This window comes from Mauremys reevesii, linkage group 10, assembly GCF_016161935.1.
Source record: "Mauremys reevesii isolate NIE-2019 linkage group 10, ASM1616193v1, whole genome shotgun sequence".
Lineage (NCBI taxonomy): Eukaryota > Metazoa > Chordata > Testudines > Geoemydidae > Mauremys > Mauremys reevesii.
In genome coordinates, this window is record NC_052632.1 from 12,131,293 (window position 1) to 13,155,088 (window position 1,023,796).

The 1,023,796-nt window shown below is 45.0% G+C and overlaps 4 protein-coding genes and 3 long non-coding RNA genes across 35 annotated transcripts; 2 read left to right on the forward strand and 5 right to left on the reverse strand.

Moving 5' to 3' along the window:
• Nucleotides 1-3,609: 3,609 nt before the first annotated feature.
• On the reverse strand, nucleotides 3,610-222,322 carry SLCO3A1 (solute carrier organic anion transporter family member 3A1). 2 transcript variants are annotated; one of them, XM_039491807.1, is made up of 10 exons: nucleotides 212,526-212,857; nucleotides 184,384-184,849; nucleotides 60,534-60,632; nucleotides 51,438-51,701; nucleotides 33,626-33,790; nucleotides 29,079-29,277; nucleotides 27,021-27,159; nucleotides 20,275-20,450; nucleotides 16,513-16,577; nucleotides 3,610-11,358 (listed from the first exon to the last, which is right to left on the reverse strand). In XM_039491807.1, exons 1-10 carry the CDS (start codon nucleotides 212,694-212,696, stop codon nucleotides 10,979-10,981), a joined length of 2,124 nt encoding a protein of 707 aa, XP_039347741.1. In that variant the 5' UTR covers nucleotides 212,697-212,857; the 3' UTR covers nucleotides 3,610-10,978. The 2 variants fall into 2 exon arrangements, with proteins under 2 accessions (XP_039347741.1, XP_039347742.1); XM_039491808.1 differs by lacking the exon at nucleotides 212,526-212,857 and adding an exon at nucleotides 222,199-222,322 and having other exon boundaries at nucleotides 10,273-11,358.
• A 118,170-nt stretch (nucleotides 222,323-340,492) lies between these two features.
• Nucleotides 340,493-341,887, reverse strand: LOC120373867. The gene is made up of 2 exons (XR_005585768.1): nucleotides 341,340-341,887; nucleotides 340,493-340,635 (listed from the first exon to the last, which is right to left on the reverse strand). It is a non-coding gene; the product is annotated as an uncharacterized LOC120373867 (long non-coding RNA).
• Nucleotides 341,888-406,397: 64,510 nt separating this feature from the next.
• SV2B (synaptic vesicle glycoprotein 2B) lies at nucleotides 406,398-522,571 on the reverse strand. Of its 8 annotated transcripts, XM_039493171.1 has the most exons (14): nucleotides 505,948-506,081; nucleotides 505,223-505,323; nucleotides 448,663-449,553; nucleotides 431,750-431,930; nucleotides 429,421-429,572; nucleotides 426,676-426,809; nucleotides 425,624-425,713; nucleotides 423,315-423,425; nucleotides 422,356-422,444; nucleotides 420,750-420,914; nucleotides 413,600-413,733; nucleotides 411,422-411,622; nucleotides 409,775-409,934; nucleotides 406,398-407,928 (listed from the first exon to the last, which is right to left on the reverse strand). In XM_039493171.1, exons 3-14 carry the CDS (start codon nucleotides 449,183-449,185, stop codon nucleotides 407,745-407,747), a joined length of 2,124 nt encoding a protein of 707 aa, XP_039349105.1. In that variant the 5' UTR covers nucleotides 449,186-449,553; nucleotides 505,223-505,323; nucleotides 505,948-506,081; the 3' UTR covers nucleotides 406,398-407,744. The 8 variants fall into 8 exon arrangements, with proteins under 8 accessions (XP_039349105.1, XP_039349107.1, XP_039349104.1 ...); XM_039493173.1 differs by lacking the exons at nucleotides 505,223-505,323; nucleotides 505,948-506,081 and adding an exon at nucleotides 522,301-522,571; XM_039493170.1 differs by lacking the exon at nucleotides 505,223-505,323.
• On the forward strand, nucleotides 424,279-426,099 carry LOC120374008. The gene is made up of 3 exons (XR_005585851.1): nucleotides 424,279-424,323; nucleotides 424,685-424,764; nucleotides 425,347-426,099. It is a non-coding gene; the product is annotated as an uncharacterized LOC120374008 (long non-coding RNA).
• A 15,324-nt stretch (nucleotides 522,572-537,895) lies between the features above and the next one.
• Nucleotides 537,896-540,815, reverse strand: LOC120372999. Its single transcript, XR_005585315.1, has 3 exons — nucleotides 540,787-540,815; nucleotides 538,081-538,178; nucleotides 537,896-537,972 (listed from the first exon to the last, which is right to left on the reverse strand). It is a non-coding gene; the product is annotated as an uncharacterized LOC120372999 (long non-coding RNA).
• Nucleotides 540,816-545,482: 4,667 nt separating this feature from the next.
• AKAP13 (A-kinase anchoring protein 13) lies at nucleotides 545,483-883,244 on the forward strand. Of its 14 annotated transcripts, XM_039490381.1 has the most exons (43): nucleotides 545,483-545,670; nucleotides 569,586-569,643; nucleotides 609,078-609,184; nucleotides 609,420-609,504; nucleotides 638,797-638,839; nucleotides 667,714-667,861; nucleotides 689,953-690,249; nucleotides 703,681-703,864; nucleotides 722,210-722,399; nucleotides 723,306-723,332; nucleotides 729,952-732,934; nucleotides 738,356-738,432; nucleotides 780,171-780,252; nucleotides 790,338-790,474; nucleotides 798,810-799,171; nucleotides 802,313-802,366; nucleotides 807,719-807,781; nucleotides 810,600-810,792; nucleotides 813,689-813,794; nucleotides 818,884-819,009; nucleotides 823,874-823,916; nucleotides 826,031-826,163; nucleotides 835,861-836,032; nucleotides 845,027-845,094; nucleotides 847,626-847,692; nucleotides 849,144-849,279; nucleotides 850,220-850,332; nucleotides 851,513-851,659; nucleotides 852,906-853,156; nucleotides 854,351-854,476; nucleotides 854,595-854,712; nucleotides 856,449-856,697; nucleotides 862,567-862,643; nucleotides 864,117-864,298; nucleotides 864,382-864,464; nucleotides 866,928-867,107; nucleotides 868,037-868,201; nucleotides 870,333-870,403; nucleotides 870,940-870,981; nucleotides 873,110-873,160; nucleotides 873,365-873,814; nucleotides 876,053-876,356; nucleotides 877,425-883,244. In XM_039490381.1, exons 4-43 carry the CDS (start codon nucleotides 609,494-609,496, stop codon nucleotides 877,472-877,474), a joined length of 8,361 nt encoding a protein of 2,786 aa, XP_039346315.1. In that variant the 5' UTR covers nucleotides 545,483-545,670; nucleotides 569,586-569,643; nucleotides 609,078-609,184; nucleotides 609,420-609,493; the 3' UTR covers nucleotides 877,475-883,244. The 14 variants fall into 14 exon arrangements, with proteins under 14 accessions (XP_039346315.1, XP_039346313.1, XP_039346316.1 ...); XM_039490379.1 differs by lacking the exon at nucleotides 609,078-609,184; XM_039490382.1 differs by lacking the exon at nucleotides 609,078-609,184 and having other exon boundaries at nucleotides 851,519-851,659.
• Nucleotides 883,245-894,791: 11,547 nt separating this feature from the next.
• Nucleotides 894,792-925,719, reverse strand: KLHL25 (kelch like family member 25). 8 transcript variants are annotated; one of them, XM_039490176.1, is made up of 3 exons: nucleotides 925,702-925,719; nucleotides 905,045-906,874; nucleotides 894,792-897,177 (listed from the first exon to the last, which is right to left on the reverse strand). In XM_039490176.1, the coding sequence occupies exon 2, from the start codon at nucleotides 906,852-906,854 to the stop codon at nucleotides 905,085-905,087; it is 1,770 nt and encodes a 589-aa protein (XP_039346110.1). In that variant the 5' UTR covers nucleotides 906,855-906,874; nucleotides 925,702-925,719; the 3' UTR covers nucleotides 894,792-897,177; nucleotides 905,045-905,084. The 8 variants fall into 8 exon arrangements, with proteins under 8 accessions (XP_039346110.1, XP_039346106.1, XP_039346104.1 ...); XM_039490172.1 differs by lacking the exon at nucleotides 925,702-925,719 and adding an exon at nucleotides 921,764-921,812; XM_039490170.1 differs by lacking the exon at nucleotides 925,702-925,719 and adding an exon at nucleotides 921,674-921,790.
• Between the last annotated feature and the right edge of the window lie 98,077 nt (nucleotides 925,720-1,023,796).

A 1,023,796-nucleotide genomic window follows, 5' to 3' on the forward strand; every position in this document is an offset into this window, starting at 1 on the left:
TTCAGCTGCAGAGACAGCACCATGCTGGATCTAGAATGCCCAAAACAGGGGCTTAAAAAGCTAAAGGAACAGCTGCAGCATGCTTAGTACTGAAGCAGTGCTCCAGCACAGTAATGGAGAGACACTGTAGTGCGGGACATGCTGCTTTTGGGGTAGCATGTACCACTCAGGGCCGGACCACCTATGGGCAACGAAAAGTGGGTAGCATCTTACACGAGATCTCAGATGCTAGCCCTGGTGTCCAGATCAGATTGCAGTATGGGTGGTTACTAGATCTGGTTTAAAAAAAGAAAGGTAATGCTTTCCAAGAAATGTTTTTGAACAAAAGAAAATTTAATTTCGTTTAACATTCCTCCCCTCAACCCCCTGCATTTTCAGGGTTTTTTTTTGGGGGGGAGGGAATCAATTCCAATAAAAATGTTTTGATTCAAACTGAATGGAAGAGAAACTGAAATATTCTGGCTTTCAGTCTTTGTTGATTTGTTCTTTTTTTAAACCTTTTTCCTCACCAGAAAAGGGCAGAAGGGAGAGAAAACAGAAGAGAAACAAAACAAAACCACTTAAAAACAGTAATTCCATTGCAGTTGAACTAAAATGAACATTTCTTATTTGCATCATTTTGTCAAAAACTGGAAAATTTAGATTTTTTTCCCCACAAACAGTGTAATATAGTTTAAACAAGCATTTTTCATTGGCTAAGAATTGATGCCAAATGTTTGCCCATCCCTAGCTGTTACCATTCACTCTTTGTCGCTAACAGGATATAAACATCTCACACCAAACCCTGTCCTAGTCTGTGTAGCATTGCTTGGCTCCATGACACAGCTCCCACAGTGTCTAATAACAAGGCAGGAATTGCCTAGTTCACTAGACAACAGTAAATGGTACAAGTGTGGAGTCACCCTCCTGGCTCCCCAGCCCCATTGACTTGAGCCCTCAGGGGCAATTGGACCAAACTTACCTTCCTTCCCCTCTCTCGGGAAAGACCCCTTGCTGGAGATGAAAAGAGATGCACTGCGCAGAAGTTAGAGGAAGAATATCTGAGGGATCCAGTGTGACTCTCCCATGATGCTTTGCAGGGCTCAGCCCATGTCGTCACTTCGATTTGTTTTTAGCATGAGGAAAGACTTTGCTTCTCATTAGCTGAACTGACATGAATGAAAAGCTGAATAATTGAGATAGTTTAATTAGCTGAGTCAGCAATCTTGCCCCTCTCACCCAGACTCCTTAAATGCCCATCTCCCATCACCTGTGAACCTCCTCACTCTCCATCACATTCCAATAAGCTCTAGTTCACTCTTCCTGCAAACCTCCAGTAGGCCCCAGTTCCTTCCCTCCTTCCATAAAACCTTCCACTAGAACCCAACTGCCTCTTCCTCCTTTCAATAGTCCCCTGCTACAATCTTCCTTGTGTCCCTCCAATACGCCTCTGCCCAATCCTTCCTCAGGACTTTCCAGACCCCTCCTCTTTCCCCATGATCTTTCAAATGGACTTGGACTCACACCCACTTGTACCTTAAAAGCCCCATTGCTGGGGCTGGGAGCTCTCTGGCAGAGGTACCCTGACAGCCCAGCCAGCCAAGAACCAAATAAGAGGAATGCCAAGGAGATCACCCAGTGAGGCAGAAGAAGAATGAAAATAGTGCTTTTAATATAATTTACAGCAAACTTACAGTATGTATTTCACATCACACATTTCTAAACTGCTCATCTCAAAAATATAAGCTGCAAAAATACAGAATGCAGTACTCAAAATATACCGAGCATGTAGTTTCTTTTTGTTTCTTCTCTCTCTCCCTCCCCCCGCACCCCCCAAATCAATCGTACAGTGAAATATTTCCTTTTCCAAACCAGGTTGGGATTTATTTAGAAAGTGCTGCTAAAAAGCCCTCAAAATCAGAAGCAGTCCAGACAGCACATTTCAAAGAATTTTTAAAAGAATCCCTCCCCACTGGCACAATAGCAATGGATTAACATACAGCCCAAGGTGGGGGCAAATCAGCTCATCAAGGTTCCAGGGCAGGAAGCTGCAGGTCACTTGTGATACGACCTCTTGGAAACGGATGTGGCATCAGCCTATGCAGAGATGTTCTTGCACAAAAAGGCAGGGTGGCATATACAGGGGGTTCTAAGCGGACAGAGAGAAGTATGTGGAAGGCTTGCATGTTCGTAAGCACAGTAACTTCCATTCAGCCATCTTGCATGTGCAGCAGGGAGACCTCTGTGGAAGAGTTTCATAGGCACAGGCAAAGCAACCTAGGTCTTGCATGTTCAACCTACACATGGAAGTGCCTCATGGGCATGGCTAGCGCTTGTCTGACAGAATCATAGAAATGTCGGGCAGGAAGGAACCTCGAGAGGTCAACAAGTCCAGCTTCCTGTGCTGAGGCAGGACCAAGTAAACCTAGACCATCCCTGATAGGGGTTTGTCCAACTTTTTCTTAAAAGTCTCCAGTGATGGGAATTCCACAACCTCCCTTAGCAGCCTATTCCAGAGCTTAACAACCCTGATAGTTAGAAAGCTTTTCCTAATATCTAACCTAAATCTTCCTTGGTGCAGATTAAGCCCTACATCCAGTGAACACGGAGAACAATTGATCACCATCCTCTTAGTAACAGCCCTTAACATATTTTAAAACTTATCAAATCACCCCTCAGTCTTCTTTTCTCAAGACCAAACATGCCCAGTTTTTTTTAACCTTTCCTCAGAGGCCAGGTTTTCTAAACCTTTTATCATTTGTGTTGTTCTTCTCTGGACTCTCTCCAATTTGTCAACATCTTTCCTAAAGTGTGGCACCAAGAACCGGACACAGTATTCCAGCTGAGGCCTCACCAGTGTCAAGTAGAGCAGGACAATTAGCTCCCTGCCTTACATATGACACTCCTGATAACACACCCCAGAATGATTTTAGCCATTTTTAGCTAATAGAAGATCTCATGCACTTGGGGATGTCACCCAAGGAAGGTCTCATACCCAAGAGCAGTGGCATCAAAGTTTTGCCAGCGAAGACGTGAACTTTCTAAGAATGGGAAAAAAATTAAAACAAGATTCCGTCAGGATTTGGAAGTCCTCTAGAAGGGCAAACGTTGCTGACTGGGGCGGGTGGCAGGTCTTCTGCATCTTAACACACTGGCACTTTGTGCCCTCTAGTTTCATGGAGCAAAAGATAAGGAGGCGAGAATGGAGGCAGGGAATAGAAGTCTCTAAAGTTCCCATTTGCTTAAAAGCCTGCAATGTTTGCTACAGCCCCGGAGGGACTAGCTGCCTGAGTCGGATCAGGGAAGCTGGTTTCTCAACCCGCTCTGAGCTTAACGCTGCCACTCTATTCAGCTGGAACTACAACTGAAAGATCTCAGGGGATCTGGAGAGTAATGAGGTCACACTGGCCCGGCAAACTTTCCCTACCATTAACCCCCTGCATAAAGAAAACAATGAAAGAGAAATCAGATCTCCAATAACATTGCTTTTCCCACCATCATGAATGAGACTGACCCGTTCAGGCTGGGAAATAGTGATTGTTCTACTCACTGCTCACTTTAACTGAAGATTTTCTTGTATAAATCACCTGCCTGGTTGAGGTTCAGATGGTGCTCATGTATCGTTCATACGGCAAAGCAACGCCATATATATATATATGCAGTGTTTTCCCATTGAATGCCTTTGACGCATTTCTAGCTTTCACAGCCACAAACATTCCCAGGTCTGGAATAGTTTTTAAACCCATATAGCAGAGGAAGAAATATTGTTGTTGTGGGTTGCCTCAAAAAAATCTAATGAACACCAAATTTCTGATACTTTATTTACATGGTAATCACGTATAATACAATGCAAAACAACACAGCGTTCCATTTCAATGGTAGGCACTATGGGTTTAAAAAGGTCACAGTTCTTCTCCCCCAGCCAGTTGGGCATTGCACCAAAGAGAAACAAGAGATAGCATTTGCAAGCAAAAGTGACCTTGTCCCAGGGCCACTGGACTTCCCTGTTGAGCTCTGATCTAGGACAGATGCGTTCCAGGTGTGGATGATGAGAACTGCTTCCATGCACTAAGGAATAAGACGCAATGGCTAGAACTCTTCAGCAAGTGGAAATGTCAGGGAGCCACCAGAGCGTTCAAGTCTGGCAGAAAGCGTCACAGACTAGGGTAAAAGGGTTTGTGTTAGTAAGAGTCACAAGGACCCCAAAAGACACCACTGAGATATGGGTTGACAACGGTAAATGCATCAAGGTTTGTGAGAGACGACTCTGTAGGAAGGATAAGCATTTTGAAGGGTAAAAAAGTTTGGGGAAAGAGGAAAGATACCTCTTTGTTGTCCTGATGATTGACAACCTGGTTAGGTAGCTGGCCTATGACATGTTAGGCCTTTCACAACGCTGACTTCTACGAGTCTATTGTGCCTGATATTATAGCTGTACAAACAATGCAAACAAATTTCCACAAATACTTAACTTTTGGTACCAGTTTGCTTTGCCAGTGTTCATGACCCTATTGTGGTTGCTCTCTGTGATTATTCTAATGAAGGGACTAACTGGCAGAAATGTTCTCAGAACCAGAGACATTTAAGCAGCTATTCATGTACCTGAACAGTGAATTTTTAGAGTCAGATCCTCAGCTGGTATCAATTGGCCTAATTTCAATAGAGCTATGCTCATTTATACCAGCGAAGGATCTGACCCTGGACTCCTAATCATGAATAGATGCACCAAAACCCCAATTCTAAAATTACATTCATCTGGTTTGGAAACAGAAACATCCTGCCTGACTTACATGTCCAATCAAAATTAACCAACCCAGGCCAAGTATCAAATATTCTTAATAAGTGGTTCACAATCAATCTACAGGCGAAGGATTATATGCAGAAATTTTTGGCATATAAATTAGAGAAGTTTTAAAGCTATTCACTGACAATTCACAAAGGGGGCGGGGTGGAAATGGAAATTCAGCTAATAAATTATTTTTCCAGCTTTTCCTGGCGTGTTTCTCATTGCTTATTGCCAGCGGTGGCATCCACTTCATAGAGAATCCCTCTAAAAAATGTTGCACTTGAAATTGTTGGACTATAACTGGTATTTTCCTTTTTTATGGGGACTCCTCACATCAGACTGTGACTGTCTGCTCCAGCCCACTTGACAATTGGCAGCTTTTGTTCATAATTTTCTCTCTTTTCTTTAATCACAAGGATAATGCATATTTTTTACTCATTCCAAGGAAAAGAACATGACTATTTTGCTCATAATTACACAGAGCCTGCCCCTGCCCCATTGAATTCGGGGAACAAGATCAGAGCCAAAGATTTTACTAGGCAACACAAATTAAAGGAAAAATACCCAATATCTAAAAATTATCTAGAGAGTATGTTCGAGTGAAGCAATTGAGTTAAGACTTGCATTTGCTGGAAAAGTCAGTGGAATAATGGAAAAATGTCATTTACAGCTTATAAGAAATGACAGATTTAATGTGTAAAAGCAAGAAAAAATGGGTCATGTGTTTAGTGTAGCTGATGGGCCGAAACCAAATGAGATGTTCTGGTCTCTCAAGCCAATGTAAATGACAGTGTTAATGTCTCTGAACAGAGATTATTGGCTTGATAGGACTGCATTTCATTATTTGCATTTGACATCATTAAGAGTGTGGAGAGGGAAAGGCACCACCTAGGCAAAGGAACTTTAACAGTCCTTTGCAAAATTACTGGTGTGAAATTCAGGCTGGTGAAAGAGCCCAGTAGACAGCCTGGAAGAGATGCCTAAAGGCTGAGGCTTTGAAATGGGGCTAAGACAGTTAGATGCCCAAATCCCATTGAAGGCCAGCTGAAGTTGGGTGCCTAATTCTCGTAGGGACCTTTAAAAACCCAGCCACAATGCCCTCTCATTGTTATGTCTTCCCTTCTAGAGTCGGTCTGATCCATCATAAGGTCACTCCAAGCTGGGCTTATACCAAGTAACAATCAGTGGCTCTCTTCCCTTCAGTCTGCATGCTCATTTACAGGAAGTGTATTTTGGCTATCTCTAAGCAAGGACATACTGCAGGGGACTGAAACCGCCAAGTCACAGAAAACTGAGAGTGCCACAACCGTCCAGGATTGAAACCCCGCTCAGCGGAATGGTGAGTCATGACCAGAGTAGGTAACATGGGAGCAAGTGAACTTTGTTTTAGACAAGGAGAAGAGCGCAGGGGCCTTTGCCAGTTCTCTCTTGCTCTCTGAAAGGTCAAAGCAGCTCAGAATCATGACCTTTATTGCTTATACTTAGGAGGTGCTTTTCCAGAGCCCCAGGCACAAAGAAATAGTGTGAACTTTGCACACATTAATCACATCTAGAGAGCGAGAATGTGTGCGTGTGATTTGGAAGCCTCATATCTCTAAAGACGGCTCATGTGACATTAGGGAGGGATATATGTGGATAGCTGGCTTTAAAGGCAGAGTGGGAATTTGTTTGGAAACCTCTCTGAACAAAGAACAAAAAAAAAAGCGATTCAGTCCTATGAGGTATTTGCCTAAGGGCTTTTAACAGCAATTTTCCCCACTCCCTCTGATAAAAACAAAACAAATAACGCATCTAGATCATCTGAATCACAGGGAAGTGCTGAGCCCAACATGTCCAGCTGTGAGAAATAGTCTTGAACAGCAGCAGCAACAGACTCTGTCTCCTGGTAAAGTTTCACAACTCACAGTGTTGGTAGCCTTGAGGTTGCCCCTGGGTCTGTTGTGGAATGAGACTGCTGATTGCTAAATTGAGTCTGCTTTCCCTCCCAAGACACTGTGCACCCTGGGAGAAAGCACAGTTGCCTGATGCAGAAAGGTGTGGGTAAGATGCACAGCCCTTAGCATCCCTTTAGTTAATGAAAAATAATTGGGGATGACACTGCATTTTGAAGGGAGAATATAAAGATTGTCTAAAGATTTTCTTAAAAGATTTTTTTTACATGCCCTAGCTATTTGGATATTCTTAAATCCCTCTTCAAACGTCTGCTCACCCCACCATTTCATTTTTAAGCATTGATAGTTCAACTCCCTGGGAGTGAATTCCTTCTCTCGCCCATGAGGCTCATATCCTGCTCAGACAGGATAACGGTAGCGTGAGAGCTGAGATTTGATGCCTCGAATGCATGGGCTCTCCAGATAGTATTGAACAGGGGGAAGTGGGTAGGTTTGGCTTGGTAATTCAAGTGATCTTAAAATCCCCATCATGTCATCGTGCAACCAAAACCCTGGGGAAGGTAGGCCGGGAATTTGAATGGAAAGATGTCTCCTCCTCCCGAGAATGCTCTTTGCTCTGGTGAAACGCACAAATAGGTGGGGCAGGGACTTTGAAAGATGATTTCCACAAGTGTAAAGGGATGGTCTCAAAATGCACCACGTCGTTTAAAGAGCCCAATGTGCAAAGTATTAATGGCCTGATTCTGCTCTCACTTGTACCACTTTCACACTGGGCACCCCCTACACCGATTTCATTGGAGCCACTCCTAGTTTACATCTGTGAGAGTGAGAAGAGAATTGAGCTCCAGATGGTATGTTCCATTTCCCAAAGTATCTCCCGAGAAGGCTGTCACTAGGCAGCAAAGCACAGGGTTTGGGGGCACTGCTGAATCTGAGATAGACCTCAACAAAAATCCTGAATCCAAAAGGCCCTGAACCTGGGGGGAATGTAGGATCTGAGCTTCAGAACTTGGGGTTTGCCTCTGCTTTCTCCTCTCAGGAAGAGAATCTTTCCAATTCCATCTCCTGCATGGTTAAGTTATTATTGAAAAAGGAAGTGAAGTACCCCCTTAAAGCTATGTGGAACTCATTTCTGGGGTGAGGGAGGCTGAGTTGAGATTATTCACCCCTGATTGTACAATTAAAAGTAGGGAACATGCAAAACTGGCTTGGGACTTTGAAATCAGCAAAGCAAAGCAAAAGCTGGGGCACTCTGAGTATTTGGTTTCATGTTTTGTTTTACATGCATGGATACACCTCTTTCCCCTGTGACAGCACCAAAACTCTATGAATAAAGCCCTTGATGATACTGAGAGCTTTTCAAAAGCAATGTTATCAAAAGAAAAACAGAAAATTACGATTGCACAAGATACAAAATAATTAGGTACAAAAGTAATAAAACAACCCAGCTCAGGCTGAGCTTTCCATACACAACCAAGAAATCAGATTAAGATAAACAAAAAAAAGTAAAAATAAAAAAAATCCCCCAAACAAACAAGTGAAGCGACAGTTCATGCTTTGCAATCTTGTTTTCCATAACACTGGTCAGATGGGCTTTTGATTGTACATTCAATTACTGACAAACCACAGCTCTAGGACGCCTTTCAGTTTGTTTTGCATCATGCCCGCATGTTATTCTCATTCACCCTGGATTTTTAGAGAAAAAAAAAATCCAAACTGCAAACGGGCTTATAGATTTTCAGGAAATCAGGCATTGCGACAGGTTGTTTGTGATGCGTGCGTAGTATAAAACTCTGAGCTAGCATCTGAAAAAGGCGGCATTCTATAAGCAATAAAATTTCAAAATAAGGAAAACTGTACAGAAAGATTTCAAAGGCTTATACTTGACAACTATACATATTTTATGAGACAGTTATGCAACCTGTCCCTTCGTTTAATTCATTGGCTTATGGATGCAGTATCTCTATTTTTTGCAGACAGGATATAATAAACGGATCTAAATATTGTGGTTTAAAAGCATCATTTACCACCCAATAGATACAAATGGCACTGCATAATGTTCCTTTCCCCCCCTTCCCTCTCCTCTCTTTATCAAATGATTCTGTACAAGGCTCCAAGCCAAGAATAAAAACATATATAGTTACAATATTGGTTGAGTATTTGGCACAGTGCAGTTTATTTGATATACTGGGTTCTTTGCCCTTACTGTTGCTGAACATTTAATGCAGTGCATAAATTACAAAACACACCAGTAAAGTAAGTCAGCTGGAAGCGGTCTTAGGCTGCCAGCTTTTAACTGTCTCGATTAGCGCAACGTCTGCTAAATGGTACTGAACACGAGTGGCAAGTTAACCTCACTGCTCCATTATGAGGATTCTGGTGTGTCCATTGCCAGCAATGAACGTGCCTCTGGGAAGCTCACCCACTCCTGGGATCCATGGGAGCTACATCCTGTGACAGGTTATGCTTCTAAATGTTTGCAGGTTCGCAACAGCTTTGAAAGACAAGCCAAAACCCCCAAGATTTTGAATTAACAATGCTAACCCTTAAAATGCTACTGACATTTACTCCATTGGAAACATGGCTGGTTTCAGTTACGGTTGGAGAAAATTCATTAAACAGCCACTTTTTATTGCTTAACAGTAGGAATGCCCTGGAAAAAGATTATATAGGAAAAGTCCAATCCAGTGTCCACTGAAGTCTATAGAAAGACCCCCCCCTTGATTTCAAAGGGCATTGGACAAGACTCTAATTCAAAAGATAATGCTAGTTCTTCCCCAGGATCCATGGGGGCAGCTCCTATACAATTTGGGTGTGATTTTCAAAAGTGCTCAGTGTTGCCCTAACTCTGGTCCAAGTGTAATGGGTTAATATGAGCAATGGGTTAATGAGCAATATTGGGTGCTTTTGAAAATTCTGCCCCTTTATGGGAGCCCTGAATGCAACTCTAGGGGCAACATCTGGTCCATAATATGTCACATCCTGCACCGTTTCCCCATGAGTGGTCTCCTTGAAATTAATGGGACTACTCGTGAATAGAAATTGTCTGAGTAAGGGTTGCAGGACTGGGCTCAGTATTTTCTCTCTCTCTCTCTCTCTCTCTCTCTCACACACACACACACACACACACACACTTTAAGGAATTCTCCCACCCGACCGCAAATAATATATATTTAAAAACCGGAGAGTACATAAACAAACGGTCTCTCCATCTATGTAGTCACCGAGTCATATGTCATATGAAAAAATAATCTGTAAATTATTATATCATACTAGAATTCTCCAACTTTTAGTTATTTTCATAGAGACACAGAGCATTCACTCTCTCTTTTAATCTCTTTTTAATAATGCACGTCCTCATTGGTTTGACAGTGCATCAGAACGAAGGCATACAGACTAAAAAAAAAATGCACTGGATTAGCTGAATCCCTCGCATGATGTTGTGGCATATTGAAAAGAAACTGAAAAAAAATGCAATTGGTAGAATAAATTCCCCTTATAGAACTCTGTTGGTGATTTAAGGGTTAATATAGATTTGAAAGTAGTTTAAAAAAATCTTAAAAGGATTATATAGGCAAATGTTTGAGTTTAAAAAAAAATGACAGAACATTTGGCAAGTGTAAGCAAATGACTTGAACTTTACTGGGTTTTAAAGATCTGAGCACAGCCATTCACAGAGAACCGAAATCTGAGATCTGCTGGAAGGACAGTGGAGCCTTTGACCATTCATGTGTGCTGGCTAGAGGGTATACAGCATCATTCAAAGTATCTAACATGGAATCGTGGCTGGTGACAGAGTGTAAGTAGTTTAATAACTCCAGCACTGTTCCCTCTTTGACATCATTGAGAGAGTGCATTGGACTTGAACAGCACCCAGACTGGCTAACCCTTTAGCCCATATTGCAGAGGTGACAGGGCTGCACAGATCCCTAATGGCATGCAGTGTCTCGAACGCTTATTCTGGAATTGCTGTTATTTGCTTGTTTCTTCTCACCAGGTGCCCAAGAATGTCCATCTGACGAGTTCTCCCACAAAAACCTGGGTTTGCAGCTCCCAATGCCCTGGCAGGTGATTCTATCCTGGAAGATTGTACCATCATCACAGGGGCTGGTACCCAACTGGAGTGGTTTGGGGTTCTCTCCAGCACTCCGACAGGATTTCAAAAATGATCCCCTTTAAAGATTTTGTTATTCTGAATCCTTGGCTCTGGTTTTTGAGACAAAGACAAAAGTTTCCTGTTTTTTAAATTTTATTCTCTCTCTCTCTTTTAATTAAAAAGGACCCATATATTATTAATATAGAGTTCATCCATCCTTAGTCACTATAAAACAGACTCCATGTTTTCACACCATTCGTGATCTTCAAGGTTATAGATAAATTTTGTCCTCTGTGACTGGTTTTGGGGCACAGAGTCCCGCCCCAGATTGTCTAGGGTGAGAGTAGAGGCAAAGAATTCACTAGTGCTGAGCCCACCTTCGTGGTTCTTGATGTATCTTTTATAGTTTTTCCTCAAGCACTGCCAGGTGGTTGTGTATAAGATGAATGCGAAAGATTTCAGGGCTATAGCAATGCTAACATACAGGTATCTATAGACGACATTGTCATACAATACGCAGGCTCCTTGCTCGCCACAAAACGTGCTCCAGAACAGACATGTTGAGTCAATTCCAGCCCCAAAGATCAAGGGTGGCGGGATAAAACCTGTCAAAATAAAAGAGACATATTGCACTGTAGTGACCCTTGGGGTAAAGGGACAGGACTCAGCCATAGTGAGTGGAAAGGGGATTTTTTATGAAGGCTGATGGACACCAACAAATCTTGTGGTTCTCTCTGGATCTCTCATTCCTAGGCAAACTAAACACGTCTGGTGGGGACTGTCACCCCACATGATCCCCTGAAGAACTGGCCTGGGTTCAAAGGTTATGGAGGTGATCGCTCACTATCCCATAAACACCGCAGCTCAGTTTTAAGTAGTTTGTCCTTACACTTCTGATTTGTTGTTTGAACATAGCCTATTAAGGCTGGTCACAGAGTTTCACAAAGGAGCAGAGAGGGGCCTAAGCTACAAAACGTGGCTCTGGATCCAGATCAAAATGTTCATGGTGTTCGCATCCAGGGTTTTGCTGAAGTCCATTACAAAGCCTGAAATTAGCCATGGAGTTCAGATCCAGACCTGAACTTTCCCCAAGTTCTGGGGGCATCCAGATCCAGGATCTAAGGAAGAGGGAGAATGATCTCTAATAAGTGCAGGGGAATGGACCTGAAAGAAAGTGATTCTGTCATTATCCCACAAAGTGAAATACCACAGCAGAACTCTCTCCTTGAATCACTGCAGTTAAGGGCAAATCAGCATTTCTCAGCTGGACTCTGCTGCGAGTGGTTTATAACAGGGCCACGACCTTAAAGCAACGCCCGAAGTCTCATTAAACCCACACAGCAATGCAATCTTTGAGTTCCCCTTTCTGCTTGGATAACGCAGGGGTCTCCAGTCTTATATCATCAAATACATAAATAGCTTTCATTCTGACAAGATCCACAAGTGCTTTACAAACAATGGGCACCAAAAGAGGAGATCTAAATCCCACCTTTGAGCACATAAATTGGCATTTGCGCGCAACTAAATACCGAGCCCTTAACAATCAAAAGAAAGTTCTGGATGCTTTATGTAGTAGGAATCATTTCACTCATCTCTAAGATATTTTTGGGGGGTGGAAAACAACATTTATTTAAAACTGGTTAATAACATCACTGCTAGGCTTTAGGACAGGAAGTGAAGAAGAATATCATCTCCAATAAAACCACAGAGCCAATTTTAGGTTGGCAGAACATAATTTCTCCTATTGGAATTTGGCCAATAACACCCCATTTCCAGATACTGAGGTGACTAGAGCTCTAGAAATATGTATCTAGACAGAGACACATATGGGTTGCACTATCTGGAAGAGAGATGGTGAATTAAAGATCATGTTTCATCATTAACCTTGGATTTCTTAGCTTAAATGAGACACTGCTCCTTAGCTTGACATGAATGCCATTTCTTTGCTGTATGACAATATATGGCAGGAATACAAATACATTGGTTGCCTTCTCCTTTGCCTCTGGGATGTGAAACCTCTTTACTTCACTCTGTTAATGGCTAGAACTCTGCAGATTTTTGTTTGATCTTTCACATCGGCTAATAAATGCAGAAGTTATTAGGCTATGTCAGCTTTCAGTACTTCCTTCAACCAGTTATTAACACCAGGGATATAAAACAGTAAATAAAAATAGATAACCGGCTAACAAAAAGATATTCCCTTCAAATGTAAAGTGTGGGAATGCCCTGAGAAATGACACTGCACAGCTTGCTATTTGTTTTCTCAATGCTTTCCAGATCAAGCTGGGTCGGTTTGCAAGTTAAAAGGTGATTTTCTTTTTAAATAAGCGCGGGCAACCACAAACTCAACCTGAGATCTGAAAATTTGGCTGGGGTGTCTCTAGAACCAAGCTAACAGATGGTGTTGGTGATATGCAAGGCAGAATGGAATCCAATTTACACTCCCAGTGCTGAACTGGCTCTAGAGTGCCATAATAAGAGTAAAAACTAGATGTTGGCTGATCTGAACACCCTTAAGCTCTTGGGATCTGTTTCATTGGTCCCAAGAGCCAAACCTGAGGTACATGGAAGCTATGAATAAACTGAGGCCTTTAGGAAAAACAGCTGTGAAAGACTTTCAACCCTAGCAACCAGTTTGTGTTGTTGACCTTTTCAGGGCTATCTCCACAAGGACAAGGGCTAGAGACGTCCAACAAGTGAGACTAGACTTGACATTTAGAGTGCTTTGGAATTAAGGGAGGTCTCTGACTGCAGGCTTTGTGGCCTCCAAAGCCCAGATCAATGGGCATGTCTTGCACCTTCAGTGTGTCACACTGAGTGATGCGAGGAGGCTGGATTTAAAACAAAAATATCAGAAACTCCATTGGTAGCCAGATATTGCACTTGAGCTGCATGTTTTGGGGACAAACTGCAAACACCATCCGGGAAGGGAAATGTCCAGGATCTTATTGTCATGCATAAATCTATTTGCCATTTCAGCCGTGCATAGTTAATGCTGACAGTTGCCAGTGCAATCAGGATGGAATTACCAGACACGTTTGACTTATGTCATTTGCAAATGTTTTTTCACCTTTAGAGAAGCCTGAGATGCAAAGTTCCAATCCGGATCTGAACTTCCCCAGCTACTAGGGGTATTTAGATATGCACTTTCGATTCAGGTCCTTTCAATGACAGCATATATGAAGAAGTGAGATGGTATTTGGAAAAGAATCTCCATATCAGAGCCTCTTATACAGTAGCTGCAGCTTTCAATACCATTGGGGCTCCACTGGAACTGTTTTAGTTTCTTTTCTAAGAAATCACGGTAACACTTTTATACCAAGACATTAATATGCTGCTCTATCATACCAGAATTCCTATGGAATAAGATAATACATCCAGCAGGATATCAGGAGAATTCAGTCATGTTTCATGTTATTACAGTGAATATTAAAGAGATTCAATCATGCTTTACTTCTTATTACAAAGTGTTGCACAAATTGCTGCTATATATATTTTAGTTCAGAAACTGCAGAGCTGTTTAAAGAAGCATTCTCTGTCTTACTAAAATGTATTAACTCAGATTGCACCTCCGGGTCTCGTACCTCAGATATTTAATACTCTCCTTTGGTTCAAGAAGAAGCTATTATTGGTCGCTTTTTAAGTCTAAGCTTAAAGGTGAACTGAAAAAAGCTTTTAAAATCAATCTAGCCTCAAACCTCAAATTATTAATGGTGAGTTTTGGATATCTCCACTCACATTGAGTAGTACCTTATCCTTTATGTAGTCCCATAGCTGACTTCCTCCTGGATGTATTATTGTATTCCACAGGGATTCTGCTGTGACAGGGCAGCATGTGTTTTGCTACAAAAAAGAGTCACTGCAGTGTCAAGGGGACTAATGGAAGAGTAAGATGCAGCTAATGTAAGAGTAAGGGAGGCAGGGATAGCTCAGTGGTTTGAGCATTGGCCTGATAAACGCAGGGTGGGGAGTTCAATCCCTGAGGGGGACATGTAGGGATCCAGGGCAAAAATCTGTCTGGGGATTGGTCCTGCTTTGAGCAGGGGGTTGGATTAGACAACCTCCTGAAGTCTCTTCCAACCCTGATATTCTATGATTCTATCTTATCCCAAGTATGGGTAGCAGAACCTAGGCCTCACAGAATTATACATGCAGACTTCTCAAACAATAATAATAAGCTACAATACAACTACAAAATTAGTAACTACCATCCCCAATACATTTACATTTAGAATGCAAAATCAAAAAGCAGCTTCCCTCCCTTGCTTAACTGCCAGGTCCTGCATTTGGGATTCTGCATTCAACCTGCAAGAGCTGAGAACAGGACAAGAACCTAGAGCAGTATGGACAGCAAAAGGAAACACTGTGTGTTAGGGCCTGATTCAAAGTCCAAGCAAGTCAACCAGAAGACTCCCAGTGATTTCCGTGGGCTTTGGATCAGCCACCAAAGGCTTGTGGTGTTTTCTTCCTTTCTGAGCACTGAGCAAAGCATTAAGCTTTTGATGAGGGAGTGCATTTCAGGCCTTTGACCAGTGCTGAAAGATTCCCATTGACGTCAGTGGAAGCTAGATTGGGCCTTTATGCTCATGCAATTCACTGGCTCCTGGAGAAAAACTTGGCACCAGAATTCTGATGCAAAATAAGGACCTTGCACTCAGAGACCATTCAGTAGGATACATGGGACTGTGGGGTTTTCAACCCCTCTCTGTGAAAGAAAACAGGCTGCCCTGGTGAAGGCCAATGAACTGCACAAGTAAATAATCACCTAGTAGAGAAGAAACGAATAGCCAAATCCTGAAGGGCTTCATTGGAGTAATGGCACTTGCGTCTATACCACACTGTCATGGTATGGGGTAAATCCTTCTCCTACAACCATACAGTGGATGGATCTATGCTGCAGAAAACTTACGCTGAACCAGATTCTAACTCTCATTGATCTGTACCTTGCTCAGTGAAATCACTGGGAGCACTCATGGAATAAGGGACTATTCAGCTTCTACTGGGCGAGAGTGAAATCTGTCCCACTGGACCAGCAGAAACCCATGAGTAGAATACCAACAGAACACATCCAGAGCAATGGAGAGGACAGAATTTGGTCCAAAGTTCTGAGAAACAGGGGCTGTGCCTTTAAGCCGGCTCTCCTACAGTCAGCCCGTTACAAAGGATGAAACAATTACAGGTAACGTTTTCACTTTCATTCAGGCATGAAGAGACATACATTGATCCAACGGTCTGACCAAATGTATTTTAATGGGAGATTAAGCCAGGTGACAGCATTAAGGTTCAGCTTGGTTTTTTTCCCCCTTTTGTTTTCCTCCCCCCAGAGACGAGGAGGACTCAGCTGCCACCCCATGGAGTAACAAAGCTCCTATCCTCAAAGTGTTGTGAAATTGTTTATCCCTGAAGTCAGCAGCACAATAAAGAAGTAATTTCACAAGCTGCTGACATGTTAATAATGACTGTGGAAAATTAACTAGTTGGGAGGGAGGGTTTCACACTCAACACCATGATTTCCAACGTGAGCGTGACTGAAATGGCAGGAGAGGCCTGAGCCATGACCCTTGGAGGCCTTTCCAGCCGCACTGCAGAGAAAGGGCCTGGAACTTGTGGGTTTAGACCCACTGATAAATGACAGCACTGGACAGGCGTTCAACATCCAAAGGGGGGGAATCAATGGACACTCACAGCTTAACGCACATATAAACACTGAGTTCGTTTTTAGGGTGTGGGGGAAGAAAGAAAAAAATCACTGCACGTACCTAGCAAACGGAGCAGCAGGAAAAGCACCCCCAACGCATAAGACTTAAGTTCAGGGCTCACTGTTCTGTACAGAGGAGAAAGGGAGAGAGGGAACTTGATTGTTATCATACTGCTTTAATTAACAAACCCGTTGCTGTGCTTTGCTGTCAATCAGGATGCCACTGTCACCTCTTCAGAAAATCATTAACAGGCTTCTTTTCTTTTCTTCCCCCTTGGTCCAACTGCCTGAAGCCTGAAAAATAATTGCAACTGCAGCCGCATGATGGGTTCTGGAATTTAGTTGCGTTGTTAATAATGGGAACTAATCTTGTCATTGGAAGGAAAAAAAATGCAAATCCCATCCCAGTAAATTATCATTTATAGAATCCCTGTATTTCCTTTCAGGCCTCGGATGCTCTGAATCCGCAGGATATAAACCAACAAAATCCTTTTTCTTATAACTTAATTGTGTGTGAGATGGGGGGAGGAGGGAAATGTGGGTGAAATAGCAGAGAGGACAAATGACCAACTTGTCATTCCCAGGTCCAGCTATTAAAATCAGCCAGATCAGCAAAGGTTGATACGCTGACCTGCCCATACAGGGTGATGTTTTTGAAAGTGAGATTTGTTTCTGATTAGTTTTAAATTGGGAAGATAATAGGCCAGGCTAATCATGGCCCTTCACTTTGAATGTAACCCACTCTATCTGGCTGGCATTAATCTCTGAAGACACCTTAAGAACAAGAATTAACTTCCCATTCACATAATTCATATGATGCTATAGGCTAAAGTCATGCCACTGGTATAAACCCACTGAAGTCACTGGAATTTTACCAGGGATTAATTTGATCATGAACATGCATTCTCTTATTCAGCACTTTACGTTCCACAGTGCATAACGGTTCAGGGAAGCAGGGCAATGAACCCCTGATGAAAGGGGTCTGTGTTGAGAGGAAACTTAAAAGTGTCAGGTCCCTGCTTCTATTAATCCCCTGTTAGGTGTTCTTAGTGACACCTGTGCTTGAAACGGGTACCGCTGTACATGTGCAATGGAGGGGAATAGCCTTTTGGAAGACATCCAGTCTTGATTTAAAAAGACTTCAAGTGATGAAAAATCTGCCTCAATACTTTCAAAGGCATTCCAGTGGCTAATAGCCTGGCTCAAGGGAGGTCCTGTGAAAGGGAGGGAAAAAGTGAAGAACAGAGGGTTACCAAACGTAACCTCAGTCAGTTTTCTTACATAGGTGGTTGTGTTTTGGTTTTTTGGGGTTGTTTTAGAAGTGGCTAAAGTTTTTCAGTTGAAACTTTTAAAATAAAATATGGCTTTTAAATTTTTTGTTTGAAATGTTTTCAGTTAAAAAAATGAAAAATTGTCAGTTTTCCATTTTTAATTGAAAAATGTGAAGAGGGAATTTTTTTCTGATTTTTGTGTGTGTGTGAAACATACTTATCAACCAGCATTAATGTTCCTCCTTTTCTTCCACCTGTTCTTGTATATTTAGGATCTTATCTAACTCCCACTGAAGTTAGTGTGATTTTTTCCATTGAATCTAATAGGTACTGGATTGAACTCTAGGGGTGTAAACTCTTCAGGGTTTTGACCTGTCTTAATTTATGTCTGTGTAGCACCTACCACACCTTTGGGTGATGGATAAATAATAACAATAATAATACCAGAGAGTCCCCAAAACGTCCTTTCTATCTCTGATCACAGCACTGTTAGGACTTCCCGGAATGACATGAAGTTATCTCCCATAGTCTCCTTAGTTATCTAGTTCCAGGCTGTGTTGAAAACTTCAGTGCCTGAAATTACAGTGTGGACATTTAAACTAGACTCTGGGGTGTGCAAAGAGCCAGATGTCCTGGTGAATCCTCTGAATATGCCCCTGCTGGCTGGGCCAGGAGAAGACACTTCCCTGCTCAGCTGCATTCAGCACAATTGCAACCAGGTCAGCCAGGGATGGGCTTCATTTTGCCTGATTTGGGAGAGCTGAGAGTCGCAATTCAAACTCATCACCAGTAACATCTGGGCCCCTCATACCAAATGAGAGTGGTTTGTGGAATCAGTTGATTCAAACCCGTGGAGTGTCCAGAACACCAGGTGATGCTTGGCCTTTCACTGCCTCTTCTGTGCATTTATGATAGTTATTGGTGGTTCTGGTGGGAATATAGTTAAGATATGACTTTCAGTGCTGTGAATTGTCAGTTTCAAAGGGTTGTGAACTGAAGTTTTCTAACATTTCCTCTTTTCTCTTGTTTTCTCTTTCCTACCTGGCCATTGGCTTGTCTCATTTGAAAATGCACATTAAGAAGAGTCTATTCAGGATCCTATAAGTGCTGATAATTTCTCTCAACAAAGAACCCTTCAAGCCTCAAATTACCTTTGCCACAATATTGATCGCTGAAAATTTGATTTCCGTTTAGCTACTGTAGATGCCAGGAGAGAAATGAACTAGTAGGTGGAATATCTCATTCTATACTCTGCAGGGAGACATGACCTCGCATCAGAGATCAGCCTGAGATCCACTCAAAAGTGTTTCTAACACAGACCCTATTGATTGAACTTTATTGGAATTTTCCAGGATGCAGAATGGATCTGCTTATTGCACGTCTGATTAGAATAGGCTGTAAGCAAGGGCCTGGATGAATGCAGTGATTCTGAATAAAGGCAAAGTTAGGTACGCACGTGCATCTCAGGGGGCAGATATATGTGTGTGTTTGTAGCTGCCTGGAAGGTCTGTGTGTGGAAATAGCACACAGTAATTCAGTTGGAGATGATGCTTTTGTCTTTTTATGCATGTTTGGCCAAATCCAGAGATACTGAGCATCTCTAATTCCCACTGATGTCAGCATTTGGGCCAGCATGGGAGTTTTCGCTTCTGGTGATGCGTGCGTATAGTCCTACACCAGCCATAAATCCATCCGTAGGCCATTTTGGGGTTGTTTTTGCAGCCTCCTAGGATCTCTAGGCTATCTCTAAAAAAGCCTCATGAAACCACTGCCTGCTGGTGTCACGCAGTTGCAATCCTAACACCTGACTGATTTTAGCCTTAACAGAAGCGAAACTTTCCTGATTTCCTTTCCACTTCACGGTTTCTAGACGGATGGGGAGAACAAGGCCTGACCTTTTCTTTTGCAGCATACCTGCATGGACCCCTCCATACCAGATTCACAGCCCTCCTTGCCACTTGAGCGGCACAGAATCAATTCCCTTATTCTTTCCTCAGGTCAGTATTAGACACTGAATTAAGTGGAGCTACCCCAGCAATGAATGTGGTCGTGCTGAACTTAACAGAGACCTGCAGAGACAAAGAGACTGATGCATGCACAGCATCCAGAAGCTACCACTGCGCTTGGGATGCTGAGTTCTGAAACTCTGGCTGCTTCTTTCAGGGGCTTAAATGGGAGAGGAGGACATAATAAGGGACCTGGTTTTCAGAGGGCCTGAGCCCCCATTGAAGCCAAAGGGAACTCTCAGGCTGAATTCAGTGCAGCTGAAAGTATAAGGGTGGGTCATTTTGTAGTGCCCCCCCCCCCAAGCAGGTCAACTCCTGAGATTTGCTGAGCGTCTGTAGCTCCTGTCAACTCCAATGCTAGTCAGAAGCACTCAGCGCCGAGAGTCCATCCTCCCTACACACCCATGGCCCGTGGGCAACAACGGTCCCCCTCGATCTAGAGCCAGGGAGGAGCCCTTCAGTTTTCAATTAATCTGCGGCAGCCTGATGAAAGAAGCGATGGATCGAGAGCCAAGCAACTCATCAGATCCTCAGCCCGGCTCTTACCTGATGAGTATGATAACTGACGGCGTCTGCGCCATGGCTCCAATCATGCTGCAAACACACATCACGCAGAGGAATGTCAAGAAGGCCTCTTGGCAACCAGGACTGGGGCATTTTCCGTGCATGACTGTAGCGTTCTCGGCTGGGACCAAACTGAGGCATGAGCAGCCAGTGAGATTCTGGAAGGCAGCACAGGGCATGAGGGTTAAAGGAGAACAAAGCCCATTTTCCAAAACAACAGGCACTTTACAAGGAGGGGTTTGCCAACTGGCAAGTGCGCACCCTCCAGCGATCAATTAATTAGTCACTAATAAGTCATTTGCTGAGCTGGTTTGGAAAGGCTTTTCCAGCATTCTACCGGCAGCGAAGCTTCCCCTCCTCCTTGTTCTTTGCTTCCTGTCCTTTCACATCTCAAACAAATGTGTCTGTAAGAAAATTACCACCAAGTTGGACCCTCATGAAAAGAAGAAAGGACGGCTCTGTGTACCCGCATCGTGATAAAATATTGCCATATTAAAGTTACAACTACGTCCCAATATACCCCTGGCTGTTATAATTACCTCAGAGTGCATTACACGGAGGCATATTTCCCTGCTGCGGGTTCAACTGCCTCATTCTGGTGCCTTGAATGACGGCAGGGAGCGTACCAGGATGCGTGCCTACTCTCATTGCGAGGTAGGTATCAAAGGGAAGGTGGCAGAGACACTGGTGATTACGGAACCAAGCTCAAGGGTATTACAGGGCTAACAGATGCCATCTAGTTTAGAAGGATTTGCACAGAACTGAAAGCTGAAGTCAGACAAGATAAAGTTTATCAATATGCGATCAGGAGGAGGAAAAAGCGACTGCATTCCCCTTGATCTTTCCTGCAAGCACAGGACGTCAAAAGCGGCTTTGTTTTCCAGTCACAGATGTTTTTTTGCGCTCACCCCTCCCAGACTTTCTGATGGCAGGGATGTCAGCACAATTAAGGCACAGAATAATAGCAAGGAATCCCTTCATGACTACAGAGCAAAACCGATCATAAATGATTCATTTCTTGTCTGTCTTTGCAAAGCTGCTAGGCTTGCAGGTCACATGCGTATAAGAAAAAGGAGCACAAAAATAAAATACAATACAATAAAATAAAACCTCCAAGGTTCAAATAGAAATTCCTCCGCTTTTATGCTGGGGTTTCTTTAGGGCTCCACACTAGCACATGTTCTAGTTCAGTGCCTCCACAGCCACAAAGATCCGTGGGGACCCCAGTCTATTCTTTCTGACATTGATCTCTTTCTCTGCATGGGAGTCGGAAGCATTGCCTTCTAAAATAACTGCCTGGAGTGCGGCAGACACAAAACCCTCAGAGCTCGGTGAACCTAGTAACGTTAACGATATGACTGCAGGTGACTATACGGCTGGCAGGCAATAATGAATGTAAAGAGGCCCTCTCCCATCACTGACATGGCCACCTGAAGGCTCGTCTAGACAAGGGCAAATAACACCAGTGTAACGATATCGGTGTAGTTACACCAGTGCAAAGTCCTAATGCAGATGAGCTGCACTAGTGTGACACATCCTGGTAAATTAACAGGGTAAACCTCAGCCATGCGAGCCCTGCACAATGCATCTCCACGGGGGGTTGCACCAACGTGCTCAGATTGCAATAACTATCCTAGTGCAAAAATCCCAGCATAGACAGGGCCTACATTAACTTTGCTAGCCCATCTATGGGGATCGTACCAGGGTGGTTACCTGCTCCTGCCTTGAGGGGTTTAAAACAGCCGGGGAGGAGGGCTGTGGAAGGGCAAGACGCCTGGGCTGATTGGGAGGAAGCAGGCTCAGATGAGGCCATGCCCCAATCAGGGCCAGCTGGCCCTATAAAGGCTTCAGCCAGGAGCTCAAGCAGATAGTCTCTCTCTGTGTTCAGAGAGAGAAGGGCCTGGCTGCAGGGAGCTTAACCAGGTATCTGGAGTGGAGCAGGGCTCGGGAAAGGTCAAGGGAGCTGGGGAGCTCCAGCCTAGGAAAGCCCCAGGCTGCAGGCCTGGTAAGGCCTATTAGGTACTGGGTTGTAGGGGCAGCCCCCGGGTAGCCAGAGGCAGCAGGTCCAAACCCCTTTGTCTGTGATGAGTGGCTTACACTGCAGTCTGCCCCAGGGAGTGGGGGCTAGGTGATGACTGGCAGTAGCTCAGACTGAGGCAAGGTGGGAATAGTGGATGGGGGTTCCCCGAGAAGGGGACACCCTGAGACTGAGGGGTGTACGGCCAGGGGGTTGCACCCCATATAACGGGGCACCGGGTCTGGGAGGGACACGGGGGCCAAGCAGCAGCAGGACACCGGCCTACAGAGGGCGCTCCGGAGGCTGGATGAGCTAATTCCCCGAGACAACCAGCAGGAGGCGCCGCAGGGGTGAGTCCCGCATCGTTTACAGGGATGGCTGACTGTTCGGGAAGCCAAGTGGGTCACATCCCTATGCACTGAACTGGCTGATAATTCCATGTGACTTATATACAGTTGGAAGGAGAGACTCATCTCTTCTGTGCAGTTGGCCCAATTCTGCTCTTACTTACGTGAATCCAAATCTGATGTAACTCTACTGAAGACAACGTAATTAAACTAGAACAAAGCTGGCATGAGGTCAGAATCCAGTCTCCATACATTTATGGTAAGTAAAGGGCTAGAATGTGCTTTAGTTACTTGAGAGAGAATGAAAAGGGACTGCATAGTAACTGGAATCTGATTTGGCCAGGAATCCTCCTGGATGCTGGCAATTCAGATCAACAAGCAGTTACACCATTGATAGGGAGCTCATGGCATATCCCCTAGTCCCTGTGCATCTAGCTTCGTTGCCTGATCTTTCTCCCCTCTTTACCGTGCACCCGAGGTGTTATCCTAAAGTACTGCAACGTAAATAGAACTGAATGCAACAATTTTTTTGCTGCTCTTCTGAGTTCTTACCCAGTAGACCTTTGATCCTTTGTTACTGACACCATAACATGTGCTATAGTAACACACTGACTTCGAACACTGACTTTCACCCTCTTCTATGAAGAGGCAATATTTTGCTACATGTGCTAAATTGCTATTGATTTTCCTGGACTACTCTGCAAGCCCATCACCATTCTGTGGTAAATTCATCTTTGTCTTTCTGCAGCTCAACAGCTCATGCACTGGGAACGGGATTTTTGAAAGCGCACATGTACAAAATTTGCACACCCAGGGGGCTCAATTTCCAGTGGAAGTTATGTGTGCAAATAACCCATGTTTTGTGGTTTTAAAAACCTGGTTCTAATTGGTTAGGAACAGGCTGGCATTTTGATGTGAATCCCTAAGACTTCAGCGCTACAACATTAGATTTGGAATTCTTATGCCCCCAGCCAAAGGGGAAATAGAAAAACAACACCATGAAACAAAAAGGATATATGGACAATGGCTTAACTCGCAAGGGTCAATGAGAGCAGAGGACTGGCTAGAAAAAGAATTTGCTGAAATGAAAGTCCCACCCTGCGCCCCTTTAGCAATTATAAACCCGAAGCCTCTCTGCAGACCAACTTCATCACTAAGAACAATGGCATTCATATGAGAAAGGCAAACTGGAGAAGGAAAGCAGAGATACATGACTGGACACATACAGTACAGTGCAGTAAAGTTAAATAAAACATTCGGAGAATTGCATGCCCCAGTAAAAAGCAACTCTTGGCTCATCACATGTATATAATAGCCACAAAATCGTCTAGACAGGCCATTATCTGGATTATGGGCTTAAAGCCTGGTCTGACAATTTGGTGTTGCTTCAGGGCCATTACATGGCCAAACTGGTCCATAATTCTTGATAATGCCCTTTCCAGAGGATGCTATTGCTTCATTAATTCATGTCCAAAACCACTACTTCGAAAAAGCCAAGATGATGGTGCCAAAGAAGAGGTTAAACAGGAGAGAAAAGTGGAAGGGGAGGAAGAGAGAGGGAGACTTTTGCTGGATGGGTTTATGCTTATAGCAGGTTAGCTCTGATAGTTACATAGCAGAGAGACCTGAAACAATTCCTGGAGAGAGCGTCTGAATTTTCTTTACCATGCTCATTTCTAAGGAGGAACAGGTTTGCTTTGAGCAATGCAGTGTAAATGCCACTTTCACATCCTGCCACTAGCTAGCATTATTTTTCTCCTTGCCAATGAATAATTTGGCACATCAGAAGGACGCTTCTTTCCTACTGACACTTTGCTCCGTCCCAAAAATTTTGCTGTCAAAACAATCACATTGGAGTGAAGTGCTGGCTGTAAGGCAAATGCCAGAGGAAATGCACGAGATTAACATGTACAGCTTCTGCAGTTTTGCCTGCAATGATCCAGGATAAAATTATTTTCTTAGCTATAACATGAAGATCCAGGAGTTGGCATCATGCTTTCTCCTTTGCTGGTAAGCACTTTGGTAGCTCAGAAGCCATTTCATTCATCTCAGTAGAATGCAAACAACTCAGGTGCTGGAGGGGGAAGCCGGAAGTCGGGGTAGTAAAAATTGCCCATGTAGCACCTGCCTACTGACACTCTCTGACTCTGTAAAGATGGCTGTGAAGTCAAAGTGCCATTGCCGCCGCTCTACGGAGCAAGGGAGCTAATGGAGACAAGACTTCTGTTCAGCGGCTGCAGTGATTCTTCACTTGTTAGTCGGGAGCTTTTGTCTCAGCTTCCTGGCACCTCCAGGTCCATTAAGCCCTTCAGGGAAGGAACCAAGGCTCTGCTACGCACCTCACCATTTGGGTTTGACAGCTCCTCTCTCTTTTCCTAAGGCACCGGCCTGCCCCTCCCGCACACCCGACAGCAGCACCGCGAGTACGTCTCTGGACTCTCCATCTGTGCGTATGGCACAATGGAGAAGTGGGGATTTACACTTCCTGCCAGAGTGTTTTCAGACTAATCCGAACTGTCCACACATGACAGAATGGAAAGGAGAGGCCGAGCTTTGAGAATATCAGTGGGGGCGGGGGCGGGAAGCCAGGGGAACGGGAATGCAGTACAGTCTCGCAAATAAAGAAGGGCAAAGCAGATCAGGGATAATTGGATACAATGAGCGTTGCTGTTTCAGCAGCCATGAACAGCCACTCTCATTTAATAAGGCCCCATGTGCACAGAAAAGTGAGGTACTCGGAGTTCCTCAAATGGATTTTTGGCCAAGGCTCTTTGTGATCTAGGCTGTAGCTCTCTATGGATGCGACTAGCCATGGATTCCCTTTCATTCCTGCACTGACTCTTTTGCAGCATCACTCTTAACACACTAAAACTTTAAGAAATAAAAAAAAATAATAATGAAAGATCGGCTCAAGATATCGTAAGAGATTCCTTATCTTAACAGGTATCGTAGGAGATTCTGAGACCCCAAATAGCAGGTCTCCTTCACATAGAGAGGGTTTGCATTTTTTAAATGAAATAAACCAAGTCTGGGGATACAGAATATCCATGGCTATTAATTTCAGGGGGTTGCTGGAGGCCACGCTCTTCATTTGGCCCCCTGCTGTTGGTGTTGAATCAGAGAGAAGAGGACAGGAAGTGGGTGAAAGAGGAGAGGAAATAGAAGAAATGGAGGGAAGGAGAGAGAGGAGGAAATGGGGAAGGCAGCGCAAGGGGGACAGCAGGGAGGGGAAGAACAAGGGCGGGAGAAATGGAAGTGAGCAGAAAGAAGAAACAAGATGTCTATATAACCTGCCCGTAACAGAACCCACTAGTCCCCATGATGGGACTAGACTCTGCCTCTACCTGGTTGGTCGGCCTTCGAGTTGTGCTCTCTCTGTTTCGGTCTCTGACTGATTTGCATTTGCAGTAAGAAGAGGTGGGACAGCTGATTTTCATCACATCTGAGAGGCTAGAAGCCAGATGGCAAAGGTGGCAAGTGCAGACTGTCCCTTAAGAGCTTCAGCTCTGCCTATGGTCTCCCTTTGAGTGATTCTGTCCATGATGTGGCTTCCCACAGAGCCTCAGCTATGGCTGGGCTAAGAGGAGACAAGCTTCACATGTGCACCCAAGAGCACAGCATCCAATGGATGGTGTAGCGGGAAGAAGGGAGCTCCCTCCTCACTCAGAGCCGATCCCATCGGGCCATGGCCAGAGCTAAAATGGCATAATAAAATGAGGTCCTCAGTTTCTCTCTTCCTTAGGTGTGAAGACACAGAGGCCCTTCACAGTCAACCCTCACCCTACCTATCATGTCTCATTCACAACTGAGCTGTCACTGCTCACCTCGGATTGGCCCGATACCAGCCTCCATCGCACACTTGTTACATTTTAAAACAAGCACTTTTGCGCTTTCTCCCATGCTGCCCCCTACGCTTGGGAGGTGCAAAAACTAACTCATAATCCTCCTTCAGAGCCCTCCTCTGCTCTCCTGGGATGCGACACCTACAAAAACACTTGACAAGGGTCAGGCTATTGGTATGCATAGACCACTGCCAATCATTGACCGATATTTCCTTGTGCTTCCCCGTCTGTCTGTATCCATCTGTTGTCTCTTGTCTTACACTTAGATTGCAAGCTCCTTGGGGGCAGGGAGTGTCTTTTTGTTCTGTGTTTGTACAGCACCTTGCACAATGGGTGCCTTATCCATTGCTGGGACTCCAAGGTACTATGGTAATCCACATAATAATAATAATAATTAATAAGTCGTCAATCTCTGGGGCCTTCAGCCATCCTCAACTGTAAATGAATGACTCTTACTATGTATACAAACTAACCTCTCAACCACACACGGATAGGAGATGTTGAGTAAATCACGACAATTACCGTGCTTCTGCAGCCCGCGAAGCAGGCGGACAAGTAGGTGATCCCATCTGCCCCACAAACTGGAGTGAAGGAATCGGTTTGGCATTCACAGTTGTTATTGCAGGGGGAATATGGGTCCAAGGGCAAGGTCAGAGCTGAGCTGCAAAAGAAGCAGAATCAGAAATGGATGCACAATGCAATAATGCCAGCTGGCTTTTCTGAGAAGCCTCACACGAAGGGGGCTTAGCCAATCACTGCAAACCAAGGGAGAGAAGGGTGGTTGGGATGTTTGGGTGCCGGCAGAAGGAACCCAAGGCCACACATTCCTTCTGTGACAGAAACACATTGAGGTTTATTATTTCCGGCTCCCACCATCTCCCCAGGGTGGCTCAGGACGGTGCTGGAAAAATCTAATGTGAAGTTCTGTGGGCGTTGTCTCAGCCCTGAGATCAGACCTCCAGGACAGGAGAGGCTGTATTTATCTAGCACAATGACAGCGAGCTGAAGACGTGCTGACGTTTTCATCCTCAAAGAGCCACTGTCCCATGTTGAGAAACTTCAGAAGAATGCAGAATCATTCTATCTGTGGTAGGTCCTAGCTCTGCGGGGCTTCCTGAGTCATAACACCCTGCCTCAAAATGGGGCTCATCTGCAGCCAAGCAGCAAGTGGGAAAGCGCCTTTTGCTCATCATACAGGCCCCAAATTTCCAAAACTGGGTGCCTCGAGTTTGACTCCTAAATCCCCATTTAGGCCACCTCAGTAAAAGCACCCAGAGTTTCCCTAGATTTCAGTGGGATAAGCGGGTGCTTAGCACTTGCAAGATCAGGCCGGAGCAGCTCCACTTATCTCAGTGGATTCACTCTGCGTTTACACCAGCCTACATGAGATCAGAATCTGGCCTCGTGTTTCTAGCCACTTGGGTCAGTTTCAGTTAAGCTCTCAAACTTGTTATTGTTCTGATTCCCCTCTAGGCACGTCTATAGAATGGGCCCAATCCAGCCATAGTGGAAGCAGGTGCCTCTCCACTGACTTCAGTGGAGTCCTCCCCACTTGCATCAGGAATGCATTTACTGTAACACTATTACATACTCCTGGAGAGACAAGGTGGGGGAGGTAATATCAATAAACAGAAGTTGGTCCAGTAAAAGATATTACCTCACCCCATAGGCGCCAACTCTGTGGGTGCACCGGTGGCCCCACTGATCAGCTCCTCCCCCTTTCATCTCCACCCCTGCCAGGGCAGGCTCCAGGCACCAGCATTCCAAGCTGGTGCTTGGCGCGGCAATCTGCAAGGGGCGGCAGTCCCTGTTGTTTTGCCCCCAAGCAGTGCGCCGAATTGCCGCCGGTGACAGCGGGGGCAGTCCCTGTGCCCTTAGGGCGGCAGGCGCGTTTCCACAGTGGCAGCTTCTATGTTTAGCTGAAGCTGCCGCCGAATTGCCGCCGCTGCGGAAACGCGCCTGCCGCCCTAAGGGCACATGGACTATCCCCGCCGCCCGCGGCGGCAATTTGGCGCGCTGCTTGGGGCAGCAAAAACTGTAGAGCCGGCCCGGACCCCCGCACCTCCTGCCTGCCGGCTGGCCCCACCAATCAGTTCCTTCCCCTTCCTCCCAGAGCCTCCTGCCCGCTGCGATCAGCTGTTTAGTGGTGGGCAGGAGGCACTGGGGGGTTGGGGAGGTGCGAGGGTGGGGCGCACTCGGGGAGGGAACAGAGGGATGGGAAGAGGTGGGGCAGAGCGGGGGGGGTGGGAAGAGACGGGGTGGAACTTTGGGGGAAGAGCTGGAGTGGGGGCGGGGCCTGGGGTGGAGCACCCTCAGGGAAATGAGACATTCGGTGCCTGTGCCTCACCCACTCTGTCTCTCTGACATCCTGGGACCAACAGAGCTACATCAACACTTCATACAACTTAACCCTAGAGGCACTCAAATACCAGTTATGGATGTGGTATAAAAACCTAGAAAAATAGAGAAACAGCACTGATCAGAGCAGGTTACTTTAGCTAACACTGCTGTGCTATACCTTCTGGGCAGTATCATAGGGCTGGAGGTGGGAGATGCAGTTGAAATCCTCTCTGTACTCACTTGTTTCCATAGGGAACAGTAACCCCAGCTACAGGCCCCGTATCGCAGCCCAGGAATAGGAAAGAGACATAGCAAGCTGTGGACACCAGGTTAACGAGCATGGCCATCCTGATGGCTCCTAGAGCAGACAGGCTGAGCTTCTTCACCAGGAGACCGCCCAGGAATATGCCCAGACATGCACATGGGATCGCTGTCATCCCTGCAAGAAGGAAAAAGAGTCAGGAAGATGCACAAGGAGAAAGTGGGAGCTAAAAAAACACACTGCATGTTGAAGCATTTTATTAGATCAATGACTAGATCAGTGCGCTAGTGACGGAGGAAGTGCTAAAGGCTCAGAGTACCCACTAGATGTTTATCCATTCATGTGGGTTCTCCTTAGGAGTGACCATGTGAGACTTCAGGTCCCAGAAGCTGTTAGCACTCACCTGTAGCAGAGTTGCTTCCTCCCTGGGATGATGGAAAGGCTCTAGGTCACCGCTCCCTGCCTCCCTGCTGCCACAGCCAGCAAAGAACTGGTCCTCTGCAGTGCTTTGTCCAGGCAGTGGCGTCTCCACTGATTTTCCCAAGGGAGACAAATCCGCAGTCTAATAGAGCTCGTGCAAGATTTCCAAAAGTGACCAGTGATTGTGGATGCCCAACATGAGACGCTTTCAAGGGGCTTGATCTTCAGAGGAGAGGTGTTCAGTACTGTCTGAGAATCAGGCCTCTTTATGAAGTCTCAAGTTTGGTACTCAAAATCACTAGTTGCTTCTAAAATCTCAGACCCTCACTTCAGAAACAGTCTCACAATATTCAGCCTCTTTTTGCTCACTTTCACCTCATCACTGCTGGTCAGACCCAAGACCATTCTGCAACAAGGTCTCTGGATTCTGCGGCAGGTGGGAAATTCTGCAGCAATTTCATTTAATTTTTTTTAAAATGGAGGTTTTCAATTAGTTCTGCAGAAAAATGCATAACAATCAGGACAGCAGCCTGCGTGCGATTCCTGTTGATATTCAACCAGACTCATTGTAAGCTGTCAGTGTTTGACAGGTCCATGCCAGGGGCCCATTTGGATGATGGTGATTGCAGGTTATTCAGAATCAACACCTAGATGCCTTAACAGGGTGGCTGGGGAAAGGACGACTGTCACAAAGAGAGCACTGGGACTTTGTGGGGAAGAAGTGTCAGGAGCAAATGAATACAGAGCCTGTGTTTGTATCAATGTCCTTCCATGTACAGGAGGGAAGAGGAGAAGCGCAGAGAGTGCAGGGGCAGCAGCAGGATGGCTCCAAAAGAAAATGTTGTTGGAAAGGTGACCAGGATTCAACAGCTGGGCTGCAGAACAACTGCTTGCGGCTCTTTTGTTGCCTGTGTTTCCAATTTGATGCAGGCCAAATTGCAGGGGAGATGGGAGCTCAGCTGGGGAACTGGGCTCTCGATCTTAACCTGAGAACAGAGGGCAACTCTCGACTGCGTGAATCATCAGGCAGGCAGTTACAGGGGCAGCACTCGCTCAGACAAGGAGCTCTTCTCCCGTGTTCCCAGGTTTCCTGCATAGCATTGTGGGCAGCAGGCTGGTGTCTCTGCTTTAGGTGAGGAGCTTTAAAGACTATTTATGCCCTTGCTGCAAGAATGAAGAATATCATTTCTCACAGAAAGAACTGATTCTAGATAAAACAACTTCTGTGAGCCCTGGGGTAGGGAACATGAGTTAGAGTAGTGGATCTCAAAGCTGGTCCGTGGCTTGTTCAGGGAAAGCCGCTGGTGGGCTGGGCCGGTTTGTTTACCTGCCACGTCCGCAGGTTTGGCCGATCGTGGCTCCCAGTGGCCGCAGTTCACCGCTCCAGGCCAATGGGAGCTGCTGGAAGTGGTGGCCAATACGTCTCTCAGGCCTGGTCTACACTAAGGGGGGGGGTCGAACTAGGGTACGCAAGTTCAGCTACGCGAATAGCATAGCTGAACTCGAAGTACCCTAGTTCGACTTATTTACCCGTCCAGACGCGGCGGGGTCGAACTCCGCGGCTCCAAGGTCGATTCCGCCACCGCCGTTCATGGTGGTGGAGTTCCGGAGTCGACCAGAGCGCGCGGGGAGTTAAGACGCGATAGTTCGAACTCGGAGAAGTCGAACTCACCGCGTCGACCCGCGCGGTGAGTATGGACCTGCCCTCAGTCCGTGCTGCTTCCTGCAGACCCCATTGGCCTGGAGCAGCGAACTGCGGCCAGTGGGAGCCACGATCGGCCGGACCTGCGGGCGCAGCAGGTAAACAAACCGGGCCGGCCCGCCAGGGGCTTTCCCTGAACAAGCGGAGGCCCAAGTTTGAGAACCACTGGTTTAGCCCTTCCCTAAAATCATTGATACCTTTTCACATCACCACCCCTTAAAATATGTATGAAAATAAGAAAAAATATGAGGAGGACATTATTTCACTTAGGCCAAAATAGCCTCCCTTTCACATATTTTTCTTATTTTTATGGCTGAACAGGCATCTAGGACAACAGCCTGTATAACTGACACATTTTCACTACGTAGCCAGTATCCTAATTTCCGAGCGGGTGTGGCAGAAGGCCTCTGAGCCAGGAATGGAGATAGCCATTTAGTTCTTGGGTGGCAGTACAGATCAGAAGACATATAAATAGCATGGTCAGTCTTCAATCTGGCCAGACCAGCATGGACAAAGATGATTATGTCTTTCAGGACATAACTGCATAGTTTGGACATGGAGACCTGTACAAGCCCTTCCGGGGTTGGCACTGACATGTTGCACGACGGACACTTGACAAAATTACCGTACTTAGTGACAGACATTGGTGGGCGAGGGATGTTATGTCATTCAGTCATACAATTTTTCAATTGTTCAGACTTCTTATTCAGCATTTTTTTTATATTCGCTTCTAAGGATAACAAATTTCTTACTAGAATCTGGGGAACCATTATTTCTAGCAGCCCCTGCCATGATCTGAAGCTGTTTCTTCTGGCTGGAGCAATCTGAATCATACCAGATGCTTTTACCTTTTAAAGGTAAACATGACCCTTGTTGGTGGTTAGGTCATCCTGTAATTTTTCAACAATCTTAATAAATGTTACATGGACTTGTGCTGAATCGCTAAAGTGCAAAAGCTTGTTCTTTAAAACTAACAAATCACCGGATGAGAGTTTCTTTCTGATTTAATTAATGGATTCAACTTAATTTGCCTTGAGTTTACAGCTTCAAAATTAGGAGTAATGCACAATCTGCCAGAATTCATCTGGGAAAAAGTGGCTGGAGGGCAGAAATTCACTTGCAGGGGTTGGTGACAGCTGTCCAGTTTAAAAACCACTAAAAAGTTAGAGAAACAAGACCAGCGTAAAATCAGAACTGTGATATAATCAGTCGCATGACTCCCTCTAGAAGAGGTGACTGTAAAATGACCCTGCAGATGATCACCACCTCTACCATTTCAAATCTAAAATGACAGAAGGTTTATGGCCCAAAGAATTTCTTACTGGGAGAGATTGAGGCAATACTCCTTTACTGAGTTAGAGGAAACCTTTACAATTTCCTTATCCTCCGCACCGAATTAGGTGTTTAAAGCTCCCAAAAGTACAAAATTTGCTATTGGAACCTTTTCCATAAACTGGTCAATGCCCATCAAACTCTGTCCATAAAGATTCATTATACAAAGGAGAGCCCAAAGGAGGCAAATGAACATTCAGAGCTAACAAAATAGATTTAGCTGAGAAACTACTACTATAGTCCTGGAAATAAGGGTTATTGAAGGCACTGACATGCTAGTTATGACTCTTAATTTGGTAGAAATGAAAAGGGCCATGCCAGTCTAACCATGCTTATCATCCCTTCTTAGAAGGATTCAAAGCCCAATAAACAAAAGGACTCCTCCTTCGTGAACCAAGTTTTCTGGAGGAAAACTAAATTAAATGGAGACAAATAATTCCTAAAATCCAATTCCTGGGATTTACTTTTCAGGCCTGTAATAGTCCATGAGGAAATTTTGCTAGAAATGTTACAAGAATCCTGATCAGGCCCACTTTGTCAATCCACCTCCCTTTTTAAGTCTTCAACTGAGAAACTGTCATGACAATGGCACCACTGTAGCTAGGCCTAATTCTCCCAGAATTATCATCTTCAGCCCTCTGAATGTGATTTTGGTCAATTCACAGAGGGCCACATTTTCTAATTTGGGGCAAATCATTTTTGGTGTGCCAGAGTTTAGACAGCTCGGGCTTGATTTTCAGAAGTGCTGAGCATCCCCGCATAATCAGTGAGTTCAGCTGCAGTTGTGAGAGCTCAGAACATCTGAAAATAGGCCCTTGGTGTCTAAATTTGGGTTCCTAAAAGCCAAGGCATCCAAAATGAGAGGATTAAATAGATATAAACACATACACAGCCTCTCCAGGACCTGTTTTCAACTCTGTAAAATGGGGATTCTAACACTCTCTCTCTCTTTCTGTATACCCACTCATTTCACAGAGAGCTCTGAGATCCTCAGGTGAAAGATCTTCACGTGGAAGGCCAACGTATTAGAGACAGCAGAGAGACTGGTGGCCGGTTAATGTAGTTACTTACCCAAGAGCTGATTGGCTGATGAGGTGGTGAGGTTGAACTGCTGTTCCAGGTACTTCCCCAGGAAGGCTGCAAAGCCAGCGACCACAGCAATCTCCATGCAGGCAGCAAGTATGATGCAAGTGAAGACAGGATTGGCCAGCAAGTGCTTTGTTACTTTAGGTATCACTGCAACAGAGGAGAAAAGACGTGGTTTCATGAAGGTTCTTCCCATATGCTTCCCCAGAGGCATGAGATGCTTCTCTTTTCTTATGTGGAACAAACCCATGAGTCAAGGGCAAATTCTACATCCTATGTAGAAAAGGGGTCAGGCCCATTGTGACTTACTGGAATTTAGCAACATCAGAGCAGAAAAGTTAGCCCACATTGAACACTGATGCCATGAAAATCCTGACCAAGCACCAACTGTCACTCCAAAACAAGAACTATCACAAAGGGAGCTGGTTCCCAAAGCCACATGAGACCCCTTACAAGAAGCCAGCATCTCAAGAGATTTCCAGAGTCTATTGCTGAGCCACAGTCCTGCTTGTGAAGTCCAGGAGGAAGAATTTTCAGCCCAGACCTGGGATACTTTTAACTAAACACACTGAAAAGCCTCCAGTGACGAGCTGTTTAACGGCTTCATCCTTTGTAAATCAACTTTTCTGCAGGACAAATGACCGACTGCCCCCCCCAAAGTGGGACATCAATATGTAAAATCACTGTGCTGTGAAGTCACCTCACAGGACAGGGCATAGTGACATCATCACTTTATCTGCTAGCAGAATCCCATGTGAGAGAGAGAGAGAGAAAGAAAGAAGTGAATGTAATTTTGTGAGCAGTGCTGGTATGACGGCCCTGGAGACTGAGGTCAGTAGCTGGGCAAGCTTCCTCCTCACACCATCATCCTCTCTATGCCTTCCCGGTACGTCTACACTGAAATTGGGAGGTGCAATTGCAGCACGTCGGCATACACAAGGTAGCTTTGATCAAGGCAGCTCACTATAAAAAATGGTGTAGACTCAGCAGCCAGGATGGCAGCATGGGCTAGTTGTCTGAGTAAAATCCCATCACGGAACTTGGGTGCCTACTGAAGAGGTTAGCCTGTGCCGCTGCAGCTACTCAGCAATTTTTAGCGAGCTAGCTCAATCAATGCTAGCTCGGGCACACACCTACCTGTGCTGTGATGATTACAGTGCAGATATAACCATCCTGACCTGGAGGAATCTTCCTCAGCACTGATTAGGCCTCAACTGGAATGTTGTGTCCAATTCTGGGCACCACACTTGGCAAAAGAAGTGGACAAACTGAAGAAAATCCAGAAGAGAGCAACAAAAATGATTAAAGATCTAGAAAACACGACCTACCAGGAAAGATTGAAAAAAATGGGTTTGTTTAGTCTGGAGAAGAAAAGACTGAGACTGGACATGGTAACAGTGTTGAAGTACGTAAAAGTTGTTACAAAGAGGAGGGTGATAAATTGTTTTCCTTAACCACTGAGGACAGGACAAGAAGCAATGGGCTTAAATTGCAGTAAGGGAGATTGAGGTTAGACATTAGGAAAAACTTCCTAACTGTCAGGGTGGTTAAGCACTGGAACAAATTACCTAGGGAGGTCGTGGAATCTCCGTCATTGCTGGTTTTTAAGAATAGGGTAGACAAACACCTGTCAGGGATGATCTAGATAATACTTAGTCCTGCCTCACTGCAGGGGAGTGGACTAGATGACCTAAAAAAGTCCATTCCAGTCCTACATTTCTATGATTCTTTCATTTCTTCTGTGGGGAAAAAATATTAAGAGTGCCCTCTGATTCCCCGCTTCCTTCTCTATACCTCCATCTGCCGTCTTCCTTGTCCATCATTATTCCATCCAGTTCCTGCATTAGCTGGTGTGTGTCACAGGTACTTGGGTCAAAATACACCTTGAACTTCTTTTCTTCCTTTTTTATTTATTTTGCAAACTTCAGTCATAGGCAGAGGTAGATTTTAGCTGCTTTCACTTTTTTTCTGTAGTATGAAGAATCTCTCTCTCTCTCACACACACAGAAACTCACAGCAGAGACTTGACAGCTGTGACGAACTGGGCTCCACCCTCCTGGACACACCGCACCAAATTCACTGACTGGGAACCTTGTACTAAACTGCAATGCACACACTGAGTGGTTAAATATGCTCACTCCATCCCCATGACCCTCTGGTCCCTCTTTATCCATGAAGGCCTGAGATCCCCGTGGCCCTGTTTCTCTATTTCCAATAAGCCAAACACGAGCTGGGGAGCAATTACCGTACAAAGGGAAATCTGGCTAATGAATCAGATAGCACATTTTCTACTTCAGCGAGCAGTCTAATTATTCCAGAGATAAGACAGCTTGAACAGGATGGAATCCTAATACAGGCAAGAGCCTTGCTTTATCTTAATACCTGGTGACTAATTTCTCCCTGAATTAAATGTGAAAATCATTTAGTTTAAAAATTCTCTCTCTGAAGCGCTGGTGAAGCCTCCATGGGCCTTGTTTGCATTTTAAAATATTTCCCCCCTCATTCTGCTCTGCGTATTAGGCTCTGGCAGCCAACTGATTTCTCCAGTGCACACCTCTGTTTTCTCGCAGGTTTTTCCTTCTGTTTGCAAAGTTTAATAGCACTGGGCAAATGCAGGGTCTTTGTTAACACTCTGCTTGGGCTCCATTGGTGAGACTATAATTAGCTCAATCTGGCCCTTTGCAAAGGGCTATTTCAGTTTCATCACAATGGTTTTCCATGCTGAACAAAATCCTTGCTTCCTGAGGATTTACTGGACATAATGAATGTTCAGTGGAGACAGCATTTTTCAGATAAACAGAAAAAAAATGTCAGTCTCACATCAGTTCCCAATGGCCACCCTGCCATCTCATTCAGCCCTTTGGTGGCCATCTACTGAATTTGTCCTCTTAGCGCAACTTGGAGGAAGAAAACAAAGCTGAGCTCAGAGAGTCATATTTAATATGTTACCACCTATTGTGCCTCTGGAGTCCAATTAGTAAAATACCAACGATTCCTTAAAATGCTGGTTTGCTCCAGCTCAAAGGCAAAGACACAAAAAAATCTGATAGTTTTTTACAACAGCAGGATACCTTTTAAAGTGATGGAAAAATATATCTCAGAGTCATTTAGACATCTACATGGCCAGTGCCAAAGATACGTTGAAGGACCAAGGGTGAAGGCTTTATCCTGCACTGTACTGGCTTAGAGAGAGCCAAGATTATCTTGCAGTATCAATTATCTTGTACATCAGAGGCAGTCTGATCACTAGATATGAGACTGGATGGAGAGGCAGGAGACCTGGGTTTATTCCCAGCACCACCACTGACTCATTGTGTGATGTTCGGCAAATCACGCCACTTCTCTGTGCCTGTTGCCCATCCCACCCTTTGTCTAGTGAGGCCATGAGCATTTTGTGGTAGGTAGTGTATTATTGTTGGTATATACCGTGCCTAATACAATAGGGATCAATATCAGTAGGAGCTACTGTAACATAAAATAGAAATAGTTCAAAAGGGAAGAGGACAGATATCGTGCAGCCTATGCCTTCTCATCAGTAAGGTCCACATCATTTCCTTTAATTTTGCACAGGAAAGAAAAATAAATTGGAAGCTTTCCATAGAAATATATCTCCTTTCATCACAGCTCTGCCATTTGCTCAGTTTGCCATCTGCTGCTGGCTAAGGTGCATCACTGCCTGGGGTGAAATACTTTTGGGAATGAAAGTAATAGTTGGCATGGAGTTTTAGATCCCCTACCGGGAGGGAGGAACAAATGTTGTGCTTGTGGCTGTCTAGAGTAGGGTGCGGGAGTGAGCAGTTTGATGGAGAAAGGCTAATCCATGTGTAAAGCTGGCTAAGTGTGCCCATGTACTCTGTAGCTGATCCACAGTGGAAGCCACCAGCTACTGCTCCCAGCTAAGGCCTTGATTCAGAAAAGCAAGTAGGTGCTTAACTTTAACATGTGGTCAAGACTGGTCAACTTTACTGGGACTTAAACACATGCTTAAGGGCTTTGCTGAATGAGCACTGAGTTGTTTAGCTCACATAGTGGACAGTTGTACTTTGGGCTTAGTTTCAACTCCTACGGATAGCCAGAACGGAGGGGTTTGTTGCATGCAAAATAGACCGGGAGTCTCAGAAGAGAATCTATCAGCCAGAGCAGATGCTGTGAAGGAAGAATCACACTGGGACACTCGAAGGGAGTAACTCATCAGTTCATGTCCGTACCGCTATCACCACATACCGATACTGTGGAAATAGATGTCACAAGAGAGATTTTTGCCGTCATTGCAATATCTGTGTCTTTGATCTCCAGCACAGTCATAAATGCCTGAGTTTCTCCTCACTATGAAACATTTAATTCAAACTCTTAACAGAACAGAGCTTTCCACTTTCAGCCACTCGCTTCCCTCAGACCCCTCCCCTTCCTTTTCTTAACATCTCCACCCCCTTGACTTCACTTCTATAATATTCCATACTCCTTCCAGAATCAACCACAAGGGGGCTGATTCTCAGAGGTGCTAAGCAGCCCTGGCTCTAGTTGTGGTGGCATTATGGGTGCCTGACCCTCAAAGTCATTGGCAAGGACTTTATTTCCAGTGAGTAGCTTTGATTTGCATCTAACCAGTGGAAAATACAGGGGAATAACCTCCTTATACCAGGTTTAGCTATTCTCCAGAAACAACAATAATTGCATCAGTGTTTGAAATTAATTGTTTGGGAAACTATTATCGTTGGGGGCCATTTTTCCAGTGGGCGCATCTTATGGAGACATGTTTTCAATTTACAGTAAAGACAGGAACATAGAAAGCATTGGGGGAGAGGGGTTTAATAGACCAGTCTTCCAACAACAGTGCAATGAGAAGGTAAAATTAGATGTGAGCCTAAGACCCAGTCCCAAGCAGTACACATCTTGTATCTGAATAGGAGAGACAGGCAAAATATCAACCTGGCTGCAGGGTAAGGGAAGAAAAGGAGGCAAAGAAGATGAAGAAAACATCTCATGGAAAGAGACAGCTCATAAAAAAGAGAAGATGGAAGAAGCAGAAAGACATCAAAGATAATGAAATTTACCTTAATATACCAAGCTGTACAAGGCCTTGAGTAAAATTAATATCACAAAGGGCATGAAGAAATCAGATGACACCACGTCAAATGGGTTTCTTGTAAGAGACATGGGCTCGAAGCAGCTACAAATATTCTTACATTGCCATGTACTATGAAAAAGAGCGCTGGTCCTTCTGGCAGTGGCCTTTATTTGACTCTTCAGAGGAAGATGCAAACCTCCCTCACCCCTATAAACATACCTAGGCAGTCAGCTGTGCAATACCACCTCATGGAGACAGATTCTCTTCCTAACCCCAGCTGCTGATCAGTTTATTATGCCCTGAAGCATGAGGTCTGTGAGCCCTTGTGAATTAATCATAGCGAGTGACATGCAGATGCTGTACTTGAGAATGGTGAGGAAAGAATGTGCAGATAAAGGTGACGCTCAGACAAAAGCTCCAGTCACCAGGAACTCTGCTACGTGGCTGAGAAGCATCAACGCCTTCTTTGACATGCCCCTACCTAGTTCAAGGAGCTACAGCCAGCAACTAGGAATGTGACTTGGGGCCATGCTGCATCACTTGCATTTTTGTGCTGAGGAACTATGTCTAGTTAACAGGTCTGGAGACTGTTCCCACTGCTCCTTTTCCCACTTCAGAGTCCCTCTGTCCTCTTCGCCCATCCCCAGCTCCATCCATGCTGCTTTCTTATGCCTAGAATGCCCCCCTGGCCTGGTGCCACAAGCTCTAACCCTCTCCTCTTAATCCACAGACCCCATCAGGGTTGCCTCCCCACCCTACTGAACAGTTGAAATATTAGAATTTCTCAACATTCCTTCTAACAGGCTGCTGAGACATTAAGTATCTCTACTATGTGATGGCCTGGCACCAGATCCTGCAAGGTGCTGAGCTCTTCCTGGGTGATGCTAAATCAATGGGAGTTTCAGGGTGCTCAGCCCCTCTTAGGATCAGACCTCTGGTACATTAGGAGCTTTAACTGTGTTTGACGTTGTCTTCTTAGAATCATAGACTATCAGGGTTGGAAGCGACCTCAGAAGGTCATCTAGTCCATGCTTTGAGCAGGACCAATTCCCAGACAGATTTTTGCCCAGATCCCTAAATGGTCCCCCCACTCAAGGGTTGAACTCACAACCCTGGGTTTAGTAGACCAATGCTCAAACCACTGAGCTATCCCTCCCCCCTGACTGTAAGCTTCTTGGGGCAGGAGCATCAAACACTGGGGATGCACAAGAAATAAACTGATGAATAATAGTCATCAGGTGCTCATTAGAAGAGTTTTAGGCCATAACCCCCCGTTCACCTTTACAGAGTGACTTTCGTGTTGGGGCATACTAAGGGGGATCATTCTAAACCATGAATCCATTTGTCACCCAGAATCTTCCTTGCTACTTTAACAAAGATATTTGGCGGGGGGTTTCGAAGGCATCTAGGAATGAAAGGGAATTGTGCTATTTAGCTTAACAAAGAGAAGGTTCAGGGATGACTTGGTCACAGTCTGTAAGTACCTACAGGGAGAACAAGTATTTAATAATAGGCTCTTCAACCTAGCCTAGAAAGATACAACACAAGTTGTCTAGTTGAAGGTAGACAAATTCAGACTAGATATAAGGCACAAATTTTTGACAGTGAGGGTAATTAGCTCAGGAACAATTTACCGAAGGTCAGGGTTCTCCATCACTGACCATTCTTAAATTGACATAGGATGTTTTCCTAAAAGCTCTGCTCCTGGAATTATTTTGGGGAAGTTCTGTGGCCTGTGTTATACAGGATAGCAGACTAGATGATCACAGTGGTTCCTTCTGGCTTTGGAATCTATGAACCCACATCCTCTGGACAGCTTTTATGTGCAAGCAGGAGGGTTTCATTCGTAATTGAGCTTTGTAATGTTACAGTGTTTTCCACACAAGGATCTCAAAACACTTTACAACCAACCAAATAATCCAGGCCTAGAAGGCAGGTCTTTTTTTTTTTTTAAATAGATGGGGACCACCCAGTGAAGTAACTTGTCCAGGGCCACACAGAGAGGCAGTGTCGGAGCTGGAGCTGAGAGCCCTCACTCCCAGTCCTGTGCTTTAACCATGGTTCGCATTTATCAAATATCAGAATAGCACCAAGCGTTAAGTCTTGAATGATCCTATAGTGTCAGTATAAGGGCAGTATAACTGTAATACCTCAGTATTGGGGCATCCTGGGCTAACCAGGGCAGGAAGCAGAAATACCAGGGCACAAGAAAAGTTCATCTCATGGCATCTTTGACCCAGCCAAAACCGGGCAGTTCTGGGACTCTTGCAAGAGAGCTTGATCGTGGTGTGATTGCCAGACCAAATTGGTTCTCATAAGCACCCAAACCTTTGGAGGCTTTTCCATGTATAGACAGAATGATTAAATCTGTGGCACCATTTCCATGGTACCAGAATGCAAAGTGGTAAACCAAGGATTATAACTTGGCTGCAGGATTAAGGCTCTGATTCTAACACATACACTGCGACTCCCCTAGCTCCCATTCCACTGATGGGATGCAGAAAATGACAAGGAGGTTAAAAGGACAAATCTAATCCCATTAAAGTCAATAGCAAAACTCCCACTGAGTTCAGTGGGACCAGGCTTTGGCCCTTTGTGCCTGATTCATTGCCAGTGCAATTAATTGGAAAAATTCCCATTGACTTTTAAATGGATTTTAGGGAGTACATATTATTTATATTACAGCCAAGCCCAATTGAGATCAGAGCCCCATTGTGCTAGGTGCTGTACAAACATATAGGAAGAGACATTCTTTGCCCCCCAAAGCTTCCACTCTCAATACCTACAACAGCTTTTAACTCTCTTCCCGTATCACACCCCTCTTTAAACAGACAAACAGCCTGTGGAAGTTGTAGGCGTTCCTCACCCCACAGGATCAGACCCAACCTGATTCATCTCCGATGCTGCTGCTCCGAAACAAGCCTTAAGGGCAGAATAGTTCAAGCAGAGAAGCTGGAGAGTGGGATGGAATGTAAATGTTATCCAACAGATTATGCTCAGCAGAAGCAAGACATGCAGACTCCGAGTGCTAAACTCTGTTCTAATTTACTCCAAGGTGAATCCCAGAGCAACTTCATGGACACAACTGTTTTACATCAGTGTAAGTGAGAACAGCGTATGGCCCAGAACGTGATCGGTTATGCCCAAGAATACCTGTGATTTGGGGCATCCTTCCCTTTGCATTACCATCGAGCCCAGACAGTCAAATGCAAGAGGAAACGTGCTAGGTGAGAGTACATCTAGGAAGACAAATTGCAGAATGAAAACCAATCTCCCATTTAGCCTGCAGAACAAGGTCTCTCCAATCACCAGCTTCTCACAACAACATTAGGGCTGAGAGGCACAGCTCCTAATTAAGAAAAATGTAGCAGAACGCTAGCGCTAGCTGGGGAAGGATGGAAAGGGCATTGACAGGAGACAAGGACGGAGCGAATCACACCAGCCATGGGCTAAGAAGTGATCGCCAGGGGCAAAGTGCAAGGAACGGCCCCAGAGAGAGCACACCCCCACCACTGCTGCAGATGGGATACACAGGCTGCTAGTTGACTGCAGGCACACTCACCCAGCCCCCGCTCACCAAGGCATCTGAAAGTTTTCACTAATGATCAGTTAGTGCTTTGAAGCTGAAAACCACTGTGCACGCTAACTGTTAATTACCATTATTACTATTATGTCCCACTGTGGCGTACAGCCCTTTAATTGCCTGGAACCCACCTGCGGGATCTGGGAGCCTCTTGCCAGCCAGCAGCTTTCTGTTCCCAAGGCAGAGTTTCCTGGGAGGCGGAACATGGGAATTTGGCAGCTGTCCCACTCAGGTATCCAGAAGCACAGCAAGGAAAGCTGTGAGGATGGCACTGGGCAAGGAAACAGGGCAGCCGCTCTGTGCAGACAAAAGCTCATATATTGCCTCGGAGACGAGTAGGGGACTGTGAGTTATTTGCAGAAGGCGCTGCCAGTTGTCATTCACTTGCAATGGTAGAGCTAGGTGGCAATCCCAGGCCTAGATCAGCTGGGGTACAGGTGAGGAGTGAGGTGCAGTGGCAGAGTTGTAAGCTGTCCCAGAGTTGGAATAGCAGGGTTAGAGGGGCAGGTCAGGACTGAAGATATACCTATCTCATACAGCTGGAAGGGACTCTGAAAGGTCATCGAGTCCAGCCCCCTCTGCCTTTGCTAGCAGGACCAAGTACTGATTTTGCCCCAGATCCCTAAGTGGCCCCCTCAAGGATTGAACTCAAAACCCTGGGTTTGGGTTTAGCAGGCCAATGCTCAAACCACTGAGCTATCCCTCCCCCAAGGTGCATCAGCAAAGCCGATCTGAGTGCCAAGCACTAGGATAGCAAGGGATGCTGCAGGTCAGCAGGGAGGTGCATTCATGGAGCTGTATATACGGGGAGCCGAGGATTGGAATAGCGGGGGGCACTCCAGATCAGGAATAACGTGCATTGGCAGAGTTGCCGGGGAAAGCCTGGGCAGCATCTGCCTAGCCTTTCTCTGCTGTAAACCTGTGCTGTTAACTCTTCCCTTTCCCGCACTCTAAAACACATCCACGTTTCATGAGACACAACAGAAGACAGGGAGTGTAGTATCCCATTCTCAGGTGCAACAGTGTTAAGCCACCACCTGGATTGATCTAGAATACTCCAAACTAGGGGAAAGAAGGATGGGCCAGTGATTAGGTGCTCGTTAACCGGTGTTCAGTTCCCTGTTCCACCCCAGACTTCCTGACTGACCTTGGACAAGTCACTTAAATCTCTCAGTTTCCTACCAACAAAATGGGCAGAACACCATTGCCCTACTTCAGAGCAGGGCTGTAAGGATAGAGACGACGAGATGTCCAGACACTGCAGTAAGGAGGGGCCATAGAAGAACCATAGATAGATAGAAACCCATGTAGGAATCCACTCTGTGGCGCGCCCAGGATGTAAATTCTTTCCCGCTAGAACCAGAACCCCAGGGTAATCTCTAATAGCCCATTACATAGAGTTTCATCCTTCCCACCTTGTGAGTGGGAGCAGAGTTCCTGGGTCACTCCCCTAGGCTGGCCAGGGCACAGCTCCGTTCAAGAAACGGGATTTGATGATGAAGCGTAATTTTGAGTTTTTTACTTCTGGAACCATGGATCAAATATACAAGTTAAGGCATCAAATGACATGACCCGAGTACCCCAGCCACTGCTAGGTTCTTCAGGGAACAGGTACAACCCACACAAGTAATGACCAATTGCGTCCGCTCAGAAGCCGTGGGACAATTAACCTCGTTAGCTCTGGAACCAGATGAGCCTCCAGCAGTTCCTGGTCATCCTCTTATCACCTGCCCAGAAACGCTTGTTAAACCAGATGGCACAGCTCCCATTGAAGTTGGAGGCGGGGAGGGGCCATCACGGTTTCCTTCCTCGAGGCCTGCTCAGACGTGATGCTGTTCCACCATCAGAGACCGGAGAAAGCTGTGCTAGGAGCGGCTGTGCAGGCAGCGTGATGGCGAGGAAACTCTGCTGCCTCTGATTGCCACTTCTCCTTCTGATGTGCAAAGGCACAGCTTTCTTTCAGGTTTTAAACTCCTCTGAAGGGCGCATCTCATCCCAGCATGAAAATACCCCTGGGGCGAGATGCCGCGGCCTCAGACAGGTCGGTCCCTCCCTCCCGTTTAGACCTTGGCGGAGATGTGAAAGGCATTTCCAAGGCTTTGAGCTGCTTGCTTTTATATGAGAGTCACAGCCCTTCTGTGCACTAAGATTTGCAGAGAACCAGAAGTTTCAGCCAACTCCTACATCTTACAGTCTCCCAACAAAGCTTGCTAGGCCTCAGAACTTCCTTCCACACTCCTGACTAAAGCATGCTGGTGTCTGACGTGAAGCACACCGCTGGAAACATCTATCTCAAAGTAACATGGATCCTCAGTGTCCACTCACTTCTGAAGGGTGCAAGATATGGAATGGACTGGAGAAAAACATCCAAAAGAAGCTTCCATTGAGCCCTGAAATTCATCCTTTGTATACAACATACACACACAACTCCCCCAGACAGACAACATTTGTCCACACCACAAACACACAAGCCCCTCGGGAGAGAGACAACACATACAAAACCCCATCATAGAATCATAGAATCTCAGGGTTGGAAGGGACCTCAGGAGGTCATCTAGTCCAACCCCCTGCTCAAAGCAGGACCAAACCCAACTAAATCATCCCAGCCAGGGCTTTGTCAAGCCTGACCTTAAAAACCTCTAAGGAAGGAGATTCCACCACCTCCCTAGGTAACCCATTCCAGTTCTTCACCACCCTACTCGTGAAAAAGTTTTTCCTAATATCCAACCTAAACTTCCCCCACTGCAACTTGAGACCATTACTCCTTGTTCTGTCATCTTCTACCACTGAGAACAGTCTAGATTCATCCTCTTTGGAACCCCCTTTCAGGTAGTTGAAAGCAGCTATCAAATCCCTCCTCATTCTTCTCTTCTGCAGACTAAACAATCCCAGTTCCCTCAGCCTCTCCTCATAAGTCATGTGCTCCAGCCCCCTAATCATTTTTGTTGCCCTCCGCTGGACTCTCCAATTTATCCACATCCTTCTTGTAGTGTGGGGCCCAAAACTGGACACAGCACTCCAAATGAGGCCTCACTAGTGCTGAGTAGAGGGGAATGATCACATCCCTCGATCTGCTGGAAATGCCCCTACTTATACAACCCAAAATGCCATTAGCCTTCTTGGCAACAAGGGCACACTGTTGACTCATATTCAGCTTTTCGTCCACCGTAACCCCTAGGTCCTTTTCTGCAGAACTGCTGCCCAGCCATTCGGTCCCAAGTCTGTAGCAGTGCATGGGATTCTTCCGTCCTAAGTGCAGGACTCTGCACTTGTCCTTGTTTAACTTCATCAGATTTCTTTTGGCCCAATCCTCTAATTTGTCTAGGTCCCTCTGTATCCTATCCCTACCCTCCAGCATATCAACCACTCCTCCCAGTTTAGTGTCATCTGCAAACTTGCTAAGGGTGCAGTCCACACCATCCTCCAGATCGTTAATGAAGATATTGAATAAAACCGGCCCCAGCACCGACCCTTGGGGCACTCCACTTGATACCGGCTGCCAACTAGACATGGAACCATTGATCACTACCCATTGAGCCCGACCATCTAGCCAGTTTTCTATCCACCTTACCATCCATTCATCCAGCCCATACTTATTTAACTTGCTGGCAAGAATACTGTGGGAGACTGTATCAAAAGCTTTGCTAAAGTCCAGAAATAGCACATCCACTGCTTTCCCCTCATGCACAGAACCGGTTATCTCATCATAGAAGGCAATTAGATTAGTCAGGCATGACTTGCCCTTGGTGAATCCATGCTGACTGTTCCTGATCACTTTCCCCTCCTTTAAGTGGTTCAGAACTGATTCCTTGAGGACCTGTTCCATGATTTTTCCAGGGACTGAGGTGAGACTGACTGGCCTGTAGTTCCCTGGATCTTCCTTCTTCCCTTTTTTAAAGTTGGGCACTACATTAGCCTTTTTCCAGTCATCCGGGACCTCCCCCGATCGCCATGATTTTTCAAAGATAATGGCCAATGGCTCTGCAATCTCATCGGCCAACTCCTTTAGCACCCTTGGATGCAGTGCATCTGGCCCCATGGACTTGTGCTCGTCCAGCTTTTCTAAATAGTCCCGAACTACTTCTTTCCCCACAGAGAGCTGGTCACCTCCTCCCCATACCGTGCTGCAGAGTGCAGCTGTCTGGGAGCTGACCTTGTCTGTGAAGACAGAGGCAAAAAAAGCATTGAGTACACTAGCTTTTTCCACATTCTCTGTCACTAGGTTCCCTCCCTCATTCAGCAAGGGGCCCACACTTTCCTTGACTTTCTTCTTGTTGCTAACATACCTGAAGAAACCCTTCTTGTTACTCCTAACATCTCCGGCTAGCTGCAACTCCAAGTGTGATTTGGCCTTCCTAATTTCACTCCTGCATGCCTGAGCAATACTTTTATACTCCTCCCTGGTTATTTGTCCAATCTTCCACTTCTTGTAAGCTGTTTTTTTGTGTTTAAGACGAGCAAGGATTTCACTGTTGAACCAAGCTGGTCGCCTGCCATATTTACTTTTCTTCCTACACATTGGGATGGTTTGTTCCTGCAACCTCAATAAGGTTTCTTTAAAATACAGCCAGCTTTCCTCGACTCCTTTCCCCGTCATGTTATTCTCCCAGGGGACCTTGCCCATCAGTTCCCTGAGGGAGTCAAAGTCTGCTTTTCTGAAGTCCAGGGTCTCTGTTCTACTGCTCTCCTTTCTTCCTTGTGTCAGGATCCTGAACTCGACCATCTCATGGTCACTGCCTCCCAGGTTCCCATCCATCCATCGACAGAAATGCACATGCACAAACACACACACACAACCTCCCTACAGAAATATGCACACAGAACCCCATGCAGCCGGACACATAAATACACCTGCATATTCACAAACAACCCCCACACCAAGACATATTACATAAATACACACACATGCGCAACCTCCCTGAACACAGAGATACACATCCACACAAATCCACACATGCTACCCCATGCAACCAGACACACACGGACATACACACCCATCCTCCCCGACTCAGCTGCACAAATACATAAATACCACAACCCCATGCACCCAAAGACACAAACGCACACACACACTAGCCCATATATATCAATGGCCCCTACTTAGAAGGGATGGCACTTATTTTTTAACAAAATAAATGCCAACTACTTAACACTCCCAAAAGTAATTCTAGTCCAATGGATTTCATAGAATCATAGAAATACAGGGCTGGAAGGGACTTCAAGAGGTCATCTAATCCAGCCCCCTGCACTGAGACAGGACCAGGTATTCCCTAGACCACCCGTGACAGGAGTTTGCCCAACCTGTTCTTAAAAATTTTCAATGATGGGAAATCCACAGCCACCCTTGGAGTCTATTCCAGTGCTTATAGTTAGAAAGTTTTTCTTAATATCTAAACCTAAATCTCCCTTGCTACAGAATAAGCTGATTGCTTCTAGTCCTACTTTTAGTGGACATGAGAACAATTGATCACCATTCTCTTTATACCAGCCCTTAACATATTTGAAGACTGTTATCAGGTCCCTCCTCAGTCTTTATTTCTCAAGACTGAACTTGTCCAGGTTTTTTTTTCCAAACATTTCCTGAGATCGGGTTTTCTAAACCTTTTAGTTTTTTCTTGCTTTCTGCTGTTCTCTCTCCAGTTTGTCTATATCTCTCTTAAAATGTGGCACCCAGAATTGGACACAGGCCTCATCTACAAGTAGAGCAGGATAATTACTTCCCATATGACACTCTTCCTAATATACCTTAGAATGACATTAGCCTTTGTATTAACTGCATCACATTGTTGACTCATATTCAAGTTTTGATCCACGATCCCCCACATTCTTTTCAGCAGTACCACCATCTAGACAGTGGTTCCCCGTTTTGTAGTTGTACATTTGATTTTTCCTTCCTAAGTGAATACTTTGCACCTGTCCTTCTTGAATTTCATTTTATGATTTCAGATCCATTCTCCAATTTGTCCAGGTAATTTGCAATTCTAATTCTGTGCTTGCGACCCTCCTAGCTTGGTGTCATCAGCAAATTTTATCAGCAGACTTGCCACTCCATTATCCAAGTCTTTAATGAAAATATTGACTAGATCCAAGAGAGTCACCCTGGGGAACCCACTAGATTCATCCTCCCAGTGTGACAGCAAAGTCCTCTTTGAACATGTTTTTTCAACAGTTTTGCACTCACCTTACAGTAATTTCATTTCCCTAGTTTCCTTATGAGAATGTCATGTGGGACTGTGTCAAAAGCCTACTATAATCATGATACAGTTCATCTATATTTCCTCCCCCGCCCCATCCACTAGGCCAATAACCATGTCAAAGGAGGAAATTAGGTTGGTTTGGCATGATTTGTTCATGACCAATCCATGCTGGCTAGTCTTTATAACCCTATTGTCCTCGAGGTGCTTACAAACTGATTGCTTAATCATTTGTTCCAGTATCTTTCCAGATATCGAAGTTAGGCTGATTGGTCTATAATTCCCTGGGTCCTCTTTTTTCCCCATTTTAAATATATGTGCTACCTTTGCCCTTCTCCAGTCATCTGGGTCCTCACCTGCCTTCCCTGAGTTCTCAAAGATAATCACTAATAGCTAGTTTCAGCTAGTTCCTCAAGTACCCTAGAGTGAATTTCATCAGTCCCTGGCAACTCAAATACATCTCACTTATTTAAATATCCTTTAAGCTGTTCTTTCCCCATTTTGGCTTGTGTTCCTTCCCATTTCTTGTTCATATTAATTGTGTTAGGTATCTGATCATAATTGCAAAATAATGCAAAATAGGCATTAAACACCTTTGCCTTCTTGATGTCATCCGTAACTAGCTCTCCTCCTTTGCTAAGTAGGGAACTTTCCTTTGTATTTCTCTTGGTGCCTTTTATGCCCCTTGCTCTGTATAACTCATTTTTTCACTTGGTCTTTTTGATTTTGTCTCTACAGGCCTGCACTCTTCTTTGGTACTCATCCGTAGCAATTTGTCCATCTTTGCACTTTTTGTAGGATTCTTTTTTGATTTTCAGGTAATTAAAGAGCTGCTCATGGAGCCATATTGGCCTCTTACTATTCTTCCGAGCTTTCCTTTGCATCAGGACAGTTTGCTGTTGTGCCGCTAATATTGTCTCTGAGAAACTGCCAGCTCTCTTGAACTCGTTTTTCCCTCACATTTTTTTCCCATGGGACCTTACCTACCAGTTCTCTGAGATTGTTAACATCTGTTTTTTTGAAGTCTGTTATCTTTATTCTGCTGCTCTCCCTTCCCCTTTCTTAGAATCTTGACACCTATCATTTCATGATCTCTGTCAGTTAAGTTGCCCTCAATCTTCAGATTCGCAACCAATTCCTCCCTGTTAGTCAGAATCAAGTCTAAAATGGCCGTCCCGCGGTTTACTTCCTCCACCGTCTGAAACAAAGAGTTTCAATGGCGTTTGAAGGTATGTAGTATTCCCTGCCAAACACCCCTAATTATACTTTGCTGTTGTTTGCAAGAAGTGTCTCCTCTCAAACATACACACAGCCAGATTTATTCCTGGTCTGAGCCTATCAACTTCAGTGGAATGGTTTGTCCCTGTCTGCTTTCTATTGTAGTACTAACCAATCAGAACATAATAACCCTCTTCTGTAGTGCATTTCTAGGGATACAAACACTATCTGGTGTAACTGGGTGATGCATAAGCCCCTAGAGCATACACAGTACCTATGCTGCAAGGCAGTCACTCAACAAATAACTCAATAACGCAGTCTGCTCCACACCATGCTTGAGCAGAATTCCTTCCACTTGGTGCAGCAGGTAAATTGTGTTACATGTTGCAATACACCAATGTCTGAAATTGAGCAATGACCCAATTGGTCTGAACCTCTGCTGTCCGTCACATAAATACAATGCTTAGATCCAAATACGGACATTCAAATGCTATAGTGCTGACAGCCATGGAATTATCTGGATGGATGGAACAAATGTGTCCACTGGCAGAAGGGACTGGCTGGTTGAACAGCCAATCTCCACCCATGGAACATTCCATTTCCAAATCCTTGCAGCTTGAAGGACTGGATGACAGCAAATTTTTGAATTTTTTCCCCCTTTTTTGCTCAAATTTTTGAAATTTTCTGATCACAACTGACCTTCTCCTAAGGAGCAACAACATCCATTAATCAAAGCGTTCTCTATTCAAAATACGGCCAAGTTTCCTTACTCCCCTCCCCTCATTTGCACCATGCACGCCCCAATGAAGTCAGTAAGGGTTGCACAGGATTACGTGGTTTGGCCCTTGTTTATCAGGAAACTTTAAGGGATAAGGAAACCAACTCTCTGCTGTGATGACAGCGAGTGGGAGGTGACCAGATGCCTTAGCAGAGCTGCCCTCTCACCTAAAGAATTCTGTAATACTACACATGTCCATAGTGTACACACACACACACACACACACACACACACCTCAGCTGGTGTCACTTGACCTCCTTGGAGCTATTCTGATTTCCACCAGCTGAGGAGCTGGCCCAGGTTATTCTATTCTGACATGTGTTGGCTATTTTATGCCCTAGCAAGGGTTCTGTTGATACTCTAGACTGTTCTCTGGCCTTGCCCTCTCTAAAGGCTCCCTCCTAAACCTATTCTGCATTCTTGTATTTTGCTCTGTCGGTGCCCAGCGTTTGCTGTTTTACACTCAGAAGCATGGGATTCCGTTGGCCCTGCCATGGCGCCATCAAAAGGCAGCTCCAAACCTCTTTGAATCAGCCATACTTGCTTTCTGCCCATCCCCACTGTGCGAGCCGCAGGCAGAGCCAAGCTACGAGACGGTGACGTTCCTGAGATTAGAAACTCAACTGTCTTGGAGAACTTCTGTCATCCGCTGCTTTATTCCCTCCATTCTCCCCCCTCCCTTCCTTAGCCCCATTTTTGATGAATCCCAGTGGCTTACTCTGGATTGCCCCATCCTGTAGCTTAAACCAAAGCCTTTCAAGTGGAACAATGCCTCCCATTCAAATGAGTGCACTATCACGGATAAGTAAAAGTGAGGGAGAGAAATTCTAGCAGGGTTTTTGGGGTGGGGTGGGGGAGGGAGGCAAGTGGGGTAGCCAAAATCAGAGCCAAATTGTGAATCTAACCAACGATGAACCTGCTGTAGAACCGCAATGAGTTACAGGGGAGTTTGTCACCTCTCAGCTGCTGGAGGCAGGAGGCACTGTCCTCCCCTTCGAGCGAGTTCCGCAGGACCCCATTGCTTGGCTTGGGCCGCTCGTAGTCTCGTTCGGGGAGCATGGCTTGCTCGCTCTCCACCGCGTGCTCCACCCTGGGGGACAGGGACTGCGGGAATCCAAACATCAAGAGGGACGAGAAGAAAAGTAAGGCACCACACAGCAAGAAGCCTGCCCACCACGCGCCGATCCACCGAGGGTCATCGGGGGTGATATCTAGTTTACCTGCAACGGCAAAGCCACACATCAGTGATTCCAATGGAGGGAGAGAGACACAAAGGGTTAAAGACCCAGAGGGCTAAAGTCAACCCCAGGGTATTCCCACTGAGTAGCAAGCTAGGTATAAAACAGACACAGAGAGAAACTGCTTGGGGCAAGGAACCTGGCACCTTGGATTGTACAATACCTAGCAGAATAGGATCTTGACCCTGATTGGGACCTGTAGGTCATAGAACTGTGAGTTAATATTATTACTGATGAAGAGGGATGGAAGGATCTGGATCACACGTTTTAGGGCTGAATGCTTCTGAAACTCAGAAAGGCCCCTTGGCTTTTCTGCGTGACACAAGCTTGCAGACTGGAAACAGCAAGCTGAAATGACCGTTATCTGTCAGTAGCAACAGGATCCGAACAGCGATCTGCTCCATGACACTGCCCCAAGATCACTCCTTCCTCCCCAGTTACACACCCCTGCTCACGCTACTGTTATTTGTAGGTGCTGCACAAACACACAGGAAACAAGCTCCCCGCTCAGCAGTTTTCTCATTGCAGGTTCATGATCACTTTCAGATTTCACGTGTGTCCGGTACAAAGTGATGGATGCCAAGTCTCGGAGGCACACAAGGGGGACCTCACTCCCCCACAGGACCGAAAAGAAAGGAAACACCAAGAAAGGCAACTGGGAAGGAACCTCCCCTGCTCTTTTGCATTCCCAAAAGTTACCCCATCGCTCCTCGAGTGAAGAGACCTGTTGCTGGTGGCGGTGGCTCACTGTGAATGGGGGAGCAGAGCGATAGGAGGGGGAGTCTCGGCTGTGGGGGGAAAGGAGGGGAGGAGAGGGGCTGGGAAGACAGTTCCTATTGCCATTCCTATGGCAGTTCCTCTGCAGATGGTGCCCAGCACTCTGTGCTTCCCCTCTGGCACCCTGGGTGCCAATCCCCCCCTGGCCAGGTGCTGGTCCCCTGTCCCCCACCCCTCCCCAGCAGCTGGCCCCCATGCTCCCATCCCTCCCTCAGGCCAGGTGTCTCCACAGGAATTCTGGTGGCTGCAGGGCAAGGAGAGGAGCACTGACCCTACCTACTCCCCAGCAGCCAGCCTGGTCTTGTGTGCCGAGATGGTTGCTCTAGGCCCTCCTCCTGGTCCCACCCCCACAACGCATGTATGCAGAGGTAGAAACATAGCCGGGTCCCCCTCTCACGTCAGTGAGATATTGTGGGGGTGAAAAACGTTGGGGACGGTTCATACGTCAGTCCTCCAACATTTCCATTGTGAGGGTTCTATCCCTCTCTGCCCCCCAATTCCGCTGCTCCCGCCTGTCATTGTGACCAGGCTGTGAACCCCACTCCACTGCAGGCACTGTCATCCACACCACATTTGTTTGGTCCCCACCTCTCAGCAAAAGACTTCCCGAGCAGTTGGTTCAATCAGTTCTTGTATTCAAGCAGAGAAAGGTCTAACATGATCCAGTGGCTGCAAGTTGAAGCTAGACAAATTCAGACTGGAAATAAGGCGTACATTTTTAATGGTGAGAGTAATTAATCATTGGGACAATTTACCAAGGGGCATGGTGGATTCTCCATCACTGACCATTTTTAAATCAAGATTGGATGTTTTTCTAAAAGATCTGCTCTGGGAATTATTTTGGGGGAAGTTCTCTGGCCTGTATTGATGATGATCACAATGGTCCCTTCTGGCCTTAAAAAAATCTGTAAATCTAGGTACCATCATGAGCAATGAAAATTGAAGGTCAATTGGTAAAAGATGAGAGGCCTATGGATAGAGCTCTGGGCTGAGAGTCAGGAGATCTCTGTCGCTGACCTACTGAGGGATCTTGGCCAAATCACTTCATCTCCTCGTGGCTCTGTTTCCCCTCCCATCTACTGTCTGTTTGTCTATTTAGAGTATAAGCTCTTCATGGCAGGGAATGGCTCTCACTCTGTTTGTACAGCCCAGCGCAATAGGGCTGATCTCAGGTGGGGCCCCTAGGTGCTCTCGTAACAAATCATAATTAAATGGGTGAACAAAGCACATTTAGTGATGCGTCGGCCTTGCTCCCCTTTGGCATTCGCTCACTCATTCGCTGCCCAAATTCAGTGCCTGGCACCTGGTCTCCCAGGTGCCTGTGTGCATTAGTGAGGCTGGGCTGGACATCACCGAGTAACTTCTGAGCCCCTGGAATGCGTTACTCTGAGCAGGTCCCTCAGCCACCCACATCCGTAGGTGCCTCGGTGGGACAGTCTCCCGGGAGAGCTTCTTGCTCTGGTGAGCGTATGAGACCACCCCATGCCTGACTCTCACTCTGAATGTGATTAGCGTGGCCGTCCAGCGGAGTGCAGGGGAACGATGGGCATGCTCTACTGAGCACGTATGGGAGCCTTTTTGCCTCACTCCAGTTTCCCCTGTTATTCCAAGCCAGTAATAGGTCCAGCTTCACTGAAGGCCATGGCTGCAACCCGTTTCCTGGATGAGATTACTAGACCAGGACGGGATGTCTTGGCTCCCAGTCTGTAACCCCCGCCACCCCCAGCAATCAATCAGCACACACAAAAAAGCCCATCTGTAAATCTTAAGAGTCATTTGGGGAGGGAGGGGGATAAAATCTGTGGTAGATGAGTAATTGTCTTTCAGACGGAAACCATAACATTGCATCTTCTGACTGAGGAGATCCCCTGGGAAAGCAAGGCCAATGTGTGTCTCAGCTCCTGGGAGCTCATTCTTGGTGGGGGTTTGCGCGCGTGTGCTGCTCGAATAACAATCTCCTCTGTGTGTCTTGTGTTATAGTCAATCTGAAAAGCTGTGTCTGAAGTGAAGTAATCAAGTTGTCTCTCAAGCAGAGAGGGAAGGAGACTCTTCAGTCTCAGGGGAAAATACCATATAGCTCGAAAATATTTTCATTTTTGAGGGATTGAATTCGTGTCCCATTATTTCCCCCTGCCGAGATGCATTTCTTCAGCTCCTGGGAATGGTGTCAGATTGACAGCCAGGCCTTCTGTATATTCCCCAGACAGGTACAGTATGGGCAGTGGAGCCACAATCTCTCCCCCTCACTGCTCTGTCACCGTGCCTGAGCCCTGGCCTCAGGATACGAGCGCAGTTCAGTCTCCTGGAACATTCATTTCCTGGCCACTGGGATGCGGACACCCTCATCCATCTGAAAATAGACTCAGGCCTCCAGTTTGGTTTCCATACAGCAGACCTCCGAACAACCCTCAGCTGACAACAACAGGCCGTCACCAACCACCCAGACCAGATCTAGAGAGCTCTCTATGCCCCTAATAATCAACTGAACCATCCCATCCCTCCGGGTTTCCCAAAGTTCATGGTCCAGTGCCCTCGTCAGCAGTGCCATAGTGGTACTAGGAACAGGCCATATTTGATTTTATTGTTCAGCAGTAAATGTGATCATCAGTATGGCTTAGTGGGCAGAGCACTGAATTGGGACTCAGGTAACCTAGGTTATAATTCCTGATTCTTCCACTGGCCTGCTGGGTGACCCTGGACAAGCCACTTCCCCCTCTCCATGCCTCAGTTTCCCCATCTGTAAAATGGGGGTGATGCTACTGACCTCCTTTGCAAAGTGCTTTGAGATCTACTGATGAAAGCGCTATGTAAGAGCTAGGTATTATTATTATAGGGCCAAATTCATCATTGGTTTAACTCCACTGAAATCAATGGATTAAATGGGCCCACTCTATGTCTGAACAAGGAGCCCCCTGGCAGGGAGGCTGGGCAGCCAGAGGCGCTGCCCAGTAAGTTATATTTACAGGTGGGCAAGCAGCACAAAGGAAGCCAGTGAGTATTTGGTTTTCAGATGAATTTGTACATGCCCCTTGTGCATGAGCAAGACACAGTGGCCATCTTTGAGCCAATTTTCATAGGTCTGTTCCGAGCCCTGCAGGCAGCCTCACGGGATGTACAAAATTCCATATTTATGGTGCTGTGATGTGTTGCGATGTCACAGAAGCACAGCACGTTCCCAAAGGGGACAACATCCCTGAAGCAAGATGAGAGATGCTGATACAGCCTGTTGGGATGTGGTGGAGTGGAGACATAGGCAAAGGCCTCTGAACAAGACAGAGAAAAGTTCTACAAAAGGGGAGAAGCCTCAGGTTTGTTATCTAGCCAAGCAGTTAGGAAAACAGAGGAGAGGATTGGTTGGTTTGTAGCACCCTCTGGTGGCAAACAAATGACATTGGCAATGAACAAAGGGTTCTGCTTTTTCACAGAATCATAGAATATCAGGACCTCAGGAGGTCATCTAGTTTAACCCCCTGCTCAAAGCAGGACCAACACCAACTAAATCATCCCAGCCAGGGCTTTGTCAAGCCTGACCTTAAAAATCTCTAAGGAAGGAGATTCCACCACCTCCCTAGGTAACTCGTTCCAGTGCTTCTCCGCCCTTCTAGTGAAAAAGTTTTCCCTAATATCCTACCTAAACCTCCCCCACTGCAACTTGAGACCATCACTCCTTGTTCTGTCATCAGGTACCACTGAGAACAGTCTAGATCCATCCTCTTTGGAACCCCCTTTCAGGTAGTTGAAAGCAGCTATCAAATCCCCCCTCATTCTTCTCTTCTGCAGACTAAATAATCCCAGTTCCCTCAGCCTCTCCTCATAGGTCATGTGCTCCAGCCCCTTAATCATTTTTGTTGCCCTCTGCTGGACTCTTTCCAATTTTTCCATATCCTTCTTGTAGTGTGGGGCCCAAAACTGGACGCAGTACTCCAGATGAGGCCTCACCAATGTCAAATAGAGGGGAATGATCACGTCCCTCGATCTGCTGGTAATGCTCCTACTTATACAGCCCAAAATGCTGTTAGCCTTCTAGGCAACAAGGGCACACTGTTGACTCATATCCAGATTCTCGTCTACTGTAAGCCCTAGGTTTTTAAATAATAATGTATCCATCCACCTACAAAAATTTAAGCAGGACATAGAAGTTACTTGCAAACGTTTTGACACTTGGACATAAGAGTGGCCACGTGGATCAGACTAGTGATCCAGCTAGGATCCAGCCTCTGTCAGGGACCAGCACCCGACTTTCCTAATAGTCTGAGTTTGTGGAATGGCGAAAGATATTGCAAAGGCAAAATGTATTTTCCTCACCCCTTTTAATGTATTTTCTCTTTTTTCCTCTTTTCCCCATGCAGAGGCAGTATGAGCTAGTGAAAGTGGGGAATCAGGACTCCTTGGTTTCCTCCCCAGTTCTGTCTTACTGGGAAACCCAGGGCAAATGACCCATCGCATTGCATCCTTTTCCCCACTGGTCACATGGGGATAACAACTTGGAGTCCCTGACCTACGTCCCCTGAAGTTTCATCTTTGGCTAATGGAATAAAGTGAGAGTGTTATTACTGGTACGCTCTGTCACAAAAATGGGAATTCTTTTCCAATAAAAAAGTTTCAAATAAAATGAAACATTTTCATTTCATTCTAAACCTCGGTGCAATTTTTTGATGAAATGATTCAAAATGAAAGCGATCATTTCCAGTGAACTTGGAAATGTCCATTTGGTATTTTTCAGGCTTTTCCTCCCCTGTTCATAAACCCCATCCCGTTTTCCAATGGCAAGAAAGAACAAACCAAACAGAAAAATTTTCATCTTGAATCATTTCATCAAGAATTTGGAAATTTTCAAACCCACAAACATTTGTCATGAAAAAGTCCCCTAATTCAAAAATATTTTTAACCAGCTCTAATTAAGACATTTTTCTGTTGCTAAGTTTTATCAGCATCCCGGCAGGAATTATTATTTGCTTTAGTGAGGGCTTTACCCCCCTAATTAATACCAAGGTTCTATCAAATCTTATCTATGAGCTTGCTTTCCACTCACAAGTAGGCCCACTGACTGAAGTTATTGCATTGGCTTCAACTGAATTACTCCCAGGCATAAAATTAAGTGTGTGCTAAGTCCAGGTGCGGCTCTAGGAATCCCGCCACCCCAAGCAGGGCGGCGCGCCGCGGGGCGCGCTCTGGCGGTCGCCGGTCCCGCGGCTCCGGGGGACCTCTTGCAGACATGCCTGCGGAGGTTCCGCTGGTCTCGCGGCTCCGGTGGAGCATCCGCTGGCATGACTGCGGAAGGTCCGCCGGAGCCGCCTGCTGCCCTGCCGGCAAAATGCCGCCCCAAGCGCGCGCTTGGTGCGCTGGGGTCTGGAGCCGGCCCTGGCTAAGTCTTTACTGGATCAGGGTCTAAATAATAAATGATTTGAATTCCCTGTCTTGGACCATGAACATTTTTATTACCTATCACCCTATAGTTTCTTTCCTCTTCCCCTTTCAGAGGCATGCTGGGCTAATGGACAGTGTAACTCAGGGGTGGGCAAACTACGGCCCGCGGACTGGATCCGGCCTGTCAGGGCTTTGAATCCGGCCCATGGGATTGCCACCCCTGTGGCACCGTGGGCCTTGCACCGCTCCCGGATATCCAGCACCACGTCCCTGTGGCCCTTGGGTGGGGGGGCAGAGGGCTCCGCACGCTGCCCTTGCCTGCAGGCACTGCCCCCTGCAGCTCTCATTGGCCAGGAACGGGGAACCACGGCCAATAGGAGCTTCGGGGGAGGTACCCACAGGTGAGGGAAGAGCGCGGCGCCCTCTATTCACCCCCCTCCCCAGGGGCCGCAGGGACGTGGTGCCAACCGCTTCCGTGAGTGGCGTGGGACCAGGGCAGGCAGGGAGCCTGTCTTGGCCCCGGTGCGTGCTGCTGCCACCAAGGAGCCGCTCCAGGTAAGTGGTGCTGGGCCGGAGCCTGCACCCTGAACCCCTCCTGCACCCCAACACCCTGCCCTGAGCCCCCTGTCGCACCCCACACCCCTACTGCACCCCAACTCCCTGCCCTGAGCCATCTGTCGCACCCCACACCCCTACTGCACCCCAACCCCCTGCCCTGAGCCCCATCGCACCCCACACCCCTACTGCACCCCAACTCCCTGCCCTGAGCCCCATCGCACTCCACACCCCTACTGCACCCCAACCCCCTGCCCTGAGCCTCCTGCCACACCCCACCACTCCTGCACCCCCAACCCCAGCCCAGAGCCCCTGTCGCACCCAACCCCCCTACTGCACCCCAACCACCTGCCCTGAGCCCCGTCGCACCCCTCACCCCTACTGCACCCCAACCCCCTGCCCTGAGCCCCATTGCACACCACACCACTACTGCACCCCAACCCCCTGCCCTGAGCCTCCTGCCACACCCGGCACCTCTCCTGCACCCCAACCCCCTGCCCTGAGCCCCCTGTCGCACCCCACACCCCTACTGCACCCCAACCCCCTGCCCTGAGCCCCATCGCACCCCACACCCCTATTGCATCCCAACCTCCTGCCCTGAGCCTCCTGCCACACCCTGCACCTCTCTGCACCCCAACCCCTGCCCTGAGCCCCCTGTCGCACCCGGCACCCCTACTGCACCCCAACTCCCTGCCCTGAGCCTCCTGCCACACCCTGCACCTCCTGCACCCCAACCCCTGCCCTGAGCCCCTGTCGCACTCCACACCCCTACTGCACCCCAACCCCTGCCCTGAGCCTCCTGCCACACCCTGCACCCCTACTGCACCCCAACCCCTGCCTTGAGCCCCTGTCGCACCCCACACCCCTACTGCACCCCAACCCCTGCCCTGAGCCCCATCGCACCCCACACCCCTACTGCACCCCAACTCCCTGCCCTGAGCCCCTGTCGCACCCCACACCCCTATTGCATCCCAACCTCCTGCCCTGAGCCTCCTGCCACACCCTGCACCTCTCCTGCACCCCAACCCCCTGCCCTGAGCCGCCTGTCGCACCCTGCACCCCTCCTGCAGCCCTGAGTCCCTTGCCGCACCCTGCACCACTCCTGCACTCCAACTCCCTGCCCTGAGCCCCTTCCTACACACCCTACACACTGCACCGCCTCTCACACCCCGCACTCCCTCCCACACCCCAACCCCCCTGAGCCCCCTCCCACACTCTGGACCCCTTCTGCACCCCAACCCCCTGCCCCAGCCCTACATTCATGGCCCTGCATGCAATTTCCCCACCCAGATGTGGCCCTTGGGCCAAAAAGTTTGCCCACCCCCGGTGTAACTGGACTCTACTGACAAAAGGAATAATATACCTAAAAATAGAAGAGGAGACAGAAAGACAGATCGAGAGAGAGAGAGAGAGACATTCAGAATATCAGTAACTGTGAAAAAATAAATAGCAGGGCTCAGGGAGGAGAGTCACATAGCAACTATCACCAAGAGAGGTAGTGCACAGACAGCACCAGAAGCTTCCTTATTGATATGCCTCTACCCTAGGGTGACCAGACAGCAAATGTGAAAAATCGGGACAGGAGGTGGGAGGTAATAGGAGCCTATATAAGAAAAAGACCCAAAAATCAGGACTGCCCCTATAAAATTGAGACATCTGGTCACTCTACTCTACCCTAGGTTGCAAAGACTTCCTGTAGTGGCAAAACGGGGGGTTTGTTCTCCATGGCCTATACTGTCCTCAGTCCCTTGGTGGAGGCTGCATGCATGGGAGCTAGCTAGCACTAGCTGTGATGGTGGCATCTCGATGCGGACGTCTGTCTACTAAGAAATGGGCTATGATCCCCTCAGACTCATTTAACATAAGATTCCAAACCACCCCAGATGGTAACAATTTCCAGCCACTTCCAACTTCTTCTCCACTGGAATCGAGGTGAAAGGCTTTGAATCCCACCCAGCAGCTGAGTCTCACTCAAAAGGATCTCCTTGTGCCTTGTTATGCTCATGAGCCTAAGAGACTCAGTGAGAGGGGGCTTTATGGGTGAATCTCAACATCTTAGTCCTGCAGTACATCGTTAATGCTCTTTAACAGCAACTCAGAAACAATTCGCCTTACTTGTGTCAATGAAGACAGCGTCCACATAGATTTTGGTACAGAAGGAGCCCAAGATAAATCCACAGGCTGGTCCAAATACCAGCATTGTAAACAGGATCCCTGCAAAGAAGCAGAAAACAACACAGGGAAATTAAACACCAGGCACAAATTGTTCATCACACATTAGGCCAAATCCAGGCCGTACTGACATCGAGTCAAGATTTGCTTCCAAAGAATATCGTAGAGTGGGGTTCTCAAACATTTTTTTGCTGGGCCGCCCTTTGAAAATATTTCAGGCTGTGACACCGCTCCCCTTACAAGTGATAGCAAATTACGGTATATAATCATAGGTGCACACTCATGGTATTGCCACCCTTACGTCTGCAGCGCTGCTGGTGGTGGTGCTGCCTTCAGAGCAGGGTGGCCAGAGAGCAGCAGCTGCTGTATCCCCCACAACTCCTCTTTGCCCCCAATGACATTGTTGTGATCTCGTGATCCCCCTTCAATAGCCTTGTGACCCCCTTCTGGGTCGGGACCTCCAGTTTGAGAAACACGGTTGTAGAGCATGGAGATGTCATGCGGTTGGACACATGCTTTGAACACAAGGGCTCCCCCCTAATGCTCTCTGCTCTGTCCCGGCTCCTCAGAGGAGAGGGATGGGTGGGGTTGAATGCCAGGAAGGATTCTATACACCTGAAGGGATGGTTTGTAAGTGAGACATTTTGGGGACCACCCAGACCAGGAAGAGGTTCTGTCACCTCCTGCCCTGTAAATCTTGGTGCCTTTATGCTGGGCCTCTTTGGTTCAGAGACCTGACACCAGTAGCCCCTCCACACGCACAAAGTCTTATCCTGGCCCCCTCAGCCTAGTTATGCTTTGCTGGTGACCCCAAGCCCTTCCAGTCCCGAGTCTCCCCAAACCTGTCCATGCTGAGTTCTTAACTAACAGATACTCGGACTTTTCTCTTCTGGTTTGTCAGCCCCCCCAAGGTGTGAAACCAGCCCCCAGCCTGCTCGGACATGTACACTCCATACAGTTTGCATACCAGAGACCCGCTTGGGGTAAAAATGAACAAAAAGCTTATTAAGCAGAACCCCCCCCCCCCAGAGCCAAAGATGAAATCGTGAGGGGAAGCAAATACATGCAAGTTACACAGAAAATAAACATCAAAATGGAACCTCAGGCTTTACTCTTTTAAATTAGATGAAACCCCTGTTTTAATACAAGGTACCTATTGCCTTTGAACAGTGTCCCAGTGTAATGCCGACAGACCCTGGTCGTCAGCGGACAGGATCGAACCGGGGATCTCTGGAGCTTAGTGCATGAGCCTCTACAGCGTGAGCTAAAAGCCAAGTGGCTGTTAGCTAAGGCTGTAGAGCAGACTCATTTTATCTCTCTCTCTCTAAGTGGGCTTAGTGCCACTAGATAGGACAGAACACCACACCCAGGAGGTGTGTGGGTTACATCAGCATACCTCCTAACTGCAAGGGCGATCAGTGTTTCCCAGACAGCTTCCCGCCTAGATGCTGTCCCTCAGTTTCTGGCTAGATTTCACTTCCAAACCCTTCCCTTTTAAAAGGGTTTGCAGTTCTCTCTCTCTCTCTTGCATGGTCACTGAGAGCAGGAGAAGTTCCCTCTTAACTTGATAGCCAGGGTGTCTCAATGTCTTCCCATTAAGTGTAAAGGCCCACCATTTGTCTTCTCCTAGGTGCTTGGAGCTAGTCTCATCTGGTTGGGGAGGCAGCCCCTCCCTGGCTGACTGCCCACCGCCGCGTCAGGAGGTGGAGCTGAATGTTGTAGCACAAATTAGGAGTACAGTTTTATATATACAGACAAATACATGAACTCATGACCACAGTTTGTAAACATATCTCATAATGACCATCAAGTTCAGAACATTACAAGCTTTCATAGGAGACCTTACGCGATATATTTTTATGCAGAACAACATTGTATACGAGCAGTTAATTCAATTGCTTATTCTTTGGGGTTCAGACCCCCTGTTCTTCTGTTGGGGTGTCTGGACCCTGATTTTCATGGTAAGTGCAACAAATAGCTTAGTAGCCAGATGTCCCCAGGTCTCAACTGGTAGGGTCACTTCCCAGGACGCCTTGCTACGAGCACAAGCTACAGCAGACACAACTTTTCTCCCAGGGCAGATTCCATCAGAGAAATCCTCATCTGTGTCCAGCCAGGTTTAATACTGGCCATTTACCAGACAGGCCTGGATGCTTTCAGTGCCTGGGGCCAGCCTATCCCTGATATATCGAGCTGGTATAGTAGATGGTGTAAATGTGCCCTTTCAGCTGTTGAAATGCTCCCTGAAAGCTGCAGCTCCCACCCTGCCACTCCACTGATGTGCCCCAGCATAACACTGTTCATGGGGGCAGGTGAAGGGACATCAAAGGAGCTGGATGGGGCTCATCCCCCCCTGGGGCCTGCAAGGAGCTATCTGAGTCCCAGCGCAGCTGGGCCATTTCTCTCCCCACCACCCTGCCTCTGCCTGCGCTCTGTATATTGAACTCACACTTCAGTTTGGCAGTGAGATGCATCCCTTGTCCCCTCTGCGAAGCCAGCCAGAGAAGCTGTCTGCCGCTGCCCTGACACCTTGACGGATCGATAATGCACTGGTTAACTGCAGCCTCCCAGCCCTTTAACCCGAAACATTATTTCATCCTGAAGCATTTTCTCATAGCGCAGTTCTCAGCAATCAGAGAAATGATCTGCACAGCTGGGGGCAGAGAGGAGCTGGAGAAAAGCAGTGGCCTGTTAATAGCCACGAAGGAACACCAAGGCCACTGAAAAAAAAACACATGTGCCCTGACGAAAGCCTGGCTGGGCAGAATGCAAGAGTTTGCCTGGCCAGAAATAACTTTGCCTTAGTTCTGAGCATATTAGTTCCTTTAAAAGTGCGGCTTGGCTTTAATAACTGACGCAGTGGAGCAACCATTATCTCCTCCAGCGTCTTGAATGCAAACAGAGCTCACCGATACTGGTACCGAAATCAAGACCAATAAGGGGAGAGAGAAAGGGAGAGGCTGGGAAAAAGAGAGGGCCTCTGAGGAGATTTTTGTAAATGATGTAAGGGAGAGATGGTGGCCTTGTGGTTAAATCACCAGGCTGGGAGATCAGGATTCGATCTCCCTCTTCAGTGCAAACTATGGGTGTGACCTTGGGTAAGTCACTTATGGTAGGAAATTCAAAAGCCCAGTGTGTGCCTAAATCCTATGGGAGGTCAACAGGACTTGTGCTCCCAAATCACTTGGGCTCCTTTGACACTCCAAGCCTTAATCTCCTTGCGCCCCTCTTCCCCCTCTGTAAAATGAGGATACTCCTTCACTTCACATTGGTGAGGAAAGGGTATGTTTACTAATGTCTGTGAGGTGTTGTGAGCCTCTTCACAGCTCAAACACTAGAGGGATGGGATCTCTCTCAGGGGAATGGGGTCCAAGAAAGACTGTTGCAGGGGGTGGGAGCTGCAGAGGAGAAGGATTTCTTGCCATCAGTGTAAAAATGCATGAAGGAAGCTGGCGCGGGAGGGGGCGGCTGGATGAAGACTGCAGAGGTTTCTAAAAATAAGCAGATCAACTTTCTGCTGGCCCCTGGAGTACTGTGGGGCTAGTGGATTTGTTTATGGATGGCAGTGACATGGATGGATGGGGGTGGGGGCAGAGGGGAAGGGAGCATCTCTAGATACAGCGAGAAGGGATGGAGGCAGTGCTAGGGCTGGATTTGTCCAAAGCACCATGCTAGCCTGGTGCTGTTACCGAGATGGATGGTTTTTAAAGGGAAAACACTTCTTGAGGTTACTAGTTATCTAAGAGGATTCACTTGTAATATTGTCTTGACGCACTTTGAGAGGCAAAGGTAACATTGCAACAGACCTACTGAGAAAGAATAAGTCGCAGCCTACAGAGCATGGCTGAACTCGGCATAATGGGAAATGCTGATCTTGAGCTAAGATAAATCCCATTCAGTCCCCACTTCAGACTGTGTGCTGGAGATTGCTAGATACGAGCCCACGCTGCCATCTGCCACATTTCAGACTCAGGCATATGGCACAGCGAATGTGCAGGAGAAACTTACTAACCTGAAACTCTACACTAACGCTGGCAGGATCTCCCCCATCTAGCTGCACTCCAGCAAAGCCACAAGTGACGGAGACAATGGTACTTTTATTAAATACCCCACAGTACACTTACTCAAACTCTCCGCAGCATCAGCATTCAAACCAAACTGCAGCTGACGAAAGGAAAGGAAAGGAAAGCAGCACACTTTTTGCAATGCAGCATTCAGGTGTTATCAGCGTGTTTGAACACTTTTTCGCTAGTTGACAAGGTTCACTGATTCACAGGTGCTTTGCCAGTCCGCATGGGCATGAGCAAGGATCTGCTGGGTGTGTGTGGGTACGCACAGAGTTATGCACTAATCATTTGTTTATATGCCAATATGGAATATTAATAATCAGAATAGTGCTAGACAGTAATAATAATTGTGTGCGCATGCAAAGTCCGAGTTTTGTTGACTGAGGGATCCATTGCGAATTAGCCCCGTATGTGTTATTTCTAAGGCTGCGTGTCTGCCACGGAGGTCACAGATCCCGTGACTTTTGCAGTGGCCAGTGCGGCTGGCTCAGGGGCTGCCCGACTGTTCGGGCAGCCCCTGGGCCAGCAGCAGTTTGGGTGTGGGAGGGGCCTCAGGGCTAGGGCAGGGGGTTGGGGTGTGGGGCGGTGCTTACCTGGGGAAGGCTTCCCCGGAAGTGGCTGGCATGTCCCTGCAGCTCCTAGGCGGAGGGGCCAGGGGGCTCTGTGCATCGCCCCCGCAGCTCCCATTGGCTGCGGTTCCCGGCCTAAGGGAGCTGCAGAGCTGACGCTTGTCGTGGGAGCAGTGTGCAGAGCCCCCCGGCCTTCCTTCCCCCTAGGAGCTGCAGGGACATGCCAGTCAGAGCCAGGTAGCGAGCCTGCCAGCCCTGCAACTCCCCACTCCTGCAGCGCCAGCTGGGGTCCTGGGCTTCCCCCCCCCCCCCCGCCCCCAGTGCCTGCAGAGGTCCTGGGCCATGTGCAGCCACCCACCCATCCCCCCCAGCACCAGTGTGAGTCCTGGGCCACCCTCCTAGCACCTGCATCACCCCCAGACCTCCCTCCCCAGAGCACCCATAGCCCCCCGGCCCAAGTTTTAGTCAGGGGGATATAGTACAAGTCATGGAAGGTCATGGGCCGTGAATTTTTGTTTATTGCCCATGACCTGTCCATGACTTTTACTAAAAATACCCGTGACTACAACGTAGCCTTAGTTCTTGCTAGATACCTGTAGGCACACGATAAGGCCTGGATCCTGCAAGTCATTGCACAGCACACCATGTGCAAGCCTGTTGCACTCTAGGGTACGTATGAGCAGAGGCTACATAGGGGGCACGTATGGTTAAGCACTAGGCCTAGCCCTCTGCAATGAGCAGCAGTCTCAAAATCCCTGTCTCCCTGCTCTCATGTGCACAGGGCTGCAGGGGCGGGGAAAGAACAGGCATGTCTGACCAAACACAGGGGCAGAATTTCACCTGCTGACAATTGGCATAGCACCACTGAAGCCAATGGAGATGGCTCTTGTAAATCAGAGTGAGAATCAGCCCATAGGCTTAACGTGATCCCCAGCATATGAACGAGACCTTATCTAACAGGCACTCTTTGGGCCCTTGCCCGGGGAGTGCACACGGATGATTTGCTACTGGGAGGTACAATGCTCTCCGGCAAACACGTCCCCATATTACCGTTACAACAGTTACAGAGATTGCTCTCTTCCTGAGATAAGGTCACACAGGGCAATAGAAGGGCTTAGAGCGGAGACAGACTCCCACAGACATCAGTGTCCTAATAGCCACACCAAAGCCAAGACTCAATTCCCATTACTCCCAATGGGCACTGTGTATGTGGATCGAGGGTAGTTTCGGGTCAGCAGACAGGCTTTTCCAGGGCCATCACAAGGGCAGGCGATATGTAGCTTTCTGCAGCTTAGACTGAAATACACATGGTGTTGGGCTGGCGCCCAGAAGGCAGGCTAAATCAGCTGTGATTTGGGTCTGACCTGTTCTCCAGAGCCAGCGGGCGTCAGTCCTTTCTTTGTGACCGGGAATTGCAGCTGCTGATTTTCACAAAGTGTTTTGCGCTCTCTGGAGAGCTGTGAACTTTCAAAGGCTGCTGTCTGCGGCTGACGCAGGGTCACTGGGGTAAGTCACACGTGGCATGTCACAAGAGGCCAAACCCTGAAATCCTTAATCCTCCGCCAGTGGGGTCATTGAAGTCAGTAGGACTGGACAGTTTTGTCTCATGGTGTTTTCCCGTATAGCCACAAGTCCCAGCTTCAGTTGTGTCAGACTCCAGGAGTATGTAAGCAGGCCCACTTGAATCAGAGCTTGGTTTGGGACTGCAATGACCGAGGGAGGGACAGAGACAGAGATCTGAGGGAGCAAGACATCGGCATGTGACAAAGGGGACCCATTTTCTAAAGCAGGGAGCGAACAAGAAGGTGTTAGGTGAGCTGATAAAGCATTAGAGACTGGTAAAACTGAACACTGGAAAACGGTTCACTCTGAAAGTTCACCACTAGAGGGCACTGTGGGATTAAATGTGTCTGCTAAAAGTAGACTTTTAAAGTGCTAAGACATTAAATTATCTTTCACCTCCAGGTTAATTGCAATTACGTCCCGTCCCCCCACCCTCCAAAGTTAACTCTGGTTTTGATTTCTCTTAAAGTTTACACTAAAATCAAGTCTACAGGAAGCTGTTCCTATGCTCCTCTTCAGAGGATCCCATCTTAACGCTCTCCATGTAACAACAATATATTACAGGCAGTCCTCGACTTTATGGCGTTCGAGTTACAACCAACAGCATTTACGACGTTTCCAAACTGACATCCTATTTCGACTTTCTGATGTTGCTTTCGACTTTACGACGCTCAAGTCGACATTGTTCCTGTGAGAAAATCAAGTTATGTTTAGACTTAAGATGTGATGTTCAGGAACCACTTGTGGCGTGAGTCCGAGGACTGCCTGTACAGTATTACCGTTTAAAATAAAATGCAACTCATCTGAAGGTTCCCAAAGAACAGCCCATATGTACAGCTATTCTGCACCTGGCATAGAGGTGAAGCGGAAAGACAGTCCACTGGGTAAGGTGATTGCCTCAAATTTGTGAGACAAATGTTCAGTTTCATGTGTGACCTTGGGTGGGCCACTTAGTCTCTCTGTGCCTCAGTTTCCCATGGTTACAATAGGGATAACCGTTCTGCCATACTTCACAGGGGTGCTGTGAGGACAAACACATTACAGATACCTGTTGTGATGGGGGCCATATAAGTACCTAAGATAGGTGGACCATGACAGAGGTTCAACAGAGCGAGCCATGATGCACTACAGTTTGGGACAGGAACTGAAGAATACTGTAGCCAGATTTAGGGAAGAGGAATAAGTCATGTTAAAGTTTGCCAGTCACCTCCTTCCTCTGTGATCTTTAATGACCCCACTCATTAAGAATGCTTCCATCTCACCCACCAGCAACAAAGAGCCCCTAACGCCATCAAGGAGCAGGCGCTACTTATTAGTAGAGATAGGCCTGAACCAGCACCCTGTCCCAAACTTGGGGGGCAGGGGGTACAGTATGGAAAGGAGGGTGTTTTAAAATCCTGAATCCTGAGGCTTGGCCTATCTGTTCCCATTAGTTAGGCCATTTCCAGTGTTTGTCTCTTGTTTTGAAATCAGTCTCATAAATATGCCCAATGGCTTGTGATGGGATATTAGATGGGGTGGGATCTGAGTTACTACAGAGAATTCTTTCCTGGGTGTCTGGCTGGTGAGTCTTGCCCACATGCTCAGGGTTTAGCTGATCACCATATTTGGGGTTGGGAAGGCCCTGGGGGTTTTTCACCTTCCTCTGCAGCGTGGGGCACGGGTCACTTGCTGGAAGATTCTCTGCACCTTGAAGTCTTTAAACCATAATTTGAGGACTTCAATAGCTCAGTCACAGGTTTGATACAGGAGTGGGTGGGTGAGATTCTGTGGCCTGCGTTGTGCAGGAGGTCAGACTAGATGATCATAATGGTCCCTTCTGACCTTAAAATCTTTGAGTCTATGATTTGGCTGTGGAGGGCATGGGGGACCCTTAGGCCATGCTAACCTGCTAATGGAAAACTACTCTTCCAAGTAAAAGCAACAAAGAATCCTGTGGCACCTTATAGACTAACAGACGTTTTGCAGCATGAGCTTTCGTGGGTGAATACCCACTTCTGTTTTCAGCAGCAGCGAGATTGTGGGTCAAATCTTGGCCCCACTGTAATCTGTGGCAAAACTCCCACTGACTGCAACAGGCCCCAGGACTAGCATCAGCCTCCTTCCTTTGGTTGTCTCTGTGTTGGCTCCTCTCTCCCACCTTGGGCACACCTGAGGAGTGTCATCACCTCCCTGCCTCAATAACAGGCGTGAGCAGTGGTGGACACAATGCTGCCTTGCAAACGCAGCTCTCTTGGTCTTTGGGCCAGCTGCACTCACTCCAGGCAGTGTTCTGTTTTCCCAGGTGATATTCACCTGTTGTGCCCCATGTTTAACCGACTGGGGGAGCGACATTCTCGTTTTCAGCATTTGACTCCTATTAAGGGTCAGTAACAGAGCTGGGCAGGAACTAGTTTTCCCATTCCAGGGAAACTTTTGAGATTTCCTCTCCCAAATCAGGATGAAAAGTCATAATCTAGAAAATTGTCACTAACTGATAATCCAATCGAGAGAGAGAGAGTGAGAGAGAGATTTAGTTCATATGTTTTGATTTCAAGGTCTTAATTAACCCCCCCCCCCCCCGTTAAATGTCAAACCAAAAGTTATTTCAAACAGAAATAAACGGGGTTGTTGTTTTTTTGCTTAGAAAATGTCAACATGAGACCTCTTTGAAACATTTTTCCAAATGTTTTTCAAAATGAAAAATGTATAACAAAAAAATCCCCCCCTAAAAATCAGTCCTTTTCCACAAGTTTTGGTTTCAACAAATTGGCATTTCCCAACCAAAAAAGTTAATCCAAAAATTCCTGACCAGCTCTAGTCAATTATAATAAAACCTAGCACTTCAGTCATGCTTTTCATTAAAACTCTCCAAGCACTGTACAGAGGGGAAGGGAGGAGTGATAGGAAGTATGATTATCCCCATTGCACATAAGGAGAAACCGAGGCACAGGGAAGGTGAAGTGATCTGCCCAAAGTCACACAGCAGGTCAGTGACAGAGCTGGGAAATGTTCCACTGAATGAATGGATGGGTTTCAACATTGCAACGAAGCAGAGCAATCCTTAGGCAAACCCTGCTACACACTGCTGGCTAAGAGATATTGAAGAAAACTCAAGCCTCCCGTGTTTGCAATGAGAAGTGGGAAAAGCATCTGTCCTGAATCCCCATTGTGAGTTAACAGGGAACAGTAACTCACAGCAGAAATGCCCCCTGGCTGGAAACAAGACACCAACGTGAAAAATACATGGACGAACATGCTTGTTCTTTAGGGAGCCCATTTCATGTTCATTTCAGGAAGAGATCACTAGTGAAGAAGAGCAGCTCCAGTGCACAGTGGTGGGCTGGATAAAGGCAACAGGTCATGGAACAAGAACCTTTACTTCAAAACCCTTTAGTGCTAAGCACTAAATGCCAGTCCCAGTGCAGGTGCTTCAGCAAAAGGAGCAGCGTGCACTTGGCAGAGACGAACATGAAGTGAAGCAGGTCAGAGCAACGCCAGAAAGCTTTGCTGTGATCTCTACTGGAAAGCCTTGCAGAGCGATCCATCTGCCATGTCACTACTCTGGCAGCTGCCTCTGACGGGGGATTGCAGCGGAGGGAAGCCAGGTTGTGCCCAAAGCAGAAGATCAAGAGATGGCTATATTTCACAGCATTCCTGACAAGTGCGTAGAGCAGGCGAGAAATGCCAAGAGGGTGACAATATTCTCTTATCCACAGGGCATTCATGCAAAGGTGCACGTGATCATCGGCTATTCAGAACCCAAAACTCTAATTAAGGTCACATAACAGTTTCCATTCCTAACCTCCCGTTTTCACTCACTCAGAAATTTCCCAGGCTTGGTCTCTGCCCAAAGATGAATTTATTTTAGTGAATGACTGAGACAGAATGGTTGAGCTGTTTTTGAAGAGAGTAACGTATAATATTTATACTCACATGCACCCCCACTCCCCGGAGGATATATATTTATGCATTGCTCCCTGCAAGATTTAGAGTTACTGGTTTAGGACCTGATGAAGAAGGGCACTTACGTACGTGCTTAACTTTAACCATTGACTTCAACGGAACTTTCCATGTGCTTAAAGAGGAGCTTTGCTGTATATTGGGGCCTTATGCAGGTGACGAGCCCCGAGCCAGAGACAATGACAGGGGAAAGGTTAACAAGGGGGGTGAGAGGTGAAGTGATGCAGCAGGTGTGTTGAGGCATCATAGGAGAAATATAAATACATAAGCAGATGTCTTTATTTAGCAAGTCTCCCTGAGATGTCAGCATCCTTTTAACACGCTCATCAGAAGCCAATGTAGAAAAGGGCAGCCGTATAAAAAGGTGCGAGGGTGATATCCTTGTGGCTAAGATCAAGCAGAGTAACAGTTTATTTTAGGTCCTCTCAGTAACTCATTTCTTATTTGTGAGCAAGGGAGAGAGTGCTCTCACTGTGTCCCATTAAGTGTGGCCATTTATTCAGTAATCCTTTCCCCACGACAGACGATTTTGCTGTCTTGACTTCATTATTTTCAACAAATTAAATGTTTGGAATCAAGTCTTGCTGCAACTTTTTTTTTTTGGGGGGTGTTTAAAAAATTGATTGTAGAGTTCACAGATTCACTTAGATCATACTAAGAGAAAACAAAATAAATGCTAGTGCAAGAATCCAGAGGGAATCCCAAACAGAATTTGAATATGCGGCTCTCTGTGCTAAACTCTCATCTACCGGTAAAATTAATGCACATTACACTGCATATAGTAAAGTTAACTCAGTTTTTTTTAAAAACAGCTAAGAATTTTCAGGTGTCACATTAGCCACCAGAAGGCGCACCTTCAATCCCAAGAACTAGCAGAGAGACACAGAAACTGACAAAATCACATTAATGATTTTACATATGAACTACATAGTTCTAGCAAAATGCATCTCCTAGTTCCTGCCAACCTCTGCAATCAGACCAAGTTATTGGAAGAACTAGGAATTAAGTCCTGAGTTCTCAAACTGGCCCTGCCACTGGCATACACTGTAGTCTTGCCAAGTCCCTTTGCTCCCCCATGCCTCAGTCTCCCCACTGTAAAACTGGCCTAATACTACTAGTGTTGCCAACTCTCACAATATTGGATGTTGTACTTAAAGCCCCAGTTCCCAGGGGTAGCAATCAGGTGAGAATCTCTGTTTTCATTGTTTTTCAGTCCTGGTGGCTGCAGGGAAGAGCCTGGAATCACAGTCTGACCCAAGGGCACCTAAAGGCTCAGGAGGCAAAGAACAGCCCATGTTTGTTCGATTAAAAAAAAATCACCACAATTTTTAGGGACCTGACTCATGATTTTTGAACCCTTAGAGTTGGCGATACCCTAGTACTGACCCATCCTTCGGGGCAGCGTGAGGATTCATTCATGGATGTCTGTGTAGCGCTCCATGTGGAAAATGTTATGTATTATTAGGGTTTCCAAAACTAATCATTGGGTTGGGACAGGCCTTTAAAGTGAGACCACGTAGTCTTGGCAGCCAAGTTCAAACATAGAAGTTCTTACAGTCACTGGCCTGCTGGGTGTCCTTGGGCTAGATACTGCCCCTCTCTGTGCCTCGGTTTCCCTATCCTGCCCTCCTTTGTAAAGCACTGTGAGATCTACTAATGGAAAGGGACTTAAGTGCAAGGTATTATCTCTAGCATATGAGAGACTCTGCCACTGAGTCCCTGAGTGGCCTTGGCCAAATTACCTTATTCATCTCCTTGCCCCATGTAGAGTTGTTAACTGGTCCCTGCTTCATGGGGCACTTACGCTGCTGAGTTAGTGTCTGTCCTGAGTGCTAATCTTGATGGTTATTTCTAGCTCCCTATCACAGGCATTATTATTGTTTATGCAGGCTATTACCACAGCACTAATTTAACTGTAAATTCCTTTATTAAATCCAATCTGGATGCTATTTATACAACTGCTCTAACCATGCCTAAATAATAAGCCAATTGACTACATCAAAACAGTAACAAACCATTTATAAGCATTTGATCAAGATATTTACAAACAGCCTAAACCCTGGGGTGCTCAGACTCATATTGGTCGGCTCCTGCTGGGTCTGGCAGGGATTAGCAATGAATCCTTTAAGAATCCTTTTTCGATCCTTGAACAAACAAGCAATGTCACTGCCAGTTATTGGGCCTTAGCTAAGACCAGCTGAAGCAGTTTCTTATATTGCTAGTTATTTACTGCACCTGGTACCCAATTAACTGCGTTTTATTTCTGTTACTTCAGCCTGACCTTAAATAAGAGAACGCTAATATTTCGAATGGTCACTACAAGTTTAACACAACAACTCTTCTTTCTCATGATTTCATTCTTTCTGGTCACATACTCTGGGGCTATTGCTCATGGTATATCCGAACTCAATTTAAAATCATCGTTCACCCAGATCTAATGTGGACCTATTTTCCCACACAGAGGCCTCTCTCGTCACCTGTAATAGCTGCTGGGCAGCTGTTCAAGATAAGGTTGCCAATCCTCCAGCATTGTCCTGGAGTCTCCAGGATTTAAAAATTAATCTTTAATTAAAGGTCCTGTCGTGTGATGAAACCTCCAGGAATAAGTCCATCCAAAACTGGCAGCCCTAGTTTGAGGGAGGGGCCCGCATGGGGAAGGGGTGATGCGAGCAGACAGATATAGCATCTCTCAAGGCTGCGTTTGAGGCGTGTTTAATAAGCAAGAGAGTTGCAATTCATAGAGGAGGAGAGAAAAAATCAGTTCTCAGGGTAGGGATCTCCTGAGCACCGAGACGCAGGGAACCTAGATTTAGAATAGCTCTCGTCACGCAGCTTCCAGGCAAGGCACAAAAGCAACTCGCTGGCCCATAAAGATTCCGAGTATCGTTTTCAAAAGCACCTTTGTGATTTAGGAACCTAACCCCCATTTTCAACAGTGACTCAGACGCCTAAGTCACACTGCCTCTGAGAAGGTTACCCGCTCTCTGCGCTGAAAACCCTACACACCCACTCCTACCCACCCCAGCAAAATCATCTTCCCTTCGGCAGAAGCCTTAGTCCTGCCTTGACGCCTAGCACCGGCAGAGCAGTACAATTCCAGAGCCCAGAAACCTCTGCCTAAGAGCAACCTGCCCCAGATATACACATCTAGGGCTACCAGGAAAAAGCATCGGAGCTGGGTTCAAGTGCAGCAGCAGCAGCAGGTCAGGGATAGAAAGGGGGGGGTGTGGATAAGAATTGCACTGGGTTCCCTCCCCAAATCCCTTCCCAAAGACAGACAAGTCCCTGGCATCAATACTGAGGCTCCAGTGTTGGTTTGTGAAGGAGTGGTGGTTGATCTGGCCTGCGATGGGTTGAGATCCAGAGCCGGGCTGCCGCTGTTCCAGGAAATCAGGGTGTAGAAACCTGCGCCCGACTCGGTATGAAGCACGTGGGCAGAGCGCTGACAGGAGGGATCCCTGCGCTGTGCTCTCCCGGACACCAGCTGTGCTGTCTAGTACTGAGAGCTAAGGGCAGAAAGTGACTGGCTCTCCCTGGGCCTCTTTGGGTTGCCAACTTTCTGACTGCAGAAAACCGAACAATCCCAGGAGCAGAGGAGTGAATGGGTGGCGTAGAAGCACCTTTCCCCACAGCTCCTAGCCCCAGGTTCTGTCGAGTTTAGCTCAGTTGGGCCCAAGGGCCCGGCCCAATGTATTACACCTCTACCTCGATAGAACGCTGTCCTCGGGAGCCAAAAAATCTTACCGTGTGATAGGTGAAACCATGTTATATCGAACTTGAATCGATCCGCTGGAGCGCGCAGCCCCGCCCCCCCCGGAGCGCTGCTTTACCGCGTTATATCCAAATTCTTGTTATATCGGGTGGCAGAGGTGTATTTATCAGCTTGGATGCGGTGCTGTCTGGTGGGTAAAGACAGGAAGTGAGGCACTGAGTGTATTAGATCCTGGCCCGATCACTGGGTCATAACAGATTTGTTTTTCAGTTCTTTGGTTTGAAGAGAAGAGAAAAACCAAACAAACTCCTAAACATCCAGATTTGGAAATGTTTAAATTCTTAGTTGCTGAGAATGATGGTGAAGAGATCATTCAAGGGCAGCAAATGGCTGTGTGCACGTGTATGGTGTGGGGAGGGGCTGCATGAGTGTGTATGGTGGGGAGAGGCTGCATGCATGTGTACGGTGGGGGAGAGGCTGCACGTGTGTGTATGGTGGGGGAGGGGCTGCATGCGTGTGTGTATGTATGGCAGAGGATGGGGTGCACATGTGTATGGTGTGGGAGGGCAGGGCCGACTCCAGGCACCAGCCCAGCAAGCAGCTGCTTGGGGCGGCCAACGGCGAGGGGCGGCATGTCCGGGTCTTTGGCAGCAATTCGGCGGTGGGTCCCTGGGTTCCTCTTGGAGCGAAGGACCAGCCACTGAATTGCCGCCGTAGACTGAAGCGGCAGCAGTAGAGCTGCAGATCGCGATTTTTGCCACCTCAAACAGCAAAATAAAATTTAAAAAAAAGCCGCGATCGCAATCTGCAGCTCATTTCTGATGCAAAGCACAAGGGAAGCAGATCATTAAGAACTTTACTATTGTTAACCTTACATCGTTCATTTTAACTACCATTTAATAATTAAATCTCCTGGCGCCTCTGGAGGTAGGGAGGTGTCATCACCCCCATTTTACAGATGGGGAGCATGAGATGCAGACCAGAGAATGCCTAAGGTTGCATAATTACCAGAACAGAACCAGGCATTCCCACTTCCAGACTCCGTGCTTGTCCCCTAGACGTCATTTCCTCCCACATCCATCCTGCTGCTTGTGTCTGCTGCAGAGGATACTTCTTTGTGCTGAGAGCACCATGGGAACACAACAGAGCACTTGTAACCTGACAGAGATCTTACCCATTGCCCCATCCAGCAACGCCCAATGGCTATGAATACAAATCGCATTCAGGTTTAGGTGGGGTAATGAGCGAAGCCGCATTGCGCTTTGGAGAACTCTTCCAGAGTGCACTGGTGAAAGGTTATGGAGGCCACAAGCACAGAGCCCCCTTCCTTTATGCTCACATACTTCCCCGTTATGACAACTGTGTGAAAGCCAAATAACCAGAGCTGGAAAGACTCACTACAGCATCTCTTCTTGCAGACTGATCCCACTCTATCAACGCAAGTGGCAAGATGCCCGTTGAGGAGGCCTTGAAACTAGGAGCTCCCTTATCATCCATAACTGAATTGCTTAACAAGTACTCACTCAGTCCTTGAGACCCAGACAAGCTACTCACCAGCACTTGGAGAGGTCTCTCGTTGCTCCCACAGGAGAGCAGTGCGTTGATTGACTCGTATTATAATGTGTTCTGTTCATGATCATTCAGCGACAAATGATTTACTGCCTCAGGCAGTAGGTTTACTGAGGGAGGAAACTTTTCTGCTGGGAAGGAACTTCGTAAAGCTTCCCCAATAAAGGCCAGGCAAACTGGCTGGGTGACTGGAGGAGAGTGGGGGCTGGAATCCAGTGCATACTACTAGGAATGCACTTTGCAGGGACGCTGCAGGAACCTTAGTTTGTTCTCTGCCTCTTGGCAGGGGCATGAGCTTTTTAGCCTGGCTTCAGCATGATACATGTTCTTTTGCCAGTCGGGGCTAGCACTCAAGTCAAGTCATTTTGAAGGGTTCCCTACCTCAGCCACAATGGCCTTACTACCTTACCGTCCCTCTTCCTCCTGCTCTCTCTCTCACTTCCCTGACCTCCCCATTGATCTCCCTCCTTCCCCCCGCTTCAGGTGGGTTAATTATCCTGAGACTGTCTGGAAGATCAGCTCCTGGGCCCAGATCCTCAACTGGTGTACATCAGTAAATGCCTTTGACTTCAGCAGAGCTACTCTGATATGCACTAGCTGACAATCTAGTCCTTGAGGCATGCGGGGATCAGGATGCCAGGAGGAGAAAGCTGGTTTGATAACTTCTTGTGGTCAAATCCTCTCTAGTCATAATGCACCCTACCTCTCTCGAAATACAGCATGCCAGACACCTCTCTGTTCAGCATGTGCATCCAGCTGCCCCGTCCCCATTCCTGCCTACAAAGCCTATCAAGAACCTTCTACCAGGATGCATCTCCTGACATTTCCCCAACCCCATTGGGGCATTTTTCATCTCTTTACTCCATGGTTACCCAAGAAGAGACATCATTTTCCCTGACGTTTATTAACTCACATGGCATGAAGCCTGCGTCTGTGGCACCATTACTAACACCTAGCTTTATATTTGTTGTTTAACGCAGAAACCAAGATCAGGCATCACCAAAAAAATGGCTCATTTTGATTTGTTCTGCTTCCTCGGTGCAGCCAGTGAAGCAAAGGGAATGTCAAAGCAATCCTGACAGATGTTTCAAAGTGCCTGCAGCTGCTAATTAACGAGGAGCAGTGTTGAGATGGTTCACTTCAATGTTTAGCCTCTATTCTGATGGGGATCAAAGCAGTTCCAACTATACACTTGCATCAAACGAATGGGAGGAGGGGGGAAGGATTGAGTGTTTTCTTATTAATTAACATTTTTAATATTGATGGTATTGCACAAACGAATCACTGATTATGATTGCACCTGGCTAGCTATATCTGATGCCAAGTGCAGCTGGGTTTCACCGACAGCCAAAGGGGATTCAGGGACAGTGCACAGATTCTAAGAGCTGAAATTTCAAGTGCTCAGCGCCCACAATTGGGGCCAAATTTTCAGGAGAGCTCAGCACAAATGGGTCCCACATGTCACAGTGGAAACTCCTAGGGGGGAGGATGGATGTCTGGTTTGTGCTGCAAAATGAACTGCGGGTACCAATCCAAGCCCTTGTGCCTCTAAGGCAGTGTTTCCCAAATGTGGGACGCCGCTTGTGTAGGGAAAGCCCCAAGTGGCGCGGGCCGAGGGATGTACTGGCCCCTGCTTCCAGCAGCTCCCATTGGCCTGGAGCAGCAAACCGCGGCCAGTGGGAGCCGCAATCGGCCAGACCTACAGACGGGGCAGGTAAACAAACCGGCCCGGCCCACCAGGGGTTTTCCCTACACAAGTTGCGTCCCAGGTTTGGGAAACACTGCTCTAAGGGTATGTCTACATGGCAACCAGACACCCAGGGCTGCCCCATGTCAGCTACAGGACCCTGTGAGGTGGGAGGGTCCCAGAGCTCGGGCCCCAGCCTGAGCCCAGAAGTCTACACTGCAGTGAAACAACACCGCAGCCAGAGCCCTGCGAGCCCAAGCTGGCTGGCACAGGCCAGCCGCGGGTTTTTCTTTGCTGTGTAGCCATATACCTGTTGGATCTATGACTGTAATTGGATACTTAGACCATTCCTACAGAGGATGTTTTACCATCATCATCAATCATGTGTTTGGCAGTAGCACCTCGAGGTGCCAGTCAGGATCCCTTTTTGCGAGGTGCTGCACAAATGTGTAGTAAAGAGACCGTCCCTCCCCCAAAGAGCCTACAGCCTTGTAATCGCAAAGAGTCAACCCAAGTGAATGAAACAAACAAACGAGTGACGGGGTGAGGCAGCGAGGACAAGGGAACGCTAATACCAGCATGATTTCCCAGGGACCAACTGGGTGCAGATTCTTTTCCCAAGTTCAGCCTTTGGCATTCATTAGCCAGTGTTTACTAACCAACAAGACTATCACCATGCTGCAGAACAGAAGCCTTATACTGAACTGTATTTCTCCAACCACCCCCAAAATAATGCCTCTCCTCTCACTCTCATGGTATATACTTCTCTCCAAAGCCCCTTGAAATGCATGCCCCATCGCCCCGATTCTGATTGTGAACTGTGATCATGGCTTTGACGCTTCCAGTGGAATCTGCATCGGAGCTAAACTATGAATTTTATGCTGCTCAGAATGCCTGTCTTAGGATAGCTTCCCTCAACCCCCTTCTCTACACACCCTTAGAACAGTGGTTCTCAAAGCCGGTCCGTCGCCTGTTCAGGGAAAGCCCCTGGTGGGCTGAGCCAGTTTGTTTACCTGCCAGGTCCACAGGCTCGGCCGATCGTGGCTCCCAGTGGCTGCGGTTCGCTGCTCCAGGCCAATGGGGGCTGTGGGAAGCGGCGGCCAGTACATCCCTCCGCCCGCGCTGCTTCCCACAACCCCCATTGGTCAAGGGATGTGCTGGCCGCCCTTCTCGCAGCCCCCATTGGCCTGGAGCAGCGAACTGTGGCCAGTGGGAGCTGCGATCAGCTGAATCTGCGGACGTGGCAGGTAAACAAACCAGCCCAGCCCACCAGGGGCTTTCCCTACACAAGCAGCAGACCAGCTTTGAGAACCACTGCCTTAGAAAACTATTCTTCTCTGCAGCTAGACAGGGATTTACTAAGTCACTTGCTGGTGAGGAAGTTAACCCGGAAAACATCCATCAGCGACTACTTCACAATGTTTCTTTTAAGATGTTCTACTCTCCACGGTTGGTAGCTTATACTCCGGTGCTGAGATACGACTTTACTCCTCCTATTTAACAAACCATTATGTTCATATTTATTTCACAGTGGGAGGCTGGTGCAGCATTTGCTTTCTCAGCAGGTGGCAGCACTGTGCTAGGGATAGAGATTTCTGGTAACATGACCCCGCAGAGCAGTAGAGGGAGCTCACACAGTATGCTTTCAGCGTCCACACCAAAAAGAAGGCTACTTATTTCAAGGTCTTTGTAACACAGTAACAATCTCTTTGTTGTGAAAGATATTTAGAGTCAATCCACAAAGAGATTGCTAGAATTTTAAGGTATATAAATTTTAGGCATTTACCCAAGTTGGCAGTGTCCTTTTAAACACCGATTTCTATCAGAGTTTAGAAGGATATCTCCAAGGAGATCTCTGTTGACAGAGAGATGAAATGTGATTCCTGTATGCAGTTATTTTGCCTAGTGAACCATCTTGCACCTTCAATTATTACCGAGCCTTAATGTTTGTTTTTTCAGCAAATCCTCATTCCCAGGGCAACATATGCCATTAACTTGCTGTCTCAGGAGATCCAGATGAGCACGCAGTATTGTTTGTGCAGGAGCTAACAAAAGGATTGGACCCCTAAATTGGGAGCTGGGCTGACCAGCCAGCCCAGAATTTCCTGTGACTATAATTCCACTTCACCAAGTTCAGAGACACGGAAGGTCATTAGATCCCTGATATGATCTGAAGTAACAAAGACACAAACAAAAGGCAGGCTGTGGCTCGTATTGCCTGTTGGGTCATTGCCTTGGCCAGTAGCTGAAGCAGGGTGGGAATTAAAAACAAAAAACAAACCACCGCCCCAACCTGAAGAAGATTGCAAAAGTAAATCCCCTGGAGGTCTGTGTTAAAAATATTTGAATTAAGCTGACACACTGCAGCTGGCATTGAGAGTTTGTTATTCCCTTTGTCCGAAATATTCTTCCTGATTAGAATTCAAGCAAGGGAGACGCTGCTCCTTTTCTATCATCAGTTGTGATAAATCTTAGGGCCAAGTTGTTTATGTTAAACAGTCCACTGTGTGACTGGTACTAGATGCTAATCCTGTAGCAATCTCCATCAGTCTCTGCATATTTAACCAAGGCAGTGAACACTCGAGTAGGATTAAGAATGAGCCTGCATTGTAGTAGTATTTTCCTATTTAAATCACAGCAATTCTTTCCCGGTCTCCTAATATTTACATACGCTGTGTGTGTAAGCAACCTACAAGAGTCTCAAGAGACCACAGAATTGCCTTTCACCAGGCTGGCAATCCATGTGTGCATTCTCTGCAAATCTATATAGTCTGACTGCCGTTTTAATGGGCATCTACTTGCACTGTACAACACCATGTCTCCATTACATTGACCTGCGTTGGTTTTTATTCATTGTTATTTATAGAGCATTATCTTGGAAGGTGCACACATTCCTCAGCAGCCCTAAAAGACCCCATCTCTTCCCCAAAGAATTTAGACAGACACGCAGCAAGAGGTAAGAAACTAGCAACAAGAATTGGATCAAACGCTATTGGAAAGGAGGCTAATGTTGATTTAGTCTAGTGTCCCATCACCCACCGTAACAGAAATGAACCCGTGTCCATCCCATCTGGTGTCCTGCTTCCGGGAACACTAACAGAACAGCGGTTTGGTATTCTGGCCCCTGCCGTACCTGAAAAACAATGGTCCAGCTAGTCCCCTATCTTGTCTTATTTTGTGCTTGAAGACACCATTGACTTGCTTCATTCATATACACCTGTACCCCAATATAATTCTGTCCTTGGGAGCCAAAAAATCTTACTGTGTTATAGGTGAAACCACGTTATACTGAACTTGCTTTGATCTGCTGGAGCGCGCAGACCCCCCTCCCGAGCACTGCTTTACCGCGTTATATCCAAATCCATGTTATATCAGGTCACTTTATATCAGGGTAGAGGTGTACTTTTGCACTGGAACTTGTCCATTGCCAGATCTTCAACAGAAGACAATTCAACAGGCTCAAGAGGAAGATCCTGGCCTCAGGATGCATCTAGCTGTAGTTCACTATTCCATGCTAGATTTATTATACTCAGAAGTCTGACCCAGCCAGGATTTGAATTCCCTGCCTTTGACATACAATGCAAACATGTTACTAATAGCCTTGGACCTGAATGGGAGATTTCCACATTGCAAACAAACATCTCTTCACTAATTACGGTGGGAAGCAGCTGCCATTTACTCCATGAAAGATAAGTGCACTTAGAAGACAAGTACACTTACAGGGTTTGAATAACATGTTTTTGTACCGTATTCATTCCAGTGTCATCCCATCCATTTAAAACAATACCTATCTTTAATACCAAATATGCAGTGCTGCTTCATGCCAATTCAGAAACACAGCAGGCCTGATTAAATGGCATTATCTCATCCATTCCAGTGGGATTGCTCAGGATAGCAGATTAAGGCAGAACTATACTATTTGGTCAATTTTGGTAGAGTATTATACCGTAGCTTGCCCAGTGGCTAGAGCGGGGGACAGGGAGCCAGGATTGCTGGGTTCCCTTCCAGTTTGTGGGTTGTCATTGTTCTACTGAGGTCTTCCTCCTGCTAGCGTCTACAGGAGCGCAAAGAAGATGAAACCCTGAAGAGAAATTGGGCACTAATAGTATAGTAGCCTAAGAGTGACTATTGACCACGGCTACATTGCTATTTCCAGTACTCTAGTTCAATCACAGCTAGCACGGGTATGTCTCCTCAAGCGGGGAATTAGGCCTTCCGGTTCCAATGTAGCCATATGTTTCTGAGGGCAAGTGCAGAACACAGGCACAGCTTTACAGCTGGACTGTTCCACCTGGCAAAGCTTTCGGCCATGCCTACGTTATGGTGCTATTTCCTACACAGTCAGTACTGGGCAGGTCTCTCAGTATCGCTTTTGTGGGAAAACTCCCCCCACACCCTCCAAAGATGCATAGAGACCCCCAAAGATTTTCCTTCCCTCCAGCGTACGCGGCACCTGCCGTCATCAGCGTGGGGATTTTGCCCATAATTAAGCAGCTATAGCCAAAGCTCCAAGGTGAAAAGAAAGCCCCTTTGTCTTCTGTCCAAGGCAGGGACAAGATGGCCGTGCTGGATGACGTGAACACAATCAGCAGCCCACCCACCAAAGCTTCACTATCGTCTGGCGCTTTCTCAGCGTGAGAAGCGAATTAAACAAATCCAGATTCTCCACTTCAAGCTGGTTCCTTGGGGTCAGCTCTGGGTCTGAGGAAAGCAACAACGGCCTGAGATAATGGGCCAGCCACACAAATCCTAACACGAACATCGGGGTGGGGGGTGCAGTGACCTGCTATATTAGCCTCTTGCCTCCCAAGACAGGAGGTCCAAATCAGCCCTTTGCTTATCACTCAGAAGTTGCTCAGCAGCCCTTCTTAGTGGGGTAGTGTGGCTCAGTGGATGCCCTAAGGCCTGCATTAAAATGCCAGCACCATCTCGCTTGCAATCTCAACAGAGGCTAAGGGCCGAATGGGGCATCAAGTCAGGGCAGCTCTTTCGGGCAGCTCTGCAGTGTGACACATGTCAACAGTAGGGAGAGGGGTTGCTTAGCATGAGATGACTGCCTGGCAACTTCCCGTGCTGGGGCTAACTGGAAGCCTCCCATTTCTGGTGCTATCAACCATCACTAAATTCATTTATGAATTTAAAACAAAAACAAAAACCCTAATGCTCTCAGCATGAATGAGGCCCAGCCAGAACACTTATTCTTAAAACAGGAGACCATTATTCTGTCATGATGTTCTATTTATTTCGTATTAAACACGTACAACAAATTCCTGTAATGGAAACCTGTGAGCAATCTGAACCGGCGGGACCAGCGGACCCTCCTGCCGCCGAAGGCAGCCTGCCTGCCGTGCTTAGGGCGGCAAAATGTCTAGAGCTGCCCCTGGCTGTCTGTGGTACAAAGCATTGCAATGGCTGTTCACTGCATCATGGCTGATGAACTGGTAAGTGGACATGGATTGTGCTCCGACCAAGACATGACGTAGGCTGGAACTCAGGGGGATCACAGATGCAGACAAAAAGATTATTTTAAAATGAGAAGAGGTGTGTTGGTGTCAAAGGGTGATGTAGACAAGTCAGAAGAAGCATTTTCTGATTGGTAAACAAACAGAATCAGTCATCTCCACCCTTGGGTATCTTCCTTCAGCTAGGGCTGCCAATTTTGGTGGGACGTATTCCTGAAGGTTTCATCACATGACGATTAATCTTTAATTCCTGGAGACTTCAGGACAATTCTGGAGGGTTGGCAACTGTACATTCAGCCTCCCTTGCTATTTGCATAGGTGGACACTCATGCCAGCGACACAAAGACATTGGGAAAGGGATTCATGGGCATTTCAAACAGGAAGTAGATCTCATGGGACGTAGTTTGTGTCGTGATTTTTGAGCTCGTGGGTTTTTGCAGTCCTGCTATTTACCATTTGAGGGGCACCACATCAAACTCTTCTGTGTTCTGTTCTCTGTCCCACTTCTCCACTAGCTTCCCAGCACCTGGCACAGTCACTCAATACTCCACCAATGGCACATTCAAACCCTATTACCCCTGTCTGCTCCAGCTCCCCCACCCTTCTCAAAGAAAACAGGTTTTCTGGTTTTGTAAGTCACTAAATGCAACAAAAATAAAATAAGAAGGGGGCAGAGGCCTGGAAATGCCACAGTAGAGGTTGGTCAAAACACCATAACTCTGCCCTCATGCCTTCTTACCTCTTTACATACAAGATCTCAAATAATGCAATATCGTTCATACAGTTTCGACCATAGTTGGTACAGATAACAGGGATCTTGAATTACTGTGCACCCTTCTGTACATCACACAAAGAGTAGGTGATCACTGATCAGAAGTGTAGCAATATCAAATTTCATCGATCCAATGTACTTGAGCAACATAGGAATGGAGCAGTATAATAAATGGTGGTTAGGAGCATTATGTGTGGGCTTACACAATATGAGAAGAAACAAATGGATAGCGTCAAAACTCCGTCAGTTATTACAGTACATCACTCTCTGTTTTGCTTCACTAGACCATCGTATTGGAGCAAATTCTGTAGCACTTTTCCAGGCTCAACTCCAAATAATTTCAATATGATCAGGGAGTGACAGCTTCAGTTTGTCTTTGAGGCCATTTATAGGCTTGGCTTCAGCTAATCAGAACCTAGCCTCTTCTATTTTTCCCCCCTAATCTTCTCGTTATGACAAGAAACTGGGTTGTGCTTGGTTGAAGTTGCCAGAAACCATCCCCTGCAGTATGCCAGTTGCCTGACAAGTAGCTACTGCCACATGTTTCATCTGGTATCGTTTTGGAAGATGATCTACTTCTATTATTTTTGGCAGAGTTTGTTGTATTCTTTAGAACAGTAATTACATTTTCCAGGACAGGCTGTCTGCCAGAGCTCAATCTGGTGACCAACAGGCCCACTTTAATCACCTGTTAGGAATCCAGCCTCGAGTAGTTATTAAAACCCTGTTGGAACCATTGCGAGAAGCATTCAATTCCAGCTATGATAGCCGTCATGTCAATCTTTCTGCTAAAGTGTGATGTATGCTTGTAAGGTCTTTAGGAATAGGGGGGGAAGATCAGCAGCAGCCCCCATGGCACAGGCTTGTAGGGCATAAGCCAGCACAGATTTTGGAGAGTGGCAATGCACTGGTGTAAATACCGGCAGAAACTGGTTCGTCTTTTGGCCTCATTTCAAATAGGGATGGTCGGCTACAATCAGAACCGACCCTCATCTCCACCCAGAACTTGAACCAAACTTATTGCAAACCTGGAACTTTATGTCTGAACAAGTTCCAGTTCGCTTTTCCCATTTATTTTTGTTTTTTTTAGGTTGTTTTTGTGAAAAGCATCAAGGGCTCTTGGTAAGGGTGAAGAACTCAATTTTATCTCTCATCTACCCCGCAGCACAGTGCACCAACCCTAGGCTGGGGCATTAGCTCGGTTGACTCGGTGAATGACAGCCTCTTCTGAATCACCAGAACTAGCCCCTGCAGCAGAGTCTAGAACACGGTGATCAGTACTGGCGCACAAGGACAAACACGCCCTCGTCAATCATCAGCATTGTGTCCTACAACATCTTGGGTTTTCCTTGCATGTTTCCCATTCAAATTCCTACCCAAGCCCAGCCCTGCTTTGCTTGCGAGAGCAGATGAAATCCCTACCTAAGGCGGTATGATCACTATGTGCTAAAAACAGAAAATCGTGTTTGCAACATTGGCATGGCCATGAAACCTCATAATGGCAAAGAGTCATTGCTTACATCATTCCCTAATTTCAGCAAACATGCCAGGTAACACCTGGATTCTGGTATGAATAATTTGTCTTATTTTGAAGCCCAGCGCTGATGTAACACCCTCCTTCCAATGATACAACCAACACAGGCTGATACATCTCCCACCTCCTCCAAGTTGACACAGCTGTCCCTTTTTACTTGGTCCACAGATGCTGACATTCGCCTGAGAATTCCACTTTGGTTCCAAGTGTCGGCTGTGTGAAGTCAGAATTGCTCAGATTGCTCGCTAGCTCATTAGCACATATTCCTTCTCTGCCAGAGCAGGGGGAGGTCACAACAGGAACTTCTGCGGTGGCTGCAAATAAAAAGTCCCCTGCTGCGACTGAAATGACATCATTCTGACCTTTCTACCATTCTCAGCCCCAGGAGAACTCCAGGGCCAAAGGCCGTGAAGTAGCAAACTGACCATAAATGTGTCCCCTTGTAATTTATAGAAATTACATTTATTTACTGCAGATATTTGAAATGAAAAAGACCAAAGGATGTGACTTTGCAGTTCATCTGCAGCAGGTAAGAGGTAATAATTCTGCCCTGACAGGAGGAGAGGTCTTCTTCTTCAACTTCTACCATGTTACAAGTTTCTCCTTGGAAGAAATGGTGATTGCTGACAGATACAATTCATGATGGAGAGACAGCCTGGTAAAATCTGAGTGAATGGCGTTGTGACTTGGTGCAGGGGGTCACAACACCACTCTAACTTGTGGTAGAAAATTTCAATGTGTGTTAAAAGCTGTGGTTTATACAACAAAATCACAGCCCATGATTTTATTACCGTCTTATGTATTATTTTTCGATTATGCTACTTTATCTTCCCCAATAGGTTTTATTCTGGGACAGTTGCACTGGCTAACTTTAAAAGTACCCATTGCAGATCTACGAAGCAATTGCTTTGCCCTGGCCCCTGGATAGTTTAATCTCTGCAAAGTATGTCTGTAGAGGCAACAAAGCCCAGAGCCATAGATGCAACTTCTGAGAGGTGAGGAGGCCACGTTTCTTTTTTACTAACCTATTGGTGTCCCCCCTTCTCTGTGTAACTGCAGCTCTAAAGCATGCTCAGACCTAGTTCACGTCCCACCATTTTTTTCCTGATGTGTTGGCTTATACTCACCCATATTCTAGTCATTTTTAAATGGGGATAATGCTCTGTAATCACTTACATGTACAGGCACAACTGGGCTCATCAGCACATTGCATACAATGCAGCTCAGGGACCAGAACTCATAACTGGCAGTTTCAAAGACAGGTCTCTATGGTAGGCTAGAAAAGCAGGCCAAGCAGAGCTGGTCAAAAATGGACTTTCCATCCTATGGGAAATTCCAAGATTTTGAAGTTTCGTGTACTCCTAAATCAGGACTAAAAGACAAAATCTGGGATATTTTTTGCAAAATAAAATATTCTAAAATATTTCATTTCACTTTTATTTAAATGTTTCATCTCAATAAAGTAGAAATGTTTCATTTAGATTTTACTGTTTCAATAAATATTATTATATTCACGTTTTACCTTATCAAACCAAAACATCTCAACAATTTCCTTTTAAAAATTTCAACAAGTTCCTGTGAAACATTAAAGATTTTGCCAAATTAGTATTGTCTGGCAGAAAAGTGAGCCATCAAAACATGTTCAATCAGTGCCTGCTACCAGCTAAGCCATAGAGCAGTGGCTCTCAAACTTTTTTATTGGTGACCCCTTTCACACAGCAAGCCTCTGAGTGCGACCACCCCCCTTATAAATTTAAAACATTTTAAAATATATTTAACACCATTATAAATGCTGGAGGCAAAGCGTGGTTTGGGGCGGAGGTTGATAGCTCGCAACCCCCATGCAATAACCTCGCAACCCCCTGAAGGGTCCCGACCCCCAGCTTGAGAACCCCTGCAATAGAGGGAAACATGGGAGGAGGGATAGCTTGGTGCTTTGAGCATTGGCCTGCTAAACCCAGGGTTGTGTGTTCAATCCTTGAGGGGGCCACTTAGGGATCTAGGGCAAAAATCTGTCTGGGGATTGGTCTTGCTTTGAGCAGGGGGTTGGACTAGATGACCTCCTGAGGTCCCTTCCAACCCTGATATTCTATGCTGCTGCTGAGAGAGTCTGGCATTTTCCATCCAGTAGAGGGACACACTGATGCAATGACAAGTCAGAGCTTCTTGAACTTAATGCAAATGTTATGAACATTCTCTGAGAAACGGATAGTGCATCAGAGAATTTGAACAAGGCAACATGCACTTTTGTGACATCTTAAATGAGATTGTAATTGGAAATACGCTACTCAAGGATATTGTCTGGGTATTGGATGATTTATTTTATCATCTGCTGTGAAGAAATTGAAGACCTCAGGAAAGTTATTACATGTTACCATTTAGGAAAAAGAAAAGCAGGTTTCTTTCTCTGTGACTGACCATTACACAGACTTGTAAAGTAGGTTAGTAACAATTCTGTATGTTAATGGAGATATGTACACTTACACAGTAGATTCAGTTTGCAGTATCAGATCAGACCATCTAATCTGGTACCTGATTTCATTAGCAAAGTTTATAGTTAAATCATTGTATTATTTACCTAGGGACATACAAAATGCACATGGAAAATACTTATTAATTAGACCATTACTTGAAGCTCCACGGACGATGCAGGATTGCTTCTTCAGAATACTGTACTTTCCAGTCTTTGCGTAAGGGATTGATTTTCAGACATGTACATAATTGTGTAAAACTGAGGAACTAGAAACTATATGCACAGATGTCTAACTTATTAAATTGTAAGCATATGGAAGGCAGGGAGTACAGGAGAAGATCTGGTCCATTATATGTAGAAAAAAACATTATTGCTCTTAAAGAGACAAGGTAGGTGAGGTAATATCTTTTATCTGACCAATTTCTCTTGGTGAAAGAGAGAAGCTTTGGAACTTACTCTTAATTGAAGATTTAATGGCTCAGATAGTTTTGCGCTGATTGGGACATTTGCAAAATAAAACCCGTCTGGGTATATGTAGATCAACGATCCCATTTGTAAGGGACCCTTCATTTATTCCAAAATGACAGCTCAGTGGGGCATAGCCACCAAAGGGGCATTTAATCCAGCCTTTGAACTGCTCACATGCACTGAACCTGTTTGTGAAGAAGTGCATACTGTGACTGCCACATTTCACTAAAGGAGACCGTGAACAGAAACAGAAGCCTGCAGCTTGAATGATCACCGTGACTCATTTCTCCTCCACTATACTCTGAGTCGGGAAAGTAAAATGCCCACGGGCCTTGCGGCAACAGTTGGAATAAGGAGGTAGGAAAGCAGGTCTCCTTTCGGTACACAGACAATTACACAGAGCAAAACCAAAAGGCTCCCACAGCAAGAGGGGTTTACTGGAAGAGGGGGATAAAAAAAAAAAAGAGGAAGTGCTGTTTGAATGTCTCTTTATTCTAGAGCAGTGGTTCTCAAACTAGGGCCGCTGCTTGTTCAGGAAAAGCCCCTGGTGGGCCGGGCCGGTTTGTTTACCTGCCGCGTCTGCAGGTCTGTCCAATTGCAGCTCCCAGTGGCCGCGGTTCGCTGCTCCAGGCCAATGGGAGCAGCAGAAAGTGGCGGCCACTTCATTCCTCGGCCTGCGCCGCTTCCAGCAGCTCCCGTTGGCCTGGAGCAGCAAACCGCGGCCAGTGAGAGCCGTGATCGGCTCAACCTGCGGACGCAGCAGGTAAACAAACCAGCCCGGCCGGCCAGGGGCTTTCCCTGAACAAGCAGCATCCCAAGTTTGGGAAACACTGAGGTAGAGAGTGACAGCATTCATGGGTGGTAGAGAAGAAAATGTAGTGGAGTGGCCACCAGGAAAACTCTTGAAGCGTCCTACAGGGCCTGTTCTGACCAAGGAGTACAGGTCAAGAATGAGTTTCCTCTATCTGCCTATCTTGGGGTATTTATAGAAGGCCAATTGCTGTAATCCATGAGTATTACTTACATTATAACAACCAATAATGTGCTCTGCTTTGCCATCTTAGTAACTAGGCATTAAACATAGAAGTTTTCTGTCTGTCTCCTTATCTTCTTCCCAACCTTTGTCTTTCAGCTGGCATTACTGTGAGTAGGATTCTGCAAAGAAGTGTGGTTTGCCCCGAGCACATTCTGACCTCATCTAAAAACTGATCAGGTAGGCAGTGAAAACAGAGGAGGTTAGAGAAAGGGGGAAACGTAGTATGAAGCTGTGGGATAACGTCTGAAACTCTTCCTAGCCCGGATCATCATTACATACTCCCAGCTCCTGACATTCAGAATAGAGACTTCAGAGCTCCGTTTCTGTGCAAGAGAATGCCTTTCATCTGGAAATACTGAATGTCTACTTCAGGTCAGCACCGTTCGGTGGCCCAGGGACTGGACTTCCACAAAACCATTACAACTCTTTCATTAATACTGGCACTTTGAGCAACTCTAGGGCTCTGCAGAAATTTCAAAGACAGACCAAAAGTTCAATGTATTTGCTAAGAACAAGGCCCGTGCTTAAGACACCAAATGTAGCATTGCTGGAGTATCTGTGGCTCTGATCACCTGCCATTTAAGAGGCCAGTGAATTGCTGACAGCACACTCATCAAAAATGGGAGGTTGATGGATTTGATAGTTTTCTCCTGATGTTAGTCAGAGGTGATGCTGAGAAGTGAAAGACCCTTCAGACTGAATAACTCTGGACTCTTGCTCTGCTGGAGAATTTTTTTAAGGCATCTATAATGTGCATTTTGCTACAGTTCCGGTATTCTGACACATATGTTGTGAGCCCCCCTGAAGTAAGCAGCAAAAGTCACAGGCTTAGGTGGCAGAGGGACCTGCGAGAAAACCACATTTCCAAGCATACATGCCCCTGCCATCTCTGGGATCTGTTGGCTATGCTGAGGGATAAGTGCCTACAACCTCTCAATGCTACCTTCTGTACCCGGGGCCAGGCAAGGGGGAAAATGGAACTTATACTTGTCTCTTCCCCCTCCCCCCCCAAAAGAAATACAAGAGCATCTTAAGATGAGAGAGAGAAGATGGAGGTTAGAAATGGGCTTGAACCAACCCTCCAGAGCCAAGCACCCTGGGGTAAATTCTCCATCAGATTCCAAATTTCGCAACTGACCTTATTTCTCTAATGGACCAAGGCAAAACTGCACGGCCGAATACCCTCCCTCCCCCAAAGTGTGATCTGGATCTGAATGTTGTAGCTCAGGGAAGATGTGATTTGCCTGAGGAAAACTATTCATATGCAGCAGAGTCACAAATCACATTTGCTTTATATTAAAACTGTCGCTCTTGCTAACAGTGAACTGAAAGAGGTTCTCAAATGCATCAGCATAAGAAGATTGAGGAAGCTTAGCCCTATGGTGGATGTGTCACCCCAGCCCCAAATCACTGTCCCTGTGACGTCACAACCAGCTCCAGCTCAACTCCGAGACTTGCCTTTTTTTGCACCAAAACATCAGTTAAGCCTGAATACGAAGAGCTAAATTGTTCATAATAACGCAGTTACATCGTCATGCACTTGATCCTTACGATTTGCTATTGGTATTTAGGCAGCACGTTGCCTGGTTGGTGAATAATCCACAGGGAGAAGGCGAAGGCAGATAGTATATCTGAATGAAATGCTGCAGCTTAGGAAGAGTCGCAGTGCACAGACTCTGCCCTGCACAATGGCCCTGTTTAATCTTTGCTGGCAGAAGGAATGCAAATTCCTTTCCTGTCTCCCTTTAGCCCTACTAGTAAAGGAACAGCAGGGTGTTATGTTGTCATGAATTAAACAACAACACAGAACAGCAGACGCTACCTGGCTGAATGTTCTGCTTTGTACCCTCCTAGGCTGGAGTTCAGCCTGTAAGAGTCACATGCTCTGGACTTCCATAGTTATTAAGGAAGGGCTGTGCAATGGTTAGAACAGGGGACTGGGAACCAGGTCTCCGGGGTTCCATATTCAGCTCTGTTAATGACTCAGTGATCTTGGACAATTCACTGAACCTTTCTGTACCTCCATTTCCTCCTCTAGATAATAGTGATATTTAGAGGAGGTGCTGTAAGATGTAGCTTTTATATAGCACATTTCATCCACCGATCTCAAAGAAGGATCACTATCATTATCCCCATTTTTAAAAATAAGGGAAACTTAGCCACAAAATGTCCTTGTCCGTGTTCATGCAGTAGGTCAGCAGCACAGGAGGCAATAGAAGCCAGGTCTTCTGACTCCCAGCTCTGCACTCTATCCACTGAACTACATTACATTCCTTCTGTCTCAAAAGCAATTTTGCATCCTCCAACAAGGTGCCAGGGAAGTAGAGATGGGGCCAAAACATGCAGCATCTGGAAACTTTCCTCAAAGGGTCTAAAGAAGTTAGACTGTGGGTATCTGTTCTTTCTGCCTCATAACACAAGAGGCAAAGGGACATTCAGTGAAATTAAAAGGTGGGAAAATCAGAACTGATAGAAGGAAATGCTTTTTCACAAAAGTTGTGATTGGACTGTGGAACTCATTGCCACCGGAAGTTGTTGGAACCCAAGAACTTAACAGGATTTAAAAAGGGATTGGACACGTATATGGAAAGCAAGAATATCCAGAGTTATCACTATTAATGATACCAAAAATTCTGGAAGAAACATTAAACCTCATGTTTCGAGACTGAAGGCAATCTCTAGCTATTGGAGACCAGGATGAGACCAAGCATAGGGGGCAGATTACCCCACATCTGCTCACTACTGCATTATTGCACCTTCTGAAGAATCTGGGGCTGGCCATTCTCAGAGACAGGACACTGGACTGGATGGACCTGCCAATTCCTACGTTTGGGGTCTTTATAGGATTTTGATTCAGGCGCATCTCTTTATATAAGTGCGAAGTGTAATGATTACAAACCTCCCTGGGTACGTTTACACAGCCCACAGGCGCGAGCCTCCCAGCCCGGGTTGACAGACTTGGGCACATGCTACCACACTAAATATATTTGTGTAACGTTGTGGCTAGGGAAGGGGAGTGGGCTTCAGAGCCCAAGCTGCAGCCTGAGCTGTAACTTCAAAGCGCTGTCCACACAGCTACTTCCAGTGTCATAGCCTGAGCCCCTGAAGCCTGAGTCCGTCGACCTGGCCTAGGGGGCTTGCTGCTGAAGACTGTGTAGACATACCCGCTGTGTCCTCACTCCGGGACTAAGAGGTCACCGTCGGCCTAATTTTCAATGGCAGGCCGACACAGCGTATTGCACAAAACCAAAATGTGCAATCACCTGCCTAATGTGCACGTACAATGACTGTAATATTACACCCACCGGCCGTTTGCATGCCCGGCTGCAGTAAAGGTGCATGCCTGATTTGGAAAAGTGGACCTGTAATGGCACAAAACAACCTCATTCACTTTTAATACTTAAGCTGAATGCTGCAGGCTCACTCAGGCCATTTGCTTCTGCGTTAAAATGCATCACTTCCCTGTCTGCTTTACAGGCTCAGTAATCTCTGGGCAATTGGTCACTGCAGCAGTTAATGTCCCGTTCGTCAGAGCATTAACTGCCCTTGGCTTTGTCATGGGCCATTAGCTGACTAACTCTTCATTAATTTGCTGGTAATAATTTCTAGAGGGCTGAATTTTTGCTCTCCTAAAGATCAGCTCTTGCATGGTGCTGAGCCATTTCAACTTCCACAGACTTCACTTGGAGCTGAGATCGCTAGCTCAGGAGATGTTCAGCACCTCACAGGATCAGGCCCATTAACTGCTAATACAGGGATGGGGAGTTTCAGTTATGGGGCTGAACAGATCATTTTCAGGGATCTGAACCTGTACAGGCATATTCCGCTGCATTCCGTTCAATGTAATCTGATTGTGGACCGTGCTGCAGGATGATGCTCTGGAGTTTCACATCTGCAACTGTGTCACCAAGAGACAGGCACCGCGGCCATATTACCGCTCTCATGGCAGCTCTGTTCCTGCTCGACCGTCTCTGCAGATATTTTTATTCATACATGAACGAGGAAGGAGATGCTGAGCTGAGACGCTGGCTCCCCCCTCATGGAGAATTCCTCCCCCTCCTTTCCTTCTCCTCTCTCTCTCTCCTTCGGATGAAAGCTCCCCTTTCATCCCGCTGTCATGACCGAGGCGTCTCACTTTCACTCGTCTCACTAAAGCCCTTCAAGAGCGGAGGCTGCTGCATTCTGATAATACCAACGAGCACCAGGATTTCAAGCAAAGGCTTACAGGCTGCTGCCAGGCTGCGGAGCACTTGTGGAGAGAGTGAGGCATCCAAAGATGCTCTGAGCGAGGGGGGTCTAAACAAAACTGAATTGTGCTCTCTAGCCAGTAAAGCCTTCAAAAGCATCCCTGGCCCCTCTCCTTACTTGGGGAATGGATTTCCCTCTGAAACTTCAGTATGAAGAGTCACATTGCACCAGCTAATTTCCCAGGGCCAATGGGTCTCTGGTAAACCCACATAAACATGTATTAGTAGTAGAGCTTATACAGGCGCCGTAAGCTCCAGCCACCAGAGGGCAAAGTAGTCACACTCAGTTTAGAGATGTCAGTACCGCAGGTCCCTAACAGGAGGAACGTGGCTAATGAGACACACTGGAGCAAGGCTGACAGGAGGACTGGTGGACACAGAAACAGCCAGTGTTCTATCTAGCTGCACCTTTTCCATGCTTCACTAGAGGAAAGCAACCACAATAACCATAAAAGATTGCTTACCACCTCCACCGGACTGGAGAATGCTGAGGCTGAGATGGGCACCGGGAAGACACCTGATGCTGGTGTTTTTTTAAGAGGTGCCAGTAATATTTGCATAATTGCCAGCTTTTCGAAGTGTCCAGCCAGGCTTCTCTTGGTCTCGGGTGTTGTCACCACACGCTCGTGATTAAAGGGATAGCGTGGCAGCGTTGCCCTAACAAGTCACTTGTGATGAAGTCATTCTCACAATAGCATCGTTAGCCTAGCTTTGAATCAGGAGGAACCACTTGGGGACCATCCAGACTAGATGGGGGCTGGGAGCTCCACAAGGAAAAATTGGAGGTCATTGGTCCAAACTTGAAGGGATGGCAAGTAGCTATTTAATTGGGACACAGTGATTTTGGCCATCAGACCTGAGTGGATTGTTTTTCCCTCATTTTGGAGAATCCCACTGCCAAGAAAGATAAAGCCAACTTGTTCATAGATACACAAAAGCATGAGTTATTTAGGATGCATATCCAGGGTCATCAAGGACCGTTCTGCATTATGCTTGCTGCCCAGAGTATTTCCAAGGAACAAGGCTCATCCTTCACTTGTAACTTTTCCTAGTTTTTCTGATGGAGCGATACCACTTTTGTAGCTACCTGATTATTATGTTTCCTACAACCCTCCCTAGATACAATTTAATCAGGTCTCAAGCTAAGCAGTGTTAGGCCCAGTCTGTACTCAGACGAGAGACCCCAATTTGGTTGTGGGATAGCCTTTCTATAAGATTCCATAGCTCAGGAACAGCAGAGAATGCCACACCACTCTAACCTGTACAAGTGATGGTACAGCACATCCAAGCGATGGCATCGAAACGTAGAAGTGCCAGACTGTTAGATCCCATCCTCCAGGAACCCACTGCTTTCTGTTCAGTGGACAAATATAGACTGAGAGGTGTAGTCACAGAATTAAGCATCTACCCCCTTCCTATCTAACTACATCTCTACCTCTATCTATAAAAAGGGGAATAAAGACAACTCATGGAATTGCACACCAGTTGGCTTCACTTCCATGCCCGGAAAGATAACGGCACAAACAATCAATCAGTTTGTAAACACCTACAAGAAATAACGTGATAAGTAACAGTCGACATGGATTTGTCAAGAACACATCATGTCAAACCAACCTAATATCCTTCTTTGACAGGGTAACAAGCCTTATGGATAGGGATCAAGCAGTAATATCTCAACTTTAATTAGGCTTTTGTCACTGTCTCACTTAACCTTCTCATAATCAAACCAGGGGAATATAGCTTAGAGAAACCTATGATAAGGTGGGTGCACAACCGGCTGGAAAAGCATACTCAGACATAGTTGTTAATGGTTCACAATCGAGCTGGAAGGGCATATCGAGTGAGGTACTGCAGGGATAGGTCCTGGGTCTGGTTCTGTTCCATATCTTCATAAATTATTTGGAGTGCACGCTTATAAAGTTTGCAGACAATATCAAGCTGGGAGGACAGGATTAGAATTCAAAATGATCCAGACAAACCGGAGAAATGGTCTGAAATAAATAGGATGAAATGCAAAGTACTCCACTTAGGAAGGAACAATCAATTGCACAAATACAAAATGGGAAATGATAGCTTAGGAAGGAGTACTGGAGAAAGGGATCTGGGGGCTATAGTGGATCACAAACTATGAGTCAGCAATGTAACACCGTTACAAAAAAGCAAACATCATTCTGGGCTATATTAGCAGAAGCGTTGTAAGCAAGATGCAAGAAGTAATTATTCCACTCTATTCAGCACTAATAGGGCCTCAGCTGGAGTACTGTGTCCAGTTCTGTGTGCCACACTTCAGGAAAGATGTGGACAAACTGGAGAAAGTCCAGAGGAAAGCAACAAAAACACGGCCTATGAGAAAAGATTGAAAAAAATAGGTTTGTTTAGTCTGAAGAAGAGAAGATTGAAGGGGGACATGATAATAGTCATCAAGTATGTAAAAGATTGTTATAGGGTGATAAATTGTTCTCCTCATCCACTGAGGACAGAATAAGGAGTAATGGGCTTAAATTGCAGCAATGGGAATTTCGTTTAGACATTAAGAAAAACTTCCTAACTGTCAGGGTAGTTTTCAGAGTAGCAGCCGTGTTAGTCTGTATCTGCAAAAAGAACAGGAGTACTTGTGGCACCTTAAAGACTAACAAACTCGAACAAACTACCTAAGGAGATTGTGGAATTGTCATTGGAGATTTTTAAGAACAGGTTAGAGAAACACCTGTCAGGGATGGCCTAGATAATACGCAGTTCAAGGGGCTGACTAGATTACCAATCAAAGTCCCTCCCAGCCCTACCTTTCTATGATTTTATGGTTAAAAGATCAGCAGAAAGCCTCGTTGCTTGCTTTTGGCTCCCTTACGCTTTCCCTGTACTGCCAAGAGCTCAGGTCATTGGGAACAGAGAACAGTGGTCACCATTAACAACTTTAATACTGCCATTTGCAAGTCATTCATGAATGTTATAGCTAGTTCTGTTAATCAGCCTAAAGGGAAATTGTGTAGATGTAATGGTGCCTGGGGCAAAACATTGTAAAGGGTTATGAATATGGCTGCAATCTTCTTCCAAAAGTTCCCTTTCTTAGTCAATTTATAAAACAAACAACAAAAAAACCCAACCCACTACAGCCTGACCTGAATGAAATGGGCGCTAGTGGGTTTTTAAAGAGATTGCATTTTGGTAAATTTCAAATAAATGCCATGCAATTTACTTTCCAGGGCTTTAGCCAGGAGTAGTATGATCCTGCTGTGTTGTCTTCATCTGTCTTCTAATAAACTGATTAGAGACTAACCCATTAAAGCCCCGTGCACTATTATCTATTATTCAGGGCCCTAAAAGATGTTAATTAACCCACATGTCCTGAGACGCTCTATTGTAAGTTATACAATAGGTGGCCACATGGCACAGTCAAGGCACGTGTTGCTTATTCGTTTTGACTTAATTACATGGGCAACGAGCCAAGGCGGTTTGGAGGAAAAAAACATTATTGCTCAGACGCTATCCAGATAACACACATGCTGGTTTGTGGCTCATTATTTCACCAGAAAATGGAAAACACAGACTCTGGCCACTTTTACACTACCAAAAAAAATGTGCACAGGCCAGATCCTCAGCTGGTGTGAACTGGCACTGCTCAACTGTGTCTTGTGGTGCTGATTTACACCAGCTGACAATCTTGTCCAAACTGCTTCTGTGCCTCAGGGCAGTTGCCCCAAAGTTATCAACAGTGTGAGCTGCTCTGCACTAGGGCTTTCACCCATATTAGCACCGGGGAAGAAAAACACTTAGATTTTTCCCCCCTAGTGTAACGCACACTCTGTATGGCGTGTCAGGGAGTGCAGATTTCAGAAATCAGAGCACGGATTTCCCTTTCTAAACCCCCTTTGTCCAGCTTGGCCGTCAGAGCTTCTCACTTGAGTCTGCACAAGGGTGAAAGTTCGGGTTTGTGTTGAGATTCAGGGGTACCATCTCTCCAAGAGCCACTCATGAGATTTAGGCTTACAACAGTGGCAATCTCATGAGAGCAGCTGATCTCGCAAGATTTTGATCATCTTGGCGTGTGTGAGGCAGATCCAGAAAACAGGCCCCTTCTGGGTTTGGATGTAATCTACACCCAAAATTGTTGTGGCGGGTCTCAATCTGAGGGTTCAAATCTGGCCCCTCGTTGCTTGGTTTTTAGACCCTACACTCTACCAGTTTGCCTCTGGTCCCCTGGAAATTCAGGAAGTTCTAGTTTGGCTCCATCTCCACCATCTCCTCACTTCCCTACTCCCACTGTCCATTCCGTTTTGTGGACGATGTAATACAGGGGCTGTGGTTGGACCCTTTCCCTTGCCACCTGTTCCCAATGCGTGTATCTCTTCCATTATGCACTCGGGGTGAGTGTGGTCCCACTGAAGTAGGTGACAAAACTCCCATTAACTTCAGTAGGGCCAGATTTCACCCTCAGTGCCCACTGGCTTGGGGAAAAAGATAGACTCTTGGCCACCCTGGTGGGAAAAATAGTAATTAAAGTCTCATCATGCATATGCACACAGGGCCTCAATGTTGCAAGGGCAGACAACAGGCACGGGAAATTTCAGCCAAAATGGTTAAAGTCTGGCAAAGTTATAAGCAACTGAAAACAGCGTCTTATAATGAGAAGTGTCAGGCAACCTTAGCACTAGGCATTGCTATCTGCTCTGCTTATAATGAGGGACCCAAAGCTGAACAGGGTTCACACTGCGCCATGCTAGCCAGCCAAGCTGGGTTTAAAGTGTGTTGGCTGAAGCAATTTAACACTGTGTTTTAAACCCAGTTAGCAAATCCACATTTAGCTCCAGTGTGAACAGGGAGGGAGAGAGGTTGTCAGCACCTGAGCGCTTGCTACGCAGGGAGGTGTTGCTGGCTGACAGGGTCCTCAGGCCCTATTTGTTTTAAAGTATTGCTCTGAATTGTCTTGTGTATTTGTGTATTATTGCCCTCTGCTGGATGGAATAGGTAATCCAGCTAGAATTTTGCTCCGAGCTGTGGAATGGGTGACCTGCTCTTTCCACTCGACCCCATAGAGTGGAGTGATTTATTACTAGCAGGTAGAAGTCATGATGAGTGCCATGTGCTGCAGACATGAAGTCAGCTGGTGCCTGTTTTGTTTCTGTAGGTGCACATCCATGGGTTGTAACGTGGTAACCCACAGGAGCACGTCACGCCCCATTTGTATGTTACGGGTGCCCTTTTCCTGTTGTGACAGTCAAATCTTATCTTTATGCTTAGTCACAAGATACTGACTGCTGCTCAGATAACAGGCTGTCACTGTCTTAGCTTACAAGGGGGTTCTCACAGCTCGCATCAGATGAAGTGCCACTGTATACTGCAAAGGGCAGAGAAACAACATAACTAAGCCGTTAGCCGTTTAGGAGTTTAAGCGTTTTAAAAAGCTTAAATAAAAATAGGAGGCACTTAATATAGGCATTAGGGGCTTTTTACCTTTTTAATTTTTCTTCTTTATAAACCTTGTCGAAATCTCTAACGCTGAGTATAGTGGAGCTATGTTATAGATTATGTCGGATTAGGGGGTTAGTTGGGATAGGATTGGTGGCTGGCTGGCGTCCCGCCCAGTCCACCAGACCGCCAGTCTGCGCTTGGCTGAAGACGCATGCAGAAGGAAAAGGGAAACAGAAAAACCCCTTTTGCCTTTTGAATATTTCCGCAGCGCGGCTGCAGCGGTCCGTGTGGACATGAAAAAGAAAAAAAAGCAAAAAAAAAAAAAATGCCCGGATGCACAAATCATGCGATGCAGGAAGCAAGGGCTCCGTTACATCAAATAAATCTCAGAATCCTTTTGAAAAATAATTCCAAACAGAAAAGCGAGCAGAATTTCAAAATCTCCAGACAGAGACAGCCAGCGCAAAGCCAGCTGCAGCAAAGAATCAAATGGATGGAATGGACTGGGGAATCTGGAGCTATCTGGGCAGCTCCTCCTGCAGCTAAATTATTTGGCTTCAGCCTGGCTGCTTTGCTCCATTAGGGTCAAACAGTGTGGTCAGTGGGGGGCAACTGGGCATGGCACACCCCCCCCCCACCCCCCCCCCCCCCCCCCCCCCACCTAACCGATCCCCTGACAATTCTGATGTCTGTCTTTTCTACTCACAGACCTCTGCAGATATCTGCTGCAGCCGATAGATAACACCTCAACACCAGCTCCCCACCCAACCATGGTGCTAGTGATGGTGATGAAATCCCATCCATATCATCATCCATCATCCATCATCATCAAAAAAAATCATCAAATCATCATCATCCATCATAAGCATATTTTTTGGTTTCTTGTTGATGGATGATGGCTGATGGCCATCCTCATCCCATCCCAATAGGGCTGGGCCCCATCAGCCCACCCCCCATCTGTAAAGAAAAGCCCCACCCCCCCAGTGACTAGCAGTGCCTGGACTAGCAGCACTCTGCACACACTCTGTCTGTCCTGTCTCCACTCTGCTGTCTGTGGCTGGCTTCCTCATTTCTCATTTCTCACTCCTCAGTCTCTCTTATCTTAATATTTGTGTCTTATTAATTCATTCAGTGGGGGACAATCACACACAAGGGGGGGGCCAAGAAAGGAGGGGAAGATCGGAAGGGGGGGGAGTTACAGTTGCCCTGTGACTGTTGATAGCATACAGATCATAATTTCTGCAGGCTCATACACTCAGCAGGCTCTGACTCTCAGTGATTCGGGTTCTCTCTTAGTACACTTGCCTATAGGCAGCATTATATCTATTTTTTTATACCAAAAGGAGGAGGACCAAGGAGGAGATTTCATTTCATTTTGCTTTTTCTTTTTTGCTGCTGGCTGGCTGGGCAGCAGGCAATGCACAACAACAGCTAATGGTACAAAGCGATGAAGGGTGCATGGCTAACCACCAATCTTCTTGGCTTTGTGCCCTGCAGGCTAGTACTACAAAAAACTGGTACAAACTGGTAGCATCCATCATCCTCTCCAGTTCATGTTATGTGGTGGGGATGATATGGCAATATGGCTAGTAATCTCTGCTCTGCTGTCATGCAGCAAAAAAAAAGCTGTGCTGTGCTGCGCTGAATCGCTGCGCTGTGTACACACACAGTGAGACACACAAACGAACACAAAAACAAGGCACATGCCATCCATGAGCATGCATGCATGCTATGGCCAGAAAAAAGGCCAAAAAAAAAATCTGCGTTGTCTGCTTTTGCAGACAGAGCGAGAAGGAAGACATTTACCCAGAGAACCACCACCACAACAATGATTTTGCCCCCATTCAGGCACTGGATCCGGAAAGGGAGGGAGGGGAGGGGGGGGGGGAACGGGGGGATAATAGAAGAATAATACCCCCCGTGCAACGCTCCAGAAATCGACGCACACGGACCATGCGCACACCACACACCATTTAATGCTTATAGTTGGCGCGCTCACCCGATTTTTTAAATTCTGTTTTTTAAAAAAGGTTATTGCAAAAAAAAAAAAATCCGAGTGTGTAGACGTACCTAAGAGAGAGGAGCAAATTATGAGCAGGGGAAGCCTGTTACTGCAGGGTGCGCAGTGGAACAAAATAGCATTTCATTGGCCAAGGAGGCTTTAGAGACTTTAAAATCCAGCCTTTGGTTTAAAGACCAATGATAACTTAACAGAAGGAGGATAGTGAATGCACGTATCACCCCAGTGACTTTAAATGGGTGTTGGGATTAAACCCCCTGCACACACACAAAGGACACTTGGCTTGGTTAGAAAACAAACACTAGAAGAAGAGTTTAGGGCTCAGATATAATGTCTCTGTGGACATTCGAATCCATCACCAGTGAGTGGACCGAGGCGTAATAATCTCACTATGATCCAGGCCACTGAATTCCTGACTGATTCACCCCCTGCACATGAAACCAAATCAGAGAGTCCTTAATCAGGCAGAATTTCCACTGATACCAGTGGGAATTTTGTCTGAGTGAGGCTTCCAGGATCTGATCTGTGGTTTCTTCTGCCATGCACCATGACTTCCTTTCCCGTAGACACTGGTTGATCATACTGGTTCAGTTCATAAGTACCATGTGCTTTCCTGGATCACAATGGTGTGAATCCAGAGAAACTCTACTGATTTTCACTAGTGTCACCAACAGCAGACTTTGATTCCTGTTGCTTTGTTTTCAGACCCTGTATTCGATCAGAAAGAGATGGCAGGCTGCACTCTGTGGTACTGCAATGCCACCAGATGGCTCTAGGTATTTGGGCCATATCAAGGAAGGGATTGTATAGAGATGCTGGGGCCAGTGTAAATCTGTGAAGATCCAGTAACTCAGAGCAACAGCACTAGAAACCAGGCTGAGGATGGCTCAAAGATGTTCAGAGCCATTCAGCACCAAGTTAACAACAACAGCTTGATATCACAGCCAGCGTTCTAATGGCGATTCTTTAAGAGGTAGCACAGTGCCCATTGATTAGATAATGCCAGTAGTGTCAAACACAGAGATCAGCCACTCTTTAAACCTAACATACTAAAGAATGACTAATGTGGTCCCATTCCATGCACTGCCCCTTCTGGGCTGTAATACCAGCAGACAAAAACTTTTCTTGCCAGGCTGAAACTGCTGTTTCTCATGGGGGCGATTAAAAAACCACAAACAACCAAGCTGGTGGGGAAGAAATTATATTAAAAATACCTTTCTAATACCTCCACAAAATTTGGGATCAGGTCACCATCAAGGGCATAGGTACCAGAGTGGCATGACTTGCTAGGAATAAGTGTGACAAATGTATTTAGAGGTGTGCTCCTTTATTATGGATTCATCAAAAAGGTCTTTTATTGACCACTGACATTAATTGGTACAAAGATGTATTCATGTGAGAGCTTCATTCATCCAGCAGCTCTGATAATAATCATATTTCACCGTTTGATGCACAGGAATTTAATCCTCGAGCAAGTGTATCCACTTATGTATCTAGGAGTTTAACACATATATAAGGGGATCTTTACCCAAAGATTCACACACACTACAGAAACTGCTCAGCCATCTTTTTATTTTCCTTCTCCACATTTCCATCGGTTTCTCCTGTCTTCAATTAGCCTACTTATCTAGGTGGCCATGGAAAAATAGGCTGCCCACGAATAAGCATTCCTGAGAATAAGTCCCTCTCCAACTGGTATATTTCAACTCACATCACTCAAATTCATTGCATGAAACTAGATTTGTGGGAAATTCAGAATTTCCATCCCATGGAAGATTCTGACACTTCAATATATGTTTCTGTCCCAAATGGGGATGAAAAGTTGAAATTTTGACATTTTTCATGGAAGTGGAATTCTGAAAAGTGTCAGTTTGGAAATGTCAGGGCAAAGTGTTTCAACGTTTTTGATCAAAACGAAACATTTTGACATTTCCCAAATCAAAACATTTAACGTTTGACTTGTTGAAATGACCCAAATTACTTCATTTCAAGACATTTAAACATTCAACTGCATTTTCCCATTGTGGCGCATTGCTTTATGGAAGTTGTAGCTTGAGAGCCTGATGCCCCAGTCTCCTCTATGAGCAAGGCTCCTTGGCTGGACTACGTCTCCCATGATGCACCACATAGACCATGGTCAGAAGGAAATCTACATTGAATTATGGGAGATGCAGGGAGCTCAGCCCATAGGAGAGAATGGGTGCCTGAAATACAATTCCAATACAGCAATGAACTGACAGGAACATGCAATTTAATATTTTATTGAACTGTCCTGAAAAAATGTTTCAGATCAGTTCAACAAAACAAGTCATTCTAATTTAGGTCGAATTGACCCAAACCAAAATATTTCCTCAAAGAAAAATCTTTCCTTCTCTTTTTTCTTCTTCCAAAGAACCCAGCTCCAGCAGATTCCACCTCCTCACCCCCACCCGACACTTTGATTTTGTGCAAACTACAAATTCCTGACCAGCTTTATGTGAAATGTTCAGACTCCCACATGAAGTGCATCAGAAGCATCTTTAAAGCACAGAAAATCCCACAGCTCTCGGCCTGGCTCACGTTCTTCTATTAACTCTTAGTGCAGTAGCAAGGGTACCATCTGGTCCACCTCCACTACATATGGTGGAACCAGATCAGACACATCTAAGAGTGGCTCTTCTTGAAATTGTCTTACAAATGCTGTCTCTGCTGAGCACAAATTTCAGCTAACGTACCAGCCACTTCTGGGAGACCGGGGACTCCACAACATACAAGGCCTTTATGAGGTCATTCTGGAGGTCTCAGATTTCAAGATTTCTTGTGCAAATCCATAGGGAGGATTACAGATAGTCAAAATAGATGAGAACAGTAATCCCAAGACAAGACATAATGTTTGCTCCGTTTCTCAAAACTCTCTAACAGTGAGCACTAAACAACTTTTTTGGAAGGGGTATTAAACCTCATGTTTCAGGACTTAAGCCAACTACTAGGAGGAAATCTAATATGGGGGTGGGGAGGCAGACCTGTCTATTGTGGATTTCTTACACCTTCATTGAACCATCTGGTGCTAGACAATGTCAGAGACAGGACACTGGACTAGATGGGCCATGAGTCTGATGCAGTCTGGCAATTCCTATGTGCATACACTTTCTTTTGAAAGTAAAAGGAAACCTGTAGTTCCTGAAAATCTGCTCACTAAGCTACAATGTGCGTACTCTGGGTCTTGTTCTGTTCTTGGTAACGCCACTGTAAATCCACTCTGGGTCCCCTGATGTCAGTGGAACTACACCAGATTTGCACCATGCCACTGAGCTCTTTGCATCTAAGCTGCCTCTTCTGCAAGTCTACAGAATAGTTTTCAAGGTTGAAAACAGCATTTTTGTGCTACCAACCAATATTGATGTAGTGTCATTAATACAGCTGTATTATTTCAACGTTAAGTAAGAGCACTCTATTTCTTGAATCGTTCACCATTAGCTTAATCAAACATTAACACCGTTGAAAGTTATATAGGGAGCATTTTACCCTGTGCCATAAACTGCCTCTAGAAAAAGCACAGACAAAACAAATCAGAGGAGGATTAGAGGGTTTTCAAATCTCCTAGAAAGGGGAGAAGCTGCTGAGTGCCTTTATTTTATCAGCTTTGTTTCAAGTCTTTATCACGTGTGATACTATAGAAGTAACTGCCCCATTTTTGGTTCCTGTAGCATAAAATGTAATCAAATAGGGTTGTGACACAATTATACCAGAATCCTCCAGCCAAACTCGGCGGTTCCATGGCAGACTGTGCAAAATATGAATAATCTGCTCCGAGTGCTGCTGCCGCAGTGAATAAATCCTGTATTTCATAGCACCCTGGCACGTCTCTTATCCCTAGTGTTTTCATAAAGCAGAACTTGTCATTTGTGAAACGGTAAGGTTTGCAAGCCAGAAATCCAAACGTACCCAGTATAGAGTCACAATGCTTTTAGAGATTACCTAATTCAGTAAACACCCCCCACACCCAAGTCTGAAGCTGTGTCCCCAAAGTTCATAGATGTTCAGTTCCTTCTCATCTGTTTAGCTGAGTCAGACTGTAAAAAATGCACAGAAGCAAGAGAAGATAAAAATCCCTAACTTTGGCTGCAATCTCAGCTTTGACGGGAAACGTATTGTAATAGAAAAGCTAATTCCAGCCATTATGCTTAATTACAAAGAAGAGTAAATCACTAAAAATAATGGTTTAAGTGTCTGAAATATAATGAAGAATAATAATTAACAAATCAAACAAGGAGCTGCCATCTTGAGAGCCGAGTAAGTCTGGGCCTCCTGCTGGGACGCGCAGGGCCGTATCAATAAAATGGCAGCCTCCACCGCCAGAGACGCCAGGCCCATTTCCCACCTGAAAATACCAGCAGAACAAAAGGGATCACTGACTATTCCTCTCAAAATTCAGCTTCAATATAATATAGCTGGACAATGGGCCCTGCACCCAATGGCAATACTGACCGGGGGGTGGGTTGGGCCCATAGTGTTATTTAGGCAATATCTATTTGAGTCTCCAAGAGAGATTGTGATTTTACCGGGAATAAGGGGCAGATGCCCTTAGAATACCAGGGACTGTGTTATGACTCAGAGACTTACTGCGTGGACAGTAGTCCCTTCCCTTGCTCCATAGGGGATATAATCTGCACCAGCCTTTTAGCTGGCAGAGATTATTCCCCTCTGTGCCAGTTTAGCTGTGCTGGCTAGCACATTTGGATGCGGGTCCTGCCCACTCTAATTTCTGCTCACCCGCCCCACAACTGCCTTTGCAAGATGGGGAGTAACTGCTCCCACAATATCACCTGGATAGGAGATTCAGGAGGTGCCATGTGCCTCCTTACTCCCCTTTGCTGGTACATAACACAGGCCACTGTTGTGCCCTAAGATAGTATAATCAGTGACAGTTCTAGGGACAGTCGTGCAAGGTGGTCACCCTGAGTGCCAATTCCAGGGGGCGCAGTACTGCTGGGCCGCTCATCCGCCCATGGGGCAGAGGGAGGCGCAAAAATGTTTTCTGCCACGGCCAGCAAAACAGCTAGGGACGCTCCTGATCACTGATCAATGTTCATTTTCACGGCACTTCTTCTGTGCCTAGATCCGGAGTTACACCCTCATCTCCCTCAGTAAGTGTAGCCAGGACATTGGGACTGTCCCAACAAACGAGAAAATCTCAGTAAACCAGGATAGCCCTTCACCCTAACCCTAGCAATGGGAAACAAAAGCAGGGGGTGTAAAAACTACTTGAGTGAAACATATTAATTCATCTGCAAAACCAGTTCCTTCCAGCCAGGAGTAAAATGCCTTTGGAACAGACTGGGAAAGCAGGTGCAGGATTATATAGCCAGTGATGGGAAACCTCAGAGCTTGTCTGGTTCCCATAACCACCCCAAAATTCACACATATCTCGGAACCTCTTGGCTCTGCAAAGCGGAGAGGAAATCTGACAAGAATAATCCATCTCCCGAGATGCCATGTACCTCCTGTTCCCACTGTGATGGAGATACCACGAGAACAGCCTCTCTCACAAAGGCAGGATTATCCAGTCGTTAGGGCACTAGCCACAGATCTGGAGGTCAACTCCCTGCTCTGCCACAGACTTCCTGAGTCACCTTGGACAAGTCACTTAGCTTCTCTGTGCCTCAGTCCCCCATCTGTATTATGGGGATAATAGCAAGGCCCTTCCTCACAGGGGTGTTGTGAGGACACATTAAACACTGTGAAGCACTTAGATACGATGGTGATAGGGGCCATATACATATGACAGACAGACAGACACCACAGTGCGGTAACATGCCCACTTCCAGTCCTGATCCATAGGTAAGCAGACAGGATGATAACACCTCTGGGAAGTGTCATGGACCTCAGAAAGGGGTTCCAGTTACGTTTGTGTGATAGAATATTAAGCAACCCAGGCCTTTGTCCAGCTGAATGGATTCTCCCATCCCTCATTCGAGCATAACAGCATCAACCTTTTTCCCTCAGATAATTTCATAGCCAGGACTGGGGAGTTAATCTGCCTTTGGAGCTGAGGTCTTGTCCCTCCTCCTACTTTCCACATTCTCTTGATGGATCTAATTTATACATGCAAAATGAACAGAGATCTGCAAGAGAAGAAGCGATCACAAGGAAATCAACGTAGCAGATCAGATCAGGAGAGAACCAGGACCACCTAGCAATCCAGGGGCAGTACATGGGAGTTCAGGCACCGAGGTGGGAGTTCTCGTCTGTGAGACTCCTTGCCGAAGCTCGACTGTGCGCAGACTAAAATGCAAGGCTCACTTTTTTTTTTTACACTAATGTCTTTCCCCAGTTATGATTTTTTTACCTATTAAAAAAGAGTGGTGTTATGGGAAGGCAGAGAAAAGAGAGTACCCATTGGGAATTCATCGATTTTAAGGCTAGAAGGGACCATTGCAATCATCTAGTCTGAGCTGCAAAAGATACCCAGTCTTTATTTAAAGACTTTAAGAAAAGGATAATCTATCATATCCCTTGGGCAAGTTAATTAATTACCCTTACTATTAATATGCACCTTTTTTCTACTCTGTATTTGTCCAGCTTCAGCATCCAACCATTGGATCTTGTAATGTCTTTTTCTGCTAGAGCTACCTACTATTAGATATTTTGGTCGATTTAAATAACTATGTCTGGTGCAGAGATACCAACGTAATAGACGCCTTAAAAATATGAGATTATAAAGTTAGATCAGACAGACACATACATACCTCCAGACAGACGGCATTCATCAGCCCTACAAGAACCACATCTCCCGCATAAACATGCTGGCTAAGCACAGAAGTGCCGAAGGAAGTATGCCAGCAACCAACTTCAATATAAACAAAGGCCTCACTCAATACAAATTCCTTTATGGGGCTTAATAGCACTTCATAAAATCTGTTAAGTAACTTTAGAAACATTTGTGCTGCTGCTTTAGAGCTCTTTTTCCAGTGGGAACTCCCAGGCAGTATTGGCTCTTCGAGCGATGTGGTGCAGGCTCTCTGAAGCATGGCTAAGCAGCAGCCAATCACACATACACACAGGACTGAAAGAAACATCTGTATTCAACGGGAAAAAAATCACTCAGCAAGGAAGCATGAGGCACTTGGATTAAACAGTGCTGCCTAGTAAACAGAGCCACTCAGGGCCCTGGGTTCTGTTCCCAGCTCTGGCATTGGCTTGCTGGGTGTCCTTGGGCAAGTCACTTCCCCTCTGCGCATCTCAGTTTCTCCATCTGTAAAATGGGGATAATGATACTGACACCTTCTTTGTAAAGCGAATGGCGATCTGCTTATGAAAAGTGCTAGGTATTATTTATTGTTGATACTATTAAACTGAGAAAGGGCCAATTTGCTTACACCTGAACATTCACTACTTTAAAATTATGAAAGCCAACTAAGGAAGAATTTCTGAGTCTTTAATCTCTCTAAGTTTCACCACACCACTCTTGAAAAATGAACACAGCTTGGTCCATATGCTTCATAGCCCATGTCAACATCTATTAATTGGTTAGGGCTGGGATTCTACCCTAGGTTAAAGAATGACTGGATGAACCACTAGAGAATGTGCAATAGGGAGCAATCCTGCATTGGATCCTTGGGAAGGGGGATGAACTAGATGGGGACTAAGCCACCTTCTCCAGCTCTGAGCACCTGCCCCAGGGCCTCAGATTCCAGCTCTGCCACAGGAAGGGCCTGTGTTTCCAAATGGGGACTCCCAGAAATGCTGGCAATCGCCAAAGCAAGTTTAGCTTTGACTGCTGCTGCGATGCCTGGTTATGGGTTCTCATTGGGGAGCTCGGGCGCAGGGTCTCTGATCTGCATTAAAGCCTTGGCAATTCCCTTTTGTTTTAGTTTTCTCCTACAGGGCAAAGCAGTGGGGCAAGCAGAATTCCCAGTCGAACGCGGCTTCCGAGACGCATGAGCAGTGCTGTCCTGTACCGTCTCTATCAAGTCAGACTCTGGGAGGGCTTCTCCCGCCTGCTACATCCCTCTGCCCGTGCAGACTGCAGAATAGCTGGGGGTGAAAGTAGAGAGGGGTGAGAACTACAGCAGCCCAGGGGCCCTGTGCTGAAGCAGCACAGAAACGGGAGGGTGTTCCAGCCGGTAGAAGCAGCTGCAGAAGCAATCAAAGCAGGGTCTGTTGCACTGGGCTGGAGAAGGTAAAATGGGGTCCAGCCAGGGCCACTCCTCCCCCCAGCTCCCCCAGAACCGTGCAGGGAAGACCCACCATTTTGGGGGCACTAGGGGCCCCACCCTCATCACATAGCTTTGAGGAAAAATGGCAGGGCAGATCCAGCCAGAGACTCAGAACAGAAGCAGCCATGTGTTTGGACGTTCAGAAAACTCCCTACAGTTCTGACTGGACTTTCTCTGCCCGGGGAAGATTGGCTGCTCCAGCCCTCCCACTCCTCACCCCTCACAATCCCTTCACCTCAGCTCCACTCCACACCTGCCCCTCTTACCCTCTTCTCCCCTGCCCTGTCCCCCTCCCCCTTTCCCTTCAATGTCCCCCTTTTACTATCCATTGAGTGGATCCCCTCCTAACTAAACTCACCCCCTAAAAAATAAAACATACCGGGGAATGAACACAACATTTGCTACCATTGCATTGTGCACTCTGCTTGTCTCTCCTACCCCTTCCCCCACTCTCTGTCGGTCTTGTCTAGTTAGATTGTAAGTTCTTCAGAGCGGGGACTGTCTTGTGTTCGTACAGCACCTAGCGCAATAGGATCCTGGCCCATGACTAGGCCTCCTAGTTGCTACTACAATACAAATCATAAATAACAATACGCTGTGTCTGTATAGTGCCTAACAAATTCGGGCCCCAGTCTTGGTTGCTCTTTATGCCCTACTATTGGGAAGGGACTATTTCTTGGACTAGCAGACCCCTGAGGTGAACTGCTCGGTTTCTGGGCCCAGGTCATTGCTGCTCCATACTGGTGGTGGTTCCTCCACACTTAGTGGAGCACCATGATTCCTCTTGCTGGCACACGATGTTGCCTTAACGCAATCAACCGAGGCTGGTCAATGTCAGGACCAGGTGATCCAGCGTGAGAGGGGACTGGAATGAGAGAGTGGATAGAAACATAAGAACTCAGACTGTAGAAGGATCTAGGCCCATATCCTTGGAGCTGGGATACCTCTCACACAAAACTGAGGCTGGAGCCTGGTGGGAACCAACAACCAAGTCTCACAGAGATCTCAGTTGGTGACACTACTTGTCTCCATCCTCCTGAGGAGCAGGTGCTCATTCATTTTTCTCTTGGTACTGGCTGTCTCCCCTTAGCCTTTGCTCTCTACGCTGACTACTGCAAAGCTCACCCTTAACCTGAGAGGGCGGAACTGCCATCTCACATCTTCAAGGGAACGGGGCTGCAACTTAACTATGGGGAGGCTACTGCCTCTACAGCTGATCAAAGCAAGATAGTTGGATTAACAGTCCCGTTAGCCCTGTCTCCCTTTCCCTAGCCCTCAGGAGGCAGCAAGCACCCTCACCCCAGGGCACCCTCACCCTTCCCTGATCTTGAGGAGCAGAAGTGCCAAGCTTACTCTTGTAGCTGAGGCCTCCAATGGGGGCTACACAATACTCTGTTAACTTTCCCATTCGGCCCCTCTGATTCAACTTGCTTAATGCCTCTATTATACTGTAAATGTTGTGACGGCTCAACCAACATGTGCAGTTTGCTCAGTCATTGCTAACCTGAATTTACTTTTACTGAGCCATTGCTGGGAACAAGATTAGCTAAGCCCCCGCTGCGGGGGTGGTGGCTAGGAATAATGGCAGAGAGAGAAAAACAACATACAAGTCATACAACTCAAAGGTAACCACTTTGCCACTGAGAAACCCAATGCAATTAGCATGAGTCTATTGCTCTGTAATGCCCAACATGCTTTCAACCTAACAATAATACGGGAATGGTGTAAATCCCATCGAGGAGCCATGCTAGGCAGCATTCCTGTTTAAAAATAGCACAGCACATGGAAGAGGCAGGATTTGCAACCTCCAAAAATAGCCTGCCTCAAAAAGATGCCCTTTACCCTGTTCAGATGGCATGTGTGCACCAGGCCTGTTAAGCTGCTGCCAGCAGCCATATCAGGAATTCTCTCAGCCCCATCTCCATACTGACGAAACATTCAGCTCTAACCTAAGATTTAAAACAGTGAGCACTCACGGTAATGAATAATCCCAGCAACTGCATCCGCAAGTGCTGTCTCTCTCAACTTGGCCGCGGACAGGTATGTGAGAAAAAAAACCCAAAATGCAAGGCAGATTCCGAACAACATGGGCTCGATTTCCTCAGCATGACACACATCTTTTGTGAGCCTCTGTTTTGTGTTTCAGAGGGCAGTCATTTCCAGTAACAGAAGCGAGACTAGAGAGCAGCTTTGCGTGGAACCAGAGATACACGGGGGTTGGAAAATTAAAGTTCAGATGAAATGGAGAAGAGCAATGTTGTCACAGCATAATGGTCTCCAGCTGTTACGCTACAATACATGGCTACATTTACAGCACATGTATATACAGTTTAAAAGCATGTACAAATCTGGCTGGCCTGATGGCAGAGCTACAGGACAGAAACGTTAAGACACGGGCGTCATTTCAGAAAGTTTCTGGGATGGGGGAGGGGAGTTGTGTCAGCATATAGAACATTACATGTGATTAGATTATATCCTGCAAAGTCTGCAGGGGGCAAAAAATGGAACACGTAGACCTATGAAAAGTTTTGGAGGGACAAGGCCAGATTGAAGGGAGGGGACAACTGCCCCTTTTGTCCCAGAGCAAATGATGCCCCTGGTTCAGGCAGGGCCAAAGTATTTATAGGATGTGGAGAGTGTGATTCCTTGATGACACACTCTTAAAATGACTTTATTTTGGGAATTCTAAAGGCTTAATTACTGTATATGATGGATGCAGTGATTCTGCCATTCCCAGCCTTTTCAGAGTCCAGACTAGAATCTCCGCAGTACCCGCTGCCTTCTATTCAGCTGCGTGCAGTCTAAACCATTCCAGCACTTGAGCGTCTCTCATCTGTGAGAGCAGCCACGTAGCAGGGTATCTCACTTACAGAGAGATGGGCAGGTACCACAGCAGGAGAGCAGGGAATTTAAATCCCCCCGACCCCTTCCCACCCCCATTTTTACCAGTGGATAATGGTCAACAATCCAGTAAGCTGGGAGGTCACCACAGATTCTTGCTGATGTCACAAGAGAGATTCCCACCAGGACTGCTGGGAGACGTGACTGGAACGGGTGAAAATTAGAGAGGTCTGGTTTCCCCTTGATCCAGTCAGACTGAAGGGAGAACATTGTATATCTCTAGGTATTTGGTATTTTTAAGCCAAATGGAATAAGCTGCCCCCTCTAACTATAGCACTGGCCATTACCAGTTTTCAAAAGTGACGAGAAGCCTCAATTCTTGGGAGCCCAGCCATGAAGATATCTTAGAGGCCTGGTTTTCTATGGGCTTTCTAAGGGTTATGCAGCGCTTTCAGACAATCACATGCCTTTCGGATATCTCAAGTTGGGGGACCCAAAAACCAAGGCACCCAGAATCACTGGTCACTTTTGGAAACCTTGGCCTCAATTCCTTACTAGGCCCACCATGGTTACTTTTACTCGTCCTTTTAAAAAAAAGGAGAGCAAGAACTACAAAAGTAACATTTAAAGAAACTGCAGCACAAGAAGGCCTGCACTGAAATTGGAGGAGAGCCTGTGTGTGGGTGGTGGGGGTGGTGCACCCGTGCACAGGCATGTATGATTTTTGGAGATGTCATTAACAAACCAGTCTCTGATTCTCCTGTAACTTGATCCGGCTTCGCTAGCTTAGCACAGGAGCTGTATAAGGCCGACTTACCCATCCACTCTTTCTTCCACATGGTGGGCTGGCTGCATTTATAATGATGTGCTGGTTGCTGACAGGTCGGTTCAAATGTCACAGAACAATTGTAACAGAATGCTTGAAAAAGTCTGAAATTTCTCAGGGGACTCTGGCTATGATGCACTATGGTATGATAAGGTTACCGCAGCAACTGTAACATGCAGCGACTGTGCTTCAGGTGCATTCAAGCCGTTTGTCTGTTAAACCTTCCTCATGGCCTCCAGGAGAGGCTTGAGACATGCTCACTTTCCATGACCTGCCTCATGGCTTTTCTTTCAGGTTTACTTACAAAAGACAGAGCAGCCTATCAAAAAGTCATGGTGTACCTCACACCTGTCTGTGCAGCCCAGGTGTCTACTGGCAACAGGCTAGGAGAAAGACAACTCTCCTGATGCCACAGTGTTGGCCTTGCATCGCTTCACAGAGTTTAAGGCCAGAAGGGACCACTAGAAGATCATCTAGTCCATGGGTCAGCAACCTATGGCAGGTGTGCCAAAGGCGGCATGCGAGCTGATTTACTGTGGCACACTGCTGCCGGCCTGGGGTCCTGGCCACCGGCCCCGCTCAGCATGCTGCCGGCCTGGATGGACAGAACCCTGGCCCAGCAGCGGGTTGAGCGGGACCAGCGGCCGGGACCCCAGCTGGCAGAGGCTTGCGGACGGAACCCCAGATCGGCAGTGGGCTGAGCCCACTGACGGCCTGGGGTCCCAGCCACCGGTCTGCTCAGCCCACTGCCAGTCTGGGGTTCCACCCGCCGGCCCCTGTAAATAAAAATGTATTACTGACATGTGAAACCTTAAATTACAGCGAATAAATGAAGACTTGGCACACCACTTCTGAAAGATGCCGACCCCGATCTAGTCTGACCTCCTCCACAGCATGGGCCAGAGAATTTCCCCCAGTCACTACTATGTTGAGTCCCAGAACTCAAGATTAGCTAAGTGGATAATAAGGGTTATGCAGCTAATCTGCAGCTGGGCTTAGCTCCAGGCACCAGCTTAGCAAGCAGGTGCTTGGGGTGGCCACTCCGGGGCGGGGCGGCATGTTCAGGTATTCGGCGGCAATTCGGCGGAGGGTCCCTCACTCCCGCTCGGAGCGAAGGACCTCCCGTTGAATTGCCGCAGATCGCGATTGCGGCTTTGGTTTTTTTATTTTGGCTGCTTGGGGCAGCAAAACCCCTGGAGCCGGCCCTGCCCAGAACTTATGCTCATCTAAAGCTTATCTTTCAGAGAGGCTTCTGGTCTTGATTTGAAGACATCAAAGTCTACTAGATTCTACCACTGCTCTTGGTAGTTTGTCGCTATGGGATACATTCTCTCTCTCTCTCTCTCTCACACACACACACACACCATTTTATATCTATATTGTATACCTTGGCATGGTGGAGCAGTGGCAGAGGTAACACATTATGCATGAGAAAGCCAATCTCTGCTCCCAGGCCTTTTGGTTTCCAGACCCATGGTCTGGTTGAAGGGCTTGTCAGGCACTTAGTCATCGTTGTGGTACAGCATCCGACTATCTTAGGATTTGCAGGGTCCTGTGCAAAGTCTGATGGGTAGAGGCCTGAGGCAGACCCTGCAGCTTGCCCTATGAAGCATAATAAGCTTCCAGTCATTGGGAAGGGGGCCAAGGAACTTGTCGTCACTGTGGTGGGAAGATTTTGGCACCTGGGAGTGGAATAAGGGCCAAAAAGTAGCTGCTAGGGAGGATTGCTTGTTGCTGGGACTTGGGTAGGGTTGAGTCTCCAAGTTTGTCTTTCAAGGGGGAAAGCCATGGCAGGCCAGGAAGGTTGTAGATAAATGCAAGGGAAAGGGATGCTGATGAGAGGGAACCCGAAAGCACACATCAGGCAATAGGGCTGGCCCTACCCAGCTTGGAGAAGCCTGTTCCTTTATCAGGTCTTATCAGGGAATATGCATGCTCTCTCCTTTATTATTATTAAGCGACTGGTCTCCCATAGAATCATAGGAGTTAGAGATGGAATTGAGCCATGAAACACTGGAGTCCATCCCCTACACATGCAGGACACAGCCAGCGTGAGAAGACGACATAGTACTTAATGGCTTAGCTGGAAAAGTCAGCAGCAATGAGTTTACAGTAATTGTTTTCTTCTACCAACAGACGACTCACTGGGAGAGTGACACTCCCATCATGTAACTATACGGTCTAACTGCATTTGCTAAAATAACCGAGTGCCGAAATAATCCACTCTTGAGGATGAATCAAAGGCACGTCAGTGCATAAACCGCTACAGAGCCTTCCCCATGAAGCAACTGAGTAACAGATACACTAAGGGACAGCTCATTTGAGCTTGTTTTCTTCTATTTCTATAATTTGTATCCTGTTTTCTTGCTTCTCTTCTGAACCTTGTGCTTCGAAGCCAGTTTTCTCTGCTAGCCCCAACATGTAGCATGTTCAAAAGTCATAGAAGGTCACGACTAATTGACTCCTCTGTCCAGTGTGGGATGATTCCCTGCAGAATATTTTCTATTGCTTTATCTAGTCTACTTTTGTAAGTGTGACCCACGAGCCAAATGCAAGCTGGGAAATTCCACACGATATTCTGCAGCAGCTCTGGAAACTACACGTCCCAGCATGCAATGTTCCATTTTGAGCCAAGCAGCCTAATCATTTGGGAGGAGGAGCATAATTTGCTCCGCCCACAATCTCCATGGAACACACCTCCATACAGAAGTATAATCATGATGCAGTTAAAGGGAGCTTTGCCAGGACTTAGCCCAGTGATAATGTTTTGCACTTGTCTGACACCTTTCATTGGATGATCTCAGAGCACTTTGCAAATCTGAAGGAATAAAGAGCACCCCCAGGAAGCAGGTCAGAATCAATATCCCCATTTACAAATGGAGAAACTGAGGCATGGAGCAATTTGTTCAAGGTCACACAGTGAATTAGTGGCAGAGGCGGGAACAGAACCCACGAGTTCTGGCTCCTTATCCCCGGCTTTAGCCACCATTCCTAAAACGTGATGGTGAGACCCACTCCACCCCTCTATCCTTCGCTGCATGGGTGTCAGTCTTGCAGTGTTTTTGCCAGGGAGCCTGGGCAAAGCTTGATTTGTGCCACGACTGCATCTCTAGGCTTGGCAGTTCTAGCTCCAGCACCTCTGGGCTTACCACATCACTTATGAAAGTAGAAAAATTGCTTGAGCTCCAGCACCTAACTGTTTGAGCCTTGGCACCTCTTTCATTACAAATTAAGCACTGGGCAAGCAGGTGTTCCAGTACCAAGGCATCTCATGCTGCCAAATCTCCTTTTTGTCACTGCAGGTGAATATGTGATCAGCAGTTCTCCAGGATGCGCTCTATTTTATACCACTCTACAGATGGGTAGGCATCAAGCCTTAACCTTTGCACTGCTGCAGCGCTCTCTGCACACCTTGAATGGATGCTCTTTTCAAAACTGATGCCAAACAGCTGCAACACCAGAACATCTGGTACCTCCACGTGCACTCATATCATGGATCTGCAGCGTCAGCTATGTCTTCTGGGGGTTATATTACTTCAACGCTCTGCCCTTTGCATGGCTGTCTTTTAAAGCAGCACACTTAAGTTGGACTGAACTTTTATAACACCCCAAAACTCAGCTGAATGCACCCAGAGGTTAACAAATACCAGACAGCTCAGCAGTTATGGGAGCTAACACAACCGCTTCCTCTCCCAGCCCAGTTCTATTAAGTTCTTTGGCTGACTAGCAACTGGGTAGGTTGGTGGCCAGAGGCTTACACATCTACACTTCTTAGAGGCAGAGAGGAGATGGGATGATCCCAAGGGCAAAAACTTTTTATTTATTATTCTCTTGAATAATGCAATAGCAGCCATACAGAATCCTGCCTTGTGCCCCAGTCATGACTTCCCAGTCATCAGGATTCCAGTTGACGGGTCTCTAATGCTTTCTGCTTTTTCAAGATAGGTGCTTGACAGCTCACTAAACTAAACTGAAGTGAAGGCTCAAAAGAGCACAAAATTTGAGGCTAGTTGCAGCCCTTGATCCAGACTGTTATGATATTGTGGGTCAGTGAGTAGGAAAACAAGTTGGGACAGAGAAATGTCAAAGTGTAACAATGTCAGAAAAAAAATGTCAAAAACAATATACTTGAATTCCTCTCTGCTGATGACTCAATCTATGATGATACAAAATCATTTTACACATCAGAGATCTATAAAATCTCAGATAGAGTGGCTGCAGCAGAGAACTTGCTCTGGACCGCAGCTGTGAGCTTCGTCACTCTTGATTTCATGTTTCAAGAGATGATTTTGACCATGACATTCTACCAGTAGCACATAGGATTTTAGATATACATAGGCTGATGCATGGCACCTCTTAAAAGAAAAGAATGTGTGCTCTGTTCTATCTTCTCAAAAATAAACCTAGGAAATTAATTGCAAAAAAACTCTGCACATGTAACTTTAAAGTTAAAAAGGGATTTTTTTTTAACTGTCAGGAAATATAAAACAAAAAGTTTTGGCACCAATTGTTACACTTGGCACCAAAAAGTGTTACAGATACATTTATAATGTTGTCTTGTTTTGTAAACTGACTTTTCAATATAAGATGTGTAATACGTCATTGGAGAGATCATTTATGGAACACTGTAAAGACATTTAAGAGATCCACATTAGCCAGTTTTGCAAATAAATATTTTTGTTAAAGACAGTGACAACAAAGGGATTAAATTAATTCATGATGCAAGTTCATTGCTTCAGTGGAGTTACACTATTGGCCCATAGATCAGTAACTAGTATAAAGGACTGGTGCCCAGTTACTCAAAGGTATTTAGATGTCTAACTCCCATGGATTTCAGGCCCAACATCTGGCCTGACAGCTAGGATCATGAGTTCTATTCCCATTTCTGCCACTCAACCACTGTATGACTCATTCAAGCTCAAGAAGAGTTTTGAGATTCTCAGAAGAGGTTTCATGCTGTAAGTGGAAATATTGCTACTACTACTAATGAAAGGCCAGATTCTTCTGCCCTTACTCCCTGAGTAGTACCTTTCTCTATGACTAGTCCCACTGAAATTGATGGGACCTTACTCCTGGAGAATGGCACTGTTCATCATGTGTAAGGGTGGCAGGATCTGGCCCCAAAGAAAAGTACCTGAGTGCTTTTCGGTTTGAAATATTAAGCATACAAAAGCAACAAGAAAACATTTTTTTTCTCCAGAAGCAACCAAGTGAGACTGACAACTACCAGCTTAATACATGTAGAAATACTGACTGGCATGAAAGTGGCCAGCATGTCCCAGGCAAAGATTTTTTCCTTAAAAATGAAGCTGTAATTGATCATTGTAAGACGCTTGGAAAACAGGGCATCTCATAGGTGAACATTTTGAAGATGTGCCCTTAAAATAGAAGGTGGGAGAAGCAACTAATTACAACTGGAGCTAGACTGTGTCCCTGAAAGGACTCATTTTTGTGAGGAGGAGGTTGAAGGATCTAGATGGCTCACAGGATTATGAAATAGAGAGGTTTACAGGTGCTAATCAGGAATCAGGTCATTAGAACTCAAAAGTCACTATCACCTGACAGCTGTTAAGTGACCTATGTAAAATGAGTTGGCAGACCTTGTCCTGTCTCTGGTGATTGGCTATCTACATGACAAATGGTTCCCATCCCCAAATCAGTACCAACTGGCCTCATTTGATGGATATCTCAGCAGCAAAGCCAAGAATCTGAATGGACATGAAGAGTGAGTTCACCCCTAGAGGTGATCACTCCCAGTCTGGAATGAAGCAGATTGGCAGGTGGTGGGCACTGTGTGGGGTGAACACTTACTGTTGTTCCTGTTCTGGGGACAGAAAAATTGCTCTCCAGGGCTGTCAATCTGGCAGACCTCAGGAGCACTAAAATCACTTTCAATATTTTTTAAAATAATGGTTTTAAATTAACATCCTTTGGATCTAAACCGTCAAATTGAGTAATCCTCTTGTTCTCTCCTGGGGCATGCTAACCATAGGACCCTTTTGTCAATCATAATCTATTAGACTGTAGAACAGATTCCCATGGGGCATCCCATCAGATGGGTCGTTTGAAACTTGACTGGACAGAGCACTAGGAAGTATACTATAGGGAATACTCTTGCGTTCAGCACTGGGAGGACAGACATGATAACGTTATATATGTTCCCTAGTTCTAATTTCTCTGATTCTATGGTGTAAAGACGATGAAGCTAAGAGAAAAAGCCAGAAGTAAAACACCCACTTGCAGTACATGTTGTGCTCGGTCTAGCTGGGTCAAGGTCTTCAGCTTTAAATCCAATACAGGAGAAGGCTGTGAAATAGGCAGGCTTAATTGTTTTCAAGTGGGTCTGTTTCTACAGGAGAGCTTCCTTTAAAACAGATGTGGTTCTCTCTGAAATAGGCAGTGCCCACAGCAGAAAATCTGTGGCAGAGCCAGGAACTGACCCAGGTCTGCCAAAGCCCAGTCCAGACCAGACATGATCATTGAGGTGCTTCAGCTTGAAACCTTCCAGCCGATACAAACTACAGGTGCTGTGCATAAAGTGACTGCTGCCTTCATGGTTCCTCATCATTTTCCTCTTGTCACAAGTGCTTTTATTTTGTGAAGACTGACCATGTTTCTAGCTCTTATTTGCTGGCTCACAACAGCTACAAAGTAGTCAGCTCCCAGATTTCTCTGTCAGGTTAATAATGCTGCTAGCCAAATAACATATGCAAAGATTCAGTGTTTTAATTGAACCTTTAAAAAGCCCTTAGACTTTCAAATACATCATCCCCCTTGCAGTTATATGATTGTTTTTGCCTGTGTGATGCTGGCAGGCCAAATGCCAGCTCCTGCCAAGATTGCAGGCATTAGCTAAAAACTAACAAACTCATAGTTGGAGACCTGACCAGTTCACCTGTATGTTAGTTTTGCTCAAAATAGGTATTAGCTTTATAGAAATGTATCTAGTGTTTAGACTCTATGAAACACGTGCAAGTTGCTGCATGCATTAATCTCACCTGTAATGTCTGTATTCCATGTGGTAAGAAAATAAGTTTTGCTTTATAACTTTGAAATTATTTGCGCTGTACTTGTGAACCCATAAGAACGGCCATACTGGGTCAGACCCAAGATCCATCAAGCCCAGTATCCTGTCCTCTGACAGTGGCCAATGGCAGGTGCCCCAAAGGGAACGAACAGAACAGGTTATCATCAAGTGATCCATCCCCTGTCACCCAATCTCAGCTTCTGGCAAACAGAGGCTAGTGACACCATTCCTGCCCATCCTGGCTAATAACCATTGATGGACCTATCTTCCATGAATCTATCTAGCTCCCTTTTGAAACCCATTATAATATTGGCCTTCACAACACCCTCTGGCAAGGAGTTCCAAAGGTTGACAGTGTGTTGCGTGAAAAAATATTTTCTTGTGTTTGTTTTAAACCTGCTCCCTATTAATTTCATTTGGTGGCCCCTTGTTCTTGTATTATGAGAAGGAGTAAATAACACTTTCTTATTTACTTTCTCTATGCCATTCATGATTTTATAGACCTCTATCATATCCCCCATATCATATCATATCCTCCCCCCGGCCCATCCAAAAGAACTGTCAAAATCAGATGGACCATCAAGGAACATTGCAATATAAAGGTCTGGTTAATGGCCCTATCACATCCATGGAGGAGAACATGCAGAAGTATATCCCGTCGTTTTGAATGCTGGGACAGGGAAATAAAAATAGTTGATGTGTCTTTGCCCTGAAGGACACTTTGAATGGACAGAGCGCTATAACTATGTCACTCTTAGGATTTAGATTGCAATTCATTGGTGCATATGTTTGCTTGCTTTAACCTGTTAATAACTTCTATTTCTCTGTCCTAGTTAATAAACCTTTAGATAGTTTATTACAGGATTGGCTACAGGGATTGTCTTTGGTGTAAGTTCTAGGCTACCAGTTGATCTGGGGTAAGTGAGTGATCTTTTGGGACTGGAAGCAACATGAATATTGTGCAATTTTTTTGTGTAGGTGACCATTTATCACTAAGTCCAATTCGTCTGGATGGCAAGATAGGCCTGCCACCAGCTTTGGCTGTCTGCCCTGTTTTTGGCAGTTTTGTTGTCAGCCACTCCAGACAGCGTGACAGCATGTACCTGGGCAAGGCAAACTCAGGGCTCTATTATTTGGCAGAAATAGAGTTCCTGCAGCTGACATCTATGAAAGTCTTTTATTCCTTAGAGGTAGACATGGGCTCATCCCTCCAAGGCTACAGATTCAACCAGTACATCTGCCCCCCTCCCTTGGATTCCGTGCCTATGACTGCACGTGGAAGATGTCCATCAGTGGGTAACACTACTCATATCCCAGCCTTCTCTTTCCAGGAGATTGGAAAGTTTCCCAAAGAGAAGTGGATCCAACAATCTGTCCTCAGCAGCCTACAGAGCAAAATCCTTTCCTGAGCTCCCACCATGGCGGTGCAGCTTCCCAAACATGGGCTGTGTATGAACAACACATCCTGGCCCTAAAAACTTGAGTAGGAACAGCATGAGCTTTCCTCAGTTTAAGGAAGACCAGAGCTGGTTGAAATTTCCTCATCCAACCTTTTTCAAATGAACCTGGAAGCAACGTACTGCACCCAATTAGTGTGATGGATTTTTTTCCTCCAGGAGGCCAAATTAATGTAAAGTATTAGAGTAATCTAGCATACATCAGCATCTTCAATTCCTTGGGCAAGAGACATCAACCTGGCCACATTTTGGAGATGATAAAAAAAAATCATCCTCTAATATTGGCGTGTTGGCAAACAGAAGATCAGGATTTGAGGGAACCTCAGATGACGGCAATGAGACCTCAGCTGAGGTGGGGAGCTCCAAAAAGCCACTAATGTCTTTGCAGCCTTGGTTTGTATTCATTAAAATAGCTCCAGCTTTGCCCAGGATTTTCAGTAAGCTTCTCTTCACCCAGCAGATCCCCTGCCTTACGTCTCCCCTGAACACCAAGCCAAAAGGATTCCCCATCCTTCTCAGCGCTGCACCAAGCGGATACCCTTTGGCATAAGAGCTGGGCGAATGCTGAATGCTGACTCCAGATAGCGCTTTGCAATCCGCTCTGCAGAGACAAAGCGAATGGACACCTACAGGGCACTGGTTTTCAAACTGTGGGGCTCACCTCTCTGAGGGTAGGTGCAATGAGGTAACGGGGGTGGAGGGCGCGAGATGGGACACGGGACTGCAGCTGGCCAGGTGTCTGGGCCAGGGCACAGCAACAGAAGGGAGAGTGCACAGGAGGTCCGTAGTGGTCAGGGGAGCAGGGGGCGGGGGAGAGACAGAGCAGCCCCACCCTGCCTGGCAGCAGATCTGCTGCACCCTCCTGCCCACCCCCCTCTCTTCCCTGGCTGCTCTGTTCACTGCTGCCCTGGCCTGGACACCCGGCCAGTCACAGCCCACATATTTTAAACTCTCTGGAGCCTGAGTGAGAGGCTCTGGGCAGGGGGGAGGGAGGGCAAGGAGCCCTGGTTCCAGCTGCACTGCCATGGGCTCCTCTAGGGATGGAGCCAGCCAGGTCCTGCCACCAACCCAAGTGTGAGCTGCCACCTGCTCCCCGCAGTGAGTCACTTTCTGCCCCTGATGGGCAGGAATTTCTGGAGGAAGAAGGGGAGGGCGGTGCAGCAAAAATAAGTTTGGGAACCTCTGCTATCCAGGAAATCGGCATAGAGTTGAAGCCACTAGCGGGTCAAAGACGGATGCTGCAGTTACCGGCTGTTAGCATGAAGCAAAATTCCATCCATATATGAATCCAGCAGAGCTTTCCTTTTCTAAAACGAACAGTAGAGACAACACCACAAGGCTGAGTCAGGAGCTAATGTTTTGTGAAGCGCAGAAGGGTCAGAACACCAAAGCCTCCAGACACTTGGATCCTGCTACATTCCAGGCAACCTGAACTGCTTAGGCCTGCAGAACCAGACCAGAAATCTCATGGAAAGAGGACGTTGTGCCTTGCTTCTGCTGGGGCTGGAGATATCGAACAGAAAGGAGGGAGGGTCTTGTGATTAAGGCCCTGGATTGGAACTCAGGCGCTCTGGGTTCCATTTTCAGCTCAGACAGACTCCTTGTGTGACATCTCTCTGGGTCTTGATTTCCCATCAATGAAATGGTGATAGTAATACCTCCTTTCTCCCCCTCCTTGGGCTTGTTTCTTGCTATGCGTATGTACAGCGCCTAGCACAACGGGGCCCTGATCGCACTGCGAATGCGTGGGCGTTACTGTAATGTAAATAATAGTCACAGTGATCTCTCATGGTACTTGGGCTGTTCCAGGCCCAGCTGGAGTCCTGGTGTGCAGAGGCAGCCACAAAAGAGGAAAAATAATAAGGGAGTCGGAGAGAGGGGCCCAAAAAAGGATTTTTTAAAACAAACCTCAAAAAAAGTTTGGTCTGAGTTTGGGGTAAATTCTTATCTTAACTAGTTCAGCTGTATCTACCAATAAACCCAGCATGGGATCTTGACAGACAGCTGGGCTCAGAGCAATCATGGGTATTCTAACTGCAGCATAAGTATAAATATTAAGCCAAGCTTGTGCTAAAAAAATGGTGCCGAGTGTATCTACAAACAAACACGGGGGAATCTCCCTAGAATAACATCAATGAATGATGCACACAACACAGTCCATCTGTCTGGCTTGACGTGTGCAGTTCCCTAAGGACAACTGTATGACAGGCCTTTGGTTCCTTTGCAATGCATGATGCCCTGGGTGCAAATTCTGTAGGCAGATTTCAGATGTTGCTTGCTTCTATGGGTTCAGCATTACTCATGGTAGTTTATATGCCGTGACTTTGCCAAGAAAATTTGACTACCTGAACACCAGAATAAGCAGAAAGTTCTGAAAACTGCCCGATCTTCTTACATAGGACAAGATCTTGCCACGCTTATTTACGAGGAGCAGTGCCTTATCCTGAGAACTGTTCCCAATTAAAAATCAGACCGTTCCCAACTAAAAATCAATCAGACTGTAACAAAACCTGGCCCTTAGGAACTTCAGTGTGCCCAGCAGTTGCACTTCAGCACAAGGTCAGCTATGCAGCAATAATTCCCCAGTACAGACTAATGGTTTTTATTAAATCCACTGAATTATTTGGGAGTTTGTCTGTGAAATCAGAAAACAAGTAACAATAGTTCCCGAGCTCCACAGCAACATAGAAAAACAGAGATTTACCCTTGATGAAGGCCCCGAAAGGGTTGTTTTCTCCTGTGTAAGGCATATTGCAAGTGCATCCAAGAACCTTACCCTGTGTGGCTGTGCAGTTATGAGAACACTTGTTCTTTTTCCCTTTTCTTAAAGCTCCTTTTGACAGGTTTACCCAAGAGCACAACTAAGCGGAACCTATATTCTGCTTCAGCTCTAGTTCCCCTTTTTAAGTCTGCCAAGAGAGATCTACTGGGTCTGCCTGCAGATGGGATGACTCAGCCTGCAGGTATTACCCTGATCGCATCTCTTTAAAGATTAAAAAACAAAACCCCAAATCCACACACATCCACAGCTGCTGTGCAGCCTTCAGTCACAATCCCATGCTACAAGTAAACACCTGGACTCCTCTGGTCTGCCAGAACTCCAGTCATTGAGAAACAGAAACTCATCCACCCATGCTCACAAGAAAAGAGGAATCTGTCTCTTGGAAATAATGCAAATGGTGTACTTCCGCAATAGAAAGGTCAGAGGACATGATTAGTTGGGGTGTATTTAGGGTGACCAGATGTCCCAATTTTATGGGGACAGTCTTGATTTTTGGATCTTTTTCTCATATAGGCTCCTATTACCCCCCACCCCGTGTCCCGATTTTTCACACTTGCTGTCTGGTCACCCTAGGTGTATTTTACCAGTAAGTGAAGAAATTCAGTCTCCCCTGTGGGGGTCACGTGTTCAGAAACATCTCTTTCAAATGCTGACATCTCTCAGGTTAACACTATAATGTCACAGCTCCATTGTTTCTGCTAACAAGATGTCTGCACTTAGCAAAATTCATCGCTAAGAGAGGCAGCTCCCTTATTCATGCAAGACTAAGGGGCCCCATTATCGCTGTTTTGTGCAGATGTCACTGTCCATTAAAGGCGCGTGTGCCACTCTGTTTGTATCGTGTTGACTTGCACTCACAGGCTGAAAGACTGGGTTCAGAATGGGTTTTGCGGGCACTGGCTGAATTATTCTCCTAATCAGAGTGGTGCAGCATTACCACCATGTTTAGAGTGTTAATTGGCAGCCAGTTTCAGCATTGGAGACAGGAGGGGCAACTTTAAAGGTCAATTATGCAACGAAAGAAAGAAACAGCCAGATCTGCAGAAAGTAGTGGCATGGGAGGGACAACTGATGGAGTGGCAGATGGATAAGCAGCAATGTCCTGCCCTCCTTGGCAGCTAGCAGGGCTGCCCTTTGAAATGTTCCTGTGCCCCTGGCAGTTCCACTCTTGTTGATAGCCCGTGATGACTAAATGTTCGCTCTTTGGTCCTCCTGCATAAGCCAGATGTTCCAAAGCTTAGGGCCCAAACACTGCAGGAGGGTGTTGTTCCTTTAAAAATAAACATTTTCCATTGCAATTTAAAACAAACAAGATATTGGGAACATGTCCAATGATTTTAGGTTTCTGTTGAGTCATGCTAATTTACGAAAGCTAAATTGGAGACCCAAACTGACTTTACACTGTTTCTCTAACGCAGTGTTTCCCAAACTTGGGATGCTGCTTGTATAGGGAAAGCCCCTAGTGGGCCAGGCCAGTCTGGCTGATCGCGGCTCCCACTGCCCGCGATTCACCGCTCCAGGCCAATGGGAGCTACTGGAAGCAGTGGCCAGTATGTCCCTCAGCCCTCACCGCTTCCAGCAGCTCCCATTGGCCTGGAGCAGTGAACCGCAGCCAGTGGGAGCCGCGATTGGCCAGACCTGCGGACGCGGTAGGTAAACAAACTGGCCCGGCCCACCAGGGGCTTTCCCTGCATTAGGTCAGTGTTTTGGGAAACACTGACCTAATGCAATTACAGGCTCCAAAGTTTGTGATGTTCCAATGATGCCTTATGTGGTAGGCAAAATACTGCAGCATAAACAACCACCAGTGCTGGCCCACATATCTAGTCTCTACTGAAATGTCATTGCTGCAGTGGAGTTAAAAAGAGAGAGAGAGCAAGAGAGAGAGCGCACCAATGGCAAAGGATCCATTCAATATGAATGTTTAAAGCAGGACAGAGCCATCTACGTAGGGTTTGGAAATTATAGTCCTTATCCCTGGGAGAAGCACAGCCGTTGGAACTACTCACCGGAGTACAGCTGTACAATCAAACTAAGCGAGTAGTCGCCATCAGAAAGAGAACGTTGACCAGCAGTCACCACAGGACCGTATCTGAGATTCTACAGTTATTTCCTGTTGTAAGTTCAGGATAAGGGCAGTAGGATCTCAGGGGCAGGCCTTATCCTGCTTCCACTGAAATCAATAGATGTTTTGCCACTGACCTCAAAAGGATGAGGGTTGCACTCTCATCATGCTTGACGATGATCATTCTACTTATCCAATATGCCTAACAGTGTAATGCAGGTATCATTAAGGAATATGAACTCTCTAAAGACCAGTTAGCGTTAACCAGCCAAAGGGACCTGTGGAAAATCTGGGAGGAGTTCAGTACAATGGGTCTCCCTGCACAACATATCAAGACGGGGGCAGGTATGTGAGCAAACCCACCTCACAGTCCTAACGTGTTACCAATTCTAAAGCCTCATTCCCTTTCCCAGGAAAGAAGAGCAACAGTGGGTTCAAATGTGCCTGAATGCAGGAAAATCCCAGCGAGAAGTTCCACAGGGTCAGCACCTCTCGCAGATGCCACATGCTAATGAGTCTAAGGACGTTTGTTATATTGCTGCTATGGAATTATGATAATAATGATATAAATAGATGATGATGAGCTGTCAGGGGTCTGTTGTTCTTGGCCAGGTGCTGCATTAGCAGAGATGGCCCAGGACAGGAATTAAGCCCACAGCCAATGATAGCTATTCTACAGCCTCCTTGGACAGTTTTGTTACATTGCTGGTACCATTTCCACAGCTAAAGTTTGTTTCTTTCTAATAGCTAACCTGAATTTCGCTGCTCTCCCAACTCCATCATCTGTATCAACCAGGAGTCATTTCCATCACACACTAGGATACGCAAGGTATCACAGGGCCTCAGCAGTGCCAAAAAATTGTACAGAGTAATTACACCATTTCGGGCAGCCAGACACACTGAGATCTCACATACAGCCAGGTACTCTCTAAACTGCTTGGTCTCTCTGGTAGCAAATTTAGGACTCTAGTGCTGTGTAGTGACCTACATCATAAATAATATGACCACAAAGAGAAGCTATTTAGAGCTAAACGAATGGCCTAAAAACGGGAAGATTTGGGGGATTACCAGATATCTGAGGCTGGATTTAGGTCCTAATCCTAAATATTTGTCTGATTTTCTGCACTAAAATGAGATTTGTGCGTGCTAGAAGTTTGCACCCTCTGCACTCATACACAAAGGAATGTCCATAATCAAAGCCTTGAGGATAACCCCCTCTTTTACCCTCCGCTTTCCTGCCTACCCCACTCTCAAAGTCACAGTCACCCTTTCACCACCACCAGCACAATTAAAAGGGGCTGTTTCCAAAAGCTGGAGGCCCAATCACCCTTGTTCTGAGTACCACTTGCTCCTCCAATCAAATTACAGCGGAACTTCTAGTCTGGGCCCAATGCCAGGTAGTTAAGAGATGCAAATAACGAGGTTTGCGCTCACAATTTAGATGTGGATACAGACTATGTTGGCAAGAGGGAGACTCCCTTCCTTCTTAAAGACCTGGCCCTCAAAGATTTAATGGTTTCATTCAACTGAAGAAGCCTTTTGGAAGCGATACCCTTGTCTTATGACTGCAGAGGTGGTAACAGATCACTCTAGCTTGAATGGTTCCTTACAATATATGTGCTAACTACTTATGCTAAACAATCTTTTCCACCTTGCATTTTGCTGTGAGGCTGAGAGTTCCCTTCCCAGACCTGAAGAAGAGCCTGCCTGGCTCAAAAGCTTGTCTCTTTCACCAGCAGAAGTTGGTTCAATAAAAGTTATTGCCTCACCCACCTTGTGTCTCAAACATTTTTCCACCTCTATCTTCGACAGTACCGTGCTCAGCCACAGGATTTCATCTGTTATCCACATTCCCATCCTTAGTCCCATAAACATCACAGAACAGGAGAATAGAACTTATCAGACTAAAGAGGCAGCAGGAGGACAAGACTGATTAGAGGAGAGAGTCAGACAAAAAGGATACCCCTCTACATTCATATCCATGAGCTGCTCATCTGAGGATGAGAGCTTTAAAAGGTGTGTGAAAACATGACATTTAAACAGAAATTCATTACCTTTTCTCATTAAGCTTGAATGTTTATCTCCAAGCATTCAATTACTGACAGGATAGCATCAGAGTGGGGAGAGTACTTAGATTAGAAGGTCAAGGAGACCATTTTAAAAAATGTTGCACTGGCATGGTGAAGTATGCAAGTCTCTTTAGAGGATCCACAGGCTTTTGAGGAGAACGTGATCCAGTGTGCCGGCATTTTCTGGAGCAAGCAGTTCAAGACAAGGGCTTGTCTACACTAGAAAGTTTTGCTACTTTAACTATATAGGTGTAGTTAAAGAGGCAACCCCTTTCAGCCCCCCATAACGTGGATACCGTTATAGTGACATGAGTGTTTTTACTGGTATAGCTTATTCTGGATTGGAAAGCAAAATAAGCTGTACAAGTATAACTTCGTCCATGCTAGGGCTATTACAGCAATAGCTATTAGCAGCAGGGGAAAAAGTCACACCCCTTACTAACATCCTTATTCAGTACTGGTATTACTTTTCTAGTGTAGACCAGGACTCAGATACTGCAGTGAGAGGGCAACAGAAAAACCTGAACAGAATGAAGTCTCTGCAAATGTACATGGATTCACCAGTCTCTCTCATTGGTGGTACTTCACTGTGTGTTTTCCTCCAGGCAAGACCACATGGTTAGCAGTCTCATTCCACTTTCCCCAGCATCTCTGAGCTGTACCACCAGTGGTTTAGCTCAATATAGAAAACCTCTCTTCTTAAACAATATAAAACTTCTCCCGGTAGCAGAATGAATTTCCCCAGTGAACAGGGTCGTTACCATTTGAATGCCAAATCTTGCTCACTTTACCCAATGGCCCTTTACCCTTGAATGGGATGAGAGACAGGCACAGACCAATGACATGGTCCCCTTCCCCCACAAGAGAGCAGGATTTCCTATAATAATAAATGATGGTAAAGAATAACAATGCTTAGCACTTACATAGGACTTTTCAAAGCAAGGGAGCATTATTATTAGAGCGGGTTGGGATTTTCCAATTAATTTTTTGTTGTTGGAAAATGCCGATTCATCGAAACAAACCTTTTGTGAGAAAGGGTCACTTTCAACAGATATCTTGAATCAAAACATTTTAAAAAAAGTTTCAAAATTGTTATTTTTGTTTTGACTTTCTTAAAAACAAAAACCCATACAGTTTTCCTCATTTCAAATGATTTTGTGTTTCAAAATGTGAGCTAACTGGAGTAAAAAGAAATGTTAAATGGTCAAAATTAAAATGAAACTTTTTGAAAAATTTCAGATTTTCAGTTCACGAAAATGTTCAGGATTTTGACTTTTTATCCCAGTTTAGCATCGGAAAAATTATTGATGTCTTGAGAATTTTCATGGGACAGGAAAACCATTTCCCACCCGGTTCTAATTGTTACCCCTGTTAGGGAAACAGTCACACAGAGGTGAATGGGACACACAGGGAGTCAATTGCAAAGCCAGAAAACACCGAAAGTGGCCTGCCCATTGGGTTGTGTGATGCTTCCTTTGCATTAGAGCTTTGATCTATCTAGTTCAGTATCCCACTCTCCATGGGCGGTGCGTGAATTCACCCTTCGGGGAGGCTAGCCTCTGGCTCCTCCCCCTATGCCTGAGGCCCCGCCCCTTCTGCTCCTCCTTCCCCACCGGAGCCTGGAGCAAACTGCCCCCCATGGCCGCTGGCTCCCCATATGCCCTGAGCCCCAGTGCTGGGCAGGCAGCATGGCTGTAGTGCCCCCAGCCCCGGTGTGGTTGCAGCACTGGGAGGACGGGCGGTGCGGCATGGCATGGCCCCAGCCCAGGGTTCTTGTGTGCACCACAGCCCGCAGCCTGCCTGCCCCAGCCTCTCAGCCCCAGAAGGGAACAGCAGGCAGGAGGGAGTCTGGGGGTGGAGCCATGCCAGGCTGTTTGGGGAGGCACAGCCTCCCCCTGCCTACGATACCCACCACCCATGCCACCCACAGCAGAGGACAATACCCTCTTCCTCTTCCATACACAGACATTTGCATCCAGCCCCATTTTCCCTCCCTGTAATAATCTGTCATTCAGTGAGTCCCTGCCCTAGGAGCAGCTCCCCGTGCCCTGCTGCCGTTCCCCAGTGAGGCTGAGCGTTTGATGGCCGTACTGCGGGTCAGAAAGCTTAAAAGCCTTCAATTCCATAAATCCCCTTTCCAAACACACAGACAGTAGCTGCTGCCGTGGCAATGGCTAATCCACTCTTAATGCTGAAGAACCCTGTATTTTAGTAACCAACGTGGTTTCGGTGTGGGAGGTATTTAGCTTGTAATCCTTACAGTGCACCTTCTCCAGATGGATCCAGGAAGTTTCTTCGCCCAGCAAAACCTCAGACATTCATGCTTGGAAGCCGCAAGATTAAACGTTATATGCACTGGGTTCCTGCTTTTAGTCCCACATCCTGAAAGTCATGTGCAGCTAAAACAGAAGCAAAATATACCCACACTCCGTGCACACAAAGCTACCAGACAACATGTAAACAAACCCTACCGGAGCTTTAACCCCCTTTTATTTTCTTTTTGTTGTTTGAACGGCTCTGAAAATTATCTGTCTGGGATCCCAACTGCCCACTCCACTAAATAATGTAATTAAGCACTTGGATGTGGAGCACTGTCATTAGTCAGCAACCTAACAATGGAGGCCAGAGGATGTGCAACTCGTACATTTTACTACAGAGGGACTCAGTTCATGGCTTAGGCCGGGCCACACTGTGCCCAAGCAGCGCAGGAGAATGCTATATGCGTCTGGGGGAGCCAAGGAGCCTGTGAATACCCTCACATTTGTGCTCTTGCTGGGCATAATTGCCATCCCTGGCTCCTTCCCAGAGCTTTCCCCGGGGGAGTAAAGATTCTCACTCCCTCTAGCACGGGGACGTACCTGAACTTGCTCACCTGCACCTGTACATCTTCAGCTTGTGATACATTCAGAACACACAGGACCAGGTCTGACTATATTTGGACGCAGAGAGGCGGAAGTGTTCTCTCTCCTGTGGCCCAGTAAGACGAGAATGGGAAGGGTGCCACGGGGAGCCCCATCTTCAAAGAGATGTTCACAATGTTCTCTCTGCAGAAGGCCCAAGTAGCACTGTCAGCCCACGTGGGAGCTGCGTACTGGGGCAGTGGCTTCCTTAGGCGACCCAGTGTGGGCACAGAGAAGGGCAAGGACTCTCTCTTTTGTTCTAATGTTTAAACAATGCCTAGCGCAACAGGGTCCTGGTCTATGGCCGAGGCTCCCAGGCTCAACTACAACGCAAGTAAATAGTAACAATCGGAGACTAAATTTGACAAATGCGTCATTCACCATTAATGGCTTGCTCGGCTCTGCACTTGGTCTTTCATAAGCGCCTCTTTGTCTGAATACACATTTTTATATGTGGCTTTATTAGGTTTGCGGAGTTCGCTCGAGAGTCCTCCACAAACCCATCACAGTGATACATGCACAAAGGGGACTCATGAATAATGGATGCTTTCTAAAAAATTCATTGTTAGTCTCCCTGTTACATTGCTGTTTCGGCAAATAGGTTTTCATTAGTTGGTAAATGCAGTGATAGTACAATTATTCTATGAGAAATCAGATTGCAGAACAAATTAATGTGGCCACAATGCCATCCACAGTCCCTTTCATTCCAAGGGGACTATTCTTTCCCCCACTGATCAATGCACAGGGAAAGGAGATACTCATTATTCCTAATAATACTTTCCCTTTCATCCAACAATCTGAAAGCACTCTACATGATTACTGTTTGTTACAGTAGTCCCAACCGAGATCAGGTTCCCATTATGTTAGGCCCTGCACAGACACCTAGCACTGGACAGCCCCTTCCATGAAGAGCTCACCATCTAAATAGACAGGACAGACACAGGGTGGTAGAGGAAACAGAAATGAAATGACTTCTGCAAGGTCACACAGCAGGTCAGTGGTAGAACTGGGAGTAGACCGCAGCTCAACAGAGTCCCAGTGCAGTGCCCTGCCCATTGGATCACGCTACAAACAATACATGGAGGCTCATGCCACCAGATAAGTACTAGCCCCATTTTATAGATAGGAAAATAGAGATGAAGACAGGTTAAATGATTTGCACAAGATCACACAGTAAGTCGGAAGGGCAACAGAACACAGACATGCTACTGCAGGGATCAGCAACCTTTGGCATGCGGCCTGTCAGGGAAATCCATTGGCAGCCCAGGATAGTTTGTTTACCTGCAGTGTCCACAGGTTCGGCCGATCACAGCTCCCACTGGCTGCGATTCTCTGTCCCAGGCCAATGGGGGCTGCGGGAAGTGGCGCGGGCCAAGGGATGTGCTGGTTGCCGCTTCCAGCAGCCCCCATTGGCCTAGAACAGCAAACTGCAGCCAGTGGGAGCCGCGATCGGCCGAACCTGCAAATGCTGCAGGTAAACAAACCATCCCGGCCCGCCAGCTGATTTCCCTGATGGGCTGTGAGCCAAAGGTTGCCGACCCCTGTGCTAAAGCCTAGTCCTCTGCTCTAACCACTAAACCATGCTCTCTTCTTTGTTCAGATATTCCCGTGAGACCCAAAGAGATGTGAGTTCCCCACAAACACCAGGAAGAATCTATCTATATCTGTATCCTCTTTGCCTTTAGAAAACTCATCTTGTTTCCCACCCGTGCTGCTGGCTGATTATTACGAAGCTGGCCTGGCAATGCTAGCGAGCTATTTATTTATTTGCTCTTTCAAACTCTATTGCTATCTGCCCCAGTGATATCGAGATGGCAGCTGAGGCCTCTTTGCCAGCCGTCCTGAAGAATTCATACGTGAGGAGATAATAACAAATCTTATTAACTGCTTGGAGATGGGAGCCAACAAAAAATAAACTTGAATGGAGAGTTGGATAGGCATCTAAACCAAGATTGATCCAGAGCAAAACACACGTGAATAGCATTTTCAAATGCAGTCCATAGGGAGAGACCTTTAATATGATTTTAAATATCTATAATGTTTCACATCTAATTAGAAAACCATTTTCTCAGACTTTGAGTAGCCCTATCTGTGCTAGGACACTCATTCCATGCTGAAGACAATAATCTCCCCTACCTTTTCAAGGCCAGACAGACCATGAATTTCCCTTCTCTCCCTTGCCCAAGAAATTTAAAGGACCAGCACACCTCTTATTTAATGAGATCTAGATGTTTTTAGGCGTCTATTAAACACTGTGCAAAAGATGCCATTTCTCCCCAAACCTTTACACAGGGTTGTTCAATTAGCTGATTTAAATACGTAACAAGGTGCTTTTTAAAGACTTAATCCTGAGAAGTAATAGGATTACTTTTCAAATCAGAAAGTAATAAGAGTTACTTTTCCTGGTGGTTAGAGTTGGTCAAAAAGTGAGAACATGCTTCATCAATTGTTGTGAATGTCCCCCACCCCCACCCCGAAATAATCTGGTTGGTTTTTTTGTTTTTTTTTTTAATCAGAAACGTCAACGAAAAATAATAAAATTTTCAAAATTCGGACCAGCTCAACTTCTGATTCTCTCTCAAGTGTGAGCTGTGACAGCTCTGAGCATTATCACATATGCTGTGTGACCCGCAGTTGCAGTCAGAGTTGGGACATTGCTAGCTATTCCAGAAGTGACTCCAGTACCTCGGCAGACCAAAGGAAAACCGACCCCCTGCCTCCACGCTAGCATTTGAAGACCAACACCATGCACAATACACAAGTACTTCAGTCTAGTATTTCCACGAGAAAGTCTAGTGATTTCCAGAGAGGCATGGACTCGTGGTCTGGGCACAAGAGTGGACTTTAGAATCTTCTGCTTATTAACACTGACATCAACAATTTCTCCCTCTGTGGCCATATGTAAGTCACTGATCTCTTTGCCTCTGTTTCACTCCCTGTCAAATGGAGTTAGTACGCAGTTACCTACCGCACAGAAGAGGTGAGAGTTACTGTATTATTTGTTAAGCCTGATGGACAGCGTGTTTGGCCCAAGATGGAGACATTGCTCCTGAAGGCACAAGGAGCAGATATTGCAGTGGATTTGACAGTCAGAATCATTAGAGCAACGCCGGAGGTGGGTGATGCTCTGAGGAGAATGTTTGCACTAATCTAAAACCGTGTCATTCGCCACAGAAGCATCAGAGAGAGAGAGAGGCCAACTATTGATGCCAAACTATGGGATAAACCCAGCAGTCAGGAAGGAAATTTTCCCCAGGGCACATTGGCAATGACTTCAGGGGCGGGAGGGAGGTTCACTCTTCTCTGCAGGATGCAGGTGAATGTCAGTTGCCAGCATTCTCTGGGTGTAACTTACTTAATTATTCCCCTGCAATTATGGGTCCTCAGGCACCGGTGCGGCTCAGCCCCTCCTATTCTCAGCCCCAGTCCTGATCCCTCTCCTGGCCTCTGAACCCCTTGATCCCAGCCCGGGGATCACACCCTCCTGCACCCCAAACCCCTCATCCCCAGCCTCACCCCAGAGCCTGCACCCTCAGGCGGAGCCCTCGCCCCCTCCCACACCCAGCCAGCCCAGTGAAAATGAGCGAGTGAGTGAGGATGGGGAGAGTGAGTGACAGAGGGAGGGGGGATGGAGTGAGCAGCGGGTGGGGCCTCAGAGGAGGGGCGAGGCAGGGGTGTTCGGTTTTGTGCAAGTAGAAAATTGGCAACCCTAATCCTGCCTATCCCTCCTGGTGCCTACTTGGTACTCTCTAGGGGTAAAGAAGAAACAGAACCTATGTTCTCCAGCATGCAGGGGCTGCACTTCTGGCTGGCCCCAGTGCAGGCTGCAAAAGGGGAGTGGGAATTTCTCCCTAGGCCCTTGGCTTCACACACCGAAGGGGATCGATCTGCCCCTTGGTTTTCACGCAGGCAAACTCATTTCCACTGTCCTTTCTCCCGGCAGTTCTGTGTCTGCACATTTATACTGCAAAACACCCCACACCACATTGAGTCTCAGCACTGGGTCTACAGTTTCCGGCTTTTGTTACAGTGCCTAAAATAGCCCTGTAAACGGTCCTGCTCAGGCTCTGAGACCCATTACCCTGTGTGGAGTAAGGTGCTACTCAAGGTAAGATTGGCAGACAGCCTCTCAGGAAGGGTTTCCTCTCATTATTTCTGTCTGCTGCTTCTCCCAGAGACGTCCATTTGAACAGCAGCAATGGAAAGAATGAAATAGGCCAGTTCGCTCAGCCTCTGTCTGGCACAGCTGGGGTGTTTGCTCTTTTCTGGACTCACATCAGGAATTTTGTTTGGAAAGAGTCTTTGCCAGATCCAACTGCAGGAGCAGTTCTTTAAACCCAGCAGCAGTGAGGGTGCTCATGCAACCGCAGAGATTCTATCTCTCCTGGTGACTCCGCTCCCTTTATTAACAAACTTTATATAAACTGATTCAGCTGGAAAATAGACTATGGCCTCTGGATCCAGATTATGGCTGTTTTATGGACTAGAAATGTAACACTATTTGAGCACATTTTAGATATATTTATATAATCAGAGTTATATATAGGTGCTCAGAAGTTATGACCTCTCGCCTCTTGGATGAAGTTTCCATTGCTTTTGACAGCAAGTATTATGGCAGAATTTCCCACGGGGGGATCACTTCCTTCAAAACTCAAACCCATGTATTTTTAGTGCATCTAAACTGCAATGGGAATTTGTTTTTTTAAGTTGGGCCAACTAGTTTAATCAGTTTCTGACCATAGTGGCCTAAAAATCTTCATAAAAAAGATTGTTGGAATCAGGCCTATAAAGAAAAAGAACACAACAAAGCTTGGTGTGATTGCAACAGAGCATTGTTTTCATTCACTCGGCAGCACTCTTACCTCTGGGGCTGCAGGTTGTGGGGTCTAAAGCCCCTCACCACCAGATCTTGGGTTCATATTGTGTCGGATATGGCAGGAAATTAATTGCTGACACTATAATGCAGAACAAGGGAAGGATGGGGGTTTGGTGGACTGTGTCATTCTGTGGATGTGGTGTTACTGTGACATCCCTACTGACTATGGGCCAGATCCTTGATTAGTGTAAAGCAGGCAGGGAACTGGCCCTGTGTCTGATGAGAGTTAAATACCTTCATGGCACTTCTTGGAAGGAATAGGTGTCTAACCCTGGTACAAAGAAAAGGTTAAGTGGCACAGCCAACAAGCACTGGCCTGAGGGCATGGACGGCTTCTTTATTGCCATAGCTGATGGTGGATTCTGCAGGTGTACAACTGCACATGACTGCACGTCATTATAGGAGAGAATTGCTGTCTTCCTTTTCAAAACTGCGCTTTAAAGCCAAGGAGAATTTTCCCTGCCTCTCAGTCCCGCAATTGTGCACTTCCACTGCTGACTGTCAGGAAAGCAGCTCATTTGGCCTCCAAGATCTCCCACATCTGGCCATCCCTTCCCTTCTCAGTCTGGTGCTATATCAGTGGTTTTCAACCTGTGGTCCATAGACCACTGGGAGTCCGCAGACTAGGTCTATGATTTCCAGAGGGGTCCACATCTCCATTCAAAATGTTTAGGGGTCCGTAAATGAAAAAAAAAAAAGGTTCAAAACCACTTTGCTATATGCTTATTAAGTGCAGGCGTTTCAAAACCATAAACCAGTGTTTCCCAAGCTTGGGACGCCGCTTGTGTAGGGAAAGCCCCTGGCAGGCCGGGCTGGTTTGTTTACCTGCAGGCTGCCGTGTCCACAGGTTTGGCCAATCGCGACTCCCACTGGCCGTGGTTCTCTGCTCCAGGCCAATGGGAGCTGCTGGAAGTGGTGGCCAGTACATCCCTTGGCCTGCACCACCTCCAGCAGCTCCCATTGGCCTGGAGCATCGAACCGCGGCCAGTGGGAGCCGCGATCGGCCAGACCTGCGGACGCGGCAGGTAAACAAACCAGCCCGGCCGCCAGGGGCTTTCCCTACACAAGAAATGGAACAAGTTTGGGAAACACTGCCATAAACCATCAGCTATTAAAGTAGTGGTGGATGCCTACATAAGAACATAAAAACGCCCATACTGGGTCAGACTAAAGGTCCACCTAGCTCATGCCTCCTGTTTTCACACCTCCACCTAAAGATCGCGCCTTGCCAGCCCTCATTAGGCACTTATAAAGAAATACATCCCTGTTTCAGGGTAGATGGAGTTCCAGAGTTTTGTGGCAATTCTCCTGCAAGCATATGTTTCCTGTGACCAGATGTTTTTGCATTTTATTTCACAGTTACTGCATGGGCTCATACGTTTGTACACTCTTTTTATGGGGATGTCTAAAGTATATGTACCGTGGCTTTCAAAGGATTTCACACACACAAAGAAATGTGTATGTTAGATAGGTTTAGATCCTGATTCAGCAAAGCACTGGAAGCATGTGCATAACTCCATCACTAAGGTAGCCGTAATCGTGTTACCTTTTAGCACTGACTCCAATAGGATTTAAGCTTATGCTTAAGTGCTTCCCTAAATTGGGGCCTTAATTGATCAAATCTCACCTAAATATTAATTCCAATAAACAGCTTATTGCCTGTACTCAATTGTCTGTGTCATAGTGTATGCAGGGAAATAAAACATATTCCATAAAATAGAGATGATTACGGTCAACATCACCAGGTCTAACCGCTCTATCAATTACTGAATGACTAGGTCACTGGGGCTCAGAGAAATAAGGAAATATAATTGATGCTGCCTGGATTGCCATAGTAACGAGTTACTAATAATGACACAAAACAAAGAGTGAGTGAGCAACCGTGCACTTAGCTTTCATATAGCACTTTTCATCCAAAGATCTCACTCCAAGCACTTCACCTGGAGGGTAAAGTACAAATACTCCCATTGTACAGATGGGAAAGGCCAGGCACCGAGAGAAGTGACTTGCCTGAAAGCACGCAGCATGTCAGCGTGTCAGCTGGAAATAGACCGGCCGAGCTGTACATACAAAGAGCAACTGATCTATTGCCAGCTGACGTGGGGCTGGAGGGGAGTAACTGAGGCGCTCGGTGATTTCAGCTACTCAGCCAAGAATGTGGTTTGCAGCCTTCAGCGTTTACTGCTTCCCACCTGGGCATTGAAGGGAGAACATTGAGGGCAGGAGCAGGAATGGAACGTTGACCTCCATCATACTGAGCCCTGGCTATTTGCATGGCTGAGACGTCGCTTCTTAGATGTGTGCAGACACTGCACACTCCCTATTTATAGCTTCTACAAACCCGCCTGTGACAAGAAGCGAACAGCTGCACTACACTGTATTCTTTATGGGACCTGCATTTCCAGGGAGGGTCATGATGGTTGTGTGCGTGAGATTTTGATTCCCATGCACTGCAAGGACAAGTATAGAAAACTCTCCTGCTTTTTCGTCAAATTTATCACCCCAATTCTGGGAAAAGTAAGCTTGCTTCTTTTGTTCAAGGCTTGTTAAAACAGGAAATGAGACATCCCTGGGATTGTGTTTGTGTAAGTATTGCCATGGCACCAAGTAAAACCCATGCCAAAGTTAAGTCTGTGATCCCTCTATAACTCAACTGGGAGGGCTTCCGTTACAAGCTTAGCAAGGAGTGCTTGTGCTTTCTCTCCAACAGCTGGAGAATGGGAGAGGAGAAGCTGCATCCGTCCCGTCAGACCTTTTAATCTGTCCCTCAAGCTCCCGTGGGGAGTGGGGTCAGGGGCTTGCCCTGCTCCGCACGTGCCATAGTTCCCAGAAGCAGTGGCATGTCCCCAATCCAGTAGGGGCAGCAGTAGGGGCAGCCAGGGGGCTCTGCATGCTGTTCCCGCCCCAAGTACCAGCTCTGCAGCTCCCATTGGCCGCACCTCCACATAGAAGCCAGAGGGGAGACATGCCACTGCTTTCAGAAGCTGCTTGAGATAAGTGCACCCACGTATCAAATGGCTCAAAATGAAATGACTTGATTGTTGCCCTTGTTGCTCCATGTATGGAGTCAGAGATGGGCTGGGCATGCACAAATGTCAAGACCGTAGGCCAGATCCCAGCAGGTGTAAACTGGAGCGGCTACATTGACTTTACTAGTGGTTTGCCAGTTTAAGCTAGCTGAGGATCTGACTTTAGGTCTGAAAATTCAGGCTTTATCGTTTTGCAATAACTGCTGTGGCTTGATTCTCCCACCTTTACACACAGTGAGCAGTGCTTTAGTCTGCCAGTAGGCCGTTCACACAGACTGCACCTTCTGGGCTGCTACATCCTCCAGGCATCTCCACAAAGGAGGAGACGTTATGTGCTGCCAAACTTCTCCAATGTTCTTTGTGGCAGGGACTGTCTTCATTGCCTATCTGATACCATTCCACGCATAAGGGGCTTCCCCTCCCCTATTAGCTGGGTTGCAGGTGGGCATGGTTTGTTGAAGGAGAGGCTGGGGGAACAGAAACAAAGTGTTCTTCTGGGTGTGGCCACTCACCAGGTCTAGCGGCGGGCGCTGCCGTGTGACGGCACTGCCTGCCTTAAAGCGTACTGGGTGGTTTAAACAATGTGGTCTCACCACAACGTGGTCTCACCGCATGCCTTTGGTTACCCCGGATGCTACAATGCTGGAGGCAGCAAACACTGTAATAAAGTAATAATAGTGACTATTAAAACGCACGACGATAGAATCATTCAAAACCTGCTGGCATGAGGAGGGCAGCATGGTTTGGCGGTTACCTCCATTGACGGGGCAATGCTCTGAACTCCTCTCCTACTGGCTACCTTGGGCACAGCACTCTAATGCTACCCACAGCTGTGGAATTCAAGCAGGATTGATGGCCAGCAGCAGTAGCCTATCAAAGAGTGCCACCGACTTGTTGAGCTAAGCTGGTAGAGACTGGAGGAGGGTGAGTGGGCAGGGTGTTTTATTTATAAAAACGTCACCTTTGGGGAGAACGGAGCAGCTTGAAACCACAGTGGCAGGTGTCTAATTGAGACGCCGTCAAGGAGAGAGGCATAGTTTCTGCTCAGAGATTTCTCTCCACTCTGGTGGCACAAACCCAGAATTAGAATTGGAATTAAATATGAATGATGTTCGTGACGTTAGGCAGGCTGCCGCATTCAAGTGAGCTTCACACAGTGAGCAGTGCAAGCCCTTTATCGCTACAGAAATCCCCCGCCTGCATGGCATCAGGAAATCGGAGCTCTGGGCAGACAACCATAAAGTGAAAAGGCAGATGCCCGTCCCTTTCCCTTTCAGCCCTTTAGGAATCCTTTGTATTTGCTGCAGTATTTTGATTCTGAAAATAAAGCGGTGGGAATAAAATAAATAAATACATGCGGGGAGAGGAGGTGGTAACTGCTGTCAGATATCAGTCTTTGAATCTCAGCTTCGTCCGCCAGTGACTTACTATTACTCAGAGTGTACGCTCTTTGGAGGAAGAACCATCTTTTCGCGCGGTCTTTATACAGCACCTAGCACACAAGGGAATCCTGGCCCATGACTGGGAATCCTAAGTACTACTGCAGTACAAATAATAAATAACTTAATATGTATAGAACAGTAGTGTTTTGAAGCCCCAGCTGAGATCAGAGCACCACCGTGGAACGTACTGTACACACAGTAACAGACAATCCCTTCCCTGGCTTCAATGACACCTAAGCACATACTTACCGGTTAGCATTTGCCTTCACACTTTCCCGAATTGGGACCGTGAAGTCTATTGATCCTCACCCCCCACTCATTCAGACATTCATATTAGTGGAGGATCACTGGCTCCTGGTTTTAGCTCGTGCCAGGTGTAACATCTGCAGCATTTTGCTCTTTTTGCCTCTAACCCTAGCAAAAATCCAGGGATAATGATAACATGGGCACTTACCACCAACACTGGCCTCACTGAAATATCAGGCTTCCCCACAAGTGATGGAACTTCCCCAGCATAGGAAACACCACAGTGAAAACACAAGATGTGGTAACTGGAATTCACGACCAAGGAGAAGTAAAACTCTGTGGCATGACAAAGGTTGATACTCTAGTGGCAACCACTGCAAATAGCACTTTATGGATACCAATCTGTAATAGCCCAAACACCATTGGAGGCGGGTTACAAATGGGGAAACCAAAGCACAGAGAGAGGGGAAATCATTTTTACCTAGTTCTCAGAGGGAGCTGGCGTCAGTGTGGGATTATAATCCAGGCCATCCCAGGGCCACCGGGGGGCGGGGGGGGGCAAGTGGGGCAATTTGCTCCAGGCCCCAGGCCCTGCAGGGGGCCCCACGAGAATATAGTATTCTATAGTATTGCAACTTTTTTTTATGGAAGGGGCCCCCAAAATTGCTTTGCCCCAGGCCCCCTGAATCCTCTGGGCGGCCCTGAGCCATCCTCTCTTCCACTCCTATACTCAGAACACTAGATCACACTCATCTCTCTACAGAAGAGCTGAGGACTGAGAAACGGCTAATTTTCACACCGCAAAGATCCACTTTAGCCAGGCTTCCTTGGAGGTCAGTATTCCCACTCAGTCAACTAAATATCGCAGTTACAGGAACACAAAGGAAACATCTGACAATGAAAAATTAAACAGATTCCATCAACCATCTCAGCTCTGTACAAAGAGCAGATGTTAAAACCTTAAACTGGCATCAAATTCTCTCTCTCTCGGAGGTGGCAGGCTTTGAATGGCTTGGTAATTAAAAACTCTGAAGATTGTTGGCATTGACTCAGCACACTTTATGTCCATAGAAAAGGCTCATTTCTTTGCTCTGCAGTGACAGATATAAAGGCATAGCAGCAATATTTAAAAAGCCACTCAGCAGCCAAATTCTGAGAGTGGAAAAGCTAAAGCCAGCCGTGCGCAATCTCTGTAACACCTGCAGGAACTCCTGACATATCATTAATCTGCCTGGACAATAAAGTGAAGGGAATAAAAACAAACGCACGCGCAACCAACGTTGGTACTTTGCAGGTGAGGAGCATGGATTACGTGTTTGCTTTCTGCAAACATTCTGTCCTCTCAATACAGAATCTGCTTACTGGCTTCCACAAGTATCTCCCAAAGACCTTTTTGAGAGCGCGCCTCAGCAGGGCAGGCAGTGTGTGTGTTCTTTATCAGGTAAATCTAATGAAAAAACCTGAAACTAGCTCATCCACACACTTGGAAAAAGAAACATGATTTCCCTGGCCCCTCTTGCCACCTCACTGGTGCTGCTGACCCTCCTTTATTGAATCATTCTGCTAAAAAATAATTATTCACATTACAGCTAGGCCAACTCACTTCATCCTGAGGTATCCCATCTCTAGCAAGGACACCCTCAAACATGTTGTCTGGGACACTGATTTGTATCATCTCTATTGCATGTTCTCCCCAGAGAGTGGGTGCTCAGGATACTTATGTAGGGAACTGTGCACTGTGTGCTTATCCTAGACTAACATAATTCAATTGCACGGTGAGGCATAGACTGATTGTGGAAAGGCAATTAGTTAGTTCGGATTTTCCATTTCTCCTTAGCTGTATGGAAAACAGCTTCCCCATAGCGAGGGGAGAGGTAGAAAAGGGAAGACTCTCCAGGCACATAAAGACTAAGCAAAAGTACAACAATCATGGTTTTTTCCTAGCACCAGGGACATGAAGGGTGACCTCAGAACCCTTTTCTGGCAGCTGGAGAATCAGGTGCCCCACCAAGAGGTGAAACTTGGTCTCCAGGGGAAGAAGAAATGAAGATCAGAGTGGGTATTACTAGGAAATGAAAATAATCAAAAGAGGATATTAGGAGCAGATATCCTCGAGCTCTCTCTGTCTCTCTCCCTCTCACACCTACACCACACCTACACCACACACACACGGAATGGGTGGGATTTGCAAAAACCATTCACTGTTGGCTTAACTTTCCTCCTGGGAGGAGAGTGAGGCCTAAGCCAAGTGCTTTTGAAAATCTCATCCAGTACGTACACAGCATACCTATACACTCAAATATCCCACAGATATCCTACGCACATGTTTAATATCCTGGAGAAAACAAATTCTTCCCTTTCACTGAAATTATTTTTCCATACCCAGAACTTCACAGGATGTCCTCTGTGTTTATGAGATTGATTTTTCCACTGAGAGAGTTTAAAAATGAGAAATGACAATTTCTGAAAGTGGCTCATGCCGAAGTTTACATCACCCACCCTCCCATTGACTTTAATGAGTACCTCATAGCTGCAACTGTGCGCGGAGCTTTCTAGAATGTGGTGGGCTGTAGTAATTTTTACTTTAATGGGCTTAGAGTGGTGCGGAGGACAGAAATCCTGGAAAAACCCCCACAACCCTAGTGTGTGAGAATATGGCTGTGTGGGAGAGACTGTATGTTCTCCTGAATGATTTCAGGGATTAGAAATATCCATTACAGTTAGCTAGTTTATGTAGATGCCACAAAAGTTCTAACAACTGACTAGCAGGGATCATTTGTTTATAAGATGAGGGAACTGCTCCTTTATACACAGGGAGGGGATTGTGTACTGGGAGGGAAGGACACCTGGAGACTTGGATGGAAGCTGAGAACTGGGGATGGAGGAAATTGAATTGTGGAATGATGTCAGGGGAAGAGGGAAATTTCAGGCTGTATCATTGCGAGAGCTGGCTGGGAACCAGAGTTCATGTTCCACAGGAAACTCTAAAATTTCAAATCCATTTTCATTCTGAAATGGAACGCAATATCAACATTTTTGGAATTTCTCACAGAATTAAAATTCATAAATTACATTTGGGGAAAAAAACAGGGCAAAGTGACATTTTGTTTCCACCTTTTCAAAATGTTGCCAGCACTCCACAAGCTGCCTGGAGCTCTGGTAACCTGGCAGGTAGAGAGCAGGACAGCTCAGGGAGGCTGAGAGTTGGGAGGCCTGGAAGGCTGTTCCAGAGCCGTGGAGGCGAAGCTTCCTGCAGTGCTGAGGAGTGCAGGAGTCAGGAATCTGGGAATCATTTTCCCAAAGAAAAAAAAATATCAAAATTTCCCAGTAAAATTTAAATTTTCCCATGAAAAATGTCAATTCTACAGAAAGTCAGTTTTCCATCTGAGAATCATCCTGAGGAAAAGTTCCCAGCCATACTCAGTGCTGGGCATACTGGGAGATGGAGCCTCCATTCCACAAAATCCACCCCTCCCTCTTGCCTATCTTCATGGGTATGTGGGAGGCAGCAGCTTTGTAGAGCACACTTATTCTCCCATGCTACAACCTGTGATGCCAGCACAAGGGAATATGTGGGAAAAGTATTCCATGATTTTGCCCTTTAGTTTAAAAAACTAAATTGTGGGCTCATACACCATGTGACTATTACTACCATGACTCCATCTCTGGGGATGCCATATCCCTTCTCCCCACCTTTCTCCCGCCCTTGTCTTTCTAGATTACACAGCCTTCAGAGCAGGACCGCCTTCTGTGTTTTCAGCACGCTTGGTTAGCACACTCTGTGTGCTGTAGCAATCTCAGTAAATAACAATAGTCTCGCATATCGTATCACTATAAGCTGTCTCTCTCCTGTAATTACTCCATTCAATAAAGCTCTCTCTGCTCATTTAATTATTATTTTTTCAAACACTTATAAGTCACCAGATGAGGCTTCAAGCTGCAAAGCCTGAAACATGATGCAGGGAATTTGCTTCATTCACATCTCTTGGAAATTTTCAACTGAAACTCCAGTTTTGCTTCCATCTCTTCTATTCCTCTGCTCTTCCTTCTTATCATTATTCTAGACAATTTGCATGACAACACTGAATCGTTGTTTTATTTTCAAAACAATTCTCCTGGCTGCTCCCAACATCACATTAATAGTGTTTATATAATGTTTCAAAGCCCTGTGCAAACATTAATTAAGCCTGTCAACGTACCTGTGAGATGGATAAGCAAATATCATCATCCCAATTTTATGGATGATAAAAATAAAACAAAGGTTAAGATGCTGAGGGTCTATTTTCAAGCGTGCACATGAAAACATGAACATGCACTTCTGCTTGAACAGAAAAGCAAGTGGGTGATGCACCCGCTGTGCATACATAAACCCAAACTAGGTTCTGTGCTCCATTGGGTCTCAAGGACACACAGCAAATGAGTGTCAAAGCCAGAAAGAGAATCTTTATTCATGGTTCCTGTCCAACGTTCAAGCCCTCTAGACCACACAGTGACACTACGGTCCAGGGTGAAGACATTGTTTGTTGCTTATGGAGAAGATACTGATTACACAAAAGAGACAACTGGGAAGGAAGTCGGAAATAAAGAGCAGAAGCAGAGCTGTTAAAAAACCCCAACTGGGTACGTAGGTTTTCTCTCTGTCAACACGTAACTTCTATGCTCTGTGGTTCTCCAGGTGAAATGCACTATAAAGTCCTAAAAGTCCTATCTGCTTACTGAGAGATGCCCCCTCTCTCCCTGGACAGTCACAACTAATCAGCTGAGGTGCTCGAACAGGAGCTCCTTCAATATAAAGAAGAAAAGAGCATGGACAGGGCATCCTCCATGAGAGGCCCTCAGCTTTGAAACGTGCTCCCTCATTGGTTAGAAAACAGCCAATCAACGCCTTAGTCCAAAGCTCTTAGTGCAGAGGCTCTTGGAGATTGTTGAGGGATGCACGGTTTATGAGAGTAGCTTATTCTTCCTGAGTTCCCCTTTTGCTGCAAAGCTTACTCAGTTTTTACTGTATGGGGTGAAGGATGTTGTTGGAGTTGCTTACATGCCTGATGTGTGTTTTAATACAAATGTCAAGGGCACCTAGAGCTTGGGCTAGGTGCATGTTTTTGTCTTGCTCTTAAATGCACCAGTGAATGGATTAATTAATTGCTCAAATGCGAGAAAATGAAAGGAACTTAAAAAAAATTAAAAGGCTTCAAAAGGGGCATGTCCAAAGCCCATTAAAACCAGGAGGATAAAGAAAAGTGCATTGGAATCTGTGCAGTCTAATTCACATGACCCAAAAATCTTCTGTGCAGTGTACATCGAACTGTGAAACAACTTTGATCTTGGGCCAAGTGATGTTTCCTAGCCTGATGCATCATTATCCAGCATGACATTGCATTATGACACAAGGACACTGATGTAATCCGCAGGAAGGAGATGCAGCGCAACGGCAGGTGAAGAGGAGTCAAAACCTGAACATTTTCATTACAAACAGGACTTAATAAAATACTAAATATGAATGAGCTCAGGCCAGATCCTCGGTGGTGAAAATCCGCATTGCGCCACGGAAGTTCAGGGAGCTATTCTGATTTACCCCAGCTGAGGAGCTGTATAAACTGTGTAGGTAGGATATGTTCAATCATGGACACTGTCACTGATCTTCAGAGCCAGCGTGACCTAGTGATCAGAGTAAGGACACCAGGGTCCTCCTCACAACTTTGTCATGGATTTGCTGTCTGTGTCACTTAAGGCCTAGATGCTCAGATGCCATTCACACAACTACATTTAGGCACCCAATATGCTGAGCTCTTTCTAGATTGCCCAATACCTAATCAGTCAACCAACGGCCAAGGTCTGCTCTTGGTTACCCCAATAAAGTGACTCCCGATTTACACCAGCGTACCTGGAAAGCTGAATCTGGACATAGGATTTTATTCCGTCTCCCAGCCGGATGCCAAAGCTCCCTGTTCTGGCCAAGCTGGATATTGGAATTTGAAATCCAGAAGCAAAGCAGAGATGGCTGTTGACACCCAGAATCCGTAGCCTGCTCCCAGCTATTTCAAAGTGAGGCTGCAAGCTTCTGAGCTCTCCCAGGAACCAGCTGCATGGCTTGGGGAGTGCTTGCAAAGACACCCAGAGCTTGAATTTTTAAATGTATTATTTATTTACTTACAGTGCGCTTTTAAAATTCACTAAATGTTCTTTGCAGTAATTGCCTCCTCATCCCCCTCCCCCCGCTTTATCCTCATTGCAGCCCATAAAGGAACAAATAACTCCCATTCCCCAACTGTCTGTTCTTATTCACTTGACTCCATTATTTCAGCTCTTTCTGGCAGGCTGCGTGGGAACAAGTGCCTAGCAGCTGAGTGTAAAATATGTCATCAGATTTATATTTGATTTTTGTGGTGTGCATGTGGTTTGACTTTCTCGCTGAGCGAGTCGGATAGAATCTGAGCTGCCTGGGATGTGGCCCAGCTCACAAGGTTCCATTCCCAGTCTGTTCTGTCCTCATATTCGATGGCAGTGTAATTTCATATTTAGGTATTAATACAAAAAAGATGTATTTTGCTAACCCAGTTTCAGCCAGAAACTCTCTAGATGGATATAAATATTCTGTTTCCACGTGCATCCCAGAACAACAAGTCAAAACAAATAGAACCTGCCTTGGTTTGTTGTTTGATTGCGGGGGGATGCAATGTTTATCGGAGATTTTAGGCCTTTCAGTTCCATTAAACATCATGCTCTTCTGCAGACACTGGTAAATACAGCAATACTGAGGCAACAGGGCTTACACTACTTGTGGTTCATGGGCCTCACTCTTCTGCCTCACTCGATAATGACCTGTTCTGTTCATTCCCGCTGAAGCACCTGGCACTGGCCACTGTCAGAAGAAGGGATACTGGGCTAGATGGATCTTTAGTCTGACCCAGTGTGGCCGTTCTTCTGTTCTTATGCCTTTGGACAGATGACTACTAAAACAAGACAACTTATGGGCATCAAAAAAAAAATTGCAAGAGGATTAATTCCATCTGAGAGGCAAGTTCTCAAAGATGGGCTCTTGATTGTTTACTAAGGCCTGGTCTAAACTCTGTTTTTGTAGTTATATCATCAGGGGTATAACTTTTTTCCAATATAACTATACAAGTGTGGATGTTGTAGTGCACTGGTTCCCAAACTTGTTCTGCCGCTTGTGCAGGGAAAGCCCCTGGTGGGCTGGGCTGGTTTGTTTACCTGCCGCGTCCGCAGGTTCAGCCGATCACAGCTCCCACTGGCTGCGGTTCGCTGTTCCAGGCCAATGGGAGCTGCTGGAAGTGGCGCAGGCCAAGGGATGGACAAATTTGGGAACCACTGTTGTAGTGGAATAAAGATGCCGTACACCACTTATTCCCCTTCCTGCACACACATTTATACTGGTAAAAGGGCATCCACACAAGGGGTGTACTGCTTTGCCTATACTACTGTAGTTAAAGTGGTACAACCTGTGTGTGTAGATAAGGCCTAAGATACCAGGCACCTTAGAAATATTTAAGACAAAGGCCTTGCACTATTTATTTGCTTTCAATGTCATTATCTCAGGAGAGGAGATACACTGAACACAAATAGTGCAAAGAAGCATGGCATGGATAAATGCACATATATTTAAGGGAGTATGTGTTACCAGGTGGTTAATACAGAGGTTGTGACTCAGGAGACCCGAGATCTGTCCCCAAATCTGCACCTGACTTGAATGCTGGGTGGTTTGGATGCTTATCAAACCCCTTATGCCTGCAAAACCAGGAAATGAGCTTTCATGCAGGATCTCCCACTTCTTGTCCTCTCCAGAGACATCGGGGAGGAGGGTATTTTGGGGCTCTGGCATAAAAATAGAAGGGGATATTTGTGTGCGTGGAACCAGGCAGGAGGGTTTGATTTTGATGGGAGTTAGGCACCTAAACACTTTTGGATCTGGCCTCAGTTCCTTGTGCTATCCTTGGGGGTGGGGGGGCATTATCTCTGAAATTAATTGGTCTCGTGTCCATTTTTATCTCTCTACAAAACCTCTGACATTTCCAGCTCTTGTAAAACCAAGTCCCATACTAGTGATTCTAAAGCCAGCTGAAGCCTTTTCCAGCAGGGAACAAAGACTGGAGTGTTCCACGCTCGTTCACCCAACTCTCCACCTCCCACTTTCCCAAGCACCGGGGCCGTCTCTTTGCGATGAAGAGTCACGATCTGCAATGCAGGCAATTATTTAGAAAACAAAACTGCCTCCCAAACATTCTACAGAGCTCAGTACTACAGTGCGGGGCCTAGTCTTCCAAAGCGACAGCCTATGGAGTGCTCCCCCACTGTGCCCAAGTGCCCATTTCTGAGCACACATGTGGGGCTTGTGGGTACAGTATAGGGGAGGGATAGCTCAGTGGTTTGAGCATTGGCCTGCTAAACCCAGGGTTGTGAGTTCAATCCTTGAGGAGGCCACTTAGGGATCTGGAGCAAAAATTGGTCCTGCTAGTGAAGGCAGGGGGCTGGACTCAATGAACTTTCAAGGTCCCTTCCAGTTCTAGGAGATTGGTATATCTCCAACTATTACCTTAAGTGACCATGTTTGAAAATGAGTGCTAAATAATAAGCAGAGGAAAACCAAAGCGGCCCTGGCATGAAGGTCTCCAGCTGAGATCTGAAAAGCAGTGAATATTAAGAGTAAATGCCAGCAGTACAATGGGCTCGGCCACAGCCACTTGCAAGTGTGTGGGTTAGCTGGGAGGCAGATGCACTTATGTATTGAGACAGAAGTGTGCAAATGTGCGGTTCTGCAGCCAAAATCTAGATTGATTTTGCTTTGACAGGTCACTGCTGCAGCCTTTTGTTAAATGGAGAGTTGGTGACACAGAGAGAGACAGCAGGAGGCTACAAAGGAGAAGGTTCTCATGACTGGGCTGGAGTTACATGGCCTTTTAATCAGGATGAGAACAAAACGTGGCAACTCCCTCCCTCAGTGACAGTGCATGATTGAACCTAATACAGCACCCAGACAGCTGACCCTGCAGAGGTAAATGGCAGAAAGGAGGGAGGCGTTAGCTGAAATTAAACAGACAGTGGATTAGTAAAGGATTTTCATCCTTGACCTGGCTTTCTCCATTGCAGGCAGCTTACACCCAAATATACTGGTAAACAGAAACCAGCAGAGCAATGATGCAGCTTTGATTTGGTGCAGCCTGAGGGGAGGGAGGGCGGAATTAGGATCTATTTGTGTTTTACTGTAAAAAGGGTAAAATTTGTTTTCTTCAGAAGTGGGAAGTTCTTCTCTGGGAACGACATGCAATGCAAACCATAGTTACAATGCTGAACTCTTTACGAGGTTACCGCCACTCCTCCAAATGGAATAAACAATAGTAATAAAAAAATAAACCAACTTCTTATTTTATATGTGATGAGGGAACAGGGCATCAAAATAAAGTCTTACACTTGAAAACAAAAGCAGCAAAGAGTCCTGTGGCACCTTATAGACTAACAGACGTATTGGAGCATGAGCTTTCGTGGGTGAATACCCGCTTCGTCGGATGCATCCACGAAAGCTCATGCTCCAATACGTCTGTTAGTCTATAAGGTGCCACAGGACTCTTTGCTGCTTTTACAGATCCAGACTAACACGGCGACCCCTCTGATACTTGAAAACAAAAGTAATCATTAACGAGCAGTGAACATGGCTACGAACGATGACGCAAAGCGGGTCCTCTCCTCTTTCGGTGGCATTTGGAAATGCTTGGCTGAATCACAAGAGCTGCCTAGAAAACTTGCTCTGACCCATTTATTCAACTCCTTCCCCATCTTTAAGAAGTCAACTGCCTTCCACAAATAAGTCATGTCAACTGCTGCATGCCAGGGCCTGATGTAAGAGAGGTTCTAGGCCAAAGTCCGATTCAGTTACACCAGTTAAAAACCAGAGTAAATCAGCAGAGCCACCAGATTTACACTGGTGTGAGGAGACAAGGTCAGGCTTGACAAAGCCCTGGCTGGGATGATTTAGTTGGGAATTGGTCCTGCTTTGAGCAGGGGGTTGGACTAGATACCTCCTGAGGTCCCTTCCCACCCTGATATTCTATGAATCTAGCCCTATATTGGTAAGTCATTGCCACTAAGCAACTATTATGGGGTTTGTGTAACCGCCAAGGTGTGGGCAGCCAGGCCTAGTGGGTGAAGCCAGAGTCAGAAGCCAGGGAGCAGGGCTGGAGTGGACAAGGCCAGGAAAGGAACATGGAAGGAGCAGAATGGGAGCAGGACAGGAGCAAGGCCTATTGTGGAAGCCAACTGGGGAGCCACTGAGTTGCACAGACACCTTCCTGGTGTTCCCTCCAGGCTTGGGCCAATCAGGGACCTCAGGAGCACTGCGAGTCTGGTCCTCCATGGATGGCACATCTTGTAGTGCTCAGGCCACAAGGCTCACAGCCTGCCAGTCACTGCTCTGCCAAAGCTGTCAGGTGGCGGCATGGATGCAGCAGTGGCTCAGGCAGCACTGGGTTCAGCTGAGCAGGGGAGGGAGGGAGCAAAGAAGCCCTTTGCATCTCCCTGATCCTGAAGTCTGCTCTGCACTTAACTGATCCCCAAAGCAGATCAGAGCAACCTCTGAGCTGTCCTAAGCTATGCCCACTCCCAACAGCCTCAAGGTTCATGTAGCCACAGACACACCCCTGCAGCTGAAAGTAGCAGTGGCATAGCTGCTGCCAAGGTGGCTTTGTACATCCAAAGGATTCTCCTCCTTGGTCCAAAGCTTTAGAGCAGTTTTTGCCTCAGAGCTACGGATACAGAAGGGGATCGCACAGGCTGCATCTGTACGGAGGTACGATATGGGTGTCGGGAAGGCCAGTGAGGAGGAGTTTGCTGCATCCCCTAGGACTAGAGCTGCACCGATGCTTCCAGGGGCAGCACCGGGATCCCATCAGTTCTATGTCAGTGCATTTATTGCTGAAACAGCGCCCTGTTCAGTGGCTTCCAGAAAAGCCCTGGCTGTAATGATCTTGGAATGCTCAAAGGTGCCAGAATCATGAAGCACTCAAGCCATCCAGAAAATAAAAATGCCTCTGCAGAGTAATGAAACAGCAGCTTTGCAGGAGAGGCTACAGCAGCAGGCATCTTAAAGGGGATTGGGCACCATTCACAAGGGTAGGGAAGCTGAAGGCCAAGCATCTCTTGTTCAGCAGGCAAAGCATGTGGGATTTGATCTGCTACAAATGAACAGCGCTCACAGCATGAGCCTTCTTGCTCCTGGACCAGAGTGCGGTGGGTTTAAGTCCCTGCTAGGATCTGGGTTTTAGGCTGACACCTGCGCTGACACTCCCAGCGTCCTGAAGGGAGAGGAACAGTCTCCAGAGTAGCTTTAAGCCAAAACTGCGTCCTCATGCAATGTGAAGGTCCCATGACTCTGGGTGATGAGGTCCAAGACTTTCCTTTCCAGAATATTTATAAAATAAGGTGATTTCCTAATCACTTTCAAATCCCTTATGCTGGTCTTTATTTTACTGCACTTAAAAATAAGTTAGCATAACAATACAGCTGGAGAAAAATGCCATCTTAAAGATCCATTGTGCTCTAAAGACAATATACATGTATCACTTTGCCCGCCTCTGAATTGCAACCACCTCTGGGGTAGAACGTGGAAGCTGATTACACAATATTTTTCAGGAGAGCAATTGATGCTGTTATTTTAAGCTAGAAAGACAGGCCTGAGCCAGAACCTCAAATCCAGCTTCACTCTAACGTCCAGATCTGAACCCACCACAATAATTTTGGATAAGAGTTGGTTCTCACAATAGAAAAGGCCTTTGCCTCCCTGAACTGGATTGAATGAAGCACAAGAGGGCAGAGATCTTTAGAAATCAGACAATTTCATGAGTGTTCCAAATTTTACAAGGAGAACTTGTCAAAACCCTACCCTGTCTGAAGCCTCATATGGACCCATTTCTACTAATGCGTTTCAGAACCTTCTCTAATTTTAATTGCAGTGAGCATGAGCCAACAATATAGCTGGCTGGAAGTTTTCCATCAAAATGTTTTTTTGACAGAAAATGCAGTTTCGGCAAAATCTAAGTTTTCCACAGAAAACTTTCAGTTTTGCCAGGGTTCCCCCTCCCCAAATCAGGAAAATTGAAATAAAAAGTTTAATGTTGAACAGGACTGAAATATTTTGGTTTGTTGAACAGAACTGAAATATTTAGTTTTGAGTTCAACAAAAAAATCTGCGTCTGTGTGAACTGACGTGGTGCCTCATGAGAGCTGTGGTTCAACACCCCATTTTCATCTGTGGGTGAGGCTGCCCCACCAGACTACACCTCCCTGGATACTCTATAGTCATGGGATTCCCATGATTCAGCAAGACAGGAGGCGATAGCGCACCAAGGGGCATGCAGTCCAGTTAGGCAGCCTTTCCCATGGAGCAGAAACTATAACTGCCATGAGCTACTGCAGCACCTCAAACTCATGCAGTTCAAGGTTGATCTGAGCCAAAATGGAGCACTTCAACATTTCCAAATGTAATTTTTTTCTGAACTTTCCATCTGCAAAAGACTGTAAATTTTAACTTTGTCCTTATTGAGGATGAAAACAAAATGTTGACATACCTAGATTTCCCATGGAATGGAGATTCTACTTTCCAAATCAGCTGGTTAAGTACTCTCAGGTGGAATGCCTGCACAACACTTTACAGATATTGATTCACATGCATACACAGTCCTTCCTCACTTGTGTAACGCTGGCCCTGAGGAATGTGAATCAGGTATTTGGAAAGCAGGAAGGTTTGGCGAAGCAGAAGGAAATCAATATGTGACAACTATAATTCTTTGCTCAATAATTACACAGGATTTACACTGCTGAGTAGGCTCCTGTATTGATTTTTTACACAAATATTTACTGCACGAGCAACACAGGTGTAAGGCTAAATCTGTGGCTCTGTCTTTTCTCTATACTGATTTAAAAAAAACCATCACTATTGTATATAAAGCTGTAACTCCTTCGCCCATATGACTACACACACACACATTCCTTTCCCATATCTGCTTTGCAATTCTTTATCTGACAACTACTCCCTACCCCAGTACAAATTTTACTCAAAAATGTTACTGTCTTGATTCGAGTTTAACAAATTTGTTGCAGTTCACCAAATATTAAGCTAGGTGATGGAATCAGAAGGAGTTATTAGCTAGAGGTGCTTGGAATAGCTAAGTATGTTTAATGAAAAATTTAAAGATTTTTTTTAATTTCATGGGAATTTTATTTTGTTTGTTTTGTTTTAATGGGCTAAGTCCTACTCTTTTTTAAAAAATGTCTCCTCCTCCTTTTTCCACTGGGAAAGAAATGAAGGTATAAAAAATGAACGCATGGGGAGGGGAAATTGAGGTAAACACATATTTTTAAGTTTCTGAAAAGGTTTAAGTAGTGAGAGAAAGTGGGATTTCCCCATAATTTCAGAACATTTTGAAAAATTTCAAATTTGTCATTTAAAGAAGTTGATTGAAAAAGGATTTTCATTTTGGCAAAATTAATTTTTTTCTGAAATATATTTCGCTGGTCATTAAAACCTCATTTTGTTAAAGGATTTTTTTAGGGGGGAGGAGGAGGTCAACTGAATGAAAGGAGTGGTTACATATAAAATACCACAGGAAGCAGAGACGCAGAGGAGTTATATACTTGCTAAATGATTGGAATGTGCTTGGTTCTTTGCGGTTCTCAAAAAGACCAAGGGTCTAGAACCAGCTGGGTGAGGTCTTTTCCATTTTTTGGCAAACATGGTCGAGTGCCTAATTTCTACTAGAAACAGGGCCCATCTGAGAATTTTGACTCAGTTTTGCTTTATATTTTTGGGTGTTCCAAAACCTGAACTAAATGCTAAAAGATGAATTGTGGAAGGAATATAAAACCTCATGCTTCAGAGCTGAGAACCATCTTTTACTCATCCTAGACTTCCATGGTGGTCTACTGTGGGCAAGATATGTTCCGCCACATTTTCAAAGGCATTTATGCACCTAAAGATACAAATAGATGCTTTTGACAATCCCAGTAGGAGCCTAAACAGGTTAGGTGCCTAACTCCCATCGATCTCAATGAGAGCCAGGTGCCCAATGTACTTAGGTGCATTTGTAAATCCCACTGGATGCCCACTGGCAACTTTGGGTGTCTAAATACCTTTGAAAATCTGTCCTACAGCGTCTTGCACCCTCCTCTGAAGCATCTGGTGGTGAGCTCTGGTGGAGGTGGGGTAGAACAGTGCTTCTCAAAGCCGGTTCACCACTTGTTCAGGGAAAGCCCCTGGTGGGCCGGGCCGGTTTGTTTACCTGCTGCGTCAGCAGGTTCGGCCGATCGCGGCTCCCACTGGCCACGGTTTGCTGCTCCAGGCCAATGGGAGCTGCTGGAAGCGGCGCGGGCCGAGGGACGTACTGGCCACTGCTTCCAGCAGCTCCCATTGGCCTGGCGCAGTGAACCGTGGGCAGTGGGAGCCACGATCGGCCGAACCTGCAGACAGGGCAGGTAAACAAACCGGCCCACACTGCCAGGGGCTTTCCCTGAACAAGCGGTGAACCAGCTTTGAGAAGCACGGGGACAGAAGACTAGATGGACCGTGAATCTGAGCTAGTCTGGCAATTCCTGTGTTTCTGTGCAGTAAAACAGACACAAAGAAGGAGAGGGGGAAAAGTCCTCATGAACTCCTGGCAACTGAAACTGACACTAGCTCTTAAAAAAGCATGCCCTGTCTGAGAGCAGTGGTCCATGTTTACATTAACAATGCACACAGAATGATTGCTAACAGGTGTACAGCAACACTGTTATTTTCTGCGGTGTCTAAATAACCTGGAGCCTTTACATTTCAGAGTCTGATTTCCTGCCTGACGTGAAGAACCCGAGTTTCCAAGTGCACAGAAAACAGAGACAAGCAAAAAGCCGATTTTACAAGAGAGCCTTTTCTCCACAATCCTGTGCAAGAACATTTACACTATTAATGTGGCCCCAGTGCCAGACCGGTGACTCATGTTTTCTGTAATGACTTCATTGTTTTTTATCGATGAAGTTCTCTCTAAGACAAGGATTTTTGAAAGAACAATACTCTTCTGAGCTTGGCCCCAATGCTGCTGCACATAGAGCATACTGTACAATATTTACACTTTATCAATCTTTCTGGGGCACATTGTGCAGCAGTGTGGCGATACCAGGCAGATTAGATCTTGACATGCTGCAGGAGACAGTTTCTTGCTGTTGTCTGTTGTCATTACAAGCAAAGCGGAAAGGAGGTGGCAGGGCTTCCAGGAGAGGAGTCTGAAAGGTCGACTGACTAGGGAGTCTTTAGGGCGTGGTAGATGCCCTGTAGATATACTGCCATTCCTTTGTTTAACCCGCTTCTGTGCTGATCCCGTACCCACAACCGGGGCTACAGCGTTTCCCTTCATGTGGCAAACTTCAATAGCAAGAATATTTGCAAATATTAGGGAATTAAATCTCACTCCACCACTATGCGGAGGGTTAAATATTTATTATCCTCAGTTTGCAGCTGGGGAAAGCTAAGGCAGAAAGGTTATGGGTATATCTACACTGCAATTAGACACCTGTGTCTGGCCCGTGCCAGCTGACTTGGGCTCAGGCTAAGTGTAGATGTTCGGGTTCTTGATGGAGCTGAGGCTCTAGGACCCAGCGAGGTGGAGGGTCACAGAACTCTGGCTGCACCCTGAGCCCAAACATCTACACCTCCATTAAATAGCCCCTTAGCCCAAGCCCAAGCCGCTGGCATGGGCTAGCCGTGGGTTTTTAATTGCGGTGTAAACATACCTTAAGTGACTTGCATAAAGCCACCCAGCAGGTCAAATTCTCTGCCCGTGTTAATGGGTGAAATCAATGGAGCTGCATCTATTTGCACTGGCACAGAATATGGCCCAGCAAGTCCATAGCAGAGTTGGGAACAGAACTCCCTTCCCCGGATGCCTCGTACCTGGCTTTCAGCACAAGGCTCTCATTCCCTTGTGTGGAGAGGCTCTCTGTCTCACTGCAGGTGAACCTGGTTTCTCAAGACCTTGGTAGCTGTGCATGATAACACAGCATTGCATATGTCCAGAGTGACAGAGGGGTAATACCCTGAGACCACAAAATGGAGAATACTTTATCATCAAGTGTTGCAAACAAGTATTTGCTGTTTTTGAACAACCCCACGATTAGCAACAAGCGAAGTTTCTAGATCTCCTGCTCTCTGAGACCCAAACCTCATTTTTCTGTCCTCCTCCCTTCCAATGATGCCCTATTTTTTGTAACTTTGCACAGCAGCCCTTGTCAGTGAAGCAAAGGTTCCCCTGAACCCCTTAACCAACTGCACACCAATAGGACTTTGTCCCCTTTTCACAGTGACAGAAACACACATGTAACACAAAAAGCTGTGCTAAATCAGCACAACAGATTTTATTCTAGACCAGTGGTTCCCAAACTTGTTCCACCGCTTGTGCAGGGAAAGCCCCTGGCAGGCCGGGCCGGTTTGTTTACCTGCCGTGTCCGCAGGTCCGGCCGATCACGGCTCCCAGTGGCCGCGGTTCGCTGCTCCAGGCCAATGAGAGCTGCTGGAAGCGGCAACCAGTACGTCCCTCAGCCCACGCCACTTCCAGCAGCTCCCATTGGCCTGGAGCAGCAAACCGCGGCCACTGGGAGCTGCGATCAGTCAAACCTGCGGATGCAGCAGGTAAACAAACCAGCCCGGCCCGCCAGGGGCTTTCCCTACACAAGCGGTGGAACAAGTTTGGGAACTACTGTTCTAGACTAAAGGCTGATCTTATCAGCATCAAAGTGCAGCTATCAAGAGTCGACTAGGGCAGTTCACATAGCAGCATATAGGAGATGGCATCAGGAATGATGAAAATGATACTGATGCCAGTAAATTGTGACTTATAGCAAGGAACCACAAATTAAAATTCAGTGATAGTCAGAAAACTGACATTGTGCACCTTCTAATCCTTTCTCTTTCAGCGGCTTCCAGATCATATTTGTTCTGTTTACTAGTCAAATAAAGCCAAAATTTTTCCAATAGCAAATTTCCCCTGGGAGCTGAAAACCTGATCTTCCTGTCCCTACATCACCACCAGTCACTGAAACACTGCAAGTGGAACTTGCTGGATGTTTGGCTGAGGATGAATAAGCAGAAGAGATTCCAGCTAGCACTCCCAGAGCTGTACTGGCTCCACAAAAAGATATTAGTCAATAAGGTAACAAGATCTGAGTAAGAAACAGAGGAAACAACCCTTTGAGTAAGAAGGGGCTATTCTCAGAGAGTCACTTTGCAGATCCTAACCACACCATAAACTTTTAGCATTGACAATGGGGTGGGAATGTGGAGTTCCCCCAGGGTTCAACAGTAGGTAACAGTAGGGCTGCAATACCAATTCCTAGAATCAAAGCATTAAAGGAAGGGGGCGGGGAGCCTATAAACTGTTCAAGACACATTTCTTTCCACAAATGAACAGCTGAAACGCCTCACACACTGCCAGAGGCCTCCGAAGAAGCATGTAATGTGAATTAGCTCAAGAGGAGATGGAGGGTAAATTGGGCTGGGGAGCAGAGGAGGCAGCTACAAATTGGATTCCTGGACTAAAGATAAAAGGAGAAAGACTGAATGGAGGGGTTGTGCGAGAGGGAGGTTTTGGGGAAGTATTTCCAGGCGTATCCACCACAGCAGGTGAGGCAGGCATGACTTCATGCTCCAACTGCTGGCCTTTCGAGCGGCCTCACCAACCAGAAGTAAGAAGCTGCTATTCCGTTTCCACGTGAATTCTGCCCACCATTTCCAGGCTTGGGTTTGTTTTCCCTCCACCTCTGAAACATCTACACTGGATTTAAACGCCACTTTCTTTTACAGAAACACTACGGTTCTCTATTATTCAGCACTTATTCCACATGAATGAACTCTGTTGTCCTCCTCAAAGAGCCTTCCTGCTGCGGGTCACATTTTAATAGCTGTTCTGAGCTGAAATTAAAATTTATTTTCCAAGTTCTTACTGTTGACACTGAAAGAGTGTCCTTCAAAGTGCAGGAGAGGAGAGACAGGAGCTTTGCTTGCCCTTGTTCTCCTAGGGCAAATTCTGCCTTGAGCACTCTAGGCAGAAACATACTGACTTCATCCCCTCCTGTCCTTTTGCTGGCAACACTAGAGAGCTTGAGTGAGCCAGTCCATACCAGTTAGCCCTGAATGTCATACCTTCAGACTGCTGCTCCAGGACATGATGCATAAGCTTTATCAATCTTAAATCAGTGGCTCGGCAGTGGAGTGAGATCCACCACACCTCGGGGGGTAAAACAGTGGATTTTAATACAGCTTCTGCTGCTCAAGGAGTCTTCCACCTGGGAAAACAAGGGATGTGTTACCAGGGCCGGCTCCAGGGTTTTTGCCACCCCAAGCAGCAAAAAACAACAACAACAACAACAGCAGCCGCGATCACGATCCGCTCTACTGTCGCCGCTTCAGTCTTCGGCGACAATAGCCGGACGTGCCACCTCTCTCCGTTGGCCGCTCCAAGCACTTGCTTGCTAGGCTGGTGCCTGGAGCCAGCCTTGTGTGTTACACAGAGGTAGCTTATGGCTGTCTTCAAGGCAGCTGTGAACTAGACTGTTGGAGCCATAACATTATAAAGTGAGTGAGTTTTCAAGAAAAAAAAATAGTTCTCTAGTCATCAGAAAGGATACGAGGGCCCAGACCCACTTCTGCTGAAGTTTGGGGAGAAAAGGCGGAGTGGGAGCTGAATCAGGCCCTAAATAAGGTGCACAGAATGAATGGTTAAGAAAAAGTAATAATAAAAATGACATGGCATTAATTCCTTCCTCTCACATGCTCTGTCAAAAAAGTTAAGGCTCCCCACTTTTTCAGCTCCAGTACTCACTGGAAACTCTTGCTGCATCTGCAACAAAGCACTGAACTACGACCTAATCAAACAAAGGAGGAGCTGGCCCCAAATCTCTGCCTCAGACAACCCTCCATTAGGGAAGGCTCAGATAAGGACATAGAAATTGCCAGACTGGCTCAGACCTGCAGTCCATCTATGACCCTGCTTGTGCCAGGGGCCAGTCCCAGATGTTTCAGAAGATGGTCCAAGAGCCTTCCAGAAGGCAGATGTGTGATAATCTCCCAGACAGGTCTCAGCCAATCTAAACAATGGGCTTAACTCCTGAAGAGCGATGTTTAATGTTCCTTGCAAATTTTTTTACTATTATTAATTCTGATAGATCCAAATTTCACATGTGGCCCTGACACAAATTCTATAAGGAGCCAGACCAAAGCCTCAGATCCAGCCACCAGTTTCGGTGAAAGTTGGTATCTAAAACATTGCACCTCGGGCCCATGTCGACATCAGACTAGAGCTCAGAGGGTTCAATTAATTATAGGACGGCCCCGTTAAACATCAGTTTGTCAGAATTCAAATTTATTAACCAGAGGTGTTCACTGGGGACAAAAGAGATCCTGTTTCTGGGTGGAGAAGGACTCTGAATGAATGAGAGAGAAAATGAATGAGTAAGGCAGAGAGATGGGCTGATGTCCTATGCTGAAAGGCACTTTAGAGGACCCTCAGATAAAGAGAATCACTGAAATAGGAAGAGAAAAATAAAAGCCTAGAAGGGCTCAGAGGCAGTCAGTAGAATCTACCCTAGAGGAGAAGGAGAAGACACCATAAGGACAAAGGAGAGAATAAAAACAAGGTAAAATGTTGCACAGGAGGGATTTACTCAAGAAAGTAACTGCAGAAGTAAGAACACAATAAGAAAAAATAAAGGTATGGGGATTAAAGAGAGAGAGAAAGCAGCAAAGAGGATGCAGAGGAGCCAGTAGCATTCTCTCTCACCCTATCCTTTGCTTTAACATGTCCTAATTTTTATGAGGGAGGAAGTGACAAGGAAGGAGATGGCAGCACCACCCAATTGCTGGCCAGACCCAACCCTACTTAGCATGCAATAGCTGATAAGATTACAGCCCAGGAGATACGACCACCACTGAAAATCATAGGCCAATTAGAAAAATCAGTAATTGAACCAGCAGCTACAATTCAGGAGCACACGAAAGGAGAGAGGAGAGGGGAACATTAAAAAAGCCAGTGAGTGAAAAGCTCGGATCTCTCCAACTGCTGCGACAGCGGCTTGCATTTGGCAGCACTGTGAAGCTCAGATACTAAGCTTAAACTGCGATATTAAGGCTAAGAAGATATCGGCATTCAGGCAGACGTCAGCAATTTTTTCAAGTGAGTTACAGATACAAGGGTTGGGGAGGCAGCAGGGTTTGTGCTGTGTAAAAACGTGACCTACCGGGACCCTTATTTTGTTGCAAACAGTGATCCTCATGCTCTGAGCTAAATGCTGGGCTTTTCAACCAAAAGAGAAACATTCCTCCACTCAGTGCATCTGTCCCAACTGTACCTGGGCCCCATGGCCACCCTTTCCATATGTTCACAGGACCTGGGCAGACCTCAAGCCTGCTTGGCTCATGTGTGAGGGGAAATGGTGGGGAAATGCCATTGCTTGAGACATTGAAATGTTTATGTCCGCAGATCAGGTAGCGAGACTCCTGTGGACACAAAATCAGAGGCTGCTTCTGAAAGTCAAGTCTATATTGTCCGTTATATAATCGGCCTATAGTCTCATACTGTTTCTGTAGCCTGACCCTTTAGAAAGGCCTTTTTTGCTTTCCTGGACTGCGTGTGAACAAAGCTGGATGGAAAATCAGTCTGCTGGAGAACTTGTGTGTGGGAGCTCTGTCAATTCCCACGGCCAGACAGACCAAAAAATCACTGGCTTCCATGACTTTGCTTTAAGGATCTGTGTGAGTCTCTTTCTGAGTGGAGCCCTGGAGGCTAGAGTCGCTCCCTCAGTGGTTGATCCTGACCCCTCAGACAGAACGCAGGCTTCTTGGCTGTGGGACAAACGTAAATGGCACTTTCAGCTTAATTTTCAAGGGCAGGCTCAGTTACCTGGAGAACGTGCCAAGGACACATCTTCACCAGGAATCAAGCCACTCATGAACTGTCAACACCCCCACCCCACCAAAACAAAACTAAAAACTTGCTGAAAATAATTTTTGTAGGAAAAAAAAATCATATTTGAGTTTTTGGCTGAAAACTGATTTTTTTTTCCAATACAAACATTTGATATTCAGTCATTTTTTAAAAACCAAAACCAGTGGGTTTTTAAAGACAACATTTTTATGGGGTTTTTTTTTCATATAAAAAAGCCACAGGAAATTTTTGAAGAAAATGCTTTAAAAAAGAATTCCCAATAAACAATAATTGACATTTTCCGCCCAGCTCTTCAATTCACCCTCTTCCTTATCTACAGCAGCTGGAACGCCATGTAGGGAGTGGAAAGGGGAGGCACCCTATGTCTCACACTTAGGACCAGATCATACTCAGTTGCTCTGAAGATGCAGGCAGAGGGGAGAGAAAGGGTCGTTCGGCCCACTGTCCTATGCTCCTGCACAGCAGCCAAGCACAACGGCAGGCCCTGTGGTGCTCAGAGCTCTCTCCTAATGCCTCCTGGAAATCAAGATGCCACAAAAGGAGATCAAGTCATGACACACCTCCCACCATGTGCTCCTGCGAGCAGAGCTGGCTGGCGGTGCAGGAGACAGCACGTGGCATCCCTGAGCCGTGGCAGGCATGCTCCTTTCTGCACATTGGGGAGCTCCCTAGGGTGGGGAGACTCTGCAGTGCCCCTTAAGTAGACCGGAGCCTCTAAGGCACAATCAAACCCATAACTATTAGTAGCTTTAATTTTGCGTCATAAATAGACCCCCCCATTGCATTTAAAGCATGTCAATTCACTTCTCCTTGTGATGCACTTTATCACTCTGACCTGACCTCAGGCCTTTTTGGCTGTTCGTAATAATCTAAAAATCCCCCATGAAGAGAACTTGCCTCTAAATGGACATTGACTTGGACTCCCGTGGTATTGAGGGACATCAGTGGGGTTACATCATGGTCATCAGTTTTATAGCCCCATGTCTGCCCATGCAGCACTGTACAAATGGAGAGCAGTACCACACACAGAACAGGTCCTCAGTCCAAAAGGGGTTTACGTTAATTGCATTAATCCAGTATAGACAGAGCAGCGTGATCAAGCAATCTGAACTGCCTGGGAGTGGGCTATTATCCTGCAGTAATCCAGGACAGCATTGTATTGTTTGGTGCCGAATGGAAGAACCATGGGGCAGGGACCACACCTGCCTCTAGATGTTATAGCACATTAAACACAATGACAGCACTCAGCGAACAGTAAATAAATGGCACGTGGCTGTTCTCTAAGTGCACCAGCAGGTACAGGACAAAACAAACAGCTCAATACAACACAGAAACAGAGTGACTGATGCTCAGCTATATTGATTCTCACTCAAAAGCACAGGGATAGATTTGCGATTTCCCTGTGGGGATGTTAGCAGGAACTTTTGTCCACCTTCCTCTGGAACACTGGGCAGCGATTGCCCTTGAAGATCAGGTAAACATATCAATTTACTAGGATTGAAGGGGGAGACCATTGGTGTCTTTCAGCCATTCTTCTTCTTCAGCTATGTTTCTATGTGATAGTCGTGCACGCACCAAACTGGACAAGAATACGGTACGCAGGGTGGAAGCATGGTCTAGCGTAGTTACGGACTTGACTAGGGGCCAGAAACTGGGGGCTCTGGTTCTTGTCTCTGACACAGACTTGCTGTGAGCCTCTTGGCAAATCTCTTGAGGCCAGGTTCTACCACATGGCAAGGGCCTCCTGGAAAGCCAACTCCTGCTGAAGCCAGTGAGAATTAGGGACTTGACTCTCCAGTCCACTGTCACTTTGTGCCATGTGAGCAAGGCAAAGTGGCTTTAACCAGCTGGAGAACTCCACTGCCCTGGTATAAGGGAATTCTCTACCACTGGAAAGCTGGGGCTGCCTCCTGCACTTGGCACTACAGGGGTAAGAGGAAGGAAGGGGCCTGCGGGGTGGAACAGGGAGAGGAGGGAGTGTAGTAGAGCAGAGCTGTCCTTCTGCAGTGCTAGCCCGTACTGGGGAAAAGCAGCCCTGAATCAGGGAGCCTCAATGGGCTTCAGACAGGCCCCCTCTCCTGCTCATATGCTCCATTTGGGCTGAGCTCAGATACAGTGAAGAATCAAGTACTAAGAGCAGATGATGCTTACAGCTTGCAGGATTGGACCTTCAACGGTGCTGTGTTTTAGTCTGCCCACCTGTAAGTTAACAGCATCCATTTCCCCACCTCACCTCAGTGCACTCGTGTTCATAAAACGCATTCTGACCCTATGGAGGTGCACAGCGTCACTCTTACGGGAAGCGATATAATGGGAGCTGTGCTTTCCCTCTGCTCAGCTCTTGCATTCTCAGCCTGGCAAACGGTTCTCTCAGCTCCTGACCTAACCAGCAGTGAGCTCCGCACCTGTGCTCTGATGTCTCTGCCTACCTGCAAGACACCTGGTGTCACAGGAACTCTGGCTCATTTGTTTTTTTACTCTCTGGCATGCTGCCTCCCATCTTCAAAAGGAGCCTCGTGGGAAAGGGGAGGGATCAAGCAGAGCCCGCCAGGGTGACCAGATGTCCCAATTTTATAGGGATAGTCTGGATATTCAGGGCTTTGTCTTATAGAGGCCCTATAACCCGCCCTCATCCCCCGTCCCAATTTTTCACACTTGCTATCTGGTCACCCTCCCACTGTTGGAGATCGAGAACTCACACAACCTGCTGTGCAACTTTTACAGCCTTCCGTTTGGTCATAAATATAACAGCCACCTGCTTTCCATGGACTTTGTGCCACACACCACAGCTCAAAAGAGAAGCTGGCAGGAGAAGCGACGAGTCAGCTGCTGAACTCCTAAGAAGTGATGCCGCTGGGCTGACCTCCATCCTGCAGCTGCTGGGTCCTCCGCTAAACCAAGCGATGAACAAGGTCAGCCCCAAGCCTATTGGAAGTCAGGGACACTAGGGCCTAACAACTAGGGCCCATTTCTGAGAGCCTGGAAATACTCGCATCCTACAGGCATCTCTGTTATTTACCCTGCCCCCTCTTTTGATTGCTTCATGCGTACCCCATATACTAGCGCTCCTGTACGGCTGTACCACTCTGTTAGCTTTGCATTATTCCATAGTTGTACCGAGTGAAGGGGCACCAGCACAAGACTGACACCCGAACGTCACAGGGTCAGCATCCCAAAGGATGGAGCAACAACGGGTTCCACTGCATATAGAGCCCAGCAGAAGGAAGAGCAAAAGGGTTAGAAAGCTTTGGAAGTAGATCAGTTTCCTTGACTGCCCTGTAGCTCTTCAGGGTCGTACCACTAGGTAAGTGGTTCACTCCCTATCCCCTTGTGACGTTGCTGCTGTTACTGTACAGAGACAGAGGGACTTGGGGCCAGGAGATGAACCTCTGAATGCTTCACTCTTGTGACCACTTCCTCATCCTCCAGAAACCATTAGTCCCACTGGTGCAGGGTACCTAGAGAATCTACATAGACTCTACTACATACGCTGTGGAGAAGGACCTGGAATGGGGCAGCTGGGATAAAGAGGGCACACATTGAAGAGGAGCCTAATGGGTAAAACTAGGACTAAATCTGAAGTTCCTTAGAGGTCTAAGGTGTCTAGATTCTGTGTTTTGACCTCAATTCACTACAGAGATAAAAACAAGAAAGCTTACGCCCAAATAAATCTGTTAGTCTTTAAGGTGCCACCGGACTCCTTGTTGTTTTTGTGGATACAGACTAACATGGCTACCCCCTGATACTTGACACCATATAGAGATAAAGTAACCCAAATCTGCCAGACTCAGCAGTAGGTGGAACTAGGCCCAGTCTTTTGGTTTAGACCCAAACTGACAACTTAAACTTCCCTAGAAGTGGTGGATCAGTAGATGTAAAAATGGCTTTTTATAGGTTCCATATATAACACCTCCAATGACCAAGCTCAGGTGATAATACACTAGTTATATCTATATACTTATAGATCAGTCAGTCTTCCTTTATACAGAAGACAGTGTGGCAGAGTGAACCGATCATGTGACTCGGAGCTTCTCCTGAGTTTTCATTCCGGCTCTGTCACTGACATGTTGCGTGGTTTGGAGGAAATCACAATTCTCTGTCTCAGCTTTCCAATCTGTAATGCCAGTGAGTAAAGGAATAAATGAGCTGGAGTTTATGTTCCCTATCCAGGGATGTTGTGAGGATTAACTCATTAATATCTGGATAGTGCCCAGCGGATACTGTTAAGTGCAGGTGCTGTTGCCTTCTTCCATGTGAATATCATTTGCAATACTTTATTTATTTATTTGCATACTGCAGTAGAAATCTACACTAGAGTAACCTCCAAGTTTTGGAGAGCTTTAAAGCTCAGACTCATCTCTAGTGCCACCAAAAATCGTATTAGCCTAACTTGGCCTGTTAAAAAAATCCACTGTATTTCTGCTGGTTGTGTCATCCTCAGAACCTCTGCTCAGACGAAACGCATTTTGACAAGTTTCTGACAGGATTTTTATTCAAATGCTCACATTCCACTCAAAAAATGGTCATTCTCAGAATAAATGAAACAACATTTTCATTGGGTTAGCAGAATACGGCAAATGTCACTTTTCCTCCCTGATCCATGGCATCCCCAGGAGGCAGGTTCACACAAAGAGTAACTATTGTTGGTTGCACAGTTAGGAATGAGTTTTGCCTTGTAGCTGCATAACAGCATCCAGTTACACAGCTGAAGGCTCCCCAGTTAATGAAATGGCCACCTGGGTCTTTTTTTTTTTTTTAAACCATTTCCTTCCTCCTCCACCTTCATTCCAAAGAAAAATTGCCTCTCCAAAAGTGGCAGCCAAGAAATAAGCTCTGGAGGTCAATAGCAGGCAGCCTCACAGTGACTGGGATCTTTTTACTTATTAGCTGCTACTCTTTTTTAGCACAGTTGTCAGCATCTTTGTGCAGTGTGTCTGCGTACCGCTGTCGGAAGACAAATAACAATGGGCTTGAGGCGATAATCAGGATCTTTAGAAAACACAGAGATCTTATGGGGAACAAGGAGGCTAGACATTTCCCCCAACACTCAAATTTACTGTATATTCATGAAACAGGCTCCCCTTTCAATAAAAATAAGATTGCTTGCATGGAGCTGTGCCTTTGGGAGGTACTCAGTCATTTCTAGCAGATTTTTAATAATCCAGAATCTCCTTAGATGTTCAGCGTATTTAAATCAGGATGCATCTGAGTTCTTACGACCCATATCGTGGACTCTGCATTTCTCAGACTGTAACTTTGGTGTGTAAGGCCAGAAATTCCTGACCGTGAGCTCTCTTTTGGCTCTCGCATTCCACAAGTCTGTAAATATGCTGATCCCCACCTTTATGCCAATATTAGAATCCTCTCTTATCTTATATTCTTGGCTTAATCACATCCAGTCTCCACTCATGGATTTCCTGAATCTTTACCCTTTAGGGAACCACCCCATCCTTAGTCACCTTCATGAGCTTCCCGGTGCTCTGTAGATTTAATGCAAAATTGGCCTCCTGAATTTCGGTGTGCTTTGTCGACGTGCTTTACCGTATCCTATCTGATGTTATACCTTCTTACCTCTCCTCCTCTCCCTCCTGCTGGAATTCACCACCCTTATAGGGCTGACAAAGCCCAGCCTTGCTGACCACAGAGCATGGTGTCAGTCTCATCTGTTTACTCAGGCTTTGGAATCCAGTGAAACTGGGATTCAAGCCAGTATTGATCAATATGCCGTTAGGTTTTTGGTAGGTGTTGAATATTGGGGATGCTCTTCGAGACCTAGTGATGGGAAATTTTTATAAAACTAAACAAACTACCATTGTGGCTTCCCTGTGTCCCCTCTCCACAGCTCTCTAAAGTTAAGGGTAACTTTCACTTCTACTGCCCTATTATGTGGAATTCTCTCCTTCCCTTTGAGGCACTGAATACTTTTGGTTTCAACTTCACTTTACAACCTTCATGTCCCACTTTTAGCCTATCACTGATGCTCACTCCCATTCCCCCTCCCTGACCACACCCACATTTTTGCCCCTCTCCCTTTTCCTGTGCCTGGGGCTAGCTTGCAGGAACACTTTCTTCCATCTTTCAAGTTTAATTTCTCTTAGCCTGCGTGTGTGCACTCTCTCTCTCTCTCTCTCTCATTTTCCCTCTTCCTGCCTCAATGAATCACCATACCCTGCTGAATAAAGCATTCTCTATTGTACATGTCTGAAAAGTGATTTTGATACATTTTATGAAGGGTTACATATGAAAACACTCACTGTATTTGTTTTTAATGGGACAGTTGCATGAGTTACAACACGTTGGTGCATAAAAGGAAGGAATGGGTTAACATCTTCAGTGCAATATACCTTTGATTATGAGGTTTATGCATACCTCAACCAGCCGAGACCCTCCCACAACATCTGTTAATCAGTCGCCATTATATTAAGGGTTATGAATGTCTCTTCTTTCACTAATGGCAGTGGCTTGAGTTCTTGAATGCTGGAATGACACCTGGCTGTTCCAAAGCCCATACAGAGATGCTAACGTTTACCTAGTTGTGCGTCTCTCTGTTGTGGCAGCCATCTTAGATTGGTACACAAATGATCACTGAAGGGTTATATAGTGACCTTGACCCACTTTGCCACTCTAGCTGCTGTCAATGGAACTGCTGTCAGAAAGAGGGTCATATACAGCATTCAGAGATGTTATGATCAATATACAATTTGTCGGCAGTTACTCAAATAACAAAGTTCACTGTCTAAGCTATAATACTGTGTACCAGGAGAATCTACTGATAACACAGGTCCCATGGAGTGCTGCAAATTGGATTCATCCACTTATTTGGCAGAAGTAAAATGCTGTGGGCCCAACCTCACAGTCCTTACTCGGGCAAAGCTCATTTACCATCCTTACTAACAAAATGTACCTCAGTGGGAGTTTTGCCAGAGTAAGGACTGCAGGCTCAGGAACAAAGGAAAATAGCTTTCATTTTTAAAAAACATCAGCTCAAACCGTATTTGTTCAGTTATATATGTAGATGTTTTACAGATAGGTCAAGTGAGACAAAGAAAGGTTTACAGAATTCATAGATTCATAGACTCTAGGACTGGAAGGGACCTCAAGAGGTCATCAAGTCCAGTCCCCTGCCCTCATGGCAGGACCAAATACTGTCTAGAGCACCCCTGATAGACATTTATCTAACCTACTTTTAAATATCTCCAGAGATGGAGATTCCACAACCTCCCTAGGCAGTTTATTCCAATGTTTAACCACCCTAACAGTTAGGAACTTTTTTCTAATGTCCAACCTAAACCTCCCTTGCTGCAGTTTAAGACCATTGCTTCTTGTTCTATCCTTAGAGGCTAAGATGAACAAATTTTCTCCCACCTCCTTAAACACCTTTTAGATACCTGAAAACTGCTATCATGTCCCCTCTCAGTCTTCTCTTTTCCAAACTAAACAAACCCAATTCTTTCAGCCTTCCTTCATAGGTCATGTTCTCTAGACCTTTACTCATTCTTGTTGCTCTTCTCTGGACCCTCCAATTTATCCACATCTTTCTTGAAATGCAGTGCCCAGAACTGGACACAATACTCCAGCTGAGGCTTGACCAGCGCAGAGTAGAGCGAAAGAATGACTTCTCGTGTCTTGCTCACAACACACCTGTTAATGCATCCCAGAATCACGTTTGCTTTTTTTTGCAACAGCATCACACTGTTGACTCATATTTAGCTTGTGGTTCACTATAACCCCTAGATCCCTTTCTGCCATACTTGGAATTGTCCAAGATTATAAAGCAAGTCAATGGGATTGTCAAAATAGAACCCAGGAATCCAGTCACAAGACCCTGCCCTCATTGACAAGCATCAAAAGTTATGCATGTGTATGGAGAAGATCTCTCTTACAACCAGATACAGAATCTTGTACCTCTACCCAATTTAAGAGAAGCAACTGTGACTGTAGCCTCCTCTGCCAAGGCTAAGTAGAACTCCTGCAAATTAAGCTAGTTCAGTTACCCTCAGTTGTGCCTCTCTAAATACCTCCATGCTCACAGGCAACTGCTCTGGAGAGCTGCCTGCTAGCCTGCCACCAGAAATACTGGCACATGCTGCTTTTTACATGGACATCAATCAAGACCATCTATTCCCATAAAGCACTAAGCTGTAAAACATCCTTACATTTATGGGGGGGGAGGAGGGAATTTGTTTGTCAAAAAGGTGCATGAAGGAAAGAAAAAGCAATCACACTACATTTTAATATTGCAAAAGATGCTACATTGCTATGATACAACATAAATTATCACAGCCCAGGCCCAAAGGAGTGATTCAAAAACAACAAAACCTTTGGCCTTGGTCACTGAAGAGTTGATTAGCACTCCATATTCTTCCTAGTTTCCTCCTGATGGGAGGTAATTTACTTCCCTCAGGCCCCATCCCACCTCTATCGCCACAGTGCATCAGTCTCTCATGATAGATCCAAAGACTGAAAGCTCTCAAAGTTTCTCCAGCTAGTAGATTATTCTTTGGATGATCAGTCTGATTGAATTGAGAGATCCATATGTCATTAGCTGATTGTTAATAAGATGCAGGTGGTCTTTGATTGGGGGGGGTAATTGGGATGTGCAGCAATTACAAACAACATTCGCCACTGCAAAGCCGTCAATTTTTTATTTTATTTCCTTTAATTTCTAATAAGAGCCATCCCTTCCCTGCGCACAAACAAAGTCAGAAACGTAAAAACGAACTAGGATGACTAAATTAAGCAAGTGGAAAAGAAAGCCACCCCCCCCATTGCTTTCCTATCTAGAAAACATTCTTGTTGAATTTCCCCTGCTGCTTTGATCAGAATGCCTTAGGGTCAGAGCCTGCCCTTCCCAGGGTAGGATTCAACCTGGAGTAGGCTTTAATTAACATGAAATACTCAGAGTCAAATTTTATAACAAGTGAGAAATCTGACCCTGCTGCAAACCGCCCACGGAGGCTATTTAAATCCTCAAATCTTGGACGCCAAATCTTGATGTCTTCACTCAGACAAAACCTGCACTCTAGTCAATGGAGGGTTTGGTCTGAGGAAAAAGATCCAAACTTGGCCTAAGGGAAACTGAAGTAAGTAATTGGCATTGCAGTTAGAGGATCTGTGGTATCTTGGCAATAAGAAATTGGCAACTGATGTAAAGCACTGCAGTGCCATTAACATAGCAAGCGAAGAGCTAGAACATCAGTGGCCAGTTCCTGAGGGGGGAAAGCCATTCAGAAAGCCAGTAGCAAAGCTGTCAGAGACCCCAAGTCCCAGCCTAGCATGTAGGCCACAAGCCCAACATCTCTGTCCCAATGAACAGTCTCCTTTTTGTATTGTCAGGGGATCTCTCTTTCACTCACACACACTTTCCTGTTTTGGGAGAATCACTTTCAGTTGAATCTGCCTTTCTGTCCACACAGATGGGTAATTGAAGTGGTGCGCATAGGTGCTGGAACTAGGGGTGCTGCTGCACCCCTTGGCTTGAAGTGGTTCCCATTAGATACAGGGTTTACAGTCTGGTTCAATGGCTCTCAGCACCCCCACTATACAAATTGTTCCAGCACCCCTGGTGATGCACCAGTAACATAAAAGGCATCTCATCAATTTTCACTTCTGTTGTAGAGTTGCCATTTTGATTAATTCCCCCCCAACCACCACCTCATGCTTCCTAATATCTGTAAAAACACCAAAGGACAGAAAATCTGAGTCTGACTACAGGAAGTCTAGGCTGAATGATAGAATTATAAAATTTAAAAAAGGGGTGTGGATTTTGTATCTGTCCGGCACTGTTTTTCAGCCAGAGCCAGCAAACACTTCCCTAGATTTGTCATATGTGATAAACTGACTATTTTATTTATTTATTTTTTAAAAAGAAACATGCAGCACATTTCTTGTGTGACAAGCATTCTTATTTGGTAGATTAGGCAGCTCTGAAAGATACTAAATCACTCGTCAGTTAGCACTAACACACCTTGGGGGCGACATAGAGCAGGGTCTCTCGCTAACATCATGAGCCAGATTCACAGGAGTCTACGCAGGCTTTTGATGGTATAAACCCGAGCGCTGGGACCCCAGTACTGGAAAGTCTGTCAGAGTGGGAAGCTGGAGAGTTCTTTAGAAAGCAGCCACACCCTCTCCCAATCAGGAGCCCACATACTGCACCCATTAACCAGTCTCTGTTGGTTAATAACATAAGTAAGGGGTACTTCCTAGAAACTGATTGGTCTTATCCATCTACGATGCACACATGACTGTCCCATCTAGTGGTCAATTGCAGCTGTCTGTGCCCCCTAATAATAAAACCTCACTGGGCTAGTTATCTTGTCCTAGTCCCACCTGGAATGACCATACATTTGCTGTTAATGGCATCATGCTGATGTTTCAACAGCCATGTAATTGCTCGGTCCCTTGGCCTCATGAAAGGAATACCAGATGTTGTGATGGGCCCTTTAACACCTTTGCCTCACGTCATGTCCATTCCCCTGGCACTCACCGGGTATCGAACCCACCGCATTGATTAGCCAGCCCCTTGGATGTCTGATACCACTTATGCTTGCAGAGTTGAAGGCCATGGGGAAATCTCCTCTATCGTTTGATCTGTCATCAATCCTTAATTCCCCCTCTAAGGTTTGTGTGAAAAGCTCACTCTCTCCCCCCGCTGCCCCCCCACCATGCATACGATTCCTAATAGCTCTGCTGCAAGCCAGCTGCTAGATCAGTGAGTGACCGACACTGAAAAGCCAATGTACAGGAAGGCCATCAGATAAAAATTTAGCTTAATGGTAACCTTGCAAGGGCTTCCTACCCTCATATGTCAAGGGAACACGCCCTGACATTTATGTTTATCCTACTGTATTATTCAGGGCTTTCCAAAAAACAACTTGGAGAAGGTTAGGCATATTTCACACGTCTGGCATCTGAAGAATGTGTGAGCACATTGGGCCAAAGATCAGGAATTGTAGGGAGCCCCCCGAGCAAGTGATGAAAATTGGGTTAACGTGCCACCCAGCTACAAGAGCAAGTGGACTTCATTTTCATAAGGACATCACAGGATCCTGAAACTAAGCCCAGAGGGCTTAAAAGTCTCTCAGACCTCAGTATGTGACCCTGGCCTTTGTGTGTGACAATAAATCATAACGAAGTGCCAATACATGTGTGGGTGTGTTACATACATAAATGTGCACTGCACAGCAGGAAGCATAAAATAAACCAAGGTTCTTGCACTGAGTGAGTTTCAGGTTTGCTTAGTTCAAACACCTTGCCCTACAGAAATCAACAGGGAGCCAGAAGCAAAGATGTTTGGGATGATGCAACCCACATTGTTGTGCACATGAATGTGGTCACTCACAACGAGGTACAGTCAAGAGACATGACAGGGCAGGTACGAAGGGACGCACACATTCTGTGCATCAGTACACATTCAGTTAAGCTCTGGTAGCAGTAAGATACCAGCCCTGGTTGTGCATGAGTGTGTCAGGATATATAATAAGAGTGGTAACTATTTCGCAATTGTTAAGGCAGTGATTATCTTTTAACACTACTGCCCCTGACACTTTGTTCACTGCTCATCACTCATTGCAAGGTTACAAGGACAGAGGAGACATTTCCGAAAACCCTCTTTTGCTCATTTGGCTGAGGACAAGTGGGATAATCTTTTCTGACAAGTATTAAGATATCTTCCACACCAAATTCTATATTTGCTGCTATTGCTTGGAGGACTCACATCAGAGGCTTCATGCCAGGCTAGGGAGGCTCTCCCCTCTGGATCATCAGTTCAAGTCGAGGACCCTACTCAGTGTGGACTGAGGAACAACACAGCAGGTGAAGCCCAGAGGGCAAAATATGGCCTTAAGCTTCCTTTATATTTGCCCAGATCCTGGGCCAGATAGGGACCAATGTATCCTCAGCATAAGTTACTGCCCCTAACGCATGCCTGACAAGCCCCCTCTCACTCTGGCCTACTCCCTTCATCAGGGGCTTTGTACTCTTTCACTGGAGGAGATCTCCTCCAGCGAGTTCCGGTGCCTTTATGGCTACAGTACACCACTCTGGTAGCATTGCAGAGGCAGAATTGGCCCCTGGAAGTTTATCACCTGAAATGTGTTTTTTGTTAAATAAGTTCAGGGGTCTCAGTCCAATTGCCATGACAAAGGAAAAGGGTTGAATTATAGAACACAGCAAATTGACATCTAGATCAGCCCTCCAGGGTACCATTATGGGAGAAGTCCCACTGCGATTGCCCATGTGGTATCTGCTTGATGAATAACAGTATGTTGTATAGACTCAGACTTTAAGGTCAGAAGGGATCAGCATGATGATCTAGTCCAGGGGTTCTCAAACTGGGGGTCACGAGGTTATTACATGGGGGGTTGTGAGCTGTCAGCCTCCACCCCAAACCCGGCTTTGCCTCCAGTATTTATAATGGTGTTAAATATATAAAAAAGTGTTTTTAGTTGATAAGGGGGTGGTCGCACTCAGCGGCTTGCTATGTGAAAGGGGTCACCAGTACAAAAGTTTGAGAACCACTGATCTAGTCTGACCTCCTGCACACTGCAGGCCACAGAACCGTACCCACTCACTCCTGTAATAGACCCCCTAACCTCTGGCTGAGTTAGTGAAGTCCTCGAATCATGATTTAAAGACTTCGAGTTACAGAGAATCCACCATTTACTCTAGTTTAAACCTGCAAGTGACCCGTGCCTCATACTGCAGAGGAAGACAAAAAACCTAACTGTAGCTGGGTCAGTCCCAGGATATTACAGAGAAAAGGTGGGTGAGGTAATCTCTTTTATTGGGCCAACTTCTGTTGGTGAGAGACGCAAGCTTTCGAGCCACACAGAGCTCTGCTTTAGCCCTGGGAAAGGAACTCCGAGTGTCACCAAAAAATGCAAGGTAGAAGAGATAGTTTAGCATAAGTATTTAGTACATGGTCCCTTACAATATGTGCCAACTACTCGTGCTAAACAATCTGTTCCACCTGGCGTTATTGCTGTGACACTCAGAGTCCCTGTCCCAGACCTGAAGCAGAGCTCTGTGTGGCTCGAAAGCTTGTGTCTCTCACCAACAGAAGCTGGTCCAACAAAAGATATTAGCTCACCCACCTTGTCTCTCTGATGACTAATAGAGCATTCAGAACCAACTTAACTTCAAAGAAGAGCCCCTCTGTTTAATTGTATCTAGGAACCTTACCACTGAGAGTTCTGGGCAGTGTGTATTTTCCTTAGCGTGCCTGCCAATTAAGCACGGAGCAGCTCTCTCCAGGGGGCCGGTACATCTCATGAGACTCTCCCCACTGACAACCAATTTAAATACAGCATAAAAATCAACACACATACACTCAAAGTGAGACTGTACTACAGCCCAGCACAAAATCAAAAGCAACTGCAGAATGCTTAAGAACTCCAAAGTAACATGCAAACAACCCCCAGCATCACCTACCCACCAAACACAAAATGAATTGTGGCTGTCTGGATGCACACTTTGTTTATTCAGTTCGTGACACAGAAAGCTATTAGCAGGGGGCTAAGGGAACTCAAGCAATTGATGCAAAATAATGGAGCTCACAGCCGTTATGACTGTATATTTTTTTAATTGAATAAGTACATCCATTTAACAGCCTCCATTCTCAATTCTCCCGCCTGCAGTGTGTCAGGTTATTTCCATTAATTGGCTATTGTTGGCTCTCTAAAGCAGGCTACACGCTTGTTTATGTTTCCATTTAATTTTAACTACCTGCACCATGCTGTAAAACGGGGGCACGTGTAACCAACCCAGCCCCACTCAAATACAGCAAATGAGATCAACATGGATTCCTCCAAAGTGCAATAATTTATTTTAAAGGTTATCAATGGATCAGTGGCCTATGACAGTGCAGGGATATCCCTATGGAGCGATGCAATTTAGTCTTATCAGAATCTGTATGGGGGTGGGGGAAGAGAAATGAATCTGATGTGAGGACACCTTTTAATGATGAAAAGATGTCATGGCATTCAAGTGGGGGATGGCTCTCCTTTTGGTTTGGCATTAATACATTGTCCCTTCTCAATATATGTCCTGTGGGGAGTATGTAGCAGAAAGAAAAGGTTTCCTCTAATCACCAGCCAGGAAAGGAGTTTACTGCCGTGCTAGCAAATATGATTACAGAATACTGTGAAATCCTTAAGGCTAAAAACATTACATACCTTTAAAACTGTACATACTCGTAGGGAATTCAATGCCTGTGCCCAGAGTGTGTGTGAATGTGAGTGACAGAGCTGGAACAAGCAAACCTATTATATGTTTATGGCTCACAATATATAGAATGCTTTCCAGCTGTTCAAAAAGGATGGTCCCTACAATAGTGTAGTCAACTCAGTTGGAGAATCTGGAGTTTACACACTTCTCATTTAAGGGATAAAGCATTTATTCGTTCCCATGCTCCTGTGACAAGTAAATCCTGGCTGTATGAACATCACAACTGCCATGCACATTATCTACTAGTTAGTTATGCTCACCCAAAAGTGCATTTTAATGGCACTTTCGGGCCCTAATGTCATCCTACTCTAAACCCAATTCAAAATAAGGGCATCCTCAGTGTCTACCAGGCCACTGCCCTGGAACACCAGAAAGGGGAATTTACCCGCTTCATTTTTTACCGATACATCACTGGTTCCCTACCCTGAGGAGCTCGTACTGGCTGAGAGACAATCAGATAGAGATTAAGGGGAGGGAACAGGGTGCATGTAGACAAGCCAACTAGAGTCACTGTAGATGGCATGACGGAAGTGGACTTTTAGAGGGTCTTAAATATGGACAAGGCAGAGGCCTTGTGGATGAGCTCAGGGAAGTGAGACCAAGCATAAAAGGGCCACAGGAGAGAAGGTACTGATGTGATTGTGTGGGATTGACACGTGTATGGGTCAGGGGTGGGAAGAACATTGGAAGGATGGAGAGGCCTAGGAGCAATTGGAAGATTCAGCAAGGGAGGGGCAGAGTTTTCATGGTGGCAAGGAGCTTAAATTCAATGCAGAGGTATCCCAGCCCACCCAAATCGCACCCCCACCTCGTTCTCCAGCAGGAGCACTGGGCAGGTGGGCGGAACGGGGAAAGCCCCCACGCCTGGACCCTGCTCCCCAGCAGGAGCGCCGGGTGAGGGGACAGGGCAAGCCCCCCATGTCCTGAGCCCATTTCCCCGGCAGAAGCGCGGGTTTCGGAGGGGCGGGGGGACTGCAGGGGGAAGGAGTGGGGAGGGACCCCACTTGTCCTGGCCCAGGGCCCCACAAAACCATACTTCCCGTCTGTGGGGGGAGGCGGCCCCTCTGTCATTGCCCACCTACCCGACAGCCAGGGCCCACCCAGTTTTTCTATCCTAGCTATACCACTCATTCAATGTGACAGCAATGGGTGCCAGCAGAGGGATTCAAAAGAGAAAAGTGATATGGTCAAACGTCATTCTAAAGGCAAATATTTTTTGTTTTACAGTGTAGGTCCTAAACATCCATTTCAGGAAATTGAAGGGAAATTCAGAAAGACGGACAAGACTGGTTGAGATATTACGTTTTCTTTCAAACTTAGCAGCAGCACCAACAAACTACTTGGGTTCTCATGGAAATCTGAGTAAATTTGCTTGCAGAGGGGGAAAAAAAAAGTCATATGCACATACTGCAGAAAGTAAGAAAAACAGCATTTGGCAGCATTTCTTGCATGTGTTCAGGGGCCCCACCCGTCTACAGTTTTAACAAGATACTATACTTTGGTTAATGTGTTACACAAGGAAACATAGGAACCAATTTCCAATGGAGCTTCTGGGAAGATTTTCAAGTGTTCAGCTCCTATTTACCTAAATAAAGGCCAGACTTTTCAGAAGTACTCTGTCTATCCAGTAGCAAATACTGCAAAATGTATGGCCGGATTTTCAAGGACCTCAACTGATGTGATGAGCTCATTTGACAGATCTGGCCCTTATTCGAGTGCTCAGTTTCACAAAAATATATTTAATTTAAAATCTGATTTTCCATCAAAAAAGGGACAGATGTTTTGACCAGCCCCAAAATAATGAACATATAAAATATATGGTCTTGAGGTTCACGTAATTGGTTAGTTTGCTAAAGTGACCTCTAAAATAAAAACGTGTCAACGTTTTGTGTTGTAATACAAAGCAGTGGTAGCCAGAACACAAAATCTGATGCCCTTGTATATATGTTTCGAACTGGCTATTAACCCATTGCCACAGTTACTGATGTTCAGGTTTAATACCTGTCAATGAAGAAAATACTTCTGCTTCTCCCTAAGCACAATGGTTGCTGTCTTTTTGACTGACACTAACTAATTTGAGTGGGTTTTAAATTGGCATTTATCACTGAAGACTTCAGGATTCAAGCTACTGTATTGCAGTTCAGCAGACTTGAGCTGGTGCTTAAATTAAACAAGAGCTCATGAGAGGTGAGTATCAGCACTTCTTGGGATTTAAAAAAAAAAGTTTCACACATTCACATGGAAAAGAAAACAAAAAGATGCTCTAACTCCTGGAATGAATGTGAATACTGAAAATAAAGGGCCCAATTCCCTCCTGCCTCATCAAGTCCTGTGCAAAGTGAATGGAGATAATACTGAAATCAATTCTCCACTCCCACACCAGTGATGGCATTTCACCTTGCCTAGATGTCAGTGACTACATATGGTGCAAGGACATGGAGTTTGGAAGATGCAACTAGGAGAGCCTAACTGGACCTGTCCTTCAGAGGTTTGAGCAGTAGCCTGCTAAACCCAGGGTTGTGAGCTCAATCCATGAGGGGGCCATTTAGGGAACTGGGGTAAAAATCTGTCTGGGGATTGGTCCTGCTTTGAGCAGGGGGTTGGACTAGATGACCTTCAGAGGTCCCTTCGAAGCCTAATCTTCTATGATTCTATTTTCTCCCTCCTCTCATTCTCTACTTTCCCTGCAGCATTACACGAGTGTGCCTGCTTCCAGTGCTACTCGTCCTGGCTCAGAGCTGCTTTGCAGCATTCTGGAAGTTCCTTCATGCAATTCCTCCATCTTCCAGATGGGATCCATTCTTGCGATCCCGTGGGAGATTTAAAGTGATGGGAATCCTGAATTCAGAGGATGTGTCAATAAAGAAACCAATCTTGGGGAAGGACAAATTTTGGGGCCCTCTCTCATTTAATAGAAATGTAAAGCCAGCGCAATCTGATGTATTCTTTTTTAATTTTCTATATCAACAGAATAATTTAGATAGTAATAATCTCCTGAATGCATGTAGCCTCTTTCATCGCTAATTATGCCAAGTCAGACACTGACTATACAAAGGTCATTCACTCAGCTCCAAAAGGCAACAATTACTGGGTTGAAATGGGGCAGCCCTTAGTGGCGACTTTATGCAACAGTTAAGGGTAGGAAGTGAAGGAAAATGCCTTAATCCACTGACATGTAGAAGGAATTTAGGGAGATGGCTTCTTTTACTTTAAGATGGCATTTTGCCAGGCTATACAAATTAATGTCTAAACTGCTGGATGTTTTACGACCACAGAAACACTCCTCCAGAAGGCAGCAAGTTTAAAATGGTAAACAGGGACTTACATAAATATATTTTCCCCAACTGCACTATACGTCCCCTATGGCATCCAATCCTTCTAGTAACAAAATCCCCATTGGCTTCAGTAGTGAAGATCAGACCCACGGGCAGCTGAACAGTATAAACACAGAATTCGTCATAATAAAGGTTGTTAGCAGGGGTAATGGGAGACAATGTCATTATTTAGAAGGTAGCATTTATTTTATAGAAATAATTTACTGTTTAGAAAATATGGATATCATGAGGGAAGCTTCACTGTCAGTGAAGGCAGAGGAACAACGAGCTGCGCAGATTCCCCTGGGGGAATTCCCCATCCAAAATTGTTTCTTTTACGATGACTACGGAGAAACATATGTGGTAAGCTGCTTTGGAACTGCTCCCCGGCTTGGGATCTTTTGAGATGAAATCAGATTTGTTTTAAAGAGATGAAACAGTAGGATGTTGGATAAGAAAAAAAAAAGTAAATAAACAAGCACTGAATCAAATGCCTTTCACAACTTCAATGATCTAACACAGGGGTTCCCAAACTTGTTCCGCTGCTTGTGCAGGGAAAGCCCCTGGCGGGCCGAGGGACGTATTGGCCGTTGCTTCCAGCAGCTCCCATTGGCCTGGAGCAGCGAACCGCGGCCACTGGGAGCTGCAATCGGCCGGATCTGCGGACGCGGCAGGTAAACAAACCGGCCCGGCCCGCCAGGGGCTTTCCCTGCACAAGCGGCAGAACAAGTTTGGGAACCACTGATCTAATGGGTTTTGGGTTTTTTTTAAATCTCTTTGGCTCCTTTTGCTATTGTCATGACCTTTGAGCTACATGAACTCTTGGTTGATGAAATGAAAAAAAATTTGTATCCTGTCATTAGTAGGAACAGATATCAAAAGACAACAGAACCTTGTCTATGTTAAGGCAAAACTGTCTTTTCTTTTAAGAACCCTTGTATAGAGTGGGGCTCGCTGATTTGATATTCCTTCAGTTACCACAAAGTTCCTCCTCCTTATTTTCCTAGGGCTGGTTACTACAGCAACAGTCTGTTTGCGATTGGAAGCAACATATTGCATGCATCATAAACCCAAAGCACTGCTACTGTCTCTAGAAATTTGAAACACAACATAGCAGGAGCGATGAGATATCCTTTCGTTAGCATATCGCTCTTTGCAAGGATGAAATCCAAAGAAGCCTCACCTCTGATTGAGCAAGGTACATGTGCCCGGCTTTAACCACCCAAGTAGTCCTGTATTTCAATGGGAACACACACATGCTTAAAGTTAGGCACATGTTTATGTACCTTGCCAAGTCAGAGCCTTGGGCACTCTCCCCAACGCCATGTGTCAGATTTTCCAAAAGTGGAGTGGGGGAAATTGTGCATGCATGAATTTGCACTCAAACCTGTAACGGGACCCTCGTGGAATCCCACTGAAGTCCATGATGATGAGCACAGGCACAAGGATCTGCCTGCATGGATCCAACTGCTGGATCAGAGCCCTAACTAGCACACACACTTTTCACAATTGTACATGCAGCTGTGGTACGGGTAGCTAATTAAACATTACATGCACATATGCCATATGAAGTTATGACATATCTAAATTTTGTGGGACTATAATACACTAAGTTTGCAAAGTGTTTGCATTTTAGATCCAGTGGGATTATTCACAGAGTGCACCGTTAAGCATATGCATAAGTCATCGCAGGTTTTGGGCCTAGATAGAATTGTCGAACTTCATCCTTTTCTCCATCACCTTCAGTGGAGTTACACCAGGAATGGATGGCCCATCAACTGCAATATCTGTATTATGTAGTAACAAATTTCCAGCCCTGAGGCCCACACAGTTGCAGTCCTAATTTTTTTTAATCCTTCCCTTAATTCTATCCGGTTTCACAATACTTTTCAAATCCATGCTCCACTCTCCCCCTCCCTCCACGCCCCATATTATGGTGGAGTTTCCCCACCACAAGCGTTTCCCAAATGTCAGTTTCTCACTTGATAGGTGGCATTACATACCTTCTACAGTTACTTTCCAGAAAGTCTCACTCTTGTGCAATGCGAATAAAAAGAAATGGACACAGTACACTAGGACAGTTCCATCCAGGTATGAGCACGCTTGAAGGAATTCTTATCCTTTCTGGTCAAGTTGGGGTGAGCAGATATTAACTAATACCTAGGAGTCAAATAAATGCCTTGCCTTGCTCAATCAGAGACCAGACACAATATGCACATTACTGAAGTGAGCCATATGGCAAAAGTTACATAGTTTGGCCAAGAAATGATCATTTCTTTGCAGCTGTCTAATGTGACAAGATGACTGTCTGGACTATCATTATTAATTAGTTTCTCTCCTAAGGCAGTAATCTGTGCTCACTTTACTCTTGATTTAAAATGATAGAACTCATCCCAGAAACCTGTTATCCTGGATGCATATAGCACAGCCCCTGCGGAGTGAACACTTCATCATAGGAGAAGGTGGTTGGTATAAAATACTGCATGGTGACAATACACAGGGAATAACTGAGGGCGTATAACATAGTGGAGAATGAACCAGTCATGACACTGAACTAGCTTTGCTGAGAGCTGATATGCTTCTTTTTGCCAAGGTCACTGAAAATTCTATCATCCGACATCACTGAAAAAGTCAACTAAATTCAAAGCTGAGCAAATAATTCACAATCAGTATTTTATCTGAAGAATTTAACCTTCATTCATGCTCGTGACAAATACGATCCAGATTTCTTCTTGTTTATTTCGTATTCATATTTATTCAAAGAATGACTTTCACTCTTTTACTCTATGAATTGATCACAGTCTGAAGAAAGCATTCGATAAACAATATTTTACAAATCAAATAGTGAGGCAGGGGTGGGATGGGTCAGAAATTACTCATGGATACTGCTGGTCCCCGATTGGATGAGTACACACACACTTCTAGCACAAATAGCCACATTTTGAACTGCTAGGAATGAGTTTTCATGGACATTCATGCCATTAACAAAAAAACACTGTTTGCAAAAAAGTGAAAACCAAAACAGTTGGGAAGCAAGTTTATGAGGAAATTCAAATGATTGTTGAGTGGATTTTGTTTTGGCAGTATTTTCCCAGCATCAGTTAAACCATCAACTCTTTAAAGGTAATGTTAATGCAGCAAGTTTAATGCCTCAAACAAAATTCCTGATGGCCCCTCTTCCTTACCACCCTGCGCACATACCCCCACCCCCAGTCCTGATCTGAGAGCTGTCATATCTATCTTGCCATGGTATTTACTCCACTGACTTACGCAAATTGCAAATTTTTCAAGATATTTCTTTATGATCAATAACTCTGAAATCATTATAAGACTTAATTTAAACTCATGGTTTGTGGCATTGACAGAGTTGCTCCAGTGAATTTGGGTTTGTGTTTACCTTGAGGCCATTTGTTATCCTGTATTTTCCACACAAAGTGATATATTTCCAGTCCTCCTCTTACAGTGGAATCCTCAAACAAAATTCATGTAAAATGATCAGAGCACAAAATTCCAGTGTGCAGAGCTAAATGCTGAGATAATGATTTTATGACCACTTAAGGAATGAATGGGCTGTGCCATGCACATGCTAGAACCTTCTTAAGTAGATGCAAGAGGCGTTAATCTAGGAGAGGACTACGACAGCTCTTTAGACAATCTATCCAATAGGTATCCCCACTGTTTCACTAAGTTTGATATCATGGGACATATTCAGAAAGGCAACAGAAGCTGAGCAGGGTTACACGAGTGGCCATTCCAGCCAGGTGTATTTTGGTAACTCAACCAGAGAGGTCATAGCAAGGTGGTTTGTTGATGGGATTGCCTTTTGGCTTCCAGTCAAAGTAGGTTGGGATTGAAGTTTCTGTTAAATACCCTGCTGAGGGACACAAGAGAAACACAGGCAGGCAAATTAGATAAGCACATGCCTCAGTGCTTTGCTGAACTGGAGCCAGCAGAATTGGTGGCTAGCTACTACTGAGTCCTATGGAAATGGAGCAGATATTGTATAGACAACAGATGGACACAGAGTCTAGAGGCTTTCAGAGGACAACTTCTCTCACAAAGTTTTCTGAAGCATGGTCAGTGTGGAGTTCCTCACAGAAACCCATGAGCTCTTTACCCTAAGGCTAGAATATTTCAATTGATAACCAAAACCTAGCGTTACCCCTTAACCCCATCATGTAACATCATGCAACTAACCCCAAGCTGCCTGAGATGGACTGAGTAATTTTGCAGCATGATCACCACCATTGGGATTTAGATGCCTAACTCCCCATATATCACAATAGCCTTACCAGCTTTGCCATCCTGCTCCCCTATAAGTAACATTTTCTGGGGGTCTTTCCACAAGATGCTGAGTAGGAGCACCTGCTCTACAAAGAGAACTTTCTTTTTGTGTGTGTGCTCAGAATAGCTTTTCTAAGGAATTATTAGAAAACTTGCAAGGAGAAATGCCCCTCAGATCCAGTGCCTTCATACAGTAATCATTAGACATGTCAACTAACACACTATGGAGGCAGCTAGAGTACACTGGATAAGTGGTTAATTATTGTTTTATAAGCTATTTTGATGTTCTGCAGCTAAAGCTCAACCACAAGTGACCAATATCATTAGAGTTTAAGGAACATGGGAAATTGCTGTGAAAAGAGAACATCTTTCCTAATCATCCACTGCCTCATTATGGCTGCCAGCCCAAAGGATGACAACATATCACCAGCTTTCTCTACTAAGAGCGAAGACTCCTGCATTTCTCTGCCATGGTATTTTAAGTGGAAGAGGGGCAGGGAGGGCACAATGGTGATCAGTGGCAGAGAGATGTTTCTTGTAGTAGTTAGTTCTTGGTAGATCAAAGCCAAGGTACCTTCACAGACATAGAAGCACAGAGAAGAACCCCAAATTCATCCTTTCTATTGATGCCGGATAAACCAGACAACAGAATGAGCTGCAATAGCAGGAACTCCTCAACTGCATTCAACAAACTTCAAAGTCTTACCTATATACAGGGAGGAATCTTTCCGTCTCACGTGGTCATCGATGTAGGAAACTCCTAGTGGCTGTACAGGGGTAGCACCAATGCCTAGGAGCACTTGCGCTCCAATGAGAAGCAAGTACATCATGTTGGTGGTAGTCCTATTCCTGCAGATAAGATCCGGGTCTGGTCCCTCGTTGCTGGTGGACCCGTTGGCAGCACATACATCCCTCCCTTCAGCCCCCCAGCGTATTTCCCCAGATTCATATTCGTACTGATGGGTCAGAAATTCAGGCAATGCCGAAAGGAGGGCGCCCAGAGCCATGACTATTCCTCCACATCCTATCAAACGCGGCCTATGCCCCCGGGCTCCAAAGTAGCTCACAAAGAGAATGAGGGCCAGGTTCCCAATCTCAAAGCTGCTGGCTATCACCCCCACATCAGCGCTCTGCAGGTTGAATCGCCGCTCCAAGGTAGTTAAAACACTCACCTACAAAAAGAGAGAAATCCAGAGACAATTACTTAAAGAGCACATAACTTACATAACATAAGAACGGCCATACTGGGTCAAACCAAAGGTCCATCTAGCCCAGTATCCTGTCTTCTGACAGTGGCCAATGCCAGGTGCCCCAGAGGGAATGAACAGAACAGGTGATCCATTCCCTGTCCACCCTTCCCAGCTTCTGGCAAACAGAGGCTAGGGACACCGTCCCTGCCCACCTTAGCCAATAGCCTGTATTCTGTTTACTCCATTTGCCGATCTTACAACGATGACTCCCAGCTGTTAGTATGTTTGGGCCTGATCCAGAGCCCTGGGAAGTCAATAGGAGTCTTTCCACTGATTTCAATAGACTTTGGATCAGACCATTACACCGCAAGTAGTCCCTTGGAACGACGGTCTGCTTGTGAAGCAAGGGGCTATGGGACATGATAAAGGGTGCTAGTATCAGATGCTGTATTAGCAGCACTAGGCAAGGCAACCGTAAAGCCTTCTAGACCTTGGTGTAAGACCACAGGCAACATTTTCAGAAATGCTTGCATGACTTAGGCACCTAAGTCACATTCACAAAGAGGCTTGGAGTCCTAAAAGCCAAAGGCTCCTAACTGCCATAGGCACTTTATAAACGTTGACCCCAAAGCTTGAATCTGATTGGCTGCATGGGTATCATTCCAGCACATCCTTAGCACTGAGCAGCACAAGTGGTGAACCCCTCAAACTCACCCATGTTCCTCAGTACTAGTTCGAGTTCCCATCAGAAGTAGATATGTTTTGGAAGAGCTGGTGTGTGCGGAGAGCTCCTTGCTACTGTGCACGCTGCAAAACTAAACTGCCTGTTGTCATTGGCCTAACTTTTCACCCCTTCCCTTTTGAGACTGTGGTTTTAACACTGAAACCCAACTCTCCCATGGAGCAGTTGAAGAACGCACACCAAAGCACACATCAGACAAGTTAGGCACCTGATCCCTTTCTGTCTGAACTCATGGCCTTGCTGACACACTGACACTTGGCTCACACGTCGGCAGCGTGTCACATAACTGACTCAAGAAGCAGGCACAAAGGTAAGGAGTTGAGCCCCGACAGAAAGTTTCTTTGCAAAATAAAAATTAAGTCGAACAAACGTTTTAAAAGAATCTTTTACAGATTAATTAATGGCTGGGAGCTTCGCTTACTGACAAGACAAGACAATTTCAAAAGAGATAGGCTAATTAAGATTTACATAATGCAAAGAAATACGCTTGTGGGTTTTATGCAACATCAGTTGAGAGCCAAGAAGATGCAGCACTGGGTACCACAGCTGCTCTCTGCCACGCTCATGGAAGAAATCCAACATACTTATTTTCATGGCCATGTCTCCTTAAAAAAAGGCAACCCAATTCCGTCTTGGAAACAGGTCTGTTTTTTTCCAGAGATGGAGATTATATTTTTAAGGTCATCCTAAGACATGCAGTTAGGATTCAAATAAAAAAAAGTGATAGCGATCTCATAATATAAGACAGCCCCTGGACAGTATAAAAATAGTCTCCCACTGGAGGCGATCAGAATCTTTGCTGATATACCTCAAAAAGCAGGAAATGTTCTGTCCAGCTTTAAAGTATTCTGACAGCAGCTCTCCTCCCAGGGCAGCAAGACCCTATTAGGATACACCAGGATGCTGTTATGCCAAAGAAATGCCTCTTGGCAATAAAATGGACGAACAGAATAGCCTACTTCTGTTCCTTTACTTGTGTGAAAGAGAAGGACCTCGGTTTCCTGAGCATCCAAAGACTCCAACATGAAAAACGATGTTCATCATTTTTGCAGATGCAACTGTCCTCCCCCGAATCCAAACCACTATTTTTTTGGTGCTTGTGACTTGGCATCCCCTTTCTAATGTACCAAGAGCTGCATTTAGACAACAGTATAATAGGCAGCCCCTCTAGTGCACCGCAGTTAGGAGACACCACCATAGTCACTCATCTGCAGGAGGTCAGCAAAATGCACCTGGCATGGGGAGAGACCAATCTCAGCTATGTGGGGGCACCAATCTCAGCTATGTGGGGGCCTCTAAGAACAGCCATTATCGAGATCATCACTGCAGTCAGAACAAATGATTCTGGAAATGCTTGGGAGTGACAGTGGTGGTTGCCAGAACCAGGCACTCCAAATCTAGGGTGCAGCCTAGGGCCAAAATTCTAATGATTACATACCTAAAGGATCAAACACATGACCACGGGCCAACTCCCATGAGATGCTGACTATAAGCAGTAGGCTGGCTCTCCATAGACATTCTGCAGCAGGAAGAGCTCAGGTCAGATACTGGCTGGGGCTGAATTTGAAGGGGTCCACTAGTAATATTTGCATATGGAATACAAGACAACATGGGGGAAAAAGTCCTATGCTTCAAGACAAAGCACCCCATTTTGTCTTGAATGGGGGGGCCCAACCCATCACACCCATTTTAAAGGGGAGGAGGGGCAGCTTCCTTTAAGATCTATAAACAATTCTCAGCAAGAGGCATCATGTCCATTATCCCATTTCCTTTCCATCTACAGCTCAGGAAATTTGAACAATTATAACTCTTTCACATTATACTTTGTATCTGAGGAGTGCAAAACAGTTTGCCACAGTAACATCTGCCCATTTGGCCCTAGGCTGCATCTCCATCTTAGAGGTAGGGAAACCGAGGCACACAGCAGTGATGATTATTACACTTTATATGTTTCTTGCTCTTAAAAGACACTCTCTAGAGCAGTGTTTCTCAAACTTGGGATGCCACTTTTGTAGGGAAAGCCCCTGTCGGACCGGGCCGGTTTGTTTACCTGCTGCGTCCGCAGGTCCAGCCAATCGCGGCTCCCCTGGCCGCAGTTCACCACTCCAGGCCAATGGGAGCTGCTGGAAGCAGCGGCCAGTACGTCCCCCGTGCTGCTTCCAGCAGCTCCCATTGGCCTGGAGCAGTGAACCGCGGCCAGTGGGAGCTGCGATCGGCCGGACCTGCGGACGCGGCAGGTAAACAAACTGGCCTGGCCTGCCAGGGGCTTTCCCTACACAAGCGGCGTCCCAAGTTTGGGAAACACTGGGATAGAGATTTTATCCTTCCTCTGGGATCAGCAATTTCATCTGTCCAGAGATGTTCTTTGCAGTAACACAGGAAACGCTTCCCTAGAGCTTCTCTTCTGGGGATCCCCACTTCCCCTATGGGGCAGATCAGAACAGGAGTGACAAGTCTTAATGTGTGTAAACTGAGTCACAGGGAGCCAAATTAATCAACGAGGCAAGTATGAGGATGAAGTTACTTGAGTTGCAAGGTTAAAGTCAAAGGGAGAGTTTGCAAAGGTCAAAAGGCAGCTAGGGTCCCCAACTATCCCTTGTGCCTTTGGCAGTCTCTCCCAACAGGATCCAACCTGGCTGTCTAAATTTAGCCCCTTATCACCCACGCATATTTAAGCACTTTAAAAAGTGGCCTGATTTTCAAAGATGCAGAGAGTCACGTCCTCCTGAAGTCAAGATGCCCAGCAGGGAGCTCAGCACTGCACAAAGTCTGGCCTGATTTTTAACAGTTTGATGTGAAAATTCCAGCTGAGGTAACTTGCAGAGCAGGCCAATGGCAGCCCCAGAAATAGAACCCAGGAGTAGGGTGACCAGACCTCCCAATATTATTGAGACCATCCTGATATTAGGGGCTTTGTCTAATATATGCAACTATATGCTCCCACTCCTGAAAAAGAGTGTCCCAGTTTTAAACATTGCTATCTGGTCACCCTACCCAGGAATCCTGATTCTTATTCTGCTTCTTCAGCCACTAAATGTGGGGGGTGGCTTGGTTTTACCTTTTCCTTTCCTGAAAGCTAACATCCCATGTGGATGTGGCCCGAGTCTCAACAATTCTCACGTTCCACCTAATAATCATGTCCCTTCAAACACACATCTGGATCCTCCCCGCCCCCATCACAAGCCCAAGTTACATGTGAACAAGGACAGCGGGCTCTTACTTTGCGACACAAGGATGTGGAACATGGGAGACTGGATGGGTGTAGTCAAGGGTTATATCCAAGGGGAATGTCTGCAGGGAAAGTGCTATTCCCTCTCCTCTGCGAGAAGCAGATGGGAGTTCCCTCTTCCCTTGCTTGGCTCAGCCACATTTCCCATGCAGCCCCCCCTTCTCCATGGCTGGGGCACGAGCCCCTCCCTGTCCCATACTGGGTGCGGTGGTACTGCCCAGGTGGCTACTAACGCTCTCACAGTTGAGATAAACGCTGCCCTTAGCTAACTGGCCTTGGAAGCAAAGGGACAGGGACATTGGCTGCACTTCTCTGGTAAGGGCCAACCCCATCATACCAGCTGCAAGCATCCAGGGGAAACTGGCATCTGCAAGCAAAGTAGCTGACATCAGTGCCAGCAAAGTGGCCTCCGCCATTTCCAAAGAGTCATGGAAGAGCAGTAGTGAAAGAAAGAAAGAAAGAAAGAAAGAAAGAGAGGGGGGGCTGGGAGAGGGGACTGTCGACATGCTGATTTTTAACTGGATGATACAGAAACATGACTAGGTGATATCCAGGATGGCAGCTGCAGCCCAAATTCTTGCTTTGACATTGGCTATGACCTATAAACATTCAGGCCCCCTGAAATATTGCTGTGAGCATAGCGGTGACAGTATCTGAGATTACAAGATCAGAGTCTGTTCAGGACAGCCTCTTGCACACTGGAAACATTTTTCCATCTCTGTCCATCCCATTTCTTTTTATACAGCTTCCTAAGTAGAACAATCTCAAAATGCATTAGGTTTCCTTTGTGACTCAAATAAACAGCTTGGGTTGTGTCTGAGACCACGTCATTGCCAGATATAACAAGAGAACTGTTTGTTACTGTTCATATTACCTATGGATGAGCCTACCACCCAGTGTATTAGGAATCAACTACTCACCATCCTTATTGGCTTAGTGTTACAGAAATGTCTGTCTCAATCTCTAGGCATGTTAAGAGCAACACTAAACATACAATCATATCGGTTACTAAACACACAGTCTAATCCTTACTAGCGCTGGCTGGAAAATAAATTTCAAAACCTCAACTTTTCATGAAATAGAATTCCTATTATCATTCAAAAAATTTTATGAAAACACATGAGAAAAAGAGAAAGACCTGAGTCCGAGAAGGGACTCAAGCCTAGTCTCTCAATAACTACCAGACAGATGGCTATTTGGGGGGTGGGTAGGTGGGTGCATCCACCTACCCGTGAAACTTTTCTGTAACAAGTTGCAATGAATTTTTGGTTTTTCCATCCAAAAAAAGTTGGGAAAAAAAAGTTTCAGCTAGCTCTAATCTCTATGCATCATGCACACCACATATATGTATGCACATGGATGTGGGTGATACAAGCATTCTTCAAAAGTCTGGATAGCTCCACCCCTGCCTACATCTCTGCTTCTGCTACCTCATGTCCTACACACTTCCTAATCTTTAATTAGAAAAGGTTCAGAGAAGGGCAACTAAAATGATTAGGGGGTTGGAGCGGGTCTCATACGAGGAGAGATTAAAGAGGCTAGGACTTTTCAGCTTGGAAAAGAGGAGACTAAGGGGGGGAATATGATAGAGCAGTGTTTCCCAAACTTGGGACGCCACTTGTGTAGGGAAAGCCCCTGGCAGGCCGGGCCGGTTTGTTTACCGTCCGCAGGTCCAGCCGATCGCAGCACTACAATGCACTGAAAATGAGTACAGGCGAGTCTCACCTTACGCTCAGGTTACGTTCCGCTGTCAGCGCATAAAGGGAAAAATCACGTATCGTCAAAATTACATTGAGTGTAATGGTGGGCAGAATCGCCCGCACTACAAGTACAGTATTTAAATTGTTATTTTTCTCTTTTTTTTGTTTTGTTTTTGCCCACCGCGCAAAGCTGAATTTGCGCATGTTAAATGAGCGTAAGATGAGACTCGCCTGTATCATATCACTCATATCTCTAGTGATCAAGTCATATTCCCTCCCCCATCCCCACAAGTCTGAAGAGAAGTTCATTGTATTAGTAACAGAGGGTTATATATAGAAAACACATCGGCTTTATGCCTGGAGGGCATTTCTTTAAAGGCTTCTTTTTTTAATGTAAAATACATTTTCTCAGCTACGTGGTAAGGGACTGGACTTGAAGAGACATGTCTGCAGTGCTACAGGGTGTGAAATAATTGCCTGGTAACTATGTCCCCAAAGGAGAAACAAAAGAGAACAGGTTCCCAGAGCCTCCATTACAGATCCATAGAGCTTCAGATTTCTTGAAGAGCCAATAAAACCATACCAGGGTGCACAGCTACCATCTTATACTCCTCAGACTACTTCTTTGGAACACATATTGTCCTTTCCTCCAGCAAAGCCCACAGAACGGGAATTGAGCCCAGGAGAATCCCTAGGTTAGATAGTCTCCCTTACATGTATTTGGGAGTGGGAGGGGGCGGGGAAATGAACTCCTTTCCTCAGGAGTACTGGCCTCCCTGTTCCCCTCCAAGTAATAGAGCTGGATTATTTTAAGGCCAGATGGGGCCATTATGATAATCTAGTCCAGGGGTTGGCAACCTTTGGCACGCGGCTTGCCAGAGTAAGCACCCTGGCGGGCCGGGCCGGTTTGTTTACCTGCTGCGTCCGCAAGTTCGGCCAATCGCAGCTCCCACTGGCCACAGTTCGCCGTCCCAGACCAATGGGGGCGGCAGGAAGCGGTGGCCAGCACATCCCTCGTGCCCATGCTGCTTCCCGCAGCCCCCAGTGGCCTGGAGCAGCGAACTACGGCCATTGGGAGTCACGATTGGCCAAACCTGCGGACGCAACAGGTAAACAAACCAACCCGGCCCGCCAATGTGCTTTATAGGTGAAACCGCGTTATATTGAACTTGCTTTGATCCACCGGAGTGTGCAGCCCCACCCCCCCCGGAGTGCTGCTTTACTGCGTTATATCCAAATTTGTGTTATATCACGTGGTGTTATATCAAGGTAGCGGTGTACTTAAGGGAGTTAAATTCTTTTCTCCTCTACTTACCTGCCAAGATTCGAATTCAAGGCTCTTGTGTTTCTGCTGCAACCACTGATGACATCTCAGTGGCAGGTATTTTGCTCCCCCACAGTGCTCGGAAATCAAGTCTTGGCAGGTGAAGAAGGGGGGAAAAAAAGAGCTTTCTATGCACAGTTAAATAAAACACCAAATCTGATCAGAGACTGACTCAGTACCCAGCTGGCTACTGCTCCAATGCAAGCCCGAGCTTTGCTCTTTTCTCCTTGTACTGCCGTCAGACCACTCAGTTTCTCCTGCTCCTCATATTGGGGATAGATAACCCAGGCCACACAGTATCTGAGGGCAATAGCTGCAGCACATGCAGCTGGAGTACTCAGGCTGTATAACAGGAGCCAGCCATCCCCAAGGTTATGTTCTACAGGGCTGCACAAATTCCAGTGCGAGATATTCTCTGAGCAAGGGAATGTGAAGGGGCACGGCTGCATGACGTGCATTAAGCTGGGCAAAGCAGAGCCACCAATATCTCAGTAAAGAGGAGCATGCATACCCTGAGCCTGGAAGCGGAGAGTGATGTTAGGTGGATGGTAATCAAGCGATTCACAGACTAGAGCAGGGGGAGGCAACCTATGGCACGTGTGCCAAAGGCGGCACACAAGCTGATTTTCAGTGGCACTCACACTGCCTGGGTCCTGGCCACTGTTTGGGGGGCTCCGCATTTTCATTTAATTTTAAATGATGCTTCTTAAACATTTTAAAAACCTTATTTACTTTACATACAATGATAGTTTAGTTATATATTATAGACTTATCGAAAGAGTCTTCTAAAAACGTTAAAATGTGACTGGCACATGGAACCTTAAATTAGAGTGAATAAATGAAGACTTGGCACAGCACTTCTGAAAGGTTGCCAACCCCTGGACTAGAGGGATCACACTGGGTGTTGTTGGGGAGTTGATGTGACAACAGAATGAATGACTCATCCCCCGAGAAAGCAGGAAGAGGGGCATCTGCTGGATGTCAGTCTCTCCCGCAGAGCAGGGAAAACCAAATAGGCCTGATACATGATAGGAGAATCTTTGCTCCGTTCTCTTGCCCGTCCCCCTTGACTTCCCTTGTCTTCTCCATGTCCCTCTTGCCCTCTCAGCTCCACTCTCCCTACTAGCTCTTGTCACTCCTTCAGTTCCTTTCTTTTTATCTGCATCCTCAGTTCTTCACTCTTCCTTTTAAACAAAGGACCCCGTGGAGCTAGTTCTCCTTCCTAGAACACAATGGGCACTTCCATAGGTTCCCTGATATAATTTAATGGCCACCATCCTTATGTTTAGGCCTTAAAGCTGCTAGAATCCGATAAGTCAGGTTCTCTTGAGTTTAAGTAGGGTTACATTTTTCAAAAGCACTTCGGTGGCTTAGGCTCCAAAGTCCCATTTTCGAAAGTGACTTAAGCACTTAGAATGAAGTCACTGTTGAAAATAGGACTTAGGTGCTTTTGAAAACCTAACCCTAGATCTCTTTGTAAAAGCTACCACTCTGCTGCTGAACGAGTAAGGCAGCCCCCAGTGATCACAGCTTACGAAAGATTTGAAAAGCAAAGAGCTAGATCCTCAGGCCCACCTGATTTCTGCACAGTGCACCTGGGGTGAAAGTCACATGGGTAGTTTTCCTCCCCCAATCATGGGAACAGCTGAACACTAGCTGAAACAGCAACCACAACCTCCCACATCCCTGGCATGACGCCCCCTCCCCACCTCTCCTCCCCACAGTGTCTCCACACTGGGCTGTGTGACAGGAGCAGGCACCAGAGGGCTGGCTACACCAATTCTACAGCCCCCGGAGATTCCTTTCTTCAAGGTTAGGGAAGCTCCCCATCCCTCCCCCACGCCTCCCAGGGGACAGCCCAGAGAGTCTAAAAGTTTTAACTGACATTAGTTTTCTATCCTAGAGCTGTGCTGAGGATTTCCACTGGTGTCCAGACAATGGCGCTAACTAAGGCATGGTAGTTAGCACCCCTCTCTATCTATGCCTGTGGTCATGATCGACATCCCATCAACTCCTCCAGCCACAGACTACAGTTCAAACCAATATATAATCGTGGCTTTACACTGCATTTATAGGTATCACTAAACAGTGGGTCTGATCCTTCCTTTGGATGGGGCCCTGTGCCTACACTCATAGCACCTCTGTTCCATCGCAACTAATATGCTTTTTTTTCCCCCTTTTGGAAGTAGAGAGTGACAAATCACGACACTGACCATGTTACAGAAATGCAAACAACCCGACTAAGTGCCATGAGACACAGTTTGTAATTGTGTGGAGCACATGCCAGGGTTTGGGCCACATAAAATAGTGCGATCATCCCAAACCTGCGCCAGTGAAGACTTAACAGCGTCAGATAATAGTTGGTGGTTGTGAGAACCTCACACACTAATGTATTTATCTTCTCAACACTCATGCTATTATCCTTGTTTACATATGGGGAACCGAGGCAATGAGAGATTAAGTGACTCACTCAAGGTCACACAGGAAGCTTGAAACAGAGCCAGAAATTGAACTCAGATCTCAAATCCTAGGCCAGTACCTTAACCACTAGACCAGGCACCCATTCTTTGTTCCTTAACCACTGGTACCATGAGATATACAAGGGTGCCTGCTCCCATGACTGCCAGGTGTCGCATCTGCTCAAATGCCAATGAAAGCTGATTTCTCTGGGCATGGAAATTAAAGGCTTGATTCATGAAGGGAGACAGTTTGGATGTGACAGCTCCAGAGAGCACGATGCAGAGCGAGACTCCGGTTTTAAAACTACCAAGTGCGGCAGGAATGTTGAGCAGTCACTGCCAAAACGTCACTATCAACATTTTCTGCATAGTGAGTCCCGGCTTAAAGCAAACAAGTTACTGTTTCCCCATGATTTAATCTCTCTCAGTTGTGTGGGGGGGGTGGGGGGTAGGGATCAGGGGGAAGGCTAGGGAAACACGTGATGACACTGTGTCCTGGATATATTCCATGAATGTAATTTTTTGTGATGTCTTTTGGATACAAAGGGTTCCAAGTGTAACCAGGATGCTGCGAACCAAATCGAAAACATGTCTGAATCTATACAGTACAAGCCACTGAAAAAAGGAGAAAGCAGAGGTCATTTAGTTATCAACTTACATTTCCAGTACCTTGGAGTTTTGTTTAGATTTATTCAGAAGCACACTTTGCAACATCACAATGACGACACGCCGTGAAAAACTGGATAGCATCCTTGGCCAAATTCTCCCCTGGTGTAAAGAAGCAAAATTCCATCCGTGACAGTGAAGCGGTACCCATTTACAACAGGAGAGAATTTGGTCCTCTGTTCAGAGCCCCTTTTCTTCAGCTAATAGAAATCCTTTGCCCATCTCGATCGCCACCTGTTCAAGGATCCCAAAGTGCTTGCAAACGTTAATTCAGCCTCCCAGCTCAACGCTCCCAGGAAACAGTCATTTTTACAGATGGGGGAACCGAGGCACAGAGTGGGAAATGCACAGGAAACCTATGGCAGAGCTGGGAATGCAACCCCCAACTCCCATCCCTGTGCCAAACTCACAAGCTCCACCTCCAATGTGTGCTATTTTCTATATTTTTATATTATATAATTTCCAGTGTTTTTGGTAAGTAAGAATAAATGCATGAAGACCAGCATTTCCCATTGGCTCCAGGTGCTCATACACCTGGATCCGTCATGATGGTGATGCTTTGATGATGTAACTGGGGGACAGACAGCAGGAGCAGATGAGTCCTGCCATGAGTGCACAGGACTGGACTCGATGACCTCTAGAGGTGCCTTCCAGTCCTATGATTCTATGAAAACATGAGGTGAGCGCAATGCCTCCACTTGCCAATGCAAAGTGCTCAAAAGTCGTAAGACTGGCTTTACAACCAGGCAGTTTTAAAAATATTTTTAAAAATTGGGGATTTTTATTTGCTTTCTGGTGTCTGAGTCTTTAGGGGCCTCTCAATTCTTATTTTCAAGCTTTTCTCCACCACCACGAGGGAGAGAAATTTACTTTAAAACAAGCTGAGATTCTCATGTAGTCACAGGAGTCCAGGAGCTGGGGCTTAAACACCAAAATGTTATGAGATTCACAATGAGTCATAAGATAGGCCAACACTGCCTCCTACCGGAGAGAGAGTAAACTTCCAGGAGACTCCCCTCCAGTAGTTTCCTGAAATCCTTCCATCAGGAGTAAGGTTTGCCTCCTGCCTGCTGAAATCCCCAAAGATCTGTGATTAAATACACAGGACTAACCACAAAGAAGCCAGACATCCCCAGACTCACTGTGGCTTCCTCTAGGTTCCTGGAAATGCAATTTCAATGGAGCCACATTACCAGGATTTCCGTGGTTGCCGCCCCCCAAATGTTAGGGCCTTAGGCGATCCCCTAGGTCGCCTAATGGGTTGCGCCGTCCCTGCTCCTGCCTCCCTTTCAACCTCTCCCCATGCACAAATCCCCAGATCTAAAGAGAGCACATATGGTCCAAAGTCTGAAGACTGGGGGTGGGGAATGGGGAAGCCCAGATGCAGCTGAACCACAGACCCCTCAACTCCATCCCAACCAACAGAGTGAACACTACACACACACACACACCCCTCTACCCCTACCCAACGGACATTATCTTGCCCCGGATTCTGTTTTGGAGATAAATTCCTACTGAAGGACACAGACAAACATGCCACACATTTACACTGTGGTAACCCCAGGCATGGATCCAGGCTCGATTGTGCTAGGTGCTGTACAAACGAACACAGAGATGGGCCACACCCCCAAAGAGCTTACAATATGAGTTTTAAAAACACGACGTAAGCATAAGTCTTCCCAGGAGCTATCAGGTACCATTACTGTAAGAGACTAGAGATCTATTTAAATGATAGATGGCAACATAAAAATACCGGCAGAAGCTTAGCCAGGTTAGAACCAAGTTGATTGCTCCAAAAAAAATTAAAATAAAAATCAATCAATACTGCCTCAGCTCTCAGAGCCAAAACCATAAAATTAAAGACAAAGACTAGCAATTTGAAATGCTCTCCTCCCTAGCAGTGATATAGCCCTGGCTCCCACCAACACGACGCTCCTAGGTGTATAGAATGACATCTGCAGCAGTCCCTCGGCAACAGAGTCACTCATGGAAGAAAACATACCAGAGTTCTGCGGTAGGGCTCCAGAACACTAGAGATTTTATCCCAACAAGCCAGCTCAAGTTTCCAATTGCAATCCAATAGCCAAGGCCACACACTTAGCAAAAGAGCAGGCAAGCGCCCCAGAGGCTGAAAGCAGCCAGCAGTAACTCCCACCAAACAGGTTTATGGAAACTGATCTGTTGAACATCCACCAGGCAAATAAGCCATTTGCTGTGGATGAGTTTGCCTGGCTGTACAGGTGAGGTTACAGCCCATTTCATTGGCTCAGCTCTTGCTTTCAAGCACATTGTAGTGGTGGACTTCACTCCCAATCCCTTATAGGAAAGGATTGGGGTAACCGTGGCTGGTTCCCCACTCTAGGGAGGTCTCTAAATCTAGTCTCCCAGCAAAGGACTTCAAACAGAAAAGAGAAAAACTAAGCTAGCACCTGGATTCCAATGCTCAAACTCACAATAGGGAATTCGATACAACAACACTTTGAGGACAGAGGTGGAGCGTAGGATGGGATCATTGCCCTCCAACCCCAGAGCTGGAGGAACCAAAACCACCAGCAGATTCCCTGCAGACGCATTGTTGAAGAGGGTGCTCCACGCTTGTTAGGATTAAGCCAGTGCCCAGGATCCATTTTGTGAACTACAATATCTTCTGAACTGGCTGATCTCACTACAGCTAATGCTCCTGCCCTTCGGGAACAGTGACCAAAGATACGTTTGACTCCCCCTTTAAGACAAGGCTTCCCTTCTACTAAAGCTACCAGCGCTCAGCGGCACTAACTTCAGACATAAGGCCTTGCATTATAACCAGCAATATGCTGCAGGAAACACAGTGCACGTCTCCCATGAAGAGGCTGAAAGGCCTCATTGTAATTAAGTTACCCTTAGTACTGTCTGTCCAACAAGGCACGAAACCAAAAAACACAGGCTTCTCTCTGCTGGTCCTAGAAGCCCAGATAAATGTTGTCCTTCTAAATGCCAATCTATACTGCTGAAGACTTTATAAGAGCATGTATTCCTTCTGTGCACTCTGTGTATATAATCTCTTTCATTCATATAGGGCGGCTCACGCCAATGAATCTCTAGTTTTATATCAGGGATCGGCAACCTTTGGCATGCAGCCCACCAGGGAAAGCCGCTTGCGGGCCAGGATGGTTTGTTTACCTGCAGCGTCTGCAGTTTCAGCCGATTGCAGCTCCCACTGGGCACAGTTCGCCGTCCCAGGCCAATGGGGGCTGCGGAAAGGGTCGGCCAGCACATCCCTTGGCCCGCGCCGCTTCCTGCAGCCTCCACTGGCCTGGCACAGCGAACCACGGCCAGTGGGACATGCGATCAGCCAAACCTGCAGACGATGCTAGTAAACAAACTGTCCTGGCCCACCAGCGGCTTTCCCTGGCAGACCAAAGGTTGCCGATCCCTGTTTTATATGCACACAAAATGATTCGAGATCACTTTACATTTAAGCTACATCCACATGAATGGTTTCGCCCACCACTGAAATGCACCCCTCACTTGGGTGGAACCTGGAAGCATCAAACAGCAATACTACACAACAGTTTTGGTCAGGATACAGAGACCACTGTGTACAGTTGAAACAGCAGGAGGAATTCAGGGATGGAGAATAGACTCATAGACTTTAAGGTCAGAAGGGGACCATTATGATCACCTAGTCTGACCTCCTGCACAATGCAGGCCACAGAATCTCACCCATCCACTCCTGTAACAAACCCCTAACCTATGTCTGAGTTATTGAAGTCCTCAAATTGTGGTTTGAAGACCTCAAGCTGCAGAGAATCCTCCAGCAAGTGACCCGTGCCCCATGCTGCAGAGGAAGGCGAAAAACATCCAGGGAGAATATTGTTTCCCAAATGGAAATTTGGCCAGGACACTGGAGTTAATACCCAATACTTGTGCAAAAAGATCTTTAGTGACTGCAAATGACTAAGCCTTTAGTTTCAGGTCAAAAAGATGGCACCTTTCTCAGAAGAGCATACCCCATACTGGACTGGGGGAAATTTATGCAATATTGTTTCAGTAGGATCAGGATTACTATCAATTCACTCACACCACTTCCGGTCTTATCCTTGGAGGTCTCCAATCTAAACACTGGCCAGGTTAGCCTTATGATGGGTGCACACTTTGCCGAGAGGATGGATACAGATTGGAAAATGTAAAGCTTTGAGAGAGTGACTGAGATAGACTTTGCTAAGCGAGCTGTCACAATCAATTCTACCAGCAGCGGAGTCAGAAGTTGAGAACCAGGCAATAGGACTGAAAACTTAAATCCCAGCTCACATCTTTAGAGACCAAGAATCTTCCATCTGTTATACATTGTATTTGTCCCCCTTACATTATCTGTTGATCTTTTTTTAATCTGGTATCTTACAATAAAATGATGCAGGATACAAATGTCAAAGTGAAAAGTAAATATATCTTCACACTAAAAGAAAACCATGAATATGGCACAAAAGTGACTGGAAAAATTCAATGAATATTAAAAGTACATCAAGGTGTTTTTCATAATTTTCCAAATTGTTTTCTTTTACTCACCTTTTATAACTCCTCTTGGAACCTTGAAACTGATGTTGGTGTTGGTCCTGCTTTGAGCAGGAGGTTGGACTAGATGACCTCCTGAGGTCTCTTCCAACCCTGATATTCTATGAATCTTTGCATTCGGAATACTCCCCATTACATATGTGAATGCACACACAAATGGGTTTGTTATTGTAATGTTGCTGATAAGGGCTAGACCACACACACACACACACACACACACACACATTTCTTATTGTAGCATTGCTTGTGGATGCAAGGCTGAACAGTTTGCAGGGATTTCTGTTTATTTTTTTTTAATATAGGGTCTCATGATAGTTTGGCTGCATACAGGTTTGTTATTGTAGAGTTGCTCATGAATGCTGGGCTGAACAATTTGGTTTGTTATTATAGGGTCTCAATCACTGGGCTGCACGGACACATTTGTTACTGTAGAAATGCTCCGGAATAGTGCTAGGCAAATATTTTTTGGGGGAAAAAAACTTTTCACTGAAAAAAAAAATGCAGATTCAGGTTGACTGACGCATTTTGAAAGCTCTTGTCAGGTTTGCCGAATTGCTTTGATCAAAGCAAATAAACGAGATCTGAATAAAATCCTTTCTAATTTTGGATTCCAAACAATTTTTGTTTCAAATTATATTTCAATTTTATTTTTTAAAAGGTAAAGGCCACTTAAAAAAATATCAGTTATTCGCACAAGTTTCCTTGTGAAAGCTGGTCTGTTACTGTAGGGATTCCATGAGCTTTGGGAAGAGCGCACTCTGACGCTGTAGCATCACGCACAACGGCTGGCCTTATAAGAAAAAGGAGCAGATGAAAAAACCCTCAAAATAAGATGACAATATTTGCAAACAGATACAAGAAATAAAAAGTAAGCTGACATTATTGCCTGCTAATCGCATAGTATCTCTTTAAAAGAAAGGAAAAATGCAAAGCGTGACATTCCTTTCGCATTTTGCCCTGTTCGCTCAAATATGTCATACTCTGAACTTAGGCAGCAGTGAGGATTCTTCCTGGTGCTGCACTCAGGCCAAAGCTCCCAGGATTTCTGGCTGAGTCAAGACTGCACAATTTGGCCCTAACTCCTCTGTAATAATGACACTCAGCAATATACTAGTCCTCTGTTAATGCCATGCCAATTTATATTCCCTGGGTGAGAGGCCAGAAGTGGGTAGAAGTAGCAGCTAATTCACATCCTCCCTTTCAAAAAGGCATTTGCAGCACTTTTCCTGTTGGAGCGCAATGAAAAACACATTCATTGTTTAACACGATGGGTTGTAAACCTGGGTAGCACAGTATTTTCTCATTCCATTGTTCCCTCACAGAATGGAAGTAATAAAGCAAATCTGCAGCTACATGAAATTTAGGGCCCTGTCCTGATCTTTAACACAGAAATGTGTATCCATCAGCTTGTCACAATGAATCTAGGCATCCTATGAAGCATTTTTTGCCCACCCAGCATTTAGGTGCTCATAGGCATCTGAGAATGTGAGAGTCTCACCAGATTTAATGTAGACTCCAAATGCATTCAAGGGGGGGAAATATTTACATTTCTGCTTATGTGAATTCACATACAAATTCGTCTGTTTCAGGGCACACGACACCTGGCCACAGTTGAACCTAGGTGCCAAGTGATGGTGCCACATGGTTTCAGAGACAGTGAAGAAACTGAATGACCCCATGTGAAGTGAGTCACCCTGCTTTAGATGCCAGTGAGGGGATGGGAGACGGGAGAATAGATTCAGGTTTCCAAGCAGAGATGGATTAGTATGTGAAATAAATAGGATTGCCAACTTTCTAATCACAGAAAACCGAACACCCTTGCCCCACCTCTTCCCTGAGCACCGACCCCCTACTCCCTCCGCCACTCTCTCTCCCTCACCCTCCCTCATTTTCACCGGGCTGGGGCAGGGGCTTGGGGTGCGGGAGAGGAGAGGAGGAGGGTTCCAGCTGGGGGGGCTCTGGGATGGGGCCAGAAATGAGGGGTTCAGGGGTGAGAGCTCTGGCTGGGGATGCAGGTTCTGGGATGGGACTGAAAACTGGACACCTGGCAACCCTAGAAACATAGAAAAAGAGAACTGTGAAAGTTAAAAGCCAAACACCCATCTTTTGATCAAATATTGTAATACAGTGCTGGGCAATCTGCAGCCCGTGGGCCGCACGCGGCCCCTCAGGGTAATCAGCTGGAGGGCCACGAGACAGTTTGTTTACATTGACCATCTGCAGGTACGGCCACCCACAGCTCCCAGTGGCCGCAGTTCGTTGGTCCTGGCCAACGGGAGCTGCGGGAAGCGGCGTGGGCCACCGAGACGTGCTGGCCACCACTTCCCGCAGCTCCCATTGGTCAGGAGCAGCGAACTGCAGGCACTGGGAACTGTAGGCAGCTGTTCCAATGTAAACAAACTGTTTCACAGGCCGCAGGGTGCCCACCACTACTGTAGTACAACATTTGTTATTTTAAGTATTCATTCACAGAGAATTAACATAGAACAAATCACCACTCGTGCTTGTATCTAGGCCTGGCACTTTTTTTTTTTTAATTTCAACTGATATTGATATTTATATAATTTTTCCACATTTGTGGGAAATTATAGGCGGGGGTCAGACATTCGGGGAATCAGACAATTTAATGACAGAAGTTGTGATTCAAAAAGTTAAAGCTTTATAATCATTCAAACACAAAACTGTCAACATCGCAAGCCAAAATATACACAGGAAATATCCTGAGAAAGGCTGAAATCAAACGAAGAAGTTCTCAAACAGCATTGTTTTGCCTATCTGAAATGTCGATTATCGATGTTTATCAGTTTGTGTGGGTACGGTGAAATCAATGTTTACTGACATTTACTGATAAAAATCTAATCCTCCCAAGCCTAATGATATGTGACCATTATATGCCAAACCTAGAATTAAAAGGGAAAACACATAGAGTACTTTAGGCACAAAATTCAGCCTATTGGACATTACTTTAAAATGTATTTTTGTTCTGTATTTGTACTGTGCTTAGTACAATAGGATCCTGATCCAAAACTGGAGCTGCCAGGCACTACAAATAACTATATATAATCTGCAAAGCAACATGCTCCAGATATAAAAGGTGGGTGTCAATTTTATTTTGGCCCAGAGTTTATTTTAAATGCCAACTAAAGTATTTCTACAATTTCCCCCCAAAATTTTGACAAAGACAGCTTGGTCTGTTTGTTTTTACAAAACCCCTCCCATTCCCTATGGCAGTGTTTCCCAAACTTGGGATGCCGCTTGGGTAGGGAAAGCCCCTGGCGAGCCGGGCTGGTTTGTTTACCTGCTGCGACCGCAGGTCCGGCCAATCGCAGCTCCCACTGGCCGCAGTTCGCCACTCCAGGCCAATGGGAGCTGCGGGAAGCGGCAGCCACTACGTCCCTCAGCCCGCGCTGCTTCCCGCAGCTCCCATTGGCCTGGAGCCAGGGCTGGCTCTAGCATTTTTGCGGCCCCAAGCAGAAAAAAAATAAAAAATAATAAATAAATAAATAAAGCCGCGTTCGCGGTCGACGGCACCTCTACCACCACTTCTTCTATGGCGGCAATTTGGCGGCAGGTCCTTCGCGCCGAGAGGGAATGACGGCCCCGCCGCCCAATTTCCGCCAAAGGGCCGCACGTGCCACCTCTCTCTTCACTGGCCGCCCCAGGCACCTGCTTGCTACACTGGTGCCTGGAGCCGGCCCTGCCTGGAGCAGCGAACCGCAGCCAGTGGGAGTCACGATCGGCTGGACCTGCGGACGCAGCAGGAAACAAACCGGCCTGGCCCATCAGGGGCTTTCCCTACACAAGCGGCCTCCCAATTTTGGGAAACACTGCCATATAGTATCAAAAACAAACATTGACACACCAAGCACCTGAAAGTGAAACTGACTTAATTACTTCATACACTACAGTGATTGGTGTAGTATAAGGACCTCGAAAGAAGAAGAGTTATTCAAGCACATTCATAAGGTGACTGAACTTTTTAATAAACACCATAGAGTGACAGTAAACTGGCTGTTTTAAATTTTTCCACTTCCAGTAAGCTCAGGTGCTATTAGTAAAATAAGTGAAGAATTTAGATTGTTTTTATGATGTAAGGGCTTTCCAATGACATTTAAATCTTTCTTTTTTAAAAAAATCTCCAAAATTCTATTGCGCAGGGGAGGATTGTGGAGACAGTAACTCATTATGTAGGACCTAAACAAATACAAAGTTCTGTGCTCTCATAGCTGTTAGCTAAGGCCTGGTCTACACTTAAAACTTAGGTTAAGTATTATGCTGAGTAAAAAAAAAAAAATCATGCCCTCAAGTGCCATCGCTGTGCCAACCCAGCCCTCTGTGTAGACCCAGCTAGGTCGACAGAAAAATGCTTCCATCAACCTAGTTGCTGCTGCTCACAGAGGTGGTGTTCCTACAGCGACAGAAAAAATGCTAGTCTGCATCTGCACTGTGGGCATGGAGGCATAGCTATTCTATAATAGTGTCCATAATGTAGATATGACAGAAAAAAAGCCAACCAACCAAATAAAAATACCATGCTGTTCCTACAGTGGTGCTGACATCCAGGAGGTTGATGCAGAAAACAAAAAATAAAGATGTGTTAATTTCAAGGTCAATTAGAAATGCAGGGAAATCAGATCCGTGATTGCCAAATGGGAAGGGACATCATCAGGGAAAACACATTTTGCTTTTCTGCTTCCTAGGCAGCAAGGAAGAAAAACAATACACACACACAAACAACTCTTGTCTCTTTAGTTACTGAGTTTCCCCTTTAATGCTGTAAGCAGTCATTTCGAATCCTTGATTATTTGAAGTGAGAGAGCCTAGGAGCCCCATTGTGCCAGATGCTCCACAAACCAAGCTAAAAGATAGTCGCTACCCCCAAACAGTTTAGTTATTATATGTATAGCCCCACTAACATGCTAGGGTTTCAAGTAGGACTTGGAAACAAAACAAAAACAAAATTTGGCTACTGGACTTGGGAAATCTGAATTCAGTTCCCATGTCTGCTACACACTTACTGTGTGACCCTGGGAAAGTCATGTTCCTCATCCCTAAAACAGGAAGTATTATTGCACTCTTCTCCTCTCCTCGGTCCCTCTTGTCTATTTAGATTGTAAGGTCTTTGGGACAGGTATTTTCTCTTCCTATGGGATTTTAGTTGGGACTTCCAGGCACTTGTACTGGTGAGGAGAAGTGCCAGAGACTCCATGAATTCCACTAGGCACTTTTCTGTTGCTATTGATTTTACATAGAAGGCACTCAGATATCAGTATAAAACCCAAGAGAGATCAATACTGTAATACAAATAATCAGTATGAAGAAGAAGAATGGCTGGTGCTTATAGTAGTGTGATGTCGAACCAGGGCTCCTGGGTTCTATTTCTCAGTCTGCCACTGAGTTGTTATGAAACCTTGTAAGTCTAAAACATCTCAGTTCTTCATAATTTTGTTGGTCCACCTAGACAACAGAAATAGTAGTTCTTACCTTCTTCAATCAAAGGTGTGTTTGGTGGAGAGGTAGAGTGCAAAGTACTGTCACGTAGTATGTATCAATTTCATACCATCGTATAGATATCCATTGAAGTACCTGGCCAGATCCTCATCTAGTGTTAACTTGAATTTGTTTGAAGTCAATGGAGCTACACCAGTTCACATTTGATAAGAATCTGCCCTATTTAAATTGTGTGTGGAATTCGCTTATGTTTGCTTGTATGGAAAGATGGTTTGGAAGCAGGGTAAATACATAAATGAGAACAATCCTTCGTTCATACTGTACATAGAGAACAAATCCACCAAAGCAATGGAGTTCCTCTGGATTTACACTGGAATAAGAGCAAAATCTAGCTCTTGAACCTTTGAAAGGTTGAGAGAAGAGAAACCCCCCCCAAAAAGGACATTTGTCACCAAGTGACCAATTTGCATGGAAGGGGAGGATCACTCCTCTTTTTCCTAACAGAGCAGAGGGACACTGCAGCCCAGGTGGCCCACCGTTCAGTGGGGCTAGAACTAGGGGTGCTACCGCCCCCCCCCCGGCTTGAAGTAGTAATAACCACCACCAAATACATAGTTTCCATCAGCAGCGCCCCCAGTATAAAAACGGTTCCAGCACCACTGCCATTAACGCAGAAAGGGCTAACAAGGCTAAACGCTGTTTACAGACTTAACACAAGAGACTCCTGCAATGCAACTCTTCTCACTTAAATTGCATTCAACTGCACACGCAAGGTCAGAACAAGACTCTTGGATGCAATTCATAGCCCCTTCAACCACTAATTATGTTTATAATACTTCAGGCCATTAAAATACACACGGATACAGGGCCGCCCAGAGGATTCAGGGGGCCTGGGGCAAAGCAATTTTAGGGGCCTCTTCCATTAAAAAAAGTTGCAATACTATAGAATATTATATTCTCATGGGGGGCCCTGCGGGGCCCGGGGCAAATTGCTCCACTTGCCCTCCCCTCCCCCGGGCGGCCCTGCACAGATATGATTGGCCATTGCCATGCATATGTGAGGCAAAGATATTTTGGAAGCTCAGGCTGGCCAAAGACAAGGAAAGCAGTAGAGGACTTTGGTCTTGTGATGGATCTTAGTACTTTTAAGCAGCTGATCATTCTTCCAGAGATCAAAAGTACTTCTTGTGCCCCTAAGGAAAACAGCAGCAGAAGCTACTGTTAAGCATTTCTCTACTTAAAAAAATTAATTCATGAAACTAATCAGCCCAAATGCCTGCTATAGGATCAGACATTTAATCCTTTACACATTTAATCAAAAGCCATAATCAAAACATGCATTCTGCAAAAGACAAAGAACAGACACGTACTGTAGCATTCTTCATCTTTATAATGCTACTCATATAAATACCTCTCTATTAGCAGCAAGTAAAAGAAGGTCCCTAACCAAAATCCCAAATACGATCTCCCCCAAACTTCAGGGGTGCTCAAAATCCAAACCCAGATCTGGATCAGATCTGATTTGCAGTGGTTTGCTGTGCAAAAGCTTTACAATGGGTCAAACCCAAACTCCTGATCTAAACATCCCCAAGAATCTGAAAACGTTCAGCATCTTGATCTGGATGGGGTTGATTCCCATTTTGCAGTCACAGACCTTCTCTGGCCCCAAAATAGGAAACATCAGAAGGATCCTCGCACAGTAAGTAGAAATGTTATCAAACCAGCAAGTTTTGTTCAGTGCCAAAATGACTTTCAGCTGCAAAACGGACAATATTCTCTAATGGGAAAGGAGCATCAGTGACAGCTTTCCAGAAATAACACAGCCAGCAAAGATGTATTACAGAAAAATGAACTGTAAACGACAACCAGACAATTCCTGGCAAGTTCCATCCCAACCAAAACATTTCTTTTCTCTCTACATTATTTCAAAAATACCCAAGTGGCGAACACATTAATTTCACAGCTAGTTCCTCAGCACTGCTAAAGAAAGAGGTTTTAATGCAAATTCTCACTATGGAAAATAATTACTTGAATCAAAAGTATGTGATAAACTAGGAGGAGAAAGCTTGCGGTTAAGCCATGAACTGGAGCTCTGGGTCCAGTTGCTTGCGTTGTCACAGTCTGACCTTAGATTAATCAGTTGGGCCCTGGTCCTGCAGTATTTAACTCAATGGAAGCTTTGCCACTGATTTCAATGAGTGTAGGATCAAGCTTCTGTGCCTCAGTTTCTCATCTGAAAAATTGGGATAACAGTTCCCTCCTCCCATCCTTTTTAGTTGTCTTGTCTAGTTACATTGCAAACCCTTTGGGGGCAGGGAATGCCTCTTACTAGCTGTCTGTATTGCACCAAGCACCATGGGGCCTCAGCTGGGGCTTCAAGGTGCTACTGAAATACTGCTAGTATACTCAAAACATTTCTAAGAAATGTCTAACGAAAGCCTGGATTCAGATCCTCCTCCCATGAGAGTTTTACCTTTGGGTTCCATTGGAGCATGACTGCAGCACTGGAACATCTTTTTCATTTGTTATTGACATACAGTAAAATAACTGCATAATTAGCATCATGTTTGCTACTCTTTGGTGTCTCAGTGGTTTGGGTTTTTTTAAAACTGAAGCAAGCAAAAGATGTCAGAGCCAGCTCAGTTATGCTGGTCACTAAGAACTATACTCATGTGTCTAAGAGCAGAGTCTGGTTGAGGGGCTTTTTGATTGCGTTTACTGCCGCTGGAATCATTTTGAGGATTATTTCTTCTTGAATTCGGCATTTAAAAAGCTTTGTAACATAATTCTGGATAAAAAAAATAGAACAGGCTGAGTATTGCCTCAGATACCAAATGCAAGCACATTCCAAACTCATACAAACCTAAAGCACTCGCAGTTTTGTACATATATTAAGGGGGCCTGTTGCCAGCTCCAGCTAATATTTATTGCATGATAAAGCTCTGCAGAGGGAGTTGAGTACAGTCCTCTAAAGTTTTCTTTCAGGAAACTAAAAAAAACACCACCACAGTTTTACATTCATTTCCATGTGAGCTCCTCCAACATACTAAGAGGTTCCAACAGTCATTTTTCCTTTGCATCCTTTACCCTAACCAATCCTCCTCCATCACTTGACAAAACACACAAATAGCTGCATTCAAAGCTGTTTATAGCAAACAGACATCTCAGTAGATTCTTGTAAAAACAGGTGCACGAAAGCATAGTATTTGTCAAACGTATTTCCCATATGCATGCCCTTTATCTAAACGGCCCTTGACTTCAGCAGATGTTATGTCCTCGCAACTAGGTCAGTTTGCACTGGAGCTATCTGAGGCTAAAGGCGGAGGAGAGAAAATTAAATTGTGCTCCTGCTCCACAGACTGTGGCTGTCAAACAGATCTCTTCTCTTACGCTAAAGCAATGAATTCACCACCAGTTAAGCAGAGATTTGAGTGGCAGGGCGATAAAACAGCTTGGTGATCAACGGTCAGGTGCACTTGCTGCATTATCTCCACTTAAACTATTCCAAAATATAATGAAAGTAAGAGTTCAGGGAAATAACTGTTGCCAAGGTATCTGGATCAGACTCATCTAAATCACTGTCACTAGGCACGGCCAGCATGACTGATCATACTGCTGCATTCGTTTGAAAGATCTTGGCTCCGGCCTTTCATTGCTTGTGCTATTGGCACTTTATTCATCATACACACAAGTAAAGATAGTAAATCTCGGTTTTCACCTGTGGGCCTATGCTGCAGAAGAAGGGGAAAAAAAAAAAGCTTTTCAAGTTGCTGCTTAAAATCTTGAGTAACTTGTTGGCAACCTTCTGCAGCAGGAAAGCCTGCAGTTGATGAGCTGTGCTTTCACCACTGTCACTACAATTACTGATAAATTCTATTTTCAAAAAGGACACGGGACGACTCAACTAAGCCAAACACATTTTTCAGCGAACATGCAAACAGGGAGAATGCACCAGCCTCAGAAATTAAGCACGCAGGGTAGGTTATCATTTGCATACGCGAGGCAAAATAGGCTCATAATAAAGATAGGTTATTTCACACAGTCATTTCACATATGTAAATTACAGCAGACAAGTGCAGTGTAACTGACAAATGCTCTGGAAGGTAATGATCATCAAACTTTCCATAAGATTTCACATATAATCTCAAAGAGACAGGCTGATTAAACATATACATCTACTATTGGAGCCCTGGAGTATTTTGCCACTGACCTGAGCAGGAGGATTGAGCTATATAGATTATTAATATAGTATCATAGCCATTCATGGTGCTTTACAGACACAAAAGCAAGAGAGCCCTGACCCAAGAACACAGCAGCTACAGGATGTATAGAGAGAGCATGTACACACACACAGCACATGCTTGCATGGGTATATAAATAAGATTAGATAATACACATGCAGAATCTGCACATATGTACGAAGTTTTTTATTTTCCTATGAAGCCAGTGACCACTAGCAAATTCCATAGTGTTAAAGCAAAGCACACTTGCTTGCTTGTTAGGCCTGACTGAATAACTCACTCCTGGCTGTGCTTCGCTTTGACACTATGGAATTTGCTAGTGGTCCCTGGTTTCATAAGGAAATAAAAAACTTCTTACATACGTGCAGATTCTGAAGTTAAGTTTTCCAATCATCCTCACTGTGTGCATGGCACAGCAGAAATGAATTCTGAGCAAGCCAGTCTGTCACTCCCCCATAAAAAGGTAAGTTCCCCCTCCTCACACACACACCCCTCTTCAGGAGTTACAAATAACTGAGGAAAGTTATCTTGTCAAGCAAAATGGAACCATTAATTCACTAGTTGGTTATTTCTAACAAGGCAAAATAAGGATTTTATTCAACTTGCCAGCAGTATTACATATTGTAATTATACCACATAGCATTTCTCTATTTGCTTTTCCTTCTCTGTTCTCACTGGCTTCCTTCTCAGACAGAGTTGTCACTCGGGGCTCAGTCTTGCAATCCATGCATGCTCATGCAAATAGTCCTTACTCGTATGAGTAGTTCCAATGGGTTAAGTTCTGCTCCCCGTCACCTCCGTGCAATTCTGTAGTACTTCCACTGATTTCAATGTAGTCACTCCTGATTTTCACCACTGTTACTGAGAATAGGATTTGGGACACCTTGGCTGAATAAGGACCTTGACATCAGTATTTTATAAAACATTTCCCACCTCTGCTCAGGGACAAGTTCAGCTCCACAGGTGCTAACGCAGGTGGGGAAATGCTAGTGCAGACGCAGCCATTTATATATTGCTCTTCGAATGAAATTCCACATTTGCATCTGTTAGTTGTACTAAAGACTGTCTGGCGTTTGTTGAAGCTGAATAATGAGTGATACAGGAAAGCAGCTCTAACCACTGGCCTGGGTTCACGCTGTGGTATTTTTCATTGGCTAGTTGTCTAGTGCTGTTTATAGATCTGGCTAGGTGTTAATGCAGGATATCCTGCTGAACAAGATAAAGTCTGACTATATCATGCTGTTACAAGAGATGGAGGAGGGTAAAGTTTAGCAAGGCCTATGTAGAATTTATACCCCCAAAAGGCATAGGTGCCGGTCTCTCCCTGAATTCCATCTGGAGCTTCACTGTTGCTACTGATTTTACATGGCCAGGGTTCAGATACTACGGTGATGGATGTGCATAAACCCCTAAGATAGTAAAAATTCATATAAATTACCTCTACTGCTGCCACTGAAAGCAAATGGCACTAGGGTGCCACTGAAAGCGAGACCATCTAAGTGGTATTTTATTCCTTGGTTTATTAATTTAGCATCAAGTTGTGCCTCACTCATTCACACTGACAGGTAGCTCCCACTGAAATTGGGGTACCTACCCATGGAGTAAGATATTACTCAATGTGAGTAAAGCATGGCACAATCTGTCACTTAACAAAATTAAATATCCATAGAAGCTCATATAATATGATTTCATTGCTGAATTTAAAATGTGGTGCATTTTATTATACATATATAAAGCTACGTGTATCACTATATGGAAACAACAATGTTTATTTAATATGGTAGGGTATATTAATGGTGCTTATGATAGTTACATTTCACTTTAAGTTAAATACTGTCTACCATACTATGTGGGATGAGAGAGATTTTCAAGAACCTATTTAGAAACGCAAGAGCCATGGGCTTTCAATGCTCCTAAATCACATAGGCTGTTGAAAAAATCCCACTCATATTTACACACACTGAAAGATGACTCCTTTTCCTCTCCGGAGGCTGTCCCAACACATATACAAGGGCGTGCATGTTTATACAGAGGTGGATCCCTAAGTTGTTCACCCAGAAAGCAAACTCAGTTTGATGGACATCGTTTTCTCGCTCTTTTACTATTACCTCTGCTTTTGATACCAGACACAATGAGTTTTGCACCTTCCCATTATAACAGACCTCATTATGTAGCTTCTGTGATAGACAAGCTACAGCACTCTTACCTAACAGTGAAGATTTGTGGGGGTGTTGTACTCACCAGTGTATCACTTGACTAGCACAAGGAATACTAGTAACAGGGGGGAGATGGAATAAATGCCCTATTCTATCTACTTCGTATCTATTCAACAGAACTCGGGCACTGTGACATTTGATCTCAGTTACCGGCCAGCTGGAAACCCAGCAACCCTACCAGTCTATTCTGTACGCCCATTAAATGCGCTCGGGTTTGGAAACCAGCCCCCTGGTCTCCCTGGAGTTGGACACGCACGCGAACAAGAGACACAGAAGAAGGGTAACCCCCTCAGCAGTGCTGAGTCATTTACAACAGTCAAGCGTTTCACAGCTTAAGCACGATTGCTCCCACTGGGGTTGGCAAGCCACGTTGCTGTGGGTTAACGGAAACCCCCTTCCACTTCCCCTTGTCTTTCTCTGCAATCACCAGACCCATTCCCAGCAGCAGGGGCCGAGAGGAAATTCACCTTTTTAAGCATTAGCAGGAGAAAGTACAACTTGCAGCTGTTCATCAGGTATTGTAACTTTAGCCACCACAGCGGTGGAAGATGGCTCTCGAGGAGAGCCGACGAGGAAAAAAACAAAAAATCCGCTACCCATACAGCCTGGGGCACAGATCTGGGCCACACACTTTACTGCATCGAGCTTGGCTGTTGCATCAAACAATTGCGGATTGTCAAGTAGGACGTACAGAAAATGTTCTATCAATTACGCGCGTGTGTCTGTCTGTCTTCCATTTACTGACCCAAAGACACGAAGTGAAGCGAGGAGCACACACCTCTGGCACCTCTACATCCACAGCAGGAAGCGGAGGCAGTAGATTGAGCGGAGATGGGTCACCCCGGCCAGGCTCGGCGATACCCAGCCAGGCTACCTGAGGATCGAAAGCCGGCCCCAGGGGAGCTCCCGGCCCTTTCCCTCTGCAATCTGGGGCGCTAATACCTCCCGGCCCCCTCCCCTTTGGCGGGGACTCTCCATCCCCTCTGCAGCACTTGCTGAGAGCCGCTTGCCTGGGGGCAGGGGGAGCGGATCCTGCCGTCCCTAGCCATGCCCCGGGGCCGGAGCCGGGGCGCACTCACCAGGTAGGCGCCCACGGTGCCCTGGGCCAGCATCAGGGCGCACTCGGACACCAGGAAGATCTTGATGTTGGAGAAGCAGGAAACCTTCTTTTTCCGCTTCTTATTCCGCTGCGCCTCGTCCCCCTGCAGCTCGCCGCCGCCCGCGGAGCCCCCAGGCTTCTTCCCCGGCATCCTTCCCGGCGCCGCGGAGCCCAGCAGCTCGCCGCTCCCGCTGCTGCCGGGGGGATGGAGGGGCGCAGCGGGGCTCCTGCGTCCCCGGCTGCTCGCCGCCTCCTATGCCGGAGCGGGCTGTGCCAATCACAGCGGCAGCTGCCCGGCCCCTGCCTCTCCTCTGGCTGCCAGGGCCAGCTCCAGCTCCCCCCCGCCGCCGCCTCCTCCTCCTCCGCTCGCCCGGCCTCCCTCCCTCTCCTCCTCCGCTCGCCCTGCTGCGCACGGGCTGGCAGCGCCGCTGCCTCTCGCCAGCCCGGCTCCCGCCGAGCGCGCTCCCCCGCCTCCTGCGGCTGCAGCCGGGGAGTGGCTGCTTGTGGGCAAAGGAGGGGGGTTGAGCCCGGGCTGGGGGGGCTGCTCTGTCCCGGGACAGGCGGGGCAGGGAGCGAGGCAGCCCCTCCCGGAGTCCCAGCGGCAGCTCTCAGCAAGGGGCAGTGCCCACCGCAGCCCATTGCCCCGGGGTGGCAAGAAGGATCCAGCTGCTGAACGGATCCGGCCAGCTCAGCTGCCCACCCGCTCCCTGGCACCCACCAGCCTACAGCTCCTGGGCACTGCCTGGCGGCCCCCGGCTCCCCTGCCCATGCCGACCCCAGGCAGACCCACAGCGCCCTGGCACTGACCAACCGACTCCAGGCAACAAATAGACAATTCTCGGGCACCAGCCAAGGAGTCAGGCAAACCCACTGCTCCCCGGCACACCGGTGGAGTCTCCTTTCGCACCTGCACTCCCCAGCTCTACATACTGACTGCTGGGGGCCTGGCATTAGCTTGTAAGAGCCCCCATCAATATCAGGCTATTGGAGGGAGATTTTTTTTTCTCCCCTTCCCAACTGCTTCGTTCAACTTGGTGCTGCTGCTCCATATGGCACTTCGGGAGGAAAGTGGGGGAAATGTATCCCAGGCTACAAACATTACAATTCGCTCTAGTTTTTGGACCCTTGTGACTTTTTCCTAGTGCAACCTGCTTTACTGCCTCTAGGAGCAAGACCAGAAATGCCAGATGTTCCAATCTGGACAATGGGGAGGGGGGAAATTCTGATACCATGGTGAGGGGCCCAGTACAAAGTCTAGGTAGAGAGAAAGCAACATGCAGAAGTTTGTTTGAACACAAACCTCAGCAAAAAAAGGGAACTGTGGACAATAGAGCCAGACCCTAAGCTAATGTGAATGGACATAACTCTACTGACTGCAGCAGCAGAGGTGCAATGAGTTGCAGCAGCTGAGGATCCAGCCCCATCTAGTTTCTTGTCATGCCCTGATAAAAGCACTTACTTTTGTGTGTCTGAAAACACACGGACTTTCGGCCACTAAGAACCCTACCAAAAGCAAGTTATGCTGCTTGCAAACAATTAATGAGAATGGAAATTCGCTCCCAGTACCGCTTTCTATGCCCCTGACAAGCTCTTATTCTAAGGTACATGCATCATATGCGTGACCCCTTCTAATCGTCACTTGCTTTAGATTATCGCCAGCTCCAGAGTTCTAATGTCAAGAGATCTCCTTTTAAAGACCACTGTATAGCGCTTCTACCATTACAGATCACATTCCTTCTCCGTCCAGCATCAAAACCTGAGCTCCTGCTTTGCTCGAAGGGCAACCTTTCAAGTTTGAGTGTGCATTCTCATATTCTGTCATGATTTCTTACCTATTAATTCCCCAACCACTGGTATGTGGACCAGGCGTTACTGGAAATTCTGGTCTGAGGATAGTACTTGCATTTGGAAATTCTGCTTGTTGGGCTTTTTGTATGGATAGCTGGGTAGTGGCCTGTGACATAAAAGTTAGCATGGATGATTTGGTAAACCCTTCTAGCCTTCAGTTCTATGGGGATAGAGGATAAATGCCGTAAAAAGTGCTTAAATGACTCAGGAACACAAGTCCCATTTTCAAAAGTGATATAGGCACTGATTGAAAGAGTCACTTTTGAAAATGGGTCTTGGTGCTATTGAAAATGTTCCTCATCATCAATCAGGGCATACGATAACCACTCACTGACTTAAAGTAATGGGGGAGTCTTCATTTTTCATTTGAAAAATTGCCTTTTTGAAAAACTGGGAGGGTTGCAAAAGTCAATGAGCAATTAATAACTAGTCAAACTATTGCAACCATATTTAAAATAATTAATTTTATTTCTCTTTATATTGAAAAAAGGTCTATTTCAAACACTTACAAAAAATGCTTACGTTGTTTTCATTTCAAACTAGTTTTTCCATTCCTTGACCAGCCCTCCATTCAGGTTAGTCCATATAGTTGCCTAGTACAGGGTTCAATGATTAAACAAAGAACAATCACCTTCCTCTGAAGTATGCAACAAGCCGCTGTTGGGGCAGGATATCAGAGAAGATGGACCATGGGTCTAACAATTGTGTTCATCCTCCTTAATAAGAGAGGGTGAGAAGCTTCAATGCCTGGAATCAGGGAAGGGAGAGTCTTAGGTATGCTTGGAGTGTCACAAAAGATTTCTATGTTAACATTTCAGGTTGAGGAGGCAGATGCACTGACACATCTATGACAAGGAGAACAGCTTCCTAAGGAATCCAAGTTTCATACCGATTGCCTGAGACTTTTGGCTGGATTGCAGGGCATTTTTATTCCAGCAAATGGCAGACATCAAGTACTCTGTCCTCCAGAGACAGTGCACCTGATTCTCTTCTCATTTATAGTTGTTTTCAAGCATTATATAACTCCATTCACTTACTGTGGAATTGCTCTGGTGTTAAGCAAAATAATTAAATTCATTATATTTTCAGTCAGATACATCAATAGCCCTGGAATTCCCTTTTCCAGGTTCCCATAAATCTGTTGCATTGAAATATTTTAGCAGAGAATACATTGCAATTCATCTGTCTTGCTGAAATGTGTTCTGCTTATACTGATATTTTAGTAAGATATGTCATGTTCCCAGACTTCCAGGCCAGAAGAAACCATTCTGATCTAATCTGACTTCCTGCATAATACAAGCCAATAATTTCTACATCAGCCCAATAACTCCTATTTGAGCTTTAGCATCTCTTTCGAAAGATATCCAATCTTGATTTAAAGATTTCAAGTGATGAAGATCCACCACAACCCAACCCTAGGTAAATTGTTCACCACAATCCAACCCTAAGTAAGTTGTTCAGTTCTAATGGTTAATCACCCTCACTTAAAAATTTGCACTTTATTTCTGTCTAATTTGTTTAGCTTCAGCTTCCAAACAGATCTCATTATTCCTTGTCTGCTAGAACAGTGTTTCCCAAACTTGGGATGCCACTTATTTAGGGAAAGCCCCTGGTGGGCCGGGCCAGTTTGTTTACCTGCCGCATCTGCAGGTCCAGCCGATCGCAGCTCCCACTGGCCATGCTTCACTGCTCCAGGCCAATGGGAGCTGCCTGGAGCAGCGAACCGCGGCCAGTGAGAACTGCGATCAGCCGGATCTGCGGATGCGGCAGGTAAACAAACCGGCCCGGCCCGCCAGGGGCTTTCCCTAAACAAGAGGCGTCCCAAGTTTGGGAAACACTGTGCTAGAGGAAAGAACAGTCTATCATCGGTAGTTTCCTCTCCATACAGGTACTTGTAAAACTGTGATCACGTCACCTCTTAACCTTCTCTTGAATAAATCAAATAGATTTAAGTTTCCGTTGTCTCTCACTATAAGGTGTGTTTTCCAGACATTGATTCATACTTGTAGCTCTTTTCAGCCATTTATCAGTAGTCTGATTGAAGAATTACACCTTTGTTGTAGGCTATTTTAGGCTCTAAACTTTTCTTTTCCCATTCCTAAAATCAGCAGCTATTGTTCACATCATCAAGCAAACATTTTCCTCATTTCTAGCCACATCTTTACCAGTTGATAAAGATTTTATAAGATAGACTGTTAGTCCTATCTCAGGAATGTATATAGTCCCCCCTTTACCATAACATCTGAACACTTCACAGAGGGGTTGTGAGGGTAAATACATTAAAAGTCATGAGGCACTGTTACCCCCATTTTATAGATGGGGAATGGAGGTGCAGAGAGACTTAAGTGACTTGTCCAAGGTTACACACACAGCTTCTGGGAAAACAGAAACTGAATCTGAGTCTCAGTGTAGACAAGAGTGTAGACAGAGTCATATTGTAGACAAGCCCTGAGTCTAACCACTGGAAGAACCTTCCTCTCTGGCTAAACACCTTTCTTTGAGTTTCATTCACAAGTAGCAACCATAAGTTTTTGCAATAAACTAGAGAGTCCAAAATATTCATAGCAAAGTAGCCAAGGGCCAGATATTTAAGTCATATCAAATATTTTCAGGAATCTGCTTCCACCAAAGTTTTATTATAGATTATAAATTACTTTAATATAAGCCTCCAAAAAGCAATAAAATTGTGATTTCCTCCTCACTGAATGACAAATTTAAAATTTTATTGATGGCAAGGAAAGAAAATATTGCATGCCTCCATAATATGTTCTCCTTTTTATAAAAAAGGGAAAATGATTTGTTAAGTAAGAATCTCCTGATATGGTGTGTGATTGGGACATAGGGTGACCAGACGTCCTGATAAATTAGGTGTTTGTCCCCAAAGATAGGTCAGGACGCAATTTGTCCCAATATTTTGCTCTGCCAGCGGTGCTCAGCGTTTTTTTTTCCTCCACTGGCAGAAACCCCTCCCCCCCCCCCATGTGTCCCGATATTTTCTCCCTCTCATCTGGTCACCCTACATTGGGACAGCATTTCCTGTCCAGCTCCTGATAGTGTGTGCAGATCTACACCATTGACATCCATAGAAAGCTACTGGTTAAGAGTTTCAAGAAACGTTTTGATTTCTCTTTGGTGTTAAGCTGGAAGCCAGCTCTATAATAAATCTTGACTTCCCCATCATGCTCTGCTTCAGGAAAATACAAAGTAACCACTGATGCCTATGTTGTTCATTAATACGTTTATAAGCTTGGTGAAAAACATACATATAGAACACAGAACTAATAAAGAAAGCTAATTCTGTCTTTTAATGATCCCCATCTCCCCATCACGAGAATTCTTTTCTGTGCATATAATCCCAATAAAGCCAACGGAGCAAGGATATGGGGGAGACTAAGCTTTGGACATTTTGCCCATTTGTTTCTTGAGGAAAACAAGTTTCTTTCTTTAAAGGTGAAGTGAGATTATCATCATCTGCTGAGGCCCAAATGGGTTGTAAGGAAGGAGGAAGAAGAATGGGAAGGTGGCTCAAAGGGTTTGAACAGGCACCCAAGCTTTCCAGGATTTCTGCAATATGCCACACCCTGAAAGCGTCACCATCAGAACCTGCCAAAGCACAGAGCAGATGAAATACTTCCCATTTCTCCTTTACCTTCCATCCAGAGGCAGTAATTCACAAAGACTCTGCTCCCCGAGGTCATTAGTGGGGACATTGAGGCACAGATTAAGTGACTTGCCCAGTGTCACACCCCGAGATAGTGGCAATACTAGGAATAGAACTCAGAAGATCCAGTTCCCAGCTCAATTTTTTTCTATATACACCTCCATTGAGCTAACAGTAGTAGTACTAGGGTTGTAATTAAGCCTGAGTAGGTCACCTTTAACCTCAGCTCGATCATTTCTTTAAAATGGGGGCCCTCACAAACAGGCCTCTGTGTAAATTAAATCTGTAAATTCCAAGCCAGACATGGCCTGGGTGAAAGTGGGATTTTGTGCTGTCTCCTGTCATTTGCTCACTCCCACTCTCCACAGCTCTACCCTGTGTTATTTGCTCCTCCTAAAGGGCGTCCTGTAGGCTCAGTCTCTGCCATGCCCTACAATTCTTTGCTTCATGCTGCTTCTAAAGCAAGTATTGCCATGGGTGTTGCAAAGGATTCTGGGGCACCTATAACCCAGAGGTGGACACTGCAGAGGATTGAGCAGAAGTGGTTGCAGGCCCCAAAAAGCTGTTCAGAACTGTCCAGTTAGCAGCTGATTGCAGTGACAACCCACCAATGCCGCCTTGAAGTGTGGGGCCATAGGTAGCCTTCTGCTTAGCTTGTGCCTCAGGTCAACCCTGGTTCATTACAAACCATGCCAAGATCTCTCTTCCCTACCAGGGCATCAAGTTGTAGAGTGATGGTCCCCAAACTCTTGACCTCACACCCCTCCACCCTATCAATGCCCTGACCGCCCCCCCCCCCACCACGGTTGGGAGCTGGAGGCCAAGGCTGGGGCCAGACTCACGTCCGAGCCAGGGTCCAAGGCTGGGGCTGTGACTGGGAGCAGAGCCTCAGGTGGGCTGTGACTGGGGCCGTGGCCTGGAGCCAGGGGCTGAGGCCAGAGCTGCAGTTGTGAGCAGGGCCGGGAGTGGAGCCACAGCCAGGAGCCAGGGCAGAGCGACACTCCCTCCTCGCCCCTAATGGGGATTGTCCCAGGCTCCTCCGCATGTCCCTTCATGCTCCCATAGAGAAGTATGCCCCCCCGTTGGGGGACCACGGTTGTAGAGGCTAAAAACTCTGCCCCTCTCCCGCAAGTTCATACATCAACAGTAGCTGTCACCATTAATACAGACTTCAGAACTCACACCTAGCAGGCAATTGTATTAATAGCAGGAGGTGGAATGCAGAACAGCTTGCGAGTCCCCTGCAGAGGGGAAGGGAGTGAGCACCTCCTTTAGCTGCAGGGTGACCAGATAGCTCTGAAGTTACACAGGAAGCTGGTCTGTACCATCAAGTGCCCTCCTGACAGTCCCATTCAGAGTCATATTTACAGACCTCAGACTGACATTTTAAGCTTCAGCACCTCAATGGGATAAGATACGCCGCACACTACACTAGAGAAGGGATAGGGCGGAAGGGCTCTTGGTGTCCTAGGTGCCGCCTCAGGAGGCAGCCCAGGGGAGCAAAGAGAGGAGTTCAGTTTGACTGCTGCAGTGCTAGGACTCTCAAAGGGGACAAGTCTATGCATGGGGGGGAAGTTTGCTAGAAATTCCAACTAGGCAGAGTACACTGCTGCGAGCACAGGCTACCTCTTTTCCAAGGCTCTGGCAGTATTGTATAGGCAGAATGGTACTGATGAGCCTTATGCTGCTCTTATTTCAACTGGTATAAACCAGCAACGGCTCCATCAACGTCAGTGGAGATTCCCCAGTGCGCTGAGAGCCAGGCCCAATGGCACTACTCAGATGGTGCATTTCTTTTCCTGTGCAACTTGTTACGTAGAGGCTGAGTTTAGCTCAGTATGAGCCATTTGGATGGAGAGAAAAGCCTCACATGGTGTGAGGTTTGCTCTGTCAAAATGCATTTACAGGTACCATAAATCACATCTGCTTAATATCTCCCCACCCTGCAAAGTCCCAGTTGGTATATTTGTATGGAAGAACAATGTCATGTTAAGTAAATAAGGGATAATTTCAGAAATGGTTCCAAGCTTGAAACTAAACTCCCCTTCCTACACAAAACAAGCCCCTCAACCCCCCCTGCAATGCTAGATGAAAGCCCCCATGACTTGGACAGAAGTTGCATCAGAGAATTGCAGAACGTAAAACCCTGTGGAGGAGTCTGCCCCCGTGAGGTGGTGACAGAAAATGATTTTAATTACTTGCCAGTGCAGAATGCATGTGTGATTAAGGCATACATCTTGTTAAAGAGTTGCAAGGAAGTCCAGTGAATTGACTACAAGAGAGATGGTGATGGGGAGTCAGCTTTACGTTGCAGTGACTTGTGGATCAGCAACAATAATTACAGGGCACCAACGACATGCTAACTTTCTTAATACAATTGCTTTTTATACAGATGTCAGACTTGATCACATTACTATTTTGAGTTCTGCCAGAGACTTGGGCTCATTAAAAAGGCATTTCCTACAGACTGATTAGGTGCCCAGTTCCTTTCCCCTAGATGAAGAAAGGCTGGAGAGCATCTCACTAAAACTAAAAAGTGGAAAATTAAGAAAGACCTCCGTTTAACAAGAGGTACAAGTTCACCTTGAAGTCTCCCACTTAGCAAGTGGTCATAAAATAGGAGAGAATCACAAATGAAAGAACTGGATGACAGTCTACATTTACACACTATAAACCTAGCTCCGAACCCATAATTATGTTTTTCCAACTAATCAGGGCCCAAACCTGTGAGGTGCTGAGTATCCTCAGCTTTCATTGACTCCAGTGGGAGAGGAGGGCACATTGCATTTTGCAGGAGGCCCTCAGCACCTCACAAGATCAGGCCCCAAATGGAAGCCAGAGTAACTTTTGGATTAAATCAATGTGACCTAACAAATACAGTATAATTGCAGCATACCTGCAAATATTGACATTGGCCTTACATTGTATTTAATGGGAGAGGTCATTTGCAGATTCAGAAATTGCAGAGCAAGGTACATAACTAGACAGTAGACTACAGCTTTCCATCCTGTTAATCAACATTTCATAAAGGAAATTATAATCCAAACTATAAATCAATATTCAATAAAAACAGTTGCTTAATTGCTTTCTTGTAAAGGAAGAGAGCTGGAAGCTCTAATGCTAGAAAATGATTCTATCGTTGTCTGTCATTATTAGACCCATTTATAGAAGGGGAGCCAGAAGCATGTATTGGACATAGAGCAAAGATAAATAACTAGCAGTACTGCAGTATACATGTTGGAAAATAAAATGGGATTAAATGCTAGTTTAGTTCAAAGGGGTTTTATGAGGATACATTTCTTTGTGTTTTGAAGCACTTTAGAGATAGAGCTTAAAGCCTTCCCAGTGACACGAGCTCAGTGCAGTTGTGGTGCTCAGATTCATGTGCACTTACAAAGCCAGGACAATACTGGTGATAGATATAGGTTTCTACATAGCTAGTCTTCTACTTACTGCTGTAATAACACTTTGGCTGTGTTCTCATCCAATCTTATTAGCAAAGCTGCACCAGGCCTAGTCAGCACCTGAATGGGGGCGGGGGGATGTTTCCCTCAAAGTCAGTCCCAAACTAGTTTTCCAGATAGTTGGGAGTGCAAGGGTAGTGGTGGTGTGACCTTGCTGATGAGAATTCAAACCAAGGTCTTTCACTTAATGATACCATGACACTTTGTGTCCCATACAAATACTAGCCCTAGCATGTTAGGAGCTCTTTGTGCATTCATAGAATATCAGGGTTGGAAGGGACATCAGCAGATCATCTACTTCAACCCTCTGCTCAAACCAGGACCAATCCCCAATTTTTGCTCCAGATCTCTAAATGGCCCCCTCAAGAATTGAGCTCACAACCTTGGATTGAGCAGGCCCATGCTCAAACTACTGAGCTGCATTGTAGCTCCCTACTTTGTTTCTTTGCTTTCAACTGGATACAGAACAGTTAAAGTCATGTAAAGACACCTAAGTGTTGTCAGACAACTGCTACTTCCCCCATATAGGTTAATACATTTCAGCATTAAGGGAAGTAAACTCCTCTATAAGTAAGTTGAAAGTACTTTGGGATAATCAGGGATGGAAGGCAATTGAAAGCAGGTGGAATTCCCACTCTGTTATGAATAGGATATACACACTCTAAAAAAGCCAAGCTTACCCTTTCTTGAGGGTTGTTTGTGTTAGTAAGAAACAACAGCAGCTCATCATAAACCTACACCTTCTCCCAACACTTAGCAGCTGCTACTACCAGCACTTTCTCTGCAGTACTTCTCTGGTCTTACTGTCCACCCTCAAACTGGCTTCAAACCTCTTATAATCTGGTTTGAGCTAATTGAATGCACATGCTAACATGACTCAGCAATCATTACTGAGCCCACATGTTCAAGCACCTGATAACAGGATGACTTCAGAGAGGAATCCAGTGCCGGGTCCTAGAGTCTGCTAACATCTTACAGAGTTACATAATTGCAAAATACATTACTGCACTATGGTCATCATTTGGTTAAATCCGCAAATTGCATGCAGGACTGGACTGTTAAAACAACGTGAAGACTTGTACTGCATAAATAAACAGCAGGAAAATATGTCTTTTTTATTTTTGGTTCACAACAAAAAAGCAGTCTGAGCCTTAGGTCTAATGGTTTTGGTCATGACATAATTTGCCTATTAGGCAAACATAGGGAATAGTTTTGTTTTTTTAAAGACTTCTTTGCAATTGTAGCAACTCCCTACAGGGCTAGAACTCAAGACCTATGTTACTATAGTGCAGAAAGCTAACATATGAGCTAAAGGAGCAACTCCATGAATAGATCACTATTAGGCTATCATCTTATGTGGACCAGCCACTAGACCAGGCTACACATAAAACACATTAAACCAGTAGGTTACATACAGATGAACTCAGATAACACAAAGACAACCATGGTTGGCTGCTCTTAGTAGGAGAGTGAGTGACCAATATAATTGAAACCCTATTAGACCAAATTTATCCCTGCTGTAACTCACATGAGGGCAGAGCAACAGGATGAATTTGGCCCCATTATGTCTATCAGTTAGTAGCCAGACAACCTGCTGGTGGGGTTCCCCATTTGTTGGTAGGATTTGCTGTCTACATATTACTGCTACAGAGATATGAGTTAGATTCCCTGGGATGCAAAACCAGTAGTTCTACCAAGTAATCACTCTGGCTCAACCAGTAGGAGATTGGTCAACTTTTTTTCTGCTTTTTAACAACATTGCTTACATGCATATGACTAAGTCCCAAAATCCATGGAATTTTGCCTGAGCAATGACTAAGGGAAAACAGAGCCAGGCTTTAGATTTGGGCCTATATTGAGTTCGGGTGTCCCAGTTTTGCCTAGGACTGAAAGATGTAATTATTTTTATATACTTATAGCTACTACTAAACAACCAGCCAAATCATGTTCTAATGTGTATCAGCCTCTTTAGTCATAGTACATTAAGTACTAGGCACAAAGATCTGCCACTTTCCATTTTGGAAGATGCTAATTCTGTCAAGTAAGGTCAGTGATACTCATGAAGCAGTATCAGATTAACCTCTGCATGGACAGCAGTAGATACAATGAGTAATCAACCAATAATAAAAGACCCAAGACCGTTATGAAACACCTAATAGAAATAGCTTGATTTTGAAATAAGGAGAGAGAGAGAAACTGTAGAGGTTCCATCCTTTGTTATGATGGCTTCTTAAAAAGTGAAATAACTGCCCTAAGCCAAGTAATATATTGCAGTTCTCATTAGCCAGAGTTGGAATTCTCACCAGCTGTTGACTAGTGGACTCTAGGAATTGAGTAGAGGGATTGATGGCTCCCTTCTAGGACCACTTAATATGATTGTTGGGTGTTAACCTGCATCTGTTGAAGTGTTATGGAGAGTTCCAGTTGTGCAAACTGGATCAAGCTAACCATTTAAAAAAGCACCTTTTTAATCATCTAGGCACACCCTCTGTGTATTCATTTCATATAACTGGTCACAGAAGTCACATAGTGATGTGTCCTGAATTGGATGGCAATCTATTGGAGAAATAATCACCAAAAATAGCTTTTACAAAATGGCAGTGACAGCATTTCTGGAATGAACACTCAAGTGAATATTTATTTGTGCCAAATTTCATGATGCTTCTACTCTGTCTTAAATTCAACTATAAACTCATTGGGTGCAGGGTCTCTCTCTTACTAAGAAAACTCGGCATAATAAACTGAACATTCTTGTAGATCACAGTTGCTCTCCAGACTATTTGCAAATAAGCAAACGGATGGTGTTAGGAATACCAGCAAAGCAATCAGAGAGATTGATTAATTTTATTCCAGAGAGTATTAGTTAATATTCTTTCTCCTGAATCCATTCAGCTTTCTTCCTCAGGCAGGAACCTTGCCTTCCTCTGGGTTTGTAAAGCACTTGAGATGACTGTGGCTCTGTATACTGAAATATCTATAGCACTAGCTATTGTAATAAATAATATTTAATTGTGATATTCAAATCAAGATCCTCAGCTGGTATAAATCAGCACCGTCCCATTAAATTCAAATCTGAATAGAAAGACGATTTGGGGGTTAAGGCATTGGATTAGGGCTGGCTTCATACCCCTCTCTACACCAAACTTCCTGAGGGACTCTGAGCAACTCTCTTCTCTGTATCTCAGTTCTGCATCTGTAAAATGAGGATAATCAACCTTCTTTTGTCTGTCTTGTCTCTCTAGACTTCAAACTCTTCAGGGCAGGGACTTTCTTATTGTGTGTGTGCACATGGCACTTAGCACAATGGAGCCTCAGTTTCACTTAGCCGCTGCTGCAGTACAAATAATAATGCAGAACCTGAGGAATACAGACAGGGGCGGCTCTAGGCTTTTTGCCGCCCCAAGCACGGCAGGCAGGCTGCCTCTGGCGGTTTCCCTGCAGAGGGTCCGGTGGTCCCGTGGGACCAGCGGACCCTCCTCAGGCAAGCCACCAAAGGCGCTCTGCCTGCCGCCCTCGCGGCGCCAGCAGAGCGCCCCCCGCGGCTTGCCGCCCCAAGCACGCGCTTGGTGTGCTGGGACCTAGAGCCGCCCCTGAATACAGAGGAGGGAGATGTTGTTCACCGTGCTGGAACTTTGATTAGCCAGTGGAAGATAAAGAAGATTCACTTGCTCTTGAACTTACTCACAAACATATACAAAGGGAAGGGCAAACAAAGGGTCAATCAAAGGATAAGAACAGGTTGTTTAACAGAATCTTAATTCCTCACCAAGCCAGCAAATGGTTTTCTCAGTGACCCCAAAACAAGCTGTGCCTTTGGGGAAACAAATGCAACAATTCATTACTTTCTTATTATCTTCCAAGCCACAGAGCTAATAAAGCCAGTATCTTCAGCTACGATAACTGCAAAACCTTCATGTGAAAACCACAGCAGAAAATGACAGGCCTTAAAGGCAAGGCCTGGGAGGGTAGGGAGTTATTAAGGGAGATTTGCGAGCTTGTTATCTGGGTCCTGGAGCTTCCCAAATGTAACCTCATCTGGCTCCAACTCTAGAACTCACAATGAATGTAAAGAAAATGGAGCAAAATGAATAGAAGGGGCAAGGAGAGGAAAAACTGGCAGGTACATACTAAAATTACATTCCTGCTCCAGTTTTCATGGCTGTTTTAAAAAAAAGAAAAAAGTGGGTTCATTAAAATGTCCTAGAGTCTGTGCCATGGATGTTGGAAGTTACAGTTAATTTCATCTATGGGCAAGCCCTTGGAATTTCATAGGTTGAATTTGCTCCTCAACAACAGTTCCAGATGGGTGTGGGGGATTTCAACCCTGTGATTCAGTGGGAAATTCAATTCTATGGCTACCTTCTTCCCCCTTGAGGATATAGATGTGAAGGCTTTGGATTATGATTATCTATCAGATCACTGAGTGTTCATGATGTGTAAATATACAAAGAGAGAATAGTTGTCAGCTGATTTCCCATGACACATTCAAATACCCCTGTCCTCCTTGTGATTTTATTAATGATTTATTTGTATTATGGTAGTACCAAGAGGCCCCAATTGAAATCAGGTTCACTGTGATAGACAGTATATATAGACTTAGGAAGAGACAGTCCAGGCCAAATGAGTTTGCAGTCTAAACAGACAAATAGCAGAAGCATCATCTCCATTTTACATATGGGGAATTGAGGCACAGAGAGATTAGCCCAAGATTACACAAGAAGCCTGTGACAGAGCCAGGAACTAAACCCAGATCTCCTGTATTGTAGCCCACAATGCCATTCTGTCTCCCTTTAGTGTAGAGTAGCCTCGTTCTCATTAAAACTAATTAACCACAGTGAAACTTTAGTCACACCCAACATCCTTACTTGTGCAAATCATCTCACTGGTAGCATGAGGTCCCAAGCTATTTTCATCAGAGAAACTTCCCTGGGCTCAGCAATGTGGCTCAGTGTCCATGCAGCCATGGTGACTGGTACCTTCTCCTTAAGAATGGCAACTGAAGAACAGTAGTAAATCTACAGCATGGCTAGCAGAAATAAAGACTTCACACACGCTGGGGGCCTGATTCTCCACTATCTTGCACAGAGTATCCATTTAAACTCATGCAAAGTGGCTGTAATATGGAGTGCTTCTCCAGTCAGTCCCATTATCCCACCACCATGTGTCCTCTTGATTTAGGGGAACAATCTCTCTTCATTCATTTAATGTCAAGGCTTGTCAGCAAAAGAGCTAAGTAGCAAAGCGGGTCAAAATATTTCGACAAACTGTTTTTGTCAAAAATTGGCCTTTTTAAAAATGAAACTTTTTGTGAAAAATTGTTGAGATTACTGAGAGGGAGTCTTCCCCATTTTTGCTTGTGAAATTTGCCACAATATTTTTATCACTAATTGGATCTAAATCGGTTTTGAAATCACTATTGAAATGATTCATTTCCTTGGTTATCAGTAAGAAGATGCAGCTTTCAGTAAACAAAAAAACCAAACTGTTGACAACGACGCTGTTGAAAATCAAGTTGATAAAAATTATGATAAAAATGTTGATTAAAAACTATCATGGGAGATTCCATGAAAAATGGAAAAGGAGTCAATTTCTAACCTTGCGAAAGGGAAACACCTTCAAAATTTGAAACATTTCCATGAAATTGTGTTCCCCTTCCCCCGCCCACCTAATTAGCCAGTTGTATGTTGTACCCCCTTGGCTATTAGGAACGGGAGTAATAGCACTACTGAGCTTACATAGGTCTCTCAGTAGCCATCAGATGATAATGACTTTCACTGCCAACTTGGTTTTGAATGACTTCCCTTCCTCCTGCCCTCCCCCAAACATACAGTCTCTAGTGGGATACACTGACAGGCTTCCCCTGATTTATGAGTACTTTTTATTTGCAGAGAGATTAGGTTGTGGTGAGTCGGATCCGTTTAGATTTCCTTGATGGTTCATGGTTAGTTTTAATGTAGCGTCACAGTAAATCAGGTGACTGTGCTTATCTACGGCAAAGGGAAACTGATTCATTAGCTAGCAGAAGAGACTTTCCTAGAACAAGAAGTCATTAAGCTTGAAAGCTTATTTACAATAGGCTCCAGTGGAAGGTGGCATTTATAGCATGCAGTCATCCCCTAAGGAACCCGCAGGACTTTGCTGCTTCCTAGGAGAGGCATTCCGATGGGGACATTGGTTTGCTTATCTAGTAATTTATTTCCCCAGTTCTGATGAAAGATGTAGCTTTCATTGAGCTCCTGTGTTTTAATCAGTTTTCCAGCTGGCTATACCTGGAGGCACAAGAGCGTCAGGTGACTTTGCCCAAGGTCACGGACTGAGTCAGTGTATTTGGAACCCTAGAATCCTTAGGCCTCTCATCCCTTTGCTTTAATGGCTGCACCACAGAGCTTCAGAACGAATGTTCTTGTCTCTTTTAAGTGCTAGGGTACATGCAGTAGAGGGGACTTGAGCTTTCTCGGTCCCAGAGATGCATGCCACATAAATTCATTTGTGAGCGACATTATAGTACAAAAAATTCGTATTGAGCTTAGACCTGGCTGCCCTGGAGTCCCCACTCCACATGGCAGCATATGAGAAAGACAGTCCTGTCCCTGGGCCCAGGTTGGTTAGGGAGTGGGCACATAAAAGGAACTGGCCTCTGTGCCCCGCAGAATCACAGATGGCTAGGAAAATGGCATGGCAGGGCACTCCCGCCCTAACTTCCTGCTACCAGCCCTTCTCTCGTTTGGAAATCAGGGATGCCACTCTACTGTGCAGTGTGGGCTGCAGGCAGGGGTGCATGCAACTGTTGCTGGGACACAGCAGGCCCTGAGTCAGAGATAGACCCAGGAAAAAAATTGGGTGAATGGCCACTACAAGTTTGCACTGTGTGCAAGAATTGGACAGAGCCAAAAGGGAAGGAAGTGCTCTAATCTTCAACAAAGGAGCAGTGTGGTCTGTCTGTTTGACGGAGTTAGAATCCATTTTGTTAAGCATTTTGGATTTATAGCATGCAGCTCTCATTAATTGTTCATTTCAATGATGCTTTGCATCTGTCAGTACTGATCAAGGTGTTGAAATAGATCTGTACACTGGAGTGATGCCTGGCTGGGTTCCTGCCGCCAAAAAAGTTGTAGGAGCCTTCTCCTTCCCGAGGCAAGAGGGTGGGAATTTGACACAGCCTAGCACACTAAGGAGCCCCCACCACAGTTATTTCAAAATGTCTCGACCTGTCTGAGGTGTTTCCTCCAGAATGAGAAAGTGGATTTTGGAACTACCCCAGCATTAATGAGATTAGTAAGGAAAGAGAAGCTTTCCTGGGCATCATTTTTATCGCCTCTCATCCCTCTCGGTACTTTCTTCCACACTGCCTCTTATGCTTGAAATGTCCTTCCAAAAATCCTTTCATTCAGGCCCTATCATTGCCTCATTCCTAAAAACTCACATGTACTGTTACCTACAAAAAAATGAGTGTATTTTCAAACTGGTCAGGAACTTTCCAGCTAAATGTTTTTCCTCAGAGAATGACAAGTCATTGAAATGAAACTAGTCCTGGGAAAGGGTTAATTTCTACAAATCTCCACATTTGAAAATCTTTTGAAAAAAAAAAAGTTTCAAAATTCCTGAAATTTCTCATTTTGACATTTTTAAAATCAGAAGTTTTTGGTTCAAAATGACTTTTCATTTAGAAATTTCAGTTAATTTATGCTAAAAAAAATTAAAAACTAAAAATAGGTCAAAATTGAAACAAAACATTTTGAAATTATCAAAACAAAACATTGCAAGTGATCCAGTCAGGATTTATTGGTAGGGGGCATTGTTGGTGTGTGAACATTTTTGAGATTTCAACTTTTCTTCTTGATTGAGGATGGGGAAAAAATTCAAAACGTCAAAAACTCACATTTCCTGCCCAGCTCTATTGGATTTACATTCAAACAACAAATAAAATGCACCATTGGGCTGCGTAAACTGAGTAACCTTACAATCCTACAAATGTAACCTTGTCCTTTCCCTTCCTGATGTATGTTGCATGTTCGCTTGCCTGTCATGTCCATCATTTAGATGTTAAGTTCTTTGAGGCAAGGATCCGTGTTTATGTGTTTTCTGTTAAGTGCCTAGCACACCTGGGAGATAAGGGAGGGCTATTAAATAATAATGATAATAATAGACCCTTGTATAGCTGAAGTCCCTTTTAGCATTAAATAGAAGGATGAAAGCCTCCCAGTGTCTCTTTCATCTCAAGCTTCTATGATTATAACAGATGCATCTGGTCTAAATGAATGCCATGCATGACAAATAATACTGAACATGAGTACACGTGCTTAGGAATTCTGTGAATAATTGGCACATTTTGATTAACCCCATGTGCTGACACTCCCATGTAACCCATGAAATGCCCAGATGTGGGCCAGATTCTTACCTGAGGTAAAACAGCAGAGCTCTATTAAATATGGCTGCCAGTGCTCTGGTTCCTCATCAGCACTGCCTTAGGCTGTTGACTGGGTTGTATCTCATTCCAGGTCAGGTCTCTCGGGTACAGTCAGAAGGGGACAGAGTCTTTGCCCTCCAGCCGAGTCCCTCTGGATACCTACCGCTTATGGTGTCACAGGGGAACAAACACGCAACCGAGGAGCCAGAAAATAAACAAAGAACATATACAGAGACAAGGTGGGTGAGGGAACATCTTTTAGTGGGCCAACTTCTAGTGGGGAAAGAGACAAGCTTTTGTGCTTACACAGAGCTCTTCTGCAGTCAATCTCAGCCAGGCAGCTGGCCTAGCTTCTTTCAAAGGAGCCTTTGACAGGCTGCCTTCTGGCTCAAAGTCTGCTGATTCACCGGCAGAGGTGCATAGTACAGCCCCCTCCACCTCAGGGGCATTGGACCTTCTTTTAGGCAAGGGAGTAGGTTCTGCTGTCTACCACGCCTCTAGCTGGGTAGTGCAGCTCTCTGCTCTCTTTCCACACCTGCCCATGACTGAGCTGAGCGTCTTCCCTTCAAACTCCTCCTCCATTCTTGACATGATGTGCAGTTGCACTGGGTCAGGGTTACTCCAGCCCAGAGCAGCTCCTTAATACCTGACTGCCTGGTGCAGGGTTTAGACACCCCATCACAATGGCACATGGCCTTCCCTCTTCCTTGGTTCCAGAACTTTCATTACTGGAAGACGACCCAATGCACATCTCTGCAGCTGAAGTAGTTCAGTCTTTGTAACATTACCTAGGACATACAACAGCTCCATAGAAACACACTGCCTCCCATGCCTCATTGCTGAAATGTTCTACTTAAGATTGTGAGCTCTTTGGGGGCAAAGGCTGTCTTTTTGTTCTGTGTTTGTACAATACCTAGCACAATGGGTCTTGGTCCTTGACTGAGGCTCCTAGGTGCTGTGATAATAAAATAATAATTATTATTATACAGATGGTTCAGTGAATGTCTTGTTCCCATTCATGGGCATTTTGGTTGCAATGAATTTTACCTAATACTCTACAGAGGGGAGAATTGTACAGCTATTAGGGTCCAAAGCTATGGGGTGTTGCGTGCTCTTCACAGGAGAGGACCCTTTGTGTCTCTGTGTTATACCTCTTTCCCCAACCCTCTAGCTGTCTTGTCTATTTAGATGGTAAACTCTCAGGGGTAGGGACTGTCTACTTTGTGTCTGTATGGTGCCTGGAACAATGGGACCCTATTCTTAATTAATTCCTAGGCAATATCATAATAAACATTATTATTAATAATAATAGTCATCATCATCATCATCATCAGGTTAATGAACAGAATATGAAGAGCCTTCTGTGGGCCATAAAGTTCTATGATATAACGCAGCATATTTGTTCAAAAGAAAAGGAATTAAGGAAGTGCTTTTTAACAAAATAAACCCATAAAATAATGACAACAGCAGTGAGCAAATGCTCTTTTATGGTTGCAAGCGCATCCACAAACTATAAACCCAGAGTTCTTAAAAACAAAATGAGAGGACTGGAAAGAACGTTGTGTTTTAGATGAGAACAACTGATCTCTCTGAATAAAGATGGAATGGGATTGGCAATACACTGAAGGAGAATGTTAAATGGACACAAGCTATTTATTTTCACTGAGGGTGAAATTCAACCCCATGCAAAGGACCAACACAAGATATTAAGTGGTGTATGAGCCTATGCTGACCCCTTGCACTAGGGTGAATTTCACCAGGAATACACAAGTTCTTATTGAAGTAGCAGAAATATTTTAATTTCATCTTTAGTGGGCAAAAGTCTTATTGGCATCAATGGGAGATTTGCCTGCTACAGGACTGAGTAAAATCTCAGTCAAGATTTTGCCCCTCTTTTTATAATTAAAATATTGACTTATGGGAGAAAAATCAATCTATTCAATTTCACAAACAGCTACTGTTCCTAAGCTCTAGGCCTGTCTCACACTGTTTGAAGGACAGCCTTTAAAAAAGAAACAGGCAGCACACCTTCACCAATTGGGACTGTTTGGAATCTTGCCATGTCACTGCACCAACATGCAGCGAGCTTTTAATTTCAAAGGGTGGGGAGGACTCTGGGAAGTGGAGAACGTAATGCTGGAGAAGGTTTTGAACAGATGCTGTGAAACTGGAGATGAGGTACAATTGGGAAGATGGAGCGAGGCCAGAAAGGGGTAGGAAATTGAGGGCAAGCAATTGACAAAAGTAAAAAGAACAGACGCCAAATATTTTGTTTGTTTGTCTGCTATTGATAGGTGGATTTGTCTATTGATCCCAATCTTGAAAACATTTACATACATGAAGAATGTGATTTTCCTTAATGGTTAAGGGGTCCTCATGGACTACTTCATAAGAACAGAAGAACGTCCATACTGAGTCAGATCAATGGTCCATCTAGCCCAATATCCTGTCTTCCAACTGTGGCCAGTGCCAGATACTTCAAAGGGACTGAACAGGACAGGGCAATTTCAAGTGATCCATCCTGTTGTCCAGTTCCATCATCTGGCAGTTAAAGGTTTAGGCACACCTGGATCATGGGGTTGTGTTCCTGACCATCTGGGCTAATAGCCTTTGACAGACCTATCCTCCATGAACATATCTAATTTTTTTTTAACTCAGTTATACTTTTGGTCTTCACAACATCCCATGGCAATGAGTTCCACAGGTTGACTGTCCATTGTGTGAAGAGGTGCTTCCTTTTGTTTGATTTAAGCCCGCTGCTTATTAGTTTCATCATGTGAGCCCTAGTTCTTGTGTTATGTGAAGGGGTAAATAACATTTCTCAATTTACTTTCTCCGCACCAGTCACGATTTTCATATACCCCCTTAGTCACCTCTTTTGTAAGCTGAACAGCCCCAGTCTCTTTAATCTCTCCTCACATGGAAGCTGTTCCATCCCCATCAGGGGGCGGCGCACAAGCTGCCCCAAGCCCGCCGCCGGCAGGCGGCTCGCGCCGCCAGTCTCCTCCGTCCGGCGGGTCCTCTTCCGCCTCTCCTTGTTGGCTCCTGCGCGGCGCCTGGCCGCCGGGCCCCGGCGCCGGCGCGCGCGACCTGTCGCCCGCGCCTGCCGGCGGCTCAGCGCCGGGGGGGGGACCCGCCGCCCGCCGCGCATGCCCTGCGGCGGGCGTCCCGTCCTCCCTCCGGGACCCCGCGCAGTCATGCCTGTGGGAGCTCAAGAGCCCAAAGCCCGCCCCCCCGAGGCCGCCCCAAGCGCCTGCTTGGAGCGCTGGGGTCTAGAGCCGCCCCTGATCCCCATAATGATTCTTGTTGCCCCCTCTGTCCCTTTTCCAGTTCTAATATATCATTTTTGAGATGGGGCGACCAGAACTGCATGCAGTATTCAAGGTGTGGGCGTACCATGCATTTATATGGTGGCATTATAATCTTTTCTGTTTTATTATCTATTCCTTTCCTAATGGTTCCTAACATTGTTAGCTTTTTTGGCTGTTACTGCATATTGAGCAGATACTTTCAGAGAACTATCCACAACGACTGCAAGATCTTTTTCTTGAGTGGTAACAGGTAATTTAAACCCCATCATTTTGTATGTATAGCTGGGGTTATTTTTTCCAATGTACATTACTTTGCACTTATCCACATTGAATTTCATCTGCCATTTTGTTGCCCTGTCACCCAGTTTAGTGAGATCCCTTTGCAACTTTTAGCAGTCAGCTTTAGATTTGCACATTTTGAGTAATTTTTGTATAGTCTGCAAATTTTGCCACCTCACTGTGCATTCCTTTCTCCAGATCATTTATGAATATGTTGAACAGCACAGGTCCCAGTACAGATCTTGGGGGACCCCACAATATGCTTTCAAGGGCATAATTATTTGTAGGTTCGGCACCTTAGATGGCAAGTTTTTCAAGGACTGGGGTCTCTTTCCCCTTTATATTTGGAAACTACCTGTCACATAGCACACTGTTGATCTATCTGAGGGTGTTTTACTGCACTCACCCTTGTAGCGTTTGAATGCCTTCCACATTAGCTTGGCAATTGTGAAGTCTCTAGTGGATTTCAAGGTGTCTCTGGCTCTTCTCCCATTTTGAGTTATCCAAAACTCTGCTTTGGGAAATTTCTTGTAGTGGGGGGAACTGGGAAAGGCAGCATGGACAGCTGATGTTGTGAATGCCATTCTGGTTGTTATGGAAAGGTGGTCAGGCTGGATACAGCTAGTGGGAAATCCAACCCAACTGAAGTAAATGGCAAAATTCCCTTTGGCTACAGTGGGGGCAGGATTTCCCCCCTAATCTTTTTTGGAAGTTTGTTCCATAGCTGGATCCCTTTGACTCAGAATGCTTTATTTGGGGGCAGGTCTACACTACAGGGCTAAGTCAACCTAAGTTACGCAACCCCAGCTACTTGAATAATGTAGCTGGAGTCATCGTACCTTAAGTTGACTTACTGTGGTGTTTACACCAGGTTGGGTCAATGGAAGAAACTCTTCCGTTGATTTATCTTACACTTCTCATTCTGGTGGAGTACCAGAGTTGACAGGAGAGCAATCGGCGGTTGATTTAGCGGGTCTTCACTAGACCCGCTAAACCAACCCACGGTGGACTGATTGCTGCGCGTCGATCCCCCGGTAAGTGGAGACAAGCCCTAAGTGTCTCCATGGTTCATTCTGGGCCTTGTGATCTATAATGTCACTGGGTGGTTACTACCAGAAATAATTAGCATAATGATAACTATAAAGAAAAGCATCCAAGAAATGCTACAATTTATCCATCTTATTCCCTTGAAATATTGTCCCCTTTTATAAAATAAAATAACGATACCCAAGCTCGAAAGGTGGAAAAATACGCCCTTATGGATGAAACCTTGAGATCCAAGGGTTACCAGGTTCAGACACACAGGCTGATCATCGGAGTCCTGGGTGCATGGGACCCCAGTAACGAGCGAGTGTTGAGAGAATGCGGAATCGGTCAGCGCTACGCTTGGCTGATGCAGCAACTCATGGTGTCGGATGCCATCAGGTGGTCAAGGGACCTCTATATAGAACACATCACTGGACATCGGCAATACCAGGAGGAATGAGCTGGAGTGCAGATGAGAAGTGCAGTCGGGAAAGTAACTGAAATACATCCTTGATACATTGTATTTTCTAAATGGACAACCTACCCTATATGCTCAATTACTGAGGGACAATCTACACTCATTCCTATATTTGCTTTCTAAAACCAACTCTCTGTATAACTTTTCATGAGTGATGTACCTGAGTATTCAGATTCTAATATCTAAACTATTGTTAAATTTATTCACCTTAATTTGGGTTATTGCTGATTATGCACTATATGTATCTTATTACTTTAAAAACAAAGTTTGTATTGTGGATAATCGAAGACAGGGGTTCTCAAACTGGGGGTCGGGACCCCTCGGGGGGTCATGAGGTTATTACATGGGGGGTCACAAGCTGTCAGCCTCCATCCCAAACCCCACTTTGCATCCAGCATTTATAATGGTGTTAAATATACAAAAAAGTGTTTTTAATTTATAAGGGGGGGTCACACTCAGAGGCGTGCTATGTGAAAGAGGTCACAAGTAGAAAAGTTTGAGAATCACTGATCTAAGCACTATACCCAGATGTACAGACACGCTTTTCTTAACCCATGTATTATATAATTTTTTAACAGTAGCTCATAGACTCTGATCAAGTCATCACTTAATCTTCTCATTGTTAAGCTAAACAGGTTGAGCTCCTTCAGTCTTTCACTATAAGGCCTGGTTTCCAATCCTTTAATCACTCTCATGGCTCTCTTCTGCTCTTTCCAGCTAAGAAGGCTTGGATTGGTCACACCGCTTGGTTGGAAGACGTCCAAAGAAAACCCAGGAACTGAGGTGCGTGAGCCAGTAGGTGGTGTTCTTCCCTTAAAACTCCTGGATCCTGCAACTCCCTCCTCAGATGAGTAATCCATACCTATGCAACTACAGTAGTCTCATTGAGCTCAACAGGACTACTTGTGTTAGTAAAGATTTGGGTCATTTTTGATTGTAAAGGAACCTTTAGATTTTTCCAAAAGCATTGTATTTCCACTCCCCACAAGAGAAGTATGTCTGGACATAGCTGAATATATTTTGAATTTACATTAATTTACATGGTGTGGTACAAAAGTATTTTTCCCCCTTTTATTTCCAGCCTGCTGAATTATAAACCTGCCAGAAGCGAAGGTTTACTAGAAATATGTTGTTGACACAACCTTAACAATAGCCATGCTTCAAGATGAAGCTGTAATAGCTCTTTCCTTTATATGTGCATAGTAATGAAATATGTGACAAATGTATTACTGCGGACTTAACAATCCTTGCTAATGAGACCATGTCATAGCTCTTTGAATCTGATTTAAACATTGACATTTATAGGGGTAAGTTTGACATCTGACTCTGTATGTGTTTTTCAGCTGCATTTTTTTCTATCTACCCTGAGAATGCAGTTGGGTTTTTAAATTCTGATGTGTCCTAAACAGAACAAACAAGTTGTGCCTCATAGTGATTTTATTATCTGCACTTACAACACGTTGATCCTGAGTTCAGAAATGTCCCCATTTCCAAAGTTTTAGTCATGAATTTTTAAGCACATTTTATTTATGGCTTTGGAAGTGAAGTGAAATATTGAAGCATTTAGCAAATGCTAACCTTGTGTAGACATTTTCCCATTTATTTTTAAAGAAAAGGAGCATGCTTCCTCTTTGCAATGAATATTCCAGCTCTGAAGCTCCCGGGCAGTTATACTTTTAAAATGGGCCCTGCCTAGGAAATGATTAATAATGCTAACTAGAGTCATAGGTGTACAACCTCTTTATAGATGAATCGCTCAGACTCCGGTGAAAAGAGGAACACCCTGAAGAAATGGTGGTTCTAATTCACATAGGGAGACAGTGCCCTGAAGGAGCAATTGTTTATGTCTAGAATTGCTTTAAAAATAAGAATCTGAAAAACTCACCTATAAAATAAATTGTAGTCAATGGCACTATTCCCACTGGCTTCTCTTTGCCAACAACAATTGGTGTATCCACAAGCGTACAGCTACCCCTTTTATTCCAAAATTGTTTCCACCTGGATTAGGTTCTAAGGAGATGGTTTGCTGAAAGGGAAGAGAGGCAGGGAAACAACTGCCAGAATCCACGTGTCTTATTACTGGCTTTTGTAATGAAAATACATTCATCACAAACACCTTAAAAAGGGCATAAGAGAAAATTAAATCTGGATATTCTTCATGTCTCCCAGCAATTTTTCTAGCTAGGTTACAAGATTCAATTCTTTTCAGTTGTTTAATTTAAAAAAAAAAGGCAGAGAGAGGGTAATTGTTAGAGTGAGCAGTGGGAAATGCAACAGCTTGACAAGAAATTACATGTCTTATTTATCTCGGCGTAAGCTGCTCCTTCAGGAGATGTGTGGAAAGTAGAATGCATTGTGCTTCAGAGCAAAGGCTTCTGTTATTTCTCAGAAATGCTGCCCCTCGGTTCTGTATTGGTGTCCTCTCCATTGCAAATCCCAGAGATGCAAATGCAAGCCCAAGCCTGACTGTGAACTGAGAAGTGTTGGAGTAACCCTGCTTGGTTCTCAGTGCAGGACTGGGGCTAAGGGATCCAGGCGGAGCTGGCTTAGCTGGTGTCGAATCTTCTGGGCATGCTTTCCATTTGCATAGCATTAAAAAGCCCACTTATTTCATGGTTCCGTTATCAATTAACATGGGGCATGCTGGAGGCCAGTTTGCTACCGCTCTACTCAATTTTCCTCCCCTCCTTGATATTTACACCTTTCAGACATATGCACATGGTTCTAATATTTCCCTGTCATTCTCTTGTAGCCGGCTAGACATGGTTAGTCATTTACTCTTGCCTCATTTTCTGCATGTTTGTGGCTTGCCTCAGATTGGTTTCCAGTTCTCTGGCATCTCGTGATGTTGGGGTGCCCAAAACAGGACTTAGACACACTGTTACCAGAGCCATAGAATGAGGGGCCATCCCCCAACCATCCATTATGTGAGACACTTGTGTATACAACTCTAAGTATTATTGACTTCATTTGCTGCCTTATTGCCCTGAAGGCTCACAACCCTTCAGATTTACTTCATGATACTGGTAATTCCTTCTTCCATGTCATTAAATGTATTGGGCAAATTGATGTAGCTCCAGGGATTTCAGACGAGCTGTACCCATTTACATCAGCTGAAGGTCTGTCCCATTAAAGTGGATCCTGTCACACCCCAAAGGACACTTCCTTTCAGCTTCATATATTGCCAGACCTGATCTTTTGTTTACAGGCCTTGACAAAGATTTCAACCCTGGTGTGCCAATGCTCCCATCTAAGGTGGTTTAGCTCAGTGGTTCTCCACCAAGGGTTCACAAACCCCTGAGGGTACTCAGAGGTCTTCCAGGGGTACATCAACTCATCTAGATATTTGCCTAGTTTTACAACAGGCAAATATAAAAAGCGCACACTAAAATTTCACACCGTCAATGTTCATACCGCTCTATAGACTATACGCTGAAATGTAAGTACAATATTTATATTCCTGTTGATTCATTTTATAATTGTATGGTAAAAAAATGAGAAAGTCAGCAATTTTTCAGTAATAGTGTGGCTGTGACACTTTTGTGTTTTTATGTCTGATTTTGTAAGCAAGTAGTTTTTAAGGTGAAACTTGGGGGTACGCAAGACAAATCAGACTCCTGAACAGTCTACAGTCATCGGGAAAGGTTGAGAACCCCTGGGTTAGCTTACAGGCATGCAACAGAATGCCAGGTATTAGCAGTTATAAAACTAAGACTATTCCTACCCTGATTGTATGTATAACCAAAAGTATCAACAGATTATTTGTTGGTGCTTTTGTTTTACAGAAAATGTCAGAGGGGCTGATGTCCCACAATTCCAGCTGAAGTCAATGGGAGGATTAAGTGCTTAGTGTCTCCGGGGAAATAAAATCGGACCCTAAGGGGATATTTAACACCACAGAGGAGAAGGAAGTCAGGTCTAGTCCTTCCAGAATCTTCCTCTGAAGCTGATTGAAAAATTGACTGTGTGCATGGGTATAGCATGCAATCATTCTTGGAGAAAGATCTGACTGGAAGCAAGAATGCCCTGGGTCTTTTTGCTCACACAGGAACTATAGGGAGACTCAGAAATAGCAGCAAACTTCAGGTGAGAGGTGGTGCGATGGATGAAGGATTTAGTTATTCAGGGCTCTGAGACACAAGATGCAGTGAGTGGGGAAAGGAGGATGGGTGGGAAGTGTCATATCAGAGGCAACCAACAGAGTTTTTCAAAAGTTTAACCTTATAGGGGCTGGAAAATGTTGAAATGTCTTGTGAAAGGGGCTTTTATCCATGTATTTCCAATTCATTCAGAATCAGGCTGCCTGAACATTTCAGGAAACTGCCTGATCTTGTAAGACGTCCATCCAGCTCCTTCAGCTTGTAAGACGTCCATTTATCTCCTATCAAAGAGATGGGCAAACTATGGCCCGTGGGCCATATCCAGCCTGCAGGACTGTCCTGCCTGGCCCTTGAGCTCCCGGCTGGGGAGGCTATCCCCTGGACCTTCCCCTGTTGTTGCCCCTACCCTGAGAAGCCTCAGCTTGCTATGCCACCAGCAATCTGGGTGGTGGGGCTGCGAGCTCCTGCCGGGCAGCGTTGTGGTGTAGCTGGCTCTGGCCAGGTGGTGCGGCCGCCAGTCCTGGTGCTCTGAGCAGCATGGTAAGGGGGTGGGGAGTGAGGAGGTTGGATAACGGGGAGGGGTCCCAGGTGGCAGTCAGGGGACAGGGAGCAGGGGGTGGCTACGGGGCGGGGGCCATGCTTCTTTGGGGAGGCACAGCCTTCCCTACCTGGCCCTCCATACAGTTTTGGAACACCAATGTGGCCCTCAGGCCAAAAAGTTTGCCCACCCCTGTCCTGTGGGAATCTCTGAATCTCTTTGAGATTAACTCATCTCCATTTGAACACTGCTGCTGTCCTCCTCACTGCCACTTCCATTTGTGCCATAACACACACACACACACACACACACACACACACACACACACACACACACACACACACACACACACACACACACACAAACTTGAATGCAAACATGATATACTACACACCAAAGACCAAATTCTGCCCTTGGAGGCCTACATGCTGCCATCCTTGGAATCAAAGGGAGCTCTGCACAGCACGCTGAGGTGAGAAGAATGAATTCCTGTATTTAAAAGATAAAAAGAATGGAGGCAGAAGGACATTAAACATCCCCAGTACATCTGATGTGTTGAAGTCCTAGGAACACAGAAGGATGGATATGATACAACCCCTGGTACTCCAGCACTATCCTGGGATATTGTAAAAGGGCCTCAGGGGAATCCAGACAAAGGGAGGAAGGATTTTTTTTTGTTCCACTGACCCCAGTAAATGTACTTGCTAAGTGAAGAAGAAAAGGGATATACAGACCTCACTACCTGAGGTTCGAGGAAAGCCTCTTTGTGCTTCAAACTTTGGAGAAATTGTTCAAAAACAGTTCATTTCCACACAGAGCTTACCCCTGCAGTACTACCAAAGTGAGGGAGACCTTGGGGCTATTTGCTTTACAAGTGCCAGTAGCATCACACTTAACCTGTTGGGAGCCATTTGAACAGGATTTTAATTTTTCTCAGGCTTCGAGTTATTGCATTTGTGAAGTGAGGAAGAAAGGAAAATCTTGTGGGAAAGAAAGTGAATGCTTTTTTCTTGGCTCTGCCAAGGCCTTTCTGGGTGAGGTCAAGTACAGTGCCCAGTGTCTCTTGTTCTCTGTCTAGTGGTGGTAATACTTTCCTCCAGAGCTGATTAAAACTGGAATTTCCATCATGTGGAAAATTTAAACCTTTCAACTTTTTCATCCTGAAGCCGAAATATCCAAAAATGTTCACAGCATGAAAAGTTGTGGACATTTTTGATTCAGAAATGTCATAGAATATCAGGGTTAGAAGGGACCTCAGGAGGTCATCTAGTCCAACCCCCTGCTCAAAGCAGGATCAATCCCCAGATTTTTTACCCCAGTTCCCCAAATGGCCCCCTCAAGGATTGAACTCACAACCCTGGGTTTAGCAGGCCAATACTCAAACCACTGAGCTATCCCTCCCCCTGGTTTATTTTAAACATTTTCTATCAAAACATAAAGTTTTAACATTCCCAAATCAAAATGCTTCGTTCTGGGTCTGTTCAGCATTGAACTGCCACAGCCTCTCATAGGGGAAGGGGTGTAGTTCAGATGCCCTATGTTCCCATTCTCCCCAATACACTGGGCTCTCTAGCTGTACTACATCTCCCCTGATGTGCTGTGGTGGTGGGGAGAGACCAGAGTACCTCATGGGAGATGTAGTCCAGCTTGGAGCCTGGTCCACTGAGGAAAATGGGAGCATGAGGCACCTGAAATACAACTCCCACGAGGCATTACGGTATCTCAGGTGGACACAGATTAAAGTTGACCTGACCCAATATGTAAAGTTTTGATTTGGGTTGACAAACCAAAAATATTTCAGTTTAGGATGACCTGACCAGAAGCAAAATATTTTGTTTAGATTTTCCTGATGGGAAATGAAAAAAAAAATGACAAAAATCAACATTTTCCCATTGGAAATGTCAGTTTTGCAAAACACCACATTTTCTGTAGAAAAACATTTTGATGAAAATTTCCCAACCAATGCTACTTACTTCCTTTGTAAGGGTTGCAAAGTATGTTGAAACTTTGAGAGAAAAGGTGCTGGAAAAATGTACACTACCATAGGTGCTGACTCTGTGGGTGTTCTGGGGCTGGAGCTCCCCACCCTCAACTCACCTCTGCCTCCACCTCCACTCTGCTCCGCCTCCTCCCCTGAGCGCACTGCCGGGTCCTGCTTCTCCCCTCCTTCCTCTCAGCACTTGTTTTGTGCAGCAAGCCTGGGAGGGAGTGGGGAGGCAAGGGAATGTGGCATGCTTGGGGGAGGAGGCGGGGCTGGGGCAGGGATTTGGGGAGGGGTCCAATGGGGCAGGGAGGGGTGGAGTTGGATCAGGGATTTTGGGGCAGGGATGGAGTCGGGGCGGGGGCGGGGGCAGAGCAGGGGGCTTGCGAGCATCCACCGGCTCCGAAAAAAGTTGGCACCAGTGTACACTGCTATCATTATTAGAGTATCTTTTTCCAATATTTTGAGTCAACAGAACCCAGGCAGTGACTGTAAAAGAGAAAAACAATTATATTTCTTCTGCCAGTAGCTTCTCCTGGTGCAGAAGGACAGTATTATCTTAATAAATTGAGTTCCCTTTGACAACAGAGCCGAGTTTTGGTATCTGAAGAACAGTTTTCCTACTACCTGTTCCTACAGGAAATTGACTACAGAGAACACATTAAAGAGTGTGTGCAGAAGACAGCAGCTGCATAGCGGAGGATATAAGCAGGGACTGGCTACTGCATGGTAAAATCAGGCCTTATGGTACTAAATTTCACTGCAGATGGCTGGGTTTTTTCTCCCATTTTCATTGCAAGGAAAGCCTTAGTGGATTAATTTGCATGTTAGGGAAACATGGATAGACTGTGCAAGTGAATGGTGAGTGGGTCTTGGAGAGTTCCCCTACTAATCTGGAGATAGCTAACCAATCTGTTATTCCCCCTGTGACAGAGTGTTTAGAGATGGCGCTTGAACCAGCACTCTGATCACTATTAGCACCAATTAGGTGCCCCTCTCCTCCCGAAGGCCTGATTGATCAGGGGTGTGTTTGATAACTAGGCCAGACGGGGGTTAAGCAGTTACTGGGTTAGTTAGCCCATTAGCAGGCAAGGGGTTTAAAAAGAGCACAGAAAGGAAGAGGTCGAGTCGAGGAGGAAGGTGGCGGAAGAGAGACAGAGACAGATGGGGAATTCTCTGAGTAGAACCACCTCCACTCCCTTCCCTGGAGACAGGGGCGGCTCCAGGCCCCAGCACGCCAAGCGTGTGCTTGGGGCGGCAAGCCGCAGGGGGCGCTCTGCCGGCGCTATGAGGGTGGCAGGCAGGCTGCCTCCGGCGGTTTGCCTGCGGAGGGTCCGCTGGTCCGCGGCTTCAGTGGCCCTCCCGCAGGCGTGCCTGTGGAGGTCCCGCGGCTTCGGAGCTGCGGGACCAGCAGACCATCCGCAGGCAAACCGCCGGAGGCAGCCTGCCTGCCGTGCTTGGGGCGGCAAAATCCCTAGAGCCGCCCCTGCCTGGAGAAGGGGTCAGAAAGCTGGAAAACACTGCAAAGGTGTGCACGCACTTCTATGGATTGGTGGAAAAACTGAAACACTTTAAATAAAGTACACACTGGTGTTTACAAGCAAGAAGGTCTCAGAAAAAGGAGTAGGTATGATAGCCGTGTTCCATCACACCCACTGAGACAGATTCTGCCCTTAGTTATACCATTGTAAAGAAAGAATAAGTCTATTGGCTTCACTTGAGTTACACCCATGCAAATATGAAATCAGCCCCACTAGGTGCCTTCTTCTTCTCACCAATTAATAGGCTCTGCCTCTGGAAATGAACAACATGAATTTCTCTAGTCTGGCGATTGAACTGCCAATACTAGTCTGTATCTATTACAAACTTTAGCTAACCTTAGACACCACACGGCTGCCTCTCTGCCGATTTCACAGTTCCAGATATCCAAAAGACAGAAGGCTTTCCCAGGAGGACAATTACGTTTCAAATTGCCTCAAATCGATCTTTTTCTACTTCTTCAAATGAAAGAAACCAACTGTGAATTCCTTTCATATTATGATAGTTTCTAAAGACCTTTAACATCTTTTGAACAGCAGTTGCTAAAGCTGACAGGTCCCATAGATCCAAAACTTTAAGGCAACTTTGCTAGCCTCAAAGCCACACAAAAAATTTGCCAGAAGTCCAAAGGCCACATTTAAGACCTGATTTTCAGAAGAACTAAATGCTCACACATCCCACTGAACTCAAGGGGAGCTACAGTGGCGCCGCACCTTTGAAAATGAGCCCACTAGCTTGCATGGCATAGAGCAGATTGTTACTACCATCACCTTGAATACTGGTGAGCTTTGACTACACTGAACCTTGACCAGAGTGGCCTCAATCTGACCACCTTTAGTTCATGGAAATGGACACCGTTTTTCATCCCATCAGGGATTCAGGGACCCAGGTCCCTTAGCTTTCCAAGATGAAGCGGATTGTATGTAGTCTCTGGCCACTGAGGGGAAAAAAAATAAAGTTAATCAGTCAGAATATTCAGTCAGCTTTTAACTTTTCCAGACCCCTTTGAGTTCCCCCTGCTCTCCACAAAAGTTAATTAGATATCAGGGGAAGAAAATATCATGAGCTGGGGTTGGGCATTTTTCATGAAAACACCTGTATAAAATCAAAGCTGGATTCTCTGCCTTGAAATTCTTCTCTGCGACATTGTTTTAACAGTGTGCTAGGGCAGTGTTTCCCAAATTTGGGATGCCGCTTATGCCGGAAAAGCCCCTGGCGGGCCGGGCCGGTTTGTTTACCTGCCGCGTCCGCAGGCCCGGCTGATCGCGGCTCCCACTGGCTGCAGTTCGCTGCTCCAGGCCAATGGGAGCTGCAGGAAGCGGCAGCCAGTACATCCCTCAGCCCGCGCTGCTTCCAGCAGCTCCCTTTGGCCTGGAGCAGTGAACCACGGCCAGTGGGAGCCGCAATCAGCCGGACCTGCAGACACGGCAGGTAAACAAACTGGCCTGGCCCGCCAGGGGCTTTTCCTACGCAAGCGGCGTCCCAAGTTTGGGAAACACTGTGCTAGGGCATCAGCATCACTTTTTGCTCAGGTGAGTTTAGGGCTTATTTTGTATGCTATGGCCCCAGTCCTGGATACTGTATAAAGCATGAATATGTAGCCGCAGGATCAGGGATGTCAGCCATCTTCTGAGGTCGATACTTTCAGCATGTGAGGCACCCAGAAATGATGGTGAAGGCTGCAATGTAAAAACCTGATTTATTGTTGTTTGCAGATTTGATGAAAACTGGAGAAAGAGAGCAAATAATGAGAAATAGGACAATTAGACTCTGAAGAGTTTGGATCATTTAGGGCAATTGGGCCAACAGATGGCAAATGCGTTTCAATGTAGAAAAATGTAAAATAATTAGTCTGGGCACAAGAAACTGAAATGAGGTGTGTGGGTCACGTTGAATGTGGATCAGGAAAAACATTTAACGTTATTATGGAAAATCACTGGCGCCTGGTGCACAGAGGCTGCAAAGGCGGGCTGTATCAGGAAAGAGAGAGAAACAAAGCAGAAGAGGCGAGACTGACCGTGTATAAGAAATGTTTTGGCTCCCTGTGAGCAGTACTGGCATCCAGGCAGGAGATTGTTACCATGGGGAGGTAACAATTCTCGAGCAGGAAAAGCTTGGAATTGGGCTGATTCTCACTGGAAAACAAAGAGGCATGTGGCGATTGTAGAGAAATGTTCACAGTTACGGAACACCCCATCAAGAGATTAGATTTCTTACCCTGGCACATGTCTAAAACAAGGGGACAAGACTGAAATGTCAGTGGGACTTGGTGAGAAACTTCGGCTAAATGGCTTCATCTGAAGGGTCATAAAAATACAGAATAAGTTTAATGAGAAATTAACAGATGTTAAGTTGAACTAGGTTATCTTCTGGAGGAGGTGGTGGCTGGAATACAGGATTAAATAAAAATAAAATAAAAAGAGCATATCAAGCATGGACGGTCTTTGCTTGTTCATGAAGTTTATGATGTTTGATGTTATTTTGCTGTCTTCAGTGGTGATGTGGATTCATTAGGATCTCAGGGCTTAAAGCCCAGATTCAAGGGGATGATTCACCTTTCCACTGCTCTAGTTTTAAGCCAGTGTAACTCTATTGCCTACATGGATTTACACCAGCATAAAACTGGAGTAACATAGAGGTGAATCAGACCCATTGGATGCAAACACTATAAAGACAAAATGAAAGGGGTGCGGGGGAGATCAGGCATATAGCACCAGAGCTTGAGCATATTTGGTAGGAAAACACTGATTTTCATTATGTTCAATATAACAACCAAACCTGACAGGCCCTGATCAAATATCAAGAGTCCTACTGAACCATGGAGTCCTGCTGTTATTTCTAACTCATCAAATGCAAGCAACACAATATCCGAATGTCTCCTAGATCCCAGAAGAAATATGGTCTAGTTAGAGAAGGGAGCTAGGATGTGTCAAGAAACCTGGGCAGTAATTCTGGCTCTGCCATTAATGACCCACGTGACCTTGGGAAAGTCATTTGATCACTTTGTAAATCAGTTTACCCCTTTGTATTAAGATAAGGATAATATTAACCTACTTCGTAGTGCTATTGTGAGGCTCAGTTCATTCACTTTTGTAAAACACTTGGCAGAAAAGTGGAAGGCATAACAATATCAACAGATTTTAAGCACCAAAAAGGGACGCCTCAACTTGTCGCATGCCTAACTGATGCCTCTTGTGTAATAAAATGCACATAAACACAGTGTGTCACACCCAGACAACCTGGAGTTCTGGGACTGTTCTTCATTCTCCCTTCCTGTTGTACAAGTCAGTATTCTAATTACTTTGTTCCTTTGATCTTAACTTTGATTCTTGAAACCTTTACCTCTGCTTTCTTTTGTATATATGATCCCAGCAACACTCCCCCCTTCCCCACCAGCATAGCTATACAAATATTACACACCTGTACTGATAATCATTAATCATATCACTTAGCATTTATAAAGTGTTTCACATCTTCACAGTGTTTTACAAATATTAACCAATGGGAGCTATCCTATAAGTCAATCCTGTTTGACAGAAAAGTATTTCCTTTGGTTTTAGTGCAAAAGCTTGAAAGGAAAGGATGTTGGCACAACCCTTAACCAGCAGGAAGCGAAGTCAAAGTATGGAAGAGCCAAGCTGGTTATAATTAGAAATATATATCATCCTCTTTTTCTTTCTGTAAGAAAAGTGATCAGTATTTAAAGAGACAGTTCACACTTCCAAACAATGTTGTTTATTCTTAGCTACAGATAATACCTTGTCAATTGCTGTCCATTTAAAAAAGATGTAATTAAAGTATCTTTCCCCTGGTTATCAGTAATGCATTGTAATCTGAGTTTAAATTAATGTTATACTGTCTGAGCTGCTATTTTTGCCAGCATCAGACTGTTCAGTACCAAGGGTAAAATGTATTTGTTGATGTACAGCAACACTCAACACAATAAGCTGCAAATACGCACACACCATGAACATAGAGGTAATATACAACTGGTACCTATATTAGCTTGGCTAATCATTTTGGATGAAGTTGTCTGCAGCAAACAGGAGAAGGCCTCAAGGAGGTTTTCCTATGAGTTAACAGAAGCATGCACAGCTTCTTCCATACTATGAGCAGAGGGCTGAAACTGAGCGTTAATTGATTTGTATTTACCAGGGTTTGTTTGAAAGTTTTCTCCAGAATTGCTGCAAGACATTTCATAGTGGTGGGCCAGATGAACTGGTATGTTCTGGCCGCTATGCACCATTCTGATTATGTAAAGTAACTGTCAACCCAGCTTCTCTGGCTGGTTCAGGCGAATAACTGTTCATATTTTGTAAAAAAAAACAAAAAAAAACCCATGCAAATAAGATTACAGCAAACATTTGCCAAATGCTACATTCAGTGAAATCAGAGCAAACACTTCTTATGGAAGTTTTTTTAGGGTAAAATTCTTGAAATATGAGCAAAAAATCAATGCTTTTGCTTTAAAATTTCCCCAAAACAAAATCCAGCCTTTCTTGTTTCTCAGACACAGCCCTCAGTGAACTCTCTTTCCCAGACGCTGAATTTTGTCCTGCACCATGTATGCAGTTGCCTCCACCCTAGCAGTCACAGAGGATTTTTTGGCATTGCCACGTCTGCTCATGTTGCAGGAGGAAGGATCATTGTCCAGCTTGTGCCTATGATGAACACCACTGAATCAATAAAAGCTGTGTCAAATTCAAACGTCTTTCCAATACTCTGTGTTCTATATTGCTGGAGAAACATGAACTATTTATTTGGTGATAAATATTGATGCACTATCTATATCACACCGATGCATGAACTGTATACTGGGTGTTAGATTTATCTACACCCATGTCTGAAATAGATGCAACAGATACTTCTACTTGTTGACAGGTATATTATGTACCAGTAAAACTCTTAGAATGAAGTAGCTTTCACACAGGTTGAAAAATTATCCCCAAAAGTATTTTGGAATATTGTTATTAGATACATAAAATGCCAACTAGAAAGCATGAGTATTTTGCTATTTAGATTAAAGAGGGCAAATTGGATATAGTTTTCCCATTATTGCTTTGTCTAAACACACACATATACTATCAGTATCCTGGCAAATAGTCTGACTGGCAATTCTGCCTTTGGTTTGATCACTGTGGGGATAACTGAGCATATGTTCCCTAATTTGAGGAAAATATTGTATTTCCTCCCCTGAACAGCTTGCAGTCTAGAAGGTTTCTCTCTCAGTAGAAAGGTTATAAAGTAGATTACCTATTTCACATTGTATTCTGTAATCCAAGCTCTCCCACTGTCCTCTTGACAGTATTTTTAAACAGGGTTGGTGCAGCCTGGGTCTATAAATACTCATCTCTTCTAGACCAATATTTGAGATGCCAGCTGATCAAATAAATCCTTTTATATCCGCCCTTTGTGTACCATGCATTAAAGCAGCTCAGTACTCTGCTCTCATGCTCACTCCTCTCCCGCATTGCCAGGTTACCGTTCCCATGTAACACCCATGAGGCTGCTTCAAAGAAGAAATGTGTATATTTCCCAGGCTAGGAGCCCATAAATCAGAGCCCCGTCTTACTAGGATGGGAGATAACTCACAGAGCAGGACATGTCAGTCACCAGCACAGTCCAGAAATAGCACATGTAAGGCCAAGCTTGAAGGGCTAGAATGTTGCACTCAGAGCAGATGTTTATAAACCAGTGAGCGGGCAACCAGTTTGTTAGCCAGGCTCGATCTGATGTAAAAGGCCTTTTGGCAGGCATTAAAACCGTTGGATCAGGCGGTCTCATCTCCACTGAAGGCGCTAGAGAGCCGCCATGATTTCATGCTTAATAATCAGAAGAGTTAATGGGTCTAATCCTGAAGGACTAACTCAGACCCTAATCCTGCCCAGACAGGGTCTCATTCCTTCCTCAGGCAAAACCCTCATTGACTTCAATGGGAGTCTGGCCCGAGGAAAAACCGAGTAAGGACTTTTATGGCTCAAGAAAATTTTGCCCAAGGAAGGATGGAGTAATAACAGTTCCTTTAGGATCAGGGCTAATTCTTTATTCATGAAGGACCCTTAGGGGTCAGGCTCCAAAAATGGAATATGGACATTAAAACCCAGCCTATTTTAAAATAAAATATCTGAGGGAGGAAGGTCCCAGCTGAGATGGTCTGAGTGCGAATGAAGGCTCTGTTTATCCTCTTCTGCATCCTCAGCATCAGCCTAATTCCACAGCCAATGACATCATGGGGAGCAGATTTGGGCCAGTGCTGAGCTCTTCTGAAAATCTCAGCCTCCATATCAATAGGCTTCTTAGTCCTGATCTTGCTGGGTGTCATGCCCATATTATGAGGTGCCAGGACCCTCAACTGCCATTGACCACAACGAGAGAGGAGGACACATGGTACATTGCCTGCGACACCCATTTTTCAGGATGGGCCTTTCCCATGGAGAACAAACTCCGCTATAGACAATGAGGTATGAGCCCGAGCTCTGAGAACATGACCAGCAATAAACTAAATATCGTCCCCCACCCTCCATTTTCATTTTATATTTTGCTCCCCACATTTCAGATTGGGAAGCAGTAGTTGTGTTCTCTGCTCCCACAAGGTAGGCGCTGGGAGCATGACCACAGCAGGAGTTTCATAAGGTGTGAGCATGGGCACAATGTTAATCAATTCACCGTTGAAGCAGAAAAGCATCAGTGCTTGGGGGAAGAGGGGGCTCCCCATAAGCAGCTGCCAAGCTACCTCATTGCCACCCTTAAAATTCTCCTCTGCCTTCAAAATGTTTGCAATGATTAAGGCACTAGTGCACTGAGACTACTGCCCACCCGGCTGGCCAGTAGTGTCTTACCGTCTCCTTGTGTTCCCCCATCTGTCTGTCTGTCTCCACCTGTTGTCTCTGGTCTTATACTTAGATTGTCAGCTCCTTGGGACAGATGGTTCTGTGCTTGTACAGTACTGTAACCTAGCACAATGAGGCCCTGGTACATGACTGGGGCTCCTACGTCCTACTCCAACAGAGAGAAATAATAAGTCATCAGAATGATAAAATGCCTCTCTACAACCCACCTTCTTGTCCCCACTGGGTACCGAGAAAGCAGTTGGAAATGGCTTTAGACGATGAGGTAAATGTGACACCATCATTTTAAATGGTTTTTATTGCACAAGGACAAGACTGTGACCTTTTGCCTTTTCTAACTCTGTTCAACCTTTGCTTTTATTTCCACAGGTAGAAGGTGCCCTTTCCCACAATTCACCGTGAGAAACCACCAGCCCTAACAACACTGCTCAGCCCTTATAGCATGGTGTGGAAACATTCGCTAACATATTAAGTTAGAAGCCAGGGGTCAACTTCCACCCTCAGATGTGTCTGTACGAGTCCCATTTGCCCATTCATGTAGAGGTTGGCAGGGAATCCTCTCCCAATGGCTAGCGGAAGGATCACTGCCGTATGCTCTGAGTGCCGAGTTTTGCAGTGTAGAAGGGCTGGGCTAGTTAGAAAAAATTAATTAATCTCCTCGCCCTTCTTCCCACATCTACCAATAGCAACACATTATAAGGGTGAGTTGGGTCCTGAGTCGGGAAGAAAGGATTCGTAAGAAGAGGGTTGGATCTGAAAGGAGAAATGAGGTGGTGTGCTTGGCAGAAACAATGGGAAGATAGCAGTAATTTTCCTCTGATTCTTGGCTGAAGGGAGACATGTGTTAGCCATTTGCTATGACCATGGCTGAAGCCAGCTATGTACCATATGTTTATTTTGGACACTGGCTGAGGAAAGCCCTGTTGTGGTTGCATTTGGTCCTTTAAGGGCTAAGGTTTCCTTTTTAATAAAACCAACCACAAAATTCTTTCCTGCTCCAACCAGCCTGTCACAGAGCTATCTGAGAGCTCATCTAGGTGCAGAAAGTAGCTTCTAAAGGGGAAGCCAGTGTGAAAAGTGTATTATCTGGGAGGCTGGGTGGTGGTAGTGGGGATTTGTTCATAGAGCAGTAAAATAACTGAAAAAAAAATCATTGGACCAGCTGATAAGATCAAGTTAAACTTCCTAACAAAAGTCCATTGAGGAATTCATTGGTATCCCTCCAGAAAACTAGGAAATTAAATTCAGCTAAGAAAATTGTTTATATTTTTTCTTACAGAAACCTGTGTAAAATGATGAATTTTGCTACAACAATGCATAGATCTACCCTCAATGCATTGACTGTGATTCATTCATACAGAAGTGGGACTGTGAGTAACATGGAGCCTGATCCAAGGCCTGTAGAAGTCAATGGAAAGGTGTTTCAATCTGCATTCATCCTCTCTGGGTTCTACTAACTGGAGAAAATCAGGTGGTAGGGGTTTCCTAGAAAGTCAGCATGCTGAGTGGGTGGGCTGGGAAAACTGTCTCATGGGGACATAGATTTAACAGCGTTCCACTCCCTCTATTCAGCTCCGCACTAGGTTACATTAGCTCTTGATTCAGTACATTACAAACTTATATAGTTCCCTAGCCCAGTCTGTCCTGTTTTCCTCCAGATAGGGCAAGGCCCTCTGCTCCTGAACAGGGATCTCTGTACTGTAACTGGAGGAGGCTTCACACTCTCCCAGGTCAGAAGCTATGCTCTCAGGATTCTCTTTGACAATTCCTAGGCAGCATGTTCCATGGATGAAGAGATAATCCTCTGTTTATGCCATCACTCATAGCAATGCGAGATCACAAGCAGAGTTTGGAAGAAGGCATCGTAACTAATGTACATTGCATGCATTGCCATTTTATTGAGCGGAAACTTGTGCACCATTTGTTGCACAGGTGTTAACGTGACAGGCCATTTTTGTCACCTGTATCATGCATAGATCACTGTTAAATGCACCATACTTGTTGGCTCCTTAAATGGTGCCAGAGGAAGTCCTGGAAGCTGTTGTTTGACCCATTTAAAACTGGAAAAAGCACTACAAGTGTACTAAAGAAACCAGTCTCATATTTGCTGGGTGGGGAGGAGATTGGGATGGACCCTATGATATGGTAGGTCCTTTCCATCTTAACTTTATATAGTTCTATGAGAGGGTATTGTTCTGTCCTGTCTGTCACGGGTAAAGGCTAGCTGCATCTCTGGCCTCTCTCTTCGTGCTCCTCCACTGGAGTTGGGCCTCGTGCCTTTACCTTTCCTGGGGTGGAACCCCACAACTCCCCCACTCTCAGACCGGGCCCTGGGCTTCAGTAGACTGTGTATTGTCTGTGCTTATCCAGTAGGTCTGACCGGGTTCAGCACCCACAGTTCTTCCCATCAGGAATCTGTGGCCTGTGGTGTGTACAGTGGCCAGACAGCCTTGTCAAACAAAAGTATTGTTTGATCTTACCAGTAGGAACCAAGCTAACAGAAGAGAAGATGATTTTTAAAACAATCAAAGTTCTGCACACATGTCAGTCTTACCTAAGCCATTCTGCTCTGTGAAGGGAACCTAGGAAGGCCTCGCTTCTTTAGATACCTTAGCGGGTGTTTGTGTTCATTGTGTGCCGCCACAAACAGCTCACTGGCACAACCTGACTTTTGGCCCCAGAGAGTCTGCTTAACCTGCCATTGCCTTTCAGTATCCCAGGTTTGGCCTCTGCTGACAAAACCAGTTTGGTGATTTCCATGGGAAGTCGAGCTAATCTCTTCTGAGCCAACTGCCATTCCACTGCAACAGCTCCCCAAGTGTTTGTTGAGGGATGTCTTATCTCCAGTCATTGTTTGCCTTCCTGCTGGTTTTTCCAACAGCCTGCTATTAAATCAAACCAATATATTCATACAGTAAACGTCCCTTGCAACAATCAGACAAGCACATAGCATTCCAGAATTATTTACAGAGTAGCCCCACGTCCTTCACACTGTCACTGATCTCCATGTCGTGTAGCAGAGCAATTCCCTCCAGCCAATCTCATCACAGGTAGGTGATCTGCAGCATTGGACATGGAGCCAGGAGTTAAAAATCATGACTTCAGACCCCCTTCTTTACACACAACATTACAGATGACCTGCTTGTAATTGAACTCCCTGGGATGAAATGTCATATTATAAAATGAGATTAAATAGATCAAGATGTCACAACAACCAGCCATCTGAGGCCAAAGGTCCTAACCCATGTCACAGATTCTCTCCCCATTATTTCAATCCATTTATCAGAAATGTTTTTGTCTTATCAAGAATATAAAGAAAGCTACTGCAAATTTAAATGCAACTGTAGTACATGCTTTATAAGGAGCTGTCTCTCGCTACCTTGGAAACCTTGAGAAAAGCTTCGAATTCTAGTTTATTGCTCACACTCTCAAGTTATATAAGTCTTACTCATTTAGATTTGGATTCTGTTTGGTTTTTTTCCTATTTCCTGTCACATTGTGAATCTGCTTCAATATCAAAATGAGCTGGCGTGAGAGCAACAGTATTATGAACTCATTGAGGACCCAGGATGTTTTCCCTGTATTAGGACTGCTGTAAATTTGATGCAGTAGAAGGCACCCTGTGTATTCATTGGGGTGCCACTGTTAAAGTGCCAGCAGCCACACAATCCTGTCAGTCATCTATCTCATCAATGGGATAGCTAACATACCTAGTTTGATTTAATTGTCTATAAGAGATTCCGCTTAATGGGGGCCCTTGATAAACAGCATGCCTGCCTAATTGGTACAACAGCCATAGAAGAGACAGACCAATGCATTGCAATCATTTGTTGAAACTCCAGATCAGCTGCATATCTAGCTATTTGCAAACTGCTCACAGGAGTAACAGTGGAGGGCCCTCAGCTCCCAATTGCCTTCCCTTGCTGGTCTGCCAGAATTTGAGTCCTTCAACCTTGAGGGCGCAATGCAGAGATTCTCCCTTAATCCTGACCCTTTGCTTCAGGAGGGACATTAGTGAGCGTTGAGTTCTGCAGCAGTGAAGTGGTCATCACGGGGTTCACTGGGATGCTCAGAGTACTATGGGTTGGATCTGCACTCTACCCCACCCTTACTTGCTGTTCAGCCAGCAGTGTTTTCCTCCACTCTCTTGCTATGCAGTTGAATAAAGCAGCATGGTCCCAGCCTGCGGTACTGTAAGTAGGATGTGTTTCTTGTGCACCGAGCAGCCCCTTTACAAAATGTATGGCTGGTGGACTGAAGAGTGTGACGCATTAGGGAGCGGGGTGGATTGACCTGAGAATGTCGTTTAATTTTACTGGGACTGTCTGCATGGGGGATGGGAGAGCAGGGGATGACTTTAGGTGAGGGACGGTACCTGAGCCTGTAACCTGAGCCAGGAAGGGGCGAGTGGACACCTTTGCCCAGGAAACTGGACAAAGGGAGAGGGAAAAGGAGGGGGAGATCCTGCTGGAGGGGTTTTTGGTTTCAGTTTTGGGCTGGCTGGGAAGAGGCAGGGAACCCCAAGTCTGGAGTCCAAGATCCTTGCCCCCCAGAGGGACCTGGCTGAGGGATCCTGGTTGTACCTACAAGCCCTGCTTGAGACTGCGTTCCTGTCGTTTAATAAACCTTCTGTTTTACTGGCTGCTGAGAGTCACGGTGACCTTAGAAAATCTCATTAGGTCCCTATCTGTCTCTGGAATACTATCATCTCTAAACTTTGAGGCCATCTAGATGCATCTAAAGAAGTGGTTTTTTACCCAGGAAAGCTTATGCCCACAGGGCCACCCAGAGGATTCAGGGGGCCTGGGGCAAAGTGGGGGAGCTGTGGTGCTTGTACTCACCCGGCGGCAGTCCGTGTTTGCGGTGGCATTTTGGTGGCGGGGGGCCCTTCAGTTGCTCCGCGTCTTCGGCAGCACTGAAGGGCCCCCCGCCACAAAAATGCCACTGAAGACCCGGACCGCCGCCGGGCCAGGGCTCACATGGGCGGCCCCGTATGCCCAAATAAATCTGTTAGTCTTTAAGGTGCCACCAGACTCCTTGTTATTTTTGTGGATACAGACTAACACGGCTACCCCCTGATGCTCGAGCTAATCTAGGTCACATTGTTCCAGCAATGAGAACAAAGGGGTATCAATCACTGCTTTGCCTATTAACAGGGTGATACAGCCACACAGGTCCTTCAAATCCCCTCCACTTGTATTCACAACAGGCACCCATGCTTCGTCTTCTTCTAAATTGATGCCTGGGAACAGCATTAAGTGTGAATGTGTAATGGTGTTTTCCTTACAATGACCTTGCCTGGCACTTGGGCCACAGACTGTGAGAGACCCACGATGGCGGCATCCTTGTAAAAATGTATCTAATAAATATGTAAATCAGTCTATCTTTATTCATAACCTGGCAGGATTCAGAGACTCAGATACCAGCCAAAACCACTATTTTAGCTCTCATTTCAAGTGGCTTAACACTTCAGAATCTCAAACACCGGGAGAAGATGATGTACAAAACAGGGCGTTTTTCAGTGAAAAACAATTAATTTGTTTTGTCAGTTCCTTCTGCGCTCCAGCTCAAAACCCAGAATGATCTTTTCTTTTCTTTTTTCTTTTCTTTTCTTGCATGGCTGAGAGGCATTGAATGACACACCTTCAGTGACATAGACAGAGTTTATGTCATTAGAGGAGAGTACCTCACAACACCTCCAATTCCCCTTTTCAGTAATTACCGTCACTGGCAGGTACTTTATTCAGAAAGCTGGTACCTAACATCGCACCCAGATAATAGACAATTTAGATGCCCAGGCCATAAAGACCCCTTGTGCTTTCATTTGTGACTTTGTGTATAAGGTCCCAGGATCACAGGAGCGTGCTGAGATTTGAAATCAATTTAGTTTAAAAAAAAAAGAAAATGGAAGCCGGTGGAAGCAAAATAAATAAAGTTTGCTAGTTATAGTAATGTTGTTTACAGCTTATTCTGGGGAGAGATGTGTCCTTCATTCACAGTCAATCTCATTAAGGACATTTTCTCTGTTAGATACTAGCAGCACTAACTGCTAAACCAACAGACTCTAGATAGATGATAGATAGAGAGATAGAGGGGTGTGTGGGGATTGATAGACATACAGACAGACAGATAGAGGGTATGTGTGGGGATAGATAGCTCACATCGCCACTGCATCTATTGTCATGGGTCTGTCTATGGAGGAAACAAGAGAAAAAGAAACTCACTGGAAAAATCTGAATTCCAAACCCTCTCCCAGTAGGAAGAGGGCACTATGTGCATTAGAAATTCAGATTCATACCAACCGGTAAGCAGTGTGGTACACATTTCTGCCCCACTGGGCTGAGATGTAATTCCCAAGAGATACAGCATACGGTCTCTGTTAGGATCCTCTTAATTATTTCCACAGTGCTGCATGTACACCTGGCCATTTAAAAGACAAAGAATTGGACATGGTCCCTGTCCTGAAGGGTTTACCTCATTCACAAACACAGGTACCTGGGGCAATAGGTTAAGGCAGGGGAAGGTATGGAGGCATCCCTGTGGGAGACTCCAGTGTAGAAAGTATTCATGAAGGAAACAAGTGTTAAGGAGAGGTAAGGAACGGGAGATAGAAAGTCCACTGGAAGCTCTTCTGGCTGGAGGATGCGGCACAAAGGAAAGTGTGAAGGTACAGGTTCATGTTCAGCAAAGAACTGTTGCCCCTTCGACCCAAGCTGTTAGCCAAATTTCAGGGGCTTGCAGAATTGTTTCCATTAGAAGGAGAAATTGGTGATCCAAGTCAGGGGTAATTTGTGCTGTAATCTTGTTAATTTACAAAAACGTACACAAAGTCCTGTTTCTTTGATCACAGCAGAACCAAACAGCAGCAGGCAGTTTCCTTGTTTAGAAATCCCTAAGTCCGCCACTCCGCCAAGCTCTGTGCCCAAGAAGCTCTGTCCCCGTCTTTCTGCTTCCTCTCAGGGTCACACTCATAACTTTTTATCCTGATTTTCTCTGCCTCCAACACTCATAGGCTGATATCCTAGCATCTGCATTTGCAGCCCTTAGTCCTGACAGCTTACTTTTGACCTACAAGGCCTATTGCTTGGAGGATCCCACCATTATCTACAAGTGATTTTACTACATGAAGGGGCTTGATTCATCCTTCTTTTCAGCCTGAAAGGGAGTGCTTGGCATAGTGATTGGTCTGTGATTGTTTTGGGTCTGAGAGTCAACTGTTAGCAACCTTTAGCACCTGTCAGCTTAACAGTATTTCAGCATGTGTTTAAATCAGGGCCTCTATTTACACATCAGTATTTCCCTGTATGTGTTATTTCCAAGCATGGCATTAAAAGCAATAATAATGAACATATAATACACAGATGCATTCTGATAATATAGTCTACTTACAGGCCTGATTTTCAGAGGCACTGTACACCTACTTGTAATCAATGGGAGCTTGGGTGTTGTTCCTTTTCAACGTTTACTAATCACTAATTAAATACAAGAAAAACATCCTGCCATGGGTACTCTCTGGGCATTGTAGACGTGTCCAGATTAGTATTCATATTTAATACTTATGTTAAGGTCGCACCTAGAGGCCTTCATAAGGATCAGGCTCTGCTGGTTCTTAAAAGAAGAATTTTAATGAAAGAAAAGGTAAAAGAATCACCTCTGTAAAATCGGGATGGTAAGTACTTTACAGAATAACAAAAGACTCAAGAACACAGAAGATCTCCCCTCTAGGCAAAACCTTAAAGTTACAAAACCAGGTATAAATCTCCCTCTTAGTCAAAGGAAATCACAAGCCAAACAAAAGTAAGCTAATGCATTCCTTCGCTAGTACTTACTAATACTAACGGAGTTGGATTGCTTGCTTTCTTGATCTGTCTCCGGCAAGCACACAGAACAGACAGACAAAGAACAGACAAAACAAAGCTATTTCCCCCATCTTCAGATTTGAAAGTATCCTGTCCCCTTATTGGTCCTTCTGGTCAGGTGCCAGCTAGGTTACCTGAGCTTTTTAATCCTTTAGAGGTAAAATGATTTTGTGCCTCTGGCCAGGAGGGATTTCATAGTACTGTATACAGAAAGGTGGTTACCCTTCCCTTTATATTTATGACAGCCACTCACTCAAATTTGGCCCAGCAGCTCTCTGTTATGACAGATGGGTGGCCAGGCCAAACCTGAGTGGCGCAATGACTCCCTGCACCAGGTTGCAATGCCCTCAGTGAGGAGACAGGCCCACTCCCACAGATCAGGAGCTGCCACTGCTGGGTGAGTGCAGGGTGGGCTCGCTCTCCAACCCACCACCAATGGCCCATTGCCACCCCTCCCCACCCCCTCCAGGTTGCAGAACCTGGCTCTGCCACTAGTTGATGTTAAAATGAAATAAACTACTTTTCAGTTTAAATAAAAGTGCCCACAAGAGGTTTTTCCTCTGTGTAACTAAATTGGTTTAATTAAACCAGTGCAAGATTATGTATAGAAAAGGCCTAAGGAGTTCTGAAGCCACTTCCTACTACACTCCATGCATCAGCTCTGTAGATAAAATTTCTACCATGTTAATTTACCACCAAACATGCTCCTGTGTTCATGTTCTGAATGTTTTTATGAGGCATGAATGAAGCTTTTTTTTACTCCTACGTGACCTGTGGGATTGTGGTTGATTATATTTTATTTTATTTATTAATTTTTCAAGGATCAATACAATTCCTAGAAAGATACAATATTTGAAACAAAGCAGGCAAAACATTCCAGTAACGCAACACAGGACTACAGTTTACGTGGAAGATTAATAGGACTGTACCAAAAGTAGCCCCATAATGTGAACCAACTCAGAATCAACTGAAGTTGTTTTTCCTCATGCAGGAAATTGAAAGAAAAAAAAATCAATAAGTTATACAAATAATGGAGCTGTAATAGCAGTTCTGGGAGCTAGGGGGTCTGGGTCTTCGGTAGCAGTTTGGCAGCGGGTCCTTCACTCGCTCTGTGACCCACCGCCGAAGTGCCCCGAAGACCTGCATCAGAAGGACCCCTGCCACCGAAGACCCCAGACCCCCTGAATCCTCTGGGCAGCCCTGTAGAGGTAGGACTGTACTCGGACTGCGGCTGCTTGTTATAGGGTCCCTGGACTGCAGTGCTTCTATATCCTGGGAAATTTCCCCAAACCTGGGAATTCGTGAGTAAAATGTTTTGAATGAGTGTGAGTAAGGGTGGCAGAATCAATCCCATGGGACCACTTTACTCCACCCCTCCCCAAAATGCAGTCATCTCTGAGGTGGAGCTTAGCAGCTTTTACAGGTGTCAACAACAACGCAAAAAATATTAGGGAGAGACTGTGAAGGGCTGATGGGCTTTCTGCTTTGTCCCCCATACTCCCTACACCCAGTCCTGCCAGCGTTAGCAATCTGTTTGTCTTCTTCTCCCAGAACCTTCTTGTGCCTCCCTTTAATAATGAAACACCAGGCCTGGACTAATCCTCGAGGCCACTATCGTTTCCTCCTTCCAATCCCTCCACTAGGCCCATCTCTACCATGCTACCTACACAAAATTAGCCACCTAATAGTGGTAAGATAGACAATTGGGCGTAGTTGATGAAGATTCCCACCCTTTTCTCCTGCTTTTCTCTTAGATGTTAAGCTCCTTAGGGTGAGTGTTGTGTCTCCTTGTAGCTATAGACAGCACCTTGCAAGTGGTAGGCACCACTGTAATATGAATGACAGTAATTGCCCATTCCCAAGCCTTTGACACATACCATCCAGACCATAATACCAGCTGATAGGGTCAGCCCAGACTGCGAGTATGCCAGGTACACTGCCTTTCAATGATATTCAATCAGTGATAAAGAGGGAAGGTTCCTGTCTTATCACCTGGATGCTTTAACACTGCATGAAACCAGTTACTTTCCATTCTGATCAATATCCCTAAGGACTGCGTTAGGATTCCTTACACTGGAAGTGTGTTAGTTTCCTGCCCATATCACAAGTACAACGCACTTGGACAGATCAAATAGAAGCATGAGAATAACCATTTCTAAAGCAAAGCAAGGCTTTCTTGAAAGCAAATGAAACTCTAGCACCAGGTTATTTTCCTCCAGGTGGATTATTATCATCACTCCAGTTCAAGAATTCTCTGTATATATTCTCTGTAAGCGTATGGGAAAGATTTGCTAGCCCAGCCATAGCTACAGACTTGGCTTAATAACCCTTTTGGCAGCAGCATCTTTAGAGTGGGAGTATATAAATTTCACTGCAGAGCAAAAGAATAGATTAATTTATGACATGATTACTGTGCGTTAAACCTGGATTGTTTACAGTCCTTAAAGCCAGGATGATAAACTATTTAAACTGTCAGCTCTCTGGGGCAAGGACAGTCTTTTTGTTCTGTTTGTACAGCACCTGGCACAATGGGGTTGTGGGTCGTAACTAGGGCTGCTTGGGCACTACAGATAATATATAATAACAGGTTTATATTAGGATGACAGCTATAGAAAATAGTGCTAGTGTTCTTCTCTTTGAGCCAGTCTTCCAGCATAGGAAGGTCTGTGCTGCTAACAGGTTTGCAATTGGCAAGGTCCTGACCGTTTGTGGTAATTGAAGAACCACACATATATTGAAGTAGTATCCCTATCAAACTCCAGCTGGGTAATTACATTCTGGCTCCCTACAGCTCTCACCCCAATTTCATATGGTAAATATGTTTCTCAAGTCCTACCCATGTGTAGTGTTGCTCTGAGCCACTAAATAACTGCAGCATTGCACCCCAGAGGTGGCTGCATTTCTGCATTGTATGAGGTGATCCCTGTATGTATAGTTAGTAAATTAGTTTATAATTTTTTCCCAAAGTCACTGTGAGGTCATTGAATAAAAGACACTTTTGACAGGATTTATTCTTATTATAATAGTTGATAAATGCTGACAATATGCTCACATCTGTACCATACACAAGGTGGGAGAAGAGAAGAGCTTTGCAAGCTGAAAGACAGAAACACACTCTAGGGACCACGCTTGGACATGCAGAAGGGTGGATGACTTATGTCCTGCTCCTGCCACCTGTGTGTTGCAGACTGTTACAGCCCCTGTCCCCTGATGTAAGTTAAAGCACCTCCACGGACTTCTTTAATTTTGCAGCCTTACCTGAATTGCTTATTTGCCACTCTGCAGCCTAGAAACCCCATAGCATTCAACACTATAGGCACCTCCTCTCACACCCCCAATCTGTCCCATTCCACTTCCATCCCTGTCCCTGGCATCCCCCCTATACCAGGAGCTGTGAGGGTGCAATGGAAGTCACCCCCTAGGCCAATGGTCTATGCATTACATCCCCCAGTAATAGTACTCCACAAGCAGAGGTCTCCTCCAGCAGTCTTGCAGCCCACTCCTACGTGGCATATAGGGCTGTTGCAATAGCCGGAACTGGCCCCTGCTTGTTGCATGTGAAAGTCAGATGGAGATAGGGAAGTGGCCAGACTGCTCCTGTAGCTGCAAAAGCTTAAGCGGAGAGTCGACAATGTCTGCCTGACATTTCTGAAAAGCCCACTGTATTTTCTCCATGAAGTGTGCACTCAGTTATGAACAGGAGCACTGGGATCATTAGGAACATAAGAACGGCCATACTGGGTCAGACCAAAGGTCCATGTAGCCCTGTATCCTGTCTTCCCACAGCAGCCAGTGCCAGGTGCCCCAGAGGGAATGAACAGAACAGATAATCACCAAGTGATCCATTCCTTGTCACCCACTCCCAGCTTCTGGCAAATCATTCTTCCTGTCCGCTTCAGAGGTGGGCGTTTGGGAGAGATGCAATTCATCTCTGGTGACCAGTTTTTTCCCCAGCTGTTAATTGCAAGGTAATTAGGTTTGGGGGAGGGACTGTAGGGTGGCAGTGGGTAGGTGGGGGGGAAAGGGGGAGGTCAGTTTAAAACCAGATGACTGGAAATGTTACCAGGGCCGGCTCCAGGGGTTTTGCCGCCCCAAGCAGCCAAAAAAAAAAAGCTGCGATCGTGATCTGTGGCAATTCAGCGGGAGGTCCTTCGCTACGACCGGGAGTGAGGGACCCTCCGCCGAATTGCCGCCGAATACCTGATAGTGCCGCCCCGCTCCAGAGTTGCCGCCCCAAGCACCTGCTTGATAAGCTGGTGCCTGGAGCTGGCCCTGAATGTTACACTGTTGCTTCGGAACCTGTGAGTTTCTGTTACCAGAACACTTTATTTTGACACACAGTAATTATGCTTCCACCTCCATTTTTGTCACTTCCATTTGTTGTCTCCATTGATTTACAGGCATTTTGTGTCATGCTAGGGAAAGGCCTGAGAAATCCATTAAAAGGTTCCACACAGAGAGCAATTTTTCAGGCAAATGTACAAAGCAGCAACCGGTTCCCTGTAATGATTTATACTGGTAACTGTTCATCAAGTCAGGTGCCAGGCTTTAGGGTAGGATGGGAGCATTAAGAACAGTGATTAAGTCTTCTAGACCTAATCCTAGAAACTAAGTACATCAGCAAAAGAACAGAGAGCAGAAATTTTAACATTAGTTTTAGTCACTGGACTATTAAAATGTGTATATTTACTAACAGATGCAATCCCCAAACCCTCATAAACCTTTCTACAGAGGTGGTATAAATTACACAGTCATCACTGGCTTATCTATGCCTCTTGGATTTTTATATTCTCGCTCTCACCCACACATACACACCCTGAAGCGCTTACTTGGGCAGATTTTCCCATTAATTTCAATGGAAATTCTGACTGACTACAGAACTGAGCCACATATGTAGGTAGGCAGTGATTATTGTGATCTATAAACTATGGAATGGTAGTGGAGGTGTAACCCATTAGTTAGTGTGTATTATAGCCTCCTCATCTCTGGAGTGATACCAGTCAGCTCTGTGTTTTTGGGGAACCAAGGCACAGTGTCTGCCCCCCCCCCCCCCACTGGTCTCTGCTTGAACCAAGACCGATCAGAGAAAAGGCTTGCAGAGAGCAGTGAAGGGCATTGGGAGACACGCCTAGACCCCTCCTGACAAGGGTACCAAAATTAAGACATCTCCATTTGCATACAGAATGGAGAGCAAAGACAACTCCCCTAGCCTCATCTGCATGAAAGATGGGACAGGGATTAGCATACAGAATGAAGAACAGAGAACTACACTGAACTCTGGGACCAGAAAAAGCAGGGAAGCACTGCATCATGGGAATCTCTGCTCCAGATGTTAATGAACGTACACCTGCCCACACCCAGCTCAGCAGTTATCAGACCACTTCTAGTAATGAATCCATGATTGATATCCAAAATACTGGAACAGTCTAGTTGCATTGTGAGCTCCCTGGCCAAGAGTGATCAGCTCCTATTGTCTAGCCCAGTGTTTCCCAAACTTGGGACGCCGCTTGTGTAGGGAAAGCCCCTGGTGGACTGGGCCAGTTTGTTTACCTGCCGCGTCCACAGGTCCAGCCAATTGTGGCTCCCACTGGCTGCGGTTCGCTGCTCCAGGCCAATGGGAGCTGCTGGAAGTGGTGCGGGATGAAGGATGTACTGGCTGCCGCTTCCAGCCAGTGGGAGCAGCAATCGGCCAGACCTGCGGACGTGGCAGGTAAACAAACCAGCTCGTCTCGCCAGGGGCTTTCCCTACACAAGCGGCATCCCAAGTTTGGAAAACACTGCTCTACAGCAACTCTTCTTTTACCTAAGCTAAAGATCCCTGCAGCACCCAAAATACTCTTGGGTTTGCTCATCAAGTAGGTTACTATCAGTACAATTGTGATGTGAGAGTGGGGATAGGGACATGCTGAATCTGGGACATATAAGGGTGGCAGCTTGAAAGTCCATTGAGTCCAGGGACATTCAAGGGGGTCAGCTTGAAAGTGCTGATTGACCCAGTCCACTCAGACTTGGTGTGTGAGTGGATGTGGGTACAGGAGGTCGCTGGTTCAATCCTTGATGCCCCAGCCAAGCTATGATACTCCCTAATTAATGTTGAAGCAAGATTTCCATTATGAGACTGATTTTCCAGCCACCTTCCTCAAAAAGACATCAATCCCCCTTTGAAATTTCACATGCCACATCTCGTCTCTGCTTACCCAATCTTAATTTTCCACCTTTGTTTCATTCAGTAATGGAAACATGCGGTTGATGTTGCACATTATTTATTAAAGGTGTAATACAGATTTTAAAAGCAGCATGGCCCAGAGCACTTTGGTAGATCAGAGCTCTGCATGTTTTCTTCTAGGATGATGTGTTTGTGGAGCAGAAGAATATTTTTTAGGAATAAAACTGGGGTGATTGATGTGTTTGCCATAATGAAATGCATTGACTATATAGTGCTGCGGGTATACACAACTCCTGCACAGAAGGGAAAACAAGGGGGCAAAAACCACACTACTACGTCGCATGACTTTAAAGCAACTGCACAGGTTTGCAGAGCTTTTTCCAGCTCTAGTCCAGTGTAGACAGTCAGGGGCAAATTTTCTTCTCAGTTACATTAATGCCACTCCTCTGAAATCAACGGGCTTTCTCCAGTGTAATGGAGAAGATCATTTGAACAAGTACCGCTTACATATACAGCGCTTGCTCTAGATTTAACCATCATATCCATTTTCTCCTTTCCCACTTGCAGACCCCTTTCCAGCATTCATCTTCTGCTGTGCTCCACTGTGGCTGTAAGGTTAGGGTGAAATCTTCCATTGGAAATCTCAGTGGACTGAATAGGAAAGGAGAGTGAACTTTCTCTAGACACCTTCACATCCAAAAAAGGACAGAGGCCCAATAGCGAGTATGAGAAAGTTGCTTTGTCGCTGCTCGTTTTTATTTATTTCTTCAACTTTCTATAATACAGCTGTGCAGAACATGAGGGATTTCTGTTCTATTTTTATGAAACGCAGATATGACTCATTGTCCCCAATCTCTTTTGTATTGTTTCCACTGGGTGTGAAGGTTTTAATTTCTTTCCTGGAACAGAGGATAAATTCTGCAAGGACTGGGTGTGGGTCATGTAAACACGCAGGCCTTGGGAGGAGTAGGCTATCACAAACCATTCACATGCTGATTGAATTTCCTTGGAGAGACAAGGGATGTCCAAGGACAGGACCATTAGCCAATGGGGCAGAACATGTGCAAAGAGTGTGACTGGAACTTGAAACAAAGAACTGAAGTGTTAACAGGCGGGAACAGGAATGGTTCTGGCCAGTGCATGTGTGTTTTGGTTGGGGGAAAAGGGAGGGTGCGTTTGTTGAACTCTGGATTTTGGGCAAGATTAAGTAGATCTCTTTTCCCTGGGTAAGGTAACAGGGGCAGTTCCAGAACAAGCAGGAACTTGCTGGAACCAACTAAGGCAGGCAGGCTAATTAGGACACCTGGAGCCAATTAAGAAGAAACTGCTAGAATCAATTAGGACAGGCTGGCTAATCAGGGCACCTGATTAAAAAGCACCTCACTTCAGTTTGTAGTGTGCATGTGAGGAGGTAGGAGCAAGAGGCACTAGGAGCTGAGAGTGAGAAGACATATTGCTGGAAGACTGAGTAGTACAAGCATTATCAGACACCAGGAGAAAGGTCCTGTGGTGAGGATAAGGAAGGTGTTTGGAGGAGGCCATGGGGAAGTAGCCCAGGGAGTTGTAGCTGTTGTACAACTGTACCAGGAGGCACTCTAGACAGCTGCAGTCCACAGGGCCCTGGACTGGAACCTGGAGTAGAGGGTGGGCCCGGGTTCCCCCCGACAAACCTCTCAACTCCTGATCGAACACAGGAGGAATTGACCTGGACTGTGGCTTCTACCAGAAGGGAAGGTCTCTGGGCTGTTTCCTGACCCACATGGTGAATCTCTGAGGCGAGCAAATCCGCCAATAAGCGCAGGACCCATCAAGGTAGAGGAGGAAATTTGTTACAATACCATATTCCAGTTGACTAATAATTTCTGTGAAAAGCCTGTCCAGTGTCTCTGCAAACATCTGCTGCTTACATAGCTCCCAAGAGGGAAATATTCTATAGGGGTCCAAGCTCATGTGGGCCTGCTGAAGGATCCATGGTGAGAAACAGAGCTGAAGCCAGGGACCCCATCTTGGAGAAGTGGAGCTGCAGAGCTCTCCCCACAAAGTGGAGGCCCAGGGCTTACTGTGAAGAAAGGGTACACTCCCAGGGGGACAGGGTAAAACTCAGAGGAAAGCACACCCTGAGGATCTATTACAACAGCTAAGGGCACCCTTCCAGTGCTCAGAGTGCCAATGCCACAAATTAAACATCCAAGGAGAACCCAAAAATATACCCACTTCAACACATTCTCTCCTCACGAGCCTTGGAAAACAGAAAAATGATGGGCTTTGCCACACACCTGAAAGGTTAACAAATGGGGCTCTGAGAGACCAAGGGGAGGGAGGGCGTTCTAAAACCGAAGACCCCTCAGTGAGAATACCCTCTGAGCAGCTCCCTCTCATTTATATTCAGAGAACTACAGCCCTCAGCAGATCTCAAAAGTGAGACTATCTCACAGAGACAGACACTCTCAGGTAACCGGATCCCAAACTATTCATGACTTTAATCTCTCTGTGCCTTGGTTGGTTCCCATTTGGAAAGTGGCATTACTACCCCCTACCTCAGTGTTTCCCAAACTTGGGACGCCGCTTGTGTAGGGAAAGCCGTTGGTGGGCCGGGCTGGTTTGTTTACCTGCCGTGTCCACAGGTCTGGCCGACTGCGGCTCCCACTGGCTGCAGTTCACTGCTCTAGGCCAATGGGAGCTGCTGGAAGCAGCGCCAGTATGTCCCTCGGCCCGCGCCGCTCCAGCAGCTCCCATTGGCTTGGAGCACCGAACCGTGGCCAGTGGGAGCCACGATCGTCCAGACCTGCAGACGTGGCAGGTAAACAAACCAGCCCAGCCCGCCAGGGGCTTTCCCTACACAAGCGGCGTCCCAAGTTTGGGAAACACTGCTCCACAGATTTAATATGCAGCAGGTTATAAAATGCCCAAACCCTTACTCCCTGGCTTGAGGACACACTTCAGGGAGTAGGAGGGTCCCCAAAACAATTTCCCTGACTGACTAACTAAAAGATGGTGCACTCAGAAACTCCATGAATGATCCTCAGGTTCAGAGCTGACTCTGGACTCCTCAGTCACTGCAGAGGGGCTGATCTCTGCTGGCAGGGATCCTCTTCAAGCAGGAATCAGGCTGCTTCGGTCCCAGGATTTCCCCTCACCACAAAGGGGTGCAGGGCTCTAGGTGCAGGTTACACAATTGTACTAAAATCCAAACTGTCGTCTCCTAGCCCAGCATCCAGACACACTCACAGCAGGCAGCAGCCCTGGACTAGCAGCCAGAGCAGAGCTGACCATGTGGTGACTGGTCTCCCCTAGGGAGCTGGAGGGCGAACTCAGCCTGGCTGGGGAAATTTCCCAGCAAACCTCTAAAACCTGGGAATCATCAGTGGAGAAGGAAAAGCCCAGCTGAGAGATCTTGCTTTCAGGTCCCTAGAGGCCAGTTTTCAGGGGGAACCCTGCACGCAGGCCTGGGACTCACCAGCTCCCCACACAGCCAGTCCTGCCCTTGCCCTGACTGGCTCCAGACTGACTCAAAAATGGCTTCTCCCCTTTCCTGAACATCCTGGGAAGGTCATCTCACTCCCTATTGGTTGCCAGGCAGACTGAGTTTGCCTTGACTCCCCCTGCCTACCAGGGACAGTGCCTCTCCCTGAGCTTTCAGCAGACAGAGCCCCAGGAATCTAGGTAATCTCCTTGGGGGTTACACACAAATAAAGGTATGTCTACATTATAGCTGCTACCGCGGCACAGCTATGCCACTGTAACACCATAGTGCAGATGCCTCCTACATCAACAGAAGGAATTTTTCTGTCAAAGTAACTAATCCACCTCTCCAAGAGGTGGTGGTTAGCTCAGCAGAAGAAATCTGTCAACTAAGTCAACCTAACTAAGGCGCACAGGGCACAAAAATTCACAGCCCTGAGTGATGTAGCTAGGTTCTAACTTTTAGTGTAGACCAGGCCTAAGCGACTGGTCCAATGTCACACAGAAAGAATGGCAGAGTAGGGAATTGAAGCTAGATCTGCCAAGTTAGTACCCTAACCACTGGCTCATCCTTCCTCTTAGACAAGCCTTTCTCTCAACTTATGAAGAGTAAGTTGAAACCAATGCAATGAATTCCACTCAGAAGCTTATTGGAAGCTAGCGGGCATCTTTTTTTTTTCAGCAGTGAGCTCACCTGCTCCCAGCATTGTATCTGTTCCAAGGGTAAACAGAGGATTTCAGTCAGCCTAGTTTGTTGATCCAGAACCTTTCATCAGCATTAAAATTCACTTTCACAAAGGGAGGGGGGAAGGAAAAAAAAGTGAAGTAACTTATGAAATACAGCAGCAAGGTAAGGGAGGCTGCATGGCCATTACAATTCCAGTCTGTAACCCATATTCATTAGATGATTTCTTTATTAATTTTATTTGGGAGTTTTACAGTCCTCTTAGTGCACAATATTGAACATGAAATGGACCATTTCATTTAGAGTAACGTCTATAATTCATGACTATGTAACCAAGCCTCAGAACAACAATCCTGGAGCAAAGTCAGTCTTGCCCTGTTTGGTGTGTCTATTAGAGCTATGAACCACACTTTAAGCATCTACTTTCTTGATTATTATCCATGATAGGGAAAGGAGTGACTTCTGAATAAAGAGTATCTATGAACCAAGGGAACCCAAATTCCCCCAGCTTCTTTCCTTAAAATTGCATATCAATGTGAAATTGACGGGTCCCTTTTTCCCCCTCAAAATAAGCAGTATCCAAAATGCAAGATTTTGAAATAATAATAATAATAATAATCATAATAATAAATAAATAAATATAAATAATGAGGCTATGGGTACTAGTGCATCATGTCTGGTAGGCCAAGTGAGATATACATAGGCTTGGCAAAATTTCATTTTTATATATAATTTCAATGGATATCAATGTTTGATTTTTAAGCTTTTTTTTTTAGATTTTCCTCTATTTAAATTTTCATAGTTGTGTGAAATTATGGGAGGAGGGGGAATGACAGACAATTATTTAATGACAGTAGATATTGAGATCCAAAAAGTTAAAGCTTTCTAACCATTAAAACACCAATTGTCATCACATGTCAAAATATACAAAATAAAAATCCTTAAATCAAACTAATAAATCCTCAAACAGCATTTTTCTTATTTTGCCTACCTGTAAATTTTGATGATTAATAATGGAAATATTTTTCCTTCATTTGTGTGTGAAGGGTGAAATCGATGTTTACCGACATTTACTGACAAAAATCTAATCCTCCCAAGCCTAAATATATACCAGAAAATGGATTGGTTTTTTTAAAAATAAAAATGCAATGTTCTCTTTAGCCAGATTTAAAAGCAGTGGAACACAGCTGGCAGCTGTATATCTTAGGCTCTGAGCTTGTCAGAGCTCACAAACTAAACAGGTTTGGAACTGGTCAGTAGGAGGTTCTATATTGCTCTCCTTTGTGAACTCGGGCAAGTCACTTCTCTGTGCTTCTGTTTCTCCATCTCTAAAACGGTATCCACAAAACTTGCATTAAAAGAATGTTAAGGTTGCAGAGTCAAGAATTCAAAAAATAGAATATGCCAGAATTCAGATAGAATTAAGGTTGCACAGGCACTCTCCTTGGCCATACACCTTATAATACAGACTTTAGACACCTGATCACATCCTATTTTTTCCACAGGACCCCTGCCAGGGTCAGTGTCTTATAATGGAAAGTGTTAGGCAAACTTTACTATAAGCATCACTATCAGCTCCACCTATAATGAGGACAATAATCCTTACCTCCCACATAAAGTATTGAGATCTACAGAGGAAAAGTGCTACATAAAAAGGTATTATTATTAATGTGTATATACACAAGATAATATTACTAGCCCCGTAACTGAATCCTCATTCCATCACCTAAAGCCCTCTGTCCAATATTTTATTTGATCTCCAAGGAAGCCTGCACCCCTTTGAAATTGAAAGAGAGGCTACACGCCAACAGAGCATATCTAATTGTGCGATGACAGATGTTTGCTGTTGGAACTCTGAAGATTTTTTTTGATCCTAGATCCCAGTTGTCTTCTGGGGTCACCAATTTACTTCAGTTCACACACACAATTAAATGCACGAATCAAATTACTCTTGTCTTCACCCAGCCTTTTATCCTTGCCTCATGTGATTTGTAGGTCTCTGAACTCCTCGTGGGCCATGTTGCTTAGTCATTATGTATTGTTTTCCTCTATGTAGAGTGAATGTTAGTGCCGGTGAACGCTGACAGCTGGTTTGATCCCTGTAGAGATGGCAGGAGCCCACAAAGGGGCACCATCCAAAGGAAGCATAAATAGCCACCCCTTAACAACAACAGCAAGATCAACTAAATACAGGGGACAAAGAATGTAAACTGAGGAGTAGAGGTACAGATCATAGGATCAAACAAAGTAACCAGAAGAAAACACCAAGCAGAGAACAGCAGACAATGCCTACTGCTCTGAGAATCAAGAGGGTCAGTGGATATCTCCTGAAGGAACATTGCCTGAATACATTAATGTAATAATACAAAGGGAAAAGGACCCACATTCCCAGAGAGCCCCCTTCCCCACACACATGCAGATAGCCTCAACTCCTTGTTTGATGAATGGCTATGTAGCAGGGCGACGACTCACTGGTGCAATACCTCCTGCTGGTTGTCCAGGGAATTAGCATTTCCAGCCTCCAGAGCACCCTCTGCAGGCCGATGTCCTGGTTGCCATTGGGCCCAAGTCCCTCCTGGAACCCGGTTCCCCTTTCAGGCTGGGGTGATGCCCCCTGGCAGTACCCCCACAAATCTGGGTCTCCCCTCCCCAGGGAACCCCCACCCTCTATCCCCACCTCGCCTCAGACTGGCTACTGCCAGTCTCGATCTAGCCCCCATTCACTGGGGCAGACTGCAATGTAAATGCCACTCATCACTGGCAAGGGGGGTTTGGACCTGCTGCCCCTCTGCAATCCCAGTACCCTTTCTAGCCTTTAACAAGGCCTGCAGCCTGGGGGGGTTTCCAGGCCAGAGCTCCCCAGCTCCTCTGCCCTTTCCCCAGCCCTGCTCCACTTTAGGTACCCCGCTCAGCTCCCAGCAGCCAGGCCCATCCCTCTCAACATCTAGAGAGGGACTCTCTGCTCCTGACCCACTAACCTCTTATAAGAGCCAGCTGAGGCTGCTTCCCCAATCAGCCTTGGAGCTGCTTGCCCCAGCCACAGCCCTCTCCCAGGCTGTTTTTAACCCCTCCAGGCAGTAGCGGGGTAACCACCCCGCTACAGGCTATCATGGCCCATGCCAGGAGGAGGTTGATGAGGAGGTCTCTGGACTTTGAGGGGTCATGGATCAGATGTGAATAAATAAAGAGGTGCAGGGGAAAGTGTAGCCAGAACTTCAATGAGTTGTTGTGAATGTTGACAGAATGACCACCCTTGAGAATGAAGTCCTCTAGTTATCTTCCTAGCCAGAACAGGTACAATAGGGTAGTTCAATCTCCATGTCCATTCAGTGCTGGGCCTCTCTTCTGAGACCATCAATAAACATATCAAAATGTGAAGCTGTTTGTGTGTGTGTGTTGGTGGGTACAAATCGGCTGCACACTGGTCCAAGATCAGAAAGTCATTCCCTATAGGACAATGCTGCAGTGACTTTTGCCCATTGTCAACCTGCACTAGATTCAGAAGATCCAGGTTGTCAGTCTCCTGTGGCAACCAGCAGAAGCTTGTTCAGTTTAAAGCATTCACTCTTCCAACTTGCTCATTTTCCAGCAACAAGAGAAACTCGATGAGAGCAGCATCTAGGCCCTTCAAATGCAACCTTCTTGCACTCCTTGTGTAAGTCATTGAATAGTTCTAATGTTCAGAGGCTTGATCAGGTGACCTTCACTGTGATGCTACATCCCTTTTAACAGAGAAAGAAGCTTAATGCATAAATCTTCTACAGCAGCATTTTGAGAATCTTCCAATCTCTTCCCAAACATATGAAAATTAAAAGAAGGAACTTTCCAAATAGGATATGTGGGTGTTATCAGCTGTCAGTGCTGTGGTACTAAAGCAATCAGTCATACCTGGAAGCTAAACTGTCATGTAAAGCGATTGTATCTTCATGACGGTAATGCTTTGTGTCATGGCAGTATGTCTTAAAGGTACCTTTAGCCCAAGCAAAGCTAGCTTAATTTAATCTCTTCTGATTGCAAATGGGAATTTTAGCGGTGGTCAAACAGGCTTGACAGCATTGCTTTCATCTTTGTACCATGCATGCTAAGGATATAAGCAGAAAAATATCAAGAACATTATATCAACTGGACTGTATTGTCACAAGGGATTCAGCAAAGACCCTACAACTTTCTGATTACACCATCATTAAATCCAACTACCCTGAAGCGCTGTGACTGCAAACAGAGATAAGAGGACTTGAGAATAACAAAGTCAGCGGCAATATCTACTCCTAGAGTAATTCAGAGTCATCACTGATTATCTGGTGCATGATCAAGGAAGGAAGCAAGTGGAGCCAAGTTGATTTATGTTGCAAAAGCAACATGCTAGGCCAGATTCATCCTGGTGCATCTTCATTGCCCTTGACATTGACTTAAGTGAACTTACACCAGGGATGAAGTTAGAGTAGAATGTGTTGAAAAATCACTGCTTGCCAAATGGGAATGAAATATGGGGAATGAAATATTAGGTATTGTTATGTTGGTATCTGACTCGATTCGTGATGTGACATTTACTGTACTGTTTGATACTTCGATGTTTGATGTGATTTGCACCTGTGCTGCATATATGGGGATAAAAAACTATCATCACAACCTCTTTAATGTCATACAATAAAACCCATTCATAAAGCCAAATCATAGAATCATAGAATCTCAGGGTTGGAAGGGACCTCAGGAGGTCATCTAGTCCAACCCCCTGCTCAATCATGATTGATTCTATTCTACTCCCACGTGGGACAAGAATTTGGCCCATAGTGCACTGAACTGACTGAAGAGTTCGCAGTGCACAATCTGCTGTTTTTATGTAACCTCTTTCTCTAGTCATAAGCACTCCTTAAATGGCTGATCACAAAGTAATTCACTAAATAATTCTGATGAGGAATTCTTGATCTGGAGATAATTTGTGAGAATACACATATCTACAAATATCTGGAAACTGAGCCAGGGGAGTTAAGTGACTGGATCACATGGTCCTGTGTCCGTCCCCTGGTTGGTTGAGTGGAACCCTAGATTCAAGTTCTTAGGGCAGATGCATTTGTATGTTCAAAACTGGCTTTCTGTAAAGATGTGTGTCTGCAGGATTGGGCCCCAAATTCTCCAGTGGGAGAGGTGACCTGCCCACGTGCACTTTACGTCATTCTACCCTCAGCAAGTCAAGTACCAAACCACCTTCTCCGAGTCTGCCAGCAGGGTCACCTCTGGAGCTTAGCACCCTCTGATGTTCCATTTAATTGCCAGAGACGTCTTTGGGGTTCAGTAACAGCACTTGGCATTCCTAAGCTTTCGCCGGGGATGGCTGAGTGATTGCTGCCGCGATAAATGGCCTTCAATTTCCTACGGAATTTCTTTTTTCCAGTTTACTGGACTTAATGCTCTAGCACAGAAAGACCAAGCACTGGAAAATAGGCTCTGGCATCCAGTGATAATGCTGAATGCATTTGATTAAGTTTCTATTTAAGGAGGGATGCTCTCTGGGAAATCAAGTCTCACTCCTCGTTAGTGACTGTGATATTAGTGCATCACCTGGAGTAAAAGCTGGGGGGTTAGATAACACTCCCAAGTAAACAGCCATTAGCAGCTCACTGACCCCTGATTTTGAAGGATTTATTGCAACATCCAATTTAGGCTTCAGTCCAGGGAAAGCCAAATTTACAGGGCAGCTCCAAGGAAATCTCACTTTTTTAAACTAGGAAACCGCAAAGGAGAAAGATACACTGTCCTGCAGCCATTAATAAGATCTCACACCTGAATCTGAGAGGGGCTTTCTAATTTAATGGAAAGTTGTTCTAATCTAATGGAAAGTTTCCTTTCTTGTGGATTTTAATGGTCAGGAACCAAAGAAGGCAAGTAGGTGTTACCTCCATGTGTCTAGCTTACTGTGGTCTGATTCTAACCCCACCCACTTGCCATTCAGTGTGAAAACAGTTCAATGAAAATGAAACTCAAACCTGGAGAAGTCTCTGTAACTTGCCTGTACCTCTTTGATTAGCAGCTTTCCCCAGATCAGACTATACCCCTTCCATCGGGGAATAGGGAAAATAGAGGTAAACTGAGGGACAATGGAATCAGAACCCAGGAGACCGGAGTTCAGTTCCCTGTCCTAACCATTAGACAAGACTCCCTAGTTTTGTATCTAACTTTCCCAAGGTTTGAAAACTATCCAAAGCTTCCTGTGGTTTGACTGGGGGAGAGAGGAGGGGGCTTTGTTTCTTTGGCAAGCTGATGTTTTAATATCTCAGAGCTGACCTTTATGTGGGTGCATGGTGTGTGTGTGTGTGGGGAGAGGTGCGAGAGGAAAGGCCTGATCTCTAAGGAGCCTTTCCATTCACGTTACGGTGACCAGAGAAGGACCAGGTAGAATGGTCATGTCTGTGAGCGCAAGAGTTCCAGGGTTGCTTCCTACCTATTCACCCAGGGGCACATCACCCTCCAAATGGAAAGAGGAAGGGCCATAGCTGTGCTTCCCCTTACACTCTGGCCGTCTCCACCAGGAAGCAAGCTGCACCTTGCAAAGGGGTGTAGTAAAGCATGTGCAATCTCTGTGTACCAGTGAGCTGCCAGTGCCCCTCCCAGATACTCCGCTGCAGCCCCTTAGCATGGGCTGTCCCTAGAAAGAACCATCCTCAATTCCTCAGTGAAAAATATACCGGTAACATGAAAATAATCATATCAGAGAGTTTACTGAAGGCAGATAATCCTCTTGGTCATTCCTGTGCATCCCAGCTGTAGGGGCAGGTTCACTGGGGCAGGGGTGCAGAACTGTGGAGAATGCAACATTTTCCATCGCCTCGATTTGCTCACAGGTGCTTGTGTCACTTGGTTTCCTGAGGCTCTGCTCTCCTCACTTTGGTGGTAGGGGAAGGTGCTACATAAACGGCTTTGTAACCTCAAAAATCATGGAATTCCCACATGTTTTTGACACAAGGCATCTTTGCTAGGAAACGGGGAGAGGGGAAATGGCTTTAAACTCACAAAATTGTTGTGCCTCGTGTTAATGACACCATGTTCCAATTTATAACAGAGAATGAGGGGGAGAGGAGGGAGATCTCCGTCTGTGAGCAGTCTTGCCTGTCCTTCCAAGAGTTTTACATACAGCCAGGACCTGATCCAGATTTTGGCCCATTGAATCAATGTAAATCTGGATCAGGTCCTGGCTGTATGTAAAACTCTTGGAAGGACAGGCAAGACTGCTCACAGACAGAGATCTCCCTCCTCTCCCACCCCTGGATAAGGCCCATAGGCAGGGGCCAGGCTTTGGATAAGGCCCATGGGCAGGGGCCCTTCTGTGACTGCACAGGGTTCTGGGGAGCATCCCCGGTTGGTAATAAATAAGAAGTGGAATTTGCATGAGTGGGGCACCAGGTTTTGTTGGGGGAGAACACATGTCAGACCTAAGTCAGACTGTCCTCTTCAGACCTGGAAACAGGGTCTCCAGATACAACTCCCTATATCTGTTCCAGCTAATACAGCATCAGGCAGATACCAATACCTGAATATCGCTGCACCTTGGCAGTAGCTTCTTTCACTCCAAGCTTTGCCTGCCTAGCAAATCTTCAGCATTTAACTCCTTAACTGCTGGCATTGCCTGCCTGGAATATCGTGGGGGACTAATCCTCTGTGCTGCAGTGGAATGTGGCTTTGTGCCTCTGAGTACTGACCTTTTATTGGAAAGCTGCAACTCCACCAGTTAAGGCTCACCCAGATATAGGGGCAGCAGGAGAGGTGTCCCATGGAGCAGGGATATTAGGCCTCAGATAAGGGAAGTGGTTAGACGGGGACATTTTCAAAGCAGTGCAAGGGATGTAGTGGTGGGACTTGAGTTGACATTATATTTCCCAGGCATTGCTTTGACAAAATTACAACCTCAGTGCTACCTTCAATCTACAATGCGCTAATGCTATTAAACAGACACAGACATTAAAGCACTGACTTAAATCTTGGAGTGCCATAATGCTATTAAACAGGACAATCGCAAATCTAACATTTGGTCTTGATTGATGATGTGCTAGGGATATGCTGGCTGCCCAGCACTGTCATAGGCAAAACTGCTTATTTAAAAGGTCATGCTTTTCTTACTGCAACTGAAATGCTCTGTCAGCTCCACTTGTGTAGAGCAGGAGGACACCAGCTAGGTTAACTGCAGGAGGGTATTCCCCTAGGATATCCTGCAGATGGGGTTCTATTCCTGGCTCCAATTGGGAAGTAGTGGTGACCCTCGGCACATCCTCAGCATACCCTGGGGTGTTACAGAACATAGGGCTATTTCTCACCCACAAGAAACGCTCTTTTCTTATTTTGCATTTTTTAGAAGGTCAGATGCAGTGCCCTGAGTTCTGCAGGGAGTACGATGGGAGTGGGATGCTTTGCTGAGAAGCCTCCTACCAGATATTGTTGCATTGCAGTGGCCCTCTAGTGGCAATTTCTGCTGTTCTAAGGAGGCTATGTAAAAATCTCCATTCACTACTGCCGGAGTAGAGATTGGGCTCTGGAAACAGAGGAGCAAGAATCCAAAACTGGGAGGAGGAGGAGAAGGAGGAGGAGGCTGAGAAAGAGAGAGAGAAGGACCCCTTTTGATTTCCAAACCTTTTGTTTAAACAGAATCTATTGGTGATTCTGCCCCTGGCTTAGGGCCATATGTTATTTTCTGCTCACACAAATTGATGGGAATCAGTGGACCTAGGGTTAGTGGGTAGGCAAGTGGCTAATGCAAATACTTCCCCTTCTCTCTGACCATGTGGAAGATCTTCCGTGGGGCCGAGTTGGGGTCAGATTTTGCCTGGCAGGTAGGGGGCAGGGGGGAGCAAAGGCACTCTCTGCAACACTGGTTCCTTCTAAGGGGGGAAAATAGCAGTTGAAAAAACAGAGATAAAGGAAGGATATAGGTTAGGGGTTTGTTATAGAAGTGGGTGGGTGAGATTCTGTGGCCTGCATTGTGCAGGAGGTCAGACTAGATGATCATAATGGTCCCTTCTGACCTTAAAGTCTATGAGTCTATGTCAGTTCCTCCTGTGTCTGGAGGATGCTTGTGGGGCAGCCTGATCCAAATCATAGTGGACACAGTGGAGAAACTCCCACTAATTTCAACAGGCTATTGATCAAGCCCCAGCAGCCCCATAGACACAGGCACAGCTACTGGACTACAAGGCTTCACTTTGGATGTTCCTGGCTTCTACAGCTCTATGTAGACTTCAGGGATCTGTGGATTTCTGGAAGCCAACCCCCCTGCCCATCCCGGGGTAATATGAAGGAGGAAGTTCTTTCTTTCTTTCACAGCCAAGTTCCCCTTTAAAAGACTTTTTCCAGCAGGGAGGATGCAAATATTTTCTTAGATGTTGTTTTGATAAAATCTGAGCCGAACAGCTAACATATTTCAATCATTTGGAAAACCTTTCCCCCTGTGCTCTCCCCCGCCCCCAAGAAATGGAACATACTGTTAACTCCTTTTTTTTTTTTAAGCTACTGAGAAGCTTAATGAGCCCTGGGCATGCATGTAGCTTTTTCACATTTGCAAACTTTTGTTGCTAATTAAATTCATTAATATTAGTTAGAGGCAGATTGGCCAATATTTACCAAGAGCAGGCATGCAGTAAACAAAATGTCAATGAACTCTGTAGCTCAACTGATAGATTCCCTACAGAAAACCCTACCAGGCTGAAGCTGTCTTAGCTGCATTGCCTCTGTGTTGCAAAAGGGATAAAAACTCAATGATTTTATTATTAGTTAAGGGCCCACAGTGTGCTCAGCCTTGTATGATACAGGCAGAAAGACCTTCCCTCCGTGCTTAATTTGTAATGAAAGAGGTGCTGGGGCTCAAGCAATGTTTTTAGGTTCATCCCTGATGTGGCAAGCATGGAGGTGCTGTGGCTATGAACTGCCAAGCATAATGGTGGCGGCTCAGCCCTGGGAAGCCCTGGCACAAATTAAGCACTGCCTTCCCTACCCTAGGAAGGTTACCATTGACAGCTACAGTCCTGCAAAGAGCTCCCTGTGGGCTGACCCTATTTCCATACAAAACTCATTGCTGGATCAGGGCTTAACCTTGGGAATGATTGGAAGGGAACTCCTCCAATGTAGGTAGACATTTCACTGCTCCTTGTGTAACCCACACACCTCCTGGTGTGGTGTTCTGTCCCACGTAGTGGCACTGTGACCACTTAGAGAGATTAATGAGTCTGTTCTAAAGCCTTAGCTAATGCTCATACAGCTTTTAGCTCATGCAGTAGAGACTCATACATTTAGTTTCAGAGATCCCAGGTTCGATCCTGCCCACCACCGACCAGGGTCTGTTGGTGTTACAAATGGGAGCTCAGCCAGGATTTCAACTGGGAAGTCTCTGAAGCTTGGGACACGCTTCTTCAACTAGGGGAAGTATGTAACCCACACACCTCCTGGGTGTGGTGTTCTGTCCCATGTAGTGGCACCAAGACCACTTAGAAAGAGATTAATGAGCTAAGGCTGTAGAGCAGACTAACGCCCATATGGCTTTTAGCTCATGCACTAAACTTCAGAGGTCCCAGGTTCGATCCCGCCCGACGACGACCAGGGTCTGTTGGTGCTCTAGGAGACAATTTCCGCAGAAGCGTCAGTGAGTGAATGAACATGTGGACCAACCTGCACTTTCACCCCAGGTGGTGGAGCTTCTCGGTGAGGTTGAGACATGTTGCTAGGGAGGCTACCTGTCCATTGCCATTATTTTACTAGTTCTGGCTGTCTGTGGAGGGTTTTGGCCTGAAGCCCTGGCAATGTACTTGCCAGCACAAAACCCAGTGTAGATACTGAGTCAGAGAGCTCAGGCTCTCTCTCTGCAGTGGGCTGGTGGGGTTTAATCAGATCCTGCTAAAAAGGCGGCACTCCTTGATCGGCTGAAAATGGGACTGCACCAGACTCATCTCCTGTGGAACAGTCACTTCCCAGCAATGCTCTTTGAACAAGAGGAGTGGTGGTTCCTGGGCACAACCATCCAGAATGTGGCATGGCAGGTAATCAGACAGCTATGTGGAAACTCATAGATCCTCCTGTAAAACTCTCAAACATCACTGCAGGCATCTGTTTCTCCCCTGCATTTTCACTGAACTCTCTCATCTCCTTCCTCTTCAGAGTGCACCTTAAAGGGCCACTGTCAAACCATAAGTTACACCAGGGATCAGCAACCTTTGGCACGTGCAAGGCCGACGAGGGGCGGGGGAGAGCCGGTACAAATTACCAGGGCCTGGCGGTCTGGAAGGGGGCCCGGGTCCCAGATTCCCCGGCTTCGTCAACCCTGTTTAGCCGGTCCACCCTTGCTGGGGGGCCCAAATAAAAATTTTCACCGGGGCCCAAACCCCCTCTTGGCAGCCCTGGGCACGTGGCCCGTCAGGGAAATCTGCTGGTGGATTGGGCCGGTTTGTTTACCTGCAGTGTCCGCAGGTTCGGCCGATCGCAGCTCCTACTGGCCACGGTTCACCACTCCAGACCAATGGGGGCGGCGGAAGCAGCGTGGGCCGAGGGACGTACTGGCCGCCTCTTCCTGCAGCCCCCATTGACCTGGAGCAGCGAACCGCGGCCAGCGGGAGCTGCGATCGGCCAGACCTGCGGACACTGCAGGTAAACAAACTGGCCCGACCCACCAGCAGATTTCCCTGACAGGCCAAAGGTTGCCAATCCCTGAGTTATACATGAAAAATAATGATTTGCCTCCGTTACTAAAAGGGACAGTCTCAAGCTGCAGCATTTGGGTTTGGAGATCTGGATTTCAAACCTTGGATCTGGAACTCATTTCTAACTAACAGGTCAGATAATTCAAAAAGAAGGTGCAAGAAACATCTATTTCACTTTTCACCCTCTATGCTGTTCATTTACTGGTGCTTCTGCACTCAGGTTGGACAATGAAACTAGACTAGTCACTTTCACATCTGGTCGGTTACTTTTGGATTCGCATGACCTACCAGCGGACTCATATTCAGTGAACACATGTTTAAACAGCACTTTAAAAAAATGTCATGAGAACATTTCTCTTCCTTTTAAGGTTTTCCAATAACCCTCTTTGATTTCGGATTTAAACCCAGTTAACAGCGTCCCATTGCGTTCTGGAAGCAAATGGAGAAAAATGTCTCTAGGCCCCTGGAGAGGGACCAGAATACTTTTTCCAGGATACCAGAATCTCCGTTTCACTGGAGTTCTCCTTTGTTTCCTCTAGTAATCAGAATTCATGTTGTAGGATCAAAGAGGAGACTGCTGCTAGAAATTAGAGCAGGCGTGGGGTGGGGAATAAGCAGGAAGAGCAGATGGAGTATAAGAAATATAGGTTCTGTTTCCATGCAAGTGCCCTCAGAGCCAGGTTCTGCTAACTCTTGAACAGGTGTGCAAGTGGGGAGGGCACAAGGAACTCTGCTCTTTTTGCCATGTGCAGGGCTGGTTAGAATCCTTTTGGGGATCCTGGTCTGTGATCCCTTAGTGCCTCTGAAGGTGCTATGGAGTGGGAAGTGGGAGAGATGGGGCCAGGTCATGGCTCCTCCCCCCCGCTTTCCTTCTCCACCGGCCTGCAGAACTGGCCAGGTATGGAGAGTTCCACACCTTCTCCAAGGTTGATATAGAATGTGCCCCAGTGTGGACCGACTGAGAGCCCAGAGAAGAATTTTGGCTTAGTCCTTCCTCCCAGTGACAACATGCCCTTCCACACCCCCCGTTGCTGTGCCCGCCAGTGCCCAAGGCACAGTCTAGGCCTGGAATAGTGCCAGCATGTGGACACTGCAGCTCTCTAACTGGAAACAGGTGAGAGAGAGACATGGAGACAAACAGATTTTAGGGGGTTCTCTGAGGCAGGTGCTGAATCTGGTTCCTTCTATTACATTGTTGATGCAATTGTTAAATCAAAGCATTTCACCGACTGCTGAGTCTGCCTCCTTCCTCAGGAATACTACAGTAGTTAAGAAAGGGGACTGAGAAAGACCAATAGGGTTAAATTCCAGGTTTGCATTGGTATAAACAAGAGCAGAATCTGGCCGATAATACCAAAGAAGGGTTTTTCCTAAATGCACTGCTCTGCCCAGTAAGGTAGCCACAGCCCTTTACGTTTTTCTGCTTTATGCAGGTTCATTATTCCTCCTGAAATTTAGCGTGTTATTTTAAGCAGCATCTTATAGACTAATGTCCAGTATTTAATTAACCACATAAAATACACACATCAATATACACTCCAGCCAACAAGGAGAGAAACAATAGTACACCTGCTCTTAAATGACAGAGATGTGTCTGAATGAAGATGTGGAAGGAAGCAGGGAACCTACAAAGTGGTAATTACTTCAGAGATAAAAAATTAATAGAGACTTATGAGGAGAAAGCCTAAAGCAGTGAATGATTGAACTGCGAACTAAGGGCCTGATTCCCCTCCCATCAAAGTCAATGGCAAAACTTCCAGGATCTGATTCTGCAAATACTACATGCAGAGCAACTCAACTTCCTTTGAAATCTATGGTTTCCTAGCCCTATGGTAAGCCCCTGGGGAAGGGGCAGCCTTTTTGTTTTGGGTTTGTGGCTTCAGAGCACTTAGCACAAAGCGGTCCTGGGCCATGACTGGGGCTGCTACATGCTACCGTAGTACAAATAATGAATAAATTAATCAGCTCTTGACATCAGTGGGAGCAGGACTGGGCCCTTGGTGTCAGAGTGAAATGCAATAGGGTGTGCTACTGCCATAAGTGGTATTGTAAGAGGTACTAAGGGCAAACAACTGCAAGGAGGTCCTGCTCCTAGGGAGTTTTCATTGGTTTCAGAGGGTGTAGGATAGATCAAACCCTGAGAGGTTTAAACAAGTCCAAGGCTTTAGAATGGTTTAAGCAGCTCTGAAAGGTTATTAGGAGTAGGGAGGGAGCCTATAGGGAATGGGGAAAAGGGGTGATCAGCAAAAAAAAGCTACATCCTGGAGATTAGAAAATATAGGAATAAAGTGAGAATCGTTAGAAGTCGAGCTGAATGAGCTCTTTCCAAGAAAATGAAAATAAGAGACTTTTAGTCATATAAATAAAAAGAGAAAAAGGATGGAGGAGGTCGAGTCACTATGCAGTATGGATGGGAAGGAAATTAAAGGTAATCTAGGTATGGCCCATGAGATAAATGAATACTTTGCCTGGTTTTTCAGTAAGGATGATAATATGGAGCATGTGCATGAAGGCAGAATGGCTGAAGGAAATGAGTGTCTAGAAATGGAAATTACCACATCTGAGATGGAAGTAAAAAACTTAAAGAGGTTGATGGGCTCAAATCAGGGACCAGATAATTTTCATCGCAGAATACTGGCACATGAGATTGCTAGTCCGGTAGTAAGGATTTTTAATAAATCCATCTATATGGAAATAGTACCATCTGATTGGAAAATAGCTAATGGCATACCTATATTAAGAGACAGGAAAAAAGTGATCCAGGCAATTATAGATCCATTAGTCTGACCTTAGTATTATACAAGGTTTTAGAAGAAATTGTGAAGGAAAGAATAATTAAATTCATGGAAGTAAAAGGTAAATGGGGTATAATGCAATGTGAGTTCACCAAAGGAAGATGATGTCAGACTAACCTGATTTCTTTCACTGAGAAAATAATTGATTTTTTAGATAAGGGAAATACAGTAGATTTATCATACTTGGATTTCAGTAGAGCATTTGACATGGTACCACATGGGAAATTATTAGTTATATTAGAGAAAATGGGGAATCAGCTCAAGAACACTAAGGTGGATAAGGAACTGGCTAAACGAGAGAAGGCAATGGGTTGTGCCGAAAGGTGAATTATCAGGGGAGGCATTATCAATACAGAGGAGGATCGGACTATTTACAGGAAGATCTGGATGACCTTAAAAACTGGAGAGACAGAAATGGGATGAAAATCAGTAGTGCAAAGTGCAAAGTCATCCATATAGGATCTAATAATAAGAACTTTTGCTACAATCTGAGGACTCATCGGTTGGAAGCAACAGAGGAGGAGAGAGACCCAGGTATGTCCGTTGATCACAAGATGACTATAAGCCAACAATGCAATAGCAAATATAATCCTTGGATGTATCAGGTGAGGCATTTCCAGTAGCGATACAGAAGTATTAATGCCATTGTAGAAGACACTAGTAAGACCTCATTTGAAATACTGTGTCCAATTCTGGTCACCCATGTTCAAGAAAGATGAATTCAAACTGGTCCAGGTGCAGAGAAGTGCTACAAGGATGGTCAGGAAAATGGAGGGCCTGTCTTATGAGAGGAGACTGGAAGAGTTTGGCTGGTTTAGTCTAAAGAGAAGGCTGGTGGGGCGGTGGGAATGTGATTGTGCTCTACAAATACATCTGGTGGCAGGGATAAATACTAGGGAGGGTGAGGAGGTATTGAAGCTAAAGGACAATGCTGGCACACGAACAAATGGATATAAGCTGGCCATGAACAAATTCAGGCCAAAAAATAGAAGATTTCTAACTATCAGAGGGGGGAGTTTTGGAACAGCCTCCCTCCCAATCGGAGTTATGAGGGCAAACAACTGAATTAGTTTTAAGAGGGAGCTGGACAAATTTATGAGTGCAATTGTATGACAGGATTGCCTGTGATGGTAGGGGGCGGGGCTCAACAGCCCTGAGGCTCACTTCTGGTTTATGGCGAATGTTCCTAAAGGCTTGTGCTTCAGGGTTTCAGCCGGCTGCCTGCAGGAAAGTGTTTTCCCCTCCTGCTCTAATGGATTCTGAAGTGGGTTTTTTTGTTTGTTTGTTGCTTTATTTATTTTTAAAATCTCCTTCCTCTGAAGTATCAGGGGTGGCCCTGGCTGGAGATGGGACATTGGGTGGGGTGGGCCAGAGCTCTGAGATCGTACCACACATTCCCTCTCATTGGTGCTTGGGCTGGCTGGCTCTTGCTCACATGCGCAGGGTCTAAGTAATCACCATGGGTGAGGTTGGGAAAGAATTTTCTCCCGGTTCAGGTTGGCAATGACGCTGGAGTCTTTTTTTTCATCCTCCTCTGAGTGTGGAACACAGGTTACTTGCCAGGATCACCTGGGTATATCTCAATCAATTCTCTGCCACTACAGGAGCCTCGGTCAGTGGAGCACCTTGGTCCCATCTGTTCTATGCCTGTGACACACAATACCTTAGTCTCCTGCGGGTTAATACTTTGGTCAGTGGGTTTAGTGTATGGGTGCTGGGTAATGGCCTATGTTACACAGGAGAGCAGACTAGATCTGATCCTTAACTCTATGAATCTATGGCCCTAAATGTTCATAACTTCATTATTTTAAAGCAGTTTTTTACAAATGTACTGCAACATTGGCTGGGTATATGTTGTGTCTCCCTCTGGTGTCTGGCCCCACAAGATGATGACAACTTACCACTGTTACAAGATAATAGAACTATTCCTTTAGCTCAAACTGTAGAGAGCTGTGCTGAAGGTCTGAGTGCTAATAGAAGTCACTGTATTTGCAACACACCTAGTAGCCACTGGGAACCACTTGAATGTCAAAGATTCAAAGTGTTTTTTGAACTCTTTGGGGGAAAAAGAAGCAGATCAGAAAACAGAATAGATAGAAGCAATTTGCAAAATCTTTCCATGACAAATACACTTGAACCTTTGATTGAATATAGGACCTTCCAGCTGCAAATATGACTTTTTTACACAGTTCAGAGTGTGTGCAAACAGGGTTAAAATGAGGGCATCAGAGAAGCTAAGGCCTGAAAATGGAAAGAAACTGCAGGTACTTTCATGTCAGGATAACACTTTGCTGGGGGAGGGAAGCTTGCACTGCTGTTACCCATGCTGTACCCATTCTGTGGTTTATTTAGATATGCACATGCTTTGGTCTGCAGGGACCTGCCAATTTGTTGCCTTTCACTAGTACCAAATTATTTTAAAAGAGAAAAAATGGGAGACTTTTAAACTAATTCCCGGGGGGGGGGGGACAGGAGCTGACTCCCCACCCCATACTCTACCCACAGCCCACATTCCTGCAGGGATCAAGGGGATATGCCCACAAGGCTTCTTTCATTTGATGGGCTAGGAAGAACAGAGTTCTCATTTTGTCCTAGCCCAATGGGCTCTTGGTCCATGACAAGGGCTCCTAGGCACCATGGTAAGGCAATAAATAAAAATCCCCTGGTTCAATGGGACCCCTGATATTTGATCAGGAGCAATCAGGCTTGGTCATGAATATTTATCAGACTGAAAAATCAATACTTCTGAACTAAAGATGACTTGATGCCTAGTGTGCATTCAGAGCACCGAACGTCCAGTGGGTTGGTTGAAGACAAGAAGTACCTGTCAGTCTTTGGGCAGCAGCACCGCAGCGGGTCAGTGCTAACATGCTTTTCACCTTTTGGGTGAACGATTCACCTCCCTCTCTTTGGGACCAGGATTTTAAGGGGAACAGATGGTTCTTTTTAGTCCTACTGAAATACAAAGAGACACACTGATATGAAGCCATAAACCTTCCTGAAAGCCACAGATAAACATTTATATTGACATTCTGAGAAGGTGAAGATCAGGAATTTATTCTTTCCTCCAGAGCTCTGGGAAGAAAAGTGTCTGGCTCCTTCCCATATGAGCGAATGCAGATATCAATCTGCAGCCCTGTGGGTGCCACCCTTTTACACGCACTAGTAGGTCATGGTGTTTAAGCTGGTATGCTGTGAACAGATAAGCCTCTTTAAAGGAAAAGGATGGGAGCAAAGCCAGAGAAAAACTCCATGGCTTCACCATCCTTTTACTTGCACAGGAGCGCCTGTCTTGTGCTTGTCTTTTCATCTGTTTTTGCACATCTGCAAATCAAGGCAATTATGCTATCGGCTGGACGATGGGATATTTTAGGGAGCTATTAAGTCTTGCTGACATCACAGCTGTCTTAGTAAAATGGCAGAGAGTGAGATGCTGTCTGCGGGCTTAATAGGATGCTTTAACGAAACCATCTATCTAGACTCTAGAGTCCTTTTGCTTTGGGGAGCTCGATGTGACTGTGATCACAGGAAAGACTTTGATGGTGCTCCTCACCCCTGGTGGTGAAATCTGGGTGTGCATCTGCATATAGTATTGCCCACTATTGGATGGAATCATATGTTAGCCGCATGAGGTTTCTCAGCTGATAATTGTGGTTTTGTCCTATCTAGGGCGTGCTAATTACCATCCAGGTATGTAAGCACCAGTCCTACAGGCCATCCCTCTTCCTCTTCCTATCCCAAGCTCCTTTCCTCTACCAGCTTCCCAGTTACCCCTTCCTTTCCCTCAGATTCTCCCTCAAATCTTATGGTTCCTGCTGCTGCCTCCTCTTCCTCCTCCTTTCCCTTTCCCTCCTGCACATCCCATGCTGGGTTTGCCTCTCTTTCCTTTGCTCTCTGCAGCCAACTGACTTCAGCCCAGATCCTCAACAGGAGCCTTTGCCCAAAACACAGGCAACATGCAATGCCAGTCAGGAATTTGAGCTCTGTGGGCAGAGAGATTTTGCTGAGGCCTGAATCAGTGCTTAATTTGTGCCAGGGCCCCTATGGTTGGCAGTTCATAGCCCCAGCACCTCTGGGCTTGCTGCATCCGAAATGAAAGTAAAAAAAATTGCTTGAGACCCAGCACCTAATTGCTTGAGCCATCCACCTTTTTCATTACAAATTAAGCACTTGGCTGAATGCAAATGCAGAGGAGCTGGGGTTTATTGTTTTTGTGGAGCTGAATGTGTGTGTGTGAAGAGAAACATAGAAACACCAGAGAAGCTCCAGAAAGCCAAGGAGACAGACAGAGTAAATTCTGGTAACAAGATCTTGTGAAAAATCCTAGAGAGAAAGTGAGCTTTTCAGGCTGAGTGCTGGTTGAAAGAGGGTTGGAGCTGTGAGCAAGGAAACTCTCTTCCGCTGTTTGATTCCTATGGTGTTCAGGGAAACAGGGCATTGTGCAGTATTTGTAATTCTGTTTGTTTACATCAAAGAAATTCCTGACTCCATCAACAATTTCTCCTCCTAATGGAAACAACCCACAAGACCCCAAATATGGGCTAACTGCTTGAGTCCAAAGGGGTAACAATATTACCTCAGATCCCCAGATTTTGAGCTTCCAGAACTCTGAGTTCACTGGGGCCCTTTTTTTCTGGGTGATAACTCACAAAGAACCACTTTCCTACTGCATGCTTGCTTAATCTTTTCAAAGACACTGGCAGCAATTTTTGTTATTTAAACAAGAAAGAAAGCCTCCATATTTCCATAGATTTATATGGGCCAAGATTAAGCATCCTCTGTGGACCCATCTGCCTAAAGGCCTACATCTTATCTGATCATTTCCATGGCAACAGCTGTGGGATTAGAAAGGGATGAAGGTTTAGGAAGAGTTGCTGGAATTCCATGGAAGATGATGAATTGAGGATTAGTTTGTTACCTGCCAGTGTTACCATGGCAATGTAAATTTACAAATTACATGATTTAAACTCCATCTTTATTAATATCTAAGGCAGCTTTCCCCACAGATCCCATGAAGATGAGGCACTCCTCAAAGCTAGTGCTGAGACACCACAGCAAGTGAATGCATGATTGATAATTATAGCAGTATTAGCTATGGCTAGGGTTGTGTTAGCAAGACAGATAATATCTATTCTTAGGCCTTATTCTCATTTACACCACGGCTCCTTAACACAGATCGGGCAATGTAAAGGGCCTTGACATCACTTTAAGGTCCCTTTACGTTGTCGCAATGAGGTAAAGGGTCTTTTGTGTGAATGGGAATCAGGTCCTATAATAGCAGTTTGGTTCACTCAAGCAATTCCTTTATAAACTATCCACCAAATATTCCAGAGAAAGGTAACATTCTTGATGACTATTTATGGATGGTTTTGACCTAGTTAAAAATGCACCCTAACAATCAAAATGGGTGGGGATCTCAGGCTCAGGGGATGGGCTGCAAAGCTATTCACATTGGTATCAGCAGAGGGCTTAAGACCAAGCCAATGATGCTGTGGCCTCTTTGAAATGAATTGCTGTCTTGGTCCAGTTTCTCCCATGATGTCAGAAAACCCACCATCGTGACTTTCGCTAATTGGGCCCCACAGGGGAAAGCCAAAGAAGCCCCGAGGACCTCTCTCTCTCTCACCACTAGAGAAAGTCCTTCTGGGTCAGCACTGAGGCACTCTGGGTAGCATTCACATAAGGTGGTAAAATGCCAATTGACTTCCAGGGGGTGAATTTGTCCAACAGTAAGGTGCGGTACAGGGGATTTGACACTGCACCTGTGCCCCTATCCTATATTTGGTCTGGGGAGAGAGAGTTTTGGTTCCAGTGTTGTCAGTGCAGCATCTTTGCTGAGCACTAAACACACCAGTATCTGGTGATCAGACCCCTCATTTGGGGCGTTTGTCACACTTTTGGGCCACGGCAGGATGACAGCTGTGAGCCTAGAGTGCACTAATAGCAGGTTCGTTGAACAGTGAAGAAACCAGCTGGTGCCGTGTGGGTGGGAAATCAGCTTGGAAAAGTCACACTCTGTTATGTTACCCGCTCTGTCAACAGCAGAGCTGATTTTCTAGACTCAAAAACCCTGAAGAAAAAAGCCCTGCAAAATCCACTGGGGGGAGGAAACTAAAGTGAAAGTCAGGATTTTGTGCTGACCATGGAATCATTCACTCAGGGTGACTAGTCACCCATATATATGTATTTCTGAGTCACCCATCAGGGTGCCTTCTAGCACCATGTGCCAGTAAAGATGTACACTGAGCATGCTCACAAAGGCCCTGATTCTTCAAGGAGCCATGTTCAGGAGACCCTTGCACCCACCCAGAGCCCAGTTGATTACAATGGCGCTCCACACGGGGGCAAAGGTCTGCTTGAACTGGGTTTATTGCAAGATCAGGGCCAATGGCTACAATCCCATCCTCTCCTCCCCTTTCCCAGAGGATAGGTTTTTAATTAATTGATTGATTAATTAACCCGATTGCATTACACTCAATGACACGCCTTTCAATTGTATAGTTCATTTCCTCCTCTTCCTGCTGATCTTCTCATGCTTTCCTAAGCCCCCTCCATTGGCCTGTTACCTTACCCTTTTTATAGGAGGGAAGATAGCTACGGGGCTGAATCTAGGGTGACCAGATGTCCCGATTTTATAGGGAGAGTCCCAATTTTTGGGTCTTTTTCTTGTATAGGCTCCTATTACCCCCCACTCCTGTCCCGATTTTTCACACTTGCTATCTGGTCACCCTAGCTTAATCTGGGTGGGAGAAACTGGAGGCAAAGTAGCATCATGCATATAAACACAACTCCGCGCTCTCGCTGCTCTGCTGCCCTCAGAAGCTCTCACAGCCAATTAAGAAATGCCTGAGTGTTTATGTAAATATCAAGAGCTGCTTTTCATGGCTGCAGTTGAGAAGTGGAATTTTACCAAAGGCAATAATATCAGAGGTGAATCAACTGTTTGGAAAATCTCCTCCCTTCCTGTGCAAGAAATGCTACAGTTGAACACACAAAGGCAGCAAGTTATTCTCGTGGCAAACTGTGAGATGATGAAAGAAAATAGCATGGAAAGGGTGGGGTCTCCTGTGCGCCTGCCAGTGACCTTGGGGGCTAGATTTTCCAAAGGAAGCATGCCTGTGAATTGCTTAAATTCCACTTGTGTCTGCTAGGTGGAAGAACATAAGCCACAGGGACTAAGTGAATATGCCTTCCCTTGAGCATAGAGTGGGCTCTCTGGCTGGCCTCAAAGTAGGTAAGCATCCAAGTACTACATTCAGTGCAGTGCAACTGCACACAGTTGCTCCAGTGCGGGTAAGTTTTGCATGCATCCGGAGAGCACTTAGCTGTCCTGTAGGATTTCCAAGAGCTGGGTGGGGAGTGAGGTCCCCACAGTGCATGCAAAAGACTAACATTGTCTTTTTTTCAGTTGCATTTTGCACATGCAAATTGGGTCACAGGTTGTCCTGTTGTCCAGTCTGCCCACACAACACAGGAACTCACCCTCGATTGCAAGTGGAGCTGGCTGCATATTTAGAAATGGAGGCCAGCATTCAGTGTTTGAATCCTTGGAATGATAACTTATGCGCACAGCTCTGAGAGCTGTTACTGCTATATTGTCCTGCTGCAAGTAACTTGGGATTGTTTAGAGACCAAACAACAAGATTCTGATGGTTTTATTAGCAGTGTTTATTATGGTTTATGTTCAGTGCAGGGCCAGCTCCAGGCACCAACTAAAGAAGCAGGTGCTTGGGGCGTCCAATACCAAGGGGCGGCCCTCCAGCCGCTATAGGGGCGGAACGTCTGGCCCTTTGGCAATTCGGTGGCGGGTCCCTCAGTTCCTCTCGGAGCGAAGGACGCGCCACTGAATTGCCGCAAAAGAGTGGAGCGGCACGATTGCGCTGCCACGGCTTTTTTATTTTTTTGCCACTGGGGGCAGCAGAAAACCTGGAGCCGGCCCTGGTTCAGTGCATTAAGATGCTTAAAAGCTGAAGTTTAAATAGTGCTGGACAATAGAAAAGCAACTTCAGGGATTCTTACCCTACTGGGCAGGGCCGCCCAGAGGATTCAGGGGGCCTGGGGCAAAGCAATTTCAGGGGCCCCTTCCATAAAAAAAATGGCAATACTATACAATACTATATTCTCGTGGGGGATCCTGTGGGGCCCGGCGCAAATTGCTCCACTTTCTCCTCCCCCCCCCCCCCCCACAGGCAGCCCTGGGAAAAATAAACCTTCTGCATCTTGGCACAAACCCACTTTTGAGCAAACTTCTTTACAAGGTATCACTGGTTCTCAGCATCAGCTAGTGCTAAAAGGCACTAAAGCTCATTAAAAGGGTTGGACAAATATTTTCCGTCAAAACTTATTCTGGATCAAAAACTAGAGGTTTTTAAAAAGCAGAAAAAAATCACGGACAATGTCTGCTTTCCTTCAAAATTTGTTGTGTTTTTTTTAATTGAAAAGCTGAAATTCGTCTGCCAAAACCTGAATATGGTTTGGAGTTTCAGAAATGTGTGGATAAATATTTGCTGCTTGCTGTGTTTGATTGTTTAAAGAAACAATAAAAAAAATCTGCTTAAAAAAAATCCAAAACTTTTGAACCACCTCAGCTTGTGACCAAATGCCTGAGCCCATCCAGTCAGAGATTTTTCCAGGTTTCTGATGCTCTGCTGGCTTCCTTGACTCATATCTGTCTCCATAACTTTGGGTTCATTTAGCTTAGAACATAAGAACAGCCATACTGGGTCAAACCAAAGGTCCATCTAGCCCAGTATCCTGTCTACCGACAATGGCCAATGCCAAGTGCCCCAGAGGGAGTAAACCTAACGGGTAATGATCAAGTGATCTCTCTCCTGCCATCCATCTCCACCCTCTGACAAACAGAGGCTAGGGACACCATTCCTTACCCATCCTGGCTAATAGCCATTAATGGACTTAACCTCCATGCATTTATCTGTTTCCTAGAGACTGGCTCCATGGGGTCCCTCACAAACTGGAGACGGTTACTGTGGGTTTGTCTTTAGTATAGACTATGTACAAACTCCACAAACTGAGCATTTGAGCTTGTTCCAGAATCTGAGATGAGCCTATGTTGTGAAAACTGAAATGCTCAAAATAGCACATGCATGTGAATGGACACAGGGTGCTAAAATTAAATTAACCCAGGGGTTCTCAAACTGGGGGTTGGCACCCCTCAGGGGGTCACAAGGTTATTACTGGGGGTCATGAGCTGTCAGCCTCCACCTCAAACCTCGCTTTGCCTCCAGCATTTATAATAGTGTTAAATATATAAAAAAATGTTTTTAATTTATAAGGGGGGGGGAGTGTCACACTCAGAGGTTTGCTATGTGAAAGGGGTCACCAGTATGAAAGTTTCAGAACCATTGAATTAACCCCTCTGAAGCCTCACGTAATGCAGGGCGGGGGGGGGGGGGGTCTCCATTGGTAGGGTTGGGAAGGATATTGCTCTTCTCATGTGATCCCTCCCCCAGTGGCTAATGAAGCTACCCTCCCCTGACATGAATCTCCCTATGGCACTGAAATTAAATATAGACCATAATTTGGAATTTGAGAAGTGAAAGGGATGGGTGCCCTAATGGAAAAGCTAACAGCTCGGCTCTTCTGCAAGCCTCAAACTGCTGAATGAGCTTTAGGGTAGGGAAGGCTGTGCCTCCCAAACAGCCTGGCCCTGCCCCCTATCTGACCCCCACCCACTTCCTGCCCCCCGACTGCCCCCCCTCAGAATCCCCGACTCATCCTGCTCCTTGTCCCCTCACCGTCCCCCAGAGACCCCACCATCCACCAGCACCACCCCAGCTCCCTGTCCCCTGACTGCTTCAACCCCTATCACCCCCCGGCTGAGTCCTGACAGACCCCCGGAACGCCCACAATCCATCCCCCCTGTTCCCTGCCCCTGACCGCCCCCAACCTCTGCCCCTCCCTGTGCCCTGGGACTCCCTGCCCCTTAGCCAACCCCCCCCAACCCCTTACCCCTGGCTCCCACCTCACCCGGAGCCTCAGCGCATCCAGGAGCTTCGCTCGACAGAGGCAGCGTGGCTGCGGCAGGGCCTGAGCTCCGCCCCGCTCAGGGCCACGTGACAAGGGGGCGGGGCTGCGAGCTCCGCCCCGCCCAGGGCCACGTGACAAGGGGGCAGGGCTGCGAGCCCAGGCTGAGCAGAGGGAGCTCAGGCCCCGCTGGAGTTCGCAGCCCCACCCCCTTACACACGGCTCGGAGCTCAGGGGCCACGCCGGAGCCCCGCTGTCCAGGGACGCTGCTGGATGCGCTGAGGCTCCGGGAGGGGGGCAGAGATGGGGTCGGGCTGGGGCCGGAGAGGGAGCCTCAGCCATGCTCGTGGGGGCCCCTGCGGAGCCCGGGGCCTGGGGCAAATTGCCCCACTTGGCCCCCCCCTCTGGGCGGCCCTGCTACCGGGGCACGTCCTGGGACGCTTCCTCATCTGATTTGAAAAGCTAAGGGGCAGCTGACTCATTGTAAAGCCCCATGGTCTAATCCTGCCAAGGTGTAAGCAAATGTAGCTTTATACCCACGAGGCATCTCATCGATTTCGGTTAGTGAACACCTGAGAAAATTTTGGCTTTGAAATCAATGGAAACAAAATCATACAAGACCAGCCTTTGAGAGGAAAGATGATCTTGTCGATTAGGACTTGGGCAACCTAAATTGAGTTCCCAGCTCTGCCACAAACTCTCTCACCTGGGCTTCACTTCCTCACCTGTAAAAAGAGGATAATTACTATCTTCCTCCCACCTTGTGCCTGTCTTGTCTATTTAGGTGGTAAATTCTTTATAAGATTGTCTCTTACTATGTGCTTATTACAAATGGAGCTGATCTCATAGGCATATAAGTCAAGAAATACTCAGTAACCTGTTATTAACATGCTTGAAAATGAGAGAGCTGTAAAAAACCTCATTTAAAATTCCCCCTTTGCAGGATTCAGCCTATCAAATCCATCCCCCGAGATGTTCATTTTGGGGGATGGGAAAAAATCCATATTTGTTGTCACCCTTCCTAAATTATGATCAGAGCAATTATATGGGATTTAGTAGTTTCCTTTGTTGCAACACAATTTTCAGTAGCCTCTGACATGACACATTGTATTGAAAAGTTGGCCTCTGTACACTGCATGGAACAAGTGGAGAAATATTACAGCCAAAAAAAGCATCGGATAATTCACTGGTCTGATTTGGTTCTTGCAGTTTTCTCTACCTGGCCTTAACAGTCAGCAAAATGCTGGTGTGGACACCAGTCACCCAGCATTGATTAAACAAGGAAAACTGGATCCTCTGCACTTAAATTGATTGGAATTGCAGCTTTGCTTGAGGGCAGCTGCAGTGATATCTGCCTTCTTGCATTTATGGACAGTTTTGGAAACAGTAAAAACTCCCTGCTGGGCATTTCTGATTAGCTGACAAGTTCTGGAAGATTTATGCTAATCAGACTAGGTGACTCGGAAATCTGCTCTCATTTCTGGAACTGACACATCAGCCGGCTCTTTGGAGTTTGGGCGAAACTCTTCTTGCACAGAGGGCTGTGGTTTATTGTGTTTACAGAGAAGGTGGTCATGTGTCCCTGGAAACCAGGAATTCCCTTGATTTCAAGGCTTTTCCCAATCTCCCCATTGTTTCCTCCTGGTTTTTGCACAGCTCTGCGCACTGGCCACCAGAAGGAGCTGAGCCAGTGAATCTGAGGCCAGGCTTCCTCAGCACTTGTATGTTTCAAATGCCCCTCCCCAGCAGGCCAGTCATACAGTCTTCTCCATAGACCTTGCAGTTAGACTCCTCACGTCCTCCACTCACCTCCTTGAAGCATCCCCTCTATTAGTTCAAATCCACAGGGTGCTAGGGCAGGAGAAAGAGGAATTATTTGGCTGAGGAACCCTCCCGTGCCCACTTCCAGGATGGTCACTGAAACTGTTGCCTGTGCACTCAGCACTGCCAACCCCACATGTTAAAAACATAATCAGCTACCCAACATCATGAGTTTTGAAAAAAAAATGGTGTTCCTTTCCTTGGGCCTTTATGGTTTGTGCCTCTTTAGGTCTCACTATGGTTACATATTCAAGTTTTCACTGCAACTATGAGGGCTAGATAATTAATTTTTTACATGAAAGCTGTGATTCTCAACTAATCCCATGAATCCAGGAACTGGGGCATTAAGAAAAACACCCCCAACTATCACAAGAGTTGTGATAAAATGGTGAGAACGGGCAACACTGGCACCCTCATTGTCCAGTCCCATGACATGTGTCCTGGTTATTGACTGCAGAAATCTGGTCATGTAGAACACATCTATTTTGGCAGGGGGGAAAAGTGGGGAGGGAGGATGGAGGTAGTAAGAAAAGACAGAGGCCTTGAGGTTTGCTGACAACAGTGCACCATGCTTTATTTTCCAAACAGCATTTGCTGTACCAGTCACTACCATAAGTACTTAAAGTTACCACTACAGAGTACTCACAACACCACGGGACCTGGTTTTCCAGTGGTTCGTACCTTGTCATCATTGACACCTGTGCAAAGAGTCATTAACTCTTGTGCAAAACAGTGACAGGCTACCCTCCTTTTGCACAGAGCACAAGCTTCTGGACAACAATCAGGGCCTATGCGCATACTACAATGCACACATACTTAATGCAAGGACTGCAAAGGCAGCAATGGAAGCTGTAAATGCAAACGTGTTTAAAAAGAAAATAGACAGGAACTTAGAGCCTTATAAAAATATACTACAGTATGCTATAGTAATGGTACAAAACACTGAAATGATGCAATGTTCTGGGATAGCAGTAGCACTGAAATCGGGACTGCCAATGAAACGAATGGCAAAGCTCCCATTGAAGTCCATGAAGTGGGAAGGAGATACAAAAGGCTGGGGTTTGGGGTATTTCCAACATAGCCATAGGGAATAGAGAAAACCTTGCTCAGAAAGATTTTTCCTCAGGACATAACCAGCCTGGTTCCCTGCCTTGACTGGTTTGGTGACATGCATCTATTTGAGCCTGGGGCTTCCTGGACATTTGCCCAATGATAATACAGACCACGAATACATATGTGACCCAAACTAAATGGGATACATGGCTTCCTTCCAATCTGAAATGCTAGCATGTTCCTGAAGCACATTCAGCCCTCAACTGATGGCTGAAACTTTGCTAGGCACAGAGACAGAGAGAGTGAGAGACTATAAATGGGAATGCACTTGAGTATATCTCTATTTGCATCTTTCAGCTGAACAATGACAGCTGCTGCCAGGAAGTTGGCACCACAATTTATCTTCCCCACGCCACAATAATTCCCTCTCCTCTCCCCAGATGATTTTGGCACTCACTGTCTGGAAGAATATTGCCGGAATCGCGCTGTGTCCCAATTAATTGGGGGGGGAGAAGACTAATAATTATCCTGCAAGCTAGAACATCCATGCTGCATCCCAGAGAAGTCGTGTGAGCGCTGGGGAGGATTTATAGAGACCTCCTGGACGTCTCAAGCACTGGAGCAGGATGGTTTAATTAAAGCATGCCATACAAGGAGGTGTTTGGATAGTCCGGCCCTTCCCTTATGCTGTACTGAATGCTGCTGTCATGCTGGGGGATAGAAACACGATTTGGGGGTCTGAGCTTCAGAATGAAATACAAGAGGGTGATTTTCATGCTTATTCTGGCAGCTTGAGTTGGAGGCCTTCGGTGTGGTTTAATCTGCCATTAGCAAATAGAACAGGTGGGCAAAAATCAGGAACAGGATCATCTCTCATTCAGTATCAAGAGGCAAGGGCGGCTCTAGGAATTGCGCCACCCCAAGCAGGGTGGCACGCCGTGGGGGGCGCTCTGGCAGTCGCCGGTCCCGCGGCTCCGGTGGACCTCCCGCAGGCGTGCCTGCAGATGCTCCACCAGAGCCACGGGACCAGCGGACCCTCCGCAGGCATGCCTGCGGGAGGTCCACCGGAGCCGCCTGCCGCCCTCCCGCAGCACGCCGCCCCAAGCACGCGCTTGGCGCGCTGGGGTCTGGAGCCGGTCCTGTCAAGAGGCCAACTCCTGCCTCCAGATGGCCCATGTGACCAGCCCCCTTCACCCACTTGTGAAATTTTCAAACAAGCACTGTTGTGCTTTCTCCCTTGCTGCCCCATATGCTTGGGAGAAGCTCCCTCTCAGCACCCACATAGTTACCTCATTATCTTCCTCCAAATCCCACCTTAAAGCTCTCCTTTGTCATGATGCCTACAAAACACTCGACAGTGTTTGGGCCACTGGTGTACTGAGTCCATAGGCGCCGACTCCATGGGTGCTCCAGCCCTGGAGCACCCACGGAAAAAAATTAGCAGGTGCTTAGCTCCCGCTGGCAGCCAGCTTCCCCCTCCCCACCAGCACCTCCCGCCCGCCTGTGGTCCCATGGATCAGCACCTTCCCCTCTGTCCCAGTGCCTACTGCCTGCCGCGATCAGCTGTTTTGTGGTGTGCAGGAGGCAGTCAGAGGAAGGGGGGGAATGTGGACAGGGAAAATTCAGGGGACGGGGCAGAAATGGGCAGGAAGAGGCGAGGGGGTCTGTGGGGAAGGGGTTGTGTGGGGACAGGGCTGGACAGAGTGGGGGGTTAAGCAGCCCCCGGGGCCCGGAGGAAGCCAGCCCCTATGACTGAGTCTGCTGTCTATCATGCTGACCAATACCATATTCTCTCTGTTTCCTTGTGCTTCCCCATTGGTCTGTATTAATCTGTTGTCTCTTGTCTTATACTTAGATTTTAAGCTCTTTAGGGCAGCGACTGTCATTTTGTTCTGTGTTTGTACACTGCCGAGCCTGACTGGGCTCCTAGGTGCTAAATTAATACAAATAAATAAAATAATAAAAACAAAGCAAAAAGACACTGAAATGTCAAAGCTGAAATGTCATTTTCCCGGGGTTTGTTGTTGTTGTTTGGATTTTATTTATTTATTTATTGGGTGAAAATCTTCTCAACATTTTTATCAAGATCATTGTTTAAATTGTTGATTTTTTTTTCAATTTCTGAAAATGGTGTTTTCTTACCGGCAAGCCAGTTTTCGATGAGTGAAACACTTTCACAGTGATTTTGGAAATGATTTAGAACCAAGTCTTGATAAAATTTGAATAAAGATGTTGATAAAGAAGTCACTGAAAACTTCAAAAATGTCAACAATTGTCGCAGAAATCTATTTTTTTTTAAAAAGGGCCAATTTTTGATAAAAAGGGGTTCTTGCAAAATATTTGACCCAGATCCATCAATTAGTTTAGGCCCAATAGCAGTACATTCTTCAACAATGGTTAGAGAGGAAGGACGGGTCCAGTGGTTAGCACACTAGCATAGGACTTAACAGAAGTGGGTTTAAGTCTCTGCTCCACAAGAAACTCTGTGTGTGATCTGGGCAAATCAATTACAGCCAGATATTTAATGTTTTTCGGCAGAGAGGTGCCTCGTTGGATTTTCAAAAGCATCTAGGCACCTAACTCGTTGATTTCAATTGAGTTGAACATATGGGCATGGATGTGTGTGTGAGAGAAAGATTTTATTTTCAGATGTTGAGACTTTGTTTTTTCATCCCAGTTTGGGATGGGAAATTTTTTTTTATATGTTGAAATTTTTCACAGGACGGGAAAACAATTTTTTTCTCAGCTCTAATAATGACCTACTTGGAGCTCAGTGTTGAGAATCTCCAGGCCTTACATGCTTTGATCTACCTTACCTTACCTGCCTGAATATTAAATTTTTTGACTGAGATAAATTATTAGAAACATTGGATGGGGGGGTGGGGTGGGGAGATGCTATTTAAAGGGCTGTAACCTGCCTGGTTGAGGAATATTAAGATTTTATGGCTAAATGTGTTGTTTTTGTACTGCAGGGTAATTTTCCCCCTTTTCTGGTTTATTTCAGATCCTCCTGGAGGACCCCTGCTCTCCCTCAGAGGAGCGGGATGTGTTCCATAAATAAGTGACACTTTCCAATTCATGTGTCCTATGGATTGAATTTATCCTTGTAAAATAATCAAATAGAAGAAATCTACCCAAAATGGTTTGCTCTGGTTTGGCTGTACAGTCTATATGATCTATATGGAGATCATTCATATCTCATGTTGCCAAACCACAGGTCATTTCCTAGACCTCTATTCCACACTCACCCCCACCTGAAGCCTCCAGTGTTGGTTTATGTTGGGGTGGGGTGTGGAGGTTGTGATGAGGCGGTCAGCAAAACACCGCTGTACTCCAGCACTCCCCCACTGCTAGAAAAGCCTCTTGAGGGTCATGACCACCAGCCAGGGCAAAGTTTTCCTCAGGGAAAAAAGCTCAGTGTGCTTTCCTCACAAAGCACGCCCAAAAGGCATAGGCACAAAGTTTGCCCACAGTGTGAGGCCTGAGTGGGGGGAATCCTGCGGGGTCTTTCCCAAAGCTTGGAAGTCACTCTCCATGTGTAACTGGTGTCTTTGCCATATGCAGTGTAGACAGAAGAACCCCATCATCCCTTGACATTCCAGGCCTTAGTCTGGTAACATTTGTGTCTTGTGATTGATAGGGTTGTCCATCGGCCCTGACAGTGCTAAGTTATTTTGGATTGTTAATGCATGTCTAATTGCAGCAATTTGTCAGCTGATGAGGTGGAGAAACACAGGTAATTTCAAGACTGTGGCGTGTCACAGAGTTCTGGTGATCACACCTCTCAGAGGTAATATTTGTCCAGCAGGAGCTGGATGCTGAGTAGATGTCAGCCAAATCAATGATCAACCCAGTGGATCATCTCTGCAATCAGATTCTCCCACTGGCATTAAGATGTGGGTGCCTGATGGACATGCACTGGTATTGGTATTGCCCTGTATTCCATGGGACACTGAAGTTCCTAGAGGTATATACACCCAGGACAGTTTCTGAGATTAATTGGAATGGATGCTATGCAACTCCCAATTCCCCGAGACTCCATGATACCACTCTCACCCTCCTGTGAAATAACTTCCTATTCTCTCTTCTTGTACCCCTGTTGCTGAAGTGTTGGAGATAATGAGAGCTGGCTTTAACACTACTATTAAACCCCTTCCTTACTGCTCAGACCACTTACCTATGGTGACTTCCCTTCATATATCACCTTATCTCCTTCCCAGCATATCCCCATCACTCACACTATCTAATCCAATCCAGTCTACCTGCCTGAGGTCTAGGTGCCAAATACAAGAATGTAAGCTTCATCATGGTCCTAGAGTAGCTCAGCAATGTTCTCTGCTCCATCTTTGGTATGCTGCTTGTTGTCTTTTCCTGCAGGTGAGGGATATGACAGAGGTCTATAAAATCATGACGGGTGTGGAGACAATAAATAAGGAAGTGTTATTTACTCCTTCTCATAACACAAGAATTAGGGGTCACCAAATGAAATTAATAGGCAGCAGGTTTAAATCAACAAAAGGAAGTATTTCTTTACGTAACGCTCAGTCCACCTGTGGAACTCTTTGCCAGAGGATGTTGTGAAGGCCGAGGCTATAAGACGGTTCAGAAAGGAACTAGAAAAGTTCATGGAGGACAGGTCCATCAACAGCTATTGGCCAGGATGGGCAGGGATGGTGTCCCTAGCCTCTGTTTGCCAAAAGCTGGGAATGGGCAACATGGGATGGATCACTCGATGATTACCTGTTCTGTTCATTCCCTCTGAAGCACCTGGCATTGGCTGCTGTCAGAAGACAGAATACTGGGCTAGATGGACCTTTGGTCTGACCCACTAGGGCAGGGATCGGCAACCTTTGGCACGCGGCCCGTCAGGGTAAGCCCCTGGCAGGCTGGGACGGTTTGTTTACTTGCAGCGAAGAGGTGACCTGGCCCACACTGCTTCCCGCAGCCCCCATTGGCCTGGAATGGTGAACCACAGCCAGCGGGAGCCGCGATCAGCCAAACCTGCGGACGCTGCAGATAAACAAATCGTCCCAGCCCGCCAGGGGCTTACCCCAACAGGCCACGTGCCAAAGGTCGCCAATCCCTGCACTAGGGCCATTCTTATGCTCTTATGAGGTGGTGCTTACAGAATAGGACTAAGGGCTGCAGTTCATTCCCAAATCTGCTTGTGATTTCAAGTATGTATTTTACAGTGAAATCTGTGAACCCACAGGGGACTCATAAGGCACAGAAGGGTTAAGAAGATCTGGAGTTTTTGTGGACTGAGGCTGGAAAGGTTCATACAATGGTGATTAATTTTTCTTAAAGAAACATACCATAAATGAGATTAGCAAATGATCTATTCTCTCTCAGTTGCAGCTGTGGCCCTTAACCCTATTAATTAGAACTGATTTGGATTTTTACAGATCTGATGTGCTTACATATGCAATGTTAGGGAAATAAGTATTTGAAAAGAAATATTTGTTTCTAGTTTTCCAATTCATGTTGGCTGTTTGTAGCCACAGGTAGCACTTGTGCACTTTATGAAATTGCTGCTGCAACAAAACAGACTTACTGAAAACTGAGAGTTGTAGGAGAAAAAGGTATTTAATCTTTTGATTATATAGACAGCTTTAATGCTGCTTAGCATATATTCTATTTTGGGACACACTTTTAAAGATGCAGATAGTCACTTAGTGGGGAAAAATGCCTAGCCCCCTAACTCCCAACTCCCATTGAAATCAATGGGAGTTTGGTATCAGAGTGCTTTTGAAAACCCCAGGAGGCACCTATCTGCATCTTTAGGCACCAAAATACTTTTGAAAATCTGGCCCTTTATGCTTGCACAACTTTTCACAAATACTAGACAATTTATCCTAAACAGCCATGTATTATTCCCATTGTAGAGATGGGGAAACTGAGACACAAAGCCTAAGATTTCAAATATTGGTGCCGATTGTTAGGTTCCTAAATCCTTACGTAGGTTCCAGTTCAGCGAAGCTTTTAAGCACATGCTGAAGTCCATCCCTATTCAGCCAAGCACTAAAGCATGTGCTTTTAAGAACATGCCTAAGTGCTTTGCAGAATAAGGTTGGACTGCAAACTCAAGGCCTAAGGCAGCTAAATAAGATTCTGATTTTCAAAAGTGCTGAATTATCAGTAGCCCCAAATGAAGCCACATTTGACTCAGAAGGGCAGAATCCAATTTCATCCTGGGTTTCCATGTTAATCAATGGGAAAAAGCATTGCATGTCCAGTTATATTTCTTCTGTGTATTCTAAAAGTTCAGAAAAAAAATCTTGGAAAGAAACTTAAGTTGAGGTCTAGAAATCAAGCGAAGTCTCCTCCTCTTCGCATTTGGGGCAAATGACCATCACAAGGTGGCCTTAGCTCCCCTAAAAGCTCTCCCTGTCCTGCAGCAAGTCACTCAGCTCCAGTGAAGAGTTCCTGTGAAAGCCAAAAGTACTGTTCCATGTTCATTTATGCTGCTACTGTGAGAATCGCAGGGTTTCTTTCACAAGTGACCTGGTGCCAGCAGATAAGCAGAATAGAATAGCAGCGAGACAGACGTTCCTTTTACCCTCAGTTAGAACTGGTGGCACTATGGAAAGCTCACATAACCAGCTGAGAGGGGCGAGGCTATCTACTTAAGAGTGGGCAATAGTGAGACGTTGCCTCTTTCACTAAATTACAATCTCGATTTCCCTTAACGACCCTGCAGGGTGATGACACTTCATGGCACATTAATATTTCCCCCAAGATAACATTGCTTTTACTAAGTAGTTTAAATTTTCTCTGTGAAATAACAAGCGGGTAAAAATGTCATCTGAGTTATATCTGTCACGCTGAGTATTCACCCACACAGGGATGAAATGGGAGCCCATTAACTTTTCAGAGGCTTGAAGGGAAATGTATGTTCTATGACAATCTGATTGTTTTATCTTCATGAGTTTTGTTTTCTCTACATGAGAACTGCGCAAGTACCAATTTAGAGGACCAGGAGGATCCCTGGGAAACTCATGTTAAGGATTTGTAATGCTTTCATTAGCCTGTAAACTGGGCCCTGCAGAGAACCTAGCACAGCTACTGTGTATGCTTCAAGGCCATACAGCATCATCCATCTTTGTAGCTATTGCATATGCAAGAGCATTGCAGCATTTCTCAACAGTGCAGCTAGTGCATTAACATACATTGTTGAGTAATGGGAACTGCTTTGATTTTTATACAGGGGAATGTATAGCAATGCACACAGCAGTGACTAAACATTATTCACAAAAAAAAAAAACAGATCACAACTGCAGTGTATTTACCTTAAATAGCACCTGAGAATAGTACTGAGTACAGTGCCATCAGCAATGAAGATAGAACAGTTTTTGCTCAATGGGTTCATAAGAGCTCATACAGAAAAGCTGCACATTTTCCATGTTGATAAAGCATAAGAAACAGACATGAAAAATACCTGCGAGCTTTTGGAAGTTGATCCAAAACTTGTGAGATTTCCCCGTCGCTGCTCTGAACATACTCTGAGCCATCCTCAGTGCACTTTGAAGTATGCCTGGATGGAACATGGTCTCTCAAAGAGACTGCAGTGCTGCTAATCGGTGCTGACTCAACAACCCTGGGGACTAACGTCCTCAGGTTACCCACAGAACAGGTAGGGCTCAGGACTCATACTGCCCCCAAACACCACCACTGTCATCACTTTTGACCTGTGAAAGGACTCCCCCTGGGGCAGAGTGTGGGGTGGAGGGTTCAGTCCATGTGCCCGTTCACTCTGCTTTTATCTCACTGAGAGGATAAAAGGAAAAACACAGCTAAAGGGCAGCAGGTGTCTGAAGGGAAAAAGCAACAGAATCTGATTATTTCTGCAGCAAGACTAACCGGCTTGACGAATGATACATAATGGAAAGCGCAGAGTAGGCTCCACTCTCCATCCACTCTCTGCTTGGCCATTTCATTTGCCCTGCTTCCCCTCAACAAAATATAATGGAATGCATATTTTACTGTAAGCTTCTTTACAGTGAAGGCTCTAAGAGGCAGGTAATTTTCCCTGGAGGGAATGAGCCAACTAACTCCTGCTTAGTTCCTTAATTCCAAATGGCAGCGAACTTCATTTTCAATTTGCTTTCTCTTATCCAAGTTTCCTTCCATCTGCTCAAGCCGCTCTTCCCCTTCTGGTATTAAGCAATAAGTTTGGCTGAACGTCTTGTGAGGGGTCAGATGGACAACACGTGCACAGTAAGAGAGTAACATATCAAGGGAGAGGCTGCTGTCAGCCTCTATGCAGGTTAGGAAAAGGGACATCAGAGACTGGAGGAACCTGTGCTGGATGGTCTGACTGGGTGGGTTTCAGGTGTTACCCCATGGAGCAGGACCCCTTGCCACCAGAAGTAACTAAAAACTGTTGATCAAAGACAGCCAGGCCCTCCAAGAAGTGGGATGTGCAACCACCAAAGACAGCTTTCATTATAAGCAAAACAGATCTGGCGATAAAATTGTATTTTAGAGCCCAGTCCAACACACCTTTCTCACATGAATCAATGGCACTACTTGCATGGCTAAGGGCTACTTGTTGTCAGTAAAGGTTGCAGGATCAGGTTGTTAACTCCAAAAGTGTCAGGGGACTGTTGTCTTCATTTCTGAGTCTTCCACCCTCCTAACTCCCAAAAATTCATTTGAGTTCTGGGTTTGAGCAAATTCAGTCTCAGACTGAAACACAGCTGCTTGGGGCGGCCAACAGTGAGGGGCGGCATGTCCAGGTCTTCGGCGGCAATTCGGTGGCGGGTCCCTCACTGCCTCTCGGAGCGAAGGACCAGCCGCCGAATTGCTGCCGAAGACTGAAGTGGCAGCAGTAGAGCTGCAGATCATGATCACGGCTTTTTTTTTCTTTTCTTTTCTTTTTTTCCTTTTTGCTGCTTGGGGAGACAAAATACCTGGAGCTGGCCCTGCTGGCCAGGAGGTCCTAAGACAGGCCCCCGTTAGCCCAGCTCCAATTAAGAAGTATTAATTGGGGCTAGCTGAGTATGCCATGCCTAATTGCTAGAAGAGAAGCACCTGCAGGCCTCATTAGCCAGGGGGCTATATAAGGCTGGCAGGCAGGCAGGCAGGCAGGAAGGAAGGAAGTGAGGAGCCAACGGCTGTGCATCCCTGCTGGCTGGAGAAGCTAGCTGTCCCCCAGCTGGCTGTTTTGGCCACACCGTAAATAGAAGGTGGTGGGAGTTGACACTGAAAATAAAAAGGCACTGGTGATTCCACTCAGAAGAGGTCTCTGGCTGATTTGTTGCAAGCGCAAGCGAAGGCCTTGTTACAGGCTCCCCTGCTTCATAGGAACACAGTAACTTCCACAGAGGCTTGGACCACCTGGTCTATCTAGCCCAGTATCCTCTCTCCAACATTAGCCAGGAGTAGTTACCTCAGAGGAAGATACAGGAAACTCCATAATGAACAATTATGGAATAGCTGCTGGTCCACAGAGGAAGTTTCTTCCTGACCTTGGTCAGTTTAATGGCTGATGATACCATGAAGCATGAGGGTTCATGTCTCTCAAAAAATCAAATCAAAACAAAAACCTTGGTTTAATACTATCCAATGTAACTGTGTCTGTTCTCATTATCCATACTAGACAGAAGGGACCATTATGATAATCTTGTATGACCTCCTGCCTAAAACAGGCTCAGAATTTCACCTAGTAATTCCTACATCAAGCCCATAACTTCTGGTTGAACTAGAGCATATGTCTTAGGAAGATGAATGTGACATTTTAAAATACACAACATCCTCCAGTCCCTAGCACTGCAGAATGGCAATACTTTGCCTTATCATTGTTAACTATCATTTAACCCCATCTTGTTTACAGAAACCTTCATCTAAATACTAGACAACCAGAGGACCTGTCTATCTTATTCCAGTAAGAGAAGAATTTACAAGGGTATTTGCCAGTTTCAAATGGGGAACTTCCACAAGAGGATTTGAGGTTTCAAGATTTGAGGTGTGTATCAGAAACGCTCATTCAGAGGGCATTTGTCTGAACTGGAAGAAATGCAGCCAATGAATGTGAACATTAGGGATGAAAGAATTGGTTTGATGAAATGATAATCAATCCAACCTTCCTCCAGGACACTAACCAAACTGAAACTGAACCATTTCAGTTCAGAAAAGGTTGGCTACCTTTCTTCTCACCCACCCTCTAACCACCTTTTTCCACTTCATTTTCCTCGGGATTAAAGAGGCAGAACCATGAGGAAGATGGAAAGCTGTTCTTCTAGCACTTCCACTGCAAATGGAGATGGCAAGGACTGGAAATCTTGCAGGAGAGTTTGTTCTTCTGGGAATTCCAGCTAAAACTCTGTGAATGGCATAGAGGAGGTGAATTGGCTGCTCCTATTTACCTCTACTCAAGACACAAAGGCAAGAAAATGTTCGATGAAACTGAAAGGCGCAACTTTAAAACAGAGACAAGAACATGGTTTTTGTGCCTGGTGCATAATTGGCCATGGAATTCATTCCCACTAGGTGTCATTGAGCCCAAGACCTGGAGAGGATGCAATAAAGATTAGGCATTTCTATGGACAATGGGAACTATAACAAGCTTGGAGTTCATTAAATATCAAACCAATGAATGAGAAAGGAATAAAACTTTAATAAAACAAACTGGAGAGCTTCTGGAGTGAGCCACTGCACATAGCCATGGGGCGGTTCCCATTCCCCGCCATCAGGGCACATCTCCAAATTCCTATGTTCATAATACTGGCCCTTATGAGGTAGCGTCTCTAAGTTATAATGTTCTACAAACATATCTCTAAAGAAAAACAAATTAACTGATCTATATCAACAGCTAATAACGATCTAATAACACATGCATTAAATTCTCAGCCCACGTAGTACATTTCCATAAATGCAATGTGTCAGCTACCTAGAGAGGAGAGGTTACCAGCACATCACTCTTGAGTGAGTCTTTACCACTCACTTTTCTCAAATACTCCTTCTCCATGCAGGCTAACAAGTCAGAGTATTTCAGGTTGTTTAATCTCCTGCTCTGATCTTCTCAGTATCAGCCTTTCATTAGAGTTTGAGTTGTTCCCTTGTTCCTTGACAGTTTTTCCTTTGCGCGTTGATGATAAAGGATCAGTCAGACGGGAAATGCCAGCGTCTACATCTACTGTCAATGTGTTGGAACTTTCTGGGATACTCACAAATCCCCTCGATTACATCTAAATGTATCTCCCTGGTCTGTCTGGACTACATAAAACCTTGCATGCACCTGTTCTTTAATGGTACCCCTCTGGTACCGGAGTATTAGAGGTGATATTCCTCAAGCACACTCTATCGCCTGGGTTAAGAGATGGGAGATAGTAATAGTAATAAAGTAATAATTGGAGATATACCAATCTCCTAGAACTGGAAGGGACCTCAAAAGGTCATTGAGTCCGGCCCCCTGCCTTCACTAGCAGGACCAATTTTTGCCCCAGATCCCTAAGTGGTCTCCTTAAGGATTGACCTCACAACCCTAGGTTTAGCAGGCCAATGCTCAAACCACTGAGCTATCCCTCCCCCCATGGGCCCTTATGTCAAAATAATATTTCTGCTTCCACTTCTGATTTTCTTTCCTCATGTAACGATCTTGGGGTTCATTAAATAACAAACCAGTGAATAAGAAAGGAATAAAACAAACTGAAGAACTTCTGTAGTGAGTTGCTGCACATAGCCATATTGTGTTCCCAACCCCCACCTTCAGGGCACATCTCCAAATTCCTATGTTCATAATACTGGCCTTTATCATGGAGCATCTCTAAATTATAATCTTCTGCAAACATATCTCTACAGCAGCGTTTCCCAAATTTGGGACGCCACTTGTGTAGGAAAAGCCCCTGGTGGGCTGGGCCAGGCTGGTTTGTTTACCTGCCAAGTCTGCAGATCTGGCCGATTGCGGCTCCCACTGGCCGCAGTTCATTGCTCCAGGCCAATGGGAGCTGCTGGAAGTGGCGCAGGCCAAGGGACGTACTGGACGCAACTTCCAGCAGCTCCCATTGGCCTGGGACAGCGAACCACGGCCAGTGGGATCCACAATCAGCCAGACCTGCAGACGCGGCAAGTAAACAAACCAGCCTGGTCCGCCAGGGGCTTTCCCTATACAAGCGGCGTCCCAAGTTTGGGAAACACAGGAACATACACTATTACATGAGACAGGATACATATTTTTTAGAAGCCAACCAATAAATGCCAAGGGCTAGTTAGAAATGTCCCTAGGCAAGTTTTTCTGCAACAGTCTATTCTTGCACCTTTCTCCGAAGCATCTGGTACTCACCATTGTTGGAGACAGAATACTGAATTGGATGGACCAGATGGTCTAATTTTGCATGGCAATTATTGTGCTTTATATAAAAATTTCATTGCATAATAGGAGTAGGTCATTCTTAGCTCTGCATTTCAGGGTGATTATTGCATTTTTCACTTTGTTAAAGTCAGCCAGAGTTCAACCTCATGCACTATTTCTACCACCTCCAAGGGAGAAATAATGTCTCAGAAAGAAATTGTTTATCCCCTCGTCTTGCTAAATTAAATTCCAAAAATGTATATTGCATGGGCGATGTGTAAATATATATATATGCTAAGGGAATTTATAATCACATTACATTTTCCATGAACACAAGATACATTATACCTATTAATTTACATTTAAACAATAATTAAATTTGTAAGGCGCTAATGTGCATAATATATTGGAAGCATCTGCCACCCAAAACTTACACCACTCTTTTCATTCATCTTCATTCAGGCAAATTTAGATTTTCCTTCCATACACGATTGTTCTTATTAATTACTTTATTTTCACTTTGAACATACTCTTGTTCGTCATGAATTTGACCGTGTGAAGTAATTTATTGATGAGAAGTAGGAACCTTGGTTTAGGGTTTGTATTTTCACTCATTTTTAGGGTTTATTTTTGGTTGCTCCAGTGTCTTGTAGCTTCCTGAGAAAATATTTATTGGTTCATTTGAACAGTGACTCAGTAAAAAGAAAGAGAGATCAATTGTTTCATTAGGGACCTGAATTACACCATGGAAGCTTTACCACTGATTTTCATGGGTGCAGGGATCAGGTTCCAGAACAGCAAATTGAACTAATACATTTAGTCAGAAATTTAGACCCATTTTAGGGTAACACATCATTTGTGAACAGATCCTGATTTTCTTGGAAGGTGCTTTGCTTTTTGTAAACATTTGGAGATCAGATTAATTACTTTCAGGATACAGGTAGCACATGGTTTGTTTTGATTCGTTGCTCTTCATTATTCATATGCAGTTAGTTATTCATGTCACATAGAAGTGTTTCTGCTTCCTGACTGGATGACTGACACAAGTAACAAACAAAAAGTAATGCACTTTTCAGTAGGAACCTTTGGATGAATGACCACTGGAGCTAAAACTAATGACATTTTTGAGAGTTGTGAACATTTTCGTGAATACTTGCCTGTTGCCCAAATACTCACACCTAATCAATAATACAACCCCACAGATTTAAAGTCTGTGCTTTGCTTGCACCAATATCTGTGTAGATTGGATTGTGTCCCATCAGCCAGCTCTATGTTGTTACCCATGAGAAAAACACTAACTTTTTAAAAGACTCATAAAAGCTTTTATAAACAGTTTCATTTATTATTTACCCCTTCCATTGGTGCTCTTTGGATATGGTGTGTTGGTGTCAATGAAGATTTTAGGGTTTTAAGATGTGGTTCCTTGACTTGAAGTGGTTTAAAAAAAATCACATTCAAATTTTTGACCAAAAAACAAGCAAGCAAACAAACAAATATCCAAAGAAAGAGAAAATTTTTCACAAAAATATTTAGGAAAATTTGGACCTTTTTTTCCAATCTCCTCTACCTGTGACTTCAGTCCAGCTCCCAGCAGCCTGCCATAGAGATGTTGATTGCACTGACTAGAACAGGGGTTGGCAACCTTTGGTATGCAACCCGTCAAGGAAATCTGCTGGCGGGCCAGGCCAGTTTGTTTACCTGCAGCATCCGCAGGTTCAGCCTATTGCGGCTCCACTGGCTGCGGTTCGCTATTCCAGGCCAATGGGGTCTGCCGGAAGCAGTGCGGGCCGAGGGATGTGCTGGCCGCCGCTTCCCGCAGCCTCCATTGGCCTGGGATGGTGAACTGCGGCTAGTGGGAGCTGCGATCGGCCGAACATGCGGATGCTGAAGGTAAACAAACTGGCCCGACCCACCAGGGGCTTACCCTGATGGGCCGCGTGCCAAAGATTGCCGATCCCTGGATTAGAAGATACAGGACATGATCAACCAAATGTATGGGAATGGGTCCTGCTTCACAGTTGTTCTTCCTGCAACTCATGGCCCTGTGGTAATGTAACGCCGACAGACCCTGATTGTTGGTGGGTGGGATAGAACCTAGGGCCTCTGGAGCCTAGTGCATGAGCCCCTACTGCATAAACTAAAAGCCACATGGCCTTTAGCTAAGGCTGTTGTAGAATCATTAATCTCGAAGCAATCTCGGTGCCACTAGAGGGGGCAGAACACCACTCCCAGGAGGTATGTAGATTATAGTAATATTTGCAAAGAACATCTTGCTGAAACAAGCTCAGTATGAACCCAACTGGCTCAGCCAGTGAGAGTTCCCATCTAGTGCCTTACAAAGATCCCAGTTAGAGTCATGACTTTGCAAATAAACGGATGCTGCAAGTAAAGCTGTCATCTGTCCAAACTCTGCTAACTGGCTTTTCACCTCTAATATCTGGCCACTATTTAACAAGTATCATACCTGGGAGTTGGGGCAGGCAGAGAGGGAAACAGAATATATTAGGTCAAATTCTGCTCTCAGTTTTACCAGAATAAATCATTACACAAATGCAAATTAGAAATGATTCAAACTCATCTCAGTGGAGCTATTATTCCAGATTTATATCTGTGTAAAAAAAAGCAGAAACTGGCCCTTCTCGTGCCATCGTTCGGCGATGGAGGGTAAGATAGTCACCATCTTAGTCACTTTCAAATCGCGGGTGTTTACAGCTGCTTGAAACCTTTGCCACAATGTACATTTTCTTCTTCATCAATGAATTTTAAACATCACTGAACAAACAGCTTCAAAAGCCTGTATATATGGCACTAGCAAATCCAGCATATGAATGGCACTTTGCCATGCTGTGGCTGTAACTTGGCTGACTGCATATCAAAGAGTTGCTAGGTTTTATTTATTTGGTTGATCCCTCTCAAGAGTCCTTTCATTGCACAGCTGAGAACAAAGATCTTTGTTACTCTCCTCAAGCTCTACTGAAAGGAATTCTCCCCTTCCCTGCCGCCTTTTGATTTATGTTTGCCGACAGTGTTGCGCTGTATCTGATATGCTTCAGCTAATACCTCCAAGGAGATAGTGCAAGTCCAAGGGCTTTATTCTTTAAACAGAGACGGCTGGAATAGCCTAGAGAACATGGCATAGGGGCATGACAGGTTGGAAATGGTATCTTCATTCCTTCACTAACATGCCACTGAAATCATTATGAACCTGCTGCATCACTAGGGTACTTTTAACATTATTCCTTACTGAGAAATATATCAGTAGAACTTGGGGTTGGTTTGTTTTCTTAATTCTCAGCTAGAATAACTCTTCCTGTTTATCGTAATAAGACTGCATTTTGATGACACTTTCCTTTGCGGGATCTCAAAACACTTTGCAAACATTAACGAATTAAGTCTCCCAATACCTTCCCACCTTCCCCCTGCCTATTAAGGTAGGGAACTATTATCCCCATTTTATAGAAGGGGAAACTGAGGCACAGAAAGGTTAAATGATCTGCTGAGTCACTTTAAAGTTCTGTTGCCGCAGCAACCAAAGGCCTATAGAGTCGCCTAGGACCCTGTGCTCCTAGAGATGCCACACCACTCACATCATCTATCACCATACCCAACTCCCTCTCCAGGGACTTGTTTGACTTTGGCACCAGAAGCCATGGTGGAGACTGAATTCTCCAACTTCTCTCAGCTGCTCCTCACCTGGCTTCACCTCCTGGCCTCCTGAACCACATACTAGGATGGAAAAAGAACAGGAGTACTTATGGCACCTTAGAGACTAACCAATTTATTTGAGCTTAAGCTTTCGTGGGCTAAAACCCACTTCATCAGATGCATTCAGTGGATACTAAGAGAGTTGCTAAGGTAACGAATGTCAGCCATCTTGCCACTGTATATTCTCCCCTTCATTAGGGCCAATCAGTCATTTCTAGGATAATGGAATGTGCTGCTTTCAAAGATAAAAGTATAGCTTTTAACAGTGATAGAACATTTTAATAAATGTATTATTAACCCATTGGCCTCTTAAGATCACACAGTGACCCTCTCCCTATAATTATTATCCTCAAGAAATGAGAAGTAGAAGGATTTATCACTGACAATTTGCACCCCTGGGACACACAAAATGATGTATTCACTTAGGTGTTCATAGATTTGAAATTTTGGGTCTAGTCAACTCCAGGAGCTGTTATGGGTTAGAGTCTTTTATCTCTATGACATCGGTCCAAATCCAGCTCACATCAGTGGTCAGTGGCCACAAAGTCTCGATCTGCCTGCAATTTGGATCCAGGATTTATTGGACCATTTTTTCTGTTCCATAGTAGAGAAGCAGGCTCTGCAAAGTTTGAACACAGATCCGAAGTTTGGGGGTTTTCAGGTGGAGGGTTTGATTCAGACCTGTTTGTAATAGTGACCGAGAGTTATTGTGAGGCAAACCTACAACTGGACCAGGGTTGCTCTCTCAGCTACAACGAATCACCCCAGGGTTCTCTGCTCGGTATTTCCCTCTGGATCCCTGATTTTGACCCTGTGACCTTCACTCCCATCCCTGTTTTTCATTAGTTGTCCCCCAAATTCATTAGTGCTCTAGATCCAGTAGCAGTGATTCATCTCTCAAGAGTGCAGGGCCCAGGTCAGATGACCCCGAGGAACAGGCATTTCACTCTCACCACCACAGCTGCCAGTTAGTCTGCACTAGGCACCCTCCTGCTGCCTCACAGTGTTACAGACTCCCTAGCTTCCAGCCTGCCCTCGGTCCTTTCCCTGTTCCTGCCCAAGTCTTGCCCGAGCCTTGTCACGGCCCACTTCAGCCTTGTCTGTGCTCTATTCTGACTCTGGTCCAGCCATGTTCCTGACCCGCTCAAGCCCTGCACCCACCTTCTGGCCCCCAGACCCTTGTCCTGAACCCATCTTCAATCTTCGGCCTGCTTCTGGACTCTAACTAGGATCCTTATTGGGCTTGCCTGTGAACTCTGACCCCGCTTCTGACTCATGGCCTGTCTCCGGACTCCAGTTTCAGCGCTGCCCTTGGCCTGGTCCCAACTCTATGTCTGGCTTTGACTCTTGGTCCCTGTTCTCGACCACTGTCCCAACCACCAGGCCTGACCACTTCAAGCCCAGATCCAGACAGTTATTATCGTACAACAGCTGTTTGGAGGGCTATGTGAAATGCGGTGGTGGTCTCACCTCAGTCCCTAATGTCCAGGATGGGCTCTCTCCCCCTGGGGAATCAAGAGAGACTAGATATTCTTAATGTTAGAGATCTGAACATATCGGACAGTATTTCAGCTGAGACACACATCACCTACCTCAGACTTGATTAAGATAGATCCCGCTGCCTTTGCTGAACCACTGGGCGGTCAGTATCCCATTCACCAGCATTACAAAAGCACACAACATTTCATTTCCATTTGTAGTTCTTTGTGGTCCAAATTTTATTTTCATGGAAATGTTCCAACCAGTTTTAAAAGCACTCTCACAATTGTTACTAACTGACACCTTGGCTAGTCTGGAATACCTGTTTGGAAAATGAATGGCTGTGAAATGGCAGCTGTGGTGCAGAAACCCTTCACTGCCTCCTTAAATATCAGGACTGTTCCTGTGAGTGTATCAATAAGGGGATCAAACTCAAACCTGGTGCAGCTCAATGCACTTTGGTGCAGATACCACCCACTTATTCTGGGTCTGAATTGGGCTCCCTAAAACATAAGTAAGGCATCAATATACGTATCCATTGCAAGAAAAGAAGAGCAATGATCCGTGCCACCCAGACAAAGAAGGGAATGAGCAAGGTGCTCATTTCAGGAACTTTTAGAACCTAAATATTATCTATGTTTGTTAGTTTGTCATGAAACTGTCATTTTCCCCACTTCGGTGGTACCTGATGAAACAGGAATCTATTGAGAGATCTTACTGGGATCTTCTGAAGCACCCTACCATTCTTCTGGAGAACAGCAAACACCCACTATAGCACTGATTAGTTTGTTCAGAGGCGGGAAGACAGTGCAGACAAGCTGAGCTCCGCCTGCTCTGTTATCTGCTGGGAAAGAGTGAGGCTGGAAATGGCAGATGGCTAGCCAGCAGTCAGGTAAAGGTGAATTAATTAATTAGCCAAGGACCCTACACCTGACAGTACATGGCAACTTCTCCCCTAGTGAGCAGATTCAATACTTGTATCAGTCGTTCCCAGGCCTCGCCAGAGCAAAGGTCTTTTCAGCACTGTTCCTGCCTGTTGGAACTACAGGGCTTGACTGGAATCTTGCTATGGTGTCTGGGGTGCTAATTCCGACCCCAGGCTTGAAGGCGATATCCCAGAGCAGGGGTGGGCAAACTACAGCCTGCAGACCCCGTCTGACCTGTCAGAGCTTTTAATCTGGCCTCGAACTCCATTGCCTCGCTCCGGACGGGGAGCAGAGTCAGGGGCTTGCAAGCCCCCGCACCCAGATCCTGCTCCCCAGCAGGAGTGCCGGGCAGGTGGGAGGAGCAGGACAAGCTCCTGACCCCACTCCCCAGCTGGAGCGCCCGGTGGCGGAGTGAGGCAAGTGATGGGGTGGGCCTGGATGATAAGTGGGTGGGCCACGACCCACCCAGGCCAACCCGTGGCTATGCCCCAGGTGCAGCATGTCTTTGCTGATTTAAAGAAACACGTTGCCGTCATGGCTCTGTGTGAAGTGTGTGCAATCTTGTAAAACAGCAGTTTGAAATAAGGGCAGAAGTTAGGATTTTCTTTTCCTTTTGTATATATTATATTGCCAAATGGAGAAACACCAATGAGTCAACAGAGCTAATTACAGATCATAAAGAAGTCAGCAATAAACATGAAAACTACCAAACTTTTACGTAGTGCCGTACACTGAAAAGTTTTAGCTAACGTACAATTTGTGTTCAGACAGGAGCAAAATTGTGTGGTAAAATCAACAAACAGCTCAGGAATGTAATTTTCTAACAGCGCATTGTTCAACAGAATTACTTTAACGGTGTTGATTTTGAAACAAACTTGTGTTGTCCCTGTTTGAACATGAATTGTTAATTTCGTGAGCATTCGTGGCCCGCCATAAAATTTCTATACCCAGATGTGGCCCTCAGGCCAAAAACTTTGCCCATCCCTGTCCTAGAGGGAAGTTAGGAAGCTGTTCCTCTTCTGTTCTCACCTCCCATTTTAATTTGGCCCCAAAGAACTGACCCATCTCCCCTTGTTCCTCAATTCCCCTGAGCCTGCCAATGGTGGGAAGGTATTGCATATCTGCAAAGAGTCGATCTGCTCCTCATTGTCAGTCAGTGCAAACATCACTGCTCTCAGCTCTGCCTGACACTTCTAGCCAGAGTGGGAGCAGGGCCGCCGAGAGCAGGTTCGGGTCCCGGTGAAAACAATTTTTCAGGCCCCCCAGCAAGGGCAGACTGGCTAAACCAGGCCGATGAAGCCAGGGAAGCCGGGTCCTGGGCCCCCTTCCGGACTGCCGGGCCCCAGTAATTTGTACCAGCTTCCCCCACTCCTCGTCGGCCCTGAGTGGGAGCTAGGATTTGATCCTTTAAATAGAGCCAGAAAGATTCTCTGATTGGCACTCATCTCCTTTGTGCTTCAGAGGCAGGGAGAGGAACAGAGGGATGGTGAACTGACCTCGTCAAGTTACAGGGAGAAGCCAGCAGGAGACTGGACAAGTTGACAGGGAAACAGGAGAAAAGTCCCAAAAGCAGGAAACTTCCTCTTCGGCTCTGCTTGGCCCGAGTGGATGGACAATGGTATGACACGTTTTGCCGTGCTGTCCAGACACCAAGGCAGGCTCAGCCTGTTTTGGACAGCCAGAGATTCTCTCTTGGACTTGCTGACAGATTCGAAGCTGCCTCCGTGGGTAGCTTATGGAAAGGTAAAGTGAAGCTGTGAAAGGAGATGGAGCGGTCTCTCTCTCTCTTCTACCCAGAGGAGAAGGCCATCAGCACAGAATGCTGGAGGCACCTTCCTCAGCATCATTATCAGCACTAATGAGAATATTTTGCATTCAAAGCTCAGCTCGTGCTATAGCTGAATGAACGTATAGCATATCTAAAATAAGAGAGGCACAACATGCCTCAGGAAAGATGCTCAGAGCCTGGGCTCTGGGGCAATGCTGCTCCATTAGTAATCCTCATTAAGCATTGAAGGAGGAAATTATAAACAAGATGTACTCTGCTTTATCTTTCATCCTATGGTGTAATGGCAATATGGATTGTCTTCCCCTCACTTTCATCAGTGCTTCATTGATCCCCAGACCAGGATGCCACCCTACAGAATAAAGAGCGAGGGAGGCAGAGAGAGATCCTGATCCTGATCAGGGGGTAGCTGTTCGCAGAGGCAAAGAAGCCATGCCAGGGAGGGAGCTTGGTCACTGAAGCTGAACCCTGGATCCTGGCTAGCCCAGCGGTGGGTGCTGATCTCTCATATCAAAACTGCCTTTTATTTAAAGGAATAAAGAAAACCCCTGCAGAATATTCAAATGTTCCTGAGTGCAAACTGCCTTGGCTATTTGGAGAAATATGGACAGGAATGGATTATAGAGAGGCATGGGGTTGACCGACAGGGGCAATATGGAAGATCCGGCTTTTATTCCTTATTGCCTGGACAGCAGATGAGAGTCTGGGGAGGCAGCTCCCACTCCACCTTTTTCATCTCAACCTACACTCCCACTCACTCTCCTCCTGCAGTTTTGGGGCCTTGATTCTTGGGTGCCCTCTGGCTGTTGGATCTCTCCTCAGGCAGCAAAAAGAAGCTGTGAAGATACTTCAAGGCCTCCTGGGGAATGTCTTCAGTGAGGGGCCTTAATAGGCCTAGGATGGGGATAGCCGGTTCTGTCTCCCTCGCACAAGAGGCACGGTGGGAAAGAGGAGGCATGGCCACAGTGTTCCAGCACTTCAGCAATTCCCAGCTCTGCAATGGCCGCCACAGCCCTCACTGGTATCCTGTCAGGCTGTGGAGATCTGTGCTGGGGGGCATCTTGCCCTCTCCTCTGTTCCACAGGGTCGAGTGCAGCAGGGATGAATTCTGCTCCAGGTGCTCTCTCAGCTCCCTTCTGCCTCCTCAGCTCCACCACACCTCCCCTCCCCTTGTCTGCCACTGAGGCACCCTGCATAACTGGACTTCCCTCTGCACCTTCCTTTTTTTCTTTAATTGATGGTCACTTCTCTCCAGGAAGCATTTTCTTGTACCAATTACAGATGGGTCTGAGCCAGGAAGTGTGGATCCAGATCCAACCACCCTCACCCCACAGCTAAGGGGTGTTCAGAGCCAAACAGCCATATTCTGACATTAGTCCCTTTGCCCCTTCCCCTTTAGAGGTAACAAACAGAGATTTTCAGATATCTATCCTACAGTACACTCCATCTCCATTCCATGGCTATTACCAAATGCCACACACGTTGATGCAGGACTGATTTCTGACAGGCTGCAGGGCTGGAAACCTCATCTTCCTACTACAATTATTTAGTTTATTTGAAAAAAGATCCACAGTGTAAAAATTCAGTAAAGGTACCGATTAGATGTAAAACGCGACCTCCCCCTGCCCACCCTCGACCAACCCTCACCTGCTCAGTAACAAAAAATACTGAGACAAGAGTATGTTTCTTGCAGTTTGATGTGGAAATAATATATAATCATTTGATTGGACTGATATCAATGATCTTTAAAAGAACGCCTAGCAGAGGACTCTAACTGTTGATGCAAAAAAAAAAAAAAAAAAAGAAGAGAGGAATCCATAATTGCAGCTATTTCATGTGCCGTGTACATCAAAAGCATGAAAATCCTCTTCTTGGGGCTTTGCAACTTCCAGGTGAGCCTATTGGATAGGGCCTGACAGCTGAAAGAACAGAGCTAATAGCTGAATAAAGGCAAGAGAAGAAAACAGCGTGTTTCCTCCCCACCTCGTCCTCCTTCAATGGAATGAATCTATTATGCTTCTATGTTCATTTTAGTTTCCAGCTTTCAAAGGAAAGCTGCATGCCCCTTTGCGCAGCTCTTCAGATCAGGAATGGGAGTTGTGAGGCACGGATGCTCAGCTGGAGATTATGAGCAATTCACTGACTGGAATTTTGAGCATCCTCCCCGCTTACTGGAGTTTAGCAGCCTGCAGATAAGCACCCAGGAAGTTTGGAGGCTTATGCAAACCTTGTCCAAATACACTATCCAAAGCCCTTTGATCTGCAAATCAGAGCAGGAAAATGCAGCTAGATCAGCCTCTCTCATATTATTTCAGCGCTTGTGCTTCTGCTGCTGACTAGAATTAGGCAGTGCAGATCTGAACAAATAAACAAAAATGTTAAACACTCATTTCCCGTCTGAAAATGAAAGGCTTAGTTCAGGTTCAACTTGATTTGTTCAGGGGGGTGTGGGACAGGAGGGGTGTCTTACTTTATCCAACCAGGTGCACCCACCACTAACTGTAACATCCTTAATTCTTCTCTTATTAACCATATTTGGTTTTATTGAGGGTAGGGGGGGTTCCATCCAGATGTTGCTGTCATGCATGATGTTACATTACAACACCATGTATAGCTGCATCAGTGCCATGGAAATATTGGAGAAAACAATAACAGAGGAACTAAAAAAGGACTTTTGTGTTGAATTTTTAGGCTGGGCAAGGTGAGTGGGATGGAAGTGTGCAAATAGCTTTCCTAGGGCCTGATCTAACTCCCATTTTCCTGATATTCCCATTGACGTTTTCCTATTAACACCCAGGGGAGTTGGATTGAGCCTTAGTTCCCCTTCCAGCTATGATCACCCGTGATTGTCACTGGCTTTTTCAATGCACCCTCCAGCCTAAAGTACTTTGCAAAATACTGGAGAGGATGGGGGAGATTTTTGTGCTGTCCAGACCTTCCAAAAGTGCTGCCAATGCTCCTCAGTGCTGAGTCCAGTGTTCCCCTCACAGTTCTGCCACTGTCCATCAGTCCTGCAACGTCCTAACTACTGCAGTCTTAAACTCACACTGCTGTACCAACGCACCTTTCTCCTGACCTGAAGCACCTGTAGTTATGTTAGACTGAAATTTAAGATATATTTTCTTTCTTTCTTTCTTTCTTTCTAAACCAGTTTATTGTTTTTTGCAGCACAAGAAAAATCCCCTCCTCGGGTTATTTACATATTTACATACTAAAGAAAGGGAACAGACAAAGCAGCGAATAGTAACAACCTAGGCCTTTCACTACTTGTGTCTCCAAGCCTAATCCTCCTTTTGTATCATTCAGATTTATCCAGAGCAAAGGCTGATTTTCTTTGTATGCCATGAGTATTTGATATATATACACAGGGGAAAAAAACCACAGTACAACCCCACAACATGATCACACACAGCCTGGCTTCTCTGTTCCCCACCAGAGTGCTTTTGTTTGATCTCTTGGTGTGTGTTTTGAGTTAGCCACCGGAATCAGATTAGGGGCTAAATCCTTGTCCAGACTAAGTCATCTAAAGCTGAGGAGCTCCTGGCGTACAGGAATCCCTCACTGCATAAAGCTAGTGCAGCCAGCTCCACACCATCCAGTTCCCACCACCACGTAGGCCGACTCTGGAGGGAATAGGCTGAGTTCTGGAAGGTGGGTCCAGAGTGCCCTGAGATCTAGTGGTCCCCGGCAGCTGAATGGACCCTAGGGGACCTTTCCAGGCGGGTAAGTTAGACCCCTACTGTGGCTGCTCTAACCCGTACCAGGGACCAGCTCACTGCCAGGCCAACATCAGGATCAGAAAGCTAATTCAGAGCCACCGTGGCACCTACCACCACAGCAATGTCAAGCAGGAGTTCAGCACAAATGAAGCTCAAGGCTTGGTACCCAAATATGGATTGAATGCCTGACCTTGGGGCTGAAAATGTTGGCCTAGGTCCCCAGACTTTGTTATGTTAAGAGCAGCATATGGGACAGTAGGTCATACCATTGCTCCATGCAGACTGGTAGCCTCTGGTAGTGGCCTATTCCTGATGCTTTGGAGGAAGACTTTTCAGAAGCCCACTGCCGGCTGCAGCCTGCTAGTTTTGCAGTAATGTGCCAAGGGAACATGTTCTCCCCTAATGCCTTGAGGTAAGCGTCTTATTTTCAGAAAGCAGCATCTTTGGAGGCCCTTCAGTTGTTGGGTTTGGTTGCATCATTCCAAGTGTGTTTAAAACAACCCCATTTTATAATGCGCACACCACTATTCCAGTTCCCCTTTATCGCCTCACACTGGACAGCTGAACATCCGTGCCTGACAGATAACAAGTCGACATTCTCCAAAGGGATCAGCATGCTAAAAGCATACCACATTGCCATAAGCTGGGTTATCCTATGAAAATGTTGTTCCCCACCACCCCACCCTATAGTTCCAGCTGAGGAGCCTTTGTCAGGACTGAAGACACAAGGCAGAATTAAATGAACCAAGGCAACTGTCTCTGAGCATCTTTTTATATGTTTGTGTGCTTGTGCTATATTTTGAATGTTCCCAGGCAACATGCTGGGTCATCCTGCCCTGCTGCACCTGTGAGAGATGTCAGGGTTAGAGGGAGGAGCTTAAAAGATGGAAACCCGGCTCCGTTGGTGGAAGACCAGTGAGGAGAGCAGGTCTCTAGTTCTCAGCTCTTGGACCAAGGGCTGGTTAGAGGCAAGTACTCCTCAGGGGATTGCTGCTCAGCAACTCCTCCCTGAAGGGAGGTCCTCTTGCAGACCTACCTGTGATGGGATTGCCCCCTTTACACTAGCCAGTGGTTGGGCCCACAGGCTTACAGAAGCCCTCTGAGGAAAGAGAGCTTTACCACATCTCTGGGACAGTGTGTTTGTATTTACTGATGAACCGCAGAAGGGGTAGACTATCGGGGGTTCGGTTGGTGAGCTGAGCCTCTTAAGACTGGACTGGCATGCGAAAACACCCAGACACTGCAGAGCAAAGGCCCAAGTGAGTGGTGAGGCCTGGTCCAGGGCGTAAGGGGGGCCCTGGCAGGGGAACCATGGTGACAAATAGATAGATCAGTTAGCACAAAGCACAGATGCTCAGAGAAATTGTCAATACTCCTAAGTGGACAGATCCATCTTCTACACATGGAAAAATTCCTTCTTGCTGTGCTGTCTTTTCCCTTCCCATCATCCCAGGCAGGGCTGTTCCTGAGAATCAGAATAATAATCATGCCTTCCATTTATAAAGCACCTCCCAGCTAAAAATATTGGAAAAAATAAAGGCCAAATACTGATGCCTTTACTCTTGTTCTAGGCCTGTCCTATAGCACTCACCACGGGAGTATCTGTGCACCTCACCAACATAACTAAACTTATCTTCACTTCCTCCCTGCGAGGTAGACATGACATTATTTTCATTTTGCAGACAAGGGACTGAAGCATAGAGAGATTCACCTGCCTTGACTGAGGACACAGTGTACGGCAGCAGCAGTGCCAGAGATAGTGTCAGTACAATGCCTTAACTACTCGATCTTCCCTTCTCTTTACACCTACAGCTAGGGTGACCAGATGTCCCGATTTTATAGGGACAGTCCCGATTTTGGGGTCTTTTTCTTATATAGGCGCCTATTACCCCCCACCCCCGTCCTGATTTTTCACACTTGCTGTCTGGTCACCCTACCTACAGCCCATTTTCCCTTTTGCAGCCAAAACCTATTCATGGCATGTCTTAACTTATGCAGTTCCCTAGGAATTTTTCTGTTGCAGAGGCATGGCTTCCTCAGAGCCTGTTGAAGAAGCACCACAGATCTCCCAATCAATATGGATCCTGGGGACCCATTTTGCCTGAGTAAGTGGTAAATCAGGGCTAAATATCCGGTAAATCTTTATTTATCTCTATAAACCACTCTGGTGTTTCTATGCCTTCAATAACTAGATCCAGCTCTTAAGACCTATTCTACCTCCTGGGAGAGAAGGGCAGAGGGCTGTAGTTTTTCTTTTGTTTTAAATGGAAAATTTGAACTTTGCTAGTTCTACCATGTGATAATGTCTGGAGAGCGTATACAATATGTCAATCAGCAACTGCCAGAGAGTTAATGGCAGTGTATCACAAAACGTGTTACAGACCAAATACAGCAATATTGGTAGACACCTTCCAAATGTATCCCACTGGCTAAGTGAAACCTGCCTTCCTCCACTGGCTTGTCCATATAGCAGATAAGAGCCTACTGCTGCTACCTGCTCATAAAGTTACTCCTACAGGAATTAAGGATCATCACAAACTTCATTGCCTCTGCTCCAAGTGCCAGTCAATTTCCCTCAACCTGCCTTCTCTAACCTAAACACGGAGCAATGTGTACATTTAAAACAATAGATTATTTTTTTTAAAATAACAACCCTACCAAAATAAAAGATTACACTACACACACACTTCTCCCCTCGGGGAGAGGATGAGAGACCGAACTAACCACCTGCTACTAGTCACATTGTTTAATATGCTACTTGGAAGATGCTCAAATACTAGTGATGAGGGTGGTAAAAGAACCTGTATAGATAGAATAGAACAGAAGGACTCCCTCAAGTGGTAGTGACCCAGGGTCAGCAGCTACCCCAGTTTACACCAGCTGAGGGTCTGGCTCCCATTCTTTGGAGCTGAAGATCAAAGTTCTATCCCTGCAGCCAGTGAGTGGTGGGGAGTGGAACCGTCACACGAAGCGCTAACGTTAGACGTGGCAGCGCTGAACACAGTTAACGCATTTACTAGAAGAGTCCACTATTTCGTTGGAAGTGGTTTACTGAGCATAGCTGTGCAGATTATAACGAAATGTGCAGCCCACAGACTCAAGTGAGGGCATTGAGAATGGCTGCTGATGTGGAGGGAGCATGCGAGCAGGGTGGGTAATGGGATATCACAGCCTTCTACGGCTAGGTCATCAGTTGGAAAGGAGCCAAGGGTGATAGTCATTGAAAGTTGCTTCCATCTGAAGCTGTCCAGTGGGCAGGTGTCCGCATCATAAAGTATAAGGTCTGAATGTGTCCTGGAGATAGAATTGTCCTCTCCGCCCTAAAGATCATCCTTCCATTTCAGTGTCGTCTCATTGGCAGGGTGGTGCTGAAGGAAGCTGCTCTGGGCTTTATTTTCCAGGGTGATCAGCCTGGCCTCTTTCCTAGACCTTAGCACAGCCAATTAATTTTGCAAGTGAATTACACACTACTGGGTGCTATCTATAACTGCGAAGGGGTCCTGAAACTCGAGAACTAATCTGTAATTGCTAAGCACAGTGAAGTTCCTAAATCCATATCTTGGAGAGTCGACAAATCCTAGGGTAAGGTGCTGTGCTGTACAAAGGCTGGTGAAGTCCCGGAGTTGATGTAAGACAGGGATTTTTTATTTCCTTTCATTACAAGGAAACCTCATTAATACTGGGGAAGCAGACAGCCCGGCACATTATTTACCAAAGAGCACTGTTAAGATTTTCCATTTTTGTCCTTATCCTCAGGAAATTGTGACCTCTTAAAAGGAAATAAATATTTATGTTAAAGGGCTACCACATACATGGTGCATCATTGGCAAAGTGGTTGTTTTTTTTAATTAGGGCTTTTCCATTACACTGCTTTATTCCTTCCGCTGGGACATATATTATCATTTTTCTTAATTATTCCTGACAGATTAGACAAGCCGTGAGCCTCTCAGAAGCCAAAAGAAAAGAGCCCACTGCCTCTTCAAAAACTAGCGTCTGCAGGATTGAAAGTGCTGCTGCTAATGCTAGCAAGGCAAGACCTCTGAATGATGCAAAGAAAAATTGCATTTCCAAAGCACCTCGCAGCCCAAAACACATTCCAGGCCCTGACCCCAATTCTCTGGAACACTGTGACTTAGGCTACGTCTACACTACCCGCCGTATCGGCGGGTAGCGATCGATTTTTCAGGGATCGATATATCGCGTCTCATCTAGACGCGATATATCGATCCCCGAACACGCTTCTATCGATTCCGGAACTCCACCGCCGCAAACGGCGGTGGCGGCGTCGACATGGAGAGCCCCGGACATCGATCCCGCGCCGTGAGGACGGGTAAGTTATCGATATAAGATACTTCGACTTCAGCTACGTTATTCACGTAGCTGAAGTTGCGTATCTTATATCGATTTTTCCCCTTAGTGTAGACCAGCCCTACCAAGCGCTGCTCAGGCAGCGCAAAGCAGCCCTACAGCTGGCAGGTCTGGTCACTTGACGATTTCCCCTGCCTAGGCTGATCTTTGAGTGGTGTAGAGCCGCTGGTGTCGGAGACGGGGCTGTGGAAAACGGAGAGTGGCCAGGGCACCCCTGCTTCCTGCTCATCCCTACCTGTTGGAATGGCTGGCAGCTAGTGAAAGATAGAATAGCCTGCAGGGAACAAGCCAATGCCTGATGGCCCTAAGATCAGGGGAATGCAAAACCATATTTGCCCCCTCCCACAAGCCAAGCACTCCTCGGCCAGTCCAGAAAATTCTGCCTTCTATATACGTGTGTGTCTGTTTAGCCCATGCTTCAAACATCACACGTGGATTTTGATCCAAAGCGGAATTCCCCCGAAGTTCAGAGGTGTGTTAATCAGTGTTCTGGCTTGGCTTCTGAATGGAGATATAGATCCAAACTTCCTCAAAGTTTGTGCGAGATGTTCAAATGTAGTGCTGTGGTTCAGACTCCCCTTTGATATAGGCATCTGCCATAGAAATGCTGCCACCTCAAGTGTGGAACACAGCAGCTGTTTAACAATACACCACAGGAAGGTCCTGATTCTGGTCATAAGTCAGGAAAGCACTTAAAGATGCGCCTAAGTTCTGTGGAAGTCAATGCTTAATGTCAAGCATGTGCTTACATGCTTTCCTGAATCAGGACCTCTGAGCATGCACAACGCCCCCTGAAGTGAATAGGAGGTGAAGGCACTTGACACTTTGCACAAGGTACTCTGTACTTTGCAGGAGTAGGGCCTAATAACAGCTCATTGAAAAACCAGTACCACTGGCCTCTCCACATGGTTAATAAAGAGCTATTTCCTACCACCGTGCCTCTTTGCTGCATGACCTGTTGCTAATGAAATAGTCAGGATCTCGGGCTTAGATCTCATTTGAATGGTGGTGTCTTCAGTGTCATACTGCCCCATAACTCCGTACTGGGACATTGATTCATTACAGATTCAGTGGGATGCATCTGGGTTTTCCTTGAAGGTCTCCCTGACCAGGCCTGCTGCTAATTAGCTTGTGAGATTTAATAAGACCACAGCCCGATGTCATAAAGAGGGCAAAACATACACACCACCGTAGAAGAATGAGAACATCAGCTGATTTTGCTCTTGAAGATGGCCACTGTTTAACAGCGATATAACAGAATTTACAGCACCTTCTGTTTAACGGCAGTGTTCTTGTTTTGAACAGCATCTCACTATTTACTTCATTGATATGACTTTTATGGTTTATTACAAGCAACAGCAAAAGGGGGGAGGATGACATGTCATTTGCCCTCACTGTGACCAATTGATTATGATAACAGGGCTATCCAGAGTAAACAATTAGACCACACACTAGACATCAGTCTCATCCCCATGTTTTCTCAACGTAAATGTCAGAATATTGCAAATCCTGGATTTAAGAACTAAAATGTCATCAGAATTGCAGCTGCAGCTACAGCTACCAAACCAGCTTCATCCGCTTCCATTCCTACTCAAGTGTTCAAGGTCTGAACAGTTAAATGCCTCAGTGAATATCACATGAAGAATCCTTTTACCAATAAGAAACACAACCTCCTGTGATTCAGTGGGATAATTCCCCTTTGCCCTCTAGTTCTGCTCTCTGTTTGAGCTAGCCCAGTAAACTACCCTATTTATTTTAAAATCACACTGCAGTAACATCCCCTAAAACACCACAGCTTGCTATAGCTTCATGCAGTATTTGGGGCTAGTACCCTAGAATGTTAGTTACTACCATAACTTTCCTGGCATATTTTGTGTTCTAAAGGGAGTATTTGTGTTAGAACAGAAGAGCTGCCGTACTGGGTCAGACCAGGGCCCATCTGACTATGGCCTATACTAGAGCTTTAGAGGGAGTGTACAGATCCATCCCTGTCTTTCACTCCCAGCTTTTGGTAGTCAGAGATTTAGCTTTGCCCCAAGCCCAGGATTGCATCCCTGACCATCTTGGCTAATAGCCATTGAGGGACCTATCCTCCATGTATGTATCCAGTTCTTTTTTTAACCTAATTATACTTTTGGCCATCACACCATCCTGCAGCCATGAGTTCCACAGATTAGCTGCATGTTGTGTGAAAAAAAGTTTTTCCTTTTATTTGTTTAAACCTGATATTTATTAATTTAATCAAGTGACCTCTGGATTTTGTATTATGTGAAAGGATAAATAACGTTTCTCTATTCAATTTCTCCACATCATTAATGATTGTCTAGATCTCTATCATATCCTCTCAGAGTCCTCTCTTTTCTAAACTGATCAGCTCTAATCTTTTTAGTCTCTCCTTCTATGGAAACTGCTAGAACCATGTTTGTTCATTCCCTTATTATCTGCAGAAAAGTGTGTCACAGCAGAGTGTCTGAGAGCAAGATGTACAGAAATGTAATGCTTTTAACATTGGATTGATTCTGACAACAGTTACACCATTGTGATCCATTTTCAAGATCGCCAGAAGAAAGGACAAATGTAACAAATAAGAAATGTAATGTTAAACTGAAAGAGAGCTCTTGGCCCATCTATTGGTTTTAATGAGGTCTGTGATAACTTTGTATCTGAGACCCAGCTGATAGTAGCTGTTAGCACCTTTCAGGTTAACAATACCATACATGCAGACACCATGGTCATTGATGCAGATTAAACATAGCTCCTTTAGCACCAAAAGCAGAAACCTTACTGCTTGAGCTAAAGAAGAAACATCTATTAAGCCACTGTATTGTAAAAGTTATCTGAGAATCAATAGGAGAAACTCATCTGGGGGTGAAACACACCCTTTCTCTTGGTTTCTGTCTCAAGGCAGTTATGCCTCCTTGAAAACTAGGTCAGGATTTTTAAAGACCACAGGTAGTTGCCCAGGAAATTAGCACTTACTTACAGAGAGCTGGCAGAATTCTTATTGAATCCTGATTCTGAAATGGATCTTAGCTGGATCTTGTGAGTCCCTCAAAGCACACCCCTGAAGAGTGTAATGTGGAGACAGCTTTTCTCCTTTTCCAGCTGTTGGAGATCAGGGAAAGCACCTAAACACAGTAAGTGACTCATCTAATCAGCACAGATGATCTCATTAATTTTAAATAGGCCAATCAGGCTACTGCATATTTTATAAAGTATCAGGCACCTCAGCAGAGGAGCTGCTCTAGGGTGGAAATAGAGAGGAAAGGGGGTGGTTGTGGTCTAGGGCTACCAAACTGACTCACAAAAGAATTAGGTAGTATGGTAGCTTAGTCCTTTAAGAATTGAGTTAGAAATACTTGGTTCTGAGAAACTGAAATAATAGCTGGGGTGATGGAAGAGAGCTGGGATCTGGGCTTGTGGTTTGGTTGATAAAGATATTGTTAACAGTATCCATAAGGGAAAATTCACTTTGCCTTGTGCTATGTAGTAATATGAGAAAGGGGGTCTTCATTTTTGTAAATCTTATTCTTTCCTGAGTGTGTTTTTCCCATCTTTTAATCCCTATGGACAACTCCTTTTGCACCCTAAATAATTTATCATCCCACTTGAAAAGTGGAAAATAGTTTGTTGTCCCAAGAGCTTGACTGACTCCCAAACCCTTTTTGTATATTTTACTCAGTGGCTGTGTGTAAGGGGTAAGGCAACAACACAACCTAGCTGCCTTCATCCAAAATGAAACAGGCCCTGAAACTTTTTTGAACTTTAAAAAACAGTTCAGTCAACTTCTTGTGGTGGCTGGTTTTCATCTGCTTTTGCACTTAAACTGACAGCTTCCCTTTAACTTATAATTAAAGCCTTTACATGTGTTGCAAACACCTGAGTTGGATTGAACATTTTATTTAGTTTCCAATTCTTTATGTGAGTTGAAGTGATAAAAATGTGAAACACAAAAATAGCAGGAGAACAAACTTCTCCTGATGTAGGTCTTGAGTGCAGTGGGACTGCTCACATGTGTGAAGTCATGGATCCTGTCCAGAGAGCCATGTCCATTACAAGCAATACAGTGTTAGTGAAATGTATCTATCATAGTAAATAAGTCACAAGAGCTTGTGACAGCAGCTCACCTGGCCTGCTGTGAGTCCAATGCTCCCTCCATGCAGTTATCAAATAAAACAATTAGTGATCAAATAATTCAGTAAAAAGGGGCTAAGACAGTATGGTTTGGTTTTGTAGTGAAAGCTCGGTTCTGGGGCTCAGAAGAACTGGATTCTTTTTCACACTTTTTGTCCTGGATTTCCTATGTGATCTTGGGCTAATCACTTTGTACCTCAGTCCCCCATCTATAAAATAGGGTTACCAATACTACCTTTCTGCCATGCTTTACCTGTCCTGTCTGTTTAGACTGCAAGCTTTTTAGTGCAGTGACTCTCTATCGTGCTATGTATGTACCACATTGAGGACAAGGAGGCCCTGATCTTGGAAGGAACTATGTGTACTACCATAATGCCACTCACAGAATCCAACAAAGCATTCGGCAATGATGATACTAATATAAGCCCTTTGGGGCAGGGACAGTCTTTGTGTTCTGTGTTTTTTACAGTACTGAGCACGGTGGGTCCTGGCCCACAATTAGGGCTCCCAGGAGCTACGATAGTACAAGTCTAAATAATAACATCCAGCATCAGCTATAGTACAAGCTTTGAGCCATGACCTGCAATCAACTTCACGTGAGCACAGGGATTGGCTTGCACACACCAAAGTTGCAAGACTGGGGCCTATATTTTTAATGAAAATGGTGATCAAAGGGTTCAACCATCCCGCCAAAGATTTGTGATACTGTTGCTGCAAATCAGTATAATCTAGTGCTCAGATGAAAAAGCAAATGTTCTGATATTCCCCATAACAGGTGGGAAGCATTTGCATAGAATTCAGAAGAGCTAGTAGTAGTAATAATGAATGAATTATAGTTTAAACCTCCAATGGAGTCTTTCATGTAAAGAATTCAATGCTGCACAAAACTACATGCTAAACTAGTCAGAGAATATCTGTTGAATAATGTATGTTGTGCATTTTATAATATTTGAAAAAAAAATTACTTGCCTAGATCTTTATACAACACCACTGAAATGCAACCACCTCTGGGGTGGAAGGTGGCAGGCAGTACACTACACAACAGTGTTTGGACGGGAAGGAAAATTGTGGTCAAAGACAATAGAGTAAGCCCTTAACCTTGGGAAAAGAGACAGGGGTTTTATACTGTGTACATCAGTGGCTCTCAAACTTTTGTACTGGTGACCCCTTCCACATAGCAAGCCTCTGAGTACAAACCCCCCCCCCTTATAAAAAAAAGTCTTTAATTTATCTATTTATAAATGCTGGAGGAAAAGCAGGGTTTGGGGTGGAGGTTGACAGCTCGCGACTCCCCATGTAATAACCTCGTGACCCTCAGAGGGGTCCCAACCCCCAGTTTGAGAACCCCTGGTGTACACAGAGCAGACATGTCAGTATTTAAGGTCTCTTGACTGAATTGTTAAAGAACATTTCAAGCCCTGCACTATCTGTGCAAAGAGACTGAGGATCTGTCTAGGGGGATGTAATATAAGGGTTAATAAAAAGCCAAAGTGTAAAAGCAATTTTGGTTCTTTGCTAATCCTGTACACTGTACTGTCCTGTAAATCCATTTGCAAGCTCTCTCAGCATGGTACATTGCTCTGTGTACCTTTACACTATAGAAGAGTATTTTATCTTTTGACTAACTTTATAAGAATTTTGAAAGCAGCCAAGTTCCAAGCTGCTGTCTCTAGATAAAGTCCTGGGGGCTGCACTTCTTGGAAGTGTGGGATTTGTGCCTTTAGCAAGGGGATGTTTTTCTATTGACACATAACATGCCTGGAATACTGCACACCATGGGAGGAGGAGATCAAATGAAGAGTTTTCAGAGCAGGATGCCCTAGATTTTCTTGTCACAGATGATCCTTCTAGTGACCTTTCTGCTGCTGGCAGGCTTGTGCTCTTTTTTAATTCTCTGCTCTTCAATGTTTAGAGACAGATGCTCCACCCCTGGACTTCCTACCCACTTTATCTGGGACCTATTTCTTCCTTTGATATTGCACCCCCACCACCTTTTCACTAACATCTGTGCTGCTGCTGCTACAGTTAATGGATGCATGGTTCCAGGCAGCTGCTAAGAGATTACAGATCAGAGGAAACTCATTGGACCTAGTTCATCCCTGTAATGGAGCTGACTTGGATGTCTCCTATGCTGGGGTTGCCAGAAGCTGGTTTGGCACTTGGTGCAAGCTGCACCGCCCTATCAGCTGTTCTAACTTGTGCCTCCATAAGCCCAGGAAATAGCCAGGGGAAAGTAAAACCCCTGCCATGTCCCTGGCATATCTTCTGTGGCTGGAGCTCCTGCGTGGGAGGGAACCAGCTCTGCACCTGCTAGAGTGGCTCATGAAGCCGCAGGCACTCCTCAAAGGGGTCGTATAGCTGCTTTGTGGCCATGTTGCACCAGTGTAGCCAGCAGAAAGAAGAAACAGGACAGCACTGAGTCAGGCCCATTGAACAGGATGATTCTGAGGGGGTCAGGACTAAGTGGTGGCTGGACAAGTTCTGATAAATGAAGAATAGGACTGTCTGGCCCTGCTGTAGCTCGTGACTGCCTCTGCTTCCTGAGACCCCTGTAATGACTCCCTTGTGGAATCACATCTTTCTCTCGTGGTAGCTGGCCCTCCAAAGTACTTATTCTCCCCTTGCATGTTGTCTAAATGCTAGACTGTGAGCTCCCTGGGGAAGGCATTGTCTTTGTGTTATTTGTACAGTAACCAGTGCCATGGGGCGCTGATATTTTTTCATGGCCCCTAGCCACTACCGCAACAGAAATAATAATTAACAATGACCAAAGATTTAACTAAAACTTCATAACCAAATCAAATTGAAACTTTTCAGGAGTTGGGTTAATTGCGCTGGTTCCATATTTCTGTGCAATTCTAGGGTAAAGCCAGGACTGGACATTTTTAGGAAAAAGGAAGGCAACAATGGACTGTCTCATGAGCAAGCTTGCTCTTCTGCGATTTCATCTACCTTGCAGATCCCAGAGAGCTGAATAATTAGGAAGGGAACCAATTCAGATGGTCCTTTAATTTCCACGTGCCTTTGCATTTCCTAGATTTATCCTGGGTGAGAAGCGGGAATGCTGACAACCCAGGGCACACGTTTTTCTCCCTGAATCTCCCACCTGTTCAAACCAGGCTTGGACAGTGGTTTTAGTTGCTTATCTGAACTGAACTGGAACGCAAGCACTTTGATGATTCACCCATGAATATTCTCGAGGGATGCTGTTTTGGTGCGTTACCCAGAACTGAAAAATAAGAGACTCTCACGCTATTTTAATAAATTAATTATTGCTTACAAAACTCTTTGGAGATATAAATTATTACCTTTCTATTTCAGGGAGTTGATTTTCATTCACTATCACTGGGATTCGCGTGTAATAGGGATGCACTCTGCCATAGAGCATCTGTGATTAGTCCTCCCCATTCTAAATGAACTGCCATTTACTACGGATTCATTATATGAAGATGCAGCTGTCCTTTAAAAAAATATAAGGCAAGGTTCCTGCCCACAACAGCGATAGACATACATGCGTTTATGAAATATTGTGCCAGCCTGAGATTCTACAGCCTCCAAATAACCTTTTTTCAAGCCCCGTCGTTTCCACACTAAAGTCACTGCTTGCTAAGGCCTGGTGTTGGGAAGTTGGACAAAAAATGAGCAGAGCTGCTCATTGCAATTGACCTTGCATCTTGTCCTTTATCCTCTGGCATGCTTGGTGTTAGGATCTTCTCTACCCAGAACAAGGGCCGATTCATTCTGAACAAGAGAAAGTTGTCAGGCCGTAGAGTAATTACTGGGGACATGGGAACTTAATTAGCAAAAGCCCATTGAAGTCAGCATGAATTTTGCCACTTGTTTCAATGAGGCCAGGATTTAGCCATAAGAAATGAGCTGAAAGTTTTTTGAGGTTTCATTCCATTTGGATAAATACCAACAGTTTGTTTACTTATCCGGGAGCCTTTTATCAGCAGTAAATACCACAAGAAAAGCCTTTTGTGTGGCATGGGATGAACAGACTGATCCCGCACGGAATAAGTTGTTACAATTTCTCTTCTTTGGAGCACAAACACCCATTTTGCATTTATTTACACTAGACTGGGCCACCAACAAAAGAGTAAGAAGAAAGGAACTCTTTAATTGAGAATTTCATGATGAAGGAATTAATATGCATCTTATGGCTTATCCCAGACGAACAACTGATAAATGGATGAAGGTCCTCCATTACCATTTAGTCCTTCTGAAGCACCTGGCACTGGCCACTGTCGGAAGACAGGATACTGCGCTAGATGGACATTTGGTCTGACCCAGTATGTCCGTTCTTCTGTTACGTTCTTAGGAGTGTTAGCATCAGTGTGGCTGACCCTTTGCAGAGCTTACAGAGGGTAATGCCGGAAGCATGCCTACAATAACTGATACAGTTAAGATCTATCCTTCCTCAGTCAAGAATCTGAATCTGATTTGCTAAGAATCTGATTCTGAGGGGGCATGAGGGATCCATGCATGAAGAGGAAATGCTACTCTGCAGGTTGACTTAGGCCTGGTCTACCCTAGGAAATGAGGTTGGTATAACTACATCACTCAGGGGTGTGAAAAATCCACATTGCTGAGTAATGCAGTTGAACCAACCTAAACCCCACTGCAGACAGTGCTAAGATGATGGGAGAATTCTCCTGTTGGCCTAGCTACTGCCTCGCAGGGAGGTGGAGTACCTACACCGACAAGAGCTGCTGTAATGTTTTAAGTACACACAAGGCTTTACTAAACCTATCCCCCAAAAACCTCTTGGGTCCCAATAAAATGGAAACCTGTGCTATGCAAACAATAAATATTTTTGTTTTAAAATAATTATTCCCCTGCTTCTAGGCCCAGAATGGGAACAATTATTAGAAATAACATTTCTAACCTAAACCCCAGTGCAGACATAACTAAATGAGACATCAACCTCAAAGTTGTTGAGTCGTTTCTGGAATCCAAAACCCATCATGTTCCCATGGGTTCTAAATTTGGCAAACCTACTTTTCCCAGCCCTTCTCACCATTTTCAGAGGCAGAGCTGATCCAAAGGGCATAGCATGTGAAAGCATGATCCTCCCTTTAAAAGCCACCCACAAGAATTATATTGCAAGCTGGCTGCCTTCCACAAGGCTCCGTAATGTCTGCAAAAAAGGGAAACCCCCAGCTCAGAGATTGGAAGAAGCATAAAATTAAAACACAGACACCAACAAATAATTTCAGAGGGGTAGCCGTTAGTCTGGATTTGTAAAAGCAGCAAAGAATCCTGTGGCACCTTATAGACTAACAGACGTTTTGCAGTATGAGCTTTCGTGGGTGAATACCCACTTCGTCGGATGCAAGTAGTGGAAATTTCCAGGGGCAGGTATATATATGCAAGCAAGAGGCAAGCTAGAGATAACGAGGTTAGTTCAATCTCTAGCTTGCTTCTTGCTTGCATATATATACCTGCCCCTGGAAATTTCCACTACTTGCATCCGACGAAGTGGGTATTCACCCACGAAAACTCATGCTGCAAAACGTCTGTTAGTCTATAAGGTGCCACAGGATTCTTTGCTGCTTTTAATAAATAATTTGTCATTACAACAACGTTAAGCAGTTTATTTATCACTGGACTAGAGTCTTCATATAGGGCAAATGGATCCCTGCAGAGCAGAATGTGCACAAACTCTGGGATTGGAAATGGTGTTGAGAAACTACTAATTATCCTAAAACAGAATTCTTGGCCGTTACAAAACCAGAGAGGGGCCCAAGTGACAAAATCAGTGGTTCTCAAACTGGGGCCACCCCTTGTGTAGGGAAAGCCCCTGGCGGGCCGGGCCGGTTTGTTTACCTGCCCCGTCTGCAGATTCAGCTGATCGTGGCTCCCACTGGCCAGGGTTTGCTGCTCCAGACCAATGGGGGCTGCAGGAAGCAGCGCAGCACAAGGGATTTGTTGGCTGTCGCTTCCAGCAGCCCCCATTGGCCTGGAGTGATGAACCGCAGCCAGTGGGAGCCGGGATAGGCCAAACCTGCAGACAGGGCAGGTAAACAAACTGGCCTGGCCCGCCAGGGGCTTTCCCTACACAAGTGGCGACCTCGGTTTGAGAACCACTGGACAAAATAGTTCTATCTAATCCCTGTAAAGTGGCAGGTATTTTGTATCCAGGGTTTTGGTTCAGGCCCATCTCTATAGAGAACATTTCTGGATTTTAATTTTTGTTTTTTCAGGACAGCTCTGTTGTCCAAAAAACAGCCTTGGAGTCTTGTCTGGCACCAACTATCGATAAGAAAAGAAGATATTGCTGTACACTGGAAGCTCAGTGCAATGTGACTCTTGGACACTCATCTCAGTAAAACTATTTGAAATATGGGTGTTGAAGTAAAATGTGGGTGGAAAATATCTGGGTATATGCAGGTAATGAGTGAGAAAGGAAAAAGCGAGAACCCAAAGCTTTGGGTGAATGTGAGTGTGGTGACAGTGTGGCACCAGTGAGGTGAGGATATCACTAGCGATAAGAGTGACACTATTGATGTGAAGGTCGCTAGATGCTGTAGCACATGTGAACACTGAATGGAAAATAGATTTCTTTCAACCACAGCCCACATGCAATTAATCAGCTGCAACTGGCGTTCTCCCAGACAAATATTTCTGATATTGGCTAAGCATGATGGTAGATTATTAAACTGGATCTTTTCCTTTTATGTCAGGGCAGTTCTAGCACTCACAGGGATGTCCATCAGATTGAAGGGAAGCAGACACTAGTACATCATGTCAGCATGTATGTCTCCAACAAACATGTCAGGGATCAAAATGCACACAGCTTTGTCTTTACCTGATGGGATGGAACTGATTAGCAGACATTCCCTGTCCTGGTGGAATAGTAAATCCCATTTCAGACACCATGTGTGACCAGAGAAAGTTTTGCTTTTGGCATAGGAGACATCTGTATCACGGTTCTGTTGCCAGTGCTTGAATGCAACATCAGAGCTCTGAGAGGCTGAGCCAGTCGTCCCTGAAATTACTCTGGACACCAACCACCCATGAGCAGCAAAGATTTATTTTCAGGTCAGTCATCTTATTTTTAAAAAGAATTATGAGGGTTTCTTTTCAGGAGTGGATATTTGTGTTCATGAAAGTGTAAGGGCTTGTCTACAGAGGAGATTTTTTCAGTTATAAGGGTATAATTACACTAGTATAGTTTAAACTTCTAAACTGCTTCCAAGTGATATAATATAAGCTACATCAGAGAAAGGTGCTCATATCGGTAAAAGTGTTCAGACAGGGAGTTATACACTGGTATAGCTACAGCAGTTTAAATTCACACACTACCTTACACCAATATAACTTCCACATGTTGACAAACTCTTCGATATACACACTTCTGGCAACCAAAGTCTTGCCTTGTTTAACCTGTTAGCTAGTTACTGAAGGGCAACTGTTGTGTGGACTCAGCCCTGGACATCATCTGAGCAGAAATTACCAAATAGGTCATCATAATGGTGGCTATAAATATCTGTCCCCTGAGAACTGAGTGAGGAGGGGATTCATCCCCCGTAAATCCCATTTCACCAAACACGACTTGAACTCTATTCCTCCAGGGTGGAAAGCGCAGACTCTGTCCATTAATTCATGACAACCATCCAAACTGTCTTCTCTTGGGATGAAGGGCTTTGAACATATTGTACAACTGCAGATTGTATTTTTGAAGTTGTGATGCAAGACAAAATAATGTAGAGCAAGCAGTAAACCAAATTCATTTTTAAGTCTCACTCACACTAATCACTGTTTGCTTATTCCATCTATAAATCTCCTTCTGATCCACAGACTTGTTTAAAACAAGCTGACAGCTCTCAGCTTGTTTCTCTCTCTCTGTCTCCTTCATATTCTCCTAGGTAATTGCCACACAAACTGTACAAGACAGCTTGAAAAATCCATTTGTATTAAATAATATGATTAGAAGGCAGAGACAATTGGCTGAAGGTCTTTAATCTTTCATACGACAGGTGCCCACTTTAGCCTCCCAAACACTTACTAGTGTAATCACTGGCTTTGACATTCAAGGGCCTCTATTAAAAACAAAAGGAGAGAAGAAGGCAGTGAGGGGAATTTTGTGCGCATGAAGTGGGTGGGTGAAGAATCAGCAGCTGTTCTTTCATTAGTTTTCCATTAACTATCCGGAGTGTGTGGTGCATTTGTGTGGCAGTGTAGCTGTCAAAGTTATTATCCAGTCCGATGGCATTGGGCAATGTGGAAGGCAATATCAGAAGGACAGTGAACATTAGGCAGCTAAGAAGACCATGGGCTAGCTAGTGTCTCGGGGGTGTAATTTATATGTCAAGAAATGGATCTCAGTGAGTGCAAGACAGACTAAAGCCCCAACCCGGCAAAGCAAATAAGTGTGTGCTTAACTTTAAGCTAGGGAAAAGTCTCACTGATTCAGCCCTGGATCGGGGCCTGTGTTAATGAAACGTAATGAATTATGCCGGGGTGGCCAACCTGTGGCTCCGGAGCCACATGCAACTTTTCAGAAGTTAATATGCGGCTCCTAGTATAGGCCCCGACTCCAGGGCTGGAGCTACAGGTGCCAACTTTCCAATGTGCCGGGAGGTGCTCATTGCTCAACCCCTGGCTCTGCCACAGATCCTGCCCCCACTCCACCTCTTCCCACCCCCTCCTCTGAGCCTGCCGTGCCCTCGCTCCTCCCCATCCTCCCCAGAGCCTCCTGCACACCACAAAACAGCTGATTGGGAGGGAAGGGGACGGACTGATCTTGCAGGGCTGCCAGTGGATGGGAGGCGCTGGGGATGGGGGAGCTGCTGATGTATTACTGTGGCTCTTTGGCAATGTACATTGGTAAATTCTGACTCCTTCTCAGGCTCACCCCTGAATTATGCTTTTACTTCACCAGTCGTAATTAAGAAAAATAGCTTATTGCTGAAGGGCCAGAAGAAAGTGTGAATTACGTCAATGTTGACTCTCGTAGGTGGTCCACCCCTGAACGTGGCCTCTGAATATATCTCTGCTAGCAGCTCTGAGAGCTAGCTGGGAAGAATATTTGGTAACCCATAAATGTCATGACGACATGAATGAATTCTGAATGAGTGCAAAGTGTTTAGGGGAGCTAACACATATTATAAGAGACAATTGAAAGTGAAGTGACCTGTTAGCACCTCTGCAGTCAAAGGACAAAAAAGAAAGGAGAGGGGATAGTGAGTTAGGGCTTATCTACACTGGCACTTTACAGCACTGCAACTTTCTCACTCAGGGATGTGAAAAAACATCCCCCTGAGCATTGCAAGTTTCAGCGCTGTAAAGCAGCCATGTAGACAGTGCACTAGCACTTGAAGCTGCGCCCCTCATGGAGGTGGCGGTTTTTTTAGAGCACTGGGAGAGCTTTCTCCCAGCACTGCGCCGCGACCACACAAGATACCTTAAACCACTGCCACGGCAGCACTTTAACATTGCCAGTGTAGACTAGCCCTTACAGATGGTTGTAAAAAGCCATAAATCCAGTATCTTTATTAAGACCATGATTTTTAGAGTCTAGCAAAGTTCTGAAACGCTGCACACAACATGTTGAGTAAGTCACCTAACAAGAACTATTTGAAAGAGGCGACAGTTTTAATTCACATGTTGTGGCAGTTTTTTTATCAAGATTTCCATGGGAAAAAAATATTAAAATTGCAAATGTCAAATATTTTTGACAAGTTCTACAGTCAACTTTTCTGTATCTAATTCTTCAAAATGGGTCTGACAATCAGGGGCGGCTCTAGCGTTTTTGCCGCCCCAAGCATGGCAGTCAGGCAGCCTTCAGCGACTTGCCTGCGGGAGGTCCCCAGTCCTGCGGATTCGGCGGCGCACCTGTGGGAGGTCTGCCGGTCCCGCAGCTTCGGTGTACCCGCCGCCGAATTGCTGCCGAATCTGCGGGACCGGCAGACCTCCCGCAGGCTTGCCGCCGAAGGCTGCCTGACTGCCACCCTCGCAGGGACCGGCAGGGCACCTCCCACAGCTTGCCACCCCAGGCACGCGTTTGGAGCGCTGGTGCCTGGAGCCGCCGCTGCTGACAATAGCAACAGGAGTGCTGTGAGGCTTAAGGAAATGTTTGCAAGGTACTTCTTGATGCTCAGATGAAATGTTATGGAAATTAAAACTCTGTGTGTGCGTGCATGTTTGAATGTCCATTTGGGACTCTTGAATGCCAGAGCAGTCAGGGCACTACATCAAGGGCATTGGGGAGTGCAGGTGTGTGTCCACTCAATCTTTTTAGGCATGTAACATTGCCATTAAATAAAGATGCCTTGTTGAGATTGTTATTAAAAGACTATAATGCTAATTTGATGAGGGAAGAAAAATTCCCATAGAAATAAATCACATTTTTTTTTCTTTTCAATCGTTATTGCAGATCATGAAAAACTGTGTTCACTATGCGCTTTCGGTGCTGAGAACATTTCATGAGTCACAGTCATGATCTGCCTGTCACTCTCATTTGAATACTGGAAAATAAGCTATTACTAGATACCGTCCATCAGCTACAATTTCAAACTGCTACGTGATGGGGGACGGGGTAGCACAGAAGGTTGGTAATGGGATGCAAAAGCATATCTTGGGTCAGTGGTTTTCAAACTGTGGGTGGTGTCCCAGGACTGGGTTGCGGAATGGAAGGCACTGGGTCGCGGCAGGCCATTAAGTGTCCCGTTGGCAGTGCTGCCTGGCTAAGGCAGGCTAGTCCCTACCTGTTCTGACACCGCGCTGCGTCCCGGAAGCAGCCAGCAGCAAGTCCAGCTCCTAGGTGCGGGGCCAGCAGGGCTCCGCTTGCTGCCCCCACCCCGAGCACTCCCTTAGCTGGGAACCGGCCAATGGGAGCGGGGGGGGAGCAGTACTTGCGGGCAAGAGCTGCACACGCGCCTCCGCCTAGGATCCGGACCTGCTACTGGCCACTTCCGGGGCGCAATGCAGTCCACAGTGCCAGGACAGGCAGGAAGGCTGCTTTAGCACCCTCGCTGTGCCAGTGACCAGGAGCCTCCTGAGGTAACCCCATGCACCAATCCCCTGCCCCAGCCCTGAGCTCCTCCTCAAACCCAGAGCCCCAGCCCCCCACCCAAAACCCTCATCCCCAGCCCCACTCCAGAGCCTGCACCCCCAGCTCAGAGCCCTGACCCCCTCCTGCACCCCAATCCCCTGCCCCAGCCCTGAGCCCCCCCCACAAACCCGGAGCCCCATCCCCCACCCGAAACCCTCATCCCCAACCCCACTCCAGAGCCTGCACCCCCAGCTCAGAGCCCTGACCCTCTCCAGCACCCCAATCCCCTGCCTCAGTCCTGAGCCCCCCCACAAACCCAGAGCCTCTTCCTGCTCCCCAAACCCTCATCCCCAGCCCAGGGCCCTGACCCCATCCCACACCCCAATCCTCTGCCCTAGCCCTGAGCCTCCCCCCAAACCCAGAACCTCTTCCTGCTCCCCAAACCCCTCACCCCACAGCCCTCACCCCTGCACACCAACCCTCTGCCCCAGCCCTGAACCTCTCCCACACCCCAAACCCCTCATCCCCAGCTCTGCTGGTTCACAGGCATCAACAATTTTCTTCAACTGGGTGGCCAGAAAAAAAAAGTTTGAAAACCACTGCCTCACGTTGCCAGCTCTGAAACAACCTAGACTTGTAGTGACACAAAGCCATTACTGTTTGGCAGCCTGTGTGAAATGAATGGGTGGTCTCTCAGCACTTCCTACTGGACAGGTGTCCAATATCACAAAAAACACTCTTTAAAATTATGTACACTGCTTCCAAAACTCCCATTAGTAAGAGCAAGTGTGCATCTCCCACTTAAAACCAACTCCATTCGAAATAGCAGTAGTGCATCTCCCACTGAAAACCAAGCACTTTCTTCCCCTTCGGAACACAAAGTCGGAGGAAATTGAATCTGAATGATCAGTCTGCAAAAAAACAAATACCCCAAAAATATAATATGACTCTACTGCCTGGTGGATTGGTTCACTGATGTAGAACTGAGAGCTGTACCGGCAAGCTGACCTAACCACAGCTGTTGGTAGAATTAAGTTCCTGCAGCCATTTCTTCTCCTGCAGAAGATCAGATCAGCCTAGGAGAGTGGAATGCTCTTAATCCTGACCTGGCATTGCTTGAGGCATTTGAGGTATTCACTGCACAGCTGCTGTATCACAACAAGCCCCGCCCCCAACTTTTGTCTCCACCTGACAAGCACCAAGCTAGCAGCAGCGGGTGTGTGTGTGTGTGTGTGTGTGTGTGTGTGTGTGTGTGTGAGAGAGAGAGAGAGAGAGAGAGCTCTTTTCCAAGACAGCTGTGCTGGCACTGGCTATTAATGTTTCAGGATAACTAACCGCCTTCTCATCCGAGCTGCCTCTGTACCTTTTAGCCTGTTCATGTGGAAATGGGTTATTGCAGGCCTCATATTGTGCTTTGACACAGACTAATTTTGCCTTTTGATTTGTTCACATACAGTATGTGTCTATGTGAAAGCAAAGGGCATGCCCTGGGTAATGGAGCAGACGGACATAGTCACCCTTCTTTTAGGATTCCAAAAAAAATGACTTGCATGACATGCGGCTACTGTTGAAATGTTTCTCACTTGATTTTATTTCTTAGAACAGAGTGGAATCTTGCAGACGGTCAGGGCTCTATCCACACCTTCTGTTCCTTCAGCTTTCCTTCACCTGAACTTTGATGTTAAAGAGCCTCAAAGATTAGAGTCTATAAAACATTTAGCACGAGAAATGTGACAGAATAGATTGAAACTGACTGCTGTCCCTTACAGTAGAAAAATGTCTTGTTCAAGATTTCTCAGCTAACAGATCACTCCCAGAAATGTGTTTGGAATTCCTGGCTGCCTCGTTTATTGTTGATTTCAGCAGGAAATGCAACAGACAGCTGAAGAAATGAGGCCATTGTGGAATGAGGAACTTCCTCTGACCTAGTGAACAAAAACACTTTGCCACCACCCAGGAGGGAGGTGACCTGAAACTTGGGCATAAGGAAGGAAAATTTTGCATCCGCGTAAAAATTCTATTGGGGAAAAAGTGAAGCCAGACAGCCCCCAAAATCTTCCTTACTCAATATCAAGGAAGCTGAAATGCCTTCCACTAAATAAACACACACATTGAATTAAATACAAAACACTATTTAAGACAAAGAACCCAAATGTAGACTTAAAATTACAAAATATGTTGCCCATTGGGATCTAGCCTTGGCAATCAGGACAAATCTGCCAAAAAATAAAAAAGAGCACCTTGAGTGTAAACTCTACAAAATTGGGCTCACCACTTTGCTGTTTTCTCCTGCAGGATACGGAAATTATGCCAGGAAGTGGAGCTGTGGCTTCATGAAGGAAAAAAAAAAAAGGGGGGAAGGACTCTCCCCCTCCCTCACCCCCTTGCAGGAAGCAATACAAAACCTACCAAAAAGTCGGGACTGTCCCAAGGAATTTCAGATGGATCACTACCTTTCATGAACCGTTAGACACATCTGGAAGCTAGCTGTTGAAAATTAGAATTCAGGGAATAGATAGACCACAGGAAAACATCATTATCCACAACATATTGGCTCTCCTGTCTTAGTGGGGAAAGCAACATTACAGTTTGGGTAGGTGAATGGGGATTCTGATTGGAATACTGTTTCTGTCTAATAGCTTGTTGATTGAACAAGATGGAATTCATTGCAGTGCCTTGTATTACTGGATTAGGCATTGACGCCTGGAGGAAAGTTTCTTCCTAAACAAGCGACAGGAAATATTTTGTAGCTTACACCAAGAGGTAAGCACCAAATTGGCAACATAGACATGATTCATTTGTGTCTGCCTGCTCCCCTATTCAGGAGGGGAGGAGGAGACCGTGACACATTCTTCAGTGGAAGAAACTTGTTTTTGGAAGACAAAATGCAGTCAAAACTGCTCTGAATTCTTCCTGGGCCTTTTGTGTAACAAACTGCAGCACAAACAAGTACAGCATGAATATCTCTCACAGTAAAGCACAATCATATTATTATTTCTAGTAATGATGCTTCATGTTCACACTGCTTTGTCCTCGATCACCACTTTCCACCCCTTATGTGCTCCTTATTTATGTACACCTGCCTCTCCATTACCAAATCATCACATTACATTAGAGAGGAAGGATGGACACATGGTGAAGGCTCTGGGCTCAGGAGATCTGGCTCCAATTCCTGGTTCTACCACAGACTTCTTAAGTGACTCTCAGCAAGTCATTTAATCTCCATGCCTCTGTGCCCCACTTGTAAAATGACAATCCTTCCTTTCTTCCTCCCCTTTGTCTGACTTATCTATTTAGATTGTAAGCTCATTGGAGCTGGGAATGTCTCTTGCTACGGGGGGAGGAAGCGTGACACCCTCATTCAAAGAAGATGAATTAGGGTTAGTAGCTGAGTAATAAGTAAAGGAGACTCAGTCTAGCTCAGGTAATTTTTCGTGGCATGAACCTGCTGTGTGGCCTTTCCTGAAGTCTGTATGTGCCTCGTTATCTTACCTCCTGTCTTCTCATTTAATTCCCCGGTTCGGTAAGGCAGAAGCCCAGATGGAGGACTCAGAATCACTGGAGCCTATCTTTCCACGTTATATTTTTTCTCTCAACTCAAACTGAGATTCAGCGTCAGTTAACCTCTCCAGTACCTGGGGGGGAGGGGTACTAAACATCAACAAACTTTTGACAAAATAATAATCCCCAGGGCCTGTGGGGTTAACGGTCTCTGGCATGAGGCAATTTGGAGGCCCAGAGTGGAATCGACAATTCATGCTGGAGCCAGATTACCTTTGGTTAAATCTATTTCTCATTGACTTGCAAGAATGAATGTGTTAGGGGCACATAATAGATTATTTGGTGGTAATAAAGCTTCCACGCAGTTCATTTGGTACGGTGAGTGATACTGAGCCTTCTTTGCAGAGTATAGCCATTTGCAAAAGAGGGGATTGAAATCCACCTCCACAGGTCCAGACTCTCTTCAGACAGTCGTTCCTTTCACTCCTCATAGTCCCTCTCATCTTCTCTCCAGGGTTCTCTTCCCTCCATTCTCTTTCCTGTGACATAATCTTTATGTTCCAAGCACCCGCTGTTTTCTCCCAGTGACAACAATCATCCTGATGTGCTCACCAGTCTTGGGTTCTCATGAGCCTCCACTTACTCGCTATGCTCACCTCTTTGCCTGAAAAATCTTCTGCCACTTGATTCTGAAATGCAAAGAGGTTCCTTTCTGATCATTTTTCAAGTAAAAAATTACATCTGTATACCCCTTAAATAGAGAACACTGTTGACCCCTCAGCACAAGTCAGTGCAAAGCAGATTGAAATGTCTGGGGTGTGCCATTCTTCATGGTGGCTGTCCAGCTGGGTCACAATACCGATGACTGAAAATGGAGCAGACCTTCACCAGTTATGCTTTCCTGATATCCTGCCCTGCAACAGCCTGAGACATCATCTTTGAGCGAAGGGGTGTGGAAGCAACAGACCTCAGAGCCTTCACTGGTGGGCAACAGCACTCTGCCGCCTAATCCGTGGGACAATGCATCTTGTTGTCTAAAAGCTGAACAGAGAATGGATACAGATATCACCTCCCTGCCCTGACGTAGGAAAATGGGATTTGTTCAGTCTGTCTGCTCCTCTGGGTTGCATTTGAAGTGATGCTGACATTTTATTAATGCTGCGTTAACCCCGTTTACTACTTTTGCCTCACCCTTCCTCGCCCCCACTCTGGATGGGCCTACCCATGCTTCTCACAGCCATGACCGTTCCCTTTCCGTTTCCCTGGTACGTTATACCCTATAATAGACTGGGTGGAACTCACGTCAGTCAGAACCCATCACCATTTCTTCCAACTCAGGGGATCTCAACCTTTCTCTTCCTGAGGGCCCCCCAAAATGCTGCAAAAATTCCATGGCCCACCTGTGTCACAACTGTTTTTCTCCATATCCAGTAGATTAAAAGCCAGGGCTGGAGTTAGGAGGAGGCATTAGGAGGTAGCAAGCAGGGTAATTACCCAGGGCCCCACCCCACGGAGGACCCCAGGAAGCTAAATTGCTCAGGCTTCGGCTTTCAGCCCCAGGTAGTGCGGCTCGGGCTTCGGCTTTCTGCCCTGGACCTCAGTGACTCTAACACCAGCCCTGCTCTCTAGTTTATTTTGGCAGCCCCCCTGAATCCTGCTCATGGGCCCCTGGTTGAGGACCTCTGTTCTAACTCACACAGAAGGATTGACCTCTTCCTTCCTCTATGAGCCTCTACAAGGGATAAAGGGCTTTAGGCCATGCTGTCCCAAAGAACAAAAGTCTGTTCCTTGGAAATCAGTCCTGGGTCTTGCACATAGCAACAAAGAGCACTATTCACTGGATCTCATGGCCTTCCTTGAGCCTTTCTTTTTCTGTTACTTTTTTATTATTATTTGTATTGTAGTAGTTTCCAGAGGTCCACATTAGAATCAAGCCCCTCTTATAGTGATCTTCCTTATTTCTAAGATCTTCCTCCAAGCGCTAGGGAAATGGGGACTGCATTTCAAAGAGCTGGGTAGCTCCTCCTGGAGTATCTCATGCCATTCAGCATTAAGAACTCCCTCAGCCTCATCCTTGATCCACCTGTAGAACATGGCATTGGGCTGGGAGAAGGAAATGCTCAAAGTACTGCATGGCACATTATCCTCCATGTGCTTCTCTTAATGTTGTTCAATCTTGGTCTGATCCGTTAACTCTTTAATAACCGAAAGTGTTAGTCCCACCCCGTAGCAGATAATTCATGGCATGTCTCTTAGCTCTTTTTATTTAAAAAAAAAAAAAAAAAAGGAAAAGCAAGCTGCACTGATCACTTTTAAAAATCTCTTTCCATAAAGGTGGTTTTACTTGTCTCAGGAGTTCCTCTTGAATTCTGCTTTTAAAAGGAGATGTAAATGAATCTGCATGCACCACACTCAGGGCATGACTTGTTAATAAAAAAGAAGAAGAGCGAGCGCTTTCTTAGCATATCAAAGGGAAACAGATTAGCATGCCGGGGAATCAAAAACCACTCTGAAAATCCAGGGCTGCAAACCAGGAGGCAGTGGCCACATCTAGTTTTCTGCCCCCCCTAGGCTAAATAAACTCTTTGTTTTTAGAAGTCCTGCAATGCCTACAACTCTTCAGTCAATAATTGGATATATGTGTGGTGGGGGGGTCTTTTGTTAACAGAGCAGTCATTTTTTGGCTTGAATTTAAAGGAGAAGCTCCAATCACTTATGAGCTATGGAAGAATGCACCATGCTGCCCAACTGCAGCATGACTGCAAACATTCAGCCAAAAACATAATTAAATCATCAGTAATAATAATACTATCTTACATTTCCCTGGCTGCTTTCATCCCAAAGGAGAACATGCTTCAGAAATTGCAGACCGCATCCTGCATCTCTTACTCTCACAACCTCATTGACTTTGATGGGACTTCTGTATATACATAGAGAGCACTCCCCACCCCCACTGAAATGCATCCACCTCTTGTAAGGAACAGAACGGCCATTTAACGGTACACAACATTGCACAATCGTGCTAGGGCAGGACCTGACATACACTTTATCCCACTGAAACTACAGAGGGAATGTCCGTCATTGCTAACCTCTACTTCTTGTATGTGGTGACTTGGACCCAGCAGCAGGGACAAGCCATGAGAAAAAAATGCGCAAACATGGATCAGTTTTACTTCTGTTCTTCTTCCATTTCAAGGCTCCTCCCCTTTTCCTCCGGATTCAAATGAGACAGGGAGGAACTGGAGAAAGCTCTGTTGGCCCCTCCGTAACAAAACTGGACAAATCAGACTTGAAAATGGAAGCCACAAAGGATTCAGCACGAGAAACATCCATGGATTTGCACTTACATTAGAAGCCAGCCTACATGCAGGTGGCATCCATTCATCTCCTCACTTGAGCTTGTTTTCAATGCAGTCTCTGTGAGAACTATGATTTTTGTCAGACGGATTATGAAACTCAATATAAAATATATGCCCTTTATTTTATTGATTGATTGATTTATGGATGGGGAGGAAGGAAAAAAGTCTCTTGCTCATTCACTTCTTTTGAGAGATTTAACAGTTGCCTTAATCAGCTTTCCTTCCAACCCCAGTTTAAAAAAAAAATCTCTCCTCCTTCGGTTTGCTGGCTTATGAAATGAGAGGTCTCATCTCGCAGCAGAGAGCAAATGTCATATTATTTATTCACTTACTTGGAGGGCATTTTGGGAAGTTTGATTTCTTAGCCACGTCCCTTCCATGTAAAGCAAGGCTGGGGATTGCATCTGGAGAAGGTTGGCTAGTCCTTTCCTCTTTGGGATATATGAATATAAATGTAACAATAAGGTTTATTTAAGACCAAATAGATTTTTCAGAAACCCTTCTCCCCTTCACCTCCTCTGCTTCAGGCTACTTGACAGTATATTCATTATGTATAAAGTAAGGGAGTGTTATCTAGTGGTGAGAGCAAGGGGCTGGCCATCAAGAGTCCTAGGTTCTATTCTTGACTCTGCTACTAATTTACTGTATGGTTTTAGTCCAATTATTTTACTTCTGTGCGCCTCACTTTACTCCGCCAACTTAACCATATGTATAAGCTTTGCTTTGCTTTTCCATTGTAATCTAATGACCCTAAAACACAGTATTCCAAATGACTAAAAAATGCTCTCTTTCTTTGAAAAGTATGTTTTGTGTCACTGCAAACGTTTGCTGATTGCATAGCTCCCAAATGGGATAAGTCTCTGACAGGGATCTAAACTCATTCGGACCCACTTTGTAAGCCAGGGTGAAAAATGGGTGCTGAGTCCAGGGTACCCAGGCTTGGAGTAGCGGAGCTCTGGGGCTCTGCCTTGCAAAAAAAAAAAAAGGGGGGGGGGGGCGGGGGACAGGTATGTTCTCAGAGAAATTATATAGCGGTCAGAGAGAAGCTCACCGTTTAGATCCATGGCCGTTGGCCTTTAAGTGCTGCCATAATAAAAATTAATAACTAATCATACCATTAAATGTTTGCAAGGTGCTTTGAGATCCGTGGCCGACAGGTGCTATGGGAAGTATGAGTGTTTCTTATTGCAAAATGTGTTTTGAACTTAATTTGAATGTATGAAACCTCGTAAAATGAGTGGAAGTCAACACAACTGAATCCAACTAAGAGAACAGAAATAGACATCAACTGATGTGTTAAACACAGATGTCACTGAAATTTTTTTTTAATAAATCTGATGCAAACATTTTTATTCTTACTAGGATTTCTTTGTAAATCCCTTTTTACACAATATCTAAATGTTGGGGCTAAAAATAGCTGACAACTGTGGCTTTTTAAACTATTTGTTTTTCTGACATTTTCTCCTCCTGCATAATTCTGCTGCGCTCCCTGGAAACATGACAGCCAGAACTCTTAGGGTCTAGTTCTGCTCTCACACCAGTTTTACACTGGTGAAGCTGAACTGAACTGTATGAATTACTCCTGAATGGCACTGGTGCAAATGAAATCTGAATCAGTCCTTTGCTTTATGCTGAAGTTCAGTGAGCAAGAAAACAAAATCCCATCAACACATGGGCATTAATAATCCACTGTGACGTGTATTTATGTGCCACTGTGTTGTGTGTTTACTCACCACTGCCCTCTACTGGAATATCTAATTTACTCCATCAATGGAATTTCATCACAGTGGAACCTGGGAGTTATACGCAAAATAAAGGGTAAAATATGTCCCAAAGGTGGATATAGCACTTTTCTTCATTTTAAGCCATCTTCTTAAGTGGTATTCAGTTTAGCGGTTGCTTCACATGAGTAGTTTTCTTGGGCCACCAGTATATCCAGTTTACGGCAGAAGTCCAGGTCAGCTTTAGAAATGCATGTGTCTACTAGACAGGCCTGTCTTATGCCAACAGGACTTACTACTTTATTCAGCAGGGAAGCCTGTGGCATTTAAATCTGAATGTTTGAACTCCATTTGAATTCCATTGCTGCTGCTTGATGTTTTATGTATATAGGCTTCGAGGGTTAAGTGGGCTTTTGATGGGGTTTCAGTAATCACCAAAAGAGCATGAATTTATCCCAGTTCAACAGACTAGGTAAGTTGTAGATGGGAGAGATCAGTTATGTATTTTTAAACTTCAGCAACAACATCCAATTATTCAAGGGAGTCTAGCCAGCTGCTCTCCTGTCTAAAACTGGGTATGGAAAGCGGGAAGTCTTTGTTTAGCTGGCTATGGTGGTGTGCAGAAGCCTTCCATATAAATGTACACATTTATCAAGCCTTTGTGGGATAATAAGCTACGATCGAGCCAGCCTGGGGCAGCCTAGTGTAATTGTTATGATTTGTTTTGCAGATACAGTACAAATTCCATGGTAATCTTTCCTGAATTTTAATAAGGGGGAAAGGAAGACTTAATTAAAGAGTTCTTTGTGCAGTTTTATAGCAACTGCCATCTGCAAGTGCTTCAACTCTGCTTCTTATCTCTATCATGCAGCCCACAGCTTTGCCTTTGTAGACCATGGTTAGGACGGAGGCTCGGGGGAGAGAGAAATAACAGAACAATCTATTTTTAAGAAAGCATGCGCTACCCACTCATGTTCAGTGGCCTGGGCAAAGTCCTTTGATAAACGGGGTGACATTTACAGGCTATTTGCTTGCATTATTCCACAGTAAATTAATGTTTACACATTGTACAGTGGCTTGCACCTATTTTTGTTCTTTTAGGGTGGATGTAGAACTATATGATTTCTGCCTAGTGGGGACTTTTCCAAATGGAACTAGAAGGGGCTTTATTTTTACCCGAAGAAGTAGAGAAATATATCAGCCAATTTTTTCGGAGGAGCTGCTTGGGGCACAGCTGGTGAAAAAGAGATGACCTTCTCGGCAATAACAAATTCATTTGTATGAAGATGATGAATATAGTTTGTTTGGAAAGTGGTCAGGTCGATATTGCCATCTGTTAAGGTTTTCTGTAATAGTTGTTATAGAGGCTTATAATTAAGGCTGAGTACCCTAGGTCAGAAGGGATCTGAAGACCCAAGTAAGGTGATGGATTTGTTCACAAACATGACCTGAAATTTGGCCTGCATTTCAGAACAGGTCCTGTCTGACAATTGTTTATAACTCTTGAGATTAACTCTCCTTGGCTTGATACACTGAGAACAAACTCGATTCGTTGTATTACAGTAGCTCCTTTTTGTGCCAATTTCCCCCCGTTTTCAGTAAAATTATGCTGTGTTAGGTTTTTTGGAGATCAATGAGCATCGATATGCAAGTGTCTCACTTTTGCCTAGGCAAGTAGCAGACTGCTCGATCCAAGAGCGAGTATATTTCAACATGCAGTCTGAAAGATGCTTAGATCAAGCCAAGGCACAAATGCAAAGAACGCAATACTAACAATAGCCTTTACAGTTAACACAAAACACCCTGACCAAATATAGAGACCTGGGCTGGGGCGTTCAGATATAGACTGGGCTCTCTGCAGTGAGCACGGTGTGGGCAGAGCCCCGTTGACTTCAGGGGCCTGCCTACAAGAAATTCATTGCAATATCAGGATTTAACGCTGATCATGAACTTTCTCAAAGTTTAATGCCCATCTTCTTCGGTTTCTGGTTTAATCCCATTAAAGTGTTCTGCCCCAGGTGTAAAGTTTGGAGAAGTTCAGATCTGGCAATTCACCATATCAACTATGTTTTGTTGACAATATATCACCTTGTAGTGGTGAAACTTTAGTGTTAATGTCTGAATTTATGGTAAGCATATTTGAGAGTTTCAGTACATTCAAATCAGTCTTTGGAGTACATATTAAAGGCCTGGTCTACACTAAGGGGGGGGGGGGGAGGTCGAACTAAGGTACGCAAGTTCAGCTACGCGAATAGCGTAGCTGAACTCGAACTACCTTAGTTCGAAGTACTCACCCGTCCAGACGCCGTGAGATCGAAGTCTGCGGCTCCCCCATCGACTGCACCACCGCCGTTCGCGGTGGTGGAGTTCCGGAGTCGACGGGAGTGCGTTCGGAGTTCGCTATATCGCATCTAGATTAGACGCGATATAGCGAACTCCGAGAAGTCGAATGCTAGCCGCCGACCCGGACAGTAAGTATAGACGTACCCAAAGAGAGCCCATTGATCAAAATAACTGTGAGGTGGGTTGCAAATATGTGTTCATATTTTTTAATGGGGTGCAGGACAGAATTTGGTGCAGGAACTTTCAGGCTTGTCCTGAAAGTCAAGAGATTCTGGCTCTTTTGGGACCAAACAGGAATTGTTTTGGGACAGTTCTCTGGCCTGTGTTATACAGGAGGTCAGACTAGATGATGACGACGGTCCCTTCTGGCCTTGGAATCTATGAGCATGTTCCACAGAACTGCCAGCAGCTCCCTCTCTTTTATACTGATAAACAGGGCCACCCAGAGGATTCAGGAGGCCTGGGGCAGGACCGGGTCTTTGGCGGCAATTCAGTGGCGGGTCCCTCTCGGAAGAAAGGACCCGCCGCTGAATTGCCACCAAAGAATGAAGCAGCAGCGGTAGAGCAGCCTAAGTGCCGCCAATCGCGGCTTTTTTTTTTCCCCACCGCTTGCAGCTCTTGTACCCACAAGGCGGCGCTCCGAGGCTTCGGCGGCACTTCAGCAGTGGGTCTTTCACTTGCTCCAAGTCTTCCGCTGCACTGAAGGACCCGCCGCCAAAGACCCAGAGAGAGTGAAGAGCCTGCCGCCGAAGTGCCGCTGAAAACCCGGAGCGGCTCGTGGGGGCCTGGGGCCTGGAGTAAATTGCCCCACTTCCCCCCCTCCCCCCGCTCCCCCGGGCGGCCCTGCTGATAAAACTCCAGGACCGCAGCCATTTAGGACTTAAGTCAAAATTAGCCCCTTAAACTCCATCCATGGCCTGGCAGGAGTTTTGTGAAACAGTTTGAACTTATCTGCAAAATCTGAGTTACTTCACCAAACACAACAGATTTTTTCCTTAAAAAAGAGAAGGTTTATTCAGAGAATATAAAATCAAAAAATAGATTGATTGATGTCTTGTCCCCCGAGCTAAAGAAAATGAAACCTAAAAGAAATCTTCAATCTATACCTCCCACTTGGAGATGTTCATTCCCAGGTTTGAATCATTTTCCTCGCTGATCCATTTGCCCCATATTGATCAGTCTTTATTTCCCTTTCCTTACACTTTGTCTCTCTCTCTCACTCTGTGTGCGTGTGTGTGTGTGTGTGTATTGCCCAAGGCCACCCGCTCCTTTTACCCATCTGCATGAGGAGCTGCCTATTCTACTGAGTGCTGCTCTAAAACGCTGTAATCAAGTGATCATAGCTGGAAGCACCCTCAAGGAGGATTACACGTGAGCTCTGACTGCTTTTCCCCTATGGTGTTTCCTCTGAGTAGTAGCCATGCTACTAACTAGTTAGCAGGTGATGTGATGAAAAGAGAGGCCAGAGGGGGAACATAGATAGATAGATATAGATGAGATGTGAACGAAAATCTTTGGAGAATATCCTGCCCCTTTTGGGTGTCTGCCAGTTAAAATCCACGTGTGGAAACACCGCTGGGTATACCACCTTCTATTGCAGCTTAGATAAAGTCACACAACACACACAGGAAGAAAATGTTATGGTTACTAAAACTGAGTGGTCCTTCTGCTCTGTGTCTCTCCACAGCTGTGTCTCTCTCAGCTGTGAACTGTGTTGAAGGTTGTTGTCCAAGTGTTCCCCTGAGGATCTACTTGGTACAGGATAATGCTAAACTAGGTTCCTGATAGCTGCTTGCACAGCAGAGTTCAGAGGTGAGCTTTGAGTTTCTCACATCTCAGACACTCAAAAGAAGCAGCTGCACAAAAAGCAGGATGGAATAGGCACTGGTTCACAGGGGCAAAATCTCTCATCTCAGACCCCAGCTCTGAGCATTATACTCTGCTCTCGCCAAAAGAACGAGAAATGCTAAATCTGGCCTTGGAAGTTCTTGCAAGGTACTGAAATCTAAGCTCATATGCATTTCAGAAAATATATAACCATTTCTCATTAACTAAGTCTGCTAGAAGAACAACTTGCACTCATTATTTTTAAACTAGTGTAGAACACAGATTTTCCAGTTCTCTCATTTGAAATGGAAGAGGAAGAAATGAATGGAGGAAATGACAGCAGGTGTCTCATTTCCATATGCTACCTTTGGATAACATTTTCTTTCCGTGCAGACTTTACATGTGTGGGTGTGTCTTGCTAGATGGCCAATGTGTCTGCTTCTCTAGCTCACTGGATAGAAGCCAGATGGGTGAACCAATTCAGGAGAAATAAGAATTTCTTTAATTTCCTATCCCAAGAAAACTTGCCACATTTCTGAAAAATGTTCAGTTAGCTTCTATTTTATCCTGCACTGTTGTGAATCCCTTGATCTTTCAGGTTCTAGATGGAAATGCCAAAATACTACAAAGAAATCCTTTTCTTGTGAGGTTTCCAGCCGCACTTTGCAGAGCCAAAAAGAAGTATGGATAAGCTTCAGAGAAGCAGCCAAACTTAAAATTTTTGAAGCTTACCAATCATTCATTTTCAAGCCAAAGGTTGTACATTCTGTTCTCAGTGCAGCATCTACCAAATCATCAGAAAACTTGGTGGAATCTGAATATATATTAGATCAGTAAAAATGACAGCCCTGATTCTCCTCTCACTCCAGTTTAAATAAAGAGTAACTCCATGGAAGTCAATGGAGTTAGAGACCAGACATGTTTAGTAGGAACTCGCTGTAAATCAATCCTGGAACTAAAATCTTTCTCCAAAGATGAAGGAACACCACATTTTCCCTTAAATGATGATGTCTTCCCAGAGAAATGGGAGAGGGATGAAGAACAATTGACTAATTCTGTTACCATTGTGTTACTCAGGTGGGGAGGGGTTTAATCTTTTGTTCTGGTTGGGCTACATTGAACGGAAGTGATGGCTATCCTTCTTTATTAGTAAGGCTGTGATTTAGTCACAGAGGTCACAGAAGTTATGGATTCTGTGACTTACAAAGACTTCCATGACTTCTGCCAGCCCCAACTGGGAGCTGCAGAGTCCCCTGCTGCCAATGGCGGCAGGCGGACCTTCCCCAACTCCTGGCCACCGCAGGGGGCGGTGGGGTGATCTCCACAGCTCCCACCTCCATGGGCAGCAGAGGGGACCCCCAATGCTCCCCGCCACTGCAGGCGTCAGGGGGGACCCTTACAGCTCTCTGCCTCAATGTGCATCAAGAGGAACCCCTGGAGCTCCCAGCCTCCATGGCAGCAGAGAACACCCCTGGGGTTTGAGCAGGAGCACCGCCAGCTTTTTTGCCGCCCTAGGCGGCGGAAGGTCCTGCCCCCGAAATGCCGCCCCCAACAGAGGCAGCGGAAGGTCCAGCTGCCACAGTCACCACCCCCCAAATGTTAGCACCCTAGGCGACCGTCTAGGTTGCCTAATGGATTGCGCCGGCCCTGGGTTTGAGGACCCGAGAGGCAGGGGACCCTGGAACTCCCAGACCACCCACAGTTGCCCAGGCTCCTCATTTTATCATGGATATTTTTAGTAAAAGTCAGGGACAAGTCACTGCTTTCCCCCAACCCCCTAAACACACAGAGAAATTAAATAAGTAACAAGGGGTTTGTTGAATTGGTTTTGGAGGGAGGATGTATAACCCAGCACTTAGGGCAGCAATGAGAGGGAGGTTTAAATTATTCTGAAAGAATGAAGCTCATACATTATAATGAATGGAATGAAATGCAAATGGCCTGGAAGGAATCAATAGTCATGAATGAAATTGGTCCTCAAATCCTAATTGAAATGAAAATGAGATGCATGTTCAATATATGCATAATATACAATACATAACACAAGAGTCCTGGGCTAACGAAAAAGACTCCTCCATCATACAGATATATGTATACAGAAATGCAACTGGGGAAGAAAGATAATCCCATTATGAAAAGGTCCTAGAAAGGGGAAGTGGAATGAATATGCGGGGAAGGAAAAGAGGCATTGCCTTTGGAAACAGTGAAGTTTCACCCTGCTCCAGATCAAACCTGAACATTTTGTGACAATAACTGCTGAAACCTATGAATATCTGTGAAGCTGAGAGAGGTGTTTTGCGCACAGCTCTCAATATTAATTGAAAGCTCTTGTTTGTTTCGGAACTGGCATGCGCTGTGGATTTGTTCTACTCTATATTTTAACCCATGTGGCTTTAATTGATTGGGTGCTCGCTTGCTACTTGGTTTAGCTGGTGATTTAGTAGACATTTATTGGACTTCCCTGATGTGATCGGGAGCTACCACCCTTTGATTCCAGCTACGCAGAACCAAACTGTTCCCTTGGATACAAGCAGGCTTGGAAGGATTCAATTTTTATTTGTAAAAGTCAATAAACATTGATTTCACTGTACACATACAAACCAATGAAAAAATATTTCCATTGATGATCAACGGCTATTAGCCAAGAAGGGCAGGGATGGTGTCCCCAGGCTCTATTTGCCAGAGGCTGGGAATGGGCAACAGGGGATGGATTGCTTGATGATTACCTTGTTCATTCCCTCTCGGGCACCTGGCATTGGCCACTGTCGGAAGACAGTGATTTAGTTGGGGATTGGTCCTGCTTTGAGCAGGGGGTTGGAATAGACGACTTCCTCAGGTCCCTTCCAACCCTGATATTCTATGATTCTATGAAGACAGGACTGAGCTAGATGGACCTTTGGTCTGACCCAGTATGGCTGTTCTTATGTTCTCTGTTCTTAATCGAAATGCACAGACTGGCAAAGTACGAAAAATGCTACTTGAGAATTTATGGGAGTTTGATTTAAGGCTGTTTACTTTGGATATTTTGACATGACATTGACAATTTGTGTTTTAACGGTTTATGAAGCTTTAACTTTTTGAATCTCAAAGTCTACTGCCATTAAATAATTACTGTCTCCCCACCCTTTGTCTGAACCCCTCCCCATAACCTCCCACAACTGTGAAAATTTAAATAGATAAAAGTTGAACAAAAATGTTTAAAACCCATAATTTTTGTGCAAACTGTGAAGACTAAAATGGTTATAAAGAGGAAAGAAAGGTTAGAAAAAATCAATATTATCCATCACAATTATTTAAAAAAAATCTAATTGTGCCAAGCCTAGATGCAAACATTGGTTGGGGGATATCTTATTAACTCAGTGGGAGCCAGCTGTGCCCAGAATGGGTAGGATTTTCCCCAAAGTGTTGAACAGTCCAGCTTTTTCTTGAAACAATAAAAGCACTTCCTTGTTAAATGGATTACCGGAGCTTTGAATCCCATCATCATTATGAAGAGTAACAGGATAGACTGCAACATAAATGCTAATTATAAGGGACTCCCTTCATTTTGTGCCATGCACAGCACAGCATTAAACACATCCTTGCCTTGGGGCCTGCAAGATAATGAATTATGTCCTACACTGGACTTAAACTCATAGCTTACACTGACCCTGCAGTGCAGTTCTGAAGATGGTGGTGGGTGTGGTGGTGTTATGGGTAGGGGGACCAGATAGCAAGTGTGAAAAGTCAGGACACTTTGTTTTGGAGGTGGGGGTGGGTAGTTGCGTATATAAGACAAAGCCCCTAATATCGGGAAGTCTGGTCACCCTAGTTATAGGTGCATAACCATGAGTTAGATGAGAGATTAAGATGAGGTCCCTTCTGCCTTGTTGTAGGGAATACACAAGTGAAAGTTAATGATCCCATTGTACTTTTCAAAATGAGTGATTAACTTTTGCCATCCTGGGCAACATCCCCCCTCTCCATAGTGTTCATCCATCAAAACAGGTATTAAGAGGCAGAATGATCTAGTGGACTGCAAGCCGGATAGGTTTCCTGAGTACTAATCTCAACTCTACTGTTGACTTTCCTCTGGTGGCTTTGAGCAAGTCACTTAGTCTCTCTTCCTCCATTTCCTCAATTCCTCCCACACAGGACTGTTGTTAGGATTAATTAGTTAACATTTGTTCAGTGCCTTGAAAATGTTTGGTGCAAAGTATTATCCTAAACCATCTGAGAGTTAAATAGACTGAGCCTGGATTATTGTTTTTTCTAAGCAAATATCAACAGTATTTAATTTCTCCTTCCACATGCTAACAAATTATTACTCTGTGTGAAGTCAGGGATATTTTTCTATGGATATAGAAATTAAAAGGCTACCATTGGCTGCAAATTCTCTTTCTTGCAATACCAGGCAACAGGAAGTCTACGACTAATGCATTGACAAGATTGAGCAGGGCATCTAACCCGAGATATAGCAGTTGAGGTCTTTATCTTGGGCACATCACTGAAAGTAGACAGGGTATTCGGTACATGTGTCTGCCTTAGAGTTGGTTTGATCTGCACATTCAAAGAAAAGCGGGGGGAAAGGTTAAATGGTTTCTCAAGTTACCCGAAGGATATTTACAATGCAAGGAAAGAGCCAAAGTAAAAACACTGTTGTATTTCAACTGTCTTTCCCCTGCTTGTTCCTATAAACACAGGGGACGACAATAGATGCCTCACTGGTGGTTTGGTTCTTTCATCTCCAGGCTGGTTTTCCCTTTCCTTCTGGGAATGATCTCTTCCATGCTATTTAGGTATTGATGGAAATGAGTTTGGTCTCCACCTTGTCTCTAGTGGGCTTTTGTCCCACTGTACAGTCATGAGGATCCCAGAGCTGGAACGCCAGGGAAGACTGCAGATAAGAAATGGAAGTGCCCTGGAAAAGCTCGGTAGGGCCGAGAACTGGCCCAGCAGATGGTGCTGCAACTCAGGACTGATGTACTTTGGGAAGAGCTGTTTCGGGACTGAGGATGAGAGTGGCTGAATCTGTGCAAGTAGTGTACATTTTAAGAAGAGGATAGTGATTTTGGGTGCCTACATTTTTGACTTGTCCAAACGGAGACACCTGTGGCCTAATTTTCACAATGTGTTGAGTACCCACCAGCTGAAAACTGAGGCACCCATAATCAGAAGCTGGGGCCATTTCTCTCTGTCTGAAAATACATGATGGTGGGGTGAAAGAGTTCGCTGGCATGAGGTTAAGATACTCATGGATAATGAAGCCATGAGAGAGTTGTGCAGTTTATTGCACACAGGGGCCAAAAAACACCTGCAGACCACATCACGCTATCATGCATTCGCTCTGTGCGCATACTCTGCAGAAGAACTCTTTTAAAGGATTTCCAAACTTTTTATCCGGACTATTTTTCAGATCCTCTACTACAGTGTGTCCCAAACTTGGGACGCCGCTTGTGTAGGGAAAGTCCCTGGCAGGCCGGGTCTGTTTGTTTACCTGCCCCATCTGCAGGTCCAGCTGATCATGGCTCCTACTGGCCGCAGTTCGCTGCTCCAGGCCAATGGGAGCTGCTGGAAGTGGCACAGGCTGTGGGACGTACTGGCCGCCGCTTCCAGCCACTCCCATTGGCCTGGAGCAGCGAACCATGGCCAGTGGGAGCCACAGTTGTCCAGACCTGCAAACGCGGCAGGTTAACAAACCGGCTGGGCCCGCCAGGGGCTTTCCCTACACAAGCGGCGTCCCAAGTATGGGAAACACTGCTCTACCAGTAAAGCCAGGTACCATCATTACTGAGGCTCAGATTTAGAAAAGGAAGCATGCGATTTTGTGTGGAAAATGTCTGCTGTGTACCTGCAAGTCAGATTCGAACACATGCACACTTTTCACTTTGGTCTCGTGAGTCCAAAATGCAAAGACCTCTGAAGGAGAGAAAAATAGAATTGATACATTTTACAAACCTCTACCAATTACATGCTCATCTCCAGGAGAGTAGGAAGGAGCCTGGATTCAGAACAGCTGCTGCCAATGAACATTAGTCATATAAAAGTTAAACCAAAACTCCAACCCTATCTGATAAAAGCTGAGGAGGAGTCAGAGGAGGTGCTAGCAAAGGGCATCATGTACTCAGAACCAACGACAAAAAGTTCATAGCAGCTGCATTGTATGTAGCCTGGAAGGGAGTGAGGCATGTGAGAGGGAGGCCAGAGAAGAAGTGGTCTCAGCAATAATGATATGGGATGACATGGGTCTGGGTGGGAGTTGTAGCTGTAGGGACAGAGAAAATGTTGGATCATGGAAGGTCTTGAAGGAGGAAGTGGCAGGATTTGAACACAGCTTGGGTTAGCAGAGCAAGAGAGAGGGAGGAGTCAAAGGTGAACTCTATGTCATGGGCCTGAGTGATGGGGAAGATAGCAATGCTCTCAACAGAGAATGGGGGATGAATGCGAGGACAGAAATCTCCAGAAGTTGTAGCCACTCTCTGTTGGCTGTTGAGCGACCAATGTGAAATGATTTAGTGACTCTTAGGCCATTTGTCAGTGAACTGTCTGAACTACAGAAACCACTACAGCACCCACTAGTGAGTGCACTTCAGTAAGTCTCAGCAGATATACCAGAGACTGAAGGGACACGGAAACTGAACAACCCTTCACTGTACCTGGGAGCACCACGTCAGGACCCAAGCATAGGAAGTTCTGGGGAGTGGTCTGCTGTTGTTCACTAGGGGAATAATCAGAGAACTTTGTTCTCCGTGGCTGTCAAGCCATCTCCTTCCATAAGCACTAAATAATATCTTCACTGGTAAAATACATCTTTGACTGGATCTATGAATAAATCTATGACTGGGTTTGGACAGTACTTGCTTTTTAGGCAAAACAATGATGCAATCTGAAGCTGGTATTGCGTCATACATGATATGAATTGCATCATGTTATTCCTAGAAGTCATGCAATCATAACGAAGCTTACATCACTCTGCTGAACAAATTGCCCTATATCAGCTCTAGAAATCATACAGTGTCGTGCTCTCTTATTTGTCAGTGTTTGATTTTGCAAAGGGACACATTTCTGTTTAGCCAAAGTGAGCAGAGATGCCTCGTACTTGTGTGAACAGTGCAGATAACTTCTGCTACATTTGTGGTGAAGTGACTTTTGCATCACAAAAGCGCAGTATAACCACTATGGTTAAGAAAGCCTATCACCTTTATTTTGGCTGCAAAGACAAGAGGACAAGAGGTGGGCCCCACACATATGCTGCAACACTTGTGCAACAAATCTTTGCCAGTGGTTGAACAGGAAAAGGAAATCTATGCCTTTTGCAGTGCCAATGATTTGGAGAGAGCCAACAGATCATACCAGCAATTGTTACTTCTGCATGGTGCCTCCAGTTGGGAAAGGTGTGTCAAAGAAGAAAAAGTGGACTGTGCATTATCCAAACATTCCATCAGCTATACGCCCAGTACCCCCACGGAGAAGGACTGCCGGTTCCTGATGCACCAGAATCATTCTCACTTGAGTTGGACGAGGAAGAGGATGAAACTTCTGGTCCTGAACCATCAATGTCACAGGACCCACATTTTCTCCCATCCTCCTCCTCTGAACCACACCTCATAACACAAGGTGAACTGAATGACCTTGTCAGGGATTTGGAACTACCCAAGAGTAAGGCAGAGCTGTTGGGCTCCAGACTACAGCAGTGGAATCTCCTGGCAGGTGATGTTAGGGTTTCCATGTTCAGTGACCGTCAAAAGGATCTTGTCCCATTCTTCTTCATGGAAGGTGACCTTGTAGCCTGAAACAACATCGATGGTGTGATGGCAGCCCTCAACATCGTTCACGATCCAGATGAGTGGAGACTGTTCATTGATTCATCGAAGATGAGTCTTAAAGCTGTTTTACTGCATAATGGCAATGTTTTGCCATCAATTCCAGTTGGTCATACAGTCCATATGAAGGAAATCTATGACAACATGAAACAACTTTTGAGGTGCATAAACTATGACCAACATCAGTGGCAGCTTTGTGGCGATTTGAAGGTTGTTGCTCTCTTGCCTGGTCTGCAGACTGGATACACAAAGTACTGCTGTTTTCTCTGTGAATGGGATAGTCGTGCAAGAGATTCCCACTACATCAAGAAAGATTGGCCACTCCGACAGTCATTGAAGCCTGGGAGGAAATGTGTTCAGCATCCACCACTTGTTGAATCAAGGAAGATTTTGTTACCACCCTTACACATCAAGCTGGGTCTGATGAAGAACTTTGTCAAGGCCATTGACAAAACACAAGCAGCTTTCAAGTACCTCCGTGGAAAATTTCCAAGGTTAAGTGAAGCTAAGATAAAGGAAGGTGTCTTTGTTGGTCCTCAGATTCGTGAACTTCTTCGAGATGATGCATTTGACCATGCACTGCGTGGCAAGGAAAAGACGGCATGGAAAGCCTTCCAGTTAGTGGCAATAAATTTTCTCGGAAACAACAAGGCAGACAACTATAGGTTGTTGGTGGAAAACCTCCTCAAGGCATACAAAAGCCTTGGTTGCAACATGTCACTAAAGATACATTTTTTGCACTCTCATCTAGATTTTTTTCCACCGAACTGCGGAGCAGTGAGCGACGAGCACAGCGAGCAATTTCACCAGGACATTGCAACAATGGAGAAATGCTATCCAGGCAAATGGAGCCCATCAATGCTTGCAGACTATTGCTGGACAGTGACAAGAGATGCTCCATTTAATGAATACAAGAGACAAGCCAAGAAGCGCTGAGTAGACACTGAATAGGACTAAACTATGTACATAATAGTTTTTTGCCTTTTGTTTCATAATAAATTTTATTTATATAACCCTTTTGCTGATTTTTAAAGTGTTACATAAACAGGACAGGTGAAATATTATCATGTAAAGCAACCATAAACACATGAAAAGACCTAGGTTTACAATTTATGATTAAAACTCTACTATCTACACAATATACATAGACATAAAATGTAAAAACTTAAATATCTTAGAAACAGTAGCCAATCAGTTGTTTTAATTGTCATATTTGAATTCAGCACATCAAAATACATAATAAATAGCACATTTTATCTCTGAAGCAGATGACTTCTCAAAAATTGTAGACCAGTGTAATTTGTCTTAAAGTAATTACAATTTTAGGACCCAAAGCTCTCAAATTCCCTTTAACCACCATTGACTTATTAGATACGAAATGGCACAGCTTTAGCAACTAGGCTGTAAAATAAATATCAATCCTGTTGCTGTTAAACTTCAGACGATGGTAATCAATCGTTATTTATGTAAGATGCAATTATCACTCAAGTAAATCTAAAGTAACTGCATCAGTAACTGGATGTGCTTAAGATGCTTCATCTTCCTCCTTGCACTCCTGCTCTATCATTCCCTGCTGCGCAAAGAGCTTAAAGCAGGAGCAGCCAAACTGTTTTGCTCTGTGAACCATGCCGTGATAATAGAATGAGTCTCAGGCCGTGGTTGTCTCTGGGCTCTGACTCTTACAATATCATGTTGCCTTGCATTCTGACTCTTATCCCTGGGCTGTCCCATAGTTAAAGTGCTCAGATGAAAGGTAGCAAAGAATCCTGTGGCACCTTATAGACTGACAGATGTTTTGTAGCATGAGCTTTCGTGGGTGAACACCCACTTCTTCGGATGCAAGCAGTGGAAATTTCCACTGCTTGCATCCGAAGAAGTGGGTGTTCACCCACGAAAGCTCATGCTACAAAACATCTGTTAGTCTATAAGGTGCCACAGGATTCTTTGCTGCTTCTACAGAACCAGACTAACACGGCTACCCCTCTGATACTTGACAGATGAAAGGTATGATCCCAAACTTTGGCACGCTTCAGATCTGACCTGGCCTTCGACCAAAAAAAGATCGCTCATAAAAATACATAAGTAGAGAGAGCCAGAGTTATTTGAACCTGAAAACGAGTTGGTTTGAGTTTTGGGCTACTGGGCCCATTTTGCAAAGCAGCTTTAAACACAGCTGATGTGGCTACTAAAAACTCCCCTCTGGGTAGGCCCCTTCAGTGGCAGAGTGTCCCATACCACTACTTCACCTGGCCACCCACAAGAACCCATCTTGTGGGATGTGGCCAGGAAAAAGCAAGCACAGCTGAGGCATCCCTGTATCCAGCTTCTAGTGGTCACTGGCATTCCGCGTAAATTAGGTCAGTTTTCTGTTTTAAAACCACATGCTCCTGCCCTTCCAGATTTATACCAAGTGCTCCTCGGATGGAGCAGGAAACTAGAGCTCTGGTTTCTCAATTAATCTGGTTTCTTTTGCACATCCTGAGTGCTCTGTATAGATGTTTGTGCTGCCTCCTCCTGCTACCGCTGCATTTGGCTACTCGTGGTTTGAGATTACATGATAAAGGAGAGAGTATGAGCCCAAACTTGCATGATGTGAGGCATGCTGATCCCATTGAAGTCAATGGGGCTTAGCATCTCACAGGCCCCAAATCCATGTTCTTTTTCATTGCCTTGAGTTGCTTCTCTTGCCAGATTTCTTCCTCCACTCCCAACTTACCTTCCCTGAATCCCGGTCCCCTTCCCAGATTGTGTGTGTGTGTGTGCATGTGAGTGTGCACGTGCATGCGTACACTTGAGGTCCAGCCTATCTTCCCTTTCCTTCATCAATAAATTGTCAGGGTACACAGAAACCTCCGTCAATCTTTTCTAGAGTTATGGCTTCACAGCATTCTTAGCAGCATAACACGTTTCTAGCTGCTATCTCTCCGTAGCAGCAGGGAGTATTCCTTTTCCTCAGGAGACCAGATGCTCACACAGTCAGATCAGGTTTGCTTTGCAGTAATTTAACAGTTTATTTTTAAGAGCCACATTTAAAACCTCCACATTTCTGCAGGGCAGAAGAAAAAAATCCCTCAGGTGAGTACCTATCCTGTGGTTCAGTAAAGATTCAATCCAGCCCCTATCCCAGATACTGATTTATCCTCCTCCCATGAATCCGAATCAGGCTAAAGAGTAGTAACAGGTAGAGCTGGGTAAATAACCAATTTTTCAATTGGGCGGCAATTCCAAATTTAAAGAAAAATTGATTCGGGTTGAATCGAATTTGAATTTCTTTTAATTTTCAGTGAATCGGAAAAGGCCATTGGAGTCTATTTCAGAGCAGGGATTCAAACCTGCTTCTCCACATCCCAGGTGAGTGCCCTAACCACTGGGCTAAAGGTTCTGAGCGGGGTGTCAGCAGCAGCACCTCCACTTGCTCCTTCTCGTCCGGCTGTTTGGTGAATGGCCAGAACGATTTGTGTCAGATTCGTGAATAGTTTCAAGTTGACTGAAAGTGCATGTTTTCCCTTCAAATAAACGAGGAGTGTGAAAAATTTCACCCAACTCTATAACAAGTCACTTCCTTCCTCCAAACCTTTTCACCCTCCCTCCTAGATGAAGTCTCATCGCTTGGCTCCTTATGGTCAGAATCTCCCACCAACCTTGAATAGACTCTCCTAGTACTACCCACCTCATCAGAGGGCTTCCTTACAACATGGCGGCTCACCTGACAGCCTGTCCCAGTCCAGCCGGTCTCCATCCCTCTGCAGTCTTCTACGTACTGTGCTGCTGAATGCTGCTCTGGTTTGAGTCATTGCTGTACTTAAGCCTCACTGTACAGCCCCATTCCCAAATATCCAGCCTTACTCCGATCCATGCAAGGAGGGGATCAGTGCAGCGACTGGGCAGGGTTGTGTTATGTTAGGGGAGTGAGATGGCATCAGATTGAAGATGAGGAAGGAGGCGCACCTCATGGGCCAGTATTAAAAAGCCAGAATCAGGGATATCTGGGGAGAAAAACAAGGGTGGGACTTTTAGCTGTGTGGAAGCATGACCATTTTTTTCACTTGGTCCCTGCAAATGGCTGTGTGTGTCACATACATGGACACACACGCACATAGTGCAACTAGACCCCCTAAATAAAGGGGATTGGCACGTAGGAAAAATGTTCATCTCTTAATCAGTGGCAGCCTTTGGCTTTTGCGGCTAGGGCCAGCAATGCAAATGCCCAAGCCGCCAACCCCAGACCCACTAATATCCCTGTCACTAGACTGCAGCGGAGGGTAGGGCTCTGTAATGGATGTGGGAGGAATTGGAAGAGGGACCCCTGTATCTTACTGTGCAGAGGGCCCTCCAAAGGTATTTCTGCCTTTGGAACCATTGAGGGGCTTACGAAAATATTAATGATTCCCTTCCTCATCTGTAATGGTCCAGTACGGTACCTGCCTGATAGCACTTGATCTCTGAACAGTCAGATGGCTCAGGCTGTCCATCAGCCCCCTGCTCCTTCTAGCCCTGCGCAATAATACGCATTCTGCAATTTCCAGCCAGATCAAATGAGCCAGGAGGAGGCTTCCTTTAAGCCCCAATAGCAAAGTGACTCCCTACAGACTGCAAAAGAACAGGTCTGAGTCACAGGCCTGGGCAGGTGCTGTGCACAGGATGGGCCCAATCCAGCCTGCATGTGTGGGCTTTCAAACAAACAATGGCCTCACCTTCACTGCCTGTGAAAATACTGCCACTCCGTGCCTCCGATTGTTCACTAACCTAATGTTCATTGACAGCAGCTGTTCTGAATCCAGGCTCCTTTGTACTCTCCTGGAGGTGAGCATGCAGGCAGCAAGATGTTCCAAAGCAGGCGGCATCACCTGTTCTGCATTAACCCAAGGCTGGGGTTTCTGGTGAGCCTTTAATTCAGTTATTCAATTAGTAATCAAGAACGATGGCAATCTTCTTCCGACCAGACAAAAGAAGGGATGGCCCCTTGCATTGCAATTCTCATTATAGGCTTCCCTGTTTCTTGTCAGCTCCTTTTACACTGTTAAAGGAAGGGGATCATCAAAAATTCAGATGCAGGGGCAAGGGGGACACTACTTCCTTTAAAACTTTAGGTAAAGGGGCCCTATTCTCCTTTCACACCGGTGTAATTCCATTGATTTAAATGGCATTACTCCTGATTTACACCAGTGCAAGATCGGAGATCCCAAAGAGAGCAGTGTAACATTCAGTGCAGGGTGAGGGAACGAGCATCCCTAGCCACTGGTGAAAGGAGTGTTAACCAGTGATCAGAGGAGGGAATATCCCATTAGGATCCAGTGTCATCTCCCCTTCTTCCATCTTCCTGATGAGGACTTTGGAAAAACCAAGGCAGAGTCTAGCCCCCAGATAATCTATCCCAAGTTTTACACGAAGCCCAGTGCATGCTGGGACTGGACTTTGGGAATTCAGCCACCGCTGCCTGGATACTCGTGCTGGACTGATGAGAATGCTCAGAGCTAGCAGAATTGATTGGCAACATTTGGTGAAAACTTTTTTTTTTTGTGGACAGAAAATGGCTTTTTGACACAATAGACATTTTCATGGAATAAAAATGTTCAGGTTTTGATTGGAAAAATGGGGGAGGGGAGGTCTGGTTTTAAGCTGGGGAAGAACAATTTTAATGGCAACAGAAATACATGGCATTCGTCAATTTTTTTAGGGGTTTGTTACAGGAGCGGGTGGGTGAGATTCTGTGGCCTGCATTGTGCAGGAGGTCAGACTAGATGATCATAATGGTCCCTTCTGGCCTTAAAGTCTATGAGTCTAAATAGGGGGCGCTACCCAGCAGGAGCAAGCTGCATTAGTAGAGCTGTGTGACAGATGCTTTCCTAGCGTCTGCTCACACAGTAATGCCAACGCCGGCTTGTATTATTGTCCCTTCCGTAAGCCCTAAAAGGCAATAAACAAACTCAGACTCTAACAGCATTTAGTAGAGTTTAGGGCTTCTTTCTGTGCCAGATAAAATCACTCAAGCATTTACTACATATTGGTTTATAGCATCTTACATCAGGGCTTTGTGTGAAATAATTCCCCCGCGTATTCCCCTCGCTGTTGAACCAATCGTTGGAATTTTGGTCACCGAACTCCCTAGGGCTGCTTTGAAAATACCAGCTCCTATTTTTAATAGTCCCTATGAAGCCTATTGAAAAGCCTTTAAAACAAGTAAAAACGGACTTGCCATGCCCTGGACTCTCTTTAATGCACAGGATGTGCAGCGCAGAGAAGAACCCCTTGTTGAAAGCGCTTGTGAATTAATTTGGGAGCTAAACTACACTGCGGTTAATGGCCATGTTTCTTTACTACCCTCCCTTGAAAAGGTTTGTCGGGAATTATTCACTTTCCCCTGAGCTGGCAAGGAAATGACAGACAAATTATGACACTGTATGTGTATGTGCTTGGTCTACCCCATCACATTAATTTGATAGCCACACAGCTCTTGAGGAATTCTTTCCTATCTGCTTTTCTGTCTCCAACTGCATATGATGAGAGAGTGTTGATTTCTTTACAGGGTAGAAGGTTAGAAAAATTAAATAGAAAATGTTAACTTTCCTATAGAGTGTTTTTTAACCATCCAATAGAATATAGCAGAAAGATAATTTTTTATTAAATCAAAAAAATTAATCCAGAAGTAATTAGGCCAAACTATGGGCAAATCTGTTGAAAAGAGGAAATAAGACATTTCTGTAAAAATTTCAAGCTGCTTATACAATGTTTCCAATTTTTTTTTAATGATTAGATTTATGAAATTTATAGCCTTGCTAGAGAGGGATTGGATTACTAAACCCTTCAAAATAGGCCATTGGTTCAAACTCAGCCTTATGCATTACCACTTAAGCTCCCAGAAGAAGAGGCTGTTTTTATGTTGGTATCATATACAGTGCTGAGCAAATGGTTAGCCTGTCTCAAATAATGGTCCAGCAAACAGGTTTGTACTGTGTGAAGAATGTTCAGTGGCCCATGTGAAGTGAATCTGTGGTTTTCAATCTAGTTCCTAATAGACAAGCACCCATGTAAAACACCACCACCAGAACAATCAGTACTACTAAGATAGGCACCATTAATCAAACTTCTTGAAATTTTATGAAAATATTCTGAGTTTTGGGTGAAGATTCAGCGTATGTATGAGGAGGGAGGAGACATTGTTGCTTCATCTGAACTAGTTCCTCTATCCCTAGGAAAATTCCCCTCTGTTCTGACTGTAAGTGTGTGTGTGGTTAGGAAAACAATGAGGGGTGTGTTGCCATCATAATCCCATTGATTATTTCCCGTATAACACAGTCTGACGCATGCAGCTATATTTGTACCTTGGCTATCCCTTGTGTGGCATTCACACCCTCTTTGTTGTTTACTAGGTCCTCTTATTTCACACATTCATTTCATCATCCCTAAATGTAATTTTTGAACTGACTGAGGTAGAGCAGCAGTTGGTGCTGGATTTATATTTCAGTTTAATAAAACGAGTGAGAATGAATTTGCTAAATCAATACAAAGAAATATAGGAGTGGAATTCCAAGAAGCTGTGGGTTCATGAGGCTGCTTATGTTGGGTAAGAATATTAACTTTGATTTGTTTTAATATGAAGAGTTTCTAGTGGTCTTTACACAGTGATCACTGGTGGCTTTTTACAATGTTTCCTCTTCATTACATAGAGCCAACCATTACCCTGTATAACTGGATATGCTATATCAGTAGCCCAGCATCATTCCATCACTGGCCATCTTGCATCACCTCTGAGCGTTCTCTTTGTCCAAGACATTTAACTTTCCCTTCGCCAATGGTGACCTGAGTTCTTCTATAACCTTTGGATTTATTGAAGAGGAGTTCTGTAGGCACTAATTTTAGTGCACAGCATGAAATAGCATCATTGATTTTAGAATTATTGGGTACAATCAGCAGATTCAAGATTGTTATGGCTAGAGAACAACTTGTTAGTCCATCCTCCAGCTCCTGGCTTTACTTTGCAAGATTTTAAGACCTTCAGCAGATGTTTATGGAGTGAGGACTGGCTGATAGAAGTGGTCCCAATCACTCATGTTGAAATGGATGATGTTTACTATCAGAAGTTAGGGGTCTACACTGGAAGCCTGGAGAACTGCATAACCCTGAATCTCAAGGTAGCCCAGATCCAGATTTCAATTTATCCACCTTGGCCTCTTTATAATAGGCTAAAATGGAACAGCAAAAGCAAGCTCCACCAAACTTTGGATTCAGATCTGAACTCCATGGCTTGGGACCAACTCTACTATTTATTTATCTTAATGTAATTAATTAATTGTTTAATTAGTTAATATCAATAAGACTGTGAGATAAACAGGTATTTACATTTACAGACCAGGCCTTACTCAAATAATTTTATTTAGGTTCTGTGTAGACATCAGTTTTTCTTTAGCTTAAGTATGGTTTATATTAATAGAGTCTGACTGTACTTTGCTAAGAGAGAACCTGACCAGGCTAAGCACAATTGTAGTTTTCCAATTCTTTACCACAAAAAAGCCCAGAATATTTTAAGAAATGCTGAGAGAGAATGATATGAATGAATGGAAGTATGAGTGATCTAAGAAATCACAATAGTTATTAGGTCATTGATCACCCTTAGAACGTGTGGGGAACATGACCATCCGTACCTCAAGTGCTGTATTTTAAAAATTCAATATAGTATAGAAGTCCAAGGTGATTAGTTAAAAACACCAAATGCAAGATCTTTAGAAGCAATGTCCTAAGTGACCTTCTATGTGCAGCAGAGTCCTGGAGAAATAATAAGTCACAGATGCAGCTTTCAATGTTTGTGTCTGCACTGAATATTCGAAGTATAATGGACGAGTAGAATAAGTAATGAAGTCCTAGAATGGGCACAACTATTTGCAGTACAAGTGGTACGTGAGAAGAGATGGATGTATTTGGGACATCTTTTAAGAATGCCTGATAATAGGCTACCTAACTAAGCATTTCTTTGGTGACCTCAGGGCAAGGGACAGAAATGCCAACCTAGAGGCACACTCTGTAGCACATTAACACCCGACATGGCATTAGTACATCTGAATATCAATGATCTGGAAAAATGAGCCCAGGATCAAGCCCGGATGAACCAATGTGCACTTGCACAACATCCCCATCTCATGGGGGGCCCCTCGACCACCAGGAAAAAGCAAAACCAAAACTGAGTGTTGCTGCAACCCCAAGTGCCCAGTCACAATGCCACTCACTCCAATTTATCCCAGCCACCCCTCCATCATGATGGATGGGCCTCAGGGCCAAATCTGAGCATTGCAGAGCCATGTGAATGCAGGACAGGCAACGGGAATGAGCGGGGCTAAGTGGCTGGATGGGTAGAAGTTATCCTAGCCTGGGGGCCCTGGGGAGTGGACAGAAAGGTCCCAGAGGTGGTGCACTGGGGGTGAGTTGTTGGTGGGCTATACTGTGAGGGGTTGGGGGTGAGTGAGAACGTTGGGAGGTGGCAGGGTGAGTTGTGGGGAAAATGGGAGAAGTCAGCAGGTGGTGGGGTTGGGGACCTGGATGTTGAAGCGATGGCACATGAGGCTGAGGTGGTGAAGGCTGCAGAGAGCGGGATGTGAGTCAGGGCTGCTGGGATGTGTGGGGAGGGGCTGTCAGGAGTAATTGTGGTGGAAGGTTGTTGGAGTATACGTGAGGTTAGAGGGGCATTCTGGGGTCTGTGTGTGGGGTGGGGAGAAAGGGGCATTCTAGTGTCTTCAGCATGAAAGACACGATATAAAGTAGTTTTATTGCCTACAGATACTAATACGAGCCTTGATCACTAAAGACAAAGCTCCATCTATAATTGAATCATTTTGCTATTTGCTTCCTTCTTGCTCACCTACAGGGACAAATTCTTCTTGGGTTTTCAGATGCACAGAGAAATGTTTTTCACAGCAAAAAAGTGTCACCGCCTTACAAGCCAGTTCCTGTCTTCTCCCAACGGTCTCTCATAATACCGGAGTCAGACACATGGCTGTTCTCATAGATTTGCTGTCCCAATGGCATGAGTCACAGCCTTTCTACATTGAGAATATATATATGTACACAGAGAGAGAGGCCCCTATCAGTTTGTAATGAGAACCAAGAGACACAGAGATTGTGCCTGCAGGTGTAACAAATCCTGTACATAGATCATTTCTTCTCTTTCCTTGTGTCCTGTGTTCTCTAAAAGTCCATGTTCTGTGTTCTCTAAAAGTCCACATCTCACTGTCAGTCCCTCAGTTCCATTATGAATTTTATTTATTGGTATTGAGAAAGAGAAGCTGCATAAACCCATCAATAGTGAACATGGAGAATGCTCATTGGTTGCTATGATATAAATTAGGGCCTTCCTGTCTCTTACATCAGACAAATTGTGGGTTCCCCAGCTCTGAAGTGCCAGGCAGATCTGTCCAGCTCCCCAGACACCTGGTGATAGGAAATATTAAAAACAAACCCTAGTTTGCATGGAGGGATTGACTGAGTTATGGAAATATAAATTAAGCCACACTGCAATTGATTTACAGCTACTGGGTCACATTAGACAGTGAACAGGGCTGTTCAGAGAACTTGTCTTGTTCCTTTTACATTTATGTAAACTTATTTCACTTTTTGAAAAAGAGAGCAAGAGGGAGAAAATCGATTGAAACAGAGATTTAATTTAGCTTGGAGAAAATCTGATCAAGGAAGGGAAATAATGGAGATAAAAGTAACCCCTGTCCCTGCGCAGCGTGAGAGAAGCTCTGGCTGTCTGATGTTCATTAGAATTAATTAACAATGTTCTGCCAGTTTGAGGCACTGGGAGCTGGGGAGGGAGGGATTTGCTGCTGTTTTAAGAATGAATTTTACACACACACACACACACAGCCAGTGATTCTTGTTTTTCTTCTTAACAGACCCAGTGGCTGAAAGAGCCTATGTTTGGACTGACAAAAGGAGATGGTTAGAGAAACACTTCGCACAGCAGCAGCAGTATGAATAGGATTGGAATGGGATGAGGGCAGACAGCTGTTAGGTTGTTGTTAAGAGAGCAAAGTGTGTGACTGACTGTATTGAAAAGAGCAAGGTCTTTAGTGAAGAGGCCTTTGCAGGCTTGGTGGCACCTGCAGACCGGCAGGGAGAGTGATCTAGTTTGTCTGGGCCAGCAAAACAGTTCTCATCTGCACCAGTAACCCCACTCTGCTACTGGGGTTACATATTCTGAATGTTGCATATGTGGAATAATCTCTTGTTTGACATGTCTTCCAAGGAAATAGGCCCAAATGGTACCCTGGATACCTGTTAGCACAGCTTCAGAGCTCCAGCTTTCTGTCTGTGATAGTATATCCATGATAAACCATCATTTGCTGCTGTGTATCTCTATTATGTTACTTAACCATGAGGTCAGTGTTACATTATAGCTAACATACACTGCTGATGTTTCATTACACTCAGTCAATTAATGAAGACATAAAGTCCAATCACATGCTCCTGCACCTGTACCTGATTTGAAAGGCAACACTCCCAAGTAATTAAGTCCTTCCCCTAATTTAATAATTATTATAATCTGGTGGGGCATATACGCCGGATTCTAAATACAATTTCTTCTTTTTAATTTTTTTTTCTTCATTCTGGTACCAAGAAATAGGGAGGTGAAGGGGAACTTATTCAGGTAACCGAGAGCAAATTAACTAACAACCCCTTTCCCCCAAAGCAGGGTAGCCAAGCGCTCATACAAGGAAGAAACTAAAAAAATGGAGAATAAAGGGAGCTGTGTTGTTTGTAGTGTCAATATTATTTTCAGGGGATGTAAAAATCAGCCTCTTCCAAATGTAGGGGGAAAGTTAATTTTCAATATTCAGAGAGGATAAGAGTTTTAAAAAAATCAGCCATTGAAATTAAACCATGCAAATGTACTTGACAGTTTCCCTGCTCAGGAAATAATGCCCAGTAACAAATAGTTCTTTGGCTGTGAAAATGTAACAACCTATTGACAGCTCACATCAATAAAAATAACCCCCGAAGAAAGGCCTTTGAGGTCATCTGTTTTGCCAGGCTGCTCCCATGTGGTGAGGTTGTATAAGGCTCCGTCTGCACGTGGAGCGAGGGCCGTGATTCCCAGCTCACCTCTCTCTCACTGAGCCGGCTGCAAGTGTGGTGTGGACTAGCTGCCCCAAGCACAAACCTGCCTGGTCCCCGTGGTAGGTACTCAGGGCGGCTGGCCCATGCCATCACTTGCTGCTGCCCATGCTACAGTAGCGACACTACTCTTTTTAACATGCCAGCTCAGTGAGAGCTAGCAGAGTATGTCTATGTGGACGGGAATCACAAGCCGAGTTTCAAGTGTAGACATAGCCTAGGTGGCCGTGGAATAGAGATGCTGAGTGACTGGTACAGGTCACATTTTCAAAGGAGGCTACACGAGCGTGACTGCAACTCTGATGCCCTGTACGGGATGGGGTCAGTCATTGAAAGTTGTTTCCAGCTGATGTCTGTTCAAAAGCCTATGTGAAATGAATGGGATGGGCCTCTGTCCAGTTTCCACTGGACTAGTGTCCATCACAGAAAAGCCACCAGCACCACTGGCAGTCTTACCATACAGGGCAAGAAATGAATGAGCCAGGCAGGGCTTCTCGAGCCAGCTTTCAACAAAGGTCAGAGGTGTCTGGATTGAGGGTCCATCGCTACACATCCCCGCCGACCTTTCTGAAACAGGAGCAATTTGCAGACTGTTTTTAGCAGCCTGTGAGGACACAGCATCCTCATTTGCAAAGAAATGTCTGTTTCTTAGCAGCTGATGTTTAATGGAGTCAAATGCAAAGGAAAATCCAAGCAAGAGTATGTATTGGGATCGGGAATGTGAGCAATCTGACAAATCGAAAATGTGCCAAGCGTTTCAGTAAGCTGCCTTGAAGCATGCCAGCGTGATGCAGAAGTGCATGCCTGGGTCTGAACCAGATGGCTCAATCTCTCTTCAGTGACTGTATCACACTAAATTCAATCTTTTTAGAACAGAAAGGTAGCACAGAGTTGAAAACTGACAATGAGAAATTTGAATCCCATGGAGGTAGGAAGGTAACCAGGCATGGAGGGAAAAAAAATCACTTCTTAAATAAGTTTTCCTTTGCATTATCTTAGGGTGATCAGATGTCCTGATTTTATAGGGACAGTCCTGATATTTGGGGCTTTGTCTTATATCCGTGCCTATTACCCACTACCCCATGTCCCAGTTTTTCACAGTTGCTGTCTGGTCACCCTACATTATCTATTTAAAATCAGTGTTTGCCAAGTGACAAGCCACATGTGGCTTTTCCTCCTGTGCCTAGGAAAGTAATACACTGGGTGGCAGATTTTAAACCCAGCCTCTCTTTTTGCACACACCCGCAGCTCGATTGTGAACCGCATTGGTGAGCAGTTACTTTCATGACCATCCCCATTACTTTCAACAGGACTATCCTTGTGTGTAACTGCTTAGCTGTGGGAGCGAGGAATTCACAATCTGGCCTACAATTTACTCACAAAAGTCAGTTTAGGTACAATTGTCCACCACAGTTATTTGAGACAGGATTCGCGTAATTGAAACGTCTACGTACCTGACTCTTGACTAGGTTAGATGTCCAAATGCCATCTGGTGTGACTGCAATCTGTGTTGAGGAGACCCCATTTAAAATGGTACCCTATTACATCAGGTCTTGCAGCATCACACCCTTCAGTTCCTTATTCCTCTCGGTTGCTCATTTTCTCATTCCAGTTGCCAAGGAACAGATTGCATGAAGAGAGCAGTGCACAAGGAGCCTTTCCCTTGGGTGTCTCATGCAAGGCACTATCATAACTGCTCTCAATGCTGAGAGAACTTCCCTGAGCAATAAGCAAGGTAGCTGTAGCTAGGACTCCAGTATGGGGGTGACAGCTGCAATGGCATCACTCCTTCCTGCCTCCTGCTGCTCTTCTCAAACTACTGCTCTGAGCTATGGCTGACTTCTTATTTTATATGCAATATAATTTCTCCATAAAGAAGGAACTGATTGTAAACCTAGATGGAAATGGAACCGTTTGCATGAAATTTGCTTTAATTAATTAGCTAAATGCTCACAAAGTGCTTTGAAGATGAAAAACTCTGTAGAAGTGCTTAGTAGTCATAATAATAATAAAAATACTAATAATTAATATCACCAGGAAGCATGTGTACAGCACATGTCCAGAGTATTCCCATCTGACAGCTTAAAAATTGCCCCTTTCCCTCAGACACTTTATCAAGGACTGTGAGTAGTGCAATAAAATAAAGGCATTAGGTTTTTTTTAGTCATGGAGACTTGAGTTTGAATCTAGTTTAAAATAAAAGTAATGGTCCCACTGCTCATTAGTCAGCATGACCGAGCAGAGGGACAATTTAGAGCAGTTAAGCAAGACATGAGGGACTGCTTTAAATGGGGTGGAGACTCATAGACTTTAAGGTCAGAAGGGACCATTATGATCATCTAGTCCGACCTCCTGCACAATGAAGGCCACAGAATCTTACCCATCCACTTCTGTAACAAACCCCTAACCTATGTCTGAGTTACTGAAGTCTTCAAATTGTGGTTTGAAGACCTCAGGCTGCAGAGAATCCTCCAGCAAGTGACCCATGCCCCATGCTGCAGAGGAAGGTGAAAAACCTCCAGGGCCTCTGCCAATCTGCCCCGGAGGAAAATTCCTTCCCGACCCCAAATCTGATAAGGAAGGCTGCATAACTCACTCCTTTTCTGTCTCCCTTTTCCCCCAAACCAGCTGCCCAGAAATGCGATGTGTTGTGATGATTTGGAGCTTATGTGCTACACTGGAGTTTAGCAATGGAACAAAAGTCACTTCTGAAATGCATGCTGAAAACACGGAGCTTGAACTTTTAATTTACAAAATGCTTCTGACTGCAGCATGGTGAATATTGCAGAAACATTTCTTTTCAGTGTTATCACCAACGAACCCTCTTGGCAGACAGCATCCTCACATCGAGGGATAGCAGAAGGGGGGAGGGATAGCTCAGTGGTTTGAGCACTGGCCTGCTAAACCCAGGGTTGTGAGTTCAATCCTTGAGGAGACCACTTAGGGATCTGGGGCAAAAATTGGTCCTGCTAATGAAGGCAGGGGGCTGGACTCAATGACCTTTCCAGTTCTAGGAGATTGGTACACCTCCAATTATAGTTTATAGTATAGTTTTTAGAAGAGAAGACATCTAATTATGCAGATTTCTGCTGAGGTGGACTTCAGAGCAAAATCAGATGGAAGAGGAGGAGAGTTTGGTGTTCTGTGGGTGGTTTAATTTTATTTGCCTTATAGAATCATAGAACTATAGAGCTGGAAGGGATCTTGAGAAGTCATCAAATCCAGCCCCCTTAGCTGAGGCAGCACCGAGTAAACTGTTGCCCTTTCAGACTTTGTATAATCCTATATAAATGAGTGGTGGCAGGAGCCTGTGCCTTGGTGCTGCGGGTCTGTAATTCAAACCCTGCCAATGACCCATGGTGAGGTCACTACACTTGGACAATTAGCCCTGCAGACACTAAAGCTAAGAAGATGATGAAGGGAGGGAAAGAATGATGAAAATGAAGAGAAAATAAACTTTTCCCCGGCAGTTCAATCATTCCCCTGCAGTTTTATTCAGTGGCAAGGAGGCACTTTCAGAGTAAAATCAAACTCATTAAGTGCTTTTGTTGGAGAAGGAAGGGAAAAGAAAGCACCATTTGGCAGCTTGGAGAGGCTTTGTACATTTAACAAGAATAGTCCATTGTGGTAAAGTGCCTGCAGAAAGCTTTTCCACTCCACTGGTGGAGCAGCCCTATTGTTTGAGGCTGGAAGCTGGGGTGCTGGCTCTCTCTTCTATGAGTAGTTCTATAAGTACCTATTTAAGAGCCTTTATCTGGGCATGTGTATATAGCAGGTTTAGCAGGAAACACATCTCCGAGTCTGGGTTCAGGAACTAACTTTTAACACAGCTTAGAATTGCAAATATGAGGAGGACGATGGGATGCCTGGACATGGAACAGGGCAGCATTCTATGGAAATGCTGTCTCTCCATAAGGCCACAATGAAATCTCCTGAGAACAGGTGGGTCCAGGGCCGCCCGGGGGGGGGCGGCAATTTGCCCCAGGCCCCGGGCCCCACAGGGGCCCCCACAAGAGTTTTTCTGGGCCCCTGGAGCGGGGTCCTTCACTCGCTCCAGGGGGGCCAGAGAACTCTTGCAGGGCCGGACCCAGGAGCTTCTTCCGCTCCCAGTCTTCACCGGCGGGGGGTCCTTCTACTCGGGGCGGAAGGACCCCCTGCCAGCGAATTACCGCCGAAGCGGGACCCGCCGCCGAAGTTCAGCTCGGTCTTCGGCGGTAATTCGGCGGCGGGAGGCCCTTCCATTCCGGGGACCCGCCGCCGAAGTGCCCCGAAGACCCGCGGTGGGGACCTCTCGCCGCCAAATTACCGCCGAAGACCGGGTTGCACTTCGGCGGCAGGTCCCGCTTCGGCAGCGGAGGGGCCCCGCCGCGGGTCTTCGGGGCACTTCGGCGGCGGGTCCCGGAACGGAAGGGCCCCCCGCTGCCGAAGAACCCAGGCCCCCAGAATCCTCTGGGCGGCCCTGGGTGGGTCTCCAAGAGAAAGTATGAGGGTGGTCAAAGGACCTGGCTCACGCAGCCACTAGGCAACAGGTGGGTACTGCAGGAAAGCTATCATTCATCATGATCTTCCTCAAGACCACCTCACTCATGTGCCTCAACTCTGACCTGTCGGCAAAGGAGCGGGACTCGCACACCATAGCTCATTCAGTCCCAGGCATCCCAGCTGAAACTGTGAATGCAGTAACTTTGCCACTCTGTAACTTTTGAAAAGTTCCCAGCGTGGCAGATTTCCAGCGTTTGGGTTTTCCTTTAGTTGCTCTGTAATTTTTCCGCAGTTGGAGAAGTTTTCAAAGCTTACAGCATGGGAGAAGGAAAAAGTGGAAAAAATGAGAGTGAGGGGCTAGCTGGACTAGACTAATGTACTGCTGGAGCAGAGAGGTCATCGAGACTCAAAAGGGCTTTCATGTCCAAGTGAGCAAGAAATACTCACAATAATGGTGACACCTTTCACATCCAGGCAGCTGGATTCAAAGCCCGGTGTTGCTTAAAAGAGAAAATACTATTTGGTGTTTGTGCAGTGCCTATAGCAAATGGGATCCTACTCTTGGTTAGTCCTCAGGCATAATAAACCTGATTATATATTAATTTAATCTGGTGTCCCATTAAGTCTCCATCTGGCCACATCACAAAGACACCAAAAAATGTATTGCATTTCGCAGTCTCTCTATAAGAGATACTCAGGCTGTGCTGCAAGCCAGAGCTCAAGGGTTTTGGCATATTTATACAGAGAGTTCAGAGCTAGAATAGCTGAGGATTTACAAGGCAGGATTGAGGTGCACTGGTACAGCTGTGTGAAAGAAACTTACACCACGTGTGACAAGATTTTTTTGCCCACCCTCCTATACTCCAAAGCACAACATTCAAACACACACATAAATAGAAGCCTAACATAAAAGGCCATTTTGTTTATTTTGTGATAACAGAAGAACGGCCATACTGGGTCAGACCAAAGGTCCATCTAGCCCAGTATCCTGTCTTCTGACAAGGCCAAGTGCCCCAGAGGGAATGAACAGAACAGGTAGTCATCAAGTGATCCATCCCCTGTCGCCCATTCTCAGCTTCTGGCAAACAGATAACTAAAGATCTATTTTGTTCCCAGGACTCTGGTATTTATTTTATAATCTCAAAGTGAGAGTCTGACTTCACTTTTCATTCAACATACCTGCCACACAGAAGGAATAAATTAGGAGAAATTTAACAAGAACAAATGATGGAATCCAGTGAAATGCTTGTAAGAGACTGGAACCAGAACAAATGAACTGAGAGATCTCTATAGAACGCTCACTAGTGGCTGGGGGGAGAGAGCCATTCTCCAGCAGAAAGAACAACAGGCAAACCATTTAAAAACATTTTTATATCATTTCAAAGGTCAACCACTGTCCCCAAGCAAAACTGTAGATTTCCTTCCAAATCTAAAGGGTCTGTGAAAACTAGTTACTGTAACATGCTTGCCCTGGATGCTGCAAATAAAAAGGAAAGAATGAAGAGCTAGGACATGTAAAAATAAAATAACCTTCCTCCAAGTTAAAATTCATCCTGCTTTTACAGAAGTGAGATGGGAAAACTGAATTTCCAAATGACCCAGATAGATCAGAGTGACTGAGAACTGAAAATGGGGTCAACCTACTTAGTTTGGCAATTGTATTTATTTACAAGTATCCCTAATAAGGACAGCAGGACATGGCGCTTGGAAAACAGATACTTATTTGCAGAGCTGCGCACTGATCTCTTCTATAAGCCAGTTTAGTTGAGAGCCATAAGATCAAAGTCCCATTGATGAATGTCTGATGTGAATGGAAAAGAAAAGGCTTTTGGCTTCTTCCTCTGGAGACTTCTGAACACTCATTTCCAGCTAATTAAGTAGGATATGTGGTGGAAAAAGTGACTCCTCTCCTCTTTGCAATCTCCTGCATATTCTCTACCTAAGTGCTTAGTCCTGTTCCGCTAAGGCTCTCTGCTAACAGGCACCAAATGTTTTGTCAGGTGCACATACCTCTTTAAGGGCCCAATCCTGCAAGATGCTGACTGCCCTGTACAAGTTCAGGCACAATAGATCAGCAGACAGATGTGCATAAGTACCTGGTGAACACAAGGCAGAGAAATATAGGGTCAAACTTATGGTTGACCTTTTAGATTTAACCCTGAATTTCCTGACGTTGAAAGGGTTTGATTGGTCAGCCATTGCCATAGGTGCTGGAACTAGGGGTGTGGGGGGTGCTGCCACACCCCCTAGCTTGAAGTGGATTCCATTATATACAGGGTTTACAGTTTGGTTCAATGGCACTCAGCACCCCCACTATACAAATTGTTCATGCACCCCTGGCCATAGCCTTGTATTAACACAGATTGTTTGCATCATGCAGGAACAAAGCCACTCACCTTGGGAAAGCACCAATTGGCACAGAATGCAGCAACCAGCTGGCAACACAGATCATTATGAACACATCATCCTGGTGCTCCTCTCTCTGCACTGACTCCCTGTGGAGTACAGACCACAGTTCAAAGTGGCTGTCCTGATATCATCAAAGTCTTCCATGAGATGGGCCCCAGCTGCCTCTCCCTCCATGATCATGACCTTCCAAGACTAGGGTTGCCAGGCATCTGCTTTTTGATCAGAACCCCCGGACGAAAATGGATCATGGTGGTGCTAACCGGGCTGCTAAAAGTCCAGGTGGTGGCACAACAGGGCTAAAGCAGGTTCCCTGCCTACTCTGGCTCCGTGTGGCTCCCAGAGGCAGCCACTATGTCCGGCTCCTAGGCACAGGGGCGGCCAAGGAGGCTCTGTGTGTGGTGCACTCTGAGCGCCGGATGCGCAGCTCCCACTGACTGGGAACCTCAGCCAATGGGAGCTGCAGGGGCGGCCCCTGTGGGCGCGGGCAGCATGCAGAGCCCCCTGGTGCATCCACCTAGGAGCCAGACATGCTGGTTGTTTCCGAGAGCCACCTGAGGTAAGCACCACCTGGCTGAAGCCCATACCCCAGTCCCCCTCCTGCATCCCAACCCCCTGCCCCAGGTCAGAACCCCCTCCCACACCCTAACTCCCTCCCAGAGCCTACACCGGAACTCCCTGCCCCATCCCTGAGCTGCACCCCACAACCCCTCTCACACCCCAACTCCCTGCCCCAGCCCAGTGAAAGTGAGTGATGGTGTGGGAGAGCGAGTGATGGAAGGATGGAGTGTGGAGGGGGGGTGTCAGAAGGGGCAGGGCAGGAGCGGGCCTCGGGGAAAGGTGGGGCAAGGGTGCTCAGTTTTGTGCAATAAAAAGTTGGAAACCCTACCCAAGACAGCTAGCACCATCTGAACAATGAAACTGGTAATAGGGGAAAGTTCAGATTGCAGGAGACACAACTTTCCAAGCAGCTGAACCTAAACTAGAGATAAGGACTAATAATAACTTCTCTGAGTGCAAAACTAAATGCAAAATTTATTTCTTTAACTTTGCTTTCAATAAGTTCTTCAGACACATGCATACACTAGCCCCAAACCAAAATATGTGATTTACACCTAGCTACGAGGAAAGAAAAGACAGCGAGACAGTATAACTTATTTTTGTTTTTAAATAGATGTGTTTGGGGAGTGGGGGGTTCTCAGATCTATGTTGATGGGGGCAGATAGATGCACATTTCATACAGACAGAGGGGGTAATGAACACAAAGGAAATTTGTCTGTGCCAAAGGAAATTTCCTATCGGAAAAATCTCTTCTCGTGAGTAAATCCTAACAGCAAACAAATGCAAAAAGAAAAAAAAATCAACCTTAAAATGCCCTTCATATGGGTCCCACTTGCAAAATAACCATCCATCCATCCATCCACCAACTTTTAAAGGGGCATAATGACAGGAAGAGAAGAGGAGGAAAGTTGATAACCATTTAGCAAAATCCATTTAGGATAATTAAGCATCTGGTCTGGCGCTCCACTTAATTGATGTTAAATAGCTACGGGAAAATTGTATATCGAAGAGACAACAGCCCATGCTTGATCCCAGTTAGCCATCTGAATGCAACTAACTGCATTAGGATTTTATCCACTGGGAAAATCTTATGACGATGATGACTCTCTGTTGAGGAAGGCAGTGCTTAGAGATGAACTAAGCACTTGGCTATATTTCACTATAATGAGTAATTATGAGGGTGGGTGTTTGTTATTGTCTGTTTGGGATGGAAACCATCTCTTTAAGGGTATCCTGTAACTATATTATTGCTCATACTGTGTATAAAGAACCAGATGGACAGCAATGGAAATATGTGTAATCCACAGCCCAGGTAGGTAGGTACAGGCCATATGTCCCTTCATCATATGTGCCTTCCACGTGTTCTGCAGGAATAATGTCTAAAGGTGGGAGTTGGGTTAATCTGGTCCCCATGCCCATAGAGTTCCTGGCCTGTCAACAAGGGTGTCAGCTGTGATTGTGACTTTTGAACTAGACTGAGACTCAGACGCTCTTCCCAAAGTGAACCAAACAGCCGCTAGATGCTACCAATCTGGTATCTCAACCACGGAACTGCTCTAAAATATAGATCTATCTAACACATATAGTATGACTGTTGGGCCAGATACTGATCCCACTTAAGTCAACTGGAACTTTGCCATTGCCTTTCATAATGGCAGAGTTATGGCCAAACGTTTGCTGAGAAGTGAGATCACCGCCAATTGTGCTGACCAAAATTGTCTCATTGTTTCCTTGTCACCCACCATCTATCTGTCTGAATCCATCTGTTGGCTTTCTGGGGCAGAGACCCACCTTTTGTGCAGCCCGTAGCGGCACAGTGAGGGTCCAGATCCTCAGCGAGGGTTCCTATGCCCCAGAGTAATACAAATAAATATTAACAACCTAATTCCAAATATTCTATAGGTGGTACTTGGTTTTGCTGTTGTGTGTCCATAACAATGTAACAGATGTAATTTGAACTAAACTGATTATATGACAGAGGCCTAAGGTGGACACTCTTAGAGCATGTTTCCACATACGATTCCAGTCTGCAGGACTTAACACAAAGAAACAAGCCTGCAAAAAATCAGTCAGTTTTTAGGTTATATCCTTTTCCCCTGACCCCTTGTTTTTCTTGTCTATGTAGATGATACATTCTCTGGAGAATGGACTGTCTTTACTCTGTGTTGGTATTGTGTCTCTCTAGCCAGGGCCGGCTCCAGGTTTTCTGCCGCCCCAAGCAGCAAAAAAAAAAAAAATAGGCGGCAGCGCGATCGCACCGCTCCACTCTTCGGCGGCAATTCAGTGGCGCGTCCTTCCCTCCAAGAGGGACTAAGGGACCCACCGCCGAATTGCCGCCAAAGACCCAGACGTGCCACCCCTATTGCGGCCGGACGTGCCGCTCCTTGGTATTGGCCGCCCCAAGCACCTGCTTCTTGAGCTGGTGCCTGGAGCTGGCCCTGTCTCTAGCACAACAAAGCCCCAAAATCAGTTGGTCTCCAGGCACTACTGTAATAGTAATGCTAATATTACAAATAATAATTAATAGTATCAGTTCAAACAGTCTCTTTCTCATGGTTGTCTGCTCGCAGAAGATCATAGTCATAAATTACAAGGCCAGAATGGACCACTGTGGTCATCTGGTCTGACATCCTGCATAACTCACAGGACTTCCCTGGTTTAATTTCTGTTTGAATTAGGGCATCTCTTTTTTTAAAAAAAATAAATCCAATTTTTACTGAAAATGGCCAGTGATGGAGAATCCACCCCAACATTTAGTAGGTTGCTCCAATGGATAATTGCCCTCGATGTTAAAAACTTGTACCTTATTCCCAGTCTGAATTTGCCTAACTACAACTGCCAGCCATTGGATCTTGTTAGACCTTTTGCTGCAGTTCATTTGTTTACTTGTGACATCAGATTTTAATGTGATTATATTTAGTTAGAGTACTTCAGTTTTGAACACAATCCTGTGCACAGACCTTCCCTGACAGGACTCATCTACTGTCTGCTAAGAACTGATTTGATTTTGCTACCTTCCAAACAAATTATACAAAAATAATCAGGAAAACGAAAAGGTCAGACCATTGCTCTAACTAATATTAACATTGGTATTAACTCTGGTCCCAGGCTCCAATTTTCTAAGTAGCAGTTGAACAGCCCATCTGCTCTGGCTGATACACACTGTCCATTTGAACTGATTTATATATAACCTGGGCCTTCAACCAGCAGAATGGAAGTGTCAGCATGAAAATGCACTGACTCTGGAGCTTTAGACCAAATAATGTTTTCCTGAATCTGAATCCCATTGCCAGTCTCAGTGGTAATAAATTAGTGTTTAAAACATAGCCTTTTCAGCATCCATTAAGATAAACATTCATTGCTCATTTATTTTCCTTTTGCTGGATCTTTGCCTTCACAAGCCTGACTCTTACTGATTTCCTTTAATTGGCTTTTGTATCATGTGAAGGCTAAAATATTCCTGCCAGAGCAAAGTGTGTGTGAGAGAGAGAGAGAGAGAGAGAGAGAAATATGTTCCTATCCAGGGAAAGGAGGAGAGATCAGGACAGTACTACAGAGAGGCCTTTAAACATCGAAAGACACTATTGCATTTGCTATTTAGTAAGCAGAATATGCGCAGATGTTTGTGTAAGCTTGGTCCATCCTCTGATTGTGTTTCTGATTGTGTCTGCACCAGGGGCGGCTCTAGCCATTTCGCTGCCCCAAGCAGCGGCTCCGGTGGACCTCCCGCAGACGTACCTGTGGAGGGTCCGCTGGTCCCGCGGCTCCAGTGGACCTCCCGCCGGCGTACCTGCAGATGCTTCACCGAAGCTGCGGGACCAGCGGACCCTCCGCAGGCACGCCTGCGGGAGGTCCACTGGAGCCGCCTGCCGCCCTCCCGGTGACCGGCAGAGCACCCCCCCGCGGCATGCCGCCCCAAGCACGCACTTGGCGTGCTGGGGCCTGGAGCCGCCCCTGGTCTGCACTGCAATCATGGGTGGGTTTGCCGCTCAGGTAGACATAGCTGAGCTAGTGCAAATTTAGATAGCCAATACAGCAGAAGTTTCAATGTGGACTACCCACCTACATACTTCTCTAGGGTTGCAGCAGGCTCATACAGCTGAAGGCCTGTGCTGCCATGGCTTCCCTGCTCCAGTATCCGAGCTAGCTAGAACAAAGGTGGCTCAGGTACATCTGCACAAGCTGCAGCCTCGCCCCAGGACTGCAGTGTCGACATCTTCTGTGGTGCATTCCTGTCACTTGGTGGTTTCCTTATGTGTGTTATTTGTTTGTGTTTTTCTGTGGCCAATGCCAGGGAATATTTTCATCTCCTCCTATTTTCTGTTCAGGAACTTAGCCATGCACCTCTACCTTCTTCTGTTGGAATCGTTGCTCAACCTCATAAGACAAAGCCCAAAGGACAGAGACCAGAGGCTTCACCGCACGCTTACTGCCTACAGTTTAAAAAATCCTGGCTCATTGAGGGGGAAGTTCAGGTCGATTTCAGGGGTCAAACGGAATCACCTTTTAGTTTCTACCGTATAATAATTCTGGCAGCCAGGAAAAGTAAGAACAGGCATTGAATCAACCAGACCTCTCTCACACTCCCCAGTACTTGTGCCCACTTAAAAATGGTTCCTTTTCCCACCAAATTTAGGATACACTTTCTATCTTCAACCAGGCCAAGGCTCAGCTTCCCTTTTTGTGGGTTCAGTTTGCACCCTCATTTTTACACCTCTAGTCAGAGGCACAAGCACTGAGATAAAATGCCAGGGGAAATGTTTCAGGAGAGGCTGACATGCACAAATGGGAGTCCGGCCTTCTGAACACTTCCTCTCTTATTCATTGGAAGGGTGTGATGGGGTCTACAGGCCCCACACTGAACCAGGGCTAGGAGTAGAGCAACACCAGGCTAGGGAGGCCTTGCCCCTCAGCAGGGCATGCTCCCAGTGGAGGAACAGTTAAAAAGGACATTGGTAGCCTAGGGGAAGTGGGGAAGAGTTATATGTTGTACCAGGAAGCAAGGTTGTTGCTGAGAATGGTGGCAGGAGAGGGCTACAGCTTCGTGAAGGCTGCTCTATCAGCAGGGATTTGGATTTCCTCCTTTTCTGGGAGCTGAAACTCCTAAAAGAGATCACTTGAATAGGACATTAAGAGACTGAGGAAGGTCTTCTAAGCCAGTTACCATGCCCCAAGCTGAAGAGCTCCAGATTGGTAGACAGTGACCCAGGGGAAATCCTAATTTGGGGCAATTTAGTAACTGAGTTGAATGCTTTGATGAACCCCTAGGGCCCTGGGTTGCAACCAGAGGAGTGGGTGGGCCTGGGTCCCCCTACTTTGCCTCTTCCCCCCTGCTTTTCAGTCGGGACAGAACCTCTCAGAGCACACACGAGTAATTGAGACCACAGGCAAGACCATCACCCCCTCCCACCATCCCTGGGAAAACTAGGCTAGCAGAAATTGTAGGATCATGGCTTGACCACTAGACCAGCTGTGGTTTGCATTTCTGGTTGGGGGGAAAGGGGGAAAGAAATAAATAGAAATACTTAAAGCAAAACAAAAAGTGAATCAGCAAGACAGCAAAACTCACCAACCTACCTTTGATCTTAGCACCGAAGGCAACAGAGCACTCATGAGTGTTAGTCTTCATGATCTTACTCTGCAAACCGTGTGGCACATTTGGGTGCTATATAAATGAAAGTGTCTAGTAACAATCCCATTTGTGTGATGACTCTGTTTGGATTTTTCAGCCGTGACACCACATCCTTTCTGGCAATTCCAATGCCTGGCATAAACCAATGTGAACCACAAAGGGTATGTGAAAAAGGAGACAATAGCAAGAGCCATTGTTAGGTGTAGACTATATGAATAGCAACTGCCATTTGAATCAAGAGTAGTAGAGCTCAGCCAGACAGAGCTTTCTGTTTGGCTCCCCTGTGTAAAGCTGCTGGGTAAGGGGACATGGGTTCCTATGTCCCTTAGGTGCTTTTGAAAATTTTACCTACTGCAAATAGCCCATTCCGAAGGGTCCTGGTCTGATTGTTAAAGGCTGTTAATCCAGTCACTGGCTTGGAGAATGATTGATTGGTTGACTCCACGTTAGTGTCCTAGCCAGTTGTTAGATCTATTTCCAGGTTTGTTCCATTATTTCAGGACAAGCTTGTTATTTCTCTGATCAAACCGATCCAAAGCCTCTTGCATTCCACATAGCGGTTAACACTTTCTTGTTTAACAAACAGTTAGAACCCCCAGCCCAACCACACAGAACCATACACGAGCCTTCCCTGTGCTCTCTTTAAAGCATTTTAGAACAGTGAGTAACATCACTATCCCCATTATACTGATAGAAAATTGACTTTCAGACAGAGGTTCAATGACTTGACAAAGATCCCGTAGCAAATCAGTTCCAGAGCCAGCCATAGAACCCAAGATTTCTGACTCCCAGAAATCTCCATACCCTAACCTCCAAACCATGCGGACTTCTAGACCTATAGGGAGTGAAAGAAAAAGACAAAGAAAGAAAGAGAGCACCCCACAATCTATAACAAAGCAGGTCCAAATCATAAGTCATTTTAATTGACACTGGCTGCAGATGCCTTAGCTTCACCTCTGAGATGAAAAGCAAATGGAAAACAAGGCAAGCTTATTATCTGTTCAATAAACTCCCATTGTTATGTCTGGAAATGACAGGTTTTGTCTGTGTCTATGCTCTCTTTCTCTCTGTCTTTCAAAACCAGCCCAGAAAATCCGTTATTATAGAAACTGACATAAATCAGAAGACCAGGAGCCTCTGCTCTCCTTGCTTATGGAGTATGAACGAAATGATGTTTATTCTGATGGGCTTTCTATTAAGCCATCATTCATAACCAAAGATAGAATGAAGCTCATGAAGGAAGAAAACATCCATATAGAACAGATGCCTCTCCATCAAAGCGAGCGAATGTGTCACTCTGCAAATGTCCACTACTCAATGAACAGCTATTTGTCTCCTTTCCTCCCCTTAATTTAATCCAATTTTTCCCTCTTCTAATTCCTCTCCTTCACCTGGTCACTGGATAGAAACCTCACTGATACGCAGGCAGCACTGCCAGCTGCTCTGTAACTCTCTATTTCTCTTAGATACATAGGCCCTGATTCAGCAGACCCCTTACACACATGCTTAACTTTTTAGCACATGCTTAAATCCATCCCTCTTCAGCAAAGCACTTAAGCATGCACTTAAGTCCCATTGACTTCAATTAGAATTAAGCTCGTTTAAAGAAAAGCACAGAAGCACATACTAGTAGTGCTTTTGGGACCTGGAGTAGCACCAGATCCCATAGTATGTAGACACAAATTTACATCAAATAAAATTGTTCATAACAGTCAGGGACGACCTAGTGTAAGTGACTCCAAGGTTTTGACACTCACAAACATTGCTACACTGAAGTACGGGGGGATTGATTTGCCTTCAAAATCAGAGGAACACTGTGGAATACATTTATGAAGACTTCAAACCAGTTTTAGAAGCATTAAAATAGCAGTTAGTTGTGGCTGTCTTAAAACCCATGACGCGTCTGTATATTTCAGTGGGGTGTCCTCTCCAGGGCTGGCCTTACCATAAGGTGAACTGAGTCGGCTGCCTCAGGTGCCAGACTGGGGGTGGGGGAGAGGCGTCACTAGGACCCAGAGTGTAGAAAATTGTGTCTGCTGCTGGTGCATATGTATTCTCTCTGCTCTAGATGCACAGAGATGGGGGAGTGCTGTGCTGGAGGAAGGAGGGCACAAGAGACATAACAGGCGGGCTGCGGGCAGGAGAAAAGGTGAGAGGGAATAACAGAAAGCAGCAGGAGCTGCAGGGAGAGAGAGGAGGGAGGAGCCTCTTATGTACCTCTCTAGCACCCCCAGGAGCCTGGAGTGATTAACACCAGGTTCTCAGGGAGCTTCCTGTTTCCTGCTGCTTCCCTGAACCCACTTGAGGAGAACAGGCAGTCAGCTGAAGTAGTAGGAGCCAGTTAGGCCCTTAAGACGCTGATATCTTCCTTCACTCAGGCCCTGCTACCAGCCTGCTTATTTGTCCCCTTCAACTGAGTGAGAGCCACTATAGCTGGCACAGAACAGCCGTTATGAGTGAAAGAAGAAGACACCTCTCTGGGGAAGCATTCAGAAAAAGAAAGAAAGCAAAGGAAGCTTTTCTATCTAAGCAGGAAGGAGCTCTCCTGAGATACATAGACACAAATGTTCACGATGAGCCTTCCGGTCCCAGTGAGGATGTGAGTGGTGAGGAGATGTCTGATCTTCTAGTTAGTCAGAATGCAGGTGACCTGGCAGCTACCGCAGCATCCATATCTCCATCTCAAATGGATGTAACCATGCACATTCCTGAAGAAAAGTGTAGATCAGAGAAGAGTGTGGTGAAGGTGCAAGAAACAGCTGCTGCTGAGTTTAGTTCCTTAAGTCTAGGTGATCCAGGACTGTGGACCCACTTGAGCAGTAGCCTGAGGGACTTCCTTGTACTGCATGGGCCACAGCAAGTGAAAAGCTTCATGTTCTCCAAAGACAATGACAATAGAAGTTTCCATCCAACACATTACTGGCGCGAAATCTCCAATGGTGACAAAGTGGAGAGGCCATGGTTTATGTACTCAAAAACCCAGAATGCCGCACATGTTTTTGTTGCAAACTCTTCCAGTCTAATGTTCCAGCCACATTGGGTTCTACAAGAACAAAGGACTGGAAAAATCTGACTAGAAATCTGGCATGCCATGAAAAGGCAGCAAAATCACCAGAGAGCATTCCATAGGTGGAAAGAGCTTGAGTTGAGATTAAGGTTAAAGGCCATCATAGATGATCAGCATCAAGAGATTGCATCAGAGTCTCTTTACTGGTAAAATGTTCTGAAAAGGCTTGTTGCCATTGTGAGAATGCTTGCTACCCAAAACCTAACACTGCGTGGCACTTCAGATCAGCTGTATGTGCCAAACAATGGAAACTTCCTTAAAATTGTGGAGCTGATGGTTGAGTTTGATACTGTACTCCAGGAGCATCTAAGAAGAGTCACCACCCAAGAAATGTACACACATCACTACCTTGGAAAAACAATTCAAAAAGAGTTCATACAGGTCCTGGCAACAAAAGTCAAACAGAAGATTGTGGCAGATCTGAAGTCAGCAAGATATTACTCTGGTATCAGAGGGGTAGCCGTGTTAGTCTGGATCTGTAAAAAGCAACAGAGAGTCCTGTGGCACCCTATAGACTAACAGACGTATTGGAGCATAAGTTTTCATGGGTGAATACCCACTTCGTCAGATGCATGTCAAACTGCTTCCTGTTGTGAAGAACCCACGTCAGACATTCCAGAGGAAAATCTGCACAATCTGAGGAAATCGGAGTGGAGAGAGTTGGAGCATGACCCCATAGAACAAGCAGAGGAACTGGAATAAAGTCAGTCCATGTCACAACCTGCGAAGTGTATTCATGCCACTCATAATTACTGAAAGGTCTAGGATGAAATTCTTCCCCATGAAGTGGGCCAGGACAAGGCACAGGGATCACTTAAATCTTGCAAATTCTCACCAACATTGTCAATTCCTTTCTTAGTGAGATCATTCTACAACCTGCACTGAAATGTTCAACAGTCCAGACCATGCTCAGAAACCATCATTTGACGTTAACAATCTCACCAAGGAAAGCCTAGTCTCCAAATGCTCCTTCGGGAATATTTGACCTTTTGTCAATATTTTAGACCTCTCTTTCAATCAGAGTTCATGCTCAGACACTGCATGGAGGTGGTGCTGTTTGCAGTGATGGACAAAGCTTCAGTGTTCATGCTAATACTGTTTGATGATTTGGGGGTGAGGGTTGCCTTTGATATAAAGACTAGGTAGCTCAGTGTTTCCCAAACTTGGGACACCGCTTGTGTAGGGAAAGCCCCTGGCGAGCCAGGCTGGTTTGTTTACCTGCTGCGTCCGCAGGTCCAGCCGATTGCAGCTCCCACTGGCCATGGTTCACTGCTCCAGGCCAATGGGAGCTGCTGGAAGTGGCGCAGGCCGAGGGACGTGTTGGCTGCCGCTTCCAGGGGCTTTCCCTACATAAGCGGCATCCCAAGTTTGGGAAACATTGATGTAGCTGAACCATCTATGAGACCTTGCAGATGTGGACAGAATTGTACTAACCTGACCTTACTCATTCTTCTCTGATAGTCCCAAGAAAGTCCTTGCCAGGTGCTGCTTCTCTTTCCCAAGGACTCTTGCATCTAGAGTCTTTCTTGGCTCAATCTATCCTTCTCTCTTATTCAACTTGTTTATGTAAAGCTGCAAGGTGGAACTGATGTGGTGCTATAGTCTAGAATGCCATCAATAAGCCAATGGCACCCAAATCAACAACCTTTTTGTATCTAGTACAGAAGGTCATAGTATCGAAGGAAATTGTAACCTGTGTGGTTCAAGTCAACCAGAGTATGATGGAGGTGATATTAGTAGAAGGAGAAAAGCATCTGAGGAACTGGTAGGAGTTATGACCTCATCCTCTACGATGAGGATATCTATGAAGGTTTTCATGGCATAATTCAGCCTCCAGGTCATGTTGGATGAGAAACCTACCCATGATGTTCCATGCTTTTGTCACCTCCTGACTAGACTAATGCACTGTGTTCTACCCAGGGTAGGCCATGAAGGCCATGCAACTGGTACATCATGAAGATACCTATCTCCTTCTAAGCATGACATGAAGAAAATACTACTTCACCATAGACCATCAGAGACTGCCTCTCCCTCTATGGAGTGAGGACAGAGCTGTCGTAGATAGTGGAGGTGAAGCATTCTCAGTGGAAGGCTCACATCTATGGAATTTCTTACCGCTGGAGGTCAGGATGAGCCTGATTCTTGTCACTTATAGTGCATGTTGGGGGATCTGTCTGCTTGCTCTGGACTTCCCCCCCATTATGGAAGGCTAGCAAGATTCTCCTGATAGACAACCCAACAGGCAACCCTTCCAGTCTTTTCGGAGAGTCCAAGTTTTACTTGGATAGAACTGAACTGAATCTTATTTCCATTCCCAGCATTTAAATAGAGAGCAGACAGATCAATGGCTAAACAAGTGGCTAGGTGGACGATAGATGGACAAAGGGATGTATGTCGGTGACATGAGCATCAGTGACTTCCCCTGAGGTAAGGATGGAATGAAAAATAGTGCCCAATATATTAGTTATTCTGTGGGACTCATCCTGTTCACTGCATTAATAATAACTCTACATTATCCTGTGGATACTTGTTTGTTTGCATTCTTACTAGAACAGTGTGTGCTCTGCAACTCTGCTCCAGCTGAGTAATTTTTTTGTTTATTTTGTTTTTTTTTGTTTTTGGCTGCCTCAGACTTTGAGCTCTGGAGAGGACCAGTTGAGGTTGTTTTTTTCTCCCCTTCTTCCTCTTAAGAAATTCATGCCATGCAGGTGTGAGATGTCAGGAATATGCAGATAAAGTGGCCGAAAAGCTGGTATGAAGGCAGCTCAGTGAGAAGTGCAATTTGCATTGTAAAGGAGCCTCATAAATATGCAGCCTATTAATAACTGCCTTCATTGTGACAAATGTCACCAGGCTGATTTGAGTCACTTTGGAGGTAGAACGGATAACAATTATGTGGCACCTGAGAGGAAGACTCTCTCAACAAATGGATTCTCATTTTTGTTTCTGTAGTGCAACTTAAATATCCAAGTCCTGGTTGTCAAGTCTTTAGAAATAAAATTATTTCTGTGGGACATTTGCATCTCACCAGCCAACCAGACCCATTACCATTCATGAAAGCAAAACTTGCAATGGAGAAGATTAAAGCCCTTGGCATTTCAGGCACCTCTGAAGCTAGGCTCTGAGCTATGGCTGAGGGGCAGTTTGCCTAGATTGTCTGCATGTGAATGAGTGGCACTCGAATGAAAGTTACTGCATGTTACTTGATGTTAGTTGTGGAAAAGGGGAATCAGTCTTATTGTCAATGACCACCTAATTCAGGAGATTTGCAAAGCCCTCCACTATGCTCAATCCTTGCATAGGCTCAGAAGGCACAGGTCAAGGACAAGCAATGATTACAGTCATCAGTGCTTCAACAAAGATCCTGGCAATTGTTCCACCCTGCAGACACTGTGTACTCTATACGGCTAGTTGGCTACAGAAGCGTTCCTTTGGAAACAGCAGAAAGAGAAGAGTGATCCAAGAGAACCAGACTCAGCTCCATAATTGTGGAGGGTGAAACTTTTACATACTTTGGGTGAAATCCTGACCTCACTGAAATCAAAAGTTCAGCTCCCAACTACAGCCTGTAGGTACAGGAACAATCACTCACTACAGGTGGGGGTTGGGTGTGAGTAGGTGGCACAGAGGTGAATTACTACACATCCCACTATGAGAGTATCAGGCCTTCACTGCCATCCAGTCCCTACAACCTCTTGAAAGGTTTAAGAGATGGCAACTGCAAAGTTATCAACACCTTCATATTTTTTTTGTTTTGGTACCACCGATGCAAATATCAATTACACAATCTGACAAGGAGAAAATGGAACTGAGGCGTGTTAGGCTGCAAGTATTTAGTTTAGTGATTGAGGCTGTCTTTTACTATAGTGTAATGATACCACCTGGCCAGATAGCAGCGAGCTACGCCATTATGGGCTTTTCTGCACTTTCAATTTAAATTACAGTTTGCTGTGATTTAAGATGCTATCTCCCTGAAAGGTCCATGCTTTCCTTGTAGGTAATAATTATTCTTGGCTAATAGCGTAAGTTGCGAGGCTGGTAATTAGTAGTTTTATGACACTGTAATTTTGCTTCATATTGTCTGAGACTTGGATATTTTGTTCACTGCTTAATAACCTTAATCAGGGATGAATCGTTGGTTTTAAAGGACAGCTAGTTTGTAAATCTCATCATCACTCCTCTCTCTGCTGTGTGCTTGAGCTTTCATTCAAAGAGCATGTTCTAGTCCAGGGATCGGCAACCTTTGGCCTGCGGCCCATCAGGGAAATCCGCTGGTGGGCCGGGATGGTTTGTTTACCTGTAGCGTCCACAGGTTCGGCTGATCACAACTCCCACTGGCCGCAGTTTGCCATTCCAGGCCAATGGGGGCTGCAGGAAGCGGTGCAGGCTGAGAGATGTGCAGGCCGCCGCTTCCCGCAGCCCCCATTGGCCTGGAACGGCGAATCGCAGCCAGTGGGAGCTGTGATCGGCCAAACCTGCGGACGCTGCAGGTAAACAAACCGTCCCAGCCCATCGGCGGATTTCCCTGATGGGCTGCATGCCAAAGGTTGCTGATTCCTGATCTACACCAAGCATTATGATTATGTTTATACTCTCTATTGGTTTCTGCAGAGCTGACTGTGATGTCAAAAATTCCACACAATGATTTTACTCTGGGATCAAAGTAGAAGGACAATGAGAAATAGTAGCTTCAAAAATGCTGATTTGAACACCAGATATCATGGATTTACTGCAGTGAAGATTTCAAAAAGTATTTATAGTCTGTACCCCTTTTGTCCTTGAATTCCTTCTCTGTGGAAACCCCAGCTACAAAGTTCATCCCAGGTAAATTTTCCCTCCACAGTAGAAAACCGAAGGTTGCAATGACCTTGGTAATGATTCAGAGGTAAACTCCACTTCAGCATGAACTCGTCTTGATCAATTTCTCTGCTGTGTTAGACACAAAGGGGCTTTGATTTGCCATCAGGCAGGAATCTATTTTCTCACTTCATTTCTGTTTATCTTGAACAAATGTTAAATTGACAGTAAAGGACCAAACCTGTATGAGCTAGTGGGCTAGACTAGAAGACCTAATTAGATCGTTTCTCTCTCTTTTTTCTATGATTTTTTAAACATTATTCTGCACAGGATAGTGGGCTTATGTCTGGGGGACTGAGTGGCTCAGAGAACTAGTAACAGAGTATAGAGACTTTCACTTAAGGTACGTCCATACTACCCGCCCGGGTCGGCGGGTAGCGATCGACTTCTTGGAGTTCGATATATCGCGTCTCATCTAGACGCGATATATCGAACTCCGAACGCGCTCCCTTTGACTCCGGAACTCCACCACCGTGAATGGCGGTGGCGGAGTTGACGGGGGAGCTTCGACGGGGGACTTCGATCCCGCGCCGTCAGGACGGGTAAGTAGTTCAAACTAAGGTAGTTCGAGTTCAGCTACGGTATTCGCATAGCTGAAGTTGCGTACCTTAGTTCGAAACCGCCCCCCCTTGGGTAGACCAGGCCTTAGTAATCTTTGGATTGAATGTAGCTGAGATCATTAGTGCTTGAAATCTGTTCCTATCTGAAGGCTGACTGGTGACTTCAGCATGGTTCCAAGAGGTCAGGTAGGCATTAAGTGCTCCAAGCTCAACTACTGGGCACAACAGGGTCCCAGCACAACAATGCCACTCACTGACCGTCTCAGTAGAGGTGGCGCTGAAGAACCATAGAGCACCAGATGGTTGTCTTGAGTGGAGGTGACTGACACACATTGGTAGGGCAGTGCGGGGGAAGCTTGTGCTGCTTCTGCCAGGGCTACCTTTTGCTTTTGGGATGCGTAGATGGTGTTACACGTCGATAGGTCAGAATGATGTTTCACATCAGAGACTTATCTCCTGGGAGTGTCTGGAGTTCTTGAACAACTGTGAATATTCAGGGATGGAACCTGGGGACCCTCCCCACGCCTGAATGGATCAAGATGGAGTATGTTGGATACCTGTAATGTCTGCAAGTCACATCACCATATTATTGAGCAGAGCGGGCGCTGAGACAGAGTGAGTAGGAGTAGTATGGGCTGATTAGAATGAGGCACTTAAGGGGAGCAGGCTTTTAAATTAATCATTGAGGATCCCAGGTAAAGAAAATCCAATAAATAAATAGCTGAAAAACTTTAAGCCAGCCCCTTGGCTATGGCTGAGGAGCAAGGAGACAGCTCAGGATGGCAGGGAGGTGTGCTGGGCTCATCTCTGCATCCCCAATCCTGGGTTGGCTGTATGCGAGGGATTACATTGATTAGGCACTAGGAAACCTTTTAGGGGAAGGGAAAAGCTGTCACCAAAGTGGAAGCAAACTGCTAGCACTGAGAATAGACAAGGTTTTGGTCAATTATTTACATGGTAGCCAGGAAGAAACCAACATGTGCCAACGACACCTGCTGGGGATTTCAGTTATACAGAGATGGCAAAAGATAGGACAGAAATTACAGCTGAACTGGAGGAAGGACAGGCTGAGATCAGAGGTAAATTCTAGAAAGGTAAGAGGGTCAGACTAAAAGGCCAAATATAAACATGTCAAAACTAAAAAAAAAACTATAAATGTCTGTCTGTCTATTGTCAGTGTTTGCAGAGTGCCCAATATTGTAGTATCTATGCACTTTTATTATTATTATTGATATTATTTATTTGTATTCTAGCAATATGTGGAGGTGCCAACTGAAATTGGGACCCCATTATGCTAAACACTACACATGCACACAGCAAGAGAAAATCCATGCCCTAAGAGACAAGACAGGCAAAAAAAACAGGAGTACTTGTGGCACCTTAAAGACTAACAAATTTATTTTAGCATGAGCTTTCGTGAGCTAAAGCTCACTTCTTACGAAAGCTCATGCTAAAATAAATTTGTTAGTCTTTAAGGTGCCACAAGTACTCCTGTTTTTTTTGCGGATACAGACTAACACGGCTATTACTCTAAGACAGGCAAAGAGAGCCTTATTATTTCCTTTCTATAGAAGGGAAACTGAGGCACGGATAAATTAAGTGACTTGTCCAAGGTTACACAAGGAGTCCGTGCCAGACAGGGAACTGCATTCAGATCTGTTTGTATATGGCCAAAATAAGATTGCCAAAAGTTTGCCCTGTTTCTTGGTGATATATCGATATTCGTATAGATATAACTGTGTCCTGTCAGTACATTGTTGGTTGTTGTGGAGCAGATTGTTGATAATGGGGTTGTGAGAGGGAAAGGTGCTGCTAGGAAGTTTTCAAAGGTTTTTTATTCCGCTTGTTGTGAACTTGGAATAAAAAGCATGAAAAGTGCTAAATTCAGCACTTGAAGATTTTGAAAGCCAAGTGCAAGATTCGCTTCTCAGCGTGAAGGAGAAGATTTCAAAGTTAAGAACGAGCTCCCTCTGGAGAAATATTATCAGCTCTTTCTGAATTCACACAGGCCCCTTTGAACCTGCTCCAGTAGTTGTCCTGCCTGAGGCGGTTTGTCATAGAGAACAGTTGACGCCTCATGAAAAATATTGGGCAATTTCATCCCTGGCATAACTCCCTTCACTTTACTGGGGTTACACTATGGAGGAATGTGGCCAATTCTCTTTCAAGTCAATTCTTTTTGAATACTGTATATTGACTGGATGTCTGCTTCACTCCTTTGTTGTGAAACAAAAATATTTCCAGGAAAACTCAGTCTTTTGAATCTCAAGAAGAGACAGTCAGTATAAAATTAATCTGTTGGCATCAGCACTTAAATACCCAGATGACAGGTACCTTATAGATAGACAGAGAGACAGAGTGGTTTAAAAATCTCCCTCCTTCTACTAGATTATTCAAACAAAGAATTTTTTAAACCAAATTTACTTTGCACCATGCGTGCTGGTTATTTCCTCTTTGCATTTAACAGGGCTTTGTCAGTCACATTAGACTGGTCGGTTTCCCTTTATAGTCATTGCAGGAAGTAGCCTAATACCTTTGTTTGCGGTTGCAACAGTAGGGCAGGAGCTGTGGAAGGTGGGCCTGATCCAGAGTCAATTAAAGCTCATAGAAATATATTTTTTTTATTTCAGTAGATGTAGGATTGGACCCCGTTTGAATAAAAATCCTGCTTACATTGAAATTTGTTTTAAAGATAACGTCAAAGATTTCCATGTCGGCTGCGTTTCATTTTTTTAAAAAGATCGTTTTTGTGACCAGATTTAAATATGGGGCCAAAAGTTAGTGAATGTTAAACCTGTAGCCATCACACTCATATCAGACAGGGGCTCTCAAACTTCATTGCGCCGCGACCCGCTTCGGACAACAAAAATTACTACATGACCCCAGGAGGAGGAACCAAAGTCTGAGCCCCGCCACCCTGGGCTGGGGCGGAGGCAAAGCCCAGGGCTTCAGGCCCAGGCCTGGGGCCTGTAACCTGAGCCCCACCACCCAGGTCTGATGCCCTCACTCTTCAGCTTTGGCCCCGGGCCCCAGCAAGTCTAACACCAGCCCTGGCAACCCCATTAAAACAGGGTCGTGACCCACTTTGGGGTCTGTAACAGTCCGGTGCTGGGGCTCGGCCCTCTCAGGTGCGGCCGGGAGCCAGGCCGCCTCACTACACGGCCTAAGTCAGTGATCAGTCTCCGAAGGTCCAGGGGTTCCGCCCCTCAGGCAGGGGCTGAACAAAAGGCAAGCAGTCAATAAAGCCCACGCCCCCAGTCAGGGCGGGGCCGCGAATAACAGTTCTAAGCTCAGACCCTCCATCCGGGCTGAGCGGCACAGAGTCAATGAGACAAACCCAGGCCCTCAGTCAGGGCGGGGCAGCAAACAATAGTTCAAGGGGCTCAGGTCCTTGCAGCAGGAGCTGAGCAATAACAAAGTCAGGAAGCCCAGGCCCTTAGTCAGGGCGGGGCAGCAAACAATAGTTCGAGGGGCTCAGGTCCTTGCAGTAGGAGCTGAGCAATAACAAAGTCAGGAAGCCCAGGCCCTCAGTCAGGGCGGGGCAGCAAACAATAGTTCAAGGGGCTCAGGTCCTTGTAGCAGGAGCTGAGCAATAACAAAGTCAGGAAGCCCAGGCCCTTAGTCAGGGCGGGGCAGCAACACAGCAGTTCTAGGCTCAGATCCTTATAGCAGGGGCTGAGCAGCAATAATAGTTCAGGGCTCAGGTCCTTGTATCAGGAGCTGAGCTACAGCAATAACAGTTCAGGGCTCAGGTCCTTGTATCAGGAGCTGAGCTACAGCAGGTAAGTGCAGGCTACGATGCCGGAGCGCTGGTTGGAGGGGGAGGCTGCCACCCGTGAGTGGGGTGGCAGGGGGGACACAGGCCCACCCACTCCACTGTGTCCCAGCCCGGGGCCCTAACAGCGGCATGGATCCGCTGCAGTCAGTGGGGATCCTGGCCGCAACACACTGACATGGGCACGTTGGTGCCCTTAGCCGGACAGGGGTCGGCTACCCCCGGGCTACACTCCATCTCCCCCTCCTCGGGTACCTGCTGATCGCTGGGCTCGGCAGCGGGCTCCCACACCATGGGCTCCTCGGCGTGCTGAGGGCTGTCTCGGTCGGGCTGCTCCTCCGGACTCGGGTCAGGGGGACGCTTGGGACGCTCCTCGGGGTACCGGACTCGGGGCAGGCTCGGCCAGTCCACCTCGGGGTACCTGGCTCGAGGGAGGCTTGGTCCGTCCACGTCAGGGTACCTGGCTCGGGGCAGGCTCGGTCCAGCAGGAGCCCGGTCAGGAGCGTCTGTCCTCTCCGGCCGCTGGGGTCCAACTGAGCGCTGGGGCCGGGGTTTTATACTTCCGGTCCCGCCCCTTGACTTCCGGGGGGCGGGAACAGGTGGCGGTGGCTCCGCCCACTGAGGTGGCTGTTCCGGTTCCTCTCTCTCAGGTGCGGCCGGGAGCCCGGCCGCCTCACTACAGGGTCCCGACCCACAGTTTGAGACCCGCTGCTCTAACACATTGGTAAGCGTGTTACAGCTCCTACTCTGGGCCCAGTCTGCAGGGTATATGCATCTGTTACAGCCTTTAGCTAGCAATCAGTGGCTCTTAGGCTCCAATTGTAGCAGCTTGTGCTTCTTGTTTGTGTTTTTAAAGCTCTGGAGGTCCCCACTTCAATCCCGGGTATGTTGGCCAAGATAGGGAAAGTCACAATAACAAGACTGTTGTCGCAGGCAGAAGATTAGGAGCAGCTCAGGTTACATGGGGTTGTGCAGTTGTGAAATAAAACTCCTGTTTTGTTGGTTGTTTATGTAACTCTCCTTTCTAATGGGAGAGGAGAAATGCAGGTGGTAGATGAAAGGGCCATAGAAAAGCACTGTGTTTAGAAACAGCTCTATCTCTTTCAACCTCAGTCATAGTCAAGAACAATGATTGCGTGGCAGCTTCCTACTCAGCATTGCTACTGACTCGACCCAAGGGAACTTAGAGCCGTACTTGCTGAGCTGACAGAGCTGTGAAAGCGCATTCAATTCTTTTGCCTTGTCTTGGCAAATGGAATTTGTTATTGTGTTTGGATTGTTGCTCAGAGCTGCAGATCAGCTTGTTGCATTTACAAGCACAACTTTGATAGGGATCTCCAGTGGTTACTGAACCAATGGAGACACCTTGGCTGAAGAGAGAGAATTATGTGGGCACTGAAAGAAAAATCACCCCTCAAAAGCCAAAAATTCCTTAGGCAGATCCTGTGCCTCCCACGGGAAAACCTAGGAGAAGGCAAGATGGTGAAAGCTCTGTGAGATTCCCCTCTGGACTTCCCAGCAAATTCTTCCATCAGGGTAGAGGTGGGGCCAGCAAGGAAGAAGCAGGATATTCACCTAATCAAATAGCACTGATCCCTTGACCTGTGGGTGGTTCTCAGGGCTTCTGACCTCGGTTATCTACTAGGAGTCCCTGAGCTTCTGAGCTGCTTCTGCCCAATGAGGTCTCTTCCCAGGTCCCAGTCACCATAGCTCTTGTGAGCTGGGGGCTACATGGCTTACCCAGTGGGTATTACCTCCTGGAGCTCTCCCTTAAGGGGACGTTAAGTGGACATTCGAAAGCATGGAGGAAATCTGCTCAGGAGTTAATACTGTCATTGGCAATTTCACCATGAGACCAAGGACATGACGGGGGTTCAGAGACAGGGCAAGCTGTATAGGGAGGATGAGATCCATAGGGCATGATCTGGCCTCCTGGGCTGAGTCCTTCTGCTTCTGTTATGCCACTTAGTATGGCTGCAAGTCCCATTATTTCCCTCCCACAACCCACTTCTCTGTGCGCATGCACCCCCACACACATCCTTTGTGGTGGGTGGGAGAAGGTCACTCCTCCTGCCAAGACGGGGGTTTGAGGAAAAGAGATGAATCAGTTAAAGAGAATAAGCATAGAGAAATGGACAGAACTCCTCTGCTAGTCCAGGAGGCAGCACAGGAACAGCAGCATTAATTCCACCAGTAGGTTACCCTTCTCAGCCTGTAGGGGAGGGACTATCCCCTGAGACTTTGGTTCCCTCCTAATTCCATTCTTCCACGTTAAATGATATTGGCATATTTCTGACTTTTTTTCTTCTGTTTGTACAGTGCCTAGTATAATGAGGTCCTGTCCCATGACTAGAGGTCCTGGGAGCTACCACAATGTACATAAGAAGACTTTTCTCTGATCTTTGTTGGTAGGCCAGCAGTCTATTGTGTGTGTATGTGCTGCCATCTAGTGGTACCAAAGAGAAGTTATTTCAGAGGCTAGATGGGGAAGAATTTGAGAGAAAATCAGCGGAGACAAAATGGAATTAAAGTCTGTTATAGTTTAGCTCGTGTATATGTGTGTACAAATATATATGGTCTTTATTTACTATAACAGGCCAAGCAGGTGCTACAGAATAAACTGTTCTCCAGTTGAATTATAACTTTTGAGATATAAGTAGTAGTTGGTTAATTTTTACACTGTGCTTTAAAAATGTAAACTGCTATATAAATATTAGTATTATAATGTGCTGTAAATCCAGTCTGTGCATTGAAGGTGGCAGGAAAAGTGCTTCTGTTGCAAATCACTTGATCAGTTCTTCTTTTGTGATAGACACCTGTTCACTAGGAACTGCACTGAGAAATACAAACTCATTTCCTATAGACCTCTGAACAGCCGTCACATGGCAAGGATTTTTTTTGCTACCAAATTGGGCTCAGTTTCAGCCAACAACTTCAAAATCAAGGACTCTGTCTCCTATTGCCAATTCTCTGAGCCAATCATTCCCCCTTTCCAGCTTTTTAAACAGAAAGAAACTCAAAATTGCAAAGTTTAGAAGCTGGTCTCAACTTTGAAAGTTCCATATTAGAGGGGTATTAAGATCTGAGGCCACTAATAAAAAAGGGACTGCTTCCCAATAATCTTGATCCAGATTTAGTTTCCAGTTTCAAACCACCTCACAGTTCAGGTATACAGTTTAGACCTACCCCTGATTTTCATAGTTGGTGAAAATGATTCAATTTCACTGCTATTTCTTTCTCCAAAGCTTCTGTAACAGTCACACTTTGGGTGAGGCACCACAGGGAAAACATCTGAGACATTTGTGTCATTTCTTGGTGATTACTGAGCATCTCAGCCTGTTTTAAAATAGTAGGCATTTTCTAGCCACTAAGTGAGAAGCCGGAGAAGGTCAGATGATGGTACCAATATGTACAGAACCTGTGTCCAATCTGTCTATAGATTCAAATATGGGATTTTCCTACTTACTGAGATTTTTTCCTTATGCAGAATGTCAAATAGCCCGCAGTAAGGACCACTTTAAAGCATCTCCAAGGCTTCCAGTGCAAATCTCTTTGGCCTTTATTTAAAGACATGCCTCTACTAAGCAAATGATTTTGATGGTGGCTGCTAATGCACAATCCCCTGTATAAACACAGAATACACAGAAGGGGCTTATAAAATGTTGGTTCTGTAACTCTGCACCCTTCCTGCAGGCACAGTTATTGTAAGATATACCGAGGGTGCCTCCCAGCGGAGACCAGCTTAGTTCAGTCCCTAACCGCTCACTTAGAAAAATGCTTGCTTTGGTTCACTTCATAGAACTGCAGTCCACCGGGAGGCTGAGGCGCCTGGGTAAATCTCAGATTAGGAAAGTTGTCTTACCAATGGAGCCGGAGCTACCTCTTTGGGTAGGTCTATACTTACCGCAGGTTGACATGGAGAGTTCGACTTCTCGGAGTTCGAACTATCGCGTCTAATCAAGACGCGATAGTTCGAACTCCCCACGCGCTTCGGTCGACTCCGGAACTCCACCACCGCGAACGGCGGTGGCGGAGTCGACCTTGGAGCCGCGGACTTCGATCCCGCGGCGTCTGGACGGGTGAGTAGCCCGAACTAAGGTACTTCGACTTCAGCTATGCTATTCGCGTAGCTGAAGTCGCGTACCTTAGTTCGACCCCCCCCCCCCTTAGTGTAGACCAGGCCTTTGTTTAATTTCTTCCAGTTGCAAGGTGCTATGTTTCTTTGTCCTTGAATGTTTCTCTGGTTCGCTTTAGATTGTTGCACCTTAGGGTGACCAGACGTTCCGGCAGCACTTTGCTTTTTTTTTTTTCCTCCACCGGCAGCCCTCCCCCCAATGTGTCCTGATATTTTCTTCATCTCGTCTGGTCACCCTATTGCATCTGTTCTGTAGCTGGAGAACTTAAGCACTCAGTGTAGCATCTTTCAGCAACACTAAATTAATTAGCACCACATCAGAGATGGTTCAAAGTCAAACCCTGGGTCCAAACCCCTCTGAACTTCACTGAAGTCTATGTCCAGAACTGAACTTTGTGCAGCAGGCCCGGCACCCCATCCTATATAGTAGATATAGCTCAAATCTTATTTTTCAGACTCCCTGCTCTGATCTCTATGTGGATGATATCTCCATGCTGCCTTGTGCATAATTGTCATCCCATGTAGCACATGTTCTTTTAATTCGATTGTAAGCTCCTTAGGGCAAGTACATACAGTTATGGAGCTCTGTGATGAATAATAAATGTACATGGCTTCAGAGTTTGTGTACACATATATACTATGTGTTAGTCTGTCTACAACTCTGTGTCCTCCTGTCTGTCAATCTGGCCTCCTTTTTTGCACAGAAAGCCATTGAGTCTGAAAGTGTCACTTAGATGTCTACATACCTGATTTGCAAGCACAGTTGAGTATTTAGATGTCTGCATGTCCTAAACCATGTCTACATATAATTGCAGGTGGAAATATGGATGACTCCATGGCAATATTGAGGTGTGTGTTAGCTTTGTTTTAGATTGGTGGTTGTGACGTTAGCTGATTAAAATATGACCATGTAGATCATTGTTGCTATCACTGTTATATAATTGCAACAAATCTTGTATAAAGTGGGTCAAGTAAGGTATCAATTGAAAAGTTATGATTTGCTGAATATGATTGTGCTATTTATATGCATGTATTATTTTTGTATTTGAAGTTATGAGTATTGGCTCTGTACCTGTTTTTCAAATATTTGCTCCTGAGTAGCACCCACAAGGTATTTAGCCTGCACATCTTGAAGGTACTATTCAAGTTAAATGGCTCATCAAGGAACACTTAACTCACAGTGGACCATGGGATATCGACACTTAATGAACTTTCCTGTGAACATTCCATCTGGAATATAGGTAATGTCTTCTGCTGTGACTGAGCAAAATCAGGCATGGACATGTGACTTGCCCATGTGACCCCAAACACCATCTTGCTACCTGTAATTTTCCACAGTGAGAACAATGGGTTTCCCTTCACCCGAGAGAAGCTATAAAAGGCCCTGAAAATATCTCCATTTTGCCTCTTTCCTGCTCAAACCTCTGGACTATGGACTTACACTAATGGGAGCATTCTAACCAAGGGACTGAGGACCTTCCAGTGATTTGGCAGCAACCAGAGACTTAGCAAGCCAGCAGTTTATTCCATCACTGCTACAAGCCTGATCCAAGAACTTTGCAACTGTGGTACATATCTGATTCCTTTAACCAATTTTAACACTCATCTTTCTTTCTTTCTTTCTTTCTTTCTTTCTTTCTTTCTTTCTATAAATAAACCTTTAGATTTTAGATACTAAAGGATTGGCAACAGCGTGATTATTGGGTAAGATCTGAGTTGTATATTGACCTGGGTATGTGGCTGGTCCTTTTGGATCAGAAGAACCCTTTTGTTTGATTAAATTGATTTTAAACAACCACTCATCTTTAAGTCTAGTGTTTGACTGTTGAATCCAGGACTGGAATGCCTAAGGACCTAATGCTTTTCTGACTTCTTGTTAGCCAGTGCAATGAGACAGAAGTTTACTTGTGTTGCTGGTTTGGTATATCTTATGGGAGAATAACCACCAGTTTTGGTGTGTATCCTGCCCTGTTTCTCAGAAGTTTGTCTTGAATTTGGTATTCTCCGTTGTGACCCACTGAGGCACGGTGACAGTGGTACTAGCTTATAAAGAGAAATGTTCATTTATGAGGTATTTTCTTACAAGAAGACACAACTTAGCTGTGTCTGGAGGTCATTGTTTTTGTTGGGTGCCCTCTCCATCGGTTGCTATCAAGACGAGAGGTTTCCTGTACAGTACATTAGAAAGTATGAGGCCTGACAAAACAGTGGTAGGAATGAGACTTAATCAAGTTGGAATTGGCAGGGAGGATACAGGTATCCTACATCAAATGAAGACCCTTATTTTTGAGGTGAAAAGTCAGCCGCTACAGCCCCAGTAGAAGAAGGCGAGCTATACATTGAAGCATGGACACAGCAAGAATTGTTTTATATCTTCCAGATTTTAATGTGACAGAACAAAAACAAAGTCCATTGCAATGACTCCATTTTCCAGTGACAGTCAGACACCGATCAAACCAAAAAAATTTAAAAAAGAAAGAAAAGAAACCAAGGAAATGGAATTGGCCATTTCACACATACAGAGTCAGCTGAGAGAACATCTACATGAAACATTCCATTAAATGTACCACACTGGATATTATTTACAGAGAAACATACAATACACACAAGTTTAGACAGCTCTAAATGGCTTTGGATGGCGAACTGTGGCCAGTGGGAGCTGCGATCGTCCGAACCTGTGGACGCTGCAGGTAAACAAACTGGCCAGGGGCTTTCCCTGATGGGCCATGTGCCAAAGGTTGCCGATCCCTACAGTAGGGTGAGGATAAAATCACTGGATGATTGGGTGCAGCTTTACAGGGAGCTAATTGGGCTGCAGGTGAACAAAAAACAGGATGTGCTGAGGGTGTATTTAGGGATTTGACAGATCTCTGTAATAAGAACAAGCTGGGCTTTATTCCCCCATGCTACAGTCTTTGTTATATCCCTAGCACTGTGTCATCCCTTCTCAGACAATTGTGATATTAGCTATCGGGTGCAGTGTGTGTGTCTAAGTTCTCATGTTAGAACTGGGCTGGTGAACTCCTCGTCCAAAGTTCACAGACAAGAACTGTACCAGCCATCAAGATGCATTCTCTGAGTGATTGATTCATAGACATTAGAGATGCAACAGGCATATTATATCATCTAGCTGATGCCCCTGGCTAATGTAAGCCTGATACCCACTGTCTACTGCTTAGTACTTTGTCCCCATAAACCTCTGGAATCCACCATGCAGACTCTGGGAAAGATTAATCCCCGGAAGAAGAAAGGCTTCTCAAGTTTCAGTGACCATCTCCTATTTCCAATAACTGAAGATCTCAGTTTCCACCTCTTGAGAAGCGAATTGATGGGTTTTTCAACATAAACACTGTGGCTACAGTCATTGTACAAAGTCAGTGCAGAACACAATCAGGTCAGGTTAGTACTTTGGAATGTCCCACCACTACACACTTATCTGACTAACAATGCTTAGTAAAATAACTGAAGATGACCTCTACATCACAGAGTGATGCAACACAATCGCCCAGAACATGAAACATTCTCCCCAAATACACTGGGACAAATGGAGTGAGTCACCCTGCTTGTGGTTTAATCACAAGGAAGTCTGTGATCTCTTCAGTGCTGAAATACATATTTAAGGTCAGGCTTGTCAAAGCCATGTCTGGGATGATTTAGTTGGGGTTGGTCCTGCTTTGAGCAGGGGGTTGGACTAGATGACCTCCTGAGGTCCCTTCCAACCCTGATATTCTATGATTCTATGATACCTCCAGTGGTGGGAAAGGATAGGATGTTTTTTAGGGAACACTGCTTTCTGGGACACAATCCTCACAAGCAGCAAAGTACTGCTGCCATATTTAAAAGGACATAGCAGCATTAGCTTCAGCCTTTCCGAGGGACCATGTGATGTGCATGAAGAAAGCTGGACCTAGCCCTTTTGAAGACTAGTAGAGAAGGGTTCAAACTCAGAGCTATCCATAAATTGAAGACATGAGGCATAAGAAGCCTAGAATTATTACAGCAGCTCATGATTTTGTCACTTTCATAAGATTCAACCGAAATCTGAAAAAACTATAGCCAGTTGTAACCTGGGAGCTTCACAATTACTTATTGCAATTTCCTTGCTTGAGACGACCACAGAACAGTGGAACCCAATGGAGATTCAGTGTCAGGGGCAAGAAGTCACAGAAACATTTGCTTCCCATGATTTACATATACTCTGCATACTTCTACTGTAGAAAATATACTCCTTACAGTGGTGCCATGAATGAATCCCGCAGCTATTAGAGAACAATATTAATGTGAGTTACTGCTTATATATAACTGCCTCTGTGCAGTGGAGGAGTTAGACTTTAAAGTCTTTAACCCCAGGTATAGGGGATTCAGAGTGGCCTCTTTCCTAGCCTTAAAGGCAGGGAACCCAGCAGGGGAGATCAGTATGGCTTTTGGAGGTCATGAAAGAGGAGAGGGAGGACGTGGACAGAGCAGTTCAACTCAGTGGGTGGATCAGAAAAAAAGGAGAAAGAAAGAGCAAGTGATCCACATAACTCCAGAATCCAATCAGCATGTGAGTTTCTAGTGATCTGCTGGCCAAATTAGTGATCATCCCTAGTAGTTTCTGTATAGTAAGATGCATTATTGCATTGTAACTGTGCCATTATAACTCATTTCACTGCTGCCGCGTTGTGCAAAGGGGAAATCCCTGTGGATTTTGTCAAATTTCAGCTTGGATTCAAACGTGAACCAGTGATTTTTAAAAGCGCAAATGGGAACCTTGGTTTTCCTTTGCACTGTACCACTTCTCCATCAAACCTGACAATAGCAATGGTACCAAACAGCTTTTTATGTCACCAACTGTCATAGTGACACAAATTTCCCATGACTCATCGGTTCCCATTAGATGTCAGCCAGCCTCTGCACCTGCTAATGGTCTGATTAGCATTATCTATATTGTCATGAGCAGTGGAAGATTGTTTATTTTTTTTGCCTTTCATTCTTGCTTCCAAAAATAGAAACAAAAATGCAACTGAACATGCATAGTAGAACCTCAGAGTTACGAACACCTCGGGAACGGACATTGTCCATAACTCTGAAATGTTCGTAACTCTGAATACAACATTATGTTGGCCTTTCCAACATTTACAACTTAATGTTGACTTAATACAGCTTTGAAACTTTACTATACAGAAGAAAAATGATGCTTTTAACCATCTTAATTTAAATGAAACATGCCCTTACCTTGTCAAATCTCTTTTTTAAACTTTCCCTTTTTTTAATAGTTTACGTTTAACAACAGTACTGTACTGTACAGTAGTTGCAATTTTTTTGTCTCTGCTGCCTGATTGTGTACTTCCGGTTCCAAATGAGGTATATGGTTGACCAGTCAGTTTGTAACTCTGGTGTTCAAAACTCTGAGATTCTACTGTATCTCTTTGTGTCTAGTTGTGTGGCAAAGCCAAAGTCATGTCATATGAGGAATATAGGAATTCCAAGAACGATCTTTACAGGATTTAAAACTTAATTATTCCACTTATCAGACAATTAAATTTACTGTACAATGAAAGTTTGCTAAGTGCATTCTCTAGACATCAGGTTACAAGGCTATAAATAATTGTGCTTACAGTGCTTTAATAAGACCCAAATCTATAGGAAACTCAAACATCATTTTCCTTAACTAATATGGCTAAAATGCTGGTAAATTCTAGTAGTTACCATACTCTAGACTTTAAACAAAAATTGTCCCCTATTTACACTGCATAATATATACACATTTGGTTTGCAGAATCCCCAACATCATGCCAATTTCTCTTAAACAGAACTAGGCAGAAAAAAAAATCCCTATTATAGAAATATCTAAAATCAACACCATTAAAGAACTGTTGACTGGACAAGAATGACATGTCTCTTCCTAGGGATTGCTCTGGATGTCTTGGATTAGAGGGACTGGCTTTTAGTTTTGTTTTAGATTCAGATTCTTCTTGATGAGAACAATATAGAGATTTAAAATTAGAAATTGAAATAGCATATATTTTTTATTTAAACAAAAATCCCAGATCAAGAACATGACTAGTGATTCTGGGTGCCCCAACTAGAGACAATATAAAGGGTCCGATTTTCAGAAAGCACTGAGCACTTATCCTCTAAAAATCAGGCCCCCGAAAGGTGTCTCAACTTGGGCCCCCCAAAATCAAGATATTCCATATCACTAGTCATGTTTGGAAATCTTGACCCCAAAGCTAGACCTAACCTCAGCAGAGTTGGTTTGTTAACTATCTTCCAGTTCTTTTGCAAGCCAGGACAGCTTATGCTAATTGCCTGAAACAGCTTGGAAATGCAGATGTTTTCTTGCAATTCATCCAGGGCATATAAGGGTTTGAATCTGTTCTCCCCTTTGATGCCTGCACACACAATGCTCCTGTTAATATTTTGTGTCAGTTATGCCCATGCCTACATGGGAAGGAGAGATCCTCAGTCTCTCCCTAGTGTGGTTTGGATCTAAAGCAAATGAGCAAAGTTCTGCAGTGTGTATGTACCCTGGTTGCAAAGAGCCAATCATGGATGGGAAGTGGTCTTAAATTAGGGGTTGTTCCCCCCCCCCCAATAGCTGAGGTATCACCGCAAAGGATAAATGGACATTTTGATTTTTCTAGACATGGCTCTTTTTTGTAGCTCTTCTTCATTTCCCTGCTGCCCAATTGCTCACATCAGGACCTGTTCTCGAGTCTCTGGTAGCCTCAGGGCTAGCAGGCCTCCTGCAACCAGCACAGAGGAGGCCAGAAGGATGGGAACCACTTTGGTTATCCCGACAAAGGAAGCAAAGATAGAGTTCCCCAGGATGGCACCAAACTTGCAGAGACCATTGAGGATGCCAAAGGCTGTTGATCTGCAGGAGAGGAAGAGCAAAAAGGGAGGATTAGGAGTCAGACAGGACTGCAGGTTATTTGGTTGGTTCCACCATCGCTAAAGGAGAGTTGGGTCATTGTATAACTCCTCTAATACTAGCAGCTCTTATTCTAATTATAGGCTGATGCAGCGGGTACTGCCGACATCCAGTGTGGTAATGGTTACGCTCTTAATGAAGCCTGATTTGAGCTATGGAAGTTGATGAAACCTCATGCATCAGAGCACATACTGTTCGCCTGCAATCGTAAACAAAGAATTTCCCCATCCCCACAAGCGCAGACTTGAACATTTGCTCAGGTGCATGTCGTGGAGTGTCTGATTTCCTTTGAAAAATCACATACTGACCACTGCTGGCATCAGGATGGCAGGCTGAGTAGACCAACAGTCTGATCTGATATGTGGAGTCTATGCTCCCAGCAAGTAACTGGAGCCAGACAGAATGAATGCCCCTGAGCTTTCTGGGAGGGCAAAGGCAGGGTGTATTTGGCAGGCCTTATTTATTTCCACACTACCATCTCTTGGGCTTCACAGAGTGTTTAATTTGTGCCCCAGCTGAGCCCCGGCACCTCTGGGCTCGGCACTTCAGAGCCCCGGCACCTCTGGGCTTGCTGCATCGCTTATGAAAGTAAAAAAGTTGCTTGAGTCCCGGCACCTAATTGCTTGAGCGCTGGCACCTCATTCATTACAAATAAAGCACTGAGTTCATGTCATGGGTAATGTTTTGTTGTGGACATAAAGCAATGAACATGGCTTACTCTAGAGCTTGTCAAAGCCACTCCAAGTGCTGGTTAGAGTGGGTGGCCACTGGAGAGTCACAGAGTGCTCCCACACACCCTGATTCACCCAGCAGCTGAGCCCATTGCTGTCACAGCGCAGTCCCAGTACCTCCCTCACAGCTGTCATCAATAGATTGAAAAGGGCAGAAGAGACTTCTCACTATCCTGATGTAGACAGGCTCTTCTCTCAAAAACTCACTCCTGAAAACCTGAATACGGTGCCTCGTTTCCCAAATCCACATCTTTACGGGTTGTCTGCTAGAACTGGAAGCTAAAATAATCAGGCATGGTACACTGTGACAAGAGACTGGAGGACACATTTTCAAAGGGGCTTCAACCTGTCCTCTAATCACAAGCATGCAATTGACAGAGACTTTATATACAAGTTCTGTCTGTGCATAATTTACGCTTGCCTGTGCAATATCATGTACACAAGTTATATTACATGTAGAATAGAGTTTGTGAATAGAGCTGGGCAAAGTTTTTCGGAAAACAGTTTATTGGATAGAAAATGCAGTTTGGGTCAACTGGAAAATATTTGTGAATTTGACACAGATTGTTTTGGCCATTCACAAAACAGCCAGAGGAAGAGGAGGTGGCGTTCCTCTCCCCCCTCCCTCCCCCCGATCTGCATCTCCACATCACCTTTAGCCCAGTGGATGGGGCACTTACTAGAGATGTAGGAGACCCACTTTCAAATCCTCCCTGCCTCCCCCAGAACAGACCCAAAATGGGCTTTTCTTTGATTCACTCAGTTCTGAAAACCTTTAGATTCATTTAGACCCAGACTGTTTGGGGGTTTTCTGATTCTTTTTTTTTTCCAGAACTGCCACCAAACCAAAAAATCAGTGGTTTGCCCACTTCTACCTCTGAATACTTGTGCAGATCAAAGGTAGCCACAGGAGTAGTAGGACCCCTGAGATTTATTTTTTTTAAAAAACCCTTCCATCACATATGTTTTAACTCAGTAATGGGCTCTTAAGATGAGAGTGGCTGTGCCTGAAGTCAGAGAATAAAAATCAAAGAGAAGAATATTCTGAGCATAGTTACCTTTTACTGGTGGGATAGAGCTCCACGGTGATCACGTCCAGGGCATTCCAGGCAGCAATGTTGGCCCCGCAGAACAGACACTGCAGGCCAATCATTGCAGATTCACTATTGCCGAAGAACAGAAAGAAGCAGCATACTGCAGAAATCAGCATTGAACCACCTGCCGGGGAAGTAAGGAGAAAAGTTTGGCATCATTCTCTTGGCATCTCTGGGCAGCCAAATCCACCATTAATAAGAAGAGTCTTCAGATGATGGATTTTCTCCCTAGAGATGAGTGATCTCCACAAAATCCAAACGATGCTCTTTGGGGCCAGGAAACAGGCTGGAAATCTCTTGGTACAAGGCTGATGTCACCAATAGTTTCACCCTGCAGATACCACACACACGGGCTCTCTCGTGTGGTATTGCAGAGTTCCAGCTGGACCCAGGATGAGCAGAGGCAATTAAACATGAACATCGATGAATGGGAAGAGTTGTCTGGAGGTTGCTGAAGCTGAAAAATGGTTTGAGTTTTGGGTGAGGCGTTAGGGCGGGTTATATTGCATTCAAATCACCTGGTTCATCCGTAGTCTCAGGATTAATTTGCAGTCTATAATTAAGGGATACCCCAAGTGCTTTATACAGTTAAGATGTTATTCGACTGCCTGACACATTTTATGCACAAGCCCAAGGGAGAAAGTGAGAACATTCATGGTTCATTAGCTTCAATTCAGGCTCACTGATATAGGGTCTACACTGTTAATATTTGCAAGAGCTAGCTGGGAATTTCCCCTTGGGAGGATTTTCCAATGTTTCTATTTCCTGTCGGGAAAACCAAAACCAAGTAACTGTGCCTAGAGGTCCCAGCTAAGACCAGAGCCCTATTATGCTAGGTACTGGACAAACCCAGGGCAAGAGACAACCCTTGCCATGAAGAGCTGACAGTCTAAATAAACAAAATACATAAAAGGTGGGAGTAGAGATGCACAAGTCACTCCCCCTCTCTGTGTAAGTCATTACAGAGGGTCAGTTGCAGAGTCATACGTTTCTATGGCCTGTGTAACACAGGAGGTCCGATTAGATCAGTGGTTCTCAAAGTGAGGCCGCCGCTTGTGTAGGAAAAGCCCCTGGCAGGCCGGGCCGGTTTGTTTACCTGCCGCAGGTCTGGCTGATCACGGGTCCCACTGGCCGCAGTTCTCTGCTCCAGGCCAATGGGGGCTGCTGGAAGCAGCGCAGGCCGAGGGACGTGCTTCCCACCACCCCCATTGGCCTGGAGCGGTGAACCACGGCCAGTGGGACCCGTGATCGGACGCGGCAGGTAAACAAACCGGCCCTGCCCACCAGGGGCTTTCCCTAAACAAGCAGCAGCCCCAGTTGAGAAACACTGGACTAGATGATCAGAATGGTTCCTTCTGGCCTTAGAATCTAGGAATCTATGAAATAGGACCCAGATGCCCCAAGTCCTCATCTAGTCTCCTACCCACTGAACCATCAACTCCTCTGCTTTATTTGGTATTGGAGTGACTCATCACATGCTTAGCTGGACCATTTTTCATTTGTGCACACAGAAACAGAGGGACCTTTGTATTCACAATATCCCTTTATTATGCCCAGGGTCATCCATGCACCCAGCGGTTGATGTGTCAGTTGACCATCATCTTCACTCACCAATCATCTTTATCCTTCCTATTTTGTCCATGAGTAGTGCTGAGATGATGTTGCCAGGCAACACGGACAAACTACCCAGGAAACTGACGAGATAAATTAGGAAGTCGTTTTCCTGCTCGAAGTCCAGGTGACATCCCTCCTTCTGGTGCAGGAAGGTGACATTTATAAACCTGCACTCGATGAATTTGTCTTCATAAAGATCTGAGAAGGCAAGAGGCAAAGATTGGACCCTCAGTGTAGCAGCAACAGCAGCTGGGAATAAGGGTACATTCTGAGCTCAGTTTAGATGGAGGCACACCGGCGTGGAAAGGTGTTCCCCGCCTGAGTGGAGGTAGCTGGAGACGACATGCCTGAGTAGCCAGAAGCAGGCATACTATGTGAAAGGCCACTGTAGGCAACACATATAGAACAAATATAAGCCTGTGCACCTTCTTGTATTCACTGATATGCAGGGAACAGGGTCATGCACATACACTCAAACGGCCTCATCTGGCTTCTTCAGCGTCTATCATCTCCCTACCCTCCAGTGCTTTGGGAGTGCTGGCTACAGCATTATGCCTGCCTTCTGCACTAAAGGGAAGAGGAGCACCATTTTAACGCACCCATGCTGGAGCAGCCATAATTTGGCCCTAATTGCTTGGCATTTCAACCAGTGATGAACAATAGCCCAGGAGCTGGTGCTACAGGCTGCAATTTTCATCATCCAGTGGTTTATTTTCAGTTAAAGGGTAAGTGAAAAGCTCTTTTAAAATTAATAAATGAATGAATTAAATTAGTTAAGCTGCTTGAGATCCCAAATCAGAAGCTGGCTATAGGCTGAAAAATGACTATTTTAAGCCAAACTTGTTTAATCAGTTCCTCTATTACTTTAACATGCCAAGGTATGAATTCATTTTTTCTGAGTTTCTGCTGCAGCAGTCAATGACACCATGAGCAGTGCAATTAAGGAAGGCTGGGAATATAACTGTCTGATCTGCCCTAAATCCCTCACCAAGAGCTACCTGAAATTAAAGACGAGACAGAAGCTGCAGATGGGAGCAGTCTTAATCTCTGGCAAAATCCTGATCTCAATGTAAATTTTGTGACTCAGACACATATGTGCATGGGCTGGTACTTAGGTCTTGAAAGATGGGAAAATTCTAGTTCACCGTACATTTTAAGGCAAGTGTAATATGTAGACCTGGTTCTACAGAAGTTCACCATAGTCATAGAGCTAACACCACAGTTGGTCTCTTGTTTGACTTCCTCCTTCTTATTCCCTGATCACTGTCACAGCACAACACACACACTTCTAAAGCCCCACTACAAACCGTTCACCACAACTCAGACATGCACATTGTTCCACACACTAGACCAGGGGCGGGCAAACTTTTTGGCCTGAGGGCCGCATCGGGTTTCAGAAATTGTATGGAGGGCTGGTTAGGGGAGGGGGTCGTGGCCCAGCTCCCACCCCCTATCTGGCCCCCTCAGGATTCCTGCCCCATCGAACCCCCCTGTTCACTGACAGCCCCCCCCCCGGGACCCCTGCCCCATCCAACCACCCCTTCTCCCTGTCCCATGACTGCCCCCATGACCCCTGCCCCTGATTGCCCCCTGCCAGCCCATCCAACCCCCCCCCCCAATCCTGATGGCCTCCCCGGAACCCCTGCCTGCCTCCAGAACCTCTGCCCATGACTGCCCCCCGCCGCCCTATCCAACCCCTCCGCTCATTCCTGACTGCTTCCCCGGAACCCCTGCCCCCCTTCAACACCCCGTTCCCCACCCTCTGACTGCCCCGACCCCTATCCACACCCCCGCTCCCCTGACCACCACCCCAAGTTCTCCTGCCCTCTATCCATCCCCTGCTCCCTGCCCCCTTACCGTGCTGCCTGGAGCACTGGTGGCTGGCAGCACTACAGCCGCACCGCCCAGCTGGAGGCAGGCACACCATCACCATCACACAGCACAGAGCACTGGGTCAGGCTGGATTCTGCAGCTTTGCTGCCCCAGGAGCTCGCAGCCCTGCCACCCAGAGCATTGCACCAGCGGTGGAGCGAGCTGAGGCTGTGGGAGAGGGGGAACAGCAGGGGAGGGGTTGGGGGCAGCCTTCCAGGCCAGGAGCTCAGGGGCCAGGCAGGAAGGTCCCACAGGCTGTAGTTTGCCCACCTTTGGGCTAGACCAAGCCAGGAATCCCCTTACCAGTGTTATAGAAGACAGTGGATAAAATGGTGCAGTTTTTGAAGACGGTATCGCTGGATGTCACATCTTCAAAATAGCATTCCTCAAACAGCATGTCCTCAAAAGTCACATATTTGAATTTCATCTTAGCAAACCTGCAGGGCAGGAAAAGAAGCCCCACCCAAGCAGCAGTGAGTAAGCACAAAGCGCTCAGTGACCATTCCAATAACTTCCTAACGTGTAAATAATGTGGTCACACAGAGTGACAATGGTGGTTTCTGGGGTTCCTGAGGAAAGGTGTTGTGTGAATGCAAGAAAGGGGTTGTTTTAGTAGACACAGGTCATCTAGGATTCCCTGCACCTGCTTCGTTCCTCAGAGTCCTCACATCAAACCAATCCACCCTTTCAGTGAAGGAGGACTGGCTACAGATCCTGTCAATACTGCTGCTGGATCAGCTGGAGAAGGTATCACTCAACAGTAATGCATAGCACTCTCTCTGTCCCTGAGCAGAGCCTCTTGTCCCCATTCTTCCTCCCGTCCCCTTGCCAAGGGTAAATAAAAAAAATCCTTTATTAGAGGCCATCGGATCTATTGGGCTAAGCATGAGGCCTCAGAGGCACAAACACCTAATTTCCAGTCCCATCTCTGCCACTGTTTCTCTCTGTGGCCTTGGACAACATCTCAGTGCCTTATTTTCACCATCTGTACAGTATGATGGAGGGAATCACCAGATGGCGCTGTTACACATTGTTTCCAGAGTTCCTTTCCTTAGCATGTGAGCACTGTACATTTCTGGAAGAAAAGCAGCATTGTTGTTAGTATTGTGATGTCATTTCTTTCTGTGGAGCTGTTGCAAACAGCAATCAAGTTTTCTCCATGCCTTGATTTCTCCAATTAAAGTCAATTATTCAAGCAGAATTGCTTCCTGGGAATGAGGCATTGGAGCTGGGCTTAGATTTTTGGAAGAAGAGATTCACCTGCATGTTGTTTGTGACTGCCTTTGTTCAAGGACTACTGTGTGTAGTGTAAATAAAACAATTTAAACTAGGAATATGCTCAGGCTCCACACTGCTGATTTCTCCTTGCATGGGAAGCCAACCTGCAAGGCCCTGACATCTGCTACCCACTTCTTAGATGGGTGACACTACTCTTACTTACCTACAGTATCTCACAGGGGCATTGTGAAAATTTATTCATTAATATGTAGGAAGAGCTTTGAAGTTGCAAAAGGGTGTGTGTATGTAAGTGGAAGTGTTATTGTCCAGGTTAATGAGACCAGGGCAGGCACTAGATAAAAGGCTTTGAACAAAAGATCCATCACCTTAATTTAATTGAGCTTTTGCAAGAGAGCCTAGTTTGATGTTTTTACTCCACTATATTAATGCAACATGCTTCTCAAAAGAGACCTCAGACAGACATTATTAATGCTCAAAAATTACATGAAGACTAATCAAGCCCTGTGTTCCATAAAGGTCTCGGAGGTTACAGCAAAACTGAGGCTGATTTGCATTTGCTCAGCATTAGCCTGTGAGGCATTTGTTCTCCAAGGCCTTTAAAGAGCCCTCTCCCTGCAGTTTGATTTCTGAACAGCAGTTGCATGGCATCGGGGGGGGGGGGAGGGCTAACTCACTGCCAAGGGCTGATGGGAAAATGGAGCCATAAGTCATACCACGATGCGATGCAGGCCGTGCTGAAACACAGTCTGAGCAGCTTCTGAGTGAGTTACTGCACTAGGAAAGAACCAAACGGGGACTGGACTAACGGTTAATAACATGGCTGATGGCTCCTTCCTCCCCACAGAGATGTATGTCTGGTCACATCCCCACCCAGAGCTCAATCCTGCAAGGTGCCAAGTGCCCCGGATGCCCGCTGAAGTCAAAAGGAGCTGAGGACATGCCGCACCTCAGCTGAATAATCAGCCCTTTGCACGATCAAGCTCCCAGTCCCTTCACCAAGACACTGTCCCAATCCTGCCATCCAGTGTCTGACTGCTCCCCAGTGGGGAGATAATAGTTCGGAAGCTATTCCCAAGTGCTACCCAGGAATACCTGACTATATTAACTGCGGCTGAAACATGCCAGGTTACAGCAGATGGGAAATGAAGCTTATTTCCTTTCACAAACGCTGAAGAGCATCGCCCTGTACAGATGCAAAGCAGGACCAGGAATGCAAGACAACATGCAGGGAGGGCTGAAAGGGAAGAACATTTAATACCTGTACACACATGCACGCGCACACACACACACACACATCCATCCTTGGGCCATATCCTATATTAGAATTTTGCATTATGAGAGTTCACATACAGCAACGGTGCCCACATAGTAGTTTATAAACAAAAAAGATTGTGGGATGGGGAGTATTTGGGGTGTAGTCTATTTACTTTCGTTGGCCAGAGCCAAAAGACGCTCTATTGTATTACAGTCTAAAGGAATTCTTTGTGCTACCGAACAGCCTTGGATCTGCCCGGGGTTTTGTCGTAAGTTCCCATGGACCAGACCGACAACCATTTTGATTCCTCCATCAGAGGAGTGAAGTTCTGGAACAGCCTTCCAAAAGGAGCAGTGGGGGCAAAAAACCCAACTGGCTTCAAGACTGAGCTTGATAAGTTTGTGGAGGGGCTGGTATGGTGGGACTGCCTACAATGGCATGTAGCCAATCTGCGACTGCTAGTGGCAAATCTCTCCAATGGCCGGTGATGGGACACTAGATGGGGAAGGCTCTGAGTTATTACAGATAATTCTTTCCCAAGTTTCTGGCTGTTGGGCCTTGCCCACCTGTTCAGGTCTAACTGGTTGTCATATTTGAGGTCAGGAAGGAATTTTCCCCCAGATCAGATTGGCAGAGATCCTGGAGGGGCTTCATCTTCTTCTGCACCATGGGGCACGGGTCACTTGCAGGTTTAAACTAGTGTAAATGGTGGATTCTCTGTAACTTGAAGTCTTTAAATCATTACTTTAGGACTTCAGTAACTCAGCCAGAGGTTATGGATCTTTTACCGGAGTGGGTGGGTGAGGTTCTGTGGCCTGCAACGTGCAAGAGGTCAGACTAGATCATAATGGTCCCTTCTGGCCTTAAAGTCTATGAATCTATCAACTGGTCCTTCTGTAGCATTTTTCATCCAAAACATATTACAGCCATCCATTAACAAAGCTTCACAACAGCATCACTGCAGTGTCAGTCAATATTATCTCCAATTTAAATAGAGGGAAGCTGGATGAGTTGGAAGGCAAAAGAGAAAGAAGTGATTTATCCAAGGTCATGTAGTTACTCAGTGGCAGAGACAGGAGTCCTAGCTGGATGCCCTGCACTTTAACCACTGAACACACTTCCTGTTAGGTTGGATTTTGGGGAGGGAAGAGGAGGGCTTGCATCCTATTGCAGTAGTGGTCTCACCCAGGATGATTGGGCATAAACAAAGAAGCAGCCATGAAAAGGCCACACTGATGTCAAGTTCCATTAGAAACACATGGACGTAACCCAAAACAATGTTTGACAAATGGAAACAGACAATAGCGATAGGGAATGCCATGTAGTTTTCAACTACTAGGAGTAAAATAAAATGTGACCTGTAGGATGGTGACTCTGGGTCCATAATGTATTCCTCCCAGGAGGCACATGTGCAGCTGAAATTTTAGAGAGTCTAAGTCTATTTGGACCTATGTGAGTAATTTATGTTGTAACACCTAGAAGGCGACGGGGTGAATTTCCATTTAGACAGGTGGACATGGTCCCTGTAACAGAGTGCTGAGGGCTAGCACTTGAGCCAGCACCCTGGTCACTGTTTGTACTAATTAGGTTCCCCTAGAAAAGGCCTAATTGGACAGAGGTGTACCTGATTATCAGGCCAGATTGGAGCTAGTGAGTCAATGAGCCAATTAGCCATTAACAGGGAAGCTGTACAAAAGGGCACAGGAAGGAGTGCTCGGGTGAGGAAGAGAAAATGGGAGAGAGAAACAAACCAACCAACCAGAAAGCTACAAGACCTCGACAAAGGGGGTCCTCGAAGTAGAGTCACCTTATCTCCCCAGCCTTTGGAGAAGGAGTTAGAAAGTTGAGATACAGCGTGTAAAGGCATAGAGACATTGTTATGTATGATGGAGGGATTAAAACATTGAAAATAATCTATACAGTGGCATTTCCAAGCAATAAGGTCTCAGAGCAGCCAGTGTTTGTGGAAAAGGCAGGGGTGTGGCACGCTACCCCGTCACAGACCCTCCATCATTTTCATTGTTTATATTGTGGTAGTGCTCAATACATTCTCCATGCTGTACAGATGCAGAAGACAACACAGTCCCAATCCCCAAAGAGCTTTCAAACCAGAAAGACCAAAAAGAAAAACTAGACCCAGGGTAGGGAAAAGAGATACCACATACAAACTAATCCCAGTGATGATGGATACATGTCTTACAATTACATAGGGAAAGATCTTCAGCGGGTGTAAATTGACTTCAAAGCATTAACTAAGGATCTGGCCAATATATTTTGTTTTGAGTTGGCAAGGGTGGGTGTGGAAGAAATTTGTGAGACAGATACAAAGTCAATGGCAAAACTCATACTAACTGTGATGGTGCAGAATGGTGGCTATGGTAAATAATAGCTTTAAGGGAGCACAGAAGTGTTTGCTTTCAGGAACCAAAAGTGGAAAGTATATTTAAAAAGGAAACAAATCTTTCTTGCCCAGGACCACTAGATGTCAGTGTGTCCTAAGGAAAGAGAAGAAAGCCACCTCTGGACCCAAAGAGAGCAATCCCACATGCTCTGACTCCACATGCACTGGTCCCAGATGAAGAAGGTCCCATCAGGAGGACATGTGAGCCTGGTAGGAGACGAATTCTGGGAAAGGAATTCCTCAAACACACTTCTTTAGGACTGTAGGTGTGGATAAATGGGGTGGGGTGTAGAGAGAGCAGAGTAGAAAGAGCACACAATCTGTAGAAAGCGGCCCTTGATACTCCATGGGTTTGCACGTGGTGTTTCCCACAAAATGAGAGTTATGCCTAGCTGGGTGAATAATGCAAAAAGATGGGTCCTACAAATATTCTTTCCACTCTTAATTTACATAATGTTGCATTGGCTGTGTGCATGGCTTTACTGGGGGCTTGGGGTTTATCTTTCTCAAATGACTAAGTTCAACTGGCAAAACATATATGCTGAAAACAGATGTCACAGTAACAGGCATGAGGATTCATTGAAAGTGAGTTTCAAATCCACACGTGTGTGTTTTCAGACCAGAAGTGCTTATGCACGCCCTTGTTGCTGCCAGCCTGATGGTAAAGAATTGAGATAGGATCATGGGCCCACCTTTTCCTCATCCCTGGCCATACCCTTTGTGGCACCGTGTCTCCCCAGGAGTGTATCCAAGAGATCAGACCACACGCACTGCTGGCACAAATACTATAAGCATGGCAATTACAGGTGGCATAAGTAGGACCTGACACAGTCTATCTGAGGTACTTCTATGGCCCTCAAGGGCTCCTCACAATCTTTCAATGGATTTATCTTCACATCATCCCAAGAGGTAAGGCAGTGCTATTGCTCCCATTGTACAGATAGGGAACTGAGACAAAGAGAGATTGAGTGACTCACCCCAGGTTATATGGGAAGTCTGTGGCAGATCAGGGACTTTCACTTGGGTCTCACGGGTCACAGGATAGAATGTTAACCACTAGACTGTCATTCCTCTCTGCCTGGCCCTAAATCTTCCTTTAAACTGGCCCCAGCCTCAAGAGCAATTAGATTTCCTAGGAAGTTGACAGCATGACATGAAAGGGAGCATAAGACACACCTGATGCTGAGGGCCCTATTTATACAGTACCACTAAATGCTAGACTGCCTTGCTACGGAATGGCAACTTAATGGCCAAGATTTCAAACAAGTTCGATATGTGTTTTGAGTAGAAATGCATGTCTAATTTCTGCAGGCTGTGGCAAATTGCCGGTACTGTTATGCTGGGTCTCGCACTTTCTCTTCTTTGGGGAAGGCTCAGGGCGCCATTGCTTGCCTCTGAACCGGTATTTTTAATTACCCCACTAGTGTCCTTGAGGAGTGGAGTGGAGAGGGAGGGACCTGGGCCCGCCCTCTTCTCCAGGTCCCAACCCAGGGGCCCTGAGGTTAGTGGTGAACCACTTGTACTGGTGGTTTCTTCCCCTGGGTTACTTCCCTCTCCTGCCCTTCAGCTTGTGGAGGGGCTTCTTGCCTTCCTTCTACACAAGCCAGGTGCCCCTTACCTAGGGGTTTTGGACTTCTCAGCCCACCGCAGCACTCTTCCAAACTTTCCTTTTGTCTCTCTTCAAAACTGTTCTCTGCTTCAACTCCTTCAAACCGCTCTCTGCTCCAACCAAACCTTCCTGCTCCAACAACCCACACTGTCTGACCTGAAGCAGGGGGTTTATATCATGTGACTCACTGCTGGTACTCTAATTGGCTTCAGGTGCTCTAGTTAATCTATAGCAAACCTTCCACCCCTTGCAGGGAATAAGGCTCCCTGCTAACACTCTCCTGCTGCCCTCTGGCCTTGCTGTATCACAATGCAGTTATTGTAACTGCATGCTTAAATCAGATAACTGTGTGTACAAACAGTAAACATGCTTAACCGGCAACTTGCCCAGGTAATTACCCAATTTGCACTGTCTGATTAGTTTGAAAAACTGGCTGTATTCTAAAACTTCAGAGAGTCATGAACTGGTGATCACCAACATTCCCAGACTGCTAATGATCTAGAACAGGGATCAGCAACCTCTGGCACGCAGGTTCGGCCGATCGCAGCTCCCACTGGCCGTGGTTCGCCGCTCCAGGCCAATGTGGGCTGCGGAAGGGCAGCCAGTACATCCCTTGGCCTGCACCGCTTCCCGCAGCCCCCATTGGCCGGGGACAGTGAACCGCGGCCAGTGGGAGCTGCAATCAGCCGAAACTGCAGACGCTGCAGGTAAACAAACCGGCCCAGCCCGCCAGGGGCTTTCCCTGGTGGGCTGCATGCCAAAGGTTGCCGATCCCTGATCTAGAATGTCCAATCCACTGCTACCCCTTACTAGTATGAGGTAAAGCCTGGGGAGCATTCAAATGCTTGAAAATTTCATCTCTTTCTCCTGAAATGATATGTGCCATGTTTTATTGAACCATATGCCCTCATCCCCCAGATATAAAGGAAATCAGGTTACATTCACTTACTTAATATTGAGAAATACCCCATTCCTATGGATCTGGTTTTCCAGTGTGAAGTTTATGGTGACGTGCGTTACATGTTCCTGATGGAAGATTTTGAGTCGGGATTCATACTCCTCATTCTGGAGATATCGGATCATGTCAGGGAACCAGACAGTAAGGCCATAGTAACTGCAGCAAGGAGAGGAAAGGGGTATGTTCAGGATAACGTTTACACATATTTTGGTGTTGGCCCTGCACAATATCTGACTTGTAAGCAGCTCTAATTTTTGGTTCTCTGACAGTGCTTTTAGGTAAATTTAGTGCTGGGGAAAAGTGTCAGATTGACAGACTGGAGAGCAAAGTCTTCCATTTATCCACAGCACAGGAATGTCATGGGCAATGGCAAAACCTGCCTTGGAGGGACCAACTGCCTTAAGTGACAAGCAGGTACACCTCTACCCCGATATAACGCGACCCGATAGAACACAAATTCAGATATAAAGTGGTAAAGCAGCGCTCCAGCGGGGCGGGGCTGCACGCTCCAGTGGATCAAAGCAAGTTCGATATAACATGGTTTCACCTATAACGCAGTATGATTTTTTGGCTCCCGAGGGCAGCGTTATATTGGGGTAGAGGTGTAGTTCAGTCTCTAGGGAATTCTCAGCCCTTGAATTATCAGTTGAGGTTGCCAATGAAGAAGGCACCATTGGTGCCAACAAGAGATGAGTAAATACAGTAAATATATTCTATATATATTGAATTCCAATTTTGTTAACAAATTCACTTTTTTGTGTCTGTGGTTCTTTTGCATTCACTTTCTGGAGCAAGTGCAATCAAGTTGCATTAGCATGGCTCCTTGTGGAAAGCAAAGGTTAACTACACATTCCCTAATTCTCTGCAAAAGAGAATTGTAAAATCACTTCCCACGAGCATTCACACCAGAAGCCCGACCATAAATTACATTCATCTGCACAAGGATCAGAAACTACACCATGTGCTGTATGTGACTAATCACAATTAAACAGCATAGTACATGCCACAGAGCTTAGGAAAATCATCTAACATTTTTTCTAATATTTTTGAATCATGGTTGTATTCAAGAAAGCCATGATCCATTCACAGATGTTCTATGAACAGAAAGGCATTTTTTATTATAAACTATTTGCTCATCTTTATCACCAGATCAGGGGGTGGTGTCCATAGTGTGAACACTAATTTGTTCTTAAGTGGACTTAGATCCACCCACTTAGTTGACACAGACCAATGAACAGCCAGCCAACTGGTAGCAATTACTTTTCGACACTACTAATATAGACAGGATTCAGACACGGGACCTAGAAGTAAAAGGCTACCAATTCTTCTTCCCCATGGCCTGGTTTGTTCAAGGTATATTAAACTCTCTGTTATGGGCAGTTATATCACTGAGTAAAATATAGATACTTAGCAGACCACGGCTCTGACTCTTTAAAATAGGATCAAGGGGGCAAAATTTGATTTTCGTAACAATTTATTTCTATGCAGTTAATCCCACAAAAGCTGAGAGCACATTTCATTGTAGATGGACCCTGACTGCAACAACTAAGCCCTCAGATGGCTACTGTTTCTTGAGAAAGTTACAGAAGTGACTTACCTAAAGGCCATTGAAAACCAAACCATAGCCAGAATCAGTGTATTCATCTTGTACTGGGCTGTCAAGCAATACAGCAGGTTGTCCCAGACCTACAAATCCATGGGAAGAGGTCAGTCACACAGAGAAATCCCAGCAGAGATCTTGAACGATTCATTTCTGACCAGGTCATGAATTTAATATTAACAATGAAGAGAGCTCATTTAAGGAAGATGGATGATCTGTTTAGATCCCAGTGTTTGTTCCAAACTATATTTCATGAGATACATATGAGGACCTGAGGGGACAATGTTCGTGAAGCTTTGCTCCAGTATCCTTCAGTATAAGCATATCTATAATGAGCTGGCTAGTGTGTACATGTGACACTGCCCTCCACTAAATGGATCTGGAGCTGCTTAATTGTGTCTCATAGAACCTAGACTGCTAACAACTAAGGGAGATTCTTCTTTACTTCAAGTGGCAGGAGCTTGTGCTTCTGGAGACTAAGAATCTAGGTTTAACCCCACAGCTGCTGTGAAGTTCTGGGCAGGTGTGGTGGGCAGTAGAATGGCAGGTGTGAAATCCATAGCTGGCCAAAATGTTTATATTATAATCCTGGAGACTCTGCCTTAGCAAACAGCACCATTAAACAGACAGAATTTTAATTCATTCACTGGGGATAGTATTCTCTGTTAGGTTTGACCAGCAGAGTGTTCATACAAGTGGAAGGGAAATCAGATACTTGTGTGCTGTGGTCTGACCTTGAGGTCTTCCTTTAGCCATATACAGTATATCAGTTAAGCTAATCAGTTCAGGAACTCGTTGGTGGCTTGGGTTAAGAAGAGATGGGGTGGAGGAGTATAGCAAATGCTACCAGAACCCAGGCCCATTTATCCTACATAGTAACCCGAGGGATGCTGTGAATGTGAATCAGAATCTCAACACATCAAAAGCTCTTGTGGGACAGTCCTCATGCTCCATACCTGTTTTAATGTGGTCATGATTCTGACCAACCAGCGCTGGTACCATGACCCTGTTGAGCTCTGGATTTCAATAAACTCATCTATTTGCTTTGGAGTTTTGATGTGGGCAACCTGAAAAACACAAACCAAAGTTTCAGCAATTGACCCTGGACACGTTAAGCTAACACACATACACTATGTGATCTTGATGCCTTTAAGAATCTGCCCGGTAATTAGAGCTGACAATTACTGCTAAAACTTTCAGTGAATAGTTAATACAGTTTTAAACAAACTTGCTTCAACTGCTTTCATGTTCTCTTTTCTCAAATGCAACTGGCAAAAGCATTCTCTAACACAGCAAATTTTAAGTGCCAATGGAAGAATATTTGTGGAAAGTCATTTCTGAGTGCATAAATGTGTATGTTTGCATCAGAAAACTCATCCAATCAGGGAACAGAAACATACCATATGACTAATTTGTCCAGTCAAAATAGCCTGAATTTTGAATATTGAATACCTTGTAAGTAAGTGCTCGTGAATGGGTTATAACCTAGGAATCAGTCACAGAAAGTATTTTGAGTAAAGAACATATTCAAGAAAATCACAATCTGTTCACATGCAGAAAAAGAGGTGAAATTCACTGAATAATTCATTCAGTATGAATGATTCACCCAACTCGATAAGATAGTGTCTATGTTCTCCTGACAGGAACTGTTTAAATGTCAGATCTGGGAATTGTCCCAGTAACAGCTGGTGCATGACTGACTGGCTCCTGCCGGCCAATTACCAAAATATAACTTCAAGTGGAAAGTACAGGGCAAGGAGAGCTCATTGCCTGTCTGTGCCAGGAGGTTTCAGTAAATCTTGATTCAACAGCCAAACTCCAGATCTGAAGTACAATATTTCAGACCATTATGACATATAGCAAATATGACATAATTAGCTGGAATAATAAGTGTTCATGAGTGCAGTATAGTTTGACAGACTGAGTCCAAACAGGAGCCTTTAGGATCATCAGATGCAGGAGCAGGTATACGTGGATTTGACACAGGAGTGATAGACAATACATGGTTTTAATCCAGGAGCAGCATTGGCTCAGAGGGGGACTCATGAGGATGGTCAGTCTCACATTACAATATGAATGTGCCCAGCTTATCCCAGTGCAAGTAGGAGAGAAGCTGGTGTGGATTGAGACTGCTGCTCTATATTAAAAGTGGGAGGTGGGGACAGTTCCTTAATAAGGGGCATGCAGCAGAGGGGAGAGCATCTGAAACATGCAGCGTCCTGTTTGCCACAGCTTATAGATCTGCAGCATGACTGACCACCCCAGTTTTAGAGGAGCAGACAACTTCCTTTCTTTCTTTCTTTCTTTCTTTCTTTTTATTTCACAGCAGTCGAATAGCTTGTGCTCTGGAAATAGCTCAGGCTCATTAAGCCATTTTCTGACTCTGGAGTCTTAGCACACTTGGAGGTACAGTAAATTAATCTCTTGTATTATTGATGGGCTCATTCATTATGGACAGTGTTCCTCCATAACTCCTCTTACCAGTTAATCGGGCTTTTTGCACCATAAAGCTGAATTCTGCAGCCAAATTTTTCTTCCCTCCCTCCTGTCTTTAAGGGTATGTACCTTCTCTGACATAACAACCTAATTCAAGGAGCATTCCCTAGCGGGTGCACTCACTGTTTACAACACACTCACTGCGATTTACAATTAACCCCACCACACGCCTTCTCTAAACTCACTGAATTAGTCTCTGCCCAGTTCAAATTTTTCACTCTGAGCATTGGCCCAGGGCGTAATAATCATTCACCTCACTTTCCTCCGGAGAGATTAAAGGCAGGCTACCAGGCAGATGGGATTTGGGAAGCTCATTAGGGAGTACATGGAGCTTAATCAGAGTTTGATTAGAAGCTGGAATGGAGAAAGGAGTCATCCGGATTTCCCACATGAGTAATGTCCCTCTCATTTACTTTGCTCCTAGAACAGAGCAATTAGATGTCTGAGTATAACTGGAAAGCTGCTGGGCTATCCACTGTGCTTTATCCCCAGGCATATACAACTCTCACCGACTTTCCTGGGATTGAGCACCGCAAAACAAGGCTGGTGTATGGCCTGAAGTGTGCAGTCCTTATCTTTTCCCATTCTCCTTTCTGGCTGTTGGAGGTCACATAGTGTGTGAGAAGCTGGAAACCACAGGGGGAGAATAAGGCAGCTCTGGTGCTTACTAAAGCAGATTCCAAACCAACACCTGGCATATGAAGGCTCCCATGAGCCAGTGACCTCTTTACCACAGTATTACTGCTTTCCAGAAGGAAACCACACTCACCGTAAACACCCTCTCTGGCTCCCCCTTGGCCCGCATGTTGGTATCATGAACTTGCTTGAGAATCATCCAGGCTTCATCATGTTTACCTATCTGGAAACACCAAAGGAAGAACATCTCAAGTCAGCCATTAAATACTATGGTCTCCAGTCATGTGGTTTTAAAAATGACACAGGGAACCAGCTGTGGAGGCCCAGGTGTAACGGAGCAGTGCCGTGCCGCATCGTGTGTTGAGGAGGGAGAAGCAGAGGGCAGAAGGCTGAACCATCAAGGTTTATATTTGCTGACTGTGCAGTAGTTTTGTGGTAGAAGAAGGAAACCACTCCATAATTATTATTTGGGAGGTGGGAGTTAGGCAAAGTGTTGTCTCCAGGCTAAGCAGAGGGTATGTCTGGAGACATGGTTCTCTTCCCAGCTCTGCTAATAACTTGCTGTGTAACCTTGGGCAATTTGATGTGCCTCAGTTGTTCCATCTATAAACTGGGAATAAATAATACTTACCTACATCACGGTGGGTCTGAGGTTTAATCCGTGTATGTCAGCTGCTTTGAGAGCCTCAGGTAAAAGGTGCTATGTACAATAAGTGCAAGGTGATAACAATAAATAATTATATTCTGTCCCTTCAGCTGTGTGAGTAGTGCACTTCCTCTGCTGGTCTGAGATCCAACCCCCCATGTATTTTATCCTGCGTCTATTTCTTGCCCTTCACTCCTCTTCCTGCCCAGCTCTACTATTTAAATTCCCAAAGGGTACATGCTTGTGTTTTAATCAGGTACACAAACCCTTTGATGGGTTTATAAATCCCAGGTGTCTGCATTTTGCTTGTTGTTCGATGCGGATGTCAACATTAAAAAGTGATACAATGAAAGTACTCTGTGATTAGCACCTTAATACAGAGAGTCTCTTAAGTTTTAAATGAAACTGGCAAGCCAACATGTGGGTATGTGGCCAGGGGGCTGGGGAGAGGGCAGTGAAGAGACAGCCAGAAACACGCGAGGACCAGGTCTCCTTTGTTAGTTGATATTGGAGTACAGTTTTCAGATGAGTCATCTTACCTCTAGCAAAAACCGTGGACTTTCCGGCATGAATTTAAGTGCCACCAGTGAAGAGATACAGGGCAGAACACAGACGATTACAAATACCCTCCAGCTGTGGAAGTGGTACTTGGTTCCCATGCTGAAACCCCAGCCTACGAACAACAAAAGCCAGAGTGAAAATTCTGTCCACCTAGTCAGATTTCTCTCTCAGATACCCATTGGACCGTATCGGTTCTGAGCAAGATGGTGATAGGCTGACAGAGTCCCATCTGATGAAAGATTTATTATGCCTGGTAACAAATTCCTTTGTGGACTCCATCAGACAGTCAGATGGGTAACAGCCTATGGGTTTGTGCTCAGCACAGACAATGGAATCGGTTATTAAGAAGTTCCTGCCTTTTAAAAATCTTCCTTTATCTTTAAGTTTAGAAATCATGCTGCAAGTGAGCTATGCAATGAAACTAAGGATAAGAGAGAACCTAGCAAGGGTCACATGGGATCCACTGGTATATTTTATTACACTTCTGTGGCCTCCTTACATAACATTACAGAGAATTTCTAATGTGTAGCCCTTTTCTGATTTCCAGAGCACTTACGAGACAGCCTGACAACATATCTGTAAGGGAAGTGTTAGTTCTCATTTTACAGAGGAGGAAGAGGGGCAGGCAAGCAAAATGATTTCCCCAGAACATACAAAATCAGCATCTGAGCTGGGGTTCAAACTCAGGAGATCCTTGCTTCTAGTGCTGCATTTAGGCTACACCTCACTCTGGGCTCTCTCTCATGCTCTGCCCAGGCCACAGAGTCACCAAACAAAGGGCACAAGGGAGGCTGAGAGCACCACAGACACTTTAAAACTCAAATGGCAGCTTGACCAAAGCAGGTTTTTGGGGGGTGCAATCAATCAAACTTTAATCAAAGACACACAAAAAAGATCATGAATCAAAATTCTTTCTTTCTCAGTTTGCCTTCCCACAGTCAGATCTCAGTGAAGATGTTTGTTTCAAATGTTTCTCTATAATATACTCTGGCTCATAATAGTGAAATAAATAAGTTACAGCTTTTGCAGAGATGAGAATTGTATGAACCACAATGCTACACACGTTCAATTGAGTTCCAAAACAATATGGAACAGAGGGATACTGGAAAGGAAAAAACGTACAGCACGGGACTCAGATGCTCGAACATGTGACATAGACAATGTTGACCATCTGCAAAATTTAAATATTACCCTTTAAAGGATTGGGTTTTAAAACCATGTTTGCAAATAATGTATGTCCTTTAGCCTGACACCATTTCACTCTAATTTACATGTCTGTTCCAACAGCCTGTTTCTGGCCAAAACTTGAAGGTTTCTAAATACAGAGGGTAGTTTTAGCTTGGATGGGTGGGTGGATGGATAGATATTATAGTCCCTCTTCGTGATCATTTTGGACTGTCCTACTTTTCTCAAACAGGATTTTGCAAACAGCTGGCAAGACTGGATACTAGGGGAATTAATCTATCTCAATAGATACTGACAGTCTGATGTTTTCCTAGGTGATGCAAATGAATGACCAGGAAAACCATGTGACATGCAGGTTTTTGTTCCTCATAGTAGTAATGTACATTTCAGAGTCCTTTCTCTCTACCATATTCAACACCGTGGGAAAATCAGTAGAAATCAGATGTGATCCCAGCAAATTTAGGTTTTAGGGAGACATATTCACAGCCAAAAATTACCCCAAATACACTGGTATCTGGCTAAGACATGGTGGGATGTGCTGACCTTAATAATGTGCTGCTTTGCCCTTGGCCCCGATGTTAGTGTTCAGCAGAGTTACAATTTATTGATAATTGCTTAGCTCAGCTCTGCAGTCAACATGGACACGAGCCATGAGGTTTCCTGAGTCAAACTATCCCCAAATTCAGGGATTTGTGGTTCTGGGTTTGATCATTCATAGAGAGAGGCCAGTATTTATAATCTGCAGTACCAAAGGTCTGCTGTATTAGAGACTTTTATCACAAAGGAGCCATCACCCTACCTAAGTATCAATCAATCAATTTCTCTCTCTATCACTGGTGGGCCAATCACAATAGCGTCTATAATGCTAGAGCCAGACAATCCTTCCTGTCCTGCTAGGGATGTCCTGACTTGCAGGATGAATTCCACTGATTATCTAAAAAGGCAGGTGAGATTTGAAAGTTCCAGGATGGCAGGGGTGAGTTTGCTTGCAGCTGGTACAAGCGTGTCTGACTCTGGTTTTACACACCACAGAAGCTGCAGGGCTAACTTGCAACAGATCATGTTAAGAATCGATAGCCCACCAGATGGGGGGGGAGGTGTTGTTAATGAGTGAGGGCAAGTCTATACTAACAGTTAGTGCACAGCAAGCTGGGGTGTAATTTGACAACGTACTAGCCTGCCAAGCACTAACTGGCCAAGTCTATACTAACAGTTAGTGCACAGCAAGCTGGGGTGTAATTTGACAACGTACTAGCCTGCCAAGCACTAACTGGCCATGCGGGCCCCACTACCAGGCATGAAGATTTCCATAGTGCACTTTAATCTACGCCAATTTGAAACGGGAGTGGGTTGAAGTGCACTATGGAATTTGTAGTGCACAGTGGCAAAGTCCACGCAGGCAGTTAGTTTGCAGCAGGCTAGTGCACTGTAGATGTACAGTCCAGCTTGCCATGCACTAACTGTAAGTCCTTATATCTGTGTGCACAGGGGTGGTGTGGATGTGACGTTATCTGTAACTGAAAGCACAAAGCAGTTACCATAGTGTGGAATGATGCTCCAAGCCATTGCAGAGGCATATATGCCACCGATCATCCAGAACATGCAAAGCCAACTCAGGTGTTCCCCCCTCTTCTCACGAGATAGGAATTCAGAGAAATAAGCAAAGACGATGGGGAGGGATCCCCCGATGCTGAGGAGAGAAAACACCACATGGGAAGAATAAAGGATTTTGCCAGACAGGTGTCACCAGCATATCTGGAGCCTCATAGGTTTGGATTCGTTTACAGTAAAGGTCTCTAGAGTTACAGCCCTGTAGTAGGAGGGTAACCTTTCTTTCTGGAACTCACGGGAATTCACAGACTCTCTACTTAGGGAGTCATGAAAGAAGAATATCAAGCTCCCCATCCCAGGTTGTTCTTAAACATGAAGGATGCACAGGAAGCTTGTCACGAGCAGGAAGTTGATTTTGCTTTCCCATTTTAACAAAGTGAATTAACCTGGCCTCGAGGGGACATGGATATGCTCGGCAGAGCATTTGTGATTTGGATGCTTGTGCCCTAGGAAACTGGAGGACTGCACAGGCAATAACAGCCTTTGGTTGCTAGTGACTCCAGCCACATTTGACCCAGTCCACCCAAGGGAGGACCCATTCTTCAATGCCCCTTCCCCATCCCCTGCACCATCTTATCAGAGTAGCTCAGCTGCCTCATGACTCAGAGATGGAAGGAGCCAAGGAGTGCTGGGATTGCATGAACTTTTGGAAATGTTTCTGAAGTTCTACAAAACATTTTGGAATTAACAATTTTAAAATGGGCCAATGTTTTCAAATGATTTGAGGTGCCTCCATTTGGGGGTGTCCAAACGGAGACACCATAAACGGTCTGAGTTGCACAAATTCAGTGTTCAGTCCTTGTGAAAATCAGTCCCTCTCAATGTGTCTCGAGCCAGGCATTGAAAATCACTGGGCACTTTTGAAAATCTTGGCCATGGGCCCAAATTCACTTATCACAGGCACAGTGTAACCTTACTGACGTCAGTGGAGTCATTCCTGGTTTAATTAGCATAAGGGGGGAATGAAATCTGCAGTCTCCTGTCAAAGGTTTAATACAAGTTCTCTCTCCTGAACAAAAGCTTCCCTTTTAAAAGGCAAAGTTCCAAATGACTATAAATGAGAGGGCATGGGCCCTCCCCTCTCTCCTTATTAATAACATGGAAAATTATAAAGAGTGAGCTCTGGAATTCTGCCTTTGCCCAAAGTGTCTTCCTGATGCTTTGTATAAGCCAAGCCATACCATTGTATCAGCAATTTGGGAGACTGTATGGCTTGGGAGAGCTACAGATCCTTTCACCTCTAAATCACCTATTCAAATTCAGAGCAGGTCAGTCGTGACTGAAAGTTACCAACTTACTGTTGTTCCAAGCCTATGAAATGGGTAGAGATCTCAGTACAGGTCCTAGTATAGACAAGAGACTACATTGCACCCGTGTTCACACTTTCAGCAGGGAGACTGAGATTTCAGTGACTGAGTTCTCTGAGGTCAACTTTGAGGTATCTTATCCTGAAGTGGTGAACGGATGCCGTTGCTTCCTTTTATGCACCTGTTTTCTGGCTAAGACCTCAGACTATCTGACAGTCAATTTTCCAAGCATTAAATTGTTTTGTATAAGGAAAAATACATTATATAATCCCCCTTGTCTAGTGCCTTCTCCCTGGCTGGCTCTAGGTCAGGGGTGGCCAACTTGTGGCTCCGGAGCCACATGCGGCTCTTCAGAAGTTAACATGCGGCTCCTTCTATGGGCACCGACTCTGGGGCTGCAGCTACAGGCACCAACTTTCCAATGCCCCAGGGGTGGGGGGGAGCTCACTGCTCAACCCCTGGCTCTGCCACAGGCCCTGCCTCCACTCCACCCCCTTCCTGCCCCCTCCCCTGAGCCTGCCATGCCCTCACTCTTCCTGCCTCCCCCCAGAGCCTCCTGCACACCACGAAACAGCTGATTGGGACGTGCTGGGAGGGAGGGGGAGGCGCTGATTGGTGGGGCTGCCGGTGGGTGGGAAGCACTGGGAGCCAGGGGTGGGGGGAGCTGATTGAGGGCTTGCTGATGTGTTACTGTGGCTTTTTGGCAATGTATATTGGTAAATTCTGGCTCCTTCTCAGGCTCAGGCTGGCCACCCGTGCTCTAGATCCTTCCAGGGTGATGTGAACATTTTATTTAGAACACAAACATGCTGTGTAGAACCTGTCCAGTCAATCCTTCCATTTTCTCAGCTGGCAATCCCAAATCATTGTGCAGTTTCATCTAGCACAAAGGGTTCTCCCATCTTAAACCTCAGCCTGGAGCTGAGGAACTAAAGAGAGTGTTACCCACCCGAGGCCGGAGATAAGGCGGCAGAAGAGGAAGAATCCATATCCTTGGACGAAGGAGGAGAGGAATGCAAAGGCAGCGTTGATTGCGAGTGATATGATGAGGCATTTCTTCCTTCCCAGTTTATCTGCCAGGCCACCCCAAATGACAGCTCCCACCATCATTCCCAGGTAGACTATCAGCCCTAGAGGAAAGAAAGACAGGGAGCTGAGTGACATCCTCTCACATGTGCAATACAGGGCAATTAGGTCGATAATGCACACATATCCAACGTTTGGAGCACTTCCTCACAAATCCCAAACTGCCACCAACCAAGGCCCTGTCAGCAAATATTGAAATACTTCACCAGCCTGAATTCCTGTCAGTGTCTGACACATTGACTTTCTACTTGAGCGAAACAGCACCCTTTGCCAGATTACCAGTCAGGCCAAAGTTGCTTCACCAAGTGCTAGTGATGGGCTCATACATCCTCATCTGAGAATCAAATTTCTAGGCACTGTAAAGTCAGTCATCAGCTGTCAGGAGGAGTACACCTGCTGGTGACATCCAAAATGGTACCTCAGGCTACTTCAGAGGGAGTCATCTAATGTCGCTTTTCCAACCCTTAGACTTTCAAAGCCCCATGAGTCTGAAGGAACGTGCAATCATATTTGCTTGGAAAGTTCCGGCACATAGCGGGTGCTCTCAGGATACAAAATGATCATTATGAATAATAATATTTTGCAAACAGGGTAGGCCCAGCTCTCAAACATAAACCCCTCAGGCAACTGGCTGTTTATTCTTTCCAGGAGCCGTTCTTTAGGGAGTCAGTGTGGCTGAGTGGTCTGAGCATGAGGCTAGAGGCCAGGAATGCCTGAATTCTACTGGTGCTTCTGCCACCAATTCATCCTGTGTCCTTGAGTTTCTCCCAACCTCAGTGTGTCCATCTGTACAACCATGATAATGATGCCTGCCTCCCAGGGCTGTTATTAGGACTGAGTGTTATTATTTTTCTCAGACTCTCCTCTGACTCAATTCCAGGTAACAACAAACACCCGATTTACTCAGCTTCAAGTGAGATCTCATTTCTCCCCCCCCCACCCCCCCAAAAAAAATCCTCAGGAGCTGTCTCATTTGGCCAAGCCCACAGCCATCTCTTCCCTAGCACATCCCAGGCACATCAGCCAGAGCCAGGCATAAGCAGCTTAGAATACACGTGTCCCTGCTGTATGCCACTAACTGCACAACAGGAGTCTGACATCTTACATCTACTAACCCCTCGCAGTGCAACTGGTGCTGAGCGAGCACAGGGAGGGGTGCTGTGTGGCAGTTGATGATAACTCAGGCAACCGGGAGAGGACAGAGGGAGAGCTAAAGGAATGGAAAATTTCTTTGCAAGTTACATATTTCATCCGAGTGCCCCTTTAAGTATATCATCTCCTTTCCTCTCTGTATTTCATAGAGACATAGACTTCTGAGACTAGAAGGGACCATTAGATCATTTAGTCTGACCTCCTGAATAACAGATCATAGAATTTCAGCTAGTTACTACTGTATTGATCCCAACAATGTGTTTGACTAAGGCATATCTGCCTTGATCTGAAGACTTAGAGAGATGGAGAATCCACCACTTCTCTTGGCAGCTTGCTCCAAGGGTTAATTATCCTGGCTGTTAAAAAAGTGTGTCTTATTTCTAACTTGAATTCGTCTGACTTCAGCTTTCAAACTCTGGTTCTTTGAAAAGAAAGTTTTAGTGCTGGCTGAAAGTGCTGGATTGAGAAGAAAGAATTGATTCACCCCTGAAACAGGTATTCTGTGCAGTAGCATCCTCACATCCTAGGCACCATGTGCCTCTTAACTCTCACCTGGAAAGAAGGGCAATTCAGACTCCAAGACCCATTCAGTCCTTGGCCACTCTGCTGATACTACCAACAACGGGACCAAATGAAGAGCTAAGATCAAGTCCCACCAACTCATCCATGTTCCAACCCCACCTCATTTTTTTAAGATCCACTGATTTCAGCGAGGAAATAGAATATTCAGATTAAGGGCCCCATCCCGAAGTCCTTTTGCTGGCAAAATGCCCACTCAGGCCAGCAGGCATTTTGCTCATGTAAGGACAGCAGGATCAGATGTTAAGCATTTAAATCTGATTACATACAGTGCGTATCAGTGCCTGAGGGGCTGGAAAAATTGATCAGGTAGAGTTAGATGATTTGTTTAGCTATAAGGAGAGAACATTTGGTGATGTCAGTCCAGCAGCAGGCAACCAATGGACAGAGTCTGTGAACGCAACAAGTCATGGCTTGGTCTGGTTTCCAGCTTTCAGATCTTTGATTTAACTTTCTCTATTAGCAAATTCCCTATATTAATTCTTAATCAATGGAAGATGCAATACGGGAGGTGATCAGCCAGGAACAGTTGCCCAAGTGTCTCTTTCAATAATCCCAGAGGTGGTGTGGACATGCCTTAGACACTTGGGTCAGGTAGTCATCTGCTATCAATCAGTGTTATTCCATTGAAATCAATGTCATTCCACTGACTTACACTCGCTGAGGATGTGGCCTTTCAAGTAGTTCATTTGCTGCTGTGTAACTGTGCTGCTGCAACTCCAACAGTCCCAGAGTGAAATGTCTGGTGACTAAGTAGATTTTCATCATATGTTCTGATGGACCTGTAAGCATGCTGAGTCTGTGGTGTCCAGGCAGCACCTCCATGAAGAACATTACAGCATCAGCAGCTATATGGCTAATAAATTGGGCGTGAGGCCCAAAGCTCCCCCCCAGTGGGTTGTCATCTTCAAGTTATTGAGTCACAGAATAGTTTAGGAGTATCAGGAATGGTATGTTTTACTGGCAATTTCATGTGAGAACCCAAGGACCCGGTGGGCCATGGGAGAAAATGGATTTGCAAAGTTACCAAACTGTTTATCTTCCTCTTTTTTAATTTTCTCCCAGGAGTGCGAGGCAGAACACCCAGGGCCAAGTGAAGGAAGGTGAACTGACCTTCATCCTACTGACAGATTAGTGATAGAAAACCCAACCAACCAACCAGGACTAAAAAATCAGCCCCAAAACGGAGGCTACTGATTGGACACTGTTAATAATTCAGCAAGCAATGAGCATCCTCAATTCCAGCAGACATTCTTTTTGGTTCCCAGAGCACTCTACCCACCTCTGGTGTGCTTTGATCAGCCACTGCAGTAACAGTCCCACCTGTAAATCTGGGAATGGCCCTGATTTTGCAGTTTGCCATCTCTCTATCTATAAAATTGTCCAGATTACATCGGCCAGTAACATTTTAAAACAGAAAAGGCAAACTAATTTCCCTTAATTGTGATGCAACATTGCTATCACTGAGCCACTGGTGAAACATCTAGAGGGAAACTCAGCCCAACCCGTCTTGCACCAAGAGTGATGTGCAAACAGATTGGCACTGAGATGCTCATAAGATAAACATGTGGATGGTATCCCAGATGAAGCTCCATGAGACAAGCCTCTTGATTCCCTGGGACCTCTGTGAGCTGGGACCCAAAGTCAGACACTCCACTGGGCAAGCACCCACAACTCCTGCTGGAGACAAAGAGATTAAGGTGCTCAGAATCCCCCCAACAACCAGCCCGTTCCCATTTAAGTGCCTATATATGGCTCAGAGGGCTGATACTGTGAGATTCTGTTATTCTGGGATGTGTTAGGAGTAGCATGTGTAAGACAGGAGGTAATTGTCCCATGCTACTTAGCACTGGTGAGGCATCAGCTGGAGTACTGTGTCTAGTTTTGAGCACCACACTTTAAGAAGGATGTCAACAAATTGGAGAGAGTCCAGAGGAGAGCAACAAAAAAATGAGAAGATGTTTGGGAAATGTGTACTATGTTAGTCTAGAGAAGAGAAGGCTGAGGGGGGACATAATAGTCTGCAAATGTCTAAAAGGTTCTCATAAAGAGGACAATGATTAATTATTCTCCATGTCCACCAAGGGTAGGATTAGAAGCAATCAGCTTTGTTTGCAGCAAGGGAGATTTAGGTTGGCTTTTAGGAAAAAGTTTGTAACTGGAAGAATAGCTAAGCACTTGAACAGGTTACCGAGGGAGGTTGTGGAATCTCCATCATTGGAGGTTTTTAAGAACAGGTTAAACAAACACCTGTCAGAGATGGTCTAGATCTACCTAATCCTGCCTCAGCGCAGGGGGCTGGACTGCATGACCTCTTGAGGTCCCTTCCAGCCCAACATTTCTATGATTTACAGCCCTGTTTCTAGACCAAAGAGGTTCTGGTAAAAGTGTCCTTTCATAGGCCAAGCTAAAGAAAAATTCTGACCCTTTAAAGGTTCAGCCCTCACCTTGAGTCAAAGCCTGTCTCCACTGAGAGTTACCGGTGCTTCTCAGGAACTGGTCCTATGATGTGTAAAACCTCCTGTCCAAAAAAACTTGTCAGTGGGAGACCAGGGAACAGTAATGAACATTCTTGCAATACATACATGACTTGACTTAAGCTGATGACTGCAGGCACCATTCAACCATTCGGCAGAGGATTGATGAAGGGCAGCATCTGGCACAGTCAACTCCAATATTCTTCTGGATTGTAAATAGCCTATTTTTGTGTGTGGCATATGTTAATCAGATCTTGGGAAAGTACATATGACTAAAAACACTGACATCCCCTAACTAGAGCTGCGGGATTAACTCACAGTAAATTATTTAGTTTTCTTTCTCTGTTCACAGAGTTTCCATGACCTAATCATAATTTCCTTTCGTGTATTCATCGTATGAATTTGTTCAAATTATTCTTTTTCATTCTGTGGCTTGATCACAAACAGTTTGCTGAGCATATTTGCTATTCAAAATTCCATTCATGTTGATTGGTTAGACAAGTAATAGCATAAGTAGTTAACACATATTCTAACAGGCCACTTCACTTTGACTGGTCCTTTAGAGCAGTGTTTCCCAAACTTGGGACTCCGCTTGTGTAGGGGAAGGTTCCCACAACTCCCATTGGCCTGGAGCAGAGAACCGCAGCCAGTGGGAGCCGCAATTGGCCAGATCTGCGGCCCGGCCCACCAGGGGCTTTCCCTACACAAGAGGCGTCCCAAGTTTGGGAAACACTGCCTTAGAGTATGTGCTAACTACTTATGCTAAACTATCTGTTGGACTTTGTATATAGCTGTGACACTCTTAGTACCTTTCCCAGACCCGAAGCAAAGCTCTGTGTAGCTAGAAAGCGTGTCTCTCTCATCGACAAATGTTGGTCCAATAAAATATATTGATATGACCTCATCCATCTTGGCTACAGACAGCATGGCAGCCAGAAAAAGTGCATGCACATGGCATGGGAACTCAGGGCCACTCTCTCCACAAACACAGGCCTCTGCCACGTTCACTAAAATTAGAGATTTGGAAGATGCCGCAGCAATATATACAATACCCAAAATCATAATGAAGGCGAATCTCCAGGGGCTGCCATGTGGGCTAGGACTTTTACACTAGCCACTGGGAGACACTCTAATCCAGGGGTTGGCAACCTTTGGCACGCGGCTCACCAGGGTAAGCACCCTGGTGGGCTGGGCCAGTTTGTTTACCTGCTGCGTCCATAGGTTCGGCCGATTGCAGCTCCCACTGGCCGTGGTTCACTGTCCCAGGCCAATGGGGGTGGCGGGAAGCGGCACGGGACAAGGGATGTGTTGGCCGCCGCTTCCTGCTTCCCCCATTGGTCTGGGACAGCGAACTGTGGCCAGTGGGAGCCGCAATCAGTCGAACCTGCGGACGCGGCAGGTAAACAAACCGGCCCGGCCCACCACGGTGCTTACCCTGGCGAGCTGCGTGCCAAAGGTTGCCAACCCCTGCGCTAACCCCACAAACTGCAGTTGCTCCGATTCCATCCAGGAGAGGGAAGTGGCTGCACGTCCTGGGTATGTTGGCAGTGTGTCACAGTCACCTATCCCGCTGATAAATCTGGCCAACAGAACAAGGGATGTTCCTGCAGCACCACTAAGCCCACGTTCCTGCATCCAGATTAAAAATGAATGATCAGGCAGGGTTAATTGTTTTCTGCCGGGAAAATCCAGGTTGGCAGCTGTTCATCCAAAGCTTCTTAAAAACAACAGCAACAAAAATGAATCTGCTCAGGAGGCGGTTGCTGCATTCTAACCTGCAAGACTCCTTTCTTGTAGCCAGGGATCTATTATTATTATAACTGAATATCCCGACTGAGGGCGTGGGAGCCAGGTGCCCAGCCCTGGGGGGTATTTGTTATTCAGCAGCCGCCCAGCTCAGAGTGAATGAGCAACTGCTCCAATACTCTGGATATTTTATGGAAGTCCCCCTTTGTGATAAACTGTCTGACTCAGCCATTTGGACTGAAGCAAATGCTGCTTCCTCTCTTTCTGCAAACAAGATACCCGGTGGACTTCAGAGCTTTGTTAGAGGAATGATAATATTGAGAGAGATCCACGGTTCTGCAAAAGCATCAGGACTCATTTCCTTATTTTATTAACAAAGGAGCTGATCCTGTATTATTAGCCTGTGTGATGCAGAAGCAGATATTGAGGTGCCTTGTGTACCACAGCTGGTGACCACAGACACACTGCAGGTGCAAACTGTCAGTCTGCAACAATCTCTACATCGTGTATGTGCTCTGTATTGGCATCCTTTGCTCCCCAAGGGTTGAACTGAGGCTCATCGCCCTAGTGCCTCAGGATGTCATCTAAGGGAATAGAGGAGACTTGTAGTCAGGCCTCCTTGTGCCAAATCCTGGTTTCCAAACTCCAGTGCACAGAGGTCAATTTCGGCAACAGCAGTTGCTCCGACCAAGTTGAAGGGACTTAGCTCCAGGAAGGAGAGAAGGGCAAACATCTGTTCACAGGTGTATCTTTGCTTGGTTTGGGGCCAGAGCAGGATTTGGCCGATAGTGTTATTTCTAATCAGTGATAGGATTTGAATTAATTGCATGGCTGGTGTCAGTGACTGGCAGCTTTATGTGGGGGAGGATTTAAAGGGGCAACAACTGCACATGAAGAAGCAGCCCAAGAAGGAGCCTGGAGCTGCTATTGTAGCTGAAGAACAGATCAGATTCTGAGCTCAGGAACCCAAGCTAAAGGTGGGCCCCAAGGTTATTGCTCTGTGATACAGCATTTGTTAAGATGAGTTCTATGTAAGGTGCATTAAAGCTATTGATTAGTGTTGCAAAACATAACTCAGTGGAAGTGGCTTCTTTTTAGTTTCAGACTTTTTTTGAGTCTTGTAAAGCAGTGGCAATGGGTAAGCCAGCCCCCAAAACCTTCAAACAATCAAGAACTGCAGCCATCACTTCAGTGGCTATCAGAGGCAAACCACTTCACTGGTTTCTAAGGAACTGGTGGTCAGTTACAGTACAACCCACTCCACAGCTGAAATGAAATCAAGGGAATTATTTATTATGATGGACAGTTGGGGGGAGTGTCCTTTTGTGAAGACTACATGCCCTAGCCAACATCATAAAACCTTCATTTAGGCACCTGCACTAAAATACTCCACCGGTAAGTGCCAGAACAAGTAAAGGAAAGAAAATGTACTAATAGCAATTTTCCTGGATGGACATCCTACAACGATGAATGATATTCATCATTTACTATTCTTTTCCAAAATGTGCCCCATGTTTTTCTTCTGGGGGAGTTGTGCAGGAGGCCAGTTACAGAAAGGCTACATGATCTGGATGAGGCTACGGAAAGAAGATCACCAGTTTTGTAAAAGATACAAAACAGAAGGAAAAGCAAGTAAGGATCAGAGCAGCCAAAATCCAAAGGAATCACAGCTACTTAGGTGACTGAGCAAATGATGATCAGCCTCAACAAAGGTACAGTCATTAATTAGTCTGTGCAGAAGAAACCAGCCTGCGGAATGACAGCCTAGTGGGACTGTCATCCAGAGTGCTGTGCACCAAAGGGATTTAGGGATTACTGATAATTGAAATCATGGACCCAGTCCATATACCACTGCAGCCGAAAAGGCAAATTAGATATTGATGCAGGGGATATGAAAGAGGTAATATTGTTACTTTCTAAAACCATTGTGTGTTAAATCCCTTCTGGAATATTGTGAGCATGGTCCCACAGCAACAATTCTATTACCTCCAAAAGGAAACAAGCGTGATATTAGGTCAGGGTTGGCAGCCTTTGGCACGCAGCTCGCCAGGGTAAGCACCCTGGCGGGCCAGGCCAGTTTGTTTACCTGCCGCGTCCACAGGTTCGCCGCTCCAGGCCAATGGGGGCCACGGGAAACAGCGCGGGCCGAGGGATGTGTTGGCCGCAGCTTCCCGTGGCTCCCATTGGCCTGGAGTGGCAAACTGCTTCCAGTGGGAGCCGCAATCGGCTGAACTTGCGGATGCGGCAGGTACACAAAATGGCCCAGCCCGCCAGGGCTCTTACCCTGGCAAGCTGTGTGCCAAAGGTTGCCAACCCCTGTATTAGGTATTGGAAATCTAAATAATAAGCAGAACTGGACAAAATAATTTGATCAGATTTTGAAACTAAATTCCTTCTGCTGTGTTCTTCCTGTTTTTTCCTTTCATAGAATATTCTACGGAACAAATTTACTGTCAGGAATGTCCAATGAAATAGCAAATGTTATGAAAATATAAAAGGCTATTCACTGGAAACCAATTTTTAATTTGGAAACTTGAAAGTTCACACCAGAAACCTAATTCCAAAAGTTATGGTCATCCAGCCAGAGACAGAAGTATGTTGTGTGACCTAAACCCAGGGTTGTGAGTTCAATCCTTGAGGATGCCATTTGAGGATTGGTCCTGCTTTGAGCAGGGGGTTGGACTAGATGACCTCCTGAGGTCCCTTCCAACCCTGATATTCTATGATTCTAAGCAAAACTAACTAAAGAAGCAGAGATGTTGGGTATTAAAAGTAACAGCTGTCAAGCAATTTGGAGAACAATCATTATTTGCAGCCATTATGCTGTGACTAATATAAAATAATGAATACATGTGAGAAGAATGCAATCTGCTCAGAAAATATTTGTCAAAAGAAAAAGGTGAAATTCAAAGAATAAACTCTTGGTTATGAATAATTCAACCAGCTGTAGCTATGCAGAAAATGTAAAGGCATTGGGTTTGTTCCCATTGAAAAAGAGGAAAACTTTGAGGTGCCATCATCAAAGTTTCCAAATTAAGAAATTCTTTTGGCTTCTGTAGAAAGTCCATCACCTGTGTTGTGCAAGATGATCACAATGGTCCCTTCTGGCCTTAAACTCTATGAATCTATGAATAAGAAAGGATGGATACAATACTATGCTATGCTAAGTGCTTATTAATTTATTATTACTATTATAATATTCCAGCAAAGTTGTTAGAGACAAACTGTCCTAGTTTCAGAAACCAAAAGATATAAGGTAAAATTTTCAAAATTACCAGAGTGACTTAGATTCCTATGGGGCAAAATCACTTTTGAAAATGGGACGTTGGAAGTCAATGAGATGCAGGCTCTTAAGTCAAGTAGGGGCTTTTGAAAATTTTACCTATGGTCCTAAGGACCTGGGAATAAATAGGGAACTCAGGCAGAATGATTTCACGCAAAGGAGTAACATTCCCTGGAGTAGATTTGCTCTTACAGAAGATTGGGGGCAGGGTACACTGAACAAATGGAAGATATGAATAAAATAGCCAAACAAAAGGTAGGTATGTTGGGTCAGATGGCCTTTTCGGTTCCTGATATTTCCTATGTGCTTTTGCTTGTAGGATAGTTGCTGCTTTATCTATAGATCTCATTGCCCTGGAAAATGGCAATCAAATGATACAGAAAGAAAATTCCCATTGGTTCATATAGCATTTACTTTGTTGAATAAACAGAAGTGGAGATCGCTCACCTACCATTTAAAATGACTTACCCTACCAGTTAAAAAATGAGTCACCACACTTAAAATAATAACAATGGGATTTTCCTATTCAAAGGGAGGGGGGAACACATATAAACTAGCCGTGAGTGATTTGTGGCTGCTGGGAATTCTGAGGGAATTCTGCAAAGTCAAAGCAAAGGTGGATTTAGAAACCCACAGAATCTTCCAACATGCCATTGAAAATGCGCGCTGAATATTTCACTGGGTGCCGCCAGCACAGAAAGTGGGTGGGTGTTTGCACTCAGTGTCATTCAAAATACCCCCACGGGTCTTGTCCATCAATTTAAAATTCATAACACCATCTGGTTCCCCCCCTTCTCCCTCACACCTAGTCCCTCTGCTAAACTGAAGTCTTCAATAGAAGAAGCCAAATTAATCCTTTGCCATTAAATGAAAAGCTGTTCATTTGGGCTCACGTCAGATAAAATTACTGCTGTGTTTACAAATGAGGAGACAATCATTACACTGCACCAAGCTCTACCTTTCCAGCTAGATAGAGCACCAGTGGTGCAAATACTCCAACAAAAATATTGGCCAACACTGACTGGTAGTGTTTGTGCCTCTTTCGTGCCTGCCAATTCTAATGAACTTGCAGGCAGAAATGTTGCAGAAAACCTCAAGAAATATATTACAGAATATTCATGAGCAGCAGATTTGGGTCAAAATCATGAACAGCGGCACCAAAACACTGATTCTAAGTGTCCAGCTACACAACAAGCTTAAACAGCAGTACAGAGTTTTCTGGCTTGGTTAAGAGCATCGTGCTCTAACATGGTTGTTTGCAGCGTTGTCAGGACAATACACTTATGGAGATATGTTCATAAATCATGTGATGGCCTAAGTCATAGGCTGCCATGGTTAGGCTTGTAGGCCCAAGGCACAGAAAAGGGCGGGCCATCGGTAGGGCCCTACCAAATTCACGACCATGAAAAACGTGTCATGGACCGTGAAATCTGGTCTTTTGTGTGCTTTTACCCTATACTATACAGCAGGGATTGGCAACCTTTGGCACGCGGCTCACCAGGGTAAGCACCTTGGCGGGCCAGGCCGGTTTGTTTACCTGCCATGTCTGCAGGTTCGGCCTATCGCGGCTCCCACAGGCCGCGGTTCGCTACTTCAGGCCAATGGGGGCAGCGGGAAGTGGCAGCCAGCACATCCCTCGGCCCACACCACTTCCCGGCCAGCAGCCTTGTACAAATCATTCAATTTCTCCTTGTCTCAGTTTCCTCTTCTGTAAAGTGATGACAATAAGCCTACTTCACTGGGGATTTGCAAAGATTAAACTATTTGAGCTCCTCATAGGAAAGGTGCTAACTATGTAAGTGAAAGATATTATTATGCATCTTTTATAGTATTTATACACTTACTGGCCTGTGTGAATAACTGATAATATTAACCCCCTAAGATGCTAGTAATAGCAATAATGAATGCACATAGTACCGCCAATCAATATGCATGCATGGAAGATATAATCTGATTGGTTGATATTCCTCCAGGTGCCAGTATTGCTCACTTCTCAAGTGACTAGAAACTTACTGACTCATCACAGAACTGTTTTCAGCCAGTCACAAGGCAGGAATTTTCTTGTCTGTTGCAGTAGATTTAATACATTTATTTATTATTATTATTATTATTTATTTTATTTATTATAGCATCAGACTCAGCTAAAGCAGAAATGTCTGAATAAGTGGAAATAACCCGGTGAGAAATTAACAAACTTCTCTGCCCACAAAATTTAAAAAATAAATGCCATCAATGTGCTAAAATATTCACTGCTGTGGGTGTGGGTTTTTAATTCCCCCAGCACTCGTCTTTGAGATAACATTTCACATCAAGGGAAAACCCAAATACTTGTTCTTTACCATTAGGAATAACTGGGGTTAAAACAGCTGCTAATTTGCATCTGAAGTAGAACTGTTTATTTTCAGCACAAAATTGAAATGTTTTATGAAATTTCAGAGGTGTCACATGGATTTCTCACATTTCAAGAAGATCTATGGGCATTTGTTTGGTTGCAGTTTTTACTGGAGCTGACTGTAATTTTGGTAATTTTCCCACTTTTTCTGAAGGGGGAAAAACATGCAAAACACCAGGGGTGCTGGAACAATTTGTATATTGGGGGTGCTGACAGCCATTGAACCAAATTGTAAACCCTGCATATAATGGAAACCACTTCAAGCCAGGGGGTGCAGCAGCATCCCTACACCCCCAGTTCCAGCACCTATGCAAAACACTGGGACTTAAAGGCAAAACATTCTTTCGGCAAAAGCCAAAGTTCACCAGTTTACTCAGCACCACTTTTAGCTCTTGCAATTTGTCTTTCTTCTTTTCTTAAATGGTTTGATTATTTCTCCTATTCATTTTCCATTTGCCCATTCCGCTACACCCATGACCAAGAGAACGAGAGTCACTTTCATAGGTGCAAACATTAGCAGCTGCCTGGAAGCAACCTTAGCTCTGTCTGGAATGACCTAATCATGTTTCCTTATCGAAAATACGACTAGATCAGTCACCAGAGAATAAATATGAACTCTTGTGCTGATTCTATTTGTATGTAGAAAAGGTAAGGGATAGTAACTCATGCGTATATAATGACCCAGGGGCCATGGTAATTTGAGTGAAAATCATGCCCGCTCTAATAAAACCTCCGCTCATTTCACATAGACACTCTCTTGCAGATTATCACTGCACATTAGGCACACATTGAGCCAAAAGAGCTCTTTGATTGCTACCATTATTCTGACAAGTCAGTCTATAAGTATAATTGAACCTTGAACATTAACAAGACTAATTTGCCAGAGTACAACCCCTAGAACATCAAAGAACTGGAATACCCAGAAGGTAATGAGCATGTGTCAGAAGCTCTGAGCTTCCTGAATAGGTCTGACTACTGTCTCCTTTTTTGAGTAGTTGGTGTGTGGCCAGGAAAGTTGAACGAGGAAAGGTTCTGAGGAAGCTAATTTTTTTGTATCCATCATTAGCACCTTTATAGTTCTCCCCTTCAGGTGCTAAGCTCAGTTGTGCCTACACTAACATGCCATGCCCTCCTGGGTGCTCAGAAGAGGAGAAATCCTATGCTAGGGGCACAGAACCCTCCTGAGCCCAAGGGTATTTGTGTCATTGAGTATTCATTATTCATACTCCCGCACATCTCTGCAGGCTAAGTGTTTGCTAAGCCATTCCTAAAACAATTTATTTTCACACCGATTTATCTCAGAGCCCTAGAATCCAAGCCGACTCCTCCTACATGCATTAAGCCTGCTGCAGGAGGGAAAACACCGACAGTTGAGACTATATTAGTGAAACCATTTTTTATTTTAAAAAAATGTACTGATTTGAGAACCTCTTTCTAGCCCACATCAACCAGTAGCAGTAGGGAAATACCCCATTGGTGTAGTCCACTTTCTGCACCTCCCCCATCTGGCTCTTCATTGAGCTGCACCAGCCTCAAGTTCTGAATACAAGCTCCAAAATCTGACTCCTAAAACAACTAGGAAAGAGATGTGGAAAACTGCAAATCCAAGTTCTAAAAAGTCCCCTTTTAACCTTAAGGAGAACTCCCACTGAGAAGGAACTAGGAGGAAAATGCCATCCCCCTTCATTAAAAATTGCAGACAGATGAACCTGACCTGGTCTACAAGCAGTAATTGGATAAACGTGCAAAAAGTTAGCTTGCTTATCCAAAGCTCACTCTGTGAACATTGAGTCAGGAAAGTATTGGGTTGGGAAAAACAGAAGAACAAGCTTCCTCATGAGACTTCTGGTACTCTCTAGCTCTGGATGGGCCAGTAATACTTCAAAGATATTTGGGGGGGGATGACATATCAGTGCTTCTGACTCTGGTGCATGTTAGACTGAGCTCCACCAAGATAGACATTTCTAGGGTCAGATTTTTAAAATAAATGGCCTGTTGTTCAAAGGTTCTCACCACCCAACATGCTGAAAATCTGTCCAGAAGCCTCCCAATGGGAGCTGCTGAAAATCTGACCCTGAACTCTTTTGATATTTTGGCCCTAGAAAATTGAAAAAGCTTTCGGAGGGTGGGTTGAGACTAATTAGCTAAATAAAGAAATAAATGCCCAGCCACCAAATCCAGCTGATGCACAATTAGTGCAGGACTTGGGGGTAGGATTGGAGAGAGAAAGGTGGCTCTGAGCTAAGTTACACCAGCCAGAGAGGTCCTTATCAGGGCAGCTGTCTGTTCCCTTTGTACTGCCAAAGTGGCACATGGGGGATGGATCTGACTCAAGCTTTGAAGTTAATTTCAGTTGAGGTAAACTGGCTGGGATCACGGGCCAGGATATAAACTACAAGCCTGGGAGATTTCTCCACCACCACTATGGATGCACACACTACCCAATCATCCCAATTCAGATACTCCAATGGTTGCTTCATTTGTCTTGTAAACCTCCTTTATTGTTGCCTGACTGGGTATCATTATCAGATAATTATCATTATCAGATAAGCCCGGACTCCTTAGGGCCTGGGAAAGTCTATACCTTATTTGGGTGAAAGTTTTCAGGAAAAAGTTATTTAATCCAAACTATTCCACTCAACTTCAACCTCAGTCAAAATAAATAAACCTTTGTTTAATGCCCAAGGGGACAGGACAGGAGTGAAACCAAGTGGGTGTTGTTACAGGTTGACTATTTAATCTCGTGTGGGACATTAAATTCATTCCCCAGATTTAGGAGGAATCCTCCATAGGCTACTTTTGACCCAGTACACATTAGCCAACAGCTTCAGCTGAGAATCCGGTGTCCAAAGGGAAATGACTGCACAGCTTCTCTGCTCATTAGGACTTTGGGCAAAGAGACATGGAGTCTGGACAAAGAGAAGAACATTGGTGAGAAGGGCAGCAACAGGGGAGACAATGTGGCAGCTTGCAAATTGCTGTGGAGGCCTAAGATCAGCAGCTGGGGAACACTGAGGCGTGGGGGGAAGGTACATGATAAGAAAAGAGACCTACACAGGCACCAAGAATAGAACTGAGCTGCAGCCACCTCTGCCTCTGGATGGAGAAAATGAAAAGCTAGTTGATGTGTAAAGTTTCCTGATTCTATGAGTGTTAAACCAGATAGAGCTATACCCTGTACTTCTTACACAGATGAAATTCCCATTGATTTTGGTGGGCATTTTACCTGAGTAAGGAGTGCAGAACTGAGCCCTTATAGATCAGCTTGTTGTTATTTCAGATAGGCCTTTCAGTCCACTTGCACCATACCAACCACAGAGGAAGCAAGAATCCTATCAGTCAAGGAGCTTTCAATTCAAAGAGACGCACAATACAATACAGGTTCATACTGAGCCGACTGGACAAAAGCTGGACTTCCCACCAAAGCATGCAGTTTGAGGGTTGATTAATATTGACTAGACTTCATGGGAAAATAAGGTTTTTAGGAGAGATTTAGAAGAGAAGAATGTGATAGGGATGGAGTTGCAGGCATAAGGGGCAGCACCGAGGAAGGGATACCTGTGAAAACCTGAAGCTGTATCACCAGATGGAAAGGAAATGCACCTGCTAGATGCTCCATTGTTCAGTAGCACCAAGGTGTGAGAGAGAGACAGCTCAAAACTGTTACAAATGCCTCCAATTTATACTAATGCTGATTCCAGACTCCAGCTGGTAACTATAAAGCTCACTGAGACTTTGCAGAATTTCTGCTATCATCACACTGGGAATGTATTCACAGTGGAGAGGAAAGAAAGATGCAAGGAATCAGAGACATTCAGTTGTGATTGGACTGTCCTTTAGGGTGTTTAAATGAAACTCTTTCCATTTCTCTATCCTAATCTAGCACTGGCCTCCTCATTACCCTTCGGAACGCTCTGCCACTGTCAGCGTGAGAGCCGTCTTCTCTGCAGATCCTACTATCTGAAGGAACCTTGCTGTGTCTCTCTGCACAGCTCCCTGATAGCCTAGCTGTAGCTTCCTTTCTGATGCACCCCTCAGTGTGGCCGAAAAGTCGAGCTGATCAGAAAATGGGGGAGAATTCTGCAGAAAAATCTGACTTCGTCAAAAAACCCAAACCTGGACAACTGAAAAAATTCAGACTCACAAATAATAATAATGATTATTAATAAAAAAAAACAGCTGAAAGCTGCCAAACATTTTTGGCCAAAACATTACTTTGGTTTTCGGTTTCCAGGTGCTCAAGGAAAGGAGACACTTCCACAAAAAATAACATATGGTCAAAAACAATTTTCCATCCACAAAATGTTGCAGCAAGCCATGCCCAAGAGTGCTCTTCTCTGCAGAGAAGCCCTGTGTCTCTTGTCTTCCTTCCTATGTCTCTCCTCATTCTCATCTATCCTTTCCTCTTCAAGCCTGATCAGAAAGTTTCTCTTTCCCCCTCATTTATACGCCACTCAGATACCACAGTGAAGGGCATGAGATTAGATTTGATTAGATAGGAGACTCTCATACATAAAAAAAAATATGTCTAAGGGAAGCTCACCCTCCTGTGGATAGAAATGAACTGGGATGGAGGCAAACACACAGAAATGATCCTCTGGGACATAGGTTCTGCTCATCCACTTAACCTAGTTTAATATATAGTTAAACTGACTCATCTACATTAGGCTCCATCAGACACTGCTTTGTGAGCTTAGCATTACAGTTGAGTTACTAAAAGGGTTGAAATCTAGTTCCCTGGGTGCTCGGATTGGGAATGTCTCCAGGCATGTTTGTCCTTTACATAAGCCTAATATTTTTGTATAAATAAACCTGCTCTCTTAGGCTGCCTGGCAGGGGACGTAATTCAAGTTCAGGTGCCAGGTGTGTCCTGGGCTGTGAGTACAGGAGTGGTAAATACATTCAGCGGCTGAGTATGGGCGTGCTTCTGTTATATTGCTCGTGAGAAGCCCCATTCTCATCAGCACATGGAAGGGCGTGGACAGGGTCTGGAATCAGCTCCATCTAGCCATCCTCAGCCCCACAAGAGGGAGTCAGGATGAGGGAAATGGGAAGGATCCTGAATGAACCCACCCTATGGAATAAGTTATGCTTGGATCCATCCCTGCTGCATAATGTCTGAAGGAAGGCTGTTCAGTGGCACTTACCTAGCATCCCTTTGTTTGAGCTGGACAAGCACATATCCTTCTCAGCACTGGGCAGAACAAAGCCAACCACAAACACCTCCACCCCATCCGCCATCAGTGCCAAGCCCAAAACAAAGAAGAGCATCCACTGGAAGCGCCCGTGGCCACACTCCTCGATGATGTTCTCATACTGGTGAGCAAGCTGCTCCTCATCCTCCATCCGCTCGGCTATGAGCTCAGCCTTGTCTCTAAACTCATCGGCCATGGCAGGGGCTTTCTTCTTCTGTTTGCCCTTAATGTCATCTGGGTGAGGGATGCCCTGGTACTCTCCTTCGTAGACCTCATCATCCTCATCATGGCCTTCCGTAGCATCGCTCTGGGCATCCTCTTCTTGGGTTGGCTCATTCCCATCATGGTAATAGCCATCTGAAGGTGCATAGTTGCCATCCTGATACCGGTAGTCATCTGACACCTGGTTCACCTCTCTAGCTATGTCCTTAGCCCCTTGATACAGATTTGCGTTGTTTCTATACCGATCAGCCATTTTGAGTTTATACTTCTGCACACAGTGTAGCGCGGTGTGTATAATCTTGAATGTAGACGTGTGTTTGTTTTATTTGTGAAATCTCTGCTACTAGCTACACAAACATAACTTCCCTCTGATCTGGAATCTGATGTGCAGTGCACTGAGCTGACTGTAAAATTTCAGGGGGAGTTTCTTACAGGGTTTTTGGTAACATTTCAGGTTTGAGCTAGACTTTGTTGACTTCCTTCTTTCAGTAGGAGGGAAGATGTAGTTGGGACTGTTGACTGGAGATATGTGAGGGATCAGGAACTTTATACAACCAGGAGCTAGGAAGACTTGGCAGGTTGCCCTTTTTCCTGATCCATTGTGCTGATGAAGGTCAAGCCCTGAGAAAGAGAGAGAAACAGCAATGAGACAATATTGAATTGACAGGAGAAAGGCAGTGAGTGAAATAGACAACATTCCAAACACACACTTTTCTATCTGAAGGATGCAAAAAGGAAATGGAACATTCAGAGATTGTTATTGCACCTTCTAAATGGGAGGCATGTAAAGGCTTTCATATGGGTTGGAGACCATGATTACCCTACTGATGTCCCAACTTGTGGCTGACACTGTCTTGAATCAGAGTATGTCATTCCTAGAAGGCCACAGCATTGGTTTCCATAGAGGACATCATGGTACTGAGTGGTGCTGATTGATCAATGCCTTTAAGTCACTAGAGGGATGTCTGTCTGCCAACTTGGAGCCCAGCCTTCACGATATTTAGGCACTCGGTGACATCTTAATAACAGAAAAATGGAGCTTTGCTTTCTCTTTTTAAGCCAGATCACAGATGTCATTTTATTATACAGATTTTTTTTAAATGTATCCCCATCTGGACAAAAAGACGTGACAGATGCAGTGCATGCAGAGAGAAATTCTTCTCCCACCCACCCATGCCCCATTTATTCCATTTCGAGCAGCCACTGGAGGAGAAGTTTTCTCAACAAATGAAGTTAATATGGAATCATGACCCTCTTCGGAAAAAATGGAACGAAGCCAAATCCTTTATAAACAACCTCAGATTTTTGACACCTGTAGTCAATTATTTTCCAAGTGGATTTCAGCCAGTTGGCTCTCTTGTGCCGTTTCCCATTATTATACAGAGCTGAAAACAAGGTTTTTGAAAAGGTGTCAATTAGTAAATAAATATACAGTACAATCATGCAATAAGAGCTGCTAGAGGTCATATGTGGTATAAGATTGTTTTTCATTTTAAGCTTTCAGGTAGTAACCTAAATATGTAAAATATACATGAGCCATTAACTGACGTATCTATATAATATGTAACCTGTGAGCACTATTATTTTGTGTGTGTATGTATATATACACTTATGCACACTTTGTGTGTGTGTGTGTGTGTGTACACACATGCACACACATACATTTGTATGGCATGCAAAGGTGAGATTCAACATCACAATGCAAACTCCGCACTTCAGAATATTACTCACATCATGTGGGCACTGAACAAATGCCATAAAGCCGAAATTATGTACACACAATTCTGATAGGAAATGCAGTAAAATCAACATTGTCAAATGGTCTGAAGGGAGCCACTTATGTCACACGCTAGAAAAAGGCATTACGGGCCAAGTAGCGTCAAAAATATTATTTGGATTAAAACAGAGTCTGCTTGTAGAGCAAGGTCTTACTACAGTATATTGAAAAGAGTTCCCTTGAGCACGAATGGGGATCCTCCAAGCAGTTCCATGTGTTTATGCAAAGCCCCGTGATTCCTGTTGTGTTATGTTTACAGCCGAATCAGGAGTTTCATGCAGAGTAAAACAGCTTTTGCTCTGGTGTCCTGTAACAGATCTGTTTTCTAGCTCATCTAGAGCGTCACTCTTCAAACCTGCTTATGGAACCTACTAACTGTGGGAGGCACCAGCTTGCTGGTCATGCACACATAATCGGAAAGAGGCAGGTCCCAATATACAGTACGACAGTTACAGTACTACTGTTTCCAACAGAATTGCCATATTTGTGGTATGCCAAGCAAGATCTCCATTCAAAGCTACATTCACTTTGATCCATGATTTCCCTATAAGTGGCAACACAAGCCTTCCTGGCAGCAGGTATAACCTCCTGGCACAGTAGGTGTGCCAATAAGGCCCCTGTAACTGAGTCTCCACCAGTGCACAGGTATGTTTATACCCACTGGTCCCTGCTGACACAAGAATGGTCTCACCTCAGCCAGTCACTGATGAACTAGTGCAGGGATAGGCAACCTATGGCACGCGTGCCGAAGGCGGCACGTGAGCTGATTTTCAGTGGCACTCACACTGCCCAGGTCCTGGCCACCGGTCCAGGGGACTCTGCATTTTAATTTAATTTTAAATGAAGCTTCTTAAACATTTTAAAAACCTTATTTACTTTACATACAACAATAGTTTAGTTATATATTATAGACTTATAGAAAGAGACCTTCTAAAAAGATTAAAATATATTACTGGCATGCGAAACCTTAACTTAGAGTGAATAAATGAAGATTCGGCATAACACTTCTGAAAGGTTGCCGACCCCTGAACTAGTGGTTTGACTCTTCTGTCTTGCAACAAACCAGCTGGTCTGTATTAAGTGCTGATAAAAGCTGGATTTGGTGCTGGAGAGTACACTGTGGTGGATCATCCAGCAGGGTTATACACTACCTGACCTAAAGTTTGCAAGCATCCTTCATTTCTAGGATTCAGTGCTGTTTAGGGGATTGCGCTAGCATGGGGGTAGAAGGGAAGTGGGGAGGGATGGGAGGCTGCCTACCCCATCCATCTCAAGGGGAGGCAGAGTGCACAGAATGCTCCCTGCTAGTGTACATTGCTCCAAAGGGAGGAGGGAAGGAGGTGTGAGAATGGCCTTGCACACCTTCTTCATCAGCCAAGCTGGGGATGAGCCGGCTTCACTATCCTCAGGTACAAAACTCCCTATGGCACAGTTCTTCTGGGAGCTGCCTTAGGTGCAACCAGCTCTGCACTACTCCCGGTCAGGCACAATCCAGCCATTTATAGAGGCCACTCACAGTGCAAGGAATAGAGAAAATAAGAATCTTTTGGCATGAAAGAGGCCAGGATGCTGAGCTCAGTCTTTCTGCTCCTTCTAACCAAGGTGTGCAGTCTGCACCGTGTGTTTCGTTGGATGTATGGCATACACATAGGCCGCTTTCTCATTATGGGTGGTGGGGTCAATCTCTCTCCGTGGGCACTGTCAGAGAATCTATCTTTGCTTTAGCTCCCATGACATTTGTCGCTGCAGTAAGCACATTCCCTTTCTTTTGCTGAGTCACCCCACATATTTTCCATTAGGTTAAAAAGGCAGCCGGGGCATTTTCCAGGACTGTGAAAAACCAATCAATTAAAAAAAAGAGAGACAAGCCAATCAAGTCAGAAAGATCAAGCAACTCTAGAGAACGCTGCAGTAAAGAGAAGCCTTTGCGTCCACTCTGGATGTGTTTATATGCAAAGAAGTTAATACACTGACAGCCAGCGGAGGCATTTCACAGGTTATACATCTTGCATTTCATTGCTAAAGGGCCTCCAGTGTGGGTTAAAAAAAATCCCCAGACTCCTTTGGAGTCTTAAAAAATCATCTCGCTTATGAAATAACCTTTTCCATTATACAAAGGTTCACTCCAAGGCTGGATATTATTCTCTTCGAGGCAGTGAGAATTTAGCTCCATTGAGAATATTTTCTTCCAAAAAGAAGGGGGAAGGGTTTTTTAACGGGAACACTCTGTTCTGGTACAAAGAATCAGGAAGAACATTAGACCCTGCTGTTGAATTGTTCAAGTGGCATTTGTTGGCAGGTTATGTTTCAAAGTGACCTCAAGCCTCAGCCTGTCAAATCAAAGAAAGTGACCTGGGCAGTGTTTCAGTTGCCACGTTCTTTTCTGGAAACAAGACGTTGCTTCCTGCTGATTATTGTAAAGGTGAACTGTAAAGCTTTCTTTGTAAATGAAATTAGAATAATTACCAAACTTTTCAAGAGTCCAGATCAGCAACAGACTTTAACATACCAAATCAGCAACAAGCCCAAGATGCCTGAATACCATTAAAAAGCTGGCCCTTTATACCAGCACCCATTGAACTCAGCGGTAAATTTTGCTACTGATTTAAATGGGAGTAGGATTGGGTCCTCAATGCACACTGGCAATTTGGGAGTAGATTAAATATACGATGCCCCAGTATCTTCTCTGTCCTGACATTCGTAGAAACCAATAAATGGTCATTTATAATTTGTTAAAATTACAAATATACACATTTGACAACAAAAAAGCTGGAAATCATTTCCTCCTTTCCTAAGATGCCACATGAGCTGAGGATTGTGTGTGTCACCCAGAATCACAGGAGACAGAGGAGCAACCAGGCCATCACCCTGCGAGGTCAGGATTGTTCCCTACCGTATGGCACTACTTACCTCAAGGGCATTGTAAGGAATGCAGGAAATTAATGCCGCTCTAGTGATATCATCAGCTGTTGAAGTGGAAACATGAACCATATAATTCAGGCCTTGGCAGGTAAAAAGCTTTTCAGTTCATATTCACTCTGCAGAATGCAAGGCTATCAGCTGCACAGAGTCCGATCTGGATGGTAATGACAGTGGCACCTGGGTCGTTATCTTACTCAACAGCTATACAACAGCCCCTGCCTTTGCTTTCACTTTGCAGCTGTTCCGCAGATTGCAGTCACACCCAGCAATTCCTGAGACAGACCCACTAACTCTAGCGGCACACACACGTCTCTCCTGGGGCATGGAGTAATGCAGCACACACTCTTCTGGACCAGGGAACTTCCGCTCTCTCCCTGCAGCTTGCACACCCTCCTGGGAGCTGGGAAAACTCTCTCTCCCTGCAGCCTGCAGGTTGTCCTCTCTCCCACACTCTTGCTGCCTCTCTCACACTGCAGCCTGCACAGGACTCTGCTAACAATTTTACTCTGCTCTAATGTGTAGTGAGCCAGCAGTTGGCTGTATTCTCCCTATGAATCCTCCTCTGTCACATGGTACTGACCAGGCACTTTCATGACCAGTTACTGGTTTCCACGAACGTCAGGAGAGAGGAGATACTGGTGCATCATATATTTAATCTACTCTCAAAGTGTCAGCGCACTGAGGACCCAATCCTACTCCCATTTACATCAGTAGCAAAAGTCACCGCTGGGTTCAATGGGTGCAGGCTCTAGCGCCTGGTATTCTAAGCAGCTGCCTGTCAGGAGTCCTGTCAGCAGCTTCTTGTTTCACTCTGCCCCGGAGGAGATGCTGAGCCGTGAGACTGTTCCATGGGGGAAGGAGTAGTTGTCATTTCAGTGGTTTATTGACTGCTCTCAGCTTAACCAGGGCAGCCCTTCAGTTATGCCACTGGGAGTCTTTCATGTCCAGCAGCAGACACATCGTCCAAGCAAAGTTACAGGTAATTCTATCTTTTCCGTGGGACATGGCTACCAGTAACTTACCCCGCAATTGCCCAGTACTTACATGATACTTACCCTGGAATTACCTTCTGCCTCTGTACACTCTGTATTCCTTACCTTTCAGTTACCCCCTTGCTACTAGCTAGCATATCTAGCCTTCTACCTTAGGCTTTTCTATAGTACTCATCACCCAAGTATCTAAGCACTACCACACGTTTAAATGCTACTTACGCTACAATTACCCCTCTTAGCTACCCCACTTACGCCCCTTCTCCCCCCGGTTACCGTCTTTAATGTCAATCTGCTCACAGGTTTTGATGGACAGGTCTGGGTTCTTCTGGCTCCCACCACCCACTCAGCAGGGTGTATCTTCTTTATTTTTTCCTATGAATTTCTTTGGAGGTGCCTCCACCCCCCTCGCTCCTTCCTGGCAAGGTCACCAGGGCAGCTTGGGAGGAAAACTCTAACCACAGGGTAATCCCCACTTACTTGCCAGATAGTTGGAGATTGCCAAGAAATAACACAGACACAGGCAATGCATAGAGCAGCTCCCGCGTGGGGAAGGGGTGTCTTTCCATAGGAGCCAGGAAGGGTTGTGAAAGGGGAAGGGGTGTCCTCTCCCCTCCCAGCTGGTGGGAGTTGAGAAAGCCGTAGGAGGCTGGGAGTTAGTACTAGTAGCTTGAGCTTATTTGCTCCTGTTTTGGAACCTGGTTTTTACAATAAATTGAGCCTTAGGGACCTTGTACCTGGGATGTTATTTTCCCTCTGGTGCTGGAGCTGGGGGTGATGTGACACCCCCTGGTTTGAAGTGGTTTGCATTATATGCAGGGTTTACAGTTTGGTTCAATGGCTCTCAGCACCCCCACTGTAAAAATTGCTCCAGCTCCCCTGCTGGCTGATGAATCTGCATTCCAGTGACCACCCCTCTGCTACACACTACTTACCCTCTAAACATACTGCACAATACCCCTCTCTGTATAGTCTATTTAGTGTTTACACTCCAGTTCCCTCCCCACCAAATACTGTGTGCCATCCAATTATACCGACGCTACACAAAACGTATCCTTCATTAAATCCTGCCTCTGCATGCTATAATTTACTCTGAAATTACCCTTCCTCTACATACTACTTACTCTGCACTACATTACTGCACATCCACTTCGTCTGGGACCAAATATTGCCTGTTTATCCTGTGAGCAAGGTACCTTCTAATCTGTACTCTGCAACTTAAAATGTTAGCACAAGTTCTTATATATGTCACATTGATATGAGTAAATGGTAGTAGGACCTTTTCTGGGGGCTGTCCTGTTTTCTCTAGTCTCTTATTCACCAAAGATCAGATGCTTCCCTCCCCACTTCATCATGTAGCCATAGGTCAGAGGAATAAGGTAGGTCTTGGGGTAATCCCTCTTGGCAGATTGCCAGGGAAGAAAGATTCAGGAGAGCATGGATGAGAATAGAATGGACAAGAAAAGACAAGAGATCTGTAATTTCTCTGTCCTGGGAGCAGAGGAGCTGAAAAGCGCGCGCGCATGTGTGTGTGTGTGTGTGTGTACACACACATGCACACTCTGGAGAGGGGGACAAGACCCGAGAGGAGACATTCAGATCATTTCCCTTCTTTTCCCAGATAGGACGCAGGGACGGTGATGCTAAGGGGCAAGGAGAGGGACTCAGAAATACTGTCATAGGATCTTTAGCAGGCACCAGCATAATCTCCAGAAACAGATGGTAGCTCAGTTTAGCATTCTGCCTGAAGGACAGCTCCTTCAGCAAAGCATCCACCCCTTCCCCGCCCCCAGAGCTGCTTTCTGCTGACAGCATTGGGAAGGAGCCCAAATCCTACAGCAGCCATAAGGACACTGCTTTTTCAGAACAGGTTGTAAAACAAGCCTGGGAGGAAATTCTTCTCCTTGACTAGAAGAAGGGGAGCTGTGCCGTTATGTTTTTCTGATGTTCCAACCTGAATGAGAATATTAATGTGGATGCAATTAATGAATCCCTTTATATTATCCCGGGACCAGATTCTGAGAGATGCTGAGCACCCACATCTCCCATTGGACAATATCCTGGACTTCAGGGAGCCTGGATTTAGAGAAGTATTATTGGGTGGTAGCAGGGGACCTAAGTGAGACTGAGTGCTGTAGGTCTACATACGTGTGACAGGAAGCATGGTCCAGAGCTTGGGTGCATTAGCTTGAGGGCTGGGCGGACCAGGTTCAATTCTCTGCTCCTGTGTGACTTGAGCAATTCACTTAGACCCAGCTCCTCGAAGGCTTTGAAATCAAGGGGTGTTAGGCTCCAAAATACCTTTGATCTGGGGCTTAGTGTCCCTGTGCCTCAGCTCCCCATTGGTAAAATGGAGATATTAGTACTTTGCTACCTCACAGCAGCATTGTGAGGAGAAATGCTTTATGCAGTTTATGAGCATAGACCATGAGTTATATGGGCCCATGGTGCCCGTGCTCCAACAATATTCAGGAACGTGGGCCTAGCTCCACCAATGTTTGGGGCTCTGCTGCTGGCCTGGCATCCGGGGTTCCTGCTGCCACCTGGAGCTCCACTGCCAGCCCCAGCCTCGGCCTCCTTACCGCCATCCAGGTCCCCCCTCCTGGAGACATGGCTCTGCTCCTATGTGTGGGGGGAGACTTGGACCTGTTCTGGGCACCACCAAAAATTATACCAACCTGGAGCCCATGCGTGTGAAGTGCTCAAATGCCATGGTAACGATGGGCAAGGGAACATAGACACTAAGTCCATAGATAGCGAGAGATAGTCCCTACCCAAAGGAGTTTACAGCCTAACCAGACAAGATAAACAACCAAGGGAAGAAAGGAAGCACTATTATCCCCATTTCACAGCAGGGGAACAGGTTCCCAGAGAGATTAAACAGTTTGCCCAGGGTCACACAGAAAGTCTGTGCCAGAGCTGCAAATTGAAGCCAGACCTCCCGAGTCTCAATCCAATGGCTTAACCACAAGAGCACCCTTCCTCTCTCTTTGGAGGGACACACTCAGTAGACCCACTAAAATGTCAGCTGTCTCTGAAGTCATTTTCTCTGTAATATGTGGCACACACAGCATGCATGACAGTGTGGTAAAAAGGTTTAATTGGAACAACTCGCAGAGCTGGTTTACTCCATCCCTTGGGAATAATGCAGCCAGCCCAAGCCCATGATGGTAAAGTCTTCACTCCACCATTCTCTCTTCCTCTCTCTTAAATTCACATACTTCTCACCTCTGTTTCAGGGGTTCTCTTCCATATGCTGTATAGGAAAGCTCCAGCCCACCCTGGAAGACCACAGCACCAGCTTGTGTATCTGAAGCACGCTTTCCTCTTCTCTATTTTCTCTCTACTGAATTTGATGACTTCATACGGATTTTTATTCACTCACATAAAAACGTTTCTGCCCAAACCTGATTAATGACCTGCACCATCTTAATTTCAGGAGGGGCCTTGGGAAATGGCAAGGCTGGGGAGGAAACACCTCTGCTGCATAATTCTCATGAACTCCTTTGCCTGGGGAACAGGAAAGCACAGTAGAATTAACATATATTAGTTAATATTCTGAGTGATTATTTTTTTTAATCCCACTTGAAACCCAGTAATCTTCAGTGAACTTCCTTAATGCTTCAGGCCATTTTTTTGATTTTGCTGGAAAAAAAAGAAACAGACTATTTACCCTCTTGTATGTACTGTGATATTTTCTTTTCTGCTCACTAAGGCCATTGTTTTGTAAGTAGCCATGACTCTGCCCTCAGCTCCACCCATGTAACCTCCATAACTGTGGGGTGCACAACTGCATTTAAGGGCAGAATATGGTCCTGTGTAAGGATTGAGTCTAAAAGGGGCTTTACTGAAGGAAGTAGGGTACAGAGGAGACTTTTTTTTTCTGGCCTTTAAGGATATATGTGTAGCCTTTCTACTTTTATGTTTGGGAAATCTGAGAGTGACTTTTGAACAGGCAGGTTTGCTTTAAAAGAAAGCCCTAGAATTTGTGCAAACACAGCACTTGTGAGGAAAAAAACTGGTGGTTTGTAGGAAAGGCTGGTTCTGCCTTTGGGAAGATAACCCCCACCACCATCAAAGCCCACAAACCAGATTGACTCGTTTTTCTGGCTAAAGATGGCCCATAACTGGAACCTAGACTCTCAACCCCTTCAAATGTGAGTGTGTTTGGTAAAAAAGAAGTTGGATTCAAATCCTATTTTGGAACAATTTCTTGAAAGCACAGCCTGGGAGGTATCAGCACCACCAAATCTGAAGCTGATCTGGCCTCAAAAACCATGAATCTTCACTGAATCCTAATCCATATCCAGCTCTGAGCACGGCTTCCTCATTCATTCTTTAGTACCAGCCATGGAAAGCTATGTGCATTTCCTCTACTACCCGCAGTGAATAAACTTCTATCCCTGTGTCAGCAAAGGGGAGGGCATTGCTTAAGAGAAATATGCATCACATCCTCCCTCCCAGGGACTGCCTCACCTCTGCAGTCCTCCTACTCCCTGCTACCTTGAGAGCAATGGGAGTTTGGGTGAGTCCAATAATAATTGCTATTCTGTGAACAGTAGTTATGCCTGCTGGCAATAGAAAAGTACTCTAGCAAAAGACAAAGGGAGTCCTACACTCTACTGATTTAGTTGTAAGTGAATGGCACTCCCTCCTGATGGGTAAATAAGACAATACCCTCTATGTAAATGAGGGTGAATGGCACTCCCTCCTGATGGGTAAATAAGACAATACCCTCTATGTAAAAGAGGCCATACCTTAGAATATCAGGGTTGGAACGGACCTCAGAAGGTCATCTAGTCCAACTCCCTACTCAGGGCAGGACTAATCCCCAGACAAATTTTTGGCCATCTTAAGGATTGAACTCACAACCTTAGGTTTAGCAGGCCAATGCTTAAACCACTGAGCTATCCCTCCTCCACACTCCCTTGACCACCTTTTGCAGACCCATGCACAAAACTCAACAGGTGCAAAATCTGCCAAAGAGCTGAGCACTATCCAGGAGGAAAATTGCTTATCTCATTTGGGTAAAAGGATCTTAGGAGGAGAAAACCAAGGTGACCACTGAAAATTCACAGATGTTTTATGGCAGGGTTTATCAAACAGGGGTCGCCGCTTGTGTAGGGAAAGCCCCTGGAGGGCCAGGCCTGTGTGTTTACCTGCCCCATCCGCAGGTCCAGCCAATCACAGCTCCCACTGGCCGCGGTTCGCTGCTCCGGGCCAATGGGTGCTGCTGGAAGCGGCAGCCAGTAAGTGCCTTGGTCCGGGCCACTTCCAGCAGGAGGTCAGACTACATGATCACAGTGGTCCCTTCTGGATTTACAACCTATGACTCTATGAAAACACTGAATTCTTCACAGCTGCATGAGCTATTGTTATCTGTGGTCCCCTATCATGGATCCAGATCTCAAGGTTAGCTTGGATTATCTCCCCCTATAGTGTTGCTACACAATTGTTTTCATTTAGTGCAAGTTGAATAATAATCATATCATACAAGCCAAGGTATTTTATGCATCAGTTTGCTGTGTTAGTCACCCATTGAATGTTCCACATATAAGGCTCCAGGTCTTGGAGTTTTATCCTTATCAAACTCAGGTGGGTTTATCACACATCAGTACTATGGTGGGAGGTGGGGAGGGAGTTGGTTGTTAATGAAACAACTTTTCTTCCTTGATTGGCTTCATGGAAGAAGTGTGATTCCTGGGGGGATACGAATGAAAAGACTGTTGGTGCAGCAGGAAAGGACGGGCTTCCAAGGCATATAGAGCAACGTGGGGAAAGGATACAAAGTGAGCAGGGTAGCAAGATATAAGGGCAGAGATATAAAGGGGGATACGTTTGTGTAGCGCCTGGAAGGTGAGAATAAGAGGAATGAATTTGATGCAGAAGGCAGGAGGAAACCAGTGAAGAGGCTTTGAAGATGGAAGTGACATGGTCCAGAGCAGCAGGCGAAGAAGAGGATTTTAACAGTGGTAGACTAGATAGATTGGAAGGGAATAGGTTAGGAAGGGGAGAGATTAGGCAGGGCATGGACAAGGATTTCAGCCATATGGGCTGATGGCAAGGATGGATTCCTGGCCAAAATACAGAGGGAAAAGTGGCAAGATCTGGAGACAGCCTGGATGTAATAACAGATGGGAAAGAGGAATTAGTAGCCTTCTGATGGGCTGAGAGTGGAGGGAAATTGAATTAGGAGACAGGGAAGGAGGATAGGGCTAAGGGTACATCTCAAATAGTTAGAGGGCAAGAATCAGAGACTGGAGTGAAGGAGGCCAGGATGTTTGGTGTACGGAGGGAAGTCACTGGACATGTGAGGAAATGTAAAGGGGAAAATGAAAGCTCTTGGGAAATTATTGATACATAAACAGTAGAAAGAGCAATCCCTGTCGCTTAGCAATAACATGAGCTCTAAACGTCACATCTGAGTATTATATTCCCCTCCCATCCTCATTAGAACTGAACCCTTAATCCTCACTACATCTTCAAAATCAAACTCCTGCTTGTCTTTTGTAATTGTATTTCACCTCCAGAACAAGCTGGAATAATACCCATACAAGGACACACAACATTTTACTAGTGCATATGTCAATGACATATGTTTATAGGGAGCTAGTGGAGGGGAAAGCAACCCATCTAAATTGCTTAAAACATGAGGGGATTATGCCTAGCTTTTTCTAAATAGATCCCATCTCTTTGTTGTGAGTTTGCAGCCATTCGTTCCATATTTCATCCACATCATCACAGGAACTGATCGCATGACACCAATGAAACAGCGGTCCTGGGATTTTCTGATACAGTGACATTGGGCCAGATCCTCAGCTGGTGTAAATCAACATAACTTCATTGAAGACAATGGAGTCATGCTGATTTTAATCAGCTAAGGATCTGTCCCATGGTTTGGAAGCACTGGTGCTCCCTGATGAGGTATCATGACAGAAGTTTATAGTTAGATAGAGACAGATATTGCATAGCATATCATTATTATGTTCTGCAGTTTCTTGCATTGGATCTAGCCAGAATCTAAGTCTAAATCATGACCTTCTAGAGATGGGCCCACATCAAAATGCCAGGTCTGAACTCCCCCAAACTTTGCATCCAGTTCAGAACTTCCCCAAATTTGACTTTAACCATGTTGTGATGGTCTGGCATTTATTTATCAGCTCATTCTCCCAATTCCACATGAAGCAATGAACAAACATATTTACTGTAATTGTAATCTAGTGGTTTGAAGCAACACATTATTCACCCACAAATCAGATACATACTTTTCTTGCAGTTGTCTCTAAGAGTGTTACAAGCTGGGACCTATATTAAGAGTTTGCTTTCAGTTTCATAGCATTATATTTAAATAGTGGAACTTATTAAGTAAGCTATCTGCAACACAGATTCTGTATTAGTAGCTGTGAGTCACAACTCATAAGAAAAGAAAGACATTTGAAGGTCATTAACTTCATATCCTCTAGCCAAGGAATAGTTTTCAGCACCATAGACAGCACCTAATGACTACTACCCTGTGATACAGATAGGCCAAGTTGTTTCTTATCGCTTCAGAATGGTGCTAGTTTAATCATTCCATCTATGTTACAGATTGGTGGGAGATTGTCAATGATGTATCCATGGCATATTGAGAAATGTAGGGGGAAAAAGAGCTCGGGTAATTTAGATTATTTAGAGAAAACATTTTAGTTCAAAATATATTGCTGCAGGGTTTATTGAGCTTGGACTGTCATGTTGTTGGATAATCTGTATTTATTATTTGGTACATTTTTATACTTTTTCTTGTATGTGCCCATCCTGTGTTTAATGAGGCAATCTTGGAATTAATTCATTACCGTAATCTAGTTTCTACAAGGATAAATCATGGGGCCAGCAGATAAGTAAGCTATCCTAAGAAAGGCCGGGTCTGATCTCCAGCTGCTATAAACAGGGGTAAGTCCATTGACTTCAATGAAACGATGCCAGTTTATACCCTCTGAGGTTCTGGCCCTACTATTTTGCTGGTCTATTTTGCTGCCCTTACTCATATTGCACAGTGGCAACATGTGGCAGAAGTGGTTCAATAAGGAGCAAATACAAAGCAATTTAATTTGATATGAATAAACAATATGTGGAAAAAAAACAGAAAAGAAACATCAAAGCTTCAAGTTGATCCAAGTTGCTTGATATTGTTTAGGAAACAATAGAAAGTCATCACTTTTTTTCTTAATGGGGTGTATCGTCATATGGGACAGCTCTGACTTTAATTTGAGCAAATGTAGTGGAACGCATGTTGAGTCTAAACATCGTTGTGATGGGGTGTATTAGGCCTTCTCTGCCCCCTGCTGGAGGCACCAGCACCCTGATAGTCCCAACCCAAGGAAAAGAGACTCAGACCAGATACCAAAAAGACAGTCCTCCAGAAGGGCCAGGAGGAAATACTGACCATCCAAGAGCCAGTTAAGAAGGCTTGCCTGCTTCTTCTCAGGGCAGGGTGAGACTGGGACAGAGAAGGAGCTCCTCAGGGATAGCTCAGAATCCCGGGGCCTAGTCGGGGATTGCAGATAGGCATTGGCCTCAGAGTTTTGTTTTGTTTGTGTATTTAAAGGAGCAGATTGCCAAAGTTTAACTATTGGTCTGGGTGTAGACTGACGCCAAGCTTACAGTCACCACCGGTGGATTGAGTTTGGGAACACCTGCTCTACCGTACCTGGCCCCACAGGGGGTGCTATGGAGTAGCCCCACCTGCCACAATCATAAAAGGTGAATTTTTCAAAAGCACCTAACTGACTTTGGGGTGAAAGTCCATTAGACTTTTAATGCTCCTAAGTTACTTAGGTGCTTTTGAAAAAATAACCAATATATTGCTGTAAAGCATTGCAATATATGGTCAATGAAAGGGACTTAGTGCTTCATGGTAGGATGTATGCTCAGAACAAATGCTTCTACAAACAGTTAAGGGTTTTGTAATATACCTCATAACTGGAATCCCTAATGATCATGTAAATCACCTTTAAGGGATTTATCTTTCAGTCTATATAGAACTTAATACTGGTGTTGTTGTTTTAATTCTTAGATTGTGCTGATGAGGCAGTCTGAAAACAAGAATGTGATTGCCTGGAGAGGGCGCTGTCTGTTTGTGGAGTCAGGATCTATTCCACAATTGTTTCACATATGTAACATGAAATGTTTTTAAAAAGCCATAACACTTCAAGAAGCATGCGAGTGCACATGGACAGACACACACACACATACTTCATTTATCTCCAATTCACCAGGGCCTTGAATGACTGATGGCATGTGAGCTTCAGTATCATGTCTCTCAGCATATCCTATGAGTATGAGCATCTGCTATGAAGCTAACACTTTGGGCTGGATTCTCAACCCTCCCCACGCCGAGCACAGGTGCAAGGAATGGGTGGTGAAGGCTTCACGGAGCCAGTTATGGTTCCAAGATCCACCACCACCCAGCCCTCATATACATTAGAGCAGCTGGGGTCCTGCTGTAAATTACACCCATGAAGAATTGAAGTGGAAGATCTCTGCTCCTCCATACCTGTGCTTCAACCCCTCATCCCCAACCTGACACCCCCTGCTAGCTCTACACCAGCTGAGAGTTTCTCCACTAGCCATTTCCACCCAGTATCACCCACATTGGACCACCTGAGTGGCACAAATAGAGTGGACAGAGTAGGCCCCGGAATCCAGCCCCTTGTGTACTACACACACTGTTGTCATCAAACTCTGCTTGATGCTTTGATGCATGGTCCCATTCAGAAGCAAAACCTAGCAACATGGCTCCTTTAGGAGGAAAGCATCCAAAAGACACAAAATGGACCAATACCGTTTCTCCTTGAAGCTTGATATACCCTGCTGTGTAAACTGCATTCAAAAGACAATTAAGAAATCAGGTATTTCATTTAATGTTACAGTTAATCTACTTGATGTCCTTCCATTCATACAAGTACAGTACATCAGGAACCCAATAGTCTGGTGTGTTTTCTTTGCCTCCTACACCCACAGAGCATTGGGTAAGTTTTCCATTAAAACATGTGCCAGATTGATGACTAAAACACCATCCGCATGTGACAGTGACTTTCCTGGTGAAGTAATTGCAGCCTGAGTTTAAGTTTTGCTTCTGCATGTTTGTTTGAAACAGGATGACAGAAAGTTTCACAGATTGCTAAGGAGATATTATATTTTTAATCTGATATTCTAAGAGTCTGGATACTTTTAAAAATCGAGTTAAAGACGGCATGTGCCTGTGATAAGCTGGTGCAGTGCTCGTCGAACAGATGAAACAAGTAACAAACATCAGTCTTCTCTGAAGACTAAACAGCTTTTCTGAATGTAAGGACATAGAATAAGAAGGGGCGTGGTTGTGAGATAGAGCTAGGACAATACTGAACAGTAGTAACGGTAAGACACAGGCTTAGAGTCGTGCAAAGCTATATAAGACTACACATTAGGATGCAGGAGAAAGGCCTTAAAAGGTCAAGTTGAGACGCTGAATATGTGTCGTGAATTGAAACAGATGGCATAAAAGCAGCTGATAAATCTGAGCAGAAGCACTTCAAGAACCAAAAAACCTCAGTGGAAAAGAAGGAGGTGAAAGGGAAAAGAACAGAATTAGGGAGGACAGAGAGATAATCACAGCATGAGTCCTGGTGAGGCCTTCCAGAGTTGTTTTGGGGGTAAGAGAAGAGTAATTTATGCAGGAGAAACTTAGAAATAACCAGAATGTAATTGTCTGAACTGGTATTTGTCCAGGCCACCGAGACTAACGCCCTTAATCCTGAGAAAAGTGCCATGGTGTCTTTAAATGTATCTTGACTACTTATCTGCCCTCCTACCCCTACCCCCTGCATCGTATCTGAGCACCTCACAATCTTCTAATGCCTTTATCCTCACAACACCCCCATGAGTTAGGGCACTGCTATTACTCCCATTGTACAGAGGGGCAACTGAGGCACACAGAAACTAAGTGACTTACCCAAGGTCACTCAGGAAGTCTGTAGCAGAGCAGGACTGTGAGCCCGTGTCTCCCAAGTCCTAGGCTAGCACCGTAACATCCTTCATCTCTTGAAGGGCAAGGAGTTAGGGCTGTTGCAGTTCTACAGCTCATAAAAAGACAGCACTTGTAGCAGAACAGTGCACCCAGCCAGTGTCACGCTGATGCACGGACTTAGCACGGATTCAGAATGAATCCTGCCACTTACTGGATCACCAGTCTCTCTTCTGGCCAGTCTCTGGGCATTCCTTGGAGGTTTCCTCTTGGGAATCTTAACCGAGCCCAACCCTCATTGGTTCATGAGCTCTGACCTGTTTACTGCCTAAGGCGATATGACCGTAAGATTGCAGCCTTTGAACCAACTGTCTGCAAATCAGCAAGTTCCGCCCGTGTCAAACATTCCTTCTTAACAATGAACGTCTTGCCTTATTGGCAGACTTATTTCACCACCCTTTCAATCTGGGTTATTAAAATAATGAGCCACTTAATTGACAAATCCATTCAGACATGACAATATTGAATAGATCCATTCCAATGACAGTCCACTATGGAGGTTCTTGCAACCCTGGGCAGGCTTCCAAATTACCCTCTATCAGCAGGGGGAGGGAGGGGGGCAGGAATTGCCCCCCCCCAGGCGCCCACGGGGGGCCGCGGGCCCCCCGGGGGGCCCCTGGCGCCCGGGCACCTGGGGCCGGGGGCCCCGCGCCCCCACCGCCGAAGCCCCACCGGAATCCTCTGGGCAGCCCTGTCTATCAGAAGGGACTTGCATTTGATGGGGTATCTTTATTAAATACCTAATTAAAATATTTCCATTTATGCTGTCTCCTGCTAGTCAGATATCAGTGTTAGCCTTTGCCTCTCTTTACAGTGCACTGTGTCTGCTCCCCCCATCCACTGCCTGCTCTCCTTCCATGCCACACTTCTGAACTCCTCGTTCCGTATCCTTCTCCCATCTTTCTGCCTCCTGCTAGGTCAACACTGATACCTGAAACTGCCTCCCTGTCCTTTTGTCCCTAGCAACCTCCATTACTTTATTCAAATCCCTCCCTCATACACACTTCTTCCCCCAGGCCTTTCGGCAGTAACCCACCATGAATGGGGTGGGGGGTGGTTGTGTACGGTGGGCAGCATTAAAGTCATCATTTGCCAAGAGTTACCATAGTGTGGTATCTGAGCTACTTCCTTATACTTAAAATTGGGGGCCTCAGCTACTATATAGGATTGTTGTCACCTTTCCCTTCCCCTCTTCACCCACCCACACATATGCACATGACTTCCGCTGATAGATCTTTGCCCTTCTGTAGTGTCTATGTGGTCATCCTGTGCCTCTTCAGAGGCCAGTGCAGGATTGTTCCCTCTCGCGCATTCTCTAGCAGGAATTGCTGTAAATGACTCCGTCACTGAGGGAGGTTTCTACAGGCTAAGAGATCTCACTGTTAGCAACTATTCCCTGCTATTGAGAACAAACATTTCATAACCAAAAATCATTTTTCAGGCACTGTCTCAGGAAAAGGCTGCCAATTTCAGTGACATGTACAGAGCCAGCCAGCTGCCCCAGAATTCAAATTCACTCCAAGAAGTGCCTGGGCCCATAATAATCATAACCAACCTTATGTTTCTATGATGCTATCTCACAGGATTCTTGTTTTAAGTTTCTCTTCAGTGCTGTTATACAATAAAATCTCAGGAAGCAAAGTTATTGCAATGCTAAGAATGAGATCAGATAAGAAGCTAGGTTCTAGACCTAAAATGTAATAGCTTTCTTTTTTTATGTAACCCCACCGCTATTGCAGCATTTCGACTGACTACAGCTGCCTTGTGCCCATGTTAGCAATCAAAGTCCATTATGCATTCTATCTATACAGGCGTATAAACCTATGAAGCAGCATATTTTAACAGGCATTCACTTGTAAGGCTCTCTCCAAGGTTACTTAGCAGGAAAAGTGCTGGACCGTGGCTTCCATTTCATCAGTATTCAGCCCGTGTTTTCTGTTAGGATGCTGTTGCGGGACAGTGTGCTGGTTGGTAGGACCTACACTCTGCAGCAGACATGGCCACTAAGCCGAGTCCATTATCTAGTTGTCAGACTCACCATGCGCATCAGACACATTACTGCAGCTGGGGTTCAAGTTCCAAAAGAAACAAACCTACATGGTGAGTTTCCTTCTAACGGAGCCTGCGGAAGCGGCTCTGGGAATTGCACCTTGCATGGCTCACATGCATAAGTCCCTAAAGGCCTGGCTGACACAACCTCTTTGTTGAAATTCACAAAGGTAGGATGTTTATTCGCATGACTGGATAGGCAAGTTAAAGGTACCTCAGGGTACTGAACAAGCTCCCGCATTGACTTGGCAGATACCCCAATGCCTCACACAAGGCAACATTACACGGCTATTATTTTCACAATGATGTATTCTTTATAGTCACATTTTACATTCAGAGTCATCTTTCAACTCAAAGGAGCCCACAGTGCTTAGCAAACTACACACACATACAGCACCATGGAAATGCAGCCACTTCTGGGGTAGCTGGCTGGGCAGGTGGCACCCGGCACACTGCACAGCGATAGCAGGAGGTGACAGGACATGCCTACAACATGCTTGACAAAAGCTCTTCAACAGCTTCATGCATTCCCTCCCTGCTCCCATAGTGGCTCTTAGGGCAGCTGGTTATAAAAGCAGCTCATTTGGCTGGCATAGGCAGCATCCTGCTAGCCCAAATTCCTTCTCTCTGGTCCTGTGGCTCTCACTCAACCATAAGCACAGACATCTTAACTCACCATCCATTCCACCCTACAGCCTCCCTCCAGAGCAGCATCTAGTCCGCTCTTGAATAGGCAACATGGGAAGAGGAAAGGATGGCAGAAAAAGGGGAAAAGAAAGAAGGGAGCCACCTAGGAAGAAGTTGTCACAAAGGAACAGGAACAAAGAACAAGACAAAGCACCCCAGGGTAGGAAAGGCCTAGGACCACAACAAGAAGGGTGAAGAAAAGAGGATACAGAGTGGACATTGAGGGTGGGGAGAGAAAGGCAGCAGTTAATGTGCAGGTGTAACATTGACAGACACTGGTTGGCGGTGGGTGAGATTGAACCTGGGACCTCAGGAGTTTAGTATATGAGCCTCTACCGCATGAGCTAAAAGCCAGCTGTCTTGTAGGTAAGGCTGTAGGAGAGGCTCATTTTATCTCTCTTTAAGTGGTCTCAGTGCCATGAGATGGGCCAGAACACCACACCCAGAAGGTGTGTGGGTTACACAAGGACATTGTCTGTGGGAGAGGAAGTAAGTAGTGGAAGGTAGGGTATGTCCAGCTGTCATCCATCCCAAGAGAATCTCTAAGAAGAAAGGTTTAGAATCACCAACCTGGTGGATATACTGATGGGGTTCATCTCCCTTTAGCTCAGCTCATCTGATGGGATCACAGCGTGAGGTGCTGTCTGCCATGCAATCCTCTCAGAAGTTTGAAAATAACATTGTCTTGAGCCATTAGAAGGGCACAATAAATACTTAATAGACATTTTAAATTTCCAGTGAGAAGGCTATGCATTTGCCTCCCATACAATCTAGTAAATTCCTGCCTAGCTTGGACATTAAGATAAATGATGAGAAAGCTTCAGCTCTGGAAATGAATAGCTGCAATATATTCAGCAGTCCATGCTACAGTGACTTGATGTGTATGCAAATAGAACATCCTCAGAATTCCCTACCAAGGCCCAGGCAGATTTATTGATACTTTGCATCTGACCTGAAGCCATTATTTATTGCCTACCAAAGTGCTTGTGGGGAGGGGCCTTGTGTGGATAACCTGACTGTAATTTAGCTATTTAGCTATTAGTGTATCGTGTACAGGGAGAGTTGCAGTCAGGTTATTTTTGCTTATACTTTACTTGTGAATCTTCTGTTCAGTATAAGAAGGCTAACAAGGTGAGCCGTGTTCTGCAGGACAAACTACTGCATGTGCATCAACTACTTAGGACAGAGAGGAAGGACAGATGTCAGGCTAGGACTACGGAGACATGGCTCCAGTTCCTTCTTATGCCACAGACTGCCTGTGGGACCTTAGGCAAGTCACTTAGTCTCTCTGTGCCTCAGTTTCCTATGTGTAAAATGGGGACAATAGCACTTCCTTACCTCCTAGGGGTGTTGTAATTAAACAGTATGAGGTGCTCAGATGGGGACCAGATAGATACTGTCAATAGTTGAAACATAAAAGCCTTAACAATCGATGGACAAGTTCAGAGATTCAGCTTTCAAGACTTTAGATGCTGCTCATCAGGACCACTGTGACCCTGAAATCACTCTCACAGGAGCAGAGTCTCTGCAAGCCACTCAGTAGCCCAGGGTGGCTGGCCCTTTAAAGGGAGAGAGGTATCAGCCTCACCTGTAGTACAGCCAACTCACTCCCCTGGTGGGGAAAACAAAGAATGTCATGTGACTCAATCAGGCTTTCAGGTTAGATAAGGGAGAGGCCTGGGTAGTGAGATAGAGGCCTTCAGAGAGCAGGAAGGCTCCTGTGGGAGACCTTGAGACACCAGGGGAGAAAAGACTCCCTCTAGACAGGGCTGGGAGTGGCTTGCCAAAGCAGGGAAAGGCTCTAGGCAGGAGGGGCTGGGAGAGGTTTGAAAGAGAATAGGTAGAAAGACTGAGGGGGCTTGATGAAAAGTGGGGATGGGAGAATGTATGAACTTTCATTTGGACTTTGAGGACTTTATTTGGAGCGATCTATGTTAATAAACCAGGGTATTATTGGCCCAGAGAAAAGCCTGGGTGGAATTTATCAAGGAGCCCTAAAGAAAAGGAAATTGAGGCAGGGATGCTGCAGGGACCATGAGTGGGCACTCTGGAGGCAGTGGCCCTGTTACTGTCCGAAATACCAAGACCGTTGGTCCTGGTATTCCATCATTTCCTCTTCTCAGCTCATCTGCACCCACCGGATGGACACCAGTGAAACCAAATACAAAAAGCAGCTAAATCCTGTCCAGCTCCCAGAAGGTTTTGGTCTGAGTTGAGGTTTAGATGAAGGTCTGCTCTCATCTTACTTGAACTGGCTCACGTCTCCCTCATCTGAACTTGGAGTGAACTTTGGAATTTTTGCTGCATGCTCACTGCTGCCTGGAGGGGCTCACTCTGAGCTCCTCACAGACCACAACACTGCTATCTCCCGTGCTGGTCCTATCAGCTCTCCCAAGATACACAAAGCCAAGTTATGTTAGTACCTGCATGGGTGACCTCCAAGGGAATAGCAGGAAGAGGGGTTGTGGAATCAAAAGGTGGAGCTCTTCCCAAAGAATCACTAGTGAGCCAACTTTCTGCACTGTGTTAGGAGGAGCTGTGCTGACTTTGCAATGAGAAGTAAAACAATGCCTTTAGTGGTTACAGAAGATCCAGTGAGACTTTTTCAGAGTAAGGGCATTAGCCCCAAACCTCTTCCCAAAATCTACTTTGGGTCTTTACATTCTGATCTTTAAATAGCCCCACCTGTTTCAATTGAATACAGCATTCTTCTTCACTTCCCGTCCTAAACTGCTGTGTAGTCTTGCTGTGTGCTGGTAGGCTATCACTGCTACTAAACTTCTGATCAAATGCTTTGTAAAATGCTGGGATAAAAGGTGTCCTATAAACGTAAGATGTAGTTAGTATAATATTAAAATCTGAGAGTAAAAAAAATGAAGATTTTAAAAATATTCAACAAAAATATATGGAAGGGTCCCTTTAAGAACTGTCCCATTACTTCATAATAATCTATCCTGGATAGAGGAGTATTTTCACAGATCTGCACCATCCTAAATGCTTTGCAGATACTGGTTGATAAATACTAAAATAAAGGCCAGACCCTGTCCCAATGGGAGTTTGATCATTGACTTTGATGGAATCAAGATTTGGCTCAAAATGTTGCCAATAAAATTCCAGTCCCTTATCACTCCACGCATCTGGGCAGAGTTTCCCTGGGTGGTGTCCATGGGCTCCTTGGACTCCTTTAAGAAGTGGGTGCTGTCTAGGGTTGAGGGGCAGGCCTGGGCCCACCTGAGCCATGCTCAGGTAAACCAAGGGGGTGAGGGAAACACCCCAAAAAAATCTCCACGGGCTGGGAGAATGGGCATGATGAACCTACAGGCCCAAGCGACTGACTTTCAAAAAGGAACTGAGTGAGAGTTAGTAGTAAACTAACCAGGTACAGTGTTCTGGGGCAGGAGAGAGCCAGTTTATGGTAGATCCATCCATCTTCTACCCATCCATCACTTTGGTTACATGATGTGATTCTCTTCAGTAGCCAGTTATAAGGCTATGGAGATGGTGAGTGGAGGGTGTTTCCTGTTTTGATGGTAATAAGGAGAGTGGTGAGTTTATTAGCATGGGATATGATTACTACTGAGTCAAAGGAAGTACCCTCAAGTCTTTATGATGACTCTTAGGATAAATTGTCTAATGATGAAATATACTGGGAGGGGACATGATGGGAGTGAAACTAATGTTTGCGTTTTGTAATGGGGAGTAAAGCAAAGCAGCTGAATCAGCCATGTCTGTGGCGGCCATAAAGAGATGGGAGAGGTCTGAAAAAGCCAGTCAGAGTGCAGGGAAGCTGTGGCAGAGCTGGGCACAGCCCCTGGATTAATTTCTGATTGCTCATTTCAGTACAAACACACTGAAATAAAGGATTTTCCCTCATCTGGGCTCAATCTCCTCCTGTCCTGCTCCGTCCTGCAGTGGAGTCATAAGACCAAAATTCCTTTACAGGATAATGGTCTTACTAGAGGTGGATGGAAGAGGGAAAAAGCCCTTACTGGGACCTAGAGAGCTGCAGACAGTTGTAATCAGAGGAGCTGATCCTGCAAGGGGCCAAGAACCCTCGTCTTCCACATTTCAAATGGGTTGAAAGAGGTGAAGTGGCACCTGCTTAGCTCAGCTGGGTTCTTGGCTCCCTCCCTGTGCCGCAGCTGCCACTGTCACTTCAGAGCTTGCTGGTGGATGACAAGCGGCAGAGCTCTTTAGGCCGAGGGCCCTTCATACCAGGCTGAAGGCTCGGTTTGCTCACACGCAGGCAGCTGGGCTCCGATCTTAATTAGCCTGATTGAGAGAACCGCTCAGTGAAAGTGACTGCTGGGGAGGTAACTGGCAGCTGGCAACTCCCTCTCCCTGCACACTTCTACAACTGAAGCAGGCGTCTCTCCTTCCTTTGCATTCTGGGCATCGTGGGCTGGCGTTGGTTATTTGCACTCAGCCCCATTCAGACAACTGGATCCTCCCCCTACCCCCTGTGAGTTAATATTCTGCTTGAAAACAAAATGATGAACAAAATGATCTGGACAAACTGGAGAAGTGGTCTGAAGTAAATAGGATGACATTCAATAAGGACAAATGCAAAGTACTCCACTTAGGAAGGAACAGTCAGTTGCACAGGTACAAAATGGGAAATGGCGACCTAGGAAGGAGCACTGCGGAAAGGGATCTGGGGGTCATAGTGGATCACAAGCTAAATATGAGTCAACAGTGTAATGCTGTTGCAAAAAAAGAAAACATCATTCTGGAATGTACTAGCAGGAGTGTTGTAAGCAAGACATGAGAAGTAATTCTTCTGCTCTACTCCGTGCTGATTAGGCCTCAACTGGAGTATTATGTCCAATTATGGGTGCCACATTTCAGGAAAGATATGGACAAGTTGGAGAAAGTCCAGAGAAGAGCAACAAAAATGATTAAAGGTCTAGAACAATCTTCTTCCATAGGTCATGTTTTCTAGACCAGTGTTTCCCAAACTTGGGACGTCACTTGTGTAGGGAAAACCCCTGGCGGGCCAGGCCGGTTTGTTTACCTGCCGCTTCCGCAGGTCCGGCTGATTGTGGCTCCCACTGGCCGCAGTTCACTGCTCCAGGCCAATGGGAGCTGCTGGAAGTGGCGCGGGCCGAGGGACTTACTGGCCGCCGCTTCCAGCAGCTCCCATTTGCGTAGAGCAGCGAACCGCGGCCAGCGAGAGCTGCGATCGGCCAGACCTGTGGACGCAGCAGGTAAACAAACTGGCCCGGCCCGCCAGGGGCTTTCCCTAAACAAGCAGCATCCCAAGTTTGGGAAACACTGGTCTAGAAAACATGACCTATGGAGGAGGATTGAAAAAAATGGGTTTGTTTAGTCTGGAGAAGAGAAGACTGAGAGGGGACATTGTAACACTTTTCAAGTACATAAAAGGTTGTTACAAGGAGGAGGGAGAAAAAATTTTCTTAACCTTTGAGGATAGGACAAGAAGCAATGGGCTTAAACTGCAGCAAGGGAGGTTTAGGTTGGACATTAGGAAAAACTTCCTAACTGTCAGGGTGGTTAAGCACTGGAATAAATTGCCTAGGGAAGTTGTGGAATCTCCATCATTGGGGATTTTTAAGAGCAGGTTGGACAAACACCTGCCAGGGATGGTCTAGATAATACTTAGTCCTGCCTTGAGTGCAGGGGACTGGACAAGATGACCTCTCGAGGTCCCTTCCACTTCTATGATTCTATACTCTCGAATCAAACCTCCCCTGGCTTCTCAAGGCCATTTTGGCTCTCTGTCGCTTTAGGGCTATGCTGGGCTGTAGGAGAGGTGCCAACGTGCCCATTCCCTGTGCACGACTGAGGCCGGCAGAACGGGGCCTGAAGCAGGATCAGTAAGTGCTCCTCCCTTTAGAAGGGTGCTTTGGGCAGCTAGCTGTTTAGGAAGGCACCGGGTATGTCTTCTCCCTCTTGGGGTGCTCGGCCTCCCAGGCGCCTACACCTTGCTTCTGGAGACCCCCACTACAGGTATGCAAAGGGAAGGAAGAGCACAGAGTTCCCAGTGTCTCCCACCTTCCTCAGTGTACCCACATAAGCACAGGCAGAATCTGGCACTTGAGGACTGATCGTGAAGAAGCGGGTGCCTGCTGGGACGTGCTGATTGCTCCCAACTCTCACTGCTGCCATTCAGCACCTTGGGAGCTTTGCGGGGGCCAGAGATCATGGGACCTTCCATTTTGTACAGCCCTGATCTTCATTTGTCACTCAGACCCCGAACTGATTCACAACCTTTCGGCAGGGAAAAAAAGTACATCCGCATCTTTGCACAATGCCCCAAAAGTACACGTCTGCAGATTGCACCAGAGGCCAGGCAGCTGTAATAGCAGAGCACCCAAGGACCCCATAACAGGTGGTAGTGGGAGACAAGTCAGAGCAACAAATGTATGTCAGTGAAATGTCAGCAGCATTCCCTTTGGCCCTGGCAGAATCTCTGTGTTCTTGCTGGCACTATGACAGGAAACTTAATGGTCACATCGAAAAAAATAGGAATGGGCTAGAGAAGAAAAATCAGGCACTCTTATTTACTGCCTCACAATACAAGGGGACAGTCAAGAACATTCAAAGGCAACAATTTCAAAACTGATACAAGGAGATACCTATTTACACAATATAACTAACCTGTGGAACTCCTTGCCACCCAATATCATGGAGGCAGAGAGGATTCAAAATAGGGATTGGACATTTATACGGCTAATGGGAACTTCCACATTTACATTGAATAGGGTAATTTATTTTTTTAGAAGGAAAATAAACCAATACATAAGCCAGCCACTAACCGACGGGGGTCAGGAAGAAACTTTCCTTTGGGGAAGGTTATTCCATAATTATCTGCGGTGGGGTTTCTTGCATCGGCCTCTTAAGCAGCTGGCACTGGCCACTGTTGGAGACAGGATCTGGACTACTCAATTCACTAGTCTGATTCTGTATGATAATCCCTGCGTGGCTCTGACAGGAAGGTTGGAGAGTAGCATCAGAATGGCTGTCATGGGGTTTTCTAGCATGCCCTGTAACTGAACTGAAGCTATTGAGGCAGAAGGGACACCACAAGACAGCGATATCAGAATAAGTGGCATTTACTTCTGCGAAGGAAGAGAAAAACATGACTTGTCACATTCCCAATAGCGCTGAGATAAAATAAATACAGGACAGTGCTGGCAGGAGGCATGCTGGGTGAGAAAGCAGCCAAGCAGCAGAGTATGTTAATAAGTGACACAGATGTGACAAGGCAGGGAGATTCACTGGAGAATTTCAGGGGGACAATGAATACTTCAAGCCAGACTATACACGTAACATTTGAGAAGGAAGGATGGCGTACTATCACAGAGAGCCAGCAGAGGAGCGATGATTTTCAGGAGTCATCAGTCAAGGTGTAATGTAAGGAACTGGAGAATGGCTCTCAGGCTTGATAACACATATAGCACCTTTAATCTAATCCGGATCAATAGCGAGCAAAAGCCATTACTCTGGGATGGCCGTTTGATGACCTATGTGAAATGAGCTGGAGAGTCTCACTCCAGTTTCTGGAAGAGAAGCAGCCAGAAGTACTAAACCCCCTTGCCACAATTGGCAGTAACAGGTCCCTTTCGGCTGTCTTAGCAACATCCCTGCCACAGGTCCTACCGGGCATGAGGGAGCATAGAGGAAGGCAGGATAGTCCAGGGGTTAAGGCTTGAGGGTAGGACTTTGGAGACTTAGGTTTAACTCCTTGCATTGCTACATTGGAGGGAGGGATAGCTCAGTGGTTTGAGCATTGGCCTGCTAAACCCAGGGTTGTGAGTTCAATCCCTGAGGGGGCCACTTAGGGATCTGGGGCAAAAATTGGTCCTGCTAGTGAAGGTAGGGGGCTGGACTCAATGACCTTTCAAGGTCCCTTCCAGTTCTAGGCGATTAGTATATCTCCAATTATTACAGACTTCCTGTGTGACATTGGGCATGTCACTTTGTCTCCCTGTGCCTTCTTTCCCCTCTCTACAATGGAGATAATGGTACTTCCCTACCTCTTAGAGGTGTTCCAAGGGTTAAATACATTAAAAGTTGTGAGGATCTCAGATGCTACAGAGGGCCAGATAAGCACCTGATATAGATAGGTAAGGGGTATTGGCAGAGCTGGCATGTGGGGGAAGCTGGCACCACCATTGCCCATGCTACACCATAGAAAACATCATACTCCATGGCTGTAAATCTGGTGCTTTGCACCAGCACTAAATTCACTCTTGGGCCTGGCATTAGGAGACATGGAGGTGGGGACCCTGGTAGTCACTATGTAGCTCAGTGTCTACCTTTCTTGTGCAGATGAGACCCACAGGTGGATTTGCATTATGCACAAATAGTTGTGTCCTAAAGGGATTTACATGGCAGTTGTGTTTTCTGCCCTTGCCAGCCCAGCACTGAAAGAGGTCTAAGTACAGCCTGAATCTATTCAGACACGAGTGGATCTGCTCCTGGAAATGGGAACAAGATGTATTTGGTGGGTGGTTGTTTGCTTTTAAATAGGTTCTTTAGAAGGACCTTTTATTTCCTAAGGGAAACAGTCAAGTTTTCCATTCCCTGCCTCCTCTGAAGAATTTAAGGGGCAGATGAACTCTGGAGCATGGAAGCTTCCCATGACTAAGAATGGTGTGTGCATGTTGCTTTATACCCCACAGTACTGAGATGTGGGGGTGGGGAGGTGGACAGCTTTCTGAAGATAACTGCAGCCCTTCATGCTTAATGGTCTGCTTCATCTTCCAGTATCTATCATTGTCTGTACACCCGCGTCTAACTCAGTTTGTGCTGGGACACCACTGCAGGATTTACTATACACACAGCAGTCTCACTAGCACCAGGCTTGACCTGTCCTGGAGGCTGCAACATACAATGTCAGTCTTGACCTGCTCCTGAAGCGTTAGGAATGAGACTTGAAATCCCACCAGCTAATTTTCTGTATTGGAACACGTGCTCTGACTGCTGCTTTGTGCATCATTTCCCCTTAGAGAGAGTCAAATCCTGGTGCTTTCCAAGCACCTCCTTGAGTGAGAGGAGCAGAAGCTACTGTCACCTTCCTTGTCAGTGCAGCAATCTGCATGTAACTTGGAGGGTGGAGCACAATTTGCAAGAGGGACAAGTTTGGCGGAGGCAAAAGGAATTCAGTCTGTGACCACATGGCTGGAATGCTGGCAGCTGTTGCAGCATTCAGAACTAAATATTTCTCTTAATAAAGGACCAATTTAGTTTTATTACCATGGAGTGGAGTCCTTTCAAGCTATCACCGAGTGCAGTACAACACAGTCTCTGTTATTACTAATGATGATATAATTTATGTTGTCTTGGCCTCTGATGTTACGTGCTTTACTGTAAACATGGGAGGCACTAAAGGGCAAACGAGACCATAGGAGTAGGACTGGATCTGAATCAGAGCCAGTCTGAAGGAGATGCATTTGAGCTTGCCAGAATTTGGCCCACTTGGGTTTGATAATTCTCTCACATGCACCACTTCTCACCTGGGCACCAGTTTTCCACTGATGACCCTCCCCTGACTTCAGCAGAGTTATTGCAGCCTGACATTATCTGCCCCTGGATTCTCAGCACATTACAGCGATTTACACTGACATTTCAGAGCAGAACTTGGACCCTCGGAGACAAATGCTTTCCTAGTCACAGCAAGTTCGGAGGTTAATTTCCAAAAGACTGGTGGTGGAAGTTATTTTCTAGTGACATGAAACACAGCTGTAGCACAGTAACATTTGATAGTGTCACTGCTTAATGACCCAAGAAATGCCTGCAGCCAAATCACCCTGTGCTCCGATCCTCTCAGATCTCACAGGCTTTTCAATCGTTCAGCAGACCCCACCCGGAGAGACATGAGTGAGTGATACATGGGTGGCCCCAGCTCAGTCAGGTAATTCCCAGGGCTCCGTCTCAGGGATCCAGGGAGTGGGACAGGTGGAAGGGACATTCATTTGTAAGTGCACGCTGGATGTGGTCTGGCCTGCTACCACTGAAGCAGCTGAATGTTCACGTGGGTGTATGAGAATAGACAGAACTGGAATCTGGAGTGTCGCTAATGTCCTACTGCAACTCACAAGGACACAAGGCCAATGGATGCTGTTCGGCCTCAGCAATAGAGGCTGTGAAGCAAATTCTAGCTTCACTGAAAGAGCCATCCTGCAGGGCTTTCTGAACAGGAATCGTGGAGAGGCAGGGATTGAATTTCATCATCCCCAGAAAAAGCCATTTTCTGTGAAAAAGAACAACTTTGATGAAAAATCCATCATCTGCTCTAGCAGAAGAAGCAGGTTCAGGAAGAGACAGGGAGCTTCTCTTTTAATGAGATATGATTGCTTGGCATTTTGGTGTGGAGGGAGGAGAGCTATTTAGATCATGTCTACAGTGATAGAAGGGGTTTGCTGTAAGAACTCCACCACCCCAGGCATCGGTAGCTAGGTCCGCAGAAGCATTCTTCCAGTGACCAAGCTGCATCTAAACTGGGGGCTAGTCATCAGAGCTACGACTCTCGGGGGTTGGTAGCTACATCAACCTACTTTGTAAGTGTAGACCAGGCCTTAGTGTGCTGTAGGGGTCAGATCCTGCACTGGTGGTGCAGCTCCATTGAAATCAGTGTACCTACATCCATTTATACTAGTCAGGGATCCACCAAAGATGTGGGTGGGGGCATCACAGGTAGGAATGAAGGCAAGAGATTCAAAGGCAGGCTATCAGCAAAAAACTCTTTAGAGTGAGCTCTACTGAGCTGAAGAACAGCATCCCATGGGAAATGACAGAAACCCCATCATTTGGGAGGTTTAAAATCAGACTGGACAAGATGCTATTCAATGTCCTTTTGGGATAATCCTCTCACTGGCTAGACAGCTGGGCTAGGTGAGCTAACAATAGGCCTGTTACATATTTAACCTCTAGATGAATAAAAGATGGGAAAGACATTGAATTGCTGGATTTTTTATTTGCTATTCGGTGCTGCAGAGCTGCTTGTTTTCTGACTCTTCCTAATGAGCCGGGGGTGGGCGAACCAGCCGGTCACCCAGGCATGTCTGAATACAGACAGATTTTAAGAGACCAGTCCAGAGCCAAACGACATCCAGCCCTGAGCACTGGGGGCAAAATCCAATGCAAGAAAGGGAGAGATCCCCACATATTTCACCTGTCCATGGGCTTTCCTACAGAAATCTTAAGCCACCATTCCTCTTCCAGTTCTGAAGCCATTCAAAGACGCTGCAGGCAGAGCACAGCTCGGCAAGCCTCAGGGAGCCCAGGGAGTCATGAAATATAGATAGGGAGCAAGGCAGGCGCCCTAGCACTGGATAAATACAAACACTGTAATTGGCTCCATCTGCACTTCAAACAAGAAATGTTATGCATAAGGAGGCAGGGCTGACTTGCCTGATTCAGTGACTGCTCATTCTGTTAGCAGCACAACCCTGACAAATTTGCTTATTTAGCAGAGACCCATCAGCACAGCATGGGCCAGCTAAAATACCTGTCCATGCAGTACCTGGGCACCATATAAATGTCTTCTTGAGAATAGTCATGTGTCTCCTGTACACTGGGCTAATAGTGTCATTCACAAGCAGTCCTGTTAAATTCCTGTCTGTGTTGCATTGTACCTGGGGTTAATAGTAATAATCATTAGTGATGTAGCTTTTCACTTGTATATCACTGTTCATCAAGGGATCTCAAAGCACTCTATAAAGGTGGTCACCTTTTATTAGCCCCATTTTATAGGGGGAAACCAAGGCAGGCAGAGATTAGTGCAGGGATTGGCAACCTTTGGCATGCGGCCCATCAGGGAAAGCCCCTGGCAAGCCGGGTTGGGTTGTTTACCTGCAGCATCCGCAAGTCTGGTCAATCACAGCTCCCACTGGTCGCGGTTCGCCGTCCCAGGCCAATGGGGGCTGCGGGAAGCAATGGCCAGCACATCCCTTGGCCCACGCCGCTACCTGCAGCCCCAGATGGCCTGTGACGCTGAACCACGGCCAGTGGGAGCTGCGATCGGCCAAACCTGCAGACGCAGCAGGTAAACAAACCGGCCCGGCCTGCCAGGGGGCTTACCCTGACGGGCCGCATGCCAAAGGTTGCTGATCTCTGGGTGGAATGTTTTGTTCAGGGTCACAGAATAAGTCAGCGGGACAGACAGGAAAAGAACATTCCCTGTAAACTGCGTGCTGGGGTAGCTGCCCAGGAGAGATTCAAATGCCGCCCAGCTGATTAGCAGAGCGCACACGGCCAGCAGCACGTGTTCAGGTGCCCCTCCCCGCATGTGGCTCCATCCCGGGACCCTCCTGCTGGGTGTGCAGAGTGTGGGGAGGGCAGGCGGGAGAGGAGGCTGCTGATGTCAGGGTGTCCCCTTCCCCCCGTCCCTGTACCCCATCTCCACAGAGCAGGGCAAAGGGGATACAGCCTGGCTCATGACTTCCACAGCTGCTGCGCTGGAGAGTGAGTGAGTGAGCACTGTATCAGAGGGGTAGCCGTGTTAGTCTGGTTCTGTAAAAGCAGCAAAGAATCCTGTGGCACCTTATAGACTAACAGATGTATTGCAGCATGAGCTTTCGTGGGTGAATACCCATTCGTCAGATGCAAGTAGTGGAAATTTCCAGGGGCAGGTGTATATATATGCAAGCAAGAAGCAAGCTAGAGATAACGAGGTTAGTTCAATCAGGGAGGATGAGGCCCTGTTCTAGCAGTTGAGTGAAAACCAAGGGAGGAGAAACTGGTTCTGTAATTGGCAAGCCATTCACAGTCTTTGTTTAATCCTGAGCTGATGGTGTCAAATTTGCAGATGAACTGAAGCTCAGCAGTTTCTCTTTGAAGTCTGGTCCTAAAGGTTTTTTGCTGCAGGATGGCCACCTTAAGATCTGCTATTGTGTGGCCAGGGAGGTTGAAGTGTTCTCCTACAGGTTTTTGTATATTGCCATTCCTAATATCTGATTTGTGTCCATTTATTCTTTTCCTTAGAGACTGTTCCAGTTTGGCCGATGTACATAGCAGAGGGGCATTGCTGGCATATGATGGCATATATTACATTGGTGGGTTGTGCAGGTGAATGAACCGGTGATGGTGTGGCTGATCTGGTTAGGTCCTGTGATGGTGTTGCTGGCGTAGATATGTGGGCAGAGTTGGCATCGAGGTTTGTTGCATGGATTGGTTCCTGAGCTGGAGTTACTATGGTGCAGTGTGCAGTTACTGGTGAGAATATGCTTCAGGTTGGCAGGTTGTCTGTGGGCGAGGACTGGCCTGCCACCCAAGGTCTGTGAAAGTGTGGGATCATTGTCCAGGATGGGTTGTAGATCCCTGATGATGTGTTGGAGGGGTTTGAGCTGGGGACTGTATGTGATGGCCAGTGGAGTCCTGTTGGTTTCTTTCTTGGGTTTGTCTTGCAGTAAGAGGCTTCTGGGTACACGTCTGACTCTGTTGATCTGTTTCCTTATTTCCTCATGCGGGCACTGTAGTCTTGAGAATGCTTGGTGGAGATTTTCTAGGTGTTGGTCTCTGTCTGCGGGGTTAGAGCAGATACGGTTGTACCTCAGTGCTTGGCTGTAGACAATGGATCTTGTGGTGTGTCCGGGATGGAAGCTGGAGGCATGAAGGTAGGCATAGCGGTCGGTAGGTTTTTGGTATAGGGTGGTGTTAATGTGACCATCACTTATTTGCACAGTGGTATCTAGGAAGTGGACCTCCCGTGTAGATTGGTCCAGGCTGAGGTTGATGGAGGGGTGGAAGCTGTTGAAATCGTGGTGGAATTTTTCCAGAGTCTCCTTCCCATGGGTCCAGATGATGAAGATGTCATCAATGTAGCATAGGTAGAGAAGGGGCGTGAGTGGACGGGAGCTGAGGAAGCATTGTTCCAGGTCGGCCATAAAAATATTGGCATATTGTGGGGCCATGCGGGTGCCCATAGCGGTGCCACTGATCTGGAGAGATATATTGTCATCAAATTTGAAATAGTTGTGTGTGAGGATAAAGGCACAGAGCTCAGCAACCAGTTGTGCTGTGGCATCATCAGAGATACTGTTCCTGACAGCTTGTATTCCATCAGTGTGTGGGATGTTTGTGTAGAGAGCCTCTACATCCATGGTGGCTAGGATGGTGTTTTCTGGAAGGTCACCAATGCATTGTAGTTTCCTCAGGAAATCTGTGGTGTCACAGAGATAGCTGGGAGTGCTGGTAGCATAGGGTCTGAGTAGAGAGTCTACATATCCAGACAGTCCTTCAGTGAGAGTGAGTGAACACCTTTCTTTAAGACAGTGTTTCCCAAACTTGGGACGCCGTTTGTGTAGGGAAAGCCCCTGGCGGGCTGGGCTGGTTTGTTTACCTGCCACGTCCACAGGTCTGGCCGATCGCGGCTTCCACTGGCCACGGTTCGCAGGTCCAGGCCAATGGGACCTGCTGGAAGCGGCAGCCAGTACATCCCTCGGCCTGCGCCACTTCCAGCAGCTCCCATTGGCCTGGAGCAGCGAACCGCAGCTAATGGGAGCCGCGATCGGCCGGACCTGCAGATGCGGCAGGTAAACAAACCGGCCCGGCCCGCCAGGGGCTTTCCCTACACAAGCGGCGTCCCAAGTTTGGGAAACACTGCCCTATGGTAATTTTTTTAAAATATATATTATGTCTAGGTTTTTTGTTTCTACTGGTGGCACACATCCCCACATACCTCACATAGGTGCACATAACAAAATTATTCCACACAGGGATGGAAAAAATTAGAGGAAACACATGACTCCCGTTACCTAATGGCAGCATACAGGTAAGGATAGACATTGTGAAATGTTAGTGGATCAGAAGTGAAATCACAGTCAATTATGATGTTAGCATCTTAGAAGCAGGATTGTTTGTCACAAGTCCCACATTTTGCAGGACTGTCTCAAGTTTCACAGGTCAGTCCTGCAAGGTGGGCTTGTGGGACAGAGAAACTCCACGGATTATCATGGCGACCTTGCATCATGATGTGACATCACAATATTAAGGTGCGGTGAGGCGGAAGAGTTTGTTCTGCAGGGCAAATCTAAGAGATGGCAATGCTCTCGGTGCTCCAGGAGCAGCCAGCCCTTGCCCTCCCATATACATTCTTGGGACAGGATCAGGGCCAGTCAGGTGCTTGCATACTTGTTGATTAGAATGAAACACAACACAACATATAGCACAAGTCCATAGGGCCCCACTGGGGTCGCTTTCTTCTCTGTATATTTCGTGCCCCTAAGGTGCAGAAAGGGTTAAATGTTGCCTCAACCCTAGCCCCCTTTTCACCCCACCTTCTTTCCTTTAAACACTGGAGGACAGGAGACCTACTGAAAGAGCAACTGTGCTTAAACTGAATGCCGCAGTGATGTTTAATGCAGCAGATCAGCTGTTTGATGTACACTCAAAAGCCCAAAGCCAAATCAGAGGGGAACAAATGCTGAGCAAGGATCTGAGCCCCCATAAGAATCACTGCTAGTACTCAGCCCCTCTTAGGAAGCTTCCTGCATGCAAAAGAAACTCAGTCACAGATGTTGCTAATTATTAGAGGTGTTGCTTATTAATTTATCATGTCATCACCAGGCTGATGCAATGACATAATGGGGATCTAATCCACTCCACCCTTGACAGTTGGGAATATTGCTTCAGAAGATACCTGTGTCTCTCCCAAGCATGAGTTCTTAAGAAGGATGCAGGCAGCTAGGTGTCCTCAAAAGGGATGCTTATTTTAGGCCCTGCCTCATGCTACGGGAAAAGCTTTTATTGCTCAGTTGCCCTGAACAAATCTCACTGCTCATGTGTGGAATTGGTTAATGCATGTGGCATCCCACCACAGATGGCATTTTAATTTGGTGACCTGGAGAGCTTCAGCCCTAGGCCCACCTGTAATTTTTCCAAATGTCAGTGACTCAGGAAGGGAACAGCTTCCTTCAGAAAGTTTCTAATCCTGCAGACCTTTGAACAGATTTTTTTTATTTTGGCTGGACAAGCCTCCACTTCAGACTGCAAAATCCCTGTTTTACACTTACTCATGCATTTTGAATGGGCGTGCAAACCTGGAGGATGAAGGGTTAAACTTTTTCACAGTGTGGCATAGCAATTGTTAGGGGCTGGACCCAGAGCCCATCGCAGTCTGTGGGAAACTTGCATTGACTTTAACAGACTGTGGAACAGGCCCTGGGAAAGCAAAGGTATTGGATTCAGGTGTCTTCTCTCTCCAGCAGGGCTGAGTGAAATTCAAATGAAATGCTCATCAGCTCCATGAGCAAGCAGCAGCATTTTGCGAAGGGCATTATAAAGAGCAGATTATTGCCATGCAATATGGAGCATTTTCCTCTAACCCTGTAGCAGGGAGGGAGCTGGGGAATGTACTAAGCAGAAGTTCTCCACTGAAGCGGAGAGAGAGTGTGGCATTATCCTTAGTGATAGTCTTTTCCTTATTCTAATCATGTTCTTTGACTAACCTCAAAAGAAAGCAACTCTTTCTGGGAGTCTCTGCCACTGTCACATGACCACAGGGGTACTTTTGGATTTTTGTAAAGTAGTTGATGAAGCGTCTCACCAAAACTTACTCTGCTTCAGTAGGAACACTATATTGTGACTGAAAACTTACTAAGAGGGTATAAACAAAGGGTAATGGAATAAAGCCGTGTCCTGAGTGGGGTGAGCTGCCAGCTGGGGTAACTCAGAGCCCACTGTTTGATCTCTTCTCCTTTAACACCTTTGTGAATTATCTGAAAGGAAGCACCCAGGACACTGATGAAATTCAGAGATGGTATTAAATGGGGAGGAGTTGCACATGCTAGTAAGGACAAAGAAATAACACAAAGGGACCTAGCGAGATAAGGAAGCTGGGCAAAAAACTGGTGCATTAGGTTCACTTTTTCCCTGATTTAATCTTTGCTTTCAGATTGACAATTGTAAATCTCTTGATGTTGAACCGCGTCGGCCCAGTCACAGAAGTTGCCTGCTGCCTTTGGAGTCTGGCTCATTTTGTTCCTTATTTACTTTTCTTCACTTTTCTATCTTCTGCAAAACGGGTGATCTTGCCGTCAGCACCTGGGTCCAAATCATTTGCACTTTCTATAAGCCCCACCCCCAAGGAAAACATCTGGCTACCTGGAACATTTAGAAAATGAACAGTGAAACATGTCTGAATCTCATTATCATGGAGACATAGCAGTGGCTTTACAAGTAAGGCTTGCTAGAAGCAGTCTTTTAGCTGAATAGAAAGTAATGTGAAAAAACAAACTCAGCACTCTCTTGTGCTTGGTCTTCTAGAGTTATAGGACATGGTGGACTCAGAATGACCAGAAGGACAGGTTCACAAGACAGCAAACCGTGCCAGCTGGACACAAAGCAAAGCTATGCAGGGAAACCCACTGTAGTGAAAGTCATGCAGACAAGTAGAGAAAACCTTCCCAGTATTTCCTATTCAAAGACCTCATGCTTGGACTGATCTATTAGCTGATTTTTGCTAATGAAATTCACCCACAACCTCTCTAGCTTTGGGCTGCATCTGTGGCCAAATTTGTAACACCTTTTTGCCAACATCCTAGATTCCACCACTAATTAACACAGCAACAACCACAGGAGTTAATTACGGAAACTGCTCCTTTATCCCCTATAGCCCTTCTGGATAGAAGAGAGAAATCCTCCAGCTGGCAGTTACAGGCTCTGCACTAGGCAGTGTGATGGCAGGAGTGGGAAAGTACTCATTCTGCTCCAGTTCAAAGGTATCAAATGCATTTATTACTCCAATCTGAAAAGTCACCCTGTTGCCAATAAATGGCAGACTGAACTGTCATTCTCCTTCCTGCTTAGCACAGAGTCCCAGTTCTACACACACACAGTTATGCTCTGACCTATTGCTTCAAAAGCTTCTCCTGCATTCACAGCACTTTAATTTTGTCAACCTGATAGCAATCCTCTGACAATGCATTCCCCCTTGCCCACCTACCTGCTTTGAAGCCAAGAACTAAATTAAACCACAGATGTTATATATATGGAGAGAGCAGGTCAGAACTAGGGCCACATGCAGAGCTAAGTGTGAATTCATATAAAAACAAGTGGCCACATATATTACAGACACTGTGGTACTTAACGTCGTAGAACTCAGGTCTCCACTATTTGCATTAAAGAACTCAGGGTCGCCCCGGGGTGGGGGGCAAGTGGGGCAATTTGTCCCAGGCCCCACAGGGGCCCCCACGAGAGTTTTTCGGGGTCCCTGGAGCGGGGTCCTTCACTCGCTCCGGGGGCCCCGGAAAACTCTCGCGGGGCCCAGGCCCCTGGAGCTTCTTCTGCTCCGGGTCTTCGGCAGCAGGGGGTCCTTCCGCTCCAGGGACCCCCACCACCGAAGACCCCAGGTCCCCTGTATCCTCTGAGCGGCCCTGAAAGAACTCATATAAGTGGGGTCATCTGTTGGAGGGAGACAGGATCAGATGCACTAAGCCACTGCATTACGCACTCCTGGCCTGACTTCCATATGAGTGGAGCATCCAGTAGAAGCAGCAAAGAATCCTGTGGCACCTTATAGACTAACAGACATTTTGCAGCATGAGCTTTCGTGGGTGAATACCCACTTCTTCGGATGCAAGTAGTGGAAATTTCCAGGGGCAGGTATATATAAGCAAGCAAGAAGCAAGCTAGAGATAACGAGGTTAGATCAATCAGGGAGGATGATGCCCTGTTCTAGCAGGTGAGGTGTGAAAACCAAGGGAGGAGAAACTGGTTCTGCATCCAGTAGTTCCCACCGATTTCACTATTTACTGCCTGGCGATCAGCACTTTGGAAAATCAGGCCATGTAGCTGTTAAGCTAGTCCCAAGTATGTGAGGTCCACAGGGGGTTTAGTCCCATGTTGTAACAAGCTATGGCTATTCACCGCGCTTCACAGCAGAGATGGAACCTGGGAACTTCAGCACATAAGACCTACTTGAGCTAAAAGAGGTTCCTTTTAGCTGTAAGCAGCAGGCTTTTATAGTCTCTGGGTCCAGACACTAGAAAGAGATGTGACTGCACATGCTGTGTTGGTGTGTTATGTGAGCATTTACAAAGACTGGCAAGCACCTCCGTTTATTGACTCTGTGACCAGCCCAACAGAGATCAGCCCCCTGACTCATCTGCCAAGGGCCATGCAACCAATGGCATCGTGGCCAGAATTTTCAGAAGGGCTCAGCAGCATCCATGAGCAGGGTCGGTGAGCATGCTGCATACATGACAGGGCTGACCTCTTTTGAGAATCTGGGCTCTGGGCACTCGGATTACTGGCTCTGAGCTCTTTTGAAAACCATAATCCACCCTGACACTGAGGGGATGGTGGGGCTTTGAATCCGATTGTGGGAGAGCCCTGGTGGAGTGAAGGTGAGGAGATAACACAAAGCCCAAATCCCTCACCCAGGCCTTCACTGACTGCTGCAGCACAATAAGCATTTGATCTGAACACCTCTCTTTGTTCAGGCAGCAGCTGTGGGTCTTTCATGATCTGTGTGGTCAAATTAGAAAGTCGATAAACTGTGTTTCTTGTCAGAGTCTGCTAATGTTCCTGGGCAGCCCTGCAAATAGAACTCATCCTGACCTCCATTAGCACTGAAATGACCTCTCAGGAGGCTTTCCTGTACCTCAGTTTCAGATATGGCTTAAAATTCTATTGCTGTTTTTATTGGAAAAAAAACCTTTCCTGTCCATTCTCACCAGGTAAGAGATTCTGCTACTGCAGTTCCTCTGGGGAAAGCACATAACTAGAATTGGTCAGGAAATGGGATTTTTCATCCCCCTTGTCATTTCAGAAGTAGTTTCCATTTTGAATCAGAATGGCAAAGTCAAACTACCAAAAAAATTCACACAATGAAAAATTCCAAAAAGTTTTGAATCCAAAATGTGGCCAGGGAAAAATGTCAATGTTTTCGATCAAAATGAAACCATCCAACATTTCCAAATGAGGGGTATTTTTGTTTCAAATCCACAGTCCAAATGAAAACATCATCTAATTTCAAAATGTCAACTCAAAATCAGTTTGTTTATTCTGTTCTCCTGACTGGAAAAGTCAGAAGTGGTGTCCCAGTCAACCTTGTTGCACAGAAAATGTTGATGTTGACAGAATCACATTTTCCAGCTGGAAAAAATTATTTGTGAAAAATTTCGACCCATTCTACAGATAACACACACATGCTGCGCAAACTGCACTGTAAAAATGAAGGTATCCATCTGAGAACACGTGACAAATACATATCACAGCTAGCTGTCCGTTTGGAGCTAAAAGAGGCATTGTGCTGAATCAATGGTTAGCACTCTTCATTGCCTTACAGCAGTGTTTCCCAAACTTGGGACGCCGCTTGTGTAGGGAAAGTCCCTGGTGGGCCGGGCTGGTTTGTTTACCTGACGTGTCCACAGGTCCGGCCGATCGTGGCTCCCACTGGCTGCGGTTTGCTGCTCCAGGCCTATGGGAGCTGCTGGAAGTGGCGGCCAGTAAGTCCCTCGGCCCGCGCCACTTCCAGCAGCTCCCATTGGCCTGAAGTAGCGAACCACAGCCAATGGGAGTCACAATCAGCCAAACCTGCAGACGCGGCAGATAAACAAACTGGCCTGGCCCACCAGGGGCTTTCCCTACACAAGCAGCGTCCCAAGTTTGGGAAACATTGCCTTACAGGGGACATGGATTCAAATCTCATTCCTAGGCTGTCTGGTAGCCTTGTGGGTATAAACAGTAATACCTAACCCGTATGTAGTGCTTTTCATCAAGAAGATTTCAAAGCACTTTACAAAGGAAATATAACTATCCCCACTGTGCAGCTGGGAAAACTGAGACCAAGAAAGCTCAAATGACTTATCCAACATCACCCAGCTGGCTAGTGACAGAGCTGGGACTAACACACAAGTTTCTTGAATAGAACGCTGGTGCTCCATCCACTAGGCTACACTGTCATGCAAGGAACATTAGTAGCTATCAGTGCTTTCAGCTGTGGAGAAAGCAAGGCGGAGTGTCTCATCTCTCTCAACTAATAATGAGCAGAAGTGTCCTAGGATAGAATAGGATCTATCATATCAGTCAAGTGATGGTGTTTCTGCTTTGTTCCCAAGTTCTCAGACATTGTAAAGTGGGTCCCCAAATTAGAGTACTTTTATAGCTATATAGGAGAAAATCGAATTAGTTCTTACATGATTACCCCCACAAAAATGGCAAAATCTGTCAAAGCATGTATTTCACACATAATATTCAACCAGCTCTAGTGCAGGGGGAGGTTTTGGGGTTGTCGGTTTTGTTTTGGGTTGTTTTTTAAAAAACAAAGGATTTAATAAAATATAATAGAAAAAGAAATCTGTTTCAATAGTTTGACTTTTAAATATGACAGGAAGTATTTCGTATTGGAAATCAACTTTCTGCTGCAGCACTGGAAAGCCAAAGACTTTTTGATAATTAGTGCAAGAGAACGGGAAATGGAAACTGACTAGAAACAGAAAGTGAAACTGGCCAGGTACACTAAAATGAGGAAAGTATAAAGCAGAAATGGTGAAAAGCGATTGATATTCTGAATGCTCTTCCGGTTTTAACAATAAAAGGGATAGCGTGGTATGGATTTGTAATTTAATTTTAAGTAGATCATGGGCCAGAACCTCAACTGGTATAAATTGGTTTGATTTAGACCAACTGAAAAGGTTTCATCATTTCTATCATGGCATTGTCCCTTTAATCATGGATAACTAGCAATTATCACTTTACAAATTCTTAGAGGCTGGTACAGTGTTAATTGATTAATATAATCTCTGAAATCAAGCCCAGAGTTCTTTCAGGGGGTTGTAATTGGTTCTCTAGAATAAAGAAAACATGTAGTGAGTAGCAAATTCCCCACAGGAGATGCCTTCTTTCATTCTAAACAAGCAAGATAAAAATGGTACCTTCTTCCACTGTATTGTAAACATCTAACATCAGAAAGGCTTCTAAGCACCATGCTGGGCATTGTGTGTTTTATGGTAAATACTGTCAAAGTACTGTACCTTAGAAATCTAGGCTGGCCCCCATCTAGATGACTTTTGCAGGTGTGTAAACATAACATAGCTCATTTATTTATTTTATTTATGTGTAGGCATTTCTATAGCACCCATCACCATCAGATTTTACCATCAACCTCAAGGGATAATTGCTTGGGTTTAACAGACTTGACTGAAATTACATAGGCAAATGATAAATTACTTTCAATGCCATTTATATTCTAAAACAATGCACATATGAAGCAGTCTGGGGAAATGATTGCTGCCCAAGCTAACTGTCCATTGTAAGAAATACATAAACTTCACTCCTTAAAAAATTTCTTCCTTCCAGAGGAACCAGTCTCCCAGCTCTATTCCTCTCCGTGATCTGGTGGCATCCACTCAGGTTTGGATACACTACATGAATTTTGGGTTATTTATCCTATCCCCAGACATTATTTTTGTTGTTTCCCATCTCTAGTGACCAGGCTACCTTTCCATTCACTGTTGTTTGTTTGGTAACATCCAGTTGTTACCAGATGTCTGGATGCCAATCTAGCCAGAGTAATTACAGAATACAGCAGCATTAAAATCAAGTATGTAACTACTCCCTGGATAAACATGCACCGCCCGTGCTACCAGATGCACACCCTCACACCATGCTCTTCCGGATGCCCAGGAAAAGGAACCTTCTACCTTGAGGGTGCACACGCACACAGACACACTCACACACTCTGTTTCTCAAATAGCAGCCTTTCCACAGTGCTGTCCCTGTGTTCCCTAGTGACCCTCTCCCCAAAATCCCAACAGGTGTGCCTCAGTCCTTTCTTCCTCCTCCTCACCTCCTCTAGCTCCACCCTATTCCTGACTCTCCTCCTCTCCCATTCGAACCCGCTAAACCCACAGCAAATCCTCTCTCTCTCTCTGTTTCTCTGCCTCTGTCTCCATTCCTCACCCTGTGCCTCTCTCTTGGAGGTGTGTACTGGAGCTGTGTGGGTCAGGAAGGTGAATACAGACACCAGATCAGCCTATGAGGGGCTGCTGCTTGAACCTGGGCCTTCTGGCTTAGCCTCAGTCATGACTAACCTCTGGGCAGCCTTTGAGTGCCACTGGGTCCCTCTGAAATACTGTTTGCCCCCTCAGTCCACCTGTCTGCCTCGCCACCCTACAACACTCATCATCCCCCTAGGCTGTCAGTCAGCTCAGGTGTGACCAAACAAAAATCTTCCGGGCTCCCAACTCCCATTTGAGCCTTCACATGAGCACCCAAATGGCTATTTGCACCTGCCCCAGTGGGAGCCATACTGTCATATCAATCCAGAGAGAGGAGAGGCCCCTTCTGCCAGGGCAGATTTGTCCTCAAACAGCCTCATTTTCATCTGGACTTGGGCTTCTGCACAAAAGCAACCAAAGCCTTTCAATATTTAATCAGCAGCACAGCCGTAAACAGAGTGCACCAGCTGCGCAGGTGGGGGAGGAGAGACAGAGAGCCGCCTTTTCCTTATACCTCCCTAATGAATCCTTCCCCTATACAACAAACACGCCTTTCATTTGCGCACTCACCATGGCGGAGAGCAGAACAGCAGCCTGTTTGATGCCTCAGCCAGGCAGGTTTCAACCAGCATCTCTTTGAAGCAACCTCATTTCTGATTCCCGGACGGTTCCAGCCGCACAGCCGCCCTCAGGTGTGACTCTAACTTTCTGCCCTTCAGACTGCGGGGAAATTGCTGTGCTCAGCGCGCTGTGCTGACAGATCACGCGGTACAAAGGCCCAGTGCTCGATCCCAAACCCTCCCTGAAACACAAGGGACCTCAGAGCTAAAAGCATGAGCTGCTACAGCCTGAACTGAAGAGGCAGGAACTGGGGTTATAACAGACCCCCATTCTCTGTGGAGCGTCGCAGAGGGGAACTCACCAGCGGGTTGTGCTCTCAGCCCTAGCCCTCCAAAGAAGGCTTGTTTTGCAATAAAATAATATATAAGATATCACTTAACACAGCTGCTTTAGCTAAAGTGCCCATAGGACCCTCTTTCAGTTGAGACGAAAAACCACAGTCCTAATGACTTCTGGTTAGTAATGTTCCCCTGGCCTTTTCTGCAAGAACCCGAGTATTCTGGCCAAATTCCAGCCTGGGTCATTATACCCTGCTTCCCTACATTCCCTCTGCAGTTTCAGCTGGCTGTGGGGGTCTCCTTCACTTCCTGCCTTAATCTCTTAGTGTGATTGTGGGCTGTTAAAACTGCTGCTGCCTTCCACCCCAGAGATGTCTGCAGTTATAGCTGCATCTATAATGGTTGGGATCCTTAGGGGTGAAAGCCTCCGGTTCCACGGCCTTATTAAATAACTAGTAATAATTGGCGCTAACTAAGAAACAGTCTTACATGTAATCACAGGGCACCCAGATGGCACAGTGGCCTCTGTGCACATACTGATAATTCATAATAAATAATAAATGCAAGATCTCATTACTCACATTAGAAACACTCCGCTCGAATTTGCCATTCTCACGCCTGGAGAAAGCAACAGGCAACAACCCATGCTCTGGAGTGAGATATGACTTTGAAGTACCCTCCTTAGCCTCTCCACTGTCATCACAAGAACCAATGAGCACCAAGGGGGGAGGGTTCGGCAGGTAGACACCTGCCCCATAGAAATAGACACCACACTTATTTTCACACAGTGCCTTCAGACAGCAATGCTGGGCTGCAGCCAGGTCAGTAACTCAGAGGCAAAGGGCCCTGCAACCCTCTTTGAGTCCCTGGAAACTTTGACTAATTGGCAGGGGCAGCTTTACATCAGGCAGAGAAGTCACTGGAATGCCTCAATCTCTGCCTGCGTATCAATAATTTAACATTCCATCTAAAAAGGATCTTAATTAAAAGACGTCAGATTCCTGAGATGAACCAGCCCAATTAAAAATACATGTAGAACTGTTGCCTTTGGGCTGTAAATGTACCTGGTTCTGGTACAGTTAGAGACAAATACTTCCTCCCCAGTGAGGCCTGATCTTCTCCGGTGTCCATCTAAGTTTCAGCAGGAGGCGGCACAGGGCTAGATTTCCAAGTGTGCAGCACCCACACATGATGTGCAGAGGTCTTTGGAAAATCTGTCCCCAGTTATGAAAAAAATCCGGACTCCCAAGTGCAAGGCACAAAGCCGACCTAAAGCCAACTCACCTGCAATGAGGGCAGAGAGACACCGCTACAATTAAAGGTGCGTCACCCAGAGGACAGCCTCTCTTTTCAGTTACATTGCTACATACTTCGCTGGCCAGACGCTGGTCTCAGCATCCTCATGTACATCCAGAGAAATTTTGCTTGCTTCACTGGATTTACGCTCACGTGACTGCGCTCAGAATCGATCTACCTGTCTGTCTACCTAGGCATTTCAATGGTGCTACTGGGCACATCACTCTAGTAACTCAGCAGCTAACAGACAATGGTGCCCTAGAAAAATAACCCCATTCCATTTTTAAAACCCATATTCCTTTGCAGGAATTCAGTCCGAGAGCTGTACAGTAAAGAACTCCGTAAAGATCCCAGGGCCACTGGCCTCCCTGTTCCATTCAGTGATTTTGTTACGGTGCTGCTGGGGTGGGCAAGTGGGTGAAGGGTACTCTGGGAAAGGTTACATGTGATTTCAGGAGGCCAGAGGCTTGTAAGTCTTAATCATTAAAGCAGTGAAAACTGGGCAATCTGCCGCAGTCTGACCACCTGTCAGAAAGGGCAGGAGAAATCCCCCTCATCTGAGGCATGCTGTCTCTGGTTATATGCATGACAGGGTGTCATAGTTAAGGTTGGTTAAGTGGTTACCTTAACAACCTGACCAAGAACACCACACCAGACCTGACCAGACAACCAATGAGACCAATGGACAGAGTTTTTTTTTTGTTTTTTTTTTTTTTTTTTTTTCTTATTTTTTTTTTTGAGTCTCTCTTGAAGGAAAGAGTTCAGACATCTTAATCAAGTCCTCTTCAGTTTCTGCAATAAATTTTCTTCTATTTAAGTAGGAGTATAGTATTATATTAGTATTCTTATACTTTTATTCTGTATTTTATTTTATGTGTTGAATTCTGAATTTTTAATTCTGTACTGTACTGTATTGCTTGAAAGGAAGGAGGAGAGGAGATTTCAGAGATTGATAAGTTTAGACCCTGTGTATGTTTCCATCTTGGGGACAGAGACAGTGCTTTTATTTTTTTTTAAATTTTTTTAAATTAATTAAGGACTTGGTCTTTCCTCTTGGTGGTTCTCAGGGAAAGAGGAGGAGGGGAGGATCCTCTGTAGTTAGATCTGTGGTGTCTCTCCTAGAAAGGGAGGGGGGGAGGAAGGGGGGGAATTTTTTTTTTCCTGTGTAAGAAGACTCCATGGATTTGGGGGGTTGGGGGGGAGGATTTTTGGGAAGGGGGGTGTGTGTCCCCACCCACTGATTGGGTGGGTGTGCAGCTTTACTAGATCTAAAACTAGGATTTTAGTTTTTAAAGAAACCCAGTGTCCCCATTTTAGAACCCAACAGCTCTAAGTGGGGGTGAGACCTATGACACAGGGTGTTTGCATGTGAGAGGGTAACAGAGAGCATGTGTGGCCATGGGGCTGGAGGACAGGAAGGGTGATCCATCAGCTCCCATTTGGCTGTAAAAGCCCAAACCTCCAAGCAGGAACTATGTTCAGTTGCTCACTGAGTCTGGCTGCAGCAGATGGGTTCAATTCCCACTGGCAGTAGGAATATCCTGCCAAACAAAAACTACATTCAGTCCACACAAAGAGTCAGAAAGAAAATCCATTGCCAAGGGGCTGGTTCCTGTGTCTCTTCCATACTCTCCGCATTCAACACCAGCTGAAAGGGTTTTGCTCAAACTCCCATATCTTGCAAAAAACCAAAGATCACCTTTAGGCAGAGCCCAGGGCTGGAAAATGGCATGTTGCCGTGGAAATTATTTGGTGTCCTTAGCTATGAAGGGTTCTGCTAGTTCCAACCACTCTAGCCACCTTTCCCCTAGCCCAGTGTTTCCCAAACTTGGGACGCCGCTTGTGTAGGGAAAACCCCTGGTGGGCCAGGCCGGTTTGTTTACCTGCCACGTCTACAAGTCCACCTGATCCCGGTTCCCACTGGCCACAGTTCACTGCTCCAGGCCAATGGGAGCTGCTGGAAGCGGTCCCTCGGCCTGTGCTGCTTCCTGCAGCTCCCATTGGCCTGGAGCGGCGAACCACAGCCAGTGGGAGCCACGATTGGCCGAACCTGCAGATGGGGCAGGTAAACAAACCGGCCCGTCCCGCCAGGAGCTTTCCCTACACAAGCGGCCCCCTCACAGGTGAGCCTTATGTTTCGTTGGCTTAGGGTGGGTGAGGCGATGAGCGGCACTGGCTGGGTCTGCAGCACAGCAGGAGCCAAAGTCTAAAATCTCCAGCACCCCCATTGTCTGCCTGTCCATATCCATCTGTTACTCACCTTATATTTAGATTATAAGGTCTTTGGGATAGGGACTGTCATTTTATTCTGTGCTTGTACAGTGCCTGGCACAATGGGATCCTGGTCCAGGACTGGGCTCCTTGGTGCTCCATAATACAAATAAATAATAATAACAGCAATAATGTCAATGAAAGTAGAATCAGGCCTATCCAGTACACAAAACAGCCTTGAGCCTGTGTTCCCTAGGGAGGCAAAACCCACATTGAATCAACTCTAATGACTGCAGGATCAGACCCAGTGGGGGATTTCTGGTACCTTGAGTTTAAAGCTGACTTTCATGCTAGGACAAGATTGACAAAAAGAAACATTTATACAACAAAAACCAACGAGGGATCTTTCTGTGGCCAGCACTTCCTGACTCGTCTGCTCTGGTATTTTTCTCTCCCCCTTTTCACTAGTGGCTCACCCCCTTTCCGCCCATCCCTCCCCATTTTATCCCATCCCCAAGTGAAGCTGCAGTCCCATCCCTGCAGCATTGCCCTCCACAGTCATTGAACATGATCATAGAATCGTGACTTTGCTGGAGGAACAAACAGGCTGAGCAGATGGGCTGTGAGGGAGGAAGCCCTAGTTTAAAACACAAATAGCTTGTGATAATTTAGCAGATGTGGTTAAAAAAAAGCGAGAGCGAGAGAAAGAGACGGGCATGAGGTGATTGGATTTATATTTATGTTGAATAAATGTGGAAGTTTTCCCCTCTATGAAAGTTTCTCTTTACAGTTTCTCAGTTACATCCTCTTGATGGGCTAAATATCCCATGGCATCAATGCACAGTACTGCAGACCTCCATTGGACCAGCCACTTACTCTACTGTGTTCTTTGTTCAGGATACCTTGATCTCATAGGGAAGGTTCAAGACTCTGCCATGGCAGTGGTCGTTTCTGAGTGCAATCGCTGATCATCATGGGTAGATATTTAAAAGGGGACAAATCCATCCATTTTATCCCACTTGGCTATACTAAAAGACCAACCTTCAAACAGGAGTCCTGATTGGACATTAAAGCATCTGGAAGACATCAGGTTCTGTTCCCATCTGTATACAGGAACACGTCCCCCAAACATAATGTCATTGCCATCAAGGAAATATCTTTGGGATGCTACAAATCACACACACACTCACACACACACATCCTACTGTAGCATTTATTTGACTGGCCCCCTGAAAAAGAGCAGACCTTGAAGAGTTAAAGACTCATTGTCAGGTCAAATTTGGCCCCAAAATTACACTTCTGAGCACGTATCAATCCTAACATGAAGAGGGATGTTTCCAGGATTTTTTTTTTTGCTTTGATTTTACAACTGCAAGGTGTTTTTTTTTTAAAATGCAGTTAACCTTCCTGTTCAGCACCTGGAATCCCAAAAAATTGCAACATTGGGGGATTGGAGAAACCTGTAGGTAAAATTTACTAGGGGACAAAAAACCATTGAAATTGACCATTCTCTTTTCAAAGTTCAAGTGGAGAGAAATTTCATAAGTAAACAAACCCCACACAATAGATAATTAAAAATGAATTGGACGTCTACATTCCTTCCATTTTTATAATCTAACTAGGCATGGGAATTAATTGATAGAAATTTCTATTTTTTAACTTGACAGTGTCTTTCCAAAAACACATAGCAAAGAAAGATTTATGCTCCTTCAGAAACCAAGCCTTGTGGTTTTATTAAAGGCAACAAAGGCTGTTCTCGCTGGGCCATACACAAAGCACTTAGAAACTTTGCTCTGCAGTCTCTCCGTTTGTTCAGTGGCATCACAGAGGCAATAGCCAAGGCCCACAAATACCCCAGTCTAGAGTTACTGTGCTATCCCCTCATTGTACAGTATCTGGATGGCAAGAGGCATGCAGACCCTTCCACTTTTAGTGCTTGTTCTTCAGCCGTTGTTCCAGTGCTATTTTTATTGGTGGCTTTGATACAAAGACTGTTACTTTGAAATACGTCTGAAGCAACCACCCCCGGGCTCAACAAAAGTCAGCTGCCTAGCAGAGCTGGGTCTTTAACTAAAAGTTTAATGTAACTATGCTGGAAACCATAGGGAGGCTCTAAAGTTAGCACTTAAAACAGGGGTCCTCCTTAGTGCAAGTTTCACAGTATGTAGAAACAATTAGAAGAATGTCTGTGATGGAGGGAGGTTATTGTGCACATGGTGGTTTAATTTTTGTGAGCAAACCAGTCTGGTTGTTTTCTCTAGGCAGATCTCTGTTAACCCTAATCTCAGAAACACAGAAGGAACCCATCCTGGAATCACCAAACCGAAAGCTTTTACTAGCCCCTCTCACAAAAGGGTCTTGGGAACTCCCAGACCGAGGCACCAGTTTTAGGAAGGGATCCAGAGATGCTAAGAGGGTCAGCGTTTCCCATCTATCAGCAGAATAATTGAAGCTGCATCATCACACTTTTCATTTCCCTCCTACCACTGGAGGTACATTATGGACAGACCTTTGCTGACCCAACACAGCCAGACTGCTGTTAAGGTTACTACTCACTGTTCCTCTTTAAGCAAATGAGGCCAAGTTCACCCATGGCATAATTGCGCTGGCTTCACTGTAATCTGGCCCAGGCTGTCTATCAGCTCAAGAACCTCATAAATTAAACCAGCTTAATGCCTTCAAATTCAACATAAGCAGATGTCTGGGACACAGAATATCTCACAGTTCGACTAGACTCTCATTTTTGTCTGCAACTACCTCACTGCTTCTCTCTCTATTTTAAACGCATGCAATACTGGGGAGGCCAGTGCCGGGGACTAATGCAGACTTCGCTGACCAGGAGAAAGTTTAGCACACAGGAAAGCTGAAGGGCTTTATTTCTCAGCTGAGAGACACCTATTCATGAATGACTTTCCAAAGCCAGTGCTATGAAAGGCATCGGATAGAAACAGAGCATTCCACAAGCTACACCCACAGAACTGCGTGACAGAGAGTGCCTTTTAGGTCCAGCTGTGGGATCTATCTAATAACCAGACCTAATTGGAAAAGGCGCATAGAAACATCCACAGAGGGAAAACATAACGTCGGCTACTGCCCTTGTACCTGGCTAGGTACTTCAACTGCCTTCATCACCATATGGCCTGGAGCCATGCACTAGTGATAAATAAATTGCTCTAATAAACATTTGTTCCTGGAAAGGCTTCCATCTAAATTATATTGACTCCGCTGTTTGTCTGTCTCTTTCATAACTTTCTCCCCTCTCCGCCGTTTATCTCTTTAAGCCTCATCGCTATCTCACTGTAACCAAATGGAAAAGCATCTCTTACCAGAACTAGATGTTTCATCCCAGAATCACCAGCCATTTGCCAATCATTTCCCCCACTGCTGTCACCCACAGCAGCCCCTGGAAGAGCTGCCTTTGCCACTACGCTGTCACAAGCTGGGGATTAGGAGTAAATGCTCTGCGAGCCAAGCCGATCATCCCACTGCAAACGGAACGGAGGCACCAGCAGTGGACGAGTCCATCAGCCACCACAAAAAAACACACCCACCCCAGCAACAAAGCAGGTGGAGGATAGGGAGGCTGCAGACAGAGTGGGAGAGCAGGTGGGGGAGGGAGGGTGCCAGGCAGCCGGAGATGCTGAAGTGACAGGTGTGTTGACTTTAATTTAAACAGGAAATTGATAATGCTCAACACAGAGAGAAAAAGACAATAGCTGATATTAAAAGCAGTGGCTGTTTGCGCTCGGTGGCCTTTTCTTCTCTCTGCTCCATCGGAGCTTTTTGGTTTAATTCTGGCTCTAGCATGAAAAAGCAATAACTGGCAGCACTGACTCTACCTGTCAATCAAAGCAAAGCAAGTACTGATGTTGCCAGCCGGGTCTCAGGCAAGAGTTAAACAGGTATTTCCCTTCCAACAGCTACTTACGAGGCCAGGCATGGATTCCTTGCTCTAATCAAACTCCCACCGAAGTTATTTATCTCACATCATCCAGATGACTTCAGTAAGAGTTGGACCAAAATACTGAGTGCCAAGATAGGGCACAAAATTTGCCTTAATTTGGGGAAGAGAAACTACAATAGGACCAAAAATGCCAGATTTAAGTTTCTGAGGACGTAAAACAAAGAGCTGAGAGTACCTTAAACACAATTTAAAGGCATGAACCATGGTGCCCCTTGACTGAATTAAAAAGCTCAGTGTCATTCCCCACAGTTTAATGCTGATGCAGCTGAAGCCCTCTCAGGCGCTGGATTTCTAAGGATGGGTTTGTGGGACAGCAGCTGCACCCAGAGCCTGTCACTCCAGGATCCGACAAGAGTTAGCTTTTGTTGTCATCAGAATTCACTCCTGGCTGAAACGACATCGTAGCAACGTCGGAGGCCAGTGGTGAACGTGCAGAGGGAAACTAGGGGAATAACAAACGTCTAGCCATTTCTGAGTGAAAGGAGAGGCAGAATAAATACATAAATAAAGGGCAGTGGGGGTATAAAGTGAACCCTAAGAACTGGGGAGCAGAGGCAGAGCCTCAGCTCAAATAAATCCCAGGGGAACTAACAATAGCCTCTGACTCTTCCAAAGAGTGGCCCTGTTGCTGCTTCAGAAATGGATCTCCAGTTTCAAGCGAATTTAGTGCTGGCAAAAGGAGCTGGCCTGATAGCCCCGGAGAACCGAGTCATGTATCCCTAGGGCACGTACAACACGTGCAATGGCAGTGCACCCACGCCTGTCACCCCACCAAAACTCTGACCCGGGGAGCCCACCCTTAGAGGGGAGGGGAGTTTATTCTCTATGGCACATTCAGTCTTTGTGGTGGGAAAGTCAACAAGGGACACTTTTTTGTTATGCTGACATTTGTTCACTAGGCACCAGACTGAGACCCACCAGCCCATTGCACAGGAAGCCATCATACAACTTGTGGTGAGAAGGATTTTCTTTCCCTAATGCCATCTGGTCCTCCTGACCCCACATCCCAGCCCTTCTGACCCCATCTTTTCCCTGGCTGTGTCGCCTTCCTGCCCCCATGCTGCCAGACCCATCATTCAATATTGATAGTGATTCATTACCACTCAAGACAGATGGGACAGACCTGCAGACCCAGGGCTTAGTTTCTATGGCCAGCCAAAGCAGGTCAGATGCTGGCAGAGCAAGGCAGGTCAGGAACAGCTTCCATATGGAGAGCAATGCACCTGATAAGCAACCCAGGGAGCTTCCCTTCCCCTCGCCATAAGAAATGGCATGTGACAGGGAAGCAGGAATACTGCTTTGTGCCTGTCATCCCTCCCTTTATCTGCTGCCGCACTCAGCTCCACAATCCTTTAGGAAGCTCCACGTTCTTTCTTAATGGTCACCCCTTGACATTCCGTGTAGCATTGCACGTCACTCCTGTGTCACTGCGCATCTGGGCCGGGAGCAAGCTCTTCGAGGGATGCACAAGCCTGCCAGCAGCAGCCTTCCCTCCGCCGTCCTCCTCCCATCTGTTGCCCCCTCTGTGTCCGTAAAGCCAGTCTATTCCATGGTGGCCTCCTGGAGCGGGGGAGGCCTGGTGAGGAGTTTAAAGCGGTCTAATCCCCAGGCTAGATAATTCACGGAAAGAGGATTACCCGCTCTGAACAGAGCCCTCGCCTAAATATAGACTGGCCCTTCCTTTTCATCTCCCCCACTCCACTCCCCCAGCTAGTCCCAGAGGGCTGATTCTGTTCTCACTGGCCCCAGAGTAAATCCAGAGAACCCCATTGTAGTCAGGCCAGTCACGCTGGAATAAAACCAGTGTCAGCGAGAGCAGAACCAGGCCCCTAGTCAGAATGTCAAAGGCAGCACGACGGATGCAGTGAAATCCCCAGATGTGCGCATTCCTACTGAGAAAGCAACTGACTAAGCCACATGTTGGTGGTTCGTTGGGGCCTCAGGGTGCGTATTTGGAGTCCGTAGTTATGGTCTACTCTAGAAGATGAAAGCTAGCTCCTGGGGCACGCTGGCAACGTGAAATTACAGCATAGCGGGCTGTGCACATTATGGAGAGGGGGGACCACACTTGCCCCCTTCGTTCCAGTGTGGCAGGACAAAGGAGCTAAGCCAACTCGACACCATCCCCCCCTCACATGCTCCATCATAATAAGGGTCTTGGGGATGTGGCCACGGAGGAGGGTATGCCAACGTGCTGCTGAGCTCCAGCAATCTCCCGCTGCCACAATGCCCCATTGGGGGCTGCTGGAGCCAATGTAGGCTAGAGCAGCCCTGAGGCTGTTCTAAATTGCATCAACAGACTAAGTAGACCCGCTTCTGACTCCAAGACCAGGAGAGCACAAAAATGATGTAAAGCCACCTTTGCCTTCCTGTTGTCCACTCAGCTCAGGGCCTGCACTGAGTAGACCTCGGGGTCAGGACCTGGGAGTGGAAGATCAGTTAAGGAGCTGCTTTTCCCTGCAGTCCCAGACCAAAAAGGAGACCAGGCACTGAGCTGTCTCTTGCTGCTGGCTGGAGTACACTCGTTTTGGAGGAGAAGAATCAATCTGTGGGTTGCCTTCCCCTTTGGTCCCCGCAGCAGAAAGGGGGATAAGATTAGGGGCTCTTCAGCTTAGTTTTCCACCAAGTTTCTTCTCCGTACAGTGAAGGACTTAAGTCAAGGCTGGCCCTGCAAACTGTGTGTTTCAGTGACTCAGTGCATGCTCCTCCATCCCCCTGCCCAGACACCCCAGGCTCCCTGTTCTCATAGTATCTTTAGTTCATTGCTAAGGCTCCTTTTTTCTTGCAGGACTTTAAGCTGCCGTAACATTAAACTGCTCATTAGCATGGGAGTAATTCCATAATCTTTTCAGTCGAGACCTTTTTCAAAGGCTCAGCTCCTGAGCTGGAAAATTAATTTGGGGAATTGACAATATGGGAAGGGGGATCCTCCAGGCGGAGTCTTGGGCTTCCCCTGTCAGGGCTGTTCCCAGTCCTGGGATTTTGTACCGCGGCCAGAAAACTATTCACTGCCAGCACTGAGCAGCGGAGGGAGAGTCTGTGTCTCTCAGACTTGGTATGGAGAATGAGGGTAGCTTAAATAGCGGCACTAGCTATTGTACAGCAAATAAGAGACAGCCCCTTCAGCCCGTGCGTTCTGCCTTTAAGTCCAGATACCCATTGCTCAGAGGTGCCATTTTACCCCATGATTTGCTATTTGGAGTCGGCAGGATTACCACAGTCACATGGGAGATGGGGGTTTAAAACTTCTTTACCTCTCCCTCCCTTCTGCCTGCCAACCTCCACCCTTCCTCCCAGCTCTGGCTCTCCGTTCCGTTCTTGTGTCAGAATGTACAGAGGTAAACACGTATCTCCATACCTGTGTACATCCCTTCTCCAGCTTCCTGCCTCTTCCTGGCAGTCCTCCACTCAAGTATGCAGACACGCTCACGACCCCGGGATAATAAAGGCCCTGACACAGATGCTCACTCCTACCATAGCGTATTGCACACTCACTTTTGTCCCAGTTGTTTATGGCACCCCAGGAAGTGTCTGCGCTCACATTTTATGCAAACTACCTGCCAGTTGCGCACACAAACTCTGTGTACATTTGCACACACGGGATGGGTGCATGGCTGCTTTTGGGGCCGCACCCTGCTGTGCTCTTACAAGTAGGGGGGCAAAATCAGAGCCTGCTGGAAGAACTAATGAACGCATGCCCCATTTCTCCAGATCACTTCCCTGAATAAAGATCTGTCTGATGTTGGCCTCTGCATTGCAGCACGTCACAGACCCCAGATGGGTGCAAATAACACGTCCTCTGCCAACTGAGGGAGCTGAATGGCAAACCAGATAAGCGCCTCACTGCCTGGTGGCTTTCTGTCTGTACAGCAGTGATGCGCCGGTAACATTCCCAGGGTGCCCACAATCAGTGTTTCAGCCCTTTCAGAAAAACAAGAGGCATCTTATATGGTCAGAGTTCTGGAGAAATGCAACCCAGTCTTCAGCATCTGCTCCCAGCCTGCTGGCTGAAAGACCCCCCCAAACTCTCTGTAGAAAAGAAGCATGACACAGATTCATCAGTGCTGGGTGGATAAATCCCAAACAAATGCAATCTTTCCTTTTGGCAATGGACCGCTCTCCAGCCAGCCTGGGGAAATGCAACTGGGGGCCAGATGCTTGGTACAAAACTTTGTGAGGTGCTGAGCAATTCCTGCAAGTTGCTGGACCCTCTGCACCCCTGTTAACTTCTGTGGGAGCTGAGGATGCTCAGCATAACACAGGATCCAGGCAGGAGATGCTGGCAAAGCTGATGCATAAACCCCCGCATCACAGGGCAACCTATATTTCCAAATACCCCTGCACAAGGAAGGCATTGTCCGCCCTCCCATGCAGGGAAGGCTGTAAGAAAATTTCATTCTTGTAGGTCCAGGTGACCCACGGAGTGGCACATCCCAATGGCCCTTTGCTCAGCAGAGCCCAAAGCCCATTGGTGTTCCCCACACCACCAGGAGCCTAGGAAATTTACAGCCTGGGGAGGGAGGTGATGTTTGGGTTACTTCATTGAACAGATGGGACTTAAAGAACCGAGCTGTCAAGAGCAAAAAAGGGTGAGAAGCCAGTAGAAGTATAGGGTCCTCCTGCAGATGGCCCAGGACAGTAGAGGATCCTCAGATCTGCAGGGTTTGGGGGCAAACACTTTCCTTTTTCCACTGAAGGGTGGAGGGCGACCCTGCTCCTCCCAATGGAAGACTCTGGAGGAAACGCTAGGCAGTCTCCTCTCCTCAAAGCCCCCACCCATGTATCCTGTGGGAGGAGGTGACCTGGCTGTGATTACAAGTGACCGACAGGATAAGTTGGCAGCCTGATGTGCAATTCTTGCAGACATGGTAGAGTTAATTACCAGCTGAGGAGCAGGCATGTGGCTGGGTCTTTTTACCAGGAGGTGAACAATGTAGCACTATTGTATATTTAAATGTGATCAGCCAAGCAATGGGATTAACTCTTTCTCTCTCTCCTCTTGCAGATGACAAGCAATAGGAGCCTGGGTAGTTATGGCTTGCAGCAATTTTAAAGTCCTGCCAGGAACATCACTCACTCCCTACCTGCCTTTCATTTCTGCCTAGGCTTTCCATGGGAAGAAAGCCCTCTGAGCCCACATATTCAGGTGTTGTGTGAAAAGCACCTGATCAAAACCCACCTGGAGTTCCCCTTTGCACACAGGAGAAAGCGCTACAGTCCGGGTCCCCTCCTCCCCGCTCTGCTACAATCAATCTGTTGGTTTGGTCAGAGCTACGGGCACACATGTCAAGGAGCCTTTCGATGGATCCAGTTCATGCCTGCGGTTTTTATGGGATCTCAGTATAATGGATTGTATTATTGCAGTCTCCATATGTAATGAAAATCTCTGCTGAACAGCACCTGTCTCCAGGCACACATGCATGCACACACAGACACACACAGACACACGTGTGCAAACACACACACAGAGGTTTATTTAACCAGATCAGGTGCGGCAGAGAAGCCAAGATATATTACAGCCACAGTTCAAACTGAAAATCCTTACCTTGCCCTCAGTGGCTGCCTTTATTCTCTGCTGACAGAAGTGACCAGCTGCTGATTTTAGTTTCAGCTACGTTTATGATACCCCGAGGTAGACAGAATTATCTAAAAAGGACAGTTAACATGCATGTTTGCTGTGTTGTGCCTGGGGCGGGGGAGGGTGGGGACCCTACACACCCACACACGACTCATCCAGATGCAAACAAACACATCTGTACACCCCCCCACCCAAGCATATGCATTTATACACACCTCACCCATGCACACCCCCACAGCCCACCGCTTTCCCCAGACACACACCATCGGCGTGTATTTTAAACCCTGTCTCACTTCAACCTGAGCACCTTCAACACAGCTAAAGCTACAAACTGCAGCTCATTCCCGCTCTCGGACAAGGATAAACAGAGCCAGGGAGGGAAACGGTGTTAGGCTGAATTGTTGTTTTGGTCTTGACTGCTCTGACACTGCTGATCTAGTTAAAATAACAAAGTACCCTATGATTCCTGTTACTTCATCCCAGCCAGGCTGCTGAGCCCCTGCCCTTGAGCCTCCTTATTTTCAGTGACATTTTTCTTTTATTTGGTTTCCCTGTTTCTTGACAGCACTCAGATGTTAGCTGGGCACTCCGCTAACTAATGCTGGGGATTGAGATCCCATCAGCCATTAGCTTTCCCTGTAAAATGTCTGTTGTCTGTTTCTACTACTGTAGGAGAAATGACTTGCTCTTACCTGTAATGTGAAGTTATTTGCTTCTGCTGCTGCTCTGTGCTCAGTTCGGCTCCGGAGTTCCAAGAAAGAGGGCTGCACTGCACTGGAATCTCCTGTAACAATGATGCAGTCCAGCCAGCCAGTGCATGTTAATGATGCACCAGAGGGGATCCCAGCGGAGGGAGAACAGGGCTGTGTCATACCTGCATCACTGCCCCCACAGCAAGAAAGAGAGAGGGAGGGAGGGAGTGTGCAAAGGCGAAGAGAGAGAGAGAGATTTCAAGGCAGGCAGAGAGAGAAAGGAAAAGCTTGTGTAATTTAATCAGGGTAATAAAGTAACCAGACCACTGCCTGAACATTAAAGATTTTCTAGGCGAGCTTCTTGGTTACACAGGGGAATATGTTTACTGCTATAATGCAGACACGTATTTTGGCTCTAGACTTAAATGGGATCCAGGATGTTTCCTTGCTGCTTTATTTGGGCGACCACATTATTATTACCTCCACCTCCACATAGAATCAGAGACTATTAGGGTTGGAAGAGACCTCAGGAGGTCTCACATCTGGTACTGCTGGCCACCACCACATCTGGAGCCATCTTTGCAGGGGTGGCTCTAAGCCCCAATCGGAGAGGCTGTTGTTTTTGTGTGCCATGTTGCTCCACTGCCAGAGTAAGCTGTCCAGCTGAAAGCCCCTTCTGCCTCCCACAAGCCAGGAGCCTGTCCCCGGAGCAAGGAGAATCTGGGTGGCTGGATGATGCTGTGCCATAGGAACCCAGGCCCACTGTCAGGGGTGCCAGGCAACCAGAAGACAAGTTCCTTCTCCTGGTGAAAGGGAAGACAAGAGAAATGGGGATGATGGGAGCGAGAAAGTGACAAGGAGACCGGGGAAGGGACAAACATGGGGCATCAACCGGCTCTATTGATTGGGAGACAGGGCACAGAACAGTCCTCACTGGGAGCAATTCTGCAAGTACCCTCCAAATGGCCTCCAACAGCACTGAAGAAGGGGCTGACCCTGTGGCACTGCCAGACCGGATGGCGCCTGGAAGGGCTGCGATCCATCATTGGGGGGGGAGGAATCTGCCTTCAACAGCTAGCTCTCCACACCCAAAAGATCCATGTAAGCTGAGGAGAAAGCCTCCACATTTTGGATGCTTGTCCACATTGAAACTCCAGAGCTTTTCCCCAGAGCTTAAAACTGCACAGGCCTCTATGCAGCACTTGAACTCATTACCAACGCTGGCCTCCCCTCGGAACCTCATCAGCAGAGGTATCGTTGGTCAGTCACCACCTGCCTCCTAGAATCCCACTATCATAAGAGATCAGGCATGTGCCATGGGGGTGCTAGTGTGTGGAACTCCCTCCCTCCCCACCCCCGTCTCTGTCCCAGACCATCCTCTTGTGGAAAGAGATCTGCAGCAGATCCAGTGTCAGGTAACAGAAGGAAAAGTTTTGACAGAGGAATAACACACCCCCAGACTCCCTGCTAGCTCCTGGCTGTGCAGAAGGAACTGCCTGTGCCCTCACAGAGCCAGAGGGAGGTCACGGGCTGCTCACAGAACACGAGCTTGGGAGGAGACAGACTTCTCAAGCAGTCCACACAGACTGGGTTTCACCACAAAGCCCTAGTTTTTAAAAAAAATGCCTTAAAGCCACCCCTCTCTATTGCATCAGGCAGCGTGGCCTAGTGGATAGAGCCCTGGGCTGGAACACAGGAGAGCTGGGTTGGCCCCTGGCCAGCCGCATAACCTTGAGCCAGTCACTTCACCACAGTTCCCCATCTGTAACATCGGGTTAATGATACTAGCCTCCTTTGTGAAGTGCTTTGAGATCTACTGCTGATAAAAGCAGGTATTATTAATTTGACCACTCCCAGCTCCTTACCTTCAAACCCTGTCCCTCCACTCCCTTTTATTGTTTTTCTCTCTCTTTTGTCCTTTATTTTGCAGCTGACTCATTCTATTTGTTTCATCTGATTTGAATCTCAGGCACCAATTTTTTTTTTAATGCCTCCAATAGTACAACTAGGCCTGCAAACTATATCCAGCTCCGGTCGTTTGCAGGTGCAGTTTCTGTGACTGGACACACCAGGTGTGTTGAGCCCCCAGGCACATCAGGGCCATACGGTTTTTTGCACCCACTCATTTAGAAACCGAGCATTACATTTGAATGTGAAGCTCCATTTTATTCTCCCGTGTGCACTGCATTAGCTTAATTGCATTTCTTACATTGTACAGTGCACTGATCGCTTTGGAGTGGGGGCGCTTTAGAAGTCAACTGATGATTATTACTATTATAAGTAAAAGGCTAGGTCGCGAGGCCTTTAGACTGGAGAGCAATGTTATGCAAGCCAATCTATCGCAGCCCCACTGAGGGCTATTTTGTTCACATGTCACTGTGCCTCCGACTTCCCCAACGCATTCATTCTTGGAAGCACATTAATTCTGTTTGTGTGTCAGCTCCACCACATCTTGCATGAGTCACACGCAGAAAGTGCAGCACCTTCTGTAATTGATATTTTCCCGAAGCCAGCTCTTGGGTAGTCCCAGCGATGCCCTCATAACTCCGTTTTAATGCCACTCGGAAGGAGGCTGCCTGGAAAATAAAAATCCAGGAGATATTCTCCTCCATTGCACTGTGAGCACCATTGTTTCCTGCTTACACATGCTCTCTCGGTGGGAATGTGAAGCTACTGCCTGTGTTAATGACTGCCAGCGGGATGCAGGTACCTCAAAGAGCAACGCACAGGGACAAGGACAAAGCCAGCCCCATTTTCTCTCACGCCATATGGTACTTGCAGGGAACCTGATTCCGCATTCCACATGGACTCTCTATGTTCAGTGACATCAAAGGGAATTTGAGGCCCACAAAGAGGGCAGGTTGGGGGGCCAAGGTCTTTCTATTTAGCAGTGTAAGCCAGAGAAACTATTATAAAGCCACTCAAAATCAGTTAGCCACACAACTGCTCTTGGCAGATGATCTGCCCATTTACTCCTGAACTGAGGGGAGACGAAGGTATCCTCAAAATATCACTGCCAGCAGCACCGCTAGGGACTCAGGAGCACAGCTGGTGGCACAGCTGGGGATACAGGGACATGGTTGGAGGTCTGGCTAAATCATCCAAACAAAGCACAGTGCCACAGCATGAGCATTAATGCCGCTCAGGCTCTTTTAGGTAAAAGTGGAGGAAATGTTAATGACAAAGGTCTGTGTCATTCCTCCCCACCCTAGCTAACCCCTCGTGCCTTTGAGACCCACGTTCCTACTCTGGCGATTTCTCTTGTGAGCACGCTCCTGGGAAATGTATTATTCCCATGTCTTTGCTGCACAACAAAGCAAGCTTGGTGCCTGCCCTCTACCATGTTAGCTCAAACTCTCTCTGAAAACATACTGGAGAAACAAAGGCAGCAAAAGAAGTTAAGTGGCAGCTGAGTGACCTCCTGCTCGTAGTATGTCAACCAGAAGAGAGATAATTAGAGCAAAAGTATGAAGCAGAAAACACAGAGGCAATGCGTATTTAATGAATCCACCGGAGCCATCACTTACACTCCGGCATCCTGCAATTAAACATTACATGGTGCTCATAAGCTGTAAGCTGGTAGGGGCAGGTGCACTTCGCCTGACTCTCCGAGGTGCTGAGCCCCCTAAGTCAGGGGCAGCTGCAGGGGCCGTCTATTGTGCCTTTAGCAAATCGTATCTATGTATAATCTTAAATCTTATGTCTGTAACTAAATATAAAAGTTGAGACAGAGGGATGCTAGTTTGCATTACAGACAGAGAAGGCCAGGAAATGGAAATCATGCAAAGCACTGAAATTCATCCAATTCCTATCTATTTCAGGGTTTACCACTTTTTCTTTTTGTAAGAAAAGGGCACTAACTTTCATTTTAAAAAAAGCAAGATTAGCCTGATTTATTATTACTAATTACAAAGTGGATGTAGTAGTAGTCCCAGGCACCATCAGGGCTCCCAGTACGCTATACGAGCTCAGAATAAAATACAGTCCCTGCTCCAAGAAGAGATCCTGATCCGGCCATCACTTATACAGCTGAATAATTTTACTTGTGTGTGTAAATGATAACAGGATCAGGACCCCATTTAAGACAAGACACAGCAAGTGGGCGTAGCCATCAGAAGCAATGGAGGAAGGAGAATAAGAGAAACAATATTAGTAGCAAGTAGCTCCGCAGGCCTCTCTGCCAATTTTATTAATTAATGTATTCATGATAAATCATAAGATGAAGAAGCTAAATCTCAGAAGTCTTTACTGGCCACCTACATAGCTACTCTGTTAACGTTTCCTGGAAGCATCTCCGGAGATGCTCTGAGAACGGATTTGAAGGAGGGTAGCGGCTTCACCAATGAGCTCAGAGAGGATGTTTCATGCACAAGGGGCAGCGTGGAAGAAAATGTGAGGATGCTTGTGGGAGAAAGGTCAAATAGGTGGCCAAAGCTGCCACTGTTGGTGGAGCAATGCGATAAGATACTGGGTGAGGGTTAAGTATGGGGAGCTAAGTTGTAAAGGGCTTTAAAGATAAGGACAAGATTCTTGTATTTGATGCACTGGATGGAGGAGCCAGTGGAAGACTGAAAGGGGGTGGAGGGTGACGTGGTCAGAACAGAAAGCTAGGAGGATGATTTTAGCAGCTGTAGTTTGAATGGAGCAGAAGGAAGGACAGGAAGACCAGAGAGGGGACGGTTGCCATAGACAAAGAGGGGAGAGATGATGAGGGCCTGGAAAACAGAATCAGTAGCTAGGGTGGAAAGTGGCAAGCAGCCAGGCATCAATTCAGCATCAAGAGGTTGGTAAGGCACACACATCCCCCAGCCCATATTATGAGTCAGTTCTGTTTGGACTGAACTCCTCACAGACCCTCCCCACAATCCCCAGGCCAACTCCAAGCCTAGCAAGGAGACACATAGGGGAAGCAAGACAAAAATTGCTTCACGAGCCACCCAAAGTTGATTCTGTTCCTCCCAACGCAGGCAGGTGCTAACTCAGGCAGTCACCAGGCTGGGTGCATATAACATTACCATAGCAGATGCTGCAAGAATTCCCTCCATGGAGTAGGTAAATTGAACATCCAGAGGGAGACGTGGTGGGGACAAGCTAGTCGCACACAACACCCCAGGGGCAGGTGTGGCACATGAGGTCCCACTAGCGCTCAAGGGTTGACCCAAATGGGAGGGGAAATTGCACCATTTTCAAGGTGTAGCAGTTGACACATCCAGGCATGGTCCCTCAGCACCCTGGAGCCGTTCCGCCTGCTGCTAGTCTCTGCTGGCAGAATTCTTACAGCCACTACCACTCAGACACTAACCCTCACAGTCCCTCCTCCCGACACCACCACTACTAGTGAAACTCTGCTTCAGAAAGCCAGACTCCAGCCTTTACTATAGGGCAGTGGTTCCCAAACTTGTTCTGCCGCTTGTGCAGGGAAAGCCCCTGGCGGGCCAGGCCGGTTTCTTTACCTGCCGCATCCGCAGGTTCAGCCAATCGCGGCTTCCACTGGCTGCAGTTCACCTCTCCAGGCCAATGGGAGCTGCAGGAAGTGGCGCAGGCTGAGGGATGTACTGGCCGCCACTTCCCACAGCCCCCATTGGCCTGGAGCAGCAAACTGCGGCCACTGGGAGCCATGATCGGCCAAACCTGCAGATGCGGCAGGTAAACAAACCAGCCCGGCCCGCCAGGGGCTTTTCCTGCACAAGCGGCGGACCAAGTTTGGGAACCGCTGCTATAGGGAATAGTACAGGGCAATGTTGGATTCACTGTTAGACTTGAGGAGTAGTAGCAGTAGTAGTAAAGATAATGATGAATACAATGTAAAATGCTAGGTAAGTATTACATCTAATGATGTTATTGCTGCCCGTTTGCAGTCAGATGCTGGTAAAATGCATGGGATATAAACTCTCAGCAACGTAACTGTTGTTCATGTGCATGGGAAGTCTTGCTACTGAGAGATCATCATTCCCCAGAGCAGCAACCAAATTACAAGAGAAAATCCAACGGCAATTAATTAAATGCAAGGGCGCTAAACAACCCAGTGTCCTGCGCAGCATCGCCATCCAGAGGGAAGAATATTGATGCACGAGGTTTTAGAGGAAAATTATCGGAGGCTCTTGGTTCAAATGCTTTACAAAATTACTTGAGAGTTTTGCGTGTGCTTCAGAACTGAAGAAATGAGCACCTGAAACCCAGCCCTGTGATGGCATTACTGCCATGCAATGTGCCCGAATGTCACTAGCATGTAATGAGAGCCTGTAGTAGAGTGAAAAGAAGGTATATTGGAACATGGGTTTTGTCAGCGTGAATCAGACCACTGCTCCATTAACTGCTCCACCCCCATCTCAATGGCCAATGCTTCAGACGAAAATAACTATAATGCATGTGGCCAGTTGCTCAGCGGTGAACATGGGGGAAAGGATTCCTTCCTGACCCCAGTGGGGCTCTCAGAGACAAAACTGTAAAACTTTAGAGCCTTCCACTCCTACTTCTTGTTCAGCCAATCGCTAAGACAAACAAGTTTGTTTACATTCACAGGAGATGCTGACGCTGGCTTCTTGTTTCCAATGTCACCTGAAAGTGAGAACAGGCATTCACATGGCACTTTTGTAGCCCGCGTTGCAAGGTATTTACGTGCCAGGCATGGGCAGCAGGTACCATAGGCGAGGGATGCTGTGCCTCCCCAAACAGCCAGACGTGGCTCCACCCCCAGACTCCCCCTGCTTCCAGCTGCTCTGCATGCACTGCTCCAGTCCCCCAGCCAGTGCTGGCATGGCTGGGGCTGCACCACGCACGGTCCAGGTGCTCCAGGGCTGGGGCCAGTGGCTGGGGGGATAGTGGGGAGAGAGAATAGAAGGGGTGGGGCCTTGGGTGCAAAGGGTGGGGCTAGGGACTAGCCTCCCCAACTGTCAGTTCACATGACATCCATGGTGCCAGATATGCTAAACATTCGTATACCCTTTCATGCTTTGGCCACCATTCCAGAGGACATGCTTCCATACTGACGATGCTCATTAAAAAAAAAAATGTGTTAATTGAATTTGTGACTGAACTCCTTGGGGAAGAATAATATGTCTCTTGTTCTGTTTTACCTGCATTCTGCCATATATTTAATGTTATAGCCACTTCGGATGATGACCCAGCACATGTTCATTTTAAGAACACTTTCACAGCAGATTTGACAAAATGCAAAGAAGGTACCAATGTGAGATTTTTAAAAATAGCTACAGCACTCGGCTCAAGGTTTAAGAATCTGAAGCGCTGTCCAAAATCTGAGAGGTATGAGGTGTGGAGCATGCTTTCAGAAGTCTTACAAGAGCAACACTCAGACGCGGAAACTGCAGAATCTGAACCACCAAAAACTCCGAACCACTTTCTGCTGGTGACATCTGACTCAGATGATGAAAATGAATGAGCATCAGTCCACTCTGCTTTGGATCATTATCGAGCAGAACCCATCATCAGCCTGGACGCATGTCCCCTGGAGTGGTGATTGAAGCATGAAGGGACATATGAATCTTTAGTGCATCTGGCACATAAATATCTTGTGACGCCGGCTACAACAGTGCCATGAGAACGCCTGTTCTCACTTTCAGGTGACATTGTAAACAAGACGCGGGCAGCATTATCTCCTGCAAATTGTAACCAAACTTGTTTGTCTGAGCAATTGGCTGAAGTAGGACTGAGTGGACTTGTAGGCTCTAAAATTTTACATTGTTTTATTTTTTAATGCAATTATTTTTTTGTACATCATTCTACATTTGTAAGTTCAACTTTCATGATAAAGAGATTGCACTACAGGACTCGTATGAGGTGAATTGAAAAATACTATTTCTTTTGTTTTTTACTGTACAAATATTTGTAATAAAAAACAAATATAAAGTGAGCACTGTACACTTTGTATTCTGTGTTGTAATTGAAATAAATATATTTGAAAATGTAGAAAACGTCCAAAATATTTAAATAAATGGTATTCTATTATTTTTAACAGTGCGATTAATCACACGCTTAATCACAATTAAGTATTTTTTAATCTCACGATTAATCTTGATTAATTTTTTTAATCGCTTGACAACTCTATCTGCATGTTGTCTGCCACACAACAGAAATCTCACCCATAGAACCCTTATGCATGCGAGTAGTCCTTATTCACAAGAGTCACCCTGTTGACTTCAAGGAGATGACTCATCTGAGTAAGGCTTGCAGGATCCAGCCCTCCTATGGGTGGGGTGAGGCGTGTGTGTCGAGCATGGAGCAACAGTAATTAAGGGTGAGATGTACAGCTAATTTGGCATAGCTCCATTATGCACTCTTTGGAGGATACACACACAAATAGCAACCGTTGCCCCCTCAAATCCTCTGCCCCCTCACTTTTTTTCTCTTGCTGATGGTTCTTTTAGTTCCAGTTTATAACCATGAAGCAAAGGGTAGCAAGAGGTTAGAGGATGATTTAGCTGTCTTTCCTCTCCCAACACTGGAACTCAGAGGGAACCATTATAAAAATAAATATGGTTTTGCAGTGCCCTAGTGCATTATTCAGTTTATTGATTTGAAAAGGATGACTGCTTCTCTAAATGTTAATAGCACAGATTGTGACAAAATCCCAAGCTACTACTTTTTGTTATGCTCATACCTAATTATTATTCTTTTAGGCCAAGCCAGGAGAACAGAGGCTGTTGGAAACTCAGTAAGCGTGTATTTGGGGGATTTCTCTGAAAGGAAAGTACAAAGCACAATTTTTTTTTTTTGGAATTTGTATATGGAAGGTGTATAATATTACCAGGGAATTATTGAACTAGCAGTTCTGCAATCATGAAGCTTTTTTTCACCAATTGTTTCCCGTACCATCAAGCCATTCGTACTCTGGTTTTGCGTGTGTGTGCTAACTACAACCTAAATAAATTAATAAATCTAACAGACTCACCCTTTAATACACACCCTGTAAATGATGCCCTGTAAATTATTATTTGGTTTTGCTGTAGGAGGCCCCAATCAAGGACTGTGCTAGGTACTGTACATGTACATAGTGAGAGACCGTTACTGCACCAAACAGCTTATACCCACACACATACATACACGCTCCATATGAAATTGTTCACTAAGGGAATGTTAAGGCTGCAACCTTAAATCTGCCCTTTCTGTGTATACATTATGATACAGCTTATAATTAAATAAACATCAATTTTGGCAGCCAACACAGAATAGAACCTTGCTTTGTGAGTAGCCCTGTAGATATCCGAATTAATGTTGTTATTTCATTCTCTCATATATGCTATCAGATTTTCACTGTTTCTCCATGTTGTTATGCGTTATCTATAACAAATGGTGTAGCTATATTGTATTTCATATAAATAACTTTCAAGGACCTGCCTATACCTGAGCTGCTAACGGTGCTGGAAAAAAGGCAAGTCTATTATATTATTTGAGGAATAATATGTGATCATATACTTAAAGATTGCTACAGAAGCTGCAAGGGACAGAGTTAAGGTTTTATTTCCTTCTTATTTGTACTGAAGTAGTGCCAATGGGACACAACTAAGATCAGGGCTAAATAAGTACAAATTGCACTGTACAAAACAGTCTCTGCCCCCAAAGATCTTACAATCGACAATCTAAATAGGCAAGACAGACAAAAGGTGGGAGCAGAAACAAAGGCACGGAGAGATTAAGTGATTTACCCGAGATCACAAAGCAGGTCAGTGGCACAACCAGGAATAGCAATAACATGCCCTGACTCCCAGGCCAATGCTGTGGATGCTAGACCATGCTGCGCTTCAGACATGGATGCTTATCTTTGGCATTTCTCAGTGTCTAAGCATGTCACCTTAACATCTTCTTAAAACCATTTTTGTATTTCTTAGGCCTTGTCTACACTACAAGACTATTTCGAATCTACTTAAGTCGAATTTGTGGATTCGACCTTATGAAGTCGAATTTGTGTATCCACACTAAATACACTAATTCGAACTTCTGAGTCCACATTAACGGGGCCGGCGTCGACTTTCGAAGCGGTGCACTGTGGGAAGCTATCCCACAGTTCCCGCAGTCCCCGCTGCCCATTGGAATGCTGGGTAGAGCTCGCAATGCCTGCTGGGGGAAAAAATGTGTCGAGGGCGGTTTTGGGATACTGTCGTCATTAAACCGTCAATCACGCCCTCCCTCCCTGAAAGCACCGGCGGGAAATCTGATCGCGCCCTTCTCTGGTCAGTTACAGCGCGGACGCCACAGCACTGCGAGCATGGAGCCCGCTGCGATCATCACTGCACTTATGGCCGTTGTCAACTCCTCGCACCTTATCGTCCACCTCTTCCACAGTCAGATGCTGAGAAATCGGGCGAGGAGGCTCCGGCAGCGCGGTGAGGAGAGTGGCGCAGGCCTCTCACAAAGCAGGGTATGCCGCGCCGTGGAGATCATGGTGGCAATGGGTCAAGTTCATGGTGTGGAACGGCGATTCTGGGCCCGGGAAACAAGCACGGACTGGTGGGACCGCATAGTGCTGCAGGTCTGGGATGAAACAGAGTGGCTGCGAAACTTCAGGATGTGTAAGGGCACTTTCCTTGAACTGTGTGACTTGCTGTCCCCTGCCCTGAAGCGCCAGGACACACGGATGCGAGCAGCCCTGAGTGTGCAGAAACGAGTGGCCATAGCCCTCTGGAAACTTGCCATGCCAGACAGCTACCGGTCAGTAGCGAACCACTTTGGCGTGGGCAAATCTACCGTGGGGGTTGCTGTGATTCAAGTAGCCCACGCAATCGTTGAGCAACTGCTCTCAAAGGTAGTGACTCTCGGAAACGTCCAGGTCGTCATAGATGGCTTCGCCGCGATGGGATTCCCAAACTGCGGTGGGGCTATAGATGGGACTCACATCCCTATCCTGGCACCAGCCCACCAGGCCAGCGAGTACATTAACCGAAAGGGCTACTTTTCAATGGTGCTGCAAGCACTGGTGGACCATAGGGGACGTTTTACCAACATCTTCGCCGGGTGGGCGGGCAAGGTTCATGACGCGGCGTGTGTTCAGGAACTCTGGTCTCTTCAAACGCCTCCAGGCAGGTACTTTCTTCCCGGACCACAAAATAACGGTTGGGGATGTGCAGATGCCTATAGTGATCCTCGGGGACCCAGCCTACCCGCTAATGCCCTGGCTCATGAAGCCCTATACAGGCGCCTTGGACAGTGAGAAGGAACTCTTCAACTACCGGCTGAGCAAGTGCAGAATGGTGGTGGAGTGTGCTTTCGGACGTTTCAAGGGGAGATGGCGGAGCTTACTGACTCGCTCGGACATCAGCGAAAAGAATATCCCCGTAGTTATTGCTGCTTGCTGTGTGCTCCACAATCTCTGTGAGAGAAAGGGCGACCTTTTGGCCGGATGGGAGGTTGAGGCAAATCGCCTGGCTGCTGTTTACGATCAGCCAGACACCCGTGCCGAGAGAATATCCCAGCGGGAAGCGCTGTGCATCCAGGAGGCTTTGAAAGCTAGTTTCCTCGCAGAGCAGGGTAACCTGTGACTGTCCACTTGATTTTAAGAGAGCCTGATCATGGGCCTGTGTCTGTATGTGTCGAGTTAGATCTGAGCTCACAAACCCGGTTCTCCAAGTTTCCCCCACTTCCAAAGCACGTTTTAAAACTAAAAAAATGTAACAGTAATTAATAATAAATCTTTCGTTGACTTTGCATTTCTGTTCCTGGGTTGAAACATGGAAGCATACTGTGCTGGGTTCGGTGTGCACTCCTGTACAGACCGCTTGTCCAATAGAGGACGGACAGCCTCCTGCTCCTACATAGGTCTGTTGGGTGGGGGACGGTTTACAGTGATTGTGCATGTAGGGGTGGGTTTGCAGGAATGGGTGGGTTTGCAGGAAGGGGCGAGGGGTGCCGTCTTTGGATAGGGGTTTGCATGATGGCTGTGGGCTGTGGGTTTGGGCGTTGGAAGGGGTGAGGGGTGTGGGGACGGGTGAGTATCTGTCCCTGGATGAGGGCTCTTTGGGGCTCAGGGCAGCGGAGAGGCTCGTGGCTACGGTCGAAGTGCATGGTAAGGGAAGCCTGCCTTTACATTCGGGATGGCAGGCGCCAGGACCCTGGACAAGCATACACATCAACGAATGACCTGGGCAGCATACACCACACAGACTGACCCTGGTGCCTAGTGACTGCAGTCTGTGTGTGCCCTGCAGTTGACCCTGCCCCAAGTCTGTACCCTGGTAATGTGGGCTATGCACTGCAATTAAAAATCCACCCTACACACAATGTCTTCTGACAGGAGAAACGTGACGGAAACAGAGAGTAACAGCAAACCGCTTTTAATAATGTTATACACAGTGGGGGTTGAAACTTGGATTTGGGACTGGGTGATCCTGTAAGGGAAGAACTTCTACAAATTTAGAGCGCGAGAGGTGTCTTGTACATTAGCGCCTGCTGCGGTGCAGTGACAGTTCTCACGGCCCCTACCGCCTCCTTCTTGTAACTTTGGGTGAGGGGGACAGGACTTCTGGCGTTGGAGGGCGGTTGCAGATGCAGTGCAGGGGGCTCTCTCCTCCTGCCTGCGGTCCTGCAGAACATCTACAAGGCGCCGGAGCGTGTCCGCTTGCTCCTCATTAGACCAAGCAGCGCTTGAGTCGCCTGCTGGTCTTCCTGCCGCCACCTATCCTCCCGCTCGATGTGTGCGATGCTGCTGACACAGGGTCTCCTCCACTGTCTCTGCTCTGCCGCCTCTGCTCTGGAGCAGGCCATCAGTTCCTGGAACATCTCATCCCTAGTCTTTTTCTTTCGCCGTCTAATCTGAGCCAGCCTCTGCGAGGGGGATGCCGGGGCAGTCCGGGAAAGAGCCGAAGCTGTATGATGGGAAAAAGTAAGTGATTTCCTTGAACAGATACATGTTTGCGAACAGTGAACACAGTCTAGTCAGTTTCTGTGAACAAGACCATACAGGGCACCTAGTCTCACGAGATCTCAGGACAAGTTCGAGATTTCGGAATACGCTTTCAGTGGTTGCGGTCTTGCACAGGAGAGACGCCAAGCGGGGAGGGACAGCTGAATCCGTCTAGCAGCCAGTCCTGGTAAGCCTTACAGTAGAGTCTGCTTAACAGTTAATGGATAGCTGTGCCCTCCCGCTAAAGGCAATCTGGAAAGCATAAAGTCTGAGCCTTTTCCAGCCCCTCCCGGCAGTGCACGGGAAAGATCAGTGTATGCTTTTCCTCTGTGGCCTCCAACACGTGGCTGTTAAGCGAGGGTCATTCTTATGCAAAGTAAAAGTCTACCATTCACAATAGTAACAGTACACTAATTCCCCTAATTAGATGCAGCACTTCCAGAACGACATTACCCTGAGGCGTGTCACTCGGAGTCAGAGAGAGCGGATGCTAAGAGAAGCCCTGCACAGACCAGGACCATATGCTGCCATGCTTGTGGAGGCGATGATTCCCCTTTACATTAGGATGGCCTGGCGCGGAAGAGTGTGCTTCCACGGAGCACCCAATAAGGCACCTCTCCCCAGGAACCTCCTGCGGAGGCTTTTCGAGCTGCTCTCTGAGAGCTTTTTTGAACTGTCCCAAGAGGATTATTGCTCTATTCCTATATGTGTGGACCTACTTTTTGTATAGTTTGAGATTTAAAATTTTTTATATAGTATTTCTATTTTTTATATACCTGTTTTTTAAAAAATAAATGTTTCCCTGTTTGTAGCACTTACCGCCTGATCCTTCCCCTGATTCTGAGTCCAGGTTAACGGCAGGGGAGGGTTGGTAGGGGATCTCTGTGAGGGTGATGAAGAGATCCTGGCTGTCAGGGAAAGCGGGAGTGGGTTCGCTGTCGCCTGCGCCGTCCTCCAAAGACCATTCCTCATCTTCCCCATCGGCGAACATCGAGGAGGAACTGTCCCGGTACACTATTCCGTCCTCGGAGTCCACCGTCACTGGTGGGGCACTTGTGGCAGACCCACCTAGAATGGCATGCAGTGCCTCGTAGAAGCGGCATGTCTGGGGCTTGGCTCCGGAGCGTCCGTTTGCCGCTCTGACTTTTTGATACCCTTGTCTTAGGTCCTTGACATTCACGCGGCACTGCATCACATCCCAGCTGTATCCTTTGTCTTTCATGGCTTTCGAGACCTTCTCGAAGGTCTTTGCGTTCCGCTTGCTGGAGCGCAGCTCCGAGAGCACAGACTCCTCGCCCCACACAGCGATCAGATCCATGACTTCCCGGTCAGTCCATGCTGGGGACCTCTTTCTATTCTGGGATTGCCCGGACTCCTCTGCTGGAGAGCTCTGCATCGTTGCAGGTGCTGCGGAGCTCGCCCCGATGTCCAGCCAGGACGTCAGATTCAAAGTGCCCAGACAGGAAAATGAATTCAAATTTTCCCGGGTCATTTCCTGTGTGGCTGGTCAGAGAATCCAAGCTCGGACTGCTGTCCAGAGCGTCAACAGAGTGGTGCACTGTGGGATAGCTCCCGGAGCTACTAAGTTCGATTTGCATCCACACCTAGCCTAATTCAAGCTAGCCATGTCGAATTTAGCGTTACTCCACCTGCCGGGGTGGAGTACCAAATTCGAACTAAAGAGCCCTCTAGTTCGAATTAAATGGCTTCCTGGTGTGGACGGTTGAGCGATTAGTTCGAATTAACGCTGCTAAATTCGAATTAAAGTCCTAGTGTAGACCAGGCCTTAGGCATTTCCCTCCACCTTCAATAAAAGCTGGGAAAAAAAAACAAAAAAAGCTTCAGTCTCCAGGACTTTGAAGCTCTGCTGGCTTCTCAAATATAGCAAACAGCACGTATAAATTCCATAGTCCAACTTGTAAACTCACTCCCTGTGCACCTGATAAGGTCCACAGGAGCACTGGCCTCATGGTCTGAGCACCTTGCAAATTCTTTTAAAGCTGTAATAGAATATATAGTATTTAATGTGGACTTGGCTTCCCCGTGGAACCCCCGTTGGCCCAAGGGGTTAGAATTCCATTTAATCCTAGTGTAGAAAAGATGGTGGTACATGATAGGGGCCTGAAGCAGGATAATGTGTGTGTTGGGGGGAGGACAAGGACCATTAATGTCTTGGGATATATTAAGGGATCCAGCAGCGGTGCATCAGGAAATTTGGCTGATGGAGGGATTTCAGATGATCTGAGAAATGGGTTTAGGTACCAGCAGATTTGTTTTTTACCACTCAGACACTCAGGTTCCATATTCAGGGATTAAATTATACAATTATCATGTTTGCACTTTTTTCTAGAAGAGAAAGAATCCAGTGATCACAAGTTAAAAAAAAAGGAGGGGGAGGGAAGGGAGAAATATCAACCTGAAAAAATAAATATCAGATCTAGGGTACCCAACGAAACCCAGCCTAGCTTTGGGAATATTCTCCTGTCCCTAAAGCAGAGCAAAGGCTGCCCCTTTAGCTGGAAAATGATGTTTGTTTATTTGAACCGACTCTACCTTAAAACAATATGGGCTTAAATGATGAGAGAAAAGGTTCCCACCCTTGGAGTCAAAAACAATCCTCTGAGAAATTCGCAACCCCCCCAAACTCTGCTAGTTCTGCTATTCCTGGCAGAAAGGTGAAAGAAAAGGAAAGAGACCACTGATTTGTAGGTCCGTTGAAATCATTGCAGGCTTTGGGCTGGACATGGAGTGCTATAGCAGAAAATGAACTGGGTTTGGAAGAGATACAGCTACTTTCTACTGCCAAATGCTCTGTCTTCCAGGGCCAAGGCTGTCGCTGCTTAATGTTAGACATGAAACAGGCCACAATAAATTCATCAAGTTCATCATATCTTCAATTCACTTCCAAAAAAGAAGTGGAGCCGTCTCAGCCAGTAATGCGTCCACTCCATAATAACCTACTAGGACACAATCCGATCAAGAGGTTAACAGCTACAGTAGTGTGAGAAGCACCATATTACCATGTCACCAGATAACACAAGAGGTTATTTTTGTACATTCCAGTTGTCTGGATGGGCCTGTCCTAATACACAGCTGTCATTGGTGCTCACTAGCCCTGTCTCTGAGGCTAGGTCCTTGCTCGTGTTGGCATCTAGCCAACATACAAGAAGATCACTGTGAAAATCAGAGATGGGCCTGAGCTGAGAAGTTCAGCTCCAGATTCACACTTATCAAAGGTTCAAGAGCAAGGTGTGGATGCAACGTTTCAATTTGGAGAAGCAGGATAGAGCTGAGGGGTTGGATTCAGGCCTGGATCGGAATCGGAATTTACTTGAAGATGAAAGGGGGTTGGATTTTCTTCCTTAGTTTGAGTCCATCTCCTGTAATTAATTTATAATAATACCGTATGTAAGCAACTTGGATCCTGAGTGGCTAATGCATTTTATTCTGCCTTCCAGCTCCCCACTCCCAGTTCATGGGCCCCCAACTTCCTCACTCACCGTTTGTGGTTCCAGGAATCTAGAAAAATCAGAGCTCCAGTTTCTTAGGCAGATCTGGGGCTCTACTACCTGTCCTGCTATAATGATTTCAACCTCCGAGACACGGTGTCCTCACCAGAACTTTTAGGCTGATATGAGGTAGGTTTGATGCTGCAAACTGCTCTCCTCCCACTGTAGTGTTCACAACTGCTCTCAACCTGCCCACAGCTGTGGGTGGGCCTAACTGTTGCTTTTCTCTGTCCACAGCTCTCCAGATAACTGGACTCTGATCCTCTTCTAATGAACTGATGTGGTGTTATATGGGCAGAGCTCAGCAGCAGTTCCAGTTATCTAGCCAGTGGCAAGCAGAGCTCAAAGACCCAAAGCACACATTACAGTCCATGCCCCTCCAGCAAGGTACCCTCAACAGCACACCAGGAACACAGACTGTTCCTCCCTTTAAACTTTGGATTTTCCTCTTACCCAACCTCAGCAAACATCAGTTTCATCAGGGTGATCCTGTTACCCATACTTCATCTAGATGTTGCCGAGATGGTTTCAAACAGACAGAGTAATCTCCAAAATATCAGCCCCAGTTACAAAACTTAGTCAATTAATACCCCAGTGTCCCCAAACTATTCACAATTAAGATGTAAATGAGGTACTGCCTCACTCAGTCAACTCCCCTGCTCTCCAGGAGATGATGGCAAAGACCACAGTGGAAATGTAAATGAGGTATGGCAGAGAACACAGATGATATTTAAATGAGGTACTGCCTCACTTCCCTTCTCTCCTAGACGTCAGGCCACAAGGCTTAGGGACTGAATCTTGTTGTCCAGACATTTGTAAAGCCCCCTTCCTTATAGTATCTAAGTGGTAAATCCAACAATTAAAGAAGAGTCTGCTGCTGCCCAGTAATGGACTATTTCTCGTTACATTTCAACCATTTTACTTAAACCCAAAGGGACAGAATCTCTGCTCCCATCTAGTCCCCTTATGCACCTCAAAGCAGTGCAGTAGCAATGAAAACCCCCTGCAAGTCCCCGGCTGGGTATACTCTCGTCATCCAGGGATTCCCCAGTAAGCCAGTAAATCCAGTTCTGGGGGGTGAGGGTGGGAGGTGGTAAGGAATTTGCCAAAGCATGTTGAATTCTAGTTATCCCCTGCTCATGTCCCTAAGAGACTATAGCCAGTTTGTGCAAGTTAGAGCAGCCACTAGGCTGCTGTAAGCTGTGCCTGGGCTGGGGGAGAGAATCAAGGAGCCATAACTGGTTCCCTCACAGCTCCTGCCCTCCCTCACCACTCTGCTGCTCCCAGAAAAAGCCCTGCAGTGTTAGTAGCCTGCAGATCCCAGAGCAAAGCTATCAGAAAACAGTCCTGCAATTCGCACTCCAGAAGATGGGTTTCTATGAGACAAAGCATGGGACACAAAACCAGCGAGAAACAATCTATATTCCCCCAAGTGCCCAAGCCCCGCTGAAAGGGCATTATCAAGGACTGTGGTGAGGTCCCCACGTCCCACCCTGCAAGACAAACTAGCTGGTAAATGTCTTGCCTGATTCAGGTCACTCCTAAGAACCTATTTTTGCAACACCACTACAAGAAATGAATGCGTTTACACCTACATGAAAAAGGCAATGTTTGAATCATCACGGTACATGTGCCTCACCTGAATAATAGCTCCAGTCTAGGTCCTCCGCTTTGTGGGCCATGTGATAGGCTCCCTTGTCTATCAAGTCCACCATTTGGATGGTAAGAGTTTCAGGACAGGGGCCTGTCTCCTACTGGGATACCATTAAAAGCAAGGTCCTAAAATTGAGACACCTTTCAAAAAGCCTTCACAGGAAAATTTCTAAGGAAGTTTTTTTTTTTTTTGCAATGATCCAGAAACAAAACTGGACTTTGAGGCTGTGACTATGGAAAACATGATGATTCTGTAATGTCAGCATTTCTTATCTTCTTTTAACATGGGCTTTTCATTCACACTTATACTTCTAATAGATGAAAGTGTAGCAGGGGATAATATACATATACTGACATACAATATTGAAATATAAAATGAAGGAATGTTCAATGGTAAGATTAACAGCTTCATTAGCTATATTTGAATGGTTTGTAATTATGGGTAGTGAATGAGTAGAGAGGAGGTAACACTTAGGTCAAGGCCTCACTGGCATGCATGTGTTTTTCTCCATTCTTCTTTGATACAAGTTACTGATTTGTTTAAAATGATATTATTGCTGGCAAGATAAGCAACATGTTGTGTTGGACGATGTACGTCAGAGATACACAAACATGTCATGATAAATAACAATACCCTTTTCTGGGAAGGCTCAGACATAGGGTCACCCAGGACAACTCAGTGCAGAAAACTGTAAACCCAGCAGGAAAAATGCAGAAGTTGGGCAACTGACGTTTGCGTGTGTGTAACCCACACACCTTCTGGATGTGGTGCTCTGTCCCATCTCTTGGCACCGAGACCACTTAGAGAGAGAGAGAAAATGAGTCTGCTCTACAGCCTTAGCTAACAGTTCGTCGGCTTTTGGCTCACGCGGTAGAGGTTCATGCACTAAACTCCAGAGGCCTTAGGTTCAGTCCCGCCCAGGGTCTGTCAACATTACATGTGCGTAATGTACAGGTTACCTGAAACCCAAACGGTTGCTGTGCTGAAAGCCGCTTGGATAAAGATTAAGCAATGTGTAATGCAGAAATGTATAAAAGCCTCAAGTGTGAACATGGGCTCAAAGTGGAGAAACACCAGCCCAGAAACTGAAAAACCTGATCAACAGATCAGAGAAGGCAGTGACTATGATAAAAGGTGGGAGGATCTCCCAGTGCCTCAGAATGTGCTTACCAATTCTGTCTTGTCTGTTATTATTTATCTGGCATAAATATAAGTCCAGATGCTATAAGTGACAATCATTTTGGATGGAACTGCATAAATAAAGGGAAAAATTGAGTAATTGTGGACTTGTGCCTCAGTTTCCCAACTTTTACACCCAACATTCCCATGTCTTTTACTGTGCAATGTGTAGCACCCCTGTGAGTTCTATGAACTCATGATGAGTAATAATAATGAATAAGAAGGACTGTGTGGTATCAGCCCAGTCTCTCTATTGAACATGTAAGATACAATAGCTTGGAGCTCTTAAGTTCTCCCAAGCAATCTTGGGGCTTTAGTCTTTCACTCCTGGCTCTTATCTGATCCTCCACTGCACCCATGTGGTGCCAACAGTCTACTGACAGTCCATTGGATTCAAGGATACTGTGCCTGCATCGCCCAGCAGCACAGCAAGCATGTTCTTCCTGGATGTGACACAGCGCGTGCACTGCGCACAGATGAAGCTAGAATATTCAATAACAAGGCAGGCTCATTTTGCCTGTCTGTGCTTGGATCAAGACTGTTTCCAGCTGTTCCCAGCACAACAGGTGTTCCAGTTCTCCCCGGAACATTTGGCAGTGCAGAGGTGTATTTTACCTGGATGTAACTGGATACCTAGCAGATAATAGGTGTATTTTATTTGAATGTCCTGGACTATTAGGCCACAGGCTGATAAAATAGGACTTCCCAATCCCTCCATGAGGATAAAATTCTCTAACCTCACATTAAATGTCATGAAGCTCCCTCATTTGGGAACATGAGTAACATCTACATTCAAATCAACATAGGTAGCACATGTGAGAGAGAGGGAGAGGGATGGACTCATGGTCATCAAATGACACAATCCAAGGAAGAAGGTCTTATTCCCCCTGGTATAGAGGGGAAGTGAAGATAAACATAAAAAATTATATATAACAAATGGAAGAAAAGGAAAGTTGATAGTAATAAATTTAAATAAGAAGTTAGGAATTGTAGAAAATTGATAAGGGAAGTCAAGGGACACAAGGAGAAATCTATGGCCAGTAGAGTTAAGTACAATAAGAAAGAGTTTAATATATTGGGAACAAAAATAATCCTGACAATCGTACTGGTCCATTACTAGACGGAAATGGTAGATTGATCAATAATAATGCAGAAAAGGTAGACATGTTCAATAAATATTTCTGTTCTGCATTTGGGGAAAAAACAGATGATATTATTGCATCATATGGTGATGATCACTCTCTTTCCATTCCACTCTTATCTCTGGAGGATATTAAACAGAAGCTACTAAAGTCAGACATTTTTAAATCAGCAGGTCCAGATAATGAGCATCCAAAAGTTTTAAAAGAGCGGGCTGAGTTGACTGCTGGACCGTGAATGCTGATTTTCAATAAATCTTGGAGCACCGAGGAAGGTCCAGAAGACTGGAAGAAAACTAACATGCCAGTTTTTAAAAAGGCTAAGCAGGATGATCCAGGGAATTATAGGCCTATAAATCTGACATAGATGCCAGCCAAGATAATGGAGCAGAAGATACATGACTTCATTAATAAAGAATTAAAGAAGTGTAATGTAATGTAATTAAGACCAGTCAACATGGGTTTATGGAAAATAGATGCTGTTAAATTAATTTTATATCTTTTTTGATGATATAACAAGTTTGGTTGATAAAGGTAATAGTGGATGTTTTTCTAAAAGATCTGCTGTAGGAATCATTTGGGGGACATTCTATGGCCTGTATTATGCAGGAGGTCAGATTAGATCAGAGGTGGGCAAACTATGGCCCACAGGACTGTCCTGCCTGGCTCTTGAGCTCCCAGCCAGGGAGGCTGGCCCCCGGCCCCTCCCCTGCTGTCCCCCCTGCCCCACAGCCTCAGCTAGCCATGCCATCAGCGCTCTGAGTGGTGGGACTGCGAGCTCCTGCTGGGCAGCACAGCTGCAAGAGCCGCCGGCCTGTCCTGGGCTCTAGACTGTGCCGTGGAGTGGCTGGCTCCAGCCGGGTGGCGTGGCTGCCAGTCCTGGTGCTCTGAGCTGCATGGTAAGGAGGTGGGGAGCGGGGAGGTTGGATAAGGGGCAGGGGGTTCCAGGGGGCAGACAGGGGACAGGGATCAGGGGGCAGTTGAATACACGTGGGAGTCCCAGGGGGCCTGTTAGGGGATGGGGGTGTGGATAGGGGTCGGGAGCAGGGGGGCTTGGATAGGGGGTGAGTCCCAGTGGGGCAGTTAGGGGCGGGGGGGTCCCCAGAGGGGGCGGTCAGGGGACAAGAAGCAGGGATCGTTGGATGGGTAAGGAGTTCTGAGGGGGGCAGTCAGGGGGTGGGAAGTGGGAGGGGGCGGATAGGGGGCGGGGGCCAGGCTGTTTGGGAAGGCACAGCCTTCCCTACCGGGCCCTCAATACAGTTTCAGAACCCCGATGTGACCTTCAGGCCAAAAAGTTTGCCCACCCCTGGACTAGATGATCACAATAACCCTGTTTCAGCCTAGGGATATATGATTGGCACCTGTACAAAAAAAACATTCAATTTCTGCACCTGTACTAAAAATACGTTGAATTTATGCACCTGCCTGGTCAGAACATTTCAGAAGCCAGCAACAGGCTCAGCCAGACTGCCCTGATCCTTCAAGTTTTTTTCATAAGGGAACTCACCTGAGAACCAGGCGAATGATTTGCAGTGCCATGAATTTGCTCCAACTGCCTGTGTGGGGGGGGGTTCTCCTTGCCTTGTTTCCAGCACATCTGTGTGTAGCCTCTTATTATTATTCCAGGGAAACTTTGCACAATTTATCCACCATTCTGGGAACCTAAGCACATACCACGGTCTCCCCATCTCCCTCTACCATGTGTGCATCTGCCCAGCTGTATACAGGCTGTGACAGATGCTCAGGCTTTCTCAGAACTGAAAACAATCAGCTTCTGTGCTTCTCTCTAGGCACTGAGCTTCGTTATGTACAGAGAGGGAGGGAGGGGCTCTGCTTACAGTGCTCAAAATCACTGACGTTTTGGTCTTGGCTGTCCTGACAGTACATTGCAGACCTAATGGAGAATGTCCTCTTGGATTCTTTTTAATCCCTGCATGTCCACTGTCTGCAGATGCTTAGAAATGGCTGGAGAAGTTTTCGCTGAGCAAATCTAGAACATGTTTTCATCCTGGTTTTCTGTCGTTTTTCTTTTTAGTGTACTGACCCCAAAAATGCTCTTGTGAAAACATCAGCTCGGCCTAGACAAACACAGCAGATCGTTACCAGTTCTCTGCCCCCTTTTATCATCCATCTCCCAGTTAATGAGGGAAAGCAAAGCACAAGAGGGCAGCCAGGTGGAATGGTAACCTGGCCAGAATTCCTCTGCTGACTCAGCCACTCACAGGCCATGTTTGCCTTCCCTACAGCCTCTGGTGCTGATTGACCCGTGAGAGCTGTATAGTGCATGAGTGGCCAGAAAGGTGTAACTTGCAGAGCACACCCAGGAAAACAGGGTACGTTATACGGGAAGAAAAGTAGGCTAATGCTGCCCCTTTGGGCATCGCCCAGAGGGCAGTGGTGTGCATAACACAGTCAAAGTTGGCAGGGAGGGAGTATGGCCACACTAAAACAAGGTGGCGCCAAGGAAAAGAGGCCTGCTCTTTGCTTCTCCATATGCATGTTTGCAATCCATGTACAGGGCTGTACATTCAAGCTGCCCTAGGTGCCTGTTTGGTAAAATTTAGGAATATTTGGATCCAGGGTGTTGCACTTCAGCCTTCCCAGCTCTCCCATTCACGCCTCAGGAGCCCCCAACATCAGTTCACTAGCTCTCATATGTGCGCTATATCACCGGCATTTGAGGAGGCATACGCTGGAGACCTATGTAGGAAAACACTCCTTCTGCTGCCTAGGTTTCTGCAGTGCTTCCCATGGGCAGCATCTCAGACAGCTCATGTTGGAGACTCGAAGAACAACCTCATCAACAGACCCAACCCAATGCAAGCCACTTTGTCTGTGTCTCTTGTAACTTCTTTGGGTCAGAGACTGTCTTTACTTTTCTCCCATGCAACACTGAGCACATTGTTGGTGCTAAGCAAGTAAACAACAAAAACTGCACAAATGCCCCCAAATGGGCACTTCCCCTGTGATAGCCAAGAGTTTTCATAATTTTAGGTCCAATTTGAAACTGAAAATCAGGATGGTCCCCGTGTCATGTCAACCTTTAAAATACAAAACAAATACTTGACAACAGGGGTCGGCAACCTTTGGCATGCAGCTCACCAGGGTAAGCACCCTGGCTGGCCAGGCCGGTTTGTTTATCTGCCGTGTTCACAGGTTCGGCCGATCATGGCTCCCACTGGCCACGGTTTGCCATTCCAGGCCAATGGGGGCAGCGGGAAGCCACAGCCAGCACTTCCCTCGGCCTGCACCGCTTCCTGCCTCCCCCATTGGCCTGGAATGGCAAACCACGGCCAATGGGAGCCACGATCAGCCAAACCTGCGGACGCGGCAGGTAAACAAACCGGCCCGGCCCGCCTGGGTGCTTACCCTGGCGAGCCGTGTGCCAAAGGTTGCCGTTCCCTGCTTTACAATGATGTGGCAATAAATTGTTCCCCTAAATGATGAGAAATGTTTAAGTCAGTGAAGCTTTGGTTAGATATTCATATGGAAAAAAAAATAGCCTGTTGCTCCTCATATTAGAGTCCTCTCACTGTGTTCAATTCCAGCTGGCTGCTGACATTCACTGTTTACTGAACAGCTTGACGAGCGTGTAAACTATTCACAACACTGTGCACAAACTTTAGATGTTCTGATCTTTGGGCTGTCCTTGTCACTTCCTCTGTGCCAGGACCAAATTAATGACTGTTGAGTATGGAGAGAGTCTAGCCACAACTGTCCCACAATCCTCTATCCACATTACCCATTCTCCTCTTGGGTTGCCTGAACGTACAAGGCGACTCTGCAGTGTTAACAGCTGTGAAGCAGATGCAGGCAGTCTCAGTCACGTGAGCTGATGCTTGCGTTTAGTACTGGCCTCTCTCAGGGTTTCTCAGCTGCTCTGGACAGTTGAGCATAAATAAAGGCAGCAGTAACAAGGGCAGAACTGTAAAGGAATATCTGCTGTTTCAAGAAGCAGTTTAAATTCTTAAAAAGCTAATAATAATAATTAATAACACATGGTATTAATGATGGAAGTATGTTCTTACGGTTACAACACGGGATTGTGAATCCAGCGATGCTGGCTCTAGTCCTAGTTCTGCCACTTATTTGCTGTCTGACCTTTGCCAAGTCATTCAGCGGTCTGCGCCTCTCATCTATAATGTTGGATGATGATACTTACCTATTTCATAGACATACTGTGATGCTCAGCTAGTTAAGGTTTGTAAAGTGCTTTGAGATCCTCAGGCATCAGGTTCTAGAGAACAATAATGACCACAACAATAATATAATTCCTTATAATTTTGGATCTTAAAAGTAGAAAATTGCACTTGAAAGCCGCTAGTTGTACACGAAGCTAGTTGATGTAAGCGGATGATCCTGTCACTCTTCCCTCGTAGGTCTTCCTCCTTCCCTCTATTTTCTGTTTGTTTTATATCTACCTTTCATCTTGCTTTTAACTATGCTGCCTTACACTATGCTAAGCCACCTTTAGCTAACACGTGCCTTGCCAGGCAAGCTGCGATTTCCTACAGGTTTAAAATGCCAGCTCTACCGGATCACTATGCTAGCTTCTTCCTTAAACCATCTCTTCCTTTTTAAAGAAGAAAAGCTGAACTGGAGCTGCCACATGTTAGGCATTGTTCTCCCTTCACTAGCTGATCTTAAAGGGTCATGTCTGTGTTGCACCAGTACTTTTTATCAGATGCTGTCTGTTCCAGGCAAATACATTTCTTTTTAATTTTCTACATAGCTCTGTGCCTCCAGCAGTGACAGGGTACACCTACCCAGTGCTATGGCTATGAATCATTTACAGCACACCCAGCTGCAATATAAATGCCAAGGGATTTGAACTTGGGGGCCTTACCTCCCCACTGTCTGGTCTCAGTGCAAGGGGTGCGTCTTTAACACTAACATATATAACGTGTGTGTGCGTGAGAGAGAGAGAGAGAGAACAAATACTACATGACAGAAGTGCAGTCACGTTGCTCTCCTAGGTGTTCAGATGCTATAGTGATTAGCATGGTATAAGAACCTTTATAGAATAGAATCTCTAATTTCTGTGATTATCGTAGAGTGGAAATATTGCCCAACTCAGACCCATAGATTCAGATCTGGGTATATATCCCAAACCACTTTTGAGAGCCCTGATACAGCAAAGCACTTATGTACATGCTCAAGTGCCGTCCTGAGTAGGGAGGATAAGGGGGGAAAGATACACAGTAGCAACCGTGAAGGTAAGTGTTCCATACAGGAGGTTTATCCTGCATGGACCTACTAGTATATCTATTATATATTTTAATGTGAATTTTGCAATAGTGTCCTGGACTGCAGTCCAACTGCGGTAGGTGCTGTATAGGCTAAGCCTCTACTGGAGCAGCAGTAAAGCTCAGTGGATGGGAGTTTGCACTGAAAGGCAAAATGCCCAAGGGTCAGTTCAGTTTGGCATCCAGGAGTTTGTCTCAAGTTTATCCAAACATCTCCTAACCCCATGTTCTGGGCATACAGAAATAATATTTGCCACTTTAGAGATCCCTCCCTGCTAGCCTCTCAGGTAGCTAGGTATCACTGCAAATGGGATACTGGGCACAGATGCTGAGCTTGTCTGAGGCTGCAGGAGAAGTTCTTAGAGCAGCGTTCAGGACTCAGGAATTACGGACTGCCAGTCCCATGCTCAGACCATTAGACCATGCCTCTCTCCCTACTATCACTTCATCGCGCTTTCTCGTGGGATTACCAGTGCTGCTGCATTCCCTACAAGTCACAAACAGTGGGTTCAGGAAGAAAGCTCATTTTGTAGCTAAATCATCAGACTAGGATTTGGAGACTTGGTTTCTATTCCCAGCTCTGTCACTGACTGGTCGTATGAAGTCAGGCAAGTCCCTTTAGCCCAAATGACCCAGCCTTTTATTTTTGAGAAAAGGCGGCTTTGGTTCTACCAGACCTTAGTGTTAGTGCAAGTGGTAGCGTGACCAGACATCCCGTTATTATTGGGACTGTCCCAATAGTAGGGGCTTTGTCTTATCCATGCAACTATACACACACCCACACCTGAAAAAAAAAAGTGTCCCAATTTTTCACACTTGGTATCTGGCCATCCTACCAAGTGGCACCAGATCAGGGAGTGAAACACAATTAACATAGAAAAAATATTCTAGCAAGATCCACTAGAGGCCACCATTGTACTCTTTAATGACTCCAGTGTCTCCATCACTGGTTTGGTTTGACTCCCAGGCACTGTCATCACTGTGGTTTGTGTTTGCTTTCTTTTTGGTGTTGTCATATCTTGGCATATGGACTATTACAAATGGAGGTGCGGCAATGCAGTGCTTGATGCACCTGGGGATGAGGGAGGGGGAAATAGGTGGCTTTATCTCACCTGTTCTCTCCTCTAATCCAAAGGCTGGACCATCTCTAACTTGCGCTGGTGTAGAATGGCTGCCAAGAGATCGCTGGAACACACTGTACTCCAGCCTTGCCCTATAAGGCAGCTGTAAGTCCCTGCTGAAGCAGTGCAAAGAGAACTAAAGGGACGGTCTAAGGATCTGGGCCTAGGTCCAGGGCTGTCACTCTCCTTCACTAGCACATCAAGCTAGTTCTCCTACCTTTTGACCCATTGCTCCCTAGGTCCTCCATAACTCGTACCTTGCATTCCATTTGGCTGTCAAACACACCATTATTTTTGGTTTGTGCTGGGCCCTATCGAGGCTGTGAGCTGTCTGGACATGTACCAAAAGGCTATGGAAAAAGGATGGAACACATTAGAGTCCATAAAAAAAATACTTTTTTGTGCTGCAATTTCAGAGCACAGGTCCTTTTGTCTATAGCTCACAACACAGTGATATGTGCAGTGCCTTTCGTGTTTTAAATGAGCTGGCTCTGTGAACATTAAGTGGTGCTTTTATTTATTTGAATGTAACGAAGGAAGAGTCACTAGGGGAATTAAAAATATTTCAGTTGCTACTTTTTCCCCTTTAAAATGATTAAATAAATGACGAACAACGGGGAAGGAAATGGGTGACACTATGTGACCTTTGAAATAAACCAGTGATGATTTTCTAAAAAACGTTTTTAACGTGTTGTAAAGACCAGATGCCTGTGATTTTTGTTGATGAAATGGTGATAGATAAAAATGTGGCTGCTTATTTTAAAAATAATTAAATCTGGCATTTTGGGAGCCTCTATCTTTTGGCTTTATGGTGATGAACTTGACTTTGCTATTCGGTAACCCTTAGCAATGGAAAAAGTGAAGGTCAGATTGCTCCGTCACTGAGCTTTGACTGAGGTGTTATGCTTCCGGCTGCCAGATTCGTAATGCAATGTGTGTGAGCATGCATGTTCATGTATGTGCAGCAATGCCCTCTGCTGGTTGGAAAATGTTACGTCTGATCATGGATCTATCCACTGTCTCTATTGGCCTAATGAGTATGGCACCCCCGTTAGCTCATTAGGTAGAAGATCCACAGTCAGGAAGAAACTTTATGAGACACATTAGTGTGTGTGAAAGAGAGAGAAATGGGGAGGCTGCTTAAATCTAAAACACCCAACACTGGCCATTGTGGGAGTCACGATACTGGACTAAATGGATCACTGTTCTATGCCTCTCTCTGCCTTGCATGATCATGTTCTATATCAGGGATCGGCAACCTTTGGCCCACGGCCCACCAGGGAAAGCCGCTGGCGGGCTGGGACGGTTTGTTTACCTGCAGCGTCTGCAGGTTCAGCCGACTGCAGCTCCCACTGGCCACGGTTCGCCGTCCCAGGCTAATGGGGGCTACAGGAAGGGCAGCCAGCACATCCCTTGGCCTGCGCCACTTTCCACAGCCCCCATTGGCCTGGGACAGTGAACCGTGGCCAGTGGGAGCTGCGATTGGCCGACTCTGCGCACACGGCAGGTAAACAAACCATCCTGGCCCGCCAGCGGCTTTCCCTGGCAGGCCGCGTGCCAAAAGTTGACGATCCCTGTTCTATATACAAAGATTGGCAGGTTTTTAAATGACTGTGCAACATGCTGGTAAGATAATGCCTAGCCGATTCTTTTCTGGCTCAATTACTGCTTCATCTGAGTCCCTAACTAAAGGGGCTATTTGTGCAGTAGAACCTCAACGTTACGGACACCAGAGTTATGAACTGACCAGTCAACCACACACCTCGTTTGAAACCAGAAGTACACAATCAGGCAGCAGCAGGGACCAAAAAAAAGCAAATACAGTATAGTACTGTGTTAAACCTAAACTAGAGGGTCCACCCAGTCCAATCCTGGTGGTCCCAGCCAGAACTAACCTCTGGCGCACCAAAGGGGGACTGCACCACCTGCACACTGAGATGGGGGGAGTGTAGCAGGGGCTCCACGAAGAGATCCTCCCCCTCGGCGGCTGCCACAGACCTGGTCGCCAAGGGTAAGTTCTGACAGCTGAGTGAGCAGCCCTGGTCTGGTTGTGAGTTTGCCTCACAATCTGGTACTGGCTTCTGTCAAAGACAGGATATTAGATTAGATTTAGTCTGATCCACGATAGCAATTCCTATGTTCCTGTGTTTGTACTATGTAGCGCTGGAGGATACTGGTAGTTCTGCCTTGGTACATTCAGCCACACTGTGTACCCATCTGTCAAAAGATGTGTTAGAAGAAGTCAGTTTGCCTGGGGATTAATAATCCTTCCTGCCTTGCAGCATTTTATTGATCATGCCTTTTTCAATCACTCAGTTAAGCAACTGATGCTGAGTTACAATGAAAACAGTTAGGGGAGGACATGTGGCTTGCACATGAATTCGCTGTGACCAGGCTTATGGGGTTTAGTGCCAAAAGAATTCATAACAAAGGATGCAGAGTAAATAAAATGCCTCTCTTTATCTACTAAGTGTTGATCACATGCAAATGACTATGCATGTTTCAAAGAAAAAGGAAAGGAAACTTAGATTGGATAGCAGGCAGCTGAAACTCAGAGCTCTATTAGACCACAAAATGATCTCCCAGAGAAAGTGATAGAAGTCACATTGATGAGTCCCTAAAAACTGAAAAATAAAGTACAGGGAATTACACTTGCAGAGGTGAGGCTGGGCAGGAAGGGAGATTACAGGTACATTAACTAATAAATCTTAACTAAATTCTATTCTATTATTTCTTTATTTGCAAAACCATGTGGTTTTTAGTTTGAACCAAGTGTTCATAAAACTCTCTGTAGCTCCAGTCTGCCTGCCTGAAAGATTGTCCAGCGTGACTGTTGAAACCATAGGCATTCCCAGGCTGTATCTGATTCTGAAAGTTAGACCATGCAGAACATCTCTTTGTTAGCCATAATGTCACCTTGCAAGACTCCTCCTGGCCTCACATTAAGCTTCTTATACAAATGTATTTTCACTGCCAATTACATCTATCTTCCTAGTAGTTTATTCTTTCAATATACACCTGTGTCTGCCATGGCACACCATATTGTATGTATGCAAACCATATATACAATAATAATTGTTGGAGTAATTGCTTGCTCTCCTGCTTAAAACAAGCAAACAAAGAAACACACACACACTTTTTGAAAACTAAAAAGAGCCACTAGGCAGCGCCATAACACTCATCCATCTGATAACGATCACCCAATGGCCCCGATGTTACATTTCTTTATAGTGGTCACCAATACAGTGAGACACAAACATTTAAGCAGTGCCCTTCTGAGCTTCTGTAGCTGTGTCTTAACCTCCTCTTGACACTCCCAGCAAACTATATCCCTCCAGAGACTTCAGAGAACATCATCAGATGACTCCTGCTAATTCTACAGCATTCTGGGAGTGTTGGCCTGGCTGGCAAGTTTCCCCCTCCCTGTGCTGTCAGGGACTAGCGCAATGGAAGCAACATGCTCAACTGCTAGGAGTAGGAAGCACCTCACCTCACTTTCCTTGTGGTTGTTGCTCAGAGCTCTGCCAATGGGCTCCCAGGGTATCATATCCAGCCTCCTTGGCTGGAAGCAGGGTCACTGTTACCCAGATCTGTTAAAAGGCTGTGACAAAACCCAAAGATTGCTCCCCTTCAGAGATTTTATTTACAAACCAAGGGCCAGATTTTTAGACTCAGTTGGGTATAACAATGCACTGGCATGATCTGCACAATCATGTGCCACATTGCACAAGCAACCCAATGAATCCTGTGTGGAAACAACCAGTTAAATGTCTGTCGTGCAGTTATCAGAATGTGAATGCTGTTGTGGTAAATTGCATGCAAATTCTGCAGGTGCATTTTTGGAAATAAATTTTATTTAAAAAAATTAAGTTCTTATTTAAAAAAAAACATGCACACAACCATCTGACTGGTCTTTCACATGTTCATGTCAACATGCACATTTGAAAACATCTGGTCCCAAATGTTATCCTGTTTCCAATTCTTCCAATGAAAACTGCAGGTAGCCTCACCCTGAAGTAGTCTGGCCCCAACCACAGTTGAAAGAATGTCTGGGAACTCACTTTCCTTGTGTTTAAAAGACATTTGTGTAAGAAGCTTAATGTGAGCCCAGGAGGAGTCTTGCAAGGTGACATTATATCTAACAAAGAGATGTTCTTTCTGCATGGACTAACTTTCAGAATTAGATACAGTGTGCCTGGGAATGCCTGTGGTTTCAACAGTCACGCAGGACAATCCTTCAGACACGCAGACTGGAGCTACAAAGAGTTTTATTGACACTTGGTCACGTGTTCAAACTACCCAACCCATGGAGGAAGAGATTTGTTCCTTCATCCTCGTAAAGGTCTTCAACTGCTCTCCATCAATCAATAGACTCATCAAAAGCATAGCAAGCCAAAATTCGTGTCTGGTGTAAATTCACTGGCTTCAGTAGGAGTTGGGGGCATTCAACACCATACCAAGTCACTCGGTGCTTGGCAGGATTTAGTCTTTTGTTGGCACTGTCAGCAGAGGCCAAGGTCTGAATGGACCATAAAGAGTGAACTTCCCTCTGTGCTCTAGGGGATCTCCCTTCATTTCAGGGCTGAGTTACATTGGCTGTGTGGGGACAGCAGGAAACTTGGTTTTGCTGTACTCGTCCTTTAGATAGGTAGAGCACTTCAATCACTCCTTGGCCAACAATCCTGTGCTTGCATTTTTTGCTTTCTGGGTGTTTATTTTTTCCAAGAGGGTGAAACTAAACGCAGGTATAGCGAGAATGCCTAACCATTGTTTTTGCATGTAGTGGGGCTGACCAGTATCTTCTGGGATAGGATCACATTCATGTGGACACAGATCACAAGCTAAAGGGCTGGAGACACAACGTTTGGATCCAAGTTTAAACCCTCAGTTCAAGCTTTTGCTTTGGCCTGTTATAGACCATAGGACCCAATTGTATAATTCTGACCCAGAATTGAGTTCAGGTTCCAAACTCCATCTTCCAATGTGGGAGGATTGGTGGGGGTGGATGTGAAGGGGAGGGTTCAGAGCCAGAGTTTGGGTTTGGACCCATCTCAACCACAAATATGTGAGAGCTATTTCCAAGAATGTGTTTAGCCCCAATCACCTCTAAACAATGTTAAGGAAAACTCAAACTTTTAACTTGCATCGACAGTACCAAGAAGACTCCCTGATGTTCATTGCTGAATTTCTGTCCAGAGAATCAGTACCGTAAGAAAGTGACTACTGGGGCCCTCGGGCTGCCTTTGTGTGATTGAAAAGTCGTATGTCCAGAGCAGAGACGTACCCATATGGAGGGTGCACTTCATATTCTCCAAATCATTGATCTGTCAGGATAGCAAAGCATAGCGGGATTAATTTAAGAACAGCACTGAACATACTGCATGGTGGAACTCCCATACCTTTGTCTACAATGAAACTGAGCCCACTTTTACCATGTAAGTTCTTTGGGGCGGGGACCATCTCTTGCTGGGTGTTTGTACAACATTTCACACAACAAGTCTCTGATCTCAGCCAGGGCTTCTAGGTGCCTCTGTAATACAAACAATGAATATTAATAAGTAATAACACACACTCTACTTATACAGAGCCCCAAGCATGTCTAGCCAGGGCTTAAGATGTCCTGTGTAGCCCCCAAAAGAACAGAGAAGTCAAATGCCTCATAAGTCATTGGATTGGGTGCAGCATCTGCAGTGAATTCCTAGCCAGCTAACAACAGGGAATCATTGAAACTAGAGATGGAAGACCCTTATTTGATCATCTAGCCTATTCCTTCCCAGTGCAGCTATTTTTCATTACTTTGTCCATTCTAGATTTAAATGGCCCACCCAATGCATCTTCCACTGCCTCTTTTGAGAAACTATTCCACAGTTTACCAGACTGGGGACCACACAAGACATTAAATAACCAAATGACCTTGAAGAAAGCTACCCTTGAATTGATTTACTGTGCATGGTCAAGAATATGTTATGGTGACAGATTTTGCTACTCTGATTACTGAGAAACAGATCGCTTGCACACAACAGCAGCTGCCATCCATGGATGCTGCAAAGCACAGCTTGCTCAGCATGGGATTCCAGTGATCAGAACTACAGAAAATCGACCTCAATTTACCTGTCAGGAATTTTCAGAGTTTGCAATATCATAGGAATTTGAACATGCCATATCCCTACCTCACTGCAGCCTGTGTAATGGCAAAAAAGAAGCTGCAACCCAGGCTGCCAAGAGATGACTAACAAAGGGTCTAGCACAGTATTTCTCATTGACCGTTCCGTGGACCGGCACCAGTCCCTGAACTCTCCCTGACACGGGTTAGGAAAGCAGCAGGCTGGTCCCTGGTATCAAAAAGGTTGAGAAACACTGGTATAGCAGAGACCCTGGAAAAGTATTACTGGACTGTAGATAAGCACTGACAGGAGACAAGGACACCAATCCTCTCTAACAGCAGTGGGCAGCCTGCGGCCCACAGGCCACACGTGGGACGTCAGGGTTATCCGCTGACGGGCCACAAGACTGTTTATATTGACAGTCCACAGGCATGGCCGCCTGCAGCTCCCAGTGGCTGCTTATTTTAAAGTGATAGGAATGGAATTGATCGAAGTAGCTGAAGGCACAGTATTAGCCCCATGGTGGAATCCCTCTAGCCCAGGGGTCGGCAACCTTTGGCACACGGCTCGCCAGGGTAAGCACTCTGGTGGGCCGGGCCAGTTTGTTTACCTGCCGCATCCTCAGGTTCAGCCGATCGGGGCTCCCACTGGCCGCGGGTCGCCACTCCAGGCCAATGGGGCCGTCGGGAAGCGGCGTGGGCAGAGGGATGTGCTGGCCGCCGCCCCCATTGGCCTGGAGCGGCGAACCGTGGCCAGTGGGAGCCACGATCAGCCGAACCTGTGGATGCGGCAGGTAAACACACTGGCCCGGCCCGCCCCGCCCGGGTGCTTACCTTGGTGAGCCACGTGCCAAAGCTGGCTGACCCCTGCTCTAGCCTATATCTCTGCCTGTCTTCACTCTGACTTTCACCCTGAAGCTTCTCTTATACAGTAGGTGCACAATGTTGCTGTCGCTCAAGATTATATTGCAAGTTTTGTGATATTTGTTTTTGTTTAAAGCCCCAGCTCATGGAATCAAAAAACTGCATGAGAATCTTAGCTTTTTCTTTTTTAAATGAAAGTTTTAGCCCTTGTGGATGCCAGGAAAAGCTTGAAAAGTGCACTCTAAAAGGCTCAGAAACCAGAGGGTCAATAAAAAGACCCCAAAGTGTATTATTGAAGTCCCACAGATTGTGCCATTTTCAGTGGTGTCCCCTATTTTCTAATGGGGAATTCTGCTAAAAAATACAGAATATCTCAAAATAGTATGCACTCTTAAGTAATGCACAAAAGGAAACTGACTAGGATTCATTCATTTCCTTTTATATTAATTTTCCCCCAGAGCTGACTGCAAAATCTGACTAGGATTGTTCTCTTTGTAGCTAGCTTCCTCCAGGGCTTGAGACAAAAGAAAACTGACAACTTCCCTCTGCAGCAAGCTCTTTACACAAGACTTAACCAGATTTCTAATCAATTTCATTTTGCGTTTCTGCTCTCTTTGGTATGGCAACCTAAGAGTCCTAAATCCAACCCCACCTGAGTTTGGGTCACAAGTGAAAACTAGATTGGTGATCTCATCTTATTCCTTACTGGACATCTGGCCACATTATAAACTCTTGGCTCAGTAGGAGCACAGGACTCAGATACCAAAGGGGCTTATAGGACAATACAGGGGTGTGTTGTTAGAGCTTCTGAGGGAGGTTACGATTAGAATAACAGCTGATCTGGCATTAGCACATCTCCTAGGGCAATAACTAGAGCTAGCACCAGTTCCTCACTTTCATAGGCACTAAACAGATACAATCAAAAAACTAAGATAATGTGCAGCCTGTATCATCTGTACCATTAATGTCCAGGGTCTTGTTTTCGTAGCTGCATAAGCTTAATGAACATTTGTTTCGAATCATGGCTGCTTCCTTTGATGGATTCTACTGTGTTGGCTGCTTTCAACCAATCAGTGCCAATGGAGTCATACTGCTAATTCCTGCTAATATAGCCAGTTATTCAGAATCTGTGCACAGGCCCAAATTCTACTGTCACACTGGTGCAACTCACACATAAATCCATGACATGGGCAATGAGTGAGCTCCTTGCAGCTGGATCCAGGACAAAAAAAGTCTGAAAAACAGAGATCAAATAAAGCATGATTCTCTATTGCCTGTTGTTCGCTCTAAAAAATTCAAACGTGGATCTGGATTGGCTTGGCTTATGGCAATTCATGAAACATGATGTAAACATTTGTGAAGATGAGTCAAAAAGAAAATGATGGGGGCACACACTCATACTCAGGAAAACTACTGTTAATTTGCTTCTATGCGTGGTCACTAAGCAGTGCATCTAATGCACCCAATGCAAGAATTATTTGGGGTGAGGAACTTGGATGCACAGGTTGCACTTTAAAAATAATTTTAAAAACCCATTTCAATGTACAAGTCTTTCATCCCAAGCACCCTGAAGATGGTTGCAGGTAAAAAGTATTATTTGGTAACTGGAGCAGAAGGCTGGGAGTCAAGAATTGCAGGGATAGGCACTGGTGCAGCAACAAATGGCAGGGAGTTTATATCTGATCCTTCCAGGGGCTGCAGGGGCCTTGTGACCTTCCAGTGCAGGTTATAGTAGCCCTAAAGTCTGCTCTGAACTGAGCCCTGAATTCAGCTTAGATTGCAAGCTCTCTGGGACAGAACCAGCACAAAGGGTCCTGCTCCATGCCTGAGGCTCCTATATGCCCCTGCAGTATTAGTAATAAAAGAGCCCGATGGGACTTCGCAGAGGGATGGAATTTCAAGGGTGCCCAGGCTGTGCTCTTTCACTTCACTCACCCCTCCCTCTCGTCCCCAGACCCGCCCACACCTCCTCGGTGTGATGCTTCTCCTGCCATCCCATCTGGACCTCTATTGCCCAGACCTAATGTGCAGGTGGTATAGAGCTGTTAGAGTTGACTCTTCCCCTAAAATCAAGATCCTCATGTGCCAGGGGTATTCCTGGTGGGCTGGGTTATGCCTACTCTATAGCCGCTTTGAGCTCGCCTGCCTGATGAAAAGGGCTGGAGTCCAACAATGAAGTGGGCCTTTCAGTTTGATTCCCCATTCTGTTGTGATCTTAGGCATCTCACTTAAGCTCTCGGTCCATCAGTAAAATGAGCAGAACACTTACTTACCTCACAGGTAGGAAATGAAGGTTAAGCTGTTTAGAAAGCACTCTGAGGTCCTCCGAGCCAATGTACTATAACCCGGTCCCTACTTCACCGACATCACAAAATCACTGCAGTTTTATCCAACTGGCAATATCTACTTGATAAAGAACAGCAGTGCTGAGGCTGTTGTGGATCAGACTGGAGGTGAAATGACACACCTTCTCCATTACAGGGGACTTCATTGTAGAGAATGTTGCAATTAGGGTACAATCTCTCAAGAGACTGCTTAGCTTTGCCTTCGCTCATTTAAAAAACTTCCTGAAAGCGTTTACAGCTGTTAAGTGTGTGTGTAAATGCAGTGGGTATGTGAGACAGAAAAAGAGAGAAAGACTTGTGATGTATGCGGTTGTCTGCTGTATACCTAGCTGCTAAAGCAGAAACATTCCCTTGATCAAAGTCTAAGTGGGGAAAAATATGTTTCCATATGCTATATGGAAAGATTTATTCAGCTGTTACCATGCCACCTTGTTATTGTGTTTGTCCTTGTGGGCTGGGCTGGGTCAGTGCTTTGACGGAACACTTCCATGGGACACAAAGGTGCTGCAGGAAGTGGGGTTTCACTAGGTGGCACTCTTTCCTATAAGTCAACAATGTGTTGCTGGACTTCCTGTCTGTTAGGTGGGAGATAAAAATGAGGGTCTGACTAGTCATAGCCATTAAAGAACCCATGGCCCCTTTTTACAAGGGAAGAGGTATTAACCTAGGTTTCATCAAATTAAAAGTTAGGGCCGTATAGTGTCCCTACCAATCCACCTTCCCCGGCCCCCATCCCTTGCAGCTTCAGTTGGGAAAGTTATTCTTCTCGTCTTGTTCTTCTAAATGGTCACGTAATCTTGCGTGGTAAAACAGCAGAAGTGTTCCAAACCGAGAAGTGACTGTGTTACTCCAGTGGTGAAATGTTTCTTGTGCACTATGTCAGGGCCTGATTAGTCTTCCACATCAGTTAAAATGACTCTTGCCGTTGACTTAAATGGGCACAGGACCAGCCCATATTTAGCACAGCGCTCTAGGTCCTTTACAACAAAGGCTGCTCTAGCGAGGTAATGATTTCTGGTGGTTAGTGGGACTAGACTACAGGAAATAGGTGCTGCTAGCCTTGGCTTTGCTGCTAACTTGTGGGTTTGACAAGTCACAAACTTTCTGAGCCACATTTTCCTTGCAGTGTAAGTCAGGGCTGCATTTGGCCCTCTTTGCCATAGGTTCCCAATGTGTATGACAGGGGATAATCATATGTACTCAACTCATAGAGTTGTTGGGAGGGTTACAGAGATATGAGAATCACTGCAGAAAAAATTATCTAATATGTGCCTCTAATCTGCGAACAGCTCAAACGCGACAAAATGAGTCCTTCCCTCTGCAGGGATCACTTATACGGAGCATGCAACAGAATGCTCTGACGGCGCGTACGTGTGCGCCCCATTTATTTGCACAGGATCACATTTCACTGCTAAAGAGCGTATGATGCCAGAAACACTAGAAGGAGAAACTTTACAATAGCCAGAGGAGGGAATGTTAGAAATGTAACACAGACTGAAACACACAACTAAAGCTAAAGTTTAGTGGGTGAAAGTTATTTTCTTCAAATAAAAATAAATCCAGGGCGTTACAAAGTTGACCACTTTCCTTTAACTTCAATAAAGCAGCACAGTATTATAATTACTTAGAATTCAGAGAGCAGCTGAATAAACTGGAAAAGGTCGCACATGAGGGAGAAACATCAAGGTGAAATGTAGGTGATAAAACTCACTAGAAATACCTTCCTGGAATCAAAACAAGGCTTCTCAGGCCTTGGGAAACCAGCAATCTCTCTTCCCAGTCTGGAAAAAGCTGTAATTTCTCCGCAAAAAAAAAAACAAATCACAATTTGTTATTCAATGCATAAATTGTACAGGAAAACAGGTGGAATCCTGGTCCCACTGCAGTCAATTTCAAGATTCTGACCAAGATTTCACCTCAGGCACTTTGATGATCTCCCATACTGTTTACTCCCACCCTGAAAGCCCATGTGGACCATAAATCCCTGCCTGAGAACCTCTAAATTAGAATGTCCAGTTTAGAGATAAAAATTTATTGGGATAAAATACTGAGATCTGTGCTCATTTCTCTCCCTCCCATCCCCCAGGTTTTTCCTGGGGCAAAAGTGCCATTGATTTCAATGAAGTGAAACTGAGCAAAAACTAAGTGAAAACTTCAGGATTTAGCGCATTGTAAGGGTAGAATGGTTTTCTGTGTGCAGCTAACCTGTGCTTTCCCCTGCTTTTGACCAGACATTATATACCTTTTGAGAATTTTTTTTGTGTGCCATATGAGTGTGTGAAACATCAGATATGTCATCTGCCCGATGTGCATGCCTTCTGTGTAGCTCCAGTGGTGCAAAGGGGCTTAAAGCTGCTGGGGAATTCCTGACCCAGGGAAAATCCCCAAGTGGTATAACACAAATATAGCCAGCTGTACATCATTCCCTGCCTGCCCAGCTAGTAGGAGACGTCCTGTGGGTCAGTCAGAATGCATTTTGCTCTTGTTGAGCTTGGACCCAGACGTACAAGCCTTTATGGGCTTGTTTCAGAAAGCATAACCAAAGTAGCCCTGCAGCTGCTCTAATCTGTGCTCCCCACAATTTAGACTGATGGAAAGGTCTGATGGTGTCACCCCCACTTCTCAGGTGTGCCAGCAAATTGTTTGCATATCCAAGGAGGACCTACATTTAGAAGAGAATTCTTAGATTTGGGTTCCACTGATTTACAGCAAACTGCTGCTGCATGTTTCTTTACAGAGAGCAGGCTTCCGTTTTGGTAGAAATACATTTGCTTTTAAAACTACACCAGCCCTTGAGAATTTCAAATTATTTGTTTAAGGGGGAGGAGAATGTTTTATGAAACTCACTGAAGTCTTGGGAAATCTACAACATAAAAGGTGGGAGTGCTTCTGAAATGTTTCAAAATCCCAAAGTCCGGAGAGGAGTTCCCCAACTCTAACGGATGGTAATTTAGTAATCGTCTACGTAGGTAAACAGTAACTTTAAAATCTGCAGACCACCTATTTTTTTACCCAGTCTCTCGAAGAAATACAAGATACATACTCTCTGAGATGAACTGTGCTGTCCTATGGGGAAGGATGACCTACCCGCTAAAGCTCCTCTCAGGACTGAGGGGCAGAAGATCTTGGGCAAACCACTTAAGTGATCCGTGCCCCAGTTTCCCCTTCTGTAAAGTGAGGAGGGTAACAGACATGCCACGTGGGGGGGGGGGGGGAGCATTGCGAGGATTAATCTATGCAAGCCGGTAAAGCGCTCTGGGATCCCCGGACAGCAGGCGCTGCCTTTTGATGAACTCCCTGCTCAGCTGCTGAATTCGCCACTTCTGCAAGAGGCACCAACTGGAGCCAGCTCCGCGCCCCGTCCAAGCTCCCGCCCCGCGTCCTCCACGCGTGAATTCCGGCCGCGCTCCCTCCTCCCCGCGCCCCCCATTGGGAGCCGCGAGCGCGCGGGCCCCCGGGCCGTGCAATCAGAGCAGCCTCCCGCTCCCCCCGCCCCGCGCCAGGAGGAGGAACCAGGGGGGGTGTGTGTCCTCCCCTCCCGCCTCGGTGGCGCATGCGTCCTGGCTCCAGGGCTGCTCGTCGGGCCAGCGGAGGGAGGGAGCCGCCGGGAGCGCTCGGGTGCCGCCGCCTGTTGCACCAGCGCCCCGCGCCGCCAGCCATTGTGCCCCGCTCCCCGCCGCTGCAGGAGGCCAAGCCGCCCCGCCCGCGGGGTGAGTGAGCGAGCGAGTTTGCGGGAGTTGGGGGAACTGCCCGGGGGGGGCCCGCCTGGGGCTGCGTCTGCGGGGGGCCGGGGAGGGGGCGTCTTTCCCCGGGAGATCTTTGCAGCGGGGGGGCCCCGGCAGAGAGTCTGGGGGGGAGCGCTCCCATCACTGCAGAGCTGGGGTGCCCCCCTGCTGCAGAGCGGGGGGAAGCCCCTCGCCCCTCTTGCTGCAAAAACCTGGGGGGCCGGTGCCCCCCGAGACCCCGCGGAGAAGGAGTAGCGGGAGGCTCTGCAGGGGCGAGCCCCCACCCCCGCCGGCCGGGGTACGGGGAGCGGCTCCCTGCGGTCGCGGCGCTGCGATTCTGCTGCTTCCCATCTCCCGGGTGGAGAGAGGCCCCTTCCTGCCCCCCTCTCCCCTCATTGTCCCGCTATCCTGCCCCCTCCCAGTCCCTGCCGCATCTGGGGAGGGGGCCGGAAGGGCTGTGTTGAAATGGGTAAGCGCCTGGGGGGGAAGCTTCCATGTGCAAGTCCTGAACCCCCCAGGGCGGTTCTCTTGGCAACTTTGTGTCTTCCACGAGCTGCCCCGGGCTGCGTCAGTGCGATTTGTGACGGGCTCAGAGCCAGGCTCGCTCTCTACAGGTCACTGCTGGATCGGGCAGCCCGGGTCTGGGCTGCTCGTTTTCCTCTCTCGCTTTTCTTTCCTTTGTTTCTGCTTTTGCTAATTGCAAACATACTTTATTGTGTCCAAGCCCGAAGCCACTTTTCCCTCCGCTCTTGTCTGTGCTACGGTAACTTCTGTACCAAGTTCTCTGGAGTAGTTTGAGCTATTGCCACCAACTGTTAAATCCCTCTTATCCCGAGGAACGATTAGGGGTGGGAGAGAGAAATGTGAGCCTCGAAAGCCATTTTATTGATAAATTAACAGACTGTGGCTTTCTAGACTTTTTCCCCAGGGATTTGTGTGTAGATGGGAGGAGTGTTTTTTAGAAAAATGTCAATATATCTTTGTAAAGTAAACTTCCTCTGTCTGTATCAAAATCATGGATGTTGTGATGTGAAATACTTAATTTCAATTTCAGTGGTTCAACCAAATCACACTTAATAGCTCCACTTTATTGCAAGGAAAGTAATCCAGGAGCTAAAACACCATCTGTTGTAATATTTGTGTTTATATGAACCTTTGAAGTTATTCTGAGCGGGGGGTGGGGGGGGGTCATCCTATAGACATGCTTCATGTTTTTATTCTGTGGTTTTTAGGAGGCACTGCACATATATTTTGCTTCTATAGTTAAATCAAACAGACTTTTATTTGAAAAAAGTCTGTGGAATTCGTGAACAAGGGTCACAGAAGTGCTGCTGTTTCTTAACCTTTTAACTGTCAGGGTTTATTAATCCACCTTCTGTGTCCATGTTATCCCTGCAGGTCATATGAAGGAGTTGGGATTAGCAGAGAGCAGTTTTACTGACCTCTCTAATTGCTTCTACTGCAGTGTCTTTTACGCTGCTTCATTGTGTATCTCTTCATTCTTGCATTCAGGCTGTTTTCATAGTGCTGTTTGTATGAACATACTGTACTAATTCCATCTGATATGACATTGTGTCACTTTAGAGATGCCCAGAGGTTGTCTCGATGAACACATTACAAATATGATAGTAAAACACTCAGTAGCATCTGTGGACTACCTAGTTCTTCAGTCGACCATGAAACTTAAAATAAGTAGGAGATATGTGATGCGGTAGAAGTATGTTAAGCACGTAGACTATAAAGCAAGTTTAGACAGTTGTCCTGAGTTGCATGAATGTCTTATGTGCTGAGAGTTTTGAGTAATGTAATTTAATCAGTTTTAAAGGGAGAAAAAATGGTGTGGTTTCTGTTTACAGTAACCCCGTGGAGCTAGAAATCATTCCTTCTCTGGATTTTTTCCCCTCTCTGTTTTGTACACACTGGCTATTTGTAGAGTTGCTAAGGTGAGTTAGGCTCCAGATATCCTTTTTGAGGTAAGATATTAATGAATCATTTAATGGAGGGATTGTTTTTGTATTTCTCCCATCACCATAATATCTGGGAGCCTCACAAACTTTACTGAAGTTGACTTTGCAATGTCTCTGAGGTTGGGGAAACTGTTGCTTCCCCAGGTATAAATCTGAGGTACTGACTCATAGGGATGTAAATAGTGTTTAAAAAAGTAACCGTTTAAACTATTAAAATTATATCCGTTAAACCTTTAATTGTTAATGAGTTCACAACATAGGGCACTAGGGGAGCGGGAGGACCTGGACAGGGGTATGGGGGCCGAGGCCGGCAGCCGGGACCCCAGACATGATGGCATTTAAACGTTAACTGAATACATTACCGGTAAGACTGATGCGTATCGGTTAACCGGTTAACATTTTACATCCCTACTGACTCATAGAGAATGAGTTGGTCACAGGAAGTCTGTGGTAGAGAGGAGAATTGAACCCAGTCCTCCAGTACATTGCTCCAACTCCAAGACTAGCATTCCCCCTCAGACTTTTTCTTTCTCCTTCTCCGTCATATATCCTGTTACCTGCTAGTTGGGCAGATTGTGGCCGGCCAATCAACCAGCCTTGCTGTGTTCCCTTAAAGAACCTTAACAAGAATATCTGTGTATCAAATATAGCTTTTAGGTAGCTTATCAGATTATACTTCAAGATGTGGTTATTTTGCATGTGCATACACAGCTTGCCAACACTAAAATATTCTGCATGTTTTTATGCAGATGGTATTGGACAATATTGTAAAATGAGGCTAGTGGTTTTGGGTTTCCATTTGGGATACCGTAGATAGCTAGAGGAAGGAGGATCCAGTGATTAAGATGCTAGCTTGGGACATGAGACCTCAATTCAATTCCTGTTCAACCACAGACTTCCTGTGTGACTTTGCGCAAGTCATCTAGACTCTCTGTGCTTCAGTTCTCCACCCATAAAGGGGGGATAATACCACTTCCCAACTTCACACCACATTGGGGTTGGGAGGGTAAACACAGATTGTGTGGTGTTCAGATAGACCTGAAAGGGGCCTGCTTTTTCAGAGGGTGGCTGCTCAGCACTTTCTAAGAGTTGGGCCTCTCTTAAGGGGACTTCAGTTGGACATCCCAAATCATTAGCAACTTCAAAAAATCTTGGTCACTTACTGCCTTGTCTAGCCTTCATGTTTATGATTGAGAACATGTTAGCATTTGATCCTGAGAGGTGTCAAGCACCCACAAACTCTGGAGTGATGGGTGCTAGCCACCTTAATTTGCATGTCCATTAAATTCTTGGCATCTCTGCTAAAGGTGATACTTGTGATATGGGCACCTGCTGGCTAGGAACTGGACTTAGACCACCAACTCTATCACCGCTATGCATGGTCAACTTGTAGATGTGACATGTAGAGGGAAGGCTCCATACACCATTTTTTGGTCCCCTGAGCTTTCTAGTCTCAGTCCACTTCTATGACACTGGCATTCCCCACCCTACAGAATGGGGAAAAGTAGTCTCCTTGTTACTCAGGTTTTACGATGTTTACTTCAGGTTAATGATGGTGGTTGGGGAGAACCCTATAAAAACAGCATTTCAGTAGATGATTGAGAAGTACAAACTACAGTAAAACTAGAACAACTTGTCCTTCCGAATGCCTGTTTGCAGGCAGGTGAAACAGAACCAAATGCGGAGCAAAGACAATTGATCTGTTTTCAGAACTCATCATTAAATTGGAAAAGGCCTTATGCCTCCTGCCTGTTATGTTCCATTAAGCGACCATCTATTAAGAACCCTTTATTCTGGAAAAGAAAAGATGCAACTGTCCAAAGAAAATGGAAACCTTCTTAATACTCATGTGTCTCACCAATAAATTCAGCAAAACTTGTGCTTCTGTACTATTCATTGACTTCTTCACCCCTTTCAAATTAAATGGGCTTTTGGAAAAAACACTAACTCTTCCTCCTTTTCTTCCCCCAGTGTATTTAATTTTCTTCTTCTTAGTGCAAATTGTACTACTGCCCAGAATGCAGCTCGCTAAGAGGTACATTGATCAAAAACATCTTGTTCTCTGTCTTTGGCTAGATCAGAATTTTTTTTAACTCCATGGAACGCTTCCACTTTTTAGTTAAAGTTTTGATTTGGAAAAGCTGTCATGGCGTCTCATGGGGAGTTGTAATCTGGGAGTCCCATGCTTCTAGTCTTCTCTATATGGGGGAAGGGATATGAATGTACTGGCTGGACTACATCTCCCAGGATGCACCATAGTCTCCATTCTTGGTAGGATGCTGTGATACCTCATGGGAGTCTCTGGCCATGGTTCATCATAGGACATATCTTGCAGCTGGGGAACCCAGCCTGTAGGATAATGTTAGTAGGAGGAACCTAAACCACAACTCCCAGGAGGCACCATGGCAGCCTTTTTGAATAAAAAATGTATGGTTACCATCTAGAAATATTTTGGACATTTGTCTTTTATGAAAAGTCGGTTTTCCACAGAGAGCTGACATTCTTCACAAAGAATCTTGTATAATCAAACTCCTAACTTTCTGTTGGAAAAATGGCCTGGACAGAAATATTCTAGCTATCCCTAGTACTCCCTGAATAGCCAACCACTTAATGTTTCTGATGTCATCATTCAGAACCAGACTTCTTGATCACTGCAGCTAATAGCAAAAACATGGAGACAGCTTATTGAGAGTCCTTTTCTTACCTGTCTTTCTCCCTCGGAATTGACCTTTATGTGGCGTTGGAAGGCTATAACCCTCACGTAAAGTGTGCCTTTGGCTAGTGATAAAGAGGTATGCTGACAGCATTCAAGAACAAACATTTACATAATGAACCGGTTGCTACATTCCGTTTATAGAACACATCTCCCCTGCCCCAGCATATCATATCCATTTGTTTCTTTTTAAGAGGGTAACTTCTCCTTTGACTACATGATAAAAATGCAACTAAATTTTCTAATTCATAGTGTTGCAACTATGAATCCAGTGAAATTAAACCCTCTTAGTGTTTCCATATAGTTGTTTGGAAGTGTATAATAAGTAAAGTGTTCTCAGCAAATAAATCTCAGACTCCAAGGTGTTGTTTTAACTGGAAAAAAGACATCTTTTACCATGTTAATATTTATACAAGGAAAATTGTAGCGTGGACAGGCAGTTGTTTTAATATATATTAATAGGTTGAACTTAACATTAGCTTGTTCCCTTGACCTACCGTCACATGTTAAAACTATAATTTTGTCCATATTAGTTTTAGCATTTGTTTAACACCCCTACCCCCCATAAATAAACCACACCTTTTTTTCCTAGAAAGGATACACCCAAAAAGCTTAGTCTAATAGCACAAGTTGATGATACAGGACACAGGGTAGAAAGTGCAGTAGCAGATATTCTATGCTAGTCAGCATATCCATCTCTCAAAAGGTCTGGCCTTTTTTCTAACTTCTCCAACAAAATAATTGTTGAAATCTATTGAAATGCTTAAAAGAATGTAACACTATCATGTGTCCCAAAGTAGTATTGCTGTGGTCTTCAAAGATCGATCTTCTTTTTATGTTTCTCTATAAAGAGACCTGATGCTGGAGAGTGTTGGGTAACTTCTATCAAAATATTGATAAGATTGAAGAGGGTAAAACTGGAGTACTGTAGATTTCTAATGGGCAGCTTTACAGCTCCAATTCTAAACTCCAGTGAAGCTGAGGGATAGCTCAGCGGTTTGAGCATTGGCCTGCTAAACCCAGGGTTGTGAGTTCAATCCTTGAGGGGGCTATTTAGGGATCTGGGGCAAAAATCTGTCTGGGGATTGGTCCTGCTTTGAGCAGGGGGTTGGACTAGATGACCTCCTGAGGTCCTGTCTAACCCTGATATTCTATTCTATGACCTGGGAGCAGCTCTGGAGGTCTTTGAGGTGGGGGCTCTGTGATCTTTGCATCTCCTTGATTCTGGAGGCAGCCAGAGTATTTGGAGTGGTACCCACCATAAACTAGAGTAGCCCCAGAGATGGCTCTAATTTACTGTGTGCTGCAACATCTCCCTGTCCAGTAGCACAGAATACCTGGAGCCACATCCTCTATGCCTAGGGCTATTAGAGATCTAGCTACTGTGGAATCTCTCTTGTGGTTGGAGAGGTCTGCCAGAACTATGGACCCTGTACAGCTTCACAGCTGGTATACAGATGCCTTGGCAAAGGTCTGAATCAGAACCTCTGTTGGTACTTTTTCCTGTATATATTTTAATTCATAGGATAATCCCCTCCCATAGAACTAGTGTATGTTAATCTTTCTCCTCTAAGACAATCTGAGATCCCTATTTCTGCATTTATATTTTCCTTGGCTTTCTGTCTTCTATAAACATCAGTAATTGCCTCTTCTCCACACCATCTCACATTTTCAACATTAGCCAGCTTACCCTTCATTCCAAAAATAACTTTTCTATGATGCTGTCGTTACCGCATTAGTAATAAATTATTTCCCAAATAAATGTTCCTGCCCTTCCAGTGTCAGAGAATAACTCTTGGCAATAGCAGACCTAGTGAGTTATCTTGCAACTCTTTCTCACCTGGTTAAGCCTTGCGTGACTTTTCCCATTGATTTGCATGGGACTTATTGAATGATGAGGGATTACTCACATAAGTAGGAATTTCAGGACTGAGCCAACCAGAGAGATCCAGTTCAGTTGTTCTTTGTGAGTCCATTAGGGTGACCAGACAGCAAGTTTAAAAAATCGGGACGGGGGTGGGGGATAATAGGGGTCTATATTAGAGAGAGCCTCCCAAATCGGGACTGCCCCTATTAAATCGGGACATCTGGTCACCATAGAGTCCATTTAATTTAAACAGATCTGCTTAGGAACACGTAGATGGCATCAATCTGCATTTTAATTTTCAAGCATTTGTGAATTCATTTCTACAACGTAAAAGTAATAATAGAATAAGAAAAAATCTTTGTTTGGTGCTTGCCAAAACATATGCGTGGAGCTACCGACTGCTTCTGATCTTCATTAGTCTGTCTCCTGGACCTTGATTTGGTGGCCAGTCAAGTTTGTGGAAGATGTTAAATTGCATCAGCCTTAAAGCAGTAATTTTTGGCTTGCAATTTTCCCAAATGTATGTTTGATTTCTAAACCCATCTTATAGAGAATATGTAAAGTTTGCAATGTGAGTACTTTACATAGAGAGTAGCTTGTTGCAAGGCCAAATTCCACTCAACCTTTCTCCAGCATTGGTGGGAATTAGAGTACTTTTTCTCTTAAAGTACTTAGTCATGTTGTTAGTTTGTCTCTGAGGAGGAGAGAACATAGACATTTAGATGTAGAGAAGGAGAGGAATTTTGATATGACCCATTCTTTATAGGGTTGATATGTTGTGGTCCTTTTAGTGTACAGCACGAGGGATTGTGATATTTAAAGTCTTATGCCAGGGAATTCTACCAGTGAGGTCTCAGTGTGCCCACATTGGAGTTTTGCATGTAGCTACATGCTTTTATCAGCCAGGCCTATTGCAGTTCAAAACACTAAGCATTTTTAAAAGCTATTGCACACTTCATAACCTCATCCAAAGCTTTTAGCAAAATTAGTCAGGAGGTAAATGTCTCTGCTCTCATTCAGTGTAGCACAGCGTCCAGTGGTGTAACTGCTGTATAAAACTCAGTGTTATCATTAGTAAATCTCTGACTAACAAGAAAGTATTGTGCTATACCAGAGCTCTTTTAAACTATCCCCTGTCTTCAAAATACAAAAAATGGATTAAACCTTTCCTCCTTTTAGGGCTACCATGCACCTGATGGTGACTGGCTTGATCTTATTCTTGCCATTCTTCTTGTGAATTTAGGGATGTCTAGTAGAATTGGGAGCATGGGGAGAGGTAAAATGTTGCTGTGATCCTTATGAGAAGGATCATTTTGTCTGGTAATGGTTTAACTCAGTGTTTCCCAAACCTGGGACGCCGCTTGTGTAGGGAAAGCCCCTGGCGGGCCGGGCCAGTGTGTTTACCTGCCGTGTCCGCAGGTCTGGCCGATCGCGGCTCCCACTGGCAGCGGTTCGCTGCTCCAGGCCAATGGGAGCTGCTGGAAGCGGCAGCCAGTACGTCCCTCGGCCCACACTGCTTCCAGCAGCAAACGGCGGCCAGTGGGAGCCGCGATCGGCTGGACCTGCGGACGTGGCAGGTAAACAAACTGGCCCGGCCCGCCAGGGGCTTTCCCTACAGAAGCGGCGTCCCAAGTTTGGGAAGCATTGGTTTAACTGATTGCACACTCATTTTAAACTGTGAATAAGGTAAAGGGACCATGTTTGGGATGCATCTTAGTACCTGAAGCACTAGTCTGAAAGTGAGTCTGGTGCTGTTGACGAAAGCATCACACGTACCATGGTATTCAGCTTCCTGCTGTACTTCCTGTCTGTCTTCTCAACATCAGGGTAAATTTTGGGGCTGTAGTTACTATTAAGGAAAACAGATTTGTGTGTGGGAATGTAGGCTTAATGAAGGGGAAGGACTACTCACTATGATCTTACTTTCCTTATGAATTGCCTCTGGGATGCTGAAACCTCAGGAAATACATACTTGTGGTTGGGATAACCAGTGTTTGGATGGTGATGAGCAAGGGGAGAAGTGCTTTTGTGGGAGAGCAGAGAATTAAAAGGGAATTCAGAGCTTTTGCAGGGGGCAGAGAATTATTCTTACCCTAAAACTGTTAATTGTTGATTCTGCTGTGATTCTGCACTGTGAAAGTCTTGTTTTATTGCCCGTCTGACCCATTGCCTGTAGCACTGGATAGTGTTTTTTACAACCTAAGTGGCTTTCAACGACGCCTCATTAGAGACATACCTGAGAGGTTCTAATGTTCAGTCAAAGGCTGAACCGAAGGACTTCTAGTACTTTGAACAAAAGGGATTAGAAATTACCATCAGCAGTCATTGTATAGACTTTTTAATTTGTACCAGGAAGTTCAAACATTCTGGGTTAGGAAAAAAATGTCTGAATGTCCAGAGCATTTCCCCCACCATAGAGCGGATATAAACAATGGAAAACCCATTGAAGTAGCCTAGACTTCCTCAAAGGGAGACTAGTTGTCAACCCAACCTCCCTCCTTTTTCTAAGTTTACAGACATGCTTACATGCAATCTGTGTGTATGGCTCTGCAGTATTGAGGGGATAGGAAAAAATCTTCTTTAGGTTCCTTTAGACACTGGGTGAATTTTCTATATTAGATAATGCAGGCCACATCAGCATAATTTTATGTAAAGGTTTCCTCTGTGTTGTCAAACTCTCGATGGGATTTGGGTCATCCGTAGGTGGGAACCAAAGGCAGCCCAGTTCCTGAAAGGTTTTTGGTGATAAGTTGGAGTGAATTAGGGTATAGATGTCCAACTATCTCTGGGAATTCTGCATGGGGCACTCTTGAATAAAGAAGGGGTAGATGTTAAAATAACAAATAAAGGATGACTTTTAATGGGACATGTTCACCATGACTCCTAACAGCCTTGGGGTAGCAATATTGAGGTGCAACCTGATGAGGACAAGTGAAATTTCCTGGGAAGGGAGATTCTGTTCCAGGGTGGATTAATTTGCACCAATATTAAAATAAGACACTCAGCCTCTGAATGGTAGCCTGACAAAGCAGGTGAAATGCATCTCTCAGAATATCTTGGTGGATAGCAAGGAAGGAGGTTTTAATACAGGGCTGGACAAATAGATTGTTACACAATCTGAGCCTGGCCACCACAGTACCAGAGAGAGAACATAATCAGTGAATGGGTTGCTAACCACTAGAAAGCATAGTCAGATTTTGGGGTTGTGTCCTTTCCAAAATGATTTGGAAATGAAATAGAGGATTTTCGATTGAATGAGTTAGCCTGGAGGGTAACAAGCAGATAGCTCATACACAGAGATAACATGGGACTCTTCATCTCAAAGGGGATCCCCAAGTGCTTTACAAACTATTTGTTTCTCTTGCTTGCAGGGCAGGAAGCAACCATTGTGCTGGTCCATGACTGGGGCTCCTAGTTGCTGTGGCAATACAAATAATATAAAATAATAACTAGCCCACTGCATGCTGCACAACAATGGGAACAGAAATCTTGGCCATATCCCCTGACAGAATCTCCTGTGCTTATGAAGAATACTTGTAGATCTTTAAAGTTCTTGGTTCTTTTGATGTCCCTGAAAAACACTCTCTCAGTGTGATGGACTTAAATTGTAGCAATGGTGGTTCAGGTTGGGCATTAGGACAAACTTCTTGTCAGGGTGGTTAAGCACTGGAATAAATTGCCTAGGGAAGTTGTGGAATCTCCATCACTGGAGATTTTTAAGAGCAGGTTAAACAAACACCTGTCAGGGATGATCTAGATCAGTGGTTCTCAAAGCCGGTCCGCCGCTTGTGTAGGGAAAGCCCCTGGCGGGTCGGGCCAGTTTGTTTACCTGCCGCGTCCGCAGGTTTGGCCGATCATGGCTCCCACTGGCCGTGGTTCGCTGCTCCAGGTCAATGGGAGCTGCGGGAAGCGGCGCGGGCCGAGGGTTGTACTGGCCACTGCTTCCCGCAGCCCCCATTGACCTGGAGCAGTGAACTGCGGCCAGTGGGAGCTGCGATCTGCCAAACCTGCGGATGCAGCAGGTAAACAAACCGACCCAGCCTGCCAGGGGCTTTCCCTGAACAAGCAGCAGACCAGCTTTGAGAACCTCTGGTCTAGATAATACTTAGTCCTGCCGTGAGTGCAGGAGACTGAACTAGATGTTCTCTTGAGGTCCTTTCCAGCCCTACAGTTCTATGATTTTATGATACTCCACTTATCTACCTTGAAAGGACTTGAGTCACCTGTTGCTGCTATGTGACAGCTTAGCATTTGCAACCACTCTATAGAGTGCTCCTAATCTGCAGACTGAATTGACTAATTGTAGGTACATTTCTTCAGCCAAAACAAACTTCACCAGGGGTGCAAGCTTTTCAGAATGTTCTCCTCTGCCTATTAGCATAACTTATGGCTTGCTCTAGTTCAGTTTAAACCAGCTGTTCTTCCTCCATGAGCTGATTTTTGTCCACCGGGTCATCTTGGTAGGCGTGGTATGGTCATATATGGTGAAGGATACAGCGAGCTGTGTGTCACTCTGCACTTGATTCAAGGCTCTAATTTTGTACTTCATGCGGGAAACGTACCCTCTGTTATCATGATGGGCGAGAGCCTGAATGCAGTTGTCTGACTCAATGGTTTGTGCCCATGCCTCCTGAGGAATGTGTGTAATATCGGAGCAGACCTTGCTGTTGAAGTGTTGGCTCTTTTTCACCTATGTGCATAAACTCTGCGATAGGACTGTGTGTAGGAAAATAAGTTGTTTTACCTCCCCCGCCCACATATAAAGTATTGTATCTAATGCTTCAAAAGCCAGGAAATCAATCAAAGTAAGGCTTGCTCTTGTGATTTTAACTTCTTGTGTTTCCTGTAAGGTTTCTGTTTGTGTTACAGCCCTAATGTTTAACTAGTTTTGTGTGTGCCTTTCTTTTTGGGGAGATTTCATTTTTTCATCCATCTGTTTAGAACAGTGTTTCCTAAACTTGGGATGCCACTTGTGTAGGGAAAGCCCCTGGTGGGCCAGGCCGGTTTGTTTACCTGCCGCGTCCGCAGGTCTGGCCGATCGCGGCTCCCACTGGCCGCGGTTCCGCTGCTCCAGGCCAATGGGAGCCGCTGGAAGCGGCGCAGGTTGAGGAACGTACTGGCCACTGCTTCCAGCAGCTCCCATTGGCCTGGAGCAGTGAACCGCAGCCAGTGGGAGCCACGATTGGCCGGGCCTGCGGACGCGGCAGGTAAACAAACCGGCCTGGCCCGCCAGGGGCTTTCCCTACACAAGCAGTGCCCGAAGTTTAGGAAACACTGGTTTAGAAGAACAGATTGTCCCCATTTTTGATAGCCATGAAATTATTTTCCCAAGGGAATAGGAGAGAAGGAAGATTATGGGAAACACCAAAGGGGGAAATCCTAAGAATCAACTTTGTTTTTGCTGATGATACGCTAAGGTTCATTATAAACCTATTACTACCCTTCCAAATGTCCTTGAGCTCTGTGAGAGCTTTGCAAAACTTCTTGTATTTCAAATTCACTTTGTCGGAGGTGCCTCCTCTGAGTAAAACATGCAGTTATAGAAAAGGGGTTGTGAGACAGCTGGCATTTAAATATGAAGATGCCTCTATTAAAAATACTTGGGAACACATACATCTCATGTTAGCTGGAGTACCTGTGGGAAGTACATTATACTCATCAGTCGCCTGAGTTAATTAGCAACATGAGTTAATGTGCTTTGTATCAAGTTTCTTTTAAAAACAATGGAGCTGGCAAATGCTGCCTAGAAACTGGAAACTAAAATCTTCTCTGAATCAGGTGAAGCGTAGAGAAGTGCAGTGCAAGGTTTCTCGCTCCTGACCTCTGGGGGTAAGGATTGGGGGAGAGGGAACACTTCTAAGGGGGCTCTCCATGCCCATCCACTGCTCGGTTTCTGTTGAATCTGCTAGTAACAGTAGCTGTGATTGGTTTCCTTGTGTATGAACACCTGTTTACTAGACTGAAATCACCAACCCATTTTACCTGTTTCTTTTGAACAGCTCTCAGGAGGTGGTGGTAATTTTCGGATACTACTAACCTGTGCTCGTTCTCTAACCGCACTTACTAATTTTTTTTAAAAGCCCTCCACTTTGGCAATAGATTGATATTTTTTTTCCCCACTGGCTACTCCTTTCAGGGCAGGTGGAACAATAACAAAAACTACTTGAATGTTGATGAATAATAGTTTGAAACTTCGCCTAGTTTCATAGCAGTATGTCCATAAATAGCATCACTGTCTAGCAAGTTTCCTTTTGCAAAGGAAGTGTGCCACTGTTACCAAATGAGCTAAGGAAGGACACCTGCAGTCATATACATTAAGGCCATAGCTTCTGTACGTGAAGCATAGGACTTTTAAGAATATGAGCATAATAGATAATGGACTGGATCCTTGACCCTGGTCCCCTTCCCTCCCCTCCCATTGGCAACTTTGTGCCACTTAAGCAGAATTGGAAGGAGGCATAACGCTAGTGTGGCAAGCCCTATATGACCCTCTTATTACTTTCTCCCCATCTGCTTGGCACAGCATATCCTGGCAGGCTGAGGATAGAATGGAGTATGGACCAAGTGCACGGTGCTCCCTGGTGGATGAAACTGTGCCCTGGGATACTGGTACAACTGCTGTAACTTAACCTAGTGGCCAACCCGGAGCCTGGCATGACCCAGGATTGGGGGAGTATATAGACAGCTCCCCTCTCCCGTCCCTTGGGGTCATGGGCCAAGCACACCACGGCCAGATCCAAGACTGTGGCGTGTTTGGGTCTTGGGTTTTTGACTCGCAGCAGAGTTGGTAAGGTGAACCATGATATCCTTTTATGTCAGGTAAGGAGTTTTGTGGTCTGTTTGACTGGGAGCAGGGACAGCTAAATTCTAACCTTGATTCTCTCATCAACTCAGTGTGTCCCTGGCTCCAGTCCAACAGACCAGAAAGAGGCAAAATTAAACAAATTCAAGATTAGGAGTCAGAACGAGGAAGGCTGTTTCCCCCTCCTTAACAGCAAAATACAACATATAAGTAGTCTTCTCTCTCTCTCCTTATTTTTCCTTTTTTAGACTGTGGCATGATTATTACTAGATGTCGAGAAATGTAAATAACACAAAAATAGTGAACTGTAGCATTCCAGAGTCCTTGGCAGTGTTCTTGAATTGAAACGTCTGTCTGTGATTCCTCTCCAGCGTCCTCCTCTCACACAGCTATTGGGTTTAAGTACCTACCGATCTACACAAACTGGGCTTCAGAAAGGATCTCCTTATATGCTGTAGCTCAGGGATAGGCAACCTATGGCACGTGTGCCACAGGCGGCACACGAGCTGATTTTCAGCGGCGCTCACACTGCCTGGGTCCTGGCCACCGGTCTGGGGGGCTCTGCATTTTAATTTAATTTTAAATGAAGCTTCTTAAACATTTTAAAAACCTTATTTACTTTACATACAACAATAGTTTAGTTATATATTATAGACTTATAGAAAGAGACCTCCTAAAAATGTTAAAATGTATTACTGGCACACAAAACTTTAAATCAGAGTGAATAAATGAAGATTCGGTACACCACTTCTGAAAGGTTGCTGACCCCTGCTGTAGCTGCTAGTGACCCATTCTTCTTTAAACTACTGTACATTTAAACAAACCAAATTGAGGAGTCTTAGGGCAGTATTAAAAAGAATGTGATTCTTGTTATGAGGAAAGTTCATCTAAGTTACTGAAGCACACCATGTTCTGGTACCATGCTCTGATAAGTCTAATATCTTTGCCTTTATGGGAATAAAGGGTGTAAAATGCAGTACCTGACTTAAAGAGCTAATAAATCAGAGTGTTAATCTATTGCTCTTGACACAATCTGGCTCTTCTCCCAGTCTGTCTCTCACTTTCACTGCATTCTCAGACCAGAATCCCCCAGTTGGCCTTGGTGTGACAAAGGTATAATTACAACTTGTCTCTCATATTTGTATTATGTAAATAGGCTTTGACAGGGTGAATTTAACAATTGCAGGGGGATCTACCCATTTAAAGGACTGTAGAGCAGTGGTAATAACTGAATTTCTATGGCATGAATTCACTTTTTGAATTGGGCAGGGGGTTTGAGATAAAAGTCTAGGAATTAGTGCAAAGAAAAGAAGGAAATAACCATGATTATTTTGCTTTCTGCTTTTTCTTTAGTGGGGGTGGGAGGGAGACATAGGTTAATAGCTTTTTTTAATGGCAACTTTAACCAAAATAAAAGTTAAAAGAAAACTATATGTACAGCATGGGAAGATAAGCTATTTTACAACTTAATGTACAGTGGTGATGGAGAGAGACCTGACCTTCAGAGGTTTTTAGCCATCACAATATCTAATACCGTTCACTCTGAAGTCAGTAGGCTGTTCGGAACAGCAGCAGCAGGATTGAATCTATGTTAGAGCTGGTTGAAATTTTGCAAATGGCATTTTATTTTAAATGGCTTTTATTTAAATTGGAAATTTCCGCAATTTGTCTTTTTCTGTTTTTCATGTTTTTGATGAAATGGGGACAATGATATGTTTAGTTTTTTCAATTTATCTTTTCTCCTTCTTTGTCCCTTTCTCTCCTTTTCCCCCCTCTGCCTTCCTTTTCAATGGCAAGTCTCAAGGGACCGGGAACAAGGAAAACTGGGGAAAAAAATGGAAACATTTCAAAAGCAAAAATTCTGATTACAACTCTTTTGTGAGGAAAAAATTGAAAAAAAAATGAAAAAAAAAATTTTTTTTTGAAACCCGGGAAACAAAAATTACTGCAGTTATTTGTGCATCCTTCCTCAATTTTCAACCAACTCTCTGGCAGGTTTCTGAGGGATCAAATAGAAGCTGTAAAGGTTTTCAAATAACAAGCTGGGGAGACTTCATACATTTTAATGACAGGTTTCAGAGTAGCAGCCGTGTTAGTCTGTATCCGCAATTTTATTTTTACATTTTACATTTTAATGTTTATTCTGAGTTAAAATGACTGCAGTGATTCAGCTGCATTTGTGAGATTGGGTATCTGTGGTTTTTTTTTTTCTGTTTTCAGTTTATTTCCTTCCTAATAATATGATTTTGTTTATTAGCAAGGAAGAAAATATTTAATGTTATAGCATCAGACAAAGAAACAAGCTTTAGAGAATTTAGTTTTTCCCCTTCTCTTGTGTCGTTCTGAAGGAAATACAAATGATTTTGCATAGCACGTAACGGTGCCCACTGTCGTTTGTTTTTCTAGCATTTGCTCTGAGCTTCTTAGCAGGTGAGTACTAGCTTGCTCAGGCAGAGATGTAATATTATTAAACTTTGGAGTGAACAGGATGTCTGCAAACAGCCACCATGTCCTGCCACGGGTGCGTGTATAGTAGGGCAGGTTTTCTAATGGCAGAACAGTCAGGAAAATAAGAGCAAAACTTATAGTAAATAAACTTGTCACAGAAAAGTAAATGGAGGAGGGGTTGAGTAAGGCGTGTGGAGGAAACCACAGCAGTAGGTTAAAAATGCAAAATAAAAACCTGGTTTCAGCAGCTGTGCTAGTGATGAAGCTACTCTCTGCAACCTTGACTTCCATAGCAGTGATGAACGATTTGAATTTTCTATCACTTTAATAGTTTGGAAATTGTTTTCCTTAGCTAGCTTTTTCTGCCAGCTATCTTGGTATTTGCTTTAAGGCCAAACCTTGCTATCTTTTCGTGAGTAAATCTTCCACTGTGGTAAGTAGGCTAGATTTTCAGTATTAGTAATGCCGTATTTGTGACTGCTTCCTCTTACTCCCCACCCCTCCAAAAACACATTGTAACTCTTGTGGTGCCAAAAATAATTCGTGCGGAGTATTGGCTGTGTACTGTTAAAGCAGCTGGTGTGTTCCTGCAATTCATATGCTGTGAGTGTTAATTCATTAATGTTTGTAAAGTGCTTTGAGCTCCTTGGATGAAATGAGCAAATGAAATACAAAGTATTGTTCAAGTTAAATGAACATTGCCAAAGCTGGCTACACTTGATCTACTGGGAAACTGACATCCCCTACCTTTTATTTATATAGCTCCACAAGTGTGGAACTGTATAGAGGGAAGTGCTGCCAAACAAATAAATAAGGCCTTGCCTCAGATGTCTAACAGCCTATGTCAGGGGACAAACTAGTACAGCGTGGACTGCACTAAACAGAAATGGAGGGGTGCAGGTAATCATTATAACTGGAAAGAATCCTGGAATGGCTGTGTTTTGAAAGTGGGGAGTTGCATATATTAACTGAAGATGTACCAGGCCTGAGAAGCAGAAAATAATGCAGCAGAAAGGAAGGAAGTGGTTAGGAGGGCAGCTGAGTGAGAGGCAGGAGATAGGCAGAGCAGCACTTTGATCACGATTCCATTTTAAAGCTTTTATCTTTAAGGAATCCTTCACCTCCCTCCCCCTTCAGAAGAAGTCATTCCTTAGTCTGAGTTTGGGAGATGTTGGTACGTACACGGGAACATGCATGCAGTTCTAGGAAAACCTTCAGAGGCTTGATGTAAGTTTGAGATGCACAGTATAAAAGTATCCAAAGTAAAGGGTGAAAATGCACTGGGAAATTGGCTTGCCACCCCCTGATGCATATAAGCATGTCTAGTGTGTTTTCTAATCTTGCTAACTTCTTCCCTTATGTATTTTTTTTTCTTTCAACCCTTGATGGGTTTTTTTTAAAGTCGTTCTTGTGTAAATATTGACTAAAAAAAGGACTTCTCAAATATTTTTTGAAAAATGTGATTCTCTCTGTGTAGCAACGATTGTAGGGAGGTGATATCCTGTCAACACTAGTGGTATCTTGGCAATCTAACATTTAGCTAGGGTGTGTGTGTGTGTGTATTTTATATATAACGCGCGCGCACACACACACACACACACACAATTTTAAGGGGTAATTATAAGTTACTTTGACACACAGTCATACATTTTTTGCAGCTAAAAACATATCTTCTCTGCTGCCATCCAAAGATGTTTTTAGAAGTATGCAGTAATATTAGAGCTGGATGAATAATGCAAACAATTTCTAGATAATATTTGTTTGAATTCTTAAATGAACTCTAGTAGCCTTTTTGGCTCCTTTTTTATTCACATCCCATGAACGCTAGAATAATTGAGTTTTACTAGCGCAACTGTTTATGGAAAGCAAATTTCAGAGTCTTCTGTATGATTTTATATGGAAAATACATTTAAAATTCACATATACTTGCTTATGCTAGAATGCTCATGTTCATTTAATTAGGGAAGAAGAAAAAATACGATATAGCTTTTATCTGAGCAACCCGCGCTAAGCAACACAGCTCACATTTCAAATTCATGATCATTATACATCAGGGTAGGCAAACTTTTTGGCCTGAGGGCCACATCTGGGTATGGAAATTGTATGGCGGGCCATGAACGCTCATGAAGTTGGGGTTCAGGAGGGGGTGAGGTCTCTGGTTGGGGTTGCAGGCTCTGGGGTGGGGCCAGAAAAGAGGAGTTCAGGGTGCGAGAGGGGGCTGGGGTGGGGGTTGAGGTGCCGGGGGGGGGAATGAGGGCTTCGGATGGGGGTGCGGGTACTGGGCTGGGGCTGGGGAAGGAGATGTTTATGGGTGGACCCCTACTCAGCTCGCTTTATTTCACTGGGACCCTACATGACCACAGCACAGAATTTAGCCTGCATGTACACCTCTACCTCAATATAATGCTGTCTTTGGGAGCCAAAATATCTTACCACGTTATAGGTGAAACCACGTTATATCGAACTTGCTTTGATCCACCACAGTGCGCAGCCTTGCCCCCCTGGAGCGCTGCTTTACCGCATTATATCCGAATTTGTGTTATATCGAGTCCCATTATATCGGAGTAGAGGTGTATCTCCTAGCAGAAGCAGAGCTGAAGGTCTAATCTATTGTTAGAGAAGGTTTGCTGATACAACTATACCTTCCTAGCATAGACGCAGCTTATGCTGGCAAAGTGGTGCTTTTGTTGGTATTGCTTAAACCAGCTACCCAAACAAAGTAAGTTTTATCAGCAAAAACAAGCTTTGGAAGTTGCTTTGCTAGTATAAAAATGTTTGTTCTTAAAAACAAACTAAAAGGGGAGGGGGAGGGAACCCTCCTACCCAACATTATTGTACAGCAAAAGTTTTAAATGCAGACATGGCCTTAGTTTGCAAGTTCTTTTGTAACCTTGAGGAAGATCATATCATTGTATAATTACATACTAACATGTATGAGTATTAGACAGGCTTCCAAACTCTCCAAAATTTGGATGGCTTTCATATCCAGTATAAAACTCCAACAAAACCCTGGTAGTATTGCTGATGTTGGCTATGAATTTGCCTTCAAAAGCTGAACAGTATGTAGTAACTGTAGGAGATCTGGGGATCTTTGCAATATTAATTTTTTTATATTGAATGTGGATTTATATAGGTAGCAGGAGATTGCATGAACACAGATAGTACTGAGAAAGTCGGGGATTGAAAGTGCATGACTCAGTAGCAGAAAATTATGCTGAAGTACTAGATAAGCAGTTTCAAGATAGAGTAGAGCTGAAAAGCATTGCATACGTTGAGCGGACATTATTACTCTGGGTCTTGCAGAGCTTTTCTCTCTTGTGCACACTGTTTCGGTTGCTCCTCACCTTATTTTGTGCTAGTAACCCTACCTTACATTCTTCCGGCATGGTATAAAATCCCTGTTTGGTATTGCTATGACTATTTCAGAGCACAGCGTGTTTAAATAATCACCTTTTAATATGAACTTTGTTTTCCATTTTTTTTTAAATTACTTCTCCCAGTGAGTCTAGGTTTGTGGGAAACTTTCTGCACAAATGGAACTTTGTTACCATTATATGCTGTAGGATGAATACATTATCATTGAGAAAGACACTCACATTAGTTAATAATGCACTGGTGGTCCTTGCAAAGCATGTAGAAAATTTGGTTGCATCTGTAAACACAAACCAGTGTGCTGCAGCAAATTCATTTAGTGACAAAGAAACTACTGTTGAAATATCTTCCACTTATTTCAGTACCAGTTATTCCAAATATTAGATTTTTAAGATTATGGAAGCTAAGAAAAGGATGTATGTAGGCGTTCTCAAACTTTCCACAATTCAGGCTTGTAAAACAAACCGAACAAGAACTAAGTGCTCTCCCAAAGCATCAACATTTCTAGTCTCAGAATAACAGCATCTCTGAAACAACTGAACCAGCAGAGCATGCTGGTAGTGATATGCAAAAGAGCACTTGACTCTCTTTCTGGTTGAGACTTCTTGTATCCATCACTGGGACAGAAGGTAGCTTTTGAAATGGAGCAGGATTTGTGCTATCCAGGTGCGGAACAATGGGCATAAATCTTGTTTTGTTAAAACTCAAACTCGTAGCTTTAAGGCCAGAAGAGACAGTTATGATAAATTGATAAACTTGTCTGACCCCCTGCATAACACAGGGCATAGAATTTTACTCTGCATCGAGCTTGAAGCTACTTGTTGAGCTAGAGAACTCATAAGGCAGTTCCTTTTAACGGGGTAAAATGCATGTCTCTGGTTGCACAGCTGTCACGGATAACCTTACGGTGTTGCTCTCTGAGCTCTGAGAACAAGCTGGAAGGTTTGGGTGTTCCTGCCTAATTGTTTTTAATTAAACATTGGTGCAACAAGGGTTGTACTTTGACAGGGCAGAACCAACTAGCTTACAAAATGTACAGAACAAACAAGCTCCATCGTGTCATCCCATTACAACATTTCTATTCTCGGAAACACCCGTTGACTTGTTTTGATACATTCAGCGCTAATAGTGCCAAGATGCAAATTAAGGAATATGCTTAATCCCTTCTGTATGTTGTATACATGTATAACAGTACTTTGGGCTTTTTATATGTGGGCTTGCAAAGACATCATGCAGCTAGGTAAGCATAATTATCCTCTCATAATAGGTGGGGCAACTCAGGCACAAAGAAATGAGTCACCATTTCCAAAGATGTCCACTAAAACCAGATGCCTGCAAACAGAGCACCTGCAACTCCTGCTAGAGTCAGTGGGTGCTGCAGTGTATGTGGTGAAAATCCGCCTAGGTGTCTCAAGCTGGGCAACCAAAGTTAGTGGAACCTGTTAAAATAAAATGGGCCTAGATGATTTGCCCAAGGACACATGCATTGGTAGCAGAGCTCCTGATTCCCATTTATAAATGCTTATATAATTACAGAAATTATATTAATGTGAACGTTGCTGTAGGTTTGCATTGCAGTTAATACAGAAATCCTAAAGTCTTTTGTTAGTAGCAACTTTACAGTGTGGGTGTATTTTATCTCCTTTTGGTATGAAAATTGACAGTTTGGTAGTTTTGTAGCTACATGCTTTAATAGGTGTCACCATTCTGAAATAGTTCATCACGACAGTCTGAAGGAGCAGATGTGTTAATGGCAAGCTCTGCTATTGCATTTGTGCTACTTCATTTGTTAATCTGTCACCTCCCTGCCACAGATCACATGGGAGGGAAGGATGCTGTTTATGCTGGAGACAGGCAGAGGGTCAGTATGAACTGATGGGGGCTGTCTACTCTGGGGCCTATTGATATCTTGGGGAAGAGGGGCCTCCCTTGGAGACCTCTACGAGTATATGTACACTACACACTAAGCCTGGGCTCTGACTCATGTTTGAGCCTAAGTCCCCTTTCTGTTCTCACTCAGTCTGATTCAGGTCAGTAAGTACTCTGGACCTGAATCCTAGGACCCTGCTAGGGGTGTGGGTAAGAGCCTGAGTCCTGCTGTGACTTGAGTTCAAGCAGAGTCATTTTGTCATGTGGACACAGGTCAAGCCTCAGACCTGAATCAGAAGGTCTGTCTAGTACAGTATGGACATGTTAGCACAGCTGTGAGGCTTGTGTCCAGCAATTGTAAATCCAGGGTTAAATACAGTGTGGCTGCTCAAGCATAGGCTTGGACATACTGAGTCCACAAGCTCGGGTCCCATAGACCTAGGTTGAGTGTGGACATACCCTACGACTCATTTTGAATTAAATAACTCTGTGTAATAAATTGGGCACATTCCGCAGGGTGAGTACAGCTGCCGTACCTAGGCAGTTCCATCCCCACCCCTGTAAACAGAGAGATACGCTCTCCCTCTCTGGCACTTATCCTCACCTTCCAGGTGAGGACCTGGGGCTCATCCCTATTAGGGCCTGTAGTAACCTGAGCATTGGTTTATCCCCTCCCACCATTGTCACAGATGGACATTGTTTGCCTGTCTTCTCTGACACTGTGGCAGCAAAGTTGTCTGAGGAATAACATCACCTTATGCTTTACAGGAAAAATGCTCCTGTCTGTGTAATCCAAAACATTAGGCTATGTCCCGCTGCCTTTGCTCACAGAGGTGGTTCCGTTCACTGTGGTTTGAGGGGAATACCTCAAACTGGATTTGCCAAGATGTTCTGAATGGATGGAGGAGTGATTGAGGGTGGCGGATCTGGTTTGAGTATGGTACCAGCGTGCCCGTTTATTTTATTTATTTATTAAGCCGACTTCTTGGGGGTGGACATTACCTTCATATCTTTTGTCATTAGTCTTAACTTTTGGTGAACAATGTACTTTTCCCCAAATCCCCATTTTGGAAGCCTGCAAAGTGCTTGCATTTGTATCTAGTTAATTTTTTAGCTATATTACGATGGCAAACCTCAGTGTTTGTTTGTTTGTTACTTTTTTTAAACAGCCTGTTTAAAAGCTGTTTGGCCAGGGGGTAGTTTTTCAGAGTCCTTATAGTATTTCCAGATGCTGTTAAGCTTTTCAGGGCCTTCTGAACAGTCAAGTACTATGCCAGGCTTGTGGTGGTGGTTTTTGAATAGAGAATAGTCATTTAATAATATATGGAAATCTGCAAAATAACTGCTTGGAATTGCTGATACCTGACACGGGTTAAGTAACACTGAGAGCAGCATCCTGCTCCCATTGAAGTCAAATGGCAAAAAGTCTCTGACCTTGAAAGTTATTCATGAACTGACTTCACCTGGAGAAGCTTTAGCAGAAAGGGGCTTCCTGTTTGGGTTGGTGAGTTGCCCCCCCCCCCCCCCAGCCCCCAATTTAATTTTTTTATTTGATTTTTTTGATAATGTTCCCAGCACACCTGGTCTCTGAGCATGTGTACATAAATTACCAGTCAAACACATTCAGTTGGCTAATGCAAACTAAATCTTAATCCCAGATGTAGATATCAACTGAAATAGAATATTTTTTTCCACTGCTGCTCTAGTTTTGATTGCAATATTGTTGGTTCTCTTATCTGCTAAGAAGAAAATAAATAGATTCTTATCTCTGAGTTTTGGTGCAGCTGTAACCAGCCAGTGTAACTTCCCTTTGCCCTCTCCTGAATAATTCTAAGTACTTTATCTGCTGTATCCTAAAGTCTTCCCCTGGTTTAACAACCTCTCTAAGAGCAGCTATAAAAGGGGCTTTCACTAACGAACAGGAAGCAGAATGAATAGCAGGAACTTCTGATAATGCACTGTCTGTCTGAGAGGAAGATCAGCCTAACTAAGCTGTACCAGAGTAGTGAATGATGGTCCTTCAGCTAAGGCCAGCCATGCAAATTTTAATACTGAGAACAAAGAATTAACTATTAAACACCCTTGTCAATTTAGTGGCCCAATACAGTCAATCTCATCTAGCTTATTTACTTTCTTTTTGCTGTTCATATTGAATCCTAACAAGCCTCAGACGTTTTTGATACCTATATCTACACACACACCATATCCATTTTGGAAGGACCAGTACAGCCACTAATGCTGCCTTCCTAATGCCAGCTACAGCTCCACCACATTTTTGGATGCTAAAAACTTACATGGTTACATGCATGTGATGTGTTCCACAGACTGTAAGGTTCCACATACTGAACAGAATGTTGGGCCTTCCTATGTTTCTGTTGGAATTTCAGTCTGGGAGTGTCCGGATACTTGTAATGACCAAGCGTTTCAATTCCCCCACCCACCCTCTTCCAGGCTGGGCGGCTGTCTGTTTACTCCTTTCTTCACTCTTGAGCACTGCTGGCTTGTAAAAGAAAGAAGCCAATGATTAAATAAAGTCTGAACATGGCAGTGACACAGTTTAGCTACATGCTTTGGGCCTGGTTCTCTACCGTGCCATGCTAGCTTTATGCCAGTGAAATTCCATTGACTTCTGTGGGCTTGCACTGGTATAAAACTTGTGTAACGCAATGGAGGATCAGATCCTTTATTTCTGACATGCAGGCTTTCTGAATAGCGTCCTTTCCACTACTTAGTCTGCTTGAAACGTATCATAATGGAGTGATTTGGTGTTTTTTAAGCTGTTGACCTTTTTGTTTTGTCACTTTTGAGTATGTGAAATTAAAATGGTTCATTCATTCGTGGCACTTTTTTGGTCTCTTTCAGGTCTCACTCAGATTTTAATATCAGAAAATTGTGTGTCTCTGATGAGAACTTTGCTTAGGTAAGTGAAGCAAAATTAATTTTTGTATTTACATGTTCAAGTTCCATGTTTTACTTTTATGGTATGTTTTATTGTAACTGTAATCTGCCAGCTGGCTGCCCATGTAAGCTGTGGCTAAATAAGTCTAGAGATGTGTATTAAACATAAGTAGGATAATGTCCTCTAGTATGATTTAGGGGAGTGATCTTTTAATTTCTCACTTTTCTGGAAAATGTTCCTTATATAATCAACTAAAAAGGATCCAGTTGCAGAACAGTGAGTTTTATATCTTTCAGCTAGCCACGATAGCTATTTACAAAGGGATCATTGATTGGAGATATGCCAGACTCTTGAGGTGGGAGGGGGTAATGGGATGGGATGGGGACCTGATTTTCATTGTGGAAATTTAGCCCTAATTTGCCAAGATATGCGTATTTGGGCCACTTTTTCAGGTGAACCACTTTTCTTCTCCAGGAAGGAATGTCTGGTGTTGAGGACAAATCATCTGAAACTTGACAAGTTTGAATTGTTTAGATCCAAAATTCAGCAAAGCTCAGCAATTTAGCATTGAATCTTTGGATTCATTCAAACAGAAAAAAATAAAATTCCAGTGTACCCTCTGACAATGCAAACTGCTCTATTTCACATCCTATCCCTGTTGAACAATGAAGACGCTGTCCCTGTTCTTGTTTTTATGGGTGCTCATGGTTGATTTCAATCAGAATTCAGGGCTACAGCTGTCTAGTTTTTTCTAATTTTTCTGGGCAAATTCTGTTTTCCTGCTATTAAGTGACAAAGGCTTATGCAAACATGGTCCACTACTGCAATGCCCTCTGTATAGGCAGAAGGGCTTCCAGTACACAGCTCTGCCAATGCACCTTAGGACTGACCTGCAACTCACTGTACTTTTCTGGTCTTTATGCTGAAGAGAGTGTCAGGCTGGCAAACATGCAGGGTGCCTTGTTGCCCAGGGGTACAGGTCTCACTTAGGATGCAAGAGGGGCTGGTTTTAAATCTTAGACAAGCGCTTGCAGAGATTGGAAAAAATTGCATAAGTTCTGCATATTCATGTCTTTAGGTGCTCAGATACTGCAGTGGTGAGTGCTACGTAAATACCTAGATAGACCCATGATTTTTCTTTTTTTCCTTTAAAGTGGCTGAGAGGTTTTTCTCTCGCCATCCTTGCTTCTGCAGCCACCGTCTTTGGGCCTCTCTAAGGACTTCTGTGTGTTCCCCATGGGTTTGCAGAGCCTATTATTCCTCCAAGGCCCCTCTGACTCTTGAGGCCATGGACTTGAGGAGAGTTAGGTGGATCCAAGTGTAGAACAAACCACGACTGTGCTCCAGTTTGCTGCCTCCCCAACTCCTATTTTCCTCTGCAGAGAATAATGCCTGGGGAGTGGGCCTAGTGACTCCTCACATGTGTGGTCTTAAAAATCAAACCAGACAAGGCTCTAGGGCAGGGGTGAAAGTAACTTAAAGGACTTACTGGTACGCCAGAGTCCTGAGCAGAGGGCGTGGCCTAAACCTGAAGAGGCGTGGCCTCAACTGGAAGAGGCGGGGCCTTTAAATCACCTCGGAGCTACCAGCTGCAGAGGTGGCTGGGAGCTCAGGGGCGAATTAAAGGGACGGGGGCTCTGGCTGCCATGGAGCTCTGGGCCCTTTAAATCACCGTGGGAGCCCTGCCGCTGCTACGCCGAGGCGGCAGGGCTTGGGCGGGGATTTAAAGGGCCCTGGTGCTCCTGCCGTTGCAGGGTAGTGGTGGCGGGGCTCCGGCAGTGACTTAAAGGACCTGGGACTCCCCGCAGGGGCCGGAGCTCCGAGCCCTTTAAATCCCTGCCCGAACCCAGCTGCCGGAGCTCTGGCGGTGCTTTAAAGGGCCTGGGGCTCCCCGCAGCGGCTGGAGCCCTGGGCCCTTTAAATCACCGACGGAGAAGACGGTCCAGTCCGGCATGGTGCACCAGCTCTTGCCAGTACGCTGTACCCGATCATACTGGCTTACTTTCACCTCTGCTCTAGGCAAAGTCATGGCTTTTCCTGACTTTCTGCAAAGAGGTCCCTCTTAGCTCATGCTCCCTGTCCACCTCTCTTTCCAAGGTGCTGACTCAAATTGTTTCATGCACAGTGTGGTTCTTATCTTACCCAGAAACCTGCATACAGGCTAGAAGACTGCCTCAAAGAGTTGTGGTTCTCTCATCCCAAAGTGAACTCAGTAGCAGCCTCCTTCTATACTCTGATTTCTCTCTAGAAGACCTGACAGACCACAGGGCAGAGGAGTTCTCTAAGAACCACCCTTAGGCTTGGTGGTGGTTGGATACATTAGCATACTCTGCATCTTACTCATCTAGAACAGCTGTCTTGACAGAGACCTGTATATGGCAGTTTCCAAAACTGGTCCACAGGAGTCTCTCCAGATATCTCCTGGCTATGAACAGCCTGAATGATAGGACACAGGACTCATTTAGGCTACGTGCTAGTATTCTGGATCCTTTGTTCTGGCTTGTTGAGCCCTCTGACTTCATTGTGGGCGTGGGAGGTGCCAGGTGCTGGGAATATCATTAAAACACTGACCCCTAGTACTTTAGAGCACCCAGGCAGCTTTGGAAATATCCTTAACTCTATTTTCCAGGAGATCTGGGAGAAAAGACATCCCTCCCCCTTCCAGAGGCTCGCTTGTGAAAAAGCCAGTCTGCTTCTTTGCTGTAATCTTCCTCCCCTAGGTGCAAGCCCAGCCTCTCCTCCCAGTCAAGTACAGCCCTAAATAGCAGGAATATAGAAGGAACCAAGTTCCAGCCTCAACTCTTATGGCTGACAAACTACAAGACAAAGCTTTACCCTTAGACAGAGTAAGAGAGGATGTAACCAGTTCTGACTATTTCCTTCCTAGGAAGGAAGATTCCTATTTCTTACAGTGTGTGCTAGTGCTGTTCTGTCACCCTGTGGTGGTTCCAAATTGGGATGTCAGACAACAAAATGCTAGTGTAGACACAGTTAGAGAGAAGAGTGACACCTAGGGAGCCATTGCAACACATCAGCAGTGTATTACTGGGTTTTCCTTTGTGCTCTCATCTAAGTTATTGACCTGTCCTGGCTCTGCTTAGTTCCTGAGCTCTGACTAAATCACAGCCCTCAGGCTGTATTGACGTTTTAGTGGGTCCAGAGGGAAAAAACACCACGCGAATTAATAAAGGAAGATTGCATAAAGTGCCCAGGCAGCCATTCTAAATGTAGTGGGGAAGCAGAGCCTTGTAGCTTCGTATATTAGACAGCAAGTCAAATCTATGAATATACGCAGGCCTGGTTAATAAATAACCCAGACACCGGTAGTTAAGAGGGAAAGACATAATTAAATCTGTCATCTGCTCTGCCTTTAAGTTGGATCCAGAGCGGTAATGCTTTACACTAGAAAGGTAAACACTGTCATTATTCAACAATGAAACACACACAAGGCTGACATTGTTTTTTCCTCCTTTGATTTAATAATTATTTGTAACAGGTTTAATGGGCTATTAGATGGTCTCTGTTTTGTACAGTGGAACCCTGATAAAGCCCTACCCTTTATGAAGGGCCATTACGCCTTTCTTTTAATTCACATTTGTCATGGTGCTTTGTTGAAGGTCCTTGTTTTAAGTTTGCTATGGTTGTTGTATGTTTAGCTCCTCTCCCAGGGTATGGTTTAGCCTAAGACTATTCAAGAATGTTTCTGCTCATCAGATTACCCATGTTAAACTCTCCTTTACTGAGTTCTCCCATGTCAAATAGACAAGCCTATAGAATTGAAGAGGATTTTCTCTCTGTGGACCTTCTATTCTCTTGTATGTTTAGCAGAGCCTAAACTAAAATTTTTGAGGCTGCTTAATACAGACGCCCTGGGCTAACTCCCAGCTTTAAGGTGCAGACTGAAGGATGAGGATGGACATTCTTGTCTTGTTGCATTGTACTTTGAGTTTGCAGCAGGTTTTTCATGGGTTTCTGGGTACCTCTAGGGCAGGCCTCCTCTCTCCCAAATCCACTCTGCTGGTTGCCCACATATTTTGAGCTTCCTTGGACTCTGGAGGTTGTTTTTCAGGTGTCTCAAGACTCCTATTTAGGGTTGTTTAGCTTGCAAGCTTCTCTGGAGAAGTAGACCGTTCTCTTTCATGCTATACTGTACCCTGTTAAATAAAATATGGAGTTCCTAGGGTAACACTCATTGGCCTTGTGTATGATGGCATAATAGGATCCATCCGTACAATCCGTGGTGCTGCAGCATTGTGACTGGTTGTGTATTAGGAGTCCTGTTTTTTTTGTGATAATAGTTGTAGCCTCAGGTTGGTGCCAGGATGGTCCTTAGTTGAGACTTCTCTGTTCCCTTTGGAGAGGCCTGAGTCTGGCGAGCTTAAATGCTCATTGTAAAATCTTTGGGTTATACACGTTTGCTGGGGTGATTTTTGGGTTATCACTTAATGTAATAAAACATCTAGAAATGGGAGTGATAACTCTTGTTAATGGGCCTCGCTGTCATGGCGATAGGCACTACATAAACTAATACATACATTGTAGAGTATATGTTAGGGGAACCTTGAGTGCTCCTTCCTGTTGAGTTCCCTTCTGACTCTTGCAGCTCTAGCTCTTCCACTGGGAGTTCTTGTAAAAAGCATTTAAGGGGCCACCAATGAAATGTCTGCTCTGGCTCAGCAGCTGCTTCCCAAAGGAGGAAGTGGAAGAATTCCTTCATTCCTCTTCATATGTATTTTCTTTGGAAGACCAATAGCTCTGTGCTTTGTCTTTAGCTGTCTGTGCACCTCCTCAGCTAAGTCCCAAGCAATTGAGTACTCTAATACTCTATCTACACTATTTTAAAGGCATTCACTTGAAATCTTCCTGGCCATGCATCTGTGGTGTGGACAGGAATAAATAATTTCTAGACCTCCTCCTTACTATCCTCTTCTCCTAATTGCAAAGATTTTAGAAAAGCTCTACTGGTTACTCAAAGAAAAACTAAAATTGAATGGAGTCTCTCCTTACCATGAATCCAACAGAGACTGGATGTGACTTGGAAAAGACATAGTAGAAAATGATATTTTTGCCCTTAATGCAGGGTAGGATGCATGTTGGCCAAAGATTCTATTGTTTTATGGTTAACATGTTGTTGTGTTATTGCAGCCGGTGATCTTTTTATTTTGCTGAGGCAGATGGAGAGTTTCCAAGTCTCATAAGCATAACCCTGGGAAAGTGTAGTTGGTTTTAGGTTTGACCACTTGGGCAAGTGAGGTTACCCTGTGACAGAGATGCATCCCTGGATATGGAGACAGTCTTGGCCCAAAGCATGGCAAGTGATGAGAAGCCTGAGAAAGGACAATTGTAAACTCCTGGGAGAAGTTCTATACGTGCATTCAGAGAAGGAGACTCTTGTGGCATGTGTGGACTGCTTGTGTTATTGTGGCTTGTTTTGTTGTTTTATGTGGTAGAGGAGACTTTGCTGTAAGTGTTCCAGCTATAGTTATAATGGATTAAAATATCTATATAAATGTAACATCGCTCATATGATGACTGTAAAGAGTCTTGCAAAAATTGCTTTATTTTAACATCGAACATGAATTTTATTAAATAAGAAATCAATATTATCCCTAAAGCTACCTGCTTTCTTGGCTTGACTGCAGCGCTTCTGGGTAGCACCTTCTCAGGTCCCCTTCCCTGTCTTCCTGCTACCGATTTAAAGAAACAACGCATACATAATCAGTGGAGGTTGGTGTTCTATTTTTTTTTTGCGATAATAGCAATCCCAAGTAGTTGCTGTGCAGTCTCCAAATACCTGCTCTAGATGCAAGCCTGTGTGTTCATGTCGCAGCCAGAGACGCCCCTTGCCCACTGGTGATGGGTCATCATAAGCTGAAATGGACAGAAATGTGTTTCTTTTTTGTTGCTCATGTAGTACTTTATTCTTTTCCCACTCTGCTTTGGCTTGGAAGAGTGCTGAGATGCTTCCTCTGTCTGACCCACTTGGCATCAGAGTGAAGAAGATCATCTTTCTTCAGTATCAAAGTTTATAGGTCTGCAGCTGATCACTCATAGAGCTGCTGTTTTCAATACCCCTTTTCTCTCCTTCTCAATAGCTGGTGCATTGTATTGCCCACAAAAACCCAAGGCAAGTACTGTTGTACTGCCTGTGTATTGGAAAGGCAGGCAGCAGCGCAAGTGTTGATAAGGGTACTAAAAATGGCAGGCCCATGATACTTCACTTAGTGTCCAAATTTTTAACACATTATGCTTACACAGTCTAGTGCAATTATTGTTACTATTATTTGTAGTGTGGCAGCTCCTGGGAGCTCCAGTCATGGATCAGGACCCCATTGTGCTAGGCTCTGTACAAACACAGAACAAAGACTGTCCTTGCCCCCCCAAGAAATGACAATCTAAGTATAAGACAAGAGACAACAGGTGGAAACAGATGATTACAGACACAGATGGAGGACCACAAGGAAAATTGCTTTGCAGTGTAACTTCCCTGTCTAGATTTCATATCCACATGTGTTCAGAAGAGAAAGAGGTGGGAGTATGTACAGCAGTGGGACTGAAACAAAATGTTACTCATTTCAAAGTATGATATTGACTTTATTTCCTCCTGGATCTCATGTCAATGACTGGTAATGTGAACAATGGTTCTGTTTTTTCTTTCATTTGGTTAAAACCACAACATTATTTTTTAAATAATTCAAACTTTGGTCAACTAGAGTGGTGGTTTTAAAACTGCGGGTTGCGACCCAGGACTGGGTCGCGGAATGGAAGGCACCTGGCTCGTGGCGGCTCTGGTCAGCACTGCCAACTGGGCCATTAAAAGTCCCATGGGCCATTAAAAGTCCCCTGGCTAAGTCAGGCTAGTTCCTACCTGTTGTGACACCGCACTGCGCCCCAGAAGCGTCAGCAGTTGGCCTGGCTCCTAAGCAGGGGGGCCATTGGGCTCCATGCGCTGCCCCCACCCCGAGAACCGGTTCCACACCTGGCCTATGGGAGCTGGGGCGGGGGAGTGGTGCCTGTGCATGAGAGAAGCGTGGAGCTGCTTGTGTGCCTCCACCTAGGAGCCGGACCTGCTGCTGGCTGCTTCTGGGGTGCAGAGTGGTCCGTGGTGCCAGGACAGGCAGGAAGCCTGCCTTAGCACCCCTGTTGCATCACTGACCAGGAGCCGCTGGAGGTAAGCCCGCGCCCCAACCCTGCACCCCAATCCCTGGCCTCATCCCAGAGCCTGCACCCACTGAGCTAGAGTGTGTTCATGTACTGTGATGGCAAATGGTTGGCTTGCACCTGTCTTTGGCGATGCCTTATTGCAAAAGGGAAATCGACTTTTTGACTCTTCAACAATGTTAATGTTTATGTGTGTATCGCACACTATAATAAAGCTTCACTGAGCAACTGCCTATAGTGGAATAGCTTCTGTTTATATAAATGCTTAATAAATACTGTATGTGGCCTTCTTAACTTTAGCTTCGTCTCAATCTCTAAAAACAAACAGAACCTGAGCTTTTTCTTCCCTTTGTCCTCCCTTGCAAATTCCACACAGTTTTGATTTCTGTCACACAGGTTTTTTTGTTTGTTTGTTTGTTTCAAAAGTTGTGCCTTTTGCAGGTGCTATTTGCCTGTTCAATGTCTGTGAGTATAAATGAGTTATAAGAGAACACAGAGCCCTAGGCACTGTAACTGAATGTTTGCTTTATTCAAATAGAACCCTGTTAATCAGGAAAGCCTTGACTAGTGGGATGACCTGCACAAATAACATGAGAGAGAGGATTCAGGCTCCAGCCTGTTTTCCCCTCCCCCAAACCCCTCTCTTTTATTTCGGCATCTCACACTGCACAATGTAATAACTGTTCAGTCATCTTAGGGCTTGTCTACATTACCCGCTGGATCGACGGGCAGCAATGGATCCAGCAGGGGCTGATTTATCGCATCTAGTCTAGACACGATAAATCGACTGCCAAGTGCTCTCCCGTTGACTCCGGTACTCCACCAGGGTGAGAGGCGCAGGGAGAGTCGACGGGAGAGTGTCAGCTGTCAACTTACCACAGTGAAGACACCGTGGTAAATAGATCTAAGTATGTCAACTTCAGCTATGTTGTTCACGTAGCTGAAGTTGCGTAACTTAGATTGATTCCCTCCCCATATATATTTATAAGCTGTGACTAGATTTCCCCTCTGCCTCTGCAATTCATTCTCACCGTTTGTCCTTAGCTGTTTCCCATTGCCAACATTTTGAGTGTGAGAGAATCTTGAATGCTGAGCCCAGTCCACACATGACTTATTCTGGGATTTCAAAGGTTCTGCATGCTAAGTTCTCTGTACTTCACCTGCCGGCCTGTGACCAGCCCCTCTGGCCCCCAAGAAACAAGGGGTAACATCTTATTGCAAAAAGAAGGCGTTATAGAATTCTGTGCATATTCCTATGTATACATGGAGTTCTAGGGATGTTCCATTAGCTGTATTAATGCTAAATTAAGCTAGTCAGGGAAGGTGTTATTTCAGCTGCCCCTGCAGCAGTCAGGTGCAACTGTTCCTTTTGACATAAATCCATGTCAAAGCCCTTGAAGCTAATTTTGCACTCATCCCCTTCTTAGGAAGCTCTAGAAATAAAATATAACTCTATAAATTACCCAATTTATCCAGCTGTGTGTGTATGTTTAATATGGATATAAAACAATGATAACATAAAATATGTCTTTCATAAAACAAGAGGGAGTTCCCTGTCTAGGGCCTGGTCTACACTGAGGGGGGGGGGTTGATCTAAGGTACGCAACTTCAGCTACGTGAATAGCGTAACTGAAGTCAAAGTACCTTAGCTCGAATTACTTACCCGTCCTCACGGCGCGGGATCGACGTGCGCGGCTCCCCTGTCGACTCCACTACCGCCACTCGCTCCGGTGGAGTTCCGGAGTCGACGGGAGCATGTTCGGGGTTTGATATATCGCGTCTAGATGATACACGATATATCGAACTCCGAGAAATCGTGAAGACGTACCCTAGGAGGCTAAGGTAGACCTGCTGTGCATGTGTTGCACTTCCGTTTCTTACAAAAGCTCTGAATTTGGTTGAGTGCCATCTCATTTTTGCCTTTCTCTGTGTCTTACTCATTTAGAGTTGTGTATGTGCCACAAGTCTGTGGTGTTGGTGAGCATGAGTCTGTATTAGGGTGGGCACAGGTTACAGTTAAAAATGATAGGGTCAGCAAATAGACTGAGAGCGGACCTTTAAATCAGTGCAAGTTGAGGATGCTCGGCACTTTACAGGTTCCATCCCTGAATCATTTTTGCTCTTGAAAGAAAGTGCTCCATGTTGAAAGCTTAAAACTAGATTGCATGAAGCCCTGGAAAACATACTGTAGGGAGCCCTTAATTGGCAAAGAGAGCTGGATTAGATTAATAAATAATAGGTCTCTTCTTTGGCTGACTGTAATACCCTCACATTATCAAGAAATCGCTCTGCCATGTAGGAAAAACAAGACGTTCTCTGGCATGTATATAATTTTCCTTCGGATTTGTGGGTTAGCCAGTATTGCCGCACTGGGTACCGTCTTAAAAAATAAACGGAGTGTTTGCATGCACATCAGCATGCTGTTTGCACATGGATTATCTTCATTACTTATCAATGTGAGATTGTTCAAGAGCAACTACTGAGAATGGGATGAGGAGTGTGCTGATGAAACTGTTAAAGTGGTAAGTGGAAGTGAAGGAGACAAAGCAGTATCTGTTTTAAATGAGCTCTCCTTGGGCAAATGACTTAACTGCTCTATGCCTCAGTTAACCAACTGACAAAAAGATATTTTTGTGTAGATTGTAGGGTGATGCAACCTTTAGTTAAAGTTGCACAAGGAATTTCATTCTGATTTGTTTTCAGTTGCTTGCAATTATGTCAAGGATGAATTTCAGCACTTACAACTTTGGGGCTGAATTTAGCATGTTTGTTCATAGCCTAGAGGTGACTGTTTTTGGAAAGTTTGAAGAAGTTGGGAAGTTTGAGAATGATGAGTAGTGGAAGAATAATTTTGCCATTTAAGAAAAAAAAAATGTTCTTGACTATCAGCAAGTGGTGATAGAAACTTGAAATGTAATAGGCGGTGTTTCCCAAACTTGGGACGTCTCTTGGCTTGCGCTGCTTCCAGCAGCTCCCATTGGCCAGGAGCAGCGAACTGTGGGACGCGGCAGGTAAACAAACTGACCCGGCCTGCCAGGGGTTTTCCCTAAACAAGCAGCACCCCAAGTTTGGGAAACACTATAATAGGGATAGAGTCCCCAGATGCTGATATGCACCTCATTGTTCGTTTGAAAATCTGTTTGATTTATAAGGATTTTAAAAAAGCACTCTTCATATACATGCTGTTTCTACATCATAGGATGAATTAATGATCTCTTGGTGTTCCATTGACACTGTACAGGCATGTTTAACATATGGGTAAGCTTGATAGATGTTTGCCTTATTTCATACAATATGTTAAGCGCGGGCGTGGGGACCATTCTGCTAGTGCCAAGCAGAGTTGTGCATGATACGGAATTTTTAATTTATTTTAAAAATACTAGGAAATTACTTTATAAAACCTACTTTAAAAGGATATTAAAGTTACGATGTGTAGCCTTCAAGTCTGGAACTGCCAGTAGTAAAGTCACTCATGCAAACTTATTGTTGAAACCCGTGTGTGTATAAAAAGTGACATTCTTTAATTACATAACTGTATACTACTTTTTATGTAGGATATCTGCCTACGTCAGCATACAGTTTGGAGGGTGAATAAGGCAGGACTCATGGAAACTGCTTCATTCATACTGAGGTTGGTTTGTGTGCTTTTTGTAAGACCTAGGACCACACATCAAACAATTAGTTTACAACTAAATATTGAACAACAATCTAATTCACTGAGTGTGATGCAGCCTGACTACTGGATGAGGCTGAAGCTTTTCTGGGATTAGGAAAGGGGAAATATGTGATCATGTAATCAGACTGGACCAAAAGATACACACCCTTAATTTATGTTTTTATTGAGCAACTTAAATGAAAAGTGACATAGAAGTGTAAAGTATGTGAATTGCACATACAAACTCTTACCATCTGAAATTCACTGTTCAACCTCTTGGCTCCATCATGCACATTCCACCTTATCCCAGTCCTCTTCCCACCTACTCAGTCACCACTCCATTTGTTCACCATTCTCCTTCTATAACAGTTGCCCTTTGTTTTTCTTTCTCATTCCAAGTTAATCAATCCTCTTTTCTCTTCCCTTGCAAATTCACTTGTTGTCTTTCCTGTCCTACCAATGCTTGTTCTCTTCGGCAGCAGCTCTTTAAGGCACGCAATGGCCTCCTCAATCCCTCTGACCCAGCTGGGCCTCCCCACAGAATCAATGACCACCTCAACCCTGCTCCCACTCATGGAGAATTGCAGGGGTCTCTATATCCCAGTCAGGCCTCCAGTCATCTCCTGGTGGCAGGCACCTCCCCTCTCCACTTGCAGGGTGGCCCTGCAGAAAGGCTGGGAGTTCAGCTTTACCTCTTTCCTCATTTAGAGATGCGGCTGCTGGAAATTTTGAGCCTTCCCTGGAACGGGACAGGCGCTGGGTTTGTTCTGTTCCACTCCCTAGCCCTGAGGAAGGGGGTTCACTGGAGCTGGATAGGAGGAGGCAGCAGCGTTTAGGGCTGGCTGTGGGAGGATGCTTCAAGGCACGAGTGTTCTGGGCCTAACCTTGTCTGGGGATAAGGTGAGAGTGTGTGTTTCACAGGTAAAGGGATACAGGGAGGGGAGGATTCAGCAGGAGCTGGTCTGTGACTTGAGGCCTAATGTGTGGTGCTCCCTCTTCAGGCCTAATAGTGTAACAATTGCTTTTCAGGACCTGGCTGGTTCAGCTTAGTCCACACGCAGTTTGTTATAAGGGTTCTCCCCTCCCCCAATCATCAGTGCTAGACAATTTAACTCAGACATCATTAATCTGCAGAAGTTGATCACAGTGGTTGCACTTACCTGCGAACATTTTCTAGTTGCCCTGGGCAAGCTGATGAGTAGGATTTTAAAAGGCTGTAGTCTGTTATTACCTGCACTTAAAAAATAACAGTGGGCATTCTCACGAGAGAGGTGGTATCATCAAATCTTTTACTCTGGTTAAAGCTGGCTAGCTCAAAACCCTCTGCTATAACCAAACTGAAACCTCCCGGTGCCGCTGTCTAGTGCCAGTGATACCGTCTCTGGTTTCGTCTAAATCATCCTTTGAAAAAGAAAAGGATCATATAACTTGGTCTCACTTTCCCCCGCTCGGCTGAGTCCTTCATTCTGGCCTGAGTAAAGTGAGGAATTTGATCGGCTCTGCTAGTGTCACACTCTTTGAACTAAATGAAATGGAATAGAGCCGGGTTACAGAGCACAGGGTTTTTCTTCTCAAGCTGCCAGAGATTGGTGTATCAATGAAAATATGCATGAATAGTCTCCAACAGGTTCCTGTATACTCCAGTTCAGCTTGCCTGTATCACAGAGTGACTAAAAGGAATCTAGCTACATAGTAATTCTTTCAGCCCAGCTAGCAGTCAGTGGGCGGTGGTGAGGTACTTGTGAGTTGTGATGTAGTGCCAGCTATTTATTCTAGTATGTCTCATTCCTGGATATTTATGCTGTAAAGTACATTCAGAGCTGCACTTTATCTTGGGCTAGATGCTTGTTCCATTCACTAAGAAAAAAATAGTGTTGATAATGCTGGAACACTTTCATGAATTTCAGGGTGTGAAAATAAAATAATGAGGAATGTTCAAGTATCAGTTGGGTTGGCTCTCTAACATGCGTTGGTGGTGGTTGGTTTTGTTCCCCTCACAAGGGGAAGAAGGGGCAGAGTTGGTAGCACAATTACTGTAGCACTAGTTCAGATATTGTTAAATGCCCTTCTACTGTGATTATCCAGTGGTTCATGTTAATTCCAGCTCAGTGTCCCCAAGATGTTTAGGGTCTACTCATAAAATGAAATTTTTTTTACAAGAGGGTCCGGGGTTGAGTTTTTGACCCTAATGAGAATTGTTGGAGAACTGATGGGTCAAATTCTGAGCTGAGTGTCCAGAAGGGATCCAGTGAGCTTATATCCTTCACAGTGTTCTTGAGGGGCAACAGGTTTCATGAACTCCTTCCTCAGCAGCTAGGATTCTGGTTTTAGATACTTTCTATGCTTTCTCCTGGCGCTCGCTTACAGGTATTGTCTTTTGCCAGTTTTCTTTACAGTGGAATGCCAGTTGTCTTTTCTTCAGTTTTTTTTTCCTTTGGTATGTGAAGAATATCACTCAACAAACTAAACTAAACAAAACATGGGTAGCCCATTAAATTCGGTGCTTTTCTGCTTTGAGACGGATCTTACAGACAGCTCTATCAGCTTCAGGAGGAGGTTACGTGATATCTCCCTGTGCTACCGCCACCTCCCGCCTTCCGTGATGTTGCCTGCTTCAGTTCACCGTCACTGGCTGTAGCTGAATCTTTGCCATTTATGCCTATTTAAGAAGTTAATTTTTCTAAAAGCCATTGAGCTCCTTGGCACAGTGTGGTAGCCTTGGCTACGGGTGTGCAAAACAGCATTCCAAAACCCAAATGTGGAGTGATAAAGAAAAATGTGTGCTGCTGTTTGTTTACTTGCTAGTTTGCAGGATCCTGGGATACATTTTGTGAATTGGTAACAATTTCTGTTTAATCACTAGCGCAGAGACCTACAGAAGAGCTCTGGGAAGCTCAAAAGCGCTTGTTCCTTCCCCCAACAGAAGTTGGTCCAGTAAAAGATATTACCTCACCTACCTTGTCTCTCTAGCTCTGTGATGACATTCAAGTATTTTTGTACTAAAACAAATTGCTTGAGTCATTTCAATGGGTGACTCAGTAAAATCACGGCCCTTCTTTACACACACACTGTCCTTGTCCTAATTAACAAACCAGTTAGTTAAAAGTCATGTTAAACAAAACACATAATGTTTAAAAGGAAGAAGAGAATTAGTGTAAGGTTAACTTTGCTAGTGCATACTTGAAAAGCATCTACAAATTGGATCCCTCTTCTTAGGTCTGTATCTTGGGCAGGTTGAAGCGGGTGCTAGGTATGATGACCTTATAATTAAGTGCACAAAGGTAAAGGGGACACATTGGCATATTGTAATTATAGGACCCACTCTGACATGATCTTTGGCATTGAATCCCTCTCTGTTATGTAAAGGCTTTAACTCTTTGGGCTTGGCTACACTTGAAAGTTGCAGCGCTGGGAGTTACAGCGCTGGTCGTGCAGCTGTGTAGGAACAGCGCTGGTGTGTGGCCACACTCACAGCTACCAGCGCTGGTGTGTGGCCACATTTGCAGCATTTGCAGCGCTGTTGGGAGTGATGCATTATGGGCAGCTATCCCAGCGTTCAAGTGGCAGCAACGTGCTTTTCAAAAGAGGGGGGTGGAGTGGGGTCTAGTGTGACAGGGAGCGGGGGGAGAGAGAGAGTGGATTTTTGGAGCCAACACTGTGTGTTTAGCTTCCTGCCTTGAAAAAATCAGAAAATGTTTCCAACCCCTTAGTCTTAACTCTTAATTGCAAACAGCCTGCAGCCAACGGACTCCCCGCTGTTTCACTCACTCCCTGCCTGCCTCTCATTTGATTGTTTACAGCCAGGTACAGATTGATCACAGCAAACAGGAGCTCTGTTTGTTTTTTAGATAAGCAGCACCGGCAACGGAGCTCCGCGCGGAGCTCATTCACAACAAAACAAAGAGAGGCTGCATAACAAAACAAAGAGAGTAATTTAGTTAAAAGCATTCTGGGATATCTCCTAATACCCTGGAGGCCAATTAAAGCGCTGGTGTGTGGCCACACTTGACGAGCAGCGCTGGATCACCAGCGCTGCAATGCTTATTTCCCCAAGCAGACCAGGTGTTCAGCCAGCGCTGCAGCCAGGGAGTTGCAGCGCTGGATGTGCCTTGCAGGTGTGGACAGTTACTAATTGCAGCACTGGAAAGACTCCACCAGCGCTGCAACTTGCAAGTGTAGCCAAACCCTTTGTGCACTTTTCCAGGGCTAATTTAACCTCTTGCGGCTGAGTTCATCCATGGTGTAATCCCATTGAAGTTACTTCAGGGATGAATTTGGCCCTTGATCCCCTTGCCATAGTAATAGTACTGAATTAAACCCTTTGCAGGCTGGCAGTTCCAGAGTTCCTCTACAGAAGTGCTGCTGTTTTCCATAAACAATCATTATTTCATCTCACTCATATTCCCCCCCCCCCAAAAAAAAACCCACCCTAAATGCCAGTGAAAGGGTTAATAGGAACAGCTGCATTCCTAAGATGGACCTTGTCTTGGGAGACTGCCAGTGTCTGCTCCTCTCCCATATGCAATACAATACTTGGACTACTTGAGGAATTTGGATATGTACAGCGTGACACCGTAGTTTTGCATCTGTGCCTTGCACTTTAAGCGGGGCTTGTTGCCAGGTGAAGAGTCCTCTTCTTTTCACACAAGCATGGAAATGAGTCCTGTCACTATCAGGGATTACTTGAGCATACAGACACAGATTCTTTAGCATTACCTGTGCTTCAGCAGGTTTGCAGTAACCGCTTCTAAGGATAGCAGTACAGAAATGAGTGTTCTTGCATGGAAGCCTTTAGCCTTTATGATTAATGTTTTGAGCTACCGTGGCAATTATGGCTTGCGGGAGCTATGGCCTATGAATAAAAACATACAGTGAAGGAACTTGCCCAGGCAAGAAGTTGGTCTTATTGCACAAGGCCCATCTGCCTATAGCCCAGGGCTTGGAAGAAATACATTCAGGCTAGAGTTGGTGCTAAGAAATGATAATGGAATCTGGGGTTTTTTTGTGCGTGTGTGCGCTAGAGTTAGGCCAATAAGAGTTTTCAGTGTGGGTGACGGTGTGATTTTAATAGCAAGGGGAATAGCTTTTGTATAGCTATAGAACAAGAGAGGCACCACAGGGTGCTACTGTAAAACAAATAGTAAATGGTAATGGTGAGGCGGTGGAATATACTTGTAATGCCTGCACTGGGACTATATGTGATGTGATTCATCTTGCCTTTCACCAAAAAATCCAAACCAACCAAACAAAAAACGGTCTCAGTTCACCAGCCCAGCGAGCTGCCATTTGTAAGATCTAACATCAGCCGTAACTCCACCTGTCTGAGTTGCAATTATGGATGGTGTGGGATGGGGAAAAGAGTTGAACCAAATGACGATCTAGGGTAAGTCTCACTGAAAGTCAGTGGGACGTAAGTTCCCAAGTCACCAAAGGTGCTTTTGAAAATGTTACTCCTAATTTGAAACTTGGCCTTTTGTTCATACTGAACCAAAGCTCAGTGTGCAGGACCAGATGAGTTGTTAATGCTCTTTCCTGCCACCCTTGTTAGCTGCCAGGGTCCCAGTTTGCTGCTGTGGCATATCCTTTCTTAGGCTTCCTGCTAGCATGCTCGAGGGCATCCCAGAATAGCTGGGCATTTCCTGGGATATGACTCAGTTTCTCTGATGCATTTATTTACTGTACAGATCTTTTGTGTGTTTTTTTCTCATACTTCAGTATGTAACGTTCTTGCTATTTTTATAAAATTGAACGATCCATCCAGTGAAATGTGGTATGCCGTACCACACATGTCCTTCAAGGCCCCTCCCAAAGCAAATGGTTCACATTTTCCATCCATTTCCCTCGAAATTATTCCTATATACTTGAGTATGGAAAGTGCTAGAGAATTCACATCAAAGTTTAGGAGGGAGTCTCTTCCCCCATCCCCCAACTGCCTTTTAGCTGTAAGACTTCTACCGGAACATGGTGTACCTGAGAACAAAGGCACAGGCTTGCTGCTGCAGTTAATAATCCCCATGGTGAAGTGGAACTATTTCTCTTCCCTTAGCCAACAAGGTGATCAAAGCATTATGCTAGTTTTATAGACAAGGGGATGGCTGAGAGAGTTACCTGTTGCTGGGACCTTTGAGAAACATTAAAACAAAGCAGTCAGTTTCTCAGCTCCCTTCCTTCAGGGGAAAGGGCATAAAGGGTCTTTCTCAAGGTGGGTTAGAAATTAACACAGCAGCTGGATTCAGTCCAGAGAGTGCTCTTTGCAGGTTCCCTAAGCATTAAGTTATTCTGGCTCTACAGACGTCTATTTTTTCTCACTCACGCTCCATGTACTCCCTTCAAAGGGTCTCCTGAGCCAGGAATTGTGGCTGCCTGCTGCCCACTGCTCTTGCTAGAAGGGTAATGCCTGCTGCCTCCATTACTTCTCTCTCAGCTTGCTTGGCACGGGCCTTTTTTCCTGCAGGCTGCCTTTGTAGGCCGACGACATGATGTAGTGTGGGAACAGCTTCTTATTGACAATATCCCCCAGCTTGTGATAAAGATGAGCCCTGAGACATTCTTATTTCGACCACAGTCCAAATCGCTCTCACGCTCCCTCCTATCTTATGTTTACCAGATTGGCTCTAAGCAGTGTAACAAGGCTTGTGTTTGGATTGGTTTAGTTTACAGGGAATGTAGAGGTCCTTTATCAGTCATAATGGGTTAAGACTGAGGAATATTTTCAGACTTTCTCTCCATAGCACAGGTTATGTTTTTGTCAGGATAATTTCCTTGGGACATGTGAGGCCATGGAATCATCTCAATGTAAACTGCATTTACACACAGACATACTCAAACATCCACTATATTCCCCACAAAACCACATCACTGGGAAAGCTCAGCCCCATGGACTTGGGATCCCTGGTCCTATACATAGTAGAGCTAGCACAGTTTGCATAGATCTCCCTTCTCCTTCTCTCCTCTCAACCCAGTTGAGGTTGTCCAGAGTGTACCCTGTAGAATTCTGCTGTGTGACAAATGGCCACCTCCACATCTTCCTAACAAGAGTGGCCTGCAGAATATATAGATCCCAGCATGCAACATTGCCTCTAGATCCGAGTGGAGATTAATTACGGGCCGCTGTGGTTTGCTCCATTATATGTGTGTTGGTGTAGCTCACATGCCCCCAACTTATGTGCTTCTTGGACGGACACAGTCTGAACACCGCTGTTAGCTGAACAAGTGTTTTTTTTTGTCTAACCGTTTCAGAAAGGCTCCTGTTTGGGTATGCGTCCTCCTTCCTCAGTCAGTAACTTTGTGTGGAGGCACATCCTGACTATGCAATAAAAACACACATGCTTATAATCAAAAGAAGAATGAATTTGCATTCTTCTCCAGTGCTTTTATGTGGGCCCATTGGCTCATGACTCTGAGGCTGCAACATAGGCACCCAAGCCAGAAATGTATCTGCATTTTTCCATGTCACATGCTGCCCTGCCAGGACTGTTAATAGCAACTGTTGGAAAAAGAGAGGAGAATAATACAACCTACCTTACCACCAGGGTGGATTTGATTTAAATCAAATTGATTTAAATGGTTAGTCAGGAAGACTCGATTTAATCATGGATTTCTACATAAGAGTGCATTCTTGTTGGTTGTTATAACCTTAATACATATTCCTCACAACTCAGAGAGAGATGTAGGTGTCATTTTTAGAAGGTACACACTATACATTTTTAAAGTGATTTATTTTGAAAACTTTTCAGATTAGTTTTACAGCTATATCAGAAACTGAATGATTGGTTATTTCATTTACCAAAGATAATTGAAGCAGATATTTATGAAGTCATTGGGAGGTGAACTATCTTCAATTCAACAGGTTAATCATTAATATTTGGAGGATTTTCTTGCCATGCTGTATTAGGAGGAGAACATCACCAGACAGGCATTTAAATGGTTTTATTTAACTAAAACAACAACCTTATGTATTCTGGATTTTTTTCTTCAACAGCAAACATAATTTTTTTAACAAAACAAGCATATGAATTTTTGAATTTCATTAAACATTCAAGTTTTTTAAAATCAGGTTTGTTTTTGTTAAAATTGTTTTTAACTAAAATAGTTAAATGAAATATTTAAAAAAAAACAAAAAACCAAAAATTCAATTGACTATGTCAGCCAGGTCAACATGAGACATTTAAAATATTGGCTTCTGCAGCTAACTCAGTGATCTTCACCTTCATTTTCCTGTTTGTTCATAATCTGGAAAAGAAAAACAAGCTTTCCTGCTTTTTCAGGTTCCAAACGATTTCTCAATTTGGAATGAATTAGTCCAAAGGAAGAAATATGCTTTCTACACCTGCAGAAGAAGAAGCTACTGCTGTGAAAAGTGAGATTATCACTTCAACAGTCTCTGAATCCAAGTGCTTAAGTGATTTCCAGAAGTTCACTGGTGTGACTTTCTTTACAACATCATCAGCAAACATATTTCTTGAATTGTTCACCCTTAGCTCTGAAGTTTATTATAGTTGGCATTATGGAGAGATGATTGCTGGATGTCCATGTCATAGCCAGCTCCTCTTCTTCAGCAGTTACGGTTTGACCCTGGTACCGAGTATTGAGAATATTTACAAGAAAATGAGCTGGAGATAGTGCTTGTCCCATTTGTTTTTTTAATGCTTGTAATTTAACTCTGTCATTGCATATTTCTCTTTTTTTCTCAGTTCCTTCCAAATTTCAACAGCGTCAGCAATAAAACAGCTATTTCCCTGCATTTTGTTCAAGGCTACAGAAAGAGGCTTCAGGGTATTCAGCATGTGTTTCAACATTTCTCTTAAGCCCAGTGTTGAGAACTTTGGCTGTGACAGTGCCATCTGTTTTTTTCATGATTTTGTTCACAAACTGTCATCAGATTAGGCCAGTTCTTGATATAGTGCTCAAAACAGTCCACTGCTGAGTTCCGTTGCATGTCTTGTGGGAGAGTTAGCTGGGTTCCTCCCACGTTTTTCAGAGCAGCTGCTGCAAAGTGGTTGTTACGGAAGTATTTTGCAATTTCAACAACATTAGTCTTTATTTCTGGAACACTGAAGTCTTTGGCTAGGTGGTGCATCAAATGAGCACTGCAACTGTATGTTGTTAGCGTGGGACTCTTCTAAATGATTTCTTCTCATCTTGGATATATTTGCAGCATTATCTGTGATCTACTAGACACAGATAATACGTACTAGACATTTGAATTTTTTTTCACAATTTGTTATAGCTTTTACTGCTACTTCTTGTAAGTAGTCTGCTGTGTGTGCATTTCCTGATGTATCAGTTTTTTCTGTAAGGAAGACATTCCTTTCTTCTCTTGTCACACAAGCACATACAGCAGGATCATTGTGGACATTTCTCCATGCATCAAGACTCAGGTTAACAATTTCACCCTATAGACCTTTTGGACACTGCTCAATTTCTCTATCATACGCTTTATCCAGCAATTTGCCTGCGACATCTGCTCTGTTGGGTGGACTGTGTCCTTGTCTTCATGACTGAACCATGTTAATGAAGTGTGGGTTCTCAATCATACAGAAAGGAGAGTGTGTTTCATAAACAAACCAGGCAATTTTTCCATCAATTATCTCTTTTTGTAATCTGCTGGTTCTTATCACAAACTTATCTGTGGTTGTTTCTGGATGGAGATTTTTTTTTCTCTTTTTGCTACAGGAGATATACTGTGGCTATGTGACATACAGGATGTGACTGAAACACTATCGTTGGCAGATAACTCTGAAACTATAGAAAATGATGGTGATCTTGAAGGTGGATAGTCTTCAGAATCCTGTATGTTTAAGATGGATTCTCCTAAACAAAATAAGTCAATGCAGTTATTTAATTATTACCATACTGCTCATTTAGTATTACTCATTGCATTCACTGACACTCAGTACTACTTTAAAGGTGAAATTGTAAAAGGAAAATCTGCCTATTTCATCTATTTATTTTTTATCACAACTGCATCTAAAATGATAGTACCATAGAGTAACAACTATATGTTTTGCTCAAACATGAGAGTTCAACAATAGTCCAGAAGGAAGACAGGCAGTCCTTAAGAAAGAAGTATGAAATAAAAGTTTAACAACCTGACGATCCTGCATGTTCAGACATGTTCCTTTCATCACCTTCAGCGCAGCTTCCTCCTGAGAAGGAACACTTCTCATGATGTTGTTTCATTGGGGCAACCAGGCCTTGCATTTCTTTATTGCACTGTTTGCATTTTGCACACATGCCTGTCTTACACACAGGTAGAGGAACTTCATTAAAATATTCCCAAACTAGGTCTCTTCTATGGCCTGCTGCCATTATAGGTTTTCCCTTCTAGTGAGAGAATGGTATGGTAGATCTCAAATCAGTGAAGGCTACACTCAGAAAGACCTCAAGACTTCTGGAATATGCTGCTCATCCAGTTTCACTTTTGTTTCTACTTCCTGTCCCTCCCTTCTCACATTTATCTCCAGACTTCTCCTTGTCCAGATCTATTCCATCCCCAACAATCTTCTATTCATTGAACTTTTTGAAACTTTGCACTTTTAGCGAGAGAGAAGGGATTGACTCTGCGTATACAAATTTGCAGAGGGACAATAGGGTTGATGTCTGTCTGTCTGTCTGTCTGTCTGTCTGTCTGTCTATCTATCTATCTATCTATCTATCTATCTATCTATCTATCTAAAAACAGTTTTGCTATTAACAGCATGTTATCTCTGGAGACACAAATCCATAGTTTAGAACTGCAAAACTAATATCTCTGATGGTATAGTCTAGACCAGTGTTTCCCAAACTTGGGACACTGCTTGTGTAGAGAGAGCCCCTGTCGGGCCAGGCTGGTTTGTTTACCTGCCGCGTCTGCAGGTCCGGCCGATCGTGGCTCCAGGCCAGTGTGGGTGGCAGGAAGCAGTGCGGGCCAAGGGACTTACTGGCCACTACTTCCAACAGCTCCCATTGGCCTGGAGCAGCAAATCGCAGCCAGTGGGAGCCACGATCGGCCGGACCTGCGGACGCGGCAGGTAAACAAACTGGCCTGGCCTGACAGGGGCTTTCCCTACACAAGCGGCGTCCCAAGTTTGAGAAACACTGGTCTAGACTGAGCACTGAGTCCCATTGGGTAGATAGAAAGATTAACCTAAATAATCCATACAGGAATCCCGTAAGATTGGGTCCCTAATCCATGAACTATTGGAACTCATTTACAAAACTTTTCTTAAACATTACATGAATATATTCTCATACTATAGAATTAGAATTTGTAATCCCTATTTCATGATGAGATATCTTTGAGCTATAATGTATCTTAATTAAAGTTATCTTTAGATGGATTTTTTTTGATAAAATACTTTTTGAGGAAAAAACCTAATTTAAATTAAAAAAGTAGATTTTTTTTCTTTTAAATCACTGATTTGTATTCGCTCTGCTTACCACATGCCTGTATGGAAAGCTGAAGATAACTTGCACAGCACGTTAAAACCTGACCATTCTCTCTCACCCCTCGACCCTCCTATCCATTACTCTCCTTCTGCACATACCCTACTATGAATAAAATGTCCATGCCTCAGCTCCTGGGTGACTAGTAGCAATACTAAAGGATGTCTCCAGCAGTTTGTGATGGAAAACTTGTTTCAAATAACTAAAGTGGGAGATGTGCCTAGGAAAACAAGATACAGTTACAAGAGGGAAGATTTCAAGTGCAACTTTAGAAGTATTTGGAAATAGGTAGTCCGAGAGGAGAGCAAGTATGTAGGGAAAAGAAACTCACACAAAAGGCCCCACCAAACTCTTTCAGAAGGAAGAGAATGCAACCCCTACACCCAAAGGTTTTACCAAGTAATAATTGACCAGTTTTTCTTCCTCATGCTTGAGACAAAAAATTGAAAAGGTGAAAGATGATCCTCTTACATTTTTCTACTTCCTTCATGTTCTCTTTTCTCAACCCCCCCATTTGTTATGATGATGCAAACACAAACCATTTAAAATACACTTTATAAGAAAAGATAAAATAATATTTTTGAACTGAACCTTTGGATCATTTGATGGCCTTTTCACTCCATCAGACCCTAAAACTTGGAGAAGTCCCTACATAGTAACTCACTTACACATAACCAGAATGAGAGTCCATTGATTTTAATTGATATTACATAATCAAACAAAGCAAGATCAAAACCTACTTCTAAAGTTTTATACCTAGTCCATATTTCTCTTTTCTTTTTGTTTGCAATGTACAGAACACGTCTGATGCACAATTTAAGCGTTTTTTTACAGCTAACCGTTGTACAGATATATGGAAAACTATATTCTATATTAGAGAACAATTTGGAATGTCAACCTTTGCACATTGCATTTAATACATGCAGTGTGAACAAAACAAAACAAAACACAACAACCACAACTCCAAAGCCAGAAGGCAGTGATTGTAGGATTTCTCTTGGTTTTTTTAATGCCACTTCTGTGCTTTTTCAATTTACATTCCAGCCCTTCTTGTCAGTGGAAGATAGATGTATACCATTTAGTATTTCTATTTGCTTAAGATGTTGGAATGTGAAGTTCATCTTTATTTCTATCCCTGCCTTCTTCTCTCCCTCTTGAAATGTTAAGTCAAAGAAAGTCGTTTTTAAGGTCAGGGCTCGGAATGGAGACATTTGAGCCACCAAACAAATAGCCTGGCTTGTTCTAATCAGTTGCTTGTACTGTTGCCATTGAAGCCTTGTTGGAAACAAGAAGGCAGTAGATGGGTTTTGTATTGAGATTTAAGTGACCAATAAAATAAAACAAAGCAACCCTCAAACCTTTTCTCTTATTGGCATTTTTGCTGCAGAGATTTCCACTTCCAGGAAAGCTCTTCTTGCTGCTTCAGTGTTGAGGATTGGAGGCATAGTGTTTTGAATTTGGAAGAGGGACAGTGACATTTGGACTTTGGAAGTTTATAAAGCCAATTCCCGTATATTAACTTTTCTTCTGTTAATTGCTAAGCCTGTGGTATTAATGCCCTGTGGTTTTTAATGTGAGCAGGTTAGTTCCTCTTACAATGTTTGATAGAGATGCATTGTTGTTCCATGAGAAGATTTCAGATGCGGGTGCTGTAAAATATGCAGCATCAAGACATTTTGCTGCATCGTATTCCTGATGTTCTTAAATGTAAATATTACTAAGGATTCCTATTTTTTTTTCATTTCAATTTACTGTGTAAGTTATTGTTCCATTAAAATAATAAATAAAGAAGAAACAAAAAATCTGCACCCCTGTGAAAGTTTTCCAGATCCTTGCTTCACTTTAAACTCTGAGCTTGCCTGGGTTGTTACAACTGTCATAGACCTCTGAATGACTTAGTCCTCAGCTTCTAGCAAACTGTGGCTGATTTCACATCAAAACTACATACAACTCAGTGCACTCAGTTAGAAAAGACTCAAAGGCACAGTCTGAGTCGGTGCAGTGAACCCTGTGCAGGACAAAACTGAAGATAAGTTTCCCATAAACTCCTCGAAACCAAAAGATGCTATAGAATGAACTGTGCGTCTACCAAGCATTTCCCACTTCCCTCTCCCTTTCGTTGAGGCTCAATCCTTCAAAGTGCTGAGCACCCTGGGCCCGATCCAGCAAAGCACTAGAGCATATACTTTAGGCATATGAGTCCTCCCCTTAACTCCAAGTGTGTGCTTAAATGCTTTGGCCCTAATTCAAGAAAGTGGTCAGCACTTCAAGTGCGGAGTTGCACTCAATACTGTGGACGCTGAGCATTTACTTTCATGGCCCTTTGTTAAGGGACCAATCCTGTTGCTTTCAGTGTGAGCAGGATTGGGCCTTAGGTGTGTTGCATTCCACTTAGGATCCGTAATTAGGGTAGTGGGGGAGAACAGGGTTAAGAGGAGCCCTATGCTGCTAGTGAAATCAAGTAGTATTACCACCAATTCGGGCAGCTAAGAAAATTGGCACTTCTGTCAGGGTTCTGTTGGGCTGGTGTTTTCCTCTCTGTCCTTGAGACGATGGAAACAACAGAATGGTTGACCAGTTGTATGAATAAAGCTACATTCTAGCATGAGCTATGAAATACACCTCTACCCTGATATAACACACCGCAATATAACATGAATTTGGATATAATGCGGTAAAGCAGCGCTCCGGAGGGCGGGGCTGCGCACTCCGGCAGATCAAAGCAAGTTCGATATAACGGGGTTTCACCTATAACACGGTAAGATTTATTTGCCTCCCAAGGACAGCGTTATATCGGGGGAGAAGTGTGGCTGCCAAGGGGGGGGGACAATGGATGCCCTTTACAATGTAAGTGAAATACTTCCTAAAATAACTGCAAATCTCACAAGAGGAGGAGGATGATCCAATATATTGGCTGCATTTGTGAAGCTCCAATCAGGAAAATATGCCTATATTAAAACACGCACTTTAATGAGTAAAAACAAGCATAATCCAGGTTAGACATTGCCATTCTCAGTGCTTTACCTTATTGCTCTTGTGTATGTGAGGCTGGAAGGGTCTTGGAGCAGAGCAGGAGCTAAATGCAGCAAGGTGAACCAAGGGCAGAGGAGAGGCTTAACTTGCAATTTCCTTGTTTTTGTTGGTTTAAGTCTGCCCCTTCGCATTGTGTTAATGTTTTGTAGTTCATTTCCTCAGTTGTTTAAGGAATGGCAGAGGTAGGAGCTGGGGACAGGGGTCAGAGGTGAGGCATGCAAAGCTTAAAGCAAATTTGCTCTTTGCTCCCCGTAGATATGCACATACTTTCTCAGTAGGTCAAGAGAGAGTTGAAGTGCTGGCGGTGGTCTGGCTGTGCTGCCTTAAACTTTTTTTTTAAGCTAGTTTCCTGTGCATCCCTGGAGTATGGACTCACGCACATTCACATGCAGTCTCTCTCTCTCGCAAGATGCATTGACCCCAACTGATCAGTGTAGCTCAAAAAGAATTGGACTCGGTGAGACAGAGTGTGCACTCGGGGGTGGCTCCAGGTCCCAGCATGCCAAGCGCGTGCTTGGGGTGGCAAGCTGCGGGGGGGTGCTCTGCCGGCGCCGCGAGGGCAGCAGGCAGGCTGCCTTCAGCGGCTTGCCTGCGGAGGGTCTGCTGGTCCCGCGGCTTCGGTGGATCTCCCGCAGGCGTGCCCGCGGGAGGTCCGCCAAAGCCGCGGGACCAGTGGACCCTCTGCAGGCAAACCACCGGAGGCAGCTTGCCTGTCGTGCTTGGGGTGGCAAAATCCCTAGAGCCACCGCTGAAAGTGCTGGCAACCAAATGGGAGTTGATCTTTCTTGGTCCCAAGCTATCTTTTTCCAGCCAGAGCACCTTCACTCTTTCCCTTTTGCTTGAGATGGAGATTGCAAAGGAAGAAATATGCACTTCTAGCTGTTGAAAAATTACTGAAGGCGATACACATCAGGGCTACTGGAGGCAAAGCTCAATCTTCCATTGCAGGTGTGAGCATTCATAGACAGACCTCAGCTGGTAGTTATCTGGAGTCTGGAATTGCGGGGTGGAATTATTATTAAATTCTCTGGCTTGTGCTGTACAGAGGTCAAACTAGGTGATCATAATTTAGATGATCATAATTGTCTCTTCTGCCCCAAAAGCTATTAATCAAAATCTCCTTTTTAGCCTCCTCCCCAATAAAACCCCCACAAACAAAACCAACATAAGGAGAGGTGAGCCCTTCCTAGGAACAGTTTGGAAAAACTTTCTGTGTAGAAACCATTTCTCAGGTTTATTTTTTAGTCTCTTCCTTCCTTTCCTCTCACTTTCTTTTAATCGCTTAGGACATTTACATGAAAATAGGATCCTTGTTGCTTAGGAGTTAATCTGCTTCTGTTGCTTATTCCCCACCTGAAATTCTCAAGGGATCCATTACTGGCAGCCTGCAGATGAAATGGCCTGTAGAAGGGGGGGAGTAGTTTCTTTTAAGTTACAGGTGAAGCAGTGTTGCTTCTCTTGCTCCCCTGCCTTTTTCTTTCTTTCTCTTCTCTCCCTGGCTGCCTGTTTCCAGAGGAAGAGGAGCACAGCTGGTCCCTTAACCTTCCCTACTATAAGTAGTTTAAATCTGAGAGTTTGGGCATTTTAGTGGTGACTCTGAAGGCCCTGGGATTTATTGTTCTCTTAAAGCAGACTATTAATTCTAAAAATAATCCTTGTAAGAATGTAGCTTTTAATAAAAATTACCCATAAACTTATATAATTAAGGAAGTGGATTTTCTATTCCTCTAAAACTTGCTCACCGGGCATATTTTGGATTATCTCTGCTCTTGCTAACTCCTGCTGTCTGCTTACTCCTTCTACCTGCGCCTGTTCAACATGTCTCTTGATAGCAGATACGCATGTTGCATACCCTAGGGAACAGGTGAGGTGAAACTGGAAAACGTTTTAGCTCTTCAGAAACACTCCTTTAACCCATTGTGCCTGTGTTCGCAGATCTGTGGGCAGGTGTTGACTTGTACCACCTTCTGTAAGCTTCAATTCCTAGAAATACCCTTTTGTGCCTCTAAAAGTGGTAATTCCTGGGGCATGAGGCACGTTGCTTCCTGGGACGCTGTGGCATCCCACATGTGAGTATCTGTGATGAACGGACCTCTCTGTGTCAGAGTTTTATTTCAGGGTGCAGGATTGTGCCCTAGGTGTATAATCCTGAATGTGCTACCATGCAGTTTCTAAAATGCTGTGGCAGCAGGACAAGCTGTCATGTTAGGGATGTTTGGGAGTGCTGGTTAGTAAACAAGAGAAATGCTACACAGCATAAGATGTCCGCTGCCCAGATGTCCCAGATTTAGAAGGGCTGCTAATGTCTAATGCCAAGGGCACTTGGAGAAGATGGGAGAAATGGGGACATTAGAAAAAATGTATCTTACCAGCCAGCACCTCCTATCAGACTCATTCTCTCCAGAAAAGACAACTCAAGCATCAGCAGGTGACGGGGGAATGAGGGGAATGGAATCATCTGATACACATGAGACCAATATAAGGCAAAACCCTCATTTAAAATCATATAGCCTGGCTTTCCGAAGGTCCTGAGCACCTGCAGCTCCTATTGACTTCAATGGCTATTCTGTACCTCAGAAAACCAGGACATTACCCCCAATTTTTGGTCCATGACAAGGCACTTACATCTGGATACGGTTCTGAAATGAAACCAGAGAGAACATCTGTCTCCCAGGGTAACACAAAAAGTCTGCAGGTGAGCTGCAGCAGTGTCGTGTTGTTGGTGGAGCTGCTCTTTTGGGTCTCTGATAAGTTCTGTGCTCTTGTGGGAGCCGGTCCTGAGTTTGAGTCCTGTTGCCTACTGATGTGTGAAGGGATGTGTGTGCGTGCACAGTAGGCTTAGAACATACTTGTTACTACTGTTGGTATAAAGTGATACATATAGGGCTGCAGATACCCAAGGGCCTTTACAAATATAGAGCAAACCCCATTCCCGGCCCTGGAGTGCATATTGTCGAAGGCCCTGATCCTGTAACAACTGTATGTGCTCAACTAACCATGTGAGTCCTCCCCTTGACTTCAGGGAGGCCATTGAAATACAAAGCCTACAGGATATTTGTATTTGAAAGAGCTGTTTTCTCCTTCCACCCCTCCGCTTTTGCCTTAGTGTTAGATTGTTTATGGTAATGCTGAGAGAGGTGGGGGATGGGGGTGGAAGATTATTGGCAGTTATAGGAACTGGTGGAGGGAAGATCCAAGAGATTTGAGGTCGCGTTTACAAACCCGGTTGCAACACATGACTGCCCGCGGGTATTAGTCTAGATGAGTAGTGGTGCCTTCACTTGCCCAATACGCACGTGGAAATGCAGTTCATGCAGTATTATTGCATTACAATAGTGCCTAGAGGCCCCACTGAGAGAGGGACATATTCTACAAAAATACAGTTGGCAGGTGCAAGGAGTGAAGGTGAATCTGTTGTTCCATGTTATAACATTTGAGCCCTACGTATCTTGGGTAGTTCACCAAATTACTTGAGCACCCGCTTGAATCTGTGGTCATCAGGGCCGTAGCAACAAAGAATGTGGCCCCCTCCGAACATATGTCCGGGGCCCCTTAAAATGCAGAAACATTTTTTTTGCCACTTTTAGGGGCCCCCTTCCTTGCGGAGCCCCCTCCGGTCGGAGGGCGCTTGCTACACCTCTGGTGGTCATCCTTTAGAAATAAGACTTTCACTTTGCTTTAGCCAAAGACTTCTGACTTCAAGGGATGGTTAGGAGGAGGGGCTACCGCAAGGCCACGAAGGGAAACACAAATGTATATGTTACTGTGTAGTATAGTTCAACAGTATTCTTGCTGTAGGCTTGATGGCCAGCAAAGTACTCAGATTGACTTACTTGCTTTTGGGATGATTTTCTTCCCGTTGCATCTTACAGTCCTGGTGAAGTCGTGTAGTTGGTTTTGTGTCACACAGTAAGTCTTGGCTTTGGTATAGTGGGGGACACACTTTTCAAAGTCCCGTTCATGTCACACCTTGTCTCCTTGTAAACTTTACAGGAGGAGCCTGCTGATGCCACTAGGATTTAATGACGCTGCCTGAATTGTTGTTACCCCAGAATGCAAAGCAATGGCAGGTTCTGATACCTAGTGTGATGCTGATGTCTGCCTCCAGGCACAAGTGAATTACGTCCATACACTGACTCTTAGGAATCATTTTAATTTCACCTGCAACCTGAGCCTGTTTTTCCTCCCCTTAGAGCCATTAAAGTACATGGCATTTGTGGCTCTGTGTTGTTCGGTGGACTCTGGCTCTCACTGTGACTTACTAATCCTATTTAACAAATCCTTTTAGTTGTTTACACGTGATACACTACATCAGTGGTTTTCAAGCTTTTTTCATTCGCAGACCCATAACAAATTTCAAATGGAGGTGTAGACCCCTTTGGAAATCTTAGACATAGTCTGTTGACCTCCCGGGGTCCATGAACCATAGGTTGAAAACCATTGCACTGCATCATTATCCGGCATCTCCTTAAAGATATTGTTGTTGCATCCTTCCTGTCTCCCTTTGGAGGAGCAGAAAAATAACTGGGTGAAAACAATGCTGCCCGCTGCATTGACCTAGTTCAAGGGTCGGCAGCCTTTCAGAAGTGGTGTGCCGAGTCTTCATTTATTCACTCTAATTTAAGGTTTTGCGTGCCAGTCATACATTTTAACATTTTAGAAGGTCTCTTTCTATAAGTCTATAATACATAACTAAACTATTGTTGTATGTAAAGTAAATAAGGTTTTTAAAATGTTTAAGAAGCTTCATTTAAAATTAAATTAAAATGCAGAGCCTCCCGGACCGGTGGCCAGGACCCGGGCAGTGTGAGTGCCGCTGAAAATCAGCTCATGTGCCCCCTTCAGCACACGTGCCATAGGTTGCCTCCCCTGACCTTGTTTCTCTCAAAAATATTAATCAGAAGCAAATCGAAGTAGCGAGCCTATCAAGAAGTACCAGTGTGGGGCTTCAGATCCTCAGGTAAAAGATGCTCCACAATTGCAGTGTGTTAATTCCCAGCCTTCTGCAACAGTATTGTAAATTATTTGACCTACTGCGGTTAAGCCCACACCGGATTTGTGACAACAATAGCCAGAGATAAGTTCTACTTCTACTACAGAAATGATTCTGTAGATAAATGAAGCAAAGTACAAATGAACTTTAGCTCGCCGGCTTTTGCTGCTGTGCACTCAGTGATATTTGCGCAGTGAACAACTCTGACTTTTATAATAAAAGTGCCTGCTTCTTGGGACAGAATGTTTTCCAAGGTCTTGGAAAGATAAGTATTGAGTGTTCCAACACGCATATTAAACTTGCATTGCATGTGTTAATGTAACCAGGAACAAACTGACTTTTCTGCTCAAAGCAGGGCTAGAGACTTTATTTAAAACAAGGAAACAAAACACAACCCAAACCCTTCTTTTACCTCCGAAAGCCAAATGGAATTTTTCTCCCCTCCTAGTTGTCTTGCTCTGCCCCATTTTTCAACATTAACCTTGTCATAGTATCAAGTTCTCTTGTGATTCGTGGAATGTGGAGGTCTTATTGAATGCTACCTTGGAAAAGTAATCACTGAATGAGTTCAGGGGAGGGAGGAGAGCAAGGGAATGCATAGTAGGATGCATTGCAGGAGTGAATGGTTCCCAGTTTGGAGTTTAGTATGAGAATTTTGAACAGTTTGTTTTCCAAGTGACTGAGCGATATTAATGTTGTTTCCATAATGGATGAACATTTTTATAGAGAAAAAAATAAAATGTATGGTATTGTTTTTCAAAATATGTTTCCAGATACTACAGAACATCAAATTGAAGCTTTTGCCATGCCCGTTAAACCAAACATATGAACAATCACTAGCAAGGATTAGTAAATAAACAATTTGCAAATGGATACTGTTCCCCCTCAGCTAATCGGCACTTGAGTTTTCTAATTGATTATGAACACCTTGATTTTCCATACCATTGTCTGGCCCCTTTTCTAAATCTAAATAATACTTCTTAGCTCTTACACCAGTGTAGCACCTTTCATCTGTAGATCTCTGAGCCCTTTACAAAAGTAAGGTAAAATAATATTGCTAATCTGATACTTTTAGTTATTGGCATATAAAATGTAACTAAAAATGCTGAACAACCATAAGAGGAATTTGGAATGAAATGCCTTTTCACTTTCAAAATAATGTCATTATAGTTTTAAAAAAGCATTACTGTTTGGCAATGTTTTAATGAAGGAAGTGGAACAACAAAATAAAGAACTCTTCTTGGAGAAGTCTTCTGGGCATGACCACCTCCCCTCCCTACAATCCCAACCTAGCTGCAAATATCCGACCAATGTCTAAAGAACCCCAGGCCTTGTGAATGTGGTTTATGGATGACTCCAGTATAAACTGACCCTGTGCTGACATTGCCTCTGGATCAGGGTCCAGCTGGGAGTTAAAACATACAGCACAGTACAACTGCGGTGATTTTTGTAAACTTAACCCCAGTGAAACCAATTCAATGATCTGTTGGGAATGAGGTCTTTTTCTGTGTACACGACTCCTCTTGCTGTTCGCTGAAAAGGGCAGTTCTCCACGCTTGGGAGGAGAGAGCGGTGCAGCTAGGACAGGCTTGCCGCATATATTATTGAATTTGGAGAAGATTTTGGCACAGATCAGCCTCACAGTGATGCTTTTTCTTTTTCATTTTGATGCTTTTTCTGTTTTAGGTGATACTGCTGATGGCAGCGCTGCTAAAACACTTGAATTCTATGATGTTTACCCCTTAGTTCCTGATGGAATGGAAGTGGGGTATATTTGGCTAGGATATAGCTTGTTTAACATCAGGCGGTTGTTGTGGGAAACTAGCAACATGTGGGGGGAAAATGATCTGTAGTATGTAAGATTTCTACTAGCTGCCTCAGTGTTTAGTTGTTTGAGCTGTTGTGCAACCCAGTATGTAATCTAAGATTCAGTTGGAGTTTTTTGTTGCATCATTAGACCTCCTCTTTCATTATTGGTTTAGGAACATCATATAGATCTCCTAATCAATGTAATTATGTTAAATACTACATTGCCTCAGTGACATGTTGTTTTGAGCAGTGAAACAATTTAATTCTAAGGTTGCCTACTTGGTGTTCAGTTTGGCAAATCTGGACAGAACAGCGCCAGATTAAAAGCAGATATTTGTGAGGCATTAGAACTCTAGAAAAAGGCAGTCGGCAGCCCACTTTTGGAGCCTCTCTGGCTGCCAACACATTTCTGTGTGCTAAGCAGCACGGTCTAGTGGGTAGGGCATTGAACTGGGGGTCAGGATCAGGGTTCTGTTCCCACTCCTCTGCCAGTGATCTGGTGTGAGACCTTAGGCAAGTCACTTCACCTTTCTGGGCCTCCATTTCCCTTCTTAAAGTTTGTCTGTTTAATCTGTAAACTCTGTGACATAGGGACTCTTACTATATATAAGGAAAGTGCCTAGCACAAAGCAGCCTCACTCTTGGTTGGAGCCTCTAGGCATAGAAATTATAATTTGATGGGGGGAATTTGCTCTTTGGGGTTAAGAATCTCATATCCATATAAAATATAAACACTATCACTGAGGCAGCTTTTATTTCCTTGTTTTATCCTGTACAATTGAATCCATTTTAATGAATAGCTGATCTGGCTAAACTTTTGTTCCATACTCATCGCTGTGATAGTTTTAATTTTAGATTTCTCTTCCTTCCCACATATTTTCTGTGTGTGTGTGTGTGTGTGTGTGTGTAAAACCGATTTGTTGTTTTTGTGGAAAAGTCAAGTTAAATAATTGAGTTCTAATTTAAGTACTTCTGTGACCCCAATTACTGCCATATTTGAGCACCTCACAATCTCTTTATTTTCACAACACCCCTGTGAGGTAGGGAAGTGCTACTATCCCCATTTCGCAAATGGGAACTATCCCCAATTCGCAAATGAGAGACAGAGAGACTCTGTCCCGGTCTACACTGAAAAGCTACATCAGCGTAGCTACATCTCTGAGGTGAGAAAAACTTGCACGCCTGAGAGATGTAGGTAAGCCGACCTAACCCTCGGCATAGACCGTGCTAGCCGGCTACCTAGCTACTGCCTCTTGGGGAGGTGGGTTATCTACAGCTATGGGAGAACCTCTCCAGCCGCTGTAGTGAGTGTCTACTGAAATGCTACAGTGGTGTAGCTGCTCTAGCCACTGGACCATCTTTTCTCTGAATTTTACATTTAGTTCTGAAGGAGGTGAGATTCTTGGGCATTTTGCCATTTCCAGGAGAGAGCTCTGCAGTCATAGGCCAGCTGCTGAGAAAGCGCAATTCCCTGTGCTTGCTACCCTCATCATTCTAGCTAGCTGTTCCACTGGAATATAGCCGCTGGAAGGGTCATGGTTAGATAGGTGGAGGTAGAGCCTTGCGTACCTAGGGCAACCCATGTAGAAATACTGAGGACAAAACCTTGGGATTGAAATGTTCCCCTTAGGAAGCTAACACAGAGAAAAGGGCATGAAGATGATGGGCTCTAAATGCCCTGGATTGCAGGGCGGGTGGACTGCTGTATTATGGTCCATTTTGGAGTTTTCTCTAGGATCAGCTGCTTCTTTCCTAGGAATAACGAGTTGCAATAGGTTTAGGTTCTGTTTACGTTTAATTCTCTGCTCTGAAAAATACCACATCCAGTAGCAATGGAATCCTCTTGCCCAAGGACAGCTGCTTATAGGAGTGAATCCATCCAAAGAATGCATGGCATTTGCTTTTTCCAAAGCGTTGTGCACTTGAAACTTTGCCTCTTGCAAGAGCACTTGTGAATACGTGCTCACAAGCTAGGGAGAGAAACCCATCCTTTTAGGATGGAGCACAGGGTTTACATGTGTAAAATAAACATTGAGATGCTCCATCAACAGCGCCTCAGCCTGTAGGTTAGCAATGACAGTGTTCCTGTCGTGGTCAGCTTGGTGTTCTTTGCATTTCCTGCACATTTCCTTGTCTGCGGATGAGGGTTTATTTTGGGCTCTGGCCCATGTTAACAGTGGGGATAACTTGTTTAGATTATAGTCTGAAAGTCATCATAGAAGAGACATCATCCTTTGTGTCTTGTATTAACAGACAGAGGCTGTGCCCCCTGGAAGGGAAACGCTAACACACAGGAGGAGGATCCATGGTGTCATTAGTATGCTTTCTTTTGAGGAGAGGGTTGTAGGCTCGAGTCATTATAGCCACTTGATGTTACTTGGAGCTATTTGCCTAAAAAAAATACAGTTCTTCAGCTGGAGTTGGAAACTGGATCTTAGTATGAAGCTTATAACATTAGTGCACATCATCAATCAGTATTATTAAAATCCATAAAAAGTTCATAGAATACTCTTACTGTCCTCCAAATACTAGAACATGGTGATGCAGACCCTGTGATGGTTCTCCAAGAGCTTACTTCTTTTAACAAACAAAAATATTAATAATACTCAGGTAGTATGAAGTCTGTGACACATTCCAGTAAAAGCAAGACTGAGTCTCTGGGCTCAATCCTGCTTTCATTAATATGTATTTCTGAATATTCTGATTGTGCACAGAAATTGGGCCACATTTCTAATTCTGTCTAAACAGTGGGACAAACTTCCAAAAGCCTTCCACAAGCTGCTTTTATCTTCTGAAGGACCAGTAAAATCTGAAGAGGATATTCTGTAACCAGAAGGGCTATGCATATATATTATGGCAATGTATAAATATGTGCATGCAAGTATAGCCATCAGAGAAGGAGGCAAAAAATCTGTTCAAAACCTTGTAGATGGGACAGCAGTTTGGGGATGTAGCGAGGGCAGGCAACATTTTCACTGGTTAAATTTGATACTAAATTGTAAAGCGGGATGTGTGTGTGTGGGGGGGGTGGGTTGTGGTTTTTGAAGGGAGTCATTGCTGTGGGATTGGCCTCATTTGGGTGTCTTGGTCATTATGAGGTCCCAGCTGCAACAAACAGTTCAAAATAATCAATTGTTTATCTTGTAGCTCATTGGTGCCCAGTTTTTGTACTCCATTTGGATTTGTTGAAAGCTTAATTATTACAATTACAAACAGATTCTGAGATACCTGTCAAAACCATTGAAGCTTGCAAAGTGGAAAATAAATAAGTTTTCAAAGGGAAAAAAATCCTTATTTTAAAAAAGGAAAGAACTTTAAAAATGTGGCTTCTGGGTTTTTTTTGTTTTGTTTTGTTTTAAGTGAAAAATAGGCAAGCCTATGGTTCAGCTTACATGACTCTTTAGGGGAAATCATCAGGACACCTGTAAATCTGAATAGGTGCTTTCTTGTCACTGGTTGGTTCTTTCTCTCTTTGCCCTGAAATTGTTTGTAAGCATCTTTTTTATTTATTTATTTTTTTAAATGGAATATGTCACTTTTCTTAAGACAGTACTAAACTACATTGTTGTTCATTTTGCATCTAGTGGTACAGAGGCTGGTCCTTTGAAAGTGTAGTCCAGGGGTCGGCAACCTTTCAGAAGTGATGTGCTGAGTCTTCATTTATTCACTTTAATTTAAGGTTTTGCGTGCCACTAATACATTTTAACGTTTTGAGAAGGTCTCTTTCTATAAGTCTATAATATATAACTAAACTATTGTTGTATGTAAAGTAAATAAGTTTTTAAAATGTTTAAGAAGCTTCTTTTAAAATTAAATTAAAATGCAGAGCCCCCTGGACTGGTGGCCAGGACAGAGGCAGCGTGAGTGCTACTGAAAATCAGCTCGTGTGCTGCCTTTGGCACATGTGCCGTAGGTTGCCTACCCCTGGTGTAGTCCTTCACTTTTAAAGGCAATGTATGATGTTGTCTCATTCTAAGAAGTCAGGCTTTGGGGGACACACTCCCACATTTCAGCACATGGTGGCAGTTACGTTTGTAATTCCCAACCCTGCCAAAGTGCAAACCTAATCTTGGCACTGGAATTGTATCTTTAAAATTGTGCAGACTCCCCTGACCACCCCTCAAACCTCAGTCTCTTCAGTAATTCACCAGTGAAATGTGCAGACTGTTCTCCAATCTTCTCAACGTGAAAGATTGCATTTAGACTTGACTGATACAATGAACTGGAATGGGTTACCTAGGGAGGTGGTGGAATCTCCTTCCTTAGAGGTTTTTAAGGTCAGGCTTGACAAAGCCCTGGCTGGGATGATTTAGTTTGGTTTGGTCCTGCTTTGAGCAGGGGGTTGGACTAGATGACCTCCTGAGGTCCCTTCCAACCCTGAGATTCTATGATTCTATGATCTGCCATCCAATGATCATATTTTGCCAGATGAGACAAAGATATTTCTCAGATCAGAAGTAGATTGTTTAGGTGATTAGCGGGTGGCAAACAGTGACTTCTGTTTATCTGTTTATTTCATTTTTACCAACACCACCATCACCTTGCTTGTCTGGTTGGTTCAGCTGGTGTGTTCTGTCTCTCACATAGATTGTAAGAGAGGGATTGGCAACCTTTGGCATGCGGCCCGTCAGGGAAAGCCCCTGATGGGCCGGGCCGGTTTGTTTACCTGCAGCGTCCGCAGGTTCAGCCGATCACAGCTCCCACTGGCTGCGGTTCGCCGCTCCAGGCCAATGGGGGCTGCGGGAAGTGGTGGCCAGCACGGCCCTTGGCCTGCACCGCTTCCCGCAGCCCCCATTGGCCTGGAGCGGCGAACTGCGGCCAGTGGGAGCTGCGATCGGCCGAATCTGTGGATGCTGCAGGTAGACAAACCGGCCTGGCCTGCCAGGGGCTTTCCCTGACGAGCTGCGTGCCAAAGGTTGCTGATCCCTGTTGCAAGCTCTCTGGTGCCATGACTGTCTTCTCTGACACTTATCCAGGGTCTAGCACAATAGGATCCTGATTGGGGTTCCTATGCAACCCTAATAATAATTCACAGAGGGCTGTATGAGCCACTCTTGGAGACATCTCTAAATAGTGTGCCAATCCAAAAGCTTAAGGATAAATCCTCTTTATGTTGGCTTAGGCTATTTGCCAAGACAGTAATCATAGTTAGTTTCATAGACGCTTTGACTATCTCAGACTTCCTCATTCTTCTGTGTTATACATCACTGTAGGTGCTGTAAAATACCATAGTTCTGAGATATCGAGGTGAACAGCCTCAAAGAAATACTTTAGATAGTAACCAGTGGTCAGTTAATACCTAATTGTGTTCACATGCATTAAACTGGTGATTCTGAAGGTGAATACGATTTATTCAGTTCAGCATTGCAACTGTCTTATTGCTACATAATTTATTCTTCTTTGCTTGGCTCCTATGTCTTTCACTGTGAAATCCTTCTGCGTATAATTCATGCTTTTTGAATGGGCACCTGTTGTGTCACTGAATTGACCTCATTTGGGCATTACGCAAGGAATGAACTTGACCCAATGGTTTTATATCTTAGCTTCTTGTTTTTTGTAGCTTCTGGATACCTGAGTTTGTCCTTTCTCTGACCACAAGTGAAAGTTAGTTTCAAATTCGTACCGCAGTGTGTTATAGATGTTCTTTCCACATCACACAACTGTTAAACAATTTAACATGATTGACAGTTTCTCTTCTTAAGAGAATCATAGGACTGGTATAGTAGAGGGTGTTGCAGGTCAAAATCAAGGGGCATTGTCAGAGCTATATGGGCGTTCCAGAGTTGCTTTATTATTTTTGGGCTTTGAGAAGATAACAGCTGAAAATCCACTGGATGGATTGAAGATTTTCCTTATTTTGACAAAGGGAACGGCTTTTTACATCCAGTGCTGTGGCATTACAATTTGAGTGAATTTTTAGCATTGTGTGAGAGAATTTCAGTGTGGCTAAACCCTCTGCATGTCATATTGGAAAACTTCACCCTGAGTGATAGGTTGTATCAGATCAAACAACAAAATCACTATCTTCCAGACACCATCCTTTTTGAACCAAATGAGTATTAAGGTGTGTGTTTCTTTATCTAGCAGGCTCTGCAAGTGAGCACCAGATAGAAATGCACAGTAGAGGATTAATTTCTACTTTAATGTCTATAGTATTGTCAACCAGGAGGGAAATTATTTCAAGGGTAGATTTCAGGTTTTTTTTAATCTCTCTTTGTGAACCATCTGGGTTTGCTAACAAAGAAACATGGAAAGAGGCATACGCTCTCTACAAGAGCTGGTTGAAAACTTTTGAATTTTGGAATTTCAATTACATTTTGGAAAAAAAGACACTTTTTAAAAACCAGCTCTATTATCTACCATTGTTCCCCGAGTATCAGTTATTTTCCATGGGTGGTAAAATGATACCATTTTCTATACAATAGCACCTTGCTAAACTGCACAAAAAGTCTCCTGACCTCTCAGCAAAGACTCAATAAGAGACTGCATTGCAGCTTTTGCTATTAATAGGTCTTCATTCATTTAATGAAATGTTCTACTGTGGAACGTTATAATTAAAGCCATACTATATTTGTGAGAATAGATGAACAAGGTATATTTTGTGATATGTGTCTTTGCTTTTTGCATTCTGTGTTCACTTGCTAATTCACACAGGGTAAAGAGTTTCCTAGTCACTAATTCTACCACTGTCATTTTACTGATCATAAATGCACTTTTAATCCTGAGCCCCCTAAAGAATATTGTTTCAGTGTGAGGGAGAGCAGCTACCTATCTCTGCTTACAAATGCCTTCCTGGCCAGGAGAGAACGAAGATAGATGCTCCCCTTCCTTGGATAGCAGGAGACGACCTGTTTAGCTTTCTAGTTTCAGCTGACTTGTGTGTACACAGGAACTTTTCCGGCTGTGGTGACCAAGTGATGGGTCTGAGGTGCTGACTTTGTTTTAACTAATTAAATCTCCCACAGAGCATTAATAAACTGAACCACTAACTATATTTTCTCTTCTCTCACCATTCTGAATTGTATGTTAAGAACCCAACTTCCTTATTTTGTTAAACTGTCTTCTTTCCATGCGCACTTAGTGGGACAGATTAATCCTTTTGGGTGCAGTATGGGAAGCAAGTTATACCCTGGAGCAGGGGATTTGCCTGTGGAAGGGTATGCAGGAGTATGCTTTACATTCTAGCTGGGGTTCCACAGAACCCTGATAGTGGAGGCTTCTCAGGGCTTCTTCTAGCTAGGCTGGCTCTTCTCTGTCCCTTCTGCGCTGGTCCTTCTTTACCAAGTTCCCTGGAGAGTGGATCTTGCCAGCAGCATGTGCTCGTGCTCCTGCTCCAGATGGATTTCCTCCTGAAATGAGTTTATTTAATCTTTGTAGGAGTTCCATTTAGAACAAGATGTATCTTTCACTTCAATATAATTGAACCATCTATGGAAAGGGGGGCTTTGCCGTCCTCATCTGCATGTGACTTGGAGGAGTAAAGGGTAAGAGAGCTGTTTGTTCACTCCCACCTTCAGAATGTTACTACATTTTGAAATGTGAAGCTCCACAAGTTAATGGAGACTTCCATCCTCTCTCCTGGACCAATCACTGGCTTGTATTCAAATTAACTGCTTGTCCCACTTCAACTGTTTTCTGTCTCTCACTTTTGTATGCGTAAATCTAAAGGTCCCTCTATTCCAGTGGTGCGTTAAATGATTCCAATTTTCTCTTTTCCAGGACCCGTATATCGCTTTCTGCTGCGATTCTCTGTGCTTGATTTGGAGGTCTTGAAAGAAGCTGCACGCTGCTGCATGCAGTTACAGTAAGGCTAAACACTTTTTATTGATCAGTGATGAATAGCAGTAGTTGAGATTACATGTTCTTGTGATGTTATTTCCCAGACTTTCCTGCTGATACCGTAGGAAGATGCTGATATCAAAGCACATTTCTTAAATTGGTTTAACAGATTATTTTGCTACAATTAATTTTTTACAATTGACTGGAAGTAGAAGTCAAACAACATAACGATCACATTGAAGAACAAAACAGGTACAGAGATTTCATAAAGCTATTGGAACAGAATGCAGTACCAGCATTATATGTGGAGTATGGTGTATTAATTATTTGTCTCACTGTTAAGCTCACTGAGTTCCCCATTTGACACAGTGTGAAATGCATTTCTCTCCCTGTCTGTCTCTCTTGGAGGTGGGGAATTTAGCTCTGTCCCTGTAGATTTGCCATTTCCCCAGCTATTTTATTTCCAAGACCCCACTTTACAGGTGTCGTTTGAGATAATCAGCTGGACGTGAGTTCCCCGTGTGACACTAAAAGCAGCAAAGAATCCTGTGGCACCTTATAGACTAACTTCGTCGTATTCACCCATGAAAGCTCATGCTGCAAAACGTCTGTTAGTCTATAAGGTGCCACAGGATTCTTTGCTGCTTTTATATATCCAGACTAACACGGCTACCCCTCTGATACGTGTGACACTGTGGCCAAAAGAACTAATGCAGTACTGGGATGCATAAATAGGGGAACTAGAAGTAGAAGAAGAGAGGTTATTTTACCTTGTATTTGGCATTGGTGCAACTGCTGCTGGAATCCCGTGTCCATTTATGCCCAAAGCTCAAGAAGAATGTTGGTCAATTGGAGAGGGTTCAGAGAAGAGGCACAAGAATAATTAAAGGACTAGAAAACATGCCTTATATTGGTAGACTTAAGGAGCTCAATCTGTTTCTTAACAAAGAGGAGGTCGGGGGGTGACTTTTTTACAGTCTCTACCTTGGAACAAATATTTAATGATGGGCTTTTCAGTCTAGCAGAGAAGGTATAAGACGATCCAATGGGTGGAAGTTTACGTTAGATAAATTCAGATTGGAAATAAGGTGTAAACTTTCAGCAATGAGAGTAAGGAACCATTGCAACAATTTACGTAGGGGCTTGGTGAATTTTCCATCACTAACAAATTTTAAATCAAGATTGGATGTTTTCCTAAAAGATCTGCTCTAGGAATTATTTTAGGAAAGTCCTATGGCCTGCGTTATACAGGAGGTCAGATTAGATTGTCACAGTGGTCCATTCTAGCCTAAGAATTTATGAAGCAAAGACTGGATGAGCCATATGATGGCTTTTCTATTAAAGAGAAGTCTTTACTGCACCTTTGATAGTAGGAGAGGAAGCCTAGCAGATTGTGAAATTCCCCTGTTGTGCTTGGTGGTTTCTCTGCAACAGCACAAACAGCCATGGTGTCAACTGGATCCATTTTATAAATTCCAGCAGACACCCCCGACTCCCACATAACATACCTCTCTCTTAAAGAGGTCACATTAAGAAGCTTTCAGTTTAATTCCATGTTTCTCTAACTGTTGCAGTACTCCCCTTACATTCTCCATGTGTTCTTCAAAGGTACTGCTGTAAGCATGTAATACATACCTCATCTCTAAGGTCCACAAGGCACTCTTCCATATGCTCTAGAAAGCAACAGGTGCATTTGTTAAACCGAAGGGGATTCTAACCTGTTCATATAGCCCCGTGGGGTAATGAAGGGCATGATATGACGGCTTTGTTCAGCCATGAACCTTTGATCCAAAATGAAGAACCGGATTTACCTCTTAAATCCATTCAGAACATCATGGATTTGAGGGATGAGTTCTGTCTGCTATGTTTTTTCCATTCAATTCCCAATAGTCAATGCCAAACCTTAGACTACCATCCCTTTTCCGGACACGTACCACTGATGATGACTTTGATTTTGTGACACAGCCCCTGTTTAGGAGCTCTTGCAGATATTCCTTTACCTCTTTATATAGTGGATGAGGCACTGAGATGTAAGTCTTCTGGTAATGTCAGTTGCTGGTAATGTCATCTGCGGACTAGAGATCTATTCCATGTCTCTGTCATCGTTGGAAAAAGCTTTGGGCTCCTCTTTCAATATCTGCTGGGGCATTTTCCTTCGTGTCTCTGACAAATGGCTTAGGTTCACTGTTGGTTCAAACAGATCTGTCATCTCTTCTGCTTAGAGGCTGTTCTCTTTCCTGATATGACCATCTCTTATTAAACACTGATTACCACCTGGAAAGGTTTTATCTGTTGAGTATACATCCACTTACATTTCAGATTTAATTTACAGTAAACTTCCCAGCATAGTTCATCCTTTCAGCGTTACGTCATGTTTTGAAGGGTTATTCACAGGGATATTTATCTGGCAAGGTGATCCTTTAGGTATTTTGGCTAGTGTGTCTCATGTTCAAATCCTCAGGCCATTGAGCAGCAGCATCTGACTCAAATATTGCTATTAAACTTTCAGTATCCAGGCCTGTAAGAAGCCAACATGCTGCATTAGTGGCTGTTCCTTTGGGCTGTCCCCTTCCCCCACCCCCACTTTAAGCATTCACAGTTTGTCAGAATTGTTTATTTCTGATGAAGTTCACAAGAGTTGCTACTTTGGCCATGCCCAAGTGAGGAAATAGCTTTATTAACAATATGAAACATCTAAGTGCTGGTGCCTCATCAGGTAAATTGCAGCAGTGGTGTTCGAGGAGATAGGCAATAACACTGTGGCCAGTGATTGAGTTCTCAAGCACAGGAACAGTTAAGATGTTGTCATCTTTGCTTAATTGGAACTGGACTTCAATCCATCCTTCATAAGGGATTTGAGTTCCATTGGCAGCTTTAAGATCAAGCCCATCTTCTATTTCCAGTAACTCTTCAAGCTTCCTATGGTGTGTCCTTGGGCGGTTATCTTCCACCCACTGGCTCAAGAAGACCATGCACACTTGTCTCAGTGTCTCATAGTTGTCTCTTTATTGAGGAAACACCACACCAAACATCTCTTTCCAATTGAGTTAGTCACTCTGGTTTGCTATTCGGGTATTAGATGGCAGACATGGGTCACTCCTAGTAAATCAGACACAGGGCTGTCAGCTTTGTCTCTGTTCTCTTGTGATTTTCCTGCCTGATGCCGAAGCTGACTTTGGGACCCTGAAGTTCCACCAAGCACTCCTGGTTTTGTAGGGGTGTCCCTCTGCCAGTCCCTCAAGAGATCCTCCCTGCACAGCATCCTGACTGGTGGTGTTCTCCGCTCTCACATTGCTTGTCTCCAGGTGTCCTCATCCAGTATCACTGCTTTTGTCTTGTGTCTAGACAGCTTGTCTTAATATGTTAATTTTGGCTTTCATTTATTTAATTTAATCAATACAGTCCTTTTGTTCCCTAGCTTCATCAGTGGGTTACCTTTAGAAAGCTCTTTTCCCATAGATGAAGGTGCTGCTTCACCCTCCAGCCCCTGTTGTGTAGGCAGTGATTTCACAGAAGTACATGTTACTGCCTTAGTATGAGCAGCAAAGAATCCTGTGGCACCTTATAGACTAACAGACATTTTGCAGCATGAGCTTTCGTGGGTGAATACCCACTTCTTCGGATGCCTTAGTATGGGTTCCTCAGTTTCTGTTTTCTTTTACCTCCTCTCTTTTAGCACTGTTGGTTTCTCTAATAAGGTCTCATCTGCATCCTGGTTATCTTTTAAAAATAGGGTGATATTGCTATTCACATGTTATTTTGAGATCCTGTCAGGACTAGTGGAGGAACATGCATGTGTGAGGAGAGGATCGTACCTTAGGTTAGAGTCAGCTTTAAGATTTCTGTCTAGGAAATGCTGCAGTCACTCTTTTAGCTCTTGTGCTGCTCTTGAGAGCTGTTCGTAAAGTTCAGTTGTATTTTTTCCCCTCATAATAGGACTTTAGAGTCTTTGTTTTGGCAAGTTCAGATCAGTTTTCCCCTCCTGGGGTTCAGTTCTGGGCATTCTGCTTTGATTAGAGCCTCCATGATCTATCTACTCTTCAGTGTACTGCTTCTGAATCCCACTTTCAGGCTTCCCGAATTGAATGCAGAATGCCAGAATACTAAAACTTAATCTATCCTTTTAGATGGGGGTTGCCAATCTGTTCTGCTATTTAAATTTTTTATTTTAAACTGGTTCTGTTTTCTGGAGTGGGGATGACCACATTTTTGCAAGGTTTGGATTTAATTTCCATCTTGCTTTCCCAGCATACTATTTCTGAATTGCCTCTAGTTTAGGAGCTTCAGATTGCGCTTTTTGCTGTAGCGATGAGTAGTAAAATCCTCTCTGAACCCCAGCAATGTAGACAATCCCTGCTCTCCCAACTCTTCACTATAAGTGGCTTGTTATAAGTTTGACTAAAGCCAAATGGCTTTTTGATGCAGTTTTACTGCTATCTTTCCCAGGAATATCCAGTCACAGTCTTCTCTTAAATGCTCATCTTTTAGCTGGTATAAGAGTCCTCCTACCTCTATAACAATGTTCTCTAACTCTCTCCTGATGGTAGTGCTTGCAAACAGTTTTCCCCTCTGCTTCCTGAGAAAACTTTGTGGACAGTCACTTTTCTGCTTCCATTATCTTCTGGCAGCTTTTCCTGGAACAGTCTGCAGCAGCTTCTAGGTAGATCCATCTCTCAGAGAGGTTAGATCACTGCAGTTCAGCCTCTCCTGCTTGTGCTTGCCAAATGTTGCACTCCCAGGCCAGAGATGGGTTTAAGACCGAGGTTTTATTAAACATAATATAAAAAACCAAGCAAAGACAGCCTGCATAAGCCTCACACCAGCTTAGTTTCACCAGAACATGACAACCATCTCCTTGCTTCCCCACTAAGTTTCCTTGTACCCCGTCGACAGTGCTTCAAACCCATAAAGGGACAGGGCAGAGGTAAGTTAACCCTGACATTCCCCTATGACTGCTGCACAGCCATAGCACCTTCCAATCAGGATGTCACACCTACCTGTCTTATATCTTGATGGAGGTAACCGGTCCTAGTTGCTGCTGTACATCAGCAGAATTGGCTCAGTAGCTTTATTCAGGCTAACCCTTGCTAACAGTTCTGGTCAACAAAGAGTCTTGCATCCATACGTCAGGGTCATATGTCCTGCCACCTGGTTATAGTACCCAAACTCGAGACAGTCATAAAAGCTGTAGTAATTGTTTTACCTAAAGAAAGACTAGAGAAATCATAAGATTTTGCAGTCCCGGGAAGCATGAGGAACCAATATCTTCCAGAATACTGTGCTTTCAGTTGCGCTGATTATTTTGGTCTGGACCTTTTCCCTCCTTTCTCCCTTAGGGGAGCCCTGTACAGTTGAGGGAGGTGACTGAGTTCCTTCAGCCAGCTGTTAACATCTTGTAACGCAGAGTGTTAGTGCACTACCTCCAATATTCTTCTGGGATTGCCAACAGATGGAATACACCCATTTTCTCAGACCGGGGTTGAATTTGCAAAACCTACTAGCCCTGTGCAGAGGCTGAGAGAGCCTTGCTTGGACAGGGGATCTCTCAAGCACTTCTTAAGCTCTGCCAGAAGAGAGAGAGCCCTCCCCCCTCAAACTTATCATTTTCTACTCCTACTCTGTCTAGCCTGTTTACTGTGTGCAGTGTCTCAGATTTTCCATGGGTCTACCCAAGAAAACTAGCGCTTTGGACACAGCATATGTAACAATTTTTTGGCCCAAATCATTTGGCACAACTGAATGTTAGCAGCAGCTGAATGGATTAATCATAAGCTGCTGTTAGTCTGCAAAGATGAGCATTTACTATTGTAATTATTTTGATTTAACTTTTCTTTTGCACAGTTGAGGAACTGGGGAACTATTCGTCTTTTAACCCTTGAGAGCATGTAGAGTAGGAAGTGAATCCTTATTTGGCTGTACTAAAAATGACACCCAATAGAACAGGAAAAAAAATGAAGATATGTATGGGTAAAAATCTTGCTTCATGGTTCATCCTGAACCCCAACCAACCTAACGTATCCTTGCACATATGAAGGAGAATGGCTATGTCTTTATCCCATAAATCAATCAGAGAAACAATATGGAAAGGATGAGACTAGATCACCTGTGAATACCCAGTAGTTTTGTATTCATGAGGAAGAAATATCGGATCTGTTTCAGATGCTAATATAGTGAACTCCTTGAGGTTCTTTAGAACAGTGGTCCCCAATCTTTGCTGGGTGGCGGGCGCCGGACAATGAGCCACCAAGGACCGTGGCTGGCTGAGAAGTAGCATCATCAAGAGGCATCGCTGCTGAAAATCAGCGGCATTTCGGCGGCGATACCTCTTGGTGATGCCACTTTTCGGTGGCATTTCGGCGGATGCTTGTCCGCCAGACAGTATGCGGGTGCACATATATGCCCTGGTGGGTGCCGTTGCACCCACGGGCACCGCGTTGGGGACCACTGCTTTAGAAGATTATTTTTTCTGGGGCATAACAAGCCTGGATTTTGTGCACTGTTCATTGTTCTGAAGCATTTGTGACTCTCTTCCCGAGAGAGTGACTCAGCAAGGGAATAATCTGGCTTCCTTATATGGGAAGATGGAAGCAGACTGATCACCAGAGAACCAGTGGGTAGGCAATGGAAAACTGCTCACCTAATAATTGCCTTTCTGGAAAACCTGACTTTTAGGTGTGTCTCTTATGCAGAATCTGTAGACAGCTAAACTTGTTACCCAGTAACCATATCTTTAGATCATGCCTCTTCCTTTTTGGCTCATGAACCAGGGCAAAACTGTACATACAATGAAAAGCTTTTTCAATAACTTCCTTGCAGGGTGGAGAAAGATTTAATTTAAAAAAACTCAAAAAAGATTTTTTTTTATTTAAATAGGCTTTTTAAATTAAAATTAGTTTTTTAAAAATAAACCTGTTTGAAATTGACAACCTATGTTAAGGTGCAAACTTAGAATCTATTAAAATAATTTAAATACAGAAATTAATATGAAACAGTACGTTTGCTGCCACATTTTACAGGTCAGAGCACCCAACTGGTGGAATTAACTGGTTCAGCTTCTGGAACCAGAGTTTGTTCTAGTGCTAAACTAGCTTCTGACTGCGATAACCTCTTCTGCAGGTGTAGAGGGAATGTTTTCTTCTTTTCAGTTGAATAAGCTGGTTCAGTTCCATTACTATTCATTCAAAATCAAAGCAATTGAAAAAGCAGGAAGGCTAGTTTTCCTCTTCCAATCTGTGAATAAAAATGAAGTTGGGAGAGGATGAGATCTACTAGTTCTAAAAACTTGAAGAACCTGGAGACCAGAAACAATCTAGTTCATTATCTACTAATATTTTGTTAAATAAATCAGTTAGTTTTCAATCCAAAACATTTTGATAAACTTTTTATGTATCCAATACATTTAAGATAGTTTTATATAATAAAAACAATTAAAATGCTGTTTGTGTATTTTAATTGATTTGAATTTCCATCCAAATAGCACTTGAAATAAATCACATTCATAGTCATTTAGTAAATAAGAAATGCATCATTCACCATTTTCTAACATAATAAAAATGTAAAAATTAAGAATCGGAATATATGTAAATTAAGGTATGTAATTGCTGAAATAAATATCTATTGATATGGCGTACCCTCCCCATTAGCAAAAAGAAGTACCAAATTTAGTGGGAAAGCTATATTTAGTTGCAAATTAACATATTTTAATGGTTATTAACCAATGAAAGTCATCCTGGTTTTGGGAAAATAACTAAAAAGTCAAAATGCAAAACAATTAAAGCTGATTGGTGATTTAAATCAATCCAAATTGCTTCATTCATAACTTGGTAATTTTGTTAAAGATGTTTACCTTTATGAACTTGCATGGAACATTGAAAATAACCGTATAACTGTAAGACTGACACCAACCCCGCTCCCCAGATTAATTTTACATTGTACTATAGGTGCACAAGTTCCCTGGGTTGCATGCTGCTACACGACAAGGGCTCCTCAACTTTTTACGCTTGTCTGTGGGGATCCCAGATTGCAAAGTGATTGGGGTGTGGAAGGAGGGGAACCTGTGGGTACCTTGCGGTATTTCATTCCTAAAGGATCAGTTTGTTGATAAGATCACTATTGAGGAGAATGATTCCAGGCTCTGAGAACAAATGTTTGCCAAGCTCACCTTGTCAGGGTGTAATTCTGATGCAGAATAGCATTGATCCCATAAATTGGAGGCAAAGCTAACTTCTCCAGGGTGAGGATGGGATAGGATCTAAGCTTTTTAGGATCTATGTGTTCTGATCCTTCTCCTGCCCTGCTTTGTGTCTGTTTCCACTCCCAGGAGGGATATTCTGTTTTGGGTTTCATATACTTCAGATTTGTGACATAACTGTTCTCTTGGAGCAGCATTAGCGCTTGAGCTGTTGCTCCCTGGACACCTGGAGAGATTTCAATATATTGTCCAGGAATGAGTATAGATGGGTGACATGCTTTTAAGAATATGCCACAATAGGGATGTCCCTGCAAAAAGTGTTTTCTGTGGCTGCTTGGTTAAATGAGATGTAGGCCCCATAGTCTCTTCAAAATGTGCTTTCCATTTTCCCTATCTGTGTGGTCTTTCAGTAAGAAATGTGTCACTTTATCAGGAAATTCCAGTTCTAATGTAACCAGTCTTCCCCCCGCCCCTCGAATCCCAAAGGGTCAGGACTATATCAGGTTTCCAGTTAGAAGGGAGGTAATTTACCTTCCCCATTTTCCCCTTTTTATTTAGCTGGATGTCCTACATTGTTCTCCTTCTGCCCATAGAATCAAGTAAATCAGAGAATAGTGGGGTAAATTCCTTCCTGGATATCCTGATCCTAATTTTTATGCTGTGATGTAGAGAGTGTTTCTATTTGTATGGATGATGAGTGGAATGTCTTGTACTTTTTCAGATTTCTTTGATTCTTTGTTTCTTGATCTTTTGGCGAGGAAGCACTGACTTTTCAACTTGCATTTGTGAGTGGAGCTCCTTATAGAGGAGTTAAGGTTGGTGCAAACTAGCTTTACTTCCTGTTCTGCCTCTGAAAAGAAGATGCCTTACAGATAACATGGAGGCATGTCTTTAAATCTACTCACTTGTTTGCACACAAATCCCAGAAGATGCCTGTTAGGGGCTGCAAGAAATTTGGCAGAACTTGCTTTAAGGGGAGTTGGTCTTAGAGATATGGAGGGTTTGACACTTACCCTGGGGAAAGATCACAATTGCTACATTCCTGGTCAAGTTCCAACCTTCTAGGTACCTGTAACAAAAGCTTTTTGCTGAAGAATCTCTACCACTTACCTGTGTGAGCCTGTTTCCTTGGCTTTCCAGGGGGCTGTGCACTGAGAACAATTTTGCAATAGAGGAGCATTACAGATGGAGCATTTCTCCCTTTTGAGGCAGGGGATGGTTTTGAGTTGTGAAGTAGTGTGGGAGTGGATGTAATAGGAGTATTCCAAAGAGGAAACCTTAGAAGGTTCCTGAGTAAGGTTTACTCCTGTGGCCTTACCTAAATGCTCACTCTGTTCACAAATACTGGAAAAAAACCCAAACATGAATTTAAATTTTGTAGAGTGGGAGGTTTTTCGGTTTCTGCAAGGAGAATGACTGACTGGGCATGGCCTTCTGGAAATGTTTTGGCTGCCTCCAGATTCTGCAGAGAGAAGGGAGATGCTCACAGAAGTTAGGGACTCAGAGCTAGTGGAGTTACCTGGAACTAGAAAAAAGTGGGGGATGGGGAGGCGGGAGGGAAGGGAAGGGAGAGGGAGGCTTCTCTGAGCTCCTAGAGGGAATCTGGAGTCAATACCAAATTTTAAGACACGTCTGCCTTAGCTGCAAATGCAAAGTTGGGGTATTGATTTGTCGGAATACGTATTTGCATGCATGTGTTGCTTAGCTAATTACCTGATTTGCACATGTGCGTACCAGTAAACACACACAAATGATTATCCTTGTCAAATTATGATGCTGTTTCTGAGGCATATGTGGTACTTCATGGGAGTCTGAGGTGCAAAGCAACCTTTTTGTGGTTCCACTCCAAATTTATTGTTCCTTCTCAGCTTGAAGTGAATGAGGGAGAGAGGAAGTAGGGACTGGGGCTTGGGTTGCCAACTTTCTAATTGCAGAAAAACAAACACCCTTGCCCTGCCCCTTCTCTGAGGCCCCACCCCTTCTCCAAGGCCCGGTTCACTCCATCCCCCTCCCTCCATTGCTCTCTCTCCCCCACCCTCGTTCACTTGCTCATTTTCACCAGGCTGGGGCAGAGGATTAGGGTGCAGGAGGGGGTGAGGGCTCTGATGGGGGTGGGGCTGAGGATGAGGGGTTTGGGGTGCAGGAGAGGGCTCTGGGCTGGAGCCAAGGGATTCAGAGTGCTGGAGGGTGATCTGGGCTGGAGCAGGGAGTTCGGGGTGAAGGCTCCATGTGGTGCTGACCTCAGGCAGCCCCAGCATTTCTCAGGGATGGAGGAAGTCCACACGGCTCCTGGGATGTGGCGGCATGTCCCTCCGTCTCCTAGGCGGAGGGGAAGCCAGGGGGCTTAGCGTGCTGCCTCTGCCCACAGGCGCCAACCCCGCAGCTCCCATTGGCAGTGGTTCCTGGACAATGGGATCTGGGGAGCCGGGACTCAGGGTGGCACCTGCGGGTGGGGGAGCCCCCGGCTACTTCTCTGCGTAGGTTGCTTCCTGGGAGCTGCGCTGAGCCGGGCCTGGAGTCTGCCTGCCCTGCTGCGGCCAACCAGACTTTTAGCAGCTGGAGCTGCCAGGGTTCCTTTTCGACTAGGCGTTTCAGTCGAAAACTGGATGCCTGGCAACCCTAAGTGGGACCTGTTGATTATTTTGGAGCTTTGTTTTTTTCATTCACTGTTGTAAGCCAGCAAATGTAACAGTGAAACCCAAATGCTACTACTGTTGAATGTACGTGCTTACAATACCACACAAGTCAGAGTCTGCACAGTAGCAAGACTGAGCTGGAGTCAGACTGAGCCACCTGGTGTGGCCTGGGATCATGGAATCCGTAGGTCAAGAAATCCCATTGCTTGCAAGATTTTGCATGCACTCCTCTGTTAATGACAGCTTTCCAGCTGAAAGTGTTCTTTGTCCCTCTTCTTTTATCTGCACAAAATGTCTGGGGATTGCATTTGGCAAAATACTCCACAAGGCCTTTTTTTCCGTCAAAAAAGAGCAGCAGATGATAGAGACTGCAAAATAAACCGAGGAGTCATCCAAACTTTCAAAAATGTCTAGTGATTATAGTTGCCTCAATTTTTTGGATACCACACTTGAGACACCTTGTAAGCAGCCTGATTATTCAGAAAGTTCTGTTACTTACCCCTTAGAAATTGGGGCCCTTTAAGAAATCTCAAGTTGGACACCCAAAGGAACTAGTCACTCTTGCAATTTTAGGACACCTATCCTTGCACAGTTTTCAGGAATTTGATGCCAAAAAGCAAATTTTGTTTAAAAAAAAATTAAAGTTTAATCTTTACCCAAACTCTTCAGCTGATTAGACTGGCTGCTGAAGCCTTCCAAAAATGGAATTTCAGCCTGTGGATAGCTGCCTTGCACATATGGGGAAGAAACAACAGCTGCCTCAGAACCTGTTGGAAGATTTAATTTGAACGCATGCACAAACATGCTTTCATAAGCACGTAGTCTCGTTTGCTGCACTTGCTGGGGGACCCTTCCATTCATTTAGCTAACCGCTAGATGTTAACTTCATAGTTGAATCCCTAACCTAAACCAAAAAACTCTGTCTGAAATTATTTCTATTTTGTCTTTAATGGCATCATAGCTCCTCAGTTGTTGGTTGGTGCATTCTGCAAATAGATGTTTCATAGCTTCTACCTAGGCCAACTCTTGGTGATTGACATTTGTGTTAGTATTCAATAAGATAATGTTAGTAAAAATATTTATTTTTTAAAAGCATTTACCATCAGTGATGGTGGATTTTTAGAAATAAAAATAGGCAGGTGAGGGGCTAGATAATAGCTTGATATAAGTGAGTCCATCCGTAGTAAATGGTGATGTAAAACATTAACTATGCTAATATTGAGCCAGTGATTATGCACACCCCTCCTCGTTACATACAGTGTACATTAAAAGAAGCTTGTCTTTGTGTTACACAAATAGATTCCGGACATGTGAAAGAGGCTTATGGCAAGAGGATGAGATCAGTTGGTATAATTAGAGCCAGCTGATAATCCTTTTACTCTCTCTCATTTCAACATTTACAGTACTTCTAGTTATTTGACATTGGGCATGTGGGCTGTAGAGTGGTGCATGTTTGGATTCTTTAATACTGTTTCTTTACAGGGAGTAGAGATGGATGGGTGGGAATGGCAGAGAAGAACCCAAACAACCATTTTAAAGAGGGAAGCTGCTGCTACTTTCCTTTCTCACCTGTGGGGAGTATTGTTGGCTTCATTAACCTTGGTCACTGTTTTATCTCACTCCAGCATTTTGATTGGGAAGTGAGTAATCAGTTGACAATCTTAACACTTTTGAACAGGAATGTTGCAGAAAGAAGAATTTAAAAATGGGGGCAGGGAAAGATACGTTTTAGGATGTTACTTGTGACAACCGCTGACAATGTTGGTTTAAACTTGGGTGAACTGAAACTGGTTGGTTCTGCACAGGTCTGCGCTTCAGTGGGGGCACTTATGAAAGATCCAGTGAAACTATACCAGATTTCAATCTAACAAAGCAATTTCAGTTCCCAGTTCCAGGGACGTGAAATAATTAATATGAAGCAAAGGAAGTTAATCTGTATCCAGAGCATTTTATTTAATCATCAGTCAATGAAATCAGTGACACTCGGTTGACTTTCATCACCCATTGTGTTTTTTTTTTCTTCTTGTTTGGTGTGGTGCAATGAACAGGATAACCTGGTCTTTTTAAGATTGTTGCTGTGGCAACCCCTTGGGTCCCACTGTGGGGAAGTTGTGCCTAACGGCCTAGGATCTGAGGAGTCTGAAAAAAATCAGGAAGCGGAGTTTTGTTTTTAAAGTCATTTTCACGTTAACTGTTTTGACATTTTCCCCCATAGAGTTGGGAAAAAAGGTAAAACTCCATCAGTTTTATCATCTCCATTCTTTTTATGCTTATAATTTTAAATTTGTCTGTTTTACATTCAAATGTGGCTCAGTATTGTCCTAATGTTCCTTTTGAAGTCAGTGGAAGTAGAAGTAGGCCTGGACTGAGTGCTTTTGAAAATCCCAACAAAATCTTCAAAATACGAATCTGCTCATTGCAGAAAGTGTCTCATGTCTGCTGCTGCTGAATTAATGTGCCAGTGTTTGCATTCTAGTGGCAGCATGTGGCTCTGGTATGCCTGAGACCGGATACAGCTGGGAAGCAAGCATCACCTGAGGAAATGCTGCACATGAAACTTTTTTTTAATGTGATAATTTTAGCAGGAAACCATAAACCACAGCAAGTTGTTTAAACATTGACGTTCACAAACACATCTTCTTAAAAAAAGGAAAAAAAAAAAAAAGGAAAAAAAGGTCTGTACTTTGCAACTCAGCCTTGTTATCTGCATGCTGTATTATCATAGCTTAAAGTTATTTTTAAAGTGCCAGTCTTGGTTCCCTCTCCCTCAGCTCTTTACCACTGTGGTCAATGACTCTTAATGGTGGTGACATGTCCTTTATGTGTTTGCAAAAATCTTCTCTGGTCATACTTTTTTTTTACCACAGCATCTGTCCTCCAACATCCTGTCCCCAACCTGGAAGGTTCAAACCAGGGGCAACTCCAGGCACCTGTGCAGCAAGCATGTGCCTGAGGCGGCAAGCCACGGCGGGTGGCCTGCCGGTCGCCGTGAGGGCGGCAGTCAGGCCGCTTTCGGTGGAGTTTCTGCGGGAGGTCCGCTGGTCCCGCGGCTTCAATACTGGCGGACCTCCCGCAGGTGCGCTGCCAAAAGCCGCCTGACTGCCGTGCTTGTGCCGGCAAAATACATAGAGCCACCCTTGGTTCAAACCCCCATAATGGACAATTATGTATTAACATGGCTGGAGGAGGCGGGTGGGGGCGAGTCTTTCTAACCTCTTGCAGTTTGTGGTTGGCTTCTGTCTCGAATCATGTGGATTGATCTTCTGGATAGATGTTTATCCTGAACTCGTATAAATGCAGCTCTCTTCTTATTCATAGAAACATCTAAGCCTTTTTAAGAATGCTACTAAACGTTTTGCCTTATAGTATATTTTGGCAGAGTGTCCTACAGGTTAACTGTGTCAAGCATTTCTATTATTTACTTTGTTCTCTTCTCATTTAATTAATTTTGTTCCCTTTATTACATGAGTCAATAAATAGTACCTGATTGAGTTTCTCCATGCACATATTGATCATTTCCATAGTTATGTCTCTTTTCTAAAGTAAATGGTACTGGTCTTTTAAATCTCCTCTCACATGGTAATCCAGTAGAGGGCGTTGAGGTACACCTAGTGCTGGTTCATTATATTATCATGTATTTGTGCTATTTATTGAATATGGGTGACATTCAAAGCACAGAGAGGTCAACCCAAAGCCTAAAGACCAGCTAAATCCCTCCTAAACCCAGTCCCATGCTGTGAAAATAAATTGACTTTCAGAATTAAGGCAGAGATGGACATTGCCTTTTGCGCTGTATCCTCTCTTCTTTGGGAACCTAGAGTTTCGATCTGCTGGAATCTCAAGCTAACTTCTATTTGATTAGTATTTTGCTTTTAAGTCTAGGGTTGCTACAAAGATTTTTTTTTTGTCTTTTCCATCACAGCATTAAGTGATAAGTTGAATTTTCTTACCTTAGTTTTTTTAACAGCATCATGCATAGCTCAAAAGGTAAGGAGACAAAGCTCCAACTTATTTCTCATGACACTGAGGTTTATTTAGAAGAACTACAATAAATAATCATGAAATGAATATCGATGGTACAATTTCCTGAAAAGGGACTTAAGCACCACATTTCCCATCTGTTGTCCTTCTCATGAACCCACACCCTCCCTGTCCTCCTCTCTTGTCCTATGTCTTGTCTTTGTTTATCTTGGGTAGTTTAGAGCATAAGTACTTTGGGGCAGGGAACCTGTCTTACCAATGTTTGTAATTATGTATAGGTTGACCGAATTTTATTATAATGTGTGAGTGTGGGAGTGCCCTCAGGGCCATCTTCTATATTTTGATGAATGAGGAGTTTGTGTATTTTGGGAGCTTGATTTCTTTCTTGTAATGCGAGTAATGCAAAAATCAAATCATGCCAACTAATCAGGGTAGGTAGATTTGCTCCCACCCAATACATTTTTTGGCTACATTTAAGAATGTAGAGAGGATCTAATCCAGTACTCATTCAAGTCAAAGGAAGGACTCCCATTGGCTTCAGTGAATATTTGTCAGATCCCAGGAGCTCCAGGTTTGTGTTCTGTTAATCTCTGAATTTATTTAAACTTTTCATAGGTTTATAGGCCATTTGCCTAAGGCTGACGATCAGAGAATTGCTATGGGCATTTTGCTGTGGAATACTTTACTTGGGCGTTTTAAGCGTGTTATCCAAAATCTCTTTCACAACATGAAGAAAGTCAGTCTGTGACTTCACATGTGTCAGGTAGTCTGCACAGGTAGAGCAATTCTAATTGAGAAGAAAGTATTTGTAGCTTGTACTATCCTTTGAAATGTTATTCCTATAATCTTGTGAAGTAACATTAAGGCTTAACCCCGGTAAGGCATGCCCGACAATTCCCATGGTCACCCATATCTGTCTCCCATTTTTCAGACCAGCTTTATGTAAATCACTCCACATTGCATCATACTCAAATAACCCTTCAATTCCTTCTTCCACTGCCAGCTTTGTGCCTTCGTGTGTTGCCCCTTACAGCTTGAACTCTTTCTCCTGTCCTCTCATATTCTAAAACTCCTTCCAGGAGGCCTACAAAACCTCCCTCTGGATTCCCTTGTGTGCCTGATCTTTGTCCCTTTAGACCGTGAGCTTCTTATGGCAACAACTGTCTTGTAGAGCACTGCGCACACTTTTTAGAGCTTAACAAATATTGAATATTGTTAACCAAAAAAAAGTAAATAGAAAATCTGTGCCGAACTTCCAAGTGTTTAGATCCAACTCCAGCTAAGTTTGAAGTTATGAACCAGCAAAGTTTGAAGCTGGATACACCTGAAGTATCCCCTCATGTAGCTTATAGTGTTCCCAAAGCCTTGGAGTGTGTGGGTCTGAGTATATGTTCAAATACCCGCATTCCTCCCAATTCATATAGATGTTATAAGCTGCTGGAGCCAAGCACTGTCATTTTCATGTTTCTAAAAATCCTGTAGCCATTGTTTTCACCTATGAAGCACCCTAAGAATTTTCTGTAAAGGGCTACTATACAGTACAGGTGTCTAAAAGAAGGATGGTTCTTCATTCTTACATGCTGCTTTATGTCTCCAGAGCTTCTCAGTTGTGCCTTCATGGCAACCAAGAAGGATCCAGATGATGCTACTGAGGCAGGCATTTAATTTACTTACTCTTTTGAAAGAGAAGGTTAGATATAGTCAGAATGGTACTTGCTATTGTGGATCCCAAAGAGCCATTTATCCAACTCAGCAGGCCCCATCTGGAACAGGATAGACAGTTGTTTGTCCACACTGCCCCTTACACATGAACTGATCCCTTATGTCATTAGCCTCTCCTTCGGATCTCTCCGTTGGGCCCACTTTTTCTGGAACATGTACAAGAATCCAGCCAACTGATATCATGTTAGATCGAGGGGTACGTGGACATAGATGATGATGTGTATTTGTTACGAAAACACAATGTTATAAATATACATGCACATGATGGTTGTATTCCTCTCCCTCACCCTTCCTGGTCTGTAACTTCTTCAGGATAGGGAACATATTTTCTTATGTGTTTGTGCAGTTCTGTACATTAGTGTACGCACAACCCGTAACTCCCCCTTGTGTCAGGGTACGATGCTGCAAGGGGACCTTGTCACCAGCACCTCTTACAGGCCATCTGCCTCTCCCTGGGTCTTCTCTGGCTCAGCCCTCAGGCCAAGTTACATAAAGCTCAATCCCCGTCCACAGTAACAGAAAGGTCCAACTGAAAGTTCACAAAACATCCCAATACAAAAGAACTCTCCCTCCCCCTGGGCGATTCCTCAGCCTGTCTTTTGGGGTCAGTCTTCAGCCCCAACCTGGGCTCAGTATTTCTTCTGTAGGGCTTGCATGCCTCCTTATCCAGGGCTGGTAGGGGAACTCAGGGCCCCCACCCTCTACTCTGGGCTCTCGCCCTGGGACCCTATATTAAGCAGATAGGTCTGCTTCTTCAAGCATGCTTGTTTCCCTGGGCCTCTTCCTACCTCTGAGCCCCCTTGTGCTGCTTTCCCAGAGCCTGTGTTTAATACACCTTCCCTTTGGTTCTCAGGCCGCTGGCTTCTCCGTGGACCTCCCAGCTCCTTGGTTCTCTACAGAACTAACCACTCTTGCACCTCTTGGGTTCCACTGAAGTCCTTTTAACTGGTCCTTTTAACAGCACCCTCCCCCACCAGGAGCCTACCTTGCTCCTTGGGAATCCTTCTGCCTGACATCTTGCTACCTCCACTGTGGGCTTCTCTCCCGAGGAGAATACTGTGTTCTCTGCAGTCTCCTCCCTAGTGAGTTCTCTGGTTCCTATAAAGGGCAGGTACCTAATGATCTTACTTTGCCTCCTCACCAGAGAGGGAAGAGCAGTCAGTCCACCAACTACAGGTGCACTAATTTGCTCTTAACCCCTTGCTTGACAGGTGATGGGAGTAAGCCCCATCATATGTGCTTAGCACAATGGAGCCCTAAGTCTCATTGGGACCTTCGAGTGCTACAGCGAGACAAAGAAGTCCCTTGCCCAGCCGACATTAACTATGCATTTAGTTGTCCTTCATTGCTTCCCCAGTGCATGTAAATGTAAAATAGCACATAATAGAATCCTGGACAGATTTCAATAACAGATGCACCATATTAATTCTGTTTTTAATGCTTAAGGGGGCAGAAGGATATTTTTTCTATTATGAGAAAATGGTGGTTTCAGATCTTGTTTTTTCTGACCCCTGCTGATCTTTTCATTGTTTGAAACCACTGTTGCTTTTTTAAGTGCTTCAACCTGGAATTGTTGTTTCATGCCCTATTTTCAAATTTGTGAAGGCAAGGAATTTTACTGTGTTATTTTAAGGGGAGAGACCAAATAGAACTCCAGAAAAATCACAAGCTGAGTGTTCTGAATTGCTACAAAACATGTGACAAACCAAACATGAATTTAAAAGACACGGTTTGAACATTTGAGTGCTGCGACTGTGTTCATGAATATTTGTTCAAATAAGAAAACCAACTGAATTTGCTTCAGCGGCATTCATGTCTTAGGTTCATTTTCCATGAATATTTTAGTGAATGAAGTTACAGGAAGGACTCTTGCTCCTTGTTTGCTGAGACGGGGGCACATAAAAGTGCCTAGACAGTGTTAGTGGAAATGGCATATTTTAATCTCAGTATTTGAGCATGTGCACAGAAAATGGGCCAAAGCTGTGATCCCACACAGCACATATCCTACTCCTCTCATGGATGTGCCCAGGACACAATGCCAGGAGACTTGTAAGGCTCAATATTCTGCACACATGAGAGTGGAGTGGAGCAGAGGGTGTAAGTGTGTCTGTGAACCAAACATCATCTACAGAGGTTTTAATTTTAAGACCACCCACTTCAAAATGGGTCCCCTTTTAATTAGTGTGTGATGTAGGCATCATCAGCTTTGTGGTGGGTCTGTTCAATTTAGTAATTTAAAATGTGATTAGAGGGGTAGGATAATGAGTGTGTTTGGGGGGTGGCAGGGTGCATATTCAACAGACAGTTCATTACCGAGTCCCCTCACACAACACAAACATTTAAAACACTATATTCCCTGTGCATACACCCCGAATCTCAAGAGAAGAGTAACTGGCAGACTTCTACCAACAGGCAGCAATTCTTCTAGTCTGTATAAAATCTTTTTCTCTAGTTTTACAATGCAGACAACAGATTTGCAAAGAGCAATCTGAGGAAATGTACAGAGACAGGTCTCGGATGACAAGTAACTACAAAGGTTAACCCACAGCACTTGTTATAAACAACATAATGAAAATGTTCATCTGCAAATGTTTGCCCTCCAGAATTCCTTCATCCGAAAAGGCTAAAATCCATTTTGCGTTTAAAAGGCAAATAGTGGAATTCAAATTCTGCTGTGATTTCCCCATATAAGCTTTTAATAACACATGCACAGTAGGTAACCTAGTAAGTGTCAAGTGCTGATGGAGTAATATACAGCCTGATGTTTTGGCTGCAGATATTTGAACTATACCCATTGTCAGAGGATTACGTAAGATGCAGTTATGTACTGTGTTACCGATCCTTGAACTATTTTGGGATCTCAACTTCTTTTTATTTAATCTGAGCATTTGGGTTATTCCTGTTGGCATAAATGACTTGGCCAAGTTTGTAGCAAAACTTTACAAACACACATTCATTCATATATTTCCTTTCTCTCTCTCGTGTGTGTGTATGTATGTGTGTGTGTGTATATATATATTCAGGAATAGTACGTCTCAGAGACCCACAGAAGACGTTCTGAGTTTGAGTGGTCATACTCTGAAAAGTGACCGCTTAAAAATGGCATTGTGAGATACCATTTTTATTCAAAGCACCCAAGTCATATTTGAAAATGAGTTTGGGCACTTTAAATATTTACCCTGTGTAGGGATTTAACCCAGGACCTTCCTTGTCAAGCCCAAAGCCCCACCTCTGCGCTAAAGGAGTGCATTTGTGAGGTGTCAGTAAGTCTCCTGCTCGGTGAGCTGGCCCTTAGTGAGGCGTAATCACATGTACTAGAACAGTCTGTTACACCTGCATTGTGATGAGGGCATTGAAGACAATTTTGATTCCATTGCATCATGGGTGGGGCGTCGGGTGCCATGTTCTCAGTGATGGCCGCGTGTGCTCACAATGCAACGGAGGGGAAGTGGCACTTGGCTCACAGTATGCTGGGCTGTGCCCACACTACCTTAGGGTAATGTGGGGGCAGAGCAAGGAAATACTCTCTGGTGCATATGATGTAGTCACATTGCTTCTGGGTGAGCATCAGGAGCGGTGCTTGCACTGAGTCTGGGGGAAGGAAGCTTGACTGTTTGTTGACACCGGTTCAGTTTCTGATACAATTACTCGCGCTGAAGTCAATGAAACTACTCGTGGAGCAAGGTGCTACTCATTGGGAGCAAGGGTATCAGAGTGTGGCCCGTTGGTGGAGATGGGATTCTCACAGCCTTGTTGTGACATGGGATGTGCTTGGATCACAGCTGGGTGATGGCACGGCCACCATTGTGATGTGCCTGAAGGCAAATGCCACACACTGGTTGCAACAGGCCTTGAGCTTTTCATTGTGGCCAGGACCAGAGTGAGGCAGGGCTCATGTTCCCATTGCAAAAGGTAGCATGGACTGGCTTGGCTCGGTCTATTTACAACCACAGCTGTGGAGACCTTTTAAAGAGACCATTGTGAATTCCAACTGTTTCCATTATTTATTCCCTTTTAGTCAACAAGCTGCCCTAGGGAAGAGAATCAGACACTTCCGAGCCTGTTGTAAGCTGTGGCTATTGCTAGAGCCTTATTTTTGGCTCTGTAAACATCCTTTTGAACTGAGTGCATGTAACAATTGTTCTTTGACTCGGTGTCGGTGTGGATCCTACTGGCAGAGCACATGTGCCGCATGAGCATGAGTGGATTTTTTTTAATAGCAGTGTCTGGGGCTGCACATGTGCACTGTGTCTTCTTGTGCAAAGGTGTGAAGGGCGGAGTGGCCATGACTCTCCCCCAGTTCCTTGTTCCCACCTGTGGCAGCAAAATGGTTCCCTGGTGAGTGACTGGCCTGCTCTTTTTCTCTGAGCGACTAGTTTTGTGAAGAAATCTAGCTTCACCTTCCTTAATTCTGTAATTCTAGCTAGAGTGACGGAAGCATTCTTCCATCGATCTAGCCGTGTCCACACTGGGTGGTAGGTCAGCATAGCTAAGGTGCTTAGGGGGGTGGATTTTTTTTAGGGGTAGACTAGGCCTGAGTGGTGCAGTCCTGTCTGTTTCTTTACCAGAGGTAGAGAGAGAGGATTCAGCTCCACCCTGTTACTTAGATCACCGAGCCCCAAACACACTCTGATTGGGTACCATTCTGGTGTAGCATTTGGCCTAGATCTTTGTCATCTGCAACACCGTTCTCTGTCTAATACCAGACAATACAGGAAATTTCTGTCTGCTCACGGTAGTCATGTCAAGAGGAAGGGTTGGTTTTTTTTATACATACCGGTACATATTCTGCTGCTTAAAATTAGTTTTCTGTAAATAACAATGCCTATTTTAATATCTTCCTTGAGAGAGAGTGTGTGTGTGTGTGTGTGTGTGAGAGAGAGAGAGAGAGAGAGAGAATGATCACTTGCATGTATTTGCTGAAAGTATAAAATAACTCTTTTATTAGTTTGCTTTGGGGTGGCAAAGCGGGCCTTAGGAAGAAGTTCAAAGCACAGTTTCTTATTTTCTTTTAAAAAGCACAGCTAGCACTAGTGAAAGATGTGGAATGCCAGCTCTTGACAGTTGCATCTTTCCTCTCGCTGAAACAGCTATAGCAGGGGCAGTGGCAAGCCTCTTTCCTCACACTCCCATGTAACGTGCTTCAAACTGGTTCTGCAGGGATTTTGTTCTTCTTTGCCCACCCGGTTTCTGCTGGGATTGCCACTGGGGGACCCAGATGGATCAGTGCTGTCCTTTTAGTTGTGGAGTTGCTTCTCCTCAAGGAACTAGATTGAGGCCGCAGACCAAATTGCAATATCGTCTACATCTGCATTGCAATTAGTTTATATAGCTATTCACAATAATCAGTTTCACAACCTCCTCTCCAGTAAAATGTCACTTATGATGAAGTGTCTACAACAGCTGTCTGCTTTGTCTCTATGACCTTGCCTCCACTAGCCTTTTTCCCTTCAAAATTTCCCAGTGTGGCTAGGTAGGAGCCCTGATCTGACAGTGTGCAGCACTGTCATCACAGTGATCTGCTCGGAACAGAGTTAGATAACACGGTGGTAAAAATAACAGTAGTTATGGGAGCCCAGCGTACACCAGAGTGTCCACCATTTCTATAAATGATGATAGCAGAAGTGGGATATTTTAGGGGAAAAGGCACAGTCTACTTAGTATCAGATCATGTCACTTTTGTTTAATCAAATGACGTGAGGTGCTGAGTGCAGGGCAAGTGCAATACCAAAAGACGTGCTGCCAAAGCAGACCCCCCCTCCATTGCTTATGCTGCAGAAACTGTATTGTATAGTACATGCAGAGCTATCTATTCAGCCCCCAATTTGCCTCCTCACTAGTTGCCTCCTCCCCTGCTGCTCTGCCTACATATACATTCTGGACTAAAGAATTCTCATGTGTATCAGAATCAGTGCTACATAGCTTCCGGTGTATGGTTGCCATTCCTTTTGCATTGTAATGTGGAAGTGCTCCATCCTGTTAAAAGTTCCCTGTGGTAACGGCTGGCAGCTTAACTGAATTTAAGCTAAGCTTTCAGGACAGACTCCTGGATAAACAGGACTAGTGGCAAAAAAATGCTAGCTTGGCAAGGCTGTCACTGATCCAACATGCCCATCCATGAGTATCACAAGACAATAATTTTAGTTTTGACGAGTAACCTATTTGTAACTGATCAGAGTTGGGCAGTCCACCCTGTGCTCACAGGGCTCTGTAAAGAATGCTTGTCTTCTAAAGTCATCTGCATTCCTTGTCCGGGTTGACTGAGCTGCTGCAAAATGCTTGCAGGCAGTGCAAAATCCCAGGAATTCAAGAAATGTGTTGCTTTTAGCTTTTATTGGCGACACACAATAATGATAAGGCAGCCTTCGGGTTATAAGGGACTGTAGCACAAACACTAAACATATGTAGACTATTTTGCGATAACCCGAGAGAGCAATATTTCATTGCTGGAGAGATCTTCACATTTCTGCTTCGCTCTTTGCGGGGGCTCCCCCACCCCAAGTTTTCCTTATATTGTAGCCAGGATCGTTCCTAGAAGCCAGTCAATGTCATTTAATTGTCTAGAGAGATTGTTTTTGAGTACTGTCTGGCACTCGTTGGCTTCGCCTCTTGCCTGCACAGGCTGAGTGAGCTCCCTCCTTAACACTCCAAGTCCCGCCTACCCATGTGAGGACCCAGGAATTGCTGTAGTGTATCACAAGGTGCTGCAGACCACAGGTCAGTGCTGGCTTAGCGAGAGGGATTCTGTGATTGAAGCATGGTTGCTTAGGGGCTGTGTGAAAAACACCATTGCTCCCATTTGAAAGAGCCTTCATCTAGAAATTCCTGTTTTTGGGGAGGGAAAGGCATCTATGAAACATGCATGAGCAGAGGGAGAGGTTTTTCCTCAGATACCTGGTACTCCTGTCAGTACCTCTCTAGCGCCCCCCACCTCCCAAGCACAAACACACACACCTGCTGCAAATCAACTAAAAAATCTGCTAGAGCCGTACCTGTGTTGCACTAGTGCCTAGAGGCCCAGGTAAAGATGGTGCCCCAGTGTGCTAGGTGATGTACTAGCATATAATAATAAAAAGAGTCCCTGCCCCAGAATGCTTACACTCTTAGAGCTGATTTAAAGCCCATTGCGGTCAGTGGAAGTGGTCATTGACTTCTGTAGGCTTTGGATCAGATTTTACCTGCCAAGAGATGACAAGTGGCTGCTCTGAGAGAGGAGACTCAAATGACCATGCGTAGTGTAATAAGGAACACAGATTCTCTGCAGGTTTGTGTGCACAAACAAGACAACTGGAACTCTGAAATCGAGGCATATCCTCATTCAGAGTAAAAACAACGAGGAGTCTGATGCCTACCCCTCTGATACTTGACCTCATTCAGCGTGTGCATGCTTATGTACCTTTTGGATTCTGAAAGCATGCAAATGTATCCACCTTCAAACCACAGAGGTCAAACAATGATATAAGGAGGGTGAGTGCAAATACCTCGGAGCCTGACGCACTTTACTGGGAGTTTCCAGAATGAAAGAGAAATCCTATTTTAAAATGGGAGGAGGAGTGGGAAAGCACTGATTAGGATTCCTTCCTTTCAGTAGAGTTCTTTCTGAGAAACTAAAAACTAAATAGCTCTTGAAAAATTAATAAAGAATAAATTAGATCTTCAGAAAAAGCCCTAAAAGAGTAAGAGTAAAGGTGTTAGTTGTGTTGTCTTGCTCAGATCCAATATCTGGTCACTTTTTAAATTCCTCATGTGATATCCGTTGAATTGAGTAACTTTGTACTTTCGTATGCAATAACCCTGTAATGTAATGTTGCTGGTGTAGAATGGCTGCTGTGTGGTGGAATTTCAGGGACAGGTGAAGTATTCTCTGCTAGTATATAAAACATGTTCAGCTTCCTTGATAAGATAGACACTATACAATGAGATGATTATACAGGTTTTATCTTTAATCTAGGAGTGTAAAATGTGGTTGTTTGTGAACTCAGCTGAGTAAATAGTATAAAAGTACAAATTAACCATTCTAGTTTACAATAAAGAAAATTGTTTTCCTGTATGGTGCAGAATATTTCCATGGCAATGAAGGAACTGAATATTGAAGAAGAATCTACTTGCAGACAAAGTTTTTGCTCCCTTTAAACACCCTGATTTGAGACAGGAGTGTGGTGGTTTGATGTCATAATGTTTGCATCATCATGTCATTATGCAAATGTCATTAAATTATCAAACCAGAGATAACAGGATTTAATTCCAGAACACGGGAGAAGCCCATCAGAAATGGGCCTCTCTTGTGAAAATCTGAATGATTAGTTGGTACTTCATGGGGAAGGTAGGTTGAAACAGTGGTCTATATCAAAATGAAAAACTGTTTGGTCTCAACCTAGTTTTCATGACACACAAGAAAAGGCGCTCAGTTGGACAACACTCTCGGTGCCTGTTCGAGAGGCCCAGCTCCAGAATATCTGAGGCTCTTGTAGCTCAGACAGAGGAGAATTGGCGGAGAGAGATGTGTGATTCGAGCGGGGAATAGGACTGGAAGAGCAGGGGCGATTGTAGATCAGGAGTGAGGTTCATTGACAGCTGCGTGCAGGAAGCTTGCTCTGCACCTTGCAAAAACGTGCCACGCTCAAGCCAATGTTATTGGTCCCTCATTTTCACAAGTAATACACTGTCTTACAAGCTGAAAGGCAGGAAAAAGGCAAAACAAGTCTTTTGAACGCAGCTATTTTGTAAAATGTTTATTGTGACTCATGGAAGAGAATGTTGTGATTGAAACTGGATGTGATGTTATGACTAGTTTTTGAAGCTGTTACAGAATGAGGGTGTATATAACAAGATGTCAGGTACTAGGACCCTGCACAGAAATACAAAGTGATTTTGCTGATTCCTCCTTGTCCAGGCAAGTCTAAATAATTAGTCTTACCAAGGTGTACAAAAAGGTTTGACTGTAAGGCAAAAGGAATTAGAGGATATCCTTCAGGGGAAGGAGCGCAGGAATTGCTAAGCTCAGGAGAAAGTTTAGGCTGAGGTTTATTTTGTTTGCTGTTTAACAATGAAGGCAAACCCCAAGGAGGGGGTAGGTTTGGACCAGATATTTGAAGTATGTGAGTTAGGTGCAGGTGGACATTTTCATCCTGTTTACCGGGGGCCTTAAGTACTTAGAGATTTGCTCCCATCACTACTGCAGGAAATGAGCACAATTGAAAAGTCCTATGATAAGACTAAAGCTTTGCTCTCCTCCATCTGTGGATCTCAAAGCACGTTGCGGTTATTAGTAAGTTAAATCCTGTCCCCACTGAAACTAATGTCAAAACTCCCACTGACTTCAGTAGGCCCAAAATTTAACCCAGAGATCTTTTCCCTAGGTCATATAGAATATCCACGGTGGAGGTGGGAACAGAAACCAGTTTTCCTGACTTCCGTTCCCAAAACTTGAGCTGCAATGTCATCCCTCCCTTCTAGGTTGGTCCTGGGAGATTAGATGTACTGACAGTCACAATAATACCTATGATCCCAGGATGATGAATAGGTGCAAAGGCTTCAGCTTCCTTGGAAAGATTTGATGATGCAACAAATCACAAAACCAAACTGCAAGGGATTTATGAACTCACCAGGAGGGTGAAGTCAAAAATCTATCCTTATCTCTAAGGCCACATTTGATTTCTGTTTCTATGTTGTATGGTGCTTTATTTAAAAAAAAAAAAAAGAGAGAGAGCAAAAACTGCTTTAAATATCCTGTACCTGAATTCAGGCTCTCCCAGATTGAGATGTACATTCTCACCAGGTGCAGTTAGGATTCTGGTGCCTGGCTCCTGGAAACCTTTGAATACAGGCGTACTAGAATCAGCTACTAGCTTCTCCTCATAGCTCTTTTCAAGCAAAGTGAACATCTGGGAAGTTGAAAGAAAAGCTTGCAGGCTTTTTGTCATTGGCTTTACATAGAAAAGCTCCCCCCCACCTATAGTACAGGGGTTCTCAAAGTGGGGGTTGGGAATCCTCGGGATCGTGAGGTTATTACATGGGGGGTGGGTCGTGAGCTGTCAACCTCCACCCCAACCCTGCTTTGCCTCCAGCATTTATAATGGTGTTAAATTTACAAACACATTTTTATATTTTTATTTTGGGAGTCGCACTCAGAGGCTTGTGATGTGAAAGGGGTCACCAGTACAAAAGTTTGAGAACCACTGCTATAGTACAATTCTCCTAACACTAGATTGTCTTCTGTAGAGGTGTTTTTTATTTTCACAACTCCAGAAGAAAAGGAAATGGAAGTTATGTTTAAAGAAATGCAGTTCTCTGTGGGGAAATCTGTGGGACACTACCACGATAGGAAGGGGCATATGGAAGGTGGAGGCGGTTGGGTACTGAAATGGACTATGGGTACTGTGGTCCATGTTAGTAGTAGTCATTACCATCTCTTGACTCTTCGTTGGCCTATGGGAAATGAGCTGGTGGGTCTCAGGACAAGTACTAGTGGATAGAACAGAGGTGGGCAAACTACAGCCCGCAGTCTGCATCCGGACCGCAGGACCCTCTTGCTCAGTCACTGAGCTCCCTGCTGGCCCCGGCCTCTCCCCCACAGCCTCAGCTTGCCGTGCCGGCAGTGTGGCGGCATGGCTGGCTCCAGCTGGGCTGTGCGGCTCAGGGGCAGATTTACAAGTGAACACAGGGCTCCCCGACACGGGACCGCCAACAACAGGGGGACCCAGGGCTGGGCACTTGGGCAGCTCAGCACCAGCGCACCCCATGCGGGGGCAGGGGAGCAGGCAGGGAGCGCAGGGAACGCGGGCGGAGGACTCAGGAGGAGCACTCAGGAGGAGCACCGGGTGGCTGTGCAGCCGGCTGGAGAGAAGCGGCGCTTTGAAGGGGAAACCGCCACTTCTCTCTGGCTGCACAGCTGCCCCTGCTCCTCCTGAGTCCTTCGCCCATGTTTGCAGGGCCACGCTCTGAAAGGGGCTGGGGTGGGGTGGGGATCCCAGGGGGACAATTAGGGTTGGGGGTCCCGAGAGCGGGTGGTCAGAGGACAAGGAGCGGGGGGAGGTTGGATGGGTCGGAGGTTCTGAGGGGGGCAATCAGAGGTGGGAAGTGGGAGGGGGTGGATAGGGGTGGGGGGCAGGCTGTTTGCGGGGGCACAGCCTTCCCTACCCGGCCCTCCATACTGTTTCGCAACCCCAGTGTGGCCCTCAGGCCAAAAAGTTTGCCCAACCTCTGGGATAGAAGCTAGAGCTATCAACACAGTTTTCACTAACTGATACTTTTGTTGGCAGTGTAAGCATAGAAGCCAAGGATTGTGTGGGTGTAGAGCTTGAATTTCCTTCTCGCCTCTCAAGTAATTGATCCTTCTAAGTCAAGTTTGAGGCATGTCTTCCGAGGAGCTATGAAAGGAGGGCTTGCATTGCCAATGCGCATGTTGCACCTGCCCTTTGGGTACACAAGAGACTCTAATCTCCTGGCAATATAAGGGCAATCCTTAACGTTAGTTTAAAGGCTCTAGAAAGCAGCGTGCATTGTCACAGCACAGAATTTAAATGGCACCTACCTCCAACAGCGGCTAAATGTTTCAAAAAACGTTTTCATCTATGCGTGGTTTACCCACTAAGGATTCCCAGACTGGAATAGGAAATGATTGGGACAAGGACTGATGTTTCCTGGCTAGGCTGTCACTGAAGAAATGCTTGGGCACTATATAGTGCTTTCGCTGAAGAACATTCCTGAATTTCATAAAGAATGATTTTTCAGTGTACTGCATTTTCTTGGAATGTTTCCTGAAAGACACCACTCCAGCAAGCACAGGGACCAGATTCCTTTGGAAGATACATTTGCCAGACTAATGGATTTCACCACTTCATTCTGGAACAAGCCATCAGTACTGTAATTGTGACTTGAGGGAGAACAGCTACAATAAATAAAACAGTTTTATGCTAAAAGGCGGGGGGGAATTATTGGCAAAGTATAATGGAATAATAATAATTATTAACATGCAACATGCAGAGACCTTCAGGGCATTCTGCACCATTGCAGAGAACTCAGCACATTTGTGGAGATTAAAAGACCGTCCTATAAAGGACCCAACAAAAAAAAAATAGAAGGGAGTAAATATCAGTGGGTTGTCAGATGTGTGGAAAGGTTACAACAGTCGTCGCACTAAAGAACACATTTGGAAACAGATGTTTTTTAAGATGTGTTTGGGGAATGAAGAGAGATGAACTGACATGAAGGTAAAGGGGAGTGAGTTCCATCTGCACTAACTATTATCAACACGGGAGATAGCTGCTGGCTCTTCTGTCCCTGCCTGGGAGGAGTCCTGGCACTGCCTTCCCTGCACTCTGGCCAAAGCAGCTGGTTGGGTGTAGAGGGAAGGAGTAAACTTCTTCTTGAAATGGGTGAAGGAACCTCCCCTTCCCTCAGAGCAAAATGGGACCACTGCTCTGCTTTTAGGTTTATGCAGTTACGTGCCATGTTTAGGACAGGTTGTAAGGTCTAGCCCGAAATGGGCAGTTCCATGTGTGACATAAAGGATATCAACTATCTTTTCCCTTTTGGGCCAGACTCTGCCACCCTTACTCAATGCTGCCCAGCAGGAGCAAGGATAGAGGAATTTTGGTTCTTGTATTATTTAGACACGTAAGGTAAAGTAGTGTGAAACTATAGTTAGAGAGAAATTTTTCTCAAGCTGTGGTCTTGTATGGATTTGTATATTCTTTATTTAGGATTCTGCAGTTTACCAAAAAAAGTGTTTATTTTAGGGAGGATAAATGAATGTTTTTAACACATCTTTTCTCTTCCATTCCAGTGTTCGGGTCATGAAACTTAATCCACAGCAAGCTCCGTTATATGTGAGTAGACCAACATTTAAACTACTTGTTTTATCTTTTTTTTTGTGTCACAAATTGTACCTATTTAATGGAGTTTTGCTCTGTGCCAGGGATCTTGGTTATCTTGTTTTATTCTTTGCTCCCCAAATAAATCAAATTAAAGGTCTAATACTGCAGTAAAAAGGAAGCTTTTTAGCTAATCCAGATAATACCTTTTAAGTAGAAAGTTTAAGGGTCTCACTTGTAATGTATAACACTGTTCTGCACCATGCATAAGCTTAAAAGCATGGAAGTACCCCCTTCCTTTTTGGAGAACATTTCTGGGTGAACATCAGTGCTGTTGGAAATCAGAGAGTATTGAGAGGTCTTGCAAGTCACAGTTTGTGTGCGAAACAAGAAACCTTAATGTTCACCCTCGGGTATCATATTTTGTCAGACCTTAGATAGGACAGAAATGGAGCTGGGTCATCATCAGGAAATGGCAGGAGAGCGCTCTAAGGTTTCTATAGTCTGGTATGTTTGATATCAGTCTCTCTAGAAGTTGGTGACATGGATGACCAAAATAATAAAGAACAGGATAGCCTTTTCTTCTCAGCAGAAGCCCTGTTGCAGCATGATAGGAACTGCCAAACAAGAGCTAGACACACATGTATATAAATTGTTCAAATATGTGCTGGAATCAGTGGCAGGCAGCTTAACCATTTTACTGTATATAGCACCACAGATGTGCATCATGTTAGCGGTTTGCCTGTGGAATCCTTGTATTTGTTCAAAATCTATTCCCTGTTTGGAATATGTAAATGTACTGTGCCAGTTTTAAAAATAAGTAACCAGTGTTCTACTCTAGGTAAGCTACTTCTCTTCTCTTCCTAGGGGCCTTTGCCATGTGCACTGAACAATTAGCAATGCATATTTTATAAGGCTCCTCTCACCAGCTTTTCCAATCTGGAAACCCCTTAAATAGACTTCAGCCTGTTTCAAAACAGAGATTCCTTAACTGTTAATTTGTAGATTGTCTGCTTTATTAATGACCTTATCCTTCTCTCCTGATAAAATAATGGTATGAGAAAGAGTCTTCTGATGACACGTCTGATCCTGTTCCTATTGAAGTCAATGGGACTTCAACCAGAGCAGAATTGCCTTCAAATATCTTATCCATGCTAGGCTGTTTTGGAAAATCTGTCACTTGCTACTTCTGGGTACAGCTCCACCGACACCTTCTATTGGTAGCAATGTTGAGCGTTCGAGTGTCGGCAAGCCACTGGCAGTCAGTAATGTTTTAGCCTCCATGTTGTCTATGCCTGCTCTGAGCAGAGTTAGCCAAGATGGTGGGTAAAATGCTAGTGGTCTGTCTACATTTATAGTCTCACCATTGCTACCATTGATAGAGCTCCACCTGTTCTAGTGGAAGAAAAGTGCTTGTGCAGACAGCCATAGCAAGTAGAAGTAAGAGCTAAGTGGGTAGGGGGTGGTGGGGAGTTTTTTGTGAAGCACTGGGTGTTTGACATAGTGGACTATACTGGCCTTTAATCTCTTGTCGTTTTTAATTCTGCACCTTTGTTCTGTCAATGGCTTAATTTTTTACTCCCAGACTGCCACCTTCTCTTTCACATAGCAGCACTAGACTGTGATTCTCCTCTGAAAAGTGACTGTAAAAATGGTTTATTGAAATCCACAGCTGCATTGTGTATAATCTTGTAACAATTTTTAACATAAAAGTTGGAAAATCACAGGCAGATTATAGCCACGTCAATTTAGAAGAAACTTTGTTTTACAGATAGGAACCACCAGAGAGCAATTACGAGAAATTGCAGATTATGTACATATATTTGATGTAAACACCAGACAGAATAAAATTTGAGTGTGTAACTTTATGAATTTCCTGTTCTTGAGTGCTTGATTTCTCAGTCCTAATGTTGCACTCAAGCTAAGTATATTTTCCCCCCTATCATTTTGATTGTTTTGCATTTTATAGATAATAAATTCATGTATTGGACATCTTTACAAGGTCTCTTTTTCCATGTGTGGGAGCAGGCAGGATTAAATGGAAGTTTAGTTTAGCACAGTGATGAACAAAATGATGATAATGCTGGCATACTGTATAGTTTTTCTTTGTGTATGTTGACATGACTGTTACTGCTCTGGTGATTTCCCCCCCGCCCCGCCTCAGTAGCTATAAAAGTTAATCTGCTTCTACTGGAATCAAGAGCCAGTTTCAGTAGATACAAACAATCCAGGAAAATAAATATGTTTGCTTTCAATTTATGGACTGCGTAGTTTTTTGGATCAGTTTCATGTTCCACCTACCATTAATTGACAACTGATATCTCTCTATCAGTTGAATGGATTGCTCCATGTGAGAGGAAGAGAAAAAAGATTAATACCAAGAACAGATTAATCACTTTTTTGTTCATAAGGGAGAGGCAGAATAATTTCCAGGAACAGTCAGCAGTGGGCATTACTATCAAACAGCACTAAAAGTTCTTGGAATTTGTGTTCTTTCTCAGAATGACATTTATTAGACATCCCATACATAGGCTTGGTTGGGGGCTGCATTTCTGAAAGCTAAGAATTGCGTTGAAAACAAGTCATTCATTTGTTAATAAGGAATTATGCCATCTACGAAGCAAATTATTGGAAACGAACGTAGTGATTATCTGGAGGGAGCCACATACACCAGTGATTTGCTTCCAGGAAAAGGTTTTGTTTGTTTTGTTTTGGTGTGATTTTTAGGAGGTCTTTGTAGTGTGGCCTTTATTTTCTTAGTCCAAAAAAAAAAAAAGTTTTAAATATGAGTAGCAGTTGCTATATCTCTAGCAACTTCTATCCTGAAAGCGGGGGAAGGTGTGTGTGTAAGTAAAAATACATGTAGGGATCCATTCTCCATACACCAAACTGCTTCTTTTTTTTTGACATCTACTCTGCACCAACAGCACTGTCCTGCCACTTTTAGAGGTAGAAAGTGAAAAATAACATCTTCAGTTGAACTTCAAGGTCTAGTTAGAGAGGCAGAATGCAATTTACCCTAGCTGGTACTTGACTGAGACAACTAGGTTAATGCTCTTATACTTGTGAAAAGTGTTGTGGGAACCTTAGAGGTTACGTGCGCTCAGGACTTAGATTTTGCATATAATAGAAAAAAGGGTATTTGCAATAAAACTATATCCTTTAGCTCCATACTGGGTAATTGATTCATTACACTGACTTGGAGGGAAAGAGAGCCATCTACTGAATCACCACTACTATTTCCGAAATCATCTGGATTTTCATTCTCCAGTTCCATAAGAGCTGACCCATCCTGTCTCTGCTTAGCTTGTGAGATCTGGTGAAGTCACAGCCTGACATGATGTGGCTACAGGCCTTTGAGAGAGCTTATTTGAAGACCAAAAGAGAGACACTCAAATCCATTTTTTAAATTAAATGCCAGCATTCCATTTCAGCATTCTCTCGTGAGTGAGAATTAAAGCCAAGAACTGTCAACTGCAGGTGTGATGCAACTGCTCTGGAAAAAAAAAAATCAGCAGGTAGCGATGAAGTCAGTCTATTCTTCCAGCATCTGTGTGAACGTGGGCTCGCACTTCGTGCTGAAAACAACTGGCCCTTGTTTTATTTGGCTCCCCTGTGACAATTGTATCTCTCCTTTTAATCTCTGAGTAAGTTCCCTACACTTTATAACAATACTTTTTAATGTGTTCTTTCTTAGCTCCTTGATTTGGCTCTGCTCCCAGTGTACACAGTGATTCAGTCACAAGGCCTTGCAACTTATGTCAGAAGAGGCAGGGCAGTCGAGTGTTCCTCAATATAACAGTGAAACATTAGCAGAGTGTGATATAATTAATGCCAGTATTTAATCAGGCTGCAGGTCAAGCAGCTATCAGCTCAGTGTAACTGTCAACGCTTAGTTATTTTATAAAAGGTGGTATTCTATTTTAAAGTCTAGTGTGTTGTTATAGTGTGAATTTAAGGCAAATAAGTTTAAACCCACTTTCCCCCTCCCTAACGTGGGAGGTTCTGTTATATCAGCTGGAGTCTTATTGATAACAAGTAACTCTGAGTTGGGAAGTCATTGACAAGGATTATCTATATCCCCATAACAGATGAATTGCCACTACTAACCTGGGGCTTTCAAAAACTTTTTATGCTATGGACCACGCTTTAACACAGAGATGATCTTGTGCACTATAATCAAGTTGTGGGGTGCAGCAGTGCCGGTCAGAGAATGCACTTTACATATTGGTCACAGTCCTGTGACATGGGTCAGGGTTACAAAAGGTTATGTCACATGACTGGGAACAGTATCCAGAGCCTCCTGTGTATACTGCTGTAATGGACCTCTTCCCCTCAAATTTGCAGTTGTAAGGACCATCTCTCATCTTGTTCACAATTCCATAATCTTTTGGGGACCTCTACAGGAATTACATGGAAAACGGCATTAGGAGAACATTCAGTGTGCCCTATTGGCCTTCTAGTGCATTTTAGAAGTAGGATATATGAAAGAGGAACTAAAGCCATGTGACTGGACAGTTCTCCATGGACCACCATAGTTATCCAGTTATCTATCTCACCTCATCATAGGGGACCTCCTATGTTAAAGCAAAGGCACAGAATTAAATCTAGAAATGGCCTTTAACTCCTCGCCATTATCATTTCATATTGCAACACCAGTCCATCATTTCAGGGATCTCCTATGCAGTGAAGTGGATTAAGAATGGAGTTTCAATCTTAGTTCTGATTCTGTGATGGATTTTGTATTTTCAAGCCAGACTTTAAAAGTTATTTTGTCCTTTCCGTTGGTGAGTGTAAAAGTGGGTGTGGAATTGGGAGGTGACAAACATTTTATTAATGAAGGGAGGGATATGATCAACATCAGACTTAGTTTTCTGAAGGTCTTACAGTGAAATCTCTCATCTTAACTATGTCATAGACATTTTTTTCACTCAGAAAGCTTGCAACTGGACCTAGAATATCAGGAGATGATTGCCAGTATTACATTTGGGGACTTTGAACCGGAATAGCCAGCTCTATTGCCGGTGAGGGTTGAGACGCATTGGTAGTGCAAGGTTAGTCTCTCAGGGCTGGTCTCCACTAGGGGGAGATCAAGGCTGCTGCAATCGATGAAGCAGGGATCGATTTAGCGGGTCTAGTGAAGACCCACTAAATCGATGGCAGAATGGTCTCCAGTTAACCTCAGTACTCCAGCTCTCTGAGAAGAGTAAGGGAAGTTGACCGGAGAGCATCTCCCATCGACACAGCACCATGAAGACACTGGAGTAAGTCAACCTAAGCTGTCGACTCCAGCTACATTATTCACATAGCTGAAGAAGCGTAACTTAAGTTGACTTGCCCCTGTAGTGAAGACAAGCCCTCAGTTTTTTTAGCACTTAGACTTTTTTAAGTGATCTTTGATTTCTGATTGAGTTAAAGAAGCACCTTTGTCTATAAGTGAAATTCAGTTTTAGTCAATTCTTTGGGCTGAATGGAATTGCTACCAATTTAAACAACTAGAAAGGAAATATGAACAAGCTTTGTATAGGCAGTATTTTGCTTTTTTATGGTTTGTACCAATATTGAGAGTTCTTTTGGATGCTTTACTGTAGACATAACTTGTGATCCTTGATCCTTTAGTTATGTTCTTATTACCAACATACCTTCAATAAATATAGTGTGTGTGTGTGTGTGGGGGGGGGGGTAAATGATCATATGTAACTAAAGACTTGATCTTGTTGTCCTAATAGTCTTGCTTCAGAAGTGAACTGGGTACTTCCCAATTTTAGCCTTAGTAATGCCTATCTATAGAGTTTTTATAACATTTATCTTATTGCTTGTCTCCGTGCACAGAAGCATAGTAAAATTGAGACATACTATAACACGGAATATTCGATAATCAGATTTTGGTGTTGGATCATGCTTGTTTATAGAAAGTTGGTGAAAGTCTGTAGTTGTATAATTGGTCATCTGTGTATTGCATGTGTGAAAAAGGAAAGTTTTCCAGTGAGTTCAGTGAGAGCTTGATTATGCCATTGTGGCTCAAAATTGATTTAATTTTGGGAGGCTGGGGCTATTTCATAGACTCATAAAAATGTAGGGCTGGAGGGGCCTTGAGAGGCCATAAAGTCCAGCTCCTTGTGGTGTGGCAGGACCAAGTAACCCTAGACCATCCCTGACAGGTGTTTGTCCAACCTGTTCTTAAATACATCCAGTGATGGGGATTCTACAGCCTTCCTTTGAAGTCCATTCCAGTGCTTAACTGCCTTATAGTTTGAAAGTTTATCCTAATATCTAACCTAAATCTCCCTGGCTGCAGTTTAAGCTCATTACTTCTTGTCCTACCTTCAGTGGATAGGGAGAATAATTGATCACCGTCCTCTTTTAAAAAAAAAAAAAAAAAAAAAAAGCCCTCAACGTATTTGAAGACAGTTATCAGGTCCTCCCTCAATCTTTTTTTCTCAAGGCTAAACAGGCCCAGCTTTTTTAACCTTTCCTTAGAAATCAGATTTTCTAAACCTTCTGTAATATTTGTTCCTCTCCTCAGGACTCTCTCCAGTTTGTCCACATCTTTACTAAAGAGTGGCACCCAGAACTGTACACAGTACTCCAGCTGAGGCCTCACCAGTGCTGACTAGAGCAGGATAATTACCTCTCAGGCCTTACATACAACACTCCTGTTAATACACTCCAGAATATTAGCCTTTTCTGCAACTGCTTCACATTGTTGATTCATATTCTATTTGTGATCCACTATAACCCCCAGATCCTTTTCTGCAGTACTAAAACTTAGCCAGGTATTCCCCATTTTCTAGTTGTGTATTTGATTTTTCCTTCCTAAGTAAAGTAGTTGTTTTTATTGAATTTAATCTTGATGAATTCAGACCAGTTATTCAATTTGTCCAGGTCATTTTGAATTCGAATCCTGTTCTCTAAAGTGCACGCAACCCTCCCCCCCTCCCCCTCCGCTTCATCTGCATATTTTATAAGCATACTCTCCACTCCATTATCCAAGTTACTAATGAAAAGATTGTATAGTACAGGACCCAGGACTTACTCCTGTGGGATCCCACTAGATATACTCTCTGTTTGACAGGTAACCGTTGATAACTACCGTACTCTTTGAGTATGGTCTTTCAAGCAGTTGTGCACCCACCTTGTTGTGTATAATTTCATCTATACCACATTGTCTTAGTTTGTTTAAGAGGATGTCATGTGGGACTGTGTCAAAGCCTTACTAAAACCAAGATACATTGCATCTATTTCTCCCCCCGCCCCCTCCCATTCCCAGGCTAGTAATGCTGTCAAAGAAGGAAATTAGGTTGGTTGGACATGATTTGTTTTTGACTAATCCACGATGGCTGTTCCTTGTAATCCTATTATCCTCTAGGTGCTTACAAACTGATAGTTTAATAATTTGTTCCAGTATCTTTCCAGGTATCAAATTTAAGCTGACTGGTCTGTAATTCCCAAGGACCTTGTACCCCTTTTTTAGGATAGATACTATATTTAGCTTTCTCCAGTCCTCTGGGACCTCACCTGTTCCCTGTGAGTGCTCAAAAATAATTGCTAATGATTCCGAGATTATTTCAGCTAGTTTTCTAAGAAACATAGGATGAATTTGATCAGGTTCTGCTGACGTGAAAACATCCAACTTATCTAAATATTCTTTAATGTCTTCTTTCCTTATTTTGGCTTGTGCTCCCATCCCCTTTGTTGTTAATATTAATTGTGTTGAGTATCGGGACACCACTGACCTTTTTAGTGAAGACTGAAGCAAAATAGGCATTAAACACCTCAGCCTTCTTGATGTTGTCAAGTACTAGCTATCCTTCCCTGCGAAGTAGAGGACCTACATTCTCCTTGCCCCTAATGTATTTAAAGAACCTCTTCTTGTCTTTTATGTCCCTTGCTAGGTGTAACTCATTTAGTGCCTTAGCCTTTCTGAATTTGTCTCTACATGCTTGTGGTATTCTTTTGCACTCTCCCTTAGCAATTTGGCCATGTTTCCATTTTTTGGTAGGATTTCTTTGATATTCATGTCATTAAAGAGCTCCTCATGGAACCATATTCCTGTCTTTCCTTCACATGTTGAGAGCAACATTCGCTTCCCTAGCAGCGAGCCCAAGCTTAATTCATGCTGCTTGACCCACGTTTATATGTTCTATCCCACAGGAAAGAGATCAACTTAGAACTTTTTCAATTGTTTATTCTGAGACTGTTGTTTAAGGCCCACAAACCCACTAGTGCCTTCACCACCACCACATTGCGTACAGAAGGGAGAGAGAGGCATTAATAAAACCAAGGAAACTCTTCTAGGTTCCTCAATATGTCCTGCCTTCTTCCTGTCTCCTGTTTAGATTGTATCTGCCCAGAGCAGCAACTGTCTTCATTTGTGTGTCTAGTACACTTCCAAGCACATTGTCCGCATTTAAACAATAGCAGTCGTTATGAGCGACGGCGAGGTACCAAAGTTGCCAGTGTGGATGGAGAAACTGAGCTTTTTAAAATTGGTTAGAAAGTAATTACTTCCTGCTGGGTAGGTGGACAATGGCTGATTAAAATCAAATTTAAATAAAGAGATTGTGGTGAACGAAAACACAAAGAGGAGTCAAAGCAGTCAGTGTTTGACAGCAGAATAATTACCATGTCTGAAACTGAGTCTCAAAGTGTGCAACTTGTGCAGCATTATGTACTATAATTAGTGATCTTTTAAAATATTTACCAGAGGGATGAAGCCCAAGTGAAATGCTTTTGCTGTGTGTGATGCTACCTGTCAATGAAGTTTGTCCCTGAAGCCATTGGATGGACAGATACATTTTAATCACTTACCTAAAGGCAATAAAACTGCTTGCTTGGAAAGAGCCAAGGTGATACAGGCCACTTGGGATTTGTGGGTATCTGATAATGACAGGCAGGAAGTAGAATGTATCTTGGTCTTCTTTTAACATGGGAGTAGTCCATGAACATTACTCTGAGCAACATAGTAGCCTTGTGTGACTTTCTCTTGGGATCCTCAGGCAAGAAGAAAAGATGCTTTGATCTTGAGTTTTGTAGTTATAAAGGCAGGAGACTCTGATAATCTCTCCTGTCATGTATTAGTTGGGCACTTGAATTTTCTCTTAATGACAAGGTGATTTTCTGTTCCTCCACCCCCAAAGCCTTTGACTTCCACAATATGAGAAGGCCTTTTAAATGAGGAACAAAGAACACATTAGTCAGACTTATTTAAAGCGGGATCTGACAATCTCAGGAGACTCTTTAGAAAGTCTTACAGAAAGCATCATGCTCGGGTAAGTTCTGACCTTTCAGAGTAACACATTATATTTGGCAGCTCTAAAGAACAATGTGCAGCTTTCCCTTGGTATCATTATTTTTTGCCTCCCAGATGGAAATGCAAGATATCCTTACATACACTTCTTTCCTGTAATGTTGTCCTTATTCAACTATGCACCAGATGATGATGTTTGATACCTGTCCTGGCCTTTGATCTGTGATCCTTCCATTCCCAACTCCCGAAATTCTTGTCCACGTCATGCAAGGATAGTTTGTCTCCTATTCTGGAGAACTGTAGAGCCCACCACTGCTGATGAAGCACAGTGCTGTGTTCCTGCAAACCAATATGCTGCTGCTTAGCTGTACAGCTGAATCCTGGACTTGCAATGTATTGTTGACTCTTAGGTCAGATCTCACAGGTCCCCACAATTTAAGAGCCACTTTGAATAACTCTCACACTAGGAGCTGCATTAACCCATGAGCCCCGCTGAATACCAATGTAAACACCTTCGCACATCAGTCATGTATTTAATATAATGTTCATTCACATATTTAAAGCAGTCTTATCTAAAGCAACCTCATGAAATGAAATGACCATCGATTGAGAGCTTTCCTGCTTAAAGACCATATTCCTTCCAGACTGGTCACGGGGTGAGTTGCAGTTGGTAAATCCCTTCTCAGCCTTCCTCCCCTATTTCTCACATGTTCTAAACACTGACACACAGTTTCCTTAATTTAGTTTGAAGCAGCCCCTCCTACTTCCCCCACACTGTATTCCATCTTTTCTGCTAGGCCCGTATAAATGGGGCTTGACTGTGTAGGTAAATCTTGCGGTGAAATAACATAAATGGACTGGCTTAAACAAACCCAAGGCATTTATTGTCGGAGATTCAGCCCTTAAGTCACCATTATCTTGAAGTATTATAGCCTATGTGATATTGAAATAATTTGTGCCTTCCCGGAGGCCCCTCTACCACCTGCTGAAGGCACCATATTGTTCTGAGCTGTAACATCTTGATTGTGAAGTGGGTTACTTTAAACCCTGAGTACTAAAAAGCTTCACAAACATCTTCATTGGAAAAGTAGCTACTATACAATGCACAGTAACTAATTTGTTAAGATAGCGTATAGCTGCCAGGCCCTGAGTTCAGGGTTCTCTATCTTCCACAGTGGCTGACGAGCTCGCCAGCAGCAGGAACAGTGGAAAGGGTTGCATCCTTTACCCCATATTGGGTGATAATGTCACCACCAGCTGTCAGAGGAAGAACACAGATCCCAGGACTTAACAGAGACTTCAGCTGTTCTTTTCGGTGAAGTATGTGGGGGAAGGACAGTCTGGTGGTTAGGGCACTAGCGTAGTGTTGAGTTCTCTGCTCCACTATAGACTTCTTGTGTGACCTTGGGCAAAGACGCGTAACCTTTCTGTATCTTAGTTCCCCATCTGTAAATGAGGATATCATCATGTCCCTAACTCTCAGAACTGTTGAGGATAAATGTATTAAAAAGATTGTGAAGTACTTTGGGGTGTACTGATGAAAAGCACCATATAAGAGTGAGCTATTACTATTTATGTAAAATTAAATCTATGTATTCTGCAGCTCATTTGGGTTCTTAAATAGCTTTTGAAAATATTTTTTTCAGTTCACCTTTAAAAATGACCTGATTAAGTCCCTTCTCAGCTCCTCCAGAACTCTTATCCCCTTTGGTTTCTGTAACAAAATGTCAACACTTGCTTTGCCTGGAGCTGATTTTTACAGCCGGATTAGAACCTCTGTGGACCTTGGCCAGAGCAGGCCTATGTTGAGGATACTGACAGGCCTGAAACTGTAAGAGAGAGAATGGTAGTGTATGTTTTCAAATCACTATAAGCTTTCATATCTCATCAGAAAAACATATCTGCTCTCCTTTGCTTGTCACATCTTTCTCTCCCCCTCATTCTGCTGTTATTTCTTACCTGGCTCTGTAAAGTGCTGGGAGACAGTTTGTAGGAAAGATGCTATGTGACATATAGCTGTCTAAATAAACCAATATTTTTATTTATAAATGGAAAATAAAATAGAGAAGCAATTATTAGTGAGTCTTTGTTGAGATCGGTGCTGTGTACTGCCATCCAGTGGCAGCTGCGTTACAGGACAAAGATTTTAATGCTGAGGTTCTGCTTTCAAGTCAGTGTTACTTGTTGCAAATGATTGTTTTTGTTAAAGGAGTAAAAGAACTAGTTGTCTAGGGCGAGAGGAAAAATACTCATCCTTAGTAAAATATAGATACAATGTATTATATTCCTAGTTGCAAAAATGTACAATGTTACTTTAAAAATTGGCTTGATTATTACTGTAGTTCTCAGTACTGTAGTTGTGAAATATTTGTAAGTGGGAGAGGCTGTTTTGCAGCTGGTAGGGAAATTGACACTGCAAGTCACACAGTGGTCTGAGCTGCATCTATTGGAGTGTGTTGCTGGTGAGAGGAGGAGAGTAGAGTGAGGAGAGCCCTTCTGCTGCCATGTGCCTTTAAATCGGGGAAAGGCTTAAAACCTATAACTTTAGATACAGCTGCTCTGCTTTAGAAATTATACCATTGATAGGAAACACTCTAATAAAAAGTATGGTAATATGTACTTAGCCTCCAGGTATTCTAAATCTCTCCTTTTAACTTCATGGTGCCAGGGCTGACTTTCCATTTCTCAGGCAGCAGAGGCATTAACACGGCCTGCTATTTTCCCATTCCCATGTTTAAATAAAAGGCCCATTTTGTTGCTTGTAATTGGTTGAAAGTGGTGTTGTTCACTCAGGCATCTACTAATAAAATTATATGGTTGAATACTTTATCAGTGTAGCCAAAAAGGCTCAGCTCTTGAAAGGTATTAGACTCTTCACTTCCATTGATTTCAGTGGAAGTTAGGAGCCCAAAATACCTGTGAGGATCTTGATCTAAGGCTTGGAGAGAGGGGCAGAGACAAGGAACCCCGAGCAAGTTAAAGTTGGCTTGCAAGATACTATAATTCCATCACAATAGCTTTCAGGATTCCTGTGGACCCCAGGGTGATATGTTTGGCGCTAATGCCATGAACTATTGCAGCAGTTCTCAAACTGTGGGTACTGACCCCATTTTAATGGGGTCGCCAGAGCTGTCTTAGACTTGCTGGGGCCTGGGGTTGAAACCCAAGCCCCATTGCCTGGGTGGAGGGGCTCAGGTTACAGGCCCCTGCATGGGGTTGAAGCCCTTAGGCTTCAACTCTTCCCCCCCCCCCCACCTGGAATGGTGGGGCTCGGGCTTCGGGCCCCACACGCGGGGCTCGTGCGGACTCAAGCTTCAGTCCCCGCTTCCGGAGTCATATAGCAATTGTTGTGGTCAGAAGGGGGTCATGGTGCAATGAAGTATGAGAACCCCATAACTATTGGATAGCGTAAGTGGAAAGGATAAAGGCTTTGGGGTCTTTCACGGACATTCTGGGGCCACATATAGATATTTGCCCCCCCCCACACGCACACCCCCCAACTAACAGCAGAACAGTTTTGGAGCTGCTCCCTGGTGCTGCTTTGCCCAATGTCTGAATGAAGTAGCTTACTTGGGGCCATGACATCGGGGCTTGCATACAGCCTGAGTAGTATGCAGAGACAATATGTTCTATTCATTAATATTAGATGATTAGACTGTTAGATAATCTATTCTAACCTAATATTAGATTAGACTATTAGATACACCTCTACCCTGATATAACGTGACCTGATATAACACAAATTTGGATATAACGCGGTAAAGCAGCGCTGGGGAGGGGGGCAGGGCTGCGCGCTCCGGCGGATCAAAGCAAGTTCAATATAACACGGTTTCACCTATAACACGGTAAGATTGTTTGGCTCCCAAGGGACAGTATTATATCAGGGTAGAGGTGTAATAATAACGCATACTATTAGAAAAAAAATTCTAATATTAAAAAAACCTAAAGTAATAGAACAACAACATTGATTTTTTCAAGCTGGAGCTGTGTTACTTTTGGAATAGGTTTCAGAGTGGTAGCCATGTTAGTCTGTATCAGCAAAAAGAATGAGGCGTCCTTGTGGCACTTTAGAGACTAACAAATGTATTTGAGCATAAGCTTTCATGGGCTAAAACCCACTTCATCAGATGCATGCAGTGGACGATACAGTAGGAAAATACATATGCACAGAGAATGTGAAAAAATGGGTGTTGCCATACCAGCTGTAACAAGGGTGATTAATTAAGGTGAGCTGTTTGAGCTATTATCAGCAGAAGAAAAAAAACTTTTTTATAGTGATAATCAGGATGGCCCTGTAGCAATGCAAGACTCACCCCTGCGGCACCTCCTGCTGGTTGTCTCTGGGAGTTAGCTCGTCTAGCCTCCGGAGCACCCTCTGCAGGCCAGTGTCCTGCTGCCACTTGGCCCCTCGTGTCCCTCCCGGACCTGGTGCCCCATTGTCTGGGGTGCTGCCCTGGCAGTAACCCCTTTCTCTCAGAGTCTCCCCTCCCTGGGGAGCCCCCACCCACTATACCCACCTCACCTCAGTATAAGGCTACTGCCAGTCATTGTCTAGCCCCCGCGTCCTGGGGCAGGCTGCAGTATCAGCCTACTCATCACTGGCAAGGAGGGTTTGGACCTGCTGCCTTGGCCTACCCCTGGGCTGCCCTCTGCAACCCCCAGTACCCGTTGGCCTTCTGCTAGGCCGCAGCCTGGGGCTTTCCAGACTGGAGCTCCCCAGCTCCTCAGCCTGTCCCTAGCCCTGCTCCACTCAGGTACTCTGCTCAGATCCCTGCAGCCAGGTCCATCTCCCTCCGCTAGAGAGAGACTGTGCCGGCTCCTGGATCACTGGCCTTTTATAGGGCAGCTGCGGCCTGATTGGGGCACGGCTGTAGCTGTGGCTGTTTCCCCAGGCAGCCAAGGTTTGCTGCTTTCCTAGTAGCAGCCCTCTCCCAGGGCTGATTTCAAGCCCTTCCAGGCAGGAGCGGGGTGACCACCCCACTACAGGCCCATTTCCAACAGTTGACGAGAAGGTGTGAGTAACTGTATGGGGAAAAAATTAGCATAGAAAAAGTTTTACTTTGTGCAGTGACCCATGGAATAGTTACCTTGATTGTGAAATAACGCCCAGGCAGTAAACTTCTAGTGCCAGCTGCTTTTCTGGTGATAATCCCAACAATTCTCTGTAGGTGGTGTTGTGTATAACATATATACATTTGAAGGTCTCTGCAATTTTTTTGTATTACTTAGGTTTAATTTTGCCATTTCAGTGTTAATTCTAACATGTCCTCTTAGGTATTGGGAATTAGTTGGAACACTTCTTGGCCATTTTCATATCAAGTCACAATATTTGTCTTCCTTTTATCACCACTGAGACATAGGTACTTCGCTGATTTCCCCTATGGGCATCTCCCTTTCAGATTGCCCATAGTAGCTTGTTGAAGTACACCTCATGCTATAGCTATTTTGGAGACAGACGTACACTTTCAAGTAGTGTAGGCTTCACTAGTCCTGCAAGATGCATATTATCTTACCATGTGTCTTCCTGAGTATATCCATTGGTGTGGGGGTTTCAGTATTGAACACACTAGTCTGAATATATTTAACCTCACTGTATTTACTATTGATCCCTTAAGTTTCTCACATGTCCCTATTATCATAGGACTCCTGACTCTGTGTCCCATGCTTTCAGCACACAACTATCCTTCCTTCCTCCCTCAAAATGGTCAGTTAACAACATATTTCTGGACCCAATACTTCCTCACAGACTTGGCAGTGGGAGTCATTTAGCACAGAGGTTCTCAACCTTTTTCTTTCTGAGCTGCTCCCCCCTCCCCCACATGCTATAAAACCTCCACGGCCCACCTGTGTCATAACTGATTTTCTGCATCTAAAAGTCGCCAGCGTTAGGGCGTAGAAAACAGGGCAATTGTTTGGGGCCCCATACCACAGGGAGCCCCATGAAGCTAAGCTGCTCAGGCTTTGGCTTCAGCCCCGGATGGTGGGGCTCAGGGCCTCAGGCTTCAGCCCCATGCAGTGGGGCTTCGGCTTTCTGCACTGTGCCCCAGTGAGTCTGATGCTGGCCCTGCTTGAAGGACCCCCTGAAACCTGCTTGTGGCCCCCCAGGGGGTCCCGGGCCCCTGGTTGAGAACCACTGACTTAGCATATGAATCTGTTTCAGTTTTGGCTTTGTGGTCCTCTTTTAACACTGAAATGGGCTGGTTGGCTCAGTGCACCGTTAATGAGATATAAGGGGTGTCCTCTCTAGGTGCCTGGTTCAGTCATTATTGTAGTGTGGATTAAAAAACATATAGCGTCTTTCAGCTATTTGATGGCCTGTTGTGAAATGAGTTGGGATCTCTGAATTCACTCTAGTGGATAGGAGTTCATGTTGCAAAATCAGGCTCTGTTAGGGTGACCAGATCACAAGAGTAAAATATCAGAACACATGGGGGGGGCAGCAACAGGCACACAGCCCTGACTGGAGCCATGGCGCGAGGGGTGCACAGCCCTAGAAAGCTGTGAGGGGAGCGTACGGCCCCTGCTGCAGCCCCTGCCACAAGGCACGGGCTGGGGCACAGGGCCCCGGCTCCAGCCCCCAGCAGAAGCCACGGGTCAGGGGCACAGGATCCTGGTTGCAGCCCCAGTTGCAGGGCAGAGGAACGAAGGGTCCCGGTTCTAGCCCTGGCTCCGGCTCCAGCTGCAGCCACGGAGGGAAGGCCCACTGTCCTGCCTTCAGCCCCAGCTTCAGCCGCTGACAGCTGAAGCAAACTAAATCAGGGAGGTCCAGAATCAGTGACTGCCGTGCCCTCCCTGACTAAATCGTAGACTTAGTTGTAATCCATATTTAAACATACAGATTTATTTGTATACTAAACAAACAGGGGTAAAGGGTGAGTTTTTTATTCAGTCAATAAATCAACTTCAAAATTTGCATACCTTTTAGATGTGCCAGAAGTTTGTACTACTTGGATGACTTTGCCATAATCATGACTTGCTTTTGGGCAATCACAAAGTTGTAGAAGTCCTTGCAACTGATCCAGAACGTCATTTTGAGAAGGGTTTCACACGGCACCAAGTCTCTGTCGCTTCGATTCCAAACATCAGTCCATGTACCTTTCATGATTGAAAATACACGCTCTGTGTGTGTGTTGCTTACTGGTATATTGAACATGTATGAAACGAGGTTTGTTACGTTCAGGAATTCAGTGCTACCGTCCTTGTTTCTCAGCACTTGAGACCAGGGTTCCCTAACTGAGTATTTGCCAGGTTCCAAATTGGAGTTGATGTCTTTGATTCAGTATTCATCATAGAGCTAATCAAGATCCACTGTTTTCTGTAGTTTTACAGCTGTCACAGCTGCAGACAGATCCCTGTATTCAAATTCCCTATTAACTTTGATGTTCAAGCACTGGATATTGAACAAGTAGCCAGTTGTTGAAAAATTAAACAATTTCTCCAGATATAGGACCGACACATCGTAAAATTTCATGGAGTCTTTCCGGAGACATTCAGCAGTGACAGGCAGCATCTCAGTTAATGCATTTTCAACTTTGGAGCTGAAGAATTTGTCATTCTTCCATTGGTGAAGTTTAATTCTCAGATTATTCATTATGGCATATACTTCACATGCCGTCACACTGTCATTTTCCAAACAAAGTACAGGGTCCTGAAAATCTTCAACAATATTCTGGAGGAAAACCAGATGAATCTCAACTTTGCTATTCACCTCACTTTGTTCACCATTTTCCGTGTCGGAGAACAGCATCCATAGAGATTTTGGGCGCTTGTCACTGCCCAGAGAAACAAAATAGCACTTAACAACCTGCCACGTATTTACAAGCTTGTTTACAGATGGGAAAAGACTCAACCAGCATGTCGGAACATGACACAGTAAAGTGGCATACTCCATATCCACAAAGTCAAACATATCCTTCAACGCTGCTACTCTTTTAGCAGAACTGCTGAAATGATTGAATGTCTTAATCACCAGAGTTTCAGTGTCAACTTGCAGGGTTTTGCTAGCATGTTTCACAGTGTTGTGCACAACATGGGCAGGGCAGTTTGCAGGCAAGATATTTTCGTCTTTTTTTTTTTTTAAGTTCTGGTACATTGTCACTTTCCATAATTCATGTTCACATTATCAGCACAGTAGGAAGACACTTTGTTTGGGTCTAGTTTGTGTATTGCAAGTTTTTCAAGTAATGTGTGGCTTATTGCCTCTGCAGTCTCTTTGCTTTGCTCATAGAAGTCGAACAGTTTATCTTGAACTCCATGTTTGGGGGTCCAGTATCTCAGGGATTAGGGGAAAGTTTTCACATTGCCCTTGTTAGATGCATGTGTGGCAACTGAGAAATAGGGACCGTCTGGATCTTTTGAAAATTTTGTCGAAAGCGGTGACAGCACGTTTTTGATCAATGCCTCTGTTTTAGTTCTGCCACAGCTGGCATGCTTCACAATTGTTGAATCTGGATACAAGGTGGGCGCCAGTTTAAGTTCACAGTCACACGAGCGATAGGAGTGTTGATGGACGACTGTGTGGTAAACTTGTTAGCTCAGCAGCGATAACCTTGTTATTGAAGGATTCATTTGACCTGCTGAAAAAATTTGAGACCAGGGTATTTGCTCTTGTGAGTCTCTGTGTTTTGTTCATGATTTTTTGGACTCACCGCCATGGCAGATGCTCAATTCCTTCCTGCATGCTTTACAAAAGGCTTTTGAATCACACTCGTAGGATTTCCAAATCCAGGTGTATCTGCTCTCTTTTTTGTTTTTTTTGGTAGTTGGCTCCTTACTTACTGTTGCCATTTCGGGCGGGGTTTTCGGCTGAAGACCATTAACTAGAGAGCTAGCAATTGAACAGGACCGTGCAGTCTCTGTGCTGCTTACGTGTTACTAAGTGCCCACTGTAGTTTGTGCTACGGTAGGCACGGTGGTTCAGAACTGTAAACTACATATCCCTACTGTAAATCGTGTTACACCTGAAAAACCAAAATCGCCAGCAGATAACACAGAGTGCAATCGAGTTTAACAAATACGACATCCCCAACTAATTTTCTATTTCACTACCAAGTTTTAAATTTTACCTGAATATCGGGACAAATGGCGTCCCAATCGTACATCAATTAGGTGCACCCCCCCAGGTGCAGCCCCTGCATGCCAGTGTAGGTAAGTGACCTGGGCAGCAGCTTAGCAGTGCTCAGCCCTGGGCGGAATCAGCATGTGCAGTGCTCCAGCAGCAGCCTCTGCAGCTCTGCCTCCAGCCTGGCTAGGTGCTTCCTTTCACTTGCTCTGCCATGAGCTAGGAGGGCTGATCTGCACACACTCTGCTGGGGGAAGGATGCAGCTATTACACCTGCCCCGGCCTCCCCCATCGAACACGGAGACGCGTCTCATTTCAGAGCTGGCAGTTCTAGCCCTTCCGCTGCATCCATGGAGCCGACTGTGGGGGACTCCCTGCCTGGCTCTGCGAGCTGCCCTGCCCAGCCCTTCTTAGGGGCACCCTGAGAGCAGAGGGGTCCTGCTCCAGAGCTGTCAGTCAGCCCTGGGTGCTGAGAGCCATTGGAACACTCCAGCCCTGGGGCTGGGCTGGGGGTCAGCAGCTGCCCGGGCTCAATTAGCTGGGGTGGGTTTTCCTCTCTGTTGTCGCTACCCCCCCCTTAAAATAAATGGGCGACTGCTGGTGCATGCACACTCCCAAGTGCTGGTGCGAGGCCCTTGGAGGCAGTGTGGGGTGCGTGCCAAGGAGGGGGCGGGGTTCAAATGCACACAGCAGGCAGGTTCGGCCGATCACGGCTCCCACTGGCCATGGTTCGCCGCTCCAGGCCAATGGGAGCTGCGGGAAGTGGCGCGGGCCAAGGGACGTACTGGCCTCCGCTTCCAGCAGCTCCCATTGGCCTGGAGCAGTGAACTGCGGGCAGTGGGAGCCGTGATCGGCTGGACCTGCGGATGTGGCATGTAAACAAACCGGTCCGGCCCACCAGGGTGCTTACCCTGGCGAGCCACGTGCCAGAGGTTGCCAACCCCTCGATTAGAGGGTGAGTCACTAATGAATGTCACGGTGATTTGAAATCTTGAATGGGATTGTGGGGGACTCACTTTCCCCTTGGTTTTGAGCTGCCTTTTATTCTCTCTACCACCCCTAATGATTATTTCCATTTTACAGATAGGGTTGCCAATCCTCCAGGATTGGCCTGGAGTCTCCCAGAATCGGCACCGATCTCCCGGTGCCTATTGAAAGCAACCCAGGAGATTTTAATAGGATATTTTAAGAAAATGTCATGGGAGGTGGGGAGAGGGGGAGGGGAAATCTCCCAGAATAGCTTCAGTTGGCAACCCTACTTACAGATGAGAAAACTCGAGGCACAAAGAAGTGAAATGATTTGCTGAGAACTGTTCTTGGGGCAGCCCCTCTCCAGGTCCCGGCTGTCTCCAAACTGGTCTCTCTGTATTCGTATTCATCTCAAATCAGCCCAGTCCCATCAACTTCATCTACAATGAGTCCATCAGCCCTTAAACGCCAGTATTTGCCCTCTTCCTTTGTCTCCCTGTCAGTTTGTTAGAGGCAGCGTGGCGTGGGACTGTTAGCCCTCTGCTCTCCTAGTCTTTCTGCCTCCTCATTGCTCTCTGGTCTCCTTTTTTTATAGCTTGGCTTGTTTTCCTTATTGGTCCCAGCTGTGGGTGCATTTCTCCATGACTGGCAGTTCTGGCGGCTTTGCTGGGGTGTGGTCAGCCTAGTTGCCAGTAAGCAGGGAAGACTCCTTTCCTGCCTGTGCTCATGTGGTGTTTATAATCCCATTGCTATTGCCCAAAGCCATACAGGATATGTCTACACTGCAGCTGCTGCACAGTGACTCACAGTGTAGACATACCCGCAGTGACTCTGGAGTGAAATCTGACTTCTCTTTGTGTGCCCATAGCAGTAGATAACGCTCCTGGCTTGGAGATTAGATGACAACATGCCTACTTCATTTAAAAAAAAAATGCAGGTGAGGCTGAATCAGTTCAAGGAGGAAAACAGTCAAAGGATTTCAGTTTTCTGTGCCCATAAAAGAAGATCCACATTGAAGCTGTGTGAACAGCTTTCCATTAATAAAGAAGTTAACAGTTTGAAAATATAAACCGCTATGACACCAAAAGGCATAATGTAAAAGGAAGTTGGCCCAAGAACAAGTCAGTTCTGTTATGAATGGAAACAGAATTAAACCTGTTAAGGGCACATTATTCTCACTTGTCTAATCTAACACTCCAAGCCAGACTTTTCAATAAAACAGCAGAACTCTTCTTGGCAAAGGTTGTTTGGAAAGAAAAGTGCTGAAAGGTGTCAGACCTATTTTTTGCATCCACATAGTAAATTTTTCCTAGTCATCTAATGTATGCTTTTGTGCCCAGCATCAGTGTACTGTAGTAGGTGCTACCATGATGAAAAATGTAACCAGAGATTGTGCTGATTAACATCAGCAATCTCATGCTTGCATGAGAAACAAATGCAGAATTACTAAGTGCTGATATATTCTGTCCATTTACCATTCTGCTTTTAAAAAAACTTCTAACACATCATGCTGGAGTTTACATTTATTTAAATAGGCCTAGGCTTTGTCTGGGTTAGGCGAAAAAAGATGAGTTTTTGATATGTTTGCTAACATACTTTAAAACACCACAATAGGATAAATGGTATAAGGATCAATGGTATTTTAAAATGTGCTAACTGCTTGAGGTGAATATGGTTCACATTAAAATACAACTTAAACTGTTTATAGTGGAATTTTAAAATACGTTAGCTAGCACATTTAGAAAAATACATCCTTTTCTGGCCCTAATCTGGACAAACACAAGCGTATAGGAAACCTATAAAACGATATAGTTTTGCTTTGGGGATGAATGGATTACTGTGGGTCTTGCTTCTGCCATTTCTCATTGAGTCCTCATGTGATCCCAAATGGTGCATGTTACAGGGGAATCCTTATGATTCAGTGTCATTTGCAGTATAGGGTCCGACAAGATTGATGGTTCCCCACCACTTACAGAAGCAGACAGACAAAGATGGTCAATAACTCAATTGGAAATTCGAGCTTTTGCTATATAATTAAACTGTGCAAACATTTAAGAGATTAAAGTAGCCTCTTTTTAGACTGCAGGTACATTTTAAATAAATAATATAAATTAGTAATATTTGGCTCTTGTATAGTGGCTCTTGTCTAATAACATCATAGAAATTTACAAACGCTGATGAAGTAAGCTCATATAAAAGCCCTACAAGGGCAGGTCATTCCCCTTTTACAGATGGAGAAAGCGAAACACAGAGAGGAAGTGGTTTAGCCATGATCACTCAGGGCTCATCTACACACAGTTTTTGTACTCCCATTATTGTAATGGTTTAGAAATTGATACAAAGTGGTACAGTGGTCTAGTGTTGACACAATTATATTGATGTAAGGGCGCTTATATCGATATAGCCACTATTATACTGGTGTAACGGTGTCAACGCTAGCCGTTGTACCACTTCAGTTAAACTTAGTTTCTAAATTGTTAAAATCGGTTTCTAAATTGATATGGTGGTACAAAAATTGTGTGTAGATCAGCCCTCAGTGAATCTGTGGCCAAGTCACTTATTTTCAGTCGTGAGCTGTGACCACTAAACAACATACCCTCCCCAGCTGGAGATACTGAATGTACTTTTCAATAATCGGCTTAATTCATACAGGTCACATTTCTGAAATGTTTATTTCATATATCTTGAATCGAAATTTGCGAGTTGAAAGAAATGGTGACCTTTTGTGTGAATGGACATAAAATGGAATGTTTTCATTTCCAATGGGCTTTAAGCTAAGTAAATATTAGTCAATCCAAACTAGGTTTGAAATTAAATTATTCTTATTTGTTGGCATGTGCCGGAGAATTGCTTTGATCTATCTGTACTTTCACCAAAGGGGTATTGGCAGCCTGGCTTTCCATTTGTAGCCATTCAGGATGAAAGGGGTTATAATAGCCACCTTGTGTGGCAGTGATATTGAACAGATGACATTATTTGGGTAATATTCAATGAATAAAGGTAAACATGCTTCAATTTAAAATGTTTTTGCAGGCAGAGTGCAATAGTGCTATTGGAAACTCTTCAGTGTGGGTTTAAGGAATTTGGCCACATTTGTAACTGGTTTGCTTTAACTCTGAAGTTGTTGGAAAGAGAGAACCTTGTACTGTAAACTGTTAATTCATATTTTCAAAAAGAGGTGGTATTTTTTTAAAGTAACTTTTGGATGTGGATTTTTTTATTATGAAGATGACAGAGTTTTGCTGTCTGTTACTGATTTTAATGAGAGATATTAAAGGCCACCCACTTTCTTAATCATGATAATTAGAACTTGTATATCTCCTTCATCCAGGGGTCTCAGAGTAGATTAAAAACAGTTAATTATGTCGTACACAACAGCAGATGGCAGTTCAGAAGGTGCACACAAAGGTGAACTGCAGTGCACGATAAATAAATGAATGAATGGCACCCTTTCCATCTTGCTAATGACCCACAAAGAGAATGTCAAAGTTTAAGTTTTAAAAAAAAATCTCTGCTTGTTTTTTATATTAAGAAATTGGGTATTGACTTCCCACTTTTTATTAAAGGACTTTGGCAGGAATTGGAGAGATCTGGATGGTGATGTCACATGTAACTGACACCTGAGCTGCAGCTCCCAGGTTGCTAACTGAGGTGGCAGGAGATGCTTATATTTAGGCTTTGTCTAGGTAAAAAGGTACCTTGTTTCAACAGAATTAGTTAACTTAATTTGATTGCGAACCCCGCTGAACACCAGTGTAGACACAGTTTACTAACCTTAGTTTGAAATAGAGCTCCAGGGTAGACCAATAAAGTGTGGTTTACAGTCAAGTTAAGCAAGCTTGATTGAGATAACTCGATTAAAAAAGCTCATCTTTTTTTCTAGTCTAGACAAGGCTTGTAGGCCCTGTCTATGTAGCAGAAAATGGAGCACTTTTCAATTGTGTTAGTTCAGTAAGTTAGCTTAGCATCACTGAAGCACCTGTGTAGACACAGTTTAAGGGCTCGTCTATACTGTGGCACAATGTGGACTGCAGGGGTGTGACCAAAATGTTATGCTCTAATTGCCCAATGTAGATGCTGTTGGTGCGAACTAAAAGGTACTTAGTTTGCATTAACGTAGTCCTCTTTCAAACAGGACTGTACTAACACAAACTAGGTAATGTTTAGTTTGTGTCCGCATCATCCACCGGGGAGTGCAACATTTTGGTGCGCTCTACAGTTCACAGCTCCCGTAGTCTACACTGCAGTCCAGTATAGACCTTTACAATCATGTTAGCTGATTTTGTCATAACCTAGGCTTCTCTCTAGGTCAGTGTTCCCCAAACTTGGGACACTGCTTGTGTAGGCAAAGCTCCTGGCGGGCAGGGCCGATTTGTTTACCTGCCATGTCTGCAGGTCCGGCCAATAGTGGCTCCCACTGGGTGCGGTTCACTGTTCCAGGCCAATGGGAAATGCTGGAAGCGGTGGCCAGTACGTTCCTCGGCCCGTGCCGCTTCCAGCAGTTCCCATTGGCCTGGAGCAGCGAATGCGGCCAGTGGGAGCCGCGATCCGCTGGACCTGCGGACATGGCAAGTAAACAAACCGGCCCGGCCCGCCAGGGGCTTTCCCTACATAAGCAGCGTCCCGAGTTTGAGAAACACTGTTCTAGATGTTAACTCAACCAGTTTAGCACATTCTGAAGTACAATTGCTTTGCCTTAACGAGTTGTAGAAGATGTAAAGTAGAGCTAGCAAACTTGATCTAACATCATGCCTTTAAATCCTAGTCTACACAAACCTATATAGAGGGCCTGAGGGGTTCTAGTATTTGTCTACATCTGCAACTTATTCTGTGTTAGCCCTTTATCCTGCTCATTTTAACAACAACTAGGTGCATGTATCTATAGTTTTTGCTCTAATATTTGTGAGTTAACCTGTATCTCTTCAGCTTGTTAAAATAAATTATTACCCTGATGGCCTTTGTTTAGTTCATGTATGTATAAACCCATAGAATATCAGGGTTGGAAGGGACCTCAGGAGGTCTAGTCTAGCCCCTTGCTCAAAGCAGGACCAATCCCCAGACAGATTTTTACCCCAGTTCCCTAAATGGCCCTCTCAAGGGATTGAACTCACAACCTTGGATTTAGTAGGCTAGTGCTCAAACCACTGAGCTATCTCCTCCACCACCCCATTTTCTTTTAGCCTACAATCTTAGATCACAGCTGTGGTTAGTAATAAACGATAACTTAATGCATCCCTATAAAAGAGCAGCGTTGCAGTGGGAACTGCTGAATAAATAGATTTTTGCATATAATATCAATACATGGTTCTTCTCATGTACTCTGTGCTGATTACTTTTGTTCCAAAGGAAAGTGATGAGCCTTATTTACAGGTTCTGGGATTAAAAATATTAGCCTTAGCTGATATTTGTTTAAACAATTAGCTCTGTTGATGGGGTTGTCTTAAACTTTAGCGGGACTTTAGGTCCATTTAAGTATTTGCATGTGGATGCCATGGGGGGAACAGTTTGAGCAAGGATGAAGAAACAAAAATCAAAGCAGAGGGAGAGATTTGTAGGTTAAAAAGTGTGGGGTTTGAATAGTTGCTTCAAAACCAGACATATTTGTTGGAATGGAATCTTTTAGTTCTACATGTGAATTAGTAATGTTTGAATTTCAAATCTGAGACTTTTTTCCATCTTTTTTTTGTATAATTGAAAACACACACGTTATATTTCTGCCTCTTCTGTGTATTATTCCTTTTGCATCCTCTAGAACAGGGATCGGCAACCTTTGGCACGCGGCCCACCAGGGTAAGCCTCCGGTTTGTTTACCTGCTGCCTCTGCATGTTTGGCCAATCGCAGCTCCCTCAGTCCGGGCCGCTTCCCACAACCCCCATTGGCCTGGAGCAGCAAACCGCAGCCAGTGGGAGCCGCGATCAGCCGAACCAGCGGAGGCGGCAGGTAAACAAACTGACCCAACCCGCCAGGGGGCTTACCCTGGCACGTCACGTGCCAAAGGTTGCTGATCCCTGCTCTAGAACTCTGCTCTGGTATTATCTCCTGATAGACTTCAGAAGCACTTCTTCTAGTGCCTTTCTGCCACTGGTTCAATAATCTTTGTCAAGATGAATTGCAACAATAACAAAAAGTGGGTAATATGCTAATTGTTTAATTGTAAGCATTACTTTTATGAGCAGTGATGATGGACTACTCTGTGAGCCATGATACGAGGACTAGTGATAGGTTTAACTCTCTGCATGATCGGTACACACAATTGCACTTGTTTAACTAATAGTGTAATTTTATACTGATTTATTTAAATTGATGCATCTTTGTGTGGGGGCACTCTTAAATGGATTTAAATCTGGTTGATATCTGGTTAGCTTGTTCCTGTAAAACAGGGGAAAGCTAAATTGATAAAAACCGGTTTTAAGATTATATCAGTGTGTTCCCTCAGGGTTTTCCACTAGTGTAATGACACTGGGGCAACTTTGTATGTTGACAAGCCCGCAGGAGCCTATCTGCTGAAGCCACATTACCACACATAGTTATGTCACCCTTGTGGTTTTATCATCCAAAACCTGCTTAGATTTACTACCATATGGTCCACATCTGGCATATGACTAGTTGGCAGTAGTGTCAACCCTCATGATACTTGATGTTTTTCTTAAAGCCCCAGCTCCTGGAGTCATGAAATTACATGACATTCTATTTTCTTTTTTCCTTTTTTCTCCCCCTTTTCATTTCTCTTTCCTTTTGTTTCGCTGGTTTCTCTTTTCTTTTGTTTCGCTTGTTTCTCTTTTGTTTCCCTCGTTCTTTTTCATTTTCTCTTAATTCTTTCTCTTTCGTTTTCTTTTTTCTTTCTCTTTTGTTTTCTCTCTTTCTGTGTTGTACCTTTACTATAGAGTCCCATGGGAAGTGAATGGGGTTAGACTGGAAGACTGGAGGGAGAGGTACTTGAGGCGGGTTCTGTTCAGTTAGTCTCCTCTAAGGCAGATTCTCTGTGGTTAGAGTCCTCTAGGGAGGCCACGGCTGGTCTGTAACCATAGAAACTCCACACACAGCATCACTCAACCAGCTGCAGACACAGAGATACAAGGCAAGAGTAACACTGGGTGGCGTGATGTAGGGTGTTGTGCTGTGTTGAAGGGTATGTTGGGGGACTACTTTCTTGGTGAGAGAAATGAGGCAAATCCAAAGAGGGACATGAGGAACCAGAGATGAGTTTGGGGGAGCCAGGCCAGGGTGATGGAGGGACAATTCAAGTGAGGGAGCCAGAATGCGAAGCAGAGTGTGGAGGAGCTGTGGGGATCCAGAGGTAGAAGTGGGGGTTGGGAGCCCAGGGTGGAAGGGTGAGTGAGCAGAAAAGAGGATGAAGAGCGGAAACTGAATGGGAAACTGGTGGATTTGTTTGGGAGAAAGTATTGATTTAAGAGGTAGGAGGAGGAGCAATGAATTGAAGGATTTTAGAGTCAAGGTTATATAATGAGACAGTGCTTGTTGTTTGAATATTCAAATTAGATTTTGCATAATCTGCATGGAGCCTTTTCCAAACTTGCAACATTAATGTATGCTAAGTGGAGTGGTGACACAGGGCTAGTTAATACAGCTTAAATTTTAAAACCTGAGGCATCAAACTGGTTTTGATCTTAGTAGATATGGGGCTAGAAAAGGACCAGACATTTTAGCGTACTGTTCCCAGTGATGTGTGTCTTAAGCAATTAATTGTAGGCAAATTATGAAGGATAGCAAAGTCATACAAAACACCCTTCACCCTTGTTATTTCTGTATGTACTTTCCTTCCCTTGCAATGAATGTATCTTCAAGACTGCAGGAGAGTGGATTTTTAATCTTTCATGGGTATTTATACACCTTGAAACCTGATTTTTAGAATTGTATGTACAAAAGAACGTGTATAATTTGCGCATACAATTACCTCAGTTACATGCAGAGTTACTTATGATAACTGCATATCATTTATGCAGAGATAAGGGCTTGAAAGCCTGTCTCACCAACAGAAGTTGGTCCAATAAAAGATTTTGTTACATCCCCCACATTGTCTCTCTAATATCTTGGGACCAACACAGCTACAATTATACTGCATGTCATATGCAGTATATATTTCTGTATACTTTTTTGCAAACAGTAGTTCTTAAAATCTAGGTTGTGCAGACTGGGCATAGGAGTGTGACCTGAGACAGCAAGAGATAGAGGAGAAAATCTGCCACTTATTCAGGGTGTATTCTGGTTTCATGGACGAGTGTATTTGATCTAAATAAGATTTTGCAGCATCTTCAAAGCATGATCTGCTAGAAAATGTGGCAAACGAGGAGGTAATGCATACCTTGCAACAAGGCAGTGGATATTTTCAAATTGTTATAGTTTGGTAAAAGTGTAATTGCACATGACCGTGAAGGCATGACAGTAAATCTTACTTCTAGGCAATATTGATATGTGCCAGTACATAGCTATTGGGTTGCAACAGGAGTCAGATTTGAGTCCTGAAAATATAAAGCCTATTCTCCTGTCTGGAGTTGCTCCAGGAAGGGTAGGTCTATTGAGTATAATTTAGCAATAACACTGTCCTTACTGGTTCCTTACGATCATGTTTCCGTCCCCCTCTCTTTGTAGCAAGAGAAAACCCTATTGAATTTGTTGCTTCCCTAGGTTTCTGTGTTTGTGTATTGAGGAGGAGAGGAGTGGTCAGTGCTTGAGTTAGTTACCTTGCAGGTATCCATAGGTAGGTACCTTGGCACAGAGAGGGATCAAAGAGAATTTAGGCTGGGATAGTTCAGATACTTGAGCAATTTTGGGTTGCCTGTCATACTTCCTTGTGTGTGTCAAACACCAATGAGATGCTACAATACCATCATGATATCACAGTGCTGATTTTGATCTTGTGCCGACGTTTCCAGATGTTGTCGCCTACCATGGCCATTTGAGCAGGGTTTGGGAATTTTTTTACATAAACAGTTTTTCGTCAGAAAATAACACATTGTCGAAACCGAAACTTTTTGTGAAACCATACCAGTTTTGGAAAAAACTTGAATCAGGCAGGATTCTCAGGTCCGGTATGGGATTTCTGGTGAGAGAAAGAGAGAGAGAGAGGAGCCAGTGGGTAGGGCATTCACCTGGGATGTGGGAGGTCTAGGTTCAAGAATCCGCTCTGCCTGACTGAGAGCAGAAACTTGAACCTGGTCCTCCTATGTTCCAGGTGAGTGCCCTACAGACCAGGCTGTGTTGGCTATTCTGGGGTTAGGGCGCTCTCTTTTTTGGAGGGGAGGGTGAGGGGCAAAATTATGGAAAAGTCTTGGTTTCATCCCAGTGCAATGTGGGAAATCTTTTTGAAATCTTGAAAATTTTCATGGGATGGGAAAACAGTTTCCTATCAGGATCTAATAGCCATGCCTCTGCCTATCTTTTTGAAGCTGACTGCTGTGCTTGATGATCTGGTCAAAATGCATGCTGAAATCTACCTGTATATCTGAGATGGGAGCAGGGCTCTTAGAGTGATGTGAAAAAAGACAGAGAAGAAAAAACCAGGAGCCTTTGAGGTCGAGAGGGTCTTTTATATAATAAAATTAGTGAGAATGTGAACTTGACCTCTGGCTTTTTTGCCCTTTTCTTAGGGTGACTGTGTTATTACAGTACGGCTGACTGAAGAAGCTGAACTTGAAGATGACGTAGTGTTTTACTTGGTGTTTACTGGCTCCGCTGTCCAACACTGCACAAGCACTAGAAAAATTAATCATGGGACATTGGAGACCATTGCTCCTGGTAAGTTTTTTCTTTGCAAAACACAGCCTAAAAAAATTTGTGAAAACGGATGCATCGAAGTTTATTTAAACCCTATGTAATGTTGAGAATATTATTTTCCCCTACTTGCACAAACTTTTAGAGTAAAAAAATATGTATCTGGAATGATCATTTTAAACCAGTCTTTGACTGGATGAGTTTTTAAAAAATGATCCAGAGGTAAACAGAGGTTTATAGTGGAATCGCATCAGTATGGTAGCATAGTTAGTTAATGCGTAACTGTTACGCTGTACAAAAGAGAAAACAAAGTTTTGCTTACACATGTTAAAAGACTTTGAGAAAAGGCCAGACAGAAGAGGACACAGTTGCCTTTACAAATTACAAATGTCTAGAAATGCCATTTGTTCAAGTGGATTTGCAGCACAGTAAAGAACTGGCTGCATTTAGGTTGCTAGGGTTGAGTTGAACAGAGGCTCATTAATGTAGCCACAGGTACAGACTTCCTCCTTTCCTGGGGGGTGTTCAACCCCTGCTCCACCTCAGGCCATGCTGCCACTCCACCCCTTCCCCCAAGGCCCTACCCTCACCCCGCCTCTTTCTGCCTCTGCCCCTGCCCCAAGTGTGCCCCCTGCACTCGTCCCCGCCCTTTCACCCCCAGCACCTCCTGCATGCCGCGGAACAGCTGATCGTGGCAGGCGGGAGCGACTGAGAGGGAGGGGGAGGAACTGATCAGCAGGGCTGCCAGTGGGTGGGAGGCACTGGGGGTGGGATGAGGAGGCACTGGCTGCCGGTGGATGCTATGCATCCACTATTTTTTTTCGTAGGTGCTCCAGCCCTGGAGCACCCATAGCATCGGCTCCTATGAATGGAGCCTTATTGAAACAAGCCCCTGCCTTAAACCTAAAACACCTTCATGCACTTAAACACAGTGACATAGTTTATGAAGTTGTTGCAAGGTGTGATCTCTCTCCAATAAATGTGCTTGGTCCTTGGTGACTTTCCCACTCCTGTGGTATATAGTGCTCAGGAAGAATCATTCTTGAAGTCTCTTTGATCCAGGCTTCATGCAATTAAAGAAAGGCAGCAATTTTTCTTCAATGGCTTCAACATCTTGGGAATGAAAATTTTCCAGATGGCATTCTTTACTATTAACCTTTTATCCTGACTGTTGCTATACAGCGCATTGATACGAGTGTGAGGAAAAAACAGTCTATTATTTTCAACTATATACAACAGTACAGCTTATGTAATTTAGTGTATTTCCTGCTGTTTATCTACGTGGCAGGTAATGTTATAGGAGAGATGCATGTTCAATGGAATTTGCCAATGACAGCGTGGTTCTGGATGTTGCTGTGGTCTCTTTGTTTCCTCCTGGTAAATGTGGTGATTGAAGCAAAGTTGGCCATATTATTCACTCTGTACAGTCTCTCTTTGCACTGCCAGGGTAATGAAAGTTACTTGGAATGAGCAATCTAGTACGATTACTGATTACTGGAACCCAGTGCAGTCAGTGAGATTATGATTCGCTTTCTCACAGAAGAGATACAGAACTGGTAACTCTTAGACTGGTTTTGTGTTGTGTGTACAAGGCATAAAGTAATTCTCTGACAGTATTGGGTGCCGGGACCTTATCTCTCTTGGGACCCAAATAGCAGAATTGCCCAGAAAGGAACTGAAACGATTGTGTTCTGTTTCAGCTTGAAAAGGATCCAGAATACTTCACAGGATTTCATTACAAAAGCAATCCATTTCTATTCTTGTTATTCTAACATCCCTGTATGCAACAAAGGACACCACTTGAGCTTCTGTTTGACTTTAATGATTGTATCTGCAGTGGTGCTGGATGGCAGTTACACATATTAAACCCAAGTAACTAGAGGTATTTCATGTTGACAGATATTGTCACAGAAGGGAGGACTTCAGTGTTGGACCAGTCTTTGGTGAGGGGTGGTGTTGGGGGAAGGTGGAGAGAGAGTCTTTTTTATCATACTTATATCCAGAAAGAAATCTATTTTACCCAGTATTGTTCCATGGGTCAGTCTCTCTTATTGAAGATGGGTTTCAGAGGGGTAGCCATGTTAGTCTGTATCAGCAAAAACAACGAGGAGTCCTTGTGGCACCTTAGAGATTAACAAATTTATTTGGGCATAAGCTTTTGTGGGTTATAACCCACTTCACGAAAGCTTTTATGCCCAAATAAATGTATTAGTCTGTAAGGTGCCACAAGGGCTCCTTGTTGTTTTTATTGAAGATGCTGATTCTAATAGGTGAATGATCTCTTTTAGCTCAGCTTCTCCTCCTGCTGGACTCTACAGTGAATCTGCAATCATGTGCTTACCGTTTGTATTGAGCCAGTTACCTTGGAAATGATTATGATGACTCATAGCCAAGTATTATTTGACCTCACTGGAGGATTAACTATGAGCAGGAGGCAGTGTGTGGGAGACCAGCCCTTGTTGATACATCGTAGCCGGGGTAATTAACAAGTCCTTCATGATTACACAAAGTGAATGACTTTTGGCCAATCACCACATGATAGAACTAGGAGTGCAGGTTCTCTGCCTAGCATACAAGGTAGGGTGACCAGACATTCAGATATTATTGGGACTGCCCTGATATTATATAACATAAGCCCAAGACTGAGAAGTTGTTGGCTTGTTTGGGTTTTTTTGTGTAGGGGTGGGGCAGGGAAGAAGGAGGTTTAAAGAGAAAAGTTTTTAAACTCCATCAAACTTAATATGCAAAAGAAACATTGCCATTTTGTTTCTGAACTTTTTCTGGCAGTTGTGGTTTCAAAACATACCAGCGCTCTGCTAGTGCATGCAAACCAGAAAGGGGAACTGACCAGGGGAGGTTCTGCTGTCTAACCTAAAGAAAATGTTTAAAACAAACTCCCATAAAGGGAGAGCATTTGATTAGACTGAGTAACATAAGGTAGCATTAGGCAAATAATTTTTTGAACACATGACTTTAACCCTTTCGATTCTTATTATACATAAAAATATTCCATAGTCTGAATGTCTTACTTGAAACAAAGTTGTTAAGGGCAGAGTCCAAGGCCTGCTACATTTCATTTTACTCTGAGTAATCTGCTCTTTTACTGTGTGTTTTCATTGTTGGTCATATGATAACTAATCTTTAAAATAAATCTTTTGACTATTCAAATACAAGCCTTTACTTCTGTACATGACAAAACTGAAGAAAGGATTTAAATTTATAACCAGAGGTTGACGACAGGGCAAGATTGTTATTTACAGAGGGATCATTTTTAATTGAAATATTAGATTCCGTATAGACCTTATTACTGGGCTGAATTGTACATCAAATGAGGTCACCAACTGTGATGTCTTGCAAATATTCAGGACTTGACAGTCCTACTCCCCTAATGACACAGTGGAAATAGCCAATAACCCAGTAAAATTATCATACAAATTTGTAAGCAGAAATGGATCAGGCTTCATTTTCCTGTGGGTCATTTCACACGTCATGGGTTCATAGAAGGAATAGCTTAGTGTTTGGACCGTGAAAACCCACAGTCTCCTTTAAACACATACTCATGTTCATATGTGTGGTACAGTTTGGGAATGTATTACAGTGAGACTTTTGAGGTGTGTTTTTTTCTTTTTCTTTTTTTTGGATTTGTTGGTGGGTTAGGTCTGAAAAGTTCCTACGAAGCGTTGGATACTGGAAGTGGCAGTTTGTTAAAAGCACCTGATTATAAAATTGTTCCATCTTGCATTCCCATTGCTAGTTAGTGTTGGGGCAGGCAAGGTGGGCCAGAACTGGAGTGGGTTTCGTTCTGAAGTAATGATCACCTCAGCCAAGAAGAGGAACAAAAGTGGGAAAATCACTGTCTAGATTTGTACCAGGAGTGTTGCATAATTAATAGAATGTCACTTGTCTCTCTGTTGGGTGGTGGTAATTAGGATTGTTTTTATACAAGCGCTGTTTCCTTTGCTTATTGCTGCGAAGGAGATTAGTAAGACTTGCACTTCTGCAAACTTTTTGATTTTGAGATGCTTAGGAGAGGTCACCTCATATTTTACCTTTTGATCTGTGTGCACATATATAAAATGTTTTTTACCCCATTGGATTACAAACCACATCCAATTGGCAGAGATGGGGTGTGCCTATGCCTAAAACACAAAAGCTATACCAAAGAGTAATGTAAGAGAAAGCACATTTTCAACACAAACACCTTTTATTTGCTAGAATAAATTTAACTGGGTCTGTCCTCTTCCTCCTCCCATTGCCAAAGCAGCATAGTTCCCATGCTCCAAGATTAAACTCTGTCTCAGAGTCAATAGCATACTTGTGCAGTTATAATTATCACTTAGTTTACAATCTGAAGGCCTTTAGGTTGGAAAAAGGGGTAAACAGTGAGGTGGCAAACTTTGCAGATAATACAAAAGTACTCAAGATAGTTAAGACCCAGGCAGACTGCGAAGAGCTACAAAAGGATCTTTCATAACTGGGTGACTGGGCAAAAAAATGGCAGATGAAATTCAGTGTTGATAATGCAAAGTAATGCACATTGGAAAACATAATCCCAACTCTACATATAAAATGATGGGGTCTAAATTAGCTGTTACCACTCAAGAAAGAGAGCTTGGAGTCAGTGTGTATAGTTCTCTGAAAATATCCATTCAATGTGTAGAGACAGTCAAAAAAACAAACAGAATGTTGGGAATCATTAAGAACGGGATAAATAGTAAGGCAGAAAATATCATATTGCCTCTATATAAATCCATGGTACGCCCACATCTTGAATACTGTATGCAGATGTGGTCACTCTATCTCAAAAAAGATATATTGGAATTGGAAAAGGTTCAGAAAAGGGCAACAAAAATGATTAGGGGTATGGAATGGCTTCTGTAGGAGGAGGGATTAAGAAGACTGGGACATCTCAGCTTGGAAAAGAGATGGCTAAGGGGGGATATGATTGAGGTCTATAAAATCATGACTGGTGCGGAGAAAGTAAATAAGGAAGTGTTATTTACTCCTCCTCATAACACAAGAACTAGGGGTCACCAAATGAAATTAATAGAGAGCAGGTTTCAAACAAATAAAAGGAAGTATTTCTTCACACAACGCACAGTCAATCTGTGGAACTCTTTGCTAGAGGATGTTGTGAAGGCCAAGACTATAACAAGGTTCAAAAAAGAACTAGATAAATTCATGGAGGATAGGCCCATCAATGGCTATTAGCCAGGCTGGGCGGGGATGGTGTCCCTAGCCTCTCTGTGCCAGAAGCTGGGAATGAGCGACAAGGAATAGATCACTTGATTATTACCTGTTCATTCCCTCTGGGGCACCTGACATTGGCCACCTTTGGAAGACAGGATACTGGGCTAGATGGACCTTTGGTCTGACACCAGGATGGCCATTCTTATGTTCTTACGGCTATGCTCTTGCTGGTCCTTGCTGCTTCCACAACATGTTTCCTCAAATGCGCAACTTGGAAGCCTCCCAGTTATTTATAACTGTTAAAATAATAATGACTAATAATGTGTACACCACTATGGAATTACCTGATATATATATATATATATATAGTGTGTGTGTGTGTGTGTTGCAGTCGGACCTTGTTTTGCCCTTTTGTTGACCATTTTCTATTTCACCTCTCCACTGACAGCCTTTTACTGACCTTCCTTTCTAAAGTAGATACTAGGTGCCCTGACCGTTCTACAATTATTTGCTATTCGGAAGCTACAGGAGTAAAAGGAAGCATTATGATAATCTAATAGCAGATGGGGATCCAATAGGTATCATAAAAGGGACTTGGCTTGTTATGTAGCCTGCATATAAGCAGGAACATCTACCAGGTCCCAGTAAAAGAGAGTTCAGAAGAGCATAATATAGATTAAGGGTATGTCTACACAGCTGACAGCGCTTTAACGTGGCTGTGTAGTCGCGGCTCCAGCGATGGGAGAGAGCTCTCCCAGCACTGTAATAAACCACCTCTGCGAGGGGAATAACTACCAGCTCTGGGAGCGCAGCTGCCAGCGCTGTAGCACTATCTACATTGCCACTTTACAGTGCTGAAACATGCATCGCTCATGTTTTTTTTTTTTTTTTCTCACACTCCTGAGCGAAGAACGTTTCAGCACTGTAAGTGGCAGTGTAGACTAGGCCTTATTCCCTTATTGGAAGATTAGATGATATTTGTTGAAGCTCCCCTATTAGTGGAGCAGAATTGTGGGTGGATCTAATGCTCCTATGAACTAAAGCAGAAGCTTCACTGGAGTTAAGAAGCTGAAGCTAATTTAGGATAAAGAATCATTTTAAAATTAAAGAATTAAATATATATTGCTGGATTTTTTTAATATACTGTTGGTTTTTGGGTTTGAAAAAAGTGAGATTGATTACTCTGTCCTACTATCTGTTATTTTAATCAACTTTCTGCTGCTAAAATCAAATCCCCAATCAAGCTGATGTATAGTAATACAATATCACATATGAACTAAAGCAGTGGTTCTCAAACTGAGGCCGCCGCTTGTGTAGGGAAAGCCCTTGGTGGGCCGGGCCTGTTTGTTTACCTGCTGGGTCCGCAGGTTCAGCCGATCACGGCTCCCACTGGCTGCGGTTCGCTGCTCCAGGCCAATGGGGGCTGTGGGAAGCGGCGGCCAGCAAATCCCTTGTCCCTCGCCACTTCCCGCAGCCCCCATTGGCCTGGAGCAGCGAACCGCGGCCAATGGGAGCCACGATTGGTCGAACCTGCGGATGCAGCAGGTAAACAAACCGGCCTGGCCCGGCCTGCCAGAGGCTTTCCCTACACAAGTGGCAGTCCTAGTTTGAGAACCACTGAAGTAAAGAGTCATGAAAACTGTTCAGTTCATGATGTCTTACATGCTTTCAGCAGCATTTTTACCAACCTGCGCATGCATTAAGTGGTATAATGCGGTTAAACCACTTTGTTAAACTGAACATTTATTTTGTGTTACTGCTTTCCTTTTGCTTTCTAAAATGAAGCATTTCACCAAACTGCTGGCTTTTTGTTTTCCTAGTTGAGCTCATATTTATAACCCATAATTTGAAATGTTTTCTTTTGTGCGAGAAGTAAATGCTGATGCTGCAGAGTAGTTGGAGCTTTATATCTTGTTTGGTACTTTGTGGTGATGTTTATTTATCTTAGGTTCTTATATAATTTTCATTTCCATAGTATCTGAGAGCCTCACAGGTTTCAGTGCATTTGTCCTCACGACACTCCTGTGAAATAGGAGAGTGCTAGTCTCCCTGTTTTACAGATGGCGAACTGCATCACAGAGAGGCTAAGTCAGTGATTTGCACAAAGTCACGCAGGAAGTTTGTGGTGGAACAGGAAATTGAACCTTAGTCTCCTAAGTCCCAGTTAGTGCTCATTGTGTAAGTTTGTGAGGTGAGGATTTACCCACTGGGCCTTGAACTGCTACATGCAAGCTCATTTTAAGTGGGTTACATGATTTAACATTCCTATTAATCCGTCTAAGGCTTCATTTCTCTCTCTTTCCTTTTAACTATAGTTTAGGAAGTTAGGACTTAAATGAGAGTAGGAACAAGCCCTTAATTGTTCTGTTGCAGTAACACTAGTTGGCTCCAGGCAAACAAAACTTCACTCGTAACATACTGGTAGGGTAAGAAATGTCATGTCCGTGAACCATGTCATTAAAACAAAGAAGGCGATTATATGCCATACCATTGACTCCATGTTCACTATATCAGTTATCATTTATCATTTTCAGAAGTTGTCCTGTGTGAAGTATCTAATTGATTAGGGTCTATGCCTGTAACGCTGAAGTCAATGGAAGTTTTGCACTGATTTCAGTGGGAGCAGAATTAGGTTCTTAAGCATCGTTTGTGTCTCTCTGTGGTGGTTGCCATTTCCCAACAGTTACCATGCATTTGGGGTACCCCAATTATTTCCTCTTATAATATTTCTACATATTTCCATTACTACTGCATGGTTCCATAACTTTCAGAAAATGTTGACTTTTTAATGTTGTTCACTATATTTGTCCTTAATTATGTTCATGTGGGGAGGTTCTGCCTACATTTTTTTGTAATTCCTTTAATTTTAGGATTTTTTTTTCTACTTGACAGCTGCTGTTTAAAGTGAAATAAATTGCTATTAAACGAATATCTTCATTTAAAATATAGACTTGAGTTTGCATTTTTTTAAATGTATGTTCATGCTTATTCTCCTCCAACACTGAATATGTTTCCCGCCTAGGAAACTACTGTTAATAGAAAATGCTGCCCTCTCGACTTTATTTAATAATTTTTGTTCTGGAAGACCAAAAGAGTAAACAAGTTATGTAACAAATGATCACTTGGCAATAATAGTCATGTGGACTTGTTTTAAAATATTCTTAACAATGAAACCTCTACAAAGCTAAAATAGAGACAGATGATATAACCAAAAACAGTTATATACTGCAGCCTTTCTGGTATGCTTTGGTACATTATGCAGACATATTAAAAGGAGATGAAGCCAGCTAAATGACATACGTCATAGGAAAAAACTGGTGAATACTGTATAGAGAGTATCTGTGACAGCGTGTTTGGAAGGTATTTAGTGCCATAGATTTTATGACAACCCTACATTAACAAGCCACTGAGTGTGTATGGAAGAGGTGGAAAGATTTTGGTTAGGAACTAGATTTCAGTGTTGAAGGTTTAAAACTTTGAATGTGGCCTCTCTCCATTGTTGTTGCAATATCTATTTATTTTAGCCTGTAGTAAATCCATGTGATGTAAACAGTAGGTATCTCATGAGCATACACTAAATCACACACAGGGTCCTTAAATTTCAAAAGCAGAGTGCTAAACTCCTTCAGCAGAAGAACTCCGTTATCTGTTAGCAGTACAGTAACTCCTCACTTAACGTTGTAGTTCTGTTCCTGAAAAATGGGACTTTAAGTGAAACAATGTTAAGCGAATCCAATTTCCCCATAAGAATGAATATAAATGAGGGGGTTAGATTCCAGGGAATTTTTTTGTTTGCCGTACAGTACAGTACTAGAGTTGGGAGGTGCCCCCTGCCTTACCCCACCCAGGCACAGCCCACTGGGACTGGAGACAAGGAGGCAGACAAGGAGGCTGAAGGTGCTGTAGGCTAGGAAAAGAACGTTGTGCAGCAGCAGCGGCAGCTTCCCCTACTCTGCATGCACCAGAGGCGGGGGGCTCAACCCTCGGCCCATCCACTCCACCCTTTCCCCCAAGCCCCCACCCTTAGCCCGCCTCTTCTTACCCCCACCTTCCCCTTTACTCTTCACACTGTGTCCTCTCTCCTCCCCCCTCCCTCCCCTGCCTCCTGCTGGGGGTGGCAATCAGCTGACTTGCAACGTTCAGGAGGGAGGGGGGAGGAGCGAGGACGCGGTGTGCAGAGTAAAGGGGAAGGTGGGGGAAGAAGAGGCGGGTTAAGGGTGGGGGCTTGGGGGAAGGAGTGGAGTGGATGGGCAGGCTCCCCCTCCCTCCCAAATGCCGCAAGCGAGCTGATTGCTGCGGGCAGGGGAGGGAGGGGGGAGCCTGCTTGCTGAGTCCTCGCTCCTCCCCCCTCCCTCCTGCCCGCAGCAATCAGCTGGCTTGCAGCGTTCAGGAAGGAGGGGGAAGTTGCTGATCCGCGGGGTATGCCGGTGGGTGGGAGGCGCTGTGGGGGTAGGGTGACCAGATGTCCTGATTTTATAGGGACAGTCCTGATTTTTGGGTCTTTTTCTTATATAGGCTCCTATTACCCGCCACCCCCGTCCCGATTTTTCACATTTGCTGTCTGGTCACCCTATCTGGGGGTCGGGGGTGTAGTGGAGCTGATAGGGAGGCTGCCAGCTGTGGACAAAGCAGGCAGCCAAATGACATTATAGCGAAGCATTGCACAACTTTAAATGGAGCATGTTCTGTAATTGAGCAGGGACGTAAGATCGAAGCAAAGTGAAGCGAGAGGACGTTAAGTGAGGAGTTACTGTATTTGGATCCCTTTATCTTTGTGTGTGCCAGCCACCCAGGGGCAATGTCACTGACGCGCAGCCAATACATTGCATACAAAATAAACAATTTTTATACTAAGTATCTTTTCCTGTTTAAATCCTTTTGTAGAAAAAGTTCAAGTCACCATGACAGGGTCATGACAGAGGATACAATTAGCACAGGACTCCTGAGTCACCTACTAAAGCAAACCTAGCATGCTCTTCCAATGTAACTTTAAATAGCTGCCGAGGCCAAGAACCTATTGTTTGGTGTATTAAATATGAATCCTCAAAATAGGAGGCTTGGACAGGATTTCCACTTTCAGCTGGGTAGGAAGTGAAGTCATGTTTTAAGGCATTCATTGGCTTTGTTTAGCTACAACAATGTTTTGTCTCCATGTATTCTTTGTTTGATGATAAGGAGCCTGCAGGAAATGATACCACCCTTTTAAACACACCCTCAGTTTTAGTCAAGCACATTTATGGAACTGGTATTAATTAGACCCAGCTTGGTTGTATATTGTAAGTTAATCATTAGCAGTTAACTCTTTGTAACGTCCAAATTTCCATATTTTTTCTGTGTATTATCTCACAGGATGTCTCCACTGAAAAAAATAAAAGGCAGTTTTGTCAGTTTTCTTCACTTCTGCGTGCATAAGTGCAGGTGGACGAGAAGCCTGTGTTAATTTGACTGAAGCAAATTCAGCTTCTAGCTAGGAGAGAGTAATGCAGCACTACAGCTAGTACAGAACAAGGAGTAATGGTCTCAAGATGCAGTGGGGGAGGTTTAGGTTGGATATTAGGAAAAACTTTTTCACTAGGAGGGCGGAGAAGCACTGGAACGAGTTACCTAGGGAGGTGGTGGAATCTCCATCCTTAGAGGTTTTTAAGGCCTGGCTTGACAAAGCCCTGGCTGGGATGATTTAGTTGGGGTTGGTCCTGCTTTGAGCAGGGGGTTGGACTAGATGACCTCCTGAGGTCTATTTCAACCCTGAACTTCTGTGATTCTATATAGATCAGACAGGTCTTTTTACAAGTGTGGGGGGATAAAGTTTTACCATTCTGACAATTTACCTGTATAAAGGAGTCGCAGTAAAGACTCCATAGTTTAAGCTGTAGGGCCGTTTCCATTGTAAGCTCACTTTTGGCTTCACTTCCAATTTCTGTTTTAAACAAAAAAACCTGCTTTCTGCATAAATTTTTTCATGTTGATTCCCTGCCCAGACAAGCTGGTTTTTTGGTTTTTTTTTAAAAGCTGGAGGTTAATCCGTGAAGCCAATTTAGTTATGAGACTTAAAAATGGATGGTATTTCACTTTCTAAAAATGTTTTTAACGTTTGCCTGCCCCTGGGCAAACACTGGTTTCTTATCAGTGCTGACCCTCTCTTAACACAGATTTTGTTATGGAAACTTGGGAAGAAGTGTACCAATCCACACTGAACTGAGGGTGGGCAGAGTTCAAGTTGTTAGGGTAGTTTGTGGATAGGTAAAGTTGATTAAAAGTTGTTTCTAGTTTCACTTTATATGCTCTTAATACTGTGGATTTTGTAATTTGCTTACAAAGAGAAGGCCATGTGTAGAAGTTTGACATAGCTCAAATTCAGTCATACCCCATGTGCACCGATAAATAAAACTGCTTTTCAACCTGTTTATGTATTTATAATGTGCCCAATGTTGTGCTTGGTACCTCTCCGAAGAGAAGGCAGACCTTCTTGCTGCCCTGAGGAGTGCACAGACTAAATCAATCCTAATTGAGACAGGAGAGAGAGAAATGTGAGGGGGACAATACGGTAACTCAGCAAGAGATATTGGATGGTCTGATGGAGCAATACTTAGTGTATATGAGTTTTCACAGGGTTAATGAGTGTGTTCATTGGCTAATGTCATGTGGCTATTGTGTCATAAATGTGTTTTGATGGCTCTAAGAGGGAAAGGCATTCCAAGCAGAGGAATAGCAGGGAGGAAAGCACAAAAATGTTTGCGAAAATAGTGGGCAAATGTGGTATGAAGGCTGGTGTCATTGGCAGAGCAGCTAAAATTCCTATTAGAATATTATTTAGTTTTATACAGTGGTCATGCTTAACGATTTATCGTTTGCCTTAGATCGTTGTTTCTCAACCTTTAGGTCATGACTCCCCAATGTGTCATGAAAGGCAATCAAGGGGTCACAAGACTTTGAACATTTTATTACAAATAAAGCCACTCTCTTCCACTCCCTGCCCACCCTTTCCCTTCAAGGACAAGTATTCTTGACCTCTTGAAAAACACTCAAATTATATAGGCGTATTGTTGTTGTTACTGATACTTTAATAAAGAAGTAAGAGTAAAAAGTGAATGGGAGTCATAAAGTTTTTTGATTTCCAATAAGGAGTTGCTGTAGCTGATATAGCAATTTCCTGGAGATCTTACAGTATTAAGTTTATGTATCGTTGGGGTCAGGAATTGTATGTAATTCCATGGCGAAGGGTGACCACAGGTCTTCCAGGAACTAAGATTAGGTTAATTGACTCAGGTTGTGATACCTCCAGAGAAGTGCTGCCACCTAGAGAGGCATATAGTAGTTCAAACTGGATTCTCCAGAGACCAACAGACAAAGAAAGGACTTCTGGATAAATAGTCTTAGTTTAAACTGTTGCAAGGCTATGTTTCATATCCAGCAAATGGTCAGAACCTTGTATCCAAGGGGGACCCCAATCCTTCCTGGGAAGGGTTGGAAGGACTTTGACCTCCTGTGGCCCTGTAAGACTGATGGATGACCTCTGGTAAGCTTCTAGAATGTATGTAGGAACTTTTATTGTTTTTATATGTTTTCTCTTTATTGCTTTCACCTTAAGAATAAATGTGCTTGCTTATAAGGATCTGTGCATTAATTTATAACTGTGTTCAATTATGCTGTTCTCATAACGCATCAGAGAGAACCAAAATGCAGATGCTAGCTTGTTTAGGAAGTTTCCTTTGCTGGGAATATCACAATGTAGTCTGAGAAAAACAGTCAGGAGGGGGAGAGTTGCAGGTTTCTGCCCAAGAAAGGTAATGGCTGGCCTAAAAGTAGGTGCCAGTAATGGGCCATGGAGGGGGAATACAGATATAGTTTTCCTGAACTGTGACAGTTGTCAACCTGAAAGGAGAGCCAGATCTCTGCAAAATTATGACATAATCTCACAGAAATCTGGCCTTTCTTCAATTGCTCATTATATTCATATTGCATGTTTTTTGGCCGTGTCACCAGGATGGATAAAAACACCCTGGCACACTGTGCTCTCAAACTCTCCATTGGTGAGCAAAGGGATACATGCCCTGACCCTACCTGGCATTGCTCACTGGGCTACCCCAGAGATTCTTGGATTTTCAGTATTGACTCAGATTTGGGAACTTCAGTATACAATGCCTGGTGTGATGCCATCAGCTGTGGTCATTCTGGCGTGCACAATGGTCCTCAGTAATCTATGCGTGCTGGATGCTGATGATGAACCTGAAAAGATTGAGAGAGACTGCTTTGAGATGGTGCCTCCAGGGCCGGCTCCAGCTTTTTTGCTGCCTCAAGCGGTGAAGCGGAGGGAGAGGGGGGAGAGAGAGAAAGCCGCGATCGGCGGTATTTCAGTGGCAGCTCTACTGCGCCACTTCATTCTTTGGCGGCAATTTGGTGGTGAGTCCTTCGCTCTGAGAGGGACTGAGGGACCCGCCTCTGAAGACCCAGACGTGCTGCCCCTTTCCATTGAGTGTCTCAAGCACCTGCTTCCTTTCTGGTGCCTGGAGCCAGCCCTGGGTGCCTCAGATAACAAAGTGACTGGCTGCAGTGTTGTAAGTATTCCCTGTAGTAAGCACAGGGGAACTGTTCCATACACCAAGCATGTTTGTGTTTTTCAGAGTAAAGGAAATCCCTGCAGCATAGACATTAGACCAGGGAACAGATGACCAAGAGTAATTGAGTATGCCATCAGTGTCACTGACTGTTTGATCTTGGGCAAATCACTTAACCTTGCTCTGCAACCTATAAAATGAGCATAATCACATTAACTATCACTTATTTCATAGAAATGTTGGGAAACTCAACTAACATTTCTAATGCTATTTGACATGCTCTGGAGAAGGAGGAGTTGTGGTCCAGATATTATTGGAAGGGGGTCTTTGAAGCTGAGAGAAATGTTATCCCACTGGAGACGATCTCTTCAAAAGGCTGTATGTGTGCATTCAAGTTTTGAAGCATACTCGCACGCACCATTCCTGAAGACGTTTCAAAGCAGGAGGCAGGGTCCTCTTGAGCAATCTTAGTATTTGTCATGCTTGTTGCTTAATTGCTCCTCTTTCTTTTGAACTGATTGCCAAAGTCAGCACCTGTCCCAGACACTCACCCCCTGAATTGGATGTTTTGTCAGATGGAGGGAAGGAGAACATCAGAGCATTTGAGGGGATAGAATGTGGTTACCCTTTAGGAGAACATGCCCCTTGGATTAGCAGAACACATGTTTGATCCCATTAGATATAAATGAATTGTCCCTTCCCTTGCTTCTCTGAAAGCTGTACTGGCTATTTTATGTGTGAGTTCTGAGAGACATTTACTGTCTGCAGATCAGTGCATAAAGTGTTTGCAGTACACTGCACTGAACACCCATCTGGTTTTGCTTTAAATTGGATGCAGAAACTCTGATGTTTGGGGTTTCTTTCTCTCTCTCTCTCTGTTCTGTTCATGGGAACTCTTTTCAGCATGGCTAATGGATGTCTGCTATGAGAACATGAGTGCAGTGCCAGTTTATCTGACAACGGGAGTCCAAATCACACCTGGGATTTCTCTTGCTACTCTCCTAACTGAAAAGCCTGTACTAGTGTCAGATAGGCAGAGGAACTGTAAGAAGTGAATGACCTGAACTATTTGTCCGTGCACTACCTCACTCCCTTAACTATTACTTGGCGTTGCTTGGGGAAGTTCAGTCTGAATTCTGAATGACAGCAGGCTGTTAGAGTAGGGGTTGTCACACTGTTTGGAGAGTCTCACAACTATGAGTGCCAGGCCACGGAGGCACAGGCTGGCACGCTCAGGCACTGCAACCAATTACAGCGCACAACCAGGCAGGCACAGGCAGGGCTGCTCCTGGCTGGCTGACAGCGGCTGCTGGGGCTGGCTGGAGGGGCTCAGGCGCTGAGCCCAGCGTCCAGCCTCCAGCGCTTTACACTCACTCCAGGACACCAGGTCCTCCCTGGAATCCCAGGTTATCACTCAGCTCATGTTCAGCCACTCTTTTGCTCATCTGCTCAGGCCTTTGCCCTCTTGCCTGCCCTGCCCTTTAAATTTTAAAAAAAATTGGAATTTTAAAAAAATCAGGTGTGTGTGCTGCAATGGAGTGTGTTTCAGTGCAATCAGTTAATCTTTCCACACCCCGCATGCCTCCATGGCGAGCGAATGCCCCAGCATAGCATCATTGAGGTGATGGGGCTCAAGCGTGACAGCAGGGGCAGCTGCCAGGTATCGTCAGCTGCATTCAAGCAGGTATCATTATCCAGGGCCATGAGTCCATGGTGGGGGGTGCCATGAAGGTGACTGCAATGCAGCGGACATGGACGGTGTACATTAGAAAGCCGGAAACGCCCCGAGCAAAGCCCGCGAGGCCGATGCGCAGTTACAGGGCCCAGGACGCGAGCCTGCCAGGTGTGACAGGAGATGGACGCGACAGGCACCCCAACAGGGGGACAGACTGAGGCTGGAGGAGGGGGAGGGCGGGGGCGGCGCGGGGGGGAGGGGGCGGAGGACGCGGGTGGGGCTCCTGGAAGACAGCTCAGGAGGAGGGGGCAGGCACAGGAGCCAGAGGCAGCCCAGGGAGCAGCAGCCAAGAGCGAGTTGCACAGCAGCAGCAAGCCAGCGTTGCAGTGCAAGCGAAGCTTTTTTTTTCTGTTTTATGATGGAAGGAGAGAGAGGGGGGTCTGTATGCATGCATGCATGGAGGGGACTAGTAGATGAATAGCTAGTGTGTGTGGTCCATCGTCAGCGGTAATCTGCTTCAGTTATCTCAGCAAAGTTTCATCCTCAGAGTTTAATATGATCCAGAGCGTGAGGTTTATGCCACTGCAGGTTGTGTGCGCCAGTCACTGTGCACTCGCGCCAGTGTCGCTGCAGTGTCCCAGGACCATTTCTGAACAAGGGGCAGCCACCAGGGCTCCCGGGCGACGGAATCAATGCTCAAAAAGCTCTCCCGCTGTTCCCGCATGTGACAGTGACTCCCTCCACATCTTCCAGGGAGAAAAATGGTGAAGATGGAGAGGAGAAAGAGAAGTGAGAGATAAGATAGGAGATAGTTTCCTCAGTCTAACCAGACCCCTCCTCACCCTCCAGATTACCTCCAGCTACCCTCTATCCTCCAAGCACCAAGCTCCCAAGCCTCCCCCCTCACCCACTCCACCCCTTCTTCTGTATAAGCACCCCTAGTAAAAGAATGCTAAATGCTAAAGTGAAAAAGTCTAAATTCATGTCTGTAGAGAGTAAATGTTCATGTCTACCTGAGTGGATACAATTGTTTCATCTTTGTTGTTTATGACCTCCTTTACTGTGTTGAGCCTTGAAAGTTCCAGAGCAAAAAGGCTTCAAAAAAGAAAAAAAAAAAAAAAGAGAAAAAGAAAAAGAGAAGAAAAATTCTCTCAGACTCAGTCTAGAGATGAGTAAGTGGGAGAGAGAGAGGAGAGAGAGGGCAGGATCAGAGAGAGAGAGTGGCCAAGAAAGAAGAACAAGAGGCTGTGGCACATCCTGTCACATCCTGCGTGCCAAGCGGTCACTCACCGCGTCTGCGTTGCCAGAGCACTGCACTGCCCTGCCCCCCCTCACCCCAGCCCAAACCTTTCCCCCCCCCCCCCAGCTCAAGCTCACTTTTCCCACCCTTCCCAGCACCACACCACCACCACCCCACACCCCACCACCCTACCACCACCCCAACCAGCCCTGATACCTACCACCACCCATACCCCCCACTCAACCCCCATCACCATGCAGTATATGCACCCACTGCACCCAGGATATATTAAACAGCACTCCAGACACACAACACACACTTGTGACTGTACAGTTCACACCCCCCCCCCCTTGTGTGTTGTAAATGTTGTGTGTCTGTGTGTCTGTGTGTTTTTTTTTTTTTTTTTTTAAAACAATTTTGGCTTTGAAACAGTATAGCTTTATAAATAGCAGATAGTGAAGATAGAGGCAGTGCAAAAGAGAAACAGTAAAAAAAAATTTTAATATAAAATAAACAAACAGTGTAAACAGTGCAATTCCTCCATGCAAGCAGCAAATTAGCACTGGCTTTCTTCCCTCAAATTCTTCCCCCTCCTTGAAGCATCCCCTTGGGCCCCCCTGTGCTGCCTGCTCTCTGGCTTAGCCTCTCTCTGCTGCTTCAGCCTCAGGACTTGAACCAGGACTTGAACCTCCTGATCCATGCCTGACACTTTCCCCCTTCCCTTCACAAAATGGACCACAGCTAGCGGATATAACTGCGGGGAGGATGCCTTTCCCCAAGGACCGCCACAAGGCCCAAAACGTGCCTTTAAACCCAAAAGCAGCTCCACAGTCAGCAGTCACCACGGCACGGCTACCTCCCCTCAGCCTCCAGTCTGTCAGCTCCTGTCCTGTATGGGAGTATCCCCCAAGGCAGTAGCGGTAAGGGAAGCAAGTGGCCAGGGTCTCAAGGATCACAATGGGCATTTCGCCGTCCCCTCTGATCTTCCCCCTCCCTGAATCTGCCCTCCTCTGATTCTCTGACTGTTTCCTGATTCTGCAAGATGCCCCAGGCCAGCCTGTGTAAATGTCCATGCATGCCATGGTGATCCGCCTGCACTGGAGATCCATAGAGAATCTGAGAAGAAATACATTAACACATGATGGATAGGGGGGGCTGATGTGGGGCCAGAAATAGAAATATCTCCTCCTCCACGCCCACAGTCTCCATTTGTGCCCATTCCCACAGTCCTGCACACGTCTGTCCAGTCTGTCAAGTCAGAGTCGGTCTGATTGCAAACTTGCTGCAATTGCCTTGCCAAAAGACACCAATCGGCAACTCCAACGACGACCAACCACTCCCCCCCGACGACCCCTGAGCTGGCTTGGCTGCCAGCTTCCACCAGCTTTTTCCCCCCACAACAGCTCCACCAATCTTGTGTCCTTGTGTCCTGCAGAGCAGAGTGGGAGCTCACAGTCCACATGAAGTGACTTTTCGGCTTTGAAGTTCTGCAGGCAGCCACTGCTCACTGCTCCCACCCGATCATGACCACACCTCAGTGCCCGTGCCACCAGCCACCACTCCCCCAAAAGCGCTGCCGGTGCGTTCAAATGCGTGAATGCCACAGTGTCACAGCACGCGTTAGTGGCGGGCAATGGTGATATCGATCATCCACAGTCTCTTCACTACACTTCACTTGGGAGCTGAAGGAATAGGAATGTGCTGAATGCTGTTCATGACACACTCTCGACACATCAGCAGCTCAGCCTCAGCTCCCATTGCCACAGAAATCGCGATTCACAGACAGAAACAGAAAGACAACACAACCAAGCGCCAGCGTTGCGGAAAAGAGGAATGAAGGATGATGCGGATGGCACACGGGCCAGCACACAGGAAGACACATGGACACATGCACTCCTTTCATCTTCAATATACCACAACAAAAAAGCGCCAAAATGGCTCTGTGGGGCTGCTGATAATGCACCACCTCTCAATACAGCAACGAAAAAGTGCTGCAAGTGCACACACACCAGGTAGCGCGCCTGTCAGTGTGCACACTCTCCAGCGCTGGCCCTACACAGCTGCATGACCAGCGCTGTAACTCCCAGCGCTGCAACTTGTAAGTGTAGCCAAGCCCCCAGTCTCAGATCAGACTGTCAGAAAATAGAGCAGACCCCCCAAACTGGTGGTATATTTTATAATTAGATTTCACCAAGCCACTAACAAATATGCACTCCCGGATTACTATACCAGTATTACATGGAGTCACAGACGGTCCCCTTAGACTCTCCAGCCTATCTTGCCACACACAGACAAACTGAACGTAGTGATAAAAGGTTATTAAAATAAAAAATCACACCACTTCAGGATACTCCCAATCCCAAAGGGTCGGTCGCTTACCCCACATCAGTGGATACTCTTGATTTCAAAAGCAAGCAGCTGATTTCTCTAGTAAATGAATTAAAGGTTTATTGGGTAAGAAAAATAAATGAGTTATTGAGAGGTTAAATCAGGTAAAATACATTAACAGGTGAGTCAAAATTTGTAAATCCAAAATGATACCAGAGATGTAGTAATCTGCTAGTTTCTCTTGGTTACACAAAGTAACTTGGGGGATCTGTCTTGCATCTGGAATGCTTACCTATGAGTGTCCAGAAAGTTCAGAGATGCAGGATCATTCCCTTAGCCAAGTATTTATAAATCCGGCTCTCAGAAGACAATCTGACCAGTGTCTTCACCCACCTGGGTTTTGATGAATAGCAATTGTAAAACTTAGTTTGTGAATTTCCATTCTTGAACACAACCGCCCTTGCTTTGAAGTTAACATTTTGCTTCTATTGTATTCACAAGTAATTTAGTTACAGTGATATACAAAGTTCAATTCTAATAGGGATAGATAAGTGAAAACAATAGAAGTAACATTTCATTAGTTTTCATGCAGTTTACACTCAAACATCTTCTCATCTTAGCACTCTCACACACTTTGGTCTAGGGTTATCCAGTTACAAGGTATACATAATGATGTAATGCGATAGTAATCAGCAAGTAATAGATAAGTGAAGGCAATATCATTCACATTTCCTTTGAACTAAATTAAAACGTGAGTGAATTAGTACATGTAACATTTCTTTGATATTCACACACAAGTGAATTGACCTATGGCTCTGACCTGAGCTGGCCTGTCAGCATCACAGGGGTATTATAGGCACATTTTGCAGATGAGACGCTTCTGAAAATAAAGAGAAAAGTAGAGTTTAAAAAATAGCAGCAGCAAAAGCCATACTTATCCTGTATGTCATGGAGAGTCTTTCATTATGAATTATTTTTAACCTGACAGCCTAGTAAACAGCCATTGCAAGTTGCTAACAATGTCTGTGTTGGTGAAAACAGAAAGCGTGCAGCACCTGAGCTGGTTTGCATGGGATGATGCCATGTCATTACTGTATTATGTACATTGTATCAATATTTTTGTGTAATAGGGATTGAAATGCTTACCAGACAAGTGCTGTCCAGAGGACTAATCCTGCAGCCTGAGGAATTAAATGAAAGGCAGGGTTGGAGACTTGTCTATATTAATAATGTATTTATTGTTAACAACAGGTGTCATCAACTGGTGGCAAGGATGGTTAAACCGCAAATCCAGAATTTGCACCATTTCAGAAACCATGTTCCAGACCTTGCTCTGAGCAGAGCTCAGCCACAGGTTTCAGAAATGGTGTTCAAATTGGTTTTGTCTTCTCTTGCAGTTAAGCAATTTTAGCACTGGTTCTGCCACACCCACTGCTTCATCTTTCACATCAGTAGGTGTTGGATAAATTTGAATCTCCACTCCATTCTAGCTGCTGGAAGGGAGAAGGAGTTTTGTGTCTCATCTCCTAATTCCAGAGCCTCCGGGTTGCAGGGAGAGGTCTCAGCTACTCTTCATCCCCTAGTTTCTGTTTTTGTGTGTCCTCCTCTCCTGTGGAAGCCTCTGTTGCCTGCCCCTGTTGCACATGTTTTTCTCCAGAAGCAGCATGACATAAACCTGATACTTGGCAATTTGCTGACTACAGAGTCCTGAATAGCAGCTATGAAACTGACCTTTTTTACTGAAACTGACCATTTGGCTGATGCTTGGTAAATCTAGGAGCAACAGCAGAGGCATTGGAGCAGTCTGTCTTCAGGCTGGGAAGACAAACCTGCATTTGGTTATGTCTGGAAGGTTTTCTTCCTGACCATAAGGGCTAGAAACTTCTTTTTCTTTATAAATAAAAGTGATTACTGAGACCCACTCCCAAACACAAGGGAAGGCTACCCACTCTTCATCCACGTGTGTGGGTAAATCAAATGTTCAAGCCCAATTGTGAAAAGTCCTTCATCTCTTGTATTTAATAAAAGAAATAAACAAACAGGGATTGGTCAACGTAGTAAGATGCTGAGGTCATGGGTAGAGAGAGCAGCTTTTCCAGTAATTAGCGAAGGGTCTGTGTTTGTTCTGGCAAAAACAGCAATGACGTCAGTCTACCATTGGAGCGAGAGACAGAGACTGCAGAGAACATTGAACTTGAAACATAAACCTTATTATTAAAGGGGCTTGTCAGACAATTTTAAGCGTCGGTCATGCTAAAAAGATGAGTTTTTTTTTTCCACCTTTTAAATTGCCGGGGAGTTTATCTTGCATTTTCTGGGTCTAGGGACCTGCTGCCCTGTTGCACTGGTCTTTCATTAAAATAAGTAAACGAAAAGTCAGCAGAGCTGTGAAAATAAGCTTCTCTCACTCTCTCTCTCTTTTTTTGGTAAATATGAAAAGCAGCAATTTCCCTGTTCTCTGGAATGCAGCAAGCTTAGTTCTGTCATGTGAAATCAAATCCAAATGGCAGGTGCAGCGTTGAACAAAAGAGGTGTAACCACACACATAGAACATGTCTGAAGCATGCTATGTTCCAGTATTAATTGTTGCTTTTTGGTTGCTTAAGTGCAATTAGTTGATTGTCTTCACTGGCAAGGTGCTCCGAATGCTGACACCTGTGCTTTATTTCTGATGGGCTGCCGTGGTCTCTCAGTATTCTTTAAAATATGGCTCTGTGAACTAAGGGGGAGATTTTCAAAGGCCAAATGGGAGTTAAGTGTCAAACTCCTCTTGACTTTCAATGGGAGTGGAGAGCCTTACTCCCCTCTGTGGCTCTGAAAACCTTCCCCTGAGTCTATTAGGAGTCCTGAATCTGTCTCTTGGTGGCTGAAGTTAGCCCACTAACAAGAAGGCTGTAATATGATCACTAGATAAGAGAGTGAGTGGGCTTTCATGCAGGAGGCATCACTAAGAACTTTTTGCCATACGGTGTTTTCCTTTATACGCAAAAAGTAATGTGTCAAGGGATGCCATGTGCGGGTGTGTATATACTAATGGGGTGATCAGTGTCCAGGCCCATGTTGCTTTAGCTTAGTCATTTCTCTTCTCCATTACAATTATGTTCATTTTCTTGGTTTTATTTTACAGGCCATGACTGCTGTGAGACAGTGAAGGTGGCACTTTGCGCTGCCAAGGAAGGGCTTCCTGTTCTGGTGGTGGCAGAGGAAAGTTTTCAGTTCATTCAGGATGAGGCCTATGATGCAGCTCAGTTCCTAGCAACCTGCGCTGGAAACCAGCAAGCACTGAACTTCACAAGATTCCTGGACCGGTCAAGGCCTCCCTCTGGGGATGTGGATTTTCTGGATGAGAGAGTGGTTTTGGCATTTCGGCATCTGAAACTCCCAGCAGAATGGAATGTGTTGGGAACAGACCAGACGCTTAATGGTGAGAACTAGTAGCAACTGAGTAATGTGTGTATGTATGAGAGAGAGAGAGAGGATCACTGCATGTGTTGCAATGTTTCTGTTGTGGAGAGTTCCTCTGATGTGTGAGGAGATTCTCCAGCAGATAGATCAAGGACCTGGGCTTTGAGCTTTAGCCATGCTGAAGATGCCTTGGTGCAACTTTCCCCAACACCTCATGCCGTATCCACAGAGTTTGGAGCAGGGCTGTGTCTTCTTTTCTTGGCACACAGTCTAGTGTTTTTCTCTACCTCCTTTGTAATAAAAGAGCACAAATTGGCTTCAGTGATCCAGTGTTTTAATATCATGCACAGTGTGTTCTTTTTTTATATGGGGAGCGTGTGTACCAGTATTACAGTGATGACTGGAAGGCTTATACATAAATATCAAGTCTGGTCCAAAGTCATGTTAAAACATACTCCTGGGAGTACTCAGTGTAACTGGTACCCTGGTATGATCCTCTGGCTAGCTAGCAGCATGCAGGGTGCAAGGCATATTCCATGCTGTGCTCAGCTGTTCAGAGCATGATAAGAAAGTGGAGCATGGTATGTGGAAAATGAAGGCTTAAATGCTGAGGCAGCTTCCAGTGCATAGAGGGCAAGTGTAAAAGGCCCAGAAGATAAGGGCATGGGCATGGGAAATTATGGCAATGACTGGTAAGGATTGGTAAGGCTTGAGCCCAGGTATTCGCACCTTTGCTACCTCTACACTGCAAAGCAGGCTTGTAGGTGGGCAGGTCATCGCTTAACCCCCACACCCATCCACACCTTAGGTCTACTAAGAGAAGGAATTTAACGCGAAATTCAGCAAAGCCAATAGCACGAAGCGAAGCTGAATGAACAGTACCCTAGTCAATCTAACCACAGAACGCGGGCCGCTCGACCCAACTCAAGCCAAGGTCTCTGCTGCTCCCAGCCAGCTGCCCGAGGTGGGAGTTCCGAGTTCGCGCAGCTCGATCAACTATCTCAGATCATCAGACGCGATAGACTCCGACTCGAAAGTCGACCGCACCGACGACCGCCCGGTAAGTGTAGACTAGCCCTTAGACAAGCTCACCAGCTCGGAATGTAGTTGCTTACTAGGTGTGGGTTTAATGGCTTTGAGTGTAGACGATGGAGGGTATAGGCACTTCTGCACACCTTCATCTGCAAAGAGCGTGCAGCATAGACAGAGCTATGGAGTCCTTGCCAAATATTGAAACAGAACTACGAAGACCTACATGTTTACGACAAGTACACCTGCTTGGAGCCCTGTGCTCTTTGGGTGTCACATACAGATTCATGATGCATTATATTTTTGTAGTGATTTATGGCATATGCCTGCACACAGAGAATGTGATTGTGAGATCTGTACTATATTACTACATGAATTCCCATCTCTTAAAAAAAAAGGGGGGGGTGTTGGAGGAGGCAATGAACCCTTTGCGTGTGGTGGAACATGAATTGTTCTGTGCAGACTAGCATGGCAACGTTGTTCTCGCACAGCATGGTTTTCTGTAGTGTTTTGCGGTTGCTGCTCTCGTGTCTTTCTGTGAATAGCTGACCACTATTTGGTTTTATTATAAACATGTATGCCTGGGCAGGCAATTGAACCAAGGTTAGTAAATGTTCAGTTTTTTGTCCACATTTGGTGGTTTCCGCATTAAAATTCAACCATTGAGTCATTCATTTACAGGTAGGTAAACAAGCAGTGCTGCCATTTCTTTCCTCTACTTGCATAGCTCCTACATTCTTACTGTGGTTTTGTGAGATTTTTTTTATCCCCCTCTCAGTTTAAAGATATTGCTAACACATGCATTTACATGCTGCTGTGTCAATAATGAAGTACATTTAACAGACTAACAGTGGTCTTAGCCAGACAGTCGAAAATCATGTTTGAATCATTGGTGACTTAGGGCCTAATTTTCAGACATACTGGCAACCAGTCTCTCTCTTTGACCTCACGTGCATTCGTGAGAATTCAGCACTTGTGAAAATCAGGCCCATAGCATTTAAATTGTTCTGCTTAAGAAAAATGATTGTGTCAGAAAGCCATGAACATTCAGGGCTGAATGGCACCTGTGGAGTGCCTGTTACAACCTCCAGTAAAAAGAGAGGAGTTCCTGGTGGCCAGCAGTGTAATGGGACCTTTCTGAGAGGTGTCCGCTGGGAAGTGGGTGGGAATGATCTTTGTTAACCTGTGATAATATAGATGAATAAATGAGTTTTATGTAATGGGATTAAATGTGTTTAGCAGCCACAAATAGATGGCTACACTTATATTGAGTCACACAAACATTCCCTTGTGATGAGTCTTCCCCACACTTAACTGTAAGGCAGTTTATTGCTTGCTTGCCTGTCTTTGATCGTTCCATAACTAGCCTTTTGTCTAAGAAGCTGTGCCTTTAACATAGATGCAGTACAAAAGAAAAAGGATTTTTTATGTGAATTTGGACTAGTGGTTGTTGGATGCTACCAGTGTTGTTGGTTTTTGTTTGTTCGTTTGCTTAAGCCCCTGAAAAGCAGGACTGATAAAAGCATCAACCAGCTCTTAACTGTAGCCATTTAAGAGGACATGTCTCTAATTCAGAGATGATTCTATAATCTGACCCTTCCTGATTGTGTCTAAAGATAGACAAGAGAATGAAATGACTCATACTTCCTACTAAAAGCAATTAAGGAAGTGATGCAGTAACTCAGCATTTCTGTAGAGGCAGACTTTGGATATTGGTCTCTCAATCCAGTAAAGTTCTTTGCTTGTTTTTAGTTGGTAGGGTTGTCTGTGGAGAATTCCCTGTTTCATCTCTTCTCTTCACTGTGCTCCTCCCTCTTTCATTGGCCTGCGGTTCAGCTGTCTTTGGAACTGAGGAGAGTGTCATGGAGCTCATCACCACCACTCCCAGAGGAGACAGAAAGGTCACTGAAGAGTGACACCCAGTTATAGCTGGTCAAAATTTTTCAGCTAATCTTTTGTATCAGTATATGTTAGTGCAGGGGTCGCAACCTTTCAGAAGTGATGTGCCGAGTCTTCATTTATTCACTCTAATTTATGGTTTCATGTGCCAGTCATAGATGTTAACGTTTTTAGAAGATCTCTTTCTACAAATCTATAATATACAACTACAACTAAACTATAGTTGAATGTAAAGTAAATAAGGTTTTTAAAATGTTTAAGAAGCTTCATTTAGAATTAAATTAAAATGCAGAGCCCCCCGGACAGTGGCCAGGACCCGGGCAGTGTGGGTGCCACTGAAAATCAGCTCACGTGCCATAAGTTGCCTACCCCTGCATTGGTGCTTAAACTTGGACCACCCTCCCCAGCAGTGGTGACACACCATAGCATTTACATTCTGTGTGATCTTAAAGAAGTATATGCACATTCAACAAACTGAGCAGTAATTATGTACACATTCTAAAGTGCTTCGTAATCTTACATTATTTTTCTTTCCTGTATTTTGTTAGTTTCTTTTCTTCCTTTTCTTTTCCCTAGTATGTCAGCATGTTTGACTACTTAAATATGAGAAAGAGAGACTTTTTAAGGATTAGTGTTAATGGTTTTCCCACTGGTCTTTCGTTTTTGCCAAGTTAGATTCTACATTCTCTGGGAGCTTCCCATTATTCAAGGCTAAAGGTGTGTTTTCCCATACAACCAGATCTTTAAAAAAATCTTTCTCAGTTGCAGGTAACAAACACCTCTAATAGGATTATTTAAAGTATGAATTTTGCGGTGGCAATAGGAGATTTGAATCTGTTCCAGTGGAAGATTGTTTTTTAAAGATGGAATATGTGCCCATTGTATCTCACTGGAGATAATTGCACTGGAGAAATTCACTTAGCCCAAAAAAGAAAGTAATTTTTAATTTATTTCAACCTGGCCTCTCTCCTCTCCTCTCTTTTATCCCTCACTCACCTTTTTTTGATCACTGTTTTTGTCTTTCTCCACCATAGCTTAACTTAAAAGTCTCATTAAAAAGATTACACATTAATTATGCATGTCATCTGAAAATATTGCAAATTAACCCATTCTTATTTAAAAAAAAGCTGTATTAGTTTTTTAAAATAATACAACCCCCCCAAAGTATATGATAAAATTAAAAAAAACCCTACAACCCCAAAACAAAATATATCGAGCAGCACAATTTAATTTAATACATCAATCAGTATTCCAGACATTAGGTTAAAGAAACACTTCAATAAAATGTTTTTTTAATTAATTGTGTTTTTAGTATGTTATGTATATCTAGCACAGAGATTGGCAACTTTTGGCACGTGGCCTGCCAGGGAAATTGCTGGTGGGCTGGGCCTGTTTGTTTACCTGCAGCGTCCGCAGGTTCGGCTGATCTAAGCTCGCACTGGCTGCGGTTCTCTGTTCCAGGCCAGTGGGGGCTGTGGAAAGCGGCAGTCAGCACATCCCTTGGCCTGTGCCGCTTCCCTCAGCCCCCATTGGCCTGGGACAGCAAACTGCGGCCAGTGGGAGCTGTGATCGGCTGAACCTGTGGATGCAGCAGGTAAATAAACTGTCCCAGCCTGCCAGGGGCTTTTCCTGATGGGCTGCATGCCAAAGGTTGCTGATCCCAGATCTAGCACATCACTAATCCCAAAAACCCAACCTGCAGTTACAGGCTCGCTTAGGCTCTGATCCACTGCCCATTGAAGTGAACGAAAAGACTGCCTTTGACTTCAGTAGGCTATGGATCAGCCCCTTAGCCCCTCATCCTGCACATGTTTAGCTTTATGCACCATGAGTAGCCTCATTGCTTTAGTGGGTCACTATTCACAGTACATAAAGCGCTGCAGGGTGAGGGGGAGTCAAGTCTTTGCGGGATTTAGGTCTTTGATTGTAAAACCTTTGTGGGGGGGAGAGGGATTATGTCTTCATATGTTTTGTTCAGCACCTCGCACAATGGACCATGGAACCTGATTGGGACCTGTAGATACTGCCGTATAACTAAGTATCGTTAATTATATCAATAGCAGTTGTAGGAGAAACAGGGGAACCCAGCTCTGAAGTCTTCCTTATTACAAAAGTTTTCAGTGCAACTCTAAATTGTTTATCAATGGCCTTATCTTGTAATATATTCCTAATGTCCACTCTTATTTAAGGCAGTGTTCCTGTCAAAATTTCTGATTTGTTCCTAATTTTCTCCTCTGATTTCTGATCCTGCTTAACCAGGACGAGATATTTAGCAATAATCCTTTCAGTAATTTTGAATGCTACGGTTTGATCACCTGCAAAGTGTTTTTCTCTCTAGCATTTATAAAAAAAATCAATCTCTTTAGCCTTTCCTCATGACAAATGCTCTTAAAAGGTGTAATCATGTTTCATGCTCTTCGAGTCAGTACTATATTCTTGAGAAAAGGTGGCACAATAATTTGCCGCTAAGCTATAGCCTGCAGGACCGATTAGAAAGCAGGAGAGGGACTGTTAATGTACAATCTGTGTAAGTTTTGAGCACGAGTTGGTCATGTTCTTGCAAAATGGTTTATTTTTACAATCACAATTCTACTTCTGCCCCCCACCAAATGGGCTTCCATCTCGGAATGCAAACTATTCTCCTGACGTCAGCCTTGCCAGCTGCGAATTGGTAAGAGTTGTGTAAGCACTAGACAGCCTGCTCTCTGGTAGTGAAGGAAGTGCAAAGAAACAGACTCACAACTCACAACCGTCTGACATTGAGTAGATCAGTAAATGAATTGATTCCCTCCGCTTCTCGCTGCACTCGGCTTGATTCAGGAAGTTTACAAGCAATTTAGGTGCAGCCTTGTATGTTTGATTCTTGTTTCTATCAAATACATTTCTTGTAAGCTATATGGGCAAAGATTTTTCACAATATTAAAGGTTTTCTTTCCATTCTGATGGGTAGTAAACTAACAACAAAGATCCAACCCTATAGTTAAAGTCTGAGAAATGAGGGATATTTTCATATTGACTTCTTTCAATATAGTACCTGCAGTAGTACCTTCAATAGATTCGTAATACTTCTGGGGATTCCTTGTGGTTACTGAACAGCACTGAGACAAGGTAACTCCTCTCTGAGAGGATAAGGGGAAACCATTCTGAGAGCCAGACAGTGTTCCTCTTTAAAAACTACAGAACACTGGACCCTGGTTGTGGACTGCTGACTCAAAGCCTGTACTTATTTGACAAAACACTTGAACATGTTTTAACTTTAGGCACGTGCTTAAGTCCCATTGACTTCAAGAATTTGTATCACTTTCCAGGAACTCTGCATGATAAGCATTCATTTGCAATATTTTCTTACGAAAAATGCACAGATTGATGCTGCGAGATAGCTAGGAAGGAGGGGAAAATCTAGAACAAGATACTTTAACTCTTACTCATTCTGTGCATCATCTGAAATTATCCAAATAATTTGTTTGACTAGAGTTGGATTAAGTTTTTGATAACCAAGCATACAAAATCACCAGTATATGGCTGTCCTAAATCACGTAAGCGCATAATGCAACATTAGTGTCAGAAGGGCAAGGAGATACCCCTTTAAAAGCTTTTGTTTTTAAATACTAGAGGGAAAGAAAAATCAGAAGAGACAAGCGTATGAAGATGATATGGGGAAAAGAGAGAGAGGAATGTTACAAGGCTAGAATAAGAATCATTTAGAAGCAACTGACCCTTGTCCAAATGCATAAAAGAGGTGTGGTTAATGTGACCAGCAAGATAAATTTTATAGGACTTGCTGAGTCAATCATCTGCGTGAATGTACTCAAAGTAAAGCTTTAATAAAAGGTTATCAGATTTAAATGTCCTTTGTTGGATTATGCAAAAGCAAATGGTTTGAATATAGCTATTTCCAGAATAGATTATACCTATTGCTGTATGAATGGCATTTTCCTGATAAGAATAAATTCAGCCATCAATAGAAATTAAAGGAGATAATATGCAAACACAGTGCAACTCTCTGTACTGTTACATTTGCATCAGCAAAGTATGTGCTGGTGGCATTGCCTGATTCGAAGCAAGAGGCAATCATGTGGATTAGGGGTAGAAATTGGTATGGGACTTGATGGGCTGAAAGCATCCTAACCTTATTCCCACAAAAAAGGAAGGGGTCTTACTGAGATGCTTGTCTTGATTATGCCTGTACAATCCTTTCTCAAGCTGAGATGAGAGAAGTCTCTCTGGTGATACCACTACACTGCAGAAGACAGAATATTGTGGCAGCAGTAAAACGGATGTGGGTAGTGGTTGAAAGGGACGGTGGGCTTTCTGGATCAGTGGTCGTTGTTCATATTGTAATTGGGTTCTTTCAGGTTCAGAGGCTTAAATCTATCCATCTTCCACACGTTTTGATAGTCTCCTTTCTCTGGAGTAGCTACCAGTAATGCTTGAGCTTTAACTACAGACTTTCATATTAATTTGCAGTCCACTCCCTCACATTCCCCTTTTGTTGTATGTTGCAGTAAAATAACTGCGTGGAATACGTCATCTTTCTTGTGTCAACAGCATAGCATTGTGCACGTGCTCTTATCATTTCAAACCAGTGAGAACCTGGACAATGAAGGAAAACCTTTTTCAGAACAAAATGCATGATATCTTCAGCAAGGGGAGGAGAAAGTGGGGGACTGGAAAGTCGCAAGCAAAATAAAATTATTTTTTGTACAAGTGGTCTCTGCCCCCAGTCCATCCATCCCAAACCTCTACTGCTCAATAAAAGGTTCTGTAGCTGAGATATCAAAGCCATTCCCAATTCCCTTTAAAATAAGTAGGAATTGAGGCATTTCAGTCCCGTACACTGCTTTGAAAATCACAGTTTATAAGATTAAAAAAAATTACCCACAAATCAATTATTTTCAGCTGAGTGGGTGTTTCATCTCTCAACACTTTAAGGCACAACGTCCCTCTGTCTTGACCCTCCTCTTCTAAAGTTGCCAGTTCAGGTGGTCATCTGGGATTTACTGATCTGTGATAACATGTTTCTATTTCCCTGTCCCACGGATGTGTGAGGTTTGAGCTGGGTGAGAGGGTAGTTTCCCACAGAGGGAGGGGTGCAGGGGTAGAAGCCAGATTTGATGGGGAGTTCCACAATCACTCACTCTGTACCTCTTAATGGGAAGTGTGGGGTTTTTTTCCCCCCCTCCTTTCAATCAAGTTCATTAAAAATGAAGCCCCTGGCTCAGGGAACACTGTGTATATTCTCAGATCTGTCATATTCAAGCGTTTTCTTCCTCAGTGGCTATTTGTTACTGGTGAAAAGCACCTTAAACCTTAATCCTGTCAGTTAACAAAGTGAGTTTGACAGTTTTCCGTGGAAAGTTGATCCTTAGTTACCCAGCTTAACTGCCTGCTTATTTATCTGCCACAACTGCCAAAAACAAAACAAAAAAAACCCCTTGCACTCTAAAATCTTACATTCCTTGCCAGCTGGATTAAAGTGTTCTTTCATTATGGAGCACTAATCATATGTTTTAAACCTTGCCTATTACTAGGAGACATAGAAGGAACAAAATAGCCTTGACCTCCCAGTATTGCATGTACTTTATTTCTGTAATTCTCTAATTGCAAAGGGCTTTGTGTTACCACTTTATGGGCTGCTTGGTGATTCTGCAGACCCCTGCTACATTTCTGCTTTCAGTCATTTATGATGGAAAACAGCTACAGCTAATCCATGCTAAAGGCTGCGTAACTCTTCCATGCTTGGGATGGTCATTCTGCACCATGCCAACCTGTTCAAACAAACCTCTGCCTGAATTTCTGAAGTCCAGTGCCCTAAGATTCCCCTGTTGGTAGGCAGAAGAAAAAAAAAAGGTAGAAATAGTTTCATTTTTGTCTTTTCCCTTTTTCCCCATTCTTCCCAAGCTCTGATGCAAACAGGCTATAAACTTGCTTTGAGCAGCCATCACAATGACAGATGCATTTTTATTTTGGAACGTTAATCCAGTTCACAGATGGCACATCCCTTTTAACACTAGCCATGTACGTTCTGTATCGTCTGTCGCTGAAAATGTGTTCAGCTCAGACTCCTGCCCTGAGCACTCACAGTTGTTGCGTGTACAGTACTTTGTCTCTTGGCTGCCATCATTCATACTTGTCTCTCTTAGGATGGCTTGATGCCAGTTCACATGGTAGTCAGATCCTCAGACTCTGAGGCTGGATGGTGAGGTTTTTTTTTTGTTTAATGTGCTCAACATGGCAAGTGCCATCTCTTCTGGTAAAAGACTGCACTCTCTCATGTTGGTACTCAGAGGCATTAGTGTAGCATATATGGATCCTTGCATGTAAGGGTAGTATCCAAACACAGGAAACACACAAATCCAAGATCTTCTATGTGACTTGCTGCTTGGAAGACGGTTTGTATTGTAATAAGTTGGGTACAATTTTAAAAAAAGACTTAAGCATGGATGAAGACTGTCATTTTTAAAAATGGGACTTGAGCTCCTAAATCACATAGGTGTTTTTGAAAACTTTACCCATTTAAAAAACAAAACAAAACTGATAAACTGTCTTCAGAGACATAGCATAGATCAGGGGTCCCCAACCCGCGGACCGGTACCGGTCCGTGGCCTGTTAGGAACCGGGCCGCGAACCGAGCCTTAGCACATCAAGCAGCGTGTTTCCGGCGGGGCCCCTGAGCCCCGCCCCCTCAGAGCCGTGTGGTGAGGGGGCGGGGCTGCGAGCTCCGGGCTGAGCTCAGCTGCCTCCGCTTGGCGGGGCGCCCCCCGCCCCCCCCCCGCACCACGCGGCTCTGAGCGGGACGGAGCTCAGGCCCCGCTGGAGACACGCTGCAGCTGTCGGGCGAGGCGCTGAGGCTCCGGGTGAGGAGGGAGCCGGGGGTAAGAGGCTGGGGCCAGGGGGGTTGGCTAAGGGGCAGGGAGTCCTGGGGACAGTCAGGGTACAGAGAGGGGGCGGAGGTTGGGGGGGCGGTCAGGGGGCAGGGAATGGGGGGTGTTGGATTGTGGGTGTTCCGGGGGGGGTCTGTCAGGACTCAGCGGGGGGGGGGATAGGGGTTGGGGCAGTCAGGGGACAGGGAGCAGGGATGGGGTCCCAGGGTGGTGGGGGTTTCTGAGGGATGGTGAGGGGACAAGGAGCAGGATGGGTCGGGGATTCTGAGGGGGGACGGGCAGTCGGGGGGGCAGGAAGTGGGTGGGGGTCAGATAGGGGGCAGAGCTCCCACTAATTCTGCATTATGGTCAGTTGTATAATTATTTCATTATATATTACAATAATAATAGAAATAAAAGTACAAAAATAAATGTAATGCGCTTGAATCGTCCCAAAACCATCCCACAGGTCCGCGGAAATTTTTTTTTTCTACGAAACCGGTCCCTGGTGCCAAAAAGGTTGGGGACCGCTGGCATAGATGCCCCAATTCGGTACAGGAATAAGCTATGCTTGTATGATTTTATACCACTATAACTGCATCCACAATAGGAGGGTTGTTTTGCTTTATTATACTAGTGCAGTTAAAGCGGTACAATATTTATGTGTAGACAAGCCATTAGGAAGATCATTTTTTAATCTACTGTTCTCTTCTCTGGAAAAATTCCTCCCACAGCAACTTTTCTACTGTCTCCTCAGGCCCCATTTCCCTTCCCGTACAGTCGGCCATCTTTTTTTCCTGACTTACTAAGATACCTTGTCTTCTCATTCATCTATAAAGTGCCATGCTGTAGCATGTTCTACTAATGTCCCTCTCTTTGCTCTTTAACCGGCTACAAATATTTTGTCTGCACAAGCTCGGTTATATCCTTCCTCTAATCAGCTGGAACCACCATTCACACATGCTCATATATTCGGCAGGGTGTGATTTTCCTTTACTCTAATCAGGAGGAGGCTGGGATTGGGGTGTAGTGGGGGGGGGGGGGGGAAGGGGAGGAGGGAGAAAGCAGGTTGGCAAAGCCCTCATTTGGAGTTGTATGGTAGACTGTGCCAGGAAGCTTTTAGTACTTGAATACAGATTAGGCTCTGCAGGAGCGGAGCCAGCCAAGAAACTCAGCAAAAGCTACATGGCAAAAAGCAGAGAAATTGCTGTTTTGTTTTGTTTTTTTGACTAAACGCCTTAATGATGTCCCTTAAAACCCAGCTGAACAAAGGAATTAGCAGTTTGTACTGTGGCATCCTTCAAAAATGTGCTTGAGAGAAATTACCTGATTAAATCTTAAAAGCATATGCACTCACGTTGTAACCTGATCTGTTGGTTTGGTGGTCGACCAAATTAATAAGCCTATACATTTTTACTACAATATTCAGGATGTTTCGCTGAATCTATTCACTCGTTTGGCTTAGTGCAGTGTAAAGGGTGCCTTTTAAAGCTACGCCAATCAATGCTGAAACCCTTTGTTAATTTTCAAGAACAAATCTTTAGGTTTTTTTTTCCCCCTCTTCTTGCAGATTTTAAAATCCAAATGTCCATGTTCTGGGTACAGATATCACAAATGCTTTGATCTCCAAATACTGTATTTCAGTGTTTCCCAAACTTGGGACGCCGCTTGTGCAGGGAAAGCCCCTGGCAAGCCAGGCCGGTTTGTTTATCTGCCGCATCCACAGGTTCGGCTGATCACGGCTCCCACTGGCTGCGGTTTGCTGCTCCAGGCCAATGGGAACTGCTGGAAGCAGCACCCAGTATGTCCCACGGCCTGCGCCACTTCCATCAGCTCCCATTGGCCTGAAGCAGCGAACCATGGCCAGTGGGAACCGCAATTGGCTGGACCTGCGGATGCGGCAGGTAAACAAACCGGCCCGGCCCGCCCGGGTCTTTGCCTACACAAGCAGCGTCCCAAATTTGGGAAACACTGCTGTATTTCACAGTGCATCTGGAGCTCACTTCTGGTTGTTGCTGTTCAGAGCAAGGTTCTAGGGCTTCAGTTCTTTGAATAAGGGTTTATTTCTCAGAGATGAAAGCTTAGACACAGTGTTATTTTAAATCAAATTATAAGACCATGATTGTTAAATGTAAAAGGCGGGGGGGAGGGAGGGGAAGAGTACACCCATCTTACAAATGCTGCTACTCAGAATTATACAGGTTCTGTGTAATGCTGTGTCTGCTGAGATGGGCACCGTAAAAGCTGGTCTAAGGCCTAATCAAATTAGAAACAGAAAGTCCTCACTTTTTACTTTCTTTGAGAAAGTGTAGACTGTCCTCTTTTTATAGCTGCTCCAGATTTATGTCTTCAGTTTAGCATTTTTGCTGTGCCCAGGGAGGAATCTGTGTTATTAAACACCAAATTTGGCAGTGCCAAAAAGTTAATTCAGTCTTTTGTGGGAGAAAAGTACCAGCACGTACAGACAAACACAGCCTACTTGAACTTACTGAGCTTGTATTTAGAGGTAGTTAAATAATCTACATATCAAGCCTATCTGGGAACTGCACCCTTTCTCACTGGCTTCTGCAGTAGGTCTGATCCTGAGAGGTCTTGAGCACTCACAACTTCCATTAAAATTACTGTGGCAGCGCCCTACCAAATTCATGGTCTGTTTTGGTCAGTTTCAGTCATCGGAATTTAAAAATTGTAAATTTCATGATTTCAGCTATTTAAATCTGAAATTTCACGGTGTTGTAATTGTAGGGGTCCTGACCTATAAAGGAGTTGTGAGAGAGTCGCAAAGTTATTGCAGCAGTACCGCAATCCCTCTACCCTTACTCTTGCGCTGCTGCTGGCGGCGGCGCTGCCTTCAGAGCGGGGCAGCTGGAGAGCGGCAGCTGCTGTCCAGGAACCCAGCTCTGAAGGCAGAGTCACTGCCAGCAGCAGTGCAGAAGTAAGGATGGCATGGTATGGTATTGCCAGCCTTGCTTCTGCGCTGCTACCTGCAGAGCTGGGCCCTTGGTCAGCAACCGCCACTCTCCAGCCACCCAGCTCTGAAGGCAGCAGTGCAGAAGTAAGGGAGACATGATATGGTATTGCCACCCTTACTTCTGCACTGCTGCTGGCGGGGCGCCGCCTTCAGAGCTGGGTGCCTGACCAACAGCTGCCCCTCTCCAGCTGCCCAGATCTGAAGGCAGCGCAGAAGTAAGGGTGGCAATACCATGACCTCCCCTAAAAGAACCTTGCAACACCCCTGCAATTCTCTTTTCGGTCAGGACCCCCAATTTGAGAAATGCTGGTCTCCCCCGTAAAAATCTGTACAGTATAGGGTAAAAGCACACAAAAGACCAGATTTCAGGGGGGGAGACCAGATTTCATGGTCCGTGACGCCTTTTTTATGGCCTGAATTTGGTAGGGCCCTACGCTGTGGTGATCCCCTTGCTCTGAAGTGCCAGCCTCTCCTGAATGTGAACAGCCAGCCTTTGCATATGTTTTTCCAGGTGCTTCAGTGTTTGGGTTGCCTGGCTTTTTGGCTCTGAGAGACTGCTAGTTTTGTGCCAACCATTGTACTGTATTTTGCGTCAGTGTGGCTCAACTCCAGTAGCTAGGATGTGGGGAAGTGACATTCATCTAATCCGTAATCTGTACGTTTCATTTTCTTTTTTCTTTCTTCCCAGAGAGTAGCCCCCGGGAGACATTGTTGCATTTTGCAGTGAGGCTGGGCCTTCTGAGGTTGACATGGTTTCTGCTACAGCAGCCAGGTGGAAGAGGAGCTCTTTGCATCCACAACAACGAAGGGGCTACACCTGTGAGCTTGGCCTTGGAGCGGGGCTATCAGAAGCTGCATCAGCTTTTGACAGAGTAAGAATAATTTTTCTGAGTTCCTGTGTTGGCTTTCCATCCCCTGCAGCATCCTTGCCTGTATTGTGCATAGTTATTTGAATAACATGAATCCAAGTCCTGTTCTTTGCAATTAGGTGCAGTTTTTATTGTTAACTCTTTATTTTTTGCCTTTGTTGCTGGAAAGGGTTGGGCAGGACCTCAAGGTTTATGGGAAATGCAATAGTCATGTTATATTCTCATTTCTGTTTTTGTTGCACAGTCTTCTGTTTACAGCTGTCACGCCATTTTTTTGTAACAGTGTTAGAGTTAAACCTTATGCAAACACAAGTGAAGAAGTTTTTCCTTGCACAAGTGCCAGATCCCCCAGCGGAAAGCTGATATTGGGAGTTTGGGTGAGGTTTTTTGTTTTTCCTTCTATTAAATAATATTCTCTACCAGTTTTTGCTTAAAACAAGCCATGCTGATTCTATAGAATAAAATATCATCATTTATGGAAAAGATATGTAACCGTGAAGGTCCGGGTTGAAATTAACTTGTGTGTTTAAAAACAAAATGAGAGGTTTGTGAAGACATACTGACTAGTCCCAAGTGACCAATCTTGTATGTGTTTTCACATTATTTTTTTTATTGAAGTGCTTTACAAGAATGTTTTGGAAGACTAGAAGTTATTTTTGATAACAGTATATTGAGAGCTCTAGTTTTGAAAGCCAAGGCTGATAACACTTATTTAATCTGTTTGCTTTGAGTGGAATGTTTGTTAAAGCAGGAGAAAAGGTTTTAACCAGTTGCACACTTAATCTATATTGTTATCCATTTTTCTTGTCATCTTAAGTTCTTCTGTCATTAACTTTCCTTTTCTGCTCTGAATTTTTAGACTCCTTTTTTAATCTGCATTCAGCTGCCCAATGCCATGTATTGTGTTAATGTTATTAAACACCAGTGCATGTTATTGGGCGTAATGTCTTTGTTCTCCATTATTATTACTGCTACTACTATTGTTGTTGTTGTTTTAGGAGATGGGGGAGAATAATTCTCAAAGCTGAAAGTCAGTCTTGTGATATATGTTGCTGAAGTCATTGAATTTAATCTTCCATCTCACAAGTTTCAAAATTTTCTATCAACACCATGTTAAAGTAGAGAGAGAGGAGGGGAAAAGAAGCTCTGCATTAAGCTTTCATTTAATACCCATCATCTGGGAATAATATGGGGTCATGGAGGTAGGCGTTACACCCGCATTCCCAAGTGATCTTTTGATACATGAATCATTCTGTGACAATGTTCAATCCCCCTAATTCTCTGATACCCACATACCTCCTGTCTGTATACTGTATTAAAGTTGGAATAAATGGATCAATCCTATAATGTGGTTGGTTAACCATGAAATAAGGTGAAACTCTCCTAAGTGTTTAGATGGTTAGAAACATAACAGGATAGTCAAGAAAGACAGGATGCAGTCAAGAAAATTACAATCAGTCAAAACTTGGTTGTATAGCTTGCAGCAAGTACTGTAAGTACTGCTGTTACTCAAATAGGAGTAAAGCTGGTAATTTAATAAAAATGGGGAAATAAATCTATTACAACAGCTGCGCAGTGTACTTGAGGAATATTTCACAGTTGGTTCAAGTATTGGAGTGTCAGATCTCTGTTGGAGTGAAAACTAAAAGTTCTGAGTCCTTGGATTTCTGGCAGTATCCCCCTAGTGTTACTGTTTTTCCCTGGAAAGTGATTCTGACCTAAGACAAGAGGCCTTGTGATGGCATTGTAGTTCACCTGTGAAAGTAAACGACCAAATTTCAGTTATGCTACCAATATGATTTGAATTCCTGTTATCCCTATTATTTCCTCAAAGCTTTACTTAGCTTCAGCAACAAGTTACTGAATCCCCCTCTTAGCCTGACTAGTGAGGACATAACATGTGTGGATATATTATTATTTGTACTACCGTAGTGCCTACGAACCTTAGTTGTGGACCAGGACCCCTTTGTGTTAAAACAAATAATACAAAAAAGACAGTCCCTGCCTCAAAGAGGCCTTGTGTACATGGCGGGGTTAATTTGCATTGAATTGACATTAGTTGGCATGCAATATGCAAGCCATGCTAATAACGTGCACACAGGTCAACAGACTTGGGCTCATCTTACTGTGATTAAAAATAGCTGTGTAGATGTTGCGACTTGGATGTTGAAGCCTAGAGAGGGGGATAGGCTTCAGAGTCCAAGTTCCAGCCCCGGCATCCGCACAGCTTTTTTAGTGAGGTAGCATGAGTCCCATCAGCCTGAGTCTGTTGACCTGGGCTTGGAGACTCACTGCTGCTTGCTGTGTAGACATATCCATTGGGTACATGGCGTGGGCCTGCCCTGTACTAAGTGTGTTGTGTTCTCTGATGTTATCCCATGGTCCTTTTTGCTTTGCTGAGCTATGTGTGTTCTCGGATTTTTCTGTGTGTGTTGTGGGATGCTTAGCGGAAGCCAGTGGAATTCTGGGAAGTGCTCAGATTTTAAAAAAATCCCATGATTCCTCTCTCTCCATCCCTTGGTTCCTCCCTGTTTATGAAAAAAACTTTTTTCCTTTTTTTTGAGCTGTTGCAGTTCTTCATGAAAACAGCCTTAACATTTTCTTTCTTATAACTCCTGGAGAGTTGTTGCTTTCTTATGTTAACTGGTCCCTGCATCATCTCTCTTGATATGAGACATGTGAGCACAGATTCTTCAAGAGTGAAAGACAGAACTGCATTAGAACAGACAGCACACTAAAATGAAGTGGGATCTTACTGGGAGTGTGAAGAATAAGTCGTAAATCACCTCTGTGCACCTTTGTTTTATCTATAAATAAGGTTTGCAAAATAAACCTTGCCTCTCTCCTAGTGAAAATGGAATAATCTGTTGCCTGAGGCAGTAATATTTTCCAAAACATCCCATCAGTATCCTCCATTACTGGAGCTCATCCACATTTGCTAAGTATCTGTCTATTTACTAGACATTTTAAATGCGTCTCTCTAATTTGCAGGGTACAAATCAGTGACCAAATAATGATCCATCCCCTTCTGAAAACAGCTAGGAAAATAGGCTGGTCTTGAAAGCCAGCTGTCTCTTAGAGTAGTGGTGGGAGCGAATTCCAGATTCGAGGTCCCTTCATTGAGAATGGTTTGCCAGTAGCCCTTTCATGTTTAATTCTGGCCACTGTTAGCTTGAGAGCCTCAGCTAACCTCAGTGGCCATGTTATCATGCAAAGGGAGAGATGGCCTCTAAAGGAATGTGCTTCCCAGCGTGGGTAAACAAACGTGAGCTTTGTACAGCCCAGTGTGCTAAAAATAGCAGTGTGGCTGGGGTGGCACAGGCAGCTCCTTGGGCTAGCTGCGGGAGTATGAATCTGCCCAGCCCCCTGAGTACGTAGGCGGGTGGCTAGCTCAAGCCGCTGTCCGTGCCACCTTGGCCATGCTGCTGTTTTTAGCAAGCTAGCTCGAGCACAGCTAGCGTGTGATTGTCTGCCCATGCTGGGAGGCATGCTCCCAGTCGCTGTGTAGATTATACACTCTGGAATGTAGGGGTCGCCTGCTTCCTGGCAGTAACCTGGCTGTGTAAGAGGACAGCTGCATTTTGCACTAGCTGATGTTTCCAAATAGAATGCAGTGTAGTAATCCAGGTCCATGTTCTTCATTGCTTTGTGAAGCAGGTATAGGAGGAGATTCCAAGGACTGTCTGATATTCAGTTTGCCAGTTGATTGAAAGCCCCTCCCCGCCTTTGGGAGTGGGGGAGGAATTGGGGAAGAAAAGATATAAACATGTTTAAAATTTAGCAGCTGAGATTGTGAATAGCAAAAACTAGAGCAAGGGGAAGATCACCGAGGCCACTTTGCAGGACTTCTCATTGTATCATCTCCACTTCTTATTATTCTCCTTGAATATGTTCGGTAATGCTGCACAATTGTTGCTGATTATTTTTTAAATCTGACATACTGTTGTGCGTATGTGTCTATAAACAACCTAACAATGCCACCTTCATAATCTGATTTGCTTCATAGTAGCCTAAATCTCTTAGTCTAATGACTAAAAAGTGCAAAAATCTTCAGTGAGCTACACATGTGGAATCTCTCAGCAGCCAATCATGAATGTGGCACCATAAAGAAAAGTAGATGAAAAGGATGAAAAGACCCAATAGGAATACACTTTTTTTTTTGTCTGGCTCTTATTTTTGGATGCTTAGGAGAGATTTAAAGCTTAAGCAGTCACTAATTTCTCCTAGAAAACTTTGCAGGATTTTCATTTGAGTCAGTTCTGCATCTGTGGCGTTATCACTGTCTGGTGGGTTTCTTCCCTTCTCTATTATTAATAAAGTCATCAGTGCAGCTAAGGGATCATAGGGAGAGTATTACCCTTCCTTAAAATGTTCTGATAATAGCCAGGTGGCTCAGCATGTGAAGTTGTAAATCAGTGCACAGAGAGGCAGGACAAAGTGTGGTTCTTGTCAGAAGATTGGTGTAATTTCCAAGTTCATACTGACCCAGACCCAACTAACAGAAAAAAAAAGATGTTTTGTGAGCATTTTGCAATCCTTGATCTAAAATACGTAAGTGGTGAGGTCTGTGCTGTTTCCCAGTGAGATGCTTTCAGTAGTGCCTCTGAGATGGGGACTCTTCTAGGTATCTGTACTTGAGTACACGCTTAATTTTAAATATGTGAGTAATCCCATTCCTATTTAGCAAAGGATTTAAGTGTGGGTTTAAAGGTAGGCATGTGTTTAAATACTTTGCTGAATAAGGGCTTTAACTGTGGTCAGGGTAGAAGCTGAAGACATTCTCTTCCCCTCTCTCATCTCCAAATATAACAACAACAATAACAAAAATGAGGATAAGTTACTTGACATTTTCATTTATTTTCATGGCTAGGTAGTTTTATTAAACTTAACCTATTTCTAGCAGGAAAGTTGCCTACTATGTAAATGCACTCCTAGAATCAGGGGCGGCTCTAGGCACCAGCGCGCCAAGCAGGCGCTTGGGGCGGCCGTTTCCCGGGGGGGCGGCATTTGGCTCCGGTGGAGCTCCCGCCAGCATGCCTGCGGCAGGTCCACCGGAGCCCGGGACGAGCGGACCTGCCGCAGGCATGACTGCGGCGGGTCCCGTCTTCCCGCGGCTCCGGTTGAGCTCCCGCAGGCATGACTGCGGCAGGTCCGCTCGTCCCGGGCTCCGGTGGACCTGCCGCAGTCATGCCTGCGGGAGCTCAACCGGAGCCGCGGGAAGAGGGGACCCGCCGCGGGACCGGGGAAGGGCGGCGCAGCGCTCCGCGCTGCTTGGGGCAGCCCGATTCCTAGAGCCGCCCCTGCCCAGAATCACCTCTTATATGCATGTACTGATGTAAGTACCTGGCTTCATATCAGCTCCAGGTTTGTGGCTGTTATATGTAAGTAGGTACTTCTTCTCTGACAGGCTGAAATATCTTTGCCTACGTGCTTGTCCTCAGCCGGATGTGAACTGATAACTTAGAGATGAAAGGTGCCATGTTCTCCTAAGCTTGCTTCTTATTGACCCTTCAACTAGGAGGAATGATGGTGGCAGAGTGAGATGTATAAATATTAAGCACGTGGACAGGAGTATGCAAAGCATCTCAATTACCAATGGCTAAGAGCGACCATAATTGGAAAAGAGTGTGGGTTGCTTTGAGACTCATGCCCTTCTTCAAAGCTCATGAAATGCTTCCTCCTTCTGATAAGAATATCAAATTTCTTTCCCTTCCAGCGTTGTCGTCTTTCACTAGACGACTACTGATTTTCTTTCCCTCTCCTAAAGTTTTCTCAGTAGATTTGATATTACAGGGACACGGTCCAGTTTAAAAAAAAACTAAAAAGTAATTGTCTCTTTGTATTAATATCACCTTATATTATTAAATGCAAAAGAATTTTTAAAATCTAATATGCTTTTAATGGTGGTGGAGTTATTCTGGATGAAACCATGCAGAGGCATTTGGTAGAGTTTACCATAATGTCAGACTGGCTGATGAGTTGAGTATTAAACTGAGCTGACATAAATGTCCATATATTAAGTGGATATGCACCACAGTTAGGAGAGGATCAAAAGGTAAAAGTGGAGTTTTTGGATCAGCTGTTGTGCCTTACTGGAAACATATCACCCAATGAGAAGATAATTATCAAGCAGATCTAAGTACACATGTTATAACTGCAAAGACTGGGTATGAAACAGGCCATGAAAGGCACGGCATTGGAACCAGAAATTCCAAGGGGGAAATGGCCCTACAGACTTGTCTGGTGATTGCTAACACACACTTTCAGAAGAGGGAAAGTAACATTATAAGATATGCTAGTGACAGACACAAGTCCCAAATTGATTTCTGGTTGACAAGAAGAAGCAATAGCTCATGAATAATCAATTGTAAGATAATACCTGGCAAGTGCATTGTGAACCAGCACAGACTTATTATGGACTTCAGAATGCAGAGACCTCAGAAACATCTGAACTGTTGGGCACTGGAAAGGCCAAAGTGGTGGAAACTTAAAGATGGGAATGAAAAAAATCTTTGAACAAGCAGTAATGTATAGGCTTCCAGACTACACACAGGGATGTGTGGAAGATAACTGGTACAAACTAAAGTTAATATTGCTGGACATGGCACAAGGAGTCCTAGGAGTGATGGAATCAGTGCTGAAAAGGATAAGAAGGAACACTTTTTGTGATGGAATCATCAAAATAAAGAATCCGTTGAAAAGAAAACGGTAACCTTTAAAAAAAAACAGCAGGCCAGTGGCTTGAACAGTGATAAGATGGTGTATATGAAGGCAAAAAAGGAAGTTAAAAGAAGTGTTACGACAGATAACATTTAGGCCTATAATATCTGACTAGGATACGAGGGAGAAAAGACAATCTGCAAACTCATTAAGGCAAGAGAGAAAATGATGAGGGATGTGAACCAGTTTGTGTATATTAGGAATGAACATGGTATATTGCAAACAAATGGTGAATCAATCAATAAAGTCTGGGGTGGTTATTTTGAAAGAGTGATGAAGGGAGGAACTAAGAACACATAAGCCAAACTTGGTCCTGAAAGATTACATGCAGGAGGAAGAGGCTTGGGAGGCACATAGGAGAATGAAAAAGGAGGAATCTGGGTCAGAAGTAGTACTGGTGGATGGGCTTGACGTCATTGGGAAGGGAAGGTGTCATGTATTTTACAAGTCTGTTGAATTATATTCATAAGAAAGAGGAAAATGTCTAATGAAAGGCGTAAAAGCTTCATGGTGCCCATTTTTAAAGACAAAGGAGCTATTACACTGTATGCTAATTATTACTCCAGCTGACATCACATGCTTTGAAAGTATAGGAGAAGATTATTGAAAATTATTTGCATGGAACAATTGAAATTTGAAAGGGTCAACATGGACTTAGGCCAGGAAGAAGTAAAACTGATGCCATATTTGCTCTACAAATCCTCATGAAGTTCAGCAAAAAGAGATGGCAACTGGGCATAGTCTTTGTGGACTTGGAGAAGGCGTATGATCATGTACCGAGTTTGTGATGGACAGGTGTGCCAGAAGGAGATATTCATTTTATCTGGGTTAGGTGTGATGGCATGACTACCATAGTCAAAACCAAATGGGGCTATGCAGAGAATTTTCAGTAAATGTTGTCCTGCACCAGGAGTCAGCGTTTTTTGTTTACAGTTGTCTTAGATGTGCTAAGTGAGAGTGTACAAAGGGAAACACCTTGGAAATCCTGTTTGTTGATGGCTTAGTGGCATGCACAAAACATTGTGAGACCCTGCAGACCAATTTTGAACATTGACAGCACAGTTTTGAGTAGGTAGCACTTAGAGTGAATGTTAATAAGATTGAGGCTATGCTGACTGCGGGAGGAGGACTCACCCCCAAAAGATATTACAGGCAGAGAGCTTAGAGAAGTGAAAAAATTTAAATACCTAGGATTAGTGGTTGTTGACAGTGGTGTCTTCCTGAGTGATGCTCGGCATTGTACCAAAGCTACGTGGTGCAAATTGTAGGAGCTGACCCCAGTTCTCCTTTATAAAAATATAGCAATAAAGTTAAAGGCTAGAGTGCATAAAACTGTAATTTGGCCCCTCCTAATGTATGGGACAGAGACTTGGCCAGCCACAGGAAAAGAAATCAGTATGCTCCCCACTATGGAGATGAAGATGTTGGGATGGTCAAATGGTTGAACAAAAAGAAATGAGATTGTGAGGAGCCTAATGCAGATTGCCCCAATTGAAGGCTACGTTGGTAAGGACATGTCTAGTGGAGACCTGGAAGTTATATTGGTAGGATGTCCGTTGCATTGATTGTGGATAGAAGACATTTGGGGGAAGACCAACGAGACTGTACGTGAGCTGGATATTACTGGACCTTAGAGAGACCAATTTGCATGACAGCCAGGTGAATTATGATGAGTTTTGGAAGAGGGCTATAAAAGACCCCAAACAGAGACGTGGCAAGAAAGAATAAGAATATACTTTTAACCCTTTTTGCTGTTTGTTTCCCATTTTGCACTTCACTTAGCTTGGGCAGACTGATCAGTCTAACTTTTAGTCATAGTTTTTCTTCCCAGCCAGTGAAACTTTCCTGGTCTTGTGCCCTAATACAATGCTGGAGTATTTGTGTTTGCAACAGTTCAGAGTATTTTGGGTTTTTTTTAAAGTTGCAATTTAAAAAAGTGGAGTCATGGAAACATTTATATATGATCAGAGGTTTAAAGAAACAAACCAAAAAATCATCATCATTATCGTAATTTGGGCTTGACTCTCCTCTATCTCATATCTTTTATCTGAAGCAGAGCTCTGTGTGACTCAAAAGCTTCTCTCTCACCAGCAGAAATTGGCCCAATAAAAGATATGACCTCACCCACCTTGTCTCTCTTGTATCTTTAGCTGTCATTTACACCTGTGAAAAGTGAGTGCAGAGTGGTGATATAACACTGCTAAATCAGGATAGTGGCATTTTGCACTCAGTTTGCTCAGGTGTATATGATGACATAAGGTGCAAAACAGTGGAGAATATGTTGAAAGACTTTTACAAACTGAATTTTCAGCTTAATTTGACTTGGAAATGCTCCTTTAATAGATTTGTGAGTGTTTAGGTGCTTATTTCTATAGTAGCAGTATTGATGGTGCCCTCAAAGCTCCGTAATTGTAGGTGATGGCTGGCTTTTTGCCATTGTGACACATAGAATGTAGAGGTTACACAGACAATGGTTAATTGGGGTATTAATTTCATTGTTATCTAGAAGAGAGAGAATGATTCATTAATTAGTCAGATAGCTTGAATCCACAGAATGTTCAGCATCAGAAAGTAACACTTTTAAATATTTTTAAAATATATTTTTATTAAATATACTGTTTGCAAGAGGCGCCAGGTTGACAAATCTGGCATATGACATCTCCTTTGTCACAGCCCTAACCTAGTGGGGGTGTGGTCTCTATGGCTCATTCATTCTTTAGTATTTCTGCTGCGCATGCTAACAAGAGGGCTAATTATAGGAAGTTATTTTTGTGAGGTGTGTAGCTGTCTGCTAGAAACTTGATGCAGAGTACTAGCTTATTCCACACGGGTCACTGAAGGTCTTTAATCTGGGAACATCTTTTTGTCCCTACTAGACTGGGCAGATTCAGAGTAACCATTTTAAAGCATTCACACTGAGGGAGGCATCAGGATTGTAAGAAAAATGGGAAGAGTGGGGGAAATGATGTCCTTTTCATGTTCCCCCCCTGTTTGCACTCAAACCTTCCCTCTCCCCAAACTTCCAGTCTACTTCTTCCCCTGAACCCCTATGTTAGCAACTAACATAGCACCTCAGCTTCTCAGCATTTCTTCCAGTTAATGGATAAACATTACGTCAAACCCAATTATGGCTCAGAAACTATCCTGTTAAAATGTAATACCCGACAGACGAAACCTGGTGCCCTGTCGAGTAGCTCACATTCCCTGATGTCCTATTGGATCGATATATCCCCTTGAATGCTCACTCTCACTCAGCTGTTTAATAGCTTTGATTGCCACCCTCTCTTTCGGTTTTTATATTGTACTAGAATTTATACAGGCTATGATAGTGCTTTCCATGTCGTTTGATTTATTGTGCAAAACTTCCTTATTTTAAGCTGGTAACACTGTTACCTATTTCCCTCTCAATATTTATCTGTTATAGAGTTAATAAGATTTTTTGAGGTTGTGTGTATGGAATAACTTAGCAATAGTCATTCCAGTGTACCATCAAAGTTTTTCTGCACAGGATTCCATTTAGTCCAGCAAAAGGCTACCTTATAGATGGAAAACAAGTTTGTTCTTAACCAATATACAAGAAGAACAGTTCTTTTTCGAGTGCTTGCTCAAGTCCATTGTGTATTAGGTGTATGAGCTTGCCCCATGCACCGGTGCTGGAAGTTTTTCCCTCAGCAGTATCCATAGGGGACCAGCTCCGGCGCCCCCTAGAGAGGTGCACATGTGCCACGGTATAAGGGGCGCCACCGGCTCCCCCCACCCTCAGTTCCTTCTTGCCACCAGTGACGGTGCTTGAACATCTGCTGCTTCGGCTAGCGTTGTCTCGTTCTCTGTTTGTAGAACTTGTAGTATAGTTGTAGATAGTTGTTGTTACAGTTAGTTACCCTTAGTAGTTCTTGAAGTTCTCATAGTCCCAAACAGGACTCAGCTGGGGGACGGGGCATGCCCCAGTCCCCAGACTTTAAGCTCTGCGATCGCTGCAAACGGCCTATGCCCATCAGCGATCCACATAACTGCTGCCTAAGGTGCTTAGGCGAGGGACACATAAGCGATAAGTGTTGTATCTGCAAGTCCTTCAAACCTAAGATGAAGAAGTAGCGTGATATCCCTTTAAAAGCACTCCTAATGGAGTTGATACTCACGCCAGCACCAGAACAGCGGTCGGACTCCGCACCGAGTACCGTGGCCTCCGTGCGCAGTGCTCCGCCAGGGCCATCCACAAGCCGGCACTGGTCTCCCTCCACAGCTCCAGTCAAGAAGCCAAAAAAGACTGTGAGAGGAAGATCTCCTATCTCCCGCAAGGGAAAGGAGAGGGCTGGGGGCGAGCAAGAGAATAAGATCCTTCTATATCCAATAGAAGGAGGGGAGGGATAGCTGAGTGGTTTGAGCATTGACCTGCTAAACCCAGGGTTGTGAGTTCAACCCTTGAGGGGACCACTTAGGAATCTGGGGCAAAATCAGTACTTGGTCCCGCTAGTGAAGGCAGGGGGCTGGACTCGACTCAATAACCTTTCAAGGTCCCTTCCAGTTCTAGGAGATAGGATATCTCCATTAATTTAAATTTTATTTAAGATATAGTTGAAGGGGTGGCTTATAGGCAAAATGTAGCCTTCCATAGAGTTCTAACATAGCCTGTAGTTATGCATGTTCATTATGTAGGTGTGTCCTGCAGAGACAACATGTCCCATTATGCAACGCTCATCTTGACCAGAGAAACCTTTGTTTGGATACAGGTAGAACATTGCATGCTCAGGCAGTTTCCATTGGCCACACCTGTGTATTAAAGATGAGGATGGGTTAATCTGCTCCATTTTATCCTAAATACTTGCAGCTCCCAGGCTTACCCTAAGTTTCCAATGAGACCATCAGCTATGCAAAATTCAGCCATCCCTTTTCGTCACTAATTACCTTTAATAGGCTATTTTGGTTCCTTTGGTAATGTTGAGTGCTACGGTATTGGATCTCTAGAGGTGAATGCCAAGAGGTACCAATCTTTTTGAATTCAAGATAGTTGGTGTGAATATAAAACAAAAGGAAGAATTAATTTAATAACAGGCAATTATGTCTGTATAGTATGTGAGCTAATTTGCCTGCAAGTACATATCATATCAGTGTTGCTGTTTTGGTTTCTTATTTTACAGCCTGCATAGAGGCCTGAAAAAATGCTTGGTTTAAGAGTGTAGTCCCTTTATGGGAAGAAGTATGAATTACACTGAAAATATTTTTTCATACTATCTGAGGATATAAAAATCTGTGAACATTTATTAAAGAAGGGATGCAAATTAAACCACCTTTCTGACAGGAATTTTATATTGTCTGGTATTTATCAGTGGTCTGAACATTTCCCAAATTACAGTGTAAGGCATTTTGAAATCATTTGTTGAACATTTCACCTTTTACTGGGGAGCGCTGGTTACACAATCCAGAATTATTAGTGTCCTAATCTTCTACCCTGCTTCTGTTCACTTCCATATGCAGTATGGTAAGGAATTAGTCACTATTACACAAGTAAAATTTTAACTCTTTGTTGCCACCTCAGAAAGCATTCAAATTAGCGAGTGGCCCATAATATATTTGTTTCTGCTTTCCTGCCTATTTCTGGAGGCACCTAAAATGTGAAAATCTCTCTCATACACAAACTCTCACATCCACACATCCACACAGTCAGGTGTGGTAGTTGGTGAAAAGTTAATCACCTGAGCGTGTTGCTGTAGATCCCTTAACCCAAACAATTTATTTGAAAATGTCACTGGTGAGTATTAAACTTCTGTTTTATTGTAGTTCTGAGAGGCTATATTTCCAGATTACTTTGCATTGCCTCTGCACAATGGTAGTGAATACTATTTCAGCTGGGAGGTCATTGTATCCTCTCAGCCATGATAGTATTTTCACGAATGGTTCTTACCATTAAAAGTTATTTACCCAGGACAACCACATAATAGAATTCCCTTCTAGGACTAGGGAAATACTCTGGGATCTGACATACCATTGTGGTAACTTTGGGGAAATGTTGACTTTTTAATGGTGACCCGGTCATCGGTGTCATTAAATTTCAATAGTGAAGGATCTAACTGTGAGAATTATTGAAGCTGTTTGCGCTGTTCTGTCACAGAGCACTCACTAAAATCTGAATAGATTGTCTAGTGCAGGAGTGGGCACATTTTTTGGCCTGAGGGCCACAATTGGGTTCCGAAACGGTATGGAGGGCCAGGTAGGGAAGGCTGTGCCTCCCCAAACAGCCTGGCCCCCGCCCCCTATCCACCCCTCCCACTTCCTGCCCCAATTGCCCCCCTCAGAACTCCCAACTCATCCACCCCTCCAGCTTCTTGTCCCCTGACCACCCCCTCCCAAGACGCCCCGCCCCTAACTGCCCCCCCCAGACCACACCTCCATCCAACCCTCCCTGCTCCCTGTCCCCTCACTGCCCCAACCCCTATCCACACACACCCACCCTGACAGGACTCCATATGATTTTCAAACCTTTGCAAATCAATATCTGAAACTTTGCACTTAGGACCACAGAGTCCAATTGCAAATGCATCTCTCTGGTTTTTGAAGCACATTTTGTTTTCCCCTTCTCATTCTTCTTCCCTCTTCTTAAAAATATCTCATCAGTAGTTGCAGGAAGTTCTAAGACTTGCTGTAGAGCTGCAGATTTCTATCTCTTTCCGTTTGCAAGATAGTGACGCAGAGCCATCGTATTTGCTCTGCTGCATTAAATCTGTTTTGTTTCTTAAGTGCCATTCACCAGAGAAGAGCAAATGATCTACTTGGACAGCCTTTGGACATGAAAATATATTGTGCTGTTTTACATTTCAAATGTACTAACTGCACTAGGGTGTGACCAGTCAAATTAGTTTCTTGGATTCAGTACGTCATGGTCATGGCCTGAATTACTTTGGTGGTAGCAATGATTTGGGTTAATTGCTTTGGCTGTCACTCCTTTTTGGGCTTGCATCCTAATCTGAGATGTTTCTGTAGCTGCAGGATGGCCTGGTAAATATTTTTCCTGCTTGGATGCAAACACTGTTCATCCCTAAAGAAACAAATTTCTTCCCTCCAGGAATATTTTTTTTTCTGATTAGGATTTTAGAACAACTAAAACAGGGACTGAGAGCAGAGAATTCATCCCAGTTTTTATCCTGGAACTTTATTCAGTGCTGTGTGGATACTCTCACAGCGTAGATCTGATCAACAGGGATCCTAGTTTTTCATGATAAAAACCCCCAAAATTTTCTGATTAAAAAACCATAAAAATGCGTGCTTTTCTGTGATTAAAATGAAACTCTGAGCTTTAGTTTCCGTAGCTACCATATTCAGTTGAACACATTCTTTTACTGATCTACTTACAATTTTTAAACAGGTTCAAAGCCTACCAGTGCCATCACTCATTATAATAAAATAAATTGCCATTTGTATCTACAGCCTTGCTCCTACAGTACTGAACAGCACATTACCATCAACATGAAATTTGTCCTTGCCAAACTCAGTGACAGTCTTTAGGAGTGATTTATAAGGTTTTTGGTATCTTTCCATAACTTTAATTACTCATATCTGGAGGCTGAAGTAAAATTTGAGATGCATTAAAACACTAACCCCTGTACACGGTTGAATAAATTTTATTTAAATTTATAAATTTAGGCAGTCTGACTTGCTGGGGAACTCAGAGTCTGGAAAAACCCCAGTCAGCAGAGAGTGAGATGCAGGTCTCTGCTCAAGAGAGGGACAGCTGGGGAGCTGGAAGAATGGGTGCCTTTGCTGGGCTACACAGGGGAAATACAAGTGCAGTTGCCCTGAGCTGTGGCAATACCTTCCTCTGGGAGGAGTCCCATTCGCTGAAGACTCATCACGGTCCTCAGTGGGACAACTCGTGGAGTAAGGGTGGTAGATGCAGGCCATCTGGTATATCTTTGTTTCATTTGGGCATGGTACAGATGACTGTTATTGCATACTGAGCTAATAGTCCCCTGCGACTGCCTGGATGTGAGATGTAATTTCCTACTTAACAAGGTTTACGCACCATTATGGAAATGTTCAGTTTAACCCTCAGCATGAAATTTGTATATGAAAGAGATTTTTTTCTTTGTGTGTGGAAGTAATTATTTGCATAAATCTGGCATACTTCTGTGAAGGTGGTGAATTTCATTAGAGGCAAACAGATAGGCGTAGTTACTCTGTAATTCATTTCTGAATTTTGATGTTTGTGAAGTCATTCATAATCCTGAATTCTGCAGATTGCTTTGTGGATGCCTGTTTGAAGATGCTCGCAAATATACTTGAAGCTGATGGGAAATTGACAAAGGCTGCTGTGCTTAGTTCTCTTTAATCTCGCTGATGTTGCTCTCATGAATTGGAGAATGGGCTTTTCACCATGACTGCTTCATTGTGTTCCGAAAGCTGCTCTAAGTACAGTGATTTCTCATATATGACAGCTGAAAAGAAAAGTAGCTCAGACAGAAATGTCTGTGTTTCCTTGATAAAGAAGGGCCATTTGTCCAGTTAACTGAGCTATTAAAAGCATAAAATAACTTGGATTGCAGGGGTTTGATGGTTGGTTTTACAGAAGTTGAAACAGCCATTTGTAATAGAAAACTGTACATTACCTTCTCTTTCTTTATTGAAATATTGATTCTGATTCTGAATAAATCAGGAGCAATTCCATTGAAGTCAATTGAGTTACACTGTGGAAAAAGAGAGGAAAATCAGGTCCATTTAGACTGGGCTTGATTTGGATGAATCATGGATTAATTTGAAGTGAGTCATAGAAATTAGAAAAAATCTGTTAGGGCGGCTAGTCCATCAGCCACTGTCAGTACAGGATTGTTCTTTGCAATATATATAGTGTATAAAACTGTCTCAGGGTAGCTCCACCCGACCGTGCCCACTATCTGCTGCTAGTGTTGATAGAGAAACCTTAAATCTGAGCGAATAAATGAAGACTCGCACACCACTTCTGAAAGGTTGCCGACCCCTGCTCTAAGTGATGTTTAGAGTCTCTTGTCATCATGCTACCTAGGTATTTGAAGTGCTCACCACACTCCAATTCAGATTTGGATAGAAATATCTCAGTTTTCCAGCAGATTTAGATGTTACCATTGTCTTTGTCTTTTCGTGTGATGTCTTTAGACCTAACATATCTATTTCCACCGCTATTCTTTCCAGCAATTTGTGCTCCTCTTCTTGCAACAGTCCTATCTGATTAACATCATTGGTGAAACGCAGATGACTAATTTTTGTCCACTGACAGGTATGCCCTCCTGTAGGCTTTCATTAGTGGATCTTTTAAAAATTTCCTCAATGTAACAGTTTAAGAGGGTTGGTGGTAGCATGCAGCCCTGTCTGACATCTATCCTCATGTCAAACCAGCTGCGTTACTCATGCACACTGAAGCCATCTTGTTTCCATAGAGATTTGTTATGAGCCTTATTACATTTTCCCCGGCTCCGACCAGCCACAGGATTGCCCAAAGAGGTTTGTGCCATATGCTATCAAATGCCTTAGCATAATCCACAAAGGCATGGGCCACTCTCCCATCATTCTCCAGCACTTTCTGACATAGCAAATGCAGATTGAATATTTGCTCCACTGATGTAAGAGCCCAAGGCTGTGTCTACGCCACACACCTTACAATGGCATGGCTGTGCCACTGCAGCCACGCCATTGTAAGATGCGCAATGTAGCCGCTCTCTGTTGCCGAGAGAGAGCTCTCCAAGCAACAAAATAAAACCACCTCCAGTGAGGGGCGGTAGCTTCATCACTAGGAGCGCATCTCCCACCAACAAAGCACTGTCCACACCGGTGCTTTTCGGCATCAAAACTTTTGTCATTCAGGGGTGTGGTTTTTTTCACACCCCTGAGTGACAAAAGTTATAACTGGGCCAGCAACCTTTCAGAAGTGGTGTGCCGAGTCTTCATTTATTCACTCTAATTTAAGGTGTTTTGCATGCCAGTAATACATTTTAACGTTTTCAGAAGGTCTCTTTCTGTAAGTGTATAATATATAACTAAACTATTGTTGTATGTAAAGTAAATAAGGTTTTTAAATGTTTAAGAAGCTTCATTTAAAATTAAATTAAAATGCAGAGCCCTCTGGACCAGTGGCCAGGGCCTGGGCAGTGTGAGTGCCACTGAAAATCAGCTTGTGTGCCGCCTTTGGCACACGTGCCATAGGTTGCCTACCCCGAGTTATAATGACAAAAGTGCAGTGTAGACGTAGCCCAAATCTCATTTTAAAAAAGAGATTTCAGCACCTTGGAACCAAAATCTCATTGACAGTTCATGGAATTTAGGCTCCTCAAATGACTTTTGAAAATTGGATTTAGGCTCCTAAATCTGTTAGACATTGGAATGCTGAGCACAGTAATGCCTAAATACCTTTTAAAAATCTGGGTTCTGATTCCTAACTGATCAGCTTCAGCTGGAAGGTTGCTGATCTAGCACACCTGTGCTGGGCCCAACTCCCCTTAAAGGGCCAATCACACTGTGATACAGCACAGCACATCGGTATGATTTATACTTTTAGATTCAAATTCAATCTTTATCACAGGCATCACTCTCAAATGCAAACTTCTGCTAGGCCTGAATTTGGCTTGTAACCTTAATGGAAATTCTATTTGACTGTCTTCTTTCAGTTCCGGTTCTTAAACTGTGCCATTTACTGTGGTATCTGAGTTCATGTTAACAGTTAGAATCATAACAATTTTCCTAACAATTAGGGACAGGAAAAGTTCCATATGGGTGTGCCTCTGTTCTTCTGTCAGTGTAGTCATACTCTGAAGTTTGTAGTGAAGGTGGCAGTATTTTGACTATTACTGTATTCATTTTATGTAAATCAGAATGTAATTTACTTATAGCTTTAAAGCTCTGTGCTAGTGGACACAGCGGCATGGTTTTCTTTTTCTTTTTCCCCACAGGACTGACCCTTTTTTAAAGATTTTGTTACTGTAAACTGACAAAATGGGAAGCTCTATAATGAAATCAATAATCCTATTGTAGAGGGACTTGATACCTCAGGATATTGGTGACCTAACTGTTATGTAAGAATGGTCATATAAGATCTTCCCCTTTAGGCCAGCCGTTCAAATCAAGTCCAGTTCAGTAATGATTGAAAATTGCTACCACATGATGGCTGCTTGCACTCTGTGAAGTGAGTTGATTGTCTCAGTCTGATCCCCAGAGGAATGTTTCTGTCATAAAAGTTGTTATGCTGTTTGCCTATTGCCCTACAGTCCTTATTCCACAGATTAGGAGACAGATCCCACTCTAGGGCTGTCAACCTAGCCACCGTAGTCTGCATTAAATTCACTTTAGAAAGCAATCACTTTGCCTGTCGTCACTACTTGCTATAACCTTCTGACAGCTTGGAAACTCCAGGTCGATAAGACTCGGCAGGACTTTTTGGGATGTAGCTTGTCATTGACTCTAACTCTCAACTCCAGTTCATTTCCCTTTGCCAAGATTGGGGAGCGTATGTGTTTCTTGGCCTGACCACCTCGCCTGCAGAGTAAACCACCTTGTAGTCTCTTTTGCTTGGGCCATTGACTAGATGAGTATCCAACCAAGGCATGTGTGTCACTGCATCACAGCATTTCAGTCTCGTTTATGTGTTAACCTGGGTTTGTTTTATTTCAGAGAGGAAGCTGGTGAACCAGACTCTTGGAGCACTTTGTCTCATATAGTGCACTCGGGGGACTACTGTGTGAAATATCACTGTGGGCTGAATGTTTATACGCTAACGGCTGAAGCCAAGGAAGGAGCAAAGGCCAGCATGGAGCATGACATAGAGCAACTCCAGAAATTCATAGCAAGCCACCAGCACACGGTGAGAAAGGGACAGGGCAATACACTGAGTGTAAATGTACCTCGGCTGCCTGCTGCTGTTATCTTGAGCTTCCAGGTATCTTGTAAGAAACTGTGCACCTAGGCAGTGCTCACATAGGGATTTACAAATGACACTAGACCATCACATCTCGAAGAACCACAGTTACAGTAAGAAACTGTTTCTTAACTTAGATATGCCATATATACTCTTTCATTAGCCCGTTCGTTTATAAGCCAGCCCCCCAAGATGGTTAGGTAAAAATAGCAAAAAGTATATGACCCTTTCATAAGCCAACTCTATATTTCAGGGATTGGCAAACTTTGGCTCCTGGCCCGTTAGGGTAAGCCGCTAGCGGGCCTGGACGTTTTGTTTACCTGGTGCGTCTGCAGGCATGGAGACCCTCAGCTTCGAGTCTCCGCGGTTTGCCGTTCCCAGCCAATGGGAGCTGCGGGACGTGGTGCGCCACTTCCCGCAGCACCCATTGGCTGGGAATGGCAAACCGTGGATACTGGGAGCTGCGGGGCTCCGTGCCTGCAGACGCTTCAGGTAAACAAAATGATAATGTATTAGATATTTAATTCAATGATTCCATAAAGTTTAAAATCATCAAATGTTGGTGTAGGCTCATTTATAAGCTGACCCCCGCTCTTTGATGCATCACTTTTTACCAAAAATATTCAGCTGATGAACGAGTATATATGGTAATTAACTAATGCCCAGGGGTATCTTACCTGGGAACTGTCTGCTTTCCTCTGATTTGGGAGTGGGGCTCTACTAAAGGCATTGTTAGGATGAAGGGAAGTTTTCTGCCATCTGGGAGGTGGAGCTCGGTCAGGACTCTCTAGTGAGAAGCAAATCCTGCCCTGCACCTCCTTCCTCATGTACTCTGCCTTTCTCTGCTTCCAGATCCTGACTCGTCCCTGCATGGAGAAGGCGAGTTGCAGCCTGAGGGCAAAAGAAAATTGTTTGGAGCACAGGGTAGTTCCCTGCAGGGTGGTTGGGTCAGTGGGCGGGGAGTGTGAGGTGGGTTCTGGTACTGGCTGGGGTTAATAGAGGGCTAGGGAGATGGGAATGTTTTTGTCTGGGAGAAGACAATAATAGATCTCCCAGGAAGCAGCACTCTGGTTGAGGGGAAAGGCCAGAGGAGAGGTAGTGGGAGCATTGTACACTCTTCTTTAGTACCTCCGTGCAGGATTCTGAGGGTGAGTCCACTCCTGTTAAATGCTGTAGGAGTTCATGGTGGGGTTTTCAGAAGCACTTGGCATTGGCCCGATACTGCGCCCATTGAAGTCACTGGGAGCTTGATCATAGGATCTGCAATTAGGTCAAGGCTGAGGTCTTTGCAAAATTCCACTCTCAGAGGTGCCAGGGAGACCCTCTTCAGACGGTGAAATGCAAAATGGTGGTCAGGATTTTACAGCTGCTGCAGAACTGTACAGTTTTCCTTGTGTGTCCAACCATTCCTTTCAGATGTCTGTATGTTTTTGTTTAATTCTACCATCCTAGGACTGTCCTACACTAGGAATTTACTTTGGGATAGCTACGTCTCACAGGGATATGAAATATCAAACTCCTGAAAGAGGTACTGTAGCTATACCACCCTAACCCCTGGTGTAGACCAGCAATAGGTTGATGGAAGAATTCTTCTGTTGACCTCTCTACCACCTCTCAGGGCAGTGGATTACCTATGCCAATGAGCGAAGCCCTGCTGTTGGCATAGGTAGTGTCTACATGAAGAGTTACAGCCCGCAGAGTTGTTGTATTTAAATATTACTACTCCTTTTTCATTAAGAGATAAAAAGGAGGAGGTCGGAGGAGTATTTTTCATTTTTACTAGTTGAAGTTTTAGCACACTGATCATTCTGAACAGCAGTCCTCACTGTCGTCTGAATACAGAATGGTAGCAACTCTGGGTTTCAGCTGGTGGTATTGGTGATACTGGTACTGGTGATGCAAGTGGCAAACCAAAGCAAGTGTTGGAATCACCTCACTTTGCCTCCCCTTACCACCAGATGACAGTAAAATATGTCTAACGTACCAAGCATGTTTCTTTTTGATGGTGCAGATGCCTGACGGGTTCATTTTGTCTGACAATGAAATCAGAAAAGCTATGTTTAGATTTTTTTTCCAGACCTGTTTCACTTCAAATCTAATCTGATTTGAATTTGGAAAGCAGCCCTGCAATTACTTCATTTAGGCTCAGCTGAAAGCCAGTTGGCTTTCTCTGGAGAAGGCTCTATTTTTCAGTCTATCAGCAGTCTGACTTCACTGCGAGGATGTGAAGGCTCCCACTCCCCCTCTCTTTCAAAACCTTGCTTGTTCCACAACAAATGTCAGTTTTGTTTGTGTTTTTCTGTATTGGCTGGAAACCAGTAGAGCATTCCCTGTGCTCTGCTGCAGGGTGGGAAGCCACCAGACAGCTGACACTCCATTTGAACTTGTTCAGTTGCGCACCCACACAAATGGATCTATCATGTGTTCTTTCTTCATGATAGAGCAGTATTTCCAGCCAATGCCCACTCCTTCTCAGTCATTTATGTGCATTCTAACCCACCATGGAGCTTGGACAGCATCGCAAGTTTAGAACTGCATGGTCTGTCATTGTAGTGGCACGGGAGCACCCCTATAGTTAAGGTTGCATCATGACATCTGTTTAAAGGTTAACGCTTCTAAGTCCTCTAAAACTGATATGCTTAGTCAATTTTTTTTTTAATTTGGTGTGCCTCAGGTGGGTGCTTGGTGGCATTAAAGACCCAAATTTGGAGTCATATGAGCACGGGGTTCTGGAGATACAAGCCCCTCTCTTCCCCTAAATAGCCATTTAAGAAAAGTTTCTAGGTGGGTTTCTTTGCCCAGAGCTAGGGATTAAACTATTGATGTGATGCAGGTCAAAATGGTCTCAATCTGTTGAGTTTTATCCAGAGTAGTGCATGGCATCCACAAAATCTTTGAGACCCCCAAATTGAGAATGGTATTTAAGTAAATGTACATATTTACACTCTGCATGCACCGATATAGAAAAATGGCTAAAATGGCTTCCATTCCCACCATTTTATATGTTTCAAAGCTTGACTCTTGTAAGTGTTCTAAAATCCAAATAGTTAATTGGATAGCTTTGAAATGTGGTGTGCCTCATAGGGGTGCAAGGTAGCATTAGTGATCCAAATTGGGGTCCTGAGTTACAGCCCCAACTCCAAAAAATCAGTTTCTTTCTGCTGCCTTGTACTGTTAAACTGAGAGGTACTAATGACTAAGGCTACAATTATGTCACGAAATCCGTCATTTCCAGTGTCGTCCGTGACAATTTCTGCTTCAGCCCTGGGGTCACGGGGCTGGATTTGTCAGCCAGTGGAGGCACCAGAGCTCTCAGCTGCCGGCCCTGGAGCTCTGAGCTGTATGTGTGTGTGTGTGGGGGGGGGGGGGCCCACAACTCCCAGGCGCCTGCCTGGAGCTCCAAGCCTCTGGAGCTCTGAGCCGCAGCCGGGGCCCCCGCAGGTCCCAGCTGTTGCGGGCAGCAGGTCGCCTCGGAGCTCCCAGGTGCGACGGCTCTTGGAGTTCCACGGGTGGCAGGTGGCCCCTGGAGCTCCCACCCATGAGGGCAGTGGGGGGGCCCCCCAAGTTCAGAGCTGGGGGAGGGGGCCCCATCAACTCCCAGTTGCCAGTCCTGGAGCTCTGAGCCTCCACGGGCAGTGGGGCCCGCCGCTCCTAGCCACTGTGAGCGTCAGCAGCGGTGGGTGTTGGGGGGCCCGCCCACTCCCTATTTTCTCAGGGTTATTTTTAGTAAAAGTCACGATATTTCTGTGAATTTTTGGTTATTGGCTGTGACCTGTCTGTGACTTTTTTACTAAAAATTGGCATGAGAAAATCTTAGTCTTACTAATGACTGATGAATCAGAGACCTCTTGATGGCTGTGAATTCATCCTGTCATTAACATAACCAAACGACATGTTAAACACAAACCACCACCTAAGACGAAAGGAGTTTTGAACTGAATGGCCGGAGGTTGCTACAATTTGTGAATCATAAGTAGTTATTTGCGTTTGAGAGGTCATGGGATCAAAGTATTTTTTGGGGGAAATTAGGCATGTGAGTGCTCCCTGGGAACGGAGGGGCATTGGGGTCGAAAAGTGGGGAAGTATGGGGAGAGGGGTGTGGGGTTGCAGCGTGGGGAGGTGGGATTAAAGGGAGGGGGATAAATGGTGATGGTGGGGAGGGGAGAAAGGTTGGGGGCTCAGGTGAGACGGGGGTGGCACCTCGAGCTCTGCCAGTGCATCCCGACTATGCACCCAACCCCGTTACCTCTTCCAAAGTCTTTGGGGGAAAATTAGCTATGCAAATATTTCCCGGGAGTGGTGGGGTGAGTGAGGGGAGAGGTGTGTGGGGCTGCAGCGAGGAGAGGGTGGTTATGAGAAGGGGGATAACTGCAAGGGGGGAAAGAGGTTGAGGGATCAGGTGAAGGAGGCTCGGGGGTTAGAGACAATGGAGGGGTACTAAATAATAAATAAATAAAAATTGGAGATATACCAATCTGCTAGAACTGGAAGGGACCTTGAAAGGTCATCAAGTCCAGCCCCCTGCCTTCATTAGCAGGACCAAGTACTGATTTTTGCCCCATATCCTTAAGTGGCCCCCTCAAGGATTGAGCTCACAACCTTGGGTTTAGCAGGCCAATGCTCAAACCACTGAGCTATCCCTCCCCCCTGCAGTGGGAAGGGGGCTGTGGGGGTGTGTGGCAGAGGGGAGAATAGGGGCAGGGGCACTTGTCAGTCTCACATTACCTCCTCCCTTGTGTATGTCCATATCCCAGACATATCTGGTGGGCTCTCATGTCTCTAGTGGTTCTAAGTCCCCTTTCTGCCCCCCCCCCCAGCTGAGCTATGGGGTACCTTGCACCTCTGGGTGTGTCTGAGCCTCTCATACTGCCACCCATGTGTGGGTCAGGATCTAGGGGGCCCATGCTCGTCTATAGTCCCCCTCCCCATCTTCCTCAGTTGAGCCAAGATCTGAAGTCCTGCCCATTTGAATGGGGAGCTGAGAACGGGCATACCATGTATATCATAGGCTCTAAAGTGGGTTGGGAACATTCACTAAGATGAATGGACTGTCCACCATGTAGAATCATAGAATCATAGAATCATAGAATTCAAGATCAGAAGGGACCATTATGATCATCTAGTCTGACCTCCTGCAAGATGCAGGCCACATAAGCCGATCCACCCACTCCTTAGCAAGTGAACCCTGCCCCATGCTTCGGAGGAAGGCGAAAAACCTCCAGGGCCATAGCCAATCTTCCCTGGAGGAAAATTCCTTCCCGACCCCAAATATGGCGGTCAGCTGAACCCCGAGCATGCGGGCAAGACTCTCCAGCCAAACCCTCTGGAAAAGGTTACATCATACCAGGCACATAATTGACCTATTGACTAAGCCCGTTATCCTATCATACCATCCCCTCCATAAACTTATCTAGCTTAATCTTAAAGTCGTGGAGGTCCTTCGCCCCACTGTTTACATCGGTAGACTGATCCATTAATGAACTCCCATGATGGATAGAAAACTTCGTCTAATTTCAAGCCTGAATTTCCTGACTGACAGTTTATATCCGTTCGTCCTTGTGTCCACATTAGCACTGAGCTGAAATAATTCTTCTCCTTCCCTGGTATTTATCCCTCTGATATATTTAAAGAGTGTAATCATATCTCCTCTCATCCTTCTTTTGGTTAAGGAAAACAAACCGAGCTCCTCCAGTCTCCTTTCATACGAAAGGCCTTCCATTCCTCGGATCATTCTAGTGGCCCTTCTTTGTACCTGTTCTAGTTTGAATTCATCCTTCTTAAACATGGGAGACCAAAACTGCACACAATACTCCAAATGAGGTCTCACCAACGCCTTATATAACGGGACTAGCACCTCCTTATCCCTACTAGAAATACCTCGCCTAATGCAACCCAAGACCGCATTAGCTTTTTTAACGGCCACATCACATTGCCTACTCATAGTCATCTTGCGATCAACCAGGACTCCTAGGTCCTTCTCCTCCTCCGTTACTTCCAACTGGTGCGTCCCCAGCTTATAACTAAAGTTCTTGTTAGACAACTAAAGTTCTTGTTAGACAACTAAAGTTCTTGTGTCACAGAGCTGTTGTTTCAAGTTGTCTTAATCTCCATGGGGTGTTCTGATTCAGCTGAATCAGATCATGGTACACCTTTCAGAGCCTCCTATGCTGAAGATGGATATGTAGAGGAGCCCTTTTCCACCGTTGTCCCTCTGTCCTTCCTGTTTAAAGGATGATGCTTTTAAGTGCTCTAAAATCTGCATGCTTGCACAGATATTTGCTATACTTCATGGGAGTGCAGAGTGGGGCGAGTGACCCCATTTAGGGTCCTTGGAACCAATTCTGGAGAGAAAAGCCCCTCAAATAATTATCCATTTTCAAAAAGTTTGTGTGGTTTTTTTGTTCTGAACTAGAGATTAAACTTTTGCTCTGAAGTGGGACAAAATGGTCTCTGTCGATCAGATTCTACCCTAGGTAGTGCATGGCACCTGCTAAGTCTTGCAGGGATCCAAATTGTGAACAGTATTTAAGAACAGGTAAGCTTCTTAGTAGATGTGCAGTCTGGAAGGATTACATCAATCAAGAAAAAAAAAAGGGTTTCTATGCAACCACTTTATGCTTGCCTGGGTAGTTCAAGGGAATTGGCCAACCCCATTGCACCGGTGAATATCCCACCACTGACACTTCTCATCTGAGCTGTTGTACACCTGAACTATAGAGATTTAATAATGCATATTCCTTGCTACAAGCAGTCTCTGTTATTATGTGGTTTTATTTTATGACTAGGGTTACTGTAAACACAGCAGGATAGTCAGCAGCTGTTGTAACCAAAATGCGTGTTACATAGGGTGGGGAGGAGCTGGAGACAGAGGACTTGGTGTATGGGAGTGGGGTGGGAGAAGAAGCAAGCACGGGGAGATGGGCTGTGGAGGGAATGGGCAATGAGGAAAGGTGGTAAGCAAGCCTTGGATTGGTTGTTTGAGAAAATCCTGTATTTTACTAGCCCCCAGGGGATGGTGGCAAGTGGCTGCTTCCTGCTTTGGGGGCAGATTAATACAGTGTTTCCAAAGACACAGGGGATCTGTAATCCTCCTACAGGGTGGCAGTTCAGCCCAGAGCCAGTCTCGAAAAGAACTGCATGTGCCATTTTGGAGCTGGATTGTACATTCAAATGCATGTTTACTTAATACTGCAAATTAAATTTAAATCCTGCTCTTTTCTGAGTTTAAATTTAAATCCATTCAAGCAATAGTCTTCAATATATCCAGTGGCTGGCAAGACTTAAAAGATCAATTTACTGTTCCAGTACATTTTGTAAATGTGGTTCAAGTGGATATACACGCAGAGATGGAGGGAGGGGCTGGTCTCATTTTGTATGCACTCGAGTTAATGTTACAGATTTAAGAATTGTACAGGTGACTGATAAATCAACATGTGCACTTTGAGAGTGTGACATACAGCACAACAAATAGTCATAGTCTTCATTTCCCTCTTTTCAGAGTGCAGCCAAACAGCCAGAGCCTGAGCTGAGAACTTCAGAGGATAACTGCAATATAGGAACAGAGGTGGAGGGTTTTCTGGCTGCTGCAGCCCCCCTCTCAGAAGAAATGCCAACGGAAGGAAGCAAAGAATGCCCTTCTGCACTGGTTGGCTTTGAGGTGAGGCAGCTCTCAGCCCCAACGGGCCACGAGGAGAACCAATGTGACAGTGGGAGTCTGGAAGTGCTTAACGACACATCAAGGGACTTGTTGAGCCTGGCGCGTATAGAGAACCCAGGGTTTTCCTGTGAAAGTAAAAACGCAGCTACGTTGAGTAAAAAGGAAGAGGAGGGGCCAGCCGCTATTGTAGACTCTGGGACTGTATCAGATAAAAATGACTGCACACTGAGCTCGGCTGCTGGAGTAAACGGTGCTGCAAGCCTATCCTGTGGAAATACAGATGAGGAAACCGGAATGACATCCACTGGAGTTGTTTTGAGTCGAGCCAGCCGGTGTAGTAGAGATAATACCCAACAGGAAGTGCAAATCGTTGAAGAGTGCACAACTGAAAGCTCTCTTCCTGTGGCTGAAACTACATGCGAAGCCCAAACGCCCTGGGAGGGTGTGGATGTGGCTATGGGCCAGGCAGAATGCAAGAACTGTACAGGGTCGGTGGATGCTGCTTCAATCCAGCAGCATGTGGAGAATGGAGAGGATGAGACCCGGGGTTCAAGAACTTCAAGTCTGAAAGAGCAGCCCCCAGCAAGTGGGGAGTCATTCCATGCTACAGAGCCCTTTCTTGCAGCATCACCAAAATCTCCAAGAGAAGGTGGGGAATGTGGAGATGGACAAGAGATGCAGGCACAGGATAGTGCAAATGCACGTGTCAACAGTGATATTATCCCTGTTGGCCTTTGGGAGACAAGTGGCAGCGAAGAGAGTGGAACAGACCCAAACACCAAAAATGCAAAGATTGGTTTGGCAGCAGGCTTAGTCCAAGGTGAACCCCTTGTAAAGCAGAGGCAGAGTATGATTGCCAACACTGGAGAGGAGCTGCTGGTTGTGACTGAAATAAAGGTTTCAGAGAATGCATTGAAACATGAGCCTGTTGTTTTGGAAGTGAATAACAATAGTAAGAGTGGTGAGCAGGGCGTGCAGGCGGAAGATGGAAACGCAGACCTTGGGCTGAATGAACTGGTTTTGAGTGACAATGTGGTGAATAATTCTGAAATGAAAAACAGTCCCCTTGACAGGCCTGGTCCAAGTGATGCAGAGACTGTGTGTTCCCTTGAAAGCAGTAAAACCATCGCAATTGTAAATGAAGGCGAAGGTGACAGTGAAGCCCTTAAAACGATGTCACCAGGAACTGAAACTACTGGCAGAGGAAGCACAGATTCGGCAGAGGAAGGCCAGGGGCCTGCTGGCAATTGCCACCCTGAGACTCAAGCTGTTTTAAAAGGTGAAATGTGTGACAGCTTAAAACCAGACACTGCTTCAGCTAGCAAATGTGAGCCTGGGTCACAACCTCCATTTGACGCAGGTTTGTCCTCAGCAGGAAAAGAGCCTCTGCAAAACCAACTGGTGGCATCAGAAAGCATTTCTGAACAGGAGGCGGCTGGCAAGCAAATCAAATCATTCTCGTCTCCCTTATTTAAAGAAGATTTACAACAGGGACAGGCAATCGGTCAGGAGAGAGAGGCTGCAGTGGCACCTCCAGGACAGGAGGCGTTTGTGCATGGTAATGATCCTGTCTTCTCTTCATGTGGCCTGGGCACAGAGTGTATCCAGGATAATTTAATGGACACACCCTCTGCAATTCATAATAAAGAATCTAAACAAAACCAGGAAGTAGCAGCAGTAGCAGAGACAGCAGTGCTTGCTGAACAGGACAGTTCTGTGCATGGTGAGATACCAGCAGAAACTAGTTTGCCTAAAGACGGTGGGGGAAAAGAGGGCTCTGATGAGCAAAGTCTGTCACAGCCGGCTGAAGAGAGTAAAGCTGAACCCAGTCAGGAGCTGTGCGAAAGTGGGACACTTGGCAAAGAAAAGGGTTTGTCCGAGGAGCCTGCTACTGCTGCTATTGTGAAATCCTCTGTTTGCAGTCAGGGCGAGGAGTCTGCAGTGACTGACAGTAGCGCAGATATTGGGCTGAAAGGGGAAATCTCCTGTCAGGAAGCAGATGACAATGCAACAGTGGATGCAGAAGAAAGTATTGTACAAGGGCCTGAATCAGAGTACAAATCGCTGGATGCAAAGAATGACCCTCCTCCCGACGCAATGTTGAACCAAGAATGTGATCTCAGTCCGGGGGCACAGGGAGGCTCTCTGCAAAACAAAGCACCAGAATTAAAGGAGGTCTCTTTTATGGAAGCACCTTCTGTTGCCTTTGAGAATAAGGCACCTCTAGGTGTAGCTGAAACATCCACAGTACCAGGTGATCCAGAAGAGGAGGAGGATATGAACAATGTACTCTCCAGAGCATCACTTCAGCCTATTGCAGAAGAACCCCCCTGCGACAGCGACTCCAGCACTGACACCATCTGTTTGGCCAGTGAGAGCGAAGTTGGGTTTGAAGTGAAAGAAGCCCAGCAACAGGTCTTGGATTGGCCCAAAAAAGATCAAGAGGAGCAGAGCAATGCCATGCTGGAAGCGTCTCTCTCACAGTCACAGCCATACAATATAAATGCTGCTGCTGAGCTTACAGATGACGTGGGGGCAAAGAGCTTGGTTCCAGAGGCTGAGGGCTCCTGGCTGGATAAAGTTGCCAATATGGTGAAAAGTCCCGATGGATTTGTTTCTATATCAGAAACTTCTTCCGTCCCTGAGTCTGCAGTTGGGAAGCTAGAGTGTGTACCTGTTGGGGTTCTCCCCCCATCCCCTCCCGAAGCCCGAGTGATTATGGGAGACATCCTTAATGGAGATATGGATTTAAGTTTGCAGTTGGGTGAACCAATGAATCGGGGGGATGCAAGCTCAGAAGTGCTAGGATCTGAGTCTGTTACAGGTAAGCAAAATAGTGTCTTGTTTATTTTATATAGCACCATATGTGCGCATGGCATTTCACATGCAAATAAAGGAAGAAGCTCTCTGCCAGAAAGAGCTTCCAACTTAAATGAGATTTCTTTTTTTTTTTATTTAAAGAATGAAAATCAGGCCATGGTGGGGAGAGAAATGGGTGTCAGAGGCCAGCCCTGGGAGGGGAATCCTGACTTGGCAAGTGCACATTCTTTTCCTGCGGAGACCAGAAATCTGAAATAGATATTAAAGGTTTACACTACAAGTACATGTTTCTAGGATTGCATCACAGTTAGGAAACAGTCTTATATTTATGCCAAAGTATTTTAGAGGAATCTTTAACATGTAAATTATGTTCCCTAGTAGGAAAGAAAACAGTTAAATGGGAGTGTGATGCTGAAATTTGCTGTGTGTTTGTTATGTTTTTCCTTCTGGGCCAGGTGTCTTAGGGTTTTGTGCTAACTTGACTCTTTCCTTCAATTCTGTCCCGTATTCTCTGCAAATTTGGAGTTAGAGTATAACCGTGCTGTATTAAAGCTTCCTTACCGGTCAACTGGAACAGCTGTGAGTGTCATTCTGAACTGGGCAAAGAAGCTTCCTAATTGGTGGCATTGAGTCATTTAAAAAAGAGGGGGAGAGAACACATCCCTCCACCCACTTTTCCTGACTCTGAAGCCATCCTGGAGCGAAGCCGCAGTCTTTTCCACTGTATTTAAGCAGTGCTGGAATTGAAACGCTCATTACTTGTTCAGTGCAACAAGCAAGGATGAAGGATCAGTGGGGACCTCTGAGTGATGTCATAGGAGATAAGTGACTGCATCAGGAGAGCTTTGGCAGAGTCAATCTGTGTTCAACAAGAGCTAATAGGAACCGTCAAAAAATAAAAACAAAACAGCAACTCTTCCTCTGATAAATACAACAAAAAATAACTGACTTTCGGAGTCTTCCAGTCTGGACTGAAATCACAGGTGACATTTCTACTGAAGCGCACAGCTGGTTTGATCCAGGCTTTATATTACACCTGTTCAGGCAGCTGTTAAATGTAAACAGCTGACCTATATCTGTGTTTCTCTTATTTAGTTATAAGGAATCTATAGGTAAGACACATCTTTCCTTTAACAAGCTCAAAACAAAAGACTAATTCAGAATTCTAAAGAAAATAAAATAGATGTAATGCATCCAGCAACCCCAGCCGTTTAGAGGCGGGAGCTGTAAAATCATAGAAATATGAGACTGCTTTTTACTGCATAAAGGGAAGAGATTTTGTCGAGTAGAGTTGTGGAAGGTGATTTATTTTAGCATTGACTGGAAGCACAATTGTGGGTACCTATTCTTTGGGGGTAGGGGTGGTGAATATTTTCTAAGTTTTGGTAAATTTGGGATTTTAAAGAGTTTTATTAGTCATAGTAAGTTATAAGCTGCTATTTAACAGGCTGTTTACATGAATCAGAAAGCTCCTTTAAAAAAGAAACATCTATTTTTGTATTGTGGCAGGTTGACATTTCAGTAGAATGGGAGTGGCTGTAAGTCAATACCTGGGAGTGCTAATTTCTTCTGGGAGCTCCTTGTTTTTTGTCTCCTGCCATCTAAGTCTCTGTAGCCAAGGTTTAATTCTACACCGGCTGTTGGATATACAGGTTTTTCATGCAAGATATCGTATAGAAATCCAAGAGACAAGGAATTACAGTGCAGTAAATTAGCATCCATACTGAAAAATACAACCTGTGTTTTTATAAAAATGTTAAAACATCATACTAAGCTGGGGTAGGGGAAAGGAAACTGGGATTATGTTACAGATGTCAAAAATGTAAAAGGGGAAAAAACATACAAGGATCCAGCATATGTTTATCTCTTTTACCCATAAGAAAAACATGGTCACGATCTGAAGTGGCACAAAGGACAAATTAGGGTAGAATGGCTTCTCCTGGGGATTATTGGAACAATCTACAGAATAATGCTATGTGGGCACAGACAAGACATGGATCTAAAGCAAAGACCAGAAGACGTGTTTTCTGTTGGGGTGTGTGTGTGTGTAGAGAGAGAGAAGAGATGGCATTTAAACTTTGTGGTAACTGCCCTACCTGGATAACTTATTGTCTCGTCAAAGGAGCAAATTACTAAGTACTGTGAGGTTTTTCAAGTTCACTTTGTTCTGAGTCAGAACTTATCTTGGCAAGTAGGGACGTGTATATATTTATTTTGCGGTTAGGGACGTAACTGCTGCTCAGCAGAAAAAACTAAAATCCTTTTCTGACAGACTTTGGGCTGGAGCCCTTCTGAGAGTAGAGGCTCGGTGGATGCTTCGCAGAAACACAGGTCACTGCGGATTTTTTTTTTTTCATTGTCATCGCTAAATTGTCAGTTTGTGATATGCAATTGAAGGATTTTTCTCAGTGAGAGAGGCAGGGAAAGATGCAAGACCATCTAGCTGTGTAAGTTTTTCATTTACTCTTTCATCTCATCCCCACGTCATGTGATCAGTTTAATAAGATTTAGAGTTCCCCAAAGCAAAATCAAATCTACATCCAAACATCTATTCAGAGCCTGGTCCTAAAGTGCAGTGAAGTCATGGGGAGACTCTCATGCCTCTTGTAGAAAGTCTTATGAGCCTCATGCAGTACCTAGGGGTTGGGCCTTTTATTCAGCACTGAATAACCCCTGTGAAATGGGATTTTCCATGCAAGCTATTTGAATAGTGCATATTTGGCCTGACTCGCATTTGGGCAAGCAAGCAGTTGGGGTATGATGCCGAAGTTCGGACACCCAACAGATAAGACGACACACATTGGCCTGGTTTCTACCGTAACTAAATCACGAATAGCGTGCCTTGTTCTCTAGAGATTCCCCTTGAACAAATTGCACTAATGGATCTCCTGGCAGGTCCAGGCCTTTAGAGAGAATTTATTGGCTGGCATATGAGTAGAATTTTACCATTTCTACTTTCCAGCCCCTAACCTCATCAACACCACAGGGACAGAAAGGTTTGGCTGTCCAGAAAGGTTTTCACTAGCATTTGTTTCAGCAGCAAGGGTGGTAGGTTCCACTGGAGACCAGCTTTATTAATATCAACAATATTACTTAAAGTGCTCCATGCCTGAATGCCTCCGTGATGTATTTCAACACTAGTTTATGGGTTTGGGATATTCATTCTTAGTAGAAGTGCTTGTGTTCCGGAAGTAAAGTGCACAAAACTTGGTTCTTCCAAATCACATGCTGGACCAGTCCAAGTGATTATATGGAAGGCCACAAAGGACAAAACCTGGAAGTCAGATTTGGCTGGGTTAAATCCATATATGTAAACAGTGCTCAGACAATGATTTGCAAAGATAAAGCCCTTAAATTATACCTCTAGCCAATCACAGTTGTATAGGTTAACAACAAAAATAAGGCCTGATCTTGCTGCCATTGAAGTCAATGGATGTTTAACTGTTGGCTTTAATGGGAGTGGGATTAGACATGTCCCTTGCCCTCTCTTCAGGATCTCAAAACACTTTGCAAACATAAATGAATTTATTCTCACAACCCCACTGGGAAGGAGACAACTATCGTTATGATCGCCATTTCTCAGATGGGGAAGCTGAGGAACAGTCAGTTTAAGTGACTTGTCCAAGGCCACAGAGGAAATCTGTGTCAGAGCCAGGAAGAGAACCCCGATGCCCAGTACCATGTTTTAGCAACAAGATTGTTCCTTCCACCCCTATACTTAAGGAGCACCTTCTTGCATTCATGATAGCAGCCGGTCTGTTCCCCCTAAACACAGTTCCTTGTTTATATGTGCAGCCTGGGGCCCCAAGGTGGCTCCCTTCCCCCTCTATGCCCTGGGGGAGTTAGGGTGCACATGCTGGGCATTAACAGGCTGGCATTTCTTGGGGGCCCATTCCTGCAGCATTATTCTCCTTTCCGACAGCTCATTTCAAGAGTTTGTGAGGGAGGGTCATCCTTTCTGGCTGAACCCTCCTTATCATAAATACATTATATCTGGCTGTTTTGCCAACAAACTGGTGTCCCCTGGGTGATTCTCGCATGTGCTCAGAACTATTGCTGAATTGTCTCTGGGTTTTTAGGCGGTTCTGCTGTTAACAACCCATAAACTCATCAGGTCTTTCTATCAGATACCACAACATTGTGTTAATTTGTAATTTATTTGAATTAGCATAGCAAGTGGTGTGTAGCAAAGTATCCTTAATGCCCTTAAGACAGACTAGCTTGCACTATCAGTGCCAACTACTTTTTTCAGTGGTTTTAATTTAAGATGGAACTGTGGTTTCCCACTGCCTCCTTTTGTACAAATGATCCGCTACAAATTGTCAGTTAAAAATCCTTTTGATTCCTATAGTGCTCAGTTACAGATGGCTAGGAGAAGAATGATGTGCCTAGTGTTTAGAGCAGGGAGACAGGGGTGTTGCGTTCTGTCCCTGGCTCAGCCACTAACTCACTGTGACACTTTGGTCAAATCACTTCACCTTTCTGCACTGCTGTAGAATGGGTTTATTTATGTAACTCGCAAGGGGGGTAGTGAAGCTTCATTCACTGTCTCTGAAGTATTTTGTAATCCATGGCTCTTGAGAAGTGGAAATTGGTTTTAGATTTAAGTCCTGGTCTGTTTGGTGTCACAAGATAAAAATGGTTATTTGAAGTGGGAAAGGTGCAGAGAAAGAAAACGCTGGTGTTGTAAATGGTGATAGTTTAAGTTTTACATATTAATTTGCTGGGAAGAGAGGACAATGGGGACACAACGTTTCTCTTGTGTTCCATCAACACCATTACCAGAAAAAAAAAATTGTCCAGACAGTTGCTAAATTTGGATGGAGACTGACTTACCTTACTACCCTCTGCGACCTAATCCACCACTTCAGGTTAAGGAGAAGAGGCATGCGTTGAGATGCTGGCATTGCATTAAACACTTGAAAGTTGAGAAAACATTCTTGCCTCCCCCCGTCTCCATGTTATGGTAAAGAATCATAGAATCATAGAAGATTAAGGTTGGAAGAGACCTCAGGAAGTCATCTAGTCCCAACCCCCTTCTCAAAGCAGGACCAACCCCAACTAAATCAGAGAAAAACAAATATATACTTTTTGATCATACGGCTGGAATAATGGAAGTCAAGTCTTCTTTGGTGTAAACATATATGCAAATATAACCTAGATTTCAAGCTTCACATAGAGCCATCTGTAGAAGTCTTGTCCTGTGGTTTCTGTGTGTTCACTGCTGTTTCATAGTTTCCTTCATTCACAGACACCATAGTTGTAAAATTACTAATAAACAAGCAGCAAAGTCAGGAATGAAACCAGCAGTTGGAAGGAAAGTAACGCCTGTCAAGTTTTTTAGAACTATTTGAATAAACAGAAAAACAGCCGCCTTGGGGGAAAGTTTGTTTAAATCTACTTTGCGAACCTTCTGTCCTTGCAGAAAAGCTGGAGATGAAAACTGAAGATGAGCTGGATTTTTTGAAAGACCTGAGAGAGCATGCAGTTTCTGAAGGAACAGTAAGTGTCATTTTTGCATCTTTATCTTGTACGTTGCAGTGCTTTAAAAAGACATGTCTGTGCAGCTGTTGATGATCAGCTGGGTTGCTGATTTCCTTTCCACAGCTGCTGTGAAGCTAAACATAAGTTGTACATTGTGGGTTTTCTTTTTAACCTTCTAAAATAGCATTGAGTTTTAGTCCTCCTTATTTTTGAAATGGTATTTAGTTTAAAATAAAAAGATGATAAAAGACAAATTAAAAAATCAAACCCACAAAAAGTTTTGACTGTCTCATAATGTATGATAGATAACTCAGATCTGTTGGTGCCGCATAATATGAGGTTGTCCAAAGTTGGGGAGGTGAAAGATTCCCTCCTCCCTCTACAGTATTATTGTAGCGCATGGTGTAGTTAACATAAAATGATTGTTCATAAGTGTATACAGAGAGACAGCATGATCCAGTGGATAGGGCACTGCACTGGAAGTCAGGAGATCTGGTGTTGTATGTGTCTCTGCTCTGTCCTGTTTCCTTGTGCAAGTCACTTCATCTCTGTGCATCTGTGTCTCCTCCCACCAGTCATCTGTTTAATTGTTAATTCATCAGAGCAGGGGACTATTAACTATGGCCTGCTCTATGCTAGAAAGTTAGGTTGACCTAGCTACATCCCTCAAGGATATGAATTTTTCACATTCCTAAAAGACATAGTTAAGCTGACCTAAGCCCCAGTGTGGACAGTGCTAGGTTGAACGAAAAATTCTTCTGTCGATATAGCTGCCACCTCTTGGAGAGGTGGATTTACTAAAGAACCCCTTCCGTCTCTGTAGTAAGTGTCTATGCTGTAGTGGCACAACTACAGCTGTGATGCTGTAGTGTTTCTAGTGTGGACGTAGCCTGTGTGTTTGCGCAGTGCTTAGCACAATGGCACCCCAATTTTGATTGGAGTCTATATGCACTACAGTATTGCAAATAAATAATTATCATAAGCCCAAATACAGGGGGAACCAAATCTGAAGGGGAAGGGGGAAACCATAAAATGGGAGACACCAGGAAAAAGACCAGGCAGGAAGTTTGAAATGAAGTGGGGTTATTTTGTGTTAAACATTTTCTGTCACCGTCAGCTATCACCATTTTTGAGGATTAATTACAATAAAAGCTAGGGTATTACATTTGTTTGAGATCGAGTTAAGTTGTGGTTTAAATCAGCCTTCATGCATTTTGCTCTGTTATAAGCTGTCTTTCTTGATGTTATCTGTCCCAATTGTCTTTAAAGCATTTTCAGTAGTGTGCATGTGCGCTGTTTCAGAGCAGCTGTGTTTGTGTGTTAGTTTATAATTAAGAAGCTAATGTTATAATAGTAAACAATATAGAGATGAAGTAACATTACAGGGTGGAGCCCAGAGAATTCTTCTCTGCACATTAATGAAAGCTCTTTGGGCGGTAAAATAATCTTTCCAAAGCAGACAATAAAATCAGGCTTATTTTTTGTATGTTTTTACCAAGTTAAGGCTGAGTTTGTAATTGTTAACTCAGCGACTAACCAGGGACTAGTGTTAATAACCTTCCAATCTAAAATGTGTGTCCTTCGATAAATGTCTTTCATTATCATAATGCAGTAGTGTAAAGATGCTGACTGTTTTTAACCCGCCCTTTATAGATAATTTTCATGACTAATCCCTGGGTGTCTGCTTGTATAGCAGGATCTATTTAGACAAATGCACAAAAGAACACACCCCCTATTTCATTTATTTCAAGCAACATGCATCTCAAAAGAGGAACAAAAATAAAGGTACTGAATTTAGGTTTTGTTTTATGTGTTTCATAATGTAGGTGGTATGATACTTCAATATAAATCTGGCTGCAGCTTTGTCCTGTTCCTTTGCTTCCCTGCTGAGGGAAGGAGCATGCTCAGATTAGCCAATCTCCCCGGCCCCTTTTTAAATCTGGCTTTTCTGGTGTGGGATCGGGAGCGCCAAGAGAATGGAAAGTTTGCTGCAGAAGGAGTGACACAGTTTCCTGTTGCTAAGTTCAACAAAAACAACATAGCAACTGTACTATATTAAGGCCATTTAAAAAAAAAACAGCTGAAGATTTATAAATAGTTTAATTCACACATGTAGGTTTAGCTAGTGGCTAGGTTTAGGCTGGGGATGGGAGGGGGAGGAGAATCACAAAATAGAGATGTGCTGCTCTCTCTGTTCTCTGCTACTGTTTTATGTAGTGTTAATTTCATATAGCCAGGGATTTTTCAGGTGCCCGCTGCCTTCTCATTACTGGGCCATTTGGTGGTTAGTAAAAGTGGTTTCTTAGTTAGTGCCAAATAGGGACTATTTTATTGTTTGCACCTACTCATGGGTTTTGTTTATCAAAGATTCTTTATTGATGTTGTTGGGAAGCGAAGTGAAAGTAACCACATTTTTCACATCTGAAATTTGCATGGTAGTACAGTATTTGCATATTTATAATTCAGAAATAAACTTGTGCGGCGAGCAGAAAGCATTGACCCTTGTCTCCTAAAAGAGAGAAGCTTCATTGTCCTGAGCCTGTTGCATGACACATGTGAACATGGGGGTGGGGAGAATTCTGTATACCTCTTATGGTTTAGTCTTCTAGCCAGAGGAGTAATTGGATAGCTGGTGCACAGCATTTCTACTCGCTTGAGCATTATCTGTACAGTTACCTCTCCTGTCCCAGAATACTTTGCTTGACTATGGATCTTGTGCATGTGATGGAAAGGCTGCAGCTGAAAAGGATTTAGGAAAAGGGTGGCTTTGAGGGTAGCAAACATTAAGAATATAACAGGAAAAGAGTACATAAGAAGGTAGTTCTGAGTGGAAGCTTCTGAATTTAACAATCAACATTTGGATTTGGCTTCTCTGTACACAGAACCACACACTGTGTTTGAGTTCATTGATATAAATAGCTACAGTTGTCATAAATACTGTTAAACACGACCTAGGAAGATCTTCTTTACTGTCACAATGGTGGGGCTGGGTGTTCCAAAGTACCTGTTCATTGCTGCTCTTTGCCATCCAATAATTATTTGGAGATGAAATTGTTTGCTCTTCAGGTTTCTCCAATTAAAGTGGGCTTTTAAAGTGGGAATTTCTCAAATGTCCTAAAACTGCTTCCTTAGAAATTATATTTGTTCAGTTTTAGGTCCAATTTTGTAGCAAGAATTTCCCAACTTGTTCAAAGAACTAGGGGCCACCAAATGAAATTAATAGGCAGTACATTTAAAACAAATCAAAGGAAGTATTTCTTCACACAGTGCACAGTCAATCTGTGGAACTCCTTGCCAGAGGATGTTGTGAAGGCCAAAACCATAACAGGGTTCAAACAAGAACTAGATAAATTCATGGAGGATAGGTCCATCAATGGCTATTAGCCAGGATGGGCAGGAATTTTGTCTCTAGCCTCTGTTTGCCATAAGTTGGGAATGAGCAACAAGGGATGGATCACTTGATGATTACCTGTTCTGTTCATTCCCTCTGGGGCACCTGGCACTGCTCACTGTCAGAAGACAGGATACTGGGCTAGATGGACCTTTGGTCTGACCCAGTAGGGCCGTTCTTATGTTCTTCGTGCATTTATCAGTATGTACTATAAACTGTGGTTATGTCTGAGATTTTAATTAGCTACTCCTTTGTGTCTCCTTTTGTATTTTCTTTGGGGAACATAAGTGGAATTGGGGCAATAGCAGGATATGATAAATTCATGTTAAACTTTCACTTCTAAAACTGAATGACTCTAGACTCTTCATCCAGGGGTCGAGCCATACTGATGGGAAACCTGTCCTAGCTTCAATACATGGTTATATTCAAGCTTAGCAGACTTGACTTAGTTTCAGTAAACGGACGGGATGTCAGATTCTTTGTGCTCTGACAGCCTTAAATCTTTATTAAGTCTCTACTTTTTGAAGAGTTAAATGAGCCTGACGTTGTGTTTGTATTTAGAAATGGAACCTTGTAGCTGTGGGAGGGGGGTCAAATTACTGCTTTCTGACGTACATTTCCCCTTGTGTTGGCCCCAGAAATAAATTGCAGCTGTTTTATTCCTTGAATCGCTTTGTGTAGCAATGACACAATGGAAGAAACTGCCTTTCTTGCTTCTTGCTGTTTTTTGAGTGTCCAGGGTAACAGTGGGTAGCTGGCCAATGAGGACACAGAGATGGTTCACTAGGAGTTGTCCTTTTTGCTTATTTTGTTTATTTATCATATATTGTTGAGTGTTATGCACCCTCCCTTTAAAGGATGGAAGGTTTTCAAGGCCTGTGTATTTTCAACAAAAAGAACGTTGCTGGTAAAAGTGGAATTTGTAATGATCTTTGCGTGGAGGGAAGCGAAACTAAGTAAGCTGTTTGCACTTTTCCACATGTCCACTTCTGCAATAAGGAAACACAAATGGCAGGTGCTAGCCACATCATTTACTTCACTGGTAGGTGCTCAGGTACCATGGTGACGGATGCAGTAGATGCTTGACTAGAATATACTAGATAATGCTGCTTATATACCCTTCCATAAGCCTTTTTGTTCTGTGTTTGCACAGTGCCTGGCATAACAGAGTTCTGGTCTATGACCTGTCTCCTGGGCGCGACTGCAGTACAAATTATTAATAATAATAAATTGTTGTTTAACTTTCTTTCCAGCTTAATCTCCCACATTTGAGGTTGTTAGCACTTAAATTCAACTACAGCACTTAGAAGAAATGGAATTGAATTACTAAACCTAATATTTGCATATATGCTTAGGGTTACTTATGTGAGAGACGTATGCACCCAAAAAACACAAAACCAAAATTCTTTTAAGATCCAAAACAATTAGCAACATAAGTGTATTGGTTTTAAATTTAAAACTGCATTTTAAAGCATTATATTTGAAACCATTTCTCTTTTATTTATCCACAAGCCCTGAGCTCAAAGCTATATACTTACCTCGTCTTAAAAAAGAAATAAACCTGTTGGCTTTTTCAGTAGCATTATTTTTATTATTTCATGTAGCTTTCAGGACAGGGGCACCTTTTAGACCCTCAGGACACTGGTAGCTCTGCCACTGGGATGCCTGAACCACTGCCCCACAGGGAAATGAGAAAATAGAATAAAGATTTTCCAAAAGTGACTAATGATTTTGAGCACCTTAATTTTGGGGGGGGTCCAACTTGACACATTTTAAAGGGACCTGATTTTGAGAGGGTGGGTGGGCTCTTAACACTTTCTAAAAGTCAGGCCCCTTTTGAGGCATCTCACATTAGCTATCCAATAATTGATGTGCTCAAAATCGTTAGTCGCTTTTGAAGATTTTGGTCATGATTTTATTATCCTGGCAATATTATATGTCATTGTGGCTCCTCACAATGAAGGATCCATTCAGGGGTAGCTGCACCAGTGACTCATACTGTGTAGTGAATATCACAATAGGTGACTCCGAAGCAACAGTAGCAGCCATAGTAGTATTTTATCGGACAGCCTGACGACAGCCAGTGCCTTTTCAAAACTGGGCACCGTCCTAATAGAACAGCAGAGGAGCGTTATAGTCTCCACTTAAAATATCGACCAAGACATTTGGAATGATGTAAATGAGCAAAGCCCAGAATATATCATGGGCAGTGAAGACAAAGAGTATGTTAAAGTTGTAGCTAATTACAGGCATTCCTGGTAGCGATATCTAAAGTTAAGGTTGCCCACTACTTCCCATCATAAGACCTCAGAATATCAGGGTTGGAAGGGACCTCAGGCGGTCATCTAGTCCAGTCCCCTGCTCAACGCGGAACCAATCCCCAACTAAATCATAAGCATGAGTGGGCACGCTTCTACTGATTTTTACTGATGTTGATGGACATCTCAGGGACAGGGCATGACCAGTATTTGAACCCAGGACCACTGGCATCCAAAGCTGAGGTGCTAACCCTAGGCCATAGAGTCTTGTTCAGAATTGCTGACAAGTTTGACAGACAGTAACCATTCAGGCTGGAATTTTCCATGCCCGGTGTCAGCCTCAATCTGAATTTTTGGGGGGAGGTTTTAGTTAAAATGATTCATATGTTTCTGAAATTAAGGAAAAGTACTTTTTGACCAAGTTAAAAAAAATGCTTACAACCATTTAATTGAGGAACTCTAGTGCCCCCATGCTTTGGAGCAGGGAATTGAAATTTGGCAGGGGGGTCACCCTGGTGTCAGGGTTGTGCCTTTTGATGTTCCTGTGAAAATATCTCCAAATTTGGCCAAGATATGACTCCAAAAAATCTCAGTTTGAACATGTTCAGTAGAAAGTTAGTTTTGCAGCTAAATTCTCCAAAGATTCTGACTGTATTGAGCATGCTTCAACCTGGATGGCAAGGGCTGAATAAACTTTCCCTATACCTGCTCCTTCTGGAAGCCTGGGGCTAGTGTGGCACCCAGCACTGGAACTGAGCGTTAGAAAACGGCCTTCTGCTTTCAGAATATAGAGGAGTGAGGAATTGGGAGGTAGAAGGGTCCTTACCTCCTTGAAGGAGTCATGGAGGATGGGAGACAAGAGTTGGAGGATGAGGGGAGCAGAGAGAGTCAGGAGCTGAGGGAGGACACAAGACTGGGAGGGGAGCATGTGATAGAATTTCTGTTTTATATTTTTGTAATTAGGAAATTACTTTAACTAACAAACAAAAAGAGACATTAAAATAATGTTAAGGTTGCAAAGTCAAGGACATAAAAGTTAGGAAATGCCAAAATTAAGGGTCGTCTGTACAATCCTAATTCAGCCTTCTTGTTCATCTTTAATTGCATGACTGCATAGTACATTTTCTATTCGACCCCGCCTCATTCAGTGATTGTGTAGTGTGGAAAATTTCAATTGAATGGCTGAAGTTTGGCAGTTATAAGCAACTGAGAACCTTAACTGTAGGTGGCCCTATGGTCTCTGCCTATTAAATTCTTTGTGCCATTTGCCTTTTTAAAATGTTTTACTGCATTTGTAACGGTTATAAATGTGGAAGGAAGCCATGCAGGAGAGACGATCCCGCTGAAATAACTTGCAGTTCTTGAAGACCACGTTGCTTTTCTGTGAGTGATGCAATGAGGATCAATCTCCTCCACCCTTCCAGAGCTGACAAGGAGAGGAATGGAGTGGCAGAAATGAGCCAAAAATGGGATGTTGTATCAGTGTTTCCATTACCATGTGTTCTGCTTACTCTAGTAAGGGTGACACACTGGGCCAGAACTTTAGTCCAGTCATTGTCACAGACCTTTCTCACACCCACTAGTATCCTGTCTCTAGCTGGGTCATTCACAGAGCACAGACTCCTGTGGTCTGAGGGGAAATTATGTCATATGGTCAAACTTTTTTTTTTTTTTTTTACTTCTCACTTTTAATCTGTGTTTTACTGAATAACATTCCCTTTTATGTTTGTTAGCTTTAAATGGTAAGTATGTTCTGATTTCAGTTTTCCCCTCACAAAGGCGATTTTCACTGTGAACGTTGCCTGAGGATATGCAGTTCCCTCTCTGTTCCGTCCCCCCCCGCCAGTGAAAAGCCTGTGCATCTCCAAATAGACTTTAAGGTCAGAAGGGACCATTGTGATCATCTAATCTGACCTCCTGCACATAGCAGGCCACAGAACCTCACCCATTCCTGAAATACACCCCTGACCTCTGGCTGAGTTACTGAAGTCCTCAAATCATGGTTTAAAGATTTCAAGTTACAAAGAATCCACCATTTACTAGTTTAAACCTGCAGGTGACCAGTGCCCTGTGCTGCAGAGGAAGGCAAAAAACCCCAGTGTCTCTGCCAAATGGACCCAGTGGAAAATTCCTTCCCAACCCCAAATCTGGCGATCAGTTAGACCCTGAGCATGTGGGCAGGACTCCCAAGGCAGATACCTGGGAAAGAATTCTCTGTAGTAACTCAGAGCCCTCCCCATGTCCCATCTCCATTAGCTGGGGAGTTTTGCTACTGGCGGTCACCATTGGGCCACATCCCATTATAGGAAATCTCATCATACTATCCCCTCAGCTCAGATGTTTGCCTTTGGATTACCAAAGCAGCATATTCCATAGTGTGCACTTTCTAGAGTTAGAATAACTATAAAATGCAAGGAAACTAAAATAAGTTACTAGCCTGAGACTATCCTGAACAAGTATTACCAGAACTTTTTCTTTTTTGTAACTCGGCGGCAGGAAGGCTTTCACAGTACTCTTTTTTTTTTTCTTCCCACATTTTGTCTGTGATGTCATAGTTGAGATTTCCTTCATGCCTGCATCCCAGTAATCCTCAGTTGAATATAATAATGTCCAAGTTCAGATCACAGGATTCCTGGAAATCAGTCAGAGGAACAGTACCATAAAGCAGTGTTTCCCAAACTTGGGATGCTGCTTGTGTAGGGAAAGCCCCTGGCAGGCCAGGCCGATTTGTTTACCTGCCGCGTCTGCAGGTGCAGCCGATCGTGGCTCCCACTGGCTGCAGTTTGCTGCTCCAGGTCCATGGGAGCTGCTGGAAGCGGCGGCCAATACGTCCCTCGACCTGCATCCGTCCGCTGGCTCCTGACAGCCAGTGTCCCAGTTGAGGACCCCTGTTCTAGTGTATACTGTGAATACTGTACTTTATGGTAATTTTCACTATACACGATTTTCCTCTTACGCGCTGACCTGAGAACCTAACCCCCGCGTAAGATGTGACTCCACTGTAGTGTAAAAAAAAATTGGGGGGGGGCACTGCTTTTTGGTGCCCCCAAATCTTGGTGCCCTAGGCGGCCACCTAGTTCGTCTAGTGGTTACACTGGCCCTGACCGTCGGGACTTCTGAGCTTTATGTAGAATTTCTGTATTCACCCTCATTTGTACCAAAAGCCAGATCACATCTTCAGATGCAGATGCTTCTAAAATGCAGGGGATGATACTGACTTTTCTATTGAAGGAGAACCCAGAAGTATGAGTGGGACACCAGAACAATGTTTCTTTTTACCACCACTTCGGACGTTCCCTTCACCAGTTTGTTGTTGTTCCTGTGGTTTGTGTTTGGCCTGCTGTTTTGGAATAAACCCCCCATGGAGCCTGTAACCAGATATATGACTCAGTTTTGCAGTGGTTTAGTGAAGTACATCATAGCAGCGGTGGGATAGCGAGAGATGTTGCATTGGAACTAGCCTGCTTGTGGTTCTTGTCGTCTTATTTCCCTCTCCTCTCAGCTTGCTTGGGTTTTTTTAATCTGTTTTGTATGTACGTGTATTTAATGAAAAACAAAATTGGCACTATAATGGGATTTCTAGTTCTAAATGGGCCCAGAAACCTCTCCTTTGAATCACCAGTGAATTTAGCTGTTCTCTCCTCTTCCTGTTTATCATTTAAGTGCCCACAGTGTGCTCAGTGCTATATAAAACAGAAGTGATGGCAGTTCTTGTCCCAAACAATTTACTGTATATAGAATAGATGCAGAACCAGTGTTGCTTTTTGGGGGGAAGAAGAACATTCTTGGGAGGACTTTTTGTTTTGCTTGCTCTGTGGATATTATTATTATTTTGTATAGGAACAACTCTCTGGGCAAGTTCTTGCAGTAATTGCAAAATTAAGCCTGAAGCAAATCGTCATGGTTTAGCATGAATCACCTTAAGGAAAGGCTTTCTCTTGGAAGTCTTCCTCGTCCCTTTAATACAGGGATGCAGAAAGGTGCCTCTGTGCATTTTGTGTGTGCTTGTTACTTTCTTCAAGTGTCATGTGCTTCCCTTTCCTGCAGAGAGTGCCTTTCTGTGTGTCTTTCTGGTAGTACAGTAATAGTTTCTTTTACCAGTGTTGTGACAATGATCTGTTTGTGTCCCCACCAGCATTTCGCTACATACACAATATTGTGTATTCCCCTTTCCATTACTGCGTATCTTTGTTGGTGAGATAAGAAGCGAGAAAGCGAAGCCCTGCCCTTTCTAACTCATTAGCTCTAAGACCTGGTATTGAGCCTGCTCAACATCAAGCATGGTGACTTGTTTTTCTTCTGTCTGAGATTGTACTTTCCTCCGTAAATTAGAGCGAGAGCCCAAATTCTAATTTATTTCACATTCAACTTTTAGCTCAGCCTCCACACGCATCTGGACACATTACAGAGAATACCTAAAAGCAGTTAGGAGGAATATTGCTATTGCAGATTGGCATATAATACAATTGTAGAAAGGTGGGCGATAAAACTCTTGTTTCAATTTTCAGTCTGAGATCTGACACCCAGGAGCTTAGCAATCTCTACGATCTCTTCCAAATGCTGCAGCACAGTTCTCAGCGTTGCTTATCAAGCACAGAAACATTGATGAATGTGGACAGCTGGGGTCTGTTGTCATCACTGACAAGTATTTCTCAAGTATCAGAGGGGTAGCTGTGTTAGTCTGGATCTGTAAAAAGTGACAGAGTCCTGTGACGCCTTATAGACGAAGGCCTGGGCTACACTAGCGGGGTGGGGTTCAAACTAATATATGCAACTTCAGCTACGCTAGTCGCGTAGCTGAAGTCGAAGTATCTTAGGTCGACTTACCTGGCCATCCTCATGGCAGCTCCCCCGTCGACTCCGCTTACTCCTCCTGCCGAGGTGGAGTACGGGCATCGATTCGGGGATTGATTTATCGCATCCAGATGAGACGCGATAAATCGATCCCTGATATATCGAACACTACCTGCTGATGTGGCGGGTAGTATAGACGTACCCTTACAGAGGTATTGGAGCATAAGCTTTCGTGGGTGAATACTCCGTCAGTATTTCTCAGTCATTTTCCCCCCTTCCCTCCTTTTCTTTTTTCTTTTTGACCTTGCATTTCTTCCCCTGTGATTGCAGGATGAACACCTGCATGCCCAGAAGGAGGACGACAAAGCTGTTTGCCTCACAGTTGTGCTTGAGCATTCTCTGATATTTGGCAAAGGGAAATTTTCCACCACTTCACTCTCAGAGGTGCAGCCAAAGGGACTGGTCATGGTTGCCACAGGGGAACTGGAATAACTTCTTGCCAAACAGGAGCTTGTTTTAATGGAAAGATGTCTTTTAATGGGAAGCGTTGTTAATATTAGGTTCCCTGGGATCAAGGTGGAACAAATATTGTACTTCTCTTTATTTGGCAGGACTCTTAGTTGGGCATCCGACCAACTTTCCATCCTCAGTAACGGGATTGGCTTGAGTTGGATTGATGCCTCTTCCTGTGTGAGAGGTTGAGAGACCTGTTAATTGTGAGGTGAGAGTGCTGTCTCTTTGGGGATGACCAGAAAGGAGTGAGTCCCTTGTGGAGTGAGAGACCCCAGAGGCTGAGTGGAGTTGGGTATTATGGGGCAGATTATATTTTGGGGGACTGAGGGCAGTGGGAAGCAGTAGATTTTTTTGGTAAGAGAGACCCCGTGCTTACAGCTGGCCCTGGCGTGTCTATTTGGACTCTCATCTGGAGCACTCCACTGCTATCTTAGGGTGGCTGAGATGGTTGAATAATGATGCAACACACTGGAAATGTGGATGCTGAGTGGAGATATTGGTTGCAAGGTTTGGGTCCTCAATCCCTGCAGTAGTAGATAGAGGGAAACAGAACAGGATAAAAATAATGTAGTGCTGAAACTGGAGCCCTGAAAGGTAAACAGGTGCAGAATGCTACAGCCTGCTTATTATGTGGTATATCTTGGCAGTAACACACCAGCACCTGTGCTCTGTATCTGCACTGACTACCTGTTGGTTTGTGAGAGTGGTTTAAGGGGGTGTAGATGAACGAAGCCTGAAATGACCTGGAATCTGCTTTCCTTTCTTCCTATGCCAGACTGCTGCTGTGGGCAGCAGAGATGCTCAAGCTGGAGCTCTCTTGGTAGTAATGGCACCTTAACTCTGTAATTAACTATTTCACTCCCTACTGTTCCCTCAGTCTGAAACAGGCTTCAGAGCCCTCCGCATGTCCCGTTTCTCTACCAAGGTTTTGGGAGGGAAGGGGATAGGGAGGACAGGGGTTCGCAGTTGTGGCGGGATATTGTTGGTGCGTTGGTTGGGTTGCTCTCAGCTGTGGTAAATGCTTATCCTTTGAGGAAGCTGCCGGATTTTGTGTTGTATTTTTAAAATTGTCAGAGTCATCTGGATCCCAGAGTATGCGCTTTTTCTCTTGCTCTCTTTCTGCGATAAATCTAAATAAATAGATTGATTAAATAACTGTCCCATTAGTGGAGAACCCAACACTTAGAGCAGGGGTCAGCAACCTTTCAGAAGTGATGTGCCGAGTCTTCATTTATTCACTCTAATTTAAGGTTTTGTGTGCTGGTAATACATTTTAATGTTTTTAGAAGGTCTCTTTCTATAAGTCCATAATATATAACTAAACTATTGTTGTATGTAAAGTAAATAAGGTTTTTTTAATGTTTAAGAAGCTTCATTTAAAATTAAATTAAAATGCAGAGCTCCACAGACCGGTGGCCAGGACTCAGGCAGTGTGAGTGCCACTGAAAATCAGCTCGCGTGCCGCCTTCGGCACACGTGCCATGGGTTGCCTACCCCTGACTTAGAGAATGCTCTGGCCAGCTCCTCACCCTAGCCCTTCTCAGTGCATCTCACTTGCTTCTAATTTGGACTTTGCCTTTGGGATTTTCTAGGCTGACCTCTCCTCCAGGTACCAGGGTTGCCTCTTTGCTGTATGGCTCCTCAGATTCCTAAACCTATCCTCCATTCAAGAGCAGGGCTTTGCCTATTTCCGATAAGTGAGCTCTGTTTGCATTAGCTTTTCTTGTTACCATTCTTTTGGGAAAGTGTTGCTGCAAATAAACAGATATCCAGCCAGATTCTAGTAACACATGATAGCATAAAAACAAAGGAGTTTTAAAGAAAAAAGCAGTCAGCTGCATTCAGGCCAGAAGAGTGCGAGGAAAATTCTCTGAGCATTGTATGTTTTCTGAGCATTGTCTTTTCTCCCTGTCTGTGTAAGAATATAATGAAAAGGTCTTCGTCAAGTACCTGCTGATACTACAATGCAAGAGCCTTCCCAACTGGTTCTGGTTCTTTCTCTGTTAGGAGAATAAAGCTAACAGACAAACTTTATTATACCCAGTAGCTGAGCTAAGTTTCTTGTTGATTTCTAACTGAACTTTAGGTTTCTGAGAAAAGCACAAAAATGAAATGTATGTATGTAGTGTGATGAGTAATAACTGTTCTCCAAGTGGCAAGTAATGCTGTCTGGCGGGTTAGCTACCGTTGGCAGGTCTGCTTTTTAAATATCTGGTGTGTCTCCTTTTATGGCAGATGTCTGGGGTCGCAGTACTGAAACAGCAGAAGGGTGGTAGGCTGCAAGTGAGGTTATTGGCAGAGCTGTGAGGGGGACATGGGGTAAGGAGGCCAGGTATGGAATATCAGAGGATGCTGCAGGTCAGAATTTTGGTACATTAGCAATGCGTGTGTGGCACCCGGGACTGGAATAACAGGGAGTGCTACAAGTCTGGATTAAAGTGTATTAACCGTGCAGTGAAGGCATCCCTCTGGGCATTGCATTTTCTTGGTTTCCTAGCTAATGCCAATGATTAAGAATTGAAAAAGGAAAAGGAGCTTCTCAGTTTAAGCATAGTCTGGCCATCACTCTTTTAGCTTTAATGCAAGGAGCATGGCCTCTGTCGGCTTTTTTACCAGGCCCCCTATGGGGACTGTCTTTAGTGCTGGAGTTAGGGGTGAGCGTTGGGCAAAGGACCTGACTAATGTTTCTTTCCATATTTCTCTGAAGCTGACCTAGTCGAGAGAGCACGAAATGGCTATTGAAAAAACCATAATTGTTTGACTATCCCAGCAGATGTTCCCATAAGGCATTTAAGTTGTCCCAGCCCCGATACAGTGAGGGAAGGGGATGGAGGAGGAGGATCCTAATATATATTTTTAATCCTCTAAAAAAGGTTTTGCTGTTGGTCAAAACGTCACAGGCTGTCAGAAAAGCTGCAAACAGAAGTACACCAAAGTATATTGTATTTCTTTAAACATTTCTAACTTTAGCTTAAATCCTGTCTTCTCCCCTGCTACTGAATGCCTTGGTTAAGAAAGAAAATGTTTTTCTTTCAATAACTTTTGGATCTTTTTGCTGACTCTCCCCCTCACCCCACCCCCTTTACCATCTGTATTAAATAAACCCATTTAACAAAACCCGATCCTCTTATAAACATGGTATAAGGGCAGCATCCCACATATGGGATTCATTAGTTTTTGCATGTTTTGAAGTACTTGTTTTTTTCTAACTGCTAACTTCAAAAACTTGAGACACTAATGCTGCGTAATAGCCAAAAGAGCTCGCTGAGTCAACTACAGTTCCAGCGTTGGGTGGAAGGGCTTTGTAGATCAATTAATTAACCATTCCATAATGGGAAGGAATTTCTTTCTTGCTTTACAAAATAATCTCTTGTAATTCGTGCATCCTGCAAATCCTTTTGTTTTGCTTTTAATTGATTTCACTGGGACCTACTTTGCTGAAAACTCTGAAGGTTTTCATGCTTCCGAGTCTAGTAGACATTTCTGCTGTTAGGCCCCTGAGAATGCTAGGAAATATTCCCTGCATCCCTCATTTAATGGAATGTAATCTATATTTATTTATTTATTTATTTATGTTTAAAATCTCCTTCCTTGGAGCTGTTAGCAAGAGACCTGAGATCGTCCTTTTTATTCAAGAACAAACTGCTGAGTTACCTGCAAGTATGCACTTCTAATGCCTTGAGGGGCTGTGATTTCGGCAAGGCTAAGGTAACTGTGTTGGGGAGGTATGTGGTCATGAAAATGGAATAGACCAGGGGTCGGCAACCTTTCAGAAGTGGTGTGCCAAATCTTCATTTATTCACTCTAATTTAAAGTTTCATGTGCCGGTAATACATTTTAACGTTTTTAGAAGGTCTCTTTCTACAAGTGTATAATATATAACTAAACTATTGTTGTATGTAAAGTAAATAAGGCTTTTAAAATGTTTAAGAAGCTTCATTTAAAATTAAATTAAAATGCAGAGCCCCCCAGACTAGTGGCCAGGACCCGGGCAGTGTGCGTGCCACTGAAAATCAGCTTGCGTGCCGCCTTCGGCACCCGTGCCATAGGTTGCCTACCCCTGGAATAGACAAAGCCTCTCCAAAACACATTCAGTGGCCTGAGCTTCCCACAGTTTCCAAGCTCGTTCCAAGGTAGAACTGACATTATTAGAAGCAAAGAGAGCACTATTCCACTGAGACACTCTGCCAGCAGGATCAGATTTATTCCAGTGGGGTTCCGTGATAAACTGGAAGGAATGGCAACCTTCATGTACTATATTATGAGCCAAAATTCGTACCGAATAGCTGTAGTATGTAGTATTCCATAATCATAAAAATAAATATTGTTTTTCTTTTCTGTAAAAATGTCAACAATAAGACTTAGGCTGTGATATCTGGCTGGTAAGTAAGAGATGCTTTTTATCCTCTGAAGTGCCTCTTGTAGTATTATATAAAGCTGTGAAGAAGAGGCATCTTAGGCATGTTCTGCTACAGCAGAGAAGTATCTGGTCATGTTTTGAATGTCTGTAAATTGGAGCTTAGTTTTGTATTCCTTGGGGACCCTACTCATTCCCTCCCTCCAGTCCCCTATTGAAATCTATAGGGCACAAAGATACATGAAGTGTATGGATTTCTAAAGTGCCCTTCGTTGCAGGATCCAGATGTCTATCAATTCCTTACTGGGCTCATCCATTGTAAATAATAGTGAGCAAAAATACTCTGATAGAGGACTTTCTGGGTGACATAAACATATAGATGAATAAACGAGTTGATATTTGAAATTTGGTTACAAAACAGAACTTGCAGACAGAAGGAGTTGTGGCAAATGCACTCCTCGTAAAGTTGGGCTTTAATTGTCTTTGTTTCCTGCTGTGTTTTGTTGCAAGTCATTTTATCCTAAAGAAGGCATGAAAATATCAGTTTCATATGAGTATAGGTATGAGGTCTAATTGGAATTGTTGATTATTGTTCACCATCTGCTTAGGAGGGAGTGCATGCCTTAGATCAGTGGTTCTCAAACTAGGGCCGCCACTTGTTCAGAGAAAGCCCCTGGCGGGCCGGGCCGGTTTGTTTATCTGCCGCGTCCGCACGTTCGGCCGATCGCAGCTCCCAGTGGCCGCAGTTTGCAGCAGGTAAACAAACTGACGCGGCCCATCAGGGGCTTTCCCTGAACAAGCGGTGGCCCTAGTTTGAGAACCACTGCCTTAGATTGCTGTAATCATCGACTATTCCAATTACCATTGGAGTTTGTGATGCACTACCCATCTCCATCCCTCCCCCCACCTCCCCCAAAAATTATTTTTTGGAAGGACAAAACAAATAATGCAGCGTCTTCTCTTCCCTGCCTTTTTCAGTAGCAGCCAAGCAAAAAAATTGACCTGGAAACGCAGTGGTGGATGCTTTTATACACCAGTCTTCTACTTTCCCACCACTTCTCCTTCCAGTCTTACAGCTGCTTGATGAAAGAGCAGATTCCCCCGCCCCCGCTTTTGACAAAATGCCCAGCAGGGACCATAGGCTGGATTGTGTGTACTCCCCAGTCTAGTCCAAAGTATGTGAATCCTACAGACTTAAAGAAGAGTGCCATAGGAAGCTGATTCATTTTCTGGCCTGAGCTCTGCAGTTGAATTATCCTTCTGTGTTATTCAGTTTGATGAAAGCAATTAAACTAAAAGCTTAAAAGAAAAGTAGAATATGAATACTTTTCCAATCTAAACTGTGTCATTTTATGTTGTCTAGCAGTTTTCCTCATTGATTTTGTATGTGGGTTTTGTTGGACCTTGTCAGCCAGTTGGTCTATCTAATCTGCTATCCTGTCTCCCTTATTAGCTAAATATGTAATATTTGCTGGGCGAAGACCTCACCTGCCCTAAGTCCTTTAAGACAATTGTGTACACCTGTAGGAACATAGGAATTGCCATAATGGATCAGAGCCATGGTCCATCTGATCCAGTATCCCGACTCCGAGAGTGGCAAGCAGCAGATGCTTCAGAGTAGACAGATGTGAGATAATCTGTCCCCTACATCAGACCCAAATCCTAAATTTAAATCCTAAAGCATTGTGTGGAATATCTCTTTCAGAACATATTAGTGTTACAACTCTGGGTATTCTAGTTATTCAGATGAACGTCCAATCTCTTTTTGTATCTCACTAAGTTTATGGCCTTTATGTCATCCTGTGGCAATGAGTTCCACAGTCTAGTTGCACATTGTGTGAAAACTGTTTCCTTTTATCAGTAGTGTATATGGCACCTTTTAATTTCACTGAATGGGAGAGCAGAAGCTTGCAGTCTACCTCCTCTGTACTATTCATTATTTTATGTACTTTTATGTCTCCTTTTATTCATCTCCTTTCTGAGGTAAACGATCTGGTCTTTTCAGTATCTTTTCATACGACATGGAAGCATTCCTTCCTCACCCCACACATCACTATCTTCTGTTCTGGAGTATGAGGCTTGATGTTTCTTAGTTTGCATAGCTGTCAATATGGTTAACGCTTCTAATAGTATATAGTCCTCTTTAAAATTCTGTAAAATGCTCTGTTCTGTATCCATGTGACTTCTTGTAGGAGCCGATCCCATAGGTCAGTTTTATGTTCCATAAATAATCCTTCCCTTTTTATTTATTTTTCCATTTGCTGCCTTCAGGTTTTATAGTCTCCCTTAGTCTTCGTATTATGGTATGACAGGGCAGAAAGAAGCATCTGATCACTTGTGAGTGAAATACACATTGCTGTCTATGCCTCAGTCAAATCCTGACTTATTTAGCTTGCAAGGAGAAGAGTAATTCCAGTGTTTCTCCTTTGTATATAAACTCAACTAAGTCTGTCTCTCTAAACATTTCTAAGGGCAAGCTTACACTGCTCCACAGTTTGGACTAAGGGGATATGGTAGCACTCAGGATCTACACCTTTGCACCCACAGCATCCACACAGGGGACTTAAAGCGAAGCACTTTTGGTGTGCACTGCTCTTCACACTCTTAGACCGAACTCTGGGGCAATGTAGACATGCCCTCAGTGACCAGTGTGCAAACGCCTCTGCAGGAGGATGTCAGTAGAGATGCTGAAGTTGATGAGGATAAGGAGGAGAGGTATTAACGTCAGTAGGAGTTGCGGGGCACTGAGCCCCTTGCAGGACTGAATCCATAAGTAGCCAGTTTTCATTATTTTCAGATTATTTCACGTCTAGTGTAAATGTTCATTTGACTGCAGCAGGTGTTAGGCAAGATTACCTCTCACTCTGTTAATCAGCACTCCTCAAGAGCAGTACATCATATATAGCAGGGGCTTTATTATACAGAATATTTCTGATGGAGGAGTTAGCCATTGCACCTCCTACAGCTGTTAATAAGGAGTAGACCAGAGAGGGAACTTTGAGTCGGGGACCATGTCTATACTACCAGCACTACAGCAGCCCGCTGCAGCTGTGCCATTGTAGCGCTGTAATATAGATGCTTCTTAAAGTGATGGGAAGGGGTTTCCCCTCATTGAAGGAATTCTACCTCCCCAAGCGGTGGTAGCTAGGTTGTCGGAAGAAGTCTTCCATTGACCTTGCCGCATCTACACTGGGAGTTAGGTCAGCATAGCTGTGGCTCTCGGGTGTGAATTGTTCACACCTCTGAGTGCAGTAGCTATGTCAGCCTAACTTTTAAGTGTAGACCAGGCCTAAGTTAACTGCTCTCCCTGGCTTCCCTCTTGCTCCAAAGGGGGAATCATTGCTCCTGCTGGTGTATAGCAGTAGCCGCCTACTACTCCCTCTACACCAGCTCATCTGTGCATGTTTCTGGAGTTGAGCCAAAGTCCTTCCCATTCCCCACCCCTGCTCATCCACCTGCACAGGAGGAAGAGTTGCAAACTACTTTCTCCCCTCATGTAGGGGAGTAAAGGGCTTTATACCCCATAATCTCTTCAGTGGGCTTGTAGGGCAAGAGATGATCTTGTCGATAGCCAGGGTAGCTGTCAAGATTTCTGTAAGAAATGTCTCTTCTGAGGAATTTCCCACTTGACTGTGAAACATGTGTTTGCATTAAACTTAGTGCACAAATTCCCAGTATCTTAAAATCATAAATGAAGCAAAACTTCCTTCAAGCTCATGTGGGCAGCTTTTTTTGTTAAAACAAATCTAAATAGGAAACACTTGCTTCTGGTTGCAAAAAAATGACTTTTCAGTAGAAGAATTATTATTAATAATCAAGGAAGACATACAGTTATTACAGTGATAAATAGATGGAAGACTGGGGAGTGGATGCTTTATAAAGGATTAATTCAGCAATATTTCATATCAAGAGATCTTGTTTCAAAATGCGCTTAAGGTTCTGTTGACAACAGTGTCCATATCACAAAATTTCCTGCCCTGCCTGGAGTGTTTAAGGACTCAAATAGCAGAGGTACTTGGGGAGGCAGAGCTGTGTTCTGAAGCCCAATTCTGGAATATTAGTGTAATGCTACAGATGACAATTGAGGTGCCTGTTGGCAGTGTTCCTGGTTTTAGCGATTTCTCTTACTTCCTCACTTTTGTGAGCTCTAAAGTTACACAGTTTAAACAACAAACAAACAGAACACACAGCGATGAAGTTACTTTTAATACCCTTTGTTTTAAAGTTGTGGCACTTGCAATAAGCTTAGAAGATCACCAACTGAGATATAAAATATGAGTTTTTCCGTTGTTGTTTTCAAAGAGCAGGCCCCACTGCATGGTTCAAAATGGTCAGAATTCATGGCAGTGAGGAGACACTTTCTCCTAACACTCCCACAGTGTTTGGAAGAATCACTGATGTTGTTGACAAAGTTCCCACTGCACTTGAGGCAGCCAGACATCTTCATTTGCAACTTCTTTTTGGTATGGGCAGAGCTGTACGTTGCAAACTGATGTAAAATGAGACGAGGGGTTGCTAATCTCTTTGGGAGTTGTAGAATGTGGAGTTTGCTTCCTCTGAAAAAGATGTTCAGACATGCACTGAAGTCTAATAAAAGTATCAGCATTTATTCTTTTTGAAAAAAAGCCATAGTTATTTACAAATTTGGCAGGAGACGTTTATACGGAAGAGGTATTAAGAAAGAGAAAGTTGGGAAGTAGTTAAAGGGCCTGTAAGGTTGAAGTTTATCTTTATTTTTATTTTTAAAATATGCACTCCATGTTTCTGTAGTTAGAGGAACTTCCTCATTCTCTCTCATTTATTTTTCACTGTTTCAGAATAGTTTATTTTACAGTTTGTGCAAGCTGTATGATGTGTAAGTCTTGTGTCTGTTTGGATTTACAGGTTCAGTTCTGGAATGTTATCCCACTGTGTTGTGTTATAGTTTAATTGTGAGGGGATGGGTCTGATTCTAAAGCCATTGAATGAATATCTCAGGGTATGTCTCTACTACCTGCTGGATCGGCAGGTAGTGTTTGATGTATTGGGGATCGATTTATCGTGTCTTGTCTGGACGCGATAAATCGATCCGCTAATCGACGCCCGTACTCCACCTCGGCAGGAGGAGTAAGCGCAGTTGACGGGGGCACTGCAGCAGTCGACTCACCACCGTGAGGATGGCCAGGTAAGTCGACCTAAGGTACTTTGACTCCAGCTACGCAAATAGCGTAGCTGAGGTTGTGTATCTTAGTTTGAACCCCCCTGCTAGTGTAGCCCAGCCTCAGTGATTTAAGTGGGGGTTACATGAGTAACAGTTGCATGTTCAGGCTTTTTATTTGAATTTGAATTTGCCTAGCAGTGAGTTCAATATAATTAATTTGGGCAGATGTGGGGGGCCAGGAAGGAATTTGTCTCCAGGGTATATAAGCAGGATCTTGGTGCTCTTGTGTCTTCTGTATTGTTGAGCAGAACTTATTCTTCTTCAAGTGCTTGTTCACGTCCATTCCACATTAGGTGTGCGTGCGCCAGGTTTAAGGCGTTTAAGCCTAGAACAAAGAGCGTCGAGTCTGCGGACTCTGTTATCCCGACGCAGAGGGAAGCCTCGGTACTGGAGGCGAGTCAGCGCACGGCGTTAGTGCAAGGGAGCCGACGCTCTCCAGCACCCTCCAGAGACTGGCACCAGGAGAAGGTGAGCCGGCCATTGTCGAAGGCTTCCAGAAATCACCAGTCCCAGTCCAGATCTCGGGAGCACCGATACTGGTCCCGTTCCCGATCGGCAAGAAGTCGTTCGTCGACTTCCCGCCAGCACAGATCGATGGCACCACCGTGGCCTTTGCACTTGGCGTCGCCACAATCCAGTGCCGACTCGGGCCGGTACAGTTATCCGCACTGGGCACCAGATAGCAGAGAACACCTGGCTGGATGGCAACCCCAGTGGGGACTGCTGGGACACTGGCCCTTCTGGACTCCCTGGGCCTACCACCAGCGGCAAGGGGCTCCCTCCAGGCCAGCTGCTCGGTGCACCAGTCCCCTCACCGATGCTCCTCCGTGTGGGAAGCTACGGCGTCCAGACCGCCTGTGCTGTCGCCGAGCAAGAGACCAGAGAAACTGGCACCGAGTCCGGTGCCGCCCCAAAGTCAGCTGTCCGGGCCCGAGCTGGAAGCCCCTACTTCGGAGGAGGGGGACCAAGGGGACCAGCAGGAGGAAGCAGAGCAGCTACTGACCACCTCGTCATCCCTGGATGAAGCGGTGGCAGGCACAGCAGTATCAGGACCTTTGCCAATAGACCACAGAGCCCACCAAGAGTTACTGCGTGAGGTTGCTCATAACTTGGGGTTACAGGCCGAGGAGATGGTGGAGCAGGAGGACCCCATGGTGGACATCCTGAGCCCAGAGGGTCCATCCAGAATAGCGCTTCTGCTTATTAAGACCATGTAGTCGAACTATAAGACTATATGGCAGACCCCGGCCTCCAGCGCCCCAACAGCCAAAGGTGCGGAACGCAAGTACTTCGCCCCATCAAAGGGGTACGACTTCTTGTTTTGCCACCCACGCCCATGTTCCCTGGTAGTCTCGGCGGTAAATGAGAGAGAGCGCTATGGGCAGCAGGCCTCAGCCCCTAAGGCCAAGGAAGCGAAGCGCCTGGACCTGTCTGGCAGGAAGGTGTATTCCTCAGGGGGCCTCCGGTTGAGGATTGCTAACCAACAGGCCATCCTCAACAGGCATAACTTCAACTCCTGGGCGGCAGTGGAGAAGTTTAAGGACAGCCTCCCGCAGAGTTCCCAACAGGAGCTTACGGCGCTGGTGGACCAAGGCAAGGCTGTAGTGAAGACCTCTCTCCAGGTATCCTTGGATTCGGAGGACATGGCGGCCAAGACAGTTGCATCTGGCATGATCATGTGACACTCGGTGTGGCTGCAGGAGTCAGGTCTGCCACCTGAGGTCCAGAACTCACTCCAGGACTTCCCCTTTGAAGGGTCCGGGCTCTTTTCAGACCAGATGGATGCAAAGCTGCAAAGCCTCAAGGACTCGAGGGCCACACTCGAGTCGCTGGGTACGCACACCCCGGCGACCCAAAGAAAGCCCTTCAAGCCGCAGCCGCCTCCTCAGCGTCACTACCAACCTCGTCCTAGGCAGGAGCCCTACCGCAGGCGAAATGGGGATAACAGGAGGTGGCGTAATAATAATAACAATAGCTCCTATAGGCCAGGCCGAAGCCAAGGCCAACATAACTCTCAGCCCGACCCTAAAACAGGTTTTTGAAGGTCCGCTCGAGGACAGCGTACCGGACCAATCACCGGATCCATCCCCTTGTTTCCTGGACTGCCTGTCCCGCTTCTCCCGTGCGTGGTCCAGCATTACGTCGGACCGTTGGGTGTTATGCATGGTGCAAAGCGGTTACAGGCTGCAGTCCTCCTCCCATCCCCCTTCCCCGTCGCTCTTCAGGGACCCTTCTCACGAGCACCTCCTGGAAGAGGAGGTTCACACGCTCCTAAAGGTGGGGGCGGTACAGTTGGTACCAAAAGACCTAAGAGGGAAAGGGTTCTACTCCCGCTACTTCTTCATTCCCAAGGCCAAAGGAGGCCTTCATCCCATTCTGGACCTGCAAGGGCTCAACAAGTTCCTGGTCAAGGCCTGGTTCCGCATGATGTCTCTGGGCACCATCATCCCTTCCCTGGATCCGGAGGACTGGTACGCTGCCCTCGACATGAAGGACGCATACTTTCATATCACAATCCACTCGGCGCATCGTCGATTCCTGCATTTCACTGTGAACCACAAGCATTACCAGTTCACGGTTCTCCCGTTTGGCCTAGCTACAGCCCCATGGGTGTTCACAAAATGCATGGCGGTGGTGACGGCCTTCTTATGGAGGCAGAGGGTTCGAGTTTACTCGTACCTCAACGACTGGCTCCTGGTGGGCCGGTCCGAAGAGGAGGTTCGGTCCCATGTGCAAGTGGCCCTGACACTATTCCACATGTTGGAGCTCCTGGTCAACGTCCCCAAGTCCACCCTCATTCCAATGCAGAGAGCGGAATTCATAGGGACGGTCCTAGATGTGCTACAGGCAAAGGCAAGCCTCCTGACATCGCGATTCCTAGCCATCCAGCAAGCAGTGAACTCCCTGTGCCATTTTCCCACTACAACGGCCAGATACTGCCTGAGGCTGCTGGGCCACATGGCAGCATGCACACATGTGGTCAAGCATGCCAGACTGAAATTCAAGATGCTGCAGGCTTGGCTCGCCCGTGTATACCGCCCAGGCAGAGACTTCCTGGACTTGGTAGTGACAGCCCCACGGGACGTGTTAGACTCCCTACAGTGGTGGCTGTCCCAGACTGTGGTTTGCGAAAGCATCCCCTTTGCTGCACAGCAGCTGGACCTGACGCTTGTGATGGATGTGTCACACCTCAGATGGGGTACTCACCTAGGGGACCTCAGGACTCAGGGCTTGTGGTCGGGAGCAGAGCGGTCACTCCATATCAATGTGAAGGAGCTCAGGGCAGTTCGTTTAGCCTGCCAGACCTTTCACACCACTTTGAGTGGTCACAGCGTGACAGTTCTGACGGACAATATGACCGCCATGTTTTACATAAACAAACAGGGTGGAGCCCGCTCCTCGCCGCTCTGCCACGAGGCTCTCCTCCTCTGGAACTTCTGCATAGCCCACGCCGTTCACCTCAAGGCATCATATCTCCCGGGGGTGCGGAACGAACTAGCGGACCACCTCAGCAGGTTGTACCGCATGCACGAGTGGACGCTCAGAGTAGACGTCATGTAGTCACTCTTCAGCAAGTGGGGGTTTCCCCTGGTAAACCTGTTTGCCGCCAGGGGCAATGCCCAGTGCTTACATTTCTGCTCGTTCCAGGGCCACAGCCCGAGCTCAATAGCAGATGCATTCGTGATCCCACGGGGAGGGAAATTAAAATACGCCTTCCCCCGCTTCCTCTGGTGCACAAGGTCTTGATCAAGGTGCGCAGGGACGGGGCAGCGGTCATCCTCATCGCCCCGGCCTGGCCCCGCCAGCACTGGCTCACCACGCTCCTGGAGCTGTCGGTGGAAGCCCTGGTAACTCTGCCCCTACACTGGGACCTCATCACGCAGGATGGAGGGCGGCTCCTCCACCCCGACCTGCAATCACTGCATCTGATGGCGTGGAAGCTCTGTGGTTGAACCCTTTGGAGAGCCAGTGCTCCCTCCCTGTGCAGCAGGTTCTACTTGGGAGTAGGAAGCCCTCTAGCAGGGCGACTTACCTGGCCAAGTGGAAAAGGTTCTCAGGCTGGTGTGGGCCCCAACAGGTCCAGCCACGCCAGGCTCTGGTGCCCACCATTCCAGAGTACCTACTGCACCTCAAGCAGCAGGGGCTGGCCCCGTCCTCCATCAGGGTGCATCTGGTGGCCATCTCCGCCTTCCACCTGGTGTTTTCAGGGGGCTCGGTGTTCTCCCACGCAATGGTGGGGCAGTTCTTTAAAGGACTGGAGAGGGCCCCTCAGTCCCCTCATGGAATCTCAACGTAGTCCTTTCTAAGCTCATGAGGCCCCCGTTCGAGCCCCTTGCTACCTGCTCCCTTCTCCACCTTTCCTGGAAGGTGGCATTCCTGGTGGCCATTGCCTTAGCCAGAAGGGTATCTGAGCTGAGGGCACACACCTCGGAGCCGCCATACACAGTATTTCAAGACAAGGTGCAGCTTTGCCCACACCCCAAGTTCCTCCCAAAGGTGGTCTCACAATTCCATCTAGGCCAGGACATTTGTCTGCCAGTGTTATTTCCCAAACCCCATGCGGACCCAAGTCACTGCAGCCTGCACTTCCTGCATATCTGCCGAGCATTGGCGTTCTACTTGGAGTGCACCAAGCCCTTTCGTAAATCCACGCAGCTGTTCGTAGCCGTGGCGGAAAGGATGAGAGGCCTCCTGGTATCGGCGCAACGAATCTCCTCCTGGATTACAGACTGCATTCGGGCATGTTATGACCTCGCACGTGTTCCGGCCCCAGCAGTCACGGCCCACTTGACCAGGGCGCAAGCAGCTTCAGCGGCTTTCCTGGCACAGATCCTGGTCCAGGAGATCTGCAGAGCAGCCACCTCTTCGTCTGTGCATACCTTTACAATGCACTACGCGGTCAACCAGCAGGCCTGAGAGGATGCTGCGGTTGGCGTGGCGGCTCTACGATCAATTGCTCCGTGACTTCTACCCTCCTCCGAAGGTAAGCGTGTGATTCACCTAATGTGGAATGGACGTGAACAAGCACTCGAAGGAGAAAAAACGATTACCTACCTTTTTGTAACTGTTGTTCTTCGAGATGTGTTGTTCGTATCTATTCCATCACCTGCCCCCCTACCTCTGTTGGAGTCGCCGGCAAGAAGGAACTAGAGGGGGTCAGGCCAGTGGGGGTATATATGCACGGTGTAGTGGCCCCGCCGGGTACCGCTAAGGGAAAAGTTTCCAACGCTCGTGCATGCAGCATGCACACGCCTAATGTAGAATGGATGTAATAATTGTCTAAGTTGCTAACTTTCTATTTGTTGCAAACTTGCTTCAATATTTGCACAACTGCAAGAACTTTCATTTGCTTTAGGAGGGACATCTGTTAACTTTAAATAATTAAATAAATTGTAGCCACCAGGTGGCGCACAGGCTGGTTCTCTTTTCATGTTCAGCTGCAACATTCATCAGATGGGGGGGGGGAGAAACAAGCATAACTGCAAACAAAATGTGTTCCAGACTTCATTTGTCCTCTCAGAGGGGTTCAGTTTCCAAATTCTGCTTTGTTTTTAGAAGCATGTTGTGAGGATGCAAAATATATTATGTCAGATTTTATATATATACTTTTAAAAATGCCTGTCTTTTCAGTACTGAGTTGTATGTGACTCTTTGATGTACAGAAACTGCCTTGTCCTCTTGAAAATACACCCTAGGGTCTCTGTCTTCTAACATTTTTTCTCTTACCATTGCTGACCTGCCATTCTCCAAATAAGTTAAATGTGCACTTCTTCCAAACTTGGATGTAAATTCTTTATTAGATTTGTAATGTTCCGGTGCAGATTTCCTTCCTCTTCTTTGGTTTTATGAAATAGTGTTTTGTATCTCATTTGGGCAGAAATCTTAACAACACTTTTTGCAAAGTGTCATCACTTTTTAAAAGCAAAGTTTAAAACCTTGCCCTTTCCCTGTTCTTCTGATGCATTTAACAGCTCCTGCATGTAGTGATCAGAAGTGGGTTTTGATTTGATTAAAAGGAAGAGGATTTTTTTTGCTCTCTCCTCTATTAATTCATATCAGAGCCACAGTTTAAAATATTAATATTCTGCAGTATTTCTGTAGATTGCATCATTTTCAGCGTTTCATAACTATATGGATTATGTAATTTGAAACAGATAATAATGCTGTCTGTTTTAGGCTAACCATGATTTCCTTGTCATTAAGCGGTCTGTTAGCTGGTGGGGTGGGGTGGGGGGAGGGGTTTTATCTGGAGGAGTTAGAGATCATATGATGCAGTTGAACAAGACTTTTTCTTCACTTGAAATCTGCAGCACTGGTTTTGGTTTGGATATGAAATGATTGGTTAGTTTCAAACTCTTCATCATTTCCAGATGTTTTTAATAAAGTGCCCAGAACTGTCGAATCTGTAGCGAATGGATGTAGCTGCTGATTGTTTCTGTTCTCCATTTTGAGTAACTCTCATGAAAGGAGAGCAGAAAAAGAGAGAATTACTAGCTCATTTGTTTTCTCTCTGTCTTTTCTACTGATAGTGCTGTGCATTTGGTGGTTGTATTCCTCAGCATGTATACAGTGTATATTGCCTGGGTGTACACGTGTGACTGCATGTGTCCAGGGACTGCCTGTATGTGTTAAAAATAAAGAAACAAAAGATACCAGGATACCATTGCTTTTCTTTGACTCAGCAGGAGCCTGTTTCCTGCCTCTTCCTTCTGTATGTGTATGTAAGGAGACTGGGATGTCTGGGAAATGAGATTTCCAGCCTGTGGCTGTGAAGCAAAAGCCCCACCTAAAATGGAAAGAGACTGACCGTCTCTCACGTGAGAGTGCGCATGGCAGATAATTTTGTGTGTGTGTTTTACAACGTGAAGTTTGTTGACCACAATACCTGGGAAGAAAAAACCTGGAGAAGGGACAGGAGCGTTTGTAGCCACTGCCAGGAGCAACTTAGGGAGCTTCAATTTAAAAAAAAAAATCCGTAAAAGAGTTGGTCACTTCACTGTACACGTGAGAGGGGAGTTCTAAGAGATTCATTGGTGACCATGCCACTGAGTTCCAGAGCCTGTGAGATCAAAGCATGTTAATCCTGAATGGAGTTCCGGTAGTCACCTCGCTTCACAGAGCTAACAAGATGAATAGACAGATATTGATCCTTTCCTTGCTCCTCTTCCTCCTGGTGCAGAAAGTTCCTGCCTGGGTATCCTCTAGTTTTTGTCCCCGGCTAGAGGTCATTGTCACTTTCTAGCCTTTAGAAAGGGTGAAGTGGCTCCTTCTAGCCTATGCTACAAATGGAGTTGCCCCCTTTAGAGGTTTGTCTTATCACATATTTTTGCCCAGATCCCACCGCCATTATTAACATGGATTGGCCTGTTCATCTGTCTCATTTGGAGGCCAAAGACCGAGTGAGCCATAATCACTGAACTTCTCTTTCATCGTAAAAAGACTATAACAGGGTTTAAAAAAGGACTAGATAAATGCATGGAGGATAGGTCCATCAATGGCTATTAGCCAGGATGGGCAGGGATGATGTCCCCAGCCTCTGTTTGCCAGAGGCTGGTAGTGGGCGACGGGATGGATCACTTGGTGATTGCCTGTTCTGTTCATTCCTTCTGGGGCACTTGGCATCGGAAGACAGGATACTGGGCTGGATGGACCTTTTGTTCTGACCCAGTATGGCCGTTCTTATGCCCAGCAGCTCAAAGGTGAGATACATTATCTGAGGCAGTCTGAAGGAGCTTGTACAGCTGCTGCATGAGTAAGCCATGCTCTGTAGAGGAAGAGAAGACTTATGTGTCTCAGTGTCTCAAGAACCTGTTACGAGGAAATTAAGTTTAAAAAAAATCACTACGTTCACTTGAAAACAATTGAAGAAAATGCCAAATGTATGAGTTGTAGATGCTGTTTGCAACACTCCATTGGATTAGAGCATCATCCCTTCACACTGCTCATCACAGCTTTCCTTATCTGAATTAACTTCAGGATTTTGTTTACAAGCAACTGTCTGGGGGACATCTGAGTTTGAGGAAATCCCTGCCTTATATGGCAGAGCCTGAAGAGCTGTCACAGACATTTGTGATTTCTTATCTCTGACTGCATGACTGCTGGGAATCCATCATTGGATGAACCTGGTGACTCCTGAAAGTCCCTTTTTACTGTATCGTCATATTTGGGGTATGTCCTAATACTGAAAGCGGAAGCTGCATTCACTAACAGAGAGAAAAGATTCCAGGACTGATCTCATGAGCCAGTGGATGGTGCTATCTGAAAGATTCAGGTATGGGAACCTCTTTAGTCCAGTTGGGTGAGTTGTGGAGGTGATGTTATAGGTTGTGAGGGAGAGTTTGGAACTGCTCCTGGCTGTGGAAAGCTGAAACGAGAGGTGGGGGTTGTAGATTTCAAAGGAGATCAGACACTTTCATCTTCCTGGTGGTAGCTGGTACCGAGCCACTCTGATGTGTTGAATGAGACTGCCAGTCTTCTGAGCTTGCATGGTGAGTGTACTGGTTGTGGTGGTTGATCTGATGGCTTCAGGATAGCCAGATTGGGGTGGCATTTGCAAGGCAGCTGAAAATAATAATTTACATTTTTGCGCCATATTTCACCTCAGTGTTTTACAAACTCTTTGTCTATGAGAATCAGTTTGCCCACCAGTGAAAGGCAGATCCTCTGGGGGCAGAAGCCAGTGACATGCCCCAGCAGACTTGACAACATTTGGAAGAGAGGAACTTGAGCTGCAGAAAACTCCTGCACTTGCAGAAGGGTGAGAAGAGCTCTCACATGTGGGCTCAGAGCAGATGTGACCTCTGATTTTTAAAGATGCTTCTGAAAGATCCTCATGAATTGACATGGGTGAAGCTCACTTTTCATTTATTTTGGAAGGATGCAGGGTTGAGTAGTCCCTGCCAGAATTTGAGTTTGCAGTTACAAGTAGCCTTGAACAACTAATGAGACTTAGACCACTGAGTCATTTCCTCTGGGACTGTATCAACAGCCTCAGAAATCCTCAACTATGTGCAGTAATAGAGTGAATCCCTGTCCTGGGGGACTGACCAATTTCATGGGCCTCATGTAGAACGTCTTTCCATATCTGCAGTGGAAGGTTGATTTGATATTGCCATTACAGAAAGTTCTTATTTTTCCTTTTGTGATGCAGTCTTAAAAGCTTCCTTAATTCCCATCTTCCTCTTTAGCAACAGCAGTGAGTTTTTCTGCTCTGTAAAAATCTCTGCATTTTGCAACTTAAAGTAAAGAAAGCCTTTTTCCTTTCCTCTCTCTTCTCTCTTTTAAGCAATGAGTGAGAGAATGTCTAAAGCCAGGGAAGTATGGAAACATTTTGTCCCATGAGAGGTCAGGGTGGAGTGGAAGCTGAAGGGGGCTCAGAGAGGGCTGACTCAGTTTGAAAACAGGAAACCATGTGGCAGTGTGAAATGAGGGCCCAGCTGATGTGAATGAACCATTGAGAGGAAGGGAGACTCGCTGGCTAGACCAGCATTAGAGAGACTTAAAAAGTTTGTTTAAACACACTGCTTTTCAGATTAAAACAAATGAGAGAGAATTGTATTTTTTTTATCTTGTAAATATTATAACAAGCTGCTGAAGCCTTTTGCTTCTCCTGCTGTGCGCTGCAGACAGAGCAAGCACTAAAAATGGCTGGTTTCCTTTTTTTCACACGTTAAATCACAAGTTTCCATTCCTGTTTTTGAGAAGCTGTGCGCCTGAAACTGTCTCTTTTCATTCACCTGAGGCAGGGGTTGGGAGAGGGGCTGTCTTTTCTCCTGATCCTTTTCTTTAAGATGCACACTTTTACTCTTCTTCATCTCTTTCAATTAACCAAGTCCACCAAGAGGCTGCATCGAGGTGAAAGAAACGGGGTGAAAAAGAAAACCCTGTTGTCCCCCTGCTTTTTCTCTCTACAAAAAAGATGAATCATGTTCCCACAACTGCAATTAAATTTTCAAGACTCAAAGAACGCTGGTACAGCACAAAAAAGGCAAGCAGTGACGTTCCAGCTGAAATCAGGAGGGAGTGGCTTCATTTTATTTATTTTTTTCCCCCTTTTGCCCTGTGCTGTCATTAGAAATTTAAACTTATTCAAGACCAATCCCTCTTGCCTGGTTAACAGTGGACTTACTTGAAAAAAGGAGTGTCTTTTTTTGTTGTTTTTCTTTTCCATCTTTAAACAGTGGAAGAAAAAGTCTATCAGTAACAGTATTTTCTTTGGATTTGAGGGCCAGACTCTTTTCTTCTTTGAATTAGACACGTTGTGTTTGAGTCTAGCCTAGGTATTTTTTTTTCTTTCTCTTGGTATGTTACACAGTTCTCATTGCATGCATCTGGCTTTTGTTCTCGCTGTCTTTCCAGAATTTAATTTTGGTGCTTGTCTGCCATTAACATTGGCCAGAAAACTTTTTTTTATCAAATGCAGCAGGAATACTGGTGCCATCCTTACCACTTAATATTGTTTTTAATTTTCATATTAGAATAATCTCTCTAAACATATCTGTCTTGTTTGCTATAAATTCCTACGTCATCTGCATAAGTGACCCTGTGTTCTAAGAAGACTTTTATCAAACAGTCACAGCTCTGGGATTTTCTTTTTCCTGTTAAGAGAATTGGAGAGGCTGATGTGATTCCAAGAACGCTGAGATGCAGGGACTTCTCTGAGCACATATGTGAGAGATTTGGACTGTACGCATTACCGAGTTTATCCTGGAGTTAATGGTGGGCTCTGCTCCTTGCGTTTTACCTCTGTTTTCCTTTTTTTGGACAAAATGTACGAACGACACAAGAGGCGGTACAGCCTGTGTGATATTTCCAAGGTGGACAGGACTGTAGATGTTGTGTTGTTAAAGGTACAGTATTGTTTGTTTACACTTCCTATTCATTAGTGCTGCTTACTCATCTTGGATTCATTAATCTACTCCCTGCTGTAAATACACCCCAGAAAGCCAGATTTCTTGTGCCGCCTTTGAAAGGGGGAGCAGGTGGGAGGCAGCTATCAGGAGGTGACCGTGCAGCTTTTAGATCTTGAGTAATTATTAAAATGATATAACTTCAAGTGATTTTGCTCTTACTGTGACCGATACTTTGAGTGGTGATAGAGACATACTGTTAAATATGCCTTTTTCAAGTGCTCTGGCTGGCTGTCTTTTCTCCTCTATCGAAATCATTAGTGGTACTGCAAAGATTTTGCAAACTTCCCAAGGAGATGTGTTGAGCCTTCCTGTATTAAGCTGCTTTTGAACTAAAGATGTTTTTACCCGCTGGTCCTCTGCACTTCACCTGGAAGACTATGGGTTCAGCCCAAAAAGGCATGGTAGGTTTTTTTGTCAGTGCTGCATGGCTCTGGCTGTTGGTTCTGTATAAAGCTTTTCTATTTTGGCGGAGAGGGAGAGGGGTTGTGTTTTTTTGTTTTGTTTTGTTTAAATGTTTGTTTTGTCTTAAAATGGGTGGAAGAAAGCCTCAAATGCCTCTTGGCTAATTGTCCAGGGCTCTCTTCTCCAATCTAAAATTAGTAAGTACTCCACCAAACGGTATGGTGGCAGTCTGGGAATGTTCTGTCACTGTAATAGCTCTGCTTGGAGCTTGAACAGTTTCCTGGCACAGCGGGTGGAAATGGGAAGGCAGCCCAACTAACTTCATAACACTGCCTGACTTTGATATCTTAACTCATGGAGGAGAATCACCTTTTTGAAACTGGAGGTGGTGGGGTGCTAGATGGGTAGGTGTCTCCTGCTGCATGGTTGCATGGCTAGTTTTTGTTAGTCACACTTTATGGCTCCTAGAGTCTTTTTCCCTTTCTGTATGTCAGAGGTAAAGATGGAAAAACTACAATTTTTTTTCAATCCAGAATTATAAGCAGTGTAGTTATTTTTTTCCATGTTATGTCTTCCCAAACGATTCCCTGACCCATCCCACCTGCACTAAGATCAGCCTGGCACTTGCCAACTCGCATTCACCTATAGATGGATTATTATTTCTGGCTCCCACTTAATGTGTTCTTCCCCCACCCTCAAAAAGCCTTTGCTGGTTTTCTTGCCATATTAGATTTGGTGAATTGTTTTCTAATACCATCTTTAGTTATGCTGATTACAAGAAACTGGAAGCCCCTGCAATGCAATCTCTAGACACCCCTCTGAGTCATAGACAAAATAAATGTGCAGACACGTTATACAAACAGTGCTTTAGTTGTGGTGTTGAATGGTCCCCTATAATAGACAGGAAGCATTGTTAACCCCCTGACAGATTCAACTGTTTACATAAAAAGCACAGTCTTTTTGGAAGCTGTTTGTCTGCCTAGACTGAACTGTTATTTGCTATGATTATAGTGAATTAGTATTTCTGAAGTCGTCAGTTCCCTAACTTAATTTTTGTTAAGTAAAACTTAGAATTTATAACAAAATGTCTCTTGTGAAATCACCCTCATGTTTTTCCAATCAGCTTCCAACACTGGATGATACTGATTGTTCCTGAAAATAATTCAGTGTGTGTGTGGATGCTGTGCTAATTCAGGGAACATAGAGACACAAACAACTGGGAATTACAGTAACATTTACCTTGTTTTTCAGTGTTTCATGTTTTAATCTGTCATCTATAACACAACCTGGGCTAGTTTTAGAGATGTAGGAGCCCCCATGCAATACCAGGCAAAGTCAATGGCAAATCTGCTGTTGACTTTGATGAGATCTGGATCAGACCTTTAGGCAAGGAGGGCTTTTTTAATTAAACTATTTATAGAAGGAAGGAGGACTCTCCCAAGTAATTATTTTGGTTTGGGTGGGACACTGTTTCCTTAGCCTCAGGTGTCCAAAGGTCAGATATCGATAGATAAATTGAAGCAAGCAAACAAACAAAAATACCCTTCAGTAATAAGTCTGCCTTTGAAATCATGGTGAAGCAGATAAGTGAGCGAGTAGCTTTTATGTTGATGCATTGATTTGATTCTCAGAGGACTCATGAATCAAGGGCTGTCAATAATGCATTGGTGTGCCCTTAACCCTGTATTTTTTTAGGTAGGTGATCTCGGTGAAATCAGAAGTAAAAACAGCTGGTAGGGGAATATCACTGGGATAAGCTCTGAACACAGGAGAACTAATGCTGTTTTAGCTTCAGAATATAAATGACGTTGTATTTGCATTGGTTGCAATCACTTATAGGTAAAGTTGCAAAATAATTTCAGTTATAACTGATTATTTTTACATGCTCATAACTTTCTTAAGGATTCAACTTTGGAGCTGAATTTTTTCATGTTTAGACTGCCTGAAGCTTTTTTTTTTTTAAGTTTGAATCAATACCCATCAGCCATTTTGGGGCTGAGAGGATACAAATAATTTCCCCCATCTGTTTTAAAAAATAATCTGACCTCCTTTTTCTGGGGGCAACTCAAAAATTCCTAGCGTTTGAAATTTGGGACCAAAACCTCTTCCCTACTATATGGTCCTGTTCTGTCATTGCAGCAGCATAGAGATTATAAAGCTGGTTTAACTGGCTACAAGGAGATTCTGACAGTATATAGGAAGTCCTGGATGGCATAGAGCTGACATAGTGATTCTATGCCACCCTCCTTTCCCTTCCACCCACCGTCTATGCCACACCTGTCTAGGAGATGTAGGAGAAGGGGAGTGGTTAGAGTGCCTCTACGATACTTGTATCTCCACCTGCCTGAATGGCTTATTATGGTTCTAGGCAGCAAGGTGTAACTTAGGAACGCTCTGGTCCATCTCTGAGTTACTCCAGGAACCAGCCCTGCCAGCTAAGAATCAGGGAGCCTCAAGGTATTGGTAACTATCCTCTCTGGGTTCTTATGCTGTACCCATCATCATTGTACAAATGTATTGATGTAAATACAACCTAGGCATAGCACCCAGATACCACAGTGATTGGCACCTTACATGTCTGTCTGTCTAGGTATTTGTATGTAAATAGGCCTTGATGACCAGTATTTGCTTTGCTAAGTTTTAAAACAACCAATTCAGGACTGAGCAGTCACAGTAAAAAATTGCTTTAAAGAGCTCACTGTACATTTCACAGTGTCTTTGTAGCTTCATGCTTATGAAACTGTTAGCTCCAGGTCAGAAAACTTAAATTCCCCCTGCTGAGTTTATAAGATGTATGAGTCAAATAGTTTAGGATTTTTTCCCCTGCTTATTTCTTCTCAATCAAGGATACTGAGGGCCAGATCTCCTATTGAATCACCCATTGATTTTAGTAGAGGTTGAATCAGACCATACATGCAGAAATTAGCAGCAGCCCAGTGTGAAGGTGTGAAAACAAGCACTCGATATTTTGAAAGTGACTGGACCAGATTTTCAACCTCTGGTTCAGACAGATTGCTCTGCTCCATGTATTAGAGTGCAAGGGGTTGGGGCGGACGACATTCCGTGCAATAGATGGTCAGTGCAGTTGTCCTTATTGGACTGTTTCGGTTCTAGTCCTGCAAGAATTGAAGGAGGGGTGTAAAAGTGTCTTAGAGCTATCTTTCCCACCTTGGTACAGCTCATACTTAAGCCCAAGGTTTCTCTCAGTGTTAACTTGTATATGTAGCATTTTATCTCCCTCTATGCATTTAGTTTATAGCAGTGGTTCTCAAACTGAGGCTGCCGCTTATGTAGGGAAAGCCCCTGGTGGGCCGGGCTGGTTTGTTTACCTGCCCCATCCGCAGGTCTGGCCGATCGCTGCTCCCACTGGCTTCGGTTCGCCGCTCCAGGCCAATGGGAGCTGCTGGAAGCAGCGCAGGCCGAGGGATGATAACACATGGCAACATAAATTCAGGTTTGCCCAAGCTTATGTCTCTGAGAAAAATCCATTGTGGTCATTTATTTGTGGTGTGGGGCCAACCTTCTCTCCCTTCAATACCAGCTTGCACCTAATCTTCCCTTGCAAATATTGGGCCCGATTCTCCTCTCAACAATTTCACACCAGTGTCTCTCCACAGACCCAAGGGAATTGCACCCAATTTACATCAATGTCAGGGAGAGGAAAATACCACCTAACGATGTCCTGTCCTACAAACAATGCTTGGAAAACAGATAGGGTGTTTGCAGCTGATCAAGAGACTTGTCATGACAGCATAACTTGCACTGAGTTGGATTAACATCATTATCTATTATTTTCTCTTTTTCTATCAGAGTTAGTTGAATAAAATCACTGCAATTTCATTACAGATTAATAGATAATTATTTGTGATTTTTCCCCATTAGCCAGCCAGCTCCACCCTCTCTAGCCTGTGGCTTTTCCAAGGATTTAAACTGTTGTATTCTAAAACTCATTAATAAAAGTAAGTAATGAAAGGGTGCTGCTGAAGGGAGACCTTAACAAGCCTGTGTAACACACAGACCTTCTGGGTGTGGTGTTGTGTCTCAGCTAGTGGCACCGGGCTGGGTTGGGTGGGTGGGTATGTGAAATGAGTCTGCTCTACAGCCTTAGCTAAGAGCCAGTTGGCTTTCATACAGTAGAGCAGGGGTGGGCAAACTTTTTGGGCTGAGGGCCAAATCTGGTGGGGAACTTGTATGTAGGGCTGGGGCAGGGGGTTGGTGTGTGCAAGGGAGTGCGGTGTGAAGGAAGGGGCTCAGGGCAAGGGATTGGGGCAGAGGAGGGGCGTGGGTTGTATGAGGGGGATCAAGGAAGGGGGTTGGGGTGCAGGAGGAGTGCGGACTGTGGGAGTGGGCTCAGGGCAGGAGTGCAGGAGGGGTACAGACTGGGAGGGGGCTCAGGGCAGGGGGTTGGGATGCAGGAGGAGTGCGGGGTGTGGCAGGGGGCTCACAGCAAGGGATTGGAGTGCAGGAGGGTTGCGGAGTGCAGGAGGGAACTTGGCAGGGGGTTGGGGTGCAGGAGGGGTGCGGACTGTGGGAGGAGACTCAGGGCAGGGGGTTGGGATGCAGGAGGGGTGCGGGGTGTGGCAGGGGGCTCACAGCAAGGGATTGGGGTGCAGGAGGGGTGTGGAGTGCAGGAGGGAGCTCGGAAGGGGGTTGGGGTGCAGGAGGGGTTCGGGGTGCAGGAGGAGGCTCAGGGCAGGGGGTTGGGATGCAGGAGGGGTGCGAGGTGCAGGCAGGGGGCTTGGGGCGGGAGTTGGGGGCGGGGTGTAGGAGGGGTTTGGGCTCCAGCCTGGCGCTGCTTACCTCAAGTGGCTCCAGGGTGGCAGCAGCGCGCACCGGAGCCAGGGCAGGCTCCCTGCATGCCTGCCCTGTCCCCGGCCCCGCGCCACTCCTGGAAGCACTGTGGCCCCTGCGGGAGGGAGGATGGAGGGCTCTGCGTACACTGCCCTTGCCATGACTCCAGGTACCTCTCCCAAAGCTCCCATTGGCCGCAGTTCCCCATTCCCGGCCAATGGGAGCTGCAAGGGGCGGTGCCTGGAGGCAAGGGAAACGCATGGAACCCTCTGCCCCCCCACGCCCGGGGGCCGCAGGGACATGGTACCGGCAGCACCGGGGGCCATAGTTTGCCCACCCCTGCAGTAGAGGTTCATGCGCTAAGCTCCAGAGGTCCCCAGTTCGATCTTGCCTGCCAACGACAAGGGTCTGTCGGTGTTTCACCTGCTTTTAGAGATCATTTAATATATTCTGTTTTTATAATACACTCAAGTATTCATTTAACTGCACTAACACAGGAAGAATGTTTATTATGCACCAATATAAAAATAAATAAAACTACTTGCATAAATGAATGCTCTCTACACTATAGAAAGCCAAAGCAGCAGCAGCATTTGAGAGAAGATTGCTCGATGATCACAGAAACTGGGTGATCCAGACATACTCAAAACAAAGGGCCGCCCTCTTAAACTTCCTTACCAGAGCCCCCTCTTCATCCTCATCAAAACCCAGCCCAAAGTTTACACTTTGTAGTGACTGAATATTGAAGCACTGGGCAGACAAGTGAGGCTGGTCACACAAAATCAGTCTCAGCTCTACCTTCTGTTAGCCTCTGTTGCAACCTAGAGATTTTTATCATGGACATAGAACCATTATCAACCACTAACACTAATTCCCCGTCTTTCTGCTTCTTTAAGAGTAATGCTAGCAACAGGATGACAGACTGATTGCTACAAAAAATTCAAAGCCCTTCTTTCCCTCGGCACCCACACTGATCATAGCTTGTTGATTCTGAGCTGCCAAAGGCTTTCATCTTGATTTGCTAGGGTGGGAGCAGAGATAATATGGCACCATTTAGCGGCAGGAAATCTGCAGCATTCTCCATGGCCAGGGCTTCAGTATACAGACTTTCGGGAAAAGGTCAGCAGGAAGCCAGGTATTTTTACATGCACCGGATTGAGCTTGCTTAAGACAATGAACGGATCAAGGAAGCACCTCCACTGCAATTAAAAAGGGTATCCCTGAGGGTTTGGTTTGTTTGTTTCTTGCTTTTTGCCGTACGTACGGGACTGGAGTGTGGATATGGCAGAGTAGCAGCCAGCTCAATACCAAAGAGGACTCAATTAGGCCGACACCAGTGTGGATGTGCAAACATTGGACTGTTAGATTTTTCTTCCAGGGAACATGCGCGCAGTGGTTTCCAGAATCTCAGAGCCAACAAACTGCAGACATTTAATTTAAAATCCAAAGCAACTTAATACAGAAACCTCTGCGCAGAGTAAAAGAAAGAGGAGACATAAGAGTCTGCTAGACAAAAGGGACTGTTAAGTTACATTCTGCATCATGTGGGAACAATTAGTGACCACCAGCTCTTATTTCCTTCAGCTAAACACAGAGATCTTTCATTTTAAAGATCCACAATGGCATCCCCCTCCCTTTTCCTGTGCTCATCAATGTGTCTCAGTGGAGTTCTCCAACATCCTTTACTGTACTCAGTAATGTTCCACTTCGCTGACTCCGTTACTTCTTCTCAGATAACTTTTTAAACACTGTCACTTTCCTCTTCTACTGCAGCTTGTGTCTTTTCAAAGAGTCACAAGACCTTCCCAGAGCGTTCGCACTTAAGCAGTAGATGATTAGGTCCATCTTCATCTTTCATTCCCATCTACCCGTCTCGCCGGGGAGTGCGTCAGTGTAAGACCTGAACGTGGGCCCTAGTGTTTCCTTTCCAAGAAAAGAGGAATGTTAAGTGTTGTTACGATCAGCAGCTGTCATAACAAATGCCATCAAACACTGGATTGTTGGCAAGACTCATGCACGTTAACGGTGCTATGTTGAATTGCAACAGAGCTCTGCAGGTTGTACCTCACTGGCCATATAGTGAGACAGCAGTGAGTGCTCCTGCTTTAACCATAGCTTAAATTCCCCAAAGGAGCGACTTATGAGTAATAATGACTAAGATATATAGTTGGGGTCGCTATAAGATGTTTTAATGGAGAAAGGTCTCATTTCCATTCTATTCTCAAGTATTCCCCTCCACTGCACACATTATCTTGACATCAGGAAGAGGGAACCAGATAATTTTAGCTTTAATTTCCTTGAAAATCTCTAGTGGTTTGGTTTCCTTCTTTATTATTTTAACATAGTCTTAAATTTGCAATTAAAGTTTCCAGGTTTCTCTAGTTTATTTTTTTAAATATCCCATCTTTTGAGTTCTGCCTTACAACTCAGGGCAGGATACGACTATGCAAAGAGACTATGGCTCTACCGTTAATCTATTCATTTACATTCAGCTGATATTTTATTAAGTACTTAGGATACCTGAGTGTTAATCAGTACTAGGAAAAAGATTTGAAATGTCTAATGGAGAACAAATATAGTTGAACAAAAGTTACTTGAGAATTTTTCTGATTTTTAAATGATACTATTTTACTTCAAATGTTTTTCCCATTTGATTAATATTCAGCAATTGTGCAATGAGTTTTAAATTAAACAAATGCAAACCTTAGCCCTGCCCTCACATTCATGGAGATATCCTGGGGTCCTTATTATTTCATCTGAGGAATTTACACAAATCACTGGAATTAATTTTTAAGTGCATTAAAATTATGATGGAAAGTCACAGACACCACTTGTATATTCCTGGACCAGAAACTGAGGGAAAGGCCCAATTATGGATACTCCTTCCCTGGAAAAAAAAAGTAAGATAATACCTTAGGTTTTCAAGACTCTCCATAGCCAGTAACAAAGCTACCATCTAATGGGACATGCATGAAGGGGAATTCAATAATGGAATTTTCAGTATGGTTCCATAGACACGCAATAGGTGTTGCATTGGGGGGTTTCTCAAATCAAGGCAGTAGAGGAACGTAAAAGCTATTCCACAAGTTATCCAGAAAGGACTATTGGCCAAATCCTGCGATGATTTGCACACGTCCTCTAGATTTGTCAGTGAAAGCCTACGTATCAGTTCCAAAGAGATTCTGGTTTGACTTGGAAGAATATTGCCATGGTATTTAGCGATCTCTATTGTGATGCTCTCAATTGTGAAATATATGCATGTAAATCCAGGAATGGATAGATTCAACTTCTCTGTATTGGACACATCCTATCAACCTTGCTGCCACTTTTGTTCCTGCAGAGTTAAATCAGAAACTCAGAAAACCCCAATTTCTAACCAGTGCACATTTACTAGGTCTATATAATGTTTGCAGGCTTTACCAAACCATTTAATTATATACTGCGCATCAGTGTTTCCCAGGTATTCAATACTTATGAATGGGACAGTGCCAATCCCTTCCCCTCACCCACATCGCCTCACGGCTAGTGTGTGTATGTTTAATATTAAATGTCTTGTGTTTTTCATTGTAACCGTCACTTAGACTGGTTGCATGCATGTGAAATCTGAAATATTTATAGGGCTTCTGGTTCCCACTCTATCTTGGATTCTTCTGTGTCCCTCATTACCATAGTATCTGAGCATCTTTATTGTATCTCCTCACAGTGCACCCCTGACGTGCAATGGTGATATGCTCGTTCTATAGATGGGGAACTGAGGCACAGAGTGACAAGTGACTTGCGCAAGGTCTCAAAGGAAGTGGAGTTGGGAATTGAGCCTGGGTCTCCCGAGTCCAAAGCTAGCACTGTAAACACTGGGTCATCCTTCCTGTCCACTCAAGCAGGATCTCACACTGATCTTGGAAAATGATGGTGGTCATTTCTTTAGCCGCTTAAAACAAACACACATCCTATCACTTTGTGAGACAGTTTTGAGATTCGTTTGGCCCAGGAGGCAACTGGAAAGCCGTAGAACATTAAGGCTGTTTGTTGTATGTATCTGTATTATAGTAAGATTTAGCCAGGACATCAGAGCAGGATGCCTAATGCTTTTCCAGGGTGCCTAATGCTGATTTTTTTTACTTCTGTGACTTTACCAGCTGGCTCTGCTGTGGCACTGGCCAGTCAAGAGGTGGCAGATGTCATAATCTAGTTCCAAACCCCCCTTTCTGATGTTCTCTACATGTAGTAACAGAGCGCTGAAGAGTGGTAAAATATTGCATCTTCTCTTTCTTCTCTCTGCTAAGGTCCACGGATCCATTACAATGGATATTTCAGTCTGCTTGCAGCTTCGGGACAGAACCAGACCTCTAGTGTCAGTCACTGGCAGCAACATAATGCCCTGCCCCCAGAAGTTCTCTGTGGTTGTCTCTGCCTTCCTGGCGGCTGCCCCAGCCCTCCCTGCTGCATAACTTTCCAAAGAGAAAGGCCAACCTTTTATTTCAAATGACCCACTGTTTGTCTCGGTCATGTCTGATTCCCAGCCAAATCCCAGGACTGCGTTTGACTTTTGGGGAGGTTGTTCCCCTCGGCTCCATTTCCCCGTCTGAAGTGTTTGCAGCAGCTGAGGCCCTGCCAGCTTCTGAGACAGTTCCTCAGAGCTAGACCAAGAAAATCCAAAGGCAAAAGGAAACAGGTGGACATTGGCACCCAGAGATGTGGTGGTGTCTCACTACAGGGAATGTCCCATGCCCTACAGCAGGATAAATCATTGTGCTTTTTCCTCACAGTATAGTTAACACAATCTGTAATTCAGGGAAGTTGAACTAAATTAATCAGGTGGTGGGGGCTGTCTCAAATGGTGGGCACTACTGGGGTGTGGGGAATTCCCTTGCTGCCAGAGACTGACAGGTCTTGTTCTGCCCCCAAGCCTCAAGTAGGCCAAAGTACCCATGGCAATGGAGCTGTGGACCTTAATATGTTGCTTTCTCAGTGCTGGAAAGTGAAAATGGCCCTATAATCTTCAAGTCAGCACAGTGCCACTGGTGGGAATGTCCAGACAGGTCTCCATGCAGCAAGAGCACTCTGCACTTAAAGCAGGAGCAATGCACTCCCTAAAATGGCCTCACTGTTGACATTTACTTACTTTCTGCCCTTTCAGATAAATCGTGAAAGCTGGTGTTCAATAGAGCCATGTTCAGATCCTCCGTTGCTGGAGCCGACGCAAACTCACGAATCTAGAGGTAAGTAGAATGCTGTGCACCTAATCCCTTCGTTCAAGGAGCTGATGCACGAGTCTTTTTCCTTACAATTAACCTTCTACCGTGGGATTATCCTTCTTTCCTTCCTTTTCTCTCTCTCTCCTCTTTCCCATCCCCATGCACAAATGGGAGAAAAGGACACGTAATTATTAGCCCATTGTTCCAGTGCTTATATGACTGGTACTGAGACATCCAGTTACATAGCCCATCTTCTCATGATGCAATTCTATGTTAAAATATTTCACTCGCTCATTTGATCCATAAATAAAATTTAGAAGCACATGGGTATATAGATTATAGCCAGGGCTTTGAAAATGAGTGCCCCAAATTAGATTCCTAAATCTATATTGAGACACCTAAAGCCTGATCTTTCAAAAGTACAGAGCACCCAGTAGCCTCCATTGATTCCCAGGATTCACGGAGAAGGGGATTCAGAGCCATCTTTCCCAACCCCGCCCCCTCAGCTGTGCTGAGCTTATGGTCATTTATGCTGTTTAATATTTGCCTTTCCTTCCACGTGGATGGAAAAACTAGCCTGGCCTGTTTCAGGGTGCCTTGATATCCCAGATAAAAGGGAACATTTCCTGTCTTCTAATAAGTGTGTTTAAAAGTTGGAGTAGTTTATCTGCTCCCTTAATGATGGCTTTGAACTGGGCTTTTCTTCCAGCGGCCATTTCTTGCTTTGTTTTCATTAAAGAAATTACACTTGAGGGGTTGAGATGTGGAGAAGGAAGGGTATTACCTTGTTTTCAGTGATGAGTTGGAAGATAAGGGTTAACTCACCTGAGTGTACATTATTGGCTAACAGCAACACTCTGGTTAGTGCATTAACATTCTGCCTCTGCGTCCTGCTGAATAATGCACCTAGACGTGCACTGTTGTGTCATGACACCCCTCACATCAGATCCTGGAGTGAAGTAGCGAGCTGTCTGGTTGATTCTGGGCACGCTGACCAAGAAACATGTTGAGTGACGTATCCATTGCAAATGAGTATTATATGTAGGTCGGAAGATTTGTAACGGCATTTCTTTTTATCAGAAATCACAGAGCAATCATAAGTAAAAGTCACGGATTTAGTGACGGCTCCATGATTTATTTATTTTTTGTTTAAAGCCCTGACAAATGACCCACCCCAGCACTGCAGCCCTGTTCCCTGTTTTGGGCCAGGTGAGGAGGGGAGGTGGAGAGGGAGCTAGAGAGCAAGCCCACTCCAAACTCACGGCGGGCAGTGGTGGCTCCTGTGTCCCATGGCTGGGCCTTGGGGTTGAGAGCGAGCTCTGCACTTACTCCGGGCAGCGGTGGCTCCTGTGTCCTGTGGGATTGGGCCTAGCTCCTCGCTGTGGGTGTTGCAATTTGGCTCATAGAGTCACAGAGCCACTGAAGTTTGGCCCTGCCACTCTTCTGTCATGATCCACCTAGAGCCTTCCTGCATGGAAGTCACAGCCAGACAGAGAAGTCAAAGTATCTGTGACTTGTTCAGCAAAGTGACAAACCTGCAGCCCTAACTATATGTCTGCAGTTCCGTGAGGTGGCAATGTAACTGTCCTGAGGAATTCTCACAACAGTCTAGTGTCTGCCAGCTCAGGCAGTCCTTCATATGGGACTTCATCATCTGCTTCAAAAATCTGAGCTATTTCTTAAGTGAAATGAGTTAAACTAGTTTTTCATTGAGGATACAGCCTTCAGTTTCGCTCTCTGTGCCAGACACACACCAAAAAAAGACTCGTACAGTGGCCCCAAATGTGAAGTTGAGATCTGACTTTGGCCAAAGTGCTGTTAAGAGGGGGTGTTGTGAGTAGTTAAGTGACCAGGGGTCTACCCAGGCTCTGCTTCTGGCCCCTATTAGATAAAGTAAAACTCTTTTAAAATGTGGACTTTCCCTGGGGAAACAGTTAACACTTATTATCTCACTGATATGGTGGGTTACTATCACCTAGTCTAAACAGTCAATAATTCCACTTCTGGAGTCCCCCCAGATTGATGGGCAGTAGCAAGCACCAATCCTTTCACTGCCTTCCTGTCTCGTATTAAATCAGTTTAAGCTCCTTGTGTGCATTTTCAAAGCCCATCTCAATTTCACCTCCACTTACATGTCTCTTAGCTGCTTCTTTTGTCTCCTTTTAACCACCCTCAGCTGTATTTTCTTCCATATGTCATGCTATGCTTAGAACAACCTAGCACTTCCAAGATGCACTCAGCCTCCTCTTTCAATTGCACTTCTTTCATGAGACCGTTCAACATGGCTTGCCATCTTCTGCATGTGTGGTTTCCCTGTGGATTGTATTTCCCTTTCTGAAATTGATTTTCAGTTCCTCAAGGCAGAGCCTGTATGCTCCAGGTGTTTGCAAAATGCCTTTACACATATCACTCCATTACTCTATAAATAATGAAAACAGGACACACCAAATCTACCATTGATCTGACTGTGGGAGTGTTGGTGTTACCACCTTTGAAGCCAGTGTATGTACTCCAGCTCCTCCACTTCTGTCCCTTTCTGAAGTGGTGTGGTACAAAGACTTCAAGGATCACAATAGCAACACAAGCGTTTTGCAGCATGAGCTTTCGTGGGTGAATACCCACTTCTTCGGATGCAAGAAGAAGAAGTGGGTATTCACCCACGAAAGTTCATGCTGCAAAACGTCTGTTAGTCTATAAGGTGCCACAGGATTCTTTGTTGCTTTTACAGATCCAGACTAACACGGCTACCCCTCTGATAAATAGCAACACAGCTCCTGACTGAGCTGCAATGCTGCGGGATGGGAGGAGGGACAGGGAAGAAAGCAGGTGTCTCTCTCCTCTTTAGGCAAAGGTCTGACAGAATGTGAAAGAGATGAAACCAGTAGAGTTCTGCAGACATTAACTTAACAACCAGTAGAATTCACTATTACTCCAGAGGGCATTCTGCGCCAAAAATTAAAAATTCCGTGCACAATATTTTAAAATTCTGCAAGTCTTATTTGTCAAATAAATGTGGAAGCTCCAGCATGGTATTGGGGAGCACAGGCCAGTGGCCACACAGAGATGGGCGATCACTGTGCACACACACACACCACCCCCCGGACACGAATTCAGCGGTGAGGCTGCAGCCAACCCTGACACAGTGCAAGGAACGGGCCTGCCCCAGAAACACCCCAGGGCCCTGCCCCTCCATATCAGGTTTGGGCAGGCATGCTCAGCAAGGCAGGATCCAAGTGTGGAAGGGCTTAGTGGGGGGGACAGGTGTGGGTTGAGAGGGTTCTGTGTGGGGCAATCTGGATGTGGGCAGCTCAGTGGGGAATCCAGGTGTGGGGGGATCTGGTTGCACAGGGGCTTGTTGGGGTGTTCTAGGTGCAATGGTTATGGGACACTGCAGGGGGGTCCAGGTGAGGGTGGCTGGGGCTCAGCTGTGGGAACGGGGTGTAGGGGGGATAGAGCTCGGTAGGGGGCTCCAGGTGTGGGGGGAGTTGGTCTTGGGGGGGTTCTGGGTGTGTGGGGGGTGAGACTGGGTGTGAGGGTCTGGATATGAGGGGGTCTGCATGCACAGGTGTTGGGCAGATACAGGAGCAGCTCCCTATATAGTGATCCCTCCCCCTGCAGCTGAGGAGCGATGGTTGCAGGAAGTGTGGGGCAGGGGAGGGGGGAGTTTGCAGAGCTTCCTACAGCTGGGGAGAAATCTGGGGGTGGATCTGATGCGGCCCCAGATGCTGTGCAAGGGAGGAGAAAGTCCCGTCCTCCCCAGCCCAGACGGGACTAGCAGCTGAGCCCAGTGCAGGGTAGGAGCCACCAGCCATGTCTTCCCCAGTCTGCCCCCAACACCACAGTGGTTTACCTCTCTGACAGTTGCCCTGGGCACCCGAAACATGCCGCTGGGGAGGGTTGCATGACTGCTTTTGTGGCTTCTCTTTGCTTCCCCACCCTAAAGTCATTTTTCTGCGTGGAAGCAAAGAAATCTGCAGGGCACGTAAATTCTGCATATTTGCAGTGGCACAGAATTCCCCCAAGAGTATAGTATGGAATTGAATCCATCAAATTTGATAGTAGAGCTGGAGCTCACTTAAATTTTATAGGATCATTAAAAACAACCACCTATACAAAGGTTCTCATTTAATATTAATTCTTCTAAAAATACATATAGGTTACTTGAATACATTGAGAGCTATGGTTTTTCCTATGGATCTCAGTGCAAGCATTCAGTTAGAAAGCTATGCCTTCTCCCTCCTTTACCTCTCGCCCACTTTGTGGGGATGATGCTGTGGTAATTCCGTGCATTTAACTGCTTGGAGTTTTCCTTCCCATGGGCTTTTAGTTTGATTTGTATTTGTCTCCATATGATGCACATAAAAATGCACCCAGTGTCATTTTATTTTCATATGCATTGACATGGAGAGAGAGACACACACACACCTGTATGAGCAGAGTTAAACTATAAATCATATATGCACAGTAAATACATGACGTATATGTGATGAGAGTCATCTCTCTAGTTCTGTTAAGGCATTGTCACAGTGTCATCACCAGGGCTTATCAGATCATGGTGTAAGAATGTGGAGTCCCAAATTGTGCAACATGTGTACAGTTTAAAAAAAATCAATAAATAAGTGCCCTTAAAAAGGGGAGAGAATTATTCCAAACAGCCTTTGGATTTGGAAAGTTCTCAGCACAGCTGGGATGAGGTACGTGTCATGTTTCTCCTCCCCCCATTGTTCCTTGAAAGAAAGAAACTCCTTCCTCTTCCACCCTCTCATGCCCCTCTCTTGGCCCTGCAATCCCATTTAATGCCTGTTCTGATTTATTTTCTGGGCGAGGTATCCGTCCATTGGCGAATCTGGAGCTTCCCTGTGAATTTTCCATCAGAACGTCGCTAGGCCTGTTTGTTTTTCCGTCTGGAATGTGGACATGCTCTGTTAAACTGCCAGCTGGATTGTTCGGGATGTTGGCTCACAGTCTGTTACAGCTTCTCTTTTTTCCTCCCCTCCCCCCCGCCCCCCCAATTGTGGAAAAGAGGTTCAGATTTTCCGGGTTACTGAAAGGGGAGAAGGAATGGAGAACAGCCACACCTAGTACAAGAAGAACTTTTCCTATTCTCTGTGGTTTGGAAACTCTTCTCTGGAATATTGGTGTTTCCAGTCTTCTTTTCTTTCTTGAGCGTAATTACAGTCCGACAGGGAACATCTTTATCTCCACTAGTGGAAAGCAGTTCTTCTTCGAATGATTGCTCATGTGTATTCCACAGTAGGTATGCGTGCTCGCCGCGTTCACCAGTGCCGGAAGTTTTCCCTTAGCAGTATCCGTACTGAGGGAGCACCGCGGAGACCCCTGGAGTGGCACCTGTATATCGTGCTGTAAGGGGAGCCACGGGCTCCCTCCACCCTCAGCTCCTTCTTGCCGCCAGTGAAGGTAGTCGGAACTTTGTGCTCCAGCTCAGCCGCAGCCTTTTTCTTCTCAACCTTAGTGGTACCGTTCGTGGATCGTTTCTTCAGTTGTTAGAGTGGGCTCGGGGCATGCCCCGTGCCCCAGGATTCAAGTCGTGTGACTCCCGTCGCCATTCTATGCCTAGGAGTGACCCACACGCTGAGTGTCTCCACTGCCTGGGTGAGACTCACATCAGCGACCGTTGTAAGATCTGCAGGTCATTCAAGCCAAGGACTAAGAAGGGGAGAGACATTGGACTTCGAACTCTCCTGATGGAGTCAGCGCTGGCCCCAATGCCGGCACACCGATCGGACTCGGTGCTGGCCACCGCGTCGTCGGTGTGTAGTGAGGCCCCTTCAACCAGTCGGCGCCGCTCTCCCTCCAAAAAGCAAGGAAAGGGCCCTACCTTGCAGCGGCACCATGACAAGGAAAGGGGGGAGGTTGGTCCCGTGTTGGGCAGCCCTCAGTCCCCCCCCGGGCTCAAGGCCTCCGACTCATACGGAGCAGAGCAGCCTGGCACCGTCGGCCCGTGCATCCCTACCGGTATAGATGCCGTCGAAGCTGGAGGCGATGCAGGCTGCGAAGGACATTATGAACCTGCCAGTCCCAAGCAGGCAGTCGGGCACGGGCCCCAGGTCTCATGGCAAGCCTCCATTGGATGCCCACCAGATCTCTCCAGCTAGCCGCTGTTCCCACTCTGAGGATCACTCCCCGCACTGCTCGGCACGCAGTGGCCGCTTCCCTTGCAGCTCCTACGCCTCTTGGCGGCCACCCCCAGGCTGCCACTCCGCCCGGACCGCCTCTCCCAGGATGAGGGCCGCATCCTCCATCCCAATCTATCCATGCTCCACCTGACAGCGTGGCTGCTCCGTGGCTAAACAAGGATGAGAACAGGTGTTCGGAGCAGGTAAGGCGAGTCCTCCTGGAAAGCAGGAAGCTGTCCACGTGTTGGATGTACGTGGCGAAGTGGTCCAGGTTTGCCAGGTGGGCGAGTGAGCGGGGTATCTTCCCCTCCACCCTGCCTCTCCAGTTTATCCTGAACTATCTCCTATCTCTTAGGGCCCAAGGACTGGCATCTGCCTCAGTCAGGATGTACCTGGCGGCCATATCGGCCTTCCATCCGCCGGTACAAGGGCATTTGGTCTTCTCCCACTCGATGACCTCCTGTTTCCTGAAGGGCCTTAATCATTTGTTCGCATACGCTAGACCCCACGTGCCACAATGGGACCTAAACCTGGTCTTGGCCCGACTCACGGGACCTCCCTTTGAACCCCTGGCCACGTGTTCCTGGTCTCACCTCTCATGGAAAGTGGCCTGCCTTGTAGCGATCACATCGGCCCAACATGTCTCAGAACTTAGGGCCCTAACCTCAGAACCCCCCTAAACGATATTCCACAGGGATAAAGTCCAGCTCTGCCCACACCCGGCGTTCCTCCCGAAGGTGGTCTCCGCCTTCCATATGGAACAGAGCATCTTTCTTCCCATGCTCTGTCCTAAGCCCCATTCCTCTAACGAGGAATACCACCTCCACACGCTCGATGTGCGTCGGGTGCTGGCTTTTTATCTGGATCAGATCAAGCCGTTCCGGATATCCTCGCAACTTTTTATTGCTTCGGCCGAGTGGGTGAAGGGGCAGCGTATCTCCACCCAGCAGCTTTCACGCTGGATCACTTCGTGCATACGCGTGTGCTATGATCAGGCAGGGGGGGCCCCGCCACCAATCGTTAGGGTGCATTCTACGAGGGCTCAGGCCTCATCAGCGGCCTATGTAGCCCATGTCCCTATCCAAGACATTTGTAGGGCGGCCACTAGGGCCTCAGTTCACACATTTACTTCTCATTACGCGATCGTCTCCCAGTTTGGGGATAACGCTGGGTTCGGCAGGGCGATACTTCCTCCCAAACTATCGTGAACTCCTACCCATCTCCAGCAGATATTACTTGGAATCGCCTACTGTGAAATACACATGAGCAATCACTCGAAGAAGAAAGGACAGCTACCTGTTCTGTAACTGGCGTTCTTCGAGATGTGTTGCTCAGGTGTATTTCACACCCTGCCCTCTTTCCCCTCTGTTGGAGTTGTCCGGCAAGAAGGAACCGAGGGAGCCCGTGGCTCCCCTTTTCGTGCGAGGCACCATTCCAGGGGTCACCGCGATGCTTCCCCAGTACGGATACTGCTAAGGGAAAAACTTCCGGCACTGGTGCACGTGGCGAGCACGCACACCTACTGTGGAATAGACATGAGCAACACATCTCGAAGAACGCCAGTTATGGAACAGGTAACTGTCCTTTTTCTAGGGAAGCATTCGCTGTATCTGAGTGCTCTCAAAGGAGCATTTTTTTCATTCTCTTTGAACTTTCCACTATTCTTCTTTTGCACAGCTATCAAGTTGTCTCCATTTCCCACTAGCCACGGACGCAGATGGAAATAGGTGGAACCATGCTGTTCCTAGATGTAATGGCTCAGTGCTGGTGCCGGGGCGGATGGTTGGCTGTTTAGCGCTCTCTCCCCACCACCACCAAAGGCCAAGCATGTCACTACCACAACATAGTCATCTCTCAGTAGACTATACAGTGAAGTCAGCCTTCATTTTGGCATCTCTTCTCCTATCACATACTCACTGAGTGAACTCCCCTCGCTCAGCTGAGAAGTACTGAGTTTACATGTACTATTTAGCTAGAGTTGAATTTTTAATTAGGACCATGTGAACATGGGCTCGTGGGAGACCTTTGCAGTGCAATCTGCTTGGAAGTTGTTTCCTCTGACAGTCCTTATCCCGTGGGCTGAGTTTTGTGCAGAGGCTGGCAACAGCTGGTGTAATATTTGTATTACTGTAGCACCTAGGACACCTACTTATGGTCCAGGACCCCTGTTGTGCTAGGGGCTGTACAAACACAGGAGCAATAGATGGTCCGTGCCCCAAGAGGCTTACAGGTGAAGTAGAGCTGCCATGGGGGAGAGGAGGCCTGTTTCAGATAGAGACAAAGGTGGCTTATGGCCACCCCAAGCCCACCTCAGCTATACAGAGTGTACATATGACACAGCTGAGGGTTGAGCACAATAAATGTAATTTAAAAGTGAATAAACATTTCATTCAAGCAGATACCATCAAAATGTGTTTATCTGCCTAGGTTAGGCCCAGATGAAGATATTTAGTTAAAAATATTTTGATGGAAAATTTATTTTTTGCTAAAATGAAAATGTTCATAGAAAGTGCCTGCTTTTCTCAACTATTTTCATTTTTTTTCGTTAAAAAAATAGAAACTAAATTGTTCGGGTTTTGGCTAAACATTTTTTGGTTGCCAAAGGCTGAAGATATTTTGATTTTCAGGTTTTGGGTTTTTCTATGAAATGTTGACATTTTGCACTGAAATATCAACAAAAACTAAAGTTTGTTAGTTTTTTAAAAAATGATGTAGGGGAGATAATTCCCTTCAGATAAGCTGTACTCTAAATGAAATGGATTTATTTTTAATTTATAAAATGTCTCTAACGATCAAAGTTCCAGGTGCAAGTACAAAATTTAAAAAAACATATGAATTCTGAATAACTTAATCTGTTAAGAGAGCATACCTTTCTCCAAAACAAAGTAAACTCTTTCACCCCTGGTAGGAGATGTGGGAATCATCCTCAAATTCTCCTGCTAAGCACTAAAGAAATCCTAACCTTGGCTTTAAAGAATTAAATGGAATTGGCTTTCATCTTTTATATTGAGAAAGAGGAGCACACATTTCACTTACATATGCTTTACGCCTACTGAATATGGGCCTAATTCTGCTCTCATTTAAGTCAATGGCAAGCCCCTTATTGAGTTCAATGGAGTCAGAATTGGTCCCCAAATGTATATTGTATATGTACTGGCAGTGTATACTACAGGTACAAATATATGTTTTACATGGCATGTCTGTTTTACATAGGGTGACCTGATGTCCCGTTTTTGGGGACTTTTTTTTATATAGGCACCTATTACCCCCCACCCCCGACCCGTTTTCTCACAGTTGCTATCTGGTCACCCTAATTTTACACAGACACGCTTATGCCACGTAAGGTATATCTACACAGCAGCTGGGAGGGCGATTCCCAGCTTGGATAAACATACATGCACTAGCTCTGCTTGCTAAGAATAGCATTGTGGCCACAGCGTCACAAGCAGCGGCTTGTGCTAGCCACGCGAGTATGTACCCAGGGGTTCGGACGGGATTGTACTTGTGCAGCTAGCCCAAGCTGCTGCCTGTCACGCTGTGGCCACACAGCTAATTTTAGTGCACTAGCTGAAGCAGAGCTAGCGCTTGTATGTCTACCTGTGCTGGAAATCACCCTCCCTCATTCTGTGTAGACATACTCTGAGAAGTGCTAAAGAAGGAGTTCTGAACTGTTGAATAAAATGTTAAAAACCTGCTCTGACTTTCTGGGAGGTGCACACAGAGTGTGACACAAACACTTGTTTGTAAAGTGGGTTGCACACTTGTGGCTTGTGTAAATAAGTCAATAGCAATTAGCTGACATGACCAGCGCTGCTGTCCGCAACCAATTTGCAGGTGTGATGCCCCCTCTAATGATTTTATTGAATTTGTTTTTGTACCTCATGCAGCAAAAATGAGAGGCGGATGCATGTGACTGCAGAAGAAAAGGCCAGGTTGTAACTCATTCTGGTGTTTTGTTGTTTGTTTCCCCAGAATGTGAAAATTTCCTGGAGGATGGGCTGAGGGGAGACTGTGCCTCATCGCAGGGTGTCCTGAAAAGCGAAACTGGAAGCGAGCCTGAACTCTTCCCCTTGCCTGGCGATGGGATGGATGACATCGTCTTTGGAAAGGTAGGGCTGTCTCAGAAGGCCAGCTTACCACTCTGGGGGCCTGATTTTAAGGACCCTCCCCAGGCGAAACACCCATTAATTTTGTGGGAGTGCTGCCTATATAACGACTGGTGATAGGTAACTGGAAATAGATGAAGAGATAGGAAGGATCAGACCTCTTGTGTACAGCTACAATGATGATCAAGAGGGACATGTTTGCTGTGGTTTTGCACAACGTTTTATTGATTTCCAGCAGGGTTCATTAAAGGGGGTAATTTGATTTTAACTTTCTGCAGATAGATCAAACGCAATCGGAAGAGTTGAAAAAGGACACTTTCTTTCCAGGTCTCTAATAAGGGTTGCACAGAGGCTATGAAATCCAGTGTTACAAACGTTACATTTTCTCCTACAAACAGAGACCTGCAAAGCACTGAGCTTTCCATTGGCCTCCTCGGCACTGTATACTATTGTTGGTTGGAGAACCAGTGTGATTCCATCACTTCAGTGAGAGTATGTTAAAAGGAAGAAAACACTCACTCTGGATACTTAAGGCCAATTGAACAGTGCAGAGTGGCATGGTTACATTGCCAGGCAGTAGCAATAAAGTGACAGTGATAGCTCTACTTCTTGGATGTTTCTCAGTGCTTCCAGTTTGCTAAGGGGCCCAAAAGTCCTGAGTGTCATCATTGACCTGATGAGGAGGAGGAGGGTGAAAACCAAGATACAAGATCAGACTCTTAAAGGAGAGGTTGCTTTGTTTCAGAATTTGCCTTGGGCTACTGCTTCCTGGACCAGGACAGCCTGGTATATCTTGAGAAGCAGAAACCACCCACCCTCAAATACTTCCAATTCATAATGTTAAGCTGCTTGCCGTCTCCCACTCTGCCTGATGAAAGGATAAGCATAGCAGGTGGCTGAAAGGGCGCCTCAGGAAAAAATGCTCTAGAATGAGAAGGCTCGCTAGGCTCCTGTGAACAACCATCACAGAAACCTTGGCACAAGCTGTGTGTGTATATGATGAAGCTTAGAATTCTGCACAGATTATTATTTATCATCTGTAGCCATCCCATGCTTACCTGCTGCTCAGACATGTGTTTCCTGTCTCGAGTAACTGGAAGTCGGGGCAATTTGCATGCAAACTTCTAGAGAAATGCATTTAACAAACTGAATTTCTCTTTGGTTAAATCAAGTCAGATGATGGCGAACGTTTTCCAGCACAATGAGAAAGACCCCAGCCTGGACTAAGTGATCTCATGTGCTGTAAATGCACTGGAAAGTCACCCGTAATGAATGTGGCAGGACGTGGAGCTCACCAGCCTCGTCCTTTCCCATCTCACTCGCGAAATGGGGGCGGGGAGACTTGCCTCTATACGGGGCTTTCCTTCAGGCAGAGCAGAGCAGAGCATTGTCTCCGGTTATCCCATTCAGGGAGTTACAGAGTTCAGCATTGCTCATTATGTGAGTCTGATCTTAATAATTGTGTTTGTGGAGGTGGTGGTGGGAGTTAAAGTAAATAATGGCAAAACGTTTTACGTTTCCCCTCAAGTTACAGGGTGTGTTTCCCAAAATATAACCCACAAAAATGGAGACTCAAAATGACATAGTAATCCAAAATGGCAGGAGTGTCACGGGGGAAAGAAGCATCAAGGTGCGGGGAAGTGTGCATGTGGGGTATATGATTCTTTGATGGCTTTGTTACAGTAACAGGGCAGGTACAGAGAACATTGTTTCATTTGCAGAATGGAAAGCTCTTATCAAATCAGTGTTGTGAGTCTTTCCCACCCTGCAGAGGTTCCCATCTAGAGATGGGTAAAACTGAAAAGATTTAGCAATTTAGTCTGGAAGCTTATTCAAAGCTGAAATGACTTAGTTGACCTCTGCCTTACAAGCACTTTTGTCTCCGCTCTGCTAACGCTCCAAATCTAAACAGAAGAGTTCCCTTTTCCCTGTCTCTCTCCTTCCTATATGTCTGACACCTCTTTACTACATTTGTGCCTCCATCCATTGTATATTTATAAATACCAGAAGCTTTCATCAATACCATCAAGCTTTCAGTAGCTTTTTCTGGTTTTCATTCATCTTTTTTTCCCAGGGTCCCAATTAGAGATGGGAAAGATGAGTTTTAAAAAGGAAGTGGTTTTTGAACATTCATTCGAATGAGTACTGACCCCAATCAGATGGCAGCTGTGGCCCTTTTTGCTCACTTTTCACAAATGTTAGTACCAGCACGTTGTGTCCATAAAAAAGTTTTCAAAATGGAGAACGCTGTGAATATTGCCGTATTTCAGAGAAACTATGGTGAGAATATGCATTTACACAAGTCTTGATGTTTGAGTGACCATCTTAAAGTGTTTGTGGGTTTGGGAGTCGTCCAGCTCTGGAGCACTGCCAAGATCATGTAACTTAGGTGACCAAAGACACAGCATAAATAGAGAGCTATTCATAGCAAATCCTGAGTGGTAGTCACAGCAAATAGTTGATGAATGACCCGTAATGTTCACGAAACCCATTCAGCAAATGATTCTGAATGACAAACGTTATAAAAATCAGAATCTGCTCACTGCCCTGCTTCTTGTCAGGTTTGTACATGAACAGCAAGGGGTTAAATTCATTAAGTATATCCTAGACCACTCTCCCAATTCGAGTCCCAAATGTTGACGAGTTCTGGTTTAGGAATTGAAGACTAATTTGTGCAGGGGAGAGAGACTTATCAAAATACAGGCAGGTCGGGCTAGGAATTCTGTGATGTGCACACCAGTTCTTACGTATCAGGGTCTGTGTTGTTAAATTTATAGGAAATACTGTGGAAAAGGAGCAGGGATTAAAAAAAAATAGAGTGAAAAATTGAGTGGAAAGTGGAGAGACTGAAAAACCAATTCAGAATTAATTTCAAAAATGAGTAAAGAAGAGAGAGAAATCCTAGCGCTCAAGCACAGCATATACTGTAGGACTTCTTATAGCCTGTCTGTCTTAGAGGTAGTTCTGTCCCTAGTAACTAGCACAGGCGTCCCTTTATCGAGGTCAATGTTGTTTTAATTGAATTGCGGTGGAGTGGGGGGAAGAGGAATTTATTTAAACTATAGAAGAAAAAAGTTTATGAACTACTTGTGTGAACAACAGCAAAAAATCCTAAATAAAACAGAAAGCACGTGAGGGTCTCAAAACCTCGAGCACTTTGATTTTGCCCATTCCTGATTATTATTTATTCTAAAGTTCTTGTTTCTCCTTTGGATGGAGTTACACTTGAACTGCTTGGTGCAGCAGCTGTTTGCTGTATGAAACATCCATTCTTCATAGCAAGAGTTACTATACAAATACTCAGTGAAGTGAATGATAGCAGTGGCTGGAAATCCAATATTAGTTGTTTAATATAGTCAGGAAACTGTAGGCAGAGCAGGCCTATGGCTATATGGCGCCTCCTGTGAACATCAGAAATTCTTGTGGCCTCCACAAGATTGTTAACATTTCATCCATTTTAAGCCCCGCTTCTGTTCAGGGGCTCCAGAGGCTTGAGGTCCTCTGAGCAGTCAATCTCTGCGAGATGCCTGGGACCGCACCTGACTGTGTGTGTGTGTGTGTGTGTGTGTGTGTGTGTGTGTTCTCATGACTGTGTTTTACCCATCTTCCATATTGTTCTGATTGGCACATGCAGGGTTGAGCATCACGTGCCAAAGAAACAAGAGCTCCTCAGTTAGAGACCCTATCATCAAAGCACGACTTGTTTCTTCAGATACTTGGCAGTTGCTGGCATCCAAGTGTCATTTAGACAATGAGCCCTAAGACTCCAGCAAAATGTCAGGCTCTATTCCAGTGTTTATTCCCATAGCCTAGTCATCCTCCTCCTCCTCCTTCTCTAGAGAGCTCTCTGTGCAGTAGGCAGATATTGCAACATTCTCTTCTGTGAATGATTAATGCTGTCTAAGGCCATTTCCTGTCGTCTGTGTAACTCTGTCTTCCTGGGGCATAACTGGTATTGCTTGCTCATCTTAGCTTTTAAGTTCCCATTGACACTTCAAGTCACCATGCAGCTTGTGAACCTGCCCTTGCAGATATTATTAAGCAGATGACCTCTGTGAGCCAGAGGTCACACCTGAGACTGTATTCCTTATCTTTTTGAGCCACACAACAGTCTAACAATTTAAGCTGTGGTACACTGGAAAAGGAAGAGAAATCCTATGGAGTATTTCCTAAAGCTTTCAATCTTGCACATAGTCAGTGATATATGTACATGTACAGTGATGATCGTCACGAGTAGATATGTTGGCCTTCACTTTCCAAAATGCTAATATGAGTTAGGATTCTCCTAAAGACTTCCTCATGGGTTATGGCCCCATCTCACTAACTTTTTTACCTTCATCTATGATCTCTTTCTTTTCCCCAGAATCTTCATACTCCCCTGAACAACAGCACAAAAGAAACAAAGGAAACTGTTTCTAATTTTAATGTTAAGACCCTCCCACTTTTTGGCACATATTAAGACCATGTGACATTGTTCTGTGATTGTAAAATTCCCATCACCCTAATTAATCTGCCTTCCTTAAAAAGTTCCCAGGAGCTAAGGTATGATGATGTGGGGGGTGGGGGGTTGTTTGTTTGTTTTTTAATGAGCGAACACCTGGGAGCCAGGGTCATATCTAGTTTAGTAATCACCCCCAACACTGGGTCATCAGCAGGGTTAGAATTGAGTACCTGAGTTCCTTAGCTGGAAGGAATAGTAAGCAGTTGTGGTCTGTTGACCTGCTAGCACAGTTTACAAGTTTTATTAACATAGATTTTTTTTTTAATCTACTGTGATGGAAAATTGCTAAATTAAAAAAAAAAAACCCTCTGTATAGTGGTGATGATGAATAGCTTATGACTATCGGGCCTTGTGATATTGAGAGGTTCCAGTCTTGTGTTATGGGTTTTGTTTTCTGCATTTGCATCATTAGCTAGGGAATTTACATGCAGCTGATAAGCGGGGCTAAAAGAGGATGTTTTCTGCATTTTCTGCATTCCAGGTTTTGAAATCTTGTACAGGTTTTTCCAACATGATGATTCCCATCTACAGACACAATCTCCTCTGCTGCACAGTTTTCATTTTCAAGTTATCATTGTTATTCCTAATGCAGCTTTTGATGGTTTTCTAATTATCTATGCAAATTAGGGAGAGCAGACATGATGGGTCTAGCGAGCCATAGCCTGATATATGCAATATTTCCTGGGAGATTTAACATCTTATTTACTTAAGTTAATAAATCTCCGTTATAATAGTTGATTGAAAAGTACAGGTGCCAAGCTACACTTTCATTGTGAATCAGAGATGCCCTTTTACATTGATTGGGAATCCTGAAATAAAAAACAGTGTGTATAATTCAGTGCTCAAGAGCAATTCTGAAATTGGAGATCAGTATGTGCAGCCCAGAGTTCTTGAGCATTTAAATAATAATAATGATGATGATGATAATTCTTCCTTTACAGCATTTTTCATTTATAAAACTCAAAGTATTTTACAGAATAGGGTCAGTATCATTATCACCATTTTACAGATGGAGAAACTGAGACTCAGGGAGGTGAAGTGACTTGGTCAAGATCACCCATGTGCAGAGCTGGGAATAGAATCCTAGTTTCCTGTGTCCCAGTCTGGTGCTGTATTCACTAGGCCACACTGTGTCCCTGTTAGTCTTGACTCTTTAAATGCTTTGTCTTACAGGAAGGGAGTGTCTTTTTTAAAACAGGAAATCAGTGTTATTTAGGAGAACTTTTCCTGAAGAACAGGAGGGATATTAGAGTCATGACTGTACACTGGAGGCTCAAGCAACTTGCACCTTGTTTTTTTACTAAACTAGTCCAAGAGATAAAGGCAAAACCATAAATGAACCAAATGTTATAATTATAATTTTTAAATTATATTTTGATTCTGTCCAGCTGCAATTTAAGAAACAAGCAAGCACATATATGAGGGAAAGTAATTCTGGTTTTTTTTTGTTTTGTTTTTTAAATAGGGATGTTTTGCTTTAGTAAATTTATTTCCATTTGGAAAATAAAAATCCCTTTGCATGGTTTAGAGTTAGGCAGCAAAACATAGTAATTTGACAGTTTTGCACTACATCCATTCCATTTGCATCCAGGATTAATGTCCTTTAACTAACTGCACCCTTCTGGTGGTCAGCCAGGATGCAATCTTCCTTCCCTTCAGGGACACTGCCCTAATTATGACAACAGCTTCCTGTGACCTGGAAAAAAGAAACAAACTATTTCCTTCTCTATTCAAATATTGTTCTCATCGTGACTACTAAGTAATTTGTCTGGATTTAGGCAGTTCAATAAACTGTCACCATGACATGCAAATGCCAAGTTCTCATAATCAATGATGTAAAAAAAAACCAGTGACTTTATAAGGCGGCTTCTCCAGTTTTCTTCTGTTTTTGTTTTGTTTTACCCCAAACCTCATTTTAAAAATGTACTGTAATATACTGTTCCTAACCCTAATTTTGTCACTAGAGGATATTTACACAAAAATGATATTTAATAGCTGATATTCCTTATCATGACACACAGATCACTGAATTATTTCAACCAAAAATATATACTTGCAGGGGGGGAGGTATTACTAATGCAGTCTACTCTGTGGATGTTGGTTTTTGATGGATGTGATTGTGGGAAAGAATGTGGAAGCATTTCTTTAATACGTGTCTTAAAAAATGTATCTTGTACTTATTAAACTGATATGAGAAGCAGGGCTAATGCCCACCAAACTTGGCAGTAAGGTTTCTCTTTAAATTATGGGGTATTTTACCAACGACTGTTTTCAGACACCTCATACTCCGTTTTTAATCGCCATAGCAGCTTTTAGGTGATATTTTTGTTCTAGTACAAATGAAGAACAGAAACATGCAGACTCTGAAGTGGTCTAATTGACTGATTTTTAAAGAGCCCGTGATGTTGGACTTTGAGGTGCCCCATAGTGGGACTGTGGTAACAGCATTTGTGTTCACGTTCGTTACTGTTGTCTGTTGCATTTGTAAAGGGACACCTCTCGTCTGACAATTGAATTTGGTATTCTGTTAGCTTTTTGCAAATGAGATTTGACAGACTGCAGCTCCCCTAATGCTCAGTTCCTGTTGAGTATCAGTGAGCCTGCTGGTTGAAGACAGCGACAAAGAGTCCTGTGGCACCTTATAGACTAACAGATGTATTGGAGCATAAGCTTTCGTGGGTAAATACCCACTTCGTCAGATGTCATATGCATCTGACGAAGTGGGTATTCGTTCACCCATGAAAGCTTATGCTCCAATACATCTGTTAGTCTATAAGGTGCCGCAGGACTCTTTGTCGCTTTTTACAGATCCAGACTAACACGGCTACCCCTCTGATAATTGAAGACAGTTAGCCACTGTGGCTTTGGTGAATAGTCCATTATATACAACTGGATGGATCATTCTGAATATTATTATTTTAAATGATACAGTGCAGGGCTCTGCAGGAGTATACATTGAAACTTTCCCCATTGGCCTTGAGTCTGAAAGTGATGTCATCAACATGCTTGTGTGTTTTATACTAGCCCCTGGGAACACAGGATAATCATAGACTCGCTTTAGGGTGCATTGTCAGAAAGTGGCCGATAGGTGAATAGAGCTAGCCGGGGTTCCACTCACTGCTTTTGGAGCAAGCTAAACCCAAGATTACAGTATGAATAAAGACCCGTCCCACAAGGCGGCCAATCCTGTGGAACAGTATTTTTCAACTATAGTTGGATTTGACAAATGCTGAAAATCCTGACATTAACTTTTTGATAAATGGAAGGTGCTTGGGGGAGGGGACTAATCATTTTGTGTGTGTTTGTTTTATGCTACTGACTAATGTTCAGTTTGTGCTGTATGGTGCAGTGCAACAGTTTGCCACCCTTTTTGCTGTAATGACTGGAAGCTACAAATCTGGTTCAGCTCACACAAAGAGGACTGAGTTTGCTGACTGAAGTCATATGACCTAGCAATCATCTGTGCCCATCATTTAAACTACATAAGTATTTGGCAGGCTTACAGATCCTGGTAAAAGGCTTTACGATTGGAAATGCAGAAGAAGCTACATTGTAGGGTTACAGTGCATTGACAGAACTGTGAGAAGGACATTAATAGAATAGCAGGAAGTGCTGTAGTGTCAGGATTGGATTGCCTTGGCAGAACTGAGTAGGGAGCCCAACTTTACAGTAGCAGGATGAGTTATTGGCTAGGATAAAACAAGGGAGCAAAGTTGTAGAGGGTGACTTGCACAAATAAGAAGGAACAGGCCTAGCTTTTGTGATGACTGGCTCTGGCCAGGGCTGTCAGTTGAGATCTCTTATCTAAGGTTCATGTTTTTACTTTTGCTTTAACAGCCTGAAGAGGAACAGTCTGCTTGCGATGTCACCAGTTCCAGCTCATCGGCAGATGACACAGTTTCTTTGGAGAGGAATTCCTCTCTTGGGAGTGACACATCTCTTCCACATGCTCTAAACTTCAACAGGCCTAAGGAGAGGCACAGTCTGGATGGAAACGGCGTTGACATGGGAGCCGCAGGGGGACGGGAGAGTGAACTTGGTGGCTCAGGCGAGATGGAAGAAGAGATGGACAGTATTACAGAAGTGCCTACCAACTCCTCTGTATTAAGAAATTCCATGCGACCACTGTCACCATTCCGACGGCACAGCTGGGGGCCGGGGAAGAATGCTGCCAATGAGGCAGAAATCAATCACAGGAGGTGAGTGAAAAAGGCTGTTTAAAGCTGTTTACACGCACATAAGCACATGCATGTGGGCATTGCGATTGGCATTTGAAGGATGTGCAAAAATGCACAGAAAAATGAGGTCATTCCATGAACTCTGAGGAGAGAGAGAGAGAGAACCGCTTACTACAAAAAAAAAAGAAAAAAGAAAAAGCCGTCCAACAAACTAATCTTCCTGGTTTTAATTACACGTTGAATTAAAAGTACTTTGTCTACAATATATTTTAGCTTTTCAGAGGACTTAGGTCCTTATCTAGAGCCCATTGAAGTGAATGGAAACACCTTGGACCAATGTAAATTATCACCACCTGTTCCTATGCAGAGGGTTTTGCCAAAGGATGGGTTATCTGAGTGTTAAATCTAGGTGACCACAGAATAAACACAGCCACTATTAATCAGTAGAGTTCTCACATTAAGGTGTTGTGTGGGCTGTAAGGTGTAATGGAAAAATATAAGCCTTCAGTCTTGGGACTGGGATGGATGGGTTCCAGTTTGACTCCTGATAGAATTGCAGTATTGAATGAAGTGGACAGACCCTATGCCTAGGGTGTTCTTCCAGTTTCCCCCTCAGCTTTCTTTCCTTTCAGAAAAGACTAGGGAACCCATGTACCTCTTTACATCAACTACTGTGAAAAGAAATAATGTTGTTTTCCAGAACCACTCTTCCCTTGATCTCTAGTTGCAGAAAAATTCCACCCATAACGTAACTGATTAGAAGTAAGCCCTCTGCATTCTGAGTAACTATCAAGTTCTCTGACTCCCTTTGTACCCAGCGTGTTCTTACGCGTATCAGCCTTTCTTCATTTGCACCGCACAAAAGTTACTCTAGTTTTACATAGTCGTTTAAGATCCTGGTCCTGTTGAAACCAAGTAAGTTTGGCTGTTGATTTAAATAGGACCCACATCCCTTTAGAGCCAGGGTGGTCAAAGATTGTTCCCTAAGTCACATATATTGTATACGACCCTCATCTGCAATATGGATGTGTGGCTTGTTGGAGACTGCAGGTCCATCAGGAGTCATAGAATCATAGAATCTCAGGGTTGGAAGGGACCTCAGGAGGTCATCTAGTCCAACCCCCTGCTCAAAGCAGGACCAAACCCAACTAAATCATCAGTTGACTGCTGGGAGTTGTTGTTTTCATGGGTCACAGCTCCGTATTAACAAGTAACATGGCCAGAGTCGTCTGCATTATATTAAAACCAATATTTGTCCTTTGGTTCCTGGTAAATTGCCAGAGGGCAGAGTTTGATGACCCCGATTTAGAGATATGTCATCCTTTAATGCATGTGCATAAATCCCCTTGACATTTCTAGATGTTATTTTCACGCACTGAAGAGATATTATAGATCCTTAAATTATAAGTTTTATTTCCTCTAAAGCTAAACTTGAGAAACCATTCAGTACTCGGAAAGTAATATGCATTGTTTGTTTTGTTACATGACTTTGTCACCCATTTCTGGACTTCTTCCCAGGTCCCAGGATGACACACAGACAAATAAAATCACACCAATATTTTGAAACAGCAAGAGAGGCAGCTTCAGAGATCAAAGCCAGTTTATGATAGACTGAGTCTATAAGCTCATAAATTCATTTAGAAAGATTTACTTTTTATGTACTGAACTTATTATGTAAGGATTTCTGAGAGTAATAAACTCTGCATATTTGGCAGTTACAGCTAATGCTAAGCAGATGGTGTTAAAAACTTCTGAATCAGAGGTTGGATGGCACAGGTTGGATGTTTGTGACATGGGAAAATATTCCTACTGTAAATGATTGATATATTCTTTTTTAAGTAAAGAAACAGAGGAATTATTTTCATATTTTCACGTACACAGCCACCAATAGACAAGGGTGTATGTCTGGCTGAAAGGTGACTTGTAAAGGAAAAACCAGTTGCGGGGTTGCACCTTTTTGCTTATTTATGATGCATAAAGGCCTGGAAATTAAGTTTTATTCAAACCCAAATCTCTATTTGGTTGATTGGTGTTTGCTAAGAACTAGTTAACTAGAATATTTTTGTTGGGATTTAACTCCTCCATCCCTTCTGTTAAGGGCTGAGGGTCTGATCCAGTTCCACTCAAGTCAAAGGTAGCGTTTCCATTGACTACAATGAAACCTGGACCAGGCCCTGAGAGAGCTACTCTCCCCCATGCATCCTCTCGCAAAAGCAGGGAATAACAGATTTGATATTCTCTGTATTTCTATGGTACAATATTAGTGGAGCATAATCTTTTTATTAAAAGAAGAAGAAAAAGACAAAACCTGTTGAGCATCTTAAATATCTTTTAAATATGGTTTTAAAAACATTTTTTTCCCTTTATAAATCTCATGAAGAATACTGATAAGGCTCCAATGGAGCTTGCTCATCCTTGGTAATTCTTAGAGTTCATACTGAGTTTTACACATCTCACCTGGGGTGGATTGCAGCTCATAGACATACGTACCTAGTACAGCTAATGGAGCAGTACAGGGTTCATGGTGGACTGTACACAGGCACTTGGAACCCAGGGCAGTTACTCAGGTGGCTAGCCCACACTGGAATCGTGCTCCTGTGTCCATGTTAGCTGGATTATAGCTGGCTCGAGGATGTCTTCGTGAACTGCAGTCACACACCATGTTTTCAGCATTGCCATGCCGTCAGATTGCCACTAATTGCCATGTTTTTAATGCCCTTTTGAAGGAAAGAAAAAATTAGATTTTTCACTGATGGTCCTTTAGACTTTGTCTACACTGCCACATAGATCTGTTGCTGGTGAGGGATGCTAACAATGGCTGCTGTTGAACTAGCACTGACTAGTTTGTCCTCGTCTACACGTACAGCTGACCCATGATTGGCACCTGCTTATATGCAACCATTGTCAGTGGCCGTTATATTTTGTTCAGTAACAAGGCCTTACTGTGAAATAGAGGGAGGAAGATAACTTCACAGGAGACGCATTGCTCCCTTAAATGCTATAGTTTTTTATACGCCCCTTTTCATTCCTTCCTTCTGCTGTTTGTTTGTTTTTTTGGGGGGAGAAGGGCGGGGTGGGAGGAATGGGCGTTTTCCCTTCAGCTGTCATTTGTTCATTTTGTTCCATTCTCATCTCTGACCGCTTTCCATGATTCATTTTCAGTTCAACGCGAGTTCTGGGGGATGGTATAAGGAAGCCTCCCATTCATAGGAGAAGGTACAGAGCCAACTAACTTGACTAACCATTTTGCATTTGAATGTCTACTAACTTCATACTCTCATATTAGTTAATCCAGTTTAGATTCAGTACTTCTTGGAACATTTGTCTTATACGGAGACACGCATCCAATTTCATCGCTCTCACCCTTAGCCTGGCACAGCCCTTTCAGTGCAAGCTGCAAAGTCATTCTTTCTAGGGCTTTTAGTTGATGGGGTGGGTTGAAGGATATTTTGCGGATTGGAAGCATCCAACAAAATAATATATTTAGGACTGGAGGTTGAATTTAAATGGGCAAGTAATTGTTTATTTGTCTGTTTGCCTTAATTATTGTTTAAAATGTATCAAAATCCCTAGATCTCCAGGATAGACATGTAGGAACATATTTGAAAATAGTACAGAGGATATATAATAAACTTGGTACACCTGCAGCAGATGATTTGCTTTAATTTTAACTTTCTGGGTTTTTTTTAACCCTGCCTCTTAAAAGTTGGAAAATAAGCATGATTTTCAAACCAGTTTTTGTCCCTTTCTATTTGGCAAACGTTTATGATTTCTTATCCTCTCCATACATATTTATTTATATATAAATAAAATAAGGATAAGGCAAACTTACCCCTATTGTATCGTTGAAGCATCAGCATCAGCATGATTAATTTATGTAAGCAGCAATGCTTACAGCTAAGGAAAAAGCTTTTTAAAAAAAACTGAATGCTGGTTCTACAGAAACACTATGTAGACCCTACAAAAATAGTTACTGCTATTGCTGTTAGAATTCTTGGAGGTGCAGTAGGGGATCCTTCCTTTGCCCTCCATGGCCCTGGTTTTATGGGGAGTTTTGTTGTTGTTTTTGACCTTGTCCTCCCTGCCACACCCCAGACCCATTAATTCCTTTGATGTACCCACTTCTTTGAAATTTTACTTATGATTGTGTCATTGTTTTGACTGCTACGTTGGTTCACTTCATGTGCCATGACACTCATTCTGGTACTGCCACAGAACATGGATCTTTTGTGTATAGATGTTTCCTAAGGCCTTGTCTATAGTAAAGGGGTTCAGCAATATATTCCCACGAGTGCTATAACCGGTTCAGTTGCACCAGTGAGATTTTTTTTTCTACATGATCTTTGGCTGTAAACACAGCTGCTGGTTTTCTTCCTGGTTGTGTAGAGAGAAACGTTAGCCCTTGACAAGCCTTTGACATGGCCGTTGACCTTGACTCTCAACTCCGCAGAAGCATGCGCTCTCACATCTTGCTGCAACATGCAAAAACCTAAATTCTCAAGCACGGCCTCAAGGAATTAGTGCTCTGTGTGCCTTCTGCGGTATCTTCCTTTACAGTGCAGCACAGATTGCACAGGCCTCAGTGAAGTACTTAGCATCTCTAATTATGATATTATAGGCTCTGAGAAGAGCAAGTGAAAGAGGAAATGGTGATATTTCCTCTGTGCTTCCCCTTGAGGCTCTCAATCCGGTATCTTCATGTGTGCTCACACCTACTGATATCCTTATTACCTTCATTAATATAGTAGACTTCAGGTTATTGTTACACCCACCCTTAATGAAACACTATGGACTCCATTCGGCTCAGACTCCACACTGCTTTGTACTTTGGAAGGTGGCATGCAAGGATTGCCTCGTGAGCATATGCATGCTAACTGCTTTTTCCCAGCTGCACAGTCATATCCACCTGACTTCTACAGAGGAGCTTGGGGTCCCTATGCTAATCGTAAAGAGAACGTGTCTCAAGTTGGCCACTTAATATCGCTACTTACCTTTCCAATTTAGGTCAGATTCTTTAGTCAGTGTTCTCTCATTCTATCTCTTTACCACTGCCCCAGCCTCCCAGCCTTTTTGATACCCTACAAGCGAGTCCTGGAGAGGGGACAATGGCACAGCCTCAAACTAATTCCAGTCTATAGCTGGTCACACAAATGGCTCTTCTCCCTTCTCCCTCCACCCTCCTCCCCAGTCTTCTGCCAAGGGTTTGTATATATATTGTATGATGAGCCACTGTCCTCACTTTTGCATGGTGTTGCCAGTAGCTTGTGGGTGGCTCACCAGCAGGATTATAATTCTATATGTCTGTGTTTTCCACAGCTCTTGCCAATAATTTTGATTCCTCTCTGGGACCTTCTGCCATTTCCTCCAAGCCTCCTACTCCTTCATCTCTCAATTATAGAGTTTCTGCCCTGCAGTTTTGTAGTCACACTATAAAATTAATATAGTTAAGAAATATGTCTAGGTAGAGAGAGATTACACACACACACACACACACACACACACACACACACACACACACACACACACACACACACACACACACACACACACACACACACACACACACACACACACACACACACACACACACACCTACAGAACTGTCAGCTGTAGGTCAGTTTTCATTGTGAAGGAAATTGGATACACTCTCCTTCCCTACTTCACCCTCACAATACACACACAACTGCGTGAGTATGTTGAACCTTTGTCTTAGGGGACACACAGGTCATTTAGGGGTGTCAGCAGACTCTGACGGTGAGAGCAGCCGTGGAGCTGTAAATGATGTGAGTTATTCATAGTATAGCAGGACACTGACTCCCTTTGTGACCTTGAGCAAGTGTCTTATCCCCTTTGTTTCAGATTCTCCATCTGTAAAATGGAGATACTTCCTTGTCCTGCAGTGGTTTACTTAGCTGCTGATTACAATGCACTTTAAAGGTTGTGCATTTTAGAGCAAGGTGATTGTTCATAATGGATATTTATGTTAATGTTCTGGATCAGAAAAGATCTTCTATATGTCTGATGGCCTGCTGAGCACAGGAGCTTCATTGACAGATGCATCATGGCTAGGGCCCTAAGAAATTCACAGTCCGTTTTGGCCAATTTCATGGTCATAGGATTTTTAAAATTGTAAATTTCATGATTTCAGCTATTTAAATCTGACATTTCACAGTATTTTAATTGTAGGGGCCCTGACCCCAAAAGACATTGTGGGGTGGGTGGGTCGCAAGGTTACTATGGGGGTGGGGGGCGTTGCGGTCTTGCTACCCTTACTTCTGTGCTGCTGCCAGTGGCGGTGCTGTCTTCAGAGCTGGGCAGCTGGAGCACAGCAGTGCCACGCTGGTTGGGAGCCCAGCTCTGAAGGCAGAGCCGCTGCCAGCAGCAGTGCAGAAGTAAGGGTGGCATGGTATGGTATTGCCACCCTTATTTCTGCGCCGCTGCCTGCAGATCTGGGCCCTCCGTCAGCTGCCACTACTCTCTGGCCATATAGCTGTGAAGGCAGCAGTGCAGAAGTAAGGGTGGCATGGTATGGTATTGCCATCATTCCTTCTGTGCTGCTGCTGGCGGGGTGCTGCCTTCAGAGCTGGGTGCCCGGCCAACAACCGCCCCTCTCCAGCCACCCAGCTCTGAAGGCAGCAATGCAGAAGTAAGGGTGGCAATACGGCGACCCCCCCCCCCAAATAACCTTGTGACGCCCCCCCCCCCGGCAACTCCCTTTTGGCACAGGACCCCCAGTTCAAGAAACACTGGTCTCCCCCCATGAAATCGGTAAAGTATGGAGTAAAAGGACACAAAGACCAGATTTGACAGGGGGAGACCAGATTTCACAGTCCGTGATGCGTTTTTCATGGCTGTGAATTTGGTAGGGCCCTAATCATGGCCCAATCAGCAGCCTCAATGTGAAACTACCTTTAATTCCTAGACAAACTGCTGCTGGATACCCTCAGACTGAACACCATGGGTTCTTCAGTTAACTGTTCGTTCTTCTTTATTCATTTAGGTTCCTTGGCCCCATTTTCGAGTACTTCCTGTTTTGCTTGGAGTGCTGGAACAAAGAGTGGCAAGGGAAAGATGACTTTATGCCTCCTTGCACTCCCTGTATTCTGGGGCCACTTGGATCCTGCTCAACCCCTGATGTCAGAGCCAGCTCTAGGGCTGCTCAAACTTACGTTCTGTTTCCCATAGGCCCCTGGGCCAGAGAGCAGTGCTCTCTGGCCATGCTTCCTACCCCGGGAGCTGGGAACAGGACCAGTGTAAGGTCACCCTGGTGGCTCCGTGTTGGTGCAGGACCTTGCAATGGGGGTTTCCTGGGGCAGTTTTCTGCCCCCTTTAAGCACAACAGCTGAATAGAAAATCAGTTCCTCTGTGCTCGAAAAGTCTGCAGTTGGGCTCTGTTGGGCATATTTGTAGGGCCAAATTTAACAGTGTAAATGCTAACTGGCAAAGAAATAATAATTGAAACCATTGTTTAAAATGAGAACCAAAGAAACTGTCACTGTGTTTTGAAATTCTAATTGTTTTACATGCAAGATGGAGACTGTTTGGTTCTTGGCACTAGTATTTTGACAAGAGAAACTTTCATTTCATGTAAAAGCAGCACAGAGTCCTGTGGCACCTTATAGACTAACAGACATATTAGAGCATGAGCTTTCGTGGGTGAATACCCACTTCGTCGGATGCATGTGGGTATTCACCCACGAAAGCACATGTCTGTTAGTCTATAAGGTGCCACAGGACTCTTTGCTGCTTTTATAGATCCAGACTAACATGGCTACCCCTCTGATAATTTCATTTCATGGTCCCTGATTTGGATTAATCCTAGATTCATTGTGAAATAAAAGCAAGACGCATTGCCTAGTGCAGATAAAGCACAGAACTTGGAGTCAGGAGAGATGTAGTTTCTGTTCAGGCTCTGACATTGACTTGCTGTGCAACCTTGATCAGATCACTTATTCTCGTCTTCATTCTTCCTCATCTGTAAAATGAGGTGAATATGCTTACCTGATGTGGGGGGGGGGCTAATCCATTCCGTGGTTGTGATGCATTTTGCAGATCCTTAGATGGAAGGTGCCATAGTAGTGCTGATTACTGTTGTTATTAATAGACCTGTTACCTCATGGCCATTTGCTTTATGTGAAATTGGCCTTTGTGGGTCTCAATCCCATTCTCTCTCTATGAAATGCTATGGCTTGGCTTGACTGGGTTGCATGTGCCAATGAAATGAATAAAAAGTTCTCTCACTGAAAAAAAGCTGGTACAGCTTTTCACCTATGGGACATGGAGTGAGCTCCCCTTTCACCTCCAATTCAGGATTGGTGTCCATTGGTGGAAGCAGTTCAAGGGAAGCTTGCACTACTCCACTACCTGCACCATCCCTGTTCTGTGGTAACTAACAGGGCTTTAGTGGCCTGGACTGCCGATCTGGTACCTTTCATCCAGTGTTAATTAACATACAATGCAAAAATCTTTCTAAAATTAAATAAGGTTAACCGAGTCCTGAAGCATTCCCTTTCTGTGACAATCCAATAACTGCAGCCCTTTTCCTTTCTCTGCCTTTGATATCCTCAGTTTGAGCTGGTGTCCCTCTGGCGTACAGTACATTCCCATGGGTGCTGACTTTAATTGTAGAAGGTATGGTATAAATAAATGTGCAGCAGCAAAGGGGCATTGCAAACACAGTATTGTTAGTTCTTCGTGTGGTCATCTGTTTCTCTGCTGCTCTGGCTGGAATGTGCTTGTGTCTGTTTGCTTTGTCTGTTCTCCCCCCCTCCCCCCTCCGTCACATTTGGTGTTGGGTCCTTCAGAGACTAAAGTGCAGGTGAAGGTGCTGGTTAGTCTCTGCTGGTCTTGAGTGTCAGAGAAGCTGCATTATTCACCTGGAGCTGCTTTTTTTCTGTGATGATGATTTTTAGGCACATCTCACACAATCAGAGCAATGAAAGTGACAGCAAAAGAATCTAAGCTAGAGTTAATAAGATACAGTTCTGTTTTCCTCCATACTGACTGATATTTTGTAGGCGTTTACATTCATACAGACTGCTTCTAGTACAATGAGAGTTCCTTTTGCTCTCTTGAGCAGAGAAGCTAGTCATTTAAACCTCTCTAGAACAAAATCTGATAACCACAGATTTGGTTTTCTCAGGCACTTCAAACTTGCGTGTCCTGTAGAAAGTCCAGAGTCAGAATTAATTATCACAGGTCAGATCCTCAACGGAGGTACACTGACAGAGTTGAAGATCTAGACCCAGATTTATTTTTGCCTCCAACAGTTAAAGGATAGAATTTCTAACTGTATTTTCTGGAGGCTAGATAACTCTGAGGTTTGGAATACAGATTGTTTACTTTAGAACACTGATTTAAATGTGATCCAAATACAGTAGGTAAAAACCACAGATCATTATTGGCTGATGACTGTTTGAGGGCATATCTGAAGAAAGTTGCTGTTCTGAGCCCAGTTATTAGAAGATAGATGTCAAGATCACAGCAAACTACCAGCGTGATTTGGGGCTGGAAGAATAAAAGCCTGTCCTCCCTAGATAATAGGAGTGGGACAGCTTTCCCCTTGCAGATGTTTGGGAGTAAATTTTACAATGCATGCTATAGCTAAACACAATGCAATTAAAGGCTTTTGTGAATTGATAAAATTGTAAATTCTGTGATTTGTCTGCCTCTCGTTTACTAACTTGAAAAAATCTTTGGAAGCCAGACATCTGTCTCTTCTGATTTAAGATTTACTTCAGCTTTTGCTTTCAAGATGATACGTGTTTGTCAACCACCAGCCCCTCCAGTGATGTAGAATACTAATATCCATTTGGTGTCTACGTGGATTTAAAGCTCCACTATACATCACAAAGTATTTTATTTTTCCGTTTAACATGTTTTGAATGTTAACTCGATAGTGAGTTAGATTTCATGATTAACCTTGAGTCCAAGTGTGTTGTACATATTCAGTGTTTTCTGTAAATCACTTGCCCCTTACCCAACCACAGCAAATTCTCATATAATATACGATGCATAGAGAGGACAATCAAAAGAACATAAAAGTGTCACTGTAATTGACATTTTGTCTTCAGGTACTCACAGGCCATTAAATAGCAATTGATTCAGCTCCAAAGTTTGAAAAAAGAAGTATTTGAAATGCTAAGGTTATATAGCGGGTTCCTATCTGAAAGATGTCAGGAGGTGCACTGGAACTAATGTGTTCATCTTTCACCTTTAGAAAGAGGGGCTGAAATCCTCATTCATGTCAAAAATGAAAATGTGTGTACTGGTGTCATCTTTAGTTCTTACTGTATATTGGACCATAACAAAAGCCATCTTTCTCAGGGAAGGCCCTGGATCAGAATAGCAGTGTTTGCTGCACATGAGAATTGAGCTTCAGTGATAGAGCTATGTTGGGGATCTAAGACTGGCATAGTTGGGGGCACTGCAGGTCAGGAATGAGGTGACTCTACAGATCTGTAGGGTGACCCAGGCCTGGAATTGCAAAGGATGCTGCAGGTCAGGATTGAGGAGCTGGATACAGTGCTTTTGATAGAATGGTGAGGCTGGGATGATAATGTAATGTGTGGCGGCAGGGAGGTTGGTGTTGCAGGTGAGAATTGAGCTATGCTAGCATGGCTCTTCATAGGGAAAACTTGCATATCAACAGCCGTCACTGTGACTGAGTCTGGCCAACTCTTTCATAAGCACCAATGTTGCAGACAAATGCTTTTTGTTTTGTTTTAAGGGATCGAGTCTGGCTCAGTTGGATAACCTAGCTGCAGAGGCAAACGCTGAAATGTGATTCATTGGCCGATGGAGACAGCACTTATTTAATACTTAGATTTTGGCACTAGTGCCCTGCTTTCTGCCAAAGCCTTGTACAGTGGCAAATGCTAAGCAGCATCAAGGTACATCTCTGCGAAGAAGAGTTGTACACATTCAATATGCTGTCTATAAACCAATGGCTTCATAGCTGTGGGAGGGTATAGAACATTTCAACATAGAACTTCTGTTCGGGGCAAATAGCATCAGCGTATACCAGCTATGTCTAGCTTAAATTGAGCCGCATCCAATATATCATTTGAAGCTGAGAGAATGGAATGAGTGGAAATAAGCACACCTAAGAAAGCTCCCGGTTTTTCTTTTGCACTGTTCAAGAGAGTGAGGAGGAGTCCAATAACACAGAAATGTATTGATCCATTATTCTCACGCAACCATTTGCCTGAGTGTACCAAGATACTGCTGTCTGCAGTGAACACCACAAGCTGCTACCTGCACTAGGTCACATATATTACTCAAGGAAGTAACACAAACTGAGGGAGTAATATACGTTTCACTCCACGATGAATGTCGAGGTTGCATCCTCTTTGAATTAGAACGTGCCTCATGCACACAGTTCAGGTGCCACATTGTATGTTAAAGCATAAAGAATTTCCAGGGTCTAACCTCTCTGATTTTTCTTCAGTTACAGCCTAGAAGGCCTTGCAGGAGACTCCGATGATGATAAGAAGCCCTCCTCAAATTTAGAGACTTCCTCTTTGAGTTCCAGAGACCTCAGGCGAAGTCCACTTGCTAGTGATGACCGTGGCTCCTTGGTCTCACTCACTGAAGAGGAAGTAGAATCTGAGCAGGGGGAAATCAGAGGCTTTGACCGTCAGGTAAATCTGTACATTTTTTATTGTTGGGTTTTCACAAAACTCTAAATCAAAGGCTCCAAAACTTTGCCCTCTTTTCATGCATAATACAGAGATATTCTCATCTTTAATGTAGATGTGTGCCTGGCAAAGGCTAAAAGATGCATCACTCCCACTTAATCAAAGTGACCTTGCTATTCAGCCATAAAGGCAGCATGGTTAGACCCTAGGACAGAGAACAAGTAACTCCTGAGTCCTCTGCTACGGACTGGATGGTCTTGGAAAAGTCACTTTGCTTCTGTATAATGAGGCTTAAGAAAATGAATGTTTGTCTGAAGATGTGAAGCGTATATAAGTACTAAGTATTATAGTATCTGTTAAGTTTTTTAGGTTTATACCCATAATGTATAAGAAAATGAGGACCTTTCTCTTTCATAATAACCTGTATTCTGATTTTTTTAATTGTCTGATCCTACTGTTACAAGCAGCAACTAAATGCAATATAACAAATGGAGAATTATGTAAATTTAGGTTCACCTTTTTGGAGAGGAGGTAGATGGGGATGATTTAATCAAGAGAGATGGGCCTGTGTTTTGTGGACATGTATCTTCAATCTGTTTTATTAAAAAGGCAAATATATTAAATGCATTGAGTATCTGAAAGCCACACTTCCACCATAATACAGTAACTCCTCACTTAACGTTGTAGTTATGTTCCTGAAAAATGCAACTTAAAGTGAAACGATGTTAAACTAATCCGATTTTTCCCATAAGATTTAATGTAAATGCAGGGGGTTAGGTTCCAAGGAAATTTTTTTAGGGCAGACAAAAAGCGTTATATACTGTACAGTACTGTACTGTACTGTGGTTGGGAAGTGCCCCTGGCTTATCCCACACAGGCAGAGCCCGCTGCAGGCAAGGATGCAGCGGCAGCTTCCCCGGAGAAGAACAGGCCCGCCTCTTCCCATCCCCGCTCCACTCCAGGCCCACCTCTTCCCACCCCCGCCGCATCCCCGCTCCTTCCCCTGCCCAGAAAGCCCTAAGCACCGCCAAACAGCTGTTTGACAGCACTTAAGGCTTTCTGGGAGGGAGGGGGAAGAATATATATATAATTATTAATATTTATTATATATATATTAATTAATTAGTGGAGACGCCGCACTTCCCTGCTCCTGCCCCTCCCTCCCAGAAAGTCCTAAGTGATTGGTGGTTGGGGAAGCGCTGGGAGGGAGGGGGAGAAGGCGGAGAAGAGGAACTTGTGCAATGCTCCCTTGTAAAGTTGCTGCTCTTCCAGCCAAACGACATTATAAGGGAGCACTGCGCAACTTTAAACGAGCATGTTCCCTAATTGAGCAGCGACATAACTTTGAAACAACGTTAAGCGGGAGGATGTTAAGTGAGGAGTTACTGTACTTCTCTGGGCAGACACAAAATAACGGGGGGTTATTCAGCTGCCCCTGTTTAACTGCTGGAGATAGTCTTTGTTGACTGATCCTGGCACATTGATTTTCTTTGACATCTTCATGAGTCTCACACTCACAAATTGGTGTTGCTTAGTGCATCTGTCACTTGAGCATCAAAGTGTTGTTGAAAGTGGCATTTGAATCACAGCCTAAGTAAATCCTCACTTCTCCAGGTGAAGGGAGTAACCAGGGCTCATGAGAACTGATGTGTGAGAGCTGGCATTACGACGTGGGATTGTATCTCTTAGCCATTGCTTTGATGAATGGTGTTCATTGAAAGTCCATTGTTACAGCTACATACCCTCAGTGTCAGACTCTTGCCGTTTTGTACTGACAGCTGATGTGTAACCTTGATTTCTGCGTTCCATTAATAGCCTAAGGATAAGCAATAGAACCCAAACTGAACTCTTTAAGGTTCGAGCTTCTGGGGCAGTAACAGATAATTTAATGTAATGGAAGATGAATGACACAGTGAGGGACAGCATTAAAAACTTTATTTAAAATAAAACAATTAGTTAAAGCAGACAGGCGTTACAGTATAGCCATACACTGCATTGATACCCACATTCCAAGATAAAATGGTGCATCCAGGCTGATCAGTCCCAGGATGAGAAGAAGGAGTATATAATCCTTTCTCTCTCTGGTACCCCAAATTAGCATTCTACTCTTTATATAATCAATTATAACACCCCTTAATTAATTAGCATTAGGACTACCTTTTACCGTATTTACCATAATTAAATATTTTCTACTTTCTCTTTGGTTGTTTAATATTACACATAATCTTACTTAATGGCTACGTAAATATCATTCCAATAATTATCAATACAGACAGCATTCTTCTAAAATGTTCACATTTTGTCTAATACACTTGTTAAAACCAGAATCTGTTTACAACATGGCCTAGGATTGTCTCTGAATTTATCTCTAACTTGCCTCTAAATTATCTCACTTTACTCATATTTTACTAGGCCTTATTATTATCATGCCCAAATTTAAGGCCCAAATGCATATTTTCTACTTACATTTCAGCACATTTCTATTTAACATAAGCAAATGTCATCTCTATCGGCTACAGCTGGAGGGGTTGAAATCACAGCAGTATTTTCATTGGTCATCAGACAACAAACATACATTTTATTGGCTTGCCAGAGAAGGAAGCAGCCTGTGCTTACCTTTATTTTTGTTACATACTTACATTTGTTTCTCATTTTTAAAGACGTTGCATTTCACTTTTACAATTCCTCTGTGTTTTTGTCATGCTGCAATTTACCATTTGTGTGCCCTACCACCATAGTTGCGCCCATCCCTTTGGGGAAGGTATTCTTGACTGTTTTGATGTTCGAGTATTTAAAGGGATGGGCAACTAATACATTTAAATACTAGACTGTAGTCTGCAGTTGGGGTGAGGGCATTGCTTGGCATATCTGCTTAATAGAGTTTTTTTCTATTCCACAGACACGCCAAAGATCACAGCCGCATGGATTTAGTTTCTGTACTTCTGCCACTTCTCCGCTGACCAAATCCATTTCGCTAATGACAATCACTCAACCAGGACTAGACAGTGAGTAAACATGACTTTCCATTTGCCTTATTATCCCATATGCAGTTTTCACATACCCCTTGCTAACTCCCCGAGATCGAATTCCCCCCCACCCCCAGCTTTCTTTCTGTCTTATTACTTGAAGTAGAGGTATGCTTCTCTACTGCATTTAATTACAAAAAAGGGGCATCACTCATTTTTAGACCCAAATTTACCACCTTGCATACCTAGAATTATTTTACTCTGTTAACATCAATTATTGGTATTAGAACTGATGTTTCTTGAGTATATTATAAAAAACTGATTATGTTCATGATAAATCCCGTATCTTTTTTAATTTGTTCCTCTGCTGTTACTATAATGCTTCCTCGTTTGAGGTATTACTTTTCCATATCTTGGAGAGTTGAGAGATGTAGAGATATGGAATCCGAATCTTCTGTATCTTCAGGAGAAAAGCCATAAGACTAGTGTTTAGGCCGGAGAGGGACTGGCCTTCCTGATATTTGTTCTCTAAAGGAATTTACTCATTAATATTCCTGTTACCCGGATCCACCTTTCTGTGAGTTGAAGGGCATAATTTCAAGTTGCATGCTTTGAGGAGAAACAACAGATGCAGGGCTGAAATGTCTAATGTCTGGGGTGCTTTTCTTAAGTTAATTTCAGTGAAAAGAATAAGTAGTTTGCACAGTCGTCTTTGTTCCAGATGTGTTTGAGAAGACCACACGCTGCTTCTCCTCACTAAGTGTTGGCCAGGCAGTATGTTTTGTCTGGTTTTATACAATTCCTCATTGGCTTTATGAGGCCAGCTCTGAGCTTTTTCTCATTACTGAAATGCATATGTTCTGTAGTTGATTCATCAGTCTTTACATATTGTGGATTAAATTTTACTAAAAATAACGTGTCCGTTTTTGGCCTATTGGTCAAAATCATCCAAACACAGTTAATAGTTACACCAGAGTTTTGTTTGGCCTTTCATTTATAAAAAACAATTCTATTTCACCTAAATTCATCATGGGGCTCCTCCCCTGAATGCAGTGACAAAACAGCCATTCAGTGGGAACGTCACACCCAAACAGACCTGTTCCTAGCAAAAAGACATGCTTTAAAGTAAAGTGTTTTATTTCGTTTGTACGGTTCTCCCTGTTAGCTTCCAGAGAGGGTGCCTTGTGACATTTTTAAGTTCATTGCCCTTATTCTTCCATGATAAATAAGCATGTGGCCTAAAGGATGTGTCCCATAGCAACAGTAACCAAAACACCGCCAAATCCATCCAATAAAAATAACTACATCTTACTCTATATTATGTCACACCCTCTTTCCTCTTTTTACTCAAGCCCTTCATTTTTTTTTAAGTAAACAGTTTGTTGGCATCATTTCCAGTTGCTAACCAAACACTCTAAATAACACAGTCCCAGAAAAACAGACGTTTTTTAGAGGACCAGAAAGCTTGGCAACCTAATGCTTTTCTCCCCATTACTTGGAAACTTTCTGTCGGGCTCACTGAGGAGACTGCATCAGTAGAAGACTTATGCCACCTCACTTTCAAGTAAACTGTGACCCATTTCATGAAGAGGTTTCCCTCATAATGCACATTACAGGTACCAGCAAGACCTGAATTGGGAGCAGATAAACTTGGTCACAAATCCCTCCCTTTTTTTATATTTATTTTTTGTCTAATTAATATCAGCCCAACCAGAGCACAATTCAGGGAATGAAAGTGGTAACTCAAACGAGACTATGGAAATGGAATATTGTTAATCAAACCAGTTTAGGGTAGAATAGTAGGGTCAGTCTGGTGGCAAGAGCTGGGCCAAATTATGGGCCTAAATTTTCAAGACTGTCTAACTTTCTGAGTGGCTATTTTGAGATACCTTAGAGAAGCCTGGTTTTCACTGGGCAAATGCTCAGCACTTTCTGAAAATCAGGTCCCTTTAAGATGTTTGAAGTTAGACAGCTAAAAAGTAAGGCATCCAAACTCATTAGTCATTTTGAAAATTTTTGTCATAAGGTTTGTTCCCAGCTCTGCCACTTACTGATTGTGGAAACTTGGCAAAACACTTCACCTTTCAGTGTCTCCATTTCATCATAATCATCATGGCAAATCCCAAAGGGATGTAGCCTCCTTGTAGAACAAGTGCCACCTAGTTCGATCTTTAGCAAGGTCATCTTTAAAACAGGCATGATGATAATTCTTACCAGCCGAAGGGGCGTTGAGTTTTAATGTTGGTGAAGTGCTTTTGTGCCTTTTGTTGGAGGATCTCACAGTATAATACATAACTTTATTGAATTTCCAAAACTGAACATCGATCTGTTCATTACAGCATATTTAGTCTATATTTAGTTATACAAGAATAAATCTCAGTGAATTCATAGAAATAAAGTAAATAAAATCTAGAATAAGTTTAATTGTCCATGATTATTCTGTCCAATTGAATAATTTTATCAGAACATAAGAACAGCCATATTGGGAGAGGCAAAAGGTCCATCTAGCCCAGTATCCTGTCTTCTGTCAGTAACCAATGCCAGGTGCCCCAGACGGAATGAACAGAACTGGTCATTGTCAAGTGATCCATCCCCTCTTGCCCATTCCCAGCTTCTGGCAAACAGAGGCTAGGGGCACCATCCCTGCCCATCTTGGCTAATAGCCATTGATGGACCTAACCTCCATGAATTTATCTAGTTCTTTTTTTGAACCCTGTTATAGTCTTGGCCTTCACAACATCCTGTGGCAAAGAGTTTCACAGATTGACTGGTCATGGTCTGAAGAAATGCTTCCTTTTGTTTGTTTTAAACCTGCTGCCTATTCATTTCATTTGGTGGCCCCTGGTTCTTGTGTTATGCTATATGCTATAAAATAAAGTTTATCCCAAACACTCCAAGGTGCCTGGATGGGAAGAAAACAGCTTGTTTTGCGCAAAAGCTTTAAAAATAAAACCCAACTGGGTAAATGTTTGGGGGATTTTGGCCTTATCTTGGTCTCTGCATGTGCATGTCACATGTTGGTTTGGGAGCTGGTTGTAGAGTTGCACTTCCTCTAATCTCCAGATCTGCTGTTCTTGCTGCATCCACACTGTCCTGAAGGAATTGGCAGATGTGCATTTAGTATTCACAAATGCTAATGCTGCAGCATTTTTATATAATCAGAGAGTTTGCAAGAGCTGTTAGCTGGAATATGCTGAAGGCTGCTTCCAATTTGGGAATAACACATTTCCAGTGAGGAGAATTATTACAATTGCATACAGGAACTTCTAAAACTAAAAATAACTAAACTGAAGTAGGAACTAAGCCAGGCCTGGGGAGCTTGTTCTCTCTACATTTAAAATATTGTGGCTTATCTTTCCTCTTTGAGAATAGTCTGACAAGATAGTAACCTAAAAAGGAGAAAAAATAATTCTTCACCATTGTGGTTTTCAGAGCGAAGATGCAGGGAACGTGAGTGATTTGTTTGTCCATCAGCAAGTTTATTAGGGTATATGAATAAAACTGTAACTTAATTTTGTCTGCAAATGTCCCAGCTAAATGTCTTCCACTGGGAAATGCATCTCTGAGTGTTTTGCATTAAGCAGTGCCATTGATTCTTGAGTGTGTCACATGACCTTGACCAGTTCCTGCCATGCGTGGGCATATTGTTCAGTGACAGTGAAAACACTGCGGGAGATTTTTCATCATGTTGCTTGTTTTGTCTGGGTAATCCTGTGCATTCTGAATTTCCATTTTGTCTTAAGGTACAGAACCAAAAATATACAAGAGACTCGTTATAAATGGTCAAAAATATGTTTGTTCTTTTCAGTTGTTTCTTGAAAACTGAATTTGGTTCCTTAGCATTTGGTTCCTCTATTGTGCATGCATGCACGCAAGTTTGTGTGAAAAAGGATTGCTCACAAGCTCTAGGATGTATGCGCTGATTTGTTGTTGTGGCATTGCTCAGAAAGGCTGAGTTTTGTTGTAGGCATTGCTAGTATGCTTAAGAAAATAAAGCATTAAAGCATTTATTGTTTTGTGTGGTAAAAGGTTTTTGAAGACAAAAAATTACATTGATCTTGAAGAAAGGTGTTTTTAAAAGATAGGTCAATTTTCTCCCCACCAATTGTTCCTGTAGGTAACTGTCTATGTTACCTCCTTGTTTTCTTTAGTGACTTCCTGCAGCTAACTGCAGTATTTCAAACTGATGTGCTATCTTATGTCTGCTTGGTTGCTCTTTAAAGAAAAGGCTACTTTTGTGTGACTCTAAATTGCACTGAAAAGCAATTCCTCTCCACAAATCCTTAAAACTATGCACATTTCAAGTTGAGTATCAGTCTTCTCTCTTTCTCCTTTTTGCCTCTATTTTCCCATATCAAAAATCCCTGTAGTGTTTAATAGAAAATAATAGCCACCCTATAGAATTTAATAGGGAATCATATCTGTGCTGTAGAATTCTGTACTATGACTAAAAACTTACAGGATTTAATAGCAAATCATACTCATCCTACAGGTGTGTTAAGAGTAACTTTACCAGTTTAGTAGGATTCTATATTGTTTTATCCCTATTACATTCCATAATACTTTTCCATAAGAGCTATTATGGCTGTTAGGACACTGTGCCTCTGTTTCAAGAAAACTACTCTCTTTAGCCAAAGATTAGATGGTCTCCTGCTATTAAGGCACTTCTCTGTGGCAACAATACTAAATAAATAAATAAAGCTAACAGTTCAGCAACACTGTATGGCTGTAATAGCACCTGGTATGCCATTTAAATGGACAAGGTGTGCCACTTAACCAGTATTTTGAGACATTGAAATGGATTCCCTGGCAATTATCCCAATAAATTCAGTAGATGCTGTTTATTCTGGGATTTTACTGTATTTGGAAACATAATTGTTCAAATACATAATCCTATTGAGCACTGCTACAAAAAGCTGCCAGTGAAAATAAGAGAAGCTTGGACCCCAAAGTTATGCATGGAATTAAACGTGGACCTTTTAAAATAAAAATGAAAACATGCTGAATTCTTCGCTGCCTATGCCTTTTCTGAATATTTTTAGTTTGCGGTTGGCTGCTTTCCTCTCCTTTTTATTATTAAATGCATTTTCATGCACGCTCTAATGTCTGCTGTTAACCCACTTCTCAGCCCAGAGACGGACTCGACCATGCGGACGAATCTCCTTCTCCTTCAACATCTCTCCGCTCATCCCTAAGTCTAAAACTCTCTTTTCTGTTGGCTCTTCTTCCAGTGATGAGGAGGAGGAGTTGGATAGTAAGTAATCGTTTTACATGAACTGCAGCCATTATGGGTGGAGGTAAAGGGAAGGTATTTCTGCTTTTTAGACCTGGCTGTTTTAGCTTGGGAGCATTACGCTAATCTTTCCATTGCATGATGCCTAACAGCTTCACCTTCGCCGTTGTGTCTAAATGCTTCAGTAACAGCAGAATGAAAGGATTTTAATACAGAGTTTTTAATATTCCAACACCTTGACTTCTCAGCTAATCAGTTTTTAATGTGTTAACAATATTCTTCCTTTCTGACATATCAAGGAGGCTGGAAAAGGTTGATTGTGTCAGGTCAGTAAGTGTGATGTATCTACTGCCATGGGAATGGGAAATATTGTTGGTCTTTTAAAAAAAACTATTATATTGTGACTATTCCAGCACGTTGGGAATATCAGTAGAGATGGGACCGCAGACCATGTGTGTGGATCTGAATGCTCATAAACTGCACTGGCGAGAGTTTGCCCACTATGGGCATTTGCAGTCTGAGCATTGATTCGGATTAGAATTTCACAGCTGCTCCTGTTATCTGGTGAGTTAAAAGCACATATCTGAGCCAAACACACTCAAATTTCAGGAGCTCAAAATGTGGGTCTGGTTGAGGCCACACCTGTAGTGTTTTTCCCTACAGGACAAAGATGTTCGTGCAATGATTTTGGGTTTTGGTTGGTTGATTGGGTTTTTTGTTATGGCTTACACCTCTCATTGTAGAAAAAGAGACTTCTCCCCAGGCCAAACTTAAATAAATAAATAAATAAATAAATAAATAAATAAATAATCATCCTGCCAGAAGGCAGAGTGACCATTTAAAATCAGAATAGCCCAGACTGTCTTGAACAAATTTGCAGCATGAGCGTGGTGAATATACCACTTCTCTTGATGCAAGTGGTGGAAATTTCCAGGGGCAGGTTTATATATGCAAGCAAGAAGCAAGCTAGAGATAACGAGGTTAGTTCAATCAGGGAGGATGAGGCCCTGTTCTAGCAGTTGAGGTGTGAAAACCAAGGGAGGAGACTGTCTTGTGTTCTTTCCCTCAACCATCCCGTTATGACCAGTGAGCTTTAAGAATTGAGTTTATTACTTCCCCAGAACATAAAAATGTTCCATAAGCTGGGGGCTCATCACTTGGAAATGAGAGAGGAGGAGAAAGACCTGGTTGTATTAATCATCTGTAGGATGACTATGAGCCACCAATGTAATGCAGTCACAGAAAAAAACACATGCGATCCTGGGATGTATCCAGTGAGATATTTCCTGCAGAGATAGGGAAGTATTAATGCTATTGTAAAAGGCACTGGTAAGACCTCATCTACAATACTATGAACAGTTCTGGTCACCCTGTTGAAGAAATATGAGTTCAAACTAGTAGAAAAGGGCTACTAGGATGATCAGAGGAATGGAGAGTCGATCTTACAAGACGTCTAAAAATTGCAATGTTGGTACAAGAACAAATGGGTATAAATTGACCATGAATAAATTTAGCTGGAAATAAGGTGGTTTCTAACCATCATAGAAGTGAGTTTTTGGAACAGTAGGAGTACAGGGGGCAAATTACCACACTGCTTTGAAGATGGAACTTGACTCCTTTATACACCTCTACCTTGATATAACGTGACCCAATATAACACGAATTTGGATATAACGCGGTAAAGCAGTGCTCGGGGGCTGCGCACTCCAGTGGATCAAAGCAAGTTCGATATAACGCAGTTTCACCTATAATGCAGTAAGATTTTTTGGCTCCCGAGGATAGCGTTATATCGAGGTAGAGGTGTAATCTGATCGTATGATAGCGTTGCCCCAATAACAGGAGACTGGACTCAGTGACCCAAGAAGACGTATGTCCTGTGCTCCTACTTTGCTGGGTGTTTGTTGTAATCCCTCTCATTCAAATAGTTCTGTGATGGCTTTATATAAACGTTGCTTTAGCCACAGGTATTTTTAGATACAAAAACCCTAGGCTTGTATTTTTTCCACCTCTCCAGGGCTCATATCTGACAGAGGAGATGGACGCATTTACTTTTAGATCAAGTGTGCATTTTAATTACCTTCCTCCAATATCTCCACACATCCTTTGGAATGACACAATCATATATTTAGATTGCCTTTTTTTTTTTTTTTTTTTTTTGACGAGTTGCAGATTTCAGAAGGTAAATTATTACCAGACGGGCTGCTCTGTACATTTTACGGAAAGTTTAGTTGGTTGTGAGCAGGCTTTTGGAATCTTTGGCCCCCTTAAGTTTAATTACTAGCTGTCCTAGGGCGCTGCAAGCTGATTTCTGTCATTCAGGCATTCTCATTGGAATATGCCAATCCTGCAGCTTCTTCCTGTATCACGAAACTTATGAATTATTTTAAGTCCATCTACTATATGAAATTATTGTTGATGGTGAAGCTCAGAAGGTTCAGATGTTCAGATAAGCACCCAAAAGTTTGGCTGCTTATCCAGACTCATTGGAGTTGCACAGTGGGGCTGCAAATCTCAAAAGAATAGGCTTTTTCAGGTGCTATCCAGTCATGGCACTGATGAGATTTCCTTGCTGTTGCCCAGCACTTCCGCTTTTGGTTGCAGGCAGAGCCAGGAAGCACTGGGGTAGAAGGAATACAGAAAGTATTGAGGGAGGAAAATCTCTCTGTCCATCCCTCTATCTGTTTTTATGGCGAATATAACAGGTATCTGAATGCTGTCATCAGGGGTGGCTCTACACATTTCGCCACTCCAAGCACGGTGTCATGCCGCGGGGGGCGCTCTGCCGCTCGCCAGTCCTGCGGCTCCGGTGGACCTCCCGCAGGAGTGCCTGCGGAGGGTCTGCTGGTCCCGCGGCTTCGGTGGAGCCGCAGGACCATCAGACCCTCTGCAGGCATGCCTGCGGGAGGTCCACCAAAGCCGCAGGACCAGCGGACCCTCCGCAGGCATGCCACCGAAGGCAACCTGCCTGCTGCCCTCCCGGCGACCAGCAGAGCGCCCCCCACGGCAGGCTGCTCCAAGCACGCGCTTGGCGTGCTGGGGCCTGGAGCCACCCCTGGCTGTCATACAGTCCTTTTTAAAAACATTTAGGTTTAGTAAAAAGCAGTTTAGTTCAGAATTTGGGTTGGTTCTTATTTTGCCTGAGTTGGTTTGCACACCACTGTCAATGATTCTCTCTGTTCGAGGTAAAGTATTGTCTCACAATACGGGATGAACAGCAACTGCATAGTTGAAATGCCATGCAGCTCAGGAATTCTCAGAGATGCTGAAAACTGGATCATGAACAACAAATTATTACAACTCTTGATTAAATGTTGCTTCATCCCACTTATTCTGGTGATGGTATAGAATGGTAAAATACTTCATAGGTTTTATATGGCGTGTTTAAATTCAGTCAAGGCAGATGATGGTTAAATATATAGAGAGCGAATTAGCGAGCAAAGAGGTTTAACCTGTGTTGACGAGTAGATTGAAGTTGATGTGAAGAGCAGAGTCCACTATGAAGTTCATCATGGACAACAGTTTGAGCCTTTAAATTACTTGTTCAGTACTTAGATACTCAGGTAATAGGCACTATTCAAAAACCGGAGATCGATAGTAAATGGTATGGAGCTTGATTGAACGAATATCATTGCACTGTGTGATGGATTTGAGACAGATCACTTGCTAGACTAAAGGCTCCACAGAGGACATACAAAAAGGGTCTCCTAAACCAGGACTAGGTGACCAGGTTAGGCCACTGTTTAATTCATGATCATCCAAGAATGAAAGGTAACAAAAAATAGCCTTCACTCATGCTATTCTAGGAACTGTAGTCAGCAATCGAGACTGTGTTTATTTATTTTAGAAGTGGGGATGGGCCGATCCTGAAGAAATGTGGTATTTTAATAAACTTTATAGCCTCTGGGTACTGATCTGCCCTTTGCTTCGGAGGCCAAGTTCATTTGCATTAGCTCTTAGCTCTAACTTCTGTTAACAGTGTTTGAAGCCAAAGTACTATTGTTCTTGTGGCAATTATAAAATCCTAATAATAAGATCAGCTATGTTGCTTGCTGTCATTGTAGCATGTTTGAAAATACTTTAAAGGGGTCCTTTAGAGTCCTGCCATGCCTAGTTCCTGGAGGAAGGATCAGGCATCTTTCTCCATCTGAATTGATTTATTTGGATTTTTTAGTGCTCCCAGATACTAAGCAGCTACTCAATAACATCTAGCATCAGCTAGATAATCTGCTCCAAGCAGACTGTGTAGGCAGGTTTCTTGGTGAACAAGAGGAATTTGTGTCACTGGAGGACTTCAGTAGCATGTTGTACATCGTTTTTTCCTAGAGCACAATTTTGGGTGATTAAGCTCTGCCTCTGTAGACATTTCAATGGAAAAATTAATAAGGCTTCTCTTGTTTCCCTTATCCTTTTATTACATGCTTAAGGGTTATGAGGGGGAAATGAACTATAATTTTATCAGCTAGAATTCTGTTTTATACATGAACTAAGGACGTATTTTACAATAGATTCATTCTGATGGAGTATGAATAAAAGCGCTGAGGCAGTGTCTCATTTTCACCTATTGTACGGTAATTAAATTAGCAGTTTGGAATTATGCACCCTTAATGTACCAGTGAAGATCCCAGATTCACATCCTTTGCCTTACAGCTGGTGAATGATAAAACTGCTAAGCAACCCACCTCTTTTTCCACTTCTGTCACTAACTTGGAATCCCATGGGCTGTGGTGAAAATTCTTTCCCCTGGGCACATGAAGAAACATATCTGAGCCCTTAACTTCTAAACAGCTCCCTCTTTTTCATAAACTACCTGAATCCAGGAACTGTGTTTTTAGCACTTCTGTGGGCAAGACTTCACAGTCTAACATTTTTGTTTAATCTTTTCCAGGCACAAGATCGTTCAACAGCACCAGTAGTTCATTGTCTCAGAGGTACAGTACTGTGATGGTCTGATCTTTACTCTGCTGAAATGCCAAAAATATAGATCTGATTTTTTTTTTTAGAAGTATTGAGCACTCCTAGCCTCTCTTGACTTCAGTGGGATCTGCAAGTGCTCAGACCCTCTTGGAACCAGGCCAATATTTGTGTACATTGAAGAACAATTTAGGATCATAAAAGATTTCTTAAAATTGCCACACTGGAAATGAAGATGGGTCCATCCATGCAGCTGTCTTTTCCTGTCTTTTCCTGAACAGTGGTTAATTCTGGATGTTTATTCACAAATAATAAAAGTTTCAAATATTATTTTATCATTAATCAACATAAATTTACACAAGACCCAAATATTATTCCCACTTTTTCCCTTTCCCTTTGTCTATTTTTTTTATGATTGCAGAGATTCTCATATTTTTTTAGATATACTTTGTTGATCCTTGCACGGCTGTAAGCAGAGATCCTCTGTTCTGATGGGATGCTTGCTTTAATAGTTCCTTTTTGCATGGGGGAAAGATAGCTTTTGTGGCATCATGGGAGCTGGGTCTTTGATCACTGCTTCACACTTTGTGCTACTTCTCCTGGCAGATCTGGCTTGTCTGACTTGCCCAGAAGGCTCTTGAGCACCTTTCATTGCTGTTTTCCTCTCCCTTTGGTTTCTTCAGCTGACTGTTCTCCTCTCCCTTTGATTTCTTCAGCTGACTGCTTCACTTTTGTATTCTGGCATGTCTTGGAAAGACTGTGTATTTTATGTGGAATATGACTCCTTTATGTACATCCCTACAGTCTTTCCTTTCCTTTTGGGGTGGGGGAGTGTTGGAGGGAGGAGATATTTTAGTTTTCCCCTTTGGAACTTAATTCTCACAGTGCATGCTGGGGATTTGGACAGGAAATGGTGCATGTTTTTATAGGACCCGGTGCCTCCTACTTCCCTAACATAATAAAAATGCTCCTATTTATTTGTACTGTGGTAGCACCTAGGAGCCATGGTGATGGACCAAGACCCCATTGTGCTAGGCATTGTACAGATAGAACAAAAAGATGGTCCCTGCCCCACAGAGCTTACAGTGTAACAGCCTTGTAATATGTTCTTTAGTGCACAGCAGTGTGTTATCTTCTGAAATCTCCGACATAGCTTCCCATTTGCTGAGCACCAGGACAATCGTTTTATCCACTGTCACCGCCACAATATGGCTTCTCTTTTGGCTTTGCACCCCATTTCACCAGCCCCTTCTGAAATTATTGATAGCTCAAAGTTTGACATGAAATGAACCTATAGATTAACAAATAAACAGAAATTGAGTCCTATTTGCTCTGTTTTAAGGGACCAGTAAAAACTAGTAGTCTAGCAAAGATCATTTTTAACAAAAGCTCTAATTAAATTGTACTGGAAATATTGGGGGTACTTTATAGACATGGTGCTTCCGAGTGGAGACTGTCCTTTGTGCAGATTTCACTACATATCTTTCTTTATAACCATCTGATCTGTGTGTGTTATGGAAGACACCCGCAATTTATGCCAATACATTAAGACTGAGACTGGGTATGTGTAGCCATACAGAGTGGGAAATTGCTGACTACTGTGTTAATGAAAAGCTGTTTCTCCCTTAAAGCAGCAGAGGGCACAATGTCATAGTTTGAGACTAAGTACAGAAATATTACCAAAGAAAGTCTCTTGCAACATGTGACTAAGTGGCTGATTAGTGTTTAATCTTTAGCTTGTCATTATTCATATAAAAATGTAAACTGACCAATGAATCTGTTGGTTAGCTACAATAACTGGATGAAAAATATATTTGCTCTTTTAAAAAAAACAACAAGGTTTCCTCTAAAACAACAAGGAGTCTGCTGACACCTTAAAGACTAACAGATTTATTTGGGCATAAGTTTTCATGGGTTAAAAAAACCTCACTTCTTTACTTTACCCACAAAAGCTTATGCCCAAATAAATCTGTTAGTCTTTAAGGTGCCACCGGACTCCTTGTTGTTTTTGTGGATACAGACTAACACGGCTACCCCCGATACTTGACACCATGACACTAGTCTTTTTCCCTGTTCTGCATGATCTGGGAAAAAAATTTTTAAAAACCCAGTCTCTGTTTTTTGGCTTTAGTGTGTCTGAAGAGAGCGGCAACTTCCTGCCTCCCAGCCCCTCCAGGAAAGATTTAGAAGGGAAAAGTGGAACAAAAGTCAGTCGCACCTTCAGCTACCTCAGGAATAAAATGTCCAGCAGCAAGAAGAGCAAAGTAAGTGGCATCTGGTGCCCATGTGTTGTTATTAATCATGTTTATTATGTTAGTGCCATGTGCTTAATGTTCACGTCCCTGTGAATAAGACTTCTTAGTGGGTTGTTGAGAGCTCCTAAATGAAACCTGTTAGGCCTCAAAGAAATATGTTCAGTCTAACATAGTGCCCAGTGGTGAACACCAGGAATTACCACCGATTTCAACAGGACTTGTAAATTCTTGGGATGTGGCCCATGGAATGAATAACAAACTATTCCTGGTTTTATAGGGACAGTCCTGATTTTTTGGGGCTTTTTCTTATATAGGCTCCTATTACCCCCCACCTCCTGCCCCGATTTTTCACACTTGCTGTCTGGTCATCCTATAACAAAGAGACATAAATGTAATGAAAACAAATTTATATCTGATGTTTGGAAACGCTGGTTATTCTGATAAAACAGGGTGCTTTTGGTGAAAGGCAATAGGCTCATTTCTGAAAGATGGTCTTTCAAGGTATTTTAAATACTTCTAAAATCTCTGTCACATCTGTAACAACCTCTGGGAAACCTGATGCTGAAATTGATTTCTTTACAGAGTTTGATGTACTCTTGTGCTAGAAATACAACAAAAATAGAATCACAGACATTAGAGGTGGAAAAGACCTATTCTATCCTGTTTACTCTATGCCCCTGCCAATGCAGGGCTGTTCTCTATAGGGCATTTCCTAGTACTTTGCTCTCCAAAGGTTTCAGGGATTCAAGCTATGCAAATACCCACCACTTTCTTGGGGAGGTTATTCCACGATCTGATACATCCCACTGTTAGGTAGAGTTTTACCTGATGTTCAGCCTAAATTTTCCTTTATGTAATGGCATCCCATTGATCCTGAGAGACATTGGTTTGTTCACCTGGGGGCTAAGCTGCTGACATTGATTTTTAGATTTATTTAGAACAAAGCATTTATTTATTTATTTTATTTTGGAGAACAAAGCAGACTATGTAAACAGTTATATGGAGAAGGAGGAGAACTGGGTCAAAATGTAAGTGTATCAATATGGAATGTGTCCTTTTAAGGAACATGTTATTGAAAAAGCAAAAACAAATATCTAGTGTTCTACAGTTAGGTTTGTTGTTGGTCTCTATATGTAAAGGGGAAAAGCTGTTTTGTCTGCAAGAATTTACCCAGCTGTGCACATCTTATTGTGTCATAAGCTGTGACTGCCCAAGACAATAGTGCAGTGCAAACCTTTCTAAAAAACTGCAATTTGTGTGGGCAAAGGAAAACTAGCAGAATTTGCAATACTAAATGGGAGTGATATAGTAATTTCCACTTCCCAGTTAAAAAGTGTCTGTGCTTTTAGCACCTGATCAGTGATTATTTAAAACATTAGCACCTCTCCAAATTTCCAAAGCCCACAGATAAATGTACCATTCCATGCAGCTCTGCGAACTCTGGAGAATCCTCATTGGCTGGAGAGATCAGGTTTCCTCCTGGTGAAGCATTGCTGTGTAGGGGGGAAATCATTGTAAAGGCAAGTTGAGGCAATAATACAAACTATCAACAGGAAAAGGGTGATGTATAAAGAATATAGTGCACATGCCTTTGTATTCAGTGTGGGTGCCAGTGCCACTCAGATTTTGCCTTCTTATTTCTCTTCCTCATACACTGGATTCAGCCAATGTCATAGCTCAACTGGCTGAATGTTCCCCCAAAGCCTTTTTGTTTTTAAAGAGATACTGTCCCGTAAGTAATGATGGATTTTTCCCTTAATACTGAGTGACGGGAGTTTTTACAATTCAATTTTTCCATTGAAGATATGAAACATTCATGGGCTCCATTAAATTTGAATCTCTGGAGCCAGTGATGACTCTTGCTATATAAGCGTGTTGCTGTATTTTCAGTTCAGGCAAAACAGACCAGCTTGTCTGTCCCACATGTTCTTTCTGGTCTCCTCTGATCTTGTGGAGGACATGGCTCTTTAATAATAGTAATAGAGACCTTGTCATGTTATTAATAAACAGCGACAAAGAATGTGTTGTGGTTGGCAAAAAAACCACATTTGAGGCGGTGCTGGTAGCGCCACATATACTTGAGTTTGCCCAGCACTTCCCGTTATAAGAGCCAGTTGCTCCTAACTTTGCTAGACTAGAACAGATTTCTATGCTGGGTGCCTCCCCTGAGTGTGAGTTTATTTTGTTTGTTTTGGGGTTTTTTAGTTTCAGCAGAAATACTTATGGCTTTTACAAGAACAAGATTAGGGGAAAATACTTTGTTTTGCCGGAGTTGAAAACGTTCATACATTTGGTTCATTGAGAAGCTCCAGCATCTCCATGCATTGGAGCAAGAATTTGTGATTTGGCAGAAGGGTTGCCTTTGTGTCAGGAATATGCCTCTTGCTTTTCTTGTGGGGAAAATGCCCACATTTGCCAAATTATAAGCTTTTGAAGAATTTCCGTTTGCACATGTTCAATAGAGACATGATAGTGTTTGACAGCTAATTTCAGCAAAATTTCCATCTCCACTGAGAATGCTGCAGCACAAAGGCTGCAGAGGGGGAGCCAGACTTTTCCTGCAGTTGTTTGAGATTAAGGACAGACACTGGAAATAAGGGCAGGGAGACTGTCTTGCTTGCGTTTTCACTGCTGTGGAAGCTTGGGGATGCAAATGCTGAGGAACAAGAGTCCATACCTGGAGGACAAGAGGAGTAGATTAGGAGAAGGAGCCTTGGGGAAAAGGTACGCGGGGAGGGCAGGGGGCTGACATCAGACTAGGAGCCAGGGAGAGGCTGGGACTAACTGGTCAAGGAGACTGGCAGTCCGTAGGGTGGGAGAAACAGATCAGCTGAAGACTGGCTGGGCAAAGGGACTTGGAACCCGAGGGGGAGGAGAACCGAGATCAGAGGGGGAGCCTGTTGATTGGAAAGACTGACACTGGCTGGGCAAGGATCCAGGAGACAAAAACTGGGATTGGGAGCCATGGTGAGGAAGGAATGGAACTCAGACATGGACCCCAGAGTGGGACACTAGGACTTTCTGTGCAAGGATGAGCTCAGGAGACTGAGATCAGATGCAGAGCATGAGTATGGGAGGGCAGAGTAGAAAACATGGGATTGGGAAAGGGATGGGGCAAAAAGTGCCAAACTTTTGGGGGTGGAAGGGAACAAAGGCAGAAAGGTCTATGACCACTAGAGCACGCTCCCCGTCAGAACCTGAAATGGAACCCCACAATTCTTGAGTGTCTCCATTCCTCTGCTGTCAGCAAATAGCTGTGAAACCTCTGGCAAAATATGTGTTTCAGCCCCCCTCTACTGTCTGGTTCTCATACACCAGTGTTTCCCAAACTTGGGTGCTGCTTGTGTAGGGCCGGGCTGGTTTGTTTACCTGCCGTGTCCTCAGGTCCAGCCTATCGCAGCTCCCACTGGCCGCGGTTCACTGCTCCAGGCCAATGGGAGCTGCTGGAAGCAGCGTGAGCCGAGGGACTTACTGGCCACCCCTTCCAGCAGCTCCCATTGGCCTGGAGCAGCGAACCGCGGCCAGTGGGAGCTGCGATCGGCTGGACCTGCAGGTAAACAAACCAGCCCGGCCAACCAGGGACTTTCCCTACTCGAGCGGCGTCCCAAGTTTGGGAAACACTGTCATAGAGGATGACAGCGTTCTACTTTTATCAGTTACTCCATTCATTCAAGTGGTAGAGATCTGTGCTATAGGTTTAAGTGTCAGTATGGTTCCATGTGATGGGATTTCTGTTTTTCTGGTTTGCTTTTTTAAAGACATAGCAAATTGCACATGAAAAATGACATTGATAAAACATTAAGGTTGCAAAGTCAAGCACTCAAAAGTTAGGAAGGCCAGAATTAAGGTTGCATGTTCATGTGCAACCTTAATTCATAATGCGCATGCATTATGATTCCCTCTTTAATAACGTGATCACATACTAATTTTTCCACAGGACCCCAGCACCGTTCTGTGCATGGGATGGACTGGGCTCTGGGGATGAATTATGGTTGTGTAGTGAGTTAGACTGTTGAATGTAGGACCCTTGTCTCAGGTGTTGCCAAAACTGGAAGGTATGTAGTGAAATGAGGCAGGAGACTGCAGGAGGAGAAAGGACAGTCTCGTGGTTAAGGCAGTTGAATGCTACCTTGGAGAACTGGCTTCTATCCATTCCTCTGCCACAGAGTTCCTGTGGGATGCTGGAGAAGTCACTTAAACCAAACTTCACACAGGTGGCTACTAAATGCGTGTTCCTCATTTTCTAGGTGCCTGTCTTGAAACCCTAGGGTTTAATTTGCAAAAGTGATGAGCTCTCTAAGTGCAGCTGAAGTGACTGGGAGCTGTGCTACAGAATGCTAACTACTCTGAAAAGTCAGGCTCTAGGCATCTCAGAATGGACAGCCAAAAGTGGTGGAATCTTTTGACCATAACCTCTCTGTGCTTCAGTTCCCCCTTGTAAAATATGAAGCATAATACCACATCACCTTGCAAGGGGCTGTGCAAATTAATTCATTAATGTTTGTGAAGCACTCAGATATTAAAATGATGAGTGCCATTCCAAAATTTAAAAGGAAATTAAGAATTCTTCTTTCAGAGCAGGGTTTGAATAATGTGCTGTAAATAAGTTGTGGGACCACACACTGAACAATGGGAATAAAGCAAAATATTGAATAACTGCTTGTTCAGTGAGCATCATCCATCCTGTGCACTGAATAAGTCCTCTGGAAAAAAAAATATATGACAGGGATCGGCTTACCTGGGCAAGCCCCCTGGCGGGCCGGGCCAGTTAGTTTACCTGCTGCGTCCGCAGGTTCGGCCGATGGCAGCTCCCACTGCACGCAGTTCACCACTCCAGGCCAATGGGAGCTGCGGGAAGTAGCGGGGGCTGAGGGATGTGCTGGCCGCCACTTCCCGCAGCCCCCATTGGCCTGGAGCAGTGACCGCAGCCAGTGAGAGCCGCCATCCACCAAATCTGCAGACGCAGCAGGTAAACAAACTGGCCCAGCCCACTAGGGGGCTTACCCTGGCAGGCCGCGGGCCAAAGGTTGCCGATCCCTGGTATGTGATATATAATTAGACTATATCATAATGCATATGCACCAGGAAGCTGAAATAAGGTAGCATAAGCAGCTTTAATTGTGCCAACCCCAAATGTTTGAGTGCTTGACTTTCCAAACTTAACATTCTTTTAACGTAGGCCTTTGTGTGGTAATACAATAAATGTACAATGGTGGAGTCATCTCTGGTGCATCATCTAGAGATTGTGACATCTTTACGCCCTTATGCAAGGGAGATCAGTTCCCTTTTGTTGATCTATCTCTACAGGATGCATGCTGTGGTCATTGACAACCTCAGAGCTGCATCCAATTATGGCAAGTTTGAAAGAATATGACAGCTGTCCCCGTTCTCCAATGCAAAGTTCAATATGAGAGAATGTATTTATATAGAACCCTTCATACAAACCACTCGTGAGAATTTGTGAAATATCATGTACAGTTGGGGGATTTGCTGACAGTCCTGGCCATAAGGCAAGAACTGGGAGTTCATAGTAGATCACAGTTGTACATAAAGAAAGATTCTGTTAGGATGAGGGATAAGATAGTACATGGAGAATGCACATTGCAATACTTCCTGTACCTTTTGTCTATTAAACCACGAGCCACAGAGACAGCCACACACTGGCTTTTTTGACTACTTTAAAACTTTCTGATAAAACAAGAGTCCCTCCAAGATGGTAAACGCAATTTGCTTTTTAAAAGCTCGCAACAGCTAACAGCTTTGACTCTTTACGAATTGGCAATGCAGAGTGATATCCAAGTCAAACACTTTTATTTTTCCTTCTTGCTTCGGGATATTTTTGGTGTTAATTACTGCAATTTTATACAGTAAGTCTGAGAAACATGGGTTCACGTTCCTCAGAGCACTGGATCGTCACAGAGAAGAGGAGGTTTTTTTAGATTAAAACATGAAAGACAAAAAACAACCCTTGAAAGAGGAAGTAGAACAGGAAGATTTGGTTGTTTCTTCTAACTGTTTCTAGTAGAGCAAGAGGCATCAACATACAGTTGCTCCTAACAGATTTTGCTCTGCTCAGAACTTGGTTTTAGATAATGCAGTTTTCTAAGATCAGTTATAAAATAAATTTTCTGACGAAGACCATGACCAATATATATTTTTTAAAAATTATGTTAACAACAATGAAAAGGAGATATATAGGCACAAGGGAAATTAAAAATGAAGGGGGAAATAGATAAGTGGGTAATTTTACCAGTGTATCTAATGTGCATCATCATGTTACTTCAGTTTTACACTGGTGAAACTCCATTCAACTCAATTGCGTATAATGGCTCATATACACATGATTTTTACTGTGTGATATTGCTCTTAGTCAGAAAAATATTCAGAGTTTCTTCCATTTTCAAAATGAATTTCTGGGGAATGACAGCAAATATGGAATCAAATTAAGAAAAGCAGGGCAAGTAATTTCTCCTGCCATTCACTTGTGCAGTTAGAGCAGGTGTCTGCATCCAGGGAGTTTTAAACACCACAGCTTTTCAAAATAGCTTTTCAAAGAACTGTGAGATTGTAAACATCTGTGAATTTAAAAAAAAAAATTGCTAGAGATATACAAAAGCAACCTCTCTAGCCATCTGTATGAGAAGTGTTTTGATAAACAGAGTACTGCAAAAGTACTAAATACTGGTGAGGTACACTAAATGTGCATCTGTTGCTAACAGAATAAATTTTTCTTTTCATAAATGCCCTAAGTATCATAGAGGGCTTGTTTTATTAAATCTCTTTTAAAGTTCTGGATGCCAATTTAAGTGCCACTTTCCTTTTAAAATTCATTTCCTCTTGCCACTGCCCCTCTGATTTTTGTAAACAGGTCTAGCTAGGGGAAAATGCGATACAAGCAGCCACAAAATAGTTAAGATCATCTTTAAGGAAGTCAGCAGCAAACAGACCTCCCTCCCTCCCTTGCCCAAGCAATCTGACTTCCTCTCCCAATAGTCTGTTGTGGCAGACTGAGCAGACCAGTGTGCTGTTACTATGGACTAATACGTGTAGAGAACAGCGCTCCTGTCCCTGGGAAAGCATGTCGGTAAAACGGTGTAGATTTAGTGAATTACCTGAAATAACAGTGAGACTAATAGGACTGACGCATTGGGAGGTAAGAACTTAACCATTATTTCACATGGAAATCTGATGCTTAAGTACACTGCCCAGTGAACTGGTTCCTTCAACCATTCTGGTGGTTTTTTTATGGAAGAAAAGTGTTTGTTTCTATTTTCATGCTGTTATTTGAAGGAAGCTTCAGTAATGTGTAGTGTAGGAAGAACATTTCATTTTAAGGTAATGCTTTGTGATGTGTTATTAACCCACCATATGAAAGTTGGCTTTTTGCTTACTAAAGGTGATGCAGTATTTCCTGTGTCTAACTGAAATCATCTAGGTTTTTTTACATGTTTTTTCTTTCTTTATAAAATCATAAAGGACAGTTAATGTCCCAGACCCCAAAATTACCAAATTGCAAAGTCTTTAAATACCAACTGCACTCCCTGGGAAGTTATAAAGTTAATCTCTTTTAGCATAGCTAGGAGTGTGTAAGTGTTCAAAGAGGCATAGAGTCTGGCTGAGAGGAAGATCCTTCCTTTGGAGGTCTGAGTTCCTCAGAGTCTGACATTCAAGCAAACCTTTTGGTCTTGATTTGCTACCACCCTTACAGAGTATAAGTCCTGAGCCCCTTCCAAAGTGAACTCTGCTGGATTTGCACAGTTCAGCAGATTGTGAATGGGACATGGAGCCTTTCATCTGGAGGTCACAGGGTTCTAATCCCGTCTAGATGGTTTAGGGGACTGCTGGCCGTTTCAGGTTTGTCTGTGCCAGATAAGACTGTCACATTTAATACTGCATCCTAAGTGTCTTTCATTTCTGCGAATGTAATACAGAAAGAGGCCCTGGGGCCAGTAACTGAGGTAGTCAGCTTTAGTTTAAAGGCCACGTAGGGATGGACTCCGCTTTGGATTCATAGAGAGACAGACAGAAATGTTAAACTTGTTACTAATTATTTGCCTGTGACATCAAAGGCTCAAAGTTTTCCTCATGGTGACTGCAGAACTTGTCTTCACTGTCCTGGTATTCACTGCTTTGTTGCTGTTCCTCAGTCCTGCTGCTGAGCAGCAGGAGAGCTCTTTTGTTTGTTTATTTAGACCTCTACTGGAAAAATGTTTAGCTCTAGGCATGTTACATATCATTAACAACATATAAATCCACAGAAAACCTTCATAATTTCCCTTCAGCCTCCATTATGACTCCTCTTACAAAAGCCATCATGGTCTCAATAATCCGTCGCGATAGAAATGATTATCGCTGAGATGATAATGAGGTTGCATTGTGTAATGAGCAGTTAAATATTTTGTGTGTGTATGTGCAGATATATATTCATTGAAGGGTTGAATATTATTCACATTTGTATTTTGCATGTGCAACTCCCATGAAGGTGGCAGTGATGCAGGCCACATACTAGAGAGCTAAAATCCCTGTGCTTGATGTAAGTTATGATCCATATTTAACGGGACTTCCAAACATAGACAGAATCCAACATATTGTCACTTCCTATATTTTTTCATCGTCTCAGTATTTAGTCATCTGCTACTTCAGGCTGTGCAAATGGGAATGTTTGCATTTTCTGTGACTTAGTTTGATTACCCATTAAACTTCAAGATTGGGAGGGAACTTCAAGCCTGCATATTTAAAGCAGCGTAATCTTGCTGATACAACAATCTCTTTGTGGGAAGGAGGAGGGACCCTTCTGAAAATCAGAACGGATGGGCCTGAAGGCTTTGCTAGTCAGCCTGCCAAAAGCAACTGTGCTCTGGATTCCCAAAGCTGAGAGTAACCAGTGTGGCCTCTTTAAAATTTTATATAATGCTTTGATGCTAGTCTATGTATCTGGCCAGTCTTATCTCCCCTGCTGCCGAGACATGGGGAGCTCAGAACCTAGGCTTTGCAAAGTAGCCATCATCTGCCTTTACTGGTCTCTGCAGTTAAGAAAGACAGAGCACAGTGAACAAGCCAGTACTGGGTAACCTGGAGTCCCATTTAGCCATAGTTCAGTAAATCAACCTACTCTACTGTGCTATGGATAGAAAGTTTGTGAAAAATCCATATCCCCAAGGAGATTATTCACAGCTGGTTGAATGAAACTGAAGAAGGCAGCTCAAACTAGTGAAGAGGAAAATAAGGAACAGAATTCTATCAGCCCACCCCAAAATAAAGGTCCGTCTTTCTCCTTTAAAATACACTTATACACATAATTTTTACAGCCAATGTAAAAAATAAACTTCACATTGAAAGTTTGGCCTACACAAAACCTGTTATTTTAGTTATGCTACAGTACGTTGGACGTGCTGAAGAGATTGCCATTTAGTGATGATCAGAACCAGGGTGTATGTTTAAAGACAAAGATGGGAAGAAACACAGATGCTTTGATGAGAAGAGACCTAATTTCTTGAGCTGCTGTACTTTAAAATGCCTGTGTAGAGAGAGGACACGGGAAATCTATAGTGTTAATCCTTTTCTGCGAAGACTGTACATTTGCTTCCCTAGCTGATATCTATGAATACACATGGCTTTTGGTAAGGTGTGTATGGATCAATGTACTCATAGCTCCAACCATGAGGGAATTGTCACTAGACTCTACAGGTCCCTTTTCCCTTTGCAGGAAAAAGAGAAAGATAAGGAGAAGACGAAAGAGAAGGACAAAGATTCCAAGGAGAAAGAGAAAGACAAAAAGATGTTAAATGGACACCTCTTCAGTGCAACCCCTACCGTGGGTCCAATCAACTGTTACCACTGTATGAAACCTTTCAACAAGGATTCACACCTCTGTGCAAGTAAGTCGTTTTTCCTTTGTGTTCCACTGTTGGTGGAAAGCCTATCCGCCAGAATCAGGATGCTGGTCATGGATCTTTTGCTTTATTCCCCCTACAAGTTTGAGAATTCTGATCAGGGAGAAGGGAGAACCCGATCTGATTAATGCATCAGCCTTTCACGTCAAGTAGCAAGGGTTCAAATACGACTCTCAAGTGAAACGGAGACTGGTTTTCAGTCTAGTTCATAGCTGATGTTTGGCCCAGTTTACAGGTATGATGCTGTTCAGTGTTGTCATCTGTATCTGTTTAGAGGTACCAGATCAGGACGGTGGTGTATTACTAGTGCTTGGGACTGAGATAAATTATTCAAGCTTTTGGGGGTGATAAGGAAAGCTAGCTTGGACCATGACTGTTTAGTTTTCCATTTTAACTTCAGGAAAAAGAGAACTCTCTATCCTATCCCTAGCCTACCTCCTGCTTTAGCTCCAGCAAATACTGATTCAGTGTTCCAGTGAGTTCTTGGTGGCAGCAACACAACATTATGAAATTAGAATACACTCACCCTTTTCCCCTCACATATGTGCATGGTGATGATGATGTGGCTCAGATCAAAGGGCCGCCATGTTTCTTTGCAAGCTTAGTCGGTTGTAGCAGTTCTATTTAAACAGCTTTCAGACCTGAGTAAATCCTGTGCTCTAAAGGTTAAGAGTAGTTTCCCCACTCGTTGATACAGCTTACCGTGCATTCAGGTGCTTTTGGTAAGGGGGATTTCCAGGTCCCTGAGATGTGCTTACTTCTTGCTGATGAGTCAGGTACAAACCTTGCTGGCCAGAAACAAAAACAAAAAGCAGGTAGTTTATTCTCTGCCTAGTAGTAGCTGTTGGCTTTGACTAATGTAGTCTCAAAGGATATGTAGAATATAACGTTGAAAACACTGTATGAACTACAGCTATTTATTGATGCATGCATAGGGTGAGTATTAGAGGGGAAGGCATATATGTATAAATGCATTAGTGTTGCGAAATATGTAATCAACACTCTCTAGGTATAATGTAGGTAGGCTTGGCCACATTCGATTTTAATCGATAACTGTCAGTAAATGTCAATTTCAGCTGCCACACTGAAATCAAAGAAAAAAAAATCTCTGGGTAACAGTCAGCATGCCTGCAGGGAGCCCTCTGAGTGAGCGAGTGGGTCCATGACAATAAAGCTCTCCTGCCCTGCCTCAGGGCCAACGACACATGATCCCTGCAGGTGCAAGGTGTGGTAGGGAGGCAAAGCAGATACCCCTGGCCAGGACTGTGAGGAGTTGTCGTCTCGTCGTCCCTGGCTGCGGAGGTAGCCACCCTGCTGTCTTTGCAGCTGGGAACCCGTTCCTCCTCCTCCTTTTCCAGTCCTGGCTGGGGTTCTCTTTCTGCTGCACCATGATAACCGCAGCATCCCCCGCACCTTGCACCCCAAAGTTTTGGGTCCTTTGGTTGCACAGGGACACCTCTTCAGCTCAACTGTCAGCACTGCCCTTAGCCCAACCCTACAGCTGTAAAAATAAAAGTAGTTACAAATGGAAAAAAAATCTTTAAAAATGGGGAGGGGAATCTTAAAACTAAAAATTGATAAGAATCGTCAAAATTAGAAAAAATCGAATTGTGCCAAACCTAAATGGAACATAGCCAGCACGTTGGCCACTGGGAGATATGGGCGTCTATTTAAATTAGTTTGATGTTCTTGTTCTAGCCCCTAAGCAGAATGTTCTTCACATTACAATCTGCCACGTGAATTCAGGAAGGTTGTCAGACTTAGTTCAGCAGAGACCAAAACAGTCACTCCTTCAGTTTACAGTTCAAAACTGCAAGATATTTAGAAAACTGCCCTGTGCTGTTGATCGCTTGCTATTGAATCAGTGATCATTTTTATCCTCATGTTTAGAAACAATACAATGTATTTATAAGTACCTCTCCTGATCAGAAGCAGAGTCCACTGGCTCTCAATGTGGTGTTTGGCTGCTGATCTGAGACCTGTTCAGCATGTGCTGCCTTTCCATTGGGAAAGAGGCTCTGGCTCCAAACTGCTGCGAAATAGGAAGCTATGAATGGCCTGTTCTCCTAGAGGATGCAGACTGCAGCATTCACCCATTTGGCAGGCAGCACAAGGACACTCCACTGCAATAGATGACCAGCGTCTAAAAATGTTGGGGGGAGGGAAGAGAACAATAACTAGTTGTATCTCTAGAGTCAGAGGCAGCTTTGGCGTTTCCTGAAGGAGAAAAGACAGCAGCACAATTGTACGAAGCCTGGTCCATGTTAACCTGCCAGGAAGTGGAACATTTTAACAATTATGCTTGCTTTAATCCATCCTCTCCCCTCCTGTGCTTATTTTTTAAATCCTCCCAATCCATTTAGGAGACAAAACATCACCTGCTTTAACTTGTTACATTCTGATGAGCTTAAATTGCTCCAAAACATAGCTGTTAATAAATTCCTGACTGTCTGTGGACCTGTGCAGATAGGGATACATGTTCCATGCCTATAAAATTAACATTGTCCTGGATGTACTTTTATGTGTTGCATTTCCTTTCAGTATACAGGTTTAAACTATGCAAGGTTTATTTTAAGTCAGTGGGTCTCAAACTTTTTTTTACTAGCGACCCCTTTCACATAGCAAGCCTCAGAGTGCAACCCCTCCCCCCAATAAACACAATTTTTAATATATTTAACACCATTGTAAATGCCAGAGGCAAATGGAGTTTGGGGTGGAGGTTGACAGCTCACGACCCCCCATGTAATAATCTCATGACCCCCTGAGAGGTCCCGACCCCCAGTTTGAGAACCCCTGTTTTAAGTGAATATGCATGCACACAGCATAGGCTGTGGCACACAATGAACATTGCCTAGGGTCCTGTCCTCATAAAACGAATATAGACACAAAAAAGTAAGATGACTATCACTATCAAACAACGGTATTAAATGTCTTTGCTACGCAATGACAGTAGCTGCTTCCCTGCCGTCCGTCAGTCATGGGCATGCAGAGAGCAAGGGGAAGATTTTCAAAGATACAAATGGGTATCAGGTGCCCAGCTTCCATTTATTTTCCATGGAAGTTGGGTATCTAGCTGCTCTTTGTGCCTTTCAAAATCTCCTCCTACATATGCACATGTGAAATCTCTCTCACCTAAGCACTGTGACTTAATACACATCTGGTGTCCTAGCCAAGAGCCCTAGAACCATAGGCTTAGAAGGGACTGCAAGGGTCATCTACTCCATTGTGTGATGTCCACTGTAAAGGACGCTATAGCTTGGGCATAAGTTTTGTGTGATTTGTGTTTTTATTTTTTGCTTCGATGGGTGTAAGTAATCCAGCCCTATTTGATTTAGGGCTTGTCTGTACTACCCAACAGGTTGGACTACGGGGGTGCGAATAGCAGTGTGGGCCAGAGTACTGCATTGTTACTTCCTCGTCTGGACGCTGCAGGCATGAACTAAGATTCCTAGTTCGTGTTAACATAGTTCTCTTCAAACCGGACTTATAATTTATGCCCGCAGTGTCCGCCCGGGGGTGTTATTGTGCAGCATTAGAGGATGTACGGCTAGTCACACCCACCATAGTTTGTACAATGGCACACGGTGCACTGTAGCATACTGTAGATACAGCCTTAAGCTACATCTACACTGCCCCTTTTTCGGCAGCATCTGGGGTACATCCCACATAACTCCCCTAGCACAGGTATAAATAAATAGCATTAAAGCTGGCAAAGCATGGCATAGGCAAGTAAAGACATGCCTGAAGGGTGTGGGTATGTATGCAAATATGTACCCTATAGGCTCTCTACCCGCCAACCTCATGCCTCCTCATCTACACTGCTAAAAAGAGCAGGGTCCCACTTCTGGTGCCTTACCTGCCGCAGGAATAGATTCCCCCAGCAAGGGGAAGGCTCTGGCGGCAGAGGTAGTGGAGAAAAGCTTGGGTAGCTTCCTACTGCAAAATGGGAAAGGCTCTGGCAGGGGGAAAGGTTCCACCAGCTCCCCACTGCAGGAGCATTCCCCTTGCACGGGGAAAGGCTCTGGCAAGGGCTCACCCATCCCCACTGCCTCTCCCCACCAAAACCTTTCACTGACATGTGTAGCTACAGCCCACAGTGTGGATGCAGTCCGTGTAGCTGCATATACATGACTTGCCACCACTGGTAATGTGTAGTGTAGGTGTAGCCAACAGCTTCTGTCAAAATTAAAGTAACGTACAGTGTACGTTAGCTCGCTGTAGAACACATGGAATATTCAGGAGGCCAGATGAAGCCTAAGAATCAAATATTTTTGCGGGGTTTTTTGTGTCAGATTAAAGACACACGGGTTTCAGGGGACTTGCTGGTTTGCAGTCCTTGCTTCATTTTGCAACTTGCACAACTCTTTCCAAAGAGAGGAAGTGTCTTGTTTTGGGAAATGGGATGCAGCACATCAGCACGTGAAACTTTTTTGTGAAACCAAAAGCAAGTTGTCGTTATGGAGGTGCCAGTAGCAAGTTTATAGTTAACGTTGTGTTGAGTTTTGCACATAAAGCAGAGATTCAGCTTCTTGATTATGTGTCACACTTTCACGTCCATATATTCTGTGTAAAACTGTCGCTGTCTGAATTTTTACTAGGATGATTTGGCTGTTTTTTGTGGCTTTCCTCCATCTTTTTGTTCCTCTTCTGTTAATGGAGCCCTTTGGTTTGTGTGTAGAAGGGACTTTCAGTTGGGGATGATTGCCACGCATGTATTCCAGCCTGCATTATATCAGAGGACACCAGCCAGTTCCCATGTCTCACAAATTAAACCAGTTCCTGATTGTGATGATGATAGTCTGCTGACTCCCTTCTAAAATGACCAATATTCAACAGCAATGGTCCAGAGCAGTGTTTCTCAAACTGGGGTCGCCACTTTTGTGGGGAAAGGTCCTGGCGGGCCAGGCCAGTTTGTTTACTTGCCCCGTCCGCAGATTAGGCCGATTGCGGCTCCCCCGTTGCCACGGTTCACTGTTCCAGGCCAATGGGAGCTGCTGGAAGCAGGGCGGGCTGAGGGACTTAATGGCCGCCGCTTCCAGCACCTCCCATTGGCCTGGAGCAGCGAACCGCAGCCAGTGGGAGCCGCGATTGGCCAGACCTGCGGATGGGGGAGGTAAACAAACCAGCCCGACCGCCAGGGCCTTTCCTTATACAAGCGGCGACCGCAGTTTGAGAAACACTGGTCCAGAGTTCTATTGTTCATATAGCACTCGTTGCTTCACTTTCCACTCCTTTTCTGCACTAATGGCCACTATTTACTGTGGTAGTTCTTAAGAGAATAGACTTTTAAAAAACATCTACAATGCTTTGGCCTATTGTAAGCCAATGTACCTATGAACTATTCAGATTATTTTTCCAGCTGATTGCTCCAAACATATTGGAAAAAAATAACTTTTTCTTAAAAATACAAAAACAAACAAAAAAAACCCTGGAGATATTATAGATGTTTCTAAAGTTCAATTTTTGAATAATTCTGGGCTTTTTTTTCCTTTCATTTTTTTTTAATGTAAAATACCAGCTTGGGCAAAGCAGAAATTTACCTTCTGTAATTATTAATGGTTTTGTAATTGGGGGGTGAGGGGTGCTGAAGAATCTCCCTGCGTGGCTGAAACTTGTTGCTGGTCCAGAATTTCCATATAAAAGCATCCAGTGACTTTTGCACCAGTTAAAGTGAATTAATAATTGCTGCCTGGCCAGCTCCCAGCTCCTATCTTGTCCTAAAGTGCTTGGGTTTTTAATGTAGAGATCAGCTGAGGAAGTGACATTTGAGTCTGGATTTGGTTTAGGTTAGGGTTTGAAATACAGGTTCAAAGCCAAATCAGGGCTTGAGTTTGAATTTGACGGCACTGAAATCTCACAAGCTCTTCTGACAGGATGTCCGTTCCAGGACAGCAGAAATCTCAATTATCACTTCAAAGGTTTTTTTTCTCCTGCTAATGATAGCTCATCTCAATTGATTGGACTCTTACAGTTGGTATGCGTACTTCCACCTTTTCATGTTCTCTGTATGTATAAATATCTTCTGGCTGTTCTATGCATCTGAAAAAGTGAGCTGTAGCCCACGAAAGCTTGTGCTGAAATAAATTTGTTAGTCTCTAAGGTGCCACAAGTTCTCCTGTTCTTTTTGAGAAATCTTATGGTTATTATTATCTTATTAGAAATCTAGTCATTTGAGAATTCTTGAGACTTTTTTGCCATCATATGTGGTGGGAAAATCACAGTATTATCTGTTTTTGAGAGATTTTTAGCTCCATTGGAGCTAGGCCCAGAATCAGAGGGGCAGGTTTGACTCAAGGGAATCCAATCCTACCCCACCTTCAGAAATGCTAAGGGAATCAGCTTTAGAGATATACCTATCTCTTAGAACTGGAAGGGACCCTGAAAGGTCACTGAGTCCAGCCTCCTGCCTTCACTAGCAGGGCCAAGTACTGATTTTGCCCCAGATCCCTAAGTGGCCCCCTTAAGGATTGAACTCACAACCCTGGGTTTAGCAGGCCAATGCTCAAACCACTGAGCTATTTCCCCTCCCCCCTTCTTCTCTGTCATAAAAGGTTTTTGCTATTGTAATTTCTAAGAGCTAAGGGTTGGAGGGGCCAAGGGGATTACCTAAAGTGGGGTGGGGCTATTAGTACTTTTAACTCAAATAATTGGACTATAATATTTCTAGCTTTTTACTTACTTGGGTCTCTCCTGCTTTGTCAGTCATGGAGACATGCTATCCACTAAGGCAGAGGTGGGCAAACTACAGGCCAGGCCGTCCTTCCCTGGCCATAAGCTCCTGGCCAGGGAGGCTAGCCCCCCAGCCCCTCCCCTGCTGTCTCCCCTCTCCTGCAGCCATGCCACCGCATGGGCAGTGCTCTGGGCTGCGAGCTCCTGCAGGGCGGAGCGGCTGCCAGACATGCTGCTTTGAGTGGCATGGTAAGGGGGCTGGGGTGGGGGTGGGGTTGGATAAGGGGCAGGGGGTCCCGGGGGCAGTCAGGGGACAGGGAGCAACGGGGTTGGATGGGGCTGAGGTTGGGGGCGGGCAGGGAATGGGGAAAGGGGGGAGGTTGGATAAGTGTGGGAGTCCCGGGTGGGGCCTGTCAGGGGGCAGGGGTGTGGATGGGGTCAGGGCAGTCAGGGGACAGGGAGCAGGGGGAGTGGATGGGGGCGTCCCAGGGGAGCGGTTACGGTCAGGAGGGGTCGGTCAGGGGACAAGGAGCGTGGGGAGGGTTAGATGGGTCAGGGGTTCTGAGGGGGACAGTAGGGGGCAGGGGCCAGGCTGCTTGGGGAGGCACAGCCCACCACTGCACTAAGGTGATGGCAACTCATAGTAAAAGCATTTTCTGTCTAGACAGTGTATAAAACAGAAGTGGCACTAGCCTTGTAAGAGACTTCCCAACCTCCTAACTAGAGTATGTGTAAGAAACCTTCCATGTGTTCAACCTCAGATGAGTTCTGACTTTTCATGTCCTGGCAGCCTAGTGGGATTGCTGTGATGGCAATGCTTTCAAGCCAGAGCAAGTCTCAACTCCCCCAGGGGCATCACGTTACTCAATTCAAGAGCATCATTAAGCAGCAAGATGAGGGATTCTTGACCAGTTCTCCTGTGGCTGTGAGGAATATAGGATATGTTACTACAACCACGAGCAAGGAAAATGGGGTGTTGTATCAAACAGGAAGGACAGGGTTTCCGAGGCAAGAAAAAGGTAGAAAGTTCTCTAGGTCCGTTGCATTTTTTCCCTTGATCCGAGCTATGATAGTCTTAATGTTTTTACACAGCACGGTAGATTTTTGTCTTTCTCTTTCACATGTACAGGAAACTGTGGGAAGTCAACAAAAGAGCATAAACCCTAACGCCCATTACCGCTGTCAGAGACACATTCACATGCACATCCGTTCATTTAGCAGACACGTATCTGTGAATTTAATGATGATTTGCAGATTTTTGTTTGTTCGTTCAGGGGGGTTGCTATTTCTGGCTTTTAAATATAGTTTGCAAACTAAATATTTAAAATGAATTTCCCTGAATAGACAAAAGTGATCAGGTATATTTGCTGGATCTAGTTATATTGAATTTCATCTGAATGTTTTTAGGCTGGGGATTTTCAAGGAGTTAGTAACCAAAATCCCATTATAAATCAGTGTGTGATGGAGCTGTAACTCCCTGTGTAGAGCCCAGCCTTAATGGACAGTTTATCTCCAGGATGATTAGGACAAAATCGGATGCACTGAGTGATTGGCTGACTCAGGGCATTAGGACTGGGATGTGGCGCTTTTTCACCTCCAGGTCGTTGGGTCATGTGCAAGCCGGGTGTGTATTAAGGAGTGAGTTGAGAGTTGTTACCCTTGGAACGTATCAGTGGCCCATATGAAATGAACTGATGAGTTCAGTCTCGGTGGACAAGAGTCTAAGTGTCAAACCCAGTATCCTGACTCTCATTCCTGTTACCTTCTTTGGCGTCTCTGCAGAGTGATGGAAGATATAATTATAAAAGTGTGATCCTTTTTCACACGTGTGCAATATTTTTTTCTCTGTTCCTTTTCTGCATCTGGTTTCCTGTCATTCTTGCTCTAATTAAGAAGATATTTGTGTTTAAGGAGAATCTTTTGCTGTTATAATCAACCCCTCCTTCTGCTTGCCTGGGAAGTCATAAATCTTCAGTCATGTCCCTAGTTGTTCAGTGGCTCCTGTTCACCCCCTTATTTTTCATCTAAAGAATAACAAGCATCTTTGTGTAATTTCAGGCATAGTATGCCATTGATTTTTAAGCAGAACTCCCAATCAATTGAAATCTGTGGGGAAATCTTCTTAATCATTATATCGCCTAATTATCATGGAAGGCAGCACATTTGGCAATATCTAGAGCTGCTCTTCTAGTTTGAGTGGAAGTGAAAATCCCTAATTACCCCAGGGTCTCGCATAGAAATGTAAGAGGAAATCAAAAGGCAAACTTCTTCCGACCTGACTTTTTGTGTGTGTTTTTTCCCATTTTGCAGACTGCAATGCAATTGTTCACAAAGGCTGTAAGGAGAGTCTCCCATCCTGTGCAAAAGTCAAAATGAAGGTGAGAGGTTTCATGTCGTGCTGAACATGACATTTATTTTGAAGTGTTTTAGCATACAGACATCTTTTGCAACATGTGCAGGAATGGAATTTCCAGTCTGCTGGGCATAATGTCAGAATCCCTTGTTATGGGGGATCATTCTCCTAAACTCTCCTGAAATTTATGATACTCGCCCAAATTGTAGATTAATTCTGCTTCCCTTGTCTGATGTGAATAGGAAAAAATCATATTCTAGGTTTTGTAAAATGCAGCTGTTTGTTCAATGCCAAGGGAAGACAGGGATGGGGACAAGTGGTGGAGGAAGGGGGAAACAAGGACTGGGATATGGAGCCGAGCACAGGAGAGGGGGAGGAGGTTGCTCATCTCCCTCTAGTGACTTTCCCATATAAAGGATGCCAACCTACTACTGCTGTGAGTTACCATGTGAGCCCAAGTGACAGGTCTGTGCTGTGGATCTAAAGACTCCAGCAGTGCTGCTGATTTTATATATATATATATGGGAGTCCATATGGTTCCACAATATAGAATTTGTTTTCTAGATGTGATTAAAAAAAAACACTAGGAAATTACATACAAAAAAGCCTACTGTATAAGAACATTATGGTTGAAAATTCAAGCATGTATAAGTTAGTAAATGCCAGAATTAAAGTTTGCCCTCTGCAAATTTAACTTGCCCTCTTGTGTATATGCATTATGATAGTCTTTATATGATCCACAGGACCCCTGCTTCATTCAGTGCAGAGGATGGACAGTGCTCAGGAAATGAATCAGACTTGTGTAGTTAGTGTGGCAGCGGTAGGTAGGACTCCTGCTTCATTTGTTATAGAACTTGGAAGGTGTGTAGAGAATGAGGCTGTGGACTGCAGGAAGAGGAAGGATAGTCTTGTTGTTTAGTCATTCAGATGCCACCCTGTCTCTGCCACAGAGTTCCTTTGTGATGCTAGACAAGTCACTTAAACCAAACTTTTCTAACATAACCCCCTTGTCCTTCCCTTTCTTGGTACCTTACTTGAGATCCTGAGGTCTGATTTGCAGAAGTACAACTGAAGTCAGTGGGAGCTCTGTTCTGAAGAGATATAGGGCTATGTTCTCTGAAGATCAGGCTACGGGCATCTCAAATCGGATACCCACAATTAATGGACACTTTTGACATTGCTGCTTCTGTGCCTTAGTTTCCCATCAATAAAACAGTAAAAAAGAAGAATTGAGTAAACGAATCTAACCTACACTCCATATTCCCCAGCTCAGAAGAGTTTGCCCATATTTACCCTTGACTACACTACTGGGAGTAATAATGCCTTACCTCATGGGGTGCGTGAAGATCAGCTAATTAACATTTGTGAAACACTGAGGTACTACATTGAAAAGGCCATCAGGAGATTAATGCTTCTCTATACAGAGTAGGGTTTGAATAGCGCGCAGTAATCACAGCGTGGAGCCATGCATTGAACAATGAGGGTAAAACAGATATTGAATAGCAGTTTGTTAATGGAGCACCTCTTGTCCTGTGCATCTCCATGTGACCGGAGTGAGCATGTACCATCCCCATCGAGCAACTGAGCATGCTGCAGCCCAGGGCTGCACTGATTTCCCCTGCTATTGCTCCTCCTGGTACCAGGGGCTGCTGTGGCTGTGGGCACAGGAACCCAGTGCAGGAAGATGCTCTCTTCTGTGCCCTCCACACTCCCCTGGCAGCAGAGAGAGGAGCCAGACCTGGGTGTGGTGGGTACGGTGAGCAGGGAGATTGGGATGAGGTTGCAATGAAATATAGAATAGCTCCCCAGTCTGCGAGCACCGTCCATCCTGTGCACTGAACGAGGCATGGATCCTATAGAAAAAAATAGCATCTGATCCTGTAACTAGACTAAAACATAATGCATGTGCACCATGGAGCCAAATTAAGGTCACATGGACAACCTTAATTTTGGCATTTTTTAACTTTTAAGTGCTAGACTTTGCAACTTTAATATTCTTTCAAGGCAGTTTTTGTATGTTAATATAGATGAGCACCTCTGACTGGAATTCACGGTTGTCCCATGTGCGGGGAGCCCTCTTCCCATCCTGGTTCGCCAAGCCGCCATCATGCTCTTCTTGTTCAAGGCTTTTGCTCCTGTCTTTAAATCATAAGTTGTTTGAGGCAAGGACTGTGTTCACCGTGCTGAGCACATTGTTACATTGAACAGCTAGTCACTACAGTTATGTATACGGTTCCCTCAGTGATCCTTTTGGCTTTAATACACTTAGCTATCTAGCAATATCAGAACTCTATCAGCATTATTGTCTCCCTATTTTACTTCTGATTGTAAATATTTCTCCATATTTGATTAGATACCTTGTAATGGCTTGGACCGTATCACCATGCTGAAGATAATGCTGCTTGTAGATAGCCAGGCACAGTATCTGGGATCTAAGCTGTTCTGAGGGAACTCAGAATGGCGTTACTGCATAATTAAAATAAGGTGTCTGTGGCTATACATAACCTTTTATTTATGTTGGGCAGGAAAAATTAAACCTCTCTTTTTTTCTTTCAGATACAAAAGGGGATGCTTCAGGCACACGATACCTCTTCGTTACCCACAGTAATTATGAGAAACAAAGGTAAGAAGCCGTTTCTTCCCTCTTTTCTGGTATAGCTCCCTAAAAGTTGCTATTTTTCATTGTATTCAGTATAATCTTTTACCATCATGTTCAACTGTTATCCATTTCAGTACAATGAAAGAGAAAACATTTTAGGATACAGAAGTAAAGTGATTATATCCTGTGTGATAAGCAACGTTTGGGATTTTAGAGGCATTGCTCATGTTGTGCAAATGGTTGGCCCAGTTCTGTGGTACCCATATAATCTTATGCAGATACAAGCTATGGAAGAAAGAGGCCATGTTTTCCGTATTGGAGACAGTATTTTTAGTGATCCAGCTCTTTTCTGGTGGTTACACAATGCAATGGCACTAGAATTTGGCTGTAGCTGGCCAGCTGAGAATTCTCCTGGAGTAAGTGAACTCTCAGCTGGAAAGAAGATATCAGAGGTGTTCCCTGGGTTATTCATAAACTGGGAGAATATTTAAAACAACATTGAACTGAGTGTTTTGTTCAATGGGGAAGTTAAAATGGAAGGAGTCATTCCAAACTGGGCCATTTAAGTAAGCTGCTCTTGTCAGATGGACCAGCAGCACCACTGTGGGAAAGAAAAAAGAGGGAGTGAGATACAGGGGCTAGTGATGATGCGGAGATATGACCAAGCCCTTCTACATAACTGGATGGTCTTTCTCTCTGCATTCTGTGAACTGATGGATAGTCAGAAACTCAGTCCTAAGTGGGGTCAGGGCAAATTCAGGATTGTAAGAGCTCGAAGGAGGTGATAAGAGCACCAAGACGAGTTGCTGTGACTGTTTGTCATTTTGTAATAAAGTTCTGCTCAGCTTCCCATGAGAGTGTTTCTGGGCTTGTGTATTCCACCCAACCATCCCGTCCAGCAGGCAGTACAGTGAGGGGTCAAAGGTCTTTCCTTCCCCCATTAGGAAAGCCTGGTGTTCCGTTTGGTGCTCTGGTCACCAATTCCCTGCACAGGAACACAAGTGAACCATTGAACAGTCTCACAGAAGATGATGACTGATTGTTTACCTTGTTCGTTTTTACCTATATTGCCACAGAAGTTATTTATACTTAAGAATATTGTGTCTTAAGAGTTTGGAACTGCCCAGATAGGTCAAACAAATATAAATTACGTTGGTGTTCAGTGTAGGCTCCAGAATTACCTGGGGACTACTTCTGAAGTCTTGCTCAGGCAGAACTACTCAAGTGAATGGAAATTGTGCCCTGAGCAGGGATTTCAGGAATGGGCCCTGTGTTAACAAACCAGTAAAGACAGAGAATGAGGCTAGATTTCAATGGAGCTATAACAGTTGATACCAGCTGAAGATCGGCCCCTGATTATTTCTAAGCAAAGAGGAAGTGAATTGTTAGAACCTTGCTTTGTCAAGTCATCATAGTAAGTTTAGCAAGGAGTTTGGATGCTGTTTCTTATCAGATATCTGGCATTTCTCTTCTAGCCTCACAACCTAAGGAGCGCCCTCGGTCTGCAATACTTGCCCCTGATGAAAACACAGTCACCTCAATATTCAATAACAGGAGATCACAGCAGACCACAACACTTTCGAAAAGCGTCTCAATACAGAACATTGCAGGGTAAGCCTGTGCGTGTACAGTGTGCATAGTGTAAGCAGCCTACATTATTCCCCACATTTTGTTAGGAATACATTTATGGGTGTGTGTCACATATATTCTATCACCACATATGCAGAAAAACAAATACTATATACTGTCTGAGGAAAGGGGTCAAGATGCAGTTGCTGTGGGAACTATAACTTCAAATTTCCTGTGTGTTGGGAATTAAAATTTTCAACAGTTTGCATGTAATGCAGCCATTCAGAACTCAAGCTAGGAAAAGTTCCATACCATCACACATCATCATGCATTTTGTATTTATGAATAAAATAATTACACACACACAGAGTGCTGCTATACATAAAGAGTTTCCATGATCATTCATTCTCTCTTCCATTTTCCCTAACACCAGTGATTTTAGAAAACCCTGTTGGATGTGTGTTTGCAGAGCTGTGAAGGGGAAAATTATCAAAAGGCTCAGTTTAGAAAAACATCCAAAAGTTTAACTGCTTATCCAAATGTTAGATGAATTTCATTCAGCTAGAACTTTGCATGTACAGACTCTCTTGAGAGATTTCCAATATTCCTCAGCATTAGCTGGGCTGGAAAAACAGTACCTTGAAAATAAGGCGTTGGAATGGCAATATAAAAATGAAACTTAATTAAATTAAGTTTACCAAACTCTTTCAGACCTCAAATATTCACTTCAGGTTTTAGGGAAATGATTATTTCAGTTAGAAATGTAGATGATCCAGTTTGTTGAGCCCTAATTTGTAGTTATCAGCACTATACATAAAGTATATAAATACATGTGCACACAACACATACTTGTGCATAATCGGCAACATTTAGTGCAGCTTTTAGTTTTATTTAAAATTATATTTGTTTTATGTACTTTAAAAAGTGATTGATTTGAGTTTTGGAGTCCTGAATGGGGTTCTGCATTTCCTTTTTTCTGCAGAGTTGGTAATGATGAAAACATGATACAGACCTGGAAATACCTGTCACAATCAACAGACTCTTTACATAAAATCAGCCGGGTGAATGAATCCACGGAGTCGCTAACTGATGAAGGTAAGAGATCCCAGTGTATTCGTACACAGACATCTTGCATCCGAAGAAGTGGGTATTGACCCACGAAAGCTCATGCTGCAAAACATCTGTTAGTCTATAAGGTGCCACAGGATTCTTTGCAGCTCGTACACAGACAGACACATCCCCAGCAAATGGATGGTTTCAACATTGATTTTTAGAAACACTAAATCCTTTAAAAGTGTTTTGATATCAGATTTTTTTTTCTTTGCTGGAAGATTTGAAGCTTATTTACATAAGAGAAAGTACAAATAAAACAAGGGCCCCATATAGTAATTTCTTTATAGGCTAGAGCGTTTTAGCATATTCTAAGTGGGGAAAAAATATGAAGCATTTCATTTACATTTGAGTTATGTGGCCTGTGTTTATAGTTCAGAGGTACACCTTCCTCCCCATCTTTCATGCTTTCTCTGTTCTTCCAGTCTATTTGTACATCTACATAGCCCTATATATTTTACTTTTTTCATACTGGCAGGTTCAAAATATATTTTAATTTTTTTTAGTTAAATTCATGAATCCAATATACATCAAACCAAAAAATGAAGTTATTTTTTAAGCAAGGAGTGCTCTAGGATATAACTAGTCCTTAAACATTTTATATCTTAGCCGACACTGGCCCGAAAAGTACATCATGGTTTTAATTCATTAGGAACCGAACAGAGGACATGATGACAGAGAATTTTCCCAATTGCCAGGAATCCTCACGTGTTGTGTCCAGGCAACAAATGAACAATTTCTTTCTAAAATGTACATAATCTTCAGTTCCAGGCACATCAATTATTGCTTTCTAAGCTTGAAAATACAGATTTCACAAAGCACTCCTTAACAGTTCTGTTAATTTACTGAAGTAAACAAAGGAGGGCAAATTGCATATTAATTACCATGCCATTACATGGTAGATAACTGGTTCTTGCTTGTCTTGTAAACCACAGTTCAGTATACATGATAATTGTGGACCTGTTTAGTGCAACTAGCAAGTAACCTATAAAAGTAGTTTGTGTTGTTTCGTACTTACCCAGTAAAATTCGATATAATTGTTTCCATGTCAGTAAAGGAGAGTGGATATAATGTTTGTGGCATTCAGAACAAAGCCTAAATCTGTAGAATAGGCAATGGGAATTTCAAATGGGACCAGATATCTGTTTATGGTGCTTTTATGCAGGTGCAGACATGAATGAAGGACAGCTCATGGGGGACTTTGAGATGGACTCCAAGCAGCTGGAGGCAGAATCCTGGAGTCAAGTAGTGGACAGCAAGTTTTTGAAGCAGCATAAGAAGGATGTCGTCAAACGGCAAGATGTCATATATGGTGAGATGTTTATTGGTTAAAGAGAAGTGATCCAATTTAGTTTGTAGAAACCTCTAGGTTTGGATGGTCTGTTCATATTTTTTTAGTTTGTGAATAGTTTGGAAACTTTAAGTCAAAGGGAGTTTGCCATTGACTTCACTGGGGCCAGAATTTCGCTCTTGGAGCTTACTGGAAATGAAGATCTCCAATGCCATCTTAGTAAGCTTTGGAATTCTGGATTTCACTTACCTTGAACAAATTCCATCTCCTGGTTTGTCTGGTGATGACCTTTATACACAGTTACAAGTAACTGACTACTCTGTACTCATGGGTATTAGCATCTTCTCCCCCTTGATATAAGAGTCCGCTTTTGCTACACAGAAAAATAACTATATTGAGAGGAGCAACATGGTGTTTTGGTATTATCTGTCCTTCTGCAGTGTTCAGATTCCAGCACAATGGTCCCCAAACTTTTTACCTCGCCCCACTCCCACCCCCCTTGCCCTCTGCCCTCCCCCCCAGCTGCCGTTGGGAGCCGGGTGCCGAGGCTGGGGCCAAGTCTGTGGCTGGAAGCAGAGCCGCAGCTGGGCTGGGACCGAGAGCAGAGCCACAGCCGGTCCAGGGGCCAAGGCTGGGGGTGGGGCTGTGAGCTGGGGCCAGAGTAGGGTGGGGTGGCCCTCCCTCCTCCCCTGTGTGGGGCTGGCCCAGGCCCCACTTCATGCTCTACCCCTCCCGAACGTTCCTTCACGCCCCCCCAGAGGGGCAGGTCCCACAGTTTGGGGACCAGTGTTCTAGCAGTAATGGGAGCGAGCACTTGTTACTATAAACAGAGTAGGGGGAGGGCTGATCCACCCCAAGCGATGCCCTACCATGCACTTTGAAAAGAAAAAAAATATTTTCACATTGATAATCCAATCAGTAACTATTAAGAGGCAAGAAAAGAGTGAAATTGGTATATACCAATGGTATTGGGAAGCCCAAAGTGTTGCATTTAATGTATTACAGACTGTTTCCCCCTGAGTTCATATGTATAAATCCCAGTAATACTAGTGCAAGTAACACACACGTCAGAATGGGGAATTATGACCCCATAGCTCTTCATTACATCATTAGCTTCTATGAGCCCTTCTAACCAGCTAGATCTGGTAAGTGCCTTTCCTTGGCTTAGCAATGCCAAGTACTCTGGGTTGATACAACGCCTTGTCCTAGAAGATAGTAATAATGACTCCTGTGCTTCCTGTGTTGGACCTGTCCTTGTCTCATGCAGAGCTGATGCAGACAGAGATGCATCACGTCCGCACTCTGAAGATCATGAGTGATGTGTACAGCAGGGGGATGATGCAAGAGTTGCAGTTTGAACAGCAAATGGTGGAAAAGGTCTTTCCTTGCCTGGATGACTTGCTGAACATCCACAACCAGTTCTTCCAGCGGATTCTGGAGAGGAAGAAAGAGTCCCTGGTGGACAAAAGTGAAAAGAACTTTGTTATCAAGAGGATAGGAGACATCCTGGTGAATCAGGTGAGTGGTGAGACACCTTTGCATGCTCTGAGCACAAGACTGCAAGCCAGGAACTCCTGAATTACAATTCTCTCTTAGGGCAGGTCTACGCTTAAAAGGCTGCATTGGTGCAGCTGCACGGCTGTAGTACTTTAATGAAGATGCTCTACGCTGATGGGAGAGCTCTCTGCTGTCAGTGTAGTTAATCCACCTGAGCAAGAGGCGGTAGCTCCATCAGTAGGAGACGCCCACCCACTGACATAGCGCTGACTACACCAGTGCTTAGGTCGCTGTGGATTTTTCACACCCCTGAGCGACATAGTTATTTATACTGAAGTAGTTCTGTAGTATAGACCTGCCCTTATGCTGTCTTATTAGTGGCCTAAGGTGAGTCGCATCAGCTCTTCGGGTATGTCTACCCAGCAAAGAAAAACCCGTGTCTGGCCCGTGCCAGCCGACGCCGGCTTGTGGGGCTCAGGCTGTGGGGCTGTTTCATTGCTGTGTAGACGTCTGGGCTCCAGCCCAAGCTCCAGGTCTAGGACCCTATGGGGTGGGAGGTCCCCAGAGCTCGTGTTCTAGCCCGAGGCTGGAAGTCAGCACAGCAATGGAACAGCACCTGAGCCAGAGTCGGCTGGCACAGGCCAGCCGTGGGTTTTTCTTTGCTGCGTAGTCATCTCCTTTGTGCCTCCGCTTCCCTACTTATACAACAGAGATGACAATAATTGTGCATCTTTGTAAAGTGCTTTGAGATTTTCAGGTGAAAGGGTTGATGTCAGGTTTGATACCTGCTTTGTTTGTTCATACCACGTGAGCAGAAAAGCATCAGCGCTGGTTACAGTACAGTCCGTCATTTATTGCACTAAGCCTGGAAGCAGGGGACCTGGATTCCATTTCCTGGGGCTGCTGCTGATTTGCTGTGTGACCCCGGGCAAGCTGCTTCCCACCTCTGTAGTTCTTCTCTCCCCCACCCCCGCGTTGTCCATCTTGTGTCTTTGGAGTGCCAGCTCTTTGTGGTAGGGTCTCTCACTCTGGGTTTATACCGCGCCGAGTCTCCATTCTGAAAATTCCACAGATTTCGTTTTTTGAAAGCTACACTTCGGGCTAGATTCATACTGCCAGCGTAGCCGTCCTTTTCAGTGACGGACGGCGGGTGATGCCAAGTCATTGATCCCAAGGACTCAGTGTGGGGGCTATAACTTTGTTCATGTCTTGCAGTTTTCCGGTGAGACTGGGGAGCGAATGAAGAGAACGTACGGCAAATTCTGCGGGCACCACAACGAGGCGGTAAATTATTTCAAAGACCTGCAGTCAAAAGAGAAGCGGTTTCAGGCATTCATCAAGGTAGGCAGTGGTGGGGGATTTGTTGCTGACCCCCACAGCATGTGCACACTGCACGTTGGCATGTCTTGCCGAACACTCCATCAGCAGCATTTTAATTTGTGTCTTGTCCTTTTTTTAGAAAAAAATGAGCAGCGCGGTGGTGAGGCGCCTGGGGATTCCTGAGTGCATCTTACTGGTAACTCAAAGGATCACAAAGTATCCCGTGATATTACAAAGAATATTACAATATACCAAAGGTAGGGCCTGTTTCTTTTCCTAAGCATGTTTGTTTCCTCTGTATCGTTCTCCAGGACCTTTCCCAGTAAAACTGCCCAACTCAGAATCAGCCAGCCAGCCTGCCCAGTGTTTAGTGCCCAGCACTGCTGTAATTAGAGATCTGGGTTTCATTTCTTCCATCAGGGTTTCAAACCTCAGGCTAGACAGGCCTGAGAGTGCTGCAAAGATACAGCACACAGCCCCTGTAGAAGTGAAGTGCCTTGATATGCTCATCATTACAGCAATCTCTAGCTAATTGGAGTCTATGTATGTTGCTCCACAAAGACTCCTATCTTGTCCACTTTGGATAGTGGCTGCCATACAGGGCCTTGGAGAAGGGGCTGGCAAAATAAGGAAGAATAAGATCTCAGATCTCCAAGAGGATTCACGCTCTCCCTTTGAACCTTTCTTCCATCCCAGGAATTCTACATTACCATACTTGTAAATACTGTATTCAAAGAATTTGGCCTCAAATATGAATCTTTATGGGTGATTTGTGATCAAGTGGTTATGGGTGATAAATCCTCAGTCAACTCTCTAGGGTATTTCTTTGTGTCACACAAGCACCTTACTGATTCTGCATGATCAACCCATCAGGAGCGGCCACAGAATCTTAACGCTTGCGGAGATCAGGGCTTAGGATGGTAGAAACATGTGGGAGTAGCCTGCATAGCACATGCTTGCTATGGTCCTGGTTTCTCTCAGTCTCTCACTTAGCGAGCAAAAAGGCTCAGTTTACAGTTTAATCTCATCTGCTTTCTGCTGGTGCACTCTGTTTAATCTCTGTGGAAGCCTTTTATTAGGTGAGGATGAGGTGTGATTTATCTGTGCCACTCCATTTAAGATACAGTAAACTCCAGAGGTGTTTTTTGTATGATTTCACCCACAAAATCCTCTGGAGAGTGATGTATACGTAATGCTTTCTATTCCAGTTTATCAGCGGGTGTGCATCCTACAGATACGTCAGCTGACACTGTAGATTAGCCAAGGAATGGCAGAGACTGACCACTGTGTCTGTATAATCATTAATGTTCTGTAATTCATACCTTTCGAAAGTTTTCAAATATTGTGTTTGTTTTTTATAAAAAAAAATTATGTTCAGAAGGGACTATCTTGTTGGCCATTACCTTGCTCATACATAGTCGTGGTTTATAGAAGTGTGAGCGAGGATCTCTGAAATGTGAAACAATTTATTTCACAAATGTGTCACTTCATCAAGACCCAAAGAGATGAGAATTTTGCCACTACGAGGGTGGACCATTAATCCAGACCCTTAAAACTTCTATTGCGGCTTTACTGAGTGTTCCTAATAGAAACTGGTGTTCAAAAATGGCTGCACCTGATTTGCTTGCATAAACAGCTGTATGCACATGCACAATGGCTGCATGCCCATTTTTATACATGCAGTCAGGTAGCCATGCACTTGGCAGAGGCTGAAAATGGTCCTTATTTGTGTTGTCCTAGTTTGCCATAGCTCATGCAGAGTATATTTCTTGTGGTTCCCCTTTACTGTATAGGCGTCTATTTAAGGTTTGTGACAAACTTTTTATTTCTTCTGAATGAAACTTGTCTTGGGAAGATAGTTAAAAATAGTGCATCCGTGTGCTATAGCGTTTGACGACTCAGAGGTAAAGAGAAGGGGAGAAGTAAGAAGTTAGGCTCTGCACACTCACAATACAGGTGAACTGAAACTGAAGTGTCTCTCTCACTCCTTAAGAAAACGAAGTGGAGCATCAAGACTTGACTCAGTCGCTAAACCTGGTTAAAGACGTGATAGCTGCGGTCAATAGCAAAGTCAGCAACTATGAAAAGAAAACGCGCCTTACCGAGATCTACACCCGGACGGACAGCAAGTCCATCATGAGGATGAAGAGCGGCCAGATGTTTGCCAGGGAGGACTTGAGACGTAGGAAGCTCATCCGAGATGGGCCTGTCTCACTGAAAAACACAGCTGGGAGACTGAAAGGTGAGAAAATCCTACAGATCATGCACCCAAAGGATGTACCCTTCTTGTCTCCAGATGATGGCAGGGCTCATCCATCTTGCGACCTGCGACTTCATTCCCTTTCCTTTGGCTTGGTGGGTCCTCTGCCTTTTACACAGGGTTTCTTCTGAAATTGCTGGCCCATTTATTATTCCTATTATTTTATTGATTTTTCTGTTTCTAGAAAGGTGCTGTCAAAGTAAAAACCATGAAAAATCCTTCCCTGTGCTCCTGGTAACACCCTGGATTACTGCCACAAATATTTCTGCTATTTCTGTTACTGCTTACCACTGATGCTGCTTATTTATTTACCTTCCAAGCTTTGCCCAGCAAGCTAAGTGATGGGTGTGATGATGAATCCCCACCTCCTTCCTCCCCTCCCCAGGGAAGGGAAACCTCGCTCATTGTCATCCTGGCTCCACTGGCTCCTCAGCAGTCATGGAGCAGCTCATGATAGAACCAACCCAACTCTTCCAGTGGGCACCTCCTTGGGAGTCCTGGGATCCAGACTAAAAGAAAATTGGCCACCAAGAGTAAATTAAGAATGAGAGCAGCAGGGCGTAATAGTGCCGTTGCTGGTGTGAACGGTGATGCGCAGTTGTTCACTGAGGGTTTGTAGTGGGAGGGCACCGAAGCTAATTAATTAAGGAATGTGCTTAGCCATCTGTATCTCTTGGCCATGTGGATCAGCACAATGCTCTGGCTGCAAGGCAGTAATTCATGTTTATACACTGCGGTTTTATACACATCCATTGGCTCTAGGAAATACGCACACTGAATGTGAAACGCAACCATTGCAGTTCCCAGTTTTGCTGCCTAGGAGCAGCACGACATTTCTATTATTCGAAAGTTCCCCGGAGCTGCTCAGCAGACCCAGCATTGCATTACCTGTTACACTGAAGTAAGTCTCCATTGGGGGCCTGCACTATTTTACTCTGAAATTTCTGAGCCTGCTGCTCCAAACCATTACTGCTTTTCTGTTTCCTTGATGTCCCTGCAACTGCGGTATTCTCTATTGCATGCACATTACAGATCAGGGGTAGCCAAATGTACTAGCCCCCCGAGCCGCATACGATAATCTTCAGAAGTTCGAGAGCCAAGGCTGCCTGCTGGAGCTCAGGGCTTCTGCCCTGTGGCGGGGTGGTGGCGCTAGGGGCTTCTGCCCAGCAAGCGCCTCCCTTGGGACAGAAGTCCTGAGCCCCAGCAGGTGCATCCTGGGGACTGAAGCCCCGAGCCCCCACTCCCTGCAGACAGAAGCCCCATAAAAGAAGCACATGCTGGTTGCTGGATCTCTTGAACTGATTTTCATTCACTAATGTAAGTAAAAAACTGTTAAGGCATTTAGCCCCCAACTCAGCAAAGCATTGGGCTTAATTGCTTTGTTGAACTGGGACCTGAAATCTTTCAAGTGAACTTTGAGATAGGAATCATGTTAGTCATTCCCTCACTCACAAGCAGAAGCTTGCCAAGAGCTGCCAATGCTGTACTCCACCCCCTTCAGAAAGGTTGGGCTTGTTTTCGCTCTCCACCAATATCAGGCATATAATCTTGGTATCTGGGGCTTCAGTGGAGTTTGGCCATTTCTCTTTGGTGTGTGTGGAACAGATATGATGCATGGAAAGTTACCATGTTATGTCTCCAAAGAATGTCTTGATTGCAGAGGTGGAAGTTGAAGGGTTTTTACCAGTGCATCCCTCCATATTGTGTGCCATCGGAGGATAATTTAGATTTCAAATATATGATATGATCTGTTCTGAGGGAAAGTTTAAAGATGGTTTCTAGGTTCCTAGTAGGGCTGTCAAGCAATTAAAAAACTTAATTGCACTGTTAAACAACAATAGAATACCATTTATTTAAAATATTTGTGGATGTTTATTACATTTCCAAATATATTAATTTCAATTACAACACAAAATACCAAGTGTACAGTGCTCATTTTATATTTATTTTTATTACAAATAGTTGCACTGTAAAAAACAAAAAAAGTATTTTTCAGTTCACTTCATATAAGTCCTGTATTGCAATCTCTTTATCATGAAAGTTGAACTTACAAATATAGAATTATGTACAAAAAAAACTGCATTCAAAAATAAAACTATGCAAAACTTTAGAGCCTACAAGTCCACTCAGTCCTACTTCTTGGTCAGCCAGTCACTCAGACAAACAAGGTTGGTTACAATTTGCAGGAGATAATGCTGCCTGCTTCTTGTGTACAATGTCACCTGAAAGTGAGAACAGGCGTTCACATGGCACTATTGTAGCCAGCATTGTAAGATATTTACATGCCAGATGCACTGAAGATTCATATGTCCCCTTCATGCTTCAACCACCGTTCCAGAGGACATGTCCATGCAGATGATGGGTTCTGCTTGATAACGATCTAAAGCAAGGCGGACTGACGCATGTTCATTTTCATCATCTGAGTCAGATGCCACCAGCGGAAGGTTGATTTTCTTTTTTGGTGGTTTGGGTTCTGTAGTTTCTGCATCAGAGTGTTGCTCTTTTAAGACTTCTGAAAGCATGCACTAAACCTCATCCCTCTCAGATTTGGGGCTGCACTTCAGATTCTTAAACATTGGGTCGAGTTCTGTAGCTCTTTTTAGAAATCTCACATTGGTACCTTCTTTGCGTTTTGTCAAATCTGCTGTGAAAGTGTTCTTAAAACTAACATGTGCTGAGTCATCATCCGAGACTACTATAACATGAAATCTATGCAGAATATATTTAAAACAGAGCAGGAAACATGCAATTCCTCCCCCAAGGAGTACAGTCACAAATTTAATTGACGCATTATTTTTTTAACGAGCATCATCAGCATAGAAGCATGTCCTCTGGAATGGTGGCCGAAGCATGGAAGGGGCATATGAATGTTTAACATATCTGGCATGTAAATACCTTGCAACGCGGGCTACAAAAGTACCATGCAAATGTTTGTTCTCACTTTCAGGTGACATTGTAAACAAGAAGCAGACAGTAGTATCTCCCGTCAACGTAAACAAACTTGTTTGTCTTAGCGATTGGCAGAATAAGAAGTAGGACTGAGTGGACTTGTAGGCTCTAAAGTTTTACACTGTTTCATTTTTGAGTGCAATTATGTAACCAAAAAAATCTGCATTTGTAAGTTACACTTTCATGATGAAGAGATTGCACTTCAGTACTTCTATGAGGTGAATTGAAAAATACTATTTCTTTTGTTTATCATTTTTACAGCGCATATATTTGTAATAAAAAATAATATAAAGTGAGCACTGTGCACTTGTATTCTGTGTTGTAATTGAAATCAATATTGAAAATATAGAAAAATATAAAAAATATTTAATAAATTTCAATTGGTGTTTTATTGTTATAAGTGCGATTAATCATAATTAATTTTTTGAGTTAATCGTGGGAGTTAACTGCAATTAATTGATAGCCCTAGTTCCTAGGAATGTTTGACTGTGGATGGTGGTAAGGCAAATTATTTCTCTTGCTGTTGTAATCGTTGGGTGGACGCTAGAGTTTACTTCATTGCCCTTCTCCAGTGCCTAAAAAAACTCAACACCCATAGAAAAGCACTCGGAGACTCAGAATTTAGTCATTGAGGATTTTCAGCAACGATTGCACAAGGTCAACTTCCTGACAATCAAGTCCAGAAGAACAAAAGGAATTAACTTAATTCTTAAGTACCAAGTTTATAAAATGATGAAACACCATTATTAATAATAATTACAACTTAATTTCTACAACTTTACATGGTTACTTTATAATCCACATGTATTACCTTTACAGTATACATAAAAATAAAGAAAAAAATTGCATTTAAACAGGTCAGTCCCCACCGAAACACAGTGAGAAGAAACTCAGGGTTCCCAAAAGCTTAGGTTGAGTTCACCTGAGTCTCAATTAGTCTTTGATCACCAAATCTGTACAGTCCGCTGAGTCAAAACCAACATCTTGCCTCCACTTGCCTGTAGAAATCTTCAGTTGGAATCCATGCAGACTCTTCCTCCTCCTCTGCTGAAATCACTCAGTTAAGTTTATAGATTTAAAAAAAATGCTGTAAAAAGAAACAAAACTGAGAATAGCAAAATATAAATAACTCTTTCCTCATTATCACATTTAAATAAAAGTTGGGGAATCATACTGGTTGAGACAATTTGAACTAAAACAGTTTGGCTAAAATTAAACAGCATTCAGAGTATACAGTTAAAATAAAAGAAATTAGTTTCCCCTCCCATTTCTTTCCCTCTGTAATTAACACTGCCAGTGCTTCCCTGCTGGGTGAACAGTAACACCAAGCTGCTGCAAAATGCTTCGGAGTTAGGGAAAAGAGCTGCTTTCTGCTCAGCTCAGCCTGTCCCAACCCACAGAGTGCAGGTAGGGCAGCTGCTTTGCAAAAGGCTAACTACTTGCCCTCATGAAGTCTGAGTCCAGCAACAGGGAACCTATTGAGCATACCCAAAACTACCACACCCAATTCCAGAAACTTCTGAGTGTAGAGAGCTAATTGTGCATCTGCCTGGCAGCAGTGACCCAGACCCAACTCATTTCTACCCACCCGCAATAGATCTCTTAATGAGATATCTCCCTATTTGGCATGTGGGTTACTTTCATGAGATCTCTCAGTTAGCATAAGTTATATTATGCATTTCCCATAGAAATAATGGCTCCCAGTACCAAAGCCAATAGCTAGTCAGTAGAGATGAGTCAGAAGTTCCAGATGGGAAAGCATCCAAAAGTTTAGAACCTGCTTGTCCTAACTTCTGGGATTTGGAACTGGAGCCAGGAGAAACACAGGAATAGCTTTTCTTGAAGTATTTTGGTCTTTCCTCCTCTGCACCAAAAGCAGAAAGTGCAGCTGGAAATAAAAACAAACCAAAGTAAAACAAATCTTACCTGAACTTTTACAAACCCCCAAAGAGGTTTGGGTTTGGTTTGAGACTTCAGCAAAAGTTTGGTTCGTATTTGATCTGAAAGGGATCTTGTTCTTTCAAAAAGCCTGGAAGGAATTACGCAGGGGATGAGTTAGCTTTTGAGTTTACCTCATCTGTATATCACAAGGCCTCGTAGTGTATTACACAGAAACTCTTTGTGCGGTGGGGCTTGGGTGGGGCATTGCACTCAATACTTACTATGTAATCTTGTGATGTATCATGAGGCAACTTGGAAGGTAGAATGTGTATTTTGGGGAAATATCCTTGCTCTGATTCAGAATTTTATATTCATCCTCTTTGGATTTCTTTCTTTTCTCCTGCTTGAGTCAGATTCTCCCCTCTGAGGCACACTCGTTTGGCTCCTCATGAATTCAGAGAGAGCCATATACATCTGTGGGCAGAGTCAACATTAGCTGCTGAAGAAATTGCCGCTGACAAGTGGTGTTACAAGATAATTTGCACCACTCATGAGAGGAGAGCAATAAAACCAAACAGATATTTTGCTCGAGGATAAAAATATAGATTATCTGAATGAATAGGGTGTATGTTCAGTGAACATCCCTTGCTTCCACTTCCCCAGTCTTCCACGACTCTCGGAGGGCTTGTGGTTTGGAAAAGAACATCCCATCTGACTCCTTTCAGTGGTGATTTTACATTGCCCAGAGGAGTCGTTATAGAGATAGAGGCCGTTCTCTTTCCAGGGGCTGAGTATATTGCCTCTGCAATGCTTAACAGTTCCTACTAACTAGGAAGCAAAACACACCAAACAGCAGACTAATCCACCTTCTTGGGGTAGCCTGAATTATCACTTTTATGCTCACCAGGAGCTCTAGAATGCATGACATTGCTAAATAAAAGGTATTGGTAGGCACTAGAACCAGTGACTGACATAGATAGATATTTGGTGATTAAACCTTGGTGTTTTTTCTCTGTTGTAGAGGTCCAGGCTGTCCTCCTCTCAGATATGCTGATATTCCTTCAGGAAAAAGACCAGAAGTATGTCTTTGCCTCATTGGTAAGGCTTTGGTGTTTTCTCTTCCTTTCTTTTACATAGATGATCCTTGGTATGAATTTAGCAATGAAAGCATGTCACTGCCTGCTACATTCCTTAGGTTTTTATTGGACAGATCACTTTGCATGTAACAGTTTTGTTTCCTTAGCAGACTCCATTATTTTCTATTGAAAACGTGTCTTAATTTCTCCCCCTCCTACTCAGTGATTTCTACAGTGATTTTGAACATTTGGTAATTGGCTCTGAAAATAAGCCTGTCATTGGATACATTTATTCTTCATCAGCCTGTGCAAATCCTGCTCACTTAGGAGGGAAGAACGTGAACTGTGTACAAATGAATCACAGCCGAAAAAAACAGACCTAATAAATCAGTCTAAAAAGCAAAAAGCACAGGAACAAAACCCTACTGCTGCAATAAAGTTCGAGAAGCTCACAAAGCAGCATGCTATAGGAATATGTTTGTCATGGACCAGTTCATGTCAACAAAAACAGGAGCTTTCGGAGAAAGTCCTAGATGAAATAGACAGGCGATGAGACATGCTGACCTGATGGAAAAAAAGGTGCCAGTGCCCCAAAACCAGTGAATAGCTACGGGTCTGGCAGGGATGCATCTTTCATGCATGCTTCAAAGAGGAGACTTTCTCTGTTCCTCTTGTTCTTCCCATTCACTGAGCCACATTTCCAACCCCCCTGCTGCCAGCGCAGGGCATTTCTTAGCTCTTCAGCTGGCTGTGGTGCACACAAGGGTCATGCTGGCAAACCTCTGCTAAAGCATACCCCCTCCACCCAAAAACCCCTGTGATTCTGTAAAGACCGCAAATGAGCCCATTGGACTATGCATGCCACAGTGGGAAGAGAAGCTTTCAATGGTAACAGAGATTACACAGAGATATTACAGTGACCCTAACAGCTCATTGCACATAATCTTCCGTGGAATCCTTGATGCAACAGTCTCATAAAAACTTCCGTAGCGGGAGTCGGCTTTAAGCTACAGAGAACAGGAAGGATTTTGGTGCAATGTGAAGAGAGGATGTGATGCAAGGAGTCTGAGGGAGGGAGAGCAAAGGCAGTGGTAGTGAAACAGGGACCAGCAAGCCATACAGAGAGTGGTGATGTGGGATAAAGAGTCCAGGAATAGAGAGCACAGACAGCAGGATGTGAGATCAGAGCAAGTTCTTGGAGAGTCTGGAAAACCACAAAGGCAATTTTTAATTGTATCCAGGGACAGTTGAGGGCAGTTCTTCCTGTATGGTCAGAGGAAGGTGATACCAGCATTCTGGGCTCAGTGAAATAAATTACTCTCAGAATATACATGTTGGGTGAGGCTAGCACTTCTTTTGGCCTGTAGTTGCTAAAGGTGCTCACAAGTAGGAAGGAGGTGTGAGTGCAGATATTAGGAGCTTTTGAGAAGTTTTTGCCAGCCTAAAGCTCTGGTGCTTTTTGTCTGTCTTCTCACCAATCTTTTCTCATCTGAAGGACCAGAGATCCACTGTAATCTCTCTGAAGAAACTGATTGTACGAGAAGTGGCCCATGAGGAAAAGGGTTTATTCCTAATTACCACCGTAGTGAAAGATCCAGAGATGGTAGAAGTCCATGCCAGCTCCAAGGAGGAACGCAATAGCTGGATACAAATAATTCAGGACACAATTAACACCATGTAAGTTAACACGCTATTTGTGTGGTTTAGATGTTTCTTACATGCTTTGTTGTGGTAGTAATTGAGGTGTATCTCTCATGCAGGGACAAAGACGAAGATGAAGGAATCCCTAGTGAATCTGAACTGGAAAAGAGAGTGTTGGACACCAAAGCCAGAGAATTAAAAGGTAAGGCTGCTGGGGCTCAGAGAATCGTTGGGTGAAGTTTTGCAAACCTAATGTTGAGTTTTGTGAAACTTTTCCATTCCTGATTTTAACCATGGTTTTTCAGGGAAGATAGAAACCTGCACTTTGCAAACAATTAAAATCCTTGTGTGAAAGTCAGTCTGTTGTGGGTTGTAAGGCTGCCAGGGGCCAGTACCGTGGAAAGCTCTGAATCTCCAAAGTTTCAAATTCTGGTCCAAATCTAGAACCCCCAGTTTTCAGTTGGGCTTGAAAGTTGACAGAATGAGTTCTCCCCTCCTCATTGGGACTAAAACAGAACTGCAGCCGAAGTGAAACGACGACGTGTCCTTCCGAACAGGGAGATGACTTTCCATGGGGTGATGGCCTCCACTGGTGCCTTCAGAAAAGGCTCTTATAACTCTGATGCAGCACATGTGAGGCACAGGCAGATAGTTGATATGTCAGGTACTCTGCTTCTCTTTTGCCTCTATTAGTCAATAGTTCTCGTTCTTTTCAGGTGCCAGTGGCTTTCAGCTGTGAAGAAAATGAATTTTGTGGCTTAGGCCAGCATGGTCTAGGAGTGGCAAGATATTTGGGAAAGGATTAGGGTTCAGGTCCCCGTCTCTCAGCCCCTAGATGTACAAGCAGCTGAGAGAGCTGCTGTTGTAATACCCACTGGCCAGGGCTTGGAGCTACAGAGCCCTCCTCACTAGAGGGATTGACCCAACATGCAGGGTGTTTTGGTTGTGGAAGGAGGAGTAAAGAGTGAAGAAATATACCGATTCAGTACTGTTTCCTCTGCTGCATCATTGGTCAGGCAGATAATATGTGGCTTTGCAAGTATCGCTAGCGCAGTTACTTCACTGCACTGTAAAAGCTAAGGTGGGAGCATTGTCACAGGATAGCTGTTTCCTGCTAACAGATAAATACTGTCCCCAGGATGAGATGTGTCGTTTTGAAGCAGGTGCCTTCTGGGACAGAGCTCTGCTGTGCTGACTTTACTTCTGAGACACCAAATGGTCAACATAGCTGCAGAAATTCTGTTTGCTGGCTGTAGTTGCAGCACAGGTGCAGGGGTGTGTATTTAAATGCAAAGTAAAAAAGCCAACAAGCAGGGCAGAGAGCACAAGAGTGCCCAATCCTGGATGAATGCAGGTACCGCGGCATGGCTGGCAAGTTACTCCTGCCTACGAGTAGAAGTGAGGCCAAAGAAACGAGTGCACAGCATAGTGCCCTGGTACCACAAAGAGGAGGACTGTGCCTAGTGCCTACCTATGTTTTCACCCTCAAGTAGCCTCCCCTCAGTTCTGAGATGTAAAAAAGGTCTAAAGCCAAGTGAATACAATCCCCTGGGAAGTGCAGTGATCCTCTAGGACTGTTATCCTGCAATGTTTGCACCATTGTGTGTATGAGTTTATATTGAAAACTGAGCATTGAGCAGCCTGCGTACTAGGAATGCAATACTGCTGAGAACCCCAGCTCTCTGGGGGTTCTGAACTGTTTCATTGTGGGCATTAGCCCAAAACAGTTTAGAATTTGTTATTTTTTTACTGGTGATTGACTCTGGTATTTGCTGCTTAGAGTAACTATGGTCACACTGTGTCTAAACCTAGATGGTGTGAAATGAGGTTATGACCTCCAACGTCTCTCAAATGCATCTGTGAGAGTGACACCTCATCGATCTGCGTTAGTTTCATGTCTCCCAACTTCATTTGGAGAAACAAAGTTTGACTCCATGGGGGACTGCTCCTTGTGAGAGCATATACCTAGGCTTGGAAGGATTAATTTTTTATTGGTAAATGTTAGTAAATGTCAATTTCACTGTATACACGCCGAAAAAATTGTCCATCAATAAAAATCTAAATCTGCAGATAGCTGAAGTAAGAAAAGTGTTGCTTGAGAACTTAGTTTGATTTGAAGATATTTACTTTGTATATTTTCGACATGTGATGTTGACAATTTGTGTTTTAATGGTTATAAAGCGCCAACTTTTTTAATCTCATCATCTACCATCATTAAATAATTCTCTGACACTCCCTATTGTCTGACACCTCCCCTCTGCCGCCCAGTAACTTCCTGCAACAGTGAAAATTTAAATCAATAAAAATGGGAAAAGCCCTAATTTCCTGCAACGGTATACATTTAAATAGATGAAAATTGGGGGGGAAAAGCTTAAAAATAAATATTGATATTATCCATCAAAATTATTAAAAAAAAAAATCAAAAAAAAATCAATGTCTGCCAAGCCTGCTTATAGACTCTATATACACTCCAGTATCCTGGGACCAACATGGCTGTGACAACACTGAAAGGCCTAAATGTAGCCATTCAGATTGTAAGCAGCACACAATTCCTGCTGTTCTTTGATTTACCACATGATGGGGCCCATGTCACAGGGATTATTCGGTTTCCTTAGGGTAGCATTGTTTTTCTGTTTTAAATTTCTGTTCCCCTGTTCACCCACAGAACAGCTTCAGCAGAAAGATCAGCAGATCCTAGCGCTGCTGGAGGAAAAGAAGAAGATTTTCCGGGATATCACTGACTGTAGCATGCAAGAGGATGGCTCGGTCTCCAGAGTGCTGTTCAGGTCCAGTACAGAGGAGGCACAAAAAGGGGAGACCATTATGAAAAGTGCAATAAACGAGGGTAAGCAAACCAAATGGTCCCATTAATTACAGTGTCCAAAACAGCCATGTGGTGTTGAATTCATGAGTGCTCAAATGCCACCTTCAGGAGAATGACCCTTCTCGGATAATGAATAAACAGTAATAATAATATTGAACATAAGTAAAGACAGTCCCATCCTCAGAGAGTAAAGCATGTGAGACGGACAAGGCTCACCAATTCAGGAAAGGAAGGGGATGATGATGATGATCGGTGAGAAGAAAGCAGTAGAGGTACCTGGGAGTCTTCATGCTGCTAATCCAGCACAGGGGGAGCCAGCCGTGCACAGAGTTTGAGCTGTGTCAGGGCAGTGCAAAAATGAACTTTCATCCCGTTGCCCACCACACACTGCTCTGTGTTCTGTGCAACTCAGTTACACCCCCGGATCTGGTCCTTTGTTTGAAACCAGGGCCATGCTATCTTTGGTTACACTCCCCTCCTGCCACATAATGGAATATGACGGCTAGGCTAACCAGATTTCCATACCCCAGCAAGAGTTTATGGGTCTGGTATCCACAAGAGGCACTTGAGTCTTTTGGAAAATCCACAAGTAGATGTAGCCCCACTTTCCCTTGGTAAATTACACAGCAGGCTGAAGTTAGAAATCCTGCCTTTGTGCAAGAATGTACCAAGAACATTTGCCAAGGGGGCAGAGGGTGATGGGAAGCACATGTAAGACTCAGTGTGTTGGAGTTATGGCCTGACGTACCATTATATTTTTGCAGGTGGAGCACCTGCACCTCTCTTATTGCATCATGGTCTTCTATAAATCCATTACATCTTTATACAAACAAGTGTGTGCATTTTACTGACCTGACACCTCTAAGCCAGAATTAAAAACACACTAGTCAGTAAATACTGAGGATGTTTTTTAATGGACCTTTTTTTCCTGTGGCTTTTTATCCTTTCAGTTGAATATTTGCAAAGCTTGATCAGTAGGAGTCTAGGGAGTGCACTTGGGGCTGCTGACCTGCTGCCAAACTCTGAGCAAGAAGGGGGAGTTGGCCCCATCTCCCTTCCAAGAAGAGCAGAAACTTTTGGAGGATTTGACAGTCATCAGATGAATGCATCCAAGTGTAAGTATTTCTGTGCATTGTGCATGCATGCATGTGTGTATTAATAATACCTTATACCTGGTTGGCAGCTACCTGACAAGGAACTCAAAGTACTTATATATCTAAATGAATTTAGCTTCCCAACCCTCCCCGTGAGATTGGTAAATATCCCTGTACCCATTTGACAGATGGGGAAGGTGCAGCATATAATTGTGGAATGACTTTGTCCCAGGTTCCTGAAGGTCTGTGACTGAGCAGGGAATAGATGCCAGCTCTCCTGACTTCTAGTCCTGTGCTTTCCTCTCAAACCATCTTCCCTTCTTTACACACAAAGTACTTGTACGCTTTTGCCTTACTTATGTATTTGTTTCTTTCACTTCCGCTTCAGTGCTTCTATATCTGCAGCCCTCTTCCTTCCTCTCCAGTGGGCTAGCACCTCCCAGCCTGAGAGCAAACTGAGGTCCTAGCTGCGGTCTAACACCACCTTTCCTTCTCCCTCCCTGCGCTCTCAACACACACGTGAACCAAACACAATCGAGCATGTCAACCCCGCGGTGAATTTAGTCTCCCACAGCCGAACGAATGAGTATTTAGTTTGGCAGCACAGTTCACTGCTTCCCAACTCGCTGTTTGTCTACAGCAGGCTCCAGAGATTTCTATAGCCCCCAGAACTCAGCCCTATTGTGCTCTCTCCTACCCTCCCACTCCAACTGTGGTAAGCTGTGCTATGCTAGCATCGCTGTGTCAGCACCAGGCTCCTCCACCCCCTTTTCAGCCTTGCTGTTTCTGCACTACAGGGTAAGCTTAAGCACCAAACAATCTGCTGTGTGCCATATGTAAGAGTTTCTTAGCCATTGGAAGGCCACAACGTTCCCAGCACGTCCTGTCCTACCAATGGAAAATGCATTGGCTCAGTGAACCTTAGGGATTTTGTTTAGATTGCACTTTCTTGCTTTTTAGTGCAGCAATACTTTGGACAGCCTCTGGCTGGACTGCTGAGATTTCACTGCTTAGCCCACCCTTTACCTTGCCTGGGCTTCTGCAGAGATATGCTCACGTGAATCAGATAGTGAGAGATCTTGAAGAGGCTTTGGGAGGAGACTGTAGGGTCTACTGGATAAGGCGCATGTCTGGGTGTCAGGAAACCTGGGTTCTATTCCCAGCTCTGCCACTCACTCCCTGTGTGAGCTTGGGCAAGCCTCATAACCTTATTTCCCTATCTGTAAAATAGTAGTAAATGATCCTTTACCCATCTACATAGAGGAGAGTGGCAGGTTCTAGGACACTCCAAAGGAATGAAAGGATTGCTGGGATAGATAGCATAGGCTGCGGTTTAGGGTTGGTTATTGTTTGTTTGAGTTACTAGTAAAGCCAGACTCCAGGAAGGGGCTACGGTTGGGCTGCATGTGGTGTGCTGTAGACTGTTCAAAGCAGGGTTGGATGCTTATACCATGTTGGTAAAGCACCTTGAAATCAATGGAAGAAAACTACTAGAAGGGTGCCATGGGCACAGGTGGGTCTTTTCACGTGGTATGTCTCAGTTGGAAGCACTCTTGTGAGCTGTCCAGCTGGAAATCAAAGATCCCAGTGGATAAATCGAGTGTCCTGATCAAAATTCCAGGGTTCTAATGTGCAAGGCTGTGGGTGAGCTACTAGCATATACTAGCATAGTATACTTTGCACACGTATACTGCACTACTAGTGTCTGAGTCCTCCAAGTCCAGTTTGCATGGGAAGCATTGAAACATAGCTTGATGTAGTAAGATCTGACTTGATAGTTGTCACTCACACTACATGTTTTAAAACAACTTGTCTTGGAGACCAGACCAAATGTGCTAGTGAAATGGAAACAGTTTATGGAATTGAGAGATTTCTAACAGATGACCCTGAAGTCAGCTTGCTAAATTTTCAGCATGTTATTTGAAACCAAAGCTGGTCTCTAGCCTATGTCCTTCTCCACTCTCTGTCATCAATGGTTGATATTTATTGGTACAAATAGGAAGCAAACATACATATGTGAAGAGCATGGCTCAGTGGCATGCATCCACTTTTCAAGTCCTTTTTTCCCATTTTGCAATTGCTAATGACTGAGGATTTTATCTGGGGTTTGAAAAAATCAATGACCTGTGCCAACCTGATGTGTTTCTTTTAGGTGGAGAGAAAGATGAAGGTGATGATGCTCAGGATCTCCGGAGAACAGAATCAGACAGCATTTTGAAGAAGGTACTATTGTTGTGTGTGTGTGTCAAACGTCATCCATGGGCCTTTGACACTTTTAACACTTTAATTGTAACTTCTTTTTAAATCAAAAAGCATATATTTCCGGACATACTAGATCAAGTTAAAACTCACCCCACTGGGGGAAAAAAATGGGGCACATGCTCAAAACCAATTTTACGCTAACTAAAATTTCCTCTTTAAAACAATTTTACTGGGTAATAGACTCTTCCGTGGCACTGGTTATCTGCCATCTGTCTGCAAATCAAGTAAAACATGTCTAATTATGCATCGTTGTTGAAATACCAAGGCCAAACATAACCTCACACCCATTCTCGCTGTGGATGAATTTATCAAATCACTACAAAATGATTGCTAATTAACATTTGATTTTATGATTTTTCACTTACTACAAACTACATGAGTTCTGCCCTTCCAAAAAGGAAAACAGGAGTGTGTGTCTATGATTAATCCTACTTAGAAAGATTCTTCCTGTGATTTCTCATTTGCCTTTTTATTAAATCTATGTGTTCTTTTTACAGGGGGGAAATGCTAATTTGATCGTGTTGAAAAGAAACAACGAGGTGAGAACAATCTCCCTGGCTTAACTGTGTGGGTTTTTTTCCCCTTCAGTTTAGGTACCAAGTGTTTCAGTAGGTGAGACTAAAGTGTAACAAGACACTGTGTTATGTGTGCATTTAGGCTCAGACTAAGGATTTGCTGACTGGCATCTAATTGCCAGCCGTAGGATACACGTTGATTATAGACATCAAGGTTTAATTACAATTAGAAAGCACGTGACTCTATTTACCATGCATCTGCGGATAGAATGAGTATAATTGTATGATGCAGGTGCAGTGAGTTGGGGCAATTAGGTTTCTATTCTCCCTTTGATACGCTTCGGTAACTCCCAATTAACTCTAATGGCAGCTAAGTATCACAGTGAGCAAAGGTTCCCTTAATAACATTTATTACACAAGTATTGGAAATACTGCAGTTTTTGTCAATTGAATTTTTGTATTAAACGAGTCATTACAGTATGTTCAGCAGGATTGAAAGAAGCACTTAGCCAGTGTTTTGAGATACGGGAAGTCACCCAGAGCATCACATTCTGTTGGCACCATACCAGTATATGATACTGGAGCACTTGCCTTTAAGGACTGTATTTTCAAAGGGCCTCCAATAATAATCATGCAGCATTTGTGTGCCCGTTATTTTGCAGAGTCTCCCTGCACCATAAATGCAGGGGTTTGCATTTGTGCACAGACATGACAGGCACACATTCTGGGCCATTTTATGATTTTTACCCCAACAGTTGTTTCTCTGCAAATTTGAAAATATGGTCAGCTCATTCCAGTTCCTTTCCCTCCCAGTGTCATTCCCCTAGCATCATTAGCTCTTCAACCTGTTGATACAGCAGGAAATAGTTTAAACCAGGGATCGGCAACCTTTGGCCCGCGGCCCAGCAGGGAAACCCCTGACAAGACAAGATGGTTTGTTTACCTGCGGCGTCCGCAGGTTTGGGCAATCACAGCTCCCACTGGCTGCGGTTCGCCATCCCAGGCCAATGCGGGCTGCGGGAAGAGTCGCCAGCACATCCCTCGGGCCACACCGCTTCCCGCAGCCCCCATTGGCCTGGGACGGCAAACCGTGACCAGTGGGAGCTGCGATCGGCCGAACCTGCGGATGCTGCAGGTAAAGAAACCGGCCCAGCCCGCCAGCGGATTTCCCTGATGGGCCGCCTGCCAAAGGTTGCCGATCCCTGGTTTAAAGAAACAACCTGCAAATTCCTGTGAGGTATCAACAATCCCATCGTTCTGTGCATGATTCACGCAGCTTGTTGTGAGAGTATGTGCACGCCAGATGCCACGGTCAGGTTCTTTCAATGACTGGTCGCTGCACTGATCGCTGAGGAAGGCCAGGGTGAGATTATCTTCGATGTCTCTGAGATGCCCGAGAGAAATGGATGGCTAAATAGATACCTGTGACCAGTACGTGTGTTTGGGATAAGTAAGTACAGGGAAGAGAGCATGGGAGGAGTCAGGGGAAGTGGAAGGATGTCTGTGGTTTTAAATAAAATGGCATGGCTTTGGAAGCCTCATTGCTAAGGCTAGGATTTAACCAGGGGTATTTTTTGTAAAACTCATGGACAAGTCATCGGCAAGAAACAAAAAATCACCGCCCGTGACCTGTCCATGACTTATACCAGAAATATCCCTGATTAAGTCTTTGGAAAAGACCAGCTGCCGGGAGGTTGGAGAGAGTCCTGTGGGGCCCGCTGCCAGGTGGGGAGAACCCCAGGGGCCAGCAGCTGCTCCGGATGCCCCGGGAGCGCCGCTCAGGTGGTCCCCTGGGCAGCCGCATCTGCCGCTGCTTGGGCGGTCCCTGGGGCCAGAGCAGTGGCTGGCCCTGGGGCCACTCCAGCAGCAGCTGGCTGCAGAGTTGCTCCAGCAGCCGCTGGTGTGGCTGTCCCCAGGGCTGCCTGAGCCACTGGGCACGGGGCCAGCTGCTTGGGTGGCCCTGGGGTCAGCCATACTGGCCACTGCAGAAGTCACAGGAAGTGATGGAGTCAGTGACTTCCACGACCTCCATGACAAACACAGAGCCCTACTCGTTGGTAGAGTTGTAATGTAAAAGACAAGGGCTTTGCCTGTGGTCAGACAGTAAGGTGAAGTATAACAGCAACACTCCTGTGCTTTTGTTTCCTTGCAGCATGTTCTCCAAAGCATTACGTACCTCCACAACCTGCTCAGCTCTTTGCAGGTAGGTTAGTCGTAAACATAGTACACAAGTGGCGTCCCAAGTTTGGGAAACATTGCTCTAGGTTAACAATGATTAATTAACCCTCCTCCACCCCACCCCCTGTACTACAATTACAAGGTGCCTCATTATCTTAGAGTTACTGCACGTCTGTGTATTCGGTGAGGAGAGGCACAACACTGACTTTGTCCTTGCCTCTCCCCTCAGGGAATAGTGTTGCAGCAGGATACTTACATTGAGGATCAGAAGCTGGTTCTCAGTGAGAGAGCGCTGACACGGAGCTCCTCCCGGCCAAACTCCTTGATCGAGCAGGAGAAACAGCGGAGCCTGGAGAAGCAGCGCCAGGAGCTGGCCAACTTGCAGAAGCAGCAGGCCCAGCACCAGGAGGAGAAGCGGAGGAGAGAGAAGGAGTGGGAGGCCCGGGAGAAGGAGCTGACAGAGCGGGAGGTGCGGTTGGCCCAGCGAGAGGAACAGGCACAGAAGGGGCACCAGGATCTGGAAAGGGAGAGGGAAGAGCTGAAGCTGAGGAAAGAAGCCTACCAGCTGGATCTGGAGCGGCTGCGAGCAGCACAGAAACAACTGGACAGGGAGAAGGAGCAGCTCAAGAGAGATGTGGAGCGATTACCCCCAGTGCAGATGGAGCCTGACCTCAGACAGGTAATCACTCTGCTCCCAGTTGAGTTCTCAGGCAGGGCATGTGGCTGGGGTGACAAGATGTCTCCTAAAAGAGATGAACTAGTTGAGTCACAATTGATGGGCTTAGTACTGGAATTACCAGGGGAGGTTCTGTGGGGCGTGTGATGCAGGAGGTCAGACTAGATGTGAAACCTAGAAGCTGTGACGCTGATATGTGGGGCCTGATTTCTACCAGTGGCATCTCTTTTTGCACCTGATGTTTGGGGCTATGTTTTGCCTGTTATGTCTCAGAAGGTTGCAGGGTGAGACATCTGGCAAAAGACGTTCCTCAGAGCGTTGTGGAATCAAGATTCCTAGCAGGTCCTGCTGGGTATGTGAAATTATAGTGTCTCTTTTGTCTTTCTAGTGGGGCTCATCTGTGAATGAATCTGTGTTTGGCCAGCTTGTTTTGAGACGTTCCTCACTGGTCTGATAGCAAATGGCAGGGAAGAGCATATACAGGGATGCTGAGGGGGAAATCACTGGGGCATTTCACTTTGGCGTTTTCACACCGTTTTTGTTCACCTGTGAGGAACGTACAGACAAGCACAGATTGGTTCCATATGCAGTCAGTCCATTAGTCTGGGACAAACTGTTGGGCTGACCACACCCCTCAGCATTCACAGAAGCAGCTTGGTGGTGACAAGTTTGGTGCTGATCAGCTCCCCCAATATAAGCCTTGTGACTACATTGCTAGGCCTTAGTATTTATATATGTGAACTAGCACCCAAAAGTGTGGTTTCCCTATACCCCCCCCCTCCCCGGTGGTCAATTATTTATGCAATGTTACCAATTTAGTCATTTTCCAACACCCTCTTCCCCCCCCCTCCCCCCCCCCCCCCCCGAAATTCTAACACTCCCTCTAATTTCAATTCCTGGGGGAAACATGGTGCCTAACAAACAGCTAGCTGGCTGTCTCCCTGCTCTCAAGACTCACAGTCTAGCATATAGACACATCAGAGCAAGCGAGGGTGGGAACAGAGCAGATAGAGCTGTGCAGGGTTGCGGCTCCATGCAGGGACCGCGCACACTTGTTAGTGAGCTGGGGTTTATTTTCTGTTTGAAGTTGTAGTTAGTTCTGCTGCAAAGAAGGGAACTAAATCGTCCGAAGGGGTCTGGAGGAGGGAAAGATTGCCTAGTTCATATTATGTGCAGAAATCTGATTTCAGGCCTGGAGAAGATCTTTAATTAAGACACAGAATTAATTCCATAACAAAATGTAATTTGTTTTGGGCTGAAGCAGAAGTGGTGTCATGTGCTCAGGGAGTGGAAACAGCACCATGTGACTTAATAGACCAATCATTTATCTCCAACAGTAAATTCTGAATAGCAGGTAATTGGAGGAATACTTGCTACCCCCAGTTTCCTGAGCAGCCCAGGGGCTGACATTTCTTCATGCAATTTTGAATACTGAACAAGGCCCTATGAATTGTGATCTATTTGAGAGCAGATAAACATGCCACGTTCTGCACAGAAGTTGTATGCATTGTTACGTAGATCTAACTTACTTGCAGGAAGCTCAGATAATCTGGCCAGGGGTGCTATAGGAACACCTGAGAGAAAACACTGCTGAAGACCAGTAAGATGCCAGGGTCATCAAAAGAAAGCAACTTCTTGGAGGCACGCATCATCCACAACATGTCAAAGCTATTAATAGGGACTTTTGATGGAGCATGTAGGGATAGGAATTCATGTCTTAACTCCCCACCCCCCCTTTAACATACATTGGGTTCAGTTATGTTGCTGGAGGACACATTAGAAAAGCAGTACAATATTTTGCCTTGTCTTTTATACTTAGGAAGATTCCATTTGTTGTCATGCATCAGTACATCCTACAACATTCTCTTCCCTAGGAATCTCCCATGGCTTCTACCACCATCTGCATCTGGGAGGGGGAAGGAGCCTGGGTTTCCTAGATTTTTAAAGAGGACTTGTCCATAGGTGGTTGTGCCACCATCTGTATCTGAAAAGGAATGGAAGGGTTCATCTTTAAAATCTTTGTCTCTTCCCCCTTGGACAGAGAGGGCTGCCGCTGGGTGTTGGGCTTTTGTTAGGAGAAAATGTCCGTTTGACTGGGAGATGACTTTTGGGTGGTGATTATAGGTGGCATGCAGGGCAACAGGCCGGCCCTGGCAGCGGTCCTGGTAATATTGCCCTCCCCATGATTTTTGAGCCGTGCCTGCTTCTGCCAGTAAAACACTTCTGTTCTCCTCTTCGCAGGTTTCAAACCCCCATGATAAAATGGTGAGGATCCCCTCCCAGCCCACCACTGAGGACTCCAAGCAGCACGGTTCTTCCCTTCCCAAACAGGGGCACTTTGATGCAGGACTGTCTGTGTCACCCAAAAGGAACAGTCTCTCAAGGACACACAAAGAAAAAGGCACTTTCCACTTGCTTAGCGCAACGAACCAGACGAACAAGGCAGCCGAGGTGCAGCAGTCCACCCGGCTCTTCGGTTTATCCAAGCCAAAGGACAAGAAGGACAAGAAGAAAAAGGGCAAAGGACACCGCTCTCAACCTGCTGGTGAGTGTCAGATGCGGCCCGAGGAGATCTTTAGGGGTTAGCGAGCTTGCCGCTCTCTGTGGCTGTTTAATCTCAGGGAGCCATGGAGCCCAAAGGGATGGGTTATAACTAAGAGAGGGGTGGAGAAAAACAGAGGTTGTGAGCAGGTTTTCCAGCAGAAGGTGATTCTGCGCGTTTGGGAGGGAGAGATGTTGTCCCATGCGTGCAGAGAACAGACATGATGACGTTCTTTGATTTTTATTATTTTTCTTCCCCCCCTGCTCTCTTCTATATGGCATTGTTGCTGCTCTCCAGGGCTTCAATACGGGAGCACCTTTTCTGCAGCCATGGGAGTGATGCTGACGCCCAGCCTGATGGGTTGCATCCTGTCAGCAGATGGCCTGGGGGCGCTCAATGCTCCCTTCTCCCTCCTTTCTCCCAACCTAACCCAAATGGCTTCATAGCTTGGGCTCTCCTTATATTTTTCTTCTACTTTTGTGCAATATCCATGTTTATGCAGGGGAGGTGCTGATAAACACTGCCTGGAGCCAGGGCCGGGTCTTAGGAAAACTTTTGAAACCTGTGCCTATGTCCATGAAATCTTCTCTTGCAATGCCCCCTGCCGTTCGAGTCCCTTCCCCCCTTTTCTGTCAGGGCACCTCATTCCTGACCTGTAGCACCCCTTGCTAGTCCAGTTGCCTCTCCTCCCCCTCTGAGCTTATGCAAATCACTCCTGACCTGCCAGTGTAAAGTGATACAGTCATTTCCACACGTGGATTGATATTAGCCAGAGACTAGCTTGTGAGCCTCAAACCTAGCATACTTGTGACCCAGGGCAAATTGGAACCCAGCACCTCAGGGATGAGAGGCTGCTAGTAGATTACAGGAATTTTGCTGCACGCCAGGCACACAATCATGGGACTGGTGGGTCTAGCAACTAAAAGGTGTATTTTAAATATCAGCCACCCAGAAAGGTTGTCATGTACTTGGGAATGGGACAGTGGGTGGTAGGCAGTGTTTGTTTTAACATAGACCCTTTCCTTGCCTGTTCCTTCTGGTGGTGATTCATGGCTCACTTTCCTTTCCCAGATGCTCATTCATCAGAAGCACCACCAGATGGCGAGGAGATCTTCTGCTGAATGTCTGCTCCTAATTCTGCAGGGATGAGCCTCCCTCTCCACTGTACTGTGTTAGGCGCTGTACATGCATCTGATGGGGCCAAAGCATGAGCAGCTCTCCCTCTACACATCAATCATTCTCAGCCTTTGTACAGCGGAAACCTCCCCTCCCACATTTTGCAGCGCGCTCCTGGCTCCTGCACCCCACCAGCTCTCTATGTGTTAAAATAAAACATTTGTAAAGGTTGCACATGGTGGGAAAGGGGCTCTGTCCTGCAGTTTGTTTATGAATTCTGGCTGCAGAGGCTGACCACACTGCAAACAGCACCCACTTCGGGTGCAAATCTTGGTTGAAAGTAGGAATAGATGTTTCCAGTCTCTTCTTACTGCTAAAGGATGAAAGACTATGGCCCAAGGGGTCTGTGCCTCCAAATTCTCCTTTTCTGGGGAATACAACCAAAACCAAGCATTTAGCAAAAGTCCAGGACGCTGAAAATGGTGCGTACACACTGGCATATATATATATATATGTATGTGTCTATGTATCCACTGGGATATACTTACAGTCTGTACAGACAAGCTGGGTTAGCTTAGCTCGGCCCAAGGATACCTGATGACTTTCAGGGCGCATGTAGATATTAAATATCTTAGCCTTAATGCTCAGAGTGTATATTGGCCGTCATGCCCCTTCCAAGCACATTGTATGTTACATGCGACATTTCAGAAAGGTACCAAACACTAGGCAGCAGCAACAGTGTAAAAAAAATACAATCGAAAGTTACTCCCAAAGGATTTCTTTGGGGCAGAGGAATTAAAATGTAATCCGTTTCCAGCACCAAACAGAATGTCTTTGGATGTGTTAAGAACACAATCCAAAAAGGATGCTGTACTTGTGAAGTAATCCCAGGAAGCCAGAACAGACCGTGTTCAAGTGACAACTGCTTTTTAACGTGTGTGAGTTACAGTCTATTCCCTCTTCCTGAGCAAGGCTTTCTTTGTCAGATTGTTTCTCAAGCAAGATGTCATTTGGGATCAACACTGTTTTGTTACAAATTCACTGTCCCATCATAAAACCCCATGAGAACCTTCCATTCGGGAATCACTTTTTTTAACCTACTGCCTGTGATTTTCTTCCCCTGGCGTCTCTTAGTGATGCCATCTGTATGATCACTGGGCTTCTGTTTCTCCAGGTTCCGTCTGCTCGTATAGCTCATTTCTAACCCAAAGCAACTTCCAGAGCGCTCAGACGAGATGGCAGAGGTTGTAACCTGAGAGGGGAATAACTTGTGTGAGCAGATGAACCGGAAGGAACAGAAAGCCCAGTATTTATGCATGTACAGTACTGTGTGCTTACATACACTTACTGGGGAGACAATGTGTCCTAATGGGCTGAACGTTGTATTACAGGTCAGGAGCTCCAGAGTCCTGCTCCCAGTACCACCACTGACTCACTATGTGCAAGTCTCCTAGCAGCTCTTTGCCTCAGTTTCTCCATCTGCAAAATAGGGATCATAATCATTCCCTGTGAGAATTAGCAGATGTGCCCCCAATGCATTCATGATGCAAGGTGTTATACAAATGCTAAGTATGGTGGTAATGTGTGAAGACCAAGGGAGATACATGCACAAAGTTGAATTGTTTGTAAATTCATTGTTATCTCCACACACCTCAGGAGATTTGCCTAAGCAGATTTGTAAATGTCATGAGACTCTAGCCGCTTGGATCCCTTGAGCAGTTTGAAGCTGTTGTGGTCATTTCTTTCCCCACAGATTCTCCTTTTTAAAAAAAAATTTGCACTATGTTTTGATTCTTATTTGCTTTATATCTCCTCACAAGCTAGTTACATGCAGTAGATTTCAGAATTCAGTGCTAGCCTTTTTAATAATTAGCAACCGCAACAAGGGTGCCTAGATTGGTCTGTCTCGGTCAGTGGACTCCTGAATAGCCTGCTTGCTTTTGAAGCTCTCTGAACAATTCGTACTCAAAAAACAAAACAAAAAAAAAAGAAGTAAGATGTTTTCTGAGGTTATATTTTTGTTTTGTTTTTTTTTAAATATTATTTGGTGCTTGTTCTTAATTGCAAGCTGGGCTTGCAAAAATATTTATCTTTCTGTTTATTTGAAAGAGGTCCGGTTTAGAAAAAAGTTTATTTTGTTTTATTTTTTTATTTTTCTTTTGTTTTTTTAAAGATGAGCTCAGTCAACCCAATGGTTTTATTTTGTCATTGCACAGTACAAAACCAAGGTGTGTTCAGTGCTGCATAGCAGCCCGTGTCCTGCCTGAAGAGTGGTTAGGTACAAGTGATTCTGGCTGGAGAGTTACTTTCAAGGCAAAGTATCTCCAGGCCAGATAAAAATTTGGGAAGAGAGGCAGTGGTTTTTGTCTGGAACCTTGCTGGCCCTCCGATTTCTTGTTTAAACAGGTTTGTGTTATATATTCCCATACCTCTTTGAGGCAAGGTAAGAACCCAAATATTGTGCTTGGTGGAAGGGCCTGATTCGCTGCCGCTGGAAATCAGCGGGTGTCTTTCCATTGGCTTCAGCGGGCATTGGTTCATGCCCTAAGGCTGGAGTGGGATTTTTAGAAATAGGAAAAAGCAACAGCCATAGCTAATTTAAAGAACCTCTGCCGTAATATTCACCTGCTTGTGAAAGTGAATGTGCTAAAAGGAAATTTGGGAACCCAGTCCCGTGTATGGCATGGTTACCAATTTGTACACAGAACTTGGCTGGCTGGTATTTTTGAAGGATCCCGTTTAGTTTGTAGAAGCGTTTGCCTGTGTGAGTGCATTCGTCTGCCCCAGTGATACATCTCCTCTCCCTAGAGCCAGCACTTCTTGAACTTACAAAACAGCACACCTAAATAGAGGCGCCTCCCCCAGGGGCCGTGGGGCTGAATTGTTTCTCTCTCTAGTCCTATTGTAAATAGAATGGCATTCAGTGCACTGTATAAGCTCAGTCTGGATTTCACCAAGCGGCTGGCTGCCCATGTTGTTAAAGTTATTTGTGTTTGTATTGTCGTGAACAGAAATCCTTTGTCATTGGAGGATACAAATTGCTGCGTGATTTGATCATATTCGATTAAAGTCTGTAGTCCCGCCCTCCTCTTTCCTCCATCTTGTCATTTTTAGGGAACTGAAGGTTGGTTTTTTTTATCCGTTTTGCTCAAGTTTTCCTTGAAAAGTTGGAACTGGTCCATGGAGATGGATTCCCACTCTGATCCCTGCAGATTATCCAGCATTACCCAGATGTAGTGTTAAGTGGGTCAGTTTTAGCAGCACCGATGTTTTGGGTTTTTTTTCCTTTCCTGGCCTTCATTAATGAATTATGTTGTTCCACTTCCATGCTTGGCATCTAACTCTTGTTTGTTGAGTGCACTTTATTTCTTAGCGCGAGCCTGACATCCCACTGGGCTTCTAAGGCCTGGGTCCTCTCAAAAGTCACCTGCTATGTGTTGCGCTGTTGCTGCACAGGACAGCAAAGTTCACAAGTGGCTGCATGAATTCCTTACTGGTGCAGGGAAAAGAGTCATTTGCAAGAAGCTGCAGTTTGAGCTCCCTTTGCTAGTTTGTCATTAATGGGAGCATCAGATCTCCCTTAGGCTTGTGGCAAGGCTTGGCATGGTAGCTGTTACTCCACAGCAGGAGGAGCTTCAGAGAATAGCATAGTGAAGGATGCAATTTCAGCATAAAATATATCAGGTGGTCAGTATTAAGGAACTTCTGGCCACACCAGCAATCTGTGATCAGACTGCAGCTGTAGCATACGGTCCCTAGAATCAAAGGGATTGCCTGGGATTTGATGTCAACATCCTTTAAATGAAGTGATCATCTCAATATAATTTTCTGTGGTGTTCGATGCCATAAAGCGCTTTAAATGGAATCTGTCTTGTCACTTCCTTTGCTGATTTTTGGTTATATTGAGACAATCAGGCGAATTCCTTCCCCTCCCCATCCCTAATACAGTCTGGGAAGGAGGTTAGAAGTTACAAAATATTGAAGTGTGAAGTCTGCATAATTTAGGCTTTGAAGAGAAGTAGGAGCCGTGGTGGGGAAGAAGCTTTCCATGTCACTTTTTTTTAGCCCAAAGTTCAGAATGTATGAATTTTCCCACTGTCCCCTTCTAAATGTAGTGAGCTGAGAGCCCTCTCTTTCCTTGTGGGATCCATCTGTTACTCAGCCTTTCGGTTAATCCCTTCGGAAACCTAGCCCAGCTCCCCAGCTTGGAAGACATGACGCTGGAGGAAAATCAAGAGCAGCAATGCTGCCAGAGGGTTGAGGCAGGGGCAGGAGGGATTGGCTTCCCCCCGGGTAAAGCAGAGACATGGCATTGGCATCGGTATCACCTCCCCGGCAAGGTTGGAGAATGCTGGGTAAAGGGCAACACTTCCATTGGGGTCTTACTAGCGAAAGAGGAGATGGAAAGAAAGAAACCCAAGAGTAAGGAGTGCAGCCAATGAGTGAAGTGCAATGAGGCTATTTCCATTTGCTAAGCTCTTTACTATACAGTACCTCCGTGAACCTCATAGGCTATGTCTCTGGGATGGGAGCACTTGCTTTCAGTTGAGATAGCTGGAGCTTTTCACTACCGATAGCTCTTGAAGTCTGACCACAGGTCTAAATTTAGATTGGTCTGATTTATATTTTCTTTGACGGGTATTTGTAGAGTCGGGTAATCTTCACACCTTCTTTAGGTTCCTAAAGCTGAAGCTTTCACTGATCCAGTCCACTATGCCAGAGAGCCTCGAAGACATCAGGCTAGAGAGAGCGTAGTGGGTGCCAAATCTCATGGGAGTTGTCTGGGATAGCTGGGCAAGGGAAGACTGGTCAGAGGTGGCAACAAAGGATTTGATTGCCCCTTTAAACTTACCATAACATTCCTTGTTAACCAGAACTCTGGAAACTATTCTGCCTGCTGGCCAGGTTTGTAAACTTAAAATAATTTAAATTAACCTATGAAATAAATCATCCCCAAGTCCTCGTAATTCTTATTTCAGTTGTCAGAAGGGGCAGCGATCCATGATGAGTTCTCTCTCCAATGATCTAGCTACGTTTTAAAGATAGGCAAGCTGAACTGGTGTCGTCTTGGGCCTCTCATGCTCTTGAGGAATCGGAAGACCACTATCAATATACCTTTTAGGGCCTCATTCCCTTTTCCCTGCGCATGCACTTCACTGACGTTGAAGTTCTGCTCTAAAATATTCTGCTTCCGTTGCCTGGAGGGAAAAAAGGATGTAGTTCGCTGCTTTGCGTACAGCAGTAAGCTTTGGATGTATTTTTAAAAGTCTATAAATATTGATCACATTCACTCTCTTACGTATTTTAACTCTATTCTTTATTGATAATAAACACTGACTCCGAACATCTATGTCCAGTTCAGTTTGCCTATGGTTAAAGTTTAGCCTCGTGTTTATTTTGTACTAACATGGAATGCACTAGAGCAATCCACAGACTGTTGAGGATGTGCATTACAGTAACACTCTGTACCTCTGCATCCAGTTCTTGGGGTTTTTTTATGCTTTGCATTCTTTCATGTTGAATCTGTAAAATAAATAAAAATAAAAAAGTTAAAATGTTGCAAAAATAAAATTTAAAAAAAGAGGGTAAAACAATAATTGCTGTATGTTAATTTGTAATTATGTAAAAAGTGAGCAGGTTATTGACTGTAAAATTCTTTGTTTTTTCTGTAATTTGCCAGAAACCATCAGGTTTTGTAACATTTAGCTTTTATTTATCTTCCTTTCTAGTTAGCAGCAGCAACCTCTTGTAAAGACATTTTTTTTTCCTCTAAATAAATTTGATTTTAAGTCTGAGCAGGCACTGTGTCCGATTTACTGCCATCCCTGTAGTTTTCCTTTTATTGACGGGATTTATTGCGATGAAGGAGAATGAATGGGGAGGAAAGAGAATTGACCTTACCAGTAATAGATATTCCCAGCTTTAACTTAAGAATCCCTACACGTATGTTTGAGGATGTTTAAAATATGTGACCATTTATTTCCCCCTCTCTAAAGTTTAAATTTTTTGGAGAAAAAGGAATTGTCTTGATTGGGATGAGACATCATGTGGGTCGCAGATTATCCCACATCTGCCCACTTCAAGGTTTCTTGCACTTTCCTCTGTAGCATCTGGTGCTGGCCACTATCAGAGACAGGATATGGGATGAGATGGACCCCGGCCTGATCCAGTCTAGCAATTGCTGTGTTCCCGTGTCTACCCTGCCCTTCAGGGATCATCAGCACTGAAAATAGGTCTGGTTGTATCCCTGAAGAATACAAGCAGGGCCATAAAGCTGTATGTGTCTTTGTAACAATTCTGCGGCCATGCTGGTCATGAGGAACAGAATCGAGCTATGGTGGACAGGGAGGCAGGAGAGTCGGATTCTGTTCCTAGCTCAGCCAATCAGTAGCTGTGTAACTGAAAGTAAGTTGCATTTCCCTCTGTATGCCTCAACTTCCCCAACTGGAAGATGGGTGTAATGATATTTGACTCTGATACAGCTTTTTGTCCATAGATCTCGGCTCTTTACGAGGCGGGTAAGTACCATTACCATTACCTCAGCACCTTCAACTCCAGAAACACAGACTTCTACTGTTACACTCAGATACATGCTATTAGCTGGGGTAGGCTGTCCTATGGCTTATAGCAGGGATCGACAATGTTCGGCCCATGGCCCACCAGGGAAAGCTGCTGGCAGGCTGGGCCGCAGGCCAAAGGTTGCCGATCCCTGGCTTATAACTTCTGTAGCCCATTGGCCATCAGAGGACAACATATTACTGTATAGTGGAGCCATAGTTGGCATTGCCTCCATGGTGACATCGTTTTTAGCAATCCAAGAAGGTGGTTATTTGTCCCAATCCTTTGTTTGCTCCACAAACTGAACTTCAACATACATTCTCTCCAAGTGTAAGGACAACAGATCCTGCACCACCTGTCCTTTTACTTTGATTGTGGGTGCAGATTAATTGCTTTTACTCAATATATGTTATTTTACCTATCTTCACATGGGAGCTATGGAGACTTTGATCAATATACTCAATGCTCGCTAAGTGCCTCTCTCTCTAACTTCGGCTGGAATGCTTGTTAGTGGCTTCTGAGAGTCGCATCGAATCCCAACGTGTCTTCCTGTGCCACCTAAACCAATAGTGCACAGCAGGAACTACTTGTTCTCTCCTCTCTATCTCAGGGTGGATGTACAATATTTTCCCCAAAGGCCATGTCACGGTAGGGCACTAGCCTTGTCTGAACTGATCCCATTGTGGTGAAGTGCTTATACAAAATTAGATTTCCCCAGCATCCCGCCCCATGGTCAACTAGTTACATGCAGTGTAGCCAATTTAGTCATTGGTTGGAAATGTGAATTGAAATTGAAACATGAATATATATTTTGAAAGCATAGGCAGTATATGATAAAATACTTATACCTGAAAAAGCGTAGGTTTGAAAAGTATGGACAAAGACTAGCTTCCTCACACAGCTGTTGATTTTTCTGACAACGCTGATGCATTCATTCTGGCAATGCTGGTCAACCTAATAATTTCAAATTATGATTTGTAAGCAAGGTTTGAATGAGCTCTCCCCTGACCGCTAGTGATGAGCTGCGGGGGAGGGAAGTCTTCAGGACCAGTCTGCAGAAGAGATTTGCCCACCCTCCCCTAGCATTGAGGTTCCCCCACTGAGAACTAAAATCACTGAGAACTGGTGGAATCTCAAGAGACCAACTCCCAGAGGTCACAGTGGCAGGGGGCAGCAGAAGGTGACGGCACAGGGCCATTGGTAATGGAGCAGTGGAGTGAACGGTGGGTGGCATGATGAACAGTAGTGGCCAGGGTGAATGACAAGCAGCGAGCAACTGGAGGAATGAGCAAGGTGCCTTCTCCCCACAACCCCATGCAAAAGCACCTCTGAACTCTGGGTCTCCATTGACCAAGGATAACAACTCAGTGCAGTGTCGTGCAGGGAGAAGGGAGGAACACGTTAAAGGAACATTTGTTTGTTGGACTATGTTTTAGTGACTTTGCTCCAGAATTAGGGTGCCCAGACAGCAAATGTGAAAAATCGGGACTGGGGTGGGAGGTAATAGGAGCCTATATAAGAAAAAGACCCAAAAATCAGGACTGCCCATATAAAATCAGGACATCTGGTCACCCTATCCAGACTGCTAGATTTGTGACTGGGAAACTGATTTAAATATACATTTCCTAGTAGGCCAAGATTTTAAAATGTATTATTTGCCAAGGTTGTTATCTCACATTGTTGCCATCTTGGGTAGTTTCTGTACTAAACATTTTTATTATATTATAATTACTTTTTACATAAGAACAGCCATATTGGTCAGACCAATGGTCCATCTAGCCCAGTATCCTGGCTTCTGACAGTGGCCAGTGCCAGGTGCTTCAAAGGGAATGAACAGAACAGAGCAACTATCGAGTGATCCATCCCCTGTCGTATACTCCCAGCTTCTGGTGAACAGAGGCTAGGGAAACTCAGAGCATGGTGTCGCATCCCTGCCCATCCTGGCTAATAGCCGTTGACAGACCAATTCTCCATTAACTTATCTAGTTCTTATTGGATCCCTATTAAATTTTTGGCCTTCATAACATCCCGTGGCAAAAAGTTCCCCAGGTTGACTGTGCATTGTGTGAAAAAGTACTTCCTTTTGTTCGTTTTAAACCTGCTGCCTATTAACGTCATTGGGTGTCCTCTCGTTCTTGTGTTATGAGAAGTAGTAAATAACACTTCTTTATTCACTTTCTCCACATCAGTCAAGATTTTACAGACCTCTATCATATCCCCTTTTAGTCGTCTCTTTTCCAAGCTGAAAAGTCCCTGTCTTTTTAATCTCTCCTCATTTCAGAAGCTGTTCCATACCCCTAATCATTTTAGTTGCCCTTCTCCGTACCTTTTCCAACTCCAATACATCTTTTTTGAGAGGGGGCGACAAGAACTGCATGCAGTATTCAAGATAGGGGTGTGCCATGGATTTATGTAGTAAAAGCGGAGGAGCTTGGTTTGCCAAACTGATCAGCAAACCAGTGCTGACAACCTTTGTGAAAAGGCTGCCAAACACCAAGCCTCTGGACTGACCTCCCTGCACCATGCTCCATTGTCCCCATGGGGGCCCACAAATATGTTTGGCACCGGGCCCACAAAAGGTTAGTCTGGCTCTGGTTCCTAGGCATGCGTGGAGTGGTACTGGTGGCGGCGAAGGCAGCCGGGCAGGCATGTCCCTTTCTAGAGGGCCCATTAACTGTTCTGCCCTGGGGCCTGGAATTGCTGTCGGCAGGCCTGACAATATGTTTGAGAGTATGGCTAAGGAACAAAGAATGTATAGGCCCTACTTACAGGATGGGGGATACTATCCTAGAAAAAAAGACTTGAGGGTTGTGGTAGAGACTCAGCTGAACACGTGACCACAACTTGATCGCATTTATAGCGTGTCCAAAAGAGCTAATGTGATGCTGGGATGCATAAATAGGGGACTCGCGAGCAGGACTAGAGAGGTTATTTTACTTTTCTATATTTGGCACTAGTGCGACCATTGCTGGAATCCTGCCTCCAGTTCTGGTGCCCACAGTCCAAGAGGAATGTTGATAAATTGGAGAAGGGTCAGAGAAGATCCACAGACGGGAATAATTAAAGGATTAGAAAACATACCTTACAGAGAGAGATTCAAGGAGCTCAATCTATTTAGCTTAACAAAAAGAAGGTTAAGGGATGACAATCTACAAGTATCTACGGGGGGAATAAATATTTAATAATAAATTAGTCAATCTAGCAGATGTATCATGTGAGCCATGGCTGGAAGTTGAAGCTAGACAAATTCAGACTGGAAATAAGGTGTAAATTTTCAACAGTGAGCGCAATTAACCAGTGGAACAATTGTGTCAATCACTGACACATTTTAAATCAAGATTGGGTGTTTTTCTAGAAGATCTGCTCTAGGAATTATTTTGGGGAAGTTCTGTGGCCGGTGCTATGAACTGGCCAAAGGGAACAAGCTCGTGTTGTCCCTCTAGGGAAAATCTTCACAGCTGCAAATCTCTGAAATCTGGGCATCTTCATGCGAAAGCACCAGCACAGCAGCTAGCCTGGAGTGGGCTGATACTAGAAGCCTCTGTTCACTCAGCTGTGCCTGTGGGATCCCCTTTCACAACAGCAGCTGCGGCAGGGCTGGGGATTTTTCCAAGTCCTTGCATTGTGGCCCAAAAACAATGGAATCCTCTGCCTCAGGGAACATAAGCAGTTGCTGACAAGGGGGAAAACAAAAGTATACACAGGCCTGACGGAGCTGATTTACTGAGGCTGCTGCTGCAAAACAAGAAGTATCAGCAGAGTGATGGTGGGTGAGGCTGTTGACTGATTACATTTCATATGGTAGTAAACAGAATTCTCAGGGAACACAGCGTGGGCGGGGAGGGGAAGCCTAGTTCTGGAGCAGCTCTGACTGCTCCCACTCTGCAATGTTGCAGCCTTTAGCGTCCAAATCAAATCGCACCCGTCTCCGCAGGAAGGGAGTCTGTGTTTGTTTTCCCAGGGGCTTAGTGTGACATAAGAGGTTACCCCTGCAGAGCAGAAAACACCCAGGAAAGGTGGCATCCTCCCCGTCCAGGACTGTATGACGTGGTGGGTATATGTGAGAGGGGTTGACTGACCAAAACGAACCCATTCGTTTACAGCACATGGTCTCGCGGGAGGGAACGTGCGAAATGGCTGCGCTGGGGACTGGAACAGCTGCTTCTAGAGTCCAATAAGTCCATTTTGCTTCAAGTTTCCTCCGGTACCGGGGCAAGGTTTTCCATGCATTAACTGGTAGTTTCTGGCTCACCGGCTTTCCCTGCAGCCCTGGAGGGAATGGAGGGTGCAGCAAAACCACCATGTGATCCCAGCCTGGCCCTAATGGAGAGATGTTTGCTAAAGTCATTGGGAACTGATTGGGTTTGGATTCACCCCTTCACTTATAGGCTAATAGGCCTCAAAGGGGGGATTCACCGTAATTGGCAAGGATCCTAAAAGAGCGACGTACTGTACTGGGGTGGATCCTATAGGAGGCCATCCAAAAATGCTGCTGCAGGATCCATTTACTTTTGCACTAATCACATTTTCTGCAACCTCAGCTTCCTGATTCAGTGCGAGCAGGCTCCATTACCGGGATAAGCGCGAGGAAACAGTGGGGCTGTGTGACAGCCCCAGGAATCGGAAGGGATAATTAGGGTGACGCCTCCCCCAGCCTGCAATGGCTCAGGCCTACCATTCCCCTTGGTCCTAAGTGCTTTTATGGCCCCCATCACCATAGTACCCAGATGCCACTTAAAAAAAATCTACAAACAATTTCCTGCCCTTCATTTCACGCACCTGCCTTCCCCCTCCTACATTCCCAGCTGCTGCTTTGCCCCCGGGTGCTGCTGTAGGCTTAGCCGCTATCCACCCCACGCCGCTTGCACAGCCACGGCCCTTGTCCTTTTTGCATTGTGGGGGGGAGGTCCTGCCTCCTTTCATAAGGTAATTGCTGTTCAGTGGGCCTAGACATAGAAACCCGTCTTCACTGGCGGCTGAGGCGTCATCCCGGTGCCTCAGATAGGCGTTCCCTAAAGAGGACAAATCCAGGATTGTTTCCTGCTACCCTGCTGGCAGAGAGGCTCCCTAGACAGGATGCTTTCTTTCTTTTTTTCTTTCCTCACACTGAAGCGCCTGCTATTCCCTGACCTCCGGCTGTAGCCTGGTGTCTCTTGCTAGAGGGTTCAACAGCTCCAGACGCTTCCAGCCCCCCCACCCCACCCCCCCTTTTCTCCAGGAGCTGGTTCATACTGGTCACATTTTGGCAGCCAGGCTGTTGAGTCCCTGACTGCAGCGTGAGAGCTGTGAGGCGGGAGCGGGGCCTCAGGGGCGGCCAGGGAGCTGTCATGGAAAACCTTAGCCCAGTGTGCGGAGTGGTGCTATCCTGACAGCTTGCACCATCACCCAGGAAGGCGGGAGAGCAACAGCGAATGCTGAGAAGGGCTGATGAGGGTGAAGCCAAAGCAAGGAATGTGTGGCGTGGCAGAGAGCTGTCATTTGGGCCTTCACAGAGGGGCCCCTCTCCCTGCCTAGGGAAACGCTGCTGTCTAGGATAGGGAAGCATCAGCCTGTTGATGTGGTTAATTCTCCCAGACGGCGACACCTAACAAAGTAATAGGCATTTGCCAGTTTTGTGCACTGAGCTCACTCCCTGCATCTGCCCATAACAGACAAAGAGGGACACTCCAAGAGTCACGGTGACTTTCTGAAGTTCATTCTGCCAAGCTGCACCGGGCCAGCTTTGGGGAACCTGGACACCAGGCAGCAGGGTGGTGTGATGAATGCAATGCTGCACTGGCATGACCAGCACGCTAAGGATTAAAGGGCCTTGCAATGGCTCTTTGCATCGCTCCAGGCCCAGGAAGCAAGCAAACCTGAGCAGGAGTCAATCGGAGGGCTCCCGCATGGCATGGTGCCTGCCTGAGTCTTTGGCAAGGTGCAAGAGGATTCTGTCACTCTGCTGACAGCCTGGCACCCATGTAGTGACTGGACAGAGGTGCACAAGAGGGGTGGGCACTGGGTGCCTGGGCAGCACAGAGTTGAATTTAATCTAATTTTCTTTTCATATTCTAGGGTTTGCTATAATGCTGACTTGCAGCCACCTGGCAGAATGTCAGTTCGCCACCCAATACTGCCAGGTGGGTGCTGATCACACAGGGTTAAAGTAAGATCAATCTGCTCTGAGGTCACAGCCATATGGAAATCAAATGACTAGCGACTGAAGCCTGTGGGGCGTGCTGACCAAGCATTTCCTAGCAAGTCAGCCGTCAGCTTTTCAGAAACTAGAGGGATTTTCCTGGTATTTTTCGTTATGAAAAAGAGGTCAGTGTCGTCTGAGTGGAACTGGAGCAAGAGGGTCGGATTGCACAAAGGACCTCGTTTGGTGTGACGGCAAGGGCTGAGATTCGCAAGCTTGGCTATACCGCCCTAGACGTATGCTGGCCTCACTGTAAAGATCTTCCCCACCACTCTGCCTGCCTGCAGCATCCCTCGTTGCTAAGGAAACAGCCAGCAGGGCCCTAGGATCAGTGTCTGTGAGCTGCACAGCCAGCAGAGGGAGCACAAGAGTCCTATGTGGTGTTTATATGTAGGCCCTTCGAAAATAGCACGCGTGCCCTTTGCGTGCTGTCTTTTGATGACAGAGCAGTGCGTTTCCACTTTGAGGCTCTGGCCCAGGAACACACATGAGACACGACCCTGCTAACATTTCCCCTACTTCCCCTTTCCCCCAGCTTCATTGCCACGTGCTCAGAAAGAAGGGATGCGGGGGGTGGGGGAGTCCCTTCATAGCCTGGTAAAACTGCTGCTTGGCCGAGAGAAGGGTCTTTGTGTTGCGGGGGCTCAGCAGAGTTACCCCCTCCTGCGTAGGCGCTGCCCCTCCAGCATGGCCAAACACTGCTGGGCTGAGAGTGAGACAATCAAGCAGTCACGTTTGGTTTCCATTGCTATTTAGACCCCAAAGGAGGATTCCCCCTCCCAACTTGAATTTGCCCCCTAATTTTTGCAAATGTATTTTTGGGCTAGGTCCAGCTCAGCATCTTTGCTGAAGTAGGGTGACCAGACAGCAAGTGAGAAAAATCAGGACAGAGTGTGGGGTAATAGCACATATATAAACAAAGCCCCAAAAATCAGGGCTGTCCCTATAAAATCGGGACATCTGGTCACCCTATGCCGAAGGGACACGCCGTTGTCTGCTCCTAAGACTGCTGCAATCCCAAATTGCATTGTTCCCGTCGGAGATGGGGATGCTCTCCAGGGAGAAAACTAATTGGACATTTGGCATCTCAGCCATCCATGAAGACCCCCTCAAAACCCCCACCCACATACCTCCGTGGCTCTGACAGGAAGGCATCGTTTTCTGTGTACGGCATCTGCAAATATAAAGGACTCTCCTGGCTTGCTGCAGGGTCTGCTGCCACTTTGTGTTTCAGCTGTTGTGTGTGTGTGGAGAAAGAGAGCGACAACAAAAGAATAGGCAAAAAAAATGTATTTACTAGAGCGCCGTCCAGCCCAATGGAGCCCAGCCTGCACAGCCAGGGCTCACTCACTCACCAGTGTGCTATAGCCCCATCTGGGGTGGCCGTAATAATGCACAGTAATTTTAGGAGAGGAAAAAAAATGGAGAGTTTTCCCAGCTACAACAGCTGGAGCGTCATTATGTAGTCGAATGTAGCGACCTAATAATGGGCACCTCTGCAAGCTGTGTTAGCGCCTGCGGCCTGGCTAAACTGCTGCAGGATTTTTAATGAACACAAGAGCTCAGGGCCCACTTTGCAGCTCATCTGAAGGCCACCACGCCCAGCAGCACGCTGGCTCCTAGTCCCACACTGTGGCTAGTCATTTGGAGGCAGTTCCAAATGAACGAGAGCTTGTTTGGCTTCTCTCACCCATGTAGTGACCCAGGTCAGATTCTTCTTAGAATGTGACTAGATCAGAAGCTGAAGTGGGGAGAAGTGCAGGTCTGGCCCAATGCATTCACCCCTAGAGAGCTGCTCCTCCAGCCCCAGGTGTGAAGGGCTCCGCCTGATGCAGGACTTCCCCAGCCCGCCAGAATTTTAAGCTACAGCAATGTGATCGCTGAATTTAATGATCCAAAGAGGAAGTCAGACCTGTCAGGAGCAGTTGTAATGGCAGGAAGCCAATACAAGTGCGACTGCACCTCCCCAAGGAACATCTCCTTCCCCGTCAACAAGTTCCTGGGGAAATCTCAAGATACGCTCCTTAGTCTCATGATGTTGGGGAAAATCAAATAGCTGGCGCTGTTGCACGCGCCAGGGGAAGGAAGTGAGGCGTCCGCGTGTCGAGTGAACGAAAGCCAAGCTTTCTTCCATCTAATCAGGTTTGTTATTCAGCTGACAAACTCCAAATGGATTTGCTGGGCTCCGATCTTGTGATTTTAATTAGGAAGTCAGCAAGAAATTATTAAGTAGGTCACCCTTTGCTGGGCTAGGGTTTGCACAACAGCCGATGACGTTATTAAGAGGTGGTGAAGTAGAAAGAAAAGAGATTGTCAGGAGAGAAGGGAAATAAGCAGAGCCCTTGATGCAATGCAGTACTTCAGAAGCCTGCCTTCCAATCGCTTTCCCGCCTGACTCAGCCCCGGTGTGTTCCCATACAGCCTCTCCAACAAAGCCAGTGTGGACTAGAAGTAAAAGAGATTTGAGGCCCCGCTCAACCATTCTGCTGGCAGTTGTGTGATGTTGGCCCCAATTCCTCCCACTCCTACCTGACAAAAAGAGAGTGTAGTTCTGTCTAATCCAGGGATCGGCAACCTTTGGCCCGCAGCCTGCCAGGGAAAGATGCTGGTGGGCCAGGCCGGTTTGTTTACATGCAGCGTCCACAGGTTTGGCCAATTGCGGATCCCACTGTCCGCGGTTCACTGTCCCAGGCCAATGGAGGCTGCGGGGAGCAGCGCAGGCCAAGGGATGTGCTGATCGCTGCTTCCTGCATCCCCCATTGGCCGGGAACAGCAAACCCGGTCTAATCAATGGCACGAGACTCTTCCGGCTTCAGTTGCTGTCACTGCGGCCTAGGATGTTGGTCCTTGTACTTAGATACAAAAATGACAGTTGGCACGGAAACGCCCTGGGAATGCCAGTCAGTGGGGAGCAGGAGGAGAGGATCATTTTTGGTGTCTGAAAACGGTCGCCCGTCGTTTGGTGAGCTAGAGATGAAAGGCATTTTACAAAGAGCACTTTCATGCTCCTTCCCCTCCCCAATTTCAGTGCCGTTGTAGCATTAGCTATTGTTTTCTAAAGGGTTCACCCCCCCACCCCTATTTTACTTACTGGTCTCCTTTTGCTGCTTTTAACCAAGACTCTTTTGTGGCTGGCATCACATGTAATCCCCTAGCAACAGGTTGCAGCTGTCACAGCCACTGGAGCTCACTTTTGAATCGCCTTTCATGCCAGAGCAAGAATAAAGACAAAGGGGCACTTCTTTTGTTTTGCTTTGATCAAAACGATCAACTCTCGAATCCCCCCCACCCTTGTTTTTAAAGTGCCACGGGTAACATGCGAGCTCACAAACATGAATGGGGATTTCTACTCTGTAGTGTAATGGGAATTGTGTAGCCTTATTGCTGAAGACAGTGAGCTGGGCTTCCAAGGGGCTCTTTTGTTAGCCAGCTGTATGGACGCCCACACCCCAGTAGCTTAGTATCTCACACGTATGAGTGTGTTTATCCTCACAGCCCCCTGTGATGTAGGGCAGTGCTATTAGTCCCATTTTACCCATGGGAAACTGAGGCACAGAGCCACTCAGGCTCAGCTCCTCAAAGGTATTTAGGTACCTAACTCCTGCAGCCTTGTCCAGCGTCACTCACAGACTCTGTAGTTGAGCCAGGACTTGAACTCATGTCTTTTCGGTCTCAGTTAAGTGCTTGAACCACCCGATCTAGCAGTGGTAGCACAGCATCTGTCCACACAGTGCTGCATTGTTGGATGCGCCTGTAATGGAAACCAACTCACAAAATTCCTCAACTAGAGCGACCGCCTCACCACAATCCTGACCCTGGGGTGTGTGAGGAGCGAAAGGAGATTGACCTACTCCAGTCATGAGGGCCGGCTAAGAACCTACAGAGAAAAGCAGGAAAGCCAGTCAGAGTAGCACCATTAACCTTTCCCTATGACAGTCTAGAGCAGGGGTGGCCAAACTTTTTGGCCCGAGGGCCACATCTGGGAATAGAAATTGTATGGCGGGCCATGGATGCTCACAAAATTGGGGTTGGAGTGCGGGCTCTGATTGGGGGGTGTAGGCTCAGGGTGAGGCCAGAAATGAGGCATTCAGGGTGTGGGAAGGGGCCCCTGGCTGGATGTGCGTGTGTGTGTGGGGTGGGAGGGGTTTAAGGTCGCTGGCTGGGGATGCAGGCTCTGGAGTGGGGCTGGGGCTGAGAGATTTGGGGTGCAGGAAGGCGCTATGGGCTGGGATCAAGGGGTTCAGAGGGCAGGAGGGGGATCAGGGCTGGGGCAGGGGGTTGAGGTGTGGGGAGAGGCTCAGGGGTGCAGGAAGCAGTGGCATGTCCCTTCTCTGGCTCCTGCATGGAGGCATGGCCAGGTGGCTCTGCACAGTGGCTTGTCCACAGGCCCCCCCCGCCCCCATTGCAGCGCTGGAACAGGCCATTGGAGTGCGTAGGTGCCAGAGAGAGGCCATGCTGTGGCTTCTGGGAGCCACGTGACATTGCCCCCCCCCCCGGACCCTGCACCCCAGCTGGAGCGGGGTACGCCCCAGACCCCCCACCCCGGTGGGAGCTCAAGGAATGGCTTAAAATGGCTGGTGGGCCGTAGTTTGCCCACCCCGGTGTAGAGCTACAGTGGTCATTCAACATTCCTCTCATCCTCATTAACACCACCAATTCCCCAGCCCCCCCGTGCTGTAACGTGGGCTGGCCCCCAAAGCCCGTTCGACACTTTACTCCTCTGAGGCCAGCGTAGGGCTCTGAGGTTTTCATTCTTGGCCCTTATTGCTCTCCCTGATCTCTGACCTGCAGGCAGTGGCAGGAGAGCTGTGAGGTGTGTGCGCATCTTAGTCTCTTGAGAGGTTAGTACAGCCCCAGCTCACAGAACTTTATTTCCATTCCTGCCACTGACTCATTGCCTTGACCTTGGACTCGATCCCTAACATGGTACCTCAGTTTCCCCAACTGTAAAGTAGCAAGAATTACAGCTCGCTACGGTTGTGAGGCTAGTTGAACTGCGTAGGGCTGAGGCACCGCTCGGTGCCAACTATACTAAGAACCGTTTTTAGTCATAAAGCCCATTTGTTTGGGAAAGAAAACTCACACAGCCTCCCTCCCGCTCCACATGGCTTCCCAAACTGTTTTATTAAAATTCTCAAACATTGGGGGGAGAAACAACATTTAAATCAATCAACAATTCAGTCCATTAGTGAGGCGGCTGTGTGAAAAGTGTGTGCTCATCTTTACAGGGAAGGGAGCTCTTCCCTCCTGAAAGGCATCTGTGTTTGAAGCCAGGTCAAGGGTTTCCAGTACATTGCACTATTTGGCTGGCTGGGCTGCAGCTTAAGCTAATCTACTGAAAACTCAGAGTACGCAAAGGCCTGCTGGAGCCGCCAGGCCTGCGGCCAGCAGTGGTCAGCCTAGGTATGGAAGAAATTGTAGTCCATGCTGTAAACAGTTATCAAAGAGCCCTAATCCATGATGAGAACAAGGGGGGGTCACTCAGAATTAATGGGTCCTTCATGTAAAACAAAATGCAGGCAGAGCCCACCGCCAAGTTGACAACCCTGGCCTGTGGAGATCAGCCACTGAAACTTCAGAGCTGCTTATGGGTAATTTATGACCAACAACTGTGGCAGCTCTGCAGGCTGGGATCAGGGTACAGTAACCACAGGCATCAGGGTGTGCCAGTAGAGCGTAGGGAATGGATTCTTTACCAATACTCCCCTCCTATAATTCACCTTGCCAATTGTGTGATGCTTTACCTTTGAAGCATCATGTATTAGGCACTGTTGAGGCAGGACACCCTTCTCAATGGACTGAAGATCAGACCTGATATGGTAAATTCTGTGGTCCTGTTCATTTGCTGATAAACTCCCCTTCCCTCCTACACACCCAGGATTTAAGGGATGTAAAAGTGCAGAGTGGCAGCTCAGAGACCTGCTCTGAATGTGCAGCGAGTGTCATCCAGCTTTACGTCAGCCCTTTGCAACATAATTAACCCAGATCCTGACACGTTGACAGGTGTACAACGCCTCTCCCCAGCTGCTGTGGGAAGGGAGCTGCCAGGCCTCAGACAGACTGCAGTAGAATGCGGAAGGAGAATGTTCTGATGTGCACATCGGATCCCTGCCTTCTTCCCGCACGTTACCCGGCTGCCTGGGGTGTCGGCCTCCTGGAATTTTTTTAGTAACATCAAAGGACTACTGATTTAAGTTTCAGCAGCCAGAGTCCCTGCCTGGGAACGGGAGCAGGTACTTGGGTCATGCAGGAGGATCGATGCATGGGGCTGGCTCTCTGCTACCATTCCAGTCTGTGCAGAGCCCAGAGTCGGATTCTCCGATCCTCGCCCCACTGGCAACAGCCACCCGTCTCACACTCCCCTGCTGTTTGGATCACTTTGAAGTGTCCTAAAGACCCAGGATCACCGACATATAGCACGTTGCAAAATTAACCGCTTTTAAAAAGTGTAGCGTGCCCCAGTACAAAAAGCACCTAGTTGGGTTACTGTGCTGTGTGCTCCTAGGACCGCCGAAAAACCCTGCTGGGGTCCTAGCATAAACTCCATAGGAATCAGGTGGCAGGACAGGCCCGGCGCGCCCACTGCGCTCTGTTTAATTCACGCTTGTGCCTCCTTAGGTAGCGGCAGCAACATCCATCTCCTGCATCTCAAAAGGCTTAATGCAGCGTTGATGGATACTTCATCTTTCTTACCATATTAAAACCAATCCCCCTCCCTCCCCGCTCCCACAAACGAGAGCCCCGATGGAAAACGGCCCTGACACAACAGGCCTCCACACCAACACTAGCTGCTTCCCCTCCCAGCCCGAATGGCGCGGCTTCATTCTCAGGCCAGCCCTTTTCCCGTGCCCTGAGCCAGGGAAGGGCTGCAAAGGCCCCTTTGCAGGCTTTGGGTGGGGGCAGTAGCTGGTAGCATTCGGTCACTGTGCAGGCTCCAGCAGAGAGAAAGAGAGATGAATTTGACAGTGGCATCTAGGGAGGAAATAAGAAAGAGAAAACTCATTAATACCCAGGTCACTCATCTACCACAGCCATGAATATATCCCTCCCACTCCTGGGGGATCACGTCTAGGCCTAATGAATCCCCAAGGGAGATGATGGGCTCCACTCTCTCGCTTGTCTGGAGAATCTCAAAAGGCTTTGTATTGTCAGCCTTTGTAATTCCTGCTTCACTGCATCCCATTACGGGGCCATTGATGTAATGACAGCCCTGCCCTTGATGGAAATGGGGTGGGGGACGTGACGGAATGTATCCGGGTCCACACCCCGCACGCTATTGCAATAATCTCTGTACTACATATGCCTTGTGCGTTATCATCTGAAAACACATAATTTGCTTGTCCTGATAAAATGTATGGGGCAACATTGTATGTGAAGTTATAGGGGGGTGGTAATACATGTTCCACACTGAGGTTGACGGACAGGGTCTGTCTCAAACAAAGAAATGTGTGCTCTGCTAAATTTGCATTTACGCAATACATAGAGTCTTCAAGCAGGAAGGGAAACAAAGGATGCTCAAACCAGGTGAGGAAAGAGCAGCAGGGAACATCCTTCCATAGAGACTTTTTGTCTCAGCTGGAAATGTTTTTCAAGGAGGGCGGGACTGATACTATAAAAAGGAGGAACAAACACCCCAAGACGACTCCTCTCTCTCCTCCTGCCCATTGCATTCACGGCACCAGAAGTGACCAACGAAGCATTTGTTGAACTCTGAGAGAAGGGGTCCTGACCTAAAAAGTTTGGCCAGTAAGACTGCTGAAGTCATGTGGTGAGAATCTGATATAGTTTGTTAAGTTAGGTACCAGTTGTGTTTTAACTTTATGAACTACGGTTAGGTGAGTACAAGTAATGAGGCATGTAAGTTAGAAATGGTTACAAGAAAATAAACTTGTTTTATATGAAGCATTTGGGAAACTCCATTTGGGGTGGCCAGTTGGGTGCATATTATTTCTATTAAACAGCTAAGAGACTTTATGTAAACTTGTACTGTCCAGGAGAGGGCTAGGCCAGTGCAGGACATACATTTCTGGGGGAAATCTAAGGCTGCAGTATAAGCAAGGCTGGTAAGAGCAATAGGTGTAGCTGGCTGGCTGCAGCACACACACAGACATTGCTGGGAGTGATTTGCACGCTCCAGGCTGTTTGTGAGCCGTCCAGGCTGGAGGCTACAGCAGCAAAGCACTGCAAAGGGCATCCCAGGTCACACAGCAGAGGTGGCCCAGATACTCGTTAGTCTAGAGCAGTGTTTCCCAAACGTGGGACACCGCTTGCGCAGGGAAAGCCCCTGGCGGGCCGGGCCAGTTTGTTTACCTGTCGCATCCGCAGGTCCGACCGATCGCGGCTCCAACTGGCTGCGGTTCGCTGCTCCAGGCCAATGGGAGCTGCTGGAAGTGGCGGCCAGGACGTCCCTCGGCCCGCGCCACTTCCAGCAGCTCCCATTGGCCTGGAGCAGCGAACCGCAGCCAGTTGGAGCCGCGATCGGTCGGATCTGCGGACGCGACAGGTAAACAAACTGGCCCGGCCCACCAGGGGCTTTCCCTGCACAAGCGGTGTCCCAAGTTTGGGAAATATTGGTCTAGATTGTACCCTGAGACTGGAGGCTCTGCATTCTCAACTCACAACAGATAAAGACTGGGAGGCCTGGTCTGGAAACAAACAGCAAAATTACACTGGAGCAAAAAATGGAAGAAAAGTGGGAATTTTTCGGAGGGGGGGGAAATAATTCCCATTTTCCCACCAACCAGCTCTTAAAAAACCAACCACACCAGTTTCCAAGGGGCTCATACATATAGCCTGGGGCCAGATCTCAGGTTCTGCATGGAATGAACGAAACAGGTGTTTGTCTACTCAAACCCAGGCTTAGGAAAAGCTTGATTTTCATATACCTGGCTCTGCAGACCAACCACTCCCTTCTGACTCTGCCAGAAAATAGGCTTCAGAGACAAACATCTGCTTGTAAAGCGGCAGCAAGCTGCAGCCACTGCTTGTCCTGCCTTTGCAATCCAATGGAGGCAAATTAATTTCTCCGGGAGACACTGGCAAAAATTATCTGTGACTTGGTTACTTTAGTAATTACAAAATGCTCAGCTGCTGTAAAACTACATTAAGGCCTTGCCCAGAGAGGGAGTTAGCTACAGTAGTTTAGGAACGGTCCATTTTTTAAATTGACCCCGTGTAGCCATGCCATGGGCAACTTTTATTGAGCTTTTGCACGTTTTTGAACTGTGGTTTCTAGAGGCCCAAAGAGTTCAAATAGGTCAGTCTAAAAGAGCCAGCGTGCAAACCCAGCAATGTCCATTAACAAGGAACTACAATCGGCTTCACCTAGGACTCTTCAGCTTGGAAAAGAGGAGACTAAGGGGGGATATGATAGAGGTCTATAAAATCATGAGTGGTGTGGAGAAAGTGGATAAGGAAACGTTATTTACTTATTCAGGGGTCACCAAATGAAATTAATAGGCAGCAGGATTAAAACAAATAAAAGGAAGTTCTTCTTCACACAGCGCACAGTGAACCAGTGGAACTCCTTACCGGAGGTTGTGAAAGCGAGGACTATAACAGTGTTTAAAAGAGAACTGGATAATTCATGGTGGTGAAGTCCATAAATGGCTATTAGCCAGGATGGGTAAGGAATGGTGTCCCTAGCCTCTGTTTGTCAAAGGATGGAGATGGATGGCAGGAGAGAGATCACTTGATCATTACCTGTTAGGTTCACTCCCTCTGGGGCACCTGGCATTGGCCACTGTCGGTAGATAGATACTGGGCTAGATGGACCTTTGGTCTGACCCGGTACGGCCGTTCTTATGTTCTTATGTTCACCAGAAGATGAAACCGACTAAGTTGTTTCATTGCCCCCAGCAGAGAGAGACCAGAAGGGACGAACAGTAAATGATATTTTATAAATGCTTGTCTTATGACCGAGATCCATTAAACTATAGCATAGCTTTGGAATTGGTACTTAGATACCACCCTGAGGGCTCCTCACATAGGACAGATCAATTGGAGAGAGAGAGACTCCTGTTCCTATACATTCTCTCCTTTCGGTGTTACCCACTGAGAGAGGAGCAAAGTTCTCCTTATTTGGTGTTGCGTTTGTTCAATGTTGACTGCTCAGCTTGAGCTTCATTTCTATTACAGCACATTTCTATTAAGCGGTTAACCCAGCTCCTGATTTGCATTTATACTGGAGGTTTTTGGAGTTTGCATTTGCCTCTTTGCATTGATTCTGCTAGTCATGATCTGATTCCTGTAGAAGTGCCAAAAGTTGGCTAAACTAATTTTATGTTCTCTTAATCGGTGTGTTTAATACAGAAAGTTTCCATAAATATAATTGCGGGGGAGGAGGAGGACGAAAGGTGAGAGTTTGGTCTTAAAAGAAGTACTTGATTAAAACTCATCTGAGACACTAAATGGGAGGAGGGTTGATTCCCATGCCTATATAGCTCCTCCCCGCACAGCACTGACAAAAGTCTATTATTTCATGGGTCACTGACCCTTGGAGGCACACAAATCAGCTGGAGGGCTGTGTGGCGGGAGAGATTAGGTTTTTGCTTTTTAAGCTGCTAATCATGGTTGATCCCTGGAATTACAGCTTGCGATCAGCACTAAATTAATGTCACACTGTATTCTTGAAGGGGTCACTGAGATCCTCGTTGAAAGGTAGGCTGATGCCAACCACCTGGGGCTTAAACATGGCCATACTGGAGGCCAAGCCTTCTGCAGGAAGCAATTCATTGTTGTTAGGTTTGTTATGTTTTAAATTAAAGCAGGGTTGGAGCTTTTGGGCCCGGCTTTTTCAGGGACCTATTCAAAGGTATAAAGGACCATTAGGTACCCAAGTCCCACTGTGCATTAGATGCCTAACTTCCCTTTGAAAAAACTCCCATTCTTGTGTCGGCACCTTCCAGCTCTTAACACGTGGTTAAAAAGCCTGGTGCTTGTGCTTTACAAACCCCTGGGTTTGATTTCTGGGCTTGGTCTCACACCCCTGGATCAACTGTGTTTGACAGTGGAGAAAGCACATTGTGTCCCTATAGGGTCACTCAAAATCACCCCTCTAGAGCAGTGTTTCCCAAACTTGGGACGCCGCTTGTGTAGGGAAAGCCCCTGGTGGGCCGAGCCGGTTTGTTTACCTGCTGCGTCCGCACGTCCAGCCGATCGTGGCTACCACTGGCTGTGGTTCGCCGTTGCAGGCCAATGGGAGCTGCTGGAAGCAGTGGCCAGTACATCCCTCAGCCCGCGCTGCTTCTAGCAGCTCCCATTGGCCTGGAGCGGCGAACCGCGGCCAGTGGGAGCTGCGATTGGCCAGACCTGCGGACACAGCAGGTAAACAAACCGGCCTGGTCCGCCAGGGGCTTTCCCTACACAAGCGGTGTCCCAAGTTTGGGAAACACTGCTCTAGATGAATAAGAGGTGGTATTGATGGACTCCTTGCTATGCTTTCCTTGCTCAGAGTGGGGGTGACTGCAAGGATGGATTGTGGGAAAATCCTTAGGACTCCCACCAGGATCACAGGGAAACCTTCTAGACAAATAAGAGTTAGCAGCCAAAGATGGCAGAAGTTCTATTTGGCCTCTAAAGGACAAACACGGCTTAGCCTTTGGTTTGGTATGTACCAGGGTGGAGAGAGAATGACCAGGGGGTAGTTGCTTCTTACTGAGAACTCTGGTCCATGGGACAGCATAAAGGGCAGTAGCAATCAAACCCCTGCTATGAAGTACAGCAGAGAGGTGACTGGGCCAAAACACTCCATCCGGTCAAAAGGATTAAAAGTCTATGGGTGGCAGGTTCTTCCCACGACGGGAAAACAGGAAGTGCCTCTGAACAGAGCTTTCCAGAGAGAATGGGTCAGATTCTCTGGCCTATCCTGCTCCTGCGGAGCAAAGGGAGTGGAATGCAGCTGGCTCTTCCTTGCACTCCCCAGTGAGCCAGAATAACCAGCCCCTCATCACCCCCAGCCACACTCTGCTTCTCCCAGTGCAGAGCGTGGATCAGGGAGAGGGAGGAATTCAGAGGGGGTTCAGTGGAAGAATGCTGCATTCTGGCTGTCCCTGCTTGGTGGATGGTCCTTGGGGGCCACAGCCAGCTGGCTTACTTTACACCCCAGCTGTCCTAAGCTACACTGGGGCTGGGGACAGCATAGAATCCCATATTCAGGAAGCTACAACTGACTCCCATGAACCCCCCCAACGTTTGCAGGGGGAATATGGACCAATACATGTAATGTCCTGGAGACGTCTTTTCCAGATTCCTAACAGCATTTTGGATCAACCAAATTAGAGACCAACTCCCAGAGCACCCTTCCCAGTGTTTTCCCAGGGCCCAATATAGGTCAGGGCAAAGTGTACAGCTGATGCACTGTGGGGTACACATGCAGGGCAAACCTTTTCCAGTATGGGCTTCACTCTCGACGCTCAGAGTGCTTTGATTTAAGGAGCTGTCAGAAACCCAGGCCAGAGGACACAACAACCAATTAGTTTAAAAAATAATGGGATGAAAAAGCTAAACTATACCAGGGACAGGGACACCTGGTTAGCACGCCTGCGCTTTTAAATGTCTTATTTCTTTGGGTTACTAATAACCCATCAGAGGTTAGCCAAAAACCTTGAATTCTCTACACTGAATTTACAGTAGCTCTTTGCAGATCACTCATCTTGAATAATGTGACCGTGCTAGTCATTTTCACTTCCTGGTTTTCATGCACTAGCTGGAGACTGCAGACAACTGGGGAATGTTTAAACCTAAAAATGGTTCTGTCTAGAAAGTTTTAAATTTAATTTAAAAAAAAAATCTGCCCTTGTTAGTGGGTTTGGCGCATGCAGGGCATAAACTCCCTATCCCTTGCAGAGATCCAGAGACTTGAGCAAAACTGAATTCAGTAGATGAAGCATCACAGTCTACCCAATGCAATCCCTAGCCCCATTCCCACTTGGGTGGCTGGCATGGCGGTTTACTGTTCACCAGCTCAGTGAGAAAATTCATTTTCAGCTCTAGGATGGCTCTTGAGGGGAGGCCCCATTGCCCCGAGCTGAAAATGATGGAGTCCTCATACTCTTTGCTGTGATATTTAATAGCCGAGTGGCAGTTCATTAGATTACTGAGCCACCGCGACAGATGCTAGGCAACCCGTGAGGAGGGGAGGAGAGGGTATTTGGAAAAGCCATTATCATTCAGTGCAGGGAATGCACAGTACAATCCCATGTTAACCCCTCACATCCTTGCTGTGCCCTACAAAATGGTGCAGCCGGGTCGAAGCCAGACACGTCTCAGAATCCTACAGCAGCTCAGTGTTTTGGGTGCTTTTTCCATCCTGCACCAAATGTCTATGAAAAGCAGGCAGCGGGGCAAACCGAACACAAAGGTGCCAGCAGCTCCTTTGATGCCAGCTGTACAGGCAGAAGAAGTTGAAGGGGAAACACTGGAAGGCTGCTGTAATACCACCCTGTTGCATTTTCCCCCTGACATGTCTGTGACACTAAGCGTCAGGGGAAACAAGAGGGCGTTACAGGGGTTGGGCATCATTCTTCTCTCCAGGTGTAAAATGAACTTCAAAATAAAAGGAGAATTTCAGTGCAGATGAGGATCCTTTCTGGAGTCCCTCATCCACCTTCTTGGGATGAAAACCCTATAGAGGAAATTTGCCAATCCCCCATCCACCCCGGGAGATGCTTCCAGGTTCTCTCATTTGGCTCTTAACAGGCTTTCAAACTCCCATGGAGGGATGCAGACATCCCAGTGGTAGAGGAATCGGTGCAGTCAGTGCCAGAAGTGGTGCTAGATTTGCTGCAAAGGCAGCAGCATTCCCCAGGAAGTGATGCCCAGATCAATACTTGGATCACAACATGCAATGGGAGGGATTTTAGGAAGTGCCACCTTTCACCAGGGAACTGCATCCTGGCACAGACTGAGCAGATGCCGATATATACAGGTTGGTGATTTTAAGGTTAAACCATAGACCAAAATCTTGCAATCGGCATAGCAGCCAAATGGCCCACTGTAGATGAGTGGGTGGGAGCCAGATGCCAGGCTTCCTGTCCAAGTTTCCACTGCCCCTCATTTCAAACAGTGCTTTCCCTGTTACTCTGACCAACTGGGGAAAATAGCCTCAGAATTTATGTACCTGGGGTCAAATATCAACGTCTTTCACAGCCCATCCCTGTATGCACACACAGCAGCGCAGCAAATGCATTTTTCTTTGGGTTATTACATCCCCTTCCCTCCCAAACAGGAGTCTGGTGGTTTTCGATTTAATAGGGGACCGCTCTGGTGACAAATCTACATCTGATCCCTGGAAATGCGCCATGGCTTCTGCGCTTCTCCTGCCCTAGCCACTGAAGGATACACACAATATAATTTCTTTTACTCTTCACTGACATCCATGCCCTCCCTCCCAGCATGCCAAGGGTTAAGTTATTTTAATACCTACCTATCAGCATGAAATACTTACCCAGATGCTAGCACAGGGACAGACAATCTATGCCTTTCTTAAGTGCTCATCACCATAGCGTCTACCCTATCAGAAGGTGTTGAATACCAGTACTATTAGAGTCATGATTGGAACATATTCTCTGTCTTGCCCTAGTTGCACTCTAAGCCTCCAAGATAATGAAGGGGCCAGCTTGAAATAATTATGGTATGAGAGCAGGGAGGTATCAACATACAATGCCCTGGGCCTGCTCAGCCTTCTATCTGTTCACACCTCTCTGTTTCAAATGTAAATGCAGGGAAACCTTGGCTTCCCAGGAGCAAGTCTAGATCCAGCTGTCTTGACATGGGGTGTGGCTGCAGATTTTAGAGGGTGGAGGTGAAGTAGCATGTTAAAATATATATATAATCTTACCCGGTTAAGCTCCTGAATTCTGGGCCTGAGCCAATGCCTCTCAAGCTGGCAAGTGCTTCCATGTGCTGACGAAAGCCGTGGGGATGAGTGAGTATGGCACTGTTGTTATACAGTTCCACGTGTCCGAGGTAGGGTCATAACAATCCAGCGTTTTACACCTCTGCGTCCCAAAGTAACCCCCCACCACGTAAAGCTTATTCCCCGAGGCCAAGGCGTGGCATGACATGCGCTTGGCAGTCATGTCCCCGATCCGTGTCCACTGGTTCGTTTCACAGTCGAAGCGGTAGGCGGATGCAGCTGTGAATTCAGTGTCCCCGCCCATGATGAAAATCTGGCTGCCTAGAACAGCGGCGGCAGTGTAGCGCCAAGGTTGGGGGCACTCTGCTTTGATCGCCCACCGGTTCACAACAGGATCGTAGCACTGAACTTTGGACACCATGTCCCGGTAGATACTGGTCCCGCCAAAGACAAAAAGCTTCAGCCTAGCACTGACGACTGCAGCGTTGCTGACTCCATCCCTTAGAGGGGCCACCATGGTCCATTTGTTGGAGACAGGGTCATACTTCTCTACCTGCTTCAAGGAAACAGAGGGAGACGCCGGAAAGACACCGGCCACCGCAGTGTGCCCACCGACCACGTAGAGGCAGTTCTCCAGTTCAGCTGAGCCATGCCCAAACCTAGCTATCAGCATGGGAGCAGCTTTGGACCATTCCTCATGAACGGTGTCATACACCCAGACGTCTTTGGAGACCCCGTTCTCTGAGCCCCGCCCGCCGGTGACATAGACTTTGCAGCCAATGGCACAGGCACTAAACTCTTTCCTTGGGCTTGGCAGGTCTGCTTTGGGGATGATCTCTTTTGCCTTTTGATCCACCTGGTAGATCTTATCACACATAAAGGTCTGCCCGCCCAGGATCAGCAAGGTGTGCCCGGCTTTGCGGGGCTTGGCACAGGGGCTGGTGACCACCCCGTCATTCTGGAGGATCTTCTTCTTGCAGTGCATGGCCTCCTCCATGATGAGCTTGTTCCTCTCATCTGCCATGATCAGGTCCTCGCACGCCATGGCTTCCTTGAGGCACTTGGAAGGCAACAAGGCCAGACGCACGTTCCTCAGCAGCTCTGGGAGATGCACCTTCCGCTTGTCCAAGTCATACTTCACCCACTGAATGATGGCCCTGAAGACCTTCTCCTCGTCCTCTATCTCCAGCTCGTCACTGGAGATCAGGTCCAGCAGGGTGTCCTTGGAGAGGTTGTTGAAATCCTCGCTCTTGTGCACGGTTTCAAAGTTGACCAGGCACATCCTCCAGGACAGCTCGTAGAGTCTGCGGCACTGATGAACATCCGAGAGCAGCATCATGCCCAGGCAGTTGGAAGGGTAGAGATTCTTCTCAAGGAACTCGGCCGCTGCGTCTCGGACGTCGTGGAACTGCAGCATGTCCCCAGCCTCCAGCAGGGACTCTGCGTTCTCCTCATTGATGATGATCTGGGAGGAGTACGCAAAGTCGAGCAGCAGCTCCAACACCTCTGGGTGGAGGCTGTCATGGAAATTCACCTCATCATCCAGGCTCTCCCGCAGGCCATTGCTGAACATGGCCTCGAAATAGCTGCTGGAAGCAGCCAGCACAGCTCGATGGCATGGGAAGGACCTGTCCCCGGCCCAGAGGGTGACATCAGTGAACACGCAGCGCTTCCGAAAGGTGTTGAGATGGGACAGGACGCAGTCTGGGTGGGAGGTTTTGTGGAAAAGCAAGATGTTCATAGAGCCAGTGCTCGTTCGGGATTTACGGTTCTCGTGGACGCTGACCGACATGATGACAGTGGCGCGGTCTGCTGAGGAGTGAACAGAAAATAAGTGAATTAGTGGTGCTTATAGATGAGAGAAACCGACAGCACTAGCTAGAGCCAGCAGTAGAGTGTGGGCATCTGCTGTGCTAAATTCCTTCTCCCTACTGATCTGCCAACACACCTCAAACCTACTCTGGTGTCCCAGCACTGGTTCCTTCCCAATTCTGCCAGTGCTCCTGAGTCCTGACCTGCAGCACCCCTCAGATATTCCAGCCACAGAGCATCCTGTAACGTCTCGCTTATTCTTCTAAAATTTAATTTTGGGTAGTCATGGCAGAAACAGAGAATTCTGCACTTTGGCATCAACGAGGAATAAGCAAAATGCAGCAACAAAGCCCCAAACTAAATGGCAAATTTTCTCAACAGCCCCTGGAGGGCAAACACACAAACCACGCAATGTTTATTTTTCCTTCTTAAAGAGAACAGTCTATTTAGGGTAAAGGGTTCTGGCCTGTTCTTGGCTCAGTTCATGTCATGTTGGCTTCTGGTGGCGAGATTATTACAGGTTTAGAAAAGGCGATTGCAACCGTATTCATTTATGGGGTATCTAGCTATTAGAGGGAACCAAAGATTTCAACAGTCTTTGCAAAACCCTTCTAATTCTAGTTTCTGGCTGATGAATCCCAGCAGACTCTTCCGCATGATTTATCTACTTTGTAGAACAGGCAGGTTTCAGGGAATATGACAAAGCTCAGTGTTGATGTTCCTGCTTGGGCTGGAACCCAGACTATGAGACCCGGTGAGGGGGATGGGGCTCAGAGCATGGACTCCAGCCTGTGAGAATGTCTACACTGCTCTTTTTAGCCCCATAGTGCAAACCCAAGTCAGTTGACCCAGGCTCTGAGACTCGCTGCTGCTGGGTTTTTTGCAGTGTAGACATACCCACAACGGCCTTTGGGGGAGAGAAACTGAGTTTAGACGATGGAATCTGGTAAGTTGCTTGGCCTAAAATATCCAAGGCTGCATTTTCAGTCAGTCTGCATTTTTCCACATGCATCCAGTGCGCAGGCACAACTATGCAAGTGATCCTATTCTGAAAGTGTAAAACAGGTAATTGGTACACTGAGTGATTTGTATTTTGTAAACATACAAAAAACAGAGGCTAAGACTGGAAAATTTAGTCCATAATTTACAAAGTAAATGCAGAAGGCACATCCATCAGCGTTGCTGGAAAATAACATGTTTAAGAGAGAAATTGTAAGTCATAAAAGCCAGTCTGTCAGTTGCAAAGAATATAAGAAGAGCTAAAGAATACAGCTTGGAAAAGAGATTTAGAGACAGACAGACAAGACTGCAGCCACACAGATGCAGCTTCAGTCTGATAACCCCCTCCCCCCATCACCCTTTACCTCATTGAGCAACCAGCTCATAGGTCAAAGCCCCAAAACAAAACCCCACAACTGCCATCCTGATGTCATCCCATTACAAACATCCTGTTGCTACAGCACCCCACCAGTGTCTGATATTAAGGGCTTGTAACAAACATTAAAAAGTGACACTGTCTTACCAAAAGTCAAGCATTGTTTTATTTCATTTTGCAAAAAACCAAAACACACACACAGCTAGAGTCTGGGTTTAGGGAGCAGGCAGATAAGTCCAAACACAATAGATAGAAATGGGGCCAAGTTGCAAAGGTCAGCTGCAGATCTGGGTTCAAACCGCTCCAAAGTACAGGGATATTTGCTCTTTAAATGCATACCCACAGGCTGCGTCTGACAGTGGTTGCCAGACAGTTGGTAAGGGCTGTAAGGACTGCACGCAGTGCAAATAGATTGAAGAAGAGTAATTAGATTTTGCTGGGAGTGAAGACGGAAACAAAGTGGGCAAGTGTCAGGCTCTTGGGAAGGCAGACCTCATTCAGAAGCAAGCCGGTTTACTTTAAAGCAGTGTCCAACTCTGACCACCCCCTCACTTCCATACCAGAGCTGCTCTTCCTTTTTCACCTCTTCCGCCCTAAAAACCTCTCTCTGCCATTATTGTTCTGCTTTTTTAGCTAGGGACAAGGTTACACCATAAGTCAGGCCCCAAAATCAAGAGATTCTTTAAAAATCATGAAACATAAAAAAAAGTTGGTTTAAAATAATGATTTGGGGAGCTTTTTATTTGCCTTCTAGTTGTATGAGCCTTGAGCATGCACTCAGCTCACATTTTCAAGCTTTTCTCTGTAATTACAAAGGTTAGAAACGTAGCTTTCATGGGGGGAGAGGGAGGAAGAGTGAGATTCTCATGACACCCCTCGATTCCAGCAGTTGGGACATTAAGAAAAAGCACCAAGAATTGCAAGAGTTGGAAAAACACTGAATTAATAAAATCTCTGTTCATCATGAAGCCAACAGGTCCCTGCCCCACCAAGTCAGCTAGATCAGGGTACAGTCTCAACACTGCTCATGGAGCTCACGGTTCCGAGTCAGCTGCTAGGCTCTGAGATATCCAACCCAGGGGAGACAGTCAAATCTGCAGCTCATGTCAGAAGAGTCAACAAACCCTGGATGACAAGTGGGTCGTGTACTCATGCTTTGCTGGCTTCATGAGAGGGAGAGTGCATAGCACACCCCGTGATTTACAGGGCAGGAGTCAAGCAAGGAATTCTGAATAACTGACCTTGGGTGAGAGGCGGTGACCTCTCAGAGGCCAATGGCAGGTTAGCAGCCCCACAGAACACAAAGCTGAGACACTGACATCCCAGACACCCGAAGCAGTTCAACGCTCCCATGCTTCACAGAGCCTGGCTGCAGATAAGCCAGACACAGGCTCAACCACAAGCTGCCCAGACACTTGCCAACGCCTCAAACAAAACATAAATAAATCCTAATAAATAGGAATAATTCTGAGTTGTGTGTTTTCTGCCTCTCCCCACCTCCCTTACGGCGTTCTGCAGGGTAAATGGGCCAAGTTATAGGCCCTGGGGAAGCCTCCCTAGACTTCCCAGTCCCCAAACAGTACAGTGTAAATAATGCAGAGTCGCTGCAGCTGTGGGATCTTTGACATTCTCAGACTCCTAGCAAATATCCCCAAGGTCCCAGGCTGAGACCGCAATACCCATTTGACTTGTGAGCAGAGGCAATTTTCAATGCAGGGCTCCAGAACTGGGCAGGAAATCACATTATTAACTGGTTGAGCCGAGCTGCAAGGGGAAATGTTTCTAGCATCATCAGGATGCTTATTCTACACCCACCTCAGGGCTAGTACAAATTTCTAAGGGTTAATGTGGATTCTGGTGACAATTTTACAGCACCAAACTCAGAGGTGCTGAAACTAGCAGTACTGGAAGCAGATTCCATTATATGCAGGGTTTATAGTTTGGTTCAATGGCTCTCAGCACCCCCACAATACAAATTGTTCCAGCACCCCTGACCAAACTGAGGAATACAAATGAAACATTTATGAGTCTGCTAAAAGCTATTGATTCCAGCTCCCATTCCTCCAACCTCAGAAAACACCCTCCCAATCTATTGCTTCCTTTGAAGACCAGACCCGAGTAGTGAGTGGATGTGTTAATTTTCCACAGATAATCAAACCAAAATGTTAAGCAATTCACACAGAACAGCCATAGAACCAAACAGAAGAGCCCAGAAGGGGAAAGGGACAAGGATAACTTTTCCTTAGCCTGAAGGAGGAAAAGGCACCACTCAGAATAGAAGGGGTGGCTCATTTATAAATTAAAAACACCTACATAAAATACAAAAGCTGCACCAGGACACAGGGTTTTTAAAAATCCCATGTCCGGTAGTTCTTAGGTGGGTAGGTAGTGGGCAAGTTACATTTCCATCCAATTGCTGCTTAGTGATGTCACCGTGAAATGAGCTGGTGGGTTTCAGTCCAGTTCCTAGAAGGCCTGGTGTCCATGACACAAACCCACCAAAGCTGGCACTACATGGTTCCCTTTGTGGCAGAGAGGCCAAAAGACTGAATGGGCACTGGATCCTCCTTCCACCCTTAAAGATGGTCCCTTCAGCCAGGTGCAAGGTTCTGACATCTACGGTCACCTGGCCTTCTCACAGACAGCTGGGCTGGCCAATAAATGAGGCTGAAGCAGGCTGCACAACTAGCGAGGGCCATCCCTCAGAAGCATCAAACTACTGTACACTTAAAAAAAGCCTGTGGCCTGATGCAGCTTTTATATTGTATGTAGGAGTTTTTAGGAGGCAAGTGTTACAGTGGGACCTACTTACCTGCCCTCCTTTTAAACCGTAAAGGCCTGAAATCTTCTCAAAACACCTAGGATTGAATCCTACCATGGCTGGGTAAGAGCGGAAATGTGGAAGTTCTACTTCTTGTTCTCAAGCTGGGTGTAGCTCAGACTACCACAGAATGGGGCACAATGGACAACCCCTGCTTTCCCAGGACTTTCTCTAGCCCACCAGTAATGTGGGATAGCCCCACGTACACATCAGATGAACAGAAATGGTAGATGATAGCAATTTTCCCCGATTAGTTTCTTCCCAAATTCTGCAGCCGTATGAACTTTCAAAAGCTGTAAGTGAGGTGATCCCCTCTGCTGCTTAATCAGAATACGCCCAGGGCTAGTCTTTAGTCCTGATTCAGCAAAGCACTTAAGCATGCGCTTAACTTTAAGCACAGGTTTAAAGGCATTACTGAATAGGGCTTGATGTAAGCATATGTAGGGTGACCAGACGTCCAGATTTTATAGGGACATTCCCGATTTGGGGGTCTTTTTCTTATATAGGCTCCTATTACCCTCCACCCCATGTCCTGATTTTTCACATTTGCTGTCTGGTCACCCTAAGCATATGCTTATTATTAAGCACATCCTTAAGTGATTTGCTGAAGCAGAAACTTAGAGAGCAGCATTTGGCCCTAGGTTATGACAGAACATGTCACTGGCTTTCCTGATGAACCTTTAGAGCTACCAAAGTAAGATGGGGCACTCCAGATTAGGAATATTTTGCAAACAGAAATCTGCCAGTGTCCTTTTCTAACCTCCCACCTGCTACACAATGCTCAGAGGGCTATCTGAGAGCATAGCAGCCAGCGTCCTCGAGGTAAGACGGGGCAGTCATTAGAATGGAAGCTACAGCTCAAATAGCAGAGGACCTGACCTGAGCAAAGTGGGTCTGGGATACATTCATATGCTGCAGTCATTTTGTTCTTTTAAAGGGAGTTATAAAAAATAAATAATGATGGCACTGCCTTTGCAGGATCTCAGGGCAGGTGGAGGCAGACGGAAGCCCTTCTTCCACATAGATGAGGGCCTGGGAGCATCGGCCTTTTTGTCAGATAGCCAAGGCTGTCTGCTGGCTAGACTATTTCCCTGGCTCTAGTCCATCTCAGCCTAGTAGATCTAGGAGAGACAGAGTTCTTACAACACAGCAGCATGGGGAGGGGGCTTCGGACAGCCTTTCACACACCCGTTCAGGGAGGAAAGCACAGACAAAGATGAAAGTTCACTGAGTCATGGGGAGGGCAGGCGCCTCTGATTCCAGAGCACAAATAAAAGTATCTCAATAGCCCCTGGAGAGGACAAAAGCCAGAGCAGAGAACCAGGGAGAAAGGTGAGACCTAGAACTCTGATACTCTCACCCGCTGTGGCTACTTAAAGCTGTTATGGTGGCATTAGGAAAGTGGAACTGTCGTGTAAAGGGGCTTCCCTGGTGGTGCCGGGATAATGGAGCATCCCACCATGCAGCTGCTGATACTAGAGGTGACTTGGGGGTGGAGTGCATGACTGAAGCTCACTGAGTTCCAGGTATTCCAGGCTGGCCATGTAGCCTGTAGGTATCTGAGGGAAGCTGCAATAATTTAGAGCCTCTCCTGATTGTGCTCTAAGTGGGGCTGGGAGGCTCTTGGTGGGGCCAAGAAACCAGGAGGCACAAAGGTACCTTAGAGCTCCCTTCGCTCTCTATCCCTATGTGAGCTCTGCATTCTGAAGGGCCCGCTCAGATGCGGGGCCAATGCTTGTAGGAAATGTAGCTTGCTTTTGTTTTAAGCCACCAGGTTGTCCATGAACTTCCCAACACTTCCAGTAGCCGTAAGAATTCACCGAGCCGTCTGAACAAATAGCCTTCCAGCCCGAGAGCTGTTCACTAACAGTTCGATTGCACAGTTCGTGGTGCGTGGTTGGTCTAATAAATCACGCGATCTAGTTTCTGCTCCTTGATTGGGGAACCAAGTTTGTTTATTCGGTATTCTCCTGTAAAATAAAACAGCAAGTAACAAGTTCCCTGCTATGAATTTCTGGTCCAACAATTGCTAAAAAGTGTGAAACGTCACTCAGAACTGTTTTTGCCAAACCCTGCCCGGTAGTTAGCTGAACATGCATGGAGAATCCTGAGAACCACTGTGAACCAAACCCTGTGCTTAGAGTCCCGATACAGGGCTTGGGGGAGTTGTTTAAGGGTTGCTTTCTATTTGACCGTCGCTACTGAAAACTACCTACAGCATTAAGAGTCACTGAGGTCTGATATTCACTTGGTTCACAACTCCGGGGGAAAAACAGCCCATGCAACACTGGAGGCTAGAAAACCAGGGTTCTGCTCCTCCTGGCTTCGGGAGGGGCTTTCATTAGCAATTAAATGCTAACCAGGCAGCTTTGGGATCAAAGGCATTGGCTTTGAAGAGCTCAATCTCCCTTTTAATGTATTCTGTTTTGTTTTTGCTGCCTCTGCTGTTCTTGTCACCTTCTTTGTCTCTTTTCACATGGGCTGTGGCAGGTGCTCTGGGTTTAAAACCTTCAGAGAAACGAGGACAGGGTCACCGGCACACATATTTCTGGACAAGGTGGCAATGGAAGCAGCAGCGCAGACTGGAAGGAAACCGCTGATCTGTAAAGGCAGGGCACTGGGGCACCGGTCGTATAATACCACTGGTACCCCTGGGAGATCTTCTGGGAAACCCATGAGTTACTGGGTCAGGCCACAGCAGTATCCTACATGGTGTTTTACTCTCATCTCTGCACCAATAACCACAAATCATCCCACTTCTCACAAACCTGGGGGAAGCCTCAAGGAGGGATAGGGAAATTCAGCCACCAGTGTATAAATATAAATGTGCAGATCAGTGGTCAGTGAATACAGCTACATGGGCCAGGGCAGTAAATAGCCCTAAAGAAAATGCCAGAAGCATCTGGCCTCGGGCACCACAGTTTCAGATCTATTACTGGGTACAATGCTCTTCTCGGCTACACCTGTACATCTGTAGTGTCATCAAGGGAGTCACACCAGTAGACCTGCAAGGCGATGTGGACCTTCCATATCCACTGGGCTGTCCTGGAGTAGCACTGGCACCCAGGGCAAGCAGGAGAGCAGAGTTTCAGCATCTGGGCTATAGCGACACAAGGCTCACCCACGTTGTACCCAAACCTGCTCCCACGGAAGTCAACCACACTCCTACTGCTTTGTATTGGACCAGGATACGCCCAGAAGCCTTTCTTTCCACATCGGAACAGGCCTGCCTGAAGGGCCAGCACTGGATTCTTCAGAGGAAGGCATAAAACACCAGATAATCACCCAGATTTTGCAATACAACCCATAGGGGAAATTTCTTCCTGACCTTGGTCGATGATCAGCTTCTCTTTCTAAATTACACCCTTCTTTTCCACTCTCCCATCCCCAGTGTTAGGTTCCTAGGCTGTTATTCTCTGATTCTAGGACCCACAGTTTAATTTGGATAGTGTGTTCTTCACTTCCTGTCCTGAACAGCTGCACTGTTAAAAGAGTTGCCCATTGCACACCAGACATGGCTGCATTTCCACATTAGGGAAACTGATTCCTCCCGTGTACACACACACACACAGTCTGTAAAATGGGTTAGGATGATGTGCGCCTTTAAATGTGAGGTTCAATTATTCACATAGTCCATTACTCAAGAAGACCTGGATCAAACATTTGGACAGGAATCAAAAATAGCAGACACCATGGGGAAAACAAATCTTGCCGAGAAAGCCAGAAGGGAGATGGCAAATAGACAAGATAGGGGAATAAATCCTCCCTTTTGGAGATGACAGCAGCAGCTCTAATTGGAGTTTTAAAGGTTTGGTGCATATATGCCACTTTCACGTCACTGCACATAAACAGCTCAACATCTCTGGAATATATACTCCTCCTTGTAGGTTCCAAACTGCTGTTCAGTAGACACTGGTCTGTCTCTGCACATACTAGGGGATCTGCCTTCAACAGCAAACTTTCACAGCTCCCTATGTTCTGGCTGCAGCAATACACTCCTGTCCCCTTAGGCTGGCCCCAAACAGACACACTTGTTACTAATTACATCTTCCAGGAAATAGTACTTGAGATGAGAGGAATAAAAATAGCAACCCACACTTAGTGCAATACAGAAAATGTTGACAGTGAATCCTGGCCAGTTGCCAGATAGAATGGACAGAAGTATCCTGCCAGGTTAAAGAGACACTACACCTGCTTCCAGCCATGGACCTTCTATTAAGGTGTTAGTTCACAACCACTGCGTCATTGGATGCTGCACTCCAGGGGTCACACTCTGTTCTCAACTACAGCTGGATAAATCTAGAGTAACTCCATAGAAGTCAGGGCTCTGCTCCTATCTGTAAATTTGGTTCCCTCTCCTCTGTCCTAAGACAAGGACTAATCCAGAGAAGATGCAACTGTCATTTTGCACCCTGTGATTCAGGCAACGTCACTCCCTTGCAGTCAGTGGCATTACTCAGGCCTGCTCTACACTAATGAGAAAAGTTGATCTAAGTTACACTAGTCAAGTTACATAAATTATGCAACTTAAGTTGATGTAGCTTAGATCCGTGGTTCTCAAAGTCGGGCCGTCGCTTGTGTAGGGAAAGCCCCTGGTGGGCCGGGTCGGCTTGTTTACCTGCCCCGTCCGCAGGTCCAGCCGATCGCAGCTCCCACTGGCCGCAGTTTGCTGCTCCAGGACAATGGGAGCTGCTGGAAGCAGCGTGGGCTGAGGGACGTACTGGCTGACGCTTCCAGCAGCTCCCATTGGCCTGGAGCAGCGAACCGCAGACAGTGGGAGCCGCGATTGGCCAGACCTGCAAACACGGCAGGTAAACAAACTGGCCCAGCCCGCCAGGGGCTTTCCCTAAAAAGCGGCATCCCAAGTTTGGGAAACACTGCACTAAGTTGATGCTGCTGCACTGATTGCAGTGGTGCCGGTTTAGCCGGTAGTGCAGACAAGCCCTTAGGATTCACATCAGTGTAACAGAGCAGAAACTGGCTCACTGGCACGCTACAGTACCTTTCTTTTATAAACACATCACATTCAGAAATAGGCACCTGAAGCAGGGAGGGCCAACCAGACCAAAAAATTGAAGCTCTGACTCAACCCAAATCTTTGCCATCTGAAAGATCCCCATTGACAATTTTTTCCTCCTTATTTCATGTTTTCATGGCAGCCCTGCACTTCCTGGATAGGAGGCAGAAATATCATGAAAAATGCTGTTCCACTTGTACCGATTCAACTAAAACAGCAACCATGTGGTTTTCCAAGCCCAAATCTGCAGGGATTGTCTGGAGAAGGTCTGGGCAAGCATCTGAACTTCTGCATGCTTATGCACATGGATCTGAACTCAGAAATGTGCTCTGGCCATCAATATTTCATATTCCAGCCTGTCCAGGAACATGCTCCATCATGTTGTACCAACCTTCCCTCATGTCTTGCAGTGACTCCAGTACCAAAGGCTTATTAAATGCCTGGGTCTCAAAAACTATGAGCTATGTTTCACACGGTACTGAGCGGAAAGCAGAATTCTTATTGCATCTGGCAGGGGAGGAGGAAAAGGGGATTCTGGTGCCGCCTATAAAAATGGAGTATGCTAAACCAAAATAAGCCCCCTTCAGACCAAAATAAGACTGTCTGTAGACAAACCTGGTTTAAGAACACACCTTCACTTAAACCGGTGCAAGCCTGTGTGTAGACCAACCTGCTCCCACCCGCCGCAGTGAACACTCTGTAAACTTTCTTATTAAGCCACCTCCAGAGGCAATAAAGGTGGATTAGTCTTTGCTCATTATTAAACCCTCTGACTTTGTAGTGCGGGGGATACCCCTCCCCCCATCCTTTTGCCATTATTCAACCAGGAGAAATCATGTTTTGAGCAATAGTTAAGGCTGTGGACAAAAGCTTTTTAATGTCTCAGCCCAGCAGATCTTTTCAAAGCCTGAAATTCATTTCAGGAGCTGCTGTGAGCTTCCCCCCCGCCCCCAAACCTGCCTTCCAGCTCAATGAGGGAATGAATTCCATTCAGCTAGATCCATCACAATCTATTTGTGAAATGAGGCAGAGTGGCAGATGAAGCTAGAGCATGTCTCCATTCCCCCTGCCCACCTCCCAAATCAAGCTCACGGGTGCCTGGAATGGAAATGACCCATTTGATCCCAGCGTCCATCTCCAGGACAGAGTCCCCTGAAAGAGAGCCTAGCGGCTACTACACTTAGAAGGAGAGGTGCCCGCACGTGGTACCGAACCATGCAGCTCCCAGTGGATGTGCACTGGGCGAGAGGTGGTCCATTGAGGTGATGGCAGAGTGACTGTTGAAGATGCTGCAACTTTAGGGGACAGGCAGATCTTCCTGCCCTCTGCTCACAGGCCACCCCTGACTACCAGCACAAACAAGTTTGTTGGCAAAGTAGGGGACTTGGCTGATGGGGTCAATCAGAGCCTCTACCATGTATTTTCTTATCAGCAAGGCCCAATTCTCCTGACAGCTTTCAATCCAGAATTTAAATTCAGCTCCCAGTGAGATAACCTGATGCTCTGTATTGCTCTGCCAGGAGATCTTGGTACAATTTCCAGACACTGGAAGGGGTTCAGCACCCCACGCAAGTCTGTGAAGATGGGAGGACCTCATGTCACCGTAGATGATTACTCACTGGTGTTGATGGGCACTGGTGGGAATTCAGCACTGGCCAGCAAAAATGCCAACCCCTGAAGGAGATTAAAGACTTTAAGGAGAACAAGAAGGGACCCTTCCCCCCGCCAGAAGGGAAGATTTAGAAATTAAAAAACATTCTTAGCAAGGATTAAAGGAGGTGGGAGTGTTACTCTGAGAGATAAAGGGTTCCGAAATAACTCTTCAGGGCTACATGTGGCATCAACCCATGAATTACTGGGTCAGCAGTATCACAGCTGCTCATGTTACCTTACATGGTGTTTTACGCTCACCTCTGCACCAATCAACAATAAATCAAAGGGACTTCCAATGGGCTGCAGTATGAAGCTTGCCTGGCCTCGGGCTGATAGGTTATCAGATAGAACTGGTGATCTCTCCTGAGTATAAACGTTTGCAAGCAGGCAAGTTGGGGATGGCTCAGTCACACTATTCTAGGACAAGGGAAGCAACGTACCCATGCTCCAGTGGAAGGGATGATGCAGCAGCCCTTGCTCACTGGACTGGTGCTAACAGCCACCATGGGGATGTAAAACTTGATGAGCAAAGATACATTGATGCGATAGTGGTTAAAGGGCCTGCCGGGGGGCTGACGCAGCTTGTTACTGCTAAATACATCCTAGCAGGCATTCTAGCAGCCACAGTTTAAGCAATGTTGACTACATTTGCCTCAATTCAATTACAATCTATAAAGAATGAGAATATATCTGGCTCTTGGTAATAAGCTCTGACATTTGTATTTCTAACCTGACCCTTTCAGCAACCCATCCGTCCAGTGAGCAATTCCAACACCACAGACCCACCCCAGGCCAGGTCTGCTCCTCCTGGTCCACTTAACGCATACATGTGGCCAGGGCCTGCCTGACCTGTACCCTTGTGTCCTGTTCCCATCTCCCTCCACATCTGACCAGGTTCTGCCTGTGCTGTTCCACCCCCACAGACAAGTTGCCACCACATAATGCCTCTCCTGTTCCATTCCATCACCCAATAAACGTTTCCTAAAAACATTACTGGCCACCAGGGAAGATTACTTTGAGTCCCAATGAGTTTGTACAGGAGGCAATTTCCCCTGCAGGGGTAGTAATACAATCATCACTCAACAACAAGAAGTCATACTCCTTCTTGGCCTTGACTCTACATGGCAAGGTCATGGTCCTCCCTCCTGCACCACGAAACCATATAGCACACACAGCACACAGAGTAAATCTGCCCCTGAGCCATCTCTCTCATACACTTAACTACCCTGCTCCTTCGCTGGTATGATATTAAACTGGCCTCCTCTCTTCTTTTCTACACATGCAGTGAAGGTTTCTTAGGTGCAAACCCCATCACGTGAGCCATTTAAAACCGGGCTGCTTCAAGTCGTGTACGTTTACATGACGGTTTGGATGTTAGCCTTTTGGAGTTAATTTGGTGCTGGGTTTGGACACAAGAATCTTGTTTCTTTGAGGGCAAGGACCCATCTTTTTGTTCAGTGTTTGTACGGCTCCCAGTGCGATAGAGTCCCGGTTCATGACTTGGACTCCTCAGCACTCCAATAATATACATAATGAGACAGTGAGACTACTTTAAAGAGGAACGCTGCAAGCCGTCGCTACCCCATGCACCTTTACTGCGCACCACAAACCTCCATACAAACCTCATCCCAACACACCTCATCAACGGAGATAAATGGTAGCAAATGGCAAGAGAAATTAAAGAGATGAAGGAGACATGATTTGTTTTCAGATATGATTCGATTTGAACCAGCAAACAGAGGAGGGAAAAAGATAATGGGAGGCTCTTCCAGAGCTGCGAAAAAAAAAGTTCCTATACCAACAGCAGCCAGATTCTGGGGAGAGGAGACCCAGGATGGGCTAACAGGAGTAGGAAGGGGAAAATGAGAGCAGGGCAGGTAAAATAGGCAGCACAAGTTTCTCCCACATCTTCTCCCCCGCTCCCCCACCCCAGCATGCTTTATGTCCACACTGAAGGGATCACCAGTAGGATGGCAATCACTAGCACTTGTGGTGGCTATGTGTTCCTAATTATACAGCACTGTACCTGATGCTTTACAGACGAACAAGGGGTTTCTCTTCCTGTGTCTTGTGATGTTCAGTAAGGGGGTAGGGTGAGGAAGAGAGGGAGGTTTAGACAGTAAAAGTGAAGTCACTTGTTTTTTCTGGGACCATGTGTCTGTGCTGGAGTGAGAGAAGTGCATTTGGAGGAGGGATTTGAAGAATAGCGAATGGGGTTGCAAGGTATTAGGGTGACCAGATATCCCAATTTTATAGGGACAGTCCCGGTTTTTGGGCCTTTGTCTTATATAGGCTCCTATTACCCCCCATCCCCGTCCCGATTTTTCACATTTGCTGACTGGTCACCCTACAAGGTATACAGGATCCAGGAGGTGACTCCAGGTATGCGGTCACAAGAGGAGAAATCACCCAGGCACTCATAGGAGGAGGAGAGAGGTTGAACAGACAGGCTGTCACCATATGGATAGGTGTCCATAATGGACAGATGTCTCCTCCTGAAAGGAGTGATTGTACTGAGCTCAGAGTTTGTTTTCTTTGGAGTAAAGAAGACTGAAATCAAACAGTGTTAATGGGCTTATGAAAAAAATAGCTGTAACTTTTGAAGTACAAGAGAGCCCCAGGGAAGGCCAGGGTGACATGGCAGATGCTGTCCTAACAGAACAGGGAGCTGTAACACTCAGCCAGATTGAATCAGCCATTTACACACAATTGCAAACTTTCAGAATTGTGTTGCTGCTGCTATTTCTCCAGCTCATTATTTTATCAGGAGGATCACTAGAGCAGGGTCCATTGAGCCGTAAGTAGTTTTACAGAGATATATTTAGAGTCAAAGAAAAAATGAATAAATGTTGCTGTATTCATAGGCTAGGTGTAAACGGCAGCTTTTTGTTCTAAAAAGCCAAATGCCTCAAGCATTTGAAATATTTCACTGCTAATGTTCTAAGTGTACAACCTGTACGGTGCTCCAGGGTTACAAGGGAGCAATACATCCAAGTATCCACAGACAGCATGCTGGGTTCACGCTAGCACCGAACAGTCTGACACCTTATTGTTGGGTCTTTCCATGCCCCAGCTACACATTTTAATAAACGTGAATTTAGACCTATTAAGAGAGGATTGTGACACTATCCTGGTCTTGGGCTTGGCAGACAAAACCTGAACATTCAGGTGCACAGACACAAATATGTGTAGTAAACTGAGCAGCTGTTGTAGCAAATTCAGCGCTACAGGGTCAGTCAGAGAGAAAAAAGGATTTTCTTCCTAAACCTCTCCCCGGCCTTAAACCCCAATCTGTAAAAGTAATCTCCATCCAGGCTCAATAAAAAGAACAACAAAAAGCACCCCAGGAAGTGTTCTTCCAAGATTATCCAAACACTCCTGAAAGAGGGAAAAGACATCAACTAATCTCTCTCTGGCTCTCATCATTAACTGCAGACACTTCTTTCTCAGAGCCTCTTGAAATGATTTACTGACGGGAACTGAATAGGAGAAAAACCTGGGGAAACACCCTGCCCTCACCTCCAGCGTCCCTTTGCGATCAAAGCTCTCTCCACCACGTAGGGTGACCAGATGTCCCGATTCTATAGGGACAGTCCCGATTTTTGGGTCTTTTTCTTATATAGGCTCCTATTACTCCCCCACCCCCTGTCCCAATTTTTCACATTTGCTGTCTGGTCACCCTACTACCAGGCACTGCACGCAGCAGAGAAGGGACTGCTCCCATTCTCTCCCCTCCTCCTCGCAGATCCCCCCCTCTTCAAAGCACTTTGCAAATGACATGTTTGCAACCGCACAGACAAGAGTTTGCTGCGCCCTCTCGTGCGCTATCCCAGGCGCTGGGCACTAACTCTCACAGCCGGGAGCCTGCATTCGCCTCTCCGCACCCCCTGCAAGCAGGACGGGGGATGGAGATGAATCTACCCAGATACTCACAGGCCAGCGATCTGCCCGCCCCAGGTCAGTGTCGATCCCGCGGCGGGCTGGAGCCCATGCTGCCCCCCCCGCCCGGTAACTCCCACTCACTGGATACAATGTAACACCAGGGGCTTGACACCCACTAGTTTCCAAGCGGGAGGAGGAGACACCAGCCAGCAGGGCCAGGGCAGCCAATCAGAGCTGCGGCATTGTGACTGATCGGGGGTGACAGCCAGAGGAAGGGAGGGGCGGGTGCAATAGCGGAGTCGGCCAATGGGATTAGAGGAAGCTGCTGCTGGGCGGAGTCAAGGACGGAGTCTGTAGGGCGGGGCTGAAGCAGCTGGAGTCCCTCCCCCAGCTGTGATTCTTAAAGGTAGAGGAGCCTGTAATCAGGCTGAAGGGGTAAAGGCAGCGGAGCAGGGCGGGTAGGGTGACCAGATGTCCCGATTTTGGGGGCTTTTTCTTATATAGGCTCCGATTACCCCCCACCCCCCTGTCCTGATTTTTCATACTTGCTGTCTGGTCACCCTAAGGACGGGGCACCCAAGGGAGCTTTAACACATAGCGAAGCATGGCTGGATTTCAATCCTAGCCTGCACCTAACCCTAATTCCAGGCTTGTCCTCCGGCCGGGTCCTCCACCACAGCTCTGCCAATGCACCTGCATCCTGACCTTTGTACCTTCCCCTTCCTCCTGCTGGGCTCCCCTGGCAGCGCTCGGCAAAGCATTTCTGTCCTGCTCTGCGGCATCCCCTGCTATTGAAGCCCCATATAGCACTGGTATAATGCCCCTTAATCCCCACCCTGCAACAGGCCCTGCGCCTCCCACACCACGCTGCCAATCCACTTCAGTCCTGGTGTGCAGCCCGTGCTACTCTGGTCCTGGGCTTCCCACACTGTGCTGTGGAGCCACCTCAATCCTGACCTGCAGAGCCCCGCTGCTCTCGTCCTAGGTGTAAAAAAATGTGCTGGGGAGTGAGTGCCACCAAACCTCTCCAGTTCAGTGCAGGTAAAATTATTGAACCTAATATGCCCCTCACTGGCCTCCACTTAATGAAGGAGAAATAGCATATTGTGCCCTCCTGGTGCCCAGCACAGCCATCTCCGGTCCAGCACAGTAATCACAAACACAAGGTCAGAGTGGTAAAAGCTTCAGCCAAAGTCAGTGCTGATTTCTTAAATCGCCCATGTTTGCACTGAGATTTTTCAGCTGCTTTAACGTATGGGACATTTAAAGTAAAACAAAACTTTAAATGGCCACATCTGCTTCAAAATATGCATAGCACACTGGAATGGGATGCTGGGTTCTATTCCTGTCTCTGCCACTGGTCGGTTGAGTGACCTTCGGCAAGTTGCTTTGTCATTCTGTGCCTCAGTTTTTCTATCTGAAAGATGGGGATAATAATAGTTACCTCATTTGTAAAGTGCTTTGAGATCTCTGGTGAAAAGCACTTACACTGTATAAGACCATTAATTGATCATTAGTAGAAGCAGTGGTGGCATGCCATATTTGGGCTAGAGTCTTTTGAAAAACTGGCATTTGAAATTTGCTCCACAGCCTGGATTTTTTTCTCTTGAAAAATAATGTACTCTAATTCTAAACAAAGTGCATCTCAGCTGAAAAGGTGTGTCTAGGGCACAGGGGGAGGACTTCCCCTCTCTTCTCCCATCACCTCCTTCACTTCCCTAGGCTTATACCCTTCTGCTTTCAGTAGGTAGCTTACAATAAGGGTCAATATTACAGTGAAGAACTAGCAACTTTATTGAACACATCCAGCTGGGCTAGTGACCCAGTGAAAATATCCTGTCCCCAAAGTGTGCGGGGCTTCTCTAAAACCAAGTCCAGAGTATTGAAGGGCTGCCTGGAAGCCCTTTGCTCTAACCCAGAAAAGTTCTCTGTGAGTTTCCTACCATAGTTATTTATGCCTCTGCTTGTCCCTGTTTCATGCTGTTGACTCACAAGGCGGCACTGCCTGCAGGGCCCATTCTGCAGAGTGTGGGGAGAGGAGGAGATGAGGATTTATTGAAGCAACAATCCCAATAAAAAGCTGCATGCTAAAATACAGTCCCATACTTCCTCCAGAGTAGAAATGGAATAACATCTTGTCACTACAGTTAACAGGGACTATATGCACTAAATAATAGCTATGGTACATCAAACTATTTTAAATCCTTTCTCCCTGGATTTAACATAAGAAAAGCTGTACTGGGTCAGACCAAATGTCCATCCAGCCCAGTATCCTGTCTACTGACAGTGGCCACTACCAGGTACCCCACAGGGAGTGAACCTAACAGGTAATCTTAGAGTATCAGGTTTAGAAGGGGAGGTTATCTAGTCCAACCCACTGCTCAAAGTATGACCAATCCCTAAATGGCCTTTTTAAGCATTGAACTCACAACGCTGGGCTTAGTAGGCCAATGCTCAAACCACTGAGCTATCCCTCCCAGTGACTATTACCCTACCATCCATCTCTCCCTTTGACAGAGGCTAGGGACACCATTCCTTACCCATCCTGCTTAATAGCCATTAATGGACTTAACATCCATGAATTTATCCAGTTCTCTTTTAAACCCTGTTATAGTCCTAGCCTTCACAACCTCCTCAGGCAAGGACTTCCACAGGTTGACTGTGTGCTATGTGAAGAAGAACTTCCTTTTATTTGTTTTAAACCTGCTGCCCGTTAATTTCATTTGGTGGCCCCTGGTTCTTATATTATGGGAATGAGTAAATAACTTTTCCTTATTCACTTTCTCCACATCACTCATGATTTTATATACTTCTATCATATCCCCCTTTAGTCTCCTCTTTTCCAAGCTAAAAAGTCCTAGCCCAGGGGTCAGCAACCTCTGGCATGCAGCTCGCCAGGGTAAGCACCCTGGTGGGCTGGGCCAGTTTGTTTAAGTGCCACTGGCCGAGGGATGTGCTGGCTGCAGCCTCCCACGTTGGCCTGGGACGGTGAACCACAGCCAGTGGGAGCTGCGGTCCGCTAAACCTGCCGAAGCGGCAGATAAACAAACTGGCCTGGCCCACCAGGGTGCTTACCCTGGCGAGCCGCATGCCAGAGGTTGCCAACCCCTGTCCTAGCCTCTTTAATCTCTCCTTATATGGAACCCATTCCAAACCCCTAATCATTTTAGTTGTCCTTTTCTGAACTTTTTCTAATGCCAGTATATCTTTTTTGAGATGAGGAGACCACATCTGTACACAGTATTCAAGATGTGGGCGTACCATAGATTTATTTAAGGGCGATAAGATGTTCTCCGTCTTATTCTCTATCCCTTTTTTAATGATTCCTACCATCCTGTTTGCTTTTTTGACTGCCGCTGCACACTGCGTGGACGTCTTCAGAGAACTATCCACGATGACTCCAAGATCTCTTTCCTGATTAGTTGTAGCTAAATTAGCCCCCATCATATTGTATGTATAGTTGGGGTTATTTTTTCCAATGTGCATTACTTTACATTTATCCACATTAAATTCCATTTGCCATTTTGTTGCCCAATCATTTAGTTTTGTGAGATCTTTTTGAAGTTCTTCACAGTCTGCTTTGGTCTTAACTATCTTGAGCAGTTTAGTATCGTCTGCAAACTTTGCCACCTCATTGTTTACCCCTTTCTCCAGATCATTTCTGAATAAGTTGAATAGGATTGGTCCTAGGACTGACCTTTGGGGAACACCACTAGTTACCCCTCTCCATTCTGAAAATTAACCATTTATTCCTACCTTTTGTTCCCTGTCTTTTAACCAGTTATCAATCCATGAAAGAATCTTCCCTCTTATCCCATGACAACTTTACGTAAGAGCCTTTAGTGAGGGACCTTGTCAAAGGCTTTCTGGAAATCTAAGTACACTATGTCCATTGGATCCCCTTTGTCCAAAAGTTTGTTGACTCCTTCAAAGAACTCTAATAGATTAGTAAGACATGATTTCCCTTTACAGAAACCATGTTGACTTTTGCCCCAAAAGTTATGTTCTTCTATGTGTCTGACAATTTTATTCTTTACTATTGTTTCAACTAATTTGCCCGATACTGACGTTAGACTTACCAGTCTGTAACTGCCGATCTGTAATTTGACCATGCTGTACCAGACGAGTGAAAATTAACCCTTAGAACTCTGCCATTTTCTAGCTTCCAGCAAAGCTGCTGCTTCAAATGGATGAAATACCCTGTTAATTAGTTTAATGAGCTGCTGCGGATGACAAGTGGAATCTCAAGCAAGGTGGCTGCTGTGGCACCTAGAAAACATCTGTTGAACAACGGCAACATTTAAAGACAAAACTAAATTGATTTTTCCCTTTGTGGTTGAGTCTCATCCAGCTGCTCCAGACTATAACAGAATCATCGAGGAGTGTAATGAAGTAATTGTTAATTCTCAGAGCAGTTTCCAACTGCTACCCGCGCAGGCTGGCAAAGTCCTTATCTCCGCAAGCTGTGTGTGAACCCAGACTGACATCCATCCTTTTATAACTGATCCAGAGAAAGGGGAGGGGTAATTCGTATCAGTTGTCACTCACAGAAGGTCTGAGGGGGAAGGGTTTCATCCCCTCTTACAAGGGATTCCCCCATTTCTTCAGTTTTGCTCAGAACAGCTTTTTGCAAATTCATGTCTTGGAAGGTGCTTCTGTCCCTCATCCAACACATGAGGCCTAATGCTGATCTCTCTTATGCCAGCTTTACATTGGTGTAACTCAATTGATTTCAGTGGAGTTACTCCTGATTGGCACCAGTGTAACTGTGAGTAGAATCAGGCCACGTTTACACGCTTTATCTGCAGAGCGAACGACGAGTTCGTTTTGAGAACTTGAGCGTCTGATCTATGATCGATCGAGCGATAGTTTCGAAACTGACTCGAACTCCACTCCCTGGCGCGGAGGAGGCGGAGAGGAGTTGGAGGAGCCTTGAGTCGGCCGCGGACGCGCATCTGCATCTGTAAGGTAGTAAGGGGGGGGGTGAATTCGAATTACGCTCGTTATTCACGTGGCTGGCGCGTACCTAGTTTTCGACCCATTTGTAGTGTAGACCAGGGCTCAGACACTTGGAGTGCAATCCCCAATACAGGGCTGGCCTTACCATGAGGTGACCTGAGGCGGCCGCCTCAGGTGCCAGACTGTGGGGTGTGCCACTAGGACCCAGCATGTAGAAAATTGTGTCTGCTGCTGGTGCATATGTATTCTGTCTGCTCTAGATGCACGGAGATGGGGGAGTGCTGTGCTGGAGGAAGGAGGGCACAAGAGACATAACAGGCAGGCAGGAGAAAAGGTGAGAGAGAATAACAGAAAGCAGCAGGAGCTGCAGGGAGAGAGAGGAGGAGGAGCCTCTTATGTACCTCTCTGGCTCCCCCAGGAGCCTGGACTGATTAACATCAGCTTCTCAGGGAGCTTCCTGTTTCCTGCTGCTCCCTTGAACCCACTTGAGGAGAACAGGCAGTCAGCTGAAGTAGTAGGAGCCAGTTAGGCCCTTAAGACGCTGATATCTTCCCTCACTCAGGCCCTGCTACCAGCCTGCTTATTTGTCCCCTTCAACTGAGTGTTGAGAGCCATTATAGCTGGCACAGAACAGCAGTCATGAGTGAAAGAAGACACCCCTCTGGGGAAGCATTTGGAAAAAGCAAGCAAGCAAAGGAAACTTTTCTATCTAAGCAGGAAGGAGCTCTCCTGAGATACATAGACACAAATGTTCACGGCCCCAGTGAGGATGTGAGGGGTGAGGAGATGCCTGATCTTCCAATTAGTCAGAGTGCAGGTGACCTGGCAGCTACTGCAGCATCCATATCAAATGGATTTAACCATGCACATTCCTGAAGAAAATTGTAGATGAGAGAAGAGTGTGGTGGAGGTGCAAGAAACAGCTGCTGCTGAGTTTAGTTCCTCAAGTCTAGATGATCCAAGACTGTGGACGCATTTGAGTAGTAGCCTGAGGGACTTCCATGTATTGCATGGGCCACAGCAAGTGAAAAACTTCATGTACCCCAAAGACAATGACAATAGAAGTTTCCATCCAACACATTACTGGTGTGAAATCCCCAGTGGTGACAAAGTGGAGAGGCCATGGCTTATGTACGCAAAAACCCAGAATGCTGCATACTGTTTTTATTGCAAACACTAGCTTGGATAAACAATTCAAAAAGAAATCATCCAGTTACTGGCAACAAAAGTCAAACAGAAGTTTGTGGCAAATCTGAAGTCAGCAAGATATTACTCTGTTATTCTGAACTGCACATCTGACATCAGCCATATAGAACAAATGACTTTAATGGTGAGTTTTGTAACAACAGAACCTAGTGAAAATGTCCCTGCAATGGTGACTGTCAGAGAGCATTTTCTAGAATTTATTGACATTTTGATGATACTACAAGAGCTGGTATGACAAATGTGCTTCTTAAAAAGCTGGAAGATATGGGAATTGCGATAGCTGACATGAGAGGTCAGGGCTACGATAATGGTGCCAACATGAGAGGAAAGAACAGAGGAGTGCAGACACAGATCCGAGAGTTAAACCCTTGAGCTTTTTTTGTCCCATGCAGTTCTCATTCATTGAACTTGGTGATCAGTGATGCAACATCAGCTTCTAGTGAGGCTGCTGAATTTTTTAATGTAATTCAAAGCATCCGTGTATTTTTCTCTGCATCAATTCATCAATGGCAAATTTTGAAGCAACATCTGGGAACATCCTCTCTGTCACTGAAACCACTGAGTGACACACGATGGGAAAGTCGAGTGGAGGCGATAAAGCCTATCAAACACCAAGTTGGGAAGATAGATGATGCCATAGTTGCCATTATGGAGGATAATGCTATGACAGGAACTGTTTGTGGGAGAACAGTGACTGAGGGAAATGGAATCACCAGAAACATACATAACTTCAAATTTCTGTGTGGCTTAGTGTTGTGGCATGACATATTGTTTGAAATAAATGTTGTAAGCAAGAGACTCCAAGGCGTTGACCTTGATATATCTGGAGCAATGGAACAACTGGACAAAGCAAAGTCATACCTACCGTCTTACGGGTCAGATGAGGGATTTCAAAACGTTCTGAAGAGTGCACAGAAGTTGGCAGAGGAACTTCACACTGCAGCTATTTTCCCACCCATTCAAGAATACAAGAGTCACCGAAGAAGAAGCCATTTTGATTACGAGGCACGGGATAATCCCATAAGAGATCCCAAACAACAGTTCAAAGTTGAATTCTTTAACCAGGTGCTAGATTGTGCAATACAGTCAGTTGAAGAACGTTTCATGCAGCTCAGGGAACGCAGCAGTGTTATTTGGGATGTTGTATGATATTCCATTACTCCTCACTATACTTGAAGAAGACCTACACCAACAATGCAGGGCACTAGAGACAGTGTTGACACATGATGACGTGCGCAATATTGATGTGAGTGATTTAGGTGATGAACTGAAAGCCCTTTCTAGATACATTTCAGCAGGATCAACTCCAAAGGCTGTTCTGGAATATAGGTGCACAAATAAGCTGACCACCTTCTTTCCAAATGCTTTTGTTGCTCTGCGCATTCTTCTAACACTTCCTGTAACAGTTGCCAGTGGAGAATGCAGCTTCTCCAAGCTGAAGTTAATAAAAACACATCTACGCTCCACAGTGACACAGGAGAGGCTGGTTGGCTTTGCAACCATCTCAATAAAGCATGAGCTGGCCCAGACTGTGGACCTTCAGGAAGCAGTTCAAATCTTTGCAACCAAGAAGGCACGGAAAGCACCACTTTGATTATTCAAACAGATAAAAATGCCAGTGTTTACTATGCAGACAAGAAAAGTTACATTTGCTGTGCAGGCGTTTGAAAGTTAAGTAAAAAAAATAAGGAGTCCTTGGTTTTTTTGCTGATACAGACTAACATGGCTACCACTGAAACTTGAAAGTTAAGTGTTACTTAAAATTTTTGAACAAGGCATTTTAAGTTGTTAGTTCTCCTATATTGGGATAGGTAGCAGAGCAGTACCATGAGAGGAGTAGAACAGGAAGAAGGCAGAATTGAGACCTTTCAAAGTTTTGGCCCAAGCAAGGAGGCATGGGGGCATCATTTGAGCTCCCCGCCTCAGGTGCCAAAATGTTGTGGGCCAGCCCTGCCCCAATAGAACATGTGTCTCTCCTCATTCTACCCTGCTGCGTGTCATCCTCATTTGTTCCATCCCTTCGGACAGGGAGACTGTAACCCCACTGGGGAATGGCACGTAGAGCTCTGTGTCTGCTGGAAATCACCTATAACATATTTGAGTGCTATACAATAATCAATGCCAGGTCCTGAAAGGACAGGGCTACGGAACAGGCTAAGACCTATGTTTTAAAGGAAGTGCCTCCCAGTCACGCACAGCATGATCATAAACTAAAGGAGTAGCAGCCCTGAAAACTGACAGACTCCTTCTTGTGATGGGGAGGAACCTGCCTACATGTATGGTAGTAGCAGTGGGGAGCATGAGCACGGCAGGCAGTAGCCCTAGACAGCATGGTGATGGGCACAACACAAACACACAGACAGGCAGATAGCCTGACAATAAGACAAACTGCTGGAGCGAATCTGACATCCAATGAGGCAGAGTGAGCTGCACCTGAGGACACCTGACAGCAAGGGAGAGAGTGAGGAGGGAAGCAGTGGGAGGAACCAAGTGGAAAAACAATCCATTTCTCTCCATACAGAAATCAGAGGATTTTCTAAGGACTCCAGCTGGGGAAGAAAACAAGAGCAGCTCCTCCCTAAGGGAAGAACGGGACACTCCTGGAGATGGCTTCAACCATTCCATACTTTAAAACCAACACGTTGGACATGATCTAGAGTGGAGAATCCTGCCGGTGGCGAGAATTCTCCTGCACTATTACAACACATCATACCTGCCACGGCCTTCCTTTGATTTGCCTATTGTATGGTCAGCATTCGAAAACCAACCTGACATTTAAAAAAAGTTATTAAAATTTTGACATTTGAAAAAAAGTAGGGAAAAGTTGGCTAAATCCCCCCCCCCCACACACACACACCATTTTTTGAGCAGCTATGCAATGGATTGAAGTGTTTTTGTTTTTCAAAATTCAAAAGCCAAGAAGCAAAATTAAAAAAAAAAATCCTTGTGAAATGTTTCCCCCTCTTTCTTGACCAGCAGTAGTCATCACTGCATTTGTTCAGTTTAATGTTTACTTCAGATGGACCCAAGTCACAGACTTTGGAGCTGGTTCAAAATTTTCCCAAAGTTCAAGGGGATTTGGTCCTGCCGGTTATGGAAATTGCCCCCAGTTACCAACTTCCAATCTAGATCTTAACTTTCCCCAAATTTGGTGTTTTTCAGATATAGGGTTTTTTTCTAGCCCATTTCCCATATTCACCAGTTCGTGTCACCCATCTAAGTCGATCTTGCTACCAAGGAAGTAGGTTACATTGCCATTTTTTTCAGAAGTAGCAGGAGAGGTTAAAACCAGCCCAGAACCTTTGTTGGCTTCCTTGTATGTTTTTTGTTTTTCCTGGTTCTGTTTTTCACTCAGCATTTCCATCCTGGGAAACTCCACTGCTGAAGGGGCTAAGTAAAGGGATTCAGTGCCTTTTTCCTCTAGGTCACCAATCTCAGTCCACTTCAGGTCAGAAGTGAACAAATGTTATGATCAGCTGATGGCTCTTTTAGTGGTCTGCGTGAAATTCATGAGTGGGTCACCACAAAAAAGCCTCCTCGTTGGCAGTCACAGCACATAAGTCAAGGACTGAAGAGGCCATGGAAAATAAGCAGTTCTCTGGAGCCACGTCTGCACTTGAGTATTTGGAGAATATTTTCTACAGTTGCTATCACCAGGGGAGCTCCAGTGCTCAGAGAAGGTGACAGCACAGTAATACAAACAGCAGTGGCTGTGGAAGCTCTCTCTGCATTAGCATTCCCAGCATTGCTACCGCTGGAGAGCTGCACCGCTATTAGCAACCATAGGAAAGTTTTGCAGAAAAATTGTTCTGTAGACACAGCCCTTAGGTCAGAGGGGAGGCTCATTGGCAAAGGGAATTGTGGTGGAAGCTTGCATTGTCATGGCTCATGCTGCACCTGTGCCATGGAGAGAGGAGTGCAGATTCCTGAGTTTTCAGTCTTGCAACCTTCACTCACATTAAATTGGCATTTGACAAAGAGAAGAAACAAAACATCCTCATGTTTTCTTCAAAGGGGAAGAGAACTCCCTCCCCCCCCTTGCCAAATTTAAACGTTACTTTTTCTGGCAGTTGCAAATGTCTGCTATTAAATATAGAACCCAGAGCAGACTTTCAGATGGAAATTACAGCACGGGAACAACAGATGGCATTGTTTGCTGGGATGGAAAGGCTGCATCTGCGCTCTATAAGAAATGCTAATGGGAGCTTAATTAGGCATTCAGAAGGAACAGTTCTCCAGTCCCGGCGACAATGGCCATGTGTACATGATCCTGACAAACACCAGGAAGGATGTAGAAAGTCGTCAAAGATCCTAGTTGGGATCAGTCCAAATTAAGCGGATAATGTGAGAGCACAACATTCAGAATGTCCTCTCTTTGAAATCCTCCCAATCACCCTACAACACAGATTCAATTCGCCGAGGCTTCCTTTACTTTGTTTTCAAGGGGCCAGCGACTGAGCTGCTGCATTCAAAGGAAAGGTTTCTAGTGTTAAAACTACGGCAGATCACCATCCACCTGCTCTCTGTCTCTGTGAAGGGTGGTGAGACTGGAAGGAGGGTTGAGATCTTTATAGGAAGCCGTGGAGATAGGGTGGTTGAACAGAAAACAGAGTAACGTGTTTCATTTCTGGAAAAGAGCCAGTAGCAATAGTGAAGATGACATTATGGAGCAAGGGGACAAAAAGAAAGAAGATTTTGGAGTAGGTTCCCTGGCTCATCCTGATCAGTCTGTGTTTAGCCAGACAAATGGTTCCCCAAGAAGAGTGTAGAATGAAGCAAAGTAAAGAAGGCTCTTATTCCCTCTCGTAGGAAGGCTTTGCTTTGATAACGTACCCTGGAGATGGAGGTGATAAGACAGAGCCTGGTGTCCTTCTTCCACATTTCAGTGCTATCTGTGGAGCAGCCAGCTCTACAATGACAAAAATCATCTATGAAACACGTCCAACGTTTGACCAAGAGCTGGGCCCGAGCTGCAAAGTTCAGCTCCATATCTGAATAGCTACAGAGCTAAGAAGGTTCCCATTTGGGGTTCAGATTCAGGCTCATCTCCAGATTTAACATTCTCCTCCTCTTCTAGCTGGATTCGCCACCGCCAGTCATAGCAGCATCTGCTAGGTGCTGATTATCGATGCATTTTCTAATAGGCCTGGTAAGACACTGAGAGCACAGCTGCATTTACTATTTAGAAACAAAGCCCTGTACATTTGAAGGTGTCCAGAAATGAGGCCTCTTGTCCATTTTGACACTTTGTACTGTCTGAGAGGACCAGAAAAGTCCTGAGAAATAAGAAAGGAGAACAGGGGCAATTGACTCAGCGTGATCTTAAGGTAAGACCACCCTTGGAATCATGCAGGCAACTCCCTGAAACTTCAAAAGCTGAAGGGTTGGGAAGGGCTATAGTCTATAGTGTCCTCACATGCAGTACAGTCTACCCTCATTGGGATGTTAAACCATGGTCTGCAACAAATAAAGAACCCAAGGCATTTTGAGGAGAATATGATAGAGGAAAACCCCGGTGTCTTGGGAAATATCCAGGTATTTATTTCTCATTGGGTTGACTGGTCACTGCATAGCTGCTATGTAAGGCTCTGTAAGGTGCTTAGAGGGTGGCCTCGTGCTGTGAGCATGGAAGGTGCTTTAGAAAACCAGATTAAATACGCCACCAAATATCATTACTTATACTATGTCCCTCTGGAAAGAACTTTGTTCATATACGTTCTTTGACTCTCTTGTGACCCATTGGCAGCTGATTTGGTGCCACCCTGCCTGGAAGGGGGGATCCATTGGGGATCATGTCAGTGGAATCCCTGAGCATGCAGTCTGCTTGGTGTCATCAGATCTGCCTTTTCCTCATGCACTATATTTCCTTGGCAGGGGCAGCGGGGAACAGAAGCCAGGAAATGTGGTCTGCAGCTGTACAGCAGAGGCATTGCTCATCTCCAAGGGATTAGATGAAGCTTAGCGGGTGCCACTCTTTGCTAGAGGTCTCTGTGGACTGGTCCCTGCAGTTCCTGGTGAACAGAGCGCTTTGAATGCGGCAATTGTCTTGTTCACCCACAGTAACTTTCTGTGGTTTGGCTTTCTGCGCACAGAGGGGCCATATTGCCTGCCATTTAGTGAATTATTGGACACGCAAAGGTGACAAGGGGTCCAGCGCCGCAGCTAACCTGGGTCTTAGAGCCTATCTGCATCACTGCCACTGGGGGTGACACAGGGCACACCGGCTGGGAGTGGGACTAGATGACCTAGAGGAGGGGTAATGGGACATACAGTTTTTCATATCTATGGCAACAGCTAAGATCTAGCCAAGACCCTAGATTGTTACCATCTGCTGAGCGCTTGGTGGCCTCTGAACAGATGGTCAGTCCATAAGTCAGTCCAGTTCCAGTGGTGCTATAAAAACAGCCACCCTAATTAGCACGAACGGGTGCCCTTGTTCGTTTCAGCCTACCCTATAGGTAGCCTCTCTGAGTCATGGTTATGGTATGTAGGCAGTTTGGGTGGCAAGTCTGCACTGCTGAGGCCTGTGCGGTCACTGCTCCATGGCTAGAGACAGAGCTTCTCTCTCCAGGGTTGTTAAGCCAACACTTTTCACCATGGAGTGATTGCTAACGCCTCCCAAGAGGCTGGGAATGGGATCCTGCCTGGGCTGCTGTCCCACTGTCATTTATCAGAGGGGTAGCCGTGTTAGTCTGGATCTGTAAAAGCAGCAAAGAATCCTGTGGCACCTTATAGACTAACAGACGTTTTGCAGCATGAGCTTTTGTGGGTGAATACCCACTTCTTCGGATGCAAGGCATCCGAAGAAGTGGGTATTCACCCACGAAAGCTCATGCTGCAAAACGTCTGTTAGTCTATAAGGTGCCACAGGATTCTTTGCCACTGTCATTTGTTACCAATGCACTGGTGTGTTAGGAAGTTATGGCAGCCTGACTGAAGGCGAGAAGTCAGCATGTCACGATCTCCTTCCAGTTTAGGCCATCCTGCTGCTCCAACGATGAAGACAGGTTGTTTGTGAGCGCAGATCCGGTGTAACCCCGGTCCATTCCATTTGGACCACAGCAGGCAGCCTTCAGCCCTAGGCTTGGATAATGGCAAAGGTGCTCAGGTCTCAAGGTCACCTATGAGGCCTGGTTCACCTGCTCACCCTAGAAGATGGGGACTCAAAGCAGGGAGGTGTTTAAAGAGTCAGGCTTATTTTGGCCAGAGTTCCACCCTGACTTCTAGACCTAGCTGCTGTTTGGATCCCAAAAAGTGTTTTTTTTTCTCTGTCATGGGCATTTTCCCTCCCCTCCAGTAACAGGAGAGAGGAAGCCAGCCAGGTGCCTAAAAGGGGAGGGCAATGACTCTTTGGAAGCCCCCACGAACTGTGCAGAGGGAGAAGGTAGAGCAAAGGGGAACGGCCAACCTAACCCCCAGGACACCTGCCCCAGAATAAGTGCTGCCCTACTCCTGCTCCTTCTCTCCATTCACCATGGCCATGGGGCCCTCTAGTGGCAAACTTGATTCACTCATGATTTCAAGCCAAACAGACTTGGTTTCAGGGGCTGCTGTCAGGTGAAACTTGGCCACAAATTTAGGCTTTGTAAAACATGTAAACCTCAGGGCCAATACTATTGGGCCAATAACCTCAAAGGATATAGTTGAAAACTCAACCATCCAACCCCCTCCAGTGTTTGCAGTCAAACATTGCAACCTCATTCTAGTGCATGAGAATCTGAGCAAGAAACCAATCAGGAACTCAGCACAAAACTGACTAGTCTGCTTTTGTGGTCCCAGACGAGAAAGACATCAGAAGTAAAGGAACAAACTGTATAAAAAGTGAAACATACATTAGATTTGCATATGGAAAAAACAGAGCAGTTACTCTTTTAGATTGAAGACATGAGTCTGCTTTATTGCTGCAGCATTTAGTTAAAGAACACAGGTCAGTCAAGCTCTCAAAGCCGCCTTCTAGTGGGCTTATGTGAAATGCAGGTAATTGGGGCCTGGTAGGGTGGCTTGGCCCACCCAATGCCGGTCATTGGTGCAGTCAGGGCTCTGAGTGCTAAGAAGACAACGCTTTCTGTCTGGAGCTGGTGGAAGTGGCTTGACTTTTGCCAAAATTTCTAATTTTGAAAAGAAAAATAAAAGAAAAAAATTGCAATATTTACACCCTTCACCCCCTTTTTTGCCCATCCAGCTTTATTTCTGTCTCCAGAGTCTTTCAACCAGTACAAGGACATGGCCTTTCAACCAGTACAAGGACATGGCCAGAGACCCTGCAAACCATAGAGGGAAAGGAAGCTCACAGCAATTTGAACAGACACATCAGGGAAACTCTAGTGCCTGGATTGGTTCTAACTTCCAGAGGAAGTAACATCTTCCATCTTCTCCCTGGTATAGGCCATTTTCTCCTCCCTAATGAGATCATCAGGTCCAGCTGAACTTAGCCCCATTCTCTTCAGGCCTGGTGGCCTATCAGTGAAGACAGATACCTCCTTGAATGCTTCTACTGAGAGCATGGGCTTTAACCCTATCCCTGCTAAACACTATGCAAGATGTGGATAAACTCTGAACATCATTGTTGATTAAACTGACTTGGGAAGTATTTATTGCCAATATAAACTGGCCTGCCAGCCCTGCATCAATCCTGACTGGCTGCATCAATGTATATTTCTCGCCCATGTCCAAATCAGTGATGATCAATAATAGTAATAATGACTTCATAAAACTGAAGTTATAGAGATTGTTATTTCTGCTATGGAACTGAGCCCTGGGAGTCTGCTCCTTTGGCTAATATCTGTGGTTGCTGCATCTCACAGGAGGATTTCAAAGCACTTTCAAAGTGCCTTTCTAGGAGAGAATTGATAAATTTACCCTGACAAGGTTCCTGAGAAGCAGAGATTATTACAGCTGGTCAGGAAATGATTCCACCCCTCCATGGAAAATTTTGACGCCGCTAAATTTGTTTTAGTTTTCATTGAAATCTTTTTTGGAATGTTTTGGGTGGGATTTTGTTGAAAAATGAAAATTTTCCAGTTTTTGGCAAGCAATTTTAAACAAAAATATTTGTTTTGATTCCCTGTCACTGAAAATCAAAATATTTTGGATGTGGGTTTTTCAATGTCTGGCTCCCCTCGCTCCCCATGAAGATTTTTTGACAATAACTCATTTCCATCAGGAAAATGGTTTTGATGGAAAAGTTTTGGCCAGCTCTCGTTATTATTTCCTTTTTACAGATGCAGGGCTTATGTTTGGAGAGGGAAGGCACTGGAGCCCAGATCCTCAAAGGTATTTAGGTGTCTAAGAGTTACACACCTAAATACCTTTGAAAATCTGGGCCTCGGATACTATGGTGATGGGCGTGAACTAGAATAGAATCGAATCCCTGAGGTCACATAGGAAGTTCTGGACAGAGCTTGGACTGAGGCCATGTCTACACTTATAAGCTTACAGCAGCATAGCTGTACCTATACAGCTGTGCCGCTGTAAAAGCGCCTGTGTAGCTGTGTTATGCCGATGGGAGAGAGCTCTTCTATAGACATCAAAAAACCAGCTCAATGAGTGGCGGAAGCTACGCTGGAGAGAGAGCGTCTCCCTCTGACATAGCAAAACTATGCTTGCATCCGAAGAAGTGGGTATTCACCCACGAAAGCTCATGCTGCAAAACGTCTGTTAGTCTATAAGGTGCCACAGGATTCTTTGCTGCTTCAGCAAAACTTATGTCACTTGGGGTGTTTTTTTTTCACACCCCTGAGCACCAAAAGTTTTGTCAACATAAGAGCTAGTGTAGACATGGCCTAAAACTCAGCTCTTGACTCCCATTGAGACCCCACTTCCTCCACAGTAAGCTGTGTTAGTTCCAACACATCCCAAACACAAGAGAAAATCATATTTTTTAAAGCACTAAAGAGTGGAGGCAAAACAGTGGTTGGTATCACTTCCAGTTCCTGGCTTCTCACATCTTGTTCTTACAAGACCTAAGAAAGAGACTGGAAAGTCTGTTTCCAGGGGGATGTGAACCAAAGAGATTCCCCTTTACAAGGTGGAGAAAGACAATGCCGCTCTTTGTCTTTCTTATATTTTCTTTTTGAAGGCGTCAACTAAGGTGGTTGTGAAATGCAATGGCCTTTGGAGCAAGTCCCAGCAAGGCCTTCCCTCGGGGGAGCATGGTAGAGCTGCTGATTTCACTTCCTGCCTTCTACGAGTCGCACAGTTCCCCGCTTAAACATTTTGCCCTGGGTTATAACAGTTTTTTGACCCTCTTCTTCCTGGCCCAGCCCCCTGATGAGACATAAAGGAAAAGAACAGCAGAACTCCCACTCCTCCCTCCCCTCACTAGATGTTAACTGTTGGGGATACGTTTTTAAGTCACGGTCATGGTTACTGAACTTAGTGCAGCCTGGTGATATCTGCAAACTTAGCACACACAGGCCTGCTCAGAGTCAGTTATCATGGTGTGTCTGACTTAAGACAAGGTTGGCAAAGCACCTTCTTTCCACTTTGCAGAGCTGCCACTTACCATTCCCCTTTTGCAGCATCATGCTTTAAATGGCCTTCCTGCATGTCTGACTTGAATACCTTAAAGGCCCCTAGGATTGGGCAGTCAGTCACCCTGTACATCACTGAAAAGAGAATTTCCCCAGACAGGCACTACATTCTCAGATGTGACCTCAAAGCTTCATGCCATGAGGGATTAATGATCTCTGTGCTTTTGCTCTGAGATCCCTTGAGCTCTCACTGCAGGAGAGAGGGGGCGGTGTACAGAGCTTAACACCTATTTAGTCTTGAACCTCTCTATGGCACTCCAAGGTTATGGTGATGGGCACTGAAGTAGGGACCCACCCCATAGCCCTTTGTCCTGCAAGGGGTCTCATTGACTCCTAAGGGAGTTTGGGTTGGGATGCTCTGCCCCACCCCCCAGTTAAACCAATAGAAGAAGACTTGGGTCCAGGGTGGAAATTGGAAGGCTCCCCTCTGGAGTCCTCCCTGATCAGTCTGCCAGGGGAATGGGATTTTCTGTGTGTGGAATGATGCAGAGGGCCATCCCCAAAGCCTTGCTGATCACCAGGGATGTGGATAAGGGCAGGGACTGTCTACTCCTCTGTTTGTGCAATGCCTGGCACAATGGAGCCCTGCTCTCGCTTGATCCTTCTCCCCTGCCGTAATAGACGTCATGAGGCCAAGCCTGTCAAGGATGAAATGCTGTAGCTCAGAGCAAGCACTGTGCCACCAGGCCCTCGCCGCTCACAGCACCCTGTTCCAGTGGAATTGCTCTACCAGGGACTACCCGTGGCTGCAGTTGCCATGGGGAAACCCCCTTAAAAAGGAAACCCCTATCATGGAGTGGGCTCCGGAGTTATCTTTCTCAGGTAAGCTTTGCAAGGCTGGAGGGAGGATGAAGGGCGTTCACCCAGCCCGACCTAGTGCAGGCCATCACTCCCTGTCTCCACCCTCTGCACAGATCCCAGTGCCATGAAGACCCCACCATGAGCTCACAGACAGTGGGGACGGCTCCACAGAGGAAGCTTCCATCCCCCACTTCCAAGAATATAAGTGGCCAGTAGTTCCTGGGGATCACAGGGTGGTGACATGTTATTGTTATAGGGCTGAAGCCTCTATCTTACCAATGTGTGTGATCTCAGTGATTTATTCTTAGTTACTCTGTAATCAGTGTGAGCGTATTTGTGTCTGTTCCCCTCTATTGGGCCCTTTTCAGAGTGAGAGAGAGAGAGAGAGAGAGAGAGAGAGAGGACACAGTGCTAGGATCTCCAGGTGCCATAGGGGAGGGAATGTTATAGAGTGGACAGGGAAAGGAACAAAGGCCCAGATTCTCAAAGGTATTTAGGCACCTAATTCCTATTGAAATCAATGGAGGTGCCTAAATAACTTTGAGAATCTGGGCCTAAGACCCAGGGCACTGTTTGCATTGAAATCCTGTTCTCACCGTTTGGATTGTATTGTTTGCCCTATGGCCACAGACAAACACGAGGGCAGATTTATCCCCACTCTGGAGCAGGCGCAGTGCAGGGACAGAGGGAAGGTCACTTGTGCCTCCCATATTCAGGGGCTTGAGGGGCCTGGGGTGGCCATTAGCGCCTGCTAGGGCCCTAAATCACACCCCTGCTTCACTGGCCCCTATGAGACTTTGCAAGAGTGTAGAATAGCTGCGGCACAAATCTGACCAGGCCACACTTCCTCTTGCCCCCTAACTTCTCCCCTTCTTTCACCCGGCCCACACTCTGCCCCCAGCCCATCCCAGAATACCCGCTGGGTTGAGATTGTTCCCCCAGTGGGGTTTATGGCAAGCCTTTATCCCCTTTGCACAGAGGGGCCTTAGGGCTATAATCAGTTGGGCCCAGGATGGTCATTATTAATTGTTTCCATCATAATCAATCAGATCTATCTATCTATCTATCTATCTATCATCGTCATTCCCAGTCTTAACACTTTTCTTCGGGGATTTCCATGCTCAGTACACTGAACAGTTATCACATTACACTTTTTTTTCTCAAAGCTCTAATTTATCTCCATGGCTTATAATTAATTAGGAGGCACATCCCCCTCCCTATCTCGCTGTCCACACAGCACAGCAGACGAGGGCAGGAAGATAATGAGCCCTCGGTAGTCTTGATTTACATGTTTACACATTAGCTCTTTGCAGGCACACTGGGTCCTTTATTATGCCACTGTTATTAAACACAAAAGGAGGTGTTAGAAGTAAGGGAGCCATTAGCGATGCTGAGACTGACAGGGCTGCCTCATCTCAGAGCTAAGAGATGTTCTGGTCACAGCCAGTATTTGTGGGTAGGAAATAGGAGGAGTTTGGGGGAAAGGGTCCCACAGTTACATTAGCAGAGTTTGGGGGGTTTGTTTTCCCAAATGTCTCCAGTTTTGCTGTCCAGAGTTTTGTGATGGGAGAAGCAGAAATTTCCTGCAGCTCTATCCCACGGTAGGCAGTCCTTACTGCTGAGATGCATTCTCCCTGGTGGTATATGCTGTTGAGGTTATACCCAGTGTGTATGGGTTTCCAAAACTCTGCTGATTTCAACTGAGTTGTGAGTGATCAGCACTTTGAAAAAAGATCAGCACAGGTGAAAATGGAGGCTACTCCATTGAGTTCATGGAATGCCACAACGATGGCTTTTTGATCCAGTGTCTTATGACAACTAGGATGTTGCCATCTTTTCATTTTTTAATCTTACTTTGAAAAGAATTATTTAGCTTCCTGGGGTTTTGTTGTTTTCATTCAAATTCACGTCATGTGCAGATGGTAAAAATAAATAAATTAAAAAAAAAAGGAGAAATTTCACAGTTGGAAATTTGACTCCTTTCTTAAAATTTGAAAATTCAACATTTCAAAATGGAATACAGTTTGATCTGCAGAAAAGAAAAGGGGAGTGGGGGGAATACTTGTGATAACATTGTTGGGACGCTTCCTGGTTTTACTTTTCAAAATTTCAAAACACAAAAAGTTTTGACCAGCAATATTATCATGTGTTCGATACATTGGCGATGGAGCCTGTTTCATATCATCGGTCGGAGAAAAATGGGACATATGCGATTCATACAAATTGAGGAACTCAGACAAATTAGTACAATATTTTTAATACTAAACAGTGTTAGCACTTTGCACATATCTAGCACCAGACCTCTGCGGATCCCTAATTGCTTTACAAAGATGAATCAGTTATGCCTTATGATGCACCAGCAAGGTTAGCCAGGGTTGTTATCCCTATTTTACAGACTGTAATCTTGTGAGAACAGCTCAATAGCTTTTTGGCATCATCGACTTAGAACCTGGACTGTAACCGTGAGTCCACCTCAAACCCTAGCACTGGACCAGACTTGAAATGGGGGCTATTGGAGGGATCTATATGTCCAGGGGTGAGCAGGGATGTAGACAAATCAATGAGTCAGACAATTTTGAAAGAGCTCTGTGCTTTTCTCTCTCTCACCAACAGAAGTCAGTCCAATAAAAGATATTACCTCACCCACCTTGCCTCTCTAATTTTGGGGATTTTTTTTTCAGATGGACTAAAGGAGTGAGGGGAATTTCCAAAAGACCAGAAGGAAGAGGTTGCCATCATTAAGGTGGGAGATGATTGAATCACATACTGAAATACTGGGCGTGAGCCTAACCTCACCTACACCAGGTTTAGGTTGGAACTCAACTGACTCCCGTAACATTATTCCTGATTTGCAGAGGTGTAAACAAAACCAAAATCAGCATTATCTCACATGTGTGCCATGCAGTTTATGTATCTGGGCCAAATTCTGTCCTTTGATGCATGCCCGTGACCCCTTTGAAGTTGGTAGAAGCCCCACACTCAGTGTTGAGGGCAGAATTAGGCTGTGTGCTGCACAAGGAAAATATAAGCTTTTTGCAGTCTGGGCTCTGCAACATTTATTGCCAGAAAAAAATCAGGTTGAGAGTGAGCATTCCCTTAGGAACACAAGATATACTGTCTGTGACCTCTAGGTGTCACTGCTGACCTACGTTTGGGGGAGCCGGTATCTAACTGTTCCTATGGCAACGAGTTTATTGATGAAGGCAGAGGCTTTATTTTTATTTTCTCCCTTCTTTCATGAGTCAGTGAGTGTCTGCTCCCTGAAACCAGAGCCGTTGAGATACAGCTGTCAAAGAGAGAGAGTGAGCGAATCACCCAGACAGGATCACACTGTGTGCTAGGAAATAAGAAACTTCAAACACCAGAAATCGCAGCTTCTCACACAGTGACAAACACCACGATTACATGACACGCGATACTCCGACTGCTGAGTAGTCAGAGTAGCCTAAATAGTGTGTTTCCAGGAGGCAAAGCGATGCAAATCCCACTGATGTTCTGCATGGAAATCAGGTGCTGTGTGGAGCGAAGAGGAGCAGGAGGAGGGCGCCATGGTTATTTTGGTATCTGGTGTGATAATCAAAGATATTCTGAGCCTAATTCTCCCAGAGACAAAGGTGGACTGGAGATCAGGATTGAATCAGTCTGAATGGAGAACAGGCTCTTAAAGCAAACAGAGACAGAAGCCTAGATTCTGATCTCATAATTGCTATAAACTGGGAAATATTAGGAGGTCATTAGGGACATTCAAGGGATGCTGAATTATACACACAACCTCCCTCACCCATTCTCAGATGTATTTGCTGCACTGTTGATCAGACAGTAACTAGCTCAGATTCCTCAGGCCTCTGTTTCTTTTTATTAGCTACAGTGCACTTTATGCTCAATTAAAAGCAGAGGCGGCTATTCCCCTCACAATGCATGCACATAACTCCCTTGTTCCAAGCTCGTCAGAGATTGGAGGAGCCCTATTGCTGTCTCAATGCTGACTTTTATTTCTTTTTAATTGCCAGTAGGAAATTTTGCCAGCGCTGCACTTGGGGTTAAATTAATTAGAAGCTGCTGGGGAGGCAGCGTGCTCAGTCCTAAAGTAAGGGGTACTGGGGGAGAGGGAGGCCTTCCTAGCAGTACAGACTAAGGGACTATTCTCATGAGTAAGGGCGTGCCGGGTCAGGTCCATAGGTAGATACCTATAGGCATTTTCCTTTCCAACCTTAACTAAGGCATTTGCCACCAAGAGGATGCTGTAATATTAATAAATTATACACATCCACACCATATATGCGGAGGTGATACTCACATGATATCTTGTGGAGCCATGTGATAAACTGCAGAGATACGTGATAATATTTCATTAATCATCTACCTTTGACAAATGTCACCTGCACTCTGCCCACCGATCTACCTCCTGCGGATTTAGTGTAACATTCCACCCACCTGAGCAGCTTGCACAGCCCCCAGTTCTTTTATCAATCAACCTGCCAGGAAGATGTTTCCTCCTTCTCCCCTCTAAATGGGGAATGCACCCTACCTCCCGAGCCCCAGGAGGGGGCGAGATTTAGCACTGCACCAATACCAGACTGTACATAAACAGGTCATGACTTTAAAGTCTGCTGTCTCCCATCCCTGCTGGGCTTGAAACTGGAGCTCTCCACCCCCCCTTGCCACCCACTCTTCCTACATTATTATGTATAGAAAAGCTATTTTAGGTCATTTTTAGATGTTTTCAAAATGTGCTGCATTTTCCCCCTCTCTCTGAGTCCAGCAGAGTAGAACTCATGGTAACTAAGGCACCTGGTTTTGCAGGCAGGGGGATAAAAAATAATCCCAATACAATTTTTTTTTTAAAACCTCTCTGTAAAGTAGCTTTTCTGGAACAGGTCTGGCAACTACAAATTCCGTGATGGGCAGGGTTGAGATACAGGCTTTGATGGCTCATTTGGGATGAGCTGCATAACCCACTAGTACCTTTGTCACTCGAGCAATGATGAAGTCATCCAAAATTCATCCTGATGAAATCTGCCTACCATACCATTATGCACAGTATTCATATACGGAGATTTTCAAAGGAGATTAGGGGTTTAGACCATTACTTTTAATAGATAATATGTGTCTAAATCCCGTGGCCTGTTTTGAAAATCTCAACATGTGGGTGTGTACCTAACTGAGATCAGGGCCCCATTATGCTAGGCCATGTACATATGCATAGAGACAGTCCTGCTCTGAAGAGTTCCCCATCTAAGCAGATATAACAGACAAAAGGTGGGAGAAAGGGATATTATTATTCATATTTTCTGGCTGGTACAGTATATGTCTGATTTCAATGGGGCTACACAAAGGTTTTCAGGAATACGCTCCATTTATCTGATGGCTTGGGGAGGGGGGTAGTAAATCTCAGAAGAACAGCTGACCTCCTAAGATTTCCACCATGTTGGCCAAAGTCTTGCCAGAACAGGTTGAATGCAATGAAATTCCAAACCCCAGGGATGCCCTGGGCTCAGCCCAAAACTCAAAGCCCAAATCTTTACCTAAACTTAATCCAAATCTATCGTTCAGACGAGCCTTGTCCTGATTAGATACCAACAGAGGGAGATATCTGACTGACTGATATAGTTAACATCGTGATTATCAGGAGATAAACACATCTTATAGTCAGACTGTCTATCTATCTGGAGATGCTTTTATCTCTCCCTGTACAATCTGGACACTGCTCAGCTCTGGCACCTGCTTATCAATTAAGGAGGGAAGATTCATGGACTGATAAACTCGGCAAGTGCCTCCTGAGTTCTAACTGGCAGAGGTGATCCACAATCATTGTATTAATAACTCCACAAGGTGTCCACTGATGTTATCACATCATGTCTGCTCCCTTCATTAATCTCCCTGCACCCGCCACCACTGAAATTTTCCACTGTGACAAGCCTAGCGTTGAGATTTCATTGACATGAAAAAATGCCTGCCTTGTTAATAGTGTAAACGGACTAGGAGCTTTGCCTTCAGCTTAATTCAAGAATGCTGTAGGCATGAGTGGGTTACAAAAGCTCTTTCTCAAGATAAAAGACAGCTTCCTGCCAGAAGCAACTCAAACATCTTTATGACATCCCAGCACAAAAAACAATTGAAAAGGATCGTCATAAAGGGAACCGTGTCAGTTGTGAACTTTACTGAATTGAGCCTAATGCAAAATTCATGCTGAGGTGTCACCAACGAAAGGCAGTTTATTAATTCAACTTATCTGGAGCTGGGAGGCAGTAGTCATGGTACATTACCAGCATATGAATATTCCTCAGGCTTATTTAGGTTTCCATGCATGCTCCCTCTGCTAGGTTATACAAAGGGGTTCAGAGGGGTCTTTTGACCAGTAGAGCAGCATTCTCTCCTTTTCTCCTCCATGCACCTCTTCATATTTGTCACATGCCAAGTGCAGAAGGCCTAAATAAAGCATGATATCTCTGCTGTCTGACTGATCAGAATACAACATCGAGATAACTATGTGTCAACCTTAGGGTTTTCAGGAATACGCTCCATTTATCTGATGGCTTGGGGAAGGGGGCAGTAAATCTCAGAAGAACAGCTGACCTGGGTATTTTATACCTTCTCAGGCTAACTTTCCTTATTGTGGAAGGACACAGGGAATTCAAAAGACTCCCTTTTTTATGTGATCTCACCTTTACCTAGTGACTTTGTCCCTGGAGTGTTCCCAAACTGACGTCCGGACTGTAAGAATAGAGGAATCATTGAAATGAACCCCTGTACCTACAGAAACCACCAGTGCACCTACAGAAAGCCCATCCGGGTTCTTCACAGGGAGAGCTGTGAGTGCGGCAAGTTTTCCCCAGAGACAATCGCACACATCCTGAAGAAGCTGCATGTGTGGGAATGAGGCCTTTCTAAAGAAGAAGAAATTGGAATGACTTGAATTAAAAGTGGTGCAGGAACATAATCTGTCCCCATTGTCTCTCTGCACAGCAGGACAGAAATTGGATGAGACTATAATAATATATGGAGAGATACCTATTGCATAGAGCTGGAAGGTGACCCTGCAAGGTCATTGAGTCCACTCCCCTGCCTTCATTAGCAGGACCAAGTACTGATTTTGCTCCAGTTCCCTAAGTGGTCCCCTGAAGGACTGAGCTCACAACCCAGGGTTTAGCCGGCCAATGATCAAACCACTGAGCTATCCCTCTGCCTCAGTTATAGATATGTAAGCAGATCACAGCAACCCTGGCAATCTACATCCATGACCTAAGGACATGTCAAATTCAGTGGTTTGGATCCTGCCCCTTTGAAGTCAATGGAAGTTTTGCTATTGACTTCAATGAGGCCAGGATTTCACCCAATGTGTAGGGAAGGTGGGAAGGACTTGTCGGTCAACATTATGTAGTAGATCACAGGTCAAATTCACCCTGATGTAAGCAGGCTCCACTCTATTGAAGATGATGGATTTTTGCCTAGCTTAAAGTAAGGTTGAATTTGTCCATAAGTGAATGAAAATCGGAGAGGAGACGAAGAGCCTATAGAAAGATGACAGGGGAGATGCTCAAGACGATTGTGTGATTGGGAAGTTGGATACAGCAAGGTGGCAGCTGTAACATTCAGATATAGAGAGTGAATCAACTTACTAAGGCCTGAAGAGTCTTTTGAAAAGGAAGCAATATTTCAGTTCTTCGAGACCAAAGTGGAGAGGATCCTCCCAGAAAACCTGAGCCCTATGGAGATAGCAGCCTGGTGCAGATCTTTTTAGTAGAAGACTTGAACACACATTTTAAAAACTTTTTAATGTTGAAAATTGTTGTCATATTGATGGATGTTACCCAGAGTGGCTTTTATCAGTTGTGCATTTGGCTTGGAACTGAAGGGTAATTGCAGCTAAACAGTCTATAAAAAGAGACACACAAATGCTGTAGCGATTTAGCTGGCCAAAAACTGTCTTCACGTACAGCCATGTAATCCCGTTGGCTTTAATGAAGTTGCATGGATATCATTGATGGCAAAATTTGGTCTGGAGTATTAAGGAGAATAGAAGGGAATGTATTGAGTGATTATGGAAAGGGTCTGGGAGTCAAGACTGGTGGGTATTCACTTTGCTACTGACTCATTGCATGACTTTGGCTACATCACTTAATCTCTGTGAGTCTCAATTTACCCATTGGTGCTTACTCATACTTACTAGCTCACAAGGGTATTATGAGAATTAATTAATGCTTGCAAAGCTCCTTGGGCATGGTATATATGTAAAGCATTGATAATAACCAGTAGGAACAAGTGAAAATTTGCAAACCAGTCAATGTGTGAAATTTAAAATACCACTACATTACTTAACTCAGCTCCACTCAGTGAAAACGCTGAAAAATAGGGGAAATTCTGTTGTGTTACAGAAAGCAAAAGCAAAAGACCTGGCATGTTAGTCTTTTTTGGCCCCAATCCTGCAAAGACTTATTCGTATGCTTAATGTTACGCACTGCGAGAAGTCTCATGGACGCCTCACAGTGCATAATGTGTAAGGTTTTGCAGGATGGGGCCCACTGATTGTAAGTGCTGAGGAGCAGACACTCTGTCTTTAAATGTGTTTGAACAGCACCTGACACACTGAAGGCCTGATACTGATTGAGGTCTCAAGGGTGCAATGGTACTCAGTCATCATCTTCGTCTCATTGGTACTGACATTAGAATCCAAAGTGAACAAATTAAACTCCCAGGTTCTGTTCTCTCAGCCAATCCATCAATAATATGGAGTGAGATACAACCGGTCAGCTCCCCGGAACTGACCGTTTGACAACCTGTGCAGCCCAGGCTGGAATGCTGCAAAGGTGGTTTACTGCCATCCTTGCTCTCTGATCTTTGGGCCGCTGGGCCGCAAAGAGTGTGAGAATAGCGCAGCTTCAGGATGCGCTACGTTGCACTGCATCGATGCCCCCCAAAGGGCAGTTCTGAAAGCTGGCGATCACTAAAGTACAAGGGTATACCACATTTTCCTCAGCCACACCCCCTCTGCTGGGTGCCGGATGCTGTGAAGGGACCTGGAATGAGTTGGCCAAGCCAGTTTTCCACCACTGATGGATTTCTCTGCACTACAGGAATTCTCAGCAGTCCATTTAAGTCCACTTTGCACCATCAGAGCAGCGCAAAGCTGGCTTAAGAGGGCTGAGGAAATGGCCCATAGTTATATTGCTTTCCTTCCTCACGCTGTTGAATAGTTTTAGTTACATTTATGTAGATAGCTGTTTTGATCTACCACTAGATGGCAGGAGCTGCTAATGCATCAGTCATCTTGCTATCTGGCTGTTTACTACGGTTGAGTTCAGTCACAGATGGGCCCAAACTGATTAGCTGGCATTTAGGTTCATTTGACTAATAGACACCAAGAAGCTGTCTTTGACTTAGAGTTCAAACTTCATCCCTCAGGTATCTCCCCAAATTGGATCTTTCTAAGTGGCCAAACCGGTACAGGAGAGACTACAACCCCGCAAAATCTGATATAACTTCTACCCCTCTGGTTTTCTCTGGTGACAGCTCTCTCCACATGAAAGCAGGCTATAGCCAACACATTAAAATCCGTGTGCTAAATTCAACCTGACGTACATGGGAAGTTACTAGAAGCTTCCCCTGCTTACACCATCTATGAATTTGTCCCCTTCTTGCAATTATGTCCATCGTATGAGTTCAGTAGATTTAAGCTGTGGTGGTCATTGCAGCTTGGGAGCCTACTTTGACTGAAATGCAACTGTCAGATTGCCAGAGGAAAGGATCTCTTGGCTGTAGAATGGTCTATTGGCTGTAGCATTGGATAAGAAGCCATGCCTTCTAGTTTCCCCCACAGACCATAATTTGGGAACCACGGCTCTAGTAAATGAATAGACCACACACCCCAGAAAAACACAAGCTAACTCACTGGCTTTAGCTACATTATTATCTCCGACCCTGTCAAGTGTAAACTCCAGTGGAATCTGAAATGAAACCAGGGCTTGAACCCTGAAGAAGTTTCTCTATCACTAAAAATACAAATAGTTGCCTTTCTTAAGGAAAGAAGCTGCTGGGCTCAGAAGACTCACTGAGGGCTGAAAGCAGCAGCCACCTGCAGCAGCAATATCTCCAAACCCTCCAAGTGAACATGTGGGACATAACTTTGCTACAGTCTCTCCAGAGGACCATCAAGAAATGACTTTATGAACTTAGATATCCTACACTATTATACTCATAATCTGATATTGTGTATGTGCAACTCAGTTGCTATTCGTGCCTGTAGGACTTCTCTTCTCTTTGCTATAAAATACTCACTTCAAAAGAGAAAAGAGATCAGGATGAATTTGGTTTGTGGCGCGGTGCTGTGGGGAGTGGATGTCCCAGGAGATCAGTGTTGGAATATGGGACGTAGTAGCAGTGCAAACACTTCGTGATCCTTATTCTCCTCTCATGTTAATGTAAATCAGGAGAAACTCCATAGAAACTGCTACCCCTAAACTGGTATAAAACCGGAGTCAGAGAAGAATCAGGCCTCCTTTATCTGTGATCAAGTTGGAAGCATCCTGGATCCTTTGAATTGCTGTTTGGTAGCCTATGTAAAAGGGGTTGGGGCTCCAGTCCAGTTTCTACTTGACAATTTCCATGCCCCAAAAACACATCACTTGAATTTGCACCATTGACATTTCTCAACTAATAGGCCAAGGACCAAGTGGACACAGAGGCCAAACTCTGCTTTCATCCTAGAACTGATTTCTTTATACTGGGGTCCCTTCAGGACAACTTATACTCTCACTGTCCTGATCTGGGGCAAACAGAAGTCTTTGACCCCATTTGATATCCAACGCTGTTCACCATTAGTCCTTACTCATGTAAGTTGTCCCATTGAAATCAATGAGACTCCTTGTATCAGAGCTACTCATATGAGTGAGGGTTTGTGTAGTCTCTCCCTGATAGCACTAGTCTGATAGCTTGTCTAAACAGGGGCACTCACACAGGGGTTTAATGTGATTTAACTAGCCCACTTCATATCACACCATTAGTTAATTTGGATTAACTTTCTTGCATGTCCCCAAATAGACGAGCCCTGAATGATTAGCCACACTGCATTGTCTTTCCCTCCTCACTCAGTCCGAAAAAGGGTTAGGGTGAGGGAGGAAACTGAACTCTTCCTACGAGGGATATTTAAAGAGCTGGAGAACTTTTCCCACATTTTTTCCCTCTTCCAGATTTTAGCTCAATTCCTGGTTGTGTGCAGTTTTCAAGGCCAACTCAGTTTTGATCGAGTTATGTTAAGTTTGAAAAGCTGACTGACTCTATCTTAAAATGGATACACTTAAAGGTGGATGAAAGGTCTTTTTTATCGGTGTCGAGTGAAGTAGTTCAAAAGCAGAGACGGCTTCTTTCTGAAGACAAAAGAATCCCTTTCTCACTCTTCTTCTGCCACGAATGGGATCCTTTGTGAGAGTAAAGTTGTGCATCAGAGAAGAATCAAATACACTGGAGGTGAAGTAGGAGCATATCAAGGATTTTATCGCCAGCCATATAATATATGGCATTTAATTTTTATCTAATGCCCATCCATGCCTGTTCTTACTCCCAAATCTCTCTTGTCAAGGAAGCTTTTTTGGATAGTGTCTTTTCTTTACCTCTTTTGAAATGACCACTGGATGGTTTCGTGGCAGCCTGGTTGGCCACAACCTGATGGAATTACTGGCTCCTTACCAGTCAGCTCAGAGAAAAAGTCTAAAAATAACCCCTAGGATGGATGCAGGGCCACCCGGAGGATTCAGGGGGCCTGGGGCAAAGCAATTTCAGGGGCCTCTTCCATAAAAAAAGTTGCAATACTATAGAATACTGTATTCCTGTGGGGGCCCCTGTGGGGCCCGGGGCCTGGGGCAAATTGCCCCACTCCCCCCCCACCCGGGCGGCCCTGGATGGATGAAGTGAGAGAGGGAAAAGACAGAGATGGTGAATTCTGAGTCCCAGTTCTGCCAGTTTGTGAGGCCACCAAGATAAGAGGCAAGGAAGGGACGTTGCAGGGCTGAGTCCCTTGTTTGGCAACTTGATTCTTTGGGTCCCTAAATACACGTTTCATTTTGATTTCCTAGAACACTCATGGCACGTTGAGTGGATGGTGTGAATGTTGCTGGGTCTGCTGCCGCCATCTTGGGCGGTTACTGTCTTAGATCTTAACAGCTCAGTGGGGCCTCAGTAGGAGAGACCCAAGAAAAAGCCAGTGTGCTTCCAGAGGTGTGGCTGATGACTCGGTATGGGGCATTCTTCTCTGGAAGTCAGTGCTAAACCTGTGACCTGGCATTTTGTTGGGGATGCTGTGCTGCCGGAGGTGCTGTCTTTAGGTTAAGATGTAAAAGCAGGGTCCTGATGACTTGGGGTTATTAAAGATCTCAGTGCTCTTTATGTAAAAGCAGGGGTGTGAACTCTGCTGTTCTGGTCATATTCCAATTCAGGCAATTAATTTCTACTTACCTACCTCCCCCTCTTCAATTTCTAGTAGATACAACATTCTTCACTTTCTCCCTTGAACTGTTACGTTGTGGTGCTGTGTGCTGTTTAAAGGCTGCTGCGTTCTACCCCAGAGGTGGTTGCCACTGAGGTGCGATCATTCCCATTTTCATTGTGTTACCTCCTTGGACTCAGTTTGAAATGTGCATCATACTGTGATGGGGTTTACAAACCCCGTGCTAAACCAGAGGCATGAAGCAGCACTGGGCCTGAGAGGCCCTGCCCCTCAACAGCTGCTCCAGGTGGACTGGCAGACCAGTGAGAGTGAGTTAGGGGTCACACGCTGCACCAGGAAGTGAGGCTGACACCTGGAGCTGTGGGCAGATTGACTGCAGCCTTGGTAAAGCCACTCTGGGAGCAATGATTCATATTTCTCACCTTTTGGAGCCAAGAACCCAGGAGAGTCCCCGAAGAATGAGGCATTGTCCCTTGACAGACAAAACAGGTACTTCTAAGACTCTGACCATGCCCCAAATGCAGAGCCACCGCCAGGTAGGAAGCAACTGGTGGGGAGTGTAACTTGGCATGGACCAGAGTGGTCCAGACACCACTACACCACTATAGAGCCCTGAGTTGGGACCTGATAGAGTGGGAGGGCCTGGGACACCCCACTTTGCTCCCCCTCCTTTCTGTTGTTACAGAATCCCAAGGGGGGAAGAGGGGCACGCAGGAGAGATGGAGTCTGCTATATCTGATCTGGCACAGCCCCCTCCAGGATGGACAGACTGAAAAGAAAGGTGAAGCCACTGCCTGACCACTAGGCCAGCTGGCTATCAGACTGACCTGCTACACGTACCCTTCCGAAGCCTCCCCTGAGACAAATGTCAGTCATTCATAGGTGTTTTTTCCGCTGTACATACTGTTCTTGTCTGCTCTGCTGGAACTCACAAAGCAGGAGTTTGGTTCAATGGACCCAAATATGCTTGACTGAAATTTCCGTTCACCCTGCCAAGAAATTACACCTTTCTCGACATGGGTATTTAAAGCAAATCATATTACTGAGGGCTCTCTCTCCGGGTTAAATCTCTCCTTCTTCATTAAACTTGCAATGACAACTTCATCTCCCAGCTGAAGCATCATATAAAGGATTTCCATGCCTAGCTGGCCTCTAAAATGGGAAAGAGACAACACGCACATACACACACAGCATCACATAAGCATATTAAGCATGTTCATATGAATTATTAAAGACAATATCACAGCAAAGCTGGCAGAAATATAACCTACATAATTGGCACCAGCGGGCTGCATGTGTCAGGGAAAAATAACCAAGAATTAAACGGGTATCAGAGGAAATCCAAAATACTTTCTTAGTCTGTTTTCTTTTTGACAACTGAATTCTGTTCAGGGGTGCGTGAAGGACTTGTAGATCTAGTTTGGAGACTGCATGTAGGCAGGCATAAATATCCATGCACTGAGAGTGCATATATCCTCTTATGCATTCGTTTTTGGCCTGTAGTCAGGAATATGTCAGCATTCTAATTAACAACATACATTCAGTAGAAAAGTGATTCAGAGTGTTGGTTTAAGCATGTGTGCATTTAGGGTGTTTGCATTTTCTAAACCCTCCCGAATCCTGGGCTATGTTTCTCTTTGTTTGGATTTCGACATTTGGGCTTGACAACTCCAGAACAGCTGGCCTGGGTCTCACTTGGAGTTACAGAGATTGTAGATCATGGGAGAGGGAAGATTGTCAGTCCTGTCCGATGCCTGTGAACATGCCAAGTTCCCCCTGAGACAGAGCCCTGAATGAGCCAGGAACGATGCATCTTGCTTCAAAGCTCAACTGCTGTAACATCCAATCAATTGTCCCTCATCTGTACTATGACTCACCCCCAGTGAGCTGTGATGTGTCTCCCCACCACTCCCTATTTTCCCAATCTGTCACCCCTCTCTTGTCTGGGTCTGTATCACCCCTTTTTAGTACAGTTAAAGGCAAAACGATATGTCCAGAAACAGAATGGGGGACTATAGCCTGGAGAGCCGTGACTCTGAAAAAGATTCAGGGGTCATGATGGTCCCTTCTGGCATTAAAGTCTATGAGTCATAGTGGACAAGCATGAGCTCCCAGTGCGATGCTGTGGGCAAAATGGCTAAAACGGTCCATGCATGTATAAACAGGGAATCGCAAGTAGGAGGCGGGAGCTGATTTTACCTCTATGTGTCACTGGCAAGACTGAAACAAGAATCCTGCATCCAGTTCTGGTGTCCACATTTAAAAAGGAATGTTGAAAAATTGGAGAGGGGAAAGAAAAGACCCACAACAGTGATTCGAGGGCTGGAGAAAATGCCCTACAGTGCCAGGTTCAAAGAACAAAGGAGACAGAGAGGTGACTTGATTACAGTGTGTAAACACCTGCATGGGCAGAAAATGGCGGGTACTAAAAGGCTATTTAATTTAGCAGAGAAAGGTGTGGGAGAGAAGAACCAAGAGCTGGAAGGTGAAGCTAGACAAATTCTAATTAGAAATTAGACACAACTATAGCAGTACTACCCAGGGAAGTGGTGGATTTTCCAGCTTGATGCCGTCCAGTCAAGTCTGGATACCTTTCTGGAAGATATGCTTAAGTCAAACCTAAGCTGTTGGGCTCCATAACTGGGTGAAATGTAGCGACTTGGAGGTCAGACTAGATGATCTAATGTCCTTTCTGGCCTTAAACGCTACCAATCTCTCCGTCCTCCTGCACTGATGTCCAATTTAAGGCAAATGATGTCGGGGAAAACTGGCCTGCCAAAGAAATTGACAAAGTGCGTTTGACATTGGAACACAAATATGTGATTCAGCATGAATCCTTGTGTAGGGATTCAGCCCAGCTTTGCAAGGTACTGTGTTAGGGGAGGGGAGTAAGGCCTATGGCACACCTGGTCGAAAGTGGAAGCAGTCCTAACAAAGACAAATTTCTACAACTCAGGCTGGGTTGCTGGATGGTGTACATGTAAGCCCTGCCTGGTGGGGAGGGAGGGGCTCTCTGATTGGCTGCTGTCCCCACTTGCACCCCAACCTCCTGGGGTGTAAGTAGCCAACCAGAACTGCTGCAAGAAGCAGGCAGAGCTCTCTCACTCTCCCCTCAGGAGCCTGCACTCTTCTCACAGGAAAGGAGGGGTGGGAAGGAGGGAGCTGAAATAGCCCAATGGAAGATAACAGCCTACTGATGTCGCTGGCTACTGGAGTTTCTCCTTTATCTCATATGGCACAGACTTGTGTTTTTTTGTGCTGATTCTCTTAGATAGCAGCATTTCAGCATACTGTTAACTCTAAGCAAGAGTGTCTCTTGCTACCTGGGTTTGATATTCTTCAGATTGTGTCCACTGGCAGATCCAATATACTCCACCCTCGAGATGTATTTATGTTATGTCTTTATTTCCTTTCGGTGTGTGAACAGTAAAAATTGCCCATGCACAAGCTCTGAGTGCCCTGCCAATTATTTACAAGTACACACCAAATACAGTTTAATCAGCTCATGCCCCCTCTCCAACAGTGGCTCAACATTAAATGGTAATACCCCTATTCATCTTCAAATCCCCCTCCTGCTCTTGAAAGGCCAGGTGAAGCAGATGGGCTCGGCAGCCTGCCCTGGAAGTCAATAATTCAAGCTATTTTGGACCAGGGGCAGGAGGGGATTCTACAGCCATAGAGTTCTTATGAAGAAAGCCCTGCCAGCCACCCCTTCGCTGTCATACTGAGGGCAATCTCACCTAAGTGGCTCCACTGACCACAATTATGGCAGTGTGCCCTGGGGAGTGAGATGGTCTCTCAGATGAAATGAGGTGAAAATCAGGGGCTCAATATAAAAAAAAGATTATCATCACTTTCTTGACTTCAGAGGTACTACTCCAGTTTACAGCAACTGAGGATCTGTCCCTGTGAATGGAAGCACTGTGACATGAGAAGAAAGGATGCTTTCACGGCGTCAACTTCTCTGACCACATGTACCATCTCCTCAGATCCCTCCGCTGGCTTCTTTCCTCTATTTCCACATGCAGGTCAAGCTCTTTCAAATCCCTGCCTACATCACTGCTTGTTTCCTCCTATGTCCCTGGCTCCTGCCTGTGATCCACCAAGTCCGCTCTTCTAAACGGACCCTGTTGTCTCCTTCTCTCTCTTTGTGCCTTTTAGACGCAGGAAGTTGTTCCAGACATAGGTGGCAGCAAGAGCGGGGGGGGGGGGGAGACAAAGTCATGGGAAGGAGAAGGCGATCAGTGATGTAGGTGGAGCCTTTAAGCTGAAGTCAAAGGTCAAGAATCAGCTGTGCCCTTCTTTCTGAAACTGCAGGTGTTTTGTTTTGTTTTTTGAGGGAGGGGAGGATCTTTCAAGTGATATTCGGATGCCTGTAAACTGCTCACCAAGGTTAGAAAAAGACCAGAACTGCTGCCTTTCCATTACATACATTTTTTCCATAACCCAATAATCTAGTTAATGGCAGCAAATGCTGCATTTATATACATCCACTAATTAATAAAAGTACATAGGTTTCAATCTGAGGTCGAAATGACATGCTTAATGGTAGCTTTCAAACCTCGTTAATGCTCGGTGAGAAGTTGGTCGTGACAATAAGTTTGCATAATAAGAATGTTGGTCCTGATGTTAAAGCGTACGTGCTGCGCAGTCTGCATGCGGCTTAACAAAGGAGGAAGCCCCTGCTATTTTGTTCCTCTGTCTCCCCAGCTATAATAGTGCATGGATTAGATTTGTTGGGCATAGTCCAAAAGGGTCAATTTGTGCATGTGCAGACTCAACATTTATATATGCAGACAGGTATATGCACACCTGATTCACCTGAGTAAACTGAATTTGCGGGTCTGTAAATCAGGTAGTTAGTTCCCAAATGCTGATCTGTGCACTCAGATACAAGGTCTGTGTGTGCACATGGGTGCAAGAGCACATTTTCCACATCCGCTAAGATTAAGAAGGCACTCTGAGAATTAGACCTCACAATTTGAATGTTAAAGTGACGGCATCTAGAATAAAATAATAAACAAAATCCTTCCTTAAAGTAATCAAACTAAAATCATTTTAAAACTCTGATTTATTTATCACCATGTTCCTTTACGCGAGGCATTTCACTGAGCTTGGACCGTGAAATAGGCTAGTCTGTGTCAGTTTCCGTTTCTAGTCAAATTTATTTTCTGCTCTTCATGCCCCATCACAAAACTTTTCTATTTGGGTCTCCATCACTGCAGGTGAATATTTAAATGCCTCAGAGAATGGGGGAAGTGTGTGTGTGTGTGTGTGTTTAAAGTATATTTCATAGCAGTTCTATTCAAGTTACTGAAGATTTTGTGCAACTGTTTTTATTCTTTTTTTAAAATGTATCATATTAAACTACTTAGCTGTGTCTTTTGAAAACAAAAACTTGGGACATGTCTTGCTTTTGATGGGTAGTGATAGGTTCTGAAACACTCAGTGAAGAATACTCCCTTGACAAAGAATAAATTATATTTCATATTAATAGAAAACTCTCCAAAGCTTAGCATTGCCTGTATGTTTATTAAACCTTAAACGAAATGTGAGCCTTACAGCATGTTTTATGGCCTATTTTAACACTAACTACTGTTTTACTTTAACTAAATGCTTTTGTTGTAATGCATATATTTCAAAACCTAATAAAAAAGAAGTCATAAAAAGGAACCATGCTATACAATCTAGCCTCCTTTGTTCCCATCTGTCGTAAGGTCTGATGTCTGGAGAGAAGCTGAATTCACCACCATTTAGAAACATGCTAGACTCTAGAACATAAACCAGACGAAAAACGTATTTTGAAAAAGCTTATGTTTGATCGCCAGTATGAGGAGCGGGGCAGCTTTCCATCCATTTTCCACTTTAAGGCCAAAATTCTCCTCTTTCATTGTCCTCACATTGCAGATCTCTTTCTTGTATACTGGATTTTCTCTATGCACAGATCTGCTACAGGAATTCTGCATAGCAAACACACATAATACACTTGTCAAAGGTGTGTCATTATCCCCTCTAGCTGCTCGTCCCTGTGAAGGATAACAGCCTACTAATGCTGCTGGCTACTGAAAGTTCTCCTTTATCTCATATAGCACAGACTTGTGTTTTTGTGCCGATTGTCCCATGTTCAAGGTTGTATTAGGTGTTATGATGCACACACAAACTATGCTAGGAAGTTCCACTGTACAAAAAAGAGGAATATTTTTGCTGGGATATATTTAGCTTACTCGCAAAGGGACAGGTTTCCAGCAGTGCTTCCTTTGCACTGAACAGTTTATTATCTAGATCTAATGAGAGTCTAGGATTGTGCCTCTCACTGGTGTATAAGCACATCCAGAACTTATCTGGCCCCACTTACCCTTGTAACTGAGCGCCTCACACTCCTTAATGAATTGTTCCCCCCTGAGGTAAGGCAGTGCTATAATCCCCATTGAACAGAGGGGAACTGAGGCACAGAGAGGCTAAGTTACTTACCTGAGGTCACACACGGAGTGTGTGGCAGAACCAGGGCTCAAACTTAGCTCTTCCAAGTCCTCAGCTAGTGCCCTAACTCCTAGACCATCCAGCTTCTCTTCCTTGGGAAAACTGACCTGCTGTTCTGGTGGGGAGTTGTAGATGCTAATTTTCTTTTCTAAAGTGGAATTATATGGTTGCTGCTCCTCCATCATATTCACCAAGACCCTCCCTCACAGTAAATCCCACAAGGCTGTCTGATAAAATACAGCTTATTACAACTCCTGTTTCGTATACCCTCCTCTATACAAATTGCACCTCAGCATCTCTACGTGCTTTATAGGGCTGAGTCATAAATAACCAGAGAGGGAGAGAGAAATTAAGAGGCAAAGGTAAGGAGGGAAGGATGGATCCTCAGCTGAGATCTGAAAAGAGGACAAAGTCAATGTGATGGGGAGGCACGAGGAGACAGTTCTAGATGGTAAGAGCTGCAGCGGAGAAGGCTCTTGCACCCACAGTGGCTGGATTTTTCTGGACCGTTTCAAATAGTGATCTGTGCATAACTCTCTGTGGGCTAAAGAGATGCTATTCCCCTATTAGCCCATCCAATGTTTTGCATAATAATTTATTGTAACTGGTCTTTTTTCCCCAAGCATCAGCTCTCAAAGTGCCCCCTTGAGCTTTAGGTTTGGGGCACTTGCAAGGGATACAGAAATACCGCCCCACTTGAGTCCTTTTGCTCACAAATAGCAGAGAGCGGTATTGGGAGCAAATTGTCCACTTGGGCCATGGGCTGGAAGCAGATGCCAGCATGTTGTGAAATAGATGAATTTTCACGATTGGGAAAGGAGTCTCCCAGAGGCCATCACTAGCAGTAAGTCATGCCAAGGCTCAATGTTGTATTATAAGCCACCTATCTCTCTGCACACAAACATCTCACGGAAACCTCACTGTCAGAAATACATTGGCCAACCTCAATGGTAGGAAATGAATGGAGTTGTTCAGGGAGCAAACCATCTGGCTAAGTCAGGCGTGCAGAACAGTGACCCTCTGGTGAAACATCTGTCTTAAATGTGCACAGGGACTGGTGAAACAGCTGTAGCCAGATGTGCATAGTGACTAAAGAAGACTGCCTTTGTCCTCTTTTACCATCAAGTAATGCCAGCCCAGCAATCGACAATGAGGATTTCCCTGCATCTGGGGATTTGTTACCATGGGTACCACATTGGCTCTTGGCATCAGAATTTCAGGCGGGGCCGTATTGTGATTTGATAGCAATTTTCCCAGCTGGGCAAATGGCATTGGGGCAGGAGCACCATTAATTTGTGCATGGGGGGTAGGCAGAAAAGTGGAGTATCCCAATAGCTACTGAGCTAACTTCAACCCCTGTGTAAGAAGGTGCAAGTCCACTGGCTTCAACAAAGTGGTGTCCAAGGCTGAACATGGTCCATTATTTGTGGGAGCTGGGAAGGAAGGTGAAAAATGTGGGTCGCCTACTCTTCTTGAATTTAGTGGCAAAGCTCCTTTTGATTTCAGTGGGGCAGAATCATGCCCTTAGGGTTGTGAACGGAGCGCGTTCAGGCAGCCTGGAGTATCTCTAAAGATAAGCTCTCATGCAGAGGTCTCTGCAGGATTGCAGTTCTGATCCACTCTTTGCATAGCAAGGCAATAGCCTGGACCAGCATCCGGCATGGAAATATGTCAGCCAAGAATGTTCCAGGCAGCTCTCTCCAGTATTAATACACGTTTGTCCTCTTGATCTTTGCTTAATGGAAAAGAGACCTTAGTGTATGCAGAGCAGCAGCTGGTGAGTAATGTAGTTCTGTGCAGGGTGATGTGCTTTGGCGTGGGGAAAACCCAGGGGGCCCACACTGCAAAGAATAACAAGCTGTTGAATTGCAGTGAATTAATAGATCTGAATCTGTCTGCTGACTTATTCATCAGAAAAGCTTGTATCATGATTGCCTCAACTTAAGATTTCCCCATAGGTCTCTCTTAAAAAAGATTTGTCTGGGGTCTGCATTCACCGCATCTGCACCTTATGGTGGGTGAGACACAGAGGCAGATCAGCATCAACAAATAGAGAGGAGGGCAGCCAGGAGGATAAAGACCTGAAAATCTAGCTACTTATCTGTATTGTTTCCACATTCGCCTAGTCTTCCCCCTGCCTCTTCAGCACTCATGGGAATAGCCCAGTGCTTCAGGTCTCCTGCTTCTGTGTGTCGCCTGAGTCTAGAAGGGCTGAGGTAGACCTGAGATTTAAGTATAATGTGTGAAAAGTTATTGGGACTTTTCTGAACCTCCCAAAGGATCTGTGTGTGGAATGATAGGAGTGTGGGATGCCGGTTTGTGTTAGTTCACAATCTGTCCAGACCAGGGGTGGACAGAGAGGCAGTTTTGGGGATTCAGCCCTCCTCCCCCTCAACTTTTTATTTTTCCTCCCACCCCCAACTCCTCCTCCCACACCAGTGCATCCCCCCAATGATGGACTCTCCTTCCCAGCTCATCCATATGCAGTGTAGTCTCCTGCCTTCTTGAGTTTCCTTTCATAAGGCAGCCATCCCAGCCCAGTCGTGTGCTGCTTGCTGCTTTGTCTTGACCTTTGTTCCTCTTGGATCACAAGGCTTGGATCTCAGATATTTTATATTAATCTGCCTTTGATCCACTGCATTGCCCATCACTGTGAATAAGCCTTGGGGAGCAGGGAAAACACCACCACGTGACTCTCTGGCTAAACAAGTCTTAGCTGGTAAAACGAACCCACCCGGATCTTATTAGTGGTGCTAGTGACCCAGAATCAAAATGGGCCAATTTTGGGGGGAATGGAAAGTTCAGGAGGTTGGGATTTGGACTCTCCAAATCACTGGTTCAAAGGCTGCCCAGGTTGACAATCATTCCTACTATCTGACAGCCATTGAATGACCTATGTGAAATCTGTCTCCCTAGCTGGGTTCTAACACAGTGACCATCACCAGAGCAACTGAGTGACCCCAAGTATGGAAAAATAGAAATACAAACAACACACCTCTCTCTCTTTTTCCTCCCCAGCCAGCAAACTGCCAGAGTAAATAGCTTGATTTAGGGCGTATGAGGATTTTTGTGAAGGTTTTGTGTCAGTTTATGAGTGAGAGGGGCTAGTGGGGGCTGGTCTGTATCTATAGGCCCGATCCAAAGCACGTCGTAGTCAACAGAAAGACTCCCCTTGACCTCAGTAAGTCCCTGGTGGGTGGGTGTGTAGAGCCTATTCTGGGAAATAGAGTCTTTGAACGCAGCAAGCTGAGGTTGGGCTTCATCTCGTCTGCCCATAGAGTGACCAGAAGCTCTGATTTTATAGGGACAGTCCCGATTTTTGGGTCTTTTTCTTATATAGGCTCCTATTATCCCCCACTCCCTGTCCTGATTTTTCACACTTGCTGTCTGGTCACCCTATCTGCCCACGAATTCATAGGAAAGGGTTGGTGGGTCTCAGTCTAGTTCTTACAGGATAAATTGCCCACAGTACAAACCCCACCACCAGTTAGTTAAGCCAGCGCTTCTTGCAGTCCCCACAGTCCTTTTCTGGTTCATGGTTTTTTGTGTGTCTTTGTGTGAGTAGTAAAACGCCGATTTTTGTCGCAAACAGTCACAGGCCCATGCTGAAAAGTTCAGAACTGGGTGCAAGCTTTCCTAGTGCGTGGGGGTACTGAGATGTGGGGCTTTGGTTTGTCTCCTTATGGAGATGGGACCAGCTGTGAAGTTCAGATCATGGTCCAAACCTTCCCAGCGTTCAAGGGTGCAAGGACCCCTACCGAGCACCCTAAAGCGGAGTGAGACAAACAGTAATATGCTGGGGAAACACAATCCAGGCCAATGAAGAGGAGAGAAAAGCTTCACAGCCAAACACAGTGTAACTGACACAGAAGGGCGCTCCACATCTGGAGCTTGAAGCCGCGAGTAAAGAAGAAGGAGGAGGGACTGCTATTCCGAGTAATGGGAACGCTGACTCTGTCCCTGGGAGCGGAACGGGGATTTGCACAGCACCAGAGGTCAAGGGAAGCTGGCGCTTGGAGTTTCTCATTCCAAGTTGGTAATCTGAGACTAAATAACCCGCCACATCTTTTGTACCGTGGGTTTTTCAGTGTGAAGAGATGGGATTTTAAGGATATTAAACTCAGCCCCTAGTGCAATTACCAGGCAGCTGGCGGAAAATAGGCCTTGGCAGATTTAGTGTGAGTGTTCAGTGCCCCGTGAAGCTTGTTTCTGCTGAGGAAGCATTGGGCAAACACCATGGAATAAATCTCAGTTCCTCCACGGCTCCAGAACCCCTGAAATAATCAGAATATTCAGAGTGGCTGCTTGGATTCTTCTTTTAAGTGTCAAATATCCAAATAGCTCATCTCTCTCTCATATATATATATTATCTACAAGTATTAGTTTTGGGGTGTATTTGGTGACTTTTTGCTCATGGAAGGAAGATGTTGATAGCATTCAGCACCACACAACTTTGCTGATGTGCAAACCCACAAACCACCACCACAACTCTGCCAATAGATTTCAAACCTGACCTGCAGAGTTACCTGCTATTCCACTCCAGGTCCCTATACACAGCTGTGCCAATGCCTCTCAGTCCTCACCTGCAGAATGCCCTTTTATTCCAGCTTCGTGCTCCCAGTGTACCTCCCTCCCTCCCGCCCACCTTTCACCACCCTCTGGTCCTCGAGTCCTCTGGCTCTTCTGTGCAGACATTGCTACAAACTCAGCTGTGCTTAATCATAGTGTGGATTTGTGATATGACAAAATAACATCTGAGGGGCCTGATTTGAATTCAGGACTCCTGAGGGGAGAAGGTAATGCAAGTTCTTGCCCTCCTTCCATGATCTATGAAATACCCTTTGCTTAGTTTATTTGTTTCTGGTGTCTCTTGACAGATTGCTGCAAAGCTCCCACATGGATGGAGTTTCACCAGTAGATGGATTTAGCCTTTTCTATTGACTTCTGCTCCACAACGGATACACTTGCTGGGCAGCCTGTTAGTGTGAACTAGTCCCTGCTTGAGCCCTGTAGCGAGTGAGTCGATAGTCTGCCTGGTATCTGGGTAGCATTCTCCAGTCTTTATTAACTGGAGCCAAGAAGATGGATAGCCGCTCCTTGGTCTCCCACTGATAGGGGCAGCAGTGCTAGATGAGGTTTATAATGAGTTCTTCAGCCAACCCTTCCAATCTAAATGGGTAATTGCATCACCTAGGATTAAAGCACTTTCTATCCCCTTGGAGCATGGCTGCTCCCGGGAAGTAGACATTCAGTGGCCATGCCATGTAGGAAGTGCATTAAAGCCCAGTCAAGGTCAGGTTTGCAGTTCAGGTTCAGTGCTGGCATAAAACCCGAGGAGGAAAAATACCCCTCCGCCTAATCCCCCAGAGAATAGAGAAAGACGACAGTGGAGATTTGTTACAGACACAGCACATTGCCGCAAGTGCTCCCAGTGCCTCACGACATACAGAGCGCTGCAGAAGTGAGCCACTTTCCTGCTATTTCAAACATATTTAGCTGCTGTTTACAGTGCACTCTGGGATATTGCACACTTAAAGGAAAAAACTGAGTGAAATTAATGCTGGGGAAAGGTGATAGGTGGTTTGATCTCTGAAGGAGGGGGGAGCACCAGTGGTCTCTCACTAGGAATAGGGAGGGGCCACAAAGAAACAGAGGCCAGCTGAGAGTAGAAGAAAGCAAAGGGGAGATGAAAGATGCCCCATTGACAGCGCTGGAAATTGATGCCTAATGTTAAGCTACACTGAGTACAGGTCGGCAGTGACGGCACAAATTGCCCCATTCCCCAGTGCTGGATCATCAGCGTGTGTCATGCCTGACATGGAGGGATGTTACCTAGAAGTGCAGAGGGATCTGTCTCTATGACTCATTCAACCCTTTGGCTTCCTTGCTGGGACTGGCAGCATGGGTGAAAATGAGTGTAGTAGTTTCTGAGATCTAATACTTGGACTGAAACCCACCAGCTCATTTCACATAGATTGATGGATGGCCATCAAGCAGACTTTTATAGCTCAGATAGCATGAAAGCCTGTCTCTCCCACAGGTGGTGCCATGCTGGTTTCTCCCTGTAGGACATCCTGTCCCTTGCTCTAGCTCTCTCTCATCTTAGATAGAGACTTCTCAGGCTTTTAGAGTTCTAAGCTGAAGCTAATGAGACCAGCCTGATCTAGCTGCCAGGATGAGTAAGCAGGACATATCTGCACCTCTACACAGGGTTTTAATACCTGAAGTTCACTCACATGACAACAAGAGACCTTTTATAAACTTAAATACTAACTGATATCAAGTTTTGTGGGTTTTTTCTATACTCGGAAGGAGAAACTTCCAGCAGCATTGTGTCTGGAAGTTTTGCTCCCATTATATCATGTTTCTTCCAATCATAAGATGGGATGGAAGTCAGACCAGGCATTTCACTTTCTCTGTGTGAAGAGATACATATGCTACATTTTAATCAGAGATGAGACAAACTGGATCCACAAATCTGAGCCCCTTTGAATTGTGGATGTGAGTCCTTCCCCATTGTTTTGGTTCCTGGTCAGATCCAAATCGATAAAGGACCTATTTTCCAGTTCAAGTTCACATGTAGCCAAAACCACTGATTTCCTTCTGAAGTAAATAAGTGAGTCAAGGCATCAGGTTTAAACTGGAAACTTTATTCAAGCAAACCCACAAATGTAGTATCTCCACGCTAGTGTCTCTTGCCTCCCATTGTCCTCCTGAATGTCTCTAAGCTCCCTCTAGTGTTTACTCTAGGTATTGCACATACTCCTTCCCATTTCATTGAATCAGCTTTAGATAGCAGCAGAAATTTTGACTCAAATTGGCTTAAATTTCATGTGACAAACTCCACCATTTTGAGCCAAAACTGGAGCCTTAGTGACAAACCCAGGGACCCTTAGAACCAAAAGCACTATTTGGAGGTTTCTGCCTCAAAAGGAAGAAACAATAGGGTCAAAATATAGCCTGCTTTCAAACTGTTTACAATCAGATGGGAAATGAACCACAGAATGTTTGTCTATTAAATTTAAATCCTTCTGTGTGAGAGAAAGATTCTCTCTCTCTCTCTCTCTCTCTCTCTCTCTCTCTCTCACACACACACACACACACACAATATTGGTTGGACCTACCAAAAATATCAAAGCTACCCCTTGCTGACACACAAGTGCTATAAAAAAGGAATATTCTTGTCTTAAATGTCATGTACTATTTCCTTCCCTCTCCCCCATCCTCTTCACAGATTCCAAGGCCAAAAGGGACGACTGTGATCATCTAGTCTGACCTCCTGTATAACACAGACCCTCGAACTTCCCCAAACTAATTCCTAGGACAGATCTTTTAGAAAAACATCCAGTCGTGATTTAAAAATTGCAGCGATGGAGAATCCACCACAATTGTCGGTAAATTGTTCCAGTGGTTCATTACTCTCACTGTTTAAAATTTACACCTAGCTTCAACTTCCAGCCATTGGATCCTGTTATACTTTTCTCTGTTATATTGAAGAGCCCATTATTAAGTGCTTGTTCCCCGTATTACATATTCTTAGTCAGTCTTACTCGTTACATCACTAATTCATATTGACGGAAATGTTTACATTCTATGCAGGGCTGTCCTTACCCATACGCAAAGTACGCAGCTGCGTAGGGCACCAGGAAATTTGGGGTGCTGCATTTCCTGGTGTCCTGCACAGCTGCGTGCTGCTCCAGCCCCTGCTCTGCCTCCTCCTGCCGCTGCTTCACCCCAGCCCCACCTCCACTCTACCCCTTCCCCAAAGCCCCCGCCCCTGCTCCACCCCACCCTGCCTCTTCCCACCCCTACCCTGCCCCAGCCCTGCCCCCACTGTGCTGAGGAGTGCAGCAGGGCTGGGCCTGCATTCACCGGTGGTGGGATGTACAGTGGCCCAGCCCCAACCATGCCACCGGTGAGTGCTGGGGGGTAGTTCCCCCCATCCCCCAAACCAGCCTCCTCCACCCCAGTGGAGGCCTGGGGCCAGCCTCCCTCCCCCCCATGGAGACCTGCCACAGTGCATAGGGCCCCAGAATAACTAGGGTTGGCCCTGATTCTATGAAAGGAAAAGATTTAGGAGCTGAGGCCCGGATCCTCAAAGGTATTTAGGCTCCTAACGTCTATTAAAATCTACAATTTAATTATATTATTATAAAGACGTCCAAACAAAAAGAAAATCCTTCCATGGCCCTCAAGAGGCCGGGCCTTCTTCCTTCGGTAAGGGAGAGGGAAGCAGTCTGTCAGACCCCGAAGGAAGTCTCGGCATCCACTCTTCTGCGTGGTTGAAAGCCAGGGCTTGGGCCTGAGCATTTCAATAACAACAAAGCAGCCTGGCCTGTCCTGTTCCTCACAGGGCTTGAGTGGGTGGCATTCTCAAGCCATATGTCAGTTAGTGCCAGACAGCTCCAGGCTGGGGGTTTTGGGTCCTGGCCCACGGCAAACCTCTCCTTTTGCGGCCCTGGAGCCGGGCAGCCCTGCCCCTGCCAATGGTGTGCACCATGCATAAGGTGCATACAGCTGTGGGCACCACTGACTTCAAGGGATTGTTAGATTCATATTCCCGTTGTAGGAAACCCTAGAAGTTATGGAAGTGGGATACATAGGTTCAAGAAAGCAAATTTTAGAGTGGAAAACTGGAGCAACCTCTTACTTTTCACACCTTTTCACTGTTTTACTGTTTTCTAACTTTTTCCAGTCAGAAAAGGAGAAAACATCCCATCTTTATCACACAGGTCTAACTTTCTTCCCTTTGTCCAGTGGAAAGAAAGGGGTAAAGGTAATACAAGGAAAAAGCCCCCTGAACATCCCAAAAGTGAAATGGATAACTGAAATATTTTTGTTGAAAAAAATCAAAAGGAAACACAAAATGTTGAAATGTTTCATTTTGACATTTCCAAATTGAAATTTTCAGAACTTTTCAGTTCATTAAAAATTTTGCTATTTCAACTTTTCATTCTGAATTGGGATTTAAACACATGTTAAATTACTGAAACTGATTGGTAGATTTGACCGGCTTTGCTGAGATTTGAGGCCTGCAGCAGGAGACTTCTGGGAGATCATATGCTGTCGTTGCTTGGGGGAGAAGAGAAAAGCAGTCATGCTAGATGAGATTCTGTAGTGCCTTGTGTACACACATCATTCCTCTATGAGGCCTCAGTTAATACCATTCTGCTGCATCAGGATTTGGAGACATTCCTCCAAATTCCTCCTCCCTTCCTCGGCTAGATCAGCTGATGCTCTGGGCTTAAAGCACGAGGCTTGATTTCCCCATATAACCTTTTGCTGTGGGTCATGTCACTGGAAGTATTATTCATGTGCACGAAGCTATCTAATCCTTTTTGAATCTGTACAAACTATTTAACTTGTTAATCTGTTGTGGCTGCTAATTCCACAGGATGATTGCACAGTTAGAAATTAACACATTCTTATTTGTTCCTAAATTATCTATATTTCACTTTCATCAAATGCTCCCTTTGTTCTTGGAATAGAAGAGAAGAGGATCCATAGGTCCATATTCACTGTATAGTTCCTTTGTTCTATAACTGCCATGTCTTCTCTTTTAGGGTACGTCTACACTGCAATTGAAGGTGTGATTGCAGCTCGGGTAGCCATACCTGTGCTAGCTTTAATCTAGCTAGCAAATTTCAAAATAGCAGTGAAGATGCAGCAGCAAGGGTGTCAGGGTGGGCTGTACAAGCCCATCTGGGACCCTGGGTACATACTCATATTATTAGCCTGCACTGAAACCTATGCTGCCGTTTCTTCACGGCTATTTTTAGTCATGCTAGTTAGATTAAAGATAGCAAGGGTATGCCAACCCATACTGCCAACCCATACTTCTCATTGCAGTGTAGACATAGCCTCAGAGTCCACACCTGCGGTCACGACAGTCAAAGGGAAAACACCCAGTGACTGCAGTGGGAATGGATTTGAGCCTTTATTCCTGTCCTTTCCAAGGACATGCTTCAAGCTGGGGCTGAGAGATAAATGGTTTTGGTTTGGTTTTCCTCCTCTTTCTTGCTTGACAAAAGGGTTAACAGAAGGAGAAGGAACAGAGTGGTGTGCTGTAGCTGTGAGCTCTGTCCAATGGGAACAAAGCGGGTTCCTTATTACTGTCTCCGCACCCCTCACTTGGCTGCCCTTTCATTAGCTTCCTTTTCCCTTTCTCTCTGAATCTAATTTATCGCTCTACTAAAGTATGTCCCCCCCATTTAATAGGAAGAGAAACCTGGCATTTTGCGGACTAATGGCTCAATGAATGGTCAGGAAGACTGGGGTATAGTAGACACAGCATGGATGCTGAACAGAAGTCCTCCATTTTGAGAAGAACACCATCAAAATAGCATCAGCTTGGCTGTGCGCTGAGCAGCCTCTCAGTGTCAGTGGATGATGAGCTACTCTAAGTCCTGAAACTGAATAATGTGCAAAGAGCAGGAGGGTAACAGAATATTAGCTGGCATCCCTGGGGCATGCCGCACCAATAAATTTATATTTATATCATCCCTCACTGCAAGGGGCTAAATCTGCCGGGCCATAGAAGGACCTGACTCTAATGGTCTCATGGAGGAGGAGGGGTTTATGTCTGAGGTGCCTTCATCATGCTCTATTCCTAAAGCTGTGGGATCTGGGCTTGGCTCACATTTGGAGGCGGCTGTTTATGACAGTGACAATCCAAGTACAAGCCCTCCTTGATGAGTGCAAACAAAACACTGATAAAAGTTGGGTCTCCATTAGCCTGGAAGTTGGTCTCATTCTATATGCCCCAGAGACTGTTTCATGTTTCCTTTCTAAATGCTATATCCCAATGGAATGGCCCCCTGTGATGAGCACAAGGAATGGATGTTCCCAAGGAGAGAGCGTTGATATCTGCATTAGAGATGTGATAATGGGAGGTTTTCATGGGGTATTGGCCATGATTTCCTTGGGAGAGTCACCTTGGTTACCATCATGTGAGATGGGGAAAGGGAATGACCTCAGTGTATGTTCTGGCTCATGTGGTGATGCAGAATGAGGGGACATATTTAGGGTTGGGCTTCAATGGAATCTGATAATTAGGCTCAAAAGGGGCATCAAAAAATCAAAGGCTACTTTTGAAAATGTGGACCCAAACTTTAAGAACATAAGAACATAATTTGTCCCTCCCTTTAGCCTCAGTGCCAAGATGTCTTCTCTGGACCTTCACGGCTCAAAATATCATGAAAGTGGAATTGAAAGGAGGCCATTCACCAGTCCACAGGTTGGAAGGCTCAAGGGACTGGAAATGAGAGATAATGATTTAAAGTAAATATCTGGAGACATTTTCATCTCTAGGTCATCAGTTCAAAATCCAGATCAGGTTGATAGTGAGCAAAAGTTGTTACATTCTGATGGCTCTTTAGTAAGCGCATTAGGGGGTTTCTGTTCAGTTCCTAGTGGGCACATGCCCATATCATAAAAAGCCTCATCAGAGCTGGTATTAATTGCCCCCTTGTTGGCAATCTCAGCTGATAGGCTAAGGCATGCATGAGCTCAAACTGCCCTCTCAGCCCTCCAAGGGGTTCTTTACAGGTCAGAAGCACTTTGGCCACAAGCAGGATGTATGGGAAGTCTGCACTGAAACTACACGTGTTCTGTGAATAAGCAGAGAAAGAGTTCAACTTCCAGGACGGACAGTCTAGTACCAAATTCATTCAAAAATATTCAAATAATGGAACCTTCCTAACTACTGAGTGGGAGCATGGGCAAAGAACATCAGCCCTTACTGCAATATTTATGGATGTTGTGCGTAATTTCTCTTCAAATTAGGTTTTGTAAAACTGCTTTTTTAATATATATCCCAAACCTAAATTGTGGGTTTAAACCACTTGATACTTTCAATGTAAATGTCTTTAAAACCGTGTGCTGTATGAAAGATTTGGAAAATGGGTCTCTCTAAAATCTGTGATACAGTTATAATATTGCAATGAATAACTAGTAGAAGTGGTTCTTATTAGGAATGGAATCAATTTAGATGTGGAAGAAGGGCTCCATATAAAGTCTATGAGCCAAGAGAAGCTTAGCTTTCTAAATCTCTTGCTATGTATTATTGCATATCCCAGCATTAAGTCCCAAAGCTGATTTCCATGTGCACTCCAAATTCCTCATGAAATCAGTGAGAGCTTGGGCAAACAAGGAATTCGGGTTTGGGCAGTTAGTCTTCAGAATGCTTTAAACATGGAAGACTTGACCATCACTATTAAGACCTTTGTCTCTCTCTTGGCTCCTGGATGTCACTAACTTTGTCTCTATCACTGTTTCCAGTTGATATGTTTTCATCATTCTTCCATGGGTGGCATTAGTTGTCAGAAAGATGACCCTGTGTCTTGCAAGCAGGGCTTGCGTGTCAATTCAGCTGCCTCCAAAATTGCTTCTGGGGTTGTGCAAAATTATCACATCATGACATTGCATTGTGATGTGATAACACTGTGCATCATGGCATCAAGAAGGGACGGCATCACAACATGATGAATTTTTTGGTGGTAATATGAAGACATTTCATGGTGATGTTGCATGATGCAGTGATTGCAAAAGGCTCCAGCCTTGATAACGTTAATGACATGTTTCTTCATGCACCTCTAGGTGGCAGAATGACTGGGCTTTTATTTAGAGTTCATAGGTGAAATTCTCCATCCTCAGCTGTGTTATACAGAAAGTCTGACTAGATAATCTAATGGTCCCTTCTGACTTTAAAATCTATGTATATATGAAAATCACAGCACAGCTAGTGCTGAGTGAATAACTCACAATAGAAAAAATATATTTAATTCAGTTCTTTCTCTTGATCATAAATGATCTACAAACCGACTGAATTTCATAAATCAGCTCACTGATGGTGATTATTCCATAAATGTTCAGTGCAAATATATTTCAGCCTCTGGGTTGCTTGTGAACATTTGCAGTGAATATTGTTTTGATATTCATAATTTACTGTTTAGGTTGTTTGGATTAGACATAGCACTCACATGGTATATACCAGTTCTTCACTGGATGATCCATCCTAACAAAGTCAGGTTTCTGGAGTGAATACTCATCACAACAAATTCAAAATCCACTTGTGGAGAATATTCTACAATACTTGCTTTAGGAATATTCCTACTCCTATATTTGTTTGCTAACGTACCGTGGAAAGCAATTGCAAAATGGGCACCAACACAATCAAAACAAACGCACTAAAAAATTTAACAATAGAAAATGTTCTACCTAACTCCCCTCAGAAGGAGCCCAAGGTGACACAGAAATGCTTCCCATTGGTATGCACACTGTGGTATGTCATCCAGTAATAAACATGTTTCAAATGGGACAATAGACACAAGGATTCAATTTAGGATGATGAATGGCTAGCACAGAATCTATGGAATTTCTGGAGGTCAATCCCGGGCTAGAGAGACACATTATACATAATTTTGAGACACCCAACCCTTATAGCGTTCTGTATTCTTGCATTCCACATTCATGAGAGAAGAGATCTCTGGAATTGAGACAGTAACTGAAAGACATCAATCATTTAACTTGGAACTTCTAGCCTTGGGGTTATGCCCAGTGGAAACTGATCAGCAAGGCCTTGCTTTATCTGTACTTGGAGCATTTACTGTACTAAATAAGTCCCTGATAACTTTAAGCCTCCAATCCAGAATACCAGCTGAATAAGGGCTGAAAGCCACCAAGTCTATCTGTGTAGCATTGATGTATTGGCAAACATATACTTTCTTTGTATAGAATGGGGGACCTAATCCAAAACCCACTGAAGCTGGTGGAAAGTCTCCCATTGACTTCAATGTGAATTGGACCAGACCCTAGATTTTGTGGCACCACAGATGGTATTAAACCTCCCTCCTTGTTGGAAGTGCCGGCAGAGGAGGAGGACTGGAACTTTCCACTTTTAGAGGTGGTCCCTTGAGATAAGGAATGAGGCATAGTGGTGAGGTGGTTCTAATTCTGTGTGTGAGAAAGGCTGGTTCTTCCTCTTCCTGTCTGATACATGTTCTGCAGGGAGAGGATTTCAACATCTAGAGCTCTGTCTCAAGGCCACCTTTCACTATCGCTTCATTCACACCAAAATGTAAATGCAGCAGTGCAAATTCTCAAAGGAGAAAAGCTGTGTGGGTTCTGATCTTATTGTTCCATTCTCCTCTCCCATCTTACACCTCTGATTTATTCGGGAAGCCTAGAAGCATGAACAGACGCCTGCTTCTATGCTGCACAGCACAACCTCTCGCAGTAGCAAGCTTTTTAAAAGGGTTATTCGATTAGACTCAGACAATGGAGTAATCTGAGTCATGGTGCTGTAGCAAGCCTGTTGTGCCCTGTGTGCTGTTAACAGCTACTACATTCCCTCCCAGAGGTGGCTGGATATAAGTGGTATTGGTGGGGATGGTTAAATGAAATGACTTCTGTATGTGTGTGTGTGTACACAATCTCTGAAGCACTTTTTAATCCTTCAGCATGAAAGGAGCTATAGAAATGTAAGATAGTTTCACCATTACTTTTATCAATAGTACAATATTGCTCCCTCACTTACTTCATTATAGTCCCATTGCAATGCTGCCGTTGTTGATCGGTCCATTTTAAAATAGATTGGAGTTTAGTTTTATCTTTTGCTGGGTTAGAAACCTCGCTGAGAGATCGAGCTACTATACTTCAGAGCTGCTGAACAAGCGTGTTTTATGAAGCCAAATAAAAGTTTGCTTCATCAACCACTGCAGAGTATAAACAACTGTCAGCCGTCTTAGGGAATAGACATCATTTTATTTAATTGCAAATTAAAAAACATAAACCACCTTAAACACAGAGCTAATGCCACATCAAATCAATACAATAATTGCACTCAGGCAATTTTAAGGCACACACAGCGCTCAGCACCTTGCATACTAAAATAAGTCAGTTATCAGAGCAGTAGGCAAGCCTTATTATATATAGGGGGCGTTGTGGAGAATTAGCACATTTTGTATTGTATGACTGATTTTCCCCCATGCTCTGGGATACATTTAATACAGAACTTGTGATCAAAAAGTTGTTAATGGCTCCTTTTGTACTTGTGAATTCTTGGTAAAATGAAAGTTGCTGGAATAAAACAAAAGATTTTCAATTCATACACAACCTCCAGCATCTCCCTTCACTGTGTGAGAATGAGTCATGTTGATTTATTGTTTGTATGCTGTTGAAGTTGTTTGGTTTTTTTTGGACACGGGGTTACATTTAAAAATAATTTGAAGTGATTTTAGTCGTGCTGGAGAAAGGTCTTGGAGACTGAAGTCCTCTGTCTGTCTATCTATTTGTCTGTCTGTCTATGGCAGAGGTCCCCAGAGCACAGGGCATGGCGGAACATCCCGGGGGGAGGGCACTGCAGGGCCCAGGTGCGGCTCCTGGCCCCAGGGTCAAGGCTGGGAGTAAAGCCGGGAGCAGAGCCGCACCTGGCTGCCAGCCTGGCTGTTGCTTCGCTCCCGCCTCCACCCCTGGCTTCTGGCCCCAGACCCACCCCCATCAGCCCTTACCCCTGTCCGTGTTCCTACCCCCCATCCCCTGGAGCTGCGGCACCACTCCCGGCCCCGGCTCCAGGAGGGGCAGGAGGGCACGGACAAGGGTAAAGGGGCCATGACCCTCAAATATTTGGGGACCGCTGGTCTACAGGGAAAATATATCATAGCTAGAAACAGTGCAAGCTTGCTCCACCCCATCCCCCTAGAGAGCCTTAACTGTGACTAGAGGGGATCATCTCTAGGAGCAAAGGAAAAGTTTTCATGAGTTACCTAATATTCAAAAAACCCACCTTCACACTGTCTCCCCTGCTGCTTGGCAGGCACTTCTTTGGGAGGTGTGATAGCTCAGTGGTTTGAGCATTGGCCTGCTTAAACCCAGGGTTGTGAGTTCAATCCTTGAGGGGGCCACTTAGGGATCTGGGGTAAAATTCAGTACTTGGTTCTGCTAGTGAAGGCAGGGGCTGGACTTGATGACCTTTCAAGGTCCCTTCCAGTTCTAGGAGATAGGTATATCTCCAATTATTATATTATTCTTGTCAACATCCACAAAGCTATCTTCACATCCCTCCTCAAAACTCTCCTTTTCTGTCAAGCTACAAAAAGCTTGACAACAGTTGGGCAGCTGGTGTGCTGAGACCACTGCTTACCATGCGAACCCGTGTTGTCTCATTATTTCCTTGGGCTCCCCGTTGATCTGGAGCCACCTGTTGTCTCTTGTCTTATGCTTAGATTGTCAGTTCCTTTGTTCTGTGTTCGTACAGTGATTAGCCCAGTGGGGTTCTGGTCCATGACTAGCGCTGCTAGGCACTCTGGTAATATAAATAAATCATAATGCTTGGCCTTTCTGCTGAAACCGCCAACAAAGGTTTCATTAATTGCTCTGATGTTTGTGAAGAGGACAGCTGTCCACCAGGAAGGAGTCTGAGACTCACATAGCTGTGAACCACTGTGGTTTGAGGAAGACTTCTCCAGACCTCACGATCACTGGAAGTAACCTTACCTGGAGGGGTCCAACAGCATCATCTTTATTTAAAGGAACACGACATATGGCATCTCAAGTAATATTGGGAGTTTAGACATTTCATGGCCTAGTCATGAAGGCCAGAGTCTTCCCCTGTAAACAAGGCCCGAGGTATAGACAGATGTGTAAGGTCCCCTGAGATACAGCTGTTTACAGGCAGATTATGAATGGATGAAACTAGCTAATGTCTTTAGCCAGTTCCTGGTGTGACGCGAGAACATGCTTTGGATTCCCTAGTTGTCCATATCCTAAAGCCAACACATTATTTTGCATGACTGGAACTCTCTTTTTAAGAACGGCCCAGGACTGGAATAGCAGAAGATACTATGGGACAAATGTATAACATGCACTGGCAGAGCTGTGGGGAGTCCCCAGTTGGAATAGCAGTGGTGCTGCAGAGCAGGATTGATGTGAGTTGGTACAGCTGGGGGAGCGGGGTGAGGAAGGACTGCAATGGCAGCAGCGGCTGCAAGGCAGGATGGGTGTGCATTGGCAGAGCTGTTTGAAAGCCCAGAAGTGGGTTACGAGGAAGATGTCTCAGGTCCCTGGATTAATGTGCCCAACATCTCTAAAAGAGATCTCTAAATCATGACTGGGTCTCTGAAATCGATCCTTTCCTAGCCATCACTAGCCCAAGTTTTGGCCACCTTTTGACTTGACAACTGCAACTTTGATCCATGATCATGGAGGGAGTAATGCTCTCTCAGGCAGCGAGGGCCACTGCCATGAACAACTCTGAATATCAAGACAGAACCCATGAACTACTAGACTTTGCATTCAGTGGAGAGCCTTGAACCACTCTAAAAACCTTACAACATCCTTCCTTCCATACCATAAAGCTCAGAGATAGCTCACTTCACCCTTGCATTGCACCAAAAATCACCCAGATATTTCTGTATCGCGGTCTTGGAAACCTCTGGTATGTCAAAATTGGAAAAAACCACGTGGGATGCATTTTATTGTAACCAGTGAACTATAAAACTATGGACAAATGAAACTTCCCTCGGTTCAGAAACACACTGCACAGTACTTGTGTTGGGGTCTAACTGACCCCAGGCTCAAACATTTTTTTTAAAAAGCTACACACTATACAAGTGCTGCGGGTCGAACTGACCCCATGTTTAGACTATGACAATAGACAGAAACAGCAACCAGACAAAGGGAGCAAACACAGCAAAGTGGCAATAAATGGCCTGTTACTTTGGACAAATGGAGCAAACAGGTGAAGTGTGTTCTGCACATACAAAGTTTTTACACTTTGCATATTTTTATGTGTTCTTCTGTCTTGTTTTCTAGCACATTTTCCCCTTTCCTTAGTCTATGGGTCAGTGCCAAGCACACTGGACACTGTTTCCCTAGGGCCCTGAGGCAAGGCTGCAAAAATGGTCCTATCCTGCACCAGGAGTTTTGCCATTTCTGTCCCCAGGTTCCTGGGAAACACCCATCTCCTACTCAAAGATTTACTGTGCCATGTGTGATTCAACAACATCCAAACAACATATGCATTCAGACATGCAATGTGCATGTGCAATGCATGTCTTTGCCCCAGCAACAGGGGGTCTTTACCTCAGCAACGGCATCTATCAGCAAATGTATCTGACAATTGCGGTTTCCTCAGAAACTCTTCCTAGCAAGTGCAAGCTTCCCAGAAAATCAATCTGACAGTGTTATCTTCAAAGAAACTCAATTTGCTAGATTGTGATGATACATGAGAACAAAGTTATCGTGGGGTCACAGATCCCCAGGACCCTTTGGGTGCATTTTTTTGAAAACCAAAAACCACTGAAACTCTGGTGATAAAAACAATACTGAAAGATTCAAATAATGGTATCACAACTGCTCCCTCAAACTAAAAACAATCTACTTCTCGACTGCCTGAATAATTAGGTTTGATACAGGAGTGGATGGGTGAGATTCTGTGGCCTGCGTTGTGCAGGAGGTCAGACTAGATGACCATAATGGTCCCTTCTGACCTTAAAGTCTATGAGTCTATGAATTAATTGAGGGCCTGACTGACCCCAGTATGGTTTGAATGACTTTTTTTCGCTATACTAAAACAGCAACAGGGACGCCAACAAAACCAATGCTAACAGCTGGTCTCATTGTAGTTTGCGAATATGTAAAGAAAGAAGAGGCAGTGGTTTGCCTATCATGTTTGATTTAATTTTTTTTTATGTGTTCAGGGTCCAAGAGACTGCCAAAGAACTTGGAGATGTAGTACTTTCATTGACTAAGCTTGAAAGGTCTAACTGAACCACTACCTTTTTAGTGACTTCTTTTGCTACACGAAAACCACAAGAGGCCGGATGATAAAACCGGTGTGGACTGACCTCATCCTGGTTTGAGAATACTTAATGTTGGAAGAAGGACAGGTTTGGCACAGAAATTTGTATTTACATTTTTGTGGGCGTTGGAGTCAGATAGATACCAGGACATTAGGAGGGTTAAAAAAAAATCCACCTCATAGCAAGTCTGCACTATTGTCTGCTATATTGCTCATCTTAACTTAGCTGTCTGCCTAGCCTAGATCGTGAGCAAATTGAGAGACTGTGTCATCTGCACTGTACAAAAGCAAGCAGGTGAGCAGTGAGAAAGAAGGCATTTCAGCTACCTCGCTAGCCACGTCTTGCTTCTTTCCTGCATATTGAAGAGGTGACACTTTTGAAGAAAGGATGGTGCTTGCCTATTCAGACGGAAGCGTTCAGACTTGGAAGAACCCAATCTCCATTCCTTTTCCTCATAGCCAGAGAGTGAGCACCACTTTTGGGACTAGAGGTCTGAGTGGAGGCATGGCTGATAGCTGTTTCCATAAGACAGAGGTAAATTAAGCTCAGGATCTAATTTGAGGTTCTCCCTTTTGTTGTACCCAGTTGCATTTTGAGATCTCTTGTTGCCTTTTAGGCTGCTGTGTTGAAGGAGACACTTCCTGTGATATGTAGCACTTACAGATAGGGAAGATGATAGTAGCTGCAAGTTTTATACTCCATGGATGCCTCTTAAAGGAAGAAATTGTTTTGCTTCCCTCTGCCTCAGCTGCTCCTCCCATACCCAGACCTCTCTCATCTCTCTCCTGTGATCCCTCTCTCTCAGCAAACTTCTCATTGGCAAGGACAGTAAAAGGGCAGAAGGTCTGTCATTGAAATAGTGGATTGCTAGCTTTCACAGCTGTGCTGCTGCTTTAAAGCTGGTCCAAAGATTGATCTAACGCTGTAGCTTTTTTTTTCTCTTTTCATAAATAAAGCTTTAGAAGTACTTAGTGCAAATACCCGGATTCAGCAGCGAAGCTCTCATCCCACCGGTCTGTTTTCCATACAACTCTTGCCTTTATTTTGCCCTCTGTTTGCTCTTCCTACTTCTGTTCTTTCGCTGCTATTACCAGGAGGTTAGAGTTGGAGAACAGCTTGCAGTGATGGCCCATGTGTAGAGCTTTGCAGACCTCACACCATAGCCTTTGCTCTGAGCTTAGTGCAACATCTTGCAGCCACATGGGGGGAAAAATCCCATCTCAGTAGGGACCAGTCTCCTGTACCTCTCCACGAACTGGCACAGGAGGGGAGTTTGTGACAACCACTAATTGAGAATCAAAGGGAGACTAAAGAGGTTGAGCCAGAGAGGATATTTGTGGGCAGTACCATATCACAATAAAGCAGACCGTCCTTCCCTATGATGACTGTAAGTGTAGCCTGTGTCTCTCCATGTCAACTTTCTAAGGGCTCTTTTTCACTTGGGTGTCCTGATCTCAGAACCTGGCTATTGCATTCAGCCTAAAATTAATACTTCGCTTTCGTATAGCACTTTTCAGCTATAGATCGCAAAGCGCTTTGTAAAGATGGCTGTGAACATCCCCGTTTGTAAGACACAAATGGGTCACCTCGCAGGTCAGTGGCAATAGACCACAGGTCTCCCGAATCTCTATTCCATGTCCCAGCCAGTGGCTGCCCTGCCTCCTCAAATCCTAATAGCCTTCTTTCACTTTCTGTTTGTAGCTACAGCTACTAGGTCCAGACTGGGGGAGCTGCCATTGAAAGGGAAGATGACATTGAGCTATACCATAAGAAAGCAAGACGTGACAATTTGCTGCAGCAGAGATTTACGGGGGGTAAAAGTATTACCGAGCAAGCAAGAGACACACATAAAAAGTCCCAGAGGCATTTGGCAGTAGGCCCTGGGCTCTTCTCCTAAGCCTCTGTCACCCTACACCTTGCCTTGGTGGTACCATATAATGATAGAAGCAGTTTATCCGTCTGATACCTGAGAGAAGTTAAAAAGGAGTCATCAATTAGCTCTGGATACCAGTGTTATGTAATAGGAAACGTACAGCTATGCAAGGAGCTATTTGACAGAGAAAATATAGCACGAGGTCAAACACTGGCACCACAGCCGGGCTCCAGTAGTGACTATTTCAGTCCCCTTTGCCATGCTAAGCCTCTCGGATACAATATCATCTATCACTCCAGCTCGCGACGATGGCCAAGGAGAATGCCTCCCCACATTAGTGGCTGGTGTCTTGTTTGGAAACAGACAAGATGCTTTTTCCATTATGATTGAGTGATAGGTGGCAGCGACCATTCTGTAACCCAAGCCAGGTTCGCCTTAGTTCAGAAAATTAGGCCACTTGTTTCTTAGCAATGGGAGAGGTGTTCACGGAGGGGGAAGGTGACAGTGGGCATACTCTGATCAAGGAGGCTGCCCTGTAGAACCCAGCCATCTGCCCCTGCTGATCTGGAAAGCTTACAGGTCAGCATATGAATCTTGTACTAGCCAAAAAGCCATGAGACAGCAAGAGGAGCAAATTTCAACCCGGGTGACAGTGGTGAGCATCTTTTTATGAGCCTGTGTACCGATGGCAGATGTCGCACTCAGCATTATTTAAGCATTAAGAGACCTATAATTGGAGACTAACGTGTCCTCATCATAGCTGACCTTATTTATGGAGGAGCTGACATCTGAATGTCAGATTTGCATCAGTGACTTTTCTCCCCTAATAACCACTTTAATATGTAAATAACTGCATTTGCAAAAGAATAAAAATAAATAAAAGAGCTATTTTGGTTATCTCTGGGAAGATTTGTGTTTGCTGTGACTGTGGGGACTGGGCTGAGATTAGGCTCTGCCACTTAATCAGGAAGAAAGTGAGAAAGACATTTACGGATGCAGGGATATGTGAATTCTGAATTGTAAATAACCTGCAGTGCAATCTTAGGCAAGAAGAGAGTATAAAGCACATTATAGGGCCATTTGCAGTTCTTTGTTCAGGCATAACTGACGCTTACAGTTATTTTGCTAAATCGTCTGTTCATGGGTATATGTTTTTCCATCCTGGCTAGGTAGCAATCCCAATCCCTGGAGTGAAAAAGATTTACAAAATACCTGAAATTACACATTCATGTGCAGACTCAAGCTATTCATGGAGCCATGAATCTAAAGCATAAGGCATTGGGAGGGAGAGAACTGAGAGAACAAACTTTGTGGTGGGTGATGTTGCTAAGGAATTATGCATTGTTGAGAATAAACAGAACCACTGTAGCTTGCCATGCTTTGGGCATAGGGCCTAACAAATGTGCTATTACTGCAATATGGCCGTTGTTCCACAAGGCAGGATTTATGTTCGTGCGGGGCACCAGACATATTACTGCCATAAAGACAAGAGCAAGATACACAACTTAACCCCCTGGCATGGGGGTCTGAGTCTCTCCCAGCAGGATATGCCAATAGAAGTTACTTGTATCTGAAAGGAAGAGGGACTGTTGTGCTCATCTGAACTTGGTTAATCCTAAAGGGAATGGGGAGATGTATTAGCCTGTACAGTGAGACAAGCGACTGACTTCACCCTGCTATTCACAAAGACCTTTTCCGCTCAGTTCACATGAGCTAGAGTGGGGAGATGTCAAAGGACCTGCTGGGAGACTCATTCATGGAACTGAAACCTGTCAGCATGTGATAAATTGTATTAGTCTAGGTTTAGCATTCAGAGTATCATTTGCAGTTGTTCACATCTGGGTCTTAAAATGTAAAGGAGAATGTGAGGCTTCTTTAGATGGGCCCTGAGAGCCCTGGAGAAACATGCCTGCTATCTCCAGAATGTTTGCTGCTTAACCTCAATCAATACAACAGTTTATGCTGGTGCCCAAATACAGTGCAGAATAAAGGACCATTGTAGTTAAAATCTGCAGCTTGCCTGGTACAAAGCTGTCCATTCACAAATGCCTCCATCCCATGTTCATCAATATATCATCGAGGTAGCTTAGTTCAGCTCTGCTAGTGTTGGCTTTAGGATGATCTTACTAAGGATCAGAACCCTACACCCAGACTGTGGGGAACTTCGAATCCAGATCTGGATCTACACTTCATGGCTTGGGTCATGCTCTAAAACCAACTCCTTATTGCAACAAAAAGGTCTGCACCAACGCCAGCAGAAGAAGCTTCTTTCACACACAGCCCCCAACCAGTGTTTCTCAACATTCCTTTGGAGAGATAAACTCCAGGGATCAAGGGGAGTTCAGGCTCCACGGTCCATTTAATCCTTGGCTTCTTTGCTGGCTTTGATTGTGTTGGTGGAATTAGAGATACATACACCTGGTCACCAAACAGAGACAAGAGAATTACCAAAACACCTGGTATGAGTCACGACAGCCACCAGAAAATAGAGCTATTCTATCTGTATTGACTCAGGCCACACGGTGACCCCAAAGTAACAGACTCCTTTATCTCATTCTCCCTCCAGTTCCTCAGTTTTGGACAATTTTAGAGCAGAGATACAAACAAGTAGAGAAAAATGATAGTTCTACATATACCATTCTGTAGAGTCCCTGCTCTGTACCCAGAAGATACGAATTTAAGCACAAATCAGACCCAGACAAGAAAATAAAATAATCATGGTATAACCATGTTGCTGGGGCAGCTACTCTGTGTTGTCATTCAGGGCACAACTCACCCAACTGTGGGTCTCTGCTGGTGTGTCTCTGCTTCTGTGAGGTCCAGAGGTCCTTCCGGCCAAAGCATCCTTCAGTTCTACTTCTGGGCCACTAAGTTTCAGAGGTACAAATATGGACCTCTGGAACAAAACAAACGCAACTCAAAAACAGGGTTGTCCCTCGAACCTTCAGTGAAGCCCCACCCTTCTATTGGGGTTTCCCCCTGGGGTCTGGTCTCCTCTTCTAGGGTGGGTGATCCAGCTGGCTAGCTCTCTCTCTCTCAGGGCTGTAGCCAGGCTTTTCTCCCATCAAGAGAAGCTGAGCTCTGTCAGAGGCTAGTTCTCCCCCTTTTCTCCATGTCTGACATTGGCTGCCTCTTTTGCAGGTAGCAGATGGATCCATAGGCATATCTTAATCCCTTCATTGCCAGTGTGGGGCCTTTCTGGCTCATCTTACATGGCAATGTTAAGGGAACTGCCATGATGGTTGAAGAAGCCAGAGCACTGGAAGAGATTAACACTTCTTTCTTTCTTTCTTTCTTTCTTTCTTTCTTTCTTTCTTTCTTTCTTTCTTTCTTTCTTTCTTTCTTTCTTTCTTTCTTTCACAAGAACAAATTGCTTTATCAGGTTAGTTATGAAACCAATTCCAATAAAATGTCTCCATGAATTCCAAGAAGGATGTTGATAAACTGGAATTGACATTCAAGATGCAGCAAGATGCTGTGATAAAGACTATGCAGATTTTGTCCATAGCGTACAATAAAACTTTTACTGTAAAGCACCTTTTATGTAAGCTGGATCACAAAACATTTTCTACAATTAAATTAATGCCAGACAATATATGGCATAAATTACAGAAAACAGTGGTCGTAAAGACATTGTATGGTGAATAAATTTAAGCAGTTAGAAGATTGATCGCCGAGGATGAGTCAAATTAAGAGGTAGAGTCAAGGGAGAACAGGAAATATACATTTTAAAATGAGAATTGAAAAGAAATGGAGAGTTGATGAGGCGGAGAGATACAAGAGACTGTTCATTACAGATGGCAGGAGATACAAAGAAGAAGTAGGGCTCTTGCTCTGAAACTGTGGGGGGATGAAGAGGACAAGAGAGGAAGTAGATTTAGATGGGTGAAGGGAATAAGGAAGGGACAAGGTCCATGACGTTGGGTGTAGCATGTGCCTACTGATGACCTTCCCAGATATTTAATATTGCCAAAGTGGAGCTCATTTTAAACTAGTCAACAAAGGCCTTTGAAATGCTGCTCACCTGAGCAAGCCCCCTAGCAGTTCGTGGCTGACAATAATGGAGTGGAAGGTAACATGACATTAGATACCAAAGATTCTCAAAGATGCACGCAGCTATCCTCTGGGTGATAATATTCAGTGTGTGCATGCACACTAGGTATTTGTGCTAGCCTTTGGGCATCTGGATGCCTAACTAGCCAGGTGTACGTGCAGATTTCCACAAGTACAACAGGCACCTGACAAAATTTATTAGCAGTGTGCTGAAGTATGTGTGTGCAACTGTGAATGTCCATCTTTGGAAATCTGCTCTGCCTATGTCATTTCTCCCTGTGATAGCAGGTATGTGGAACACAATGTCCTTCTAGGTACCAGGTATTAAAAGAGGCAGTAAGTGATGGAACATTTCTGCATTTAATCACCCAACATTTGGTGTCTTTGCCTGGCTTTCTATCCTTGGATGGAGAGCTGGGACTATGTATAATTATATCCTTTGGCACAAAGGGTTCATATAGTTGGCTTGAACTGCCAGCTGGCATACCTCCTGGAATAGACTCGATGCCATCTTCCTCCCAGACCCTAGCATAGGGAGTGTGTCAGGAATGGGTGGAGGCCTGGCCAGAGCAGCTGTACCCTGGCAGTCCCTGGCTAGCAGATGGCCCTTTGGGGATCTTTGCGACTGAGGTGTAGTTTACAGCAGCTGCTGGCTCTAACTGGCCTCAGGTTTGGGGAACAACTTCCATCCCCTTTGTGCCCCCTCACCTTTGCGGTGCCCAGGGGAGACAGGGTGCAGAAGAGGACTGATCCTAGACTTACACAGCAGCACCACAAACGTAAAATCTTTTTGTGAGTCAGGGAACCATAGCAGTAGAGATGGCAAATATCTGTTAGGTCATTCAGTCCATACTCCTGCCAGTGCAAGTTACCTCCATCAAGCACTGCATTCCGCAGGGTGGATTCCATGGAGTAACACTGCAGTACATGAAGAATTTCCTGGTAGGTGTGTGTTCTGTTGCTTTGTGCAGTCTAGTTTTAAATGAACAAGCTTGGGAGACTATTTTACAGTTTCACAGGTCTCAGATGTATTCAAAGTAAGGGCAGAACTGCAAGATCAGCTACCAGAGAGTCCATATTATTTATTAATAATTGTTTACTGTCGGAGAAAAACTCAGTTCTCGCTTTTTGTTTGGGTGCAGCAAAATCAAATACTTTATTATTTCTCCAGTAATTACAATGGTAACTTGTTACAGACAAGTTCTAGCAATCATGGAGACAGTAAAGAGAAAACATTACCATGGAGTTGGTCAATTTTTTTAAAATCAGAAATCTTTGGAAACAAAGTTTGCTGATGAAATGTTACTTTTTGATGAAATTGGAAAACAGAAATTAGCTTCTCTTTGGTTTTTAGGTTTATTGTTTTTCTCCCTCTCATCCTTCCCCCCCTTTTCTCACCTTTTTTCTGTGACAAAATGAGAAAAAAGGGGAAAGGAAGAAAAAGTGGGTTGAGGAGCATGGAAAATTAAACCCCACCCCAAGTAACATGAAAAAAGTCAAAGCTGAAAATTTTTGATAGACATTTTTATGAAAAAATTCAAAATGACTTCAAAGTTTTTTGCTATTTGGTTTTTCCTGTTTTCCACCGTCTTCAATGTGAACCGCAGAGAGACAGGATCACCTAATGCAGCCTAGGCATGGAGAGAATTCAGAAAGGAGTGCAGTGGAGTTCATTTGCTTGCTTATCCTATTGACCCTCGCCCGCAGAAACACTGAGCCAATGGAGTTATGGGGAACATTTGCAAAGTGAAATGATTGGCCTTTGAGCTGATTTCCATCTATAGCCTCACCAAACATAAGAACATAAGAACGGCCATACTGGGTCAGACCAAAGGTACATCAAGCCCAGTATCCTGTCCTCTGACAGTGGCCAATGGCAGGTGCCCCAAAGGGAATGAACAGACAGGTTATCATCAAGTGATCCATCCCCTGTCACCCATTCCCAGCTTCTGGCAAACAGAGGCTAGGGACACCATTCCTGCCCATCCTGGCTAGTAGCCATTGATGGATCTATCATCCATGAATCTATCTAGCTCCCTTTTGAACCCCATTATAGTATTGGCCTTCACAACACCCTCTGGCAAGGAGTTCCAGAGGTTGACAGTGTGTTGCGTGAAAAACCCCACAAGATTGTGTGATGTCACCACACCATGGCCCTCGTATGTTTCTAACATAACATAAGAATTATGGAATAAAAGTCACACAAAATATTTTTTACGTTTCATATTTTTACACATTCGGAACTTAAAGTCTCAACCCAAATATTGCAAACCATCATGTAACTGTCCCTCTATCTGATTATGTTGCATAATTTAAAGAGAATGTATGTTCTTATATAGCAGAGGTGGGCAAACTACGGCCCGCGGGCCACATCCGGCCCACATGACCATCCTGCCTGGCCCTTGAGCTCCCGTCCGGGGAGGCTAGCCCCCGGCCTGTCCCCTGCTGTCCTCCCTCCCCCGCAGCCATGCTCTGGCCGGGCTGCGCAGCTGCCAGACATGCTGCTCTGAGCGGCATGGTAAGGGGGCCGGGGGGTTGGATAAGGGGTGGGGAGTCCTGGGGGGCAGTCAGGGGACAGGGAGCAGGGGGCGGTTGGATGGGGCAGAGGTTCTGGGAGGGGGGCGATCAGGGGACAGGGAACAGGGGGAGTTGGATAAGCGTGGGAGTCCCAGTGGGCCTGTCAGGAGGCAGGGGTGTGGATAGGAATGGGGCAGTCAGGGCACAGGGAGCAGGGGGGCTGGATGGGTCAGGAATTCAGAGGGGGGCAGGAAGTGGGAGGAGGCAGATAGGGGGTGGGGGCCAGGCTGTTTGGGGAGGCACAGCCTTCCCTACCCAGTTTTGCATACAGTTTTGCAACCCCAATGTGGCCCTCGGACCAAAAAGTTTGCCCATCCCTGTTATATATAGCAGAGATGAAGTGGGTATTCCTCCACGAAAGCTCATGCTCCAAAACGTCTGTTAGTCTATAAGGTGCCACAGGACTCTTTGCTATTTTTACAGATCCAGACTAACACGGCTACCCCTCTGATACATGTTATATAGGTTGGTAGAAACTCTGGGTTCAGAGTTTTGTTGGACTTTTAGAGGGATTTGGTGGAATTGTTAAAACCCTAGGTGCTGAGCTCTTTTGAAAAGCCAGTAATTTATTTTGGCACCTAAATGCAAGCAGAGCTCTTTTGAAAATTCTGGCCATACCGATGAATCAAGCCCCTCGTATTTAATATTTTTGTCCATGGAAATGTATCCTTGTAATAATTACATTACAATAAAAACTGCTTAGAAATGGGTTAGTTTAGTCCAACAGCTGCATTGCTGCATTTGTAGTTAGCAACATTAGTCACATGTATCGATTGCCTTCACCTTGTACAAATGACGGGAGTGGACGTGAAAATTATTTATATTTCATCATGCCAAAGAGACTGAACGGGGGCACCATGGCCTGAGAGGGGAATTGGGGGACTACAGGACTGGAAAGGGAAGGAAATATAGATACAAATGATCTGTTTACAATATAAAAACGTTGTAAATCTGATGCAATCTGATTTATGAAGCTTGTGAAGAAGCCACCGAGCTAGGGGATATGAAATAAATGAAAAGCTTAGTTGTTGAGCCTCTGCAGAAGTAAAATGAAAGGCCTGGAATCTGGAGACACACACCGATCAGCAGAATTGCTTAGCAGCAGCGCCTAACATGGACCTTCTGTGCTTTGAAGGAGTCGCTAGTTGAAACCTCTTGGACAAAGAGGAGCCATGCATGAGTCTGTGTCGGTACGGAATAGGCGATAGTAACGGGAGGCCAATAGATGTCATGCAGCATTAGAGGATACAGAGTTAAACTGAAGTTCGTTTTGCTTGTCAGGTGTTCAGTGGCAGCCCTAGCCCCTAGAGCATTTGATACCTTCTTTATTTGTACGGCAGTAGCACCCAGGAGACCCAGCCATAGACCAGGACCCCATTGTGCTAGGTGCTGTACAAACACTGAACAAAAAGATGGTCCCTGCCCCAAAGACCTTACCGTCTGTTTTTTTGTAGGCCTCACGGTAAGGGGCAGCACCCTTCTTCAGTGATGCTCCCTCGCTCCGTAAAGTAGGTTCCAATGTCTCTTGCCACACGTGAGCTATTCCTGAGCACATGATTGCTGTAGCGTGTGCGTATACAGCCATTGCACCGACAGGGTCTTACGCTGACCCAAGCACAGTGTTAGACCCTGATCCAGCAAAGCACCTAAACATGGGCTTTCCTTTACTGGAATCGATCCTGATTTACACTGGTGTGAGAGAGAGGGGAATCAGACCCTGGGTATCGCCAGACTGGCTTTATAAACCATTGTAGAATTCCCTAAGTACAACACTCCATAGAAATAAAACAATATTCCATGATAGTTTTGCCCCGTTGCTGCATGATCATCTCCACTCATCAACAGAGACGCTGTCAAAGCTATCAAAGAAACTCCCCTTTGAAACTGAGTTTCTCCAGCAGAGCCTACATATGACTGTCCTGAAGGGATTTGGGTCCTGACTTTCAGAGGATCTGAGCACCTAAAATTCCAGATAATCAATGAGAGCTGCAGGTGCTCAGTCACCTTGATAATCAGCTCCTTTGTGCTGACCCAACCATGCAGTAAGTGGTACTGATGGCTAGAGATGTGGGGACCAGGTTGGATGCATGAAACAGACCCCTGAATCTTCACAAAATCCCAAACAAGCCATTAGAGGAGTGAAGTTCTGGAACAGTCTTCCAAGGGGAGTAGTGGGGGCAAAAGACATATCTGGCTTTAAGACCAAGCTTGATAAGTTTATGGAGGGGATGTTATGATGGGATAGTCTAATTTTGGCAATTAATCAAAGATCAATTGCCAAATTATCAGCAGGTAAGTATGCCCAGTGGTCTGGGTTGGGATGTTAGATGGGGTGGGATCTGAGTTACTACAGAGAATTCTTTTCTGGGTGCTGGCTGGTGAGTCTTGCCCACATGCTCAGGGTTTAACTGATCGCCATATTTGGGGTCGGGAAGGAATTTTCCTCCAGGGCAGATTGGCTGAGGCCCTGGAGGTTTTTCGCCTTCCTCTGCAACATGGGGCATGGGTCACTTGCTGGAAGATTCTCTGCAGCTTGAGGTCTTCAAACCACAATTTGAGGACTTCAATAACTCAGACATAGGTTAGGGGTTTGTTATACAAGTGGATGGGTGAGATTGTATGGCCTGCGTTGTGCAGGAGGTCAGAGTAGATTATCATAATGGTCCCTTCTGACCTTAAAGTCTATGAGTCTATGAGTCTATATTTGGAGAAGTGATTTTCACTGCCAGTTTTCACCCAGAATTGGAACAAACAACTACAACAAGGAATGCCAAACTACCATGAGATAGGCTGTTCTCCTTACAGTGTATTTAAACTGAGACTTGAAGCAGAGGTCATGGAAATCTCACAAGAAAGTTTGCTTTCGTGCAAACGTCAGCCTGGTTTTGCACATTTCAGAGGTTCAAACAGCTCATATAAGCTTCTGATAAATATCCACATTTTGTGATGGTTATCTGCAGTGATTTGAATGCAAACCATTTTGAGCATTGCCCATTGATTCCCACGGCTGGTGGTCATGGGACTTGTTCTGGAGCTAAACAACCAGGGTGCTTTAGTAGGGTCTTAAGGAAACTCCATGGAGTAATTGCACACATTTCCACACTGAGTAGAATGGATCTGGATCTTTAGTGTAATATGTGGTATCATTCTGATTTCTGAGGCATTCAGGACACAGCATCCTCCTGACACACTGCTTTGTCTTCATCCATGAGGGGTGCAACAGAACATGCATGTTGATACTCACCAGCTATGTCTTCTCATCCACTCTGTTAAATTTCAACACCTCACCCTACAGAAATGGCGGGGTACCTCAAAATAGCTGAACAACCTGCTACAATCTCACAGCAAGTTTTAATCTGGAGAATTCCATATGTCCGCACTGCTTTGCCTATATCTGATTTAAGGCATTATCTCAAGAAGCACTGAATGCCTGCTGACTTTAATGGGGTGTGTGGTGCACTTCGTGGACTCTATGTTTTGATGGGGCAGGGATTTTCTCTTCTCATAGACTTATAGACTTTAAGGCCAGAAGGAACCATCATGATCATCTAGTCTGACCTCCTGCACATTGCAGGCCACAGAACCTTGCTCACCCACTCCTGTTAGAGGCCCCTAACCTCTGGCTGAATCACTGAAGTCCTTGAATCATGGTTTAAATATTTTAAGTTACAGAGAATCCACCATTTACTCTAGTTTAAACCTGCAAGTGACCCATGCCCCATGCTGCAGAGGAAGAACACCCTCCCTCCAGGGTTTCTGCCAATTTGACCCAGGGGAAAATTCCTTCCCAACCACTAATATAGGGGTCAGTTGGACCCTGAGCACTTCAGCAAGACCCAACAGCTAGACACCTTGGAAATAATTCTCTGTAATAACTCTGAGCCCTCCCTATCTAGTGTCCCATTGCTGGCCATGAGGGATATTTGCTACTAGCAGTCACAGATGGGCTACATGCCGTTGTAGGCAGTCTCATCATACCATCCCCTCCATAAATGTATCAGTCTTGAAGCCAGTTAGGTTTTTGCCCCACTGCTCCCCTTGGAAGGCTGTTCCAGAACTTCACTCTTCTGATGGTTAGACACCTTCATCTAATTTCAAGCCAAAACTTGTTGATGGCCAGTTTACAGCCATTTGTTCTTGTGTCAATGTTAATAATAAGTGCCAGAATATGATGGAACCATCCATGCAATTCTGGTGCTGAGCAGTAAGGCCTGGTCATTCCCCTGGTGAAAGTGTGGTGTGATGGGATGGTAATTATGTATCCATATTATATTTACCTTAACAGATAATGTACATCTGTTATTTGTGTCCCTGTATCACAGCTATTAGGGTGAAAAGGACAACATGGGACATTTCCCCCTTTTAAAATCAATTATTATCTTTTATTTCTGTTTTATGATACCCATTGTCTGTTCTGTATGCATAACCCTGTAATTGCTTTTACCTTAGGGATCAGGTTTTTTTTTAACCTCCCATGTACACAAGATGCCCATGACTCAATGCAAAGGTGCATCTTCACCCGGCAAGTTCCCAGACACAAACCAATGAATTTCTGACTTTCATTGTTTGCTGTAAAAGTCTATGAATTGAAAATATAAAGGGGCTGTTCATCAAAAACGCTAAGAGTTGTTAAATCAGTGAACTATGCAATTACACATTTGTTCCTATTAGGTCTTGAAAATGTGAAAACCTTGCGTGTAGTAACTGTGTAGTACATATTTCGTTCACATAACAACCCTGAAGGCTCGGCCGCCTCCCTTCATAGATATCTATAACTTGAAAGAGTTACCCTCAAAATGACAGTGCTCATTGGTTTGGTGATACTAGAGACCCGGGTTTAGGAATGCCCGTCCAGGACCACTGCAGAAATAGGTTCTGTCCAGCTTCAGGCCCCATCACTGGCCTATTTGAGCACCTCACAATCATTCATGGATTTACCCTCACAAGACCTTGGTGTGGTAGAGAAGTGCTGTTATCCCCATTGTACAGATGGGAATAGAGACAGGGTAAGTAGATGACTAAACCCAAGGAAGTCTATGGTGGGACTGGAAAGTGAGCCCCAGTCTCTTGAGTCCCAGTCAAGTGCCTCACCCACAGGGCCATCCTTCCTATGAGACACTTGGCTTAAGGTTGGGAGCCACATCGCTCTTCTGTGGCCACCCAACTTGAGAGAGATTGCTGCCAGCTGTAATGGTGAGGGTCTCCGCTCTGCTTCTTGAGCTAGAAGGTGTGAGATGGCTCTTATAGGAGTACAGCGGGGAGGTGTTTGCATCAGCGTTGGGAGCATCATCTATGTTCTGCTGCTTGACTTGGGAAAACAGGGATAGCACGAGTCACCCTGCCCTCTCCCCAACACACGGTTGATGAATGGATTGAAGAATCCCTCCCCCTCCACTTCTGGGACTGAAATTATCCTCTCTCTGCCCCTTTTAGTTTTATTTTCTTTTAATTTGCTTTCTCTCCATTTCCCCCCCAAACTCTTTTATTTTTGCCCCCAGTTTTTAAAACTATTTTGCACGTTTTCAAATGTATTCCTACTTTCCCCCAGCGGGTCCCCTTCTTTCAGCCTTTTCCCCAGCTTTTTGATCACTTCTTTTTAACCTTTAAAAAACCTTTACAAGCGCTAAACCAGGTCGAGGGCAGGAACTGTGCCTTCCTGTGTGTTTGCACAGTTTCTAGCACTGCAGGGCCTGGGGATGGAGTCTTAAGGGGTCTGGTCTACTTTGGTTGTTTCAAAGCCCAGATGAGGCACACAGAAAAGATCATTCCAGAGGGGAATTACAATGAGGGGATAGTCACAGGCCAAATCAGCAAGACCCCAGGCTGACACTCCCCATCACGGCAGGCTATTTTCTAGCACATTTACATGTGCGTGCAAAGTTTGATGCTTGGATGCTGATCAGCAGTTGTTTGGCAGTCGTGTGATTAATTGGAAGGGAGTCCCAGTGAAAGAACATTGCTGCCATGGCATATGCAGGCTCCCTCATAGGGGAAAATGACTCATGCAAATGAAGTTATATTTTCCATGACAGCTGCACGGAGCCGACCCGTCTATGGGCATCCCAGGTAGAGCTCTTTAATCTCACTGCCCTTTTCAAAATTTGTGAGCGCTGCCACGGTTATTGCAAATAACAAATGGAACCAGTTCTCCACTAGTAGGTTTTCTGAACTGAATTCCTCCAGCCGTGACCCACCACCGAGCTGATTCTATTGAATTGGAAGCAAAACAAGACCAGACGAGCATTTTGCATCACAATCAGTCTTTAGCTGGAATAAATTAACTTGACTGGGACTGTGAGATGGCTCGAGTGTGGCGTGCATGTGCATTCACTTGTGTTTGTGTGGGCACATGAGCAGATATGTGTGCAAAATCCATCTATCATCCTGGCTGGCCTCAGAACACTGGATGATTGAAAACAGCCGGATGATGTGTAAATGAGCCACATATAATTGTGTTCACTGACCTGCCTCTTGTGTAGTCATTGGGCAAAGTGGGTGTACAAATAACACCGGTCTGAGCCAGTGGCATTTTACACCTGCTTTTCCTGGTGTAAATGACAGTGCAAGGTGCAGGACAGCAAAGAATCAAACCCAGGAGCCATAGGCTCATCGATGTTACAAGAGGGAAAAAGACCTGTTAGATCAGTAAGTGCAACTACACAAAGTGAGATAAGCCTTGTAGAACTGTCTATTGCATGATGTGAGTAATACCCCAGCTTTCCCATGAAGCCTATTGGGACAGGATTGTTTTGGCACTTCTCCACACAGCACGACTTAAACCCATGAGTGTATCAGTGCATAGGGACTGAGGCACCAGCCCCAGAGTGGCCAGCAGTTTTGCTTAAAGTAAAGGGGTTGGAGTGGTTTTCAAAGATAAGGGACTACAAAGTCAGATGGAGAGGACCAGCTGAACCAGGCCAGCTGCCAAACCTGTGCCTTCCTGACCATACTAGGTAGAAACTGTCATTGACAGCAAGCACTGATTCAGCATGTGCTAAGCCAGAAACCTCAAACCAGGACAACCAATGCTTATCAAATGCTTGGCATGGCTCTTGTGTGTGGATGCAAAAGGGCTGTTCTTAGGTCTGATGGGGTTTATGCAAGCAATATGCAACTCTCTGGGCAGAGTGGAGGCATGTGCGCAATGGTGCATATTCTTGTACCCCTTGCTAGTGTGTCTGTCCAGGTGGTACACTCTCTGTTAGCCATTGCTATAACTTCCAAAGACCCTGTTGGATGCAGCTGATATCTTAGCTATATCTAATAGGGTCCCCATCTTTACCTGTTTTGGCAGTGTATCAGCAGCGCTGCAATCTGGAATGTGGGATGCTTACTCTGAGGATGGTTTTGTTATGATTATATTTTATTTAACATTGGTATTGTACTAGCACCCAGATGCTGCAGTCCAGCCCCATTGTGACACGCACAAAGTCAGAGGCCCTGCCCCAAAGAGTTTATAATTTAAAGTTAAATTTAATAATTCCACTTTAAGCCGCTGGGAGTAACTGAGGATCTAGAGACAAACGGACAGCCGGCTGCTCCATCCCCTCTCCCAAGGCTGCTTCCTCCCGTTGAGAAATTATTTCTCTTCTTTCGAGTTACCCTTTTCCCTTCTAATTGACCAAATCTCTTCTGGAACCTTGGGTCTGTTTTTCCTGCTCTATCTGGGAAGCAAATAAGACAGATTTATGGCTCCCTGTAAAACCCCAGCCTTGTTTATAAATTGCTGGTGATTGATTAAGTAATAAAAATGCTTTTAAGACAGGGAGGTAAATCTCCCAGCTAATTGCTCAGTACTTTACATTATAACCTTGTTACACTGCCTGCCTCACTCTGGGGCTGGACGGCTTAGCTATTTCCGTCTCACCAGAATGTCACACTGGAAATATCACCCACAGCATTCTACTGTATCTTGACTGTTAAAAGATATAGACTGATACTTAATGGGTCAATAAGCAGAACTAATGATATATTTGAAACACAAGGAACAAATCTTTTCTTTTCAAAGTTGACTCCCTGTATTGAGATGATTTCACATAGAGGACCCTTGCTGAGTTCAATGCCTGGCCTGGATGGAATTCAGCGGAAAGTTTACCGTGTACCTTTCAGCCGCCTCCCACCTATTCCAGCTGGGGGACTTCAAGCAGAAAAACTGCCAGTGGTGCTGAATTGCATCCATCTTGCTACATGGATAAAACGGAGACAAGCCTGGTGAGACTAGCATGGTTAAAATGGAAACTACTTAGCCTGACAGGCACTGGTCTTGTTCTGTGTTTTTACAGGACCTACCACGATGGGGTTCTGGTCCATGTCTGGGATTCCTAGGCACTACAGCAATATAAATAATACATAATAATAATAATAGTCTGGGCAACACAAACTACTTGTAACCTTTTCCTGTGAACCCAGGCCTCCAGACGGAAAGGAAGAGTTGGGCAGTCCAGTGCCTCACTGCATTCCCTGGGTTCTTTGGCATCATTCTTGCAGTGCTAGTAGCAGCTGCTGGAGCCCTGGAGTGAGGAGATGAATGCGCATGAGCCACTTAGTCTTTCTGACGAGTGATATCCAATAGACACATGTCTTTGGAAACAAGCACACATGGTGTTGAAGTAACCGCTAGCAGAAATACCTTTCAATTAATTAATCATTCACTTAATACGTACAAGTCTGGTCTCATCTGCCTTCTTCTGCCCCCTTCTTGAGAGGCAACAAAATTAGACTTCCAAAAATAGCACCAAAGCGGCAGGGAATCTGTTGCAATACTGAACTCCAGTGTATCTGTTCCTCAGCTCACTTGGGCGGGTCTCATCAATCTACCGAGGGCTGCTTTGCTGACAAGGAGCACCTGATTAACTCTCATAAACAGAGAAAGTTTTAAGATTTCTGGCCCTGTATTCACACCCACTATGTTGTGAGGCCTTTTCCTTTTCTCACTGGCTTTACTCACATAGCTATACCAGATATACAGAGTGGGTTGACACACAAGAGTAGTGGACAGCCGGAGAAGAATGACTGTGCAGCTGTTGGGACAGAAATGGAGAGTTCGTTCGCCGTCATTGGATACACCAAGGAGCCTGGGCAAAATTATTTCTCAAGTGCTCAGAGACTTGCCATCCAAAGGGAGGAAGAAAATCTCTGCATAACTCTAGAAGAAAGGAAAGGAATGTCAGGAAATAGCATCAAGCTCTGAAATAACCTGCCACCAAATCAGAAATGGGCTACAATGCTAAACAGACACAGAGGATCCAACTCCAGGCACCCCTGCAAAGCTATGCACCGATTCGCCTGATGGATACTCTGTGCTACTGTCTTGTAGATATTTGGCAACACTTAGGTAGCTTGTCATGCCCATAAAGCTTTTGAATCTGAATGGAAATATTTAGAGTCAGGCTGCTCAATTCAGCACAAGGGTTTGTGATGCTACGACAGCTTTTTCAATGTCACCTTTCCCTGCGTAATCCCCACCTTCCGAAAATCGCACCTTTCAGTCTTTCCTTTATTCTACATCCCAGAGTGGCTCTCACTCTGTGCAGCAGACGGGTGGTGTGGAAACCTCCCTTGTCTCCTTTTCACCCCGAGTACCGTGCAGTAGCTGAGAGCATGATGCAGACCTCATTGCTTTGGATGCAGAGCTGCTCTTTCACTTCAACCCTTAGGGTAGCAGACATGGAGCCCTCTTTCATCTGAACTGCTCCATGTAGACCAAGCTGGGCTGCTCCATGCCACTTGCTTGAGTCAGGGTAAATTTCAGGTGTGAGCCGAGTTCCCTGATCTGTCCCACAGAAGCTTCAGACGCACATAGAGAAAGAAAATAACAGGCTCCAAAGGTCAGACATGTTGAGTCCTAGCACTTCACATCCCTTGCTACCCACATGCCCCTTAAATCCAGGTTTGGACTGAGTCTGAGCCAGCTAAAGGCTGGCTCAGGCGCTGAAGGCCTGAGCCAGCAATCAGACAATTTCCCTGGCCTCATGAGCTACCTCAGAAGGTGAGGGAAGAGATGAGCTTTTTTCCTTTTTAAAAAAAATGACAATGTTGTCTCTTGAGTCTCCCCATTAATTATCTTGGCCAGAGGTAGGTGTTTGATTGCCAGGGCTGATTACAGTGTCTAAAGGGCTGATTGCAGGAGGATAATTACAAAGTCTAATGAAAGACTAAAAATGGTCAGAGCCTGAAACCCAGTGGGGAAAATGTGCCCAGCTTCCGTGGAGAGTTTGTCGGTGCGGGGATAAATGGCTCACTCTCAGAATGCACTCTGCCTATCTGCATGGGAAAGGTTCATCTCAGAAAATACCAGCTTCCCTGGCAAGCCTTTTGGGAAGGGAAGGACAGTCATTTAAAGAAGGGGGTTTGCTCACAGTTTCCCATGCAAGATCATTGTCCCATGAGAATGACAGAGACAATGTAATTTCACATCTCATTGCTATGGTGGGGTGTTCAGGAGGCATCAACCTTATTGGGTGGTGAGAGACTTTCTGTGTGACCAGCCTAGACCCCAGGGGCAAGGGGACAGATGGGGTGGTTACAGGCTGACTTGATAAAACTTGGCTCTAACCAAGTATCCAGTCAGATACAAACTAACATGGCTGCTACTCTGAAATCAGTCACTGAGTGTAGAACACTTGCAGGATTCCACTTTACTTCCAGTCTCTGGCCTCACACATGCCTTTGAGCTACATGCACACAAATCACAAGGCTTTAGCTTGTCAGTGCTGGGTTTTCTTCCCCTTCCTCTGAATATTCATTATATAAGAGCTTGAGCTAATCAGTCAGAGATTTAATAGGCTGCAAGAGAAAGGTTGGTTTTCTTAGCCCCTATCCAATGCACACTGCTCCATACAATGAAACAACCTCTGTCAATCCCTTAGGATTGAACTGCAAGGGAGGAAGCTCAGACAATAATTTCAGTCACTAAGCCTGGCTCCAGCTACAGGATCTGCCTCCCACTTTCTCAACCACCTACAGAAAATTAACTAGAATTCACACTGGGTTGGGGGGGGGGGGGAACATAATATTTCTTTTTTGTTGGCATTGTGCACTTGTAATAAAAGTGCCTTCTTTAATACAAACCAATGGTGGCTTAAAATACACACTAAATGTTGCAACATTCATAAAACATGCTACCCATTAATTAGACTTTGCTGTGCACCTTGCACAGCGATTTACAATCTTCATTTCAATCCTTCTCATGCTTCCAGTGGAGAGTGAAATGGTCTAAAACAGCTGTCCTAGGAAATAAAATTAATACAGTTGCAATGTAAATAAAATGCAACAGACTCCTTATGATTTCCAGACTCTGAGCACTGAGAAGACTCCTAGATAAACAGAGTATGAAGGGCCCATGTGTGGAACTCAAGCGCTGATTAAAGCTGCTTCTAGGTAGCAGCTGTTTAGAGTATCGAAGTGTCAAAGGCCGCAAGCAGCAGCAGCGGCAAAGGCAACATGTAATAGATCATTCTAGCTGAAGGACCTTAAAAACATTAGTGGGTTTAAGGCCCCGCTTTCTGTGCCCCTGTGCTTTGTGACTCCACCCCCTACACTGTGCATGCACAAGTAGGTTTATAGTTTAGAGCCACATGATTTTGGTCACTTCACCCTTTTAGTTTGTATCCTTCCTGGCTCCAGAAGTTTGTATTGAGGACTTTTGGACAATTCTATTCTCACTGCCACTAGAATGCTGCTGATTTACATGGAATTATTCTGGATATACACTGATGTTAAAATCTGGTGCCAGATTTCCAGAAAAGACAGGCATGTAACTGTGTGTGCAAAGAAGATATATAATAGGCAGAAAAAGCTCTTTCTAAATGATGATCAACTAACACTGTGGAAGTAAATAAGAACATAAGAAAGGCCATACTGGGTCAGACCAATGGCCCATCTAGCCGAGTATCCTGTCTTCCGACAGTGGCTGGTGCCAGTTGCTTCAGAGGGAATAAACAGAACAAGGCAATTCTTGAGTGATCCATCCCCTGTCGTCCAGTCCCAGCTTCTGACATCAGTCCATAAAGCACCCACTATTCCTTGGAAAGACTCACTGATGTATCCAGGGCTATTGGAGGAGTGAATCCGATTAGGGTGATCAGACAACAAGTGTGAAAAATCATTGTGCACTAGATTGCACCTGCAAAAGTGTCCAGCTACATAGAAAAACCTGACAGACACACAGACAGACAGGTTGCATCGAACAGTCATGCTTAAGTGCACATGACTGTTTGCGTGTGAAAATTGGATACGAACCCCCTTTTTGTGGATGCAATGTTACCTGTGCAAAAATGTGCATGCAAACTTGGAGGGTGGCTACAGGCAAGCTAAAAATTTGGCCTTATATTTTGGTAGCAGAATTAGCAGGGGTAAATCCAGACCTGGTGTACATGGTATGACTCCACTTAAGGAAATGGAGCCATATTACTTACAACAGGTCTAAATCTGGCCCACTGACTTTATATATCATAGCATCACAGACATTAGAAATAGAAATGAGGTCATCTAGTTTATCCACCTCTCCCCATCCTTCCAGTTCAGGAAGATTTGATAGTTGCTTCTCCTGTCTATAAGTTTAAATGCCCCAAACAATAGCTTGCCATAGCCAAGGGGTGGAAGCACTATGTCAGAGGATACATCTACACTGGATAAAAGACCCATGGCATGGCCGTGTCTGACCTGGATCAGCTGACTTGGGCTCGGGGGATTGGGATGCAAAACTAAAAATTGCTGTGTAGACATTAGGGCTTCGGCTGGAGCCCTCTTCCCTCACAGGGTCCCAGACCTCAGGCTCTAGCCTGAACATGAATGTCTACACTGCAATTTTACAGCCCCACAGCCTGAGCCTTGCAAGCCTGTGTCTGCTGACCTGGGCCAGCTACGAGTGTTTAACTGCTGTCTAGACCAGGGGTTGGCAACCTTTGGCATGTGGCTCACCAGGGTAAGAACCCTGGCAGGCCGGGCCGGTTTGTTTACCTGCCGCGTCCGCAGGTTCAGCTGATCGCGGCTCCCACTGGCCGCAGTTCGCTGCTCCAGGCTAATGAGGGCGGCGGGAAGTGGCGCGGGCCGAGGGATGTGCTGGCTGCCGCTTCCCGCCACCACTATTGGCCTGGGATGGCGAACCGCGGACACTGGGAACCGCAATCCGCCGAACCTGCAGATGCGGCAGGTAAACAAACCGGCCCGGCCCACCAGGGTGCTCACCCTGGTGAGCCTCGTGCCAAAGGTTGCCGACCCCTGGTCTAAACATATCCTGAGAGGCCTGATCTAAAGGCCACAGAAGTCACTGGGAATCTTTCCATTTACTTCAACGGGCTTTGGATCAGTCACAACTTAATGTATTTAACTTTCAGGAGGAGTTTCCTGATACATGGCCCATATTTGCTTTTTATTAATTTAATCCTATTCCTCCTAGTTATCCTGGGACCACTCTAAATAATTTCTCTCCATCACTGGTATTTACAACACCCCTTCTGATATCTGAAGACTATTATTATGTTCCCCCCATTAGCATTGATTAGCCATGCTGGGTATTTTTAGCCATTGTAATCTTTCCTCATAAATCACACTCCTCCCAGCTCCCTAATCATTTGTCGATCTTCTCTGAGCTCCCTCCAACTTGTCCTCAGAATGCCTTTTTATATTTTTGAAAACACATTTTTATGTTTTAATTTCAAGTGGCAGGGGAGTGCATGGTAGTGATGGATAGACAGAGTCAGTGAGTCACTCAGAGGTATGGATGCAGGGCCCAGGGGTGTAATCCATCCTCCCAATGCTCAGGGCAATTTTCACATATAACCCCCTTTAGCATCAAAGGGATCAAAGACAGCAGCTTCTCACTGCATAGCAAGAGAACGGCGCTGCTCTTAATGTTTTAAACAAAACCCAAAGCTACACAAAAGTCACCCACTTTTGGGTATTGTTAAAAATTCTAACGTGAGACCAACAGACTCTGCTCAGCAAAAGGGCTTGCCGCAGTTCATGAAACTTTCAAATGAACTTTGGCTGCTTTATGGATTTGCCCTGAAATAATGTGAAACTGATGCATGTGAAATTCACAACCGCACATGGTTTTGTGTGGCGTGAACAAGCACAGCAAATCCAGCTGCAGTTAGCTTGGGGAAAGTTCAGCCCCAGATCCAAGCCTGAACTGTATTGCGTACCTGGGTCTGTCTCTAGTTTTTACTCAAACTCGAGGTAAAACTCAGAGCTCCTGAATAAGTTTTGCTTTAAGATTTCTAACACCAAGCTGCAAGTGAATCACAATAGGACTCCTTCAAAATAAAAGCACCACATGTGTCACCCAACTCTTGAGCAGCCACCTCTCCACCACCCCGACCCCAACCTCGGTTCAATGGATTAGGGTCAATTTAATAAATACGAGCTGTTGATTTTCATCTTCCTTTCTTCCTCAAACAGCTGGAGGCTGAAGAGCAGCCCTTTTTGTATTTTTCCTGCAGAGAGAAAAAAGCCCTCAAATGTTGCCTTTTCTGACTTGTCAAGTTATTCATCAACCGGAAATATAGACCAAGCTGTACAGCCAGGCACATTGTCGGTACAGCATAGCCAGAACACATCCCGCCCTAGGCACTAACTCGGGGTGAGTGTTCTCTGTTCAGAATGAGACCATGCACAAGATCCAAGTCTCTCTGCTTAGATCAGCCTCTGTAATGGACCCGAATGAGCACTTCAAATCTGAGACGTATGGAGCTCTGAGAGAATTTGGATCTGAATCCACTTCTGGGATGCAGCTTGGCCCCATCTCCAGATAAAGGCAGGTGGGAGTGGGAGATTAGCGACTTTACATCCCTTTTTTTCCAGTCTGAGTACTGGCCCATACTGGCCACCGACACGCAGGGGCGGCTCCAGGCCCCAGCACGCCAAGCGCGTGCTTGGGGCGGCATGCCGCGGGGGGTGCTCTGCCGGTCGCCGGGAGGGTGGCAGGCGGCTCCGGTGGACCTCCCGCAGACGTGCCTGTGGAGGGTCCGCTGGTCCCATGGCTTCGGCGGAGCATCCGCAGGCACGCCTGCGGGAGGTCCACCGGAGCCGCGGGACCGGCGACCGGCAGAGCGCCCCCCGCGGTGTGCCGCCGTGCTTGGGGCAGCGAAATGGCTAGAGCCGCCCCTGCCAACACGACCCTGAATTTGCCCCCCAGCATTGCTCCACTTTTTATTTAGAAATGGAGAATGATACAACGGGTGCTTGGTGCCTCAGAAACCGACACAGCCACAAGTTAATCTCCACTTGCATAACTTCACCTGAACCCAGCAGGATTTATGCATCTCACTCCTCATGCTGAGAGGAGCACAGCCAATGTCATCTGTCTCTTTTTTATTGTCCCTCTTAAAGTTTATGTCTTCAAATATGGTCTAGTTATGAGTTAACAGTACTGGAAAGATCAATACCAGAGTCTGACTAGGGGAGCTCAAAACATGTTCGTAAAAGTTAAATTAGAATCATAAAATGATTATGGGCTCCAGTTTTTTCCTTACTGGGATTTGGCTTCCTGCCAGCAGGGAGCTGGTCACATCTGCACTTGCTTTTTTGGCTTTGGAGTAGCTTTGGAAGCACAAGAGGTCTGATCTAGCGCCCACTGGAGTCAACGGAAAGACTCCCAATGACTTCAGTGGGCCTCACACCTAACCTCTTATTTTTATAGTCCTGCCTCAGAAGCAGGATTTTAAATGTACTTTTCAGAGATGAGCTCCAAGAATCACCAACACAAAATCGAGACACCAGTCATGTGCTTGATCTGCAGTAGAAGAAAGCTGCAGACAGTGCCCCTGCCCTAACACCTTAGGGCTAGGCTGAGCTCTCATTCAGTGCCCTGGAGGCAGGGGCGGCTCTACAAATTTGGCCGCCCCAAGCAATCATGCCCGGGAGGCGCCCCCGGGCATGACTGCGGAGGGTCCGCTGGTCGCGCGGCTCAGCTGGACCTCCCGCAGCTGCGGGCGGTTCGCTGGTCCGGCGGCTCCGGTTGAGCTGCCGCAGTCATGCCTGCGGGAGGTCCAGCCGAGCCGCGGGACCAGCGAACCGTCCGCAGTCATGCCCGCGGCAGGTCCGGTCGTCCCCGGGCTCCGGTGGACCTCCCGCAGGCATGACTGCGGCAGGTCCACTGGCCCAGCCTGCCGCCCCCCTGGGAAAGGGCCGCCCCAGGCGGGTGCTTGCCCCGCTGGGTTCTAGAGCCGCCCCTGCCTGGAGGGACACAATTCCTTCCCTGCTCTCCCCTTGCTTCCCAGCAAGCTTTGGTTTACTGGCCCCTCTTGTGCTGGCTCAGCTCCACCGGGGGGGGGGGGGAGAAAAGGGGAGAGGGAGAAGTGGGGAGGGAGGAAACAGAGCCAAGGCTGTGCTCATTTTCCAACCACCTGTGCAGGAGGGAGTACTAGGCATGCATCACCTGCTCTCCCCCCATGCAGCAGCCATGATCCAGGGAGCACTAATGCAGTCACACAGGTGGTAGGGGTGAAGGCATACGCTCTGTGCAACCGTGTTAGGCTGGTCAGAATCTGGCAGAACAAATCTGTATTAACAACAATAGATCATTGTCGATATACGCCTTTAGAGATGGGTGTGCGCAGAGATGTGTTTGTGTGTATAAGCAAATCACAGATTCACAGACACACACACACAAACACACAGACACACCAGTGGGTGCCATTAAAATCTGCACTATTTTGCCATTAACATCTCCACTAGTTTGCCTTTTCACATAAAACATCATTATGGGGGTATTGCTGATATCTAGCTATGGTGCTCCTATGGCCCACATTACCGTAATATCGGAGCACCTCAGATTCTTTAATGGATTTCTCCTCACACACCCCTGTGAGGTAGGGAATGATAGTATCCCCATTTTACAGAAGGAGAACTGAGACACAGGGAGACCAAGGGTGAATGTGGCAAGACTCAGAGCTTGGGTCAATTGAGTCAGGCTCATGGGGCTTGGGCTGTGGGGCTAAAAATAGCAGTGGAGACATTCTTGCTCAGGCTGGAGTCTGGGCTCTGAGACCTCCCCCCCTCACTGGGTTTTCAGAGCCCAGGCTCCAGCCTGAGCAGGAATATCTACACTGCAAGTTTTAGCTCTGCAGCCGGAATCCCATGAGTCTGAGTCAATTGATTCAGGTTCTGAGACTCAGGGCTGTGGGTTTTTCTTTGCAGTATAGACATACCCTAAAACAAGTGGCTTGCTCAAGGCTGCATGGGAGAAGCAGGGGACTGAATGTAGGCCCCTGGCTTGCACATAATCACAGGAACTACCTTCCTCCTAATACTTGGCATAGTGACCCCTATTCAGTAACAGTAAGTATTTGCCAAGGCATTTGCAAAGACAACCACACTCTGTGTGTGTGCGCGCATGCAAGCAGCATTTGTGTGTGTGTCTGTGTCTGTGATATGCTTACACACACACACACACACACACAGATCGTGGTTGTCTTTGCATTTGTGTGTGTGTGTGTGTGTGTGCATAATGTGAAATTTCAAACCACCTTTTAGAACTACATGACACAGCTTCACTCTCTTTCAACAGAAACACTGCTCAGTGATTTACATTCCTTTGTAATCTGATGCAATGATTAGAAAATCACTTCATTGTAGTTTTTCCCTTTAATGTGGCAACTGGCGACCCTTCCATGAATTTGAGAAGAAAATGTCACCTCTTTATGTGGAAATGAGTCATCCGAACGTCAAAGACCAAAGTGAAGAGAACATGAAATTGACTTTGATCTGATCACTGTCTTTGGTTCTAGGGAAGGGAGGTGCATGCTGGAAAGTAACTAGAAGAGATAGGTGGCCCCCATTTAAGGAGGTGTAGACATGTAAAAGGGGGACACCATGGAAATACTGTGTCATAATATTAACATAACATAAGAACATAAGAAAGGCCGTACCGGGTCAGACCAAAGGTCCATCTAGCCCAGTATCTGTCTACCGACAGTGGCCAATGCCAGGCGCCCCAGAGGGAGTGAACCTAACAGGCAATGATCAAGTGATCTCTCTTCTGCCATCCATCTCCATCCTCTGACAAACAGAGGCTAGGGACACCATTCTTACCCATCCTGGCTAATAGCCATTTATGGACTTAGCCACCATGAATTTATCCAATCCCCTTTTAAACATTGTTATAGTCCTAGCCTTCACGAGCTCCTCAGGTAAGGAGTTCCACAAGTTGACTGTGCGCTGCGTGAAGAAGAACTTCCTTTTATTTATTTTAAACCTGCTGCCTATTACTACCTATGATCAGAAATAACACCACAACATCTTATTACCTCCAATTCTGACCTGTACCATCCCCTCTGCCTTTCACATAGAAACATAAAGTCATAGAATATCAGGGTTGGAAGAGACCTCAGGAGGTCATCTAGTCCAATCCCCTGCTCAAAGCAGGACCAACCCCAACTAAATCATCCCAGCCAGGGCTTTGTCAAGCCTGACCTTAAAAACATCTAACGAAGGAGATTCCACCACCTCCCTAGGGAACCCAGTCCAGTGCTTCACCACCCTCCTAGTAGTGTTTCCTAATATCCAACCTAGACCTCCCCCACTGCCACTTGAGACCATTGCTTCTTGTTCTGTCATCTGCCACCACTGAGAATAGCCGAGCTCCATCCTCTTTGGAACCCCCCTTCAGGTAGTTGAAGGCTGCTATCAAATCCCCCCTCACTCTTCTTTTCTGCAGACTAAATAAGTCCTGCTTATCACTCCCTGCTCCATCATTCCATCACTCCCTGCTCTCCCACAAACTCTGATTTCCAGAGAGGGGATGTTATCAAACTGCTCTATTTAATTTTTTAAAAAATTACACTTTTAACTCTTCATAACCAGTCACAGGCAGTGTTCTAGATAGCTCGGTCCAAATCCACCCTATAGTTTCCCCTGTTCCCGGCTTCCTCCTTGATTGGTCTCAGAGACCTACCTTTCACTTGCATGCATAAACTCACTAAGCAATACCACTTTCATCCAGTACCCCTAGTTCTTGTGTTATGTGAATGGGTAAATAACTCTTGCCTATTCATTTTTCTCACACTTTTCATGATTTTACAGATAGACGTCTATACAATCATGAATGGTGTGGAGAAAGTGAATAGCAAAGTTTTATTTACCCCTTCATATAACACAAGAATTTGAGGTCACCCAATGAAATTAATAGGCAGAACATTTAAAACAAACAAAAGGAAGTACTTCTTCGCACAATCCACAATCAACCTGTGAAGCTTGTTGTCGTGGGACATTGTGAAGGCCAAAAGTATAACTGGATTCTTACAAGAATTAGATATTTTTCATGGATAGGTCCATCAATGCCTGTTATCTAAGATGGTCAGGGATGCAATCCCATGCTCCGAGTGTTCCTAAATTTCCAACTGCCACATGCTAGGATTGGATGACAGGGGATGGACCACACAAAATTGCCCTGTCATGTTCATTCTCTCTGAAGCATTGGGCACTGGCCACTGTCAGAGACAGGATACTGGGCTATATGGACCTTTGGTCTGCCCCAGTATGGCCATTCATATATTCTAATGATTTGCACTTCTATAACATCTTTGATCTACAGCCCTCAAATCAGCTTATGGACACAGGACTCACAATGTTTTCTGAGGTGGTTTAGTATGGGCAACAGACAGGGAAACCAAGGTGCAGAGCAGTTAATGGACTTGCCCATGGACATACCCAGTAATTCGGTGGCAGACCCAGGAATAGAAGCCCGGAGTCTCCACTCACATTCTCCTTATTTCTCTACACATCTAGCTATCTGAGTGTTCCCCTTCACCATAGCATCTGAACACCTCTAATCACTGATTTCACTCATCCAAAGTTTATGAGGTTGCATCATTGTAACTGAGAGGGGATTTTGGCCCAGCCCTGTTTCTTAGCCCTACAATATACCTACCAGGTCTTACAGAAGTTCCACTCCTTTTGCACAATGTTTAGCTCTGTGGCCTGTGGTTGATTCTCTCATTCTTAGGATGTCTCTTCCTTTTTCTAACTTGATGTGCTTAAGGACAGTTTTAAGACGTAGTGATCCCAGTTAGGGTTGCCACCTGGCCAGGTTTTCCCAGGATTACCCCTCTTTTGAGGTAGCTGATTTGAGAGATCTGTAAGAGTGCTCAGTACACACTGCAAGATATCCAGATTTATGATCTCAGAATCATCCTAGATATCCCAGTTTTTTGTACCTCAGAGGTGACAGCCTGAATCTCAGTGTGGCTGTAAACTGCTGGCTGAGAGAGAATCTGAAAGTGAGCTTTCGTGGGTAGTCAACCAGGTTGACAAATTTTGACTTTCTTTAGGCAAAAAAATAAAAAAAAACAAAATATTTCAATGCTGCTAGGGTGAATCATGGGAGTTGCAGCTTGGGTGCCTCATGCTCTTTTCTATGGGCTGGAACCCATGGCTGGACTACATCTCCCATAATGCACCACTATTTCACTGAGGAGAGATGGTTGCATCCTGGGCATCATTGACTGTGTTATATCCTCAGAGATGTAGTCAAGAAGCCCTGCCCAAAGAAGAGAACGGGGACAAAAGGAAACTAAACTATAATTCCCATGAGGCACCCTGGCAGAATAGCTGAATCAAAATATTTTTGGTTTGTTGTATTTATTTTTTGACAGAAATTGAAATTTTCCACCTAAAGCAGACATTTTTGACAAAAAAAACAAATAAACAATTTTCCATCATAAAACAGTTTTGGCAGAAATTCTTTGACAAGTCCCACCGGGTACGGTGGCAGGCAGCAGCATAGCAAAAGGAAGCATCCACTCTAGCGCATAGAAATGGTAACGTTAAGAGGCTCTCTCGCTTCTCCAACTTGATTGAGAGGGATATTGGCTCACATCTCCTAAGGCTGCCAACTGATTAGACTCAAGCTCTGGTACTTAGAACTAAGCCCCAGAACAGCTTACAGAGATGTTGGGGCAGATTCTTGTTCTGCTCTGCTCCCTTTATGCTACTCAGATGACTGACCCTATGCCACCCTCCCCACAGCCCACTGAGCAGGGTGCATATTAGGGGTGGCAAGGGGAAGGGAGGGAAATGAAGGGTTGGGAACATGATGCACTCCAGACATCTTCAACCAGCAGAAGGCACCAATAGGCTGCTCTAATCTGTATCCAGAGCTGGACAGAGCATCAGGGGGCTCTAAACAGCTCCCTGGATTTACTATGCTCATTGTAATTGGGAAACAACATATAACCTGGCCAGATGATTTTTCACTGCCTCTTTCCTGTATCTAGGGGGGCTATGGCACAACCACATGCCTGGACATGTATACAGGCATTAGAGTAGACATAGCCTATACCACCAAGGGGGATCCAGTGGATATAGTGTATTTAGATTTTCAGAAAGCCTTTGACACGGTCCCTCACCAAAGGCTCTTAAGCAAAGTAAGCTGCCACAGGATAAGAGGGAAGATCCTCTCATGGATTAGTAACTTGTAAAAAGATAGGAAACAGAGGATAGGAATAAATGGTCAGTTTTCAGAATGGAGAAAGATAAATAGTGGTGTCCCCCAGGGGTCTGTACTGGGACCAGTCCTATTCAACATATTCATTAATGATCTGGAAAAAGGGCTAAACAGTGAGGTGGCAAAATTTTCAGATGATACAAAACTACTCAAGATAGTTAAGTCCCAGGAAGACTGCGGAGAGCTACAAAAGGAGCTCTCAAAACTGGGTGACTGGGCAACAAAATGGCAGATGAAATTCAATGTTGATAAATGCAAAGTAATGCACATTGGAAAACATAATCCCAACTCTACATATAAAATGATGGGGTCTAAATTAGCTGTTACAACTCAAGAAAGAGACCTTGGAGTCATTGTTGTATAGTTCTCTGAAAATATCCACTCAATGTGTAGCGACAGTCAAAAAAGCAAACAGAATGTTGGGAATCATTAAGAAAGGGATAGATAATAAGGCAGAAAATGTCATATTGCCTCTATATAAATCCATGGTAAACCCACACCTTGAATACTGCATGCAGATGTGGTCACCCCATCTCAAAAAAGATATATTACAATTGGAAAAAGTCCAGAAAAGGGCAACAAAAATGATTAGGGGTATGGAATGGCTGCCATATGAGGAGAGATTAAAAAGACTGGGACTTTTCAGCTTCAAAAGAGATGACTAAGGGGGATTATGATTGAGGTCTATAAAATCATGACTTGTGTGGAGACAGTAAATAAAGAAGTGTTATTGAAATTAATAGGCAGCAGGTATAAAACAAACAAAAGGAAGGATTTTTTCACACAACACACAGTCAACCTGTGGAACTCTTTGCCAGAGGATGTTGTGAAGGCCAAGACTATAACAGGGTTCAAAAAAGAACTAGATAAATTCATGGAGGATAGGTCCATCAATGGCTATTAGCCAGGATGGGCGGGGATGGTGTCCCTAGCCTCTGTTTGCCAGAAGCTGGGAATGGGCGACAGGGGATGGATCACTTGATGATTACCTGTTCTGTTCATTCCCTCTGGGGCACTTGGCCTTGGTCACTGTCAGACGACAGGATACTGGGCTAGATGGACCTTTGGTTTGACCCAGTATGGCCATTCTTATGTTCTCATGTTCACTGGCTGTGATATTGTCAGTTCTTATGAGATAAGCAGGGCACCAAATCTGAATGTGGATATTTACAGTCTGTCTACTTACATTTCCCTCTGTGATTTCAATTCACTTTTCCTTCACTTTCTGCCCTAAAACTTGTTGTCTCTGCACTAGGTACTTCTGTGTTCCACTCCAGAGGCAGCTGCATTTCAGCAGTGTGTGAACCACTCCTATACAAACAAATATAAAGGACATTGGCATCCTTGAGTACGAAAGGCACTGCATAGAAACACAGAGATCATTCTAGGAGAGACAGTTCATTTCCCCACAGCACTCTTACCCCTCCATGCATGTAACTTGCACCTTCATTCTCTCCTCCTATACATATTAAAAAATATTGCTTGATAATCTAAAGGTGGGTCTGTTTTGGAGAAAGAGCACAAAGTGCAATGGTCAGGTGATCAGATACCAAGGTGAGAGGCATCTTAAAATTAAGGTAGATAGATCAATAGATCGATCCCATCTAGGTTATAACTTCTCCACAATGCCGGCTGTTCACTAACTGCTCTGCTCCCAGATCCAATGAAACAAAACAGGCCTCCCTTCAAAGACTTTGGTCTATGTGTTTGGAGAAACCCACCGTGCCGTCACACACAGCAATACACAGAGGCTTTATCTGACTTTGAAAAGTAGTTGGGGAGGCTTGGCACAGCAGCTCACCACAGTGGGTGGCTACCTGCAGCTCGGAAGTCTGACAGCTCTCCGGGGACAAAGGAGGCAAGGCAGCGATTAGTCTTGCAGCAGGAGTATCACTGCAAGATTGTCGGCTCTCAGGTCACTTCCCCGAGTGCTGGTCGCTAGTCTGCTGGACATGAGGACAGCAGAGGCAAAGAAGTTTTCTGCAGCCTGGATCTTCCTCCACGAATGAGCTGTCGGGGATTTTTGCAGCAGCTTGCTCACTCAGGCTGTGATGGGTCTATGTGATGGTTTTCTTTGCTCAGATCAGAGGCTTCCCTTTGTTCTCTGATTATAGCTGATCAATGATTTTTAACTGCTGACATAAACACAAATACTGCAGCTAGACAATGGGTAATGGATACTTTTTATTGTAGCGACATTCCTCAGTAATATATAATTAGGTTTGCACTTACAGGGCCCCTTTCATCCGAGGAGTGCAAAGTGGCCAAGCTTCATAACTCCCTTGTGATGTAAGTCGGCGTTCCGGATGGGAAACAAAGGCACAGGGAGCTGATATTGTTAATCTAAGGCCGCAGAGTGAGCGAGAGGAAGAGAGAGGAACAGAATGCAGAAGTCTTTATTTCCTTTACAAGAAGGATATGCTTGGGCATAAGCACAGAGCATCTTATTTTACAAAGGGTTGAAGTCAGTGGGAGCTCTGAAAATCAGGCCACTGCCAATCTAAAATTTCCACATTAAAAGGTGATGGCCAAGTCACTCACTAAAAGGTCAACATGCAGGTTCTCTCTCTCTCTCTCTCTCTCTCACTCACACACACACACACACACACACACACACACACACACACACACAGATCTGTGCTGTAAAAAGTGTATACAGCATGCCTGAAAATTAAAGATTCCAAGTGGAACAGCAGAGGTGTAACTGACTTTGAACACAGCATGCCCTTTCTCCAGCCCTGCACTCTGCCTCCACCTACCTTTTGGTGTCGGTGGCTGGAAGTGGAAGGATGACAGAAGGTCAGTGTAGGTGTTCACATCAAGGTCTGGAGGGTCACTTTCTCATCTGAAAGTCTGTTTCACTTCCCTTTCTCTGGACTGTGGTGTTAGAGCTGTAATCTGAAGATCACAGAACCCCATAGAGCGCGGCAGGGGCGTGGGGCGCGCCCCAGCCAGCAGTCGCGCGCGCGCGCGGCGCGGAGCCGAGCAGCGGGACAGCGGCGGGGCGGCATGACGCGGAGGGTCCGGTCGGTGGCTGCGGCTCCCCCCCCCGGGCTGCGGGCGGTTTCGCGACGCGGGGCGGGCTGGCCCGTCATCCCGGGGCCTCTCGATGGGACTCCGCGCGGCATGATGGCAGGCAGGTCCGCCCCCCCGGCCGCCCGCCCCGGGGGGCAGGGCGCCCTAGATTTGGCCGCCCTAGGCACCAGCTTGTTTTGCTGGTGCCTAGAGCCGCCCCTGCCCATAGAGATGGTTGTCTAGGATCTGATTGCAAATAAAGGAGACAGCATAAATTCACCTGGAATTACTAGATTAAAAAATATTTGCTCCTCTTTCAGTCCTCAAAACCCTTCCTGCTTCCTGTGGCAGCTTTGCTTTGTGTTCTACAGCTCATAGGTTTTGAACCCCTGGCATGAGCTCTCTGTCTAGCTATCGAGGGACTGTATTTCTGAGGTACACCTCTACCCCGATATAACGCGACCCGATATAACACAAATTTGGATATAACGCGGTAAAGCAGCGCTCGGGGGGCGGGGCGTGGGGGGCAGGGCTGTGCACTCTGGTGGATCAAAGCAAGTTCGATATAACGCGGTTTCACCTATAACGTGGTAAGATTTTTTGGCTCCTGAGGACAGCGTTATATCGGGGTAGAGGGGTACCTATCATTGTAGTATCTAGATGTCAACATCACGAAAGGGCCACAGACTGCACTTACTTCTCCCAAGGCAAAGAGGCTCTCATGGGCCAATGTGGGGATCCCAGAGGTGTTGATCATCTAATGGATTGTGTGGACCACATTGCTGAATGGAACCAGCATCTCCAAAGTGCTGGACATTGGCACTCTCCCCTTTTATTGTTTCACTGGCACAAAGAGGAAAGTGGATGATACAGAAAGATCCATGACTGACTGGTTCGGGGATTGCAAGAGACTACAGAACTTCACACCTCACACCCCAGTCAAATCCAGTCTGGCTCAAGGCCTATCTACCATTCCCATCTAATAGCTATGGTTCCCATGTGAAATGAGCTGAGGTGTCTGTGTCTCAGCCTGGTTTCCTACAGGTGGGGGTGTTTCCATCACCAAACCCACTTTCACCTGTGGCACTAATTTCCCCCATGCTGGCAGCCTCAACAGAGAAGCCAGACATGGAACAGGCCTTGGAGACAGAACTGCTTCCACAACCCTAGAGGAAGTGCAGTCAGGTCAGGACATAGGCGTATTGGAAGGACAGTGTGGGGGAAGTTTTCCCGGTCTCTACCTTTCCCTGAGCATAGCAGAGTCTCCGGGGCTGTCAGCTTGATGCCTTTCACCAGGACTAACTTCACTTTGCACTGTAAATAAAATAAAGCAAAACTTAAAAAAAAAAAAAGCCTGGCTAAGGATTAATTATTCATTCAGAGAGTCCTATCAGCACTCAGACCCCTTCCACAGCTCACCTAGTGCATCTGCTCTATGTCCTTAAAGGCAGCCAATGAGCAGGATCTGATTCACTGCTTGAATTAATCTGTATGAATGGCTCTGGGATCCATTTCAAAGCCGCCCCGAGAATTGGTCTATAAAAAAGGCAGTCCAATTTGTCTCAGAAACTACAATGTGAAATGAATGAGGACTTTACAATCTCCTTCAGCCATAAAAAAATGTACACATCTCAGACCGCTGCGCTCCCATTTTAATTAAACCAATAATTAAATTTTAATGAAATGAAGGCTTTCTTTATAAAGAGCTAGCACAGGCATTTTTTCTAATGGAGGTGGGAGGGGGAGTAGGTACTGGACCATGCCAGCCCCTTCTCCAACCACCCCCAGCACAAGTGAATAGATCAGTGGGTCCTTGTGCCTCAAGGCAATGAGTAGAGCAGAGTAACAGCCACTGGCAATGGGGGGCGGGGGAGAGAGGAGAGCCTCATTTCAGACTTTTCTCCCTGCGGGTGTATTCCTATCCCTATTCCTTCACTGCAGAGCCATTGGTCATTCATGTTCCTTGACTTGCACCCAGGACTTGGGGAGGCTGTAGCTAAGCCACAGTACCTACATAAAGTCATCAACTCTACTCCATGAAGTCCTGGGGATAGAATTCAGGATAGTCAGAAACACAGACCTCTCCATTTCCTTTATCACTCAACACAAACAGAGCTTCCATCTCTATCACCCCGAAGAGGCAGCATTGCACAGCCTGAGTTTAGCATTGCCAGGGCCAGGACTTTCTGACAGACCTGCCGCACACACTTCCCAAGTTTCTTGCCAGATGAATTCAGATATGAGATGGCGATCTCCATGCTCGTCCCTAATGGAAGTAGACAGCATGCCTTAAGAGATATTCCTGACCTCAGCTGGCCTAAGCGCAGTTAGATCTTCCTCTCCTTGGACCATTCTCTATTTAGGCACTTCGTTTTATGGTAAATCTCAATCAAATACTTCCAGGGGGTCACATTTCCACTAGAAATGGTCCAAAGCACTGGGTCTAGCTAACCTGCCCTCACAACTTCATATTCAGTCAGGTGTGTTAAAAAATGATGGCTGGCTACAAATCTGTCCCTAAAGGACAAAGGGATGTGAATATTCATCATAAATTAAGACAGGCTCACTAAAAATTGGACAAATACATGATCAGCAACAGTCTCTTTAATTCTAGTGAGGAAAACCCAGAAGTGAAATGAAGGAACTGATTTCTTATGTCTTCCAACTGCAGCTACTACTGAGAGCTCTCCTGAGATTTCACTGAGTTTGTGAGCCAGCATGAAATAGAATGCTGAGAATGAAGAACCGCTGACTTCTATTCCTGGCTCTGTCATTGACTTTCTGTGTGTTCTTCAGCAAGTCACTTAATATCTCTGCCTCAGTCTCCCCAGGTGTAGGCTGGGGATAATAATACTTACCTAACCCATGGAGAGCAAGTTGTGTGGATCATTTGATTAAGGTTTACACAGTGTTTTGCAAATGTCAAGTGCTATGCAAATGCTAAGCATTATTCATATTCTTTGATGGATTTTTTTATGAAAATGGAATTGAATCACTACTTTTCTAAGAGCAGTTTTCTTACATACAGAATTTTCCAAAGGGCTGCACTTTGACACAAGAATTCGTATTAAATTGTGTCAGATCAGTTTTCTTCTGCAGACTCTGAGAGATGCCTCAATCCACTCAGAAAGGGAGTTCAGGGATCAAATTAATGAAGTCAAGAGAAGTGGATTCTTGGAGGTGGAAATAGGAGGTGAAAGTCCTATTATTTAGTGTGACTCTAGTTACTGTATTTAATGTGTTAGCATAAGCGGAAGAACAGGCTAGTTCTTTTGGACAGCATCCAGAGTGTTTTCAAGAAGCCACTTTTCTGCACAATAGCTGGACCAAGATGGGGAATGTAATTCCGAGAAATGAAGAGCAGATGAAAGTCAGGACACATCATTCTAAGAGATCCTCATGTATTGTTTCCAAAGCCAAAGCTCTGGGAACGTTCTGCGTTTCCACTCAATTAAGCCAGAAAGTGGGCAAGTACAATCCTTCAACCTAAAAATTTTCCCCTGGTCCTGAAGAAGAGCTCATTACCTGCAATGTGAATTCCACTGGATGAGACTGAGTTCCTGTTTGCACAAGAACACTTCCTCCATTCAGGATGGGTGGAATTTTAAGGGTTTGTTATGATTAATACCTGGCCACCCACTGCATTTCCTACACCGTCCTCAGAGACGCTGTCCCCTTCCTCAGCATATCTAGAACTGCTGAATTTAGTAGGTCATAAACTGATGTTCAGGTTCAGCCTTAGCCAGTTCTGAGCTTGCATCCTGAATTTCCACCAGGCCTGAAGAATACATTGTAGGCTTCAGAATGTCTTTATAGAAACCCAGGCTAGTGGGACCCAGCAGCAGACATGAGAAGATTTATCTGCTTCAAAGGAATGCTTTGTTGTCCTTGGAAGGGCTACAGAGATATGGGGCAGAGTGAGAGTTCATGGAGAGTGCATCAAAAGCATCATCATCATCCCCACTTCCTGCCTCACACCACATGGCGAAGGAGGAAGATCCTCTAATCCTCTTGGATTTCATTGGAAACATCCCATTACATCAGGGCAGGGAGCAGGCACTTCCATGGCTTGTGATACACCAAGTAGGTAGGCAAGGGCACTCAGGATTGACTTGTGGGAGGTGCACCCAGCTAGCCAAGGCAAATGCTATAAAAAAGAGACACAATTGTTGAACTCCAATGGCCTTGCATTGGTGGAGTGTTAAACTGGATTGGTTAAAGTGCTTGAGGACAGTGAGCAGGCTTTGTTACCAGTGATGGCCAAGATTAGGTATCTAGTGACCTAAAGTGGTTCCCTATTTCCCTGGAGGTTCCTTATCTCTAATTTCCTCAAAGGGTCCCTTCAGCCACTTTCTCTGATAAGCTACTCTGCCTAATACTAAACATGAATACATGAAAAGGACTAACGTCTCCAGCCTCAATGATAAATCTAAGCCAGTCCCCTCTGCACTAACCCATATCCTTGCTCACTGATAGAGAGACAGAGAGAGCATGCGTGTGTTTGTACCCTTGTAATTCAAGAACATCCTAGGGATACAGTTTTACCTTCTGTAGTAAAAAGGAACAAAACCAGCATAATTCATTCATTTTCTTTCCTGCTGCAATCACTGAAGAACAATAGGAAGGAGGACAGGCTGCTAACCTGAATGTGCCTGGATCAAAATATCATTCACAACAGGCTGACATTCCATGATCTAGTCACTATTTGGTCCCTGATGGTGATCAATACCATATCCGTCAGAGAAAGCTGCGAACACCCATTCTGCACCTTAATGTCTTGCCTGTTCAACTTGAGTTCTTGCTCTCCTTTTCCCACATTTCTCACCTTTCAGACCTAGTTTTTATGTTCCTTCTATGCATAATGTATGTGCATCTATCCGTGTGGTTAAAAAAACCCTGATAGTACTGAAAAGCAGACGCAATGCAATCTCTTCCTGTTAATGGGCAAGTCAGAGTTACATGCATGACATTTGTCTGGCCAGAATGTGGTCCATTTCCTAAAACACTCAATTAACCTGATTCCTCAGTGTCTTGCATTTTATGTTGACATTTACACCTGTGCAAAACACAACTCAATTGGAATGGTAGCATTTTGCACTTTGCACAGATGCAATTGATGACACAAGGTGCAAGGGATTGGAGATTAAGGGCAGAAGAATTCCGATAGTTGTCTAAGCATATGAAAAATATTGCTATGATTTACTGAAAGAAAAGGGGATGGTTGACATTCATGTTAGAAACATTTAGAGAGCCATAAAAGGAGGAACAAGGAATCCCTTTGTTTTGTAACTATTTAATTGCTGCTCCACCATTGCACCTACTGTTGAAATCATGGAATATTAGGATATAAGTGCAATGTTCATCCCCACAGCATGTGGGTTCTACCCACAGATATCCAGAGAATTCAGCAGCACAGCAAGTGCCTCCCACCTGGATGCAGCTAGAGTATGCAGCAGTGCAACAGATGAGTTGTACTGGGATGAACAGCATTCAACAACACTGTAGGTCAGTGGTGGGCAACCAGCAGGCCACAGGCCATATGCGGCCCATCAGGATAAGCTGATTGCGGGCCACGAGACATTTTGCTGACATTGACCAACCGCAGGCACTGGCCCCAGCAGCTCTCAGTGACCATGGTTCGCCATTCCCAGCCAATGGGAGCTGCAGGGACGTGCTGGCTGCTGCTTCCCGCGGATCCTATTGGCCAGGAATGGTGAACAGCAGCTACTGGGAGCTGCGGGGGGAGGGAGAGGGCTGTGCCTACGGACGGTCAACATCAGCAAAATGTCTCACAGCCCACAATCAGATTACTGCTGTAGGTGCACCCTACATGCATCCGACGAAGTGGGTATTCATCCACGAAAGCTCATGCTTCAATACGTTTGTTAGTCTATAAGGTGCCACAGAACTCTTTGCCTACCTGAATGTATCTGAAGCATTCATTGAATGTACCTGGACCAGTCGGTAGCACGATTGGTGTGTATGACTTTCATGTAGGGGTGACCAAATGAGAGGAAGAAAATATTGGGACACGGGGGGGATCGCCGGCGGAGCAAAAAAAAAAAAAGCGGGGGGAGTGCTGCGAAATATGGGGACAAATTGCGTCCCGACCAAACATCGGTTTGCCTAATACTAACAAATGCCTAAATATTGGGACAGTCCCGATTTTATTGGGACATCTGGTCACCCTATTTTCATGCACATGCAGGATTAAACAGAGCAGGTATTATCTCCCTGTATGTATTTGAGGCATTCTGGGAACATCTGACAGCAGTCAAGCGGTTAAATAAATCTATTTCAGTTTAAGATCTGTGTTTTTATAAGGCAGGCGTATCATAAACCAGAGGGGAACATGATCATAACCAAACATATTGCAGAATCATTTGACAAACTGTCAAGGTAGAGGAAGCATACATTATTCTTGACAAAAATGTTTATTTTAAATAAATACTATGGAGTGCAATCTAACCAGTGCTTTTCTCCTCAGTGTCTGGTAGGGGTGAGCCTACATACCTCTTTCAGTGGGAAAGCAAAGTTTCTGAGTGCTCTCATAAGCAGCTCACACTGTAATTTTCCAACATATTGCCATATATCTATTCCAAAAGGGATTCAGAGACTGGAGGGACCATGTGAAAGTTTTGAGAGTCTAGGCAGGTATCATATGCAGAATCAGTTATTATCGTCCTACTTGCTGTCCTGGGATCTCTGGGTTAGTAAGTCTCTTGATGGGAGGCAAAATGAGGTCTCTTTTTTCAAGTCTCTTAACATTTGTTTTTAAAAAGTGTGAATTTGATGATCAGCAAAACAAGGGACTGATAGCATCACTGGGGAAAACAGATCAGAGCCAGGCATATGAGACAGAAGTTCTGTACAAAAATACCCCTGATCTCCCAGTGCTGCGTCCCTACACAGCCTTGCCAATGCACTGCAGTCCTGACCTGCTGTGCCAGTCCTGCGCTCTCACAGAGCTTTGCCAGCCAGTATGAAGACCTCATAAAGATGAACCATATAATATATCCCCCCAGTGACTGCTCCACAGAGCATAATAATACAGCAACAACATGCTGCAAGGCAGATGTTATAGTGACCTCTGATGGGAAACAACTCTAGGCTAAGCCAGATTTCTCCAGCCCAGACTGATACTTGATACAGTAACAGCTTATTATTAAATAGTAGTAACACCAGAAACCCAGAGTGTGTCTGTTTCAAAGCCAGAAGATGTTCATTTTCCCTTGTGGTGGCAGGAGAACCCACTTCCATTCCATCAACATCTCATTTTCACCTGGGAGCGATTTCATTTTCATTTGAATCCTTTCACCACTCCAGTGTGGTAGCAGTTTCCAGCAGGAGATCAAGGCAAAGGAATAGAGCCCGAGCTGGGTGAACGGATTTTCTTTTCATTTTACTTTACATATTACCCACAACACTTGTTAGGAAGACAATGAAAACAAAGTGTATGTCATGAAAAAGTTTGGAGGAAAAAGAAATAATATCCCCATTCTTATCTTGGATACACATAACTCTGACATGGGAAGTGGGTGCATCTACTTAATACACATGAAACTTGGACTGATAATCAGGTGTTTTAAATATGGAGCTTTTCCAAATCATTTATCCCAGCTCAGGCAGAACTTTGGAGGGAATAATTTATTAAACTCCATGTACTTCTCATTTACTCTTTGTGTCTCCTGATTCTTCTCTTATTCTGGGGTAAATCAGGAGTAACTCCACTGAAATCAAAGGTGACACACTAGATGGATCCTTGTTCTGTTTCTGCATTTCATGGAGATCAGATTGATATTGGACTATTTAGACCATTCATCAATCTGTTTTTATGTCCCCGGTTCAGCAAACACTTAAGCATGTGCTTCACTCTAAGCACTTACTTAAGTTCCATTGACATGAAAGCTAAATGTGTGCTTAAGTGTTTTTCTGAACTGCGCCTCCGGTGGACAATGGGATACTGGACGATGAATATCACTGGTCTTTTCTAAGAACAGATTAAAAAAAAATATTAAAGTTAATGTTTAAAATCAAATTTACACAAGTCAAGAGGGAAGTAGTACATCAGGAAGTAGGAAATCAGCTACTGTGCCATTTTTTATGTGGTGCAGTAAGAGATGGGACCCACCAGGCTATCTGGGCCATTGATCTGCTCTTATACATCACTTCTCATTTTCTTTTGAAAATTCATGCAGCAGTTTCACACAGCTCAGCTGACAGGTACCATTGTCACTAGGTACAGAATGAGAGACAATGCAAAACAGCTTCTTTAAGCTGCCTTTAATTAGCCCTTAAGTCATTTTCCGTTGATGGATTAATCATTCTAAGACACGATGTGCCAGCAGTGCTCATAAAAATGGTTTTGAATTTCTTTCCAGCCCATCTGAGGACGTTGCTTCTCCCTCATTTCTTACACAAAGTTCTGTTGTTAGATTTTATTGGGCCCCACTGATGTGAGACAAAGCTCCAAAGTCTGGCCCTGGGAGTCAATTGACAGATGTGTTAATTCTCGGAGACTGATTCCTTTAGGATCTGCAATGTCTAAGTACATTTTTTTAGGATGACGTGTGTAAATCTTTGTGCTTGGGGAAGTGAGGGATCAATAGAAATGAAAGGAGTGGAATACAGTGCAGGCTGGTAGAGCACAGTCACCACACGGGTAGAACTCTGCCATTTCACCTTTCCAATACCAGCGGCAGCACCCCTGCCATTCCAGTCTTAGGTCTTCACACGGCCAATGTGCTTCAGTCTTACTACACAGGATCCCTGCTTTTCCTGCCAGGAGCACCCACATGGCTCTATCAATGCTCCTTCCAGCTAACTGCAGGACCCACACCCATTCCAGGCCTTGGTGCTCTCACAGCTCAGCCAATCCATCACACCGTAACCCATGGTAGGATTAAATCAGGCCTGCACAACATGCGGCTGCAGCCCGCGTGGGCTCACTGTGCGGCCCGTGGGCAAGCGGCAGGGTGGGCCTGCTGGGTTCGCCCCCTGCCCGGGGGGGGCCCCGCCTCACAGGCCCGTGCGTGCGCCGTGCTCCAACCGCACGTGTCTCCGTCTCACGCTCCCCCCGCCTGGCGTACAGCGGGTGCGTCACTTCCGGGGCCCGCTGAGGCGGGAAGTGCTGGGCACAAGGCAGAGCCGGTAAGTGGGGAGCGAGGGGAGGGGCGCCCGGCCTGGGCTCGAGCTGCAGCTCGGCGGGGGGAGGGGAAGGGGAGACTGGACTGAGACTCCACCCAAGCCCCCCACTTCGGTTGGGGGCAGGGCGGCTACTGTGCTGGTTGGTCCCAGGGCGGCCTCTGCAGTGATTGGAGGTGTGGGGTGTTGAACTGTCTGTGGGCAGCCAGGAAATCCCTGGAGGAGATGTGTGTGCGTTGCACCTGCCCTGCCCCAACTGCTGCCCCCTTCCTTGGTCCAGGGACCTTCCCCCTTCCCGGCCCCTATCACACTGCCCCCCTCCCCGGGCTCCCTGGACAGTCACATCCAATCCCTTCACACTGCCCCCCTTTCCCCTCCCCTTAGTTCATGGGGGGGATGATTCATAAAAATAAATAAATAATTGATTGGTGGCTTTAATTGAAAAATTCTTAATAAAGTATCCCCCCTGTTCCCCCAAAACCTTCCTTTTCGGCCCACAGCTGTTTCAGTGGGGCAGCGCTGGGGAAGGAGGGTTTGTTTCTATGGGGCGGGCAGCGCTGGGGAGGGGGGGTTGTTTCCACGGGGCTGGGTGGTGCTGGGTTGGGGGATGTGTTTCGGGGGGCTGGGTGGCGCTGGGGGGTGTTTCAGTGGGGCCGGGGGGTTTCGGCCCACAGCTCTTTTCTTTGGAGTAATATGGCCCTCGCCGCTTTACGAGTTTTGCAGGCCTGGATTAAATCCACGGCTCCAGCCCTGTTCCCCACTGCCCACATAAAAGAAAGAGATGCTTTTGCATTTTGAGAGATCCAGTATGCTTTTCTTCGGTGCTGAGTTCTGTAGGTTGTGTCATTAGCGGTGTGGAGGGGTCTTTTTGCCCTGGGAATTGTCAGCAACGAGGAGGGATGTGAGAGTAGTATGTGGGCTTAATGATGGATGAGTGAATGCATAGTATTAGATGGGTTCCTGTGTGTAAGTATTAAGGGGTTGCAAAAGGGAGGGATGAAGTGGGGACTGTAAACTTAAGCAAATGCAGTATTGTTTTTGTGGAACAGGCTGAGTGTTTGTACGTCGGGTCAGTGTAGGTAGCTCCTGGTTCAGTGCAGCTCACCTAGACACAAGTTTTGCCTTAGCAAAAGAGATGGCCTCAGACGGTCATTCAGCGGTCACATGCTCTATTCCCTGAATGTTCTGTGCTATTTGCAAAGGCAGACTTCGAGTAGGTTTGCCATTGGCATATTAGGGTGTCTCTGAAGAGGGCACTTAAGCTCGCATTGGTGTGTACTTAACTCTGTATTTTCTGGTTTTCAGAGGTTTGAGTTTTGCTGACCTGGATATTTTGGAGGACTTGAGATACCACCAGGCAGCCTTAACTCTTCAGTAACTAAGTTTTTTGTCAGTGAATGTCCTAAGTTTTCGAAAAATGTTTTTTGTAGAAGTCTCTACTAAGAACCCGCCATCCTTAATTGTTTAATAAAATAAAATAATATAAAAATAAAATGGACCATTTTATTATGTCATCCTCTGACATGTCATATTATGCACCCCTACTACTACTGACATGTCATGAAATAAAAATAATATCACAATGCCCATAAAATCAAATACATTTTGAAATGCACATTTCATTTTGAAACAAAATTTCAGTTTTCTTCAAAATGAAATTTTCCAAAATGAAATCTGTTTTGCTTCAGGAAAATTTGTTCTGATGAGAAATTTCACCAAAATCAAGATAATTTCACCAAAATTGTTCATTTGTTGGGATGGCATTTTCTGAAGGAAAGTTGTTTTCCAACCCACTTCTAATATACAGATCATTAACAACAGAAGGAAATGTTTCCTAAACATTTAAATTGGGGGAAAGGTTTGCAGTTCCCCTAGGATCTCTCCCCATTTTACTGTTCTTCCCATGTACACCTCTACCTCGATATAACGCGACCCGATATAACAGGAATTCGGATATAACGCGGTAAAGCAGTGCTCGGGGTGAGGGGGTGGGGCGGGCCTGCGCACTCTGGTGGATCAAAGGAAGTTCGATATAACACGGTTTCACCTATAATGCAGTAAGATTTTTTGGCTCCCGAGGACAGCATTATATCGAGGTAGAGGTGTATCATACTGGCTCACAGTGTATGTATCATTTCTGCCCTCTGCTGGATGGCACATCAGAACCAATGAGGCATTGAACCATGGGGAAGGACTTCTAGGTGAAGGAAGCCCACAAAGGAGAAGAACCCTAATATGATAGTAACTAATAGATATTTCCCTTTAGTATCAATGGCAGGGGACTTGGGTTTGGGGGCAGAAAGTCCAGAATTCTTTTTCGCTAAGTAGTATGGGATTAAATTCATTGATATAATTCCAATTAAGATTCAATTCACAATTTGCACCCTCAGATTGCACTTCAGTAGCGTTTGCACACCAGAAAGTGAATCAGACCCAATGTTACAAAAGTTACATAAATAAAGAGGACTGTGAATCAATGCACTGAAAATATAAATAGTGCATTAATGTTTCAGTATTTGAGCTGAAGCAAATCTGGCTAAATAAATACTAGGAGGCATGTCAAGTATTTGAACTGAAATTTGCAAACTTCAGCATTTGACGTTTTTGATTACATTGCACATTTGCAAAAAAAAGTTCCCATTTTGGAGTGAAATCTGAGAAAGTTTGTAGTTTTGCACCCCCAGGAATTGGCCCAGTTTTTAGTGAGAACCTCCAGACATTCAAGAAAGCAAAATTTTGCATTTTGTGCTGACAAAGATTAATTTTTGCAGTTAAACATAAGAGAACAAGAATGCTTGCATGTTTTGATGCAAAACTTGGGCATATAAAGAAAATGTCACAGGGACTAACAGTTCTGGGTTGCAAAATAGCCCAGGATGCATTTTCACAAATTGACAAAGTGCCTGTTGTGCTTGCTTAATAAATAGTAACAATATCTGTTATTGCTATCAGTCATCGTGGTAATACACATACTCCTCTCCCCTTGAACAGTTCTAAATTAAATAAAGAGCAGAATCTCCTGCAGACCAAACTTATCTAAGTGAAATGCCAGGAACTTGTATAAATACCAGGGATCAAAAGAGCACACACACAAGGCAATAGATTAGCAGTGGGTACATCTTGAAATGTGTGAGTTTCAGTTAGCAGGCAGAACCCCGAAGTCTAGACATTTCTGTAAACATACCCAAAGGAAAGCCCAGATCTGGCTGGCAATCTTGTGACAGCTTTTTTTATCCTTTGCACTTATGGGTGGAGCCTGGTCAGTCAGAATCCATATAAAACCTAATGAGGGAGAGGGGACATGTTAACCAAAGGTCTTCTTTCATATCAAGAAAAGTATGGTTTGCATTCTGGCAAGGGTAGGGTGGTGAGGATCTTTCCATCCTTTATATTGATCAAAGAGTTTATATGGAACACACACACATACACACACAGTGACACTGGTAGCACTGCATATTATTAAAATTGTCTGATCTTTTTCATTATAAGAACCTGTTTTCAGTAGTTTATAACTTTGACAGATTTGACTGGGATGAAATTTTCCATTCAGCCTGTCTGCTTCATTCTGAATTATTCTGGAAATTTTTAGCCACAAATGTTGAGCTGTTTCCGAGAATGAGGTTAGGAGAAAATATATGGTTTTGCCCAGGCTAAAAATTTCTGGTGTCCTTTTCTTTAAGAAGTTCTAGTGCCCCCATGCTTTGGAGAAGGGATTTGAAATTCAGCAGGATAGTCGCCTTTGCATCAAGGATGTGCCAAAGTCATCCACATGAAAAAGTGCCCAAATTTGGCCAAATTATAAGCCTTTGAAAAATCAAAGTTTGCACTTGCTCAGTAGAAACTTGCTGGACCTGATTAGGTCCATCTTGTGCACTAAATGAGGGAGGGATCTGGGTGGGGGAAGAGGAATGTGCTCATGTAATTAAAGACTATCATCATACATGTGGTGCACAAGGGTGTTATATTAAAGTTGCAAAGGCAAACTTAATTCTGGCATTTCCTACTGTTTGACTGCTTGATTTTGCAACCTTAATGTTTTCTCAACATTGTTGTTGTGTGCGCAGGGCTGCCCAGAGGAGAGGGCAAGAGGGGCAATTTGCCCCAGGCCCCAGGCCCTGCAGGGGCCCTGAGAGCCCTGGCCGAGAATCCCTTCCCTTGCTACTCACCCCATGTTGGTCTGGGTCTTTGGCAGCACTTTGGCGGTAGACCCTTCACTCGCTCCGGGTCTTCGGCGGCACTTCGGCGGCGGGTCCTTCAGTGCTACTGAAGACTCGGAGTGAGTGAAGGACCCGCCGCCACTGCCTAGGAGCACCACCTGGTGAGTACAAGCGCCACAGCGGGTGGCACCTTTTTTACGTCCGCTCCCCCGCTTTGCCCCAGGTCCCCTGAATCCTCTGGGCGGCCCTGTGTGTGTGTGTAATATATGAAGAAGAGTTTGACCATTTAAAGAACCAACCAGTCCTCATAGTGATTCCATCAGTTTGATCTAGATGCTCAGGGTTCACTTGTTCCACTGAATTTTTGAGGTTTACCACGTTCTGTGCCCTCAGCTGTTGGATGTACTGGATAAGTGGTCAGGCGAGCGAGCCTAGAACGTTAGGGAGGGTCCTCTGATTCCATTCTCCCTGTCCCTTCTGCCATCCTTACATTTCAGTTCATTGTCAGCACTAGCTAATGCTGAGTGTATCTCTGTGTATGTGTGTCTCCAATTTCATTAGGACAGAGACAGACAAGTGTCCACTTAGGGCCTTCTGGAACTGATCAGCGGGTCAGCTGGGAACGTCTGTCAGGAAGCCACGGCTATAGCTCTCCCTCGCTTCTCCCCAGTCTCCTGTGAGGTTCGTGGC

What these genes read in the sequence shown, in the direction of transcription:
- SLCO3A1 (XM_039491807.1), bottom strand. Translation starts at nt 212,696, where the DNA reads ATGCCGGGGAAGAAGCCTGGGGGCTCCGCGGGCGGCGGCGAGCTGCAG. An exon ending in AGATTCCTCCCTGTATATAG is followed by an intron (nt 60,633 to 184,383) that starts GTAAGACTTTGA and finishes GCTTCTTTGCAG; the next exon opens with GGATCCTGTTTACAATGCTG. An exon ending in ACTGTTCCCTATGGAAACAA is followed by an intron (nt 27,160 to 29,078) that starts GTGAGTACAGAG and finishes CTTCTTTTGCAG; the next exon opens with CTCAGCTCTGACCTTGCCCT.
- SV2B (XM_039493173.1), bottom strand. Translation starts at nt 449,185, where the DNA reads ATGGCTGATCGGTATAGAAACAACGCAAATCTGTATCAAGGGGCTAAG. An exon ending in TCATGACCACATTAAAACAG is followed by an intron (nt 422,445 to 423,314) that starts GTATGGAGCATG and finishes ATGGATTTGTAG; the next exon opens with GTCTGGGACAACCTGCTGTA. An exon ending in CACTGTCTTCTATAACACTG is followed by an intron (nt 411,623 to 413,599) that starts GTAAGGGGATTC and finishes TTGCCTTCTCAG; the next exon opens with ATCTTTATGAAGACAAATTC.
- AKAP13 (XM_039490381.1), top strand. An exon ending in GCAAACTCACGAATCTAGAG is followed by an intron (nt 780,253 to 790,337) that starts GTAAGTAGAATG and finishes TTGTTTCCCCAG; the next exon opens with AATGTGAAAATTTCCTGGAG. An exon ending in GGTTTCAGGCATTCATCAAG is followed by an intron (nt 854,477 to 854,594) that starts GTAGGCAGTGGT and finishes TCCTTTTTTTAG; the next exon opens with AAAAAAATGAGCAGCGCGGT.
- KLHL25 (XM_039490176.1), bottom strand. Translation starts at nt 906,854, where the DNA reads ATGTCGGTCAGCGTCCACGAGAACCGTAAATCCCGAACGAGCACTGGC.